This window comes from Lepisosteus oculatus, chromosome 18 (assembly GCF_040954835.1).
Source record: "Lepisosteus oculatus isolate fLepOcu1 chromosome 18, fLepOcu1.hap2, whole genome shotgun sequence".
In the NCBI taxonomy this organism is placed as follows: Eukaryota; Metazoa; Chordata; class Actinopteri; order Semionotiformes; family Lepisosteidae; genus Lepisosteus; species Lepisosteus oculatus.
This window is the reverse complement of record NC_090713.1, coordinates 11,231,157-12,294,157: the sequence shown is the minus strand read 5'-3', so window position 1 is coordinate 12,294,157 and position 1,063,001 is coordinate 11,231,157. Positions and strand designations below refer to the sequence as shown.

At 40.3% G+C, this 1,063,001-nt stretch overlaps 3 protein-coding genes and 2 long non-coding RNA genes across 5 annotated transcripts; 3 read left to right on the top strand and 2 right to left on the bottom strand.

The window, feature by feature from the left end:
- Window positions 1-26,061: 26,061 nt before the first annotated feature.
- On the bottom strand, window positions 26,062-32,422 carry LOC138224079 (uncharacterized). Its single transcript, XR_011182435.1, has 3 exons — window positions 32,332-32,422; window positions 26,993-27,516; window positions 26,062-26,342 (listed from the first exon to the last, which is right to left on the bottom strand). It is a non-coding gene; the product is annotated as an uncharacterized lncRNA (long non-coding RNA).
- Window positions 32,423-32,825: 403 nt separating this feature from the next.
- On the top strand, window positions 32,826-39,008 carry LOC138224077 (uncharacterized). Its single transcript, XR_011182432.1, has 4 exons — window positions 32,826-32,967; window positions 36,424-36,828; window positions 37,788-37,978; window positions 38,936-39,008. It is a non-coding gene; the product is annotated as an uncharacterized lncRNA (long non-coding RNA).
- Window positions 39,009-92,426: 53,418 nt separating this feature from the next.
- On the top strand, window positions 92,427-606,547 carry LOC138223970 (NACHT, LRR and PYD domains-containing protein 12-like). Its single transcript, XM_069180151.1, has 21 exons — window positions 92,427-92,514; window positions 111,698-111,746; window positions 115,444-115,698; window positions 116,755-116,805; window positions 117,855-117,905; window positions 118,685-120,437; window positions 131,075-131,248; window positions 135,168-135,341; window positions 139,331-139,504; window positions 168,758-168,931; window positions 220,764-220,937; window positions 237,198-237,371; window positions 402,989-403,162; window positions 424,611-424,784; window positions 462,775-462,948; window positions 540,766-540,939; window positions 570,904-571,077; window positions 585,006-585,179; window positions 593,361-593,534; window positions 604,358-604,531; window positions 606,185-606,547. The coding sequence occupies exons 2-21, from the start codon at window positions 111,734-111,736 to the stop codon at window positions 606,198-606,200; spliced, it is 4,575 nt and encodes a 1,524-aa protein (XP_069036252.1). The 5' UTR covers window positions 92,427-92,514; window positions 111,698-111,733; the 3' UTR covers window positions 606,201-606,547.
- A 14,871-nt stretch (window positions 606,548-621,418) lies between these two features.
- On the bottom strand, window positions 621,419-684,468 carry LOC138223952 (latent-transforming growth factor beta-binding protein 3-like). The gene is made up of 15 exons (XM_069180131.1): window positions 684,465-684,468; window positions 658,736-658,861; window positions 657,132-657,263; window positions 654,062-654,181; window positions 649,107-649,229; window positions 648,878-649,000; window positions 644,530-644,658; window positions 641,974-642,167; window positions 639,823-639,901; window positions 638,309-638,446; window positions 637,148-637,288; window positions 625,794-625,955; window positions 624,818-624,907; window positions 623,972-624,103; window positions 621,419-623,085 (listed from the first exon to the last, which is right to left on the bottom strand). Exons 1-15 carry the CDS (start codon window positions 684,466-684,468, stop codon window positions 622,931-622,933), a joined length of 1,848 nt encoding a protein of 615 aa, XP_069036232.1. The 3' UTR covers window positions 621,419-622,930.
- LOC138223951 (NLR family CARD domain-containing protein 3-like) lies at window positions 663,117-788,674 on the top strand. The gene is made up of 10 exons (XM_069180130.1): window positions 663,117-663,522; window positions 668,890-669,015; window positions 672,429-672,542; window positions 673,566-673,679; window positions 675,968-676,124; window positions 676,554-676,623; window positions 684,516-684,770; window positions 685,839-685,889; window positions 686,685-688,434; window positions 788,497-788,674. Exons 2-10 carry the CDS (start codon window positions 668,933-668,935, stop codon window positions 788,672-788,674), a joined length of 2,772 nt encoding a protein of 923 aa, XP_069036231.1. The 5' UTR covers window positions 663,117-663,522; window positions 668,890-668,932.
- Window positions 788,675-1,063,001: the final 274,327 nt, after the last annotated feature.

The window sequence follows — 1,063,001 nt, the reverse complement described above, 5'->3', positions numbered from 1 at the left end:
GACCGATTCTGGTCATAATGAAACCATGTTTCGTGTATGTTTTCTTTAAAGTACCGAGACCAGCCATATACTGTATGTTTATGTTCCAAAATTAATATTGTTTATGGCCTTCACACACGTTGCAGTATGCTCCTATTCTTTTTATGCTCAGCTACTAAGATTTCCCTTCAGTGGTAAAATTAGATATGAATATTCAATACTTAAACGGGCACAGTTAAGACATTAAATATACATATACATACTGTATACAGTACAGTTTGCATACGGTAATATGTTTATGTTCCTAAATCAATCTCTTTCATGAGCATGTGAAAGGCCTGGTGAATCACTGTACTTTGCATGATTGGAAACAAATGCGTGATTGCGAAATGCTGTGGTATTACTTTTACAAAGACGGTCAATGAAAAAAAGAATGTTGACCAGGGCAATACTTTGAGTTTACACTTACAACTTGTCCAAGGTCATTCATTATTAATACTATTAGTAATATCTTCGTTAAAGACTTTGATGGCCACAGCTCAAACATGAGAGGTTGAGCGTTATTAGCTCCACCTTGCGGAAATTCCGGATACTATTATTTTGCTTGTCGTATTATAGGAGAATTTACGGTAACTCGCGGTATTTACCGGTAGCTTGCGGTAGACTGTGTAGCGGCAATGCTTGTTAATAAGACAGAATTAAGCGTTGGTATGCTCCTAAAAGAGGCCCCATCTCACCCTCCATCTCTGTGGTGCAGCCACAGAGAAAGAATTCATGCAAGCTGATTTAAGAGTGTTTTCTTGTGATAAGAAACAAGCTCCCAGACGGGGATGCAATTAGCTGAGCCTGGCTATCATGATCAATGGTCATCTATTGGCGCCTATCAGTCTAGGGAGTGCCGAATGGACTTCTGGACTGCATTCCTAAGTGTCAAGAGTAAGTGACTTATATCTCACCTTGACCAACCAATCAGGGACTGGCAGGGCGTGGTAATACCACGTGGGTCTCCAATGCCCGCCAAACTCTCAACCAATCAGCACACATCTGGGTCTTGATCAAAAAGGGAGCGCAAGCTCAGTTCTGGGCTCTCCTTGGCCATTTTCGCGCATCCTCAGAGACAATCACGTGACAACTGCTGTTGTCTGCAAAAGGACTTGGACTTTGTTCAAAGCTCGAGGCCGAGGAACCCGTACGTACTCAGAATTCTACCAACGTGAATGCTCCGCTTGATCAACGGCAGCCTACAGTTGGACCCTCGTCGACAACCTGAATAGCTTATTCAGAAGCAGCGCTGGACCGGGAACGAGCCAGTTTCTTCCCAGGCAAAAGAGTGACTTGTGAGGACTCGCGGTCACACTCTGTGCATAGAGACTTTCTACTAGCCAGCCGGACTGCTGGTAGATCCCCTCGGAGCAACGACTGCCCTGCGCGCCGCAGTTAGATTCCTCCGCCCGTCCTACTCCGAGCTGCACCTCGACTGGTTGGCCGGTAGCCACAGGACGCCGTCACAACGCCCATTGGACAACCGCTGCAACAGAGGCTGCAACAGAGCCTGTCAGCTGGTTTGGTGTTTGTGCCGGGAATTCCAAATCCCAACACAGTGGATAAGTAAACCCCATGTTCTACATTGCGTCTCGAGAATTCAATTGTACCTCAACACAAGTTGTTATCAATTTAATTCATGAGTAATGTATTTACTTCCGAGTTTAGAGTAACAGTGGGTAATAACACTGATTAGCGATTTGGTAACCGAACGATATATATTGACATATATTCTCTGTTGTGTATCTCTTTGTGTTTGCATCTCTTCGAGATTATATACCTTGTATATTGATAACCCTCACCGTAAGGTCTGCCGCTCGTATCCAGGCAGACTAGTATATGTTTGGTGCACAGTTATATTAATAAATGTATCCCGTGTATTGAACCCGTGTGTGTGCGTTGTTAGTTGTTCTGACGATTGATTTTCTAAAAGCCCCGACGAACAACCTCGTGATTACCGCTACAATTAATAATTGTCTCAGTAAACCCATCAAAACCACTACATTTAATGGCGTCCCTGGGTGGACGGAGTTAAGAATGAAATGAGAATCAATCGCACAGAATAACTGATATTGCTGTGAGTTCAAGTTCAGCACAGCGCCGCGGCTTCTATACGCGAATACCGGGTGTGCTGATAACTGCGCAAAGAAATCCCCCTGCTTTCTAGCGTTTAGTGTAACGTGTGCTGATTGGAAATCCATCTGCTCGGGTGTTTAAATTCCATACTGTATTTTAGTAAAAGGAAAAAAAAGTAATACTCTTAAAGTTTCTCTGACGTAATCACAATGGCTGCTAAAATGTCTGAAGTGGAGTCGCTTATAAGTACTATTTCAAGCGACGACAATCCTGGTTACTGGAGCGGTATCGAAAAGTTGAACTTTGATGATATTGAGAAGCTGCAAGTAGATTTAGTAGCTAAAGTAGCGAACCAGCTTAACACAGGAGGGTCCGTGAACGCAGTTCAGGTCCTATCGAGTTTCGCCTTAAATCTAGCTAAACAGCTGGAACTGTCTTTGTCCGAGCTGACAAAGTTTCAAAAGCTACAGGGAAAGCTAGAAAGATATAAGGCGGAGCGAGTTGAGTTGTTGGATATAATCAGAGAAAAGAGAGTGAAAAATGAGGAAAGTGAAGACAGACTCAGGGAAGTTTTAGGTAAATTAGATGACCTGTCTGCTAGAGAAACTGCGGCTGAGGTAGCTAGGAGAGACCTGGAAGCGAGCTTGAAAGAAAAAGAAAAAGAAATTGAGAGTTTAAATGAACTCAGCCAGGAAAGGCAAAAGGAGTTAGATGCTTTTGTACTGGAAGCAAACCAGGCTAGATCCCACTTGCATGCCAGCCCACCTAGCAGCCCGGAACGCTCACCCAGCGCGCCGGGAGGAGGTTTCTCCCGGCCAGGGTCTGTGGTCGGATCGGCATGGGGGAGATCGCCGAGTCCTGCGCGAGACGCAAGGGCGATGCAATTCAGGCAGAGACCCCCTGCTCCTGATCACGGCCGTCCCCCTGCCCGCGGAGAAACCGTAAAAATTAACCTCCACTCCCTGAGGCAGTTAGCCAAAGATGTAGAAAGGTTTGACCCGTCAGTGTCAGGGAATAATGTGGAAACCTACATCGATGAGCTGAGACATACTTTGCAGTTTATGCCCGGAGCGTCCGAACAGGAAAAGGCTTTGTTAGTAAGGAAAACTACTAGCCGAGCGGTACACGAGTGGATGTCCAGACAAGGACCGGAGGTCTGTAATAGCTTTGAGGAGCTGTGTCAGGCAATGATCGGAGAATTTTCGGCTTTTATCGATCCCATAGCTGCCGTGGCCGCTGCGCACCATATTAAGCACGAAAAAGCTGAAGCCCCTCGCGACTATTATGAGAGGCTTAGGCGCACTTATTTTGCAGGGCGGAATGAAGAGGGTTGCGAAGAGAACGTGAATTTCAAAGGTTTATTCATTGCTAATCTGCACCCCTCAGTCAGGAAAATGATTGTGATGCACACAGATGCAAAAGCGATGAAAATGGCTGACATTAGAAGGTTGGCTCAAAAAGCCTGGGGAGCTGAAGTCTCTGCTTCCTCAGAGCGAAAACCTGCTAAAACGGCCGTGTTCGCCACTAAAGCCAGCAGGGTTGACGACTCGCCTCAGCTCGAGGGAGCTGAGGTTCCTGAGCCTTATAAGCCCCGGCGCAAAATAGGCAGGCAGGACCGCACTAAGCGTCAGAGCCGCCATGAGCGCTACGGGGAAGGCAAGGGCTCAGGCAGAGCCTATCATAAGGCTGGACGAAGGGAGTCGACTGCAGCCCGCCTGGCCCGGCTTGAACAAGCCCTGCTTGAGAGACCAGGACAGGGTAAACCTTCCGCACCGAATGCCGGAAGCGTGAATGAGCTTAGGGGGACCACGCCCCTCCTCACTGGAGGAGGCGGGGATCCACCCCAAACCCCTCCCTCAGTCTATCTGATTGGGTGGGAGGGTTCCTGCCTGAAAGAAGGCTGTGACTCTGAGTTGGGCGCTGACCCCGCCCCTGAAGTCAAAGGAAAGGCAGGCTTCCAACAATTCTTAGGGAATCTCAGCCAGAAAGGCAAAGCAAGGCGTATTTATATCAAGGTTTCTCTTGAAAACGTCTTAGATAGAGAAGCACTGATTGACACTGGGGCTGAAATTAGTTTGATGTCAGCCGATCTACTCAGCGAGCTCAAACGAGTAGCGAAAGGAAAAGGCATCAGACTTAAGGTAGAACCGTGTAAGATAGAGATTTCCAGCTATACCCAGGATCATGCCAGGATCACACACCGAATGTGGGTGGCACTTAGGTTCGGGCCAATGAATGTGGTGCATCCTGTTTACATCTCTAGGTTTAAAACAGAGCCACTACTCATTGGCCAAGACCTGCTTGACAGGCTGGAGCCTCTGGTGGACTGCCAGCGTGGAAAATTGTGGGCTCAGGTCAAAAACCCTAAGCCTGTCATACAGCAGAAAGGGGGGTTCAGTGGTTATGCTGTGACCACACAGTGCCCACTGAACACTATAGCTGAGTTGGAGGTTCCACCTGGTTCCTCTGGACGAGAAATAAATGTCTCTTCTTGCTTTCCAAAACTACAGGGAAGTCCTGCCCAGGCCAGCACTCCCACGGTCTCCCAACTACAGGAGCAGTGCTCCGAGCAGCTGCTTGACCCGCCAGGTAAAGCACACCCCTTTTTCATCCCTGAAGAAGAGTGGATCTCCCTGTCTGGTAATGAATGGGAGTCCTTTCTGTGGGCCCTGGTACCTCAGGGGGACCAGGACTACCACCCCATGGTGGTGGGAGGGGTCCAGGTGGCAGAAGTGCAGGTTGATGATGTAATTCTCAGCCTCAGCTCTGAGAAGTCCATAATCAGTGAAGGTCTGTTCAAGGACCTGTCGCGAAGCCGTCAGGTGACCCTGGTGATGCAGTCACAGGTTCTGTGGTGGGCACCCCCACCTCATAGGTCCATTTGGAGCAAAGGAAGTTGTGTAGCTTCCATCTCCATCGGAAAAAGGAAGTTTGCTCACTACTTCCAGGTAGCACCTCAGCTGGCCCATTCGGTCTGTATTGGTGCAGACCTGTTGGTTCGACTGGGCGCCCAGCTGGACACAGTAAACAGTGTGCTGTGGACACGGGTGAACCCAGATGCCCATTCTCTAAGCGGCGACCCCGAGAACATTCGGTCAGGTCAGACGATTCCTCAGGCCTGCCAGGTAGTAAACGAATCGGACCTGATCGTTCCTGCATCAACAGCAGGGTTTCCGGTACGCCTTGTCCTGAAGAAGGGACAGAGAATGGATGCCGAGATGGTTTTCTTCCAACCATCAGCTCAGTTTATCAGACTGAACCTAGCAGTCTGTGGTACCCCCAGACTGGAACGGAATGGCCGAGCCACCTGCCTGTTGGTGCAGAACATAGCAAAACAAGATGTCAAAATCCCTGCTCGCACTGACATGGGACTGGTAATTGACAATGGTTTCTATGATTTCGAACTGGCCATCCCAGTACTGGGGCAGCTCCCTGGTCCCTTGGCCAGGGAGGGGGGAAACGAGCAGGTGTACTACACCTACCCCCGGCGGATGATCGCAATTATGCCAATAGAGGGATTCTGCAACCAGGAGTTGTGCAGAGTGGACCTTAGCGATAAGGATGAGATGGTTGTGTACACAGTACACGCAGGTGTTCCGACGGACCACTCAGCTAAGAGTGCGACCCGGGATACCGCCATGCCGTCAAAAGCGGGGTTCCTAGAGCAGGTACAGGAACAGGTGGGTAAGGCAGATGCCCTGGAAACGGAAAGCCAGCGTCAGCACCTGCGTCAGATCTTCCAGGATTTCCAGGAAGTGTTTGCACGGGACGCCTATGACTGCGGGGTGACGGATTTGCACACAGTGCGCATTCCCACAGCCCCTGGCGCCCGCCCAACCTATGTCAGGCAGTATCGCATTCCCCTCACAGCATACAAGTCCATAAAGCAGACGTTGGATGCTCTACTAGAGCGTCAGATCATAAGGGAGTGTAACTCCACTTATAACTCCCCACTGTGGCCGGTGCTGAAACCCAATGGTAAGTGGCGTCTGACCATTGACTACCGGCAGCTGAATAAACAGGTTCCTTTGTCACGATGGCCAATGATCTACTTAGATCAGGAGTTAGCCAAGGTGACAACAGCGAAATATTTCACCACAGTGGATGTGGCCAATGGGTTCTGGACCCTTAAGGTAGAACCGACAGACCAGTACAAACTGGCCTTTTCCTTCGGAAACAGGCAGTTCACCTGGAATCTATGCCCCTTTGGGTATTCCAACTCCCCAGCGGAGTTCAACATATTTCTGCACAAAGCCATGAGTGATGCAGCCGCCAGGGGCAACCTGGTCTATGTGGACGATATTCTGATGCGGAGTCAGACCTGGGAAGAACACATGGCCGAGATCAGGCATGTGTTGACCCAGCTCTCCCGTGCAGGGGCCAAACTGTCTCTGGCTAAGGGACAGTGGTGTAGGACCCAAGTGGAGTACGTGGGACTGATGGTTGGAGCCCAAGGCATACAGCCACAGTCCAGCAGAGTCCAAGCTATCCAGAATATGAAGTCGCCCACTAACCTGTCTGAACTGCGCAGCTTTCTGGGAGTATGTAATTATTCCCGGCAGTTCATTGAGGATTACGCTGAAATAGCAAGGCCCCTCCACAAGCTGTTGCAGAAAGACGTGCCCTTTGAGTGGGGACCTTCCCCAGAACAGGCTGTGATGGAGCTGAAGCGCAAACTCGGTAGTGCGCCGTGCTTGGCCTACCCTGACAAAAATAAGGTCTTCTACCTTGAAGCAGGGTTCTCAGAGCACTGCCTTGGGGCTGCTCTGAGTCAGGAATATGACCAAAAGCGAAGGGTGGTGGCGTATGCCAGTCGAGCCCTGACCCCAGTGGAGCAAAAGTTCTTGGACTGCGAGAAGGCCCTGTTGTCTACGGTCTGGTCGGTAGAACACTTCCGTAGTTATGTTGGGGGACAAAAGATCATCATCGAAACCTGCCACCAACCTGTGACATTCCTGCATAGCCAGAGACTGAAAGCAGGCGGGGTGTCAAATAGCAGGATTGTGGCATGGATGATGGCCCTACAAGGCTATGAGATAGAGGTACGTTATGCACAGAGCAAGAAAATGTACCTGGGACAGGGCTTGGCTTTGGGCCAAGTGTGTCACGGCTGTGACACTGACATGGAAGCTCCAGAAACAATTCCCGCTGCTGAGCTACCGAACAATCATCGGTACTATGATGAGAACGTGGGCCAGGGCTTACCCATGGCCTATGTTGACGGTTGCTCTTTTCGCCACGAACAGCAGGTGCTAGCAGGGGTAGGTGTAGTCTGGCAAGACAATACTCCCTGTGGGCCGACCCACTATAAGCTAGGACCAAAGACTAGTCAGTATGCGGAAGTAGCTGGGGTGCTGATCACCCTCCAGCAGGCCCTGACAAATGGCCTTAAACAATTTGTCATCTGTAGTGACTCCAACTACGCCCGACATAGCTTCGTGTCCCATCTTCCGTATTGGAAGGGTAACGGCATGAAAAATGCCCGGGGCAAGGAAGTAAAGAACAAAGAATTGTTCCTGGCCAGTGACAAGCTCACGACCGAGGCTGGAATGATGGTTTACTGGAGGAAGGTGAAGGGACACTCCCAGGTGAAGGGACCCGACAAAGACGGGAATGATGAGGCCGACCGGCTGGCCAAATCTGGCGCCTTAGAGGGTGATCCCTGGCAGTTCCAGCAGGAATGGCTACCCCCAGAAACCGTGGCTGAGGTCAAGGCGGTCACCCGAAGCAGGGCTAGACAGGATGTCGGAGCAGACCCTCAATCTGTAGTGCTTGGGTCACAGGGTTTTAACACCGATCTTGCGGAAATGCAGAAACAGGACCCAGCAATTGGGCAAATGTATCAGCATATCGCTGACCCAGTGCGTCAACCTCTTTCAGAGCAGGTGCTGAGCCAGTCTCCGGAGCTGAAGGAGCTGGCAGAGGTGAAAGACAACCTAAAAATTATAAAGGGGTTGTTGGTTTGTGTACCAGTTGCACAAGGTGTCCCAAAGTGGGTAGTTCCCCGCTGTCATCGGGGGGTCATGATCCAACACGCTCATGACGAACCCTGTGGGGATCACCGGGGAATCAAGGCCACGTACGACACTATCCAGCAGGTGGCATTCTGGCCTCACATGGGCCAAGACATCACCGCGTATGTAAAGGGGTGTCTGTTGGTAGCCAGTTCCAACCATCACGGCCCTTGCACCGTGCACCACTCCAGAAAAAGGGCATGACATTCCCCTGGTCCAATCTACAAATGGATTGGGTGGGGCCGCTGGTGAGGTCATCCAGAGGGAACAAATATTTCCTCACTGTTACGTGTGCATTCACAAAATGGATTGAGTGCCTCCCAGCACCCAACGACACGGCAGAGACAACTGCAGTGCTGTTGGTAAACCATGTGTTCAGTCGATGGGGACTCCCCCTGACCGTGGACTCGGATCGGGGAACCCATTTCACAGCTACAGTAATGGCAACCCTGTGGAATATGCTTGGGGTCAAGGCCCAGTTGCATATCTCCTACCACCCTCAATCCTCGGGCCAGGCAGAAAGGGCAAACCGAACGGTGGTTAGTATGCTCAAAAAGTCTGTCTCCACCAACAGTAGGGACTGGGACATTAAGCTGCCCCTGGTTCTGATGGCCATCCGAGCCACGCCCCATTGCTCTACGGGGGTCCCACCTTTTGAGATGATGACAGGTCGGAAGATGACTCTTCCCCTACACTGTCTCTATGGGGTGGAGGACCTGAGCACGACGGGGGCTGCTACGGCCCAACAGTATGTGTCAGACCTGCGAGCACATCTGCAGGCAACCTTTGCTTTTGCCCAGAACAATCTGGGAAGGAGTGCAGAGGGTAGGAAAGCATACTATGACCGAAAGGCAGTTAACCAGGAACTCCAAGTAGGAGACAAGGTCCTGTACTTCCAATTTGCCAAACCCACAGGGGTGGCCCGGAAGTTCTTACCCAGTTGGACAGGACCCCACGAGATTGTCGATAAGGTATCACCGGTAGCTTATCGAATTCGGATTGAAAAGGGAAGGCAATCTCTGGTCTACAAGTGGGTGCATCGCAACCACCTCCGGTTGTATCGCCCATCTCAAATGGCGCCGGAGGACACAGAATAGGGTTAAGAGTCTAAACCCGATCAAAGAGGGGGGTGCCCCTTTGTAGTTGCAGGTAGTTAGGTACTGTAGTGTAGGTCCTGCTAGGAAAATATATTCAAAATTATAGTGGAACTGTACCATGTGCCTCATCTGTGTTCCAGAATGGGAATCCTAAAACTGCCACGGCTGGTCCTGACAGTACTGTGGATCGCCTCGACACAGCCCCTTGAAGTTGTGGAACCCGGTCCTCCTACCGGCATAGTCCTGCAGAAAGCTCCCGGATTGTTGTTAACAAATTGCAGAACATATACTCAGCGAGCGTATGTACGGCTGGACCCACATGATGTGTTTCGGAAGCACATCAACATGAACAGTAGGGTGTCCTATCATGGTAGGCAGTGGGCTGGGGATACTGTATGGCATGCCCAGCTAGACACTATACACATGCTCCGCCAGCTGAGGAAGGCAACAGTCACCCAGGAGGAGATGACAGGCCTCAGCCGCCCCAAAAGGTTCTTGGGGGGTCTGATTGCTGCGGCCTCCGCCGTGGGTTTGCTATTTTCAGCGGGTCTGTTTGCTGCTAACACTGTCACCCTGACCACCCTGAGAAGGCAGGTGTCTGGGTTACGTAAGGAAATGCCAGAAATTTATGACAAGCTGTATCAACAGCAGCAGTGGCTGGAAAGCCTAGGGAAAACCTTACAGGGCACAATTTTAGCAGTAAACCTTCATGCAGCACTGTTAAATAACACCCTCCACACCGTGGGCAGGATTGTCGACGTGTTACAGTGGGACTATGCTTATGTGCAACAGGTCAGAATGCTGATGCAGGATCTGCTTAGGGAGCTTAGTGCCACAGTAACTAGCCTAGCCAGGGGACAGATTCCAACCTACTTGGTTCCACTGTCCTTAGTAGAAGAAGTACTGAAGACAACCACTTCCGAGATGGTGCAGCCATTGCAAGTACATCTTGCATACAGTCTAGGCAGTGCCATTCCCATACATGTCAAGCCCGAAGCCAAGGTTTCCTGTTGAACCTTCCCATCGTGAGTAGCAAGGATATCTATAGACTCAAGTCTATATTGAACGTTGGCTTCTGGAGGGGGGACATGCATGTGAAGTTGACCACCCCACCGCTCGTAGCTTACCAGGAGGATGATCCGAATTTGTACCTTGTTCCAAACCTGGAACTGTGTATATCAACCAAGGATATCCACTGGGTATGCCCAAGTAAGCCATTCCTTAGGGACACAACTCAGAGGTTGTGTGGTATCAGAAAGGGGGCTGCCACTGAAAAGTGTAAAGCCACAGTGACGAGCAAACGTGAGGTTAATGAACCCCAGGTTGAGCAGGTGGGAAAGAAATGGCTGGTCAGCACACCACAGTTAACGGTTACAATAACCTATGACAGACATGATACAGCTACCGAAGTGCAGCTACCCAACCAAACAGTTTTTCTACAAGTTCCTGAAGGAGCTATAGTGCATCTCAACGATTTAGCACTGTATCACCTGGAGTCAGAACTGTATGAAACGGAACTCGAGATTGTGGACGCTTTCAGAGGACACAGCGTTGACTTGGATGAGAGAATCCAAGAGACAGTAAGTCTTGAGGGTGTACAGGTAGTCGAATTTGTTCTCAATGACACAAACTTAAAAACTACACTGGTAGGTCCCAAGCACAGTCGTTGTGGATCCTCTGGGGCGCTAGGAACAGTAAACGTGGTCATCTTGACACTGCTGTTGGGTAGCTGGATCATGGCTGGGGTAATGTGTTGGATGCTGTTCTCTTGTATCAAAGCCTTGCGGGGTAGTTTGAATGAGACAAAGGGAGCAATGGTTTATCACCGAAATCAGGTAACCACGCCCAAACGTCTGCCTGCTGCAGAGCTATCCGATACTGATAGTGAACTGCCGGAAGTTTAAGGTCTAGGGCTAATGATGACGCCCGATGCCTCATTTCTATGTACCTTATAACTGAGAGCAGGTATACGCAATGTTCTTTCCAACACTATTTCCTGTACAAATTCTCGAGAGGTAATGTGAATATTGGGTGGTAGAATCCACCGGGGTACAACAGACATCACTTAACTCTGTTTTTGTTTTGAAGGCAACAACGCCTCAGGACCTCGTGACCTTCAAAAAGGGGGGATATGTAGCGGCAATGCTTGTTAATAAGACTGAATTAAGCGTTGGTATGCTCCTAAAAGAGGCCCCATCTCACCCTCCATCTCTGTGGTGCAGCCACAGAGAAAGAATTCATGCAAGCTGATTTAAGAGTGTTTTCTTGTGATAAGAAACAAGCTCCCAGACGGGGATGCAATTAGCTGAGCCTGGCTATCATGATCAATGTTCATCCATTGGCGCCTATCAGTCTAGGGAGTGCCGAATGGACATCTGGACTGCATTCCTAAGTGTCAAGAGTAAGTGACTTATATCTCACCTTGACCAACCAATCAGGGACTGGCAGGGCGTGGTAATACCACGTGGGTCTCCAATACCCGCCAAACTCTCAACCAATCAGCACACATCTGGGTCTTGATCAAAAAGGGAGCGCAAGCTCAGTTCTGGGCTCTCCTTGGCCATTTTCGCGCATCCTCAGAGACAATCACGTGACAACTGCTGTTGTCTGCAAAAGGACTTGGACTTTGTTCTAAGCGCGAGGCCGAGGATCCCGTACGTACTCAGAATTCTACCAACGTGAATGCTCCGCTTGATCAACGGCAGCCTACAGTTGGACCCTCGTCGACAACCTGAATAGCTTATTCAGAAGCAGCGCTGGACCGGGAACGAACCAGTTTCTTCCCAGGCAAAAGAGTGACTTGTGAGGACTCGCGGTCACACTCTGTGCATAGAGACTTTCTACTAGCCAGCCGGACTGCTGGTAGATCCCCTCGGAGCAACGACTGCCCTGCGCGCCGCAGTTAGATTCCTCCGCCCGTCCTACTCCGAGCTGCACCTCGAGTGGTTGGCCGGTAGCCAGAGGACGCCGTCACAACGCCCATTGGACAACCGCTGGAACAGAGGCTGCAACAGAGCCTGTCAGCTGGTTTGGTGTTCGTGCCGGGAATTCCAAATCCAAACACAGTGGATAAGTAAACCCCATGTTCTACATTGCGTCTCGAGAATTCAATTGTACCTCAACACAAGTTGTTATCAATTTAATTCATGAGTAATGTATTTACTTCCGAGTTTAGAGTAACAGTGGGTAATAACACTGAGTAGCGATTTGGTAACCGAACGATATATTGACTTATATTCTCTGTTGTGTATCTCTTTGTGTTTGCATCTCTTCGAGATTATATACCTTGTATATTGATAACCCTCACCGTAAGGTCTGCCGCTCGTATCCAGGCAGACTAGTATATGTTTGGTGCACAGTTATATTAATAAATGTATCCCGTATATTGAACCCATGTGTGTGCGTTGTTAGTTGTTCTGACGATTGATTTTCTAAAAGCCCCAACGAACAACCTCGTGATTACTGCCACAATTAATAATTGTCTCAGTAAACCCATCAAACCACTACACCTGTCTCGCACTCAGTATGATTGCAATGAGAAATAATATAATCACAGTTCTTTGAATACTGTGACTGTGTTAAATGATGTTTTATAAATGCAAAATAAACTTGTAAGTGCACCTGCAGTAGGTCCCAGCTGCAGCAGTTCAGTCACTCTGCAGTCCTGCTGAGGGAGGTTTTTGTACCACTGTGTAACACTGTGTGAACAACCAGTTACTGCTGAGGTAGTGTACACTCTGACAGTAATAATCTCCTGCATCTTCAGCCTGGACTCCTGTGATGGTCAGAGTGAAGTCAGTCCCAGATCCACTGCCACTGAAACGCTCTGGGATCCCAGTCTGACGGGTAGTTGCAAGATAAATCATTAGTTTAGGAGTTTCTCCAGCTTTCTGTTGGTACCAGTGGAGGCGATTATTACTGTACACTGCAGGACTGGTCTTACAGCTCACAGTGACTGTCTGTCCAGGGAGAACAGATTTCATTGCTGGAGTCTGAGTCACAGTAACCTGTCCGCTGGATCCTGAAAACAAGACAAAATACAATTAATACAGGAATTTAAGAACTAGAATGCTTTAATTTCTTTTAGCTGTTTTACACTTTTCTGTAAAGCTTCTTTAAATAATATACTACATGATATAGGATACGTCAAAGATTGAAAAAAAAGTCGAAGTTAAATAATATACTAAAAGGTATATACATCACAAATCAAAAACTATGTTTAAATCAACACCCAGCCAAGTATTAAATTATACCCTGAGCAGTGATGAGGAGTGTCCAGAGGAAGATGGTGATGAAGGTCATTGTTGCTGTGGGTTCTGTTGCCATGAAGGGCAGCTCTCAGTCATGAAGTGTTAAACTCACAGGGCTATAAACACTCCCAGTGCACTGAAGCATGTGCTGCCAATGCAAAGTGTCTTTTGTATGCAAATTGTCTTCCTGGGTTCAGCAGCACCTGTAACACAGACTTGGTGCTGTGTGTTATGACAGAGCAAGATGAGCAGTTTAGCATTAGACCACTGCTGTTTTGCCCTTTTAGAATGCACTTAAACCATATTGTTCTCATAAAATGCTTGGCTGGACCAATGGGGTGTCTTAAACGGGACAGCCAAATTAAGTGGTGATTTTTTAATGATCTGAGATGCTCATCCATCCTCTTCTTGACTAGAATCACCTTCGACATTGTAGCTATGACAGCTTATTCCACACTCCCACACTTCTGTGTGTAAAGAGGCACCTGCTGCTCTTGATGCTATAAACACTCTTTCCACTCTGTGGTGGCTCAAGCCCAGGCTTTGTCCAGGGCTTCTCCTGGGAGTGAGAATTAGACACACCTGGCCTGACTGCCTGGTCAGTGTCCTGTGTGACTGGAATACCACTTGAGCTCATGTGATTGGTCCAGTGAGTAATTCCACATCCCAGTCAATTGATTATCAGGTTATATTAGTAGTCAGGTGTACGTAAGCTACAGGCTGTGTCTAAGCTCCTACTGTTCAGGGAGAGAGGAGGGTAGATACTGTAATGTTTTAGGATCAAGGGAAAGGCTTTTGCCTATTTGTTTTAGCCCGTGGGTAAAGTGGAGTCTTTCAAACAGGATAAGGATAGGTGAATAGTTTTATATGGTGCACAGAAGGGGTTCTTGTGGCAGTTTGTTTGGTAGTTTTGTCATGGTTATGGAACCTTGTGGGTATGCGCCATTACTTTTGTGAACATACTGTACATCTACCCAGTTTACACTACCTGACCCCAACCCATCAACCTTGATGCCTAATATTTTTATTAAATCCCTTCTATTTATATTTCCCATCTTATCTCCCAGTTACCATTAGTAATAACTTCACTTTTCATCTAATTTCATCTTAATAAAATATTTAATTTAACATAGCTATTTTAAAGGTGGCTTCTTAAAGCACTTTACAAAATGACAACAATTAAAAATACACAAGATATACACAATTAAAATACACAGCAGAGGAGACAGTAGATGGGGTTACTGAAATCAGTTGTGTCAGGATAGGTAGTTTTAACACACTCCCTTGTGTTCTAATTAGTCTAGTAATTGTGAGACACTCCCTAGAGTAAGCTAGTGTGAGTTCGAAGATGGCTGACCTACGAACAAACTACTAAATAATCCTTCAAGTACAAAGTTAAGTTAAACACAGTCCTTGTGTTACGTTCAACTATGTTTAAAATGTATATATAAACAAACCCAAAAGGCAACAAGTTTGAGCAAAGGGGTATAAACAGAGCCAGGTAAGCAAAGGCCCTTCTAAACAAGAAGGTTTTAAGCTCTTTGAAAGAAGGAATCTTGATTCCTTGTGATTGGAGTTAATAATAATAATTATAATAATTGCTTACACTTATATAGCGCTTTTCTGGACACTCCACTTTACAGGTAATGGGGACTCCCCTCCACCACGACCACCTGGATGATGTGACAGCAGCCACAGTGAGCCAGAACGCTCACCACACATCAGCTATTAGTGGGGAGGCAGAGAAATGAAGCCAATTCATAGAGGGAGATTATTAGGAGGCCATGATTGGTAAGGGCCAATGGGAAATTTGGCCAGGACACCAGGGTTACACCCCTACTCTTTTCGAGAAACGCCCTGGGATTTTTAATGACCACAGAGAGCCAGGACCTCGGTTTTATGTCTCATCCGAAGGACGTCGCCTGTTTACAGTATAGTGTCCCCATCACTTTAATGAGGCATTAGGACCCACATAGACTGCATGGTGAGCACCCCCTGCTGGCCCCACTAACACCTCTTCCAGCAGCAACCTTAGTTTTTCCCAGGAGGTCTCCCATCCAGGTACTGACCAGGCTCACACCTACTTAGCTTCAGTGGGTTGCCAGTTGTGAGTTGCAGGGTGATATGGCTGCTAGTGACCTCAACGGGCATAGGGACGGCTACACACAGTGCCATGGAGGCCAAGGCTTCGGTGCTTGCAATGACGATGGCAGCCACATCCTGGATTGCATGGAGACACACGACCTCACTGTGGCCAGCACCTTTTTTAAGAAGAAACCGGTGCACTTGATCACCTACACATCTGGCGGGCGAGCAACCCAAATCAACTTTTGGCTACTCCAGCGGTGAGACCTCAAGTTGCCGACCAATGTGAAGGTGATCCTGTCGGTCAACATTGCCCCTCAGCAACGCCTCCTTGTGTAGCGGCAATGCTTGTTAATAAGACAGAATTAAGTGTTGCTGTGCTTTCCCAAACGAGGCCCCATCTCTCTCTTCATCTCTGTGGTGCAGCCACAGAGAAACTATTCATGCAGGCTGATTTAAGGTGTTTACTTCTGATAAGGGACAGCTCCCAAATGGGGATGCACTTAGCTAAGCCTGGCTCTCATGATCAATGGTCATCCATTGGCGCCTAAAAGTCTGCAAGATTCCAAGGGAGAGCCTCATCCAAGTGGTTTACAATCCCAAGGTCAGAGGGCATGGTTACTCATCATCAGCCAATCAGGAACTGGTAGGGCCGAGTAACCCAAGTGGGTCTCTGATGCCCATGAAACTTTCAGCCAATGAACGAGCTGAAGTTCCTCCAGGTAAAAACAGGCAACACAGAGAGCCTGGAGAGCCTGGAGAGAAATTCTAAAGACTATTCTAAGGAGAATTCTATTCTAAGGAGAATTCCAGGGGTGCAAGACAATTCCAGGGCAGGATGGCCCAGGAGCAGAAAGGCTCCCAAGGGCAGGACATTCTCGCAGGACATTCTCGCAGCGCACCTCCTCACCATCCTGAGACTCAGCTCGGACAACCACGTAACGGCCAGTGTGTCCGAGTGCCAGAACTTTGCTTTGTTCTAAGAGTTGAGAGCGGAGGTTGCCACGAGTAACCAAAGGATCCACCCGAGGTTGGATTCTAAGGCCATTAAAAGAATCAATTTCGTGATTTACTTCTACAATTAATAATTGTCCCAGTAAATGCCCAAACCCCTACAGAACTGGTGCCTCGTGAGAGCACACTACATTGGTTTCAGTTACCTCCTAAATGCCAGCCAGACCACCACTGCTGCTGTTGTGCCTTTTTAGAATGCCCCTCACCTAGATTGCTGCAGTAAAATACTTAGCTGGATCGATGCCCTTTCTTAAAAGCGAATGACTTGGTGATTTTTGATGATCTGAGACCTTGTGTTTCAAAATGGGGTTCACGCTTGTCTTGACTGCTTAGATAAAATGACCAAAGAACATAAAAGCTGCTCAGAGACACAAGAAAGATTACAAACAAGAAGGCTAGTGGGCCCAACAAGTTGTGGGTTCAAATCCCAACTAGACCACTAGTCTAGAATGCACATCACCCAGATTTCTCCAGTAAAATGCTTGGCTGGGCCAATGAGCTGTCTTAAAAGTGAACTAGTTGGAGATTTTTGATTATCATAATTGCACATTCAGCCTCTTCTTGAATAGACCTGTCTTAAACACCACAGCTGTGACAGCTTGTTCCATGCACCTACATTTCTGTGTGTAAAGAGTTATTTCCTGGTCTTGATGCTATAAACATTCTTTCTAGTCTGTGGTGGCTCAAGCCAAGGCTTTGTCCAGGCCCTCTCCTAGGAGTGAGAATTGGAGACACCTGGCTTAACTGCCTGGACAGTGCCCTGTATGACTGGAATGCCACTAGAAATCATGTGATAGGTCCAGTGAGCAGGGAACTAGGACACTGCCCAGGCCCTGAGGCTACCAGGGGGCCCCCTCATTGTGCAACACAACATCTTTTTAATCGACAAGTTCTAAAGTGAGCAAAAACATTCCCTATAGTGGCTTCTGTTGTTGCTGTGACTTATCCTAAAAAATGGCAAATCATAATAATGAATGTAATGCTTCCGAAGCACAGAAAAAAAGAGTGGGATAAGTGATCACAAAATAGAGGTACACTCAAAGTATTATAATAATGTATAATATGCATGATAATGTAATAATTTCATTATGTTTTGTGTTTGTCAGATCCATGTAATTAGCAAGCCATTTCAAGTCCCAGTCAATGCTGAGGGACAATCTTTTTTCCAGTTATATAATGTAAGTTGTTTATACTGTTGACTTGTATTAATTTTAAACTGTATTATAGCATATTATATATTGAACTAATTAAAAAGGAGGTATATTTTACAGAAGCAAATTGCTCAGTTGTATATATAAAAAAGAGTTTATTATTATACCGTAGCTTGTGAACATAATGTGCTTCTTTCAGGTTTACTGTATTTAATCCTTTTACTTAATTAGTGTGGACTGTAGTTCAAAACATGTTAACTGACAGCAATTTTTAGTGTAAAAATACTTAGCACTTCAAAAACAGAATTGCCTTGCATGAGCACTATGCAATATGTTCATGAAAATGCTTATTAAATCTTAAACGAAAGACCTCACTAAAATGCACACTGAATATCAAAAAGCCATGTTACAAAGGGTAAGAAGAAGTACAGTACAGAGCAGAACTGTTTAATTATAATTAGACTCTGGGCTCTTGTTTGGATTTTTTTTTACTGTACCAGATGCCAGCAATGGTTTATTGCTTCTATTTTCACACAAAAGGGGCAGGGTAATTAGAACTGTTAGCCAACCTTTTAAACTTCTTCTAATGGAGAGAGAATGAACGTTGGATGTGCATTCCTTTCTGCACAGGATGCCGTTGAAGGATAAGGCCATGCTTGCTCTGAGCCTGTGGAGAGCGTCCAGGCAAGCCAGCCAGGAACCCAGTGCTGTCACTGCCCAGCTAGTGAGGACTCTGCTCATGTCTGGTTTCCACAGCACAGCTGCTGGTGTTCAAGCCCTCAGGATATATTCACAAGCCATTAGGCTCTGAAGACCATCAGCAGCGAAAACAAGTTTTTTTACGTTTTTTTACATTTTGTGTGAAACGTAAAAGTGCAGAAGAAAAATAAAGAAAGGAGGCTGACGAGCCAATGCAGGATGAATAGTTTACAAAATGAAAAGAATACATAAGGAAGAGAGACAAAAACGAACAAGACAGAAAGGGGAAAAGGGAAAATGAGAACCGCCGTCTCGTAGTACAGGGAAGCAGGAAAAACAAGGTTTTGTTTAGAGAGCTGCGACCGCTCGCATGGAGATTGGAGCTCTAATGACAGAGCAACGATAGTGCAATTCAAAGAAACTAAACAGGGCATCTAATTAACAAGATGATGAAAAAGGTTTGGTTTAATTGAAGGGCATCCTGATCGAGTTGTAGTGAGGGGTATGGGGCCTGGGGCGGATGCTGCCGTTGCCAGGGGCAACAGGAGGATGCAAATTGTGCCCTGCTGGATGTGACAATGTGTGAACCAGTGTAGTGACGGTTCAGGAGTTTGTGTGCTATTAAACTGTTTGATAATAAGCACTACCAGAAAGATGGTGTTAATGAATGAAACATGTTAGTAACAGCTCAGGGACATGAAACAGTATTTTGCTCCCTTAAACACTGAAAATATTTTAGAACTTATCTCCTTCCCACCAGCAGTTCTTCATTGCAAAGTACTGAGGCAGGCTAAACCGATGGTGTACTATATAAATTACCAGTTGCGTTCTGTGAATTTCTATTATATTAATCACAACACACTTAGATCTAAAAAGTGTTTTATTTAGAGCCAGAATAACATACTGTAGCTGTCAGATTTCCTGCTTAATATGTAGATTTGCACGATAATGGATATTTGCACATATTGCAATTCTACCAAAACAGAAACATGCATGTTTTAAAAGGTTTAGAAATTTATTTACATGAAGGAATGGGGGGAAAATGCCAAACAGGGCAATAGGCAAAGTTATAAAATGTAATACAATCTCTCCATTAAGTGCATGATCAAGGTTGCTGAGCATATGACATCACAGAAGACCCGATTATGATGTTGCGATGATGTCACTCATCGAATTTTGAAGTCACCAGACAAGCAGATTTGCTTCTCAGTCTGAAGCCAGAGTTGCAATGGGAAATATACTGAGCTGTTTCCAGTGTGTGTCCTGTCATTGTACACTATGGGACTGTCAGAGAAACACAGAAGAGAAAGCTGATGAATGCTGAGTTGATAACAGAAGAGGAAGGAGCAAGAACTTCTATCAACCAAAACTCAGAGACAAGAGAAGCAAAGCTTTCAGTGCCAGCAAGAGAGAACACAGACCCTACAGTGTCTCAGACAGAACTACAGAACAGGCCTGGGCCACTTTGGAATCTGGACTAGAGAGTAACTCCATCCCCACTGAGCTCACACAGCACAGAGACGAACAGGAGAAAATTCCAACAGAAGATAATCAGCAAAAACACGAACAAGCAGTCTTGGCCAACAATGACAATAACTTCAAAGGAGGAGAAAGAATGAAAGAGTTGGAGGACAGGGATGAGGAAAGGACTCCTAAAGAAAATAAGGACATGGGAAACAAGGAGAAAGAGGGAGAACCTACAGATAACAATGAAACACCAAAGGACGAAAATAAGCAACATGGTGAAAATGGTGCCAGGGGTGAGGATGAGATTGAAAAAACAAAGAAAGAGCCAGTAGACAAATTGACAAAGGTGAGGAAATACAGGAGATGTAGAGCAGGGCACAAAAAGAGGAAAAAGACATTGGTGCCATTTTCCTGGGAGAAGAAGCTTCCTGTGGAGCAGACACAGAGAGAAGCACACCCAGCCCCTCTGAAGCCCCTGCTGTGCAGCTGCAGTTCCAGCCCCTTGTAGACACACACAGCTCTGCAGCCGACACAGAGGCCCCAGCTGAACTGAGAGGACAGGAGGGCCACACTGATGGAGACCTCTGGGTGCCCCTGCACAGCCCTGGGACATGAAGGGCTAAAAGCTAAAGAAACACAAAAGAGACTTGAGCCCGAGAACGAAAAGGGAAACACGAAAGCTGAACTGAAGACAAAGGAAAAAGAGGTGGGTCCCATGCTTAACACTGAAACACAAATGGAAGAAAATAAACAACATGGTGAAAATGGTACCAGTGGAGAGGATGAGAGAGAAAAATTAAGGAATTAGCCAGCAGAAAGAAATGCTGATGTTTTTTTAAATAATGACAATGTGAGAGCAGAGTGTCAGAAGATAGCGAGGAAGTGACACCTCACAGCACTGAACCCCTGCTGTTGCCCGAATCACAGAAACAGAGAACACTCTGCTCTACTGGAGCTTCACAGAGCCCTGTTCCTGCCACACTGCTCCTTCACCCACAGGAGAATGATATGGAGAGACAGACGACAGGAACGGAGAAGCAGGAAGTTAGAAATGAGTCTGAATGTATTGACAGTAGCCAGGAGAAATAAGCAAAAGATGCAGGACAAATATGTGCTACAGCAAACACACTCAGAGAAGAAGGTATGACAAAGGATGGGATGGGAAGACAAATGTAGAGCAAACATAAATTCAGCAGTGTGCAGACCAGACACAGGAAGAAGGATTCCAAGTCCCTGTGAAGCCACTGCTCTTCCGCTGCAGGACAAAGGGAAAAAGAAAGAGATGGCAGCAAAGGCAGGAGGGAGAAATATCAGTGATGACTCAGTATCCCCACAGACCCCCAAGGTGAGGTCAAGTACCCCAGACAGAGGCAGACAGAGTCCTTCACTTTCCTCTGAGCCCCAGACATAACAGAGGAGAAGGAGCACTCAAAGCACAAAGGAAAAGAGAGATTTAGTGGCAGAAATGCCAGTAGCTCTCCCACCTGACAAAACACCTGACAATGTGGAACAAGATGGCAGGTCAAACGTACTCAAGTTGAGCTGCTCCTGCTTCCCCATAGCCCAGCCAGCACCGCAGGGGGAGGATCAGGGGCAGAAAAAAAAAGAGAAACTTGGTGGATGTAGGGGCTGCACCTCCCCCATCATAGAGAACACCAAATAATTCCTGCACCATGGAGACACCGTTCAATTACCCTACTGAGACAGAGGGATAAAGGAAAAGAGGGACAAACAAAACTGACAAGGAGGAGAAAGTGTTGCAGAAACAAATGAGCAGAGCAGCTACTGTACGTTGACACCTGAGTTCATCATACTGACAACAGGCTTCCACACTGGGGCTGGATAAGTCCTCTGACCTCACAGCCTGGGCTAGGGAGCAGGGGAGCTGGGGAGCATGTGTCTTCGTCCCCAGAAAGCCACTCCAAGGCAGTTCACAGGGAGATATTGACAAACAGGAGCACAGAGACTTTCAGGAAGCCAGAGGTCATGTCTCTTGTGAGACATCAGTCTTCAACTCAGGGGCAGCAGCAAAGTTCAGACACAGAGTGGGTCCCCACCGGTGGGTTCATTCCAACATTTGTTTTCTGGAACAGTCAGATGAGGGGCAGAGGGCAGAGATGGTCCTCCTGCCCTGTCCAGGTCACACCCTGCTCCCAGGCTCTCCCTCCCTTTCACAGACAGTGAAACAGAACACAGGCAGTCAGGGAGTGACCACGGACCATGGCCCACGAGACCAGCAGACAGGAGATCTAGTGCAGGATCTGTAGGTGTGCAAGTAGGAAACAGTGGAACTCAATACATCCATAACCAGACAGGCGAAGCCATGACCCGTCAAGGCATTAAACAGCAGAGAGCAGAAGCCTACCTGACCTCCTGTGACACACTGAAACGACAGTCTGGCCCTGGTGGGAAGAAAACTCAAAAGTGAAAGTCCCCCCCATTGCAATTTTTTGAAATGTTAACTTTCAAATTATTTTAGAGGTGGTAGATACTGATCTAAACTATGAAGAAACACATACAGTTATAAGATAAACAGAAAATGCAACCGTAGTGTAGATTCTTAAGGAGAGAATAAAATCTTACTGATCCTAAACTTCAACTTTTGACATTTAATACATGGCATTTTTTAAAAGAATTCACAAAGTATAGATCTGATTTTTCCTATTCAACCAATGCAATCTGTATCCTACGGATCATAAACTTCAATTTTATTTATGTCAGTCAACATTATCTTGTCATGTAGCTACTGTATAGCTACACAGGTATAGTACACTGTGCAATTGATTATCTTTATAATTATTTAGTGCAATGATTTTGTATTAAAAATTGTATAGATGAAAATAAAACAGCTTCATTACTTTAAACATACACTCTACTCCGCCCTTCATACAGTGTGAATTCATTTTTGGTCTCATGTGATATATTTTTGCGTTGGAAGTGAGTTCAGGTAAAGTGTGCTTTCTTCTGAAGCAGCCTACAGAATAGCGTACACAGTATCTCCTGTTGAGTCCTGTGTTTCTCCAGCACACAATGCAATGCTTTTCCGGTGTACCCAGCTCAGGAGAACAGCCTATGACATCATTTATGGAGACATCAGTTCAGGCAGCGTCACCCAATCATGGCACGGGTATATCCAATATTTCCGTCCACGTGGATGAATTTGTTTGGCCCTCACTGATATTGTGTTTTAATGTCCTGCCTTGCTTAAATTTCTCTTCTACTTTATTTTCATAAGTCATTTTTGCTTGCAGTTATATCACCCTGCAGCTCTCAACTGGCTACCCACTGAAGCTCAGCAGGGTTGAGCCTGGTCAGTACCTGGTGAGTAGTACCAGTACCAGTATGTGTGGATTTACAGTTTAAAGCAATGGAACTGATTGCACTTATAACTGTTCATAACGGAACCATCATTGCTTTTATCTCTAAATCCCACACAACTGATCCTAATGCTTATCATGATTCTGTTCATAATTGCTAAAAATTGCAAGATTTCATTTTGACTAAACCCCAGTCAAAAGTAGATCTATACAAATTCTGCAGCGTTGGATATTGAGACCATCATTAAACCAGCCAAGCTCACTGTAGCTTCTAAATGTGTTTAGCAAACAACATAACAGGTTGTACATACACTGACGTAAGCATTGCTATTTCGTAAGTACGAGAACAGTATCTCGTAATTACAAGATAACAAATTATCTCATAATTACGAAATACTTTTCTCGTAATTACTGTTATGCAGGGCCCATGGTTGGAAAAGGGGCACAGCAAATTAATTATTTTTGGAGTCTGTTCAGCGGTGAAGACTAAGGAGTTTACTGGATGATGATAAAGGGAAATAGAAGGAGGGATATTAGATGGATGTTATGCGCAAATGAAGCAGGTAGGGCCTTGCCTTGCAATCTCTAGGAAACCATTATACTGTAGGCATGGTGAATCGGAGATTCTCAAAACTTACCTTATATGATTGGAAATGAATACGTGATCGGATCAACGGAATGCTGAGAAGAAAGAAGTGCTCTTTTCCTCTGGTTTAACAGTCTGTGCAGCAACAAAACAATCCATTTAAACAAGAGAGTGTGGTGTTTATTTTTGTCCATGAATAAATAAAGTATTTTTGTGTTGAATTAAGTGTCCTTCTTTCAGTTGGGTAAGCTTGATTAGCATGAAACAGCACGTGGTCATTGTTATGATTTCTCTGTTTTTATCAAAACCCTCAACTCATTCACTTGTGGTTATTTTGGAAACATTTGGACATGTTTCTATTAACTACATTGCCGTCGATATTGTAGCAATAGACAGAATGAAACACTTGGAGTTTGTAATGTAGGGCGCTCTGAATGAGTTAAAGATTGATGCAGGACGAATAAATGATTTCCCTCAAGCTATACTTTAGTGGCAGTACAGTAGCAGTTTGAAATTATTCATTGTATTTAATAAATCATTTAGCTTTGTACATATTGTGATATTAAGAAATATCAACAAATTCAGTATAGTGTCCATAATATTTGCTATTTTAGTTTTTCAAAGAAAACTCATCCCGACAGCTGGGTTTGAACCCCAGACCTCTCACATGCAAGGCACATGGCTAAGCCCCGGACCTACACACTGCTTAACAACTTAAGCATGATGCAGATGTTTACAAAGAAAGTGTACTACCATGATAAATTGAGCTATATTAATATAATTATATTGTTATTAATTTACACGATTCCATATTAAATTCTATATTAATCAAATTCTAAAAAGTATGTGTGTTTTTACTGTTATAACGAGCGCAAATATTCATAGAAAGGTTAAAACATTATAACGTTTTATGAAGTATATAAACTTATTATAGTCAGAAGGAGTAAAAACGTTTCCAAAATAAACACAATATGTAACCGAATGAAATACTTTGATGCTTAAAATGTTTAGGAAAAAAGTGGATTACTGGTGTGTATTTTTTATTTAAACTACCAATACCAACCATATACAGTTTACATAATATATTTATGTTCCTAAATTAATATTGTTTATGACCTTCAGACATGTTATGCTCCTCTTCTTTTTAGGCTCAGCTACTAAAATTTCACTTTTGTTGTAAAATTCCATATTAATATTCAATACTTTTGATTTTTTGATTTTTTCATTTTCACAACTCCCTATTTGTAACTGTATTAGCCCCTCTCTGTAAGTGCACTGTTCACGTACTGTGATATAATAAAAATGTTTTATAATATATGGTTGATGTCTATTATGCAATAATATATTTAATTTAATGTTTACTTGTACTATTTTAATGTTTCTAGAAGTTTCCCTGATGAAAGACACATTTCTGATTTAAGTGTTATTGTGTTATATAAATGTAAAACATTATTTGTGCAAACTAATGTGCACAAAACCAATGTGATTGCTTTGTTTTATTTATCCCAATAATATCATTATCAGGCTTCTTTGTTCACTGCTACTTTATTAAAAGATTACATTGAGAAAGCATTGTATATGACATTTAAAAATAATAATTTGATAAATGTCAAAATAAGCTTGCAGATACAAAACTAATGCTAATGCTTTGATATTCTTAGACATATTTGCATTTTACTGAGTGTCAAATACTGATAATGTAAGTGAATGTAAAACATACAGTAGAGGCAAATCTATACAGTATGTCAGCCGACATCGCAACATTTCTACAAAATACTGTTTCCAGGGAGAGCAGAGTACAATATACAGTAACTTTCATCCACAGTGAGCTTGTAACCAAAAAATACAGTATTTATACACTTCAGTTTTCATTGGAACAACGATGGTAAAGATTAGGATTAGAGCTCTGTACTGTATAAGAGTTAAACTTTTTTCCCATTGCAACTATAAAGCCACTCACTAGTATTACACAACAACAGTACCTTGTTTTATTTATTTTTTAATTGAGTAAGTCATTAATTTTATGATTTTATGACAAGCCTGTTCATATTAATGATACAATAGTTTCCTGATCCTCTTGAATAGAAATGGCTTTCAGTTTCTCGTTGTCTTCTCTCAAAGCACTTATGAGTGTTGCAATATCTTCCTGACAGAGAAGATGGTATTTTTCCATGCCCAAGATTTCACACAGTTTCAGAGAGATATCCTGTAGAATGTTAATCACCACATCAAAGATGATGACATATTCAGTCTGTTTCACCAACACCTGTGCTTTCCTTGACAATGTGTTGAGCATCTGTGTGGCATTCCTCAAGTCTTGCTGGACAGTCACCATGTATGAGATCTTAGAGGAAATGTCTTGAATGTCATTCTGAATTTGTCTTAAGCATGCATCAGTGTTGTTGAGCTCCTCTCTCTTCTTTTCAACCATTTGCTCATATTCCTCTACTCTACTAAGAGATGTGGTGACATTTTCCTCAGATGTCCTCAAAGCCATTTCAGCAGTGTTGGCAGCCTCTGTGGCATTGTTTAAGTCCGTTTGATAGACACCAATCAGAGTAGCTCCTGAAAAATGAAAAAAGGAAAAAAAAAACAATAGTGTATTATTTTGTGTCCAGGAAAGACCAATATGAATTGATATTTTCATATTTTATTCTCATCCTTGTGTGAAAGCACATTCACCAGAAACCTCTGGGGGAATAACCTGCTTCTTTCAGTCCCCTGACCAGTTGCTGGAAGATAATTGGCCAGGAGAAATTTAAAAGTGGGAAGTGGAGGCTTTCTGGGTAAGTCAATGGAATTATGTCTGCCATCTGGAGAATAGAAGGCCTATTGGCTCCACTCAACATAGAGAAAAGGACTGACTGACCACTGAAGGGAGACTGAGACTGTGTAAATATTGTTTTGAAGCCAGTAAATGGCTTAGCTGCTTGGCTATGATAGTCAGAGACTTTATGCTTCTGACTACACTTTTCGATGAAGGTTTCGTTTTGGTATTTGGTTGTGGCTGTTTTTTTCTTTATTTCACTGTAGTGTAAATAAAGAACACTAGTATTTTTTAATCTTAATGCTGTAACAAACTTCTGATTTCAAGTAACTTTGGGGTATAATGTGGATATGTAAATATGTTGATTCAGTGGTAGAAGCAATTTTGGCACTTCTTTCTACCAAATGTTATTATTACTGTACACTACATGTCCTCTTTCAGCACTTACCTATTATAGTCCCAATAATAGGAATAAACATCAGTCCAATTCCAGTGTTTCTAATAGCTTCATCATGCTGCATTCTGGCTTTAATATCATTAACAATCTGCTGTTTGGACTGAAGATTACTTTTTGCTGACTGCAGTTCATTTCTGTGTCTCTCCAATATTTCAGTGTTGGCTGTGAGCTGGTCTTTCAGGTTGGCCAATTCTGTTTTCTTGCTACCATGTTCTCGTTGCAGCCTGCCCTTCTCCATTGTCAGCTCCTCACAGTGCTTGTCCACCTTTTCCACTTTGCATGTTGCAGCTTTATCTGATCGTTCTAGCCATTCCTTTGCTGCCAGAATCAGTTTCCTAATGTCTGCATGTTCCTGCTCCATGTGATTTCTGTCCACAACCAGGAGAATCGCAAAGAGATTCTGCAGTGAGAGGACACCTTCCTTCATGGATGATATAACAGCCTCACCAAATTCCTCCAAGTCTTTGTTACAGATGACAGCGAGTGACTCTACAGTTGACACTGACATGATTTCTCTACAGAAGAGAAGTTTCAAGTATTAGAGTTCAATAAAACAGCTATTACTACAGATTTAAGTTCAATATTGTGAAACATGCAGATGCAGCCATTATAAATGAATGGTACAACCCCGTATCGCGCGAAATTATCTACAGTTCACCACGTTGTACCGCAGTACGTGATTGACTAGCCAAAATGAACGACAGGGGTCTCATGATGTATTGGTTGTTAGTGAAACGATATAATCATTTAATCTCTTTACTGTGCATGTTTTAATAATATTGAATATTAATATGGAATTTTACAACTAAAGGGAAATTTATGTAGCTGAGTAAAAACAAAAGAGGAGCACAACATGTTTGAAGGTCATAAACAATATTAATTTAGGAACATAAACATATTATGTAAACTGTATATGGCTGGTTTTGGTAGTTTAAATAAAAAAAATATACACCCGTATTCACTTTCTTCCTAAACATTTTTAAGTCTTTCATTTGGTTACATGCTGTGGTTAATTTGCAAAAGTTTGTATGTGATCCTGACTATATTAAGTTTATATCATTCATAAAAAGTTATAATGTTTTAACCTCATCTATGGATATTTGTGCTCGTTATCATAGTAAAAAAACGCAAACATTTTAGACTTTGATTAATATGGAACATAACATGGAATCGTGTATCTAAAGAATTAATTTAAGGATCTAAATCTATGTATCTTTATAGCTGGTAGTATTACTGTAATCCACTTTCTTTGTTAACACGTTTTATTTTTAATTTGACTCATTCACGCATGTTAAAGTATTATGTACACTATATTAACAGTTTTTTGTATATATATTATAACATATTCACTGTTAAGTTATATTAATAATGAAATAAAAATCGTGAATACTGTTAACTCTTCAACCGGTTTAATTCAAAACACTTTATTCAGTGGGGAATTTCACAGACGCCTCAAGCCTTAAAATGAAATCGTATATATTGTGATTAGGATTGAGAATAACAAAGTGGTATTAAAAATACCGCTGAAACTATGATAATGTGTCTGGTCATTATTAACAGTATCAATTTAATTATAATAATTTCAAGCTTTCAGAGTCATTGTTTTCTTCAGTTTTCATGAGCTTCGCATATTAAAATACTTATTTATGAGACACGATGTTTCAGATTTCAATAACTTTGCCCACTAGCTAACACTTCAGCTAACACACAGAAGCAAACTGAATATAAAATGTGCTTGCAAGAATAGTGATTACAAACATTAAAAAACATACTTGATTTATACTGTACAGTGTATCAAAATAATCTATGGTGACTACACTGCCCACTAAACCTCTTTCCCAAATTTTCACGGGGGCAAAGTCACGTAGCTGATTCACAGCTGGATGCAATTTTATCTAACAATTCAGATATTTGTTAACATATTTACTTAAACTAGTTCAGGTGGGTAGCTGTGTCAGCATGCATAGGCTGCAAAGGAACAAGAAATAGTTTATTCATGCTGAAAAGAGAAAAAGAAAACAAAATGAGCCTAGAAGGTTCCACGGCCAAAACATTGTGTTTTCTTTCTTCTCTTTTTGTTATGGATTGGGTAGAGGGACCGAAACCAGTGAGTGAACCCACTTGCGGGAGCTGACAAAGCCTAGCCGTGATCCAAAGAAAGCCGTAGTCGAATGAGTGAGCCGAGAGTCCAGGGGAAGCCAGAGATCAAAAGGGAACGAGTTACCGAAGCCGAAGCGTGATCCGAAATCGTAGACAGTAGAGCAATCCAATAGTCCAGGGGTAGCCAGTGATCCGAAACAGAGCGTAAGTAAAGAAGCCAAGCCGTGATCAGAAAAGCTGTAGTCTAAAGGGAAAAAAACGTAAACCGAAAGCCAAGACAAACACAAGGTAGAAGTAGGAGTAGCGCAACCAGGAAGCTCGAGAGGAAAACCAATACTGAGCAAAGAGGTAGGGAAAGACAGGTGTTTAAGTAGGATGAGACGAAGGTGTGGTGGTGAATAGGAAAACTGACAGGTGAACTGATTGATTGGGGTTACGCCTACTTCTGCCTCTTCCGTTGCCGGGAGGCAGGGATCGTAACGCTTTTCAGCATGGAATAAACCTATTTCTTGTTCCTTTACTTAAACTAGCCATCTCAGTAATCTCACTGTGTTAGTCTCACTGTACACCTCAGGGCTCATTCAATGTTCACACTCCCAGCAAAATAAAAAACCCATTTGCTGCATTGTTACCTTGCATCAGAGGGGAAGGAAAAGTGCCTGCGGTCATTTTCTTCACTGACAAAGTTGATATAAACTAATTCAAAGGGAGTATTGTGTTAACACAAACTCTGCTTAACAGAGCCTCTTGTAAGAGCTAGGTGACTTTCTGCTATCTAAACCAGTTTTTACAGCTTTTAAAATCACGCAATGTTTGAACAAGGCAGGAACACGTCATTGTATCTTATTTTTTATTTCATTTTTAAAAATAAAATAAATAAAATATCCTGTGTTTTTCTTAACACTAGTTTTTCCATACTGTACTTCTAAAACTTGAACAAAGACGTGCCACATGCAAACAGCATGATGTTGCATCGTTTTAAAGCCACTACAGTACAGCTCATGGGAAATACATTTTATTTCTACTGCATCAAAGGCTAACTCGTTCAGAACAACCGACATTACAAACTCAGAGTTAAAAGGAACATGTCAAAATATTTCCAAGTAATCACAAGTGAACGAGTTGATGGATTCAGTAATAATAAAGAAATCATAACAGTAATCATGCAATCCAACTGAAAGAAGGACACTTAAATCAATATGAAAAGACAGCTAAAACACTTTTATGTACATAGATTGGGTCTTTGTGTGAGCTGTAAGTTCTTTTAACTTCTTAATTAAACATTTGAAACACTTAAATTAATCTTTAATCTTTATTAGTTTAAATTAAAATAATATTAAAACTTATTTTAAATGAATCGATTCCCAGGTGTGAGTTCATAATACCAGAATTACGTATCCCCACGTCTGCGAAATGCCTGATCATTTACTGTAAAGCTTTCAGTGCTTTGTTTATGTATATTCCAATCACAGTGGGGGCAGGGTGTGTGGGGAAAGATTTAGGCTGCAATTGAATGGAGGTTTTTATTTTTCACAGCTTAAACATTGTTTTCTCTGAAAGCGTTTTCTTCCCTCTTAAGCTGATCTTTTGCTGCCAACATATGCCTACACAGCTCCCTACATGAATTATTGTACTTGACTGAGAAAGCTTTAGAGAACTTAACATTTTTATTTTCAATCAATTGTAAATATGATGTTTACTTTGGCGTTTTTATAAATTTTTCACTTAAGTGTATGGAGGAATGTCAGCTGTCAAGGAGAGCTCCCCCCTTTCCCCCATGGACAGACTGATAAAGCAATTTTGAAGTGTTAACTATCCAGCCATTGCAAGCCACTGCAGCAGCAACAAATAAATAAAAAATAAACATTTTTTCTCCTGATGGTAACTGTAACAAATTGTCACGTTTCACATACATGTGAAACAATCATGACATTCTCATCCAATCAAAGTTTTGATGTTTTTTTTATTTTGAAACTGTGATCTTTGACATGCAGGTGTGAAGTAGAGTTAACAGCTTCAGATTTACAAAGTTACTAATAATATCTTCCGTGTTACATTAACATTGGAATGTTCTTACAAGTGTAAAAAGAGGTGATACACAATGTGTCTCCTCTCTAACTCTTCAGTTTACAGAGAAATTCTGCCAGAGCCACACAACATTGTCCAATAATATTCTTTTTGTGTTAAGCAGAATTTGCGCAATAAGCACATTGTTAAATGGGGATGACATTACCCACATCTATATCACTGTACAACATAGGTTTGAGTCAGAGTGTCTGTTAATAAAACAGAACGCCTTTCAATCCATATAACCACTGCTTGATTTCTTTATCCATTTCAGCTAAGTGAGGGGAATTAAATCAGCCAGAAATTCGGAGTGCCAATTGTAAAAATAACCCATCTTCCTTCATTTAAAGAATTAAAGAATTAAAGAATTTCAAGAAGAAAGTTTGTAATGTTCTGTAGGGTGCTCTGAATGAGTTAAACTTTGCTGCAGGTCAAATACTGTAAATGTATTTCCCACAAGCTATACTGTAGTGGCAGTACAGTAGCAGCTTGAAAATATTCATTGTTATTTGTAAATCACTTAGCTTAGAAAATGTTGTGATATTTAGAAATATCAAAAATGTCAATATAGCATAATATTTGCTATTTTAGTTTTTCAAAGAAATGTTTATTTGTTAGAGGAAATATCATGGTGATAACTAAGATTGAACGCCTGGCTTCCAGCATATAAGGCACATGCCTAAGCCATTATGCCACACACATAATCACAATGGTAAGTGTTAAACTGATGCAGACATGCACTACTGTGATAATTTGAGCTATATGAATATAATGATATCATTATCAATTTCTTTAGATATGCGATTCTATATTATATCCCTATTAATCAAATTCTAAAAAGTACTCGTTTTTTTACTGCTATACCGAGCGCAAATATTCATAGGAAATGTTAAAACATGTTTACGTTTTATGAAGTATATAAACTTCATATAGTTGAAGGAGCACGTAAAACCTATTCCAAAATAACCACAGTATGTAACTGAATGAAAGACTTTTGAATGTTTAGGAAGAAAGTGGAATACTGGTGTGGATTTTTTTATTTAAACTACCAATACCAACCATATACAGGTTACATAATATTTTTATGTTCCTACATTAATACCATCAGTGCATTTCTCAGATTAAAAAATGTTTTCTCTAACAATTGAATTGTTGTTGCTTACCTTTGTTAACACTGTTAAGATCTGTGAGTAGTGTAATCTGTAGATAGATCTTGTGCTTCTGTGGGCTCCTGGCAGAGAGATTCAGTTCCCAGTACTGCACACAATACCGATACAAAGCTACAGAGCTTTTTTATTAGAGAGATGCACTTTCACTTTCAATTTCCTGTAACTGGTGTTGTGTATTAGTTTACATATTCCATTACTTTTAACTTTTAAGAATTTATTTTGATTTAATGTTTAATATTTAACTGTAGCATTTGGAAAGTAAAATACACTTTTTAGTTACCTAAAGACATTTATTAAGTTGCAATATGCAATTGGAATACTTAATACAATTAGTTTTATTTATGACTGCACATTTAGTACAATTTATAAAGCAGGGGATGAATTAGAAGGGCTAGATTAAATCAAAATAAATTCTTAAAAGTTAAAAGTCATGGAATATGTAAGTTAATACACAGCACCTATTACAGGAAATTGAAAGTGAAAGTGCATCTCTCTACTATAAAAGCTCTGTGGCTTTGTATCAGTATTGTGTGCAGTACTGGGAACTGAATCTCTCAGCCAGGAGCCCACAGAAGCACAAGAACAATCTACAGATTACACTTCTTACAGATCTTAACAGCGTAAACAGAGGTAAGAAACAACAATTCAATTGTTAGAGAAAACATTTTTTTTAATCTGAGAAATGCAATGATTGTTAGTAAAATACATACCCAACACTATGTGAGTAAATTTGAGTTGTTATTGTAGTTTTTCCTTGTAAACTATTTTACTTAACTGACTATATCTATTGAACTACTAGAACTGTGCACCAAATCTTCTATTGTTATTGTTGACGGTCCCAGAGGTGGCTGTGAAAGCTAAATTAATAGCTAGAATAGTCCCTGTGCAAAAATCTGTGACTGTTGCAGTGGCAATACAAAAATAAGCATATTTTACGTCTTGTAATCTGTGAACAATCTTGTATATTTTAATTATATCAGGGATATGAAGTGTTTAACTACACATAACAATAATTCTAATCTTAAAGGAAAAACAATGAATTACTGAAGGGTTTATCAGGCTAGAGCTCCACATGTATCCTATATCTTCTCAATTAAGACAGGGGCACTCGTGGTGCATTGGTCATTAGTGAAAAGATTTAATCATTTAATATCTTTACTGTGCATGATTTAATCCGCTTAGTATTGAATATTTATATGGAATTTTACAACTAAAGGGAAGTTCTGATAGCTGTGCATAAAAAGAATAAGAGCATAACACGTCTGAAGCTCATAAACAATATAAAATTAGGAACATAAACATTATTTAAACTGTATATGGCTGGTATTGGTAGTTTAAATGAAAAATGCACACCAGTATTCCACTTTCTTCCTTAATATTTTATGCCTCAAAGTTTTGCATTCAGTTACATACTGAGGTTATTTTGGAAACGTTTTTACATGCTCCTACCAACCATATTAAGTTTATATACTTTGTAAAAAAGTATAATGTTTTCATCTTTTCTGCAAATAGGCTCGTTATTGCAGTAAACAAAAGCATACTTTTCAGAATTTGATTAATAGGGAATATAATGTGGAATCACGTATTTAAAGAAATTAATAACAATAAAGTTATATTCATGTACTGTAGCTCAACCAGTAGTATAATACACTTTCTATGTGTGCTTCAGTTTCAGTGCTTCCCGTGTGATGGCTTAAGTGCTTGTCTTATGAGCCTGAGGTCTGGTTTTTAAACCCAGCTATTGCCATAAGTTTTCTTTTAACAAATACACATTTCTCTGAAAAACTAAAATAGAAAATGTTATGGACACTACTGTATATTGACATTTTTTATATTTCTAAATATCACAACTGTTCGAAGCTAAGTCATTTACTAATAACAACGAATAATTTGAAGCTGCTCCTATTGTCGTTATTATTGATAATAAATATTATCAACACTATATTGGATTTGTTGGTATTTCAAAATATGTATATCCATGTATACTTTCGCTCATTATCAAAATAAAATAAACTCATACTTTTCAGAATTTAATTATTTAAGCAATAAGGCACTCGAGGCCTGTGCTATATCGTGGATATACAGATGCAGCCATTCAAAATGGGTGAGGTATTTCGCGGCATACCCCGGTGGGCGTGTCGCGGTATCACGCGGTGTCACGCAGTGTCACGTGGTTAATCGCACGTCATTTGACGCTCTGCCGGAAACTATCCAGCGTCACCTTGTAAAACCGCCAGGGGGAGCTTAACCTCTCATGTACAGCATTTGAGCCTTTAATTTTGAACTGTGTATTACAGCATGTTAATCATCAGTCATTAAAATGTTGGTATATTTTATGAAAGCAAGATTACACAGTTGGACAAAAGTACACAACCTACAGTGCCTTGCGAAAGTATTCGGCCCCCTTGAACTTTTCAACCTTTTGCCACATTTCAGGCTTCAAACATAAAGATATAAATTTTTTTATTTTATGTGAAGAATCACCAACAAGTGGGACACAATTGTGAAGTGGAACGAAATCTATTGGATTTTTGAAACTTTTTTAACTAATAAAAAAATGAAAAGTGGGGCGTGCAAAATTATTCGGCCCCTTTACTTTCAGTGCAGCAAACTCACTCCAGAAGTTCAGCGAGGATCTCTGAATGATCCAATGTTGTCCTAAATGACTGATGGTGATAAATAGAATCCACCTGTGTGTAATCAAGTCTCTGTATAAATGCACCTGCTCTGTGATAGTCTCAAGGTTCTGTTGAAAGCGCAGAGAGCATCATGAAGACCAAGGAACACACCAGGCAGGTCCGTAATACTGTTGTGGAGAAGTTTAAAGCCGGATTTGGATACAAAAAGATTTCCCAATCTTCAAACATCCCAAGGAGCACTGTGCAAGCGATCATCTTGAAATGGAAGGAGTATCAGACCACTGCAAATCTACCAAGACCTGGCCGTCCCTCTAAACTTTCAGCTCAGACAAGGAGAAGACTGATCAGAGATGCAGCCAAGAGGCCCATGATCACTCTGGATGAACTGCAGAGAACTACAGCTGAGGTGGGAGAGTCTGTCCATAGGACAACAATCAGTCTTACACTGCACAAATCTGGCCTTTATGGAAGAGTGGCAAGAAGAAAGCCATTTCTCAAAGATATCCATAAAAAGTCTCGTCTAAAGTTTGCCACAAGCCACCTGGGAGACACCCCAAACATGTGGAAGAAGGTGCTCTGGTCAGATGAAACCAAAATCGAACTTTTTGGCCACAATGCAAAACGATATGTTTGGCGTAAAAGCAACACAGCTCATCACCCTCAACACACCATCCCCACTGTCAAACATGGTGGTGGCAGCATCATGGTTTGGGCCTGCTTTTCTTCAGCAGGGACAGGGAAGATGGTTAAAATTGAGGGGAAGATGGATGCAGCCAAATACAGGACCATTCTGGATGAAAACCTGTTGGAGTCTGCAAAAGACCTGAAACTGGGACGGAGATTTATCTTCCAACAAGACAATGATCCCAAACATACAGCAAAATCTACAAAGGAATGGTTCACAAATAAACGTATCCAGGTGTTTGAATGGCCAAGTCAAAGTCCAGACCTGAATCCAATCGAGAATCTGTGGAAAGAGCTGAAAACTGCTGTTCACAAACGCTCTCCATCCAACCTCACTGAGCTCGAGCTGTTTTGCAAGGAAGAATGGGCAAGAATTTCAGTCTCTCGATGTGCAAAACTGATAGAGACATACCCCAAGCGACTTGCAGCTGTAATCGCAGCAAAAGGTGGCTCTACAAAGTATTAACGCAAGGGGGCCGAATAATTTTGCACGCCCCACTTTTCATTTTTTTATTAGTTAGAAAAGTTTCAAAAATCCAATAGATTTCGTTCCACTTCACAATTGTGTCCCACTTGTTGGTGATTCTTCACATAAAATAAAAAAATTATATCTTTATGTTTGAAGCCTGAAATGTGGCAAAAGGTTGAAAAGTTCAAGGGGGCCGAATACTTTCGCAAGGCACTGTATATATTGTACACACATTAAATAATGTCATACATGTTTAAGATTTTCATTTTAGAAAATGTCCTTATTTTATTTCAGGTTGCCATGGTCAAATTGTTCTGACTCAGTCTCCAGCTCAAACTGTTCTCCCATGAAGCTCTGTCTCAATCAGCTGTACAGCCAGTCAGTCTACTAGTGATGATGTACACTGGTACCTGCAGAAACCTGGCCAGGTTCCACAGCTCCTGGTACATGATGCAACTAACCGTTATACTGGGATTCCTGATCGATTCACTGGCAGTTACTCTGGGACAGTCTTCACACTGAAAATCACTGGAGTCCAGGCTGAAGATGCAGGAGATTATTACTGTCAGCAGGACTATAGCTACCCATTCACACAGTGATACATGTCTGTACAAAAACCTCCCTCAGCTCTACAGAAGGTTCTCGGGCTCATTGAAAGGAACCACAGAGGACTGAGACTGAGAACAGCTGCTGATACAGGTGACCTGAACTGATTTTTTAAATTTAAATTATTAAAAGATTTTAAGTATATTTCCTAAAGATGTTTTTTTCTTAAATAACAACATGGCAGGATGCTATTAACTCAAGATTGTTATAAGAGTATGAATTGTTAAATTGTTGGATCTCTATTTTCACTGGAATGTACTGTAGCATTGTATTTTATTTTGTTTATGATACATGTACAGTATGTTATTTATTCTTTGTCTTTTTTTTCATGTATTTTTATTGTATCTCTGTTATTCCGATATGCATCACAAAAAATTACTAACACCCAAGACGGTTGTTTTGGTTGTGAAGTTGACTTTGACTTACACTATGTGCCCTTTGCTCTTGTTTAATAATCTTACAATCAACAGCTTCTTACTTGGCTGTCGTATTTTGAGATCAGTGTCAAAGAGCTGGAATTTATTTTCCTGGAAATCAAGGACTTTGGTGAAAAGGACTTTGGTGAAATTCACTAAATCTGTTTTGTGCTTCTCCTGCAGCTTGTCTTTTTGTTATTGTACCTACAGTACAGTATATTTAGGAAACAAAACAAGGCCATGAATGTTTTTCCAGCCCAGACAGTGGGAGATATTTTAAGTCCAGACAGAACGTGCTATAAAAGAATTACTGCTGAGGACACTTGGGCTCTTTGCTCAAGGTGATCATTAAAACAGAAATTAATCTAAAATTGTTTGACTAAAATAAATTTAATCTTATCCTATTTAATCTTATTATTTTAGCACTATTTTAGTACTAGCATAATTCTCTCTCACAATGGGTAGATTTTAAAAAAGAAATAAATGTGTTTTATTAGGCAGATCAATAAAACCTGCACAGTGCTTTAGTGTTATTTTTGAGCAACTAAAGTATTTGTGTTAGAAAAATCATGAACAAGAGATGTTTTAATCATTTTAAAATTCATCCATCCATCTTCTAAACTCTATGCAATACAGGGCCACAAGAGAACGAGAGCCCATCCTGAAAAGCAGAGGGCACAAGGTGGGATACACCCTGCACAGGACACATGGCAAACAGACACTCAAAATACCACGGGCAATTTTCCCAGAAGCTCATGATTAATCCACCAGCTTGTCTTTGGACTGTGGATCATCCAGACAAAACCCACAGATTTGTTGGGAGAACAGTTAAGTCCAAATTATTTTGTGCAAAATAATATGCATTTCCTTTTCAGTATATTGATTTGTTTTTCTCTTTGTGAATTCTGTAAAGTATTTCAGACAAACTCTTACAAAACAGTTCTGATAATTTGAAAGTAATTGGTAAGTATTTTGACATCTTCAATGTGACAGAAACTTAAAAACCTGGCAGTTAGTTCACATGTCATTAACAATCAACACTAAATGAAGACAGTACAATATACACATGCTATTTAATCATATTGTTCAGAAAGGACAGCATTACCCCCTTGTAGCCTGGTCTCATCAGATCTCAGAAGCCAAGCACAGCTTAGCCAGATCAGAACCATAATGGGAGACTTCCAAGGAAGATCAGGTTCCTGCTGTCAGTGGAGCTGCTGAACCAGGATTTACAAACAATCCCAGAATGATGCTGGAGCACAAGGATGCAGTGCTGTAGGAGCTGCTGTCCTTCAGATGAGACATTTAAATCAAACTCTAAACACTAACCTGAGATTTTGACATGATTGAGGTGAATAACAAACTCGTGAGTCTGTTCAAGAGAGTGGGAGTGGGAGTTTCAGAGTCATTGATTTCATTACCTGGTCTGTTGTGTACTGAAGGTACCACAGTGGACTGAGGCTGAGAACAGCTGTAGAGCTGCTATAGTTGAGCAGGGGCATTACATCATTCACTCATACAGTATACATTCATTCATCTTTCTAAAAAAACATTTTTGTACATCCCTGAGATGCAGTTACATGCAAAAAGTTATATTACAGGGTCCAGTGTGCTGTTACTGAAGGTGGCATCATCCTGTAGAGCCCCAGACAGTATAACATTCCCCTGCTAAAAGCTGTAAGCACAATTTATGCACTGAGGTGTGTGAAGACAGGTCTGCTGGAATCTGCTGCTGCATCATTCTGAATGATAAATAACACAGTGTTTTTGCATCTTTATCACAGGGATATTCCAAGATTCACACCATGGAGCAAACCTTGTGCCCAAGTTTACTTCATGTTTTCCTGAAGATTTTGTCCATTTTTGATTAAATTAATTTCAGAATTCAAATATTGTTGTATTTTAACAGCACATGACAGTTACTGAGATATTTTGCACATTGTTGTGTTAAGTCATTGACACACAATACTCAAGGTTAAGGTTCAAACAAAATCAATCTAATGTTGTTTGACTAAGTTAACTTTAGTCCTATTATTTTTAGTCCTATTACTGTATATGTAAAAAACTATATTTCCTTTTCAATATATTAATTTGTTTTTTCTCATTGTCAATTCTGTAAAGTGTTCCAGACCTAAGACAGTTCTGATAATTTGAAAGTAATTGATAAGTATTTTTACATCTACTCTGTGATAGAAAGTTTAAAACCTGGCAGGGAATTCACATCTACACAACCATCATCACTAAATTAATAAGAACTGATTGGTCATATTTTTTACAAATGACAACCCACCTGTAGCCTGGTCTCGTCAGATATCAAAAGCTGACACAGCTGGGCCAGATCAGAACCATATCATTAAAATAAACTCTAAATACTCTGTCCCAGAAAGTGGGGTTGTGTTTTAATGTCCTGGATACATTCTGAATTTTCTTAGCTGATCTGTTGTTTACTGGAGGCACCACAGTGGAGTGAGGCTGAGAACTGCTGTAGAGCTGCTATAGTTGGGTGGGGTCAGTACATTTAAATGTAAAATATATTTTATTTTAGGCATTTGTAATTCCCTGCGATGTGGTTGCATGCAAAAAAGTCATATTTGGAAAGTTTAAAACATACAGATGCAGCCATTCAAAGTGCGCGGTACAGACACGTACAGACACGCATCATGACGCGCGATGACGCAAAATACCGCGGTACGTTATTGGTTGACTGACAGGGGCACTCGTGGTCCGTTGGTCGGTCATAGAGATTTTCAGTAAATGTCTTTACTGTGCCCGTTTTAGCATTGAATATTTATATGGAATTTTACCACTGAAGGGAAATCTTAGTAGCTGAGCATAAAAAGAATAGGAGCAAACTGTAACGCGTGTGAAGGCCATAAACAATATTAATTTTGGAACTTAAACATACAGTAAATGGCTGGTCTCGGTACTTTAAAGAAAACATACACACCAGTATTCCATTTCTCCCTAAACATTTTAAGCATCGAAGTCTTTAACTAACGTGATACAGGAGTCAACAAGCATACTTTTAGAATTTGATTAAAAGGGAATATAATATGGAATCACGTATCTAAAGAAATTAATAATGATATAATTATATTCATGTACTGCAACACAAGAATAGTACACGCTGTACATTGTCTGTTGATAATGTTTCTGTAGTGCTTTTTCAGCACTCTGCATGTGACCTTGCCGGTGACGCTGTGGGTTTGGTTCCTAACTCCCACATCACATGCTCTGTGTTTGAATCCTGCTGGAGCCATGACTTTTTTTTTAACAAACATTTCCTTGAAAAAATAAAACGTTTCCCTGGCTCAGAGATTAAATAAAACCTCACTCGCACCAAACAAATTTATATTTCTAAATATCACAACATGATCGAATTTAAGTCATTTTAATAACAATGAATAGTCACCTAGGCGTTACAATATAAACATTTATATTGATTTAAATCGCGTTTTGATTTAAATCGCAAACACGGGTTTAAATATATGTGCTTTTTTATTCACAATCAGACAAATGCAACATAAATTGATATCTTTGTCTTCTAAGCATCTTAATAAACTTTCAGCATAGCTTTCTCCCCGTTTAGATTTATTTTTCTTGGGATCTTGGGATCAAACGTGGAAAGATTAATTTTAATCGTTATTATTTTTAAAATACATTTTAGAAAAGTGTAATCTATACTAAAAAGCTGTACACCACCAGCTATAAAGAGAGAGAGAGAGCGAGAGAGAGCACAGCCAGGAGAGACAGGCATTGCGTATCTAAGGAAATAGCAGTATAACCTTGTTCATGCACAAACAGTGGCATTAATTTGGGTGTCTCCTCCTGCCAGAAAGCTCTAAATTGCATTTTGAGTGCGGTTTTTGACTTTTTTTAAATTGCAACCCATAAATAAAGCTGATACTGTTTAGACTTCTAATTATTTTAAACTGTATTACAGCAGCACAATGCACAATGCAAACGTAAATTGCAAAAATGCACCTGGAATCTGTCCAAGCCCTACTTTGTCAGGCATTTTCTTTTACTGTAATGGACATAAAAACTCCCTTCCTTTTAACAGAGCGTTTCATAATTTCTAACTACGAAAATTATTTAAACTGCGACACTTATCATTCAACCAGAGCTCGAAATATCACAAGGATCCTCAAGAGCACAGCAAAGACTGTATTAAAAGTATATTAGTGACATACTTTAGATCTTTTTTCTGAACCGGGGAAAATCTGATCATGTTTCTCTATAACAATAATAAAAAACATTATTTTACATATCACCTTTATGTGATATCACCTTAAAGACAGCACATACAAGGGTTAATTGCACAATGGACCGCGCAAAGAAATTTAAAATAGTCTTCTTTAGGTGTGAGGGCAGGAGTGGATCGCAGCAGGCATAATCAGCAAATTAGGAAAACAAAGAACAGGACAGGTGAGACGTGTATCCAGAGAGCGAGTGATCAGAAAAAGGAACAGCTGTTACGCCCAGGTTTTACGCTCTCTCTATGCTCTCTCTCTCTAATCTAAGTGGTGAGAAAGCTGTGCTCAATGATAATTAAGGGACTTCATGCTTCATATTGCTTGACTAATTTTAAGAACTAAGTTATAAATGCAGACGCTCTCTCTTAATATCTAATATCTTTTAGATTTTTATAGAGAAAAAGAGGCTGTACAGTATGCGTTAAAATATAAACATTTACTGTCAACCTTTAAATCAACAATTGATTTAAAGACGATCTATCAAAGCTCAATGAAACCTATTACTCGATTTTTATGGACTCCCAGTCCCGTCAGTGATTAAAAAATAACATGGATTTGCGTATCTAAAGAAATAACAGTATACAGTAACTATGTTCAAGCACAAACAATAGCATGTTAAATTATTAATTTGGGGGTCTCCTCTTGTCAGAAAGCGCCAAATTGCATTTTGCCTCAACACTCCATACTCAACAACGATAATTCACAAACAGCCAGAACATATAACTCCACATTCCCAAATAGACCTAATTTCCATAGCCCTTATGCAAAACCAACACCCCTCCCCTGTACTCTCTCTCGGCTGGTGTTTGTAATCGTTTTTATTTTTAAATAAATTTTAGCAAAGTCATGTATTTTAAAAATCTTAAGATTTCTTTATTTATGTCTTTATTTAGTGGTTTCATTAGTGACAAAGGCTAAACTTTCTTGGAAAAATGTCTTTTATGTAAACCACGTTTGCTATTAATTCATTTAGGGCTGGAATATGTTCATTGTCTTCCAATGAAAGAAGGGTTCCTTCGCCGTAGTCGGTTTGACATTAGAAGCTTGCCACGCCCAGACTGTTACACCAACGCATTAGCATGTTAAAGCGATTTCATTGAGGAGCCTACCTTTCTTAACTAGTAAGTACTGTACTTCCTTGGTTTTGGAGGGGGGAGGTGTCTTTCGCTGGAAATCTCGCCCCCTTCTACTTTGAAAATACCTGTGAAACCGGTTTAATTCCTCACAGCCAGCACTCCCGCTGGCCGCCCACATGTTATGCTCTTGTCTAAGCCGGAACACATCATTATATCTCATTTTGTATTTCTTTTAAAAAAATCGTTTGCCCAGCCTAACAGTATTGTTGTTATTGTTTTTATCCTGTAAAGCGTTTTGAGGTGCCAGCTTTAAAGGCGCCATATACAATAAAGTTCATTATTATTACTATTGTTAATTTGCTGGACAGAGAGGTGAATATTATTACGCAGAAGACAAAGATAGCGATTTACGTTGCATTGTGCATTGTGCTGCTGTAATACAGTTTAAAATAATTTAAAGTCTAAACAGTATCAGCTTTATTTATGGGTTTTAAATAAAGGCGATTTAAACGCGATTTAAATCAATATAAATGTTTATATTGTAACGCCTAGGTGACTATTCATTGTTATTAAAATGACTTAAATTCGATCATGTTGTGATATTTAGAAATATAAATTTGTTTGGTGCAAGTGAGGTTTTATTTAATCTCTGAGCCAGGGAAATGTCTTATTTTTTCAAGGAAATGTTTGTTAAAAAAGTCATGGTTTCACAGTGGGATTCAATCACAGACCATGTGATATGGGAGTCAGGAACCTAACCCACAGCGCCACCAGCAAGGTCACGTGGAGAGTGCTGAAAAAGCACTACAGAAACATTATCAACAGACAATGTACAGCGTGTACTATTCTTGTGTTGCGGTACATGAATATAATTATATTGTTATTAATTTCTTTAGATATGCGATTCCATATAATATATAATATAATTCCATAATTCTAAATTTTAACCTGAGATCATGACTTGAGTGGGGTTATTAAAGACCGGTGAGCTCCGGTGAGCTTGATTCATTCTTAATTTCCTCATCTGATCTGCTGTGTACTGGGGGTATAATCATAAGGTGTCGTGGATAGATATTGTCCTTCTATGTTGGATGAACTGGTTTCATAAACATTTACAATAAAAATGGGAAACACTGAGCTAGAGGTACCCATTCATGAAAAAATGACTATGTTGACACTTCATCTGCTGTATATCTTCTGGACTTATGCAACACATTCTTAGGGTCATGGTGATGACCTATTGAAGATGCCATTCCTTCAGTTATCTGTGTCTCTACACACACAACACCATCACATCAGACTGTCACATACTCACTTCCAAATGAAACATCATATTTCCTTGACATATCACATATTACTAAAACAGTGTGATCGTTTTAACATCTAAATTAAAATTGTTACCCACTCTGCATCATTTTTCTGTGTTCAGTGCTTCTTTGTCTGTTCATTGTAATGATTTGGTGATTTGAAATTACAGGAAAAATTAGAAACTGAAATACCAAATGGTAAGAGTGATTTTATGGCTACTAGTGATACTGGACAATATAAAATCAATATTGGCAAACTGCTGTGTACAATGTATACAGTACAAAGTTTGATTCTTTGTGAATGACACTTCCTTCAAAGCAACTCAAATTTAAAGCAAATAGCAAAAAGTAGCCAAACCGTAGAATTGCACCTGATTCCAAGCTCTTTTTCTAACTGTCTGTGACAGGAAGGAGCTTTGCATATCTGTGCTGCCTAACTGCTCCAAACACTTAAAGACTCACAGTGTGGATCAGTCACTGTTCAGCCAGTGACTGCAACAGATGAACTGAAAACTGTTGGGTTGATTAGTCATATCAGTAATACATACTATAGTCCAACTGCAACATAAGCCTGAACAATTTCATTTTAATTATGAAATACATTGCAGAAATGTTCCTGAAAGACACGTGTCATCAGTAACAATGTGGCAGGATGCTATTAACCCTGAATATGACAGATATGACTGTGTGGATTTTTTTTTGTTTTTACTTCTTCTTCCCAACAGGAACCATTGTGAGCAAATAATTTCACTGGCTCTTTTGGGTGTCAAATAATTTGTCAGCATACCGCATACCCCTCCTCCCTCCCAGCCTTTGTTCTCCCACTACATTACCTTTGCCTACTACATTGTCTCTCTCACGCCTAAAGAAGGCTCCATGGCCGAAACATTGTGTTTTTTCTCTCTTCTCTTTTTCAGCATGGAATAAACCTATTACTTGTTCCATGGTGCGGTAATGGTGAGCTTTGCTAATTTTTGGCTCTGGTTTAGGGACAATGAATTATTATTATTACACTTAGAATTAAGGGCTATTAAATGTTTATAATAATCTTAGTTTGTCTTGGCCTAGAAGTTTTCACTTCTGTGTAAAAGCAGAGGAATGTTAAAGAGGGCCAACTCAGACAGAACCATCTAGTGATATACTGTACAATACCAATGGGCTCCATTGAGTCAAGCCAGGAAAATGGATCAGAGTCCACTGTCCATCACCCCAAGGTCCAAGGCGGACACCAGGACTATACCTGATAACTTCCTATCAGCAACTTTTATGTCACATCCTAAATGCTAGAACCCAACTTATTTTTGTTGGTTTCTCTTCTATCTTCAAATAACCTGGCCCTCTGACTTTACCAGCCATATGACTCCAAGCAGACCATGTCAACTTCAACTTTTCTCCAAGAACCCAGGCAGAGAAAGTGAGTCAGTAAAGAGTAGAAGTCTGCCCAGATATTCTTTCTGGAAAAAAAGAAATCTTAAGGTTTGCAAACCCACTGTTCATTTTCATCTTATCAATGAAATAAGACAGTTGGATACTTTTTTGTTGATGTTCTGAATATTAGAATATTCAGTACCAAGCTATAACTGAAATAAACCAGTTTTCTCTCATCTGTCTAATGTGTGGCTGGTCCCACGAAAACAACTGTGCACAGACTTCTGGCAGAGCTGCCCTCAGCAAATGCTAGGCAAAGCTTCTTTTACCCCTATCTTAACGCAAGGACATTCTCAGCAAAGTGCAAGCTGCTACTCAGTCAGACTACAAATTAACTTAGCCCAGCTTCATCTTTCTAGCAGGTGTTTCGGAACTCAAGATGTTTGGCCAACGGGTCCTTGAGTATAAAATGTTTTTATTTTCATTCTAATTCTTGAGAGTTGAACATGTTTACAGAGAGGTGTTGTGCATATTAATCTGTATCTAAACAAAGTTTCCTCAAGGAAACTATTTCAAAAAGACAAACTGGACTTTCAAGTACTACAGCAAGAAGAAGATGACAACTCTGGAACTCTTCCCTGCCATCAAGAGGGCCCTTCCTTTATGGATGGAACATATAAATGTGGGAATCAAAGAGGTTTTTTACTTGCAGTCTTAGGATTACATGCTCTTTATTGCATTCTATTGTGTGATTAGGTTATTAAACAATAAAACACCTAAATAGATTTAATAGATTTAATTTTTAAAAGTTCTAAATCTGGTGTGTATTTTTTCTTTAAACTACCAAGACCAGCCATATACTGTACAGTACAGTTTACATGCAGTAATACTGTATGTTTATGTTCCTAAATTAATATATTTTATGAGCATGTGAAAGGCATGGTGAATCGGAGATTCTCAAGACTTACTTTGTATGATTGGAAACGAATGCGTGATTGGCTCAACTAAATGCTGTGGTGTTTTGTCAATGAAAAAATAAAGTATTTTCGTTTACAAAGACAGTTAAAAAGAATGTGAACCAGGGTAATACTTTGAGTTTACAGCTTGTCCAAGGTCATTCATTATAAATACAGTACTATTAGTAATATGCTGGGGCAGAGCGGTGGCTCTGTGGCTGGAAAGTTACCTGTTCAAATCCCACATAGACAGGGGAATCCTACTCCATTGGAGCCCCTGAGCAAGGCCCTTAACCCCAGGGGCGCTGTACAATGGCAGACCCTGCACTCTGACCTCAGGCTCTCTCCCTGTCTGTGTCTGTCTGTTTGGATTGTTCGCCCCAGACTCGCTTCCCTTGGACACCTGCACTTCTTGGACACGCCTCCTGTCTCCATCCCTTCTCCTGCATGACTTGTTCTCATTTGTTCTCAAGTGTAAAAAGAGGTAATAATTCTTAATAGTTCTGTGTCGCATTAACTAAATCTTCAGTTTATTCTGCCAGACAGTACATGAATATAATTATATCATTATTAATTTGTTTAGATATGCGATTCTATATTATGTTCCCTGTTAATAAAATTCGAAAAGTATGCTTTTTACACCAATAACGAGCGAATTCACAGAAAAGGTTAAACATTATCACTTTTTACAAAGTATATAAACTTAATATGGTCAGAAGAAGCACATAAAAATGTTTCCGAAATAACCACATGTAAGACTTTGATGCTTAAAAAGTTTAGGGAGAAATGGAATACTGGTGTGTATTTTTTCTTTAAAATACCAATACCAGCCATATACAGTTTACATAATATGTTTATGTTCCTAAATTAATATCGATTATAAGCATGTTAAACATGGGGAATCGGAGACTCTCAAAACTTACTTTGTATGATTGGAAACAAATACATGATCGGATCAACGAAATGCTGTGGTGTTGCTTTTTGTCAATGAAAAAATAAAGTATTTTAGTTTCCAAAGATGGTTACAATGAAAGTGGACCAGGGTAATACTTTGAGTTTTCAGGTTGTCCAAGGTCAGTCATTATTAATACTATTAGTAATGTCTTCGGTAAAGATAGAAATATTTCTGCATAATTAAAATATTTATGATAAAGGGGGTAGAATGTGTACTTTTGTCCAACTGAGCAATCTTGCTTTTATAAAATATACCAACTTTTTGATGTATAATGATTAACATGCTGTTATACACAGTTTAAATTTAAAAGTCTAAAGAGTATACAACTTAAATTCTTAATTGAATAAAGATTGTCCCTTAGCAGTGATCGGGATTCGCAGAAAACCAAATGTTTTCTGGTGACAGCTCAAATGCTGTATAGGAGAGCTTAAGCTTTATTACCTCCACCTGCCGGTTTTACAAGGTTATTCCGGATACTATTAACACAATCTAGTTTGCATAAGGTATATTGCGGTACCCAGAGAACTGCTGGATCTACAGCTCACAGTGACTGTCTGTGCTGGGAGAACAGATGTCACTGATGGAGTCTGAGTCACAGTAATCTGTCCACTGGAACCTGGAATGAAATAAATGTATTACTGGTAATATAATTTCTTAATGATATGCGTGAAATGCCCAGAATTTAATTATTTCATCATCTTGCAATTAGTTTTAGTGTTGAAAAATAACAGAAAATGTCTCTGCATTGCAAATTTCCTTACTTCATTTCTTTGCATTAATTTAATTTCTACTCACCATGAAAGTGCCCAGATGAAGATAGTGATGAAAGTCATTGTTGTTGTGGGTTCTGTTGCCATGAAGGGCAGCTCTCAGTCATGAAGTGTTAAACTCACTGGGCTATATACACTCCCAGAGCATTGAAGCATGTCCTGCCAATGCAAAGTGTCTCTTCTATGCAATTTTGCCTTTATAGATCAGTCATTTCAGCCAAGAGGAGGTATAAACACAGTTTGTGCACTGTAAGGTCATGGTCTGTGAGGACATGTTTGAATCTGGTCCTGCATCATTCTCAATGATAAATAAAACATATTCATTACAGGATAATTCCAGGAGTTCCGATAGACAACTAACTTTGTGCCCAATTTTACCTCAAGTTGAAGTAAGAAACACAGTGTTAATTATTCACTCTTCAGCCCTTTCAAAGTTATTGACACACAGGACATCATTGACTCAACCTATTATTTTTTAATAAAGTTAACCTTAGCCCTGCCAACATAATCATAAACAGTAAATTAAAAAAAAAACTAATTGAGATGTAGAAATATGTTTTCTTAGGCAATAGAAAACACTCAAATATTTACAGCTAGAAAGCTTTAACAATTCGTTATCTGTTACTATTTACTATTGTCGCTATTTAATTTCCAGTGTCCTGTTGGCAGATTGTTCTGACTCAGTCACCAGCTCAGCTTGTTCTCCCAGGAGAAGCTGATTCTATCAGAGGTACTGTATATCCAGCAGCTCTGTTACCAGTGGCATTATCAACTTCCTGCACTAGTACCTACAGAAATCTGGTCAGCCTCCACAGCTCCTGGTTTATTTTGTTCCATGTTCCAGTGAAAAGATTACTGTGACTCAGACTCCTTCAGCGACATCTCTTCTCCCTGATCAGATAGTGAAGAATGAGCTGTAAGACCAGCAGTTCTGTGGGTGAGCGTTATCATGGTGGCTCATAAAAGCCCTGTCTTGCTTGGTACCATCAGAAAACCTTGAGAAGCTCCCAAACTCCTGATCTATGGGGCTACAATCCGTCAGTCAGGGATCCCAGAGCGTTTCAGTGGCAGTGGATCTGGAACTGACTTGACTCTGACCATCACTGGAGTCCAGGCTGAAGATGCAGGAGATTACTACTGCAACATTTCATTGCAAATAAACCAGAGGGAGAAGCAAGTCCATGCACATTTTGCAGCACTGCACATAAGGAACACTAAACCCGCAGTTCCAGCAAAGCTATCGGTAACTTGGTGGTAGTCTCATTGCAAACTGTAACAGGTTGTTCATACAGTGAAATGATCATTGCTGTCTGGTAATTATTAGATAATTTGCTGTAATTTGCTATCTCATAATTACCAGATAACTCAGATTTTTGGGGGACAAAAGAGAAAAGGACTCTGCTCTTAAGTGACTCTTAAGTACACCTGTTTGTGCACATGGTGTGTCTCAGGAACAGACTGCAAGTCAGACAAGGAGGAAGAAACTCAGTTCACTCCTTCAGTATGACTGCTAACACTGAATATACACCGATAGTCCCAACTGCATTTGTTTGATTGATCACAAGGAATTGCAGGTGGGAAGAGAGTAGCAAGACTTCTCTTGTGCTGAAAAGACTTGGGGAGAATTCTACTTGTATATGGACACACTCTCAGCCTGGTGTCTAATTTTGTAGTGATGCAGCTGCTTACTTTGTGTGACTCTCATCGATAATCAGAATGAGGAATCAGTACCAGAGCAGGAAGAATGAGGCTCAACTGAGGAACAAGTGGAAGATGAAGCAGGCAGGGCAGGCATCAGTTAGAACAGGTTGAGCTCTGGATGCACAGCAGGGGCAGAGATCGACAAGGTCAAGGCTGGAAAAAAGTCAGGAAAAGTTTGTAGGCTGAGAGAAAGTAAAAGACTACTCATTACTACTCACTGGCACTGAACATGAGCTCAAAGTCTGAGCACCGAACAGGCAGGGAATTACCCAGAAATAGTGAGCCTAACTGGATGATTGCAGTGCACCTGATTGATAAGTTGCTGGAGGCTGAGAGATGTGTCCCTAGTGCGTTTGCACAGAGTTGGATACAGACTGAGACCCTGTGTGAATGCACTGGTTGCCAGGAGCAACACCAGAACGTGAGCAGCTCCCAACCCAACCAAGACTGAAGATGCAGGAGATGATTACTGTCAGCAGAGTAACAGCTTCCCTCTCACACAGTGATTCACGTCTGTACAAAAACCTCCTTCAACTCTACAGGAACTGCTCTGACTCATCAATAGGAACCAGAGTGGAAACTCAGAACAGCTGCAGAGCACATACAGTAGTACTGAACATAAGTGAGCTTATACATAGTATACAGATGTGTAATATATTGTAATTTATCTTAATGTAAAATTCAATTTGTTATGCTAGAGACATTGGAGCCTTTTGCTCATATGAAGATTAATTACATTAATAATTTCGTAATACTCAAAGTTAACTTTAGTTTTCATATCTTAGTTACAATTTAATTTCAATCACCTATGTTAAATTTTGAGTTGTTTAATGGAAATGTGCAAGTAAATGTGTTTCACATGCAAATCAAAACACAAACATTTATTACAAACACAAGCATTAAAAGTTTGTTCTTACCAATTCAACTCCAGAGTCCTGTGGGTAGATTGTTCTCTCCAGCTCAGTCTCAATCAGCTTAACAGGCAGTCAGTTTATCAACAATGATCCACTGGTACCTGCAGAAACCAGGCCAGATTCCACAGCTCATGGTTTAAAATGAAACAACCAGTCAGTCTGGGGTTCCTGATCGATTCAGTGGCAGTGGGTCTGGAACAGCCTTTACACTGAAAACAACTAAGATCCACACTCAAGACACAGAAGATAACTACTGTGGACAGGGCTGGAGCTTTTCTTTCACACAGTGGCATACTTCTATATGAAAACATTCCAGATGTACAGGTTTACAACTCTACAGGAGCTGCTCTCCTGTCTCATCCACAGGAACCAATCCCCGATGTTAATGTCCAATGTTAATGTCCAATCCCTGAATGTGAGGAACCATGGAGAATGACAAGCCAAACTCCAAGAACAGGCACTCAACGGACTTCAGAGGGTTTTGGGGGAGGAAGATTTGCAGGCTTTGGTTATAAAGCTGTCTGATGAGGAAGGCTCCTGCGGTGAAAGCCTGTAGGGCTGTACAGCAGAGGGCGGAACGGGCCATATTGTGAACAAGACAACTGAAAAGAGGCAACAAGAGAAAACCTTCCTTGTATATTCAGTGCCCTTTGAAGGCAGCGGACAAACAAAAGAGCTCTTAAGTACTCCGCAAAAGTATGCAGCATTATTACAGGGAATTATCCTTAAATCATGTTATTTAATTATATGATAAGGATGCACATGATTGAAAGATTGATGAAGGCTATGTTTTCATGTGGTTGGAGAGGGTTGAGAATGCACAGATTGCTTGGAGCAACACCTGTACGCAGGCTGCCCCCAGCCTGGGCGTAACACAGAGCTGCTACAATTGCATTGAAAAGAGCTGGGCTTGTAACACTGAACCTAATACTACAATTGCCATCAAACATAATTCTTCGATAGATTTTAAGCATCTCTTAATGTCTATTTTATCTTGTGAAACGTATTGTTTAATGTCCAATTACAACCCATTCAACTCATTTGTGAAGACAGAACACAGAAGCTACTGTTAAAGCAGAAGAAATTTGTTTCTAAATGACATGATAAACAAGACTCAATCTATCAGAATGACAATCAGATGAAGCAGGAGCTTGAAGACACATGAAATGCTGAATATTTTTCCTTCACGTATCATCAAATACAGTACAACTACAATAAGAAATACAGGCTACAGTTATTAAAACTGACCTCAAGAAAGAGACGGAATGTTATTTCTACCATACAGATGAAGCCATCTTGACTGTGAAAGGTGTCAGTTGGTATATTTCGTAGGCATCATCGTGTCCCGGACAGCCAAAATGTGACATTTTCACAGCCAAAATACTACCTGCTGACCAAAAAGGAAATATTGAGTTCTGAACATTTGATGTTTAACTCAAATTTGATATAATCCAAAATGACACCTTAGTGTTTATTTACATAATGTATATGTAGAAAAGGCTTGAGACAATGTAATTTTCTGATATTTTGATTGTTAAATACTATATAATTTACTTACTATAATATTCTAGATATACAGTAGATTTTCACATGAAACATACTGTATGCTAGAACATTTTGGATCATAGTTATCATTAACTAACTTCAAGAAAAAAAAAACACATTTACAGAGAGTAAATTACAAAAAGTGATAGACGTGCCCAGAATATGAGGAATATGTATAAATATAGATATAGCACCTTGCCAGGGACCTTACAGAGTGAATTCCAACTTGTGCCTGTAGCTTGCCTGGCTCCCCTGTACCCTCTGGGTTTCAGGCAACTCTGTCAAAAGTTAGTGTGGCTAAACCTTGGTCTTAAAAAGCAGTCTATGCATTGTGTGTTTCTGAATATGCTCACATATTCAGGATGCCAACAGAAAAATGTCTTATTTAATTGATCACACAAAAATAACAGTGGGCTCATGAACACACAAACTTATTAAAAAACAATCTGTTTCAGAAAGAATATCTTGGCCAAAATTCTGCATTTACTCTGGATCCTGACTCAGACTGCTTGCAGACACATGGTTGGTAACGTCAGAGCCAATTTATTTGGAAAGAGATGAGGAGCCAGTTAGTTAATGAACAAAAAAGAGTTGGGTTCTTGATTTTAAGGTACAGTACACATCATCCTGCAGGTTCCTCATTGATGTATCTTCCTTTAGGTGATGAACAGTGACCTTGGACCAGTGGTCTTGACTTGATTGAATCCATATGCACTGTATATCTTTAGATGTACAGCATTGGATACAGCTTTACAATGTCTTTTATCAGAGAGATGTATGCATGTGCACAGAGGACCAAGTTGTCTGTGTCAAGGCAACACAACGATTATTAGAAATCTCTTATAAGTATGATCTTCTTCTCCCGAATCAACTACTGTTACGCTCTACTCACTGGGGTTTCTAAATCCACACTGAACAAACAGCAATATGTCCAAAATTCAGCAGCCAGAATCCTGACCAGGTCAAGTACAGGTGATCACATTACTCCTGGAGTCTTTGCACTGGCTTCCTGTCAAGTTTCGTGTCAACTTCAAAAATCTCCTGCTCACCTATAAGGCTCTGCATTGCTTGGCACCTCCATACTTGTCTGAGCTATTACCGCCCTACTCCCCACCTTGAAACCTTCACTCTTCTAATTCTAGACTCCTTACTGTCCCTCAAGCCAGTTTACACTCTATGGGTGACAGGGCCTTTTCCTGTTATGTCCCCAAGCTCTGGAACTCTCTCCCCAAGGATATCAGAGAGTCACCTTCTCTAAACGCCTTCAAATCCAGACTCAAAACCTTCTTCTTTAGAAGAGCCTTTACTTAACTGGTCTTTACCTCTCTGCTCCTACTGTACTTAGTACCACCATCTACTGTGTCTCTAACTGTGTATTCTCATCATGCTTATCTTGTTTTTTATTGTTGTTGTCATTCTGTAAAACACTTTGAGAAGCCACCTTTAAAGACGCTATATAAAATAAAGTTTATTATTATTATTATTATTAGTAGTAGTAGTAGTAGTAGTTGTAGTATAGGCTTTGATGCTACAAATATTAGGGTCAAAATACTTTGACTGTAACACTTTTTAATTTTAACTTCATAATTTATTTTACACTCTCTTAATGAACTTCTATTAACTTCTATTCTCACAGACAATTATATGATGACATTAAAATATATTTTCAGCATCTGGAAAATTGAGAGATGACCTTAGTCAGGAGATATTTTTCAAATGGAAATATGAAGATGTACTAATGTTTTTATATGATCTGAGAAATTGAGAGACATTTACACTCAAATTGCTGACCATTGAGGACAGGAGGAAGATAATACTTCTATCAATGATGGGACTGCAGATACTGGTGTTGGAGATATTATTAGGAGTTCCACAGAATATGACAAAATGTTGGCTCATCCTTATCCTGATCTCCTCCAGACAGCTGTTTATATTTTCCAAGCTTGTTACCACATCAGGTTTGGTTTTGATATACAGCTGTGTGTCATTTGCACAGCTGTGAAAGTTAGTGCCCCAGTTCTGCATGATCTGACCCAGAGGACACATGTTAATGAAGAACAAGATGGGCCTCAATGTTGACCCCTGGGGAACAAGTTAGGTCACTGGCAACAACTCTGATCTTGTTTCTTTAATAGAGATAAACTGCTGCCTGTTGGAAAGATAGGAGAAAAACAGTTTCAGAGCTGTGCCTTACAGTCCAACACAGTCTTTCAAATTCTGCAGAAGAATGCTACAGTCTGCAGTGTCAAAGGCTGCTAAAAATCAAGCAGAACAAGAATGTGTCTGAAGTAACAACATCCATAGTTTCTGTATTTCCAAGCTGCTCTTTCTTCTATTTGTGATTTGTCATTCAAACAGATCTAGCTTAGTCTCACATGTCATTTAGAAACTAAACTTTATGTTTTAACAGTAGATTCTGAGATCTGATTTCAAAAATGGAGTTGATTGGATTGACTAACAATAAATATCATAGATAATAATTATCAGACATCTGCAGATGCTAAAAATATATTGGAATATTTTCTCTGATGGCTTTTATTAGCTAAAATGTAAATACTAATTATTTTTTACTTGTATTTTAAAGTTTCATAGCTTTTTTAATTTAACTGAAATATGTCGACAAATTGTTTATGTGTTTACTACACAATATGTATAAATGTTGTTTAACCCGAGCTCTGTTCAATGTTGAAGCTGCTCTGTAGCTGTTCTCAGCCTCAGTGGTTCCTGTTGATGATCCAGAGCAGCTCCTGTAGAACTGAGAGGGTTTTTGTACAGACATGTATCACTATGTGAGCACATCCTTGCTATTGATGTAGTGACCATTCTGACATAAATAATCTCCTGCATCTTCAGCCTGGACTCCTGTGATGGTCAGAGTCAAGTCAGTTCCAGATCCACTGCCACTGAAACGCTCTGGGATCCAAGACTGACGGATTGTAGCCCCATACATCAGGAGTTTAGGAGCTTCTCTAGTTTTTTGATGGTACCAAGCAAGACAGGGATAATATGAGCCACTATAATAACAACTGCTGCTGTCCACTGAACTGCTGGTCTTACAGCTCTGAACTGCTGGTCTGTGCTGGGAGAACAGATGTCACTGCTGGAGTCTGGGTCACAATAATCTGGCCACTTGAACCTGGAACAAAATAAATAAATACATGTATTACTACTGAATGATTATTATTTTAGAATGTCAAAATATATTTAATACTTGGAAAAGATCACCCTGCAAATAGTTTCAGGATTTAAAACATTATAGAAAATACTTTTACATTGCAAATCTCCCTGTGTTAATGTTTCAATGCAATCATTTCAACTCACCATGAAAGCATGTACAGATGAAGATGGTGATGAAAGTCATTGTTGCTGTGGGTTCTGTTGTCATGAAGGGCAGCTCTCAGTCATGAAGTGTTAACCTCACAGGGCTATAAGCACTCCCAGAGCACTGAAGCATGTGCTGCCAATGCAAAGTGTCTGTTATATGCAAATTGACTTCTTTGATTGAGCATGACTTTTAGCCAAGATAAGCTGTAAACAAAATTTGTGCACTGAGGTTTGTGAAGAAATGTCTGCTGGATTCTGGGCCTACAACATTCTAGATAATAAATCATGCATCTTCATCACAGAAATATTCCAAGATTCACTTCAGAGAGCAAACATTGAGCCCATGTATACCCCATGTTTTCCAGAAGGTGTAGTATATTCTGATAGTGTGTAAAATATGTCAATGACTGTCATATGTTGTTAGAAGAGAACAAGATCCCAAACTGAATTCCGTTGTGCTCATTAAAGCGCACAGTGGGAATCAGTCACTGTTCAGCCCTTTCAGAGTCACTGAAACCCATGACAATGATGCCACTGATTCTACTGCTGGCGCTCTTTGGGGCCCTGGTGCTCTTCGCCAGACCAAACCCCTGACACAGGAGGGATGAGACAGGAGGTGATGGATAGGAGGGGGAGGAAGATTGACTCAGACTGGGAATAAGGTGTCTGTGAACTGTGTGGATACAGTTACCTTTCACTCAGACATTTACTTCTTAAGAATATGGTACATTCTTTAAAAAAGTAAGGATTTTCTTTAAATTACACAGCAATTAATTTTAGGAAAAAAACAAACTGCAGGGGACAAACTGAATCCTTCTCTACAGCCTTTAGTCCTGAAATGTTACCACAAGTCCTGTCTTCATGTAGTCTGGTCATCCCATTGTTAACACAAGGTTTCTCTCTTCCATTTGTTTCTCCTCCTGACCCTCCTCAGTGCAGCATGAAGGAGCTGTGTGTGTTCCTGGTGTCTGTTCTCTGTGCCCTCCTCTCCTAATGGCCCTCCTCCTCAGTGCAGTATGAAAGAGATTCCTGGTTTTCTTGGCCAGTGTATATACTGGCCACTGTTTTTGTCATGGTGGTGTATTTGTCTCCTCCCTCAATAAATGTCTTCAAACCTCTCTATCTAAAAAGATTGAACAACACAGTTTGCCCTTGCCATTCCATCACTACAAAGTAACTACTGGCATGTTAATTGGGTGACACAGTGTGGACCGGACATGGGGAGAGGTGGCAGAAAGGAAAGAAAGAAGGGACAGAGCTCCACGACACACAGACAGTCCTCAGACAAACCTGATCTGTTTTCTTTTTATATTGAGCTTCGTCCTCTAATCACCTGGACATTCCTGACCCTGACTGAAAGAACAGCAGGATTCCACAGAGTGGGACTGGCTGGCCAAGAAGGATGTCAAAAAACTGGTTTGAGAACTTAGAGGTACTTTCTTCCTCCCACCAGTCCCTCTATGCAAAACAGCCAGAGCAGGGGAAGCCCAATTCATTGAGATCACAGCAGAAAGGCACATTTGGTCCAGGACTAGCATTCCAAAGGAGACACTAGAAACTGACTTGAGTTAACTGTACTCGGAGTTTGCTTACCTGGGGCAGAGAATAGTGGGTCTAGAAAGTAGGGATTTATCGCAATGGATAGAGTGAAACCAGTGGGCCTCTCTGGAGGATTTAAGTCTAGCCTGGATATGACAGATATGACTGTGTGGATTTTTTTTTGTTCTTACTTTTTCTTCCTAACAGGCACCATTGTGAGCAAATCATTTCACTGCTTCTTTTGGGTGTTGATAAATTTGTCTTTATTTTCATTTTTTGACTCAGTATTCTTTGTCTGCTTTAGCTGAACCATCTGTATAGAAAAGGTCAGTTGCTGAATTTCTGTTAAGTAAGTTGTGCTTACCCTATTGAAAAATTAATTTCCATTATGTAATCTGCTTTGTAATCTGATTGAGATGTTGTGGCATGACCTTAAAAAAGTGGTTAAGGCTCGAAAACCCTCCAATGTGGCTGAATTACAACAATTCTGCAAAGATGAGTGGGCCAAAATTCCTCCACAGCGCTGTAAAATACTCATTGCCAGTTATCGCAAACGCTTGATTGCAGTTGTTGCTGCTAAGGGTGACCCAACCAGCTATTAGGTTTAGGGGTCAATCACTTTTTCACACAGGTCCATGTAGGTTTGGATTTTTTTTCCCTTAATAATAAAAACCTTCATTTAAAAACTGCATTTTGTGTTTACTTGTGTTATCTTTGTCTAATATTTCAATTTGTTTGATGATCTGAAACATTTCAGTGTGAAAAAAAATAAGAAATCAGGAAGGGGCAAACACTTTTTCATACCACTGTATATAATTTAAAAGAAGAAGCATGAGGGTGGCATGGTGCAGTAATGGTGAGCTTTGCTAATTTTGGGCTCTGGTTAGGGACAATGAAGTATTATTATTACACTTAGAATTAAGGGTTATTAAATGTTTATAATAATCTTTGTTTGCCTTGGCCTAGCAGTTTTCACATCTGTGTAAAAGCAGAGGAATGCTAAAGAGGCCCAACTCAGGCAGAACTATCTAGTGATATACTGTACAACACAGATGGGCTCCATTGGGTCAAGCCAGGAAAATGGATCAGAGTCCACTGTTCATCACCCCAAGGTCCAGGGCGGACACCAGGACTATACCTGATAACTTCCTATAAGCAACTTTTATGCCACATCCTAAATGCTAGAACCCAACTTATTTTTGTTGGTTTCTCTTCTATCTTCAAATAGAAGCCCTCTGACTTTACCTCTGACTTTACAAATCATATGACTCCAAGCAGACCATGTCATGACTTAAACTTTTCTCCAAGAAGCCAGGCAGAGAAAGTGAGTCAGTAAAGAGTAGGACCATGAACTACCATTTTCCTATCCTACAAGATAATCCCTCCATTAGGCTCTCTTTTCTGACCGCCCTATCATCTCATATCGCGGACCACTTAATCTGCGTAACCTTCTTGTTCACAGCTCCCTTGACTGCCCTCAGCAATCATCTGCACCAGGCACTTTCCCTTGCTACAGAACTCGCTGTATCACCTGCAAGTGCATATCTATCACCACACTCATTCAAGGCCCCTCAGGACAATTCTGGATCACTTAGATGACATCTTGTACCTCCAGCAACCTTATTTACTGTATCTCTTGCAGTAAATGCCCAGCCACATGAAACAGGAAGGAGACTTGGAGACCGCTTCAGAGAACATCTTAGGGTTGTGAAGATTTCTCCAAGCCCACAGTTTCTAATTTCACCTTTGATGGCCATGATCACACTGATCTCTCTGTCTCCATTCTCAAAGTAGGGTTTCTTAACTCCTATAACAGAAAGACGTCAGAAACTAAAATTATCCTGAAACTTGGTTCACATCTTCCCCCTTCTCTCAATGACAAACTTAATTTCTTCTAATTCTCTCCATTCATTTGTAGGTTTCGTTTTACACCTCTCCTCACCTCTCTCAACCTCACACCACTTGATTGGCCACTCTGCCTCTCCCCTGCTCCTGCCTCCTACTCTCTCCTGGCTTTTGTTTTCCCATGCTATATTATCTTTGCTGACTGTCCTATCTTTCTTACACCCGAAGAAGGCTTTGCAGCTGAAACATTGTGTTTTCTTTCTTCTCTTTTCAGAATGGAATTAACTTATTGTTCCTATTTAAAGTAGTGTGCATTTTTAAATGTTTGTTGTATTTGGAATTTAATTATTATATTTAAATAATTTTATTTCTTTTATTCATTATTTTGTTTCTCTCTTGAGTGAGAATTGAATAATTTTTAAAACTATGTTCACCGAATGCATTTTGTCTCTAAGCAATGAAAAAATCATTCATGGTTTGGTCCACATAGAGGGCTGTTGTGTTAACTGTGTGAAGAGTTTTGAAAAAGTGAGCTTGGTATTAAAAAAACACTTGTTAGCAATTGTAAAAAACATGAATTATTGGATATTGTTTTCAACTATAATGAGATAACATTTCACACAGAAAAGAAAATGAAAAAATACCAAGCAGTCAAAGTAAACAAAATAAAACTTTACTGTTGAAAATACAGGTACATTCCGAAAGCAACAGTCAGTTTAGCTGATCTGAGTGACGTGGGTGGGAACACCGGGTGTCACGATTCTCCCTCCTCTTAAGGGTGCTCCAGCGCTTCCTTGTTAGTTTCATCTCCTGCACCAGTTCCCTGTTCCAGCCCCTTTTCAGTTCCCCCTTAAAAGCCCGACACTGACACTAATCCAGGCTCTGCATTGGTTCCCGCATCATGCGAGCCCGGGACCAGGATGCGCCTGGCTCCGTTATGGTTTTAGTTTCTGTTCCTGTTCCCGTTCCCATTTCCCCTGCCGGCCCCGACCCGGTTCTGGATTTTAATCATCTATCTTGGATGGATCGCCTGGCCTTGGACTTTTTGTGCCATTTTGGATTTCCTGTTTGACTCATCCCTGGATCGTTTGCCTTGGCCACACCTCCCCCGACTACAGCACTCCATGGACACACCCCCCCATATCCTGCATGCTTTTTTCCCCGTGTTTTCTCACTTTACCCCGGATTGTGTCATCTGCATAGGATCCGGAAAGAACTCTCCCTGACACTGGGGCTCCATGTTTTTCCCTCTGTCTATAGGCACGCTGATGGGGTTAATGAGGGTACTTACAGTAGGTCTATATGTTACCCCGTCTCTGTCTGTGAGTGCCCTATCCAGTACACAGAGAGAGGCTCCTGCAGGCGCAACTGACAGGAGACAACAGTTTGGTCGTGTCCCAGTTCTCACACTGAGCCCTAAGCCCTGATATAAGTGTAAGCAATTAATTAATTTAGCGAGGATTCAGGGGTGATTCCCTTCAGCAGTCTGCTCCGATGCAGATCTCAAAGCACATTAAGGGGGCACTGATGAGCACCCTGGTGACACTCAAAACCACAGTAAACTTTAGAAGTTCTCAATTAATTTTGGCATGCAGCACCTGCAGTTTATGGTGGAGGAGGACCAAATCAGTTAACAGATAGATTGTGGAATTAAATTTTTCGGGCTCCCCTTGTGGATAGTTGGACCGTGGGGGGGAACATGTTGCAATCCATCTCCTTGTTCCCCTCGACAGCGCTAAGGTCCTTTCCTATGGGGGTAGTCGGGTCTCTGCACTCTGCTCTGGTCCACACAGAGAACAAGATAGCGATTCCTAGGACCGGTCTGGATTGGGTTGCCTTCTTGGTCCTAGGTGTCTCGGCCATTCCTCGTCCTCTTTTCACTACTCCCCCATCTTCTCTGGTGATTGTGGCTGCGGAAAAATGTATTTGCAAGGTAGTTATGAAATCGACTACAGTCTGAGGGTCTGTCTGCTGGTGGAGTTAGGTGGAGGTCAATTTTGAAAGAGGTTTGAATTGCAGGTGCGTTAGTCACTGAAAAGACAAAATGATTTAATGTGTGAAAGAAAACAGTGATGAAGATCATAACAGCATACCAAACACGGGAAAACAGCATCAGGAAGGAGGAAAGTGGTTAAAGCTCATCATCAGGGCTAGACAGACACCTAAGAAGTTAACTACTAAAACAACAAATCAACGGCCTTCAGAATGACCACAGAATCAAATCCACACAACACTGACACACTCTCACACACTGTACTGCCCATTAACAACACTGAACACTCTCACAGACTACACAACAGATTAACAACACAGAAAAACACTCACAGGCTGTACTGCACATTAACAACATTGGCACACTATCAGGGTCTATCAGCACATTAATTCTGACACGCTCTTTGTTTGTACTGCACATTATCAATGCTGACACACTCTCATAGAATATACCACACATTAGCAACACTGACACATCCTCACAGCCTGTACTGTACATTAACAACACATTAACAACACTGAAAAACTCTCACAGACGGTAGTGCACCGTCATAGGTTGTACACTCCTGTACAATACCAAAAGCCATACAAACAGACTGCACATTAGCAACACAAACATACTATTACATACTGTATTGCACATTAACCACACTGACACACTCTTGCAGAGTGTATGGTACTTATAGAACATCTGTAACATTTTCCGTACAGGGTAACAAACTCTGTGGTATAGTGATCTGTAAACTGTCTTGTCATTGGTTGTTTAATTAACCATATATTTCATAAACTCACTGAAAACCTGATAGTGTCAAAATTAATCAATTTCAGTGTTACCTATTAAAAAGTTAAAAAGCAACTGACTGAGATATTTCCAGGAAATAAAGAGTGACTTCACTAGGTGGACATGGAATGTCTTATAGATGTATGTTTCTATTGCTATTCTGATACTATTATAGTATTCTTAATATAATGCATTTATAAATGCCTTAACTATTATAATAAAAAGCAACTTACTTTATTTGTCCACCTTATTTCTAGTCTGATTTATTGCTATTCTAATTATATTATTAACACTTGAAATCATTAACACGGGTCCTAACTATGAGGAGGAATGCAAGGTGATGTCTGCACATGGACTGAGAACAGGAAACAGCCTGTGACTGGGTGGATGCAGGTAGTGTTGTTCCGCAGGGACCGATGTGTGTGCTGTTTGTTCCTTTCTACAACTGCCTTACAGAGACAAAAGTATTTTTTTTATTATGAACCCCTGTACTGCATATTGGCAACATTGAAGCACTCTCACAGAATGTAATGTATGTCAGCTATAAGGCCTCTCAGTCAGGCAGTGAATATTAAGAAAAAAGTCAATCCTGGAGACTAAGGTGCTTTCAGAACAGTTCAGGGATACAGGTGTAGAAAGACACAGACAGGCTGTACACGGGTCTCTGTGGAACAGCACTGTCTGCATCCACCCAGTCACAGGCTGTTTCCTGTTCTCAGTCCATGTGCAGACATCACCTTGCTTTCCGCTTCATACACTTAGGAACTGTGTTGAAATTTCAAGTGTTTATTTTTAAACCATTAACAGAATAGTAGCAATAATGCAACATTGTAAGACAGTTTTCTGTCCACATAGTGGCATCACAGTTGATCATATGAATGTGAAGATGTCATACAGTATGTTATTTGATTCATGTCAGCAAATACATCAGTCTGGTAGTAGGTATTTTTCTTATGGGTAACATTGGAATTAGTTTAGTTTAAAACACTGTCAGGTTATTTTTTCAGTTAATACTATTCAATTAGAAAAGACAAGGCTGAGTTTGTAACACTAAATTGAAAATGTTAAAAATGTTGTGAATGTGCAGTTCAGTCTGTGTGAAAGTTTGTCAGTGTTGTTATTGTGCAGTGAAGTATGTAAGAGTGTGTCAGTGTGGTTATTCTGCAGTAAAAAGTGTCAGGGTGTGTCAGTCTTGTTAATGTGCAGTACAGAGTGCATGGCTGTTGCTTGTGTACAGGACTTTACAGCCTGAGAGAATGTATCATTGTTGTCCATGTACAGTACAGTCTGAGACAGTGTGTAGTGTGCTCTCACGAGGCACCAGCTCTGTAGGGGTTTGGGCATTTACGGGGTCAATTATTAATTGTAGCCGTAAATCACAAAATGATTCTTTAAATGGCTTTAGAATCCAACCTTGCGGTACAACTCAAACAACGCACACACACAGGTACTAATACACGAGGATACATTTATTAATACATAGAATATGAATGTAAACCTAACAGATCCTACCGTGAGGGTTATCAGAATACAAAAGATATATATTCATTCAGTTACGAAGAGTTACACATATCAAGAGGACATACGTTCAGTGTATCATTCATTTAGACCGTTTTGTAATTGAACTTGGTTACAACTTCTACATTAGATATTCAAAACAAGTACATAACTCTTAGGAATTAAATTGATATCAACTGGTTGGGATAACAACTGAATTATCAAGCTGTAATGCAGTGAAATTGAATACTCATCCAATCTCTGGGGATTCAGATCTCCTGTGGGCACAAAGAAGCAGCTGCAGGCTTGTTGCTGTCCAACGCTGCGAGAATGTCCTGCCCTTGGGAGCCTTTCTGCTCCTGGGCTGTCCTGCCCTGGAATTGTCTCACACCCCTGGAATTCTCCTTAGGAATTCTCCTACTCATTTCTCCTTGGAATAGTTCTGGAACTCTGTGTTGCCTGTTTTTACCTGGAGGAACTTCAGCTCGTTCATTGGCTGAAAGTTTCCTGGGCATCAGAGTCCCACGTGGGTTACTCGGCCCTACCAGTCCCTGATTGGTTGATCAAGGTGAGATATAAGTAACTTACTACTGACACTTAGGAATGCAGTCCAGATGTCCTTCTGGCACTCCCTAGACGTATATGTGCTGTTGTAACAGAAAGAATAAGGTTCTGGATCCCGAGATGAAGTAAAACAGATAAGTTTATTGCATGCAAGGGGGGGGGGGGGGTCATGGTATTTGGCCAGTTAAGAGGCCCTGGCCAAATGGTCAGTTTAAGATTATGCCCCCAGGGGCTTCCTTGCTCGCATCTGGAATCCTTATCAGTTAACCCCCTTTCCTGCCATAAACCCCTGTTGCTTAGAAGTCTAATTTTCAGGCAGAACTGACTTAAGTTATTAACCCTTTTTACATCTTGTCTCTTACTTCAGTGCCAATGGATGACCATTGATCATGATAGCCAGGCTTAGCTAAGTGCATCCCAATTTGGGAGCTGTCCCTTATCAAAAGAAAACATCTTTAAATCAGCCTGCATGAATAGCTTCTCTGTGGCTGCACCACAGAGATGAAGAGAGAGATGGGGCCTCATTTGGGAAAGCACAGCAACACTTTATTCTGTCTTATGAACCAGCATTGCCGCTACATTTGTGAAGCTCAAGATGTGCAGTATTTATAGAGACTGGGTCACAAAGCTATACATTAAGTGCTGTGGTAATTCCTGAGGCTGTTGTATTGTAGTTTTTAGTTGCGATTCTGTAAGGTGTCTGTCTAACCCTGTTGATGAGCTTTGACTTGTGACCACTGTTCCTCCTTCCTTATGCTTCCTTATTGTTTTGTATTCTGCATGCTGTTCTGATTTTCATCACTGTTCCCTCGACAGATTAAATCATTTTGCCTCTTCTGTGACTGAAGTTTCTGTGATTCAGGCACCAACTGCATAATCCCTCTCATAATCTGTTAGATCTCTCATGTTGCTTTAGAAACGCCCATATTAAAGGGTGGATTTCTAGACTGCTTCTTCAGCAAAAATACATTGGTAATTCATATTGAATTTAAAATGAATGATGTGTAAAAGCCTTTTAGATGTCATGAATTTATTTCAATTTATAAGTGCTGTTTTCATTAGGTGTTTCCATTTTTTATCCTCCTTTTGTACAATAGCAGGTGCAGTACAAGCTTTCTTCTCTCTGACATGACATGTTTGAATCGTCAGTGTTATCTTATACATTAAAGTGGAACAAGTGCCCTCAAAACCATTTCACAGGAAGTCCTTCAGTGCGGTGTATCTGAGTCTGTCTTTTTGAGCCTCTCTTTCTTTCAGTGCTTCCTGATTAAAAAAAAAACAGTTAGCTCAACGTTAGTTACTTTCTGTAAATGATCCTTGTCTGCAGCCCAGTGCAGGACTCCTGCTCTGAAGTCACACGGAGCTGCTGAGATGATTCACAGCAAGTTCAGGTTTAAAATGGCGGAGAGCAGAAGTGCTGACTGGGGTGGATAAGCATTTTCTTTAGTGCCTTGTAAAAGTACTGAGAGCTTTGAAGTTTTTACAAGTACTCAGAACCTTGACATGTTTGCATTTTGTTGTTTTTAAGCTTGTTGGTCAAAATACCATGAAGTAATAATATTTATTATGTACACAAACTAGAAAAAGGAAAAAGAAAAAAATAGATACTATCATAATGAACTGAAGAAGTCATGATTGCATTAATTTTCAAACCCTTATTTCATTTTGGTTCACAAATTTTCCAGAACAGACTGCACTGATAGTTGTGCAGATTTTGTGTGCAATAGTAGTCATTCACATGATTTCAAAAATAAATACTTTTGTCTCTGTAAGTCCCTCAGTCATGCAGTGAATATAAAGAAATTATTCAATCCTGGAGACTAAGGAGCTTTCAGAACAGCTCAGGGTTACAGGTGTAGAAAGAACAGAAAGGCTGCACATGGGTCTCTGTGGAACAGCACTGCCTGCATCCACCCAGTCACAGGCTGTTTCCTCTTCTCAATCCATGTGCAGAAATCACCTTGCATTCCTCTTCATACACTAAGGAACTGTGTTGAAATTTCAAGTGCTACTTTCTTCATCTCTATTAGATTAATAGTAAGAATGTAACATTATAAGACAGTTTCCACGCACATTTTGACATCAGAGTCTTTCATATGTCTGTGAATACATCAGACTTATACATCATTTTTCAGTCCAGTTGTAGGAATAAGAGCAACACACGACTCATCAGACATTATCATATCATGTTTCAATTTACAAGTGCTTTTTAGCTATATCTTTCCAATATTTTGGTCATCCCCCAGGCATTTGCAGGTGCAGTAGATGATTTCTTCTTTCTAACACAACGCGTTTGTATTGTCACTGTTGCCTTATACTTTAAAGTAGGAAAAGTGTACTCAAAACCATTTCACAGAAAGTCCTTCAGCACAATGTTTCTGAGTCTGTCTTTTTCAGCCTCTCTTTCCCACAGTGGTTTCCTATTTGAAAATGAAACTTTAGTGAAATAGAAAGTATGTTCCTGATACGTCTCCATTAAGACTCAAGCAGAAGAGACACAATTAGGTACAAGTAAAGAGGGAAAAAAATACTCTTGCATTAAAAACACACTGAAGTGCTGTAATTGTGGAAGGTGGCTGGTGGAGAGAGCAAGAGTTTGGACAAGAAAGCAGACTTTAGACCACTGACTGTAGAGTCCGAGAGCCTGAAAATATTTTAGAGTAAACTACACGAGCAGAAGGACTTCAGCGGAAACTTTACACCACCCTGGGTGAGTCTCTCAGCAATGAATATGTCAGAAAGAGGCACCGTTTCGTCTCTCTTCTGTACTGGTACAGCGTTGTTAAGTGGTAGTTTCTGACAAGGATCCTTGTCTGCAGCCGAGTGCAGGACTCCTGCTCTGAAGACACACAGAGCTGCCGAGATGGGATCACAGTGTATTGAAGTTTAAAATGGCGGAAAGAGGAAGTGCTGACTGTGGTGGAGAAGATTGCATAGAGTGCTTTTATTCAGTTCATTCTACAAGTACTAAGAACCTTGACATTTTGCATTTTTGTAAAAATGGAAAAGGATAATTAATATGATGAGAAAAATTACAGAGTCATGATTGCATACGTTTTCAAACCCTTACTGAGGAAACATAAATTCATTTAGGTGTTCAAATTTACAAAAATGATCTTACCTAATAGTTTTGTGGCCCTTGTTTGTAATAATAGTCATACACATAATTTCAGAAATAAATACTTTGTCTCTGTGAGATTCCTCAGTCAGACAGTGGATATAAAGAAAAGATTCAATCCTGGAGACTAAGGAGCTTTCAGAACTGCTCAGGGATACAGTTGTAGAAAGACACAGACAGGCTGCACATGGGTCTCTGTGGAACAGCACGGTCTGCATCCACCCAGTCACAGGCTGTTTCCCGTTCTCAGTCCATGTGCAGACATCACCTTGCATTCCTCTTCATACACTAAGGAACTGTGTTGAAATTTCAAGTGCTACTTTCTCAATCGCTATTAGATTAATAGTAAGAATGTAACATTATCAGACAGTTTCAACACACATTTTGACATCAGAGTCTTTCATATGTCTGTGAATACATCAGACTTATACATCATTTTTTCAGTCCAGTTGTAGGAATAAGAGCAACACACGATTCATCAGACATTATCATACCATCCACTGCTCACAAGTTAAGATTTTTCACTCATTACTTCAAGTTACGTCAAGTTATGTGTTACAAGGGGGATCTGAAAGGCAGCACTACCATAAATATCAGCTTTGTGAAGCTCGTGATGAGCAGTATTTGATGACACTGGGTCACTGTGCTGTAGATTCTGTTCTGCTGTCATTTATGAGGCTTGTGTTTGTTGTTTTTGGAAGCTACTCTTTTAATAGACCATTAGCCCTGTAGGTACTGTAAGCTGTGAACAGTGACCATTGTTCCTCCTTCCTGATGCTGTTTCCCTTGTTTTGGTGATCGTTCTGTATGCCATTATGGTTTTCATCATCGTTCTCCTGACACATTTAATCATTTCATCACTTCTCTGAGTGACTCACCTGCAATTTGGACACAAACTATTTAAGCCCTGTCAAAATTCGTTAGATCTCTCATGTCTCTTTAGAACCTCCCATATTAAAGTGTTTTATAAGACTGCTTTTAAGGCAGAAACGTTTTGTTGATTCATGTTGAACTGAACATGGAACATATGAAGAATCCATTTTAGCTGTCATTTAATTGTTTCAATTTACAAGTGCTTTTCAGCTGTCTTTCCATTAATTTGGTCATCTCCCAGGCATTTGCAGGTGCAGTAGATGATTTATTCTATCTAACACAATTTATTTGAATTGTCACTTTTGCCTTAACTTTAAAGTAGGAAAAGTGTACTCGAAACCATTTCACAGGAAGTCCTTCAGCACGATGTTTCTGAGTGTCTTTTTCAACCTCTCTTTCCTACAGTGGTTTCCTATTTGAAAATGAAACTTTAGTGAAATAGAAAGTATGTTCCTGATACGTCTCCATTAAGAGTCAAGCAGAAGAGACACAATTAGGTACAAGTAAAGAGGGAAAAAAATACCCCTGCATTAAAAACACACTGAAGTGCTGTAATTGTGGAAGGTGGCTGGTGGAGAGAGCAAGAGTTTGGACAAGAAAGCAGACTTTAGACCACTGACTGTAGAGTCCGAGAGCCTGAAAATATTTTAGAGTAAACTACACGAGCAGAAGGACTTCAGCGGAAACTTTACACCACCCTGGGTGAGTCTCTCAGCAGTGAATATGTCAGAAAGAGGCACCGTTTCACCTCTCTTCTATACTGGAACAGCGTTGTCAAGTGGTAGTTTCTGACAAGGATCCTTGTCTGCAGCCGAGTGCAGGACTCCTGCTCTGAAGACACACAGAGCTACCAAGATGGGTTCACAGTGTATTGAAGTTCAAAATGGCGGAAAGCGGAAGTGCTGACTGTGGTGGATAAAGTTGCATAGAGCGCTTTTCATTCAGTTCATTCTACAGGTACTAAGAATCTTGACATTTTTGCATTTTTACAAAATGGGAAAGGATAATTAATATGATGAGAAAAATTACAAAGTCATGATTGCATATGATTTCAAACCCTTACTGAGGAAACATAAATTCATTTGGGTGTACAAATTTACCAAAATGAACTTACATAATAGTTTTGTGGCCCTTGTTTGTAATAAGTCATACACATAATTTCAGAAATAAATACTTTGTCTCTGTGAGATCCATCAGTCAGACAGTGAATATAAAGAAAAGATTCAATCCTGGAGACTAAGGAGCTTTCAGAACTGCTCAGGGATACAGTTGTAGAAAGACACAGACAGGCTGCACAGGGGTCTCTGTGGAACAGCACTGTCTGCATCCACCCAGTCACAGGCTGTTTCCTGTTCTCAGCCCATGTGCAGACATCACCTTGCATTCCTCTTCATAAACTAAGGAACTGTGTTGAAATTTCAAGTGCTACTTTCTCAATCGCTATTAGATTAATAGTAAGAATGTAGCATTATAAGACAGTTTCAACGCACATTTTGACATCAGAGTCTTTCATATGTCTGTGAATACATTAGAGTTATACATCATTTTTTCAGTCCAGTTGTAGGAATAAGAGCAACACCCGACTCATCAGACATTATCATATCATCCACTGCTCACAAGTTAAGATTTTGCACTCATTACGTCAAGTTGCGTCAAGTTATGTGTTACAAGGGGAATCTGCAGCACTACCATAAATATCAGCTTCATGAAGCTCATGATGAGCAGTATTTGATGACACTGGGTCACTGTGCTGTAGATTCTGTTCTGCTTCATTTATGAGGCTTTTGTTTGTTTTTTTTGGAAGCTACTCTTTTAATAGACCATTAGACCTGAAGGTAAGCTTTAAATAGTGAACATTGTTCCTCCTTCCTGGTGCTGTTTCCCTTGTTTTGGTGTTCGTTCTGTATGCCATTATGGTTTTCATCACCGTTCTCCTGACACATTTAATCATTTCATCACTTCTCTGAGTGACGCACCTGCAATATGGACACAAACTATCTGAGCCCTGTCAAAATTCATTAGCTATCTCATGTCTCTTTAGAACCTCCCATATTAAAGTGTTTTATTAGACTGTTTTTAAGGCAGAAACGTATTGTTGATTCATGTTGAACTTAACATGGAACATATGAAGAATCCATTTTATCCATTTAATTGTTTCATGTGCTTTTTAGCTATGTCTTTCCAATATTTTGGTCATCCCCCAGACATTTGCAGGTGCAGTAGATGATTTCTTCTATCTAACACAACGAAACTTTAGTGAAATAGAAAGTATGTTCCTTATTCTTCTCCATTAAGAGTCAAGTAGAGGAGACACAATCAGGTACAAGTAAAGAGAGAAAAAATACTCCTGCATTAAAAACACACTAAGTGCTGTAATTGTGGAAGGCTGCTGGTGGAGAGAGCAAGTGGTTGGACCAGAAAGCAGACTTTAGACCACTGACTGTAGAGTCCAAGAGCCTGAAAACACTTTAGAGTAAACTGCACGAGAAGAAGGACTTCAGTGGAAACTGTACACCACCCTGGGTGAGTCTCTCAGCAATGAATATGTCAGAAAGAGGCACCGTTTCACCTCTCTTCTGTACTTGTATAGCGTTGTCAAGTGGTACTTTCTGACAAGGATCTTTGTCTGCAGCCGAGTACAGGACTCCTGCTCTGAAGACACAGAGAGCTGCCAAGATGGGTTCACAGTGTATTGAAGTTTAAAATAGCAGAAAGCAGAAATGCTGATTGTGGTGGAGAAGATTGCAGAGAGTGCTTTTCAGAAAAGGGACATGCTGCACACTGCTCTCTGTGGAACAGCACTGCCTCCATCCACCCAGTCACAGGCTGTTTCCTGTTCTCGGTCCATGTGCAGACATCACCTTGCATTCTTCTTCAAACACTTAGGAACCTGGGAACATCATTTTGATAATATGTATTTTGTTGTATGTTGTATATATGTGTCAGTGTTGTTAATGTACAGTACAGTGTGTGAGTGTGTCAGTGTTGTTATTGTGCAGTACAGTGCGTAAGTGTGTCAGTGTTGTTATTGTGCAGTAGTCTGTGAGAGTGAATCAGTGTTTTATAATTGCTATCAGAATAATGCTAGGAATGTAACATTATAAAACAGTTTTCTGCCCACATGGTGAAACAGCTGGTGATATGAATGTGAATACAGTATATTATATTTGATATATGTCAGAATATACATCAGTTTGATAATATGTATTTTTTGTATGTTGTATATGTGTCAGTGTTGTTAATGTATAGTACAGTGTGTGAGAGTGTCAGTGTTGTTAATGTGCAGTACAGTGTGTGAGAGTGTGTCAGTGTTGTTAATGTGCAGTAGAGTGTGTGAGAGTGTGTCAGTGTTGTTATTGTGCAGTAGTCTGTGAGAGTGAATCAGTGTTGTTGTGCAGTACAGTGTTTGAGAGTGTGTCAGTGAAGTTATTTAGTTGTGCAGTAGTAACGGAATGTGGAGTCATGTATCCTGTTACTCCGATGAGGGGGTCAGTGTGATCAACACTCCCAGAGGAGAGTGCATCTAAAATAAAGAAAAGAAACCTAAAAGACCTTATAAAGGGGTGTGACAGGGGAGAATGGAAGTGTGACCACGCCCAATGCAGTGTCAACTACCCCCATGGCACCACAATATTCAAACAGAGGTCATGGGTACAAGGTCTATATTAGGACATCCTCCTCCTCCATCCTACAAAACTCCATACTCCTTTCAGCAAAATGCATGCTTCTTCGCTCCTAAATCACATTTTAATTTTTGGTCGCTATGATCCAATTAAACCCACTTCTGCTCTTTCCCCTGTTTATATTACTTAACATTAAAAAAAGAAAAACCTGCTGATAGTCATCCCAGGACAATTTGAGCCCTGATTAGTACTGATCATTCAAGATTACCTTATTTTATACTAGCTCAGGTTAAAATACGGAGGCTGTAAACATGAAGATTGAGTATTTTTTATTGCTTAAAGATTTGTATTGCATAAATATTTATTTGTGGAAAACTTCTTTATACACAGCATTTTTGGTTTTGCCCAGCAAGAGGAACAACTGTGGGATGACGCTTGGAGATGGGGAAACTTTAGTATCTTTCAGACACCTCCATTGCTAATATAGGTATCTGCCTATTTGAAACTTTGTGACCTAATCATTGTTGCTTTCTTTGTTTTAGATTCCTTAAACTGCTATGTGAACGCCTTTTTTGACATGTTTGCACACATACTTGATGGATTTGACTGAGCTGCAGTATTCAACGTTGATGTGAGCCTTGAAAGTTTTTGAGAGAAGTGGATTGTAGGGAACAACCCACCTGTTGTCCACAAATACTTTCTGACCATTAATCATGATGATTGACTCATGGCCACCATCTTCTGGCTTCCTTCTCTTGTACAATGGATAGCCTTTCTGGTTCTTGTAAGAACTTTCTTGGATACTTCTTGGTGCATTTTCAATCTTACTTGTATGGTGAGTTATGATTCAAAGGACCACAGGGCCTATGAATCATGTTTCTCACTACAACGTCAAACAGAACTTTGTCATCATGAGGATCTGGAATTTCAGCTGAAATAATTCTGTCAACATCTTTGGGTGAATTGTTGACCAGCCACAAGTATGCATGTATCACCCTGCAACTCACACCTGGCAACCTGCTGAAGCTCAGCAGGTGTGAGCCTGGTCAGTACCTGGAAGGGAGACCTCCTGGGAAAAACTAAGGTTGCTGCTGGAAGAGGTGTTAGTGGGGTCAGCAGGGGGTGCTCACCCTGCGGCTCATGTGGGTCCTAATGCCCCAGTATAGTGACGGGGACACTATACTGTAAACAGGCGCCGTCCTTCAGATGAGATGTAAAACCGAGGTCCTGACTCTCTGTGGTCATTAAAAATCCCAGGGCGTTTCTCGAAAAGAGTAGGGGTGTAATTTTCCCATCGGCCTTTATCAATCATGGCCTCCAAACAATCCCCCTCTATTTATTGGCTTCATTACTCTGCTCTCCTCCCCACTGATAGCTGATGTGTGGTGAGCGTTCTGGCGCACTATGGCTGCCGTCGCATCATCCAGGTGGATGCTGCACATTGGTGGTGGTGGAGGGGAGTCCCCATTACCTATAAAGCGCTTTGAGTGGAGTGTCCAGAAAAGCGCTATATAAGTGTAAGCAATTATTCTTCTTCTTATTATTATTATCATCTTCAATCATCAAAGATTTTGCTGTTTGTCAAAAAATCGATGAGGGACACCACCTTTCTCTGAATAACCCATGTGATAAGTTCATGTCTTTGGATTGCCTTTTGGCCAGGGAAAAGTTCTCTCTGTACCTCCTGCCATGTAGGGTTGAATGTGAAAGTAAAAAAGGTCAGGTCTGCCATACTTTGTGACATAAGTCATCTTGAGTCATTTCATGCATGTATCTTGGTCCTCCTGTGAACGTGGAAGGTAATATCACCCTTTTTCCAATGTTGACGTCTCCATCACTGGTGATGGGATCTCTTAGACCCTGGTATGTCTCGGCTCAAAGTTGACTGATTTTGGCAAATGAACAAAAGACACTCACTTTCAATTTTTGAGTTCATGACAACAATGGACTGGTGGAATAGCTCTCTGCACTTCAAAATGTGATTGGAACTGTTTGATCTCGCTATAATCTGGTTAACATACTGTAGTAATCACTTGCAGTTACTTTCTTTCCTGATGAGAGAGACAGAATGTTGATGAAGTAGCCATCTTGTCCTTTCCAAAATATTATTGGGTACTGGGGCACATCATAAGAATGTTGTGTTTCCGGAATTCTCTGGCGGGTATCATCTCTCTGATGAAGGATAATGTCATGTTTTCCTGCATCTTGATCATCCAAAAGGGTTGCAACTTCATCTGTGTTAGGGGCATTGAATCTGCTCTTATGCTCACCAGCTGGTGTTTTGTCTGCTCTAATGATGACTTTGTGATCTCTGAGTGCAGGATCTTGCAGCACCGACTTGAAACTTCTGACTAAATTGTTGTGCTACTGGAGCATGTTTTTTAGGCTCTGAATGACTTCCAGTTGAACATCAGGCATAAGATGGCACCTGCGATCCATTGGTTCTTGCTCATCGCCCATGAAGTAAATTTGAACAAATTTAGTAAATTCTTCTTCAACAGGTAAAAGCGAACCAATTCTGTGATACACATGTTCCTAGATTTTGAGTCCTGGCTCATTTACTTCTTTTGAAGCACCAAATAATGTCATTCGGAAACATGAATTGTACTTTCTGATATTTGAAAGGAAGTGCCTGGACTTTTCTGTGTCACCTTCCATCTGTGAGAGAAGAGGCTCTGGTGGTTGCTCTATTGGCAAAAAGGTTCACATTTCCATTATTGCAGCAAAGACCTGGTGGCTCATCTTTCCACTTTTTCGCACTGCAGTGATTGCAAACAACACACATAGTCCCAGTTTCAACAGCTTTGTGTTGTGAGATGTCAAAGTTATTATTGTAATCAAAAGCCGCATTGTGAAGGTCAAACTGTGTTTGTGTTTGAGCTGCTTTTCTTGCTTGGTCTACCTGTTGCCTTGTTCTTTGATCATCTATTTCAGCTTGGCGAGCTGCAGCTGTTTGAGCTCTTTGTACCTGTAACCTTGCTTCTCTTTGCTCTTCTGTTTCTGATAGGTGCGCTGCTTTGAATTTTGAAGCATCTTTGGTGGACCTACCCAATGATCCAGACCTCTTCTTGGGTGGCATGTTTTGATCTATCTAATTTTATTAAATGGTTTATTAGAAGGTTTAAATTTCAGGTGCTTTATAGATATAGAGATATTAACACAACAACACAATTATTTGTGAGTTTGTGAGGAGTGATATTGGATAACGTGCCACCGCCTTACATAATACGCTGGACAAAAGTTCAAGGTCAAATTCTTCCGCGAGGAGGTACCTTTAAAGAGGAGACGACGGCACCAAACATTTTTGGCACGGCCTCTCTTTAAAGCCCTGGCCAAATATGAAGAGAGTATGTACAGTTATAATTCAAACTGAATTAAAAACTACACATCCTAGTTAACATGGTGGTGCTTGTGTTTAACCAACGAAACAGGGCGAAAAATCACATGACATTGGGTCTGAGTTTCGAAAGCTTAACCTATCAGCAACAAAGCGAAATTTACACGATAGGCTACCTCAAACTGTCAGTTACACAACTGTGTATGTCACTTAAGCCACTACTATTTGGCTTTTTAGTTATGGAGGCAGGAAGACACCCCCCCCGGGTGCCGGGCTTGTCGCCATCTTTAACCGTGTGCAAATCGCAGTAGGGAGAGACACGTATGAAAAGATGTTCATCCCAGCTACAATACAAATATATTTTTGTGGTAAAGGGGAGCAAACATCAGTATTTACTTTTATTAATTAGCGTACAATCTATAGTTGAAATCTGAGCCCAAATATAAAGTTAAAATCTCAACAAACAAAGCAATGTAAGAAATTCACACTTTTTCTGCAACAGAAATACACAGAGAAAATAAATCCTTTCTGACATCTCAAATCAGTTTCGATCAAGGTCTCCAAAACGAACAAGAAAAGAGCGTTTTCAGAGAGCAATTACACTGTGTTTATGTAGAATAAGTGATTAGATTTATGAGCAATCTAATTTCTTATTCGTTTAAAACTGTGAAATGTCAGCTGCAACAGATCACACCAGAGACAGCACTATCTCTACCTGTCATAGACGTTCAGGAAAGGGTGAATGAAAGAAGTCATGTCATGTACAATAATTCAGTGATCAATAATAATAGTTGTAGGACAAGAAACAAAAAATCGTGAAAACTTAAGCTTTTAAATCTAAAACTAAAGTTCAGTCTACAAATTAAAGCAAATGAAAATGTAGGATGTTAAAGTGCTAGAGGTATAAATGTAAAAATACAAAAATACACATGAGCAAAAAGTTTTAAAAATGGAGCTGGTGTTACTTTGAAATAAGAAAACAGAAAAAAACAATGACTAGACATAGTGCAGAAGAGGGATGCAGGAAAACTTGCAAAAGCTTAGATGTACAAAAAAAAACACAGAAAGGTGTGTGTTACAGAAGAACATTCAATTCAATTCAATTCAAATCAACTTTATTGTTATTAAACTTACACAGGTCCATAGTATAATGAAAAGTGTTTCTCATTAGTCACTCAGGTGTAGTATATAAATAGGACAGAAAATAAGACAATAGACAGTAACACAATGGCAATAACAGTAACATGTAATAACATAACATAAATAACATGTAATCAAGTAATCAAAACTGTGCAAAATTCCGCAAACAGAGAAAATATAACAGGATAAAAACAGTGCAAGGTAATTCTTGGAACAGTGCAAAAATAGTATGGTTAAAAATAGTATGGTTAATTAATAAATATTAAATATTATTATGACTGGTACAGTTTTACTGGGCTATCGAGGGGACAGTACAATTTCGGCTTACATGTGTGTGTAGTGGTGTAGGAGTACAGTCATTGTGGGTACAGGAAGACGTTAGGAGAGATCATAATATGGTGGGAGGGAGTGGGGGCATCACCAACTTGACAGCTCTGGGGAAGAAGCTATTTTGGAGTCTAGTTGTGTACGACTGGAGTGACCGGAACCTTCTGCCAGATGGTAGGGGAACAAACAAGTTATGACTGGGATGAGTGGGGTCAGACATAATTTTGGTGGCTTTTTTCAGACTCCTGGTGTTGTATATTTCCTGGATGGATGGTAAGGCACTGCCGATGATGTGTTGGGCAGTTTTGACCACCCGCTGTAGTGCCCTACGATTGGATCCGGTGCAGTTGCCGTTCCAGACAATGATGCAGCTGGTCAGTATGCTCTCCACCGTACATCTGTAGAAGTTGGTGAAGATCAGTGGATGTAGGTGTATTTTCTTCAGCCTTCTCAGGAAGTACAGCCGCTGTTGTGCCTTCTTGAGGAGACTGGAGGTGTTCAGTGTCCATGTAAGGTCCTTAGAGATGTAAACACCTAGGAATTTGAAGTTATTCACCATCTCCACCGCAGACCCTTCTATGTAGATGGGGGAGTGAACTTTTCCTTGTCTTCTGAAGTCAACAATCAGCTCTTTGGTTTTGCTGATGTTGAGACATAGGTTGTTGGTTCGGCACCAGTCTGCAAGTTGTTTTATCTCCTCCCAGTAGGCAGTCTCATCATTGTCAGTGATCAGGCCCACGACTGTGGTATGGTCAGCATACTTGATGATGGTGTTTGTGCTGAATTTAGCAGTACAGTCGTGGGTGAACAGGGAGTAAAGCAGTGAGCTGAGCACACAGCCTTGAGGGGCACCGGTGTTAAGGGTGAGTGTGTTGGAGGTGAGGTTGCCAATCCTGACAGTCTGGGGTCTGCTGATGAGGAAGTCTAGGATCCAGCTGCAGAGGGTTGTATCTAAACCTAGAGCCTTGAGTTTGGTAGAAAGTTTTATGGGTATGATGGTGTTAAATGCTGAGCTAAAGTCAATGAACAGCATTCTTGTATAGGTGTTCCTTTTATCCAGGTGGGTTAGTGTGGTGTGTAAAGCTATAGAGATTGCATCCTCTGTGGAGCGGTTTGTGCGATAGGCAAACTGGAGAGGATCCAGTGTTTTTGGAATGCTGGCTTTAATGTGCGGAATAAATAGTTTTTCAAAGCACTTCATTATGATGGGGGTGAATGCAATAGGGCGGTAGTCGTTTAGGCATGTGGGGGCTGATTTTTTCGGTACTGGCACGATGGTGGTTGTCTTGAAGCAGCTAGGTACATTGGCCTGGGCCAAGGACATGTTGAAGATGTCGGTACAGACATCAGCTATCTGCCAGGCACATATTCTGAGTACCAGGCCAGGGATACCATCAGGTCCAGCAGCTTTATGTGTGTTCACTCTACTTAGTGATTTCCACACATCTAGCTTCGATAGTGTGGGGTGTGGGGAGGCAGAGGAGTCAGTGGTCCGGGTGGTTGGTTCAGAGTTTTGAGCTTCGAAGCTAGCATAGACGGTGTTAAGCTTGTTTGGGAGAGAGGGGTCAGTAGCGCTTACAGGGCTTGTTTTGCTCTTGTAGCTTGTGATTGTAATTATGTCTTGCCACATGTATCGTGGGTTAGTGTTGGTGTTGTAGTGGTGTTCTATCTGGGATTTGTACTGTTTCTTGGCAGATTTTATGCCAGCTCTTAATTCTTTCCTAGCACCTCTCAGTTCTTCCTCATTACCAGATTTGAAGGCTGCATCACGGGCTTTGAGCAGGGAGCGGATCTCAGTGTTCATCCAAGGTTTTTGATTCGGGAGTTTGCGTATCTTTTTAACGCTCACCACATCATCAGCACATTTGCTGATGTAGCTAGTGACTGCTGATGCATACATATCAATATCAGTGTGGGATCCATGGGAGGCTGCATCTTTTAACACACTCCAGTCTGTGCACTCAAAACAGTCCTGAAACATTGATTCTGCCTCTTTGGTCCATGTTTTTACAGTTATAACTGGAGCCTTGGTGCATTTGAGAAGTCGTCTGTAGGCTGGGAGTAGGAACAGGGAGATGTGGTCAGATTGTCCAAGAGGGGGGTGAGGTACTGCTTTGTAAGCACCGGGTACATTAGTGTAAACAAGGTCAAGTGTGTTGTTTCCCCTGGTGGGGCAGTCAACGTGTTGGTTGTAGCTAGGCAGTACTGATTTCAGATTTCCCTGATTAAAATCACCTGCAATAATAAAAACACCATCAGGGTGTGCTGATTCTTGTTTACTAATAGCTTTGGACAGCATTTTGACTGCTTCCTTAGCATTAGCGTTAGGAGGTATGTATACAGCAGTAATAATGACCGACGTGAATTCCGTAGGTAGGTAGAAGGGTCGGCATTTTACCATTAAATATTCTAAGTCGGGTGAGCAGTGGGTAGCGATTTCTGTAGTATCTCTGCACCATGCTTGGTTGACATAAATACACAGACCTCCTCCTTTATTTTTACCAGAGGCAGCTGTTCTGTCCGATCGGAGAGTTCAAAAATCATCCAGCTGAATGGCGGATTCCGGTATGTTGTTGTGAAGCCACGTTTCCATAAATACAAGAGTGCAGCAGTTTTTTATTTCCTGGCGAGTAGTGAGCTTGAGTTTTATTTAGTCCAGTTTGTTGTCTAGGGACCGTTCGTTAGCGAGGAACAGGCTGGGTATAGGTGGTCTGTTCCGCTGTTCTTTTAGTCTTATTTGCAGCCCGGCTCTCTTACCGCGTTTCTGTTTGCGCTCGCACCGCTTGCGCCGTCTCCTCTCCCGGACGGACACGGTCAGGTGGCTTCCGGGTCTGCGGTGTAGAGGATGGACGAGCTGATGAAATCCAGGTCGAACGAACTAAAGGAGAAATTCCTGCAGTTGTTTCTGATGTCCGGTAATGTTTTCCGGTCGTAGGAGAAGTAAGCTTCAGTGTTTTGAGTAAATAACGTGACAAAAAACGTAAGAATAAGGAACAAAAAGCACCATTGTTTGAGAGCTAATGAAGCCGCTGCGTCCATGCGTGCCGCCATCTTGGCTGCTATCACCTAGGGTGATATCACCTTAAGGACAGCACATACAAGGGTTAATTGCACAATGGACCGCTCAAAGAAATTTTAAATAGTCTTCTTTAGGTGTGAGGGCAGAAGTGGATCGCAGAAGGCATAATCAGCAAATTAGGAAAACAAAGAACAGGACAGGTGAGACGTGTATCCAGAGAGCGAGTGATCAGAAAAAGGAACAGCTGTTACGCCCAGGTTTTACACTCTCTTTCTGCTGAATGAATTAAAGCATTTTATTAAAAACGCGTTTGCATCTACTGTATTGCTTTGAGATGCCACTTTTAAAGGTGATATGTAAAATAAAGTTTTTTATTATTGTTATAGAGAAACATGATCAGATTTTCCCTGGTTCAGAAAAAAGACGATTAAAATCTGTAATCTTTCCACTTGTATGTCATCGGAAAATACAAGAAGTTTCTGCTTTGTGTAAGGATGGTATCAAAAAGTAATCTAAGTGGTGAGAAAGTTGTGCTCCTCAAAGCGCTTTACAGGATAAAAACAATAACAACAATAGTGTTAGGCTGGGCAAACGATTTTTTTATAGAAATACAAAATGAGATATAATGATGTGTTCCGGCTTAGACATTAACAAGTACAACCCCCCTCTCTGCGGGAGTGCTGGCTGTGATGAATTTAACTGGTTTCACAAGTATTTTCAAAGTAGAAGGGGGCAAGTTTCCATCGAAAAACACCTCCCCCCTCCAAAAGTACAGTACTTACTAGTTAAGAAAGCTAGGCTCCTCAATGAAATCGCTTTAACATGCTAATGCGTTGGTGTAACAGTCCGGGCGTGGCAAGCTTCTAATGTCAACCCGACTACGGCGAAAGGAACCCTTCTTTCATTGGAAGACAATGAACATATTCTAGCCCTAAATGAATTAATAGCAAAAATGGTTTACATAAAAGACATTTTTCCAAAAAAGTTTAGCCTTTGTCACTAATGAAACCACTTAATAAAGACATAAATATCGAAATCTTAAGATTTTTAAAATACATGACTTTGCTAAAATTTAAAAACGATTACAAACGCCAGTGGAGAGAGAGAACAGGGGAGGGAGTTGGTTTTGCATAAGGGGCGGGGCTATGGAAATGAGGTCTATTTGGGAATGTGGAGTTACATGTTCTGGCTGTTTGTGAATTATTGTTGTTGAGTATAGAGTGTTGAGGTATTGATTTTGTGTAATGCTTTATGATGAAAATTGAGCTGGATTTTGTTTATGATAAAGAGGATAAACTGGGATGGGAGGAGGGTTTGGTTTTGCATATGATAATTGGAGGAATTTGAGAGAGTTTTTGGTTTGTATTACGAATAATTCTTACAAGATATTGAGATTTGTTGTTGTTTTGTTGAGATTTAACTCCCCAAGTCTGAGTTCTTGTGTCCGTCCTATCCGAGCCCGAAAGTATTACAATATGTATCTTTATAGCAGGTGGTGTACAGCTTTTTAGTATAGATTACACTTTTCTAAAATGTATTTAAAAAATAAAAACGATTACAATCTAATCTTTCCACGTTTGATCCCAAGATCCCAAGAAAAATAAATCTAAACGGGGAGAAAGCTATGCTGAAAGTTTATTAAGATACTTAGAAGATAAAGATATCAATTTATGTTGCATTTGTCTGATTGTGAATAAAAAACACATATTTAAACACACATTTGTGATTTAAATCAAAACGTGATTTAAATCAATATAAATGTTTATATTGTAATGCATAGGTGACTATTCATTGTTATTAAAATGACTTAAATTCGATCATGTTGTGATATTTAGAAATATAAAAGTCAATTACTTGTCCATAATATTGCTATTCTATTTTTTCAAAGAAATGTCGCTGTACACGAATATAATCATATCGTTATTAATTTCTTTAGATGCGCGATTCCATATTGTATTAGCAGAAAAGCTTAAAACTACCACTTTTTACATGCTATTTCACATGTTAGTTAAAGACTTCGATGCTTAAAATGTTTAGGGAGAAATGGAATACAGGTGTGTAATTTTTCAATGTACCGATTCCTGGAATCTGACTGGCTGACACCCTTCTGAAGTGGTTCCATAATATCTGGTATACGGAAAAGAAAGCGTTGATAAAAAAGCCTGGGTTCTCATGTATCTGATACAAGTATCTTTTAATACAGTCTTTGCTGTGCTCTTGAGGATCCTTGTGATATTTTGAGCTCTGGTTGAATGATAAGTGTCGCAGTTTAAATAATTTTCATAGTTAGAAATTATGAAATGCTCTGTTAAAAGCAAGGGAGTTTTTATGTCTGTTGCAGTAAAAGAAAATGCCTGACAAAGTAGGGCTTGGACAGATTCCAAGTGCTTGTACAAATGTGCTAAAGAAATTATACTTTGAGTTTACAGCTTGTCCAAAGTCATTCATTATTATTACTATTAGTAATATCTGCAGTAAAGGCTTTGATGCATAAATATTTCTGATAAAGGTAGGTTGTGTACTTTTGTCCAACTGAGCAATCTTGCTTTCATAAAATATACCAACTTTTTAATGACTGATGATTAACATGCTGTAATACACAGTTTAAATTTAAAAGCTTAAATGCTGTACATGAGAGGTTAAGCTTTATTGGCTCATCCTGGCGGTTTTACAAGGTGATGCCAGATACTTTCCGGCACAACGTCAAATGACACGATTAACCCCGTGATACTGTGACACGCCCACCGGGGTATACCGCAAAATACCCCACCCATTTTGAATGGCTGCATCTGTATGTACATTTTGCAAACCCTGGTCTGATGAGGGTATGGTATGCACAATGTCACAGTGGTAGGTTTTGCAAGCAGGAAATGTAGTGATAGATTTAAAAGAAACAAAGCATAGTTCAGTGGAAGAACTATAAGTTTAGCTGCAGCAGTATTGGTTCTGTAAACTAGGGAAAAGGAATCCAACAGCAATACAAAAAGGAAACAGAGAAGTGTTTATCGATAAATCAAATATTTTTTTAGTTGTTGTATTCCTTATTACATGCATGGACAACCATTGCAACCATTGCTATAAATATGTTCCTGAAAAATAATAAAAAAGCCATTTGATTCAAATAGCTTTGGCAAAATCTATAGATACTTTTCCCTTGAGCTGTAAAGCTTTTAGATTCTTTGGGTTCTTTATGCAGACCTCTCAACTGCAGGAGCACCCATGATTTAAAAACTATGGATTTCATAAAAATGTGAGAGTAGCTTCATGCATTCCTCCTCATAGCACTTTACACTTAGTTTAAACTGCTGAGTGAACTAAGTTTAATACAGACAGCAAGGGGCAGTTCTTTAGCCGGTTGTGGGTCAACTTCAACAACTCTCCAACTGTGTTTTTGATCATTTTACTTGGGCTTCTTTAAGAAAGCAGGATAAGGACCTCAGGTTAATATATTATTAACTACTACATTAGCTAGATTGAGTGAATGGCCTCTTGTTGTTTGTAACCCTTCTAATGGTTTTAGATTCCAAGCACTATTGATAAGTAATCAGCCACCCCATACTGCACAGCATAGCATAATAGCTATGTTTGAAAATCAAGAAGACTCCCCTTAGAAAGAAAGCTAACAGTTTCAATATGGCCAAAAAACAGTATGTCTTGCATAAGTGTTAACTTTCAGAACCAATGTGAAACTGAAATAAAACACAGGAAACCCAGAAATTACTAGAAGAACCCCCCATCCCAGTGTATTCCCTGTCTAATGGTGCAGTATTCCAAAAATTATAAAACATTACAGAAAAGATTCACAAACCAACACAAGGTTGTGAAAGGTCAGAGGGCCTGTCTAGAGTGTAAAACACTTGGTTGCAGCAGTGTGAGTGTTGTGGTTTGAAAGCTATTAAGTCATTAACAGCGACCCCCTATCCCCGTGTATTGCCTGTCCAATGGTGCTATCTTCCAGAAATAATAAAACAACCCAAAGCAAGGTTGTATATGGTGAGGGGGGCTGTCTGGTGTATAAAACACTTGGTTGCAACATTGTGAATGTTATGCTTAAAAAGCTATTGAGTCATTAGGAAGACCCCTCTATTCCAGTGTATTACCTGTAGTGTTATCTTCAGAAAATCATAAAAAATAAAGAACAGTTTCACAATACAAAACAAAGCTGGGAAAGGTCAGAGGACCTGTCTAGTGTGTGAAACACTTAGTTGCAGCAATGTGGTGTTGTGCTTAAAAAGCAATTGAGTCATGAAGAAGACCCCATTATCCCAGTGTATCGCATGTCTAATTGTGCCATATTGAAAAAATCATTAAAAAAAACTAAAAGAGGTTTCACAGCCCAAAGCAAGGCTTGGAAAGGTCAGAGGACCTGCTTAGTGTGTAAAACACTTACTTGTAGCATTGTGGGTGCTGTGGTTTAAATGCTATTGGCTTGTGAACAGCATACCCCTATCCCAGTGCATAATGAATGGGTTTGAACTTCAAGGGTGCTGTTCTTAATAAGCTGCTGAGTAAAGAACAGGAATTTTCTTGCTTTCAGGAGTATTGCATATATAGTTGACCTTTACCTGAATGAAAATAGGACATAAAGAAAGGGTTTCAGAAATCAAACAAAGCTTTATTCCTGTGTGTACAGTCTGGGTAATTGGAGACTGCGCTGTTTTGCTTCCTATGGTGATATATGGGTTTTTCGCATTAAGCTGTATTGAGCAGAATTTCTCACATTGTGAACTTGTGTACACATCAGAGGTTTACAAAAAGAGAATTAGCTCACTGGTAGTTTTATGTAGAGGTTGTGAAAATTTTCACAACTAAAAAAGGTCTTTAAAATGCGTTTGGTTTGAAGGCTTTCTGTGTTTCCCTTGCGAAGATATGGACAGAAGAATATTCGTGCGTGGTAAAAAAAATGGAAATAAAAAGACATAGTGAAGGCTGTGAAAACATTTATAGTGTACTTTGTACACAGAGCAAGTGTTTTCGTAACTCTAGGAGATTTCGTGAAAACGTTACAGGCGTGCCAAAATCATTTTCGAACTTCAAGCTAACTTTTCTTCACAGACTTCCTTCTTTGAAATCAACTGTGCTTCAGTAAATAATGTACAGTTTATCACCTTCTGCAATACTTCTAGTTTAGCTGGATTTGTGCAATAAGCACATTGTTTAATGGGGATGACATTACTCACGTCTACTGTATATCACTGTACGACACAGGTTTGAGTCGGAGTGTCTGTTAATAAAACAGACAGTCTTCCAATACATATAACTACTGCATGATTTCTTCATCTCTCTCTCTCTCTTTCCTAGCATTAATCCCGCACCAGCAGGGTCCGCTTGTCGGCACACCAGTCTCCATTTGGTGGTTTGAACCAAATCTTTGAGCTGACGTTGCCATTAGATGCGACTGAGAAATACTCCAACTGGCATGTCGCTCCACCTGCCGTCAGAGTGGGAGGGGGGGTGGAGGAGAACAAAGTAATTAAGCCAATTCATAGAGGGGGATTATTAGGAGGCATGGGAAATTTGGCCAGGATGCCGGGGTCACACCCCTACTCTTTTCAAAAAACACCCTGGGATTTTTAATGACCACAGAGAGATAGGACCTTGGTTTTATGTCTCATCCAAAGGACGGGCATGATTTCTTTATCTGTTTCAGCTAAATGAGGGAAATTAAATCAGTCAGAATCTCGGAGTGCCAATTGTAAAAATAACCCTTCTTCCCTCCTTTGTTTCGCGAAGAAATCCTTAATCACAAAACCATCACTTAATTTATCAAGATACACAAATTCACACCAGAGCCAACAACAAGTTATAATAGTGGACTATTTTTATGTATTCACTATATAAGAAAGAAACCAAAAGTAATACTCTGATCGCGCTTCGAACCATTGGGTGCAGCGCTTTGTCCATTACCACTACAAGGACAATACATTATTTAAAAAAGAAATGGATGTCAAAATGTTTCCAAAATGTCCACCTGTGATATTTTAGCTGCTTAGTTACACAATTCCATATTCATATAACTATCAAGTGATGTTAAATCACAATATTTATCTTTTTACAATAACAGCAAGTGGTGTTCTTATTACTTATTCTTAGAAAAGGAAAAAACGTTAAAACTTTTTATGAAGTACAGAATATAAGCTTAATAATGTTACAACAAGCACGTTAAAGCCAGAAGCCATGTAAATTACCAAGTTAAAGACTTTGATATGTAAAATATTTATGCATAATTAAAATATTTATGATGAAGGTGGAAGGTTGTGTACGTTTGTCCAACTGAGCATTCTTGCTTTTCTAAAAAATACCAACTTTTTAATGTTTAATGATTTACATGCTCTAATACACAGTTTAAAATTAAAAGTCTAAAGAATATGCAACTAAAATTTTTAATTAGATAAAGATTGTCCCTCAGCAGTGATCAGGATTCGAAGCCGAGTGTTTTCTGGCACTAGCTCAAATGCTGTACGTGAGAGGTTAAGCTTTATTAGCTCCACCTGGCGGTGATTCCAGATACTAAACGGTATAACCTCAGAACTGCCGTATTATGCAGTATTATGCGGTATGACACATTGTAATGTGACACACCACCGCATTTTACCACAGCGTACCTCGCTCATTTTGAATGGCTGCATCTGTACAGTACTTTCTATACATGCAACATTTCAGAAACACATAGAACAGATCAAAGGAGCAATGAATTGGAAATTGTCCCTAAAGTGCCAGCTAGAGAACATTATTTTTGCTGTGCTACAATGAGCTTGAAAGAAAGAATAGCGCTCATTCAATATTACAGCTGACATGTTCTCTCTAATTTTGGAATTTGAAATCAGGATTCAAGTGAAATGGGTGGATTTGTGAAATCTAGTAATGGTAAAAATGATATACACTATGCAACAATCTCCAATTACTAACCAGAAACCCTTATTTCATATCATTTATGATCTGTCAGCAGCTCCAGTTTAATGATCCTCTCCAAGGTCGGGGCACAAACCTCGGAGACACATGGAGTTGTCTTCTGCAGATAAAGACTTAAGTTTCCAGTTTTGTGTAAAAGAATCTGCCAATTTCTATTACAAATGTAATATAAAAATTTATTTTTGTCAGTTTCTTCTAGCACAGGTGTTGTTCTACATGTATTGGCTAAACATCAATGGGGGATATTTACATGTAAAAACTAATTTTGTAAGACCCTGCTGCAGCAAATGTCTTTAAAATATACTGACTTCCTGCTTTTTGGGGAAGCTGTGGTAGGTTGGGATTGATCATGAGAAGGAGAAAAAAACACAGTGGAAAAAAGCAGGTAAAAATTCCCTCTCAGCTCCTGTAGAATGACTAGTAACAAATTCTGAGACCAACATCAGTTTGGTTTTGAACTGAATTCCTAAAATGCACCGAAATAAAGATAATGATTAACATACAGACAGTAGAATGACATGGTGGGGCAGTGTTAGAATTGCTGCCTCTGAGCACTATGGCCCCATGTTTAATTCTGGACCTGAGCTGCTATCTGTCTGGTTTATATGTTCTCCCCTGTGTTCACAGGGGATCACAGCTCTGTGTGCTCCAGTTTCCTCCCACAATCCACAGGCAAGCTGGTAGCTTAATTCTGTGTATGCTCTGTGATGGACTGGAGTCCCATTGGTTTCTGGGATACGATCCAGCTCCCCCATGACCTTGTATTGCATGGAGCAGTTATAAAACAGATGGATGCATAAAATTAACCAGCATTTCTGGGCAACATCAGTCTGACTCCAGCTGGAGTAACCATATTCACACTGCCTGCATTGTCCCAGTTCTCAGTTCCCTCTCTGTCCCAGCTTTGTGCTGCTTGCAGTTTCTACAGTATCCATGCTTTCAGATTTAACATCTATAGGAGATTTAAATTGTTTTCATTTTTCAAGTAAGTCATTTGACAGCAAATTTTCATTTATGATGACAGCCTGGACACCGTTTTTGCAGCAGATTATTTACAGGAGTAAATACCCACAAACCTCCACTCCAGAATTTAGAGATCTACCCTTGAATCTGCACTGTTGTTATCAGCCATATACAGTAGCTTCCACTACTATCTACTGTATGTGCATTAAGTATATATATATAATATATGAGAGACATTACAGTATGTGTGAAATATATTTTTCATAATCAAAATTGAAATTGTTTCCTAATTATTAGTTGCTGAAATTTGCATTAAATTATGTACATTAAGTGTATATTATGTTATACATCTGTTTTTATTTTCAACTACCAAAATTTTCCTTTAGTTGTAAAATTCTATATGAAGTGGATTTAAATATGCATAGTAGAGAAACAGATTAAATGAAGCAATTCTTTCACTAACATCTAAAGGACCATAATCGTCTATCAATTGTCTTTGGCCATCAGGTAACATATTTGGAAGACATACCACACATTTAGAGTGGCTGCATCTGTGCAATCTAACCACTGAGTCACCATGTCACTCACATTAACCCCATGTGAAACAAAAGTAAAAATAAGAAAACTGTAGTAAAATATAATTAAAGGTATGCACAGTATATGAATGTGTAGGATCTATTTATTGACATATTATTGTGCTCTTTACCATTTTCATGTTACTGAAACATATCTTTCTATATTCAGTTTCTATTCTCTAATCAGAGATGAATCTAGTAAATATGTAGTCTACTCACCTGAAACACACAGTCCAAGAGCAAACTGAGCTCCAAAACAGTCTATGAGTTCCTTGACACCAGACAGCAATGACACAAATAAATGATTAGTGTATTAAAAAGGACAGAAATAGGCACCTGTAGAATTTGTCTGGATTTCTTTCATTTTCCAAAAGCAGGTATGACCTGTTGTGCTTGTTTCTTGGTTCCGAGCAGTTAAATCGATTGTTTCAGTAAAGTCATCTATTAATATTGTTACAAATAGGGGGTTACAAAAATGGTGAAAATCAGGAATTGACCAAGCAATTTAGTTAATAAGTAAAATAATTGTTCAAAACCCCCACCTTGTAAGTGATTTGTCCAGAATATATCCAAGTGGTTGGTATAACTAGAGGCACGGGAATTCTTAGTGGCACAGCTTTGATGAAATGAGTAATAATTCTGGCACATTTGGTTTAACACAGTTTTATTAAAAATGACAATACATGCACTACACTACACATAACAAAACATACAACACACAAGTTACTTTATTTATAATATGTACAGACAAGGTGTTTCAGAGGCTTAACATCCTAATCAATCCCAACCTGCAGTTAAATCTCTCTTGTCTCTTCAAAAATGGATGCCACAAAATAAAAGAAAGCCAATCACTCTGTTCTAAAAATGTACCAACAGGCAGGGAATACCATCTTTAACTGAGGTATCTTTTACTCAGGAAACCCAAGTTCCCTAAAAACACAGAATAGTAATAGTCTCTCTACCAAGGCTCAAATACATGTACTTATCTCTAATCAGGTTTCATTTGGATAATCATTAAAAAGGGGCTCTCACCTGATGCAAGCTAGCTTAAGTTCCTTTTCTTCCTGACTCCTCTTTAGTCTCCAGGACAAAGTGAGTGGCTGCTTAGGCAGACCATGGACCAAGACAGCCAGCTCTGTCTTCTCAGCAGAGAGTTTAACTCATCAAAGATGTTTGGCCAATGGTTCTTTGAGTATTCAACTTATTTATTCACATTATAATTCTTGAGAGTTGAAGTATTGTTTGATGCGTGACTTCTGTTTGTAATCAGTTCATATACTGTGCTGCACAGGACTCTTGTATTACAAACAATATCACTGAGTCTCTCTTATTCAGAAACTAAATCCTGAATCCAGATTCCCAACCTTAATTCTTTATTAAGAACAATTATTATCTTAAAAACAGTTGCGTCAAACATGATCTAGCTACTAGTACCCTCCTAACAGTCTAAAACTGGTTGTAAAATGTTCACATTTTGTATTATAATAAGAATAAGAAATATTAATAGTGATCTGAATGACTTTGTCACATACTGTAAGTTGCATTGTAGTGTGATGGCTTGCAAAACAATTGTAACGCTTACGGCCGACAAGCAGTGTGTGCAAGAGCCGGCGTACCAGAGCGGGTGACGTCACCGCCCTTCCCTGTGATAGCAGGACCATGGCTACTGGGCTGTGGAGAGATCTCTCTTTGGCTCACGGGGCTAGGTCGCTGCAGAGAGACGCGGAAGTCTCGGGTTCGAGCCCCGGACGGTGCAGGGGCCGACCTAATGCGGCAAGGGCGCCCGCCTGAGCCCCTGTTGCGTTACATTGGTGTCAGAAGCGGGGCGGGATAGCCCTTTGCCGGGGATGGCGATTTAAGCGGGGGAGAGTGTAACGCTTACGGCCGACAAGCAGTGTGTGCAAGAGCCGGCGTACCAGAGCGGGTGACGTCACCGCCCTTCCCTGTGATAGCAGGACCACAGCTACTGGGCTGTTGAGAGATCATTCTTTGGCTCACGGGGCTAGGTCGCTGCAGAGAGACGCGGAAGTCCCGGGTTCGAGCCCCGGACGGTGCAGGGGCCGACCTAATGCGGCAAGGGCGCCCGCCTGAGCCCCCGTTGCGTTACACATTGTTGTAAGTAATTGCATCTAGATGAAGGCAGTGTGCAAAAATGACACTAACACTGACACTAGTTCTAAGTTAAAGTACAACATGGATATCTGTGGATATTACTTCACAACATTTTTTTAATCTGTGTGAGGAAATTTACTTTTTTTATTCATGTATTCAGCTCATGCATGATTAAAAACTACATTGTTCTAACAGTACTCTTGCATTTTAAATAGACCCTTTAAAAATAAAAATAAAACATATATTAGACATGTAAAATTAATAAATGGCACTCACAAAATCCAAAAGTATTGTAGATGTTTGTCTTTGTCTCTACATGTCAGATCAAGCCATCAAAATACAATATATTATTACAGCTGTAGGTGACTAAGAGACAAGATTGTCCAGATCCCGTGATTAAAGTATTAATCAAATTTACCTTGGTTAACCTTAATTAAGTTATGGGTACATGATTAAGTGCCAACTAACAGTACAGAAAGACACCATACTGTATACCATACTGGATTTCTGTTTTCATTTTCTGGACTTACGATATTTAACTGTAATTAATGGATTAATTAATTTTCAAATAAACATCAAATTGGTTTCTACAGAGCTGTTCAATTACAAGCCTGAGGCTCTTCAGTCTGGGTTCAGATTTATGTACAAGTTTTCTTAAGGGAGAGATACTAATTCAGAATGACCTTAAGATGGTAACATGGAGCAACTTCCCCATTTTTTAACTAGAAACAGAAAAAACAGAATTTACACCCAAAGAAGGCTCCACAGTCACAACTCTGTTTTTCTTTTCTTCTCTTTTCAGCATGGCAGTATGGAATAAGCATTTACTTGTTCCAAAATAGAAATTCTCTCTGCAGTGCCCTCAGTGACAGATAGTAAACAGTCTTTGAGGGCCTGTTACAGAGGTAAGGAGGTATTTGAATCCTTATGTTACTTTTTCAGTCAGCTACAAAGCTAACATTTAAAAGAGGTTCCTACATTTAGGACCATCTGTGAGATATTCAGATTAAAATTGTTTGTGTTACAATAAAAAAAATGCATTTTTGCTTTTGTAAATATTGTAAGAGGCTGAGGTAGATGACAATGGAAGTGTCTTAGTATCTAGATGAAATGTGTAACACCTGGCAGTGTAAACATTCCCAGCTTCAAAGCAAAGGGGATGTTTACAGAGACAATGGGAGTCCAGATCCTGTGATCAAAGTAGTCATAAAGTTTACCTTGGGTTACCTTAATTAACTTCTGGGTAGATGATTAAGTGTCAATCAGAAGTCCAGAAAGACACTTTATTGTATAACATCAGATCAAGACAGAGAAAAAAGAGGCGGGAAGGATACCACAAGAGAGAAAGAAGAAAAAAGGGACAGACCACAAGAGAGAGAGGAGACGGAACTTCAATTCAACTTTATTTGTCATTATACTTGCAAAGGTGCATAGTATACTGAAAGGTGTTTCTCATTTGTCTCTCAGGTGCAGTATTATAAATAGAACAGTAGAGAAGACAATAGACAGTAGTACAATAACAATAACAGTGTAAACAACAGTATGGTGCCAGTGCAAACTTTTTAAAAACTGTGCAAATACGAAAACAGAGAAAAGTATACAAACAGGACAAAAACAGTGCAAAAGTAATGCGGCGAACAGTGCAAAAATAATATGGCGATTAATAAATAGTACAACTAGTACAGTTTTCAGTACAATTTTGGCTTACATTCAGTTGTCGTGTTTGTAGTGGTATAGGAGTACAGTCATCGTGGGTACAGGAAGAAGTGAGGAGAGATCATAGCATGATGGGAGGGAGTGGGGACGTCACCAGCTTGACGGTTCTGGGGAAGAAGCTATTTAGGAGTCTTGTTGTGTGCAACTGGAGCGTCTGGAACCTTCTACCAGATGTTAGGGGAGAAAACAAGTTATGACTGGGGTGAGAGGGGTCAGACATAATTTTGGTGGCTTTTTTCAGACTGCAGCAGGTGTTTTCCCTGGATGAATGGTAGGGCACTGCCGATGATGTGTTGGGCAGTTTTGCCCACCTGCTGTAGTGCCTTATGGTCAGATGTGGTGCAGTTTATTAACTTTACAGTACCTCACAGTACAGCAATGCAAGTTGCTTTAATCAGTATCAATACAAAGTTCCAAAGTCTGAATAACTCTGAAAGTGGAACTGTCCTTACTTTCAGAATTACTCACCAGTCTAAATCTTTTTTCTTAATATGGGTGTGAAATGTCATAGTGATTAAGGTTGTGTGTCAGCGGAGATACTGCCAAACCCAGCAATTCAGTTGTAGGGGTTTTGTACATTTACTAGGACAATTCTTAATTGTAGCAGAAAATCACTAAATGATTCTTTGATGGCTATTGTCAAGGAGAGTTCTTTCCGGACGATCCAGGGTTGAGTGAGAAAACACGAGGAAAAAAGGCATTCAGGATACAGTAGCAAGCATTAGCTACAGATTGAAGACTTAGACCCATAGATTTCGAGAAGTTTCAGACTCAACCTACAAGGAGAGGCAGTAGAATGAGACATCAAGCTACACACATAACAGGACGCATTTGGTCAAGTACTTTTCACAGTATAGTTCATGTAATGATACCACAAATTGTCCTGAAAATCAGTATGATCAGTCTCATTCAGCCAGTCCAGTGGGGAAACAACCTCTCTCCTTTGTCTGATTTTCGGAACTGGAGTAGTCCCGTTTGGGCCTTCAGTAGCTCTATTGTACTTTGCCAGTCAGTACTGTTTTTTGGCCCTCTGCAACCATATAGTTGCCCACTATTGCTCTAGATGATAATGGCACCTCCAGTTCTGTTGACAATTTAACAGTGAAAATAAGCTGTAGCCTGTTTTCTCCAAACAGGTACAGAGTACACAGGGAGTGGCTGATGAAACAGTTTCCTTTCAGAGGTCACTCTTGGAAGAGCAGGCATACTGTAATTATCTTCACCACTTTAATACACCAGAGCAGAAGAGCAGACAAAGGTAAGAGTTCATTCCTTAAAAAATGAGAAAATTAGAATTAGAGTGATAAAAGAGAGGGTGCCATTTGCACATTTGGTTATTTGTTTTCATTTCAGTAGCTAATAAAGTCAAAGATCTGATTCAGCTGTTCCACTGTTGCACAAACTGTGCACAGAAGTGCTTGATTTTCTCTCTTTTACATAACCACCTCACTGTTTGCATTTGAGTCCTCTAATTTGTGTTTCACCGTTCATTCTGAAGACATCCTCTGGATTGAATTTGTCCACTCATAAACTTCTCACTTACAGACTAAAAATAATCTGTTCCTGTCAGTGTAGGACTTCACTTTGATCACAGAAATGTATTTTGATGTTCAATCTCACTTTTACAGTTATGGTCTAATATTTGAATACACAGGATTCATTAAGTAACATAATATTTGCTTTGTACAAATTTGTTATTATTTCATGTCATAACTCTTTTCCATGTATATTGGAAAGATCATACAAATTATATTTCTCTACAAAACGTCTTCATTAAAACAGAGTGTTTAAAAAAAGTGTTGGTAAATTCTACTTGCTGTAATGTATACTTAGCAATTTATGATGCCAACCTATTCCAAAACATCAGAATAGTACCTAAATTGGTTACTTGTTTATGTCTTGTTATGAGAACTTGGAACAAATCTGAGACTTTTACTCATGTTTTACATGTGTTTTATTGGGAATTTAGTTTCACTTTCACTTTTAACTTATAAGCAGAAATTGTAGAACTAATTGTTTCCTGATATTGTCTAGAAGATGTATATGGTGTTTGAATATACAGGTCACTATTGATAAATTTGTGAAAAGTGAAGGGCAGAGAGACATGCTATACCGCGGGTTTAATTTAGATATGTTTGGTATGTTAAGTTATTCATGGGAATTATTTGGTTTGGTTTGATAAAGTGGGATTTATTTGGTAAAATATATTCCTCTTTAAAAATATACCATTGTAGTTTGCGGCGTTACAATCTGCCTGAAGAGAGGTTGGCCTGTTCAAAGTCTTGTGACATTGTTAATATGGCAACACTTTCATTTTCATTGTGTAATCTGTGCCTGCTTTAGGGCTTTGGTAAACAGTTTTAGTTACTTTAAGTATTGCTTCATCTCAATATTAAGGTGAATTAAAAATGTAATGGATTTCACATTTTATAGAACATCTTCCTGCAATTCTAGGATTGTTTCATGTACAGTATATAGTTTTTTTAAAAACTTCAGATCTTTGTACCAGTAAAACTAAGACTATTCAAAACAATTTATAACTGAATTATAAGAAAGCAAATTCTAAAATACAGAACCAAGTCTTGTTAAAGTAATTAAATCCTTCCTATGTTGTTCAATTGTGTGACATTTTTAAATCATGTACTGCATGTGCATTTTTTAAATACATTTTTTTCAGAACCTGAATTTTGAAGATTTCTAAGTTGTAGTAAATGTCAGCATTGACGTTGGATAATAAAGGAGATAAAACTGTAATCTGTTGATTGCTCAGCTATTCTGATCTGTGAATTCAGACCACTTTTGCCACATTTTGCAGGGTCCTTTAGATGCTCTGTTGCAAACTCCATGCTGGCTGATATTTAGCAATGGCTTTCTTCATGTCACTCTGTCTGCTCAGTTTGGAAAGACATCCTGATGTACTGTAGGCAGTGTCTGAGTGGTGTGATACACCCTCCATTTCTTCATGATTGAGTAGACTGCGCTTACAGCAATGTTCAGAGATATATTTTTGACCTTCTCCTGACTGTGCTCTTTAATAACTTCATCCTGGATTTACGTGAGATAAACAAAAAAGAAAGCATCAAAAAACAAACCTACCGTACATGTATAAATCAATCAAACTAACTTCACATTTCCTTTTTCCTTTACTTTTTTTCTGAGTTCAAGTGGGGTGTTACAAGGAAATGTTCTACATGATTTTACCCTCTGAAATGTTATCTGTGAGGTTTATGATATATGATAAATTATATATTGTACAGAGTACAAGCATGTAGATGCCATAAAAAAGGCAGTGCATATTCTAATTGTTTCATTCCAGGCCTTATACACAATGTTTGGAACAATTTAGGTGTTTGTCTGGCTGCAAGTGAGCTAAGATGTAGGAAAACACAGATGGTCAAAGGTGGGACAACAGTCATAGTATTAAAATAGTCAAACAGAAAAAGACAGAGAGGAACAGAAAAGATACAGAAAGAAGAAATACCCTTGCCCCTTTCCTCTCTACTTGTGTCATGTGGTACTGTAGGTCCTTGTTTTCAGTCGCTGAGACCAGATTCTGACTAGGTGATCTGAGCTTTAGTTTAAAGAGTTTGCCATCTTTAGTGAAATTCCAGTTTCCTATATTGTGGAATTTTCACTTTTCCTAGTTAGTGCATTTCTAGAATTAGGGAGATTGCATCCCATGTTACAGGAAGTGAGATTTAATTCTGAGTTATGTCTATTTCATATATTGCAGGTTATTCTCTTTGTGACCTGATATGCATTTTGTGTTTCTGGGTATATAGAAATGGGTATATGAATTCCAGGGCAATCCTTAAATGAATGGACTGAGTGAAATTCAAAACCTGTAAAACAGAAAAACTCAGGGAGTGAGGAAGCCTCCCTCATGTCCCTAAATATGTATAGACTGTTATCATGAAAAATGTAATGAACTGTAAGAATATTCCCTGTAGACCAGTAAGGGTCAGTAAAGGTCCAATAACTGAATGATGCTGAAATGTAGCAGCATTAACTGTATAATTGGAAGATGTTTTTTAGTCCGATTTCTATTCAGAGACTTGCACCATTAAAGCGTCCTCACATATATACTTAAAAATATATTTTCTTTAAATGTTGTGCATCAAGGACAAAAGGACATCAAGGACAAAAAATATATCATAAGGAAATGGATAATAATTGCCTTTCCTGTGTTCTTTAAACTCTGCACCATCTTCAAACCATTATTAAAACACAAGTGTTTTTAGGTGGCAAGTTGGCACACTTTATACTGATGTACAGTATACTGTATGAAACTTCAATTCTGGCAATGGAAATATCTGATTTCAGGGACATTAACATATTCTAATGTTATCCTTTTATTAGAATGTCCTTGCAAGCTCTAATGTGATGCTCCTTTAAGACTCAATTCACACGGACTCTTAAGATAATTAAGTTCACCTGATTGCTTTGGTCTCACGATGGAAAGATGTCTCACGAGGACAGTGGGAAGAAAGAGGGAACAGGAGACAGAATAAAGAGAAACAGAGACAGCTGACAGGACAATTGTCCTACCTATGATAAGCTAGGAGAAACTTTATGACAGTTTCTCAAAAGCCTGTCAAGACAATTTCTCTGCCTAGTTCTACTGAAAACATTTTTGTTGTATTTGATTTCACTTGAGACCTATAGCTTGATGTCCCATCAGCATGGAGTAACATGATAATCCTGGACTGTTGTCTTCTAAAGATTTTTAAAAAGCTACCTATAAAAGAACATCTTTATACTGACACATCATTATTTTAATTTTGATTTATTTTACAATATTCTGACCTAGTGATAGAAAAGTGGAACTATTTATTTTCTCAGCTACATCCAATCTATTCAGAAGGCTTGTAATGGATATCATTCTAAGGTGTTATAAGAAACAGGTAAATGCAGATAATGAACTGTATTTCTGAAAATTTATTCTGGTAAATAACCCAGTGGTTCATTATTCTTCTGTCTCTCTTAGCCTTGTCTTTAAAATGTGAAATCTATGTGAACACACTTGTAATTGTTAATATGCACCTGATCATTGGTGTGCACTCAGCATGACAAGTACAATGTCAGGGAAACACTTTCATAACAAGAAAAGACACTAATTACCTTCAATACTATAATATAACATACCAGCACAACAGAGAAGTCCATTATATACATTGCACTGGCCCGATAGACGCAGCTACCAGGAGACTGGAAACTGAATCCAGGTGCAGGAAAAAGGCAGAGCAGGCAGGCAAAAGCAAAACTACAATTTGTAGACATGATCCAGAGGCACAGTCAATCCACTAAATTTACGGCTCTTCCTCCTTCCTTTCCCTTGTTTATCATACTGTATGCTGTTTTTCGTCACTGTTCCCATGACACATTAAATCACATTACATTTGCCTCTTCTGTGACTGACTCTTCTGCAATTCAGGACCAACTATTTGACCCCTGTCAATATTTCTTAGATCTCTCATGTTGCTTTAGAAGCTCACATATTAAAGTACTGTTTCCACAGCAAAAACACATTGGTAATTCATTTTGAAATTAATATGAAACACGTGTAGAATCCTTTTTAGTTGTAATAAAAATATTTCAGATTACAAGTGTTGTTTTCATTAGTTGTTTCCATCATTTTGTCCACCTTCTGTACATTAGCAGGTGCAGTATGAGCTTTTTTCTTTCTCACACGTTTGTATTGTCAATGTTGCCTTGTACATTAAAGTGAAACAAGTGAACTCAAAACCATTTCACAGGAAGTCCTTCAGCACAGTGTAAATGAGTCTGTCTTTATCAGCCTGTCCTTCTTTCAGTTATTCCTGATTTAATAAAAAACATAACATTAGTGAAACAGAAAGTATATTTCTGTTATTTCACCATTAAAAGTCAAGCAAGAGAGATGCAATTTGGTAAACGTAGAGAGGGAATAAAGTTTCTCCTGCATTAAAAATATACTGAACTGTGGTAACTGTAGAAGGTGGCTGGGGTGGAGGGCAAGAGGTTTTACCAGAAGCTCTGAAGTCACACAGAGCTGCAGGGATGGGCTCACAGTGCATTCAGGTTTAAAATGGTGGAGAGTGAAACTGCTGACTGTGATGAATAAGCGTCAGTGTTTTTATACACAGAGTAATAATATGTACTTTATTATGTCCATAGTTGTGTGACCTCTGTGTGCAATAGTAGTCATTCATATGATTTCAGAAATAAATACCTTTGTCTATGTAAGATCCCTCAGTCAGGCAGTGAATAAAAAGATTCAATCCTGGAGACTAAGGAGCCTTCAGAACAGCTCAGGGAAACTGTTGTAGAAAGACACAGACAGGCTGCAGGTAACTTTATAAAACAGTTTCCACCCACTTCTTGGAATTGGAGACTTTTTTCAGTCCAGTTGTAGGAATGTGAGCAAAGCATGATTGTTGTTTCGGCCACTGCTCAGAAGTGAAGATTTTGCACTTATTACGTCAAGTTATGTGTTGCTGTACAATGTCCTTGGTTACAAGGAGATTTTGAATGGCAGTCCTACCATAAATATCAGCTTTGTGAAGCTCGTGATGTGCAGTATTTGATGAGACTGGATCACTGAGCTGTAGATTCTGTTCTGTGGTAATTTTTGAGACTTTTGTTTTGTTGTTTTTAGTAACTATCTTTTTAATTGACCATTAGCCCTGTAGGTACAGTAAGCTTTGAATAGTTACCATTGTTCCTCCTTCCTGAGGCTGTTTTTCTTTGTCGCACACTGTTATGATTTTCATCACTGTTCCCCTTGACACATTTAATCGTTTCATCACTTCTCCGAGTGATGCATCTGCAATTTAGACACAAACTATTTGAGCACTGTCAAATTTGTTTGTCTCTTTAGAAACTCCCACATTAAAGTGTGGAGGCACCAGGTGGCTGGTGACAACCAATGTTTTTTTTTGTTGTTGTTATTGATTTGTGTGTGACAATTCAAAGGGGATGCACATGACAGTTCCTCCAGTGTATCAGCTGAAGTGCAGGGCTTCTGTTAAGAGAAAATAAAAGATTTTGTGGAAGCACCAGGAGGCTGGTGACAACCGATGTTTTTTTTTGTTGTTGTTGTTGATTTGTGTGAGACAATACAAAAGGGATCCACATGACAGTTTTTTTTTATAAGACTGCTTTTAAGGCAGAAATGCATTGTTGATTCATGTTGAACTTAACATGGAAGATGTGAAGAATCCGTTTTAGCTGTCGTTTAATTGTTTCAATTTACAAGTGCTTTTTAGCTATGTCTTTCCATTATTTTGGTCATCCCCCAGGCATTTGGAGGTGCAGTAGATGAGTTCTTCTATTTAACACAATATGTTTGTATTGTCACTGTTGCCTTATACTTTAAAGTAGGAAAAATGTACTCAAAACCAGTTCACAGGAAGTCCTTCAGCACGGTGTATCTGAGTCTGCCTTTATCAGCCTCTCTTTCCTTCAGTGGTTTTCAATTTAAAAATGAAACTTTAGTGAAATAGAAAGTATGTTCCTGTTACGTCTCCATTAAGAGTCAAGCAGAAGAGACAAGTAAAGAAGGAAAAAATACTCTTACATTAAAAACACACTGAAGTGCTGTAATTGTGGAAGGTGGCTGGTGGAGAGAACAAGAGTTTGGACCAGCAATCAGACTTCAGTCCACTGTCTTAGAGTCTGTAGGGGTTTTGTGATTTTACTGATACAATTATTAATTGTAGCAGTAATCACGAGGTGGTTCGTTATGGGTTTTAGACAATCAATCGTCAGAACAACTAGCAACACACACACATAGATTCAATACAGGAGATACATTTATTAAACATAAATTGTGCACCAAACGTATATCAGTCTGCATGGATACAGGCGGCAGACTTTACTGTGAGGGTTATCAAAAATACAAGGTACTGTATATAATCTCGAAGAGATGCAAACACAAAGAGATACACAACAGAGAAAATACTTCAATATACCGTTTGGCTATACCATATCGCTAATCAGTGTCATCACCCACTGTTACACTAGACTTGGAAGTAAATACATTACTCATGAATTAAATTGATAACAACTTGTGTTGAGGTGATGATTCAATTCTCGAGACGCAATGTAGAACATGAGGTTTATTTATCCACTGTGTATGGGTTTTAATTTCCCGGCACAAACACCAAAACCAGCTGACAGGCTCTGTTGCAAACTCTGTCCCAGCCTATTCAATAGGCGTTGTCTCGACGTACTCTGGCTACCGGCCAACCATTCAAGCTCGGAGTAGGATGGACGGAGGAATCTAACTGCAGCGCGCAGTGCAGTCATTTCTCCCAGGGGTCTACTAGTGGTCCGGCTGACTAGTAGAAAGTCCCTATGCACAGACTGTGACCATGGGTCCTTGGAAGTCACTCTTTTACATGGGAAGAAAACTGGTTTGTTTCCGGCCCAGTGCTGCTTCTGAATAAACCATTCAGGTTGTCGACGAAGGTCCAACTGTAGGCTGCCATTGATCAAGCGGAGCATTCACGTTGGTCGTTGCAGGATTCTGAGTACATAGGGGATCCTCTGCCTCGAGCTTAGAACAAAGTCCAAGTTGCAGTGCAGACAACACCGGTTGTCATGTGATTGTCTCTGAGAGTGCACAAAAATGACCAAGGAAAGCCCCGACGTGAGCTTGTGCTACCTTTTTGACCAAGACACAGATGTGTGATGATTGATTGAGAGTTTGGCGGGCATTAGAGACCCAGGTGGTGTTACCACGTCCCGCAAGTCCCTGATTGGTTGACCAAGGTGAGAGATGAGTCACTGATCCCTGACACCTAGGACTGCAATCCAGATGTCCTCTGGCATTCCATAGACAGATAAGCTCCAAGGATGACCATTGATCATGATGGCCAGGCTTAATTAACTGCATCCCTGTTTGGGAGTTGTACCTTATCAAAAGAAAACACCTTAAATCAGCTTGCATGAATAGCTTCTCTGTGGCTGCACCACAGAGATGAAGAGAGAGAGATGGGGCCTCATTTAGGAAAGCACAGCAACGCTTAATTCTGTCTTATTAACAAGAATTACCGCTACAAGTCTGAGAGCCTGAAAACACTTTAGAGTAAGCTGCACAAGCAGAAGGACTTAAGGGGAAACTTCACACCACCCTGGGTGAGTTTCTCAACAAAGAATATGTCAGAAAGAGGCACTGTTTCACCTCTCTTCTGTACTGGAACAGCGTTGTCAAGTGGTAGTTTCTAACAAGGATCCTTGTCTGCAGCCGAGTGCAGGACTCCTGCTCTGAAGACACACAGAGCTGCCGAGATGGGTTCACAGTGTATTGAAGTTTAAAATGTCGGAAAGCGGAAATGCTGACTGTGGTGGAGAAGATTGCATAGAGTGCTTTTATTCAGCTCATTCTACAAGTACTAAGAACCTTGAGATTTTTGCACTTTTGCAAAGAGGAAAAGGATAATTAATATGATGAGAAAAATTACAAAGTCATGATTGCATAAGTTTTCAAACCCTTATAGAGGAAACATAAATTCATTTGTGTGTACAAATGAAGCTTACCTAATAGTTTTGAGGCCCTTGTTTGTAATAATAGTCATACACATAATTTCAGAAATAAATACATTTGTCTCTGTAAGGTCCCTTAATCAGGCAGTGAATATAAATAAAAGATTCAATCCTGGAGGCTAAGGACCTTTTAGAACAGCTCAGGGATACAGTTGTAGAAAGACACAGACAGGCTGCACACAGGTCTCTGTGGAACAGCACTGTCTGCATCCACCCAGTCACAGGCTATTTCCTGTTCTCAGTCCATGTACAGATTTCACCTTGCATTCCTCTTCAAACACTTAGGAACCGGGGGAAATTTCAAGTGCTGATTTAATAATCGCTATCAGAATAATACTAAGAATGTAACATTATAAAACAGTTTTATGCCCCCATAGAGAAACAGTTGGTGATATGAATGTGAATATATCATTTTATATTTGATAAATGTCAGAATATACATCAGTTTGATAATATGTATTTTTCTCATGAATAACATTGGAATTAATGTGTCTGTGTTCTTAATGTACAGTACAGTCTGTGAGAGTGTGTTCGTGTTGTTAAAGTGCAGCACAGTGTGTGAGTGTGTCAGTGTTTTTATTATGCAGTACAGTGTGTGAGAGGGTGTCAGTGCTGTTAATGTGCAGTACAGTGTGTGAGAGTGTGTCAGTGTTGTTAATGTGCAGTACAGTGTGTGAGAGTGTGTCAGTGTTGTTAATGTGCAGTACAGTGTGTGAGAGGGTGTCGGTGAAGTTATTTAACTGTGCAATAGTGCTGTAGCAGTGTTATATTAGAAGAGAGGATACTAAACAAACTATTTACTGTGAAATAATGTGAATCCATATTGTACTCATAGTCAGCTCAACTGATCATATGGGTCATTAAGGTAATTTTAAATAATGTAGGTTACATTGAGTGACTTGAGAGTTAGTGTGTGTGGACCAGAGTGGGTTGTGTGGCAGAGGGACCCTCCCCCTGCCAATACATTGGTATCAGGGAAGTGAGTGGGGTCTATCTAGCTGCACCCTCTGGGAGATAGCGGAGTGGTGGCTGGGCACAGTGAGGTGCGCTGGCAGCTGCATGGTGTAATGCAGTGGTGGCTGGGCAAAGTGAGGTGCCCTGGCAGCTGTGAGTTCACAACCTAAGGACGTGAGAGTGAGATGCCAGAAAGGTTGTGGGTGTGTGTGTTAGAGACGGACAGTGTGTTGTGTCTCGGCACAGTCTGTAGTGCGGAAGAAGACTTGGTGATGTAGCGTGTGTCTGTGTAACCCAACCTGGTGGTGTCAGGAGAGGATGTCAAGGCTGGGGGTTGGACCTGGGAGTCTGATGCACAGGTTGTGAGTGAAACAGTGGCATAATGGAGTAGGAGCAGGAGGCTCCATGATGTTGTCTGGGAGTAGGAGGTTCCTAACATTGAGGACAACAGGATGAACTTGGTGAACTTGAGACTCTGAAGTCAAAGGGGCCAGAATTAATGGTATGTGGAGGAACAAGTAATAGGTTTATTCCATGCTGAAAAAAATAAGAAAGAGAACAAAACATTTCGGCCATGGAGCCTTCTTCAGGTGTGAGAGAGACAAGACAGTAGGAATAGGTAATGTAGCAGGAGAACAAAGGCTGGGAGGGAGGAGGAGACAGAAAGAGAGGCCAATCAAGAGGTGTGAAGTCAGAATAGGTGCAGAGAGGTGTGAAAAGAAACTTCCAATGAATGGAGAAAATTTAAAAGAACAGTAGTCTGTCATTAAGAGAAGGGAGAAGGTGTGATCCTAGCTGCAGAATAATTTTGGTTTCGGTCTTTCTGACGTATGAGTTCCGAAAACCACCTTTGAGAACACAGAAGGATTAGAGTGGTCGTGGCCGTCAGAGGTGAAATGAGAAACAATGGGCTTGGAGAGATCTTAATTCTTTACAGTCTCCGAGTCTCCTTCCTGTTTCTCCAATGTTGATGGCTGGGCATTTACTGCAAGAGATATAAGGTTGCTGGAGGTACAAGATGCCATCTGGGTGATATGGAATTGTCCTGAGGGGCCTTGAATGAGTATGGTGTTGGATGTGTACTTGCAGGTGATACAGCGAGCTCTGTTGCAAGGGAAAGTGCCTGGTGTGGATGGTTGTTGAGGGCGGTCAAGGGAACTATGAACAAGGAGGTTACGCAGATTAGGCGGTCGGCAATATGAGATGATGGGACGATCAGAAAAGAGGGACCCAATGGAGGGATCATCCTGTAGGATGGAAAAGTTGTGGTTAATAGTCCTGGGGATAGGAAGTGTGTTAGGGTGGTAGGGAAGCACCAAAGGAATGCAGCTGTTACGGCGGGAGTTCCTGATCAGGTTGATGGTCCGAGGGGTGTTTTTGGCTCAGGCAAGGGCCCTGTCAATCATGATGCTGGGGTATCCTCTGTTGATGAAAAAGGAATACATTTTGAAGTCGATGTCATTGCTGCATAATCGTCGTAGCCTAAGGAACTGTGAAAAAGGGAGAGAGTTTTTAGTGTGTTTGGGGTGAAATGAGCTATACAGGAGGTAGCTGTGTGAATCCAATGGTTTGTAATAAACCGAAGTGGAAAGTCGGGGGTAGTTAATGGAGAAGTTGATGTCTAGAAACGGAAGAGTAGTGGAAGATATGTTAACTGTATATTTGAGGGACGGGTGGAAGTTGGTGAAATGGTGCAGGAAGCATGTGGCGGCACTGACGCAGTCATCAATATATCACTTGTAAAGGTAAGGGACATAGCCAGTGTAGGAAGCGAAGAAGCATTCTTCTACCCAGCTGGCAAAAATATTGGCATAGCTGGGTCCCATTCTGGTGCCCATGGCAACTCCACAAACCTGTTGGTAAAAAAGATTATTGAAAGAGAATGCGTTCAGTGTGCGGACCAATTCTGCAAGGCGTACCAGGGTGTGGGTGGGTGGATCAAGCACTGTGCATTTGTCCAGCATGTGCTTGAAGGCTGTAAGGCTGTCATTATGGGGAATGACGGTGTACAAAGATGTAATGTCCATGGTAAAAATGTAGCATTCAGTGCCCTGAAATTGGAAATCATTAAAAAGTTGGAGCGTGTGGTTGGTGTCTTTGATGTAGGAGGGAAGACCTTCATCCAGCGGTCTCATGAGGCTGTCGAGAAAGGCTGAGATGTAAGTAGTTGGACAGTTACATGCTGATATGATGGGGTGTCCAGGGGTGTCCAGTTTGTGGTTTTTGTCCTTCTCTGTAATGATAAACTGGTATAGTTTAGAGTTGAGAGATCTAATGAGGTTAGTCATGAAGGGAAGATGATGTGGAGCTGTCAGCCGTAGAAATTCCTAAGCCTCTTTGATGTTGTTGTCGGATACGATAATCTGTTTTTTGAGGGAGAAAATGGTAGAGAGCATTAGTTTCCTAGAAAATTGTTTTAGAAGTCTCTGAGTGTTACTCTGGGTGGAACAGAGTCAAAAGAAAAGGTATTAAATTTAAGGCAAAATCCTTTAGGGATGGTATTATGTTGACAACATCTGTAAAGAAATAGAAGGTGGTTAGAAAGCCTGGTATGTGGAGTCATGTATCCTGTTACCCCAATGAGGGGGCTAGTGTGATCACCAATCTAGGAGGAGACTGCATCTAAGATAAAGAAAAGGAACCTAAAAGAGCTTATAAAGGGGTGTGACAGGGGAGAATGGAAGTGTGACCACGCCAATGCAGTGTCAACTACCCCCATGGATAGCACCACAATATTAAAACAGAGGTCATGTTTAGGGTACAAGGTCTACATTAGGACATCCTCCTCCATCCTAAAAAACTCCATACTCCTTCCAGCAAAATATTGTCCTCTTTCACTCCTAAATCTTATTTAAATTTTTGGTCGCTATGATCCAATTAAACCTACTTCTGCTCTTTCCCTATTTATATTACTTTACATTAAAAATAGAAAAACCTGCTGATAGTCATCCCAGGTCAATTTGAGTCCTGATTAGTACTGATCATTCAAGATTACCTTATTTTATACTAGCTCGGGTTAAAATAAGGAGGCTGTAAACATTTATTGCATAAATATTTACTTGTGGAAAGCTTCTTTATACACAGCATTTTTGGTTTTGCCTCCTGGAGCAAAGATGTGAAGTTGTTTTTCTCTTCTTACACGTGCGCATCCAACATAGTTGTCCATGTGAGAAGCACAATGATTCCAGGTTCAAGCCCAATTTTTCGAGTGACTAACCCTGCGCTTTGTTGATAGTCATTGTGCAACTGAGTCTAATGGGAAACTGAAGACGTTTGAACCTGAATGGAAGATCAGATGGAATTATTTGAATTCTTGGAATGAGCACATCTTCTCCCTTGAATGATCCAGAGAGTATTGATGCTTCAAGCACATATGGATGAAGCTTTTTGATCACTAAGTGAGTTCCATTGCAGTTTTGGGGGATCCAAATTTTGTAAAAGCATAACGGAACATCCAATTTTGAGAGAAAACAATGTGAGGTGGAACACCAGTTGGATGCAATGTGTTAAAAAAAACTCCACAGACTATTGGACAACATCATCAGTGTCAACAACAGTATCAACACTTTTGAAAACTTTTGCTTCACTAGGCATCTTTTTCAATGTTCGATCACTGATGTCATCCACTGTATCATTTTTCGGCTCTAGTATTGCTCTTTCACTAAGCCAATTGGTGTTGCACTCAATCAAAACCTGTGCAAGTACTGTCCCTTTTGAGATGTTGCAAGTTGGTGAATCATGTCTGACCAGATCAAAAGGCAATTTAAATGTGGAATGGGCAGTCCTGCCACCAGCAAAGAGGGTTGAAGCTATACTTGATGATGCCACAGCAAGGGCAATGTGTCCTTGTGAACGCAAGTTTTCAAGGAGTAAGTTAGTGACAAATGTCTTTCCAGTTTCACCTGGAGCATCGAGGAAAAAGAATCCACCATGATCAATGGCATCTAGAATTTTTCTGTAGACATTTGCTTGATCTGATGTGAGCTTTGTTTCATTGCTTGCAACAAATTCCTTCAACTCTTCTTTGTTGTAGGACATTTCCCTGAGCATTTCCTGAGAGATGCCACTTTTTTCTGTTCTTGGTTGAGGCAATCCAAATTGCTTCAGTTCTTTGCCTCCTAATGAAAGGAGCTTGTCTTGAATTTTCACCAGAGCCTCATTGAAGATAATATCATCATATGAGGCATTTTTATTCAGTTTCTTTGCATGGTACAAAATGTCTTCATGTTTGTGGGTTGGAAAGATGACATGCAGTGAACATTATACAGAAGAGATCTCTGAGTATATAAGGTGAAGCAGTCAATATAGCCTCTGTAAGAGCTTCATCCCAGTGTTTGACATCTTCTAGAAGTCCATGGAGATTGCAGGCTTCTCTGTAGGTTGAACACACTCTGCCTTCAAATGTCCTGAGTCATTCAAAGGAAGTTGGACCTCTAACATTGTGAAGTAGTAAATGCACATAATAACATACTTCATTGTTGGGATGAACAATGTAAACTCTTCCTAGAGCACCAGATGCTTTGATTGCAGGGAATCCTTCAATTGGTGTTCCTTGTGATCTTGGTTTCCATGATCACAGGGAATGACGGTGTACAAAGATGTAATGTCCATGGTAAAACTGTAGCATTCAGTGCCCTGAAATTGGAAATCATTAAAAAGTTGGAGCGCGTGGTTGATGTCTTTGACGTAGGAGGGAAGACCTTCAACCAGCGGTCTCATGAGGCTGTCGAGAAAGACTGAGATGTAAGTAGTTGGACAGTAACATGCTGATATGATGGGGTGTCCAGGGGTGTCCAGTTTTTGGATTTTGGGGAGGAGGTAAAATTGAGATACCTGCGGATGTTCCATGATGAGCCGGTTCGCCTTCTGGGGGAGCTCCTGCTTGGTCTACCTGTTGCCATGTTCTTTGATCTTCTGTTTTGGTTGGGGAGCTTCAGCTGTTCGAGCTCTTTGTGCCTGTAACTTTGCTTCTCTTTGTTTCTAATAGGTGTGCTGCTTTGAATTTTGAAGCATCTTTGGTGGACCTACCCAATGACCCAGACCTCTTCTTGGGTGGCATGTTTTGATCTATCTAATTTTATTAAATGGTTTATTAGAAGGTTTAAATTCCAGGTGCTTTATAGATATAGAGAGATTAACACAACAACACAATTATTTGTGAGTTTGTGCTGAGTGATTTTGGATAACATGCCACCGCCGACATAATAATACGCTGGACAAACATTCGAGGTCAAATTCTTCCATGAAGGGGGTACCTTTAAATAGGAGATGATGGCAGCAAAACATTTTGGTGAGTCCTCTCTTTAAAGCCATGGCCAAATACGAAGACAGTACGTACAGTTATAATTCAAACTGAATTAAAAACTACACATCCCAGATAACATGGTGGTGCTTGTGATCTTTGTGTTTAACCAACAAAACAGGGTGAAAAATCAGTCACATGACTTTGGGGCTGAGTTTCGAAAAGCTTAACCTATCAGCAACAAAGCGAAATTTACACGATAGGCTACCTCAAACAGTCAGTTACACAACTGTGTATGTCGCTTAAGCCACTCCTATTTGGCATTTTGGTTATGGAGGCGGGAAGACACCCCCCACCCCTCTGGGTGCCCGGCTTGTCGCCATCTTTAACCGTTCCGTGTACTTATCACAGCAGGGAGAGACACGTATGAAAAAAAGTTAATCCCAGCTACAATACAAATATATTTTTGTGGTAAAGGGGAGCAAATGCGCACTTTTTTTGCAACAGAAATACACAGAGAAAATAAATCCTTTCTGACATCTCAAATCAGTTTCAATCAAGCTCTCCAAAATGAACAAGAAAAAGAGCATTTTCAGAGAGCAATTACACTGTGTTTATGTAGAATAAGTGATTAGATTTATAAGGTTAAAACTAAAATTCAGTCTGCAAATTAAGGCAAATGAAAATTTAGGACGTTAAAGTGCTAGAGGTGTAAATGTAAAAATGCAAAAATACACATGAGCAAAAAGTTTTAGAAATGGAGCAGGTGTAACTTTGAAATAAGCAAACAGAAAAAAAAAACATGACTAGACATAGTGCAGAAGAGGGATGCAGGAACATTTGCAAAAACTGAGATGTGCAAAAAAAATCACAGAAAGGTGTGTGTTACAAAAGAGCATGCAAACATGAAATAGATTTGGCAAAGAGTGAAGGGCTTGAATAATTAGGAGTATTTCTGGCAGGGAGAGTATGAAGGTTTGATGGGATATAGTAAAAAAATTAACACACATAAAAAACATCAATTCTGTCAGAGAGCCTTACTGTTTATGAATTAATAGCAAAAATGGTTTCATGGAGGGCTTCTCATATAGTTGGGCATTCAGGTAGATTGCCAGACAAAAGGATTTGTAAATATATTTTATTAAAGCAAGTCCGTTTTTTAATAAAATACATTTTTCCAAGAAAGTTTAGCCTTTGTCACTAATGAAACCACTAAATAAAGACATAAATATAGAAATCTAAAGATTTTCTTATTCAATGTTGGTAGCAGGATGAACTGTCAGCTTGAGCTAAGTGTATATTTTGACACAGAGTTGCTGCAAGATGTTAACAGTGAAACCAGGTATTTAGGAATGACTCATTTCAAGAAGAAGATTTTCAGAATAATTATAAATCTAGCAGGATAGAGTAAGTACAGAAAATAGGTAGTTAGATTGATCAGATTAGTATGGAAATCCATGTAGCAAAGAGGGTGTGAGACAAACTAGTATACTTACGATCTTTTTTTTCTGAACCAGGGAAAATCTGATTATGTTTCTCTATAACAATAATAAAAAACTTTATTTTATATAGCACCTTTAAAGGTACCATCTCAAAGCAATGCAGTAGGTGTAAAAACAATTATGTACAGATTACAAAGTAAATACATATAAGAAAGAAATTCGAAAATGAAGCAGATACAGACACTAAATAAGACTTCTGAAAAGAAAGGTTTTGAGGTTAGATTTAAATGCACTCAGGGTAGGTGACTCTGATATCACTGGGGATAGGCATACTTTCGACAATATGACAGGAGATGTTATAGGCCGCAGAGGAAGATGATGAAATGAGGATTGTATTTTAGATTTTGTGTAGTTGCTAGCATTGAACTGTGTGTTGGATGCACATGAATTGAAGGAATGGGCAAACATAGCTGATGCTGATCCAGAGCCATTTAGAGGCAATTGGTTTAAAAAACTAACTAGGTATGGATGCTGATGTGCAAGAGAGGTGGAAAGGCTGTTTCCTTAAGCCAGCCCTATAAAATAATTTGTCCTCAGTGAGATGCTGCCATCTCATAGTGAGGTTGTATCATTGTGCCTTTACTTTAGTCCATTCTTTAATCTCTTTATCTAGTACAGAGGATTTGGATCCTATCCCAGCAAGCAATGGACGGAAGGCAGAATACACACTGGACATAGTGCCTGTCCTTCACGGGACAGACAAACAGACACAAACACACACACACCAGGGCCAGTTTTCCCATAGGCCAATTAACCTACCAGTATGTTTTGGACTGCGAGAGGAAATCATATCACACATATGGAAACCCACAGAACCCAGAGAGAACATGCAAACTCCACACACACAGGAGAGCAGGAATTGAACCTAGGGCCCAGTGCTGCAAGATAGCAATGCTAACCACTTGGCCACCATTAGAAATGGATGGATAGCTTAGTTATCTTTCTAGTTCACCGATGTACATGCATAATTTAATTTTGAAAGCCACTGAGACATCTAACACTATTGTTGTATTTATGAAAACAAACATACAAAAAGCATGCTATCAACGGTGCCATCCTATTCCTTAGTTAATACATTTTATTTTTATAAACAGTTAAAATTGTTAGCAAAATATTTTGAATTATATTTTACCCTATTTTTTCTTTAATTTTGTATTTAACTTATTTTCGGTTAAGTTTTAATCAGATTTAATGTATATTTGAACAAAGAAAACATATTTTTACAAGATGCGGGAAAAAGTGCAACAATTTATGACAGTGCTAAATTTAATATTATTAATTAGTAATAGTTTATCCTAACACCTAACTTTCTTGATTAGATGTATTTAAAACAATGAACTAAGTGTAACATAACATTCAGAAATACAATTGAGAATAGTTTTCTGGTGTTTGTATAGATGAAACTTTTCTAAAATGTAAAACAAAATTAAAGACGATTAAAATCTGTAATCTTTCCACATGCATTGTCATTAGAAAGTAAAAGTTCCTGCGTTGTCCAACGATGGTATCAAAAAGTGGTCTAAGGGATGAGAAACCTGTGCTTTATGATAATTAAGGGACTTAAAAGTAAAAGAAAATGATTTATGTTGTTTAAGTTTAAACACTAAGCTAGAATGCAGACGCAGTTGGTGCCATTCACACTCCACACTGTAAACAGTATTGTGTAATACTGAGCTCTGTCGGTGCCGGCCCGCCCATGACGGAGAGGAGTGGGCAGTACACTATTTTCAGAGCCTCTGATTGGGAAAAAAAGACCTGCTGATCTGTTCTACATACCAGGAAGAGAACAGAATATGATTTTTTCTATTCGAAATTAAGAAGTAAAAACCTTACAGCGTACACAAAGATTCTAAGCTGATCATGAGGAAGAAAAATCATTCGCATAAAAAGTGGTTATTAACTATCGAAACCTATTTTTATAGCTTTTAAAGTTGTGCAATGTCTAAGTTAAGCAGGAACACATCATTATATCATATTTTTTATTTCTTTTTTACAAATAAAAAAAATCATTTGCCCAGCCTAACAATAATCGAAAATCGAATAAAACATAAATTTACCACATGCTCAGCATGTTTGGAATGTCACACGTCCACTGCTGCACTTGCATTTTAAATCCTGGGGATTCCCCTCAGTTTGATACGGAACGTGCCGGGTTTTCAATTAAATGGCCTTTTCAGCCTTTATTGGCCTTGAAGGTGAAAGGTTTTATGTTAAAAACCTAACCTAGGGTAAGATGTACTTGTGTGCAAAATTTCAGGTCTGTAGGGTGAAAAATAAGAGCGTGCATAAAGAACAAACAAACATTGTGCTTTATAGATGATGAATTTATGTAGTTTTTTATATTATAACTATAGTGAATTGAAGTCCTATTGAATTGAAGTCATATATTGGATCCCTTTATTTAGAGAATTGGAGCAGAGATGACTGTGAAGAAACCTGATACATGTGGTCAGAATTCTCAATGACAGTAACAGTCAACCCAGTGGATTTCTTCAGAATGGACAGTGAAACACGAATGAGAAGGAACAAGTGGCAACTACATGGAAGTTTATTTAAAACTGTTAACTGCAGGCACTTCTTTACATAAAGGATTGTAGGGGTGTGGAACAAGCTGCCAAGTCATGCGGTTGAAGTGATATCCTGGTTTCCTTGATGAAATGGCTAGATAACATACTTAGTTCAATGGCCTGAATTGCCTGCTCTCATTTGTAAATAACGTGTTAATGTTTTTCCATTTGTTTATAACATTCCCCTTTAAACAAGAGTTTGAGTGTCACTGTATTTGATGCAATTTAGAAATGGTGTCAAATATATGATGTCAGTCATAGGCACTACCCTTGTGTTTTTACAAACATTCAAATACATTTAGAAAAATCTGCTCAGCATATACTTTTTCATGCAAAGAGATGTGTTCTATCCAGTGAACTTGACGGATAGATTTTATTACATTACTTTTTGAACTTTTTGTAGCAAGGAGCAGGGCACATGGCATTTAGTTTTGGAGGAGGGAAGACAGAGTTCTAGATCATGAAGGAAATCACATGGAGTTTCAAAAGAGAGAAGGAGTTTCAGGGCATGAAGGAGAATGTCTTATTATGAATGTTGTAGAGGGTCATGGCAAAATAAGGAGAGCTTCATGTGAAACATACACAAATCAAAAGATGAAAGAGGCAAATTAAGGTTTATTTTTTCACTTCTTTTGTTTTGGATTTCAGGCTCAAACTGGGACCTATAGAATTGACCCATGAAAGATGTCAGAAGCAGGTACAGTATTGAACTTATATTAATCTCCATTGACCATTTCTGTAAAGCAGGAGACTGCATTGTTAAGTCTGTTGACATTTAACTAATGGATATTCTCCAATGTACAGTATTTACCCACCCTCTGCATTAATGCCAGTTTAGTTCTCTTCAGCACTGACTAGTCAGTAAAGTTCCAGTACAGTGAATATCCCGAGGATATTAACACAGTTAGGGCTGTGTTACAGAAGGGGACTTGGTTCATTTTTCCAGCTTTCTATGGCAGAATATATACAGGTGCCTGGTTTCAGGGTGTTAACAATAAAACAAAATAAAAACGCAATACAGTCAGGACATTCATTGTATGGTAATGAATGGGGAATATTATACCAGGACAGTATAAAGAGCCACACATGCTTAGACATATGTGTGAGGGACCACACTATCTCACTGAGAAATGCCACTCCGGGCATGCTAGTGAGGGGCAAGAAAGAGAACAGATTGAAGGCAAATGTTAATTGCAGGAGTGGACTAGTGTCTTAAGGTGCAGCTAGACAGATGTCCATATTGTGCCCAGCTGTGGAGGAGGCAGCTCTAATTCAAAGCAGCGGAGAGTGAAGGGATGCAGGCTGAGAATGGCGCTGTGGACTAGGATGGACAGAAGAGTAAGCCGTATGTATAAATGGTGTGTGGGCTGCTGGCATGGAGTTTGTACACCAGCTTCACATTTATTATTTGTATATTTGCTCCATGAAGCAAAGAACCTTGCGCCCGACTTGAGACACAAGCCCACTACCCTGAGATTATGAGTCTCATGGTCTACCAACTGAGCTAGTTGGGACACGATGGTTACAAGGATGCTATAATGGTCAGGCAGCTGCAAATGAAATGCAGTTTTTTTCTTTCTTTTTCAATGGCTTGTGAAATAATTTACCATGTCCTCTTTCAGAGATGTTTGTACAGTAATGTGAAAAAGAAAGTACACCCTCTTTTAAAAAAAATTCAATGGTTTTACATATCAGGGTATAAATAACAATCGTCTGGTCCTCACCAACTTTTATAATTAGACAAATCTAGAATCAGATAACAGACAACTTCATAACAGATTTCACTATGTCATTATTTATTCAACAAAAAGTAAGCAAAAATGCAGAAACCATGTGGGAAAAAATAAGTACACCTTTATTGCTTCCATAGGACTTAAGAAGTCAATTAGCAGCCATTTGCTGCTAATCAAATGCATTTGATTAGTTGATCATCAGGAAGTGTGACCACCTCTATAAAAGCAGCACTTTTAGCAGTTTGGTAGTCTGGAGCATTCAGGTGTGTGTTAACACTATGCCAGTGTAACGAATGATACAATAATAATAATAGTACAATACATACAATACAATCAGTACAGTGAGGGGTGCACTAAAAGAGTTACTCACAGTCCGGACACACAAAGAACAAACTAAAACAGAACAGCACGCGGAAAAATCGTATCACACATATGAATATAAATATAGATGTAAATATAGATATAGATATAAATATAAATGTATTGCACGGGTCCCTGGCATATATTGTAATACGAGAAAAGTTGTAAACGAGTTGTAAACGAGAAAAGAAAAGAAAGAGAACAGATGTAGCAGTAGATGTGTAGATCCTTTCAGTCCAGAAACAGGTCACTGTCAATGTTGCCTCTGCCCAGACGCAAGGTGGATGCATTGTACAGTCTTATGGCAGAAGGCAAGAATGACCTCCTGTAGCGCTCCCTGTCGCACCGTGGATGAATCAGTCCATTGCTGAACATGCTCTTCATTTCCACAAGCATGTCACAGAGGGGATGGGAGACATTGTCTATGATGGCCTCTAGTTTGGACACCATTCTCCTCTCAGCCACTACCTCCAAGGGGTCCAGGTCAGACCCAATGACAGAGCTTGCTCTCCTGATGAGCTTGTTCAGCCTTTTAGAATCCACTGCTCTAATCCCAGTGCCCCAGCATACCACTGCGTAGAAAATGGCGCTCGCTACCACCGACTGATAGAACATATGTAGCATCTTACTACATACATTGAAGGACTTGAGCCTCCTCTGTCCCTTCTTATAGATGGCCTCAATGTTCTTGGACCATTCCAGTCTATCGTCAATGTGCACTCCCAGGTACTTAAACCAGCAAGTCCACCATCTCCACGCCACTCTCGTGGATGTAGACAGGAGTAGGTTTGACCTTTTTCCTCCTGAAATCTACCACCAGTTCCTTTGTCTTTGTTACATTCAGTTCCAAGTGGTTCACCCCACAGCACTCCACAAAGCTGCTGACCAGTCCTTTGTACTCCTCCTCCTGCTCACCATTGATACATTCCACAATTGCAGAGTCATCTGAGAACTTCTGCAGGTGGCATGACTTTGAGTTGTACTTAAAGTCCGAAGTATAGAGGGTGAAGAGGAATGGAGAAAGAACTGTCCCTTGAGGTGCCCCTATGTTACTCACTACCTGTTCAGACACACAGTTCTGAAGTCTCACAGACTGTGGTCTGCCTGTCAGGTAGTCAGTGATCCACGAGGTCATGGAAGCATCGACTTGCATCTCCTTCAGTTTCCTCCTTAGAAGTAAGGGCTGGATGGTATTGAAGGCACTGGAGAAGTTGAAAAACATGATCCTTACAGTGTTGCTAGCCCTGTCCAGGTCCAGGTCTACATGCTGCCCTTTGCAGCATGTAGATGATCACATCCTCCACACCAACACTGGGCTGGTAGGCGAACTGTAGGGTGTTCAGTGATGAGCTGACCAGGGGTCTCAGGTGGGATAAGACCAGCCACTCTAGTGTCTTCATGACGTGAGAAGTCAGTGCAACTGATCTGTAGTCATTGAGGACAGAGGGGCGCCCTTTCTTTGGTACCGGGACCAGGCATGATATCTTCCAGAGCACCGGGACTCTCTCCAAGCGCAGGCTCAGGTTGAACAGTCGCTGGAGCACTCCGCTCATCTGATCAGTACAGGCCCTCAGAACTCTGGGACAGATGTTATCTGGTCCTGTGGCCTTACCCTGGTGCAGCCTCTTCAGCTCCTTCTTCACCTGGTCAGCCGTGATGGTCAGCCTGGCCTGGGGGATGGTGCTCATAACGCTTTCAGTGCTACAGGTGTTAGTGGTTAATGGTTAATAATCAAGGTATTGGAATAGCCAAGTCAAAGTCCAGACCTCAACCCCATTGAGATGCTGTAGCAGGACCTTAAGAGAGCTGTGCATAAACGAATGCCCTCAAACATCAATGAACGGAAGCAATGTTGTAAAGAAGAGTGGGACAAAATTCCTCCAAAATTATGTGAGAGACTGATAAACTCATACTGAAAACAATTACTTCAAGTTATTGCAGCTAAAGGTGGTTCTACAAGCTACTTAGTTTTCGCACATGGCTTCTGCATGTTGGCTTATTTTTTGTTAAATAAAAAATGACACAGTGGAATCTGTTATGTGTTGTTTGTTACCTGTTAGATTTACCTAATTTTAGAGGACCAAATATTTTTTTATGTCCTGATATATGAAACCATAGAATTGAAAGAGGGTGTACTTTTTTTCACATGACTGTATGTGCGACTGTTAAAGGATCATGTTGCACTATCCAAAGAACAACAAACGTTTTTTCTGCTTTCACATTCTTCTTTAACTCTACACTTCTCCTCACCCATGTTCACTTTCCTGTCTCTGTCTCTTACTCTTTCTCCCTGCTGTTCAGCCCAAGGTGTTGAGTTTGTGGATAATCACAGGGTCACTCTCATTCAGAGGGTGAACCCAGTTGAACCCATAGCGGATGAACTGCTCTCAGAAAAGATGATCCATCAGGAGAGCTACAGCAGGGTCCATGCTGCTACAATCCCTCAGGACAAAATGAGAGAGCTGTATAAAGTCCTGGATTCTGGGGGAACAACAGTGAAAAACAAGTTCTACACAATTCTGCAAAAGAACTACAGACCTCTTGTCAAAGACTTGGGTAAGAGCACCATTCTCATTCATACTCACTCTTTTCTCTTGTTTTTTAATTCTATCCTTGCTTCTCACAATGTCATCTGTCATCATATAAACATTCATTAGCACATAGCAAAAATGACAAACTTCACTTCCTTGCTTACTTGTATATAGTATGTAGTGTATATAGTGATTACCTGTGGATTTTACTGAATATACTACAATCACTAACAACTATTCTTGTGTTGATATTTACTTGTATTTTAAAAGAACTTATTGTCATTATGCATAGACCTTATACAAGGTGGAACAACTATAGACAATGAGCCTCACTCATTCTCTAACTGCAAGACTCTACATGACTTAAACCAGCAAGAAAACGGATAAAGAGAAGGGAATAACAAATTCTGTTTAGCAAAAAACACAGCAAACCAAACTATGGACTTATAAAAGCCCAAGGGGCAGAGGCCTTTATAAATTAGTGTGAACTGTGTGGAGGCTTTTATTTTAGAGCCGGTAAGCAGCTTAGCTGTTGATAATGAGGGACTTGGGAAGAGGTCTAGTAAGTAGCTCTAAGAGGAGCTTAGGCTTTTGTTTGCTTTTGAGTATTTCTTTCTTTTCACTTTAAATACAATATTTTTTACCTTATAGCTGTTTGTGTTTGTTTTACTTATTTAGATCTTATTATACTTAAAACATATAATTATGTATATGTTACTTGTATATAGTATGTAGTGTACATAGTGATTAATTGTGCATTTTACTGAATATACTACAATGACTAACAACTATTCTTGTGTTAATATTTACTTTTTATTTACTTGTATTTTAAAACAACTTGCTATCATTATACATAGACCTTGTACAAGGTGGCAAAACTATATAATGTATATACTCACATATCACAATGATTAGACCTATTCAATTAAGAGAAACACATAGTGTGATGTAAGAGTAGGTGAGCTCTAGATAACATGAATATGGATGGGTTTGATCAAAAGCAGTCATAGTCAAGAATGAACAACCAGTCACTATTACTTTAACAGAACAGGGAGTGAAAACTCTCTTTGTATTGTTACAGCTCCTTCACCAGAAAGCCAACAGGCTCCAGGTTCTCAAACACATGGTACAGGTTGGTCCAATATTTAAAATATTCAGTGTGAATTTTTCTTTCTTCCAAGTGCTGTTTAATCCAGTGTTATTTCACTAAACCACACAGAGTAGAGCTCCTGTGATCACCTGGGAATGGGCTCTGAACACCTTCAGAATGGACAGGTCACTGATGAGAATCTCAGCTCAGTAAAATGCTGGAAACTGGTGTAAGATAGAGCCCAGGGCTGGTCACTGGCTTTACTAAGTCAGATAATGGGTTTCTGTTCAATATAACATTTAAAGAATGTACAGAAAGAAATCAGAAAGAAAGCCAGTCTCACTCATTCTCTAACTGCAAGACTCTACATGACTTAAACCAGCAAGAAAACGGATAAAGAGAAGGGAATAACAAATTCTGTTTAGCAAAAAACACAGCAAACCAAACTATGGACTTATAAAAGCCCAAGGGGCAGAGGCCTTTATAAATTAGTGTGAACTGTGTGGAGGCTTTTATTTTAGAGCCGGTAAGCAGCTTAGCTGTTGATAATGAGGGACTTGGGAAGAGGTCTAGTAAGTAGCTCTAAGAGGAGCTTAGGCTTTTGTTTGCTTTTGAGTATTTCTTTCTTTTCACTTTAAATACAATATTTTTTACCTTATAGCTGTTTGTGTTTGTTTTACTTATTTAGATCTTATTATACTTAAAACATATAATTATGTATATGTTACTTGTATATAGTATGTAGTGTACATAGTGATTAATTGTGCATTTTACTGAATATACTACAATGACTAACAACTATTCTTGTGTTAATATTTACTTTTTATTTACTTGTATTTTAAAACAACTTGCTATCATTATACATAGACCTTGTACAAGGTGGCAAAACTATATAATTTATATACTCACATATCACAATGATTAGACCTATTCAATTAAGAGAAACACATAGTGTGATGTAAGAGTAGGTGAGCTCTAGATAACATGAATATGGATGGGTTTGATCAAAAGCAGTCATAGTCAAGAATGAACTACCAGTCACTATTACTTTAACAGAACAGGGAGTGAAAACTCTCTTTGTATTGTTACAGCTCCTTCACCAGAAAGCCAACAGGCTCCAGGTTCTCAAACACATGGTACAGGTTGGTCCAATATTTAAAATATTCAGTGTGAATTTTTCTTTCTTCCAAGTGCTGTTTAATCCAGTGTTATTTCACTAAACCACACAGAGTAGAGCTCCTGTGATCACCTGGGAATGGGCTCTGAACACCTTCAGAATGGACAGGTCACTGATGAAAATCTCAGCTCAGTAAAATGCTGGAAACTGGTGTAAGATAGAGCCCAGGGCTGGTCACTGGCTTTACTAAGTCAGATAATGGGTTTCTGTTCAATATAACATTTAAAGAATGTACAGAAAGAAATCAGAAAGAAAGCCAGTCTCACTCATTCTCTAACTGCAAGACTCTACATGACTTAAACCAGCAAGCAAACAGATACAGAGAAGGGAATAACAAATTCTGTTTAGCAAAAAACACAGCAAACCAAACTATGGACTTATAAAAACCCAAGGGGCAGAGGCCTTTATAAATTAGTGTGAACTGTGTGGAGGCTTTTATTTTAGAGCCGGTAAGCAGCTTAGCTGTTGATAGTGAGGGACCTGGGAAGAGGTCTAGTAAGTAGCTCTAAGAGGAGCTTAGGCTATTGTTTGCTTTTGAGTATTTCTTTCTTTTCACTTTAAATACAATATTTTTTACCTTATGGCTGTTTTGTGTTTGTTTTACTTATTTATATCTATCAACCTGCTTACAACAGGTGTGTTGTGTGTCCTTCTTGGACACTAATTCTACAGACATATTACACTGTCAGTATTTCTCCTGCCTTCTCTGACTGTCCCTTTACTATCGTGTTCTGTCTGTTTTAGGGTGGCTGCAGACACTGAAAGACAAACACAAGAAAGCTCTAAAGGGGAAGTTTGAAGTTGTGTCTGAGGTAATTGCTAAGCCAGGAGAGCAGACCCTCCTCGATGACATCTTTACACACGTGTGGATAACTGAGGGCAGCTGTGTTGAGGTGAATCATGGACATGAGGTCATGCAGGTAGAGACTGTCTCCAAAAGCACAAAATCAGAGATCCACTCCATCAAGTGCAGCGATATTTTCGAACCACGGCCAGGACAGACCAGACCCATCAGGACAGTACTGATGAAGGGAGTTGCTGGCATCGGGAAAACATTCTCTGTGCAGAAATTCATTCTCGACTGGGCTACTGGAAAAGACAACCAGTACTTTGATTTTATATTTTTTCTTCCATTCTGTGAATTAAACTTGATCAAATCAGAAATTAGTTTACAGGAGCTAGTTCTGTATATCTGCCCAGAACTAAAATCCTCTGATAATGTTTTAGATGGCCACAAAGTCCTGTTCATCTTTGATGGTCTGGATGAAAGCAAACATCCTTTTAACTTTAAAACAAACCAGAGATGGTCTGATGTGAAAAAGCAAACTTCAGTGGACATGTTGTTAACAAACCTCATCAAGAGGAACTTTTCTGATGATGCCTTCATCTGGATCACTTCCAGACCGGTTGCAGCAGGTCTGATCCCTCTGGAGCACATCTGCAGGGTGACAGAGGTCCTGGGGTTTGAAGACCAGCAGAAGGAAGAGTACATCAGAAAGAAGTGTAAGAACAGAGCTCTAGCAGACAGAATTATTTCACATATAAAGATGCCGGGGAGTCTTTACATGATGTGCTTTGTCCCTGTTTTCTGCTGGATTGTAGTTACTCTTCTGGAGCACACATTGGAAGAGAACAGTGGGGAGAGTCCCAGAACTGTGACAGATTTCTATACAAACTTCTTGCTTTTCTTACTAACAGCAAAGGAAGAGAAAGAAAATGTCCTCAAGTCACATCACGAAGCAATTCTGAAGCTGGGAAAGCTGGCGTTTGAAAGTCTGGAGAAAAACATAATTGTCTTCAATGACAAAGATCTGAAAAAATGCAACATTGATCTTAACAACTGTTCACTTTACTCAGGGGTGTTCAAGGAAATATTCAAACAAGATTCAGTCTTTTTTCAGGAAAGGGTGTACAGTTTTTTACACCTGACTGTCCAGGAGTATTTTGCAGCTCTGTATGTTTTTGGATCCTATCACAACCACAATTTTAACCCACTAAAGAAAAATGATAAGACTTCCACTTTAAAAAGAAAATCTAAGCTCACTCTGAATAAAAATGCACTGGAAAGAGCCATCCAGAGCAGAAATGGCCACCTTGATCTTTTTGTCCGATTCCTTCTGGGAATGGAAATGAAGAACAACCAGGAGCTTTTGAAGGGATTCCTGTCACACACACAAGATCACTCCAGTGACATACAGGAAACAGCAATATTCATCAAGAAACTCATCAGAGAAACTTCCTCTCTTGAAAGATGCATCAACCTTTTCCACTGTCTGAGTGAACTGAAGGAGAAGTCTTTAATAGATGAGTTCAGTGTGACTCTGGATAAAGTAAAACATTCAGGACAAAGTCTCTCACCTTCCCAGTGTTCAGCACTCGCCTATTTTTCACTGCTGTCTGAGAAAGAGGTCGATGACTTTGACATGAGTAAATATGCTACATCAGAGGAGTGTGTACGGATATTCATGCCTATGGCAAAGATAACAAACACCCTTAGGTAAGTATGATTTTAATTCATAGCTCTCACTTTGAAGAAATGGACTAAAATATTTGCAAAGACATGGGAGACAAATGTAGAGCATAATAATATGGTGTTTAAATTTACCGGGTCAATTTTAAATTGTAACAGTAAATTGCACGACTGCTTTATTACTATGAGAAAGCCATTGGACAGAATAAGAAGCACACATATTTGAAATATAAGATGTACACATTTGTTTCATATTAAATTGTATGCTTATTAAACAAACATTTATATACGTTTATATACGCTTATATAGTATATACGAAACAATCAATATAATACAAAATGGTTGACAGTTCACTTGAGGGTTAAACGGTGACTATTACTTTCTGCCCCCCGGAGTTATGGTCGGCCTTGTTATGTTAATCAGTTTCATACATTATTCAACATTAAGATACTCTAAAACCTTTAAATTATGATTCACTTTTGTGAACTAAACATTATCAAAAGTTATCTCTTGAGATCTATAATGTGACATTATTCATTCAGCAACTGCTTCACAGTTAGTGTATGAATTTGAAAAGCTCCAAATTTGGACTTAGGTCCAATCAAGTCAACCTTGGTTTGCATTTTGTTGTACTTGGGGATAATTAGGTGTACTGATGAAAATATAACAGTGATTAGCAAAGTAATAGTCATCTTAAAGTCCCAAGATTTTCTTTGTGTAGAGAAATGTTTATATATGGGGCCACTGTCAGCCTGGTATCTTGGAGAACATTTCAAGTTCTGAGAATCAGACAATGGATCATGAGGTTGGTAAAGCTGTCAGAATGCCAGTCGGATTGAGAGAGCAGAGCACCAAAAATCCGTTGTGCAGTAAATTTAAAATCTAATCAAAATGTAAAACCCAGTCTTTCCCAGCTCTGGATGTTGCTCATTGGCTGGTCATCTACTGGAAGATTTAATCATCTCTATTTAGGAGGCAGTAGGGGAGGAGGAAAAGCAGACAGGCAACAGTAGAAGAGAAGAAGACACTAAAAGCAGAAGATTGGAAGGAGACAAATACAGGAGACATAGGAGAGGAGAAGACACAGACAAGAGACAATAGGAGAGGAGCAGACACTGATGGAAGACATAAGGAGAGGAGAAGATATTGTCAGGAGACAATAGAAGAAGAGGAAACACAGTAAACAATACGAAAGAAGAAAGAAGGCATCGATAGTAGATAAAAGTATCAGTATCAGAGAAGGACACAGACAGAAGACAGAAGAAGAGGAGGAGGCACTGAAAGGAGAGTCAGAAAGGAGGAGGCACAGACAGTAAACAATTGTAGAGGAGGAGACGCGGTAGAAGAGAGGAGCAGCTGAGGTATAAAGTGAGAAAGAGCCCATGTCTGATACTCTGCAGTAGCAGGAGGAGGAAGGAGCAGCTTAGGCAGAGACTAGGACTGATACACAAGACAAACCCACAACAATGAGCAACTGCACCAGATGGTCATCCCGTGCTGGCCAGTAGCCCTCAATTCCCCCTTTGGCTACTCTTCCCATCCTGCTCTTCGTGGTCAGAAACATGGTCAGAATCTAGCGAGAGTCAGGAAGTAAGGGAGAGAACAAGCTTACAAAGGAGCATACACGCACTAGGGAGCTCCAGGGAGAATCCAAAATAATAAACGATGGTAAGGGAGGGTTAAAGTAGTGATGGGATTGAAAGGCGATGGGAAGATTAATTGTGGCGTGGGCGCCTGTTTAAATTGGTGCGCGTGGGAATGTGATGGCGTCTGTGAGTGCATGCGGAATACGTGACAACCACAGCTCAGAGTTTGAGAAGCTGGAGAAGTCAGAGAAATCTTATCCTCCCTAACTGAAGCAGCTACAAAAGTGTCATAAACAGACAAACCTTTGCAAGTTCCAGGTGCAAGTATGTGAGCATATGACGACACACAGAAAACACCTCAGGACACGTGTGCCAGTCGATCCCAATTGGTCACAAGTTCTGGTTTATCTAAAACTTTCAAGAGAGGCAACACTCTCCCACAAGCCATGTTATTTCCCAGACTATAAGCTACCTTTAATTTGAAGGGTAGTCATGCATCTACCTTAACAAATCCAATAATTAAATGAGATTGTAAATGCACAGGAAGTAGTGAAAATACTCCTTCTCTATGCCTTGCAGTAACACACTGGAGTCACAGAATGTCTGGTCCAGAAAATACAAAATATTTGCAAGAACAAAAAGGACTGGGCAGCACCATTAAATGTCACAAAATTTTAAAACTTTGTTGACACATATCTCTTTAAAATAAATGGATCACACCCCTGTATCCCTTAATGAAAATCTACATCTGCAAAAAAAATCTCCTGGATGCACAAAATGCAAAATGAATCAAAGATGCCAGACATGCCCCCAAATATGTTACATCCCCACTACCTGCAGTAAATCAAAACAACACCCACTGGGCATACTGTGGGAGGAGTGAAACACAGTAGGTTTAAGATATTTCAACTTTGTATCTGTTATAACAGTTAATAGAGTGGTGAAAACAACCCATATTCTATTCTTTATCACTTAATATAGTGAGTCATACACCTGTGATGTACTAAATTAATGCAACCATCAAAACATTGATCACAACCTTGGGGGTTGTGGGGGACATTGACTGGGTGGGGGGAAACTTCACGGAGCTGAGAGACACATGATAGAAGCCTGAAAAATTCCAACACCACACACAGTAACCACTGACCTAAAAGAAATGTTTTACTTAAATGATCTGGAAAAGAATAAAGTTTTAACAAACGTGGCTTTATTAAGTTCCTTAATCAGGAAAGGATCATTTCTAATAACTTACCCAGATATAAACATTCAAACTGGGGACACTGAAGACAAACTGGTCAGGCCCTGGTCAGGCCCTGGTCAGGCCCTGGTCAGAAGACATGCTGGCACAGAGTCAGCTGAATGTCTCCACAACACTGACCTCATGTAATTATGTAACTGAGGGCTCAGCTGGAACAAAACCCAGTTGTACCTCAAGGGGGTGAGATTTCTCCATATCTATTCCTCCAAAACATGCCCACCCAAAGCACTGTCCATATTAACACTCAGGATGTGTTGTTGAAGTTGGGCTGTCCCAGGACACACCATTGTCCAGTATTCGAGCTGATACAGTATGTCCACTGACAAGTGGGCTCTTCCAGTAAAATTCTGCTGAATGGAAAGTCTGTGGATTTGTTTTTTAAGGGACCTGATGCTCTTTATTTTAGGAGGACAGGAAGTTCCTGTTGTCACTACTACCAAGTATCTTGGGTTCCATTTAGACTCCAAACTCAGGGTCAACATACTGTACATGTGGAGCAGTCAGTGACAGAAGCCTTAAAGCTCATCCTTGAGCTGTTTTCAGAAGGGTCTGTACTTGTTAGGGATTCGGTACGAGGGACCGAACCAGTGAGTGAACCCACTTGCAGGAGCGAACAAAGGCAAGCCGTAATCGTAGGAACGAGCTGAGAGTCCAGGGGAAGCCAGATATCCGAAAGGGAACGAGTACCGAAGCCGAAGCGTGATCCGAAGTCGTAGTCAGTAGATCAATCCAATAATCCAGGGGTAGCCAGTGATCCGAAACAGAGTGAAAGAAACCAAGCCAAACCGAGATCCGAAAAGCCGAAGTCCAAAGGGAAAAACCGCAAACCGAAAGCCAAGACGAACACAGGGTAGAAGTAGGAGTAGCGCAACCGGGAAGCTCGAAAGGGAAAACCAATACTGAGCAACGAGGTAGGGAAGGACAGGTGTTTAAGTAGGATGAGACGGGGGTGTGGTGGTGAATGGGAGAACTAATAGGTGCACTGATGGATAGGGGCTACGCCTACTTCTGCCTCCTCCGTTGCCGGGAGGCATGGATCGTAACAGTACTGATGTCATTCATTTTGTCAGTTCGCAGAAAAGCCCTGTTCAGTGTACATACTAGCACTGTTGTATTTACAGTAAATCCCTTGGTTGCCCAGGCTGCTTGCAAGACCTTCTGTCTAGTAGTGTAGATCAGTTAGTGATCTTGGTTGGGCTCCCAGTTTCCTGTAGTCTGTTGCAGGAGGTCAGTGGTAAATTAGCTGGCAAAGAAGGGGATCTGTGTGAAATTAACTTGAAATTAACCCATTGCCCTCTTGTTATGAACTAGAAAGTATTTTTATTTTGGTTTGTTGGTGGTCTCCAGATTACTGGGTTTGTATTGTGATGAACAACTCTGCTCTCTGATTTCAGCAACTGAAAGCTGACACAGATGAGACAAGAGACAAGGATTCAATTCTGATTAAAGAGGGTTTAATTGCCCTTTTTATTACAATGATTGTAATGGTCACTAGGGAAGAGAGAAACCTAGAGACCAGAGAACGGAGGGTGACCACAGACTCAAAACGTGCAGTGAAAAAAGCGAGAGATGGGGTCCCCTCTATTATAGGCTGTTGCAGAGGAAGTAGAAGCAGACAGGTTCAGAGATCAGAGTGGAGAAAGCAGCAGTGCAGTTCCACATTGTGAAGGACCAAAATAGTTCACTGGTGTCGTTTCACTAGACCAAGAGAGGCATTAGACTAGGTTGAACACCAGTACTTGTGATCGATCATCTGAACTTTCATGTTTGTTCTGTTCTTCACTGCTGTAATTTGGGTTAATACAAGTCACTGTTGTGATGTTTGAATTATAGGGGTCAGTTATGAAGTGTAACAGAATATGTCCTACATCCTGACCAATCTGAAAATCCCACAACAGTGATTCTAATTATGCAAAACCTATACAATGTCTACAGAGGCCAGCAGCAGAGAAATCTGCCTTCTGAACTAAACATAATCTTAAGGATGCTACAAAGTGAATGGGATTATATTTCCATAATCCAAAAAATACATCCACTAAATAAGAGATTCTATTTTTAACTTAAGGTTTCTCAATACAGAAAATTATTTTCCTAAAAACCACAGAATGGCAAGCTCTCTTACCAAGGTTTAAATACTGAACTGGAACCTGGTCTTGAAGGCAGATCAACACAAGGAGCTCTTGCATTCTTTCATTCTCCCTCTGGAGACTCTTTCCGTCTCTCCTCCCTCTACCTGCCACTGTGTGCTGTCTTCCTGGACTAGTGATTGACACTGAATCTTTTACCCAGAACTTAATTAACCAAGGTAAACCAAGGTGTTTCAAGTCATCTTATACTCAGCAAACAACCCAGTTCCCAAGAACCGTAAATGTTGAAAGCAGCCAGGTGTTAACTATTACCTTTAGATTCTACAAACACTTCGAGAGTAACTTCAGGTAACAATAAAAATAATAATCCACCCATTCCCTATTCACACTGTCTACTACAGCAGTGTTTGACCCACATACAGTACCTGTTGCTTTTCATTCCATCCCACCTTGATTCGATAATTAGTCATCCATCCTCTTAAGGGCGCTCCGGCCCTTTCGTATTTTAGTTAATTACATGCACCTGCCCCCTGTTCTGTCTCCTTATTTAAGCCTGGTGCTCTCACTATTCCTGGCTCAGCTCTGGAAGATGGACGCCCAGAAGCCCACATACCAGCGGGTCCAGGAGAGACCCGATGGCATAGGCTTCAGAAGGGCATCCTGACAATCCGAGTCTGTGGCTCAGAGTGCCTGGCCTTGTTACCCTGGTTTTTACTCCCTGTTCCTGTTCTGGATCCCCTTTCGGATTTTAACCCTGTCTGTCCCGGATGGATCTCCCGGCACATGGACCCTGGACTGCCCCCCGGTTTCCCCTCTTGGTCTGTTCAGACTTGTTCGCTCCAACAAAGTTTTACACATGGAAACAAATATTTCAAATTAATCTTTTTATTAGATCAATGAAAAAGTTGGATTGTGTAACTGAGGGCTCGGCTGGAACAAAACCCAACAGGTGTGTGGGTCACCAGGACCAGGACTGGGAAGCACTGCAGTACAGGGTCACATGGGGTCCAGAGCCCAACTCAGCAAGCAACAGGCACAAGGCAAGATAAACCCTGGTCTGGACACCAGTTCATCACAGATCACATAGATATACTGTAGGCACACAGACCAGGGCAGTTTTCTCCCAGACGTTAATTAACCTACAGTATTAGTGTGTTTTTAGACTGTGGGAGGAAACCAGAGCACCTGGAGAAAAGCCCACACTAATTTGGGGAGACCATGCAAACTCCATTCAGATAGTACCAAGGAACTGAACTCAAGGTAACATTGCTAACTCCTGCACCATCATGCTGCCCCGCACAGAAGGATCATATAGACCATAAATATTGACCAGTGACCTCTTTTACATGCCACCGTTGGCACAAGGGGCAGCAACTTTTTCCTGTTGCTGTTTCATAACATCAGGTTTTTACGGGACAAGGTTGTCACCCATGCTCCCATGTTGCCTGTTGTGGGACACAAACCAACTACCCTGATATTGCAAGTCTCATGCTCTACTAGCTGAGCTACCTGAAACTATTGCTTCTGTTGTGCTTTCCAACGAGACTGAGTAGACTTAGCTTTACTACCCCTTTTTATACCAAATCATCACCACCTATCCCTTGAAAATATCAAGGGGAAAAATAACAGAAAAAACACATTCCACATTATATCCAAATACATTATAAAATATCATATATTCTAAACACCTAATACTTCAAGATATAAGAAAACCTAGAAAAAGGAGAACATCTCAGTCAAAGGTGCTTCTATTATGAAATGTACGATAGCTAGGTGGGTCTAGGAGAATAAACAGGGCCCAAATTCACTAGAGTTAATTTACACAGGTTACGATCTAGATTATGTTATTTTTAGGTACGAAGTTGGTTTTTAAATGTGTGGCCAAAAGACATTTCTAAAACAGACTGAATCAGCTAAAAGGAGAACTGTTTAACTTTGCCTCGTGAATACTGCTAAATGAAAGGATGATAAAAACAAACGTGTTTTCCTCTTTTATGTTATAATAGTAGTTTTAGCAGAGTGACAGTTAAAATTTGTGGACTGTTGCTGTTCTTGGTGCTGATGTCTCCCCCCTGGGGCAACTTAATGTCTGTGTACTGAGTCTGCCTCGGGTGCTGCACGAAACAGAGCTCAGATTACCCCAGAATATAGTGCTTTTACCACCTAGAGTATTGCATAAAATATCAGAATATACTCTGATATACACGGACAACAATTAAATCCAACTGTATCAATGTTAATGAAATTTACAGCAGGTTCCCAAGTCATGTGATTTCCCCTGTGGCTCTCCCTGGAAACTTGTGTGGGGATACAGCCTGCCTGGGAAAGCCTGTACAGATTTATCTCTGTGACACAGTGGAGAAAAAGTAATACAACACCAGTGGTCACCATTAGAGTGGCCAAGATAACTAGAGAATAATTTTTGTTCTTCTCTCAACTGAGCTTTATTGCTTACTCCTAAAATAAGACAGTAGAAAGAAAGAAGTGTCAAGTAGTTTGTGTCTGTTTTGGATCCATCAGAGTCTGTCTGTTCCCTGTGTGAATTTATGTAGTTTTTAATATGTCATTTTTGTTGCCGTTTTAGTACAATATGTGAATATGAATATTAAATATGAACATTATGTATTAATGTTAATATGTTCAGGTGAAATACAAGCTACATTGTAGTTCAACCGGGTTAAATAAACATGTACTGTGCTCATTGAACTGGAGGGGGTCCAAGGCTACTGTACGTGTCCCGAGAGAAAACAGCTGGAGAGCGAGTATCATAACAGCACTGTGGAGAGATCCAGAGTATACAGATCGGCTAGTGAGCTCGGAGGAGTGAGTTTAAATTTAATTAACTGCCAGAGGAAAAAGTGAGAGATTATCGGGAAAAGAGAGGAAAAGAAGGGACTGGATTAGGATTAGAAAAATGTCTGGATAGATTGAACATTGTGTGAGGCATCCACATTCATTCTAAAAAAACTCATGATCTGCAGATTGCAGTGAAGAGGCAGCAAGTTTCTCGATCGTCAGAGACTGCAAGTAAAGTGCCTAATGATTTACAGCTGAGAACAGTGGACACAGGATACAGATTATTCTCACCAGACCATTTGATTTATTGTACACAGGACTCCATCTATTTTACAAAGTAATCATGGATAAACTTGTTTTTTTCTGACTTTGACTTTACCATACAGTATTAACAAACACATTTATTTAAAAAAAAGAATTTGAAAAAAGGTTACTGAAATAACATTTTGGGAATTCATCCTCTCTCCTTTCAACAAGCACGCTATTTTTTAAATTAAGACTCAGTGCATCCCTTTATAGTAAATTTTTTTTTGTTTTTGTTTGTTTCTCTATGTTTTTGTTTTTGAGAAATTTCATAGTGTAACGTGGTCTGTACTGTTACACCGTGGGAAAGCAGGTTCTGAGGCGGACAGGTTTCGCAGACGTCTGCTCTTTATTGTGCATAAACTCGTAACTGACACAGAATGGCAAAAACTTAAGTGTCGTAAAGCAGTAACCCCCCGAACCATAAACACAACGGTATCGTAAACCCCAAACGGAAGTTGTTTGCGACATGACATCCCCCCCCCCCTTCAGAAAATGAAACAAACATAGTGAAAAGGACTGCCAGAGGTAGAGCTGGCAATCACAATAAAAGCAATGAAAAGTCCGTTATAAAGCCTTTAAGCCAGGCTGGTATGGAATGGACCCTGGCTGGCCGTGGAGAAGGGGCTATGGGCTGCTCTCCCACAGGAACGAACAGCTTCACAGGGATGTTGACCTCACCTGAGAGTCCGACAGGGACAGCTTCGACCTCAACGTCAGGGTGTGTGAGTGGTGTCACTCTGCTGAGGCAGCTGGTATGCCATCGTGACCCATCAAATAGGCGGAAGGTGGCGGGACCCAACTGCTCTGTAACCTAAAGGAAAAGACCAAAAAGACTGGAGCTTGTGCTCCGGACTGGATCTTCAGATCCAGACCCAATCCTGGACAGCAATTCTATTGCTGGTGGCGTCACCTTGTGTGACCTGTTATACTGCCTTTTCATGTGACTGTGCTAAAGTGCTGTGGGTGCTGTGGGTGCGCACCAGAGGGGTTGGAGATGGATATGCCTGGAGCCTGTCTAGGGGCATTTGTAGTTCGCAGCCAAACATGAGAAAAACTGCTGAGCTGCCAGTCATGGTGTACTTTGTGGCACTGTAGTGAAGGAGAGTGCGGAGGAGCACGGCTGAGAAGGAACAGAGAGTCTCCTCTTGAGAGTCTGATTGAGTTGTTCCACACCCCTGCTCACCTTTGGGTTGTAAAAAGCAGTCTGTGTCGAATGTCTTCGTCAGCCAAGAAAGATTCAAACTCTCCAGACACCAACTTTCCCATTTTCAGTGGTAATGACAGCTGGCAGCTCTCAGTGGGTAAAGAGGGATTCCAGAAAGTCTGTGACAGCTTGACTTGTGACCGATCCTGTGAAGGCTACTTCTGGCCATTTTCAATGGAGGTCATAGACCACTATGACGAAGCACTGATATGGCAGCTCCCCACAGATGTCCAGCTGTTTCAGGTGGAGACACAACATTGGGCACATTAAGAACATAGATCATCCCATGTGTTATATACTGCATGAAATTAATGTTATACCTCTGGTTGTGGTTACACTTCTGCACTGATATTCAGGTACACTTTCACTGCTCTAGCACCTGCTCCCTCCTGACTCCCATGCTGAGTCTTTTGATCCACCTGTTCTCTAACCTTAGTATGGCCTTCAGCAGTTGCTGTGTTGTTGTGTTTTGGCTCCTGTTGTGTTCAGGGTGAGTTATGTCAATAAGAAGAGAATTGTACCCAGTGCACTTTCTGCTGGGCCAGACCCAACTCCTCTTCTACAAGAGCAGGATTAACACAGTCTCAGGTGGAGGGTCTGTAGAGGAGGAGAGTGTTTGAGGGGTTGGTGAAGAGCAGGATCTCACTAGAATTCCTCTAGTAAAACTGTAGAGATTCTTGTTTGAAGGTGTCAGTGTTGTGACTATGTTACATGTGAGAGTCTGTGTAGAGAGTCTTTCATGTGTAAAACGTGTGCAGTGTTATGTAGTTTTGCAAGGGATGAGATTTGTTTAGTTTCATGATCAATTTCTTTATTCTTTTTATTACTTTTTTGAAATAATAATTATATTATTGCTTAATATAATTATTAATTATTTTTATTTGGTGTTATAGTTAAAACCCTGTTTTTTTTTCTTCAAATGGTTTATTTTCTTTAAATGGGAAAGTTGTTTTTCTCAAAATATCTACAAACATCAAAATCTCCAGTTCACTTACTCCAGTATTGGTCATTTACATTTGGGATTAATAAACCATTTGAAGAAAAACAACAACACTAAAACTAAAATAACTATAAGAAGATGACGTCATAATAAAATATAATAATACATGTGAAGCAATTTTGTTATGGTTAAAAGTCAAAGTCTCTCTATTTCTGTTTCCCATTTCCAGTCACTGTAGCTCCGTGTGTCTCCGTTTCCCACTGTCTCCCTTCCTGACAATTTCTTCTCATTTTTCTTATTCCTCCTGGAACCTAAATTTTGAAGCAGCTTTTGTGTTCATCATCCTCATCCATGGACACTCTGAGATGGATAATGACATGATGTTGTATATTACTGCTGAGCTGGGTGTTGGAGTGAAGACTTAGGCAGAAAGATGCGGATGAGCTGTGCAGATGTTCAGCTGTGCTCCTGTCTTTTTGTCTGCAGGATGGAGAGATGTGGACTAACAGAGAGATGTTGTGAAGATCTGGCCTCTGCTCTTCAGTCTCAACACTCCAGTCTGAGAAAACTGTATCTGAGTGGCAATAACCTGGGGGATTCAGGAGTGAAACTGCTGTCTGCAGCTCTGAGGGATCCCAACTGTAAATTAACAATACTGGAGTAAGTGAACACTGGTGATTTCTTTGTTTTTTATTGTTTGATGTAGATATTCTGAAACGCACAACATTCACTTTTTCACATGCATCAAAAAGTAATACCTAGGAAGTACAAAACAAGAAAGAAAAGGGGGAATACAGAAAGACAAAAAACTGCTACGCAACTTTATACAAGTTCTTGTCTCTGGCTTCTTTGTTAATATCTCATTACTGAGAGACTCGACATGCAATCTTTCCCACTTTGCCCATCTTTTTACACATATGTTTATGTTGTTGTTGATTTATAATTCTGTGGGTAACATTGTTTATGAGATTTCATTCATAGAGGCCTTCTTCATTTGAACACAAGGTTTGTTCAGCTTTAACCAGTTTCTAGTGTTTTATTTCATTGCTGCCGTCTTTACAGTTCTAAACAAGTATCTTTCTGCCTCTGAAGGCAGCTCATCTGGTGTTTGTCCCAGAAGAAAAAGGACTCCTAATAAGGATTGTTGTATATTTCTTCAAGATTTTGAAGACTGGGCCAACCCAAATTTCTCATTTGTGTCTTACTCTTAACTCTTGTATTCCTACTGTATTTTATAATATTCTATATACATCTGAAAGGATGTAGCTGTGGAAGTGAGTTAGGTATGCAAACTTTATCAATATGTTAATCTCTTATTTTAGTCTCATTTAATTCTTCTCAGCTTTGGATTTCCCCAGTGTTTTCTCCTCTCTCTCTGTGGTTTAACCTTGCCTGTCTGACCACGTCTTGCACTGATCCCTGTGCTCTGAACCCTGCATGTTAAACGACTCTGCCTGGTGCTTTAATCAGTTCCTCTCAGCTCAACCCTTCCATTTCGATCGTGTCTCTAGTTTCACTTTCTCCTGCCTGCCCTGCTTGCTTCCAGCAGAGCCCGCACCTGGATTCAGTGTCCAGGTTACTGCTTCCATCAGCTCAGTGCAGGAGATAACATACTGGGGCCCTAGGTTCCAGACCTGGGGTGCTATCTGTATGGAGTTTGTATGTTCTCCCCATGTTTGTGTGGTGTTTCAGTTTTCTCCCACAGTCCACAGACATGCTGGCAGGTTAATAGACTTCTGGGAAAGCTGGCACTGGTATGAGTGTGTGCCAGCTTTCCCAGAAGTCTATTAGCTTTGGATAATTGTTTATTAAAAGTGATGTTGATGGTGTTCAAATGCTGCACTACCACTTTGTCAATTAGCTGACAGTATAAACATATCCCTGTAATGACAGATAAAGTCAAATTTCAGGGCAAACTTCAGTCTAGATTTATTTGGGAGGGAAGAAAACCTCAGGTAAAACCTACAGCACTCAAACACTCCCAGATCTACAGTCTAACTTCTGTGCAGCTTAAAGCTTCAACAACCTGAGTGACCGCTCCCCAGCAAAATGGTGAAGAGGTATTCATCTCACTTAAAACATTATGTTTTACACATAGTATAACTCAAAGCATTATGAAAATAATAAAATTCTGCAATTTAAATACATTAATCACTTAGAAAATAGTGTGTATTGAAAAAAAAACTCAAGAAAGGAGTTGTTTTGAGGGTTGAGAGAAAGAGCATGGCACCCTGACTTAAAACCACATCAAATAGACAGACGTTTTAGAAATGGTCATTGAGGGGCATAAGATAGAAACAAGGAGGAAGACAGAAATCCTGGAAGTACATTCATTCTTGTTGTCCCAATCCTTCCCAAGAGCAAGGGAGAAATTAATTTCCATTTTTTTAAGTTTTGCTTCATGTCAGAATAATGGCAGATTCTGTCTGCACTGCTCCTCGGAGGTAACTACTAATGTAGGATCTGATGTGATCTCGCTGGTGTGCCTCCTGTTTTCCCTGGCCTGCTAGGTTCTGCAATAGTCTTGTACTTTAGAGGAATGGTCTCTGGCCACAGCTGAGGGGAAAGCTCTGAACAAGCTGTGCATTGATCTCATCTGTCGTCTCTGCCTAACACTCCCTGGAAACTGGTGTGGGGATACAGCCTGCCTGGGAAAGCCTGTACGGATTTCTTTCTGTGACACTGCAGAGAAGAATTATTGGACTACCACTAGAGACCACTAGAGGGCCCAAGATACGGCAATTACAGCCCTCTAACTTTCATCCCTGACAGCTATGTGAAAATAATTTTCACTTCTGAACCTCTGATGTCCCTAATTGAGAGACCTGTATTAAATGCTCATTTGACTGACTAAATGGTGCCTCATAGAGCCTCGCTGAAAGCTCCATACCCTGAGGCGCACATTTTTTTCCTCTAACTAGAGAAAAAATGTTCTTTTTTTTCTTAACCGTGCTTTATCGCTCACTCCTAAAATATTTAAACAATTACCTCACCCACTTATTGATTTTACACCAGCATTTTGTCTTCTTCGGAGATATCAGATAGTAAACTATTGGGCTGCGCACTCGCCAAAACCGTGCAAATTCTCACCTCACTAAAAGGCTGACAACCCACAGTGGGGAGTCTTGTGCGCTACCATTGTTGTCAAGTAGTTTGTGTCTGTTTTGGATCCAGCAGAGTCTGTCTGTATCTTCTGCAGCCCTTTGTGAATTTATGTAGTTTTAATATGTATGTTTGTTTTAGTACAGTATGTGAATATAATGTTAATGTAAAGATGTTCAGGTGAAATACAAGCTATATTTGAGTTCAACCAGGTTAAAAAAACATGTTCTGTGCTCATTGAACTTGAGGGGGTCCAAGGCTACGTGTCTCTAGAGTAAAAAGCTGGAGAGCGAGAATCACGACAGCACTATGGAGAGATCCAGAGAGTACGGATCAACTAGTGAGCTTGGAGGTGTGGGTGAGTTTAAATTCAATAGATAGGGGGGAAAAGGGAGAGATTATCAGGAAAAAAGAGGAACAGAAGGGACTGGATAAGGATTGGTGAAATGTCTGGAGAGGATGAACATAGTGCAAGGCATCCACATTCATTCTCAAAGAAAAAACCCTCAGGATGTGTGGTTGTGTTCCGGCTGCTGTTGTGTTCAGGTTGAGTTATGTCAATAAGAAGAGAATTGTACCCAGTGCACTTTCTGCTGGGCCAGACCCAACTCTTCTTCTACAAGAGCAGGATTAGCACAGTCTCAGGTGGAGGGTCTTTTTGAGGAGTTGGTGAAGAGCAGGATCTCTCTTGAATTCCTCCAGTAAAACTGTAGAGATTCTTGTCTGAATGTGTTAGTGTGTTTTGACTATGTTACATGTGGGAGCCTGTGTAGAGAGTCTTTCATGTGTAAAACGTGTGCAATGTTGTGTAGTTTTGCAAGGGATGATATTTGTTTAGTTTCATGATCAATGTCAATTTCTTTATTCTTTTTATTACTTTTTTGTAATTATAATTATATTATTGCTTAATATAATTATTAATTATTTTTTGTGGTGTTATAGTTAAAACCCTGTTTTTTTTCTTCAAATGGTTTATTTTCTTTAAATTTTGTTTTTCTCAAAATATCTACAAACATCAAAATCTCCAGTTCACTTACTCCAGTATTGGTCATTTACATTTGGGATTAATAAACCATTTGAAGAAAAACAACAACACTAAACTAAACTAACTATAAGAAGATGACATCATAATAAAATATAATAATACATGTGAAGCAATTTTGTTATGGTTAAAAGTCAAAGTCTCTCTATTTCTGTTTCCCATTTCCAGTCACTGTAGCTCCGTGTGTCTCCGTTTCCCACTGTCTCCCTTCCTGACAATTTCTTCTCATCTTTCTTCTTCCTCCTGGAACCCAAATTTTGATGCAGCTGTTAACTTCATCATCCTCATCAATGGACACTCTGAGATGGATAATGACATGATGTTGTATATTGCTGTATATTGCTGCTGAGCTTGGTGTTGTAGTGAAGACTTGGAAAGAAAGATGTGGAAGAGCTGTGCAGATATTCAGCTGTTCTCCTGTCTTTTTGTCTGCAGGATGGAGAGCTGTAAACTAACAAAGAGATGTTGTGAAGATCTAACCTCTGCTCTTCAGTCTCAACACTCCAGTCTGAGAAAACTGTATCTGAGTGGCAATAACCTGGGGGATTCAGGAGTGAAACTGCTGTCTGCAGCTCTGAGGGATCCCAACTGTAAATTAACAACACTGTGGTAAGTGAACACTGGTGATTTCTTTGTTTTTTATTGTTTGATGTAGATATTCTGAAACGCACAACATTCACTTTTTCACATGCATCAAAAAGTAATACCTAGGAAGTACAAAACAAGAAAGAAAAGGGGGAATACAGAAAGACAAAAAACTGCTACGCAACTTTATACAAGTTCTTGTCTCTGGCTTCTTTGTTAATATCTCATTACTGAGAGACTCGACATGCAATCTTTCCCACTTTGCCCATCTTTTTACACATATGTTTATGTTGTTGTTGATTTATAATTCTGTGGGTAACATTGTTTATGAGATTTCATTCATAGAGGCCTTCTTCATTTGAACACAAGGTTTGTTCAGCTTTAACCAGTTTCTAGTGTTTTATTTCATTGCTGCGGTCTTTACAGTTCTAAACAAGTATCTTTCTGCCTCTGAAGGCAGCTCATCTGGTGTTTGTCCCAGAAGAAAAAGGACTCCTAATAAGGATTGCTGTATATTTCTTCAAGATTTTGAAGACCGGGCCAACCCAAATTTCTCATTTGTATCTTACTCTTAATTCTTGTATTCCTGCTGTATTTTTTAATATTCTATATACATCTGAAAGGATGTAGCTGTGGAAGTGAGTTAGGTATGCAAACTTTATCAATATGTTAACCTCTCATTTTAGTCTCATTTAATTCTTCTCAACTTTGGATTTCCCCAGTGTTTTCTCCTCTCTCTCTGTGGTTTAACCTTGCCTGTCTGACCACGTCTTGCACTGATCCCTTTGCTCTGAACCCTGCATGTTAAACGACTCTGCCTGGTGCTTTAATCAGTTTTTCTCAGCTCAACCCTTCCATTTCGATCGTGTCTCTAGTTTCACTTTCTCCTGCCTGCCCTGCTTGCTTCCAGCAGAGCCCGCACCTGGATTCAGTGTCCAGGTTACTGCTTCCATCAGCTCAGTGCAGGAGATATCACACTGGGGCCCTATGTTCAATTCCAGACCTGGGGTGCTATCTGTATGGAGTTTGTATGTTCTCCCCATGTTTGTGTGGTGTTCCAGTTTTCTCCTACAGTCCACAAACATGCTGGCAGGTTAATAGACTTGTGGGAAAGCTGGCACTGGTATGAGTGTGTGCTCTTTGATAGACTGGCATCCTGCCCAGGGTTCAATCGTGCCTTGTGTTCAATGCTTCCTGGGACAGGCTCTGGGTAACTGTGACCCTGAATTGGATAATTGTTTATTAAAAGTGATGTTGATGGTGTTCAAATGCTGCACTACCACTTTGTCAATTAGCTGACAGTATAAAGATATCCCTGTAATGACAGATAAAGTCAAATTTCAGGGCAAACTTCAGTCTAGATTTATTTGGGAGGGAAGAAAACCTCAGGTAAAACCTACAGCACTCAAACACTCCAAGATCTACAGTCTAACTTCTGTGCAGCTCAGCTTAAAGCTTCAACAACCTGAGTGACCACTCCCCAGCAAAATGGTGAAGAGGCAGTCATCTCACTTAAAACATTATGTTTTACACATAGTATAACTCAAAGCATTATGAAAATAATTAAATTCTGCAATTTAAATACATTAATCACTTAAAAAATAGTGTGTATAAAAAAAAAAAACTCAAGAAAGGAATAGTTGTTTTGAGGGTTGAGAGAAAGAGCATGGCACCCTGACTTAAAACCACATAAAATAGACAGATGTTTTAGAAATGGTCATTGAGGGGCATAAGACAGAAACAAGGAGGAAGACAGAAATCCTGGAAGTACACTAATTCTTGTTGTCCCAATCCTTCCCAAGAGCAAGGGAGAAATTAATTTCCATTTTATTAAGTTTTGCTTCATGTCAGAATAATGGCAGATTCTGTCTGCACTGCTCCTCGGAGGTTACTACTAATGTAGGATCTGATGTGATCTCGCTGGTGTGCCTCCTGTTTTCCCTGGCCTGCTAGGTTCTGCAATAGTCTTGTACTTTAGAGGAATGGTCTCTGGCCACAGCTGAGGGGAAAGCTCTGAACAAGCTGTGCATTGATCTCATCTGTCATCTCTGCCTAACACTCCCTGGAAACTGGTGTGGGGATACAGCCTGCCTGGGAAAGCCTGTACAGATTTCTTTCTGTGACACTGCAGAGAAGAATTATTGGACTACCACTAGAGACCACTAGAGGGCCCAAGATACGGCAATTACAGCCCTCTAACTTTCATCCCAGACAGCTACGTGAAAATAACTTCTGAACCTCTGATGTCCCTAATTGAGAGACCTGTATTAAATGCTCATTTGACTGACTAAATGGTGCCTCATAGAGCCTCGCTGAAAGCTCCATACCCTTAGGCGCACATTTTTTTCCTCTAACTAGAGAAAAAATGTTCTTTTTTTTCTTAACCGTGCTTTATCGCTCACTCCTAAAATATTTAAATGATTACCTCACCCACTTATTGATTTTACACCAGCATTTTGTCTTCTTCGGAGATATCAGATAGTAAACTATTGGACTGCGCACTCGCCAAAACCCTACAAATTCTCACCTCACTAAAAGGCTGACAACCCACAGTGGGGAGTCTTGTGCGCTACCATTGTTGTCAAGTAGTTTGTGTCTGTTTTGGATCCAGCAGAGTCTGTCTGTATCTTCTGCAGCCCTTTGTGAATTTATGTAGTTTTAATATGTATGTAGTACAGTATGTGAATATAATGTTAATGTAAAGATGTTCAGATGAAATACAAGCTATATTTTAGTTCAACCAGGTTAAAAAAACATGTTCTGTGCTCGTTGAACTTGAGGGGGTCCGAGGCTACGTGTCCCTAGAGTAAAAAGCTGGAGAGCGAGAATCACGACAGCACTATGGAGAGATCCAGAGTGTACGGATCAACTAGTGAGCTTGGAGGTGTGGGTGAGTTTAAATTCAATAGATAGGGAAAAGGGAGAGATTATCAGGAAAAAAGAGGAACAGAAGGGACTGGATTAAGATTGGTAAAATGTCTGGAGAGGATGAACATAGTGCAAGGCATCCACATTCATTCTCAAAGAAAAAACCCTCAGGATGTGTGGTTGTGTTCCGGCTGCTGTTGTGTTCAGGGTGAGTTATGTTAGTAAGAAGAGAATTGTACCCAGTGCACTTTCTGCTGGGCCAGACCCAACTCCTCTTCTACAAGAGCAGGATTAACACAGTCTCAGGTGGAGGGTCTGTTGAGAAGGAGAGTGTTTGAGGGGTTGGTGAAGAGCAGGATGTCTCTAGAATTCCTCCAGTAAAACTGTAGTCTCTTGTCTGAAGGTGTTGGTGTGTTTTGACTATGTTACATGTGGGAGCCTGTGTAGAGAGTCTTTCATGTGTAAAACGTGTGCAGTGTTGTGTAGTTTTGCAAGGGATGAGATTTGTTTAGTTTCATGATCAATTTCTTTATTCTTTTTATTACTTTTTTGTAATTATAATTATATTATTGCTTAATATAATTATTAATTATTTTTTGTGGTGTTATAGTTAAAACCCTGTTTTTTTTTCTTCTAATGGTTTATTTTCTTTAAATGGGAAAGTTGTTTTTCTCAAAATATCTACAAACATCAAAATCTCCAGTTCACTTACTCCAGTATTGGTCATTTACATTTGGGATTAATAAACCATTTGAAGAAAAACAACAACACTAAACGAAACTAACTATAAGAAGATGACATCATAATAAAATATAATAATCAATGTGAAGCAATTTTTATTATGGTTAAAAGTCAAAGTCTCTCTATTTCTGTTTCCCATTTTCAGTCACTGTAGCTCTGTGTGTCTCCCTGTTTCCCACTGTCTCCCTTCCTGACAATTTCTTCTCATTTTTCTTATTCCTCCTGGAACCCAAATTTTGAAGCAGCTTTTGTGTTCATCATCCTCATCCATGGACACTTTGAGATGGATAATGACATGATGTTGTATATTACTGATGAGGTGGGTGTTGGAGTGAAAACTTAGGCAGAAAGATGCGGATGAGCTGTGCAGATGTTCAGCTGTGCTCCTGTCTTTTTGTCTGCAGGATGAAGGTATGTGGACTAACAGAGAGATGTTGTGAAGATCTGGCCTCTGTTCTTCAGTCTCAACACTCCAGTCTGAGAGAACTACATCTGCGTGAGAATAACCTGGGGGATTCAGGAGTGAAACTGCTGTCTGCAGCTCTGAGGGATCCAAACTGTAAATTAACAACACTGTGGTAAGTGAACACTGGTGATTTTTGTTTTTTTTTATGTGCTAATGCTGAGACACAACATTTGCTTTTTCACATGCATGAAAAAATTAACACCTAGGAAGTACAAAACGAGAAAGAAAGAGGGCATATAGAAAGATAAAAAACTGCTAAGTGATTTTATACAAGTTGCTGTGTGTGGTTTCTTTGTTAACATCTCATTACATACTAACATGACATATTAGACATCTCGACATGCAATCTTTCCCACTTTGCCCATCTTTTTTACACATACTGTATATAGGGATGCAGCCATTTAAAATACACGGAGTAAACTGCGGTAAAACAAGGAATCACCTTGTAAAACTGCCAGATGGAGCTAATAAAGCTTAACGTCTTACAGTATGTACAGCATTTGAGCTGTCACCAGAAAACACACGGTTTTGAATCCCGATCACTGCTGAAGGACAGTCTTTTTCAAATTAAGAATTTAAGTTGTATACTCTTTAGATTTTTAATAATTTTAAACTGTGTATTACAGCATGTTAATCATTAAACATTAAAAAGTTGGTATATTTTATTAAAGCAAGATTACTCAGTTGGACAAAAGTACACAATCTTCCACCTGCATCATAAATATTTTAATTATGCAGAAATATTTTATGCATCAAAGTCTTTCCGAAGGTATTACTAATAGTATTAATAATGAATGACCTTGGACAAGCTGTAAACTCAATGTATTACCGTGGTCCACTTCCTTTGTAACCGTCTTTGTAAACGAAAATACTTTATTTTTTAATTGACAAAAAGTAACACCAAAGCACTTCTGATCACGTATTGATTTCCAATCATACAAATTAAGTTTTGAAAATCTCTGATTCACCATGCCTTTCACATGCACATAAACGATATTAATTTAGGAACATAATCGTATTATGTAAACTGTATATGGCTGGTATTGGTAGTTTAAATAAAAAAAACACCAGTATTCATAAACATTTTAAGTATCAAAGTCTTACATGTGGGTATGTTAGAAACGTTTTTATGTGCCTGTTCTGACTATATTAAGTTTATATACATTGTAGAAAATTATAGTGTTTGAACATTTTCTGCGAATATGCTCGTTATTACAGTAAAAACACGCATACTTTTTAGAATTTGATTAATAGGGAATATAATATGGAATTGCTTATCTAAATAAATTAATAAAGATATAATTATATTCATATACTATAGCTCAAATTATCACAGTAGTACACTTTCTTTGGAAATGTCTGTATCAGTTTCACTCCTTACCATGTGATTACTTCTGTGGCCTAATGGATTAGGCATGTGCTTTATTTACCCCCATTACCCCCATTTTGATTAAAATCGCAAACGCGTGTTTAATTAAATGCCTTTATTGATTCACAATCTGACAATGCATTGTAAATCGTTATCTTTGTCTTTTAAGTCCCTTAGGTAACTTTAAGCACAGCTTTCTCACCATTTAAATTTATTTTTCATACCATCGTTAAACACAGCAGGAGTGTAATGTATTTCCTAATGGGATCACACGTGGGAAAAATAGATTGTAATCATTTTTTTTAAATAAATTTGAGAAAAGTGTCATCTATACAAAAAAGTTGTCTTTATTTAATACCACTTGATAGTTATATGAATAGAGATAAGAATTTAAGTTGTATACTGTTTAGACTTTTAATCATTGTAAACTGTATTACAGCATGTTAAGCATTAAACGTGAAGAAGTTGGTATATTTTATAAAAGGAAGATTGCTCAGTTTTACAAACGTACACAACCTTCCACCTTCACCATAAATATTTTAATTATGCAGAAATACTGAGATGGTTAATTTAAGTAAATATGTTGACAAATATCTGAATTTTTACCAGAAAAATTAGTATCCAGCTGTGAATCAGCTACGTGACCTTGCCCCCGTGAAATTGTGGGAAAGAGGTTTAGTGGGCAGTGTAGTGACCATAGTGTGTTTTAATACACTGTGTAGTATAACAGTATAAAGCTTGTTTTTTTTGTTTGTAAACGCTATTCTTGCAAGTACATTTTGTACAGTGTGCTTCTCTGTGTTAGCTGGTGGGCAAACGTTTGAGGTGAAAATTCATCCACAATGAGTGTACCTTTAAAGCAGAGAAGACCGCACCAAACGTTTTTGGCTCTGTATGTCGCTCAAGACATTTCTCTTTGACACTTTCTTTAGTCATAGAGGTGGGAAGATGCCTCCCCCTTCCCTCTGCCTGCCTCACCTGTTCCCATTTTAACCAATTTAGTGGTTTCATTAGTGACAAAGGCTAAACTTTCTTGGAAATAATGTCTTTTATGTTTTGCAAGAAACTGACTTGCTTTAACAAAATATATTTACAAATCCTTTTCCCTGGCAATCTACCTAAATGCCCATCGCCTCTTGTTAAAAAGAACATTTCAATGTTAATGCAATACGGAAGACGTTATTAATAATGTAGCACTTTCGGGCTCACCTGAGTATGCAGCTGAAACGTCACTGTTTAAACGAATAAGAAATTAGATTGCTCATAAATCTAATAACTTATTCTGCATAAACATAACGTAATTGCTCTCTGAAAATGCTCTTTTTCCTGTCCGTTTAAAGTTATACTGCGCAGTGGGGGACGGTGAGCTATTTTGTCAGCAACCTGCTAATCTGCTTAACACCTGTAGAAAACATGATTTTATTTCTGTACGGAATGGGCGGAAAGTGTTTCAAAAGTTTAATTAAGAAGTAAAAAGAATTTACAGCTTACACAAAGACTCAAACTACAGTATGAAAATACGAGTGTTTTGGAAAAAAAGGACATTTGATTGCTGATTTCCTTATATTTATTTTAAAAATGCTTTTAATTATTCACAATCTGACAATGCAAGACAGAACAAAAGCATCTGTGAAATCACATTCCGAATGTCCCCCACTGCGCTCAAAAGCCTGTTTTTTTGCCTAATCTGTCTGCTGCTTAAAAATCACGCCCGTCTTTTTAATAGCAGCAGATAGATCAGCTAATAAAGGAAGAAAACAATTATCTGCTGTTTGCTGCTGAGGCTGGGAGAGAAAATCTTCTCTATAACTTCAGTTTACAGAGCAATTTCGCCAGAGCCTCACCTTGTCCAAAAATACTCTTCTTGTGTCAAATTTTTTGTTCGGCAGGATTTGAGTTACAGTATATGAATACAACTATATCGCTATTAATTTTTTTAGATACGTGATTCCATATTATATTCCTTAGTAATCAAATTCTAAAAAGTACGCGTTTTTTTTACTGCGATAACAAGCTTAAGTATTCACAGAAAAGGTTAAAACATTATTACTTTTTCCAAAGTATATACAGTAAATTTACAGATGAAGCCATTCAAAATGCATGGTACAAACCCGTACCGCACGCACGCAGCGTACTACGGTATGTGATTGGCTGGCCAAAATGACTGACAGGGGCACGTGTGGTGCATTGGTCGGTATTGAAAAGATTTAATCCTTTAATCATTTAATCTCTGTACTGTGTATGTTTTAAAATGTAATTTTACAACTAAAGGGAAATTTTAGTAGCTGAGCACAAAAAGAAGAGGAGCATAATGCATCTAATGATCATAAACAATATTAATTTAGGAACATAAACATATTATGTCAACTGTATATGGCTGGTATTCCACTTTCTCCCTAAACATTTTAGGCATCAGAGTCTTACATGTGGTTATTTCAGAAACGTTTTTACGGGCTCCTTCTGACCATATTAAGTTTATATACTTTGTGAAAACTGATAGTGTTTTAACCTTTTCTACAAATACGCTCGTTATTGGAGTAAACAAAAGCATACTTTTAGAATAGGGATTAATAGGGAATATAATATGGAATTGCGTATCTACAGAAATGAATGAAGATATAATTATATTCATGTACTGTAGCACAAACTGTAGTATAAGACTTTCTATCGATATTTTTTTATGTGATTGTGTTTGTGGCATGATGGCTTAAGTGACTGACTTATATGCCTGGGGTTGAGTGTTCAGACCCACCTACTATATCACCATGAGTTTCATTTTAACAAATAAACATTTCTTTGAAAAAGTAAAATAGCAAATATTATGGACTCCATATTGACGTTTTTTATATTTCTAAATATCACAACATGTTCGAAGCCAAGTCATTTATTAATAACAACGAACAATTTCAAACTGCTACTGATATCATTACTGACAATAAATATTATCGATACTATTTTGTCATTACAAACGTATGCCATACGGCTTCCGTGTTTCCGAAGCTAAAAGTTTATCCTTTGTCACTAATGTAACCACTAAATAAAGACATAGAAATTGCTACGTTACAAACTGTATATGGCTGGTATTGGTATTTTAAAGAAAAAATACAAAGTAAATACATATAAGAAAGACAAGCAGTTAGACGTGCTACCAAAATTAGAAAATGAAGCAGATACAGACAATACAACTTCTGAAATGAAAGATTTTGAGGTAAGATTTAAATGCACTCAGGGTAGGTGGCTGGTATTGGTATTTTAAAGTAAAAATACACACTAGTATTCCACTTTCCCCCTAAACATTTTAAGGATCAAAGACTTACATGTGGTTATTTCAGAAACATTTTTATGTGCTCCTTCTGTCCATATCAAGCTTAATATTTGAATATTAAATATATTAAAAAAGTGAATCCTGTTTTTTTTATGGTCTGTAGCTCAACTCCTGCTTAACTAAAAATTAAACACAAGAGGAGTATTATTGGACAATGTCTGCTCGCCTGCACGGTGATGTCACCGTCTTTCCCTCTGATAGCTACAGTAGCAGGAACCTGTACTTTGTGGATCCCTTTAGATCTCCCTTCAGATTTAAAAGGTTATTAATAATATCTTCAGTGTCGCATTAACATTGGAATATTCTTCCAAGTGTAGAAAGAGGCGATACGCAACGTGTCTTCTTCATACATTTTCAGTTTACAGGCCGTACAAGATCATTTATTATTAATTATGTCTTCCGTATCGCATTAAAATTTTCACAGGTGTAAATCCACCTATTTTCTAACCGCTTTATCCAGGACAGGTAACAATTTCACAACTCATCCTCCCCCCTGCCTGCCTGACTTTCTTTTTAACCCTTCTGTACGAATCGCAGTGGGTGAGAGAAAAAAAGTGAAACAGAGCGTAAACAAAGATTTCTCTAGTTCCTAGTTTCTCTATGTTCCCTTTAAAATAAACTATTATTCCACAATGCCGTGTACTACATGGCCGGTAGGGAAACTAAAGGGAAATTTTAGTAGCTGAGCATAAAAAGAAGAGGAGCATAAAGTGTTTGATGGTCATAAACGATATTATTTAGGAACTGTATCAGAGATATTTTTTTAACTGCACTGCATCGGAGAGAACGAGTATAGCTTGTGGGAAATACATTTATTTGTCCTGCATCAAAGTTTAACTCGTTCAGAGCGCCCTATATTACAAACTCCAAGCTTTTCATTTTGAGCTGAAGACCCTCACACCTGAAGAAGGCTTCACAGCCGAAACATTGCGTTTTCTCTCTTCTCTTTTCAGCATGGAATAAACCTATTACTTGTTCCTTTTATTTTTATTTTACTTTAATTTTGTAAACTTAACACACATTCTGTAAAAAAATAAAATAATGTTTTCTACAGTTGTTAAGCAGATTAGCAGGTTACTGACAAAATAGCGCACAGTCCACCACTGCCCAGTGATATAACTTTAATATAAACAAGATCTAATACCTGGTGCACTCCAGGTGTAAGTTCAAAAAGCCTGAATTACATACTATGCTTATGTCTGCGAAACACCTGATCATCTACAGTACTGTGACGCTTTCAGTGCCTTGTGTATATTCTAAACGCAGTGGGGGCAGAGTGTGTGGGGACAGGTTTAGACTGAAATTGAATTGGTGATCTGTATTCTTCACACCTGAAACACTGTTTTCTCTGAAAGTGTTTCTTCCCTGTTTAGCTGATCTTTTGCTGCCTGCGCATGCTTACACAGCTCCCTGTGTGAATTATCATACTTGACTGAGAAAGCTTTAGAGAACTTAACATTTTTATTATTAACAAATTGTAAAAATGACTTTTACATTGGCGTTATTAATTTTTCACTTAAGTGTATGGAGGACCGTCAGCTGTCAATGAGAGCAAACCCCCCCTCTTAGGCTGGGCAAACAATATTGTTTAAATTAAGGCAAATGAAAATGAAGGATGTTAAAGTGCTAGAGGTGTAAAAAATACAAAAATGCACATGAGCAAAAAGTTTTAGAAATGGAGCAGGTGAAAGGATTTGTAAATATATTTTGTTAAAGCAAGTCAGTTTTTCCGCAACACTTAAAAGCCATTTTTCCAAGAAAGTTTAGCCTTTGTCACTAATGAAACCACTAAATAAAGACATGGATATAGAAATCTTAAGCTTTTTTTGATTCAATGTTGGTAGCAGGATGAACTGTCAGGTTGAGCTAAGTGTATATTTTGTTGCAGAGTTGCTGCAAGATGTTAACAGTGAAAAAAAGTATTTAGAAATGAGTTATTTCAAGAAGAAAATTTTCAGAATAATTGCAAATCTAGCAGGATAGAGGAAGCACAGAAAATAGGCAGTTAGATTGATCAGATTAGGATGAAAAGCCGTTTAGCAAAGAGGGTGTGAGAAGAGTGACAAACTAGTATATTTTTTTCTGAACCAGGGAAAATCTGATCATGTTTCTCTATAACAATAATAAAAAGCTTTATTTTATATAGTACCTTAAAAAGTGGCATCTCAAAACAATATAGCAGGTGTAAAAACAGTTATAAGGACCACAGATTACAAAGTAAATACATACTGTATAAGAAAGACAAGCAGTTAGAAGTGCTACCAAAATTGGAACATGAAGCAGATACAGACACTATGTCTTCTGAAAAGAGAGGTTTTGAGGTTAAATTTAAATGCACTCAGGGGAGGTGACTCTGATATCACTGGGGATACAAATTCAGAGCTCTAGGGTGGCCAGTGGTGGGATTTAAGTGTTGGCTGAGTTATTGCAGGATGTAAGACTAGTGATGTAAGTAGGAAAAAGATAATTTTGGGAAAGTTGAGGAATACACTGATAACAAGAACACTTCCTAATGGAGTTAGGCATACTTTTGACAAGATGACAGGAGATGTTAAAGACTGCAGAGGAAGATGGTGAAGTTAACAGACTGTATGTTTCCATACTGTAGATCCTGAAATGAGGATTGTATTTTACATTTTGTGTAGTTGCTAGCATTGAATTGTGTGTTGGATGCACATGAAATGAAGGATTGGGCAAACATAGCTGATGCTGATCCACAGAGCCAGCATCTTAAGATGTTTATACAGATGCAGCCATTCAAAATGCGCAGCGATACCGCATTATTTTGCGGTACGCTGTACGCAGTCTACCGCAAGCTACCGGTAAATACCGCGAGTTACCGTAAATTCTCTATAATACGACAAGCAAAATAATAGTATCCGGAATTTCCGCAAGGTGGAGCTAATAAAGCTCAACCTCTCATGTTTGAGCTGTGGCCATCAAAGTCTTTAACGAAGATATTACTAATAGTATTAATAATGAATGACCTTGGACAAGCTTTAAGTGTAAACTCAAAGTATTGCCCTGGTCAACATTCTTTTTTTCATTGACCGTCTTTGTAAAAGTAACACCACAGCATTTCGCAATCACGCATTTGTTTCCAATCATGCAAAGTACAGTGATTCACCATGCCTTTCACATGCTCATAAAAGAGATTGATTTAGGAACATAAACATATTACCGTATGCAAACTGTACTGTATACAGTATGTATATGTATATTTAATGTCTTAACTGTGCCCGTTTAAGTATTGAATATTCATATCTAATTTTACCACTGAAGGGAAATCTTAGTAGCTGAGCATAAAAAGAATAGAAGCATACTGCAACGCGTGTGAAGGCCATAAACGATATTAATTTTGGAACATAAACATACAGTATATGGCTGGTCTCGGTACTTTAAAGAAAACATACACGAAACATGGTTTCATTATGACCAGAATCGGTCTTGAGATATTTTTAACTTGATTTACAGTATTTGAGAGGTATGTCTTAACACCGATACTACAGTGCTTAAGTACTGCTCACGTATATGTTTCTAGGTTTATATTATGCATTTCATACAGTCAAATTACTTTTGAGCAACTAATAAGAAGCGCGAAACGGTATGCGTTTTAGTTTCGTTTTGTGCTGAGACCCGTGGATTGATTAGAGATATCAAGTACATACAAGTCATTTTTTAAATGTTGTAGTTCGTCTTGAAAAAATGTTACGAGTACATCATCTATCAACAATTACACAGGTTCTGTTTCCATATTGCGGATTTTGGTTACGTAATATTATTTTCTAGATTTCACGTTGTGAATATATGATTTGGGCAAACAGAGCCGCAAAGAAGTACATTATGGGTTGTTGTTTTTTTTTTGCAGTTTTATCTAGAACAAGCGATGCTTAAACCTTTGTCTGATTCTTGTGAAACTATCCACACGACAGTTACAGTACCTACAGTAGGAGTTGACTTCAGTGATGTCACTGATGGGATGTTTCTAAAAATCCATCCTCTGTAAAACGTCTTCTCTAGTTGTCCTGCATATGTATTCGCTAATGAAGCTGTGTGTTCTGAGCCTGGATCTCTACATTTCTGTATGAACCAGCTTAGAGGGCTAAAGACAGCTTGTGTTTAAATTGAGTGTAAGGCAATTTATGCTTCTAAAGTCATGGTCAGCATTTATTATTGTACTGTGCTGTAAACTTGTTCTGTGCCAAGTCACATTATTTTATAGCGTTTTTATAGCGTTATCAAATCCCGTGGCGCTGTGTGTTAGTTTCCTGACTCCCATGTCACATGGTCTGTGATTGAAACCTGTAATACCGGTTTAATTCGTCACAGCCAGCACTCCGGTTGTAAAGTAGAAGCAGGCAAGATTTCCAGCGTAAAACACCTCCCCCTTCTTCAGGTGTGAGGGTCTTCTGCTCAGAATGAAACGCTAAAATGTAATGTAGGCTCTGAATGGGTTCAATTATGATTTGGGCTTGATTAAGGTCGCTGCCTTTCATCTAAAACCCTACTTGAATCCTTCTAAACTAAAAATCAGTGTTAGTGAGTTCTAAATAAAGAGGTATCCAGGTAACAGTGAAACGGGCGGACAGTCTGGGGAGATCGCCCGTTTTCCATGTAAATAGTTCCCTGGTTCCGCACCCCTTGGTGTTTCTCTCGCTCTCTCTCGGGTCACCTGATCATTAGCTCGAAAGATTTGAGTGCTTTGTGTATATTCTAATGGTAGTGGGGGCAGGGTGTGTGGGAACAGGTTTGGTTGAAATTACATTGGAGATCTATGTTCTTCACACCTGAAACATTTTCTCTGAAAGCATTTTCTTTGCAGTTTAACCGATCTTGTTACAGCATGTTACAGTTTACTATTATTAACCATATTAATTTTAAGTGCTTAATGTAAAATCTTGTAAAAATATATTTTCATTGTTCAAATATACATTAAGTCTGACTATCATATAATAAGTTAAATACAAAACTAAAGAAAAAATAGGGTTAAATATAATTCAAAATATTTTGCTAACAATGTTAACTGTTTATGAATAATAAAATGTATTAACTAAGGAGTAGGATGGCACAGTTGTTAGTATGTTTTTTGTTTTGTTTCTTTTTCATAAATACAACAGTAGTACCTGATGTCTCAGTGGCTTTCAAAATTAAATTATGCATGCAAACCTGTGATCTAGAAAGATAACTAAGATATCCATCCATTATATTCCATAATATCCATGAAATATATGGCGCTGAAATATGTGTGACGCAGTGGTGGCCTGGCACGGTGAGGTGCGCTGGCAGCTGTGTGATGCAGTGGTGGCCTGGCACGGTGAGGTGCGCTGGCAGCTGTGTGATGCAGTGGTGGTCGGGTATGTAGAGGTGCACTGGCAGCTGTGTGTTGTGACGCAGTGGTGGCCGGACACGGTGAGGTGCGCTGGCAGCTGTGTGATGCAGTGGTTGTCGGGTATGTAGAGGTGCACTGGCAGATGTGTGTTGTGACGCAGTGGTGGCCTGGCACGGTGAGGTGCGCTGGCAGCTGTGTGATGCAGTGGTGGCCTGGCACGGTGAGGTGCGCTGACAGCTGTGTGTTGTGACGCAGTGGTGGCCTGGCACGGTGAAGTGTGCTGGCAGCTGTGTGATGCAGTGGTGGCCGGGCACGGTGAGGTGCTCTGGCAGGTGGGTGATGCAGTGGTGGCCTGGCACCGTGAGGTGCGCTGGCAGCTTTGTGGTGTGACACAGTGGTGGCCTGGCACGGTGAAGAGCGCTGGCAGCTGTGTGGTGTGACGCAGTGGTGGCCTGGCACGGTGAAGTGCGCTGGCAGCTGTGTGGTGTGACGCAGTGGTGGCCTGGCACGGTGAGGTGCGCTGGCAGCTGTGTGATGCAGTGGTGGCCTGGTACGGTGAGGTGCGCTGGCAGCTGTGTGGTGTGACGCAGTGGTGGAAATGTTCACCATGTTTCACCATGCTGAAAATGTTTGTACCAGACTTTTTTTAGGCCTGTTTAATTGTGTCTGAAGTCTGATGTTGTAAATTGTATTGTTAAAAAGCTCCATGAAAATGTCACTACTAAAGTTAGCTGGTACTGTTGGTATTGTAAGGGGCAAGTAGAGCTCATATTTTAGATTTTGTGTAGTTGCTAGCGTTGAACTGTGTGTTGGATGCACATGAATATATTCATTATATGCCAGCGCACCTCACCGTGCCAGGCCACCACTGCGTCACAACACACAGCTGCCAGTGCACCTCTACATACCCGACCACCACTGCATCACACAGCTGCCAGCGTACCTCACCGTGCCAGGCCACCACTGCGTCACATAGCTGCAAGCGCACCTCACCATGCCAGGCCACCACTGCATTATACAGCTGCCAGGGCACCTCACCGTGTCAGGCCACCACTGCGTAACACCACATAGCTGCCAGCGCACCTCACCATGCCAGGCCATCACTGCGTCACACCACACAGCTGCCAGCGCATGTAACCGTGCCAGGCCACCACAGCGTCACAGCACACAGCTGCCAGCGCACCTCACCGTACCAGGCCACCACTGCATCACACCACACAGCTGCCAGCGCACCTCACCGTGCCAGGCCATCACTGCGTCACACCACACAGCTGCCAGCGCACCTCACCGTGCCAGGCCATCACTGCGTCACACCACACAGCTGCCAGCGCACCTCACCGTGCCAGGCCACCACTGCATCACACCACACAGCTGTCAGCGCACCTCACCGTGCCAGGCCACCACTGCGTCACACCAAACAGCTGCCAGCGCACTTCACCGTGCCAGGCCACCACTGCGTCACACCACACAGCTGCCAGCGCACCTCACCGTACCAGGCCACCACTGCGTCACACCACACAGCTGCCAGCGCACTTCACCGTGCCAGGCCACCACTGCGTCACACCACACAGCTGCCAGCGCACCTCACCGTGCCAGGCCACCACTGCATCACACAGCTGCCAGCGCACTTCACCGTGCCAGGCCACAACTGCGCCACACCACACATCTGTCAGCGCACCTCACCGTGCCAGGCCACCACTGCATCACACAGCTGCCAGCGCACCTCACCGTGCCAGGCCACCACTGCGTCACAACACACAGCTGCCAGTGCACCTCTACATACCCGACCACCACTGCATCACACAGCTGCCAGCGCACCTCACCGTGCCAGGCCACCACTGCATCATACAGCTGCCAGGGCACCTCACCGTGTCAGGCCACCACTGTGTCACACCACATAGCTGCCAGCGCACCTCACCATGCCAGGCCATCACTGAGTCAGAGATTAAATAAAACCTCACTCGCACCAAACAAATTTATATTTCTAAATATCACAACATGATCGAATTTAAGTCATTTTAATAACGATGAATAGTCACCTAGGCGTTACAATATAAACATTTATATTGATTTAAATAACGTTTTGATTTAAATCGCAAATGCGGGTTTAAATATATATGTTTTTTGATTCACAATCAGACAAATGCAACATAAATTGATATCTTTGTCTTCTAAGTATCTTAATAAACTTTCAGCATAACTTTCTCCCCGTTTAGATTTATTTTGGGATCAAACGTGGAAAGATTAGATTGTAATCGTTTTTATTTTTTAAATACATTTTAGAAAAGTGTAATCTATACTAAAAAGCTGTACACCACCTGCTATAAAGATACATATTGTAATACTTTCAGGTTCGGATAGGACAGACACAAGAACTCAGACTTGCGGAGTTAAAGCAAGTTAAAGCCTTGATTTTATATACCACCTTTAAAAGTGGCATCTCAAAGCAAAGTAAATACCCAACACTGATTGTACCCATCTGTCATGCTAATAAAGCAGCTTGAATTGAATTGAGAGAGGGGGGGGGGGGGTATATTTGTTTTTATGCCATTTTTTGACCACGCACGAATATTCCTATGTCTGTATCTTCGCAAGGGAATCAGTGCGAATTTTAATACTAATTAAATGACCGCGGGCACTTTCCACCCCCTCTACATTCTCAGAGTAGAACAGACTAACCATCTAATGAAAGACGGTCCACCCCCCACGGACAGGAAAAGTGCCCACAGGCACTTAAACTTAATATGGTCAGTAACAGTAAACAGTAACATGGTCAGAAGGAGCACGTACAAACGTTTCCGAAATAACCACATGTAAGACTCTGATGCTTAAAATGTTTCGGGAGAAAGTGGAATACTGGTGTGTATTTTTTCTTTAAACTACCAATACCAGCCATATACAGTCTGTAACGTAGGGATTTCTATATGTCTTTATTTAGTGGTTACATTAGTGACAAAGGCTAAACTTTTAGCTTCAGTAACGTGTACATATCTCCTCTTTTTATAAAACGACATGGTTGAAAACTGTTCCAGAGCCACTGTTGTTTCATCAGTGAAAAGTACATCATGAAATGCCTCTCCCTGTTCAATCCACTGGAAAAAAGAAAAGGAGCATAAAGCTTCTGATGGTCATAAATGATATTCATTTAGGAGCAGCATCAGAGGTATGTTTTTAACTGCACTGCATTGGAGAGAATACCATAGTGTGTTTTTTTTTTTACTCCCTGGTGGAAACTGGCTTCCAGAAGAATCAGTATGGCTCAGAGATTAAATAAAACTTCACTCGCACCAAACAAATGTATATTTCTAAATATCACAACATGATCGAATTTAAGTCATTTTAATAACAATGAATAGTCACCTATGCGTTACAATATAAACATTTATATTGATTTAAATCGCGTTTAAATCACCTTTATTTAAAACCCATAAATAAAGCTGATACTGTTTAGACTTTTAATTATTTAAACTGTATTAAAGCAGCACGATACACAATGCAACGTAAATCGCTATCTTTGTCTTCTGTGTAATAATGTTCACCTCTCTGTCCAGCAAATTTACAATAGTAATAATAATGAACTTTATTGTATATGGCGCCTTTAAAGGTGGCTCCTCAAAGCGCTTTACAGGTTAAAAACAAAACTGTTAGGCTGGGAAAACGATTTTTTTTTAAGAAATACAAAATGAGATATAATGATATGTTCCGGCTTAGACATTAACGAAGAGCATAACGCGTGTACTGTATACACTGCAAGTACAACCCCCCTCTCTGCAGGAGTGCTGGCTGTGACGAATTGAACCAGTTTCACGGGTATTTTCAAAGTAGGAGGCGAGATTTCCAGCGAAAGACACCTCCCCCCCCCTCAAAAACCCAGTAAGTACAGTACTTACTAGTTAAAGGCTAGGCTCCTCAATGAAATCGCTTTAACATGCTAATGCGTTGGTGTAACAGTCCGGGCGTGGCAAGCTTCTAATTTCAACCCGACTACGGCGAAAGGAACCCTTCTTTCATTAGAAGACAATGAACATATTTTAGCCCTGAATGAATTAATAGCAAACATGGTTTACATAAAAGACATTTTTCCAAGAAAGTTTAGCCTTTGTCACTAATGAAAAAACTAAATAAAGACATAAATATAAAAATCTTAAGATTTTTAAAATACATGACTTTGCTAAAATTTATTTGAAAATAAAAACAATTACAACCGCCAGGGGAGGGAGAGAACAGGGGAGGGATGTTGGTTTTGCATAAGGGGCGGGGCTATGGAAATTAGGTCTGTTTGGGAATGTGTAGTTACATGTTCTGGCTGTTTGTGAATTATCGTTGTTGAGTATGGAGTGTTGAGGTATTGATTTTGTGTAATGCTTTATGTTGAAAATTGAGGTGGATTTTGTTTATGATAAACAGGATAAACTGGGATGGGAGGAAGGTTTGGTTTTGCATAAGGGGCGGGATTATGATAATTGGAGGACTTTGCGAGAGTAAAATGGTTTGATATTGTAACGCTTACGGCCGACAGGCACTGTGTAAGAGCCGGCGTACCAGAGCAGGTGACGTCACCGCCCTTCGCTGTGATAGCAGGACTACAGCTACTGGGCTGTGGAGAGATCTCTCTTTAGCTCACGGGGCTAGGTCACTGTAGAGAGACGCGGAAGTCCCGGGTTCGAGCCCCGGACAGTGTGGGGCCGACCTGATGCTGCAAGGGTGCCCGCCTGAGCCCCCGTTGCGTTACAATATATTTGATTTTGTATTGTGGTTGTTATCTATGTTTTTGGTTGGTATTATGTTTATATGGTTGTTTTTGTTGGTTGGTTGTTATTATGGTTATTAATAATACGATCTATAGTTGAAATCTGAGCCTAAATAAAAAGAAAAAGCAAGTGATTAGGTTTATGAGCAATCTAATTACTTATTCGTTTAAAACGCTATATAAAATAAAGTTTATTATTAATTTGCTGGACAGAGCGATGAACATTATTATGCATAAGACAAAGATAACGATCCTGATCAGTTTAGAAATCTGTGTACGCTGTAAGGTTCTTAGTTCTTAAACTTTTAAAATACACGTTTTGAATAGAAAGACATCCTCTTCCTGGTACAGTATGTATAGCAAACCAGCACGTCTTTTTTCTCCAATCAGAGGGGTGTCAGATGGTGTCAGCCAATCACCATTCTGAAGCCCTACCATAATCTCTGGTATGGGGAGACCCCAGAATTCTGTCCCATAGTTTAGACAGATGATAGATACTTTTATTGATCCCGTGAGGGAAATAAAGTAAATCATTTTCATTTTAGGAAATTATTAAACGCTCGGTTAAAAGCAAAGGAGATTGTCTGTTATAGTGGACATAAAAACAAGAGTTCGCTGGCATTATATCCTGGAAGACACAGACCGGCGCCAGACCGGTAAAATGCCTGATGAACTAGGGATTGGACAGTTTCCAAGTGCTTGTACAACCGATGGAAATGTTCAAATAAATGTGCAAAAGAAATAAACAAAATAATCATTTATTTCTTTATCATATTGGGTAGCTAATGTCCTCTCTTTGCTAGTTACTGGCTGTGTTTCTGCATTGGGTAGCAACGGGTGACTGTTCTCAGGCGGAAGATGTAAACAGCTTAATGTTCGTGTTAAATAATTTTTTTAAATTAAAATTCATTCTATACAGCAATCGCATATTTGGGTACCGTTTCATAAAACTTTCATGCTTAAAATGTTTAGGGAGAAATGGAAGACTGGTGTGTATTTTTTCTTTAAACTACCAAGACCAGCCATACACAGTACAGTTTACATACATACAGTAATGTTTATGTTCCTAAATTAATATCGTTTATGACCTTCAGATGGGTTATGCTCCTCTTCTTTTTATGCTCAGCTACTAAAATTTTGAATGACTGCATCTGTATTTAGAGGCAACTTGTTTAAATAACTAACTAGGTATGGATACTGATGTGCAAGAGAGGTGGAAAGGCTTTCCTTAAGCCAGCACTATAAAATCATTTATCCTCAGTGATATGCTGCCATCTCATAGTGGGTTTCTAACACTGTGTTTACTTCCATCCATTTTCTATTCTCTTTATCCAGTACAGAGGATTTGGAGCCTATCCCAATAAGCAACAGACACAAGGCAGAATACACCCTGGACATAGCGCCAGTCCATCACAGGACAGACAGACACAAACACACACGCATCAGGGCCAGTTTTTTCCATAAGCCAATTAACCTACCCATACCCATACCCACCTACCCATTAACCTAGCCATATTTTGGAGTGCGAGAGGAAATCATATCACACATAAGGAGAAAAAACACGGAACCCGAAAAGAACATGCAATCTCCACATACACAGGATGGCAGGAATTGAACTTAGGACCCCAGTGCTGCAAGATAGCAACACTAACCACTTGGCTACCATTAGAAATGCGTGGATCACTTAGTTATAATTCTAGTTCAGAGGGATGCATGCATAATTTAATTTTGAAAGCCACTGAGACATCTGGTTCTGTTGTATTTATGAAAAAAAACATACTAACAAACTGCCATCCTATTCCTTAGTTAATACATTTTATTTTTATAAACAGTTAACATTGTTAGCAAAATATTTTGAATGATGTTTTACCCTGTTTTTCTTTAATTTTGTATTTAACTTATTTTCTGGTAGTCAGATTTAATGCATATTTGAACAATAAAAATACGGTATTACAAGATGCGGGGAAAAGTGCAACAATGTATTACAGTGCTAAATTTAATATTATTGATTACTAATAGTTTATGCTAACACCTAACTTTCTAAATTAGATGTGTTCAAAACAATGAACTAAATGTAACATAGCATTAAGAAATACAATCGAGAATAGTTTTGTGGTGTATGTATAGATTAAACTTTTCTAAAACGTATAACAAAATAAAAGACAATTAAAATCTGTAATCTTTCCACATGTAATGTCATTAGAAAGTACAACAAGTTCCTGCTTTGTCTAATGATGGTATCAAAAAGTAGTCTAAGTGGTGAGAAACCTGTGCTTAATGATAATTAAGGGACTTAGAAGTCAAAGAAAATGATTTACATTTACGTTGTTTAATTTTAAGCACTAAGTTATGAATGCAGACGCAGAACAGCCATTGTGCAATAAAGAGCTCAGCGCTTCCTCCCTCTCTCTGACGGAGCGAAGTGGGTGGTACGCTATTTTCAGAGCCTCTGATTGGGAGAAAAATACCTGATGATCTGTTCTACATACCAGGAATACAACAGAATATGATTTTTTCTATTCGAAACGTGTGTTGTCTTTATGAAATTTGTGTATTTTAAACGTTTAATTAAGAAGTAAAAACCTTACAGCATACACAGATTCTAAGCTGATCACGAGGAAGAAAAATCAGCTGTTTTTTTGCTCATAAAAAGTGGTTATTAACTATCAAAACCTGTTTTTATAGGTTTAAAAGTCATGCAATGTCTAAGTTAAGCAGGAACACATCATTATATATCATTTTTTATTTATTTTTTAAAAATTTAAAAAAATATTTTTCCCATCTTATTTTTATGCCATTTTTTTTACCACGCTCGAATATTCTTTTGTCCATATCTTCGCAAGTGAAACACAGAAAGCCTTCAAACCAAATGCATTTTAAAGACCACAACTTGTGAAAATTTTCACAACCTCTACGTAAACATATCAGTGAGCTAATTATTTTTTCTGACAATCGGGGAAACAGGATTTTGCATGATGCGCAATTATGCACCATGTTTGTCAGATTATGAATCAATAAAAGTATTTAATTAAACACGCGATTTTAACATAATATGTCTGTATTCCTAAATTAATATCATTTATGAGCACGTGGAAAGGCATGGTGAATCGGAGATTCTCAAAACTTACTTTGTATGATTGGAAACGGATATGTTATCGGATCAACGAAATGCTGTGGTGTTACTTTTTGTCAATGAAAAAATAAAGTATTGTCGTTTAAATTCTTAATTGGAAAATGACTGTCTTTCAGCAGTGACTGGGATTTGTAACCAGGCGCTTTCTGGTGACAGCTCAAATGCTGTACATGAGAGGGTAAGCTTTATTAGCTCCACCTGGCAGTTTTACAAGGTGATTCCGGATACTATTAACATAACCTAATTTGCATGCGGTATGCTGTGATATGACGCATTGATATGTGACACGCCCACCGCGTTGTACCGCAGAATACCTTGCTCGTTTTGAATGGCTGCATCTGTAATATAGTCAGAAGGAGCATGTAAAAACTTTTCCAAACTAACCACAGATGCAGCCATTCAAAACGAGCGGGCAATACGGCTTATTTTGCGATGCGCTTTACGCAGTCTACCGCGAGTTACCGTAGGTTCTCCTTGTAATACCACAAGTAAAATAATAGTATCCGGAATTTCCGCAAGGTGGAGCTAATAAAGCTCAACCTCTCATGTTTGAGCTGTCGCCATCAAAGTCTTTAACGTAGATATTACTAATAGTATTAATAATGAATGACCTTGGACAAGCTGTAAACTCAAAGTATTGCCCTGGTCCACATTCTTTTTTTCATTGACCGTCTTTGTAAAAGTAACACCACAGCATTTCGCAATCACGCATTTGTTTCCAATCATACAAAGTACAGTAATTTTTGAGAATCGATTCATCATGCCTTTCACATGCTCCTAAAAGAGATTGATTTAGGAACATAAACATATTACCGTATGAAAACTGTACTGTATACAGTATGTATATGTATATTTAATGTCTTAACTGTGCCCATTTAAGTATTGAATATTTATATGGAATGTTACCACTGAAGGGAAATCTTAGTAGCTGAGCATAAAAAGAATAGGAGCATACTGTAACGCGTGTGAAGGCCATAAACGATATTAATTTTGGAACTTAAACATACAGTATATGGCTGGTCTCGGTACTTTAAAGAAAACATACACACCAGTATTCCATTTCTCCCTAAATATTTTAAGCATCGAAGTCTTTAACTAACGTGATACCGGAGTCTACAAGCATACTTTTAGAATTTGATTAATAGGGAATATAATATGGAATCGCGTATCTAAAGAAATTAATAACGATATAATTATATTCATGTACCCGCAACACAAGAATAGTACACACTGTACATTGTCTGTCGATAATGTTTCTGTAGTGCTTTTTCAGCATTCTGCATGTGACCTTGCCGGTGGTGCTGTGGGTTAGGTTCCTGACTCCATGTCATAAGGTCTGTGATCGAATACTGCTGGAGCCATGAACTTTTTTTAACAAACATTTCTTTGAAAAAATGAAACGTTTCCCTGGCTCAGAGATTAAATAAAACCTCACTTGCACCAAACAAATTTATATTTCTAAATATCACAACATGATCGAATTTAAGTCATTTTAATAACAATGAATAGTCACCTAGGCGTTACAATATAAACATTTATATTGATTTAAATCGCGTTTTGATTTAAATCACAAACGCGGGTTTAAATATATGTGTTTTTTGATTCACAATCAGACAAATGCAACATAAATCGATATCTTTGTCTTCTAAGTATCTTAATAAACTTTCAGCATAGCTTTCTCCCCGTTTAGATTTATTTTTCTTGGGATCTTGGGATCAAACGTGGAAAGATTATATTGTAATTGTTTTTATTTTTTAAATACATTTTAGAAAAGTGTAATCTATACTAAAAAGCTGTACACCACCTGCTATAAAGATACATATTGTAATACTTTCGGGTTCCGATAGGACAGACACAAGAACTCAGACTTGCGGAGTTAAAGCAAGTTAATGCCTTGATTTTATATATCACCTTTAAAAGTGGCATCTCAAGGCAAAGTAAATACCCAACACTGATTGTACCCATCTGTCATGCTAATAAAGCACCTTGAATTCAATTGAGAGAGAGAGAGAGCACAGCCAGGACAGACAGGCATCGCGTATCTAAGGAAATAGCAGTATAACCTTGTTCATGCACAAACAGCGGCATGCTACATTATTAATTTGGGCGTCTCCTCTTGCCAGATAGCTCTAAATTGCATTTTGAGTGCGGTTTTTGACTTTTTTTAAATTGCAACCCGTAAATAAAGCTGATACTGTTTAGACTTATATTAGGATTTAGACTTATATTAGGATTATATTCTTTGTGAAAAGTGATAGTCTTTTAACCTTTTCTGTGAATTCGCTTGTTATCTAACAAATGCATACTTTTAGAATTTGATTAACAGGGAATATAATATAGAATTGCGTATCTAAACAAATTAATAACAATATAATTATATTCATGTACTGTCTGGCAGAATAAACTGAAGAGGTTAGTTAATGCTACACGGAATTATTAAGAATTATCACCTCTTTTTACAATTTAGAACAAATGAGAACATTCCACTCAGTGGTCGGTGCATTGTTATCTCAATCACCTGCTAATTCGTTTTACACCAGTGGACGACAGGAGAATGTGACTGTACTGTATCTGTACAGAATGTGTGTTTCAATCAATACAGTAATTGATGAAAATCGCAATCGCGTGTTTAATTAAATGCCTTTTTGATTCACAATCTGAAAATGAAAACCGCGGTAAAGCCACCTTGAATTAAAAAAAAACGATTTTGGCACGCCTGTAGCATTTTCGTGAAACCTCCTAGAGTTGTGAGAACACTTGCTTTGTGTATAAAGTACATTGTTAATGTTTTCACAGCCTTCACTTTGTCATTTTTTATGCCATTTTTTTGACCACACACGAATATTCCTATGTCCGTATCTTCGCAAGGGAATCAGTGCGACTTTTAATACTAATTAAGTGACCGCGGGAACTTTCCACCCCCTCTACATTCTCAGAGTAGAACAGACTAACCTTCTAATGAAAGACGGTCCACCCCCCACGGACAGGAAAAGTGCCCACAGTGTCACGGACGTCCAAAGGGACTAACCGTGGGGAGCAGGAGAGCAGAAAAAGACCCATATGCGTAGCGGCGAGACGGGAAAAAGGCCCGGGCTCAGTAGTGCAAAGAGTTCAGGAATGCCGTATAGAAACCTATGCCCTCAGGGAGCGGACGTGGGGCGCCCTGGTGCTAGGCGGGTCTCAGGACATCCGAACATCAATGCTGAGCCAGGACAGACTGCAAGACCCGGAAATATATAGCCCAAGGGAAAGAGAGGGACAGGAAGGACAGCAGACCGGAAACTAGGGACAGAACAGAGAAGGAGCGCCCTCTGGCTGCAGAGGGCGTGACAGTACCCCCCCCTTCATGGGCGGCTCCCGACGCCCATATAAATAAATAAGCTGCACAGCACTGGGGGGAGGAAAACCTCATTTAACTGAAAGGAAACCTCCGGGAATCCACGGCTGAGAGCTACCCCTTCCTCCGGGGTATAAACCTTTATTGGGTGGAGGAAGGGGGGGTAGAGTAAAGCTCCGGAGACTTAAAACAAAAAAGTACACAAGCACAAACACAACAGACAAAAACCTGGGAAAGACCAGGGAGACAAACCACAAAATAAAAAAAATAGGAACCAAAAACAGATAGGAACCAAAGTTCCGAGACACAGAGAGCAGGGGGGACCAAAAAGGAGGGGAAACCAGGAAGAAAAAAATCAAAACAAAAAGCAAAAAACAAGAAAAAAAACCACAAAAATCCCGGGGAAAAATACCGCAGACTGGGCAAATGGCACGTTCACATTCTAACGCTGATATCGGAGTGGACAACCTGAGGAAAGCCAGACCGAAGTCCGCTCACAGACACAGATGCCCGGAGTGATATCAAGCGAAAAGAATGGAGGAACGGCAAATGGGCACGTTCACATACTAACGCTGATATCGGAGTGGACAACCTGAGGAAAGCCAGACCGAAGCCCGCTCACAGACACAGATGCCCGGAGTGATATCCAGCGAAAGACATGGAGGAACGGTAGAAAGCTTACCATTCTATCACTGATATCGGAGAGAGCAAGACCAGGAAAAGCCAGGCACGAGAACCCGCTCCAGACACAGAAGCTCGGAGTGATATCCAGTAATAAGAATAGGCAAGCCAGCTCAACATTCAATCACTGATATCGGAGTGATCTACCCGAGGAAAGCCAGGTGCAGGACCCGCTCACAGGCACGGAAGATCGGAGTGATATCCAGTGATTAGAATAGAGGAACTGAAGAAAAAAAACAGCCCAGAGAACAAGAGAAAAAAAAAAACTGCGGCAAGACAAAAAAAAACGCCGCTCGCGGGGTCAGAAGGTGGCTCAGCATTCTGTCACGGACGTCCAAAGGGACTTACCGTGGGGAGCAGGAGATCTGAAAAAGACCCATATGCGTAGCGGCGAGACGGGAAAAAGGCCCGGGCTCATTAGTGCAAAGAGTTCAGGAATGCCGTATAGAAACCTATGCCCTCAGGGAGCGGACGTGGGGCGCCCTGGTGCTAGGCGGGTCTCAGGACATCCGAACATCAATGCTGAGCCAGGACAGACTGCAAGACCCGGAAATATATAGCCCAAGGGAAAGAGAGGGACAGGAAGGACAGCAGACCGGAAACTAGGGACAGAACAGAGAAGGAGCGCCCTCTGGCTGCAGAGGGCGTGACACACAGGCACTTAAACTTAATATGGTCAGTAACAGTAAACAGTAACATGGTCAGAAGGACCACGTACAAACGTTTCCGAAATAACCACATGTAAGACTCTGATGCTTAAAATGTTTCGGGAGAAAGTGGAATACTGGTGTGTATTTTTTCTTTGAACTACCAATACCAGCCATATACAGTCTGTAACGTAGGGATTTCTATATGTCTTTATTTAGTGGTTACATTAGTGACAAAGGCTAAACATTTAGCTTCAGTAACGCCTACATATCTCCCCTTTTTATAAAATGACATGGTTGAAAACTGTTCCAGAGCCACTGTTGTTTCATCAGTGAAAAGTATATCATGAAATGCCTCTCCCTGTTCAATCTACTGGAAAAAAAGAAAAGGAGCATAAAGCGTCTGATGGTCATAAATGATATTCATTTAGGAACAGCATCAGAGATATGTTTTTAACTGCTCTGCATCGGAGAGAATACCATAGTGTGGTTTTTTTTTTTACTCCCTGGCGGAAACTGGCTTCCATAAGAATCAGTATGGCTCAGAGATTAAATAAAACTTCACTCACACCAAACAAATGTATATTTCTAAATATCACAACATGATCGAATTTAAGACATTTCAATAACAATGAATAGTCACCTAGGCGTTACAATATAAACATTTATATTGATTTAAATCGCGTTTAAATCGCCTTTATTTAAAACCCATAAATAAAGCTGATACTGTTAGGACTTTTAATTATTTAAAACTGTATTACAGCAGCACAATGCACAATGCAACGTAAATCGCTATCTTTGTCTTCTGTGTAATAATGTTCACCTCTCCAGCAAATTAACAATAGTAATAATAATGAACTTTATTGTATATGGCGCCTTTAAAGGTGGCCCCTCAAAGCGCTTTACAGGTTAAAAACAATAACAACAATACTGTTAGGCTGGGCAAACAATTTTTTTTTAAGAAAAACAAAATGAGATATAATGATGTGTTCCAGCTTAGACATTAACGAAGAGCATAACACGTGGCGGCGTAGCGGTCGGCTCTGGCTTTCCCATCTACTGTATACCGATACACTGCAAATACAACCCCCCTCTCTGCGGGAGTGCTGGCTGTGACGAATTAAACCGGTTTCACAGGTATTTTCAAAGTAGAAGGAGGTGAGATTTCCAGCGAAAGACACCTCCCCTCTCAAAAACCCAGTAAGTACAGTACTTACTAGTTAAGAAAGGCTAGGCTCCTCAATGAAATCGCTTTAACATGCCAATGCGTTGGTGTAACAGTCCGGGAGTGGCAAGCTTCTAATGTCAACTCGACTACAGCGAAAGGAACCCTTCTTTCATTGGAAGACAATGAACATATTCTAGCCCTAAATGAATTAATAGCAAACATGGTTTACATAAAATACATTTTTCCAAGAAGGTTTATAATAATACGATCTATAGTTGAAATCTGAGCCTAAATAAAAAGAAAAAGCATTTTCAGAGAGCAATTACGCTGTGTTTATGTAGAATAAGTGATTAGGTTTATGAGCAATCTAATTACTTATTTGTTTAAAACGCTATATAAAATAAAGTTTATTAATAATTTGCTGGACAGAGCGGTGAACATTATTATGCATAAGACAAAGATAACGATCCTGATCAGTTTAGAAATCTGTGTACGCTGTAAGGTTTTTACTTCTTAAACTTTTAAAATACACGTTTCGAAATCCTCTTCCTGGTACAGTATGTATAGCAAACTGGTGTCAGATGGTGTCAGCCAATCACCATTCTGAAGCCCTATCATAATCTCTGGTATGGGGAGACCCCAGAATTCTGTCCCATGGTTTAGACAGATGATAGATACTTTTATTGATCCCGTGAGGGAAATAAAGTAAATCATTTTCATTTTAGGAAATTATTAAACGCTCGGTTAAAAGCAAAGGAGATTGTCTGTTATAGTAGACATAAAAACAAGAGTTCGCTGGCATTATATCCTAGAACAGTGGTTCTCAAACTTTTTGGACCAAGTACCACCCCTAATCCAACCAAAGCATCCAAGTACCACCTACTCTACAAGTCATCATCTCATAGGAACCCCAGAAATTATCAATGACCAACATGAGCGCATGTGCACACACACTCAGACATACATATAATAAATATTATAATAATAAACTTTGTTTGATATATTAAAATGTGGCTTCTCAAAGTGTTTTACAGAAAAAAAAACACAAAAATAAAAAAGCACCATTTCAGTGAGAGGGGTGAGCCTGTTTAGTCGAGCAAAGCAGATGTGAATTAATTTTTCGAGCCTTGATACAATTCACAACAGTCTAAAAGATTTTAAATCGTCAGGCATTTTCTTGACGGCAAAGGTCTCGCGGTGGATGTTGCAATGAAACCATTAATTTCTGGAGCAACCTCTCTAATTCGTGCAACTACACCGCTGTGTCGGCTTGTCATTGCTCTAGCACCGTCTGTACAAACTCCGACAGATTAGCTCCACATTAACTCTGATACAGTAGCTTTTTTAAAATACAATTGGTCACTTGCGTCCATAGTACGCATTCCTATAGAGTGGTATAGAATTACAGAGTATCTCTTGTGTCCACTGAAGTATTAGCGTGCACTGTACCGTAGTACGTAGGCTGCGTATTCGACACGTATAAAAATACAAAATATGAAAACCTGTCCTGATTTTTTCAGCGCACACAACACAGTTCCACGGTCATTTGGCGTACCACCTGGCGGCACTCCACGTACCACTGCCGGTACGCGTACCACAGTTTGAGAACCACTGTCCTAGAAGACACAGACCAGCGCCAGACCGGGAGAATGCCGGCAGCGTAAAAGAAAATGCCGGATGAACTAGGGATTGGACAGTTTCCAAGTGCTTATACAATCGATGGAAATGTTCAAATAAATGTGCAAAAGAAATAAACAAAATAATCATTTATTTTTTTATCATATTGGCTAGCTAATGTCCTCTCTTTGCTAGTTAGTGGCTGTGTTTCTGCGTTGGGTAGCAACGGGTGACTGTTCTCAGGCGGAAGATGTAAACATTTCCGTTAATTTCCGTGTTAAATAATTTTTTAAAATTAAAATTCATTCTATACAGCAATCGCATATTTGGGTACCGTTTCATAAAACTTTCATGCTTAAAATGTTTAGGGAGAAATGGAAGACTGGTGTGTATTTTTTCTTTAAACTACCAAGACCTGCCATACACAGTCCAGTTTACGTACATACAGTAATGTTTATGTTCCTAAATTAATATAGTTTATGACCTTCAGATGCTCCTCTTCTTTTTATGCTCAGCTACTAAGATTTCCCTTTAGTGGTAAAATTCCATATAAATATTCAAAACTAAGCGGATTAAAATGTGCACAGTAAAGACATTAAATGATTAAATCTTTTCACTACCAACCAATGCACCACGAGTGCCCCTGTCAATCACTTACCGCGGTGCCCTGCGGTGGCTTGTGGGTAGTTTACCGTTCTGCGGGTTTGTACCGCGCATTTTGAATGGCTGCTTCAAACTAGATGCGCCAACAGTAGTGATCAGTGACGCGAGTCCTGTAGGGCTTGGAGCACTATTGCTACAAAGACAAGAACATGGACAGAACAAACCAGTGGCATATGCAAGTCGCTTACTTACCCCAACAGAAAGGCATTACTCGCAAATAGAGTGTGAAGCCTTGGGTTGTGTTTGGGCAGTGGAACATTTTAGGACATGTTTATGGGGAGGCAAGTTCACACTTCAAATGGATCATAAACGCCTCAACACCTCTTGTAACTCTTTTGAGTTAGTGAATGTGGAAGATGGCTCAAAAATAATGAGAAATGTAAAACATCTTCGACACGCTCCTCCATTGGATCTTGATTTTGAATCTGCAGAAACAGAAAATGCTGAGAATACAAGACTTTCTGACGTGGAGGACTCAGACAGTGGAGAGTACATCCGTAGGAGAGCCAGTAACTTTACCCAGAAGTGAAGTAACAACCAGAAGTGGCAGGGTTATCAGGAAACCGGCTCGTTACAGAGACATTTAAAAATATAGGACTTGCACAGCTCTCCAAATGTTAAATTGCCCTATTTTGTTTGTGTTATCTATGTAGATGTTGCTTAGACTGCTAGAAATGAGGTGATATTTAGAAGTGACTTAAGTGAACTAAAATTTGAGTTGGTACGCATAGAAATTGTTGTAAAATGTGTTGAATAGAAATGGAAGGTTTTACATACATTTTGTTGTAATAGTTAATAACCGTTTACTGTGTGTTGATATAGAATTGTTACAATTGTATGGTAAAGTTATGGACTTTAAAAATAACAAAGGAAGGGATGTAGTATAGTGAGTAGACATCGCGAGACAACAGAACGAGAGAGTAGAAGGCGGGAATATATGGTGTAAGGGCGTGATCTGTGTAGTTAATAAAATAGTTAAAATAATATAAGAACAGCTCTTTATTAAGATACACAACAGATATAAAGACGCGGAAATTTGTTATATAGCGTTTGATAGCAAACGAAGGAAAAAGTAATTTCGTGAGCACGAATTGTAAATCATTCCCACGATATAACTTTTTTTCCTACTGATGGCCCCTCCCGGGCTCCGTAACAAAGTGTTATCACACTTAAATTATTTAAACAAATACCTCTCCCACGTGTGTCTGTCAAAACTGCTGAGGTATGTAGAGCACCTCCTATTACCAGACTGGGACCGTGCAGTGATGAGCAAGGTGTGGTGTCACTCCTGTCATGACCAAAGAAAAATTTGTGCCTCTTCAAAAATACCTTAAATTTATTCTACAGACCCACAGCTAATAGAAAATCACCTTGTTTTTGTCATATTGGGTCTCTGTCACAACTGCTGGGGTTGATAAGACCACCCAGACTGGGACCATGCAGTGATGCACAGGGAGTGGTCTCACTCCCCTCCCAAACAAACAAAAAATTGTGCCTCTCCAAAAGTAGCTCAAATCTATTCTATAGACCCTCACCTAATAGTACATAACCATGTCTTTGCTAAAGTTGACTTTACCTGGTCCAGGATTTTTTTTTCTTAAGCAGGGTTTAGGCTTTCATTTCATTTTGAAAGGTGCTGCCAAGCTAGTGTCACTTTATGTAGCTAGCTGTACATTACAATTTGGCAGTACTGCTACATTAGCAGTAGGCTGCAGTATGTGTCCCAAAAGCCTAATATACTCACAGATTGATTCAGGTCTGTTTCAGGTGGAGGCACTGCCAAATTAAAAGTGTCATTTTGTTATGCCACATTAAGAACATTGACATCGGTCACATTAAGAACCTAGGTCATCCTGTGTGTTATATACTGTATGAATTTAATGTTGTACCTCTGGTTATGGTTTCACTTCTGTGTTGATATTCAGGTACACTTTCACTGCTATAGCACCTGAACCTGTCTGACCCCCATGTTGACTCTCTTGATCCAAGTCTTCTCTAACCTTATTCTGACCTTCAGCAGCCCTGCTGTTGTGTTTAGGGTGAGTTATGTCAGTAAGAAGAGAATTGTACCCAGTGCACTTTCTGCTGGGCCAGAGCCAACTCCTCTTCTACAAGAGCAGGATAAACACAGTCTCAGGCGGAGGGTCTGTAGAGGGAGTGAGAGTTTGAGGGGTTGGTGAAGAGCAGGATCTCACTAGAATTCCTCTAGTAAAACTAGAGATACTGTAATTGTTTGGGGTGCTATACTGTAAGGGTTCTAGTGAATACAAGCTATATTTTAGTTCAACCAGGTTAAATAAACATGTACTGTGCTCAGTGAACTTGAGGGGGTCCGAAGCTACGTGTCCCTAGAGTAAAAAGCTGGAGAGCGAGAATCACAACAGCACTATGGAGAGATCCAGAGTGTACGGATCAACTAGTGAGCTCGGAGGTGTGGGTGAGTTTAAATTCAATAGACAGGGGGAAAAAGGGAGAGATTATCGGGAAAAAAGAGGAACAGAAGGGACTGGATTAGGATTGGTAAAATGTCTGGAGAGGATGAACATAGTGCAAGGCATCCACATTCATTCTCAAAGAAAAAACATTCAGGATGTGCGGTTGTGTTCCGGCTGCTGTTGTGTTCAGGGTGAGTTATGTTAGTAAGAAGAGAATTGTACCCAGTGCACTTTCTGCTGGGCCAGACCCAGCTCCTCTTCTACAAGAGCAGGATTAACACAGTCTCAGGTGGAGGGTCTGTAGAGGAGGAGAGTGGTTGAGGGGTTGGTGAAGAGCAGGATGTCTCTAAAATTCCTCCAGTAAAACTGTAGACTCTTGTCTGAAGGTGTTGGTGTGTTTTGACTATGTTACATGTGGGAGTCTGGGAGTCTGTCTTTTCTTTAAATGGGAAAGTTGTTTTTCTCAAAATATCTGCAAACGTCAAAATCCCCAGTCCACTTACTCCAGTATTGGTTATTTACATTTGGGATTAATAAACCATTTGAAGAAAAACAACAACACTGTAACTAACTAAAATAACTATAAGAAGATGACATCAAAATAAAATATAATAATAAATGTGAAGCAAAGTCAAAGTCTTTCTATTTCTGTTTCCCATTTCCAGTCACTGTAGCTCCGTGTGTCTCCCTGTTTCCCACTGTCTCCTTTCCTGAACATTTCTTCTCATCTTTCTTCTTCCACCTGGAACCCAAATTTTGAAGGTGTTATCTTCATCATCCTCATCCATGGACACTCTGAGATGGATAATGACATGATGTTGTATATTACTGCTGAGCTGGGTGTTGTAGTGAAGGCTCATGTGGATGAGCTGTGCAGATGTTCAGCTGTGCTCCTGTCTTTTTGCCTGCAGGATGTGGGAATGTGGACTAACAGAGAGATGTTGTGAAGATCTGGCCTCTGCTCTTCAGTATCAACACTCCAGTCTGAGAAAGCTGAATTTGAATGAGAATAACCTGGGGGATTCAGGAGTGAAACTGCTGTCTGCAGCTCTGAGGGATCCCAACTGTAAATTAACAACACTGGGGTAAGTGAACACTGGTGATTTCTTTGTTTTTTATTGTTTGATGTAGATATTCTGAAACAAACAACATTCACTTTTCCTCATGCATCAGAAAGAAACACCTAGGAAGTACAAAACAAGAAAGAAAGAGGGCATACAGAAAGACAAAAAACTGTTACGCAACTTTATACAAGTTCTTGTCTCTGGCTTCTTTGGTAATATCTCATTACTGAGAGACTCGACATGCAATCTTTCCCACTTTGCCCATCTTTTTACACATATGTTTACATTGTTGTTGATTTATAATTCTGTGGGTAACATTGTCTATGAGATTTCATTCATAGAGTCCTTCTTCATTTGAACACAAGGTCTGTTCAGCTTTAACCAGTTTCTAGTGATTTATTTCATGGCTGTTGTCTTGACAGTTCTAAACAAGTATCTTTCTGCCTCTGAAGGCAGCTCATCTGGTGTTTGTCCCAGAAGAAAAAGGACTCCTAATAAGGATTGTTGTATATTTCTTCAAGATTTTGAAGACTGGGCCAACCCAAATTTCTCATTTGTATCTTACTCTTAATTCTTGTATTCCTGCTGTATTTTTTAATATTCTATATACATCTGAAAGGATGTAGCTGTGGAAGTGAGTTAGGTATGCAAACTTTATCAATATGTTAACCTCTCATTTTAGTCTCATTTAATTCTTCTCAGCTTTGAATTTCCCCAGTGTTTTCTCCTCTCTCTCTGTGCTTTAACCTTGCCTGTTTGACCACGTCTTGCACTGATCCCTGTGCTCTGAACCCTGCATGTTAAACGACTCTGCCTGGTGCTTTAATCAGTTCCTCTCAGCTCAACCCTTCCATTTCGATCGCGTCTCTAGTTTCACTTTCTCCTGCCTGCCCTGCTTGCTTCCAGCAGAGCCCGCACCTGGATTCAGTCTCCAGCTTACTGCTTCCATCAGCTCAGTGCAGGAGACATCACACTGGGGCCCTAGGTTCAATTCCGGACCTGGGGTGCTATCTGTATGGAGTTTGTATGTTCTCCCCATGTTTGTGTGGTGTTCCAGTTTTCTCCTACAGTCCACAAACATGCTGGCAGGTTTATAGACTTGTGGGAAAGCTGGCACTGGTATGAGTGTGTGCTGTTTGATAGACTGGCATCCTGCCCAGGGTTCAATCCTGCCTTGTGTCCAGTGCTTCCTGGGACAGGCTCTGGGTAACTGTGACCCTGAATTGGATAATTGTTTATTAAAAGTGATGTTGATGGTATTCAAATGCTGCACTACCACTTTGTCAATTAGCTGACAGTATAAACATATCCCTGTAATGACAGATAAAGTCAAATTTCAGGGCAAACTTCAGTCTAGATTTATTTGGGAGGGAAGAAAACCTCAGGTAAAACCTACAGCACTCAAACACTCCAAGATCTACAGTCTAACTTCTGTGCAGCTCAGCTTAAAGCTTCAACAACCTGAGTGACCGCTCCCCACCAAAATGGTGAAGAGGTATTCATCTCACTTAAAACATTATGTTTTACATCTAGTATAACTCAAAGCATTATGAAAATAATTAAATTCTGCAATTTAAATACATTAATCACTTAGAAAAACTCAAGAAAGGAATAGTTGTTTTGAGGGTTGAGAGAAATAGCATGGCACCCTGACTTTAAACCACACAAAATAGACAGAAGTTTTAGAAATGGTCATTGAGGGGCATAAGACAGAAACAAGGAGGAAGACAGAAATCCTGGAAGTACATTCATTCTTGTTGTCCCAATCCTTCCCAAAAGCAAGGGAGAAATTAATTTCCATTTTTTTAAGTTTTGCTTCATGTCAGAATAATGTCAGATTCTGTCTGCACTGCTTCTCGGAGGTTACTACTAATGTAGGATCTAAATGATGGAAACAATGATTTAGACGAGCTGTGCAGATGTTCAGCTGTGAGCCTGTCTATTTGTCTGCAAGATGAGTGAGTGTGGACTTACAGAGAGATGTTGTGAAGATCAGGCCTCTGTTGCTCAGTTTAACACTCCAGTCTGAGAAAACTCTATCTGAGTGACAATAACCTGGGGAATTCAGGAGTGAAACTGTTGTCTACCACTCTGAGGGATCCCAACTGTAAATTAACAGAACTGTGGTAAGTGAACACTGGTGATTTTTGTTTTTTTTATGTGCTAATACTGAGACACAACATTTGCTTTTCACATGCATCAAATAATTAACACCTAGGAAGTACAAAACGAGAAAGAAGGTGGGCATATAGAAAGATAAAAAACTGCTACGTGATTTTATACAAGTTGTTGTGTGTGGTTTCTTTGTTAACATCTCATTACATATTAACATTCCTTGGTAAAACAAGGAATCACCTTGTAAAACTGCCAGGTGGAGCTAATAAAGCTTAACGTCTTATGTACAGCATTTGAGCTGTCACCAGAAAACACACGGTTTCGAATCCCGATCACTGCTGAAGGACAGTCTTTTTCCAATTAAGAATTTAAGTTGTATACTCTTTAGATTTTTAATAATTTTAAACTGTGTATTACAGCATGTTAATCATTAAACATTAAAAATTTGGTATATTTTACAAAAGCAAGATTACTCAGTTGGACAAAAGTACACAACCTTCCACCTGCATCATAAATATTTTAATTATGCAGAAATATTTTATGCATCAAAGTCTTTCCGGAGATATTACTAATAGTATTAATAATGAATGACCTTGGACAAGCTGTAAACTCAATGTATTACCGTGGTAATTACACGTATTACACTTTCTTTGTAACAGTCTTTGTAAACGAAAAAACACCAAAGCACTTCTGATCACGTATTGATTTCCAATCATACAAATTAAGTTTTGAAAATCTCTGATTATTGGTAGTTTAAATAAAAAAATACACACCAGTATTCCTAAACATTTTAAGTATCAAAGTCTTACATGTGGGTATTTTGGAAACGTTTTTATGTGCCTGTTCTGACTATATTAAGTTTATATACATTGTAGAAAATTACTGTATAGTGTTTGAACATTTTCTGCGAATATTTTATCACAGTAAAAACACACATACTTTTTAGAATTTGATTAATAGGGAATATAATATGGAATTGCTTATCTAAAGAAATTAATAACGATATAATTATATTCATATACTATAGCTCAAATTATCACAGTAGTACACTTTCTTTGGAAATGTCTGTATCAGTTTCACTCCTTCCCATGTGATTACTTCTGTGGCCTAATGGATTAGGCATGTGCTTTATTCACCCCCATTACCCCCATTTTGATTAAAATCGCAAACGCGTGTTTAATTAAATGCCTTTATTGATTCACAATCTGACAATGCATTGTAAATCGTTATCTTTGTCTTTTAAGTCCCTTAGGTAACTTTAAGCATAGCTTTCTCACCATTTAAATTTATTTTTCATACCATCGTTAAACACAGCAGGAGCGTAATGTATTTCCTAATGGTGTCACACGTGGGAAAATTAGATTGGGATCATTTTTATTTTTTTAATACATTTGAGAAAAGTGTCATCTATACAAAAAAGTTGTATTTATTTAATACCACTTGATAGTTATATTAATAGAGATAAGAATTTAAGTTGTATACTGTTTAGACTTTTAATCATTGTAAACTGTATTACATTGTAAACTGTATGTAAACTGCATGTTAATCATTAAACGTGAAAAAGTTGGTATATTTTATAAAAGCAAGATTGCTCAGTTTTACAAACGTACACAACCTTCCACCTTCATCATAAATATTTTAATTATGTTTAAATATGTTGACAAATATCTGAATTTTTACCAGAAAAATTAGTATCCAGCTGTGAATCAGCTACGTGACCTTGCCCCCGTGAAATTTTGGGAAAGAGGTTTAGTGGGCAGTGTAGTGAACATAGTGTGTTTTAATACACTGTATAGTATAACAGTATAAAACTTGTTTTTTTTGTTTGTAAACGCTATTCTTGCAAGTACATTTTGTACAGTGTGCTTCTCTGTGTTAGCTGGTGGGCAAACGTTTGAGGTGAAAATTCATCCACAAGGAGTGTACCTTTAAAGCAGAGAAGACCGCACCAAACGTTTTTGGCTCTGTATGTCGCTCAAGACATTTCTCTTTGACACTTTCTTTAGTCATAGAGGTGGGAAGATGCCTCCCCCTTCCCTCTGCCTGCCTCACCTGTTCCCATTTTAACCAATTTAGTGGTTTCATTAGTGACAAAGGCTAAACTTTCTTGGAAATAATGTCTTTTATGTTTTGCAAGAAACTGACTTGCTTTAACAAAATATATTTACAAATCCTTTTCCCTGGCAATCTACCTAAATGCCCATCGCCTCTTTTTACACTTGTTAAAAAGAACATTTCAATGTTAATGCGACACGGAAGATGTTATTAATAATGTAGCACTTTTCAAAAGTTTAATTAAGAAGTAAAAAGAACTTACAGCTTACACAAAGACTCAAACGACGGTATGAAAATACGAGTGTTTCGAAAAAAAGGACATTTGATTGCCGATTTCCTTATATTTATTTTAAAAATGCTTTTATTTATTCACAATCTGACAATGCAAGACAGAACAAAAGCATCTGTGAAATCACATTCCTGAATGTCCCCCACTGCACTCAACAATCTTAGGAAGAACACGAAACAGCCTGTTAACAGCTTGTTTTTTGCCTAATCTGTCTGCTGCTAAAAAATCACGCCCAACTTTTTAATAGCAGCAGACAGATCAGCTAATCAAGGAAGAAAACAATTATCTGCTGTTTGCTGCTGAGGCTGGGAGAGAAAATCTTCTCTATAACTCTTCAGTTTACAGAGCAATTTCGCCAGAGCCCCACCTTTTCCAAAAATACTCTTCTTGTGTCAAATGTTTTGTTTGGCAGGATTTGAGCTACAGTATATGAATACAACTATATCGCTATTAATTTTTTTTGGATACGCGTTTTTTTACTGCGATAACAAGCTTAACTATTCACAGAAAAGGTTAAAACATTATTACTTTTTCCGAAGTATATACAGTAAACTAACAGATGAAGCCATTCAAAATGCATGGTACAAACCCGTACCGCACGCACGCAGCGTACTACGGTATGTGATTGGCTGGCCAAAATGACTGACAGGGGCACGTGTGGTGCATTGGTCAGTATTGAAAAGATTTAATCATTTAATCTCTGTACTGTGTATGTTTTAATCTGCTTAGTATTAAATATTTCTATGGAATTTTACAACTAAAGGGAAATTTTAGTAGCTGAGCACAAAAAGAAGAGGAGCATAATGCATCTTATGATCATAAACAATATTAATTTAGGAACATAAACATATTATGTAAATTGTACTGTATATGGCGGGTATTCCACTTTCTCCCTAAACATTTTAAGCATCAGAGTCTTACATGTGGTTATTTCGGAAACGTTTTTACGCGCTCCTTCTGACCATATTAAGTTTATATACTTTGTGAAAACTGATAGTGTTTTAACCTTTTCTGTAAATACGCTCGTTATCGGAGTAAACAAAAGCATACTTTTAGAATAGGGATTAATAGGGAATATAATATGGAATTGCGTATCTACAGAAATTAATGAAGATATAATTATATTCATGTACTGTAGCACAAACTGTAGTATAAGACTTTCTATCGATATGTGTACGGCTGTTCCAGTGCTTTTCTTTTTATGTGATTGCGTTTGTGGCATGATGGTTTAAGTGACTGACTTATATGCCTGGGGTTGAGTGTTCAAACCCACCTATCACCATGAGTTTTCTTTTAACAAATAAACATTTCTTTGAAAAACTAAAATAGCAAATATTATGGACACTATATTGACGTTTTTTTATATTTCTAAATATCACAACATGTTCGAAGCCAAGTCATTTATTAATAACAACGAATAATTTCAAACTGCTACTGATATCATAACTGACAATAAATATTATTGATACTATTTTGTCATTACAAACATGTATGCCACACGGCTTCCGTGTTACTGAAGCTTTTGTCACTAATGTAACCACTAAATAAAGACATAGAAATCGCTACATTACAAACTGTATATGGCTGGTGTTGGTATTTTATAAAAAAAATACAAAGTAAATACATATAAGAAAGACAAGCAGTTAGAAGTCTTCTGAAATGAAAGGTTTTGAGGTTAGATTTAAATGCACTCAGGGTAGGTGGCTGGTATTGGTATTTTAAAGAAAAAATACACACGAGTATTCCACTTTCTCCCTAAACATTTTAAGCATCAAAGACTTACGTGTGGTTATTTCAGAAACGTTTTTATGTGCTCCTTCTGTCCATATTAAGCTTAATATTTGAAAATTAAATATGTTAAAAAAGTGAATCCTGTTTTATTATGGTCTGTAGCTCAAATCCTGCTTAACTAAAAATTAAACACAAGAAGTGTATTATTGGACAATGTTGTGAGGCTAAAGAAATCAATAACAATATTAATTCAAAGATCTAAATATATTTAACGCATACGCCGGACGTGCTCGCCTGCATGGTGATGTCACCGTCTTTCCCTCTGATAGCTACAGTAGCAGGAACCTGTACTGTGTGGATCCCTTTAGATCTCCCTTCAGATTTCAAAGATTATTAATAATATCTTCAGTGTCGCATTAACATTAGAATGTTCTTCCAAGTGTAGAAAGAGGCGATACGCAATGTGTCTTCTTCATACATTTTCAGTTTACAAGATCATTTATTATGAATAATGTCTTCCGTATCGCATTAAAATTGGAACGCTTTTCACAGGTGTAAATCCACCTATTTTCTAATCGCTTTATCCATGACAGGTAACAGTTTCACCCCTCCCTCTTCCCTCTGCCTGTCTGACTTTCTTTTTAACCCTTCCACACGAATCGCAGTGGGTGAGAAAGAAAAAAAGTGAAACAGATCTATTATTAAACTATTATTCCACAATGCCGTGTACTACATGGCCGGTAGGGAAACTAAAGGGAAATTTTAGTAGCTGAGCATAAAAAGAAGAGGAGCATAAAGTGTTTGATTGTCATAAACAATATTAATTTAGGAACTGTATCAGAGATATTTTTTTAACTGCACTGCATCGGAGAGAATGAGTATAGCTTGTGGGAAATATATTTTTTCTGCATCAAAGTTTAACTCGTTCAGAGCGCCCTATATTACAAACTCCAAGCGTTTCATTTTGAGCCGAAGACCCTCACACCTGAAGATGCCTTCACAGCCGAAATGTTGCATTTTCTCTCTTCTCTTTTCATCTTGGAATAAACCTATTACTTGTTCCTTTTATTTTTATTTTAGATTAGATTAGCAGATTAGCAGGTTACTGACAAAATAGCGCACAGTCCACCACTGTCCATTGATATAACTTTAATATAAACAAGATCTAATACCTGGTGCACTCCAGGTGTAAATTCAAAAAGCCTGAATTACGTACTATGCTTATGTCTGCGAAACACCTGATCATCTACAGTACTGTGACGCTTTCAGTGCCTTGTGTATATTCTAAACGCAGTGGGGGCAGGATGTGTGGGGACAGGTTTAGGCTGAAATTTAATTTGTGATCTGTATTCTTCACAACTGAAACACTGTTTTCTCTGAAAGCGTTTTCTTCCTTGTTTAGCTGATCTTTTGCTGCCTGCGCATGCTTACACAGCTCCCTGTGTGAATTATCATACTTGACTGAGAAAGCTTTAGATAACTTAACATTTTTATTATTAACAAATTGTAAAAATGACTTTTACATTGGCGTTATTAATTTTTCACTTAAGTGTATGGAGGAGTGTCAGCTGTCAATGAGAGCAAACCCCCCTCTTAGGCTGGGCAAACGATATTTTTTAAATTAAGGCAAATGAAAATGAAGGATGTGCTAGAGGTGTAAAAAATACAAAAATACATATGAGCAAAAAGTTTTAGAAATGGAGCACGTGAAAGGATTTATAAATATATTTTGTTAAAGCAAGTCAGTTTTTCCGCAACACGTAAAATACATTTTTCCAAGAAAGTTTAGCCTTTGTCACTAATGAAACCACTAAATAAAGACATAAATATAGAAATCTTAAGATTTTTTTTATTTCATGTTGGTAGCAGGATGAACTGTCAGGTTGAGCTAAGTGTATATTTTGTCGCAGAGTTGCTGCAAGATGTTAACAGTGGAAAAAGGTATTTAGAAATGAGTTAATTCAAGAAGAAAATTTTCAGAATAATTGCAAATCTAGCAGGATAGAGAAAGCACAAAAAATAGGCAGTTAGATTGATCAGATTAGTATGAAAAGCCATTTAGCAAAGAGGGAATGAGAAAAGTGACAAACTAGTATACTTTAGATCTTTTTTTCTGAACCAGGAAAATCTGATCATGTTTCTCTATAACAATAATAAAAAGCTTTATTTTATATAATACCTTTAAAAGTGCCATCTCAAAACAATATAGCAGGTGTAAAAACAGTTATAAGGACCACAGATTACAAAGTAAATACATATAAGAAAGACAAGCAGTTAGAAGTGCTACCAAAATTAGAACATGAAGCAGATACAGACACTATGTCTTTTGAAAAGAGAGGTTTTGAGGTTAAATTTAAATGCACTCAGGGGAGGTGACTCTGATATCACTGGGGATACAAATTCAGAGCGCTCGGGTGCAGCTAGAGAAGGTCCTGTTATTCACAGAGTGTAGATGTTCTCGAGGACAGCTAGAAGACCAGAGTCAGACGGATTGAGGATTTTGAAGTTGACTCAAAACTTGAAACCTGATAGGAAGCCAGTGCAAGGACTTGAAGACAGGCGTAATGTATCCCGATCAGGATTCTGGCTGTCCAATTCTGAACATATTGGAGATTGTTCAGTGTGGTTTTTATTACCCCAGTGACCTGGATGTGCATTTATTAATTCTAGAAAAAATACCTTTCTTGATTTGTCTAGTTCCCTTTAAAAGAAATTAGTATTCCAAATGCAGAGTACTACATGGCTGGTATTTACATATGATATTTGTGATTTAAACAAATTAACACAAGCAGTTTTTAGGGATTTAAGTGTTGGCTGAGTTATTGCAGGATGTAAGACTAGTGATGTAGGTAGGGAAAAGATAATTTTGGGAAAGTTGAGGAATACAATGATAATAAGAACACTTCCTAATGGGGTTAGGCATACTTTTGACAAAATGACAGGAGATGTTATAGACTGCAGAGGAAGATGATGAAGTTAACAGACTGTATGTTTCCATACTGTAGATCCTGAAATGAGGATTGTATTTTACATTTTGTGTAGTTGCTAGCATTGAATTGTGTGTTGGATGCACATGAAATGAAGGGTTGGGCAAACATAGCTGATGCTGATCCACAGAGCCAGCATCTTAAGATGTTTATATTTAGAGGCAATTTGTTTAAATAACTAACTAGGTATGGATACTGATGTGCAAGAGAGGTTGAAAGGCTGTTTCCTTAAGCCAGCACTATAAAATAATTTATCCTCAGTGATATGCTGCCATCTCATAGTGGGTTTCTAACACTGTGTGTACTGTAGTTCCATCCACACAGTGCCTTTACTTCCATCCATTTTCTAATCTCTTTATCCAGTACAGAGGATTTGGAGCCTATCCCAGTAAGCAACGGACACAAGGCAGAATACACCCTGGACATAGCGCCAGTCCATCACAGGACAGACAGACACAAACACACACGCATCAGGGCCATTTTTCCCATAAGCCAATTAACCTACCCATACCCATAACCACCTACCCATTAACCTAGCCATATTTTGGAGTGCGAGAGGAAATCATATCACACATATGGAGAAAAAACACGGAACCCAAAAAGAACATGCAATCTCCACACACACAGGATAGCAGGAATTGAACCTACGACCCCAGTGCTGCAAGATAGCAACGCTAACCACTTGGCCACCATTAGAAATGTGTGGGCTGCTTAGTTATAATTCTAGTTCAGAGGTATGCATGCATAATTTAATTTTGAAAGCCACTGAGACATCTGGTTCTGTTGTATTTATGAAAAAAAAAAACATACTAACAACTTTGCCATCCTATTCCTTAGTTAATAAATTTTAGTTTTATAAACAGTTTACATTGTTAGCAAAATATTTTGAATGATATCTTACCCTATTTTTCTTTAATTTTGTATTTAACTTATTTTCTGATAGTCAGATAAAATATGGTATTACAAGATGCGGGGAAAAGTGCAACAATTTATTACAGCGCTAAATTTAATATTATTGATTACTAATAGTTTATGCTAACACCTAACTTTCTAAATTAGACGTATTCAAAACAATGAACTAAATGTAACATAGCATTAAGAAATACAATCGAGAATAGTTTTGTGGTGCATGTATAGATGAAACTTTTCTAAAATGTATAACAAAATAAAAGACAATTAAAATCTGTAATCTTTCCACGTGTAATGTCATTAGAAAGTACAACAAGTTCCTGCTTTGTCTAATGATGGTATCAAAAAGTAGCCTAAGTGGTGAGAAACCTGTGCTTAATGATAATTAAGGGACTTAGAAGTCAAAGAAAATGATTTACATTTACGTTGTTTAATTTTAAGCACTAAGTTATGAATGCAGACGCAGAACGGCCATTGTGCAATAAAGAGCTCAGCGCTTCCTCCCTCTCTCTGATGGAGTGAAGTGGGTGGTACGCTATTTTCAGAGCCTCTGATTGGGAGAAAAAGACCTGCTAATCTGTTCTAGATACCAGGAAGACAGAATATGATTTTTTCTATTCGAAACGTGTGTTGTCTTTATGAAATTTGTGTATTTTAAACATTTAATTAAGAAGTAAAAACCTTACAGCATACACAGAGATTCTAAGCTGATCATGAGGAAGAAAAATCAGCCATTTTTTGCACATAAAAAGTGGTTATTAACTATCAAAACCTGTTTTTATAGGTTTAAAAGTCGTGCAATGTATAAGTTAAACAGGAACACTTTTTAATTATACATTTTAAACACTTTAATTTTGTAAACGCAACACACATTCTGTACAGATACAGTACAATCACATTCTCCTGTCTTCTCGTGGTATAAATCGAATTAGCAGGTGATTGAGATAACAATGCATCGCCCACTGAGTGAAATGTTCTTTTTTACAAGTGTATAAAGAGGTGATACAGTATGTGTCTCCTCTATAACTCTTCAGTTTACAGAGAAATTCCGCCAGATCCTCACAACATTGTCCAATTATACTCTTCTTGTGTCTAATTTTTAGTTTAGCAGGATTTGTGCAATAAGCACCTTGTTTAATGGGGAAAACATCACCCACATCTATTACCACTGTACAACCCTACTTCAGGTGGCGTAGCCACGTTAGCCCGTGTAGTCTGCAAAAGAACAAGTAATAGGTTTATTCTATGCTGAAGGGAGAAAACGTAACATTTTGGCTGTGAAGCCTTCTTCAGGTGTGAGCTCAAAATGAAATGCTTGGAGTTTGTAATGTATGGTGCTCTAAACGAGTTAAACTTTGATGAGGGCTTGCCAGCGCGGTGATGTCACTGCCTTTCATATGAATAGGAGGGACCTGGTCCGGCAGGGTTGAAGGTGAATCTCACTGTAGCTAAACTGGCTGCTTCCCTGTTGAGTGATGCTGGAGGTGTGGGTTCAATTCCCCAGCTGGTAGAGTGTGAGCCTGAAAGCACTACATTATTAATATTATCTTCTGTGTCGCATTAACTAACTCTTCAGTTTATTCTGCCAGACAGTACATGAATATAATTATATTATATTAAATTCTTTAGATACGTAATTTCATAATATATTCCCCGTTAATCAAATTCTAAAATTATGTTTTTGTTTACGCCGATAACGGGCGAATTCACAAAAAAGGTTGAAACACTATCACTTTTCACAAAGTATATAAACTTAATATGGTCAGAAGGGGGACCTAAAAATATTTCCAAAATAACTACATTAAAGACTTTCATGCTTAAAATGTTTTGGGAGAAAGTGGAATACTGGTGTGTACTTTTCTTTAAAATACCAATACCAGCCATATACAGTTTACATAATATTTTTATGTTCCTAAATTAATATCATTTATGAGCATCTGAAAGGCATGGTGAATCTGAGATATTCAAAACTTACAAATACGTGATCGGATCAACTAAATGCTTTGGTGTTACTTTTTGTCAATTAAAAAATAGGCTTTTCATTTACAAAGACAGTTAGAAAGAATGTGGACCAGGGTAATACTTTGAGCTTACAGCCTGTCCAATGTCATTCATTATTAATACTATTAGTAACGTCTTCCATAAAGGCATTGATGCATAAAATATTTATGCATAATTACAATATTTATGATGAAGGTGGAAGGTTGTATACTTTTGTCCAACTGAACAATCTTGCTTTTATACAATATACCAAATTTTTAATGTTTAATGATTAACATGCTGTTATACACAGTTTAAAATTAAAAGTCTAAAGAGTATACAACTTAAATTTGTAATTGGAAAATGACCGTCTTTCAGCAGTGACCAGGATTTGTAACCGGGTATTTTCTGGTGATAGCTGTACATGAGAGGTTAAACTTTATTAGCTCCACCTGGAGGTTTTACAAGGTGATTCCGGATACTATTATAATAACTGCGGTATGACACGTTAAGATGCACCACGCCGTTTTACCGCAGCGTACTTCGTGCATTTTAAATAGCTGTATCTTTATACAGTTTACATGATATGTTTATGTTCCTAAATTAATATCGTTTATGACCATCAGATGCATTATGCTCCTCTTCTTTTTATGCTTAGCTACTAAAATTTCTGTTTAGTTGTAAAATTCCATATAAATATTCAATATTAAGCAGATTTAAACGTGCACAGTAAAGAGATTAATTGATTAAATCATTTCACTAATCACTAATTTCGGCCATTCTTCCAACAGTTTGTGATTCAAATTTATCATATTTGGCTTGTAATTGGTGTGTCTTCCTATATTGAATATGAACTTTTTACTCATATTCTCTCCTTGAGTTCAAGTTGGTGGATTTATACAAAATTGAATGGTTTTAGATTCTTCAATTACTGTGGGAGGCCCAACCCCAACTTCTCATTTGTATCTTACTCTTAACTCCTGTATTCCTCTTGTGTTTTCTTCTATTTTATATACATCTGAAAAGATTTGTCTGTAGAAGCAAGTAAGGTATGCAAAATGTATCAATATGTTAATGTCTTATTTTAGTCTCAATTACTTCTTCCCAGCTTTGAATGTCCTCAGTGTTTTCTCCTCTCCCTGTGCTTTAACCTTGCCTGTTTGACCACATCTTGAACTGATCCCTGAGCTTTGAACCCTGCATGTTAAATGACTCTCCTTCCGACTGTCCCTGGTGCTTTAATCAGTTCCTCTCAGCTCAACCCCTCCTTTTTGATCGGGTCTCTAGTTTCACTTTTGCCTCCCCTGCTTGCTTCCAGCAGAGCCTGCGCCTGGACTCAGTCTCCAGGTTACTGCTTCCATCAGCTCATTACAGCAGATATCTCACTGGGGCCCTGGGTTCAATTCCAGACCTGGGGTGCTATCTGTGTGGAGTTTGTATGTTCTCCCCATGTTTGTGTGGCGTTCCAGTTTTCTTCCACAGTCCACAAACATGCTGGTAGGTTAATTGACTTCTGGGAAAACTGGCACTGGTGTGAGTGTGTGCCCTTTGATAGACTGGCATCCTGTACAGGGTTCAATCCTGCCTTGTGTCCACTGGCACTGGCTCTGGGTAACTGTGACCTTGAACTAGATAATTGTTTATTAAAAGTGATGTTGATGGTGTTCAAATGCTGCACTACCACTTTGTCAATTAGCTGACAGTATAAACATATCCCTGTAATGACAGATAAAGTCAAATTTCTGGGCAAACTTCAGTCTAGAATTATTTGGGAGGGAAGAAAACCTCAGGTAAATCCTACAGCACTCAAACTCTCCCAAATCTACAGTCTTACTTCTGTGCAGCTCAGCTTAAAGCTTCAACTACCTGAGTGACAGCTCCCCAGCAAAATGGTGAAGAGGTATTCATCTCACTTAAAACATTATTATGTTTTTCATCTAATTTAACTCAAAGCATTATAAAAATAAATTTTAGTAAAAGGTAAAACTTTGCACACAAACTTTGTGAAGTCATCTTGTGATCACTGGTAGAGTTACAGTTTAAATTTCTGAAAAGTCTAATTTAGTCACAAATTGAGGGCTGTTTCTGGTGGAGGCACCGCCAAATTAGAAGTTTAATTTTTTGTGCAATTGACTGAAGTGAGCCACAACATCGGGTACATCAAGAACCTAGGTGATCCCATGTATTATATACTGTATGAATTTAATGTTATACCTCTGGTTATGGTTTCACTTCTGTGTTGATATTCAGGTACACTTTCACTGATATAGCACCTGAACCTGTCTGACTCCCATGTTGAGTCTCTTCTCTAAACTTAGTCTGGCCTTCAGCAGCCCTGCAGTTGTGTTGAGTTGTGTTGTGGGGCCAGCAGGGGGCGCTCACCCTGTGGTCCATGTGGGTCCTAATGCCCCAGTATAGTGACGGGGACGCTGTACTGTAAACAGGCACTGTTCTTCGGAGGATATGTAAAAAGACCTGCAGTTGTGTTGAGGGTGAGTTATGTCAATAAGAAGAGAATTGTACCCAGTTCATTTGAACACAAGGTCAGTCCAGCTTTAACCAGTTTCTAGTGATTTATTTCATGACTGCAGTTCTTATAGTTCCAAACAAGTATTTTTCTGCCTCTGAAGGCCGTTCATCTGGTGTTTGTCCTTATTTGTCTTCAATACTCTTTCGCCAGTTTATTTTCATACCAGAAATGTTTATGATATGCCTGGTGTTCCATTCTTCCAACAGTGTGTGCTCCTAAATTTATCATATTTGGATTGCAGTTTGTCTTTTTTCCAATATTGAATATGAACTTTTTACTTGTACTCTATCCATTAATGTGAATTTCTGTATTTATACAGATTTGAATGGTTTTAAATTCTTCAATTTCTATGGAAGTGCCAACGTCCTTTTTCTCATTTGAATGGTACTCTTAACTCTTGCATTCCTTCTGTGATTTCTTTCTGCGATCAATGTGTTAATCTCTTAATCAGTGTGTCTCTTAATGTGTTAATCAGCTAATTGCAGTAGATATATCACTGGGTTCAACCCAGACCTGGGGTATTATCTGTATGGAGTTTTTATGTTCTCCCCAAATATGTCTGGTGATGCAGTTTTCTCCCACCGTCCACAAACATGCTGGCAGGTTAATAGACTTCTGGGAAAGCTGGCACTGGTGTGAGTGTGTGCCCTTTGATAGACTGGCATCCTGTCCAGGGTTCAGTCCTGCCTTGTGTTCAGTGCTTCCTGAGACAGGCTCTGGGTAACTGTGACCTTGAATTGGGTAACTGATTAATAAAAGTGATACTGATGGTGTTCAAATGCCACACTGCCTTCCTTGTCAATTAAGTGATAGTATAAACATATCCCTGTAATGTCAGATAAAGTCAAATTTCTCTGATTTTATTTGGTAGGGAAGAAAATCTCAGGTAAAACCTGCACCACTCAAACTCTCCCAAATCTCTCACAGATCGCCAGCAGCCATATCACTCTGCAATTCACAAATGGCAATTCACTGAAACTTAGCAGGTGTGAGCCTGCTCAGTACCTGGTGGGAGACCTCCTGGGAAAAACTAAGGTAGCTGCTAGAAGAGGTGTTAGTGGAGCCAGCAGGGGGCGCTCACCCTGTGGTCCATGTGGGTCCTAATCCCCCAGTATAGTGACGGGGACACTGTACTGTAAACAGGCGCTGTCCTTCGGAGGATATGTAAAATGGAGGTCCTGACACTCTGTGGTTATTAAAAATCCCTGGGCATCTCTTGAAAAGAGTAAGGGTGTAACCCTGGTGTCCTGGCCAAATTTCCCATTGGCCCTTACAAATCATGGCCTCCTAATAATCCCCATCTATGAATTAGCTTCATTGCACTGCTCTCCTCCCCACTGATAGCTGATGTGGGGTGAGTGTTCTGGTGCACTATGGCTGCTGTTGCATCATCCAGGTGGATGCTGCACATTGGTGGTGGTGGAGAGGAGTCCCCATTAACTGTAAAGTGCTTTGAGTGGAGTGTCCAGAAAAGTGTTATATAAGTGTAAGCAATTATTATTATTATTATTAATAATCTACAGTCCTATTTCTGTGCAGCTCATCTTAAAGCTTCAACTACCTGAGTAACAGCTCCCCAGCAAAATGGTGAAGAGGTATTCATCTCACTTGAAACCTTGTTTTATACTTAATTTAACTTAAAGCATTGTGAAAATAAATAATTTCTGCAATTTTAATACAGTAATCACATAGAAGAAAAATAGTATTATGAAAAAAATATACTGTAGAAAGGAATAGACTTTTCGAGAGATTGAGAGAATTAGCATTGGTGTCTGACTTTAAACCACATTAAATAGATGTTTTAGCAGTAGTCATTTAGAGGCATAAGGAAGGTCTGGAACAAGACAGAAATCCTGGAAGTACAGTACATTCAATCTTGTTGTCTCAGTCCTTCCCAAGAGCTAGAGAGGCATCAATTTCCATCTGTTGAAGTCTGGCTTCAGCTGATTTTCTACCACCTTTTAGTTACATTTTAATGTTTTCTAGGGTTCTGGGTACTGCAATTTAATCTGCAATAACATTTAATCTTATCCCAGTTTTATCGTAAATTGAATGTATTTTTTGTCTCCACGAATATAGGTTCCCCAATAACATTGCTTCAGAATTTTCTTTGTTTAATTCCTATTCTGAAAAGTTGCTGTAGTCTGTGATTACATCTGTGAGAACAGGAAAAGATGTTGAATTTCTGCTGTATATAACAACATCATCTTTATAAAGAGCCTGATTGTGTGTTCTCCTGCTATATCACCTCCCTCTGTATCCTTTTGTTGTCTTATACTCTGAGAGAATAAATCAGTGGTGACAAGCATCTCCTAGCCTTGTTCCCCTCTATGAATTAAAGCTCTCTGACAGAATACCATGAGCCTGTTCCTGTGCATTTGGTTGTTTTTACATTACATGTAGCCAAACAATAAAACCATTATGAAAACCCAATTCCCTATAAGTTCCAAATACAAAAAGGCTGTAATACTCTTTTAAGTGCCTTTTCTGTATCCAAACTTTTTTTAAAGTTTGAAATTTGCTAACCCTCCTGCAGACATCTCACATTGAAGCATTTGAGACCTGTGATTGTTTTCCCCTTCACATGAACTTAGATTCAGTTCACTTACATAGATTAATTAATTAATTTTAATAAATTAATTGCTTACACTTATATAGCACTTTTCTGGACACTCCACTCAAAGCACTTTACAGGTAATGGGGATCCCTTCCACCACCACCAATGTGCAGCCCCACCTGGATGATGCAACAACAGCCATAGTGAGCTACTGGCAGTGCCACTGTTGACACTGTATTAGCTGTCTCCTGTAGATTGGGCTGCCGGACTCCTAACACACTGATAACATCACAGTTTATTTGATCTCAATCAGACTGACAGGTATACAAAAGGACACCTCAGCCTTTGAAAAGACTTGGTTTTTTTAAATTTCTCAAATGGAAATGTGGTATGGAAATCTAAACACATTTCTATACATTACAGATGATAATACTTGCTAAAATTATATTTCTATGTAGACCGTGAGAGAGAGCCTGGAGAGCTAATCAGTCACTCTTGTAAATCTCCTCCAAAACTTCAAGAATCTTCTCTTTTTCTGTTCTTTCTGATCCTTCTGTGCCACTGTCTTTGTTCTTCCAAGAAATGGAAGTGCTAAAGGGTCATTAAATATTTTTTCTTTCTCAATGGAGAGATGCTCTTGGTATCTCCATTGAAGTGAAACAATAGCTAGTCACAGGATTAGACTACGGACAAGTATGTACAAGATAATCTTTATCAGTTTTCAACCTCTGCAAAATCTTCATGGTCAGATTTCACTGAGTTACAGCGAGTTTCACCAGCAACACACAGCCAATCTGTCACAGTTTTTGCCAATCCAGGAAAAACTGGAGACACAGCAAAGAGGACAGATGTCTCAGTCATGGGATGAGCTTTTGGAAAATTCATTACTGTTTCACAGTAAGGATGCAGGGTTTTGACATTTGGACAAGTCATTGCTCTTGTTACAATATTTCCACTATAATAAGGACTCAAGTATCATTATTTTGGCATCATGTATACTGCACCATCAGGAAAATGATCTTATATGTAAGGATCATGTTGTCTGATTAGGATGTAAAACACACTCTTGAGGTAGAGATTGACTTGTTTCTTATGATATAGGGTTTGTTGCACTATGTTTTAATTTGGTTGCTAAAACTTGTTGAAAGTGACCAGTAGCATTATGTCGTTTCCCATTCCTGTGGTCAGCACTGACTCATTAATATGTTCTTTTTCTAAATACTCCTCTCACTACTGTGAAAACATACAGTATTCAGCTGCTGGAATAAGAGGATATTGGAGATCACTTGCATGTGTAATACTTTGTATACCAATTACAGAATATGTTTTTTATGGTGATGTAAAATTTAACTTTCCAACACTGTCCTGTGAACATCCATGATGCAGAATAATTACACTTTTGACTATATATCCTAGCATTGTGTTTACATAGTTTATTACTTTCCCACAGTGTGTAGAAGATGTAAAAGATGGATGTTAATAAAAACATCTGTTTTTTTTTCACAAATAAACGTGGGTGTGTCTGACAGGGAGTCGGAGTTGTCAATAGAGAGTTGTCAACAGACGTGTTGCCTCGGTAACCACAGCTGATAGGAAAGAACAGGTCTGTGACAGGGAAGACAGACTAACGGCTGCAGCTACAAACCGATAAGGAGAAGAGATGCGAGAACAACAGTCTGGGAGGAGACTGTGAATAGAACAGTGAAAGAACCCCAATGAGGGGAGAGAAAGGAAAGCTTTAGTCTCGAAGGAGAATAAGGAAATCACAGAAGGGACCAGGAAGAGTGAAGAGGATTGTGGTGGAGAGCCTACAGAGTTGGAAGATTGAATTACTTAAAGGGACAGCCGCCTATTTGGGTGTTAGTGATCAGGGCTGTCCAGGAGCCCACTGTGTGAGTGTTTAGTGAGTTTGGAGTCAGTGTGTATGTGCCAGCATCTGAGGTGCCACAGAGGGACCCTCTCCCAGATGATAAGGGGTATCAGGTGAGAGAGTTAGGTCTGTCTGGCTGCAAAGCTCTGGTCAAAAGACAGTGGCTGCTGGGCATGGGTCTGAGGTGTACCATCAGCTGTGAATACACAATCTGGGGCATGAGAGTTAGGCACCAAGGAGGTTGTATGTTTTTATGACAGAAAGTGTGTTGAGTCTCAGCAGTGCGATGTGATGAAGAGAGACTCAGGATAGTTAGTGTGAGAGGTCTGAGTGTGGGAGTGAGTCTCTGGAGACAGGTGTGTGTGTGAGACCCAGCCCAGTGGTGTCAAGTGAGGACGTGAGAGGCTGGAGGCAGACCTGGAAGTCCGAGTGCTGACTGGTCGTGAGGGGACCAGTGACTGTCATGTGGGAGCAGGAGGCTCCAGATCAGGGAAAGAGCAGGAGGCTGCTTGTGGTGATTAGGAGCAGAGGGTGTCATCTCCCTGAAAGGGACCAGCCAGAGGGCATGTGAGAGATCAGGCTTGAGTCCAGGAATCTGCGACAGAAGGGCTTGGCTCAGTGAGGGACCTACATTATGATCTCGGAGGAGATCAGATAGAGAAGACAGTGGAGTCAGTGAGTTGGAGACTCGGGACCTGAGAGTTTTAGTACAGATCCCTGTGGTACTCCAATAATTACATCACCTCTGTTTGCTTCATGTTATCTCTGCTCTTTTTTTCTCTTTATTAAATAATTCTTAATTCATGCTTCTTTGCCTGTGATTTGAGAATTCCACAAAAAAGATTAACTTTATTAAAAAATGTTGAAAGTGCAAATACACAGTATCATGCTGTATGCTTTGTGTGTTCATTACTGCTTTTGCTTGTTCAAATAGCAAACAAGTTGGTTATACAAGAACTATCTTCTGTAAATCCCCATTGACCTTTTCATGTATGTGATCCTCTAGTTCAGGGGTGCCCAACCTTTTTAAATGCAGGATCTACTTTTTCATTTGCCAGTCCAGTGCGATCTACCAGTGTGAATTTGAAGCTCTGATATAGGGAAAACAGACTGTGGGCACATCAGCATAATTACGATACCCATCACTAAAATGACAGCAAATAAAAACAAGTGACTCATGCTACAGTGAACAGGTAATCTTCCCTATTTAAGAAAAAAGAATATCCTACCTTAATGTGAGCTTTGGCACTGAGAAGCTTACAACAGAACACTTGTAATTTTTTGGAATGTGTTGACACTGCTGATCATGTTTTATTTTGTCCCTGCAACTCGACATTCAGGTCATTCAGCAGTTCAGTCAAGTCTGTGAGGAATGCTAAATCCAAAAGCCACTGGTTATCCTCTAACTGGGCATATTCACCATGTTTATACGACTTGAGAAACTCTTTGATTTCAGGTAACAGCTGTCTGAACACTTCTCGCCAAAAATGTTTGTTTTTGAAATCTCCAAACAGCAAGTCAGCAGTCTCAACAAATGCTTTTTTATTACTTCTCAATCCCTGAACGACTTTTTGTGATGAGCCGGGATGTGGCACACAGAGAACGATGCGATGATTGTATTAGGTCTTGTGAAAACCGACTGCTGCTAGTTGAGATTTTAATTTTTCCACTTTTCTTTTCTGTAACTCACTTTTAGCGGGAAAGTCCACATCATACGTTTTGTGTGCAGTTTTAAAATGTTGCTTTCGCGTAGACGCTTGCATTGCAGATTTGAATGCGAAAAAAATGCTCCCATTCCTTGTGGTAACAGTGCGTTTTCGGTCTCTTTTTTCACTGTTTTCGCTCAAATACTCCAACTATCAAATAGGCAATCAAACTTATCAAACTGTTGGTGAATTGATCACAGCAGGTCTGTTTCGCTCCACTATGCACTGTAGTGAATGCGGGGTTAACAAAACTTGTGAAAATCAGGAATTGACTAAGCTGTTTAGTGAATAAGTAAATATTAAATCCCCCAATTTGTGATTTTTCCAGAATATATCTGAGCAGTTGGTATACTTAGAGGCACAGTTATACCAGACATATTGTACTATATACTACATCACAGACAATAGAACACACAACACACAAATTACTATGTTTAAGGCCAGTAGCCATATCACTCTGCAACTCACAACTGGCAACCCACTGGAGCTCAGCAGGTGGGAGCCTGGCCAGTACCTGGAGGGGAGACTCCTTGGAAAGCGGAGGCTGCTGCTGGAAGAGGTGTTAGTGGGGCCAGTAAGGGGGCGCTCACCCTGTGGTCCATGTGGGTCCTAATGCCCCAGTATAGTGACGGGGAGACTATACTGTAAACAGACGCTGTCTTTCGGATAAGACATAATATCGAGGTCCTGACTCTTTGTAGTCATTAAAATCCCAGGGCGTTTCTCGAAAAGAGTAGGAGTGTAACCCTGGCTTCCTAATAATCCCCATCTGTGAATTGGCTTCATTCCTCTGCTCCTCTCCCCACTGATAGCTGATGTGTGGTGAGCGTTATGGCGCACTATCATCCAGGTGGGACTGCACATTGGTGGTGGTGGAGGGGATCCCTATTACCTGTAATCTAAAGTGCTTTGAATGGAGTGTCCAGAAAAGCACTATATAAGTGTAAGCAATTATTAATTAGTATTATAAGGGTGTGTGCTCAAACAAGGTGTTCCAGACGCCTAACATTCTGATCACCCAGAAAGTACTCCTGACTTCTACTGTGTATTAAACTAAATAATGCCTACAGTGGCGAAATAAGAGATTACCTGCTTTCTAAATAAATACAACCTCATTCTCTTCTTCATCGGCTGCAGCCAGTAAATGGCTGTACATCCCTGGCTGCCCTGGTCCTACTACTCTGGACTCGGATTACACTGATTTATGAGGGCACTGTGAAAAACCCAGGTGCCACAAAATAAATATTATAAATTGGAGACATCTCTAGTTGAAGTTTCTTTTAGCCAGGAAATGCAAGTTCCTTAAAAACACAGAATAGCAAGCTCTCTCTAGCAAGGTTCAAATACATAGCTCCAGTCAGGTTTTGTCTGGATGATCATCCAGACTCTTTTGACAGTGAAGCCCAACTGTATTAATGTTATCTAAATTCTAGTGAAATTTCCAGATGGATCCCAAGCTAAAAGATTTCCCCTGTGGCCGACAAAGTCTTAGGCAGAATTTTAGTTCATATGGACTCGCTCTTGACTTACTGTCTTGTACTTAAAGTTCAGTTTTATGGCTCAGACAAAGTGGATGCAGCCACAGATTGAGAGAGCAGGTCAAAGAAATAAAGTGCATGAATAAAGTTCATGGTCTTAACAACACCTTTTAAATCCAGTGATCACTACTGGAGATTAATTGTGAAAATACACTGATATCCACAATGGAGAATGGAGACAGAACTGGGCCATGACTCATTTTTCACCAGCAGGCTGCACTGAACCAATGTCACCCAGCTACACCACCTGCTGGACATGGACTTGGGTTGCTGGCACTGTGTGGACTAGATGTGAGCTACATTGGGATGGTATTCACTGCAGTATACAGGCAGATATTCATGTCAGATTCTGTCTGCACTTCCTCTCAGAGGTTACTTTTAATGTAGGGTCATCCCCCTGATGTGTCTCTCTTCCCTGGCCTGCTGGGACCTGTAATTGTCTCATACCTTAGGGGAACTGTCTTTAGCTTCAACTGAGGGGAAAACTCTGTCAGGCTATGCACTGATCTCAGCTGTCAGCTGATGCACAGCCTGTCCTGGGAAGCCTGTACAGATCACTCTCTAAAGTTGGTAAGGGGAAACGTGCACACCATCACTGTTGTCCATTAATTCGTGTTTGTTTCGGATCCTAAAGGGTCTATCTATTTCTTCCGTGCTGAGAGTCTTTAGGTGATGTGTGTATGCTGCTTTATTAGCCATATACAATTTCTTGCATTAGGAATTCATCTTTTCATATACTCCAGCTTAGTCTACATGAGACACAGGCAGTGAGAGAAGCTGGGGGGTCAGAGTGCAGGGTCAGCCATTGAAAAGCATCCCTGGAGCAGTTGGGGCCTTGCTCAGGGGCCCAACACAGTAGGATTCTTCTGCCAGCCGTGGGATATGAACCAGCAACCTTCCAACCACAGGCACAGATCCTTAGCACAGTGCCACTGCTCCGACTCATATAGCATGTATATTTATACATTGTTATAGTTAAAACCCAGGTGGTTTTTTTTATTCAAATTGTTTATTTTCTTCAAAAGGGAATGCTGTTTTTCTCAACATATCTACAAATAACAATAAAAAGTCTCCAGTTCACTTACTCCAGTGTTGGACATTTACGTTTGGGATTAATAAACCATTTGAAGAAAAACAACAACAACAACAACAACAACAACAGCACTGTAACTTAAAATAACTATAAGAGGACGACATAATAATAAAATCTAATAATAAATGTGAAGCAATTTTTATTATAGTTAAAAGTGAAAGTCTCCCTTCCTGGCAGTTTCTTCTCATCTTTCGTCTTCCTTCTGGAACCTAATTTGAAGCAGCAATAATCTTCATCATCCTCATTCATGGACACTCTTGAGATGGATAATGACATGATGTTGTACTGTATATTACTGCTGAGCTGGGTGTTGTAGTGAAGACTTGGAAAGAAAGATGTGGATGAGCTGTGCAGTTGTTCAGCTGTGCTCCTGTCTTTTTGTCTGCAGGATGGGGAGATGTGAACTAACAGAGAGATGTTGTGAAGATCTGGCGTCTGCTCTTCAGTCTCAACACTCCAGTCTGACAAAGCTGGATCTGAGAAAGAATAACCTGGGGGATTCAGGAGTGAAACTGCTGTCTGCAGCTCTGAGGGATCCCAACTGTAAATTAACAACACTGAGGTAAGTAAACACTGGTGATTTCTTTGTTTTTATTGTTTTATGTAGATATTCTGAGACACACAACATTCGTTTTTCACGTGCATCAACACCTAGGAAGCACAAAACAAAAAAAGTTATTGTCTCTGGCTTCTTTGTTAATATCTTGACATGCAGTCTTTCCCATTTGCCCAAATTATTTACACATGCAGTATGTATATGTTGTTGATAATTCTGTGGGTAATATTCTCCATGGGATTTAATTAATAGAGTCCTTCTTCATTTAGAACTTCTTCAGTTCTAAAGTAGCTTTTTTATATTTCTTTAAGTACAGTATCTTTCCCCATTTTATTCTCATGCCAAATATGTTTATGATATTCCAGGTGTTCCTGGACATTCTTCCAACAGTTTGTGCCACCAAATTGATCATATTTAGCTTTAGGTGTTTCTTACAATGTTGAATATGACCTACTTACTCATTTTCTCTCCGTGAATGTGAATTGGTGGATATATAAAGATTTGTATGGTTTTAGATTCTTCAATTACTGTGGAAGTGGCAACCGCCTTCTCATTTGCATCTTACTCTTAACTTATGTATTCCCCCTTTGATTTCAGATATTGTTAATAAATTTGAAAGGATGTAGCTGTGGTAGTAAATTAGGTTTGCAAAATGTATTAATGTGTTAGTCTCTCATTTTAGAGTCACAATTACTTCTTCCCAGCTTTGAATTTCCCATGTGTTTTCTCCTCTTTCTCTGTGCTTGACCTTACCTGTTTGATCACATCTTGGACTGATTCCTGTGCTTTGAACCCTGCATGTTAAACGACTCTTCTTGGTGCTTTAATCAGTCTCTCTCAGCTCAACCCCTGCCTTATCGATCGTGTCTCTAGTTTTACTTTCTCGTGCCTTCCCTGCTTGCTTTTAGAAGAGCCTGCGCCTAGATTCCATCTCCAGATTACTGCTTCCATCAAATCATTACAGGAGATATCACACTGGGGCCCTAGGTTCAATTCCAGACCTGGGATGCTATCTGTGTGGAGTTTGTATGTTCTCCCCATGTTTGTGTGGTATTCCAGTTTTCTCCCACAGTCCACAAATATGCTGGCAGATTAATAGACTTCTGGGAAAGCTGGCACTAGTGTGAGTGTGTGCCCTTTGATAGACTGGCATCCTGTACAGGGTTCAGTCTTGTCTCGTGTCCAGTGCTTCCTGGGACAGGCTCTGGGTAACTGTGACCCTAAATTGGATAATTGTTTATTGAAAGTGATGTTGATGGTTTTCAATTGCTACACTGCCATCTGCGAATTTCCTGAAAATATAAACTCATAATTGATTTATTCCATGCTGAAAAGAGATGCGGTTTTGCAGCTGAAAAGTTGTATTTTCTCTCCTCTCTTTTCAGCATGGAATAAACCTATTTCTTGTTCCTTTGCAGACTACACATGCTGACGCAGCTACACACCTAACTAGTATAAACTCATCCCTGTAATGTTAGATATAGTCAAATTTCAGGGCAAACGTCAGTCTAGATTTATTTGGGAGGGAAGAAAACCTCAGGTAAAACCTATACTACTTAAACTCTCCCAAATCTAGTCTTACTTCTGTGCAGTTCAGCTTAAAGCTCCAACAACCTGAGTGACAGCTCTCCAGCAAAATGATAAAGAGGGATTTGTCTCACTTAAAACTTATGTTTTACACCTAATATAACTCAAAGCATTTTCAAAATAAATAAATTCTGCAATTTAAATACAAAAATCACATACAAAAATGTATTGTGAAAAAACAAGTAAAGAAAGGAATAGTCGTTTTGAGGGGTCAAGAGAAATAGCAATGGACCCTGACTTTAAACCATATAAAATAGACGTTTTAGCAATGGTCAATGAGGGACATAATCAAGGTCTGGAAATAGACAGAAATCCTGAAAGTACCTTCATTCTTGCTGTCTTAATTCTTCCTAAGAATGAGACAGGCAACAGTTTCCATCTATCGAAGTCTTGCTTCAGCTGGTTTTCTAGCACTTCTTAATTACATGTTAATATGTTTTCTAGGTTTCAGGGTATTTTAATTGCTAAACATATTATTTTATCAACATTTTATTTCAAGTTGTAGTTTTTTTATCTTCAGGGATAGCATTGCTTCAGAATTTGCATTTTTAATTTGTATCATGAAATGGTGCTGTAGTCTGCGATTACAATTGTGAGAACAGGAAAAAATTTAGAATTTCTGTTGTATATAATAACATCATCTTTATAAAGAGCCTGATTGTGTGTTCTTCCTGCTATATCTCCTCCCTCTGTAGCCTTCTGTTGTCTTATACTTTGAGATAATAAATCAGTGGTGACAAGCATCTCCTCCTCTCGTTTCCTGTATAAATACAAAAGTCTGTTATACCCTGTCAAATTATTTTACGGGATCCAGACTTTTTTCATTTCAGTTTTCAGTTTTTGTGTTTAAAGATACAGTTTAGTCTAGCCCAATAAGACCTACAACAAAATAGTTAAATTCTCCCTGGAATGATGTCCTCTCAAACATTTTATAATATCTCTGGAATTACAAATGTAATTATACAGTAGAAGTGTACAGTATACAGTAGAGTCCTTAGATTTCTTATATGTCTTACTGTGTCTTCTCACCAGACAGAAATATCTAGGACAAACAAATAAACATATTTTGTTTTCAATTTTCCAAGATCAATTTTTCAGGTTGTGGCCCTGTCAGCCAGCTGAAAATGCTTATAGACATTGCCCCATGTGTACTAGTTTGGATTAAACATTGAGACATTTGTTACGCATCAAGATAGTCTAGGGAAACATTAAGGGAAATTCAGGTGTGCAGGGAGAAATCTTTGGTGTGGGGAAAAGATAGTTGTAATGAATTATAGTAGGTAAACAGGAGTGAAATATGTACAATTTGAATAGGTGACTGGTATTGGAGAAGAGGAAATATGAGTGGTGCCAAAGGAATGAAAATAACAAACAAAATGGAGCTGGGTAATAAAGTGAGGGGAAGCTGACCAAACTACAAAACCTGACACACTCGGTCTTCGGCATCGTCTAACCCCCTACCCAACTTCATCAACTACCCAAACCATACAAAACAAAAGGCACTCATCCCATACTAAACTAGTATTTCTAATAATACAAAGACCAACTATGTATGCTTAATGTTACCCGACAACATTAACTAACCCTTTACACAAAAGTTCACACAAATACAAATACAAAAAGTGATCTACGGATATAAATAAGGGAAAACGAGAGTAGACACAAGGAATAGGGTACAAAAGAGCACAGAGGTTGATATAACCTGTTTGGGCAAGGTATGGCCAAATAAAGAATAAACACAAACAGTTATCTTCATCATCCTCATCCATGGACACTCTGAGATGGATAATGACGTGATGTTGTATATTACTGCTGAGCTGGTTGTTGGAGTGAAGACTTGGAAAGAAAGATGTGGATGAGCAGTGCAGATGTTCAGCTGTGCTCCTGTCTTTTTGTCTGCAGGTTGAGGAGCTGTAAACTAACAGAGAGATGCTGTGAAGATCTGGCGTCTGCTCTTCAGTCTCAACACTCCAGTCTGACAAAGCTGGATCTGAGAAAGAATAACCTGGGGGATTCAGGAGTGAAACTGCTGTCTGCAGCTCTGAGGGATCCCAACTGTAAATTAACAACACTGAGGTAAGTAAACACTGGTGATTTCTTTGTTTTTATTGTTTTATGTAGATATTCTGAGACACACAACATTCGCTTTTCACATGCATCAACACCTAGGAAGCACAAAACAAAAAAAGTTATTGTCTCTGGCTTCTTTGTTAATATCTTGACATGCAGTCTTTCCCATTTGCCCAAATTATTTACACATGCAGTATGTATATGTTGTTGATAATTCTGTGGGTAATATTCTCCATGGGATTTAATTAATAGAGTCCTTCTTCAGTTGAACACAAGGTCTGTCCATCTTTAACCAGTTTCTAGTGATTTATTTCATGGCTACAGTCCTGACAGTTCTAAAGTAGCTTTTTTATATTTCTTTAAGTACAGTATCTTTCCCCATTTTATTCTCATGCCAAATATGTTTATGATATTCCAGGTGTTCCTGGACATTCTTCCAACAGTTTGTGCCACCAAATTGATCATATTTAGCTTGCAGTCGGTGTTTCTTACAATGTTGAATATGACCTTCTTACTCATTTTCTCTCTGTGAATGTGAATTGGTGGATATATAAAGATTTGTATGGTTTTAGATTCTTCAATTACTGTGGAAGTGGCAACCGCCTTCTCATTTGCATCTTACTCTTAACTTATGTATTCCCCCTTTGATTTCAGATATTGTTAATAAATTTGAAAGGATGTAGCTGTGGTAGTAAATTAGGTTTGCAAAATGTATTAATGTGTTAGTCTCTCATTTTAGAGTCACAATTACTTCTTCCCAGCTTTGAATTTCCCATGTGTTTTCTCCTCTTTCTCTGTGCTTGACCTTACCTGTTTGATCACATCTTGGACTGATTCCTGTGCTTTGAACCCTGCATGTTAAACGACTCTTCTTGGTGCTTTAATCAGTCTCTCTCAGCTCAACCCCTGCCTTATCGATCGTGTCTCTAGTTTTACTTTCTCGTGCCTTCCCTGCTTGCTTTTAGAAGAGCCTGCGCCTAGATTCCATCTCCAGATTACTGCTTCCATCAAATCATTACAGGAGATATCACACTGGGGCCCTAGGTTCAATTCCAGACCTGGGATGCTATCTGTGTGGAGTTTGTATGTTCTCCCCATGTTTGTGTGGTATTCCAGTTTTCTCCCACAGTCCAAAATTAAATTAGGTTTGCAAAATGTATTAATGTGTTAGTCTCTCATTTTAGAGTCACAATTACTTCTTCCCAGCTTTGAATTTCCACAGTGTTTTCTCCTCTTTCTCTGTGCTTGACCTTACCTGTTTGATCACATCTTGGACTGATTCCTGTGCTTTGGTTAAAAGTCAAAGTCTCTCTATTTCTGTTTCCCATTTCCAGTCACTGTACCTCCGTGTGTCTCCCTATTTCCCACTGTCTCCCTTCCTGAGAATTTCTTCTCATCTTTCATCTTCCTTCTGGAACCTAATTTGAAGCAGCAGTTATCTTCATCATCCTCATCCATGGACACTCTGAGATGGATAATGACGTGATGTTGTATATTACTGCTGAGCTGGTTGTTGGAGTGAAGACTTGGAAAGAAAGATGTGGATGAGCAGTGCAGATGTTCAGCTGTGCTCCTGTCTTTTTGTCTACAGGATGGGGAGAAACAAATGAAAGTACAAGGAGGAGACAAACACAAACCAACAAAGCCGAAGCTATACGGAAACAAACACACAAAGCGAAACGAATGAAAACGAAGAGAGACAAAGCCGAAGCGAAACGAAGCCAAAGCTGAACTTAGCAGAACGGAAGTCGAGCGAAAGGCCGCTTTATTCTCAAAACCTTAAATTAAATACTAAAGAAGTTGAGTTCTGATCGGTCAAGAGGCTGATTACGAATTACGTAATATGGCAACAATGGTGTAATGATGGACCAATGCGGGGGGTATCTGAATACAGGAAGTGGAAAAAAACAAAACAGACGGAAACACACGGGGACGTAACAATTGAACATTGAAAATTCTACATAATGTTTGTGAAGACAGAATTTGGAATGATAATCTTCACATACCCAGATTTCTTAAAAATATATTAAAAATCTTAAAAGCTATAATAGCTTTTGTAATTACTATATAATCCTCTAGGGAGTGATAGAGGAGTTTTAATTGCTTTTTTGCACTGCCAGCTTATTAGCAGGGTGAGTTGTTAATAATAGATGACCCCTGGTTGCTAAGTAAACAATCCAGTTGCTGAGGGTTTTTTTCTCTCCTGAATCATGATAACAGAGACAGTGACATCTCCTAGGGCTCTGAATGGTCAATAATGAATGAATGACAGCAGTTTGAACCAGACCCCCCTTTTTTCAGACTTTTCAGAAAAGTGGTCAGCCAAACAAATTTACTCTTTCAGTTTTCATTGACCCAGTGGTTTAGCAGGTACAGATGCAGCCATTCAAAAGGCACTGTAAAACCCCATACTGCGGCAAATAATCTGCGGCACGTGACTGGCTGGCCAAAATGACTGACAGGGGCACTCGTGGTGCATTGGTCGGTAGTGAAAAGATTTAATCATTTAATTTCTTTACTGTGCACATTTTAATCCACTTAATATTGAATATGTATATGGAATTTTACAACTAAAGGGAAATTGTAGTAGCCGAGCATAAAAAGAAGAGGAGCATAACGCTTCTAAGGGTCCTAAATGATATTAATTTAGGAACATAAACATTATGTAAACTGTACTGTATATGGCTTGTATTGGTAGTTTAAAGAAAAAATACACACCAATATTCCATTTCTCCCTAAACATTTTAAGCATCAAAGTCTTACATATGGTTATTTGTACATGCTCCTTCTGACCATATTACGTTTTTTTTGTAACGCATACGGCCACCAGTGAGTGTGTAAGAGCCGGCTTACCAGAGCGGTGACGTCACCGCCCTCCCTTGTGAATAGCAGGGCCCACAGCCGCAGGGCTGATGGGAGATCTTCCTTTGGCTCAAGCGGCTGGGTCCCTGTTGAGCTACGCTGGCGGCCCGGGTTTGAGTCCCCGACTGTGGGGGGGCCAACCAGAACCCTGGAGCGTTACAATATACTTTGTGAAAAGTGATAGTTTTAACCTTTTCTGTGAATACGCTCGTTATCGGAGTAAACAAAAGCATGCTTTTAGAATTTGATTAATAGGGAATATAATATGGAATCGCATATCTAAAGAAATTAATAACGATATAATTATATTCGTGTACTGTAGCACAAACAGTAGTATAAGACTTTCTATAGATATGTGTACAGCTGTTTTAAAGCTTGCTATACGACTGCATCTGTGGTGTGATGGCTTAATTAACTGACTTTTAAGACTGAGTTTTCTTTTAACAAATAACATTTAGTTGAAAAACTAAAATAGCAAATATTATGGACGCTATATTGACATGTTTTATATTCCTAAATATCACAGCATGTACTGCAGGGTGTAGGGCGCAAACCCACATGAGCCCGAAAGCCCTACATTAATGTAGGGCATTCGCCCGGCGCTGCGGCAGAAGAGAGCCCAGCTGGGGTACGCGGTGAGGGGCAGGACGGGAGTGGTAGTGGTCAGGGCGGGGATTAGGAAAGCCGCTGACCAGTGCAGCTGACCCACGGTGAAACACGTGTACAGTCTGGGGAGATCGCCCATTTTCATGTAAATAATTCCCTGGTTTCGCACCCCTGTATTTTGCTCTCTCTTTTCTCAATTCAATTCAATTCAATTCAATTCAATTCAAGGTGCTTTATTAGCATTACAGATGGGTACAATCAGTGTTGCCAAAGCAAATGAAAGTAATGATATTTTCATTAAACATATCAAAAAATAGAAGTTAAATAAAATCTACAGACATTTACAACAAAGACATATTATAAAATATTGACATATACTGTAGGCGGCTGGATTATTATTGGGAGACAGGCTCACTGTTCCTCAGGCTGTGACAGGAGATCACATGCTGAGCTGCCAGTTCCACTGAGTTCCCTCCTCCCTCTCCCAGTAGGATTGGGACCTGTTGTGATTCTGGCAGGTGTGGGAACTCTGGGATTAGATTTCTGAATTTCAGGAAGAATGTTTCTCTAATCCCAGAGTATCTGTCACAGTGCAGTAGGAAGTGCACCTCTGTCTCTATTTCTCCCCGCTGACAGTGGGAGCACAGCCTGTCCTCTCTGGGCAGCCAGGTCTGCCTGTGTCGCCCAGTTTCTATGGCTAGGCTGTGGTCACTGAGCCTGTACTTCGTCAGGGTCTGTTTCTGTTTGTTGTTTCTTATTTTGGTCAAATATTCAGCTAGTGTGTATTGTCTGTTTAGGGTTCTGTAGCATTCCAGTTTATGTTGTGTTTGTGTGTGTGTGTCCCAGTGTGTGAGATATTGCTGTTTGATCTGTGCTGTGATGTGGTTGAGTCTGGGTTGTGGTGCTCTAGCAGTGCTGTCCTGAGGCTGGTTAGTGTCGGTGTGGCTCAGGTCAGTGAGCCTCAGGACCAGCTGGCTCATGGGGCTCTGTTTTGGGCTCAGCTCTTGACTCAGCAGGGCTTTGTGGTGGTAGGAATTTTGGTCGCTGTTTTTTAGGTGTAGACAATACTTTAATATTCTTTTCTGTATGTTTATCAATAGTGGGTACTTGCCTAATTCGGCCCTGCACCTGTTGTTAGGTGTTTTTCTCTGCACACGGAGGATGTTTCTACAGATCTCCAAGTGCAGAGTTTCTGTGGGGTGTTTGTCCCATTGAGTGTAATCCTGGGCTGTGAGGGGACTCCACACTTCACTGCCGTGTAGTGCAAAGGGTTGGATTACACTTTCAAATATTTGGAGCCAGATTCTTGTTGGTGGGTTGATGTTGAAGAGCCTCCTTCTTATTGTGTAGAAAGCCCTGAGTGCCTTCTCCCTCAGTGCCTTCACTGCCAGGTCAAAACTCCCAGAAGAGCTGATGGTGAGACCGAGATATGTGTAGCTGGATGTGTGCTCCAATGTGTTGTTGTTAAGTATGAATTTGTACCTGTTTCCCTGAGGTCTGGCTTTCTTCTGGAAAACCATAACTCTGGTCTTGTCCAGATTGACTGTCAGTGCCCAGGTCTGACAGTACTGCTCCAGCAGTGCCAGGTTCTGCTGCAGCCCTTTTTCTCTCTCTCTCGCTCGCTCTCCCTGGCGCTCTCTCTCTCTCTCGGCTGGCGCGCGGGAGTGCTGGCTGGCTGGTTGTGCCGAAGAGAAATAAAACGCCGTTTTTCACTCCACAATGTCTGAGTCTCTGTGTCCGACCTCGCTGAACCCGAATTCACTACATTATTAATAATGTCTTCCGTGTCGCATAAACATTGGAGTGTTCCTTTTTTACAAGTTTAAAAGGGGGCGATACACAAGTGTCTCCTCTTTAACTCTTCTGTTTACAGAGAAATTTCACCAGAGCCTCACAACATTGTCCAATAATACTCTTCTTGTGTCTAATTTTTAGTTTAGCAGGATTTAAGCTACAGTTTTTGAATATAATTATATGGTTATTAATTTCTTTAGATATGCGATTCCATAATATATTCCCTATTAATCAAATTCTAAAAATGTCAATATAGTGTCCAGAATATTTGCTATTTTAGGTTTTCAATGAAGGCTTTCAATGGCTTGAGGCGCCTGTTAAATTGCCCCACTGGATACATTGTTTGTAAAGAAACCGGTTTTACAACTCTTTTCCTCCCCCTCTTCATTTTCAAAGTAGAATAGGCGAACCTTCCAATGAAAGACATCCCCCTTCTCCCCACGGACAGACTGACAAATGTTTTATTAGAAAAAAGAGATTCATAACACAAAGCTGTGTCGGTCGTCTGTGTAAAAAAATCAATTTGAACATCATGGGTGTTTTTAATAAGCTGAAGCAACTCTTTGACAAAATATACACTTAGCTCTACCAGACAGTTCATCCTGCTACCAACATTGAATAAAATAATCTTTAGACTTCTAGGTTTATGTCTTTATTTAGGAATTTTATTAGTGACGAAGGCTTAACTTTCTTGGAAAAATGTATTTTATGTGTGGCAAAAAACTGACTTACCTAAACAAAATATATTTACAAATCCTTTCACCTGCTCCATTTCTAAAACTTTTTGCTCATGTGCATTTTTGTATTTTGTACACCTCTAGCACTTTAACATCCTTAATTTTAAGGATTTAATTTAAGTAAAACTATCACTTTTCACACAAAGTATATAAACGTACAGTAATATGGTCAGAAGGAGCATGTAAAAATGTTTCCAAAATAACCACATATTAGACTTTGATGCTTAAAATGTCTAGGGAGAAATGGAATACTGGTGTGTATTTTTTCTTTAAACTACCAATACCAGCCATATACAGATGCAGCCATTCAAAGTGAGCGGTACAGACACGTACCGCAGTTAAGATGACACGGGGTACCGCGGTGCGTGATTGGTTGACCGACAGGGGCACTCGTGGTCCATTGGTCTGTCGTAGGAAGACTTACTGTAAACGTCTTTACTGTGCCCGTTGTAGATATTGAATTTTACCACTGAAGGGAAATCTTAGTAGCTGAGCATAAAAAGAATAGGAGCATACTGTAACGCGTGTGAAGGCCATAAACGATATTAATTTTGGAACATAAACATACAATATATAGCTGGTCTTGGTATTTTAAAGAAAAAAATACACACCAGTATTCCATTTCTCCCTAAACATTGTAAGCTTCGAAGTCTTTAACTAACGTGATACCGGAGTCAACAAGCATACTTTTAGAATTTGATTAAAAGGGAATATAATATGGAATCGCGTATCTAAAGAATTTAATAACGGTATTCGTGTGCTGCGACAGGGCTGTGTAGGGCTGTTTCGCCTGCTTGTTCATGCGAGCTGTCTTGTAGCCGACTGGTCTAGGTGCGTGACTACCAACTGGCAGGTTATGTGTTCGAATCCAGCTGGTGCTGGACTTTTCTTTTAACAAACATTTCTTCGAAAAAATAGGTAAGCGATATTATGGACAATCAATTGACTTTTATATTTCAAAATATCGCAACATGATCGATATTTGCGATATTTCGAACATATCTTCCCTTCTGACAGCGGTTCCTGCTTCTAGTGTGTGTGTGTGTGTGCAACAGAGTAAATTTTTATAGAGAAATGGAGGCTGGACAGTATGCGTTACAATATAAACATTTATATTGATTTAAATCGTGTTCTGATTTAAATCGCAAACGCGTGTTTAATTATGTGTTTTTTAATCATAATCAGGCTAATGCATTTCTACATTTTCTTTATGAACCAGCTTAGAGGTTCATACAGAAAGGCAGCTTGTGTTTAAATTGAGTGTAAGGTAATTTATGCTTCTAAAGTCATGGTCAGCATTTATTATTTATTTATTTATAGCACCGGTGGCGCTGTGTGTTAGTTTCCTGACTCCCATTATTTAAACTGCGACACTGATCATTCATCTCTAAATAAACTTTATTTTATATAGCGTTTTAAGCGAATAGGTAATTAGATTGCTCATAAACCTAATCGCTTTTTCTACATAAACACAGCGTGATTGCTCTCTGAAAATGCTTTTCCTTAAAGCGATTCTATTGAGGGAGTAGCCCAGCTACCACTTAACACTGTACTTCCTACTTTGAATACCTGTGAGACCGGTTTAATTCGTCACAGCCAGCACTCCGGGAGTTCATATTGCTTGACTAATTTTAAAAACGAAGTTATAAATGCAAACGCTTCCTCGGTGCGCTGCTCTGGTACGCCGGGTCTTACACAGTGCCTGTTGGCAGTAAGCGTTACAATATACATACCAAACACTGCTTGTCCCCATCTGTCATGCAAATAAAACACCTTGAATTGAATTGAATTGAGGGAGAGAGGGGGGTAGTGGGACAGATATACTGTAGACGGACTCAAGGCAAATAAGATACTTATGGGTACGCAGGCATTCACGACAGCAACATACGAAACGTTTGCACGTACTGTATAGTTAAGTTATTACTTGGTTTTCAAAGTGCAACGAAATACAATATTGTTGTTGCTGCTGTTCTGGTTGTTTTTATCCCGTAAAGCGTTTTGAGAAGCCACCTTTAAAGGCGATATATACTCTAAAACCGCTGATTCTTATGGAATCAGCGCACCAAGGGAGCGTCTGCATTTATAACTTAGTTTTTAAAATTAGTCAAGCAATATGAAGCATCTCCTTTTACTTAGTGCCTGAGCATAAAAAGAATAGGAGCATACTGCAACGCGTGTGAAGTCCATAAACGATATTAATTTTGGAACTTAAACATACAGTATATGGCTGGTCTCGGTACTTTAAAGAAAACATACACACCAGTATTCCATTTCTCCCTAAACATTTTAAGCATCGAAGTCTTTAACTAACGCGATACCGGAGTCAACAAGCATACTTTTAGAATTTGATTAAAAGGGAATATAATATGGAATCGCGTATCTAAAGAATTTAATAACGGTATGATTATATCCGTGTACTGCGACAGGGCTGTGTAGGGCTGTTTCGCTTACTGCCGACAGGCACTGTGTAAGACCCGGCGTACCAGAGCAGCGCACCGAGGGAGCATTTGCATTTATAACTTAGTTTTTAAAATTAGTCAAGCAATATGAACTCCCGGAGTGCTGGCTGTGACAAATTAAACCGGTCTCACAGGTATTCAAAGTAGGAAGTACAGTGTTAAGTGGTAGCTGGGCTACTCCCTCAATAGAATCGCTTTAAGGAAAAGCATTTTCAGAGAGCAATCACGCTGTGTTTATGTAGAAAAAGCGATTAGGTTTATGAGCAATCTAATTACCTATTTGCTTAAAACGCTATATAAAATAAAGTTTATTTAGAGATGAATGATAGGTGACTATTCATTGTTATTAAAAAGACTTAAATTCGATCATGTCGTGATATTTAGAAATATAAATTTGTTTGGTGCGAGTGAGTTTTTATTTAATCTCTGACCAAGGGAAACGTTTCATTTTTTCAAAGAAATGTTTGTTAAAAAATAAAGTCATAGTTCCATGGGTTTCAATCACAGACCATATGACATGGGAGTCAGGAAACTAACACACAGCGCCACCGGATTTAATAACGCAATAAAAACGCTATAAAATAATGTATCTGTCCCACTCAGAATATCCTCAGATCAGTTTGCTACCAGCAATCAAACAAAAAAAATGGAATGAATTGTCTCCTCCTGATTGGAACCTTTCTTACTGTCTTATAATTTATCAGGCTACCTTTTAATTTCCACTGAGAGAAGGAAGTCACTTGTCATGCAGCTATTTTATTCTTCATTGCACAATATGCTCTAAGTTAGCAAATGAAACATGAACACTTATTGAAATAAATCAAGAATACGATTAACATGAATGTATAAACATCCAAACTATACTTTATCACATTTAATTATTGTTTACATCTTCCGCCTGAGAACAGTCACCCGTTGCTACCCAATGCAGAAACACAGCCACTAATTAGAAAAGAGAGGACATTAGCTAGACAATATGATAAAGAAATAAATGATTATTTTGTTTATTTCTTTTGCACACTTATTTGAACATTTCCATCGATTGTACAAGCACTTGGAAACTGTCCAATCCCTAGTTCATCAAGCATTTACCGGTCTGGCGCCGGTCTGTGTCTTCTAGGATATAATGCCAGCGAACTCTTGTTTTTATGTCCACTATAACTACGCTGGGCAAACGTTCTGAGGTCAAATTCTTCCAGCGCGGGGGTACCTTTAAAGCGGAGACGACGGCACCGACATTTTTTGGTGCGCCTTCTCTTTAAAGCCCTGGCCAAATATGAAGACAATAAATAATTTCTAAGATACGCGATTAAAAAATAAATAAATAAAAATTTGAATCTCCTGCGGAACACATTCCATAAGAATCAGCGGTTTTACAGTATATATTGCCTTTAAAGGTGGCTTCTCAAAATGCTTTATGGGATAAAAACAACCAGAACAGCAGCAACAACAATATTGTATTTTGTTGCACTTTGAAAACCAAGTAATAACTTAACTATACAGTACGTGCAAACGTTTCGTATGTTGCTGTCGTGAATGCCTGCATACCCATAAGTATCTTATTTGCCTTGAGTCTATCTACAGTATATCTGTAGTAGTTCAGGTGGGTAGCTGCGTCAGCATGCGTAGGCTGCAAAGGAATAAGTAATAGGTTTATTCCATGCTGAAAAAAAGAAGAAAGAGAACACAACGTTTCGGCCGTGGAGCCACACCTGAAGAAGGCTCCACGGCCGAAACGTTGTGTTCTCTTTCTTCTTTTTTTCAGCATGGAATAAACCTATTACTTGTTCCTTTACAGTATATCTGTCCCATTACCCCCCTCTCTCCCTCAATTCAATTCAATTCAAGGTGTTTTATTTGCATGACAGATGGGTACAAGCAGTGTTGGGTATGTATATTGTAACGCTTACTGCCGACAGGCACTGACCCGGCGTACTGCGACAGGGCTGTGTAGGGCTGTTTCGCTTACTGCCGACAGGCACTGTGTAAGACCCGGCGTACCAGAGCAGCGCACCGAGGAAGTGTTTGCATTTATAACTTCGTTTTTAAAATTAGTCAAGCAATATGAACTCCCGGAGTGCTGGCTGTGATGAATTAAACCGGTCTCACAGGTATTCAAAGTAGGAAGTACAGTGTTAAGTGGTAGCTGGGCTACTCCCTCAATAGAATCGCTTTAAGGAAAAGCATTTTCAGAGAGCAATCAGGCTGTGTTTATGTAGAAAAAGCGATTAGGTTTATGAGCAATCTAATTACCTATTCGCTTAAAACGCTATATAAAATAAAGTTTATTTAGAGATGAATGATCAGTGTCGCAGTTTAAATAATGGGAGTCAGGAAACTAACACACAGCGCCACCTTTAATAACGCAATAAAAATGCTATAAAATAATGTGACTAGGCACAGAAAAAGTTTACAGCACAGTACAATAATAAATGCTGACCATGACTTTAGAAGCATAAATTACTTTACACTCAATTTAAACACAAGCTGTCTTTCTGAATGAACCTCTAAGCTGGTTCATAAAGAAAATGTAGAAATGCATTAGCCTGATTATGATTAAAAAACACATAATTAAACACGCATTTGCGATTTAAATCAGAACACGATTTAAATCAATATAAATGTTTATATTGTAACGCATACTGTCCAGCCTCCATTTCTCTATAAAAATTTACTCTGTTGCACACACACACACTAGAAGCAGGAACCGCTGTCAGAAGGGAAGATATGTTCAAAATATCGCAAATATCGATCATGTTGCGATATTTTGAAATATAAAAGTCAATTGATTGTCCATAATATCGCTTACCTATTTTTTCGAAGAAATGTTTGTTAAAAGAAAAGTCCAGCACTAGCTGGATTCGAACACAAAACCTGCCAGTTGGTAGTCACGCACCTAGACCAGTCGGCTACAAGACAGCTCGCATGAACAGGCAGGCGAAACAGCCCTACACAGCCCTGTCGCAGCACACGAATACCGTTATTAAATTCTTTAGATACGCGATTCCATATTATATTAGCAGAAAAGCTTAAAACTACCACTTTTTCACACGCTATTTCACATGCTAGTTAAATACTTCGATGCTTAAAATCGTTAGGGAGAAATGGAATACCGGTGTGCATTTTTCCTTTAAAGTGCCGATTCCTGGAATCTGACTGGCTGACACCCCTCTGAAGTGGTTCCATAAAATCTGGTATACGGAAAAGAAAGCGTTGATAAATACAAGTGTCTTTTAATACACTCTTTGCTGTGCTCTTGAGGATCCTTGTGATATTTAAAGCTCTAGTTGAATGATAGGTGTCGCATTTTAAATCATTTTCGTAGTTAGAAATTATGAAACGCCCTGTTAAAAGCAAGGAAGTTTTTATGCCCGTTGAAGTAAAACAAAATGCCTGACAAAGTATGGCTTGGACAGATTCCAAGTGCTTGTAAAAATGTGCTAAAGAAATTATACTTTGAGTATACAGCTTGTCCAAAGTCATCCATTATTAATACTATTAGTAATATCTTCAGTAAAGGCTTTGATGCATAAATATTTCTGATAAAGGTAGGTTGTGTACTTTTGTCCAACTGAGCAATCTTGCTTTCATAAAATATACCAACATTTTAATGACTGATGATTAACATGATGTAATACACAGTTCAAAATTAAAGGCTCAAATGCTGTACATGAGAGGTTAAGCTCCCCCTGGCGGTTTTACAAGGCGACGCCGGATAGTTAACCACGTGACACACGTTAACTGCGTGATACCGCGTGATACTGCGACACGCCCACCGGGGTATGCCGCGAAATACCTCACCCATTTTGAATGGTTGCATCTGTACCTCCCTATTTGCTGAAGATAAGTTTTTTAAATACAAGTGGTCACTTACGTTCATAACATGCGTTCTGATACAATGGTATAGAATCACATAGTAGCACCTGTGTCCACTCAAGCACAAGCGCGAACTGTATCATAGTACGTTGGCTGGGTATTTGACACTCTTTTTATTAAAATAGAAAATATTAAAACCTGACCCAATTTGTCAGCGCACACAACAAATTTCCAGGGTCATCTGGCGTACCACCTGCGGGAGCATCACATACCACCAGTGGTACGCGTACCACAGTTTGAGAACCATGGGAATAAGTGATTGGATTTATGAGCAATCTAATTTCTTATTCTTTTAAACAGTGAACTTTCAGCTGCAAAAGATTGCACCAGAGACAGCACCTGCACTGCTTGCCATAAAAGTTCAGGAAAGGGTGAATTAAGCCATAATACAGTAATTTGGTAATTAGTAATAACAGTTTAAAATGTACATAGATTAATGTAAACATGCTGGAAACTTCACAATTTAAGAGCTCTGTAGGACAAAAAAAAAATTAGAGAAACCTTAAGCTTTTTAAGGCTTAAACTAAAATTCAGTCTAAAGAATTATGTCAAATGAAAATTTAGGACATTTAAGTGTTAGAGATGTAAATAAATACAAAAATGCACATGAGAAAAATGTTTTAGAAATTGAGCTGGTTGTAGGGGTTTTGTGCATTTACTGGGACAATTATTAATTGTAGCAGTAAGTCACAAAATGATTCTTTGCGGAATAACTCAGCAACACACACACAGATACTAATACACGAGAATATATTATTAATATATAAAATGTGCATATAAACATAAAAGATCTTAAGAGTGAGGGTTAGCAGAATACATAAGGTATAAAATCAATCACGAAGAGTAACAAATCAAGAGACATACATTCAGTATACCAGTCATTTATACTGTTTCATTAATGAGCTTTGATTACAACTTCTACACTAGATACTTAAAAGCAAGTACGGCAATCAGAGAAATTAAACTGATATCAACTGGGGTTGAGGTAACAATTGAATTCTCAAGCTATAATGCAGAATGTTGAACACTCATCCAATTTATGTGGATTCAGATCTCCCGCAGACGCAAAGGAACATCGACAGGCTATTGCTGCGTCCAATCGTCATCCTCTGGCCTGGTGCCAGGCAGTCCTGGTGTGAGGTGTGGGAGAAGGAGGGAGAGATTCCTGCTGCGGTGCACTGGCAGTAGGCTCTCTGAAGACCGGCTAGTTAGTCCTGGCTTAACTAGCAGAGTTTGTGCACATGAAAAGTGACTGCGAGTGCGAGCAAGTCACACTTTTTATATGGGAAGAAAACCGGTCATTCCATTTGTAGCGCTAGTCCTGAATACTGAGATTCAGCTGTCGACAGTTCCGACTGTAGTTCACTCGTTGATCAGGCGAGCATTCACGGTGGGGTACCAGCGGTTCACGAGACTTTCTGCTGGGCTAACCTCAGGCGGATCCTTTGGTTACGCGCAGAAGACCTCCGATCTCGACTCTTAGAACAAAGTAAAGTCCTGGCACTCGGACACACTGGCCGTCATGTGATTGTCCTAGCTGAGTCTGAGAATGCCCTGGAGGGGCCCCTTCCTGGAGGAACTATGGTTGTTCATTGGTTGAAAGTTTTGCGGGCATTCGAGACCCACGTGGGGTTACCCTGCCCTACCAGTTCCTGATTGGCTGATCGAGGTGGAGGATGAGTAACCATGCTCTCTGACATTATGGTTTTAAACAGTCTGGGATGAGACTCTCCCAAAATCTCCCAGACAGTAAGGTGCCAGAATGACCATTTATTAGGATGGATGGAGAATTTCAGCCTTGGGAGTTGTTCCATATCAGGAAACTCTATAAGATAGAAAAACACTTTAAATCTGAACCAAATGGAATGGCCTATCTGTGTCCAACACCACTAAGATGAGGGAGAGAGAGACTGGCAAGGGAGCAGCAAACTCAACTCCTATATTTAATGAGCCTTGCCGCTACATGGTGTTACTTTGAAATAAGCAAACAGAAAAAAGTCATGACCAGACATAGTGCAGAAGAGGGATGCAGGGACACTTGCAAAACCTTAGATATACAAAAAATCACAGAAAGCCGTGTATTACAAAGAACATGTGAACCTGAAGCAGATTTGGCAGAGAGTGAGGGGCTTGAATAATCAGGTGCATTTCTGGCAGGGTGAGAATGAAGGTTTGATGGGTCAGAAAGAGTCAGAAAATTAACACATATGAAAAACAGTAATTTTATCAGAAAGCCTTGCAGTGTATGAATTAGTAGCAAACACAGTTTCATGGAAGGCTTCTCAAATAGTTGAGCATTCAGGTAGATCGTGAGGGGATCTGTTTTGTAAATATATTATGTTAAAGCAAGTCAGCTTTTTTTTGCAACACATAAAAGACATTTTTCAAAGAAAGTAATTTAGCCTGTTACTAATGGAACCACTAAATAAAGAAATAAATATAGAAATCTAAAGATTTTTTTATTCAATGTTGGTAGCAGGATGAATTTAGGACTCGGCAGCTGTCAAGTTAAGATCAGTATATATTTTGTCACTGTGTTGGTGGTAGATGGTAACAGTGAAAACAGATATTTAAAAATTAATCTTTTTGAGAAGGAGATTATAATTATGAATCTAACAGGATGGGGAAAGCTCAGAAAATATGTACAGTAAGATTGATCAGATCAGTATGCAAAGTCATTTAGCAAACAGGGTGTGAGTGACAAACCAGTATAGTTTAGACCCTATTTTTTCTGAACCAGGGAAAATCTGATCATGTTTCCCTATAACAAGAACAAGAAACTTTATTTAATATAGCACATATCCAAGTATCTCAAAACAATATAGCAGGTGTAAAAACAGTTATGAGGACCACAAGTTACAAAGTAAATACAAATAAGAAAGACAAGCAGTTAGAAGTGCTACCAAAGTTAGAAATTGAAGCAGATACAGACACTAAAAAAACAGCCTTTCTAAAAAGAAAGGTTTTGAGGCTAGATTTAAAAGCACTCAGGGTAAGTGACTCTGATATCACTGGGGATACAAATCCAGAGCCCTGGGGTGTAGCTAGAGAACACCCTGTCACCCACAGAATGTAGATGTATATTAGAAATGAATGCAAGGTATATGGATATTCAAGGTATGGTTAGAATATGAGATGGCAGGTTGCAGACACTGAAGGAGAAGGATGGAAAGTTTGAAAAGGAAGCAAGGGAGGATGTGTGGACAAAAGGTCCACTAGCTGTAGAGTTAAGAAAATAAAAGGAGCTTTGGACAGTGAGGAAGAAATAAATGAACAACCGAGAAGCTGGAATGTGGACCTGAAACGTCCTGTAATAACAGTATTGTTGAAATGAAGAATGAAGAGGAGTTGAGATGGGGATATTATAATGGGATTTTCAGTTTCTCAAAATAGTAGAAAAGGTTTCATCTAGAATAACTGAAAGTGTTATCTGCAGGCTGCAAAAAAATGGAAGGTACAGTAAAATTAGACAAAGATTGTTTGTGACCATGTGGTAGATGAAAAGGCACAGGTTAGAACTTTTAGATTTTGTGAAATTGCTAGCGTTCAGCTGTGTGTTGGATGCACATAAATTGAAGGAATGGGCAAACATAGCTGATGCTGATCCAGAGCCAGCATCTGAAGATATTTATATTTAGAGGCAATTTGTTTAAATACAGACTATTTATGGATACTAATGTGCCAGAGAAATGGAAAAGCTGTTTTGTTAAGCCAGCTCTATAAAATAATTTATCCTCAGTGAGATCCTGCCATCTCACAGTGGGTTTAATCACTGTGTATAGTTACACAATTCCTTTAGTTCCATCCATTTTCTAATCTCTTTATCCAGTACAGGGGAACTGGAGCCTATCCCAGCAAACAACGGAGGCAAGGCAGAATACACAGAAAACATGTATATATTTTAATAATAATAATTAATAATTAATATATTTAAATAAATATATATTTTAATAAATATATTTTAAAATATATTTTACCCTAATTTTTATTTACTAATTTTGTATTTTACTTATTTTCCAATACTCGGATTTAACGTACATTTGAACAATGACGTGTATTTCAAATATTGAACTATGTGAGACATAACATTCAGAAATACAATTGAGAATAGTTTTGTGGTATTTGTTTTGATGATAAATGCTAAGATTTATAAAAACCTAAAGGCGATTAAAATCTATAATCTTTCCACGTCATTAGGAAGTATAATAAGCTCCTGTTTTGTTTAACAATGCTTTAAAAAATAAATATAATTGGTGAGAAAGTAGCTATCCTTAATGATAATTAAAGGACTGGAAGTCAAAGGAAATGATTTACGTTGCTTAATTTGAAAACTTAAGTTATACAGGCAGACGCGATCTGTGCTTTAAGCGTTCCAGGCTGCAGACGGCTCATTCTGTATTACAGAGCTCCGCGCCTCCTCCCTCTCTCAGTGCCGCCGCTTCTCTGACGGAGCGCAGTGGACGGGGAGATATTTTCTCAGACTCTGATTGGGAAAAAAAGACCTATTGATCTTCTTCGTACCATAGGAAAATAGTAGAATATGTTTTTTCTTCGTACCATAGGAAAATAGTAGAATATGTTTTTTTTTCTTTGTGTTTATGAAATTCAAGTGTTTTAAACGTTTGATTAAAAAGTAATTTACAGCGTAAGTTTCCAAGCTGATCACGAGGAAGAAAATCACCTGATTTTTCAACTAAACTAATCTTTTAAAGTCATGCAATTCCTAAGTTAGGCAGGGTCATGTCATTGTTTCTTATTTTTGATTTTTTTATAACTGGTGCCTCCAGTTAAACTGTAGAGATTCTTGTTTGAAGGTGTCGGTGTGTTTTGACTATGGTACCTGTGAGAGTACTGTACTTGTAGTATAGTGAGTAGACATCGCGAGACAACAGAACGAGAGAGTAGAAGGCGGGAATATATGGTGTAAGGGCGTGAATTGTGTAGTTAATAAAATAGTTTAAATAATATAAGAACGGGTCTTTATTTAGATACACAACATTTATGGCGACGAGAGATGAGTGCTTAACGAACTCAAAGCGAGCAGAACACTGCAGGTTTTCGTTCTCTTGCTGGTAGAAACGAACTCTTGAATATTCGGACTGTTCGTTTAGCTTGCGATATGGCAGATATTGCTTATGCCCAGCTCTCTCAAACGCTTCCACTGAACCTCGAAGCTCCGGATTTGTATACGGAATACAAGATATGGATGGAGTCGTACAGATTTTTTTAAATAGCCGTGAGACGTGCTACATTACTGCACTGTATCGGGGCGCCCGTGCAGCGGATTATCGTCAACCTCCCTGGAGAAAAAGGTACTGTAACGCTTACGGCCGACAAGCATTGTGTGTAAGAGCCGGCGTACCAGAGCGGGTGACGTCACCGCCCTTCCCTGTGATAGCAGGACCACAGCTACTGGGCTGTGGAGAGATCTCTCTTTAGCTCACGGGGCTAGGTCGCTGCAGAGAGACGCGGAAGTCCCGGGTTCGAGCCTCCAGTCGGGATGGGGCCGACCAGATGCGGCAAGGGCGCCCGCCTGAGCCCCCGTTGCGTTACAGTACATATGAACAGACTGTAGCTGCCTTAGACACTTACTTTACACTGCGGAGAACTGGCTAAATCGTGTGACTTTGGAGTATTAGAAGCTGACATGTTAAGAGATCAGCTTGTGGAAAAATGTGCACATAAGAGACTGCGTGATAAATTGTTGCAGGAGGAAGGGCTGACTTTAGAAAGAGCTCTTACAGTCGCTAGAATTCATGAAGCAGCTCAAGCAGAATCAAGACACCTGACTACCTTCATCACACACAGGGGTTGTTACCGTTTCAGAAAAGTTCCTTTTGGCTTGTCTAGTGCCTCAGAGGCCTATCAGAAGGCTATGGACTCGATGTTGTGTGCAATGCCTGGTGTTGTATGGTATATGGATGATGTTTTAGTACATGCGGAAAATGAAGAACAAGTAGAACAGAGACTCAGGCAAGTATTCCAAAGATTCCAAGACAGAGGCTTAACTCTAAATAAAGATAAGTGTATCTTTGGCCTGAAAGAGATCGAGATGCTGGGACATTTGGTCACTGCAGAAGGAGTAAAACCCGACCCGAAAAAGGTGACAGCTGTTTGCAGTGCACCGAGACCTGAGAATGTTGCACTTTTGCGCTTGTTCTTAGGCACTTGTGGATTTTTGATGAAATTCATTCCTAATTATGCAGATATATCAGAACCCCTTAGAAAACTAACAAGGAAAGGACATAAGTGGGAATGGACATCGTAAACTGAGAAAGCCTTTGCCAAGTTGAAAAGAGAACTTGTAACTGAACCGTGTCTGGCATACTTATACTAGATGTGCCAACAGTAGTGATCAGTGACGTGAGTCCTGTAGGGCTTGGAGCAGTATTCCTACAAAGACAAGAACATGGACAGAACAAACCAGTGGCATATGCAAGTCGCTCACTTACCCCAACAGAAAGGCATTACTCGCAAATAGAGCGTGAAGCCTTGGGTTGTGTTTGGGCAGTGGAACATTTTAGGATATATTTATGGGGAGGCAAGTTCACACTTCAAACGGATCATACAGTAAACCCCTCATTTATATGTTCAATCCCAAAAAGGCAACATTGTTACCGCCCAGGCTACAAAGACTTGGATTGAGATTACAGCCATATGATTACAAAATTGAACATATAATAGGGAAAACCAATGTCACAGACTCATTCCTTTACCAGACACAGAAGACAGTGGTTATGTAGAAACCTATGTTGATAGAGTGCTTTCAATCAGCACTTATGAACTGCATGCACTGACACTTGAGGAATTTAAACAAGCAACAAACGAAGATGCCACATTGAAATTGTTGATGCCCATAGTGGAAAAAGGACAGTGGCCTAATCCAATTCCAGACGAACTGCAGCCATATCACAGGTGTAGGTTGGAGTTATCTACATATGATGGACTGCTTTTAAGAGGACAGAGGATTGTGTTACCGAAAACTAAAATCAGACAAGCACTGAAAATAGCACATGAGACACATCAGGGTGTGGTTCATACAAAACAGTACCTGAGAAGCAAATTTTACTGGCCTAGCATGGAGAGTGCTGTTGAAAGACTAGTCAGAAATTGTTCCACTTGTGTGTTGAATCTGCCATTGCAGGAGGATCAACCTCTCCAACCACTTGAATTACCACCAAGGCCTTGGATAAAATTGGGCATTGACCTAGTAGGTCCCATTCTGAATGAGTACATATTGACTGTCATAGACTATTATACTTCTTACCCTGAGGCAGTTGTTGTATCAGACATATCTTCAGCCACAGTTATTAGAAACTACCACTAGAGGTAATAACAGATAATGGCAGGCAATTCATAGGACAGTTGTTTGAATCATTTCTGACTAACTGTGGAATTAAACACATCCGTGCATCACCTTCCTATCCGAGAAGTAATGGCAAAATTGAAAGATTTCACAGATACCTGAAAAGGGCCTTGAGAGCAGCTGTGACAGAAGGAAAAATATGGAGAAAGGAACTCCCTAAGATTCTGCTGGCTTATAGATTAACACCTCACAGGGCATCTGGAGAAACCCCAGCGAATCTTCTCTTTGGACGTGATATCCGGACTAAACTACCAAACGTGGAAAAGAAAGAAGAAGAGCCGAGGGACAGTCAAAAGACAAGATATCCATAGACATCATGAGGAGTACACACACAAAATGAAATTATATGCAGACCAGACACATCGAGCAAGAGATCACAACTTCAAGGTCGGTGATGTAGTGTTTGTGGCTGGCCTAGACAACGGTAAATTGGATGCCAAGTTCAAAGACACTAGCTATGTGTTACTGAGAAACACCTCTTGTAACTCTTTTGAGTTAGTGAATGTGGAAAATGGCTCAAAAATAATGAGAAATGTAAAACATCTTCGACACGCTCCTCCATTGGATCTTGATTTTGAATCTGCAGAAACAGAAAATGCTGAGAATACAGGACTTTCTGACGTGGAGGAAGGGCTGAGTCCTCAGACAGTGGAGAGTACATCCGTAGGAGAGCCAGTAACTTTACCCAGAAGTGAAGTAACAACCAGAAGTGGCAGGATTATCAGCTCGTTACAGAGACATTTAAAAATATAGGACTTGCATAGCTCTCCAAATGTTAAATTGCTCTATTTTGTTTATCTATGTAGATGTTGCTTAAACTGCTAGAAATGAGGTGATATTTAGAAGTGACTTAAGTAGAAATTGAACTAAAATTTGAGTTGGTACGCATATAAATATTTGTGAAAAAAAAGTTGAATGTGTTGAATAGAAATGGAAGGTTTTACATACATTTTGTTGTAATAGTTAATAACCGTTTACTGTGTTGATATAGAATTGTTACAATAGTATGGTAAAGTTATGGACTTTAAAAATAACAAAGGAAGGGATGTAGTATAGTGAGTAGACATCGCGAGACAACAGAACGAGAGAGTAGAAGACGGGAATATATGGTGTAAGGGCGTGATATGTGTAGTTAATAAAATAGTTAATATAAGAACGGCTCTTTATTAAGATACACAACAGATATAAAGACGCGGAAATGTGTTATATAGCATTTGATAGTGGTTGCACAAGGAAAACGAAGAAAAAGTAATTTCGTGAGCACGAATTGTAAATCGTTCCCTCGATATAACTTTTTTTCCTACTGATGGCCCCTCCCGGGCTCCGTAACAAAGTGTTATCACTTACATTATTTAAACAAATACCTTTCCCACGTATTTATATGTTTTTTGTACTTCGGAGATAACTTCGGAGGTATCAGACAGTACGCCGTCTTGTACTCTACCATTTCTGTCAATAAGCTTACGTATGTTTTAAATCCAGTCGAGTCTGTTCCTTCTGTAGCCTTGTGTGAATTTATGTAGTTTTCATGTGCATTTTTTGTTGTTTTAGTACAGTATGTGAATATAATGTTAATATTAATACATTCAGGTGAAATACAAGTTATAGTGTAGTTCAGCCAAGGTAAATAAACATAGCAGAAGGGCTTTAGTAGCGTGATGCTAGCTACATTAAGTGACGCTAGCTTGGCAGCACCTTTCAAAATAAAAGTACCCTACCCCTGCTTTAGGAAAAATAAATCCTGGACCAGATAAAGTCACATTTATAGCACAACAACAATTTGTACATCCTTAAAATTGGGTGGAATGTGATACAGAGATGCACAGGTAATAGGAAATTGCCGTTCTTCATTATTTTTTTTCTTTCTTGCAATCTCTTTGGTGTTTTTATATCACTTTCTGCTTGCAAACTGACACAGAGCTGTGCTCTTCTAGACAGGAAAAAGTCTAATTCCTGACAAAACAAAAAATTGTGCCTCTCCAAAAGTAGCTCAAATCTATTCTACAGACCCACAGCTAATAGAAAATCACTATGGTTTTGTCAGATAAGCATCTTTGCAAATGTTGCTGGGGTTTATAAGACCACTTGCTGTTTCCAGACTGGGACCATGCAGTGATGGACAGGGAGTGGTCTCACTCCCCTCCCGACCAAACCAAAATTTGTGCCCATAGCTAATAGAAAATCACCTTGGTTTTGTCAGATAAGTGTCTCTGTCAAAACTGCTGAGGTATGTAGAGCACCTCCTATTACCAGACCGGGACCGTGCAGTGATGAGCAAGGTGTGGTCTCACTCCTGTCATGCCCAAAGAAAAATTTGTGCCTCTTCAAAAATACCTTAAATTTATTCTACAGACCCACAGCTAATAGTTTTTTTTGTCACATAGGGTCTCTGTCACAACTGCTGGGGTTGATAAGACCACCCAGACTGGGACCATGCAGTGATGCACAGGGAGTGGTCTCACTCCCCTCCCAAACAAACAAAAAATTGTGCCTCTCCAAAAGTAGCTCAGATCTATTCTACAGACCCTCACCTAATAGTACATAACCAAGGTTTTGTTATATAAGTGTCTTTGCTAAAGTTGACTTGACCTGGTCCAGGATTTTTTTTTCTAAAGCAGGGTTTAGGCTTTCATTTCATTTTGAAAGGTGCTGCCAAGCTAGTGTCACTTTATGTAGCTAGCTGTACATTACAATTTGGCAGTACTGCTACATTAGCAGTAGGCTGCAGTATGTGTTCCAAAAGCCTAATATACTCACAGATTGATTCAGGTCTGTTTCAGGTGGAGGCACTGCCAAATTAAACGTATCATTTTGTTATGCCACATTAAGAACATTAACATCGGTCACATTAAGAACCTAGGTCATCCCATGTGTTATATACTGTATGAATTTAATGTTGTACCTCTGATTATGGTTTCACTTCTGTGTTGATATTCAGGTACACTTTCACTGCTATAGCACCTGAACCTGTCTGACTCCCATGTTGAGTCTCTTGATCCACCTCTTCTCTAACCTTATTTTGACCTTCAGCAGCCCTGCTGTTGTGTTTAGGGTGAGTTATGTCAGTAAGAAGAGAATTGTACCCAGTGCACTTTCTGCTGGGCCAGAGCCAACTCGTCTTTACAAGACCAGGATAAACACAGTCTCAGGCAGAGGGTCTGTAGAGGGAGTGAGAGTTTGAGGGGTTGGTGAAGAGCAGGATCTCACTAGAATTCCTCTAGTAAAACTGGAGATACTGTAATTGTTTGGGGTGCTATACTGTAAGGGTTCTAGTGAATACAAGCTATATTTTAGTTCAACCAGGTTAAATAAACATGTACTGTGCTCATTAAACTTGAGGGGGTCTGAAGCTACATGTCCCTAGAGTAAAAAGCTGGAGAGCGAGAATCACAGCAGCACTATGGAGAGATCCAGAGTGTACGGATCAACTAGTGAGCTTGGAGGTGTGGGTGAGTTTAAATTCAATAGACAGGGGGAAAAAGGGAGAGATTATCAGGAAAAAAGAGGAACAGAAGGGACTGGATTAGGATTGGTCAAATGTCTGGAGAGGATGAACATAGTGCAAGGCATCCACATTCATTCTCAAAGAAAAAACCCTCAGGATGTGTGGTTGTGTTCCGGCTGCTGTTGTGTTCAGGGTGAGTTATGTTAGTAAGAAGAGAATTGTACCCAGTGCACTTTCTGCTGGGCCAGACCCAGCTCCTCTTCTACAAGAACAGGATTAACACAGTCTCAGGTGGAGGGTCTGTAGAGGAGGAGAGTGTTTGAGGGGTTGGTGAAGAGCAGAATGTCTCTAGAATTCCTCGAGTAAAACTGTAGACTCTTGTCTGAAGGTGTTGGTGTGTTTTGACTATGTTACATGTGGGAGTCTGTGTAGAGGGTCTTTCATGTGTAAAATGTGTGCAGTGTTGTGTAGTTTTGCGAGGGATGAGATTTGTTTAGTTTCATGATCAGTTTCTTTATTCTTTTTATTACTTTTTGTAATAATAATTCTATTATTGCTTAATATAATTATGAATTATTTTTTGTGGTGTTATAGTTAAAACCCTGTTTTTTTTTTCTTCAAATGGTTTATTTTCTTTAGATGGGAAAGTTGTTTTTCTCAAAATATCTACAAACATCAAAATATCCAGTCCACTTACTCCAGTATTGGTCATTTACATTTGGGATTAATAAACCATTTGAAGAAAAACAACAACACTGTAACTAACTAAAATAACTATAAGAAGATGACATCATAATAAAATATAATAATAAATGTGAAGCAATTTTTATTATGGTTAAAAGTCAAAGTCTCTCTATTTCTGTTTCCCATTTCCAGTCACTGTAGCTCCGTGTGTCTCCCTGTTTCCCACTGTCTCCCTTCCTGAAAATTTCTTCTCATCTTTCTTCTTCCTCCTGGAACCCAAATTTTGATGCAGCTGTTATCTTCATCATCCTCATCAATGGACACTCTGAGATGGATAATGACATGAAGTTGTATATTGCTGCTGAGCTTGGTGTTGTAGTGACGACTTGGAAAGAAAGATGTGGAAGAGCTGTGCAGATGTTCAGCTGTGCTCCTGTCTTTTTGTCTGCAGGATGGAGAGATGTGGACTAACAGAGAGATGTTATGAAGATCTGGCCTCTGCTCTTCAGTCTCAACACTCCAGTCTGAGAAAACTCTATCTGACTGGCAATAACCTGGGGGATTCAGGAGTGAAACTGTTGTCTGCAGCTCTGAGGGATCCCAACTGTAAATTAACAAAACTGTGGTAAGTGAACACTGGTGATTTTTGTGTTTTTTTATGTGCTAATGCTGAGACACAACATTTGCTTTTTCACATGCATCAAAAAATGAACACCTAGGAAGTACAAAACGAGAAAGATAAAAAACTGCTACGTGATTTTATACAAGTTGTTGTGTGTGGTTTCTTTGTTAACATCTCATTACATATTAACATGACATATTAGACATCTCAACATGCAATCTTTCCCACTTTGCCCATCTTTTTTACACATACTGTATATAGGGATGCAGCCATTTAAAATGCACGGAGTACACTGCGGTAAAACAAGGAATCACCTTGTAAAACTGCCAGGTGGAGCTAATAAAGCTTAACGTCTTACAGTATGTACAGCATTTGAGCTGTCACCAGAAAACACACAGTTTCGAATCCCGATCACTGCTGAAGGACAGTCTTTTTCCAATTAAGAATTTAAGTTGTATACTCTTTAGATTTTTAATAATTTTAAGCTGTGTATTACAGCATGTTAATCATTAAACATTAAAAAGTTGGTATATTTTATAAAAGCAAGATTACTCAGTTGGACAAAAGTACACAACCTTCCACCTGCATCATAAATATTTTAATTATGCAGAAATATTTTATGCATCAAAGTCTTTACGGAAGATATTACTAATAGTATTACTAATGAATGACCTTGGATAAGCTGTAAACTCAATGTATTACCGTGGTCCACTTTCTTTGTAACCATCTTTGTAAACGAAAAGACTTTATTTTTTAATTGACAAAAAGTAACACCAGAGCACTTCTGATCACGTATTCATTTCCAATCATACAAATTAAGTTTTGAAAATCTCTGATTCACCATGCCTTTCACATGCACATAAACGATATTAATTTAGGAACATAAACATATTATGTAAACTGTATATGGCTGGTATTGGTAGTTTAAGTAAAAAATACACACCAGTATTCATAAACATTTTAAGTATCAAAGTCTTACATGTGATTATTTTGGAAACGTTTTTATGTGCCTGTTCTGACTATACTAAGTTTATATACATTGTAGAAAATTATAGTGTTTGAACATTTTCTGTGAATATGCTCGTTATCACAGTAAAAACATGCATACTTTTTAGAATTTGATTAATAGGGAAAATAATATGGAATTGCTTATCTAAAGAGATTAATAACGATATAATTATATTCATATACTATAGCTCAAATTATCACAGTAGTACACTTTCTTTGGAAATGTCTGTATCAGTTTCACTCCTTCCCATGTAATTACTTCTGTGGCCTAATGGTTTAGGCATGTGCTTTATTTACTCCCATTACCCCCATTTTGATTAAAATCACAAACGCGTGTTTAATTAAATGCCTTTATTGATTCACAATCTGACAATGCATTGTAAATCATTATCTTTGTCTTTTAAGTTCCTTAGGTAACTTTAAGCATAGCTTTCTCATCATTTAAATTTATTTTTCATACCATCGTTAAACACAGCAGGAGCGTAATATATTTCCTAATGGGATCACACGTGGGAAAATTAGATTGGAATCATTTTTATTTTTTTAATAAATTTGAGAAAAGTGTCATCTATACAAAAAAGTTGTATTTATTTAATACCACTTGATAGTTATATTAATAGAGATAAGAATTAAAGTTGTATACTGTTTAGACTTTTAATCATTGTAAACTTTATTACAGCATGTTAAGCATTAAACGTGAAAAAGTTGGTATATTTTATAAAAGCAAGATTGCTCAGTTTTACAAACGTACACAACCTTTCACCTTCATCATAAATATTTTAATTATGCAGAAATACTGAGATGGTTAATTTTAGTAAATATGTTGACAAATATCTGAAGTTTTACAAGAAAAAGTTGTATCCAGCTGTGAATCAGCTACGTGACCTTGCCCCCTTGAAATTGTGGGAAAGAGGTTTAGTGGGCAGTTTAGTGACCATAGTGTGTTTTAATACACTGTATAGTATAACAGTATAAAACTTGTTTTTTTATGTTTGTAAATGCTATTCTTGCAAGTACATTCTGTACAGTGTGCTTCTCTGTGTTAGCTGGTGGGCAAACGTTTGAGGTGAAAATTCATCCACAAGGAGTGTACCTTTAAAGCAGAGAAGACCGCACCAAACGTTTTCGGCTCTGTATGTCACTCAAGACATTTCTCTTTGACACTTTCTTTAGTCATAGAGGTGGGAAGATGCCTCCCCCTTCCCTCTGCCTGCCTCACCTGTTCCCATTTAAACCATTTTAGTGGTTTCATTAGTGACAAAGGCTAAACTTTCTTGGAATAATGTCTTTTATGTTTTGCAAAAAACTGACTTGCTTTAACAAAATATATTTACAAATCATTTTCCCTGGCAATCAACCTAAATGCCCATCGCCTCTTTTTACACTTGTTAAAAAGAACATTTCAATGTTAATGCAACACGGAAGGCGTTATTAATAATGTAGCACTTTCGGGCTCACCTGAGTATGCAGCTGAAATGTCACTGTTTAAATGAATAAGAAATTAGATTGCTCATAAATCTAATAACTAATTCTGCATAAACATAACGTAATTGCTCTGCGAAAATGCTCTTTTTCCTGTCCATTTAAAGTTATACTGTGCAGTGGGGGATGGTGCGCTATTTTGTCAGCAACCTGCTAAACTGCTCAACACATGTAGAAAACATGATTTTATTTCTGTACGGAATGCGCGGAAAGTGTTTCAAAAGTTTAATTAAGAAGTAAAAAGAACTTACAGCTTACACAAAGACTCAAACTACAGTATGAAAATACGAGTGTTTCGGAAAAAAAGGACATTTGATTGCTGATTTCCTTATATTTATTTTAAAAATGCCTTATTTATTCACAATCTGACAATGCAAGACAGAACAAAAGCATCTGTGAAATCACATTCCTGAATGTCCCCCACTGCACTCAACAATCTTAGGAAGAACACAAAACAGCCTGTTTTTTGCCTAATCTGTCTGCTGCTAAAAAATCACGCCCGTCTTTTTAATAGTAGCAGATAGATCAGCTAATAAAGGAAGAAAACAATTATCTGCTGTTTGCTGCTGAGGCTGGGAGAGAAAATCTTCTCTATAACTCTTCAGTTTACAGAGCAATTTCACCAGAGCCTCACATTGTCCAAAAATACTCTTCTTGTGTCAAATTTTTTGTTTGGCAGGATTTGAGCTACAGTATATGAATACAACTATATCGCTATTAATTTGTTTTGGATACACGATTCCATATTATATTCCTTAGTAATCAAATTCTAAAAAGTATGCGTTTTTTTACTGCGATAACAAGCTTAAGTATTCGCAGAAAAGGTTAAAACATTATTACTTTTTCTGAAGTATATACAGTAAACTTACAGATGAAAATGCCATTACCATTCAAAATGCATGGTACATACCCGTACCGCACGCACACGGCGTACTACGGTATGTGATTGGCTGGCCAAAATGACTGACAGGGGCACGTGTGGTGCATTGGTCGGTATTGAAAAGATTTAATCATTTAATCTCTGTACTGTGTATGTTTTAATCTGCTTAGTATTAAATATTTCTATGGAATTTTACAACTAAAGGGAAATTTTAGTAGTTGAGCACAAAAAGAAGAGGAGCATAATGCATCTTATGATCATAAACAATATTAATTTAGGAACATAAACATATTATGTAAACTGTATATGGCGGGTATTCCACTTTCTCCCTAAAAATTTTAAGCATCAGAGTCTTACATGTGGTTATTTCGGAAATGTTTTTATGCGCTCCTTCTGACCATATTAAGTTTATATACTTTGTGAAAACTGATAGTGTTTTAACCTTTTCTGCAAATACGCTCGTTATCGGAGTAAACAAAAGCATACTTTTAGAATAGGGATTAATAGGGAATATAATATGGAATTGCGTATCTACAGAAATTAATGAAGATATAATTATATTCATGTACTGTAGCACAAACTGTAGGATAAGACTATCGATATGTGTACTGCTGTTCCAGTGCTTTATTCTCATGTGATTGTGTTTGTGGCATGATGACTTATATGCCTAGGGTTGAGTGTTCAAACCCACCTATCACCATGAGTTTTCTTTTAACAAATAAACATTTCTTTTGAACAACTAAAATAGCAAATATTATGGACACTATGTTGACGTTTTTTATATTTCTAAATATCACAACATGTTCGAAGCCAAGACATTTATTAATAACAACGAACAATTTCAAACTGCTACTGATATCATTACTGACAATAAATATTATCGATACTATTTTGTCATTACAAACATGTATGCCATACGGCTTCCGTGTTACCGAAGCTAAAAGTTTAGCCTTTGTCACTAATGTAACCACTAAATAAAGACATTAATATAGAAATCCCCACGTTACGAACTGTATATGGCTGGTATTGGAATTTTAAAGAAAAAATAAAAAGTAAATACATATAAGAAAGACAAGCAGTTAGAAGTGCTACCAAAATTAGAAAATGAAGCAGATACAGACAATACGTCTTCTGAAATGAAAGGTTTTGAGGTTAGATTTAAATGCACTCAGGGTAGGTGGCTGGTATTGGTATTTTAAAGAAAAAATACACACGAGTATTCCACTTTCTCCCTAAACATTTTAAGCATCAAAGACTTACATGTGGTTATTTCAGAAACGTTTTTATGTGCTCCTTCTGTCCATATCAACCTTAATATTTGAATATTAAATATGTTAAAAAAGTGAATCCTGTTTTTTTATGGTCTGTAGCTCAAATCCTGCTTAACTAAAAATTAAACACAAGAAGAGTATTATTGGACAATGTTGTGAGGCTAAAGAAATCAATAACGATATTAATTCAAAGATCTAAATATATTTAACACATACGCCTGACATTAGAGGCTGTGTCTGCTCGCCTGCACGGTGACGTCACCGTCTTTCCATCTGATCGCTACAGTAGCAGGAACCTGTACTGTGTGGATCCCTTTAGATCTCCCTTCAGATTTCAAAGGTTATTAATAATATCTTCAGTGTCGCATTAACATCGGAATGTTCTTCCAAGTGTAGAAAGAGGCGATACGCAACGTGTCTTCTTCATACATTTTCAGTTTACAGACCGTACAAGATAATTTATTATGAATAATGTCTTCCGTATCGCATTAAAATTGGAACACTTTTCACAGGTGTAAATCCACCTATTTTCTAACCGCTTTATCCAAGACAGGTAACAGTTTCACCCCTCCCTCTTCCCCCTGCCTGCCTGACTTTCTTTTTAACCCTTCTGTGCCCGAATCGCAGCAGGTGAGAAAGAAAAAAAGTGAAACTTGGAGCGTAAACAAAGATTTCTCTAGTTCCTAGTTTCTCTATGTTCCCTTTAAAATAAACTATTATTCCACAATGCCCTGTACTACATGGCCGGTAGGGAAACTAAAGGGAAACTTTAGTAGCTGAGCATAAAAAGAAGAGGAGCATAAAGTGTTTGATGGTCATAAACGATATTAATTTAGGAACTGTATCAGAGATATTTTTTTAACTGCACTGCATCGGAGAGAATGAGTATAGCTTGTGGGAAATATATTTTTCCTGCATCAAAGTTTAACTTGTTCAGAGCGCCCTATATTACAAACTCCAAGCGTTTAATTTTGAGCTGAAGACCCTCATACCTAAAGAAGGCTTCACAGCCGAAACGTTGCATTTTCTCTCTTCTCTTTTCAGCTTGGAATAAACCTATTACTTGTTCCTTTTATTTTTATTTTACTTTAATTTTGTAAACTTAACACGCATTCCGTACAGAAATAAAATCATGTTTTCTACAGCTGTTAAGCAGATTAGCAGGTTACTGACAAAATAGCGCACAGTCCATCACTGTCCAGTGATATAACTTTCATATAAACAAGATCTAATACCTGGTGCACTCCAGGTGTAAATTCAAAAAGCCTGAATTACGTACTATGCTTATGTCTGCGAAACACCTGATCATCTACAGTACTGTGACGCTTTCAGTGCCTTGTGTATATTCTAATCGCAGTGGGGGCAGGGTGTATGGGACAGGTTTAGGCTGAAATTTAATTGGTGATCTGTATTCTTCACACCTGAAACACTGTTTTCTCTGAAAGCGTTTTCTTCCTTGTTTAGCTGATCTTTTGCTGCCTGCGCATGCTTACACAGCTCCCTGTGTGAATTATCATACTTGACTGAGAAAGCTTTAGAGAACTTAACATTTTTATTATTTTTTTTTAACATTTTATTAATTTTTCACTTAAGTGTATGGAGGAGTGTCAGCTGTCAATGAGAGCCCCCCCTCTTAGGCTGGGCAAACGATATTTTTTAAATTAAGGCAAATGAAAATGAAGGATGTTAAAGTGCTAGAGGTGTAAAAAATTAAAAATACACATGAGCAAAAAGTTTTAGAAATGGAGCACGTGAAAGGATTTGTAAATATATTTTGTTAAAGGAAGTCAGTTTTTCCGCAACACGTAAAAAACATTTTTCCAAGAAAGGTTAGCCTTTGTCACTAATGAAACCACTAAATAAAGACATAAATATAGAAATCTTAAGCTTTTTTTGATTCAATGTTGGTAGCAGGATGAACTGTCAGGTTGAGCTAAGTGTATATTTTGTCGCAGAGTTGCTGCAAGATGTTAACAGTGAAAAAAGGTATTTAGAAATGAGTTATTTCAAGAAGAAAATTTTCAGAATAATTGCAAATCTAGCAGGATAGAGAAAGCACAGAAAATAGGCAGTTAGATGATCAGATTAGGATGAAAAGCCGTTTAGCAAAGAGGGTGTGAGAAGAGTGACAAACTAGTATATTTTTTTCTGAACCAGGGAAAATCTGATCATGTTTCTCTATAACAATAATAAAAAGCTTTATTTTATATATAAATATATTAAATTATACCCAGCTGGCAGCTGGGTGATGCAGTGGTGGCCTGGCACGGTGAGGTGCGCTGGCAGCTGTGTGGTGTGACGCAGTGGTGGAAATGTTCACCATGTTTCACCATGCTGAAAATGTTTGTACCAGACTTTTTTTAGGCCTGTTTAATTGTGTCTGAAGTCTGATGTTGTAAATTTTATTGTTAAAAAGATCCATGAAAATGTCACTACTAAAGTTAGCTGGTACTGTTGGTATTGTAAATGGCAAGTAGAGCTCATATTTTAGATTTTGTGTAGTTGCTAGCGTTGAACTGTGTGTTGGATGCACATGAATATATTCATTATATGCCAGCGCACCTCACCGTGCCAGGCCACCACTGCGTCACAACAAACAGCTGCCAGTGCACCTCTACATACCCGACCACCACTGCATCACACAGCTGCCAGCGCACCTCACCGTGTCAGGCCACCACTGCGTCACACCACATAGCTGCCAGCGCACCTCACCATGCCAGGCCATCACTGCGTCACACAACACAGCTGCCAGCGCATGTAACCGTGCCAGGCCACCACAGCGTCACACCACACAGCTGCCAGCGCACCTCACCGTACCAGGCCACCACTGCGTCACACCACACAGCTGCCAGCGCACCTCACCGTGCCAGGCCACCACTGCGTCACACCACACAGCTGCCAGCGCACCTCACCGTGCCAGGCCACCACTGCATCACACCACACAGCTGCCAGCGCACCTCACCGTGCCAGGCCACCACTGTGTCACACCACACAGCTGCCAGCGCACCTCACCGTACCAGGCCACCACTGCGTCACACCACACAGCTGCCAGCGCACTTCACCGTGCCAGGCCACCACTGCGTCACAACACACAGCTGTCAGCTTACCTCACCGTGCCAGGCCACCACTGCATCACACAGCTGCCAGCGCACCTCACCGTGCCAGGCCACCACTGCGTCACAACACACAGCTGCCAGTGCACCTCTACATACCCGACCACCACTGCATCACACAGCTGCCAGCGCACCTCACCGTGCCAGGCCACCACTGCATCACATAGCTGCAAGCGCACCTCACCGTGCCAGGCCACCACTGCATCATACAGCTGCCAGGGCACCTCACCGTGTCAGGCCACCACTGCGTCACACCACATAGCTGCCAGCGCACCTCACCATGCCAGGCCATCACTGAGTCAGAGATTAAATAAAACCTCACTCACACCAAACAAATTTATATTTCTAAATATCACAACATGATCGAATTTAAGTCATTTTAATAACAATGAATAGTCACCTAGGCGTTACAATATAAACATTTATATTGATTTAAATAACGTTTTGATTTAAATCGCAAATGCGGGTTTAAATATATGTGTTTTTTGATTCACAATCAGAGAAATGCAACATAAATTGATATCTTTGTCTTCTAAGTATCTTAATAAACTTTCAGCATAACTTTCTCCCCGTTTAGATTTATTTTGGGATCAAACGTGGAAAGATTAGATTGTAATCGTTTTTATTTTTTAAATACATTTTAGAAAAGTGTAATCTATACTAAAAAGCTGTACACCACCTGCTATAAAGATACATATTGTAATACTTTCGGGTTCGGATAGGACAGACACAAGAACTCAGACTTGCGGAGTTAAAGCAAGTTAAAGCCTTGATTTTATATACCACCTTTAAAAGTGGCATCTCAAAGCAAAGTAAATACCCAACACTGATTGTACCCATCTGTCATGCTAATAAAGCAGCTTGAATTGAATTGGGGGGGGGTATATTTGCTTTGTGTATAAAGTACATTGTGAATTTTTTCACAGCCTTCACTTTGTCGTTTTTATGCCATTTTTTGACCACCCACGAATATTCCTATGTCCGTATCTTCGCAAGGGAATCAGTGCGACTTTTAATACTAATTAAATGACCGTGGGCACTTTCCACCCCCTCTACATTCTCAGAGTAGAACAGACTAACCTTCTAATGAAAGACGGTCCACCCCCCACGGACAGGAAAAGTGCCCACAGGCACTTAAACTTAATATGGTCAGTAACAGTAAACAGTAACATGGTCAGAAGGAGCTCATACAAACGTTTCCGAAATAACCACATGTAAGACTCTGATGCTTAAAATGTTTCGGGAGAAAGTGGAATACTGGTGTGTATTTTTTCTTTAAACTACCAATACCAGCCATATACAGTCTGTAACGTTGGGATTTCTATATGTCTTTATTTAGTGGTTACATTAGTGACAAAGGCTAAACTTTTAGCTTCAGTAACGTGTACATATCTCCCCTTTTTATAAAACGACATGGTTGAAAACTATTCCAGAGCCACTGTTGTTTCATCAGTGAAAAGTACATCATGAAATGCCTCTCCCTGTTCAATCCACTGGAAAAAAGAAAAGGAGCATAAAGCTTCTGATGGTCATAAACGATATTCATTTAGGAGCAGCATCACAGGTATGTTTTTAACTGCACTGCATTGGAGAGAATACCATAGTGTGTTTTTTTTTTTACTCCCTGGCGGAAACTGGCTTCCAGAAGAATCAGTATGGCTCAGAGATTAAATAAAACTTCACTCGCACCAAACAAATGTATATTTCTAAATATCACAACATGATCGAATTTAACTCATTTTAATAACAATGAATAGTCACCTATGCGTTACAATATAAACATTTATATTGATTTAAATCGCGTTTAAATCACCTTTATTTAAAACCCATAAATAAAGCTGATACTGTTTAGACTTTTAATTATTTAAAACTGTATTAAAGCAGCACAATACACAATGCAACGTAAATCGCTATCTTTGTCTTCTGTGTAATAATGTTCACCTCTCTGTCCAGCAAATTTACAATAGTAATAATAATGAACTTTATTGTATATGGCGCCTTTAAAGGTGGCTTCTCAAAGCGCTTTACAGGTTAAAAACAATACTGTTAGGCTGGGAAAACGATTTTTTTTTAAGAAATACAAAATGAGATATAATGATGTGTTCCGGCTTAGACATTAACGAAGAGCATAACGCGTGTACTGTATACACTGCAAGTACAACACCCCTCTCTGCAGGAGTGCTGGCTGTGACGAATTGAACCGGTTTCACGGGTATTTTCAAAGTAGGAGGCGAGATTTCCAGCGAAAGACACCCCCCCCCCCAAAAAAAAAACCCAGTAAGTACAGTACTTACTAGTTAAAGGCTAGGCTCCTCAATGAAATCGCTTTAACATGCTAATGCATTGGTGTAACAGTCCGGGCGTGGCAAGCTTCTAATTTCAACCCGACTACGGCGAAAGGAACCCTTCTTTCATTAGAAGACAATGAACATATTTTAGCCCTGAATGAATTAATAGCAAACATGGTTTACATAAAAGACATTTTTCCAAGAAAGTTTAGCCTTTGTCACTAATGAAACCACTAAATAAAGACATAAATATAAAAATCTTAAGATTTTTAAAATACATGACTTTGCTAAAATTTATTTGAAAATAAAAACAATTACAACCGCCAGGGGAGGGAGAGAACAGGGGAGGGATGTTGGTTTTGCATAAGGGGCGGGGCTATGGAAATTAGGTCTGTTTGGGAATGTGTAGTTACATGTTCTGGCTGTTTGTGAATTATCGTTGTTGAGTATGGAGTGTTGAGGTATTGATTTTGTGTAATGCTTTATGTTGAAAATTGAGGTGGATTTTGTTTATGATAAACAGGATAAACTGGGATGGGAGGAAGGTTTGGTTTTGCATAAGGGGCGGGATTATGATAATTGGAGGACTTTGCGAGAGTAAAATGGTTTGATATTGTAACGCTTACGGCCGACAGGCACTGTGTAAGAGCCGGCGTACCAGAGCAGGTGACGTCACCGCCCTTCGCTGTGATAGCAGGACTACAGCTACTGGGCTGTGGAGAGATCTCTCTTTAGCTCACGGGGCTAGGTCGCTGTAGAGAGACGCGGAAGTCCCAGATTCGAGCCCCGGACAGTGTGGGGCCGACCTGATGCTGCAAGGGCGCCCGCCTGAGCCCCCATTGCGTTACAATATATTTGATTTTGTATTGTGGTTGTTATCTATGTTTTTGGTTGGTATTATGTTTATATGGTTGTTTTTGTTGGTTGGTTGTTATTATGGTTATTAATAATACGATCTATAGTTGAAATCTGAGCCTAAATAAAAAGAAAAAGCAAGTGATTAGGTTTATGAGCAATCTAATTACTTATTCGTTTAAAACGCTATATAAAATAAAGTTTATTATTAATTTGCTGGACAGAGCGGTGAACATTATTATGCATAAGACTAAGATAACGATCCTGATCAGTTTAGAAATCTGTGTACGCTGTAGGGTTTTTACTTCTTAAACTTTTAAAATACACGTTTTGAATAGAAAGAAATCCTCTTCCTGGTACAGTATGTATAGGAAACCAGCACGTCTTTTTTCTCCAATCAGAGGGGTGTCAGATGGTGTCAGCCAATCACCATTCTGAAGCCCTACCATAATCTCTGGTATGGGGAGACCCCAGAATTCTGTCCCATAGTTTAGACAGATGATAGATACTTTTATTGATCCCGTGAGGGAAATAAAGTAAATCATTTTCATTTTAGGAAATTATTAAACGCTCGGTTAAAAGCAAAGGAGATTGTCTGTTATAGTGGACATAAAAACAAGAGTTCGCTGGCATTATATCCTAGAACAGTGGTTCTCAAACTTTTTGGACCAAGTACCACCCCTAATCCAACCAAAGCATCCAAGTACCACCTACTCTACAAGTCATCATCTCATAGAACAGAATTAATTTTTCGAGCCTTGATACAATTCACAACAGTCTAAAAGATTTTAAATCGTCAGGCATTTTCTTGACGGCAAAGGTCTCGCGGTGGATGTTGCAATGAAACCATTAATTTCTGGAGCAACCTCTCTAATTCGTGCAACTACACCGCTGTGTCGGCTTGTCATTGCTCTAGCACCGTCTGTACAAACTCCGACACATTAGCTCCACATTAACTCTGATACAGTAGCTTTTTTAAAATACAATTGGTCACTTGCGTCCATAGTACGCATTCCTATAGAGTGGTATAGAATTACAGAGTATCTCTTGTGTCCACTGAAGTATTAGCGTGCACTGTACCGTAGTACCTAGGCTGCGTATTCGACACGTATAAAAATACAAAATATGAAAACCTGTCCTGATTTTTTCAGCGCACACAACACAGTTCCACGGTCATTTGGCGTACCACCTGGCGGCACTCCACGTACCACTGCCGGTACGCGTACCACAGTTTGAGAACCACTGTCCTAGAAGACACAGACCGGTGCCAGACCGGGAGAATGCCGGCAGCGTAAAAGAAAATGCTGGATGAACTAGGGATTGGACAGTTTCCAAGTGCTTATACAATCGATGGAAATGTTTAAATAAATGTGCAAAAGAAATAAACAAAATAATAATTTATTTCTTTATCATATTGGCTAGCTAATGTCCTCTCTTTGCTAGTTAGTGGCTTTTTTTCTGCGTTGGGTAGCAACGGGTGACTGTTCTCAGGCAGAAGATGTAAACATTTCCGTTAATTTCCGTGTTAAATAATTTTTTTAAATTAAAATTCATTCTATACAGCAATCGCATATTTGGGTACCGTTTCATAAAACTTTCATGCTTAAAATGTTTAGGGAGAAATGGAAGACTGGTGTGTATTTTTTCTTTAAACTACCAAGACCAGCCATACACAGTACAGTTTACGTACATACAGTAATGTTTATGTTCCTAAATTAATATAGTTTATGACCTTCAGATGCGTTATGCTCCTCTTCTTTTTATGCTCAGCTACTAAAATTTCCCTTTAGTGGTAAAATTCCATATAAATATTCAAAACTAAGCGGATTAAAATGTGCACAGTAAAGACATTAAATGATTAAATCTTTGCACTACCAACCAATGCACCACGAGTGCCCCTGTCAATCACTTGCCGCAGTGCCCTGCGGTGGCTTGTGGGTAGTTTACCGTACTGCGGGTTTGTACCGCACATTTTGAATGGCTGCTTCAAACTAGATGCGCCAACAGTAGTGATCAGTGACGCGAGTCCTGTAGGGCTTGGAGCAGTATTGCTACAAAGACAAGAACATGGACAGAACAAACCAGTGGCATATGCAAGTCGCTTACTTACCCCAACAGAAAGGCATTACTCGCAAATAGAGTGTGAAGCCTTGGGTTGTGTTTGGGCAGTGGAACATTTTAGGACATATTTATGGGGAGGCAAGTTCACACTTCAAATGGATCATAAACCCCTCAACACCTCTTGTAACTCTTTTGAGTTAGTGAATGTGGAAGATGGCTCAAAAATAATGAGAAATGTAAAACGTCTTCGACACGCTCCTCCATTGGATCTTGATTTTGAATCTGCAGAAATAGAAAATGCTGAGAATACAGGACTTTCTGACGTGGAGGACTCAGACAGTGGAGAGTACATCCGTAGGAGAGCCAGTAACTTTACCCAGAAGTGAAGTAACAACCAGAAGTGGCAGGGTTATCAGGAAACCGGCTCGTTACAGAGACATTTAAAAATATAGGACTTGCACAGCTCTCCAAATGTTAAATTGCCCTATTTTGTTTGTGTTATCTATGTAGATGTTGCTTAGACTGCTAGAAATGAGGTGATATTTAGAAGTGACTTAAGTGAACTAAAATTTGAGTTGGTACGCATAGAAATTGTTGTAAAATGTGTTGAATAGAAATGGAAGGTTTTACATACATTTTGTTGTAATAGTTAATAACCGTTTACTGTGTGTTGATATAGAATTGTTACAATTGTATGGTAAAGTTATGGACTTTAAAAATAACAAAGGAAGGGATGTAGTATAGTGAGTAGACATCGCGAGACAACAGAACGAGAGAGTAGAAGGCGGGAATATATGGTGTAAGGGCGTGATCTGTGTAGTTAATAAAATAGTTAAAATAATATAAGAACGGCTCTTTATTAAGATACACAACAGATATAAAGATGCGGAAATGTGTTATATAGCGTTTGATAGTGGTTGCTCGGAGCCTGGGATAATGCTGGCATTTTAGAAACTTTCTACATGCGTGCGAATACCGTGACACAAGGAAAACGAAGGAAAAAGTAATTTTGTGAGCACGAATTGTAAATCGTTCCCACGATATAACTTTTTTTCCTACTGATGGCCCCTCCCGGGCTCCGTAACAAAGTGTTATCACACTTAAATTATTTAAACGAATACCTCTCCCACGTGTCTCTGTCAAAACTGCTGAGGTATGTAGAGCACCTCCTATTACCAGACTGGGACCGTGCAGTGATGAGCAAGGTGTGGTCTCACTCCTGTCATGACCAAAGAAAAATGTGTGCCTCTTCAAAAATACCTTAAATTTATTCTACAGACCCACAGCTAATAGAAAATCACCTTGTTTTTGTCATATTGGGTCTCTGTCACAACTGCTGGGGTTGATAAGACCACCCAGACTGGGACCATGCAGTGATGCACAGGGAGTGGTCTCACTCCCCTCCCAAACAAACAAAAAATTGTGCCTCTCCAAAAGTAGCTCAAATCTATTCTATAGACCCTCACCTAATAGTACATAACCATGTCTTTGCTAAAGTTGACTTTACCTGGTCCAGGAATCTTTTTTCTTAAGCAGGGTTTAGGCTTTCATTTCATTTTGAAAGGTGCTGCCAAGCTAGTGTCACTTTATGTAGCTAGCTGTACATTACAATTTGGCAGTACTGCTACATTAGCAGTAGGCTGCAGTATGTGTCCCAAAAGCCTAATATACTCACAGATTGATTCAGGTCTGTTTCAGGGGGAGGCACTGCCAAATTAAAAGTGTCATTTTGTTATGCCACATTAAGAACATTAACATCGGTCACATTAAGAACCTAGGTCATCCTGTGTGTTATATACTGTATGAATTTAATGTTGTACCTCTGGTTATGGTTTCACTTCTGTGTTGATATTCAGGTACACTTTCACTGCTATAGCACCTGAACCTGTCTGACCCCCATGTTGACTCTCTTGATCCAAGTCTTCTCTAACCTTATTCTGACCTTCAGCAGCCCTGCTGTTGTGTTTAGGGTGAGTTATGTCAGTAAGAAGAGAATTGTACCCAGTGCACTTTCTGCTGGGCCAGAGCCAACTCCTCTTCTACAAGAGCAGGATAAACACAGTCTCAGGCAGAGGGTCTGTAGAGGGAGTGAGAGTTTGAGGGGTTGGTGAAGAGCAGGATCTCACTAGAATTCCTCTAGTAAAACTGGAGATACTGTAATTGTTTGGGGTGCTATACTGTAAGGGTTCTAGTGAATACAAGCTATATTTTAGTTCAACCAGGTTAAATAAACATGTACTGTGCTCATTGAACTTGAGGGGGTCCGAAGCTACGTGTCCCTAGAGTAAAAAGCTTGAGAGCGAGAATCACAGCAGCACTATGGAGAGATCCAGAGTGTACGGATCAACTAATGAGCTTGGAGGTGTGGGTGAGTTTAAATTCAATAGACAGGGGGAAAAAGGGAGAGATTATCAGGAAAAAAGAGGAACAGAAGGGACTGGATTAGGATTGGTAAAATGTCTGGAGAGGATGAACATAGTGCAAGGCATCCACATTCATTCTCAAAGAAAAAACATTCAGGATGTGCGGTTGTGTTCCGGCTGCTGTTGTGTTCAGGGTGAGTTATGTTAGTAAGAAGAGAATTGTACCCAGTGCTCTTTCTGCTGGGCCAGACCCAGCTCCTCTTCTACAAGAGCAGGATTAACACAGTCTCAGGTGGAGGGTCTGTAGAGGAGGAGAGTGGTTGAGGGGTTGGTGAGGAGCAGGATGTCTCTAGAATTCCTCCAGTAAAACTGTAGACTCTTGTCTGAAGGTGTTGGTGTGTTTTGACTATGTTACATGTGGGAGTCTGGGAGTCTGTCTTTTCGTTAAATGGGAAAGTTGTTTTTCTCAAAATATCTGCAAACATCAAAATCTCCAGTCCACTTACTCCAGTATTGGTCATTTACATTTGGGATTAATAAACCATTTGAAGAAATACAACAACAATGTAACTAACTAAAATAACTATAAGAAGAATACATCAAAATAAAATATAATAATAAATGTGACGCAATTTTTATTATGGTTAAAAGTCAAAGTCTTTCTATTTCTGTTTCCCATTTGCAGTCACTGTAGCTCCGTGTGTCTCCCTGTGTCCCACTGTCTCCCTTACTGAGAATTTCTTCTCATCTTTCTTCTTCCTCCTGGAACCCAAATTTTGAAGGTGTTATCTTCATCATCCTCATCCATGGACACTCTGAGATGGATAATGACATGATGTTGTATATTACTGCTGAGCTGGGTGTTGTAGTGAAGACTTGGAAAGAAAGATGTGGATGAGCTGTGCAAATGTTCAGCTGTGCTCCTGTCTTTTTTGTCTGCAGGATGAAGGAGTGTGGACTAACAGAGAGATGTTGTGAAGATCTGGCCTCTGCTCTTCAGTCTCAACACTCCAGTCTGAGAGAGCTGAATCTGAGTAAGAATAACCTGGGGGATTCAGGAGTGAAACTGCTGTCTGCAGCTCTGAGGGATCCAAACTGTAAATTAACAACACTGGGGTAAGTGAACACTGGTGATTTCTTTGTTTTTTATTGTTTGATGTAGATATTCTGAAACGCACAACATTCACTTTTTCTCATGCATCAGAAAGAAACACCTAGGAAGTACAAAACAAGAAAGAAAGAAGGCATACAGAAAGATAAAAAACTGCTACGCAACTTTATACAAGTTCTTGTCTCTGGCTTCTTTGTTAATATCTCATTGCTGAGAGACTCGACATGCAATCTTTCCCACTTTGCCCATCTTTTTATAGATATGTTTACGTTGTTGTTGATTTATAATTCTGTGGGTAACATTGTCTATGAGATTTCATTCATAGAGTCCTTCTTCATTTGAACACAAGGTCTGTTCACCTTTAACCAGTTTCTAGTGATTTATTTCATGGCTGCCATCTTGACAGTTCTTAACAAGTATCTTTCTGCCTCTGAAGGCAGCTCATCTGGTGTTTGTCCCAGAAGAAAAAGGACTCCAAATAAGGATTGTTGTATATTTCTTCAAGATTTTGAAGACTGGGCCAACCCAAATTTCTCATTTGTATCTTACTCTTAACTCTTGTATTCCTACTGTATTTTTTAATATTCTATATACATCTGAAAAGATGTAGCTGTGGAAGTGAGTTAGGTATGCAAACTTTATCAATATGTTAACCTCTTATTTTAGTCTCATTTAATTCTTCTCAGCTTTGAATTTCCCCAGTGTTTTCTCCTCTCTCGTTGTGCTTTAACCTTGCCTGTTTGACCACGTCTTGCACTGATCCCTGTGCACTGAACCCTGCATGTTAAACGACTCTGCCTGGTGCTTTAATCAGTTCCTCTCAGCTCAACCCTTCCATTCTGATCGCGTCTCTAGTTTCACTTTCTCCTGCCTGCCCTGCTTGCTTCCAGCAGAGCCCGCACCTGGATTCAGTCTCCAGCTTACTGCTTCCATCAGCTCAGTGCAGGAGATATCACACTGGGGCCCTAGGTTCAATTCCAGACCTGGGGTGCTATCTGTATGGAGTTTGTATGTTCTCCCCATGTTTGTGTGGTGTTCCAGTTTTCTCCTACACTCCACAAACATGCTGGCAGGTTAATAGACTTGTGGGAAAGCTGGCACTGATATGAGTGTGTGCTCTTTGATAGACTGGCATCCTGTCCAGGGTTCAATCCTGCCTTGTGTCCAGTGCTTCCTGGGACAGGCTCTGGGTAACTGTGACCCTGAATTGGATAATTGTTTATTAAAAGTTATGTTGATGGTGTTCAAATGCAGCACTACCACTTTGTCATTTAGCTGGCAGTATAAACATATCCCTGTAATGACAGATAAAGTCAAATTTCAGGACAAACTTCAGTCTAAATTTATTTGGGAGGGAATAAAACCTCAGGTAAAACCTACAGCACTCAATCTCTCCCAGATCTACAGTCTAACTTCTGTGCAGCTCAGCTTAAAGCTTCAACAACCTGAGTGACCGCTCCCCAGCAAAAGGTATTCATCTCACTTAAAACATTATGTTTTACACCTAGTATAACTCAAAGCATTATGAAAATAATTAAATTCTGCAATTTAAATACATTAATCACTTAAAGTAAAAAAACTTAAAATCAAAACTCAAGAAAGGAATAGTTGTTTTGAGGGTTGAGAGAAATAGCATGGCACCCTGACTTTAAACCACACAAAATACACAGACATTTTAGAAATGGTCATTGAGGGGCATAAGACAGAAACAAGGAGGAAGACAGAAATCCTGGAAGTACATTCATTCTTGTTGTCCCAATCCTTCCCAAGAGCAAGGGAGAAATTAATTTCCAGTTTTTTAAGTTTTGCTTCATGTCAGAAGAATGTCAGATTCTGTCTGCACTGCTTCTTGGAGGTTACTACTAATGTAGGATCTAAATGACGGAAACAATGATTTGGACGAGCTGTGCAGATGTTCAGCTGTGAGCCTGTCTTTTTGTCTGCAAGATGAGTGAGTGTGGACTTACAGAGAAATGTTGTGAAGATCTGGCCTCAGTTTAACACTCCAGTCTGAGAAAACTCTATCTGAGTAACAATAACCTGGGGAATTCAGGAGTGAAACTGTTGTCTACCACTCTAAGGAATCGCAACTGTAAATTAACAGAACTGTGGTAAGTGAACACTGGTGATTTTTGTGTTTTTTTATGTGCTAATGCTGAGACACAACATTTTCTTTTTCACATGCATCAAATAATTAACACCTAGGAAGTACAAAACGAGAAAGAAGGAGGGCATATAGAAAGATAAAAAACTATTACGTGATTTTATACAAGTTGTTGTGTGTGGTTTCTTTGTTAACACCTCATTACATATTAACATGACATATTAGACATCTCAACATGCAATCTTTCCCACTTTGCCCATCTTTTTTACACATACTATATATAGGGATGCAGCCATTTAAAATGCACGGAGTAAACTGCGGTAAAACAAGGAATCGCCTTGTAAAACTGCCAGGTGGAGCTAATAAAGCTTAACATCTTATGTACAGCATTTGAGCTGTCACCAGAAAACACATGGTTTCGAATCCCGATCACTGCTAAAGGACAGTCTTTTTCCAATTAAGAATTTAAGTTGTATACTCTTTAGATGTTTAATAATTTTAAACTGTGTATTACAGCATGTTAAGCATTAAACGTGAAAAAGTTGGTATATTTTATAAAAGCAAGATTGCTCAGTTTTACAAATGTACACAACCTTCCACCTTCATCATAAATATTGTAATTATGCAGAAATACTGAGATGGTTAATTTTAGTAAATATGTTGACATATATCTGAATTTTTACCAGAAAAATTAGTATCCAGCTGTGAATCAGCTACGTGACCTTGCCCCCGTGAAATTCTGGGAAAGCGGTTTAGTGGGCAGTGTAGTGAACATAGTGTGTTTTAATACACTGTGTAGTATAACAGTATAAAACTTGTTTTTTTATGTTTGTAAACGCTATTCTTGCAAGTACATTTTGTACAGTGTGCTTCTCTGTGTTAGTTAGTGGGCGAACGTTTGAGGTGAAAATGCATCCACAAGGAGTGTACCTTTAAAGCAGAGAAGACCGCACCAAACGTTTTCGGCTCTGTACAGATGCAGCCATTCAAAGTGCGCGGTACAGACACCGCGGTACAGATACCGCAGGTATGATGACACGGGGTACCGCGGTGCGTGATTGGTTGACCGACAGGGACACTCGTGGTCCGTTGGTCTGTCGTAGAAAGACTTACTGTAAACGTCTTTACTGTGCCCGTTGTAGATATTGAATTTTACCACTGAAGGGAAATCTTAGTAGCTGAGCATAAAAAGAATAGGAGCATACTGTAACGCGTGTGAAGGCCATAAACGATATTAATTTTGGAACGTAAACATACAGTATATAGCTGGTCTTGGTACTGGTACTTGGTACTTGGTAAAAAATACACACCGGTATTCCATTTCTCCCTAAACATTGTAAGCTTCGAAGTCTTTAACTAACGTGATACCGGAGTCAACAAGCATACTTTTAGAATTTGATTAAAAGGGAATATAATATGGAATCGCGTATCTAAAGAATTTAATAACGGTATGATTATATCCGTGTACTGCGGCAGGGCTGTGTAGGGCTGTTTCGCCTGCCTGATCGTGCGAGCTGTCTTGTAGCCTACTGGTCTAGGTGCGTGACTACCAACTGGCAGGTTGTGTGTTCGAATCCAGCTGGTGCTGGACTTTTCATTTTTATTTATTTATTTTTTAATCGCGTAACATAAACATATTACCGTATGCAAACTGTACTGTATACAGTATGTATATGTATATTTAATGTCTTAACTGTGCCCGTTTAATTGAATTAAAAAAAATTATTTAACACGAACATTAAGCTGTTTACATCTTCCGCCTGAGAACAGTCACCCGTTGCTACCCAACGCAGAATGGTGATTGGCTGACACTATCTGACACCCCTCTGATTGGAGAAAAAAGACGTGCTGGTGTGCTATACACACTGTGCCAGGAAGAGGATTTCTTTCTATTCAAAACGTGTATTTTAAAAGTTTAAGAAGTAAAAACCTTACAGCGTACACAGATTTCTAAACTGATTAGGATCATTATCTTTGTCTTATGCATAATAATGTTCACCGCTCTGTCCAGCAAATTAATAATAAACTTTATTTTATATAGCGTTTTAAACGAATAAGTAATTAGATTGCTCATAAACCTAATCACTTGCTTTTTCTTTTTATTTAGGCTCAGATTTCAACTATAGATTGTATTATTAATAACCATAATAACAACCAACCAACAAAAACAACCATATAAACATAATGGTGGTGCTGGACCTTCCAGTTTTATTTATTTTTTAATCGCGTAACATAAACATATTACCGTATGCAAACTGTACTGTATACAATATGTATATGTATATTTAATGTCTTAACTGTGCCCATTTAAGTATTGAATATTCATATCTAATTTTACCACTGAAGGGAAATCTTAACATAAACATACGGTATATGGCTGGTCTCGGTACTTTAAAGAAAAAAATACACACCGGTATTCCATTTCTCTCTAAACATTGTAAGCTTCGAAGTCTTTAACTAACGTGATACCGGAGTCAACAAGCATACTTTTAGAATTTGATTTAAAGGGAATATAATATGGAATCGCGTATCTCAAGAAATTAATAACGATATAATTATATTCATGTTGCAAAAGAACTGCAACGGACATAAAAACTCCCTTGCATGGTTTCATTACGACCAGAATCGGTCTTGAGATATTTTTAACTTGATTTACAGTATTTGAGAGGTATGTCTTAACACCGATACTACAGTGCTTAAGTACTGCTCACGTATATGTTTCTAGGTTTATATTATGCATTTCATACGGTCAAATTACTTTTGAGCAACTAATAAGAAGCGATAAAACGGTATGCGTTTTACTTTCGTTTTGTGCTGGGATCCGTGGATTGATTAGAGATATCAAGTACATACAAGTCATTTTTTAAATGTTGTAGTTCATCTTGAAAAAATGTTACGAGTACATCATCTATCAACAATTACACAGGTTCTGTTTCCATATTGCAGATTTTGGTTACGTAATATTATTTTCTAGATTTCACGTTGTGAATATGATGGGATGTCTGATGGGATGTTTCTAAAAATCCATCCTCTGTAAAACGTCTTCTCTAGTTGTCCTGCATATGTATTCGCTAATGAAGCTGTGTGTTCTGAGCCTGGATCTCTACATTTCTGTATGAACCAGCTTAGAGGGCTAAAGACAGCTTGTGTTTAAATTGACTTGATGTGACTTGTTCTGTGCCAAGTCACATTATTTTATAGCGTTTTTAAAGCGTTATCAAATACGGTGTTACTGTAGTTTACTGAGTCCCATGTCACATGGTCTGTGATTGAAACCTGTAAAACCGGTTTAATTCGTCACAGCCAGCACTCTTCAGGTGTGAGGGTCTTGTGCTCAGAATGAAACGCTAAAATGTTTGTGTATATTCTAATGGTAGTGGGGGCGGGGTGTGTGGGAACAGGTTTGGTTGAAATTGCATTGATATAATTCAAAATATTTTGCTAACAATGTTAACTGTTTATGAATAATAAAATGTATTAACTAAGGAGTAGGATGGCACAGTTGTTAGTATGTTTTTTGTTTTGTTTCTTTTTCATAAATACAACAGTAGTACCTGATGTCTCAGTGGCTTTCAAAATTAAATTATGCATGCAAACCTGTGAACTAGAAAGATAACTAAGATATCCATCCATTATATTCCATAATATCCATGAAATATATGGCGCTGAAATACAGTATGTGTGACGCATAAAAGACACCAAGGGATTGGGTGAGCTCCCATCACAAAAAAAAAACTGCGAACCTGCACTACAGCGACCATAGTACAGTATGGAGACCAAGGCGTTTTACGGGAAGAGACGGGGTGCTTCTGCCGCCCCAGCTTCCAAAGAGCGAAGGGTAAGCAAATACAGCAGACTTCATCTGAAATACGCGATCACAGCGCATATTACAAGGTATTATTGCCGTTTTGAATTTTAAATTCAATTATAATTATTTCTTCGTAGCCTGTTCTTCAAGAAAACACCGCACGGGCGAAACGATCTACCACCAGGAGAGTTAAAAAGAAAGCGGTAAGACGGAAAAAAAGAAAAGTTTATTTTGACTTCTGTTCCGCGACTGATGAATACTACTGTGTGACTTTATTTCTTACATGAATTATGCTATTTTGCCACAGGCCGTGGGTCTCTGCTCTCGGCCACTGGCCAGGGTGCCAACCTGTAGAAGCAGCACCTGTATGGAGACATTTCGGCAGCAGCGGGAGCATTACGATGCATTACTGGGGAAGATTGGGAGGCTAGAGGTTCCAGCAGTCAAACAGTTGAGCAGCTGTCTCCCGAAAAGTGCCTCTTCCCGCCGCGCAGGCTGCAATGCCTGGCGGAAGCTCTGCCCCCCGCAGAGCACACACCGCCTCAGGACACTCCATCCCGGCCTCTCAGTTCACCACCGCGCAGGAATCTGTTGATGCTGTCCCCGCGGCTATCTCCCCCCAGGAAGCACAGCGGAATTCACAGATGCCAGTGGGACGAATAATTCTCCCAGATGTCCAACTGCTACCCATCACCCAGGAGATGGAGGGGGGGTTGTACTTGCAGTGCATCGGAATAGACGGGAAAGCAAGAGCCGACTGCTACGCCGCCCTCGTGTTTCGAAATCTTGTGACTTTTGAAATTTACTGGGGGTGGACCACATCTGTAAATTTCGATGGGTCCAGAGGCAAAAGTGCCTTGCCTTGCAATCTCCGGGAAACCATTAGTACGATGGTGAATCGGAGATTCTCAACCCTTGCTGCGTACGACTGGAAAAGAATTCGTGATCGGATCAACGAAATGCTTCGTAGGAGGAGGCGGTCTTTTCCTCTTGTCTAACAGTCTGTCCACAAACAAAACATTCCTGTTAGACAAGAGGAATTGAAAAAAAAACAATTTTGTCAATGAAAACCGGTGTGTGTGTCTCTCCCTGCTGGATGTCCCTCTCACAAACTGCTGAATGAATAAAATAATTTTATTAAAAACGAGTTTGCGATTGTCTGGTCTTTAAATTCTTGAGATACGCGATTCCATATTATATTCCCTTTTAATCAAATTCTAAAAGTATGCTTGTTGACTCCGGTATCACGTTAGTTAAAGACTTCGAAGCTTACAATGTTTAGAGAGAAATGGAATACCGGTGTGTATTTTTTTCTTTAAAGTACCGAGACCAGCCATATACCGTATGTTTATGTTAAGATTTCCCTTCAGTGGTAAAATTAGATATGAATATTCAATACTTAAACGGGCACAGTTAAGACATTAAATATACATATACATATTGTATACAGTACAGTTTGCATACGGTAATATGTTTATGTTACGCGATTAAAAAATAAATAAAACTGGAAGGTCCAGCACCACCATTATGTTTATATGGTTGTTTTTGTTGGTTGGTTGTTATTATGGTTATTAATAATACAATCTATAGTTGAAATCTGAGCCTAAATAAAAAGAAAAAGCAAGTGATTAGGTTTATGAGCAATCTAATTACTTATTCGGTTAAAACGCTATATAAAATAAAGTTTATTATTAATTTGCTGGACAGAGCGGTGAACATTATTATGCATAAGACAAAGATAACGATCCTGATCAGTTTAGAAATCTGTGTACGCTGTAAGGTTTTTACTTCTTAAACTTTTAAAATACACGTTTTGAATATAAAGAAATCCTCTTCCTGGCACAGTGTGTATAGCACACCAGCACGTCTTTTTTCTCTAATCAGAGGGGTGTCAGATAGTGTCAGCCAATCATCATTCTGCGTTGGGTAGCAACGGGTGACTGTTCTCAGGCGGAAGATGTAAACAGCTTAATGTTCGTGTTAAATAATTTTTTTTAATTCAATTAAACGGGCACAGTTAAGACATTAAATATACATATACATACTGTATACAGTACAGTTTGCATACGGTAATATGTTTATGTTACGCGATTAAAAAATAAATAAATAAAAATGAAAAGTCCAGCACCAGCTGGATTCAAACACACAACCTGCCAGTTGGTAGTCACGCACCTAGACCAGTAGGCTACAAGACAGCTCACATGATCAGGCAGGCGAAACAGCCCTACACAGGCCTGCCGCAGTACACGGATATAATCATACCGTTATTAAATTCTTTAGATACGCGATTGCATATTATATTCCCTTTTAATCAAATTCTAAAAGTATGCTTGTTGTCTCCGGTATCACGTTAGTTAAAGACTTCGAAGCTTACAATGTTTAGGGAGAAATGGAATACCGGTGTGTATTTTTCCTTGTGATATTTTAAGCTCTAGTTGAATGATAGGTGTCGCATTTTAAATCATTTTCGTAGCTAGAAATTATGAAAAGCCCTGTTAAAAGCAGGGAAGTTTTTATGCCCGTTGAAGTAAAACAAAATGCCTGACAAAGTATGGCTTGGACAGATTCCAAGTGCTTGTGCAAATGTGCTAAAGAAATTATACTTTGAGTATACAGCTTGTCCAAAGTCATCCATTATTAATACTATTTGTAATATCTTCAGTAAAGGCTTTGATGGATAAATATTTCTTATAAAGGTAGGTTGTGTACTTTTGTCCAACTGAGCAATCTTGCTTTCATAAAATATACCAACATTTTAATGACTGATGATTAACATGCTGTAATACACAGTTCAAAATTAAAGGCTCAAATGCTGTACATGAGAGGTTAAGCTCCCCCTGGCGGTTTTACAAGGCGACGCCGGATAGTTAGTCACGTGACACACGTGAAATGCGTGATACCGCATGATACCGTGACACGCCCACCGGGGTATGCCGCGAAATACCTCACCCATTTTGAATGGCTGCATCTGTATGTCGTTCAAGACATTTCTCTTTGACACTTTCTTTAGTCATAGAGGTGGGAAGATGCCTCCCCCTTCCCTCTGCCTGCCTCACCTGTTCCCATTTTAACCAATTTAGTGGTTTCATTAGTGACAAAGGCTAAACTTTCTTGGAAATAATGTCTTTTATGTTTTGCAAGAAACTGACTTGCTTTAACAAAATATATTTATAAATCCTTTTTCCTGGCAATCTACCTAAATGCCCATCGCCTCTTTTTACACTTGTTAAAAAGAACATTTCAATGTTAATGCGACACGGAAGATGTTATTAATAATGTAGCACTTTCTGGCTCACCTGTGTATACAGCTGAAATGTCACTGTTTAAACGAATAAGAAATTAGATTGCTCATAAATCTAATAACTTATTCTGCATAAACATAATGTAATTGCTCTCTGAAAATGCTCTTTTTCCTGTCCGTTTAAAGTTATAATGCGCAGTGGGGGACGGTGCGCTATTTTGTCAGCAACCTGCTAATCTGCTCAACACCTGTAGAAAACATGATTTTATTTCTGTACGGAATGCGCGGAAAGTGTTTCAAAAGTTTAATTAAGAAGTAAAAAGAATTTACAGCTTACACAAAGACTCAAAATACAGTATGGAAATACGAGTGTTTCGGGAAAAAAGGACATTTGATTGCTGAGTTCCTTATATTTATTTTAAAAATGCTTTTATTTATTCACAATCTGACAATGCAAGACAGAACAAAAGCATCTGTGAAATCACATTCCTGAATGTCCCCCACTGCACTCAACAATCTTAGGAAGAACACGAAACAGCCTGTTAACAGCTTGTTTTTTGCCTAATCTGTCTGCTGCTAAAAAATCACGCCCAACTTTTTAATAGCAGCAGACAGATCAGCTAATCAAGGAAGAAAACAATTATCTGCTGTTTGCTGCTGAGGCTGGGAGAGAAAATCTTCTCTATAACTCTTCAGTTTACAGAGCAATTTTGCCAGAGCCTCACCTTGTCCAAAAATACTCTTCTTGTGTCATTTTTTTTGGTCGGTATTGAAAAGATTTAATCATTTAATCTCTGTACTGTGTATGTTTTAATCTGCTTAGTATTAAATATTTCTATGGAATCTTACAACTAAAGGGAAAGAGGAGCACAAAAAGAAGAGGAGCATAATGCATCTTATGATCATAAACAATATTAATTTAGGAACATAAACATATTATGTAAATTGTACTGTATATGAAGGGTATTCCACTTTCGCCCTAAACATTTTAAGCATCAGAGTCTTACATGTGGTTATTTCGGAAACGTTTTTACGCGCTCCTTCTGACCATATTAAGTTTATATACTTTGTGAAAACTGATAGTGTTTTAACCTTTTCTGTAAATACGCTCGTTATTGGAGTAAACAAAAGCATACTTTTAGAATAAGGATTAATAGGGAATATAATATGGAATTGCGTATCTACAGAAATTAATGAAGATATAATTATATTCATGTACTGTAGCGCAAACTGTAGGATAAGACTTTCTATCGATATGTGTACGGCTGTTCCAGTGCTTTTCTTTTTATGTGATTGCGTTTGTGGCATGATGGCTTAAGTGACTGACTTATATGCCTGGGGTTGAGTGTTCAAACCCACCTATCACCATGAGTTTCCTTTTAACAAATAAAGATTTCTTTCAAAAACTAAAATAGCAAATATTATGGACACTATATTGACGTTTTTTATATTTCTAAATATCACAACATGTTCGAAGCCAAGTCATTTATTAATAACAACGAATAATTTCAAACTGCTACTGATATCATTGCTGACAATAAAAATTATCGATACTATTGTGTCATTACAAACATGTATGCCATACGGCTTCCGTGTTACTGAAGCTAAAAGTTTAGCTTTTGTCACTAATGTAACCACTAAATAAAGACATAGAAATTGCTACATTACAAACTGTATATGGCTGGTGTTGGTATTTTATAAAAAAGATACAAAGTAAATACATATGAAGCAGATACAGACAATACGTCTTCTGAAATGAAAGGTTTTGAGGTTAGATTTAAATGCACTCGGGGTAGGTGGCTGGTATTGGTATTTTAAAGAAAAAATACACACGAGTATTCCACTTTCTCCCTAAACATTTTAAGCATCAAAGACTTACGTGTGGTTATTTCAGAAACGTTTTTATGTGCTCCTTCTGTCCATATCAAGCTTAATATTTGAATATTAAATATGTTAAAAAAGTGAATCCTGTTTAATTATGGTCTGTAGCTCAAATCCTGCTTAACTAAAAATTAAACACAAGAAGAGTATTATTGGACAATGTTGTGAGGCTAAAGAAATCAATAACAATATTAATTCAAAGATCTAAATATATATAACGCATACGCCTGACATTAGAGGGTGTGTCTGCTCGCCTGCACGGTGATGTCACCGTCTTTCCCTCTGATAGCTACAGTAGCAGGAACCTGTACTGTGTGGATCCCTTTAGATCTCCCTTCAGATTTCAAAGGTTATTAATAATATCTTCAGTGTCGCATTAACATTAGAATGTTCTTCCAAGTGTAGAAAGAGGCGATACGCAATGTGTCTTCTTCATACATTTTCAGTTTACAAGATCATTTATTATGAATAATGTCTTCCGTATCGCATTAAAATTGGAACGCTTTTCACAGGTGTAAATCCACCTATTTTCTAATCGCTTTATCCATGACAGGTAACAGTTTCACCCCTCCCTCTTCCCTCTGCCTGTCTGACTTTCTTTTTAACCCTTCCGCACGAATCGCAGTGGGTGAGAAAGAAAAAAAGTGAAACAGATCTATTATTAAACTATTATTCCACAATGCCGTGTACTACATGGCCGGTAGGGAAACTAAAGGGAAATTTTAGTAGCTGAGCATTAAAAGAAGAGGAGCATAAAGTGTTTGATTGTCATAAACAACGTTAATTTAGGAACTGTATCAGAGATATTTTTTTAACTGCACTGCATCGGAGAGAATGAGTATAGCTTGTGGGAAATATATTTTTTCTGCATCAAAGTTTAACTCGTTCAGAGCGTCCTATATTACAAACTCCAAGCGTTTCATTTTGAGCTGAAGACCCTCACACCTGAAGATGGCTTCACAGCCGAAATGTTGCATTTTCTCTCTTCTCTTTTCATCTTGGAATAAACCTATTACTTGTTCCTTTTATTTTTATTTTAGATTAGATTAGCAGATTAGCAGGTTACTGACAAAATAGCGCACAGTCCACCACTGTCCATTGATATAACTTTAATATAAACAAGATCTAATACCTGGTGCACTCCAGGTGTAAATTCAAAAAGCCTGAATTACGTACTATGCTTATGTCTGCGAAACACCTGATCATCTACAGTACTGTGACGCTTTCAGTGCCTTGTGTATATTCTAAACGCAGTGGGGGCAGGATGTGTGGGGACAGGTTTAGGCTGAAATTTAATTGGTGATCTGTATTCTTCACACCTGAAACACTGTTTTCTCTGAAAGCGTTTTCTTCCTTGTTTAGCTGATCTTTTGCTGCCTGCGCATGCTTACACAGCTCCCTGTGTGAAATATCATACTTGACTGAGAAAGCTTTAGAGAACTTAACATTTGTATTATTAACAAATTGTAAAAATGACTTTTACATTGGCGTTATTAATTTTTCACTTAAGTGTATGGAGGAGTGTCAGCTGTCAATGAGAGCAAACCCCCCTCTTAGGCTGGGCAAATGATATTTTTTAAATTAAGGCAAATGAAAATGAAGGATGTGCTAGAGGTGTAAAAAATACAAAAATACATATGAGCAAAAAGTTTTAGAAATGGAGCACGTGAAAGGATTTGTAAATATATTTTGTTAAAGCAAGTCAGTTTTTCCGCAACACGTAAAAAATATTTTTCCAAGAAAGTTTAGCCTTTGTCACAAATGAAACCACTAAATAAAGACATAAATATAGAAATCTTAAGATTTTTTTATTTCATGTTGGTAGCAGGATGAACTGTCAGGTTGAGCTAAGTGTATATTTTGTCGCAGAGTTGCTGCAAGATGTTAACAGTGGAAAAAGGTATTTAGAAATGAGTTAATTCAAGAAGAAAATTTTCAGAATAATTGCAAATCTAGCAGGATAGAGAATGCACAAAAAATAGGCAGTTAGATTGATCAGATTAGTATGAAAAGCCATTTTGCAAAGAGGGAATGAGAAGAGTGACAAACTAGTATACTTTAGATCTTTGTTTCTGAACCAGGAAAATCTGATCATGTTTCTCTATAACAATAATAAAAAGCTTTATTTTATATAGTACCTTTAAAAGTGCCATCTCAAAACAATATAGCAGGTGTAAAAACAGTTATAAGGACCACAGATTACAAAGTAAATACATATAAGAAAGACAAGCAGTTTGAAGTGCTACCAAAATTAGAACATGAAGCAGATACAGACACTATTTCTTTTGAAAAGAGAGGTTTTGAGGTTAAATTTAAATGCACTCAGGGGAGGTGACTCTGATATCACTGGGGATACAAATTCAGAGCTAGGGTGCAGCTAGAGAAGGTCCTGTTATCCACAGAGTGTAGATGTTCTCGAGGACAGCTAGAAGACCAGAGTCAGACGGATTGAGGATTTTGAAGTTGACTCAAAACTCGAAACCTGATAGGAAGCCAGTGCAAGGACTTGAAGACAGGCGTAATGTATCCCGATCAGGATTCTGGCTGTCCAATTCTGAACATATTGGAGATTGTTCAGTGTGGATTTTATTACCCCAGTGACCTGGATGTGCATTTATTAATTCTAGAAAAAATACCTTTCTTGATTTGTCTAGTTCCCTTTAAAAGAAATTAGTATTCCAAATGCAGAGTACTACATGGCTGGTATTTACATATGATATTTGTGATTTAAACAAATTAACACAAGCAGTTTTTAGGGATTTAAGTGTTGGCTGAGTTATTGCGGGATGTAAGACTAGTGATGTAGGTAGGAAAAAGATAATTTTGGGAAAGTTGAGGAATACACTGATAATAAGAACACTTCCTAATGGGGTTAGGCATACTTTTGACAAAATGACAGGAGATGTTATAGACTGCAGAGGAAGATGATGAAGTTAACAGACTGTATGTTTCCATACTGTAGATCCTGAAATGAGGATTGTATTTTACATTTTGTGTAGTTGCTAGCATTGCATTGTGTGTTGGATGCGCATGAAATGAAGGGTTGGGCAAACATAGCTGATGCTGATCCACAGAGCCAGCATCTTAAGATGTTTATATTTAGAGGCAATTTGTTTAAATAACTAACTAGGTATGGATACTGATGTGCAAGAGAGGTGGAAAGGCTGTTTCCTTAAGCCAGCACTATAAAATAATTTATCCTCAGTGATATGCTGCCATCTCATAGTGGGTTTCTAACACTGTGTATACTGTAGTTCCATCCACACAGTGCCTTTACTTCCATCCATTTTCTAATCTCTTTATCCAGTACAGAGGATTTGGACCCTATCCCAGTAAGCAACGGACACAAGGCAGAATACACCCCGGACATAGCGCCAGTCCATCACAGGACAGACAGACACAAACACACACGCATCAGGGCCATTTTTCCCATAAGCCAATTAACCTACCCATACCCATAACCACCTACCCATTAACCTAGCCATATTTTGGAGTGCGAGAGGAAATCATATCACACATATGGAGAAAAAACACGGAACCCAAAAAGAACATGCACACTCCACACACACAGGATGGCAGGAATTGAACCTACGACCCCAGTGCTGCAAGATAGCAACGCTAACCACTTGGCCACCATTAGAAATGCTTGGGCTGTTTAGTTATAATTCTAGTTCAGAGGTATGCATGCATAATTTAATTTTGAAAGCCATTGAGACATCTGGTTCTGTTGTATTTATGAAAAAAAAACATACTAACAACTTTGCCATCCTATTCCTTAGTTAATAAATTTTAGTTTTATAAACAGTTTACATTGTTAGCAAAATATTTTGAATGATATCTTACCCTATTTTTCTTTAATTTTGTATTTAACTTATTTTCTGATAGTCAGATAAAATATGGTATTACAAGATGCGGGGAAAAGTGCAACAATTTATTACAGCGCTAAATTTAATATTATTGATTACTAATAGTTTATGCTAACACCTAACTTTCTAAATTAGACGTATTCAAAACAATGAACTAAATGTAACATAGCATTAAGAAATACAATCGAGAATAGTTTTGTGGTGCATGTATAGATGAAACTTTTCTAAAATGTATAATAAAATAAAAGACAATTAAAATCTGTAATCTTTCCACGTGTAATGTCATTAGAAAGTACAACAAGTTCCTGCTTTGTCTAATGATGGTATCAAAAAGTAGTCAACGTGGTGAGAAACCTGTGCTTAATGATAATTAAGGGACTTAGAAGTCAAAGAAAATGATTTACATTTACGTTGTTTAATTTTAAGCACTAAGTTATGAATGCAGACGCAGAACGGCCATTGTGCAATAAAGAGCTCAGCGCTTCCTCCCTCTCTCTGATGGAGCGAAGTGGGTGGTACGCTATTTTCAGAGCCTCTGATTAGGAGAAAAAGACCTGCTAATCTGTTCTAGATACCAGGAAGACAGAATATGATTTTTTCTATTCGAAACGTGTGTTGTCTTTATGAAATTTGTGTATTTTAAACATTTAATTAAGAAGTAAAAACCTTACAGCATACACAGAGATTCTAAGCTGATCATGAGGAAGAAAAATCAGCCATTTTTTGCACATAAAAAGTGGTTATTAACTATCAAAACCTGTTTTTATAGGTTTAAAAGTCATGCAATGTATAAGTTAAATAGGAACACTTTTTAATTATACATTTTAAACACTTTAATTTTGTAAACGCAACACACATTCTGTACAGATACAGTACAATCACATTCTCCTGTCTTCTCGTGGTATAAATCGAATTAGCAGGTGATTGAGATAACAATGCATCGCCCACTGAGTGAAATGTTCTTTTTTACAAGTGTATAAAGAGGTGATACAGTATGTGTCTCCTCTATAACTCTTCAGTTTACAGAGAAATTCCGCCAGATCCTCACAACATTGTCCAATTATACTCTTCTTGTGTCTAATTTTTAGTTTAGCAGGATTTGTGCAATAAGCACCTTGTTTAATGGGGAAAACATCACCCACATCTATTACCACTGTACAACCCTACTTCAGGTGGCGTAGCCACGTTAGCCTGTGTAGTCTGCAAAAGAACAAGTAATAGGTTTATTCTATGCTGAAGGGAGAAAACGTAACATTTTGGCTGTGAAGCCTTCTTCAGGTGTGAGCTCAAAATGAAACGCTTGGAGTTTGTAATGTATGGTGCTATAAACGAGTTAAACTTTGATGAGGGCTTGCCAGCGTGGTGACGTCACTGCCTTTCATATGAATAGGAGGGACCTGGTCCGTCAGGGTTGAAGGTGAATCTCACTATAGCTCAACTGGCTGCTTCCCTGTTGAGTGATGCTGGAGGTGTGGGTTCAATTCCCCAGCTGGTAGAGTGTGAGCCTGAAAGCACTGCATTATTAATATTATCTTCTGTGTCGCATTAACTAACTCTTCAGTTTATTCTGCCAGACAGTACATGAATATAATTATATTATATTAAATTCTTTAGATACGTAATTTCATAATATATTCCCCGTTAATCAAATTCTAAAATTATGTTTTTGTTTACGCCGATAACGGGCGAATTCACAAAAAAGGTTGAAACACTATTACTTTTCACAAAGTATATAAACTTAATATGGTCAGAAGGAGGACCTAAAAATATTTCCAAAATAACTACATTAAAGACTTTCATGCTTAAAATGTTTTGGGAGAAAGTGGAATACTGGTGTGTACTTTTCTTTAAAATACCAATACCAGCCATATACAGTTTACATAATATGTTTATGTTCCTAAATTAATATCATTTATGAGCATCTGAAAGGCATGGTGAATCTGAGATATTCAAAACTTACAAATACGTGATCGGATCAACTAAATGCTTTGGTGTTACTTTTTGTCAATTAAAAAATAGGCTTTTCATTTACAAAGACAGTTAGAAAGAATGTGGACCAGGGTAATACTTTGAGCTTACAGCCTGTCCAATGTCATTCATTATTAATACTATTAGTAATGTCTTCCGTAAAGGCATTGATGCATTAAATATTTATGCATAATTACAATATTTATGATGAAGGTGCAAGGTTGTATACTTTTGTCCAACTGAGCAATCTTGCTTTTATACAATATACCAAATTTTTAATGTTTAATGATTAACATGCTGTTATACACAGTTTAAAATTAAAAGTCTAAAGAGTATACAACTTAAATTTGTAATTGGAAAATGACCATCTTTCAGCAGTGACCAGGATTTGTAACCGGGTATTTTCTGGTGATATCTGTACATGAGAGGTTAAACTTTATTAGCTCCACCTGGAGGTTTTACAAGGTGATTCCGGATACTATTATAATAACTGCGGTATGACGCGTTAAGATGCACCACGCCGTTTTACCGCAGCGTACTTCGTGCATTTTGAATAGCTGTATCTTTATACAGTTTACATGATATGTTTATGTTTCTAAATTAATATCGTTTATGACCATCAGATGCATTATGCTCCTCTTCTTTTTATGCTTAGCTACTAAAATTTCTGTTTAGTTGTAAAATTCCATATAAATATTCAATATTAAGCAGATTTAAACGTGCACAGTAAAGAGATTAATTGATTAAATCATTTCACTAATCACTAATTTCGGCCATTCTTCCAACAGTTTGTGATCCAAATTTATCATATTTGGCTTGTAATTGGTGTGTCTTCCTATATTGAATATGAACTTTTTACTCATATTCTCTCCTTGAGTTCAAGTTGGTGGATTTATACAGAATTGAATGCTTTTAGATTCTTCAATTACTGTGGGAGGCCCAACCCCAACTTCTCATTTGTATCTTACTCTTAACTCTTGTATTCCTCTTGTGTTTTCTTCTATTTTATATACATCTGAAAAGATTTGTCTGTAGAAGCAAGTAAGGTATGCAAAATGTATCAATATGTTCATGTCTTATTTTAGTCTCAATTACTTCTTCCCAGCTTTGAATGTCCTCAGTGTTTTCTCCTCTCCCTGTGCTTTAACCTTGCCTGTTTGACCACGTCTTGCAGTGATCCCTGAGCTTTGAACCCTACATGTTAAATGACTCTCCTTCAGACTCTCCCTGGTACTTTAATCAATTCCTCTCAGGTTAAGCCCTGCATTTTTGATCGGGTCTCTAGTTTCACTTTTGCCTCCCCTGCTTGCTTCCAGCAGAGCCTGCACCTGGACTCAGTCTCCAGGTTACTGCTTCCATCAGCTCATTGCAGCAGATATCACACAGGGGCCCTGGGTTCAATTCCAGACCTGGGGTGCTATCTGTGTGGAGTTTGTATGTTCTCCCCATGTTTGTGTGGTGTTCCAGTTTTCTTCCACAGTCCACAAACATGCTGGTAGGTTAATTGACTTCTGGGAAAACTGGCACTGGTGTGAGTGTGTGCCCTTTGATAGACTGGCATCCTGTACAGGGTTCAATCCTGCCTTGTGTCCACTGGCACTGGCTCTGGGTAACTGTGACCCTGAACTAGATAATTGTTTATTAAAAGTGATGTTGATGGTGTTCAAATGCTGCACTACCACTTTGTCAATTAGCTGACAGTATAAACATATCCCTGTAATGACAGATAAAGTCAAATTTCTGGGCAAACTTCAGTCTAGATTTATTTGGGAGGGAAGAAAACCTCAGGTAAATCCTACAGCACTCAAACTCTCCCAAATCTACAGTCTTACTTCTGTGCAGCTCAGCTTAAAGCTTCAACTACCTGAGTGACAGCTCCCCAGCAAAATGGTGAAGAGGTATTCATCTCACTTAAAACATTATTATGTTTTACATCTAATATAACTCAAATATTATAAAAATAAATTTTAGTAAAAGGTAAAACTTTGCACACAAACGTTGTGAAGTCATCTTGTGATCACTGGTAGAATTACAGTTGAAATTTCTGAAAAGTCTAATTTAGTCACAAATTGAGGGCTGTTTCTGGTGGAGGCACCGCCAAATTAGAAGTTTAATTTTTTGTGCAATTGACTGAAGTGGGCCACAACATTGGGTACATTAAGAACCTAGGTGATCCCATGTATTATATACTGTATGAAATTAATGTTATACCTCTGGTTATGGTTTCACTTCTGTGTTGATATTCAGGTACACTTTCACTGCTATAGCACCTGAACCTGTCTGACTCCCATGTTGAGTCTCTTCTCTAAACTTAGTCTGGCCTTCAGCAGCCCTGCAGTTGTGTTGAGTTGTGTTGTGGGGCCAGCAGGGGGCGCTCACCCTGTGGTCCATGTGGGTCCTAATGCCCCAGTATAGTGACGGGGACACTGTACTGTAAACAGGCACTGTCCTTCGGAGGATATGTAAAAAGACCTGCAGTTGTGTTGAGGGTGAGTTATGTCAATAAGAAGAGAATTGTACCCAGTTCATTTGAACACAAGGTCAGTCCAGCTTTAACCAGTTTCTAGTGATTTATTTCATGACTGCAGTTCTTATAGTTCCAAACAAGTATTTTTCTGCCTCTGAAGGCCGTTCATCTGGTGTTTGTCCTTATTTGTCTTCAATACTCTTTTGCCAGTTTATTTTCATACCAGAAATGTTTATGATATGCCTGGTGTTCCATTCTTCCAACAGTTTGTGCTCCTAAATTTATCATATTTGGATTGCAGTTTGTCTTTTTTCCAATATTGAATATGAACTTTTTACTTGTACTCTATCCATTAATGTGAATTTCTGTATTTATACAGATTTGAATGGTTTTAAATTCTTCAATTTCTATGGAAGTGCCAACGTCCTTTTTCTCATTTGAATGGTACTCTTAACTCTTGCATTCCTTCTGTGATTTCTTTCTGTGATCAATGTGTTAATCTCTTAATAAGTGTGTCTCTTAATGTGTTAATCAGCTAATTGCAGTAGATATATCACTGGGTTCAACCCAGACCTGGGGTATTATCTGTATGGAGTTTGTATGTTCTCCCCAAATATGTCTGGTGATGCAGTTTTCTCCCACCGTCCACAAACATGCTGGCAGGTTAATAGACTTCTGGGAAAGCTGGCACTGGTGTGAGTGTGTGCCGTTTGATAGACTGGCATCCTGTCCGGGGTTCAGTCCTGCCTTGTGTTCAGTGCTTCCTGAGACAGGCTCTGGGTAACTGTGACCTTGAATTGGGTAACTGATTAATAAAAGTGATACTGATGGTGTTCAAATGCCACACTGCCTTCCTTGTCAATTAAGTGATAGTATAAACATATCCCTGTAATGTCAGATAAAGTCAAATTTCTCTGATTTTATTTGGTAGGGAAGAAAATCTCAGGTAAAACCTGCACCACTCAAACTCTCCCAAATCTCTCACAGATCGCCAGCAGCCATATCACTCTGCAATTCACAAATGGCAATTCACTGAAACTTAGCAGGTGTGAGCCTGGTCAGTACCTGGTGGGAGACCTCCTGGGAAAAACTAAGGTAGCTGCTAGAAGAGGTGTTAGTGGGGCCAGCAGGGGGCGCTCACCCTGTGGTCCATGTGGGTCCTAATCCCCCAGTATAGTGATGGGGACACTGTACTGTAAACAGGCGCTGTCCTTCGGAGGAGATGTAAAATGGAGGTCCTGACACTCTGTGGTTATTAAAAATCCCTGGGCATCTCTTGAAAAGAGTAAGGGTGTAACCCTGGTGTCCTGGCCGAATTTCCCATTGGCCCTTACAAATCATGGCCTCCTAATAATCCCCATCTATGAATTAGCTTCATTGCACTGCTCTCCTCCCCACTGATAGCTGATGTGGGGTGAGTGTTCTGGTGCACTATGGCTGCTGTTGCATCATCCAGGTGGATGCTGCACATTGGTGGTGGTGGAGAGGAGTCCCCATTAACTGTAAAGTGCTTTGAGTGGAGTGTCCAGAAAAGTGTTATATAAGTGTAAGCAATTATTATTATTATTATTAATAATCTACAGTCCTATTTCTGTGCAGCTCATCTTAAAGCTTCAACTACCTGAGTAACAGCTCCCCAGCAAAATGGTGAAGAGGTATTCATTTCACTTGAAACCTTGTTTTATACTTAATTTAACTTGAAGCATTGTGAAAATAAATAATTTCTGCAATTTTAATACAGTAATCACATAGAAGAAAAAGAGTATTATGAAAAATATATACTGTAGAAAGGAATAGACTTTTCGAGAGATTGAGAGAATTAGCATTGGTCCCTGACTTTAAACCACATTAAATAGATGTTTTAGCAGTAGTCATTTAGAGGCATAAGGAAGGTCTGGAACAAGACAGAAATCCTGGATGTACAGTACATTCAATCTTGTTGTCTCAGTCCTTCCCAAGAGCTAGAGAGGCATCAATTTCCATCTATTGAAGTCTGGCTTCAGCTGATTTTCTACCACCTTTTAGTTACATTTTAATGTTTTCTAGGGTTCTGGGTACTGCAATTTAATCTGCAATAACATTTAATCTTATCCCAGTCTTATCGTAAATTGAATGTATTTTTTGTCTCCACGAATATAGGTTCCCCAATAACATTGCTTCAGAATTTTCTTTGTTTAATTCCTATTCTGAAAAGTTGCTGTCGTCTGTGATTACATCTGTGAGAACAGGAAAAGATGTTGAATTTCTGCTGTATATAACAACATCATCTTTATAAAGAGCCTGATTGTGTGTTCTCCTGCTATATCACCTCCCTCTGTATCCTTTTGTTGTCTTATACTCTGAGAGAATAAATCAGTGGTGACAAGCATCTCCTAGCCTTGTTCCCCTCTATGAATTAAAGCTCTCTGACAGAATACCATGAGCCTGTTCCTGTGCATTTGGTTGTTTTTACATTACATGTAGCCAAACAATAAAACCATTATGAAAACCCAATTCCCTATAAGTTCCAAATACAAAAAGGCTGTAATACTCTTTTAAGTGCCTTTTCTGTATCCAGACTTTTTTTAAAGTTTAAAATTTGCTAACCCTCCTGCAGACATCTCACATTGAAGCATTTGAGACCCGTGATTGTTTTCCCCTTCACATGAACTTAGATTCAGTTCACTTATATAGATTAATTAATTCATTTTAATAAATGAATTGCTTACACTTATATAGCACTTATCTGGACACTCCACTCAAAGCGCTTTACAGGTAATGGGGATCCCTTCCACCACCACCAATGTGCAGCCCCACCTGGATGATGCAACAACAGCCATAGTGAGCTACTGGCAGTGCCACTGTTGACACTGTATTAGCTGTCTCCTGTAGATTGGGCTGCCGGACTCCTAACACACTGATAACATCACAGTTTATTTGATCTCAATCAGACTGACAGGTATACAAAAGGACACCTCAGCCTTTGAAAAGACTTAGTTTTTTTAGATTTCTCAAATGGAAGTGTGGTATGGAAATCTAAACACATTTCTATACATTACAGATGATAATACTTGCTAAAATTATATTTCTATGTAGACCGTGAGAGAGAGCCTGGAGAGCTAATCAGTCACTCTTGTAAATCTCCTCCAAAACTTCAAGAATCTTCTCTTTTTCTGTTCTTTCTGATCCTTCCATGCCACTGTCTTTGTTCTTCCAAGCAATGGAAGTGCTAAAGGGTCATTAAATATTTTTTCTTTCTCAATGGAGAGATGCTCTTGGTATCTCCATTGAAGTGAAACAATAGCTAGTCACAGGATTAGACTACGGACAAGTATGTACAATATAATCTTTATCAGTTTTCAACCTCTGCAAAATCTTCATGGTCAGATTTCACTGAGTTACAGCGAGTTTCACCAGCAACACACAGCCAATCTGTCACAGTTTTTGCCAATCCAGGAAAAACTGGAGACACAGCAAAGAGGACAGATGTCTCAGTCATGGGATGAGCTTTTGGAAAATTCATTACTGTTTCACAGTAAGGATGCAGGGTTTTGACATTTGGACAAGTCATTGCTCTTGTTACAATATTTCCACTATAATAAGGACTCAAGTATCATTATTTTGGCATCATGTATACTGCACCATCAGGAAAATGATCTTATATGTAAGGATCATGCTGTCTGATTAGGATGTAAAACACACTCTTGAAGTAGAGATTGACTTGTTTCTTATGATATAGGGTTTGTTGCACTATGTTTTAATTTGGTTGCTAAAACTTGATGAAAGTGACCAGTAGCATTATGTCGTTTCCCATTCCTGTGGTCAGCACTGACTCATTAATATGTTCTTTTTCTAAATACTCCTCTCACTACTGTGAAAACATACAGTATTCAGCTGCTGGAATAAGAGGATATTGGAGATCACTTGCATGTGTTATACTTTGTATACCAATTGCAGAATATGTTGTTTATGGTGATGTAAAATTTAACTTTCCAACACTGTCCTGTGGACGTCCTTGATGCAGAATAATTACACTTTTGACTATATATCCTAGCATTGTGTTTACATTGTTTATTACTTTCCCACAGTGTGTAGAAGATGTAAAAGATGGATGTTAATAAAACATCTGTTTTTTTTTACAAATAAACGTGGGTGTGTCTGACAGGGAGTCAGAGTTGTCAATAGAGAGTTGTCAATAGACGTGTTGTCTCGGTAACCACAGGAAAGAACAGATCTGTGACAGGGAAGAGAGACTAACGGCTGCATCTACAAACCGATAAGGAGTAGAGATTTGAGAACAACAGTCTGGGAGGAAACTGTGAATAGAACAGTGAAAGAACCCCGATGAGGGGAGAGAAAGGAAAGCTTTAGTCTCGAAGGAGAATAAGGAAATCACAGAAGGGACCAGGAACAGTGAAAATCCTGGAGGGGATTGTGGTGGAGAGCCTACAGAGTTGGAAGATTGAATGACTTAAAGGGACAGCCACCTGTTTTTGTGTTAGTGATCAGGGCTGTCCAGGAGCCCACTGTATGAGTGTTTAGTGAGTTTGGAGTCAGTGTGTATGTGCCAGCATCTGAGGTGCCACAGAGGGACCCTCCCCCAGATGATAAGGGGTATCAGGTGAGAGAGTTAGGTCTGTCTGGCTGCAAAGCTCTGGTCAAAACACAGTGGCTGCTGGGCACGGGTTTGAGGTGTACCATCAGCTGTGAATACACAATCTGGGGCATGAGAGTTAGGCACCAAGGAGGTTGTGTATGTTTTTATGACAGAAAGTGTGTTGAGTCTCAGCAGTGGGATGTGATGAAGAGAGACTCAGGATAGTTAGTGTGAGAGGTCTGAGTTTGGGAGTGAGTCTCTGGAGACAGGTGTGTGTGTGTGAGACCCAGCCCAGTGGCGTCAAGTGAGGACGTGAGGTGAGAGGCTGGAGGCAGACTTGGAAGTCTGAGTGCTGACTGGTCATGAGGGGACCAGTGAGTGTCATGTGGGAGCAGGAGGCTCCAGATCAGGAGAACAGCAGGAGGCTGCTTGTGGTAATTAGGAGCAGAGGGTGTCATCTCCCTGAAAGGGACCAGCCGGACGGTGTGTGAGAGGTGAAGCTTGTTGAGTCTAGGAATCTGCGACAGAAGGACTTGGCTTGGTGAGGGACCTACATTATGATCTTGGAGAAGATCAGATAGAGAAGACAGTGGAGTCAGTGAGTTGGAGACTCGGGACCTGAGAGTTTTAGTACAGATCCCTGTGGTACTCCAATAATTACATCACCTCTGTTTGCTTCATGTTATCTCTGCTCTTTTTTTCTATTTTTTAAATAATTCTTAATTCATGCTTCTCTGCCTGTGATTTGAGAATTCCACATAAAAGATTAACTTTATTAAAAAATGTTGAAAGTGCAAATACACAGTATCATGCTGTATGCTTTGTGTGTTCATTACTGCTTTTGCTTGTTCAAATAGCAAACAAGTTGGTTATACAAGAACTATCTTCTCTAAATCCCCATTGACCTTTTCATGTATGTGATCCTCTAGTTCAGGGGTGCCCAACCTTTTTTAATGCAAGATCTACTTTTTCATTTGCCAGTCCAGTGCGATCTACCAGTGTGAATTTGAAGCTCTTATATAGGGAAAACAGACTGTGGGCACATCAGTACAATAACGATACCCCTCACTAAAATGACAGCAAATAAAAACCAGTGATTCATGCTACAGTGAACAAGTAATCTTCCCAATTTTAGAAAAAAAGAGTATCCTACCTCAGTGTGAGCATTGGCATTGAGAAGCTTACAGCAGAACACTTGTAATTTTTTTGAATGTGTTGACACTGCTGATCATGTTGACATTTTTATTTTGTCCCTGCAACTCAACATTCAGGTCATTCAACAGTTCAGTCAAGCCTGTGAGGAATGCTAAATCCAAAAGCCACTGGTTATCCTCTAACTGGGCATATCCACCATGTTTATACGACTTGAGAAACTCTTTGATTTCAGGCAACAGCTGTACGAACACTTCTCACCAAAAATGTTTGTTTTCGAAATCTCCAAACAGCAAGCCAGCAGTCTCAACAAACGCTTTTTTATTACTTCTCGATCCCTGAACGACTTTTTGTGATGAGCCAGTATGTGGCACACAGAGAACGATGCGATGATTGTATTAGGTCTCATGAAAACCAACTGCTGCTAGTTGAGATTTTAATTTTTCCACTTTTCTTTTCCGTAACTCACTTTTAGCGGCAAAGTCCACATCATACGTTTTGTGTGCAGTTTTGAAATTTTGCTTTTCATGTAGACGCTAGCATTGCAGATTTGAATGCGAAAAAAATGCTCCCATTCCTTGTGGTAACGGTGTGTTTTCAGTCTCTTTGTTTCACTGTTTTCGCTCAAATACTCCAACTATCAAATAGGCAATCAAACTTATCAAACTGTTGGCGAATTGATCACAGCAGGTCTGTTTCGCTCCACTATGCACTGTAGTAATTGTGGGGTTAACAAAACTTGTGAAAATCAGGAATTGACTGAGCTGTTTAGTGAATAAGTAAATATTAAAAAACCCCAATTTGTGATTTTTCCAGAATATATCTGAGCAGTTGGTATAATTAGAGGCACAATTGTACCAGACATACTGTACTGTATACTACACCACAGACAAAAGAACACACAACACGCAAATTACTATGTTTAAGGCCAGTAGCCATATCACTCTGCAACTCACAACTGGCAACCCACTGGAGCTCAGCAGGTGGGAGCCTGGTCAGTACCTGGAGGGGAGACTCCTGGGAAAGCTGAGGCTGCTGCTGGAAGAGCTGTTAGTGGGGCCAGCAAGGGGGTGCTCACCCTGTGGTCCATGTGGGTCCTAATGCCCCAGTATAGTGACGGGGAGACTGTAACGTTGCCATAGCCAAAATGTAAATGTAGTGGCTCTCTGAAGACACCAGTTCTGTAGGGTTTGGGCATTTACTGAGACAATTATTAATTGTAGCAGTAAATCACAAAGTTGATTCTTTTGATGGCTTTAGAGTCCAACCATGCGACATAACTCAAACAACGCACACACACAGGTACTAATACACGAGGATACATTTATTAATACATAAAATATGCATATAAACCTAACAGATCTTATCGAGAGGGTTATCAGAATACAAAAGATATATATTCAGGCAATTACAAAGTGTTACACATATCAAGAGGACATACGTTCAGTATATCATTCATTAAGACCGTTTCATAAATGAACTTGGTTATAACTTCTACATTAGATACTCAAAACAAGTACATAACTCTTAGGAATTAAATTGATATCAACTGGTTGGGATAACAACTGAATTCTCGAGCTGTAATGCATTGAAGTTGAATACTCATCCAATTTCTGGGGATTCAGATCTCCTGCGGGCACAAAGAAACATTTGCAGGCTGTTGCTGTCCAATCCGCGCTCTCTGGCTGTGTGCCAGGCTGTGCTGTGCAGCTTGCGACGGTGCGCTGCTGATGCTCACTGACCGGCTAGTTAGTGTTGGCTTTAACTAGCAAAGTTTGCGCACAGGAGAAAAGATGACTGTGGGTCCCAGCAAGTCAGGAAGAGGACCGGTTCGTTCCTGGTGAAGAGCTAGTTCTGAATAGTGATTCAGCTGTCCACAGTTCCGACCTGTTCACGAGGCCTGCTGCTGGTGCTAACCTCGGGTGGATCCTCTGGTTATTCTCTGGCAACCTCCGCTCTAGACTCTTAGAACAAAGGAAAGTTCTGGCACTCGGACACACTGGCTGTTCCGTGGTTGTCCGGGCTGAGTCTCAGGATGGTCAGGAGGTTTGCTGCGAGAATGTCCTGCCCTTGGGAGCCTTCTGCTCCTGGGCCGTCCTGCCCTGGAATTCTCCTTTGAATTCCCTTTAGAAAAGTCCACAGAATTCTCCTGAATCCCTTCTGAATCTCTCAGGCTCTCTGTGTTGCCTGTTTTTACCTGGAGGAACTTCAGCTCGTTGATTGGCTGAAAGTTCCATGGGCATCAGAGTCCCATGTGGGTTACTCGGCCCTACCAGTCCCTGATTGGTTGATCAAGGTGAGATATGAGTCACTTACTCCTGACACTTAGGAATGCAGTCCAGATGTCCATCTTGCACTCCCTAGACAGATAGGCGTCAATGGATGACCATTGATCATGATAGCCAGGCTTAGCTAAGTGCATCTCCCTTTGGGAGCTGTCCTTATCAAAGGAACCTTAAATCAGCCTGCATGAATAGTTTCTCTGTGGGTGCACCACAGAGATGAACAGAGAAATGGGGCCTCATTTGGGAAGGCTCAGAACACTTAATTCTTTCTTATTAATAAGCCTCGCCGCTACAAGACTATACTGTAAACAGGCGCTGTCTTTCGGATAAGACATAATATCGAGGTCCTGACTCTTTGTAGTCATTAAAAATCCCAGGGCGTTTCTCGAAAAGAGTAGGGGTGTAACCCCAGTGTCCTGGCCAAATTTCCCATTGGCCCTTACCAATCATGGCTTCCTAATAATCCCCATCTGTGAATTGGCTTCATTCCTCTGCTCTTCTCCCCACCGATAGCTGATGTGTGGTGAGCGTTATGACGCACTATCATCCAGGTGGGACTGCACATTGGTTGTAGTGGAGGGGATCCCCATTACCTGTAATCTAAAGTGCTTTGATGGAGTGTCCAGAAAAGCACTATATAAGTGTAAGCAATTATTAATTAGTATTATAAGGGTGTGTGCTCAAACAAGGTGTTCCAGAGGCCTAACATTCTAATCACCCAGAAAGTACTCCTGACTTCTACCGTGTATTAAACTCTTAAATAATAATAAATAAATGGCTGTACATCCCTGACTGCCCTGATCCTACTATCCTGGACTCGGATTACACTGATTTATGAGGGCACTGTGAAAAACACAGGTGCCACAAAATAGATATTATAAATTGGAGACGTCTCTAATTGAAGTTTACCCCAGCTTACTCTACATGAGACACAGACACAGAGAGAAGCTGGGGGTCAGAGTGCAGGGTCAGCCATTGTATACCACCCCTGGAGCAATTGGGGCCTTGCTCAGGGGACCAACAGAGTAGGATTCTTCTGCTAGCCATGGGATATGAACCAGTAACCTTCCAGCCATAGGCACAGATCCTTAGCACAGTGCCACTGCTCCGACTCATATAGCATGTATATTTATACATTGTTATAGTTAAAACCCAGGTGCTTTTTTTAATTCAAATTGTTTATTTTCTTTAAAAGGGAATGCTGTTTTTCTCAGCATATCTACAAATAACAATAAAAAGTCTCCAGTTCACTTACTCCAGTGTTAGACATTTACATTTGGGATTAATAAACCATTTGAAGAATAACAACAACACTGTAACTGATTAAAATAACTATAAGAGGACGACATCATAATAAAATATAATAATAAATGTGAAGCAATTTTTATTATAGTTAAAAGTGAAAGTCTCCCTTCCTGACAGTTTCTTCTCATCTTTCTTCTTCCTTCTGGAACCTAAAATTTGAAGCAGCTGTTATCTTCATCATCCTCATCCATGGACACATTAGATGGATAATGACATGATGTTGTATATTACTGCAGAGCTGGGTGTTGGAGTGAAGAATTGGAAAGAATGATGTGGATGAGCTGTGCAGATGTTCAGCTGTGCTCCTGTCTTTTTGTCTGCAGGATGTGGAGCTGTGAACTAACAGAGAGATGTTGTAAAGATCTGGCCTCTGTTCTTCAGTCTCAACACTCCAGTCTGAGAGAGCTGGATCTGGATCATAATAACCTGGGGGATTCAGGAGTGAAACTGCTGTCTGCAGCTCTGAGGGATCCAAACTGTAAATTAACAACACTGAAGTAAGTGAACACTGGTGATTTCTTTGTTTTTATTGTTTTATGTAGATATTCTGAGACACACAACATTCGTCACCGCCCTCCCTTGTGAATAGCAGCGCCCACAGCCGCGGGACTGATGGGAGATCTTCCTTTGGCTCAAGCGGCTGGGTCCCTGTTGAGCTACGCTGGCGGCCCGGGTTTGAGTCCCCGACAGTGGGGGGCCGACCTAAGTGGCAACGGCAAGGGTGCCTGCCTGAACCCCAAAGTGTTACATTGGTGTTAGAGTGGGATGGGATAGCCCTTCACCGGGGTTGGTGAGTTAAGCTGGGGAGAGTGTAATGCAGACAGAGCCACCAGTGAGTGTGTAAGAGCTGGCTTGCCAGAGTGGTGACATCACCACCCTTCCCTGTAATAGCAGGGCCCACAGCCGCGGGGCTGCTGGGAGATCTTCCTTTAACTCAAGCGGCTGGGTCCCTGTTGAGCTACGCCGGCGGCCCGGGTTCGAGTCCCCGACGGTGGGGGGGCCAACCAGAACCCCAAAGCGTTACAATATACTTTGTGAAAAGTGATAGTTTTAACCTTTTCTGTGAATATGCTCGTTATCGGAGTAAACAAAAGCATGCTTTTAGAATTTAATTAATAGGGAATATAATATGGAATCGCATATCTTAAGAAATTAATAACGATATAATTATATTCATGTACTGTAGCACAAACAGTAGTATAAGACTTTCTATTGATATGTGTACAGCTGTTTTACAGCTTGTTACATGACTGCATCTGTGGTGTGATGGTTTAAGTAACTGACTTTTAAGACTGAGGTTGGGTGTTCAAATCCAGCTATTGATGAACTCTGGGAATAGAATGTTTCTCTAATCCCAGCGTATCTGTCACAGTGCAGTAGGAAGTGCACCTCTGTCTCTATCTCTCCCCGCTGGCAGTGGGAGCACAGCCTGTCCTCTCTGGGCAGCCAGGTCTGCCTGTGTCGCCCAGTTTCTATGGCTAGGCTGTGGTCACTGAGCCTGTACTTCGTCAGGGTCTGTTTCTGTTTGTTGTTTCTTATCTTGGTCAAATATTCAGCTAGTGTGTATTGTCTGTTTAGGGTTCTGTAGCATTCCAGTTTATGTTGTGTTTGTGTGTGTGTGTCCCAGTGTGTGAGATATTGCTGTTTGATCTGTGCTGTGATGTGGTTGAGTCTGGGTTGTGGTGCTCTAGCAGTGCTGTCCTGAGGCTGGTTAGTGTCGGTGTGGCTCAGGTCAGTGAGCCTCAGGACCAGCTGGCTCAGGGGGCTCTGTTTTGGGCTCAGCTCTTGACTCTGCAGGGCTTTGTGGTGGTAGGAATTTTGGTCGCTGTTTTTTAGGTGTAGCCAATACTTTAAAGTTCTTTTCTGTATGTTTATCAATAGTGGGTACTGGCCTAATTCGGCCCTGCACCCGTTGTTAGGTGTTTTTCTCTGCACACGGAGGATGTTTCTACAGATCTCCACGTGCAGAGTTTTTGTGGGGTGTTTGTCCCATTGAGTGTAATCCTGGTCTGTGAGGGGACCCCACACTTCTCTGCCGTATAGGGCAATGGGTTGGATTACACTTTCAAATATTTAGAGCCAGATTCTTGTTGGTGAGTTGATGTTGAAGAGCCTCCTTCTTATTGCGTAGAAAGCCCTGAGTGCCTTCTCCCTCAGTGCCTTCACTGCCAGGTCAAAACTCCCAGAAGAGCTGATGGTGAGACTGAGATATGTGTAGCTGGATGTGTGCTCCAATGTGTTGTTGTTCAGTGTGAATTTGTACCCGTTTCCCTGAGGTCTGGCTTTCTTCTGGAAAACCAGAACTCTGGTCTTGTCCAGATTGACTGTCAGTGCCCAGGTCTGACAGTACTGCTCTAGCAGTGCCAGGTTCTGCTGCAGCCCCTTTTCTCTCTCACGCTTGCTCTCTCTCGCTCTCTCTCTCTCTCTCGGCTGGCGCGCGGGAGTGCTGGCTGGCTGGTTGTGGCGAATAGGAATAAAGCGCAGTTTTTCACTCCACAAAGTCTGAGTCTCTGTGTCTGACCTCGCTGAACCCGAATTCACTACATTATTAATAATGTCTTCTGTTTCGCATTAACATTGGAATGTTCCTTTTTTACAAGTTTAAAAGGGGGCGATACACAAGTGTCTCCTCTTTAACTCTTCTGTTTACAGAGAAATTTCACCAGAGCCTCACAACATTGTCCAATAATACTCTTGTGTCTAATTTTTAGTTTAGCAGGATTTAAGCTACAGTATATGAATATAATTATATTGTTATTAATTTCTTTAGATACGCGATTCCATAATATATTCCCTATTAATCAAATTCTAAAAATGTCAATATTGTGTCCAGAATATTTGCTATTTTAGGTTTTCAATGAAGCCTTTCAATAGCTTGAGGCGCCTGTTAAATTGCCCCACTGGATACATTGTTTGTAAAGAAACCGGTTTTACAACTCTTCCTCCCCCTCTTCATTCTCAAAGTAGAATAGGCGTACCTTCCAATGAAAGACATCCCCCTTCCCCCCACGGACAGGCTGACAAATGTTTTATTAGAAAAAGAGATTCACAACACAAAGCTGTGTCGGTCGTCTGTGTAAAAAAATCTGTTTGAACATCATGGGTGTTTTTAATAAGCTGAAGCAACTCTGTGACAAAATATACACTTAGCTCTACCAGACAGTTCATTCTGCTACCAACATTGAATAAAATAATCTTTAGACTTCTAGGTTTATGTCTTTATTTAGGAATTTTATTAGTGACGAAGGCTTAACTTTCTTGAAAAAATGTATTTTATGTGTGGCAAAAAACTGACTTACCTTAACAAAATATATTTACAAATCCTTTCACCTGCTCCATTTCTAAAACTTTTTGCTCATGTGCATTTTTGTATTTTTTACACCTCTAGCACTTTAACATCCTTAATTTTAAGGAATTAATTTAAGTAAAACTATCACTTTTCACACAAGGTATATAAACGTACAGTAATATGGTCAGAAGGAGCATGTAAAAATGTTTCCGAAATAACCACATATTAGACTTTGATGCTTAAAATGTTTAGGGAGAAATTGAATACCGGTGTGTATTTTTTCTTTAAACTACCAATACCAGCCATATACAGTACCGTTTACATAATATGTTTATGTTCCTAAATTAATATAGTTTATGAGCATGTGAAAGGCATGGTGAATTGGAGATTCTCAAAACTTACTTTGTATGATTGGAAACGAATATGTGATCGGATCAACGAAATGCTGTCGTGTTACTTTTTGTCAGTGAAAAAATAAAGTCTTCTCGTTTACAAAGATGGTTACAAAGGAAGTGGACCAGAGTTATACTTTGATTTTACAGGTTGTCCAAGGTCATTTATTATTAATACTATTAGTAATATCTTCGTAAAGACTTTGATGCATAAAATATTTCTGCATAATTAAAATATTTATGATAAAGGTGGTAGGTTGTGTACTTTTGTCCAACTGAGCAATCTTGCTTTTATAACATATACCAACTTTTTAATGTTTAATAATTAACATGCTGTAATACAGAGTTTAAAATTAAAAGTCTAAAGAGTATATAACATAAATTCTTAATTAAATAAAGATTGTCCCTCAGCAGCGATCAGGATTTGAAACCAGGTGTTTTTTGGTGATAGCTCAAATGCTGTATATAAGAGGTTAGGGTTTATTAGCTCCAGCTAGCAGTTTTACAATGTGATTCCGGATACTATTAACATAATCTAATCGCATGCGGTAAAATGTGGTATGACGAAAATGACGCGTTAAGACGCGTACAACACGCCCACTGCGTTGTACCACAGCAAACCCAGCTCGTTTTGAACTGCTGCATCTGTATGTATATTTTGTTGTTGATTTATTATTCTGTGGGTAATATTCTCCATGAGGTTTCATTCATAGAGTCCGTCTTCATTTGAACACAAGGTCTGTCCAGCTTTAACCAGTTTCTATTTACTTAATTAATTTATTTCATGGCAGTATCTTTCTGCCTCTGAAGGCTGTTCATCTTCTGTTTGTCCCAGAAGAAAAATGACTCCTAAAGAGGATTTTTTATATTTCTTCAAGAATCTTTATTATTAATAAATAAGAATTTATTTTAATGCCAAAAGGTGTTTATAATATGCCAGGTTTCCTCGCAATTCTTCCAACAGTTTGTGCTTCCAGATTTATCATATTTTTCTTGTAATTGGTATTTCTTCCAATATTTAATGTGAACTTTTCACTCACATTCTCTCCCTGAATGTGAATTGGTGGATTTATGCGGATTTGAACGGTTTTAGATTCTTCAATTGCTGCGGAGGTGCCAACCTCCTTTTCTCACCTGCGATTTACTCTTGTATTCCTCCTGTATTTTGATATTTTATATAAATCTGGAAGGATGTAGCTGTGGAAATAAGTTTGGTGTGCAAAATGTACCAATTTGTTAATCTCTCATCTTAGAGTCACTTCTTTTCACGTTTCCCCAGTGTTTTCTCCTCTCCCTTTGGTTTGACCTTGCCCGTTTGACCACATGTTGGACTGATCCCTGAGCTTTGAACCCTGCATGTTAAAGACTCTCCTTCAGACTCTCCCTGGTGCTTTAATCAGCTCATCTCAGCTCAACCCCTGCCTTTTCAATCATGTCTCTAGTTTCACTTTCTTCTGGCTGCCCTGCTTGCTTCCAGCAGAACAAAGCAAAGCATTATGAAAATAAATTCTACAATTTAAATACATTAATCACAAGAATTTGTATTGTGAAGAAAAGAAAGAAAGAAATAGTCATTTTGAGGGGTTTATAGAAATAGTGTAGTGGAGCTAGTTTGGACATGGTGACGTCATCGCCCTCCCTGCGCGTAGCAGGGACCTCAGCCGCCTGGGATGAGGGAGGTCTCCTTTAGCTCATGTGGCTGGTTCCCTGTTGCGTTATGCTGGAGACCCAGGTGTTGCAGGATGAACCAGCGGGGTGGAGAGCCAGAGGGCACGAGCCCACGCGGAACCTTGACGGTCACAATAGCATGGGACCCTGACTTTAATCCACATAAAATAGACATTTTAGTAATGGTCACTAAGAGGCATAAGGAAGGTCTGGAACAAGACAAAAATCCTGGAAGTACCTTCATTCTTGCTGTCTTCATCCTTCTCAAGAATGAGACAGGTAACAGTTTCAATCTATTGAAGTCTTGCTTGAGCTGATTTTCTAGGACCTCTTAATTATATTTTAATGTGTTTTCTAGGTTTCTGGGTATTGCAGTTGCTCAACATTTTATCTTATCCCAATCCTATTGTAAATTACATTTATTTTTGACCTCCGGGGATATAGATTCCCCAATAACATTGCTTCAGAATTAATCCCTATTCTGAAAAGTTGCTGTAGAACTTCTTACATCTGTGAGAACAGGAAAAGATGTTGAATTTCTGCTGTATATACTGACACCATCTTTATAAAGAGCCTGATTGTGTGTTCTCCTGCTATATCACCTCCCTCTGTATCGTTCTGTAGACGTACGTTCTGAGAGAATAAATCAGTGGTACAAGAATCTCCTTGTTTTGTTCCCTGTATGAATTAAAGGTGTCTGACAGAATACCATCAACCTGTTCCTGTGCATTTGGTTGCTTTTACATCGCATGTAGCCAAACAATAAAATCATTATGAAAATCCTACAAGTTTCAAATACAAAAGGCTGTTAGTACCCTGTCAAATGCCTTATCTGGACCCAGAATGTATTCATTTCAGTTTTCATTATTTGTGTTTAAGGATACAGTTTAGTTTAGCATGATAAGACTACCAGCCAAATAGTCATTTTCCACCTGGAATGCTGTCCTCTCAAATATTTTATAAAACCTCTAGAATTCAAAAAGTGATTATGTAGTAGAAGTATACAGTCTATAATAGAAGCCTGCGCTGGGTCAGCAAGGAGCTTTACATCCCGGGCTGTCCTGATCCTACTATCCGGGACTCGGAGTACACTGATGACATCATGGTCATGGCTGGGATGTCAGGCACTGTGAGAAACCCTAGAGGACTCTCAGCTGTTGTCATCAACTGCTCATGGCCTGGCCTTGTGTCCTGCAGAATTGAGCGTAGGATACCTCAAACTCGCTCTGGTCCTCTTTCTACTGATCACCTGTGGGGTTGACCTGTCCCCACTGCCTCCTTTCCACCTCAGTCTGCTAGAGGAGTGGTGCTCTCTGTGTGTGTAGAGAGCAGGAGACACCCAGTCTGTCCTGGACTCCACTGTTTCTAACTCAGGGTCATGAGTGAGCCAGAGCCTATCCTAGCAAGCAATGGCCCAACACAGGGGCCTGTACTGGTTGTCAGTCCATCAGGGGTTCGACAGTGGAAACAAGTGAGAACCGGAGAGAACATACAAACTTCACACAAATATCTCCCCAGGTCCGGAACTGAACCAGGGCCCTGGCACTGCGATACAGCCATGTTAACCACTGTGTCCCCCTGTGTCTCCCCTCTTAAACAACCCATCAGCCACAATACTAGAATGGAGACAGAACTGGGCCACTTCTTATTCTTCACCAGCAGACTGGTCTGAGCCATTGTCCCCCAGTTACAACACCTGCTAGACATGGACCCAGGCTGCTGGCGCTGTGTGGACTGGATGTGAGCTACTTTGGGACTGTATTCCCTGCAGTGTACAGGCAGATATTCATGTCAGATTCTGTGTGCATTACATCTCGGGGAATGCTGTTAATATAGGGTCATCCCCCTGATATGTCCCCTGTTTTCCCTGGACTGCTGGGACCTGAAATAGTCTCGTACTTTAGAGGAATGATCTCTGGCCACAGCTGAGGGGAAAGTTCTGTACAGGCTCTGCACCTTTCTCAGCTGTTGTCTCTCTCTGACACTCCCTGGAAACTTGTGTGGGGATAGAGCCTGCCTGGGAAAGCCTGTACAGATTTCTCTCTGTGACACAGTTGATAAAAATTAATGCCCTATCGCTGGTAACAACTAGGGGGCCAAGATACCATCAATTACAGCCCTCTAACTTTTAGCCCGGACAGCTGTGCGTAATCTTTTTTTCATCTGAACCACTGACGTCTCTAATTGAGAGCCCTGCATTAAAAGTTCAAGTGGCTGATTAAATTGTTCGCCATAGAACCGTGTCGAAAGCTTAATAGGCAGAGGCGCACAACTGTTCTCTCTCTAACTTGAATTTTTGTTCTTATCTCGACAGAGCTTTATCTATCATTCCTAAAATATTTAAACCAATATTTCACCCAGGTATTAATTCAACACAGGCACTTTGTTTTCTTCGGAGATATCAGACAGTTAGCCGGTGGACCCCACACTCCCAAACACCCTGCATTGTCCAAAGCTGACAACTCACAGTGGGGAGTCTTGTGCACTACCATTGTTGTCAAGTAGTTTGTGTCTGTTTTAGATCCAGCAGAGTCTGTCTGTCCCTTCTGTAATCCTGTGTGAATTTATGTAAACAGTTTTAATATGGATTTTTTGTTGTTTTAGTACAGTACAATATGTGAATATAATGTTAATGTAAACATGTTCAGGTGAAATGCAAGTTACATTGTAGTTCAACCAGGATAAATAAACATGTATTGTGCTCATTGAATTGGAGGGGCTCCAAGGCTATGTGACCCAAGAGAAAAAAAAGAGAGTGAGTATCTCGCCAGCACTGTGGAGAGATCCGGAGTATACGGAGTGGCTAGTGAGCTCAGAGGGGTGAGTTTAAATTTAATGAACAAGCGGAGGAAAAGAGGAGAGATTATCGGGAAAAGAGAGAAACAGAAGGGACTGGATTGGGATTGATAAAACGTCCGGAGAGGTTGAACATCATGCAAGGCATCCACTTTCATTCTCAAAACATTCGGGATCTGCGGAGAGCAGTGAAGAGGCAGCAAGTTTCTCGATCATCAGAGGCTGCGAGTAAACCTGATGATTTACAGCTGAGAACAGTGCACACAGGATACACATTATTCTCGCTTGATTTATTGTAGTGAGGACTCAATCTATTTTCCTTTAGACAAGCATACTAATGATTTTTTTTCTTTTGGTTTAAGAGACTCAGTGAATACCTTAAATTAAAATTTAAATTACAGAAAGTAAGGAGGTTATTTGTTGGTTGTAATAAACTGCACGGTAAAGTAAAAAACTGGGCACACAAACCTTGTGAAGTCATCTTGTGATCACAGTTAGAATTACAGTTGAAATTCCTGAAAAGCCTAATATCTTCACAGATTGATTCATGGCTGTTTCAGGAGGAGCCACTGCCAAATTAAAAGTTATTTTTTTTGTGCAATTGACTGAAGTGGGCCACAACATCGGTCAAATTAAGAACTTGTATATGTCATCCCATATCATATATACTGTATGAATTTAATGTTATACTTCTGGTTATAGTTACACTTCTTTGCAGAGAAACGGGTTCACTTTCACTGCTACAATACCTGTTCCCTGACTCCCATGATGAGTCTCTTCTCTAACCTTAGTCTGGCCTTCAGTAGCCCTGCTGTTGTGTTCAAGGTGAGTTATGTCAGGAAGAAGAGAATTGTATCCAGTGCACTTTCTGCTGGGCCAGACCCAACTCCTCTTCTACAAGAGCAGGATAAACACAGTCTCAGGTGGAGGGTCTGTAGAGTGTTTGAGGGGTTGGTGAAGATCAGGATCTCTCTTGAATTCCTCTAGTAGGCTGGGCAAACATTTAAAGTGAAAATTCTTCCACGAGGAGGGTACCTTTAAAGCGGAGTTGGCTCCAAATATTTTTGGTGCTCCCTCTCTTTTAAGCCCTGGCCAAATACGAAGCCAGTACATACAGTTAAAATTCAAACTGAACTAAGAACTACACATCCCATTTAAAATGGTGGCGCTTGTGATCTTTGAGTTTAGTCAATGAAACAGATAGAAAAATCAGTCACATGACTTTGGGCCTGAGTTTGGGAAGCTTAACCTATCAGCAACAAAGTGAAATTTACACGAAATGGTATCTCAAACTGTTAGTTACATGACTCTGTATGTCACTTAAGCCACTCCTATTTGGATTTGTAGTTATGGAGGCAGGAAGACGACCCATCTTCCCTCTGGCTGCCTGACTTGTTGCCATCTTTTACCATTCTGTGTCCGAATTGCAGTGGGTGAGAGAGAGTAAGGAGAAACACAGACAGAAAAAAAAGTGAATCCCAGTTACAATACAAATACATATTTGTGGTAAAGGAGAGTAAAACATCAGTATTTACTGTTAGCAATTAGATAAGATTTACAGTTGAAATTTGAGCCTAAATATAAGTTAAAATCTCAACATACAGAGTAATGTTGGAAATGCACAATTTTTCTGGAGCAGAAATACAGATGCAGCCATAAAAACAAGCAGGCGATACCGCATTATTTTGAGGTGCACTTGACACGGCATACCGCAAGTTATGGTATTAATACCATATATTCTCGCATAGAACCACATGATACCGCACGATAACGCAGGTAAAATAATAGTAGCCGGAATTTCCGCAAGGTGGAGCTAATAAAGGTCAACCTCTCATGTTTGAGCTGTCGCCATAAAAGTCTTTACTGAAGATATTACTAATAGTATTTATAATGAATGACCTTGGACAAGCTGTAAACTCAAAGTATTGCCCTGGTGCACATTCATTTTTTCATTGACCATCTTTGTAAAAGTAACACCACAGCATTTCGTTGATCCAATCACACATTTGTTTCCAATCATGCAAAGTACAGTTGTCACAATCTCCTCCTTGCAGAGTTTAGAGGTGTAGATAGAAGATTACAATAACGATGGCACAGCCACAATTGCAAAGATGTGCAATGGTGTTTATTATGAGGAACTATGTTCCCAAAGTCCACATCCAAAAAAACAAAGTGAAAATCACAAACTAACAAAAAAAAAACAACACAAAGCTATAATACAAAATAGATACATTAATTACTGTACAAAAACCACTAGATTGTTGCAGGCAGCTCCAAATCTACCCCCACAATCCACCTTCTCCTAACTCCCCCCTCCTAACTTGAAGAGCTCCTTTTCTAGGTTAAACTCCTCCCCCTAGAATATTCCACTATAAAGCACAAAAAATAATTTGACAAAATAATAATCAGAATTCTGATATACACATTTCTACATCAAATATACAACTAAACAATGAACATATTATTACCAAAAATACAATATCATACTCCATTTCATACATAACTGTTATTTTAGAAAATACTACCCCCTTTTAATGGTACTTTCATACAAATCAATCCACGCATGTGCAATCCTGAAACAGGCACTACTAAACCAGCCCCTGTTGCCATGCCAAAATTGGGGTCCTACGGGTTTGCGGGAGAAACCATTATACCGGTGAGAAATCCAAACAGTTTATTTATTTGAGATGTGTGAGTTGATTACCAATTCAGTTAATTTCACTTCTAAAACAAGTGTTTTGTTTGAGTTAATGATTAATTTTGATAATACGGGAACAAGCTTACTTTACTCTGTGTGTGCACCCACAGAGCAAGCAAAGCTATCCCCTAATTCCAGACTAGTTTGTTTTTGTAGGAAACCAGTGTTATCGCCTTTGTTTTAATAGTGGAATGTTTGCATACTGTATGTGTGTATGTGTTCATGTGGCTACCTCTCGAGTGCCAGGCGATCTGGAAACGGAGTCTCCAGTCACAACAGTAATTTTTAAGAATCTCCAATTCACCATGTCTTTCACATGCTCATAAAAGATATTGATTTAGGAACATAAACATATTACTGTATGCAAAACTGTACTGTATACAGTATGTATATGTATATTTAATGTCTTTACTGTGCCCGTTTAAGTATTTAATATTTATATGGAATTTTACCACTGAAGGGAAATCTTAGTAGCCAAGCATTAAAAGAATAGGAGCATAACGAGTGTGAAGGCTATAAACAATATTAATTTTGGAACATAAACATACAGTATATGGCTGGTCTCGGTACTTTAAAGAAAAAATACACAACGTTTTTCATCACTCTGCGGGAGTGCTGGCTGTGACAAATTAAACCGGTTTCACAGGTTTTTTCAAAGTAGAAGGGGGCGAGTCTTCCAGCGATTGCAGATCAGATCAGATTCCCTTCCCCCACAGAAAGACAGACAAATGTTTTCACTGCTTATTAGTCGCTATTCAACGCGCGGCGAGCAGCTCCAATTTCAGGCGTAAGCGATAAATACTGTATATTTAGCTGAAAAGCTGTACAACACAATAATTTCGTTACCCTAGGAGGTTTCGTGAAAAAGCTACAGGCGTGCCAATTGCAATCGTTTTTATTTTTAATCACATTTTAGCAAAGTCATGTACCATAAAAGTATGGTAATTAAAAACCATTAATACTTTCGCTTGGGTTTAAATAAAGTCGATGTTTAATCTTTTGGCTAGACTTGACTAGCCATGAGATATACAATAGATTGTCATTAAACAACCCTGTGTTTATTAATCTTCCTTGTTATGCACAGTGGGAATGATAGTATAATGAGAATTAATTTAATCACAGAGTGCTCACAAGCTGATTCTCTCCAGACACAGCTGTATGAGCTCCACCAGTCCAGCTATCCAGCCATGTGGAATGCTACAGAACCCTAAACAGACAATACACACTAGCCAAATATTTGACCAAGATATCCAGACACAGCTGGATGAGCTCCACCAGTCAAGACAGGCAAATAAGATACACTCTACAGACATTCACAACAGAGAAATAAAATTTGCACATATTGTTAAATTATTACTTGTTTTTCAGGAAGTTAAAAAAAGACTTGAATTACTTATCCAGTCTCTCGAAATAAAATTATTTTTCAAGCAATGTAATGCAAGATGCTTTCTAACGTCGGGCAATGTGTTTTTTTTTTAATCTAACATTGATAGATTAAAAAATCATTCCTTATAGAAATTATTTACCTGCATAAATTTATAAAGGTTGTATTTTCACTCAGTGAAGAGGTCTTTTTTAGTTATACAGTAGTTGTCCAAGCTCTGGTGAGTGTATCTTTTTTGATGAGTTTCAAAGGATAATCACAGCTGTATGAACTCCTCCGGTCAGGACAGGAGGCTCTACTGTACACAGAGAGGGGCGGGAGGGGGGAACAAGCTGATACCCTGGCCTGTGTCTCCAGACACAGCTGGATGAGTTCCACCAGTCAGGACAGGCAAATAAGATACACTCTACAGACATTCACAACAGCGAGATATCATAAAACATTTGCACATATTGTTAAATTATTACTTGTTTTTCTGGAAGTTAAAAAACACTTGAATTGCTTATCCAGTCTCTCTAAATAAAATAATTTTTCAAGCAATGTAACTAATGTTGGGCAATGTGTTTTTTTTTATCTAACATTGACAGCCACATCTTAAATCTTGTCAGTCAACTCTTTTTTCTCTATTTGAATTGTGGTGATTCAAATAACTTGGGATAACAAGTGGTCTCAAAGTCACCGAGCTCACAGAGCTTCAACAACAGATGACAACTTCCTTAGTCTTCCTAAAATTGTTAGACGGGTGGGGGACACTCGGGAATGTGAGTTATGCGAGTTAGATTATGAATGAATAAAAACATTTTATTAAAAACACGTTTGCGTTTGTTTGGGAGCTATATTATGTATTTTTCATATATAAGATATAATGATGTGTTCCTGCTTACACATTGCACTACTTTAAAAGCTATAAAAACAGGTTTCGATTCGTGTCTTTTTCACATTATCTAGCGAGCCTTGTTTTGTCAAAGAACCAGAGATCATCTTGTTTTCAAAGAACAGCAAAGAAAAGGCCGCAAATATATTAGCAAGGGTTAATTCCACTATGGACTGCACATAGAAATGTAAAATATAATATTTTAGAAATGTAAAATAGTCTTCTTAAGGTGTGAGGGCAGGAGTGGATCTCAGCAGGCATACACAGCAAATAACAAGGAAACAAAGAACAGGGCAGGTGAGATGAGTATCCAAACAGTGAGTGATCAGAAAAAGGAAACAATTGTTACGCCCGGCTTTTCGACGCAATTTTTTTTTAACTTAGTTCACGTCTGGAGAGGTATATCTAGAAGAGGCCCAGGACCACTTCTTATTTTGAAGGAATTATGGATCGTGAATTCTTCGAGGAAGTCGTGGTGAAACAGCATGCCACCCCATATACTGTATCAGGGAGCACTTTGGATCAAGGCACTGTCTCTTTCAAGACAACAATCCGAAACACAGCAGCAAGGGCGAGGCTTATAGCAGAAGGAGTGAACTGGGTGAAAACTCCAGCCAAATCCCCGGATTGAAATCCAATAGAGATGGTTTGGCATTCACTGAAAGACTATGTTCGGAAAACTGCTAAACCCAGCACAAAGCAAGAACTGATCAATGTAATCTACAAATTCTGGGAGGAAGAACTGACCGAACAAAATTGCAACAATTTTATTAACAGGCTGTTTCGTGTTCTTCCTACGATTGTTGAGCGGGGCAGGGGGGCATTCGGGAATTGAGTCTGATTAAGAATGAATAAAAGCATTTTATTAAAAACGCGTTTGCGTTTGTCTGGGTGCTGACAAAGTAAAAAACTATTACTTTTTGACAATGAAAAACTGTGTGTGTGTCTCTCTCTCCCTGCTAGCGTTTGTAATTGTTTTTATTTTTAAATACATTTTAGCAAAGTCATGTACCATAAAAGTATGGTAATTAAAAACCATTAATACATTTTCTGGACAGAGAGGTGAACATTATTACGCAGAAGACAAAGGTAGCGATTTACGTTGCATTGTGCATTGTGCTGCTGTAAAACGGTTTAAAATAATTAAAAGTCTAAACAGTATCAGCTTTATTTATGGGTTGTAATTTTAAAAAAGTAAAAAACCACACTCAAAATGCAATTTAGAGCTTTCTGGCAAGATAATAATTGCTTCACATTATTATTGTTTATTATTTTTATTTTATGTGTTGTTATACTTAAAACCCTGGTTGTTTTTTTCTTCAAATGGGAATGTTGTTTTTCTCAACATATCTACAAACAACAATAAAAAAATCTCCAGTTCACTTACTCCGGTGTTGGTAATTTACATTGAGATTAATTTGAAGAAAACAACAACAACAGCCCTATTACTAATTAAAATAATTATAAGAAGATAACATAATAATAAAATATACTAATATTTGTGAAGCAATTTTTATTATTGTTAAAAGTCAAAGTCTTTCTTTCTGTTTTCCTTTTCATTGTAACTCTGTGTGTCTCCCTGTTTCCCACTGTCTCCCTTCCTGACAGTTTCTTCTTCCTTTTGGACCCCAAATTTTGAAGCAGCAGTTATCTTCATCATCCTCATCCATGGACACTCTGAGATGATAATGACATGATGTTGTATATTACCCCTGAGCTGGGTGTTGTAGTGAAGACTTAAACAGAAAGATGTGGATGAGCTGTGCAGATGTTCATCTATGCTCCTGTCTTTTTATCTGCAGCATTTCATGGTGTGACCTAACAAAGAGATGCTGTGAAGATCTGGTCTCTGCTCTTCAGTCTCAACACTCCAGTCTGAGAGAGCTGAATCTGAGTTTCAATAACCTGGGGGATTCAGGAGTGAAACGGTTGTCTGCAGCTCTGAGGGATCCCAACTGTAAATTAACAACACTGACGTAAGTGAACACTGGTGATTTCTTAGTTTTTTATTGTTTTATTTAGGTATCCTGAGACACACAACATTCCATTTTTCCCATGCATTAGAAAAGAAATACATAGGAAGTAAAGAACAAAAAAAAGGGGGCATCTAGAAAGAAAAAACTGCTGTGCAATTTTATACAAGTTCTTGTTTGTGGCTTCTTTGTTAATATCTCATTACTGAGAGACTCGACATGCAATCTTTCCCATTTCGCCCATCTTTTTTACATGTGTATACAGTATGTTGTTGTTGATTTATAATTCTGTGAGTAATATTCTTCATGAGATTTCATTCACAGAGTCCTTCTTCATTGGAAAGGTCTTTCCAGCTTTAACCAGTTTCTAGTGATTTATTTTATGGCTGCAGTTCTGACAGTTCTAAACAAGTATCTTCCTTTCTCTGAAGGCAGTTCATCTGGTGTTTGACCAAGAAATAAAAGGACTCCTAATGAGGATTTTTTTATATTTCTTAAATAATTTTTCACCAATTTATTTTCATACCAGAAGGTGTTTATAATATGCCAGGTTTTCCTTGCAATTTGTCCAACAATTTGTGATTCCAAATTTATAATATTTTGTTTGTAATTGGTGTTTCTTTCAATATTTAATATGAACTTTTTACTCATATTCTCTCCATGAATGGGGATTGCTGGATTTAGAGATTTGAATGGTATTAGATTCTTCAATTGCTGTGGAAGTGCCAACCTCCTTTTTTCACCTGTGTCTTACTCTTGTATTCCTCCAGTATATTCTGATATTTTATACACATCTGAAAGGATGTAGCTATGGAAATAAGTTAGGTGTGCAAAATTTATCAGTTTATCAATAAACTTAGAATCTCATTTACTTCTTCTCAGCTTTGAATTTCCCCAGTGTTTTCTCCTCTGTCTCTGTACTTTGACTTTGTCTGTTTGACCACATCTTGGACTGATCCCTGTGCTTTGAACCCTGCATGTTAAACGACTCTCCTTCAGACTCTGCCTGGTGCTTTAATCAGTTCCTCTCAGCTCAACCCCTGCCTTTTCGATTGCGTCTCTAGTTTCACTTTCGCCTGCCTGCCCTGCTTGCTTCCAGCAGAACAAAGAATGCATTCTGAAAATAAATTCTACAATTTAAATACAGTAATCACATAGAAAAGAAGTTGTATTCTGAAAAAAATAAAGAAATAGTAATTTTGATGGGTTTATAGAAATAGTGTAGTGGAGCTAGTTTGGACATGGTGACCTCATTGCCCTCCCTGTGCGTAGCAGGGACCTCAGCCGCCTGGGCTGAGGGAGGTCTCCTTTAGCTCATATGGCTGGTTCCCTGTTGCGTAACGCCAGAGACCCGGCTTTGTGCCCCAAGTCTTGCAGGACGAACTGGTAGGGTGGAGCGGCAGAGGGCACGAGCCCGTACGGAACTGCGATGGTCACAATAGCATGGGACCCTGACTTTAAACCACATAAAATAGATGTTTTAGTAATGGTCATTGAGATGCATAAGGAAGGTCTGGAACAAGACAGAAATCCTGGAAGTATCTTCATTCTTGCTGTCTTCATCCTTCTCAAGAATGAGACAGGCAACAGTTTCCATCTATTGAAGTCTTGCTTGAGCTGATTTTCTAGCACCTCTTAGTTACATTTTAATGTGTTCTCTAGGTTTCTGGGTATTGAAAGTGCTAAGATAACATCTTATCTTATCCCAATCCTATTGGAAATTAAATTTGTTTTTGACCTCCAGGGATACAGATTCCCCACTAACATTGCTTCAGATTTAATCCCTATTCTGACAAGATGCTGTAGTCTATGATTACATCTGTGAGAACAGGACAAGTTGTTGAATTTCAGCTGTATATAACAACATCTCATTTTTATAAAGAGCCTGATTGTGTGTTCCTCCTGCTATATCACCTCCCTCTGTATCGTTGTGTTGTCTTATGTTCTGATAGAATAAATCAGTGGTGACAAGCATCTCCTCGTCTTGTTCCCCTGTATGAATTTAAGCTCTTTGACAGAATACTATTAGCCTGTTCTTGTGCTTTTGGTTTTATATAAAAAAACATTGTGAAAACCTACAAGTTTTAAATACAAAAGGTTGTAATACCCTGTCAAATGCTTTTTCTGGATCCACGTTTTTTTCATTTCGGTTTTTGTGTTTGAAGATACAATTTAGTTTAGCCAAATAGTCAATTTCCACCTGGAATGATGTCCTCTCAAACAGTTTATAATAACTGCTATTACAAAATGTAATTATACAGTAGAACTATACAGTATACAGTAGAAGTCTGTATGCAGTAGAAGAAATATGCAGGATGAAACAAAACAAAAATATTTTTTTCTTGGTTTTCAAAAGATCACATTTTCAAATTTTAGCCTTGTCAGACAGCTGAAAATGCTTGTAGATGTTACCATATGTGTACTAGCTTGGATAAAACATCAAGACAAATTTGTAAATATAAATAAAGTTACTTAATTTTTGTGAATAAAGGACCTGGAATGATAATGGTCACATATCCAGAATTATTATTCAAAAATATGAAAAGATATAATAGTTATTGCTATATTACTATATAACCCCCCCCCCCCCCCCCCCAGTGTGTTGTGTATATTGTATAATGTATTGGAACAAGTAATAGGTTTATTCCATGCTGAAAAAAAGAAGAAAGAGAACACAACGTTTCGGCCGTGGAGCCTTCTTCAGGTGTGAGAGAGACAGGGCAGTAGGCAAAGGTAATGTAGCGGGAGAACAAAGGCTGGGAGGGAGGAGGAGTGAGAGGCGGGAGCAGGGGACAGAAAGAAAGGCCCATCAAGAGGTGTGAAGTCAGAATGGGTGCAGAGAGGTGTGAAATGAAACTTCCAATGAATGGAGAAAAGTTAAAAGAACAGTAGTCTGTCGTTAAGAGAAGGGAGAAGGTGTGATCCTAGCTGCAGAATCATTTTGGTTTCGGTAGTCTTTCTGATGTATGAGTTCGGAAAACCGTCTTTGAGAACACAGACGGAGAGATTAGAGTGGTCGTGGCCATCAGAGGTGAAATGAGAAACAATGGGCTTGGAGAGATCTTTAATCTTCACAGCAAACAGGCCATACAGTATTGAAAAAAAGAACAATCTGCCAACCAACTAAAACACACTCATATTCATTTTCAAGTTTTGGCTTCTTGTTCGCTTACATCGACTAGTGAGCAGGAAGGGCCAGTTTTACATCACAATCCTCGCAAACTCTTGCTCTCGCCAGGGGTGAGACCAGCAGATTCTCGTCTTCCTTCACCAACATGGCAACCATGCAGTACTTTCACTTAGTTCATGATTTTGAACTGAAATTTGCAGAATTTTGCAATACTGCTTTGATACCAAGAGTTAAACCCTGTCTGAGAGCTTGGGACATCTGAGTGAGGTGTGGTTCAATATCGCAGATGGGGTCATGATTTTGATTAGGAGCAAGTGGGAATTAAATAGAAAGAAAAGTTCCACTCACTGCTCTATATTCAGACACATCTTTCTACAGTCTTCTTCATCCCACTGTGTCTCACCTTCCCCGTAATAAAACTGTAATGAGAAATGTAAGATGCCTGATCTTGTAAGAAAAGCTTCCCCTCTCATTTCCGTGTCTCACAGGTTTAAACTTGCTCCTCACTCTCTTCTTCCTCTTTAACTTTGTCTCTTTCTTTCTCTTGTCTGTTCTCCATCTGTCTCAATCACTGTCTTCACAGCAGTAACAGTGACACTGACAAGGCAGACCTGTGCAGCATATACACAGAGTGGCATCAGAGTGAGGAGCCAGGGTGTGTATTTGTTTTTTATAACAGAAAGTGTGTTGAGTCTCAGCACGAGTGGGATGTGATGAAGAGAGACTCGGGGTTGTTAATGTGAGAGGTCTGGGTGTGGGAGTGAGTCTCTGGAGACTGTGTGTGTGAGACTTAGTCTGGTGGCTTCAAGTGAGGATGTCAGAGGCTGGAGGTGACCTGGAAGTCGGAGCGCTGACTGGCCGTGAGGGGACCAGTGAGTGTCATGTGGGAGCAGGAGGCTCCAGATCAGGGAAAGAGCAGGAGGCTGCTTGTGGTGACTCGAAGCAGAGGGTGCCATCTCCCTGAAAGGGACCAGCCGGAGGGCGTGTGAGAGGTGAGGCTCAGTGAGTCCAGGAATCTGCGACAGAAGGGCTTGGCTCAGTGACGGACCTACATTATGATCTCAGAGGTCATCAGGTAGAAAGGCCAGTGGAGTCAGTGAGCTCGAGACTCAGGGCCTGAGAGTCTGTGAGACAGGGACCCAAAGGTCTCTGAGGATGTGTGCCCCATGCTCTTGTGCCATGATGAGGGAGTGAGTACATCACCATTCTTGAAGGAGAGGGCTTGCAAAAAATGTGAACACATTCCCCAGCAGGCTGTGAGGGGTGTGTCTGGAGTGGTGGACACGCCTGTTTGTGGGGGTCACTACCACCGTGATGTCACAGTATCATGGAGAAACATGGTTAGTTTTCTAACTAACCTGGAATCTATATCAATGGTTGTTATGGTCCTCAGTTGCAGAGTTATTTTTTTCCCTAATTGTTTTCTCTGTTTTTTGGGTGCTGCCAATTAAGATACTGTATTAATCAAATGTGGAAGAAGCATTTAAAAGGGGAAAATGAGACTGCAAAAGGGGGAACACTGAGAGATCGTAGACGGTGAATGAGGTTAGTTGAGTGGTGTGTTATAGGGATGGGGGAAAGACATGTTGTGTGATTTCTTTTATGCTTTCAGTTTGGTTAATGTAGATATGAGTAAGACGCAGAAGACTTTTTTTTTGTACTATATGGCCTCATTGTTAGGTACGACCACCTTTCCAGTTCTAGCCTATCTAGTTGTTTTTTTAGTCAGTTAGTTTGTTGGGGGGGGTCTTTTCTTTTTCTTTCCCCTCCCAATTGGAATACAAATGTGCACCTCTGCTTCCATGTGTTTTTTTGGTATAATAAAGTGAATTTGTTTTTTCAAACATAATTGACTCTCTCTCACACATTATAATAGTAATTTTAACAGAACTACTGTACAGATGCAGCCATTCAAAGTGAGCGGTACAGACACATACCGGAGGTAATTGGCTGCGGCGTCGCGCATCATGACGCAAGGTGACGCGGGGTACCGCGGTATATGATTGCTTGACCAACAGGGGCACTCATGGTCCGTTGGTCTGTCGTAGAAAGATTTACAGTACAGTAAACGTCTTTACTGTGCCCGTTGTAGATATTGAATTTTACCACTGAAGGGAAATCTTAGTAGCTGAGCATAAAAAGAATAGGAGCATACTGTAACGCGTGTGAAGGCCATAAACGATATTAATTTTGGAACATAAACATACAGTTCTGTATATGGCTGGTCTTGGTACTTTAAAGTAAAAAATACACACCAGTATTCCATTTCTCCTTAAACATTTTAAGCATCGAAGTCTTTAACTAAAGAGATACCGGAGTCAACAAGCATACTTTTAGAATTTGATTAATAGGGAATATAATATGGAATCGCGTATCTAAAGAATTTAATAACGATATGATTACATACGTGTACTGCGACAGGGCTGTGTAGGGCTGTTTCGCCTACCTCTTCATGGGACTTTCCCTGTAGCCTACCGGTCTACATGCGCGACTGCCAACTCACAGGTTGTGTGTTCAAATCCAGCTGGTGCTGGACTCCTCTTTTAACAAACATTTCTTCGAAAAAATAGAATAGCGATATTATGGACAATCAATTGACTTTTATATTTCAAAATATCACAACATGATCGATTCTAAGTCATTTTTGATAACAATCAACAGACAAACATTTCTTTGAAAAAATGAGACGTTTCCCTTGGTCAGAGATATAAATATATAATATATAAATAAATTAAATTTAACTAACGTGAAATAGCATGTGAAAAAGTGGTAGTTTTAAGCTTTTCTGCTAATATAATATGGAATCGCATATCTAAAGAATTTAATAACGATATGATTATATTCGTGTACTGCGACAGGGCTGTGTAGGGCTGTATCGCCTCTCTCTTCATGCGACTGTACCAGGAAGAGGATTTCTTTCTATTCGAAACGTGTATTTTAAAAGTTTAAGAAGTAAAAACCTTACAGCGTACACAGATTTCTAAACTGATCAGGATCGTTATCTTTGTCTTATGCATAATAATGTTCACCGCTCTGTCCAGCAAATTAATAACAAACTTTATTTTATATAGTGTTTTAAACGAATAAGTAATTAGATTGCTCATAAACCTAATCACTTGCTTTTTCTTTTTATTTAGGCTCTGATTTCAACTATAGATTGTATTATTAAAAACCATAATAACAACCAACCAACAAAAACAACCATATAAACATAATACCAACCAAAAACATAGATAACGACCACAATACAAAATCAAATATATCAAACCATTATACTCTTGCAAATTCCTCCAAGTATCATAATCTCGCCCCTTATGCAAAACCAAACCCTCCTCCCATCCCAGTTTATCCTCTTTATCATAAACAAGATCCACCTCAATTTTCAACATAAAGCATTACTGTTTACTGGGCTTTTGAGGGGGGGGGTGTCTTTCGCTGGAAATCTCGCCTGCTTCTACTTTACGAGTACAACCCCCTCTCTGCCGGAGTGCTGGCTGTGACGAATTAAACCGGTTTCACAGGTATTTTCAAAGTAGGAAGTACAGTGTTAACTGGTAGCTGGGCTCCTCAATGAAATCGCTTTAACATGCTAATGCGTTGGTGTAACAGTCCTGGAGTGGCAAGCTTCCAATGTCAACTCGACTCGATTGGAAGACAATGAACGTATTTTAGCCCTAAATGAATTAATAGCAAACATGGTTTACATAAAAGACATTTTTCCAAGAAAGTTTATAATAATACGATCTATAGTTGAAATCTGAGCCTAAATATAAAGGAAAAGCATTTTCAGAGAGCAATCACGCTGTGTTTATGTAGAAAAAGCGATTAGGTTTATGAGCAATCTAATTACCTATTCGCTTAAAACGCTATATAAAATAAAGTTTATTTAGAGATGAATGATCTGTGTCGCAGTTTAAATAATTTTCGTAGGAGGGCTTGGACAGATTCCATTGCATTTTTGCAATTTACGTTGCATTGTCCAATGTGCTGTTGTAATACAGTTTAGAATACAGTTAGTCTAAGCTTTATCAGCTTTATTTATGGGTTGCAATTTAGAAAAAGTCAAAAACCGCACTCAAAATGCAATTTAGAGCTTTATGGCAAGAGGAGACACCCAAATTATAATGTAACTTGCCACTGTTTGTGCATGAACAAAGTTATACTGCAATTTTCCTTAGATACGCGATTAAAAAAAAATATTTTTTTGAATCCGCGGCGGAACACACTCCATAAGAATCAGCGCTTTTATACAGTATATCGCCTTTAAACACATATATTTAAACACGCGTTTACGATTTAAATCAAAACGCGATTCAAATCAATATAAATGTTTATTTTGTAACGCATAGGTGACTATTCATTGTTATTAAAAAGACTTAAATTCGATCATGTTGTGATATTTAGAAATATAAATTTGTTTGGTGCGAGTGAGGTTTTATTTAATCTCTGACCAAGGGAAACGTTTCATTTTTTCAAAGAAATGTTTGTTAAAAAATAAAGTCATAGTTCCATGAGATTCAATCACAGACCATGTGACATGGGAGTCAGGAAACTAACACACAGCGCCACCAGATTTGATAACACTATAAAAACGCTATAAAATAATGTGACTAGGCACAGAACAAGTTTACAGCACAGTACAATAATAAATGCTGACCATGACTTTAGAAGCATAAATTGCCTTACACTCAATTTAAACACAAGCTGTCTTTAGCCCTCTAAGCTGGTTCATACAGAAATGTAGAGATCCAGGCTCAGAACACACAGCTTCATTAGCGAATACATATGCAGGACAACTAGAGAAGACGTTTTACAGAGGATGGATTTTTAGAAACATCCCATCAGTGACATCACTGAAGTCAACTCCTAGGTACTGTAACTGTCGTGTGGATAGTTTCACAAGAATCAGACAAAGGTTTAAGCATCGCTTGTTCTAGATAAAACTGCAAAAAAAAAAACAACAACCCATAATGTACTTCTTTGCGGCTCTGTTTGCCCAAATCATATATTCACAACGTGAAATTTAGAAAATAATATTACGTAACCAAAATCCGCAATATGGAAACAGAACCTGTGTAATTGTTGATAGATGATGTACTCGTAACATTTTTACAAGATGAACTACAACATTTAAAAAATGACTTGTATGTACTTGATATCTCTAATCAATCCACGGCGACATTGTTAAAGCAGAGTCCCAGCACAAAACGAAACTAAAACGCCCTGGGCATACCGTTTCGCGCTTCTTATTAGTTGCTCAAAAGTAATTTGACCGTATGAAATGCATAATATAAACCTAGAAACATATACGTGAGCAGTATTTACGGACTGTAGTATCGGTGTTAAGACATACCTCTCAAATACTGTAAATCAAGTTAAAAATATCTCAAGACCGATTCTGGTCATAATGAAACCATGTTTCGTGTATGTTTTCTTTAAAGTACCGAGACCAGCCATATACTGTATGTTTATGTTCCAAAATTAATATCGTTTATGGCCTTCACACGCGTTGCAGTATGCTCCTATTCTTTTTATGCTCAGCTACTAAGATTTCCCTTCAGTGGTAAAATTCCACATGAATATTCAATACTTAAACGGGCACAGTTAAGACATTAAATATACATATACATACTGTATACAGTACAGTTTTCCTACGGTAATATGTTTATGTTCCTAAATCAATATCTCTTATGAGCATGTGAAAGGCATGGTGAATCGATTCTCAAAAATTACTGTACTTTGCATGATTGGAAACAAATGCGTGATTGCGAAATGCTGTTGTGTTACTTTTACAAAGACGGTCAATGAAAAAAAGAATGTTGACCAGGGCAATACTTTGAGTTTACACTTACTGAAGTGGTTCCATAAAATCTGGTATACGGAAAACAAAGCGTTGATACATACAAGTATCTTTTAATACAGTCTTTGCTGTGCTCTTGAGGATCCTTGTGATATTTTGAGCTCTAGTTGAATGATAAGTGTCGCATTTTAAATCATTTTCGTAGTTAGAAATTATGAAACGCCCTGTTAAAAGCAAGGAGGTTTTTATGCCCGTTGAAGTAAAACAAAATGCCTGACAAAGTATGGCTTGGACAGATTCCAAGTGCTTGTACAAATGTGCTAAAGAAATTATACTTTGAGTATACAGCTTGTCCAAAGTCATCCATTATTAATACTATTAGTAATATCTTCGGTAAAGGCTTTGATGCATAAATATTTCTGATAAAGGTAGGTTGTGTACAACTGAGCAATCTTGCTTTCATAAAATATACCAACATTTTAATGACTGATGATTAACATGCTGTAATACACAGTTCAAAATTAAAAGCTCAAATGCTGTACATGAGAGGTTAAGCTCCCCCTGGCGGTTTTACAAGGTGACGCCGGATAGTTTCCGGCATGACGTCAAATGACGCGCGATTAACCGTGTGATACTGCGTGACACCGCGTGATACCGCGACATGCTCACCGGGGTATGCCGCGAAATACCCCACCCATTTTGAATGGCTGCATCTGTATAGTACTCTATTGACAATGGAGTCCAACTGTATTAATATTAATGTTATTCAAATGAAATGTACAGGTGGATCCCAAGTCTAAAGATTTCCCCTGTGGCAGACAAAGTCTGAGGCAGAATTCTGGTTCATACAGACTTGCTCTCTCTTGACCTGCTGTTTTGTACTGAAGTTCAGTTTCATGACTCATACAAAGTGGATGCAGTCACACGGTCGATTCCTCTGCCAAATTATGATTGAGATTGTTTATTGCTTCACATTTTGATTATGTGTTGTTATAGTTATAACCTTGCTTGTTTTTGTTTAAATTGTTTATTTTCTTCAAAAGAGAATGTTGTTTTCCTCAACACATCTTCAAATAACAATCAAAATCTCCAGTTCTCTTTCTCTAGTGTTGTTAATTTACATTTTGTATGAATTCAACCATGTGAAGAATAACAACCAAAGCTATAATTTTAACAAAACGCCATAAAATGTGAAGCAATTTCTATTATGGTTAAAAGTCAAAGTCTCTCTCATTCTATTTCCCTATTCCAACCATTGTAGCTTCATGTGTCTCCCTGTTTCCCACTGTCTCCCTTCCTGGCAGTTTTTTCTAATCTTTCTTCTTCTTTCTGCAGCCCAAAATTTGATGCAGCAGTTATCTTCATCATCCTCATCCATGGACACTCTGAGATGGATAATGCCATGATGTTTTATATTACTGCTGAGCTGAGTGTTGTAGTGAAGACTTGGAAAGAAGGATGTGGATGAGCTGTGCAGATGTTCAGCTGTGCTCCTGTCTTTTTGTCTGCAGGATGAGGGAATGTGAACTAACAGAGAGATGTTGTGAAGATCTGGCCTCTGCTCTTCAGTCTCAACACTCCAGTCTGACAGAGCTGGATCTGAGTGGTAATAACCTGGGGCATTCAGGAGTGAAACTGCTGTCTGCAGCTCAGAGGGATCCCAACTGTAAATTAACAACACTGAAGTAAGTGAACACTGGTGATTTATTTTTATTGTTTTATTTAGATATGTTAAGACTCACAGCATTCCATTTTTCACATGCATCAAAATGTAACACCTAGAAAATACAAAAAAAAAGAAGGGTGACATATAAAAGTATTTTTTGTCTAATTTTATACACGTTCTTGTCTTTGGGCTCTTTGTAAACATATGATTACTGAGAGGCTCAAAACACAACCTTTCCCATTTTTTAAAATATATACTGTATATGCTGTAGATTTGTAATTCTGTAGGTAATTTTCTTCTTGAAATTTATTCTAGATTTGAACACTAGGTCTGTCCAGCTTTAACCTGATTCTCTCCAGGAAGGTGAATTAGTGGATTTATGCAGATGTTCATGTTTTTAGATTCTTCAGTTGCTATGGGAGTGCCAGCCTCCCTTTCCATTTGAATCTTACCCTTATCTCTTATATTCTTATATTCCTCCCTTTTTTATAATATTTCTGAAAGGAATTAGCTATGGAAGTGAGTTAGATTTGCAATATTTATCAATTTGTTTATCTCAAGGTTCTTCCGGATGCTACTATCATATTTGAATTTGCATGTAGTATGATGCGCCACGCCCACCGTGTTTTGACGCAGCATACTCTGTGCTTTTTAATGGCTGGATCTGTATATTAAACTGGAACTGTGATGCTTTTTTTACATTTTGGGATTATAATGAATCTGCAATGATGAGTGCATTTCAAATCATAAGGAAACTACCAAGTACAAGATACCGTATCATAACAATCTCCAATTTATATCACAAAACAGACGAAGTGTCAATGTATGTGTAGTGCCATATTGCCATTATTGTCTGTGATTCAGAATGAGGCATGCTTTAGACCAAGTACATTTTGCTACTATGTTAATTCTAAATATTTTAATGAGACTGACACATACAAGACAACATGTTTTAGATTCTTTTAAGTATTCCAAAAAAGGAAACCTGCCAACCAACTAAAACACACTCATATTTATTTTCATTTAATTTCTTGTTCACTTGCAGCGACTAGTGAGCAGGAAGGGCTGGGTTTATGGTGCAATTTGCACAAAATCTTGCTCTCGCCCTTGGTGAGACCAGCTGATTCTCATCTGCCTTCGACAACATGGCAACCATGCAGTACTTCCACATATTTCATGATTATGTACTTTATTTCAAATTAGAAATTTTGAGATACTATCAGTTTATTTTGTATCGGATATTTAAAACCCAGTCTAAGAATTTGGGACTGCAGTTCCCCTTTTAGATGGTGTGGATCAATAATGCAGGTGGGATCATGATTTTGATTGGGAGCAAGTGGGATTTAGTTCCACACAGGGCTACACACTCAGACACATCTTTCTAAAGTCCTCCTCATCTCAGTGTGTCTCACCTTGCCCAGTAATAAAACTGTGATGAGAAATATAAGATACTTGATCTTGTAAGAAAAGCTTCCCCTCTCATTTCCTTGTCTGACATGTTTAATCCTGCTCCTCACTCTCTTGCTTATCTTTTACTTTGTCCCTTTCTTTCTCTTGTCTGTTGTCCATCTGGCTCAATCATTCTCTTCACAACAGTATCTGCCAAACATAACAACAAACAAACACAATCTGCCAGGTGTTTGTCCATTAATTTCTACATAATGTTTTTAATTTTGTTTGATGATTCCACAGTGTTTGCTAATCCAACTAATTTGGTATCATGAAGAGATCATTGGTATAAATTAAGAAGAGCAGTGGTCCTAGTACAGATCTCTGTGGTACTCCAATAATGACATCACTGCAGTTTGACTCTTATCTTATTTCCTTTCTCTATTTATTAAATAATTCTCAATACAAACACACATTCTCTTTGCCTGTAATTTGAGAATAAATATTTTATATTGAACTTTATTAAAAATCTTCTGAAAATTTAAATACACGGTATCATACTCTATGCATTGTTTGTTAATTACTATTGTTGCTTGTTAAGAACTACCAAGCTTGGTTATGCAAGACCTACCTTCTCTAAATCCCTGTTGACTTTTCCATGTAGTTTAGTTTTCTAGTTTAGTTTAGTTTAGTTTTTATAATTTGTCCTTCCATGTAATTAAAATCAGACTTTATTGGTCTATAATTGCTTGGTTCAGTTTTGTTATACATCACATGGATTGGCACTATATTTCCATTTCTCCAGTCCTTGGTTTTAGTGTCTGTTGGAAGAGTTGTGACAGTGGCTTCTGAATACATGTACTCTGACATAATATAATATGATTTAAGCATTAATATTATTAGCCATAAACACTGTCATGCACAAATCTCCAGTCGCACACAACTAGACTCCAAAATAGCTTCTTCCCCAGAGTTGTCAAGTTGGTGACGCCCCCACTCCCTCCCACCATATTATGATGTCTCCTAACATCTTCCTCTACCCACAATGACTGTACTCCTACACCACTACACACACATGTAAGCCAAAATTGTACTGTCCCCTCGATAGCCCAGTAAAACTGTAGCGGTCGTAATAATATTTAATATGTATTAATTAACCATACTATTTTTAACCATACTATTTTTGCACTGTTCCAAGAATTACCTTGCACTGTTTTTGTCCTATTATATTTTCTCTGTTTGCGGAATTTTGCAAAGTTTTGATTACTTGATTACATGTTATTTATGTTATGTTATTACATGTTACTGTTATTGCTATTATGTTACTGTCTATTGTCTTATCTTCTGTCCTATTTATATAATGCACCTGAGTGACTAATGAGAAACAGTTTTCATTATACTATGCACCTGTGTAAGTTTAATGACAATAAAGTTGAATTTAATTGAATCTTTAAATAAATAACAATAATAATAAAACAATGACAATTTGCAAGAGTTCAATTTTTAGATCCCTCCATTGGGTTTTTTTGTTCTTACAGAACATGGGGATATACAAGGTAAACATTGAAGAAGATTCCTTAATGGAGCAAGGTGGCAGAATTCCTTGTCTTTAAAGAGACAGAACAAACTCCTCCAGATGTTCATCAAACACCACAGACTGCAGACCTGCTGATCAAACCCCTTTGAGCAGACTGTGTAAAGGGCTGTGTTTCCATTGTGCTCTAGTATATGTGGAAGGTAGAGACAGGTCTCTCTCCTGCTCTGGGTCTGGACAGTGTGTAATTGGATGAGTATGAGTTTGTTTCTAATCTCTAGAATTAAAAAAGATTGTCTCTTAAATATATAATTAGTTCTGTTGGTTTGCCATGCACATTTTGTCTTAATAAAATTGTATATTGCATACATGCAAGTCTTAATTTTGTGTAGTTAATTCCTAGGAAGACAGCATGCTAGCACACTGGTAAGTATTGCTGCCCAACAGCACTGGGACCCTGGATTCAGTTCTGGGATGCTACTGTATCTGCATGAGGTTTTTATATTCTCTTCATGTTTACATGTGTTTCCACCAGGTACTCCAGCTTCCTCCCACAATCAGGTTGGTAGATTAATGGGCTTTTGGGAAAATTAAATCTGGTGTGAGTATGTGTCCTGTGATGGACTGGAGTCCCGTCCCGATTGTACCCTGTCTTGTGCCCATGGATTGCTGGGATAGGCTCTGCTCCCTCATACAATTTCAGTAATAAGTCTCTTTCTGTATGTAGAGTGGATGAATGTGTATGAACAGTTTGTCTATATGAAGGCATCACTGCAGGGATGTGGATTTAGACTGACTGTGTACACTGACTGCGTAAACTGGGTTCACTCTGGGTTCAGCTGGTACTAATGGGGTTGAACATGTATTTTCAGTTTTTCCAGTAGAAAGGTACTGCTGGTTCTTCTGTATGTCCATGTTGCACCTGAACCAGACATAGCGCAGAAAAGGAATGCACAAACACTTGCAAAAGCTTAAATATATAAAACAATCACAGATAGCTGTGTGTTACAAAAGAACATGTGAACATGCATATTTTAATCATAAATTAATCAAAACGTGTTAAACATAAATATATTTTAGATTTTGTGTAGTACAGTAGCTAGCATTGAACTGTGTTAGATGCAGAAGATCCACGGAGCCAGCATCTTAAGATGTTCATATTTAGAGGCAATTTGTTTAAATAACAAACTAGCCTGTGGATACTGATGTGCCAGAGAGGTGGAAAAGCTATTTCCCTATGCCATCACTTTAAAATATATCCTCAGTAACTGCTGCTATCTCATAGTGGGTTTCTAACACTGTGTTTAGTTACACAGTATCTTTAGTTCCATCCATTTTCTAATCTCTTTATCCAGTACAGGGGAGCTGGAGCCTATCCCAGCAATAACAGGCGCAAGGCAGGATACACCCTGGACATAACACCAGTCCATCACAGAGCAGACACACAACACAAACACACACATTCACACCAGGGCCAATTTATCCAGAAGCCTATTAACCTGCCAGTATGTTTGGACTACGAGAGGAAATCAGGTCACCTGAGGAAACCCATGATAATTTAATTTTGAAAGCCACTGAGACTTCTGGTGCTCCTGTTGTATTTCTGAAAAAAGATACAAAAAGCATACTAACCAATGTCCAACCCTATTCTTTAGGTAATACTAGGTAATTCTTTAGGTAATAATTAGAAAAATATTTTAAATTATATTTTACCCTATTATATTTTATCCTCATTTTTCTTTATTTTTAAATTTTTTGTATTTTACTTATTTTCTGATTGTCAGATTTAATGTATATTTGAACAAAGTCTTGTAAATTTATATTTTTTTCAAGATGTGGAAAAGGGGCAGCAATTTATTACATTGAAATTGTTCATATTAATTATTGATTACTAATAGTTCATGCTAACACCTGACGTTCTTATTTAGATGTATATGAAATATTGAACTAAGTGTGACATAACATTCAGAAATACAATCGAGAATCGCTTGTGGTATTTGTATAAATGAAACTGTTCTAAAATGTATTAAAATCGATTAAAATGTATAATTTTGCCATGTGTAATGTCACGAGGAAGTACAAAAAGCACCTGCTTTGTTTAACGGTGGTTTCAAAAATAAAACTAAATGGTGAGAAAGCTATTTTAATGCCAATTAAAATTTTGAAGATAAAAGAAATGATTTACGTTGCTTGATTAATTTTAGGCAGATGCGCTCGGTGCTGTAAGCACTCCAGGCTGCAGATGGCTCATTCTGTCTCGCTGAGCTCCATACCTCCTCCCTCTCTCAGTTCTGCCTCTTCTCTAACGGAGCTCAGTGAGCGGGGCGCTATTTTCTCCGCGACCTGCTGATCCGCTTCACACCACAGGAAGACAGGAGAAAGTGATTTTCCCGTACGTGTTATGTTAACAAAAATAAAGTGTTTAAAACATTTAAAAGTTAAAAAAAAAACTTACAGCATACACAAAGATTCAAAGCTGATAACGAATAAGTGTTTTTTTAACTATTTAAACCAGGGGTGGGCAAACTTTTTTGGCCCAAGGGCCACATCAAATGTTGAAACTGTATAGCTGGCCACTTCACACTGCTGTTAGAGATAGCCTGAGAGAAAAAAATATTTTGAATATAAAAAAATAAAAATGGAATAAAACTTGACATTCAACACACAAGCCAAGTCTTCTCTTGCTTTTTATTTTGATAAACTTATTTTCTCAAATTTGTTCTTGCTCTCTGGACAAAGAATATCTATGGTTTCTATCATACACTCTTTCAAAAGCTCCCCTTCAGAGAGCAGCTTGCTTTATTTAGCAATTTTATATGCACGCTCTTCATTCACTGTCAACTTTCTGCTTCTTCAATCCACTCATTTTTTCGCAGGTTCCCTCACAGTACGATGGACCCACTCTAACTGGTGAATCAAATTTGTAAAGCAGGGGTTCCCAAAAGTTTTGGGTCAATGCCTCCCTTGACCTGCCGTATTTTCAACATGCCTCCCCTGTGTCAAAAATAAGTTCTATGGCAGTGCAATACTTTACAACTTATTATACATTTGAAAAGGAAATGATGGGTCAAAAAAAAAACAAAGTTAATCCAATTTTTATTAGTTTTAATCATTTTCAAAACCAATAGACTTGATCAAAATAGTAAAAATACTTTGCAACACATTTTATTGAAATTATTTGAATGTGCAAGCAATTTGGAAAAAAATAAAAAATTGTCAACATCTTGGTAAAATGACTAAATAAAAATGTAAACATCTAACATCAATGTTTTTTAAAAAAGGTGGAGAAATACAATGTATTTTTGTTTGTGCCTCTTAATGGCTAAGTGGGCTTGTTTAATAAATTATGTTAACATAATTCACCAAAGAATTGGTAGCATACTGGATAGCATTTTTGGAATGGCAACATGTATCTCCTTCTCAACTCTTGATCTGAACTTGGATTTGATAACCGCAAGTGCTGAAAACCCAGCTTCACAAAGACAGGATATTGCAAAGGGAAGCAGAATTCAAGAGCTCTGTTGCTTATTCCTTGGTACTTTAATAGTATGAGATTTTTTGCATTGTGCTACGTGGTACGCTATTTTGTATGATGATAAAATAACTTTCCTGGGGACTGTGGTTTGGTTAGGAAAAGCAGCTTTTTGTTCAGTCATTAAACTTGCACGAAAAATACTCATGAGGCTTCCTTATTAAACTATTGTGAATAGTTTCCAATTGATGCTTCAATTTATTGGGGAGCATGCTCTCAACAGCCAACACTTTAAGGCAGACAACACACTGAGGACATTCTTTAGTGTCCACAATTGTGCATGTGAAACCAAAATTAAAAAAAACTGTCGTCATATTTTCTGTACTTGCATTTCTGTTTCTCTTTAGAACTAGGCTTCATGTTCTTCACGTTTTTTACTCACAATTTAAAAACCTCTCAATTGTGATCATGTAACAAAAAACTCACTAAATGTCCACTCATAGAAACATGAAACACTTGTGGCCAGTGTCATGTGACACAATCTAGCTAGATAGTGCGACTCGCACATTCTGTGTGCACAAGCAGCGGATTTTGCTCGTAATAAAATTTTTGTCTGGCGATACCTGAGATGCCCCTGACCGACAATGGCGTCTCCCCTAGGTGGCGCAATGCACAATTTGGAATCAGTGTGGTAAAACGTTTGTGTGCCATCTAACGGCATGAATAATGAAATGTAAGAAAAAACAGCACCAAACAAAATGGAATATGGCGAATATTGACTAATTTATTTTTGACCTCAAGGGCCTGTTAAAACTGGCTGGCTGGCAGATCTGGCCTGCGGGCCGTAGTTTGCCCACAGGTGATCTAAACTGTTTTTTTTTATAGCTCTTAAAGTCATGCAATGTCCAAGTTAGGCAGGGACACATCATTGTTTCTTATTTTTGATTTTCTTTAGATAAATGAAAGCATCAGTTGCCCATCATGCTGTACAGTATTAGGTACATTTTTTTTGTTTTCGAGAGACTTCAGAACACTTCCATTGATGCCAAAAAATGTAGCGATTGAACATAGAACATCTTTCTTCCTGTCAAAAGAATGTGTAGTTTATGTAGTTTATTGTTATCTGAGTAAAAACAACAAAAAAAAAAGTTTTTCAAATTAAACACAGAGTTTGTGTTATTCTACTTTATATGGTCAGGTATTTTGCATACATGCAGTAGCTTTTGAATAGTAATTCTTGCGTTATGAACTCGCTACACCTGGGATCTGCTTTATTCAAACTAAGGTTTCCAAAAATGCAACAAGGTACCAGATATTATAAAAGTTGTGAAACGTTTCACAAATCCCGACCTTTTAAATGCCTGTGGTTTGAAGCCTCTCATTGTTTGCAAGGTTATTGACATCTGAAGCATCTTGTCTCATACAGTAAATAGGCGTTTTAATAAGAAAGCAAAGGATATGAAAACTGGAGAAAACAAATGACCCTGAACAAAATACAAGAAGTTTGAAATTATTCTTTATTATTAATAATAAATTAATATTGTTAATAATGATCAGATACATTATTATAGTTCAGTTTCAGTGTTTTTTTTAATACCACTTTGTTATTCTCGATTATAATTTTAATATATACAGTACAGTTTCATTGTAATACTTGTTGTTAAGGCTTGTATTAAATTGCGCCACTGGAAGAATAAAGTATTTTGAATTGAACTGAATTAAACCAGTTGAACTGTTTTTTTCTCCCACTGTTGACAGTATTCACCTTTGCTCATTCATGTTTCTATTGATATAATTTAACATTGAATACTTTGTGATATAAAACAATAAAAAGTCAGTATAGTGTACATAATATTTAGGATTTTATTTTTTAAAAAGGAGTTTGTTTGTTAAAAGAAAAACGTGTACCATAAGCAAGAATAAAACACAGACCTCTGGGGGGAGAGGAGCTCTCCAAACCCATTGGTCCAACACACCACTCGGAAAGACAGCTGAATCAGACAGGTCAGAATGTTTCCAAAGTAATCACAAGTCAATGAGTCGATGCAGATGTTTACAAAGAAAGTGGAATACGGTAATACTACCACCTATATAAATATATTGCATTTAGATCCTTAAATTAATATTGTTTTAATGTCTTTAGTCTTGCGATTTCATATTTTATTAAGCAGACTCTAAAAAGTCCATGTTGAAATAACGACAGCAAGTATCCAAAGAACAGGTTAAAACATTCTAGCTTTTTATAAAGTATATAAACTTAATATACTGTAGTCAGAATGAGCATGTCAGAACCTTTCCAAATAACCACAGCAAGTGACAACAAGTTAACAACTTTAATGCATAAAATGTTTATGAAGAATGTGCAATCCTGTTGTGTATTTTTTTAATTTTAGCTACCACTATCAGGAAAATACAGTATATATACTACACTATATTATATAACATTTTTATATGTACATGATATTCTGAGATCCTCTAACACATCTTCATCCCAAATGGACCATTACAAGCAAACAGATATGCTGTCTTTTTGTGTGCAGATATATGTTTTTCTTTACCTCCCTTTTTGGACTGCTCATTTATATCTCCTGATGCTCTCCGTAGTCCATAGTGGCAACGACTGCTGCTGTTGGTCAGGCATTGATGTCAACAGCTTTCATCAGATGCTTCAGCCTTTTATGCAGCTATCTGAGCTGGTACCTGCAGAAACAAGGTCAGGCTCCACAGCTCCTGGTTTATCATGGAACAACCCATCAGTCTGGGGTTCCTGATCGATTCACTGGCAGTGGGTCTGGAACAGCCTTCACACTGACAATCACTGGAGTCCAGGCTGAAGATACAGGAGGTTATTACTGTCAGCAGAGATATAGCTATCCTTTCACAGTAATACATGTCTGTACAAAAATCTCTGCAGGAACTCTCCATGAGCTCAGTAGGATCCACAGAGGCCTGACTGAGAACAGGTGCTGAGCTGCAACAATTGAACTGAACAGAGATGGGTTTGTACATCATTTATATACTGTATGTATTGTGTACTAGACACACAGAAGGAATGTGTAGATACTCTTATGTTATTAAACCTAAAAGGCTATGACATTTTTGAGTTTATTTATAAATGTTGTGTTATGAAGACAAAGGAAAAATGTGTACATTTATGTAAGTATTAAACTTAACAGGCTATGAAACAGAAAATTACAAATACAGTTTATTAACATTGTAACTGAAAAATACAATTAGATAAAATATATAATTGTTATCATAACTAAATTTCCATTTTTCTTTCTATATTGTGATATTTATTCATTATTATTATTTCAAATATAATACAATCCACTAAAGATCTAAAGACTGCTTCTGCTTCTGTTAATGCAGAAGGATTGTATCTAAATGTCATTTTTCTCATGGTGAGACACCGGGGATCTGGATGTTGTGCAGATATGTTGATTATCAAATAGAACCACAACAAAAGCTGCAGTTATGACTATTGACCACAAGAGGGAGACAGAACAGGTCATCACTGTCTCCACTGTAATATAACAACATGATTAAATCAATAAAACAGACTTTATTTCCCCAAAACAGTCTCCCAAGGAGAATCTTCTGAAGAATTCATTACAATAAATATTTTTACTTTATACATTTGGAGAAGTGATTCAGACATTTTTACAGAAGGTACAGTAAATATGTTAAGTAAGTTCAAAAACGTGCTGTCAATTCGTATATTTTGAACAACAGTCCACACAAAATGAAAGGACATTATGCAGGTGATGTCTCAGTCTGTTCCCCATAAAACCTATTGTGCACATTTTCCAGTGGGGACACAAATAATTTTACAGTGCTTCCGTCTGCCTGCAAAGACCCAAATATCTACTGTACACCAGGTCTCTAGTCTCTATTACTACTAGAGTACTAACATAGTACTTACATAGGGCCTTTCTAAACACCCCATTCCACAGGAAATGGGGACTCTTCTCCACCACCAGCAGTGTGTAGCCCCAAATGAATGATGTGGCAGTACGCTCACCACACCCCAGCTCTCAGTGGGGAGGAGAGCAGAGTGAGGGAGCCAGTTCATAGAGGGGGGTTATTAGGAAGCCACGATTGGTAAAGGCCAGGGAGACATTTGGCCAGGACACTGGGGTAACACCTCTACTACTTTTGAGTAATGCCCTGAGATTTTTAATGACCACAGAGGGTCAGGATCTTTTTTATATCTTTTTTTTATATCAGTTTTACATCTCATCCAAAGGACGGGACCTTTTTTACAGTACAGTGTCCCCATCAAATACTGAGGCATTAGGACCTCACACAAAGCACGGCGCCCCCTACTGGTCCCACTTACACCTCTTCCAGCAGCACCTTAGCTTTCCAGAAGGTCTTAACAGCCAGTCAAATTCTGACAAAGGAAGATGTAAAGGCTCATTCCATACCTAAAGGTAAGGAAAAGAAGCACAACATTTCGGCCATGGAGCCATCTTCAGGTGAGAAGAAGAACTGTATTGTTGGGGTTAGTTTTTCCACAACATGCTGGCAATTGTGATGCATTTGCTGGATAAATGTAGTCATAATCAAAATTGTAACATTTAATTGTGACTAATCCCTAGTTGAAAATAACTCCATGCAGTTTCTGCAAAATTTAACACTGTTAAAAACACTATCTTTAATCTTCCGGCTGAGCTCTCGGTAACTTCTAGGTGCTGTCAGTGTACAATGTAATAGGCTATCCATACACTCAAATGATCATTGGTATGTCATAATTATGAGATAATTGACTATTTTGTAATAATGAGATACTTTACTGTCTCACAGTTAGAATATAATTATTATGGAATTACAAGACACTACAGTATATGATTTTTTTTCCTTTATGTGAGCAATGTGCTATCAAAGTCTTTAAGCAGAAATAGTGGGGCAGCTGCCAATCAACACAGATTGAAAGACACAATATTGACCCAGGTGCCTCTCAGTTTCCACACAGTAAAAGCTGGTTTGTTGAAGTGTGTGGTGGTGCTGAGTCAGTGCAGAAGAGGAAACAAAGGAGAGACAGGGCTCCACCACACCTGCAAACCTGGAACACCACACACTGTAGTTCTCAAACAACCTTGAAACATCTTTGTATTCTAGAATTGATTACTGTAAACCTTACTTACTGTCTGTACCTACTTACTGTACCTAAATCCCAGATTGTTGTTATTATTATTCTTGTGCCTGCAGGGTATGATGTGCTGGACCATGAAAGTTTCTATGTGTGCTTGTAGAAAATAAACCTGTCCAGTTCATGTCAGCAACTGTGTTGTGTCTTCGCCTACAGAACAGAAGCATGCTGGGATCGTTTGTAAATCCAGGCTCAGCAGCTCCACTGACAGCAGGAACTTGGTTTTCCTTGGAGATCGTCCACTGCTATACTGACCTTGCCCAGCTGTGCTCAGCTTCTGATGAGTTCAGGCTACAAGGGGGCAGGACTGTCGTTTGTGTACAATATAAACAAACACCACATAAATAATCTTCTTACTTAATTAGTGTGGACTGTAGTTCAGGACAGCATTTTTTAACTTTCTCTCTTTTAGAGGGGTAGTGTAAAAATACTTATCAATTACTCTCAAAAATGGAAATAAATAAATAGATAGATAGATACTTTATTGATCCTGTGAGGGAAATTGCAGTGCAACAGCAGTTTAACGCAGACAACACAGCCACAGTGTAACGAATGATACAATAATAATAATAAAACAATACATACAATACAATCAGTACAGCGAGGGGTGCACTAAAAGAGTTACTCACAGTCCAGGACACACAAAGAACAAACTAGAACAGAACAGTACACAGAAAAATCGTATTGCACATATGAATGTAAATATAGATATACATATACATATAAATATAAATATAAATGTATTGCATGGGTCCCTGGCATATATTGCACAAAAAACAGTTGTAAACGGAAAAAGAAAAGGAACAGATGTAGCAGTAGATGTGTAGATGTGTTCAGTCTAGAAACAGGTCACTGTCGATGTTGCCTCTGCCCAGACGCAAGGTGGATGCGTTGTACAGTCTTATGGCACAAGGCAAGAATGACCTCCTGTAGCGCTCCCTGTTGCACCGTGGATGAATCATTCTATTGCTGAACGTGCTCTTAATTTCTACAAGCCTGTCACAGAGGGGATGGCAGATGTTGTCCATGATGGCCTCTAGTTTGGATACCATTCTCCTCTCAGCCACTATCTCCAAGGGGTCAAGGTCAGACTCAATGACAGAGCTGCCTTGCATGAGCATTTGTGAAACACTACAGAATTGAAACAGATGTAAGCTCACTGCCATTTAACAATTTCCAGGCAGCACTAAAAGAAATAAAGCCAAGCATTTGTAGCTTTTTAGATTGGTCCTGACATCTTTTTTTTCTTTTTTCACTCACACAAAACACAGTCACTTGCACTATTTTGATGCAAAAAAAAGTTTGTTTTTGAAATATGTTGATTAACCAAACAGAGCATAAGGTAAAGTTACAAAATTCAATACAATCTCTCCATTAAGTGCATGATCAAGGTTGCTGAGCATATGACATCACAGAAGACCCGATTATGATGTTGCCGATTATGTCACTCATGCAATTTTGAAGTCACCAGATAAGCAGATTTGCTTCTCAGTCTGAAGCAAGAGTTGCAATGGGAAACATACTGAGCTGTTTCCAGTGTGTTTTCTGTCATTGTACACTATGGGACTGTCAGAGAAACACAGAAGAGAAATCTGATGAATGCTGAGTTAATGACAGAAGAGGAAGGAGCAAGAACTTCTGTCAACCAAAACTCAGAGACAAGAGAAGCAAACCTTTCAGTGCCAGCAAGAGAGAACACAGACCCTACAGTGTCTCGGACAGCACTATAGAACAGGCCTGGGCCACTTAGGAATCTGGACTAGAGAGCAATCCCATCCCCGCTAAACTCACACAGCACAGCGACGGACAGGAGAAAACTCCAACAGAAGATCATCAGAAAAAACATGAACAAGAAGTCATGGTCAACAATGACAATAAATTAAAAAGACGAAAACATAATGAAGGAGTCGGAGGACAGGGATGAGGAAAGGACTCCTAAAAAAATGAGGACATGGGAAATGAGGAGAAAGAGGGAGAACCTACATATAACAATGAAACATCAAAGGACGAAAATAAGCAACATGGTGAAAATGGTGTAAGAGGTAAGGATGAGATTGAAAAAACAAAGAATGAGCCATCAGGAAAAATTGTTTGTGACAAAATTGACAAAGTTGAGAAGATAGAGAAATACAGAGCAGGAACCAAACAGAGGAAAAATACATTGGTGCCATTTTGAAGAAGCTTCCTGTGGAGCAGACACAGAGAGAAGCACACCCAGCCCCGCTGAAGCCTCTACTGTGCAGCTGAAGGTCCAGACCCCTGAAGACCCACAGAGCTCTGCAGCCGACACAGAGATCACAGCTGAACTGAGTGGACAGGAGGGCCACACATATGAAACCCCCTGCATGACATCCACAGCCCTGGGACATTAATAACTATAGAAACACAAAAGAGACATGAGCCTGAAAAGGAAGAGGGAAACAAGAAAGATGAACTGAAGACAGAGGAAAAAGATGTGGGTGGCATATATAACACCATAACACAAAAGGAAGAAAATAAACAACATGGTGAAAATGGTACCAGTGGAGAGGATGAGAGAGAAAAAAATAAAGAATAAGGAAACAGAAAAAACACTATGTTTGTGACAAAAATGACAAAGGTGAGAGTAGAGTTGCCTGAATCACAGACTCAGAGAACACTCTGCTCTACTGGAGCTTCACAGAGCACTGTTCCAGCTACACTTCCCTTTCACCCACAGGAGAATGATATGGAGAGACAGATGACAGGAATGGAGAAGCAGAAGATGAGAAATGGGTCTGAATTTAATGTAAGTAGCCAGGAGAAAGAAGCAAAAGATGCAGGACAAATGTGTGCTACAGCAAACACACTCAGAGAAGAAGATATGGTAATGGATGGGATTCACAAAGACAAATGTAGAGAGAACAGAAATTCAGCAGTGTGCAGGACAGACACAGGAAGAAGGACTCCACCTCCCTGTGAAGCCACTGCTGTTCCGCTGCAGGACAAAGGGAAATAGTAAGAGACAGCAGCAGAGGCAGGAGGAAGAAATGTCAGTGACGACTCAATATCCCCACAGACTTCCAAGGTGAGGCCAAGTACCCCAGATGGAGGGAGACAGAGTCCTTCACTTTCCTCTGAGCCCCAGACACAACAGAGGAGAAGGAGAACTCAAAGCACGAAGGACAAGAGCGATTTAGTGGCAGAAATGCCAGCAACTCTCCCACCCAACAAAACGTCTGACAATGTGGAACAATATGGCGGGTCAAACATACTCAAGATGGGCCCCCCTGCTTGCTCAGAGCCCAGCCAGCGCTGCAGGAGGAGGATCAGGGGCAGAAAAAAAGACAAACTTGGTGGAAGTAGGGGCTGCACCTCCCCCATCACAGAGAACATCAAATAGTTCCTGCACCAAGGAGATGCAGTTCAATTACTCTGCTGAGACAGAGGGAGACAGGAAAAGAGAGACAAACAAACCTGGCAAGGAAGAGAAAGTGCTGCAGGAACAAATAAACAGAGCAGCAACATTGACATCTGAGTTCCTCGTACTGACAACAGGCTTCCACACTGGGGCTGGACAGGTCCGCCCTCTGACCACACAGCCTGGGCTAGGGAGCAGGGGAACTGGGGAGCTCGTGTCTTCGTCCCCAGAAAGCCACAACAATGCAGCTCATAGGGGATATCAACAAACAGGAGCGCGGTGACTTTGAGGAAGGAAGGAGTCACGTCCTTTCTGAGGCAACAGTCTTCAACTCAGGGGCAGCAGCAATGTTCAGACGCAAAGTGGGGCCCCACCGGGTTTGTCCCGACATTAGTTTTCTGGAACAGTCAGATAAAGGGCAGAGGGCGGAGATTGTCCTCCTGCCCTGTCAGGTCACACCCTGCTCCCAGGCTCTCCCTTCCACCCACACAGACAGGGAAACAGCACACAGGCAGTCAGTGAGTGACCACGGCCCATGGACAGCCAGACCAGCTGACAGGAGATCTAGTGCAGCATAGGTGTAGGTGTGCAAGGAGGAAACAGTGAAGCTCAATACATCCAGAACCAGAAAGGTGAGGCCATGACCCGTCAAGGCATTAAACAGCAGAGAGCAGAAGCCCACCTGACCCACTGCAATGCACTGAAACGACGTCTGGCCCTGGTGGGAAGAAAACTCACGAGTGAAACCCCCCCCCCAATTGCAACAGGGTGACTCATTGAGGACCTGGACAAAAGCCCAAGAGAAAGAACAGTGACTAAGAACCATATGCCAAAAACTCTTACTTAACTTCATAAGTTCCAAAAAAACTACAATATACCATAAAAAGAAACATAATAATAACAAATGTATTCAGTACGTATTATTACTTTATTATTATTATTATTATTATTATTATTATTATTATTATTATTATTATTATTATTATTACTTTTAAATTATTTAACAGGTGCCAGATGCTGAATGGAAAAAAAATGTGATAACCACAAAATCCAACCCTACTACTTAAGAACAGAATAGATCATACTCTCTGTTTATTAACCTCAGGATAGCAGCAATATATTGATACTCTTCTCCTATTAATGCTTGATACTTGATATTTTGGAATATGAATATTAACTTACCATTTAAACCACACTTTTGTCAGATCTGTTCCTATATTTATAAATTAAGAAGACACAGATTAGTTTTTATTGATTAGAAATTAATATTAATTAATTAATATTAATAATGATCAAGTAATAGGTTTATTCCTTGCTGAAAAAAGAAGAAAGAAAACACAACGTTTCGGTCATGGAGCCTTCTTCAAATGTGAAAAAAACAAGGCAGTAAGCAAAGGTAATGTAGTGGGAGAACAAAGGCTGGGAAAGAGGAGGAGCGAAATTTGGGAGCAGGGGACAGAAAGAGAGGCCAATCAAGAGGTGTGAAGTCAGAATAGGTGTAGAGAGGTGTGAAATGAAACCTCCAATGAATGGAGAAAATTTAGAAGAAAAGTGGTCTGTTGTTAAGAGAAGGGGAAAGGTGTGATCCTAGCTGCAGGATAATTTTGGTTTCTGTAGTCTTTCTGATGTATGAGTTTGAAAAACTGTCTTTGAGAACACAGACGGAGAGATTAGAGTGGTCATGGCCGTCAGAGGTGAAATGGGAAACAATGGGCTTGGAGAGATCTTTAATCTTTACAGCCCTAACACGTTCTCTGAAATGGTCTCCGAGTCTCCTTCCTGTTTCTCCAATACAGCCTACGCATGCTGACGCAGCTACCCACCTGAACTACTACAGCCTACACCTGCTGCGACCCACTATGTCTTCCTCCAAACCTTTTCTAGATCTCTTTGTCATATCTTTTCTTCCTCCCTGGGCCACTTGCCCGCTTCTCTCACTAAACCAGCATTCTGTCTCTTCACAGCTATCTGTTCCAAGACCAAGCTTTCTAACACCTTCTATTCCTTTACAGATGTTATCGATGTTATCATCCCTAAAGGATTTTGCCTGAAATTTAATACCTTTTCTTTTGACTCTGATACCACCCAGAGTTCACTCAGAGACTTCTAAAACAATTTTCTAGGAAACTAATGCTTTCTACCATTTTCTCCCTCAAAAAACAGATTATCCTTTCCGACAACAAAATCCAAGAGGCTAAGGAATTTCTAAGGCAGACAGCTCCACATCATCTTCCCTTTATGACTAACCTCATTAGATCTCTCAACTCTAAACTACCAGTTTCTCACTACAGAGAAGGACAAAAAACTCAGTCATCTTCTGCAGAACAAACCATCAACACCCCAAACACCTTCACCAATCCTAACCTTGTTGTCACTATACCTTCTGACCTTTCCCTCTCACAGGATGAGCGATCCCTCTTCAGCAAAGGCCTCATTTTTACCAGTTCCCCCAGACCAATGTCGACCTTAACCTCTTTTACCGCAGGATCCATCTCAGAGCACATTTTGCTGACAATTCCTCTTCACAGGCAGCTGACAACAATCTGGTTATTGATGTCATTAACAACATTAATCCCAAATAGAGCTGTTGGACACAGCATGCTGACACAGCTACCCACTTGTATTAATTATAGTACTTATTGTAATTGTATTGTTTTAATAAACTATTTCTTGAAATATACAAGGCTGTTGTACATGTTATTGTATTGTATGATTAATATAAATGCAAAATATTATTTAAAATATATAAAATTATAACATAAATGCACTGATTCTAAATCAAAATGGATGTTCATCACAGATTTTAAAAATAGTAAACTTTCAAATTATTTTAGAGGTGGTAGATACTGATCTAAACTACGAAAAAACACAGTTGTAAGTTAAACACAAAATACAACCCTATTGTAGATTCTTAAGCAGAGAATAAAATCTTACTCACTGATCCTAAATGTCAAGATGCCAGAAATATTGATATCAATGACATTTAATATGTGGCATTTTTAAAAGGATTCACAAAATATACAGTGCCTTGCGAAAGTATTCGGCCCCCTTGAACTTTTCAACCTTTTGCCACATTTCAGGCTTCAAACATAAAGATATACATTTTTTATTTTATGTGAAGAATCACCAACAAGTGGGACACAATTGTGAAGTGGAACGAAATCTATTGGATTTTTGAAACTTTTTTAACTAATAAAAAAATGAAAAGTGGGGCGTGCAAAATTATTCGGCCCCCTTGCGTTAATACTTTGTAGAGCCACCTTTTGCTGCGATTACAGCTGCAAGTCGCTTGGGGTATGTCTCTATCAGTTTTGCACATCGAGAGACTGAAATTCTTGCCCATTCTTCCTTGCAAAACAGCTCGAGCTCAGTGAGGTTGAATGGAGAGCGTTTGTGAACAGCAGTTTTCAGCTCTTTCCACAGATTCTCGATTGGATTCAGGTCTGGACTTTGACTTGGCCATTCAAACACCTGGATACGTTTATTTGTGAACCATTCCTTTGTAGATTTTGCTGTATGTTTGGGATCATTGTCTTGTTGGAAGATAAATCTCCGTCCCAGTTTCAGGTCTTTTGCAGACTCCAACAGGTTTTCATCCAGAATGGTCCTGTATTTGGCTGCATCCATCTTCCCCTCAATTTTAACCATCTTCCCTGTCCCTGCTGAAGAAAAGCAGGCCCAAACCATGATGCTGCCACCACCATGTTTGACAGTGGGGATGGTGTGTTGAGGGTGATGAGCTGTGTTGCTTTTACGCCAAACATATCGTTTTGCATTGTGGGCAAAAAGTTCGATTTTGGTTTCATCTGACCAGAGCACCTTCTTCCACATGTTTGGGGTGTCTCCCAGGTGGCTTGTGGCAAACTTTAGACGAGACTTTTTATGGATATCTTTGAGAAATGGCTTTCTTCTTGCCACTCTTCCATAAAGGCCAGATTTGTGCAGTGTAAGACTGATTGTTGTCCTATGGACAGACTCTCCCACCTCAGCTGTAGTTCTCTGCAGTTCATCCAGAGTGATCATGGGCCTCTTGGCTGCATCTCTGATCAGTCTTCTCCTTGTCTGAGCTGAAAGTTTAGAGGGACGGCCAGGTCTTGGTAGATTTGCAGTGGTCTGATACTCCTTCCATTTCAAGATGATCGCTTGCACAGTGCTCCTTGGGATGTTTGAAGCTTGGGAAATCTTTTTGTATCCAAATCCGGCTTTAAACTTCTCCACAACAGTATTACGGACCTGCCTGGTGTGTTCCTTGGTCTTCATGATGCTCTCTGCGCTTTCAACAGAACCTTGAGACTATCACAGAGCAGGTGCATTTATACAGAGACTTGATTACACACAGGTGGATTCTATTTATCACCATCAGTCATTTAGGACAACATTGGATCATTCAGAGATCCTCGCTGAACTTCTGGAGTGAGTTTGCTGCACTGAAAGTAAAGGGGCCGAATAATTTTGCACGCCCCACTTTTCATTTTTTTATTAGTTAAAAAAGTTTCAAAAATCCAATAGATTTCGTTCCACTTCACAATTGTGTCCCACTTGTTGGTGATTCTTCACATAAAATAAAAAATTTATATCTTTATGTTTGAAGCCTGAAATGTGGCAAAAGGTTGAAAAGTTCAAGGGGGCCGAATACTTTCGCAAGGCACTGTAGATCGGATTTTTCTGATACAAACAATGCAATCTGTATCACACATAAGGGAGCTCTTTAATAAACCTAAATTTTATTTATATAAGTTAACATTATCTTGTCATGTAGCTATAGCTACACACGTATAGTTCACGTGTAATTATCTGTTCAATTGCATATCTTTAAAAATTATTCAATGTAATGATTTTGTATTAAATATTGTATAGTTAAGCAATAATGCATGAGAGGTTGTGCTATATCGTGAATATTGGAAATCCAGTTTTAATGACAGAAAACGCTGGAGTGATATCCTGGCAGGCACTGAGACCAGCAGTGGTGGAAGCGCTCCCCCAGCGAAAAAGAAAATGGCTGATGATCTAGGGTTTAGACAGTTTTTCCATGCTTGTATGATCAATGGAAATGTTCAAATAAATGTGTACAAGAAATACAAAACAAGTAATTTATTCTTTTATCATATTGGCTAGCTAATGTCCTCTCTTTGCTAGTTAATGTTACTTATGGCTGTGTTTCTGCATTGCGTAGCAATGAGGGACTATATTCTCTGGCAGAGGAACGTAAACAGTTTTAATTTCATGTTAAATAATTTGTTTAATTTAAATGAATATAGTCACAGTTAAAAGGCATTGTTAGCCCGACGAGAAGCGGATATTTCCTTAGTGAACTCTCGTTTTTATGTCCCCTAACAGACATAATCTCCCTTGCTTCTAACTGAGCGTTTGATAATTTAACAACCACAGGGTTCGGTACGGAATAGAGCAGACGTAGGACTCATAAAAAAGGGCTAAACAACACATTTATTAACCAGAACCTGGCAAAGGTACACACACAGGTACAGGGGTTAAAGCGCTGCGCCTACACTAACACAGACACGGAGGGAAAAGGCCTTCTCACAGCCCCGCCCCTTTATATACAGTCCTGTTCCCCCCCAGTCCCACCCCTCAGGCGCTGTTCCCAGCCCACCTTGCGTGCACATGGCCAAAGGGTCGGAGCAGCTGTTAAAGCGCGCCACATGGGCGCTACACTTCTAATGATTCTGTTCATATCTGCTAAAAATGGCAAGATTTCATTATGACTAAAACCCTGTCGAAAGTAAATCCGCACAAATTCTGTAGCAGTGGACCTTGACACCATCATTAAACCGAAAGTGCCAGCCAAGCTCACGGTAGCTTCTAGATACGTTCATTGCACAACGTAACAGGATATGTATACACTGAAGTAATAACTGCTATCTCGTGGGATATGTATCTCGAAATTACGAGATAAGTGAGGCGATTTTTTTCCCTTGGTGGCAGCAATGCGCTTCCATACAAATGTCAGCAATGGGAGAACAGAGTTGACTATTGTTGGAAATGAAGCCGCTACAGCGGAAAGTGACCTGTTCTGTCTCCCTCTTGTGGGAAATATTTATAACTGTACTCTGTGTTTCCTGTGGTGCTGTTTGATTATCACATCTAAATGAAAAACATCCAGGTGCCCAGTGTCTCACAGTAGCTTCTGTGATCTGCCTTGATTGGATTATTTACATAATAAATATCACAAGATAATAATATTATTAATATTAAAAATCTTAAAATATTTAAAATATTAAATCAGATTTTCTGATGTCATTTATTAGCTATAATGCTAATTAACATCATTTATTTGATTTGTAATTTTCAGTTTCATAGCCTATTAAGCTTAATACATCTACACATTCTTTCTGTGTGTTTATAACACTTCATTTATATATGATGTACAAACTCAGCTCTGTTCAGTTTAATTGTAGCAGCTCTGCAGCTGTTCTCAACTTCAGTCCTCTGTGGTTCCTGTTGATGAGCCTGTAGAGCTGAGGGAGGTTTTTGTACAGACGAGATTCACTGTGTCAGGGGAGCTCCATCTCTGCTGACAGTAATCATCCCCTGCATCTTCAGCCTGGACTCCTGTGGCTCTGGACAGTCAGGTTTGTCTGTCCCATTTCTATCGCCAGGCTGTGGTCAGTTAGCTTGACAGTGATGAGTTTAATCTTTTTATTGAAGCTTACTGTCTGAGAGAACTGAGCTCCTCCTCAGGCTGTGTCCTGAGTCTTTGTCTTCACCCTCAGCAACTGCAGAAGGTCCCAGCTGCAGCAGTGCGGTCTCTGTGCAGGCGTGCTGAAGGAGATTTTTGTACGGCTTTGTAACACTGTGTGAACACTACACCACTACTGTGGTAACTCTGACAGTAATAATCTGCTGCATCTTCAGCCTGGACTCCTGTGATGGTCAGAGTGAAGTCAGTCCCAGATCCACTGCCACTGAAACGCTCTGGGATCCCAGTCTGACGGGTAGTTGCATAATAGATCAGGAGTTTAGGAGCTTCTCCAGCTTTCTGTTGGTACCAGGCTAGGCGGTTATTACTGTACACTGCAGGACTGGTCTTACAGCTCACAGTGACTGTCTGTCCAGAAACAACAGATTTCACTGCTGGAGTCTGAGTCACAGTAACCTGTCCACTGGATTCTGAAAACAAAACAAAACAAAACACTGAAAATGCAGGAATTTGATGATGAGTGATTTAATTTCTTTTAGCTATTTTATACTTTTCTATAAAGTTTGTTTACATAATATGCTAAAAGCTATATACTTCAAAAAACATTAAGAAACTATGATTAATTTAACATCTAGACAAGTGTAAAATTATACCCTGAACAGAAATGAGGAGAGTCCAGATGAAGATGGTGATGAAAGTCATTGCTGTTGTGGGTTCTGTTGCCATGAAGGGCAGCTCTCAGTCATGAAGTGTTAAACTCACAGGGCTATAAACACTCCCAGAGCACTGAAGCATGTGCTACCAATGCAAAGTGTCTCTTCTATGCAAATTGTCTCCTGGGTTGAGCAGCACTTGTAGCCAGTTGGTGCTGCGTATTGTGACAGAGCAAGATGAGCAGTTAAGCATGAACATTTCCAGGATAGCAGGACTAGACAGAGAGCAGCATTATGAGGTGCAGAGGATGAGACACAATCAGCTGAGCCCTTATTCCACTCAACACAGCTGGAATGGAATGGAGTGTGGAGAGTCTGGTTAAAGCAGCACTTGGCTCTGTGTGTTCAGACACACCAGGACTGAAGGATTAAGGCTCAAAATGTAAATTGCCATTAGGAGACATCAGTTAATGTCTCCTTAATGTTCAGTGACACGGGTGATTAAATCTCTCCTCAATTCCAGCACTTTGCGTGTGGGCCTGGAGAGCAGCACATTGAGCAGAACATCACTGACTTCAGTGAGAAACTCTGGGGGAGTTTGCCCTATGGTGGCACCAAAGTGATTTTACTTTTCTGTGAAAAACAATAGCAAAAACTGTGAAAAAGAAAAGTACATTGAATGTACTTTTCAAAGCCAATACAGTTTTCCATCTCCAGAACTCACTGACCTTGTGCAAACCCTGAAAAACATCAGAGAGCCAAACATCCCATTGTACAGATGCAGCCATTCAAAGTGAGCGGTACAGACACGTACCGCAGGTAAGATGACACGGGGTACCGCGGTGCGTGATTGGTTGACCGACAGGGGCACTCGTGGTCCGTTGGTCTGTCGTAGAAAGACTTACTGTAAACGTCTTTACTGTGCCCGTTGTAGATATTGAATTTTACCACTAAGGGAAATCTTAGTAGCTGAGCATAAAAAGAATAGGAGCATACTGTAACGCGTGTGAAGGCCATAAACGATATTAATTTTGGAACGTAAACATACAGTATATAGCTGGTCCTGGTACTTTAAAGAAAAAAATACACACCAGTATTCCATTTCTCCCTAAACATTGTAAGCTTCGAAGTCTTTAACTAACGTGATACCGGAGTCAACAAGCATACTTTTAGAATTTGATTAAAAGGGAATATAATATGGAATCGCGTATCTCAAGAATTTAATAACGGCATGATTATATCCGTGTACTGCGGCAGGGCTGTGTAGGGCTGTTTCGCCTGCCTGCTCACGCGAGCTGTCTTGTAGCCTACTGGTCTAGGTGTGTGACTACCAACTGGCAGGTTGTGTGTTCGAATCCAGCTGGTGCTGGGCCTTTCAGTTTTATTTATTTATTTTTTAATCGCGTAACATAAACATATTACAGTATGCAAACTGTACTGTATACAATATGTATATGTATATTTAATGTCTTAACTGTGCCCGTTTAAGTATTGAATATTCATATCTAATTTTACCACTGAAGGGAAATCTTAACATAAACATACAGTATATGGCTGGTCTCGGTACTTTAAAGAAAAAAATACACACCAGTATTCCATTTCTCCCTAAACATTGTAAGCTTCGAAGTCTTTAACTAACGTGATACCGGAGTCAACAAGCATACTTTTAGAATTTGATTAAAAGGGAATATAATATGGAATCGCGTATCTCAAGAAATTAATAACGATATAATTATATTCATGTTGCAAAAGAACTGCAACGGACATAAAAACTCCCTTGCTTTTAACAGAGCGTTCCATAATTTCTAACTACGAAAATGCCAGGTGAAAGGATTTGTAAACATATTTTGTTAAAGCAAGTCAGTTTTTTCCGCAACACATAAAATACATTTTTCCAAGAAAGTTTAGCCTTTGTCACTAATGAAACCACTAAATAAAGACATAAATATAGAAATCTTAAGATTTGTTTTATTTAATGTTGGTAGCAGGATTAACTGTCAGAGTGTATATTTTGTCACAAAGTTGCTGCAAGATGTTAACAGTGAAAAAGGTATTTAGAAATGAGTTATTTCAAGATGAAAAAGAAAACATACACGAAACATGGTTTCATTACGACCAGAATCGATCTTGAGATATTTTTAACTTGATTTACAGTATTTGAGAGGTATGTCTTAACACCGATACTACAGTGCTTAAGTACTGCTCACGTATATGTTTCTAGGTTTATATTATGCATTTCATACGGTCAAATTACTTTTGAGCAACTAATAAAGAAGCGCGAAACGGTATGCGTTTTAGTTTCGTTTTGTGCTGGGACCCGTGGATTGATTAGAGATATCAAGTACATACAAGTCATTTTTTAAATGTTGTAGTTCGTCTTGAAAAAATGTTACGAGTACATCATCTATTAACAATTACACAGGTTCTGTTTCCATATTGCGGATTTTGGTTAGGTATTATCAAATCCAGTGGCGCTGTGTGTTAGTTTACTGAGTCCCATGTCACATGGTCTGTGATTGAAACCTACGGTTTAATTCGTCACAGCCAGCACTCTTCAGGTGTGAGGGTCTTCTGCTCAGAATGAAACGCTAAAATGTTTGTGTATATTCTAATGGTAGTGGGGGCAGGGTGTGTGGGAACAGGTTTAGTTGAAATTGCATTGGAGATCTATGTTCTTCACACCTGAAACATTTTCTCTGAAAGCATTTTCTTCGCCGTTTAACCGATCTTGTTACAGCATGTTACAGCATGTTATTAACCATATTAATTTTAAGTGCTTAATGTAAAATTTTGTAAAAATATATTTTCATTGTTCAAATATACATTAAGTCTGACTATCATATAATAAGTTAAATACAAAACTAAAGAAAAAATAGGGTTAAATATAATTCAAAATATTTAGCTAACAATGTTAACTGTTTATGAATAATAAAATGTATTAATGCAGTGGTGGTCGGGTATGTAGAGGTGCACTGGCAGCTGTGTGTTGTGACGCAGTGGTGGCCTGGCATGGTGAGGTGCGCTGGCAGCTGTGTGGTGTGACGCAGTGGTGGCCTGGTACAGTGAGGTGCGCTGGCAGCTGTGTGGTGTGACGCAGTGGTGGCCTGGTACGGTGAGGTGCGCTGGCAGCTGTGTGATTTGATGCTGTGGTGGCCTGGCACGGTTACATGCGCTGGCAGCTGTGTGGTGTGACGCAGTGATGGCCTGGCATGGTGAGGTGCCCTGGCAGCTGTATGATGCAGTGGTGGCCTGGCACGGTGAGGTGCGCTTGCAGCTATGTGACGCAGTGGTGGCCTGACACGGTGAGGTGCGCTGGCAGCTGTGTGATGCAGTGGTGGTCGGGTATGTAGAGGTGCACTGGCAGCTGTGTGTTGTGACGCAGTGGTGGCCTGGCACGGTGAGGTGCGCTGGCAGCTGTGTGGTGTGACGCAGTGGTGGCCTGGTACAGTGAGGTGCGCTGGCAGCTGTGTGGTGTGACGCAGTGGTGGCCTGGCACGGTGAGGTGCACTGGCAGCTGTGTGGTGTGACGCAGTGGTGGCCTGGCACGGTAGCAAGGGAGTTTTTATGTCCGTTGCAGTTCTTTTGCAACATGAATATAATTATATCGTTATTAATTTCTTGAGATACGCGATTCCATATTATATTCCCTTTTAATCAAATTCTAAAAGTATGCTTGTTGACTCCGGTATCACGTTAGTTAAAGACTTCGAAGCTTACAATGTTTAGGGAGAAATGGAATACTGGTGTGTATTTTTTTCTTTAAAGTACCGAGACCAGTCATATACTATATGTTTATGTTAAGATTTCCCTTCAGTGGTAAAATTAGATATGAATATTCAATACTTAAACGGGCACAGTTAAGACATTAAATATACATATACATATTGTATACAGTACAGTTTGCATACGTTAATATGTTTATGTTACGCGATTAAAAAATAAATAAATAAAACTGAAAGGTCCAGCACCAACTGGATTCAAACACACAACCTGCCAGTTAGTAGTCACACACCTAGACCAGTAGGCTACAAGACAGCTTGCATGAGCAGGCAGGCAGGCGAAACAGCCCTACACAGCCCTGCCGCAGTACACGGATATAATCATGCCGTTATTAAATTCTTGAGATACGCGATTCCATATTATGTTCTCTTTTAATCAAATTCTAAAAGTATGCTTGTTGACTCCGGTATCACGTTAGTTAAAGACTTCGAAGCTTACAATGTTTAGGGAGAAATGGAATACCGGTGTGTATTTTTCCTTGTGATATTTTAAGCTCTAGTTGAATGATAGGTGTCGCATTTTAAATCATTTTCGTAGTTAGAAATTATGAAACTCCCTGTTAAAAGCAAGGAAGTTTTTATGCCCGTTGAAGTAAAACAAAATGCCTGACAAAGTATGGCTTGGACAGATTCCAAGTGCTTGTACAAATGTGCTAAAGAAATTATACTTTGAGTATACAGCTTGTCCAAAGTCATCCATTATTAATACTATTAGTAATATCTTCAGTAAAGGCTTTGATGCATAAATATTTCTGATAAAGGTAGGTCGTGTACTTTTGTCCAGCTGAGCAATCTTGCTTTCATAAAATATACCAACATTTTAATGACTGATGAGTAACATGCTGTAATACACAGTTCAAAATTAAAGGCTCAAATGCTGTACATGAGAGGTTAAGCTCCCCCTGGCGGTTTTACAAGGCGACGCCGGATAGTTAGTCACGTGACACACGTGAACTCCGTGATACCCCGGTGGGCGTGTCGCGGTATGCCGCGAAATACCTCACCCATTTTGAATGGCTGCATCTGTAGCACCAGTTGTGTTTCCTGCTTTTAATGAGATTTTTATCAAACACTGCATTCCCCCTGAAGCACCTCAAATTCAGTACAGAACAGAGTCTGTACGGGTCCCTGCATGAAAATAGAGTATCATCCTGGTTTCTTTAAAAAAAAATCATATAAAAATTATACATACTGGAGCTCATCACATTTGTAATAGGTTACAGACCTCTTCATGTTTTAGATCTTCACTCTGGTGCCTGAAATGCAACCAATTGGATCTGTAGAAGGAAAAAACACTTTCTGGGCGTGTCTGATAAGTTGTCTGTCTCCAATGTGGGCGTGATCCATAACATGTCACTCCCACTGTGGACGTGTCTGATACTGCATCTCTCCCACCTAACTATTCATTTTCAATTGATCAACTAGTAGGAGCTGTTCAATCAGAATAAAAAGCTAACAAATTGAGGACTGGCCGTGTAAAGATCTGTGTGCTGACACTGCACAACTGAAGTGTGATGAAAATATAAACAAGCAAGAATATCAATGAAGTTATGAACACCCACTGGAGGTGCAGAGCTCAGCTGGAATGAAAACCAGCAGACTGTGTTCCTGCAGCCCCAGGGCTGGGAGCCACTTCTCTGATTTATTTTCACGCCCAGGGAAATATGAGAATGAGTCTCAGTGAGAGTCTGACCTCTGGAGGGGCCCTGCCTGGGCGTACAGACTCCAGCCTGTGGAGATTGCTGTGCTTTGGAAAGAAGAGCCCAGAGGCCCTGCAGATTTTTTTAAAGTTCTGTCTTTATATGTGGAATGGCTTCAGCAGATGCTCTGTTGTTCACATGCTGGGCCGCCCTCAAAGCAGACTTCCTGGACGTCTCGATCCCCATGTGGAGCAGGGCGGTGTGTTCCCCCACTAAGCAGACTCTGTGAAAGGGCACAAGCAGGTCCTGGTGATAATCCATCAGTTGAAAGGGTGTGAAGAGCACAAAGGCACCCAGGCTGGACTCATCCAGGCTCCACTTCTTCACCAGCCCGCCTTCGTACAGAGAGCAGACGCCCTCGCCATGGATGGCGGCCAGGTCGCTCAATGCCAGCTCCTGGCAGGACTCGTTGTTCCTCCCCAGGAAGAACAGGGACTCGTACGACCAGGTGTGAGCCACCAGACCAACCCGACCCAGCTCTCGAGAGCTTCGTTCACGTAGTAAATAAAGTTCGACGAGCGATACGTGACGGATGTGCCCCCATGGATCCCGTCCTTCTCCCAGAACCGCTCAGGAAGTGTTCAGTCCAGCTGTCATAGTGGATGCTCCGCAGGGTCTCTTCCTTGTGCAGAGAGAGAGAGGGGGGTTAAATCTGATTTATATGAGGGTCCCATAACTATGATATGGAATCCAGGCACAGAGAAACAAGACCTATGGGTGCAATGAGGCTGTTAAATATGGAACTGTAACAGTGGTCTGTAGGTCATAAGATGAACCCTAGAGCTGGAACAGGTCAGCTGGTGAGCAGCAGGCAGGAGCAGCAAACAGGCAAAGCACAGACCAGAACTGAAGTCATGAAACAATCGCAGCTCGGAGCTGGAGAGACACAGCAAAGGAGCAAGGAAATATCTGAAAGTCAAGGTCTAGAGAAGCAGTCCAGGTACACAGCAGAGTGAAGGAAAGTGCAAAGCTCAAATTGAGACAAATTTGATTGATAGTCCAAGGAGAAACTCAGATACAGCCTGGAACAAGGCAGTGGCTCAGAGATGAAGCTCTAAACCACAGCAAGAGAAGAGCTCACTCAGACCTTAAACAGCCTGCTTCACCAGGAGACAGGGAGGATGTGGTGAAGGGATCCACATGTGAAGCCTGCTTCCTGTTTGACTGCATTCCTATGGCAACCAGCTGACTGGTAGAACTGCCAGCTCCACAGCGCCCCCACGAGGTCAGCAGAGACAACTGGTACATTGTACTAACAGCCAGACCCTGACACCACAGTGTTCCTGAGCTTATCAAACTGAGATTTCTTTACTTTCTTCTTTCTTTCTTCTAAAGTTTAAGAAATAAAAACTATCCCAATCCAACTATCTCTAAAACAGACCAGTGGTGTTTCATTAGTACCAGGAGATATAATCTTACGCTTACAATGTATCTTTGAAGTATTCAACTGTAAACCGAGGAGGATAAGGACTTTAAAGAAATATAAAAAATAGGGTTTTTCAAAACGTTTTTTTTAAAAAAGCACTACAGTCTGTTATTGAGCTTACATGTCATTCTGTGAGCAGTGTGATTAAAAATACAGTTTGTAGGAATGATTTCTTGAGTTATGGCATTGCTGACTGGCAGTGCTGGGGCCCTGGATTCAATTCCCTGGGTGCTAACTGTGTGGAGTTTGCATGTTCTCCCTGAGTTTGGTGGGTTTCGTCCAGGTCTCCTCCCACAGTCCAAAGGCATGCTGGTAGAATAACTGGCTACTGAGGAAATTGACCCCACTCTGAGTGGGTGTGTTTGTGTCTGTCTGCCCTGCAATGGACTGGCTTCACATCCAGAGTGTATCGTGCCTTTAATGCAAGTAGCGAAGAATCATATTGTATTCTGAATATATGTGTTACTTATGTTTTTCTTTCGCTTCCTGTATCTTTTTTTCTATCTTTATTATTTCAAACATGATACTTCTCCGGTGTAGGAAAATAAACCCCTTGGATATCAGAGATGGCCCATGTAATCAATATCTCTCTCCCCTGCCTCACAGTCAAAATGATTCAAATAATAAATAATTTAATCACAGTTCTTTGAATACTGTAACTTTGTGAAAAGGTCTCTTATAGTACTGAAATAAACATGTAAGTGCACCTGCATTACTGTAGGTCTCAGCTGCACCAGTGCAGTCGCTGTGCAGCCCTGCTGAGGGAGGTTTTTGTACGGCTGTGTAACACTTGAAATGGAAATCTAATAAGTAAATTGATTCTTAAAATGAGAGCTTTGCAAAAAATATATTGGTGCTTTTAGAAAATATATTTCAAGGATGTAATTGCTGTGCTACAGTACGTGCAGAATTTTAGAAAACAGTGCGTCAACAAAGTACACTGTTTAGGTTACTTTAGAAGACAATGTACCAAAACAATATATGCTGTCTAGGTCATTAGATTAGCTGAAAGTAACAGATAACCTTTGAATAACAAATCTAGTGGTGCTTCTTCTCTTGTTTTATGATGTAAGCTGTTTTGTCTTAGAGAAAGGGGAAGTTTTAGAAGGGACAAAGGGCTGAGCTTTTTTACATCGCAATGTCTTGTAAAAACCCTGTACTGCTTGTAACAAATTGAGTCTCTAGTTGCACTTTGCAAAGTGGCAACAGGGCTCCCAATATTGCAATATTGAAATAAAGACCTTACTCAGGTGAGAACTCTCTCTTGTGGCTTCCTTGATAGGTACATTTCCACGACAGTGCTCAGTTCACTGTTCTCATCCTGTTCTCATCCTCAGTCCTCTGTGGTTCCTGTTGGTGAGCCAGAGCAGCTCCTGTAGAGCTGAGGGAGGTTTTTGTACAGACGTGTATCACTGTGTGAGAGGAGTACTGTCATACTGCTGACAGTAGTAATCTCCTGCATCTTCAGCCTGGACTCCTGTGATGGTCAGAGTGTAGTCAGTCCCAGATCCACTGCCACTAAAACGACCTGGGATCCCAGACTGACGGATTGTAGCCCCATAGATCAGGAGTTTGGGAGTTTCTCTGGCTTTCTGCTGGTACCAAGCAAGACAGGTGTAAGATGAGCCACTATAATAACAGTTATTACCCACAGAACTGCTGGTCTTACAGCTCACAGTGACTGTCTGTGCTGGGAGAACAGATGTCACTGATGGAGTCTGAGTCACAGTAATCTGGCCACTGGAACCTGGAATGAAAAAAATGAATGCATTACTGGTAATATAATGTCATAATAATATGCCTGAAATGCCCGAAATAGAATCATTTCTTGCAATTAGTTTCAGCATTGAAAAAGTAACAGAAAATGCATTTATATTGCAAATCTCCCTGCATTGTTTCATTGCATTAATTTAATTACCACTCACCATGAAAGCAGACAAGTGTCCATATGAAGATGGTGATGAAAGTCTGATGCCATGAAGGGCAGTTCTCAATCATGAAGTGTCAAACTCACAGGGCTATATGCGCTCCCAGAGCACTGAAGCCTGTGCTGCCAATGCAAAGTGTCTCTTCTATGCAAATTGTCTTCCTGGCTTCAGCAGCACTTGTAGCCAGTCAGTACTGGAAACACAGGCTACACTGAAGACATGTCTGCTGGAATCTGCTGGTCCTGCATCACTCTGAATGATAAATTAGACAATGTTTGTGCATCTTTATCACAGTATTCCAGGAGTTACTGTAGGTAACAAACCTTGTGCCCAAATGTAACTGATGTTTTCTAGAATACATCATGTTTTCAAGAAGTTTGGGATCTTGCTCTATTCTAACAGCATGGGATAGTTACTAATATGTGTTCACTCACTGTTATGTTTAGTTAAGACTCACAGTGTGGATCAGTCAATGTTCAGCCCTTTTAGAGTTACTGACACACACAGGACAATGATGTAACTGATTCTACTGCTGGGGACACTGGGGCTCTTTGGTCAATGAACCATTGAAACAAAAATCAATCTATTATTGTTTGACTAAGTTAACTTGGAATATCTTGAACAACAGTACAAAATAAATGTATAAGAACATTATATGTTGCATTTGATCATAATTTACAAATACATTACCAGCTTGAAGCTTGGTCTCATCAGATCTCAGAAGCTGAACACAGCTGGGTCAGATCAGTATAGTAGTGGGAGACAAACCAGGTTCCTGCTGTGAGTGGTGTTGCTGAACCAGAATTATTTACAAGCAAACACACAGGGATGTAGTGCTGTAGGAGCTGATATCCTTCAGATGACACATTTAACCTAATTCTAAATTTTAACCTGCGATCATGACTTGAGTGGGGTTATTAAAGACCCCATGACACTATTGAAGAGAGTAGGGATGTGAACTCCGGTGAGCTTGATTCATTCTTAATTTCCTCATCTGATCTGCTGTGTACTTGGGGTATAATCATAAGGTGTCGTGGATAGATATTGTCCTTCTATGTTGGATGAACTGGTTTCATAAACTTTTACAATAAAAATGGGAAACACTGAGCTAGAGGTACAAATTCATGAAAAAATGACTATGTTGACACTTCATCTATATCTTCTGGACTTATGCAACACATTCTTAGGGTCATGGTGATGACCTATTGAAGATGCCATTCCTTCAGTTATCTGTGTCTCTACACACACAACACCATCTCATCAGACTGTCACATACTCACTTCCAAATGAAACATCATATTTCCTTGACATATCACATATTACTAAAACAGTGTGATCATTTTAACATCTAAATTAAAATTGTTACCCACTCTGCATCATTTTTCTGTGTTCAGTGCTTCTTTGTCTGTTCATTGTAATGATTTGATGATTTGAAATTACAGGAAAAATTAGAAACTGAAATACCAAATGGTAAGAGTGATTTTATGGCTACTAGTGATACTGGACAATATAAAATCAATATTGGCAAACTGTTGTGTACAATGTATACAGTACAACGTTTGATTCTTTGTGAATGACACTTCCTTCAAAGCAACACAAATTAAAGCAAATAGCAAAAAGTAGCCAAACCGTAGAATTGCACCTGATTCCAAGCTCTTTTTCTAACTGTCTGTGACAGGAAGGAGCTTTGCATACCTGTGCTGCCTAACTGCTCCAAACACTTTAAGACTCACAGTGTGGATCAGTCACTGTTCAGCCAGTGACTGCAACAGATGAACTGAAAACTGTTGGGTTGATTAGTTATATCAGTAATATATACTATAGTACAACTGCAACATAAACCTGAACAATTTAATTTTAATTACGAAATATATTGCAGAAATGTTTCCAAAAGACACGTGTCATCAGTAACAATGTGGCAGGATGCTATTAACCCTGAATATGACAGATATGACTGTGTGGATTTTTTTTTGTTTTTACTTCTTCTTCCCAACAGGAACCATTGTGAGCAAATAATTTCACTGGCTCTTTTGGGTGTCAAATAATTTGTCAGCATACTGCATACCCCTACTCCCTCTCCCACTACATTACCTTTGCCTACTGCCTTGTCTCTCTCACACCTAAAGAAGGCTCCACGGCCGAAACGTTGTGTTTTTTCTCTCTTCTTTTTTTAAGCATGGAATAAACCTATTACTTGTTCTATGCTGCGGTAATGGTGAGCTTTGCTAATTTTGGGCTCTGGGACAATGAATTATTATTATTACACTTAGAATTAAGGGCTATTAAATGTTTATAATAATCTCTTTTTGTCTTGGCCTAGCAGTTTTCACTTCTGTGTAAAAGCAGAGGAATGTTAAAGAGGCCCAACTCAGGCTGAACCATCTAGTGATATACTGTACAATACCAATGGGCTCCATTGAGTCAAGCCAGGAAAATGGATCTTCCTCCCACCAGTCCCTCTATGCAAAACAGCCAGAGCAGGGGAAGCCCCATTCAGTGAGATCACAGCAGAAAGGCACATTTGGTCCAGGACTAGCATTCCAAAGGAGACACTAGAAACTGACTTGAGTTAACTGTACTTGGAGTTTGCTTACCTGGGGCAGGGAATAGTGGGTTTAGAAAGTAGGGATTGTCGCAATGGATAGAGTGAAACCAGCGGGCCTCTCTGGAGGATTTAAGTCTAGCCTGGATATGACAGATATGACTGTGTGGATTTTTTTTTGTTCTTACTTCTTCTTCCCAACAGAAACCATTGTGAGCAAATAATTTCACTGCCTCTTTTGGGTGTCGATAAATTTGTCTTTATTTCCATTTTTTGACTCAGTATTCTTTGTCTGCTTTAGCTGAACCATCTATATAGAAAAGGTCAGTTGCTGAATTTCTGTTAAGTAAGTTGTGCTTACCGTATTGAAAAATTAATTTCCATTATGTAATCTTTGCTGTCTGTGGGAACACTGTAGACACTGGGAGATCAGCAGGGATACAATTCCTAGCACCTTTGAACTTTTAGGCTGCTGGCTATAGGTCCTTCATTTTTGAGAGACTACAGTTTTTGTTTTTCTAATAACATGTAGGAGGTCATAAATGAATCAATGCGCTGGAAACATTCATGTGACTAATATGCATCTATATAATTTAAAAGAAGAAGCATGAGGGTGGCATGGTGCAGTAATGGTGAGCTTTGCTAATTTTGGGCTCTGGTTAGGGACAATGAAGTATTATTATTACACTTAGAATTAAGGGTTATTAAATGTTTATAATAATCTTTGTTTGCCTTGGCCTAGCAGTTTTCACATCTGTGCTAAAGAGGCCCAACTCAGGCTGAACCATTTAGTGATATACTGTACAACACAGATGGGCTCCATTGGGTCAAGCCAGGAAAATGGATCAGAGTCCACTGTCCATCACCCCAAGGTCCAGGGCGGACACCAGGACTATACCTGATAACTTCCTATCAGCAACTTTTATGTCACATCCTAAATGCTGGAACCCATCTTCTTTTTGTTGGTTTCTCTTCTATCTTCAAATAGCTTGGCCCTCTGACTTTACCAACCATATGACTCCAAGCAGACCATGTCATGACTTCAACTTTTCTCCAAGAAGCCAGGCAGAGAAAGTGAGTCAGTAAAGAGTAGAAGTCTGCCCAAGATATTCTTTCTGGAACAAAAGAAATCTAAAGGTTTGCAAACCCACTGTTCATTTTCACATCATCAATAAAATAAGACAGTTGGATACTTTTTTGTTGACGTTCTGAATATTAGAATATTCAGTACCAAGCTATAACTGAAATAAACCAGTTTTCTCTCATCTGTCTAATGTGTGGCTGGTCCCAAGAAAACAACTGTGCACAGACTTCTGGCAGAGCTGCCCTCAGCAAATGCTAGGCAAAGCCTTTTCTCCCCCTATCTTAACGCAAGGACATTCTCAGCACAGTGCAAGCTGCTACTCAGTCAGACCACAAACCAACTTAGCCCAGCTTCATCTTTCTAGCAGGTGTTTCAGAACTCAAGACGTTTGGCCAACGGGTTCTTGACTATAAAATGTTTTTATTTTCATTATAATTCTTGAGAGTTGAACACGTTTACATAGAGGTGTTGTGCATATTAATCTGTATCTAAACAAAGTTTCCTCAAGGAAACTATTTCAAAAAGACAAATTGGACTTTCAAGTACTACAGCAAGAAGAAGATGACAACTCTGGAACTCTTCCCTGCCATCAAGAGGGCCTTTCCTTTATGGATGGAACATATATACGTATGTGGTAATCAAAGAGGTTTTTTACTTGCAGTCTTAGGATTAAATGCTCTTTATTGCATTCTATTGTGTGATTAGGTTATTAAACAATAAAACCTCTAAATAGATTTAATAGATTTAATTTTTAAAAGTTCTAAATCTGGTGTGTATTTTTTCTTTAAACTACCAAGACCAGCCATATACTGTACAGTACAGTTTACATACAGTTATACTGTATGTTTATGTTCCTAAATTAATATCTTTTATGAGCATGTGAAAGGCATGGTGAATCAGAAATTCTCAAGACTTACTTTGTATGATTGGAAACGAATGGGTGATTGGATCAACTAAATACTGTGGTGTTACTTTTTGTCAATGAAAAAATAAAGTATTTTTGTTTACAAAGACGGTTACAAAGAATGTGAACCAGGGTAATACTTTGAGTTTACAGCTTGTCCAAGGTCATTCATTATAAATACTATTAGTAATATACTGGGGCAGAGCGGTGGCTCTGTGGCTGGAAAGTTACCTGTTCAAATCCCACATAGACAGGGGAATCCTACTTCATTGGAGCCCCTGAGCAAGGCCCTTAACCCCAGCTGCTCCAGTGGCGCTGTACAATGGCAGACCCTGAACTCTGACCTCAGGCTCTCTCCCTGTCTGTGTCTGTCTGTTTGGATTGTTCGCCCCAGACTCACTTCCCTTGGACACCTGCACTTCTTGGACGCGCCCCCTGTCTCTATCCCTTCTCCTGCATGACTTTATTCCTACTGTGTCTTCACCAACCGGATCGTGTCGTCTGCATAGGGTCCGGAAAGAACTGCTACAGTACGTGACAGTTCTCATTTGTTCTCAAGTGTAAAAAAGAGGTGATAATTCTTAATAATTCCGTGTCGCATTAACTAAATCTTCAGTTTATTCTGCCAGACAGTACATGAATATAATTATATCATTATTAATTTGTTTAGATACGCGATTCCATATTATATTCCCTGTTAATCAAATTCGAAAAGTATGCTGTTTACACCAATAACGAGCGAATTCACAGAAAAGGTTAAAACATTATCACTTTTTACAAAGTGTATCAACTTAATATGGTCAGAAGGAGCACATAAAAATGTTTCCGAAATAACCACATGTAAGATTTTGATGCTTAAAAAGTTTAGGGAGAAATGGAATACTGGTGTGTATTTTTTCTTTAAAATACCAATACCAGCCATATACAGTTTACATAATATGTATATGTTCCTAAATTAATATCGATTATAAGCATGTTAAACATGGGGAATCAGAGACTCTCAAAACTTACTTTGTATGATTGGAAACAAATACATGATCAGATCAACGAAATGCTGTGGTGTTGCTTTTTGTCAATGAAAAAATAAAGTATTTTAGTTTCCAAAGACGGTTACAATGAAAGTGGACCAGGGTAATACTTTGAGTTTTCAGGTTGTCCAAGGTCATTCATTATTAATACTATTAGTAATGTCTTCGGTAAAGACTTTGATGCATAAAATATTTCTGCATAATTAAAATATTTATGATAAAGGGGGTAGGTTGTGTACTTTTGTCCAACTGAGCAATCTTGCTTTCATAAAATATACCAACTTTTTAATGTATAATGATTAACATGCCGTTATACACAGTTTAAATGTAAAAGTCTAAAGAGTAAACAACTTAAATTCTTAATTTAATAAAAATTGTCCCTTAGCAGTGATCGGGATTTGCAGAAAACCGAATGTTTTTTGGTGACAGCTCAAATGCTGTATAGGAGAGCTTAAGCTTTATTACCTCCACCTGCCGGTTTTACAAGGTTATTCCGGATACTATTAACATAATCTAATTTGCATACGGTATATTGCGGTACCCAGAGAACTGCTGGTTCTACAGCTCACAGTGACTGTCTGTGCTGGGAGAACAGATGTCACTGATGGAGTCTGAGTCACAGTAATCTGTCCACTGGAACCTGGAATGAAATAAATGGATTACTGGTAATATGATTTCTTAATGATATGCCTGAAATGCCCAGAATATAATTATTTCATCATCTTGCAATTAGTTTTAGTGTTGAAAAATAACTATTATAACTACTATAAATAAAAATGTCTCTACATTGCAAATCTCCTTACTTTATTTATTTGCATTAATTTAATTTCTACTCACCATGAAAGCAGACAAGTGCCCAGATGAAGATGGCGATGGAAGTCATTATTACTGTGGGTTCTGTTGCCATGAAGGGCAGCTCTCAGTTATGAAGTGTTAAACTCACTGGGCTATATACACTCCCAGAGCACTGAAGCATGTCCTGCCAATGCAAAGTGTCTCTTCTATGCAAATTTGCCTTTATAGATCAGTCATTTCAGCCAAGAGGAGGTATAAACACAGTTTGTGCACTGTGAGGACATGGTCTGTGAGGACATGTTTGAATCTGGTCCTGCATCATTCTCAATGATAAATTAAACATATTCATTACAGGATAATTTCAGGAGTTCTGATAGACAACTAACTTTGTGCCCAATTTTACATCATGTTGAAGTAAGAAACACAGTGTTAATTATTCACTCTTCAGCCCTTTCAAAGTCATTGACACACAGGACATCATTGACTCAACCTATTATTTTTTAATAAAGTTATCCTTAGTCCTGCCAACATAATCACAAACAGTAAATAAAAAAAAACTAATTGAGATGTAGAAATATGTTTTCTTAGGCAATAGAAAACACTCAAATATTTACAGCTAGAAAGCTTGAATAATTTATTATTTGTTACTATTTACTATTGTCACTATTTAATTTTCAGTGTCCTGTTGGCAGATTGTTCTGACTCAGTCACCAGGTCAGTCTGTTCTCCCAGGAGAAGCTGATTCTATCAGAGATACTGTATACCCAGCAGCTCTGTTACCAGTGGCATTATCAACTTCCTGCACTAGTACCTGCAGAAACCTGGTCAGCCTCCACAGCTCCTGGTTTATTTTATTCCAGGTTCCACTGGAAAGATTACTGTGACTCAGACTCCTTCAGCGACATCTCTTCTCCCTGATCAGATAGTGAAGAATGAGCTGTAAGATCAGCAGTTCTGTGGGTGAGCGTTATTATGGTGGCTCATGAAAGCCCTGTCTTGCTTGGTACCATCGGAAACCTGGAGAAGCTCCCAAACTCCTGATCTATGGGGCTACAATCCGTCAGTCAGGGATCCCAGAGCGTTTCAGTGGCAGTGGATCTGGAACTGACTTGACTCTGACCATCACAGGAGTCCAGGATGAAGATGCAGGAGATTACTGTACTACTGCAACATTTCATTGCAAATAAACCAGAGAGAAAAGCAAGTCCATGCACATTTTGCAGCACTGCACATAAGGAACACTAAACCCACAGTTCCAGCAAAGCTATCGGTAACTTGGTGGTAGTCTCATTACAAACTGTAACAGGTTGTTCATACAGTGAAAGGATCATTGCTGTCTGGTAATTATTAGATAATTTGCTATAATTTGCTATCTCGTAATTACCAGATAACTCAGATTTTTGGGGGACAAAAGAGAAAAGGACTCTGCTCTTAAGTGACTTTACACCTGTTTGTGCACATGGTGTGTCTCAGGAACAGACTGCAAGTCAGACAATGAGGAAGAAACTCAGTTCACTCCTTGGGTATGACTGCTAACACTGAATATACACCGATAGTCCCAACTGTATTTGTTTGATTGATCACAAGGAATTGCAGGTGGCAAGAGAGTAGCAAGACTTCTCTTGTGCTGAAAAGACTTGGGGAGAATTCTACTTGTATATGGACACACTCTCAGCCTGGTGTCTAATTTTGTAGTGATGCAGCTGCTTACTTTGTGTGACTCTCATCGATAATCAGAATGAGGAATCAGTACCAGAGCAGGAAGAATGAGGCTCAACTGAGGAACAAGTGGAAGATGAAGCAGGCAGGGCAGGCATCAGTTAGAACAGGTTGAGCTCTGGATGCACAGCAGGGGCAGAGATCGACAAGGTCAAGGCTGGAAAAAAGTCAGGAAAAGTTTGTAGGCTGAGAGAAAGTAAAAGACTACTCATTACTACTCACTGGCACTGAACAGGCAGGGAATTACCCAGAAATAGTGAGCCTAACTGGATGATTGCAGTGCACCTGATTGATAAGTTGCTGGAGGCTGAGAGATGTGTCCCTAGTGCGTTTGCACAGAGTTGGATACAGACTGAGACCCTGTGTGAATGCACTGGTTGCCAGGAGCAACACCAGAACGTGAGCAGCTCCCAACCCAACCAAGACTGAAGATGCAGGAGATGATTACTGTCAGCAGAGTAACAGCTTCCCTCTCACACAGTGATTCACGTCTGTACAAAAACCTCCTTCAACTCTACAGGAACTGCTCTGACTCATCAATAGGAACCAGAGTGGAAACTCAGAACAGCTGCAGAGCACATACAGTAGTACTGAACATAAGTGAGCTTATACATAGTATACAGATGTGTAATATATTGTAATTTATCTTAATGTAAAATTCAATTTGTTATGCTATAGACATTGGAGCCTTTTGCTCATATGAAGATTAATTACATTAATAATTTCGTAATACTCAAAGTTAACTTTAGTTTTCATATCTTAGTTACAATTTAATTTCAATCACCTATGTTAAATTTTAAGTTGTTTAATGGAAATGTGCAAGTAAATGTGTTTCACATGCAAATCAAAACACAAACATTTATTACAAACACAAGCATTAAAAGTTTGTTCTTACCAATTCAACTCCAGAGTCCTGTGGGTAGATTGTTCTCTCCAGCTCAGTCTCAATCAGCTTAACAGCCAGTCAGTTTATCAACAATGATCCACTGGTACCTGCAGAAACCAGGCCAGATTCCACAGCTCATGGTTTAAAATGAAACAACCAGTCAGTCTGGGGTTCCTGATCGATTCAGTGGCAGTGGGTCTGGAACAGCCTTTACACTGAAAACAACTAAGATCCACACTCAAGACACAGAAGATAACTACTGTGGACAGGGCTGGAGCTTTTCTTTCACACAGTGGCATACTTCTATATGAAAACATTCCAGATGTACAGGTTTACAACTCTACAGGAGCTGCTCTCCTGTCTCATCCACAGGAACCAATCCCTGATGTTAATGTCCAATGTTAATGTCCAATCCCTGAATGTGAGGAACCATGGAGAATGACAAGCCAAACTCCAAGAACAGGCACTCAACGGACTTCAGAGGGTTTTGGGGGAGGAAGATTTGCAGGCTTTGGTTATAAAGCTGTCTGATGAGGAAGGCTCCTGCAGTGAAAGCCTGTAGGGCTGTACAGCAGAGGGCGGAACGGGCCATATTGTGAACAAGACAACTGAAAAGAGGCAACAAGAGAAAACCTTCCTTGTATATTCAGTGCCCTTTGAAGGCAGCGGACAAACAAAAGAGCTCTTAAGTACTCTGCAAAAGTATGCAGCATTATTACAGGGAATTATCCTTAAATCATGTTATTTAATTATATGATAAGGATGCACATGATTGAAAGATTGATGAAGGCTATGTTTTCATGTGGTTGGAGAGGGTTGAGAATGCACAGATTGCTTGGAGCAACACCTGTACGCAGGCTGCCCCCAGCCTGGGCGTAACACAGAGCTGCTACAATTGCATTGAAAAGAGCTGGGCTTGTAACACTGAACCTAATACTACAATTGCCATCAAACATAATTCTTCGATAGATTTTAAGCATCTCTTAATGTCTATTTTATCTTGTGAAACGTACTGTTTAATGTCCAATTACAACCCATTCAACTCATTTGTGAAGACAGAACACAGAAGCTACTGTTAAAGCAGAAGAAATTTGTTTCTAAATGACATGATAAACAAGACTCAATCTATCAGAATGACAATCAGATGAAGCAGGAGCTTGAAGACACATGAAATGCTGAATATTTTTCCTTCACGTATCATCAAATACAGTACAACTACAATAAGAAATACAGGCTACAGTTATTAAAACTGACCTCAAGAAAGAGACGGAATGTTATTTCTACCATACAGATGAAGCCATCTTGACTGTGAAAGGTGTCAGTTGGTATATTTCGTAGGCATCATCTTGTCCCGGACAGAACCACAGCCAAAATACTACCTGCTGACCAAAAAGGAAATATTGAGTTCTGAACATTTGATGTTTAACTCAAATTTGATATAATCCAAAATGACACCTTAGTGTTTATTTACATAATGTATATGTAGAAAAGGCTTGAGACAATGTAATTTTCTGATATTTTGATTGTTAAATACTATATAATTTACTTACTATAATATTCTAGATATACAGTAGATTTTCACATGAAACATACTGTATGCTAGAACATTTTGGATCATAGTTATCATTAACTAACTTCAAGAAAAAAAAACACATTTACAGAGAGTAAATTACAAAAAGTGATAGACGTGCCCAGAATATGAGGAATATGTATAAATATAGATATAGCACCTTGCCAGGGACCTTACAGAGTGAATTCCAACTTGTGCCTGTAGCTTGCCTGGCTCCCCTGTACCCTCTGGGTTTCAGGCAACTCTGTCAAAAGTTAGTGTGGCTAAACCTTGGTCTTAAAAAGCAGTCTATGCATTGTGTGTTTCTGAATATGCTCACATATTCAGGATGCCAACAGAAAAATGTCTTATTTAATTGATCACACAAAAATAACAGTGGGCTCATGAACACACAAACTTATTAAAAAAAAATCTGTTTCAGAAAGAATATCTTGGCCAAAATTCTGCATTTACTCTGGATCCTGACTCAGACTGCTTGCAGACACATGGTTGGTAACGTCAGAGCCAATTTACTTGGAAAGAGATGAGGAGCCAGTTAGTTAATGAACAAAAAAGAGTTGGGTTCTTGATTTTAAGGTACAGTACACATCATCCTGCAGGTTCCTCATTGATGTATCTTCCTTTAGGTGATGAACAGTGACCTTGGACCAGTGGTCTTGACTTGATTGAATCCATATGCACTGTATATCTTTAGATGTACAGCATTGGATACAGCTTTACAATGTCTTTTATCAGAGAGATGTATGCATGTGCACAGAGGACCAAGTTGTCTGTGTCAAGGCAACACAACGATTATTAGAAATCTCTTATAAGTATGATCTTCTTCTCCCGAATCAACTACTGTTACGCTCTACTCACTGGGGTTTCTAAATCCACACTGAACAAACAGCAGTATGTCCAAAATTCAGCAGCCAGAATCCTGACCAGGTCAAGTACAGGTGATCACATTACTCCTGGAGTCTTTGCACTGGCTTCCTGTCAAGTTTCGTGTCAACTTCAAAAATCTCCTGCTCACCTATAAGGCTCTGCATTGCTTGGCACCTCCATACTTGTCTGAGCTATTATCACCCTACTCCCCACCTTGAAACCTTCGCTCTTCCAATTCTAGACTCCTTACTGTCCCCCAAGCCAGTTTACACTCTATGGGTGACAGGGCCTTTTCCTGTTATGTCCCCAAGCTCTGGAACTCTCTCCCCAAGGATATCAGAGAGTCACCTTCTCTAAACGCCTTCAAATCCAGACTCAAAACCTTCTTCTTTAGAAGAGCCTTTACTTAACTGGTCTTTACCTCTCTGCTCCTACTGTACTTAGTACCACCATCTACTGTGTCTCTAACGGTGTATTCTCATCATGCTTATCTTGTTTTTTATTGTTGTTGTCATTCTGTAAAACACTTTGAGAAGCCACCTTTAAAGACGCTATATAAAATAAAGTTTATTATTATTATTATTAGTAGTAGTAGTAGTAGTAGTAGTATAGGCTTTGATGCTACAAATATTAGGGTCAAAATACTTTGACTGTAACACTTTTTAATTTTAACTTCATAATTTATTTTACACTCTCTTAATGAACTTCTATTAACTTCTATTCTCACAGACAATTATATGATGACATTAAAATATATTTTCAGCATCTGGAAAATTGAGAGATGACCTTAGTCAGGATTTTTTTTTTCAAATGGAAATATGAAGATGTACTAATGTTTTTATATGATCTGAGAAATTGAGAGACATTTACACTCAAATTGCTGACCATTGAGGACAGGAGGAAGATAATACTTCTATCAATGATGGGACTGCAGATACTGGTGTTGGAGATATTATTAGGAGTTCCACAGAATATGACAAAATGTTGGCTCATCCTTATCCTGATCTCCTCCAGACAGCTGTTTATATTTTCCAAGCTTGTTACCACATCAGGTTTGGTTTTGATATACAGCTGTGTGTCATTTGCACAGCTGTGAAAGTTAGTGCCCCAGTTCTGCATGATCTGACCCAGAGGACACATGTTAATGAAGAACAAGATGGGCCTCAATGTTGACCCCTGGGGAACAAGTTAGGTCACTGGCAACAACTCTGATCTTGTTTCTTTAATAGAGATAAACTGCTGCCTGTTGGAAAGATAGGAGAAAAACAGTTTCAGAGCTGTGCCTTACAGTCCAACACAGTCTTTCAAATTCTGCAGAAGAATGCTACAGTCTGCAGTGTCAAAGGCTGCTACAAATCAAGCAGAACAAGAATGTGTCTGAAGTAACAACATCCATAGTTTCTGTATTTCCAAGCTGCTCTTTCTTCTATTTGTGATTTGTCATTCAAACAGATCTAGCTTAGTCTCACATGTCATTTAGAAACTAAACTTTATGTTTTAACAGTAGATTCTGAGATCTGATTTCAAAAATGGAGTTGATTGGATTGACTAACAATAAATATCATAGATAATAATTATCAGACATCTGCAGATGCTAAAAATATATTGGAATATTTTCTCTGATGGCTTTTATTAGCTAAAATGTAAATACTAATTATTTTTTACTTGTATTTTGAAGTTTCATAGCTTTTTTAATTTAACTGAAATATGTCGACAAATTGTTTATGTGTTTACTACACAATATGTATAAATGTTGTTTAACCCGAGCTCTGTTCAATGTTGAAGCTGCTCTGTAGCTGTTCTCAGCCTCAGTGGTTCCTGTTGATGATCCAGAGCAGCTCCTGTAGAACTGAGAGGGTTTTTGTACAGACATGTATCACTATGTGAGCACATCCTTGCTATTGATGTAGTGACCATTCTGACATAAATAATCTCCTGCATCTTCAGCCTGGACTCCTGTGATGGTCAGAATCAAGTCAGTTCCAGATCCACTGCCACTGAAACGCTCTGGGATCCAAGACTGACGGATTGTAGCCCCATACATCAGGAGTTTAGGAGCTTCTCTAGTTTTTTGATGGTACCAAGCAAGACAGGGATAATATGAGCCACTATAATAACAACTGCTGCTGTCCACTGAACTGCTGGTCTTACAGCTCTGAACTGCTGGTCTGTGCTGGGAGAACAGATGTCACTGCTGGAGTCTGGGTCACAATAATCTGGCCACTTGAACCTGGAACAAAATAAATAAATACATGTATTACTACTGAATGATTATTATTTTAGAATGTCAAAATATATTTAATACTTGGAAAAGATCACCCTGCAAATAGTTTCAGGATTTAAAACATTATAGAAAATACTTTTACATTGCAAATCTCCCTGTGTTAATGTTTCAATGCAATCATTTCAACTCACCATGAAAGCATGTACAGATGAAGATGGTGATGAAGTCATTGTTGCTGTGGGTTCTGTTGTCATGAAGGGCAGCTCTCAGTCATGAAGTGTTAACCTCACAGGGCTATAAGCACTCCCAGAGCACTGAAGCATGTGCTGCCAATGCAAAGTGTCTGTTATATGCAAATTGACTTCTTTGATTGAGCATGACTTTTAGCCAAGATAAGCTGTAAACAAAATTTGTGCACTGAGGTTTGTGAAGAAATGTCTGCTGGATTCTGGGCCTACAACATTCTAGATAATAAATCATGCATCTTCATCACAGAAATATTCCAAGATTCACTTCAGAGAGCAAACATTGAGCCCATGTATACCCCATGTTTTCCAGAAGGTGTAGTATATTCTGATAGTGTGTAAAATATGTCAATGACTGTCATATGTTGTTAGAAGAGAACAAGATCCCAAACTGAATTCCGTTGTGCTCATTAAAGCGCACAGTGGGAATCAGTCACTGTTCAGCCCTTTCAGAGTCACTGAAACCCATGACAATGATGCCACTGATTCTACTGCTGGCGCTCTTTGGGGCCCTGGTGCTCTTCGCCAGACCAAACCCCTGACACAGGAGGGATGAGACAGGAGGTGATGGATAGGAGGGGGAGGAAGATTGACTCAGACTGGGAATAAGGTGTCTGTGAACTGTGTGGATACAGTTACCTTTCACTCAGACATTTACTTCTTAAGAAAATGGTACATTCTTTAAAAAAATAAGGATTTTCTTTAAATTACACAGCAATTTAGTTTTAGGAAAAAAACAAAATGCAGGGGACAAACTGAATCCTTCTCTACAGCCTTTAGTCCTGAAACGTTACCACAAGTCCTGTCTTCATGTAGTCTGGTCATCCCATTGTTAACACAAGGTTTCTCTCTTCCATTTGTTTCTCCTCCTGACCCTCCTCAGTGCAGCATGAAGGAGCTGTGTGTGTTCCTGGTGTCTGTTTTCTGTGCCCTCCTCTCCTAATGGCCCTCCTCCTCAGTGCAGTATGAAAGAGATTCCTGGTTTTCTTGGCCAGTGTATATACTGGCCACTGTTTTTGTCATGGTGGTGTATTTGTCTCCTCCCTCAATAAATGTCTTCAAACCTCTCTATCTAAAAAGATTGAACAACACAGTTTGCCCTTGCCATTCCATCACTACAAAGTAACTACTGGCATGTTAATTGGGTGACACAGTGTGGACCGGACATGGGGAGAGGTGGCAGAAAGGAAAGAAAGAAGGGACAGAGCTCCACGACACACAGACAGTCCTCAGACAAACCTGATCTGTTTTCTTTTTATATTGAGCTTCGTCCTCTAATCACCTGGACATTCCTGACCCTGACTGAAAGAACAGCAGGATTCCACAGAGTGGGACTGGCTGGCCAAGAAGGATGTCAAAAAACTGGTTTGAGAACTTAGAGGTACTTTCTTCCTCCCACCAGTCCCTCTATGCAAAACAGCCAGAGCAGGGGAAGCCCAATTCATTGAGATCACAGCAGAAAGGCACATTTGGTCCAGGACTAGCATTCCAAAGGAGACACTAGAAACTGACTTGAGTTAACTGTACTCGGAGTTTGCTTACCTGGGGCAGAGAATAGTGGGTCTAGAAAGTAGGGATTTATCGCAATGGATAGAGTGAAACCAGGATTTAAGTCTAGCCTGGATATGACAGATATGACTGTGTGGATTATTTTTTGTTCTTACTTTTTCTTCCTAACAGGCACCATTGTGAGCAAATCATTTCACTGCTTCTTTTGGGTGTTGATAAATTTGTCTTTATTTTCATTTTTTGACTCAGTGTTCTTTGTCTGCTTTAGCTGAACCATCTGTATAGAAAAGGTCAGTTGCTGAATTTCTGTTAAGTAAGTTGTGCTTACCCTATTGAAAAATTAATTTCCATTATGTAATCTGCTTTGTAATCTGATTGAGATGTTGTGGCATGACCTTAAAAAAGTGGTTAAGGCTCGAAAACCCTCCAATGTGGCTGAATTACAACAATTCTGCAAAGATGAGTGGGCCAAAATTCCTCCACAGCGCTGTAAAATACTCATTGCCAGTTATCGCAAACGCTTGATTGCAGTTGTTGCTGCTAAGGGTGACCCAACCAGTTATTAGGTTTAGGGGTCAATCACTTTTTCACACAGGTCCATGTAGGTTTGGATTTTTTTTTCCCTTAATAATAAAAACCTTCATTTAAAAACTGCATTTTGTGTTTACTTGTGTTATCTTTGTCTAATATTTCAATTTGTTTGATGATCTGAAACATTTCAGTGTGAAAAAAAATAAGAAATCATGAAGGGGGCAAACACTTTTTCACACCACTGTATATAATTTAAAAGAAGAAGCATGAGGGTGGCATGGTGCAGTAATGGTGAGCTTTGCTAATTTTGGGCTCTGGTTAGGGACAATGAAGTATTATTATTACACTTAGAATTAAGGGTTATTAAATGTTTATAATAATCTTTGTTTGCCTTGGCCTAGCAGTTTTCACATCTGTGTAAAAGCAGAGGAATGCTAAAGAGGCCCAACTCAGGCAGAACCATCTAGTGATATACTGTACAACACAGATGGGCTCCATTGGGTCAAGCCAGGAAAATGGATCAGAGTCCACTGTTCATCACCCCAAGGTCCAGGGCGGACACCAGGACTATACCTGATAACTTCCTATAAGCAACTTTTATGCCACATCCTAAATGCTAGAACCCAACTTATTTTTGTTGGTTTCTCTTCTATCTTCAAATAGAAGCCCTCTGACTTTACCTCTGACTTTACAAATCATATGACTCCAAGCAGACCATGTCATGACTTAAACTTTTCTCCAAGAAGCCAGGCAGAGAAAGTGAGTCAGTAAAGAGTAGGACCATGAACTACCATTTTCCTATCCTACAAGATAATCCCTCCATTAGGCTCTCTTTTCTGACCGCCCTATCATCTCATATCGCGGACCACTTAATCTGCGTAACCTTCTTGTTCACAGCTCCCTTGACTGCCCTCAGCAATCATCTGCACCAGGCACTTTCCCTTGCTACAGAACTCGCTGTATCACCTGCAAGTGCATATCTATCACCACACTCATTCAAGGCCCCTCAGGACAATTCTGGATCACTTAGATGACATCTTGTACCTCCAGCAACCTTATTTACTGTATCTCTTGCAGTAAATGCCCAGCCACATGAAACAGGAAGGAGACTTGGAGACCGCTTCAGAGAACATCTTAGGGTTGTGAAGATTTCTCCAAGCCCACAGTTTCTAATTTCACCTTTGATGGCCATGATCACACTGATCTCTCTGTCTCCATTCTCAAAGTAGGGTTTCTTAACTCCTATAACAGAAAGACGTCAGAAACTAAAATTATCCTGAAACTTGGTTCACATCTTCCCCCTTCTCTCAATGAAAAACTTAATTTCTTCTAATTCTCTCCATTCATTTGTAGGTTTCGTTTTACACCTCTCCTCACCTCTCTCAACCTCACACCACTTGATTGGCCACTCTGCCTCTCCCCTGCTCCTGCCTCCTACTCTCTCCTGGCTTTTGTTTTCCCATGCTATATTATCTTTGCTGACTGTCCTATCTTTCTTACACCCGAAGAAGGCTTTGCAGCTGAAACATTGTGTTTTCTTTCTTCTCTTTTCAGAATGGAATTAACTTATTGTTCCTATTTAAAGTAGTGTGCATTTTTAAATGTTTGTTGTATTTGGAATTTAATTATTATAATTAAATAATTTTATTTCTTTTATTCATTATTTTGTTTCTCTCTTGAGTGAGAATTGAATAATTTTTAAAACTATGTTCACCGAATGCATTTTGTCTCTAAGCAATGAAAAAATCATTCATGGTTTGGTCCACATAGAGGGCTGTTGTGTTAACTGTGTGAAGAGTTTTGAAAAAGTGAGTTTGGTATTAAAAAAACACTTGTTAGCAATTGTAAAAAAAATGAATTATTGGATATTGTTTTCAACTATAATGAGATAACATTTCACACAGAAAAGAAAATGAAAAAATACCAAGCAGTCAAAGTAAACAAAATAAAACTTTACTGTTGAAAATACAGGTACATTCCGAAAGCAACAGTCAGTTTAGCTGATCTGAGTGACGTGGGTGGGAACACCGGGTGTCACGATTCTCTCTCCTCTTAAGGGCGCTCCAGCGCTTCCTTGTTAGTTTCATCTCCTGCACCAGTTCCCTGTTCCAGCCCCTTTTCAGTTCCCCCTTAAAAGCCCGACACTGACACTAATCCAGGCTCTGCATTGGTTCCCGCATCATGCGAGCCCGGGACCAGGATGCGCCTGGCTCCATTATGGTTTTAGTTTCTGTTCCTGTTCCCGTTCCCATTTCCCCTGCCGGCCCCGACCCGGTTCTGGATTTTAATCATCTATCTTGGATGGATCGCCTGGCCTTGGACTTTTTGTGCCATTTTGGATTTCCTGTTTGACTCATCCCTGGATCGTTTGCCTTGGCCACACCTCCCCCGACTACAGCACTCCATGGACACACACCCCCATATCCTGCATGCTTTTTTCCCCTTGTTTTCTCACTTTACCCCGGATTGTGTCATCTGCATAGGATCCGGAAAGAACTCTCCCTGACACTGGGGCTCCGTGTTTTTCCCTCTGTCTATAGGCACGCTGACGGGGTTAATGAGGGTACTTACAGTAGGTCTATATGTTACCCCGTCTCTGTCTGTGAGTGCCCTATCCAGGACACAGAGAGAGGCTCCTGCAGGCGCAACTGACAGGAGACAACAGTTTGGTCGTGTCCCAGTTCTCACACTGAGCCCTAAGCCCTGATATAAGTGTAAGCAATTAATTAATTTAGCGAGGATTCAGGGGTGATTCCCTTCAGCAGTCTGCTCAGATGCAGATCTCAAAGCACATTAAGGGGGCACTGATGAGCACCCTGGTGACACTCAAAACCACAGTAAACTTTAGAAGTTCTCAATTAATTTTGGCATGCAGCACCTGCAGTTTATGGTGGAGGAGGACCAAATCAGTTAACAGATAGATTGTGGAATTAAATTTTTCGGGCTCCCCTTGTGGATAGTTGGACCGTGGGGGGGAACATGTTGCAATCCATCTCCTTGTTCCCCTCGACAGCGCTAAGGTCCTTTCCTATGGGGGTAGTCGGGTCTCTGCACTCTGCTCTGGTCCACACAGAGAACAAGATAGCGATTCCTAGGACCGGTCTGGATTGGGTTGCCTTCTTGGTCCTAGGTGTCTCGGCCATTCCTCGTCCTCTTTTCACTACTCCCCCATCTTCTCTGGTGATTGTGGCTGCGGAAAAATGTATTTGCAAGGTAGTTATGAAATCGACTACAGTCTGAGGGTCTGTCTGCTGGTGGAGTTAGGTGGAGGTCAATTTTGAAAGAGGTTTGAATTGCAGGTGCGTTAGTCACTGAAAAGACAAAATGATTTAATGTGTGAAAGAAAACAGTGATGAAGATCATAACAGCATACCAAACACGGGAAAACAGCATCAGGAAGGAGGAAAGTGGTTAAAGCTCATCATCAGGGCTAGACAGACACCTAAGAAGTTAACTACTAAAACAACAAATCAACGGCCTTCAGAATGACCACAGAATCAAATCCACACAACACTGACACACTCTCACACACTGTACTGCCCATTAACAACACTGAACACTCTCACAGACTACACAACAGATTAACAACACAGAAAAACACTCACAGGCTGTACTGCACATTAACAACATTGGCACACTATCAGGGTCTATCAGCACATTAATTCTGACACGCTCTTTGTTTGTACTGCACATTATCAATGCTGACACACTCTCATAGAATATACCACACATTAGCAACACTGACACATCCTCACAGCCTGTACTGTACATTAACAACACATTAACAACACTGAAAAACTCTCACAGACGGTAGTGCACCGTCATAGGTTGTACACTCCTGTACAATACCAAAAGCCATACAAACAGACTGCACATTAGCAACACAAACATACTATTACATACTGTATTGCACATTAACCACACTGACACACTCTTGCAGAGTGTATGGTACTTATAGAACATCTGTAACATTTTCCGTACAGGGTAACAAACTCTGTGGTATAGTGATCTGTAAACTGTCTTGTCATTGGTTGTTTAATTAACCATATATTTCATAAACTCACTGAAAACCTGATAGTGTCAAAATTAATCAATTTCAGTGTTACCTATTAAAAAGTTAAAAAGCAACTGACTGAGATATTTCCAGGAAATAAAGAGTGACTTCACTAGGTGGACATGGAATGTCTTATAGATGTATGTTTCTATTGCTATTCTGATACTATTATAGTATTCTTAATATAATGCATTTATAAATGCCTTAACTATTATAATAAAAAGCAACTTACTTTATTTGTCCACCTTATTTCTAGTCTGATTTATTGCTATTCTTATTATATTATTAACACTTGAAATCATTAACACGGGTCCTAACTATGAGGAGGAATGCAAGGTGATGTCTGCACATGGACTGAGAACAGGAAACAGCCTGTGACTGGGTGGATGCAGGTAGTGTTGTTCCGCAAGGACCGATGTGTGTGCTGTTTGTTCCTTTCTACAACTGCCTTACAGAGACAAAAGTATTTTTTTATTATGAACCCCTGTACTGCATATTGGCAACATTGAAGCACTCTCACAGAATGTAATGTATGTCAGCTATAAGGCCTCTCAGTCAGGCAGTGAATATTAAGAAAAAAGTCAATCCTGGAGACTAAGGTGCTTTCAGAACAGTTCAGGGATACAGGTGTAGAAAGACACAGACAGGCTGTACACGGGTCTCTGTGGAACAGCACTGTCTGCATCCACCCAGTCACAGGCTGTTTCCTGTTCTCAGTCCATGTGCAGACATCACCTTGCTTTCCGCTTCATACACTTAGGAACTGTGTTGAAATTTCAAGTGTTTATTTTTAAACCATTAACAGAATAGTAGCAATAATGCAACATTGTAAGACAGTTTTCTGTCCACATAGTGGCATCACAGTTGATCATATGAATGTGAAGATGTCATACAGTATGTTATTTGATTCATGTCAGCAAATACATCAGTCTGGTAATAGGTATTTTTCTCATGGGTAACATTGAAATTAATTTAGTTTAAAAGACTGTCAGGTTTTTTTTCAGTTAATACTATTCAATTAGAAAAGGCAAGGCTGAGTTTGTAACACTAAACTGAAAATGTTACAAATGTTGTGAATGTGCAGTTCAGTCTGTGTGAAAGTGTGTCAGGGTGGTTATTGTGCAGTGAAGTATGTAAGAGTGTGTCAATGTGGTTATTCTGCAGTAAAAAGTGTCAGGGTGTGTCAGTCTTGTTAATGTGCAGTACAGAGTGCATGGCTGTTGCTCGTGTACAGGACTTTACAGCCTGAGAGAATGTATCATTGTTGTCCATGTACAGTACAGTCTGAGACAGTGTGTAGTGTGCTCTCACGAGGCACCAGCTCTGTAGGGGTTTGGGCATTTACGGGGACAATTATTAATTGTAGCCGTAAATCACAAAATGATTCTTTTAATGGCTTTAGAATCCAACCTTGCGGTATAACTCAAACAACGCACACACACAGGTACTAATACACGAGGATACATTTATTAATACATAGAATATGCATGTAAACCTAACAGATCTTATCGTGAGGGTTATCAGAATACAAAAGATATATATTCATTCAGTTACGAAGAGTTACACATATCAAGAGGATATACATTCAGTATATCATTCATTTAGACCGTTTCGTAATTGAACTTGGTTACAACTTCTACATTAGATATTCAAAACAAGTACATAACTCTTAGGAATTAAATTGATATCAACTGGTTGGGACAACAATTGAATTCTCGAGCTGTAATGCATTGAAGTTGAATACTCATCCAATCTCTGGGGACTCAGATCTCCTGCGGGCACAAAGAAACAGTTGCAGGCTGTTGCTGTCCAATCCGCGCTCTCTGGCTCGGTGCCAGGCTGTGCTTTGCGGCTTGCGACGGCGCGCTGCTGATGCTCTCTGAAGACCGGCTAGTTAGTGTTGGCTTTAACTAGCAAAGTTGTGCACAGGAGAAAAGATGACTGTGGGTCCAAGCAGGTCAGGAAGAGGACCGGTTCGTTCCTGATGAAGCGTTAGTTCTGAATAGTGATTCAGCTGTTCACAGTTCTGACCTGTTCACAAGGCTTGCAGCTGGTGCTAACCTCGGGTGGATCCTTTGGTTACTCGTGGCAACCTCCGCTCTCGACTCTTAGAACAGAGGAAAGTTCTGGCACTTGGACACACTGGCCGTTCCGTGGTTGTCCGGGCTGAGTCTCAGGATGGTCAGGAGGCACGCTGCGAGAATGTCCTGCTCTTGGGAGCCTTTCTGCTCCTGGGCTGTCCTGCCCTGGAATTGTCTCACACCCCTGGAATTCTCCTTAGAGATTCTCCTACTCATTTCTCCTTGGAATAGTTCTGGGACTCTGTGTTGCCTGTTTTTACCTGGAGGAACTTCAGCTCGTTCATTGGCTGAAAGTTTCCTGGGCATCAGAGTCCCACGTGGGTTACTCGGCCCTACCAGTCCCTGATTGGTTGATCAAGGTGAGATATTAGTAACTTACTACTGACACTTAGGAATGCAGTCCAGATGTCCATCTGGCACTCCCTAGACATATAGGTGCTGTTGTAACAGAAAGAATAAGGTTCTGGATCCCGAGATTAAGTAAAACAGATGAGTTTATTGCATGCAAGGAACAATAAAGCCGAAGTCTTGTTTCCCGCAAGAAACAACAAAACCGAAGTATTGTTCCCTGTGCCGGTACAAACTTTTAGGTTATATAGTACTTCCTTGCTGCTTCGGACGTCGTTCGGTGTTATGGTGGGGGGGGGTCATGGTATTTGGCCAGTTAAGAGGCCCTGGCCAAATGGTCAGTTTAAGATTATGCCCCCAGGGGGTTCCTTGCTCGCATCTGGAATCCTTATCAGTTAACCCCCTTTCCTGTCATAAACCCCTGTTGCTTAGAAGTCTAATTTTCAGGCAGAACTGACTTAAGTTATTAACCCTTTTTACATCTTGTCTCTTACTTCAGTGCCAATGGATGACCATTGATCATGATAGCCAGGCTTAGCTAAGTGCATCCCAATTTGGGAGCTGTCCCTTATCAAAAGAAAACATCTTTAAATCAGCCTGCATGAATAGCTTCTCTGTGGCTGCACCACAGAGATGAAGAGAAAGATGGGGCCTCATTTGGGAAAGCACAGCAACACTTAATTCTGTCTTATGAACCAGCATTGCCGCTACATTTGTGAAGCTCAAGATGTGCAGTATTTATAGAGACTGGGTCACAAAGCTATACATTAAGTGCTGTGGTAATTCCTGAGGCTGTTGTATTGTAGTTTTAGTTGCGATTCTGTAAGGTGTCTGTCTAACCCTGTTGATGAGCTTTGACTTGTGACCACTGTTCCTCCTTCCTTATGCTTCCTTATTGTTTTGTATTCTGCATGCTGTTCTGATTTTCATCACTGTTCCCTCAACAGATTAAATCATTTTGCCTCTTCTGTGACTGAAGTTTCTGTGATTTAGGCACCAACTGCATAATCCCTCTCATAATCTGTTAGATCTCTCATGTTGATTTAGAAACGCCCATATTAAAGGGTGGATTTCTAGACTGCTTCTTCAGCAAAAATACATTGGTAATTCATATTGAATTTAAAATGAATGATGTGTAAAAGCCTTTTAGATGTCATGAATTTATTTCAATTTATAAGTGCTGTTTTCATTAGGTGTTTCCATTATTTTATCCTCCTTTTGTACAATAGCTGGTGCAGTACAAGCTTTCTTATCTCTGACACGACATGTTTGAATCGTCAGTGTTATCTTATACATTAAAGTGGAACAAGTGCCCTCAAAACCATTTCACAGGAAGTCCTTCAGTGCGGTGTATCTGAGTCTGTCTTTTTGAGCCTCTCTTTCTTTCAATGCTTCCTGATTAAAAAAAAACAGTTAGCTCAACGTTAGTTACTTTCTGTAAATGATCCTTGTCTGCAGCCAAGTGCAGGACTCCTGCTCTGAAGTCACACGGAGCTGCTGAGATGATTCACAGCAAGTTCAGGTTTAAAATGGCGGAGAGCAGAAGTGCTGACTGGGGTGGATAAGCATTTTCTTTAGTGCCTTGTAAACGTACTGAGAGCTTTGAAGTTTTTACAAGTACTCAGAACCTTGACATGTTTGCATTTTGTTGTTTTTAAGCTTGTTGGTCAAAATACTATGAAGTAATAATATTTATTATGTACACAAACTAGAAAAAGGAAAAAGAAAAAATTAAATAATATCATAATGAAATGAAGAAGTCATGATTGCATTAATTTTCAAACCCTTATTTCATTTTGGTTCACAAATTTTCCAGAACAGACTGCACTGATAGTTGTGCAGATTTTGTGTGCAATAGTAGTCATTCACATGATTTCAGAAATAAATACTTTTGTCTCTGTAAGTCCCTCAGTCATGCAGTGAATATAAAGAAATTATTCAATCCTGGAGACTAAGGAGCTTTCAGAACAGCTCAGGGATACAGTTGTAGAAAGACACCGACAGGCTGCACACGGATCTCTGTGGAACAGCACTGCCTGCATCCACCCAGTCACAGGCTATTTCCTCTTCTCAATCCATGTGCAGAAATCACCTTGCATTCCTCTTCATACACTAAGGAACTTTGTTGAAATTTCAAATGCTACTTTCTTCATCTCTATTAGATTAATAGTAAGAATGTAACATTATAAAACAGTTTCCAAGCACATTTTGACATCAGAGTATTTCATATGTCAGTGAATACATCAGACTTATACATAATTTTTTCAGTCCAATTGTAGGAATAAGAGCAACACACGACTCATCAGACATTATCATATCATGTTTCAATTTACAAGTGCTTTTTAGCTATATCTTTCCAATATTTTGGTCATCCCCCAGGCATTTGCAGGTGCAGTAGATGATTTCTTCTTTCTAACACAACATGTTTGTATTGTCACTGTTGCCTTATACTTTAAAGTAGGAAAAGTGTACTCGAAACCATTTCACAGGAAGTCCTTCAGCATGATGTTTCTGAGTCTGTCTTTTTCAGCCTCTCTTTCCCACAGTGGTTTCCTATTTGAAAATGAAACTTTAGTGAAATAGAAAGTATGTTCCTGTTACGTCTCCATTAAGAGTCAAGCAGAAGAGACACAATTAGGTACAAGTAAAGAGGGAAAAAATACTCCTGCATTAAAAACACACTGAAGTGCTGTAATTGTGTAATTGTGGCTGGTGGAGAGAGCAAGAGTTTGGACAAGAAAGCAGACTTTAGACCACTGACTGTAGAGTCCGAGAGCCTGAAAACATTTTAGAGTAAACTACACGAGCAGAAGGACTTCAGCGGAAACTTTACACCACTCTGGGTGAGTCTCTCAGCAATGAATATGTCAGAAAGAGGCACCGTTTCACCTCTCTTCTGTACTGGTACAGCGTTGTCAAGTGGTAGTTTCTGACAAGGATCCTTGTCTGCAGCCGAGTGCAGGACTCCTGCTCTGAAGACACACAGAGCTGCCGAGATGGGTTCACAGTGTATTGAAGTTCAAAATGGCGGAAAGCGGAAGTGCTGACTGTGGTGGAGAAGATTGCATAGAGCGCTTTTCATTCAGTTTATTCTACAAGTACTAAGAACCTTGACATTTTGCATTTTTGTAAAAATGGAAAAGGATAATTAATATGATGAGAAAAATTACAGAGTCATGATTGCATACGTTTTCAAACCCTTACTGAGGAAACATAAATTCATTTAGGTGTATAAATTTACAAAAATGAGCTTACCTAATAGTTTTGTGGCCCTTATTTGTAATAATAGTCATACACATAATTTCAGAAATAAATACTTTGTCTCTGTGAGATTCCTCAGTCAGACAGTGAATATAAAGAAAAGATTCAATCCTGGAGACTAAGGAGCTTTCAGAACAGCTCAGGGATACAGTTGTAGAAAGACACAGACAAGCTGCACATGGGTCTCTGTGGAACAGCACGGTCTGCATCCACCCAGTCACAGGCTGTTTCCTGTTCTCAGTCCATGTGCAGATATAACCTTGCATTCCGCTTCATACACTAAGGAACTGTGTTGAAATTTCAAGTGCTATTTCTGAATCACTATTAGATTAATAGTAAGAATGTAACATTATCAGACAGTTTCCACGCACATTTTGACATCAGAGTCTTTCATATGTCTGTGAAAACATCAGACTTATACATCATTTTTCAGTCCAGTTGTAGGAATAAGAGCAACACACTACTCATCAGACATTATCATATCATCCACTGCTCACAAGTTAAGATTTTGCACTCATTACGTCAAGTTACGTCAAGTTATGTGTTACAAGGGGAATCTGAAAGGCAGCACTACCATAAATATCAGCTTCGTGAAGCTCGTGATGAGCAGTATTTGATGACACTGGGTCACTGTGCTGTAGATTCTGTTCTGCTGTCATTTATGAGGTTTTTGTTTGTTGTTTTTGGAAGCTACTCTTTTAATAGACCATTAGCCCTGTAGGTAAGCTGTGAACAGTGACCATTGTTCCTCCTTCCTGATGCTGTTTTCCCTTGTTTTGGTGTTCGTTCTGTATGCCATTATGGTTTTCATCACCGTTCTCATGACGCATTTAATCATTTCATCACGTCTCTGAGTGACGCACCTGCAATTTGGACACAAGCTTTTTGAGCCCTGTCAAAATTCATTAGCTATCTCATATCTCTTTAGAACCTCCCATATTAAAGTGTTTTATAAGACTGCTTTTAAGGCAGAAACGTATTGTTGATTCATGTTGAACTTAACATGGAACATATGAAGAATCCATTTTATCTGTCATTTAATTGTTTCAATTTACAAGTGCTTTTTAGCTATGTCTTTCCAATATTTTGGTCATCCCCCAGGCATTTGCAGGTGCAGTAGATGATTTCTTCTATCTAACACAATTTTATTTGAATTGTCATTGTTGCCTTAACTTTAAAGTAGGAAAAGTGTACTCAAAACCATTTCACAGGAAGTCCTTCAGCACGATGTTTCTGAGTGTCTTTTCAGCCTCTCTTTCCTACAGTGGTTTCCTATTTGAAAATGAAACTTTAGTGAAATAGAAAGTATGTTCCTGATACGTGTCCATTAAGAGTCAAGCAGAAGAGACACAATTAGGTACAAGTAAAGAGGGAAAAAATACTCCTGCATTAAAAACACACTGAAGTGCTGTAATTGTGGAAGGTGGCTGGTGGAGAGAGCAAGAGTTTGGACAAGAAAGCAGACTTTAGACCACTGACTGTAGAGTCCGAGAGCCTGAAAATATTTTAGAGTAAACTACACGAGCAGAAGGACTTCAGCGGAAACTTTACACCACCCTGGGTGAGTCTCTCAGCAATGAATATGTCAGAAAGAGGCACCGTTTCACCTCTCTTCTGTACTGGTACAGCGTTGTCAAGTGGTAGTTTCTGACAAGGATCCTTGTCTGCAGCCGAGTGCAGGACTCCTGCTCTGAAGACACACAGAGCTGCCGAGATGGGTTCACAGTGTATTGAAGTTCAAAATGGCGGAAAGCGGAAGTGCTGACTGTGGTGGATAAAGTTGCATAGAGCGCTTTTCATGCAGTTCATTCTACAGGTACTAAGAATCTTGATATTTTTGCATTTTCGCAAAATGGGAAAGGATAATTAATATGATGAGAAAAATTACAAAGTCATGATTGCATACGTTTTCAAACCCTTACTGAGGAAACAAATTCATTTGGGTGTATAAATTTACCAAAATGAGCTTACCTTATAGTTTTGTGGCCCTTGTTTGTAATAATAGTCATACACACAATTTCAGAAATAAATACTTTGTCTCTGTGAGATCCCTCAGTCAGACAGTGGATATAAAGAAAAGATTCAATCCTGGAGACTAAGGAGCTTTCAGAACTGCTCAGGGATACAGTTGTAGAAAGACACAGACAGGCTGCACACGGGTCTCTGTGGAACAGCACTGTCTGCATCCACCCAGTCACAGGCTGTTTCCTGTTCTCAGCCCATGTGCAGACATCACCTTGCATTCCTCTTTTAACACTTATGGACCTGGGGAAATGTGCTGATTTTATAATTGCTATCAGAATAATGCTAAGAATGTAACATTTTTTTTGGTAAGCTAAGGGACAATGAGCTTCACATTACCAGGGGGACAGTGTGAGGTCAAGTTTCCCCTAAAGAATGTGTCTTGTCAGATTATGTTGTCAGTGCATTTAATAATGTTGTTGTACTCTCTTCAGCCCAAATACAGAGGAGCCCAGACCCAGAATGTTACACATACTGACAGAGAGTGATCTCATTATGTGTGTTTGGATTTTAACAACTATTATTATTGTTTGCTAGAACCAAAACAAATCTATGTTAGACATTTTCATCTTCAGCCAAAAAATAAAAACCTGTGTAAGTAGTGTGGTGCAGGTTCTTGTCCCATCCTGCTCTTGGTCCAGGTTGGAGGGTTGCACCGATTCTGAGTCTTGTTAGGTGGTATGGATGGGTTTGGGGGTGTTGATACCAGAGTGGTCCAGGAGGGGGGTGCAGGTGTCTTGGGGGCATTCTTGTTTTTCTATGAGTTCAGGTTGATTCTGTTGGTTCTGAGTGTCTTGGTTACATCCGTTTGTGTTTATAGATGAAAAAGCTTTTGAAGAGTACCCCCCTACCCCCCACCCATCTCGATGGAAGTTGCCATCTTCAAAAAATCCTAAAAAGAGAATTAAAGTTTCACACAACAAAGCATGACTATGAAAGAACAGGAGACCTGCTTAGTGAGCACAACACTTGATTACAGTCAAAAAATCATAAAAATAAAGAAGTGTTCCACAACTCAAAGCAAGGTTGTATAATGTTAGGGGAGCTGTCTGGTGTGTAAAACACCTGGTTGCAGCACTGTGGCTGTTGTGCTTGAAGAGCTATTGACTCATGAATAGCACTACCCTATCCCCATGTACCGACTGTCTAATGGTGCCATATTGAAATAATCATAAAAAATCAAAAAAGGGACCACAGCCACAGCAAGGTTGTCTAATGTTAGGGGGACTGTCTGGTGTGTAAAACACTTGGTTTCAGCAGTGTGGCTGTTCTGCCTGAAATGCTATTGAGCCACGAAGACGACCCACCGATCCCAGTGTATTACCTGTAGTGTTATCTTTAAAAAAAATCATAAAAAAATAAAGAAAGGGGCCACAGCCACAGCAAGGTTATCTAAGGTTAGGGGGGCTGTCTGGTGTGTAAAACACTTGGTTTCAGCAGTGTGGCTGTTGTATTTGAAATGCTATTGAGCCATGAAGAAGACCCACCTATCCCAGTGTATTACCTGTAGTGTTATCTTCAAAAAATCATAAAAAAATAAAGAAAGATTCCACAACCCAAAACAAAGCTGGGAAAAGTCAGAGGACCTGCTTAGTGTGCAAAACACTTGCAGCATTGTGGGTGCTGTGGTTTAAATGCTATTGGTTTGTGAACAGAATACCCCTATCCCAGTGCATTGTGCCACATTAAATAAAAGCACGAGAAAAAGACATTCAGAACACAAGGCTGTATCAGTGTTCTGTGTACAAAGTCGGTTTGAACATCATGGGAGCTGTTTTTAATGATCTGCTGAGTAAAGAATATTTTAATCTTCCTGCTGTCAGTAGTATTGTGAATATAGTTGACCCTTACCTGAATGAAAACAGGACGTAAAGGAATGGTTTCAGAAATCAAACAAAGCTTTATTCCCGTGCTTATAGTCTGGGTAATTGGAGACTGCGCTGTTCTGCTTCCTATGGTCATATACAGGTTTTTTGCACAAAGCCATATTGAACAGTATTTCTCGTGTTGTGAACTTGCTTACACATCGGTGCCCCGGCTTCCAGTTAGTGCGTAATAACGCATCGATGAAAAACTGGAGGTTTAAAAAAGATAATTAACTCACTGATAGTTTGATGTAGAGGCTGTGGAAATATCCACAAGTCGTGGTCTTTAAAATGCATTTGGTATGAAGATGTTCTGTGCTTCCATTGCGAAGATATGGACAAAAGAATATTCGTGCTTGGTCAAAAAAATGTCATAAAAACGAAAAAGTAAAGGCTGAGAAAGCATTCACAATGTATTTTATACACAAAGGAAGTATTCTCGCAACTCTAAGAGGTTTCGTGTAAACGCTACAGGCGTGCCAAAATCGTTTTCGAACTTCAAGCTAACTTTACCCCAGTAAAACAGCAAGGGTCTGATTACTTTTCCAAGGCACTATGTATTTTGGTTTCATTTCATTAAGTATTTAAATGAATATTGTGGTACAATGCAGGAAGTGTCTGGTGTGTGTGTGTGTGTGGGGGGGGGGGGGGGGGCGCATTAAGGAAGATGTGTTGCCATGGAAACCACATAAGTGAATGAACAGCAAGTGTAGAAGGGTTTTAAAGGGGGGAAAGTTCCAGCAGTGGTGAGAGAAAAAATGCGGAGGCTCTGCTGTGAGAGAGCCAGGCTGAAGCATGACAGTTGCGGGTGTGAGACGCTACTAGTCAGGGCAACGTTAGAAGGGCGTGCTGCCATGTACGGTATGAGTGAACAAAGACTTAATTAGCCGCTGTAGTAACCCCGTGAGGGGGTGGAGAAAAATGAGAATTCTGGAGAAGACTGTGAGAGGAATAGCCTGAGAGGAAGAGTGAAAACGTCAGTCTGTGAGGAGACTGACAGAAAAAACAGAGCTTATGAGATCATCAAAAGATTTAAAGGGACAGCATCCTGCTAGAGTGTGAGAGCAGGGCTGTCGTGTCCGCTGTATGAGTGAGTTGTGAGTTAGTGTGTGTGGACCAGAGTGGGTTGTGTGGCAGAGGGACCCTCCCCCTGCCAACAAATTGGTATCAGGGAAGTGAGTGGGGTCTATCTAGCTGTACCCTCTGGGAGATAGTGGAGTGGTGGCTGGGCACAGTGAGGCGCGCTGGCAGCTGTATGGTGTAACACAGTGGTGGCTAGGCACAGTGAGCTGCGCTGGCAGCTGTGAGTTCACAACCTAAGGACGTGAGAGTGAGATGCCAGAAAGGTTGTGGGTGTGTGTGTTAGAGACGGACAGTGTGTTGTGTCTCGGCACAGTCTGTAGTGCGGAAGAAGACTTGGTGATGAAGCGTGTGTCTGTGTAACCCAACCTGGTGGCGTCAGGAGAGGATGTCAAGGCTGGGGGTTGGACCTGGGAGTCTGATGCACAGGTTGTGAGTGAAACAGTGGCATAATGGAGTAGGAGCAGGAGGCTCCATGATGTTGTCTGGGAGCAGGAGGTTCCTAACATTGAGGACAACAGGATGAACTTGGTGAACTTGAGACTCTGAAGGCAAAGGGGTCAGAAGTAACGGGATGTGGAGTCATGTATCATGTTACCCCAATGAAGGGGCTAGTGTGATCACAGCTCTCGGAGGACAGTGCATCTAAGATAAAGAAAAGGAACCTAAAAGAGCTTATAAAGGGGTGTGACAGGGGAGAATGGAAGTGTGACCACGTCCAATACAGTGTCAACTACCTCCATGGCACCACAATATTCAAACAGAGGTCATGGGTACAAGGTCTATATTAGGACATCCTCCTCCTCCATCCTACAAAACTCCATACTCCTTTCAGCAAAATGCCGTGCTTCTTCGCTCCTAAATCACATTTTAATTTTTGGTCACTATGATCCAATTAAACCCACTTCTGTTCTTTCCCCTATTTATATTACTTTACATTAAAAAAAGAAAAACCTGCTGATAGTCATCCCAGGTCAATTTGAGCCCTGATTAGTATTGATCATTCAAGATTACTTTTTTTTATATTAGCTCGGGTTAAAATACGGAGACTGTAAACATGAAGATTGAGTATTTTTTATTGCTTAAAGATTTGCATTACATAAATATTTATTTGTGGAAATCTTCTTTATACACAGCATTTTTGGTTTTGCCTCCTGGAGCAAAGATGTGAAGTTGTTTTTCACTTCTTACACGTGCGCATCCAACATAGTTGTCCATGTGAGAAGCATGATGATTCCAGGTTCAAGCCCAATTTTTTCAGTGACTGACCCTGCGCTTTGTTGATAGACATAGTGGAACTGAGCCTAATGGGAAACTGAAGACGTTTGAACCTGAATGGCAGATCAGATGGAATTCTTGGAATTCTTGGAATGAGCACATCTTCTCCCTTGAATGATCCAGAGTATTGATGCTTCAATCACATATGGATGAAGCTTTTTGATCACTAAGTGAGTTCTATTGCACAGTTTTGGGGGATCCACATTTCGTAAAAGCATGACAGGACATTTAATTTTGAAAGAAAAAATTGTGAGGTGGAACACCAGTTGGATGCAATGTGTTCAAAAAACTCCACAGACTATTGGACAACATCATCAGTGTCAACAACAGTATCAACACTTTTGAAAACTTTTGCTCCACCAGGCATCTTATTCAATATTCAATTGCTGATGTCACCCACTGCATCATTTTTCGGTGCTAGTATTGCTCTTTCACTAAGCCAATTTGTGTTCTTGTAGTTGGCAGCCAAATTTGGAAATACAATACTTTCTAGTGCTTCTTTGGAAGAAACAGTGACATGCTTTGGGAGGTTTATTGAATCATCTTTTTCTGTTGCCAATGTACCATCTCCTATTCTCAACACATTGTTAGCAAAGATTCCAGCATGCTTATCCTTTTTGAGGTGGACACTCATGTTTGTTTCCAGATGAAGCTTCTGGACATGTTTCCACAAATAAGAGGCTTTAAATGAAGCCTTCAGTTCATCAGCTCTGGTTCCTTTTGGGATGACTGGCAAAGTTTTTCTGAAATCTCCTGTCATTAAAAATGTAATTCCTCCCATAATTTCATCATTACCTCTTATGTCCTTAAGTGTTCGATCAACAGCTTCAAAGGCAAGTTTGTGGGAACTGTGCAATGCTGTCCCTTTTGAGATGTTGCAAGTAGGTGAATCATGTCTGACCAGATCAAGAGGCAATTTAAATGTGGAATGGGCAGTCCTGCCACCAGCAAAGAGGGTTGAAGCTTTACTTGATGATGCCACAGCAAGGGAATGTGTCCTTGTGAACGCAAGTTTACAAGGAGTAAGTTAGTGACAAATGTCTTTCCAGTTCTACCTGGAGCATCGAGGAAAAAGAATCCACCATGATCAATTGCATCTAGAATTTTTCTGTAGAGATTTGCTGATCTGATGTGAGCTTTGTTTCATTGCTTCTTTGTTGTAGGGCTTTTCCCTGAGCAATTCCTGAGAGATGCCACTTTTTTCTGTTCTTGGTTGAGGCCATACAAATTGCTTCAGTTCTTTGCCTCCTAATGAAAGGAGCTTGTCTTGTATTTTCACCAGAGCCTCATTGAAGATAGTATCATCATATGAGGTATTTTTATTCAGTTCCTTTGCATGGTACAAAATCTCTTCATGATTGTGGGTTAGGAAGATGACATGCAGTGAACATTATACAGAGGAGATCTCGGAGTATATAAGGTGAAGCAGTCAATACTGTATAGCCTCTGTAAGAGCTTCATCCCAGTGTTTGTCATTTTCTAAGTCCATGGAGATTACAGGTTTCTCTGTAGGTTGAACACACTTGGCCTTCAGTTGTCCTGAGTGATTCAAAGGAAGTTGGACCTCTAACAGTGTGAAGTAGTAAATGCACATAATAACAGACTTCATTGGGATGAACAGTGTAAACTCTTCCGAGAGCATCAGATGCTTTGATTGCAGGGAATCCTTCAATTGGTGTTCCTTATGATCTTGGTTTCCATGTTCTTGATCCACTGACCCAAGTGAAGTATTTGGGAAGTTCATGGTAAAGCAGTGTCTTTGCAAAATCATTTGGAGCACAGAGACTAAGGAAGGCTTTCAATGTAGTGAAAGCAATGTTTGGATCAAGGAGGGCTGCTTGGTCTACAGTTTCTGGGTTGAAATATACACGTTGCCCATTTTCAAGGTGCCCAGCAAGAGGAACAACTGTGGGATGACGCTCGGAGATGGGGAAACTTTAGTATCTTTCAGACAGCTCCATTGCTAATATAGGTATCTGCCTATTTGAAACTTTGTGACCTCATCATTGTTGCTTTCTTTGTTTTAGATTCCTTAAACTGCTATGTCAACGCCTTTGTTGACATGTTTGCACACATACTTGATGGATTTGACTGAGCTGCAGTATTCAACGTTAATGTGAGCCTTGAAAGTTTTTGAGAGAAGTGGATTGTAGAGAACAACCCACCTGTTGTCCACAAATACTTCCTGACCATCAATCATGCTGGCTTCCTTCTCTTGTACAATGGATAGCCTTCCTGATTCTTGTAAGAACTTTCTTGGATACTTCTTGGTGTATTTTCAATCCTGCATGTATGGTGAGTTATGATTCAAAGGACCACAGGGCCTATGAATCATGTTTCTCACTACAACATCTCTCTGATGAAGGATAATGTCATGTTTTCCTGCATCTTGATCAACCAAAAGGGTTGCAACTTCATCTGTGATAGGGGCATTGAACCTGCTCGTATGCTCCCCAGCTGGTGTCTTGTCTGCTTTAATGATGACTTTGAGTTCAGGATCTTGCAGCACCGACTTGAAACTTCTGACTAAATTGTCGTGCTAGTGGAGCATATTTTGTAGGCTCTGAATGACTTCCAGTTGAACACCAGGCATAAGATGACACCTGCGATCTGTTGGTTCTTGGTCATCGCCCATGAAGTAAATTTGAACAAATGTAGGCAATTCTTCTTCAACAGGTAAAAGCAAACCAATTCTGTGATACACATGTCCTTGGATTTTGAGTCCTGGCTCATTTACTTCTTTTGAAGCACCGAATGATGTAATTTGGAAACATGAATTGTACTTTCTGATATTTGAAAGGAAGTGCCTGGACTTTTCTGTGTCACCTTCCATCTGTGAGAGAAGATGATCTGGTAGTTGCTCTATTGGCAAAAAGGTTCACATTTCCATTATTGCAGCAAAGACCTGGTGATTCATCTTTCCACGTTTTCACACTGCAGTGATTGCACACAATACACATAGTCCCAATTTCAACAGCTTTGTGTTGTGAGAAGTCCAAGTTGTTAATGTAATCAAAAGCTGCATTGTGAAGATCAAACTGTGTTTGTGTTTGAGCTACTTTTCTTGCTTGGTCTACCTGTTGCCTTGTTCTTTGATCATCTGTTTTGGTTGGCGAGCTTCAGCTGTTTGAGCTCTTTGTGCCTGTAACCTTGCTTCTCTTTGATCATCTGTTTCAGCTTGGCGAGCTTCAGCTGTTTGAACTCTTTGTGCCTGTATCCTTGCTTCTCTTTGCTCTTCTGTTTCTGATAGGTGCACTGCTTTGAATTTTGAAGCAGCTTTGGTGGACCTACCCAATGATCCAGACCTCTTCTTGGGTGGCATGTTTTGATCTATCTAATTTAATTAAATAGTTAATTAAAAGGTTTAACTTTCAGATGCTTTATAGATATAGAGAGATTAAGTCAACAACATGATTATTTGTGAGTTTGTGTGGAGTGATATTAGATAACGTGCCACCGCCTGACATAATAATACAATGGACAAACGTTCGAAGTCAAAATAAATCCTTTCTGACATCTCAAATCAGTTTCGATCAAGGTCTCTAAAATGAACAAGAAAAGAGTATTTTCAGAGAGCAATTACACTGTTTATGTAGAATAAGTGATTAGATTAATGAGCAATCTAATGTCTTATTCGTTTAAAACAGTGAAATGTCAGCTGCAAAAGATTGCACCAGAGACAGCACTAGCATTGCTTGTCATAGATGTTCAGAAAAGGGTAAATGGAAGAAGTCATGTCAAGTACAATAATTCGGTGATCAATAATAACAGTTGTAGGACAAGAAACAAAATATAGTGAAAACTTAAGCTCTTTAAGGCTAAAACTAAAATTCAGTCTACAAATTAAGGCAAATGAAAATTTAGGACATTAAAGTGCTAGAGGTGTAAATGTAAAAATACAAAAATACACATGAGTAAAAAGTTTTAGAAATGGAGCAGGTGTTACTTTGAAATAAGCAAACAGAAAAAAAAACCATGACTAAGACATAGTGCAGAAGAGGGATGCAGGAACACTTGCAAAAGCTTAGATGTACAAATAAATCCCAGAAAGGTGTGTATTACAAAAGAACATGCAAACATGAAATAGATTTGGCAAAGGGTAAAGGGCTTGAATAAGTGCATTTCTGGCAGGGAGAGTATGAAGGTTTGATGAGATAGAGTCAAAAAAGTAGCACACATAAAAAACAGCAATTCTGTCAGAGAGCCTTACTGTACATTAATTAATAGCAAAAATGGTTTCATGGAGGGCTTCTCATATAGTTAGGCATTCAGGTAGATTGTCAGGCTAAAGGATTTGAAAATATATTTTTAAAGCAAGTCAGTTATTTGCAACACATAAAATACATTTTTCCAAGAAAGTTTAGCTTTTGTCACTAATGAAACCACTAAATAATAACATAAATAAAGAAATATCAAGATGTTTTTTAATTCAATGTTGGTAGCAGGATGAGCTGTCAGGTTGAGCTAAGTGTATATTTTGTCACAGAGTAGCTGCAGGATGTTAACAGTGAAACCAGGTATTTAGAAATGACTAATTTCAAGAAGAAGATTTTATAAATCTAGCAGGATAGAGTAAGTACAGAAAATAGGTAGTTAGGAAATCCATTAAGCAAAGAGGGTGGGAAAAGAGTGACAAACTAGTATACTGTACTTTAGATCTTTTTTTTTTCTGAACCCGGAGAAATCTGATTATGTTTCTCTATAACAATAACAAAAAACTTTATTTTATAAAGCACCTTTAAAAGTAGCATCTCAAAGCAATGCAGTAGGTGTAAAAACAGTTATAAGGACCACAGATTACAAAGTAAATAAATATAAGAAAGAAATTAGAAAATGAAGCAGATACAGACACTAAATAAGCCTTCTGAAAAGAGAGGTTCTGAGGTTAGATTTAAATGCACTCAGGGTAGGTGACTCTGATATCACTGGGGATAGGCATACTTTTGACAAAGTAACAGGAGATGTTATAGACCGCAGAGGAAGATGATAAAGTTAACAGGATGAAGTTAATGAGGATTTTATTTTAGATTTTGTGTAGTTGCTAGCATTAAACTGTGTGTTGGATGCACAAGAATTGAAGGAATGGGCAAACAGCTGATGCTGATCCAGAGCCAGCATCTTAAGATGTTCATATTTAGAGGAAATTGGTTTAAATAACTGACTAGGTATGGATACTGTTGTGGAAGAGAGGTGGAAAGGCTGTTTCCTTAAGCCAGCACTCTAAAATAATTTATCCTCAGTGAGATGCTGCCATCTCATAGTGGGTTTCTAACACTGTGTATAGTTCCATCCACACAGTGCCTTTACTTCAATCCATTTTTTAATCTCTTTATCCAGTACAGAGGATTTGGAGCCTATCCCAGCAAGCAACAGATGGAAGGCAGAACACACACTGGACATAGTGCCTGTCCATCACGGGACACACAAACAGACACAAACACACACACACGCACCAGGGCCAGTTTTCCCATAAGCCAATTAACCTACCAGTATATTTTGGACTGCAAGAGGAAATCATATCACACATATGGAGAAAACCCACAGAACCCAGAGAGAACATGTAAACTCCACACACACAGGACGGCAGGAATTGAACCTAGGGCCCAGTGCTGCAAGATAGCAATGCTAATCACTTGACCATCATTAGAAATGGATGGATAGCTTAGTTATCTTTCTAGTTCACAGATTTACATGCATAATTTAATTTTGAAAGCCACTGAGACATCTAGTACTATTGTTGTATTTATGAAAACAAACATACAAAAAGCATGCTAACAACAGTGCCATCCTATTCCTTAGTTAATACATTTTATTTTTATAAACAGTTAACATTGTTAGCAAAATATTTTGAATGATATTTTACCCTATTTTTCTTTATTTATTTAACTTATTTTTTGATAAGTTCTAATAATATTTAATGAATATTTGAACAATGAAAATATATTTTTACAAAATGCAGGGAAAAGTAAAACAATTTATTACAGTGCTAAATTTAATATTATTGATTACTAATAGTTTATGCTAACACCTAACTTTCTTAATTAGATGTATTTAAAACAATGAACTAAGTGTAACATAGCATTCAGAAATACAATCGAGAATAGTTTTGTGGTGTTTGTAGAGATGAAACTTTTCTAAAATGTAAAACCAATTTAAAAACGATTAAAATCTGTAATCTTTCCACGTGTAATGTCATTAGAAAGTACATCACGTTCCTGCTTTGTCTAACGATGGTATCAAAAAGTAGTCCAAGTGGTGAGAAACCTGTGCTTAATGATAATTAAGGGACTCAGAAGTCAAAGAAAATGATTTATGTTGTTTAATTTTAAAGTTAGAATGCAGACGCTATTGGTGCCATTGGGGAAAAAAAGACTTGCTGATCTGTTCTACATACCAAGAAGAGAACAGAATAAGATTTTTTCTATTCGAAAATAAGAAGTAAAAACCTTACAGCGTACACAAAGATTCTAAGCTGATCACGAGGAAGAAAAATCACTAATTTTTTGCGCATAAAAAGTGGTTATTAACTACCGAAACCTGTTTTTATAGCTTTTGAAGTTGTGCAATGTCTAAGTTAAGCAGAAACACATCATATTTTGTATTTCTTTTTTAAAAATGAAAAAAAAAAATCGTTTGCCCAGCCTAATAATGTTGTGAATGAAACATAAATTTACCACATGCTCAGCGTGTTTGGAACGTCGAACGTCCACTGCTGCACTTGCGTTTTAAATCCTGTTTATCAAAAAACGATCGAGGACGGGGATTCCCCTCAGTTTGATACGGAACATGCCGGGTTTTAAATTAAATGTCCTTTTATGGCCTTTATTGGCCTTGAAGGTGAAAGATTTTATGATAAGAACCTAACCTAGGGTAAGATGTACTTGTGTGCAAAATTTCAGGTCTGTAGGGTGAAAAATAAGAGCGTGCATAAAGAACAAACAAACACTGAGCTTTACAAATGATGAATTTATGTAGTTTTTTTTATAATATAACTATAGTGAATTGAAGTCATATATTGGATCCCTTTATTTAGAGAATTTGAGCAGAGATGACTGTGAAGAAACCTGATACATGTGGTCAGAATTCTCAATGACAGTAACAGTCAACCCAGTGGATTTCTTCAGAATGGACAGTGAAACACGAATGAGAAGGAACAAGTGGAGACTACATGGAAGTTGATCTAAAACTGATAACAGCAGGCACTTATTTACATAAAGGATTGTAGGGGTGTGGAACACGCTGCCGAGTCATGCGGTTGAAGTGATATCCTCGATTCCTGGATGAAATACCAGACAGACAGATAACATACTTAGTTCAATCGGCTGAATTGCCTGCTCTCATTTGTAAATAACATGTGTTAATGTTTTTGCCATTTGTTTATAACATTCCCCTTTAAACAAGAGTTTGAGTGTCACTGTATTGAATTTGATGCAATTTAGAAATGGTGTCAAATATATTTTGTCAGTCATAGGCACTATCCTTGTGTTTTTACAAAATTCAAATACATTTAGAAAAATCTGCTCAGCATCTACAGATGCAGCCATTCAAAATGCATGGGCGATACCGTATTATTTAGCGGTACGCTGTACGCAGTCTACCGCAAGCTACCGGTAAATACCGCGTGTTACCGTAAATTCTCCTATAATACGACAAGCAAAATAATAGTATCCGGAATTTCCGCAAGGTGGAGCTAATAAAGCTCAACTTCTCATGTTTGAGCTGTGGCCATCAAAGTCTTTAACGAAGATATTACTAATAGTATTAATAATGAATGACCTTGGACAAGCTGTAAGTGTAAACACAAAGTATTGCCCTGGTCAACATTCTTTTTTTCATTGACCGTCTTTGTAAAAGTAACACCACAGCATTTCTCAATCACGCATTTGTTTCCAATCATGCAAAGTACAGTAATTTCTGAGAATCGATTCACCATGCCTTTCACATGCTCATAAAAGAGATTGATTTAGGAACATAAACATATTACCGTATGAAAACTGTACCGTATACAGTATGTATATGTATATTTAATGTCTTAACTGTGCCCGTTTAAGTATTGAATATTCATATCTAATTTTACCACTGAAGGGAAATCTTAGTAGCTGAGCATAAAAATAATAGGAGCATACTGCAACGCATGTGAAGGCCATAAACGATATTAATTTTGGAACATAAACATACAGTATATGGCTGGTCTCGGTACTTACACGAAAACATACACGAAACATGGTTTCATTATGACCAGAATCGGTCTTGAGATATTTTTATCTTGATTTACAGTATTTGAGAGGTATGTCTTAACACCGATACTACAGTGCGTAAATACTGCTCACGTATATGTTTCTAGGTTTATATTATGCATTTCATACGGTCAAATTACTTTTGAGCAACTAATAAGAAGCGCGAAACGGTATGCGTTTTAGTTTCATTTTGTGCTGGGACTCTGCTTTTAACAATGTCGCCATGGATTGATTAGAGATATCAAGTACATACAAGTCATTTTTTAAATGTTGTAGTTCATCTTGTAAAAATGTTACGAGTACATCATCTATCAACAATTACACAGGTTCTGTTTCCATATTGCGGATTTTGGTTACGTAATATTATTTTCTAGATTTCACGTTGTGAATATATGATTTGGGCAAACAGAGCCGCAAAGAAGTACATTATGGGTTGTTGTTTTGTTTTTTTTTGCAGTTTTATCTAGAACAAGCGATGCTTAAACCTTTGTCTGATTCTTGTGAAACTATCCACACGACAGTTACAGTACCTAGGAGTTGACTTCAGTGACGTCACTGATGGGATGTTTCTAAAAATCCATCCTCTGTAAAACGTCTTCTCTAGTTGTCCTGCATATGTATTCGCTAATGAAGCTGTGTGTTCTGAGCCTGGATCTCTACATTTCTGTATGAACCAGCTTAGAGTGCTAAAGACAGCTTGTGTTTAAATTGAGTGTAAGGCAATTTATGCTTCTAAAGTCATGGTCAGCATTTATTATTGTACTGTGCTGTAAACTTGTTCTGTGCTTAGTCACATTATTTTATAGTGTTTTTATAGCGTTATTAAATCCGGTGGCGCTGTGTGTTAGTTTCCTGACTCCCATGTCACATGATCTGTGATTGAATCCCATGGAACTATGACTTTATTTTTTAACAAACATTTCCCTGGTTCCGCACCCCTTGGTGTTTCTCTCGCTCTCTCTCGGGTCACCTGATCATTAGCTCGAAAGATTTGAGTGCTTTGTGTATATTCTAATGGTAGTGGGAGCAGGGTGTGTGGGAACAGGTTTGGTTGAAATTGCATTGGAGATCTATGTTCTTCACACCTGAAACATTTTCTCTGAAAGCATTTTCTTCGCAGTTTAGCCGATCTTGTTACAGCATGTTACAGTTTACTATTATTAACCATATTAATTTTAAGTGCTTAATGCCATTTTTTGACCAGGCACGAATATTCTTAAGTCCATATCTTCGCAAGGGAATCAGTGCGAATTGCAATACTAATTAAGTGACCGCAGGCACTTTCCACCCCCTCTGCCAGCAGGAACATTCCTATTCTTAGCTCAGCAGCTCATTACAAACCGGGATTTTTTACACAGTGATACAGCTTTGCGTTGTGAATCTGTTTTTCTGTGTTTACAAAGAAAGTGGAATACAGTGATACTACCTGCTGTACAGATACATATGTTTAGATATTTAGACCCTTAAATTAATATCATTATTAATAATAATGATTATAATGATAATAATGATAATCGGCAAGTGAAAGCTCTGTTGTCCTTCACATCAATGCCTGAAACATTTTACCGAACCCAGGATTTTACAGAGAGGGAGGAGGCGCGGAGCTCAGCAGTACAGAACGAACATTCTGCTGCCAAATAGGAGTGGCTTAAGCGACATACACAGTCGTGTAACTGACAGTTTGAGGTAGCCTATCGTGTAAATTTCGCTTTGTTGCTGATAGGTTAAGCTTTCGAAACTCTGCCCCAAAGTCATATGACTGATTTTTTGCCCTGTTTCGTTGGTTAAACGCAATGATCACAAGCACCACCATGGTAACTGGGATGTGTAGTTTTTAATTCCGTTTGAATTATAACTGTACGTACTGTCTTCATATTTGGCGCGCCAAAAAATTTCGGTGCCGTCGTCTCCGCTTTAAAGGTACCCCCGTGCTGGAAGAATTTGACCTCGGAACGTTTGCCCAGCGTAGTTATAGTGGACATAAAAACAAGAGTTCGCTGGCATTATATAATTATACGAATTACACGAATATAATTATATCTTATTAATTTCTTGAGATACGCGATTCTTTTAATACAGTCTTTGCTGTGCTCTAGAGGATCCTTGTGATATTTCGAGCTCTTGGTGAATGATAAGTGTCGCAGTTTAAATCATTTTCGTAGTTAGAAATTATGGAACGCTCTGTTAAAAGCAAGGGAGTTTTTATGTCCGTTGCAGTTCTTTTGAAACTGAACTTGTTTGAATTGACTGAGCTGCGTGCTGTACCACACAATGTCTGTTTTTTTTTGTGCTGTCCTACTGTACTTCCTACTTTGAAAATACCCGTGAAACCGGTTTAATTCGTCACAGCCAGCCCTCCCGCAGAGAGGGGGGTTGTACTCGTTAATGTCTTAGCACAAAGCAGAAACTTCTTGGAAAGATTACAGATTTTAATCGTCTTTTTTCTGAACCAGGGAAAATCTGATCATGTTTCTCTATAACAATAATAAAAAACTTTATTTTACATATCACCTTTGAAAGTGGCATCTCAAAACAATACAGTAGATGTAAACCACAGATTACAAAGTAAATACCCAGACAAAAGCAAACGCGTTTTTAATAAGATGCTTTTATTCGTTCATAATCTGACGATCTCAGGAAGACCAATGGGGGTCTGGCTCTTTTTCTGGAAAACCATAACTCTGGTCTCTCCTCAATGGGCTTCGACGTGCTAATGCGTTGGTTTAACAGTCCGGGTGTGGCAATGTTTTTTATTATTGTTATAGAGAAACATGATCAGATTTTCCCCGGTTCAGAAAAAAAGATCTGAAGTACTGTACCTTATACTAGTTTGTCACTCTTCTCATCCCCTCTTTGCTAAATGGCTTTTGAATCAAGTCACATGAAGAGAGAGGTGAAACAGCCCTACATAGCCCTGTCGCAGTACACAAATATAATTATATCTTATTAATTTCTTGAGATACGCGATTCTTTTAATACAGTCTTTGCTGTGCTCTAGAGGATCCTTGTGATATTTCGAGCTCTTGGTGAATGATAAGTGTCGCAGTTTAAATCATTTTCGTAGTTAGAAATTATGGAACACTCTGTTAAAAGCAAGGGAGTTTTTATGTCCGCTGCAGTTTTTTTGCAACATGAATATAATTATATCGTTATTAATTTCTTGAGATACGCGATTCCATATTATATTCCCTTTTAATCAAATTCTAAAAGTATGCTTGTTGACTCCGGTATCACGTTAGTTAAAGACTTCGATGCTTAGAATGTTTAGGGAGAAATGGAATACTGGTGTGTATGTTTTCTTTAAAGTATCGAGACCAGCCATATACTGTATGTTTAAGTTCCAAAATTAATATCGTTTATGGACTTCACACGCATTGCAGTATGCTCCTATTCTTTTTATGCTCAGGCACTAAGATTTCCCTTCAGAGGTAAAATTCCATATAAATATTAAATACTACAATGGACACAGTAAAGAGGTTTACTGTAAATCTTTCTACGACAGACCAACGGACCATGAGTGCCCCTGTCGGTCAACCAATCACGTACCGCGGTGCCCCGCGTCATCTTGCGTCACGATGCGCGACGCCTTAGCCAATTACCTCCGGTACGTGTCTGTACCGCGCACTTTGAATGGCTGCATCTGTACTTTTTCACACAAAGAGATATGTTCTATCCAGTGGACTTGACAGATATATTTTATTGCATTACTTTTTGACCTTTGTGTAGCAAGGAGCAGGGCACATGGCATTTAGTTTTGGTGGAGGAAAGAGAGAGTTCTAGATCATGGAGGAAATCACATGGAGTTTCAAAAGAGAGAAGAAAGAGTTTCAGGGCATGAAGGAAAATGTCCTATTATGAATGTTGTAGAGGGTCATGGCAAAATAAGAAGAGCTTCATGTGAAACATACACAAATCAAAAGATGAAAGATGCAAATGAAGGTTTATTTTTTACTTCTTTTGTTTTGGATTTCAGGCTCAAACTGGGACCTATAGAACTGACCCACGAAAGATGTCAGAAGCAGGTACAGTGTTGAATTTATATTAATCTCAACAGAACCTTCTGTTTTTGACCATTTCTGTAAAGCAGGAGACTACATTGTAAAGTCTGTTGACATTTAACTAATGGATATTCTCCAATGTACAGTATTTACTCACCCTCTGCATTAATGCCAGTTTCAGTTTTCTTCAGCACTGACTCTAGTCAGTGAAGTTCCAGTACAGTGAATCACTTTTAGCAGACTGTCCACAGGGCTGAGTTAAAATTACTGCTATAGGCATTCAGAGATAGTTGCAAAAGATCTGGCGACAGTTTAGAAACAAATTTAACCAGGTGGCCAGAATCACAAACAATGCTAAAAATGGGAAAGGCAATTTAGGTTTTTGGGGAATTGAAAAGAAAGGCAGTCAGGGAAAAGATTTGAGGTTAGTATGTCTGGTGATAAAGGTTAAAGACTTAAGTCTTGTTTAGGATTCGCAGTGCAAAACTCAGGTTAAAGACTAAGAATATGGTTTAGTGTGTATCAGTACTGTATCTGTAAAATTTAGAGAGAACTTCTATTGATTCAAGGCTCTGCATTAGACAGGTTGTGTGGATTTAGTAAGAACCAGCTAGGAAGCGCAGTTGAGTTAGCTCTGAAAATCAGACCATAACAGAGAACATATCCAGCCCTGAGCCTGCTCTCTGGAGACTCAGTTTACTTCTTTTAGACACAGGAGGAAGCTCCTCAGCAGACAGGTTCTTTGAGGAGAGGCCAGGAATGTCCCAAGGATACTGAACAAGTTAGAGCTGTGTTACAGAGTGAAGAGGGGACTTGAATGTGGAATATTATACCAGGGCATTATAAAGTACCACACACACTTAGACTTGTGTGAGGGATGACACTATCTCACTGAGGTGGTTTTCCATAGCTGGCCTGACTAAAGTATTCTTGTCCTATATAAACATCATAATATATATCATAATTACAATTATAATTACAATATTACTTTGATCATTATAATGTGAATGGAGTACAACAAAAGTTTAGAACAGTTACACCAGCTTCACATTTATTATTTGTATATTTGCTCCATGAAGCAAAGAACCTTGCGCCCGACATGATACACAAGCCCACTACCCTGAGATTATGAGTCTCATGGTCTACCAACTGAGCTAGTTGGGACACGATGGTTACAAGGATGCTATAATGGTCAGGCAGCTGCAAATGAAATGCAGTTTTTTTCTTTCTTTTTCAATGGCTTGTGAAATAATTTACCATGTCCTCTTTCAGAGATGTTTGTACAGTAATGTGAAAAAGAAAGTACACCCTCTTTTAAAAAAATTCAATGGTTTTACATATCAGGGTATAAATAACAATCGTCTGGTCCTCACCAACTTTTATAATTAGACAAATCTAGAATCAGATAACAGACAACTTCATAACAGATTTCACTATGTCATTATTTATTCAACAAGTAAGCCAAAATGCAGAAACCATATGGAAAAAAATAAGTACACCCTTATTGCTTCCATAAGACTTAAGAAGGTAATTAGCAGCCAAAGCAATTGTTGCTGCTCATCAATCTAGGAAGGGTTATAAGGCCATTTCCAAACAATTTGAAATTCATCATTCTACAGTGAGAAGGATTATTTACAAATGGAGAACATTCAAGACAGTTGCCAATCTTCCCAGGAGTGGGTGTCCCAGCAAATTCACCCCAAGGTCAGACTGTATAATGCTCAGAGAAATCACAAAGAACCCAAGAGTTACATCTAGGGATCTACAGCCCTTGGTTAACATGTTAAATGTTAAAATTCATGACAGTACGATCAGAAAAAGACTGAACAAGTATGGCTTTCGTGGAAGTTTAGCCAGGAGAAAGCTCCTTCTCTCCAAAAAGAACATTGCACCATGGCTTAGATTTGCAAAGTTGCATCTGAACAAACCACAAGATTTCGGGAACAATGTACTTTGGACAGAAAAGACCAAAGTGAGGATGTTTGGTCATTATGCACAGCGCCATGTTTGGCGAAAACCAAACACAGTGTCTCACCACCAGCACCTCATACGAACCGTCAAGTACGGTGGTGGAGGGGTGATGAATTGGGCTTGTTTTGCAGCACAGGACCTTGGCACTTTGCAGTCATCGAGTCGACCATGAGCACCTCTTTATGCCAAATTAATCTAGAGACAATTGTGAGGCCATCTGTCCGACAGCTAAAGCTTGGCCGAAATTGAGCCATGCAACGGAACAATGATCCCAAGCACACCAGCAAATCTACAACTGAATGGCTGAAAAAGAAAATAATAGATAGATACTTTATTGATCCCGTGAGGGAAATTGCAGTGCAACAGCAGCTTTACACAGACAACACAGCCACAGTGTAACAAATGATACAATAATAATAGTACAATACATACAATACGATCAGTACAGTGAGCGGTGCACTAAAAGAGTGACTCACAGTCCGGACACAAAGAAAAAACTAGAATAGAACAGCACGCGGAAAAATCCCTGGCATATATTGCACAAAAATGGTTGTAAACGGGAAAAGAAAAGAGAACATATGTAGCAGTAGATGTGTAGATGCATTCAGTCCAGAAACAGGTCACTGTCAATGTTGCCTCTGCCCAGACGCAAGGTGGATGCGTTGTACAGTCTTATGGCAGAAGGCAAGAATGACCTCCTGTAGCGCTCCCTGTCGCACCATGGATGAATCGGTCCATTGCTGAACATGCTCTTCATTTCCACAAGCATGTCACAGAGGGGATGGGAGACGTTGTCTATGATGGCCTCTAGTTTGGACACCATTCTCCTCTCAGCCACTATCTCCAAGGGGTCCAGGTCAGACCCAATGACAGAGCTTGCTCTCCTGATGAGCTTGTTCAGCCTTTTAGAATCCACTGCTCTAATCCCAGTGCCCCAGCATACCACTGCGTAGAAAATGGCGCTCACTACCACCGACTGATAGAACATATGTAGCATCTTACTACATACATTGAAGGACCTGAGCCTCCTCAAGAAGTAAAGTCGGCTCTGTCCCTTCTTATAGATGGCCTCGATGTTCTTAGACCATTCCAGTCTATCGTCGATGTGCACTCCCAGGTACTTAAACCAGCAAGTCCACCATCTCCACGCCACTCCCGTGGATGTAGACAGGAGTAGGTTTGACCTTTTTCCTCCTGAAATCTACCACCAGTTCCTTTGTCTTTGTTACATTCAGTTCCAAGTGGTTCACCCCACAGCACTCCACAAAGCTGCTGACCAGTCCTCTGTACTCCTCCTCCTGCTCACCCTTGATACATTCCACAATTGCAGAGTCATCTGAGAACTTCTGCAGGTGGCATGACTTTGAGTTGTACTTAAAGTCCGAAGTATAGAGGGTGAAGAGGAATGGAGAAAGAACTGTCCCTTGAGGTGCCCCTGTGTTACTCACTACCTGTTCAGACACACAGTTCAGAAGTCTCACAGACTGTGGTCTGCCTGTCAGGTAGTCAGTGATCCACGAGGTCATGGAGGCATCGACTTGCATCTCCTCCAGTTTCCTCCTTAGAAGTAAGGGCTGGATGGTATTGAAGGCACTGGAGAAGTTGAAAAACATGATCCTTACAGTGTTGCCAGCCCTGTCCAGGTCCAGGTCTACATCCTCCACACCAACACTGGGCTGGTAGGCGAACTGTAGGGTGTTCAGTGATGAGCTGACCAGGGGTCTCAGGTGGGATAAGACCAGCCACTCCAGTGTCTTCATGACGTGAGAAGTCAGTGCAACTGGTCTGTAGTCGTTGAGGACAGAGGGGCGCCCTTTCTTTGGTACCTGGACCAGGCATGATGTCTTCCAGAGCACCGGGACTCTCTCCAAGTGCAGGCTCAGGTTGAACAGTCGCTGGAGCACTCCGCTCAGCTGATCAGCACAGGCCCTCAGTACTCTGGGGCAGATGTTATCTGGTCCTGTGGCCTTACCCTGGTGCAGCCTCTTCAGCTCCTTCTTCACCTGGTCAGCCGTGATGGTCAGCCTGGCCTGGGGGATGGTGCTCATAGCGTTTTCAGTGTTGCAGGTGTTAATGGTTAATGGTTAATAATCAAGGTATTGGAATGGCCAAGTCAAAGTCCAGACCTCAACCCCATTGAGATGCTGTAGCAGGACCTTAAGAGAGCTGTGCATAAACGAATGACCTCAAACATCAATGAACGGAAGCAATGTTGTAAAGAAGAGTGGGTCAAAATTCCTCCAAAGTGATGTGAGAGACTGATAAACTCATACTGAAAACAATTACTTCAAGTTATTGCAGCTAAAGGTGGTTCTACAAGCTACTTAGTTTTCACACATGGCTTCTGCATGTTGGTTTATTTTTTGTTAAATAAAAAATGACATAGTGGAATCTGTTATGTGTTGTTTGTCACCTGTTAGATTTACCTAATTTTAGGATCTGGTAAGGACCAGATAATTTTTTATGTCCTGATATATGAAACCATAGAATTGAAAGGGGGTGTACTTTCTTTTTCACATGACTGTATATGCGACTATTAAAGAATCATGTTGCACTATCCAAAGAACAACAAACTTTTTTTCTGCTTTCACATTCTTCTTTAACTCTACACTTCTCCTCACCCATGTTCACTCTCCTGTCTCTGTCTCTTACTCTTTCTCCCTGCTGTCCAGCCCCAGGTGTTGAGTTTGTAGATCAACACATGGCCGATCTCATTCAGAGGGTGAACCCAGTTGACCCCATAGCAGATGCACTGCGCTCAGAAAACATGATCCATCAGGAGAGCTACAACAGGGTCCTCACTGCTACAACCCCTCAGGACAAAATGAGAGAGCTGTATAAAGTCCTGGATTCTGGGGGAACAAGAGTGAAAAACAAGTTCTACACAATTCTGCAAAAGAACTACAAATATCTTGTCAACGACTTGGGTAAGAGCATCATTCTCATTCATACTCACTCTTTTCTATTGTTTTCTAATTCTATCCTTGCTTCTCATAATGTCACCTGTCATCATATAAAAATTCATTAGCACATAGCAAAAATGACAAACTTCACTTCCTTGCTTACTTGTATATAGTATGTAGTGTATATAGTGATTAATTGTGGATTTTACTGAATATACTACAATCACTAAAACTATTCTTTTGTTGATATTTACTTTTTACTTGTATTTTAAAACAACTTACTGTCATTATACATAGACTTTATACAAGGTGGAACAACTATAGACAATGAGTCTCACTCATTCTCTAACTGCAAGACTCTACATGACATAAACCAGCAAGAAAACGGATAAAGAGAAGGGAATAACAAATTCTGTTTAGCAAAAAACACAGCAAACCAAACTATGGACTTATAAAAACCCAAGGGGCAGAGGCCTTTATAAATTAGTGTGAACTGTGTGGAGGCTTTTATTTTAGAGCCGCTAAGCAGCTTAGCTGTTGATAGTGAGGGACTTGGGAAGAGCTCTAGTAAGTAGCTCTAAGAGGAGCTTAGGCTTTTGTTTGCTTTTGATTATTTCTTTCTTTTCACTTTAAATACAATGTTTTTTGCCTTATGGCTGTTTGTGTTTGTTTTACTTATTTATATCTTATTATACTTATAACATATACTTATTTATATGTTACTTGTATATAGCACAGTATGTAGTGTATATAGTGATTAATTGTGCATTTTACTGAATATACTACAATGACTAACAACTATTCTTGTGTTGATATTTACTTTTTATTTTAAAACGTATTTATTTTAAAACAACTTACTATCATTATACATAGACCTTATACAAGGTGGCACAACTATATAATTTATATACTCACATATCACAAGGATTAGACCTATTCAATTAAGAGAAACACATAGTGTGATGTAAGAGTAAGTGAGCTCTAGACAACATGTGTAATGAACAGTTCTTTCCGGACCCTATGCGGACGACAAAATCCGACGAAGTGGGGAAACGTCATGCAGGAATACGGGGCTGAAGACAGGGGGGCGTGTCCAAGGTGTGCTGGTGCACGGGGGAGGCGTGGCCGAGGCGAACAATCCAAAAGAGTAATCCTTAGAGTATCCAAAAACACACGAGAAAGTCCAAAACCAGGAGATCCATCAAAACACGAAGTTAAAACCACGAAGGCCGGGTCAGAACCGGCAGACAGGGAACAGGAACGGGAACAGAGGTTAAAACCTTAACGGGACCAGGCGCTTCCAGGTCCCGGACTCGCACGATACGGAAATCAGATGCAGAGCCCGGATGAGCGTCAGCGCCTGGCTTTTAAGGTGGGCTGGGAATAGGGAGCAGGTGCATAGAATAAAGTCTCACGTGAAAGGGCTGGAGCACCTTAAGGAGGGGGAACTATAATCGTGACAGTACGCCCCTCCTTTTCAGGGCGACTCCAAAGCCCTAAGGAAAAAAAAAGGGGAGAAAAAAAAACGATGGAATCCAGGCTGCCAGGGTGCCGTCCGTGGGGTCCAGGTGTTGGCTCTGCATTCTGTAACGAACAGTTCTTTCCGGACCCTATGCGGACGACACAATCCGACGAAGTGGGGAAACACTAGGGAAACGTCATGCAGGAATACGGGGCTGAAGACAGGGGGGCGTGTCCAAGGTGTGCTGGTGCACGGGGGAGGCATGACCGAGGCGAACAATCCAAAAGAGTAATCCTTAGAGTATCCAAAAACACACGAGGAAGTCCAAAACCAGGAGATCCATCAAAACACGAAGTTAAAACCACAAAGGCCGGGTCGGAACCGGCGGACAGGGAACAGGAACAGGAATAGGAACAGGAACAGGAACAGAGGTTAAAACCTTAATGGGACCAGGCGCTTCCAGGTCCCGGACTCGCATGATACGGAAATCAGATGCAGAGCCCGGATGAGCGTCAGCGCCTGGCTTTTAAGGTGGGCTGGGAATAGGGAGCAGGTGCATAGAATAAAGTCTCACGTGAAAGGGCTGGAGCACCCTTAAGGAGGTGGAACTATAATCGTGACAACATGAATATGAATGGGTTTGATCAAAAGCAGTCATAGTCAAGAGTGAACAACTAGTCACTATTACTTTAACAGAACAGGGAGAGAAAACTCTCTTTGTATTGTTACAGCTTCTTCACCAGAATGCCAAGAGGCTCCAGGTTCTCAAACACATGATACAGGTTGGTCAAATATTTAACATTTTCAGTGCAAATGTTTCTTTCTTCCAAGTGCTGTTTAATCCAGTGTTATTTCACTAAACCACACAGAGTAGAGCTCCTGTGATCACCTGGGAATGGGCTCTGAACACCTTCAGAATGGAGGTTGATCATGACGCTCTGCTGGATAGGTCACTGATGAGAGTCTCAGCTCAGTAAAACGCTGGAAACTGGTGTAAGATAGAGCCCAGGGCTGGTCACTGGCTTTACTAAGTCAGATAATGGGTTTCTGTTCAATATAACATTTAAAGAATGTACAGAAGGAAATCAGAAAGAAAGCCAGTCTCACTCATTCTCCAACCACAAGACTCTACATGACTTAAACCAGCAAGAAAACGGATCCAGAGAAGGGAATAACAAATTCTGTTTAGCAAAAAACACAGCAAACCAAACTATGGACTTATAAAAACCCAAGGGGCAGAGGCCTTTATAAATTAGTGTGAACTGTGTAGAGGCTTTTATTTTAGAGCCGGTAAGCAGCTTAGCTGTTGATAGTGAGGGACTTGGGAAGAGGTCTAGTAAGTAGCTCTAAGAGGAGCTTAGGCTTTTGTTTGCTTTCTTTCTTTTCACTTTAAATACAATATTTTTTACCTTATGGCTGTTTTGTGTTTGTTTTACTTATTTATATCTATCATCCTGCATACAACAGGTGTGTTGTGTGTCCTTCTTGGACACTAATTCTACAGACTTATTACACTGTCAGTATTTCTCCTGCCGTCTCTGACTGTCCCTTTACTATCGTGCTCTGTCTGTTTTAGGGTGGCTGCAGACACTGAAAGACAAACACAAGAAAGCTCTAAAGGGGAAGTTTGAAGTTGTGTCTGAGGGAATTGCTAAGCCAGGAGAGCAGACCCTCCTCGATGACGTCTTTACACACGTGTGGATAACTGAGGGCAACTGTGTTGAGGTGAATCATGGACATGAAGTCAGACAGATAGAGACTGTCTCCAAAATCACAAAATCAGAGATCCACTCCATCAAGTGCAGTGATATTTTCAAGCCACTGCCAGGACAGACCAGACCCATCAGGACTGTACTGATGAAAGGAGTCGCTGGCATCGGGAAAACATTCTCTGTGCAGAAATTCATTCTCGACTGGGCTGCTGGAAAAGACGACCAGGACTTTGACTTCATATTTTTTCTTCCATTCCGTGAATTAAACTTGATCAAATTAAAAATGAGTTTACAGGAGCTAGTTCAGTGTTTCTGTCCAGAGATAAAATCCTCTGATAATGTTTTAGATGGCCACAAAGTCCTGTTCATCTTGGATGGTCTTGATGAAAGCAAACATCCTTTGAACTTCAAAACAAATCAGAGGTGGTCTGATGTGAAAAAGCAAGCTTCAGTGGACGTGTTGTTAACAAACCTCATCAAGAGGAACTTTCCTGTTAATTCTTCCATCTGGATCACTTCCAGACCAGCTGCAGCAGGTCTGATCCCTCCGGAGCTCATCTGCAGGGTGACAGAGGTCCAGGGATTTGAAGACCACCAGAAGGAAGAGTACATCAGAAAGAGGTGTAAGGACAGAGCTCTAGCAGACAGAATTATTTTACATATAAAGACACTGAGGAGTCTTTACATGTTGTGCTATGTTCCTGTTTTCTCCTGGATTGTAGTTACTGTTCTGGAGCACACATTGGAAGAGAGCAGTGGGGAGAGTCCAAAAACACTGACAGATTTCTATACAAACTTTCTGTTTGTCTTACTGACAGCAAAGGAACAGAATGAAAATAAAGAAAATGTCTTCAAATCAAATCAAGAAGCAATTCTGAAGATGGGAAAGCTGGCATTTGATAATCTAGAGAAAAACAACATTGTGTTCTATGAAGAAAACCTTAGAGAATATGACATCGATCTCAACTCTCCCCTTTACTCAGTGGTGTGCAAGGAAATATTCAAACAAAATTCAGCCTTTAATCGGGAAAAGGTGTACTGCTTTTTACACCTGACTGTCCAGGAGTATTTTGCAGCTCTGTATGTTTTTGGTTCCCATCAAAACAATAATATTAATCCACTAAAGAAAACAAAAGAGATTTTTTCCTGGTTTGGAAGAATATCTTTATTCGGCCTGAATAAAGGTGCTCTAGAAAGAGCCATCCAGAGCAGGACTGGTCACCTTGATCTGTTTGTCCGATTCATTTTGGGGATGGAAATGAAGAACAACCAGAACCTTCTGAAGGGATTCCTGTCACAAACGCAAGATCACTCCAGTGACATCCAGAAAACAGCAGGATTCATCAAGAAGCTCATTAGAGGAACTTCTTCTCCTGAAAGATGCATCAACCTTTTCCACTGTCTGAGTGAACTGAAGGACCAGTCTTTAATGGATGAGTTCAATGTGACTCTGGTTAAAGTAAAACGTTCAGGACAAACACTCTCACCTTCCCAGTGTTCAGCACTTGCCTATTTCTCACTGCTGTCTGAGAAAGAGATTGATGTCTTCAACATGACAGAATATGCTACATCAGAGGAGTGTGTACGGAGATTGCTACCTGTGGCAAAGATAACAAAAACCCTTAGGTAAGTACATCAGATTTTCTTCACATATAGAATAAGATGTTGAGTCAATATTGCCCATATGAGCGGTCTTCTGGCTAGGTGCTTTGTGGAGTAGATGTGTTCACCTCATGCTTTAGCACACTTTTTGTTTTTCATTGTTAAAACCCATAATTATTTTTACTATTTTAAATTATTTATTCTACACTACATAACATTGTCTAAACCTAAACCTAAATGCAGTTTGGAAGAGAAAAGGTTGCAGCTTAAAACTCGAACACTCCAGCTACAGATATCATCCTAACTTATTTGTCTGATACAGCTGTAGTATGAATGGTGGCTGTATTTCCAGAACTGGAAAGCCTCAGAAAAGGATTGTCTTTCCTGCTGACTTTTGAGGTTTATCGTGGCTCTGAGTCACAAACTTGACTGCACTAAATTGGCTGTAAACGTGCAGGGCCAGCAAATTCTCAAACTGGAGCCAATAAAATTGTGGACAGTGTCTCAGATCTGAAGGTGGCTCAGACTCAACTGCTGTCAAGACCAAGCTGACAGAGCAAGAGAACTGTAATAGGAGACAAGATCTATAGATTGTGAGCTTGTCTGAGTTAATCGAGGGGTCTCATGTTACTATTTCTTCTATGTGTTTTTCTTTTGTTTTTGGAGCTGCTGTGGAAAGATGTAATTGAGCTTTCGGTTCTTGTGCGAACAGCCCAGGGCCTTGCCTTGTCATCATGTGTTTTCATCAGTATGAAGTGAAGGAATCGGTGCTGCAGGCAGTGAGGATCTATGCAAGTTTCAAAACCTCTGTGTGTTCTTTTTGCTCTAATAGTGAAATATAATAATGTGTATTATATTGAAATTTTTATATATCACTCTCTTAAATATTAAAATCATATAAAAAATAAATAAATGTAACAATTGAGTTAGAAAAGAGCAAACATGAATATTGTCAATGATGGGAGTAAAAAACTGTTCTACCAGTTATTTGGAGACAATAAGGGATTTAAAGATGCCCTTTAACAGAAATTACAATTGAGGTTAAGTGCATATTTGCTTTTAAATACTAATTATAACACTGTATAATATACTTCAAAATTAAAATCTAAAATAAGAAAGTGGTGTTAATAAAACAATAAACATTTTAAACTAGTGGTGTTATGCAACAATCTCCCACCTTCCCCTTCTTCCCCACTTTGATGATGAGGACACTTAGACCCCTGCAGAGTGAGAAGTGTGGAAAAGTGGAGGAGGGAAACAACAGATGAAACATAAAAAAGTGGGATTTGAGATCATGAGAATTTCAGTGAGACATGCTGTAGTACGAGTTATACTTTACTTGACCATCATGCTCTTAAGCACTCTTATACATTTGCAGATTTACAGTTCAAACCTGAAGAGCACTGCTTTTCACTGTAGCAACACAAACACGTTTTAACTTAAACTTAATTTAACCAACAAATGTGATTTTTTTTTAAAACAGGAGATATTTACCTATTTCATATTGATGTATGATTACCACTCTAAACACACACCAGTAATGAAGCTGCACTGGCTGTGTAGGGCAGTCGTCTGCAGGTTCTTTTGTACATCGAACCTGCAGTAGAATTTATTCAGCTTGTTGGGGAGAAAGATATCATCAGCTGAAGCAATTTGTTTCACCTTGTAGTCTGAGATTAGTTGAAGGCCTGGCCAGATGCCTCAGTTTTCTTTGATTAGTTTATTTTCAAGTTTGTTCTTATATTCAGGTTTGGCCCCCTTTACTACATTTTGGAATTTGTATTTGCCAGATTAGAAACCGGCATCATCTCCCTCTTTGAAAGCTCTGTTCTTTTTTTCCCACAGGGTTTTAATTTCCCTGTTGAACCAGGTCTGATTATAATTGCGCACAGTGAATGATTTGCAAGGAATGTATACACTCTCCCAGAAGAGAATATATAATGTTACTGTGTCAGTAAACTCATTAAGATCCAACCAGGCCTCCTTAAACATGCTCCCGTCTGTGGTATCAAAACAATGCCTTAGCACTTTCTCAGTCTCATCTGACCACTGTTTTACACTTCCTATTATTGGTTTACATGCATTGGATCTGTTTATATCTTGGGATAAGAAATGCTGCAGTATGACATGACTGACTGAAAGAGGTGTGGACTTATTCTTGGTATGACCATAGAATAGTGCGCAGCACCATAGCAGTGTTCCAGTGTTCTGTCCTTCCTAGTTGCAACCTCTATCTGCTGTTTTTATCTGGGGAAAACCGTCTTTGGATTCGAGTGCTTAAAATTTCCCAAAACAATGACTGGGGAATTATGAATTTTTAGCCTCAGTGATTTTCAATGCTAACTGTTGGATAGCAAAAGTAATTTGCATCTGGTGCATTATAAACAGCTTAAGTAAATGATTGGCTGTCCAGTCTGAAAAAAGTAGAGAGAAATCCTGCAGATTCACCATGGAATCTGATACCACTGAACCTAACCAGGTTATATAGTAAATTCAGTAAAATAAAACCAATGACAAACAAAACACAAAGAGCAAACACTGCGTCACCCTGGTTGTTATGTTCTTGAACCTGCACCTGAGAAGGAGCAGCCCACAGCCAGGTAGACTCCAATTTTTAGTATCTGATTCAGTTCAGTTTATGTGTCATATGCAAAAGTTCAATGAAATGCTCATTTGCATGTGTGAGTCTGGACGTTTGTGCCTTGATGCTCCTATAATGCTTATAAGAGGGAAGGGGAGAGAAAAATCCGGGATGACTGGTATCTTTAGCGATACTTCCAGCCTTCCTGAGACAGCAAGTTGTACAGATGTCTGAAATAGAAGGGAGCTGTAATGATGGACTGGGCTGACCTGACTACCCCTTGTAACGCCTTCCAATCAAAGCTGCTGCCAAATCACACTGTAATACCACATGTGAGCACACTCTCAATAGCACACCTGTAAAATGTGATAAGGACAGTTAAAGATAGACCACATTTTTTCAACTGTCTGAGGAAGTAAAGGTGCTGTTGTGCCTTCTTTGTAGCTTCAGTTACATGCTGGGACCATGTTAAATCATTAGTAATGAAGGTACCCAGGAACATGAAGCTGCTAACGATCTCTACAACCACCCATTGATCATAGGGGTGTGATCACCAACCTGCTTTCTAAAATCAATGACCAGCTCTTTGGTTTTGCCTCCCTACATTGAGGGAGAGATTATTGTCAATGCACCACTCCACCAGTTTCCTGACCTCATCCCTGTAGGCTGTCTCATCATTACTGGTGATTCAGCCAATGATGGTGGTGTTATCAGCATATTTGTCGATGGAGTTGGAGCTGTGTCTGGCCACACAATTGTGGGTAAACAAGGAAAACAGCAGGAGTCTAAGCACACAGCCCTTAGGGTCAGCTACTGTATATTCACAGTCAGCGTGGAAGAACGTTTTCTATCTATCATAGTCTGTAGTCTCCCAGTCAGGAAATCTATAACCCACCTGCATAGAGAGGTGTTGATACCCAGGTCATTCAGCTTCCTGACTAGTCTGGAAGGAACTATTGTGTTAAATGTGGAGCTATAATCAGTGAATAGCATTCTGATGTATGTGTCTTTATCATCCAAATGAGCCAGAGCAGTGTGAAGAGCCAGGGAAATAGTGTCATCAGTGGACCTGCTATGCCAGTATGCAAACTGGAAGGGCTTTAAGCACTCAGGTACCATTGTGTTAATGTGCCTCATGAGCAGCCTTTCAAAGCATTTTATTACAGTAGATGTAAGCGCTACCATTCTGTAATCATTAAAAGGTCGCAGTATTTTTCTTAGGCACTGGTATGATGGAAGTTTTCTTATATCACACAGGAAGGAAAATTGTGAAAGTGAAAGATTGAAAATATCTGTAAAAACCGTGGCCAACTGGTCTGCACAGGACTTAAGGACCCGTCCAGGAACACCGTCTGGGCCGGTTGCCTTCCATATTTTCACCCGTCTGGAAGTTGTCCTGAGTTCATCCTCCATGACAGACATGGCTCTATCATCAGTGGCTAGGAACACTGGGACCGGCTGTTCTCAAACCGAGCGTAATAGGCATTGAGCTTAGAGAGAGAAATAAGTTTCAGAGGATGTAACCCTCCTTAGTTTAGCTTTATGGCTTGTTATTGTCTGAATACCCCACCACATTTGGTGCACATCAGAAGAGGCAGCTTGTATTTGAATGCTGCTTTCATGTCCGCATGGGTTTGAAAATACACCGCAGAAATAATAACAGATGAAAAGTCTCTCAGTAGATGGAATGGATGACATTTTACAGTCAGATATTACAGGTCCGGAGAGCAAATTTGCTTGAGAATTCTAACTTCTCAACACCAAGAGTTGTTTATCATAAGACAAACACCACCACCTTTTTTCTTACCAGCCAGACCAGACCAATCCATATGCTATTTGGAGAATCTCTCAAGCTGACCAGCTGAGTCAGGTGTACTGGGGGTCAGTCAGGTCTCAGTGAGACAGCAGCCCTGGATGTCCTGATGATGGCTTAACCTTCCCCTTAGCTTGTCCATCTTGTTCTCCACGGATTGTACATTGGCCATGAGAGTAGTAGTAGTCGGGAGCGCTTCACTCTCACTTGAAGTCCTCTGCTCTGCTCTGAGTCAGGTGGGGGGGTCCGTACACAGAGGTGCCCAAGATAGTTGATTTAGATTTAGATTCAAATAGAATATATCTGTGTTTAAGTCAATGATTCTTGATCCAGTGTCCACAAGCATTTCGATCATAAGTAATTGCTATTGTTAAGAAGACAGACTAGATACAAAAAGCACACAACACGAAACAGAAAAAGACATACAGACGAGGAGCATCATGCAATACGTCACCACTTATCAGCCCCACGTTCAGTCGCTCTTCCTCCCTCCTCCACCCATTTTGAGCATCTGATTCAGCCCCCATTCTCCTCTGGGTTTCAGAATGCCTTACAAGTGTGTCATATGCCCCGGGTGGCCAGGTAAGACTGAAACTCAGTGGACACAAACTGCGGCCCATTGTCATGGTGATGGTGGTTAGCAAATCCCAGTGGGCAAAGAGGGAATCTAGGAAGTCAGTGACCAATTGAGTGGTGACTGTACCAGTGGAGGCCACTTCAAGTGCATTTCAAGTGCAGATCATAGTTGAGTATGAAGAATCTCTGATAGGGTAGGACACTGTGCTGCTCCCTACAGATCACTGCTTGTATTGCTGCGAAGATGAACAAGGTTTATTTCATGCTGCAAAGACAAGAGACACAACATTTCGACTGTGGAGCCTTCTTTAGGTGTGTGAACGTGAACTTTCTGAGGAGATAGTGGACATCTTCTAGAAATAGCTGAGGGGAGATCTTAGTACGAAAGGCACACTGTTGTAGAGGAAGACATCTGCGTGCATGATGAGAAAATTTTTTTTTCTTGGTGGACATGTATGTTTATAAGTCTGTCCAGGGTATAAATGTTATCACGTGTGAGGCAGTGTGGTAGGGTGCTGGTCTGACTCTTATTCAGTACACTGTGCTTGTTAAAGGATGGCCATTATTTGGGCTTCCATGATACTGCAGAATAGCTTTCCCATGTTACTGTTCACATAAGTGCCCTGGTCGTTCTAAGGGACAAGTCTGTCTCCAAATGTATAGATGTGGGTGACCAGTCCTTGACTACAGACCTCAGGGAAACACCTGACTCTCAGTACTCTCAGTACAAGGTTGAAGAGTTTGAGCAGGACCTGCTGCAATTCTGAACTGCTGTGTCTCAGCATCTCGCATCTTGCTGTTGGCTCCATCTTGTCCAAAGACTTGTCATGGTCTGAGGACCTGGAGTTTGACTAGCAGGTCATGCTCTGTGATCGGGGTCTCTGAGGGGTTTAAGTTGTCTTTAATAGCCATTTCAAGTGTTATTAGTTTTTCTTCTGTGTTAATCAATTAATCAAAGTGTATTTATCAAATGCACAACAATACAGCATGCAGCAGTAATTGCTGGCAATGAAATGTCTTTTCTGCGAGCCCACCAGAAGGAAATAAAAATAAAAAGCACAAAATTAAAAGTTACAGAATAATAGTGCAATAAAAATCGAATAAAAAAAACTAAATATAAATAGAACTGCTACATGTCCATTGTGTATGCAATACATTATGTCCAAATAGTGTAATATGCAGTGTGCCAAATACAATGAAAACTGCATGTCCATGTAACCTGAATTTTTAACAAGGACCATTAGGGTGGTTACTTAAGAGATCTAGCAGAGTAGATATTATATATGTTTGGTATCTCACAACCAGTGATGAGCTGTGCTTATCTCACCACCCTCTGCAGTACTTTGTGATCCCAAGCAGAGCAGCTCCGATACAACACAGTGATGCAGCAAGTCAGGATGCTCTCAATAATGGACCAGTAGAAGGTGGTCTGGATATGTGATGGCATGCCAAACGTCTTTAGCCTACGGAGAAATAATAAGCACTGCTGTGCTGTTTTGACCACGATGTTGGTGTGGTGAGACCAGGTTAAGTCCACTGTGAAATTAACTCTCAGGAATTAAAACTGCTGACCCTCTCCACTGCAGTTTGAGTAGCATAAATATGGCTCACCAGAGTTGGTTTAGGGTTAGGGTTAAATGTACAGATGCAGCCATTCAAAATGCGCGGTAAAAACCAGCGGTACAGTAACCTACCCGCAGGGCACCACGGTAAGTGATTGGCTGGCCAAAATGATCGACAGGGGCACTTGTGGTGCATTGGTTGGTAGTGAAAAGATTTAATCATTTAATGTCTTTACTGTGCACATTTTAATCTGCTTAGTTTTGAATATTTATATGGAATTTTACCACTAAAGGGAAATTTTAGTAGCTGAGCATAAAAAGAAGAGGAGCATAACGCATCTGAAGGTCATAAACGATATTAATTTAGGAACATAAACATTACTGTATGTACATAAACTGTACTGTGTATGGCTGGTCTTGATAGTTTAAAGAAAAAATACACACCAGTCTTCCATTTCTCCCTAAACATTTTAAGCATGAAAGTTTTATGAAACGGTACCCAAATATGCGATTGCTGTATAGAATGAATTTTAATTTTTAAAAATTATTTAACACGAAAATTAATCTGTTTACATCTTCCGCCTGAGAACAGTCACCCGTTGCTACCCAACGCAGAAACACAGCCACTAACTAGCAAAGAGAGGACATTAGCTAGCCAATATGATAAAGAAATAAATGATTATTTTGTTTATTTCTTTTGCACATTTATTTGAACATTTCCATCGATTGTACAAGCACTTGGAAACTGTCCAATCCCTAGTTATTCAGGCATTTTACCGGTCTGGCGCCGGTCTGTGTCTTCCAAGATATAATGCCAGCGAACTCTTGTTTTTATGTCCACTATAACAGAAAATCTCCTTTGCTTTTAACCGAGCGTTTAATAATTTCCTAAAATGAAAATGATTTACTTTATTTCCCTCACGGGATCAATAAAAGTATCTATCATCTGTCTAAACTATGGGACAGAATTCTGGGGTCTCCCCATACCAGAGATTATGGTAGGGCTTCAGAATGGTGATTGGCTGACACCATCTGACACCCCTCTGATTGGAGAAAAAAGACGTGCTGGTTTGCTATACATACAGTACTGTACCAGGAAGAGGATTTCTTTCTGTTCAAAACGTGTATTTTAAAAGTTTAAGAAGTAAAAACCTTACAGCGTACACAGATTTCGTTATCTTTGTCTTATGCATAATAATGTTCACCGCTCTGTCTAGCAAATTAATACTAAACTTTATTTTATATAGCGTTTTAAACGAATAATTAATATTGGCTCATAAACCTAATCACTTGCTTTTTCTTTTTATTTAGGCTCAGATTTCAACTATAGATCGTATTATTAATAACCCTAATAACAACCAACCAACAAAAACAACCATATAAACATAATACCAACCAAAAACATAGATAACGACCACAATACAAAATCAAATATATCAAACCATTATACTCTCGCAAATTCCTCCAATTATCATAACCCCGCCCCTTATGCAAAACCAAACCCTCCTCCCATCCCAGTTTATCCTCTTTATCATCCTCAAAATCCACCTCGATTTTCAACTTAAAGCATTACTGCTTACTGGGTTTTTGAGGGGGGGGGAGGTGTCTTTCGCTGGAAATCTCGCCTGCATCTGCTTTACGAGTACAACCCCCTCTCTGCCGGAGTGCTGGCTGTGACGAATTAAACCGGTTTCACAGGTATTTTCAAAGTAGGAAGTACAGTGTTAAGTGGTAGCTGGGCTCCTCAATAGAATCGCTTTAACATGCTAATACGTTGGTTTAACAGTCCGGAAGTGGAAAGCTTCCAATGTCAACTCGACTCGATTGGAAGACAATGAACGTATTTTAGCCCTAAATGAATTAATAGCAAACATGGTTTACATAAAATACATTTTTCCAAGAAAGTTTATAATAATACGATCTATAGTTGAAATCTGAGCCTAAATATAAAGGAAAAGCATTTTCAGAGAGCAATCACGCTGTGTTTATGTAGAAAAAGCGATTAGGTTTATGAGCAATCTAATTACCTATTCGCTTAAAACGCTATATAAAATAAAGTTTATTTAGAGATGAATGATCAGTGTGGCAGTTTAAATAATTTTCGTAGGAGGGCTTGGACAGATTCCAAGTGCATTTTTGCAATTTACGTTGCAATTTAGAGCTTTCTGGCAAGAGGAGACACCCAAATTATAATGTAACATGCCACTGTTTGTGCATGAACAAAGTTATACTGAAATTTTCCTTAGATACGCGATAAAAAAAAAAATTTTTGAATCCCCGGTGGAACACACTCCAAAAGAATCAGTGCTTTTATACAGTATATCGCTTTTAAACACATATATTTAAACACGCGTTTACGATTTAAATCAAAACGCGATTCAAATCAATATAAATGTTTATTTTGTAAGGCATACTGTAGGTGACTATTCATTGGTTTTAAAAAGACTTAAATTCGATCATGTTGTGATATTTAGAAATATAAATTTGTTTGGTGCGAGTGAGGTTTTATTTAATCTCTGACCAAGGGAAACGTTTCATTTTTTCAAAGAAATGTTTGTTAAAAAATAAAGTCATAGTTCCATGGGATTCAATCACAGACCATGTGACATGGGAGTCAGGAAACTAACACACAGCGCCACCAGATTTGACAACGCTATAAAAACGCTATAAAATAATGTGACTAGACACAGAAAAAGTTTACAGCACAGTACAATAATAAATGCTGACCATGACTTTAGAAGCATAAATTGCCTTACACTCAATTTAAACACAAGCTGTCTTTAGCCCTCTAAGCTGGTTCATACAGAAATGTAGAGATCCAGGCTCAGAACACACAGCTTCATTAGCGAATACATATGCAGGACAACTAGAGAAGACGTTTTACAAAGGATGGATTTTTAGAAACATCCCATCAGTGACATCACTGAAGTCAACTCCTAGGTACTGTAACTGTCGTGTGGATAGTTTCACAAGAATCAGACAAAGGTTTAAGCATCGCTTGTTCTAGATAAAACTGCAAAAAAACCAAAACAACAACCCATAATGTACCTCTTTGCGGCTCTGTTTGCCCAAATCATATATTCACAACGTGAAATCTAGAAAATAATATTACGTAACCAAAATCCGCAATATGGAAACAGAACCTGTGTAATTGTTGATAGATGATGTACTCGTAACATTTTTACAAGACGAACTACAACATTTAAAAAATGACTTGTATGTACTTGATATCTCTAATCAATCCACGGCGACATTGTTAAAAGCAGAGTCCCAGCACAAAACGAAACTAAAACGCATACCGTTTCGCGCTTCTTATTAGTTGCTCAAAAGTAATTTGACCGTATGAAATGCATAATATAAACCTAGAAACATATACGTGAGCAGTATTTACGCACTGTAGTATCGGTGTTAAGACATACCTCTCAAATACTGTAAATCAAGTTAAAAATATCTCAAGACCGATTCTGGTCATAATGAAACCATGTTTCGTGTGTGTTTTCTTTAAAGTACCGAGACCAGCCATATACTGTATGTTTATGTTCCAAAATTAATATTGTTTATGGCCTTCACACGCGTTGCAGTATGCTCCTATTCTTTTTATGCTCAGCTACTAAGATTTCCCTTCAGTGGTAAAATTAGATATGAATATTCAATACTTAAACGGGCACAGTTAAGACATTAAATATACATATACATACTGTATACAGTACAGTTTTCATACGGTAATATGTTTATGTTCCTAAATCAATCTCTTTTATGAGCATGTGAAAGGCATGGTGAATCGATTCTCAAAAATTACTGTACTTTGCACGATTGGAAACAAATGCGTGATTGCGAAATGCTGTGGTGTTACTTTTACAAAGACGGTCAATGAAAAAAAGAATGTTGACCAGGGCAATACTTTGAGTTTACACTTACAGCTTGTCCAAGGTCATTCATTATTAATACTATTAGTAATATCTTCGTTAAAGACTGATGGCCACAGCTCAAACATGAGAGGTTGAGCTTTATTAGCTCCACCTTGCGGAAATTTCGGATACTATTATTTTGCTTGTCGTATTATAGGAGAATTTACGGTAACTAGCGGTATTTACCGGTAATTTGCGGTATTTACCGGTAGCTTGCGGTAGACTGTGTACAGCGTACCGGAAAATAATGCGTTATCGCCCGCGCATTTTGAATGGCTGCATCTGTAATTTTCAGCTAAGAAATGTGTTTTTAACCAAGTGTCCAGAAGATATGTTTTCTAAAACCAATTGAATCAGGTAAAAGGAAACTGTTTAGCTTTGGCTCATCAGATTTGTGAAGGAAAGTGCACATTTATTTGTGAATACTGCTAAATGAATGGATGAAAAAACACACATTTTTCATTTTATGTTATAATAGTTTTAACAGAACAAGAAAATCTGTAAAACAGTTCCACTGTCTGTAAAACTCTTTTTAGTACAGAACTCGGATGCTGGTGTTTCAGTGGCCCACACACTTAGTAATACCATTCCAGGTCTTCACAATACAATATGTAGAATATTTTAGATTTCTTCCATTTGTCTCAATTTTTTATTTGTATTTCTTCTTCAAGCTAGAAGACACATACTGTAGGGAAAGGTCTATAGGCATTTTCAGACTTTTTAAGGTCCAGAACTTAAAATATTGATCATTGAAGAAAATCTATTTTTTGTTTTATGTGTTTTGTCCTGGATATTTCTGTCTGGTGAGTGGAAACAGTAAGACATAAAATAAATATGATTTCATACACATAATGCTCAAGAAGGTAACTTAAATTTAAGCTCTATTGTAGGGCTCTAGTGTCTACATGTCCAGAGATATTGCAAAATGTTTGAGGGGATATCATTTCAGACAGAAATTGCCTCTGGATGTCTGTGTCAACTGGCCATACTTAAAAGTTAAGGGGTGAGGCTTGCTATCATCACAAACAGAAAGAGTGTTGTTGATCTTGGTGCTGAAATTGCTCCTCAGGGAATTCAAACAGTCTGAACACAGAGCCTGACTCGAGTCCTGCTGCAAGTGAGAGAACTCAGACTGTCTCAGGATATAGTGCTCTTACTGCCTACAGTAGATTATTGCATAGAATATCAGAATATACATCAGAATATTATATACTCTGTGGACAATGAAGTCCAACTGTATCAATGTTAACTGAATTTAAGTGAAATTCAAAGCTGGTTTGTGAATCACAAGATTTCCTGCCCTGATCTTACTGTCCGAGACCCGGAGTATACTGATGACATCATGGTCATGGCTGGGGGAGAGCAGGATGTCAGGGCTCTGTGAAAAAGTAGAGAGGAGGAGACACCTAGTCTGTCCTGGACTCCACTGTTTCTAATTCAGGGTCATGCCAGAGCCTATCCTAGCAGGCAGTGGGCCCAACACAGGTCCCTGTACTGGTTATCAGTCCATCAGGGGTTTGACAGAGGAAACAAGTGAGAATACAGAGAGAACATACAGACTCCACACATATATTTCTCCAGGTCCGGGATTGAGCCAGGGCCCCAGCACTGTGATACAACCATGTTAACCACTGCTCCACTGTATCTCCCCTCTTAACCTCATCAGCCGCAGTAATAGAATGGAGACAGAACTGGGTCATTTTTTATTCTTCAGCAGCAGACTGGTCTAAGCCAGTATCACCCAGCTACACTACTTGATAGACATGGACCTGGGCTGCTGGCGATGTGTGGACTGGATGTGAGCTACATTGGAACTGTATTGCCCATGATGTACTGTACAGGCAGATATTCATGTCAGTTTCAGTCTGCACTACATCTTGGGGGATGCTGTTAATGTAGGGTCACCCCTCTGATGTGTCTCTTGAAAAGCATAACAGTGAACTCAAATAATAAACCATATATAACTAAGGATGTGATAGACTGCATCAACTATAAAAGACTCACTTTTAAAAACCAGGATCAAGTGCAACTGAAATTACTGCAAAAAGGGCTTAAACTAAAACTCAGGAATGCAAGGAATCAGCACAAGGAGACAATGGAGAAAAATTGAAAGAATGAACTCCAGGAGGCTGTGGCAAACTATGAAAACAGTCACAAACATGAATTCTTCAAAGAAGAGCATCCATACAATGGAAGAGCTGGCTAAAGCAAATTATCTGACTGACTTATCTGAGGTCTGAGACACAGGACATCTCTGTTGCAGGTGATAGTATATTAGATACTATTACAGCAGACAGTAGTGCTGGTAGGCTTGTAATAAGTTCACAGATGACCACACAATCTTTCAAGCACACATGTGCAAAAAAGGCCCCAGGCCCCGATGGCATCTCTGCCTCTCTTTTAAAAAATTGCGCAGAGGAATTATCACAAGCATGGTGCCCTGTCTTTCAGAAGTCTGCTGACTCTCACTTTGTTCCAGCGCTGTGGAAAAAAGCAATGATGGTGCCAATACCCAAACAGCCCTGTCCCTCAGAAAATAATGACTACAGGCCTGTAGCACTGATGTCTATTGTTATGAATTGCTTTGAGAGGATTATGGTATCCACGCTGTGCTCAGAAGTGAACACTGTACTGGATCCATATCAGTTTGCATATAAACACCGGTGGGGCACCGATGATGCAATCAATAACATTATGCATCTGGTTCTTAAACACCTAGAGGACCCTGTAGAAACCAAGAAATTCGAGCCTGAAGTGTTCCTTCGTCCAGCCAAGCTTTATTGCATGCATACAAGGAACTACAATAAGCACCATAATAGTTATAGTACCTATCGCAGTTCAAAGGGAATATGGTCCTACAGAACCTAAATATACGTTTCCCCCCCCTCCTCCTCCCCCCTCCTGTCTTTGATGTAACTGAAGGAAATAGAAACCTTCCTTTGCCATCAGGAGTTTAGTGTGTGTAAGTACCGGGGGGGGGGAGTATTTGTGATCAAGCAGGTGTGATGATTACAGTTCAGCATGTAAAAGCCATTCGCAGGCTCCATCAACCCCAGTCCCTATGCGCAGATGCTGTTTATGGACTTCAGCTCTGCATTCAATACGCTGCATCCCCATCTATTGATAAGCAAGTTGAAGCAAATGTCCATTAACTATAACATTATAAGATGGTACCATTCATTTTTAACAAATCATACACAGTATGTCAGGGTTAACAAAATTCTTTCGGAATCAAGATCCATTGGCACAGGTGACCCTCAGGTCTGTGTGAGCTCTCCAGTTCTGTTCACACTTTATTCAAATGATTGTACAAGCAGTAGTCAAAGCAACTTCATTTTCAAATGATGATACAGCTGTGCTTGGCTCAATGGAAGCAGTTCATTTGTATAGGTCTAAAATCCATAGGTTTGTGCAATGGTATGACAACAATAGCCTAATTCTGAATGTTAAAAAAACAAAAGAAACAGTTTTTGATCCCAGAGTAGTTGGTGATCACTCAGATGCAGTAATCCATCTGAGTGAACTTATCACTCAGGTTGATTTATATAAGTACTTAGGTGTAAGCATAGACAGTAACCTGTGCTGGACTACTCATATGGAGAGTGTTTGCTCCAAAGTTCAGCAGCACTAATTTCCTGCGAAGAGTGTTTGGGGTTCGACAGGAAGTAATTCTGCTCTTTTACCACGCTGTAATCGAGAGCATTATCAGATATGGTATAATAGTGTGGTTTGGTAATCTATCAGTTCATTTGAAATCACAAATTACCCGCCTCCTCCAAACAGATTTTGAAAGTCATGGGAGTGAAACAGCATCCCTCCCTGCAGACAATCTTTGAAAAATCCATAATCAAACAGGCAGAAAAAATTATATCAGATCCTTCCCATATCCTCAATTCTGAATATGAACTCTTCCTTCTGGCAAATGTTTTAGGGTTCCCAAATGTAAGTCAAACATATACAAACATTCTTATAGTCTCATACTTTAGAGGAGCGGTCTCTGGCCACAGCTGAGGGGAAAGCTCTGTACAGGCTGTGCACTGATCTCATATGTCTTCTCTCCCTGACACTCACTGGAAACTGGAGTGGGCAGAGAGCCTGCCTGGGAAAGCCTGTACAGATTTCTCTCTGTGACACAGCGGAGAAAAATGAATGCGCTACCACTGCTCACCACTATACCTATACCAAAATACCAGCAATTACAACCCTCTAACTTTCGTTGCATATATGCTCCACTACAAACAGATTTACACCAAAACCAAACACAAAACAGCAGCAGCAACAACAACAAGTTAAATAACATACATCTTATAAAATAAATCGGTGTGAGCCAGTGGTAGGGGTAGAGTTCAGTAGTCTGACAGTTTGTGGGAAGAAACTGTCTCTGAATCTGGACATACTTGCCTTTATGCGCCTATAACACTTACCAGAGGGAAGGGGGAGAAAAGTGAGAAACCAGGATTACTGGTATCCTAAGAGATACTTCCAGTCTTCCTGAGAGCAAAACCGCTTCAAAACGTTCACATCATTTATCATGATATGTTTGATATGTTTATCATTAGACATACACTACTGCCTTTTTTCTGTGGATGGCTGAGTCAGGTGTATTGGGGGACAGCCAGGTCTCGGCAAGACAGAGAATACAACAATCCCTTTGATGACTTAACTTGTACATCTTGTTCTTCACGGGCTGTATGTTGGCCAGGAGGACACTCAGGAGTGGGGTCCAGTAGCCGTGGCGTTTCACTCTTGCTTGAAGTCCTCCCCGCTCCACGTCTGTCGCGTTCGCCAGCTCTGCTCTGACTCAGCTGGGGGGTCCTACGCAGAGGCACCCAAGATAGTTGAGTTGGATCCATATACAGTAGGAAATATCTGTGCTTAAATCAGCGTTTCTTGATCCAGTGTCCATAAGCACTTGTCGGTCATAAATAATTGCTGAAAACTGGATACAAAAAGCTCATAATATGAAACAGATGAAGACATAAATACGAGGAGCAACACGTCTCCACTCTCCAGTGCCATGTTGATTGATTATATCAGCCAGTGATGTATCTAACTGAGTCTACCTAGACTAAATGCTCACGTGACTGACTAAATCGTTCGACATAGTTCGACTTTTTTCTCCCTTGCTAAAGAACATTTTATGTTCGTCTCTCCACAAAGCGATATGGCTCACTCTTAAAATATTTAAAAGAATACCTCACCCACGTATTGATTCCACACAGCCACTCTGTCTCCTTCAGATATCAGACAGTAAGCCAGTGGACCCCGCAATCCCAAAAACCCACTCATTGTCCCACCTCACTTAAAAAGCTGACAACCCACAGTGGGGAGTCTTGTGCGCTAACATTGTTATCAAGTAGCTTGTCTTGGTTTTGGATCCAGCAGAGTCTGTCTATCCCTTCTGTAGCTCTGTGTGAATTTATGTAGTTTTAACATATATTTTTTGTTGTTTTAGTATAGTTTGTGAATATAATGTTAATGTAAATATGTTCAGGTGAAATGCAAGTTATATTAAGATAAGATCACTTTATTGACCATATACAATTTCTTGTATAAGGAATTTGCCTTTTTGCATACCCCAACTTTATCTCCATGAGACACACAGACAGGGAGAGAAGCTTGGGGTCAGAGCACATGGTCAGCCATTTATAGGACACCCCTGGAGAAGCTGGGGTTAAGGGCCTTGCTCAGGGGCCCAACAGAGTAGGATTCCTCTGCCAGCCACAGGCACAGATCCTTAGCCACAGAGCCACCGCACCGCCCCATATATTGTAGTTCAACCAGGTTAAATTAACATGTCCTGTGCTCATTGAACTGGAGGGGGTCTGAGGCTATATGTCCTGAAAGAAAAAAAAACCTGGAGAGCGAGTATCAGGACAGCAGTGTGGAGAGATCCGGAGTATACAGATCGGCTAGTGAGCTCGTAGGGGTGAGTTTAAATTTAATTAACAACTGGAGGAAAAGAGGAGAGATTATTGGGAAAAGAGAGAAACAGAAGGGACTGGATTGGGATTGGAAAAACGTCTGGAGACATCCACATTCATTCTTAAAGAAAACACTCGGGATCTACGGACCGCAGTGAAGAGGCAGCAAGTTTCTCAATCGTCAGAGGCTGTGAGTGAACCTGATGATTTACAGCTCAGAACAGTGGACACAGGACACAGATTATTCTCACCGGACTGTTTGATTTATTGTAGTCAGGACTCAAATCTATTTTACTGTTTTATTGCAGACAAACCTGTTTTTTACTGACTTTACTTTTACCATCCAGTATTAAAACACATTTTTTTAAAAAGTGTGTGAAATGACTAAATTTAGGGAATATATCATCTCGCCTCTTAACCAGCGCGCCAATGATTTTTTTCGTTTAAGAGACTCCGTACATTCCTTTATAGTGAATGTTGTTTTTTTTATAGTTTCCCTAACGGTTATTTATATATGTTGTTGTGTTTGTAAAATTTCACGATGCAGCATGGTCTGTATGTGTTTTTCAATTTTAAATGACAGAAAGTAAGGAGGATATTTGCTCATTGGGCACACAAGCCTTGTGAAGTCATCTTGTGATCACTCGTAGAATTACGGTTGAAATTCCTGAAAAGTCTAATATAGTCACAAATTGATGGCTGTTTCCAGTGGAGGCTCTGCCAAATTAAAAGCTTCAGGTTTTGTGCAATTGACTGAAGTGGGCCACAACATTGGTCACATTAAGAACCTAGGTCACCCCATGTATTATATACTGTATGAATTTAATGTTAAACCTCTGGTTGTGGTTACACTTCTGTGCTAAGAGACAGGCACACCTTCACTGCTATACAGATGCAGCCATTCAAAGTGTGCAGTACAGACACGTACCAGAGGTAATTGGCTACGGCCTCACGCATCGTGACATGCGTTGACGCAAAATACCGCGGTACGTGATTGGTTGACTGACAGGGGCACTCGTGGTCCGTTGGTCGGTCGTAGAAAGATTTACAGTAAATGTCTTTACTGTGCCCGTTTTAGTATTGAATATTTATATGGAATTTTACCACTGAAGAGAAATCTTAGTACCTGAGCATAAAAAGTATAGGAGCATACTGTAACGCATGTGAAGGCCATAAACGATATTAATTTTGGAACTTAAACATACAGTATATGGCTGGTCTCGGTACTTTAAAGAAAACATACACACCAGTATTCCATTTCTCCCTAAAGATTTTAAGCATCGAAGTCTTTAACTAACGTGATACTGGAGTCAACAAGCATACGTTTAGAATTTGATTAAAAGGGAATATAATATGGAATCGCGTATCTAAAGAAATTTATAACAATATAATTATATTCATGTACCGCAACACAAGAATTGTACAGTACATGCTGTACGATGTCTGTTGATAATGTTTTTGTAGGGCTTTTTCAACACTTCTCACGCGACTTTGCTGGTGGCGCTGTGGGTTAGGTTCCTGACTCCTAAGTCACACACTGTGTTATTAAATATCGCGTAATTAGATATCAATTAGATAGACTTTTTTTAAATTGCAACCCAACTCCCATGTTGAGTCTCTTCTCTAAACTTAGTCTGGCCCTCAGCTGCCTGCTGTTGTGTTCAGGGTGAGTTATGTCAATAAGAAGAGAATTGTACCCAGAGCACTTTCTGCTGGGGCAGACCCAACTCCTCTTCTACAACGGCAGGATAAACACAGTCTCAAGTGGAGGGTCTGTAGAGGAGAAGAGTGTTTAAGAGGTTGATGAAGAGCAGGATCTCTCTAGAATTCCTCTAGTGAAACTGTAGAGATTCTTGTTTGAAGGTGTCGGTGTAAAAGTGTTCCGTGTTGTATATTTGTGGGAGGGGTGGGGTTTGTTTAGTTTCATGATCATGTTCTTTTTCTTTTCTTTTTTAGGGGGTTTAGTACAATACATAGGGGTAGTGTGTATGCTAGTTATTTTTTAATATTATTATTATGTATTATTTGTATTATTTGATGTGTTATAAAAACCCTGCTTGTTTTTTTTCTTCAAATGGTTTATTTTCTTCAAATGGAATTGTTTTTCTCAACATATCTACAAATAACAATAAAAGGTCTCCAGTTGACTTACTCCTCTGTTGCTAATTTACTTTTGGGATTAATAAACCATTTGAAGAACAAACAACAACAACCAATGTTATAACTATACGATGAAGTAATAAGAAAATGTAATAATACATGTACAGCAATTTTTATAATATTTAAAAGTCAAAGTCTTTCTGTTTCCCTTTTCATTGTAGCTCCATGTGACTCCCTGTTTCCCACTGTCTCCCTTCCTGACAGTTTCTTCTCATCTTTCTTCTTCCTTCTGGAACCCAAATTGTGACGCAGCTGTTATCTTCATCATCCCCATCCACAGACACTCTGAGATGGATAATGACATGATGTTGTATATTACTGCTGAGCTGGGTGTTGTAGTGAAAACTTGGAAAGAAAGATGTGGATAAGCTGTGCAGATGTTCAGCTGTGCTTCTGTCTTTTTGTCTGCAGGATGAGGGATTGTGAACTAACAGAGAGATGTTGTGAAGATCTGGCCTCTGCTCTTCAGTCTCAACACTCCAGTCTGAGAGAGCTGGATTTGATTAAGAATAACCTGGGGGATTCAGGAGTGAAACTGGTGTCTGCAGCTCTGAGGGATCCCAACTGTAAATTAACAACACTGAAGTAAGTGAAGACTTGTGATTTCTTTGTTTTTTGTTTTTTTTATTTAGGTACACAGAATGAGACACAGAATATTGCCTTTTTCACATGCATCCACAATTAGGAATTACAAAACAAGAAAGAAGCCAGGCATATACAAAGACAAAAAACTGCTACGCAATTTTATACAAGTTCTTGTTTGTGACTATTGTTATTTGTTAATTTCTCATTACTGAGAGATTCAATATGCAATCTTTCCTATTTTGCCCGTCTTTTTTACACACACACATATATATGTTGTTTTAGGTTTAGAATTCTGTGGGTAATATTCTTCATGAGATTTCATTCATAGAATCTTTCTTCATTTGAACACAAGGTCTGTCCAGCTTTGACCAGTTTCTAGTGATTTATTTCATGGCTGCAGTTCTGTCAGTTCTTAACAAGTATCTCTCTGCCTCTGAAGGCAGTTAATCTGGTGTTTGTCCCAGAAGAAAAAGGACTCCTAATGAGGATTTTTTTAATATTTGTTTTTCAGAATATTTCCACAATTTATTTTCATACCAAAAAATGTTTAGGATATGCCAGGTGTTCCCAACCATTCTTCCAGCAGTTTATGTTTCTTCCAATATTGAATTCTTCATATGCTGTGGAATTGCCAATCTCCTTTTCTCTTTTGCATATTACTTTTAACTCTTGAGTATTCCCCCTCTGTTTTCTGATATTGTACATACTGTACATCTAAAAGGATGTAGCTCTGGAAGTAAGTTAGGTTTGCGAAACTTATTTTTTTGTTAATCTCTCATCTTAGAGTCACATTTACTTCTTCCAAACTGAGTGTCCTCAGTATTTTATCCTCTCTCTCTGTGCTTTGACCTTGCCTGTTTGACCACGTCTTGGACTGATCCCTGTGCTTTGAACCCTGCATGTTAAACAACTCTCCTTCAGACTCTCCCTGGTGCTTTAATCAGTTCCTCTCAGCTAAACCCCTGCCTTATCGATTGTGTCACTAGTTTCACTTTCTCCTGCCTCCCCTGCTTGCTTCCAGCAGAGCCTATGCCTGGATTCAGTCTCCAGTTTACTGCTTCCATCAGCTAAGTGCAGGAGATATCACACTGGGGCTCTGGGTTAAATTCCAGACCTGAGTTGCTGTCTGTATGGAGTATGTATGTTCTCCCCATGTTTGTGTGGTGTTCCAGTTTTCTCCCACAGTCCACAAATGTGCTGGCAGGTTAATAGGCTTCTGGGAAAGCTGGCACTGGTGTGAGTGTGTGCCCTTTGATAGACTGGCATCCTGTCTGGGGTTCAATCCTGGCTTGTGTCCAGTGCTTCCTGGGACAGGCTCTGGGTAACTGTGACCCTGAATTGGATAATTGTTTATTAAAAGTGATGTTGATGGTTTTCAAATGCTATACTGCCTTCTTTGTCAGTTAGCTGACAGTATAAACTTATCCCTGTAATGTCAGATAAAGTCAAATTTCAGGGAAATCTTCAATCTAGATTTATTTGGGAGGGAAGAAAAACTGCGATACAGCCATGTTAACCACTGCTCCACTGTGTCTCTCCCTCTTAAACAACTCATCAGCTACAATACTAGAATGGAGACAGAACTGGGTCACTTCTTATACTTTACCAGCAGACTGGTCTGAGCCAGTGTCTCCCAGTTGTGAGATGTGAGCTACTTTGGGACTGTATTCCCTGCAGTGTACAAGCAGATATTCACATCAGATTCTATCTGCGCTACCTCCCGGGGGATGCTGTTAATGTAGGGTCACCCCTCTGATGAACCTCTTGAAAAGCATTGCAGTTTACCCACATAATAAATCATATATAACTAAGGATGTGATAGCCTGCATCAACCGTAAAAGACTCACTTTTAAAAACCAGGATGAAGTGTGACTGAAATTAGTGCAATAAGAGCTTAAACTAAAACTCAGGAATGCAAAGAATCAAAACAAGGAGACAATGGAGAGGGACTTTGAAACAATGAACTCCAGGAGGCTGTGGCAAACAATGAAAACATGAATTCTTCAAAGAAGAGCTTCCATACAATGGATGAGCTGGCTAAAGCAAATGATCTGACTGACTTATCTGAGGTTTGAGACACAGGACTTCTCTGTTGCAGGTGATAATATATTAGATACTATTACAGCAGACAGTAGTGCTGGTAGGCTTGTAATAATTCCACAGATGACCACACAATGTTTCAAGCACATATGTGCCAAGATGGCAACAGGCCCTGATGGCATCTCTGCCTCTCTTTTAAAAAATTGCGCGGAGGAATTAACACTAGCATAGTGCCCTGTCTTTCAGAAGTCTGCTGACTCTCACTCTGTTCCAGTGCTGTGGAAAAAAGCAATAATCATGCCAATACCCAGAAAGCCCTGTCCCTCAGATAATAATGACTACAGGTTGGTAGCACTGACGTCTGTTGTGATGAAATGCTTTGAGAGGATTATGGTATCCATGCTGGGCTCAGAAGTGAACACTGTATTGGATCCTTATCAATTTGCATATAAACACCGGTGGGGCACCGATGATGCAATCAACAGCATTATGCATCTGGTTCTTAAACACCTAGAGGACCCCAATGCCTATGCTCAGATGCTGTTTGTGGACTTTAGCTTTGCATTTAATATGCTACATCCCCATCTACTGATATGCAAGTTGAAGCAAATGTCCGTTAACCATTACATTATAAGATGGTATCACTCATTTTTAACAAGCCGTACACAGTATGTCAGCAGGTCAATAAAACTCTTTCTTTCGGAATCAAGATCCATTGGCACAGGTGACCCTCAGGTCTGTGTGAGTTCTCCAGTTCTGTTCACACTTCATACAAATGATTGTACAAGCAGTAGTCAAAGCAACTTCATCTTCAAATTCTCAGATGATACAGCTGTGCTTGGCTCAATGCACAGAAGAAGCAGCTCATCTGTATAGGTCTAAAATCCAAAGATTTGTGCAATGGTGTGACAACAATAGCCTAATTCTGAATTTAAAAAAAAATAAATAAAGAAATTGTTTTTGATCCCAGAGCAGATGGTGATCACTCAGATGTAGTAACCCACAATTAACATCACTCAGGCTGATTCATATAAGTACTTATGTGTACACATAGACAGTAACCTGTGCTTGACTACTCATGTGGAGAGTGTTTGCTCCAAAATTCAGCAGTACTTATATTTCCTGCAAAGAGTTAGAGTGTTTGGGATTCGACAGGAAGTAATGCTGCTCTTTTACCACGCTGTAATCGAAAGCATTATTAGATATGGTATAACAGTGTGGTTTGGTAATCTATCAGTTCATTTTAAATCACAAATTAACCACCTCATCCAGACAGCTTTGAAGGTCATGGGATTGAAACAGCATCCCTCCCTGCAGACAATCTTTGAAAAATCCATAATCAAACAGGCAGAATAAATTATATCAGATCCTTCCCACATCCTCAATTCTGAATATCAACCTCTTCCTTCTGGCAAATGTTTTAGGGGTCCCAAATGTAAGTTAAACAGATACAAACATTCCTACAGTCTTGTACTTTAGAGGAACGATCTCTGGCCACAGCTGAGGGAAAGCTCTGTACAGTGCACTGATGTCATCTATGGTCTCTCCCTGACACGGAAACTTGAATGGGGATACAGCCTGCCTGGGAAAGCCTGTACAGATTTCTCTCTGTGACACAGCGGATAAAAATTAATGCGTTACCACTGATCACCATTAGGGGGCCCAAAATACAGCAATTACAGCCCTCTAACTTTCATTACATGTATGCTCCACTACAAACACATTAACACCAAAAACAAACAGAACAGTGGCAGCAACAACAAGTTAAATAACATACATCTTAGAAAATAAATCGGTGTGAGCCAGTGGTAGGGGAAGCATTCAGTAGTCTGACAGTTTGTGGGAAGAAACTGTCTCTGAATCTGGACATACTTGCCTTTATCCTCCTTTAACACTTACCAGAGGGAAGGGGGAGAAAAGTGAGAAACCAGGATTATTGGTATCCTTAGCGATACTTCCAGGCTTCCTGAGAGCAAAACTGCTTCAAAATGTTCACATCTGAACACTAAGAGTTGTCTATCATTAGACATACACTACCAGCCGAACCAGAGCCATCCATACGATAGGTGGAGAATCTGTCAAGGTGAACAGCTGAGTCAGGTGTATTAGGGGTCAGCCAGGTCTCGGCGAGACAGAGAATACAACAATCCCTCTAATGGCTTAACTCGTCCATCTTGTTCTCCATGGACTGCACGTTGGCCAGGAGGACACTCAGGAGTGGGGTCCGATAGCCGTGGCGCTTCACTCTCGCTTGAAGTCCTCCCCGCTCTGCGTCTGTCGCGTTCGCTGGCTCTGCTCCGAGTCAGGTGGAGGGGGTTCCGTAGGCAAAGGCACCCAAGATAGGAAATATCTGTGTTTAAATCAGCGATTCTCAATCCAGTGTCCACAAGCACTTGTCGTTCATAAATAATTGCTGAAAAGATACACTGGATACAAAAAGCCCACAATACGAAACAGATGAAGACATTAAGATGAGGAGTAACACGTACCCACTCTCCGGAGCCATGTTGATTGATTATATCAGCCAGTGATGTACTGTATCTAATTGAGCCTGCCTAGACTAAATGCTCATGTGACTGACTAAATCGTTCGTCATAGAACAGCGCCGAACATTCCATAACTTTTCTCTCTCTCTAGCTAGAGAACAATTTGTTAGTCTCTCCACAAAGCGATATCACTCACTCTTAAAATATTTAAAAGAATACCTCACCCACGTCTTGATTCCACACCGGCACTCTGTCTCCTTCATAGATATAGGACAGTAAACCAGAAGACCCCGCATTCCCAAAAACCCTGCATTGTCCCACCTCACTAAAAAAGCTGACAGCCCACAGCGGGGAGTCTTATGCGCTACCATTGTTGTCAAGTAGTTTGTCGGTTTTAGATCCAGCAGAGTCTGTCTGTCCCTTCTGTAGCTCTGTGTGAATTTATGTAGTTTTAATATGTATTTTTTGTTGCTTTAATACAGTTTGTGAATATAATGTTAATGTCAATATGTTTAGGTGAAATGCAAGTTATATTAAGATAAGAACACTTTATTGGCCATATACAATTTCTTGAATTAGGAATTTGTCTTTTCGCATACCCCAACTTGCTCTCCATGAGACACACAGACAGGGAGAGAAGCTTGGGGTCAGAACACACGGTCAGCCATTTATAGGACACCCCTGGAGCAGCTGGGGTTAAGGGCCTTGCTCAGGGGTCCAACAGAGTAGGATTCCTCTGCTAGCCACTGGATACGAACCGGCAACCTTCCAGCCACTGGCACAGAGCCATCACACTGCCCTATATATTGTAATTCAACCAGGTTAAATAAACATATACTGTATTCATTGAACTGGAGGGTACATGTCCTGAGAGAAAAAAAAGCACTGTGGAGAGATCCGGAGTATACAGATCGGCTAGTGTGCGCGGAGAGGTGAGTTTAAATTTAATTAACAACTGGAGGAAAAGAGGAGAGATTATTGGGAAAAGAGAGAAACAGGAGGGACTGGATTGGGATTGGAAAAACGTCTGGAGACGATGTGCAAGGCATCCATTTTCATTCTTATAAACAGAATATGGCTCCGAGTGAACCTGATGATTTACAGCCAAGAGCAGTGGACACAGGATATGGATTATTCTCACCGGACCGTTTGATTTATTGTAGTCAGGACTCAAATCTATATTACTGTTTTATCACGGACATTACTTTATTACTTTATTATTACTTTACTTTTTACCATCCAGTATCAAAACACATTTTTTTAAAAAAAAGTTTGTGAAATTACTAAATTTGAGGAATATATCATCTCATCTCTAAACCAGCGTGCCAACGATTTTTTTTGGTTTAAGAGACTCCGTACATTCCTTTATAGTGAATGTTGTTGTTTTTTAGATTCTCTAACGGTTATTTATATATGTTGTTGTGTTTGAGAAATTTCACAATGCAGCATGGTCTGTATGTGTTTTTCAGTTTTAAATGACAGAAAGTAAGGAGGATATTTGCTCATTGGGCACACAAGCCTTGTGAAGTCATCTTGTGATCACCGGTAGAATTACAGTTGAAATTCCTGAAAAGTCTGATATAGTCACAAATTGATGGCTTCTTCAGGTGGAGGCACTGCCAAATTAAAAGCTTCATTTTTTGTGCAATTGACTGAAGTGGGCCACAACATTGGTCACATTAAGAACCTAGGTCACCCCATGTATTATATTCTGTAGGAATTTAATGTTATACCTCAGGTTATAGTTACACTTCTGTGCTGAGAAACAGGCACACTTTCACTGGTATATCACTTGCTCCCTCCTGACTCCCATCTTGAGTCTCTTGATCCACTTCTTCTCTAACCTTAGTCTGACCTTTAGCAGCCCTGCTGTTGTGTTCAGAGTGAGTTGTGTCAATAAGAAGAGAGTTGTACCAAGTGCACTTTCTGCTGGGCCAGACCCAACTCCTCTTCTACAAGAGCAGGATAAACACAGTCTCAGGTGGAGGGTCTGTAGAGGGGGAGAGTGTTTGAGGGGTTGGTGAAGAGCAGGATGTCTCTTGAATTCCTCTAGTAAAATTGCAGAGATTCGTGTTTGAGGGTGTCGGTGTGTTTTGACTTTGTTACATGTGAGAGTTTTTGTAGAGAGTCTGTCATGTGTAAATAGTGTGCCATTTTGTATACTTGTGGGAGGGGTGGGGTTGTTTAGTTTCATGATCATTTTCTATTGATTTTCTTTTTAAGGGGGTTTAGTACAGTATATAGGGGTAGTGTGTATGCTAGTTATTTATTAATATTATTATTATGTATTATTTTTATTATTTTATGTGTTATAAAAACCCTGCTTGTTTTTTTTTCTTCAAATGGAATTGTTTTTCTCAACCTATCTACAAATAACAATAAAAAGGCTCCAGCTGACTTACTCTAGCGTTGCTAATTTACATTTGGGATTAATAAACCATATGAATAAAAAACAACAACAACAACAACAACAACAAATGTTATAACTATAAGATGATGTAATAAGAAAATATAATAATACATGTACAGCAATTTTTATTATAGTTAAAAGTAAAAGTCTTTCTGTTTCCCTTTACATTGTAGCTCCATGTGTCTCCCTGTTTCCCACTGTCTCCCTGATAGTTCCTTCTCATCTTTCTTCTTCCTTCTGGAACCCAAAATTTGAAGCAGCAGTTATCTTCATCATCCTCCTTCATCGACACTCTGAGATGGATAATGACACGATGTTGTATATTATTGCTGAGCTAGATGTTGTACTGAAGACTTGGAAAGAATGATGTGGATGAGCTGTGCTCCTGTCTTTTTTTCTGCAGGATGTGGAGATGTGAACTAACAGAGAGATGTTGTGAAGATCTGGCCTCTGTTCTTCAGTCTCAACACTCCAGTCTGAGAGAGCTGGATCTGACTAAGAATAACCTGGGGGATTCAGGAGTGAAACTGTTGTCTGCAGCTCTGAGGGATCCCAGCTGTAAATTAACAACACTGAAGTAAGTGAACACAACACTGGTGATTTCTTTGTATTCTATTGTTTTATTTAGATATCCTGAGACACACAATATTCCCTGTTCACATGCATTAGAAAAGAAATATATGTGAAGTAATGAACAAAAAGAAGGGGGGCACTTTTATACAAGTTCTTGTTTGTGACTATTGCTCTTTGTTAATATCTCATTACTAAGAAACTCGACATGCAATCTTTCCCATTTTGCCTATCTTTTTTACACATTTGTATGTTGTGGTTGATTTATAAGTCTGTGGGTAGTATTCTTCATGAGATTTCATTCATAGAGTCCATCTTAATTTGAACACAGGGTCAGTCCAGCTTTAACCAGTTTCAGTGATTTATTTCATGGCTGCAGTTCTGGCAGTTCTATACAAGTATCTTTCAGCCTCTGAAGGCCGTTCACCTGGTGTTTTTCCCAGGAAAATGACTCCTAATGAGGATTTTTTTCTTCCAGAATCTTTCCCCAATTTATTTTCATACCAAAAAATGTTTACCATAGGCCAGGTTTTCTGCAATTCTTCCAACGGTATGTGCTTCCAGATTTATAATATTTGGCTTGTAATTGGTGTTTCTTCCAATATTGAATATTAATATTTTACTCATATTCTTTCCATGAATGTAAATTGGTGGATTCATGCAGATTTGAATGGTTTTAGATTCTTCAATTTCTTTGAAAGCGCCAACCTCTTTTTCTCACCTGTGTCCTACTCTTGTATTCCTCCTGTATTTTCTGATATTTTATATACATCTGAAAGGATGTACAGTAACTGTGGAAACAAGTTTGGTATGCAAAATTGACCAATTTGTTAATCTCTCATTTTAGAGTCTCATTTACTTCTTCTCAGCTTTGAATTTCCCCCAGTGTTTTCTCCTCTCTCTCTCTGCTTTGACCTTGACCTGTTTGACCATGTCTTGGACTGATACCTGTGCTTTGAACCCTGCATGTTAAACGACTCTCCTTCAGACTCTCCCTGGTGCTTTAATCAGTTCCTCTCAGCTCAACCCCTACCTTTTGGATCACATCTCTAGTTTCACTTTCTCTTGCCTGCCCTGCTTGCTTCCAACAGAACAAAGCAAAGCATTATGTATTATAAATACAGTAATCACAAGAATTTGTATTGTTAAAAAAATCAAGAAAGAAATAGTAATTTTGAGAGGTTTATAGAAATAGTGTAGCGGAGCTAGTTTGGACACAGTGACGTCATCGCCCTCCCTGTGCGTAGCAGGGGCCTCAGCCACCTGGGCTGAGAGAGGTCTCCTTTAGCTCATGTGGATGGTTCACTGTTATGTTATGCTGGAGACCCGTGTTCGTGCCCCAGGTGTTGCGGGATGAACCGGTGGGGTAGAGCGGCGGGGGACACTAACCTTTGTGGAACCCGACGGTCACAATAGCATGGGACCCTGACTTCAAGCCACATAAAATAGACGTTTTAGTAATGGTCATTGAGAGGCATAAGGAAGGTCTGGAACAAGACAGAAATCCTGGAAGTACCTTCATTCTTGCTGTCTTCATCCTTCTCAAGAATTAGACAGCCAGCAGTTTCCATCAATTGAAGTCTTGCTTGAGCTGATTTTCTAGCACCTGTTAATTATATTTTAATGTGTTTTCTAGGTTTCTGAGTATTGCAGTTGCTCAACATCTTATCTTATCCCAATCCTATTGTAAATTAAATGTATTTTTGACCTCCGGGGATATAGATCCCCCAATAACATTTCTTCAGAATTAATCCCTATTCTGACAAGTTGCTGTAGTCTGTGATTACATCTGTGAGAACAGGAAAAGATGTTGAATTTCTGCTGTATATATTAACACCATCTTTATAAAAAGCCTGATTGTGTGTTCTCCTGCTATATCACCTCCCTCTGTATCGTTCTGTAGACGTACACTCTGAGAGAATAAATCAGTGGTGACAAGCATCTCCTTGTTTTGTTCCCTGTATGAATTAAAGGTGTCTGACAGAATACCATCAACCTGTTCCTGTGCATTTGGTTGCTTTTATATTGCATGTAGCCAAACAATAAAACCATTATGAAAATCCTACAAGTTTCAAATACAAAAGGCTGTAATACCCTGTCAAATGCCTTATCTGGACCCAGAATGTATTCATTTCAGTTTTCATTATTTGTGTTTAAGGATACAGTTTAGTTTAGCATGATAAGACTACCAGCCAAATAGTCATTTTCCACCTGGAATGATGTCCTCTCAAATATTTTATAAAACCTCTAGAATTCAAAAAGTGATGATGTAGTAGAAGTATACAGTCTATAATAGAAGCCTGCGCTAGGTCAGCAAGGAGCTTTACATCCCAGGCTGTCCTGATCCTAATATCCGGGATTCGGAGTACACTGATGACATCATGGTCATGGCTGGGATGTCAGGCACTGTGAGAAACCCTAGAGGACTCTCAACTGTTGTCATCAACTGCTCATGGTCTGGCTCTTGTGTCCTGCAGAATTGAGCGCAGGATACCTCAAACTCGCCCTGGTCCTCTTTCTACTGATCACCTGTGGGGTTGACCTGTCCCCATTGCCTCCTTTCCTCCTCAGTCTGCTAGAGGAGTGGTGCTCTCTGTGTGTGTAGAGAGCAGGAGACACCCAGTCTGTCCTGGACTCCACTGTTTCTAAATCAGGGTCATGAGTGAGCCAGAGCTTATGCTAGCAAGCAATGGGCCCAACACAGAAGCCTGTACTGGTTGTCAGTCCATCAGGGGTTCGACAGAGGAAACAAATGAGAACACAGAGAGAACATACAAACTTCACACAAATATCTCCACAGTTCCGGAACTGAACCAGGGCCCTGGCACTGCGATACAGCCATGTTAATCACTATGTCCCCCTGTGTCTCCCCTCTTAAACAACCCAATAGCCACAATACTAGAATGGAGACAGAACTGGGCCACTTCTTATTCTTCACCAGCAGACTGGTCTGGGCCATTGTCCCCCAGTTACAACACCTGCTAGACATGGACCCAGGCTGCTGGTGCTGTGTGGACTGGATGTGAGCTACTTTGGGACTGTATTCCCTGCAGTGTACAGGCAGATATTCATGTCAGATTCTGTGTGCATAACATCTCGGGGAATGCTGTTAATGTAGGGTCATCCCCCTGATATGCCCCCTGTTTTCCCTGGACTGCTGGGACCTGAAATAGTCTCGTACTTTAGTGGAATGGTCTCTGGCCACAGCTGAGGGGAAAGTTCTGTACAGGCTCTGCACCTTTCTCAGCTGTTGTCTCTCTCTGAAACTCCCTGGAAAATTGTGTGGGGATAGAGCCTGCCTGGGAAAGCCTGTACAGATTTCTCTTTTTGACAGAGTTGAGAAAAATTAATGCCCTATCGCTGGTAACAACTATGGGGCCAAGATACCATCAATTACAGCCCTCTGACTTTCAGCCTGGACAGCTGTGCGTAATTCTTTTTTTCATCTGAACCACTGACCTCTCTAATTGAGAGCCCTGCATTAAAAGTTCAAGTGGCTGATTAAATTGTTCGTCATAGAACCACGTCGAGAGCTTAATAGGCAGAGGAGCACAACTTTTCTCTCTCTAACTTGAATTTTTGTTCTTATCTCGACAGAGCTTTATCAATCATTCCTAAAATATTTAAACCAATATTTCACCCACGTATTAATTCAACACAGGCACTTTGTCTTCTTTGGAGATATCAGACAGTTAGCCGGTGGACCCCACACTCCCAAACACCCAGCATTGTCCAAAGCTGACAACTCACAGTGGGGAGTCTTGTGCACTACCATTGTTGTCAAGTAGTTTGTGTCCATTTTAGATCCAGCAGAGTTTGTCTGTCCCTTCTGTAATCCTGTATGAATTTATGTAAACAGTTTTAATATGGATTTTTTGTTGTTTTAGTACAGTATAGTATGTGAATATAATGTTAATGTAAACATGTTCAGGTGAAATGCAAGTTACATTGAAGTTCAACCAGGATAAATAAACATGTATTGTGCTCGTTGAATTGGAGGGGCTCCGAGGCTATGTGACCCTAAAGAAAAAAAAGAGAGTGAGTATCTCGCCAGCACTGTGGAGATCCAGAGTATACGGATTGGCTAGTGAGCTCGGAGGGGTGAGTTTAAATGTAATGAACAAGTGGAGGAAAAGAGGAGAGATTATCAGGAAAAGAGAGAAACAGAAGGGACTGGATTGGGATTTATAAAACGTCCGGAGAGGTTGAACATCATGCAAGGCATCCACTTTCATTCTCACAACATTCAGGATCTGCGGAGTGCAGTGAAGAGGCAGCAAGTTTCTCTATCATCAGAGGCTGCGAGTAAACCTGATGATTTACAGCTGAGAACAGTGCACACAGGATACACATTATCCTCACTTGATTTATTGTAGTGAGGACTCAATCTATTTTCCTTTAGACAAGCGTACCAATGATTTCTTTTCTTTTGGTTTAAGAGACTCAGTGAATACCTTAAATTAAATTTAAATTACAGAAAGTAAGGAGGTTATCTGTGGGTTGTAATAAACTGCACGGTAATGTGAAAAACTGGGCACACAAACCTTGTGAAGTCATCCTGTGATCACTGTTAGAATTACAGTTGAAATTCTTGAAAAGCCTAATATCTTCAAAGATTGATTCATGGCTGTTTCAGGAGGAGCCACTGCCAAATTAAACGTTTATTTTTTTGTGCAATTGACTGAAGTGGGCCACAACATCGGTCAAATTAAGAACAGGTCATCCCATATCATATATACTGTATGAATTTAATGTTATACTTCTGGTTATTGTTACACTTCTTTGCAGAGAAACAGGTTCACTTTCACTGCTACAATACCTGCTCCCTGACTCCCATGATGAGTCTCTTCTCTAACCTTAGTCTGGCCTTCAGCAGCCCTGCTGTTGTGTTCAAGGTGAGTTAAGTCAGGAAAAGAGAATTGTACCCAGTGCACTTTCTGCTGGGCCAGACCCAACTCCTCTTCTACAAGAGCAGGATAAACACAATCTCAGGTGGAGGGTCTGTAGAGTGTTTGAGGGGTTGGTGAAGATCAGGATCTCTCTTGAATTCCTCTAGTAGGCTGGGCAAACATTTAAAGTGAAAATTCTTCCACGAGGAGGGTACCTTTAAAGCGGAGATGGCTCCAAATATTTTTGGTGCTCCCTCTCTTTTAAGCCCTGGCCAAATACGAAGCCAGTACATACAGTTAAAATTCAAACTGAACTAAGAACTACACATCCCATTTAAAATGGTGGCGCTTGTGATCTTTGAGTTTAGTCAATGAAACAGAGAGAAAAATCAGTCACATGACTTTGGGCCTGAGTTTGGGAAGCTTAACCTATCAGTAACAAAGTGAAATTTACACGAAATGGTACCTCAAACTGTCAGTTACATGAATCTATGTCACTTAAGCTACTCCTATTTGGATTTGTAGTTATGGAGGCAGGAAGACGACCCACCTTCCCTCTGGCTGCCTGACTTGTTGCCATCTTTTACCATTCTGTGTCCGAATTACAGTGGGTGAGAGAGAGTAAGGAGAAACACAGACAGAAAAAAAGTGAATCCCAGTTACAATACAAATACATATTTGTAGTAAAGGGGAGTAACACATCAGTATTTACTGGTAGCAATTAGATAAGATTTACAGTTTAAATTTGAGCCTAAATATAAAGTTAAAATCTCAACATACAGAGTAATTTTTTACCAGTCATGTTTCCAATCATGCAAAGTACAGTTGTCACAATCTCCTCCTTGCAGAGTTTAGAGGCGTAGATAGAAGATTACAATAACGATGGCACAGCCACAATTGCAAAGATGTGCAATGGTGTTTATTATGAGGAACTATGTTCCCAAAGTCCACACCCCCAAAAAAAAACAAAGTGAAAATCACAAACTAACCAAAAAAAAAACAACACAAAGCTATAATACGAAATGGATACATTAATTACTGTACAAAAAAACCACTAGATTTTTGCAGGCAGCTCCAATTCTTCCCCACAATCCACCTTCTCCTAACTCGAAGAGCTCCTTTTCTAGGTTAAACTCCTCCCCCTAGAATATTCCACTATAAAGCACAAAAAACAATTTGACAATATAATAATCAGAATTCTGATATACACATTTCGACATTAAATATACAACTAAACAATGAACATATTATTACCAAAAATACAATATCATACTCCATTACATACATAATTGTTATTTTAGAAAATACTACCCCCTTTTAATGGTACCTTCATACAAATCAATCCACTCATGTGCAATCCTGAAGCAGGCACTACTAAGCCAGCTCCTGTTGCCATGCCAAAATTCGGGTCCTACGGGTTTGCTGGAGAAACCATTTTATCGGTGAAAAATCCAAACAGCTTATTTATTTGAGATGTGTGAGTTGATTACCAATTCAGTTCATTTCACTTCTAAAACAAGTGTTTGGTTTGAGTAAATGATTAATTTTGATAATACGGGAACAAGCTTACTTTACTCTGCGTGTGCACCCACAGAGCAAGCAAAGCTATCACCTAATTCCAGACTAGTTTGTTTTTGTAGGAAACCAGTGTTATCGCCTTTGTTTTGATAGTGGAATGTTTGCATACATGTGTGTGTATGTGTTCATGTGGCTACCTCTCGAGTGCCAGGCGATCTGGAAACGGAGTCTCCAGTCACAACAGTAATGTTTGAGAATCTCAGATTCACCATGCCTTTCACATGCTCATAAAATTGATTCAGGAACAGAAACATATTACTGTATGCAAAACTGTACTGTATACACTATGTATATGTATATGTAATGTCTTTACTGTGCCCGTTTAAGTATTGAATATTTATATGGAATTTTACCACTGAAGGGAAATCTTAGTAGCTGAGCATAAAAAGAATAGCAGCCTAACACGTGTGAAGGCCATAAACTATATTAATTTTGGAACATAAGCATACAGTATTACAGTATATGGCTGATCTCAGTACTTCAAAGAAAAAATACACACCAGTATTCCATTTCTCCCTAAACATTTTAAGCAGTCTTTAACTAACACGTGAAATAACGTGAATAAAAAGTGGTAGTTTTAAGCTTTTCTGTGAATGCTCGATACCGGAGCCAACAAGCATACTTTAAGAATTTGATTAATAGGGAATATAATATAGAATTGCGTATCTAAATATATTAATAACAAAATAATTATATTAATGTACTATAACACAATAGTATACGCTGTACAATGTCTGTTGATACTGTTTGTGTAGGGCTGTTTCACCACTCCTCATGTGACCTTGCGGGTGGTACTGTGGTCTAGGTGCCTGACTTATAAACCACAGGTTGGGTGTTCTCCAGCCGGAGCCACAACTTTTCTTTTAACAAACATTTCTTTAAAAATTAATTGACTTTTTATATTTCTAAATATCACAACATATTCGAATTTAAGTCATTTTTTAATAACAATGAATAGTTGTAAATTGTAAATATGTAACAACGTTTACATTGGAGTTATTAATTTTTTCACTTGAGTGTATGGACGATTGTCAGCTGTCACTGAGAGCAGACCCCCCCTCTGTGCAAACGATCTTTTAGATTTTTATAGAGAAATGGAGGCTGTACAGTATGCGTTACAATATAAACATTTACTGTCAAACTTTAAATCAGCAATTGATTTAAAGATAATCTGTCAAAGCGCAATGAAACCTATTACTTGATTCTTATGGACGCCCGGTCCCACCAGGGATTAAAAAAAAAACATGCAATCGCGTATCTAAAGAAATAACAGTATAACTATGTTCATGCACAAATAGTAGCATGTTACATTATTAGTTTGGGTGTCTCCTCTTGCCACAAAGCTCTAAATTGCATTTTGAGTGCGGTTTTTGACTTTTTTCTAATTACAACCCATAAATAAAGCTGATACTGTTTATACTTTTAATTATTTTAAACTGTATTACAGCAGCACAATGCACAATGCAACATAAATCGCTAGCTTGATCTTTTGCAGCTGTTTCACTGTTTTAAACGAATAAGAAATTAGATTGCTCATAAATCTAATCACTTATTCTACATAAACACAGCTGAATTGCGCTCTTTTTCTTTTTCGTTTTGGAGACCATGATCGAAACTGATTTGAGATGTCAGAACGGATTTATTTTCTGTGTATTTCTGTGTGCGCATTTCCTACATTGCTTCGTTTGTCGAGATTTTAACTTTATATTTAGGCTCAGAATTTCAACTTTAAATCGTACATTAATTATTAGCAGTAAATACTGGTGTTCTGCTCCCTCTTACCACAAAAATATATATGTATTGTAGCTGGATTGAACTTTTTTTCGTACGTGTCTCTACCTACTGCGACTCGAACACGGAATTGGTTAAAGATGGCGACAAGTCAGGCACCCTAAAATGCCAAATAGGAGTGGCGCAGCACGGTTTTCATCACTCTCTGCGGGAGTGCTGGCTGTGGTGAATTAAACCGGTTTCACAGGTATTTTCAAAGTAGAAGGGGGCGAGTCTTCCAGCGATTGCAGATCAGATCAGATTCCCTAAATAGTATCAGCTTTATTTATGGGTTTGTGTCTGTGCATGAACAAACTTCTGTGCGTTACAGTATGCTCCTATTCTTTTTATGCTCAGCTACTAAGATTTCCCTTCAGTGGTAAAATTCCATATAAATATTCAATACTAAAACGGGCACAGTAAAGACATTTAAATCTTTCTACGACCGACCAACGCACCACGAGTGCCCCTGTCGGTCAACCAATCACATACCGCAGTATGACGCACGATGGCGTAGCCAATTACCAGCGGTACGTGCCTGTGCACTTTGAATGGCTGCATCTGTACCAATAGAATATAAATGGGTTTTTACATCAAAAATCAGTATCAATCAAGGTCTCCAGAACAAACAAGAAAAATCGCATTTTCAGAGAGCAATTACTTTGTGTTATATAGAATATAGAGTAAGTTAGTGGTTCTCAAACATTTTGGACCAAGTACCACCCTGATCAAACCAAAGCATCCAACTACCACCTACTTTAACTACTAAATCTTCTTCTCATTGGAACCACAGAAAATCTCAGTGACCAACATGAGCATGCATGCACGCACACACACATATACACATATTTCAGTGAGAGGGATGAGCCTGTTTAGTGGAACAAAGCAGATGTGAATTCCTTGGTTGAGTCTTGATACAATTCACAATCTAACAGTTTTTTAATCCTCCAGCATTTTCTTGACAGCCAAGGCCTCGCAGTGGATGCTGCAGTGCGTCCACTTCATATCTGGAGCACTCTCTCTCTCTAATTCGTGCAACTACACCGCTGTGTCTGCCTGTCATCACTCTAGTACCGTCTGTACAAACTCTGACGCATTTTTTCCAGTCGATGCCATTCTCTTTGATAAATTCATTCAGAAGCTGAAATATGTGCTCTCCTGTAGTTTTTGTTGGTAGCGGCTTACGTAACAGAAAGTACTCATGGGACGTGCCTTAAAAATCATATCTAACATAAACGAGCAAATTGGCCAAATCAATGGCATCTACAGACTCATCTAATTGCATTGAAAAGCATTTGCTCATCTTAATGAGCTCTATCAGCGTACTTTTCATATCCATAATTCTACGAGTGACAGTGTCATTCGAAAGGGGCAACAGGTTGAGCTGTTAAGCAGCTTTATCTCCACACATAATATTTGTCAGCTCTTTTGCCAACAGTAAACAAAGTTTTTCACCAATAGTGTGGGGCTTACCTGTTTTAGCAATCCGCAAGCTTGCATTTTCCCCCTTTTCTGTTTCAGGAGTTGGTCTCAGAAGTTAAAAGTTTAGTTTAGAAGTTTTATTTCATGCGCATGGGAGCGAAACACAGAAACGCTTGTGTATTTTTCTCAAATTGACCTAGAAAAGTCCTTAAATATTTTATTGTTATCTATTACGCTTTTTTGTGCTCACAAGATTGGCATTGTTCCAAAATCACGCACATTCTCTTACCTCCCTATTTGCTGAAGACTTTTTTAAATACAAGTGGTCACTTACGTTCATAACATGCGTTCCGATACAATGGTATAGAATCACGTAGTAGCACTTGTGTTCACTCAAGTACAAGCACGAACTGTATCGTAGTATGTAGGCTGGGTATTTGACACTCTTTTTATTAAAATAGAAAATATTAAAACCAGACTCAATTTGTCAGTGCACACAACAAATTTCCAGGGTCATCTGGCGTACCACCTGGGGGCTCGTCACATACCAGCAGTGGTACGCGTACCACAGTTTGAGAACCATGGGAATAAGTGATTGGATTTATGAGCAATCTAATTTCTTATTCTTTTAAACAGTGAAATTTCAGCTGCAAAAGATTGCACCAGAGACAGCACCAGCACTGCTTGCCATAAAAGTTCAGGAAAGGGTGAATTAAGCCATAATACAGTAATTTGGTAAAAACAGTTTAAAATGTACATAGATTAATGTAACCATGCTGGAAACTTCACAATTAAAGAGCTCTGTAGGACAAGAAAAAAAAAGAGAAACCTTAAGCTTTTTAAGGCTCAAACTAAAATTCAGTCTAAAGAATTATGGCAAATGAAAACTTAGGACATTTAAGTGTTAGAGATGTAAATAAATACAAAAATGCACATGAGAAAAAAGTTTTAGAAATTGAGCTGGTTGTAGGGGTTTTGTGCATTTACTGGGACAATTAATATTATTAATTGTAGCAGTAAGTCACAAAATGATTCTTTGCAGAATAACTCAGCAACACACACACATTTACTAATACACAAGAATACATTATTAATATATAAAATGTGCATATAAACATAACAGATCTTAAGAGTGAGGGTTAGCAGAATACATAAGGTATAAAATCAATCGCGAAGAGTAACAAATCAAGAGACATACATTCAGTATACCAGTCATTTATACTGTTTCTTTAATGAGCGTTGATTACAACTTCTACACTAGATACTAAAAAGCAAGTACGTCAATCATAGGAATTAAACTGTTATCAACTGGTGTTGAGGTAACATTTGAATTCTCAAGCTATAATGCAGAATGTTGAACACTCATCCAATTTATGTGGATTCAGAACTTCCGCAGACGCAAAGGAACACCGACAGGCTATTGATGCGTCCAATCGGCATCCTCTGGCCTGGTGCCAGGCAGTCCTGGTGTGAGGCGTGGGAGAAGGAGGGAGAGATTCCTGCTGCGGTGTACTGGCAGTGGGCTCTCTGAAGACCGGCTAGTTTGTCCTGGCTTAACTAGCAGAGTTTGTGCACATGAAAAGTGACTGCGAGTGTGAGCAAGTCACACTTTTTATACGGGAAGAAGACCGGTCATTCCATTTGTAGCGCTAGTCCTGAATACTGAGATTCAGCTGTCGACAGTTCCGACCTTAGTTCACTCGTTGATCAAGCGAGCATTCACGGTGGGGTACCAGCGGTTCACGAGGCTTTCTGCTGGGCTAACCTCAGGCGGATCCTCTGGTTACGCGCAGGCGACCTCCGATCTCGACTCTTAGAACAAAGTAAAGTCCTGGCACTCGGACACACTGGCCGTCATGTGATTGTCCGAGCTGAGTCTGAGAATGTCCTGGAGGGGCCCCTTCCTGGAGGAACTATGGTTGTTCATTGGTTGAAAGTTTTGCGGGCATTCGAGACCCACGTGGGGTTACCCTGCCCTACCAGTTCCTGATTGGCTGATCGAGGTGGAGGATGAGTAACCATGCTCTCTGACATTAGGGTTTTAAACAGTCTGGGATGAGACTCTCCCAAAATCTCCCAGACAGTAAGGTGCCAGAATGACCATTTATTAGGATGGATGGAGAATTTCAGCCTTGGGAGTTGTTCCATATCAGGAAACTCTATAAGATAGAAAAACACTTTAAATCTGAACCAAATGGAATGGCCTATCTGTGTCCAACACCACTAAGATGAGGGAGAGAGAGACTGGCAAGGGAGCAGCAAACTCAACTCCTATATTTAATGAGCCTTGCCGCTACATGGTGTTACTTTGAAATAAGCAAACAGAAAAAAGTCATGACCAGACATAGTGCAGAAGAGGGACACTTGCAAAACCTTAGATATACAAAAAATCACAGAAAGCCATGTATTACAAAGAACATGTGAACCTGAAGCAGATTTGGCAGAGAGTGAGGGGCTTGAATAATCAGGTGCATTTCTGGCAGGGTGAGAATGAAGGTTTGATGGGTCAGAAAGAGTCAGAAAATTAACACATATGAAAAACAGTAATTTTATCAGAAAGCCTTACAGTATATGAATTAGTAGCAAACACAGTTTCATGGAAGGCTTCTCAAATAGTTGAGCATTCAGGTAGATTGTGAGGGGATCTGTTTTGTAAATATATTATGTTAAAGCAAGTCAGCTTTTTTTTGCAACACATAAAAGACATTTTTCAAAGAAAGTAATTTAGCCTGTTACTAATCGAACCACTAAATAAAGAAATAAATATAGAAATCTAAAGATTTTTTATTCAATGTTGGTAGCAGGATGAATTTAGGACTCGGCAGCTGTCAAGTTAAGATCAGTATATATTTTGTCACTGTTGGTGGTAGATGGTAACAGTGAAAACAGATATTTAAAAATTAATCTTTTTGAGAAGGAGATTATAATTATAAATCTAACAGGATGGGGAAAGCTCAGAAAGTATGTACAGTAAGATTGATCAGATCAGTATGCAAAGTCATTTAGCAAACAGGGTGTGAGTGACAAACCAGTATAGTTTAGACCCTATTTTTTCTGAACCAGGGAAAATCTGATCATGTTTCCCTATAACAAGAACAAGAAACTTTATTTAATATAGCACATATCCAAGTATCTCAAAACAATATAGCAGGTGTAAAAACAGTTATGAGGACCACAAGTTACAAAGTAAATACAAATAAGAAAGACAAGCAGTTAGAAGTGCTACCAAAGTTAGAAAATGAAGCAGATACAGACACTAAAAAAACAGCCTTTCTAAAAAGAAAGGTTTTGAGGTTAGATTTAAAAGCACTCAGGGTAAGTGACCCTGATATCACTGGGGATACAAATCCAGAGCCCTGGGGTGTAGCTAGAGAACACCCTGTCACCCACAGAATGTAGATGTATATTAGAAATGAATGCAAGGTATATGGATATTCAAGGTATGGTTAGAATATGAGATGCCAGGTTGCAGACACTGAAGGAGAAGGATGGAAAGTTTGAAAAGGAAGCAAGGGAGGATGTGTGGACAAAAGATCCACTAGCTGTAGAGTTAAGAAAGTAAAAGGAGCTTTGGACAGTGAGGAAGAAATAAATGAACAACCGAGAAGCTGGAATGTGGACCTGAAACTTCCTGTAATAACAGTATTGTTGAAATGAAGAATGAAGAGGAGTTGAGACGGGGATATTACAATGGGATTTTCAGTTTCTCAAAATAGTAGAAAAGGTTTCATCTAGAATAACTGAAAGTGTTATCTGCAGGCTGCAAAAAAATGGAAGGTACAGTAAAATTAGACAAAGATTGTTTGTGACCATGTGGTAGATGAAAAGGCACAGGTTAGAAGTAAGTTCTCATGGAGCATGTTAAGACTAGAGATGTAGGTAGGAAAAAGATAATTTGGGAAAAGTTGAGGAATACACTGATAACAAGGACACTTCCTTAGAGGGTTAGGCATACTTTTGACAAATGGCAGGAGATGTTACAGACTGCAGAGGAAGATGATAAAGTTAACAGACTGTATGTTTAGATACTGAAATGAGGATTGTATTTTAGATTTTGTGAAATTGCTAGCGTTCAGCTGTGTGTTGGATGCACATAAATTGAAGGAATGGGCAAACATAGCTGATGCTGATCCAGAGCCAGCATCTGAAGATATTTATATTTAGAGGCAATTTGTTTAAATACAGACTATTTATGGATACTAATGTGCCAGAGAAATGGAAAAGCTGTTTTGTTAAGCCAGCTCTATAAAATAATTTATCCTCAGTGAGATCCTGCCATCTCACAGTGGGTTTAATCACTGTGTATAGTTACACAATTCCTTTAGTTCCATCCATTTTCTAATCTCTTTATCCATTACAGGGGAACTGGAGCCTATCCCAGCAAGCAACGGAGGCAAGGCAGAATACACAGAAAACATTTATATATTTTAATAATAATAATTAATAATTAATATATTTAAATAAATATATATTTTAATAAATATATTTTAAAATATATTTTACCCTAATTTTTATTTACTAATTTTGTATTTTACTTATTTTCCAATACTCGGATTTAACGTACATTTGAACAATGACGTGTATTTCAAATATTGAACTATGTGAGACATAACATTCAGAAATACAATTGAGAATAGTTTTGTGGTATTTGTTTTGATGATAAATGCTAAGATTTATAAAAACCTAAAGGCGATTAAAATCTATAATCTTTCCACGTCATTAGGAAGTACAATAAGCTCCTGCTTTGTTTAACAGTGCTTTAAAAAATAAATATAATTGGTGAGAAAGTAGATATCCTTAATGAGGAAATGAATTAACGTTGCTTAATTTGAAAACCTAAGTTATACAGGCAGACGTGATCTGTGTCTTAAGCGTTCCAGGCTGCAGACGGCTCATTCTGTATTACAGAGCTCCGCGCCTCCTCCCTCTCTCAGTGCCGCCGCTTCTCTGACGGAGCGCAGTGGACGGGGAGATATTTTCTCAGACTCTGATTGGAAAAAAAGACCTATTGATCTGCTTCGTACCATAGGAAAATAGTAGAATATGTTTTTTTTTCTTTGTGTTTATGAAATTCAAGTGTTTTAAACGTTTGATTAAAAAGTAATTTACAACGTAAGTTTCCAAGCTGATCACGAGGAAGAAAATCACCTGATTTTTCAACTAAACTAATCTTTTAAAGTCATGCAATTCCTAAGTTAGGCAGGGTCATGTCATTGTTTCTAATTTTTGATTTTTTTATAACTGGTGCCTCCAGTTAAACTGTAGAGATTCCTGTTGTGAAGGTGTCGGTGTGTTTTGACTATGGTTCGTGTGAGAGTACTGTACTTGTAGTATAGTGAGTAGACATCGCGAGACAACAGAACGAGAGAGTAGAATGCGGGAATATATGGTGTAAGGGCATGATTTGTGTAGTTAATAAAATAGTTAAAATAATATAAGAACGGCTCTTTATTTAGATACACAGCATTTATGGCGACGAGAGATGAGTGCTTAACGAACTCAAAGCGAGCAGAACACTGCAGGTTTTCGTTCTCTTGCTGGTAGAAACGAACTCTTGAATATTCGGACTGTTCGTTTAGCTTGCGATATGGCAGATATTGCTTATGCCCAGCTCTCTCAAACGCTTCCACTGAACCTCGAAGCTCCGGATTTGTATACGGAATACAAGATATGGATGGAGTCGTGCAGATTGTTTTAAATAGCCGTGAGACGTGCTACATTACTGCACTGTATCGGGGCGCCCGTGCAGCGGATTATCGTCAACCTCCCTGGAGAAAAAGGTACTGTAACGCTTACGGCCGACAAGCATTGTGTGTAAGAGCCGGCGTACCAGAGCGGGTGACGTCACCGCCCTTCCCTGTGATAGCAGGACCACAGGTACTGGGCTGTGGAGAGATCTTTCTTTAGCTCACGGGGCTAGGTCGCTGCAGAGAGACGCGGAAGTCCCGGGTTCGAGCCTCCAGTCGGGATGGGGCCGACCAGATGCGGCAAGGGCACCCGCCTGAGCCCCCGTTGCGTTACAGTACATATGAACAGACTGTAGCTGCCTTAGACACTTACTTTACACCGCGGAGAACTGGCTAAATCGTGTGACTTTGGAGTATTAGAAGCTGACATGTTAAGAGATCAGCTTGTGGAAAAATGTGCACATAAGAGACTGCGTGAGAAATTGTTGCAGGAGGAAGGGCTGACTTTAGAAAGAGCTCTTACAGTCGCTAGAATTCATGAAGCAGCTCAAGCAGAATCAAGACACCTGACTACCTTCATCACACACAGGGGTTGTTACCGTTTCAGAAAAGTTCCTTTTGGTTTGTCTAGTGCCTCAGAGGCCTATCAGAAGGCTATGGACTCGATGTTGTGTGCAATGCCTGGTGTTGTATGGTATATGGATGATGTTGTAGTACATGCGGAAAATGAAGAACAAGTAGAACAGAGACTCAGGCAAGTATTCCAAAGATTCCAAGACAGAGGCTTAACTCTAAATAAAGATAAGTGTATCTTTGGCCTGAAAGAGATCGAGATACTGGGACATTTGGTCACTGCAGAAGGAGTAAAACCCGACCCGAAAAAGGTGACAGCTGTTTGCAGTGTACCGAGACCTGAGAATGTTGCACTTTTGCGCTTGTTCTTAGGCACTTGTGGATTTTTGATGAAATTCATTCCTAATTATGCAGATATATCAGAACCCCTTAGAAAACTAACAAGGAAAGGACATAAGTGGGAATGGCCATCGGAAACTGAGAAAGCCTTTGCCAAGTTGAAAAGAGAACTTGTAACTGAACCGTGTCTGGCATACTTATACTAGATGTGCCAACAGTAGTGATCAGTGACGTGAGTCCAGTAGGGCTTGGAGCAGTATTCCTACAAAGACAAGAACATGGACAGAACAAACCAGTGGCATATGCAAGTCGCTCACTTACCCCAACAGAAAGGCATTACTCGCAAATAGAGCGTGAAGCCTTGGGTTGTGTTTGGGCAGTAGAACATTTTAGGACATATTTATGGGGAGGCAAGTTCACACTTCAAACGGATCATAAACCCCTCATTTATATGTTCAATCCCAAAAAGGCAACATTGTTATCGCCCAGGCTACAAAGACTTGGATTGAGATTATGGCCATATGATTACAAAATTGAACACATAGTAGGGAAAACCAATGTTGCAGACTCATTGTCACGTCTTCCTTTACCAGACACAGAAGACAGTGGTTATGTAGAAACCTATGTTGATAGAGTGCTTTCAATCAGCACTTATGAACTGCATGCACTGACACTTGAGGGATTTAAACAAGCAACAAACGAAGATGACACATTGAAATTGTTGATGTCCATAGTGGAAAAAAGACAATTGCCTAATCCAATTCCAGACGAACTGCAGCCATATCACAGGTGTAGGTTGGAGTTATCTACATATGATGGACTGCTTTTAAGAGGACAGAGGATTGTGTGACCGAAAACAAAAATCAGACAAGCATTGAAAATAGCACATGAGACAAATCAGGGTGTGGTTCGTAGCATGGACAGTGCTGTTGAAAGACTAGTCAGAAATTGTTCCACTTGTGTGTTGAATCTGCCATTGCAGGAGGATCAACCTCTCCAACCACTTGAATTGCCACCAAGGCCTTGGACAAAATTGGGCATTGACCTGGTAGGTCCCATTCAGAATGAGTACATATTGACTGTCATAGACTATTATACTTCTTACCCTGAGGCGGTTGTTGTATCAGACATATCTTCAGCCACAGTTATTAGAAACTACCACTAGAGGTAGTAACAGATAATGGCAGGCAATTCATAGGACAGTTGTTTGAATCATTTCTGACTAACTGTGGAATTAAACACATCCGTGCATCACCTTCCTATCCGAGAAGTTATGGCAAAATTGAAAGATTTCACAGATACCTGAAAAGGGTCTTGAGAGCAGCTGCGACAGAAGGAAAAAAATGGAGAGAGGAACTCCCTATGATTCTGCTGGCTTATAGATCAACAACTCACAGGGCATCTGGAGAAACCCCAGCTAATCTTCTCTTTGGTCGTGATATCCGGACTAAACTACCAAACGTGGAAAAGAAAGAAGAAGAGCTGAGGGACATTCAAAAGACAAAAGATATTCATAGACATCATGAGGAGTACACACACAAAATGAAATTATATGCAGACCAGACACATCGAGCAAGGGATCACAACTTCAAGGTCGGTGATGTAGTGTTTGTGGCTGGCCTAGACAACGGTAAATTGGATGCCAAGTTCAAAGACACTCGCTATGCGTTATTGAGAAACACCTCTTGTAACTCTTTTGAGTTAGTGAATGTGGAAGATGGCTCAAAAATAATGAGAAATGTAAAACATCTTTACATGGGCATTGACACGCTCCTCCATTGGATCTTGATTTTGAATCTGCAGAAACAGAAAATGCTGAGAATACAGGACTTTCTGACGTGGAGGAAGTGCTGAGTCCTCAGACAGTGGAGAGTACATCCGTAGGAGAGCCAGTAACTTTACCCAGAAGTGAAGTAACAACCAGAAGTGGCAGGGTTATCAGCTCGTTACAGAGACATTTAAAAATATAGGACTTGCATAGCTCTCCAAATGTTAAATTGCTCTATTTTGTTTGTTATCTATGTAGATGTTGCTTAAACTGCTAGAAATGAGGTGATATTTAGAAGTGACTTAAGTAGAAATTGAACTAAAATTTGAATTTGAGAACGAGAGAGTAGAAGACGGGAATATATGGTGTAAGGGCGTGAAATGTGTAGTTAATAAAATAGTTAATATAAGAAAGGCTCTTTATTAAGATACACAACAGATATAAAGACGCGGAAATGTGTTATATAGCATTTGATAGTGGTTGCACAAGGAAAACGAAGAAAAAGTAATTTCGTGAGCACGAATTGTAAATCATTCCCTCGATATAACTTTTTTTCCTACTGATGGCCCCTCCCGGGCTCCGTAACAAAGTGTTATCACACTTAAATTATTTAAACAAATACCTTTCCCACGTATTTATACGTTTTTTGTACTTCGGAGATAACTTCGGAGGTATCAGACAGTACGCTGTCTTGTACTCTACCATTTCTGTCAATAAGCTTACGTGTGTTTTAAATCCAGTCGAGTCTGTTCCTTCTGTATCCTTGTGTGAATTTATGTAGTTTTAGTACAGTATGTGAATATAATGTTAATATTAATACATTCAGGTGAAATACAAGTTATATTGTAGTTCAGCCAAGGTAAATAAACATAGCATTAGGGCTTTAGTAGCGTGATGCTAGCTACATTAAGTGACGCTAGCTTGGCAGCACCTTTCAAAATAAAAGTCCCTACCCATGCTTTAGGAAAAATAAATCCTGGACCAAATAAAGTCACATTTATAGCACAACAACAATTTGTACATCCTTAAAATTGGGTGGAATGTGATACAGAGACGCACAGGTAATAGGAAATTGCCGTTCTTCATTATTTTTTTTGCTTTCTTGTAATCTCTTTGGTGTTTTTATATCACTTTCTGCTTGCAAACTGACACAGAGCTGTGCTCTTCTAGACAGGAAAAAGTCTAATTCCTGACAAAACAAAAAAATGTGCCTCTCCAAAAGTAGCTCAAATCTATTCTACAGACCCACAGCTAATAGAAAATCACTATGGTTTTGTCAGATAAGCATCTTTGCAAATGTTGCTGGGGTTTATAAGACCACTTGCTGTTTCCAGACTGGGATCATGCAGTGATGCACAGGGAGTGGTCTCACTCCCCTCCCAAACAAACAAAAAATTGTGCCTCTCCAAAACTAGCTCAGATCTATTCTACAAACCCTCACCTAATAGTACATAACCATGGTTTTGTTATATAAGTGTCTTTGCTAAAGTTGACTTGACCTGGTCCAGGAATTTTTTTTCTAAAGCAGGGTTTAGGCTTTCATTTCATTTTGAAAGGTGCTGCCAAGCTAGTGTCACTTAATGTAGCTAGCTGTACATTACAATTTGGCAGTACTGCTACATTAGCAGTAGGCTGCAGTATGTGTCCCAAAAGCCTAATATACTCACAGATTGATTCAGGTCTGTTTCAGGTGGAGGCACTGCCAAATTAAAAGTGTCATTTTGTTATGCCACATTAAGAACATTGACATCGGTCACATTAAGAACCTAGGTCATCCATTGTGTTATATACTGTATGAATTTAATGTTGTACCTCTGGTTATGGTTTCACTTCTGTGTTGATATTCAGGTACACTTTCACTGCTATAGCACCTGAACCTGTCTGACTCCCATGTTGAGTCTCTTGATCCACCTCTTCTCTAACCTTATTCTGACCTTCAGCAGCCCTGCTGTTGTGTTCAGGGTGAGTTATGTCAGTAAGAAGAGAATTGTACCCAGTGCACTTTCTGCTGGGCCAGAGCCAACTCCTCTTCTACAAGAGCAGGATAAACACAGTCTCAGGTGGAGGGTCTGTAGAGGGAGTGAGAGTTTGAGGGGTTGGTGAAGAGCAGGATCTCACTAGAATTCCTCTAGTAAAACTGGAGATACTGTAATTGTTTGGGGTGCTATACTGTAAGGGTTCTAGTGAATACAAGCTATATTTTAGTTCAACCAGGTTAAATAAACATGTACTGTGCTCATTAAACTTGAGGGGGTCCGAAGCTACATGTCCCTAAAGTAAAAAGCTGGAGAGCGAGAATCACAACAGCACTATGGAGAGATCCAGAGTGTACGGATCAACTTGTGAGCTCGGAGGTGTGGGTGAGTTTAAATTCAATAGACAGGGGGAAAAAGGGAGGATGAACATAGTGCAAGGCATCCACATTCATTCTCAAAGAAAAAACACTCAGGATGTGCGCTTGTGTTCCGGCTTCTGTTTTGTTCAGGGTGAGTTATGTTAGTAAGAAGAGAATAGTACCCAGTGCACTTTCTGCTGGGCCAGACCCAGCTCGTCTTCTACAAGAGCAGGATTAACACAGTCTCAGGTGGAGGGTCTGTAGAGGAGGAGAGTGGTTGAGGGGTTGGTGAAGAGCAGGATGTCTCTAGAATTCCTCCAGTAAAACTGTAGACTCTTGTCTGAAGGTGTTGGTGTGTTTTGACTATGTTACTGTACATGTGGGAGTCTGTTTAGAGGGTCTTTCATGTGTAAAACGTGTGCAGTGTTGTGTAGTTTTGCGAGGGATGAGATTTGTTTAGTTTCATGATCAATTTCTTTATTCTTTTTATTACTTTTTGTAATAATAAATATATTATTGCTTAATATAATTATTAATTATTTTTTGTGGTGTTATAGTTAAAACCCTGTTTTTTTTTCTTCAAATGGTTTATTTTCTTTAAATGGGAAAGTTGTTTTTCTCAAAATATCTGCAAACATCAAAATCTCCAGTCCACTTACTCCAGTATTGGTCATTTACATTTGGGATTAATAAACCATTTGAAGAAAAACAACAACACTGTAACTAACTAAAATAACTATATGAAGATGACATCAAAATAAAATATAATAATAAATGTGAAGCAATTTTTATTATGGTTAAAAGTCAAAGTCTTTCTATTTCTGTTTCCCATTTCCAGTCACTGTAGCTCCGTGTGTCTTCCTGTTTCCCACTGTCTCCCTTCCTGACAATTTCTTCTCATCTTTCTTCTTCCTCCTGGAACCCAAATTTTGAAGGTGTTATCTTCATCATCCTCATCCATGGACACTCTGAGATGGATAATGACATGATGTTGTATATTACTGCTGAGCTGGGTGTTGTAATGAAGACTTGGAAAGAAAGATGTGGATGAGCTGTGCAGATGTTCAGCTGTGCTCCTGTCTTTTTGTCTGCAGGATGTTATGGTGTAGACTAACAAAGAGATGTTGTGAAGATCTGGTCTCTGTTCTTCAGTCTCAACACTCCAGTCTGAGAGAGCTGAATCTGAGTCGCAATAACCTGGGGGATTCAGGAGTGAAACTGCTGTCTGCAGCTCTGAGGGATCCCAACTGTAAATTAACAACACTGTGGTAAGTGAAAACTGGTGATTTCTTTGTTTTTTATTGTTTGATGTAGATATTCTGAAACGCACAACATTCACTTTTTCTCATGCATCAGAAAGAAACATCTAGGAAATACAAAACAAGAAAGAAAGGGCATACAGAAAGACAAAAAACTGTTACCAGCTTTATACAAGTTCTTGTCTCTGGCTTCTTTGTTAATATCTCATTACTGAGAGACTCGACATGCAATCTTTCCCACTTTGCCCATCTTTTTACACATATGTTTACGTTGTTGTTGATTTATAATTCTGTGGGTAACATTGTCTATGAGATTTCATTCATAGAGTCCTTCTTCATTTAAACACAAGGTTTGTTCAGCTTTAACTAGTTTCTAGTGATTTATTTCATGGCTGCCATCTTGACAGTTCTAAACAAGTATCTTTCTGCCTCTGAAGGCAGCTCATCTGGTGTTTGTCCCAGAAGAAAAAAGACTCCTAATAAGGATTGTTGTATATTTCTTCAAGATTTTGAAGACTGGGCCAACCCACATTTCCATTTGTATCTTACTCTTCACTCTTGTATTCCTACTGTATTTTCTAATATTCTATATACATCTGTAAGGATGTACAGTAGCTGTGGAAGTGAGTTAGGTATGCAAACTTTATCAATATGTTAACCTCTTATTTTAGTTTCATTTAATTATTCTCAGCTTTGAATTTCCCCAGTGTTTTCTCTTCTCTCTCTGTGCTTTAACCTTGCCTGTTTGACCACGTCTTGCACTGATCCCTGTGCTCTGAACCCTGCATGTTAAACGACTCTGCCTGGTGCTTTAATCAGTTCCTCTATTATCACAGTAACAACACGCGTACTTTTTAGAATTTGATTAATAGGGAATATAATATGGAACTGCTTATCTAAATTAATTAATAACGATATAATTATATTCATATACTATAGCTCAAATTATCACATTAGTACACTTTCTTTCGAAATGTCTGTATCAGTTTCACTCCTTCCCATGTGATTACTTCTGTGGCGTAATGGGTTAGGCATGTGCTTTATTTACCCCCATTACTCCCATTTTGATTAAAATCGCAAACGCGTGTTTAATTAAATGCCTTTATTGATTCACAATCTGACAATGCATTGTAAATTGTTATCTTTGTCTTTTAAGTCCCTTAGGTAACTTTAAGCATAGCTTAAAATTTATTTAAATTTATTTTTCATACCATCGTTAAACACAGCAGGAGCGTAATGTATTTCCTAATAGTATCACACGTGGGAAAATTAGATTGGGATCATTTTTATTTTTTTAATACATTTGAGAAAAGTGTCATCTATACAAAAAAGTTGTATTTATTTAATACCACTTGATAGTTATATTAATAGAGATAAGAATTTAAGTTGTATACTGTTTAGACCTTTAATCATTGTAAACTGTATTACAGCATGTTAAGCATTAAATGTGAAAAAGTTGTTATATTTTATAAAAGCAAGATTGCACAACCTTCCACCTTCATCATAAATATTTTAATCACGCAGAAATACTGAGATGGTTAATTTTAGTAAATATGTTGACAAATATCGGAATTTTTACCAGAAAAATTAGTATCCAGCTGTGAATCAGCTACGTGACCTTGCCCCCGTGAAATTGTGGGAAAGAGGTTTAGTGGGCAGTGTAGTGACCATAGTGTGTTTTAATACACTGTGTAGTATAACAGTATTAAGCTTGTTTTTTTATGTTTGTAAACGCTATTCTTGCAAGTACATTTTGTACAGTGTGCTTCTCTGTGTTAGCTGGTGGGCAAACGTTTGAGGTGAAAATTCATCCACAAGGAGTGTACCTTTAAAGCAGAGAAGACCGCACCAAACGTTTTCGGCTCTGTATGTCACTCAAGACATTTCTCTTTGACACTTTCTTTAGTCATAGAGGTGGGAAGATGCCTCCCCCTTCCCTCTGCCTGCCTCACCTGTTCCCATTTTAACCATTTTAGTGGTTTCATTAGTGACAAAGGCTAAACTTTCTTGGAAATAATGTCTTTTATGTTTTGCAAGAAACTGACTTCCTTTAACAAAATATATTTACAAATCCTTTTCCCTGGCAATCTGCCTAAATGCCCATCGCCTCTTTTTACACTTGTTAAAAAGAACATTTCAATGTTAATGCGACACGGAAGATGTTATTAATAATGTAGCACTTTCGGGCTCACCTGAGTATGCAGCTGAAATGTCACTGTTTAAACGAATAAGAAATTAGATTGCTCATAAATCTAATAACTTATTCTGCATAAACATAACGTAATTGCTCTCTGAGAATGCTCTTTTTCCTGTCCGTTTAAAGTTATACTGCGCAGTGGGGGACGGTGCGCTATTTTGTCAGCAACCTGCTAATCTGCTCAACACGTAGAAAACATGATTTTATTTCTGTACGGAATGCACGGAAAGTGTTTCAAAAGTTTAAAAGAATTTTAAAAGAACTTACAGCTTACACAAAGACTTAAACTACAGTATGAAAATACGAGTGTTTCGGAAAAAAAAGGACATTTGATTGCTGATTTCCTTATATTTATTTTAAAAATGCTTTTATTTATTCACAATCTGACAATGCAAGACAGAACAAAAGCATCTGTGAAATCACATTCCTGAGTGTCCCCCACTGCACTCAACAATTTTAGGAAGAACACGAAACAGCCTGTTAACAGCTTGTTTTTTGCCTAATCTGTCTGCTGCTAAAAAATCACGCCCAACTTTTTAATAGCAGCAGACAGATCAGCTAATCAAGGAAGAAAACAATTATCTGCTGTTTGCTGCTGAGGCTGGGAGAGAAAATCTTCTCTATAACTCTTCAGTTTACAGAGCAATTTCGCCAGAGCCTCACCTTGTCCAAAAATACTCTTGTGTCAAATTTTTTGTTTGGCAGGATTTGAGCTACAGTATATGAATACAACTATATCGCTATTATTTTTTTTTATACGCGATTCCATATTATATTCCTTAGTAATCAAATTCTAAAAAGTACGCGTTTTTTTACTGCGATAACGAGCTTAAGTATTCGCAGAGGTTAAAACATTATTACTTTTTCCGAAGTATATACAGTAAACTAACAGATGAAGCCATTCAAAATGCATGGTACAAACCCGTACTGCACGCACACGGCGTACTACGGTATGTGATTGGCTGGCGAAAATGACTGACAGGGGCACGTGTGGTGCATTGGTCGGTATTGAAAAGATTTAATCATTTAATCTCTGTACTGTGTATGTTTTAATCTGTTTAGTATTAAATATTTCTATGGAATTTTACAACTAAAGGGAAATTTTAGTAGCTGAGCACAAAAAGAAGAGGAGCATAATGCATCTTATGATCATAAACAATATTAATTTAGGAACATAAACATATTATGTAAACTGTATATGGCGGGTATTCCACTTTCTCCCTAAACATTTTAAGCATCAAAGTCTTACATGTGGTTATTTCTGAAACGTTTTTACGCGCTCCTTCTGACCATATTAAGTTTATATACTTTGTGAAAACTGATAGTGTTTTAACCTTTTCTGTAAATACGCTCGTTATCGGAGTAAACAAAAGCATACTTTTGGAATAGGGATTAATAGGGAATATAATATGGAATTGCGTATCTACAGAAATTAATGAAGATATAATTATATTCATGTACTGTAGCACAAACTGTAGTATAAGACTATCGATATGTGTACGGCTGTTCCAGGGCTTTTTTTTATATGCGATGGCGTTTGTGGCATGATGGCTTTAGTGACTGACTTATATGCCTGGGGTGTTCAAACCCACCTATCACCATGAGTTTTCTTTTAAGAAATAAACATTTCTTTGAAAAACTAAAATAGCAAATATTATGGACACTATATTGATGTTTTTTATATTTCTAGATATCACAACATGTTCGAAGCCAGGACATTTATTAATAACAACGAACAATTTCAAACTGCTACTGATATCATTACTGACAATAAATATTATCGATACTATTTTGTCATTACAAACATGTATGCCATACGGCTTCCGTGTTACCGAAGCTAAAAGTTTAGCCTTTGTCACTTATGTAACCACAAAATAAAGACATTCATATAGAAATCCCTACATTACGAACTGTATATGGCTGGTATTGGAATTTTAAAGAAAAAATACAAAGTAAATACATATAAGAAAGACAAGCAGTTAGAAGTGCTACCAAAATTAGAAAATGAAGTAGATAAAGAACATACGTCTTCTGAAATGAAAGGTTTTGAGGTTAGATTTAAATGCACTCAGGTAGGTGGCTGGTATTGGTATTTTAAAGAAAAAATACACACTAGTATTCCACTTTCTCCCTAAACATTTTAAGCATCAAAGACTTACGTGTGGTTATTTCAGAAACGTTTTTATGTGCTCCTTCTGTCCATATCAAGCTTAATATTTGAATATTAAATATGTTAAAAAAGTGAATCCTGTTTTTTTATGGTCTGTAGCTCAAATCCTGCTTAACTAAAAATTAAACACAAGAAGAGTATTATTGGACAATGTTGTAAGGCTAAAGAAATCAATAACGATATTAATTCAAAGATCTAAATATATTTAACGCATACGCCTGACATTAGAGGCTATGTCTGCTCGCCTGCACGGTGACGTCACCGTCTTTCCCTCTGATAGCTACAGAAGCAGAAACCTGTACTGTGTGGATCCCTTTAGATCTCCCTTCAGATTTCAAAGGTTATTAATAATATCTTTGGTGTCGCATTAACATTGGAATGTTCTTCCAAGTGTAGAAGGAGGCGATACGTAATGTGTCTTCTTCATACATTTTCAGTTTACAGACTGTACAAGATCATTTATTCTGAATAATGTCTTCCGCATCGCATTAAAATTGGAACGCTTTTCACAGGTGTAAATCCACCTGTTTTCTAACTGCTTTATCCAGGACAGGTAACAATTTCACAACTCACCCTCCCCCCTGCCTGTCTGACTTTCTTTTTAACCCTTCTGTACGAATCACAGTGGGTGAGAGAAAAAAAGTGAAACAGAGCGTAAACAAAGATTTCTCTAGTTCCTAGTTTCTCTATGTTCCCTTTAAAATAAACTATTATTCCACAATGCCGTGTACTACATGGCCGGTAGGGAAACTAAAGGGAAAATTTTAGTAGCTAGGCATAAAAAGAAGAGGAGCATAAAGTGTTTGATGGTCATAAACGATATTAATTTAGGAACTGTATCAGAGATATTTTTTTTAACTGCACTGCATCGAAGAAAACGAGTATAGCTTGTGGGAAATACATTTATTTGTCCTGCATCAAAGTTTAACTTGTTCAGAGCGCCCTATATTACAAACTCCAAGCATTTCATTTTGAGCTGAAGACCCTCACACCTGAAGAAGGCTTCACAGCCGAAACGTTGCATTTTCTCTCTTCTCTTTACAGCATGGAATAAACCTATTATTTGTTCCTTTTATTTTTATTTTACTTGAATTTTGTAAATTTAACACGAATTCCGTACAGGAATAAAATCATGATATCTACAGTTGTTAAGCAGATTAGAAGGTTTCTGACAAAATAGCACACAGTCCACCACTGCCCAGTGATATAACTTTAATGTAAACAAGATCTAATATCTGGTGCACTCCAGGTGTAAGTTAAAAAAACCTGAATTATGTACTATGCTTATGTCTGCGACACACCTGATCATCTACAGTACTGTGACGCTTTCAGTGCCTTGTGTATATTCTAATCGCAGTGGGGGCAGGGTGTGTGGGCACAGGTTTAGGCTGAAATTGAATTGGTGATCTGTATTCTTCACACCTGAAACACTGTTTTCTCTGAAAGCGTTTCTTCCCTGTTTAGCTGATCTTTTGCTGCCTGCGCATGCTTACACAGCTCCCTGTGTGAATTATCATACTTGACTGAGAAAGCTTTAGAGAACTTAACATTTTTATTATTAACAAATTGTAAAAATGACTTTTACATTGGCGTTATTAGTTTTTCACTTAAGTGTATGGAGGAGTGTCAGCTGTCAATGAGAGCAAACCCCCCCTCTTAGGCTGGGCAAACGATATTTTTTAAATTAAGGCAAATGAAAATGAAGGATGTTAAAGTGCTAGAGGTGTAAAAAATTAAAAATACACATGAGCAAAAAGTTTTAGAAATGGAGCACGTGAAAGGATTTGTAAATATATTTTGTTAAAGGAAGTCAGTTTTTCCGCAACACGTAAAAAACATTTTTCCAAGAAACGTTAGCCTTTGTCACTAATGAAACCACTAAATAAAGACATAAATATAGAAATCTTAAGCTTTTTTTGAGTCAATGTTGGTAGCAGGATGAACTGTCAGGTTGAGCTAAGTGTATATTTTGTCGCAGAGTTGCTGCAAGATGTTAACAGTGAAAAAAGGTATTTAGAAATGAGTTATTTCAAGAAGAAAATTTTCAGAATAATTGCAAATCTAGCAGGATAGAGAAAGCACAGAAAATAGGCAGTTAGATTGATCAGATTAGGATGAAAAGCCGTTTAGCAAAGAGGGTGTGAGAAGAATGACAAACTAGTATATTTTTTTCTGAACCAGGGAAAATCTGATCATGTTTCTCTATAACAATAATAAAAAGCTTTATTTTAAATAGTTCCTTTAAAAGTGGCATCTCAAAGCAATACAGTAGATGTAAAAACAGTTATAAGGACCACAGATTACAAAGTAAATACATACTGTATAAGAAAGACAAGCAGTTAGAAGTGCTACCAAAATTGGAACATGAAGCAGATACAGACACTATGTCTTCTGAAAAGAGAGGTTTTGAGGTTAAATTTAAATGCACTCAGGGGAGGTGACTCTGATATCACTGGGGATACAAATTCAGAGCTCTAGGGTGCAGCTAGAGAAGGTCCTGTTATCCACAGAGTGTAGATGTTCTCGAGGACAGCTAGAAGACCAGAGTCAGATGGATTGAGGATTTAGAAGTTGACTCGAAACTCGAAACCTGATAGGAAGCTAGTGCAAGGACTTGAAGACAGGCATAATGCATCCCGATCAGGATTCTGGCTGTCCAGTTCTGAACATATTGGAGATTGTTCAGTGTGGATTTTATTACCCCAGTGAACTGGATGTGCATTTATTAATTCTAGAAAAAATGCCTTTCTTGATTTGTCTAGTTCCCTTTAAAATGAACTATTATTCCAAATGCAGAGTACTACATGGCTGGTATTTACATATGATATTTGTGATTTAAACAAATTAACACAAGCAGTTTTTAGGGATTTAAGTGTTGGCTGAGTTATTGCAGGATGTAAGACTAGTGATGTAAGTAGGAAAAAGATAATTTTGGGAAAGTTGAGGAATACACTGATAACAAGAACACTTCCTAATGGAGTTAGGCATACTTTTGACAAGATGACAGGAGATGTTAAAGACTGCAGAGGAAGATGGTGAAGTTAACAGACTGTATGTTTCCATACTGTAGATCCTGAAATGAGGATTGTATTTTACATTTTGTGTAGTTGCTAGCATTGAATTGTGTGTTGGATGCACATGAAATGAAGGATTGGGCAAACATAGCTGATGCTGATCCACATCTTAAGATGTTTATACAGATGCAGCCATTCAAAATGCGCGGGCAATACCGCATTATTTTGCGGTACGCTGTACGCAGTCTACCGCAAGCTACCGGTAAATACCGCGAGTTACCGGTAAATACCGCTAGTTACCGTAAATTCTCCTATAATACGACAAGCAAAATAATAGTATCCGGAATTTCCGCAAGGTGGAGCTAATAAAGCTCAACCTCTCATGTTTGAGCTGTGGCCATCAAAGTCTTTAACGAAGATATTACTAATAGGATTAATAATGAATGACCTTGGACAAGCTGTAAGTGTAAACTCAAAGTATTGCCCTGGTCAACATTCTTTTTTTCATTGACCGTCTTTGTAAAAGTAACACCACAGCATTTCGCAATCACGCATTTGTTTCCAATCATGCAAAGTACAGTGATTCACCATGCCTTTCACATGCTCATAAAAGAGATTGATTTAGGAACATAAACATATTACCGTATGCAAACTGTACTGTATACAGTATGTATATGTATATTTAATGTCTTAACTGTGCCCATTTAAGTATTGAATATTCATATCTAATTTTACCACTGAAGGGAAATCTTAGTAGCTGAGCATAAAAAGAATAGGAGCATACTGTAACGCGTGTGAAGGCCATAAACGATATTAATTTTGGAACATAAACATACAGTATATGGCTGGTCTCGGTACTTTAAAGAAAACATACACGAAACATGGTTTCATTATGACCAGAATCGGTCTTGAGATATTTTTAACTTGATTTACAGTATTTGAGAGGTATGTCTTAACACCGATACTACAGTGCTTAAGTACTGCTCACGTATATGTTTCTAGGTTTATATTATGCATTTCATACGGTCAAATTACTTTTGAGCAACTAATAAGAAGCGCGAAACGGTATGCGTTTTAGTTTCGTTTTGTGCTGGGACCCGTGGATTGATTAGAGATATCAAGTACATACAAGTCATTTTTTAAATGTTGTAGTTCGTCTTGTAAAAATGTTACGAGTACATCATCTATCAACAATTACACAGGTTCTGTTTCCATATTGCGGATTTTGGTTACGTAATATTATTTTCTAGATTTCACGTTGTGAATATATGATTTGGGCAAACAGAGCCGCAAAGAAGTACATTATGGGTTGTTTTTTTTGCAGTTTTATCTAGAACAAGCGATGCTTAAACCTTTGTCTGATTCTTGTGAAACTATCCACACGACAGTTACAGTACCTAGGAGTTGACTTCAGTGATGTCACTGATGGGATGTTTCTAAAAATCCATCCTCTGTAAAACGTCTTCTCTAGTTGTCCTGCATATGTATTCGCTAATGAAGCTGTGTGTTCTGAGCCTGGATCTCTACATTTCTGTATGAACCAGCTTAGAGGGCTAAAGACAGCTTGTGTTTAAATTGAGTGAAAGGCAATTTATGCTTCTAAAGTCATGGTCAGCATTTATTATTGTACTGTGCTGTAAACTTGTTCTGTGCCAAGTCACATTATTTTATAGCGTTTTTATAGCGTTATCAAATCCGGTGGCGCTGTGTGTTAGTTTCCTGACTCCCATGTCACATGGTCTGTGATTGAAACCTGTAATACCGGTTTAATTCATCACAGCCAGCAGGCGTAAAGTAGAAGCAGGCGAGATTTCCAGCGAAAAACACCTCCCCCTTCTTCAGGTGTGAGGGTCTTCTGCTCAGAATGAAACGCTAAAATGTAATGTAGGCTCTGAATGGGTTCAATTATGATTTGGGCTTGATTAAGGTCGCTGCCTTTCATCTAAAACCCTACTTGAATCCTTCTAAACTAAAAATCAGTGTTAGTGAGTTCTAAATAAAGAGGTATCCAGGTAACAGTGAAACGGGCGGACAGTCTGGGGAGATCGCCCGTTTTCCATGTAAATATTTCCCTGGTTCCGCACCCCTTGGTGTTTCTCTCGCTCTCTCTCGGGTCACTTGATCATTAGCTCGAAAGATTTGAGTGCTTTGTGTATATTCTAATGGTAGTGGGGGCAGGGTGTGTGGGAACAGGTTTGGTTGAAATTGCATTGGAGATCTATGTTCTTCACACCTGAAACATTTTCTCTGAAAGCATTTTCTTCGCAGTTTAGCCGATCTTGTTACAGCATGTTACAGTTTACTATTATTAACCATATTAATTTTAAGTGCTTAATGTAAAATCTTGTAAAAATATATTTTCATTGTTCAAATATACATTAAGTCTGACTATCATATAATAAGTTAAATACAAAACTAAAGAAAAAATAGGGTTAAATATAATTCAAAATATTTTGCTAACAATGTTAACTGTTTATGAATAATAAAATGTATTAACTAAGGAGTAGGATGGCACAGTTGTTAGTATTTTTTTTGTTTTGTTTCTTTTTCATAAATACAACAGTAGTACCTGATGTCTCAGTGGCTTTCAAAATTAAATTATGCATGCAAACCTGTGAACTAGAAAGATAACTAAGATATCCATCCATTATATTCCATAATATCCATGAAATATATGGCGCTGAAATATGTGTGACGCAGTGGTGGCCTGACACGGTGAGGTGCGCTTGCAGCTATGTGACGCAGTAGTGGCCTGGCACGGTGAGGTGCGCTGGCATCTGTGTGATGCAGTGGTGGCCTGGCACAGTGAGGTGCGCTGGCAGCTGTGTGGTGTGACGCTGTGGTGGCCTGGCACGGTGAGGTGCGCTGACAGCTGTGTGGTGTGACGCAGTGGTGGCCTGGCACGGTGAGGTGCGCTGGCAGCTGTGTGATGCAGTGGTGGTCGGGTATGTAGAGGTGCACTGGCAGCTGTGTGTTGTGACGCAGTGGTGGCCTGGCACGGTGAGGTGCGCTGGCAGCTGTGTGATGCAGTGGTGGCCTGGCACGGTGAGGTGCGCTGACAGCTGTGTGGTGTGGCGCAGTTGTGGCCTGGCACGGTGAAGTGCGCTGACAGCTGTGTGGTGTGACGCAGTGGTGGCCTGGCACGGTGAGGTGCGCTGGCAGCTGTGTGATGCAGTGGTGGCCTGGCACGGTGAGGTGCGCTGACAGCTGTGTGGTGTGACGCTGTGGAGGCCTGGCACTGTGAGGTGCGCTGACAGCTGTGTGGTGTGACGCAGTGGTGGCCTGGCACGGTGAGGTGCGCTGGCAGCTGTGTGATGCAGTGGTGGCCTGGCACGGTGAGGTGCGCTGACAGCTGTGTGGTGTGGCGCAGTTGTGGCCTGGCACTGTGAGGTGCGCTGGCAGCTGTGTGATGCAGTGGTGGCCGGGCACGGTGAGGTGCGCTGGCAGCTGGGTGATGCTGTGGTGGCCTGGCACGGTGAGGTGCACTGGCAGGTGGGTGATGCAGTGGTGGCCTGGCACGGTGAGGTGCGCTTGCAGCTGTGTGGTGTGACGCAGTGGTGGCCTGGCACGGTGAAGTGCGCTGGCAGCTGTGTGGTGTGACGCAGTGATGGCCTGGCATGGTGAGGTGCGCTGGCAGCTATGTGGTGTTACGCAGTGGTGGCCTGACACGGTGAGGTGCCCTGGCAACTGTATGATGCAGTGGTGGCCTGGCACGGTGAGGTGCAACGCTAGTGCACCTCTACATACCCGACCACCACTGCATCACACAGCTGCCAGCGCACCTCACCGTGCCAGGCCACCACTGCATCATACAGTTGCCAGGGCACCTCACCGTGTCAGGCCACCACTGCGTAACACCACATAGCTGCCAGCGCACCTCACCATGCCAGGCCATCACTGCGTCACACCACACAGCTGCCAGCGCATGTAACCGTGCCAGGCCACCACTGCGTCACACCACACAGCTGCCAGCGCACCTCACCATGCCAGGCCACCACTGCGTCACACCACACAGCTGCCAGCGCACCTCACCGTGCCAGGCCACCACTGCGTCACACCACACAGCTGCCAGCGCACCTCACCGTGCCAGGCCACCACAGCGTCACACCACACAGCTGCCAGCTCCCTTCACCGTGCCAGGCCACCACTGCGTCACACCACACAGCTGCCAGCGCACTTCACCGTGCCAAGCCACCACTGCGTCACACCACACAGCTGCCAGCGCACCTCACCGTGCCCGGCCACCACTGCATCACCCACCTGCCAGCGCACCTCACCGTGCCCGGCCACCACTGCATCACACAGCTGCCAGCGCACTTCACCGTGCCAGGCCACAACTGCGCCACACCACACAGCTGCCAGCGCACCTCACCGTGCCAGGCCACCACTGCGTCACACCACACAGCTGCCAGCGCACCTCACCGTACCAGGCCACCACTGCGTCACACCACACAGGTGCCAGCGCACTTCACCGTGCCAGGCCACCACTGCGTCACACCACACAGCTGTCAGCGCACCTCACCGTGCCAGGCCACCACTGCGTAACACCACATAGCTGCCAGCGCACCTCACCATGCCAGGCCATCACTGAGTCAGAGATTAAATAAAACCTCACTCGCACCAAACAAATTTATATTTCTAAATATCACAACATGATCGAATTTAAGTCATTTTAATAACAATGAATAGTCACCTAGGCGTTACAATATAAACATTTATATTGATTTAAATAACGTTTTGATTTAAATCGCAAATGTGGGTTTAAATATATGTGTTTTTTGATTCACAATCAGACAAATGCAACATAAATTGATATCTTTGTCTTCTAAATATCTTAATGAACTTTCAGCATAGCTTTCTCCCCGTTTAGATTTATTTTGGGATCAAACGTGGAAAGATTAGATTCTAATCGTTTTTATTTTTTAAATACATTTTAGAAAAGTGTAATCTATACTAAAAAGCTGTACACCACCTGCTATAAAGATACATATTGTAATACTTTCGGGTTCGAATAGGACAGACACAAGAACTCAGACTTGCGGAGTTAAAGCAAGTTAAAGCCTTGATTTTATATATCACCTTTAAAAGTGGTATCTCAAAGCAAAGTAAATACCCAACACTGATTGTACCCATCTGTCATGCTAATAAAGCAGCTTGAATTGAATTGAGAGAGGGGGGGGGGGTATATTTGCTTTGTGTATAAAGTACATTGTGAATGTTTTCACAGCCTTCACTTTGTCGTTTTTATGCCATTTTTTGACCACGCACATATATTCCTATGTCCGTTTCTTCGCAAGGGAATCAGTGCGAATTTTAATACTAATTAAATGACCGCGGGCACTTTCCACCCCCTCTACATTCTCAGAGTAGAACAGACTAACCTTCTAATGAAAGACGGTCCACCCCCCACGGACAGGAAAAGTGCCCACAGGCACTTAAACTTAATATGGTCAGTAACAGTAAACAGTAACATGGTCAGAAGGAGCACGTACAAACGTTTCCGAAATAACCACATGTAAGACTCTGATGCTCAAAATGTTTCGGGAGAAAGTGGAATACTGGTGTGTATTTTTTCTTTAAACTACCAATACCAGCCATATACAGTCTGTAACGTAGGGATTTCTATATGTCTTTATTTAGTGGTTACATTAGTGACAAAGGCTAAACTTTTAGCTTCAGTAACGTGTACATATCTCCCCTTTTTATAAAACGACATGGTTGAAAACTGTTCCAGAGCCACTGTTGTTTCATCAGTGAAAAGTACATCATGAAATGCCTCTCCCTGTTCAATCCACTGGAAAAAAGAAAAGGAGCATAAAGCTTCTGATGGTCATAAACGATATTCATTTAGGAGCAGCATCAGAGGTATGTTTTTAACTGCACTGCATCAGAGAGAATACCATAGTGTGTTTTTTTTTTTACTCCCTGGCGGAAACTGGCTTCCAGAAGAATCAGTATGGCTCAGAGATTAAATAAAACTTCACTCGCACCAAACAAATGTATATTTCTAAATATCACAACATGATCGAATTTAAGTCATTTTAATAACAATGAATAGTCACCTATGCGTTACAATATAAACATTTATATTGATTTAAATCGCGTTTAAATCACCTTTATTTAAAACCCATAAATAAGGCTGATACTGTTTAGACTTGTAATTATTTAAAACTGTATTAAAGCAGCACGATACACAATGCAACGTAAATCGCTATCTTTGTCTTCTGTGTAATAATGTTTACCTCTCTGTCCAGCAAATTTACAATAGTAATAATAATGAACTTTATTGTATATGGCGCCTCAAAGCGCTTTACAGGTTAAAAACAATACTGTTAGGCTGGGAAAACGATTTTTTTTTAAGAAATACAAAATGAGACATAATGATATGTTCCGGCTTAGACATTAACGAAGAGCATAACGCGTGTACTGTATACACTGCAAGTACAACCCCCCTCTCTGCAGGAGTGCTGGCTGTGACGAATTGAACCGGTTTCACAGGTATTTTCAAAGTAGGAGGCGAGATTTCCAGCGAAAGACACCTCCCCCCCCTCAAAAACCCAGTAAGTACAGTACTTACTAGTTAACGGCTAGGCTCCTCAATGAAATCGCTTTTACATGCTAATGCGTTGGTGTAACAGTCCGGGCGTGGCAAGCTTCTAATTTCAACCCGACTACGGCGAAAGGAACCCTTCTTTCATTAGAAGACAATGAACATATTTTAGCCCTGAATGAATTAATAGCAAACATGGTTTACATAAAAGACATTTTTCCAAGAAAGTTTAGCCTTTGTCACTAATGAAACCACTAAATAAAGACATAAATATAAAAATCTTAAGATTTTTAAAATACATGACTTTGCTAAAATTTATTTGAAAATAAAAACAATTACAACCGCCAGGGGAGGGAGGGAACAGGGGAGGGATGTTGGTTTTGCATAAGGGGCGGGGCTATGGAAATTAGGTCTGTTTGGGAATGTGTAGTTACATGTTCTGGCTGTTTGTGAATTATCGTTGTTGAGTATGGAGTGTTGAGGTATTGATTTTGTGTAATGCTTTATGTTGAAAATTGAGGTGGATTTTGTTTATGATAAACAGGATAAACTGGGATGGGAGGAAGGTTTGGTTTTGCATAAGGGGCGGGATTATGATAATTGGAGGACTTTGCGAGAGTAAAATGGTTTGATATTGTAACGCTTACGGCTGACAAGCACTGTGTGTAAGAGCCGGCGTACCAGAGCAGGTGACGTCACCGCCCTTCCCTGTGATAGCAGGACTACAGCTTCTGGGCTGTGGAGAGATCTCTCTTTAGCTCACGGGGCTAGGTCGCTGTAGAGAGACGCGGAAGTCCCGGGTTCGAGCCCCGGACAGTGTGGGGCCGACCTGATGCGGCAAGGGCGCCCGCCTGAGCCCCCGTTGCGTTACAATATATTTGATTTTGTATTGTGGTTGTTATCTATGTTTTTGGTTGGTATTATGTTTATATGGTTGTTTTTTGTTGGTTGGTTGTTATTATGGTTATTAATAATACGATCTATAGTTGAAATCTGAGCCTAAATAAAAAGAAAAAGCAAGTGATTAGGTTTATGAGCAATCTAATTACTTATTCGTTTAAAACGCTATGTAAAATAAAGTTTATTATTAATTTGCTGGACAGAGCGATGAACATTATTATGCATAAGACAAAGATAACGATCCTGATCAGTTTAGAAATCTGTGTACGCTGTAAGGTTTTTACTTCTTAAGCTTTTAAAATACACGTTTTGAATAGAAAGAAATCCTCTTCCTGGTACAGTATGTATAGCAAACCAGCACGTCTTTTTTCTCCAATCAGAGGGGTGTCAGATGGTGTTAGCCAATCACCATTCTGAAGCCCTACCATAATCTCTGGTATGGGGAGACCCCAGAATTCTGTCCCATAGTTTAGACAGATGATAGATACTTTAATTGATCCCGTGAGGGAAATAAAGTAAATCATTTTCATTTTAGGAAATTATTAAACGCTCGGTTAAAAGCAAAGGAGATTGTCTGTTATAGTGGACATAAAAACAAGAGTTTGCTGGCATTATATCCTGGAAGACACAGACCGGCGCCAGACCGGTAAAATGCCTGATGAACTAGGGATTGGACAGTTTCCAAGTGCTTGTACAATCGATGGAAATGTTCAAATAAATGTGCAAAAGAAATAAACAAAATAATCATTTATTTCTTTATCATATTGGCTAGCTAATGTCCTCTCTTTGCTAGTTAGTGGCTGTGTTTCTGCGTTGGGTAGCAACGGGTGACTGTTCTCAGGCGGAAGATGTAAACAGCTTAATGTTCGTGTTAAATAATTTTTTTAAATTAAAATTCATTCTATACAGCAATCGCATATTTGGGTACCGTTTCATAAAACTTTCATGCTTAAAATGTTTAGGGAGAAATGGAAGACTGGTGTGTATTTTTTTTTAAACTACCAAGACCAGCCATACACAGTACAGTTTACATACATACAGTAATGTTTATGTTCCTAAATTAATATCGTTTATGACCTTCAGATGGGTTATGCTCCTCTTCTTTTTATGCTCAGCTACTAAAATTTCCCTTTAGTGGTAAAATCCATATAAATATTCAAAACTAAGCGGATTAAAATGTGCACAGTAAAGACATTAAATGATTAAATCTTTTCACTACCAACCAATGCACCACGAGTGCCCCTGTCGGTCATTTTGGCCAGCCAATCACTTACCGCGATGCCCTCCGGTGCCCTGCGGTGGCTTGTGGGTAGGTTACTGTACCGCGGGTTTTTACCGCGCATTTTGAATGGCTGCATCTGTATTTAGAGGCAACTTGTTTAAATAACTAACTAGGTATGGATACTGATGTGCAAGAGAGGTGGAAAGGCTTTCCTTAAGCCAGCACTATAAAATCATTTATCCTCAGTGAGATGCTGCCATCTCATAGTGGGTTTCTAACACTGTGTATAGTTCCATCCACACAGTGCCTTTACTTCCATCCATTTTCGAATCTCTTTATCCAGTACAGAGGATTTGGAGCCTATCCCAGTAAGCAACGGACACAAGGCAGAATACACCCTGGACACAGCACCAGTCCATCACAGGACAGACAGACACAAACACACACGCATCAGGGCCAGTTTTCCCATAAGCCAATTAACCTACCAGTATGTTTTTGAGTGCGAGAGGAAATCAAATCACACATATGGAGAAATAACACGGAACCCAAAAAGAACATGCAAACTCCACACACACAGGATGGCAGGAATTGAACCTAGGGCCCCAGTGCTGCAAGATAGCAATTCTAACCACTTGGCCACCATTAGAAATGCGTGGATTGCTTAGTTAAAATTCTAGTTCAGAGGTATGCATGCGTAATTTAATTTTGAAAGCCACTGAGACATCTGGTTCTGTTGTATTTATGAAAAAAACATACTAACAAACTGCCATCCTATTCCTTAGTTAATAAATTTTATTTTTATAAACAGTTAACATTGTTAGCAAAATATTTTGAATGATGTTTTACCCTATTTTTCTTTAATTTTGTATTTAACTTATTTTCTGGTAGTCAGATTTAATGCATATTTGAACAATAAAAATATGGTATTACAAGATGCGGGGAAAACTGCAACAATTTATTAGAGTGCTAAATTTAATATTATTGATTACTAATAGTTTATGCTAACACCTAACTTTCTAAATTAGATGTGTTCAAAACAATGAACTAAATGTAACATAGCATTAAGAAATACAATCGAGAATAGTTTTGTGGTGTATGTATAGATTAAACTTTTCTAAAACGTATAACAAAATAAAAGACAATTAAAATCTGTAATCTTTCCACGTGTAATGTCATTAGAAAGTACAACAAGTTCCTGCTTTGTCTAATGATGGTATCAAAAAGCAGTCTAAGTGGTGAGAAACATGTGCTTAATGATAATTAAGGGACTTAGAAGTCAAAGAAAATGATTTACATTTACGTTGTTTAATTTTAAGCACTAAGTTATGAATGCAGACGCAGAACGGCCATTGTGCAGTAAAGAGCTCAGCGCTTCCTCCCTCTATCTGACGGAGCGAAGTGGGTGGTACGCTATTTTCAGAGCCTCTGATTGGGAGAAAAATACACGATGATCTGTTCTACATACCAGGAATACAACAGAATATGATTTTTTCTATTCGAAACGTGTGTTGTCTTTATGAAATTTGTGTATTTTAAACGTTTAATTAAGAAGTAAAAACCTTACAGCATACACAGATTCTAAGCTGATCACGAGGAAGAAAAATCAGCAGTTTTTTTGCTCATAAAAAGTGGTTATTAACTATCAAAACCTGTTTTTATAGGTTTAAAAGTCATGCAATGTCTAAGTTAAGCAGGAACACATCATTATATATCATTTTTTATTTATTTTTCCCATCTTATTTTTATGCCATTTTTTTACCACGCTCGAATATTCTTTTGTCCATATCTTCGCAAGTGAAACACAGAAAGCCTTCAAACCAAATGCATTTAAAAGACCACGACTTGTGAAAATTTTCACGACCTCTACATAAACATAGCAGTGAGCTAATTATTTTTTCTGACAATCGGGGAAACAGGATTTTGCTTGATGCGCAATTATGCACCATCTTTGTCAGATTATGAATCAATAAAAGTATTTAATTAAACACGCGATTTTAACATAATATGTCTGTATTCCTAAATTAATATCATTTATGAGCACGTGGAAAGGCATGGTGAATCGGAGATTCTCAAAACTTACTTTGTATGATTGGAAACGGATATGTTATCGGATCAACGAAATGCTGTGGTGTTACTTTTTGTCAATGAAAAAATAAAGTATTGTCGTTTAAATTCTTAATTGGAAAATGACTGTCTTTACTGGGATTTGTAACCAGGCGTTTTCTGGTGACAGCTCAAATGCTGTACATGAGAGGGTAAGCTTTATTAGCTCCACCTGGCAGTTTTACAAGGGGATTCCGGATACTATTAACATAACCTAATTTGCATGCGGTATGCTGTGATATGACGCATTGATATGTGACACGCCAACCGCGTTGTACCGCAGCATACCTTGCTCATTTTGAATGGCTGCATCTGTAATATAGTCAGAAGGAGCATGTAAAAACTTTTCCAAACTAACCACATGTACAGATGCAGCCATTCAAAACGAGCGGGCGATACCGCTTATTTTGCGGTGCGCTTTACACAGTCTACCGCGAGTTACTGTAGGTTCTCCTGTAATACCGCAAGTAAAATAATAGTATCCGGAATTTCTGCAAGGTGGAGCTAATAAAGCTCAACCTCTCATGTTTGAGCTGTAGCCATCAAAGTCTTTAACGAAGATATTACTAATAGTATTAATAATGAATGACCTTGGACAAGCTGTAAACTCAAAGTATTGCCCTGGTCCACATTCTTTTTTTCATTGACCGTCTTTGTAAAAGTAACACCACAGCATTTCGCAATCACGCATTTGTTTCCAATCATACAAAGTACAGTAATTTTTGAGAATCGATTCACCATGCCTTTCACATGCTCATAAAAGAGATTGATTTAGGAACATAAACATATTACCGTATGCAAACTGTACTGTATACAGTATGTATATGTATATTTAATGTCTTAACTGTGCCCGTTTAAGTATTGAATATTTATATGGAATTTTACCACTGAAGGGAAATCTTAGTAGCTGAGCATAAAAAGAATAGGAGCATACTGTAACGCGTGTGAAGGCCATAAACGATATTAATTTTGGAACTTAAACATACAGTATATGGCTGGTCTCGGTACTTTAAAGAAAACATACACACCAGTATTCCATTTCTCCCTAAATATTTTAAGCATCGAAGTCTTTAACTAACGTGATACCGGAGTCAACAAGCATACTTTTAGAATTTGATTAAAAGGGAATATAATATGGAATCGCGTATCTAAAGAATTTAATAACGATATAATTATATTCATGTACCCGCAACACAAGAATAGTACACGCTGTCCATTGTCTGTCGATAATGTTTCTGTAGTGCTTTTTCAGCACTCTGCATGTGACCTTGCCGGTGGTGCTGTGGGTTAGGTTCCTGACTCCCATGTCACACGGTCTGTGATCGAATACTGCTGGAGCCATGAACTTTTTTTAACAAATATTTCTTTGAGCAAATAAAACGTTTCCCTGGCTCTGAGATTAAATAAAACCTCACTTGCACCAAACAAATTTATATTTCTAAATATCACAACATGATCAAATTTAAGTCATTTTAATAACAATGAATAGTCACCTAGGCGTTACAATATAAACATTTATATCGATTTAAATCGCGTTTTGATTTAAATCACAAACGCGGGTTTAAATATGTGTTTTTTGATTCACAATCAGACAAATGCAACATAAATCGATATCTTTGTCTTCTAAGTATCTTAATAAACTTTCAGCATAGCTTTCTCCCCGTTTAGATTTATTTTTCTTGGGATCTTGGGATCAAACGTGGAAAGATTATATTGTAATTGTTTTTATTTTTTAAATACATTTTAGAAAAGTGTAATCTATTGTAGCGGCGAGGCTTAATAATAAGACAGAATTAAGTGTTTCTGAGCTTTCCCAAATTAGGCCTCATTTCTCTGTTCATCTCTGTGGTGCAGCCACAGAGAAACCATTCATGCAAGGTGATTTAAGGTCCAAGGACAGCTCCCAAAGGGGGATGCACTTAGCTAAGCCTGGCTATCATGATCAATGGTCACCCATTGGCGCCTATCTGTCTAGGGAGTGCCAGTTGGACATCTGGACTGCATTACTAAGTGTCAGGACTAAGTGACTCATATCTCACCTTGATCAACCAATCAGGGACTGGTAGGGCCGAGTAACCCACGTGGGACTCTGATGACCATGGAACTTTCAGCCAATCAATGAGCTGAAGTTCCTCCTGGTAAAAACAGGCAACACAGAGAGCCTGAGAGATTCAGATTGAGATTCAGAAGGGATTCTGGAGAGGATTCTGTGGACTGTTCTAAAGGGAATTCAAAGGAGAATTCCAGGGCAGGACGGCCCAGGAGCAGAAGGCTCCCAAGGGCAGGACATCCTCGCAGCGCGCCTCCTGACCATCCTGAGACTCAGCCCGGACAACCACGGAACGGCCAGTGTGTCCGAGTGCCAGAACTTTCCTTTGTTCTAAGAGTCTAGAGTGGAGGTTGCCAGAGAGTAACCAGCAGCAGGCCTCGTGAACAGGTCGGAACTGTGGACAGCTGAATCACTATTCAGAACTAGCTCTTCATCAGGAACGAACCGGTCCTCTTCCTGACTTGCTGGGACCCACAGTCATCTTTTCTCCTGTGCACAAACTTTGCTAGTTAAAGCCAACAGTGAGCATCAGCAGCACACCGTCGCAAGCCGCACAGCACAGCCTGGCACGGAGCCAGAGAGCGCGGATTGGACAGCAACAGCCTGCAACTGTTTCTTTGTGCCCGCAGGAGATCTGAATCCCCAAAGATTGGATGAGTATTCAACTTCAATGCATTACAGCTCGAGAATTCAATTGTTATCCCAACCAGTTGATATCAATTTAATTCCTAAGAGTTTGAGTTTAATTCCTTGTTTGAGTATCTAATGTAGAAGTTGTAACCAAGTCCACTTTACGAAACGGTCTTAATGAATGATATACTGAACGTATGTCCTCTTGATGTGTAACTCTTTGTAACTGATTGAATATATATCTTTTGTATTCTGATAACCCTCTCGATAAGATCTGTTAGGTTTATATGCATATTCTATGTATTAATAAATGTATCCTCGTGTATTAGTACCTGTGTGTGCGCGTTGTTTGAGTTATGTCGCATGGTTGGATTCTAAAGCCATCAAAAGAATCAACTTTGTGATTTACTGCTACAATTAATAATTGTCTCAGTAAATGCCCAAACCCTACAGAACTGGTGCCTTCAGAGAGCCACTATGATTACATATTTGGCGTCCCTGAACCGGCATAATCTACACTATACTAAAAAGCTGTACACCACCTGCTATAAAGATACATATTGTAATACTTTCGGGTTCCGATAGGACAGACACAAGAACTCAGACTTGCGGAGTTAAAGCAAGTTAATGCCTTGATTTTATATATCACCTTTAAAAGTGGCATCTCAAGGCAAAGTAAATACCCAACACTGATTGTACCCATCTGTCATGCTAATAAAGCACCTTGAATTGAATTGAGAGAGAGAGAGAGAGCACAGCCAGGACAGACAGGCATCGCATATCTAAGGAAATAGCAGTATAACCTTGTTCATGCACAAACAGTGGCATGCTACATTAATTTGGGTGTCTCCTCTTGCCAGATAGCTCTAAATTGCATTTTGAGTGCGGTTTTTGACTTTTTTTAAATTGCAACCCGTAAATAAAGCTGATACTGTTTAGACTTATATTAGGATTATATTCTTTGTGAAAAGTGATAGTCTTTTAACCTTTTCTGTGAATTCGCTTGTTATCTAACAAATGCATACTTTTAGAATTTGATTAACAGGGAATATAATATAGAATTGCGTATCTAAAAAAATTAATAACAATATAATTATATTCATGTACTGTCTGGCGGAATAAACTGAAGAGGTTAGTTAATGCTACACGGAATTATTAAGAATTATCACCTCTTTTTACAATTTAGAACAAATGAGAACATTCCACTCAGTGGTCGGTGCATTGTTATCTCAATCACCTGCTAATTCGTTTTACACCACTGGACGACAGGAGAATGTGACTGTACTGTATCTGTACAGAATGTGTGTTTCAATCAATACAGTAATTGATTAAAATCGCAATCGCGTGTTTAATTAAATGCCTTTTTGATTCACAATCTGAAAATGAAAACCGCGGTAAAGCCACCTTGAATTAAAAAAAAACTATTTTGGCACACCTGTAGCATTTTCGCGAAACCTCGTAGAGTTGTGAGAACACTTGCTTTGTGTATAAAGTACATTGTTAATGTTTTCACAGGCTTCACTTTGTCATTTTTTATGCCATTTTTTTGACCACACACGAATATTCCTATGTCCGTATCTTCGCAAGGGAATCAGTGCGACTTTTAATACTAATTAAGTGACCGCGGGCACTTTCCACCCCCTCTACATTCTCAGAGTAGAACAGACTAACCTTCTAATGAAAGACGGTCCACCCCCCACGGACAGGAAAAGTGCCCACAGTGTCACGGACGTCCAAAGGGACTAACCGTGGGGAGCAGGAGAGTAGAAAAAGACCCATACAGATGCAGCCATTCAAAGTGAGCGGTACAGACACCGCGGTACAGATACCGCAGGTATGATGACACGGGGTACCGCGGTGCGTGATTGGTTGACCGACAGGGGCACTCGTGGTCCGTTGGTCTGTCGTAGAAAGACTTACTGTAAACGTCTTTACTGTGCCCGTTGTACATATTGAATTTTACCACTGAAGGGAAATCTTAGTAGCTGAGCATAAAAAGAATAGGAGCATACTGTAACGTGTGTGAAGGCCATAAACGATATTAATTTTGGAACGTAAACATACAGTATAGCTGGTCTTGGTACTTTAAAGAAAAAAATACATACCGGTATTCCATTTCTCCCTAAACATTGTAAGCTTCCAAGTCTTTAACTAACGTGATACCGGAGTCAACAAGCATACTTTTAGAATTGGATTAAAAGGGAATATAATATGGAATCGAGTATCTAAAGAATTTAATAACGGTATGATTATATCCGTGTACTGCGGCAGGGCTGTGTAGGGCTGTTTCGCCTGCCTGATCATGCGAGCTGTCTTGTAGCCTACTGGTCTAGGTGCGTGACTACCAACTGCCAGGTTGTGTGTTCGAATCCAGCTGGTGCTGGACTTTTCATTTTTATTTATTTATTTTTTAATCGCGTAACATAAACATATTACCGTATGCAAACTGTACTGTATACAGTATGTATATGTATATTTAATGTCTTAACTGTGCCCGTTTAATTGAATTAAAAAAATTATTTAACACGAACATTAAGCTGTTTACATCTTCCGCCTGAGAACAATCACCCGTTGCTACCCAACGAAGAATGGTGATTGGCTGACACTATCTGACACCCCTCTGATTGGAGAAAAAAGACGTGCTGGCGTGCTATACACACTGTACCAGGAAGAGGATTTCTTTCTATTCAAAACGTGTATTTTAAAAGTTTAAGAAGTAAAAACCTTACAGCGTACACAGATTTCTAAACTGATCAGGATCGTTATCTTTGTCTTATGCATAATAATGTTCACCGCTCTGTCCAGCAAATTAATAATAAACTTTATTTTATATAGCGTTTTAAACGAATAAGTAATTAGATTGCTCATAAACCTAATCACTTGCTTTTTCTTTTTATTTAGGCTCAGATTTCAACTATAGATCGTATTATTAATAACCATAATAACAACCAACCAACAAAAACAACCATGAAACAACCATATAAACATGGTGGTGCTGGACCTTCCAGTTTTATTTATTTATTTTTTAATCGCGTAACATAAACATATTACCGTATGCAAACTGTACTGTATACAATATGTATATGTATATTTAATGTCTTAACTGTGCCCGTTTAAGTATTGAATATTCATATCTAATTTTACCACTGAAGGGAAATCTTAACATAAACATACAGTATATGGCTGGTCTCGGTACTTTAATAAAGAAATACACACCGGTATTCCATTTCTCCCTAAACATTGTAAGCTTCGAAGTCTTTAACTAACGTGATACCGGAGTCAACAAGCATACTTTTAGAATTTGATTAAAAGGGAATATAATATGGAATTGCGTATCTCAAGAAATTAATAACGATATAATTATATTCATGTTGCAAAAGAACTGCAACGGACATAAAAACTCCCTTGCATGGTTTCATTACGACCAGAATCGGTCTTGAGATATTTTTAACTTGATTTACAGTATTTGAGAGGTATGTCTTAACACCGATACTACAGTGCTTAAGTACTGCTCACGTATATGTTTCTAGGTTTATATTATGCATTTCATACGGTCAAATTACTTTTGAGCAACTAATAAGAAGCGCGAAACGGTATGCGTTTTACTTTCGTTTTGTGCTGGGACCCGTGGATTGATTAGAGATATCAAGTACATACAAGTCATTTTTTAAATGTTGTAGTTCGTCTTGAAAAAATGTTACAAGTACATCATCTATCAACAATTACACAGGTTCTGTTTCCATATTGCGGATTTTGGTTACGTAATATTATTTTCTAGATTTCACGTTGTGAATATGATGGGATGTCTGATGGGATGTTTCTAAAAATCCATCCTCTGTAAAACGTCTTCTCTAGTTGTCCTGCATATGTATTCGCTAATGAAGCTGTGTGTTCTGAGCCTGGATCTCTACATTTCTGTATGAACCAGCTTAGAGGGCTAAAGACAGCTTGTGTTTAAATTGAGTGTAAGGCAATTTATGCTTCTAAAGTCATGGTCAGCATTTATCTTTGTACTGTGCTGTAAACTTGTTCTGTGCCAAGTCACATTATTTTATAGCGTTTTTAAAGCGTTATCAAATACAGTGTTACTGTAGTTTACTGAGTCCCATGTCACATGGTCTGTGATTGAAACCTGTAAAACCGGTTTAATTCGTCACAGCCAGCACTCTTCAGGTGTGAGGGTCTTCTGCTCAGAATGAAACGCTAAAATGTTTGTGTATATTCTAATGGTAGTGGGGGCGGGGTGTGTGGGAACAGGTTTGGTTGAAATTGCATTGGAGATCTATGTTCTTCACACCTGAAACATTTTCTCTGAAAGCATTTTCTTCGCAGGTTAACCGATCTTGTTACAGCATGTTACAGTTTACTATTACTAACCATATTAATTTTAAGTGCTTAATGTAAAATCTTGTAAAAATATATTTTTATTGTTCAAATATACATTAAGTCTGACTATCATATAATAAGTGGTTTTTAAAGAAAAAATAGGGTTAAATATAATTCAAAAATTTTTGCTAACAATGTTAACTGTTTATGAATAATAAAATGTATTAACTAAGGAGTAGGATGGCACAGTTGTTAGTATGTTTTTTGTTTTGTTTCTTTTTCATAAATACAACAGTAGTACCTGATGTCTCAGTGGCTTTCAAAATTAAATTATGCATGCAAACCTGTGAACTAGAAAGATAACTAAGATATCCATCCATTATATTCCATAATATCCATGAAATATATGGCGCTGAAATACAGTATGTGTGACGCATAAAAGACACCAAGGGATTGGGTGAGCTCCCATCACAAAAAAAAAACTGCGAACCTGCACTACAGCGACCATAGTACAGTATGGAGACCAAGGCGTTTTACGGGAAGAGACGGGGTGCTTCTGCCGCCCCAGCTTCCAAAGAGCGAAGGGTAAGCAAATACAGCAGACTTCATCTGAAATACGCGATTACAGCGCATATTACAAGGTATTATTGCCGTTTTGAATTTTAAATTCAATTATAATTATTTCTTCGTAGCCTGTTCTTCAAGAAAACACCGCACGGGCGAAACGATCTACCACCAGGACAGTAAAAAAGAAAGCGGTAAGACGGAAAAAAAGAAAAGTTTATTTTGACTTCTGTTCCGTGACTGATGAATACTACTGTGTGACTTTATTTATGTTATTTTGCCACAGGCCGTGGGTCTCTGCTCTCGGCCACTGGCCAGGGTGCCAACCTGTAGAAGCAGCACCTGTATGGAGACATTTCGGCAGCAGCAGGAGCATTACGATGCATTACTGGGGAGGATTGGGAGGCAAGAGTTCCAGCAGTCAAACAGTTGAGCAGCTGTCTCCCGAAAAGTGCCTCTCCCCGCCGCGCAGGCTGCAATGCCTGGCGGAAGCTCTGCCCCCCGCAGAGCACACACCGCCTCAGGACACTCCATCCCGGCCTCTCGGTTCACCACCGCGCAGGAATCTGTTGATGCTGTCCCCGCCGGCTATCTCCCCCCAGGAAGCACAGCGGAATTCACAGATGCCAGTGGGACGAATATATTCACAACGTGAAATCTAGAAAATAATATTACGTAACCAAAATCCGCAATATGGAAACAGAACCTGTGTAATTGTTGATAGATGATGTACTTGTAACATTTTTCCAAGACGAACTACAACATTTAAAAAATGACTTGTATGTACTTGATATCTCTAATCAATCCACGGGTCCCAGCACAAAACTAAAGTAAAACGCATACCGTTTCGCGCTTCTTATTAGTTGCTCAAAAGTAATTTGACCGTATGAAATGCATAATATAAACCGAGAAACATATACGTGAGCAGTACTTAAGCACTGTAGTATCGGTGTTAAGACATACCTCTCAAATACTGTAAATCAAGTTAAAAATATCTCAAGACCGATTCTGGTCGTAATGAAACCATGCAAGGGAGTTTTTATGTCCGTTGCAGTTCTTTTGCAACATGAATATAATTATATCGTTATTAATTTCTTGAGATACGCGATTCCATATTATATTCCCTTTTAATCAAATTCTAAAAGTATGCTTGTTGACTCCGGTATCACATTAGTTAAAGACTTCGAAGCTTATGTAGCGTTTGGCAGGTTCTTTTTCAGAACTAAAGAACAGTGGAGACGCGATTAACCAAGCACTGGCTTTATTTTACAACCACACCAAAACCAAACACAGGATCTACACACACATGAGGAGACTGACGAACACGTACACACATTTAGGGTGGTAATTACCTAACAACACACTACACTTTTACAGGACTACACAGGGCACTAGAATCACTAGGACATTATTTACACAGGCAGGGTCAGCCGCTGGTCATCGTGCTGACCCTCAGACTCTTCCCGGCTACCACTCCCAGCATGCCCAGCGGTACTACGAGCGCCTAGGGGCGCTTCCTCCTCACCACCAGGCGAGGGCGTTACACTGCCCCCACCTGAAGCGTCTGGCGTCTCGCCGACGTCGAACACCCCCCTCAGGCTGTACTCGTATTCGGCCAACTGCTGCGGAACCCTGCGTGAGCGGCCGCTGCGCCGCGGTGACGGCTGGCGATCCACGGACGCCCCACTATCGGCCGGCTCCGGCCCCGGCTGCTCCTCTGGAGCCTCCCCACACGGCTCCTCCTCCCGGGCCCGGTAGGGGGCCAGGCGGTCTCGGTGCAGGACCACCACTCTCCCCCGTGTTCGCAACCGGACACGGTAGCAGACCTCGCCCACCACCCCGAGTACCTCAGCGGGCCCCTCCCACGACGGCGCCAGCTTAGGACTGAGGCCTTTGCGGCGCCGCGGGTTGTACACCCAAACCGAGTCCCCGGGCTGGAAGGCAGGCCCCCTGCAGCGCAGGTCGTAGTACCGCTTCTGCCGGACCCCCGCCTGTGTCAGGTGGGTCCGTGCAAAGCTGTGCACCCGCTGCATCCGCTGCCGCAGGTCCCACTCGTAGTCCGGTCCAGCCGGCGGTGCCGACCCGTCTCCGGGCGGCGGGCCGAAGACCAGGTCCACCGGTGTTCGCATTTCCCGGCCCAGCATGAGCGAGGCCGGGGTGCACCCGGTGGATTCCTGGACCGCGGTCCTGTACGCCCAGAGCGCAAGGGGGAGGTGGCGGTCCCAGTCCCGTTGGTGCCGGGACACCAGGGTGGCCAGCTGGGTGGCGAGCGTCCGATTAAACCGCTCTACCAACCCGTCGCTCTGGGGATGCAGCGGGGTGGTCCGCGTCTTAGTAATCCCCAGGCGCTGGCACACCCTGGCGAAGACCTGGGACTCGAAGTTACGCCCCTGGTCACTGTGTAACTCCTCCGGCACCCCCAGCCTGGCAAACATCCCCTCCAGCAGTGCATCGGCCACCGTGGGGGCACTCTGGTCCGGGAGGGCGTAGGCCTCCGGCCACTTCGTAAAGTAATCCATAGCCACCAAGACGTAGCGGTTCCCGGCCTCGGTGCGCGGAAACGGGCCCAAAACGTCCACTCCCACCCGCTCCATAGGAGCCCCCACCTGGTGTTGTTGGAGGGGGGCCCGAGAGCGCTCGGGGGGACCCTTCTGCGCCACGCACACCGCACACGTTCGGCAGTACCGATCCACGTCCCGGTGGCAAAGACCCCAATAAAAATGGCCTCGGAGACGCTGCAGGGTTTTTTTACCGCCGAAGTGCCCCACACCCGGTTGGCCGTGCACCGCTCGGAGCACCGCCCCGCGGAGCGACCGAGGCACCACTAGCTGCCACCGTACCTCGCCACTGGAGGGTACCCGCCACCCCCGGCGCAGCACCCCGTCCTTTACCTCCAAGGCCTCCCACAGGGCGCAGAGGGCCTTGACGGACTTCGGGTGCGGGGCGAGCTCCTCTCGTGTAGGCCGCACTCCTGCTGCCCTCCAGCGGAGCACCGGGCCCACGTCAGGATCAGCTGCCTGACGCTGCGCCAGGTCTGGCAGGCCCACCCCCAGCGGCCCCTCCCGGGCCGTGGCCGCGGCGCTCACCCCCGCCACTGTGCGGACAGCCTCCTCACGCTGCTCCCGCTGAGCGCAGTGATGGCAGTCCGCGGCCTCGCAGGGGCGCCGCGAGAGAGCGTCGGCATTGAGATGGCGAGACCCCGCACGGTGCACGACAGTGAAGTCGTACTCCTGCAGGATCTCTATCCATCGCGCCATCTGTCCCTCTGGCTCCTTAAAGTGGAGCAGCCAGGTGAGGGACGCATGGTCGGTCCTCAACCGGAACCGGGTCCCGAACAGGTACGGCCTGAAATGGTGGACCGCCGCCATCACCGCCAGCAGCTCGCGACGGGTCACGCAGTAGTTCCGCTCAGGCCTAGTCAGAGCCCGACTGTAGTAAGCCACTACGCGCTCCCCATCCGGCCCCTCCTGCGCCAACACCGCCCCCACCCCCGAGTCACTCGCGTCGGTGTCGAGAATATACGGCAACCGCGGGTCGGGGTAGGCCAGCACGGGGGCCCCCACCAGAGCTTCGCGCAACCGGCCAAAGGCAGTCTCACAGCCCGAGTCCCAGTCAAAACGGCGGCCCTTGTCGGTGAGGCGGTGCAGCGGGGCGGCGATGCTGGCAAAGTCCCGGACGAACCTCCGATAGTACGAGGCCAACCCCAGAAAGCTGCGGAGCTCCGCGACGGTGCGTGGAGTCGGCCAGCCCCTCACTGCAGCGACCTTACCTGGGTCCGTAGCCACCCCTCGCGGTCCAACAACATGTCCCAGGAAGGTCACCTCCCGCCGCAGGAGCTCGCACTTGCGGGGGTTGAGCCTCAGGCCAGCACGGCGGATGCAGGCCAGCACCGCCTGGAGGTTCGTCAAGGCCTGGTCGAAACTCCGTGCATGAACCAGCAGATCGTCCAGATATAACACGCACTGGTTCCGCGGGACCGATGCCAGCACCCTCTCCATCAGCCTCTCGAACGTCGCCGGGGCATTGCACAGGCCAAAAGGCATGACAGTAAACTGCCAGAGGCCCTGGCCGATGGAAAAGGCCGTCTTCGGGCGAGCATCGGGAGCAAGCGGTACCTGCCAGTAGCCGCAGCGGAGGTCCAGGGAGCTGAACCAGGTCGACCCGGTGATGTAGTCCAGGGCGTCATCTATCCTCGGCAGGGGGTAGGAATCTTTCCGGGTGACCTCGTTCAGCTTGCGGTAGTTGACGCAGAACCTCCACGAGCCGTCTTTTTTTTTAACCAGTACGGCTGGCGCCGACCACGGGCTCGCGGAGGGCTCAATCACCCCCGCTGCGGCCATCTCCCGGATCTTTTCCTCGGCGGCGGTCCGCTTGGCGTGGACCATGCGTCCTGGTGGGATGCGGATGGGCCGAGCGTCGCCGGTGTTGATCTCGTGTTGGACCAGGGCAGTGCGGGTGCAGTCCTCATCCCTCGCCGCAAAGAGGTCTTCGTTCTGGGCGAGTAGCTCCCGGAGCCGCTGCCGCTGGTCCTGATCGAGGCCCTCGCAGCTCCGCTGGAAGAGGTCCTCAACGGCACGCTTCGCTTCCACGCAACGCTCGGCCCCCGCCGCCGCCTTGTCTGGCCCCCCGGCCGACTCAGGGGCAGGATCCGGCACGCTCGCTCCCCGGCTCGCAGGCCTGGTCTGCCCCGGCGACTGACGCCGCCGCCGCCGCCGCTGCCTCTTGTTCCCCCGGCTCTGGCAAGCCCGCGTCCCTCGGCCTTCGCCGGACCTGCCCTCCACCAGGTGCAGTCGCTCCCCCTGCCACACCAACTCCTGCCGGTCCAAGTCCAACCTGGCCCCCACTCGCTGCAGTAGGTCCAGCCCCAGAATGCAGTCCTCCTGGATGGGTGCAAGGTAGCAGGGATGGCGCACCGTCGCTGCACCCAGACGGAAGGCAAGCACCCGTTTCCCCCGGACTGCAGCGAGCTGTCCCGTCACGGTCCTCAGCCGCAGGCTGGAGGCCTCCCATCCTGGGGGGTTGGTGCCCTCGGTGTCGGGGAGAACGCCCGGCCGAAGTAGGGTCACTGATGAACCGGTGTCGAGTAGGGCCAGGCAGGGTTGGTCCTCAATCCGGCAGTGGAGGTACAGGCCCCGGCTACAGCCGACTCGCCCCACGGTGGCGTGAGGGGCGCCGGTTTTTACAGCGCTCTCCGGAGCGGGGGTTGAGGTGTTCAAGGGCGGCCTTCCCCGCGCTGAGCCGCCCCGTTCCCGTTTCCCGACGCCGATCGAGCGAGGTTCGGGTGCCCGGCAGAACCGGGCTCGGTGTCCTCTTTTCCCGCAGCGGTCGCAAATCAGCGTGCGGGGCTGTTCCGCGGCGGTCGCTGCACGGGCTGGCTCCTCTTCCCCCTCGCTGGATTCCTCCGTCGCCGCCTCGGTCAGCCGGCAGGGCGCACTGCATCTGCTGGCGCTGCCAGTCACCCCGAACACTACCTCAGCTCGTGTAGCAAGGGCCAAGGCCTGCTCCAGCGATGTTGGCGCGGCCAGCTGCACGTGGCGCCGCAGCTCCTCGGGTGAGAGGGCCTTGAGAAAGGCCTGGAGAGCCATCTCCCGCTGCACCTCCCGGGGGAAAGTTGGGTATCCTCTGCGGGCGAGGAACATGACATCCGCGGCGACCGGGCCCAGTCGCTCTCCTGGTCGGCGCCGCCGCAGGGCCAGCCTCTCCCGCATCAAGTCCGGCGCCTCCTCTACACCGAAGCGCAGCTGGAGGGCTGCTGCCAGCGCCGTGTAGTCGCCTCTGTCCTCCTCCGGGACATCCAGGAGCACCTGGCAGGCCGCTCCTTCCAGCGCCGCCGCCAGGTGGCCGGCCATCTCCGCCCGGCTCCAGCCATTCGTCCGGGCCGCGAGCTGGAACTGCGCCTCATAGGTCTCCCAAGGCGCCTCACCATCGTAGCGACCTGGTCGCACCCGCGCCGATGGGTGTGGGAATCGCTGATCGGCTCCGGCAGGGAGGGCATCCTCTCTCCGGGGCGGCCGCCCCAATTCTACTGGCGGGACCACTACTGGGTAGCCCTGGTAAGGGCTGTGGCCACCTGTCGCACCCAGGAGTTGCTCAGGCTCCCTATGTGCGCCGCCGATGGGTTCTGCGTCTTCCAGCGTCAGCCGGCGCTTTATGGAATCGGGTAGTGTCTGCCACGAGTTGTTCATTCTGCCCGCTTCTGACACCAATGTAGCGTTTGGCAGGTTCTTTTTCAGAACTAAAGAACAGTGGAGACGCGATTAACCAAGCACTGGCTTTATTTTACAACCACACCAAAACCAAACACAGGATCTACACACACATGAGGAGACTGACGAACACGTACACACATTTAGGGTGGTAATTACCTAACAACACACTACACTTTTACAGGACTACACAGGGCACTAGAATCACTAGGACATTATTTACACAGGCAGGGTCAGCCGCTGGTCATCGTGCTGACCCTCAGACTCTTCCCGGCTACCACTCCCAGCATGCCCAGCGGTACTACGAGCGCCTAGGGGCGCTTCCTCCTCACCACCAGGCGAGGGCGTTACACTTACAATGTTTAGGGAGAAATGGAATACCGATGTGTATTTTTTTCTTTAAAGTACCGAGACCAGCCATATACTGTATGTTTATGTTAAGATTTCCCTTCAGTGGTAAAATTAGATATGAATATTCAATACTTAAACGGGCACAGTTAAGACATTAAATATACATATACATATTGTATACAGTACAGTTTGCATACGGTAATATGTTTATGTTACGCGATTAAAAAATAAAACTGGAAGGTCCAGCACCACCATTATGTTTATATGGTTGTTTTTGTTGGTTGGTTGTTATTATGGTTATTAATAATACGATCTATAGTTGAAATCTGAGCCTAAATAAAAAGAAAAAGCAAGTGATTAGGTTTATGAGCAATCTAATTACTTATTCGTTTAAAACGCTATATAAAATAAAGTTTATTATTAATTTGCTGGACAGAGCGGTGAACATTATTATGCATAAGACAAAGATAACGATCCTGATCAGTTTAGAAATCTGTGTACGCTGTAAGGTTTTTACTTCTTAAACTTTTAAAATACACGTTTCGAAATCCTCTTCCTGGTACAGTATGTATAGCAAACTGGTGTCAGATGGTGTCAGCCAATCACCATTCTGAAGCCCTATCATAATCTCTGGAGACCCCAGAATTCTGTCCCATAGTTTAGACAGATGATAGATACTTTTATTGATCCCGTGAGGGAAATAAAGTAAATCATTTTCATTTTAGGAAATTATTAAACGCTTGGTTAAAAGCAAAGGAGATTGTCTGTTATAGTAGACATAAAAACAAGAGTTCGCTGGCATTATATCCTAGAACAGTGGTTCTCAAACTTTTTGGACCAAGTACCACCCCTAACCAACCAAAGCATCCAAGTACCACCTACTCTACAAGTCATCATCTCATAGGAACCCCAGAAATGATCAATGACCAACATGAGCGCATGTGCACACACACTCAGACATACATATAATAAATATTATAATAATAAACTTTGTTTGATATATTAAAATGTGGCTTCTCAAAGTGTTTTACAGAAAAAAAACACAAAAATAAAAAAGCACCATTTCAGTGAGAGGGGTGAGCCTGTTTAGTCGAGCAAAGCAGATGTGAATTAATTTTTCGAGCCTTGATACAATTCACAACAGTCTAAAAGATTTTAAATCGTCAGGCATTTTCTTGACGGCAAAGGTGGATGGTGGATGTTGCAATGAAACCATTAATTTCTGGAGCAACCTCTCTAATTCGTGCAACTACACCGCTGTGTCGGCTTGTCATTGCTCTAGCACCGTCTGTACAAACTCCGACACATTAGCTCCACATTAACTCTGATACAGTAGCTTTTTTAAAATACAATTGGTCACTTGCGTCCATAGTACGCATTCCTATAGAGTGGTATAGAATTACAGAGTATCTCTTGTGTCCACTGAAGTATTAGCGCGCACTGTACCGTAGTACGTAGGCTGCGTATTCGACACGTATAAAAATACAAAATATGAAAACCTGTCCTGATTTTTTCAGCGCACACAACACAGTTCCACGGTCATTTGGCGTACCACCTGGCGGCACTCCACGTACCACTGCCGGTACGCGTACCACAGTTTGAGAACCACTGTCCTAGAAGACACAGACCGGCGCCAGACCGGGAGAATGCCGGCAGCGTAAAAGAAAATGCCGGATGAACTAGGGATTGGACAGTTTCCAAGTGCTTATACAATCGATGGAAATGTTCAAATAAGTGTGCAAAAGAAATAAACAAAATAATCATTTATTTCTTTATCATATTGGCTAGCTAATGTCCTCTCTTTGCTAGTTAGTGGCTGTGTTTCTGCGTTGGGTAGCAACGGTTGACTGTTCTCAGGCAGAAGATGTAAACATTTCCGTTAATTTCCGTGTTAAATAATTTTTTAAAATTAAAATTTATTCTATACAGCAATCGCATATTTGGGTACCGTTTCATAAAACTTTCATGCTTAAAATGTTTAGGGAGAAATGGAAGACTGGTGTGTATTTTTTCTTTAAACTACCAAGACCAGCCATACACAGTACAGTTTACGTACATACAGTAATGTTTATGTTCCTAAATTAATATAGTTTATGACCTTCAGATGCGTTATGCTCCTCTTCTTTTTATGCTCAGCTACTAAAATTTCCCTTTAGTGGTAAAATTCCATATAAATATTCAAAACTAAGCGGATTAAAATGTGCACAGTAAAGACATTAAATGATTAAATCTTTTCACTACCAACCAATGCACCACGAGTGCCCCTGTCAATCACTTACCGCGGTGCCCTGCGGTGGCTTGTGGGTAGTTTACCGTACTGCGGGTTTGTACCGCGCATTTTGAATGGCTGCTTCAAACCAATAGTAGTGATCAGTGACGTGAGTCCTGTAGGGCTTGGAGCAGTATTGCTACAAAGACAAGAACATGGACAGAACAAACCAGTGGCATATGCAAGTCGCTTACTTACCCCAACAGAAAGGCATTACTCGCAAATAGAGTGTGAAGCCTTGGGTTGTGTTTGGGCAGTGGAACATTTTAGGACATGTTTATGGGGAGGCAAGTTCACACTTCAAATGGATCATAAACCCCTCAACACCTCTTGTAACTCTTTTGAGTTAGTGAATGTGGAAGATGGTTCAAAAATAATGAGAAATGTAAAACATCTTCGACACGCTCCTCCATTGGATCTTGATTTTGAATCTGCAGAAACAGAAAATGCTGAGAATACAAGACTTTCTGACGTGGAGGACTCAGACAGTGGAGAGTACATCCGTAGGAGAGCCAGTAACTTTACCCAGAAGTGAAGTAACAACCAGAAGTGGCAGGGTTATCAGGAAACCGGCTCGTTACAGAGACATTTAAAAATATAGGAGTTGCACAGCTCTCCAAATGTTAAATTGCCCTATTTTGTTTGTGTTATCTATGTAGATGTTGCTTAGACTGCTAGAAATGAAGTGATATTTAGAAGTGACTTAAGTGAACTAAAATTTGAGTTGGTACGCATAGAAATTGTTGTAAAATGTGTTGAATAGAAATGGAAGGTTTTACATACATTTTGTTGTAATAGTTAATAACCGTTTACTGTGTGTTGATATAGAATTGTTACAATTGTATGGTAAAGTTATGGACTTTAAAAATAACAAAGGAATGGATGTAGTATAGTGAGTAGACATCGCGAGACAACAGAACGAGAGAGTAGAAGGCGGGAATATATGGTGTGAGGGCATGATTTGTGTAGTTAATAAAATAGTTAAAATAATATAAGAACGGCTCTTTATTAAGATACACAACAGATATAAAGACGCGGAAATGTGTTATATAGCGTTTGATAGTGGTTGCTCGGAGCCTGGGGTAATGCTGGCATTTTAGAAACTTTCTACATGCGTGCGAATACCGTGACACAAGGAAAACGAAGGAAAAAGTAATTTTGTGAGCATGAATTGTAAATCGTTCCCACGATATAACTTTTTTTCCTACTGATGGCCCCTCCCGGGCTCCGTAACAAAGTGTTATCACACTTAAATTATTTAAACGAATACCTCTCCCACGTGTCTCTGTCAAAACTGCTGAGGTATGTAGAGCACCTCCTATTACCAGACTGGGACCGTGCAGTGATGAGCAAGGTGTGGTCTCACTCCTGTCATGACCAAAGAAAAATTTGTGCCTCTTCAAAAATACCTTAAATTTATTCTACAGTCCCACAGCTAATAGAAAATCACCTTGTTTTTGTCTTATTTGCTGTATTACAAATGGAATTCCATTTTGTATACATTATGATAATGAATATTTTGATATTGGTCTCTGTCACAACTGCTGGGGTTGATAAGACCACCCAGACTGGGACCATGCAGTGATGCACAGGGAGTGGTCTCACTCCCCTCCCAAACAAACAAAAAATTGTGCCTCTCCAAAAGTAGCTCAAATCTATTCTATAGACCCTCACCTAATAGTACATAACCATGTCTTTGCTAAAGTTGACTTTACCTGGTCCAGGAATTTTTTTTCTTAAGCAGGGTTTAGGCTTTCATTTCATTTTGAAAGGTGCTGCCAAGCTAGTGTAACTTTATGTAGCTAGCTGTACATTACAATTTGGCAGTACTGCTACATTAGCAGTAGGCTGCAGTATGTGTCCCAAAAGCCTAATATACTCACAGATTGATTCAGGTCTGTTTCAGGTGGAGGCACTGCCAAATTAAAAGTGTCATTTTGTTATGCCACATTAAGAACATTGACATCGGTCACATTAAGAACCTAGGTCATCCATTGTGTTATATACTGTATGAATTTAATGTTGTACCTCTGGTTATGGTTTCACTTCTGTGTTGATATTCAGGTACACTTTCACTGCTATAGCACCTGAACCTGTCTGACTCCCATGTTGAGTCTCTTGATCCAACTCTTCTCTTACCATATTCTGACCTTCAGCAGCCCTGCTGTTGTGTTTAGGTAAGTGTTCAGTAAGAAGAGAATTGCACCCAGTGCACTTTCTGCTGGGCCAGAGCCAACTCCTCTTCTACAAGAGCAGGATAAACACAGTCTCAGGCAGAGGGTCTGTAGAGGGAGTGAGAGTTTGAGGGGTTGGTGAAGAGCAGGATCTCACTAGAATTCCTCTAGTAAAACTGGAGATACTGTAATTGTTTGGGGTGCTATACTGTAAGGGTTCTAGTGAGTACAAGCTATATTTTAGTTCAACCAGGTTAAATAAACATGTACCGTGCTCATTGAACTTGAGGGGGTCCGAAGCTACGTGTCCCTAGATTAAAAAGCTGGAGAGCGAGAATCACAACAGCACTATGGAGAGATCCAGAGTGTACGGATCAACTAACGAGCTTGGAGGTGTGGATGAGTTTAAATTCAATAGACAGGGGGAAAAAGGGAGGATGAACATAGTGCAAGGCATCCACATTCATTCTCAAAGAAAAAACACTCAGGATGTGCGGTTGTGTTCCGGCTGCTGTTGTGTTCAGGGTGAGTTATGTCAGTAAGAAGAGAATTGTACCCAGTGCTCTTTCTGCTGGGCCAGACCCAGCTCCTCTTCTACAAGAGCAGGATTAACACAGTCTCAGGTGGAGGGTCTGTAGAGGAGGAGAGTGTTTGAGGGGTTGGTGAGGAGCAGAATGTCTCTAGAATTCCTCCAGTAAAACTGTAGACTCTTGTCTGAAGGTGTTGGTGTGTTTTGACTATGTTACATGTGGGAGTCTGGGAGTCTGTCTTTTCGTTAAATGGGAAAGTTGTTTTTCTCAAAATATCTGCAAACATCAAAATCTCCAGTCCACTTACTCCAGTATTGGTCATTTACATTTGGGATTAATAAACCATTTGAAGAAAAACAACAACACTGTAACTAACTAAAATAACTATAAGAAGATGACATCAAAATAAAATATAATAATAAATGTGAAGCAATTTTTATTATGGTTAAAAGTCAAAGTCTTTCTATTTCTGTTTCCCATTTCCAGTCACTGTAGCTCCGTGTGTCTCCCTGTGTCCCACTGTCTCCCTTACTGAGAATTTCTTCTCATCTTTCTTCTTCCTCCTGGAACCCAAATTTTGAAGGTGTTATCTTCATCATCCTCATCCATGGACACTCTGAGATGGATAATGACATGATGTTGTATATTACTGCTGAGCTGGGTGTTGTAGTGAAGACTTGGAAAGAAAGATGTGGATGAGCTGTGCAAAAGTTCAGCTGTGCTCCTGTCTTTTTTGTCTGCAGGATGTGGGAATGTGGACTAACAGAGAGATGTTGTGAAGATCTGGCCTCTGCTCTTCAGTCTCAACACTCCAGTCTGAGAGAGCTGGATCTGAGTAAAAATAACCTGGGGGATTCAGGAGTGAAACTGCTGTCTGCAGCTCTGAGGGATCCCAACTGTAAATTAACAACACTGGGGTAAGTGAACACTGGTGATTTCTTTGTTTTTTATTGTTTGATGTAGATATTCTGAAACGCACAACATTCACTTTTTCTCATGCATCAGAAAAAACACCTAGGAAGTACAAAACAAGAAAGAAAGAGGGCATACAGAAAGACAAAAAACTGTTACGCAACTTTGTACAAGTTCTTGTCTCTGGCTTCTTTGTTAATATCTCATTGCTGAGAGACTCGACATGCAATCTTTCCCACTTTGCACATCTTTTTATAGATATGTTTACGTTGTTGTTGATTTATAATTCTGTGGGTAACATTGTCTATGAGATTTCATTCATAGAGTCCTTCTTCATTTGAACACAAGGTCTGTTCAGCTTTAACCAGTTTCTAGTGATTTATTTCATGGCTGCCGTCTTGACAGTTCTTAACAAGTATCTTTCTGCCTCTGAAGGCAGCTCATCTGGTGTTTGTCCCAGAAGAAAAAGTACTCCAAATAAGGATTGTTATATATTTCTTCAAGATTTTGAAGACTGGGCCAACCCAAATTTCTCATTTGAATCTTACTCTTAACTCTTGTATTCCTACTGTATTTTTTAATATTCTACATACATCTGAAAGGATGTAGCTGTGGAAGTGAGTTAGGTATGCAAACTTTATCAATATGTTAACCTCTTATTTTAGTCTCATTTAATTCTTCTCAGCTTTGAATTTCCCCAGTGTTTTCTCCTCTCTCTGTGTGCTTTAACCTTGCCTGTTTGACCACGTCTTGCACTGATCCCTGTGCACTGAACCCTGCATGTTAAACGACTCTGCCTGGTGCTTTAATCAGTTCCTCTCAGCTCAACCCTTCCATTTCGATCGCGTCTCTAGTTTCACTTTCTCCTGCCTGCCCTGCTTGCTTCCAGCAGAGCCCGCACCTGGATTCAGTCTCCAGCTTACTGCTTCCATCAGCTCAGTGCAGGAGATATCACACTGGGGCCCTAGGTTCAATTCCAGACCTGGGGTGCTATCTGTATGGCGTTTGTATGTTCTCCCCATGTTTGTGTGGTGTTCCAGTTTTCTCCTACAGTCCACAAACATGCTGGCAGGTTAATAGACTTGTGGGAAAGCTGGCACTGGTATGAGTGTGTGCTCTTTGATAGACTGGCATCCTGTCCAGGGTTCAATCCTGCCTTGTGTCCAGTGCTTCCTGGGACAGGCTCTGGGTAACTGTGACCCTGAATTGGATAATTGTTTATTGAAAGTTATGTTGATGGTGTTCAAATGCAGCACTACCACTTTGTCAATTAGCTGACAGTATAAACATATCCCTGTAATGACAGATAAAGTCAAATTTCAGGACAAACTTCAGTCTAGATTTATTTGGGAGGGAAGAAAACCTCAGGTAAAACCTACAGCACTCTAACACTCCCAGATCTACAGTCTAACTTCTGTGCAGCTCAGCTTAAAGCTTCAACTACCTGAGTGACCACTCCCCAGCAAAAGGTATTCATCTCACTTAAAACATTATGTTTTACACCTAGTATAACTCAAAGCATTATGAAAATAATTAAATTCTGCAATTTAAATACATTAATTACTTAGAAAAACTCAAGAAAGGAATAGTTGTTTTGAGGGTTGAGAGAAATAGCATGGCACCCTGACTTTAAACCACACAAAATAGACAGACGTTTTAGAAATGGTCATTGAGGGGCATAAGACAGAAACAAGGAGGAAGACAGAAATCCTGGAAGTACATTCATTCTTGTTGTCCCAATCCTTCCCAAGAGCAAGGGAGAAATTAATTTCCAGTTTTTTAAGTTTTGCATCATGTCAGAATAATGTCAGATTCTGTCTGCACTGCTTCTCGGAGGTTTCTACTAATGTAGGATCTAAATGATGGAAACAATGATTTGGACGAGCTGTGCAGATGTTCAGCTGTGAGCCTGTCTTTTTGTCTGCAAGATGAGTGAGTGTGGACTTACAGAGAGATGTTGTGAAGATCTGGCCTCAGTTTAACACTCCAGTCTGAGAAAACTCTATCTGAGTAACAATAACCTGGGGAATTCAGGAGTGAAACTGTTGTCTACCACTCTAAGGAATCGCAACAGTAAATTAACAGAACTGTGGTAAGTGAACACTGGTGATTTTTGTGTTTTTTTATGTGCTAATGCTGAGACACAACATTTTCTTTTTCACATGCATCAAATAATTAACACCTAGGAAGTACAAAACGAGAAAGAAGGAGGGCATATAGAAAGATAAAAAACTATTACGTGATTATATACAAGTTGTTGTGTGTGGTTTCTTTGTTAACACCTCATTACATATTAACATGACATATTAGACATCTCAACATGCAATCTTTCCCACTTTGCCCATCTTTTTTACACATACTATATATAGGGATGCAGCCATTTAAAATGCACGGAGTAAACTGCGGTAAAACAAGGAATCACCTTGTAAAACTGCCAGGTGGAGCTAATAAAGCTTAACATCTTATGTACAGCATTTGAGCTGTCACCAGAAAACACATGGTTTCGAATCCCGATCACTGCTGAAGGACAGTCTTTTTCCAATTAAGAATTTAAGTTGTATACTCTTTAGATGTGTAATAATTTTAAACTGTGTATTACAGCATGTTAAGCATTAAACATTAAAAATTTGGTATATTTTATAAAAGCAAGATTACTCAGTTGGACAAAAGTACACAACCTTCCACCTGCATCATAAATATTTTAATTATGCAGAAATACTGAGATGGTTAATTTTAGTAAATATGTTGACAAGTATCTGAATTTTTACCAGAAAAATTAGTATCCAGCTGTGAATCCCCCTTGATGAGAATATTTTAATTATGCAGAAATATTTGATGCATCAAAGTCTTTCTCTGTATATGCACCACAGGTAGGAAGACCACAGGAGGAAAAGGATAGCTTTTTGGAAGATCTCGAAGAAGTGATTAGCAGAATCCCAGGAAATGAAATGGTGGTAATTGGAGGAGACTTCAATGCACATTTAGGAGAGAAATGCCCAGATTATCTAGATGAACATGGTCAGAGAGGGCTAGGAGAGAGAAATGAAGAAGGAGGAAGGCTACTAGAAACACTCCAAGCTCTTGAATTGTTTGCAGTGAACACAGGGTTCACGAAGAATTATGAGCAAAAGGTGACATACAGGAGTGGTGGCCATGATACCCAAATAGATTACATATTAGTGAGAAGAATTGATAGAGCGAAAGTCCAAGATGCTAAAGTCCTGCCCTATGAGGCTGTTACCAGACAACACAGGCTACTGGTGATGGACATCACAATATTGAAGGAGCGAAGAATAAGGCAGAGGAAACACCCAGCACGAACAAAAGTGTGGAAACTGAGAGAAAACAAAGTAGATTTCAACAGGCTGGTGAAAGAAATGAAAAACAACACAGAGGAAACAGAGGAGCCTTCAGTTGAAGAAGAGTGGACTGAGATGAGCCACATCCTAGAAGAGGCTGCTACCAGGGTTTGTGGAAAGACAAGAGGAGGCAGACCGAGGGAAAATGAAGAGTGGTGGTGGGATATGGAAGTTCAGGAAACACTGAAGGAAAAGAAAAAAGCATACAAGGCACTGAAAGATGGCACTGGAGAATTACAAGAATATAAGAGACTAAAGAAGGTAGCAAAAAGAAGTGTAGCAAGAGCAAAGGAAAGAGCCTGGAAAGAATGGTATGAGAAACTTGAAACAAAGGAAGGAGAGGACCAAATCTACAAGATTGCTAAACATAGAGCGAGACAGAAAAAAGATATTATCCGGGTGGCGGTACTCAAGGATGGAGAAGGCAGAGTCTTGATTAAAGAAGAACAGATCAAGCAAAGATGGCTGGAGTACTTCAAAAATCTGTTAAATGTAGAAAATGAGAGGGAGAACCTAGTGGAGGCAGACGTAGTGTGTGGACCAATCCAAGAAATTTCAGTAAAGGAAGTGACAGAAGCTATCAAAGAGATGAAAGTGGGCAAAGCAACTGGACCATCAGGAATAGCAGCAGAACACTTTAAGAACCTCGATGAAGAAGGGATTCAGTGGCTGACGAGATTGCTAAACAATATTGCAAAGGAAGAGAGAATTCCAGAAGAATGGACAAAAAGCAGTATGGTTACCATCTACAAGGAGAAAGGAGACCCAATGGAGTGTAAAAACTATAGAGGAATAAAACTTCTGGAACATGGATTGAAAATCCTGGAAAAAATTCTGGACAAGAGACTCAGGAAGATAATCAGGATCCACAACTCACAATTTGGATTCTCAGTGGGGAAAAGCACAACAGATGCCATTTTTGTGATGAGACAGTTACAGGAGAAGACACTAGAGAAAGGGAAAAAGCTGTATGTGGCCTTTCTGGACTTGGAGAAGGCATATGACCGTGTGCCCAGAGAGGTGGTGTATTGGTGCTTGAGGAAGAAAGGAGTACCAGAAAGCATGGTCAAGTTAGTTCAAGCAACCTATAGAGATGCAACTACGAAGATGATAACACAACAGGGAGAGACAAAAGAGTTTGAAATCACAGTTGGAGTACACCAAGGATCAGCACTAAGTCCTTTCCTTTTCATAAACATTATTGACACACTGACAGAGGAGGTAAGAACAGAAGTGCCTTGGGAACTCATCTTTGCTGATGATGTGGCACTGATGGCAGACTCAGAAGTAGAACTACAGGAGAAAGTGTTCAAATGGCAGAGGAGTCTGGAAAAGGGTGGACTGAAAATGAATGCAGAAAAATCTGAAATAATGGTAATGGAGAGAAGAGGAGATACTATGACCAATGTTGAGGAGACAAATGGAGGAAAACTGAAACAAGTTGATGACTTTAAATACCTTGGATCAAAACTGGTAAAGGGAGGAGAAACACTGGAGGCAGTAAAACAAAGAGTGAAAGCTGGATGGAACAAGTGGAGAGAGATAACTGGAATAATCTGTGACAGGAAAATTCCCAGAAAGTTAAAGTGCAAAATGTACAAGACTGTGATTAGACCTGTACTACTATATGGAGCTGAATGCTTGGCAGTTGGAAAGAGGGAAGAAAACTTGATGAGAAGAACTGAAATGAGGATGTTGAGATGGATTCTGCAGATTTCAATGAAGGATAAGATCAGAAATGAAGAAATCCGTAGACGATGTAGGGTGGTGGATGTGGTTGAGAAGATGCGAGAGGCGAGGTTACGGTGGTATGGACATATCATGAGGAGGGACGTTGAGGAAGTAACAAAGAGGGTAATGGAATTTGAGGTGGAAGGTAACAGAGGAAGAGGCAGGCCTAGAAAGAGATGGATAGATTGTGTGAGAAAAGATATGGAGGTATGTGAAGTGAGTGAGGAAGATGTGCTCGACAGAGACAAATGGAGAAGAGCAACCAAAGCAGCTGACCCCAGGACAGTCTGGGACTAAGGCTGTGAAAAAGAAGAAGAAGAAGAAAGTCTTTCCGAAGATATTACTAATAGTATTAATAATGAATGACCTTGGACAAGCTGTAAATTCAATGTATTACCGTGGTAATTACACGTATTACACTTTCTTTGTAACCATTTTTGTAAACGAAAATACTTTATTTTTTAATTGACAAAACGTAACACCAAAGCACTTCTGATCACGTATTGATTTCCAATCATACAAATTAAGTTTTGAAAATCTCTGATTCACCATGCCTTTCACATGCACATAAACGATATTAATTTAGGAACATAAACATATTGTGTAAACTGTATATGGCTGGTATTGGTAGTTTAAATAAAAAATACACACCAGTATTTCTAAACATTTTAAGTATCAAAGTCTTACATGTGGGTATTTTGGAAACCTTTTTATGTGCCTGTTCTGACTATATTAAGTTTATATACATTGTAGAAAATTACTGTATAGTGTTTGAACATTTTCTGCGAATATTTTGTTATCACAGTAAAAACACGCATACTTTTTAGAATTTGATTAATAGGGAATATAATATGGAATTGCTTATCTAAAGAAATTAATAACGATATAATTATATTCATATACTATAGCTCAAATTATCACAGTAGTACACTTTCTTTGGAAATGTCTGTATCAGTTTCACTCCTTCCCATGTGATTACTTCTGTGGCCTAATGGGTTAGGCATGTGCTTTATTTACCCCCATTACCCCCATTTTGATTAAAATCGCAAACGCGTGTTTAATTAAATGCCTTTATTGATTCACAATCTGACAATGCATTGTAAATCGTTATCTTTTTCTTTTAAGTCCCTTAGGTAACTTTAAGCATAGCTTTCTCACCATTTAAATTTATTTTTCATACCATCGTTAAACACAGCAGGAGCGTAATGTATTTCCTAATGGTATCACACGTGGGAAAATTAGATTGGAATCATTTTTATTTTTTTAATACATTTGAGAAGAGTGTCATCTATACAAAAAAAGTTGTATTTATTTAATACCACTTGATAGTTATATTAATAGAGATAAGAATTAAAGTTGTATACTGTTTAGACTTGTAATCATTGTAAACTGTATTACAGCATGTTAAGCATTAAACGTGAAAAAGTTGGTATATTTTATAAAAGCAAGATTGCTCAGTTTTACAAATGTACACAACCTTCCACCTTCATCATAAATATTGTAATTATGCAGAAATACTGAGATGGTTAATTTTAGTAAATATGTTGACAAGTATCTGAATTTTTACCAGAAAAATTAGTATCCAGCTGTGAACCCCCCGTGAAATTCTGAGAAAGAGGTTTAGTGGGCAGTGTAGTGAACATAGTGTGTTTTAATACACTGTGTAGTATAACAGTATAAAACTTGTTTTTTTTATGTTTGTAAACGCTATTCTTGCAAGTACATTTTGTACAGTGTGCTTCTCTGTGTTAGCTGGTGGGCGAACGTTTGAGGTGAAAATTCATCCACAATGAGTGTACCTTTAAAGCAGAGAAGACCGCACCAAACGTTTTCGGCTCTGTATGTCGCTCAAGACATTTTTCTTTGACACTTTCTTTAGTCATAGAGGTGGGAAGATGCCTCCCCCTTCCCTCTGCCTGCCTCACCTGTTCCCATTTTAACCAATTTAGTGGTTTCATTAGTGACAAAGGCTAAACTTTCTTGGAAATAATGTATTTTATGTTTTGCAAGAAACTGACTTGCTTTAACAAAATATATTTACAAATCCTTTTCCCTGGCAATCTACCTAAATGCCCATCGCCTCTTTTTACACTTGTTAAAAAGAACATTTCAATGTTAATGCAACACGGAAGATGTTATTAATAATGTAGCACTTTCGGGCTCACCTGAGTATGCAGCTGAAATGTCACTGTTTAAACGAATAAGAAATTAGATTGCTCATAAATCTAATAACTTATTCTGCATAAACATAACGTAATTGCTCTCTGAAAATGCTCTTTTTCCTGTCCGTTTAAAGTTATACTGCGCAGTGGGGGACGGTGCGCTATTTTGTCAGCAACCTGCTAATCTGCTCAACACCTGTAGAAAACATGATTTTATTTCTGTACAGAATGCGCGGAAAGTGTTTCAAAAGTTAAATTAAGAAGTAAAAAGAATTTACAGCTTACACAAAGACTCAAACTACAGTATGGAAATACGAGTGTTTCGGGGAAAAAAGGACATTTGATTGCTGATTTCCTTATATTTATTTTAAAAATGCTTTTATTTATTCACAATCTGACAATGCAAGACAGAACAAAAGCATCTGTGAAATCACATTCCTGAATGTCCCCCACTGCACTCAACAATCTTAGGAAGAACACGAAACAGCCTGTTAACAGCTTGTTTTTTGCCTAATCTGTCTGCTGCTAAAAAATCACGCCCAACTTTTTAATAGCAGCAGACAGATCAGCTAATCAAGGAAGAAAACAATTATCTGCTGTTTGCTGCTGAGGCTGGGAGAGAAAATCTTCTCTATAACTCTTCAGTTTACAGAGCAATTTCGCCAGAGCCTCACCTTGTCCAAAAATACTCTTCTTGTGTCATTTTTTTTGGTCGGTATTGAAAAGATTTAATCATTTAATCTCTGTACTGTGTATGTTTTAATCTGTTTAGTATTAAATATTTCTATGGAATCTTACAACTAAAGGGAAAGAGGAGCACAAAAAGAAGAGGAGCATAATGCATCTTATGATCATAAACAATATTAATTTAGGAACATAAACATATTATGTAAACTGTATATGGCGGGTATTCCACTTTCTCCCTAAATATTTTAAGCATCAGAGTCTTACATGTGGTTATTTCGGAAACGTTTTTACGCGCTCCTTCTGACCATATTAAGTTTATATACTTTGTGAAAACTGATAGTGTTTTAACCTTTTCTGTAAATACGCTCGTTATCGGAGTAAACAAAAGCATACTTTTAGAATAGGGATTAATAGGGAATATAATATGGAATTGCGTATCTACAGAAATTAATGAAGATATAATTATATTCATGTACTGTAGCACAAACTGTAGTATAAGACTTTCTATCGATATGTGTACGGCTGTTCCAGTGCTTTTTTTTTCATGTGATTGCAGTTGTGGCATGATGGTTTAAGTGACTTATATGCCTGGGGTTGAGTGTTCAAACCCACCTATCACCATGAGTTTTCTTTTAAGAAATAAACATTTCTTTGAAAAACTAAAATAGCAAATATTATGGACACTATATTGACGTTTTTTATATTTCTAAATATCACAACATGTTCTAAGCCAAGTCATTTATTAATAACAACAAATAATTTCAAACTGCTACTGATATCATAACTGACAATATATATTATTGATACTATTTTGTCATTACAAACATGTATGCCATACGGCTTCCGTGTTACTGAAGCTAAAAGTTTAGCTTTTGTCACTAATGTAACCACTAAATAAAGACATAGAAATCGCTACGTTACAAACTGTATATGGCTGGTGTTGGTATTTTATAAAAAAAATACAAAGTAAATACATATAAGAAAGACAAGCAGTTAGAAGTGCTACCAATATTAGAAAATGAAGCAGATACAGACAATACGTCTTCTGAAATGAAAGGTTTTGAGGTTAGATTTAAATGCACTCAGGGTAGGTGGCTGGTATTGGTATTTTAAAGAAAAAATACACACGAGTATTCCACTTTCTCCCTAAACATTTTAAGCATCAAAGACTTACGTGTGGTTATTTCAGAAACGTTTTTATGTGCTCCTTCTGTCCATATCAAGCTTAATATTTGATAATTAAATATGTTAAAAAAGTGAATCCTGTTTTATTATGGTCTGTAGCTCAAATCCTGCTTAACTAAAAATTAAACACAAGAAGAGTATTATTGGACAATGTTGTAAGGCTAAAGAAATCAATAACGATATTAATTCAAAGATCTAAATATATTTAACGCATACGCCGGACATTAGAGGGTGTGTCTGCTCGCCTGCACGATGACGTCACCGTCTTTCCCTCTGATAGCTACAGCAGCAGGAACCTTTACTGTGTGGATCCCTTTAGATCTCCCTTCAGATTTAAAAGGTTATTAATAATATCTTCAGTGTCGCATTAACATTAGAATGTTCTTCCAAGTGTAGAAAGAGGCGATACGCAATGTGTCTTCTTCATACATTTTCAGTTTACAAGATCATTTATTATGAATAATGTCTTCCGTATCGCATTAAAATTGGAACGCTTTTCACAGGTGTAAATCCACCTATTTTCTAATCGCTTTATCCATGACAGGTAACAGTTTCACCCCTCCCTCTTCCCCCTGCCTGTCTGACTTTCTTTTTAACCCTTCTGCACGAATCGCAGTGGGTGAGAAAAAAAAAGTGAAACAGATCTATTATTAAACTATTATTCCACAATGCCGTGTACTACATGGCCGGTAGGTAAACTAAAGGGAAATTTTAGTAGCTGAGCATAAAAAGAAGAGGAGCATAAAGTGTTTGATTGTCATAAACAATATTAATTTAGGAACTGTATCAGAGATATTTTTTTAACTGCACTGCATCGGAGAGAATGAGTATAGCTTGTGGGAAATATATTTTTTCTGCATCAAAGTTTAACTCGTTCAGAGCGCCCTATATTACAAACTCCAAGTGTTTCATTTTGAGCCAAAGACCCTCATACCTGAAGATGGCTTCACAGCCAAAATGTTGCATTTTCTCTCTTCTCTTTTCATCTTGGAATAAACTTATTATTTGTTCCTTTTATTTTTATTTTAGATTAGATTAGCAGATTAGCAGGTTACTGACAAAATAGCGCACAGTCCACCACTGTCCATTGATACAACTTTAATATAAACAAGATCTAATACCTGGTGCACTCCAGGTGTAAATTCAAAAAGTCTGAATTACGTACTATGCTTATGTCTGCGAAACACCTGATCATCTCAAGTACTGTGACGCTTTCAGTGCCTTGTGTATATTCTAATCGCAGTGGGGGCAGGGTGTGTGGGGACAGGTTTAGGCTGAAATTTAATTGGTGATCTGTATTCTTCACACCTGAAACACTGTTTTCTCTGAAAGCGTTTTCTTCCTTGTTTAGCTGATCTTTTGCTGCCTGCGCATGCTTACACAGCTCCCTGTGTGAATTATCATACTTGACTGAGAAAGCTTTAGAGAACTTAACATTTGTATTATTAACAAATTGTAAAAATGACTTTTACATTGGCGTTATTAATTTTTCACTTAAGTGTATGGAGGAGTGTCAGCTGTCAATGAGAGCAAACCCCCCTCTTAGGCTGGGCAAACGATATTTTTTCAATTAAGGCAAATGAAAATGAAGGATGTGCTAGAGGTGTAAAAAATACAAAAATACATATGAGCAAAAAGTTTTAGAAATGGAGCACGTGAAAGGATTTGTAAATATATTTTGTTCAAGCAAGTCAGTTTTTCCGCAACACGTAAAAGACATTTTTCCAAGAAAGTTTAGCCTTTGTCACTGATGAAACCACTAAATAAAGACATAAATATAGAAATCTTAAGATTTTTTTTATTTCATGTTGGTAGCAGGATGAACTGTCAGGTTGAGCTTAGTGTATATTTTGTCGCAGAGTTGCTGCAAGATGTTAACAGTGAAAAAAGGTATTTAGAAATGAGTTAATTCAAGAAGAAAATTTTCAGAATAATTGCAAATCTAGCAGGATAGAGAAAGCACAAAAAATAGGCAGTTAGATTGATCAGATTAGTATGAAAAGCCATTTAGCAAAGAGGGAATGAGAAGAGTGACAAACTAGTATACTTTAGATCTTTTTTTCTGAACCAGGAAAATCTGATCATGTTTCTCTATAACAATAATAAAAAGCTTTATTTTATTTAGTACCTTTAAAAGTGCCATCTCAAAACAATATAACAGGTGTAAAAACAGTTATAAGGACCACAGATTACAAAGTAAATACATATAAGAAAGACAAGCAGTTTGAAGTGCTACCAAAATTAGAACATGAAGCAGATACAGACACTATGTCTTCTGAAAAGAGAGGTTTTGAGGTTAAATTTAAATGCACTCAGGGGAGGTGACTCTGATATCACTGGGGATACAAATTCAGAGCGCTCGGGTGCAGCTAGAGAAGGTCCTGTTATCCACAGAGTGTAGATGTTCTCGAGGACAGCTAGAAGACCAGAGTCAGACGGATTGAGGATTTTGAAGTTGACACAAAACTCGAAACCTGATAGGAAGCCAGTGCAAGGACTTGAAGGCGTAATGTATCCCGATCAGGATTCTGGCTGTCCAATTCTGAACATATTGGAGATTGTTCAGTGTGGATTTTATTACCCCAGTGACCTGGATGTGCATTTATTAATTCTAGAAAAAATACCTTTCTTGATTTGTCTAGTTCCCTTTAAAAGAAATTAGTATTCCAAATGCAGAGTACTACATGGCTGGTATTTACATATGATATTTGTGATTTAAGTGTTGGCTGAGTTATTGCAGGATGTAAGACTAGTGATGTAGGTAGGAAAAAGATAATTTTGGGAAAGTTGAGGAATACACTGATAATAAGAACACTTCCTAATGGGGTTAGGCATACTTTTGACAAAATAACAGGAGATGTTATAGACTGCAGAGGAAGATGATGAAGTTAACAGACTGTATGTTTCCATACTGTAGATCCTGAAATGAGGATTGTATTTTACATTTTGTGTAGTTGCTAGCATTGAATTGTGTGTTGGATGCACATGAAATGAAGGGTTGGGCAAACATAGCTGATGCTGATCCACCGAGCCAGCATCTTAAGATGTTTATATTTAGAGGCAATTTGTTTAAATAACTAACTAGGTATGGATACTGATGTGCAAGAGAGGTGGAAAGGCTGTTTCCTTAAGCCAGCACTATAATATAATTTATCCTCAGTGATATGCTGCCATCTCATAGTGGGTTTCTAACACTGTGTGTACTGTAGTTCCATCCACACAGTGCCTTTACTTCCATCCATTTTCTAATCTCTTTATCCAGTACAGAGGATTTGGAGCCTATCCCAGTAAGCAACGGACACAAGGCAGAATACACCCTGGACATAGAGCCAGTCCATCACAGGACAGACAGACACAAACACACACGCATCAGGGCCAGTTTTCCCATAAGCCAATTAACCTACCCATACCCATAACCACCTACCCATTAACCTAGCCATATTTTGGAGTGCGAGAGGAAATCATATCACACATATGGAAAAAAAACACGGAACCCAAAAAGAACATGCACACTCCACACACACAGGATGGCAGGAATTGAACCTAGGACCCCAGTGCTGCAAGATAGCAACGCTAACCACTTGGCCACCATTAGAAATGCGTGGGCTGTTTAGTTATAATTCTAGTTCAGAGGTATGCATGCATAATTTAATTTTGAAAGCCACTGAGACATCTGGTTCTGTTGTATTTATGAAAAAAAAACATACTAACAACTTTGCCATCCTATTCCTTAGTTAATAAATTTTAGTTTTATAAACAGTTTACATTGTTAGCAAAATATTTTGAATGATATCTTACCCTATTTTTCTTTAATTTTGTATTTAACTTATTTTCTGGTAGTCAGATTTAATGCATATTTGAACAATAAAAATATGGTATTACAAGATGCGGGGAAAAGTGCAACAATTTATTAGAGTGCTAAATTTAATATTATTGATTACTAATAGTTTATGCTAACACCTAACTTTCTAAATTAGACGTATTCAAAACAATGAACTAAATGTAACATAGCATTAAGAAATACAATCGAGAATAGTTTTGTGGTGCATGTATAGATGAAACTTTTCTAAAATGTATAACAAAATAAAAGACAATTAAAATCTGTAATCTTTCCATGTGTAATGTCATTAGAAAGTACAACAAGTTCCTGCTTTGTCTAATGATGGTATCAAAAAGTAGTCAACGTGGTGAGAAACCTGTGCTTAATGATAATTAAGGGACTTAGAAGTCAAAGAAAATTATTTACATTTACGTTGTTTAATTTTAAGCACTAAGTTATGAATGCAGACGCAGAACGGCCATTGTGCAGTAAAGAGCTCAGCGCTTCCTCCCTCTCTCTGACGGAGCGAAGTGGGTGGTACGCTATTTTCAGAGCCTCTGATTGGGAGAAAAAGACCTGCTAATCTGTTCTACATACCAGGAAGACAGAATATGATTTTTTCTATTCGAAACGTGTGTTGTCTTTATTAAATTTGTGTATTTTAAACATTTAATTAAGAAGTAAAAACCTTACAGCATTCACAGAGATTCTAAGCTGATCATGAGGAAGAAAAATCAGCCATTTTTTCACATAAAAAGTGGTTATTAACTATCAAAACCTGTTTTTATAGGTTTAAAAGTCGTGCAATGTATAAATTAAACAGGAACACTTTTTAATTATACATTTTAAACACTTTAATTTTGTAAACGCAACACACATTCTGTACAGATACAGTACAATCACATTCTCCTGTCTTCTCGTGGTATAAATCGAATTAGCAGGTGATTGAGATAACAATGCATCGCCCACTGAGTGAAATGTTCTTTTTTACAAGTGTATAAAGAGGTGATACAGTATGTGTCTCCTCTATAACTCTTCAGTTTACAGAGAAATTCCGCCAGATCCTCACAACATTGTCCAATTATACTCTTCTTGTGTCTAATTTTTAGTTTAGCAGGATTTGTGCAATAAGCACCTTGTTTAATGGGGAAAACATGACCCACATCTATTACCACTGTACAGCCCTACTTCAGGTGGCGTAGCCACGTTAGCCTGTGTAGTCTGCAAAAGAACAAGTAATAGGTTTATTCTATGCTGAAGGGAGAAAACGTAACATTTTGGCTGTGAAGCCTTCTTCAGGTGTGAGCTCAAAATGAAACGCTTGGAGTTTGTAATGTATGGTGCTCTAAACGAGTTAAACTTTGATGAGGGCTTGCCAGCGTTGTGACGTCACTGCCTTTCATTTGAATAGGAGGGACCTGGTCCGTCAGGGTTGAAGGTGAATCTTACTGTAGCTCAACTGGCTGCTTCCCTGTTGAGTGATGCTGGAGGTGTGGGTTCAATTCCCCAGCTGGTAGAGTGTGAGCCTGAAAGCACTACATTATTAATATTATCTTCTGTGTCGCATTAACTAACTCTTCAGTTTATTCTGCCAGACAGTACATGAATATAATTATATTATATTAAATTCTTTAGATACGTAATTTCATAATATATTCCCCGTTAATCAAATTCTAAAATTATGTTTTTGTTTACGCCGATAACGGGAGAATTCACAAAAAAGGTTGAAACACTATCACTTTTCACAAAGTATATAAACTTAATATGGTCAGAAGGAGGACGTAAAAATATTTCCAAAATAACTACATTAAAGACTTTCATGCTTAAAATGTTTAGGGAGAAAGTGGAATACTGGTGTGTATTTTTCTTTAAAATACCAATACCAGCCATATACAGTTTACATAATATGTTTATGTTCCTAAATTAATATCGTTTATGAGCATCTGAAAGGCATGGCGAGTCTGAGATATTCAAAACTTACTTTGTATGATTGGAAACGAATACGTGATCGGATCAACTAAATGCTTTGGTGTTACTTTTTGTCAATGAAAAAATAGTCTTTTCGTTTACAAAGACGGTTACAAAGAATATGGACCAGGGTAATACTTTGAGCTTACAGCCTGTCCAATGTCATTCATTATTAATACTATTAGTAATGTCTTCCGTAAAGACTTTGATGCATAAAATATTTATGCATAATTAAAATATTTATGATGAAGGTGGAAGGTTGTATTCTCTTTTCCAACTGAGCAATCTTGCTTTTATAAAATATACTGACTTTTTAATGTTTAATGATTAACATGCTGTAATACACAGTTTAATATTAAAAAGTCTAAAGAGTATACAACTTAAATTTTTAATTGGAAAATGACCGTCTTTCAGCAGTGACCAGGATTTGTAACAGGGCATTTTCTGGTGACAGCTCAAATGCTGTACATGAGAGGTTAAACTTTATTAGCTCCACCTGGCAGTTTAACAAGATGCTTCCGGATACTATTATAATAACTGCGGTATGACGCGTTAAGATGCACCACGCCGTTTTACCGCAGCGTACTTCGTGCATTTGAATGGCTGTATCTGTATACAGTTTACATAATATGTTTATGTTCCTAAATTAATATTGTTTATGATCATTAGATGCGTTATGCTCCTCTTCTTTTTATGCTCAGCTACTAAAATTTCTGTTTAGTTGTAAAATTCCATATAAATATTCAATACTAAGCAGATTTAAACGTGCACAGTAAAGAGATTAAATGATTAAATGACTTCACTAACAACTAATAACAAGTGCCCCTGTCGGTCATTTTGGCCAGCCAATCACGTATCGCTGAACACTGCGGTGAACTGTGGGTAATTGCGTTTGCGGTATGGGGTTGTACTGTGCATTTTGAATGGCTGCATCTGTATATGCTGTTGTTGATTTATAATTCTATGGGTAATATTCTCCATGACATTTCATTCATAGAGTCCTTCTTCATTTGAACACAAGGTCTGTCCAGCTTTAATCAGTTTCTAGTGATTTATTTCATGGCTGCAGTTCTGACAGTTCTAAACAAGTATCTTTCTGCCACTGAACACAGTTCATCTGGTGTTTGTCACAGGAGGAAAATGACTCCTAATGAGGATTTTTAAATATTGTTTTATACCAAAAATGTTTACAATATGACAAGTATTTTCAGCCATTCCAACAGTTTGTGATCCAAATTTATCATATTTGGCCTTCCACACATATGTGTCTTCCAATATTGAAAATGAACTTTTTACTCATATACTCTCCATGAGTGCGAGTTGGTGGATTTATACAGAATTTAATGGTTTTAGATTCTTCAATTACTGTGGGAGGCCCAACCCCAACATCTCATTTGTATCTTACTCTTAACTCCTGTATTCCTCTTGTGTTTTCTTGTATTTTATACACATCTGAAAAGATTTGTCTGTAGAAGCATGTTAGGTATGCAAAATAATCAATATGTTAATGTCTTATTTTAGTCTCATTTACATTTTCCCAGCTTTGAATTTCCCCAGTGTTTTCTCTTCTGTCTCTGTGCTTTGACCTTGCCTGTTTGACCACATCTTGAACTGATCCCTGAGCTTTGAACCCTGCGTGTTAAATGACTCTCCTTCTGACTGTCCCTAGTACTTTAATCAGTTCCTCTCAGCTCAACCCCTGCATTTTTGATCGGGTCTCTAGTTTCACTTTTGCCTCCCCTGCTTGCTTCCAGCAGAGCCTGTGCCTGGATTCAGTCTCCAGGTTACTGCTTCCATCAGCTCATTGCAGCAGATATCTCACTGGGGCCCTGGGTTCAATTCCAGACCTGGGGTGCTATCTGTGTGGAGTTTGTATGTTCTCCACATGTTTGTCACGTGTTCCAGTTTTCTCCCACAGTCCACAAACATGCTAGTAGGTTAATTGACTTCTGGGAAAACTGGCACTGGTGTGAGTGTGTGCCCTTTGATAGACTGGCCTCCTGTACAGGGTTCAATCCTGCCTTGTGTCCAGTGCTTCCTGGGTGTTACGGCGCAGTGTGTGGTCCATGTGCTATGTTCCACACTTCCTGGCTTTAATTGTTCTCCTTCCCCCATTGGTCCACGATTACACCATTGTTTCTGTATTACATCATCTTCAATCAACTCTTGGCCAATCAGAAAGCAGCTTATTCGGTATATAATTTGGAAGTTTTCTGATTGTAGGGGCCTTTTGCTTGACCTCAGTTCTGCTAGGCTCAGCTTAATTTCGCATTTGTTTTGCTTCGGCTTCGCTTCTCCGTTTTCGTTCGTTTCTCTTTGTGTGTGTGTTTTCGGATAGATTCTTGAAGATTCTTTTGTACCCTATTGTCTACTCTCATTTTCCCATATTGGCAGTTGTAGTTCACTTGTGTATTTGTTTGAACTTGGGTATAGGGTTAGTTTAGATAGTTGGGTACATTCTGGACACACAGTTGGTCTCTGTATCAGTAACACTAGTTTAGGATGGGTGAGTGCCTTTTGTCTAGTATGGTTTTTGGTAGTTAGTGAAGGTAAGCTAGGGTGTTAGAAAACGATGAAGACCGAGTCTTTTGGGTTTTGTTTTGGTAGATAGGTCAGCTTTCCCTCACTTTATTAGCCAGCTCCATTTTGTTTGTTATTTTCTTTTCTTTGGAACTGCTCTAGTTCCCTTTCCCTGGAGTTTCTGGAGTTGAAATGCTGCACTGCCTTCTTTGTCAATTTGCTGACGGTATAAACTCATCCCTGTAATCTCATATAAAGTCAAACTTCAGGGCAAACTTCAGTCTAGATTTATTTTGGATGGAAGAAAACCTCAGGAAAAACCTACAACACTCAAACTCTCCCAGATCTACAGTCTTACTTCTGAGTGACAGCTCCCCAGCGAAATGGTGAAGAGGTAGTCATCTCACTTAAAACATTATTATGTTTTACATCTAATATAACTCAAAGCATTATAAAAATAAGTTCTGCAATTTAAATACATTAATCACTTAGAAAATAGTTTGTATTATAAAAAAAAAACTATAGAAAGGTAGTCATTTTGAGGGGTTGAGAGAAATAGCATGGGACCCTGACTTTAAACCGTATAAAATAGACATTTTAGCAATGGTCATTGAGGGGCATTAGGAAGGTATGGAACAAGACAGAAATCCTGGAAGTACATTCATTCTTGCTGTGTTCATCCTTCTCAAGAATGAGAGGCATCGATTTCCATCTGTTGAAGTCTTGCTTCACATCAGATGCGTGTGAGTTTCTGATAATGTAGGATCTGATGTGATGTCCCTGATGTGCCTTCTTTTTTTCCTGGCCTGCTGGAACCTGTAGTAGTCTCTTAGTTTAGAATAATGGTCTCTGGCCACACCTGAGGGGAAAGCTCTGAACAAGCTGTGCATTGATGTCTGTCGTCATCTGTTTCTCTGGAAACTTATGTTTAGGCCTAGAAATCTATAAAGCAGCTTTGTGACAATGTCCATTGTAAAAAGCGCTATGCAAATAAAACTGAATTGAATTGTGTAGGGAAACAGCCTGCCTGGGAAAGCCTGGACAGATTTATCTTTGTGACACCCCAGGGAAGAATTAATGTGTTATTGCTGGTCACCACTAGAGGGCCCAAAATACCAGCAATTACAGCCCTCTAACTTTCATCCCTGACAGCTGCATGAAAATAATTTTCACTTCTGAACCTCTGATGTCCCTAATTGAGAGACCTGTATTAAATGGTCATTTGACTGACTAAATGTTGCCTCATAGAGCCTCGCTGAAAGCTCCATACCCTGAGGCACACAATTTTTTCCTCTAATTAGAGAAAAAATGTTCTTATTTTTCTCGACCGTGCTTTATCGCTAAAATGTTTAAACGATTACCTCACCCACTTATTGATTTTACAACGGCACTTTGTCTTCTTCGGAGATATCAGATAGCAAACTATTGGACTGCGCACTCACCAATACCCCGCATTGTCTCACCTCACTAAAAGGCTGACAACCCACAGTGGAGTGTCTTGTGCGCTACCATTGTTGTCAAGTAGTTTGTGTCTGTTTTGGATCCAACAGAGTCTGTCTGTATCTTCTGCAGCCCTTTGTGAATTTATGTAGTTTTAATATGTATGTTTGTTTTAGTACAGTATGTGAATATAATGTTAATGTAAACATGTTCAGGTGAAATGCAAGTTATATTGTAGTTCAACCTTGTTAAACATGTCCTTTGCTCATTGAACTGGAGGGGGTCTGAGACTATGTGTCCCGAGAGTAAAAACCTGGAGAGCGAGTATCACGACAGCACTATGGAGAGATCCGGAGTATATGGATCGGCTAGTGAGCTTCGAGTAGGGTGAGTTTAAATTCAATAGACAGGAGGAAAGGGGGAGAGATTATTAGGAAAAGAGAGAAAAAGAAGGGACTAGATTAGGATTGGAAAAATGTCTGGATAGACTGAACATAGTGCGAGGCATCCACATTCATTCTCAAAACACTCGGGCTCTGCGGAGCGCAGTGAAGAGGCAGCGGGTTTCTCTCATCAGAGGCTGCGAGTGAACCTGATGATTTACAGCTGACAACAGTAGACACAGGACACAGATTATTCTCACTGGACCGTTTGATTTATTGTACTCAGGCCTCAATCTATTGTACTGCCTTATGGTGGACAAAACTCTTTTTTCTGAATTTTCCTTTACCATACCGTATTAACAAACCATTTCTTCAAAAAAATTGAAAAACCTTTTAGCGAAATCATTACATTTGGAGAATTCATCATCTCTCCTCTCAACAAGCTCACCAACGATTTTTTTTTGGTTTAAGAGACAGTGCATTCCTTTTTATAGTATTTTTTTTTTGTTGTTGCTCTAACGGTTAGTTTTATATGTTGCAACTTTCAATAAGCACGCTTTAAGGAACCAACACTCTTTACTGTAATTTAAAGAATAGTTTACAACAACTTCGCAAAGGGCAGTACAGTTTCCTTGTTTACAGCAAGAATAACAAGAATACAGTAGGTGGATAACTAACATATTTGGTTCCCAGGTCAAATGACCTTGGATCTTCAAGCCAGGATAACCTACAGCTACTACAAAATATGATGTTGAGTTTGAGAAATTTCACAGTATAACATGGTCTATATGTGTTTTTGAAGTTTAAATTACAAAACAGGTAATTATTTAGAGGTTATTTGTTCATTGTAATATCCTGCACAGTAATCTTGTGATCACTGGTAGAATTACAGTTGAAATTTCTGAAAAGTCTAATTTAGTCACAAATTGAGGGCTGTTTCTGGTGGAGGCACCGCCAAATTAGAAGTTTAATTTTTTGTGCAATTGACTGAAGTGGGCCACAACATCAGCTACATCAAGAACCTAGGTGATCCCATGTATTATATACTGTATGAATTTAATGTTATACCTCTGGTTATGGTTTCACTTCTGTGTTGATATTCAGGTACACTTTCACTGCTATAGCACTTGAACCTGTCTGACTCCCATGTTGAGTCTCTTCTCTAAACTTAGTCTGGCCTTCAGCAGCCCTGCAGTTGTGTTGAGTTGTGTTGTGGGGCCAGCAGGGGGCGCTCACCCTGTGGTCCATGTGGGTCCTAATGCCCCAATATAGTGACGGGGACACTGTACTGTAAACAGGCGCTGTCTTTCGGAGGATATGTAAAAAGACCTGCAGTTGTGTTGAGGGTGAGTTATGTCAATAAGAAGAGAATTGTACCCAGTTCATTTGAACACAAGGTCAGTCCAGCTTTAACCAGTTTCTAGTGATTTATTTCATGACTGCAGTTCTTATAGTTCCAAACAAGTTGTCTTCAAAACTCTTTCGCCAGTTTATTTTCATACCAAAAATGTTTATGATATGCCTGGTGTTCCATTCTTCCAACAGTTTGTGCTCCTAAATTTATCATATTTGGATTGCAGTTTGTCTTTTTTCCAATATTGAATATGAACTTTTTACTTGTACTCTATCCATTAATGTGAATTGCTGGATTTATACAGATTTGAATGGTTTTAAATTCTTCAATTGCTATGGAATTGCCAACGTCCTTTTTCTCATTTGAATGGTACTCTTAACTCTTGCATTCCTTCTGTGATTTCTTTCTGTGATCAATGTGTTAATCTCTTAATCAGTGTGTCTCTTAATGTGTTAATCAGCTAATTGCAGGAGATATATCACTGGGTTCAACCCAGACCTGGGGTATTATCTGTATGGAGTTTGTATGTTCTCCCCAAATATGTCTGATGATGCAGTTTTCTCCCACCGTCCACAAAGATGCTGGCAGGTTAATTGACTTCTGGGAAAACTGGCACTGGTGTGAGTGTGTGCCCTTTGATAGACTGGCATCCTGTCCAGGGTTCAATCCTGCCTTGTGTTCAGTGCTTCCTGGGTGTTACGGCGCAGTGTGTGGTCCATGTGCTATGTTCCACACTTCCTGGCTTTAATTGTTCTCCTTCCCCCATTGGTCCATGATTACACTATTGTTTCTGTATTACATCATCTTCAATCAACTCTTGGCCAATCAGAAAGCAGCTTATTCGGTATATAATTTGGAAGTTTTCTGATTGTAGGGGCCTTTTGCTTGACCTCAGTTCTGCTAGGCTCAGCTTAATTTCGCATTTGTTTTGCTTCGGCTTCGCTTCTCCGTTTTCGTTCGTTTCTCTTTGTGTGTGTGTTTTCGGATAGATCTTGAAGATTCTTTTGTACCCTATTGTCTACTCTCATTTTCCCATATTGGCAGTTGTAGTTCACTTGTGTATTTGTTTGAACTTGGGTATAGGGTTAGTTTAGATAGTTGGGTACATTCTGGACACACAGTTGGTCTCTGTATCAGTAACACTAGTTTAGGATGGGTGAGTGCCTTTTGTCTAGTATGGTTTTTGGTAGTTAGTGAAGGTAAGCTAGGGTGTTAGAAAACGATGAAGACCGAGTCTTTTGGGTTTTGTTTTGGTAGATAGGTCAGCTTTCCCTCACTTTATTAGCCAGCTCCATTTTGTTTGTTATTTTCTTTTCTTTGGAACTGCTCTAGTTCCCTTTCCCTATGTGTTACTGTTTCCTATTACGACCCAGTCACTTTATTCACTTCAAAATAAATCACTTTTGCACCAAAACTTGTTGTCATGCTTCCTAAGTCCCTCACCAGAAACCCACCTGCATCCAAAACTGTCCTAAATGTTATACCCCTTTACCCCAAGACACCTGGGGTCGTAACACTGGAACAGGCTCTGGGTAACTGTGACCCTGAACTGGATAATTGTTTATTAAAAGTGATGTTGATGGAGTTGAAATGCTGCACTGCCTTCTTTGTCAATTTGCTGACGGTATAAACTCATCCCTGTAATCTCATATAAAGTCAAACTTCAGGGCAAACTTCAGTCTAGATTTATTTTGGATGGAAGAAAACCTCAGGAAAAACCTACAACACTCAAACTCTCCCAGATCTACAGTCTTACTTCTGAGTGACAGCTCCCCAGCGAAATGGTGAAGAGGTAGTCATCTCACTTAAAACATTATTATGTTTTACATCTAATATAACTCAAAGCATTATAAAAATAAGTTCTGCAATTTAAATACATTAATCACTTAGAAAATAGTTTGTATTATAAAAAAAAAACTATAGAAAGGTAGTCATTTTGAGGGGTTGAGAGAAATAGCATGGGACCCTGACTTTAAACCGTATAAAATAGACATTTTAGCAATGGTCATTGAGGGGCATTAGGAAGGTATGGAACAAGACAGAAATCCTGGAAGTACATTCATTCTTGCTGTGTTCATCCTTCTCAAGAATGAGAGGCATCGATTTCCATCTGTTGAAGTCTTGCTTCACATCAGATGCGTGTGAGTTTCTGATAATGTAGGATCTGATGTGATGTCCCTGATGTGCCTTCTTTTTTTCCTGGCCTGCTGGAACCTGTAGTAGTCTCTTAGTTTAGAATAATGGTCTCTGGCCACACCTGAGGGGAAAGCTCTGAACAAGCTGTGCATTGATGTCTGTCGTCATCTGTTTCTCTGGAAACTTATGTTTAGGCCTAGAAATCTATAAAGCAGCTTTGTGACAATGTCCATTGTAAAAAGCGCTATGCAAATAAAACTGAATTGAATTGTGTAGGGAAACAGCCTGCCTGGGAAAGCCTGGACAGATTTATCTTTGTGACACCCCAGGGAAGAATTAATGTGTTATTGCTGGTCACCACTAGAGGGCCCAAAATACCAGCAATTACAGCCCTCTAACTTTCATCCCTGACAGCTGCATGAAAATAATTTTCACTTCTGAACCTCTGATGTCCCTAATTGAGAGACCTGTATTAAATGGTCATTTGACTGACTAAATGTTGCCTCATAGAGCCTCGCTGAAAGCTCCATACCCTGAGGCACACAATTTTTTCCTCTAATTAGAGAAAAAATGTTCTTATTTTTCTCGACCGTGCTTTATCGCTAAAATGTTTAAACGATTACCTCACCCACTTATTGATTTTACAACGGCACTTTGTCTTCTTCGGAGATATCAGATAGCAAACTATTGGACTGCGCACTCACCAATACCCCGCATTGTCTCACCTCACTAAAAGGCTGACAACCCACAGTGGAGTGTCTTGTGCGCTACCATTGTTGTCAAGTAGTTTGTGTCTGTTTTGGATCCAGCAGAGTCTGTCTGTATCTTCTGCAGCCCTTTGTGAATTTATGTAGTTTTAATATGTATGTTTGTTTTAGTACAGTATGTGAATATAATGTTAATGTAAACATGTTCAGGTGAAATGCAAGTTATATTGTAGTTCAACCTTGTTAAACATGTCCTGTGCTCATTGAACTGGAGGGGGTCTGAGACTATGTGTCCCGAGAGTAAAAACCTGGAGAGCGAGTATCACGACAGCACTATGGAGAGATCCGGAGTATATGGATCGGCTAGTGAGCTTCGAGTAGGGTGAGTTTAAATTCAATAGACAGGAGGAAAGGGGGAGAGATTATTAGGAAAAGAGAGAAAAAGAAGGGACTAGATTAGGATTGGAAAAATGTCTGGATAGACTGAACATAGTGCGAGGCATCCACATTCATTCTCAAAACACTCGGGCTCTGCGGAGCGCAGTGAAGAGGCAGCGGGTTTCTCTCATCAGAGGCTGCGAGTGAACCTGATGATTTACAGCTGACAACAGTAGACACAGGACACAGATTATTCTCACTGGACCGTTTGATTTATTGTACTCAGGCCTCAATCTATTGTACTGCCTTATGGTGGACAAAACTCTTTTTTCTGAATTTTCCTTTACCATACCGTATTAACAAACCATTTCTTCAAAAAAATTGAAAAACCTTTTAGCGAAATCATTACATTTGGAGAATTCATCATCTCTCCTCTCAACAAGCTCACCAACGATTTTTTTTTGGTTTAAGAGACAGTGCATTCCTTTTTACAGTATTTTTTTTTTGTTGTTGCTCTAACGGTTAGTTTTATATGTTGCAACTTTCAATAAGCACGCTTTAAGGAACCAACACTCTTTACTGTAATTTAAAGAATAGTTTACAACAACTTCGCAAAGGGCAGTACAGTTTCCTTGTTTACAGCAAGAATAACAAGAATACAGTAGGTGGATAACTAACATATTTGGTTCCCAGGTCAAATGACCTTGGATCTTCAAGCCAGGATAACCTACAGCTACTACAAAATATGATGTTGAGTTTGAGAAATTTCACAGTATAACATGGTCTATATGTGTTTTTGAAGTTTAAATTACAAAACAGGTAATTATTTAGAGGTTATTTGTTCATTGTAATATCCTGCACAGTAATCTTGTGATCACTGGTAGAATTACAGTTGAAATTTCTGAAAAGTCTAATTTAGTCACAAATTGAGGGCTGTTTCTGGTGGAGGCACCGCCAAATTAGAAGTTTAATTTTTTGTGCAATTGACTGAAGTGGGCCACAACATCAGCTACATCAAGAACCTAGGTGATCCCATGTATTATATACTGTATGAATTTAATGTTATACCTCTGGTTATGGTTTCACTTCTGTGTTGATATTCAGGTACACTTTCACTGCTATAGCACTTGAACCTGTCTGACTCCCATGTTGAGTCTCTTCTCTAAACTTAGTCTGGCCTTCAGCAGCCCTGCAGTTGTGTTGAGTTGTGTTGTGGGGCCAGCAGGGGGCGCTCACCCTGTGGTCCATGTGGGTCCTAATGCCCCAATATAGTGACGGGGACACTGTACTGTAAACAGGCGCTGTCTTTCGGAGGATATGTAAAAAGACCTGCAGTTGTGTTGAGGGTGAGTTATGTCAATAAGAAGAGAATTGTACCCAGTTCATTTGAACACAAGGTCAGTCCAGCTTTAACCAGTTTCTAGTGATTTATTTCATGACTGCAGTTCTTATAGTTCCAAACAAGTTGTCTTCAAAACTCTTTCGCCAGTTTATTTTCATACCAAAAATGTTTATGATATGCCTGGTGTTCCATTCTTCCAACAGTTTGTGCTCCTAAATTTATCATATTTGGATTGCAGTTTGTCTTTTTTCCAATATTGAATATGAACTTTTTACTTGTACTCTATCCATTAATGTGAATTGCTGGATTTATACAGATTTGAATGGTTTTAAATTCTTCAATTGCTATGGAATTGCCAACGTCCTTTTTCTCATTTGAATGGTACTCTTAACTCTTGCATTCCTTCTGTGATTTCTTTCTGTGATCAATGTGTTAATCTCTTAATCAGTGTGTCTCTTAATGTGTTAATCAGCTAATTGCAGGAGATATATCACTGGGTTCAACCCAGACCTGGGGTATTATCTGTATGGAGTTTGTATGTTCTCCCCAAATATGTCTGATGATGCAGTTTTCTCCCACCGTCCACAAAGATGCTGGCAGGTTAATTGACTTCTGGGAAAACTGGCACTGGTGTGAGTGTGTGCCCTTTGATAGACTGGCATCCTGTCCAGGGTTCAATCCTGCCTTGTGTTCAGTGCTTCCTGGGTGTTACGGCGCAGTGTGTGGTCCATGTGCTATGTTCCACACTTCCTGGCTTTAATTGTTCTCCTTCCCCCATTGGTCCATGATTACACTATTGTTTCTGTATTACATCATCTTCAATCAACTCTTGGCCAATCAGAAAGCAGCTTATTCGGTATATAATTTGGAAGTTTTCTGATTGTAGGGGCCTTTTGCTTGACCTCAGTTCTGCTAGGCTCAGCTTAATTTCGCATTTGTTTTGCTTCGGCTTCGCTTCTCCGTTTTCGTTCGTTTCTCTTTGTGTGTGTGTTTTCGGATAGATCTTGAAGATTCTTTTGTACCCTATTGTCTACTCTCATTTTCCCATATTGGCAGTTGTAGTTCACTTGTGTATTTGTTTGAACTTGGGTATAGGGTTAGTTTAGATAGTTGGGTACATTCTGGACACACAGTTGGTCTCTGTATCAGTAACACTAGTTTAGGATGGGTGAGTGCCTTTTGTCTTTTATGGTTTTTGGTAGTTAGTGAAGGTAAGCTAGGGTGTTAGAAAACGATGAAGACCGAGTCTTTTGGGTTTTGTTTTGGTAGATAGGTCAGCTTTCCCTCACTTTATTAGCCAGCTCCATTTTGTTTGTTATTTTCTTTTCTTTGGAACTGCTCTAGTTCCCTTTCCCTATGTGTTACTGTTTCCTATTACGACCCAGTCACTTTATTCACTTCAAAATAAATCACTTTTGCACCAAAACTTGTTGTCATGCTTCCTAAGTCCCTCACCAGAAACCCACCTGCATCCAAAACTGTCCTAAATGTTATACCCCTTTACCCCAAGACACCTGGGGTCGTAACACTGGAACAGGCTCTGGGTAACTGTGACCCTGAACTGGATAATTGTTTATTAAAAGTGATGTTGATGGAGTTGAAATGCTGCACTGCCTTCTTTGTCAATTTGCTGACGGTATAAACTCATCCCTGTAATCTCATATAAAGTCAAACTTCAGGGCAAACTTCAGTCTAGATTTATTTTGGATGGAAGAAAACCTCAGGAAAAACCTACAACACTCAAACTCTCCCAGATCTACAGTCTTACTTCTGAGTGACAGCTCCCCAGCGAAATGGTGAAGAGGTAGTCATCTCACTTAAAACATTATTATGTTTTACATCTAATATAACTCAAAGCATTATAAAAATAAGTTCTGCAATTTAAATACATTAATCACTTAGAAAATAGTTTGTATTATAAAAAAAAAACTATAGAAAGGTAGTCATTTTGAGGGGTTGAGAGAAATAGCATGGGACCCTGACTTTAAACCGTATAAAATAGACATTTTAGCAATGGTCATTGAGGGGCATTAGGAAGGTATGGAACAAGACAGAAATCCTGGAAGTACATTCATTCTTGCTGTGTTCATCCTTCTCAAGAATGAGAGGCATCGATTTCCATCTGTTGAAGTCTTGCTTCACATCAGATGCGTGTGAGTTTCTGATAATGTAGGATCTGATGTGATGTCCCTGATGTGCCTTCTTTTTTTCCTGGCCTGCTGGAACCTGTAGTAGTCTCTTAGTTTAGAATAATGGTCTCTGGCCACACCTGAGGGGAAAGCTCTGAACAAGCTGTGCATTGATGTCTGTCGTCATCTGTTTCTCTGGAAACTTATGTTTAGGCCTAGAAATCTATAAAGCAGCTTTGTGACAATGTCCATTGTAAAAAGCGCTATGCAAATAAAACTGAATTGAATTGTGTAGGGAAACAGCCTGCCTGGGAAAGCCTGGACAGATTTATCTTTGTGACACCCCAGGGAAGAATTAATGTGTTATTGCTGGTCACCACTAGAGGGCCCAAAATACCAGCAATTACAGCCCTCTAACTTTCATCCCTGACAGCTGCATGAAAATAATTTTCACTTCTGAACCTCTGATGTCCCTAATTGAGAGACCTGTATTAAATGGTCATTTGACTGACTAAATGTTGCCTCATAGAGCCTCGCTGAAAGCTCCATACCCTGAGGCACACAATTTTTTCCTCTAATTAGAGAAAAAATGTTCTTATTTTTCTCGACCGTGCTTTATCGCTAAAATGTTTAAACGATTACCTCACCCACTTATTGATTTTACAACGGCACTTTGTCTTCTTCGGAGATATCAGATAGCAAACTATTGGACTGCGCACTCACCAATACCCCGCATTGTCTCACCTCACTAAAAGGCTGACAACCCACAGTGGAGTGTCTTGTGCGCTACCATTGTTGTCAAGTAGTTTGTGTCTGTTTTGGATCCAGCAGAGTCTGTCTGTATCTTCTGCAGCCCTTTGTGAATTTATGTAGTTTTAATATGTATGTTTGTTTTAGTACAGTATGTGAATATAATGTTAATGTAAACATGTTCAGGTGAAATGCAAGTTATATTGTAGTTCAACCTTGTTAAACATGTCCTGTGCTCATTGAACTGGAGGGGGTCTGAGACTATGTGTCCCGAGAGTAAAAACCTGGAGAGCGAGTATCACGACAGCACTATGGAGAGATCCGGAGTATATGGATCGGCTAGTGAGCTTCGAGTAGGGTGAGTTTAAATTCAATAGACAGGAGGAAAGGGGGAGAGATTATTAGGAAAAGAGAGAAAAAGAAGGGACTAGATTAGGATTGGAAAAATGTCTGGATAGACTGAACATAGTGCGAGGCATCCACATTCATTCTCAAAACACTCGGGCTCTGCGGAGCGCAGTGAAGAGGCAGCGGGTTTCTCTCATCAGAGGCAGCGAGTGAACCTGATGATTTACAGCTGACAACAGTAGACACAGGACACAGATTATTCTCACTGGACCGTTTGATTTATTGTACTCAGGCCTCAATCTATTGTACTGCCTTATGGTGGACAAAACTCTTTTTTCTGAATTTTCCTTTACCATACCGTATTAACAAACCATTTCTTCAAAAAAATTGAAAAACCTTTTAGCGAAATCATTACATTTGGAGAATTCATCATCTCTCCTCTCAACAAGCTCACCAACGATTTTTTTTTGGTTTAAGAGACAGTGCATTCCTTTTTATAGTATTTTTTTTTTTGTTGTTGCTCTAACGGTTAGTTTTATATGTTGCAACTTTCAATAAGCACGCTTTAAGGAACCAACACTCTTTACTGTAATTTAAAGAATAGTTTACAACAACTTCGCAAAGGGCAGTACAGTTTCCTTGTTTACAGCAAGAATAACAAGAAAACAGTAGGTGGATAACTAACATATTTGGTTCCCAGGTCAAATGACCTTGGATCTTCAAGTCAGGATAACCTACAGCTACTACAAAATATGATGTTGAGTTTGAGAAATTTCACAGTATAACATGGTCTATATGTGTTTTTGAAGTTTAAATTACAAAACAGGTAATTATTTAGAGGTTATTTGTTCATTGTAATATCCTGCACAGTAATCTTGTGATCACTGGTAGAATTACAGTTGAAATTTCTGAAAAGTCTAATTTAGTCACAGATTGAGGGCTGTTTCTGGTGGAGGCACCGCCAAATTAGAAGTTTAATTTTTTGTGCAATTGACTGAAGTGGGCCACAACATCGGCTACATCAAGAACCTAGGTGATCCCATGTATTATATACTGTATGAATTTAATGTTATACCTCTGGTTATGGTTTCACTTCTGTGTTGATATTCAGGTACACTTTCACTGCTATAGCACCTGAACCTGTCTGACTCCCATGTTGAGTCTCTTCTCTAAACTTAGTCTGGCCTTCAGCAGCCCTGCAGTTGTGTTGAGTTGTGTTGTGGGGCCAGCAGGGGGCGCTCACCCTGTGGTCCATGTGGGTCCTAATGCCCCAATATAGTGACGGGGACACTGTACTGTAAACAGGCGCTGTCTTTCGGAGGATATGTAAAAAGACCTGCAGTTGTGTTGAGGGTGAGTTATGTCAATAAGAAGAGAATTGTACCCAGTTCATTTGAACACAAGGTCAGTCCAGCTTTAACCAGTTTCTAGTGATTTATTTCATGACTGCAGTTCTTATAGTTCCAAACAAGTTGTCTTCAAAACTCTTTCGCCAGTTTATTTTCATACCAAAAATGTTTATGATATGCCTGGTGTTCCATTCTTCCAACAGTTTGTGCTCCTAAATTTATCATATTTGGATTGCAGTTTGTCTTTTTTCCAATATTGAATATGAACTTTTTACTTGTACTCTATCCATTAATGTGAATTGCTGGATTTATACAGATTTGAATGGTTTTAAATTCTTCAATTGCTATGGAATTGCCAACGTCCTTTTTCTCATTTGAATGGTACTCTTAACTCTTGCATTCCTTCTGTGATTTCTTTCTGTGATCAATGTGTTAATCTCTTAATCAGTGTGTCTCTTAATGTGTTAATCAGCTAATTGCAGGAGATATATCACTGGGTTCAACCCAGACCTGGGGTATTATCTGTATGGAGTTTGTATGTTCTCCCCAAATATGTCTGATGATGCAGTTTTCTCCCACCGTCCACAAAGATGCTGGCAGGTTAATTGACTTCTGGGAAAACTGGCACTGGTGTGAGTGTGTGCCCTTTGATAGACTGGCATCCTGTCCAGGGTTCAATCCTGCCTTGTGTTCAGTGCTTCCTGGGTGTTACGGCGCAGTGTGTGGTCCATGTGCTATGTTCCACACTTCCTGGCTTTAATTGTTCTCCTTCCCCCATTGGTCCATGATTACACTATTGTTTCTGTATTACATCATCTTCAATCAACTCTTGGCCAATCAGAAAGCAGCTTATTCGGTATATAATTTGGAAGTTTTCTGATTGTAGGGGCCTTTTGCTTGACCTCAGTTCTGCTAGGCTCAGCTTAATTTCGCATTTGTTTTGCTTCGGCTTCGCTTCTCCGTTTTCGTTCGTTTCTCTTTGTGTGTGTGTTTTCGGATAGATCTTGAAGATTCTTTTGTACCCTATTGTCTACTCTCATTTTCCCATATTGGCAGTTGTAGTTCACTTGTGTATTTGTTTGAACTTGGGTATAGGGTTAGTTTAGATAGTTGGGTACATTCTGGACACACAGTTGGTCTCTGTATCAGTAACACTAGTTTAGGATGGGTGAGTGCCTTTTGTCTAGTATGGTTTTTGGTAGTTAGTGAAGGTAAGCTAGGGTGTTAGAAAACGATGAAGACCAAGTCTTTTGGGTTTTGTTTTGGTAGATAGGTCAGCTTTCCCTCACTTTATTAGCCAGCTCCATTTTGTTTGTTATTTTCTTTTCTTTGGAACTGCTCTAGTTCCCTTTCCCTATGTGTTACTGTTTCCTATTACGACCCAGTCACTTTATTCACTTCAAAATAAATCACTTTTGCACCAAAACTTGTTGTCATGCTTCCTAAGTCCCTCACCAGAAACCCACCTGCATCCAAAACTGTCCTAAATGTTATACCCCTTTACCCCAAGACACCTGGGGTCGTAACACTGGAACAGGCTCTGGGTAACTGTGACCCTGAACTGGATAATTGTTTATTAAAAGTGATGTTGATGGAGTTGAAATGCTGCACTGCCTTCTTTGTCAATTTGCTGACGGTATAAACTCATCCCTGTAATCTCATATAAAGTCAAACTTCAGGGCAAACTTCAGTCTAGATTTATTTTGGATGGAAGAAAACCTCAGGAAAAACCTACAACACTCAAACTCTCCCAGATCTACAGTCTTACTTCTGAGTGACAGCTCCCCAGCGAAATGGTGAAGAGGTAGTCATCTCACTTAAAACATGATTATGTTTTACATCTAATATAACTCAAAGCATTATAAAAATAAGTTCTGCAATTTAAATACATTAATCACTTAGAAAATAGTTTGTATTATAAAAAAAAAACTATAGAAAGGTAGTCATTTTGAGGGGTTGAGAGAAATAGCATGGGACCCTGACTTTAAACCGTATAAAATAGACATTTTAGCAATGGTCATTGAGGGGCATTAGGAAGGTATGGAACAAGACAGAAATCCTGGAAGTACATTCATTCTTGCTGTGTTCATCCTTCTTTAGAATGAGAGGCATCGATTTCCATCTGTTGAAGTCTTGCTTCACATCAGATGCGTGTGAGTTTCTGATAATGTAGGATCTGATGTGATGTCCCTGATGTGCCTTCTTTTTTTCCTGGCCTGCTGGAACCTGTAGTAGTCTCTTAGTTTAGAATAATGGTCTCTGGCCACACCTGAGGGGAAAGCTCTGAACAAGCTGTGCATTGATGTCTGTCGTCATCTGTTTCTCTGGAAACTTATGTTTAGGCCTAGAAATCTATAAAGCAGCTTTGTGACAATGTCCATTGTAAAAAGCGCTATGCAAATAAAACTGAATTGAATTGTGTAGGGAAACAGCCTGCCTGGGAAAGCCTGGACAGATTTATCTTTGTGACACCCCAGGGAAGAATTAATGTGTTATTGCTGGTCACCACTAGAGGGCCCAAAATACCAGCAATTACAGCCCTCTAACTTTCATCCCTGACAGCTGCATGAAAATAATTTTCACTTCTGAACCTCTGATGTCCCTAATTGAGAGACCTGTATTAAATGGTCATTTGACTGACTAAATGTTGCCTCATAGAGCCTCGCTGAAAGCTCCATACCCTGAGGCACACAATTTTTTCCTCTAATTAGAGAAAAAATGTTCTTATTTTTCTCGACCGTGCTTTATCGCTAAAATGTTTAAACGATTACCTCACCCACTTATTGATTTTACAACGGCACTTTGTCTTCTTCGGAGATATCAGATAGCAAACTATTGGACTGCGCACTCACCAATACCCCGCATTGTCTCACCTCACTAAAAGGCTGACAACCCACAGTGGAGTGTCTTGTGCGCTACCATTGTTGTCAAGTAGTTTGTGTCTGTTTTGGATCCAGCAGAGTCTGTCTGTATCTTCTGCAGCCCTTTGTGAATTTATGTAGTTTTAATATGTATGTTTGTTTTAGTACAGTATGTGAATATAATGTTAATGTAAACATGTTCAGGTGAAATGCAAGTTATATTGTAGTTCAACCTTGTTAAACATGTCCTGTGCTCATTGAACTGGAGGGGGTCTGAGACTATGTGTCCCGAGAGTAAAAACCTGGAGAGCGAGTATCACGACAGCACTATGGAGAGATCCGGAGTATATGGATCGGCTAGTGAGCTTCGAGTAGGGTGAGTTTAAATTCAATAGACAGGAGGAAAGGGGGAGAGATTATTAGGAAAAGAGAGAAAAAGAAGGGACTAGATTAGGATTGGAAAAATGTCTGGATAGACTGAACATAGTGCGAGGCATCCACATTCATTCTCAAAACACTCGGGCTCTGCGGAGCGCAGTGAAGAGGCAGCGGGTTTCTCTCATCAGAGGCTGCGAGTGAACCTGATGATTTACAGCTGACAACAGTAGACACAGGACACAGATTATTCTCACTGGACCGTTTGATTTATTGTACTCAGGCCTCAATCTATTGTACTGCCTTATGGTGGACAAAACTCTTTTTTCTGAATTTTCCTTTACCATACCGTATTAACAAACCATTTCTTCAAAAAAATTGAAAAACCTTTTAGCGAAATCATTACATTTGGAGAATTCATCATCTCTCCTCTCAACAAGCTCACCAACGATTTTTTTTTGGTTTAAGAGACAGTGCATTCCTTTTTATAGTATTTTTTTTTTGTTGTTGCTCTAACGGTTAGTTTTATATGTTGCAACTTTCAATAAGCACGCTTTAAGGAACCAACACTCTTTACTGTAATTTAAAGAATAGTTTACAACAACTTCGCAAAGGGCAGTACAGTTTCCTTGTTTACAGCAAGAATAACAAGAAAACAGTAGGTGGATAACTAACATATTTGGTTCCCAGGTCAAATGACCTTGGATCTTCAAGTCAGGATAACCTACAGCTACTACAAAATATGATGTTGAGTTTGAGAAATTTCACAGTATAACATGGTCTATATGTGTTTTTGAAGTTTAAATTACAAAACAGGTAATTATTTAGAGGTTATTTGTTCATTGTAATATCCTGCACAGTAATCTTGTGATCACTGGTAGAATTACAGTTGAAATTTCTGAAAAGTCTAATTTAGTCACAAATTGAGGGCTGTTTCTGGTGGAGGCACCGCCAAATTAGAAGTTTAATTTTTTGTGCAATTGACTGAAGTGGGCCACAACATCGGCTACATCAAGAACCTAGGTGATCCCATGTATTATATACTGTATGAATTTAATGTTATACCTCTGGTTATGGTTTCACTTCTGTGTTGATATTCAGGTACACTTTCACTGCTATAGCACCTGAACCTGTCTGACTCCCATGTTGAGTCTCTTCTCTAAACTTAGTCTGGCCTTCAGCAGCCCTGCAGTTGTGTTGAGTTGTGTTGTGGGGCCAGCAGGGGGCGCTCACCCTGTGGTCCATGTGGGTCCTAATGCCCCAATATAGTGACGGGGACACTGTACTGTAAACAGGCGCTGTCTTTCGGAGGATATGTAAAAAGACCTGCAGTTGTGTTGAGGGTGAGTTATGTCAATAAGAAGAGAATTGTACCCAGTTCATTTGAACACAAGGTCAGTCCAGCTTTAACCAGTTTCTAGTGATTTATTTCATGACTGCAGTTCTTACAGTTCCAAACAAGTTGTCTTCAATACTCTTTCGCCAGTTTATTTTCATACCAAAAATGTTTATGATATGCCTGGTGTTCCATTCTTCCAACAGTTTGTGCTCCTAAATTTATCATATTTGGATTGCAGTTTGTCTTTTTTCCAATATTGAATATGAACTTTTTACTTGTACTCTATCCATTAATGTGAATTGCTGGATTTATACAGATTTGAATGGTTTTAAATTCTTCAATTGCTATGGAATTGCCAACGTCCTTTTTCTCATTTGAATGGTACTCTTAACTCTTGCATTCCTTCTGTGATTTCTTTCTGTGATCAATGTGTTAATCTCTTAATCAGTGTGTCTCTTAATGTGTTAATCAGCTAATTGCAGGAGATATATCACTGGGTTCAACCCAGACCTGGGGTATTATCTGTATGGAGTTTGTATGTTCTCCCCAAATATGTCTGATGATGCAGTTTTCTCCCACCGTCCACAAAGATGCTGGCAGGTTAATTGACTTCTGGGAAAACTGGCACTGGTGTGAGTGTGTGCCCTTTGATAGACTGGCATCCTGTCCAGGGTTCAATCCTGCCTTGTGTTCAGTGCTTCCTGGGTGTTACGGCGCAGTGTGTGGTCCATGTGCTATGTTCCACACTTCCTGGCTTTAATTGTTCTCCTTCCCCCATTGGTCCATGATTACACTATTGTTTCTGTATTACATCATCTTCAATCAACTCTTGGCCAATCAGAAAGCAGCTTATTCGGTATATAATTTGGAAGTTTTCTGATTGTAGGGGCCTTTTGCTTGACCTCAGTTCTGCTAGGCTCAGCTTAATTTCGCATTTGTTTTGCTTCGGCTTCGCTTCTCCGTTTTCGTTCGTTTCTCTTTGTGTGTGTGTTTTCGGATAGATCTTGAAGATTCTTTTGTACCCTATTGTCTACTCTCATTTTCCCATATTGGCAGTTGTAGTTCACTTGTGTATTTGTTTGAACTTGGGTATAGGGTTAGTTTAGATAGTTGGGTACATTCTGGACACACAGTTGGTCTCTGTATCAGTAACACTAGTTTAGGATGGGTGAGTGCCTTTTGTCTTTTATGGTTTTTGGTAGTTAGTGAAGGTAAGCTAGGGTGTTAGAAAACGATGAAGACCGAGTCTTTTGGGTTTTGTTTTGGTAGATAGGTCAGCTTTCCCTCACTTTATTAGCCAGCTCCATTTTGTTTGTTATTTTCTTTTCTTTGGAACTGCTCTAGTTCCCTTTCCCTATGTGTTACTGTTTCCTATTACGACCCAGTCACTTTATTCACTTCAAAATAAATCACTTTTGCACCAAAACTTGTTGTCATGCTTCCTAAGTCCCTCACCAGAAACCCACCTGCATCCAAAACTGTCCTAAATGTTATACCCCTTTACCCCAAGACACCTGGGGTCGTAACACTGGAACAGGCTCTGGGTAACTGTGACCCTGAACTGGATAATTGTTTATTAAAAGTGATGTTGATGGAGTTGAAATGCTGCACTGCCTTCTTTGTCAATTTGCTGACGGTATAAACTCATCCCTGTAATCTCATATAAAGTCAAACTTCAGGGCAAACTTCAGTCTAGATTTATTTTGGATGGAAGAAAACCTCAGGAAAAACCTACAACACTCAAACTCTCCCAGATCTACAGTCTTACTTCTGAGTGACAGCTCCCCAGCGAAATGGTGAAGAGGTAGTCATCTCACTTAAAACATGATTATGTTTTACATCTAATATAACTCAAAGCATTATAAAAATAAGTTCTGCAATTTAAATACATTAATCACTTAGAAAATAGTTTGTATTATAAAAAAAAAACTATAGAAAGGTAGTCATTTTGAGGGGTTGAGAGAAATAGCATGGGACCCTGACTTTAAACCGTATAAAATAGACATTTTAGCAATGGTCATTGAGGGGCATTAGGAAGGTATGGAACAAGACAGAAATCCTGGAAGTACATTCATTCTTGCTGTGTTCATCCTTCTCAAGAATGAGAGGCATCGATTTCCATCTGTTGAAGTCTTGCTTCACATCAGATGCGTGTGAGTTTCTGATAATGTAGGATCTGATGTGATGTCCCTGATGTGCCTTCTTTTTTTCCTGGCCTGCTGGAACCTGTAGTAGTCTCTTAGTTTAGAATAATGGTCTCTGGCCACACCTGAGGGGAAAGCTCTGAACAAGCTGTGCATTGATGTCTGTCGTCATCTGTTTCTCTGGAAACTTATGTTTAGGCCTAGAAATCTATAAAGCAGCTTTGTGACAATGTCCATTGTAAAAAGCGCTATGCAAATAAAACTGAATTGAATTGTGTAGGGAAACAGCCTGCCTGGGAAAGCCTGGACAGATTTATCTTTGTGACACCCCAGGGAAGAATTAATGTGTTATTGCTGGTCACCACTAGAGGGCCCAAAATACCAGCAATTACAGCCCTCTAACTTTCATCCCTGACAGCTGCATGAAAATAATTTTCACTTCTGAACCTCTGATGTCCCTAATTGAGAGACCTGTATTAAATGGTCATTTGACTGACTAAATGTTGCCTCATAGAGCCTCGCTGAAAGCTCCATACCCTGAGGCACACAATTTTTTCCTCTAATTAGAGAAAAAATGTTCTTATTTTTCTCGACCGTGCTTTATCGCTAAAATGTTTAAACGATTACCTCACCCACTTATTGATTTTACAACGGCACTTTGTCTTCTTCGGAGATATCAGATAGCAAACTATTGGACTGCGCACTCACCAATACCCCGCATTGTCTCACCTCACTAAAAGGCTGACAACCCACAGTGGAGTGTCTTGTGCGCTACCATTGTTGTCAAGTAGTTTGTGTCTGTTTTGGATCCAGCAGAGTCTGTCTGTATCTTCTGCAGCCCTTTGTGAATTTATGTAGTTTTAATATGTATGTTTGTTTTAGTACAGTATGTGAATATAATGTTAATGTAAACATGTTCAGGTGAAATGCAAGTTATATTGTAGTTCAACCTTGTTAAACATGTCCTGTGCTCATTGAACTGGAGGGGGTCTGAGACTATGTGTCCCGAGAGTAAAAACCTGGAGAGCGAGTATCACGACAGCACTATGGAGAGATCCGGAGTATATGGATCGGCTAGTGAGCTTCGAGTAGGGTGAGTTTAAATTCAATAGACAGGAGGAAAGGGGGAGAGATTATTAGGAAAAGAGAGAAAAAGAAGGGACTACATTAGGATTGGAAAAATGTCTGGATAGACTGAACATAGTGCGAGGCATCCAAATTCATTCTCAAAACACTTGGGCTCTGCGGAGCGCAGTGAAGAGGCAGCGGGTTTCTCTCATCAGAGGCTGCGAGTGAACCTGATGATTTACAGCTGACAACAGTAGACACAGGACACAGATTATTCTCACTGGACCGTTTGATTTATTGTACTCAGGCCTCAATCTATTGTACTGCCTTATGGTGGACAAAACTCTTTTTTCTGAATTTTCCTTTACCATACTGTATTAACAAACCATTTCTTCAAAAAAATTGAAAAACCTTTTAGCGAAATCATTACATTTGGAGAATTCATCATCTCTCCTCTCAACAAGCTCACCAACGATTTTTTTTTGGTTTAAGAGACAGTGCATTCCTTTTTATAGTATTTTTTTTTTGTTGTTGCTCTAACGGTTAGTTTTATATGTTGCAACTTTCAATAAGCACGCTTTAAGGAACCAACACTCTTTACTGTAATTTAAAGAATAGTTTACAACAACTTCGCAAAGGGCAGTACAGTTTCCTTGTTTACAGCAAGAATAACAAGAATACAGTAGGTGGATAACTAACATATTTGGTTCCCAGGTCAAATGACCTTGGATCTTCAAGTCAGGATAACCTACAGCTACTACAAAATATGATGTTGAGTTTGAGAAATTTCACAGTATAACATGGTCTATATGTGTTTTTGAAGTTTAAATTACAAAACAGGTAATTATTTAGAGGTTATTTGTTCATTGTAATATCCTGCACAGTAATCTTGTGATCACTGGTAGAATTACAGTTGAAATTTCTGAAAAGTCTAATTTAGTCACAAATTGAGGGCTGTTTCTGGTGGAGGCACCGCCAAATTAGAAGTTTAATTTTTTGTGCAATTGACTGAAGTGGGCCACAACATCGGCTACATCAAGAACCTAGGTGATCCCATGTATTATATACTGTATGAATTTAATGTTATACCTCTGGTTATGGTTTCACTTCTGTGTTGATATTCAGGTACACTTTCACTGCTATAGCACCTGAACCTGTCTGACTCCCATGTTGAGTCTCTTCTCTAAACTTAGTCTGGCCTTCAGCAGCCCTGCAGTTGTGTTGAGTTGTGTTGTGGGGCCAGCAGGGGGCGCTCACCCTGTGGTCCATGTGGGTCCTAATGCCCCAGTATAGTGACGGGGACACTGTACTGTAAACAGGCGCTGTCTTTCGGAGGATATGTAAAAAGACCTGCAGTTGTGTTGAGGGTGAGTTATGTCAATAAGAAGAGAATTGTACCCAGTTCATTTGAACACAAGGTCAGTCCAGCTTTAACCAGTTTCTAGTGATTTATTTCATGACTGCAGTTCTTACAGTTCCAAACAAGTATTTTTCTGCCTCTGAACGCCGTTCCTCTGGTGTTTGTCCTTATTTGTCTTCAATACTCTTTCGCCAGTTTATTTTCATACCAAAAATGTTTATGATATGCCTGGTGTTCCATTCTTCCAACAGTTTATGCTCCTAAATTTATCATATTTGGATTGCAGTTTGTCTTTTTTCCAATATTGAATATGAACTTTTTACTTGTACTCTATCCATTAATGTGAATTGCTGGATTTATACAGATTTGAATGGTTTTAAATTCTTCAATTGCTATGGAATTGCCAACGTCCTTTTTCTCATTTGAATGGTACTCTTAACTCTTGCATTCCTTCTGTGATTTCTTTCTGTGATCAATGTGTTAATCTCTTAATCAGTGTGTCTCTTAATGTGTTAATCAGCTAATTGCAGGAGATATATCACTGGGTTCAACCCAGACCTGGGGTATTATCTGTATGGAGTTTGTATGTTCTCCCCAAATATGTCTGATGATGCAGTTTTCTCCCACCGTCCACAAAGATGCTGGCAGGTTAATTGACTTCTGGGAAAACTGGCACTGGTGTGAGTGTGTGCCCTTTGATAGACTGGCATCCTGTCCAGGGTTCAGTCCTGCCTTGTGTTCAGTGCTTCCTGAGACAGGCTCTGGGTAACTGTGACCTTGAATTGGGTAACTGATTAATCAAAGTGATACTGATGGTGTTCAAATGCCACACTGCCTTCCTTGTCAATTAAGTGATAGTATAAACATATCCCTGTAATGTCAGATAAAGTCAAATTTCTCTAATTTTATTTGTTAGGGAAGAAATTATCAGGTAAAACCTACACCACTCAAACTCTCCCAAATCTCTCCCAAATTGCCAGCAGCTATATTACTCTGCAATTCACAAATGGCAATTCACTGAAACTAAGTAGGTGTGAGCCTGGTCAGTACCTGGATGGGAGACCTCCTGGGAAAAACGAAGGTTGCTGCTGGAAGAGGTGTTAGTGGGGCCAGCAGGGGGCGCTTACCCTGTGGTCCATGTGGGTCCTAATGCCCCAGTATAGTGACGGGGACACTGTACTGTAAACAGGCGCTGTCCTTCGGAGGATATGTAAAATGGAGGTCCTGACTCTCTGTGGTCATTAAAAATCCCTGGGTGTCTCTCGAAAAGAGTAAGGGTGTAACCCTGGTGTCCTGGCCAAATTTCCCATTGGCCCTTACCAATCATGGCCTCCTAATAACCCCCATCTATGAATAGGCTTCATTGCACTGCTCTCCTCCCCACTGATAGCTGATGTGGGGTGAGTGTTCTGGTGCACTATGGCTGCTGTTGCATCATCCAGGTGGATGCTGCACATTGGTGGTGGTGGAGAGGAGTCCCCATTAACTGTAAAGTGCTTTGAGTGGAGTGTCCAGAAAAGTGTTATATAAGTGTAAGCAGTTATTATTATTTTTATTATTATTAATCTACAGTCCTATTTCTGTGCAACTCAGCTTAAAGCTTCAACTACCTGAGTAACAGCTCCCCAGCAAAATGGTGAAGAGGTATTCATCTCACTTGAAACCTTGTTTTATACTTAATTTAACTCGACGCATTGTGAAAATAAATAATTTAGGCCATTTTAATACAGTAATCACATAGAAGAAAAAGAGTATTATGAAAAAAATATACTGTAGAAAGGAATAGTCTTTTTGAGAGATTGAGAGAATTAGCATTGGTCCCTGACTTTAAACCACATGAAATAGACGTTTTAGCAATGGTCATTGAGGGACATAATCAAGGTCTGGAAATAGACAGAAATCCTGGAAGTACATTCATTCTTGCTGTCTTAATTCTTCCTAAGAATGAGACAGGCAACAGTTTACATCTATTGAAGTCTTGCTTCAGCTGGTTTTCTAGCACTTCTTAATTGCATGTTAATAAGTTTTCTAGGTTTCAGGGTATTTTAATTGCTAAACATATTATTTTATCAAAATTTTATTTCACGTTGTACTTTTTTATCTTCAGGGATAGCATTGCTTCAGAATTTGCATTTTAAATTTGTATCATGAAATGGTACTGTAGTCTGTGATTACATTTGTGAGAACAGGAAAAAATGTTGAATTTCTGTTGTATATAATATCATCTTTATAAAGAGCCTGATTGTGTGTTCCTCCTGCTATATCTCCTCCCTCTGTATCCTTCTGTTGTCTTATACTCTGAGAGAATAAATCAGTGGTGACAAGCATCTCCTCCTCTCGTTTCCTGTATAAATACAAAAGTCTGTTATACCCTGTCAAATTATTTTTCGGGATCCAGACTTTTTTCATTTCAGTTTTCAGTTTTTGTGTTTAAAGATACAGTTAAGTCTAGCTCAATAAGACCTACAACAAAATAGTCAAATTCTCCCTGGAATGATGTCCTCTCAAACATTTTATAATATCTCTGGAATTACAAATGTAATTATACAGTAGAAGTGTACAGTATACAGTAGAGTCCTTAGATTTCTTATATGTCTTACTTGTCTTCTCACCAGACAGAAATATCTAGGACAAACAAAGAAACATATTTTGTTTTCAATTTTCCAAGATCAATTTTTTAGGTTGTGGCCCTGTCAGCCAGCTGAAAATGCTTGTAGACATTGCCCCATCTGCACAAGTTTGGATTAAACATTGAGACATTTTTTATGCACCCAGATAGTCTAGGGGTATATGGAGTGCAACATTAAGGGAAATTCAGGTGTGCAGGGAGAAATCTTTGGTGTTGGAAAAAAATAGTTGTAATGAATTATAATAGGTAAACAGGAGTGAAATATGTACAATTTGAATAGGTGACTGGTATTGGAGAAGAGGAAATATGAGTGGTACCAAAGTGGTGCCAAAGGAACGAAAATAACAAACAAAATGGAGCTGGGTAATAAAGTGAGGGGAAGCTGACCTAACTACAAAACCCGACATACTCGGTCTTCAGCGTCTTCTAACGCCCTACCCAACTTCACTGACTACTTAAACCATACAAGACAAAAGGCAGTCATCCCATACTAAACTAGTATTTCTAATAATACAAAGACCAACTACGTGTGCACAATGTTACCCGACAACCTTAATTAACCCTTTACACAAAAGTTCACAGAAATACAAATACAAAAAGTGAGCTATGAATACAAATAAGGGAAAACGAGAGTAGACACAAGGAATAGGGTACAAAAGAGCACAGAGGTTGATATAACCCGTTTGGGCAAGGTAATGGCCAAATAAAGAATAAACACAAACAAATGAAAGTACAAGGAGGAGATGAATGCAAACCAACAAAGCCGAAGCTATACGGAAACAAACACACAAAGCGAAATGAATGAAAACGAAGAGAGACAAAGCTAAAGCAAAACGAAATCGAAACGAAGCCAAAGCTGAACCTAGCAGAACCAAAGTCGAGCGAAAGGCTGCTTTATTCTGAAAAGTTAAATACCGAAGAAGTTGAGTTCTGATCGGTCAAGAGGCTGGTTACGAATGACGTAATATGGCAACAATGGTGTAATGATGGACCAATGCGGGGGGTATCTGAATACAGGAAGTGGAAAAAAAACAAAACATACGGAAACACACATGGGGACGTAACAATTGAATATTTAAATTCTACATAATTTTTGTGAAGACAGGATTTGGAATGATAATCTTCTCATAATCAGATTTTTAAAAAATATATTAAAAATCTTAAAAACTATAATAGCTATTGTAATTACTATATAATCCTCTAGGGAGTGATAGAGGAGTTTTAATCGCTTTTTGCACTGCCAGCTCATAAGCAGGGTGAGTTGTTGATAATAGATGACCCCTGGTTGCTAAGTAAGCAATCCAGTTGCTGAGGGTTTTATTCTCTCCTGAATCGTGATAACAGAGACAGTGACATCTCCTAGGCTCTGAATGGTCCATAATGAATGAATGACAGCAGTTGGAACCAGACCCCCCGTTTTTCAGACTTTTCAGAAAAGTGATCAGCCAAACAGATTTACTCTTTCAGTTTTCATTGACCCAGTGGTTTAGCAGGTACAGATGCAGCCATTCAAAAGGCACGGTAAAACCCCATACTGCGGCAAATAATCTGCGGCACGTGATTGGCTGGCCAAAATGACTGACAGGGGCACTCGTGGTGCATTGGTCGGTAGTGAAAAGATTTAATCATTTAATTTCTTTACTGTGCACATTTTAATCCACTTAATATTGAATATGTATATGGAATTTTACAACTAAAGGGAAATTGTAGTAGCTGAGCATAAAAAGAAGAGGAGCACAATGCTTCTAAGGGTCCTAAATGATATTAATTTAGGAACATAAACATTATGTAAACTGTACTGTATATGGCTTGTATTGGTAGTTTAAAGAAAAAATACACACCAGTATTCCATTTCTCCCTAAACATTTTAAGCATCAAAGTCTTACATATGGTTATTTGCTCCTTCTGACAATATTACGTTTTTTTTGTAACGCATACGGCCACCAGTGAGTGTGTAAGATCCTGCTTACCAGAGCGGTGACGTCACCGCTCTCCCTTGTGAATAGCAGGGCCCACAGCCGCGGGGCTGATGGGAGATCTTCCTTTAACTCAAGCGGCTGGGTCCCTGTTGAGCTATGCTGACGACCCGGGTTTGAGTCCCCGACGGTGGGGGGGCCAACCAGAACCCCAAAGCGTTACAATATACTTTGTGAAAAGTGATAGTTTTAACCTTTTCTGTGAATACGCTCGTTATCAGAGTAAACAAAAGCATGCTTTTAGAATTTGATTAATAGGGAATATAATATGGAATCGCATATCTAAAGAAATTAATAACGATATAATTATATTCATGTACTGTAGCACAAACAGTAGTATAAGACTTTCTTTTGATATGTGTACAGCTGTTTTACAGCTTGCTACATGACTGCATCTGTGGTGTGATGGCTTAAGTAACTGACTTTTAAGACTGAGTTTTCTTTTAACAAATAACATTTAGTTGAAAAACTAAAATAGCAAATATTATGGACGCTATATTGACATGTTTTATATTCCTAAATATCACAGCATGTTCGTACTGTATGTACACAGCAGTACCGCAGGGTGTAGGGCGCAAACCCACGTGAGCCCGAAAGCCCTACATTAATGTAGGGCATTTGCCCGGCGCTGCGGCCGAAGAGAGCCCGGCTGGGGTACGTGGCGAGGGGCAGGACGGGAGTGGTAGTGGTCAGGGCGGGGATTAGGAAAGCCGCTGACCAGTGCAGCTGACCCACGGTGAAACACGTGTACAGTCTGGGGAGATCGCCCATTTTCATGTAAATAGTTCCCTGGTTTCGCACCCCTGTATTTTGCTCTCTCTCTTTTCTCAATTCAATTCAAGGTGCTTTATTAGCATTACAGATGGGTACAATCAGTGTTGCCAAAGCAAATGAAAGTAATGATATTTACATTAAACATAACAAAAAATAGAAGTAAAATAAAATCTACAGACATATTACAGACATTTACAACAAAGACATATTATAAAATATTGACATATACTGTAGGCGGCTGGAGTATTATTGGGAGACAGGCTCACTGTTCCTCAGGCTGTGACAGGAGATCACATGCTGGGCTGCCAGTTCCACTGAGTTCCCTCCTCCCTCTCCCAGTAGGATTGGGACCCGTTGTGATTCTGGCAGGTGTGGGAACTCTGGGATTAGATTTCTGAATTTCAGGAAGAATGTTTCTCTAATCCCAGAGTATCTGTCACAGTGCAGTAGGAAGTGCACCTCTGTCTCTATTTCTCCCCGCTGACAGTGGGAGCACAGCCTGTCCTCTCTGGGCAGCCAGGTCTGCCTGCATGTGTCTATGGCCAGGCTGTGGTCACTGAGCCTGTACTTCGTCAGGGTCTGTTTCTGTTTGTTGTTTCTTATTTTGGTCAAATATTCAGCTAGTGTGTATTGTCTGTTTAGGGTTCTGTAGCATTCCAGTTTATGTGTGTTTGTGTGTGTGTGTCCCAGTGTGTGAGATATTGCTGTTTGATCTGTGCTGTGATGTGGTTGAGTCTGGGTTGTGGTGCTCTAGCAGTGCTGTCCTGAGGCTGGTTAGTGTCGGTGTGGCTCAGGTCAGTGAGCCTCAGGACCAGCTGGCTCTGTTTTGGGCTCAGCTCTTGACTCTGCAGGACTTTGTGGTAGTAGGAATTTTGGTCGCTGTTTTTAGGTGTAGCCAATACTTTAAAATTATTTTCTGTATGTTTATCAGTAGTGGGTACTGGCCTAATTCGGCCCTGCACCCGTTGTTAGGTGTTTTTCTCTGCACACGGAGGATGTTTCTACAGATCTCCATGTGCAGAGTTTCTGTGGGGTGTTTGTCCCATTGTGTGTAATCCTGGTCTGTGAGGGGACCCCACACTTCTCTGCCGTATAGGGCAATGGGTTGGATTACACTTTCAAATATTTGGAGCCAGATTCTTGTTGGTGGGTTGATGTTGAAGAGCCTCCTTCTTATTGCGTAGAAAGCCCTGAGTGCCTTCTCTCTCAGTGCCTTCACTGCCAGGTCAAAACTTCCAGAAGAGCTGATGGTGAGACCGAGATATGTGTAGCTGGATGTGTGCTCCAATGTGTTGTTGTTAAGTATGAATTTGTACCTGTTTCCCTGAGGTCTGGCTTTCTTCTGGAAAACCATAACTCTGGTCTTGTCCAGATTGACTGTCAGTGCCCAGGTCTGACAGTACTGCTCCAGCAGTGCCAGGTTCTGCTGCAGCCCCTTTTCTCTCTCTCTCGCTCTCTCTCTCTCTCTCGGCTGGCGCGCGGGAGTGCTGGCTGGCTGGTTGTGCCGAAAAGAAATAAAACGCCGTTTTTCACTCCACAAAGTCTGAGTCTCTGTGTCCGACCTCGCTGAACCCGAATTCACTACATTATTAATAATGTCTTCTGTTTCGCATTAACATTGGAATGTTCCTTTTTTGCAAGTTTAAAAGGGGGCGATACACAAGTGTCTGCTCTTAAACTCTTCTGTTTACAGAGAAATTTCACCAGAGCCTCACAACATTGTCCAATAATACTCTTCTTGTGTCTAATTTTTAGTTTAGCAGGATTTAAGCTACAGTATATGAATATAATTATATTGTTATTAATTTCTTTAGATACGCGATTCCATAATATATTCCCTATTAATCAAATTCTAAAAATGTCAATATAGTGTCTAGAATATTTGCTGTTTTAGGTTTTCAATGAAGCCTTTCAATGGCTTGAGGCGCCTGTTAAATTGCCCCACTGGATACATTGTTTGTAAAGAAACCGGTTTTACAACTCTTTTCCTCCCCCTCTTCATTTTCAAAGTAGAATAGGCGAACCTCCCAATGAAAGACATCTCCCTTCTCCCCACGGACAGACTGACAAATGTTTTATTAGAAAAAGAGATTCACAACACAAAGCTGTGTCGGTCGTCTGTGTATAAAAATCAGTTTGAACATCATGGGTGTTTTTAATAAGCTGAAGCAACTCTGTGACAAAATATACACTTAGCTCAACCAGATAGTTCATCCCGCTACCAACATTGAATAAAATAATCTTTAGACTTCTAGGTTTATGTCTTTATTTAGGAGTTTTATTAGTGATGAAGGCTTAACTTTCTTGGAAAAATGTATTTTATGTGTGGCAAAAAACTGACTTACCTTAACAAAATATATTTACAAATCCTTTCACCTGCTTCATTTCTAAAACTTTTTGCTCATGTGCATTTTTGTATTTTTTACAACTCTAGCACTTTAACATCCTTAATTTTAAGAATTTAATTTAATTAAAACTATCACTTTTCACACAAAGTATATAAACGTACAGTAATATGGTCAGAAGGAGCACGTAAAAACGTTTCCGAAATAACCACATATTAGACTTTGATGCTTAAAATGTTTAGGGAGAAATGGAATACAGGTGTGTATTTTTTCTTTAAACTACCAATACCAGCCATATACAGTACAGTTTACATAATATGTTTATGTTCCTAAATTAATATAGTTTATGAGCATGTGAAAGGCATGGTGAATTGGAGATTCTCAAAACTTACTTATGTATGATTGGAAACGAATATGTGATTGGATCAACGAAATGCTGTGGTGTTACTTTTTGTCAATGAAAAAATAAAGTCTTCTCATTTACAAAGATGGTAACAAAGGAAGTGGACAGTTTACAGGTTGTCCAAGGTCATTCATTATTAATACTATTAGTAATATCTTCGTAAAGACTTTGATGCATAAAATATTTCTGCATAATTACAATATTTATGATAAAGGTGGTAGGTTGTGTACTTTTGTCCAACTTAGCAATCTTGCTTTTATAACATATACCAACTTTTTAATGTTTAATGATTAACATGCTGTAATACAGAGTTTAAAATTAAAAGTCTAAAGAGTATATAACATAAATTCTTAATTTAATAAAGATTGTCCCTCAGCAGTGATCGGGATTTGAAACCAGGTGTTTTTTGGTGATAGCTCAAATGCTGTATATGAGAGGTTAAGGTTTATTAGCTCCAGCTGGCGGTTTTACAAGGTGATTCCGGATACTATTAACATAATCTAATCGCATGCGGTAAAATGCGGTATGACGCGTTAAGATGCATTTTGATACAACATGCCCACTGCGTTGTACCACAGCATACCCAGCTCGTTTTGAATTGCTGCATCTGTATGTATATTTTGTTGTTGATTTATAATTCTGTGGGTAATATTCTCCATGAGATTTCATTCATAGAGTCCGTCTTCATTTGAACACAAGGTCGGTCCAGCTTTAACCAGTTTCTAGTGATTTATTTCATGGGTGCAGTATCTTTCTGCCTCTGAAGGCTGTTCATCTGGTGTTTGTCCCAGAAGAAAAATGACTCCTAAAGAGGATTTTTTATATTTCTTCAAGAATCTTTATTATTAATAAATAAGAATTTATTTTCATACCAATAGGTGTTTATAATATGCCAGGTTTTCCTCGCAATTCTTCCAACAGTTTGTGCTTCCAAATTTATCATATTTTTCTTATAATTGGTATTCCAATATTTAATGTGAACTTTTCACTCACATTCTCTCCATGAATGTGAATTGGTGGATTTATGCAGATTTGAACGGTTTTAGATTCTTCAATTGCTGTGGAGGTGCCAACCTCCTTTTCTCACCTGCTATTTACATCTGGAAGGATGTAGCTGTGGAAATAAGTTAGGTATGCAAAATTTACTAATTTGTTAATCTCTCATCATAGTCTCATTTACTTCTTCTCAACTTTCCCCAGTGTTTTCTCCTCTCTCTCTGTGTTTTGACCTTGCCTGTTTGACCACGTCTTGAACTGATCCCTGTGCTTTGAACCCTGCATGTTAAACGACTCTCCTTCAGACTCTCCCTGGTGCTTTAATCAGTTCCTCTCAGCTCAACCCCTGCCTTTTCGATCATGTCTCTAGTTTCACTTTCTTCTGGCTGCCCTGCTTGCTTCCAGCAGAACAAAGCAAAGCATTATGAAAATAAATTCTACAATTTAAATACAGTAATCCCAAGAATTTGTATTGTGAAGAAAAGAAAGAAAGAAATAGTCATTTTGAGTGGTTTATAGAAATAGTGTAGTGGAGCTCGTTTGGACATGGTGACGTCATCGCCCTCCCTGTGCGTAGCAGGTACCTCAGCCGCCTGGGATGAGGGAGGTCTCCTTTAGCTCATGTGGCTGGTTCCCTGTTGCGTTATGCTGGAGACCCAGGTGTTGCAGGACGAACCGGCGGGGTGGAGCGCCAGAGGGCACGAGCCCACGCGGAACCTTGACGGTCACAATAGCATGGGACCCTGACTTTAAACCACATAAAATAGACATTTTAGTAATGGTCACTGAGAGGCATAAGGAAGGTCTGGAACAAGACAGAAAACCTGGAAGTACCTGCATTCTTTCTGTCTTCATCCTTCTCAAGAATTAGACAGGCAGCAGTTTCCATCTATTGAAGTCTTGCTTGAGCTCATTTTCTAGCACCTCTTAATTATATTTTAATGTGTTTTCTAGGTTTCTGGGTATTGCAGTTGCTCAACATCTTATCTTATCCCAATCCTATTGTAAATTAAATTTAATTTAGACATCCAGGAATATAGATTCCCCAATAACATTGCTTCAGAATTAATCCCTATTCTGAAAAGTTGCTGTAGTCTGTGATTACATCTGTGAGAACAGGAAAAGATGTTGAATTTCTGCTGTATATACTAACACCATCTTTGTAAAGAGCCTGATTGTGTGTTCTCCTCCTATATCACCTCCCTCTGTATCGTTCTGTAGACGTACACTCTGAGAGAATAAATCAGTGGTGACAAGCATCTCCTTGTTTTGTTCCCTGTATGAATTAAAGGTGTCTGACAGAATACCATCAACCTGTTCCTGTGCATTTGGTTGCTTTTATATTGCATGTAGCCAAACAATGAAACCATTATGAAAATCCTACAAGTTTCAAATACAAAAGGCTGTAGTACCCTGTCAAATGCCTTATCTGGACCCAGAATGTATTCATTTCAGTTTTCATTATTTGTGTTTAAGGATACAGTTTAGTTTAGCATGATAAGACTACCAGCCAAATAGTCATTTTCCACCTGGAATGCTGTCCTCTCAAATATTGTCCCCACTACCTCCTTTCCTCCTTAGTCTGCTAGAGGAGTGGTGCTCTCTGTGTGTGTAGAGAGCAGGAGACACCCAGTCTGTCCTAGACTCCACTGTTTCTGATTCAGGGTCATGAGTGAGCCAGAGCCTATCCTAGCAAGCAATGGCCCAACACAGGGGCCTGTACTGGTTGTCAGTCCATCAGGGTTCGACAGAAGAAACAAGTGAGAACACAGAGAGAACATACAAACTTCACACAAATATCTCCCCAGGTCCGGAACTGAACCAGGGCCCTGGCACTGCGATACAGCCATGTTAACCACTGTGTCCCCCTGTGTCTCCCCTCTTAAACAACCCATCAGCCACAATACTAGAATGGAGACAGAACTGGGCCACTTCTTATTCTTCACCAGCAGACTGGTCTGAGCCATTGTCCCCCAGTTACAACACCTGCTAGACATGGACCCAGGCTGCTGGTGCTGTGTGGACTAAATGTGAGCTACTTTGGGACTGTATTCCCTGCAGTGTACAGGCAGATATTCATGTCAGATTCTGTGTGCACTACATCTCGGGGAATGCTGTTAATATAGGGTCATCTCCCTGTTTTCCCTGGCCTGCTGGGAACTGAAATAGTCTCATACTTTAGAGGAATGATCTCTGGCCACAGCTGAGGGGAAAGATCTGTACAGGCTGTGCACCTTTCTCAGCTGCCGTCTCTCCTTGACACTCCCTTGAAACATGTGTGGGGATACTGCCTTCCTGGGAAAGCCTGTACAGATTTCTCTCTGTGACACAGCGGAGAACAATTAATACCCTACCGCTGGTCACCACTAGGGGGCCAAGATGCCATCAATTACAGCCCTCTAACTTTCAGCCCGGACAGCTTTTTTTCATCTGAACCACTGGCGTCTCTAATTGAGAGCCCTGCATTAAAAGTTCAAGTGGCTGATTAAATTGTTCGTCATAGAACCGTGTCGAAAGCTTAATAGGCAGAGGCGCACAACTTTTCTCTCTTTAACTTGAATTTTTGTTCTTATCTCGACAGAGCTTTATCAATCATTCCTAAAATATTTAAACCAATATTTCACCCACGTATTAATTCAACACAGGCACTTTGTCTTCTTCGGAGATATCAGACAGTTAGCCGGTGGACCCCACACTCCCAAACACCCAGCATTGTCCAAAGCTGACAACTCACAGTGGGGAGTCTTGTGCACTACCATTGTTGTCAAGTAGTTTGTGTCTGTTTTAGATCCAGCAGAGTCTGTCTGTCCCTTCTGTAATCCTGTGTGAATTTATGTAAACAGTTTTAATATGGATTTTTTGTTGTTTTAGTACAGTACAGTATGTGAATATAATGTTAATGTAAACATGTTCAGGTGAAATGCAATTTACATTGTAGTTCAACCAGGATAAATAAACATGTATTGTGCTCATTGAATTGGAGGGGCTCCGAGGCTATGTGACCCGAGAGAAAAAAAAGAGAGTGAGTATCTCGCCAGCACTGTGGAGAGATCGGGAGTATACGGATTGGCTAGTGAGCTCGGAGGGGTGAGTTTAAATGTAATGAACAAGTGGAGGAAAAGAGAAGAGATTATCGGGAAAAGAGAGAAACAGAAGGGACTGGATTGGGATTGATAAAACGTCCGGAGAGGTTGAACATCATGCAAGGCATCCACTTTCATTCTCAAAACATTCGGGATCTGCGGAGCACAGTGAAGAGGCAGCAAGTTTCTCGATCATCAGAGGCTGCCAGTAAACCTGATGATTTACAGCTGAGAACAGTGCACACAGGATACACATTATTCTCGCTTGATTTATTATAGTGAGGACTCAATCTATTTTCCTTTAGACAAGCGTACCAATGATTGTTTTTCTTTTGGTTTAAGAGACTCAGTGAATACCTTAAATTTAAATTACAGAAAGTAAGGAGGTTATTTGTTGGTTGTAATAAACTGCACGGTAAAGTGAGAAACTGGGCAGACAAACCTTGTGAAGTCATCTTGTGATCACTGTTAGAATTACAGTTGAAATTCCTGAAAAGCGTAATATCTTCACAGATTGATTCATCGCTGTTTCAGGAGGAGCCACTGCCAAATTAAAAAATTATTTTTTTGTGCAATTGACTGAAGTGGGCCACAACATCGGTCAAATTAAGAACTTAGGTCATCCCATATCATATATACTGTATGAATTTAATGTTATACTTCTGGTTATAATTACACTTCCTTGCTGCGAAACAGGTTCACTTTCACTGCTACAATACCTGCTCCCTGACTCCCATGATGAGTCTCTTCTCTAACCTTAGTCTGGCCTTCAGCAGCCCTGCTGTTGTGTTCAAGGTGAGTTATGTCAGGAAGAAGAGAATTGTACCCAGTGCACTTTCTGCTGGGCCAGACCCAACTCCTCTTCTACAAGAGCAGGATAAACACAGTCTCAGGTGGAGGGTCTGTAGAGTGTTTGAGGGGTTGGTGAAGATCAGGATCTCTCTTGAATTCCTCTAGTAGGCTGGGCAAACATTTAAAGTGAAAATTCTTCCACGAGGAGGGTACCTTTAAAGCGGAGATGGCTCCAAATATTTTTGGTGCTCCCTCTCTTTAAAGCCCTGGCCAAATACGAAGCCAGTACATACAGTTAAAATTCTAACTGAACTAAGAACTACACATCCCATTTAAAATGTTGGCACTTGTGCTCTTTGAGTTTAGTCAATGAAACAGAAAAATCAGTCACATGACTTTGGGCCTGAGTTTGGGAAGCTTAACCTATCAGCAACAAAGTGAAATTTACACGAAATGGTACCTCAAATTGTTAGTTACATGACTCTGTATGTCACTTAAGCCACTCCTATTTGGATTTGTAGTTATGGAGGCAGGAAGACGACCTCTGGCTGCTTGACTTATTGACATCTTTTACCATTCTGTGTCCGAATCACAGTGGATGAGAGAGAGTATGGAGAAACACAGACAAAAAAAAGTGAATCCCAGTTACAATACAAATACATATTTGTGTTAAAGGGGAGTAAAACATCAGTATTTACTGTTTGCAATTAGATAAGATTTACAGTTTAAATTTGAGCCTAAATATAAAGTTAAAATCTCAACATACAGAGTAATGTTGGAAATGCACATTTTTTCTGGAGCAGAAATACAGATGCAGCCACTCAAAACAGGCGATACCACATTATTTTGCGGTGCGCTTGATGCGGTATACCGCAAGTTACGGTATTAATACCATATATTCTCACATAGGTCCACATGATACCGCATGATGACGCAGGTAAAATAATAGTATCCGGAATTTCCGCAAGGTGGAGCTAATAAAGGTCAACCTCTCATGTTTGAGCTGTCGCCATCAAAGTCTTTACCGAAGATATTACTAATAGTATTTATATTGAATGACCTTGGACAAACTGTAAACTCAAAGTACTGCCCTGGTCCACATTCTTTTTTTCATTGACAGTCTTTGTAAAAGTAACACCACAGCATTTCGTTGATCCAATCACACATTTGTTTCCAATCATGCAAAGTACAGTTGTCACAATCTCCTCCTTGCAGAGTTTAGAGGCGTAGACATGCCATGCTAAAATTCAGGTCCTACTCTGGTAAGCCGGCTCTTACACAGTACCTGTCGGTCGTAAGCGTTACAATACACACCAGTATTCCATTTCTCCCTAAACATTTTAAGCATCAAAGTCTTTAACTAACATGTGAAATAACATGTGTATAAAAAGTGGTAGTTTTAAGCTTTTCTATGAATACGCTCGATACGGGAGTCAAGCATACTTTTAGAATTTGATCAATAGGGAATATAATATGGAATCGCTTATCTAAAGAAATTAATAACGATATAATTATATACACAAGAATAGTATAGGCTGTACAATATCTGTTGATACTGTTTGTGTACAACAACAGTATCCCCTGTTTGTGGGCTGTTTCACCACTTCTTATGCGACCTTGCGGGTGGTACTGTGGTCTAGGTGCCCGACTTAGATTTGTTCAAATCCAGCCAGCGCCATGACTTTTATTTTAACAAACATTTCTTTGAAAAAATAGAATAGCAATATTATGGACAATTAATTGACAATAAATATAGAAAAGCACATATTAAATTTGGGAAATTTGGTTTCTGTCAAAGCGATCTGTCAAAGCGCAATGAAACCTATTACTTGATTCTTATGGACTCATTCTTATGCCTGGTCCTGCCAGGGATTAAAAAAACATGCAATCGCGTATCTAAAGAAATAACAGTATACTGTAACTATGTTCATGCACAAGCACAAACCCATAAAGAAAGCTGATACTGTTTAGACTTTTAATTATTTTAAACTGTATTACAGCAGCACAATGCACAATGCAACGTAAATCGCAACCTTGATCTTTTGCAGCTGTTTCACTGTTTTAAACAAATAAGAAATTAGATTGCTCATAAATCTAATCACTAATTCTACATAAACACAGCGTAATTGCTCTCTGAAAATGCTCTTTTTCTTGTTCGTTTTGGAGACCTTGATCGAAACTGATTTGAGATGTCAGAACGGATTTATTTTCTGTGTATTTCTGTGTGCGCATTTCCTACATTGCTTCGTTTGTCGAGATTTTAACTTTATATTTAGGCTCAGAATTTCAACTTTAACACACTACACTAATTCGTACACTAATTATTAGCAGTAAATACTGGTGTTTTGCTCCCTCTTACCACAAAAATATATATGTATTGTAGCTGGAATTAACTTTTTTTCGTACGTGTCTCTACCTACTGCGACTCGAACACGGAATGGTTAAAGATGGCGACAAGTCAGGCACCCAGAGGTGGGGGGTGCGTCTTTCCGCCTCCAAAACTAAAATGCCAAATAGGAGGGCGCAGCACGGTTTTCATCACTCTCTGCGGGAGTGCTGGCTGTGACGAATTAAACCGGTTTCACAGGTATTTTCAAAGTAGAAGGGGGCGAGTCTTCCAGCGATATCAGATCAGATTCCCTTCTCCCCACAGAAAGACAGACAAATATTTTCACTGCTTATTAGTCGCTATTCACCGCGAAGCGAGCAGCTCCAATTTCAGGCGTAAGCAATAAATACTGTATATTTAGCTGAAAAGCTGTACAACACAAGAATTTCGTTTCCCTAGGAGGTTTCGTGAAAAAGCTACAGGCGTGCCAATTGCAATCGTTTTTATTTTTAAACACATTTTAGCAAAGTCATACCATAAAAGTATGGTAATTAAAAACCATTAATACTTTCGCTTGGGTTTAAATAAAGTCAATGTTTTCTCTTTTGGCTAGACTTGACTATTTAGCCATGAGATATACAATAGATTGTCATTAAACATCCCTGTGTTTATTAATCTTCCTTGTTATGCACAGTGGGAATGATAATATAATGAGAATTAATTTAATCACAGAGTGCTCACAAGCTGATTCTCTCCAGACACAGCTGTATGAGCTCCACCAGTCAAGACAGGAGGCTCTACTGTACACAGAGAGGGGCGGGAGGGGAGAACAAGCTGTCCAGCCATGTGGAATGCTACAGAAGCCTAAACAGACAATACACTCTAGCCAAATATTTGACCAAGATATCCAGACACAGCTGGATGAGCTCCACCAGTCAAGACAGGCAAATAAGATACACTCTACAGACATTCACAACAGCGACATATCATTTGCACATATTGTTAAATTATTACTTGTTTTTCAGGAAGTTAAAAAAAACACTTGAATTACTTATCCAGTCTTTCAAAATTATTTTTCAAGCAATGTAATGCAAGATGCTTTCTAACGTCGGGCAATGTGTTTTTTTTTTAAATCTAACATTGATAGATTAAAAAATCATTCCTAATAGAAATTATTTACCTGCATAAATTTATAAAGGTTGTATTTTCACACAGTGAAGAGGTCTTTTTTAGTTATAGAGTAGTTGTGCAAGCTCTGGTGAGTGTATCTTTTTTGATGAGTTTCAAAGGACAGTCACAGCTGTATGAGCTCCACCGGTCAGGACAGGAGGCTCTACAGTACACAGAGATGGGCGGGAGGGGGGAACAAGCTGATACCCTGGCCTGTGTCTCCAGACACAGCTGGATGAGCTCCACCAGTCAGGACAGGCAAATAAGATACACTCTACAGACATTCACAACAATGACATATCATAAAACATTTGCACATATTGTTAAATTATTACTTGTTTTTCAAGAAGTTAAAAAACACTTGAATTACTTATCCAGTCTCTCTAAATAAAATTATTTTTCAAGCAATGTAACTAATGTCGGGCAATGTGTTTTTTTTATCTAACATTGACAGCCACATCTTAAATCTTGTCAGTCAGCTCTTTTTTCTCTATTTGAATTGTGGTGATTCAAATAACTTGGGATAACAAGTGGTCTCAAAGTCACTGAGCTCACAGAGCTTCAACAACAGATGACAACTTCCTTAGTCCTTCCTTAGTCTTCCTAAAATTGTTAGATGGGGTGGGGGGCACTCGGGAATGTGAGTTATGCGAGTTAGATTATGAATGAATAAAAACATTTTATTAAAAACAAATTTGTGTTTGTTTGGGAGCTATATTATCTATTTTTCATATATAAGATATAATGATGTGTTCCTGCTTACACATTGCACGACTCTAAAAGCTATAAAAACAGGTTTCGATTTGTGTCTTTTTCACATTATCTGGCAAGCCTTGTTTTGTCAAAGAACCAGAGATCATCTCGCTTTCAAAGGACAGCACAGACTTTCAAAAGAGATGGTGTGGCATTCGCTGAAAGACTATGTTCGGAAAACTGCTAAACCCACCACAAAGCAAGAACTGATCAATGCGAACTACAAATTCTGGGAGGAAGAACTGACTGAACAAATTTGCAACAATTTTATTAACAGGCTGTTTCGTGTTCTTCCTATGATTGTTGAGCAGGGCGGGGGGTATTCGGGAATGTGAGTCTGATTAAGAATGAATAAAAGCATTTTATTAAAAACACGTTTGCGTTTGTCTGGGTGCTGAAAAATTAAAAAACAATTACTTTTTGACAATGAAAAACTGTTTGTCTCTCTCTCTCTCTTTGTGTAATTGTTTTTATTTTTAAATACATTTTAGCAAAGTCATGTACCATAAAAGTATGGTAATTAAAAACCATTAATACATTTGCTGGACAGAGAGGTGAACATTTTTACGCAGAAGACAAAGGTAGCGATTTACGTTGCATTGTGCATTGTGCTGCTGTAATACAGTTTAAAATAATTAAAAGTCTAAACAGTATCAGCTTTATTTATGGGTTTGTGCTTGTGCATGAACATAGTTACAGTATACTGTTATTTCTTTAGATACGCGATTGCATGTATTTTCTTAAATCCCTAGTGGGACCGGGCGTCCATAAGAATCAAGTAATAGGTTTCATTGCGCTTTGACAGATCGTCTTTAAATCAATTGCTGATTTAAAGCTTGACAGTAAATGTTTATATTGTAACGGATACTGTACAGCCTCCATTTCTCTATTAAAATCTAAAAGTTCGTTTGCACAGCCTAAGAGGGGGGTCTGCTCTCAGTGACAGCTGACAATCGTCCATACACTCAAGTGAAAAAATTAATAATGCCAATGTAAACGTCGTATTTACAATTTACAACTATTCATTGTTATTAAAAAATGACTTAAATTCAAACATGTTGTGATATTTAGAAATATAAAAAGTCAATTAATTGTCCATAACATTGCTATTTTTTTTAAAGAAATGTTTTTTTTTTTAAAGTCATGGCTCCAGCTGGAGAACACCCAACCTGTGGTTTATAAGTCAGGCACCTAGACCACAGTACCACCCACAAGGTCACATGAAGAGTGGTGAAACAGCCCTACACAAACAGTATCAACAGACATTGTACAGCGTGTACTATTGTGTTGTAGTACATTAATATAATTATATCATTATTAATTTCTTTAGATACGCGATTCCATATTATATTCCCAATTAATCAAATTCTAAAAGTATGCTTGTTGGCTCCAGTATCGAGCGTTTTCACAGAAAAGCTTAAAACTTTTTATACACGTTATTTCACATGTTAGTTAAAGACTTTGATGCTTAAAATGTTTAGGAAGAAATGGAATACTGGTGTGTATTTTTTCTTTAAAGTACTGAGACCAGCCATATACTGTAATACGGTATGTTTATGTTCCAAAATTAATATTGTTTATGGCCTTCACACGCGTTATGCTCCTATTCTTTCTATGCTCAGCTTCTAAGATTTCCCTTCAGTGGTAAAATTCCATATAAATATTCAATACTAAAACGGGCAAAATATTAAAACCTGACCCAATTTGTCAGTGCACACAACAAGTTTCCAGGGTCATCTGGCGTACCACCTGGGGGAGCGTCACATACCAGCAGTGGTACGCGTACCACAGTTTGAGAACCATGGGAATAAGTGATTGGATTTATGAGCAATCTAATTTCTTATTCTTTTAAACAGTGAAATTGCAGCTGCAAAAATTGCACCAGAGACAGCACCAGCACTGCTTGCCATAAAAGTTCAGGAAAGAGTGAATTAAGCCATAATACAGTAATTTGGTAATTAGTAATAACAGTTTAAAATGTACATAGATTAATGTAAACATGCTGGAAACTTCACAATTATAGAGCTCTGTAGGACAAGAAAAAAAACAGAGAAATCTTAAGCTTTTTAAGGCTCAAACTAAAATTCAGTCTAAAGAATTATGGCAAATGAAAATGTAGGACATTTAAGTGTTAGAGATGTGCATTTTTGTATTTATTTACATGAGAAAAAAGTTTTAGAAATGGAGCTGGTTGTAGGGGTTTTGTGCATTTACTGGGACAATTATTAATTGTAGCAGTAAGTCACAAAGTGATTCTTTGCGGAATAACTCAGCAACACACACACAGATACTAATACACGAGAATACATTATTAATATATAAAATGTGCATATAAACATAACAGATCTTAAGAGTGAGGGTTAGCAGAATACATAAGGTATAAAATCAATCACGAAGAGTAACAAATCAAGAATATACATTCAGTATACCAGTCATTTATACTGTTTCATTAATGAGCTTTGATTACAACTTCTACACTAGATACTTAAAAGCAAGTACGTCAATCAGAGAAATTAAACTGATATCAACTGGGGTTGAGGTAACAATTGAATTCTCAAACTATAATGCAGAATGCTGAACACTCATCCAATTTATGTGGATTCAGAACTTCCGCAGACGCAAAGGAACACCGACAGGCTATTGATGCGTCCAATCGGCATCCTCTGGCCTGGTGCCAGGCAGTCCTGGTGTGAGGTGTGGGAGAAGGAGGGAGAGATTCCTGCTGCGGTGCACTGGCAGTGGGCTCTCTGAAGACCGGCTAGTTAGTCCTGGCTTAACTAGCAGAGTTTGTGCACGTGAAAAGTGACTGCGAGTTCGAGCACACTTTTTATACGGGAAGAAGACCGGTCATTCTATTTGTAGCGCTAGTCCTGAATACTGAGATTCAGCTGTCGACAGTTCCGACCGTAGTTCAGTTGTTGATCAGGCGAGCATTCACGGTGGGGTACCAGCGGTTCACGAGGCTTTCTGCTGGGCTAACCTCAGGCGGATCCTTTGGTTACGCTCAGGCGACCTCCGATCTCGACTCTTAGAACAAAGTAAAGTCCTGGCACTCGGACACACTGGCCGTCATGTGATTGTCCGAGCTGAGTCTGAGAATGTCCTGGAGGGGCCCCTTCCTGGAGGAACTATGGTTGTTCATTGGTTAAAAGTTTTGCGGGCATTCGAGACCCACGTGGGGTTACCCTGCCCTACCAGTTCCTGATTGGCTGATCGAGGTGGAGGATGAGTAACCATGCTCTCTGACATTAGGGTTTTAAACAATCTGGGATGAGACTCTCCCAAGGAATCTCCCAGACAGTAAGGCGCCAGAATGACCATTTATTAGGATGGATGGAGAATTTCAGGCTTGGGAGTTGTTCCATATCAGGAAACTCTATAAGATAGAAAAACACCTTAAATCTGAACCAAATGGAATGGCCTCTCTGTGTCCAACACCACTAAGATGAGGGAGAGACTGGCAAGGGAGCAGCAAACTTAACTCCTATATTTAATAAGCCTTGCCACTACATGGTGTTACTTTAAAATTAGCAAACAGAAAAAAGTCATGACCAGACATAGTGCAGAAGAGGGATGCAGGGACACTTGCAAAACCTTAGATATACATCAAATCACAGAAAGCCATGTATTACAAAGAACATGTGAACCTGAAGCAGATTTGGCAGAGAGTGAGGGGCTTGAATAATCAGGTGCATTTCTGCCAGGGTGAGAATGAAGGTTTGATGGGTCAGAAAATGAAAAACAGTAATTTTATCAGAAAGCCTTATAGTATATGAATTAGTAGCAAACATAGTTTCATGGAAGGCTTCTCAAATAGTTGAGCGTTCAGGTAGATTGTGAGGGAAAATGTTTTGTAAATATATTGTGTTAAAGCAAGTTTTTTTTTAAAGTTAGTTAGTTTTTTTTTTGCAACACATAAAATACATTTTTCAAAGTAATTTAGCCTGTTACTAATGGAACCACTAAATAAAGAAATAAATATAGGAATCTAAAGATTTTTTATTCAATGTTGGTAGCAGGATGAATTTAGGACTCGGCAGCTGTCAAGTTAAGATCAGTATATATTTTGTCACTATGTTGGTGGTAGATGGTAACAGTGAAAACAGATATTTAAAAATTAATCTTTTTGAGAAGGAGATTATAATGATAAATCTAACAGGATGGGGAAAGCTCAGAAAATATGTACAGTAAGATTGATCAGATCAGTATGCAAAGTCATTTAGCAAACAGGGTGTGAGTGACAAACCAGTAGTTTAGACCCTATTTTTTTCTGAACCAGGGAAAATCTGATCATGTTTCTCTATAACAATAACAAGAAACTTTATTTAATATAGCACATATCCAAGTATCTCAAAACAATATAGCAGGTGTAAAAACAGTTAAGGACCACAAGTTACAAAGTAAATACAAATAAGAAAGACAAGCAGTTAGAAGTGCTACCGAAGTTAGAAAATGAAGCAGATACAGACACTAAAAAACAGCCTTTCTAAAAAGAAAGGTTTTGAGGTTAGATTTCAATGCACTCAGGGTGGGTGACTCTGATATCACTGGGGATACAAACCCAGTGCCCTGGGGTGTAGCTAGAGAAGGCCCTGTCACCCACAGAATGTAGATGTTCTTGAGGACCAGAGTCAGAGGGACAAAGGTTGCAAGGTGGGGAGTATACAGGTAATAAGCCAGACAGGTACTGAATGAGGATTTTGATGTTGACTTGAAACCTGATAGGAAGCCAGTGCAAGGACTCGAAGACAGGCGTCATGTGATTGCTTGCTTGCGACCTGGTCAGGATTCTAGCTGTCAAATTCTGAACATATTGGAGATTGCTCGGTGTGGATTTAATTACCCTGAACAAGATGTGCAGAGATCAATTCTAGAAAAAGAAGCCCTTTTGGTTTCTCTAGTTCCCTTTAAAAGAAACTAAATCAGTGTGATGTTCCATAATGCAGCTTTTTTAATGCTATACATGGCCGGTATTTACGTATGATGTTTGTGATTTAAACAAATTAATACAAGCAGTTTTTGAAGATTTAAGTTAGTCTGACTTATTGCAGGGAGCAAAGCATTAGGAGTTATGTTCAAGCTAGTAACAGCGTGTCTGAAGAGCTCTTGCAAAAAAAAACATATTGTATGCAAAATAACAGCATACAGGTATATTAGAAATAAATGCAAGGTATATGGATATTCAAGGTATGGCTAGAATAAGAGATGCCAGGTTGCAGACACTGAAGTAGAAGGATGGAAAGGTTGAAAAAGAAGCAAGGGAGGATGTATGGACAAAAGATCTACTAGCAGTAGAGTTAAGAAAGTAAGAGGAGCTTTGAACAGTGAGGAAGAAGTAAATGAACAACAGAGAAGCTGGAATGTTGACCTGAAACTTCCTGTAGTAACAGTATAGTTGAAATGAGGAATGAAGAGTAGTTGAGACAGGGATGAAAATTACAATGGGATTTTCAGTTTCTCAAAGTAGTAGAAAATGATTAATCTAGAATAACTGAAAGTGTTATCTGCAGGCTGCAAAAAATGGCAGGTACAGTAAAATTAGACAAAGATTGTTTGCTACCATGTAGTAAACAGACACAGGTTAAAAGTAAGTTCTCATGGAGCATGTTAAGACTAGAGATGTACAGGTAGGTAGGAAAAAGATAATTTGGGGAAAGTTGAGGAATACACTGATAACAAGGACACTTCCTAAGAAGGTTAGGCATGCTTTTGACAAATGGACAGGAGATGTTACAGACTGCAGGGGAAGGTGATAAAGTTAACAGACTCACTGAATATCCACTGTTGAATGTTTACATAGATACTGAAATGAGGATTGTATTTTAGATTTTGTGAAATTGCTAGCGTTCAACTGTGTTTTGGATGCACATAAATTGAAGGAATGGGCAAACAACTAAGGTTGCTGCTGGAAGAGGTGTTAGTGGGGCCAGCAGGGGACGCTCACCCTGCGGTCTGTGTGGGTCCTGATGCCCCAGTATGGTGACTGGGGACACTAGACTGTAAACAGGTGCCGTCCTTCGGATGAGACGTAAAACCGAGGTCCTGACTCTCTGTGGTCATTAAAAATCCCAGGGCGTTTCTCGAAAAGAGTAGGGGTATAACCCCGACGACCTGGCCAAAATTTCCCATTGGCCCTAACCAATCATGGCCTTCTAATAATCCCCATCTATGAATTGGCTTCATTCCTCTGCTCCCCTCCCCACTGATAGCTGATGTGTGGTGAGCGTTCTGGGGCACTATGGCTGCCATCGCATCATCCAGGTGGATGCTGCACATTGGTGGTGGTGGAGGGGAGACCCCATTACCTGTAAAGCGCTTTGAGTGGAGTGTCCAGAAAAGCGCTATATAAGTGTAAGCAATTATTATTATTATTATTAAACATAACTGATGCTGAGCCAGCATCTGAAGATATTTATATTTAGAGGCAATTTGTTGATTTGTTGTCCGACTAGTTATGGATACTGATGTGCCAGAGAGGTGGAAAAGCTGTTTTTGTTAAACCAGCACTATAAAATAATTCATCCTCAGTGAGATCCTGCCATCTCATAGTGGGTTTAATCACTGTGTATAGTTACACAATTCCTTTAGTTCCATCCATTTTCTAATCTCTTTATCCAGTACAGGGGAGCTGGAGCCTATCCCAGCAAGCAACGGACGCAAGGCAGAATACACCCAGAATACATCACAGGGTAGACAAACAGACAGAAACACACACTCAGACACTCACATGAGTGAGTGTGGGTTATTAGTATTTCCATAAGCCAATTAACCCTACCAGTATGTAGGTACCTGTAGAGTACTTGGAGAAAACCCACATGAACCCAGAGAGAACATGCAAACTCCACACATACTGTACCCCAGGAATTGAACCTGGGGCCCCAGCACTGTAGGATACCAATGCTCACCACTGTGCTACCATTAGAAATGGATGGATAGCTTAGTTATCTTTCTAGTTCACAGATTTGCATGCATAATTTAATTTTGAAAGTCACTGAGATATCTGGTGCAACTGTTGTATTTATGAAAAAACTTACCAAAAGCATGCTAAACACTGCCACCCTATTCCTTAGTTAATACATTTAATTGTTATAAACAGTTAAGACTGTTATTAATTGTTGATAGCAAAATAGTTTAAAATATATTTTATCCTTATATATTTTTCTTTACTAATTCTGTATTTTACATATTTGCAATACTCGGATTTAACGTACATTTGAACAATGACTTCTATTTCAAATATTGAACTAAGTTAGACATAACATTCAGAAATACAATCGAGAATAGTTGTGTGGTATTTGTTTTGATGACACTTTCCCAAAATTGATGAAAACCTAAAGGCGATTAAAATCTATAATCTTTCCACATGTCAGTGACATTAGGAAGTACAATAAGCTCCTGCTTTAACAGTGCTTTAAAAAATAAATATAATTGGTGAGAAAGTAGATATCCTTAATGATAATTAAAGGACTGGAAGTCAAAGGAAATGATTAACGTTGCTTAATTTTGAAAACCTAAATTATACAGGCAGACGCGATCTGTGTCTTAAGCGTTCCAGGCTGCAGACGGCTCATTCTGTATTGCAGAGCTCCGCGCCTCCTCCCTCTCTCAGTGCCGCCGCTTCTCTGATGCAGCGCAGTGGGCGGGGAGATATTTTCTCAGACTCTGATTGGAAAAAAAGACCTACTGGTCTGCTTCGTACCATAGGAAAATAGTTGAATATGTTTTTTTTTCTTTGTGTTTATGAAATTCAAGTGTTTTAAACGTTTGATTAAAAAGTAATTTACAGCGTACGTTTCCAAGCTGATCACGAGGAAGAAAATCACCTGTTTTTGCGCGCATTAAACGTTTGTTTTTCAACTAAACTAATCTTTTAAAGTCAGGCAATTCCTAAGTTAGGCAGGAATAGAAGGCTGGAATATATGGTGTAAGGGCATGATTTGTGTAGTTAATAAAATAGTTAAAATAATATAAGAACGGCTCTTTATTGAGATGCACAACATTTATGGCGACGAGAGATGAGTGCTCGACGAACTCAAAGCGAGCAGAACACTGCAGGTTTTCGTTCTCTTGCTGGTAGAAACGAACTCTTGAATATTCGGACTGTTCGTTTAGCTTGCGATATGGCAGATATTGCTTATGCCCAGCTCTCTCAAACGCTTCCACTGAACCTCGAAGCTCCGGATTTGTATACGGAATACAAGATATGGATGGAGTCGTACAGATTTTTTTTTAAATAGCCAGTGGATCTACAGAAGCTCCGGATGCCGTGAGACGTGCTGTATTACTGCACTGTATCGGGCCGCCCGTGCAGCGGATTTTCGCCAACCTCCCTGGAGAAAAAGGTACATATGAACAGACTGTAGCTGCCTTAGACACTTACTTTACACCGCGGAGAAATGTGGTTTTGGAACGGCAAAAATTTAGGCAGAGAACTCAGTCTCAGGACGAATCTGTTGATGCTTTTGTGAATGCACTAAGAGAACTGGCTAAATCGTGTGACTTTGGAGTGTTGGAAGCTGACATGTTAAGAGATCAACTTGTGGAAAAATGTGCACATAAGAGACTGCGTGAGAAATTGTTGCAGGAGGAAGGGCTGACTTTAGAAAGAGCTCTTACAGTCGCTAGAATTCATGAAGCAGCTCAAGCAGAATCAAGACACCTGACTACCTTCATCACACACAGGGGTTGTTACCGTTTCAGAAAAGTTCCTTTTGGCTTGTTTAGTGCCCCAGAGGCCTATCGGAAGGCTATGGACTCGATGTTGTGTGCAATGCCTGGTGTTGTATGGTATATGGATGATGTTGTAGTACATGCGGAAAATGAAGAACAACTAGAACAGAGGCTCAGGCAAGTATTCCAAAGATTCCAAGACAGAGGCTTAACTCTAAATAAAGATAAGTGTATCTTTGGCCTGAAAGAGATCGAGATACTGGGACATTTGGTCACTGCAGAAGGAGTAAAACCAGACCCGAAAAAGGTGACAGCTGTATGCAGTGCACCGAGACCTGAGAATGTTGCACTTTCACGATCGTTCTTAGGCACTTGTGGATTTTTGATGAAATTCATTCCTAATTATGCAGATATATCAGAACCCCTTAGAAAACTAACAAGGAAAGGACAGAAGTGGGAATAGACATCGGAAACTGAGAAAGCCTTTGCCAAGTTGAAAAGAGAACTTGTAACTGAACCGTGTCTGGTAACTTATACTAGATGCGCCAACAGTAGTGATCAGTGACGCAAGTCCTGTAGGGCTTGGAGCAGTATTGCTACAAAGACAAGAACGTGGACAGAACAAACCAGTGGCATATGCAAGTCGCTCACTTACCCCAACAGAAAGGCATACTCGCAAATAGAGCGTGAAGCCTTGGGTTGTGTTTGGGCAGTGGAACATTTTAGGACATATATATGGGGAGGCAAGTTCACACTTCAAATGGATCATAAACGCCTCATCTATATGTTCAATCCCAAAAAGGCAACATTGTTACCCCCCAGGCTACAAAGACTTGGATTGAGATTACGGCCATATGATTACAAAATTGAACACATAATAGGGAAAACCAATGTTGCAGACTCATTGTCACGTCTTCCTTTACCAGACACAGAAGACAGTGGTTATGTAGAAACCTATGTTGATAGAGTGCTTTCAATCAGCACTTATGAACTGCATGCACTGACACTTGAGGAACTTAAACAAGCAACAAACGAAGATGACATATTGAATTTGTTGATGTCCATAGTGGAAAAAGGACAATGGCCTAATCCAATTCCAGACAAACTGCAGCCATATCACAGGTGTAGGTTGGAGTTATCTACATATGATGGACTGCTTTTAAGAGGACAGAGGATTGTGTTACCGAAAAACAAAAATCAGACAAGCATTGAAAATAGCACATGAGACAAATCAGGGTGTGGTTCGTAGCATGGACAGTGCTGTTGAAAGACTAGTCAGAAATTGTTCCACTTGTGTGTTGAATCTGCCATTGCAGGAGGATCAACCTCTCCAACCACTTGAATTGCCACCAAGGCCTTGGACAAAATTGGGCATTGACCTGGTAGGTCCCATTCAGAATGAGTACATATTGACTGTCATAGACTATTATACTTCTTACCCTGAGGCAGTTGTTGTATCAGACATATCTTCAGCCACAGTTATTAGAAACTACCACTAGAGGTAGTAACAGATAATGGCAGGCAATTCATAGGACAGTTGTTTGAATCATTTCTGACTAACTGTGGAATTAAACACATCCGTGCATCACCTTCCTATCCGAGAAGTAATGGCAAAATTGAAAGATTTCACAGATACCTGAAAAGGGCCTTGAGAGCAACTGCGACAGAAGGAAAAAAATGGAGAGAGGAACTCCCTAAGATTCTGCTGACTTATACAGATGCAGCCATTCAAAATGGGTGAGGTATTTCGCGGCATACCCCGGTGGGCATGTCGCGGTATCACGCAGTTCACGTGTGTCACGTGACTAACTATCCGGCGTTGCCTTGTAAAACCGCCAGGGGGAGCTTAACCTCTCATGTACAGCATTTGAGCCTTTAATTTTGAACTGTGTATTACAGCATGTTAATCATCAGTCATTAAAATGTTGGTATATTTTATGAAAGCAAGATTGCTCAGTTGGACAAAAGTACACAACCTACCTTTATCAGAAATATTTATGCATCAAAGCCTTTACCGAAGATATTACTAATAGTATTAATAATGGATGACTTTGGACAAGCTGTATACTCAAAGTATAATTTCTTTAGCACATTTGTACAAGCACTTGGAATCTGTCCAAGCCATACTTTGTCAGGCATTTTGTTTTACTTCAACGGGCATAAAAACTTCCTTGCTTTTAACAGGGCGTTTCATCATTTCTAGCTACGAAAATGATTTAAAATGCGACACCTATCATTCAACTAGAGCTTAAAATATCACAAGGAAAAATACATACCGGTATTCCATTTCTCCCTAAACATTGTAAGCTTCGAAGTCTTTAACTAACGTGATACCGGAGTCAACAAGCATACTTTTAGAATTTGATTAAAAGGGAATATAATATGGAATTGCGTATCTAATAATAATAATGTTTCTTTATTAGCCCTATACAATTTCTTGCATTAGGAATGCGTCTTTTCACATACCCCAGCTTTTCTCCATGGAGACACAGACACACAGACAGGGAGAGAAGCTTGGGGTCAGAGCACAGGGTCTGCCATTGTACGGCGCCCCTGGAGCAGTTAGGGTTAAGGGCCTTGCTCAGGGGCCCAACGGAGTAGGATTCCTCTGCCGGCCGCGGGATTTGAACCGGCAACCTTCCATTCACAGGCGCAGATCCTTAGCCACAGAGCCACCGCTCCGCCCTTTTTTTTTAATAGCTAAAGAATTTAATAACGGTATGATTATATCCGTGTACTGCGACAGGGCTGTGTAGGGCTGTTTCGCCTGCCTGTTCATGCGAGCTGTCTTGTAGCCTACTGGTCTAGGTGCGTGACTACCAACTGGCAGATTGTGTGTTTGAATCCAGCTGGTGCTGGACTTTTATTTTAACAAACATTTCTTCGAAAAAATAGGTAAGCGATATTATGGACAATCAATTGACTTTTATATTTCAAAATATCGCAACATGATCGATATTTGCGATATTTTGAACATATCTTCCCTTCTGACAGCGGTTCCTGCTTCTATTGTGTGTGTGTGTGCAACAGTAAATTTTTAAAGAGAAATGGAGGCTGGACAGTATGCGTTACAATATAAACATTTATATTGATTTAAATCGTGTTCTGATTTAAATCGCAAACGCGTGTTTAATTATGTGTTTTTTAATCATAATCAGGCTAATGTATTTCTACATTTTCTGTATGAACCAGCTTAGAGGTTCATACAGAAAGACAGCTTGTGTTTAAATTGAGTGTAAGGTAATTTATGCTTCTAAAGTCATGGTCAGTATTATTGTACTGTGCTGTACTGTGTCACATTATTTTATAGCGTTTTTATTGCGTTATTAAATCCGGTGGCGCTGTGTTAGTTTCCTGACTCACATTATTTAAGCTGCGACACTGATCATTCATCTCTAAATAAACTTTATTTTATATAGCGTTTTAAGCGAATAGGTAATTAGATTGCTCATAAACCTAATCACTTTTTCTACATAAACACAGCGTGATTGCTCTCTGAAAATGCTTTTCCTTTATTTTTAAAGTAGGCTCAGATTTCAACTATAGATCGTATTATTATAAACTTTCTTGGAAAAATGTATTTTATGTAAACCATGTTTGCTATTAATTCATTTAGGGCTAAAATATGTTCATTGTCTTCCAATCGAGTCGAGTTGACATTGGAAGCCTGCCACACCCGGACTGTTAAACCAACGCATTAGCACGTCAAAGCCCATTGAGCCAGTATTGGCTTTAGTATTTAGTATTTAGTATTTAGTATATTGTAACGCTTACGGCAGACAGGCACTGTGTAGGAGCCGACGCACCAGAGCAGCACACCGAGGGAGCGTCTGCATTTATAACTTTTTAAAATTAGTCAAGCAATACGAAGCATCTCCTTTTACTTAGTGCCTGAGCATACTGCAACGCGTGTGAAGCCCATAAACAATATTAATTTTGGAACTTAAACATACAGTATATGGCTGGTCTCGGTACTTTAAAGAAAACATACACACCAGTATTCCATTTCTCCCTAAACATTTTAAGCATCGAAGTCTTTAACTAACGCGATACCGGAGTCAACAAGCATACTTTTAGAATTTGATTAAAAGGGAATATAATATGGAATCACGTATCTAAAGAATTTAAAGACCAGACAATCGCAAACTCGTTTTCAATAAAATTATTTTATTCATTCAGCAGTTTGTGAGAGGGACATCCAGCAGGGAGAGACACACACACCGGTTTTCATTGACAAAATTGTTTTTTTTCAATTCCTCTTGTCTAACAGGAATGTTTTGTTTGTGGACAGACTGTTAGACAAGAGGAAAAGACCGCCTCCTCCTACGAAGCATTTCGTTGATCCGATCACGAATTCTTTTCCAGTCGTACGCAGCAAGGGTTGAGAATCTCCGATTCACCATCGTACTAATGGTTTCCCGGAGATTGCAAGGCAAGGCACTTTTGCCTCTGGACCCATCGAAATTTACAGACGTGGTCCACCCCCAGTAAATTTCAAAAGTCACAAGATTTCGAAACACGAGGGTGGCGTAGCGGTCGGCTCTTGCTTTCCCGTCTATGCCGATGCACTGCAAGTACAACCCCCCCTCCATCTCCTGGGTGATGGGTAGCAGTTGGACATCTGGGAGAATTATTCGTCCCACTGGCATCTGTGAATTCCGCTGTGCTTCCTGGGGGGAGATAGCCGGCGGGGACAGCATCAACAGATTCCTGCGCGGTGGTGAACTGAGAGGCCGGGATGGAGTGTCCTGAGGCGGTGTGTGCTCTGCGGGGGGCAGAGCTTCCGCCAGGCATTGCAGCCTGCGTGGCGGGGAGAGGCACTTTTCGGGAGACAGCTGCTCAACTGTTTGACTGCTGGAACTCTAGCCTCCCAATCCTCCCCAGTAATGCATCATAATGCTCCCGCTGCTGCCGAAATGTCTCCATACAGGTGCTGCTTCTACAGGTTGGCACCCTCGCCAGTGGCCGAGAGCAGAGACCCACGGCCTGTGGCAAATAACATAATTCATGTAAGAAATAAAGTCACACAGTAGTATTCATCAGTCACGGAACAGAAGTCAAAATAAACTTTTCTTTTTTTCCGTCTTACCGCTTTCTTTTTTACTGTCCTGGTGGTAGATCGTTTCGCCCGTGCGGTGTTTTCTTGAAGAACAGGCTACGAAGAAATAATTATAATTGAATTTAAAATTCAAAACGGCAATAATACCTTGTAATATGCGCTGTGATCGCGTATTTCAGATGAAGTCTGCTGTATTTGCTTACCCTTCGCTCTTTGGAAGCTGGGGCGGCAGAAGCACCCCGTCTCTTCCCGTAAAACGCCTTGGTCTCCATACTGTACTATGATCGCTGTAGTGCAGGTTCGCAGTTTTTTTTTTTGTGATGGGAGCTCACCCAATCCCTTGGTGTCTTTTATGCGTCACACATACTGTATTTCAGCGCCATATATTTCATGGATATTATGGAATATAATGGATGGATATCTTAGTTATCTTTCTTGTTCACAGGTTTGCATGCATAATTTAATTTTGAAAGCCACTGAGACATCAGGTACTACTGTTGTATTTATGAAAAAGAAACAAAACAAAAAACATACTAACAACTGTGCCATCCTACTCCTTAGTTAATACATTTTATTATTCATAAACAGTTAACATTGTTAGCAAAATATTTTGAATTATATTTAACCCTATTTTTTCTTTAGTTTTGTATTTAACTTATTATATGATAGTCAGACTTAATGTATATTTGAACAATGAAAATATATTTTTACAAGATTTTACATTAAGCACTTCAAATTAATATGGTTAATAATAGTAAACTGTAACATGCTGTAACAAGATCGGTTAAACTGCAAAGAAAATGCTTTCAGAGAAAATGTTTCAGGTGTAAAGAACATAGATCTCCAATGCAATTTCAGCCAAACCTGTTCCCACACACCCTGCCCCCACTACCATTAGAATATACACAAACATTTTAGCGTTTCATTCTGAGCAGAAGACCCACCTGAAGAGTGCTGGCTGTTACGAATTAAACCGGTTTTACAGCTTTCAATCACAGACCATGTGACATGGGACTCAGTAAACTAAAACCCAGCGCCACTGGATTTGATAATACCTAACCAAAATCCGCAATATGGAAACAGAACCTGTATAATTGTTGATAGATGATGTACTCGTAACATTTTTTCAAGACGAACTTGTCACGCCCTCTGCAGCCAGAGGGCGCTCCTTCTCTGTCCTGTCCCTAGTTTCCAGTCTGCTGTCCTTCCTGTCCCTCTCTTTCCCTTGGGCTATATATTTCCGGGTCTTGCACTCTGTCCTGGCTCAGCATTGATGTTCGGATGTCCTGAGGCCCGCCTAGCACCAGGGCGCCCCACGTCCGCTCCCTGAGGGCATAGGTTTCTATACGGCATTCCTGAACTCTTTGCACTAATGAGCCCGGGCCTTTTTCCCGTCTCGCCGCTACGCATATGGGTCTTTTTCCGCTCTCCTGCTCCCCACGGTTAGTCCCTTTGGACGTCCGTGACAGAATGCTGAGCCACCTACTGACCCCGTGAGCGGCGTTTTTTTTTTGTCTTGCCGCAGTTTTTTTTTTTTCTTGTTCTCTGGGCTGTTTTTTTTTTCAGTTCCTCTATTCTAATCACTGGATATCACTCCGATCTTCCGTGCCTGTGAGTGGGTCCCGTACCTGGCTTTCCTCGGGTAGATCACTCCGATATCAGTGATTGAATGTTGAGCTGGCTTGCCTATTCTTATTACTGGATATCACTCCGAGCTTCTGTGTCTGGAGCGGGTTCTCGTGCCTGGCTCTTCCTGGTCTTGCTCTCTCCGATATCAGTGATAGAATGGTAAGCTTTCTGCCGTTCCTTCATGCCTTTCGCTGGATATCACTCCGGGCATCTGTCTGTGAGCGGGCTTCGGTCTGGCTTTCCACAGGTTGTCCACTCCGATATCAGCGTTAGAATGTGAACGTGCCATTTGCCCAGTCTGCGGTATTTTTCCCCGGGGTTTTTGTGTTTTTTTTTCTTGTTTTTTGCCTTTTGTTTTGATTTTTTTCTTCCTGGTTTCCCCTCCTTTTTAGTCCCCCCTGCTCTCTGTGTCTCGGAACTTTGGTTCCTACCTGTTTTTGGTTCCTATTTTTTGTGTGTGTGGTTTGTCTCCCTGGTCTTTCCCAGGTTTTTGTCTGTTGTGTTTGTGCTTGTGTACTTTTTTGTTTTTAGTCTCCGGAGGTCTTCTCTACCCCCCCTTCCTCCACCCAATAAAGGTTTATACCCCAGAGGAAGGGGTAGCTCTCAGCCGTGGATTCCCGGAGGTTTCCTTTCAGTTATATGAGGTTTTTCCTCCCCCCAGTGCTGTGCAGCTTATTTATTTGTTTGGGCGTCGGGAGCCGCCCATGAAGGGGGGGGGGGGTACTGTCACGCCCTCTGCAGCCAGAGGGCGCTCCTTCTCTGTCCTGTCCCTAGTTTCCGGTCTGCTGTCCTTCCTGTCCCTCTCTTTCCCTTGGGCTATATATTTCCGGGTCTTGCACTCTGTCCTGGCTCAGCATTGATGTTCGGATGTCCTGAGACCCGCCTAGCACCAGGGCGCCCCACGTCCGCTCCCTGAGGGCATAGGTTTCTATACGGCATTCCTGAACTCTTTGCACTAATGAGCCCGGGCCTTTTTTCCGTCTCGCCGCTACGCATATGGGTCTTTTCCGCTCTCCTGCTCCCCACGGTTAGTCCCTTTGGACGTCCATGACAGAACTACAACATTTAAAAAATGACTTGTATGTACTTGATATGTCTAATCAATCCACGGGTTCCAGCACAAAACGAAACTAAAACGCATACCGTTTCGCGCTTCTTATTAGTTGCTCAAAAGTAATTTGACCGTATGAAATGCATAATATAAACCTAGAAACATATACGTGAGCAGTACTTAAGCACTGTAGTATCGGTGTTAAGACATACCTCTCAAATACTGTAAATCAAGTTAAAAATATCTCAAGACCGATTCTGGTCGTAATGAAACCATGTTTCGTGTATGTTTTCTTTTTCATCTTGAAATAACTCATTTCTAAATACCTTTTTCACTGTTAACATATAAAATATGTATATAAAATATACACTCTGACAGTTCATCCTGCTACCAACATTAAATAAAACAAATCTTAAGATTTCTATATTTATGTCTTTATTTAGTGGTTTCATTCGAAGCTTACAATGTTTAGGGAGAAATGGAATACTGGTGTGTATTTTTTTCTTTAAAGTACCGAGACCAGCCATATACTGTATGTTTATGTTAAGATTTCCCTTCAGTGGTAAACTTAGATATGAATATTCAATACTTAAACGGGCACAGTTAAGACATTAAATATACATATCCATATTGTATACAGTACAGTTTGCATACGGTAATGTTTATGTTACGCGATTAAAAAATAAATAAATAAAACTGAAAGGTCCAGCACCAGCTGGATTCGAACACACAACCTGCCAGTTGGTAGTCACGCACCTAGACCAGTAGGCTACAAGACAGCTCGCATGAACAGGCAGCCGAAACAGCCCTACACAGCCCTGCCGCAGAACACGGATATAATCATACCGTTATTAAATTCTTGAGATACGCAATTCCATATTATATTCCCTTTTAATCAAATTCTAAAAGTATGCTTGTTGACTCCGGTATCACGTTAGTTAAAGACTTCGAAGCTTACAATGTTTAGGGAGAAATGGAATACCGGTGTGTATTTTTTTCTTTAAAGTACCGAAGACCAGCTATATACTGTATGTTTACGTTCCAAAGTTAATATCGTTTATGGCCTTCACAAGCGTTACAGTATGCTCCTATTCTTTTTATGCTCAGCTACTAAGATTTCCCTTCAGTGGTAAAATTCAATATCTACAACGGGCACAGTAAAGACGTTTACAGTAAGTCTTTCTACGACAGACCAACGGACCACGAGTGCCCCTGTCGGTCAACCAATCACGCACCGCGGTACCCCGTGTCATCTTACCTGCGGTACACTTTGAATGGCTGCATCTGTAGATCAACACCTCACAGGGAATCTGGAGAAACCCCAGCTAATCTTCTCTTTGGAAGTGATATCCGGACTAAACTACCAAATGTGGAAAAGAAAGAAGAAGAGCCGAGGGACATTCAAAAGACAAAAGATATCCATAGACATCATGAGGAGTACACACACGAAATGAAATTATGAGTCCTCAGACAGTGGAGAGTACATCCGTAGGAGAGCCAGTAACTTTACCCAGAAGTGAAGTAACAACCGGAAGTGGCAGGGTTATCAGGAAACCGGCTCGTTACAGAGACATTTAAAAATATTGGACTTGCATAGCTTTCCAAATGTTAAATTGCTCTATTTTGTTAGTTATCTATGTAGATGTTGCTTAGACTGCTAGAAATGAGGTGATATTTAGAAGTGACTTAAGTAGAAATTGAACTACAATTTAAGTTGGTACGCATAGAAATAATTGTAAAAAAAAGAAAAAAGTTGAATGTGTTGAATAGAAATGGAAGGTTTTACATACATTTTGTTGTAATAGTTAATAACCGTTTACTGTGTGTTGATATAGAATTGTTACAATTGTATGGTAAAGTTATGGACTTTAAAAATAACAAAGGAAGGGATGTAGTATAGTGAGTAGACATCACGAGACAACAGAACGAGAGAGTAGAAGGCGGGAGAATATATGGTGTGAGGGCATGATCTGTGTAGTTAATAAAATTGTTAAAATAATATAAGATACACAACACATATAAAGACGCGGAAATGTGTTATATAGCATTTGATAGTGGTTCCTCGGAGCCTGGGATAATGCTGGCATTTTAGAAACTTTCTACATGCGTGCGAATACCGTGACACAAGGAAAACGAAGGAAAAAGTAATTTCGTGAGCACGAATTGTAAATCGTTCCCTCGATATAACTTTTTTTTCCTACTGATGGCCCCTCCCGGGCTCCGTAACAAAGTGTTATCACACTTAAATTATTTAAACGAATACCTCTCCCATGTATTTATACGTTTTTTGTACTTCGGAGATATCAGACAGTACGCCATCTTGTATTCTACCATTTCTGTCGAGTCTGTTCCTTCTGTAGCCTTGTGTGAATTTATGTAGTTTTCATATGCATTTTTTGTTGTTTTCGTAAAGTATGTGAATATAATGTTAATATTAATACATTCAGGTGAAATACAAGTTATATTGTAGTTCAACCAAGGTAAATAAACATAGCAGAAGGGCTTTAGTAGCGTGATCCTAGCTACATTAAGTGACGCTAGCTTGGCAGCACCTTTCAAAATAAAAGTCCCCTAACCCTACTTAAGGGGGAAAAAAATCCTGGACCAGATAAAGTCACATTTATAGCACAACAACAATTTGTACATCCTTAAAACTGGGTGGAATGTGATACGGAGACGCACAGGTAATAGGAAATTGTCGTTCTTCATTATTTTTTTTCTTTCTTGCAAACTCTTTGGTGTTTTTATATCACTTTCTGCTTGCAAACTGACATAGAAGTGTGCTCCTCTAGACATGAAAAAGTCTAATTCCTGACAAAAAAAATTGTGCCTCTCCAAAAGTAGCTCAAATCTACAGACCCACAGCTAATAGAAAATCACTATGGTTTTGTCAGATAAGCGCCTTTGCAAATGTTGCTGGGGTTTATAAGACCACTTGCTGTTTCCAGACTGGTACCATGCAGTAATGGACAGGGAGTGGTCTCACTCCCCTCCCGACCAAACCAAAATTTGTCCTTCAAAAATACCTCAGATCTATTCCACAGACCCATAGCTAATAGAAAATCACCTTGGTTTTGTCAGATAAGTGTCTCTGTCAAAACTGCTGGGGTTGATAAGACCACCCAGACTGGGACCATGCTGTGATGCACAGGGAGTGGTCTCACTCCCTTCCCAAATAAACAAAAAATTGTGCCTCTCCAAAAGTAGCTCAAATCTATTCTACAGACCCTCACCTAATAGTACATAACCATGTCTTTGCTAAAGTTGACTTTACCTGGTCCTGGAAATTTTTTTCTAAAGCAGGGGTTAGGCTTTCATTTCATTTTGAAAGGTGCTGCCAAGCTAGTGTCACTTAATGTAGCTAGCAGTACATTACAATTTGGCAGTAGTGCTACATTAGCAGTAGGCTGCAGTATGTGTCCCAAAAAGCCTAATATACTCACAGATTGATTCAGGTCTGTTTCAGGTGGAGGCACTGCCAAATTAAAAGTGTCATTTTGTTATGCCACATTAAGAACATTAACATCGGTCACATTAAGAACCTAGGTCATCCCATGTGTTATATACTGTATGAATTTAATGTTGTACCTCTGGTTATGGTTTCACTTCTGTGTTGATATTCAGGTACACTTTCACTGCTATAGCACCTGAACCTGTCTGACTCCCATGTTGAGTCTCTTGATCCACCTCTTCTCTAACCTTATTCTGACCTTCAGCAGCCCTGCTGTTGTGTTTAGGGTGAGTTATGTCAGTAAGAAGAGAATTGTACCCAGTGCACTTTCTGCTGGGCCAGAGCCAACTCCTCTTCTACAAGAGCAGGATAAACACAGTCTCAGGCGGAGGGTCTTTAGAGGGAGTGAGAGTTTGAGGGGTTGGTGAAGAGCAGGATCTCACTAGAATTCCTCTAGTAAAACTGTGGAGGTACTGTAATTGTTTGGGGTGCTATACTGTAAGGGTTCCAGTGAATACAAGCTATATTTTAGTTCAACCAGGTTAAATAAACATGTACTGTGCTCATTGAACTTGAGGGGGTCCGAGGCTACGTGTCCCTAGAGTAAAAAGCTGGAGAGCGAGAATCACGACAGCACTATAGAGAGATCCAGAGTGTACGGATCAACTAGTGAGCTTGGAGGTGTGGGTGAGTTTAATTTCAATAGACGGGGGGAAAAGGGAGAGATTATCAGGAAAAAAGAGGAACAGAAGGGACTGGATTAGGATTGGTAAAATGTCTGGAGAGGATGAACATAGTGCAAGGCACCCACATTCATTCTCAAAGAAAAAACACTCAGGATGTGCGGTTGTGTTCCGGCTGCTGTTGTGTTCAGGGTGAGTTATGTTAGTAAGAAGAGAATTGTACCCAGTGCACTTTCTGCTGGGCCAGACCCAGCTCCTCTTCTACAAGAGCAGGATAAACACAGTCTCAGGTGGAGGGTCTGTAGAGGAGGAGAGTGTTTGAGGGGTTGGTGAAGAGCAGAATGTCTCTAGAATTCCTCGAGTAAAACTGTAGACTCTTGTCTGAAGGTGTTGGTGTGTTTTGACTATGTTGCATGTGGGAGTCTGTGTAGAGGGTCTTTCATGTGTAAAACGTGTGCAGTGTTGTATAGTTTTGCAAGGGATGAGATTTGTTTAGTTTCATGATCAATTTCTTTATTCTTTTTATTACTTTTTGTAATAATAATTATATTATTGCTTAATATAATTATTAATTATTTTTTGTGGTGTTATAGTTAAAACCCTGTTTTTTTTTTCTTCAAATGGTTTATTTTCTTTAGATGGGAAAGTTGTTTTTCTCAAAATATCTACAAACATCAAAATCTCCACTCCACTTACTCCAGTATTGGTCATTTACATTTGGGATTAATAAACCATTTGAAGAAAAACAACAACACAGTAACTAACTAAAATAACTATAAGAAGATGACATCATAATAAAATATAATAATAAATGTGAAGCAATTTTTATTATGGTTAAAAGTCAAAGTCTCTCTATTTCTGTTTCCCATTTCCAGTCACTGTAGCTCCGTGTGTCTCCCTGTTTCCCACTGTCTCCCTTCCTAAAAATTTCTTCTCATCTTTCTTCTTCCTCCTGGAACCCAAATTTTGATGCAGCTGTTAACTTCATCATCCTAATCAATGGACACTCTGAGATGGATAATGACATGAAGTTGTATATTGCTGCTGAGCTTGGTGTTGTAGTGACGACTTGGAAAGAAAGATGTGGAAGAGCTGTGCAGACGTTCAGCTGTGCTCCTGTCTTTTTGTCTGCAGGATGGAGAGATGTGGACTAACAGAGAGATGTTGTGAAGATCTGGCCTCTGCTCTTCAGTCTCAACACTCCAGTCTGAGAAAACTCTATCTGACTGGCAATAACCTGGGGGATTCAGGAGTGAAACTGTTGTCTGCAGCTCTGAGGGATCCCAACTGTAAATTAACAAAACTGTGGTAAGTGAACACTGGTGATTTTTGTGTTTTTTTATGTGCTAATGCTGAGACACAACATTTGCTTTTTCACATGCATCAAAAAATGAACACCTAGGAAGTACAAAACGAGAAAGAAGGAGGGCATATAGAAAGATAAAAAACTGCTACGTGATTTTATACAAGTTGTTGTGTGTGGTTTCTTTGTTAACATCTCATTACATATTAACATGACATATTAGACATCTCAACATGCAATCTTTCCCACTTTGCCCATCTTTTTTACACATACTGTATATAGGGATGCAGCCATTTAAAATGCACGGAGTACACCGCGGTAAAACAAGGAATCACCTTGTAAAACTGCCAGGTGGAGCTAATAAAGCTTAACGTCTTACAGTATGTACAGCATTTGAGCTGTCACCAGAAAACACACGGTTTCGAATCCCGATCACTGCTGAAGGACAGTCTTTTTCCAATTAAGAATTTAAGTTGTATACTCTTTAGATTTTTAATAATTTTAAACTGTGTATTACAGCATGTTAATCATTAAACATTAAAAAGTTGTTATATTTTATAAAAGCAAGATTACTCAGTTGGACAAAAGTACACAACCTTCCACCTGCATCATAAATATTTTAATAATGCAGAAATATTTTATGCATCAAAGCCTTTACGGAAGATATTACTAATAGTATTACTAATGAATGACCTTGGATAAGCTGTAAACTCAATGTATTACCGTGGTCCACTTTCTTTGTAACCATCTTTGTAAACGAAAATACTTTATTTTTTAATTGACAAAAAGTAACACCAAAGCACTTCTGATCACGTATTCATTTCCAATCATACAAATTAAGTTTTGAAAATCTCTGATTCACCATGCCTTTCACATGCACATAAACGATATTAATTTAGGAACATAAACATATTATGTAAACTGTATATGGCTGGTATTGGTAGTTTTAGTAAAAAATACACACCAGTATTCATAAACATTTTAAGTATCAAAGTCTTACATGTGATTATTTTGGAAACGTTTTTATGTGCCTGTTCTGACTATATTAAGTTTATATACATTGTAGAAAATTATAGTGTTTGAACATTTTCTGTGAATATGCTCGTTATCACAGTAAAAACATGCATACTTTTTAGAATTTGATTAATAGGGAAAATAATATGGAATTGCTTATCTAAAGAGATTAATAACGATATAATTATATTCATATACTATAGTTCAAATTATCACAGTAGTACACTTTCTTTGGAAATTTCTGTATCAGTTTCACTCCTTCCCATGTAATTACTTCTGTGGCCTAATGGATTAGGCATGTGCTTTATTTACCCCCATTACCCCCATTTTGATTAAAATCACAAACGCGTGTTTAATTAAATGCCTTTATTGATTTACAATCTGACAATGCATTGTAAATCGTTATCTTTGTCTTTTAAGTTCCTTAGGTAACTTTAAGCATAGCTTTCTCACCATTTAAATTTATTTTTCATACCATCGTTAAACACAGCAGGAGCATAATATATTTCCTAATGGGATCACACGTGGGAAAATTAGATTGGAATCATTTTTATTTTTTTAATAAATTTGAGAAAAGTGTCATCTATACAAAAAAGTTGTATTTATTTAATACCGCTTGATAGTTATATTAATAGAGATAAGAATTAAAGTTGTATACTGTTTAGACTTTTAATCATTGTAAACTGTATTACAGCATGTTAAGCATTAAACGTGAAAAAGTTGGTATATTTTATAAAACCAAGATTGCTCAGTTTTACAAATGTACACAACCTTCCACCTTCATCATAAATATTTTAATTATGCAGAAATACTGAGATGGTTAATTTTAGTAAATATGTTGACAAATATCTGAAGTTTTACAAGAAAAAGTTGTATCCAGGTGTGAATCAGCTACGTGACCTTGCCCCCCTGAAATTGTGGGAAAGAGGTTTAGTGGGCAGTGTAGTGACCATAGTGTGTTTTAATACACTGTGTAGTATAACAGTATAAAGCTTGTTTTTTTATGTTTGTAAACGCTATTCTTGCAAGTACATGCTGTACAGTGTGCTTCTCTGTGTTAGCTGGTGGGCAAACGTGGTGAACGAGGTGAAAATTCATCCACAAGGAGTGTACCTTTAAAGCAGAGAAGACCGCACCAAACGTTTTCGGCTCTGTATGTCACTCAAGACATTTCTCTTTGACACTTTCTTTAGTCATAGAGGTGGGAAGATGCCTCCCCCTTCCCTCTGCCTGCCTCACCTGTTCCCATTTTAACCATTTTAGTGGTTTCATTAGTGACAAAGGCTAAACTTTCTTGGAAATAATGTCTTTTATGTTTTGCAAAAAACTGACTTGCTTTAACAAAATATATTTACAAATCATTTTCCCTGGCAATCAACCTAAATGCCCATCGCCTCTTTTTACACTTGTTAAAAAGAACATTTCAATGTTAATGCAACACGGAAGACGTTATTAATAATGTAGCACTTTTGGGCTCACCTGAGTATGCAGCTGAAATGTCACTGTTTAAACGAATAAGAAATTAGATTGCTCATAAATCTAATAACTAATTCTGCATAAACATAACGTAATTGCTCTCTGAAAATGCTCTTTTTCCTGTCCATTTAAAGTTATACTGCGCAGTGGGGGACGGTGCGCTATTTTGTCAGCAACCTGCTAATCTGCTCAACACATGTAGAAAACATGATTTTATTTCTGTACGGAATGCGCGGAAAGTGTTTCAAAAGTTTAATTAAGAAGTAAAAAGAACTTACAGCTTACACAAAGACTCAAACTACAGTATGAAAATACGAGTGTTTCGGAAAAAAAGGACATTTGATTGCTGATTTCCTTATATTTATTTTAAAAATTCCTTATTTATTCACAATCTGACAATGCAAGACAGAACAAAAGCATCTGTGAAATCACATTCCGAATGTCCCCCACTGCGCTCAACAATCTTAGGAAGAACACAAAACAGCTTGTTTTTTTGCCTAATCTGTCTGCTGCTAAAAAATCACGCCCGTCTTTTTAATAGTAGCAGATAGATCAGCTAATAAAGGAAGAAAACAATTATCTGCTGTTTGCTGCTGAGGCTGGGAGAGAAAATCTTCTCTATAACTCTTCAGTTTACAGAGCAATTTTGCCAGAGCCTCACATTGTCCAAAAATACTCTTCTTGTGTCAAATTTTATGTTTGGCAGGATTTGAGTTACAGTATATGAATACAACTATATCGCTATAAATTTTTTTAGATACATGATTCCATATTATATTCCTTAGTAATCAAATTCTAAAAAGTACGCGTTTTTTTTACTGCGATAACAAGCTTAAGTATTCGCAGAAAAGGTTAAAACATTATTACTTTTTCCGAAGTATATACAGTAAACTTACAGATGAAGCCATTCAAAATGCATGGTACAAACCCGTACCGCACGCACGCAGCGTACTACGGTATGTGATTGGCTGGCCAAAATGACTGACAGGGGCACGTGTGGTGCATTGGTCGGTATTGAAAAGATTTAATCATTTCATCATTTAATCTCTTTACTGTGTATGTTTTAATCTGCTTAGTATTAAATATTTATATGGAATTTCACAACTAAAGGGAAATTTTAGTAGCTGAGCACAAAAAGAAGAGGAGCATAATGCATCTTATGATCATATACAATATTAATTTAGGAACATAAACATGTTATGTCAACTGTATATGGCGGGTATTCCACTTTCCCCCTAAACATTTTAAGCATCAGAGTCTTACATGTGGTTATTTCAGAAACGTTTTTACGCGCTCCTTCTGACCATATTAAGTTTATATACTTTGTGAAAACTGATGGTGTTTTAACCTTTTCTGCAAATACGGTCGTTATTAGAGTAAACAAAAGCATACTTTTAGAATAGGGATTAATAGGGAATATAATATGAAATTGCGTATCTACAGAATTAATGAAGATATAATTATATTCATGTACTGTAGCACAAACTGTAGTATAAGACTATCGATATGTGTACGGCTGTTCCAGTGCTTTTTTTTAATGTGATTGCGTTTGTGGCATGATGGCTTAAGTGACTGACTTATATGCCTGGGGTTGAGTGTTCAAACCCACCTATCACCATGAGTTTTCTTTTAACAAATAAACATTTCTTTGAAAAAGTAAAATAGCAAATATTATGGACTCTATATTGACGTTTTTTATATTTCTAAATATCACAACATGTTCGAAGCCAAGTAATTTATTAATGACAACAAATAATTTCAAACTGCTACTGATATCTTTACTGACAATAAATATTATTGATACTATTTTGTCATTACAAACATGTATGCCATACTGCTTCCGTGTTACTGAAGCTAAAAGTTTAGCCTTTGTCACTAATGTAACCACTAAATAAAGACATAGAAATCACTACGTTACAAACTGTATATGGCTCGTATTGGTATTTTAAAGAAAAAATACAAAGTAAATACATATAAGAAAGACAAGCAGTTAGAAGTGCTACCAAAATTAGAAAATGAAGCAGATACAGACAATATGACTTCTGAAATGAAAGGTTTTGAGGTAAGATTTAAATGCACTCAGGGTAGGTGGCTGGTATTGGTATTTTAAAGTAAAAATACACACTAGTATTCCACTTTCTCCCTAAACATTTTAAGGATCAAAGACTTACATGTGGTTATTTCAAAAACGTTTTTATGTGCTCCTTCTGTCCATATCAAGCTTAATATTTGAATATTAAATATGTTAAAAAAGTGAATCACTTTCAATGTTGTGAGGCTAAAGAAATCAATAACGATATTAATTCAAAGATCTAAATATATATAACGCATACGCCTGACATTAGAGGCTATGTCTGCTCGCCTGCACGGTGATGTCACCGTCTTTCCCTCTGATAGCTACAGTAGCAGGAACCTGTACTGTGTGGATCCCTTTAGATCTCCCCTTCAGATTTAAAAGGTTATTAATAATATCTTCAGTGTCGCATTAACATTGGAATGTTCTTCCAAGTGTAGAAAGAGGCGATACGCAACGTGTCTTCTTCATACATTTTCAGTTTACAGACCGTACAAGATCATTTATTATGAATAATGTCTTCCGTATCGCATTAAAATTGGAACGCTTTTCACAGGTGTAAATCCACCTATTTTCTAACCGCTTTATCCAGGACAGGTAACAATTTCACAACTCACCCTCCCCCCTGCCTGCCTGACTTTCTTTTTAACCCTTCTGTACGAATCACAGTGGGTGAAAAAGAAAAAAAGTGAAACAGAGCGTAAACAAAGATTTCTCTAGTTCCTAGTTTCTCTATGTTCCCTTTAAAATAAACTATTATTCCACATTACCGTGTACTACATGGCCGGTAGGGAAACTAAAGGGAAAATTTTAGTAGCTGAGCATAAAAAGAAGAGGAGCATTAAGTGTTTGATGGTCATAAACAATATTAATTTAGGAACTGTATCAGAGATATTTTTTTAACTGCACTGCATCGGAGAGAATGAGTATAGCTTGTGGGAAATATATTTTTTCTGCATCAAAGTTTAACTCATTCAGAGCGCCCTATATTACAAACTCCAAGCGTTTCATTTTGAGCTGAAGACCTGAAGAAGGCTTCACAGCCGAAACGTTGCGTTTTCTCTCTTCTCTTTACAGCATGGAATACACCTATTACTTGTTCCTTTTATTTTTATTTTACTTTAATTTTGTAAACTTAACACGCATTCCGTACAGAAATAAAATAATGTTTTCTACAGTTGTTAAGCAGATTAGCAGGTGACAAAATAGCGCACAGTCCACCACTGTCCAGTGATATAACTTTAATATAAACAAGATCTAATTTATTATTAACAAATTGTAAAAATGACTTTTACATTGGTGTTATTAATTTTTCACTTAAGTGTATGGAGGAGTGTCAGCTGTCAATGAGAGCAAACCCCCCCCCTCTTAGGCTGGGCAAACGATATTTTTTTAAATTAAGGCAAATGAAAATGAAGGATGTTAAAGTGCTAGAGGTGTAAAAAATACAAAAATGCACATGAGCAAAAAGTTTTAGAAATGGAGCAGGTGAAAGGATTTGTAAATATATTTTGTTAAAGCAAGTCAGTTTTTCCGCAACACGTAAAATACATTTTTCCAAGAAAGTTTAGCCTTTGTCACTAATGAAACCACTAAATAAATACATAAATATAGAAATCTTAAGCTTTATTTGATTCAATGTTGGTAGCAGGATGAACTGTCAGGTTGAGCTAAGTGTATATTTTGTCGCAGAGTTGCTGCAAGATGTTAACAGTGAAAAAGGTATTTAGAAATGGGTTATTTCAAGAAAACCAGAGTCAGACGGATTGAGGATTTTGAAGTTGACTCGAAACTCGAAACCTTATTGGAAGCCAGTGCAAGGACTTGAAGACAGGTGTAATGCATCCCGATCAGGATTCTGGCTGTCCAATTCTGAACATATTGGAGATTGTTCAGTGTGGATTTTATTACCCCAGTGAACTGGATGTGCATTTATTAATTCTAGAAAAAATGCCTTTCTTGATTTGTCTAGTTCCCTTTAAAAGAAACTATTATTCCAAATGCAGAGTACTACATGGCTGGTATTTACATATGATATTTGTGATTTAAACAAATTAACACAAGCAGTTTTTAGGGATTTAAGTGTTGGCTGAGTTATTGCAGGATGTAAGACTAGTGATGTAGGATCCTGAAATGAGATTTTACATTTTGTGTAGTTGCTAGCATTGAAGTGTGTGTTGGATGCACATGAAATGAAGGATTGGGCAAACATAGCTGATGCTGATCCACAGAGCCAGTATCTTAAGATGTTTATATTTAGAGGCAATTTGTTTAAATAACTAATTAGGTATGGATACTGATGTGCAAGAGAGGTGGAAAGGCTGTTTCCTTAAGCCAGCACTATAAAATCATTTATCCTCAGTGAGATGCTGCCATCTCATAGTGGGTTTCTAACACTGTGTATAGTTCCATCCACACAGTGCCTTTAATTCCATCCATTTTCTGATCTCTTTATCCAGTACAGAGGATTTGGAGCCTATCCCAGTAAGCAACGGACACAAGGCAGAATACACCCTGGACATAGCGCCAGTCCATCACAGGACAGACAGACACAAACACACATGCATCAGGGCCAGTTTTCCCATAAGCCAATTAACCTACCAGTATGTTTCAGAGTGCAAGAGGCAATCATATCATATCACAAATCACATGCTTAAAATGTTTAGGGAGAAAGTGGAATACTGGTGTGTATTTTTCTTTAAAATACCAATACCAGCCATATACAGTTTACATAATGTGTTTATGTTCCTAAATTAATATAGTTTATGAGCATCTGAAAGGCATGGTGAATCTGAGATATTCAAAACTTACTTTGTATGATTGGAAACGAATACGTGATCGGATCAACTAAATGCTTTGGTGTTACTTTTTGTCAATGAAAAAATAGTCTTTTCGTTTACAAAGATGGTTACAAAGAATGTGGACCAGGGTAATACTTTGAGCTTACAGCCTGTCCAATGTCATTCATTATTAATACTATTAGTAATGTCTTCCGTAAAGACTTTGATGCATAAAATATTTATGCATAATTAAAATATTTATGATGAAGGTGGAAGGTTGTATTCTTTTTTCCAACTGATCAATCTTGCTTTTATAAAATATACTGACTTTTTAATGTTTAATGATTAACATGCTGTAATATACAGTTTAAAATTAAAAGTCTAAAGAGTATACAACTTAAATTTTTAATTGGAAAATGACCATCTTTCAGCAGTGACCAGGATTTGTAACCGGGCATTTTCTGGTGACAGCTCAAATGCTGTACATGAGAGGTTAAACTTTATTAGCTCCACCTGGTGGTTTAACAAGATGATTCCGGATACTATTATAATAACTGCGGTATGACGCATTATGATGCACCACACCGTTTTACCGCAGCGTACTTCTTGCATTTGAATGGCTGTATCTGTATACAGTTTACATAATATGTTTATGTTCCTAAATTAATTTTGTTTATGATCATTAGATGCGTTATGCTCCTCTTCTTTTTATGCTCAGCTACTAAAATTTCTGTTTAGTTGTAAAATTCCATATAAATATTCAATACTAAGCAGATTTAAACGTGCACAGTAAAGAGATTAAATTATTAAATAATTTCACTAACAACCAATGCACCACGAGTGCCCCTGTCGGTCATTTTGGCCAGCCAATCACGTATCGCTGAACACTGCGGTGCACTGTGGGTAATTGCGTTTGAGGTATGGAGATGTACTGTGCATTTTGAATGGCTGCATCTGTATATGCTGTTGTTGATGGAATATGGGTAATATTCTCCATGACATTTCATTCATAGAGTCCTTCTTCATTTGAACACAAGGTCTGTCCAGTTTTAACCAGTTTCTAGTGATTTATTTCATGGCTGCAGTTCTGACAGTGCTAAACAAGTATCTTTCTGCCACTGAACACAGTTCATCTGGTGTTTGTCACCGGAGGAAAATGACTCCTAATGAGGATTTTTAAATATGTTTTCGTACCAAAAATGTTTACAATATGACAGGTATTTTCAGCCAGTCCAACAGTTTGTGATCAAAATTTATCATTTTTGGCTTGTAATTGGTGTGTCTTCCAATATTGAATATGAACTTTTTACTCATATTCTCTCCATGAGTTCGAGTTGGTGAATTTATACAGAATTTAATGGTTTTAGATTCTTCAATTACATTGGGAGGCCCAACCCCAACATCTCATTTGTATCTTACTCTTAACTCCTGTATTCCTCTTGTGTTTTCTTCTATTTTATATACATCTGAAAAGATTTGTCTGTTAGGTATGCAAAATATATCAATGTTAATGTCTTATTTTAGTCTCATTTACATTTTCCCAGCTTTGAATTTCCCCAGTGTTTTCTCTTCTGTGTCTGTGCTTTGACCTTGCCTGTTTGACCACATCTTGAACTGATCCCTTAGCTTTGAACCGTGCATGTTAAATGACTCTTCTTCCGACTGTCCCTGGTGCTTTAATCAGTTCCTCTCAGCTCAACCCCTGCCTTTTTGATCGGGTCTCTAGTTTCACTTTTGCCTCCCCTGCTTCCAGCAGAGCCTGCGCCTGGATTCAGTCTCCAGGTTGCTGCTTCCATCAGCTCATTGCAGCAGATATGTCACTGGGGCCCTGGGTTTAATTCCAGACCTGGGGTGCTATCTGTATGGAGTTTGTATGTTCTCCCCATGTTTGTGTGGCGTTCCAGTTTTCTCCCACAGTCCACAAACATGCTAGTAGGTTAATTGACTTCTGGGAAAACTGGCACTGGTGTGATTGTGTGCCCTTTGATAGACTGGCCTCCTGTACAGGGTTCAATCCCGCCTTGTGTCCTGTGCTTCCTGGGTGTTACTTCGCAGTGTGTGGTCCATGTGCTCTTTTCCACACTTCCTGGCTTTAATTGTTCTCCTTCCCCCATTGGTCCATGATTACACCATTGTTTCTGTATTACATCATCTTCAATCAACTCTTGGCCAATCAGAACGCAGCTTATTCGGTATATAATTTAAAGGTTTTCTGAATGTAGGGGCCTTTCGCTTGACTTTGGTTCTGCTAGGCTCAGCTTCATTTCGCTTTTGTTTTGCTTCTGCTTCGCTTCTCCTTTTTCGTTCATTTCGCCTTGTGTGTGTGTGTGTTATCGGATAGCTTCGGCTTTTGTTGGTTTGTGTTTGTCTCCTTGTACTTTTGTTTGTTTGTGCTATCCTTTATTTTGCCATTACCTTGCCCAAACTTATTATATGTTATATGCTCAACCTCTGTGCTCTTTTGTACCCTATTCCTTCTGTCTACTCTCATTTTACCATATTGGCAGTTGTAGTTCACTTGTGTATTTGTGTGGACTTGTGTATAGGGTTAGTTTAGGTTGTTGGGTACATTCTGCACACATAGTTGGTCTCTGTATTAGTAACACTAGTTTAGGATGGGTGAGTGCCTTTTGTCTAGTATGGGCTTTGGGTAGTTAGTGAAGGTAAGCTAGGGTGTCGAAAAACGACGAAGACCGAGTCTTTCGGGTTTTGTTTTAGTAGATAGGTCAGCTTTCCCTCAAGACACCTGGGGTCGTAACACTGGCACAGGCTCTGGGTAACTGTGACCCTGAACTGGATAATTGTTTATTAAAAGTGATGTTGATGGTGTTCAAATGCTGGACTACCACTTTGTCAATTAGCTGACAGTATAAACATATCCTTGTAATGACAGATAAAGTCAAATTTCAGGACAAACTTCAGTCTAGATTTATTTGGGAGGGAAGAAAACCTCAGGTAAATCCTACAGCACTCAAACTCTCCCAAATCTACAGTCTTACTTCTGTGCAGCTCAGCTTAAACCTTCAACTACCTGAGTGACAGCTCCCCAGCAAAATGGTGAAGAGGTAGTCATCTCACTTAAAACATTATTATGTTTTACATCTAATATAACTCAAAGCATTATAGAAATAAATTCTGCAATTTAAATACATTAATCACTTAGAAAATAGTTTGTATTATAAAAAAAACTATAGAAAGGTAGTCATTTTGAGGGGTTGAGAGAAATAGCATGGGACCCTGACTTTAAACCATATAAAATAGACGTTTTAGCAATGGTCATTGAGGGGCATTAGGAAGGTATGGAACAAGACAGAAATACTGGAAGAACATTCACTCTTGCTGTGTTCATCCTTCTCAAGAATGAGAGAGGCATCGATTTCCATCTGTTGAAGTCTTGCTTCACATCAGATTAGTGTGAGTTTCTGATAATGTAGGATCTGATGTGATGTCCCTGATGTGCCTTCTTTTTTTCCTGGCCTGCTGGAACCTGTAGTAGTCTCTTAGTTTAGAATAATGGTCTCTGGGCACACCTGAGGGGAAAGCTCTGAACAAGCTGTGCATTGATGTCTGTCATCATCTGTTTCCCTGGAAACTATAAAGCAGCTTTGTGACAATATCCATTGTAAAAAGCGCCATGCAAATAAAACTGAATTGAATTGAATTGTGTAGGGAAACAGCCTGCCTGGGAAAGCCTGTACAGATTTATCTTTGTGACACTGCAGGGAAGAATTAATGTGCTATTGCTGGTCACCACTAGAGGGCCCAAAATACCAGCAATTACAGCCCTCTAACTTTCATCCCTGACAGCTGCATGAAAATAATTTTCACTTCTGAACCTCTAATGTCCCTAATTGAGAGACCTGTATTAAATGCTCATTTGACTGACTAAATGGTGACTCATAGAGCCTCGTCGAAAGCTCCATACCCCGAGGAGCACAAATGTTTCCTCTAACTAGAGAAAAAATGTTCTTTTTGTTCTCAACCGTGCTTTATCGCTCACTCCTAAAATATTTAAACGATTACCTCACCCATGTATTGATTTTACACCAGCATTTTGTCTTCTTCGGAGATATCAGATAGTAAACTATTGGACTCCGCACTCGCCAAAACCCTACAAATTCTCACCTCACTAAAAGGCTGAAAACCCACAGTGGAGTGTCTTGTGCGCTACCATTGTTATCAAGTAGTTTGTGTCTGTTTTGGATCCAGCAGAGTCTGTCTGTTCCTTCTGCAGCCTGTGTGAATTTATGTAGTTTTAATGTGTGTTTTTGTTGTTTTAGTACAGTATGTGAATATAATGTTAATGTAAACATGATCAAGTGAAATGCAAGTTATATTGTAGTTCAACCTTGTTAAACATGTCCTGTGCTCTTTGAACTGGAGGGGGTCTGAGACTATGTGTCCCGAGAGTAAAAACCTGGAGAGCGAGTATCATGACAGCACTATGGAAAGATCCGGAGTATATTGATCAACTAGTGAGCTCGGAGTGGGGTGAGTTTAAATTCAATAGACAGGAGGAAAAGGGGAGAGATTATTAGGAAAAGAGAGAAAAAGAAAGGACTAGATTAGGATTGGAAAAATGTCTGGGTAGATTGAACATAGTGCGAGGCATCCACATTCATTCTCAAAACACTCAGGCTCTGCGGAGCGCAGTGAAGAGGCAGCGGGTTACTCTCATCAGAGGCTGCGAGTGAACCTAATGATTTACAGCTGAGAACAGTGGACACAGGATACAGATTATTCTCACCAGACCGTTTGATTTATTGTACTCAGGCCTCAATTTATTGTCCTGCCTTATGGTGGACAAAACTCTTTTTTCTGAATTTGCGTTTACTATACTGTATTAACAAACCATTTCTTCAAAAAAATTGAAAAACATATTAGTGAAATCATTACATTTGGGGAATTCATCATCTCTCCTCTCAACAAGCTCACCAATGATTTTTTTTTTGGTTTAAGAGACTCTGTGCATTCCTTTTTATAGTATTTTTTTTGTTTGTTGTTGCTCTAACGGTTAGTTTTATATGTTGCAACTTTCAATAAGCACGCTTTAGAGAACCAACACTCTTTACTGTAATTTAAAGAATAGTTTACAACAACTTCGCAAAGGGCAGTACAGTTTCCTTGTTTACAACAAGAATACAGTAGGTGGATAACTAACATATTTGGTTCCCGGGTCAAATGACCTTGGATCTTCAGGTTAGGATAACCTACAGCTACTACAAAATATGATGTTGAGTTTGAGATATTTTACAGTATAACATGGTCTATATATGTTTTTGAAGTTTAAATTACAAAAAAGGTAATTATTTAGAGGTTATTTGTTCATTGTAATATCCTGCACAGTAATCTTGTGATCACTGGTAGAATTACAGTTGAAATTTCTGAAAAGTCTAATTTAGTCACAAATTGAGGGCTGTTTCTGGTGGAGGCACCGCCAAATTAGAAGTTTCATTTTTTGTGCAATTGACTGAAGTGGGCCACAACATCGGCTACATCAAGAACCTAGGTGATCCCATGTATTATATACTGTATGAATTTAATGTTATACCTCTGGTTATGGTTTCACTTCTGTGTTGATATTCAGGTACACTTTCACTGCTATAGCACCTGAACCTGTCTGACTCCCATGTTGAGTCTCTTCTCTAAACTTAGTCTGGCCTTCAGCAGCCCTGCAGTTGTGTTGAGTTGTGTTGTGGGGCCAGCAGGGGGCGCTCACCCTGTGGTCCATGTGGGTCCTAATGCCCCAGTATAGTGACAGGGACACTGTACTATAAACAGACGCTGTCCTTCGGAGGATATGTAAAATGGAGGTCCTGACTCTCTGTGGTCATTAAAAATCCCTGGGCGTCTCTCGAAAAGAGTAAGGGTGTAACCCTGGTGTCCTGGCCAAATTTCCCATTGGCCCTTACCAATCATGGCCTCCTAATAACCCCCATCTATGAATAGGCTTCATTGCACTGCTCTCCTCCCCACTGATAGCTGATGTGGGGTGAGTGTTCTGGTGCACTATGGCTGGTGTTGCATCATCCAGGTGGATGCTGCACATTGGTGGTGGTGGAGAGGAGTCCCCATTAACTGTAAAGTGCTTTGAGTGGAGTGTCCAGAAAAGTGTTATACAAGTGTAAGCAATTATTATTATTTTTATTATTAATCTACAGTCCTATTTCTGTGCAACTCAGCTTAAAGCTTCAACTACCTGAGTAACAGCTCCCCAGCAAAATGGTGAAGAGGTATTCATCTCACTTGAAACCTTGTTTTATACTTAATTTAACTCGACGCATTGTGAAAATAAATAATTTAAGCAATTTTAATACAGTAATCACATAGAAGAAAAAGAGTATTATGAAAAAAATATACTGTAGAAAGGAATAGTCTTTTTGAGAGAATTAGCATTGGTCCCTGACTTTAAACCACATGAAATAGATGTTTTAGCAATGGTCATTGAGGGACATAATCAAGGTCTGGAAATAGACAGAAATCCTGGAAGTACATTCATTCTTGCTGTCTTAATTCTTCCTAAGAATGAGACAGGCAACAGTTTCCATCTATTGAAGTCTTGCTTCAGCTGGTTTTCTAGCACTTCTTTATTACATGTTAATAAGTTTTCTAGGTTTCAGGGTATTTTAATTGCTAAACATTATTTTATCAAAATTATATTTCAAGTTGTACTTTTTTTATCTTCAGGGATAGCATTGCTTCAGAATTTGCATTTTTAATTTGTATCATGAAATGGTGCTGTAGTCTGTGATTAAATTTGTGAGAACAGGAAAAAATGTTGAATTTCTGTTGTATATAATATCATCTTTATAAAGAGCCTGATTGTGTGTTCCTCCTGCTATATCTCCTCCCTCTGTATCCTTCTGTTGTCTTATACTCTGAGAGAATAAATCAGTGGTACAAGAATCTCCTTGTTTTGTTCCCTGTATGAATTAAAGGTGTCTGACAGAATACCATCAACCTGTTCCTGTGCATTTGGTTGCTTTTACATTGCATGTAGCCAAACAATAAAACCATTATGAAAATCCTACAAGTTTCAAATACAAAAGGCTGTAGTACCCTGTCAAATGCCTTATCTGGACCCAGAATGTATTAATTTCAGTTTTCATTATTTGTGTTTAAGGATACAGTTTAGTTTAGCATGATAAGACTACCAGCCAAATAGTAATTTTCCACCTGGAATGGTGTCCTCTCAAATATTTTATAAAGCCTCTAGAATTCAAAAAGTGATTATTTAGTAGAAGTATACAGTCTATAATAGAAGCCTGCGCTAGGTCATCAAGGAGCTTTACATCCCGGGCTGTCCTGATCCTACTATCCGGGACTCTGAGTACACTGATGACATCATGGTCATGGCTGGGATGTCAGGCACTGTGAGAAACCCTAGAGGACTCTCAACTGTTGTCATCAACTGCTCATGGCCTGGCCTTGTGTCCTGCAGAATTGAACGCAGGAGACCTCAAACTCGCCCTGGTCCTCTTTCTACTGATCACCTGTGGGGTTGACCTGTCCCCACTGCCTCCTTTCCTCCTCAGTCTGCTAGAGGAGTGGTGCTCTCTGTGTGTGTAGAGAGCAGGAGACACCCAGTCTGTCCTGGACTCCACTGTTTCTAACTCAGGGTCATGAGTGAGCCAGAGCCTATGCTAGCAAGCAATGGGCCCAACACAGGAGCCTGTACTGGTTGTCAGTCCATCAGGGGTTCGACAGAGGAAACAAATGAGAACACAGAGAGAACATACAAACTTCACAGAAATATTTCCCCAGGTCCGGAGCTGAACCAGGGTCCTGGCACTGTGATACAGCCATGTTAACCACTATGTCCCCCTGTGTCTCTCCCCTCTTAAACAACCCAATAGCCACAATACTCAAATGGAGACAGAACTGGGCCACTTCTTATTCTTCACTAGCAGACTGGTCTGAGCCATTGTTCCCCAGTTACAACACCTGCTAGACATGGACCCAGGCTGCTGGCGCTATGTGGACTGGATGTGAGCTACTTTGGGACTGTATTCCCTGCAGTGTACAGGCAGATATTCATGTCAGATTCTCTGTGCACTACATCTCGGGGAATGCTGTTAATATAGGGTCATCTTCCTGATATGCTCCCTGTTTTCCCTGGCCTGCTGGGAACTGAAATAGTCTCATACTTTAGAGGAATGATCTCTGGCCACAGCTGAGGGGAAAGCTCTGTACAGGCTGTGCACCTTTCTCAGCTGCCGTCTCTCCCTGACACTCCCTGGAAACATGTGTGGGGATACTGCCTTCCTGGGAAAGCCTGTACAGATTTCTCTCTGTGACACAGCGGAGAACAATTAATGCTCTACCGCTGGTCACCACTAGGGGCAAAGATACCATCCATTACAGCCCTCTAACTTTCAGCTGTGTGTAATTTTTTTTTCCATCTGAACCATTGACATCTCTAATCGAGAGCCCTACATTAAAAGTTCAAGTGGCTGATTAAATTGTTCGTCATAGAACCGCGTCGAAAGCTTAATAGGCAGAGGCGCACAACTTTTCTCTCTCTAACTTGAATTTTTGTTCTTATCTCGACAGACCTTTATCAATCATTCCTAAAATATTTAAACCAATATTTCACCCACGTATTAATTCAACACAGGCACTTTGTCTTCTTCGGAGATATCAGACAGTTAGCCGGTGTACCCCACACTCCCAAACACCCCGCATTGTCCAAAGCTGACAACTCACAGTGGGGAGTCTTGTGTATCTAATACGAAATAGATACATTAATTACTGTACAAAAAAAACACTAGATTGTTGCAGGCAGCTCCAATTCTACCCCACAATCCACCTTCTCCTAACTCCCCCCTCCTAACTTCAAGAGCTCCTTTTCTAGGTTAAGCTCCTCCCCCTAGAATATTCCACTATAAAGCACAAAAAATAATTTGACAAAATAATAATCAGAATTCTGATGTACACATTTCTACATTAAATATACAAATAAACAATGAACATATTATTACCAAAAATACAATATCATTCTCCATTTCGTACATAACTGTTATTTTAGAAAATACTACCCCCTTTTAATGGTACCTTCATACAAATCAATCCACGCATGTGCAATCCTGAAACAGGCACTACTAAGCCAGTCCCTGTTGCCATGCCAAAATTGGGGTCCTACGGGTTTGTGGGAGAAACCATTATACCGGTGAGAAATCCAAACAGCTTATTTATTAGAGATGCGTGAGTTGATTACCAATTCAGTTAATTTCACTTCTAAAACAAGTGTTTGGTTTGAGTTAATGATTAATTTTCATAATACAGGAACAAGCTTACTTTACTCTGTGGGTGCACCCACAGAGCAAGCAAAGCTATCCCCTAATTCCAGACTAGTTTGTTTTTGTAGAAAACCAGTGTTATCGCCTTTGTTTTGATAGTGGAATGTTTGCATATGTGTGTGTATGTGTTCATGTGGCTACCTCTCGAGTGCCAGGTGATCTGGAAACAGAGTTTCCAGTCACAACAGTAATTTTTGAGAATCTCTGATTCACCATGCCTTTCACATGCTCATAAAAGATATTGATTTAGGAACATAAACATATTACTGTATGCAAAACTGTACTGTATACAGTATGTATATGTATATTTAATGTCTTTACTGTGCCCGTTTAAGTATTGAATATTTATATGGAATTTTACTACTGAAGGGAAATCTTAGTAGCTGAGCATAAAAAGAATAGCAGCCTAACGCGTGTGAAGGCCATAAACAATATTAATTTTGGAACAAACATACAGTATTATAGTATATGGCTGATCTCAGTACTTTAAAGAAAAAGTACTGTAACAGGGGCTCAGGCGGGCGCCCTTGCCGCATTAGGTTGGCTCCCCACCGTCGGGGGCTCGAACCTGGGACTCCCGCGTCACTCAGCCCGGTGAGCCAAAGAGAGATCTCTCTACAGCCCATTAGCTGTAGTCCTGCTATCACAGGGGAGGGCGGTGACGTCACCTGCTCTGGTAAACCGGCTCTTACACAGTACCTGTCGGTCGTAAGCGTTACAATACACACTAGTATTCCATTTCTCCCTAAACATTTTAAGCATTGAAGTCTTTAACTAACATGTGAAATAACGTGTATAAAAAGTGGTAGTTTTAAGCTTTTCTGTGTATACGCTCGATACGGGAGTCAACAAGCATACTTTAAGAATTTGATTAATAGGGAATATAATATGGAATCGCGTATCTAAAAAAATTAATAACGATATAATTATATACACAAGAATAGTATACGCTGTACAATGTCTGTTGATACTTGTTTATGTAGGGCTGTTTCACCACTTCTCATGTGACCTTGCGGTGGTACTGTGGTCTAGGTGCCCGACTTAGATTTGTTCAAATCCAGCCAGCGTCGTGACTTTTATTTTAACAAACATTTCTTTGAAAAAATAGAATAGCAATATTATGGACAATTAATTGACAATAAATATAGAAAAGCATATTAAATTTGGGAAATTTGGTTTCTGTCAAAGCGATCTGTCAAAGCGCAATGAAACCTATTACTTGATTCTTATGGACTCATTCTTATGCCTGGTCCTGCCAGGAATTAAAAAAAAAAACATGCAATCGCGTATGTAAAGAAACAACAGTATACTGTAACTATGTTCATGCACAAACACAAACCCATAAATAAAGCTGATACCGTTTAGACTTTTAATTATTTTAAACTATTACAGCAGCACAATGCACAATGCAACGTAAATCGCTACCTTGATCTTTTGCAGCTATTTCACTGTTTTAAACGAATAAGAAATTAGATTGCTCATAAATCTAATCACTTATTCTACATAAACACAGTGTAGCGGCGAGGCTTAATAATAAGGCAGAATTAAGTGTTTCTGAGCTTTCCCAAATTAGGCCTCACTTCTCTGTTCATCTCTGTGGTGCAGCCACAGAGAAACCATTCATGCAAGGTGATTTAAGGTCCAAGGACAGCTCCCAAAGGGGGATGCACTTAGCTAAGCCTGGCTATCATGATCAATGGTCATCCATTGGTGCCTATCTGTCTAGGGAGTGCGAGTTGGACATCTGGATTGCATTCCTAAGTGTCAGGACTAAGTGACTCATATCTCACCTTGATCAACCAATCAGGGACTGGTAGGGCCGAGTAACCCACGTGGGACTCTGATGCCCATGGAACTTTCAGCCAATCAATGAGCTGAAGTTCCTCCAGGTAAAAACAGGCAACACAGAGAGCCTGGGAGATTCAGATTCAGATTCAGATTCAACAATTCTAAAGGGAATTCAAAGGAGAATTCCAGGGCAGGACGGCCCAGGAGCAGAAGGCTCCCAAGGGCAGGACATTCTCGCAGCGCGCCTCCTGACCATCCTGAGACTCAGCCCGGACAACCATGGAACGGCCAGTGTGTCCGATTGCCAGAACTTTCCTTTGTTCTAAGAGTCTAGAGTGGAGGTTGCCAGAGAGTAACCAGCAGCAGGCCTCGTGAACAGGTCGGAACTGTGGACAGCTGAATCACTATTCAGAACTAGCTCTTCATCAGGAACGAACCAGTCCTCTTCCTGACTTGCTGGGACCCACAGTCATCTTTTCTCCTGTGCACAAACTTTGCTAGTTAAAGCCAACAATGAGCATCAGCAGCGCACCGTCGCAAGCCGCACAGCACAGCCTGGCACGGAGCCAGAGAGCGCGGATTGGACAGCAACAGCCTGCAACGGTTTCTTTGTGCCCGCAGGAGATCTGAATCCCCATAGATTGGATGAGTATTCAACTTCAATGCATTACAGCTCGAGAATTCAATTGTTATCCCAACCAGTTGATATCAATTTAATTCCTAAGAGTTATGTACTTGTTTGAGTATCTAATGTAGAAGTTGTAACCAAGTCCACTTTACGAAACGGTCTTAATGAATGATATACCGAACGTATGTCCTCTTGATATGTGTAACTCTTCGTAACTGAATGAATAAATATCTTTTGTATTCTGATAACCCTCTCGATAAGATCTGTTAGGTTTATATGCATATTTTATGTATTAATAAATGTATCCTCGTGTATTAGTACCTGTGTGTGCGCGTTGTTTGAGTTATGTCGCATGGTTGGATTCTAAAGCCATCAAAAGAATCAACTTTGTGATTTACTGCTACAATTAATAATTGTCTCAGTGAATGCCCAAACCCTACAGAACTGGTGCCTTCAGAGAGCCACTATGATTACATATTTGGCGTCCCTGAACCGGCTTAATCTACAACAGCGTAATTGCTCTTTGAAAATGCGCTTTTTCTTGTTCGTTCTGGAGACCTTGATCGAAACTGATTTCAGATGTCAGAACGGATTTATTTTCTGTGTATTTCTGTGTGCGCATTTCCTACATTGCTTCGTTTGTCGAGATTTTAACTTTATATTTAGGCTCAGAATTTCAACTTTAAATCAATAAATATGTATTGTAGCTGGATTTAACTTTTTTTCGTACGTGTCTCTACCTGCTGCGACTCGAACACGGAATGGTTAAAGATGGCGACAAGTCAGGCACCCAGAGGTGGGGGGGCGTCTTTCCGCCTCCATAACTAAAATGCCAAATAGGAGGGCGCAGCACGGTTTTCATCACTCTCTGCGGGAGTGCTGGCTGTGGCGAATTAAACCGGCTTCACAAGTATTTTCAAAGTAGAAGGCAGCGAGTCTTCCAGCGATTGCAGATCAGATCAGATCAGATTCCCTTCTCCCCACAGAAAGACAGACACATGTTTTCACTGCTTATTAGTCGCGATTGACCGCGCGGCGAGCAGCTCCAATTTCAGGTGTCAGCGATAAATACTGTATATTTAGCTGAAAAGCTGTACAACACAATAATTTTGTTACCCTAGGAGGTTTCGTGAAAAAGCTACAGGCATGCCAACTGCAATCGTTTTTATTTTTGAACACATTTTAGCAAAGTCATGTGCCATAAAAGTATGGTAATTAAAAACCATTAATACTTTCGCTTGGGTTTAAATAAAGTCAATGTTTTCTCTTTTGGCTAGACTTGACTATTTAGCCATGAGATATACAATAGATTGTCATTAAACAACCCTGTGTTTATTAATCTTCCTTGTTATGCACAGTGGGAATGATAATATAATGAGAATTAATTTAATCACAGAGTGCTCACAAGCTGATTCTCTCCAGACACAGCTGTAAGAGCTCCAGCAGTCAGGACAGGAGGCTCTACTGTACACAGAGAGGGGTGGGAGGGGAGAAAAAGCTGCCCAGCCGTGTGGTTGAGCTGATACCCTGGATTCTGTCCAGACACAGCTGTATGAGCTCCAGCAGCCGGGACAGGAGGCTCTACTGTATACAGAGAGGAGTGGCAGGGGGGAGCAAGCTGTCCAGCCATGTGGAATGCTACAGAACCCTAAACAGACAGTACACACTAGCCGAATATTTGACCAAGATATCCAGACACACCTGGATGAGCTCCACCAGTCAAGACAGGCAAATAAGCGACATATCATAAAACATTTGCACATATTGTTATATTATTACTTGTTTTTCAGGAAGTTCAAAAACACTTGAATTACTTATCCAGTCTCTAAATAAAATTATTTTTCAAGCAATGTAACTAATGTCGGGCAATGTGTTTTTTTTCTATCTAACATTGACAGCCACATCTTAAATCTCGTCAGTCAGCTCTTTTTTTCTCTATTTGAATTGTGGTGATTCAAATAACTTGGGAAAACAAGTGGTCTCAAAGTCACCGAGCTCACAGAGCTTCAACAACAGATGACAACTTCCTTAGTCCTTCCTTAGTCTTCCTAAAATTGTTAGACGGGGTGGGGGGCACTCGGGAATGTGAGTTATGCGAGTTAGATTATGAATGAATAAAAACATTTGATTAAAAACACGTTTGCATTTGTTTGGGAGCTATATTATGTATTTTTCATATACAAGATATAATGATGTGTTCCTGCTTACACATTGCACGACTTTAAAAGCTATAAAAACAGGTTTCGATTTGTGTCTTTTTCACATTATCTGGCAAGCTTTGTTTTGTCAAAGAACCAGAGATCATCTCGCTTTCAAAGGACAGCACAGACTTTCAAAAGTCTGCAAATGTATTAGCAAGGGTTAATTGCACTATGGACCGCACATAGAAATGTAAAAAAGTCTTCTTTAGGTGTGAGGGCAGGAGTGGATCGCAGCAGGCATACACAGCAAATAACAAGGAAACAAAGAACAGGGCAGGTGAGATGAGTATCCAAACAGTGAGTGATCAGAAAAAGGAAACAATTGTTATGCCTGGCTTTTCGACGCAATTTTTTTTTTTAACTTGCTAATGTTATGGAGGCAGAAAGACGCACCCCCCACCTCTGGGTGCCTGACTTGTCGCCATCTTTAATCATTCCATGTCTGAGTCGCAGTAGGTAGAGACACGTTTTCAACCATGTCATTTTGTAAAAAGGGGAGATATGTGGACAAGCCAAAGCCCAAACATCCACTGAAGGTTCACGTCTGGGGGGGTATAACTAGAAGAGGCCCAGGACCACTTCTTATTTTCAAATGAATTATGGATCGTGAATTCTTCGAGGAAGTCGTGGTGAAACAGCATGCCACCCCATATATCAGGGAGCACTTTGGATCAAGGCACTGTCTCTTTCAAGACAACAATCCGAAACACAGTAGCAAGGGCGAGGCTTATAGCAGAAGGAGTGAACTGGGTGAAAACTCCAGCCGAATTCCCAGATTTGAATCCGATAGAGATGGTTTGGCATTCGCTGAAAGACTATGTTCGGAAAACTGCTAAACCCACCATAAAGCAAGAACTGATCAATGCGATCTACAAATTCTGGGAGGAAGAACAGACCGAACAAAATCGCAACAATTTTATTAACAGGCTGTTTCGTGTTCTTCCTACGATTGTTGAGCGGGGCGGGGGGGGGCATTCGGGAATGTGAGTCTGATTAAGAATGAATAAAAGTGTTTTATTAAAAACGCGTTTGCATTTGTCTGGGTGCTGACAAAGTAAAAAACAATTACTTTTTGACAATGAAAAACTGTGTGTGTGTCTCTCTCTCTGCTGGCGTTTGTAATCGTTTTTATTTTTAAATACATTTTAGCAAAGTCATGTACCATAAAAGTATGGTAATTAAAAAACATTAATACATTTGCTGGACAGAGAGGTGAACATTACGCAGAAGACAAAGGTAGCAATTTACGTTGCATTGTGCATTGTGCTGCTGTAATACAGTTTAAAATAATTAAAAGTCTAAACAGTATCAGCTTTATTTATGGGTTGTAATTTTTTTTTTTAAAAAGTCAAAAACCGCACTCAAAATGCAATTTAGAGCTTTCTGGCAAGAGGAAACACCCAAACTAATAATGTTACATGCTACTATTTGTGCATGAACATAGTGTGGTGTCTCCGGAGGAGAGTTTATGTAAATGACGGTAGTACTCACACCACACTTTTCTTTCCTGAGATCCGTGCCGTTTCTTCCTCCAACTGTCTTCCGAATACAGTCCGCAATCCGTTCCCTTAGTCCTGATCCGATCCGATTTCCACAAATCCGTAATAAAGCCAATCCGCGATGTATCTGTAACCAGTGTCCGTAATCCAAAACCATAAATCCTTTCTCCTTTCAGTAGTCCGTATTCCTTAGCCCGATCCTTAACATGCACCTCTTTCCTCTCTTTTCCTCCAAACCACATTCACCTTACCGGCTTCCGCCCTGTTCACTGCCTCCGGGGCACTTATATTTCGGCTCCTGATGCGGCTCAGCTGTGTCTCGTTGTTTCTCAGGGTACAGCCTTTCCATTTCCTGGTCAGCTGATTCTTTTTGTCCGCCATCTTGCTAAGGTCCATATTTAGTATTTTCAGTGTTTCGTTCCTGAAATACCGGTTAGAGATTACCCTTCCCCGGGTCCTCTTACAATAGTTATACTGTTATTTCTTTAGATACGCGATTGCATGTTTTTTTTTTTTAAATCCCTGGTGGGACCGGGCGTCCATAAGAATCAAGTAATACAGTAGGTGATTTAAAGTTTGATTTAAAGTTTGACAGTAAATGTTTATATTGTAACACATACTGTACAGCCTCCATTTCTCTATAAAAATCTAAAAGATCGTTTGCACAGCCTAAGAGGGGGGTCTGCTCTCAGTGACAGCTGACAATCGTCCATACACTCAAGTGAAGAAATTAATAACGCCAATGTAAACGTTGTTACATATTTACAATTTACAACTATTCATTGTTATTAAAAATGACTTAAATTCGAACATGTTGTGATATTTAGAAATATAAAGTCAATTAATTGTCCATAACATTGCTATTTTTTTTTAAAGAAATGTTTGTTAAAAGGAAAGTTGTGGTTCCGGCTGGAGAACACCCAACCTGTGGTTTATAAGTCAGGCACCTAGACCACAGTACCACCCGCAAGGTCACATGAGGAGTGGTGAAACAGACATTGTACAGCGTGTACTATTGTGTTATAGTACATTAATATAATTATATTGTTATTAATTTCTTTAGATACGCAATTCCATATTATATTCCCTATTAATCAAATTCTTAAAGTATGCTTGTTGGCTCCGGTATCGAGCGTATTCACAGAAAAGCTTAAAACTACCACTTTTTATACACATGTTATTTCACATGTTAGTTAAAGACTTCAATGCTTAAAATGCTTAGGGAGAAATAGAATACAGGTGTGTATTTTTTCTTTAAAGTACTGAGACCAGCCATTTACTGTAATACTGTATGTTTATTTTTCAAAGTTAATATTGTTTATGGCCTTCACACACGTTATGCTCCTATTCTTTTTATGCTCAGCTACTAAGATTTCCCTTCAGTGGTAAAATTCCATATAAATATTCAATACTTAAACGGGCACAGTAAAGACATTTAAATCTTTCTACAACCGACCAACGCACCACGAGTGCCCCTGTCGGTCAACCAATCACGTACCGTGGTATAACACATGATGGCATAGCCAATTACCAGCGGTACGTGTCTGTGCCGCGCACTTTGAATGGCTGCATCTGTACCAATAGAAAATAAATGGGTTTTGACGTCATCAATCAGTATCGATCAAGGTCTCCAAAACAAACAAGAAACAAGACGCTGGTGCATTTTGGATCATTGTCCTGCTGCAGAACCCAAGTGCGCTTCAGCTTGAGGTCACGAACAGATGGCCGGACATTCTCCTTCAGGATTTTTTGGTAGACAGCAGAATTCATGGCTCCATTTACCACAGCAAGTCTTCCAGGTCCTGAAGCAGCAAAACAGCCCCAGACCATCACACTACCACCACCATATTTTACTGTTGGTATGATGTTCCTTTTCTGAAATGCTGCGTTACTTTTATGCCAGATGTAATCGGACACACACCTTCCAAAAAGTTCAACTTTTGTCTCGTCAGTCCACAGAGTATTTTCCCAAAAGTCTTGGGCATCATCAAGATGTTTTCTGGCAAAACCGAGACGAGCCTTTTTGTTCTTTAGTCTTTAGTCTTGGAACTCTGCCATGCAGGCCATTTTTGCCCAGTCTCTTTCTTATGGTGGAGTCATGAACACTGACCTTAACTGAGGCAAGTGAAGCCTGCAGTTCTTTGGATGTTGTTGTGGGGTTTTTTGTGACCTCTTGGATGAGTCGTCGCTGCGCTCTTGGGGTAATTTTGGTCGGCCGGCCACTCCTGGGAAGGTTCACCACTCTTCCATGTTTTCGCCATTTGTGGATAATGGCTCTCACTATGGTTCGCTGGAGTCCCAAAACTTAAGAAATGGCTTTATAACCTTTTCCAGACTGATAAATCTCAATTACTCTGTTTCTCATTTGTTCCTGAATTTCTTTGGATTGCAGCATGATGTCTAGCTTTTGAGGATCTTTTGGTCTACTTCACTTTGTCAGGCAGTTCCTATTTAAGTGATTTCTTGATTGAGAACAGGTGTGGCAGTAATCAGGCCTGGGTGTGGCTAGAGAAATTGAACTCAGCTTTCCAAAGATGTGATAAACCACAGTTGATTTATGTTTTAACAGGGGGGACAATCACTTTTTCACACAGGCCCATGTAGGTTTGGATTTTTTTCCCCTTAATAATAAAAACCATTCATTTAAAAACTGCATTTTGTGTTTACTTGTGTTATCTTTGTCTAATATTTCAATTTGTTTGATGATCTGAAACATTTCAGTGTGACAAACATGCAAAAAAATAAGAAATCAGGAAGGGGGCAAACACTTTTTCACACCACTGTATGAGAAAGACAAGCAGTTAGAAGTGCTACCGAAGTTAGAAAATGAAGCAGATACAGACACTAAAAAACAGCCTTTCTAAAAAGAAAGGTTTTGAGGTTAGATTTCAATGCACTCAGGGTGGGTGACTCTGATATCACTGGGGATACAAAAGGCCCTGTCACCCACAGAATGTAGATGTTCTTGAGGTCAGCTACAAGACCAGAGTCAGAGGGACAAAGGTTGCAAGGTGGGGAGTAGACAGGGAATAAGCCAGACAGGTACTGAATGAGGATGAGGATTTTGAAGTTGACTCGAAACCTGATAGGAAGCCAGTGCAAGGACTCGAAGACAGGCGTAATGCAATTGCTTGCTTGCGACCTGATCAGGATTTTCGCAGTCAAATTCTAAACATATTGGAGATTGCTCAGTGTGGATTTAATTACCCCAGTGAGCAGGATGTGCAGTAATCAATTCTAGAAAAAGAAGCCCTTTTGGTTTCTCTAGTTCCTTTAAAAGAAACTAAATCGGTGTGATGTTCCACAATGCAGCTTTTTTTAATGCTATACATGGCCGGTATTTAAATATGATGTTTGTAATTTAAACACATTAATACAAGCAGTTTTTGAGGATTTAGGTTAGGCTGACTTACTGCAGGGCACAAAGCATTAGGAGTTATGTTCAGGCTAGTAACAGCGTGTCTGAAGAGCTCTTGCAAAAAAGACAACATACTGTATGCAAAATAACAGCATACAGGTATATTAGAAATGAATGCAAGGTATATGGATATTCAAGGTATGGCTAGAATAAGAGATGCCAGACACTGAAGGAGAAGGATGGAAAGGTTGAAAAAGAAGCAAGGGAGGATGTACAAACAATCTACTAGCAGTAGAATTAAGAAAGTAAGAGGAGCTTGAAACAGTGAGAAAGAAAGAAATGGACAACAGAGAAGCTGGAATGTTGACCTGAAACTTCCTGTAGGAACAGTATAGTTAAAATGAAGAATGAAGAGGAGTTAGGACAGGGATGAAAATGACAATGGGATTTTCACTTTTTCAAAGTAGTAGAAAATAATTAATCTAGAATAACTGAAAGTGTAATCTGCAGGCTGCAAAAAATGGCAGGTACAGTAAAATTAGACAAAGATAGTTTGCTACCATGTAGTAGATGAACAGACACAGGTTAAACGTAAGTTCTCATGGAGCATGTTAAGACTAGGGATGTACAGGTAGGTAGGAAAAAGGTAATTCGGAGAAAGTTGAGGAATACACTGATAACCAGGACACTTCCTTAAAGGGTTAGGCATACTTTTGACAAATACACAGGAGATGTTACAGACTGCAGAAGAAGATGATAAAGTTAACAGACTCACTGAATATCAACTGTTGAATGTTTACATAGATTCTGAAATTAGGATTGTATTTTAGATTTTGTGAAATTGCTAGCATTCAGCTGTGTGTTGGATGCACATAAAATGAAGGAATGGGCAAACAGCTGATGCTGATCCAGAGTCAGCATCTGAAGATATTTATATTTACAGGGAATTTATTTGCAGGCTAGGTATGGATACTGATGTGCCAGAGAAGTGGAAAAGCTGTTTTGTTAAACCAGCACTATAAAATAATTTATCCTGTGAGATCCTGCCATCTCATAGTGGGTTTAATCACTGTGTTTTGTTACACAATTCCTTTAGTTCCATCCATTTTCTCATGTCTTTATCCAGTACAGGGGAGCTGGAGCCTATCCTAGCAAACAATGGACACAAGGCAGAATACACCCAGAATACATCACAGGGCAGACAAACACACACACCAGGGCCAGTATTCCCATAAGCCAATTAACTGACCAGTATGTAGGTACAGTACCCGTAGAGTACCTGGAGAAAACCCACTTAAACCCAGAGTGAACATGCAAACCCCACACATACTGTACCCCAGGAATTGAACCTGGGGCCCCAGCACTGCAGGACAGCAATGCTAACCACTGTGCCACCATTTGAAATGGATGGATAGCTTAGTTATCTTTCTAGTTCAAAGGTTTCCATGCATCATTTAATTTTGAAAGCCACTGAGACATCTGGTGCTACTGTTGTATTTATGAAAAAAACTTACAAAAAGCATGCTAAACACTGCTACCCCGTTTCTTAGTTAATACTGTAGTGCCATGCGGGGCGCTTTAGCATGTGAACGCAAGACGGGCTGAGAAGAGCGCCTGGGAGCGGGACTACGGGATATAGTATATAGTGGGGCCTCTTCCCTTCGGGTGTGTATGTATGTGTGTGTTAGTGAAGGTGCAGCACTGTAACCCCTGTCCCTGTGTGTTTACCTTTCCCGGTTCAAGTGAATACATAAATGTGTTGTTCAACCCCATTCCCATGTCCCATGCCTGCTCCATTCCGTACCGAAACCCGCAGTCGTTAAAATACATTTAATTGTTATAAACAGTTAAGACTGTTTTTAATTGTGAAAGCAAAATTTTTTTAAATGTATTTTACCCTAATTTGTCTTTACTAATTTTGTATTTTACTTCATTTCCAATACTCAGATTTAACGTACATTTGAACAATGACATGTATTTCTAATATTGAACTAAATTAGACATAACATTCAGAAATAGTCGAGAATAGTTTTGTATTTGTTTTGATGAAACTTTGCTAAAATTTATAAAAACCTAAAGGCGAGTAAGATCTATAATCTTTCCACATCATGTCATTAGGGAGTACAATAAGCTCCTGCTTTGTTTAACAATGGTTTAAAAAGTAAATATAATTTGTGAGAAAGTAGCTGTCCTTAATGATAATTAAAGGAACAGAAGTCAAAAGAAATGACTTACGTTGCTTAATTTTAAAAACTAATTTATAAAAACAGACGCTGCAGACGGCTCATTCTGTATGACAGCTCCGCGTAAAAAGTGTGCAGTGTTGTATATTTTTAGGAGGGATGGGGTTTGTTTAGTTTTATTATCGTTTTCTTTTAAGTTGGATTTGTATAGTATATAGGGGTTGTGACTTTTTATGCGGTTTAGGCTTCACATTATTATTGTTTATTATTTTTATTTTATGTGTTGTTATGCTTAAAACCCTGGTTATTGTTTTTTTTCTTCAAATGGGAATGTTGTTTTTCTCAACATATTTATAAACAACAATAATAAAATCTCCAGTTCACTTACTCCAGTGTTGGTAATTTACTTTGGGATTAATAAACCATTTGAAGAAAAACAACAACATTATAACTAACTAAAAATACAGTAACTAGAAGAAGATGACTTCTAATAAAAAATATAATAATACTGAACATGTGAAGCAATTTTTATTATGGTTTAAAGTCAAAGTCTTTCTTTCTTTTTCCCTTTTCATTGTAGCTCCATGTGTCTCCCTGTTTCCCTTCCTGACAATTTCTTCTCATCTTTCTTTTTCCTTCTGGAACCCAAATTTTAAAGCAGCAGTTATCTTCATCATTCTCATCCATGGAGATTCTGAGATGTATAATAACATGATGTTGTATATTACTGTTGAGCTAGGTGTTGAATATGATTTTTTTCTTTGTGTTTATGAAATTCAAGTGTTTTAAACGTTTAATTAAAAAGTAACTTACAGCGGAAGTTTCCAAATTGATCACGAGGAAGAAAAATCACCCGTTTTGCGCGCATAAAAAAGTTTTTTTTAGCTAAACCCTTTTTTTATAGCTTTTAAAGTCATGCAATTCATAAGTTAGGCAGGGACACGTCATTGTTTCATTGTCATTGTTTCTTATGTGTAAAAAGTGTGCAGTGTTGTATATTTTTGGGAGGGATGGGGTTTGTTTAGTTTCATTATCATTTTCTTTTTTCTTTTTAATGGGATTTGTACAGTATATACTGTAGGGGTTGTGTGTGTGTATGCTGTTTTACTGCTTAATATTATTATTTTTATTATTTTATTTTATGTTTTGTTATGCTTAAAACCCTGGTTGATGCTTTTTTCTTCAAATGGGAATGTTGTTTTTCTCAACATATCTACAAACAACAGTAACAAAATCTCCAGTTCATTTACTGAAGTGTTGGTAATTTACATTGGGATTAATAAACCTTTTGAAGAAAACAACATATAACCCCATAACTAACTAAACATAAATATAAGAAGATGACATAATAAATGTGAAGCAATTTTTATTTTGGTTAAAAGTCAAAGTCTTTCTTTCTGTTCCCCTTTTCATTGTAGCTCCACGTGTCTCCCTGTTTCCCAACTGTCTCCCTTCCTGACAGTTTTCTTCTCATCTTTCTTCTTCCTTCTGGACCCCAAACTTGAAGCAGCTGTTGTCTTCGTCATCTTCATCCATGGACACTCTGAGATGGATAATGCCATAATGTTTTATATTACTGCTGAGCTGGGTGTTGTAGTGAAGACTTGGAAAGAAGGATGTGGATGAGCGGTGCAGATGTTCAGCTGTGCTCCTGTCTTTTTGCCTGCAGGATGTGGAACTGTAAACTAACAGAGAGATGTTGTGAAGATCTGGCCTCTGTTCTTCAGTCTCAACACTCCAGTCTGACAGAGCTGGATCTGGGTCTCAATAACCTGGGGGATTCAGGAGTGAAACTGCTGCCTGCAGCTCTGAGGGATCCCAACTGTAAATTAACAACACTGAAGTAAGTGAACACTGGCGATTTCTTTGTTTTTTATTGTTTTATTTAGGTATGCTGAGACACAGAATATTGCCATTTTCACATGCATTAGAAAAGAAACACCTAGGAAGAACAAAACAAAAAAGAAGGGGGGCACCTAGAAATACAAAAAACTGCTACGCAATCTTATACAAGTTCTAGTTTGTGGCTTCTTTGTTAATATCTCATTACTGAGAGACACGACATGCAACCTTTCCCATTTTACCCATCCTTTTTTACACATGTATATGTTGTGGTTCATTTATAATTCTGAGGATAATATTCTTCATGAGATTTCATTCATAGAGTCCTTCTTCATTTGAACACAAGGTCTGTCCAGCTTTAACAAGTTTCTAGTGATTTATTTCATGGCTGCAGTTCTGACAGTTCTAAACAAGTATCTTTCTGCCTCTGAAGGCCGTTCATCTGGTGTTTGTCCCAGAAGAAAATGACTCCTCATGAGGATTTTGTTTTATATTTCTTCAAGAAGCTTTCCCCAATTTATTTTCATACCAAAAAATGTTTACAATATGCCAGGTTTTCCTTGCAATTCTTCCAACTGTTTGTGCTCCCAAATTTATAATATTTGGCTTGTACTGTAGTTGGTGTTTCTTCCAATATTGAATATGAACTTTTTACTCATATTCTTCCATGAATGTGAATTGGTGGATTTATGCAGATTTGAATGGGTTTTAGAGTCTTCAATTGCTGTGGAAAGGCCAACCTCCTTTTCTCACCTGCGTCTTACTCTTGTATTCCTCCTGTATTTTCTGATATTTTATATACATCTGAAAGGATGTAGCTGTGGAAATAAGTTAGGTATGCAAAATTTACCAATTTGTTAACCTCTCATCTTAGAGTCTCATTTACTTCTTCTCAGCTTTGATTTGTGTCCCCCCAGTGTTTTCTCCTCTCTCTGTGTGCTTTGACCTTGCCTGTTCGTCTTGGACTGATTCCTGTCCTTTGAACCCTGCATGTGCATGTGCTTTGACTCTCCTTCAGACTCTCCCTGGTGCTTTCATCAGTTCCTCTCAGCTCAACCCCTGCCCTTTTGATCTTTCGCCTGCCTGCCCTGCTTGCTTCCAGCAGAACAAAGCAAAGCATTATGAAAGTAAATTCTGCAATTTAAATACAGTAATCAATTTGTATTGTGAAATACATAAAGAAATAGTAATTTTGAGGGGTGTAGCAGAGGTAGTTCGGACACGGTGACATCATCGCCCTCCCTGTGCGTAGCAGGGACCTCAGCCGCCTGGGTTTAGGGAGGTCTCTTTTAGCTCATCCGGATGGTTCCCTGTTGCGTTATGCCGGAGACCCGGGTTTGCGCCCCAGGTGTTGCAGGACAAACCGGCGGGGTGGAGTGACAGGGGGCAGGAGCCTGTGTGGAACCGCGATGGTCACGGTAGCATGGGACCCTGACTTTAAACCACACAAAATAGACATTCTAGTAATGGTCATTGAGAGGCATAAGGAAGGTCTGGAACAAAACAGAAATCCTGGAAGTACCTTCATTCTTGCTGTCTTCATCCTTCTCAAGAATGAGACAGGCAGCAGTTTCCATCTATTGAAGTTTTGCTTAACCTGATTTTCTAGCACCTCTTAGATACATTTTAATGTGTTTTATAGGTTTCTGGGTATTAAAATAGCTTAACATTTTATCTTATCCCAATCCTATTATAAATTAATTATTTATATATATATATAGACTCCCTAGTAACAGTGCTTCAGAATTTCCTTTGTTTCCTATTTTGAAAAGTTGCTGTAGTCTGTGATTACATCTGTGAGAACAGGAAAAGATGTTGAATTTCTGCTGTATATACTAACATCATCTTTATAAAGAGCCTGATTGTATCCCTCTGTTGTCTTATACTCTGAGAGAATAAATCACTGGTGACAAGCATCTCCTCGTCTTCTTCCCCTGTATGAATTAAAGCTCTTTAACAGAATACCATCAGCCAGTTCTTGTGCATTTGGTTGTTTTTACATTGTATGTAGCTAAGCTATAAAACCATTGTGAAAACCAAATTCCCTACAAGTTTCAAATACAAAAGGCTGTAATACCCTGTCAAATGGAAACATGTTTTTTTTCATTCCAGTTTTTGTGTTTAAAGATACAATTTAGTTTAGCCCAGCAAGACCTCCAGCCAAATAGTCAATTTCCACCTGGAATGATGTCCCGTCAAACAGTTTATAATAACTCTGCAATTACAAAATGTAATTATACACTAGAAGTATACAGTATACAGTAGAAGTCTTAGATTTCTTATACTGTATGACTTACTGTGTCCTCTCACCAGGCAGAAATATGCAGGATGATATATGCTGGTTTTCAAAAGATCAACTTTTCAAGTTGTAGCCTTGTCAGCCAGCTGAAAAAGCTTGTACATGTTACCATATGTGTGCTAGCTTGGATAAAACATCGAGACAAATTGAAAATATAAAATAAATCAACATAAGTTCTGTGAATACAGGACCCGGATTGATAATGTTCACATACCCAAAATTATTATTTAAAAGTATTAAAAGCTATTCTAGTTATTGCTATATTACTATATACCTCCCCCCCCCCCCCAGTGTGTTGGGTATATTGTGTTATGTATTGCCTTGTAATTTGCACTATCTGCACTTTGCACTATGTGTATCCTGTTTACAATGTCTACTGTATGTCACCCCACAATCTGTATGTACTGTATTCTAATGCCCCAATATAGTGACAGGGAGACTATACTGTAAACAGGCTCTATCCTTTGAATGAGATGTAAAACCAAGGTCTGTCTGTGGTCATTAAAATACCAGGGTGTTTCTCGAAAAGAGTAGGGTTATTACCCTGGCATCTTGGCCAAATTTCCCATTGGACTTTACCTATCATAGCCTCCTAATACTCCCCATCTATGAATTGGCTTCATCACCCTGTTCTCCTCCTCACTGAGAGCTGGTGTGTTGTGAGCATACTGGTGCATCATCCAGATGGAGGTTGTATATTGGTGGTGGTGAAGGGGATCTCCATTATCTGTAAAGAGCTTTGAGTGGAGTGTCCAGAAAAGTGATATAAGTATAAGCAATTCTTATTAATTATCGTCTAATTTTATATGTTTTCATCAGCTTTTGATTTTTAGGTTGCATTTTGGTGTGTGAGATCATTGTTATTATCAGTTTATGATAACAGCATCTGTAATAAAAATGCTGTACTACGGTGAAAGAAAACTTTTTGTCTGTTCCGGTCTCATGGTTTGTTTTAGAAGATATTGGAGGTGACTTGAAAGTTGTAAAAAAATAACCTGATTAATTATGATTAAAATTAATTTATGTTTTAGTGTGCAGCAGTTGCTGGAGCCTCAGTTGTGTCACATCCTGCTAGAAAGCTTTCCACATGATGTAGAATAACATGACAAGTCTTCAACATTAGGGTTTACTGTTCTCCATAAGTCTAACAGTCTATTAGATTGAATCCTTTTCAAATAATTATAGGTATTCCTGTAACATCACCTGCCAATAACTTTGCACATTAAGATGTGTCCTTGTTCATATACACTTACACCACGTACATATACTGTCCATAGTGTAGTGTACGTGTATACTGTATGTACACTTTCATCAGTGTTATGTCAGCATGTCCAATCTTTCCAAGGACATAATATATAGTCACAGTAATAGGTTCATTCCATGCTGAAAAAAAGAAGAAAGAGAACACAATGTTTCGGCCGTGGAGCCTTCTTCAGGTGTGAGAGAGACAGGGCAGTAGGCAAAGGTAATGTAGCAGGAGAACAAAGGCTGGGAGGGAGGAGGTCAGAGGTGAGACCAGGGGACAGAAAGAGAGGCCAATCAAGAGGTGTGAAGTCAGAATAGGTGTAGAGAGGTGTGAAATGAAACTTCCAATGAATGGAGAAAATTTAAAAGAACAGTAGTCTGTCATTAAGAGAAGGGAGAAGGTGTGATCCTAACTGCAGAATAATTTTGGTTTCGGTAGTCTTTCTGATGTATGAGTTCGGAAAACCGTCTTTGAGAACACAGACGGAGAGATTAGTGTGGTCGTGGCCGTCAGAGGTGAAATGAGAAACAATGGGCTTGGAGAGATCTTTAATCTTCACAGCAAACAGGCCATACAGTATTGAAAAAAGAACAATCTGCCAACCAACTAAAACACACTCATATTCATTTTCAAGTTTTGGCTTCTTGTTCGTTTACATCGACTAGTGAGCAGGAAGGGCCAGTTTTATATCACAATCCTCGCAAACTCTTGCTCTCGCCAGGGGTGAGACCAGCAGATTCTCGTCTTCCTTCACCAACATGGCAACCATGCAGTACTTTCACTTAGTTCATGATTTTGAACTGAAATTTGCAGAATTTTGCAATACTACTTTGATACCAAGAGTTAAAACCCTGTCTGGGAGCTTGGGACATCTGAGTGAGGTGTGGTTCAATATTGCAGATGGGGTCATGATTTTGATTAGGAGCAAGTGGGAATTAAATAGAAAGAAAAGTTCCACTCAGTGCTCTACATTCAGACACATCTTTCTACAGTCTTCTTCATCCCACTGTGTCTCACCTTCCCCGTAATAAAACTGTGATGAGAAATATAAGATGCCTGATCTTGTAAGAAAAGCTTCCCCTCTCATTTCCGTGTCTCGCAGGTTGACACTTGCTCCTCACTCTCTTGTTCCTCTTTAACTTTGTCTCTTTCTTTCTCTTGTCTGTTCTCCATCTGTCTCAATCACTGTCTTCACAGCAGTAATGCCAGCCAGACCCTTTTCTGTAGTGCTGCTCAGTCAGTATAGAAGTGGTTATTCAGCAATAAGACCAGAGGGGAGTAAGGAGCACTCTGCTTCAACATTGTGGACAGTGTTGCACACACCTTTCCCCAAAACTTTAAAACTCTAAAATATCAGTGCTTTCCCATACTACAGGAGAGAATGTGCCTGTGACTCCCTGGGAACACAGTGTGCACTTTGGGGAATCAGTAATATTCATTTAAACTGACTCTGAGACAATAGATGTGTCCTAGGAATTAAGTTAAAAAGGATCAACTGGTGATTGGGATTTCTCAAAGCAAAATTTAGATCATTCCAAATAGTGTCCAATGAGAAGTGTATCCATGAGTGACACATCAATTTCCAGCTGTTATAGATCCTTAAGGATTTATATCAGGATCCAAGTAACAAAGAGTAACATTAGGACACTATTCACTAAGCTGTGTCCCCTGCATCTGTTATCTTACATAAGGGGTGACCCAGAGCTCCATGTCCCAGGTAACCCCGTAAAAACACACAGCAGAGGGAAGTAACAAAGAATGAAATTTTTTGTATATTATCCCTAACAATGGCAGATGCAAATGTTATTTCCCTTATTCAACAATTGAAGAAAAAGAAACGGGCATCCATCAGATAAAATACAAGTTTTGATGAAAAACTGGACAGTGTGAGCCCCATGTAGTCTGATTTTAATATGTCTTTCCACTAGGCACCACACTGTAATTAGGTACAAAACAATGGGGTTTAATTGTCATTCTTTAAAAGTCAATTTTCTAAAGTTGTAGCTCATGAAAATACCCAGATTTTTTCCAGTGCTTTTCCAGTGCTACTCCAGTGTCTTCTACTGAAACTGGGGGAACAAAGACAGCACATTCTGCATTAGGGTTTTATAAAGCCAGGTCCTAGGGTCTCAAAACCTTTTCAAAATCTAAAATTATACAGATACTTATTGGCAGTTATAGACACACAGTCATAGTTTTATAAGCAAATAGTAAAAGAGATGTTATCTTCTGGCAGGTCAGTTATAAATATCATCAAAGATCATAGTTTGCAATCCACTTTTTTTTTCTTTGTAGTCCACAATTTCTTCCAAAATGTGACTTTGAGAGGTTTGAGGTGCCTAAATGTATGAGCAATAAGTTGGCATAGCACGAACCCTCATTTCATACGCCACAGCTGTCACACACCTCTCTCACTTTTTCTGTAAACTTAGTAGCCTTGATTTGTATTTCCATCAGTACAATTGGTGATGTTACTGAACTGACAAGGTTTTCTTAGCCTTTCAATTATGAAAATGTCCATTATTATTATCGGTGAGCTACTGGCAGTGACACTGACAAGCCAGACCTGTGCAGTGTATACACAGAGTGGCATCAGAGTGAGGAGCCAGGGAGGCTGTGTATTTGTTTTTTATAATGGAAAGTGTGTTGAGTCTCAGCACGAGTGGGATGTGATGAAGAGAGACTCTGGGTTGTTAATGTGAGAGGTCTGAGTGGGGGAGTGAGTCTCTGGAGACTGTGTGTGTGTGACTTCCTCTGGTGGCTTCAAGTGAGGATGTCAGAGGCTGGAGGTGGACCTGGAAGTCAGAGCGCTGACTGGCCGTGAGGGGACCAGTGAGTGTCATGTGGGAGCAGGAGGCTCCAGATCAGGGAAAGAGCAGGAAGCTGCTTGTGGTGACTCGGAGCAGAGGGTGCCATCTCCCTGAAAGGGACCAGCCGGAGGGCGTGTCAGAGGTGAGGCTCAGTGAGTCCAGGAATCTGCGACAGAAGGGCTTGGCTTGGTGAGGGACCTACATTATGATCTCAGAGGACATCAGATAGAAAGGCCAGTGGAGTCAGTGAGTTGGAGACTCAGGGCCTGAGAGTCTGTGAGCCAGGGACCCAGAGGTCTCTGAGGATGTGTGTCCCATGCTCTGGTGCCATGATGAGGGGCTGAGTACATCACCACTCTTGAAGGAGTGGGCTTGCAAAAAATGTGAAAACGTTCTCCAGCAGGCTGTGAGGGGTGTGTCTGGAGTGGTGGACACGCCTGTTTGTTGGGGTCACTACCACTGTGACGTCACAGTATCATGGAGAAATGTGGTTAGTTTTCTAGCTAACCTGGAATCTATATCAATGGTTGTTATGGTCCTTAGTTGGAGAGTTATTATTTTTTCCCTAATTGTTTTCTCCTTTTTCTCTGGGTGCTGCCAATTAAGATACTGTATTAAGCAAATGAGGGACAAGCATTCAAAAGCGGTAATACTGAGAGACTTTGTTTTGGTATGGCCTCATTGTTAGGCACAACCGCCTTTCCGGTTCTAGCCTGTCTAGTTGTTTTTTTAGTCAGTTAGTTTGTCGGGGGGGGGGGGGCTTTTCTTTGTCTTTCCCCTCCCAATTGGAATACAAATGTGCACCTCTGCCTCCCTGTGTTTTTTGATATAATGCAGTTTATTTGTTTTCTCAAACATAATTGCTTCTCTCTCACACATTATAATAGTAATTTTAACAGAACTAATGTGCAGTACTCTATTGACAATGGAGTCCAGTTGTATTAATATTAATGGTATTCAAGTGAAATGTACAGATGGATCCCAAGTCTAAAGATTTCCCCTGTGGCAGACAAAGTCTGAGGCAGAATTCTGGTTCAAACAGACTTGCTCTCTCTTGACCTGCTGTTTTGTAGTGAAGTTCAGTTTCCTGACTCGTACAAAGTGGATGCAGTCACACGGTCGAATCCTCTGCCAAATTATGATTGAGATTGTTTATTGCTTCACATTTTGATTATGTGTTGTTATAGTTATAACCTTGCTTGTTTTTGTTTAAATTGTTTATTTTCTTCAAAAGAGAATGTTGTTTTCCTCAACACATCTACAAATAGCAATCAAAATCTCCAGTTCTCTTACTCCAGTGTTATTAATTTACATTTTGTATTAATTCCACCATGTGAAGAATAACAACCAAAGCTATAACTTTAACAAGACACCATAAAATGTGAAGCAGTTTCTATTATGGTTAAAAGTCAACGTCTCTCTCATTCTATTTCCCTATTCCAACCATTGTAGCTCTGTGTGTCTCCCTGTTTCCCACTGTCTCCCTTCCTGACAGTTTTTTCTAATCTTTCTTCTTCCTTCTGGAATCCAGAATTTGAAGCAGCTGTTATCTTCATCCTCCTCCTCCATGGACACTCTGAGATGGATAATGACATGATGTTGTATATGCCAGATGTGAATTCATTGGTTGAGCTTTGATACAATTCACAACTTTGACAGCAGAGTCTAACAGATTTTAAATCCTCAGGCATTTTCTTGACAGCCAAGGCCTTGCGGTGGATGCTGCAGTGCGTCCACTTCATATCTGGAGCAACCTCTCTAATTCATGCAACTGCACCGTTGTGTCTGCCTGTTATCGCTCTAGTACCGTCTGTACAAACTGCAATGCATTTTTTCCAGCCGAGGCAATTCTCTTCAATATATTCATTCAGAAGCTGAAATATGTGCTCTCCTGTAGTTTTTGTTGGTAGTGGCTTACAGAACTGAAAGTCCTCATGGGACGTGCCCTCAAACTCATATCTAAAGTAAACGTGCAAATTGGCCAAATCAACTGCATCTACAGACTCATCTAATTGCTGTGAAAAGCATCTGCTCATTTTATTCATGTGCTCTTTCAGTGACCTTTTGACATCATCTGCAATATCAATTATTCTACAAGTGACTGTGTCATTTGAAAGGGTCAGCAGGTAGAGCTGTTTAGCAGCTTTTTCTCCACACAAAATACGTGTTACGTCATGTCCCTGGAGAACTCACCGCCCTTAATCAACTCCTTCACATTCCAGTGCAGTTTCCAATTAACTAATTAGACACACCTTCTTCCACCCGCCTACTTAAACTGACCTGACACACCACTCCTTGCTCAGTATTGGGTTTTACCTAACTAGAGCTTCCTCGTTCCCTGTCTTCTGGATCTCAGCTTTGTTATTGTGGATTTACTGGTTTTTGACCCTGGCATGACCTAACCCATGTTTTTGGGTAAACTCCTGCTGGTACTTTTGAGTTCAGAGGATTTTGCTAAGGGTCCTTCTTCTGCACCGTAACAATACATGTCAGCTCTTTTGCCAATGGTTAACAAAGTTCTTCACAAAAAGTGTGGGTCTTACCTGCTTTAGCGATCCGCAAGTTTGCATTTTCCCCTTTTTCCGTTTCGGGAGTCCATCTCAGAAGTTAAAAGAAGGTTGGTATTTTTCTCAAATTAACCTAGAACAGTTTTTAAATATTTTTCTACTATCTATCACGCTTTCATGTGCTCACAAGATTGGATTGGCACTCACATTTTCCTACCTCCCTATTAGCTGAGATAACATTTTTTAAATACAATTGGTCACTTACGTTCGTGGCACATACTCCTATACAACGGTATAGAATTACATAGTAGCTCTTGTGTCCACTCTAGTATTAGCGTGCGCTGTATCATAGTACGTAGGCTGCATATTTGACACATAAACTCATTTTATTAAATTAGGAAATTATGAAGTAATTGTATTTATGAGCAACTAATTTCTTATTCTTTTAAACAGTGAGATTTCAGCTGCAAAAGATCGCACCAGAGACAGCACTAGCACTGCTTGCCATTGAAGTTCAGGAAAGGGTGAATTAAGCCATAATGCAATAATTCGGTGATCAGTAATAACAGTTTAAAATGTGCATAGATTAATGTAAACATGCTGGAAACTTCATAATTAAAGAGCTCTGTAGGACAAGAAAAAAAAGATAGAGAAAATGTAATCTTTTTAAGGGTGGAACTAAAATTCAGTCTAAAAAATTAAGGCAAATTAAAATTTAGGACATAAAAAGTGTTAGTGATGTAAATGAATACCAAAAAGCACATGAGCAAAATGTTTTAGAAATGGAGCTGGTGTTACTTTGAAATAAGCAAACAGAAAAAAGTCATGACCAGACATAGTGCAGAAGAGGGATGCAGGGACACTTGCAAAAGCTTAGATATACAAAAAATCAGAGAAAGCTGTGATGTTACAGAAGAACGTCTGAACCTGAAACATATTTGGCAGAGAGTGAAGAGCTTGAATAATCAGGTGCATTTCTGGCAGGGTGAGATTGGAGGTTTGATGGGATAGTCAGAAAATTAACACACATGAAAAACAGAGTAACTTTATCAGAAAGCCTTATATGAATTAGTAGCAAACGTGGTTTCATGGAAGGCTTCTTAAATATTTGAGCATTCAGTTAGATTGCGAAAAGGAAATGATTTTTAAATATATTGTGTTAAAGCAAGTCATGTTTTTTTTGGAACACATAAAATACATTTTTCCAAGAAAGTAATTTAGCATGTCACTAATGAAACCACTAAATAAAGACATAAATATAGACATCATTTTTATTCAATGTTGGTAGCAGGATGAATTTAGGACTCGGCAGCTGTCAAGTTAAAATCAGTGTATATTTTGTCACTGTGTTGGTGGAAGATGGTAACAGTGAAAACTGTGAAAACAGTGAAATTTCGAAATGACTCATTTCGAGAAGGAGATTATAATTATAAATCTAACAGGATAGGGAAAGCACAGAATATATGTACAGTTAGATTGATCAGATCAGTATGCAAAGCCATTTAACAAAAAGGGTGTGAGAAGAGTGACAAACCAGTATAGTTTAGATATTTTTTTCTTAACCAGGGAAAATCTGATCATGTTTCTCTATAACAATAATAATAATAAACTTTATTTTATGTAGAACATATCTAGGCATCTCAAAACAATATAGCAGGTGTAAAAACAGTTAAAAGGACCACAAGTTACAAAGTAAATACATATAAGAAAGACAAGCAGTTAGAAGTGCTACCAAAGTTAGAAAACGAAGCAGATACAGACACTAAAAAACAGCCTTTCTAAAAAGAAAGGTTTTGAGGTTAGATTTCAATGCACTCAGGGTGGGTGACTCTGATATCACTGGGGATACAAATCCAGAGCTCTGGGGTGCAGCTAGAGAAAGTCCTGTCACCCACAGAATGTAGATGTTCTTGAGGACAGCTAGAAGACCAGAGTCAGACGAATGAAGATTGCATGGTGGGGAGTAGACAGATAATAAGCCAGACAGGTACTGAATGAGGATGAGGATGTTGAAGTTTACTCAAAACCTGATAGGAACCCAGTGCATGGACTTGAAGATAGGCGTAATGCAACCCAATCAGGATACTGGCTGTCAAATTCTGAACATATTGGAGATTGCTCGGTGTGGATTTAATTACCCCAGTGAACAGGATGTGCAGTCATCGATTCTAGAAAAAGAAACCCTTCTGGTTTCTCTAGTTCCCTTTAAATAAACTAAATCAGTGTGATGTTCCACAATGCAGCTTTTTTTAATGCTACATGGCCGGTATTTACATATGATGTTTGTGATTTAAACCAATTAATACAAGCAGTTTTTGAGGATTTAAGTTAAGCTGAGTTATTGCAGGGTACAAAGCATTAGGAGTTATTTGCAGGCTAGTAACAGCGTGTCTGAAGAACTCTTGCAAAAAAACAACATACTGTATGCAAAATAACAGCATACAGGTATATTAGAAATAAATGCAAGGTATATGGATATTCAAGGTACAGTAAGTCTAGAATAAGAGATGCCAGGTTGCAGATACTGAAGGAGAAGGATGGAAAGTTTGAAAAGGAAGCAAGGGAGGATGTGTGGACAAAAGATCTACTAGCAGTAGAGTTAAGAAAGTTAAAGGAGCTTTGGACAGTGAGGAAGAAATAAATGAACAACCGAGAAGCTGGAATGTGGACCTGAAACTTCCTGTAGTAACAGTATTGTTGAAATGAAGAATGAAGAGGAGTTGAGACAGGGATATTACAATGGGATTTTCAATTTCTCAAAATAGTAGAAAAGGTTTCATCTAGAATAACTGAAAGTGTTATCTGCAGGCTGCAAAAAAATGGGAGGTACAGTAAAATTAGACAAAGATTGTTTGGTACTATGTGGTAGATGAAAAGGCTCAGGTTAGAAGTAAGTTCTCATGGAGCATGTTAAGACTAGTGATGTAGGTAGGAAAAAGATAATTTGGGGACAGTTGAGGAATACACTGATAACAAGGACACTTCCTAAGAAGGTTAGGCATACTTTTGACAAGTGGACAGGAGATGTTACAGACTGCAGAGGAAGATGATAAAGTTAACAGACTGTATGTTTACATAGATACTGAAATGAGGATTGTATTTTAGATTTTGTGAAATTGCTAGCGTTCAGCTGTGTGTAGGATGCACATAAATTGAAGGAATGGGCAAACATAGCTGATGCTGATCCAGAGCCACCATCTGAAGATATTTATATTTAGAGGCAGTTTGTTTACAGACTAGTTATGGATACTGATGTGCCAGAATGGAAAAGCTGTTTTGTTAAGCCAGCACTATAAAATAATTTTTATAATCTATATATATATAATTCTAATCTCTTTATCCAGTACAGGGGAGCTGAAGCCTATCCCAGCAAGCAACGGCTCAAGGCTGAATACACCCAGAATACACAGAATACTGTACATCACAGGGTAGACAAACAGATACACACACACACTCACACCAGGGCCAGTATTTGCATAAGCCAATTAACCCTACCAGTATGTAGGTACCTGTAGAGTACTTGGAGAAACCCACATGAACCCAGAGAGAACATGCAAACTCCACACATACTGTACCCCAGAAAGTTCGACGTTACATTCAGAAATACAATCGAGAATAGTTTTGTGGTATTTGTTTTGATGACACTTTGCTGAAATTTATAAAAACCTAAAGGTAATTAAAATGTATAATCTTTCCACATGTCATGTCATTAGGAAGTACAATAAGATCCCGTTTTGTTTAACAATGGTTTAAAAAATAAATATAATTGGTGAGAAAGTAGTTCTCCTTACTGATAATTAAAGGACTTAGAAGTCAAAGGAAATAATTTACGTTGCTTAATTTGAAAACCTAAGTTATAAAGGTAGACGCGATCTGTGCCTTAAGCGTTCCAGGCTGCAGACAGCTCATTCTGAATTACAGAGCTCCACGCCTCCTCCCTCTCTCAGTGCCGCCTCTTCTCTGACACAGAGCAGTGGACGGGGAGCTATTTTCCCAGCCTCTGATTGGGGAAAAAAAGACCTACTGATCTGCTTCATACCATAGGAAAATAGTAGAATATATTTTTTTTATTTTGTGTTTAAGAAATTCAAGTGCTTTAAACGTTTGATTAAAAAGTAATTTACAGCGTAAGTTTCCAAGCTGTTCACGAGGAAGAAAAATCATCCGTTTTAATACGCATAAAAAGTGTTTTTTAACTAAACCCGTTTTTAATAGCTTTTAAAAGTCATGCAATTCCTAAGTTATTCAATTCATTGTTTTTTTTCTTAATAAAAAATCAGTCGCCCATGGTGCCTCCAGTTAAATTGTAGAGATTCTTGTTTGAAGGTCTCGGTGTGTTTTGACTATGTTACATGTGGGAGTATGTGTAGTCACGTGTAAAAAGTGTGCAGTGTTGTATATTTTTGGGAAGAATGGGGTTTGTTTAGTTTCATTATCGTTGTTTTTTTTTCTTTTTAGTGGGATTTGTATGGTATATAGGGGTTGTGTTTGTGTACTCTATGCTTTTTATTGCTTCACATTATTATTGTTTATTATTTTTATTTTATGTGTTGTTATACTTAAAACCCTGGTTGTTGTTTTTTTTCTTCAAATGGGAATGTTGTTTTTCTCAACATATCTACAAACAACAATAATAAAATCTCCAGTTCACTTACACCAGTGTTGGTAATTTACATTGAGATTAATTTGAAGAAAACAACAACAACCCTATAACTAATTAAAATAACTATAAGAAGATAACATAATAATAAAATATACTAATATTTGTGAAGCAATTGTTATTATGGTTGAAAGTCAAAGTCTTTCTTTCTGTTTTCCTTTTCATTGTAACTCTGTGTGTCTCCCTGTTTTCCACTGTCTCCCTTCCTGACAGTTTCTTCTTCCTTCTGGACCCCAAATTTTGAAGCAGCAATTATCTTCATCATCCTCCTCCATGGACACTCTGAGATGATAATGACATGATGTTGTATATTACTGCTGAGCTGGGTGTTGTGGTGAAGACTTAAACAGAAAGATGTGGATGAGCTGTGCAGATGTTCAGCTTTGCTCCTGTCTTTTTATCTGCAGGATTTCATGCTGTGACCTAACAGAGAGATGCTGTGAAGATCTGGCCTCTGCTCTTCAGTCTCAACACTCCAGTCTGAGAGAGCTGAATCTGAGTTACAATGACCTGGGGGATTCAGGTGTGAAACTGTTGTCTGCAGCTCTGAGGGATCCCAACTGTAAATTAACAACACTGAGGTCAGTGAACACTGGTGATTTCTTAGTTTTTTTATTGTTTTATTTAGGTATCCTAAAACACACAACATTCCATTTTTCCCTTGCATTAGAAAAGAAATACATAGGAAGTAAAGAACAAAAAAGAAGGGGGGCATCTAGAAAGACAAAAAACTGCTGTGCAATTTTATACAAGTTCTTGTTTGTGGCTTCTTTGTTAATATCTCATTACTGAGAGACTCGACATGCAATCTTTCCCATTTTGCCCATCTTTTTTACACATGTGTATACAGTATGTTGTTGTTGATGTATAATTCTGTGGATAATATTCTTCATGAGATTTCATTCACAGACCTTCTTCATTTGAACACAAGGCCTTTCCAGCTTTAACCAGTTTCTAGTGATTTATTTTATGGCTCCAGTTCTGACAGTTCTGAACAAGTATCTTCCTTTCTCTGAAGGCAGTTCATCTGGTGTTTGACCAAGAAATAAAAGGACTCCTAATGAGGATTTTTTTATATTTCTTCAATAATTTTTCACCAATTTATTTTTATACCAAAAGGTGTTTATAATATGCCAGGTTTTCCTTGCAATTCGTCCAACAATTTGTGATTCCAAATTTATAATATTTTGTTTGTAATTGATGTTTCTTTCAATATTTAATATGAACTTTTTACTTATATTCTCTCCATGAATGGGGATTGCTGGATTTATGCAGATTTGAATGGTATTAGATTCTTCAATTGCTGTGGAAGTGCCAACCTCCTTTTTTCACCTGTGTCTTACTCTTGTATTCCTCCTGTATAATCTGATATTTTATACACATCTGAAAGGATGTAGCTATGGAAGTAAGTTAGGTATGCAAAATGTATCAATTTTTTAATCTCTTATCTTAGAGTCTCATTTACTTCTTCTCAGCTTTGAATTTCCCAAGTGTTTTCTCCTCTGTCTCTGTACTTTGACTTTGCCTGTTTGACCACTACTTGGACTGATCCTTGTGCTTTGAACCCTGCATGTTAAATGACTCTCCTTCAGACTCTGCCTGGTGCTTTAATCAGTTCCTCTCAGCTCAACCCCTGCCTTTTCGATCATGTCTCTAGTTTCACTTTCGCCTGCCTGCCCTGCTTGCTTCCAGCAGAACAAAGAATGCATTCTGAAAATAAATTCTGCAAATTAAATACAGTAATCACATAGAAAAGAAGTTGTATTCTGAAAAAAAGAAAGAAATTGTAATTTTGATGGGTTTATAGAAATAGTGTAGCGGAGCTAGTTCGGACGTGATGACGTCATCGCCCTCCCTGCACGTAGCAGGGACCTCAGCCACCTGGGCTGAGGGAGGTCTCCTTTAGCTCATGTGGCTGGTTCCCTGTTGCGTTACGCCGGAGACCCGGCTTTGCGCCCCAAGTGTTGCAGGATGAACTGGTGGGGTGGAGCGGCAGAGGGCACGAGCCCGTACGGAACTGCGATGGTCACAATAGCATGGGACCCTGACTTTAAACCACATAAAATAGATGTTTTAGTAATGGTCATTGAGACGCATAAGGAAGGTCTGGAACAAGACAGAAATCCTGGAAGTACCTTCATTCTTGCTGTCTTCATCCTTCTCAAGAATGAGACAGGCAGCAGTTTCCATCTATTGAAGTCTTGCTTGAGCTGATTTTCTAGCACCTCTTAATTACATTTTAATGTGTTCTCTAGGTTTCTGGGTATTGAAAGTGCTCAACATTTTATCTTATCCCAATCCTATTGTAAATTAAATTTGTTTTTGACCTCCAGGGATATAGATTCCACACTAACATTGCTTCAGAATGAATCCCTATTTTGACAGGTTGCTGTAGTCTGTGATTACATCTGTGAGAACTGGAAAAGTTGTTGAATTTAGGCTGTATATAATAACATCTCATTTTTATAAAGAGCCTGATTGTGTGTTCCTCCTTCTATATCACCTCCCTCTGTATCCTTGTGTTGTCTTATGCTCTGATAGAATAAATCAGTGGTGACAAGCATCTCCTCGTCTTCTTCCCCTGTATGAATTTAAGCTCTCTGACAGAATACAATTAACCTGTTCTTGTGCTTTTGGTTGTATATATATAAAAAAAAACATTGTGAAAACCTACAAGTTTTAAATACAAAAGGTTGTAATACCCTGTCAAATGCTTTTTCTGGATCCACGTTTTTTTCATTTTGGTTTTTGTGTTTGAAGATACAATTTAGTTTAGCCAAATAGTCAATTTCCACCTGGAATGATGTCCTCTCAAATTGTTTATAATAACACTGCAATTACAAAATGTAATTATACAGTATACAGTAGAAGTCTTAGATTTCTTATACTATGTGTCTTACTGTGTCCTCTCACCAGGTAGAAATATGCAGGATGAAAAAAAACAAGAATATTTTTTTCTTGGTTTTCAAAAGATCATATTTTCAAATTTTAGCCTTGTGAGACAGCTGAAAATGCTTGTAAATGTTACCATATGTATACTAGCTTGGATAAAACATCAAGACGAATTTGTAAATATAAATAAAGTTACTTAATTTTTGTGAATACAGGACCTGGAATGATAATGGTCACATATCCAGAATTATAATTAAAAAATATGAAAAGCTATAATAGTTACTGCTATATTACTATATAACCCCCCTCCCCCAGTGTGTTGTGTATATTGTATTATGTATTGCCTTGTAATTTGCACTATCTGCACTTTGTGCTGTGTGTATCCTGACTACTATCCTGTCTACAATGTCTATGTCAGTGTCCTGTCTCTCCTGCCTATATTTGCACCGTGGACCAGGAGGAATGATATTTCATTCTACTGTATACTGTTCAAATAAGCGTGAACTTGAACTAATCCTCTGGGCAGTGCTTGAGGAGTTTTAATTGATTTTCACTGCCAGCTTATCAGCAGGGGTGAGCTGTTGACAATAGATGACCCCTGGTTGCTAAGTAAACAAACCGGTTGCTGAGGTTTTGTTTTTCTTTCCTGAGTCATGTTACAGAGGCAGTGTTGTCTCCTAGGGCTTTAAATGGTCAATAATGAATGACAGCAATTTGAACCATTTAGATCCCCCTTTTTCAGACTTTTTTCAGACTTGATTGTAGTGGTCAGCCAAACAAATGTACTCTTTTGGTTTCCATTGACCCAGTGGTTTAGCAGGTGTGTAACCTGTTTCTCAGTGCATATTTACATCTATGGCTGTGATTATGCCAGTGAATATGCCAGCAGCCATATAACCCTGCAAATCACAACTGGCAGCTCACTGAAGCTCAGCGGGTGTGAGCCCGACCAGTACCTGGATAAGAGACCTCCTGGAAAAAACTAAGGTTTCTGTTGGAAGTGGTGTTAGTGGGGCCAGTAGGGTGCACTCACCCCACAATCTGTATGTATTCTAATGCCCCAGTATAGTGACGGGGAGACTATACTGTAAACAGGCTCTGTCCTTTGAATGAGATGTAAAACCAAGGTCTGTCTGTGATCATTAAAATACCGGGTGTTATTACCCTGGCATCTTGACCAAATTTCCCATTGGACTTTACCTATCATAGCCTCCTAATACTCCCCATCTATGAATTGGCTTCATCACCCTGTTCTCCTCCTCACTGAGAGCTGGTGTGTTGTGAGCGTACTGGTGCATCATCCAGATGGAGGTTGTATATTGGTGGTGGTGAAGGGGATCCCCATTATCTGTAAAGAGCTTTGAGTGGAGTGTCCAGAAAAGTGATATAAGTGTAAGCAATTCTTATTAATTATTGTCTAATTTTATATGTTTTCATCAGCTTTTGATTTTTAGGTTGCATTTTGGTGTGTGAGATCATTGTTATTATCGGTTTATGATAACGGCATCTGTAGTAAAAATGCTGTACCACGGTGAAATAAAACTTTTTGTCTGTTCATGGTCTCATGGTTTGTTTTAGAAGATATTGGAGGTGACTTGTAAGTTGTAAAAAATAACCTGATTAATTATGATTAAAATTAATGTATGTTTTAGTGTGCAGCAGATGCTGGAGCTTCAGTTGTGTCACATCCTGCTAGAAAGCTTTCCACATGATGTAGAATAACATGACAAGTCTTCAACATTAGGGTTTACTGTTTTCCATAAGTCTATTAGATTGAATCCTCTTCAAATAATTACAAGTATTCCTGTAACATCACCCGCCAATAACTTTGCACATTAAGATGTGTCCTTCTTCATATACACTTACACCACGTACATATACTGTCCATAGTGTAGTGTACGTGTATACTGTATGTACACTTTCATCAGTGTTATGTCAGCATGTCCAATCTTTCCAAGGACATAATATATAGTCACAGTAATAGGTTTATTCCATGCTGAAAAAAAGAAGAAAGAGAACACAATGTTTCGGCCGTGGAGCCTTCTTCAGGTGTGAGAGAGACAGGGCAGTAGGCAAAGGTAATGTAGCAGGAGAACAAAGGTTGGGAGGGAGGAGGAGTGAGAGGCGGGAGCAGGGGACAGAAAGGGAGGCCAATCAAGAGGTGTGAAGTCAGAATAGGTGTAGAGAGGTGTGAAATGAAACTTCCAATGAATGGAGAAAATTTAAAAGAACAATAGTCTGTCGTTAAGAGAAGGGAGAAGGTGTGATCCTAGCTGCAGAATGATTTTGGTTTCGGTAGTCTTTCTGATGTCTGAGTTCGGAAAACCATTTTTTAGAACACAGACGGAGAGATTAGAGTGGTCGTGGCCGTCAGAGGTGAAATGAGAAACAATGGGCTTGGAGAGATCTTTAATCTTCACAGCAAACAGGCCATACAGTATTGGAAAAAAAGAACAATCTGCCAACCAACTAAAACACACTCATATTAATTTTCAAGTTTTGGCTTCTTGTTCGCTTACATCGACTAGTGAGCAGAAAGGGCCAGTTTTATATCACAATCCTCGCAAACTCTTGCTCTCGCCAGGGGTGAGACCAGCAGATTCTCATCTTCCTTCTCCAACATGGCAACCATGCAGTACTGTCACTTAGTTCATGATTTTGAACTGAAATTTGCAGAATTTTGCAATACTACTTTGATACCAAGAGTTAAAACCCTGTCTGAGAGCTTGGGACCTCTGAGTGAGGTGTGGAAACATATTGCAGGTGGGGTCATGATTTTGATTAGGAGCAAGTAGGAATTAAATAGAAAGAAAAGTTCCACTCAGTGCTCTATATTCAGACGCATCTTTCTACAGTCTTCTTCATCCCACTGTGTCTCACCTTCCCCGTAATAAAACTGTGATGAGAGATATAAGATGCCTGATTTTGTGAGAAAAGCTTCCCTTCTCATTTCCGTCTCCCGCAGGTTTAAACTTGCTCCTCACTCTCTTGTTCCTCTTTAACTTTGTCTCTTTCTTTCTCTTGTCTGTTCTCCATCTGTCTCAATCACTGTCTTCACAGCAGTAATGCCAGCCAGACCCTTTTCTGTAGTGCTGCTCAGTCAGTATAGAAGTGGTTATTCAGCAATAAGACCAGAGGGGAGTGAGGAGCACTCTGCTTCAACATTGTGGACAGTGTTGCACACACCTTTCCCCAAAACTTTAAAACTCTAAAATATCAGTGCTTTCCCATACTACAGGAGAGAATGTGCCTGTGACTCCCTGGGAACACAGTGTGCACTTTGGGGAATCAGTAATATTCATTTAAACTGACTCTGAGACAATAGATGTGTCCTAGGAATTAAGTTAAAAAGGATCAACTGGTGATTGGGATTTCTCAAAGCAAAATTTAGATCATTCCAAATAGTGTCCAATGAGAAGTGTATCCATGAGTGACACATCAATTTCCAGCTGTTATAGATCCTTAAGGATTTAAATCAGGATCTAAGTAACAAAGAGTAACATTAGGACACTATTCACTAAGCTGTGTCCCCTGCATCTGTTATCTTACATAAGGGGTGACCCAGAGCTCCATGTCCCAGGTAACCCCATAAAAACACACAGCAGAGGGAAGTAACAAAGAATGAAAAATTTTGTATATTATCCCTAACAATGGCAGATGCAAATGTTATTTCCCTTATTCAACAATTGAAGAAAAAGAAACGGGCATCCATCAGATAAAATACAAGTTTTGATGAAAAACTGGACAGTGTGAGCCCCATGTAGTCTGATTTTAATATGTCTTTCCACTAGGCACCACACTGTAATTGGGTACAAAACAATGGGGTTTAATTGTCATTCTTTAAAAGTCAATTTTCTAAAGTTGTAGCTCATGAAAATACCCAGATTTTTTTCCAGTGCTTTTCCAGTGCTACTCCAGTGACTTCTACTGAAACTGGTGGAACAAAGACAGCACATTCTGCATGAAGGTTTTATAAAGCCAGGTCCAAGAGTCTCAAAACCTTTTCAAAATCTAAAATTATACAGATACTTATTGGCAGTTATAGACACACAGTCATAGTTTTATAAGCAAATAGTAAAAGAGATGTTTTCTTCTGGCAGCTCAGTTATAAATTTCTTAAAGATCAGAGACATTTCTGATCACAGTTTGCAATCCACTTTTTTTTTCTTTGTAATCCACAATTTCTTCCAATATGTGGCCTTTTTGAGAGGTTTGAGGTGCCTGAAATGTATGAGCAATAAGTTGGCATAGCACACACCCTCATTTCATACACCACAGCTGTCACACACCTCTCTCACTTTTTCTGGAAACTTAGTAGCCTTGATTTGTATTTCCATCAGTACAATTGGTGATGTTACTGAACTGACAAGGTTTTCTTAGCCTTTCAAAATAAAAAAATAAAATTAAAATTAAATTATGAAAATGTCCATTATTATTATCAGTGAGCTACTGGCAGTGACACTGACAAGGCAGACCTGTGCAGCGTATACAGGTCTCTGAGGATGTGTGCCCCATGCTCTGGTGCCATGATGAGGGAGTGAGCACATTACATTCTTGAAGGAGAGTGGTTGCAAAAAATGTGAAAACGTTCTCCAGCAGGCTGTGAGGGGTGTGTCTGGAGTGGTGGACACGCCTGTTTGTTGGGGTCACTACCACTGTGACGTCACAGTATCATGGAGAAATGTGGTTAGTTTTCTAACTAACCTGGAATCTATATCAATAGTTGTTATGGTCCTCAGTTGGAGAGTTATTATTTTTTCCCTAATTGTTTTATCTTTTTTCTCTGGGTGCTGCCAATTAAGATACTGTATTAAGCAAATGAGGGACAAGCATTCAAAAGCGGTAATACTGAGAGACTTTGTTTTGGTATGGCCTCATTGTTAGGCACAACCACCTTTCCGGTTCTAGCCTGTCTAGTTGTTTTTTTAGTCAGTTAGTTTGTCGGGGGGGGGGGGGGGGGCTTTTCTTTGTCTTTCCCCTCCCAATTGGAATACAAATGTGCACCTCTGCCTCCCTGTGTTTTTTGATATAATGCAGTTTATTTGTTTTCTCAAACATAATTGCTTCTCTCTCACACATTATAATAGTAATTTTAACAGAACTAATGTGCAGTACTCTATTGACAATGGAGTCCAGCTGTATTAATATTAATGGTATTCAAGTGAAATGTACAGATGGATCCCAAGTCTAAAGATTTCCCCTGTGGCAGACAAAGTCTGAGGCAGAATTCTGGTTCATACAGACTTGCTCTCTCTTTTCTGACTCGTACAAAGTGGATGCAGTCACACGGTCGATTCCTCTGCCAAATTATGATTGAGATTGTTTATTGCTTCACATTTTGATTATGTGTTGTTATAGTTATAACCTTGCTTGTTTTTGTTTAAATTGTTTTTCTTCAAAAGAGAATGTTGTTTTCCTCAACACATCTACAAATAACAATCACAATCTCCAGTTCTCTTTCTCTAGTGTTGTTAATTTACATTTTGTATGAATTCAACCATGTGAAGAATAACAACCAAAGCTATAACTTTAACAAAACGCCATAAAATGTGAAGCAATTTCTATTATGGTTAAAAGTCAACGTCTCTCTCATTCTATTTCCCTATTTTAACCATTATAGCTTCATGTGTCTCCCTGTTTCCCACTGTCTCCCTTCCTGACAGTTTTTTCTAATCTTTCTTCTTCTTTCTAGAACATAAAATTTGATGCAGCAGTTATCTTCATCATCCTCATCCATGGACACTCTGAGATGGATAATGATATGATGTTGTATATTACTGCTGAGCTGAGTGTTGTAGTGAAGACTTGGAAAGAAGGATGTGGATGAGCTGTGCAGATGTTCAGCTGTGCTCCTGTCTTTTTGTCTGCAGGATGAACGTATGTGGACTAACACAGAGATGTTGTGAAGATCTGGCCTCTGCTCTTCAGTCTCAACACTCCAGTCTGAGAGAGCTGGATTTGAGTGACAATAAACTGGGGCATTCAGGAGTGAAACTGCTGTCTGCAGCTCTGAGGGATCCCAACTGTAAATTAACAACACTGAGGTAAGTGAACACTGGTGATTTTTTTATTGTTTTATTTAGATATGTTAAGACTCAATGCATTCTGTTTTTCACATGCATCAAAATGTAACACCTAGAAAATACAAAACAAAAATGAAGGGTGACATATAGAAAACAGTTTTTTGTTTCATTTTATACAAGTTCTTGTCTGTGGATTCTTTGTAAACATATGATTACTTAGAGGCTCAAAACACATTTTGTTTAAATATATACCGTATATGTAGTTGATTTTTAATTCTGTTGGTAATTTTCTTCTTGAAATTTCAATCATAGATTCCTTCCAGATTTGAACACTACTAGGTCTGTGCAGCTTTAACCAGTTTCTAGTGATTCTCTCCAGGAAGGTGAATTATTGGATTTATGCAGATTTGAGATTCCTCAGTTGCTATGGGAGTGCCTGCCTTTCTTTCCATTTGAATCTTACCCTTGTCTCTTATATTCCTCCTTTTTTCTAATAAATAGGAAGTAGCTATGGAAGTGAGTAAGGTTTGCAATATTTATCAATTTGTTTATCTCTAATTTTTGAATCGCTTTTGAATCTGGGGTGCTGTCTGTATGGAGTTTGTACAGTATTTTCTCTCCACGTTTGTGTGGTGCTCCAGTTTCCTACCACAGTCTACAGACATTCTGGTAGAGTAATAAGCTTCTGGGAAATCTGGCCCTGGTGTGAGTGTTTTACCCTGTGATGGACTGACATCCTGTCCAGGTTTTATTCCTGCCTTGTGCCCAGTGATTCCTGGAATAGGCTCTGGGTTACTGTGACCCTGTATTGGATAATTGTTTATTTACGGTGATGTTGATGGGGTTCAAATGCTATGCTGCCTTCTTTGTATATTAACAGAGAGTATAAACCATTCCAGATTTATATGGTTTAAAGTCAGGGTTCCGTTCTGTATGTCTCAAACCCTCAAAATGACTATTCCCTTCTTCAGTTTTTTTCACATTACAAATTATTTTATATGTGTTTAATTTATTAACATTGTAGCAATATCTTATTTTCATAATACCTTGAGTTAAATAAGCTATAAAATGTAATGTTTTAAGTTAGATGGATACTTCTTCATCATTTTGCTGAGGAGCTGCCGTTCATCTAAGCTGTTAAAGCTTTAAGTTAAACACAACATTAACATTTTAAACAACTGTAGCATTTTGCAGGTTCTTTTTCAGAACTAAAGAACAGTGGAGACGCGATTAACCAAGCACTGGCTTTATTTTACAACCACACCAAAACCAAACACAGCATCTACACACACATGAGGAGACTGACGAACACGTACACACATTTAGGGTGGTAATTACCTAACAACACACTCTACTTTTACAGGACTACACAGGGCACTAGAATTACTAGGACATTATTTACACAGGCAGGGTCAGCCGCTGGTCATCGTGCTGACCCTCAGACTCTTCCCGGCTACCACTCCCAGCATGCCCAGCGGTACTACGAGCGCCTAGGGGCGCTTCCTCCTCACCACCAGGCGAGGGCGTTACACTGCCCCCACCTGAAGCGTCTGGCGTCTCGCCGACGTCGAACACCCCCCTCAGGCTGTACTCGTATTCGGCCAACTGCTGCGGAACCCTGCGTGAGCGGCCGCTGCGCCGCGGTGACGGCTGGCGATCCACGGACGCCCCACTATCGGCCGGCTCCGGCCCCGGCTGCTCCTCTGGAGCCTCCCCACACGGCTCCTCCTCCCGGGCCCGGTAGGGGGCCAGGCGGTCTCGGTGCAGGACCACCACTCTCCCCCGTGTTCGCAACCGGACACGGTAGCAGACCTCGCCCACCACCCCGAGTACCTCAGCGGGCCCCTCCCACGACGGCGCCAGCTTAGGACTGAGGCCTTTGCGGCGCCGCGGGTTGTACACCCAAACCGAGTCCCCGGGCTGGAAGGCAGGCCCCCTGCAGCGCAGGTCGTAGTACCGCTTCTGCCGGACCCCCGCCTGTGTCAGGTGGGTCCGTGCAAAGCTGTGCACCCGCTGCATCCGCTGCCGCAGGTCCCACTCGTAGTCCGGTCCAGCCGGCGGTGCCGACCCGTCTCCGGGCGGCGGGCCGAAGACCAGGTCCACCGGTGTTCGCATTTCCCGGCCCAGCATGAGCGAGGCCGGGGTGCACCCGGTGGATTCCTGGACCGCGGTCCGATACGCCCAGAGCGCAAGGGGGAGGTGGCGGTCCCAGTCCCGTTGGTGCCGGGACACCAGGGTGGCCAGCTGGGTGGCGAGCGTCCGATTAAACCGCTCTACCAACCCGTCGCTCTGGGGATGCAGCGGGGTGGTCCGCGTCTTAGTAATCCCCAGGCGCTGGCACACTCTGGCGAAGACCTGGGACTCGAAGTTACGCCCCTGGTCACTGTGTAACTCCTCCGGCACCCCCAGCCTGGCAAACATCCCCTCCAGCAGTGCATCGGCCACCGTGGGGGCACTCTGGTCCGGGAGGGCGTAGGCCTCCGGCCACTTCGTAAAGTAATCCATAGCCACCAAGACGTAGCGGTTCCCGGCCTCGGTGCGCGGAAACGGGCCCAAAACGTCCACTCCCACCCGCTCCATAGGAGCCCCCACCTGGTGTTGTTGGAGGGGGGCCCGAGAGCGCTCGGGGGGACCCTTCTGCGCCACGCACACCGCACACGTTCGGCAGTACCGCTCCACGTCCCGGTGGCAAAGACCCCAATAAAAATGGCCTCGGAGACGCTGCAGGGTTTTTTTACCGCCGAAGTGCCCCACACCCGGTTGGCCGTGCACCGCTCGGAACACCGCCCCGCGGAGCGACCGAGGCACCACCAGCTGCCACCGTACCTCGCCACTGGAGGGTACCCGCCACCCCCGGCGCAGCACCCCGTCCTTTACCTCCAAGGCCTCCCACAGGGCGCAGAGGGCCTTGACGGACTTCGGGTGCGGGGCGAGCTCCTCTCGTGTAGGCCGCACTCCTGCTGCCCTCCAGCGGAGCACCGGGCCCACGTCAGGATCAGCTGCCTGACGCTGCGCCAGGTCTGGCAGGCCCACCCCCAGCGGCCCCTCCCGGGCCGTGGCCGCGGCGCTCACCCCCGCCACGGTGCGGACAGCCTCCTCACGCTGCTCCCGCCGGGCGCAGTGATGGCAGTCCGCGGCCTCGCAGGGGCGCCGCGAGAGAGCGTCGGCATTGAGATGGCGAGACCCCGCACGGTGCACGACAGTGAAGTCGTACTCCTGCAGGATCTCTATCCATCGCGCCATCTGTCCCTCTGGCTCCTTAAAGTGGAGCAGCCAGGTGAGGGACGCATGGTCGGTCCTCAACCGGAACCGGGTCCCGAACAGGTACGGCCTGAAATGGTGGACCGCCGCCATCACCGCCAGCAGCTCGCGACGGGTCACGCAGTAGTTCCGCTCAGGCCTAGTCAGAGCCCGACTATAGTAAGCCACTACGCGCTCCCCATCCGGCCCCTCCTGCGCCAACACCGCCCCCACCCCCGAGTCACTCGCGTCGGTGTCGAGAATATACGGCAACGGCGGGTCGGGGTAGGCCAGCACGGGGGCCCCCACCAGAGCTTCGCGCAACCGGCCAAAGGCAGTCTCACAGCCCGAGTCCCAGTCAAAACGGCGGCCCTTGTCGGTGAGGCGGTGCAGCGGGGCGGCGATGCTGGCAAAGTCCCGGACGAACCTCCGATAGTACGAGGCCAACCCCAGAAAGCTGCGGAGCTCTGCGACAGTGCGTGGAGTCGGCCAGCCCCTCACTGCGGCGACCTTACCTGGGTCCGTAGCCACCCCTCGCGGTCCAACAACATGTCCCAGGAAGGTCACCTCCCGCCGCAGGAGCTCGCACTTGCGGGGGTTGAGCCTCAGGCCAGCACGGTGGATGCAGGCCAGCACCGCCTGGAGGTTCGTCAAGGCCTGGTCGAAACTCCGTGCATGAACCAGCAGATCGTCCAGATATAACACGCACTGGTTCCGCGGGACCGATGCCAGCACCCTCTCCATCAGCCTCTCGAACGTCGCCGGGGCATTGCACAGGCCAAAAGGCATGACAGTAAACTGCCAGAGGCCCTGGCCGATGGAAAAGGCCGTCTTCGGGCGAGCATCGGGAGCAAGCGGTACCTGCCAGTAGCCGCAGCGGAGGTCCAGGGAGCTGAACCAGGTCGACCCGGTGATGTAGTCCAGGGCGTCATCTATCCTCGGCAGGGGGTAGGAATCTTTCCGGGTGACCTCATTCAGCTTGCGGTAGTTGACGCAGAACCTCCACGAGCCGTCTTTTTTTTTAACCAGTACGGCTGGCGCCGACCACGGGCTCGCGGAGGGCTCAATCACCCCCGCTGCGGCCATCTCCCGGATCTTTTCCTCGGCGGCGGTCCGCTTGGCGTGGACCATGCGTCCTGGTGGGATGCGGATGGGCCGAGTGTCGCCGGTGTTGATCTCGTGTTGGACCAGGGCAGTGCGGGTGCAGTCCTCATCCCTCGCCGCAAAGAGGTCTTCGTTCTGGGCGAGTAGCTCCTGGAGCCGCTGCCGCTGGTCCTGATCGAGGCCCTCGCAGCTCCGCTGGAAGAGGTCCTCAACGGCACGCTTCGCTTCCACGCAACGCTCGGCCCCCGCCGCCGCCTTGTCTGGCCCCCCGGCCGACTCAGGGGCAGGATCCGGCACGCTCGCTCCCCGGCTCGCAGGCCTGGTCTGCCCCGGCGACTGACGCCGCTGCCGCCGCCGCTGCCTCTTGTTCCCCCGGCTCCGGCAAGCCCGCGTCCCTCGGCCTTCGCCGGACCTGCCCTCCACCAGGTGCAGTCGCTCCCCCTGCCACACCAACTCCTGCCGGTCCAAGTCCAACCTGGCCCCCACTCGCTGCAGTAGGTCCAGCCCCAGAATGCAGTCCTCCTGGATGGGTGCAAGGTAGCAGGGGTGGCGCACCGTCCCTGCACCCAGACGGAAGGCAAGCACCCGTTTCCCCCGGACTGCAGCGAGCTGTCCCGTCACGGTCCTCAGCCGCAGGCTGGAGGCCTCCCATCCTGGGGGGTTGGTGCCCTCGGTGTCGGGGAGGACGCCCGGCCGAAGTAGGGTCACTGATGAACCGGTGTCGAGTAGGGCCAGGCAGGGTTGGTCCTCAATCCGGCAGTGGAGGTACAGGCCCCGGCTACAGCCGACTCGCCCCACGGTGGCGTGAGGGGCGCCGGTTTTTACAGCGCTCTCCGGAGCGGGGGTTGAGGTGTTCAAGGGCGGCCTTCCCCGCGCTGAGCCGCCCCGTTCCCGTTTCCCGACGCCGATCGGGGAGAGCGAGGTTCGGGTGCCCGGCAGACCCGGGCTCGGTGTCCTCTTTTCCCGCAGCGGTCGCAAATCAGCGTGCGGGGCTGTTCCGCGGCGGTCGCTGCACGGGCTGGCTCCTCTTCCCCCTCGCTGGATTCCTCCGTCGCCGCCTCGGTCAGCCGGCAGGGCGCACTGCGTCTGCTGGCGCTGCCAGTCACCCCGAACACTACCTCAGCCCGTGTAGCAAGGGCCAAGGCCTGCTCCAGCGATGTTGGCGCGGCCAGCTGCACGTGGCGCCGCAGCTCCTCGGGCGAGAGGGCCTTGAGAAAGGCCTGGAGAGCCATCTCCCGCTGCGCCTCCCGGGGGAAAGTTGGGTATCCTCGGCGGGCGAGGAACATGACATCCACAGCGACCGGGCCCAGTCGCTCTCCTGGTCGGCGCCGCCGCAGGGCCAGCCTCTCCCGCATCAAGTCCGGCGCCTCCTCTACACCGAAGCGCAGCTGGAGGGCTGCTGCCAGCGCCGTGTAGTCGCCTCTGTCCTCCTCCGGGACGTCCAGGAGCACCTGGCAGGCCGCTCCTTCCAGCGCCGCCGCCAGGTGGCCGGCCATCTCCGCCCGGCTCCAGCCATTCGTCCGGGCCGCGAGCTGGAACTGCGCCTTATAGGTCTCCCAAGGCGCCTCACCATCGTAGTGACCTGGTCGCACCCGCGCCGATGGGTGTGGGAATCGCTGATCGGCTCCGGCAGGGAGGGCATCCTCTCTCCGGGGCGGCCGCCCCAATTCCACTGGCGGGACCACTACTGGGTAGCCCTGGTAAGGGCTGTGGCCACCTGTCGCACCCAGGAGTTGCTCAGGCTCCCTATGTGCGCCGCCGATGGGTTCTGCGTCTTCCAGCGTCAGCCGGCGCTTTACGGAATCGGGTAGTGTCTGCCACAAGTTGTTCATTCTGCCCGCTTCTGACACCAATGTAGCGTTTTGCAGGTTCTTTTTCAGAACTAAAGAACAGTGGAGACGCGATTAACCAAGCACTGGCTTTATTTTACAACCACACCAAAACCAAACACAGCATCTACACACACATGAGGAGACTGACGAACACGTACACACATTTAGGGTGGTAATTACCTAACAACACACTCTACTTTTACAGGACTACACAGGGCACTAGAATTACTAGGACATTATTTACACAGGCAGGGTCAGCCGCTGGTCATCGTGCTGACCCTCAGACTCTTCCCGGCTACCACTCCCAGCATGCCCAGCGGTACTACGAGCGCCTAGGGGCGCTTCCTCCTCACCACCAGGCGAGGGCGTTACACAACTAAGATTACATTGTTTAAATTCCAGTGCTTTGAGTGACTTCACATTTATGCATTGTAGAAATACTAGAAAAAGTTATCATATATCACATCGGTTTTCCTACCATAGCATCACAGAAAATATTTAATTTGTGTCATTTCCTCTTTCTTCAAAATGATTAATAAGCATCTTAGCTACAACTTCCCCTGTAGTTGTACCATACTGTATGTGGATTTTGGGCAGCACAGCTCTTCTCAAATTCCATATCAGTCACAGTATCTCACAAGAATAGATCATTGCAGTACATTGTTTATATCCACACACTCATCATGTGCAACACAAAATAGTTTTACACCTTTTAAGGTATGTTGTTTGTTAACATTTTCAAATTCCACTTCACTGAACTAGCAGACACAAGTAAGTCCTTAATTTTAGAGATGATCATGTATTTGTTAGGCAAACTAAACATCTGAACAACTAAGAAACGTTTCTTTATATTCCCCACTTGTAAATGATGTTTCAAAATCCGCAACACATTGTGAGATTTGGTAACTTGCTCGTTTGGCTTAATTATTTCTGACACAAATTATTAAAGATGCTGCTTTGATAGACTCAGCATTGTCCAACTCATCCTTGAAGTTTTGTTCCTGTTTTCTTTGAAAATGTCATTGGATGCTTGAAATGCAAGAAGAGATACTATCACAAACGTAGAGAGAAAACACTGCAGTCGTAATTTTCAACATATTCACAATTATCTTTCCAAAAGGGCTGAAATGATTGAGCATCTAACTTTCTTCTTGGTAACCACCATTTTGTGCAGAATGCTAGAGTCTACACTTACGTGCGATGTTATCAACGGCATGGATTGTGAGTTTTGCTGTGAAAACAGTAGGCTGAACATTGCAGTAAATAAACCAGGTGAATCATTTTTTCTGCACCAAAGAACTTTCATTAGGAAACATGCTGTAGAGAAATACAGAACAGTCAAGAACAGTTTTTATTGTTGTTTTACTTAATTTCTTTGTTACCTATTAAACTTTTATTACACATGCCATTTTCTTTGCACATGCTGTTAAAAGCCCTTTTAAGTGCCAAAAACAGCACGTTTGCCGTTGGTTGCCAACCACTGGTTTAGGGACTTTTACTTATTGCATTAACCTCAAGGTCTTTTTGAGACCTGTAATGGACAGTTAAAACATGCTAATAGGGACAGTTAGCATGTGGATACTTCAATATGCATTAGCTCAATAAGATGTTTCATATTATCTCATTAGTGGTTTTATTTGGTTTTTCATTGTACCTTAAATTTTCACATTATTATGACATAAATATTGACATATCAAGTATTGTTCATATATTAAAGGGGAACTATTTTTTACATTTTGGGATTATAATGAATCTGCAATGATGAGTGCATTTCACACCACAATGAAACTTCCAAGTACACGATAACATGTACCATAAAAATCTCCAATTTACATCACACAACAGACGAACTGTCAATATATGTGTAGTGTTATATTGCCTTAATTGTCTGTGATTCAGAATAAGGCATGCTTTAGACCAAGAGAATTTTGCTACTATGTTAATTCTAAGACTGTTCATGAAACTGACACATACAAGACAACATGTTTTACTTTTAAGTATTGCAAAAAAGAAACCTGCCAACCAACGTCTGACTTTGATTTATTCTTGCAACTGTCATTTTGTGCTAAATATTTGCTTTCACACTTAAGTTTGGTGTTATCAGCGGCACAGATTGTGAGCTTTGTTGTGACAATTTCCTAACTCCTCTACAGAAAATGCAATAAATAAACCAAGTGAATCTTTTTTTTTCTGGTCTAAAGAACTTTCATTAGGAAACATGCTGTAGAGAATGAAAAAACAGTCAAGCACCGAGTTTAATATTTTGAACTTAATATCTCTGTTGCCTATTAGACATTTATTACACATGCCATTTTCTCTGCACATGCTGTTAAAAATCCCTTTGTGTGCCAGTAATGTCATGCGTGCTATAGGTCACCAACCACTGGTTCCAGGGCTCTTATTTAACGCATTAACCTGAAGGTCTTTTTGAGACCTGTAATAGACTGGTAAAACTGTGGATGTTTCATTATGTATTAACTCATTAGTGGTTTTATTTGTACCTAAAATATTGACATATGAATTTTGTTTTTCTATATTAAAGGGAAAATGCAATGCTATTTTTACATTTCAGGTTTGTAAGGAATCTGCAATTATGAGTTCATAATTGAATAAAATTCTGAAAATTTCCATTATTATTATCAGTGAGCTACTGGCAGTGACACTGACAAGGCAGAACCGTAACAAATAATGTTATGGAAAGTGTGTTGAGTCTCAGCATGAGCGGGATGTGATTAAGAGAGACCCGGGGTTGTTAATGTGAGAGGTCTGAGTGCGGGAGTGAGTCTCTAGAGAAAGTGTGTGTTTGTTTGTGTGTTTGTATATGAGACCCAGCCCAGTGGTGTCAGGTGAGGACGTCAGAGGCTGGAGACAGACCTGGAAGTCCGAGCGCTGACTGGTTGTGAGGGGACTTCTGAGTGTAATGTGGGAGCAGGAGGCTGCTTGTGGTGACTAGGAGCAGAGGGAGTCATCTCCCTGAAGGGACCAGCTAGAGGGTGTGTGAGAGATCAGGCTCGTTAAGTCCAGGAATCTGCGACAGAAGGGCTTTGCTCCATGAGGGATCTACATTATGATCTCAGAGGAGATCAGATAGAGAGGACAGTGGAGTCAGTGAGCTGGAGACTCAGGGCCTGAGAGTCTGCGCGCTGAGGACCCAGAGGTCTCTGAGGATGTCCCATGCTGTGGTGCCATGATGAGGGGCTGAGTACATCATGCTCACAAAGGAGAGGGCTTGCAAAAAATGAGGGCTTGCAAAAAATGTGAAAATGTTCCCCAGCAGGCTGTGAGGGATGTAGCTGGAGTGGTGGACATGCCTGTTCATGGGTGTCACTACCACTGTGACGTCACAGTATCATGGAGAAATGTGGTTCGTTTTCTAACTAACCTGGAATCTATATCAATGGTTGTTATGGTCCTCAGTTGGAAAGTTATTTTTTTTTCCCTAATTGTTTTGTCCTTTTTCTCCGGGTGCTGTCTATTAATATATTAAGTAAATGAGGCAGAAGCATTTAAAAGGGGAAAATGAGACTGCAAAAGGGGGAATATTGAGAGATCGGAGATGGTGAATGAGGTGAGTTGAGTGGTGTGTTATAGGGATGGGGGAAAGATGTGTTGTGTGCTTTTCTTTTTTGATTTTGGTTTGGTTAGTGTAGATATTAGTAGAACATAGAAGACTTTTTTTTGGTAAGCCTCATTGTTAGGCACGACCACCTTTCCAGTTCTAGCCTATCTAGTCATTTTTTTAGTCAGTTAGTTTGTCGGGGGAGGGGGGGGGTCTTTTCTTTGTCTTTCCCCTCCTAATTGGAATACAAATGTGCACCTCTGCCTCCCTGTGTTTTTTTTGGTATAATAAAGTTAATTTGTTTACTCAAACATAATTGACTCTCTCTCAAACATTATAACAGTGATTTTAACAGAACTTCTGTACAGTACTCTATTGACAGTGGAGTGCAACTGTATTAATATTAATGATATTGAAGTGAAATGTACAGATGGATCCCAAGTCTAAAGATTTCCCCTGTGGCAGACAAAGTCTGAGGCAGAATTCTGGTTCATACAGACTTGCTCTCTTGACCTGCTGTTTTGTTCTGAAGTTCAGTTTCATGACTCATACAAAGTGGATGCAGTCACACGGTCGATTCCTCTGCCAAATTATGATTGAGATTGTTTATTGCTTCACATTTTGATTATGTGTTGTTATAGTTATAACCTTGCTTGTTTTTGTTTAAATTGTTTATTTTCTTCAAAAGAGAATGTTGTTTTCCTCAACACATCTACAAATAACAATCAAAATCTCCAGTTCTCTTTCTCTAGTGTTGTTAATTTACATTTTGTATGAATTCAACCATGTGAATAATAACAACCAAAGCTATAACTTTAACAAAACGCCATAAAATGTGAAACAATTTCTATTATGGTTAAAAGTCAAACTCTGTCTCATTCTATTTCCCTATTCCAACCATTGTAGCTTCATGTGTCTCCCTGTTTCCCACTGTCCAAAATTTGATGCAGCAGTTATCTTCATCATCCTCATCCATGGACACTCTGAGATGGATAATAACATGATGTTGTATATTACTGCTGAGCTGGGTGATGTAGTGAAGACTTGGAAAGAAAGATGTGGATGAGCTGTGCAGATGCTCAGCTGTGCCCCTGTCTTTTTGTCTGCAGGATGAGGTACTGTAAACTAACAGAGAGATGTTGTGAAGATCTGGCCTCTGCTCTTCAGTCTCAACACTCCAGTCTGACAGAGCTGGATCTGAGTGACAATAACCTGGGGGATTCAGGAGTGAAACTGCTGTCTGCAGCTCAGAGGGATCCCAACTGTAAATTAACAACACTGAAGTAAGTGAACACTGGTGATTTATTTTTATTGTTTTATTTAGATATGTTAAGACCCACAGCATTCCATTTTTCACATGCATCAAAATGTAACACCTAGAAAATACAAAAAAAGGGTGACATATAAAAGTATTTTTTGTCTAATTTTATACACGTTCTTGTCTTTGGGCTCTTTATAAACATATGATTACTGAGAGGCTCAAAACACAACCTTTCCCATTTTTTAAAATATATACTGTATATGTTGTAGATTTTTAATTCTGTAGGTAATTTTCTTCTTGAAAGTTATTCTAGATTTGAACACTAGGTCTGTCCAGCTTTAACCAGTTTCTAGTGATTCTCTCCAGGAAGGTGAACTAGTGGATTTATGCAGATTTTAATGTTTTTAGATTCTTCAGTTGCTATGGGAGTGCCAGCCTCCCTTTCCATTTGAATCTTACCCTTATCTCTTATATTACTCCCTTTTTTATAATATTTTATATACATCTGAAAGGAAGTAGCTATGGAAGTGAGTTAGATTTGCAACAGGTCTCCAGTTCTTCCGGATGCTATTATCATATTTTAATTTGCATGCAGTATGATGCGCCACGCCCACTGCGTTTTGACGCAGTGTACTCCATGCATTTTGAATGGCTGGATCTGTATATTAAATACAGGGGACCTGCGATGCTTATTTTACATTTTGGGATTATAATGAATCTGGAATGATGAGTGCATTTCAAATCATAAGGAAACTACCAAGTACAAGATAACATGTACCATAACAATCTCCAATTTATATCACAAAACAGATGAAGTGTCAATGTATGGGTAGTGCCATACTGCCATCATTGTCTGTGATTCAGAATGAGGCATGCCTTAGACCAGGTGAATTTTGCTACTATGTAAATTCTAAATATTATTAGAATAATATATTAAATATTCTAAATATATCTGCCAGGTGTTTGTCCATTAATTTCTATCTAATATTTTATAATTTTGTTTGATGATTCCACAGTGTTTGCTAATCCAACTAATTTGGTATCATGAAGAGCTCATTGGTATTAATTAAAAAGAGCAGTGGTCCTAGTACAGATCTCTGTGGTACTCCAATAATTACATCACTGCAGTTTGACTCTTATCTTATTTCCTTTCTCTATTTATTAAATAATTCTCAATACAAACACACATTCTCTTTGCCTGTATTTTATGAATTAATATTTTATATTGAACTTTATTAAAAATCTTCTGAAAATGTAAATACACGGTATCATATCACCAAGCTTGGTTATGTAAGACCTACCTTCTCTAAATCCCTGTTGACTTTTCCATGTATGTGATAATCTAGTTTAGTTTTTATAATTTGGCCTTCCGTGTAATAAAAATCAGACTTTATTGATCTATAATTGCTTGGTTCAGTTTTGTTATCCATCACGTGGATTGGCACTACATTTCCATTTGTCCAATCCCTGGTTTTAGTGTCTGTTGGAAGAGTTGTGACAGTGGCTTCTGAATATATGTACTCTGATATAATGTAATATGATTTAAGCATTAATATTATTAGCCATAAACACTGTCATGCACAAATCCTTAAATGAATAACAATAATAATAAAACAATGACAATCTGCAACAGTTCAATTTTTAGATCCATTCATTGTGATTTTTGTTCTTACAGAACCGGGTGGATATAAGCCTAACATTGAAGAAGATTCCTTAGTGGAGCAAGGTGGCAGAATTCCTTATCTTTAAAGAGACAGAACAAGCTCCTCCAGATGTTCATCAAACACCACAGTCTGCAGACCTGCTGATCAAACCCCTCTGAGCAGACTGTGTGAAGGACTGTGTTTCTATTGTGCTCTAGTATATGTGGAGGGTAGAGACAGGTCTCTCTCCTGCTCTGGGTCTGGACAGTGTGTAATTGGATGAGTATGAGTTTGTTTCTAATCTCTAGAATTAAAAGAGATTATCTTAAATATATAATTAGTTCTGTTGGCTTGTTATGCACATTTTGTCTTAATAAAATTGGATTTTGCATACAGTACATGTAAGTTTTTTATTTTGTGCAGTTAATTCCTAGGAAGACAGCATGGTAGCACACTGGTTAGTATTGCTGCCCAACAGCACTGGGACCCTGGATTGAGTTTCAGGATGCTATCTGTGTGAGGTTTTTATATTCTCTTTGTGTTTCCTCCAGCTGCTCCGGTTTCCTCCCACAGTCGTGTCCCATCCAGATTGTACCCTGCTTTGTGCCCATGGATTTCTGTGATAGGTTCTGGCTCCCTCATACAATTTCAGTAATAAGATTCTTTCTGTATGTAGAGTGGGTGATTGTGTATGCAGTTTGTCTATATAAAGGGATCATTGCAGGGATGTGGATTTGGACTGTGTAAACTGGGTCCACTCTGGCTTAGGCTGGTAATAATAATGGGTTGAACATGTTTTTTCAGTTTTTCCCATAGAAAGGTACTGCTGGTTCTTCTGTAGGTCGATGATGCACCTGAACCAGACATAGTGCAGAACAGGAATGCATGAACATTTGCAAAAGCTTAAATATAAACAGTGTGTTACAAAAGAACATGGTTCCTTGAAGACCTTCCACAGGTCCCCGAAGAGGAGAGGGCAGGGCTAGAGAGGCCTCTGTCCCTGGAGGAGCTCTCCACTGCACTTAGTGGCTTGAGCAATGGCAAGACCCCTGGCCTCGATGGCCTGCCGGCTGAATTCTATCGTGCCTTCTGGGCTGTGCTGGGACCTGACCTGCTCGATGTATATTTGGAAAGTCTGGAGCAGGGGGACCTGCCACTGAGCTGCAGGAGAGCTGTTGTCACCCTGCTGCCTAAGAAAGGGGACCTGTGTGACATTAAGAACTGGAGACCTGTTGCCCTGCTGTGTGTGGATTATAAAATCCTGTCCAAGGCTCTGGCCAACAGGCTGAGGGTGGTGCTGGGGTCCGTGGTGCACTCCGACCAATCGTACTGCGTGCCCGGAAGGTCAATCTTTGATAACATATTTCTGATTCGAGATGTTTTGGCCACCTCCAGTTCAGGTGCTGTACAGTGACATCTTCAGTGTGCTAAAGGTCAGCGGAGGGCTGAGTGCTCCGTTTCCAGTGCGGAGGGGAGTCAGGCAGGGCTGTGCACTCTCAGGAATGCTCTACCTTGCCTTTGAGCCTCTGCTACATCAGCTGCGCCAGGTCATCAGGGGCCTGTCCATCCCGGGCTGCCCCGATTCCACTGTCAAGATCTCGGCGTACGCTGATGACATCATGGTCGTGGTTGGAGGAGAACAGGATGTCAGGGCGCTACAAACAACTTTGAGTGATTTCCAGTGGTTATCATCAGCCAAAGTAAACTGGGCCAAGAGTAGCGCCCTGCTCCTGGGGGAGTGGAGCGAGATGGGTCCCCCAGTCTTGCCAGAGAGGCTCAGCTGGACCAGAGGGGGACTCAAATACCTGGGGGTGCACCTGGGGGACGAGGCCAGTGTGAAAAAGAACTGGGAGGGGCTCCTCGAAAAAGTGAAAGGTCGTCTGGACCGCTGGCGCTGGCTGCTCCCCCAGATCTCCTACAGAGGCCGGGTTCTGATTGTCAACACCCTGGTGGCTTCGATGTTGTGGCATCGCCTGGTGTGCCTGGAGCCACCAGCCGGACTGGTCGAGGAGCTGCAGGCCACGCTCCTCGACTTCTTCTGGGACGGACTGCACTGGCTGTGGAGGGGCGTCCTCTATCTGCCCAGAGAGGACGGAGGGCAAGGATTCATCGACATCCGGAGCTGGGTGGACGCCTTTCGCTTGCAGGCAGTGCAGAAGCTGCAGTTCAGCCCGGCCTCACTGTCCTGGAGGGAGGTGACCTTCACCCTGCTGCATCGAGCAGGACACCTCGGGCTCGACTGTGTGCTCTTCCTGATGGACACCAGCAGGGTTGACCTGTCTCCACTGCTGCCTTTCCAGCGCAGTCTCCTGGAGACCTGGTGGCATCTGTGTGTGCAGAGAGAAGAGGAGCGGCCCAGTCTATACTGGACACTCAGGGAACCGTTAATACACAATCCACGAATGGACATAGAACCGGGCCGCTCCTTGGACTTTACCAGCAGACTGGTCCGCGCCAACATCACACAGCTCCACCACCTGCTGGACGTGGATCAAGGCTGCTGGCGCAGAGTGGAGTGGGCGTGTGACGCACTGGGACTACACTCGCAGCGGTGTGTAGACAGGTTTCTTAGTCAGCTTAGCTCTGCTCTGCCTCTCGAGGAGATGCTGCTGGTCCAGGGTCTGTTTGAGGACCATCGCCTTCCTACCACACAGCCTCCTTTCCCTGGTCTGCTAGTGTCTCCTGCGCTCAGTCCCGGACAGACGGGATCTCTCCTTGAGCCCCTTGCTTCAGAGAAGAGGTCTCTACCTGGTGTTGGGGGAAATGTCTGTACAGACTAGTCGTAACATCTAGACACCAGGCCCAGCTGTCTGCACTCCCTGACACTCCCTGGAGGGCTCATCTGGGAGTGCCGAATGACGTCCGGCCTGCCTGGGGTAGCCTCTACAGATTTCCTCTCAACAAGAGGGCTGCAATGGAGGGTCCTGCACACCATCCTGGGGGTCAACTCATTTGTGTCGGTTCTGGACCCGGCGGTGTCTGACGCCTGTCCCTTCTGCGCTCAGAGGAAGACGGTGTTCCACTGCTACAGCGCCTGCCCCCGCCTGTCGCCCATGTTTGCCGTACTCATCCGGCTCTTCACCAACCTTGGCCTGGTCTTCAACGACGTTATTTTCGTGTTTGGGGTGGGTCATACAAAAAAACAGAAAACTCAGACCCTCCTCGCCAACCTTCTGCTGGGCCAGGCCAAACACACCATCTACAAGACTCGGAAAAATAAGATCTCTGGTTCCGGGTCTGTAGACTTGGTGAGGATGTTTGAAGGGTTGGTGAAGAGCAGGATATCGTTAGAATTTTTGTTTTATAAATCTCATAATGACCTCGGAACGTTTGAAAAGCATTGGTGTTTTGGAAATGTCCTGTGCAGGATTGTAAATAATGAAAGATTATTATTCCAATTATGATTTTATTTTCTTAATTCTTAAAATGGGGCTTTAAAACTCAAGATTAATACTTTGTTTTTTTTTCTGTGAATAAAGTTTGATTGAACTCTCTCTCTCCTCTCTCTTTTCCACTCTGTTCTTCCTCTCTCACACTCTTCCTCTCCTCTCTCTTTTCTGCTCTATTCTTCCTCTCACACTCTTCCTCTCCTCTCTCTCTTTTCCACTTTATTCTAGAAAGCCAGGACCAGCTACTGGAAAGCTGTCTGATCAGTCCAAAGTCTGACTGGTCAGTTACTAAACTGAGAGATCTGTAGCAACTCCATCACAGGCTTGAAGCTCCGCAGTGATTAATGTTTGGGCACAACACACCAGGGTATAGTTCTGCACATCTGTGCCACTCACATCCTCTCTAGAGCACAAAGCTGTTGGCCTTTTGGTATTGGTCCCTTCCTGTATTGTCCAATCTGAATTTTTCTTAAGGCTTGACATCCGGCAGGTTACATCACCTCATCAGCTGTGCCTAAGGGCTGCACAGTGGTGCAGAGCTGAGCATAGCAGCCCTGCGGACCCCAGGTTCAATCCCTGACCTGGAGTGCTATCTGTGTGGAGTCTGCATGTTCTCACCTTGTCACATGGGTCTTACAGTCCAAAGCTGTGCTGGTGGGTGTGTCTGTGTGTGCCCTCTGATGGCCTGGAGTCTCCTTGCCTGACTTGTAACAGAGGTCTTGAACCCAAGCAGGAGTTGAAATATAGGTATCTAATGAACAATCTGTCAGAACTAACGCTTGCCATCTAAAATTTCAGTAGCAGGCTGATATACAATTTTGGCTCTGCATAAAGGAGAAATGTTAAATGACGAGGATGTTGGATATGTACATGTGCAAGAGAGTAGTTCAAGACAGGGCAAACCGCCAGCGCGTGAAATTTAACTCAGTGGACATCTCAAGAATGCACAGTGAAAAACCTCCTACTGAAGCCTTCAGTGACTTTTCTTCTGTGCCATTCTATGAGATTAAAGAGAGAATTCCCCGCGTGATGTTACCAGGTTAGATGTTTAACCAAACTGAAACGGGAAAAATACCCTTTTTTTCTGTCATTAGGGTCTTAAGGCATTAAACGATCTGCGCCTGTGGCTGGAAGGGTTTGCCGGTTCAAATCCCGCAGCCGGCAGAGGAATCCTACTCCGTTGGGCCCCTGAGCAAGGCCCTTCACCCCAGCTGCTCCAGGGGTGCCGTATAAATTGCTGACCCTGCGCTCTGACCCCCAGCTTCTCTCCCTGTCTGTGTGTCTCCTGGAGAGCAAGCTAGGGTCTGCAAAAAGACACATTCCTAATGCAAGAAATTGTATATGGCTGATAAAGTGATCTGATCTTGTCTTACACAAGGAAACTCCAAGGCGATGATTGCAACGTGGGACTTAAAAAGGACATTTGGCGCCCTCACATGGCCTTGGGCAGAAATACAGGCTGCCCTGCCACACCTCAGAACAGAAGTTACATCTTTACACAAAGGGTGGTGGGGGTGTGGAACCAGCTACACAGCCATGTTGTTGAAGCCGATACCCTGTCATCTTTCAAGAAACAGCAGGATGAGATCCTCAGGTCATGACATGGGGGTGGGGGCAGTTCTATACATAAAGAGTAGCGGGGGCGTGGAACATGCTGTTGAAGCCAATGCCCTGGCTTCTTTCAAGAAACAGCAGGATGAGATCCTCAGGTCATGATATGGGGGTGGGGGGGCAGTTCTATACACAAAGAGTAGCGGGGGTGTGGAACATGCTGTCGAAGCCAATGCCCTGGCTTCTTTCAAGAAACAGAAGATGTCCGCTATGATTTTAAGCTTCTGCTGGATAATGCTCAGATGTGGGCCTAGCTAGCCTGGCGTGATTCAGTTCCTGGGTGAAAAGGGAGAGTTTGGTGCCCAGCTTGTCCGTGGTTCATTGCAAACGATCACCCTGCTTACTTACAGCCTGGAGGAGGGAGGTAACTATCGGGTCTCACCACTGGAGGTGTCTATGTTCACTTTGAGCCTCTGGGCAATATGTGTATTTATAACTCTCCAGAACCTCTGCAGACTGACCATTGGGTACTATTGGGTGTAGAGTTTGTCGTGAAAGTCGTGAACTTTGCGAACATACCGTTTGTTGCAAACTCACATTCAAATTCCCACTCATTGCAACATGAAGCGGCCCTTCCTGCTCACTAGTCCCTGTGATGACTAATGTACCGAGGTGTATGAGTGAATAAGTTCAGGTTCACCCCTTCACCCCAACTGCTCCAGGGGCGACGTATAAATGCCCGACCCTGTGCTCTGACCCCCCAGCTTCTCTCTCCCTGTCTGTGTGTCTCCTGGAGAGCAAGCTGGGGTCTGCGAAAAGACACATTCCTAATGCAAGACATTGGATACGGCCGATAAAGTGATCTTGAGTTCTGATTTGATCAAATCTGATTGATCTGATGTAAATCTGTACCAGTCAGAACCAGGGATACAAGCTTTGATGTAATCTCAGGTGTGAAGGCCACTATCCACCCACCCATTTCCTAACTGCTCCCCCCAATTCAGGGTGCACAGGGGAGCCGGAGCCTATCCCAAGCAAGCAACGGGCACAAGGCAGGGTACACCCTGGATGGGACGCCAGTCCATCACAGGGCACACACAGACACTCACATCAGGGCCAAATTTCACCTTCCAGTATGTCTGGACTGTGGGAGGAAACCGACACGAACACGAGGAGAACACGCAGACTCCACACAGGCAGCACCCCAGTTCTAGAACTGAGCCCAGGACCTCAGTGCTGTCAGTATCTTATATAAATAGTTGAAGGAGGGAGATGCGTCAGCATGACTTGGCGACAACGGAACAAGTGAGGATTTATTCCATGCTGAAAAGATGAGAGAAAAAACACAACGTTTCGGCTGTGGAGCATTCTTAGGGTGTAGTGTTTCTTTTCTTCTCTTTGAAGCATGGAATAAACCTTTACCTGTTCCTTTGATATAAACATACTGGGTTTCTTTACCTACAAGGATCAGAACTGAACTGTATATGATTAAGACAAGGTGTCAGGTTTCACGCCACCTGCCCTGACCGCGATTGGAGTTTTTGCCAAGTCATAGCGGGCGCAAGGGATCGGGGTGAAATTACCCGCATCCCGCAGAAACGTAGAATGAAAACAGGTGTCCAGTAGAAGAGACGGTTACACGGTTAGACAATAAGTACTGGGCTTTTCGAAATATTGTGTTTTCTTGCTGATACCCGGCGTTTTCAGAGATTTCCCAGATTTAGCTTTGTCGCTGCATTTAAAGACACATCGTTTTATAGTGTCCCAAGGGGAACCCTGTCTTTCCAGAAGCCACGCTTATTTGTATTGAAAACAAAGTTCTGCCGTTTTCTAAAAAGTCATAATTAGGCTTGTCACGAATCCTTCGACTCTTGCTGGACAAAAATGACCGTAAAACATCTACCGTTAAAATCAGGAGGAATTGTTCGTCTCTTTATTTTTTACCTGTTCACGGGTTCAACCTGTAATATTTTAGCGGGTTAAAATGTGTGTTTATTACATTTAACAACATTCAATCGCAGCCGCGCCGCTTTAAGATGAAATATGTTCTTTTTTCCAGACGCGTCTCTCCCACTGTGACGAATGGAGTGGTCTGAAACCCCCTCAATTTTCTGAGTAAAATTGAAAGACGTGTCCAAGCACACCGAATAATCAACGGGCCTCCCTTTAACACGGCAAATGAACCAGCTCCAGGTGCACAGCGGTCTGAAAGTCGACTTTAACAGAAGTTAAATATTCTTTGTTATATTTTAGAGCGCAGGATGCCTATTTTTACAGTACATCAGTGCACCTCAGGGCGGTGTTCATCAGGTACCTAAGCGATATTACCTCAGGGTGCCGCTGTAACCAGGAGCGCAGATCTGACGGCCACAGCCTGACTTGCTCACTTTCCACTCAGAAGCCTGAGGAGTCTTAAGTATAAATGAGCAAAAACCTAGTGTTAAGGACTGTTTTTTTAAAAACGTTTAGGTTAGATACTAAAATTAAAAGTGAATTCATATTTAAGTGCCCACACTTAATTAATGATGTTGCTGAAGCTTCATCAGGGGATGATGAATAATCATTTATCATTTTATTACTAATAAAATAAGTAATTGGAGCGTTGGCTAAGGATCTGTGCCACTGGCTGGAAGGTTGCCGGTTCGAATCCTGTGGCCGGCAAAGGAATCTACTCCGTTGGGCCCCTGAGCCAGCTGCTTCAGGGGTGCTGTATAAATGGCCGACCCTGCTCTCTGACCCCCAGCTTCTCTCTCGCTGTCTGTGTGTTTCCTGGAGAGCAAGCTGGGGTCTGCAAAAAGACACATTCCTAATGCAAGAAATTGTATATGGCTGCTAAAGTGATCTGATCTTAAAATGATATATATAAAAACAATGATTTAGTTAATTAAATAAATGGAATCTGGTTTTGTTTGACTATATTTCCATTCCCTTATGATCCTACGTGACTTCCTTTCAGGTTTATATCACTGTGAAGGTGCCCTGAGCTTTTGCTCGGCCTCACTGCGTGTCCGCTTGCTTTAATCTCGTCTATCCAAAAAGGCCTCGCACCCGGAACCCCACCTTCGTCACCGTTTCTTCCGGATACCAGGGAGTGTACTGTACCGGGACTGTCTGACCTCCCAGCTCTGCAGTTCTGATTGTAATGTAGTGGCGCGTTTCCTCTCCCGCCCTGTAGTGGGCGCTGTGGAGCGGGAGCTGGCCCTGGACCAGGCGGCCTTCCAGGACAAGTACGGCGTGCAGAAGCCCCCCCCGGACACCCCCCGGCTCGTCTTCCACTGTCAGATGGGTCGCCGAGGAGCAACGGCCACAGAGACAGCACGCGCCCTCGGATTCGAGAAGTATGCTTTCCTGGCGATCCATTTCGCCCTGTGCCTCTTAAAGCTATTTTAGTACAGGCCTTGCAATCAGCTGCTGAGCCGCTAATTTGCTCCTTCTATCTGATTAATTAATCATGTTGGTTCAATTTGGTAATTAATTGATTAGCAAGCCACATCTGGGATGGATCACCCCGTCCGACAGCACCCTGTCACTGGATTAGAGGGTGTCGATGAGGAATTGCTGTCGTTGGTGATAGAGTGTGCCTCCTACTGGTCGACGCCAGGAAGCACTCCCGACAGCTTTGGTCTATGAGTTGGAGCTGGGGTCTCCTTGGAGTTTCCCCCGGGAAAGATCAGGGTTCTCCCAGGGTGGGGATGACCAGTAGGTGTGTTGGGAAGAGCACCTCCTAGTGGTGGACACTGAGAATACCGATCGGGTCAGTTCAGGCTTAGCTCCTGGGATGACTGAAAGTTGTTATTGCAGTTATGTCATGTAAGTAGTGATGAAACTAATTTAGTTCATCTTTGGCAGGGAAACCAGGATATAATATTGAGAGGAAACGGTATTTGAAGTTTTTTAAGGGAAACTTGCTCTGCAGTGCATCACAGTGCACGCCACCTGGTGTTTTTTTCCTGCTGCTTCTTGAGTCCTTCGTAACTGAGGGCGTTTTCTCTCTCTCTCTCTCGTTACTTTCAGGGCCCGGAATTATGCTGGCGGATATAAGGAGTGGGCAGAGAAGGAGAGGTGCTGAAGTTGCCCGCATCACTATATAAACCCTGCGGGTTTTTGGATCTCTGTATTCCGAACTTGCAACCTAGCGAAAGTGATCAACACACACACTGCTGTGGAAATGCCTACACTTATATAGCGCTTTTCTGGACACTCCACTCAAAGCGCTTTACAGGTCATGGGGATCCCCTCCACCCCCACCAGTGTGCAGCCCCACCTGGGTGAGGCGCCAGTCTGCTCCCCACACCCCAGCTCTCAGTGGGGAGGAGAGCAGATGAAGCCAATTCATAGATTGATTCACAATAGCAGATGAACGTTTTCAGCGTCAAAAATGTACCTACTGTACTGTAACAGTTTCACTCGAGTTTTCTAGCATTTTGAACAGCTCTGATCTAGTACTGCTGCTCGGTGTGGGGAAAACTAGGTTTCAAATGTCATCATCGAGTTACATCTCAAATTCCCTCCGGCAAGACTGCTTAACGACGTGGTCACAAGATAAACTACTAATGAGCGGCCAGCAGAAAGTGTTGCAGTGGCTGATCTCACCGGCTTTAACCATCTGATTTAATTGGCTCGTAGGCGGGTGTCCTCATTAACAGCGTCCTCTCCTCTCTATACATAGTTTAGACAATTTAAAAGGCTTCTGGCTGGGCTGCAGAAACACAGGTCAGGACAGTCTGTTAGCATGAAGCATGAAATTGCAGTAGGCGATACCAGAGGCAGGGTGTAATCCGAATTCACGAGCGCATTCAGTAATTAACGAGAAACCGTAATCAACGAGCTCAGGACAGCTGCCCTAACAAGTAGAAGAACTTCCTGAGCGCCGTATCCGGAAGGAATAGGATGAAGATTCGTCTTGCTTTGACTACAGAGCCTTCCGATATTACTAATCGGTCAACACTGTTGTCTTCAATTAGGCTGTGAAGCTCTTAGCTTCTTGCAGGAATGTCGCCTTTAAATTGTATCTATATGTAATATGATTCTTCACAGCAAAGAGAAACTAGATCCAAGACACGGTTTTAGTCTCTTTAAGCCTGAAATTACCAAATGCAAAATATCCCAGACATCTGCACAGCAGTGTGTATGTTCACGAGGTCTGGAGATGCTAAAACGTCCTTATTTTAGATTGTTAAACTGGGACTGAAATAAAGCCATTTTCCGTTCTGGACATCTGGTCGGTTGTGTTTGTTCGACGGGCTTGACAAAACAAAACGAACGTTTTGTATTCCATACCGAAAAGAAATGAGACACCGTCGTGGTTGAGAAGGAGCCGGCCCTGTTTTCTGTTTTTCAAGGGTCTTTCTACTTTGGGCTTGGTGCGGTTTCTCTGTTTTAAAAAAAAAACCACCTTCACCTCCTCTGGATCACAATCCGGTGTTTCTCCGACGCTGCGCGGCGTGTCGGAAAGCCGAGCTGGCGGCTGCTGTCGGGACGGATCTGTTGCGACGTATTTTTCTGTCTTTCTCTCCTGCTGGTTCTCTATAATCTCCCCCCCCCTTGGTAGGTTTTCCCCTCTTTGGATCTTTGAGTCCTGGTGCGCTGTCTGCTTTCTCTTCCCGAGTTTTGTTTCCCTTCATTAGTCTGCTCGAGCCGTTTAGTATGGAAGCGACTTAGTAATTCTTTAGCTCAGCTGGCAAGACCTGGGTTCGTGCCCCTGCAGTGAGGCACGAAGGAGGGTGGGAGAGGCGAGGGCACAAGCCCTAGAACCCGAATCCGTTACCATAACAAGAGGATAATGAAATATGGGCTTTTTCGAAGTAGCAAATGTGAGATATAAAGTCGCAATTCTGAGTTACTAAGTCGCAATTCTGAGATACCATAGCGCGTTTTTTTTTACTCCCTGGCGAAAAAGGGCTTCCATAGGTTTAGTCCAAACTTTTGCTCCTCTTGGACTTAAGCGTCTTGGGAGGATGAATTTGTTTTGTTCCTTTAAATTTCTGCTTCTGAAGTATAACCTTCCTCCCCCCCCCCCCCCCCCCCCGTCTCTGCCCCCCTCGGTTCATCGCAAGCTCTGCCACCTTTCCTTTAACGTAGCGCTTTTCTAATATTTGAAACCCCCCTCTTTTAAATCGCCTTTAGGCCTTGAACTGGGCTACATTTTTATTTTTTTGAAGAGTATTCTGTCATTAGAAATTGCAGTGTTGAACGGTGTTCTCCATGAGCATTGTTTCAGGGTTAAATAGGTTAAGAGTCAGGAATAGCCCATACATATTAGCTGTAACTGTTAAAAATGCCAGTGCATTACATGCCAAACGCAACAGTTTGAAAAGCTGAAGCCTTTTCTTTCAAACTTTTGCTTTTAAGTCATCATTCCCATTTAGGGCAAAGCAGTGCAGAGAGCCATATAGGCAAGAAACAAATTGTGAAGATATAATATCACTTTTCCTAAAAATCCTTTCTGTCCTAGAACACAACCATGCCATCAAACATCCTCCATGTTTTCTAATTATCCTAACCCTAGCTAAGGGTTTGACTAAAATCCGATCAAGTCCGTTGCCTTCAGCAGTTGGTTGAAAGGGATCGGCTCAATAAGACGATCTCCTCTCCTCAGGATGAAATGTTTCCCTCCAACTTGCTCCTTTGCCACTCTGATGGTGCTGCAGCCTGCCTGCTCGGATGTCGTCCCTAGGGGGCGCTCTTACAGGGGGGGAGCTCGATTTCAGCTGCCACACCCCTCTTTCCTGACGCTTCCTCGTCCTACAGGCGTCTGGATCCGTGTCAGGTGGTCTTCAACCACACGCAGGAGGTAGCACGTGGTCAGAGAGCTGTACCAGATCGCCATCATTACGGAAATAAGCTCTCTATAATGACAAGAAACACCTGCTTGCATTTAATAATAACAATGATGTTGCTTTATCAGCCCTATACAATTTCTTGCATTAGGAATGTGTCTTTTCACAGACCCCCGCTTGCTCTCTATGAGACACACAGACAGGGAGAGAAGCTGGGGGTCAGAGCGCAGGGTTAGTCATTTATACAGCGCCCCTGGAGCAGCTGGGGTGAAGGGCCTCGCTCAGGGGCCCAACAGAGTAGGATGCCTCTGCCAGCTGCCAGATTTGAACCGGCAACCTTCCAGTCGCAGGCACAGATCCTTAACCACAGAGCCATATAGCCAATTTGAACTGAGATCTTCGCCGACCACAGTCCGTTCGGGAGATGTGAACCCAGACTCTCGCCAACCGCAGACCAGCGCCCCTTCACGACAAGCCACAGCGCCACAATTGTCTCGCATTTACCCGCATTTGTCTCAGGCGGCCCTTCTCCAGCCTTGCAGGTGCCCCTGGGATGATCCCTCCTGGGGGGGGGTTCAAGCCTCCAATGGCCAGGAGGGCTGCCCGTTAACCAAGCAGGTTAAGCCAGTCGCACAGTGTCACACCAAGAATTCCACGCGCTCACTCCTTGGATGTTGGTGTCCCCGGTGAGCTATCGACAACGCCTCAACACTTCAGCGTTCCCAGCTTGATTTTAAAAGCCTACATCCTTATGCTCCAGTGCTACAGCTTGAAGGCTATCAGGATGTGAGATTGAGTCCCGCACGTCACCATTAACGTGCGCCCATTAATTCTTATTTATAATCATCGCCCTTGCTGTTCTCATAATAATCATCTTCATCATTTTGCACTTCTATAGCGCCTTTCGGGACCCTCCACTTGGAGCTCTTTCCAGGTCATGGGGATCCCCCTCCACCCCCCAGCAGTGTGCAGCCCCACCTGGATGAGGCGCCAGTCCGCTCCCCACACCCCAGCTCTCAGTGGGGAGGAGAGCAGAGTGATGGAGCCAGTTCAGAGAGGGGGGTTATTAGGAGGCCATGATGGGTAAAGGCCAGGGGGGAAATTTGGCCAGGACACCGGGGGTACACCCCTACTCTTCTCGAGAAACACCCTGGGATTTTTAATGAGCACAGAGAGTAAGGACCTCGGTTTTACGTCTCATCCGAAGGACGGCGCCTGTTTACAGTCTAGTGTCCCCCGTCACTATACTGGGGCATCAGGACTCACACAGACCACAGGGTGAGCGCCCCCTGCTGGCCCCACTAACACCTCTTCCAGCAGCAGCCTCAGCTTTCCCAGGAGGAGTCTCCCCTCCAGGTACTGGCCAGGCTCACAGCTGCTGAGTCTCCAGTGGGGCTGCAGGTTTGTCCTTTGTCTTGTACTAATGCAGTAGCTCCAAGGTTCTGCACTGTATTTCCTGTGCTTCTAGCTCTGTTTACGTTACTTTAAGCGACACACTGACGGCAGACTCTTGCAAGAAGACACGGGCTGTATTTTGACACTTTATTGGCAAAAACGTGGAAAAGTGCAAGTCTAACAGTCAATAATAAGACTGAAGATTTAACGAGAGGGAGCAGTAAAAAAAAAGTAGGAATCCCATATAGAAATGCAGCATAAAAAATATTCAAAATGCCCTTTATTTCCAAAGTCAGCATTTCACTTTGTCTGTGACAGGTGCAGATCAGCTTTAGGCTGCTAACAATGTTTTTTTTTTTAAAAGCAAGTTTTACAGATTTTTAAGGTGCAGATCTAGCAAGAGAACACAGAAGAGAAATGCAATCTTTTCACAGGATCTTTTTCATCTTGCCTATGGCTTCTCCCCTAGAGTAGAAGGAGTTAGAAAAAAGACGAGACTCTTATTTCACATGCTGTGCGCTAAAACAACCCAGGAGACAGGCACTGTTGTTCAAAAGCTAGAGATATTATTCTCCATCAGGCTTTCTGCCGAGTACTTTTCCAACTTGGTGTGGAAAAGGTCCGGATCTGTTACCGTTAGGGGCAATTAAAACCGATTTTTTTAAGCTTACAGTGGATTCCAAAGGATCTGTAGTCTGCAGTACAAAAAAGCAGCCTTTTATCATGATCTGCAGAGAAGAGCAAAAAAATGTTCATGATGAGGGATTGCCTGTCAATTAGGCCTGGTTGATTCATGCAATTGAACAGCTACTGCAATACTTCCTATTGGCTGCATATGTACTGTATAGTTCACCTTTAGTATTCGAAGACTCGACTGCAAGGTAAATTAAAGGTTTAGAAGCCTCACCAGAGTGCCCTTGCATGGATAACATCCCAAATTGCTAGAATAACTGAAAACACAACAGAAGGCCCCGAGTCTCAAAGCTGATTCCTGGAGAGTGTGGTGTGTTCTGCTTTTATGCATGGATGCTCCAGCTACGGTGCTCAAGGGAACGTTTCCGCAGGTCTTTCCTCCCGGCGGCTGTCAGGGTGTATAACGCTGCCCTAGGACTAGGCTAGGACTGTTAGCCCCTCATCTGCTAATCTATGGACAGCATGGTGCTCCATTGTACTTTTTGGACAATCTGAATGAACCATATTTGCACATATTTTATTGTTTTTACAGTGACTATGATCATCATATTTTGCACACACCTATGTACTTATTTTTATTTATTTTATATTTGTTTTGTATAATTTTTCATCTATTCTGATGTCTGTTTTTGCTTGTCTTGGGCTAGACTGTTGTAACACATCAACTTCCCTTTGGGATCAATAAAGTCTTATCTATTTATCTTATGGTCCAAAGTCAGTAAGTCAATTCAATAACCTCATTATGGACTTCATTGAGCTAATAAAGGTTTTTTTCGTTTCTTAAGATCTTTCACAGTTGGTTACAGTACACGTTGGTACACCTCCGAGCCTCGTTAGGAGCACTGTCATTATCCTGTTTGTTAAATAATTAGAGCAGGTCCTGACACCCCTATTCTAAGTGAAATGTTGATGCTCGTGTTGCCCATTGGAACTCCTGATTGTGTCTAGGATGTCTGCACTGCAGTGTAAAGAGCAACTGCCCCAAAATGCCTTTTACAGCAATCCACTGCAGGGTGGTTTGAGAGGAGAGAAATAAGTATTACAAAGCTGGTAATACAGTATTACCTCAGACTGAAAGAAATTCATATTTTAAAAAAGCATGACACCTGTGCTCAACTGAGTAAATACTGCAACACACTGTTTTTCATGGATCAGTTATTGGAAATAAAAAAAGGTTACAAAACCAACTGAAAATAAGTAATTCAGTGGTTTTCAAAACTATGCATATCTGTCGGAAAGTAAGAATCACAAAGTCCGCATACTTCTGTTGCCTCTGTGAGCATGAGGTCACAGTTCCCAAAGGGTGACTCTCGTTGTACCGAAGACAGGAAACAACGTGTTGAATTATCAAGCGCCCTGGCATTCTTTAAGTGCTAGTAAAGTATAATAAATCTCTTTTGGTTTTTGAGGGCTCTTGTCTCAGGTGCAAGAAATTGCACGTCTTGCCTTAAAGCCAGGTCCTGAAGAGTTTCGCCAATTCACTGCTTGGAATCCAGCGATGGCGAAAAACCATGTTTACTCGACCCAAAATCCTTTTAATAAGGTGACTTTTTTTAAAAATAAAGCACTTAAAAGATCATTTGGCACCAAAAAACAAAAGTGAAGATACAGCATCCCTCCAGCTAGACTCGAGTTCCCTTTAATTAAACCGGTGACCTGCTTCCTTGATTAACTTACAGGTGTCGCCCAGTTGAGAGACGATAAAACAGGCGATTCAAGATGACTTAGTAGACCAACTGTCAGGACATCCTGTGACCCTCGTCCCACGCCAGAATTCCTAAAAACTCAGAATTCTCTCTTTTACCTGGACCATCATCTCTGGAGTCAAGCTTCCAGTCCGATTTTTTTTCCCAGGTAGTCAGGAAAGGGCAGCTCTTGTCTCAAAGCAAGACAGCGCTACGACCTGCCCGGACGAGAGCTGGGACGTTTGTTCGTTTTTACCTCTGTGCTCGCGGCGGCCAGGTTTTGAAGGAATCGGGCGATTTCAGTCCGTCAGTACTGGGGGAGGGGGGGGGACGCTGCCGCCGCCGATCTGAAAAGTCGGTCCGAGCCCCCGGAGCTGCGCGGATCTTCCGAAACCTCCGATAGGGGCCTGGGATTTCAGAGTCTTTCGAGAGAAGGCACCTACGGGTAACGTCCGGCACACGAAGGAACAATCTTGGTCCTCGATGTTTAAAGGTCACAAGGGGAGGGGGGAACAAACTTATTCTACCAAGGGATCAGCAGCCCTTTTTATTGGGGGTTTTTGTTTCAGTCTCTGCACTGGTCTCGGAGGGGGGGGACTGTGGGGGGTCAGCTTGAGCAGAAAGAGAAATCCGCCAACGGAAGCACTGAATGGAAAGCGTGAGTCCCGCCCCTTGGCGTTGTCGGACGTGGCTGGGAAATGCGATTTATTCATGTTTTTGGTGTCTGTCGTACAAGACGTCTGCGATGCGTCCAGATGGTTTTGCTTCACTCGTCCAGGCGACGATAGGAGAACAGCCCCTTAGGAAGAGGCCTCGAGTTCAGTCAGGATTGCGGGGACGCGCGAGTCGACTCGCCCCGCTGACGGCTCCTTCCGGACAGGCGGCCAATCAGGACGCCGGGTGGCAGAGCCTTCTGGGAGTTGGCCATTTTAAATACGGTACCTGGGGCGGGATGCTACAATCTGTGTGCAGGCTTTTCGGCGTCTCCGCCCCGGTCCCACCCCCTCCCCGACACGATGACAGCCGGGAATCTGTGTCGCCCGTGAACTCTACCTCTCCCCTCCTCCTCGTCTCGGCAGGGCCCCAGAGGCACCCTGCCACAGGAATGCTGGGAAATGACTGGAAGCATAAGGACAATGACCTGCTGGGAGACCCGTGAGCTGGACGAGCCTCGGGGGGGGGGAAAGGGTGGGGGGAAGGCCGAGGGGAGCTGGGGAGAATGGAGACAGAGAGAGACGGGGGGGGGGGCGAGGGGGAGAGAGAGGGCAGGCGCCCAGCGGGGGGCGCTAGGGAGCCCGGCCGCGGCGCACGCAGACGTTGGGCTTGGCGGCGTGGCTGAAGCCCTGCTTGCACAGGCACTTGTAGGAGCCCGGGACGTTGACGCAGCGGCCGTTCTGGCAGGGGTAGGCCCGCGCGCTCAGCTCCGCGCACTCGTCGATGTCTGGGGGGAGGTGAGAGAGAGAGGGGGGGGGGGAACACGTGTCAGCGACTCCATTTGGCACCACCACCTCCCGAGGAATTCTCTGCTCTTTCAAATGTGTGTCCCCACAACCCTAACTTTATCCTACAGGGACTCCACCGAACCCGTCCCGACAGTCACTGGGGGGGGGGCTGGTTTGGTAGCTTGAATACACGCAACACAGCAAAAACAGACTGAGCAGGACTGTGAAGACCAGCACCATCGCTGGTGCAAAACAGCTACAGAAGGCAGAAACAAGCAGCGCAGAGGACCAGTACAATCACCGCCCGTCATCACCTTACACAGCGGAGATCATTTCGAACAACATGACACCTTCCATCCAGATCTATCGATTTAGACCACCTCGATTCAAGTGCAGTACAACTAGGTTATCTTTTATTCCCACAGCTATAAACCTGCTTTATTTGGAGAAAAAAAATCATTGCACATTTTATTTATATTTATATTTTATCTCCTAATGCATGTCTCTTATTAGGTAATGGGTTCATGTGGTGTTAAATGTATTGCGTGCTTTGTTGATTCTGGCTGCAAAGTAAATTTTGGTATCTGGGACAATAACAGGAAGGACGTTCATTTTTCGGTCCAAAACTAATCCAAAACTAAGCAGCTGTTTGTGTTGGGAGAGCCTGGTGGGGGGGGGGGGATGTCTAGCCCAGTTGCTCTCCCTGATCTCTGACCCCTGTTTCAGTGGAAGGTCTCTTAAGTGCTGGAGCACTGTTCTGCCATCACTATGGCCAAAAGAGAGGAGAGAGAGATGGGTGATGGGAAAGGACGCAGCAAGAGGGGGAATGATGGGAAGGGAGGAAGGAGAGAGGAGTTTGGAGGTTGTGTTCTGTAGGGTACCTACCGATGCAGCGCATCCTGGTGTGGTCGAGCCTGAAGCCAGGGTTGCACTCACACATGGTGCCCAGGTAGGAGCGCACGCAACGCCCGTTGGCACAGCTGCACTCGTCCGAGTCCTCTTCCGAACTGTCTCCTTCTGGGAGAGATGGACAGTGAAGGAGGAGGAGACAGAGAGACAGGTGGTGGAGAGAGAGAAAGGGATGATGGGAAAGGGCACAATGGGGGATGATGGGAAGGGAGAAAGGAGGGAGACGTATAGGAACAGAGAGGAGAGAGAGATGATGGGAGCATACCATGAGGCGGTATGATGCGAAGGGAGAAAGGAGGGAGACATATAGGAACAGAGAGGAAAGAGGGATGATGGGAAGGGGCACAGCACGAGGGGGGGATAATGGGAAGGGAGAAAGGGGCACGTGAGATGGAGCAAGGGAGGGGTGGCAGGAAGACACAAGTAAATGAGAACGAGAGAGTTAGGGGGAGGGACCACATAGCAATATGCTACCTAGGTACAATTCTGACCCTGGTGTCCCGAACTCTCTCGTACCTTTAACAGTCAATGTCTTGACTTCATACGAAGTAAAAGACTATATGTATTAACTATACTATAATAAACTACAATTTACTATACTATAATACATACTATATTAAAAAATAACTCTTTAATTGACTAGTCAGGTTGAAATAAAAACCAGAAGGCCCTGCGGGATCTGGACTGGAGAGCCCTGCTTTAGAGGGATTTAACTGGTCATTAACTTGATGAGACCCAGAATCCAGGAGCACCCAGGCCGTTCGCCCAGTTCTGTGCAGTAACCAAGCCCAGAGGCGTCTGGGGCTGACGGCGCCAGCTCACCGGGCTTGTAGTTGGAAAACGCAGCCAGGAACTCGCCTTCCCCGTCCGACTCGGTGTCCAGGTGCAGCTCGCACAGCCGGTTGAAGATAACTGGCCGGGACAGAAAGGGAGATGGTTGGCCCCCCTGTCCCCCTTGCAAACGAATCGTCCGGGCTTCGCGCATTCGTAGACACAGAAAGGCATGCTGGGAGGGAGGGGGCGCAAACCAGAAAACTGCGCCCCCGGGTACACCAAGCAGCTTTCCGATCATGTGATGTGTGCTGGGGACCACATTGACGATGGTGACCAGTCATGAATCCATGATTTGAACCGGCACTGATTTTGCAACACAAGGTAACAGTTCTAGCCTGCCTGTACGCATTTCTTACTAACAATACAATGGTAACAATTTAAATATATATATTTTTTTTTAAATGGGAACCGTAGTCCCAATTTCTCAGACCGGATATTAGATCTCAGTGACAAAAATAAATCCACTGACGGTATCGCAAAATTTGACAACATTCCGAATTAGGCACAAAATACTTTTGGGAAAATGCTGGAGAGTCTCCGTGTTGTCGACGGTTTGCACAAATTGTGACATGAAGCAGCCCTTCCTGCTCACTAGTCCCTGTGATGACTAATGCACTGAGATGTACGAGCGAATAAGTACAGGTTGTGCAGCAGACATTTCAGCGCAGAAATGTTCCGCCGTGATCCGCAGGCAGAGTTAACCAGTGAGCAGTATTTGCCACTGAAACCGCCTGGGAGAGAAGAGCAGTATTTCTACTGGATTAGAAGAGCTGGATTCACAAGCCTGCTTGTTTAGTGTCACAGGGCCTAGGTTAGGTTACCCTCATCCTAACCCTAACCTTAGCCCTAGCCCTAGCAGCAGGGCAGGGAATCCTGATAGCTTGACTGCACCCTGGGTTGCTGGGGGAGTCTGCTGTACTTCCTGGAAACTCTACCATGGCGAAGGTGCAGCAGATGGGGGTACCTGAGTTGCGCTGGGGGCAGGTGCGGCACTCGGGACCCCAGCCCCGGCCGTAGTGGCAGCAGCACTCGGAGTAGGTGACCCGCAGGCGGTTCTGGGGCATGCTGCAGATCAGGTCCTCGTCCACCTGCAGGAAGCACACGTCCTTGTGGGCAGCAGTGCGGTCTGGTGGAGGAGGAGAGGGAGAGAGAGAGAAAGAGACACAGAGACGCCTTACAGGTCTGGGAGCGCCTTCCCAGAATGCCCTCGCTGCGGAAGAACGCTCGCGTCAAGAGCTACTGCATGTTCTGGGGGCGGCTTGTCAACTTGAACACCTGCTTAGCTTCACCGGCAGCCCCACTGGAGACTCAGCAGGTGTGAGCCTGGCCAGTACCTGGAGGGGAGACTCCTGGGAAAGCTGAGGCTGCTGCTGGAAGAGGTGTTAGTGGGGCCAGCAGGGTGCGCTCACCCTGCGGTCTGTGTGGGTCCTAATGCCCCAGTATAATGACGGGGACACTATATTGTAAAAAGGCGCCGTCCTTCGGATGAGACGTAAAACTGAGGTCCTGACTCTCTGTGGTCATTAAAAATCCCAGGGCATTTCTCGAAAAGAGTAAGGGTGTTTCCCCAGTGTCCTGGCCAAATTTCCCCCTGGCCTTTACCCATCATGGCCTCCTAATAACCCCCCTCTCTGAACTGGCTCCATCACTCTGCTCTCCTCCCCACTGAGAGCTGGTGTGTGAGGAGCGGACTGGCGCCTCATCCAGGTGGGGCTGCGCACTACTGGTGGTGGAGGGGGATCCCCATGACCTGTAAAGTGCTATATTGGTGTTGTTATTACTCAAAACGCGTCTCTGAGGAGCAGGCCAGGCCAGATGGCGTCACTGAATCCGTTCTTGAACCCCGGACTGCTTCCGGATCAGCTCTGAAACAAGCCCCCCTCACCCGCCTCCCCTCCCAGATCCTGCTGCCCAGCCTTTGCTGACGGAGACAGCTCTTGACCTCTGGATCGGTCCGGTACAGCACCAGACTGGTGAGACGAGCCGAACAGGTCTGCTCTGGGGTGTCATCTCTGACCTGTTTGCGGCATATTCCTGTATTGACGAATCACCCAGAAGCCAGCAGGTGCGTGCGAGAAACCAAACAGGGCCAACGGGGCTCTTGTGCTCTGGTATGTTCTGTATTAATCAAGGGATTTCAAATCTCCTGATATTGCATCACTACGACCTTTAACGCCTGACATTGATTCGTTTTAGCTAGATTTGTACGGCATACTGCCTCGGACTTTCTATAGGGACCTTCATTCGGATTTGAATCAAGTGTGTAGGATTGGTGTGCAAATCCACACGCATATACCTGTTTGATAAACCTGGTGACATTTTTAGCTGCTGCAACAGTACTTGCATACAGAAGATGTAGGAGAACAGCACTGTTCAGAAGCCGGAGAGAACACCCTGAGAGAGCAGGCAGGCATCTATTTAAATACCCGAATTACCTTCTGCACCCCTCCAAAGACTGCTGGAATGCACTGGAATTCAATAATGGTGGAGTGTGTGGAAGTGTTGTTGTGCTAGGCTTAAGGAATTGAAAAAAATGCTTAAAAATCAGCCCTACATTCTCATTTTCACGATGCAGATAAATGGTAGACATATTTCTAAATCGTAAACTGTCACATGGGAATTAGTGCTTACTGGCTCATCGCTTCTGGGTCCCGAGTTTGATTTGGGAGTGAGATACCTTCTGGGTGGAGTCTGCATGGTCTGTCCCATGTTCTTGTGAAGAGTGCATTTGTTCTTGCCCCTACTATTGGGATTCAATCCTGATCGCTCACAGCACAGCGCCCCTCCCTGGACAGGGGATAGCTCCTCCACCATGAGAGTTCTACATCTTCCACATGGCCTACATTGGAGGGGGGGGGGGTGATGTGATGTCACTGCTAGATGTGATGTCACTGCTGGAACTGGCTCAGGCGCGCTGAGGCCCGTTACAGTCAAACGGGTTGCTTCCTCTTTCTCCCACCTTCCAAAGACCTGGCGTCTCTGAATTTATCCCTGTGTGCTTGTGTGTGGTACATCGGTATGGGGTATGGGGGTATCGGCCTGCCTTAAGCCCTAAGCATCTGGGACTTTCACCAGGAATGAGAGCATTTTTTTGGGGGGAACAGGCGAACCGACAATTTGGGGATCGGATCCTTATAGCCGACAAAATCCACACATTCCACTGGAACAACAGATTCTGAAGTCAACAGACTAGCCGCCCTATTCACCCAATGCTGACCTTTGTCTTTGCAAATACAGCAGCCTCACTCATGCAGTTTTAGAGCATGCAATAAGTATTCTTGGTTTTTGATACCGAAAACACTCACGGCCAAGTCAGATTGAAATGTAGAGGGGAGCTCTCTTTCCATGGTGTTAAACTATGAGGTTAAATGACATGCGCTAAGTTAGCTGTTCCCCCCAGTTCATGAAAACATAAAGAAGTTATAAATGAGAGACAGAGAGTTGGCCTGCCCAGCTCATCGAGTTGCTAGTGGATACAGTAAGCGACCTACTGACCTTCAATGTGAAGAGAATCACTGCTTTCCTTAATATACCCCAATCTAGGGTCTGATGTTTATTAAAGTAGTCTGGTCAATTCTTTCTTCCAACAAGCACTCTACTGCGTCTGTCCATTTGGACTTTGCCCCTGAGCCCTACATAGGCTCAGAAGTCCTGCAGGCCAGGCCTGTTCCAACCCATAGGGGATCCCTGGTGCTCATCATCACCTCTGCCTGTGGTGTAATAGTTCTTTAGATCGACTTATTTGACCTCTTCCTGCATCTTTGCTGCTATTTTCAGTTAAGAGTACCCAGAAAGGGAGAGTATGGAGGTGCAGTGGCGGGCGTTACTGCCTTACAGCGCTGGGGCCCTGGGTTCAGGTCTGGACTCGGGGTGCTATCTGTGTGAAGTTTGCATGTCCCCCTCCCCCGTTGGCATCGGTTTTCTCTGGGTGCTCCAGTTTCCTCCCACGGTCCAAAGACGTACCGGTCGATGTAACTGGCTTCTGGGAAAACTGGCCCTGGTGTGAGTGTGTGTGTGCCCTGTGATGGACTGGTGTCCATCCAAGGGGTATCCAGCCTTGTGCCCACTGCTTTCTGGGATAGACTCCGGCCCCCGCGTGATCCTGAATTGGATGGAGCAGTTAGAATATGTATGCATGGTTACTAGAACCCCACTGATGAACACACTCCCGTTTTGTATTATTCCTAGTCTTGCTACTGACAGCTACTGTGTATTTAACTTGAAGCCTGCCTTCAGGATTGTCGCCTCTCCTTCACATCGAACGGTACTGCTCAGACTCCTAACAGGAGCTCCGTAACGAGACTTTCTGTGTGCACATTTCATTACCATGTAAATCCCTAAGATACCAGCACATGTGACCAGAAAACATCTTTAATTATAGATCTATATATATATAGAACCTATAAATATATATTTTCAGGTGAACAGTAAACTGGTCACTTCATCTTTTGCTAGAAATTTACAAAAAAGATTTAACAGTTTTACAAACTGTAATAACAACTCTCTGCTGAGATACAAAGGGTCATAATATTGTTAAGAAGCACCTCCAGGGTGTTTTAATTTTATGAGATTAATGGATGTTAAGGAGCTGATGATGTGGTCTTATTACAGTATCTCAGCTTTGAACAAGAGGAGTAAAATGTTCCTCTTTAACTCACATCTTTTTTGGGGGGGAACTGAACTTGGCCATTGTGCTCAAGCGCTAAAACCATTCCAGAAAATCAATTTAAGTGGAGGAGATGAGAGATGAATCACTTTGGGTGGGTATTAACCGACTAGAATCAGTAATGTCACAATGCTGAAGGTAAGCCGAGATGATATTAGGGGTTTTCTAGAAGCAGAATGGTGTACCCAACATGAATATTCGGAGTACACTGTCTACACAAAATACAAACTTATAATTCAGTCAACAGAGCATTTTTGTGACTACCCTGTACATTCAACTAATATACAGCCTCTTCATAAGTCCACCAGATACAAACATTAGAGCAGTATATATTCTATACTGTAGTATTGCCAAATATAGTGTTTTTATAAAGTCTAAAATCTGGAATACAGACTACCGGACAACACTTTCGATCAGGGATTTCAAATGGAATTTACAACTACTATGAGAGAACAGTCCTGTCAGGACCACATTCCCCAGAACCCTCTGGGAAATGCAGTCCTGACAGGCCTACTTATAAGGAGCGCTAACTTATATATATATATCCTGAAGCATTAACGGCGAGACCGTGATGAAATATTAACTAGGTTCTGCTGTCGACTGGAATTAATAACAACATCATAATCCTGACCACAGCCTGAATCATGACAGTCCTAACTCAAAACATCTAGTTATGCAACATTGTTTATAACTTTGCATTACATCATTAACAACATTATTTTAGACATGAATACATGCTATAATATACAACAGTATCCTATGTTATTACTTTTTATAGTAATTTATATTATGCAATATCATATTCCTATTATATTACATTGCGGCGCCCTTTCGTACTGAATACAAACTTTGAACCGTTTTTTTAACCTGAATGGTTCACCACTCAGAAAAAGGGATGGGTGTCATGTTATTAACGGGCAGCGGGGCGAGCGCCTGTACGCGGTTAATCGTTTTGTGAGGCCATCACCGCCAACGGTTGCCGGGTAACATCTTTTCAGAGCTCAGCCACCTCCAGATGCAGGAGAACAAGGCGCTTCAACGGAAAGCAGCGTAGCAGCGTCAAGCGCCTGGCAGGAGGGGGGTCATTAAAAGCTGTTAAATGGATTAAGCCGCAGGGCACTGATCCCAGCTGCGCCCGCGCGTGCAGAATTGCCAGGCAGGAATAGCAGATCCAGGATCTCTCAGCTATCCTGCCCAGGAAGATCACAAGCGGGCGAGCCGATCACAGAGCGGGAGATCAGGTGCGAGAGAGAGAGAGAGACAGAGACAGAGACATGAGGACTCGAAGGAAGAGAAGGTCCTTCCCCACTTTCCATCCCTTTAAGAAGGACGAGGAAGAGGAGGGAGTTAGCCTGGCTAAAGGTGAAAGGGCAAAGGTCAAGGGGCAGTGCAGTGCCTAGGGGGTGGACTGCTACAGTATTGTAACAGACATGGATGGTGTAAAATAATTTTGCCAAAAAAGTTAAGACAATATCAGAAAACCCCTTGGTTTTAATTCCCCAAAGAGTATATACAGTAAAGATATTCATGGGGGATTGTAGATATCGCAGTCATGTTTTCATAAGCCCAGAGATACTGTAGAGTACAGGGTTCTGAATTCCCTTTCAGTGAATCATATGCAGTTTTATGACCAAAGGCTTTTGAACAAGAACTTACCTTCTTTTACCTCTCCTTCTAACTTCAGATATTTACGTGACCCAAGTTTAGTTTTTACAGGTTCTAACCTTTAGTATTTGTAATAAACGCTTTGAAATTCCTGAGAAATCAAAAGTATAAGGCTTGCGATACACTAGAGGTTAAATATGCGATGGTATAGATTCTGTGAAAACACTGAAGTACAGCATTGCAAATATTAAAGTCAATGCTATAATATGCTGTATAATATATAATGTGCTACAGTGTCTGCTGACCCTCGTCATGTCTATCAAAGCAGGTGAATATCAATATCAATATTGATTTTGATACGGCAACACCAAGACACCCTCTCCTTTAGGGCTTTCATGTCAGCTGGAGGACGGACACCCAGAATTCCAGATTATGGGGGCTGACATCCCTTTGTTCCCAGTTGCATCGGAGATCTCGTGTTCCAGTCGGAAATGAGTTAGCCAGAGTCGGACGGGTTCGAACCCTTACACCTCTGCCCTCTGCATCCGAGCAGAGGCTTTTCCGTGATGAGATAACAGCTTGGAGGCTGAGAAACACGCATGCTCGACGGGTTCTTCGGTGGGGGTAGATTCTATACTTGTTTGCTGGTGTACCATGGTAAAGGTGGATTGCAGTGCAGTAAAGCATGGTAAAACCACAGTGAAAACGCAGGAAAGCTCCGCTCGCACAGGAACAAAGCTGCTGCCCATTTTTTTGGGAAAATGAACCCAAGAGCAGGGGACAGGTATACCAGATGAACACAAGCAGGGGAAAGCAGGCGAAACAGAAATCCAGAGTCTGTGGTCAGAAACTGGCTGTGGTCAAAGCTGGTATGGACACTGTAGCGAAGCACAAACAGTCTGTACAGCAAGCCGGGGTCTAAGCTGAGATTACCATCGTAGAGAGAAACCAGAGCAGGGGGTGATCCAAAAGACATGGTAGAAAACAAAACGCTGTCAGGAATCCGAGGAAGTACAAGACAGGAGATGGGGGAATTATAAAATTGAGGGGCTTTGAGCGACACTCGTAGAGCAGACTCAGTCATAGAGGTCACCTCTGTACCCCTTTCCCAGCAAACCTGAAACAATCTGCACCACCTGGTGCAGCTGTTGATGCAAATCGCCCTGCAGGTGATGCAGGTTTACTGGTGGACTGCACTTCCCATGGTTACCGGTACAGTGTGACAGGCTCATGGAGGGGTGGCTGGTTACTGTGGCAAATGCCAGCTGACCCTGCAGCGCTCCAACCCCCTCCACCCCACCCCACTTCCACAGTGGGAGCAAGCCTGACAAGTGACAAGGACTGGACAGCACTGCACACACACAAACACCAAGCAGCAGCCATGTTACCCTGCAATTCACATCTGGCAAACTTCTGAAGCTCATCAGGAGTGAGCCTGGCAAGTACCTGGAGGGGAGACTCCTGGGAAAAACCAAGGTTGCTGCTGGAAGAGGTGTTAGTGGGACCAGTAGGGGGCGCTCACCCTGCGGTCTATGTGGGTCCGAATGCCCCAGTATAGAGATGGAGACACTAAACCGAGGTGCTGACTCTCTGGGGTCATTAAAAACCCCAGGGCGTTTCTCGAAAAAAGTAAGGGTGTTATCCCACTGTCCTGGCCAATTCTTATTATAATCACAGGAAACATTCATGGGGTGCTGTTGATTTTTACTGCGCTTTCCTCCTTTCCATGATTCTGTCAAGCTATGAAATGTCGCTCTTCCGAGTGGCGAAACTCAAGTTTTACCGCCTGCCTTCCCGACAACTGAACAAGCACACGGCGCACAAAAAGCAGCTGCAGCCCGTCCGAAATTTGGGACTGGGGAATTGGGAAAGGGAGGGGGAGAAACCCGCAATCTCGATTCCCGGTGACGACCTCCTCCCGGACGCACGTGACGCCACGCTGATGGCTTCCGAGGGTCGGCCCCGACCCCCTGGGCCCGTCACTAACGGGGGCACCCCCCCCCCCTCCTGCAGTCAGTACGTGGCCCAGCCTGGCCAGCGCCACTCCCACCCTGGCAGCAGCTAGCCCTAACGCTAAAGTTGCTCAGCAGCGTTTGATACCCACCGTCATAGACGCACTGTTTGAGCGCAGCGCTGAAGGTGAAGGGCTGAGTGCAGATGCAGTGATAGGAACCAGGCGTATTGATACACACTCCATTCTTACAATAGGATGGGTCCTGACATTCATTCACATTTGCAAGGGATCACCACAGACATGGGGGTTACACAAGGCAAAAACAATCCGGGTACATCGCACAGGTGTCTCTCTCTCTCTCCCTGCTGTCTCGCCCCAACAAGCGGCACGGGCAGGCAAAAGCAGGACCGCCTCGCCTGGGTCGAGCCCCAGCCCCTCCCCCCCCCGGCCATGGGGGACGTGGAAGAGGGGTGGGGGGGGTAGCAAAAGAGGCATGTGTTTCGGCCCCCAGGGCGAAATCAAAGGAGGGGCTTGAAACACAACCCTTCCTCGCGCCACAGGCATGTGCGCGCACAACACTCGAGCAGACTCCCTGATCGGCTGGCTAGTCAGGCAACTGATCGCGCTGATGACTGCAGGTGGTGCAGGGCGGAAAGACGGGGCGGTCTCGTTGGGTGGAGGCAGTGTGGGGGAGCTGATGCTGAGACTCGAAGTGACGTCATAAAAAGGACAGAGAAACCAACAGGCTCTTTGATTTCTGGGGCTTTGACGGATGCAGATGCAGATGGATGCAGCATGACCACATACTGTATAACACCTGATACACACTCATTCCTGCTCTGCTCACATGTCACAATCTGGGTGTTTTGAGTTACTCAAAACCTGTGCTTTTCTGCGCAGCGATTTTGCACTCTGCAGGGCCTAACGGTTGAAGTCCAAACTCAAGAGATAGATCACTTTTTTGGCCATATACAATGTCTTGCATTATGAATGTGTCTTTTCACAGACCCCAACTTGCTCTCCATGAGACACACAGACAGGGAGAGAGAAGCTGGGGGTCAGAGCACAGGCTCGGCCATTTATACAGCACCCCTGGAGCAGTTGGGGTGAAGGGCCTTGCTCCTTGCTCAGGGGCCCAATGGAGTAGGATTCCTCTGCCGGCCGCGGGATCTGAACTGGCAACCTTCCAGCCACAGGCGCAGATCCTGAGCCACAGTGCCATCGCTCTGCCCAAACTGGTGTCAGGTTTAAAAAAACAGCACTATAAAGCCTTTTCCTTATCTTCTGTGATAGACACAGTGTCAGGGGGCCTCTGTCTATCTGATTTTCAAGGATACCTGCTATCGAGAGTCTCCTAGCCTACTTAGAACTGACAGATAAAGACGTGTATATGCTGACAATCTCTCTCAAGACAGATGAGAGATATCTTGGTAAACTGATCATTGTCTTGTGACAGTTCTGTGGCTTTCCCATCATCATTTCCTGGGGGCCAGTACTATAGTAAGCAAGTGAAAACAGAGTAAAGACCCCCCAGAGTCCACAGCAGGAGTATGGTAAAATTGTGGTAAAAGCGCAACATTTACCAGTGTAAAGATCAATAGGAGGTATCCGGTTTGCATCCTGCATTACAAATAGTGGCCAAAACACATACTGGAACACATTTAACAAATTTTAATGACCATCAACAAATATGCATTTTTAAAACGCATATCATTATATCTCAGACATCTGTCATTATATTTCAATGTATACTGACGTTTCTCCCGCAACGTTAAAAGACGGATTTTAGACTGCATTCAGATTTCCAGTATCTAGGCACTGTGCAGGATGCACGTTCTACCAATGAAGTGCATTTTCTGCACTGCAATGTTTTTTCACGTGTGCATTCGATATGTTTTAATCTCGGTCATTCCATCCGTATGGCAGCAGGTGATGTACTGTAGTTTCCATATGTGTGAACTATGGAAGGAAGGAAGACTGAGGAATGTGTGATCCCTGCTCTTGATGTGCAAACCTGTTTCTCTCAACACTGCAGACAACATTCGGAATTCGCCTCGTGGTTGGGACATGGCTGAGCTGTGTGCGTCAGTCACACTTACCTGTAACGTTCGGGAGACAGTTATCATCTCATCCTTCTGCTCTGACTGAACTGCCCCAGCTTAGATCTCCCCCCCTCCCTGGCCCTCCCTCGTTAATCGCCCATCATGGATTATTCAAGCGCAGGGGTTGTACCAATATTCATATTTTCAAAGAACCCCTTTCGCCTCTTTCAATCGGACAGGGATCGCTTGAAATTGAACGGAACCTGCCAAAACCGGGGACGGCGCAATTCGAGGTCTCCTGTCCCTCTTGTTTTCATCTTGCTGTTAATACCTATTGGCTGACGGATGATCTTCCCTCCGTCAGCCCGACTGAGGAGATCCCCTGCTCGTCTGACGCCCCCGAATCTTTTGCAGGATCGCGATGATCGATTTCTGCCTGGCTCGCCACGGGGCCAGGCAGGAAGAACAAGGGCACAAGTCGGAAACCACAGAGCAGTGCACTTAAAAGTGAGAACAGGGGGCAGGAGCCTTTACGCTAAGAGGAGTGGGAGTCTGGAACACGCACCCAGCCACGTCACTAAAACGAACACTCAGGCCCCCTCTTATTTGTAGCTTTTTTCGCTCTTATCACAGCCTTCCTGAAACCAATTTAAAAATATACCGGAGTAACAGTACATGGCCAGAAACACATTCAAAAAGGTGTCCACCCATTATGTGAAATCTGCTTATTCCTGGTAAGAGTCGCAGTGACTCAACGCCTATCCCTGGACGGGCCATCGGTTCTTAAAGGGTACGCACACACGCCCAAGCACAGTGGGACATTTTAAAGACCCCAACACGCCATTGGAAGACAGGGCAACAACGGAACACCCCAAAAAAAAGAACATGGAAACTCCACCGCCATCTGATGCCCCAGTCCGGAACAGAATGAACCCGGGACCGAAGAGCTGCGAGGTGCTCACTGCTGTGCATATTTAAATATCAGCGAACATATTTAACAACTAGAAGTTTCTACAGTTCCTAAATTCCCTAATTTGGGCCTCTTTTGTTCTTAAAAAAAGAAAAACCACAGTAAGTGCCTCACACATGCTTTTCATTGTATGTTATATGCGATGTCTATGCTGTAAGGGGCTGACTGGTGTAACATGCACCTACAGTAGTTTAAGGGATTAATTTACCCCTGTTCGCCCTCTGATCTGGGGCTCTGGGGGAGCTCTGCTACTAAACCAGGAGCCGCGATCAGTGGAAAACCACATTCAGGAAAGGCACAGATTTCAGATCGTCAGCGCTTGGTTCGTCCTGAAACAGACCCAGGGAGAAGGACATCCAGAACAGACTAACTCAAGCTGGAAATGTCTTTAGGATGCTTCACAACATTTGGAAGTCACCCCAATACAGTACTCGCACCCTGCTGAAGCTATACCAGAGCTGTGTCTAACCCTAACTCTTCTGTATGGCTCAGAATGTTGGGGCATGGCGCAGGGAGATCTGAACCAGCTCACAACACTTCATCCCACAGGCTTGGGAAGGATCCTACGCCTCTCCCGGAACAAGGACTACCTCCGGGCGAAGAAAGGCTAGCCCCCCCATGCCATCGAGAGAGTACGGCCACCGTCGGGAAGAGAAGACAGGGGAGACGGATCGCGAGAAGGGAGAACTCCATCACTAAGACTGCCCTGCGCTGGACTCCTGAAGGGGGAAGACGCCAGCGAGGAAGACCCCGAAACCACCTGGCGGAGATCTGTGGAAGGAGAACCTGCAGGCTGTGAGCCGTAGCTGGGATACCATAGAAGAACTGGCTAAAGACCGACGGTTCTTTGCTGCTGCTCTACAAGCCAGCAGGCGTGATATAAGAAGACCCCAGGGAGACTGGAGATGAAGGCCAAGGGAGGAGGAGGAGGTCCCGTCTTGCGGCGGTTTTCAACAGGTCCCTTTCCATTTTAAGCAACACCCGCCGGCTTAAAATCGCGCTGAAGGGGTCGGGTGGGGTCGGGGTTTGGGGGGTTGGGGGGCAGTCCTTCGAATATGAAGATGGGTACGCCCTTACTCACCACCCTGCTCCTCGGGGGGGATGCAGCTGTTGCGGTCGGTGGCCAGGGTCCAGGGCAGGGAGCAGATGCAGTAGTAGGACCCCAGGGTGTTCAGGCAACGCCCGTTCTTGCAGTTGGCCGGGTCCTGGCATTCGTCCACATCTGCAACGTCACCCTGCCGTGTTAGGCGGGGGTGGGGGGGGATCGCCTCCAGACAACAGCACACAACACAGAACAGGGCTTCCCAAACTCACTTCCCAAAGTGTGTCCAGCGATGGACTGGTGTCCCGTCCAGGGGGTGTGTGTCTAGTGATGGACTGGTGTATCGTCCAGGGCATGTGTGTGTCCTGTGATGGGACTGATGTCCCGTCCAGGGTGTGTGTGTGTGTCCGGTGATGGACTGCTGTCCCGTCCAGGGGGTGTGTGGGTGTGTGTGTGCATGTCAAGTGATGGGACTGGCATGTCCAGGGTGTGTGCGTGTCCAGTGATGGACTGGCATCCCCCGTTCAGGGGGTGTGTGGGTGTGTGTGCGTGTCCAGTGATGGACTGCTGTCCCGTCCAAGGGGTGTGTAGGTGTGTTTGCGGGTCCAGTGATGGACTGCTGTCCCGTCCAGGGGTTGTGTGGGTGCGTGTGCGTGTGCGTGTCTGGTGATGGACTGGCATGTTCAGGGTGTGTGTGTGTGTCCTGTGATGGGACTGGCATGTCCAAGGTGTGTGTGCGTGTCCTGTGATGGACTGCCGTCCTGTCCAGGGTGTGTGGGTGTGTGTACGCGTGTTCCGTGATGGACTGGCATCCCGTCCAGGGTGTGCGGGTGTGTGGGTGGGTGTTCGCCTGTCCTGTGATGGACTGGCATTCTGTCCAGGGTGCGTGGGTGTGTGTACACGTGTCCAGTGATGGACTGGCATCCCGTCCAGGGTGTGTGTGTGTGTGTGTGTGTGTGTGTGTGTGTGTGTGTGTGTGTGTGTGTGTGTCCAGTGGTGGACTGGTGTCCCGTCCAGGGGGTGGTCTTACTTTGAGCCCTGCGCTTCTGGGACAGCCTCTGAGGTGCTGTGGCCCTGACGAGGAATAAGCATCTTTCTGACACTTTCTAAATCTCGAAGAGCCGTGCCGCGCTGCTGCAGTGTACCGGCCAGGACCGGTCTGCTGCCCTTCAGAACAGGACTTCACCCCTTGCCACGTACCTACGACCGCGGGCATCACACACTTCTTCTTGGATGAGTCGGAGGCCCAGGGGGGGGTGCAGGTGCAGAAGAAGGAGCCCCTAGTGTTGACGCAGGCCCCGTTGGCACACAGCGACTCATCGTGGCACTCGTCCACGTCTGGTGGCACAGAACAGCGCCCGATCAGGGCAAGCTCCCCTCTTCATCGCGGCACCGCAGCAGGGATAGACCCAACTCTCGTCGGCTGGGGGGGCAGGCCTGCATCTCAGGCTACCCGTGGACCCCCAGCTTAGTAAACGACGGTGGGCTTTTAAGTGACGTTTCAGAGGCGTGCCCACCACCAGTGTTTTGTTTTTTTCAGCTAGCCTAACCTTGCTCCTATACAGCACACATGTGTTCAAAAAGAGATCTTCGACACAGCTTTTAATCATACAAACAAAAAACGACATGGCCAAACGTTTTGCCCTTTCAAAAGCCATTTAGCTGGGCGGAGTGGTTGGCCTTGCGGACTGGGGTGCTGTCTGGGTGGAGTTTGCATGTTCTTCCTCAGTTTGCATGAGTTTCCTCCTATAGCGCAAAGACATCCTGGCTGGGGGGTTAAGCGGCTTTGAGAAAATGGGTCCTGGTCTGAGTGTGTGTCTGTGTCTGTGTCTGTGTGCGTCCTGTGACGGACTGGCATCCTATCCAGGGTGTACCCTGCCTTGTGCCTGTCGCCTGCTGGGATAGACTCTGGCCCCCCAGTGACCCTGAATTGGATAGAGCCGTTAGCAGATGGAAGAATGGCCGGAATAGCCCTTTAATTTGCGAGAGCCCCCAGCACAGTGCCAGCTGTACCTGTTGGTTTACGCAACAAAGGCAGAAGAGAAGACATAAAATCTTCATCCCCTGCATGATCGCCCCAGACGCTCAGACGACAAGACAAGAAGAAAGGCTTGTTATCCATCTCTCTGACTGGACTTGTCAATGCTCTCCCCTGCTTTCCCAGTTACTATCATTTCCAGGCACGGAGACCGAGACCGGATAATAGCTGAGCTACAAACTGCATTGCCTTCAAAGAATCCCTGGAAGGCAAAGAAAAAAGCTATTTTCCTTTTCGGAATCAAAAGTTCACCTAATTATCCGTTCGCCTAGTTAACTAGTTAACGATTTGGCTGTTGTGACCTGTGCGGTAGTGAGTTGTTTCTTTTTCTGAGAACGTCATCCAGTTGTTTCTTGTAAGACGTTCAGCTTCAACCACATGGCTGGGCAGCTTGTTCCACACTCCCACCACCCTATGTGTAAAGAAGAGTTCTTCCTGTCCTGACTGGAGGATCCCATCCAGCTGTTTCTTGAAAGCAGTTCAGCTTCAACCACATGGCTGGGCAGCTTGTTCCCCCTCTCCCACCACCCTTTGTGTAAAGTCGTCTTGACTGTCTGGAGGATCTCATCCAGCTGTGTCTTGAGAGATGCCAGGGTATCGGCTTTAATCACATGGCTGGGCCCCCCTCCCACCACCCTTTGTGTAAAGTGGCCCTGTCCTGACTGGAAGATCTCACCCAGCTGTGTCTTGAGAGCAGCCAGGGTAGGGGCTTCAACCTCAGGACTGGGCAGCTTGTTCCACACTCCCACCGCCCTCTGTGTAAAGAAGGGCCCCCAGTTTTAGCTTTTAAATGCGCTCCCACACAGCTTCCACTGGTTTGGGTTTCACTCTTCAGTCGCTGACTGGAAATCAGCTGCGCTAAGGAAAGTCGGGGATACCTCAGCCCAGCTCTGGGGGTGCTCAGGCAGACAGGAGCCTGTGCTTGGGAGCAGGCAGTCAGGCCAACCAGCAACCAACAAGCTCAGGATGATGGGATGATACTCTTACTGGCTGCGCTGATCAGCTACCACTGAGGTAAACAGACTGTGCCAGTGGATTGCAGAACGACTGCCCTTGCGTGAGATGTGTTTGATTTGATCAATGAAGGGAACTCGTCTCTGTCTTAATTCTATTGGAACCATTTAGGGGCTTAAACAGCAAACGTTTCTTCTGCAATGCTCCAGTGATTAACAGGGCAAACTCGCCACCGTTGGATGTCTGCTCCAAAATCTGGAAAAATATTACCCCTTTTTTTATTTTGTTTTCCCAATTTGCGGTTTTATTCTGGAGGGATAAGAAAACTCCCAGGACCTGCTTTTATAAAGCCTCCTGCAGGATCTGTCTTTGTTCTATGAGTTTCAGTGTTTGTATCCGCAGGAGACGAGGAAAAACCCTGGGGAAAAAAACTGCGGCACTCCACACATGCTACAACTTGCAAAACTGACTTTCGAAGAAAGAAAACGGAATGTTGTTTGTTGTTTTGTTTTTCTCATTTCTGTGTTGGCTGTTCCTTTCTAGTGTGTGTAGTGAGACAAACAAAAAAAGTTCAGACTTGGTGCCCTAGGAGTTCCCCTTGAATTCAAGCCTCTGCTGTCAGAACTTTCCAAGTTACAGGGGAGCTGCAACACCATTTTTAAATTTTGAGGTTAGAAAAAGTCGGTAGTGATGAGTGCATTTCAAACTACGGTGAAAGTAAATTGTGCACAGTAACTTGTAAAACCTCCTGTTTTTATCATTTCCAGGTCTGCTCAGCGCCATGTTTCTGCGATTCAGAACGAGGCAGCAGGACTTCCGGTGAGGTGAAGCGGCCCTGTGACCCTGTAAACAAGCAGGCTTGTGAATCCAGCTCTTCTAATCCAGTAGAAATACTGCTCTCCTTTTCCAGACGGTTTCACTGACAAATACTGCTCACTGGTGAACTCTGCCTGCAGATCACGCTGGAACATTTCTGCAGTCTGCAAAATGAATGATTTGGTCTCTCCACTGGGGGGGTTGGCTGGAATCAGAGCAGAGCTGGATAAAAATGAGACAAGGGTTGCTCATTTCAACTTCCAAATGATCTTGCACAGAAGAAATGGATCTGAGACGAATCTGTAGTAGTTAGCGAGTGAGCCTCTCCCTGCCCCCTGCCCAAGTACCCACTACCCAGCACCAGCAGCTCAGTCTGCACTGGAATGGACGCTCCAGGTTCTGTGTCAGCAGTGTGGGGACTGACAGTTTTATTGCCCATTTCATTACAGTGGGGCATGCTGATCACAGAGCAGAGAGAGAGAGGGATTCATGTTGTTTATTGTAGCTGATTACTACACATTTGTGATTGTTGTTGTTTGTTTTAGTTGATCAGTATTATTTTACTTAACTTAAAGCCAATGCATTAGTGCTTTGGTATATAAGAGAGCTTTACTTATGTCTTATAAACTGAATACTATAGTATAAACTGCAGTAGATTATGTGGCGTCCAACTTGGACTTGGTTGTATGTGAATCTGGCAACTGGCGATGGTCCTCTGCACTGAACCTTCGCGAATGTCTAGACCCTGCTATACTGTTCTTTTGTATGTGACTGGTGTGACTGATCCAGCTCAATGATGAACAGAAGTTTAAATAGAAAGAATTACGACTAGATCTGATTTAGCGAGGTTAGAAAGCTTTGATACTGCCTAGGTTCAGAACTAATTTAATTAGGCCTCATTTCTTAGCGTCAGTCTCTTATCTTTTTGCACGTTATTGGTGGAAATAAAGCTGCACTGACGTTTGAACTGATAAGACTGAATTTAATATATTTCCCCATTCATTTTAAAGGCTTGTTGCAAAACTGGACACACACACAGAAGTGGGCTGAGTTAAGGGTGGGGGGAGTAGACGGTCGTACCGGAATTGTGGACGGGACAGGGGTAGATCTCGCACCTGTCCCCCCAGCCCACCCCGACGGTGCAGCAGCATTCCTGCTTGGTGATGTTGACGGCCAGGACACTGTCGCAGAATACTGTGTCGTCCAGGTTCAGATAGCACTCCTTCTTGTCGTCGTCGTCCGTCTCGATCTCTGCAGAAGAAAACAGGAGCCTGTCATGCTGGCACCCCCCCCCATGGATCACCACTGAGCCCCCTAGCTAGCATCGCCACAGCATCCAGAGGAGTTTCTACTGGTTGCAGGGGTTATCTGATCCAACAGGAAGCCTGTTCCACCTGTCCAACATTTACGACCCAACCCATCTCAGGTGGAGCAGGCTTCCTGTCGGATCACGTAACCCTGGCAACCAGTACCTTGGCAGTGCTCTGGGCTCTGTTATAGAATTTTGCTCTGAACCACAGCTGAGTTCCCAAGCTTTGTGTTCCCTTCCGTGTGTTACTCTATTGGCTTCCTAGCCTACCTTTGTCTCAATTTCACCTTTCCACTTGTGCTTCGCTCTCGAGTCTATTTGGATTTAATTCTTCCTTTGTTAGACCACAACTCTGGACTGTTTGCTTGCTCGTATCCACTGTGCTGCATCCTCGAACCGCTGCTTTTCCCCCCATATAAGCAGAGGCCACTACAAAGCTGGCTAGCTTGCCTTCACTCATGACCTCCTTGTATAAAAGCATGTTCTCCAGCTGCCCATGGTCTGAGTAGTCCTTGTTTCCTCTTGCAATTCTTTACACTCGAAGCAAAGGTCTTGGTTTCAGAAGGAGAAGATTTGTTTCAGGGAGTCTTTAGCACTGGATCTGGTGAGGATCCTTTTAGCGGGGTGTAGCAAGGTGCCTGTTTATTCCACCCCAACCCACAAGAGGGCACCAATGTCTTCTCAATTCTCTGAATGTGGTTCCTCTCTTAGTGAGCAGTGGTACGGAAACAACATCACCAACAACCTGCCAGCTCATGTTTCCTGTTAGCGGGTGGAAAATCCAACACTTGATTTCCCAGCTAATCGCTTGGAAACGCATAGATCCAATGCATGATGAATTCCCAGCTAATCATGTTTAAAGATACGGATCAATTCAAATGCTGATCCGTTACAGAGGTGATTTAAGAGGGCTACGTTAAAAAAAAATCTGCAAACACTTCTTCTCAGAAGGACCAGACCAGAGTTTTAAACCTACTACTTTCTTAAAGGTGTAATGAAATCTGTACTTGGATGCTGGAATCAGGGGATTTTAAAAAGCAGGGACACCTGAGTGTGGCTCAGCTGATGAAGGCAGATCAGAGGATGCAGGCATTCCTCGGGTGGTTTAGATCTGGACAGCATCATTGCGACTGGGATTCTCCCCAGAAACCGGGTTACACCACAGGGAGAGCATCGTGGGGCTGAGTCTTCTCCATAGGGAAGCAGCTCCTGTTGCTTGCAGGGTAAGTGCTAGCTTGGAGTAAAGACAGCTCCTCAATTCAGTGCTTCGCTCTACAGGATTTGACGTTGATGGTGGCCTGTTTGTTGAAGGACATCAAGAGGAGGTCTTTATCATTCCTTTGGAATTCCAATCCATGACTGTTAGTATCTAGGTATAACAGATCCTCCTGTCACGTAGCCCGCTTGCTGAGGATTCACACACATTAAACCCATCTTCTCTCAAATATTTATATGGGAGGTACTTACTGAGTTTCGGACCAACCTGATATCTTACCCTTCCTGCCCGAGTTAGGTCCTCAACCTTCGCTGTTCCACTTTCCCTGTTACATCTTGATTAAATAGATTTTTAAATCACTGGCAGATCCTATTTGGCCAGAAGACAAGACTTGAACTTCAATCATCTGGCAGTCAGAAACGGCAACCTTCAGTTTTAATTTTCCTCATTACTTGAACAGTCTCCGTAAATGCCCCTTGTTGTGCCTAACCCGAGATATCACAGTTCTATCTCCCTGGGTGTGGCCACTCTCCGTCTGGTTTTGTTCTCCTGTCTAACGAGAAAAATCACCTTAAGGTGCTACTGAATCCTCTCATTTCCATGTGAGGAATGCACCCCGAGACACTTCTTTGATTCTCAAGAGTTGACACGTTGCCCCAGCTGTATGAGCCCAGCTCATCACTGCACTCCTTCGTGTCACATCAGGAATGCCCGACAAAGCCGATAACTGTCAGTTACACCTCTCGGCAACATTCGGCTTTTTGATGACCCGGCCACTCCGCCATGTCTTATGGGATGGGTAGCACCGAGTGATGATGTCATGTGTTTCGGCGGGTCACCGTTTAACCAAATCGCCATGAAGGCCCTGGCTGACTAACGTTCCTCCTACCCCTTTGGCAGAATGCCTACTGCTCAGGGAATCCCAGCTACGGTAACTCAAGACCCAGGTTTGATTCAGTGTTGTCTGGGCCTAAGGACTCATGGTGTGTTCCGAGTGAATACAGTTACTGGTTGAGTCCTGGCTGCAAAATAAAGAAACAGCGGGGAAAGTGGCAGGTCTTTTTTCGCAGATCACAGATGTAATCTACCTTCACAGCTGTGCTTGTCCTCTGAGCTGATGAAGCCCTCATGGCACAGGCAGATATAGTTGCCCTCCACATTCTGGCACAGCCCATTCGGCTGGCAAAGACTCCTGTCGTGGGCGCACTCGTCGATGTCTACGAGGGGACAGAAATAACATGAAGCCAAGGCTGCCAAGATTTCACTTTTACTATGACCAAGAATATATATATATAAAAAAGTTTTCCTCAAAGCTGATCCAGACCTTACAAGCAAAGGAGGCAGAGAGTCTACGTGGCCTCCTCTTGTCTCTTAACATCGTTGTTCGGCCACAGAGCCGTACAGATCATGGACTGGAAACCGGATAGGCATGGACCTTGTTTCAGAATATATTAACGCAGTTAAAGATCTGTACTAGGCTGAATAAAAACTCATTCCACGCTGAAAGGAAAAGAAAAGAGACAACGTTTCGGCTGTGCAGTCTTCTTCGGGTGTCACATACACCTTTACCTGTTCCTGGACAAAAAGCAGTTGCTACGCTATGGAGGGTTTAGGATATTTCAGAAAGCTGCACAGTGCGACAGGAGTTCAGGAGGCCTCCAGTCACTGGACAAAATTTTGCTACCAGAAAGACGGCCTCTCTTTTCCTGTCTTAAAATCCAGCAAGCCAAGCAATTACCCTCCCCCCCCCAATTAAGACTAAGCTAATTTTGTATCAATCCCAAAGTCAGCATTCTTAGGGGATCAACAGAGGAGACCGGACCAATGCTGAGACACTAATTAACAAAGAGAAGAAAGAAAGACAGGAGAAGGATCAGGACCACAAGAGAGCAGACCTCAACTGACAGACCGTAAGAACAGAACACCCGTTAATCTGAGCACTAAACTCTAGGCTTTAGGTAAGGGACTGTTCTCTTATCAATGTGTAAATACCGATTTCTTATAGATAGATAGATAGGACTTTATTGATCCCGAAGGGAAATTGATGAGGGATCAATAAAGGGAAATAATGGATCATTATATGTGTGTAGCTTTCGTCTCTCGCTTGTTTAGTGATATCAAGTTTGGAGTCGGGAAGAGGTTCCCCACTCATTTAGCGTCCATTTGAGAAAGAAATTTAGTATTGAACAGGATCTTTACTTTATAAAGAACGACATCCCCTATTTTCCTATATACAGTATTCGTGCCTCACTACATAAGAGGACCCCGATAACTCACACTTTTATTAATATCTAAACAAAATAGATGAAGATGTTGTGCTTTGGGGTCTGTAAATTATCGCAAGCAAATATTAGTTTGTTTTTTTTACATTTGCTGCCTGGTTTCTTCGCCCTGCCAGAGACAAAAGAAATCATGTGCCGATAAGCCTTCCCGTTTCTTCATTCCTGACCAGAGGGAATGTGCAGTTCTTAACTTTTTAAGGATTTTCTTGACAGGCAAACCTTAGCCAGCAGCCCTATTTTAATCTGCTTCTCTCTTTTTTTTAATCACTACCACGTGACGCCCTACATGAAATTACTCACACCCCCTAACCCATTACGATACCTTCTGATGGACGATGAGGTTCCAGAAAACAAGAGCAGGAACGGAAGTTTTATTTGTGCTGGAAAATGGCGGGCTTTCACAGGAAATAATAATAATAACTGCTTACACTTATATAGCGCTTTTCTGGACACTCCACTCAAAGCGCTTTACAGGTAATGGAGATCCCCTCCACCCCCAGCAGTGTGCAGCCCCGCCTGGATGATGCGACGGCAGCCATAGTGCGCCAGAACGCTCCCCACACACCAGCTCTCAGTGGGGAGGAGAGCAGAGTGATGGAGCCAGTTCAGAGAGGGGGATTATTAGGAGGCCATGAAGGGTAAAGGCCAGGGGGGAAATTTGGCCAGGACGCCGGGGTAACACCCCTACTCTTCTCGAGAAACACCCTGGGATTTTTAATGACCACAGAGAGTTGGTGCACCTTTCCTGACGGACATCTATTCATTAAGAAGCCCGAGCAGAGAGCGTGGAATGAACTTTCACCTGATCTGCTCCTCACGCCCTTGGTCAGTTGAGTCTTGCTTGGCCAACTCCTGCTCCAATCCAGTTTATAGGAAGCTAGGGGCTACTACCAACCTCCAATCTACTGTATAGAGCACCCCATCATTTTTATTTCTAAAGCACCTTTTCTGAACCCAAGACCTCTGCACTGCCCAAACAATGCAACAAAAATAACGTGAAAAATCCAAGACAAACTGGGAGGCAATCAGACACCGAAAAGGCCGGGTTTACTGTTTAGCCTTGAAGAGAGTTGTAGAATTCGGAGTCAGGGCAGTCAAAGTCGGAGAGTTACTCCCTGGGACAGTGGGCAAAAGCAATTATTATTATTATATTATAATATATTATAATAATATATATAATAATTATTATTATAATTATTATTATAAAGAGTCAGTTTTGAAGGACATGCCCCAGTGATCTCACAGCTTTGACAGTGACGTTCCTGGCAAAGACTTGCAAACCACCCCCAACCCCCCCCAAAAAAAACAAACAAAATCTCCACTTCTTTTCTTTAAAAAACACAAAATAAATGAACCGAAATGGCTAACTGGCCACATCAGAACTAGAAATCATTTTGGAAACAGTATTAAAGTGACATGTTGATACTGGGTGCTATGTAAGGGAAATTAATTCTAATGCTGTCAATGCTACAGCTTCCCGGGGCAAAATACGGCACCGTGAAATTGAGGAGATCTGTCTTTTTCTTGGAAAACCTTCTTGATGGGACAGTCTGCATCCTCATCCCCATCTTTCTTTGTACAACTGTCTGGTAGATGCCAGATGTGCAAGACCTGCACTTGAAATTTGCCAGCAGCCACATCACCCTGCAGCTCCCCACTGGCAGCCCCCTCCTGAAGCTCAGCAGGTGTGAGCGTGGTCAGTACCTGGAGGGGAGACTCCTGGGAAAGCTGAGGCTGCTGCTGGAAGAGGAGTTAGTGGGGCCAGTAGGGGGCACTCACCCCATGGCCTGTGTGCCTCAGTATAGTGATGGGGATACTATACTTTAAAAAGGCACCGATGAGACATAAAACCGAGGTCCTGACTCTCTGTGGTCATTAAAAATCCCAGGGTGTTTCTCGAGAAGAGTAGGGGTGTAACCCTGGTGTCCTGGCCAAATTTCCCCCCTGGCCTTTACCCATCATGGCCTCCTAATAACCCCCCTCTCTGAACTGGCTCCATCAATCTGCTCTCCTCCCCACTGAGAGCTGGGGTGTGGGGAGCGTTCTGGTGCACTATGGCTGCCGTTGCATCATCCAGGTGGAGCTGCACACTGGTGGTGGGGGGAGGGGGGAGGGGATCCCCATTACCTGTAAAGTGCTTTGAGTGGAGTGTCCAGACAAGCGCTATATAAGTGTAAGCAATTATTATTATTATTGAAATTATCTGATCATGAGATACAGATGTTCTCTAGGTGAGAATTAAACAGAGATTGTGTCGGGAAGCTCAGGGCTGGTGCCACAGCTCGTTAATCAAGCAAGTTCTAAAACAAAGGAAGGAGGCATACTCACACGAATATTTTTATTCCACAAGTGAACATCCCCGACCAATACAAGCTCTGAGTGTGTGGCTCATTCTTCCTTTTTAATTCTACCTTGCTCCTGGCTGTTGTCCTAACTGTCTTCACAGACATGGTAAGGGTGTAACACTAGTTAAAGTGCGGGATAATATTCTGAGTGCAACAATAATATTGATAGACAAACTTGAACAATTTCGGACAGTGAAATGTTTTAATCTGATGATGCATGCATACGTTGAATACCCCAATGCATTCCTAGTTTTAATCTGATGATGCATGCACACGATGGTATCGAAATCTCCAGAGATGTCTGACTTTTATGGGTTTACGGTCAAAGACTGCACAAGACGTGTTAACTAACATAATACACCATTTCGGTTCAGTACAAAATGTTGTTCAGGAATGTTGTTCTACTGTTCTATGTGTGCTATAACTTCTCCATATGACCTCTCCATTGATAATGCATTTAAACGAAAAAAACAGTGTTGGTGAATTCTACAGGTACATTCTATAACCCACAATTAGCAGTTTTGGTGCCAAACTACCCAAACAAACTGGAAAAGTACTTAAATGCAATGGGCTGATGTCCGGTTATGATCGCTTGGAATGAAGCGAAGACTTTTACCTCTATTTGAATGGGTATTGTAATGGGTGTCGCTTTCACAGGTGTTTTGCTTCTGAAAAAGAAATTTGGGCTCTAACTGCGCTCGTAAAGCTGGGGATGAGGGTGTCTATTGTCAGGACTCTTTCTCCCAGGTTATTTAGGCAGAGCTTTGCTGAAACGGGGTGAGAACGGGGCAGGGCAGAGGGAGGCCTACCTTCGCAGTGGCTGCCCTCCTGCGTGGGCTGGTACCCGGGGTAACACTGGCAGTGGAAGGAGCCTTCGGTGTTGATGCAGTGCCCATTGGCACAGAGCCGGGCATCCTCGCACTCGTTGATGTCTGTAGACAGGGAGCACAGTGGTGGTGGTGGGGGTGGGGATGGGAGTCACGGGCTGGCACGGACCATCACCACGGCGAAGGGGGGGGGGGAGTGGGCGGATCTCACCTCGGCAGCCCTTGCTGTCGGATTCGGGGACGAAGCCCTTGTGGCACAGGCAGCGGTAGGTGCCGACCAGGTTCTCGCAGTGGCCGTTGGGGCACACGCCGGGGGTCTGGCACTCGTTGATGTCTGCAAGAATCCAGCAAGGCGAGGGTTAACCCGCCTGTTCCCCCATGATTCCCTTCACCCACCCCGAACAGAAACGTCAACCAGCCAAAATGTCAAGAGATCCAAGTCCAAGCCACCTGCCAATCCACCACATCAAACACAGAACTACCTGGAAACATAACTATATTTTTAGAAAATATAGTTAAATATATAATAATAAAAATATTTTTATCATATTTATCTCTTTTATCTTTAAAAGAGGCTTCTTAAAGCACTTGACAGTAAGGGGAAGAAAAGCACACAGCTGGAGGAGAGAGCAGGATTAGACAATTAAAACAAAGGTTTGGAATACAGCAGGAAAGCAGAGGGACAGACACAGAACCCGTTAAATCAAACCCTTCTGAAGGAGAAGAAGCTGTGAGTCTGGATGTGAAGTAGTTTAGAGAAGGTGGCTCTCCGATATCCTTGGAGACAGAACTCCAGAGCTCTGGAGCACAGCAGGAGAAGACCCTGTCATCCAAAATATTTACTTTACATTAGTTTGATTTAAATGTATATGGAAATGTTTCAAATATACATACTAGCATGTACAAAAGTATGTAAAATTATGTCTAAGACATTTAACATTAATGTCAGTTTTCATGTCTGAAATTTAAGATTAAAATGTCTAGAATTTTACGCTAGTGTTTCTACTTTTCTGCAGTATACTGTAGGACACTTATATTTTCAAACGTTTTTTTTTTCATATATAGATTCGTGTTTAATACTGCTGTACTTCTGAAGTGTCCCTCTGCAGACATGTTCCTGCCGATTTTATCAGCGATTGTCAAATTGTGAAAAATGAGGAGATCTGACTGGTTACTTGGATAAGTGCCCGTAAGACAGTAAGGATGAGCGGTGGAATGGAACTGGCTGGGGAACTGGCCCTCCTTGAGGGCTGGAGTCGGCCTATCCTGATGAAAACCGTCAATCCACGCCCATCGTCCTTGTTGAAAGAGCAGCCCATTTGTGATTGATTAAAATCATCAGGAAAAATAGGATATACACCTTCCAACTGAACAGGATAATTACTAAATTAAGCACCTTACATTGGGCTTTTATAAATTTTCAAAAAGTCCATGTATTTTGACATATATACGTTATTAGTATATTGACTTCAGTGGGACACTTTTCCGATCAACAGTGCAAAGGTGCTCCTTTAACTGGCAGAGATTAAGCAAACAGTGATCAGGAATAGGTTGTAAAAATGGTGGCGATGCACAGTGTTAATCTGCAGGAAAATGACCAGCGTAGACAGTTTATTCAGTACGCTGGTTTATGTCGTGCAAACTGTTTTTTGGCATCTCCTTTTAACCTATTCCTAGAAACATCAGCTGAATTGATAACTAATCCCACTAATAAGAACATAAAAACAATCTAAGTGAGGAGATTGGCACTTTTGCCCCGTTAGGTTAATGAATCCCAGGATCTCCTCCAGCTGTCTTGAAATAAGCCTGGGAACCGCCTTCAACGGCATGGCTGGGTAGCTTGTTCCACGCCCCCACCACCCTTTGTGAAAAGCAGCGTCTCCACACCCGGCACTGGGGAATAAGAGCAGCCCTGGCCCGGTAGACTTTGCAATAAATGTACTGTGGTAGGAACGCTAGAGTCAAAAAGCCCCAAGATTATTATCGAGGGAAACGTGCAGAGGCAGTGTCTGGCTGAAAAAGAAAAGACCCTTAATTTACGAAGAGAAAGACGAAACCGTCGGAAGAGCCCAGCATCCCACGCCATGTTTCAGACAGCTCCCAGCATCCCCTCGAAACAGGCCACGTCTATTCTACAGAGGAAGGAAACAACGTTACTGCACATGCAGGCTGCTCCGCATTCCCCTGGAGAGAGAAGGTTATCCAGCACCCTGCCTCCTCCCTCCCGCTGGATTGCACTCACTGGCCAAAATATTAGGAACCCCCTCAACGGGTTCGGGCTTCGGCAGCAGGAACAACCAGAAATGGACTCGAAACACTTGCCGCCCAATGTTCCCCCGCAGGATCCCCTTCAGTCCAGGTTGTGAGGAGTGGGGAGTTGGACTGCCGGCCCGCCTGGATCCCGCTGGGGATCAAAGTCCGTTTTACCGCTCCTCGAGGCCCAACCACACCTTGCCGGCCACCGCGGGTGCACGGCAGGGCCCGGCCTCCTGCAGATATACCCTTCCCGGATTCGCAATCCAGTGGGGTCGAAGCCGGGCAGAGCGGGGGGCGACACCAAGCCCGAGGTTGGCATGTGCGGCGGTCCAATTAGCGCCGTGCCGGACCAGGATGGCGAGACGAAATCGAGCGAGCGAGCGAGCCTCTCCCTGCCCCCTGCCCAGCTACCCACTCCCCAGCACCCGCAGCTCAGCCTGCTCAGGGTAACACACCGGAGCCAACGCTCCAGGTTCTGTGTCAGCAGTGCTGGGAATGACAGGCCGGAGATGACTTTGCAGGCTCTCTGACAGTTTTATCCTTCATTACAGTGGGGCGTGCTGATCACAGAGGCAGAGAGAGACTGCAGGCATCCGCTGCACAGCAGAGGAGGGATTCATGTTCTTTATTTTAGCTGATTACTATCAGTTTGTGTTTGCATTTGTTCGTTTCAGTTGATCAGTTTTATTGTGCTTAACTTAAAGCTAACGCATTAGTACTTTAATTATCCGATGGGGGAGGGTTTCCGATGTCTTTGAGCCAATCATTCTATATACTGCAGTACACGATGGTGTAATTATGGTACAGGGGGGTGAATTTGGCTGTTCGCAACAGTTCACTGCACTGGACCCTCGTGGGTGTGGAGACCCTGCTGTATCCCAACACTGCGGACAGCGATTAGGGGTGTCGCACGTATCGGAACACATCCATCCGCTTCTGGAGCGAGACCCCCCCCCCCAGCTAAAAGAGAAACCAGCCGAGAGAGGTCAAGGAAAGGCCACCCGAAACCCAGAAGGAGTGTGTGCATGCAGACCCCAGCACAGGAGCCCAGCTGCCCCCAGCGTGTCAGCTTAGAGAGGGAGACCCGGCCCAACCGAGCAGGTCCCGACGCAAACTGGCCACCCCATTCGTCACAGGAGCGAGTTCAACCCGCCCGACTCGTGCATCGTGGGATTGCTCAGCAACTGCCTCGTCTTCCGCCACCAGCAATGACCTACTGTATGAATCACACTCACCTCTTCAGGCTGAATAACTTACTGGATCATTTTTCTTTATCAGCTCCTTATCTGCGCAGCACTGCGGCACAGTGGTCGGCATTGCTGCCTCATAGATAGCTCTGGAGCCCTTCAATTCTGGCCTTGTGGTGCTGTCTGTGTGGAGTTTGCATTTTCTCCCCGTGTTCCATGTCTCCTAAGGGGGCTCCGATTTCCTCCCGCACTCCAGAGACATGCTGGGAAATGCCTTGGCTTCTGGGAAACCGTGCTCTGGTGTGTCTGTGTCTGTGTCTGTGTCTGTGCTCTCTCTGCACTGCGAGCGAATCTCACAGTCTCGTTCCTTGGTCTGAAAACCTCACGCATTTGCGTCAAGTACTGGGTTGACAAAAAAAAAACGAAGCGATGAACGGAAAATTGTGAAATTGTTGTGGAGACGAGCGATTCCATTAATTAAGCCATGTGTTTCCGTTCTATCGATATGAATAATGCGCTATTAATATTTTTGATGGAAAATTTCACTCATTAGGGATTTGGACCCCGGAGGCTGCGTTGGTCATCGATGAAGAAAAAAAACCCGGAGAGTTTCCTCGCAGCTGAATCACTGGGTCACAGACAAATACTGTGTACCTTCGTCCCCCTGTCACTTCATTTTCAAAACATGCTGTCCAAAGGCATGCTGGGAGGTGAACTGGCTTCTGGGAAAACTGGCCATGGTGGGGGGTGTGTGTGTGTGTGTGTGCCCTGTGATGGACTGGTGTCCCACCCAGGGTGTACCCTGCCTTGCACCCGTTTCTTCCCAGGAAAGGTGTCACCGTGTCACCTTCCTAATATTCCCAAATTCCTTCAAAAGCTGCTATGGGATGACCAGTGTGCGCCGGGGGCGGGGTTGGGGGCGGGAGGCAGGCAGGGAGCTGGATCCGAGAGTACGTGCCTGGACTCCGCTGGGTAACGCTCCGGCTCGTGACACTGTGGGCAGCTGCAAACAGATGCATACGTCAGTGCGTGTCCAGAAGTGCCGTCACTACAGCAGCAAGAGAGGAATGCCCACCCACCTGCTGGTTTCCATTCCAGCCGGGCCTAATGGGGCCTTAATGGAAGTAACAGCTGGGTTGACGGGTGTCTCTGCAGGTTTTCTACATAAGAAGTGACTTGGCTTTTGAAAGGCAGTGGATAAAAGCCGGACCTCCGACGCATGACAGGGCAGAAAGGGGTTCATATGGATCCCCCTGATTAAGTCACTTCGGGGCTGAGAGCCGGGCTGGAATGAAAACCCGGCAGGTGTGAGTGCTAGGGCTTCCTGGATCAGGATTGGGGAAAAGACGAAAACGGCTGGATTCCAGCTAAAGGAGCAGAGTGAATCATCTGGATTGCTGCCGTTGGCTGCGCCAGAGGAGTTCTGCGATGTGGACAGTGAGGCTTCTGCAGTCCGGGTATCAGTAAACCAGAGATGAGCATCACCAGCTGGTAGGAACAGCCTGCCATCCCGTACTCCTATATCCGACTGGGCCAGTGCCCGTTCTTAGCGACTGCTCAGCCCTCTACCGCAAAACGCGATCTGACTTGGCCTTTAACGATGCAGAGCAGCTCTTCATCTGTCGGCTCTGCTCTCGCCCCAGGCTGCCGAGAAACAGGAGGACGAGACAAAAAAAACTATTTTGGGTGTCCGGGCCTCGGACAGTCAGGATGGGGGGCTTACAGTAACATATGCCGTCCTTGGCGCGGTGCCCGGGGGGGCAGGGTACGCACTCGTAGGAACCGGGCGTGTTCTCGCACTGCTCGTTGGGGCAGGTGTGGGGGTCCAGACACTCGTCGATATCTGGAACCACAGCAGAGGGAGCATCTTCGTTAAAACTGGGGCGGGGGGGGGTGACACACCGCTGCCCCCTCTTCGAGCTTTCCTGAACCCCGTCTTTGGAATTCGCCAGGTCGCGGCAGAGCAGGGCGCCCCCGATCTCGTGCTTATACTGGTAATAAACATTAAAAGTAGCTGCTTAAAGTTACTTTATAGTAAGGACACAGTGAGAGGAGACTGGAGGATTAGACGATTACAATGAGGTTTTGGAATACAGCAGGAAAGCAGAGGGACAGACACAGAGCCAGTTAAATTAAAACCCTTCTGAAGAAGGAGGAGGTTTGGAGTCTGGATTCGAAAGCGCTCATGGGAGGTGACTCTCTGCTACTCTTGGGGACAGAACTCCACAGCTCTGGGGCGCAGCAGGAGAAGACCCTGATCTTGCGCCTATACTGGTAATAAAACTTTAAAAGTGGCTTCTGAAAGGTACTTTACAGTAAGGACACAGTGAGAGGAGACTGCAGGATGAGACCATTACAATGAGGTTTTGGAATACAGTCAGAAAGCAGAGGGACAGACACAGAGCCAGTCTGCATTTGAGGGAGTTTAGAGAAGGTGGCTCTCCGATATCCTTGGGGACAGAACTCCAGAGCTTTGGGGTGCAGCAGGAGAAGACCCTGTCTCCCCCAGAGTTTAGATAGGCTTGGGGGACAGACAGGAGACCAGAGGCTGTGAGGTGGGGAGGGGGAAGACAGTAACTCAGACAGGTACGGAGGTGCCAGGCCATGCAGAGCCCTACAGGCGAGCAGGAGGATTTTGAAGTCGACACGAAACCCGACAGGAAGCCAGTGCGGGGACTCCAGGACAGGAGTGATGTGATCACTGGCACTCGGACCTGGTCAGGATTCTGGCTGCCGAACTCTGGGCAGACTGGAGTTTGCCCAGTGTGGATTTAGAAACCCCAGTGAGCAGAGCATTCCAGTATGAATGGGGGGGGGATGAAGTTTTTACAATATTTTGCACATGAAAAGATGAAAAAGTCACTCCCCTCAACCCCCCACCAAGTTCTTCAATTTAGAATGAAATTCAAGTACAGCGCCGTCCACAGACTGGGTGGTGGAAAAACGGAAAGTTAGATCAAAAGAAAAATGAGAAGGAAGAGATGAATGAGAATGCTAAAGAGAAATAAATCAGAAAAATACGAACGACGGCAGAAAAGCGAACCACACAGAGAATGAGACGGCGAGGAGAGAGGAAGGGAAGCGTGTTGTTATTGTTCAAGATGGGGTGCACTTTTACTCCGAAACGTGCAAAAAGAGCGGGAAACGCCGATGGAATGAGGTCGACTGACATGACGCACTTGAAATTAGTCTTCATGGCCGAACCCTCGTGATGGATGGGGCGCCCGTCGCTGCGATACCTCTAGTTTCTGGAACAGCGGAGCGTTTCAAGATGGCGTTCAGGGGGAGAGGCTGAGGAGGAATTCTGAGTTTTTCCATTACCTGAATGTTACGTTATGACATTATTTATTATAATTATAATATAGGTGGGTAGCTGCATCAGCATGCGTAGGCTGCAAAGGAACAAGTGATTTTTATTCCAGGCTGAAAAAAAAGAAGAAGAGAGCACAACGTTTCGGCCGTGGAGCCTTCTTCAGGTGTGAGAAAGTTACCTTTGCCTACTGCCCTGTCTTTCTCACACCTGAAGAGGGCTCCACGGCCGAAACGTTGTTTTCTTTCTTCTCTTTTCAGTATGGAATAAACCTATTACTTGTTCCTAATTATAATATATAATAGTGTAACACTACAGGGTTCAGGTGGGTACCCTCACCACTGCCACCTCAGGTCAGCCCCCCAAAATTGGGGACTTGAACCCAGGCTTCTGGCGTCACTCAAAAGGGACCCAGCCTCTTGAGCCAAAGGGAGATCTCTCTCAGGCTGTTTTTTTTTAAGTTTAAGAATTTTGATATGAGTAGTACCGGGAAGAGAAGTGCTGGGTCATCGAAAGAGAAATCTAAGATACCTCCATCGTGTATGTATAGCACTACAAGAAAATTAATGGCAACTAATGAGAAAAGCAAAGCAACTGGAGGTGATATGGGGAAAAAATAATGGAGATGCACTCGTACGTACGCAAGAGGAGCTCCAGACCAACGTCTCGGAGTAGATGTAATACAGTCGGAATTGAAGGTCTTAAAAATAGTCCATGGACTGTGTGTTTAAAGAGGTTGAGGAATTGAAGAATGAAGTTTTGAAATGAGTAAATACTGAACAAGAAAAGCAGATTTAAAGCTTGAATTGGGGGAAAAAAAAGTTTGTAGTACAGCTGCTACAGAGGCGTGTGATTATTGATCTGGAGCACCTAGAGAATGCTGTTCCAGCTCGTTTCTCGTGAGTCACTAGTGTGTCCCTCCTTTGTGGGGCCCTAAAGATTTCGTAGGTCCCCAGTCTCTGTGCCTGCGGTGCCTCATGGGAAAATCCGGCGCTGGTTCTGCCATGCAGTAGTTTCCGTTTTACGTTGTCGTGCAGATTTGTTTTTATCGTGGTGTCAGTGTAAGAAAAGTTTTAGCTGACCTCTGACCCCAACAGGAGTGTTGTGGTGTCTGGGGATGGGGTTTTTCTTTTTTTTTCTCTTCATTTGTCCCTGATAAAGTTTGATAACCGGCCAAGGTTAGCACGTTTTTTTTTTAACCTTCCCCGAGTGAAGGAAAGCTTAGGTTAGGAAATTAGTTCAATTGTACTGGAGGTTGATAGGCTTGCTGGCACAGAATACTTTTGAGACATACTTTAAAAGTCTCAGCTAAAACTGTTTTTTTTGTTGTTGAAATCAAATTATTTGTGCGTATTTCCCATCCTTTACTGGTTTCGCGTATTTTTCATTGAGCATTTGTGACGTTTTCCTGCTTCGAGAGGGCTGGTCTTTCCTGGGTGTCTAAGGCCCCAGGTGGTACCTAAGGGACAGCCCCCCCCCTTACCTGCACAGGTGCGCTTGCCAAGGTGAATCTGCAGCTTGTAGCCATGGTTACAGCGGCAGGTGTAGGACCCGCCTGTGTTGATGCACTGGCCCCGCCCACTGCCGCAGGGCTCCGCCTCGCACTCGTTGTCGTCTGAAACCGAGAAGACCTCCTCATTTCATCACCTGGAGCACAGTTAGTGCCCCCCCCCAGTGCAGTCAAACAGGCAGGCATCTAGTGGGATCTTTCCTCTTACTGGGCGTCCTGGACAAATTTCCCCCTGGCCTTTACCCATCATGGCCTCCTAATAACCCCCCTCTCTGAACTGGCTCCATCACTCTGCTCTCCTCCCCACTGAGAGCTGGGGTGTGGGGAGCGGACTGGCGCCTCATCCAGGTGGGGGTACACACTGCTGGGGGTGGAGGGGGGATCCCCAGGACCTGGAAAGAGCTCTGGGTGGAGGGTCCAGGAAAGGTGCTATAGAAGTGTGAGCATTATTATTAATAATATTACTCCTATCCGTGCCCCTGTGGTTGTCACCCCCAAGTGCCACCATGCCTGTGGGCAGCCCCCTCTCCCCCACGGCGTGCCCACTCTTCAGGAGGTGGTCACAAGCTCCACTGCGCCTAACGGGAGGGACAGCACCTGTTGAAGGACTTTGCTGAAGTCATCAAACAGCGGGCAAAAACGACAGGCGTCACCATTCAGCTGAAAGAGAACAGAGGCCCTGGCTGCCCAGTGCCCAGCATAGTGCTAACTGTGAGCTGGCAGTTAAACGAATCCTGGTCCATCCATCCATTGTCTAACCACTCTATCCAGTACGGGCTCGTGCGGGAGCTGGAGCCTATCCCAGCATGCAACAGGCGTAAGGCGGGGTACACCCTGGACTGGACACCAGTCCGTCACAGCGCGCGCCCACAGACACACCTGGCCGATTGCCCCAGAAGCCGATTAATCTCCCAGCCTGCCTTTGCACCGTAGGACGCGAGCATGGCGAGACCATGCAGACTCCACACAGACAGCACCCCCAGGTCTGGAATTGAACCCAGGTCCCCAGCGCTGCCAGGCAGCAGTGCTGACCCAGGTTTCAATACGTTGTCACCATGTCCCTGTCTGAGCTCAACCTCTGCCTTCCCAGACAGACCCATCCGGGACCAACGCTCCCTCTAATTTCTAACGGCCTGTGCGCGCAGGAATTTGTGAAAGTTGTGCAACTTTCTTCCCCAGTGACAAAAACCGTGTGCGCACTAAATTGAGCGGATGTCAAATTGTAAACTTGAAATTATTTTTTTGTTAATATAGCCATCCTCATAGAAGCATAGAGATCCAAAGGATCGAGAAGATCCGGGACCGCGATTCCATGAGCCCAGTCATAGAGACCGAGTGTCCGAGCAAGCAGGAGCAAGGAGGTACGAGACTACAAGAGCATCGATATTGACGATCAAGTAGCAAAAATAATGCACACAATTTTTTGTGTGCAATTCCATTTCCTATGTGCACTGATTTCATGACTTGTGTGCGCACGGGCACACGCGCATGGCTAAGAGGGAACGTTGCCCAGGACTCTCTGAGACCCAGCGGCAGCCCTGGCTGTTCTTGTGAGCGGCGGGGCATGGGCTCCTCACCCACACAGTACTTCCTCTGGGCGTGAGCCTTGTACCCAGTGTTGCAGAGGCAGGCGAAGCCGTTGGCAGAGTTGATGCATTCTCCGTGGCCACAGATGTTCCTGTTCAGCCTCCATTCGTCCGTCTCTGGACAGGGGAAAACATGGAAGGGGGGGAACCCACAAACAATTAGTGACGGAGCAGCTGATGATCACAAGCTTTCAGGCAAAAATAAAACCAGAGGGCACAAGCGGAAACTATGGGGAAGTGCATTTAAATGAAACAAGCTGCCATGTTGTTGAAGCAGATAGCCTGGCTGCAGTTAGGAAAGACTCCCTTCTTTACACCGAGGGTGGTGGGAGTGTGGCACAAGCTGGCCAGTCACATTCGCGAAGCAGATAGCCTGCTTTCTTTCAAGAATCAGCTGGAAGAGGTCCTGCAGTTAGGAAAGACTTTCTTTACACAAAGGGTGGTGAGAGTGTGGAACTAGCCATGTTGTTGGAGGAGGTAGCCTGGATCCTGCTGTAGCGGCAATGCTTGTTAATAAGACAGAATTAAGTGTTGCTGTGCTTTCCCAAATGAGGCCCCATCTCTCTCTTCATCTCTGGTGCAGCCACAGAGAAACTATTCATGCAGGCTGATTTAAGGTTCCTTTGATAAGGGACAGCTCCCAAATGGGGATGCACTTAGCTAAGCCTGGCTATCATGATCAATGGTCATCCATTGGCGCCTATCTGTCTAGGGAGTGCCAGATGGACATCTGGACTGCATTCCTAAGTGTCAGGAGTAAGTGACTCATATCTCACCTTGATCAACCAATCAGGGACTGGTAGGGCCGAGTAACCCACGTGGGACTCTGATGCCCAGGAAACTTTCAGCCAATGAACGAGCTGAAGTTCCTCCAGGTAAAAACAGGCAACACAGAGAGCCTGAAGTAGGGGAAATTGTAGGAGACTATTCTAAAGAGAATTCTAAGGAGAATTCCAGGGGTGCGAGACAATTTCAGGGCAGGATGTCCTAGGAGCAGAAAGGCTCCAAGGGCAGGACATTCTTGCAGCGCGCCTCCTGACCATCCTGAGACTCAGCCCAGACAACCACGGATCGGCCAGTGTGTCCGAGTGCCAGAACTTTCCTTTGTTCTAAGAGTCGAGAGCGGAGGTTGCCAGAGAGTAACCAGAGGATCCACCCGAGGTTAGCATCAGCAGCAAGCCTCGTGAACAGGTCAGAACTGTGGACAGCTGAATCACTATTCAGAACTCCTATTCCTGACTTGCTGGGACCCACAGTCATCTTTTCTCCTGTGCACAAACTTTGCTAGTTAAAGCCAACACTAACTAGCCGGTCAGTGAGCATCAGCAGCGCACCGTCGCAAGCAGCACAGCACAGCCTGGCACGGAGCCAGAGAGCCCGCAGGAGATCTGAATCCCCAGAGATTGGATGAGTATTCAACTTCACTGCATTACTGCTCGAGAATTCAATTGTTATCCCAATCAGTTGATATCAGTTTAATTCCTAAGAGTTATGTACTTGTTTTGAGTATCCAATGTAGAAGTTATAACCAAGTGCATTTACGAAACGGTCGAAATGAATGATATACTGAACGTATGTCCTCTTGATATATGTAACTCTTCGTAACTGAATGAATATATACCTTTTGTATTCTGATAACCCTCTCGATAAGATCTGTTAGGTTTATATGCATATTTTATGTATTAATAAATGTATTCTTGTGTATTAGTACCTGTGTGTGTGTGTTGTTTGAGTTATATCGCATGGTTGGATTCTAAGGCCATTAAAAGAATCAATTTTGTGATTTACTGCTACAATTAATAATTGTCCCAGTAAATGCCCAAACCCTACAGAACTGGTGCCTTGTGAGAGCACACTACAAGAGCAACATAAGATTAGTCAATTCTTGTAATTTTGTTCACTGCTCAGAAGTAAAGATTTTGTGCTCAAGTTATGGGTTTCTGTGCAATGCCCTTGGTTACAAGGGGATTCTGAAAGGCAGCCCTACCATAAATAACAGCTTTGTGAAGATGTGAAGATTGTGATGTGCAGTATTTGATGACGCTGGGTCACTGAGCTGTAGATTCTATTATGTGAGGCCTTTGCTTTGTTGTCTTATCTATTCCACACTTAACCTTTCCTCCCATTATCACCTGGACAGTAGCACAATGTCAGCAAACTACATTAAAACAGCTTTAATTCAGGACGTAAATCTAGGAATATTACTCATTTTCCTATCAAAGATATACCTAATGCGTCCTGCGCTCCCAGTAGACTTCTGCATTTCCCAACGACGTCATCAGCCATGCTACACTCCAGTCCGGTGCAAATCCTGAGCTGCCAATGCAGCCAACCTGCTGATCCTACCCTCGTGTCCATAGGATCGTGCTCTGGATTTTTAAAAAAATGCTGCTTATTTTGCATTCGCTACAGTGTGTTCAGATTTAAATTGACAGGGCACAGAAGTGCTGACTGAGGTGGATAAGATTGCATAGTGCTTTTATTCAGTTCATTCTATAAGTACCTTGATGTTTTTTGCATTTTGTTGTTTTAAATCTTGTGTGTCAAAATACTATGTAGTATTATTAGGTATGGAAAATACTCCAAACAAAGTAGAAAACCCAAAAAAAGATCATTAATAAGATGAGAAAAATGACAAAGTCATGAATGCAGAAGTTTTCAAAATCCTGTACTGAGGCAAACAAATTTAACTGAGTGCACAAATGCTCCAAAACAAGCTGCACTGATTGTTGTGCAGCCTTTATGTGCTATAATAGTCATTCACACAATTTAAGAAATAAATCCACCTTTGTCTCAGTCAGGCAGTGAATATAAAGAAAAGATTCAATCCTGGAGACTAAGGAGCTTTCAGAACAGCTCAGGGATACAGTTGTAGAAAGACACAGACAGGCTGCACACGGGTCCCTTTGGAACAGCACTGCCTCCATCCACCCAGTCACAGGCTGTTTCCTGTTCTCAGCCCATGTGCAAACATCACATTGCTTTCCTTTTCAAACAGTTAGGAATCTTGTGAAATTTCAAGTGCTTATTTTTAAATCATAAAAAGAATAGTGTCAATAATGCAACATTGTAAGACAGTTTTCTGCCCTCATAGTGGCATCACAGTTGGTAATGAATATGTCATATTTTCTTTGATATAGGTCAGCAAATACATCAGTCTGGTAATATGTATTCTTCTCATGGGTAACATTGAAATTAATTCAGTTTTAAACACTTCCAAGTTAATACTATTCTTTTAGTAAAGGCAAGTTTGTGACAGTATACTGTTACAGATGTCGTTAATGAGCATTACAGTGTGTGTGACTGTGTCAGTGTTGTTGATGTACAGTAGAGTGTGTGAGAGTGTCTCAGTGTTGTAAATGTGCAGTACAGTGTGCGAGAGTTTGTCAGTGTTGTAAATGTGCAGTACAGTGTGCGAGAGTATGTCAGTGTTGTTAATGTGCAGTACAGTGTGTGAGTGTTGTTGATGTGCAGTACAGTGTCTGAGAGTGTGTCAGTGTTGTTAATGTGCAGTACAGTGTGTGAGTGTTGTTGATGTGCAGTACAATGTGTGAGAGTGTGTCAGTGTTGTTAATGTGCAGCACAGCGCGCGAGAGTATGTCAGTGGTATTAATGTGTAGTATAGTGTGTGAGAGTTTGTCAGTTTATTTAATTTTCAGTACAGTCCAATTGCAGGAATAAGAATAAAAAAACAATTATTTTTTCTTCCACTGCTCAGAAGTGCAGGTTCTAAGTTCATTACAACAAGTTACAGTATGTTTTGCTTTGTGCTGGCCTTGGTTACAAGGGGTTTCTGCATGGTGTCCTGACCATAAATATCAGCTTTACAAGGCTCAAGGTGTACAGTATTTGTTGAGACTGGGTACTGTAGCTTCAGTGCTGGGGTAATTCTGGAGGCTGTTGTTTGTAGCTTTTAGCCGCTATCCTGTTAAGGGTCCATCTAGCCCTGTCGATGAGCTTTGACTGTTCCTCCTCCCCGATGGTGTTTTCCCTTGTTTGGTGTACTGTATACTGGTATGATTTTCATCACTGTTCTCCTGACACATTAAATCATTTTGCCACTTCTGTGACAGATGCTTCTGTGATTCAGGCACCAACTGTTTCATCCCATTCAAAATCTGTTAGATTACTCATGTTGCTTGAAAAACTCATATTTTGTTGTATGTTGATTTCTAGACTGCTTTTACAGCAAAAACATACTAGTAACTAATATCGAAATTAGTATGAAATGTGTAAATTATTTGTAGTTGTCATAAATTCTCAAATTACAGGTGCTGTTGTCAGTAGGTTTTTCCATGATTTTGTCCTGTACATTAGCAGGTGCAGGACAAGCTTTCATCTGTCTGACACGACATATCTGTATCGTCAGTGTTGTCTTATACATTAAAGTGGAACAAGTACGCTCAAAACCACTTAACAGGAAGTCCTTCAGCGCAGAGTAACGGAGTCTGTTTTTACCAGCCCCTCTTTTCTTCAGTGCTTCCTGATTAAAAACATACATTACGTTATCGAAACAGAAAGTATATTTCTGTTTCGTCGCCATTTTGAGCGAAGCAGGGTAGATGCAGTCGGGTACAAGTAGAGAGGGAATAAACTTACTCCTTCATTAAAAACACACTGAAGTGTGGTAATTGCGGAAGGTGGCTGGGGGAGAGAGCAAGAGGTTGGACCAGAAATCAGACTTCAGACCACTGGGTGTAGAGTCTGAGAGCCTGAAAACATTTGAGAGTAAATTGTAGCAGCAGAAGGACTTCAGGGGAAACTTCACACCAGCCTAGGTGAGTCTCTCAGGAATAAATGTGTCAGAGTGCGCACTGTTTCACCTCTCTTCTATACTGGTAAAGCATTGTCCAGCGGTACTTTCTGAAACTGATCCTTGTCCGCAGCCGAGTGCAGGACTCCTGCTCTGAAGACACACGGACCTGCTGAGACGGGTTCACAGCGTGTTCAGGTTTAAAATGGTGGAGAGCAGAACTGTTGACTGTGGTGGATAAGTTTGCATAGAGTGCTTTTAATTCAGTTCATTCTATAAGTACTGAGAACCCTGATGTTTTTGCATTTTGTTATTTTAAATCTTGTGGGTCAAAATACTATGAAGTAACAATATTTATAAGTAACAAAATATTTACTTATTCACAAAGCAAACAAATAAGAAAAAAACATAATTAATATAATGAGATAAATGACAATGTCATGAATACATAAGTTTTCAAACCTTGTACTGAGGCAAACAAAAATATCTGGGTGCACAAATTTACCAAAATAAGCTGCAATAATAGTTGTGTAGCCTTTATGTGCAATAATAGTCTTTCACACGATTTCAGAAATAAATACCTTTGTCCCTGTCAGGTCCCTCAGTCAGGCAGTGAATATAAGGAAAAGTTTCAATCCTGGAGACTAAAGAGCTTTCAGAACAGCTCAGGGATACAGGTGTAGAAAGACACAGACAGGCTGCACACGGACAGTGCTGCATCCACCCAGTCACAGGTTGTTTCCTGTTCTCAGTCCATGTACAAACATGATCTAGCATTCCTCTTCATACAGTTAGGAACCGAATTGAAATTTCAGGTGCTAATTTTTAAACCATTAACAGACTAGTAGTAATAATGCAACATATTAAGACACTTTTCTGCCCTCATAGTGGCATCATAGATCGTCATATGAACGTGAATATGTCATATTTTATTTGATCTATGTCAGCAAATACATCAGTCCGGTAATATGCATTTTTCTCATGGGTAACATTGAAATCAATTCAGTTTAAAAAACACTGACAGTTTTTTTTAGTTAATACTATTCTATTAGTAAAGACAAGACTAGGTTTGTGAGACTATACTGAGAATGATACAGTTTGTTAATGTGCAGTACAGACAGTGAGTGTGTCAGTGTTGTTGATTTGCAGTACAGTGTGAGAGTTTGTCAGTGCTGTTGATGTACAGAATAGACTGTGAGTGTAATTCATGTAACTGCTGTTTTGTAGTTTTTAGTAGTGAGCCTGTTAGGTGTCCATCTAGACCTTTTGGAGAGCTGTGAGTTGTGACCGCTGTTCCTCCTTCCTGATGCTGTTTTCCCTTGTTTATCATACTGTATGCTGTTCTGATTTTCATCACTGATCCCATGACACATTAAATCACATTAAATTTGCCTTTTCTGTGACTGACTCTTCTGCGATTCAGGACCCCTGTCAATATCTCTTAGATCTCTCAAGTTACTTCAGAACCTCAAATATTAAAGTGTTGATTTCTAGACTGCTTTTACAGATGAAGTTTATTGGAAATTCATATTGAAATTAATATGAAACTCATGTAGAAGCCAGAATTACGTACTATCCCTACGTCTGTGAAACACCTGATCCTGTATTCTTCACACTGGAAACTGAGTCACCTCTTGACTGAGAAAGATTTAGATAACTTTTTTTTTATTATTTTAAACAAATTGTAAATATGATGTTTACATTGGCGTTTTACTCCTGATGGTAACTGTAACAAATTGTCACGTTTCACATCCTTGCTAAACAATCATGACATTCTCATCCAATCAAAGGTTTGATGTTTTTTTTTATTTTAAAACCATGATCTTGACATGCAGGTGTGAAGTAGAGTTAACAGCTTGAGATTTAAAAGGTTATTGTGACGCATACGGCTGACATTACAGGTTGTGCAAGCTGTGTTGCATTAACATTGCAATGTTCTTTTTTACAAGTGTTAAAAGAGGCGATACACAACGTGTCTCCATCTATAACTCTTCAGTTTACAGAGAAATTCCACCAGAGCCTCACAACATTGTTCAATAATACTCTTCTTGTGTCAAATTTTTAGTTTAGCAGGGTTTGCGCGATAAGCACATTGTTTAATGGGGAAGATGTTACCCACGTCTATATCACTGTACAACACTTGTACACTTGAGTCGGGAATGCCATACCATCTCTATTGGATTCAAATCTGGGGATTCAGCTGTTTTCACCCAGTTTTCATAAGCTGTCTCTTGTTGACTTCCCATTTCTTTTCATCTTCATTATTTGGTGTGAGAGAGTCTTCTTGATTTTGGCCATAGTCTGTCCAGACAAATGGTACAGATAAACGTGTACTATACTGATGAGCAAATATCTGAAGAGGGCTTCGCAGCCGAAACTTAGCGTTTTATCTCATCTCTTTTCAGCATGGAATAAACTTGTTCCCTTACTGTAACTTCTGGATTATTTCTGTATCCGTAGCAGCTAAATGAGGGGAATTAAATCAGTCAAAATCTCGGAGTGCCAATTGTAAAAATAACCCTTCTTCCTTCCTTTGTTTAACTTAAAGAATTTTGAGAAGAAAGTTTGTAATGCAGGGCGCTCTGAACGAGTTTGTCAAGATCACGGTTTCAAAATAAAAAAAACATCAAACCATAGATTGGATGAGAATGTCATGACTGTTTTGCAAGGATGTGAACTTTAAACGTTTTGTGATATTTAGAAATACCAACCAATTCAATATAATTATCAATAATATTGACAGTAGTGGCAGTACAGTAGCAGTTTGAAATTATTCATTGTTATTAATAAATCACGTAGCTTCGAACATGTGATATTTAGAAATATAAAAAATGTCAGTATAGTGTCCATAATATTTGCTATTTTAGTTTTTCAAAGAAACGTTTATTTGTTAAAAGAAAACTCAAGGCGACAGCTGGGTTTAAACCCCCAACCTTAGGCATACAAGGTACACACTTAAGCCATTACACCACACATGTAATCATGTGAGAATGAGTTAAACTAATGAAGACATTTCCAAAGAAAGTGTACAACTGTAATAATTTGAATTATTGTAATAATTTGAGCTACTGTATTTGAATATAATTATACCGTTATTAATTTCTTTAGATACGCAATTCCATATTATATTCCCTATTCATCAAATTCTAAAAAGTATGTGTTTTTTTATTGTGATAACGAGTATTTGCAGAAAAGGTTAAAACATTATAATTTTTTACAAAGTATATACACTTAATATAGTCAGAAGGAGCACGTAAAAATGTTTCCAAAATAACAACAGTATGTAACCAAATTAAAGACTTTGATGCTTAAAATGTTTAGGAAGAAAGTGGAATACTGGTGTATATTTTTTATTTTAGCTACCAATACCAGCCATATACAGTTTACATACTATGTTTATGTTCCTAAAATTAATGGTGTTTATGAGCAATCTCTGGGAAACCATTATAGGCATGGTGAATCGGAGATTCTCAAAACTTACTTTGTATGATTGGAAACAAATACGTGATCAGATCAGCGAAATGCTGTGGTGTTACTTTTTGTCAATGAAAAAATAAAGTATTTTCGTGTCGCAACAGTTAAACTGATGCAGACAGTTACAAAGAAAGTGGACCACGGTAATACTTTGAGCTTACAGCCTATCCAAGGTCATTCTTTAGTAATGCTATTAGTAATATCTTCTGTAAAGCTTTGATGCTTAAAATATCCCTGCATAATTAAAATATTTATAATGAAGGTAGAAGGTTGTGTACTTTTGTCCAACTGAGCAATCTTGCTTTTATAAAATATAACAACATTTTAATGTTTAATGTTTAACATGCTGTAATACACAGTTTGAAATTATTAAAAGTCTAAAGAGTATACAACTTAAATTCTTAATTGGAAAAAGATCATCCTTCAGCAGTGACCAGGATTTTCTGGCGACAGCTCAAATGCTGTACATGAGACGTTAAGCTTTATTAGCTCCACCTAGCAGTTTTACAAGGTGATTCCGGAAACTATTATCATACCTTTGGTGTGATGAGGTATGATGCGTTAAGAAGCGTGGTGACATGCCACAACTACCGCGTTTTAAAGCAGCGTACTCTGCGCATTTTGAATGGCTGGATCTAGATGTCAGAGTGAGAACTGTTTCAACTCTCTTATGTACTGTTACAGTGCTGTCAAGGTCTACTTTCTGAAAATAAATCCTAGTCTGCAGCCGAGTGCTCTGAAGTCACATGGAGATGCTTAGATGGTTCACAGTGCGTTCAGGTTTAAAATGGAGGACAGTAGAAGCGCTGATCGTGGTGGATAAGATTGTGTCAGTGTTTTTATACATAGAGAGCATTTTCTTCAGTGCCTTGTTAAAGTACTGAGAACATTTAAGTTTCTAAATGTTGTTGTTTTAATGCTTGTTGGTCAAATACTATGAAGTAATAAGTAATAATATTTATTATGTACAGTGCTTATAAAAAGTATTTATCCTCCTTGGACTTCTTCACATTTTATTGTGTTACAGCATGGAACCATGATGTATTTAACTGAGATTTATTGCCCCTCATCAACACCAAGTACTCTATAATGTCAAAGTGAAAAACAATCCAGACATTTTACTAAATTAATTAAAAATAAAAAACAGAAAATAATTGAATTCATACATATTCACCTTTGGCAGCAATTACAGCTGTCAGTCTCTTTGGGTAAGTCTCTATCAGCGTTGCACATGCTGACATTGGAATTGCCCATTCTTTTGCCCATTCTTCTTGGCAAAATTGCTCAAGCTCCATCAAGTTGGAGGAGTTCCGTTTGTGAACAGCAATTTTTAAGTCATTCCACAGATGCTCAATTGAATTGAGGCATTGGCTTTGACTTGGACACTGCAGTACAGTGTGTGAGAGAGTGTAAGTGTCGTTATCGTGCAGTAACGGACAGAGTTTGAGCAGAGAGGGATTCAGCCTGTTTTAAAGTCATTTTATACTTAAGAACAGGATTTATACTATATATATATTTGGATTTCCTGTTTATTGAGGGATATTGAACTTTGCCTCTTGTTTATCTGTTTTGGTGGACATGAATTGAAAGGGAAATCCTATAAGTAACAATCTACAGAACAGGGACAGAAGTGCATTGACAGATAGGGACATAGATAAGTGAACTTTTGTGTTTTGACAGATAGGGACATAGATAAGTGAACTTTTGTGTTTTTCTTTACTCATGATAAGTTATTGTAATTATAATTATTGTTTTGTTATTGTAAATTAATTTGTAACTATAAAAAACACTGCTTTTATATTTTTGTGTCAATGTAATAATGTGCAGTAGTGTGTGAGAGTGTGTGTCAGTGCTGTTAATGTGTTGTACAGTGTGTGTTAGTGTTGTTAATGCGAGTGTCTCACTTGTGTGTTGGCAGGTTTTGCTGGTCAGATTCATGTCCTTGAGTCCCTCTGCTGACCATGAGCAGGAGAACAGCTTTTGAAATGAGTCTCTCTGGGGAGCCTGAGGCTGAAGATGGAGCGATGGGCCCTGAAATTAAGAGGTAAGAGGGTATCCTTGTGTTTGAAGACCTGACTGACTCTGACACTGAATCTGTCTGGCTACAAGGCTATACGGATGTGTCTGTGTTACTGTAGATGTTTCTGCTGTTTTGTGTCTGTTGTCAGAGTTATGTGACTGTAGTGGCTGAAGTTTCCTGGCTCAGCTGTCTTGGGTCTAGTGCTCAAGTTTGTTGTCACAGGCTGTCAGGACATGCATTCTCAGTGTCCAATCCCAGGGGGATGCATGTAGTGGGAATATCACTGTGACTGGGTGGCTACCTTAGTTTGAGGTAACTAAAATTATATAGCACACTTTGAACTTCAGACTATAGATTAAGAAAAACAGACACTAAGGATATAGTTCTTGAGCATCTTTTCCTTTCTCTGGGTGCTCTGCTTAAGTACATTCTTAGCAGTTCATTTATGTATAGATCAGCTAAACCTGCCTAGTCAGCTAGACAAGATAACATTTGTAAGTGTTTCAGGTGGGTAGCTGTGTCAGCATGCGTAGGCTGCAAAGGAACAAGTAATAGGCCTATTCCATGCTGAAAAAAAGAAGAAAGAAAACACAACGTTTCGGCCGTGGAGCCTTCTTCAGGTGTTGTTTTCAAAACACTACAGTACTTTTTCACGGTTATCTTAATGGTTTCTTCAAACTGTGTATGTTGGCAATTATCTTCCTCTACCAGTCATTAAGATTTAATAGTACTTTTCATCACTCAGCATATACAGAGGGATTGGAGCAGTGGCTCTGTGGCTAAGGATCTGCACCTGTGGCTGGAGGGTTGCCGGTTCAAATCCCACATCTGACAGAGGAATCCTAATCCATTGGGTCCCTGAGCAGGCTCTTTATCCCAGCTGCTCCAGGGGTGCCATATAAATGGTTGACCCTGTGCTCTGACCCCCATCTTCTCTCCCTGTCTGTGTGTCTCATGGAGAGCAAGCTGGTGTATCTGAAAAACACATTCCTAATGCAAGAAATTGTATATGGGAAATAAAGTGATCTTATCTTATCTTATACATTCAACCACCAGATCTCCACAGCCTTCTTGTCCACCATTCCCTTAACCATCATCTCATACCACTGACCACCTGATCTCCATAACTAACTAATAACTGGGTAGCAAAGCTGATTACTGGCTTTAAATCACAAAGCCTCAGCATCACACAGTCATTCGGTCATTTCCCCGAGAACTATGTCAGCTGAATCTAAAGACATCATGTGGCTATGTTATCTTTTGAGACCAGATATCCTGAGACTGCTTTAGTAAAATATAAGTAAAAAGATATATAGTTGACAAGATATAATACGAACTTATAGTAAAACACTTTTAGTTAATTCCCTCACCAGTGACAGCCAAGGTGTCTGATGAGGCCTTCAACTAATCACTGCCTTCAAGGTGAAACAAACTGCTCTAACTGATGATCCCCTTCTCTGTAACAGCACCAACCGGAGGCTGTGAGATGCATAAACTCTGCACTTTTGATATTTTGAGTTTGAGTTTGATAGGATCCACTATTCTTCTTCTTACTGGTGTGTGTTTAAGGTACTTATGAATATGCTGAGTGGATGCATTCTGCTATTTTTTATGTTGCATATTTGTATTGTATGTTTTTAATAGTATGAGCTCACCAAACCAGATTATATGCAACTAGTTGTTATGGCAATAAAATATTGAACTTGAAATTTCTGGGGAATGTAGTTCAGGCTAGAACTGCTATCTTGCCTGAACTTGCCATCTTCATCGATTCTATGTTCAAGACTTCAGTGCCTCTTCACCTCCAGATGTACAAGATCCATCCACCTGCTCATTATCTATATTCAAAGGTGGCCGGAAACACAGAATGTTAGGTTATATAATTAAAAGCAAGGAATTTATTGAAAGACATTTTGCTAAAATTGTATAAACCACCAGTAAGGCCTTATTTAAAATTGTATATAATTTTGTTTCAATATGGACACTGTGTATAATTGTACTTCAATTTAGATCATTGTATATTTTTAGCTGCTTGAGATTTAGTCCAGAGATGAGGACCAAGATACAACTCTGGGCTCAAAGGATTATGTAATATTGAAGGTTAAAAGAACCAAACATTTCTAATCTTATAAGAGTGGCTAAGAGGAGTCTGATTCAAGATTATAGAATCCTAAAGACGCTGACACACTCAAGCCAGTGAGCTAAATCACTGTCAGCAGTGATGGACAATAGTACCTGCACAGCTACACCTGGAAATTACATAGGCAGCAAGAGACAGACACTTAAACACTGAACAAGAGTGTCTGAATGGACACACATGGCCACTGTACTTCAGCCTAGTGTCCAGTGGGGAGAGAGGAAGTTAATGGACAGAGTGTTTTAGAGTCCAAAACAGAAATTTGAGCCCAGAGAGAGGGAGTTAAAAAGCCCTGTGAAGATATACTGTGAAGGACATGTGTTGAAACTACAGAGAAGTGTATTTCAAACTGAGAACAGGAGGCCCTTCTTTGCAGGTTGTTAGAGTCAGGAACAAGCAGCCTAGCCATGTGGGTGATACTGACACACTGGTGTCTTTCAGGAAAAACACAGCCTGAGATCCTTGGATCAGTTGGTTACTAACTACCAAACTGTCCAGAAAGGCTCAATGACGTCCATTAATGACTGTGGTTTAGCTGTCTGAATCTGGAACACTACTTGAATTACTGGATTTCAAATGATCACATTCTTGTTGTACTGAATTCCTGTTGGTTTTATAAGATCTATGATTTAAATTGGACTATAGAAGGATTTAATATGTGATTTAATTGAATATATGATCTGAACTTGTGAAGGACCAGAGTAGAAAGGGATGAGTAGATCCCAGGTAAAATGTATTACTGATTTATCACTCAGATGTGCAGAATCACCAGCAACATGACCAATGTGTGACTTCAGCTGACCAGCTCTGCCTCTCCAGTAGAAACGTGACTCCAGGCTCTCTGAGCTGTTCCAGTTTGAAAAATCAGCAGAAACACCCTGGAGTTCAGGCTCATGTTCACACACTGGGACAGTGTGCTGCCCCCTATAGGCTGTTTCCTTCAGGCCATGTAGAGGGAAAGGGGCTGTGAGGGCTGAGCAGCAGAGAGACACATCTTAATCTTGCAGAGGGAGAGATTCTACAAATTCAAAACAGAATAAGCTTCTTATGTATACCGTTCCGTGGCAAAACAATCTCTTCGTTTTCCAAAGGGCTACTCATTCCACTTTCCATATTCTGTTTTCCACTGAAAATCATCACATCTCCAGAACCCAGTGAAGCACATTCTGTACTCTAGCTCACTGTGTTACTCCCTCTCTCTGTTTTTCATGAGTTCCCTGTCTGTAACTTTCTGATTTTTGTTAGTGAGCTCAGCTTCTGTCAGTTCAAGGTCAGGAGTTTGTGTCTGTGCTGTTCACAGGGCCAGTCTGGAGAGACCAGAGTCATCAGTGCCCAGATGTGTGTCCATGAAGAGTGACGGGTCAATGAATCCACCAATAGAGTTCAGAGGTGGAGCCTTTGCCTCTGACCCAAGGTGAGGTCACTATTGTGTATTGAGTGTATCTATCTGTTGGTCATGAGATAAGATTGTGTGAACTGGATCACGTCTCACTTTCAATATTTTTTTTCTGTGAAAAGTTTAAGATGAATAAAGACTAGACGGCTGAAAACAAAAACAAAATTCTGCAACTAGTATCTTCTACTGACTAAAGGATGAAAGACTGTGTATCCACTCCAGACACGATCACAGAAACACAGGGGAAGGAACAGTGAGCTGTAATTGATCATGGGAGTGATGAGCATCAGAATATAGAACATTAATTTCTCAAAACGGATCAAACAGTAGAGTGGGGGAGAGGAGCTCCAATAGACACTTTGTCATTTACACAAAAATGTGATCCTTGTTTTATGGAGTTGAGCTCCATGTCAGTTGTGTAGGCATCAGATTGATGACAACTTGATGATGATGGTGGATTTGGCAGCTGTAATTATTATTGTCAATAGGGGTGTGTCCATTATTCTGATATAGTAATTATGGATTTAGAAAGTCCAGCCCCTCGTCCTCACAGTGGATCCTGGTCAGTGCAGTCTGAGTCAGGGTGACGTGCACTAGGAGACAGACACTGGTAGAAGTAGATAACACTTGATTCCTGCGTAACATAGAACAATATAATTTGTTGCTAGACGATTTGGGAAAACAAAAAAGACATGCAGAATGTGAGGATATAGTATACAGTTAAAAGAATAGAATTTATTGAAAGACATTTTGTTAAAGTTGTACAACAGACGGTGAGGCCTCATTTACACTATGTACACTGTTGTTTTAGACCTTAGTTATTGTGTATAAAGTTTTGGTTACAAACAGATTACTGTTCAGCAATTAGTCCAGAGGAGAGTAACTAGATACAGCCTTGGGCTCAAAAAGAGATCAAGCACTGGATCAAGCACAAATGTTTAACTCTGATGGCTGAAAGAACTGTACCTGTGCAATCCTGAAAGAGTGTTATTGACTATTCAGCTGAATAAGGTTAGGTGTCTGTGCCTGTGCTGTTCACAGAGTCAAGCTGGATAGACCAGGGTCACCAGTGTCCAGCTGTGTGTCCATAAAGAGTGACGGCTCAATGAATCCACCAATAGAGTTCAGAGAAGGACCCATCGCCCCTGACCCCAGGTGAGGTCATGCAGACACATGAGAAACACACACAGGTTGTGGGTAACAGAGGGCTGTAATTGAGCACAGGAGTGATTAAGCAGCAGAATAAAGGATCCGGATTACTCAAAAGATATCTGGCTCTTGAAGTTGTCTTCACATCATGTGTGACAGAGGCCGAGAGCTGCAGATCCAGCTCCCAGCTGTGTGTCCATGAAGACTGACCGTTCAACAGATCAACCACCAGAGTGTGGAAGAGGAGCTCCATTAGGACACTCTGTCCATTTACACCATAATGTGAACCTTGTTTTATTGGGCTGAATTCCCTGTCAGTTGTATTGGCAACAGATTGATGACAACCTGATGATGGTGGTGGTGGTGGCAGCTGTAATTATTATTGTCAGTCGGGGTGTGTCCATTATTCTGATATAGTAATTATGGATTTAGAAAGTCCAGCCCCTCGTCCTCACAGTGGATCCTGGTCAGTGCAGTCTGAGTCAACAGGGTGGCGTCCACTAGGAGACAGACACTGGTAGAAGTAAAAAAAAACTTGATTCCTGCGTAACATTGGCAACAGATTGATGACAACCTGATGATGGTGGTGGTGGTGGCAGCTGTAATTATTATTGTCAGTCGGGGTGTGTCACATTGTTATCGACTTATTGGATTACAAAGTTCAGCCCCTTGTCAGTGGCTAGTTAGGGAGTCCATTAGGCATGTGGGCTCAGAGCCAACAGGCTGAAGTATAGAAATTATTCAATCCTGGAGTGTCTTTTGGTACCATAATGGCCTGTTAAGACTCCTGCACACTCAGCACACAGTGCTCTGGCCAAATCAAGACCGTGCAGGAGGAAGAAATGAACAACCTGGGATATCTCAGTGTCTGTACTGGTAAATGAAGGCTACAGCAGAATGAGACCTCGAATCATAATGGGCTCCATGCCACTGGATTAAGGTCTCATTCAGTCAAGATGTGTGCAGGCTGGTCTGCAGTGGTTTCTCCACAGTAAAACATCACACACAGGCATCTCCCATCCCCAGCATGTATTCGAGGTTATGTGGAGACCAGATAATTGCCACAGGAGCAGGACAGTGATATCTGGGAGCTCCTGGTCATGAATTGCCATGAAGGCAGCTGGTACAAGAGGGCTGTCAGACACTGTGTATTGTGCAGGTTCACTTCAGCAGCTCTATCTGAGAATGCGCAGCACTGTTCAGGATCAGCTGTTGTTTCATCGCTTCAGACTGGACAGCTGTGTCCAGAAGGTCTGAACCCAGGAGAAGCTGGAAACTCTAAATAATAAAAAATAGCTGAACTTGTTAGTTTTCCATATTTAAATGATCTGGTGCTGTTGTTTTAAAGAAATTGATATAACATTAAATTTTAAATTAAAATAAAATTAAAAAAAATAAAATTTGACATTTTTAAAGATTCACAGAAGTAAACATAATTTCAGAGGCAAAACCATATATATTTCTGAGAGGACAGTTCAGTAACAGCAACAGTATGACTTTTTTTAACTTGAGGGTGTGTCATCTTGTCCTGAGGTATGCCTTGCCTGTCTTGAACTCTGTATTTCCTCTCTTTATAATAATAATTGCTTACACTTATATAGCGCTTTTTCTGGACACTCCACTCAAAGCGCTTTACAGGTAATGGGGACTCCCCTCCACCACCACCAATGTGCAGCATCCACCTGGATGATGCGACGGCAGCCATAGTGCGCCAGAACGCTCACCACACATCAGCTATCAGTGGGGAGGACAGCAGAGTAATGAAGCCAATTCACAGTGGGGGGATTGTTAGGAGGCCATGATTGATAACAGCCGATGGGGAAATTTGGCCAGGATGCCTGGGTTACACCCCTACTCTTTTCGAGAAACACCCTGGGATTTTTAATGACCACAGAGAGTCAGGACCTCGGTTTTACATCTCATCCGAAGGACGGCGCCTGTTTACAGTATAGTGTCCCCGTCACTACACTGGGGCATTAGGACCCACATGAGGTGAGCAGGGTGAGCGCCCCCTGCTGGCCCCACTAACGCCTCTTCCAGCAGCAACCTTAGTTTTTCCCAGGAGGTCTCCCATCCAGGTACTGACCAGGCTAACACCTGCTTAGCTTCAGTGGGTTGCCAGTTGTGAGTTGCAGAGTGATATGGCTGCTGCTTCACTCTTGGCATGAATTCTTGTGCCTGTATTTTGTTTGTGTAAGGAGTAGTATAGAGGGATTCTGCATGACTTTTGTGACTCTCTGTCTCTGAGTTAAAGGCACAATGTGAAGAATCCTCATTATTTTGTTTGTCCACAGATCTGCTGGGCATGGAAATGTGTTCTGTGATTTCTGCACTGACAAGAAGAAGCACCACAGAGCTCTTGAGCTGTTCTGTAAGACTGATCAGACTCTCATCTGCAGTCTGTGTTCAGTGCAGGAACACAGGGGCCATGACACCTTCTTGTCAGAACAGGTAATGACACAGGTAAGAGACTTCAGTCACACTCTCTAAAATCAGACCAGTGCTGAATATTGACACTCTCTTCACCAGCTGATTCACAGTGAACCTGTAAGGGTTGAGTGACTCTGTGTGTCTCTGTGCTGTGCCATCTGTTCCCTGTGCTCACAGACAGAGATCTGTAGTGATCTGTGTGGCTGAATTAATACACACTCATCACTGAGGGCAGCTCATTGACTGTGTGCTATATTATTTCACATGTACTATACAGTGTAATACATTAGTGACCACAACTCAGTATCTCAGTACAGAAACACTGAAGGATGGTCATTTATTCTTACTGTGGAACTGTAATCACTATAGGTGCTGTTATTGTGTTTCTATGAAAACTTCAGGTCTCTTGATTCCTCTAAAATCTGCCAATTCTCTACTCTGTATGTTCAGGATGTGAGGAGGGCTGTGACAGGTGAACCTGAGGATTTCTGTACAGAAGGATTCCAGACTGACCAAACAGGTTAGTGTATGAGAGTGTCTCTCAGGAGAAGAACAGACCAGGTCAGTGTGTACTTATGAGTGTGCTTTGGCAACTGGAATCAATTAAACATAATAATTTAAAGTCTTACACATGGATTCTAAATATACAGTAAACACTTTGTTGATACAACACTAAAACATACATAACAAACTAACAAGAGTAAAGGAATATATTTGTGAATCAATCTGTTGTAATATGAATTGTTGATCCTTCACTCAGGGATTAAAGATGAGCAAATAACTATTATTATTGTCTATAGCTAAGGTTATTTGAATCTCATATATCAGTATCATATATATATTGTAACGGATTTGGGTTCTCTGGGCATGTGCCCTCGCTGCTCCCACCTCAGGTTGGCCCTCCACCACTGTGGCTCGAACCCAGTTCTCCAGCATCACGCAACAGGGAAGTTGCTGGCTGAGCCTGGGCAGCCAAGCTCCCTGTTGTGCACAGGGGAGTATTTGTTAAAATATCATATATCAGTGGTTAAATCACATTCATATTCCCAAAGACAAGAAAATATGCATGTACTATCCTGAACTGTGTCCAAAATAATAGTTAAACTTGAGAATTGTAATGTTAATATACTGTAGAAGTTTTGTACTCAAAGATCAAGGAACTTGTGGCCATGGATGAATTTGAACTTCCTGCCGATGCCAGAGCTGAGCAAAGTATTTGCTGTAGTTTCTCCAGTTGCTTTCTCTGTGCTGGGAGTGTCCTGGTGGAGAGAAAGGAGGAGAGAGAGCTTTGCCTCACATTGCTGAGAACAGCTATGCAGGGAATTTAGCATCTTACTGAACTTCAGTCTCTAAAACAGCCTGTGCACAGTCATCTGCTTGGATCACGCAAAGTGAGATCATAGAAGACAAGGTTAGTCTGAAGTGTAGCTTTTTACTGAATATGCTTCGATATTCATAATGATGACAAAAGAAGAACCTAAAAGGCAAAACATAACAATTGGTTTATGAAAAACAAGATTTCTTCTGTTTTTTACTGTTGCACTCTCTCAGCCTGAAGTCTTTGAACAAATCCTGACTCAGACTGTTGCAGTCACATTGTTGGAAAAGTCAGATTGCCAGGCTAGCTGGATAGAGAAGCCAGTGAGCAAACCAATGAAATGAGTTGTGTGCAACCTTATAACCTTATAAATTGTGTGCACCAATCACAGTTGGTGATTGACTGGGATGTCAGTAGATATATACAGTGCCTTGCGAAAGTATTCGGCCCCCTTGAACTTTTCAACCTTTTGACACATTTCAGGCTTCAAACATAAAGATATAAATTTTTTATTTTATGTGAAGAATCACCAACAAGTGGGACACAATTGTGAAGTGGAACGAAATCTATTGGATTTTTGAAACTTTTTTAACTAATAAAAAAATGAAAAGTGGGGCGTGCAAAATTATTCGGCCCCCTTGCGTTAATACTTTGTAGAGCCACCTTTTGCTGCGATTACAGCTGCAAGTCGCTTGGGGTATGTCTCTATCAGTTTTGCACATCGAGAGACTGAAATTCTTGCCCATTCTTCCTTGCAAAACAGCTCGAGCTCAGTGAGGTTGGATGGAGAGCGTTTGTGAACAGCAGTTTTCAGCTCTTTCCACAGATTCTCGATTGGATTCAGGTCTGGACTTTGACTTGGCCATTCAAACACCTGGATACGTTTATTTGTGAACCATTCCTTTGTAGATTTTGCTGTATGTTTGGGATCATTGTCTTGTTGGAAGATAAATCTCCGTCCCAGTTTCAGGTCTTTTGCAGACTCCAACAGGTTTTCATCCAGAATGGTCCTGTATTTGGCTGCATCCATCTTCCCCTCAATTTTAACCATCTTCCCTGTCCCTGCTGAAGAAAAGCAGGCCCAAACCATGATGCTGCCACCACCATGTTTGAGAGTGGGGATGGTGTGTTGAGGGTGATGAGCTGTGTTGCTTTTACGCCAAACATATCGTTTTGCATTGTGGCCAAAAAGTTCGATTTTGGTTTCATCTGACCAGAGCACCTTCTTCCACATGTTTGGGGTGTCTCCCAGGTGGCTTGTGGCAAACTTTAGACGAGACTTTTTATGGATATCTTTGAGAAATGGCTTTCTTCTTGCCACTCTTCCATAAAGGCCAGATTTGTGCAGTGTAAGACTGATTGTTGTCCTATGGACAGACTCTCCCACCTCAGCTGTAGTTCTCTGCAGTTCATCCAGAGTGATCATGGGCCTCTTGGCTGCATCTCTGATCAGTCTTCTCCTTGTCTGAGCTGAAAGTTTAGAGGGATGGCCAGGTCTTGGTAGATTTGCAGTGGTCTGATACTCCTTCCATTTCAAGATGATCGCTTGCACAGTGCTCCTTGGGATGTTTGAAGCTTGGGAAATCTTTTTGTATCCAAATCCGGCTTTAAACTTCTCCACAACAGTATTACGGACCTGCCTGGTGTGTTCCTTGGTCTTCATGATGCTCTCTGCGCTTTCAACAGAACCTTGAGACTATCACAGAGCAGGTGCATTTATACAGAGACTTGATTACACACAGGTGGATTCTATTTATCACCATCAGTCATTTAGGACAACATTGGATCATTCAGAGATCCTCGCTGAACTTCTGGAGTGAGTTTGCTGCACTGAAAGAAAAGGGGCCGAATAATTTTGCACGCCCCACTTTTCATTTTTTTATTAGTTAAAAAAGTTTCAAAAATCCAATAGATTTCGTTCCACTTCACAATTGTGTCCCACTTGTTGGTGATTCTTCACATAAAATAAAAAAATTATATCTTTATGTTTGAAGCCTGAAATGTGGCAAAAGGTTGAAAAGTTCAAGGGGGCCGAATACTTTCGCAAGGCACTGTATATCTTGATTCCCTCTAGGTCCCCCCTCCAGTTTGGAATGTTAGTGAAGTCTGACCCATTGTCTTGGGTCATATTGTGTTGGTGAAAGCAAAAGGTAGATTTTTAGAAATCTTTAATAAAAGCTTTAAAATCTCTAATAACTATTAATTCTATAATAGCCCTGTTACGATCGCACCAATATGGTATCTCTCAGCTAGCATTCGCCCTGGGAAACTTACTTTCTCATGAGGGCTCATGATTTTCCAGGACCAGCTGCACAAGCCTTACTTTCCTTCACTGATCTGTATTAAGTATTAATTAACAATTCATTACTCAGTTATTCTTTCCCTATTTAATGCTGAGGCACTGCTTTTACAGTGGTTTGTCATTGTTCATTTTACCCCCTTAACTCCCTTTCTGTGCACTAGTGCTTTTTGTTCTCAGCTTCATTTGTATTCATTTCACCTGTCCTGTCTGCACTCCTGTTCTCTAGCTCCCTGGGCAGATGCCTCAGCAGCTTCTGGATTTCTAAGCATGTTTGCACCCCTGTCTTTGATCCTCGACACCAGGATTTCACTCTGAAGTTGAATCATTGTTTTCCCTTGGAGGTCAGCACCACGAATCCATCCCAAGACCGAGATATCCAAGTGTCCTCCTTTTTTGGGAGCTCAACAATGGATTCCTCTCTGATGCAGAGGCTGCCCAATTATTGTCTACAGGCTGATTTGCCAGGGCTGAGATCACTGGGCTGGACTCTGACCACCCTCACCTTTCATCGCTGAATCAGTCTGTTCTGACTCCAGTTCCAGTTTGATTCAGCTCCTCTTAAAGATTTTCTCTGCCCTGCAGCACTCAGTTCCTGACTGCATGGCATCTCCTGGCCCCCACCCTGGAGCCTTGGACTCTTCTCGGCTGGCCTCCTTCCCTTGCGGTTCTGAACCGCTTCCAGGAGGCACCTTCTGTTGTCCAGGACATCAGGGCCTCTCCCCGTGCAGCCTCATCCTGTTTTATTCCCTAAGAGCCCTGCTCTGGCACTTTAGGTTTTTCTTTTCTCTGTCCTCTTTCCTGCCGCCTTTCTGGCTCTTTTTCTTCTTCACCCTTTTCTCTCAGGCTGTCGGGGTACTTTTCTCTTTCCAGTCTCCTTCCTGCCAGGCATCCTGTGTCCGCTCTGTCTGGAGAGCATTTCCCTGTTAGCCTGGCCTCCCTGTAGATTCCTGTTCCCGAGCTCTGACTGAGACTGCATCTTGCAGCTGTGTTGTCCCAGGGCTCATCACAACTGCCAAATTGTAAAGATATGCTAAGAATATACCTGAGTGTTAACATAGTTAGAGACACCTGACCAATCAGAAAAACCCCAGACTAAGTATTGAACTGCTATATAACACCTACACAGAGCAACAAGAGAGATAGACCTTCCTTCTGCACCAAAGAGAATGACCTCCAATCTCTAATAATAACTATAACGATATTTTTTTTTATTATAGCATATTTCATTCCAATTAATCTCAATGTAATTAATTGAGATTAATTACATTAATCTCTACAAAAATCTTTACAAAAAGAAAAGCTTAAAAAAGAAGTCAGGAAACTTAATATCTAAGAAGGAAAAAGATAGGAAATTAGTAATAGTAAAGTTGATAGGCTTGTTGGTAAAGAAGGGTTTTAAGATCTATTTTAAAGCTTTCGGTGGAAATTGCTTGTCTGAGATGATGCTTTGCTAGAACAAGGATGATATGATCTGATTTCCTTGCTCTGGTCAGTACCAGTGAGTTAGTGAGAACTTATGTGAAACTGTAGCTGAGTAGCTGCTGCCTTCTTGAGGGAATGGGAATCTGTGAATGGAACCTGTCTCCCTTTTCTAAAAATATATCTTCTGACCAGGCGAGACTGCTTTTAACCAAGGGATTCTCTATACAGGAAATCAGAGTTTCCTAAAAACAACAGAATGGCAAACTCTCTGAATAAGGTTTAAATAACTCGAATCTGATCTTTACGGGTGACAGTGATCTGGACAAGCATGTCACACCACTGGTGTCAGTACCACTACAACTCGGAAAGCACCTCAGTTTCTTCAAAGCATCTGAGATCTGCATGAATGTTTTCATTAGATAGATGTTAACCACTGTCTCTAAATTCTTAGACACCTCAAACCAGCTCCTTCAAACAGCTGTATCAATATACTACATTTCATACTACATTTATACATTTCATTACTCTACATTGTACGGTTCAGTAATAAAACAGAAAATAAACAGTAATTAATAAAATCAAATCACTAAGGTGTTTCCCTGATATAACTACATTACAGGATATTCAACAAAAAAGTTGAAGATGATGTGCAGAGGATAACGTTGAGCCTTATGTAACAAAGGAAAAGGATGTACCTGTATCAGGTCCACTCATAGTCTGCTTTTTTCAGGACTAAAACAGTCCATTTCTTTCAGGGTCTCCCAGTGCAGTATGTTTTGACTCTTTAAATTGTCACCTGCTGAACACTGCGCTGAAGGGAAAACCTAAGGAGTCTGTGACAGATTCCCCTTTGATGGTAGCTGAATGTTAGGGAGTTGCTCACATTAACTCCTGACTTGACTTGACTGGATCTTTTGCGTTGCATGTGGACCTATATCATTGTATTTAACCATTTTAACTCTAATAATTTTAACTGTATGGCTTTCTTGTACTTTATGAAAAAAGTAGTGAAATGAGACCTCAACTCTGCCATTTTGGCTGGTTTGCCAATTCTGTCTTGTTTTTTACTTGCAGGCTGACACAGAAACACTGTATCAGCTCAGGGTCTGACTCTCCTGAGCCGACAAGGACCGTTCACTCCCTGAATACTCACATAGTTAAACCTGGCTTCACACAGGAGGCACCAGTTCCCTGAACAATCATTCTCCCCGGGTATTTAGAGGATATATACATCTCCCTCTGGTATCCTAATATATACTTAGGATACTCCAGATCCAGGTGCCCTGTTACAGAGCTAAAAAAACTAAACAGTTTTAATAAGTAGCCTCTTCAAGGTCCAAGATTTCAATTTTACTTCATTACCGTTTCCTTGTTGTGGTAGTGCTGAAAAAAAACTTTATTGTAACCTCCAGTACAATATCCATTTCTTTTTTCACATATCCTCTGTTGGTCTTTCTAATATCTTTTTTACCTGTGCTTGTTGCAGGTCATTATACTCTGCTACTTTAAGATAAACTAGCTGCTGCTCCTGCAAAAGCCCCACTCTGACAGCTGCTGAACCTCAGTTAACTGGTCCCAGCTGCTGGAGCACATATGTTCTTGTGGAGCTCTGAGACCTTGATCATGTAAACTCCACTGCTGCTTCAGCTGGGCTTCTTGAACCAGATCTTGCTCTAGTACTTTCCCTTTAGTCTTCTTACCTTTAGAAACCCTCATTAAATTGAGTTCAGTGCACACTGGGGTCCAGATGCTCCACTTTGTTGTTGCAACTGGTTCCCCATTTGAATTTCTACCCATCTTCTTCTTCCGCCAACAGCAAAGGCTCATGCTACTTATAAAGCCATGATGAAGCCTGTCCTACACAAGAGTGGTATGCAAAATCCTACAGTACATATGATTTTTTTTCCTCATGACACCAGAGCACCACCTTAGATAATATAGTATAGATTAAAGATTATAGTATAGACATTGTAATAACCTTACAATGTGAGTTAACAATTGTGGCACTACACACGAGGGGTGTGTTTAGTGTGGAAAAAGTACAAAAGGAAAAAGTCTCCTTTGTAATCACAGCTGCACTGATGAAAGATGGGCGGCAGCTGTGTGAACTCTTTAAAGGCACACTGAGCACCTCCCCGAAAAGGATAAGCAGGGTGAGGATCTGTGCACCGGCAGTCCCGGAAGTGATTGTAATCGAGTGTGAGGCTGTTTCTTTTTCTTTTAGCCTGTCCCGTTCTGTCTCTATACTGGGGCAGACATATAATTTTTCCACAATTTAAAATTTTATTTTTGGCCTTGCGCTCCCTTCCTGTTCTCCCGGACTGGACCCTGTTAAACAGGGTAAGTCCAGTCTGGTCCCCGCCGGTCTTTTTCCAGGCTAGACCCCGGTTAGACAGGGCGAGTCCAGCCTAGGCGCCACTCTACATTACGGTGCTGCGCTGCTTCACATAACGGCGCATTTTCTCACTAACCTCACAGAAGGTCTGCAGTCGTTGAGGACAGAGGGGCGCCCTTTCTTTGGTACCGGGACCAGGCATGATGTCTTCCAGAGCACCGGGACTCTCTCCAAGCGCAGGCTCAGGTTGAACAGTCGCTGGAGCACTCCGCTCAGCTGATCAGCACAGGCCCTCAGAACTCTGGGACAGATGTTATCTGGTCCTGTGGCCTTACCCTGGTGCAGCCTCTTCAGCTCCTTCTTCACCTGGTCAGCCGTGATGGTCAGCCTGGCCTGGTGGATGGTGCTCATAGCGCTTTCAGTGCTGCAGGTGTTAGTGGTTAATGGTTAATAATCAAGGTATTGGAATGGCCAAGTCAAAGTCCAGACCTCAACCCCATTGAGATGCTGTAGCAGGACCTTAAGAGAGCTGTGCATAAACGAATGCCCTCAAACATCAATGAACAGAAGCAATGTTGTAAAGAAGAGTGGGACAAAATTCCTCCAAAATTATGGGAGAGACTGATAAACTCATACTGAAAACAATTACTTCAAGTTATTGCAGCTAAAGGTGGTTCTACAAGCTACTTAGTTTTCGCACATGGCTTCTGCATGTTGGCTTATTTTTTGTTAAATAAATAATGACATAGTGGAATCTGTTATGTGTTGTTTGTTACCTGTTAGATTTACCTAATTTTAGGATCTGGTAAGGACCAGATAATTTTTTATGTCCTGATATATGAAACCATAGAATTGAAAGAGGGTGTACTTTCTTTTTCACATGACTGTATGTGCGACTGTTAAAGAATCATGTTGCACTATCCAAAGAACAACAAACGTTTTTTCTGCTTTCACATTCTTCTTTAACTCTACACTTCTCCTCACCCATGTTCACTTTCCTGTCTCTGTCTCTTACTCTTTCTCCCTGCTGTTCAGCCCCAGGTGTTGAGTTTGTGGATAATCACAGGGCCACTCTCATTCAGAGGGTGAACCCAGTTGACCCCATAGCGGATGAACTGCTCTCAGAAAAGATGATCCATCAGGAGAGCTACAACAGGGTCCATGCTGCTGCAACCCCTCAGGACAAAATGAGAGAGCTGTTTAAAGTCCTGGATTCTGGGGGAACAACAGTGAAAAACAAATTCTACACAATTCTGCAAAAGAACTACAGACCTCTTGTCGAAGACTTGGGTAAGAGCACCATTCTCATTCATACTCACTCTTTCCTCTTGTTTTTTAATTCTATCCTTGCTTCTCACAATGTCATCTGTCATCATATAAAAATTCATTAGCACATAACAAAAATGACAAACTTCACTTCCTTGCTTACTTGTATATAGTATGTAGTGTATATAATGATTACCTGTGGATTTTACTGAATATACTACAATCACTAACAACTATTCTTGTGTTGATATTTACTTTTTACTTGTATTTTAAAAGAACTTACTGTCATTATACATAGACCTTATACAAGGTGGAACAACTATAGACAATGAGTCTCACTCATTCTCTAACTGCAAGACTCTACATGACTTAAACCACTTGAAAACAGATCCAGAGAAGGGAATAACAAATTCTGTTTAGCAAAAAACACAGCAAACCAAACTATGGACTTATAAAAACCCAAGGGGCAGAGGCCTTTATAAATTAGTGTGAACTGTGTGGAGGCTTTTATTTTAGAGCCGGTAAGCAGCTTAGCTGTTGATAGTGAGGGACCTGGGAAGAGGTCTAGTAAGTAGCTCTAAGAGGAGCTTAGGCTTTTGTTTGCTTTTGAGTATTTATTTCTTTTCACTTTAAATACAGTATTTTTTACCTTATAGCTGTTTGTGTTTGTTTTACTTATTTAGATCTTATTATACTTAAAACATATAATTATTTATATGTTACTTGTATATAGTATGTAGTGTATATAGTGATTAATTGTGCATTTTACTGAATATACTACAATGACTAACAACTATTCTTGTGTTAATATTTACTTTTTATTTTAAAACATATTTATTTTAAAACAACTTACTATCATTATACATAGACCTTATACAAGGTGGCACAACTATATAATTTATATACTCACATATCACAATGATTAGACCTATTCAATTAAGAGAAACACATAGTGTGATGTAAGAGTAAGTGAGCTCTAGATAACATGAATATGAATGGGTTTGATCAAAAGCAGTCATAGGCAAGAGTGAACAACCAGTCACTATTACTTTAACAGAACAGGGAGAGAAAACTCTCTGTGTATTGTTACAGCTTCATCGCCAGAATGCCAACAGGCTCCAGGTTCTCAAACACATGATACAGGTTGGTCCAATATTTAACATTTTCAGTGTAAATTTTTCTTTCTTCCAAGTGCTGTTTAATCTAGTGTTATTTCACAAAACCACACAGAGTAGAGCTCCTGTGAACACCTGGGAATGGGCTCTGAACACCTATAGAGTGGAGATTGATCATGATGCTCTGCTGGATAGGTCACTGGTGAGAATCTCAGCTCAGTAAAACGCTGCACACTGGTGTAAGATAGAGCCCAGGGTTGGTTACTGGCTTTACTAAGTCAGATAATGGGTTTCTGTTCAATATAACATTTAAAGAATGTACAGAAGGAAATCAGAAAGAAAGCCAGTCTCACTCATTCTCTAACTGCAAGACTCTACATGACTTAAACCAGCAAGCAAACAGATAAAGGGAAGGGAATAACAAATTCTGTTTAGCAAAAAACACAGCAAACCAAACTATGGACTTGTAAAAATCCAAGAGGCAGAGGCCTCTATAAAAAAGTGTGAACTGTGTGTAGGCTTTTGTTTTATAGCCGGTAAGCAGCTTAGCTGTTGATAGTGAGGGACTTGGGAAGAGGTCTAGTAAGTAGCTCTAAGGGGAGCTTAGGCTTTTGTTAGCTGTTTAGTTTTAATTTTTCACTTTAAATACAATATTTTTTAACTTATGGCTTAACTTATGTTTTGTGTTTTACTTATTTATATACATCAACCTGCTTAAAACAGGTGTGATGTGTGTCCTTCTTGGACACTAATTCTACAGACATATTACACTGTCAGGATTTCTCCTGCAGTCTCTGACTGTCCCTTTACTATCGTGTTTTAGGGTGGCTGCAGACACTGAAAAACAAACACAAGGAAACTCTAAAGAGGAAGTTTGAAGTTGTGTCTGAGGGAATTGCTAAGCCAGGAGAGCAGACCCTCCTCAATGATGTCTTTACACACGTGTGGATAACTGAGGGCAGCTGTGTTGAGGTGAATCATGGACATGAGGTCATGCAGGTAGAAACCGTCTCCAAAAGCACAAAATCAGAGATCCACTCCATCAAGTGCAGCGATATTTTCAAGCCACTGCCAGAACAGACCATTCCCATCAGGACTGTAATGATGAAGGGAGTTGCTGGCATCGGGAAAACATTCTCTGTGCAGAAATTCATTCTCGACTGGTCTACTGGAAAAAACAACCAGGACTTCGATTTTATATTTTTTCTTCCATTCCGTGAATTAAACTTGATCAAATCAGAAATGAGTTTACAGGAACTGGTTCTGTGTTTCTGTCCAGAGATAAAATCCTCTGATAATATTTTAGATAGCCACAAAGTCCTGTTCATCTTTGATGGTCTGGATGAAAGCAAACATCCTTTGAACTTTAAAACAAACCAGAGGTGGTCTGATGTGAAAAAGCAAGCTTCAGTGGACGTGTTGTTAACAAACCTCATCAAGAGGAACTTTCCTGTTAATGCTTCCATCTGGATCACTTCCAGACCAGCTGCAACAGGTCTGATCCCTCCAGAGCTCATCAGCAGGGTGACAGAGGTCCAGGGGTTTGAAGACCAGCAGAAGGAAGAGTACATCAGAAAGAAGTGTAAGAACAGAGCTCTAGCAGACAGAATTATTTCACACATAAAGGCACTGAGGAGTCTTTACATTTTGTGCTATGTTCCTGTTTTCTGCTGGATTGTAGTTACTGTTCTGGAGCACACTATGGAAGAGCACAGTGGGGCAAATCCAACAACACTGACAGATTTCTGTACAAACTTTCTGCTTGTCTTACTGACAGCAAAGGAACAAAAGGAAAAGAAAGAAACTGTCCTCAAAATAAATCAAGAAGCAATTCTGAAGCTGGGAAAGCTGGCATTTGAAAGTCTGAAGAAAAACATCATAGTGTTCTATGAAAAAGATTTGAAAAGATATGGCATTGATCTCCACAACTCCTCCCTTTACTCAGGAGTGTGGAAGGAAATATTTAAACAAGAGTCAGTCTTGTTTCAGGAAAAGGTGTACTGCTTTTTACACCTGACTGTCCAGGAGTATTTTGCAGCTCTGTATGTTTTAGGTTTCCATCAGAACAAAAATATTAACCCACTGAAGAAAGGAAACCCACCAGCTTCCACACTGTTCCACTTGAATGAAGTTGCACTTAGAAGAGCCATCCAGAGCAAGACTGGTCACCTTGACCTGTTTGTCCGGTTCCTCTTGGGAACGGGAATGAAGAACAACCAGGAGCTTCTAAAGGGATTCCTGTCACACACACAAGATCACTCCATTGACATACAGGAAACAACAGAACACATAAAAAACCTCATTAGAAGAACGTCTTCTCCTGAAAGATGCTTTAACCTTTTCCACTGCCTGAGTGAACTGAAGGACAAGTCTTTAATGGACGAGTTCACTGTGACTCTGGATAAAGTAAAACATTCAGGACAAAGCCTCTCACCTTCCCAGTGTTCAGCACTCGCCTATTTCTCACTGCTGTCTGAGAAAGAGATTGATGTCTTTGACATGAGTGAATATGCTACATCAGAGGCGTGTGTACGGAGATTGCTACCTGTGGCAAAGATAACAAAAACCCTTTGGTGAGTAACCTCAGATTTACTTTACATGCAAGGTCCAAACTGTCCCTGTGAGGGGACTTCTGGCTGGTACTCAGTGAAGTGAAGTAGATACAGTATATTCATCTTATACTCTAGCACACTTTTTATTTTTCAACATTAAATCCCATAATTAACTATTTTTAACTTTCTTTTAAATTATTTGTTATTGATTCTACGGTACAATGCCAAAATATAAAGCTAATGGCAGTTTGCCAAGTGAAAAGTTCACAACTCAAACTTCAGACATTCCAGCTCATGTCTCATGTTACTATTTTTTCTCCGTGTTTTTTTCTTTTTTTTGGAGCTGCTTCATGTGTCCATCATGTATGAAGTGAGGAAATCGGTGCTGAGGGCGGTCAGGGTTCATGCCAGTTCCGAGATCTCCGTGTGCTGCTTGTTTCCAGGGCAGCTGTTTTAGAAAGGGGTTGGGTTGGGCTGGGGGAGACTGTTGGGATTTTGTTTTCTTTCTAAGTTTTTTCTAGTTATTTTATGGTCTAGTTTTTGAGTTATTTGGATATTGTTCATTCCACTTGTGTCTGACCAGTTTGTGTCTGTGGGAATTGTACAAGTCAGACTTGCTACAGCCTGAAGCAGGCAAGGACTGTACAGAAGCAGCCCCTATACCACACTGCGGTACACTGCCCACAGAAACATCACTGGCCAAAGAAGAGCGATAGGTGACACTTGTAGTGTGTTAGATATTAGCTTTACTTAATCTGTTGTCTTATTTCTTTAAATGCACTTAATACAGAATATTAATATGCAATCATGTAATTAAAGGGAAATTTTGGTAGCTGAAAATAATAAGTTTCTTAAAGTCATTATCAATATTAGTTTATTATTTTAAATATATTTATATAGCTTGTAGTGGTAGCATGTTCTACATACTTCATACACATCGGTGTCGAATTGTTTTCCTCAGTCACTTATGGTTATTTTGGAAAGGTTTTGTTGAAGTGCTTGTTTTAAATACATTTTGCTGTCATTATTGCTGTAAAGGAAAAAGGAAATGCTTGTGAACTGAGTGAAGTTTTGGTTGAGTGGTGGAATTTTCACCTGTGACCCAGAAGCTCCTGGGTTCAATTCCTGCCCAATGCATCAGTGCTTTTAGCTAATAGACTCGTTCTTCAATAATAAAATACAATAATGTGTACTGTATTGACTTATTTTTATATATCACAGATAAACATTAAAATAGTATACTTAATAAATTAATAATTTAAATGAGTTAGCAAAACATGAAGACTGTGAGTGAAAACCAGTTGTACCAGATGTTCAGAGGGAGTCAGATAATTTAAAGACGCCCTTAAACAGAAATCACAATTAAGGTTTTTAAATACATATTTGTTTTTAAATACTTATCATTAGAGCCACTGTGATGATATGTTTTTTTTAATTAAAATCTAAAATTAGAGAAAGGAATAAGACAAAAATTACTAACTGTTTGATGTTGTACAACAATCTCCCTCGTCGCCCTTCTTCTCCACTTGATGATGAGGACACTGGGACCCCTGCAGACTGAGAAGTGGGGGTAACAGACGAAACATGAAAAAAGAGTATTGATATCATGAGCATTTCAGTGAGACAGGTCATGCTGAAGTATGTGTGCACAGTTTAAACTGAATAGCAGTTCTTTTCACTGTAGCAACATGAACATGCTTAAACTTAAACAATCTTTAACCAACAAATTTGAAGTCTTTTAAAGCAGAAGTTATTAACCTATTTCATACTCACATTCGATTTCAGGAAGGGTGTACCCAGCAGGTATTCAATGAGCACCAGGAGTCTATTTCGCAAAGTGAGACTATTCAACCATATACCGTAGCTTTAGTAAATTGACAAAAGTTGTATTTTCAGTTTCACAAAGCAAGGTTAAATTGTATTTGGTTTGTACTTATTGTATTTATTTACATAACTACAGTAGCTCCTGAAATTCATGCATTAATTGGCTTCATCACTCTGTTCTCCTCCCCACTGATAGCTGATGTGTGGTGAGCATACTGGCGCACTTTGGCTGCCTTTGCATTATCAAGTGGTTGCTACACATTGGTGGTGGTGGAGGGGAGTCCCCATTATCTGTAAGTGCTTTGAGTGGAGTGTCCCGACTGGAGTTCAATCCATTCTGAATACTCTTGTGATGTATCAGTTTGCTTCCATACAAACTGTAGGTAATTTGTTTTTACTGCAGGAATAATATGGAAGAGCAGTAGAGGAAGCATGAGAAAGTGCTGTTAGTCATAGAAATGTAATGTTTTTTAAAGCAATTGTATCTAACATATTTTTATAATGAAAATATTTAACTCATTCTCTAATAATGTCAACAGAGTATACATATGAAATATTATTTTTATTTATTTTATTATTATTATTATTTATTTTATATATCAGTCTGTTAAATATTCACTTTACATTCACAACCTTTAACAGTTGGCTGCCAAGTTTCAAACTATTGTGTCACCATTTGTACTGGGGACCTGTCTGTGGAAGTTGCCCCACCTTCAAACAGCACAAATGATGAAACCCACCGCATTAGTGAATGCTCTGTTTGTGCTGGTTTGTGCCACTGAATGTGATGTTTGTGATCCTTCTGTTTCCAAGATATAGCATCTTTTTTCGGGGGTGTGATGTCACTAAGTTCCACTAAAATGGTGCAAGAGATCCAAACAGGTCTCATTCATTAGTGCTGCATTTGTGCTATTGGAAGTAGCTTTCTAGCTGCTTTCATCCCCAACATATAGTGCCTTATTCTTGGATAATTATGAACTATGTATGAACATCTTGAGTAATAGTTACACATTCTGGGCAGTTCAGGCACTGGATTACTAGATGAGAGGATAACAATGTTTGGAATTTTCTGTCTGGCCATGGTTTTTTCAGGGTTTCAGGGTTTTCAACCATTTTAAATAGACAGTTGAAAGAACGTCTAAAGTTTCAATTCGTCTTTGGATTGACTTGCTTAAAAAAGTTACAACGAGAAACTTCCTCCATCAAAATACCATTGTTGTACTATCTATTTTACGCAAAGCAAATGCATAAATGTGGAAGACTACCAGGAAATTGGATATATTTTTTTACGATCACTGTATGTACTTACCGTCTTTTGGATGAGACGTTAAACCAAGGTCCTGACTCATTAAAGATCCCTGGGCAATTTCTCAAGAAGAGTAGGGAGTTATCCCAGTGATTGGGCTAAATTTCCCCCGTCTGCCTTTACCATGGCCTCCAAATTGTCCCCATGTATGATTGGCTTGCACTTTTCCTGCGATGGACTGGCGCCCCGTCCAGGGTGTACCCTGCCTGTCACGATTGTAGTCCCTCCCCCTTAAGGGCGCTCTGGCTCTTTTACTTCGGACCTGATTTTGTGCACCTGCCCCTTGTTCCAGCCTCCTTCCAGCCCCCCTTAAAAGCCAGACGCCAACTCAGTTCGGGGCTCTGCATTGGTTTCTGCATCACGCAAGCACGGAACCTGGCTGCGCCTGGCTCCATTATGTTTTTAGTTTCTGTTTCTTGTTCCTGTTCCCTGACGGTTCCGACCCGGCTCCTGTTTTTAAATCGTTTGTCTCGTTTGGACCACCCGGTTTTTGGATCTTTTGCCTTCGTCTTGGATTTTCCCTTTTGACTTTACTCTTGGATTGTTTGCCCCGGACTCACCCCCCTGGACACCTGCGCACTTTGGACACGCCCCCCGTCTTCATTCCCGTCTCCTGCATGACTTTTCCCCCCGTGTTTTTCCCATTCTACCCCGGATCGTGTCGTCTGCATAGGGCCCTGAAAGAACTGTTCGTTACACTGCCTTGAACTTGTGCTGCTTTGCTTTGCCAAAAGTCCACCACAAGATCTTTTGGTTTGCTCACATTTTTGTTTGAGGTTGAGGTTGCACTGTTTAACTAAATGAGCTATTTAATTCCTGTATACTGACTCACGATTGTTTGTGATGAGCCCTACGAGAGCAGAGCCATCAGCATACTTGAACATTTTGACTGAACCTGCATGTGAAAGACAGTCATTTGTGTACAGAGAGTAAATGAGAGGAGATAAGACACAACCCCAAGGAGCTCCTGTGCTTTGAGCGAGAGGCTTAGAGAGGATATTCTTCAGTTTTACCAGCTGCTTCCTATCAGAAAGGAAATCCAGTAGCCAATAGCACAGAGTCTGATCAGTACCCTTCTCTGCAAACTTTTAAAAAAGCTTGAGAGGGGTAATCATCTTAAAAGCAGAACTATAGCCATTAAAAAGGATCCAAGGATATGTGCTGGGTGCTTTTAGATGTTGAAATGTATCATGGAGCCCCAGGAAAACGGCATCAGGCACTGAACTTTTTGTTCTGTAACAAAACTGACTTGGGCCCAAGTGTACGTTAGACAGGAAATTGGTTATAAGTCACTCAGAAAAATGTCATAATAACAAATGTCAAGGATACCAATCTGTAGTTGTTGAGGCAGCTCACAATGAATTTCTGAGATACTGGTATTATAGTAGCCATTTTAAAACAGTATGATACCTTATCCTGCTTAAGGGATACATTGAAAATATCTGTAAACACAGGAGAAAGCTGAGTGGCATGAGATTTTGTCGTAGCTGTTGATACAAGGTCGGGCCCAGATGCTTTCCTGCTGTTCTGCTTGCAGAAATATCATCTTACATCATGCTCCTGAATGATAAAGGGTGGCTGGAGGGGCCACACTGGCTGTCTAGAGCAGTCTGCTGCAGGTTGTTTTGTGTGTTGAACCTGTAGTAGAATTTCACACCAGGCTTCCTTAAACATGCTCCAGTCTGAGGTATCAAACAATCCCTTAGCACTTTCACAGTCTCAGCTGACCACTGTGTTACACTTCTTATGGCTTGTTTACGTTCTTTGAATCTCTGTTTGTGTCTTGGGACAAGAAATACTGTATATTAACACCTGACTGGCAGAGAGGGGTGCAGACTAGTGCTCAGTATGCCTCAGAGATAAAGCAGTAGCAGTATTTTATTTTTCTAGTTCTCTTTTATAGCTGGGGAGAACCTTCCTCAGTTTGGCAAAGTTACAATCTCCCAAAAGAATGAATTTTCAGCCTCAGTGCTTTTCGCCACTAATTGTTGCATTCACATCCAGTGGTATTTAAACAACCACTAGTACAACAGCGGTGAATTCTCTGAAGGCCTGCTATTCATGATAGTTTATGATAATTTCTAATTCCCATTTCTAACTCTGGAGAGCAGTATTTTAGAGTACAACAAAGATTCTAGACCACAGGACCCAAGTATGATTGTTGATTCACACAGAAATAGACACCTCCACCTTTAAGCTAAAGTGAATGATCAGCTGTCCGGTCTGACCGTAGTAAAGAGAAGCCCTGCAGGTTCACCACAGAGTCTGAACTCAGGCAGGTTTCAGTGGAACAGAGCACAGAGCAGTTAGTTTAATCCTGTCTTGACTGAATAAGCAGAGCCAGTTCATTCATCTTATTTAGTAGAGTGCGGTCATATGACAAAAGAAGGCTTGATAGTGGTGAGCAGAAATTACTTTTTCAAAGAACTCCAGGTAAGAACTAAGAACTTCTTTCTAAGAACTAAGGTTAGAACTCCAGCTCACCAGCCCTGTTCCCTAGTCTGGGGTGGACTACAGGTGTGCAGGCTACTGTATTGTTCAGCTCAAGAAAGTCACTTGATGAAAAAATCATCTTTGGTTGTAGACTGAGATTAAGTTGTTTTTCACATAAATGCTGTGCATCCAGTCTGTTTTACTTTAACACGCATAAGGAGAACTCAGTTAAAAAAAGCACAAAGAGCAAACACTGTGTCACCCTGGTCAGTGCCATCTTGATCCTGCTCCTGAGATCCACCTCAGCGAGGTGGGCTCTGATGCCGTTTTTGGGCTTCTGATTCAGCTGTCCTCCCCCATCCCAACCCCCCCCCCCCCCCCCATTCCCCTATGGGTTACAAGTGTAACAAAAGTTACAAGTTACAAGTGTGTCGTATGCCCTGGTTAGTCAAGACTCAAACTCAGCAGACACAGACTGTTGCCCATTGTCGGCAGTGATGGTTGGTAATCCCCAGTGGGCAAAGAGGGAATCCAGGAAGACTGTGTTGTAACAGAAAGAATAAGGTTCTTGATCCTGAGATGAAGTAAAACAGATGAGTTTATTGCATGCAAGGAACAAGAAAGCCGAAGTCTTGTTTCCCACAAGAAACAACAAAACCGAAGTATTGTTCGATGTGCCGGTACAAACTTTTAGGTTATATTGTCCTTGCTTGTTGCTTCAGACGTCATTCGGTGTTATGGTAAGGGGAGGGGGTCATGGTATTTGGCCAGTTAAAAGACCCTGGCCAAATGGTCAGTTTAAGATTACGCCCCCAGGGGGTTCCTAGCTCGCATCTGGAATCCTTATCAGTTAACCCCCTTTCCTGCCATAAACCCCTGTTGCTTAGAAGTCTAATTTTCAGGCAGAACTGACTTAAGTTATTAACCCTTTTTACATCTTATCTCTTTCTTCAACTGTGACCACTTCAGTAGTGACAGATCCAGTTGAGGATCATGTGCAGATCGTAGGCCACCTTGAGGAAATGCTGATGAGGTAGCTGGATCCTCAGATGTCCAGCTGGAGAGGAGGTGGTGTGGTGGCCCCTGTTTTACCACTAAGGAGGCAGGCTTTGCAGTTCCCGAACAGTGTTTCAATGTTCCTGTCAAATTTTGGCACCAAAATAGATCCCAGCACCACTGTTTGACTCTCACTCTAACACCAGCTGCTATATCACCCTGCAACTCACAACCGGCAACCTGTTGAAAGTCAGCAGGTGTGAGCCTGGCCAGTGCCTGGATGGGAGACCTCCTGGGAAAGTTAAAGTTACTGCTGGTAGAGGTGTTAGTGACACCAGTAGGGGGTGCTCACCCTGAAGTCTGTGTCGGTCCTAATGCCACAGTATAGTGATTTTGACACCATACTGAAAAAAGGCACTGTACTTTAAGCACACAGTAAAACCAATGTCCTGACTCTCTGTGGTCATTAAAAATCCCAAGACATTTCTCAAAAAGATAGGTGTGTTACCCTGGTGTTCTGGCCAAATTTCCCCCTGTCCTTTACCAATCATGGCCTCCTAATAACCCCCATCTCTGAACTGGCTCCATCACTCTGCTCTCCTCCCCACTGAGAGCTGGTGTATGGGGAGTGTTCTGGCGCACTATGAGTGCTATCTCTATATAAAAAGTGCTATATAAGTGTAAGGAATTATTATCTTCTGGAAACAACTGAGGTGGAAGCTTAGTACAAAAGGCACCTTGGTGAAGTGAAGGACACCAGTGTGCATGATGAAAGCTGAGAGGTTCCAACTGTATGGGTAGAGAGGAACCTGAAGGTAACCCTATCAGATGGTGAATTTTGTGGAGACAAAGAGGCTAGAGAAATCTGTTGAGAGGGGGAACATGTCTGGTATAGCAGCTTTGTTCACAGCGCTCAGGTCCACACTGAGAGCTGCGGTGTGGGGAGTGTACTGGTGCATTATGGCTGCCGTTGCTATATAAAAAGTGCTATGTAAGTGTAAGGAATTATTATTATTATCATCTTCTGGAAACAGCTGAGGTGGAAGCTTAGTACGAAAGGCACCCTGGTGTAGTGGAGGACATCAGCGTGAATGATGAAAGCTGAGGCTCTAGCTGTAAGGGTGGAGAGTAACCTGAGTGAATTTTGTGAAGACAAAGAAGCTGGAGAATTGTGTGGTGAGCTCCTCCACTGTGGGAATTGGGTACTTGTCTGGTATAGCAGCTTTGTTCACTGCGCTCAGGTCCACACAGATTCACAGGCCTCCTGTCTTCCTCCTGGTCACTACCAGATTGGATACCCATGGGGAGGCATCAACCAGTTCAGGTGGTTGGTGTGGAGGAGGGGCTGGAGAGGCAGAGCTTGAATGTCACCAATGTTATATCGTGAACCAGGCACAGACTATATGAATACATTTGGCATACAATGTTATACTAGTGGTCTTTGACCACACTCCAGATATCACTGAAAAACTTTTCTCAGCCCAAGCACCCTTTGAACCCTAGAGGCAATTAAACTCATTATTGCTTTCAGATAATGACTTTGTTAAATTTTTGAATCACCAGATCTTTCTTCTTAAATATTTAAAATACAATTGACAGTCTAAAGACACTCTCTGGGAAACTAAAAGCATCTGCGTGAGATGATTTCATTCTCAATGTTAAAAACAAGTGTAAAAAGAAAAGAAAAATGGAACTTACTAAACAATGCTCAGCTACTCTCACTACTCAATGACTTAAAGAACATCTAAAGTTGAGAACTGAATTTGACTTACTCAGCACAAGAAGTCAAATCGCTTGATGAAATCCCCTTCACATCCTCTCAGCATGGTGACTTCTGGGAAATGTCTGGCACACCACTTGCAGCGGTGAAGGGCACCACCACTAATTTCTGGACTTTAGTTCTGTCACCACAGATCCCAGTTATATTAATGAGCTACTGTATTTAAACACTATTACTCTAACATATTCACACCAGAATACACTGTTGATATCTACTAGCTGGTGCATGTTCTCCCAGTTGCTACTGGTTTGAACAAGCCTATCTCAGGGTCTGAGGTGATAGAGGTGATTAAGCCAATACAATCTGGGAAGCCCTATGTGCCTTCTCCTTCTGCGCCCTCACTGTCAGGTGAAAAGTCCTACATGAACTGATCATCAGCTGAAGGTATTTTAGCTGGTTGTGTTCCAGTGTGGTGTTCAATGTAAAGTGGAGCCTGTTTTCTGTTTTCCTGAGATCAGTCTTTCTTCTTTAAAGCCATGACTGTTGTCTTGTTCAGATTGTTGGTGTCCAGGTTTGACAGTACTACTCCAGTAGTGCTGGAATCTCCCGTAGCCCCTGTTCTGTGGGCAACAGCAGGACCAGGTCATCAGCATAGAGCAGGAATTTGATATTTTTGTAGTGTAGTGTGAGGCCAGGGGCTGCAGACTGTTCCAGCACCTCTAGCTGATATAGATATTGAGCATTGTTGGGCTATAGCCCAGTCTCACTACACAACCCTGTGGAGAAATCTATTCTTTTGTTTTGTTTCTCTCTGTCCACATGTTCTTAGAGTGCTTTGCCATAATTACATCATAGACCTAAGCTCTTAAACCACAGTGAAGACATTTGTAAATCTCCATGCCAAATTGAATCTAGATTTTTAATTAATAAAGGTGGACCTGTTTGTTTATAAGTGAGTGTAGGGTGTAAGTGTTAACATATGTGAGGCAGTTTGGTAGGATGCCAGTCTGACTCTTAAGACACTGTGCTTGTTAAAGGAAGACCATTATTTGGGCTTCCATTATACTGCAGAATATCTTCCCCATGTTACTGTTCACACAGGTGCCCTGGTAGTATTAAGGGTCAAATCTGTCTTAAGATTTATAGATGTGGGTGATCAGTCCTTGACTGCAGACCTCAGGGAAACACCTCAGTATAAGGTTGAAGAGTTTGAGCAGAACCTGCAGTATTTCTATGCTGCTGTATCTCAGCATCTTGTTCTTGGCTCCATCTTGGCCACCGACCTGTCGACCTGTCAAACCAGCAGTTTGTCTAGCAGGCCTTGCTCTGTGATCAGGGTGCCTGAGGGGTTTTAGTTGTCTTTAATAGCCATTTCAAGTGTTATTAGTTTTTTTCTTCTATGTTGTTTTGGCCTAATGTTTCTGTATTTCAGATGCAATTTTAGAGATTTTCAAAATGGGTTTCCAAACTGATCCATTTTGAATACCCAATTTTTGGTGCACCTAAAGTATTCAATTTTTCCCAGACAGTTATGCATAATTGTCTTAATTTGAGAGTTGTCAGTGTGCATTTCTTCACTTTTTTAGGATGTATTTGTAGTGTTTCACCATCTCATAGTATCTGCGGCATAGATCTGCTTTGTGCGGTTGTGTGTGTTTTTGTTTTTAATAGTTCTCAGTGCTTTTCTTGTATTTCTGCAGTCTGCAAAAATATTCTTTTGTTATTATTTTTGAATGTGTTTTGTACTCTTTTAAAATTTGATTTCAAGTCTAGTTTGTCGAATATGTGATTTAAATCTTTTAAAGCCAAATATACTGTATGCCTGTTTTATTGCTTTTGTACAGAGTTTAGGAATGTAGTTGATAATTTCTTAATTTCCTGGTGATTTAGTTCGCTTTGGTATTCATCCAGGCTGTTTGTAGCCTGTCTGTTAAGGTCATATGGTTGCAGGGCTGTGACAGTGTGTCTTTGTGCAAGTGTGCCCTCTTGAAATACAGCTCTCTTGCCTTCTCTCTTCATTCCCCCTTTTATGTACAATAGGCCAGCCCCTCCCCATGAAGCTAAACCACATAAACACTGCAAAAAGGGGAATGAGAAGTGTTGAAGACATCAAAAAGATACATATTTCACCCTAGACTAAAATAAACATATATATTAAAATAATATACATCATGCATTAATTTAAACATGCATCAAGTTATAGAAAAAGATAGAAAAATGGGGAACATTTGTTTTATTATTTTTTAGATTTTTTGGCCCAGTCTTATTAGACATACGGTAAGCCGAACTGATTGCCCTGCTATAAACAGTAGTCAGGTCTGAGTAGCATAAATATGGCCCAGGATCACCAGAACATCGTTTAGGGTTAGAGTTAAATTTTATTTTCAGGTAAGAGATTTTGTTTTAACACAGAAGATAAGGGAAAACTGTTTAACTTTGGCTCATCAGATTTGTGAGGAAATTATCAGCAGCTGGTCATACTGAAAGGTTAATTGGTGAGGCATGCTCTCATCACAGACAAGGAGAGCACTGCTGATCTTGGTGCTGAAGTTTCTTCTCAGAGATTTCAAACAGTCTGAACACACGTGAGTCTAATTGCAAGTGAGAGAACTCAGGTTATTCCAGGATGTAGTGCTCTTACTGCCTAGATTATTGCATAGAATATCATAATATACATCGGAATATTATATACTCTTTAACAATGAAGTCCAACTGTATCAATGTTAACTGAAGTTAAGTAAAATTCACAGCTGGTTTGTGAATCACAAGATTTCCCCTGTGACAGACAAAGTCTCAGGCAGCATTCTGGTTTGTATGGACTCTCTCTCTTGGCTGCTGTTTTATAATAAAGTTTAGTTTCCTGACTTGGACAAGGTTGTTGCGGTCACATGGTCAATTTTTACTCCATTCTGTTGCCATTAAGCCTGTTTTACATCAGCTGCGCCGGGTCAGTAAGGGGCTGTCCATCCTGGGCTGCCTTGATCCTACTATCTGGGACTCAGTGTACACTGTTGACATCATGGTCATGGCTGGGGGAGAGCAGGATTTCAGGGCTCTGTGAAAAACCCTATGACTTTCAACAGTTGTCATCAACTGCTTATGGCCCAGCCTTATGTCCTGTTGAATCCAGCAGGAGACCCTTAAACTCACCCTGGTCCTCTTTCTACTGGACACCTGTGGGGTTGACCTGTCCCCACTGCCTCTTTTTCTCCTCAGTCTGCTAGAAGAGTGGGGCTGTCTGTGTGTGTGGAGATGAGGAACTGCTTTGTCAGTCCTGGACTCCACTGTTTCTAATTCACTCTCATGGGAGAGCTGGAGCCAGACCTGACAAGCAATGGGCACAATGCAGGGCCTTGGAGAGGATGTCAGATCATCACAACACAGACAGAGGAAACCTGTGTGACCCAAGAGAACATGCAAACTCCACACAAATGGCACTTCCGATGTATTTGTGAATTTAACCCAGGGTCCCAACACTGCGATATAGCAATGTTCACCACTGACCCACTGTGTTATCTGTCTGAAACAACCATATCCATACTTCTCAAATGGAAGACAGAAGTGGGCCATTTTTCATTCTTCACCAACAGACTGCTCTGAGCCAGTGTCACCCAGCTACACCACCTGCGGATATCCATGTCAGATTTTATCTGCACTGCCTCTCAGGTGATACTATTAATGTAGGGTCATCCCTCTGTAGTGCCTCCTCTCTTGCCTAGCGTGTTCATGTCCCTGCACTCAGTGATGATCCAGAGGGACCTGTAATAGTCTCATACCTTAGAGCAGTGGTTCTCAAATCTTTTGGACCAAGTACCACCTACAAGTCATCTTCTCATTGAACCACAGCAAATATCAATGACCAACATGAGCACGCGCACACACATATATAATAAAAATAGCACTGAGTACTTAACATTTCAGTGAGAGGGGTGAGCCTGTTTAGTCGAGCAAAGCCTTGCAATGTCAGGGACGAGGGCAGTGAGCTTCAAATGCAGATCTGGGTCAGCATCCATTTTGTTGCGGTACTTTGTCTTGATTGCAGTGAGAGCAAAGCAGCCTTTCTCACAAAGGTAGGTAGTGGCAAAAGGCATCAAAAACCACACAGCCTTTAATGAGAGGGCTGGGTATTCACTCTGTCTTTGGATCCAACAGTGACAGTCGTTTCAATTCTGACATCAAAGTCTCATCAGATGATAACTCTCTTGTTCAGCACAGGTCAGATCTTTGGGTATTCCTATGGCGTCAGCAGTAAATGGGGGTTCTTGATCCACTCTGGTGTGGCTTCAACTGGAAAATATTTTGAGAACTGTTCTTCCAATCACAAGATGTGCACTGTAATCATAACAGCATCATCAAGTGCCACACCATTTGTGTGGTTCTCCAAGGTTGAAAAAGCAGAAACATCACTTGTGTGGATTTTATTAACAAAAAGCTGCAGCTTTTTCTTCATAGCAGTGATCTTGTCAGACATCTAAAAAATTGTTAAAGAGAGCCCCTGCAGGCCCATATTCAGCTCATTCAAATGTGAGAACATATCAGCCAGGTAGGCTAATTTTACCAGTGTTAGAAAAACCGGCTCAGGGACGCCAAATATGTAATGTAGTGGCTCTCTGAAGGCACCAGTTCTGTAGGGTTTGGGCATTTACTGAGACAATTATTAATTGTAGCAGTAAATCACAAAGTTGATTATTTTGATGGCTTTAGAATCCAACCATGCAACATAACTCAAACAACGCACACACACAGGTACTAATACACGAGGATACATTTATTAATACATAGAATATGCATATAAACCTAACAGATCTTATCGAGAGGGTTATCAGAATACAAAAGGTATATTCGGTCAGTTACAAAGAGTTACACATATCAAGAGGACATACGTTCAGTATATCATTCATTAAGACCGTTTCGTAAAGTGAACTTGGTTACAACTTCTACATTAGATACTCAAAACAAGTACATAACTCTTAGGAATTAAATTGATATCAACTGGTTTGGATAACAACTGAATTCTCGAGCTGTAATGCAGTGAAGTTGAATACTCATCCAATCTCTGGGGATTCAGATCTCCTGCGGGCACAAAGAAACAGTTGCACGCTGTTGCTGTCCAATCCGCGCTCTCTGGCTCGGTGCCAGGCTGTGCTGTGCGGCTTGCGACGGTGCGCTGCTGATGCTCACTGTTGGCTTTAACTAGCAAAGTTTGTGCACAGGAGAAAAGATTACTGTGGGTCCCAGCAAGTCAGGAAGAGGACCGGTTCGTTCCTGATGAAGAGCTAGTTCTGAATAGTGATTCAGCTGTCCACAGTTCCGACAGCTGCTGCTGGTTACTCTCTGGCAACCTCCACTCTGGTTACTCTCTGGTTACTCTCTGGCAACCTCCACTCTAGACTCTTAGAACAAAGGAAAGTTCTGGCACTCGGACACACTGGCCGTTCCGTGGTTGTCCGGGCTGAGTCTCAGGATGGTCAGGAGGCGCGCTGCGAGAATGTCCTGCCCTTGGGAGCCTTCTGCTCCTGGGCCGTCCTGCCCTGGAATTCTCCTTTGAATTCCCTTTAGAACAGTCCACAGAATCCTCTCCAGAATCTCTTCTGAATCTCTCTGAATCCTGTTTTTACCTGGAGGAACTTCAGCTCATTGATTGGCTGAAAGTTCCATGGGCATCAGAGTCCCTGATTGGTTGATCAAGGTGAGATATGAGTCACTTACTCCTGACACTTAGTAATGCAGTCCAGATGTCCATCTGGCACTCCCTAGACAGATAGGCGCCAATGGATGACCATTGATCATGATAGCCAGGCTTAGCTAAGTGCATCCCCCTTTGGGAGCTGTCCTTATCAAAAGAAAACATCTTAAATCACCCTGCATGAATAGTCTCTCTGTGGCTGCACCACAGAGATGAACAGAGAAATGGGGCCTAATTTGGGAAAGCTCAGAAACACTTAATTCTGCCTTATTAATAAGCCTCGCCGCTACACCAGCCACACTGGATCATTGCCAAAAGAGATTGCTGGTCATGCAAAAACATCTGTACCTTGGAGTGCAGTTCAAAGAGCCTCATGAGCACTTTGCCCCTTGACCACTTGATAACCATCTCACCTCAGTATGTAACAAAAGCTGCATGTTCGCTGCACATTTCATTACAAAGCGCACTGAACAAACATGAATTCATTGGTCGAGCCTTGATACAGTTCACAACTCTGTCCACAGTATAGACTCTGTTAACAGAAAAGTCGAACAGATTTTGAATCCTCAGGTATTTTCTTGACTGTTAAGTCCTCGCGGTGGATGCTGCAGTGCGTCCACTTCATGTCTGGAGCAACCTCTCTAATTCGTGGAACTAGACCACTGTATCAGCCTGTCATCGCTCTGGCACCATCTGTACAAACTCCGACACATTTTTTCCAGTCAATGCCATTATCTTTCAAAATCACGCACATTCTCCTACCTCCCTATTTGCTAAATATAACTTCTTTTAATACAGTTGGTTATTTAGGTTCGTAGCAACCATTCCTATACAGTGGTATAGAATTACATAGTAACCCTTGTGTCCACTCTAGTATTGGCACGTACTGCAGCATCATAGCTAAGTATGCAGGCTGCGTGTTTGACACATAAACTAATTTTATTAAAATAGAAAACATGAAAACCCAGATTTCCAGGGTCATCTGGTGGGCGCTCCACAGTTTGAGAACCACGGCCTTAAAGGAATGTTCTCTAGCCACAGATGAGGGAAGGGCTCTGTACAGGCTGTGCAGAGATCTAGTCTGTCTGCACTCCCTCACACTCCCCAGAGAACTCATTTGGGGGTGCAGTAGGATACACACCCTGCCAGGGGAAGCCTGTACTGATCTCTCTCAGTAAAACAGCTAATGATCTGCAATCTGCTTCTCATAGATTTCCATTTCAGTTGCGTTCCTGCATGTCAGCTGCATTTTTCCAAATGAGCAAGTAATAGGTTTATCCCATGCTGAAAAGAAAAGAAAGAAAACATGTTTTGGTCGTGGAGCCTTCTTCAGGTGTGAGAAAGACAGGGCAGTAAGCAAAGGTAATATAGCGAGAGAACAAAAGCTGGGAGAGAGGAGGAGCGAGGGGCGGGATCAGGGGACAGAAAGAGAAGCCAATCAGGAAGTGTGAAGTCAGGATAGGTGAAGAGAGGTGTGAAATGAAACCAACAATGACTAGGGAGAATTTAGAAGAAGATGAGTAGGTGTGATCCTAGCTGCAGGGTAATTTTAGTTTCTGTATTCTTTCTAATGTATGAGTTCAGAAAACCATCTTTGAGAACACAGACGGAGAGATTAGTGTAACCTGAACTACTATTTTTTCAAATGTCCTTAAATATACAAATCATCCTTTCTCTGTGAAAGAAATCAGTCATTTTTCTTCTTCCAGAAACTTCTTCCCAGCTGCTCTTACATCTCTGTCAATGAAACGTCTGGAGAGAATCTTAAAGCATTACATTACAAAAACTCACAGGACCTCACTGACCCCCTGCAGTTTGCATACAGAGAAACGAGGAGGGCAGACAATGCAATACTTATATTGTTAAATCTGGTACCTGTCAGCAACTTGATCAAGCAAGGCCATATGTAAGGTATTAGTTTTTTACTTTCTCTCTACTTTTAAAACAATACAGCCATTGTTGTTTGCACAGACCCTCTCAGAACTTCAAGCTATACAGTCGCTCGATAAGATAGGTCCTAAACCTCTTAACAAATGGGACTCAACAGGTCAGACAGGAAATCTTTCATCCCCACTGCAGTATCTCTTTCAAACAATGTATTGTAACTATCTTTTCCCTTATCTTACTGTAACACTGTTTCACTGACCTTTTTGTTGGTAAGGTTTTGCCTGTCATTGTGCTGTTACAGATGCAGCCATTCAAAATGCGCGGGCGATACCGCATTATTTTCCGGTATGCTGTACGCAGTCTACCGCAAGCTACCGGTAAATACCGCGAGTTTACCGGTAAATGCCGCTAGTTACCGTAAATTCTCCTATAATACGACAAGCAAAATAATAGTATCGGGAATTTCCGCAAGGTGGAGCTAATAAAGCTCAACCTCTCATGTTTGAGCTGTGGCCATCAGTCTTTAACGAAGATATTACTAATAGTATTAATAATGAATGACCTTGGACAAGCTGTAAGTGTAAACTCAAAGTATTGCCCTGGTCAACATTCTTTTTTTCATTGACCGTCTTTGTAAAAGTAACACCACAGCATTTCGCAATCACGCATTTGTTTCCAATCATGCAAAGAACAGTGATTCACCATGCCTTTCACATGCTCATAAAAGAGATTGATTTAGGAACATAAACATATTACCATATGCAAACTGTACTGTATACAGTATGTATATGTATATTTAATGTCTTAACTGTGCCCGTTTAAGTATTGAATATTCATATCTAATTTTACCACTGAAGGGATATCTTAGTAGCTGAGCATAAAAAGAATAGGAGCATACTGCAACGTGTGTGAAGGCCATAAACGATATTAATTTTGGAACATAAACATACAGTATATGGCTGGTCTCGGTACTTTAAAGAAAACATACACGAAACATGGTTTCATTATGACCAGAATCGGTCTTGAGATATTTTAACTTGATTTATAGTATTTGAGAGGTATGTCTTAACACCGATACTACAGTGCGTAAATACTGCTCACGTATATGTTTCTAGGTTTATATTATGCATTTCATACGGTCAAATTACTTTTGAGCAACTAATAAGAAGCGCGAAACGGTATGCGTTTTAGTTTCGTTTTGTACTGGGACTCTGCTTTTAACAATGTCCCCGTGGATTGATTAGAGATATCAAGTACATACAAGTCATTTTTTAAATGTTGTAGTTCATCTTGTAAAAATGTTAAGAGGACATCATCTATCAACAATTACACAGGTTCTGTTTCCATATTGCGGATTTTGGTTACGTAATATTATTTTCTAGATTTCACGTTGTGAATATATGATTTGGGCAAACAGAGCCGCAAAGAAGTACATTATGGGTTGTTGTTTTGTTTTTTTTTGCAGTTTTATCTAGAACAAGCGATGCTTAAACCTTTGTCTGATTCTTGTGAAACTATCCACACGACAGTTACAGTACCTAGGAGTTGACTTCAGTGATGTCACTGATGGGATGTTTCTAAAAATCCATCCTCTGTAAAACGTCTTCTCTAGTTGCCCTGCATATGTATTCGCTAATGAAGCTGTGTGTTCTGAGCCTGGATCTCTACATTTCTGTATGAACCAGCTTAGAGGGCTAAAGACAGCTTGTGTTTAAATTGAGTGTAAGGTAATTTATGCTTCTAAAGTCATGGTCAGCATTTATTATTGTACTGTGCTGTAAACTTGTTCTGTGCCTAGTCACATTATTTTATAGCGTTTTTATAGCGTTATCAAATCTGGTGGCGCTGTGTGTTAGTTTCCTGACTCCCATGTCACATGGTCTGTGATTGAATCCCATGGAACTATGACTTTATTTTTTAACAAACATTTCTTTGAAAAAATGAAACGTTTCCCTTGGTCAGAGATTAAATAAAACCTCACTCGCACCAAACAAATTTATATTTCTAAATATCACAATATGATCGAATTTAAGTCTTTTTAATAACAATGAATAGTCACCTATGCGTTACAAAATAAACATTTATATTGATTTGAATCGCGTTTTGATTTAAATCGTAAACGCGTGTTTAAATATATGTGTTTAAAGGCGATATACTGTATAAAAGCGCTGATTCTTATGGAGTGTGTTCCGCCGGGGATTCAAAAAATCTATTTTTTTTAATCGCGTATCTAAGGAAAATTGCAGTATAACTTTGTTCATGCACATACAGTGGCATGTTACATTATAATTTGGGTGTCTCCTCTTGCCAGAAAGCTCTAAATTGCATTTTGAGTGCGGTTTTTGACTTTTTCTAAATTGCAACGCATAAATAAAGCTGATAAAGCTTAGACTAACTGTATTCTAAACTATTGCAACAGGACAATGCAACGTAAATTGCAAAAATGCACTTGGAATCTGTCCAAGCCCTCCTACGAAAATTATTTAAATTGCGACACTTATCATTCATCTCAAAATAAACTTTATTTTATATAGTGTTTTAAGCAAATAGGTAATTAGATTGCTCCTAAACCTAATCGCTTTTTCTACATAAACACAGCTTGATTGGTCGTTATCTATGTTTTTGGTTGGTATTATGTTTATATGGTTGTTTTTGTTGGTTGGTTGTTATTATGGTTATTAATAATACGATCGATAGTTGAAATCTGAGCCTAAATAAAAAGAAAAAGCAAGTGATTAGGTTTATGAGCAATCTAATCCTTATTCGTTTAATACGCTATATAAAATAAAGTTTATTATTAATTTGCTAGACAGAGTGGTGAACATTATTATATATAAGACAAAGATGACGAAATCTGTGTACGCTGTAAGGTTTTTACTTCTTAAACTTTTAAAATACACGTTTCGAAGTGAAAGAAATCCTCTTCCTGGTACAGTACTGTATGTATAGCAAACCAGCACGTCTTTTTTCTCCAATCAGAGGGGTGTCAGATGGTGTCAGCCAATCACCATTCTGAAGCCCTACCATAATCTCTGGTATGGGGAGACCCCAGAATTCTGTCCCATAGTTTAGACAGATGATTTTCATTTTAGGAAATTATTAAACGCTCGGTTAAAAGCAAAGGAGATTGTCTGTTATAGTGGACATAAAAACAAGAGTTCGCTGGCATTATATCCTAGAAGACACAGACCAGGAGAATGCCCACAGCGTAAAAGAAAAAAACTGTCTTTTTGTCTGCAGGATGAAGAGCTGTAAACTAACAGAGAGAGTTTGTAAAGATCTGGCCCCTGCTCTTCAGTCTCAGCACTCCAGTCTGAGAGAGCTGGATCTGGGAGGAAATAAGGTGGAAGATTCAGGAGTGAAACTGCTGTCTGCAACTCTCGGGGATCCCAACTGTAAATTAACAACACTAAAGTAAGTGAACTCCGGCGATTTCTTTGTTTTTATTGAGTTTTGTAAATATTTGACAACACACAACATTCCCTTTTCACTTGCATCAAAGAAGAAACAACTACAAATTAGTTCATCTGGTCCCCTCAGAAAAAAAAGATATTTTTTTCCAAAACACTTGAATCTGATAATTTTTTTTATTTCTTATTTCTTCAAAAATCTTTTCCCACTTTGTTTAAATTCCAGGAAATATGTCTGTGATTTGACAGCTGTTCCCTGCAATTCTTCTAACAGATTGTCCTCCCAGATTTATCATAATTTGTAGATGGGGTTTCTTTAAATGCTACTGAATCTGAACTTTCTAGACATATTCTCTCCATGAAGGTGAATTAATGGATTTATGCAGATTTGAATGACTTTCCGTTCTTCAGTTTCTACAGAAGTGCCTACCTCCTTTTTCCATTTATATTTTACTATTATCTCTTGTATTCTACTTTTATTTTCTAATATTTTATATACATCTGAAAGGAAGCAAGTTACAATTTTGCTTCCAAGGCTTAGTATATGTTATTTCTTTCACTGTTACACTGTGGCTCAAATTGTCTTTGAGAATCTCTAACCTGGAAATAGCTATGGAAATGAGAATTATGAGAGCAAAATTTCTCAGATTTTTAATCTTTCAGGTTTGAAATTCCAGATCCATCACAGAGCTAATCAAAATGCACTAAACACTAAATTGTGGTGGGCGTTTCGCAAGGAACTGCAAAGTACTGCATGTTTTAAAAATAGGGTGAAATGCCTTTTAATACCACCAAATGGAGATGGGCTTAGCTGAGCTGAGCTTAACGTCTCATGTGCAGCTTTTGGGCTGTAGGCAGAAAACACCCAGTTTTGAATCCTGGTCAATGCGGAGGAACAATCTTTTGCCAGTTACAGAATTAAAAATTGTATACTGTTCAGACTTTTAATCCTTTTGAACTGTTTCTTACAGCATGTTAAACATTAAACTGATTAAAAAGTAGGTACATTTTATAAAAGCAAGATTGCTTAGTTGGACAAAAGTACATAACCTTTCACCTTCTTTATTCTGTAAATATCTTAATTATGCAAAATATAGTATTTAATTTGGTAACTTACAGTGGTTTGTGGTTTTAACTCGCTTGTTCTAACATTATTAAGCTTATACAGTGCCTTGCGAAAGTATTCGGCCCCCTTGAACTTTTCAACCTTTTGCCACATTTCAGGCTTCAAACATAAAGATATAAATTTTTTATTTTATGTGAAGAATCACCAACAAGTGGGACACAATTGTGAAGTGGAACGAAATCTATTGGATTTTTGAAACTTTTTTAACTAATAAAAAAATGAAAAGTGGGGCGTGCAAAATTATTCGGCCCCTTTACTTTCAGTGCAGCAAACTCACTCCAGAAGTTCAGCGAGGATCTCTGAATGATCCAATGTTGTCCTAAATGACTGATGGTGATAAATAGAATCCACCTGTGTGTAATCAAGTCTCTGTATAAATGCACCTGCTCTGTGATAGTCTCAAGGTTCTGTTGAAAGCGCAGAGAGCATCATGAAGACCAAGGAACACACCAGGCAGGTCCGTAATACTGTTGTGGAGAAGTTTAAAGCCGGATTTGGATACAAAAAGATTTCCCAAGCTTCAAACATCCCAAGGAGCACTGTGCAAGCGATCATCTTGAAATGGAAGGAGTATCAGACCACTGCAAATCTACCAAGACCTGGCCGTCCCTCTAAACTTTCAGCTCAGACAAGGAGAAGACTGATCAGAGATGCAGCCAAGAGGCCCATGATCACTCTGGATGAACTGCAGAGAACTACAGCTGAGGTGGGAGAGTCTGTCCATAGGACAACAATCAGTCTTACACTGCACAAATCTGGCCTTTATGGAAGAGTGGCAAGAAGAAAGCCATTTCTCAAAGATATCCATAAAAAGTCTCGTCTAAAGTTTGCCACAAGCCACCTGGGAGACACCCCAAACATGTGGAAGAAGGTGCTCTGGTCAGATGAAACCAAAATCGAACTTTTTGGCCACAATGCAAAACGATATGTTTGGCGTAAAAGCAACACAGCTCATCACCCTCAACACACCATCCCCACTGTCAAACATGGTGGTGGCAGCATCATGGTTTGGGCCTGCTTTTCTTCAGCAGGGACAGGGAAGATGGTTAAAATTGAGGGGAAGATGGATGCAGCCAAATACAGGACCATTCTGGATGAAAACCTGTTGGAGTCTGCAAAAGACCTGAAACTGGGACGGAGATTTATCTTCCAACAAGACAATGATCCCAAACATACAGCAAAATCTACAAAGGAATGGTTCACAAATAAACGTATCCAGGTGTTTGAATGGCCAAGTCAAAGTCCAGACCTGAATCCAATCGAGAATCTGTGGAAAGAGCTGAAAACTGCTGTTCACAAACGCTCTCCATCCAACCTCACTGAGCTCGAGCTGTTTTGCAAGGAAGAATGGGCAAGAATTTCAGTCTCTCGATGTGCAAAACTGATAGAGACATACCCCAAGCGACTTGCAGCTGTAATTGCAGCAAAAGGTGGCTCTACAAAGTATTAACGCAAGGGGGCCGAATAATTTTGCACGCCCCACTTTTCATTTTTTTATTAGTTAAAAAAGTTTCAAAAATCCAATAGATTTCGTTCCACTTCACAATTGTGTCCCACTTGTTGGTGATTCTTCACATAAAATAAAAAAATTATATCTTTATGTTTGAAGCCTGAAATGTGGCAAAAGGTTGAAAAGTTCAAGGGGGCCGAATACTTTCGCAAGGCACTGTATACTGTACTTCATAAAAAGTTTAATGTTTTATCCTTGTTACGACCCCAAGTGTCTAGGGGTAAAGGGTGTAATATTTAGGATAATTTTAGGACTAGGAAGCGTGGCAACAAGGGTTGGTGCAAAAAAATAAAACATTATTTTTAGGTGAATAAGTGACTGGTATGAAAGTAGAACACAATATCACACAGGGTAAGGGAACTAGAGTGGTGCCGAAGAAATGAAAATAACAAACAAAATGGAGCTGGCTAAGAAAGTGAGGGAAAGCTGACCTAACTACAAAAGAAAACCCGGAATACACGGTCTTCGGTGTCTTCAAACACCCTAGCTAACTTTCACTGACTACCCAAAACCATACAAGACAAACGGCACTTACCCATACAAAACTAGTGTGACTAATACAAAAATCAACTACGTGTGTAAAGTGTACCCAGCAACCTAAACTAACCCTCTACACAAAAGTTCACACAAATACACAAGTAAACTGGGAATACAAATAAGGGAAAACGAGAGTAGACACAAGTAACAGTGTAAAAAAGAACACAGAGGTTGATACAATACGTCTGGGCAAGGTAATGGCTAAATAAGGATGACACAAACAAACAAGTACAAAGTACAAAGAGACGAACATAAACTTACAAAGCCGAAGCTATACGAAAACACACACACACGAAGCAAAACAAAGCTGAAGCAAAACCAAAAGCGAAATAAAACCAAAGCTGAGCCGAGCGGGACCGAAGTCAAGTTATATACTGAATATATATAACTGATTCTGATTGGTCGAGAGTTAATTGAAGATGCCGTAATATGAAAACAATGGTGTAATGATGGACCAATTGGGGAGGGAGAACAATTAAGGCCAGGAAGTGTTGAACACAGCAACAAAACACACATGAACCACACACTGGGACGTAACAATCCTTTTCTAAGAATACGTACTGTAGTAAGAACACCACTTGATGAAATTGCAAAAAATTTAAGTTGTACTAGATTTAATAATACTTGATTGTAATATTAATATGGAGTCGTGTAACTAAGCAGCTAAAATATTTTGGAAACATATTTTGGACATTTTGGGAACATTTTGATATTTGTCAAAAGCTTGTATTGTTCTTATAGTAGTAATGGAGAACAGCTTATCAATATTTTATGTTGAAACCATACCATGACAGTGAAGATGTGTTACACCTTTAGTTAAGTCAGTGACTGTTGTTTACTATGTTGAGATGAGGTTGTGTGGCTCTGCGGAAATTATTCTGTACACTGAAGAGTTATAGAGGAGACACGTTGTGTATCGCCTCTTTCATTTGTAGAAACCAAATAATTCAACCCTGAAGTGTTCATTTGTCCAGCCAAGCTTTATTGTATGCATACAAGGAGCCACAATAAGGACCGTAATAGTTATAATGCCTATCGTAAAAGGGGATATGGCCCTACATAACTTATATATACGTTTCCCCCTCCTGTCTTTGATGTAACTCCAGGGAATAGAAACCTTCCTTTCTCATCAGGAGTTTAGTGTAAATATTCACCATTTGGGTAAACATTCACCATTTGGGGGTAAGCACAGGGTGGGGAAGCATCTGTGATCAAGCAAGCGTGATGGTCACAGTTCAGCATGTAAAAGCTGTTAGCAGGCTCCATCAATCCCCCCTTGGAAAATTGAAACATACATCTTCCATTTTCTACACAAATTCTGAGTCTTTACTTCATACATATGTAGTATCCTAACATTACTATTGGAGGTGATGCGGTGACATATAGCAGTGATTATATTTTTAATACATGTGATTATAACAATTATACATAAAAACAACACTACTCCTAAAAACAAATATTCCACCCCAGGTCCCAAACACAAACCTCAGCCATGCTGTAAGTTCACTTTCTTGATAATAGCTGTGATATTTCTGGCCCTCATCATATATATGTTGGGCCAAGTCTGAGATGTGCTCAGAGTTATCAGGTATATAAGTACAGCACTCTGCGCCAAATACTCCACAAGTGCCGCCTTGAGCGGCTAACAAGTAGTTCAAGGCTAACCTATTTTGCATTGCTACTGTCCTTAGTGTTACCATTTCGTCATTAATTGATTTTAGTCCAGAGGAGGTAGAATTTGCCAATTCTTCCAGGGTGGAAGCCGGGAAGCACTATACCTAGATAATATTCCCAGTCTGACACTTTCTTTCGAGGTCTGTGGTTGGGTCCAAAAGGACTGTAAGGCTGAACCCGGACAAGGGGAACTACATATCCTAAATAACATGATCCACCCCAATTAGTCGGTAACCTTGGGTATGCACGTTTCCCACGAATAAAATATGTTCCATTAGGCACTCGTAATCCATCAGAAAACAAAAAAGCTGCACTAAAATTAGGACTGCTCTTATCCCACCCTGGGATCTGAAGAGTAGAAATTTGAGAGACCAGTATAGGAGGTGAGTTTGCATTTACTCCAACCCATTATATGGTGACCTTTATGGTTCTCAAAAGAAATCTCCCCCTCTGCTTATCGTTTAGGATGATATATGGGGGCTTAAGTTGTACAGATGCAGCCATTCAAAATGCGCGGTAAAAACCCGCGGTACGGTAACCTACCCACAAGCCACCGCGGGGCACCGGAGCATACCGCAGGGCAAGTGATTGGCTGGCCAAAATGACCGACAGGGGCACTCGTGGTGCATTGGTTGGTAGTGCAAAGATTTAATCATTTAATGTCTTTACTGTGCACATTTTAATCCGCTTAGTTTTGAATATTTATATGGATTTTACCACTAAAGGGAAATTTTAGTAGCTGAGCATAAAAAGAAGAGGAGCATAACGCATCTGAAGGTCATAAACGATATTAATTTAAAACATTACTGTATGTATGTAAACTGTACTGTGTATGGTTGGTCTTGGTAGTTTAAAGAAAAAATACACACCAGTCTTCCATTTCTCCCTAAACATTTTAAGCATGAAAGTTTTATGAAACGGTACCCAAATATGCGATTGCTGTATAGAATGAATTTTAATTAAAAAAAAATATTTAACACGAACATTAAGCTGTTTACATGTTCCGCCTGAGAACAGTCACCCGTTGCTACCCAACGCAGAATGGTGATTGGCTGACACCATCTGACACCCCTCTGATTGGAGAAAAAAGACGTGCTGGTTTGCTATACCAGGAAGAGGATTTCTTTCAATTCTAAACGTGTATTTTAAAAGTTTAAGAAGTAAAAACCTTACAGCGTACACAGATTTCTAAACTGATCAGGATCGTTATCTTTGTCTTATGCATAATAATGTTCACCGCTCTGTCCAGCAAATTAATAATAAACTTTATTTTATATAGCTTTTTAAACGAATAAGTAATTAGATTGCTCATAAACCTAATCACTTGCTTTTTCTTTTTGTTTAGGCTCAGATTTCAACTATAGATCGTATTATTAATAACCATAATAACAACCAACCAACAAAAACAACCATATAAACATAATACCAACCAAAAACATAGATAACAACCACAATACAAAATCAAATAATCAAACCATTTTACACTCGCAAAGTCCTCCAATTATCATAATCCCGCCCCTTATGCAAAACCAAACCTTCCTCCCATCCCAGTTTATCCTGTTTATCATAAACAAAATCCACCTCAATTTTCAACATAAAGCATTACACAAAATCAATACCTCAACACTCCATACTCAACAACGATAATTCACAGCCAGAACATGTAACTACACATTCCCAAACATACCTACTTTCCATAGCCCCGCCCCTTATGCAAAACCAACATCCCTCCCCTGTTCTCTCTCTCCCCTGGCGGTTGTAATTGTTTTTATTTTCAAATAAATTTTAGCAAAGTCATGTATTTTAAAAATCTTAAGATTTTTCTATTTATGTCTTTATTTAGTGGTTTCATTAGTGACAAAGGCTAAACTTTCTTGGAAAAATGTCTTTTATGTAAACCATGTTTGCTATTAATTCATTCAGGGCTAAAATATGTTCATTGTCTTCTAATGAAAGAAGGGTTCCTTTCGCCGTAGTCGGGAGCCTAGCCTTTAACTAGTAAGTACTGTATTTACTGGGTTTTTGAGGGGGGGGTGTCTTTCGCTGGAAATCTCGCCTCCTACTTTGAAAATACCCGTGAAACCGGTTCAATTCGTCACAGCCAGCACTCCTGCAGAGAGTTGGGTTGTACTTGCAGTGCATACAGTACACGCGTTATGCTCTTCGTTAATGTCTGTGAAGTTTTATTTAATCTCTGAGCCATACTGATTCTTCTGGAAGCCAGTTTCCGCCAGGGAGTAAAAAAAAAAACACACTATGGTATTCTCTCCAATGCAGTGCAGTTAAAAACATACCTCTGATGCTGCTCCTAAATGAATATCGTTTATGACCATCAGAAGCTTTATGCTCCTTTTCTTTTTTCCAGTGGATTGAACAGGGAGAGGCATTTCATGATGTACTTTTCACTGATGAAACAACAGTGGCTCTGGAACAGTTTTCAACCAAGTCGTTTTATAAAAAGGGGAGATATGTACACGTTACTGAAGCTAAAAGTTTAGCCTTTGTCACTAATGTAAACACTAAATAAAGACATATAGAAATCCCATTTTTAGGATCAGAGTCTTACATGTGGTTATTTCGAAAACGTTTGTACGTGCTCCTTCTTACCATGTTACTGTTTACCGTTACTGACCATATTAAGTTTAAGTGCCTGTGGGCACTTTTCCTGTCCGTGGGGGGTGGACCGTCTTTCATTAGAAGGTTAGTCTGTTCTACTCTGAGAATGTAGAGGCGGTGGGAAGTGCCCGCGGTCATTTAATTAGTATTAAAATCTTAGTTATCTTTCTAGTTCACAGGTTTGCATGCATAATTTAATTTTGAAAGCCACTGAGACATCAGGTACTACTGTTGTATTTATGAAAAAGAAACAAAACAAAAAACATACTAACAACTGTGCCATCCTACTCCTTAGTTAATACATTTTATTCATAAACAGTTAACATTGTTAGCAAAATATTTTGAATTATATTTAACCCTATTTTTTCTTTAGTTTTGTATTTAACTTATTATATGATAGTCAGACTTAATGTATATTAATGTATATTTGAACAATGAAAATATATTTTTACAAGATTTTACATTAAGCACTTAAAATTAATATGGTTAATAATAGTAAACTGTAACATGCTGTTACAAGATCGGTTAACTGCGAAGAAAATCCTTTCAGAGAAAATGTTTCAGGTGTGAAGAACAAACCTGTTCCCACACACCCTGCCCCCACTACCATTAGAATATACACAAACATTTTAGCGTTTCATTCTGAGCAGAAGACCCTCACACCTGAAGAGTGCTGGCTGTGACGAATTAAACCGGTTTTACAGGTTTCAATCACAGATTGGGACTCAGTAAAGTAACACACAGCGCCACTGGATTTGATAATACTGTACCTAACCAAAATCCGCAATATGGAAACAGAACCTAATTGTTGATAGATGATGTACTCGTAACATTTTTTCAAGACGAACTACAACATTTAAAAAATGACTTGTATGTACTTGATATCTCTAATCAATCCACGGGTTCCAGCACAAAACGAAACTAAAACGCATACCGTTTCGCGCTTCTTATTAGTTGCTCAAAAGTAATTTGACCGTATGAAATGCATAATATAAACCTAGAAACATATACGTGAGCAGTACTTAAGCACTGTAGTATCGGTGTTAAGACATACCTCTCAAATACTGTAAATCAAGTTAAAAATATCTCAAGACCGATTCTGGTCGTAATGAAACCATGTTTCGTGTATGTTTTCTTTTTCATCTTGAAATAACTCATTTCTAAATACCTTTTTCACTGTTAACATCTTGTAGCAACTTTGCGACAAAATATACACTCTGACAGTTCATCCTGCTACCAACATTAAATAAAACAAATCTTAAGATTTCTATATTTATGTCTTTATTTAGTGGTTTCATTCGAAGCTTACAATGTTTAGGGAGAAATGGAATACTGGTGTGTATTTTTTTCTTTAAAGTACCGAGACCAGCCATATACTGTATGTTTATGTTAAGATTTCCCTTCAGTGGTAAAATTAGATATGAATATTCAATACTTAAACGGGCACAGTTAAGACATTAAATATACATATACATATTGTATACAGTACAGTTTGCATACGGTAATATGTTTATGTTACGCGATTAAAAAATAAATAAATAAAACTGGAAGGTCCAGCACCACCATTATGTTTATATGGTTGTTTTTGTTGGTTGGTTGTTATTATGGTTATTAATAATACGATCTATACTTGAAATCTGAGCCTAAATAAAAAGAAAAAGCAAGTGATTAGGTTTATGAGCAATCTAATTACTTATTCGTTTAAAAAGCTATATAAAATAAAGTTTATTATTAATTTGCTGGACAGAGCGGTGAACATTATTATGCATGAGACAAAGATAACCATCCTGATCAGTTTAGAAATCTGTGTACGCTGTAAGGTTTTTACTTCTTAAACTTTTAAAATACACGTTTAGAATTGAAAGAAATCCTCTTCCTGGTATAGGACACCAGCACGTCTTTTTTCTCCAATCAGAGGGGTGTCAGATGGTGTCAGCCAATCACCATTCTGCGTTGGGTAGCAACGGGTGACTGTTCTCAGGCGGAACATGTAAACAGCTTAATGTTCGTGTTAAATATTTTTTTTAAATTCAATTAAACGGGCACAGTTAAGACATTAAATATACATATACATACTGTATACAGTACAGTTTGCATACGGTAATATGTTTATGTTACGCGATTAAAAAATAAATAAATAAAAATGAAAAGTCCAGCACCAGGTGGATTCTAAAAGTAATTCTAAAAGTATGCTTGTTGTGATAACTAACGGTATCACGTTAGTTAAAGACTTCGAAGCTTACAATGTTTAGGGAGAAATGGAATACCGGTGTGTATTTTTCCTTGTGATATTTTAAGCTCTAGTTGAATGATAGGTGTCGCATTTTAAATCATTTTCGTAGCTAGAAATTATGAAACGCCCTGTTAAAAGCAAGGAAGTTTTTATGCCCCGTTGAGGTAAAACAAAATGCCTGACAAAGTATGGCTTGGACAGATTCCAAGTGCTTGTACAAATGTGCTAAAGAAATTATACTTTGAGTATACAGCTTGTCCAAAGTCATCCATTATCAATACTATTATTAATATCTTCAGTAAAGGCTTTGATGCATAAATATTTCTGATGAAGGTAGGTTGTGTACTTCTGTCCAACTGAGCAATCTTGCTTTCATAATATATACCAACATTTTAATGACTGATGATTAACATGCTGTAATACACAGTTCAAAATTAAAGGCTCAAATGCTGTACATGAGAGGTTAAGCTCCCCCTGGCGGTTTTACAAGGCGACGCCGGATAGTTAGTCACGTGACACACGTGACACACGTGATACCGCGTGATACTGCGTGATACTGTGACACGCCCACCGCGGTATGCCGCGAAATACCTCACCCATTTTGAATGGCTGCATCTGTATTGTGGGCCATAAGACCGAGCAAAACTGGTGGGTTCTAGCCTCCATTCCCTAAAATACTGCAGCGTGGTGCAGTTTACAGTAGTATCATTACAGCCACCATACTTGGTCATTTTAAAATCCCCTATACGGTCTCTCCATATGATCATGCCTATAACGTCTTCAAGGCACCATGGGACGGCCACCATGGAGAGCCTCCCTTGCACATATCTCTGTAGTGCAGTGCATACCCAACAGGCGCTCTGGTTTGTCTTTTCAGCCGTCAGATAAGACAGGGCCAAAAAGGTGTTAACCCCATGTTCACCTTTACGGGACTGGTGTTTGTGTACATTCTGGATACAGATACACAATGTGATAACAGAAAACTAAATTAGAATAGTCTTCATGTTGCGGACTCTTCCATTTCCACCGGAGGTTGGACATGTCGACAGAAAGAGGCGTGAATCCACCGGTTCTTCCCCTGGACTTTCACAGTGGAGTCTGTTGTCAGCAGCACTTGGTACAGCCCCTCCCACTTACCCTGAAGCATCTGGGATGGTATCTTTTTAATCCATACCCACTCTCCCAGCTGTAGGTCGTGGCATCCAGGAATGGTCTTTCCCCAGGCCACCTTCACTTGGTGGGTAGTGAGGTCATTGGCCTGTGAAAACAAATGTCAATACTGCAGTAAAAAATCAGTTAATTGACTTAGATCATGACGATGGGCTACAAAAGTATCAGTGAGACGCATAGGCCTTCCAGTGACCACTTCAAAAGGGCTTAGTCCTGTGGTCTGGGTGGTCCCAGCTCTCAAACTACTGTAAGAGGACCCGGGGAAGGGTCATTTAGAACCGGTATTTCCGTAACGAAATACTGAAAATACTCGATGTAGACCTGGGAAAGTTGGCTGCCAAGGATAACCAGCTGACCCGCTGTTGGAAAAGGCCTATGCAGCAAAACAAGGAGACACAGCTGAACTACATCAGGAAACAGAATATAAATGCCCCAGAAGCGGTGAGCCAGCGTGGAAGTCGAAAAGGTGAATGCGTTTTGGAGGAAGGAGAGGTTTAGGATTGTGCTGGAAAGAAATAAGGACTAACAGACTATGGTTTACGGTTTACAACTACGATTTATGGATTACGACTTGGTTACGGTGCGGATTGGTGTGGACATATGGACTTGGAAATTTGGATTGTTTAAGGAAACTGGAAATGGATTATGGATCGGAATTGGAAAACGTACGGACAAAGAAAGGAGAAGATCAGTGTGGTGTGAGTAACATCCCTTTTACACCTCCTTTTCCCCCGGCGGCACCACACTACATAGCACAGCAGGGAGGGCATCCATCCAAGAGCCCCCCTCCCACAGAATACTTGGTAAGTCTCTCCTTGAGGGTTCGATTAACCCTCTCCACGTTTCCTGAAGACTGAGGGTAATGACCCAATTGTATCCCAAGCACTGTAGCAACTGCTTGACACACTCTTCCAGTAAAGTGTGTGCCTTGTTCTGAATCAATGCGGCAAGGCAGTCCCCATCGCGGAATTATTTCAGTCAATAGATGTTTTGCTGTATTATGGGCTGTTTCATTTTTTACAGGAAAGGCCTCAACCCATCTCGAGAAATGATCCACCAATACTAATAGCCCATTCTTTCCCTTGCACTGGGGTAGTGAGTAGTAGTCTATTTGCCACTGCATAAAAGGGCCCTGGGACTGGTGGTCTAAGCTCTGGCACTGCCACAGCCGTGGCATTAGAGTTCTTTTGACACACATCACATTGCTGAACCACATCTTCTGCATACCTTTTAAATCCCACACCCACCCAGTTTTGTGAAAACCGTTGACACATCTGAGACACAGAATGAATTTGAATTTGACGAGCAAAAAATGGCATCAGGTCCCTAGGACATGCTGGTCAGCCAGTTTTCTGACATCTCCAGGTGCCATCCTCCTGGATGCCCACTCCTAGCTTGATCCAGGTCCATTTCTCAGTCTTAGAGGCCTGAGCCTGTACTTCCTTCAAGTGAGTGGAATTCAGGGCATGAACATGGATGTGATTAATTTTGGTGGTGTCTATATACCATTCCTTCCATTCTACTACGGCTGCTTGTCGAGCAACCCAGTCAGCCAGGTTGTTTCCCCTAGCTTCAGGAGTGTTTTCTTTATAATGTACACTTTTCCACTGCCAGCTTTTCTGGGAGCTGGACAGCGGCCAACAGCTCAGTTACAAGGTCGGCATTGTTGACCCAGCTGCTGTAACAAAATTTCTTTGAATTCACATGAGTCAGCGTATATACAGATGCAGCCATTAAAAACGAGCGAGGTATGCTGCGGTACAACGCGGTGGGCGTGTCAAATCTTAGCGCGTCATATCACACCATACCACATTATACCGCATGCAAATTAGATTATGCTAAATTGTATCCAGAATCACCTTGTAAAACCACCAGGTGGAGCTAATAAAGCTTAACCCCTCATGTATAGCATTTGAGCTGTCACCAGAAAACACCCGGTTTCGAATCCTGACCACTGCTGAGGGACAATCTTCATTCAATTAAGTGTTTAAGTTGTATACTCTTTAGACTTAAATTTAAACTGTGTATTACAGCATGCTAATCATCATTCATTTAAAAGTTGGTATATTTTATAAAAGCAAGATTGCTCAGTTGGACAAAAGTACACAACCTACCACCTTAATCATAAATATTTTAATATCTCCGATTCACCATGCCTTTCACATGCTCATAAACATTATTAATTTAGGAACATAAACATGTCATGTAAACTGTATATGGCTGGTATTGGTATTTTAAAGAAAAAATACACACCAGTATTCCACTTTCTCCCTAAACATTTTAAGCATCAAAGACTTAGATGTGGTTATTTTGGAAACGATTTTACGTGCTCCTTCGGACCATATTAAGATTATATACTATGTAAAAAGTGATAGTCTTTTAACCTTTTCTGTGAATTTCCTTGTTATCGGCGTAAAAAAGCATACTTTTAGAATTTGATTAACAGGGAAAATAATATGGAATAGCGTATCTAAACAAATTAATAACAATATAATTATATTCATGTACTGTCTGGCATAATAAACTGAAGAGTTAGTTAATACGACACGGAATTCTTAAGAGTTAGTTAATTCGACACGGTATTAATAATGTAGCGCTTTCACTTTTCCCCAGTGCTACAAGGGAATTAAACTCAAGCCTCCAGCATCACGCAACAGGGAAGCAGCCAGTTGAGTTACAGTAAGATCTGCCCTTACTAACAAACCAGGTCCCTATTCATATGAAAGGCAGTGATGTCACCCCGCTGGCAAGCCCTCAGTCACTTGACCAGCGGATTGCTGCATCAGAGAGAGTCAGTATAGCTTCTGGGAAATACATTTTTCCTGCATCAAAGTATAACTCGTTCAGAGAGCCCTACATTACAAACTCCAAGCACACATGAAGAAGGATTCACAGCCGAAACGTTGTATTTTCTCTCTTCTCTCTTCTCTTTTCAGCATGGAATAAACCTATCACTTGTTCCTTTGTAGACTACGCAGGCTGACGCGGCTACCCACCAAATTAAATGTATTGCAGTAAATGTATTGCAAGGCGCTCTGCTTTATTAACAGGAGAATGTGATTGTACTGTATCTCTACGGAATGTGTGTTGCGTTTACAAAATTAAAGCGTTAAAAGTGTATAATTTAAAAGTAAAAAAAAAAACTTAAAGCTTACAGAAAGACTCTAAGGTGATCACGAGGAAGTGTATTTATTGTATGTCTAATGGTCTAACCCCATTTTGATTAAAATTGCAAACGCATGTTTAATTAAATGCCTTTTTTGATTCACAATCTGAAAATGAAAACCGGGGTAAAGTTAGCTTGAAGTTGTGTATAAAGTACATTGTGAATGTTTTCACAGCCTTCACTTTGTCTTTTTATGCAATTTTTTTGACCATGCACGAATATTCTTATGTCCATATCTTCACAAGGAAATCAGTGCAAGTTTTAATACTAATTAAATGACTGTGGGCACTTTCCACCCCCTCTACATTCTCAGAGTAGAATAGGCTAACCTTTCCCCCACGGACAGGAAAAGTGCACTCAGGCTCCTAAACTTAATATAAACTTAAAATGGTCAGAAGGAGCACGTAAAATGTTTCCGAAATAACCACATGTAAGACTTTGACACTTAAAATGTTTAGGGAGAAAGTGGAATACTTGTGTGTATGTTTTCTTTAAAATACCAATGCCAGCCATATATGGTTTGTAACGTAGGGATTTCTATATGTCTTTAATTAGTGGTTACATTAGTAACAAAGGCTAAACCTTTAGCTTCAGTGTGTAAACCGTATGGCATACATGTTTGTAATGACAATATAGTGTCGATAATATTTATTGTCAGTAATAATATCAGCGAACATGGTTTCATGGAGGGCTTCTCAGAAAGTTGGACATTCAGGTAGATTGCCAGGCGAAAGAATTTGTAAATATATTTTGTTAAAGCAAGTCAGTTTTTTGCAACACATAAAAGACATTTTTCTAAGAAAGATCTGATGACGAGGAAGAAAAATCACCTGTTTTTAGCGCATAAAAAGTGGTTATTAACTATCGAAAGCTGCTTTTATAGCTTTTAAAATCATTCAATGTCTAAGTTAAGCTGATTGTAGCCCATTGTTCACACTAATAAAGTACCATGAATTTAGAGACAGAGTGAGAGTGAGAGCAAGAGAGAGAGCAACACACAGGGGTCAATTCGGGTAGCTACACAGGGATAAGGTGGCAATTGGGTACAAGTATAACGGGTACAACTATAATCTGGACGATCTCACCAAACTGTACGACTGTTTTGCAATGGGTCAGCGGCTCTCCTAGTCCCCGACCACTACTACTCCCATCCTGCCCCTCGGCTCTTCAGCCGCAGCGCAAGGTGATAGGATACAATATAATAGAGAGTCCCCATTATCCCCATCTTGATTAAAATTGCAAACACATTATTAATAAAATGCTTCTATTTATTCACAGTCTGACTCACAGAACTCACATTCCCGAAAATTGTTGCAATTTTGTTCTGTCAGTTCTTCCTCCCAGAACTTGTAAATTGCAAAATAAACTTTTGTCCAACTGAGCAATCTTGCTTTCATAAAATATACCAACAGTGTGTAATGATTAACATGCTCTAATACACAGTTTAAATTTAAAAGTCTAAAGAGTATGCAACTTAAAATCTTAATTGAATAAAGATTGTCCCTCAGCAGTGATCAGGATTTGAAACCGGATGTTTTCAGGTGACAGCTCAAATGCTGTATATGAGAGGTTAAGACTTTTTAGCTCCACCTGAAGGTTTTATAAGATGATTCTGGATACTATTAATATTAATTTGCATGCGATAACGCGCAGTACGACGCAAAATGACTTGTTATGACGCGGTTGATTGCGACACGCCCACCGCGTTGTACCGCAGCATATCCCGCTCATTTTGAATGGCTGTAACTTATATATACGTTTCCCCCCCCCCTGTCTTTGATGTAACTCCAGGAAATATAAACCTTCCTTTCTCATCAGGAGTTTAGTGTGAACATTCACCATTTGGGTAAACATTCACCATTTGGGGGAAGTACGGGGGGGGGGGAGCATCTGTGATCAAGCAAGCGTGATGGTCACAGTTCAGCATGTAAAACCTGTTAGCAGGCTCCATCACACTTTTCCAATTTTAATGCGGTATGGAAGATATTCTTAATAATATTAGTAATGAATGACCTTGGACGGGCTGTTAGCTCAAAGTATCCGTTGTCCACTTTCTTTGTAAACGTCTGCATCAGAATAACTCATTCACCAGTGATTACATGAAAACATTTTGCCTGCCCTTTTCAGCTATAGCCTAAGTTGTCAAGTGGCGTGTTGGTGTAATGACTTTGACATATGTCTCAGGTGCTGGAGGTTGTGGGTTTGAACCCAGCTCCTTGCATGAGCTTTCCTTTAACATAAAAATTTCTTTGTAAAACTTAAATAGTAAATATAATGGACACTATATTGACATTTTTGATATTTTGAAGCTAAGTGATTTATTAATAACAACTAATAATTTCAAACTGTATTTTAAAATTGTATTTTGACAATTTATTAAATGTTTATTTTTGAGACAGAGTGTTCCAGATCACTGTTTAATTTCTGAAACTCTCTCTGTATTTCCTGTTTTCAGACAGATAAGAATAAACTACATATGCAAATCTTTTCACAGACAGAAAGGTGTTCTGTGCTCAATAGATCTTTTACCACAGTATGCATTGTTACATTTTTAAGCATCAGTCGAAAGATTCTGAAGTCTGTCAAAATCCTAAAAAAAATGTTACCGAATAGTATTGGTGAAACTGTTACCTGTGCTGGATTAAGCTGTTAGAAAACAGGTGGATTTGAACTTGTAAAAAACATTCCAATTTTAATGCGATACAGAAGAAATTATTAATAATAAATGGATGGTCTTGTAAGCTGGAGATATATAGAGGAGACATGATGAGTCTTTTCTTTTCAGCTTGGAATTTACTTTTACATACTACAGTATATTCCTTTGCAGCCATTTTAAGTAACGCAGCTCCGTGCTTTTCACAGGCTAGGAGTGTTACACCCCTCTGTTTTTTATGTAGAATAAAGAGTTCTGCTCGAGGGATGGGATACATTTTCAGCAGCATGTTCTGAAGGCAAACAGCATTCAAATGTCTTGTTTTTTCTTAACACTTGTTTTTCTGTGCTGTGTAGCGGCAATGCTTGTTAATAAGACTTAAGTGTTACGGTGCTTTCCCAAATGAGGCCTCATTCTCTGTTCATCTCTGTGGTGCAGCCACAGAGAAACTATTCATGCAGGCTGATTTAAAGATGTTTTCTTTTGATAAGGGACAGCTCCCAAAGGGGGTTGCACTTAGCTAAGCCTGGCTATCATGATCAATGGTCATCCATTGGCGCCTATCTGTCTAGGGAGTGCCAGATGGACATCTGGACTGCATTACTAAGTGTCAGGACTAAGTGACTCATATCTCACCTTGATCAACCAATCAGGGACTGGTAGGGCCGAGTAACCCACGTGGGACTCTGATGCCCATGGAACTTTCAGCCAATGAATGAGCTGAAGTTCCTCCAGGTAAAAACAGGCAACACAGAGCTCCAGGACTATTCTGTGGACTTTTCTAAAGGGAATTCAAAGGAGAATTCCAGGGCAGGACGGCCCAGGAGCAGAAGGCTCCCAAGGGCAGGACATTCTCGCAGCACGCCTCCTGACCATCCTGAGACTCAGCCCGGACAACCACGGAACGACCAGTGTGTCCGAGTGCCAGAACTTTCCTTTGTTCTAAGAGTCGAGAGCGGAGGTTGCCAGAGAGAAACCAGAGGATCCACCCGAGGTTAGCATCAGCAGCAAGCCTCGTGAACAGGTTGGAATTGTGGACAGCTGAATCACTATTCAGAACTAGCTCTTCATCAGGAACAAACTGGTCCTCTTCCTGACCTGCTGGGACCCACAGTTATCTTTTCTCCTGAGCACAACTTTGCTAGTTAAAGCCAACACTAACTAGCCGGTCTTCAGTGAGCATCAGCAGCACACCGTCACAAGCCGCACAGCACAGCCTGGCACCGAGCCAGAGAGCGCAGATTGGACAGCAACAGCCTGCAACTGTTTCTTTGAGTCCGCAGGAGATCTGAATCCCCAAAGATTGGATGAGTATTCAACTTCAATGCATTACAGCTCGAGAATTCAATTGTTATCCCAACCAGTTGATATCAATTTAATTCCTAAGAGTTATGTACTTGTTTTTAGTATCTAATGTAGAAGTTATAACCAAGTTCATTTATGAAACGGTCTAAATGAATGATGTACTGAACGTATGTCCTCTTGATATGTGTAACACTTTATAACTGACTGAATATATACCTTTTGTATTCTGATAACGCTCTCGATAAGATCTGTTAGGTTTACATGCATATTCTATGTATTAATAAATGTATCCTCGTGTATTAGTACCTGTGTGTGTGCGTTGTTTGAGTTATATCGCATGGTTGGATTCTAAAGCCATCAAAAGAATAATTTTGTGATTTACGGCTACAATTAATAATTGTCCCCGTAAATGCCCAAACCCTACAGAACTGGTGCTTTCAGAGAGCACACTACAACTGTAGTTTTAAAATTTGAACAAAGACATGCTACAGATGCAACCATTCAACGAGCAGGGTACGCCGCGGTAAAATGCGGTGGGCGTGTCGCGTCGTAATGAAAGACAGTCCATCCTCCCCCTCCACAGACAGGAAAAGTGCCCGCAGGCACTTTAACATAATATGGTCAGTAGCAGTAAACAGTAACATGGTCAGAAGGAGCACGTAAAAACGTTTCCAAAATAACCATATGTAAGACTGATGCTTAAAATGTTTAGGGAGAAAGTGGAATACTGGTGTGTATTTTTTCTTTAAACGACAAAGACCAGCAAAAGATCGGCTAAACTGGGAAGAAAACGCCTTCAGAGAAAATGTGTGTGAAGAACACACTTGTGGTGAGCCTCTGATTGGGGAAAAAGACCTGCTGATCTGTTCTACATATCAGGAAGACAACAGAATATTATTTTTTCTATTCGAAACGTGTATTTTAAACGTTTAATTAAGAAATAAAAAACCTTACAGCATATACAGATTTCTAAGCTGATCAGGAGGAAGAAAATCACCTGTGTTTTGCGCATAAAAAGTGGTTATTAACTATCGAAACCTGTTTTTATCGCTTTTAAAGTCGTGTAATGTCTAAGTAAGAACACATCATTATATCTTATATGTGAAAAATATATAATATATCATATATGAAAAGGTGTGTGTGTCTCTCTCTCTGTACTCAGCTGTACTGAAAAATAAAGCACTGTTTTCATTCAACGAGTGCCTGAGTCACTGTATCCGTCCTGTATAATAATGCTACAATATTATAAATGCCCCATTAGGCTGGGCAATCGAATTTTTTAATAAAAAAAAACAAAAAATGAGATGTAATGAGGTGTTCCTGCCTAACTTAGAAATTGCATGACTTTAAAAGCAATAAAACAGGTTTAGTTAATTTAGATAATAACCACTTTTGTGCATGAATATAATTATGTTGTTATTAATTTCTTTAGATACGTGATTCCATATTATATTCCCTATTAATCAAATTCTGAAAGTATGCTTTGTTTACTCCTATAATGAGCATATTCACAGAAAAGGTTAAAATGATTACTTTTCACAAAGTATGTAAATGTACAGTAATATGGTAATATGGTTAGAAGGAGCAAGGAGCACATAAAAACATTTCCAAAATAACCACATGTAAGACTTTGATGCTTAAAATGTTTAGGGAGAAATTGAAATTTTTCTTTAAAATACCAATACCAGCAATATACAGTTTACATAATATGTTTATGTTCCTAAATTAATATTGTTTATGTCCATCAGATGCGTTATGCTCATTTTTATGCTCAGCTACTAACATTTCCCTTTAGTTGTAAAATTCCATATAAATATTCAATACTAAGCGGATTAAAATGTGCACAGTAAAGAGATTAAATGATTAGATCTTTTCACTACCGATGCACCACGAGTGCCCCTGTCGGTCATTTTGGCCAGCCAATCACGTACTGCAGTAGGGCGCGGTGGCGCATGTGTAGTTGCCCGCAGTATGGGTTTGTACCGTGCATTTTGAATGGCTGCATCTGTACATGCATACAGCGCGATAATGTATAGTTTTAAGGCCACTACAGTATAGCTTGTGGGAAATACATGTATTTGTCCTACATCAAAGTTTAACTTGAGAGAAGAGTGTGGTTTTAACATTCTTGTTCTAACATTATAAAGCTTATATACAGTACTGTACTTCATTAAAAGGTATAACGTTTTATCCTTTTCTAACAATATGTGGTAAGAACACCACTTGCAGTTATTGTAAAAAAAATAAAAGTTGCAATGATTTGATACCTCTTGATAATAATATTAATATGGAGTCGTGTAACTAAGCAGCTAAAATATCACAAGGGGATATTTTGGAAACATTTGACGTTCATTTTTTATCATCCTTATAGTGGTAATAGGCAATGGACTGTCATGTAGTGCACTGCACCCAGGCGGTTCAAAGCCAGATCAGAGAATTAATTTTGGTTCTTACATAGTCGAATATATTAAAAAAGTCCTCTATTATAGCTTATTGTTGGCTATGGCGTGAGTGTGTGACTGTAGCTTTATTTAATTGAGCAGAAAGTCACCTTGCTCTTACAAGTAGCTCTGTAAGCAGAGTTTGTGTTAACACATCACACCCTTTGAATGAGTTTTAATCAACTTTGTCCAGGGGGTTGGACAGAGTGATGGACAGTGAAATATATGACCGCCGACACTTTTCCTTCCCCCTGGTGTGAGGTGATAATGTGGAAAATGTTTTTTTTTTGTAAATATGTTGATAAATGTCTGAATTTTTGCTTTCACGAGGCAAAAGAAAATTGTATCCAGCAATGTGAACTTGCCCCCGTCAAAAAATTAAAATGATTAAAATGTATAATCTTTCCATATAGAAAGTCATTGCAAAGTAAAATAAGCCCCTGTTTTGTTTAATGATGGTTTCAAATACAAAACTAACTGGTGAGAAAGCTATGTTTAATGATAATTAAAAGATTTCAAGTTAAAGAAATTATGTACATTCCATTATTAAGTTTTAAAGGCAGACGTGCTCAGTGCCATAAACACTGCAAGCTGCAGAACAGTCTCCTTACGGTGCCAACTCTTCTCTGAGCTCTTCTCAGTGTTTTCTCAACTACCTGGTAATTTGCTTCACACCATGGGAAGACAGGAGAATGTTATTGTACTGTATCTGTACGAAATGCATTTTGGGTTTGCAAAATTAAAGTGTTTAAAATGTTTAATTAAAAAGTAAATAAAAAACTTACAGCTTACACAAACATTCTAAGTTGATCTCTATATATAAAAAACAAAAAAATGTTAATATAGTGTAGATAATATTTACTATTTGACTTTTTAAAAAGTCTTTTAACCAACAAATATTTATTTGAAAAACTAAAATAGTAAATATTATTGACAGTACTGTAGCGAATTCGGGTTCAGCGAGGACAGACACAGTGACTCAGACTTCGTGAAGTGAAAAACAGCGCTTTATATATTTTGGCACAACCAGCCAGCCAGCACCACTCCCGAGCACGTCAGCAGAGAGAGAAAGAGAGCAACACACTGGGGTCTATTCAGGTAGCTACACAAGGATAGGATGTCAACTGGGTACAAGTATAACAGGGGTGCGAAACCAGGGAACTATTTACAAGAATCCGGGCCATCTCACCAAACTGTACTCCCGTTTTACAATGGGTCAGCTGCACTGGTCAGCAGCCTTCCTAGTCCCCACCTTGGCTACTACTACTCCCTTCCTGCCACGCACCCCAGCCGGGCACTCTTCAGCCGCAGTGCCAGGCAAATGCGCTATACTGCCCCCGCCTGAGATGTCTGACGTCCCACTGATGTTGAAAAGCCCCCCTACGTCCAATCCTGCAAGCTCCACGGCACCCGGCGAGTGCGCCTGCTGCGTCGAGGTGGAGTCTGGCGGTCCGACCCCTCAGCCCCCCCCCCCCCGGCCCAGCGAAATCTGGACCTGGACCTGGAACGTTGTGATATTTAGAAATACCAACAAATTAATATGTCGATAATATTTACTATCTTCATTTTCAAAGAAATGTTTGTTAGTTAAAAGAAAACTCATTCCAAGAGCTGGGCTCAAACCCCCAACCTCTGCCATGTGAGTTACACACCAAAGACATTACACCAACACGCCACTTGACACTTTAAGCTATTGCTGAAAACTTAATCTATTGCTGTTTCCAAGCAATTGCGGGTGAATGATGTTTACCCATGTTTACAAAGAAAGTGTACTACATTAATAATTTGAGCTATATGAATATAATTAAATTATTAAATATCGTTACTAATTTCTTTAGATACGTGATTCCATATTATATTCCCTATTAATCAAATTCTAAAAAGTATGTGGTTTTTTACTGTGATAACTTTTTATAAAGTATATAAACTTAAGTCAGAAGGAGCACATAAAATGTTTCCAAAATAAGTAACCAAATGATAGACTTTGATGCTTAAAATGTTCATGAAAAAAGTGTAATACTGGTGTGTATGTTTTAATTAAACTACCAATACAAGCCATATACAGTTTACATAATATGTTTATGTTCCTAAATTAATATAATTTATGACATTCAGACACATTTTGCTCCTCTTCTTTTTATGCTCAACTACCAAAATTTCCCTTTAGTTGTAAAGTTCCATATTAATATTCAATATTTAACAGATTTAAACATGCATAGTAAAGAGATCATTACACTAGCAACCAATGCACAATGAGTTCCCCTGTCGGTCATTTTGGCCAGCCAATCATGTACTGCAGTATTCCGTGCTGATCTGCAGATAATTTTGCGCAGTATGGGGTTTTACTTCTTACTTTACTTCTTCTTTTTATGCTCAACTACCAAAATTTCCCTTTAGTTGTAAAGTTCCATATTAATATTCAATATTTAACAGATTTAAACATGCATAGTAAAGAGATCATTACACTAGCAACCAATGCACAATGAGTTCCCCTGTCGGTCATTTTGGCCAGCCAATCATGTACTGCGGTATTCCGTGCTGATCTGCAGATAATTTTGCGCAGTATGGGGTTTTACCGCGCATTTTGAATGGCTGCATCTGTATTTTAGTATTGGCTCTGTATTTCCCCAGTGATTTCTACTCTCTCTCTGTTTTGACCTTGCCTGTTTGACCATGTCTTGGACTGATCCTTGTGCTTTGAACCCTGCATGTTAAACGACTCTCCTTCAGACTCTCTCTGGTGCTTTAATCAGTTCCTTTCAGCTGAACTCCTGTCCTTTTGACCGCCTCTCTAGCTTCACTTCCTCCCGCCTGCCCTGCTTGCTTCCAGCAGAGTCTGCACCTGGATTCAGTCTCCAGGTTATTGATGCTCATTGCAGGAGATATCATACTGGGGCCCTGGGTTCAATTCCAGACCTGGGGTGCTATCTGTATTGAGTTTGTACTGTATGTTCTCCCCATGTTAATATGGTGCTCCAATTTCCTCCCACAGTCCAGAGACTGGTAGGTTAATAGACTTCTGGGAAAACTGGTCCTAGTGTGAGTGTGTGTGCCCTGTGGTGGACTGGCATCCTATCCAGGGCCCATCCTTCTTCTTTCCAGTGTTTATTGGGATTGGCTCTGGGCAACTTTGACCCTGAATTGGATAATTGTTTATTGAAAGTGATGTTGATGGTGTTCACACCTTAGCGTAACACCTCTCTCTCAGTACAAGGGTGAAGAGTTTGAACAGGGCCTCCTGCAATTCAGAGCTGCTGTGTTCTTGTTGTCTTGTTGTCAGCTCGATTTTGTCCACACCCTGTCGTGGTCTGAGGACCTGGAGTTTGTCTAGCAGGTTGTGCTCTATGATCAGGGTGTCTGTGGGATTTTAGCTGTCTTTAATAGCCATTTTACGTGTTATTAGTTTTTCTTCTATGTTATTTTTGGCCTAATGATCTTGTTTTTGTGATATGTTTGAGATTTTTAAAATAGGTTTTCCAAACTGATCCATTTTGGACACCCAATTCTTCTCTTTTTGGTGTACTTAAAGTGGAAAATTGAATCGTTTTTCCTAACACAGGTTTGAATAATTGATTGCTTGATTTGAGAGTTGTCAGTGTGCATTTCTTCAGTTATTTAGGATGTGTTTGTAGTGTTTCACCATCTCAAAGTATCTGAGGCATTGTGTGCTTGTCTGTGATTTTAGTTTAATAGTTTTCTCAGTGCTTTTTTTGTATTTATTCAGTCTGTAAAAAGATTATTTTGTTATTATTTTCAATGTGTTTTGTATTTCTAAATTGTATTTCAATACTATTTTTTCAAATATGTGATTTTATTGCTTTGGTACAGAGATTAGAAGTTTAGTCAATAATTTCTTAATTTCCTGGTTATTAAGTGTGCTTTGGTATTCATCCAGGCTGCTTAGAGCCCATCTATATGACAGTTTAAGCTCATATGGCTTGCTGGGCTGTGTCAGTGTGTCTATGCAGGTGTGCTCTCTTTCTAAAAAGTCCCCTTTGGTCCTTCCATTGACGATGTACTGGCCCAGTCTTTGACCTTGATAGAGCTGTAGCTGTGGTGGTCTGAGTGTGTTCCACACCAGGATTGAGAACCACTGTAATACAGTGTCACAGAAGAAACAAAGTCTAACCCAGCCAGCAATGGGCACAAGGTAGGATACACAGGTCTGGACACTAGTCCCACAGGACGCACAGACACAAACACCCTCAGAACAGAGCGAATTATTCCCCCAAATCAATTAACCGACTAGTATGTATTTGGACTGTGGGAGGGAACTGAAGCACCTGGAGGAAATCTACGAAAACACGGGGATAATATGCAGACTCCATGCAGACAGCACTCCAGGAATTAAATTCAGGGCCCCAGTGCTGCAAGGCAACACTGCTCACCCCTGTACCATCTTATTCCCATTCACTCAATCACATAGACTAGAATTATTGACCCTAATAATAAATCAGAATAAATAACCTCAGTGAAATATATCAATTATGACAGTTGATAGTCTATCTTGGAATTGTATTGTATTGTATTCTGTGTTGTGTCTCTCACTCCCTTGGTTTCACTGACCTCTTTGTTGGTAAAATTTTGCCTATCATCGTGCTGTTATGTTGGGAGTGTGCTGTAAAACAAATTCCCCTAATGGGACAATGAAGCTTGAATTGAATTATTGTCAGAGCTGGTGATCTGCAGTGGAGAATCCTATGCACTATCCTGGCTGCCAATCAGTTTGTGTCTGTTTTGGATACAACTGTGTCTGATGTCTGATGTGAGAGGGAACTGGTCTTTCTCTGCTATGACATCCTTGTTAATCCTCCTGATCCTCTTGATCTGGCCTTCAGCAGCCCTGCTGTTGTATTCAGGGTGAGTTATGTCAATAAGAAGAGAATTGTACCCAGTGCACTTTCTGCTGGGCCAGACCCACCTTTTTGTTTGTGTGGGGAGTGGTCTGCATTATATAGGGTTTGGTCTTGTATACTGTTCACATTTTTATTGTGTCTTGTTATATTTATAACTTTGGTTGTTTTTTGGTTTTCTTCCACTGGTTTATTTTCTTCAAAAGGGAATGTTGCTTTAACATTTCTACAAAAAAAAAATATTTGTTTCCCTTTTCCTTTCACTGTATCTCCATGTGTCTCACTGCTTCCCTGACAATTTCTTCTCATCTTTCTTCTTCCTCCTGGATTCCCAGATTTGAAGCATCTGTTGTGATCCTCATCCATGGACACTCTGAGATGATAATGACATGATGTTGTATATTACTGCCGAGCTGGGTGTTGTAGTGAAGACTTGGAAAGAAAGATGTGGATGAGCTGTGCAGATGTTCAGCTGTGCTCCTGTCTTTTTGTCTGCAGGATGGAGAGCTGTGAACTAACAGAGAGATGTTGTGAAGATCTGGCCTCTGTTCTTCAGTCTCAACACTCCAGTCTGAGAGAGCTGGATCTGAGTCACAATAGCCTGGGGGATTCAGGAGTGAAACTGATGTCCGCAGCTCTGAGGAATCCCAAATGTAAATTAATAATACTGAGGTAAGTGAACACTGGTGATTTCTTTGATTTTATTGTAAACACACAACATTCCTTTTTTCACTTGCATCAAAAAAGGAACAACTCCAAATTAGTTCATCTGACCCCCTCAGTAAAAAAGACCATTTTTTCCAAGACATCTGATGATTTTTAAAATTTTTTAGTTCTTATTTGTTAAAAAATCATTTCCCGCTTTGTTTTAATTCCAGGAAATATGTTTATGATTTGACAGTTGTTCCCTGTACTTCTTCTAACAGATTGTCCTCCCAGATTTATCATAATTTGCATGTAGATGGGGTTTCTTAAAATGCTACTGAATATGAACTTTCTAGACATATTCTCTCCATGAAGGTGAATTAATGGATTTATGCAGATTTGAATGTCTTTCCATTCCTCAGTTTCTACAGAAGTGCCTACCTCCTTTTTCCATTTAGATCTTACTATTATCTCTTGTATTCTACTTTTATTGTCTAATATTTTATATACATCTGAAAGGTAGGAAGTTAAAATTTTGTTTTCTTGGCTTAGTATATGTTATTTCTTTCACTGTTACAGTGTGGATCAAATTATCTTTGAGTATCTCTAACCTGCAAATAGCTATGGAAATGAGTTAGGTAAGCAAAAGTTCTCAGATTTTTCAATCTCTCAGTTTTGAAATTATTTCAATATTGGCTCTGGATTTTGCCAGTGATTTCTACTCTCTCTCTGTTTCAACCTGCCTGTTTGACTGATTGACTGTTTTGGACTGATCCCTGTGCTTTGAGCCCTGCCTATTTTTATATTTGTGATATATTGTTAGAGATTTTTAAAATAGGTTTTCCAAACTGATTCATTTTGGACACCCAATTCTTCTCTTTTTTGTGTACTTAAAGTGGAAAATTGAATCATTTTTCCTAACACAGGTTTGAATAATTGATTGATTGATTTGAGAGTTGTCAGTGTGCATTTCTTCAGTTATTTAGGATGTGTTTGTAGTGTTTCACCATCTCAAAGTATCTGAGGCATTGTGTGCTTATCTGTGATTTTAGTTTAATAGTTTTCTCAGTGCTTTTTTTGTATTTCTGCAGTCTGTAAAATATTCTTTTGTTATTATTTTGAATGTGTTTTGTATTTCTAAATTTGATTTCAATTCTAATTTTTCCTGGTTATTTAGTGTGGTATTCATCCAGGCTGCTTAGAGCCCATCTATATGACAGGTTAAGCTCATATGACTTGTTGGGCTGTGTCACTGTGTCTTTGTGCAGGTGCTCTCTTTAAGTACAGTATGATATGACTGTCGTCAGAAAGACGAGTTTGTGGTCAGACAGTGAAGGTGCTTATAGCAGAGGGGTCCAGCTGACCATAGTTCACCACACTGCTGCCCAGAGCTTTAACCAAACCTTTCTAAAAAGTCCCCTTTGGTCCTTCCATTGACTATGTACAGGCCCAGCCTTTGACCTTGATAGAGCTGTAGCTGTGGTGGTCTGAGTGTGTTCCACACCAGGATTGGAAACCACTGTAATACAGTGTCACAGGAGAAAAAGAGTCTAACCCAGCCACCAATGGGCACAAGGTAGGATGCACATGTATGGACACCAGTCACACAGGACACACAGACACAAACACACTCAGAACAGGGCAATTGTTTCCCAAAAATCAATGAACCTACTAGTATGTCTTTTGACTGTGGGAGGGAACTGAAGCACCTGGAGGCAATCTACAGGAACACGGGGAGAACATGCAGACTCCATGCAGACAGCACTCCAGGAATTTAACTCAGGGCCCCAGCACTGCAAGGCAACAGTGCTCACCCCTGTACCATCATACTCCCATTTACTCAATCACATAGACCAGAATTATTGACCCTAATAATAAATCGGAATAATTATAATAATAACATCAGAAGTGAAATATATTGTAACGCCCTCGCCTGGTGGTGAGGAGGAAGCGCCCCTAGGCGCTCGTAGTACCGCTGGGCATGCTGGGAGTGGTAGCCGGGGAGAGTCTGAGGGTCAGCACGATGACCAGCGGCTGACCCTACCTGTGTAAATAATGTCCTAGTGGTTCTAGTGCCCTGTGTAGTCTTATAAAAGTATAGCGTGATGTTAAGTAATTACCACCCTAAAGATGTGTACGTGTTCCGTCAGTCTCCTCATGTGCGTGTCTATCCCGTGTTTGGTTTTTTGTGGTTGTTAATGAATAAAGCTAGCGCTTGGTTTGTTAATCGCGTCTCCACTGGTCCTTTGTTCTGAAAAGAACCTGTAAATGCTACAATATCTACTATGACAGTTGATAGTCTATCTTGGAATTTAAATTGGCTTTATGTAATTAATTTGAAAACAGCTTTAAAGCCCTTTGATAATTTACTAAGCCACTTCCTTTGAGTCTCTCAGCAAAACTGACTCCACTTTCTCACCTTCACTCCCCCTCTTATGTACAACAGGCCAGCCCCTCCCACTAAGGTTAAACCTCAAACTGTAAACACTGAAAATGGGGAATGAGAAAAGGTTTTGAAAACATCAAAAAACACAAACGTTTCACCATAGACTAAAATAAACACAAATATATAAGAATAATAAACAGTACATTATGCATTAATAACAACATAGATCAAGCTACAGAAAAAGATAGAAAAATGGGGAATATTAATTTATTTATTTTTTTATATTTTGTGGCCCAGTCTTATAATATGAATTGATGGTACTGCTGTTAAGAAACAGTAGTCAGGTCTGAGTAACATAAATATGGGCCAAGGTCACCAGAGCTGGTTGAGGGTTAGAGTTAAATTTTATTTTCAGGTCCAGAAGATATTTTTTCTAAAACTGATTGATCAGGTAAAGGGAAAACTGTTTAGCTTTGGCTCATTAGATTTATGAGGGAATCTGTACATTTCCTCATGAATACTGCTAAATGAAAGGAAGAGAAAACAGACATGTTTTCCACTTCATGTTACAGTTTTAACAGAACAAGAAATTTCCACTGTCTGTAAATCTCTTTTTAGTAAGGAACTGGGAGGTCTCAAGCACTTAGGTCAATATTTACTTAAAATACACAGTTAATTTTACACTAAGACACAAGCTTTTACACTTTGCAAGGGATCTCCAGTGTCGTCTAAATCAAACCGTGAAAGCAGAACAGACAACAGTCTTTTTAGACCGTAGTAATACTTTTTTTTAATGAACTATCATCATAAACTAATCATAATAATAATAAACTTTATTTTATAAAGCACCTTTAAAGATGGCTTATCAAAGCACTTTGCAGGATGACAACAACAATAAATAAGTAGAATACAACAATAAATAAGAAGAATACACAAGATAAGACACAATTACAATTACAATTACAACAATACAACAATAACAATAGAGGAGACTGTGGAAGGTGGTACTAAGAATACTGCAAAGGGCCTACTCACACCTGGACAGGGCTTGCAATACTGTATGGATCATGTTTTTCGACTTCTCCAGTGCCTTCAATACCATCCAGCCCTTACTTCTAAGGAGGAAGCTGGAGGAGATGCAAGTCAATGCCTCCATGACCTCGTGGATCACTGACTACCTTACGGGCATACCACAGTCTGTGAGACTTCAGAACTGTGTGTCTGAACAGGTAGTGAGTAACACAGGAGCACCTCAAGGGACAGTTCTTTCTCCATTCCTCTTCACCCTGTATACTTCGGACTTTAAGTACAACTCAAAGTCATGCCACCTGCAGAAGTTCTCAGATGACTCTGCAATTGTGGAATGTATCAAGGGTGAGCAGGAGGAGGAGTGCAGAGGACTGGTCAGCAGCTTTGTGGAGTGGTGTGGGGTGAACCACTTGGAACTGAATGTAACAAAGACAAAGGAACTTGTGGTAGATTTCAGGAGGAAAAAGGTCAAACCTACTCCTGTCTACATCCATGGGAGTGGCGTGGAGATGGTGGACTCGTACAAGTACCTGGGAGTGCACATTGACGATAGACTGGAATGGTCTAAGAACATCGAGGCCATCTATAAGAAGGGACAGAGCCGACTTTACTTCTTGAGGAGGCTCAGGTCCTTCAATGTATGTAATAAGTATGTAGATACTATAATAAGTAAGATACTTCATATGTTCTATCAGTCGGTGGTAGCGAGCGCCATTTTCTAAGCAGTGGTATGCTGGGGCCCTGGGATTAGAGCAGTGGATTCTAAAAGGCTGAACAAGCTCATCAGGAGAGCAAGCTCTGTCATTGGGTCTGACCTGGACCCCTTGGAGGTAGTGGCTGAGAGGAGAATGGTGTCCAAACTAGAGGCCATCATGGACAACATCTCCCATCCCCTCTATGACAGGCTTGCAGAAATGAAGAGCACGTTCAGCAATAGACTGATTCATCCACGGTGCGACAGGGAGCGCTACAGGAGGTCATTCTTGCCGTCTGCCATAAGACTGAACAATGCATCCACCTTGCGTCTGGGCAGAGACAACATTGACAGTGACCTGTTTCTGGACTGAACGCATCTACACATTTACTGCTACATCTGTTCTCTTTCTTTTTCTTTTCCCGTTTACAACAGTTTTTTGTGCAATATATGCCAGGGACCTGTGCAATACATTTACATCTATATTTATATCTATATCTATATTTACATCTATATTTATATTCATATGTGTGATACCATTTTTCTGTGTACTGTTCTGTTCTAGTTTGTTCTTTGTGTGTCCGGACTGTGAGTAACTCTTGTATTGTATTGTATGTATTGTACTATTATTATATCATTGGTTACACTGTGGCTGTGTTGTCTGTGTTAAGCTGCTGTTGCACTGCAATTTCCCTCACAGGATCAATAAAGGATCTATAACGTATATAAGAAGAGCAGAGGGGTGAAGAATGGAACCAGTTAAGTAAACGCTTTTCTGAAGAAGAGGGTTTTGAGTCTGGATTTGAAGGAGTTTAGAGAAGGTGACTCTCTGATATGCTTGGGCAAAGAGTTCCAGAGCTTGGGGGCATAACAGGAGAAGGCCCTGTCACCCATACAATGTAGACGGGCTTGGGGGACAGTAAGGAGGGCAGAATTTGAAGAGCGGAGGTTGCAAGGTGGGGAGTAGGTCGATAATAGTTCAGACAGGTATTGAGGTGCCAAGCCATGCAGAGCCTTATAGGTGAGCATGAGGATTTTAAAGTCTACGCGGAATTTGACCGGAAGCCAGTGCAAGCACTCCAGGATAGGAGTAATGTGAACACTTGCACTAGACCTGGTCAGGATTCTGGCTGCTGAATTTTGGACATACTGCAGTTTGTTCAGAGTAGATTTAGATACCCCATCGAGTAGAGCATTGCAGTAGTCAATTTGAGAGAATACAAATATGTTGATCAGCTTTTCAGCCACAGTTAATGATAGCATAGGGCGTAGTCTTGCGATATTTCTAAGGTGAAAAAAAGATGTTTTGACAGTATGCTGCACATGTGGGTCAAATGTTAAGCCAGAATCGAATATAACCCCAAGGTTTTTCAATTTTGATTGAAGCTCAAGTACAGAGCCATCTACAGATAGGGTTACAGGATTGGCTTTACGAAGTTTATGGGGGGTACCAATAAGCATAACTTCAGTCTTGTCCCAGTTAAGATGAAGGAAGTTTTGAGTCATCCAAATTTTTATGTCAGAGATGCAATTAGATAGAATAGAGACAGACACATCAGTGTCAGGTTTGGTATGGATGTATATTTGAGTATTGTCAGCGTAAAAATGAAAGCTTAAAAGCTGGCCAAGTGGGAACATGTAAATGCTGAAGAGCAAGGGGCCCAGTATTGACAAAACCAATTTCAGACCTGTACCCATTGAGAGAGACAAAGTGACAGCAATCAGTGAGGTAAGATTTAAACCATTTGAGGGCAGTGTCAGAAACTCCAAAAACAGTCTCGAGACGAGAAAGTAAGATGTTATGGTCAACAGTGTCAAAGGCAGCACTGAGATCAAGAAGGATGAGTATAGAAAGAGAAACAGAATCAGGAGCTATTAGAAGATCATTAGTGACTTTGACCAGGGCAGTTTCTGTGCTGTGAAGTTGACGGAAGCCAGATTGGAGGGGTTCGAAAAGGTTGTTTGTCATGAGGTGGTTATGTAACTGAAGTGTGACAGCACATTCTAGAATTTTAGCAAGAAAGGGTAAGTTGGAGATGGGGCAAAAATTGTAAAGATTGTCGAGAGTCACGTTAGGCTTTTTTGGCACGGGGGTAATGGCAGCAGTTTTGAGGACCATTGCTACAGTGCCAGTGCTCATGGATTCATGTATAATATTGAGGACAATGGGACAGAGAGAAGAGAAACAGGACTGGAGTAAAGTGGTGGGAATGGGATCTAAAATAGATGTGGTGGGTTTCATGCATGTAACTAGTTTGTTGAGGGATGCTGAGTCAAGAAGAGAGAAGCTGGAGAGACGGGAACCAGAGAAATTGGATGAGGAGGGAGGAGGTATGGAAATGATATGCATAGTGGAGAGAATGTGATGCCGGATGTTGTCAATCTTAGAACTAAAGAAATCTAAGAATGTGTTGCAAAGTTGTGATGAGGCAGGTAATGTGGTAGGGCAGTTTGGCTTGAGCAGTCTGTTGATGGTGGAGAAAAATGTCTGAGATTGTTTTGGTGATTTTCAATGATGTGAGAGAAGTAGGTGGATCTAGATAAGTAATCTCTCCAGGCCTGATAATGTCTGGAGGCCAGAATTTAGGCCAGAAAGACGTCACCTATAGTCAAGTTTGCAAGAGGCTGCCTTCATGGATCGCAGATGGTCATAAATAACAGGTTTTAAATAACAATGATGCCCCCACCTCTACCTGAAAGACACGGAAGGCCAAACAAACCATATCCTGGAGGAACTAGTTGGTTGAACAGGAGTCCATCATTTTGTTTGTGCCATGTTTCAGTTAAGCACAGAAGGTCCAGTTGTTTTTCTTTGATAATGTCACATAAAAGAAGATCCTTGTTGTTAATGGAGCGGGTGTTGAGTAGCGCTGATCTGGCCAATCTCGGGGATTCAGGGGGAAGCAGAGTGCGTTCCAGGTGCGGTAGTGAGAGGAGATTTTTTAGGTCGGCGCCGGTACGTGATGGATTTACAGACGTGCGCCGAAAGGCAGGGATAAAGACTCCATTGGCAGACGAACGAAAAAAACGGCGTCCTGTGCTGCGATGAATGTAACGACTCAGTCGTAAAATCCCAGTAAAACAGCAGTAATCGAATGTGTCTTTGACCAGGAAGTAGCTTTGTTTTAGTTGAAGAAGTTGCAGTGCAGTGTACCTCAGAGACATGATCAATGAATCGAGACGGGAAGGAAATCCAGAGAAGGCGGTAGCAAGTGGTGAAGGTCTTCAGTTGAGCAAATTCACGATGCAAGTGAAAGTCGCATTTGTGAATTTGTAGCATGGAGCAGATAACGTGAAGCGGATGAAAATAGCTAAATTAGAAATCAGTGTCATTGAGGAGAAAAAGGAAAAAAAAACATAAATAAGTAGATAAAAATGAAAAACTGGTGAGAGGAGCGGCTGCCAAGTGCGCCAGCGTTCCTTCTCGACCGGACCGGAATCATAACAACAACAAGTCGTTCAGGTGGGTAGCTGTGTCAGCATGCATAGGCTGGCTGCAAATGGATCTCACCCCTATACCACTCACTGAAAATTTGAATCTTCACTAGTTTACTAAACAATTTTATCTCTTCTTTCTTAGCATACTGGGAAACTGAGAGACAAAAGAAACCTGCTATTAATAAAATATCTGCCTTGCAACATTTCTCAAACTGCTCAGGTGTAACCCGAAGAAGCAACGTTTCAGCTGTGGAGCCTTCTTTGGTTGTAAGCCAAAGAAGGCTCAACAGCCAAAACGTTGTGTTTTGTTTGTTCTCTTTTCAGCAGGAATAAACCTATTACTTGTTCCTTTGCAGCCTACACATGCTGATGCAGCTACTCATCTGAACCACTTATTGAGATGTCTATTTGTTCTAACACTAATAAGTGTACAAAATGTAAAATAGAAGGGGACAAAAAACAGCACTGCGGTTTTTGTGTAAACAGAGTTGTTGTGAGATGATGGTTGATAGCAGTTTTTTGTAAGGGAATAGTAGTTTTCTTCCACAGAAAGGGGGTGATTTGTAAAATAAGGACATGTAAATGTCCTTACATGAAAATGTAAGTTAAAAATGTCACATAACTGAATAGCACACAATTGTAGGAACTCTGCACTTTGCCTTAAATTAATTATCCTAAACTGTACGCCCCTTTACTAATCAGCTCTTGGGTGATGTAGGTTTTAATTCACTGAAAGCTCACAAGCAGGTGTCACGTGACAGCGAGGTGGAGCACACCGCAACAAACAGGGAAAAGGGAGCCATAAATAAAAAGAAAGACACAAAAGTAACCCAAAATTCAGGGCTGCAGAGCGCTAGTTGCAAAGAAAAAAGAAAGCACAGAAAAGAATTGTTAATTGTCTGCTAATGACAGAGCCGTGAGTCTAGGGTGGGGGAAATATTTATAGATATGTGAAAGTCAAAGTCGAGAAAGGTGGTGCACATGAGCCTTTCAAGAATATTTACGCCCTGTCGGTCCCTGATAAAACATTTTCCATCATTTCTAATGGAAAATAATTCCCGCTTAACACCCATGCTTTAAAGTACAAATTAAAGACGTTACACGTGTACCCCCATAATTTCTTATTAGTGACCCTGGTGTTTTTGCCGACTGGTGATTTTAGAGTAATGGTCTGTGGTTGGGCTTCAGAACAGCACGTCACAGAAACACAGACACACAGTGCATACTGTAAGTATGTATCGGCTTTACCCAAACAGGTTCCTAGTCCGTGTAAACGTCACTACCGTGTAAATCACACACTGACATACAGGAATATGCATCATCAGTCACTAGCTACATCAGGAAATGTGCAGATGGTGTTACACTCACAAAAGAAATAAGAGCTTTTCCCAACCAGAAACCATGGATGAACAGTGAGGTTCGCGTTTTAATCAATGCAACGGGTGCAGCATTCAAATCGCGCAATAAATCAGAACTAAAGTCAGCTAGGATCAAGGAATGGTATTAAACATGCAAAAAACACACTCAAAACAGGAATTAGAGGAACACTTCACCACTAATGACCCAAGGAGCATTTGGCAAGGTATTAAGGCCCTCACAGACTACAAAAGGAAGAACATCTGTGCAACTGCCCATGATGCCTCCCTGCCTAACAAGCTCAACACCTTCTATGCTCAGTTTGAAGCAAGCAGCACAGAACCAGTCAACAGAGCTACACCCTCCGCAGCTGACCAGGTGCTCTTGCTATCTGCAGATGAGGTGAGGAGATCTCTGCTAAATGCGAACACACGCAAGGCTGCAGGACCTGACGACATTCCCAGTCGCGTCCTCGGAGCCTGCGACAATCAACTGGCAGGTGTATTCACAAACATTTTCAACATGTCTCTGGCCCAAGCTGTAGTCCCCACCTGCTTCAAGACAACCACCATCATCCCAATACAGAAGAAAACCACAGTGACTTGCCTTAATGACTACCCACCGGTGGCACTAACACCTGTCATCATGAACTGCTTCGAGTGGCTGTTCATGGGGCACATTAAGGAAACCATTCCAGACACACTGTACCAGTACAAATTTGCCTACCGGCCCAAACAATCCACAGATGACGCAATCTCTATTGCCATACACACTGCCCTATCCCATCTAGATAAAAAAAACACATACGCAAGACTACTATTCATTGACTTCAGCTCAGCTTTTAACACCATCATTCCAGAGGAACAGTTCAAGAATCTCAGTGCACTGGGTGTAGACACCACCCTCTGCAACTGGATTTGGGACTTTCTGACAGGCTGACCTCAGGATTTCAGGCTTGGAAACCATACCTCCACACAAATGAACACGGGAGTCCTCCAGGGGTGTGTGCTTAGTTCATTGCTCTACTCTCTCTACACCCATGACTGTAAGGCCAAACATAACATTAACTCCATCATCAAGTTTGCAGATGACACCACAGTTGTAGGTCTGATCACAGACAATGATGAGAGGGCCTACAGGGAGGAGCTCAATCTCCTTACAACTTGGTGTGAAGACAACAACCTCACTCTCAATGTCAGCAAAACCAGGGAGCTGATCGTTGATTTCAGAAAACTGCAAAACACACATGCTCCTATCCACATCAACAAGACTGAAACAGAAAGGGAAAGTAACTTCAAACTCCTTGGTGTCCATATCACCGATGTAGAAACATTAAAATGTCAGAGTCCAGGTGTTGGTGAAAGAAGAGCTGTTTATTCATATGCATACGTGAGATCAGCTTGTAAAAGCTAGTCTCTCTGAAAGATGTTGCTCAGCGCTTTTAATACACAGTAACAGACAAACTTCCTACCTTTAACATAGATTACCTAATCCCTAAAACGAACCATTAGTTCTTAGTCAAGCTTGGATAACGGAAAACAACTCGTTATTGCTTACATTTACAAAACAAGACATTCTACTTGCCTTTTTACTATATTTAAGACATGAGCTGTACTTTTCCACTGACCTATAGATGTCCCCTGGTATGCTTCTATTTGCCAATGTTATAAGCAGTTAGTTAGTTTTTATAACATTTATAACATTCCCTCACTGAGGACCTCACATGGACCCTCAACACCACCTGTCTGATTAAGAAAGTGCAACAGCGCCTGAACTTCCTAAGACGGTTGAAGAAGGCTAAGAGATGTCCCCAGATTCTCACTAACTTTTACATATGCACTACAGAAAGCACACTGCAGTATTGCTGACCTCAAAGCACTACACTGGGTGGTGAGAACTTCCCAGTCCATCACTGGGGTTGCTCTCCTATTCATCCAGGACATTTATGACATACGGTGATTGAGGAAAGCTCTAAGCATCATCAAAGGCCCCACACACCCCACCTACAGTCTGTTTGACCCTCTACCATCTGGAAAATGGTACTGGAGCATCTGGGCCCAGACTGCCAGACTCAGAGACAGTTTTAACCCCTATACTATTGTAGCGGCGAGGCTTATTAATAAGAAAGAATTAAGTGTTCTGAGCTTTCCCAAATGGTCCCATCTCTGTTCATCTCTGTGGTGCAGCCACAGAGAAACTATTCATGCAGGCTGATTTAAGGTTTCCTTTGATAAGGGACAGCTCCCAAATGGGGATGCACTTAGCTAAGCCTGGCTATCATGATCAATGGTCATCCATTGGCGCCTATCTGTCTAGGGAGTGCCAGATAGACATCTGGACTGCATTCCTAAGTGTCAGGAGTAAGTGACTCATATCTCACCTTGATCAACCAATCAGGGACTGGTAGATCCGAGTAACCCACGTGGGACTCTGATACCCATGGAACTTTCAGCCAATCAACGAGCTGAAGTTCCTCCAGGTAAAAACAGGCAACACAGAGAGCCTGAGAGATTCAGTGGATTTCTGAGAATTCTGTGGACTTTTCTAAAGGGAATTCAAAGGAGAATTCCCAGGAGCAGAAGGCTCCCAAGGGCAGGACATTCTCGCAGCGCGCCTCCTGACCATCCTGAGACTCAGCCCGGACAACCACGGAACGGCCAGTGTGTCCGAGTGCCAGAACTTTCCTTTGTTCTAAGAGTCTAGAGCGGAGGTTGCCAGAGAGTAACCAGAGGATCCACCCGAGGTTAGCACCAGCAGCAGGCCTCGTGAACAGGTCAGAACTGTGGACAGCTGAATCACTATTCAGAATGAGCTCTTCATCAGGAACGAACCGGTCCTCTTCCTGACTTGCTGGAACCCACAGTCATCTTTTCTCCTGTGCACAAACTTTGCTAGTTAAAGCCAACACTAACTAGCCGGTCAGTGAGCATCTGCAGCGCACCGTCGCAACCCGCACAGCACAGCCTGGCACCTAGCCAGAGAGCGCGGATTGGACAGCAACAAGCCTGCAACTGTTTCTTTGTGCCTGCAGGAGATCTGAATCCCCAAAGATTGGATGAGTATTCAACTTCAATGCATTACAGCTCGAGAATTCAATTGTTATCCCAGCCAGTTGATATCAATTTAATTCCTAAGAGTTATGTACTTGTTTTGAGTATCTAATGTAGAAGTTATAACCAAGTTCATTTATGAAACGGTCTAAATGAATGATATACTGAACGTATGTCCTCTTGATATGTGTAACACTTTGTAACTGACTGAATATATACCTTTTGTATTCTGATAACCCTCTCGATAAGATCTGTTAGGTTTACATGCATATTTTATGTATTAATAAATGTATCCTCGTGTATTAGTACCTGTGTGTGTGCGTTGTTTGAGTTATATCGCATGGTTGGATTCTAAAGCCATCAATAGAATCATTTTGTGATTTACTGCTACAATTAATAATTGTCCCCGTAAATGCCCAAACCCTACAGAACTGGTGCCTTCAGAGAGCACATTACACTATCAAACTATTAAACTCCCAGCCTCTCTCACCTATGATCTGAACCCTCACAGTGCCTTCTCTCTTTACCAAAACAGAAAAACACACATTGAATTCTACCTCTACTCCACATGTCAAGAAGCTCACTCCTCATAATTTTCTATCCTTTATTTTAGTCTTTTGATGTATGATTTTGTACAACTGATGTTGTTTTGTACATTGTCTGTTGTCTCTGTCTTTCTTTTCCTGTACAAGGAAATATGGTGGTTTCAATGTGTTTGATGACTTTGGGTTGTCCCCGGCTTTCTCATCGGCCAGTATTCAAGATGATACAACCATGGACATGGAGGCCACATAGCTAAACAAGTGGGTCTCATCCAATAACATGCTGTTGAAAAAAGTCTGTGGAGATAATTTGTTTTTCTAGGGACCAACCAGAACCTGCTCCTATTTTAGGAAGACAGAAATTTCCTGTTTTCACTTCTAGTTGGGATTCATTTTGACTCTAACCTCAGTGCATAAAACATGTGGAGCAGTCAGTGGGGTAAGCCTCAAAATTACTTTCTGTCTGTCTTAGCCAGACATGATCTACCTGCTGAAGACCTGGTTACTGTTTATACATTTGTACAGCCCTGGTCGGGCCTTCTAGTAGGGGGCAATAAGAGGCTGGGTGACTGTTGGATAAAGGTTCAATCAGGATACTTAAGAAGATTGAAGACAATCATGTCTCTGCTGCTGTTTCCAGGCATTCTCATTGTGCTGGGAGCCTCGATATTTTATTCAGTTTCATTCCAGATAGACTTTCCAATTCAGACAGCTGTATTCAAGCCAGCCTCCCCTGGGACTATGTTTGGTTTGCTTTATTTATACGGCTACATTTTCAGAGTGTCTAGACTTTATGACAGAGCTCAGAGCACATTCAGAGCAGCCTTTATATAACCTGATTCACTTTAGATGAGTGAGATAGTAATAGCACACATGTGAATCAAGCTTCCTGTCTGACTGCCTATTCTTGGGCACCAACATTGCCAACAGAACTGAAGGAGTGTAGCAGAATTCTGTCTATGGTAATTCACTCTGCAGTGCTCCAGTGAAAGCGAACATGACATCGACCATGTCAATTTAACCATTTAATCTTCTATTGAAAGGTTAAATTATTTTAGTCTCTAAAGTGTCCAAAGACAGGCTAGAAGGTTGTAGGAACAAGGCCTATTATTTCTCTTAGAATTAAGTGTTTTTAAAGATTTGTAATAGCTTGGGTCTTTCTAAATTTAATTATATATAGTGCAGTCACCACAAAACCACAGGAGAGGTTGCTGTCCATCTCCCAAATGAATAGATAGACCTATAGAACAGATAGAACTATACCTGATAGCATTTCATCCAATCACCAGCTTATGATGTTTTACTATAAAAATTGCATCCTAACTTATTTTTGCCTGGTTGACCAGTGGTACCCCAATCTCTCTCCTTGTAAACTGGCAAACTGACTTTTCCAGCTGCTTCAGACTTTTCCTGAAAACAGTCTGAGTCAGGACTTAAGACTTTTCAGCAAGACGGCAGGATGAGAGAGTGAGTCAGTAAAGAATTCTGCCCAAGAAACAATAAATTATTTCTGAAAGAAGAAATCTTGTGGTCTTTAACCCACTGTTACTTTCATCTGATCAACAGAATAAGACAGTTGGACTCTTTTTGTGAACATTCAGAATATCCAAGTATTACAGCCAGCACAAACCAAGTTTCCTTTTTGTCTGCCGGACTCCAAGACAAACTGTGCATAGACTGTTTTAGAGATTGATGTCAGAAAGACCCTACTTTGGCAGAGCTGATCCCAAATGCAAGGCAAAGTTCTGTCTCTCCTCTGTCTGGGACCCTCCGAGCACAGAGCAGCTGCCATGGTCAAATCCGTTGAGCTCTGTGTTACCAGCACAAAATTTAACTCACCATGGATGTGTGGCCAACAAATGTTTAAATATAAAACACTTGCCCGGGTTAATATAGGAAGACTGTAAACATGAAGATTGAGTATTTTTTTATTGCTTAAAGATTTGTATTACATACATATTTACTCGTCGAAAGCTTCTTTATACACAGCATTTTTGGTTTTGCCTTCTGGAGCAAAGACGTGAAGTTGTTTTTCACTTCTTACACATGAGCATCCAACATAAAGTTGTCCATGTGAGAAGCATGATGATTCCAGGTTCAAACCCAGCTTTTTGAGTGACTGACCCTGCTCTTTGTTGATAGACATAGTGAAACTGAGTCTGATGGGGAATTGAAGACGTTCGGACCTAAAAGGTAGATCAGATGGAATGATTAGAATTCTTGGAAATAACACATCTTCTCCCTTCAATGATCCAGAGAGTATTGCTGCTTCAAGTACATATGGGTGAAGCTTTTTCATCACTAAGCTGTAGGTTAATGTTGTCTTCCCCTCCTGTTGTGTACCTGTGCTGGTGGTGTCATTGTCCTGCCCTGCCACGGCCAGGTGTCTTTCAAGGGTGGCCTTGAGTCCGAGGCGGACGCACTGTCTAGGTCGTAATAAGCCTTCTGGGCCTCTCTGCATAGGAAAGGAGCCACAGTGCTGGCCAATAGGTTGCGGTCCCATTGCAGGCGCTCCGCCATCCATTCGAAGGCTCTCAGGAAAGCCTCCACATTGCCTTCAGGTGTCATCTTCTGGAGAACATGACTGGGCTGGACCTGAGCCGGTGTCAGTGATGCAAGCGTGGGTGCAGGTGCGGTGGGCGAAATCTGAATTTTTTCTCCTATCTGCTGAAAAAGATCCTGTAAAGCAGTTACTTGTTCCTGCAGATATCTGGTCTGAGCAGACACTGACTCCTGGATGGAAGAGACCTGTCTCTGGAGGGTGTCCTGGGCTTGTCGCTGTAACTCATTAGTTTTCCGTTGCACCGTTATAGAGGCATTGAGGGCTTGGATTCCATAAGGGTTAGGCGATCGGCCATAGCAACTACAAAACCAGGCAGCCCCACGTTGGGCGCCAAATGTAATAGTGTCGGGTTCAGATGGGTGTTGCCTAAGCACCGGCAGAGTGCTTCTTATCCTTGAGCAGTATGCCAGTGTGTAGTCATCTGGGAAGGCGACTGTTTCCCGGTATATGTGAGGATCGAACTCGAACGAGAAGAATAAATCTTTTGTAGCAAAGAATAATCCTTGTGTAGCCAGCTTGTAAACACATTTGGTTCTAAGGTTGAACGCCATCCACAAATGAATGGGGATCTTAAAGCACAGACCTGATTAGCATCAGGTGTGGTAGCTGCGCATTCCCATGTGCCGCGGAGTAGGGAATGCAGTGGGAGGTGTGCTCCACTGTCACAGATGGAATGATTGGAATTCTTGGAATGAACACAATGATCCAGAGAGTATTGATGCTTCGCGCACATATGGGTGAAGCTTTTTGATCACTAAGCGGACAGTTTTGGGGGATCCAAATTTCGTAAAAGCATGAGAGGACATCCAATTTTGAGAGATAGATTTTGAGGTGGAACACCAAGTGGATGCAAGGTGTTCAAAACCTCCACAGTGTATTTGACAACATCATCAGTGATCTTTTTCAGCATTCGATCATTGATGTCATCCACTGCATCATTTTTTGGTGCTAGTATCGCTGTTTCACTAAGCCAATTGGTATTCTTGCAGTTGGCAGCCAAATTTGAGAATTTGAAACAACACATTCCAGTGCTTCTTTGGAAGAAACAGTCACATGCTTTTAGAGGTTTATTGAACCATCTTTTTCTGTTGCCAATGTACCAACTCCTGTTCTCAACAAATTCTCAGCAAAGATTCCAGTAATCTTATCCTTTTTGAGGTGGACTGTTTGTTTCCAGTTGAATCTTCTGGACATGTTTCCACAAATAAGAGGCTTTAACTGAAGCCTTCAGTTCATCAACTCTGGTTCATTTTGGGATGACTGACAAAGATTGTCTGAAATCTCCTTTCATTAAAAATGTAATTCCTCCCATAGTTTCATCATTGTCTCTTATGTGCCTCAATGTTCAATCAGCAGTTTCAAAGGCATGTTTGTGGGACTTGGTGCACTCATCCCAGACAATAAGCTTGCACTCAATCAAAACCTGTGCAAGTGCTGTTCCTTTTGAGATGTTGGTGAATCATGTCTGACCAGATCTAGAGGCAATTTAAATGTGGAATGGGCAGTCCTGCCACCAGCAAGGAGGGTTGAAGCTATACCTGATTATGCCAAAACAAGGGCAATGTGTCCTTGTGAATGCAAGTTTGTAAGGAGTAAGTTAGTGACAAATGTCTTTCCAGTTCCACTTGGAGCATCGAGGAAAAATAATCCACCATGATCAATGGCATCTAGAATTTTCCTGTAGACATTTGCTTGATCTCCTTAAACTCTTCTTTCACCAGAGCCGCATTGAAGATAGTATCATCATATAAGGCATTTTTATCAGTTCATGATAAAAAGTTTCTTCACTGAGGGCCTCCTTGTGATTCTTCCATAATGCTTGTGTGTTGGAAAGATGACATGCAGTGAGCATTATGCAGAAGAAATCTATAGGAGTCTATAAGGTGAAGCAGTCAATGTACCCCTGTAAGGGCTTCATCCCAGTGCTTGTCATCTTCTAGAAGTCCATGGAGATTGCAGGCTTCTCTGTAGGTTGAGCACACTCTGCCTTCAAATGTCCTGAGTGATTCAAAGGAAGCTGGACCTCTAACAGTGTGAAGTAGTAAACGCACATAATAACACTCTTCATTGTTGGGATGAACAGTGTAAACTCTTCCTAGGGCATCAGATGCTTTGATTTCAAGGAATCCTTCAATTGGTGTTCCTTGTGATCTTGGTTTCCATGTTCTTGATCCACTGACCCAAGTGAAGTATTTGGGAACCTCATGGTAAAGCAGTGTCTTGCAAAATCATTTGAAACACAGAGATCAAAGAAGGGTGTCAATATAGTGGCTTTTGGATCAAGGAAGGCTGCTTAGTCAACAGTATCTGGGTTGAAATATACATGCTGCCCATTTTCAAGGTGCACAGCAAGAGGAACAACTGTGGGATGACGCTCAGAGATGGGAAACTTCTGTATCTTCCAGACAGCTTCATTCTTACTAATGTATCTGCCCATTTAAACCTTGTGACCTCATCATTGTTGCTTTCTTTGTTTTGGATTCCACAAACTGCCATGTCAATCCATACGTGATGGATTTTACTGAGCTGCAGTATTCAACGATGATGTGGGCCTTGAAAGTTTTTGAGAGAAGTGGATTGTAGGGAACAACCCACCTGTTGTCCACAAATACCTCCTGACTACTAATCATGATGATTGCCTCATGGCCACCATCTTCTGGCTTCCTTCTCTTGTACATTGGACAACCATCCTGATCGGTTTGGGTTTCTTGTAAGAACTCTCTTGGATACTTCTTGGTGCATTTTCCATCCTGCGTGCATGGTGAGTTACGATTCAAAGGATCACAGGGCCCATGAATCATGTTTTTCACTACAACATCAAACTTTGTCATCATGAGGATCTGGAATTTCAGCTGAAAGAATTCTGTCAACATCTTTGGGGTGAATCTTGTTGACCAGCCAGAGCGAAATGTGAGAGTGAGGCAGACCTTTCTTTTGCCATTCTGTGGTATACATGTGGCACCTTGAATCACCAAAGATTTTACTTTTTGTTAGAAGATTGATGAGGAACACCCTTTCTCCGAAAACACTTGCAATAAGATCGTGTCTGGATTGTCTTTTGGCCAGGGAAACGTTATCTCTGTATCTCCTGCCATGTAGGATTGCATGTGAAAGTAATGAACAGGTCAGGTCTGACATACTTTGTGACATAAGTCATGGCATCTTGAGTCTTTTCATGCATGTATCTTGGTCCTCCTGTGAACGTGGAAGGTAATAACAACCCTTTTCCAATGTTGGTGACGTCTGGATGGACGTCTCCATCACTTGCATCTCTCAGACCCTGGTATGTCTCAGCTTGAAGTTGTGCCTGATTTTGGATAATGAACAAAAGATGCTCACTTTCAGTTTTTGCATACATGTCCACAATGTACTGGTGGAATAGTTCTCTGCACTTCAAAATGTGATTGGAACTGTTTGAGCTCACCATAATCTGGTAAGCGTAGTAATCACTTGCAGTTAGTTTCTTTCCTGATGAGAGAGACAGAATGTTGATGACATAGCCATGTTGTCCTTTCCAAAATATCACTGGGTACTGGGGCACATCATAAGAATGATGTGTTTCCGGAATTCTCTGTAGGGTTCTCTCTGATGAAGGTTAATGTCACGTTTTCCTGCATCTCGATCAACCAAAAGGATTGCAACTTTATTTGTGGTTGGGACATTGAACCTGCTCTTATGCTCACCAGCTGGTGTCTTATCTGCTTTGATGACTTTGTGATCTCCGAGTGCTGGATCTTGCAGCTCTGACTTGAAACTTCTTACTAAATTGTTGTGCTCGTGGAGCATGTTATGTAGGCCCTGAATGATTTCCTGTTGCTCACCAGGCATATTATGGTACCTGTGATCTGTTAGTTCTCGCTCTTCGCCCATGAAGTAAATTTGAACAAATTTAGGCAATTCTTCTTCAACAGGTAAAAGTAAACCAATTCTGTGATACACTTGTCCCTGGATTTTGAAGGTGAGCATAAGTCCTGGCTCATTTACTTCTTTTAAAGCACCAAACCATGTCATTTGGAAGCATGAATTGTACTTTCTGATGTTTGAAAGGAAGTGCCATTTCTGTGTCACCTTCCATCATTGAGAGAAGAGGCTCTGGTGGTTGTTCTATTGGCAAAAGGTTCACATTTCCATTATTGCAGCAAAGACCTGGTGGTTCATCTTTCCACTTTTTCACACTGCAGTGCACTCCTAGTTCAGATTTCAACAGCTTTGTGTTGTGAGATGTCCAAGTTGTTAATGTAATCAAAAGTTGCATTGTGAAGCTCAAAGACAAACTGTCTTTGTCTTTGAGCTGCTTTGATCATCTGTTTTGGGTGGCGAGCTGATGCTGTTTGAGCTCTTTTTGTCTGTAACCTTGTTTCTCTTTGATCTTCTGTTTCTGATAGGCATGCTGCTTTGACTTTTAAAGCCGCTTTGGTGGACCTACCCAATAATCCAGACCTCTTCTTGGGTGGCATGTTTTGATCTATCTCATTTAATTAAGTGGTTCATTAGAAGGTTTCAATTTCAGGTGGTTTATACAGTAGATATAGAGAGATATTAACACAATGTCATGATTATTTGTGTGTTTGATGGAGTAATAAACAATAACGTGCAACAGCCTGTCGTCATAATGTAAAAACGAATGTTGTGAATGAAATAAATTTACCACACGCTCAGCGTGTTTGGAACGTCGAACGTTCACTGTTGCACTTGTGTTTTTAATCCCGTTTATCGAAAAAAGGATCAGGGACAGGGATTCCCATAAATGTGATATGAAACATGCAGGGTTTTAAAATAAATAGTCTTCATTGGCCTTGATGGTGAAAGGTTTTAGGTTGAAAACCTAACTTAGGGTAAGATGTACTTGTGTGCAAAAATGCAGGTCTGTAGGAAAAAAAATAAGAGCGTGCATCAAGAACAAACAAACAGACACTGCTCTTTGTAGATAGATACATCAATATTCTCAGTAGTTACAAATGTATTTTTTGAAACAAAAGTTTGTGAAATAACTACATTTTGGTAATGCAGCATTTCTCCTCTTACGAGCATGCCAACGATTTTTTTTGGTTTAAGAGACTCAGTAAATGTTTTTTTTTTGTTTCTCTAAAGGTTATATATGTTGATGTGTTGGGGACATTTCACAATGCAGCGTGGTCTATACATGTTTTTGAAGTTTAAATTACAGAAAGTAAGGAGGATTTGTTCATTGTAATATATTGCACAGTGAAGTGTAAATCTGGGCACACAAACCTTGTGAGTTCATCTTGTGATCACTGGTAGAATTACGGTCGAAATTCCTGAAAAGCCTGATATAGTATAGGCACCACCAAATTTGAAGTTTCATTTTTTGTGCAATTGACTGAAGTGGGCCACAGTATCGGCCAAATTAAGAACCTACGTCATCCCATCTGTTATATACTATATGAATTTAATGTTATACCTCTGGTTATGGTTACACTTCGGTGCTGAGAAACAGGCACACTTTCACTGCTATAGCACTTGCTCCCTCCTGACTCACATGTTGAGTCTCTTCTCTAACCTTAGTCTGGCCCTCTGTAGCCCTGCTGTTGTGTTCAGGATGAGATACAGTTTGTCAATAAGAAGAGAATTGTACCCAGTGCACTTTCTGCTGGGCCAGACCCAAATCCTCTTCTACAAGAGCAGGATAAACAGACTCAGGTGGAGGGTCTGTAGAGAAGGACAGTGTTTGAGGGGTTGATGAAGAGCAGGAGGTATTGGTTTGTTTTGATTATGTTACATGTGAGAGTCCATGTAGAGAGTCTTTCATGTATAAAAATTGTGCAGTGTTGTATATTTTTGGGAGGGATGGGGTTTGTTTAGTTTCATTATTATTTTCTAAGAGGTTTGTACAGTATATACTGTAGTGGTTGTATGTGTATGCTGTTTATTGCTGTTTATTATTTGTATTATTTTATGTTTTGTTATATTTAAATCTCTGGTTGTTTTCCTCAACATATCTACAAACAACAATACAACATCTCCAGTTCACTTACTCCAGTGTTGGTCATTTACATTTGGGATTCCAGTAATAAACCATTTGATGCAAAATAACATCAAAAACCAATGCTATAACTTTAAGAAGATGATGTAATAAGAAAATATCATCAAAAATGTAAAGCAATTTTTATTATAGTTAAAAGTCAAAGTCTCTCTGTTTCCCTTTTCCAGTCGCTGTGTGTTTCCCTGTTTCCCGCTGTCTCCCTTCCTGACAATTTCTACTCTTTTTCCTTCTTTCTTCTGGATCCCAAAATTTGAAGCAGCAGTTATCTTCATCATCCTCACCCATGGACACTCTGAGACAGATAATGACATGATGTTGTATATTACTGCTGAGCTGGGTGCTGTAGTGAATACTTGGAAAGAAAGATGTGGATGAGCTGTGCAGATGTTCAGCTGTGCTCCTGTCTTGTTGTCTTCAGGATGGTGAGATGTGGACTAACAGAGAGATGTTGTGAAGATCTGACCTCTGTTCTTCAGTCTCAACACTCCAGTCTGAGAGAGCTGATTCTGAGTTACAATAACCTGAGGGATTCAGGAGTGAAACTGTTGTCTGCAGCTTTGAGGGATCCCAACTGTAAATTAACAACACTGAAGTAAGTGAACACTGGTGATTTCTTTGTTTTTATTGTTTTATGTAGATATGCTGAGACACTCAACATTCCGTGTTAACGAGCATTAGAAAATAAACACCTAGGAAGTACAGAACAAAAAAGAAGAAGGCTATATGGAAAGACAAAACTGCTACATAATTTTATACACGTTATTGTTTTATGGCTTCTTTGTTAATATCTAATTACTGAGAGATCTGATATGCAATCTTTCCCATGTTGCCCATCTTTTTTACACATATGTATATGTTGTTTATGGTTTAGGATTCTGTAGGTAATATTCTCCATGAGATTTCATTCATAGAGTTCTTCGTCATTTGAACACAAGGTCTGTCCAGCTTTAACAAGTTTCTAGTGATTTATTTCATGGCTGCAGTTCTGACAGTTGTAAAGAAATATCTTTCTGCCTCTGAAGGCAGTTCAACTGGTGTTTGTCCCAGAAGAAAAAGAACTGCCTCCTAATTAGGATTTTTTTATATTTCTTCAAGAATCTTTCTCGAACTTATTTCCATTCCAAAAACTATTTATGATAAGGTGTTCTCCGCCATTTTCCAACAGTTTCTGCTCCCAGATTTATCATATTTGTCTTGTGATTGGTGTTTCTTCCAATATTGAATAAGAACTTTAGACTCATATTCTCTACATGAATGTGAATTGGTGGATTGATGGAGATTTGAATGGTTTTAGATTTTTCAGTTCCTGTGGAAGTGCCAACCTCCTTTTCTCATTTGTATCTTACTTTTAACTTTGGAGTATTCCTCGTCTGTTTTCTGATATTGTACATCTGAAAGGATGTAGCTCTGGAAGTAAGTTAGGTATGCAAAACGTATCTATTTTTAAATCTATTTGTATTCGACTCTCCTTCAGACTCTCCCTGGTGTTTTAATCAGTTCCTCTCAGCTCAACCCCTGCCTTTTCGATTGCGTCTTTAGTTTCACTTTCTCCTGCCTGACCTGCTTGTGTCCAGCGGGGCCTGCACCTGGATTGAGTCTCCAGGTTACTGATTCCATCAGCGCATTGCAGGAGTTATCACACTGGGGCCCTGGGTTCAATTCCAGACCTGTGGTGCTATCTGTGTGGAGTTTGTATGTTCTCCCCATGTTTGTGTGGTGTTCCAGTTTCCTCCCACAGTCCACAAACATGCTGGCAGGTTAATAGGCTTCTGGGAAAGCTGGCACTGGTGTGTGTGTGCCCTTTGATAGACTGTCATCCTGTCCAGGGTTCAGTCCTGCCTTGTGTCCAGTGTTGCCCTGGACAGGCTCTGGTTAACTGTGAGCCTAAATTGGATAATTCTTAGTTAAAATTGATGTTGATGGTTTTCACATGCTACATTGCCTTCTTTGTAAATTAACTGACAATATAAACTTATCCCTATAATGTCAGATAAATTCAAATTTCAAGGCAAACTTCAGTCTAGATTTATTTGGGAGGGAAGAAAACCCCAGGTAAAACCTACAATACTCAAACTCTCCCAAATCTACAGTCTTACTTCTGTGCAGCTCAGTTTAAAGCTTCAACAACCTGAGTGGCAGCTCCCCAACAAAATGGTAAAGAGGTATTCATCTCACTTAAAATATACCTAATATAACTCAAAGCATTGTGAAAATAAATAAATTCTGCAATTTAAATCCAGTAATGCCAAAGAAAAGAATTTGTATTGTGAAAAAAACATCAGAAAGGAATAGTCATTTTGAGGGGTTGATAGAAAAGGCATGGGACCCTGACTTTAAACCACATAAAATAGTTGTTTTAGTAATAGTCATTGAGGGGCATAAGGAAGGTCTGGAACAAGAAAGAAATCCTGGAAGTACCTTCATTCTTGCTGTCTTCCTCCTTCCCAAGAATGAGAGAGTCATCAATATCCATCTATTGAAGTCTTCCTTCACCTGATTTTCTAGCATCTCTTAGTTACATTTTAATGTTTTCTAGATTTCTTGGTATTGCAATTGCTAAACACTTTAAACATAACATCTTTATAAAGATCCTGTGTGTTCCACCTGCTATATCACCTCCCTCTGTATCCTTCTGTTGTTTTGTACTCTGAGAGAATAAATCAGTGTTGACAAGCATCTCCTCGTAATGTTCCTTGTATGAATTATAGCTCTCTGACAGAATATCATTATCCTGCACTGCACTTCTTTTTTTTTACATTGCATTGTACATCGAAGCCTAGCAATAAAACCACAATGAAAACCCAATTCCCTTCGAGTTTCAAATACAAAAGGCTGTAATACCCTGTCAAATGATTTTTCTGGACCCAGACCTCCAGCCAAATAGTCAATTTCCACCTCAAACAGTTCATAATATCTCTAGAATAACAAAATGTAATTTTATAGTAGAAGTATACAGTATACAGTAGGAGCCTTAGATTTCTTATACTGTATGTCTTACTGTGTCCATGTACAAGACACAGATATCCACGACACAAAAACAAATAACAAGAAAATGATTTTTTTTCTGATCTTGAAAGATAAATTTTTCAAGTTTTGCACCTGTCAGCCAGTTGAAAATGCTTGTAGATGTTGCCATATATGTACTAGCTTGGATAAAACATTGAGACAAATATAAAAAAATCTATATAATTTCTGTGAAGACAGGACCTGGAATGATAATGTTCACATACCCAAACAATTAAAAAACAAAATTAAAAAAATAAAAGTTATAACTATTACAATCACTATATAATCATCCTACGAGTGTTTAATTTCCTTTTTTTTCACTACAAGCTTATCAGCAGGGGTGAGTTGTTGACAAGAGATGACAAATGGCTGCTACAGTATGTAAAAAAGCAATAAACTAAACAAACTGGTTGCTATGTAAAAAAGCCTGGTTGAGAGTGTTTTTTCTTTCTTGAGTTACAGAGGCAGTGAAGTCTTCTAGTGCTCTGAATGGTCAATAATGAATGACAACAGTCTAAACCAATAAGACCCCCTTTTTTCAGACGTGGTTGTAGTGGTCAGTCAAACAAATTTACTCTTATGGTTTCCATTGACCCAGTGGATTAGCAAGTGTGTAACCTGTTCTTCAGTGTACATATCATCTATGGCTGAGCCAAGAACTGTATCACCATGCAACTGACAACTCGTAACCCACTAAAGCTCAGCAGGTGTGAGCCTGGCCAGTACCTGGGTGGGAGACTCCTGGGAAAAGCTGAGGTTGCTGCTGGAAGTGGTCAATAGGGGATGCTCACCCTATGGTCTGTGTGGTTCCTAATGCCCCATTATATTAACAAGGACACTATATTGTAAAAAAGTGCCATCCTTTGGATGAGATATAAAACCGAGGTCATTAAAAATCCTAGGGTTTTTCTCAAAAGGAGTAAGGCTGTTACCCCGGCATCCTGGCAAAATTTCCCATTGGCCTTTCTCAATCATGGCCTCATAATGAATTGGCTTTATCACTCTGCCCTCTTCCTCACTGATAGCTGATGTGTGGTGAACGTTCTGGTGCACTATGGCTGCCGTCGCATCATCCAGGTGGGGCTACACATTGGTGGTGGTGGAGGGGATCCCCATGACCTTTAAAGCGCTTTGAGTAGAGTATCCAGAAAAGTGCCATATAGGTGTAAGCAATTAATAGTATTATCTAATTTTATGTTTTGCTCAGCTTTTGATTTTTAGGATCAAGTAAAAGGTTTATTCCATGTCGGTGCCTCAGTTTGGTCTCATCCTGCTAGAAAGCCTTCCACATGATGTAGAATAACATGACACATCTTCAACATTAGGGTTTGCTGTTCTCCATAAGTCTAAGAGTCTATTAGATTGAATATTCTTCAAATAAGTACAGGTATACCTGTAACATCACCTACCAATAACTTTGCACATTAAGATGTGTCCTTCTTCATATATACTTACACCACGTACATACTGTATACTGTTTGTAGTGTAGTGTACATGTATACTGTATGTACTGTACACCTTCATCAGTGTTATGTCAGCATGTCTAATCTTTTCAAGGACATAATATATGTTCATCCTTATCTACCTCACTATTCATCAAACAGTCACCCCTCTCCTTGATGATTTGTAATTGTCATATTCTTTGTCTGTGTGGTGTGTTTCTTGCTGAATCACTATCACGTTTGTCATTTTTAGATTTTGAAGTATTCTTTTCTCTTATTTAGACTATTGTGAACATTGATATTGTAACAAATGGGGGGTTACGAAAATGGTGAAAATCAGGATTTGACTGAGTGGTTTAGTCAGTATGTGAAATAATTATTCATTATTCCCAACTTGTAAGTATTTGTTCTAGTTACAAGCAAATTCACTCCTGCAGACTCCTCTCTCTTCTTCCTGCTTGTCCTTGTTTCTTCCTTCCCTTTCTCCCCTCTCTTAAAGTGATCTTATATCATGTGTGTGTGTATTGCTCCCTGACAATCATTAATCCACAACTTTCCTAGGTATACTAAGGTAAACTTAACAGTTTTTTCTGCTCAGGGGAATCCCAGACCTCAGCAAACATTCTCTTGGCTTTGAAGCTAGAACTGTTTACTCTTCCAAGTCTCACAAACTTTATCTAAAAGCTGTAACAATATTCTATGATATAATTTTATGGTTTAATTCCCTGTACTATTTTACTAGTCGTTTTTAGTATGCACGTTCTGTTTAATTTTTGTTTAGTTCATTGTCAGCAGCCTTGCCCTTTATAACCTGAGGAGCCTTAGATTTGATGAAAGCTTTTAATTTTTGTCCTCAAATGTTTCCTGAATTGTTTCCATATACAACTATATTACATCACAGCGCTAGCATTATAAACTTCCTGAAATGCAACTTCAGTTAAACTTATGTGGTTTATTAAACCAAGGTACAGGACTGTGCCTGGAAGACAGCTAATGTGGGTCCTATATCTAGAGGCTCAAATTCAAGTGCAAAGTAAATTGACTCATTTATTGTGTGTAAACTCATGATAATTGTTATATCCAAATGCAAACATCAGTCTGCTTACAGAGTGCTTGTTATTTTTTCTTTCTTTTACTGAATGTGAAATACTCCAATATTTCCCTTTGCCATTCTGGTATGTTTGAGAGTGTGTATGTGATACGAATGAGGTGTGAATGAAACTTACCTTTTTTTGTTGTTTCCCTAAAATCACTCCAGTGTTTTTCCCCATTGGAGTATTGTATTTTGTTGATCAAGATGGCCACCAGTCATCTTTCCTGTATGTAGTATCCCACAAATGATCTTAAAGGGAAAGGTTACTGGTGAGCCATCTATAAATAACCAATGTAAGGTTAGTTGTTTTGTTTAAGTGGATATATAACTGTTGCATGACTCTGTTCAAATGTAAGTTTTTATGGATGGTTAAATGCTTTATTTTGATCAAATTGCTCATCTCTGTTAAATGTCTATTAAAAAACTTGAGCAAGTCCCTTTAAGACGATGGTCCATGGAGAGGAGGGGCTATAAAAGGGACTGGGTTTTTTTTGTTATCCCTATTTTAATGGCAATAAATTCAGTTTAGTTTGCATTTGAAGACTGCTGTTTGGGAGTTTCTTTTCTTTTGTGCCAAAACTGGTCGCAGGACAGGTGACGGTTACAAAAGAACATCTGAACCTGAAGCAGATTTGGCAGAGAGTGAGGGACTTGAATAATCAGGTGCATTTTTGGCAGGGTGAGAATGAAGGTTTGATGGGATAAAAAGTCAGAAAATTAAAACACATGAAAAACAGTAATTTTATCAGAAAGCCTTGTATGAATTAGTAGCAAATGTGGTTTCATGGAAGGCTTCTTAAATAGTTGAGCATTCAGATAGATTGCGAGGGGAAACAATTTTTAAATATATTGTGTTAAAGCAAGTCAGTTTCTTTTTGCAACACGTAACATACATTTTTCCAAGAAAGTAATTTAGCCTCTCACTAATGGAACCACTAAATAAAGACATAAATATAGAAATCTTAAACATTTTTTTTCCAATGTTGGTAGCAGGATGAATTTGGGAACCAGCAACTGTCAAGTTAAAATCAGTGTATATTTTTTCACTGTGTTGGTGGAAGATGGTAACAGTGAAAACAGGTATTTAGAAATGACTCATTTCAAGAAGGAGATTATAATTATAAATATAACAGGATAGGGAAAGCACAGAAAATATGTACAGTTAGATTGATCAGATCAGTATGCAAAGCCATTTAACAAAAAGGGTGTGAGCAGAGTGACAAACCAGTATAGTTTAGATATTTTTTTCTTAACCAGGAAACATCTGATCATGTTTCTCTATAACAATAATAATCGACTTTATTTTATGTAGTACATATCCAAGCATCTCAAAACAATATAGCAGGTGTAAAAACAGTTATAAGGACCACAAATTACAAGGTAAATACAAATAAGAAAGACAAGCAGTTAGAAGTGCTACCGAAGTTAGAAAATGAAGTAGATACAGACACAAAAAAACAGCTTTCTAAAAAGAAAGGTTTTGAGTTTAGATTTAAATGCACTCAGGGTGGGTGACTCTGATATCACTGGGGATACACCTCCAGAACTCAGGGGTGCAGCTAGAGAAGACCCTGTCACCCATGTTCTTGAGGACAGCTTGAAGACCAGAGTCAGAGGAATGAAGGTTGAAAGGTGGGGAGTAGACAGATAATAAGCCAGACAGGTAGTGAATGAGGATGAGGATTTTGAAGTTTATTCAAAACCTGATAGGAACCCAATGCAAGGACTTGAAGATAGGCGTAATGCAACCCAATCAGGATTCTGGCTTTCAAATTCTGAACATATTGGAGATTTCTCGGTGTGGATTTAATTACCCCCGAGAATGGGATGTGCAGTCATCAATTCTAGAAAAAGAAGCCCTTCTGGTTTTACTAGTTCCCTTTAAAAGAAACTAAATCAGTGTGATGTTCCACAATGCAGCTCTTTTTAATGCTACATGGCCGGTATTTCCATATGATGTTTGTGATTTAAACAAATTAATACAAGCAGTTTTTAAGGATTTAAGTTAGGCTGAGTTATTGCAGGGTGCAAAGCATTTGTAGTTTTTTGCAGGCTAGTAATACCATGTCTGAAGAGCTCTTGCAATAAAACAACAAATGCAAAATAACAGCATACAGGTATATTGAATGAATGCAAGGTATATGGATATTCAAGGTATGGTTAGAGATGCCAGGTTGCAGACACTGAAGGAGAAGGATGGAAAGGTTGAAAAAGAAGCAAGGGAGGATGTATGGACAAAAAATCTACTAGCGGTAGAGTTAAGAAAGTAAGAGGAGCTTTGGACAGTGAGGAAGAAATAAATGAACAACAGAGAAGCTGGAATGTGGACCTGAAACTTCCTGTAGTAATGGTATAGTTGAAATGAAGAAAGAAGAGGAGATGGGACAGGGATGAAAATTACAATGGGATTTTCAGTTTCTCAAAGTAGTAGAAAAGGTTTAATTTAGAATAACTGAAAGTGTTATCTGCAGGCTGCAAAAAATGTCAGGTACAGTAAAATTAGACAAAGATTGTTTGGTACCGTGTAGTAGATGAAAAGACACAGGTTAAAAGTAAGTTCTCATTGAGCATGTTAACACTAGAGATGTAGGTAGGAAAAAGATCATTTGGGGAAAGTTGAGGAATACACTGATAACAAGGACACTTCCTAAGAAGGTTAGGCATACTTTTGACAAATGGACAGGAAATGTTACAGACTGCAGAGGAAGATGATAAAGTTAACAGACTCACTGAATATCCACTGTCGAATGTTTACATAGATACTGAAATGAGGATTGTATTTTTGTCCAAATCCAAATTTTGGATTTTGTGAAATTGCTAGCTTTCAACTGTATGTTCGATGCACATGAATTGAAAGATTGGGCAAGCATAGGTGATGCTGATCCAGAGCCAGCATCTGAAGATATTTATATTTAGAGGCAATTTGTTTAAATACAGACTGGTGTGCCAGAGAAGTGGAAAAGCTGTTTTGTTAAGCCAGCAGTATAAAATAATTTATCCTCAGTGAGGTCCTGCCATCCAATAGTTACACAATTCCTTTAATTCCATCCCTTTTCTAATCTCTTTATCCAGTACAGGGGAGCTGGAGGCTATCCCAGCAAGCAACAGACACAAGGCAGAATACACCCAGAATACACAAAATACATCACAGGGTAGACAGACAGAAACACACACTCAGACACTCACCCGAGTGAGTGTGGCTTATTAGTATTCCCATAAGCCAATTAACCTACCAGTATGTAGGAACCTGTAGAGTACCTGGAGAAAACCCACATGAACCCAGAGTGAACATGCAAACTCCACACATACTGTACCCCAGGAATTGAACCTGGGGCCCCAGCACTGTAGCATAGCAATGCTAACCACTGTGTCACCATTAGAAATGGATGGATAGCTTAGGTTTTTTTTTCTAGTTCACAGATTTGCATGCATAATTTAATTTTGAAAGCCACTGAGACATCTGGTGCTACTGTTGTATTTATGAAAAAAACTTACAAAAAGCATGCTAAACACTGCCAACCTATTCCTTAGTTAATACAGTTAATTGTTATAAACAGTTATGACTGTTATTAATTGTTGATAGCAAAATCTTTTAAAATGTATTTTACCCATATTTTTCTTTACTAATTTTGGATTTTACTTATTTTCCAATACTCTGATTTAACGTACATTTGAACAATTACTCGTATTTCAAATATTGAACTAAGTTAGACATAACATTCAGAAATACAATCGATAATAGTTTTGTGGTATTTGTTTTGATGACACTTTGCTAAAATGTATTAAAACCTAAAGGCGATTAAAATCTTTAATATTTCCACGTCATGTCAGTAGGAAGTACAATACGTGAGAAAGTAGCTATCCTTAATGATAATAAGGACTTAGAAGTCAAACGAAATGATTTACGTTGCTTAATTTTAAGAACTAAGTTATAAAGGCAGACGCGATCTGTGCCTTAAGATTTCTAGGCTGCAGACGGCTCATTCTGTATTACAGAGGTCTGCGCCTCCTCCCTCTCTCAGTGCCGTCTCTTCTCTGACGCAGCGCAGTGGGCGGGGAGCTATTTTCCCAGACTCTGGGAAAAACTTTTTTCCCTCTTTGTGAAAAAAATATTTACTTATCTGCTTCTTTCCACAGGAAGATAGAAGAATATGTTTTTTTTCTTTGTATTTATGAAATTCGAGTGTTTTAAACGTTTAATAAAAAAGTATCTTACAGCGTTACGTTTTCAAGCTGATCACGAGGAAGAAAAGTCACCCGTTTTTGTGCGCATAAAAAGTGTTTTTTTAATTAGACCCGTTTTTTTATAGATATTAAAGTCTTGCAATTCCTAGGTTAGGCAAGGACACGTCATTTTTTCTTATTTTTTATTTAAAAAAAAATCAGTCGCCCATGCTGCCTCCAGTTAAACTGTATAGATTCTTGTTTGAAGGTGTCGGTGTGTTTTGGCTATGTTACATGTGAGAGTCTGTGTAGAGAGTCGTGTAAAAAGTGTGCAGTGTTGTATATTTTTGGGAGGGATGGGGTTTGTTTATTTTCATTATCGTTTTCTTTTTTTCTTTTTAGTGGGATTTGTACAGTATATAGGGGGTTGTGTGTGTGCTGTTTACTTCATCCTCATCCATGGACACTCTGAGATGGATAATGACATGATGTTGTATATTACTGCTGAGCTGGGTGTTGTAGTGAAGGCTTGGAAAGAAAGATGTGGATGAGCTGTGCAGATGTTCAGCTGTGCTCCTGTCTTTTTGTCTTCAGGATGTGGGAATGTGAACTAACAGAGAGAAGTTGTGAAGATCCGGCCTCTGCTCTTCAGTCTCAACACTCCAGTCTGAGAGAACTGGATCTGAGTATCAATAACCTGGGAGATTCAGTAGTGAAACTGTTGTCTGCCGCTCTGAGGGACCCCAACTGTAAATTAACAATACTGAAGTAAGTGAACACTGGCAATTTCTTTGTTTTTTATTGTTTTATTTAGATATACTGAGACACAGAATATTGCCTTTTTCACATGCATCCACACCTAGGAATTACAAAATAAAAAAGAAGCCGGGCATATACAAAGACAAAAAAATTACACAATTTTATACAAGTTCTTGTTTGTGACTATTGTTATTTGTTAATATCTCATTACTGAGAGATTCAATATGCAATATTTCCTGTTTTGCCTATCTTTTTTACACACACATATATATGTTGTTTATGGTTTAGAATTCTGTGGGTAATACTCTTCATGAGATTTCATTCATAGAATTCTTCTTCATTTGAACACAAGGTCTGTCCAGCTTTAACCAGTTTCTAGTGATTTATTTCATGGCTGCAGTTCTAAACAAGTATCTTTCTGCCTCTGAAGGCAGCTCATCTGGTGTTTGTCCCAGAAGAAAAGGGACTCCTAACGAGGATTTTTTAAATATTTGTTTTTCAGAATCTTTCCCCAATTTATTTTCAATCCAAATACTGTTTACAATATGCCAGGTGTTCCTGGCCATTCCTCCGACAGTTTATGTTTCTTCCAATATTGAAAGTGAACATTTGATTCAAATTCTCTACATGAATGTGAATTGGTGGATTTATGCAGATATGAATTGTTTTAGATTCTTCAATTGCTGTGGAACTGCCAACCTCCTTTTCTCATTTGCATCTTACTTTTAACTCTTGAGTATTCCTCCTCTGTTTTCTGATATTGTACATACTGTACATCTGAAAGGATGTAGCTCTGGAAGTAAGTTAGGTATGCAAAACGTATCTATTTTTAATCTATTTGTATACGACTCTCCTTCAGACTCTCCCTGGTGTTTTAATCAGTTCCTCTCAGCTCAACCCCTGCCTTTTCGATTGCGTCTTTAGTTTCACTTTCTCCTGCCTGCCCTGCTTGTGTCCAGCGGGGCCTGCACCTGGATTGAGTCTCCAGGTTACTGCTTCCATCAGCGCATCGCAGGAGTTATCACACTGGGGCCCTGGGTTCAATTCCAGACCTGTGGTGCTATCTGTGTGGAGTTTGTATGTTCTCCCCATGTTTGTGTGGTGTTCCAGTTTTCTACCACAGTCCACAAACATGCTGGCAGGTTAATAGGCTTCTGGGAAAGCTGGCACTGGTGTGTGTGTGCCCTTTAATAGACTGGCATCCTGTCCAAGGTTCAGTCCTGGCTTGTGTCCAGTGCATCTTGGGACAGGCTCTGGGTAACTGTGACCCTGAATTGGATAATTGTTTATTGAAAGTGATGTTGATGGTTTTTGAAATGCTACACTACCTGCTTTGTCAATTAGCTGACGGTAAAAACTTATCTCTTTAATGCCAGATAAAGTCAAATTTCAGGGCAAACTTCAGTCTAGATTTATTTGGGAGGGAAGAAAACCTCAGGTAAAACCTACAGCACTCAAACTCTCCCAAATCTACAGTCTTACTTCTGTGCAGCTCAGCTTAAAGCTTCAACAACCTGAGTGACAGCTCAGCTCTGAACCTGATCTATTCATCTCACTTAAAACATAATGCTTTCTTTCTTTATTCTTTAGTGCCACACAACAGAAGTCAGTGGAATTTGCTTTCGGTACAGGAAAAAACACAGATAAGACATACAATCAACATTTACAGTACAAAGTTAAATAAAACAGAAGACAGACAAACATCTTCACATATATACAGTATATAAACAACGTTCCATGTAGCAGCATCATTATACAGTGGATTTCAGAGTTCAACGTGAATTCAGAGTTCGTATGGCAGTGGGAAAGAGGCTGAGGTTGAAGCGGGCAGTCCTTGAGAGGAAGGATCTGAAACGTTTTCCAGAAGGGAGAAGCTGAAAGAGATTATGGGTGAGAGGGGTCTGAGATGATTTTCTTGGTAGAGAGGTGAAATAGATGGGAGTTCACAGGTAACAACTTTTGCAGCTTTGGAGTTTGCCTGTTGAGTAGTTATCCAAGCTCCCATACCAGACTGTAATAGAGGTTGTCAGAACACTTTGGATTATTGGTGTGTAGAATTGAAGGAGGAATTGCCAGTTCACTTTGTGTTTTTTGAGTTGCCTAAGAAAAAACATCCTCCTCTGTGCTTTCTTAACTAGTACTCCATTTCGGATCACTGTTTATGTACCCAGAAATTAAAGGAGTTTAGATAGATATACTTTATTAATTATATATAATGATGACAAAGGAACAAGTAATAGGTTTATTCCATGCTGACAAAAAGAAGAAAGAGAACACAGCGTTTCGGCCTTGGAGCCTTCTTCAGGTGTGAGAGAGACAGGGCAGTAGGCAAAGGTAAAGTAGCGGGAGAACAAAGGTTGGGAGGGAGGAGGAGTGAGAGGCGGGAGCAGGGGACAGAAAGAGAGGCCAATCAAGAGGTGTGAAGTCAGAATGGGTGCAGAGAGGTGTGAAATGAAACTTCCAATGAATGGAGAAAATTTAAAAGAACAGTAGTCTATTGTTTAGAGAAGAGAGAATGTGTGATCCTAGCTGCAGAATAATTTTGGTTTCGGTGGTCTTTCTGATGTATGAGTTCGGAAAACCGTCTTTGAGAACACAGATGGAGAGATTAGAGTGGTTGTGGCCGTCAGAGGTGAAATGAGAAACAATGGGCTTGGAGAGATCTTTAATCTTCACAGCCCTGACATGTTCTCTGAAGCGGTCTCCTAGTCTCCTTCCTGTTTCTCCAATGTAGATGGCTGGGCATTTACTGCAAGAGATACAGTAAATAAGGTTGCTGGAGGTACAAGATGCTGTCTGGGTGATCCGGAATTGTCCTGAGGGGCCTTGAATGAGTGTGGTGGTGGATGTGTACTTGCAGGTGATACAGCGAACTCTGTTGCAAGGGAAAGTGCCTGGTGTGGATGGTTGTTGAGGGCGGTAAAGGGAGCTGTGAACAAGGAGGTTACGCAGATTAGGTGGTCGGCGATATGAGATGATAGGGGGATCCGAAAAGAGGGCCCCAATGGAGGGATCATCCTGTAGGATGGAAAAGTTGTGGTTAATGGTCCTGGGGATAGGAAGTGTGTTAGAGTGGTAAGGAAGCACCAAAGGAATACGGTTGTTACGGCGGGAGTTCCTGATCGGGTTGATGGTCCGGGGGGTGTTTTTGGCTCGGGCAAGGGCCCTGTCAATCACACTGCTGGGGTATCCTCTGTTGATGAAAAATGAGTACATTTCGAGGGCTTGGTTCTCGAAGTCGATGTCATTGCTGCATAATCGTCGTAGCCTAAGGAACTGTGAAAAAAGGAAGAGAGGTTTTGTGGTCGGGGTGAAATAAGCTGTACAGGAGGTAGCTGTGTGAATCCGTGGGTTTGTAATAAACTGAAGTGGACAGTCGGGGGTAGTTGATGGAGAAGTTGATGTCTAGAAACGGAAGAGTAGTGGAAGATATGTTAACCGTACATTTGAGGGACGGGTGGAAGTTGGTGAAATGGTGCAGGAAGAACTCAAGCTGATAATTATGACATGTCTCAGAGTTGTACCTGAAGTCAGAGGTGTAAAAGGTGAACAGGAATGGAGCAAGAACAGTCCCCTGTGGAGCCCCAGTACTGCTAACAACCTGTTCAGACACACAGCTCTGTAGCCGTACATACTGTGGCCTGCAGGTCAGATAGCCTATAATCCAGGACACCAGGGAAGTGTCTACCTGCGCCGCCCTTAGCTTATCTCTCAGTAAAGGTGGACGGATGGTGTTAAAGGCACTGGAGAAGTCAAAGAACATAACTCTCACAATGCTCCCCGTCTTCTCCAGGTGAGAGTTAGCTCTGTGTAGCAGATAGATGACTGCATCCTCCACTCCCAAGTGTGGCCGGTAGGCGAACTGCAGGGGGTCCAGTGCTGTACTCACCAGGGTTCTGAGGTGGTCCAGTACAAGCCTTTCCAGAGTTTTCATTAGGTGTGATGTCAGTGCCACTGGTCTGTAGTCATTCAAGACTTTAGGGTGCCCCTTTTTGGGTACTGGCACCAAGCAAGATGTCTTCCAGAGCATCGGAACCCTTTCTAATCTCAGGCTGAGGTTGAAGATGTACTGCAGCACTGAACCCAGTTGGTCCGCGCAGATCTTTAGCACCCTGGAGCTGACACTGTCAGGACCCGCTGCCTTCTCTGCATGGAGTCTCCTCAACTCCCTTCTGACCTGGTCAGCTGTGATGGATAGACCGAGGAGGGCAGGGGAAGATGGAGTAGGAGTGGGAGGGATCCATGGTGGGGTGTCTGGGGTGAAGGCCTGTGAGGTGAGTGGACAGTGGACCCTGTATCGAATCTGTTAAAGAAAAGATTCAGCTCATTGGCCCTCTCCAGGCCTCCTTCACTCTGTTGGCCGCTAGACAACTTGTGTCCGGAGATCTTCCTCATGCCATTCCACACTTCTCTCACATTGCTCTCCATCATCCTGTCCTCCATTTTCCTCCCATAAGCCACCTTGCTCTTCCTAACTCTCACCTTCAGCTCTTTCTGCACTTGCTTCAGCTCTTCTTTGTCACCTGCCCGAAAAGCTCTCTTTTTCCTATTTAGGATGGCCTTCAGATCACTGGTGACCAAGGGTTTTTTATTAGAGAACCAGCGCACTTTCCTGGTGGGCACTGCACTGTCAACACAGAAGTTTATGTAGTCAGTGACGCAGTGGGTAAGACCATCAATATCATCTCCATATGGCTCACAAAGTATCTCCCAGTCCGTTGTTTCAAAACAGTCCATCAGTGCATCATTAGCCTCAGCTGACCATCTCCTCACTGTCCTGGTGGTCGCTGGTTGCTGTAGTACAAGAGGCTTGTACAGAGATAGGAGGGGAAAAAGGTTATGGTCAGATCTGCCAAGGGGGGGAAGTGATGTGGAGCTGTAGGCATTCTTGACATTAGCATACAGCAAGTCCAAAGTCTTGTTATCTCTAGTAGGGCATTAAACAAACTGATTAAAAGTAAGCAGAGTAGATGAGAGCGAAACATGATTAAAATCGCCAGTTATCAAGAACATGGCTTGTGGGTGACGAGTCTGTAGTCAGTAACAGTGTGTATGATGTCACACGCTGTGGCTGCGTCTGCAGAGGGTGGGACATACACCAGCACAACAATAACCTGTGAGAACTCCCTAGGTAGGTAATATGGCCGCAGGCTAACTGCTAGTAGATCAATGTCTGGGGTGCAAAGCTATTCTTTTACAGTAATATAATTAAAGTTACACCATCTGTTACTCACAAACACTGCTAACCCTCCTCCTCTCTTTTTACCGCTCTCCTTGTTTTTCCGATCCGCACGCACCATTTGAAAATCCTCTATTTTAGCGTTAGCGTCGGGAACCAGTTCGTTCAACCAAGTCTCAGTGAAGCACATAATAGAGGACTCATGATATTCCCACTGGGTCCTCGTCAGAGCCGCTAGCTCCTACTTCTTGTTGGCAAGAGATCGTACATTCCCCATTATGATGGAGGGTAAAGAAGATTTATACCTCCTTTTTTTAGCCTGACACGTTGCTCCGGATCTACAGCCTCTGCGCCGTTGTATTAGTTCTCTGGGGATCTCCAATCGCTCCCCCGAGAACACTGCCGGCTTCCGTAACATGAAGAGCTGGTCTCTGGTGAAAACAAAAGAGCCCGGTTTGCCCGTAGTACACGCCAGTTTAAAAAGTTGCTCAGAGACCGTCATAACTCCGAGAGAGAAAAAAATAAACACAGAAACAAAAACGAAAGTAAACGATATCCCAAACCAAAACTAATGTAACTACCAGTAGTAACAACAAAAAGGACACACAAATCACAAAGTAACCGGAGCTGCTGCAACAAGCTGCCGCAGTCATGGTGACATATTGGACAAAGTTTGTGGTCTCTATAGGAAGATCATGAATAAAAATTGGATGTTTTGTGGACTGGATGTGTCGGAAGTCAATGATGGTTTTCCTGGTTTTAGAAGCGTTGAGTATGATGTCATTGTCCATACACCAGGCTGTTCCCCAGTCAATCTTCTTTCGGTAACAAGTCTCATCATTATTCAAGATGAGGCCAAAAATGGTAGTAATCTGCATATTTGCAGAGGTGAGGTTGTTTGTGAAAAGGGAAAAGAGCCATTGAGATAGGACACAGCCTTGGGGAGCATCTGTGCTGAGGGTCAGAGAACAAGATATCCTGTTATTCACCCTGACAGTCTGTAGGTGATGTGTTAAAAAGTTCAGAATCCAACGACACATAGTAGGGATGATGTTCAAATCCATCAGGTTACTGATACAGGTTATAATTTATGTAAATTAATGGTATTAAATGCTGAGCTGAAATCCAAAAAACAGATGCAGCCATAGAAATTTGGCTTCTCCAAATGCTGGAGTATACAGTGGAGAGCCAGGTTAACAGCATCTTCAACAGACCTGTTGGCCCTGTAGGTAAACTGGTGAGGATCCAGCAGAGGAGGTGTACAGTGATTGAGGTGCTTAAGCAGGAGACACTCAAAGGCTTTCATAGCCACCGAAGTCAGAGCAACTGGTCTGTAGTCATCGAGGCGAGATATTTTTGAAGATTTAGGAACAGGTATTATAGTGGATATTTTAAAACTGTGAGGGACTTTCTGCTGAAGAAGTGAAGTATTATAAATGTTGGTAAACACAGGAGCCAGTTGTCAGCTGCAGCCCTCAGCTATTGTGCTGATCAAATTGTCTGGGCCTGTCACTTTCCTTTTATTTTGTTTTTTGAAGATTGCTCTTACTTCATCGGTATGGATGGAGAAAGAAGGAAGCAAAGGGGTAGATGAGGAGGCCTCCAAATCAGGTTTTTCAAAGCGAACATAACACTGGTTGAGTTTATCTGGGAGACTGGGGTTGTCATCCAGTAAGGTGACAGAGTTTTATTCCTTGTAGTTAGTCATATCGTGAATTTTCCTCCAAACTGTTCTTGAGTTGTTGTCAGAAAATTGTTCCTCTAGTTTTTAACTGTAGTTGCTCTTAGCTTTCCTCACTGCAGAGTGCAGTTCATATTTGTCTGAGATATATTCAGTCCTGTCACCCTTAATAAAAGCCTTATTCTTCTTACAGAGTAGGTCTTGCAATTCTTTTGAGAACCACGGTTTCTTGTTACCGTATGTCGTGAAAGTTTTTGTAGGAATGCATACCTCTTCACAGAAACTTACATACAGTAGGATGTAAAATATCAGTGTATTCATCCAAAGAGGCACAAGCAGGGCTAAATACAGTACATTCCAGTCTGTACATTCAAAACACCTTCTCAGGTTTTCTATAGCTTCTGCGGACCACACCTTGACCACACCTTGACTGTTTTAACTTTTGATTTGATATTTTTTCATTTTTGTTTATAAGTCGCGATAAACAAAATTAGTGCGTGATCTGAATTTTGATGAAGTGCTTTAAAATAGGCGCGATAGGCAGGGTCCAAGGTGCAGTAGCAGTGACCTAGTATTCAGCTCTGGTAGGACAAATAACCTGCTTTTTACACCTAATATAACTCAAATCATAATGAAAATAAATAAAATCCAGTAATGCCAAAGAAAATAATTTGTATTGTGAAAAACAATAAAGAAAAGAATAGTCGTTTTGAGGGGTTGAGAGAAATAGCCTGGGACCCTGACTTTAAGCCACATAAAATACACGTTCCTCACAATTCTTCCAACAATTGCTGTGGAAAGGCCAAACTCCTTTTCTCACCTGCATCTTACTCTTGTATTCCTCCTGTATTTTATGATATTTTATATACATCTGAAAGGATGTAGCTGTAGAAATAAGTTAGGTATGCTAAATTTATCAATTTGTTAATCTCTCATCTTAGAGTCTCATTTACTTCTTCTCAGCTTTGATTTTCCCCAGTGGTTTCTCCTCTCTCTCTGTGCTTTGACCTTACCTGTTTGACCACATCTTGGACTGATCCCTGTGCTTTGTTCCCTGCATCTAAAAGACTCTCCTTCAGACTCTCCCTGGTGCTTTAATTAGTTTCTCTCAGCTCAACCCCTGCCTTTACAATTACATGTCTAGTTTCACTTTTGCCTGCCTGCCCTGCTTGCTTCCAGCAGAACAAAGCAAAAGCATTATGAAAATAAATTCTGCAATTTAAATACAGTAATCACATAGAAAAGAATTTGTATTGTGAAAAAAACTAAAAGGAATAATTGTTTTGAGGGGTTGAGAGAAATACCATGGGATCCTGACTTTAAACCACATAAAATACATGTTTTAGCAATGATCATTGAGGGGCATAAAGAAGGTCTGGAACAAGACAGAATTCCTGGAAGTACCTTCATTCTTGCTGTCTTCTTCCTTCCCAACAATGAGAGAGCCATCAATTTCCATCTATTGAAGTCTTGCTTAACCTGATTTTCTAGCACCGTAGTTACAGTATATTTTAAGATGTTTTCTAGGTTTGGGGTATTGCAGGTTCTGAACATTTTATCCTATCCCAATCCTGTCGTAACTTACTGTATATATATATTTTTTTTTATTTCCAGGGATATAGGTTCTCCAATAACATTGCTTAAGAATTTACTTTGTTTATTTGTGAAAACGTTTTATAGTTTGTTATAACAGGAAATGTTGAAACTCTGCTCTATATAATATCATCATCTTTATAAAGAGCCTGATTGTGTGTTTCTCCTGCTATATCACCTTCCTCTGTATCCTTCTGTTGTCTTATACTCTGAGAGAATAAATCTGTGGTGACAAGCAACTCCTTGTATAAATTAAATGATAAAATATTATAAATTAAATTTATTTTTTTATCTCCAGAATCCCAATAACATTACTTCAGAATTTTCTTTGTGTAATTTCTATTCTGAAAACTTGCAGGTCTGTGATTACACCTGTAAGAACAGGAAAATATGTTGAATATGTTGAAATCCTGCTATACAGTATATACTGTACTAACATCATCTTTATAAAGATCCTGATTGTGTGTTTCTCCTGCTATATCACCTCCCACTGTATCCTTCTGTTTTCTTATACTCTAAAAAAATAAATCAGTGATGATAAGCATCTCCTCATCTTGTTCCCCTGTATGAATTACAGCTCTCTGACAGAATACCTTCAGCCTGTTCTTGTGCATTTGGTTGTTTTTACATTGCATGTAGCCAAACAATAAAACCATTATGAAAACCAAATTCCCTACAAGTTTCAAATACAAAAGGCTTTAATATCCTGTCAAATGCTTTTTGTGGACCCAGAATTTTTCATTTTAGTTTTCTGTTTTTGTGGTTAATGATACAGTTTAGTGTAGCCTGATAAGACCTCCAGCCAAATAGTTATCGTGCTCTATCAGCCTACTTTTTACATCATCTGCCATGTCAATAAATTTACGAGTGACTATGTCATTCGAAAGGGGCAGCAGGTCGAGCAGTAGAGCAGCTTTTTCTTCACACATAATACTGTACGTGTTACGTCACGTCCCTGGAGAACTCACCGTTCTTAATCAACTCCTTCACATTCCAGTGTAGTTTCCAATTAACTAATCAGACACACCTTCAACCTGCCTACTTAAACCATCCTTTCCGTTTCAGGAGTCCATCTCAGAAGTTAAAAGAAGTTTTAATTTCATGCACATGGGAGCGAAACACAGAGACGCTCGGAGTATTTTTCTCAAATTAACCTAGGACAGTCCTTAAATATTTTTCTGTTATCTATCATGCTATTCTGTGCTCACAAGATTACCAGTGTTCCAAAACCATTCACATTATCCTACCTCCCTATTTGCTGGAGATATTTTTTTTTAAATACAATTGGTCACTTATGTTCATAGCACATAGTCCTATACAATGGAATAGAATTACATAGTACCTCTTGTGTCCATTCAAGTATTAGCAAACACTGTATCATAGTACGTAGGCTGCGTATTTGACACATAAGCTCATTTTATTTAATTAGAAAATATTAAAACCCGTCCCAATTTTTCAGTGCACACAACAAATTTCCAGGGTCATCTGACGTACCATAGTTTGAGAACCACGGGAATAAGTAATTCTATTTATGAGCAATCTAATTTCTTATTCTTTTAAACAGTGAAATTTCAGCTGCAAAAGATCACACCAGAGACAGCACTAGCACTGCTTGCCATAGAAGTTCAGGAAAGGGTGAATTAAGCCATAATGCAATAATTCAGTAATAACAGATTAAAATGTGCATAGATTAAAGTAAACATGCTGGAAACTTCACAATTAAAGAGCTCTGTAGGACAAAAAAAAGGTAGAGAAAATGTTAGCTTTTCAAGGGTGAAACTAAAATTCAGTCTAAAATTAAAATTAAAATTTAGGACATAAAAAGTGTTAGAGATGTAAATAAATACAAAAATGCATATGAGCAAAACGTTTTCGAAATGGAGCTGGTGTTACTTTCAAATAAGCAAACAGAAAAAAAGTCATGACCAGACATAGTGCAGAAGAGGGATGCAGGGACACTTGCAAAATCTTAGATATACAAAAAATCAGAGAAAGCTGTGTGTTACAAAAGAACATCTGAACCTGAAACAGATTTGGCAGAGAGTGAAGGGCTTGAATAATCAGGTGCATTCTGGCAGGGTGAGAATGAAGGTTTGAAGGGATAAAGATCAGAAAATTAACAGACATGAAAAACAGAGTAATTTTATCAGAAAGCCTTATATGAATTAGTAGCAAACGTGGTTTCATGGAAGGCTTCTTAAATTGTTGAGCATTCAGGTAGATTGCGAGGGGAAACGATTTTTAAATATATTGTGTTAAAGCAAGTCAGGTTTTTTTTTGCACCACGAAAAATACATTTTTCTAAGAAAGTAATTTAGCCTGTCACTAATGGAACCACTAAATAAAGACATAAATATAGAAATCTTAATTTATTCAATGTTGGTAGCAGGATGAATTTAGGACTCAGCAGCTGTCAAGTTAAAATCAGTATATATTTTGTCACTGTGTTGATGGAAGATGGTAACAGTAAAAACAGGTATTTAGAAATGACTCATTTCAAGAAGCAGATTAAAATTATGAATCTTAAAAGATAGGGAAAGCACAGAAAATATGTACAGTTAGATTGATCTGATCATATTTTTCTATAACAATAATAATAAACTTTATTTTATGTAGTACATATCCAAGCATCTCAAAACAATATAGCAGTTGTAAAAACAGTTATAAGGACCACAAATTAAAAAGTAAATACATATACAGATGCAGCCATTCAAAGTGCGCGGTACAGACACGTACCGGAGGTAATTGGCTACGGCATCGCGCATCGTGACGCGCGTTGACGCGCAGTACCGTGGTACGTGATTGGTTGACCGACAGGGCACTAGTGGTCCGTTGGTCTGTCGTAGAAAGTTATACAGTAAACGTCTTTACTGTGCCCGTTTTAGTATTGAATATTTATATGGAATTTTACCACTGAAGGGAAATGTTAGTAGTTGAGCATAAAAAGAATAGGAGAATACTGTAACGCGTGTGAAGGCCATAAACGATATTAATTTTGGAACATAAACATACAGTATATGGCTGGTCTTGGTACTTTAAAGGAAAAATACACACCAGTATTCCATTTCTCCCTAAACATTTTAAGCATTGAAGTCTTTAACTAACGAGATACCGGAGTCAACAAGCATACTTTTAGAGTTTGATTAAAAGGGAATATAATATGGAATCGCGTATCTAAAGAAATTAATAACGATATAATTATATTCATGTACTGCAACACAAGGATAGTACACGCTGTATGGCGCCATTACTTTTTTTTAACACACCTTTCTTTGAAAAAATGAAACGTTTCCCTTGGTCAGAGATTAAATAAAACCTCACTCGCACCAAACAAATGTATATTTCTAAATATCACAACATGATCGAATTTAAGTCACTTTAATAACAATGAATAGTCACCTATGGGTTATAATATAAACATTTATATTTATTTAAATCGCGTTTTGATTTAAATCGTAAATGGGTGTTTAAATATATGTGTTTTTGTATTCACAATCAGACAAATGCAACATAAATTGATATATTTGTCTTCTAAGTATCTTAATAAACTTTCAGCATAACTTTCTCCCCGTTTAGATTTATTTTTCTTGGGATCAAACGTGGAAAGATTAGATTGTGATCATTTTTATTTTTTAAATACATTTTATAAAAGTGTAATCTATGCTAAAAAGTTGTACACCACCTGCTATAAAGATACATATTGTAATACTTTCGGGTTCGGATAGAACAGACACGAGAACTCAGACTTGCGGAGTTAAAGCAAGTTAAAGCCTTGATTTTATATATCACCTTTAAAAGTGGAATCTCAAAGCAAAGTAAATACCCAACACTGATTGTACCCATCTGTCATGCTAATAAAGCACCTTGAATTGAATTGAATTGAGGGAGAGAGGGGGGGAGGGCGAGCGAGAGAGCAAGGACAGACAGGCAAATAAGATACACTCCACAGACATTCACAACAGCGACATATCATAAAACGTTTGCACATATAGTTAAGTTATTACTTGGTTTTCAAAGTGCAATGAAATACAATATTGTTGTTGTTGCTGTTATTGTTGTTTTTATCCTGTAAAGCGTTATGAGAAGCCACCTTTAAAGGCGATATATAAAAGCGCTGATTCTTATGGAATGTGTTCCGCCGGGGATTCAAAATGTTTTTTTTTAATCGCGTATCTAAGGAAATACAAGTATAACTTTGTTCATGCACAAACAGTGGCATGTTACATTATTAATTTGGGTGTCTCCTCTTCCCAGAAAGCTCTAAATTGCATTTTGAGTGCAGTTTTTGACTTTTTCTAAATTGCAACCGATAAATAAAGCTGATACAGTTTATCAAAACTCGCAAAAATGCACTTGGAATCTGTCCAAGCCCTACTTTGTCAGAAATTTTCTTTTACTGCAACGGACATAAAAACTCCCTTGCTTTAAACAGAGCGTTTCATAATTTCTAACTACGAAAATTATTTAAACTGCGACACTTATCATTCAACCAGAGCTCGAAATATCACAAGGACCCTCAAGAGCACAGCAAAGACTGTATTAAAAGAATCGCGTATCTAAAGAAATTAATAAGATATAATTATATTCGTGTACTGCGACAGGGCTGTGTAGGGCTCTCTTCATGTGACTCTATTCAGAAGCCATTTAGCAGAGAGGGGATGAGAAGAGTGACAAACTAGTATACTTTAGATCTTTTTTTCTGAACCGGGGAAAATCTGATTATGTTTCTCTATAACAATAATAAAAAAACATTATTTTACATATCACCTTTAAAAGTGGCATCTCTAAGCAATACAGTAGATGGAAAAAACGGAGCATTCCGTTGATCCGATCACTAATTATTTTCCAGTCGCACGAAGTAAGGGTTGAGAATCTCCGATTCACCATGCTACTAATGGTTTCCCGGAGATTGCAAGGCAAGGCACTTTTGCCTCTGGACCCATCGAAATTTACAGACGTGGTCCACCCCCAGTAAATTTCAAAAGTCACAAGATTTCGAAACACGTGGGCGGCGTAGAGGTCGACTCTTGCTTTCCTGTCTATGCCGATGCACTGCAAGTACAACCCCCCCTCCATCTCCTGAGTGATGGGTAACAGTTGGATATCTGGGAGAATTATTCGTCCCACTGGCGTCTTTGAATTCCGCTTTGTAAACGGTGCTTCCTGAGGGGAGATAGACGGCGGGGACGGCATCAACCAATTCCTGCGTGGTGGTAAGAGGAGAGGCCGGGATGGAGTGTCCTGAGGCGGTGTGTGCTCTGCGGGGGGCAGAGCTTCCGCCAGGCATTGCAACCTGCGTGGCGGGGAGAGGTGGTGCTTCTACAGGTTGGCACCCTGGCCAGTGGCCAAGAGCAGAGACCCACGGCCTGTGGCAAAATAACATAATTCATGTAAGAAATAAAGTCACACAGTAGTATTCATCAGTCGCGGAACAGACGTCAAAATAAACTTTTCTTTTTTTCCGTCTTACCGCTTTCTTTTTTACTGTCCTGGTGGTAGATTTCAAAGATCGTTTTGCCCGTGCGGTGTTTTCTTGAAGAACAGGCTACGAAGAAATATTTATAATTGAATTTAAAATTCAAAACGGCAATAATACCTTGTAATATGCCCTATAATCGCGTATTTCAGATGAAGTCTGCTGTATTTGCTTACCCTTCGCTCTTTGGAAGCTGGGGCGGCAGAAGCACCCCGTCTCTTCCCGTAAAAGGTCTTGGTCTCCATATTGTACTGTGGTCGCTGTAGTGCAGGTTCGCAGTTTTTTTTTGTGATGGGAGCTCACCCAATCCCTTGGTGTATTTATGCTATATTCACATGTACGGCTAGAATGTGTTCATTGTCTTCCAATGAAAGGCAGGTTCCTTTTGCCGAAGTCGGGAGACATTAGAGGCTTGCCACACCCGGACTGTTAAACCAACGCATTAGCACGTCAAAGCCCATTGAGGAGCCGGGCGCAATAATTGTTTTGTCCCTTGATTTACTGATCTGCATTAATTACGGAAATCGAGTTCCTGCTGTTTGCAGACGACCTGGTCCTGCTGTCCCCCACAGAACAGAGGCTGCGCCAGAACCTGGCAATGCTAGAGCAGCACTGTCAGACCTGGGCGCTGACAGTCAATCTGGACAAGACCAGAGTTATGGTTTTCCAGAAAAAAAGCCAGACCTCAGGGAAACAGGTACAAATTCACACTTAACAACACATTAACACCTAACAATTGGAGCAGGGACGAATTAGGCCAGTACCCACTATTGTTAAACATACAGAAAAGAATATTAAAGTATTGAAGTATTGGCTTTAGTATTAGCCATACAGAACATTAAAGTGCCCCGTTCCATTCAGTGGGTGTCTGAGCCGCTGTGTCCTATCTTCTGACAGTCGCCGTTGTGAATGTCTGTAGAGTGTATCTTATTTTTAGTACTATATTTTTCTATTATATTCCCTATTAATCAAACTCTAAGAGAATGTATTGGCTTGTCCCCCCCTCCCGCCCCTCTCTGTGTACAGTAGAGCCTCCTGCCCAGCCAGCACATGTCCACAGACATTCACAACACCGACATATCATAAAACGTTTGCACATATAGTTAAATTATTAGTTGTTTTTCAGGAAGTTAAAAAAAACACTTGAATTACTTATCCAGTCTCTCGAAGTAAAGTTATTTTTCAAGCAATGCAACAAACGTCGGGCTCACAGAGCTTCAACAACAGATGACAATTCCCTTAGTCCTTCCTTTGTCTTCCTGAAATTGTCGGATTATGAGTGAATAAAAGCATCTTATTAAAAACACGTTTGCGTTTGTTTGGGAGCTATATTATGTATTTTTTATATGTAAGATATAATGATGTGTTCCCGCTTACACATCGCACGACTTTAAAAGGTAGAAAAACAGGTTTCGATTCACATTATCTGGCGAGCCTTGTTTTGTCAAAAGACAGCACAAAAAAACAGACAATACACAGGGGGGGGAGGGCAAGCGAGAGAGAGTTTTTTGCCCTCTGTCAAAAAACCCCAAATCACCCAGGGCAGAGACTCTGGGGTGATCATTGTGTGGTACAGAGCAGAGCTCAGTCACTCAAAACAAGTAGTAAAGAGAGAAGAGTCAACAGTTGATTTAAGGACGCTCTGTCAAAGTGCAGTGAAATACAATGTTGTTGTTGTTATTGTTGTTTTTATCCTGTAAAGCGTTTTGAGAAGCCACCTTTAAAGGCGATATATAAAAGCGCTGATTCTTATGGAAATGTTTTATTTTTTTTTAATCGCGTATCCAATTAAATAGCAGTATAACCTTTATGTGATATCACCTTAAAGACAGCACATACAAGGGTTAATTGCACAATGAACCGTGCCAAGAAATTTAAAATAGTCTTAGGTGTGAGGGTAGGAGTGGATTGCAGCAGGCATCAGTAAATTAGGAAAACAAAGAGCAGGACAGGTGAGACATGTATCCAGAGCGAGTGATCAGAAAAAGGGACAGCTGTTACGCCCAGGTTTTCGACGCAATTGTTTTAACTTGCTAATGCATCAGACACATTTCCTGGTGTCCTGGTATTAGCTCATCGGTATGGTGTAAGTTTTATCTGTGCCATACCATACAGTATATAGGTACAGAATTAAAGCTGCACCACTGTATCGCTTTGGTAAGGAGACAGACAATGGCCAAAATCATGAAGACTCTCTCACACCAAATAATGAAGATGAAAAGAAACGGGAAGTCAACACTGGACATTGTACAGCATTTGGCTTCGATGGACATCTTAGTTTCTGAAAGCACAGTGAGACGACATTATAAAGGGGAGAGGAGGCAAAGAGAATCTAAACCGAGGACGATTCAAAGGTAAATAACTTTCTAAAAATACTTTTCTTGCATATAAATACAACTACGCACATTATTTTTAAAACTAACTGTTGATCTCTTTTTTTTCAAGTCCTATTGTGCGAGCTATCCACAAACTGACTGATGAAAATGATGAGCTACCGGCGATGCAAGTCCAAAGACGGCTATGGGCTGACCTCAGTGCGACCATTAGTCCGACATCGATAAGAAGAGTGCGCAGGAGGCTTGGATGGAGATACAGAAAAACCAACACATGCCCCATGATAAGGCTAAAAAACAAAGAGGAAAGACTCAAACAAGCGCTCCAATGGATTGAACAGGGGGAGGCATTTCAGGATGTACTTTTCACCGACGAAACAACATTGGCTCTGGAACAGTTTTCAACAATGTCATTTTGCAAAAAGGGGAGATATGTGGACAAGCCAAAGCCCAAACATCCACTGAAGGTTCACGTCTGGGGGGGTATATCTAGAAGAGGCCCGGGACCACTTCTTATTTTCGAAGGAATTATGGACAGTGAATTCTTCGAGGAAGTCGTGGTCACACAGCATGCCGCCCCATATATCAGGGAGCACTTTGGATCAAGGCACCGTCTCTTTCATGACAACGATCCGAAACACAAAGCAGCAAGGGCGAGGCTTGTAGCAGAAGGAGTGAACTGGGTGAAAACTCCAGCCGAATCCCCAGATCTAAATCCAATAGAGATGATTTGGCATTCGCTGAAAGACTACGTTCGGAAAACTGCTAAGCCCGTCACAAAGCAGGAACCGATCGATCGATGCGATCTATAAATTCTGGGAGGAAGAACTGACCGAACAAAATTGTAACAATTTTATTAACAGGCTGTTTCGTGTTCTTCCTAGGATTGTTGACCGGGGCGGGGGATATTCGGGACTGTGAGTCTGAGAAAGACAGTCTCGCGTTTGTGGACAGTCTGTCCACAAACAAAACATTCCTGTTAGACAAGAGGAATGTAAAAAAAACAATTACTTTTTGTCAATGAAAACCTGTGTGTGTGTCTCTCTCTGCTGGATGTCTCTCTCTCTGCTGAATGAATAAAAGCATTTTATTAAAAACGCGTTTGTGTTTGTCTGGGTATTTACTTTGTAATCTGTGGTTTACATCTACTGTATTGCTTTGAGATACCACTTTTAAAGGTGATATGTAAAATAAAGTTTTTTATTGTTGTTATAGAGAAACATGATCAGATTTTCCCTGGTTCAGAAAAAAAAGATCTAAAGTGCTACACCTAACTTTCTTAATTCGATGTATTTAAAGCAGTGAACTACTGTAGGTGTAACATAACATTCAGAAATACAATCGAGAATAGTTTTGTGGTGTTTGTATAGATGAAACGATCCTAAAACATATAACGTAACAAAATTAAAGACAAATTAATTTAACCAAATTAATTAATCTGTAAGCTTTCCACTTGTACTGTATGTCATCGGAAAATACAAAAAGTTTCTGCTTTGTGTAAGGATGGTATCAAAAAGCAATCTTAAGTGGTGAGAAAGCTGTGCTCAATGTATTTAAGGGACTTAAAAGTAAAAGGAGATGCTTCATATTGCTTGACTAATTTTAAAAACTAAGTTATAAATGCAGACGCTCCCTCAGTGCCGCCCGTAAATATCTAAATATACATTCGTCCCGGGCAGAGGCCGATGAGCCCCCGGCTGGGGTGCCCAGGGCAGAGCAGGACAGGAGTGAAAGGGCGGGGTTTAGGAAGGCCGCCGACCAGTGCGGCTGTCCCACAGTGAAGCGGGCGTACAGTCTGGGCAGGTATAGATTACACTTTTCTAAAACGTATTTGAAAAATAAAAACGATTACAATCTAATCCTTCCACGTTTGATCCCAAAATCCCAAGAAAAATACATCTAAACAGGGAGAAAGCTATGCTGAAAGTTTATTAAGATACTTAGAAGACAAAGATACTGTATCAATTTATGTTGCATTAGTCTGATTATGATTTAAAAAAACACATATAATTAAACACGCGTTTGCGATTTAAATCAAAACACGATTTAAATCAATACAAATGTTTATATTGTAACGCATACTGTCCAGCCTCCATTTCTCTATAAAAATCTACTCTATTACAAATTTACAATTTGTTGATAATAGAAATGTTAGTTTCTCTAAAGCTTTGTGATAGTTGACCCACCCAGGCAGCAAAAGATCAGCTGCACTGGTAAGATGCGACATCGAAGATATGATTAATAACCTTTTATATCTGAAGGGAGATCTGAAGGGATCCCCCCCCCACACACACACACAATAGATGCAGGAACCTCTGCCAGAAGGGAAGAAGGTGACTATTCATTGTTATCAAAAATGACTTAGAATCGATCATGTTGTGATATTTTGAAATATAAAAGTCAATTGATTGTCCGTAATATTGCTATTCTATTTTTTCGAAGAAATGTTTGTTAAAAGAAAAGTCACAGCACCAGCTGGATTTGAACACACAACCCATGAGTTGGTACTCAGGCACATAGACCAGTGGGCTATAAGGGAAGTCGCATGAAGACAGAGGCAAAACAGCCCTACACAGCCCTATCGCAGTACACGATTATAATTATATCTTAATAATTTCTTTAGATACGCGATTCTTTTAATACAGTCTTTGCTGTGCTCTTGGGGATCCTTGTGATATTTCGAGCTCTGGTTGAATGATAAGTGTCACAGATTAAATAATTTTCGTAGTTAGAAATTATGGAATGCTCTGTTAAAAGCAAGGGAGTTTTTATGTCTGTTGCAGTTTTTTTGCAACATGAATATAATTATATCGTTATTAATTTCTTTAGATACGCGATTCCATATTATATTCCCTTTTAATCAAATTCTAAAAGTATGCTTGTTGACTCCGGTATCACGTTAGTTAAAGACTTCGATGCTTAAAATGTTTAGGGAGAAATGGAATACTGGTGTGTATGTTTTCTTTAAAGTACCGAGACCAGCCATATACTGTATGTTTAAGTTCCAAAATTAATATCGTTTATGGCCTTCACACGCGTTACAGTATGCTCCTATTCTTTTTATGCTCAGGTACTAAGATTTCCCTTCAGTGGTAAAATTCCATATAAATATTCAATACTTAAATGGGCACAGTTAAGACATTAAATATACATATACATACTGTATACAGTACAGTTTGCATACGGTAATATGTTAATGTTCCTAAATCAATCTCTTTTATGAGCATGTGAAAGGCATGGTGAATCACTGTACTTTACATGATTGGAAACAAATGCAAGATTGCAAAATGCTGTGGTGTTACTTTTACAAAGACGGTCAATGAAAAAAATAATGTGGACCAGGGCAATACTTTGAGTTTACAGCTTGTCCAAGGTCATTCATTATTAATACTATTAGTAATATCTTTGTTAAAGACTTTGATGGCGACAGCTCAAACATGAGAGGTTGAGCTTTATTAGAAATTCCAGATACTATTATTTTGCTTGCGGTATTATAGGAGAATTTACGGTAACTAGCGGTATTTACCGGTAACTCGCGGTAGACTGCGTAAAGCGCACCGCAAAATAATGCGGTATCGGCCACGCATGTTGAATGGCTGCATCTGTAGGAAAGACAAGCAGTTAGAAGTGCTACTGAAGTTGGAAAATGAAGTAGATACAGACACTAAAAAACAGCTTTCTAAAAAGAAAGGTTTTGAGTTCAGATTTAAATCACTGGGGATACAAATCCAGAGCTCTGGGGTGCAGCTAGAGAAGTCCCTGTCACCCACAGAATATAGATGTTATATAGATGAGAGTCAGAGGAATGAAGGTTGAAAGGTGGGGAGTAGACAGATAATAAGCCAGACAGGTACTGAATGAGGATGAGGATTTTGAAGTTTACTCAAAACCTGATAGGAACCCAGTGCAAGGACTTGAAGATAGGCGTAATGCAACCCGATCAGGATTCTGGCTGTCAAATTCTGAACATATTGGAGATTGCTCGGTGTGGATTTAATTACCCCCGAGAATGGGATGTGCAGTCATCAATTCTAGAAAAAGAAGCCCTTCTGGTTTTACTAGTTCCCTTTAAAAGAAACTAAATCAGTGTGATGTTCCACAATGCAGCTTTTTTTAATGCTACATGGCCGGTATTTCCATATGATCTTTGTGATTTAAACAAATTAATACAAGTAGTTTTTGAGGATTTAAGTTAGGCTGAGTTATTGCAGGGTGCAAAGCATTTGTAGTTTTTTGCAGGCTAGTAATACCATGTCTGAAGAGCTCTTGCAATAAAACAACAAATGCAAAATAACAGCATACGGGTATATTACAAATGAATGCAAGGTATATGGATATTCAAGGTATGGTTAGAGATGCCAGGTTGCAGACACTGAAGGAGAAGGATGGAAAGGTTGAAAAAAAAGCAAGGGAGGATGTATGGACAAAAGATCTACTAGCGGTAGATTTTAGAAAGTAAGAGGAGCTTTGGACAGTGAGGAAGAAATAAATGAACGACAGAGAAGCTGGAATGTGGACCTGAAACTTCCTGTAGTAATGGTGTAGTTGAAATGAAGAAAGAAGAGGAGATGGGACAGGGATGAAAATTACAATGGGATTTTCAGTTTCTCAAAGTAGTAGAAAAGGTTTAATTTAGAATAACTGAAAGTGTTATCTGCAGGCTGCAAAAAATGTCAAGTACAGTAAAATTAGACAAAGATTGTTTGGTACCGTGTAGTAGATGAAAAGACACAGGTTAAAAGTAAGTTCTCATTGAGCATGTTAACACTAGAGATGTAGGTAGGAAAAAGATCATTTGGGGAAAGTTGAGGAATACACTGATAACAAGATTGGGCAAACATAGCTGATGCTGATCCAGAGCCAGCATCTGAAGATATTTATATTTAGAGGCAATTTGTTTAAATACAGACTGATGTGCCAGAGAAGTGGAAAAGCTGTTTTGTTAAGCCAGCAGTATAAAATAATGTATCCTCAGTGAGGTCCTGCCATCCAATAGTTACACAATTCCTTTAGTTCCATCCCTTTTCTAATCTCTTTATCCAGTAAAGGGTAGCTGGAGGCTATCCCAGCAAGCAACAGACACAAAGCAGAATACACCCAGAATACACAAAATACATCACAGGGCAGACAGACAGAAACACACACACACACCAGGGCCAGTATTCCCATAAGCCAATTAACCTACCAGTATGTAGGAACCTGTAGAGTACTTGGAGAAAACCCACATGAACCCGGAGAGAACATGCAAACTCCACACATACTGTACCCCAGGAAATGAACCTGGGACCCCAGCACTGTGGGATAGCAATGATAATCACTTCACCACCATTAGAAATGGATGGATAGTTTAGTTATTTTCTAGTTCATAGATTTGCATGTTTAATTTAATTTTGAAAGCCACTGAGACATCTGGTGCTACTGTTGTATTTATGAAAAAACTTACAAAAAGCATGCTAAACACTGCCAACCTATTCTTTAGTTAATACAGTTAATTATAAACAGTTAAGACTGGTATTAATTGTTGATAGAAAAATCTTTTAAAATATATTTTACCCACATTTTTCTTTACTAACTTTGGATTTTACTTATTTTCCAATTCTCTGATTTAATGTACATTTGAACAATGACTCGTATTTCAAATATTGAAGTAAGTTAGACATAACATTCAGAAATACAATCGAGAATAGTTTTGTGGTATTTGTTTTGATAACACTTTGCTAAAATGTATAAAAACCTAAAGGCGATTAAAATCTATAATATTTCCACGTCATGTCATTAGGAAGTACAATAAGCTCCTGCTTTGTTTAAAAATGATTTAAAAATAAATATAATTGGTGAGAAAGTAGCTCTCCTTAATGATAATTAAAGGACTTAGAAGTCAAAGGAAATTGTTTGCGTTGCTTAATTTTAAGAACTAAGAGTTTAAGAGTTTTAAAGGCAGACGCGATCTGTGCCTTTAGTGTTCCAGGTTGCAGACGGCTCATTCTGTATTACAGAGCTCCGCGCCTTCTCCCTCTCTCAGTGCCACCGCTTCTCTGACGCAGCGCAGTGGGCGGGGAGCTATTTTCCCAGCCTCTGATTTGGAGATAATATCTAATTATCTGCTTCATTCCACAAGAAGATAGAATATGTTTTTTTTCTTTGTGTTTATGAAATTCAAGTTTTTTAAACGTTTAATTAAAAAGTATCTTACAGCATAAGTTTTCAAGCTGATCACGAGGAAGAAAAATCACCCGTTTTTTGTGCTTAAAAAGTGTTTTTTAACTAAACCCGTTTTTTATAGCTTTTAAAGTCATGCAATTCCAAAGTTAGGCAAGCACACGTCATTTTTTCTTATTTTTGATTTACAACCAGTCGCCCATGGTGCCTCTAGTTAAAAGTAGAGATTCTTGTTTTAAGGTGTCGATGTGTTTTGACTATGTTACATGTGAGTCTGTGTAGAGAATAAAAAGTGTGCAGTGTTGTGAGGGATGGGGTTTAGCTTCATTATCGTCTTTTTTATTTTTAGTGGGATTTGTATAGCACGTTGGGGTGTGTGTGTATGCTTTTTACTGCTTCACATTATTATTATTTTTTTATGTTGTTGTTGTTGTTGTTTTTTTTTTCTTCAAGTGGGAATGTTGTTTTTCTCAACATACTGTATCTACAAACAATAATAATAAAATCTCTAGTCCACTTACTCCAGTGTTGGTAATTTACATTGGGATTAATACACCACTTGAAGAAAAACAACAACAACTCAAGGTGTTGTTTAAACTAACTAAAAAATAAGTATAAGAAGATGACATAATAATAAAATATAATAATAAATGCCTAGCAATGTTTATTATGGTTAAAAGTATTTCTTTCTGTTTCCCTTTTCATTGTAGCTCCATGTTTCTCCCTGTTTCCCACGGTCTCCCTTCCTGACAGTTTCTTCTCATCTTTCTTCTTCCTTCTGGAACCCAAAATTTGAAGCAGCTGTTATCTTCATCATCCTCCTCTATGGACACTCTTGAGATGGATAATGAGATGATGTTGTATATTACTGCTGAGCTGGGTGCTGTAGTGAAGACTTGGAATGAAAGATATGGATGAGCTGTGCTCCTGTCTTTTTGTCTGCAGGATGTGGAGATGTGAACTAACAGAGAGATGTTGTGAAGATCTGGCCTCTGTTCTTCAGTCTCAACACTCCAGTCTGAGAAAACTGGATCTGAGTGGCAATAAACTGGGGGATTCAGGAGTGGAACTGCTGTCTGCAGCTCTAAGGGATCCCAACTGTAAAATAACAACACTGAAGTAAGTGAACACTGGTGATTTCTTTATTTTTTTTATTTAGATATCCTGAGACACACAATATTCCCTGTTCACATGCATTAGAAAAGAAATACATAGGAAGTACAGAACAAAAAGAATGGGGGAATCTAGAAAGACAAACTACTACACAATTTTATACTTATAACTTTATAAGTTCTTCTTTGTGGCTTCTTTGTTAATATCTCATTACTGAGAGACTCGACATGCAATCTTTCCCAATTTGCCCAAATTGTTTACACATATGTATGCAGCCATTCAAACTTCACGGTACTGCAAGCAACTACCCACAAGGCACTGCAGTGTTCCGCGGTACGTGATTGGCTGGCCAAAAAGACCGAAAGGGGCACTCATGGTGCATTGGTCAGTAGTGAAATCATTTAATTAAGTTAATTATTTAATCTCTTTACTGTGCACATTTTAATCCACTTAGTATTGAATATTTATATGGCATTTTAAAACTAAAGGAAAATTTTAGTAGCTGAGTAGCTGTGCATAAAAGAAGAGGAGCAGAACGCATCTGGAGGTCATAAACGATATTAATTTAGGAGCTGTACTGTATATGGTTGGTATTGGTAGTTTAAATAAAGAATACACACTAGTATCCCATTTCTCCCTAAACATTTTAAGCATCAAAGTCTAATATGTGGTTATTTCAGAAACGTTTTCATGTGCTTCTTCTGACCATATTACATTTATATACTTTGTGAGAAAAGTGATAGTTTTAACCTTTTCTGCTAATACACTCGTTATTGGAGTAAACGAAACCATACTTTTTAGATTTTGATTAATAGGAAATATATTGTGGAATCACATGTCTAAAGTAATTAATAACGATATAATTATATTCATGTACTGTAGCACAAACTGTAGTATAAGACTTTCTATCGATATGTGTACGGCTGTTCCAGTGCTTGTTATGTGATTGTGTCTGTGGCGTAATGGCTTAAGTGACTGACTTCTAAGGCTGAGGTTGGGTGTTCAAATCAAGCAATCACCTTGAGTCTTCTTTTAACAAATAAACATTTCTTTGAAAAACTAAAATAACAAATATTATGGACACTATATTTACATTTTTTATGTCAATATTTATATTTTTATTTTTTCTAAATATCACAACATGTTCGTACTGTATGTACACAGCGGTACCGCAGGATGTAGGGCCCAAACCCACATGAGCCTGAAAGCCCTGCATTAATGTAGCGCATTCGCCCGGCGCTGCGGCTGAAGAGCGCCCAGCTAGGGTGCGCGGTGAGGGGCAGAACGAGAATGGCTGTACCGCAGCGTACCCCGCTCATTTTGAATGGCTGCATCTGTATGTATATGTTGTTGTTGATTTATAATTCTGTGGGTAATATTCTCCATGAGATTTCATTCATAGAGTCCGTCTTCATTTGAACACAAGGTCTGTCCAGCTTTAACCAGTTTCTAGTGATTTATTTCATGGCTCTTTCTGCCTCTGAAGGCTGTTCATCTGGTGTTTGTCCCAGAAGAAAAATGACTCCTAAAGAGGATTTTTTTATATTTCTTCAAGAATCTTTATTATTAATAAATAGGAATTTATTCTTAGTTACATTTTAATGTGTTTTCTAGATTTCTGGTTATTGAAATTGCTTAACATTTTATCTTATCTTATCCCAATCCTATTGCAAATTAAATTAATGTTTGATCTCAAGGGATAGAGATTCCCCAATAACATTGTTTCAGAATTTCCTTTGTTTCCTATTCTGAAAAGTTGCTGTAGTTTGTAATTACATCCTTGAGAACAGGAAAAGATGTTGAATTTCTGCTGTATATAATAACATAATCTTTATAAAGAGCTGGATTGTGTGTTCTCCTGCTATATCACCTCTCTCTGTATCCTTCTGTTGTCTTATTCTCTGAGAGCATAAATCAGTGGTGACAAGCATCTCTCTGTCTTGCTCCCCTGTATGAATTAAAGCTCTCTGACAGAATACCATCAGCCTGTTCTTGTGCATTTGGTTGTTTTTACATTGCCTGTAGCCAAACAATAAAACCATTATGAAAACCCAATCTCCTGCAAGTTTCAAATACAAAAGGCTATAATACCCTGTCAATTGCTTTTTCTGGATCCACGTTTTTTTCATTACAGTGTTTGTGTTTGAAGATACAATTTAGTTAAGCCCAGTAAGACCTCCAGCCAAATAGTCAATTTCCACCTGGAAGGATGTCCCCTCAAACAGTTTATAATAACTCTGCAATTACAAAATGTAATTATGCAGAAGAACTATACAGTATACAGTAGAAGTCTTAGATTTCTTATACTGTATGTCTTACTGTGTCCTCTCACCAGGTAGAAATATGCAGGATGAAAAAAAAACATTTTTTTTTTTCCCTGGTTTTTAAAAGATTAGTTTTTCAAGTTTAAGCCTTGGCAGACAGCTGAAAATGCTTGTAGACGTTACCATCTGTGTACTAGCTTGGATACAACATCAAGACAAATTGAAAAATATTACAAAATGGACATACGTTTTGTGAATACAGGACCTGGAATGATAATGTTCACATTCCCAGAATTACCATTTAAACATTTTAAAAGCTATAATAGTTATTGCTATATTACTATATAACCCCCCCCCCGGTGCGTTGTGTAGTGTATATTGTATAATGTATTGCCTTGTAATTTGCACTACCTGCACTTTGCACTATGTGTATCCTGTCTACAATGTCTATGTCAGTGTCCTGTCTGTATCTGAACCCTGGACCAGGAGAAACGATATTTCGTTCCACTGTATACTTGTATATGACTGGAATGACAAATAAACGTGAACTTGAACTTGAACTAATCCTCTGGGCAGTGCTTGAGGAGGTTCAATTGCTTTTCACTGCCAGCTTATCAGCAGGGGTGAGTTGTTGACAATAGATGACTCCTGGTTGCTAAGTAAACAAACTGCAACCAGTTTTTTTTTCTTTCCTGAGTCATGTTACAGAGGCAGTGATGTCTCCTAGGGCTCTAAATGGTCAATAATGAATGACAGCAATTTGAACCAATTAGATCCCCTTTTTTCAGACTTTTTTCAGACTTGGTCATAGTGGTCAGCCAAACAAATGTACTCTTTCGGTTTCCATTGACCCAGTGGTTTAGCAGGCATGTAACCTGTTTTTCAGTGCACATAACATCTATGGCTGAGAATATGCCAGCAGCCATTTAACCCTGCAAATCAAAACTGGCAGCTCACTGAAGCTCAGCGGGTTTGAGCCTGACTAGTACCTGGATGAGAGACCTCCTGGAAAAAACTAAGGTTGCTGTTGGAAGTGGTGTTAGTGGGGCCAGTAGGGGGCACTCAGCCCACACCCTGGTCGTATTCTAATGCCCCAGTATAGTGACGGGGAGATTGTACTGTATACAGGCTTTGTCCTTTCGATGAGACATAAAACCGAGGTCTGTCTGTGGTCATTAAAAAGCCAGGGTATTTCTTGAAAAGAGTAGGGGAGTTACCCTGGCATCCTGGCCAAATTTCGCATTGGCCTTTACCCATCGTGGCCTCCTAATAATCTCCATTTATGAATTGGTTTTATCACCCTGTTCTCCTCCTCACTGAGAGCTGGTGTGTTGTGAGCGTATTGGCGCATCATCCAGATGGAGGTTGTATATTGGTGGTGGTGAAGGGGATCCCCATTATCTGTAAAGAGGTTTGAGTGGAGTGTCCAGAAAAGCATTATAAGTGTAAGCAATTCTTATTGATTATTGTCTAATTTTATATTTTTGCTCACCTTTTGATTTTTAGGTTGCGTTTTGGTGTTTGAGATTATTGTTATTATCGGTTTATGATAATGGCATCTGTACATCTGCAGTAAAAATTCTTTACTACGGTGAAAAAAATCTTTTTGTCTGTTCCGGTCTCACGGTTTGTTTTAGAAGATATTGGAGATGACCTGTAAGTTGTAAAAAATAACCTGATTAATTATGATTAATTTATGTTTTAGTGTGCAGCAGATGCTGGAGCCTCAGTTGTGTCTCATCCTGCTAGAAAGCTTTCCACATGATGTAGAATAACATGACAAGTCTTCAACATTAGGGTTTACTAATAAGTAAATTAGTAAATTACTACCACCAGCCAGCGGAGATCATCTTGCAAAAGAACCAACCAGTACCAGCAGCGGGTTAATAATAATAACAATAATAACGAGCAGCACTATTTAAACCATCCTAACCTGCTTCCTGCTGCTCAGTATTGAGTTAACTCCTTGAGAGCTCTACCTGGCATACCGTAAACCTTGTGTGGCTCTGGATTTTGGACTACCCCTTTTGCCTTTTGACTTCATACCTCACCTCTCGATTCAGATTGTTTGCCACCTGTGTTTGTCCTGGATTTCAATCTACCTTTCTCCCTTCGACCAAGATCTCACCTCTCGATTCAGATTGTTTGCCACCTGTGTTTGTCCTGGATTTCAACCTTCCTTACTCCCATTGACCACGATCTCGCCTCTCGATTCGGATTGTTTGTTGCCGTGTCTACTGCCTACTCCTGCAGCTGCACAGGACCCATATCCTTACAATAAGTCTAAGAGTCTATTAGATTGAATCCTACTCATATAATTACAGGTATACCTGTAACATCACCTACCAATAACTTTGCACATTAAGACGTGTTCTTCTTCATATACACTTACACCACAAAAATATACATGTATATGTACACTTTCATCAGTATTATGTCAACATGTCCAATTTTTCCATTCGTCCATCCTTATCTACCTCACTATTCATCAAACAGTCACCTCTCTCCTTGATGATTTGTAAGAGGGGTAGAATGCTCGTGATGATGCCAGTTTTACTAGTATGTTATGGTCATTTTTATGACCCCAAGTTGTCCCAGAATATAAGGGTGTAACATTAAAACTATTTGGAGACTGGAGGTTTTTTTTTTCAACAGGAAAAAATAACAAGACAAGAAAATCAGGTCGAAGCGTGATTTACTATACACAAGTGAATAAGTGAAATATAAGACTGTTTACAATATTTACATACAAACACACAAAGACAGCATGGGGAAGAGGAACACGAGCGGTGCCAAAGAAAATAAAATATCAAAACCAAACTAATCTAGCTAATATAGTGCAGTATACTGGGTATATCCCAAAAAAAAGGTCTTCAGCGTCTTGGGACGCCCTAACTATCCTACACTAACTAGCAAAACCTAAATACAAGGGTGGCACTTGCCCCTAACCTAGTGTGTCTAGACAGGCGAAACCAAACCTACGTGTGTACAAAGTGAATGTCACGTGACATTCTTACCCGTTCACTTTTTCCCCGCAGTACACACAAAGTCACAATCAATAACAAATGCATATCATAAGCAAAATGACAGGTGACTAATATTTACAGTGATGGGGAAAACAGGTTACCCACTGACACAAAAAAACTAGCTAATTATTAGGAAATACCTATAATTGGTGAAAAAACAAGAAATGAAGACAAGTGAGCAAAAAGCTGGTGGGGTCAAAACTTCTTATCTTTTTAAACTTCGTGTTTCTGATTCGCCGGGGGTAAGGTGGTGATGGCATCGCTAATGAAGAATGGCATAAAGATGTACCAATGACGAACGGGGTACCTATACAGAGAAAGTGAAGGGGAGAGAGAGACAGATAGAGAAAGAAACAAACACACACACAAGCACATACAGGGATGTAACAGTCATTGTCTGTCTGGTGTATTTCTTGTTTAATCACTATCACCTTTGTCATTTTTAGTTTTTAATGTACTCTTTTGTCTTGATTGGGCTATTATGAGCATTTATATTGTATAATATAATTTTATGGTTCAATTCCATCTATGGTTTTACTTATCATTTTTTAGTATGTTTGTTCTATTTGTTCTCTTTGTCAGCAGCCTTGCCCTTTATAACCTGGGATGCTTAGATTTGATGAAGCCTTTTAATTTTTTCCCAAACCGCTTCCATCTACAACTATATTACACCACAGCATTAACATTATAAACTTCCTGAAATATAACCTCAGTTAAATTTACAGAAATTACATATTTTAGATTATTAAACATGCAGGACTGTCCCTGAAACACATCCAATACAATACAGGTATGTTTCCTATACCTAGAGGCTCAAGTCTCAGTGCTGAGTGACTTGACATATATATTGTGAATAAACACATGACTATAGTTATATTCAAATACAAAAATCAGTCTGCTTATAAGCCTAAATTTACTACACTACATCTGCCCCTGCATAAGCCACACACTCCTAACTAACAACTACAGATGCCAGATAACCAGCAGTGGTGAGAGTGCTGCTATCTGACCTGTTCAAAGCCTTTGATGGAGTTGATCTTTCTAAGCTTCTGCAGTATCTAGTTGATAATACATTTTGTCCCAGGCTACTCGCCTGGTTACATAGCTGTGTCATTGGAAGAAAGCAGGAAGTTACGGCCAACGACTCTTTCAGAATCTGGTCAGAGGTAATGTTTGTTGTGCCCCAAGAAACTGGGGTTCCTCCATATCTATTCCTCCTCCAGATGTCTACCCAAAAGACTGTCCTTAGTGACACTCTGGACGTAGATTGTGACACTCTAGACAACATGATGTTGGCTGTCCCAGGCTGTCCCATTGGATCAGTATTCAAGGTGATACAGTATGTTCATGTACATGGTGGCTAAGCAGCTAGACAAGTGGGTCACATCCAATAACACACTGCTGAATGGAAAAATGTCCCAAGAAAAAATAGCAACTTTTGCAAGACATGCTTTCCGACTTTCTAGAAGACCCATAACAGTTTGATCTGCACCCTGCAGACAGATCATTCATTTGTGCCGTAATGTCAGCTAGAAACATTAGTTTTTTAACCCATTTTATATCATGCAGTTTTTTGACAAAATTATCTTGACTGCATGAAGTCATGCCTGCCAAATCCTTGCCATGGCTTAGCCAACGAACACTGCTGTATGATAATAATAATTGCTTACACTTATATTGATCCTTTCTGGACATTCCACTCAAAGCTCTTTGATGCGTCGGCAGCCATAGTGCACCAGTACACTCCCCATACACCAGCTCTCAGTTGTGAGGAGAGCTGAGTGATGAAGCCAGTTCGGAGATGGGGATTATTAGGAGGCCATGGTTGGTAAAGGCCAAAGGACGCTGGGGCAACACCCCTGCTCTTTTTAGGAAATGCCCTGGGATTTTTAATTACCACAGAGAGTCAGGACATCGGTTTTACATCTCATTGAAAGGATAGTGCCTATTTTACAGTATACTAGGGCATTAGGACCCACACAGACTTCAGGGTGAGCTCCACCTATTGGCCCCACTAACACCTCTTCCAGCAGCAGCCTTGGTTTTTCCCAGGAGTCTCCCCTCCGGGTACTGACCAGGCTCACACCTGTTGAGCTACAATGGGCTACAAGCGGTGAGCTGCAGGGTGATGTGGCTGCTGGTATAGAGGAATGTTCTTGTACACACTGTCCATCTCCTGAAGAACAGTTTGAAACTGAGTCAAGGGAGAACGAGCAGTAATAAAATTCAGTATTTTCAAACAGTTGTTTGCTAATGTTTTCAGCCATTTCACTTTTGTGTCTCTTCATTGATCTACAGATGCAGCCATTCAAAATGCGCGGGCGATACCGCATTATTTTCCAGTACGCTGTACACAGTCTACCGCGAGTTACCGGTAAATACCGCGAGTTACCGGTAAATACCGCTAGCAAAATAATAGTATCCAGAATTTCCGCAAGGTGGAGCTAATAAAGCTCAACCTCTCATGTTTGAGCTGTCGCCATCAAAGTCTTTAACGAAGATATTACCAATAGTATTAATAATGAATGACCTTGGACAAGCTGTAAACTCAAAGTATTGCCCTGGTCCACATTATTTTTTTCATTGACCGTCTTTGTAAAAGTAACACCACAGCATTTCCCAATCACGCATTTGTTTCCAATCATGCAAAGTACAGTAATTTTTGAGAATCGATTCACCATGGCTTTCACATGCTCATAAAAGAGATTGATTTAGGAACATAAACAAATTACCGTATGCAAACTGTACTGTATACAGTATGTATATGTATATTTAATGTCTTAACTGTGCCTGTTTAAGAATTGAATATTTATTGAATATAAATAGGGAGAAAGCTATGCTGAAAGTTTATTAAGATACTTAGAAGACAAAGATATCAATTTATGTTGCATTTCTCTGATTGTGAATCAAAAAACACATATATTTAAACACGTGTTTGCGATTTAAATCAAAACGCGATTTAAATCAATATAAATGTTTATATTGTAACCCATAGGTGACTATTCATTGTTATTAAAGTGACTTAAATTCGATCATGTTGTGATATTTAGAAATATAAATTTGTTTGGTGCGAGTAAGGTTTTATTTAATCTCTGACCAAGGGAAACGTTTCATTTTTTCAAAGAACTGTTTGTTAAAAAAAAAGTAATGGTGTCATACAGCGTGTACTATTCTTGTGTTGCGGTACATGAATATAATTATATCGTTATTAATTTCTTTAGTTACGCAATTCCATATTATATTCCCTTTTAATCAAATTCTAAAAGTATGCTTGTTGACTCTGGTATCACGTTAGTTAAAGACTTCGATGCTTAAAATGTTTAGGGAGAAATGGAATACTGGTGTTTTTTTTTTCTTTTAAGTTCCGAGACCAGCCATACACTGTATGTTTATGTTCCAAAATTAATATCGTTTATGGCCTTCACACGCGTTACAGTATGCTCCTATTCTTTTTATGCTCAGCTACTAAGATTTCCCTTCAGTGGTAAAATTCCATATACAGTGCCTTGCGAAAGTATTCAGCAACCTTGAACTTTTCAACCTTTTGCCACATTTCAGGCTTCAAACATAAAGATATAATTTTTTTATTTTATGTGAAGAATCACCAACAAGTGGGACACAATTGTGAAGTGGAACGAAATCTATTGGATTTTTGAAACTTTTTTAATAAAAAAATGAAAAGTGGGGCGTGCAAAATTATTCGGCCCCTTTACTTTCAGTGCAGCAAACTCACTCCAGAAGTTCAGCGAGGATCTCTGAATGATCCAATGTTGTCCTAAATGACTGATGGTGATAAATAGAATCCACCTGTGTGTAATCAAGTCTCTGTATGAATGCACCTGCTCTGTGATAGTCTCAAGGTTCTGTTGAAAGCGCAGAGAGCATCATGAAGACCAAGGAACACACCAGGCAGGTCCGTAATACTGTTGTGGAGAAGTTTAAAGCCGGATTTGGATACAAAAAGATTTCCCAAGCTTCAAACATCCCAAGGAGCACTGTGCAAGCGATCATCTTGAAATGGAAGGAGTATCAGACCACTGCAAATCTACCAAGACCTGGCCGTCCCTCTAAACTTTCAGCTCAGACAAGGAGAAGACTGATCAGAGATGCAGCCAAGAGGCCCATGATCACTCTGGATGAACTGCAGAGAACTACAGCTGAGGTGGGAGAGTCTGTCCATAGGACAACAATCAGTCTTACACTGCACAAATCTGGCCTTTATGGAAGAGTGGCAAGAAGAAAGCCATTTCTCAAAGATATCCATAAAAAGTCTCGTCTAAAGTTTGCCACAAGCCACCTGGGAGACACCCCAAACATGTGGAAGAAGGTGCTCTGGTCAGATGAAACCAAAATCGAACTTTTTGGCCACAATGCAAAACGATATGTTTGGCGTAAAAGCAACACAGCTCATCACCCTCAACACACCATCCCCACTGTCAAACATGGTGGTGGCAGCATCATGGTTTGGGCCTGCTTTTCTTCAGCAGGGACAGGGAAGATGGTTAAAATTGAGGGGAAGATGGATGCAGCCAAATACAGGACCATTCTGGATGAAAACCTGTTGGAGTCTGCAAAAGACCTGAAACTGGGACGGAGATTTATCTTCCAACAAGACAATGATCCCAAACATACAGCAAAATCTACAAAGGAATGGTTCACAAATAAACGTATCCAGGTGTTTGAATGGCCAAGTCAAAGTCCAGACCTGAATCCAATCGAGAATCTGTGGAAAGAGCTGAAAACTGCTGTTCACAAACGCTCTCCATCCAACCTCACTGAGCTCGAGCTGTTTTGCAAGGAAGAATGGGCAAGAATTTCAGTCTCTCGATGTGCAAAACTGATAGAGACATACCCCAAGCGACTTGCAGCTGTAATCGCAGCAAAAGGTGGCTCTTCAAAGTATTAACGCAAGGGGGCCGAATAATTTTGCACGCCCCACTTTTCATTTTTTTATTAGTTAAAAAAGTTTAAAAAATCCAATAGATTTCGTTCCACTTCACAATTGTGTCCCACTTGTTGGTGATTCTTCACATAAAATAAAAAATTTATATCTTTATGTTTGAAGCCTGAAATGTGGCAAAAGGTTGAAAAGTTCAAGGGGGCCGAATACTTTCGCAAGGCACTGTAAATATGCAATACTAAATCGGGCACAGTAAAGACATTTAAATCTTTCTACGACCGACCAACGCACCTCGAGTGCCCCTGTCGGTCAACCAATCATGTACCGCGGTATTTTGCGTAGCCAATTACCTCCGGTACGTGTCTGTGCGCACTTTGAATGGCTGCATCTGTAACTTCCAATTTACATCACAAAAGAGATGAAACTTCAATGTATGCATAGTGCCATAGTGCGTTATTGCTGTCATTGTCTGTGATTCAGAATGAGAAAACAGAATTTTCGATGACGCAAAAGTGTCCCTGTTACATTGTAAACATGCTTTAGAGCAAACAAATTTTGCTACTATATTAATTTTAAATATTTTCACAAAACATGCACATACAAGACAACATGTTTTTTAGATTATTTTAAGTATTGCAAAAAAGAACGATCTGCCAACCAACTAAAACACACTCATATTCATTTTCAAGTTTGGGCTTCTTGTTCACTTACAGCGACTAGTGAGCAGGAAGGGCCAGTTTTATATCACAATCCTCACAAACTCTTGCTCTCGCCAGTGGTGAGACCAGCAGATTCTCATCTTCCTTTACCAGCATGGCAACCATGCAGTACTTACACAAAATTTATTATTTAAAACTGAAATGTGTAGAAGTTTACAATATTGTCAATTTATTTTGATACCAAGAGTTAAAACCCTGTCTGAGAACTTGGGACTGCAGTTCCCCTTTTAGATCTGAGTGAAGTGTGGATCAATATTGCAGGTGGGGTCATGATTTTGATTGGGAGCAAGTGGGAATTAAATAGAAAAAAAGTTACACTAAGGGCTCCCCATTCAGGCACAACTTTCTACAGTCTTCTTCATCCCACTGTGTCTCACCAGTTTATCATGTAATAAAACTGTGATGAGAAATATAAAATGTCTCATCTTGTAAGAAAAGTGTCAGGAACAGTTCTTTTTGGGCCTTATGCAGACGACACAATCCGGGGCTGAGTGAGGAGACACTGGGGACAAAAGCATGCAGGTTACGGGAATAAAAATGGGGGCGTGTCCAAGGAGTGCTGGTGGTTGGGGAAGGTGTAGCGAGGCAAACAATCCGAGGATGAGTCCAAAGAGAAGTCCAAAAACAGGGCACTGTCACGACCAGCAGGCAGTCAAGACCAACTTTTAAGCGAGCTAATCAGCATCAGCAGCGGGTGATTATTAACAAACGCCGCCGCACGAGTTAAACCACCTGCGCACACTCACCGTGCGGTGCGCAGTGCTATTTATACCACCCTAACCTGCTTCCCGCTGCTCGGTATTGAGTCTACTCCTTGAGAGCTCTACCTGGCGTTTTTTTCCCGTACCTCATTTATTCTGGTTATTAGACTCCCCTTCTGCCTTTTCGACTTTGCACCTCACCTCTCGCCTCGGACTGTTTGCTACCAGAGTTCTCCCTGGATTACTATTTGCCTTTCGCCTTTTGACCACGACCTTGCCTCTCGTTTTGGATTGTTCGCCTGCCTCATCTATTACCCGTGCCTGTGTCTGCATAGGATCCTTGTATCTTCCCACCAGGGATTCCTAACAGGCACAAGTCCATGGCCAGGTGATCCATCCAAGGCAGGAGATTTAAAACCAGAACTGGGTGGGGACTGGCAGGGGGAACGGGAACAGGAACATAAACAGAAATTTAAAACCATGACTGAGCCAGGCGCATCCAGGACCCGGGCTCGCACGATATGGGAACCAATGCAGAGCCCAGATTGGCGTCTGTGTCTGAAAAACTGAAAAGGGGCTGGAACAGGGAACAGGTGCGGGGAATGAGGCAAACAAGGGAGGGCTGGAGCGCCCTTAATAGGAGGGGTTTGCAATCGTGACAAAAAGCTTCCCCTCTCATTTCTTTGTCTCAAAGGCTTAAACCTTCTCCTCACTATCTTGCGAATCTTTAACTTTGTCCCTTTCTTTCTCTTCTCCATCTGTCTCAATCATTGTCTTCACAACAGTAATGCCAGCCAGACCCTTTTCTGTAGTGCTGCTCAGTCACTAGAGGAGTTGTTATTCAGCAGTAATACCAGAGGGGAGAGAGAGACACTCTGCTCCAACAGTGTGGACAGTGTTGCTCACACATTTTCCTAAAACTCATCTGTGTGTTCGTTGACTACAATAGAGAGTGTGCCTGTGGGTCCCTGGAAACACAGTGTGCACTTTGGGGAATCAGTAATATGCATTAGAAACTAATTCTGAGACAATAGGTGAGTTCTATTAATTAAGTTAAAATGGATCAAATGATGATTGGAGTTTCTCAAAGCAAAATTAAGATTTCCCTAAATAGTGTCCCATGACAAGCATGAGACAGACAATTTCCAGCTGTCATAGATCCTAAATGGTTTATATGAAGATCTGAGTAACAAAGAGTAACATTAGGACACTATTCACTAAGTTGTGTCCCCTGCATCTATTACCTTACATAAGGGGTGACCCCATAAAAACACACTGTAGAGTGTAGTTACAGAGAATGGGAAAGTCTGTATATAAAAAGATGAATTGTGTTCATGGAAAGTACATAGGGAATTATCCCTAACAATGCCAGATAAAAATGTTATTTCCCTTATAAAACAGTTCCAGAAAGGCAAACATGCATCCATCAGATAAAAGACCAGTTTTTATGAAAAACTGGACAGTGTGAGCCCCATGTAGTCTGATTTTAATATTCCATTAGATGCCACACTGTGATTAGGTACAAAACAATGGGGTCAAAATGTATCCTGCAGTGTTTCTGAGATACAATATTCCAGAGACAAGCAGATCTTGTAGTCTGTGTGGGGAAAGTGAGTTTTCCTGCAGTTGTCACTGAGAAACAGAACCTTCACTGTATAATCACACTGTGACTGGATTCAATGATGTACAGTAGCAGAAATATAGTTTGAAATTTGGCAAGTTGGGTGTTCCCATCTATACAGATCAGTCTTGGCTTATGTAAGGATACCATTAAAGTTAGTTGGAACAGATGTTGTTATGCCTTAAATGTGATTCTTGTATCATGGTGACATCTATTATTTTCCTACACAAAATTGCAACTAACATTGCAGAATAAGAGATTAATTAATCCCACAGCCCTCCACAGGCCATTTCTGTCATGAAGGGATCAGTCCTTAAACATATTGCATTATGTTGGAAACTATAGACAGTACAGGCCTAGTTCAGTCTAAAACATCCATTTTTATGTCTCTTGCAGAGTATGCTCACTAGAAAGAAATATATAAAAGAAACAATAAACAAACACTTTTATTTTTTATTCTTCAAAAGTCAATTTTTTAAGTTGTAGCTCATGAAAATACCCAGATTGTTTTTCCATTGTTACTCCAGTGTCTTCTACTGAAACTGGGGGGACAAAGACATCACATTCTGCATGGGGTTTTATAAAGCCAGGTCCAAGGGTCTCAAACCTTAAATTATACAAAATACTTATGGGCAGTTATAGACACACAGTCATAGTTTTATGAGCAAATTGTAAAAGAGATGTTGTCTTCTGGCAAGTCAGTTATTATACATTTCTTAAAGATCACAGTATGTAATGCACTTTTTTTTCATTGTAGTCCTCAATTTCTTCCAAAATGTGGCATTTTGGAGATGTTTGAGGTGCGTGAAATGTATGACCAATAAGTTAGCAAAGCACACACCCTCATTTCATACTGCTTTTTACTTTCATACCTCTCTCACTATTTCTGAAAACTTAGTAGCCTTGATATGTATTTCCATCAGTACAAATAGTGACATTACTGACCTAACCAGGGTTTCTTAGCCTTTCAGAATCAAAAAATAAAATTAAAACAAAATTATGAGGTCTGAGTCTGGGAGTGACTCTAGAGTGAGTGAGTGAGTGAGCATGTGTGCGTGCGTGTGTGAGACCCAGCCCAGTGGCGTCAGGTGAGGACATCAGCTGAATCTGTGCCAGCCTGTCCTGTGACTCAGGTACAGTGTGACAGTCCAGCACAGGTGGTTGGCAGTTATTTCTCAGTGGAGCCAAGAATCAGTCACAGCCTCAGGGAGAGCAGTGAAAAGGAAAAAAATATATATGGGTGCAGTATCCCAGGATGCAAAAGATGAAAAAACACATGCTTTTTACGATGGATAAAAATACAGAGCTATTAAATTGTAACAAGAGCAGTCTGTCCTTCTTCCAGGGACTTGAAAACTTCCCCCTTTCATACAGAACAGGGCAAGCTCATTCCCTAAGGCTGAACCCCCCAAAAAAAAACAATTGGGAGAGAAACAAAATAGTTTTGAAAACATCAAGAACAAAAAAAAAACTTTTCATCCCAGTTGAAAACAAACTTTCTTTTGAAGACACATCATATGTTGAGTTAGAAAAACAGACAACTGCAGGAGATGAAAACACTTTTTAATATTTTTTTTCAAATCCAGTGCAGGACTGCTCTACTCTGTAAAACTGACAGGTGATGCAGTGAATCCTTACTATACCATGTGTCAGCAGTCTGTCACATTCAGTAATCTTTTTTTAATTTTAAAAATTAAATGTGTAATAATCTATTAATGCTTTCATGTCATTTACCCAACCTCTTTATACCATACAATGTCATGGGAAGCCAGAGCCTACCCAGTAATAATTTACTGTAAGCAACCAGTAAGCAGCGTACCAGTAAGCAACAAGCGCAAGGCAGGGTACACCCTGGACGGGGCATCAGTCCATTGCAAGTCAAGTGCAAGCCAATCATACATGGGGATAATTTGGAGGCCACAGTAAAGGCCGAGGGGGGATATTTGACCTGGACACTGGAATAACTCCCTACTCTTCTTGAGAAATGCCTGGGGATCTTTCATGACCACTGAGAGTCAGGACCTCGGTTTAACATCTCATCCGAGAGATGGCGCCTATTACAGTATAGTGTCCCCACCACTATACTGGGGCATTAGGACCCACACAGACCAAAGAGTGGGCACCCTCCACTGGTCCCACTAACACCACCTCCAGCAGCACCATAGCTTTCCCAGAGGTCTCCATCAAGGTACTGACCAGGCTTAACCCTGCTTTCATGCAAGTTCAGTGGGTAGCTAGTTGAAAGCTGCAGGGTGATATAGCTGCTGGCTCTTGGTGCTTTCCTATATGATTAATACTTTGCAATAACAATAACAGATGTTTTATTTTTTAATTACTTAGAGTATATGAATTTATAAGTAAGTTATAATTCTGCATATTGTAAGTAATAATGTATAAATGGTAATAAGAAAACAGGTAATTTTAGATTTAAATTTTGCTAAAAATATTAAGATTTTGCTAAAAATTAATTATGCATTGTGACTTTTAGAACATTTTTTAAATTCAAATGACATACAATAACAAACATATAACAAAAAAGATGTGATTTGAATGACTTAGTACCATATATGCTTTCCTTTAAGGAAAGAACACTTTCGCCACAACAACGCTGCATAAGGCGGTGACACTGCTGTCAACATGGTTTATCCAATTATATGAATGATCAGTCAAACTAGCAATTTCCTCCTTTCAAAGTCCGCGGGCGTTTTGAGATTTGAAGTGCATGAGAATGCGTGCGCGTTTGTGAGCTTGGTGGAATCTGAAGAGTGTGTGGGATTCCTGACAATAATTCCTGCCTTCTAAATAAATGCAATACATCCTGCAGCTAAATTTCTCTCTCTGCACACTAGATTCCACAAAATAATGGGGAGCCTATCTCCCTATTCTAAAAATGCACCCTAAGCAGGAAATATGTCTCTAACTGAGGTATCTTTTACTCAGGAAACCCAAGTTCCCTAAAAACACACCTTCTCTAGCAAGGTCCAAATACATAGCTCCAGTCAGGTTTTGTTTGGATGATCATGGAGTAGGGGCTCTCACCTGGAGCATGGTTTAAGTTCCAACTTCTCTCTCCTGTCCTCTCTTCTTCCCTTTTTCCTTTCTGTGGACTTAATGTGATCCTATATGGTGTGTTTCTGTACTGCTTATGAACAATCATTAACTCAGACTTAGTTACCTAAGTATACTAAGGTAAACTTTGCAGTTGTTTTGATAGGGGACCTCTCACACCTCAGCAAACATTCCCTCTGCTTTGAAGCCAGAGTGTTTACTCTGACAGGTATCAGGAAGTTTATGTAAAGCCTAGGTGACCCTCCATAGTCATCTGAAGCAGTACAAATTGCTCCCTCAGGAATAACATACTCTCTCTCACACATTATAATAGTAGTTTTAACAGAACAAATGTACCGTTCTTTATTGACAATGGAGTACAACTGTATTAATCTTTACTGAATTCAAGTGAAATTTACAGATGATCCCAAGTCAAAAGGTTTCCCCTGTGACAGACAAAGTCTCAGGCAGAATTCTGATTCATATGGACTCGCTCTCTCTTGACCTGCTGTTTTGTACTGAAGTTCAGTTTCCTGACCAGTACAAAGTGGATGCAACACCATGGTGATTCCTCAGCCAAATTTTGATTGAGAGACCAGGTCAAAGAAAATGAGTGAAGTTCATGGTCTTACAATACCTTTAAAATCAAGTGATCACTGCTGGAGATTGCTTGTGAAAATACACTGATATACTCTCTCCATATCTCTTTTTCCCTTGAGCCTCTTCTATATCAGCTGTGTTGGGTCAGCAAGGGACTGTCCATCCTGGGCTTTCCTGATCCTACTATCTGGGACACTGATGACATCATGCTCATGGCTGGTGGAGAGCAGGATGTCTGACACTGAAAATCCCTAGAGGACTTTCAATTGTTATCATCAGCTGCTCATTGCCCAGCCTTGTGTCCTGCTGAATCGAGCAGGAGACCTTAAACTCAGCGAGGTCCTCTTTCTACTGGACAGCTGTGGGGTTGACCTATTCCCACTGCTGCCTTTCCTCCTCAGTCTGCTACTGAAGTGGTGCTCTCTGTGTGTTTGGAGAGAGGAAAAGCTGCCCTATCTGTCCTGAGCTCTACTATTTCTAATTCATGGTCATGGGGTGGGGTCATATTAGTGTTGTAGTACTCAAGAAAATGAAAAACAATATTTTTATGGTCTTGGTCTTCTCATGGACTTGGCTACAGATGCAGCCATTCAAAGTGCGCGGCACCGACACATACCGGAGGTAATTGGCTATGTCATCTAAACTATTTCTAATTCATGGTCATGGGGTGGGGTCATATTAGTGTTGTAGTACTCAAGAAAATGAAAAACAATATTTTTATGGTCTTGGTCTTCTCATGGACTTGGCTACAGATGCAGCCATTCAAAGTGCACGGCACAGACACGTACCGCGGGTAATTGGCTGCGTCATCGTGCGTCATACAGCGGTACGTGATTGGTTGACCGACAGGGGCACTCGTGGTGCGTTGGTTGGTTGTAGAAAGATTTAAATGTCTTTACTGTGCCCGATTTAGTATTGAATATTTATATGGAATTTTTCCACTGAAGGGAAATCTTAGTAGCTGAGTATAAAAAGAATAGGAGCATAACACGGTGAAGGCCATAAACGATATTAATTTTGGAACTTAAACATACAGTATTACAGTATATGGCTGGTCTCAGTACTTTAAAGAAAAAATACACACCAGTATTCCATTTCTCCCTAAACATTTTAAGCATTGAAGTCTTTAACTAACATGAGAAATAACGTGTATAAAAAGTGGTAGTTTTAAGCTTTTCTGTGAATATAATATGGAATTGCGTATCTAAAGAAATGAATAACGATATAATTATATTGATGTACTGCAACACAATAGTACATGCTGTACAATGTCTGTTGATACTGTATGTGTAGGGCTGTTTCACCACTCCTCATGTGACCTTGTGGGTGGTACTGTGGTCTACGTGCCCGACTTTAAACCGCAGGTTAGGTGTTTAAATCCAGCTGGCGCCATGACTTTTCTTTTAACGAACATTTCTTTAAAAAAATAAAATAGCAGTGTTATGGACAATTAATTGACTTTTTATATTTCTAAATATCACAACATGTTCGAATTTAAATAGTTTTTTTATAACAATGAATAGTTGTAAATTGTAAATACGACGTTTACATTGGCGTTATTAATTTTTCACCTGACAATGGAGGATTGTCAGTTGTCACTGAGAGCAGACCCCCCCTCTTAGGCTGCGCAAACGATCTTTTAAATTTTTATAGAGAAATGTAGGCTGTACGGTATGCGTTACAATATAAACATTTACTGTCAAACTTTAAAACAGCAATTGATTTAAAGTCGTTCTGTCAAAGCGCAATGAAACCTATTACTTGATTCTTATGGATGCCCAGTCCCACCAGGGATTAAAAAAAAACATGGAATTGCGTATCTAAAGAAATAACAGTATACTGTAACTATGTTCATGCACAAACAGTAGCATGTTACATTATTAATTTGGGTGTCTTCTCTTGCCAGAAAGCGCTAAATTGCATTTTTAGTGCGGCTTTTGACTTTTTTTTAATTACAACCCATAAATAAAGCTGATACTGCTTAGACTTTTAATTATTTTAAACTGTATTACAGCAGCACAATGTGCTTTTTCACGAAACCTCCTAGAGTAACGAAATGTCTTGTGCTGTACAGCTTTTCAACTAAATATATTTATTGCTTATGCCTGACATAAGAGGTGCCCGATAAAAACCGGTTGAACAGCTCTGTTGGAGGTTTCATGAAAAAGGAGGTTTCTCTCTAGAAGGTTTCGTGAAGAAGCTGCAGACGTGCTAATTGTAATTGGTTTTATTTTAAATACATTTTAGCAAAGTCATGTTCCATGTTCCAAGAGTACAGTAATTATGGTAATTACGGTACGGCTTCAGAATGGTGATTAGCTGACACCATCTGACACCCCTTTGATTGGGGAAAAAAGACCTGCTGATCTGTTCTACATAGCAGGAAGACAACAGGATGTGTTGCTTCTATTCTTAACACGTATTTTAAAAGTTTAATTAATAAGTAAAGACCTTACAGCGTACACAGATTTCTAAACTGATCAGGAGGAAGAAAAATCACCCGTGTTTCGCTCATAAAAAGTGGTTATAAGCTATCAAAACCTGTTTTTATTTCGCCTGGCAATCTACCTGAATGCCGAACTACAGTATCTGAGAAGAGCCACAATTGAACTAGTGTTGATAATAAGAGAGTTCCCGTTACCCCCATTTTGATTTAAATCGCAAACGCGTGTTCAATTAAATGTATTTTTTTATTCACTGTATTGGTTTGATGGGTTTACTGAGACAATTATTAATTGTAGCAGTAATCACGAGGTTGTTCGTTGAGGCTTTTAGAAAATCAATCGTCAGAACAACTAACAACGCACACACACAGGTTCAATACACGAGATACATTTATTGATATAAATTGTGCACCAAACATATACTAGTCTGCCTGGATACGAGCGGCAGACCTTACTGTGAGGGTTATCAATATACAAGGTATATAATCTCGAAGAGATGCAAACACAAAGAGATACACAGCAGAGAATATATGTCAATATATATCGTTCAGTTACCAAATCGCTAATCAGTGTTATTACCCACTGTTACTCTAAACTCGTAAGTAAATACATTACTCATGAATTAAATTGATAACAACTTGTGTTGAGGTACAATTGAATTCTCGAGACGCAATGTAGAACATGGAGTTTACTTATCCACTGTGTATGGATTTGGAATTTCCGGGCACGAACACCAAACCAGCTGACAGGCTCTGTTGCAGCCTCTGTTCCAGCGGTTGTCCAATGGGCGTTGTTCCAGCGTCCTCTGGCTACCGGCCAACCAGTCAAGGTGCAGCTCGGAGTAGGACGGGCGGAAGAATCTGACTGCGGCGCGCGTCGTTGCTCCGAGGGGACCTACCTGCAGTCCGGCTGGCTAGTAGAAAGTCTCTATGCACAGAGTGTGACCGCAAGTCCTCACAAGTCACTCTTTTGCCTGGGAAGAAGCTGGTTCGTTCCCGGTCCAGCGCTGCTTCTGAATAAGCTATTCAGGTTGTCGACGAGGATCCAACTGTAGGCTGCCGTTGATCAAGCGGAGCATTCACGTTGGTAGAATTCTGAGTACGTACGGGATCCTCGGCCTCACGCTTAGAACAAAGTCCAAGTCCCTTTGCAGACAACAGCAGTTGTCACGTGATTGTCTTTGAGGATGCGCGAAAATGGCCAAGGAGAGCCCCGATCTGAGCTTGCGCTCCCTTTTTGACCAAGACACAGATGTGTGCTGATTGGTTGAGAGTTTTGCGGGCATTGGAGACCCACGTGGTATTACCACGCCCTGCCAGTCCCTGATTGGTTGTTCAAGGTGAGATATAAGTCACTTACTCTTGACACTTAGGAATGCAGTCCAGATGTCCATTCAGCACTCCCTAGACTGATAGGCGCCAATGGATGACCATTGATCATGATAGCCAGGCTTAGCTAAGTGCATCCCCGTCTGGGAGCTTTTTGTTATCAAAAGAAAACATCTTAAATCAGCCTGCATGAATACTTTCTCTGTGGCTGCACCACAGAGATGGAGGGTGAGATGGGGCCTCATTAAGGAAAGCATTCCAACGCTTAATTCTGTCTTATTAACAAGCATTGCCGCTACATATCCCCCCTTTTTGAAGTTCACGAGGTCCTGAGGCATTGTTGCCCTCAAAACAAAAACAGAGTTAAGTGATGTCTGTTGTACCACGGTGGATTCTACCACCCAATATTCACATTACCTCTCGAGAATTTGTACAGGAAATAGTGTTGGAAAGAACATTGCGTATACCTGCTCTCAGTGATAAGGTACATAGAAATGAGGCATCGGGCATCATCATTAGCCCTAGACCTTAAACTTCCGGCAGTTCACTATCAGTATCGGATAGCTCTGCAGCAGGCAGACGTTTGGGAGTGGTTACCTGATTTCGGTGATACACCATTGCTCCCTTTGTCTCATTCAAACTACCCCGCAAGGCTTTGATATAAGAGAACAGCATCCAACACATTACCCCAGCCATTATCCAGCTACCCAGCAGCAGTGTCAAGATGACCACGTTTACTGTTCCTAGCGCCCCAGAGGATCCACAACGACTGTGCTTGGGACCTACCAGTGTAGTTTTTAAGTTTGTGTCGTTGAGAAGAAATTCGACTACCTGTACACCCTCAAGACTTACTGTCTCTTGGATTCTCTCATCCAAGTAAACGCTGTGTCCTCTGAAAGCGTCCACAATCTCGAGTTCCGTTTCATACAGTTCTGACTCCAGGTGATATAGTGCTAAATCGTTGAGATGCACTATAACTCCTTCAGGAACTTGTAGAAAAACTGTTTGGTTGGGTAGCTGCACTTCGGTAGCTGTATCATGTCTGTCATAGGTTATTGTAACAGTTAACTGTGGTGTGCTGACCAGCCAAATTCTTTCCCACCTGCTCAACCTGGGGTTCGTTAACCTCACTTTTGCTCATCACTGTGGCTTTACACTTTTCAGTGGCAGCCCCCTTTCTGATACCACACAACCTCTGAGTTGTGTCCCTAAGGAATGGCTTATTTGGGCATACCCAGTGGATATCCTTGGTTGATATACACAGTTCCAGGTTTGGAACAAGGTACAAATTTGGATCATCCTCCTGGTAAGCTACAAGCGGTGGGGTGGTCAACTTCACATGCATGTCCCCCCTCCAGAAGCCAACGTTCGATATAGACTTGAGTCTATAGATATCATTGCTACTCACGATGGGAAGGTTCAACAGGAAACCTATTTCCTTGGCTTCGGGGTTGACATGTATGGGAATGGCACTGCCTAGACTGTATGCAAGATGTACTTGCAATGGCTGCACCATCTCGGAAGTGGTTGTCTTCAGTACTTCTTCTACTAAGGACAGTGGAACCAAGTAGGTTGGAATCTGTCCCATGGCTAGGCTAGTTACCGTGGCACTAAGCTCCCTAAGCAGATCCTGCATCAGCATTCTGACCTGTTGCACATAAGCATAGTCCCATTGTAACACGTCGACAATCCTGCCCATGGTGTGGAGGGTGTTATTTAACACTGCTGCATGGAGGTTTACTGCTTAAATTGTGCCCTGTAAGGTTTTCCCTAGGCTTTCCAGCCGCTGCTGCTGTTGATACAGCCTGTCATAAATTTCTGGCATTTCCTTACGTAACCCAGACACCTGCCTTCTCAGGGTGGTCAGGGTGACAGTGTTAGCAGCAAACAGACCAGCTGAAAATAGCGAACCCACGGCGGAGGCCACAGCAATCAGACCCCCCAAGAACCTTTTGGGGCGGCTGAGGCCTGTCATCTCCTCCTGGGTGACTGTTGCCTTCCTCAGCTGGCGGAGCATGTGTATAGTGTCTAGCTGGGCATGCCATACAGTATCCCCAGCCCACTGCCTACCATGATAGGACACCCTACTGTTCATGTTGATGTGCTTCCGAAACACATCATGTGGGTCCAGCCGTACATACACTCGCTGAGTATATGTTCTGCAATTTGTTAACACCAATCCGGGAGCGTCCTGCAGGACTATGCCGGTAGAAGGACAGGCCTCCACAACTTCAAGGGGCTGTGTCGAGACGATCCACAGTACTGTCAGGACCAGCCGTGGAAGTTTTAGGATTCCCATTCTGGAACACAGATGAGGCACATGGTACAGTTCCACTATAATTCTGAATATATTTTCCTAGCAGGACCTACACTACAGTACCTAACTACCTGCAGCTACAAAGGGGCACCCCCCTCTTTGATCGGGTTTGGACTTTTAACCCTATTCTGTGTCCTCCGGCGCCATTTGAGGTGGGCGATACAACCGGAGGTGGTTGCGATGCACCCACTTGTAGACCAGAGATTGCCTTCCCTTTTCAATCCCAATTCGATAAGCTACCGGTGATACCTTATCGACAATCTCGTGGGGTCCTGTCCAACTGGGTAAGAACTTCCGGGCCACCCCTGTGGGTTTGGCAAATTGGAAGTACAGGACCTTGTCTCCTACTTGGAGTTCCTGGTTAACTGCCTTTCGGTCATAGTATACTTTCCTACCCTCTGCACTCCTTCCCAGATTGTTCTGGGCAAAAGCAAAGGTTGCCTGCAGATGTGCTCACAGGTCTGACACATACTGATGGGCCCTAGCAGCCCCTGTCGTGCTCAGGTCCTCCACCCCATAAAGACAGTGTAGGAGAAGAGTCATCTTCCGACCTGTCATCATCTCAAAAGGTGGGACCCCCGTAGAGCAATGGGGCGTAGCTCGGATGGCCATCAGAACCAGGGGCAGCTTAATGTCCCAGTCCCTACTGCTGGTGGAGACAAACTTTTTGAGCATACTAACCACCGTTCGGTTTGCCCTTTCTGCCTGGCCCGAGGATTGAGGGTGGTAGGAGATATGCAACTGGGCCTTGACCCCAAGCACATTCCACAGGGTTGCCATTACTGTAGCTGTGAAATGGGTTCTCCGATCCGAGTCCACGGTCAGGGGGAGTCCCCATTGACTGAACACATGGTTCACCAACAGCACTGCAGTTGTCTCTGCCGTGTCGTTGGGTGCTGGGAGGCACTCAATCCATTTTGTGAATGCACACATAACAGTGAGGAAATATTTGTTCCCTCTGGATGACCTCACCAGCGGCCCCACCCAATCCATTTGTAGATTGGACCAGGGGAATGTCATGCCCTTTTTCTGGAGTGGTGCACGGTGCAAGGGCCGTGATAGTTGGAACTGGCTACACGTCAGACAGCCCTTTACATACTCGGCGATGTCTTGGCCCATGTGAGGCCAGAATGCCACCTGCTGGATAGTGTAGTACGTGGCCTTGATTCCCCGGTGACCCCCACAGGGTTCGTCATGAGCGTGTTGGATCATGACCCCCCGATGACAGCGGGGAACTACCCACTTTGGGACACCTTGTGCAACTGGTACACAAACCAACAACCCCTTTATAATTTTTAGGTTGTCTTTCACCTTTGCCAGCTCCTTCAGCTCCGGAGACTGGCTCAGCACCTGCTCCGAAAGAGGTTGACGCACTGGGTCAGCGATATGCTGATACATTTGCCCAATTGCTGGGTCCTGTTTCTGCATTTCTGCAAGATCGGTGTTAAAACCCTGTGACCCAAGCACTACAGATTGAGGGTCAGCTCCGACATCCTGTCTAGCCCTGCTTCGGGTGACCGCCTTGACCTCAGCCACTGTTTCTGGGGGTAGCCATTCCTGCTGGAACTGCCAGGGTTCACCCTCTAAGGCGCCAGATTTGGCCAGCCGGTCGGCCTCATCATTCCCGTCTTTGTCGGGTCCCTTCACCTGGGAGTGTCCCTTCACCTTCCTCCAGTAAACCATCATTCCAGCCTCGGTCGTGAGCTTGTCACTGACCAGGAACAACTCTTTGTTCTTTACTTCCTTGCCCCGGGCATTTTTCATGCCGTTACCCTTCCAATACGGAAGATGGGACACGAAGCTATGTCGGGCGTAGTTCGAGTCACTACAGATGACAAACTGTTTAAGGCCATTTGTCAGGGCCTGCTGGAGGGTGATCAGCACCCCAGCTACTTCCGCATACTGACTAGTCTTTGGTCCTAGCTTATAGCGGGTCGGCCCACAGGGAGTATTGTCTTGCCAGACTACTCCTACCCCTGCTAGCACCTGCTGTTCGTGGCGAAAAGAGCAACCGTCAACATAGGCCATGGGTTCTGTCAAAGCGCAATGAAACCTATTACTTGATTCTTATGGATGCCCAGTCCCACCAGGGATTAAAAAAAAACATGGAATTGCGTATCTAAAGAAATAACAGTATACTGTAACTATGTTCATGCACAAACAGTAGCATGTTACATTATTAATTTGGGTGTCTTCTCTTGCCAGAAAGCGCTAAATTGCATTTTTAGTGCGGCTTTTGACTTTTTTTTAATTACAACCCATAAATAAAGCTGATACTGCTTAGACTTTTAATTATTTTAAACTGTATTACAGCAGCACAATGTGCTTTTTCACGAAACCTCCTAGAGTAACGAAATGTCTTGTGCTGTACAGCTTTTCAACTAAATATATTTATTGCTTATGCCTGACATAAGAGGTGCCCGATAAAAACCGGTTGAACAGCTCTGTTGGAGGTTTCATGAAAAAGGAGGTTTCTCTCTAGAAGGTTTCGTGAAGAAGCTGCAGACGTGCTAATTGTAATTGGTTTTATTTTAAATACATTTTAGCAAAGTCATGTTCCATGTTCCAAGAGTACAGTAATTATGGTAATTACGGTACGGCTTCAGAATGGTGATTAGCTGACACCATCTGACACCCCTTTGATTGGGGAAAAAAGACCTGCTGATCTGTTCTACATAGCAGGAAGACAACAGGATGTGTTGCTTCTATTCTTAACACGTATTTTAAAAGTTTAATTAATAAGTAAAGACCTTACAGCGTACACAGATTTCTAAACTGATCAGGAGGAAGAAAAATCACCCGTGTTTCGCTCATAAAAAGTGGTTATAAGCTATCAAAACCTGTTTTTATTTCGCCTGGCAATCTACCTGAATGCCGAACTACAGTATCTGAGAAGAGCCACAATTGAACTAGTGTTGATAATAAGAGAGTTCCCGTTACCCCCATTTTGATTTAAATCGCAAACGCGTGTTCAATTAAATGTATTTTTTTATTCACTGTATTGGTTTGATGGGTTTACTGAGACAATTATTAATTGTAGCAGTAATCACGAGGTTGTTCGTTGAGGCTTTTAGAAAATCAATCGTCAGAACAACTAACAACGCACACACACAGGTTCAATACACGAGATACATTTATTGATATAAATTGTGCACCAAACATATACTAGTCTGCCTGGATACGAGCGGCAGACCTTACTGTGAGGGTTATCAATATACAAGGTATATAATCTCGAAGAGATGCAAACACAAAGAGATACACAGCAGAGAATATATGTCAATATATATCGTTCGGTTACCAAATCGCTAATCAGTGTTATTACCCACTGTTACTCTAAACTCGTAAGTAAATACATTACTCATGAATTAAATTGATAACAACTTGTGTTGAGGTACAATTGAATTCTCGAGACGCAATGTAGAACATGGAGTTTACTTATCCACTGTGTATGGATTTGGAATTTCCGGGCACGAACACCAAACCAGCTGACAGGCTCTGTTGCAGCCTCTGTTCCAGCGGTTGTCCAATGGGCGTTGTTCCAGCGTCCTCTGGCTACCGGCCAACCAGTCAAGGTGCAGCTCGGAGTAGGACGGGCGGAAGAATCTGACTGCGGCGCGCGTCGTTGCTCCGAGGGGACCTACCTGCAGTCCGGCTGGCTAGTAGAAAGTCTCTATGCACAGAGTGTGACCGCAAGTCCTCACAAGTCACTCTTTTGCCTGGGAAGAAGCTGGTTCGTTCCCGGTCCAGCGCTGCTTCTGAATAAGCTATTCAGGTTGTCGACGAGGATCCAACTGTAGGCTGCCGTTGATCAAGCGGAGCATTCACGTTGGTAGAATTCTGAGTACGTACGGGATCCTCGGCCTCACGCTTAGAACAAAGTCCAAGTCCCTTTGCAGACAACAGCAGTTGTCACGTGATTGTCTTTGAGGATGCGCGAAAATGGCCAAGGAGAGCCCCGATCTGAGCTTGCGCTCCCTTTTTGACCAAGACACAGATGTGTGCTGATTGGTTGAGAGTTTTGCGGGCATTGGAGACCCACGTGGTATTACCACGCCCTGCCAGTCCCTGATTGGTTGTTCAAGGTGAGATATAAGTCACTTACTCTTGACACTTAGGAATGCAGTCCAGATGTCCATTCAGCACTCCCTAGACTGATAGGCGCCAATGGATGACCATTGATCATGATAGCCAGGCTTAGCTAAGTGCATCCCCGTCTGGGAGCTTTTTGTTATCAAAAGAAAACATCTTAAATCAGCCTGCATGAATACTTTCTCTGTGGCTGCACCACAGAGATGGAGGGTGAGATGGGGCCTCATTAAGGAAAGCATTCCAACGCTTAATTCTGTCTTATTAACAAGCATTGCCGCTACATATCCCCCCTTTTTGAAGTTCACGAGGTCCTGAGGCATTGTTGCCCTCAAAACAAAAACAGAGTTAAGTGATGTCTGTTGTACCACGGTGGATTCTACCACCCAATATTCACATTACCTCTCGAGAATTTGTACAGGAAATAGTGTTGGAAAGAACATTGCGTATACCTGCTCTCAGTGATAAGGTACATAGAAATGAGGCATCGGGCATCATCATTAGCCCTAGACCTTAAACTTCCGGCAGTTCACTATCAGTATCGGATAGCTCTGCAGCAGGCAGACGTTTGGGAGTGGTTACCTGATTTCGGTGATACACCATTGCTCCCTTTGTCTCATTCAAACTACCCCGCAAGGCTTTGATATAAGAGAACAGCATCCAACACATTACCCCAGCCATTATCCAGCTACCCAGCAGCAGTGTCAAGATGACCACGTTTACTGTTCCTAGCGCCCCAGAGGATCCACAACGACTGTGCTTGGGACCTACCAGTGTAGTTTTTAAGTTTGTGTCGTTGAGAAGAAATTCGACTACCTGTACACCCTCAAGACTTACTGTCTCTTGGATTCTCTCATCCAAGTAAACGCTGTGTCCTCTGAAAGCGTCCACAATCTCGAGTTCCGTTTCATACAGTTCTGACTCCAGGTGATATAGTGCTAAATCGTTGAGATGCACTATAACTCCTTCAGGAACTTGTAGAAAAACTGTTTGGTTGGGTAGCTGCACTTCGGTAGCTGTATCATGTCTGTCATAGGTTATTGTAACAGTTAACTGTGGTGTGCTGACCAGCCAAATTCTTTCCCACCTGCTCAACCTGGGGTTCGTTAACCTCACTTTTGCTCATCACTGTGGCTTTACACTTTTCAGTGGCAGCCCCCTTTCTGATACCACACAACCTCTGAGTTGTGTCCCTAAGGAATGGCTTATTTGGGCATACCCAGTGGATATCCTTGGTTGATATACACAGTTCCAGGTTTGGAACAAGGTACAAATTTGGATCATCCTCCTGGTAAGCTACAAGCGGTGGGGTGGTCAACTTCACATGCATGTCCCCCCTCCAGAAGCCAACGTTCGATATAGACTTGAGTCTATAGATATCATTGCTACTCACGATGGGAAGGTTCAACAGGAAACCTATTTCCTTGGCTTCGGGGTTGACATGTATGGGAATGGCACTGCCTAGACTGTATGCAAGATGTACTTGCAATGGCTGCACCATCTCGGAAGTGGTTGTCTTCAGTACTTCTTCTACTAAGGACAGTGGAACCAAGTAGGTTGGAATCTGTCCCATGGCTAGGCTAGTTACCGTGGCACTAAGCTCCCTAAGCAGATCCTGCATCAGCATTCTGACCTGTTGCACATAAGCATAGTCCCATTGTAACACGTCGACAATCCTGCCCATGGTGTGGAGGGTGTTATTTAACACTGCTGCATGGAGGTTTACTGCTTAAATTGTGCCCTGTAAGGTTTTCCCTAGGCTTTCCAGCCGCTGCTGCTGTTGATACAGCCTGTCATAAATTTCTGGCATTTCCTTACGTAACCCAGACACCTGCCTTCTCAGGGTGGTCAGGGTGACAGTGTTAGCAGCAAACAGACCAGCTGAAAATAGCGAACCCACGGCGGAGGCCACAGCAATCAGACCCCCCAAGAACCTTTTGGGGCGGCTGAGGCCTGTCATCTCCTCCTGGGTGACTGTTGCCTTCCTCAGCTGGCGGAGCATGTGTATAGTGTCTAGCTGGGCATGCCATACAGTATCCCCAGCCCACTGCCTACCATGATAGGACACCCTACTGTTCATGTTGATGTGCTTCCGAAACACATCATGTGGGTCCAGCCGTACATACACTCGCTGAGTATATGTTCTGCAATTTGTTAACACCAATCCGGGAGCGTCCTGCAGGACTATGCCGGTAGAAGGACAGGCCTCCACAACTTCAAGGGGCTGTGTCGAGACGATCCACAGTACTGTCAGGACCAGCCGTGGAAGTTTTAGGATTCCCATTCTGGAACACAGATGAGGCACATGGTACAGTTCCACTATAATTCTGAATATATTTTCCTAGCAGGACCTACACTACAGTACCTAACTACCTGCAGCTACAAAGGGGCACCCCCCTCTTTGATCGGGTTTGGACTTTTAACCCTATTCTGTGTCCTCCGGCGCCATTTGAGGTGGGCGATACAACCGGAGGTGGTTGCGATGCACCCACTTGTAGACCAGAGATTGCCTTCCCTTTTCAATCCCAATTCGATAAGCTACCGGTGATACCTTATCGACAATCTCGTGGGGTCCTGTCCAACTGGGTAAGAACTTCCGGGCCACCCCTGTGGGTTTGGCAAATTGGAAGTACAGGACCTTGTCTCCTACTTGGAGTTCCTGGTTAACTGCCTTTCGGTCATAGTATACTTTCCTACCCTCTGCACTCCTTCCCAGATTGTTCTGGGCAAAAGCAAAGGTTGCCTGCAGATGTGCTCACAGGTCTGACACATACTGATGGGCCCTAGCAGCCCCTGTCGTGCTCAGGTCCTCCACCCCATAAAGACAGTGTAGGAGAAGAGTCATCTTCCGACCTGTCATCATCTCAAAAGGTGGGACCCCCGTAGAGCAATGGGGCGTAGCTCGGATGGCCATCAGAACCAGGGGCAGCTTAATGTCCCAGTCCCTACTGCTGGTGGAGACAAACTTTTTGAGCATACTAACCACCGTTCGGTTTGCCCTTTCTGCCTGGCCCGAGGATTGAGGGTGGTAGGAGATATGCAACTGGGCCTTGACCCCAAGCACATTCCACAGGGTTGCCATTACTGTAGCTGTGAAATGGGTTCTCCGATCCGAGTCCACGGTCAGGGGGAGTCCCCATTGACTGAACACATGGTTCACCAACAGCACTGCAGTTGTCTCTGCCGTGTCGTTGGGTGCTGGGAGGCACTCAATCCATTTTGTGAATGCACACATAACAGTGAGGAAATATTTGTTCCCTCTGGATGACCTCACCAGCGGCCCCACCCAATCCATTTGTAGATTGGACCAGGGGAATGTCATGCCCTTTTTCTGGAGTGGTGCACGGTGCAAGGGCCGTGATAGTTGGAACTGGCTACACGTCAGACAGCCCTTTACATACTCGGCGATGTCTTGGCCCATGTGAGGCCAGAATGCCACCTGCTGGATAGTGTAGTACGTGGCCTTGATTCCCCGGTGACCCCCACAGGGTTCGTCATGAGCGTGTTGGATCATGACCCCCCGATGACAGCGGGGAACTACCCACTTTGGGACACCTTGTGCAACTGGTACACAAACCAACAACCCCTTTATAATTTTTAGGTTGTCTTTCACCTTTGCCAGCTCCTTCAGCTCCGGAGACTGGCTCAGCACCTGCTCCGAAAGAGGTTGACGCACTGGGTCAGCGATATGCTGATACATTTGCCCAATTGCTGGGTCCTGTTTCTGCATTTCTGCAAGATCGGTGTTAAAACCCTGTGACCCAAGCACTACAGATTGAGGGTCAGCTCCGACATCCTGTCTAGCCCTGCTTCGGGTGACCGCCTTGACCTCAGCCACTGTTTCTGGGGGTAGCCATTCCTGCTGGAACTGCCAGGGTTCACCCTCTAAGGCGCCAGATTTGGCCAGCCGGTCGGCCTCATCATTCCCGTCTTTGTCGGGTCCCTTCACCTGGGAGTGTCCCTTCACCTTCCTCCAGTAAACCATCATTCCAGCCTCGGTCGTGAGCTTGTCACTGACCAGGAACAACTCTTTGTTCTTTACTTCCTTGCCCCGGGCATTTTTCATGCCGTTACCCTTCCAATACGGAAGATGGGACACGAAGCTATGTCGGGCGTAGTTCGAGTCACTACAGATGACAAACTGTTTAAGGCCATTTGTCAGGGCCTGCTGGAGGGTGATCAGCACCCCAGCTACTTCCGCATACTGACTAGTCTTTGGTCCTAGCTTATAGCGGGTCGGCCCACAGGGAGTATTGTCTTGCCAGACTACTCCTACCCCTGCTAGCACCTGCTGTTCGTGGCGAAAAGAGCAACCGTCAACATAGGCCATGGGTAAGCCCTGGCCCACGTTCTCATCGTAGTACCGATGATTGTTCGGTAGCTCAGCCGCGGGAATTGTTTCTGGAGCTTCCATGTCAGTGTCACAGCCGTGACACACTGGGCCCAAAGCCAGGCCCTGTCCCAGGTACATGTTCTTGCTCTATGCATAACGTACCTCTATCTCATAGCCTTGTAGGGCCATCATCCATGCTACAATCCTGCTATTTGACACCCTGCCCGCTTTCAGTCTCTGGCTATGCAGGAATGTCACAGGTTGGTGGCAGGTTTCGATGATGATCTTTTGTCCCCCAACATAACTACGGAAGTGTTCTACCGACCAGACCGTAGACAACAGGGCCTTCTCGCAGTCCAAGAACTTTTGCTCCACTGGGCTCAGGGCTCGACTGGCATACGCCACCACCCTTCGCTCTTGGTCATATTCCTGAATCAGAGCAGCCCCAAGGCATACCGGAAACCCTGCTGTTGACGCAGGAACGATCAGGTCCGATTCGTTTACTACCTGGCAGGCCTGAGGAATCGTCTGACCTGACCGAATGTTCTCTGGGTCGCCGCTTAGAGAGTGGGCATCTGGGTTCACCCGTGTCCACAGCACACTGTTTACTGTGTCCAGCTGGGCGCCCAGTTGAACCAACAGGTCTGCACCAATACAGACCAAATGGGTCAGCTGAGGTGCTACCTGGAAGTAGTGAGCAAACTTCCTTTTTCCGATGGAGATGGAAGCTACACAGCTTCCTTTGCTCCAAATGGACCTATGAGGTGGGGGTGCCCACCACAGAACATGTGACTGCGTCACCAGGGTCACCTGACGGCTTCGCGACAGCTCCTCGAACAGACCTTCACTGATTATGGACTTCTCAGAGCTGAGGCTGAGAATTACATCATCAACCTGCACTTCTGCCACCTGGACCCCTCCCACCACCATGGGGTGGTAGTCCTGGTCCCCCTGAGGTACCAGGGCGCACATTAAGAACTCCCATTCATTACCGGACAGGGAGATCCACTCTTCTTCAGGGATGAAAAAGGGGTGTGCTTTACCTGGCGGGTCAAGCAGCTGCTCGGAGCACTGCTCCTGTAGTTGGGAGACCGTGGGAGTGCTGGCCTGGGCAGGACTTCCCTGTAGTTTTGGAAAGCAAGAAGAGACATTTATTTCTCGTCCAGAGGAACCAGGAGGAACCTCCAACTCAGCTATAGTGTTCAGTGGGCACTGTGTGAGCACAGCATAACCACTGAACCCCCCTTTTTGCTGTGCGACAGGCTTAGGGTTTTTGACCTGAGCCCACAATTTTCCACGCTGGCAGTCCACCAGAGGCTCCAGCCTGTCAAGCAGGTCTTGGCCAATGAGTAGTGGCTCTGTTTTAAACCTAGAGATGTAAACAGGATGCACCACGTTCATTGGCCCGAACCTAAGTGCCACCCACACTCGGTGTGTGATCCTGGCATGATCCTGGGTATAGCTGGAAATATCTACCTTACACGGTTCTACCTTAAGTCTGATGCCTTTTCCTTTCGCTACTCGTTTGAGCTCGCTGAGTAGATCGGCTGACATCAAACTAATTTCAGCCCCAGTGTCAATCAGTGCTTCTCTATCTAAGACGTTTTCAAGAGAAACCTTGATATACATACACCTTGCTTTGCCTTTCTGGCTGAGATTCCCTAAGAATTGTTGGAAGCCTGCCTTTTGCTTTGACTTCAGGGGCGGGGTCAGCGCCCAACTCAGAGTCACAGCCTTCTTCCAGGCAGGAACCCTCCCACCCAATCAGATAGACTGAGGGAGGGGCTTGGGATGGATCCCCGCCTCCTCCAGTGAGAAGGGGCGTGGTCCCCCTAAGCTCATTCATGCTTCCGGCATTCGGTGCAGAAGGTTTACCCTGTCCTGATCTCTCAAGCAGGGCTTGTTCAAGCCTGGCCATGCGGGCTGCAGTCGACTCCCTTCGTCCAGCCTTATGATAGGCTCTGCCTGAGCCCTTGCCTTCCCCGTAGCGCTCACGGCGGCTCTGGCGCTTAGTGCGGTTCTGCCTGCCTATTTTGCGCTGGGGCTTAGCGGGCTCAGGAACCTCAGCTCCCTCGAGCTGAGGCGAGTCGTCAACCCTGCTGGCTTTAGTGGCGAACACGGCCGTTTTAGCAGGTTTTCGCTCTGAGGAAGCAGAGACTTCAGCTCCCCAGGCTTTTTGAGCCAACCTTCTAATGTCAGCCATTTTCATCGCTTTTGCATCAGTGTGCATCACAATCATTTTCCTGACTGAGGAATGCAGATTAGCAATGAATAAACCTTTGAAATTAACGTTCTCTTCGCAACCCTCTTCATTCCGCCCTGCAAAATAAGTGCGCCTAAGCCTCTCATAATAGTCGCGAGGGGCTTCAGCTTTTTCGTGCTTAATATGGTGCGCAGCGGCCACGGCAGATATGGGATCGATAAAAGCCGAAAATTCTCTGATCATTGCCTGACACAGCTCCTCAAAGCTATTACAGACCTCCGGTCCTTGTCTAGACATCCACTCGTGGACCGCTCGGCTGGTAGTTTTCCTTACAAACATAGCCTTTTCCTGTTCGGACGCTTCGGGCATAAACTGCAAAGTATATCTCAGCTCATCGATGTAGGTCTCCACATTATTCCCTGACGCTGACGGGTCAAACCTTTCTACATCTTTGGCTAACTGCCTCAGGGAGTGGAGGTTAATTTTTACGGTTTCTCCGCGGGCAGGGGGACGGCCGTGATCAGGAGCAGGGGGTCTCTGCCTGAATTGACTCGCCCTTGCGTTTCGCGTAGGACTCGGCGATCTCCCCCATGCCGATCCAACCACAGACCCTGGCCGGGAGAAAACTCCTCCCGGCGTGCTGGGTGAGCGCTCCGGGCTGCTAGGTGGGCTGGTATGCAAGTGGGATCTAGCCTGTTTTGCTTCCAGTACGGCAGCATCTAACTCCTTTTGCCTTTCCTGGCTGAGCTCATTTAAACTCTCAATTTCTTTTTCTGTTTCTTTCAAGCTCGCTTCCAGGTCTCTCCTAGCTACCTCAGCCGCAGTTTCTCTAGCAGACAGGTCATCTAATTTACCTAAAACTTTCCTGAGTCTGTCTTCACTTTCCTCATTTTCACTCTCTTTTCTCTGATTATATCCAACAACTCAACTCGCTCCGCCTTATATCTTTCTAGCTTTCCCTGAAGCTTTTGAAACTTTGTCAGCTCGGACAAAGACAGTTCCAGCTGTTTAGCTAGATTTAAGGCGAAACTCGATAGGACCTGAACTGCGTTCACAGACCCTCCTGTGTTAAGCTGGTTCGCTACCTTAGCTTTTAAATTTACTTGTAGCTTCTCAATATCATCAAAGTTCAACTTTTCGATACCGCTCCAGTAACCAGGATTGTCGTCGCTAGAAATAGTACTTATAACCAACTCCACTTCAGACATTTTAGCAGCCATTGTCATTACGTCAGAGAAACTTTAAGAGTATTACTTTTTTCTTTTACCAAAATACAGGATGGAATCTAAACACCCGAGCAGATGGATTTCCAATCAGCACACGTTACACTAAACGCTAGAAAACAGGGGGATTTCTTTACGAGACGCAATGTAGAACATGGGGTTTACTTATCCACTGTGTATGGATTTGGAATTTCCCGGCACGAACACCAAACCAGCTGACAGGCTCTGTTGTAGCCTCTGTTCCAGCAGTTGTCCAATGGGCGTTGTCCCAGCATCCTCTGGCTACTGGCTCACAATCAGACAAATGCAACATAAATTGTTATCTTTGTCTTCTAAGTATCTTAATAAACTTTCAGCATAGCTTTCTCCCCGTTTAGATTTATTTTTCTTGGGCTTTTGGGATCAAACGTGGAAAGATTAGATTGGAATTGTTTTTATTTTTAAAATACATTTTAGAAAAGTGTAATCTATACTAAAAAGCTGTATTTGTTTAATACCACTTGATACTTATATTCATGGAGCTTAGTTGATACTGTTTAAACTTTTAATTATTTTAAATTATATTACAGCAGTGTACACATGCTTAAAAGATAGAAAACGCAAGCCTTCTTCAGGTGTGAGGGTCTTCTGCTTAGAATGAAACGCTAAAATGTAATGTAGGCTCTGAATGGGTTCAGTTATGATTTGGGCTTGATTAAGGTCGCTGCCTTTCATCTAAAATCCTGCTTGAATCCTTCTAAACTAAAAATTAGACACAAGAAGAGAAGAGGCTCTGTTGAAATTTCTCTTTTTCTAATTTCTCTTTATTTCTTGGAAAAACATTTTACCCACTGTAATCCGGGCACAGAAGGATTAAAAAAAGTCGGACAGGCAGGGGGGAGAGTGAGTTCTAAATAAAGAGGTATCCAGGTAACAGTGAAACGGGTGGACAGTCAGGGGAGATCGCCCGTTTTCAAATGTAAATAGTTCCCTGGTTCCACACCACTTCGTGTTTCTCTCACTCTCTCTTGGGCTGGTGGACTTGTCTCTCTCGTCTGGGCACGGGAGTGCTGCTGGAAGGTGTTGACGGAAACATCTAATCATCAGCTCAAAAGATTTCAGTGCTTTGTGTATATTCTAATGGCAGTGGGGGCTGGAACAGGTTTGGTTGAAATTGCATTGGGCATCTATGTTCTTCACACCTTAAACATTTTCTCTGAAAGCATTTTCTTCCCAGTTTAGCTGATCTCGTTACAACATGTTACAGTTTACTATTATTGACCATATTAATTTTAAGTGCTTAATGCCATTTTTTGACCACGCACGAATATTCTTTTGTCCATATCTTCGCAAGGGAATCAGTGCGAATTGTAATACTAATTAAATGACCGCGGGCACTTTCCACCCCCTCTGACAGTAGGAACATTCCTATTCTTAGCTCAGCAACTTATTACAAGATAGGGTGTTCAAACCGTTTTTCTTTACACAGTGACACAGCGTCCTGTTGTGAATCTGTTTTTCCGTGTTTACAAAGAAAGTGGAATACAGTGATACTACAGATGCAGCCATTCAAAATGCGCGGGCGATACCGCATTATTTTCCGGTACGCTTTACGCAGTCTACCGCGAGTTACCGGTAAATACCGCTAGTTACCGTAAATTCTCCTATAATACCGCAAGCAAAATAATGGTATCCGGAATTTCAGCAAGGTGGAGCTAATAAAGCTCAACCTCTCATGTTTGAGCTGTCGCCATCAAAGTCTTTAATGAAGATATTACTAATAGTATTAATAATGAATGACCTTGGACAAGCTGTAAACTCAAAGTATTGCCCTGGTCCACATTATTTTTTTCATTGACCGTCTTTGGAAAAGTAACACCACAGCATTTTGCAATCACACATTTGTTTCCAATCATGCAAAGTACAGTGATTCACCATGCCTTTCACATGCTCATAAAAGAGATTGATTTAGGAACATAAACATATTACCGTATGCAAACTGTACTGTATACAGTATGTATATGTATATTTAATGTCTTAACTGTGCCCATTTAAGTATTGAATATTTATATGGAATTTTACCACTGAAGGGAAATCTTAGTACCTGAGCAAAAAAAGGATAGGAGCATACTGTAACGCGTGTGAAGGCCATAAACGATATTAATTTTGGAACTTAAACATACAGTATATGGCTGGTCTCGGTACTTAAAAGAAAACATACACACCAGTATTCCATTTCTCAATAAACATTTTAAGCATTGAAGTCTTTAACTAACGTGATACCGGCGTCAACAAGCATACTTTTAGAATTTGATTAAAAGGGAATATAATATGGAATCGCGTATCTAAAGAAATTAATAATGCTATAATTATATTCATGTTGCAAAAAAACTGCAACGGACATAAAAACTCCCTTGCTTTTAACAGAGCATTCCATAATTTCTAACTACGAAAATTATTTAAACTGCGACACTTATCATTCAACCAGAGCTCGAAATATCACAAGGATCCTCTAGAGCACAGCAAAGACTGTATTAAAAGAATCGCGTATCTAAAGAAATTAATAAGATATATATATATTAGTGTACTGCGACAGGGCTGTGTAGGGCTGTTTCACCTCTCTCTTCATGTGACTCTATTCAAAAGCCATTTAGCAAAGAGAGGATGAGAAGAGTGACAAACTAATATAGAACTAATATAGAGTACTTTAGATCTTTTTTTCTGAACCGGAGAAAATCTGATCATGTTTCTCTATAACAATAATAAAAAACATTGCCACACCCGGACTGTTAAACCAACGCATTAGCACGTCAAAGCCCATTGAGGAGCCGGGCGCAATAACTGTTTTGTCCCTTGATTTACTGATCTGCATTAATTACAGAAATTGAGTTCCTGCTCTTTGCAGACGACCTGGTCCTGCTGTCGCCCACAGAACAGAGGCTGCGGCAGAACCTGGCACTGCTGGAGCAGCACTGTCAGAGCTGAGCACTGACAATCAATCTGGACAAGACCAGAGTTATGGTTTTCCAGAAAAAAAGCCAGACCTCCATTAGTCTTCCTGAAATTGTCGGATTATGAACGAATAAAAGCATCTTATTAAAAACACGTTTGCTTTTGTTTGGGAGCTATATTATGTATTTTTCATATGTAAGATATAATGATGTGTTCACGCTTACACATCGCACGACTTTAAAAGCTAGAAAAACAGGTTTCGATTCACATTATCTGGTGAGCCTTGTTTTGTCAAAGGACAGCACAAAAAAAAACAGACAATACACAGGGGGGGAAGGCAAGCGAGAGGGAGAGTTTTTTACCCTCTGTCAAGAAAACCCAAATCACCCGGGGCAGAGACTCTGGGGGGATCATTGTGTGGTACAGAACGGAGCTCAGTCAATTCAAACAAGTTCAGCGCTGATTCAGTTTAAAAAAAACTGCAACGGACACAAAAACTCCCTTGCTTTTAACAGAGCGTTTCATAATTTCCAACTACGAAATGTATTTAAACTGCGACACTTATCATTCAACCAGAGCTCGAAATATCACAAGGATCCTCTAGAGCACAGCAAAGACTGTATCAAAAGTATACTAGTGACAAACTAGTATACTTTAGATATTTTTTTCTGAACCGGGGAAAATCTGATCATGTTTCTCTATAACAATAATAAAAACATTATTTTACATATCACCTTTATGAGATATCACCCTAAGGACAGCACATAAAAAGGTTAATTGCACAATGGACCACTCAAAGAAATTTAAAATAGTCTTCTTTAGGTGTGAGGGCAGGAGTGGATCGCAGAAGGCATAATCAGCAAATTAGGAAAACAAAGAACAGGACAGGTGAGACGTTTATCCAGAGAGCGAGTGATCAGAAAAAGGAACACCTGTTACGCCCAGGTTTTACGCTCTTTCTCTGCTGAATAAATAAAAGCATTTTATTAAAAACGCGTTTGCGTTTGTCTGGGTATTTACTTTGTAATCTGTGGCTTACATCTACTGTATTGCTTTGAGATGCCACTTTTAAAGGTGATATGTAAAATAAAGTTTTTTATTATTATAAATAATTATTATTATAGAGAAACATGATCAGATTTTCCCTGGTTCAGAAAAAAGATGATTAAAATCTGTAATCTTTCCACTTGTATGTCATCGGAAAATACAAGAAGTTTCTGCTTTGTGTAAGGATGGTATCAAAAAGTAATCTAAGTGGTGAGAAAGCTGTGCTCCTCAAAGCGCTTTACAGGATAAAAACAACAGCAATAGTGTTAAGCTGGGCAAACAATTTTTTTATAGAAATACAAAATGAGATATAATGATGTGTTCCGGCTAAGACATTAACGAGTACAACCACCCTCTCTGCGGGAGTGCTGGCTGTGACGAATTAAACCGGTTTCACAGGTATTTTCAAAGTAGAAGGAGGCGAGATTTCCAGCGAAAGACACCTCCCCCCCTCCAAAACCCAGTAAGTACAGTACTTACTAGTTAAGAAAGCTAGGCTCCTCAATGAAATCACTTTAACATGCTAATGTATTGGTGTAACAGTCTGGGTGTGGCAAGCTTCTAATGTCAACTCGACTCGATTGGAAGACAATGAACATATTCTAGCCCTAAATGAATTAATAGCAAACATGGTTTACATAAAATACATTTTTCCAAGAAAGTTTATAATAATATGATCTATAGTTGAAATTTGAGCCTAAATAAAAAGAAAAAGCATTTTCAGAGAGCAATCACGCTGTGTTTATGTAGAAAAAGCGATTAGGTTTATGAGCAATCTAATTACTTATTCGTTTAAAACGCTATATAAAATAAAGTTTATTATTAATTTGCTGGACAGAACGGTGAACATTATTATGGATAAGACAAAGATAACGATCCTGATCAGTTTAGAAATCTGTGTACGCTGTAAGGTTTTTACTTCTTAAACTTATAAAATACACGTTTCGAATAGAAAGAAATCATCTTCCTGGTACAGTATGTATAGCAAACCATCACGTCTTTTTTCTCCAGTCAGAGGGGTTAGACGCTCGGTTAAAAGCAAAGGAGATTGTCTGTTATAGTGGACATAAAAACAAGAGTTCGCTGGCATTATATCCTAGAAGACACAGATCGGCGCCAGACCAGGAGAATGCCCGCAGCATAAAAGAAAATGCCTGATGAACTAGGGATTGGACAGTTTCCAAGTGCTTGTACAATCGATGGAAATGTTCAAATAAATGTGCAAAAGAAATAAAATAATCATTTATTTCTTTATCATATTGGCTAGCTAATGTCCTCTCTTTGCTAGTTAGTGGCTGTGTTTCTGTGTTGGGTAGCAACGGGTGACTGTTCTCAAGCGAAAGATGTAAACAGCTTCATTTTCGTGTTAAATTATTTTTTACAATTAAAATTAATTCCATACAGCAATCGCATATTTGGGTACGTTTCATAAAACTTTGCTTAAAATGTTTAGGGAGAAATGGAAGACTGATAATGGAATGGAATGAATGATAAGTGTCGCAGTTTAAATAATTTTCATAGTTAGAAATTATGAAACGCTCTGTTAAAAACAAGGGAGTTTTTATGTCCGTTGCAGTAAAAGAAAATGCCTGACAAAGTAGGGCTTGGACAGATTCCAAGTGCATTTTTGCGATTTACGTTGCATTGTCCATTGTGCTGCTGTAATACAGTTTAAAATAAGTCTAAACTGTATCAGCTTTATTTATGGGTTGCAATTTAGAAAAAGTCAAAAACCGCACTCAAAATGCAATTTAGAGCTTTCTGGCAAGAGGAGACACCCAAATTAATAATGTAACATGCCACTGTTTGTGCATGAACAAAGTTCTACTGCTATTTCCTTAGATACGTGATTAAAAAAAATAAATTTTTTGAATCCCCGGCGGAACACATTCCATAAGATTCAGCGCTTTTATATATCACCTTTAAAGGTGGCTTCTCAAAACGCTTTACAGGATAAAAACAACAATAACAGCAATAACAACAATATTGTATTTCATTGCACTTTGAAAACCAAGTAATAACTTAACTATATGTGCAAACGTTTTATGATATGTCGCTGTTGTGAATGTCTGTGGAGTGTATCTTATTTGCCTGTCTGTCCTGGCTCTCTCGCTCGCCCTCCCCCCTCTCTCCCTCAATTCAATTCAAGGTGCTTTATTAGCATGACAGATGGGTACAATCGGTGTTGGGTATTTGCTTTGCTTTGAGATGCCACTTTTAAAGGTGTTATATAAAATCAAGGCTTTAACTTGCTTTAACTCCGCAATGTATTTAAAAAATAAAAACGATTACAATCTAATGTTTCCACGTTTGATCCCAAGATCCCAAGAAAAATAAATCTAAACAGGGAGAAAGCTATGCTGAAAGTTTGTTAAGATACTTAGAAGACAAAGATATCAATTTATGTTGCATTTGTCTGATTGTGAATAAAAAAACACATATATTTAAACCTGCGTTTGTGATTTAAATCAAAACGCGATTTAAATCAATATAAATGTTTATATTGTAACGCCTAGGTGACTATTCATTGTTATTAAAATGACTTAAATTCGATCATGTTGTGATATTTAGAAATATAAATTTGTTTGGTGCGAGTGAGGTTTTACTTAATCTCTGACCAAGGGAAACGTTTCATTTTTTCAAAGAAATGTTTGTTAAAAAAAGGTCATGGTTCCACAGTGGGATTCAATCACAGACCGTGTGACATGGGAGTCAGGAACCTAACCCACAGTCCCACCGGCAAGGTCGCATGCAGAGTGATGAAAAAGCACTACAGAAACATTATCAACAGACAATGTACAGCTTGTACTATTCTTGTGTTGCGGTACATGAATATAATTATATCGTTATTAATTTCTTTAGATACGCGATTCCATATTATATTCCCTTTTAATCAAATTCTAAAAGTATGCTTGTTGACTCCAGTATCAGTTAAAGACTTTGAAGCTTAAAATGTTTAGGGAGAAATGGAATACTGGTGTGTATTTTTTCTTTAAAGTACCGAGACCAGCCATATACTGTATGTTTATGTTCCAAAATTAATATCGTTTATGGCCTTCACATGCGTTACAGTATGCTCCTATTCTTTTTATGCTCAGCTACTAAGATTTCCCTTCAGTGGTAAAATTCCATCTAAATATTCAATACCACAATGGGCACAGTAAAGACGTTTACTGTAAATGTTTCTACGACAAACCAATGGACCACGAGTGCCCCTGTCGGTCAACCAATCACATACCGCGGTACCGCACATCATCGTGCGTCGCAATGCACGACGCCGTAGCCAATTACCTCCGGTACGTGTCTGTACCGCGCACTTTGAATGGCTGCATCTGTACAGTAAATGTCAGCTTGTTCCCCCCTCCCGCCCCTCTCTGTGTACAGTAGAGCCTCCTGTCCCAGCACTCAAGTGAAAAAATTAATAACGCCAATGTAAACGTTGTGTTTACAATTTACAACTATTCATTGTTATTAAAAAATGACTTAAATTCAAACATGTTGTGATATTTAGAAATATAAAAAGTCAATTAATTGTCCATAACATTGATATTTTATTTTTTTAAAGAAATGTTTGTTAAAAGAAAAGTCATGGCGCCAGCTGGATTTAAACACCCAACCTGCGGTTTACAAGTCGGGCACATAGACCACAGTACCACCCACAAGATCACATGAGGAGTGGTGAAACAGCCCTACACATACAGTATCAACAGACATTGTACAGCATGTACTATTGTGTTGCAGTACATGAATATAATTATATCATTATTAATTCCTTTAGATACGCGATTCCATATTATATTTCCTATTAATCAAATTCTAAAATCAAATGGTTGTTGACTCCGGTATCGAGCGTATTCACAGAAAAGCTTAAAACGACCACTTTTTATACACGTTTTTTCACATGTTAGTTAAAGACTTCGATGCTTAAAATGTTTACATACTGTATACAGTACAGTTTTGCATACAGTAATATGTTTATGTTCCTAAATCAATATCTTTTATGAGCATGTGAAAGGCATGGTGAATCGGAGATTCTCAAAAATTACTGTACTTTGCATGATTGGAAACAAATGCGTGATTGGATCAACGAAATGCTGTGGTGTTACTTTTACAAAGACGGTCAGTGAAAAAAAGAATGTGGACCAGGGCAATACTTTGAGTTTACAGCTTGTCCAAGGTCATTCGTTATAAATACTATTAGTATTATCTTCGGTAAAGACTTTGATGGCGACAGCTCAAACATGAGAGGTTGAGCTTTATTAGCTCCACCTTGCGGAAATTCCGGATACTATTATTTTACTTACGGTATCATGCGGTTCTATGCGAGAATATACGGTATTAATACCGTAACTTGCGGTATACCGCGTCAAACGCACTGCAAAATAATACGGTATCACCTGCTTGTTTTGAATGGCTGCATCTGTATGTTTGCTCTCGGTCTTGTCATGGTCTCAGAAAAGGGAGGAATCTGATTTTTTTCTGATACCAGTTCAGACCAGTTAAAAAAATTAGAACACATGTACATCTGTTGTAGCCTATTATTTAACTGCTCCCTCTCATAAGCGTATTTCTGCCACTAGATGAACATTATGATTGGGCCATACGCATCCAATCTGTTTCACTAACTGAAACAGCAGTTGTCCGCGAAAATACTAGTGTTTGAAGAGGAGTTGACAATGTTACGTGTGAGACTGTGAGTAGAGAAACTTTTATTTGTGAAAACTGTACACAGTGCTGTATATTTTGGAGAGGAATGAGATTTGTTTATTTTGATGTTCATTTTCTTTTTTTTTGGTGGGATGTCTGCAGTATGTAGGGTTTGGACGTGAATGCTGTTTATTGCTTCACATTTTTAATACAGTATGTGTTGTTATAGTTATAACCTTGCTTGTTTTTGTTTATGCTTAAATGGTATTTTCTTCAAAAGAGAATGTAATTTTCCTCAACACATATACAAATGCCAAAATCTCCAGTACACTTACTCAAGTGTTGTTAATTTGAAATTAATTAGTCGTTAATTTATATTAATTCAACCATATGATGAATAACAACCAAAGCTATAACTTTAACAAGACACAATAAAATATGAAGCAGTTTCTATTTGGTTAAAAGTTAAAGTCTATCTCATTCTGTTTCCCTATTCCAACTCCATCTGTCTCCCTGTTCCCCACTGTCTCCCTTCCTGACAGTTTCTTCTCATCTTTCTTCTTCCTTCTGGAACCCAAAATTTGAAGTAGCTGTTCTCTTCATCATCCTCACCCATGGACACTCTGAGATGGATAATTACATGATGTTGTATATTACTGCTGAACTGGGTGTTGGAGTGAAGACTTGGAAAGAAAGATGTCGATAAGCTGTGCAGATGTTCAGCTGTGCTCCTGTCTTTTTGTCTACAGGATGTGGGAATGTGAACTAACAGAGAGATGTTGTGAAGATCTGGCCTCTGGTCTTCAGTCTCAACACTCCAGTCTGAGAGAGCTGGATCTGAATGAGAATAACCTGGGGGATTCAGGAGTGAAACTGTTGTCTGCAGCTCTGAGGAATCCCAACTGTAAATTAACAACACTGAGGTAAATGAACACTGGTGATTTCTTTGTTTTTTATTGTTTTATTTGGATACAGTATGTTAAGACACAAAGCATTCCATTTTTCACATGCATCAAAAAGTAACACTTAGAAAATGCATGCTGCAAAGGGCCTACTCACACCTGGACAAGGCTGGCAACACTGTAAGGATTATGTTTTTTGACTTCTCCAGTGCCTTCAATACTATTCAGCCCTTACTTCTAAGGAGGAAGCTGGAGGAGATGCAAGTCGGTGCATCCATGATCTCATGGATCACTGACTATCTGACAGGCAGACCACAGTCTGTGAGACTTCAGAACTGTGTGTCTGAACAGGTAGTAAGTAACACAGGGGCTCCTCAGGGGACAGTTCTTTCTCCGTTCCTCTTCACCCTCTATACTTCGGACTTTAAATACAACTCAAAGTCGTGCCACCTGCAGAAGTTCTCAGATGACTCTGTAATTGTGGGATGTGTCAAGGGTGGGCAGGAGGAAGAGTACAGAGGACTGGTCAGCAGCTTTGTGGAGTGGTGTGGGGAGAACCACCTGCAATTGAATGTAACAGAGATGAAGGAACTGGTGATAGATTTCAGGAGGAAAAGTGTCAAACCTACTCCTGTCTACATCCATGGGAGTGGCGTGGAGATGGTGGACTCGTACAAGTACCTGGGAGTGCACATTGACGATAGACTGTCAGTCGGCACAGAAAATATTTCATTTGTGTCATTTCCTCTTTCCTCAAAATGATTAATAAGCATCTTAGCTACATCATCCCCTTAGTTGTTCCATACATGGGTTTTGGGCAGCACAGCTCTTTTCAAATTCCATCTCAGTCACAGTATCTAACAAGAATTGATCATGGCATTACATTATTTATATCCACACACTCATCATGTGCAAAACAAAATAGTTTTACACCTTTTAATGTCACGCCCTCCACAGCCAGAGGGCCCTCCTGCTTTGTCCTGTTCCTAGTTTCCCTGTTATTTCCTTGTACTTCCGGCTCCCGTGACAGAACGCCGAGCCTACCCCGGACCCCGCGAGTGGTCTCCTGGCCACCCTGGCTTCTGTTCCTTGACTCCCTTTACTTCTTTTCCTTGTTTTTCTGGCCACCCCGGCTTCAGGTCCTAGTCTCTCTTGTCCTTTTTCCTAGCTTCTGGTTTCCCAGCTGCCCTGGCTTCCGGTTCCTTGGCCTACCCGACTTCTGGTTCCTTGTCTCCCTGGTTTTGTTTTTGTTATTTGTCCCCCTGTTCCATCAGGGTTTTGTTTCTGTGTGATTTTATTTTATTTTTCGTGTTTTGTCCACCTGGGCTTCCACACCTGCTGTCTCCCCATCCCTGGCTCCCATACCCACTGTCTCCCTATATTTTGTCAGTCATTTTTATGTGTGTTGTTCCCCTGTTCAGTCAGGGTTTTTTTGTTGTTGTTGTGTTTTGTCTGGTTTTTGTGATCTTGCCCCCCCTTCCTCCACCCAGTAAAGTTTTTTTTTCCCCCGGAGGAGGGGGTAGCTCTCAGCCGTGGACTCCTGGAGGTTTCCTTTCAGGTAAATGAGGTTTTTCCTTCCCCCAGTGCTGTGCAACTTATATATTTTTGGGGGCGTCAGGACCCGCCACTGAGTGGAGGGAACTGTCATGTCCTCCACAGTCAGAGGGCGTTCCTACTCTGTCCTGTTCCTAGATTCCCTGTGCTTTGCTTGTACTTCTGGTGTGTCTTGTGTCTGGGGCTTTATATTTCCAGGTCTCTCCTTCCTCCTCCCTCGGTATTGGGATCGGTTGTCGAGAGGCTCGCCTCACCAGGTCGCCCCACGTCCGCTACCTGAGGGGTTATGTCTCACTCTGACTCCACCCGATATATTGAGCCCGGACGGACCCTCTCGTTCGCTCCATTTCTACCTCTACGCATAGGGTCCTAGTGCCTCGCCGGTCTCTCATTTAAATGCCAAGCTTTGTTGTTTGTTAACATTTTCAACATTTTCCACTTCACTGAACTAGCAGACACAAGTACAGTAAGTCTAGAAATGATCATTTTGTTTGGCAAACTAAACATCTGAACAACTACGACAAGCTCCTTTACATATTCCCCACTTGTACATGATGTTCCAAAATTTTCAACACATTGTGAAATTTGGTAACTTGCTTGTTTGGCTTAATTTTTACTGACACAAATTTTTAAAGATGTTGCTTTGATAGACTCAGCTTTGTCCAACTCATCCTTGAAGTGTTTTTCCTGTTTTATTTGAAAATGTCATTGGATGCTTGACATGCAAGAAAAGACACTCTCACAAATGTAGAGAGAAAACAGTGCAGTCTTAATGTTCAACAAATGCGTAATTATCTCTCCAAAAGGGCTGAAATGATTGAGCATCTAACTTTGCTTTCTTCATGGTAACCACCATTTTGTGCAGAATGCTATGTACCATAATAATCTCCAATTTACATCACAAAACGAACTGTTAATATATATGTAGTGTCCTATTGCCCCCATTGTCTGTGATTCAGAATGAGGCATGCTTTAGACCAAGTTAATTTTGCTACTGTGTTAATTCTAAGAATGTTCATGAAACTGACACATACTGTACAAGACAACATGTTTTACTTTTAAGTAAGAACCCTGCCAACCAACATCTGACTTTGATTTCTTCTTGCAACTGTCATTTTGTGCAAAATATTTGCTTTCACACTTAAATTTGGTATTATCAGCGGCACAGATTGGGAGCTTTGCTGTGACAATTTCCTAACCCCTCTACAAATAATGCAGTAAATAAGCCAAGTGAATCATTTTTTCTGGTCTAAAGAACTTTCATTAGGAAACATGCTGTAAAGAATTAAAAACAATCAAGCACAGATTTTATTGTTTTTGAACTTAATATCTTTGTTGCCCATTAGACTTTTATTACACATGCCATTTTCTTTGCAAATGCTGTTCGTTTGTATGCCAGTAATGTAATGCATGCTATAGCTTGCCAACCACTGGTTCAGGGGCTTTTATTTAACAAATTAATCAGAAGGTCTTTATGAGACCTGTAATAGACTGTTAAAACTGTGGATGTTTCAGTGTGCATTAGCTCAATGAAACATTTCATATGAACTCATCAGTGGTTTTATTTGTACCTAAAATATTGAGATATGAAATATTTCAGGGTTATAATGAATCTGCAATTATGAGTGCATTTCAAAAACGCTACAAAGTACATGATATCATGTGCTATAACATAACCTCCAATTGACATTACAAAAAGATGAAACTTTAATGTATGCATAGTGCCATATTGCCTTCATTGTCTGTGATTCAGAATGAGGAAACACAATTTTCGATGATGCAAAAGTTTCCCTGTAACATTGTAAACATGCTTTAGAGCAAGCAAATTTTGCAACTATATTAATTTTAAATATTTTCATAAAACCGGCACATACAAGGCAACATGTTTTTTAGATTCTTTTAAGTATTGGGGAAAAAAGAACAACCTGCAAACCAACTAAATACTCTCATATTCATTTTCAAGTGTACATGTCTTGTGTTTTATATCACAATCCTTGCAAACTCTTCCTCTCACCAGTGGTGAGACCAGCAGATTCTCGTCTGCCTTCGCCAGCAATCATGCAGTGCTTACACAAAATTCATGGTTTTATACCGAAAAGTGTAGAATTTTGCAATACTGTCAATTTATTTTGATACCAACATTTATTACCCAGAAATATAAGATTCCTGACCTAGTAAGAAAAGCTTCCCCTCTCATTTCCTCTTGCTCATCTTTTACTTTGTCTCTCTTTCTCTTCTCCCTCTGTCTCAATCATTGTCTTCACAGCAGTAATGACAGCCAGACCCTTTTCTGTAGTGCTGCTTGTAGGGGTTTTGTGCATTTACTGGGACAATTATTAATTGTACCAGTAAGTCACAAAATGATTCTTCGATGGCTATTAGAAAACTAACCTTGAGGAATAACTCAGCAACCCACACACACGGACACTAACACACGAGAATATATTTATTAATATATAAAATGTGCATATAAACATAACAGATTTTATAGTGAGCGCTAGCAGAAAACAAAAGGTATGTATTCAATAATGAAGAGTTACAAACCAAGAGAGACATAACATTCAGTATACCATTCATTTATGCCATTTCGTTAATGAGCTTTGATTACAACTTCTACATTAGATACTCTTAAGCAAGAACGTCACTCATAGGAATTAAATTGACATCAACTGGGGTTGAGGTAACAATTAAATTCTCGAGCTGTAATGCAGAATGTTGAATACTCATCCAATTTATGTGGATTCAGATTTCCCACAGACACAAAGGAACAGCGGCAGGCTGTTGCTGCATCCAATCGGCATCTGGCCTGGTGCCAGGCAGTCCTGGCATGAGGTGTGGGAGAAGGGGGGAGAGATTCCTGCTGCGGTGCACTGGCAGTGACTCTCTGAAGACCAGTTAGTTAGTCCTGGCTGAACTAGCAGAGATTGTGCAGATGAAAAGTGACTGTGTGTCCAAGCAAATCAATCTTTAGATGGGAAGAAGACTGGTTCATTCCCGATGTTGCGATAGTCCTGAATACTGAGATTCAGATGTCGACAGCTCTGACCATAGTTCACTCATTTATCAGGCGAGCATTCACAGTAGGTTACCAGCAGTTTACGAGGCTTGCTGCTGGGCTAACCTCAGGAAGATCATTTGGTTACGCAAGGGTGACCTCCGATCTCGACTCTTAGAACAAAGTAAAGTCCTGGCACTCGGACACACTGGCCGTCACATGATTGTCCGAGATGAGTCTGAGAATGACCTGGAGGGGCACCTTCTGGGCCCTGTGCTGCCTCTTTTATCTGGAGGAACTATGGTCGTTCATTGGTTGAAAGTTCCTTGGGAATTTGAGACCCACGTGGGGTTACCCTGCCCTACCAATTCCTGATTGGCTGATCGAGGTGGATGATGAGTAACCGTGCTCTCTGACATTAGGGTTGTAAACAACCTGGGATGAGACTCTCCCTTGGAATCTCCCAGACAGTAAGGCACCAGAGATGACTATTTATTAGGGTGGGTGGAGAATCTCAGCCTTGGGAGTTGTTGACAGTGTTGCACAAACATTTTCCCAAAACCGACTCTGAGACAATAAGGATTATTGGAATTAAGTTAAAATGGATCTGATGGATCTGATGGTGATTGGTATTTCTCAAAGCAAAATTAAGATGACTCCAAATAATGTCCCGTGGTCCTTGAGAGACAGGACAATTTCCAGCTGTCATAGATTCTAAAAGATTTATATGAGGATCTATGTAACATTAGGACACTATTCAGTAAGTCGTGTCCCTGTACATCTATTATCTTACATAAGGGATGACACAGAGTTTCATGTCCCAGGTAACCCCATAAAGAGTATATATATATTAAAAGATTAATTGTGCTCACGGAAGATACATGACCCCATAAAAACACACTGCAGAGTGAAGTAATAAGGAATGAAAAATGTTGGTTATTATCCCTAACAATGCCAGATAAAACTATGATTTCCCTTATTCAACAATTGCAGAAAGACAAACAGGCATCCATCAGATAAAACACCAGGTTTTATGAAAAACTGGACACTGTGAGCCCCATGTAGTCTGTCTGATTTTAATATTCCACTAGGTGCCACACTGTGATTGGGTACAAAACAATGGGGTGTAGCGGCAATGCTTGTTAATAAGACAGAATTAAGTGTTGCTGTGCTTTCCCAAATGAGGCCCCATCTCTCTCTTCATCTCTGTGGTGCAGCCAAACTATTCATGCAGGCTGATTTAAGGTTTCCTTTGATAAGGAACAGCTCTCAAATGGGGATGCACTTAGCTAAGCCTGGCTATCATGATCAATGGTCATCCATTGGCGCCTATCTGTCTAGGGAGTGCCAGATGGACATCTGGACTGCATTCCTAAGTGTCAGGAGTAAGTGACTCATATCTCACCTTGATCAACCAATCAGGGACTGGTAGGGCCGAGTAACCCACGTGGGTCTCTGATGCCCATGAAACTTTCAACCAATGAACGAGCTGAAGTTCCTCCAGGTAAAAACAGGCAACACAGAGGACTATTCTAGAAGGAGAATTCTAAGGAGAATTCCAGGGGTGCGAGACTATTCTAAAGAATTCCAGGGCAGGACATTCTCGCAGCGCGCCTCCTGACAATCCTGAGACTCAGCCCAGACAACCACGGAACGGCCAGTGTGTCCGAGTGCCAGAACTTTCCTTTGTTCTAAGAGTCTAGAGCGGAGGTTGCCAGAGAATAACCAGAGGATCCACCCAAGGTTAGCATCAGCAGCAAGCCTCGTGAACAGGTCGGAACTGTTGACAGCTGAATCACTATTCAGAACTAGCGCTTCATCAGGAACAAACCGGTCCTCTTCCTGACCTGCTGGGACCCACAGTCATCTTTTCTCCTGTGCGCAAACTTCGCTAGTTAAAACCAACACTAACTAGCTGGTCTTCAGAAAGCATCAGCAGCGCACCGTCGCAAGCCGCATAGCACAGCCTGGCATCGAGCCAGAGAGCGCGGATTGGACAGCAACAAGCCTGCAACTGTTTCTTTGTGCCCACAGGAGATCTGAATCCCCAAAGATTGGATGAGTATTCAACTTCAATGCATTACAGCTCGATAATTCAATTGTTATCCCAACCAGTTGATATAAATTTAATTCCTAAGAGTTATGTACTTGTTTTGAGTATCTAATGTAGAAGTTGTAACCAAGTTCAATTACGAAACGGTCTAAATGAATGATATACCGAACGTATGTCCTCTTGATATATGTAACTCTTCGTAACTGAATGAATATATACCTTTTGTATTCTGATAACCCTCCCGATAAGATCTGTTAGGTTTACATGCATATTCTATGTATTCATAAATGTATCCTCGTGTATTAGTACCTATGTGTGTGCGTTGTTTGAGTTATATCGCAAGGTTGGATTCTAAAGCCATTAAAAGAATCATTTTGTGATTTATGGCTACAATTAATAATTGTCCCCGTAAATGCCCAAACCCCTACAGAACTGATGCCTCGTGAGAGCACACTACAGGGGTCAAACATATCCTGTATTGTTTCAGAGATACTGTATTCCAGAGACAAGCAGATCGTGTAGCATGTGTGGGGAAAGTGAATTTTCCCCCACTTGTCAATGAGAAAGATGAGAAACAGAGCTTCCATTGTGTAATCAGACTGTGACTGGATTCAACATAAGTTAGCAGAAATATATTGAAATTTTGTAAGGATAATTTGGCTTGAAAGGAGTAAGTTAGTTGTTCCCATCTATACAAATCAGTCTTGGATGAAAGGATACCTTTAAAGTTAGTTGAAACAGATGTTGTTATGCATTAAATGTGATTCCTGTTTCATGAAATTGCAACTAACATTACAGAATAAGAGATTAATTAGTCCCACAGCCCACCACAGGTTATTTCTGTCTGGAAGGTGTCACGCCCTCTGCAGCCAGAGGGCGCTCCTTCTCTGACCTGTCCCTAGTTTCCGGTCTGCTGTCCTTCCTGTCCCTCTCTTTCCCTTGGGCTATATATTTCCGGGTCTTGCACTCTGTCCTTGCTCAGCATTGACGTTCGGATGTCCTGAGACCCGCCTAGCACCAGGGCGCCCCACGTCCGCTCCCTGAGGGCATAGGTTTCTATACGGCATTCCTGAACTCTTTGCACTATGAGCCCGGGCCTTTTTCCCGTCTCGCCGCTACGCATATGGGTCTTTTTCCGCTCTCCTGCTCCCCACGGTTGGTCCCTTTGGACGTCCGTGACAGAATGCTGAGCCACCTACTGACCCCGCGAGCGGCGCTTTTTTTTGTCTTGCCGCAGTTTTTTTTTTTTCTTCTCTGGGCTGTTTTTTTTTTCAGTTCCTCTATTCTAATCACTGGATATCACTCCAATCTTCCGTGCCTGTGAGCGGGTCCTGCACCTGGCTTTCCTCGGGTAGATCACTCCGATATCAGTGATTGAATGTTGAGCTGGCTTGCCTATTCTTATTACTGGATATCACTCCGAGCTTCTGTGTCTGGAGCGGGTTCTCGTGCCTGGCTCTTCCTGGTCTGGCTCTCTCCGATATCAGTGATAGAATGGTAAGCTTTCTGCCGTTCCTCCATTCTTTTCGCTGGATATCACTCCGGGCATCTGTGTCTGTGAGCGGACTTCGGTCTGGCTTTCCTCAGGTTGTCCACTCCGATATCAGCGTTAGAATGTGAACGTGCCATTTGCCCAGTCTGCGGTATTTTTCCCCGGGGTTTTTGTGTTTTTTTTCTTGTTTTTTGCCTTTTGTTTTGATTTTTTTTCTTCCTGGTTTCCCCTCCTTTTTGGTCCCCCCTGCTCTCTGTGTCTCGGAACTTTGGTTCCTACCTGTTTTTGGTTCCTATTTTTTTTTTTTTGTGGTTTGTCTCCCTGGTCTTTCCCAGGTTTTTGTCTGTTGTGTTTGTGCTTGTGTACTTTTTTGTTTTAAGTCTCCGGAGCTCTTCTCTACCCCCCCTTCCTCCACCCAATAAAGGTTTATACCCCGGAGGAAGGGGTAGCTCTCAGCCGTGGATTCCCGGAGGTTTCCTTTCAGTTAAATGAGGTTTTTCCTCCCCCCAGTGCTGTGCAGCTTATTTATTTGTATGGGCATCGGGAGCCGCCCATGAAGGGGGGGGTACTGTCACGCCCTCTGCAGCCAGAGGGCGCTCCTTCTCTGACCTGTCCCTAGTTTCCGGTCTGCTGTCCTTCCTGTCCCTCTCTTTCCCTTGGGCTATATATTTCCGGGTCTTGCACTCTGTCCTTGCTCAGCATTGACGTTCGGATGTCCTGAGACCCGCCTAGCACCAGGGCGCCCCACGTCCGCTCCCTGAGGGCATAGGTTTCTATACGGCATTCCTGAACTCTTTGCACTATGAGCCCGGGCCTTTTTCCCGTCTCGCCGCTACGCATATGGGTCTTTTTCCGCTCTCCTGCTCCCCACGGTTGGTCCCTTTGGACGTCCGTGACAGAAGGGATCTGCCCTTAAACATCTTGCATTATGTTGGAAACTATAGAGTCTTCTCACTAGAAAGAAATATCTAAAGGAAACAAAAAGCAAACACTTTTAATTTTCATTCTTTAAAAGTCATTTTTTTTAAGTTGTAGCTCATGAAAATACCCAGATTTTTTTCCAGTGCTACTACAGTGTCTTCTACTGATACTGGGAGAACAAAGAGCACATTCTGCAGGAGAGTTTATAAAACCAGGTCCAAGAGTCTCAAAACCTTTTCAAAATCTAAAATTATACAAATACTTATGGGCAGTTATGGACACACAGTCATAGTTTTATAACCAAATAGTAAAAGAGATGTTATCTTCTGGCAGCTCACTTGTACATTTCTGATCACAGTTTGCAATCCACTTTTTCTTTCTTTGTAGTCCACAATTTCTTCCAAAATGTGGCCTCTTGGAGAGGTTTGAGGGGTCTGAAATGTATGAACAATAAGTAGGCATAACACTCACCCTCATTTCATACACCACAGCTGTCACACGCCTCTCTCACTCTTTCTGTAAACAAAATAGCCTTGATATATATTTCCATCAGTACAACTATTGATGTTACTGACCTGACAAGGTTTTCTTTAATAAAAAAATTATGAAAATCTCCATTATTATAATCAGTGAGCTACTGGCAGTGATGCTGACAAGGCAGAACTGTGCCTGGTGTGATAGAAAGTGTGTTGAGTCTCAGCACGAGTGGGATGTGGTGAAGAGAGACTCAGGGTTGTTAATGTGAGAGGTCTGAGTGCGGGAGTGAGTCTCTGGAGACTGTCTGTGTGTATGTGTGTCTGTGTGTGTGTGTGTGTGTGACTCAGCCTGTTGGCGTCAAGTGTGGACATCAGAGGCTGGAGGCAGACCTTGAAGTCCAAGTGATGACTGGTCATGATGGGACCAGGGACTGTCATGTGGGAGCAGGAGGCTCCAGATCAGGGAAAGAGCAGGATGCTGCTTGTGGTGACTAGAAGCAGAGGGTGTCATCTCCCTGAAAGGGACCAGCCGGACCTACATTATGATCTCAGAGGAGATCAGATAGAGAGAACAGTAGAGTGAGTTAGCTGGAGACTCAGGGCCTGAAAGTCTGTGAGCTGGGGACCCAGAGGTCTCCGAGGATGTGTGCCCCATGCTCTGGTGCCATGATGAGGGGGCCGAGTACATCACGCTCTCAAAGGAAAAGTTCCCCAGCAGGCTGTGAGGGGTGTGTCTTGAGTGGTGGACACACCTGTTTGTTGGGGTCACTACCACCGTGACGTCACAGTCACATGGAGAAATGTGGTTAGTTTTCTAACTAACCCGGAATCTATATCAATGGTTGTTATGGTCCTCAGTTGGAGAGTTATTTTTTTCCCTGTTTTCTCCTTTTTCTCTGGGTGCTGCCAATTCATATATTAAGTAAATGAGGCAGAAGCATTTAAAAGGGGAAAATGAGAATGCAAAAGAGGGACTACTGAAAGATCATAATCGGTGAATGAGGTTAGTTGAGTGGCCTTCTTTGCCTTTGGTTTGGATAGTTAGTGTAGATATAAGTAGGAGGCGGAAGTCTTTTTTTTTGGTACGGCCTTATTGTTAGGCATGACCACCTTTTCGGTTTTAGCCTATCTAGTTGTTTTTTAGTCAGTGTGTCGGGGGGGGGGGTGTTCTTTTCTTTGTCTTTCCCCTCCCAATTAGAATACAAATGTGCACCTCTGCCTCCCCGTGTTTTTTGGGTATAATACCTTTTCTCAAACATAATTAACTCTCTCACACACATTATAATAGGAATTTTAACAGAACTAATGTACAGTACTCTACTGACAATGGAGTCCAACTGTATCAATATTAATGGTATTCAAGTGAAATTTACAGATGGATCACAAGTCTAAAGATTTCCCCTGTGGCAGACAAAGTCTGAGGCAGAATTCTGGTTCATATGGACTCGCTCTCTTGACCTGCTGTTTTGTACTGAAGTTCAGTTTCCTGACTCATACGAAGTGGATGCAGTCACATGGTCGACTCCTCTGCCAAATTGTGATTGAGATTGTTTATTGCTTCACATTTTGATTATGTGTTGTTATAGTTATAACCTTGCTTGTTTTTGTTTAAATGGTTTATTTTCTTCAAAAGAGAGTATTGTTTTCCTCAACACATTTACAAGTAGCAATCAAAATCTCCAGTTCTCTTACTATAGTGTTGCTAATTTACATTTTCTATTAATTCAACCATGTAAAGAATAACAATCAAATCTATAACTTTAACAAGACACCATAACATGAGAAGCAATTTCTATTATGGTTAAAAGTCAAAGTCTCTCTTATTCTGTTTCCCTATTCCAACCATTGTAGCTCCGTGTGTCTTCCTGTTTCCCACTGTCTCCCTTCCTGACAGTTTCTTCTCATCTTTCTTCTTCCTTCTGGAACCCAAAATTTGAAGCAGCTGTTCTCTTCATCATCCTCATCCATGGACACTCTGAGATAGATAATGACATGATGTTGTATATTACTGCTGAGCTGGGTGTTGGAGGGAAGACTTGGAAAGAAAGATGTGGATGAGCTGTGCAGATGTTCAGCTGTGCTCCTGTCTTTTGTCTGCAGGATGGAGAGATGCAAACTATCAGAGAGATGTTGTGAAGATCTGGCCTCTGCTCTTCAGTCTCAACACTCCAGTCTGAGAGAGCTGGAACTGAGTCACAATAACCTTGGGGATTCAGGAGTTAAACTGCTGTCTGCAGCTCTGAGGAATCCCAACTGTAAATTAACAACACTGAAGTAAGTGAACACTGGTGATTTCTTCTTATTGTTTTATTTAGATATGTTAAGACTCACAACATTTTGTTTTTCACATGCATCAAAAAGTAATACCTAGAAAATACAAAACAAAAAAGAAGGGTGACATATTGAAAACAGTTTTTGTTTCATTTTATACAAGTTCTTGTCTGTGGATTCTTTGTAAACATGATTACTTAGTGGTTCAAAACACATTTTGTTTAAATATATACCGTTTATGTAGTTGATTTTTAATTCTGTAGGTAATATTCTTCTTGAAATTTCAATCATAGATTTCTTCCAGATTTGAACACTAGGTCTGTGCAGCTTTAACCAGTTTCTAGTGATTCTCTCTAGGAAGGTGAATTATTGGATTTATGCAGATTTGAGTTTCCTCAGTTGCTATAGTAGTGCCAGCCTTTCTTTCCATTTGAATCTTACCCTTATCTCTTATATTCCTCCTTTTTTTCTAATGAATAGGAAGTAGCTATGGAAGTGAGTTAGGTTTGCAATATTTATCAGTTTGTATATCTCTAATCTTTGAATCTCTTTTGAATCTGGGGTGCGGTCTGTATGGAGTTTGTATGTTCTCTCCATGTTTGTGTGGTGCTCCAGTTTCCTACAACAGTCTACAGACATTCTGGTAGGTTAATATGCTTCTGGGAAATCTGGCCCTGGTGTGAATGTTTTACCCTGTGATGGACTGACATCCTGTCCAGGGTTCAATCCTGCCTTGTGCCCAGTGATTCCTGTAACAGGCTCTGGGTTACTGTGACCCTGTATTGGATAATTGTTTACTTACGGTGATGTTGATGGAGTTCAAATGCTATGCTGCCTTCTTTGTATATTAACAGAGAGTATAAACCATTCCTGATTTATGTAGTTTAAAGTCAGGGTTCTGTTCTGTGTCTCAAACCCTCAAAATGACTATTCCCTTCTTTAGTTTTTTTCACATTACAAATTATTTTCTATGTGTTTAATTTATTAATATTGTAGCAATATCTTATTTTTATAATACCTTGAGCTAAATTAGCTATAAAAGGTAATGTTTTCAGTTAGATGGATGCTTCTTCATCATTTTGCTGAGGAGCTGCCATTCATCCAAGCTGTTAAAGCTTTAAGTTAAACACAGCATTAACATTCCAGGGAGAAATGGAATACTGGTGTGTATTTTTTTCTTTAAAGTACCAAGACCAGCTATATACTGTATGTTTATGTTCCAAAATTAATATCGTTTATGGCCTTCACACGCGTTACATTTTCTCTGTTCTGACCTGGAGTTACAGAGAAATTTTAATTCTAATAAGAGATTTGTAATGAGGAAAGTCATACCAATCACTCATAACCGGATTTGCAATTACAATACAAATACTTTCTTTCTGTATGTGTTTATTTTGCAGTTTGAGTCTATGGCATTCCTTTGGGGGTCTATACTCCAAGGCATGACTTTTTTATGGGAACATGACATTTTTTTAAAGTCTTTTAATGCAAGCTTCATATAAACCCTTAGCAGTGGTTACTGTCTGGAGCAGGTACTTGAATGGCACAGATTCATTGAAATGATTCAATTTCTTTTGAAAATATTTGGGATAATACATATTCCAGAAATCACAGCCTTTGAATTATCCAGAAATTAATTTCTCTCAGGGTGTATTTAACCCCTCATGGATGGCATTGTATGAAATGAGTTTGTAGTTCCCCATTTGCCTCTATTATGAGATGCTGTGGACACTATTTTATACATTTTAGGAGTGTCCATAGGAAGGTATGTTCTAGAAAGAGTGAACTTCTGTTTTGCCATTATTTTTAATAGGGACGTTACATGTTTACACTTGGTGCTCCTACTAGAGGAGAGGATATGATTAATCTAGGCTTATCACAGAAACTGAAACACATCTGGTTGGTGAGTCTACTGTGGGTAAAATGTTACTGGTACCGCATGTTGTAAAGCTCGGTATTTTCTCTCTTGGCCTGACTTTTTTTAATGTCTGAGTGTTAGAATCCATGTTGTTGCTGGTAAGGGAACGGTAGGTGCTGTGATTGACACAGTCAAAGCCTTGTACAGAGATACCATTGTAGCTGTTTGACAGTATTTTAGATGTCCTTAGTTAAAAGCATGGGAGGAAGTACTGCCAAGGGGAGGGGGGGGAGCAAGGATTTTTTCTTTGAGTTTGTGAGGTTATTTTTTGTTATATTGTGTTTCAGAAAGCAAGAAAATAACATTTACTGTATGATAAAAAGAGAAAGAGCTGGAGTAGATCCTCAGATCAGTTTGCTACCAGCAATCAAACAAAAAAAATGGAAAGAATTGTCTCCTCCTGATTGGAACCTTTCTTACTGTCTTATAATTTATCAGGCTACCTTTTAATTTCCACTGAGAGAAGGAAGTCACTTGTCATGCAGCTATTTTATTCTTCATTGCACAATATGCTCTAAGTTAGCAAATGAAACATGAACACTTATTGAAATAAATCAAGAATACGATTAACATGAATGTATAAACATCCAAACTATACTTTATCACATTTAATTATTGGGTTAGCTTTTTATTGAGCCAAAATGTTATAAATGTGTGAACGTCTGTAAAATGGAAATATTTATATTTTTCTCTTTTCTGTTACCTGCCTGACAGCATTTTGTATCCCATTCTGTATATTACTGGAAAATATTAGACCCAACCTAAAGAATTCATGGGGGTAGTGGGACACAGTACTGTAAAGAGTCTCCTAAAGGGACAGAGCTATTAGTACTTATGTGTTTGAGTCTGGAGAATATAGTAAACTCTAAACATTAAGGGAATGCATGGAATCGGAAAATATAAATTGCATAGTACACAAGACTTAACTGGTTTTATTCTAGGAAAGCAGACAAGACTGAGTCATGGGACTAGGAGGATCCAAGGCTAGACTGAGTATAATAGGCTTCGGGCTTCTATTGTGACATCTACTGTAAATTACAGAAATGTTAAAAGTAAACAAAATAAAGTAACTAAAATGTGGTCTGAAATCACCCCTTTAGACACCCCTTTTACTTCACTGGTGTCAGATATGAAAGGCAATAGTCTCCCGTTCTGTCTGCTGTGTGTTGCAGCAGAGGGACTCCCTGCAGCTGAAAGGGGCAGAGTAACTTGCATGCCCTCTAGTACAGTTTACACATGCACGACTTTAAAAGCTAGCAAAACAGGTTTCGATTCACATTAGCTGGCGAGCCTTGTTAAAAAAACGAATGATAATGTAACATGCCACTGTTCATGAACAAAGTTATACTGAGATTTCCTAAGATACGCGATTAAAAAATAAATAAATAAAAATTTGAATCTCCTGCGGAACACATTCCATAAGAATCAGCGGTTTTACAGTATATATCGCCTTTAAAGGTGGCTTATCAAAACGCTTTACAGGATAAAAACAACCAGAACAGCAGCAACAACAATATTGTATTTCGTTGCACTTTGAAAACCAAGTAATAACTTAACTATACAGTACTTGCAAACGTTTCGTATGTTGCTGTCGTGAATGCCTGCGTACCCATAAGTATCTTATTTGCCTTGAGTCTGTCTACAGTATCTCTGTCCCACTACCCTCCTCTCTCCCTCAATTCAATTCAATTCAAGGTGTTTTATTTGCATGACAGATGGGTACAATTCTTGTTGGGAATGTATACTTTGATATTTACACCCGGCACGGCACCGAGGGAGCGTCTGCATTTATAACTTGGTTTTTAAAATTAGTCAAGCAATATGAAGCATCTCCTTTTACTTTTAAGTCCCTTAAATATATTGAGCACAGCTTTCTCACCATCTTTACACAAAGCAGAAACTGTCCGATGACTCACAGTACAAGTGGAAAGATTACAGATTTTAATCGTCTTTAATTTTGTCTTTAATTTTGCCTGTGGAGTGTATCTTATTAAGCTCTAAATTGCATTTTGAGCGCGGTTTTTGACTTTTTTTTAATTGCATTTTAGGCGCGGACAGCACATACAAGGGTTAATGAACTGCGCCAAGAAATTTAAAATAGTATTCTTTAGGTGTGAGGGTAGGAGTGGACCGCAGCAGGCATAATCAGCAAACCAGGAAAACAAAGAACAGGACAGGTGAGATGTGTATCCAGAAAGCGAGTGATCAGAAAAAGGAAATGGAAAACGCAGAAAAAGGAAACGCTTTACAGGATAAAAACAATAACAACAGTAGTGGCTGGGCAAACGATTTTTTTTATCGAAATACAAATTGAGATACTGTATAATGATGTGCATGAACAAAGGTATACTGCAATTTTCCTTAGATACGCGATTAATGCTTCGTAGGAGGAGGCGGTCTTTTCCTCTTGTCTAACAGTCTGTCCACAAACAAAACATTCCTGTTAGACAAGAGGAATTGAAAAAAAACAATTTTGTCAATGAAAACCGGTGTGTGTGTCTCTCTCTGCTGGATGTCCCTCTCACAAACTGCTGAATGAATAAAATAATTTTATTGAAAACGCGTTTGCAATTGTCTGGTATTTAATTTGGTCCCTTTTAACTGTTTTTCGATCCACTGTATTGCTTTGAGATGCCACTTTTAAAGGCGATATGTAAAATAAAGTTTTTTATTATTGTTATAGAGAAACATGATCAGATTTTCCCTGGTTCAGAAAAAAGATCTAAAGTGCTACACATAACTTTCTTAATTCGATGTATTTAAAGCAGTGAACTACTGTAGGTGTCACATAACATTCAGAAATACAATCACGTATTTGACAAATAAAAACGATTATAATCTAATCCTTCCACGTTTGATCCCAAAATCCCAAGAAATATAAATCTTGACGGGTAGAAAGCTATGCTGAAAGTTTATTAAGATACTTAGAAGACAAAGATACTGTATCAATTTATGTTGCATTAGCCTGATTATGATTAAAAAACACATATAATTAAACACGCGTTTGCGATTTAAATCAGAACACAATTTAAATCAATATAAATGTTTATATTGTAACGCATACTGTCCAGCCTCCATTTCTCTATAAAAATTTACTCTGTTGCACACACACACACAATAGAAGCAGGAACCGCTGTCAGAAGGGAAGATATGTTCAAAATATCGCAAATATCGATCATGTTGCGATATTTTGAAATCTAAAAGTCAATTGATTGTCCATAATATCGCTATTCTATTTTTTCGAAGAAATGTTTGTTAAAAGAAAAGTCCAGCACCAGCTGGATTCGAATACACAACCTGCCAGTTAGTAGTCATGCACCTAGACCAGTAGGCTACAAGACAGCTAGCATGAACAGGCAGGCGAAACAGCCCTACACAGCCCTGTCGCAGCACACGAATACCGTTATTAAATTCTTTAGATACGCGATTCCATATTATATTAGCAGAAAAGCTTAAAACTACCACTTTTTCACACGCTATTTCACATGCTAGTTAAATACTTCGATGCTTAAAATCGTTAAGGAGAAATGGAATACCGGTGTGTATTTTTCCTTTAAAGTGCCGATTCCTGGAATCTGACTGGCTGACACCCCTCTGAAGTGGTTCCATAAAATCTGGTATACGGAAAAGAAAGCGTTGATAAATACAAGTGTCTTTTAATACACTCTTTGCTGTGCTCTTGAGGATCCTTGTGATATTCTAGTTGAATGATAAGTGTCGCATTTTAAACCATTTTCATAGTTAGAAATTATGAAACGCCCTGTTAAAAGCAAGGAAGTTTTTATGCCCGTTGAAGTAAAACAAAATGCCTGACAAAGTATGGCTTGGACAGATTCCAAGTGCTTGTACAAATGTGCTAAAGAAATTATACTTTGAGTATACAGCTAGTCCAAAGTCATCCATTATTAATACTATTAGTAATATCTTCAGTAAAGGCTTTGATGCATAAATATTTCTGATAAAGGTAGGTTGTGTACTTTTGTCCAACTGAGCAATCTTGCTTTCATAAAATATACCAACATTTTAATGACTGATGATTAACATGCTGTAATACACAGTTCAAAATTAAAGGCTCAAATGCTGTACATGAGAGGTTAAGCTCCCCCTGGCGGTTTTACAAGGTGACGCCAGATAGTTAGCCACGTGACACACGTGAACTGCGTGATACCGCGACACGCCCACCGGGGTATGCCGCGAAATACCTCACCCATTTTGAATGGATGCATCTGTACATTGTTTATATCTACACACTCATCATGTGCAACACAAAACAGTTTTACACCTTTTAAATGCCAAGGTTTGTTGTTTGTTAACATTTTCAACCATTCCACTTCACTGAACTAGCAGACACAAGTACAGTAAGTCCTTAATTCTAGAGATGATCATGTCATTGTTAGGCAAACAAAACATCTGAACAACTACTGTAAGAAAAGTTCCTTTATATATTTCCCACTTGAAAATGATGTTCCAAAATTCGCAACACATTGTGAGATTTGGTAACTTGCTTGTTTGGCTAAATTATTTCTGACACAAATTATTAAAGATGCTGCTTTGATAGACTCAGCCTTGTCCAACTCATCCTTGAAGTGTTTTTCCTTTTTTATTTGAAAATGTCATTGGATGCTTGACATGCAAGAAAAGACACTCTCACAAACGTAGAGAGAAAACAGTGCAGTCTTAATGTTCAACAAATTCATAATTATCTCTCCAAAAGGGCTGAAATAATTGAGCATCTAACTTTGCTTTCTTCTTGGTAACCACCATTATGTGCAGAACGCTAGAGTCTACACTTAAGTGCGATGTTATCAGAGGCACGGATTGTGATCTTTGCTGTAAAAACAGTAGGCTGAACATGTTGCAGTAAATAAACCAGGTGAATCATTTTTTTTTTCCACCAAAGAACTTTTATTAGGAAACATGCTGTAGAGAAATACAGAACAGTCAAGAACAGTTTTTATTGTTGTTTTACTTAATTTCTTTGTTGCCTAATAGACTTTATTACACATGCCATTTTCATTGCACATGCTGTTAAAAATCCCTTTTAAGTGCTAAAAGAGCATGTTTGCCATTGGTTGCCAACCACTGGTTCAGTGGCTTCTACTTATTGCATTAACCTCAAGGTCTTTTTGAGACCTGTAATCCACAGTTAAAACATGCTTATTGATAAGATAAGATCACTTTATTGGCCTTATACAATATATTGCATTAGGAATTTGTCTTACCCCATACCCCAGCTTGCTCTCCATACACACAGACACAAGCTTGGGGTCATAGTGCAGTGTTAGCTGTTGTACAGCACCCCTAGAGCAGCTGGGGTTAAGGGCCTTTCTCAGGAGCCCAACGGAGTAGAATTTCCCTGCCAGCCACGGGATTTGAACAGACGCAGATCCTTATCCACAGATCCACTGCTCCGCCCTGAATTGGGATAGTTAACATGTGGATGTTTCAATATGCATTAGCTCAATAAAATGTTTCATATTATCTCATTAGTGGTTTTATTTGGTTTTTCATTGTACCTTACATATTGACATTATTATGACATAAATATTGACATATCAAGTATTGTTCAAATATTAAAGGGGGGCTGTGATGCTATTTTTACATTTTGGGATTATAATGAATCTGGAATGATGAGTGCATTTCAAACCACAATGAATCTACCAAGTACATGATAACATGTACCATAATAATCTCCGATTTACATCATTAAGCAAACGAACTGTCAATATATTTGTAGTGTCATATTGCCGTCATTGTCTGTGATTCAGAATGAGGCAAGCTTTAGACCAAGTGAATTTTGCTACTATGTTAATTAAAAAAAATGTTCATGAAACTGACACATACTGTACAAGACTTTTGTTTTATTTTTAAGCATTGCAAAAAAGAAACCTGCCAACCAACGTCTGACTTTGATTTCTTCTTGCAACTCCCATTTTGTGCAAAATGTTTGCTTTCACACTTACATTTGGTGTTATCTGCGGCACAGATTGTGAGCTTTGCTGTGACAATATCCTAACGCTCTACAAATAATGCAATAAATAAGCTGAGTGAATCATTTTTTTCTGGTCTAAAGAACTTTCATTAGGAAACATGCTGTAGAGAATTAAAAAAACAGTCAAGAACAGAGTTTATAGTAATTACAATAATAATAATTGCTTACACTTATATAGGGCTTTTTCTAGACACTCCACTCAAAGCACTTTACTTTAATGGGGGCTCCACTCCACCACCACCAATGTGCAGCCCCACCTGGATGATGCGACAGCAACCATAGTATGCCAGAATGCTCACCACACACCAGCTCTCAGTGGGGAGGAGAGCAGAGTAATGAAGCCAATTCATAGATGGGGATTATTAGGAGGCCATGTTTGGTAGGGGCCAATGGGAAATTTGGCCAGGACACTGGGGTTACACCCCTACTCTTTTTGAGAAACACCCTGGGATTTTTAATGACCACAGAAAGTCAGGACCTTGGTTTTACGTCTCCTCCCAGGAATGGAGCCTATTTACAGTATAGTGTCCCTGACACACATGGACTGCAGGGTGAATGCCCCCTGCTGGCCCCACTAACACCTCTTCCAGCAACAACCTTAATTTTTCCCAGGAGGTCTCACAACCAGGTACTGACCAGGCTCATACCTGATTAGCTTCAGAGTTGCCAGTTGTGAGTTTCAGAGTGATATGGTAGAGTTTGTTGTTTTTCAACTTAATATCTCTGTTGCCTATTAGACTTTTATTACACATGCCATTTTCTTTGCACATGCTGTTAAAAATCCCTTTGTGTGCCAGTAATGTCATGCATGCTGTAGGTTGCCAACCATTGGTTCAGGGGCTTTTATTTAACAACTTAACCAGAAGGTCTTTTTGAGACCTGACTGTTAAAACTGTGGATGTTTCAATGTGCATTAACTCAATGAAATGTTTCATATTAACTCATTAGTGGTTTTATTTGTACCTAAAATATTGACATATGAATTATTTTTCTGATATTAAAGGGGAAATGCAATGCTATTTTTACATTTCAGGATTATAATGAATCTACAATTATAAGTGGATTTCAAACAACAACACAATATAAAGTATATGATATCATGTGCCATAACATAACCTCCAATTACATTGCAAAAGAGTTGAAACATAGTGCATATTATTATGCAAAGTGCCATATTGCCTTCATTGTCTGTGATTCAGAATGAGGAAACAGAATTTTCGATGACTCAAAAGTGTCCCTGTTGCTGTACATTGTAAACATGCTTTAGACAAAGCTAATTTTGCTACTATATTAATTTTAAATATTTTCATAAAACTGGCACATTAAAAGCAACATGTTTTGTTTTAGATTATTTTAAGTACTGCAAAAAAGAACAATCTGCAAACCAACTAAATACTCTCATATTCATTTTCAAGTTTTCATTTCTTGTTCACTTACAGCTACTAGTGAGCAGGAAGGGCTTGTATTTTATATCACAATCCTCACAAACTCTTGCTCTCGCCAGTGGTGAGACCAGTAGATTCTCTTCTGCCTTCACCAGCAATCGATACTGTCAATTTATTTTGATACCAACATTTATTACCCTGTCTGAGAAATTGGTACTGCAATTCCCCTTTTAGATCTGAGTGACGTGTGGATCAATATTGCTGGTAGGGACTGATTTTGATTGGGAGCAAGTGGGAATTAAATAGAAAGAAAAGTTCCATTCAGGGCTCCACATTCACATTCACATTCACATCTTTCTACAATCTTCTTCATCCCACTGTGTCTCACCTTCCCCGTAATAAAACTGAGAAATATAAGATGCCTGATCTTGTAAGAAAAGCTTCCACTCTCATTTCCTTTTGCTCATCTTTTACTTTGGCCCATTCTTGCTCTTTTCCATCTGTCTCAATCATTGTCTTCACAACTGTAATGCCAGCCAGACCCTTTTCTGTAGTGCTGTTCAGTCAGTAGAGTTGTGATTATTCAACAATAACACCAGAGATGAGAAAGAGACACTCTGCTTCAACAGTGTGGACAGTGTTGCACACACCTGTTCCCAAAACTGACTCTGAGACAATAAGTGAGTTCTAGGAATTAAGTTAAAATGGATCTGATGATGATTGGTATTTCTCAAAGCAAAATTAAAATTACTCCAAATAATGTCCCATGGTCCATGAGAGACAGGACAATTTCCAGATGTCATAGATTCTAAAAGGTTTATATGAGGTTCTAAGTAACAAAGAGTAACATGAGAACATAAGTCGTGTCCCTGTGCATATATTATCTAATATAAGGGGTGACCCAGAGTTCTATGTCCCAGGTAACCCCATAAAGAGTGTAGTAACAAAGAATGAAAACAATTGTATATTGAAAGATGAATTGTGTTCATGGAAAATACATAGGGTATTATCCCTAACAATCCCAGATAAAAATGTTATTTCCCTTACTCAACAATTGCAGAATGACAAACAGGCATCCATCAGATAAAACACCAGGTTTTATGAAAAACTGGACACTGTGAGCCCTTTGCAGTCTGATTTTAATATTCCACTAGGTGCCTCACTGTGATAAGGTACAAAACAATGGGGTCAAAATGTATCCTGCAGTTTTTCTGAGATACTATATTCCAGAGAAGCAGATCTTGTGGCCTGTGTGGGGAAAGTGAGTTTTCCTCTACTTGTCACTGAGAAACATGAGAGACAGAGTATTCACACTGTGACTGGATTCAACATCAGTTAGCAGAAGTATAGTTTGAAATTTGGCAAGGATAATTTGGCTTGAAATGAGTAAATGGTTGTTCCTAGCTATACAAATCAGTCTTGGCTAATGTAAGGATACCATTAAAGTTAGTTGAAATAGATGTTGTTATGCCTTCAATGTGATTCCTGTATCACAAAATTGCAACTAATATTGCGGAATAAGAGATTAATTAATCCCACAGCCCACCACAGACCATTTCTGTCTGGAAGGGATCTGCCCTTAAACATCTTGCATTATGTTGGAAACTATAGAGTCTTCTCACTAGAAAGAAATATCTAAAGGAAACAAAAAGCAAACACTTTTAATTTTCATTCTTTAAAAGTCATTTTTTTTAAGTTGTAGCTCATGAAAATACCCAGATTTTTTTCCAGTGCTACTACAGTGTCTTCTACTGATACTGGGAGAACAAAGAGCACATTCTGCAGGAGAGTTTATAAAACCAGGTCCAAGAGTCTCAAAACCTTTTCAAAATCTAAAATTATACAAATACTTATGGGCAGTTATGGGCACACAGTCATAGTTTTATAACCAAATAGTAAAAGAGATGTTATCTTCTGGCAGCTCACTTGTACATTTCTGATCACAGTTTGCAATCCACTTTTTCTTTCTTTGTAGTCCACAATTTCTTCCAAAATGTGGCCTCTTGGAGAGGTTTGAGGGGTCTGAAATGTATGAACAATAAGTAGGCATAACACTCACCCTCATTTCATACACCACAGCTGTCACACGCCTCTCTCACTCTTTCTGTAAACAAAATAGCCTTGATATATATGTTGGATCTTGCATTATGTTGGAAACTATAGACAAAGTCTGCTCACTAGAAAGAAAATATCTAAAGGAAACAAAAAGCAATCACTTTTAATTTTCATTCTTTAATAGTCATTTTTTTAAGTTGTAGCTCATGAAAATATCCAGATTTTTTTCCAGTGCTACTCCAGTGTCTTCTAATGATACTGGGGGAACAAAGACAGCACATTCTGCGTGAGGTTTTATAAAGCCAGGTCCAAGGGTCTCAAAACCTCTCCACAATCTAAAATTATGCAAATACATATGGCCAGTTATAGACACACAGTTATAGTTTATAAGCAAATAGTAAAAGAGATGTTATCTTCTGGCAGCTCAGTTATAAATTTTTTATCACAGTTTGCAATCCACTTTTTCTTTCTTTATAGTCCACATTTTCTTGGCAAAATGTGGCCTTTTGGAGAGGTTTGAGGTGCCTGAAATGTATGAACAATAAGTAGGCATAACACACAGCCTTATTTTCATACACCACAACTATCACATACTTCTCTCATTCTTTCTGTAAACAAAGTAGCCTTCATATGCATTTCCATCAGTACAACTAGTGACATTACTGACCTGACAAGGTTTTCTTAGCCTTTCAAAATAAAAAAATAAATAAAATTAAAACACAATTATGAAAATGTCCATTATTATTATCAGTGAGCTACTTACAGTGTTGTTAGTGTTAGTGAGAGTTGAGGCTCAGTGAGTCCAGGAATCTATGACAGAAGGGCTTGGCTCAGTGAGGGATCTACACTATGATCTCAGAGGACAGTGGAGTAAGTGAGCTGGAGACTCAGGGCCAAGTACATCACCACTCTTGAAAGAGAGGTCTTGCAAGAAATGTGAAAACGTTCTCCAGCAGGCTGTGAGGGGTGTATCTGGAGTGATGAACTCGCCTGTTTGTTGGGGTCACTACCACTGTGACGTTACAGTATCATGGAGCAATGTGGTTAGTTTTCTAACTAACATGGAATCTATATCAATGGTTGTTATGGTCCTCAGTTGGAGAGTTATTTTTCTTCCCTAATTGTTTTTTCCTTTTTCTCTGGGTGCTGCCAATTAATATATTAAGCAAATGAGGCAGAAGCATTTAAAAGGGGAAAATGAGACTGCAAAAGGGGAAATATTGAGAGATCAGAGACGATGAATGAGGTTAGTTGAGTGGTGTGTTTTAGGGATGGGGAAAAAAACATGTTGTGTGCTTTTCTTCTTTGCCTTTGGTTTGGTAAGTTAGTATAGATATAAGTAGGAGGCGGAAGACTTTGTTTTGGTACTGTATGGCCTCATTGTTAGGCACGACCACCTTTCCGGTTCTAGCCTATCTAGTTGTTTTTTAGTCAGTCAGTTTATCAGGGGGTGGGGGTGGGGGTTCTTTTCTTTGTCTTTCCCCTCCCATTTAGAATACAAATGTGCACCTCTGCCTCCCTGTGTTTTTTTAGTATAATAAAGTTGATTTGTTTTCTCAAACATAATTGACTCTCTCTCACATATTATAATAGTACATTTACAGTACTCTACAGTACAGTACTCTGTTGACAATGGAGTCTAACTGTGTTAATATTAAACATACTCATGTTGAAGAAAGATATGAGATGTGAAGAAAGGTTAACTAAGTCCTTTCTGCATGAAGAACTAACATCTAAGCAACAGGCTGGAGTTTAAGGCAGTCACATGGTCGATTCCTCTGCCAAAATTTGATTGAGATAGTTTATTGCTTTAGATTTGTATTATGTGTTGTAATAGTTATAACCTTTCTTGTTTTTTGTTTAAATGGTTTATTTTCTTCAAAAGAGAAAGTTGTTTTCCTCAACACATCTACAAATAACAATAAAAATGAAATCAAATCAAATAAAAGTTTATTTATCAAATGCACAACAATACGGCATGCAGCAGTAGTTGCTGGCAATGAAGTGTCTTTTTCTGCGAGCTCACAAAAATTACAAGAATCACAAAAATCACAAAATTTCACAAAAACACAAAATTGAGGTTACATTTTTTAAATGGAATAAAACTCAATATGAGTAGAGCTTTTATGTGTCCGTGGTGTATGCAATATGTACATGTAGTGCAGTTATGCTGGATATAGTGAGAATTGTGTGTCCATGTAGCCATTACAGGTGATTTGCTAAGGAGCTACAGGTTGGCAATTTAGCAGTCTTATTGCCTGGAGGAAGAAGCTGTTCCGTAGTCTGTTGAACTTGGACCGAATGCTTTGGTACCGTTTACCAGATGTTAGGAGGGAAAACAGTTTGTGACTGGGATGACTGGGGTCCTTGAGAATGGACCTGGCCTTCTTCAGACATCTAGCTGAGTAGATCTCCTGGATGCTTGATAGCTCACAGCTGGTGATAAGCTGCGCTGACTTCACCACCCTCTGACCACGGTGTTGGTGTGATGGGTCCAGGTTAAATCCTCTGAGATGTTAACTCCCAGGAACTTAAAGCTGCTGACCCTCTCCACTGCAGTCCCATTGATCTGAATAGGTGTGTGGTCTCTACCCTGATGTTTCCTATAGTGCTCTGATCTGTGATCAGGCCAATGACTGTTGTATCGTCCGCAAATTTGATGATGGAGTTTGAGTTATGCCTGGTGACACAGTCATGGGTAAATAAGGAGTAGAGGGCAAGACTAAGCACGCAGCCTTGGGGGGCTCCAGTGTTTACAGTCAGGGTAGAGGATATGTTGGTGCCCACCTTCACCACCTGCGGACGTTCTGTCAAGAAGTCCAGGATCCAATTACAGAGGGAGGTGTTCAGTCCCAGGTCCTGGAGCTTGATGACGAGCTTTGAGGGCACTATGGTATTGAATGCTGAGCTGTAATCAACAAACAGCATTCTCCCATATGTTCCTTTCTTATCCAAGTGTGAGAGGGCAGTATGGAGGGCAGTGGCAATAGCATCTTCTGTTGACCCATTCTGGCGGTATGCAAATTGCAGTGGGTCTAGGGTGTCAGGCAGTGAAGAGGTGATGTATGCTTTGACCAACCGCTCGAAACACTTCATGATAACTCCAGTTCTCTTACTCCAGTGTTGTTAATTTACATTTTGTATTCATTCAACCATATGAAGAATAACAACCAAAGCTATAACTTTAACAAGACACCTGAAACAGTTTCTATTATGGTTAAAAGTCTCTCTCATTCTATTTCTCTATTCCAAGCATTGTAGCTCCGTTTGTCTCCCTGTTTCTCAGTCTACCTTCCTGACAATTTCTTTTCTTCCTCCTAAGTCCCAAAATTTGAAGCAGCTGTTATCTCATTATCCTCATCCATGGACACTCTGAGACGGATAATGACATGATGTTGTACATTGCTGCTGAGCTGGGTGGTGTAGTGAAGACTTGGAAAGAAAGATGTAGATAAGCTGTGCAGATGTTCAGCTGTGCTCCTGTCTTTTTCTCTGCAGGATGTTGGGATGTAGACTAACAGAGAGATGTTGTGAAGATCTGGCCTCTGCTCTTCAGTCCCAACACTCCAGTCTAAAAGAGCTGGATCTGAGAGACAATAGCCTGGGGGATTCAGGAGTGAAACTGCTGTCTGCAGCTCTGAGGAATCCCAACTGTAAATTAACAATACTGAGGTAAGTGAACACTGATTATTTATTTGTATTGTTTTATTTAGATATTATAAGACTCACAGCAATCTGTTTTTCACATGCATCAAAATGTTACACCTAGAATGTACAAAAAAAAGATTAAAAATTATTTTTTGTCTAATTTTATACATGTTCTTGTCTATGGGCTCTTTGTAAACATATGATTACTGATAGGTTCAAAACATAACCTTTCCCATTTAAAAAAAAAATATATATATACTGTCTGTGTTGTTGATTTTTAATTCTGTAGGTAATTTTCTTCTTGAAATTTCAACCATAGAGAATCATTTGAACTCTAGGTTTGTCCAGCTTTAACCAGTTTCTAGTGATTCTCTCCAGGAAGGTGAATTATTGGATTTATGCAGATTTGAATGCTTTTAGATTTCTCAGTTGCTATGGGAGTGCCAGCCTCCCTTTTCCACTTGAATCTTACCCTTATCTTTTATATTCCTCAATTCTTTCTAATATTTTATATACATCTGAAAGGAAGTAGCTATGGAAGTGAGTTAGGTTTGCAATAGTTATCCATTTGTTTATCTCTCGTCTTTGAATCTCATTTAAATCTGGGGTGCTATCTGTGTAGAATTTGTATGTTCTCCCCATGTTTGTGTGGTTTTCCAGTTTCGTCCCACAGTCCACAAACATGCTGGTAGTTTAATAGGTGTCTGAGGAAGATGGCACTTGTGTGAGTGTTTGTGCCCTGTGATGGACTGGCATCCTGTCCTGGGTTCAGTCCTGCCTTGTGCCCAGTGATTCCTGGAATAGGCTCTGGGTTACTGTGACCCTGATTTGGATAATTGTATATGTACGGTGATGTTGATGGTGTTCAAATGCTACAATGCATTTATATTAGCTGAGAGTATAATCTTAAGCCCCCGAATAACCATTCTTCATTAAAGTGGTTTAAAGTCAGGGTTCTGTTCTATATGTCTCAAACCCTCAAAATGACTTTTACATTCTTTAATGTTTTCACATGACAAATTATTTTATATGTGTTTAATTTATTAACATTGTAACAAATTCTTATTTTCATAATACTTTGAGTTATATTACATATAAAGGTAATGTTTTAATTTAGATGGATACTTCTTCATCATTTTGCTGAGGAGTTGCAATTCATCCAAGCTGTTAAAGCTTCAAGTTAAACACAGCATTAACATTTTAAACAACTAACGTTACATTTCAGGAAGAAGTTCCAAAAAGTACCTTAGATCCAAAGTAGTTATCAAACATGCAGGCCCTGGAAAACAGCAAATGTGTTTTCTGTACCTAGAGGCTTAAATCCCAGTACTTTGAGTGACTTGACATCCATGCATTGGAGAAATACTAGAAAGATTTAATATATATTCCATCAGTTTTCCTACCATAGCAGGGGCACTGTCAGTCATCACAGAAAATATTTCATTTGTGTCACTTCCTCTTTCCTCAAAATGATTAATAAGCATCTAAGCTACATCTTCCCCTGTAGTTGTGCCATTCATGGGTTTTGGGCATCACAGCTCTTCTCAAGTTCCATCTCAGTCACAGTATCTCACCAGATTTGATAATGGCGGTACATTATTTATATCCACACACTCATCATGTGCAACACAAAATCTTACACCTTTTAAATGCCAAAGTTTGTTGTTTGTTAACACTTTCAACCATTCCACTTACAGATGCAGCCATTCAAAATGCATGGTACAACCTCGTACCATGCGAAATTATCTACAGTTCACCGTGTTGTACCCCACTACATGATTGGCTTGCCAAAATGACCGACAGGTGGCACTTGTGGTGCATTTGTTGTTAGTGAAACGATTTAATCATTTAATCTCTTTACTGTGCATGTTTAATCCGCTTAATATTGAATATTAATATGGAATTTTACAACTAAAGGGACATTTTAGTAGCTGAGCATAAAAAGAAGAGAAGCATAATGCATCTGAAAGTCATAAACGATATTAATTTAGGAAAATAAACATATTATGTAAACTGTATATGGCTGTATTGGTAGTTTAAATAAAAAATACACACCAGTATTCTACTTTCTTCCAAAACATTTTAAACATTCAATTCTTTCATTTGGTTACATGCTGTGGTTATTTTGAAAAGGTTTTTACGTGCTCCTTCTGACTATATTAAGTTTCTATACTTCATAAAAAGTTATAATGTTTTAACCTTTTCTATGAATATTTGCATTCGTTATCACAAGAAAAAAATGTCAAGCGGCGCGTTGGTGTAAAGGCTGAGGTACCTGACTTCCATGCTGGAGGTCAGGGGTTCCCACCCAGCTCTCATCATGAGTTTTCTTTTTACAAATAAACATTGATATTTCTACATATCACAACACGTTCAAAGTTAAGTAAGTTAAGTGATTAACCTTTTCTATTAATACTTGCGCTCGTTATCGCAGTAAAAAACTTTTTAGAATCCGATAAATAGGGAATCTTAAGCTGTAGTTGAAAAAGGGCAGGCAAAATGTTTTCATGTAATCACGAGTGAATGAGTTAAACTGATGCAGACGTTTACAAAGAAAGTGTCACGACCACCAGGCAGTCAAGACCAAATCGTAAGCGAGCTAATCAGCCCCAGCAGCGGGTGATTATTAACAAACGCCGCCGCACGAGTTAAACCACCTGCGCACACTCACTGTGTGGTGCGAACTGCTATTTATACCATCTTCACCTGCTTCCCACTGCTCGGTATTGAGTCTACTCCTTGAGAGCTCTACCTGGCGGTTTTCCCCGTACCTCGTTTATTCTGGATTTTGGATTCCCCTTCTGCCTTTTCGACTTTGCACCACGCCTCTCGCCTCGGACTGTTTGCTACTGGAGAACTTCCTGGATTACGACTTGCCTTTCGCCTTTTGACTACGACCTTGCCTCTCGTTTTGGTTTGTTCGCCTGCCTCATCTATCACCCGTGCCTGCGTCTGCACAGGATCCGTGTATCTTCCCACCAGGGATTCCTAACAGAAAGTGGACCACGTTATACTTTGAGCTTACAGCCTGTCCAAGGTCATTCATTATCAATACTATTAACTGTGCATCATGTTGTCCATTACTACTATAAGAACAATACAAGCTTTAGAAAACACAAAATGTTTCCAAAATATTTTATCTGCCTAGTTACTATACATGACTCCATATTAATATTACTATCAAGTGGTATTAAATCAGTACAACCTTTATTTTTTTACAGTAACAGCAAGTGGTGTTCTTACTACTTATTCTTAGAAAAGGATAAAATGTTATAACATTTTATGAAGTATAGAATATAAACTTAATAATGTTAGAACAAGCACGTTAAAACAAAAACCCATGTAAGTTACCAAGTTAAAGACTTTGATGCATAAAATATTTATGCATAATTAAAATATTTATGATGAAGATGGAAGGTTGTGTACTTTTGTCCAACTGAGCAATCTTGCTTTTATAAAATACTGTATACCTACTTTTTATTGTTAAATGATTAACATGCTGTAATACACAGTTTAAAAATTATTAAAAATGTAAAGAGTATACAAGTTAAATTATTAATTGCAAACAGATTGTCTCTCAGCAGTGACCGGGATTCGAAATCAGGCGTTTTCTGGCGACAGCTCGAATGCTGTACACAAGATATTATGCTTTATTAGCTCCACCTGGCAGTATTACAACGTGCTTCTGGATACTATTATCATATTTCAATTTACATGCGGTATGATGCAGCAGATTGCGCCACGCCCACTGTGTTTTGACACAGCGTACTCTGTGCATTTTGAATGGCTGGATCTATATATTAAAGTGGAACTGCAATGCATTTTTTCCATTTTGAGATTAATGAATCTGAATGCATTTCAAATCATAAGGAAACTACCAAGTACATGATAACATGTATCATAACAATCTCCAATTTACATCACAAAACAGACAAAGTGTCAATGTATGTATATGTGTCTGTGATTCAGAATCAGGCATGCTTTAGACCAAGTTTATTTTGATACTATGTTAATTCTAAACATTTTCATGAAACCGACACATACAAGACAAAATGTTTTAGATTATTTTAAGTATTGCAAAAAAAGAAACCTGCCAACCAACTAAAACACATTCATATTCATTTTCATGTTTTCACTTGTTCTTGTTCTTGTTCTTGTTCTTGTTCACTTACAGTGACTAGTGAGCAGGAAGGGCAGGGTTTATGGCGCAATTTGCACAAAATCTTGCTCTCACCCTTGGTGAGACCAGCTGATTCTTGTCTGCCTTTGACAACATGGCAGCCATGTAGTACTTCCACAGAGTTCATGATTGTGTACTAATTTGAAATTAGAAATTTGGAGATACTATCAGTTTATTTTGTTAAGGATATTTAAGACCCAGTCTAAGAAATTGGGACTGCAGTCCCCCTTTTAGATCTGAGTGAGGTGTGGATCAATATTGCAGGTGGGGTCATGATTTTGATTGTGAGCAAGTGGGATTTATTTCCACACAGGGCAACACATTCAGACACACCTTTCTAAAGTCTTCCTCATCTCAGTGTGTCTCACCTTGCCCAGTAATAAAACTGTGATGAGAAATATAAGATAATTGATCTTGTAAGAAAAGTTTCCCCTCTCATTTCCTTGTCTGACATGTTTAATCCTGCTCCTCACTCTCTTGCTCATCTTTTACTTTGTCCCTTTCTTTTGTCTGTTGTCGATCTGGCTCAATCATTCTCTTCACAACAGTATCTGCCAAACATAACAAGAAACATAATCTGCCAGGTGTTTGTCAATTAATTTCTATCTAATGTTTTTTAATTCCAGTGTTTGCTAATCCAACTAATTTGATATCATGAAGAGATCATTGGTATAAATTAAGAAGAGTAGTGGTCCTACTACAGATCCCTGTGGTACTCCAATAATTGCAACACTGCAATTTGACTCATATCTTATCTTATCTCTTTTTTATATTTATTAAATAATTCTCAATACAAACATACATTCTCTTTGCTTGCAATTTGAGAATATTTTATTTTCAACTTTATTAAAAATCTTCTGAAAATATAAATACATGGTATCAAACTCTATGCATTGTTTGTTAATTACTGTTGTTGCTAGATAAGAATTACCACGCTTGGTTATGCAAGACCTACCTTCTCTAAATCCCTGTTGACTTTATTAGTCTATAATTTCTTGGTTCAGTTTTGTTATCCATCACGTGGATTGGCACTACATTTCCATTTCTCCAGTCCCTGGCTTTAGTGTCTGTTGGAAGAGTTGTGTCAATGGCTTCTGAATACATGTAGTCTGACATAATATAATATGATTTAAGCATTAATATTATTAGCCATAAACACTGTCATGCACAAATCCTTAAATAACAATACTAATAAAACAATGATAATCTGCAAGAGTTCAATTTTTAGATTCATTCATTGTGTTTTTTTTTCTTACAGAACCTGGTGGATATAAGCCTAACATTGAAGAAGATTCCTTAGCGGAGCAAGGTGGCAGAATTCCTTGTCTTTAAAGAGACAGAACAAAATCCTCCAGATGTTCATCAGACACCACAGTCTGCAGACCTGCTGATCAAACCCCTCTGAGTAGATTGTGTGAAGGACTGTTTTTCCATTGTGTTCTAGTATATGTGGAAGGTAGAGACAGGTCTCTCTCCTGCTCTGGGTCTGGACAGTGTGTAATTGGATGAGTATAAGTTTGTTTCTAATCTCTAGAATTAAAAAAGATTTTCTCTTAAATATATAATTAGTTCTGTTGGTTTGCTACACACATTTTGTCTTGCATACATGCAAGTTTTTATTTTGTACAGTTAATTCCTAGGAAGAAAGCATGGTAGCACAGTGGTTAGTATTGCTGCCCAGCACTGGGACCCAGAATTAAGTTCTGGGATGCTATCTGTGTGAGGTTTTTATATTTTCTTTGTGTTTACATGGGTTTCCTCCAGGTGCTTCAGTTTCCTCCCACAGTCATGTTGGAAGATTGATTGGCTTCTGGGAAAATTGACTGGTGTGAGTGTGTGTACTGTGATGAACTGGAGTCCCATCTAGCTGCCTTGTGCCCATAGATTGCTGGGATAGGCTCTGGCTCCCTCATACAGTACAATTTCAGTAATAAGATTTTTTCTGTATGTGGAGTGGGTGATTGTGTATGCAGTTTGTCTATATAAAGGGATCATTGCAGGGATGTGGATTTGGGCTGACTGTGTAAACTGGGTCCACTCTGTGTTAGGCTGGTACTAATGGTTTGAACATGTGTTTTCAGTTTTTCCCGTAGAAAGGTACTGCTGGTTCTTCTGTAGGTCCATGATGCACCTGAACCAGACATAGTGCAGAACAGGAATGATTGAACATTTGCAAAAACTTAAATATATAAAGAAATTACAGATAGCTGTGTGTTACAAAAGAACATGTTTGCATGCATAATTTAATTTTTAAAGCCATTAAGATATCTGGTGCTCCTGCTGTATTTCTGAAAAAATATACAAAAAGCATGCTAATGTGCCCTATTCGTTAGTTAATAACATTGTATTTTTAGAAACAGTTTTTAAAATGAACATTTTTCAACATTGTTATAAATGATTGTTTAGTTAGAAAACTATTTTAAATTATATTTTACCCTCATTTTTCTTTATTTTTAAAATTTGTATTTTACTTATTCTCTGATAGTCAGATTTAATGTATATTTGAACATATATTTGAAGTCTTGTAAATTAATATTTTTTTTCAAGATGTGGAAGAAGGGCAACAATTTATTACAGTGAAATTGTACAGTGATGGTTTCAAAAAATAAAACTAACATATTTTAATGCTATTTTTTTTAAATGCTAGTTAAATGAAATTATTTACGTTGCTTGATTAATTTTAGGCAGGTGCGCTCGATGCTGTAAGCTCTCCAGGGTGCAGATGGCTCATTCTGTATTGCTGAGCTCCACGCCTCCTCTCTTCTCTCACAAGAAGACAGGAGAATGTGATTTGTCAAGTACGAAATGCGTTTACAAATTTAAAGTGTTTAAGAGATTTAAAAATTAAAAAACTTACAGCATACACAAAGATTCTAAGCTGATCCCGAAGAGGAAAAATCACCCATTTTTATTGCATAAAAAGTGTTTTTTTAACTATCTAAACCATTTTTTATAGCTCTTAAAGTCATGCAGGGTCAATTGCAATGAACTGAAAGTAGCGAACTAACAGGAGTTCAACCCGTGCTTAATACGCAGCTGTGGTTTAAACTTGTGCTCCACCTGAAGACCAATTGCAATGAACTTTGACGCTGTGCTTAGGCCATAGCACCGTACTAACCCTGTTCTCAATTGCAACGAACACAAAGTAACAGCTGCTGCCCTCTAGAGGTGACTAAAGAAGTGGACTAACTTAAACCACCTCTGCATATGGTTTAAGCCAGTGGTTCTCAAACTTTTTGGACCAAGTACCACCCCTAATCGAACCAAAGCATCCATGTACCACCTACAAGTCATCATCTCATAGGAACCCCAGAAATTCTCAATGACCAACATGAGTGTGCGTGCACACACACTCACACATACATATAATAAATATTATAATAATAAACTTTATTTGATATAGCGCCTTTAAAGGTGGCTTCTCAAAGTGTTTTACAGAAAAAAAACATTAACAACAACTAATAAAAAAGCACCATTTCAGTGAGAGGGGTGAGCCTGTTTAGTTGAGCAAAGCAGATGTGAATTAATTTTTCGAGCCTTGATACAATTCACAACAGAGTCTAACAGATTTTAAATGGTCAGGCATTTTCTTGACGGCAAAGGTCACGCGGTGAATGTAATGCGTACAATTTCTGGAGCAACCTCTTTAATTCGTGCAACTACACCGTTATGTCGGCTTGTCATTGCTCTAGCACCGTCTGTACAAACACAGCCGCATTTTATCCAGTCGAGGCCATTCTCTTCGATAAATTCATTCAGAAGCTGAAATATGTGCTCTCCTGTAGTTCCTGTTGGTAGTGGTTTACAGAACAGAAAGTCTTCATGGGACATGCCCTCAAACTCGTATCTAACCTTAACGAGCAAATTGGCCAAATCTACTACAGACTCATCTAATTGGAGTGAAAAACATCTGCTCATCTTTACGTGCTCTATCAGTGTACTTTTGATATAATCCTTCATTTCAATAATTCTATGAATGACTGTGTCTTTCGGGGGGGCAGCAGGTCGAGCTGTTTAGCAGCTTTTTCTCTACACATAATACGTGTCAGCTCTTTTGCCAACGGTAAATAAGGTTCTTCAAAAATAGTGTAGCTTACCTGCTTTAGCAATACGCAAGCTTGCATTTTTCTGTGTTTCCGTTTTTATTTCCGTATTTATTTAAAGGTTTTATTTCATGCGCATGGGAGCGAAACACAGAGACGCTCTGTGTATTTTTCTCAAATTAGAACAGTTCTTAAATATTTTTCTGTTATCACGCTTTCGTGTGCTCACAAGATTACCTGCGTTCGTAGCACGTATTTCTATGCATTCCTGTGTTTACAGCGTTGGCATTGTTCCAAAATCACGCACATTCTCCTTTCTCCCTATTTGCTGGAGATACAGTAGCTTTTCTTAAATACAATTGGTCACTTGCATCTGTAGCACGCATTCCTATAGAGTGGTATAGAATTACAGAGTATCTCTTGTGTCCACTGAAGTATTAGCCCGCACTGTATCGTAGTACGTAGGCTGCGTATTCGACACGTATTAAAATACAAAAGATGAAAACCGTCCCGATTTTTCAGCGCACACGACACAGTTCCAGGGTCATTTGGCGTACCACTTGGCGGCACTCCACGTACCACTGCCGATACGCGGACCACAGTTTGAGAACCACTGGTTTAAGCAACTTAGTTCTGTACTTGGTGTAAAGCAGGATCGCATTGGAAGGCTCCCGCAATGTAGTGGAAATAATATCGCCACTACGCACTGAATTTATGCATCTGTCATCTGTAACTCAAATTGCTTAACACTCAAACCACATTTATTAATAATGAAGTTTATTAGTAAGTGTGTATTAACAAAAGTGTCATTTACTAATAATTACATTTAATGTCAATCATTATTAGTAGCTGTGAATTTTAAGATATCCCAGGGAGTGAAGAGAACAGAACTTAAGCAAATAGTTATATAAATGGAGCATGAGCTTAAATGTGTTCTTTAAAATCTGAGTCAACTGAATAGATTTGTTAAATATTTGAGGTTATCAGAGGAAAGCAGGGACAATGAGGAAATGGGTGGTACCCAAGCATACATTAAAGAAAAAAACTTGGCATCTTAAAGTGAAAGACACTCTGGACAAACAAGTGAACACATTGCTATTGCTAAATAATTACAAAAGACACCAACTAATGACCAGTAAAGTTCACAGTTTTATTTTTAACAGAACTGGAAATTAAACTTATAAAATAACTTGAGCAACAAAAAAAAAACGTTTATGGTTCCTCTGGCCTCCTCAGCATTTCTATTTTTTTAAGTTAATACATTTCTTTGTGCCTTTTGCTTACTTTTCAGAACTTTCATTTTCTCTTGAAATAATATTTTCTCTCTCTTATTCTGTGTAAGTAGGAGCTTACATTTCGAATTAAGTTCTTTTTTAGTCAGTTCCAACATCTTCCTTTCAAAGTGGGGAAGAGCTCGTGTTGCTCTGCTAAGTCGTGGTTATGCTTTACGACGGTATCTTCTGTCACCAAATTAAATGCCCATTGCTTTTTATCTTATCATTACACAGTCTGTCACCGAACCACATCATCTCAAATTCCTCAGCTGGACCTCCAAAACTAACCTCTGCTGTACAATGTAAATTGCTCGCGTCCTGAAAATCACCCTGGCCTGACCACAGTTTTTTTATTTCTTGTAAAAGAAGTTGTGGCGGTTGTTCCTCATCCTGCACTAAGTCCCAGCTGTAGTAGTAGTCAGGGACTGTGGGTGAGTGTTGTATTAACATGGTGCGTGGCAAGCAGTCTTCATTGCGGGTTAGCTCAAGCCCTTGTTCTGAACAGACGATGGTAAGGCCCATTTTGCAGAGTAAATCTCTGCCACACAAATTAACAGGGTACTCTTTAGAAAGGAGGAAGGAGTGGTTACCAGGCCCAAACCCATGCTGCTGGCATTCCACTGTCAGTGGTGCAGTAAAATAAGACTTTGTGGGATGTCCTGTTACTCCTATTGTTAAAATGGATTTTGAGAAGGGGTCGAACCTATAGATATTGTCCCTGAGTAACGAGTGTGTGGCTCTCGATCCACTAAAAATTCATAAGGGTCTCCATTTATGTATAAAGTGACCTTGAGTAGCTGAGATGGGGGGCAGAGGGCAGGTAAGATAAGTCTCGGTGCCCTCAAGCCCTACCTCAGCCTGCGATGAATGTCAGTCCCTTTTCTCCTCCTGCCAGGGTGATCTCACGGTTACCTCAGGTGGAGGAGGTGGTGGTAGATCCCAGTTGTTGCTGTCGCTTCTTCGTTCTGCTGTGTTATGTCCGGGGCAGTCACAAACCCAGTGTCCCGTCCGTCCACACTTGAAGCAAGCCTGGAAGTCCCCTCTCGGGACTCTGCTTCTTCCTCTTCGGCCTCGCCGGGCGCGCTGCCCTCTCCCTCTGTTCTGGTCACCCTGGTAAAACTAACTGAGCCATTTGCAGTTGGTGAAGCTGATGATTATCCTTTCGGGCTTTTCGCTCTCTCTTGTCTATTGTCAAAGTGTTTATAAAAATAGTCTCTAGCTCCCTGCTCGTGGGTCTGCTTTGTGCTACCAGCCGTTTCAGGGCTGTTGTGTACTTACGCCCATTGGTTTTGGGGTTTGGCAGCTCCCCAAAAACTGCCGCCAACTCAGTTAATTTCCATGGGCGATAAACGAGGACAGTAGGTTCCTCATCATCACCGGTGCGGGGATTAGGACACTCGATCATTGGCATGTGGAGCACCCCTTCTCCCTCCTCCATGGACTGGGAACATGGAACGGTGGAAGGATTGGCGGTGCGACCCCCACCATACCGCACTCCTCTCTTTGTGCGGGACGGCGAGAGCATCCCCTCCGTGTCACCCTTTCTTTCATCCCGTCACCTATTATACGGTGAAGCCGGTCGGCCTTCCCCATATGGTGGAGGCTACGGAAGGGTAGTCACAGGAGCAATAGCTACTGCAAGACAATCTAATTCGGGATACACTTTAGTAGTGCTCATCATCTGTTCAGGTTTCTTACCCCATCCTGATTCATGCCTCTTAGCACATTCCTCCCACACACTTACACATCTGCACATATATTTAAAATCCCACCCGGGATCTCCCTCTGGGTTAAGTGAATCTGTCATTTTGTGTAATAATCGTATGGCCCATGGCTGAAAACTGCCTACACGGGGCCATGTCTCATTTGTCCATCCTGACATATTATCAGAAAAAGGTTGACAGTATATTAACCCATATTCTCTTCCCACTATATTCATGGGCGTTTCAATTTTCTTTCCACTATTGCCTAACTTACTTTGTCTTTCTCTAACTTGTGCCTCAATTTTTCACAACTCAAAACACTTCCAGAAGACTTTCTTATTTCCCTTTTTCTCTTTTTCTTTTAACTGTTCTTCTAGTTGTTGTATCTGCCTGGTACTAAAACTACCATTTTCTGGAAAACCTAACTTACTCCACGATGGAAGACACTTTATTCCCCTTTCTCCAAATTGTTTGTACATGTACTTCGCTGGACCGCTCGGTCCTGTTTCCGTCTTCGGATTTTCATTTCCCATTTTTACCGATTGGTGCCTTACTTTAGAACCTTATCACATTAACTACTACGCAGAGCAAAAACCACACGTCTGTGTTAAGATAAGTTCTTTATATGAGTCCCGGACTCATCGAACCCGCGTGAGAACACCCTCACCGGCCTCCTCTTTCTCTGCAATAAAACCACAGAAAATATTCTAAATCGTCTTAAAACAAAAGTTCATTAAAAGAATCACTTACTGACGTCAGACAGCCGTGAATTCTCCAGACGCGTCTCAGGAAGGACAAACAGTTTATCCTCCGAGGTTCGTCCAATTTGCTAAAACTGTCCGGGCCAGGATGGAGTTTCAGCAGCCGTCTGTGCTCAGGTTAGTGTCCCATCTGGGGTGCCAATATTGTCGTGGAAATTTACCTATCAAGGAAGCCACAAGGGCCTTGCTCAGGGGCCTAGTGGAGAAGAATTCCTCTGCCGGCCGTGGGATTCAAGCCAGCAGCCTTCAAGCCACAGGAGCAGATCCTTAGCCACAGAGCAATTTAATGGCTGAAACATCTGATTTACACCAGGACAGGTTCTGTGAAGACAAATAGTTCTCAGTCAGCAGAAACTGGTTCATATGTACTATTTTACTAACAGAATTACCTTACCAGGCTTATGGTAATCACCTTGTGGTCCTTTATACTGTACATGTTCCTAAAGTAAAGAGTTCCAATTAACACAGCCCATTTCAGTTCATTGGTAACTCATTCCTCCCTTAGAGCCAGAACCAGGCCACAGTGATGCAGATTAAAAACACTCTGACAGGTGTACATGTAATATTGTGCAATACAAACATACCATGAACAAATACCAATAATAGATGCATATATAATCATAAATGTCGCATGAGAGTAAGATGTGAGTGGGTTTAGGAACATGATTATGTACATAATTATCTAACTGTCCAAAGATTTACTGGATCAATTCCAGTGATAGCTAGCTGTCAATTCTCACTATCCCCTCTAGATGTCACTATGGAATATATAAATAGAATAAACAGGTCACACATCAACTGAGCACTCATTCACCTCATTATACAGTACTAATGTTCAATTATTAAAGGGTCTGTTTTTAAAGTTACACCAATAGCCAGTCTTCTTACTTTTGACATGTCGGTGAAATCCTTTTTGATATAAAAACAGTTAAAACAAAAGCCACGCTCCTTACTGATAATAATGTTGCTTTTATTAGCCCTGTACAATTTCTTGCATGAGGAATTAATCTTTTTGCATACCCCAGCTTGCTCTCCATAAGACACACACACAGGGAGAGAAGCTTGGGGTCAGAGCACAGAGTTAACCATTGTACAGCACCCCTGGAGCAGTTGGGGTTAAGGGCCTTGTTCAGGGGCCAACAGAGTAGGATTTCTCTGCCAGCTGTGGGATTTGAACCAGCAACCTTCCTGTCACAAGCACAGATCCTTAACCACAGAGTCACCATTCCACCGGAGCCCCACAGCAACTACATTTTAAACAATTTTTTTTTATCTAATGAGAAAAGAAGCAGTACTAGTTACAAACCTCAGAACATCCAAACAATAACAGCTGTTTAAATATAACTGGTGTCTTTTCTCTGTCTCTGTTTCTATGGGTCCTTTTCCTAAAGAGGCATTTCTGCTATCTTCTACCTGCTTGAATTATTAGCTAGTTATCCACCTTTTTGGGTAAGTTTGAATTTTTATGCCTCAGATTTAAGAGGATCCTTATTCTTGGGGACATTAGTATACATATTGACTCAAGTTCCTCCAGTTTGGCAAAGGATTTTCTAGCTCTATTGAGATGCTTTGATTTAACCCACTTTGTTCTCAGCCAAAAACATAACAAAGGGCACAACCTAGATTTAATCGTTGCAAATGACTCTTTTGTTTCCCACTTCTCTTCCCTTGAACTAGACATCTCTGACCACTTTGCTATTCTTTCCAATCTAAAATTACCTGTTTCTAACACTTCCCCCACATGCTCTGTAAATTTCCACAACTGGCGATCAGTTGATCAACCTAGGTTCACAAATTCTGTTCTATCCTCCTTATCTTGTTTCTTTTCCTCTGACCCTCTAAAGGACAAAATACATTTGCTTAACAGCGCTCTTTTATCTACACTCAACACCTTTGCTCCTCTAAAAACTCAAACCATCTTTTTCTCACTCTACCCCCTGTACACTTACCATCTGTTATCAATGAAGGCAGTCTCCCTGAAACTTGAGTGTGGGTGGCGTCTTTCTGGCCTAAACGTACATTATAATTATTGGAAAGATTATTTGTCTGGATACGATAGAGTCTGCTAGATCCACCTACTTCTCTCACATCATTGAAAATAACCATAACAACCCCAGAAACCTTTTCTCCACCATCAACAGACTGCTTAAGCCTAACTGCCCCACCACATTACCTGCCTCATTGCTACTTTACAACACATTCTTAGATTTCATTAGCTCCAAGATCAACAACATCCAGCATCACATTCTCACCACAACATATATACCTTCCACCCCTCTTCCCTGCTTGCCCAACTTTACTGGTTCCCTTCTCTCCACCTTCTCTCTTATTGACTCTGTACCCATCAGAAAACTGGCTTCATACTGTATATGAAATCCAGCACTTGTATATTAGATCCCATCCCCACCACTTTATTTCAGTCCTGTTTCACTTTTCTCTGCCCCGTTGTCCTCAATATAATAAATGAATCCTTGAGCACAGGTGTTGCACCAATGGTCCTCAAAACTGCTGCTATTACCCCTGTAGCAAATAAGCCTAACATGGCTCTGGACAATCTAAATCTCCAATTTACTTCAGTTAAATGACCACTTATATGCAAATAACTTTTTCAAACCCGTCCTAAATTGGATTACACAGATATGTTATGTAATAAATGTAGTCACTCTATTACTGAAGCCAAAACAAAAGGCCAGGTGGCCTTATTTCAGTGTTTAGAAATTATTTGACTAATTATACACAACAGTCTTCTTATGAACAAACTCTTAATACAGTGAACTAAACTGAATTCCAAATCCCAAGGCTTTAGATACAGTTTGCATCATTGTTAATTACTAAATGCAAACTAGTCAGGTTCCTAAAGGACTCTGGCCCACACTTAAACCAAACTCAAATGCTATTTGCCAGTCGTGCACAGCATCCAGTCACACATGTGGCTCATTTCAGACCACCACGTACTCTATGTGACATAACTGCTGGGCTAAAATATTGGTCATCAAGACAGAGGAATATAAAAGCTACTAGCTCCCAGCAGCCCTTGATATCATGGAACCTGCAGATGCTCATGGATGGGATCATGGATGGGAGGATGAAGTCAGACCTGCTTGTGAGGTCGAGGTCAACAGCACAGATATGCCACTGTCTCAAATGAAATTAGAGCTACAACAACTGCCTAATTATGCAGTATCAAACATAATGCCTAAATAGGCCAATAAGAGAAATGTGGATTGATTGTATTTGTATGTTTATTTTGACTTGTGTTACTATATACAAATTTCTGTCATCAAAGAGGTTCTGTGATAGATGTGCACAAAATGTGACTGATACACAGTAAACTGCACTTTAGAGCAAATTATTCTGTCTGAGGAGCCAATTTAAAAGTGACCATTTTCCTTTTTTTGTTTGAATCGTTAAAATTGACAGTATTGACTGAATTCTTCACTTCCATTTAAAGAATTATATATTTTTTGTTCCTGGTTTGAGTCATTTGAACCATTGTATTAAGAGTTTTGTATACAAGACTGTTCTGTATAATGATTCATTTTTTGTTAAAGGCTGCACAGGGATTACTGTATTATTAGTCAACAGAGGGCAGCACTGAAAACTGAATTGAGAGCCTCAGTCTCCGCTAGCAAACGCTGCTGCTCTTCTTACTTAGGTTCACAGGTGAGGTATCTCAATCAGGCAGACTGGATTCTTAGGAGAGGCTGTATTGATAGGATGAAACAATCTGTTGGATAGGCAGGGTGAAATGATAGAGTAGCACTGTTCTCACGCACTGAGACAAGTGTCACAGTAAAAGGAGCAGAGCAGTGTTTTTTGTGAAAGACTGAGACTCTCAATTCAGTGTTCAGTACTGCCCTCTAGTGTCAGTAATACTGCAATTACATTGAGACAAGAGTCATCAGTAAGAACAGCAGCAGCGTTTGCTAGCGGAGACTGAGACTCTCAATTCAGTGTTCAGTGCTGCCCTCTGTTGACTAATAATACAGTAATCCCTGTGCAGCCTTTAACAAAAAAATAATAATTATACAGAACAGTATAAGTGTAAGCAATTACAATAATTATTAAAGGCTTTTAGACTACAGTATGCTGACATCAAATGAATTTGAATTTGGATTTACACAGCAAAATGCAGGAAAAGTGCATTTTGATGGGACACAGTATGTGTATGTCCGTTTGCACAGATGTGCATGTGTACAGAGACAAGGTAATGCCAAACAAAAACTTTTTGAAAAAGAAAAAGAATTCCAGGAGGGCACACAACCCGTATTACAGCTTGCACACGGTTGGCATTCAATTTATTGTTACCAGCAATAACACTTGGCATAAGTCTTATTATCCAGTCAAGTGAACGTATATTGTTCAATGTTTAAAGAGGAGGCAATGTACAACCTATGTACGGGACATGTTTCTGCAGCTTCACATCAAGAAGAACATATTGAAAGTTTGGAAAGCCATGACGTCTCTTCTCACAGAAACAGCAAAAATGATACACGTTTAACCTGGGAATGCTTACTTACGGAAGCGCATTGCTGCCACTAAGGAAAACAAAATCCTGAATAAGAAATTTTCTCGTACGAGATAGTAATTCTCGCATATTTTATTTGATCATGCGACAGCACGATCGCCATACAATACCTCTATCGCTCCGTGTGAACTTACAGTTATAAGCAGTGGTGCTGATTGCACGTATAACTGTTCATAACGGAGCCATCATTGCTTTGATCTCTAAATCCCACACAACTGGTCGTCATGGTTATAATGATTCTGTTCATATTTGCTAAAAATCGCAAGACTTCATTATGACTAAACCCCAGTCGAAAGTAAATCCGTACAAATTATGCAGCGCTGGACATTGACACGATCATTAAACCGAAAGTGCCAGCCAAGCTCACGGTAGCTTCTATATGCGTTCAGTGCACAACACAACAGGGTGTGTATACACTGAAGTAATCATTGCTATCTTGTAATCTTATAAAATGCGTGATTTTTTACCCTTGGTGGCAGCAATGCGCTTCTGTATTTACTGACACGGCGTTGTACTTCATGTATACAAAAGACAGAACACATGTTCCTTTACATTGTTTTTTTTTCCTCGAAAAGAGGAGTGTGGAAATGTTCTGCTGTTGTTTAAGTCAATGCTACTTTGCAGGGGACAATATTATTTCATATTGTGGCGTCCTCGCCTGGCGTTGCGGCCAAAGAGCGCCCGGCTGGGGTGCGCAGTGAGGGGCAGGAAACCCTGGATAGGTTTCCGGGTCCCTGTAAATAGTTATCCCAGTTTTGCAGTCACTTTTATATCTGTACCCACTTACCACTCTATACCACGTACTGTACATGAAATAACCCCAGCGTGTTGTACTGTTTCTCTCTTTTCTCACTTTCTCTGTTGCTGGTGCTGAGCTGGACGCACATCCGACTATAAAGCGCTGTGGTTTTAAAAGAGCCCGAGTTCCTGTCTCCATCCTCGCTGACCCCATCTCGTTACAATATACAGTACAATGCTGTATTCATTATTGTAACGCGTACGGTCTCCATTGCTTGCGAGAGCTGAGCTGGCTTACCAGAGTGGTGACAATACCGCCCTCCCCTGTGAATAGCAGGGCCTGCAGCCGTAGGGCTGAGGGGAGATTTCCCTTTGGCTCAAGAGGCTGGGTCCCTGTTGAGTAACGCTGGAGGCCTGCGTTTAAGTCCCTGACGGTTGGGGGCCGACCTGATGTGGCAGTGGCAAGGGCACCCACGTGAACCCTGTAGTGCTACAGTATTAATACAGTAGGCAACATTGTTCACAAATTAACTATTGTGTGTGAACGCAATACATGTCTCATATATACGAAATTCTTTTCTCGTATAAACGCAATACTATCTTGTATAAATGAGATATTTTATAATAATAAGCCTCCGTACACTTCCGTGCTCCACTGTTGGCATTTCTGTTGTATTTTACTTTGTCTTTGTGCAATCACAATATTTTCCTGCTAATTGAACAAGAAATACAATGACACATATGACTTTTAAAGTAAATCTTTATTTCTTTATCTAAGTGCAAAACTGTAAATGTGATTGTTAATATTACAAGTGCAACATCTGGGCATTTAATTTATAACTTAAATCAGAATGCAAATTCTGACAGTTTACTTAAAAAGCAACAGTAAACTGTAAAAAGATCAGTTACAGTTGAAGGAGAGCAGACAGTAAAATAGGTTTATTTATCCCAGAACTCCCTGTGGATTTTTATTTATTGATGTGAGTCTTAGTTGTGTATAATAAGGTACTGTATATACTGCATATGAAATGCAAGTGTACAGACCAAAGACTCTCCTTCAATTCTTCTGCCATTTCCTGCCACTGCTGGTAACTCTACTGAGTCACTTCCAGCACAAAGAATTGCAGTTGGTTACCTTAGCTTCAAAACTACATTAATCTCAATACAGCCTGGAATAATCAAACACAATCTGAAACACGGCAATTTTAATAATTATAATAATAGCTTTTTTCTACCCACTGAGTGCAGTAAAATATTATCACTATAGTACAGTACTGTATTTGTATTTACAGCAGGTAAAATATGTGGTAGGATGTCTAAGTCCTCTTTTAACTTTACTAATACCTCCATTTTCTGGGAAAGCAGAGATAGTATACTTTTCACATTCAATTAAATAAAAGAACTTTCTGAAAGATCACATACTGTATGTATCCCCAGTATGTTGAACATTTTCCTGCTTTGTTAAGCTTTGTGTTCCTCTTTTACTCTTTGCCACAGTTTATCCTAGATTAGTTCCTCTGACTTCAGCACATCTCTTTTGTCTTGCTGTAATCAATACAGACAGATTCAACAGACAGGCTTAAAGTCATCTTTTTCATGGAGATTATTCCCAAACTACCACAAGATCTGTCTGTCACAAGATACTGTACAAAAATTAAGTGGTGACATTCCTTTGAGAAAGCATAAAGACAATGAGAGCATTACCAGCTGACAGGAACAAGGAAAAAGATATTGATTAAAAAAATACCCTGCTAAGCAAAAAACACTGTGGTGATATCATAAAAAAGTTGCAACTTTGTATAAAATAATTGTGGCTGAATTAATTTGTAGACTCCAGGGAATGTTAAAAAATTATGCTATCTGGTATGTACTGTATGTTTTATAAGGTTTATACTGGCATATACAGTACTTTAATAAAAAACATTACAGAAACCACTAAATGACGGATTTTCAACGGGAAGTTTATGTAAAGGTGATAGATGGTTCATCAGTCAGGTTGTGAGTTTGGCCGGCTCGGAAAGTCCCGCTGGCTCAGGTCGTCTCTCGCACACACCACAAGCCTGAGCTTAAATAAGAACAGTTTCATTGTGCAGTTGGAAATATGTCCTTTAGCATTTTACTGCAATGTTTTGTGGAGTCGTTCTTTGAGCAGTTAATGGAATTCCCAATTACCTTTCTCCACCCTTGTTTCTTGTAGCACAACCTCTAAAACCAGCGCTCAGTGACACGTCAATTACACTATAAATTGCACCACCTGTAATGTATTACTAATATATTTGCAGATATTGAGGCATTCAGTTGGTGACTGTCCCTTCTAGGACGTGACTGTAAGAAAACTCCTGTTGACGCCTAATAAAATAACATAATATGTCTTAGTCAACTGTTCAGGTTGGAATAAAATCCAGAAGACACTGTGCCCTTCAGGAACTGAGTGTAAGGCCCCTGCTTTAAGAGCTCAAGGAGCTGTTGGCCTTTTGAGGAAAAATGGTGTAAATAAAGGTGTCTCGCTTGTAGGGAAAACCGGTTCAGGGACGCCAAATATGTAATCATAGTGGCTCTCTGAAGGCACCAGTTCTGTGGGGTTTGGGCATTTACTGAGACAATTATTAATTGTAGCAGTAAATCACAAAGTTGATTCCTTTGATGGCTTTAGAATCCAACCATGCGACATAACTCAAACAACGCACACACACAGGTACTAATACACGAGGATACATTTATTAATACATAGAATATGCATATAAACTAACAGATCTTATCGAGAGGGTTATCAGAATACAAAAGATATATTCGGTCAGTTACAAAGTGTTACACATATCAAGAGGACATACGTTCAGTATATCATTCATTAAGACCGTTTCATAAATGAACTTGGTTATAACTTCTACATTAGATACTCAAAACAAGTACATAACTCTTAGGAATTAAATTGATATCAACTGGTTGGGATAACAATTGAATTCTCGAGCTGTAATGCATTGAAGTCGAATACTCATCCAATCTCTGGGGATTCAGATCTCCTGCGGGCACAAAGAAACAGTTGCAGGCTTGTTGCTGTCCAATCCGCACTCTCTGGCTAGGTGCCAGGCTGTGCTGTGCGGCTTGCAACGGTGCGCTGCTGATGCTCACTGTTGGCTTTAACTAGCAAAGTTTGTGCACAGGAGAAAAGATGACTGTGGGTCCCAGCAAGTCAGGAAGAGGACCGGTCGTTCCTGATGAAGAGCTAGTTCTGAATAGTGATTCAGCTGTCCACAGTTCCGACCTGTTCACGAGGCCTGCTGCTGGTTACTCTCTGGCAACCTCCACTCTAGACTCTTAGAACAAAGGAAAGTTCTGGCACTCGGACACACTGGCCATTCCGTGGTTGTCCAGGCTGAGTCGCAGGATGGGCAGGAGGCGCGCTGCGAGAATGTCCTGCCCTTGGGAGCCTTCTGCTCCTGGGCCATCCTGCCCTGGAATTCTCCTTTGAATTCCCTTTAGAACAGTCCACAGAATCCTCTCCAGAATCTTACTGAATCTCGTTGAATCTGAATCTCAATCTGAATCTTACAGGCTCTCTGTGTTGCCTGTTTTTACCTGGAAGAACTTCAGCTCATTGATTGGCTGAAAGTTCCATGGGCATCAGAGTCCCGCGTGGGTTACTCGGTCCTACCAGTCCCTGATTGGTTGATCAAGGTGAGATATGAGTCACTTACTCCTGACACTTAGTAATGCAGTCCAGATGTCCAACTGGCACTCCCTAGACAGATAGGCGCCAATGGATGACCATTGATCATGATAGCCAGGCTTAGCTAAGTGCATCCCCCTTTGGGAGCTGTCCTTATCAAAAGAAAACATCTTGCATGAATGGTTTCTCTGTGGCTGCACCACAGAGATGAACAGAGATATGGGGCCTCATTTGGGAAGGCTCAGAACACTTAATTCTTTCTTATTAATAAGCCTCGCCGCTACATATCCCCCCTTTTTGAAGGTCACGAGGTCCCGAGGCATTGTTGCCTTCAAAACAAAACAGAGTTAAGTGATGTCCCTTGCCATTAGAACATTAATCTTAAATGTCTACATTACTCCTCGAGAATTCATACCGGAACCAGCATTGGATACAAACAGGATGAATAACATCTGGAGTATGTACAGTACATCTACATTGCCTGATAATGTCATTCATGGTGCAGCTCTCCAGTCGGCTGCAAGAACCCCTGAGCTGCCCAAGACTCCATTTACTGAGCCTACAGATGTGTCTTGTCCTTCTGTTCCTGCTGCCTCCTCTGTACCTTTGTGTTCTTCTTGTTATCTACAGCCAAGCTATTTTCTCTATTTTCCTTATTTATTTTCCCACTACTCTGTAAGACATACTCTGCTAATAGGGTAATGCGTTCAGGGGCTGCCAACAGACAAGTCTGTATACTTTTCCCACTAAGGTGACATCTCCGAATAAAGTCTGCTCTTCTTCACAAGGCAATAAGTACTATAAACCTACTTATCAAGGAAATATAAGAGAAAACATTATAAAAGCTCCTGCCATGCTCCTGCTCCTGCCAAGCATGGCACCTCTCCATTCAAGAAGAGGATATCTCCTGTTCCAGTAACACAGTAGAAGGTTCAGGAAGATGGGAAGGCATGCATGAATTCCTTCCAAAAGATTAAATCCTTTTAAAACTGTGGAAATGTTCCTAATAATTATCCACATGTCTCAGAAGTACATTTTTTTTCATTTTGTTGATAATAAAGCAATAGCGTGGGAAGATCCAGAAAGATTGTGACCAACTCTACTGAATTCCAAGAAACAAACAATTGTAGTCCTTACCTCTTAGTAATGTGAGCGCTGACCGTCTCTCCTGCCGATGGGAAGTTCTGCGCCTTCTGGAGCATCCGCCGACTACGCCAAAATTTTTGTAACAGAAAGAATAAGGTTCTGGATCCCGAGATGAAGTAAAACAGATGAGTTTATTGCATGCAAGGAACAATAAAGCCGAAGTCTTGTTTCCCGCAAGAAACAACAAAACCGAAGTATTGCTCGATGTGCCGGTACAAACTTTTAGGTTATATATTCCTTCCTTGTGGCTTCGGACGTCATTCTGTGTTATGGTAAAGAGGGGGGGTCATGGTATTTGGCCAGTTAAGAGACCCTGGCCAAATGGTCAGTTTAAGATTACGCCCACAGGGGGTTCCTAGCTCGCATCTGGAATCCTTATAAGTTAACCCCCTTTCTTTATAAGTTAACCCCTGTTGCTTAGAAGTCTAATTTTCAGGCAGAACTGACTTAAGTTAACCCTTTTTACATCTTTTGTCTTACTTCAAGAGCAACTGAATACATGAGGAATGACAGCAGCCGAAGACTGAGAGAAAATAGGATGTTTTGTGAGATGTGAAGACTTGGCTTCAAAAACTCCATTCCGGGGCTTAAAGCAATGTCCTACACCGACAGGCTGAAGAAACTGAACTTTTAAGCCTGGGACAGAGAAGAATATGGAGGGGATCTGATACAAGTATTCAAACAATCAAATGCATTGAAAAAGTCAACAGTTGGACCCAACTAGAGGCCACGAGTGGAAACTATGTCGAAGAACACTTAAAACTGTAAAAGCTGTGAACAGGAGGCACATCTTTATCCAAAAGGATTGTGAAAGTATGGAATAAGCTACCCAATCACTTTGTTGAAGCTGGTATTTAAAACAGCCTAAAAAATACCCCTGAATCAATTCTCAACATTTATAGCACAGGTTTAGATGTGCTATAAATGACCTCTGATCATTTGTAATATTTCTGGTAACCTAGTACAGTTTACTTTTTAATTTGTGTAGCTTCATATTCATCTGATACTCAAAAGGCCAAATAACTATCAGTTATGTGGGTGTGCATTAACATGCATTAAGGGAGCAGACTGCGGTAACCTTTTTGTTCAAGGTAATTCATCTGTCACATACTGTTACAAAAGTATTCCTACTCAACACTTCCATGGAAATGTTCCTAATCTTCATGTGATTTGGCAATCTTCCAAAGTTCAACAGGAACACAAACTCTCAATCAGCACAATTACTTGAAACTCTTTTGACTCTGGTCAACTGGAGCAATACAGAGATCTGTGCAAGAATCCTTGCATTTCTTAATTTCTGTCAATGATCAAGATTCACTAGTTAATCTAGTTAAACTATGCTTGTTTGCATATGATATCCAATCAGTAAGATTAACAAATACTCCATAATCAGCAAATAAAAAGATTAGTTTGATCAAATTTGAGACTGTAAACGCTGGGCAGGGGAAGTTTAATATCGATACGTGCAGGGTTTCACATCCTGTACACAAAGTAACACAAAAAAGGGAGCACTGACATACAAGAGTCTAGTGACCAAAAAAGAATTGGGTGTTTCTCTTGACACATTATTTATGTTTTCTAGACAACGTGGGGAAGCAGCAGTATAGGCAAACAGAATATTAGGATAGAAGTGAAACACAGGCAGTTTCTTCTGCATACCCTGGCTCTGGAGGAACACAAGTGCTTCAGAACACTGGCAACTATTTTTCCATTCAATCAAGACTGCTGGACTGTACCACACTCCAGTAAAATTTCCAGAAACACGGATTTATAAAAAAATACCTAAGGAAAGTGCTTCTCACTATACTTCAAGATCTTCAATGCTTGGTGCCCCAGCATACTTCTACAATGCCTGATGATGTCATTCATGGTGCAACACTCCAGTCAGCTGCAAGGACCCCTGAGCTGCCCAAGACTCCATTTACTGAGCCTACAGATGTGTCTTGTCCATCTGTTCCTGCTGCCTCCTTCGTATTTTTGTGTTCTTCTTGTTATCTACAGCCAAGCTATTTTCTCTATTTTCCTAATTTATTTTTCCACTGATCTGTAAGACATACTATCTGCTAATCTGTTCATGTGCTGCCAACAGAGAGGTCTGTATACTTTTCCCACTTAAGTGATATCTCGGAATAAAGTCTGCTCTTCTTGTGACTTCACAAGGCAATAAGTACTATAAACCTACTTATCAAGGAAATATAAGAGACAGTATTATACAATCTCCTGCCATGTAGGAATGCTAATTAAGCATGGCACCTCTCCAGTCAAGAAGAGGATATCTCCTGTCCCAGTAACAGAGTAGAAGGTTCAGAAAGATGGGAAGGTATGCAAGAACTCCTTCGAAAAGATTAGATCCTTTAAAAGCTGGGGAAATGTTCCTAATAATTGCCCACATGTCCCAGAAGTACATTTTTTTCATTTTGTTGATAATAAAGCAATAGTGTGGGAAGATCAAGAAACATTGTAACCAACTCTACTGAATTCCAAGAAACAAAAAACTCTCGTAAATATCACTTAATTGGTCTTAAAGACGTATTTACAATATACTAAATGAAACAGTTCACTTTGCAAAAAGCAATGATCAAAAAGATTTTGAATTGAGGGGATAATCCAAGCCACATGGATTAAGGGTCTTGAAATACCAATCGATAAATCTAGTGGTGAAATGAGGAAAAACACCAATTAGAAAATTTAAAATTCACACCAAGAAAATAGTATTGTGACTGCTTCTATTGGTAAAAGATTGAATTTTAATGTTAAATTTAAACTAGCCAAGCAAAAATTGTTTGTCTGCAGCTAATGAATATCACGGAAAAGAACAAAAAACGGAAAGTAACCAGGGAAGCAAAGTTTGATGTGCTACCCACCATCTCTAGTCTGCAACAGATGTACTTGCACTCTTGAAAAATGTCAGATCATCTCCGAAGTCTGGATCTCACACAACACAATCTTCAATTATCAAGTGATAATCTTCCCCAATATTCAAAAACAAGCAATAGGATCACACCAAACATTTGTAATCTGTGTACTTCCTAAGGGAATAAGCAATTTGCATTTACCTTCTGCTTGGGTACTTTTCTAGACAGAACTTACATAAAATTACCTTCAATAAATGTAATTATAGTAATTTTAAAACTTGAGCTTAAATATAAAATTTTGAGTTTCTGAAGTCTTTTAGAATATATCTTACTTAGGCCTGTTGCAGTTATGCCATAGCTACAGTATAACAAGTAAAAAGGAAGAAAGTTAATTCAAACATACCCCCTAGAATTATAGAGGACTCTTGATTCTATTGTCTGGGTGTTTCCTGTTTTCATCTGCCAGAAACTAGAAAGCTAAACACCTGAAACTCCTAAACTGGACCCTGACATCTCCCAGAAACACCAAAGCCCATCCAATACCTTTTTAGCTCCATTGCTATGCAGATAACTAATGTTTTCAAAAGAACTAGATTCCATTCTCCATTTCTCCTCTCTCTCAGCTGTCTCCGGTGACCTTCTTTCATCCTCCACTCTGGCATCCTCGCCAGCCTCTGAAAATCAGGATCTCTACCTGTCAGCAGCTGCAGCTGTGCATTTCAGATAGCCACAGTGCAACATTCCCAAAGTGCATGTAACAATGTTCTTTTAATTGGGTGAACAGCTGTGGTGGCAACAATGAAAGGACACAGCATTCAAACCCACTCAACACTTGCTTAAACATGGTCACTAAGATGTTTCAAAGTAAAGAGGAGCTTCAACATAAGCACACTGGTGGGTTTCCACTTCCAGCCATATAGAGGCCATTTCTGCCAGAAAGAATGCATGCTGGAACATTTTGCATTACAGATGCAGTCATGTAGAAAGAACATCAGATTTCATTTTAACAATAAGCATACCACATTTTTGGACAGTGCGCAGCTTCATTTAAAATGTGTTTTTCTTAGTCTAATGATCATATGTCTTTATGTAGTAATTGTATGTAGTCATTTTAATATTTCAATTTGCAAATTCACAGAATTCTTTAACTTGTGTGGGATGTTGGAAAATGTAGTTTTGGATGTCTGTTACGAGCACAACCTGCATCAATTGATCCTCATTATTCAATCTCCTCTTTCTTCACTATTTAAACCCTCCTAGTCCTCGCCCGGTATTAGGAATTCCTCGCCTCCTGAGCTCACCTCTGCCTTTGACCACTACAATGAAGACTCTTCTCGCCTCGGACCCTTTCGACTTCCCTTTTGTCTCGCCCCTCTCTGATTTGTTTGCCTCTCTGTTTTCACTACCTGGATTTGACCGCCTCACCTGGAACTACTGACTGCTCTTCTGCCTCACTCTTCTCGGACTCGTAGCCCTTCGGGCTCATTTGGAAGACCTACTTCGAGTTCTTTATAACTCGATGTGCGACAATGTCCAGGTATTCGGCCCACGTGCCTCATTAAAAACTGTGGTACTGTACATGGTTTTCTTGGTATGTCCTGTTCCTGTTTTTAATAGAACATTACAAAATGGAACATTTATTTTATAAATGTAAAATTAAATTGCACTCACAAAACCCAGTAGTACTGTGAATATTTGTCTATCGACTTTGTCCCCTATTTATACATTGCAATACATATGCAATAATATTGCTCCATGCAAAGTTCAAATTTCATTAAAGAATATTGTTATACTCTTCTTTTTGCAAATTAATTAATATAAAAGAGCAATGTGTAATGTCTCTTGTATACATCTAAACAGTTGTACATCCCGTAAGGAAATAAAACACGCAAAAAAGGTTCCACATATATAGTATTGCTCCACAGTATTCAGAAACCACGTATGAGACTGTACATTGCTGTGTTTTATTGGTTCCTAACACTCCTCAAAGCACTCTAAAAATGTACTGTATCAATTTCAGATTCTTTCAGTAAATTAATGACCGAGCTTCACAATGTTTCTTCTGGTTTCAGTGATATATTTCTCCTTACCTGATAATAGAAATCCATCTCTGTCAACACCTAACTTAAACATAACATATAAACACATAACTCATGAATCATTTTTTCATTAGAAATGCAATTAAGCAAAAATATATTTAATTAGAAATAGGGAGATAAAAGAAATGTTGGTGCCCTGAAATTGGCTGTGAAAAGTTTCCTCTTCTAATACAAGGTGTGCTATAAAAAAGCCTATCTTATCTTTCACACTGAGGTGAAAACAAGATGTTATTAGCACGTTTATTATTTTTTTAACAGTTATGATTCCAGCTTAGAAAGCTATATAATCAAATTATGTTTGCTTAAAATACTGACTGACTGATAAGATTGTATAAGCTCAGGTTCCAAAGGTCTGTTTTCTGAGTCACTTTAAATTCTACTTTCTTAATTCCTCAACATTGTAAATGTTCTGCACATAACATGGAGAAATAATGACTGAAAATGTATTGTTTTTCCCTTTCCCAAGGGACAATTTTAAACCACTTCAGTGTTTTAATTTACAGAAGATCTTGAGAAGACATGGAAATAGTCATTTGCTCAAATTAAACACAGTAACAGTTCGATTCCAAAGATATTAAAAGGATCCTTCAGTTATATCTAGATACTGTTTTGCTACTGAGGGCAATTAATTTTTCTAATTAATTCTTCCAGGGATATAGCTTCTTTGTAGTTATTAAGTGTAGATTAGTATTTTATTTCTGCCTGTTAAGCATTTTAATCCTAAAGAACACCTTAACCCAGACTTCCATTCGCTATCTCTGTTCTTTTACACGTACAGTATGAAATGTATTCTTCCTTATGTCAACATACACAGTATTTCACAACTCATTGTCTTCCTGAAGGACATCCTTCTCTTACCCCCCAATTGAAAACTACTAAGAGATTAAACTGTCAAAAAGGGCTGTGATTTTTTCTGAATGCAATCTACTGTATCAATCTATTGTTTTATGTGAGGTATAGAATGGACAAATGCCCTTGCACTGAGTTATTAGGACTATGTGAATATTTTACCACCTTAGCAACAGGAATGTACAAATGTTTCAAAGCCTTCTACTGATTTTCCTGACATGTTTTCTGCCGGTCCCTTTGCTCATTTTTGAATGTGGCCTGATCTACAGCAGGTGAAGTCTGGGAGCAATGACACACATTCCACTTCTTAATGATGGATGTGAGTGTACTCAAAAAGTGAAGTTGCCTTCTCATGATCGGGGCCTTTGTACCACTGTGCTGCCAATTTGTTTTGAGAGCTCTTTTATCTTTGAGGTGTTTGTCATGTCACTGTGTGATAAGTGAGCTGTGAAATCTTTGTGAAGTATTAAGTGAGTTGAGATCTCTAAAGTCTTTAAAGGGAACTGAAAGAGACAGATGCTTTTATCATGAAGTCTACTGTAGTTAAACCTCTATTGATTACAGATGGGTGTCCATGGCCAAAAGTGATATTTTTTTCATTTTACACTTCCACTAATTTCAATTCAAGCTACCACTGCTATTAAGAACATGTGCACTGTGGGACCCATCTGCTTTTTTCACACTGTGAACTCTGAAGTGCCCCAGCCAGGTGATCATCAGTGGGAGGAGGACTGTGGCTCTGAACAGGTTCTCAGGTGTTTGGAAAGCCACAGTGGTCATTACTGTGTTTACATCCGAGGACACTTCAGACAGCTAGAACTTGATGGCAACACGTGGCTGTTAGTATGGCACTTTCAATCTTACATTCCTTTCATGAGCTGAATACTGTCACAGTCAAGTTACCAGCGCCGATTAACAGATATGGGCAGATAAGATGACTATCCGTCTTTTGTTGGAGATATACAGCCTGAGTGAGGAGATCCAGACTCAATTCCCACAAGACCAACCTATTCTTTTGTGCCACCTGAGCCCTAATATACATAATTGTCCACTATATCCACTCTGCCATCTACACAGCTATACTGTCTGTACTTTAACTCACTGATGAATCTTCTTGGAAATCAAAAGCAATAAAGATCTGGCATAAATTGGGTGCTTAATAAAATGTCTGTTTCAAAGTTGTTTTTTTTGCAATGTGCAATTATTCATGTCAATTATGTGCAATCTTAGAAGAACACTTTAAAAATATTGTCTCACATAACACAGTGCTGGATCACATTTCTGAAAGTATTTTGCAGGATTTTAGGGAAATTTTAATTCAGAAGAATCCTGAAGTGAGTTAAAGTGTGCATGATTTAATATATATACATATGTCTTGTCTATGTTGGCAGTAGTTTATCACTGTTAGCTGATAAACCGTATTGCACTTCAAAGATATAAAACAATTGTCAGCTTTACTTTTGAAGATAAAAGACTCAGGTTGCCAGGAGATTCTTTTCCTGCTCCAGTGACCAGTCCAGAATGAAAGTTAAAGGACATGACAGGGAAGCCATTCTTGAAATTAACAGGTTCTTGCTCAATTCAGGTAATATGTCAGGATAAACTTGGAAGTGTGATGATGAGAATCACATTAGTATGAGTAAGTCTGTAACTCTCTCTAATCTGATCTAGACCAGCTTATTCTTGGGTGCCTGTGTCCTTGTGTCTTCTAGATGTGTAGAATTTTCTCCTGATATTATACAGTACATTGTTTCCTTGACAGAGCCACTGAAGCACGAAAACAGCACACATTCTTCAGAAGCAGAAGACAATGCAGACCTTCACACGGTACATGAGTATTTATCTTCTTAATGCCGGTAAGTTAATTTTGGAAACATGGTTACTGTAGAAAATAATTAACCAAAAAAGCAAGGGATCAAATCAGTTTGGAGGCTTAGAAGGTGATATTTAAATTGTTTCCTGCTGCTTCTGTCTTTTACACTGGTGACTAGTTTTTTTTACTCGAAATCCCCAGCACTAAATTAAATAGGTCTTGCACACATGCAAGAGTGGTATTTACAGTATCTTTGAAAATTAAACCTAAAGAAAGGTTAGAATGTCTGTGTAGTGTATTAGGGGTAATTTATGTATTAAACAGGTCAATGAATGCAAACAATGAACACTTTGTAGCGGGCACATAATCCCCAAAACTCATATATATATATATTTCATCACTCAATCAATAACCAAAACTGATTCTTTATTAAGAATTCTTCGGTATCTCCAACAAACTGCCTGTAAGTGATAGTGTGAGCAGTCCTCTGGAACACAAATTAGATTTAAATAGTAAACTATTTAGTCCTGACTGCTACAAATATTGCTCTGTAAGAACATATTGTCCCAAGCTGTGAACTAAAATTCCTTATTGCAAAAAACTGTTGAATAGTGTTTATACTACTTCTAATTAGTTGTTAAAAGCCAGCATTTCAACTCCCTTCTTATACTCTGAGTACTTGAAGACTACCAGGGTAACACAGTGTTAATATATAATTATTGAGGACTATCTCCATTTGTTTCAAACTGAATGTCATGTCATGTCATGTCATTTACTAAACTGCTTTATGCCATACAGTGTTGCGGGAAGCCGGAGTCTACCCAGCAAGCAACGAGCACAAGGCAGGATACACCCTGGACGGGGCGTCAGTCCATTGCAGGGCAAGTGCATCCAATCATTGGGGAAATTTGGCCCGGACACCAGGATAACTCCCTACTCTTGTGGGAAATGCCCAGGAATTTTTAATGACTACTGAGAGTCAGGACCTCGGTTTATCGTTTCATTCCGAACATCAGTCTTACTGAATGTGAAAGAAAAAATGTTAAAGTCAAGCTGAAATGAAAAATCCTGTACTTTTAATTATATGCATTTAAAATTGAGGATTTAAAACAGGAAGCAATTCTTTCTCAATTTGTACTCAATTTGAACGGCTGACTACCTCATGGCAGATGGGCTGGATGGCCTCCTCTCTTTCTTAACTTTTCTGATGACCTTGTGTAAGTGAAAAACTCTCTGCTCCTCTAACTGGCACTAACCTGTAAGGATGGCAGGGTTGAAAAAGACACTTGGTAAGCAGACAGGTCAGAGAGTACTGGCAAACCACACTGGAGAACTGCAGAAAAATGAAAAAACAGCAATTTTATTTAGTTAAAATAGTGCATTGAAGTAATATCTAAACTTTCTTGTTCTTTAATAAAACTAATCCAAGTACTCTATCTTCAACACAATAATGCCAAAATGGTGCAACTGACAGAGAAAGCAAGCAAATCTATTTGAACAAGAAATCATATTTTTCCTACAGTTGAATTTTCATTTTCATATTTGAGGGAATTAACTAAAAGGTTTTCACTAAAAGTTTGTATTATATCTAGTTAACTTGGTATCTTTTCACTTATGTTTTACTAAATCCATCCCAGTATGTCTGGTCTCAAAAGATAAGATAGCCACATGGGGTCTTTACGCATAGCTGGCATAGTTCTCAGAGAAATGACCAGTGACCTCTCCTGGAACAAATGGTCTATTCAGCAAAAGGGGCTGCTTGTCACGCAAGCTGGCAGTAAAGAAAATAGACGTATATACTGGTCAGCTTTCTAGAACGACCATACATAGCCACAGTGCAAGAAGAGAGTCATGTGGGAGTGTATCTTGTATCGTTTGTTTCACTGTATAAAAGAGCACTGTTAGCGTTTTCTTTTAAGTCTTGTGCCTAAAAGCAAGACTTCCATATGCATATGAAATAAAGACGACTTTTAACAGACAAACTCTCAGCTGATGCCCTTTGTTTGGCACAACATATTTAAAATCAAAAGAATCCAAACACTCTATTGTAATGTACATTTTAGAATAATAAGGAAGATGGATTTAGGACTCAATGTTTTTGGCATCATTTTGATTAATTGTGTCATGTAGCTCGAAGCAACGGAAGGTAGGACCCTATGCCTGGCTATGCTGGAATTCCCTTGTGGTTCGGTGTCAAATCTAGGGACGAAGTCGTGATCTTGGACAAGAGCTAGGGGTCGACAGCCAGGAAGGTTCCGAGGAGGCAAAGTACAATGGCTGTAGGCGAAGTAGTTGTTTTGGATGAAAGCTTGGGGTCAGGAAGGTTTCGTGGAGGCGAAGTACTTTAATGAGAGGCGAGGACGGGAGCTAGGAGTTGAATGCTGGGAGAGTAGTAATTTGGAAATCGCAGGGAAAGTAACAGGGTACTGAGCTCAGGGAGGAAACCTCAATAGTGAGCGAGGAAAAGGAGATGTGTGAGGGTTTAAATAGTGTGGATTTAATTGGTGCGTGGGCATTTAGGGAGAGTAGAGCTCGTGGAAATGCAGGAGGTCTTGCACGCTTGCGTGTGGTTTGTGACAAATTGATTTTGACATGACTCTTGTTGTGTTAAATGATATTAAAGGACTTCTTTGGGGGGAGGTTGTTAATTGGGAAGAGATGAGGAGTGTTTTTCTGCTGCTGAATATCAATCCTAGTATAAATCAAGTGTAAATCTTATACATTTAACTGAAGTCCATTCAGAGTTCCACTGTTATCATCAACTCCGTCCATGTCACCTGTTGCTCTACATCTGCAACACGTTCCTTACCCTGGAGTTCGCCATCTTGATTCCCTGCATAACCGCACAGCAAAAATAATATTTCCATTCAACATTTACTCTAAACAACACATCCTTAACCAGTTTGGCTTCTACAAAACGCTTAACTAATTACTTTCTAATTACTTCCACATCTCAAACGTAACACTGCATTTCCTTATCACTGCCAGTGCCAAATGCCATCTACAGGATGAACTATTAAACAGCATATAAACTTGTTCCCAACACGGATTTTTAATGGTGTGTATTATCTTGAAGAAAAATGAAAAAAAAAAACTAAATTTTAACAAGCAAAAAAAAGAGGGGTGCCTCTTTTTTAACTAATACATCTTATTTCTAGCCCACTACACAAACACAAAGAGGAACCAATATCCTCTAATATATCAGGAACACAGCACCCTTGTTTCATCTGTAAATTGGAGCCATTCCTCAGGTGGACTCTCCAACAGTGATATAAAGTACTCTTTACTGCTGAATCAAGGCTTGGCATTTTTGCCTCAGGATTTGCTGTGCTAGTTAAACTGTCGAGATGGAGTGTGAATTTTCTAGAGGAAGAGCAGCAACTTACAGCCATTATAGAAAATAGCACAAGCCATGGACTCTATTTGGCTTTGACGTGTGGATATCAGAAATGGGGTACAGCTCCATTAGTCTGTGAGAACATTGGGACTGTACTGGCCTTGTGTGTTTTCTACCACAATTTGACCTCCAGTCAAACTCCATTCAAAAACTCCTTAAAAAAACCAGGAGTCAGGAACCCAAGTTTTAGGGTTTTATTGAACAAACACTAAGCATTTAACTTTGGAATAAAGAGATTAGATTAGATTAAAGATACAAACTAAAACATGATTAATTACTAACATTTATACACACTTCATTTCTTGTTCTATACAAATTTAGATACCTTCAGTTATTTGCACACAATTTTTTACTATATTAACAAAATATATTTTTAGTTTTGTATTTTGAACATTATTAACTGCGCTTTTGTTATATGAATCAAACTGGCCTGGTACACAGTAGTATGTTTCACATCGTTCACTCAAAAAAGTGAAGAATAGTTCTGAAATATATCTGTATATACTGTAAACACATTAAGTTTATATATTAAAAAAGCCTGTCCGTTATCAGTCCAAAAGCTTACTCTTAAACCCCACACACATCCTGGTGTCCAGACTGACAGAAGATCTGTAGGTTCTCCTCCTGGACTGGAGACCAGTCTCCCATAGGGTCATCCTCAGCAATGCTGCTCTCATTTGTACAGCTGGGAAGACTTGAGCAGTTCAGGTGAAGTGTCTGGCTCACAGCAGCAGGCCAGCGCTGCAATAGGACAACAATTCCACAGCCCTCTGTTTGCAAGATAAGAGACCTTACTGCTGCACCCTGCCTGTAAAAGATTGAGAGGCAACGCTACATCAGAACAGTAGAGCCTCAGAAAAAATTACACATCTGAAAACCTCAAACCTCTCAAGTGCTGTACATATGAGCTCAATTCTCTCTGAAACAGAATGAGAGGAGGCTGAAAGGATGATATTATAAAAATGAGTAAGTATTAATGTTATTTTAGTAGTCACTGAATCAGTAGACCTGGTGTCCATAACTTCCTCTGTGTTCGATTCTGTCTTTTTCTCTCTTCCTCAGTCAGGACTGTGTTCCCCCATGGCTGTGCTGGGCTCTGGGGAGGGGGGGGGGGGGGTCTGCGCGCCATGGTGGCTCTCATGGGGACTTTAAGTGAGCTGGGGGCTCAGAACCTTCTGGACACCATCATGTACCTGTCTGGAGTGTCAGGATCCACCTGGTCAGTCTGAGACTGGGCTCCAAGATCAGCTGTGAGCCTGTGAATTCAGTTCCCTTTCTGAAAGATGAGAAACAGCAATAGATCTGTGTTGATAGTCAGGTGTGCAGTGTAACCCTGGAAATTCAGATTTCAGTCCAGAAGGTTCTGGGAGAGCCGTGGAGTCAGCTGTGCACAATCCATGCACTGGTGAAATGTTTTTGGTTTCCTTCCTGATCTGTGTGTTTGTGTGTCTCACACTGCAGGTGTATGTTTTCTCTGAACCATTACCCACAGTGGTCCTCACGTGGATAATGCAGAGTCAAAGATGGTGGAAACACTCATAAGGGACAATTTCAGCTTTTCAAAAATGAGACAAAAAAATTAATGAGTTGACAGAGGATGAGAGCTTTTCCTTAACAGACGTACAGTATGGGCTGCTGGTTTTGTTTACAAAGTGGTGAAAGCATTGCCTTTTGTGTATGCTTGTGTGTAACTGTCTGTATGTTCTCTTTCTATGTGGCTGGTTGTGTTTGTGAACCTGTTTTGCAGAAGTCTTTGGGTAACACAGCCTTTGTAGGAATCTATTACCCATCTGTACTTCATTATCAATACTTTTTTTCTCCTGAAGAAAAAGGGCCATATTTCAACATGAGAAGGGGAGATCTTGACTAAATATTTAATTTCAATTTCATGTCTTTAGAGATAAAATTAGCTAAATAAAAATTGCTTTTAATAATACTATATAACACAAAAACCATGATTTTATAAAGCACTCCAGCAAAGTAAGAGATTGGGACAGTGAGGGAAAGGGTGTTTAGTACAAATGAGTGCAGTTACCTCAGATGGCCACTAGAGAACACAATGATCCAGATCTGCAGAGCTCAGACACTGGGCACCCGATTCGTCAGTGTTAAACACCAGCACTCTCCAGAGGGATTTAGCTGTCAGGGAAGCTGTATTGATACAGTACACTGCAACTCTGTTCTTCTTTTACACCTTCAACAGGTAACTTAGTCCTGACATGCTGAATTTGAAGTATGAGAATCCTGGCTACCCTACAGATATGAGAAATCTTCCACAGCAGATAATTATCCACTGATTGTCAACAGTAACAGTGAAGATAGGTTTACCATCTGAATACTATCTGCTGCAGTAGTAGGTATTGATCACAAAATACACAACTGGGAATACTGGTAAAAATGTATATTCTTATTAATGCAGGTCAACAAAAAAGAAGAAATTACAAAATTCATCGTTTGTTAAACACATTTATTGAAACTGCTAAAGATTTCAACAATATTATATTAAGAAACACAATTTGTTTAATGTGTTAAATCACATATTTATAAGCTGTAACATTCAATAATTCTTACTGTTCATTTTGAGCTGCATTTCTTGTAATTACTGCAATTAACATGTTAAGATTCTCTTCAACCTCACTGTCCTTGTCCTTCACCTCATTGAATCTGTGCCCAATTCAGGCCTACACCTGCAGCACCGTGCTGTGAGACTCAGTTTCAATAGAGGGAGATGAGGACATGACCAACCCTTACCCCATCTGCACAGTTATTGACCAGTCACAGATGAAAAAGGAAAAACACAAAAAAGGAAAGACTCTCATTTCAGATGTTTGCTGTAGAGACCATAATTATATAATCTGATTATTGTATTACAAGATGTATAAGCAGATATCAAAGCAACAATAATAGCAGCAAGAAGTAACAGCAATAGTACATTAATTTCTTTTAATTGTTGATCCATAAAATGTTGTCCTAATACAGCAGGTGATTTAACTGAACTGAAGCAAACTGAGTAAATTATCTCACTTAAGGGCATACTGTAGCTGCAGTGACTCAACTACTGTAGGATCTGAACTCCCACTCTCCCTTAAAGAATTCCAGAGCCCTAACCACTGCAGCAACATTCGCTTCAGAAGCAGTTCTTTTGTTTGGGAAACAAGGTGGATAGTTTTGATTAAGCAACCAAATAGCCAACAGATTTCTTAGATCAGCGATCAGAGGCAGTGACACAACTTTCCATTGAGTGAGAAGATTGCAGAGCAAGTTGTTTTGACTTGACTGGTGACATTTACGTGTTGAATTATTCTTATTTTGTCTGGCCAGCTGCACCAGCAGAGCGTGTTACTGTACATCTACAGCAAACACCGGCCACATCTCCACTTTTATTGGATCACTGAAGAGACAAGAAACTGCAGAGCACCTGGCTGTAGTGAGAAGACACACTGCAGCAGGTTCTCTGGGATATTTAAGACTTGGTCAGTCTCTACTCGTGACATTGATATTTATGCCACTTCACTCCTGGTTTGTACCGCAGACTTTGAATGGCTGCATCTCTATAAATTTTGAGACATATAATTTAAATTGAGAACTTGCGAGTCAAATATATGGCAATCGGACGTTTTATTTCACATACTGTACAATATATCAATAGGTCATTCATTACTGTATATTCCTTATATTTGAAATAAACAGTACTACTGCTTCGGATGTCATTCTGTGTTATGGTAAAGAGGGGGGGTCATGGTATTTGGCCAGTTAAGAGACCCTGGCCAAATGGTCAGTTTAAGATTACGCCCACAGGGGGTTCCTAGCTCGCATCTGGAATCCTTATCAGTTAACCCCCTTTCCTGCCATAAACCCCTGTTGCTTAGAAGTCTAATTTTCAGGCAGAACTGACTTAAGTTAACCCTTTTTACATCTTGTGTCTTACTTCAAGAGCAACTGAATACATGAGGAATGACAGCAGCCGAAGACTGAGAGAAAATAGGATGTTTTGTGAGATGTGAAGACTTGGCTTCAAAAACTCCATTCCGAGGCTTAAAGCAATGTCCTACACCGACAGGCTGAAGAAACTGAACTTTTAAGCCTTGGACAGACAAGAATATGGAGGGGACCTGATACAAGTATTCAAACAATTAAATGCATTGAAAAAGTCAACAGTTGGACCCAACTAGAGGACACGAGTGCAAACTATGTTGAAGTGCTCTTAAAACTGTAAAAGCTGTGAACAGGAGGCACATCTTTATCCAAAAGGATTGTGAAAGTATGGAATGAGCTACCCAACCACTTTGTTGAAGCTGGTATTTAAAACTAACAACCTAAATAATACCTCTGAATCATTTCTCAACATATGGTTTAGATGTGCTATAAATGACCTCTGATCATTTGTAATATTTCTGGTAACCTAATACAGTTTACTTTTTAATTTGTGTAGCTTCATATTCATCTGATACTCAAAAGGCCAAATAACTATCAGTTATGTGGGTGTGGATTAACATGGATACAGCAGGGTCCAGGTTCAAGGTAATTCACCTGTCACACACCCATACTGTTACAAAAGTATTCCTACTCAACACTTCCATGGAAATGTTCCTAATCTTCATGTGATTTGGCAATCTTCCAAAGTTCAACAGGAACACAAACTCTCAGTCAACACAATTACTTGAAACTCCTTTGACTCTGGTCAACTGGAGCAATACAGAGATCTGTGCAAGAATCCTTGCATTTCTTAATTTCTGTCAAAGATCAAGATTCACTAGTTAATCTAGTTAAACTAGGCTTATTTGCATATGATATCCAATCAGTATGATTAACCCCATTATCAGCATAATACTCCATAATCAGCAAATGAAAAGATGAGTTTGATCAGATTTGAGACTGTAATCGCTTGGCAGGGGACGCTTAATATCGATACGTGCAGGGTTTCACATACACATAGTAGCATGAAGCATAATTACAAAAAAGAGAGTACTAACATACATATAGTCTTGTGACCAAAAATAATTGGGTGTTTCTGTTGACACATTATTTATGTTTTCTAGACAATGTGGGTTTGTACAGGCAAACAGAATATTAGGATAGAAATGAAACACAAGCAGTTTCTCCTGCATACCCTGGCTCTGGAGAAACACATGTGTTTCAGAACACTGGCAACTATTTTTCCATTCAATCAAGACTGCTGGACTGTACCACACTCCAGTACAATTTCCAGAAACATGAACTTAAAAAAAATACCTAAGGAAAGTGCTTCTCACTATACTTCAAGATCTTCAATGCTAGGTGCCCCAGCATACGTCTACATTGCCTGATAATGTCATTCATGGTTCAGCTCTCCAGTCGGCTGCAAGAACCCCTGAGCTGCCCAAGACTCCATTTACTGAGCCTACAGATGTGTCTTGTCCTTCTGTTCCTGCTGCCTCCTCTGTACTTTTGTGTTCTTCTTGTTATCTGCAGCCAAGCTATTTTCTCTATTTTCCTTATTTATTTTCCCACTACTCTGTAAGACATACTCTGCTTATAGGGTAATGGGTTCAGGGGCTGCCAACAGACAAGTCTGTATACTTTTCCCACTTAGGTGACATCTCCGAATAAAGTCTGCTCTTCTTCACAAGGCAATAAGTACTATAAACCTACTTATCAAGGAAATATAAGAGACAACATTATAAAAGCTCCTGCCATGTAGGAATGCTAATTAAGCATGTGTAATGTAGTGTGCTCTCTGAAGGCATCAGTTCTGTAGGGTTTGGGCATTTACTGGGACAATTATTAATTGTAGCAGTAAATCACAAAATTGATTCTTTTGATGGCTTTAGAATCCAACCATGCGATATAGCTCAAACAACGCACACACACAGGTACTAATACACGAGGATACATTTATTAATACATAGAATATGCATGTAAACCTAACAGATCTTATCGAGAGGGTTATCAGAATACAAAAGGTATATATTCAGTCAGTTACAAAGAGTTACATATAACAAGAGGACATACGTTCAGTATATCATTCATTTAGACCGTTTCGTAAATGAACTTGGTTATAACTTCTACATTAGATACTCAAAACAAGTACATAACTCTTAGGAATTAAATTGATATCAACTGGTTGGGATAACAATTGAATTCTCGAGCAGTAATGCAGTGAAGTTGAATACTCATCCAATCTCTGGGGATTCAGATCTCCTGCGGGCACAAAGAAACAGTTGCAGGCTTGTTGCTGTCCAATCTGCGCTCTCTGGCTCGGTGCCAGGCTGTGCTGTGCGGCTTGCGACGGTGCGTTGCTGATGCTCATTGACCGGCTTGTTAGTGTTGGCTTTAACTAGCAAAGTTTGTGCACAGGAGAAAAGATGACTGTGGGTCCCAGCAAGTCAGGAAGAGGACCAGTTCGTTCCTGGTGAAGAGCTAGTTCTGAATAGTGATTCAGCTGTCCACAGTTCTGACCTGTTCACGAGGCCTGCTGCTGGTGCTAACCTCAGGTGGATCCTCTGGTTACTCTCTGGCAACCTCCGCTCTAGACTCTTAGAACAAAGGAAAGTTCTGGCACTCGGACACACTGGCCGTTCCGTGGTTGACCGGGCTGAGTCTCAGGATGGTCAGGAGGCACGCTGCGAGAATGTCCTGCCCTTGGGAGCCTTCTGCTCCTGGGCCGTCCTGCCCTGGAATTCTCCTTTGAATTCCCTTTAGAAAAGTCCACAGAATCCTCCTCTGAAATCCTACTGAATCTCTCAGGCCCTCTGTGTTGCCTGTTTTTACCTGGAGGAACTTCAGCTCATTGATTGGCTGAAAGTTCCATGGGCATCAGAGTCCCACCTGGGTTACTCGGCCCTACCAGTCCCTGATTGGTTGATCAAGGTGAGATATGAGTCACTTACTCCTGATACTTAGGAATGCAGTCCAGATGTCCATCTGGCACTCCCTAGACAGATAGGCGCCAATGGATGACCATTGATCATGATAGCCAGGCTTAGCTAAGTGCATCCCGTCTGGGAGCTTGTTCCTTATCAAAAGAAAACATCTTAAATCAGCCTGCATGAATACGTTCTCTGTGGCTGCACCACAGAGATGGAGGGTGAGATGGGGCCTCATTTAGGATGTTTACCAAAGCTTAATTCTGTCTTATTAACAAGCATTGCCGCTACACATGGCACCTCTCCAGTCAAGAAGAGGATATCTCCTGTTCCAGTAACAGAGTAGAAGGTTCAGAAAGATGGGAAGGCGTGCAAGAATTCCTTCCAAAAGATTAAATCCTTTTATAACTGTGGAAATGTTCCTAATAATTATCCACATGTCTCAGAAGTACATTTCTTTTTCATTTTGTTGATAATAAAGCAATAACGTGGGAAGATCCAGAAACATTGTAACCAACTCTACTGAATTCCAAGAAACAAAAAATTGTAGTGAACTCTCGTTAATATCACTTAATTGGTCTTAAAGACGTATTTACAATATACTAAATGAAACAGTTCACTTTGCAAAAAGCAATGATCAAAAAGTTTTGAATTGAGGGAATAATCCAAGCCACATGGATTAAGGGTCTTGAAATAGCAATCGATACCTCTAGTGGTGAAATGAGGAAAAACACCAATTAGAAAATGTGAAATTCACACCAAGAAAATAGAATTGTGACTGCTTCTTTTGGTAAAAGATTGAATGAGGTGCTCGATGTGGTGACATTCCAACAAAAAAATGTATGCTTACTATAATATTGCATAACATACAGTATGGCTTTAATTTCCTTCAAATTAATTGAGGCTTTAATTAACCTTAATTTCCCTTTGGGGTCAATAAAGTCTATCTATCTTTAAGATAGAATAGAAAGAATTATGCTGTGTTTGTTAACAAGTAAAAGAAAGAAACAACAAGTTGTTCAGAAATCCGAATATCATACCTGTTCCAATCACATATAAAAAGTTTAATGTTCTAACAAATGCATGGGAACTTTTCAACATTTCATCCAGTCCATCCTGGAGGCAGTATATTTTAATGTAAAATTTAAACTAGCCAAGCAAGAATTGTGTTTGTCTGCAGCTAATGAATATCACGGAAAATAAACCAAAAACGGGAAATAAGCAACTCAGCAAGAGACGAATCCAAGAAACAAGAGGTAGTAGAGAATAGCTCTGTTGAACCAAGGAAGCAAAGTTTATATGCTGCCCACCATCTCTAGTCTTCAACAGATGTACCTGCACTCTTGAAAAATGTCAGATCATCTCCAAAGTCTGGATCTCACACAACACAATCTTCAATTATCAAGTGATAATCTTCCCCAATATCCAAAAACAAGCAATAGGAACACACCAAACATTTGTAATCTGTGTACTTCCTAAGGGAATAAGCGATTTGCATTTGCCTTGTGCTTGGGTACTTTTCTAGACCGAACTTACATAAAATTATCTTCAATAAATGTAATTATAGTAATGTTATAACTTGAGCTTCAATATAAAATTTTGAAATTCTGAACTCGTTTAGAATATATTTTACATATTTCTTTTGCAGTAATGTCATAGCTACAGTATAACGAGTAAAATGGAGGAAAGTTAATTCAAACATACCCCCTAGAATTATAGAGGACTCTTGATTCTATTGTCTGGGTGTTTCCTGTATTAATCTGCCAGAAACCAGAAAGCTAAACACCTGAAACTCCTGACCTGGATCCTGACATCTCCCCATCTATGAATTGGCTTCATTACTCTTTGCTCTCCTCTCCACTGATAGCTGATGTGTGGTGAGCGTTCTGGCGCACTATGGGGAGTCCGCATTTCGTGTAAAGCGCTTTGAGTGGAGTGTCCAGAAAAGCGCTATATAAGTGTAAGCAATTATTATTATCATTATAATTATTATTATCATCTCCCAGAAACACCAAAGCCCATCCAGTACCTTTATAGCTCCATTGCTATGCAGATAACCAATGCTATCAAAAGAACTAGATTCCATTCGCCATTTCTCCTCTCTCTTAGCTTTCTCTGGTGAGCTTTCATCCTCCACACTGGCATTCATGCCACCCTCTGAAAATCAGGATCTCTGCCTGTCAGCAGCTGCAGCTGTGTGTTTCAGATAGCCACAGTGCAACATTGCCAAGTGCATGTTACTATGTTCTTTTAATTGGGTGAACAGCTGTGGTAGCAACAATGAAAGGACTTACAGATGCAGCCATTCAAAATGCGCGGGCGATACCACATTATTTTGCGGTGCGCTTATGCAGTCTACCGCGAGTTACCAGTAAATACCGCGAGTTACCGTAAATTCTCCTATAATACCGCAAGCAAATTAATAGTATCCGGAATTTCCGCAAGGTGGAGCTAATAAAGCTCAACCTCTCATGTTTGAGCTGTCGCCATCAAAGTCTTTAACGAAGATATTGCTAATAGTATTAATAATGAATGACCTTGGACAAGCTGTAAACTCAAAGTATTGCCCTGGTCCACATTCTTTTTTTCATTGACTGTCTTTGTAAAAGTAACACCACAGCATTTTGCAATCACGCATTTGTTTCCAATCATGCAAAGTACAGTAATTTTTGAGAATTGATTCACCGTGCCTTTCACATGCTCATTAAAGAGATTGATTTAGGAACATAAACATATTACCGTATGCAAACTGTACTGTATACAGTATGTATATGTATATGTATATTTAATGTCTTAACTATGCCCGTTTAAGTATTGAATATTTATATGGAATTTTACCACTGAAGGGAAATCTTATCACCTGAGCATAAAAAGAATAGGAGCATACTGTAACGCGTGTGAAGGCCATAAACGATATTAATTTTGGAACTTAAACATACAGTATATGGCTGGTTTTGGTACTTGAAAGAAAACATACACACCAGTATTCCATTTCTCCCTAAACATTTTAAGCATTGAAGTCTTTAACTAACGTGATACCGGAGACAACAAGCATACTTTTAGAATTTGATTAAAAGGGAATATAATATGGAATCGCGTATCTAAAGAAATTAATAACAATATAATTATATTCATGTACCGCAACACAAGAATAGTACACGCTGTACATTGTCTGTTGATAATGTTTCTGTAGTGCTTTTTCAGGACCCTGTATGTAACCTTGCTGGTGGCACAGTGGGTTAGGTTCCTGACTCCCATGTCACACAGTCTGTGATCAAATCCTGCTGGAGCCATGGATTTTCTTTAACAAACATTTCTTTGAAAAAATTAAATGTTTCCCTGAGTCAGAGATTAAATAAATCCTCACTCACACCAAACAAATTTATATTTCTAAATATCACAACATGATCGAATTTAAGTCATTTTGATAACAATGAATAGTCACCTAGGAGTTACAATATAAACATTTATATTAATTTAAATCAAAACACGGGTTTAAATATATGTGTTTTTTGATTCACAATCAGACATATGCAACATAAATTGATATCTTTGTCTTCTAAGTATCTTAATAAACTTTCAGCATAGCTTTCTCCCTGTTTAGATTTATTTTTCTTGGGATCTTGGGATCGAACGTGGAAAGATTAGATTGTAATCATTTTTATTTTTTAAATACATTTTAGGAAAGTGTAATCTATACTAAAAAGCTGTACACCACCTGCTATAAAGATACATATTTTAATACTTTCGAGTTCGGATAGGACAGACTCGAGAACTCAGACTTGCGGAGTTAAAGCAAGTTAAAGCCTTGATTTTATATATCACCTTTAAAAGTGGCATCTCACAGCAAAGTAAGTACCCAACACTGATTGTACCCATCTGTCATGCTAATAAAGCACCTTGAATTGAATTGAATTGAGGGAGAGAGGGGGGGAGGGCGAGCGAGAGAGCCAGGACCGACAGGCAAATAAGATATACTCCACAGACATATTGTTGTTGTTGCTGTTATTGCTGTTTTTATCCTGTACGGCGTTTTGAGAAGCCACCTTTAAAGGCGATATATAAAAGCGTTGATTCTTATAGGAATGTGTTCCGCCGGGGATTCAAAAATTATTATTTTTTTACGCGTATCTAAGAAAATAGCAGTATAACCTTGTTCATCCACAAACAGTGGCATGTTACATTATTAATTTGGGTGTCTCCTCTTGCCAGAAAGCTCTAAATTGCATTTTGAGTGCGGTTTTTGGCTTTTTTTAAATTGCAACCCATAAATAAAGCTGATACTGTTTAGACTTTGAATTAGTTTAAACTGTATTACAGCAGCACAATGGACAATGCAACGTAAATTGCAAAAATGCACTTGGAATCAGTCCAAGCCCTACTTTGTCAGGCATTTTCTTTTACTGCAACAGACATAAAAACTCCCTTGCTTTTAACAGAGCGTTTCATAATTTCTAACTACGAAAATTATTTAAACTGCGACACTTATCATTCAACCAGAGCTCGAAATATCACAAGGATCCCCAAGAGCACAGCAAAGACTGTATTAAAAGAATTGTGTATCTAAAGAAATTAATAAGATATAATTATATTCGTGTACTGTGACAGGGCTGTGTAGGGCTGTTTCGCCTCTCTCTTCATGTGACTCTATTCAAAAGCCATTTAGCAAAGAGGGGATGAGAAGAGTGACAAACTAGTATACTTTAGATCTTTTTTTCTGAACCGGGGAAAATCTGATCATGTTTCTCTATAACAATAATAAAAAACATTGCCACACCCGGACTGTTAAACCAACGCATTAGTACGTCAAAGCCCATTGAGTAGCCGGGCGCAATAATTGTTTTGTCCCTTGATTTACTGATCTGCATTAATTACAGAAATCAAGTTCCTGCTCTTTGCAGACGACCTGGTCCTGCTGTCGCCCACAGAATAGGGGCTGCGGCAGAACCTGGCACTGCTGGAGCAGCACTGTCAGACCTGGGCACTGACAGTCAATCTGGACAAGACCAGAGTTATGGTTTTCCAGAAAAAAAGCCAGACCTCAAGGAAACAGGTACAAATTCACACTTAACATTCAGCAGGTGTCTGAGCCGCTGTGTCCTATCTTCTGACAGTCGCTGTTGTGAATGTCTGTAGAGTGTTCTTATTTTTTTTAAAATCTTATTTTTAGTACTATATTTTTATATTATATTCCCTATTAATCAGACTCTAAGAGTATGTATCGACATGTCCCCCCCTCCCGCCCCTCTCTGTGTACAGTAGAGCTTCCTGTCCAGCCAGCACATGTCCACAGACATTTACAACAGCGACATATCATAAAACGTTTACACATATAGTTAAATTATTAGTTGTTTCTCAGGAAGTTAAAAAAAACACTTGAATTACTTATCCAGTCTCTCGAAATAAAGTTATTTTTCAAGCAATGCAACAAACGTCAGGCAAAGTGTTTTTTTTTTTTAATCCAACATTAACAGCCACATCTTAAATCTTGTCAGTCAGCTCTTTTTTCTCTATTTGAATTGTGGCGATTCAAAGAACCTGGGATAACAAGTGGTCTCAAAGTCAGAGCTTCAACAACAGATGACAATTCCCTTAGTCCTCCCTTAGTCTTCCTGAAATTGTCAGATTATGAGTCAATAAAAGCATCTTATTAAAAACACGTTTGCGTTTGTTTGGGAGCTATATTATGTATTTTTCATATGTAAGATATAATGATGTGTTCCCGCTTACACATCGCATTACTTTAAAAGCTAGAAAAACAGGTTTCGATTCACATTATCTGGCGAGCCTTGTTTTGTCAAAGGACAGCACAAAAAAAACAGACAATACACAGGGGGGTGGAGGGCAAGCAAGAGAGAGAGTTTTTTACACTCTGTCAAAAAAAACCAAATCACCCGGGGCAGAGACTCTGGGGGGATCATTGTGTGGTACAGAACGGAGCTCAGTCAATCCAAACAAGTTCAGTAGTAAAGAGAGAAAAGTCAACAATTGATTTAAGGACGATCTGTCAAAGTGCAATGAAATACAATATTGTTGTTGTTGCTGTTATTGTTGTTTTTATCCTTTAGCGTTTTGAGAAGCCACCTTTAAAGGCGATATATAAAAGCGTTGATTCTTATGGAATGTGTTCCGCCGGGGATTCAAAAAAACTGCAACGGACATAAAAACTCCCTTGCTTTTAACAGAGCATTTCATAATTTCCAACTACGAAATTTATTTAAACTGCGACACTTATCATTCAACCAGAGCTCGAAATATCACAAGGATCCTCTAAAGCACAGCAAAGACTGTATTAAAAGTTTTTTCTGAACCGGGGAAAATCTGATCATGTTTCTCTATAACAATAATAAAAAAAACATTATTTTATATATCACCTTTATGTGATATCACCTTAAGGACAGCACATACAAGGCTTAATTGCACAATGGACAGCGCAAAGAAATTTAAAATAGTCTTCTTTAGGTGTGAGGGCAGGAGTGGATCGCAGAAGGCATAATCAGCAAATTAGGAAAACAAAGAACAGGACAGGTGAGACGTTTATCCAGAGAGCGAGTGATCAGAAAAAGGAACAGCTGTTACGCCCAGGTTTTACGCTCTCTCTCTGCTGAATGAATAAAAGCATTTTATTAAAAAACGCGTTTGCGTTTGTCTGGGTATTTACTTTGTAATCTGTGGTTTACATCTGTGGTATTGCTTTGAGATGCCACTTTTAAAGGTGATATGTAAAATAAAGTTTTTTATTATTGTTATAGAGAAACATGATCAGATTTTCCCTGGTTCAGAAAAAAGACGATTAAAATCTGTAATCTTTCCACTTGTATGTCATCGGAAAATACAAGCAGTTTCTGCTTTGTGTAAGGGTGGTATCAAAATGTAATCTAAGTGTTGAGAAAGCTGTGCTCCTCAAAGCACTTTACAGAATAAAAACAATAACAACAATAGTGTTAAGCTGGGCAAACGATTTTTTTATAGAAATACAAAATGAGATATAATGATGTGTTCCGGCTAAGACATTAACGAGTACAACCCCCCTCTCTGCGGGAGTGCTGGCTGTGACGAATTAAACCGGTTTCACCGGTGTTTATGTAGAAAAAGTGATTAGGTTTATGAGCAATCTAATTACTTATTCGTTTAAATCGCTATATAAAATAAAGTTTATTATTAATTTGAACATCATTATGGATAAGACAAAGATAACGATCCTGATCAGTTTAGAAATCTGTGTACGCTGTAAGGTTTTTACTTCTTAAACTTTTAAAATACACGTTTCGAATAGAAAGAAAACATCTTCCTGGTACAGTATGTATAGCAAACCAGCACGTCTTTTTTCTCCAATCAGAGGGGTTAGACGCTCGGTTAAAAGCAAAGGAGATTGTCTGTTATAGTGGACATAAAAACTAGAGTTCGCTGGCATTATATCCTAGAAGACACAGACCGGCGCCAGACTGGGAGAATGCCCACAGCGTAAAAGAAAATCCTGATGAACTAGGGATTGGACAGTTTCCAAGTGCTTGTACAATCGATGGAAATGTTCAAATAAATGTGCAAAAGAAAAAACAAAATAATCATTTATTTCTTTATCATATTGGCTAGCTAATGTCCTCTCTTTGCTAGTTAGTGGCTGTGTTTCTGCGTTGGGGAGCAACGGGTGACTGTTCTCAGGCGGAAGATGTAAACAGCTTAATTTTCGTGTTAAATAATTTTTTAAAATTAAAATTCATTCTATACAGCAATCGCATATTTGGGTACTGTTTCATAAAACTTTCATGCTTAAAATGTTTAAGGAGAAATGGAAGGCTGGTGTGTATTTTTTCTTTAAACTATCAAGACCAGCCATACACAGTACAGTTTACGTACATACAGTAATGTTTATGTTCCTAAATTAATATTGTTTATGACCTTCAGATGTGTTATGCTCCTCTTCTTTTTATGCTCAGCTACTAAAATTTCCCTTTAGTGGTAAAATTCCATATAAATATTCAAATCTAAGCAGATTAAAATGTGCACAGTAAAGACATTAAATGATTCAATCTTTTCACTACCAACCAATGCACCACGAGTGCCCCTGTCGGTCATTTTGGCCAGCCAATCACTTACCACGGTGCCCTACGGTGCCCCGCGGTGGCTTGTGGGTAGATTACCGTACCGCGGGTTTGTACCGCGCATTTTGAATGGCTGCATCTGTATCATTCAAACCCACGCAACACTCGCTCAACACTTAAACATGGTCACTAAGATGTTTCAATGTATAGAGGAGCTTCAACATAAGCACACTGGTGGGTTTCCACTTCCAGCCATGTAGAAGCCATTTCTGCCAGAAAGAATGCGTGCTGGAACATTTTGCATTACAGAAGCAGTCATCTAGAAAGAACATCAGATTTCACTTTAACAATAAGCATACCACAGTTTTGGACAGTGCGCAGCTTCATTTAATCTGTGCTTTTCTTAGTCTAATGATCATATGTCTTTATGTAGTAATTGAATGTAGTAATTTTAATATTTCAATTTGCAAATTCACAGAATTCTTTAACTCGTGTGGGATGTTGGAAAATGTAGTTTTGGATGTCCGTTACGAGCACAACTGGCATCAATTGATCCTCATTATTCATCTCCTCTTCCTTCACTATTTAAACCCTCCTAGTCCTTGCCCGGTATTAGGAATTCTTCCGCCTCCTGAGCTCACCTCTGCCTTTGACAACTACAATGAAGACTCTTCTCGCCTCGGACCCTTTCGACTTCTCTTTCGTCTCGCCCCTCTCTGATTTGTTTGCCTCTCTGTTTTCGCTACCTGGACTCGACCACCTAACCTGGAACTACCGACTACTCTTCTGCCTCACCCGTCTCGGACTCGTAGCCCTTCGGGCTCATTTGGAAGACCTGCTTTGAGTTCTTTATAACTCGGTGTGCAACAATGTCCAGGTATTTGGCCCACGTGCCTCATTAAAGACTGTGGTATAGTACATGGTTTTCTTGGTATTTCCTGTTCCTGTTTTTAATAGAACATTACAAAATGGAACATTTATTTTATAAATGTAAAATTAATAAATGGCACTCACAAAATCCACTTGTATTGCGAATATTTGTCTATCGACTTTGTCCAATATTTATACATTGCAATACATACAGTACACATTGAACAGCCACTCCATCAGACAGAGTCTATTCTTTCATGTTGGTGCTAATGACATCTAATTAACATAAATAGTATTGTAGGTAAATTGTAGGTTTTTAGTTTATGTCACCTATACCTGTTCCCAGAATAAATCAGAAGCCAACTAAAGGCGGCATGGTGAGACATGAATGAAAATTGTTACCTTATTCCATGGAAGAGGTTTTGAAGAATTAAATAATACACATTCTTATTATTAACTTACTTTAGCTCTGTCAAGTTAATCAGCTGCAATATTCAATTCTTGCCACCAATTTTCATGAGTCTACTCAAGTCTTTTAAAAATTTTATGTCACGCAAAGACATTCACTTTCTTATTCTTAAATCATTCTAGTGTTTTCCTGTTGTCTTTTAAGGCATTTTCCTTTGAAAGGTAAATCTTCTTTCCAGTTTTAGGTCATTAACTAAAAACATATCCCAGGAAGCATTGGGAGCAAGGTAGGAATCATCCTGTATGGGACAATAGTCCTTCAGAGATCACATGCAGACACAAACACAGATACTTACTCCAGAGCCAAGTTTCCCATAAGCCAATTAACCTGCCAGCATGTCTTTGGAAGTACAAAAGTCCATGCATATAGCACCCCAGGAATTGAATTCAAGGCCCCGGCTGTCTGAGGAAGCAATGCTAGCTTGCAACTCTTGTACTATACATTTCCCATTCAGTTTTGACGAGCATCCCTGCTAATGAGAAACAGATCCTTAACATTCTGTTGTCACCGCCATGCTTGGAAGTAATGATGGTGCATAATTTTTTTTTCCAAAATGACTAACTCCTCGCCACTCTACCATACAGCCCAGATTTGTGGACTGCCTCAGCTATTGTTGACTTGCTTACAATTTGTCAGTTGTGAGACATTGTAGGTTTTTCAGGCTCGTTTATGGCCTCTTGACTGCTTCTCTGACCTATGTCCTTCTTGCCTGGCTGATGTTTTGTCTTCTACTTCCTGAATATTGATTTAACAGTGCTGCATGAACTAGTCAATGTCTTTTTATATCCCCTCACCTGACTCGTGTCTGTCCACAACTCTGACAGTGGGAATACACACGGGTGGGGGTATTTAACCTTACAAAGACACGTGTGTGCAATCTGAATGGTTAACCACTTTACTTGCTCACAGGTGGATAACTATCAACATATTGAGCAAATTCTGAAGGCAACTGGTTGAAGTAGGGCATAATAAATATAAATTCTAAGGGTGTGATAGGAGGTGAATCATTTTCTAATAAAGATTTTTTAGGGCTTTTATTTTTTATTAATTTGTAGCTTTAAACTTGTAAACACATTGATATTATAGAGGATGTTGCATGGATCAAACTGAAAATAACATGAGTTTATGGAGTTTTCCAGTTGGGTCAATACTTTCTACACCCTTTGTGTATACAGTAGCAGGATCAGAAAGAGGTTTGTTTCCAACTTTGAGTGCTTGTCCTGATTTTTGATGATTTTTTGGTTTTACAATATTGTAGCAGTCACTGTTTCCTCAACCGGCATTTTGGAGACATACTGGGAGGAAGGCTACTATATCTCTGGGGGGGAAACAATAGGCTTCCATGGTGACATAGAAAAATTGAAGGAGAAGCTGTGAACTGTCTGACAATAAAAAGAATATCTCACTTTCCCTTTTCTTTTGCTTTCATTTACCACTTCGGTCCATCACAGGACACAGACAGATACAAACTTACAGTAGCACACACTCACACTCCACTTTTCCCAGAAGCTAATTAACTTACTGGGATATTTTTTTACTTTGGGAGGAAAGCCACATGAACATGGAGAGAATGTGCAAACTACACACAGATTGCACCCCAAGAACTGAACACAAGGGCAGCTCTGCAAAGTGGCCCCATCCAGCACATAAAGTTTTTCCTGCACTACACATGGCACAAACAATGATTCCCAACACATTTCATTCCAGAGTTACAGTGTCTTATTTTTCGGGGTGTGGCGTCAGTGATGTTGCTATATTATTATGTTATGAATGCTGTATTATAATTATTATGACATTATTTGATCTTTAAATTGATTATGTTGATGTCTCCACACTTCCAATTTTATTTTAAATCTAAAGTGGTTTATGAAAAATATTTTAATGGGACAACAAATACTTTAAGAAGAGGTTTCATTTTTCATAAACTTCATGATGATTACATCAGTTAAAATTGACATAACTTGTTATGGTTCGGAATTCTAATTAAAGCAATTTATTCTGTGTCCAATAGGAGGGAACAAAGCTTTATTTTTATTCCTTGTGGCACCAGGACTCATGGCTGCTGCAGTTCATAACCTTGGATTATCTTGTAAATGCATTCATCTCTGTCACACTGATTCCTTTGCAATGACTGGATATTTAATGTCTCCAAATTGCTTTCTTTGTCTGTCCAGTGGTTGGAGGTGGGGCTGAAGTAAATGTCTCCTAAGTTTAATACTTGATATGTCCCCAGTACATACAGTAGTCGTTGCTATGGGCTTAAGAGATTGTGAAAGTAAAGTGAATATTTAACATACAGTGATATGTACATAAATAAATAAAAATGACAATCTAGCATACATATTAAACCTCATCCATACCTCCCTCAAATGAAAGTCAAAATCAATGTCCTGGAATGGATATACCATTAATATTTGGATTGATTTTGGAAAGTACAGGCCTGGTTAGGGTCTTGAATGCAAGAGAACCCCTTGGACATCCAGTTTGAACCTTCACATTTTATATAAATTAGTACACACAATAGAAATAAATTTCCAGAATAACAACAGGAACAACCTGGATTTAAAATTGTTTTTCTAAGTCTTTTCTAAAATGTCTACTGCCTTAGATAAAAATTTGAATTTGGTTTAAAAAACTCTGCATGTTTTTTTTATGAAGACAAGGAATCGGGTTGGATTTCTAAGCCTTTCACAAAATGTAAAATAAATTGATTGCGTTCTATTTACTAAATTTCCTTTGTTCCGCTATCCATTAAAGCTGTCAACGTAAATGTCAAGGATAAACACAATTTTGACTCTTACAACCCACTTGATTGCAATATGTTTTTGTGATGTGTTATAAATGTTACATGTTGTTATGTGTTATACTGTACATGTGCAATAGAGTGATGTGCAATGTTTTTTTTATCTTTTGTAATAGAATAACGTGTAATGTTTTTCTTTTCTTCTTTTTTTTTGTTTTCATTCTATTTAAATGTACCAGAGTGCTGTGTGTCCATAAAACAATTCCCTCAGGGGACAATAAAATCTTATCTTATTTAAATTGTAAAAGAGTACATTGAAAACACCTGAAAACACCCAAGTTAAGAGAAAATGATCTTTATATATTTTAGTGATTTTTTTTCTTTTGCGCTTGCATTTTGCTGGAGAACTGATTAATTATTGATATACTGTACTTTGGTGCTTCTCAAAACTATAAAGCAAGATGAATATTCCTATTAAATGGTCATTTGCTTTATACTGATGTATCTAGTTACAAAATGCAGGTCTGAAAAGCTCAGATTTGTGATTTATCTTGTGATGACCTTGTGTTTTGTGACATAAAGTCCATAGTATTTTGTTTTGATTCCACCGGAATAAATGTGTACATTAATATTAATCCATGTGCAGATCATTAAAGTGCTGGTGTCACTAAATAGTTTCACTGCATTGGAAACCAACTTAATGGTCATGTTTAGAGGATATTGGTCATCGCTTGCAATTTTGCTATATTCTGAGAAGTGATGAAAAGGTGTTGTTAAATTCCCTTGCTCTTTCTCGGCATCCTGGAAACTGTTGGTCTGGATGTTAATTTTTGTCATTACTTTAAGCTTATGATTGCAGTTGGTCATGTTAGAGCTAACAGTTCCCTGGGAAGACTGGATTGAGGAGGCCAATGAAAGGAAGAGAGCCAAGTATGAAGAATTGGTTAACCAGTCCCATTTGAATGTGTGGAGGAGCACAGTGTGAGCCTGTTGAGGTGGGCTGCAGAGGATTTGGTGGCCAATCACTCTGTAGAGCCTACAGTCCTTTGGACAAAACAGTGATGAGCAAGAGGAAAGCCAAAACAAACTAATATAGTGGTTGCAAAAAGAACCTCAGGATGGCTATGGATCAAGAGGAGTGATCCGTGGGTATCAAAGCCACCGTCAAGCCAGGGCTTGATCAACCTTGGCTGGGTCACCTGGGCGAGAGTTTCTGATGTTGAGAGACCTGGAAAACCCTGTGACCCTAGATAACATCACTGATGTCCAGGTGCATCATAGGGTGAATTTTTCAAACTCTTAATATTATTTAAATATTTAACATACTGTGATATATAAAAATAAAATAAATGTGAATAAAGTTTACATATTATTTTATTATTAGAGGAAGTCTTTATTATGCTCAAGGGATACTTTGTTGAAAGTAAAACTAGCATTTTGGCTGGGCTTAACCCATGACCCTTTCACGTGAAAGGCGAGAATTCCACCACTGAGTCACCAATGCATCATTCTCATTCGCTTTTGATTTTTATTTACAACAAATGTAGTTAAAGAGCAGTTAAAACAAGCACATTAAATATTTCCAAAACAATCACAACAAGTGACTGAGTTAAAGACATTGCTGTAGAAAATGTACAGGTATATGTAGAAGTTGGAATACTGTTGTATAACTTGTTTTTTAATGTTTAGCTACCGTTTACAGCTATATGTGTATATTATTTTTCATTTATCATTCATTAATTAATATTGTTAATGACATTCAGAGATGTTAACTTTGGTTAGTTTTATTTTAAGTGATCAAAACTATGCTTTAGTTACATGATTCCATATTAATATTCCATATTAAGTTAATTTAAAGAAGTACAATAGGGAAACATACTGTAAATGAAGCAAATGTTTCACTAACATCTAAGACATTACAAGTGCCACCTATTAATCATCTTCAGCCAGTGAAAAGTTAAGTTTGGTGTCCTGAATGATATTGTAGTCTGCTGCAGCGAGTTTGTCACAGGAAAGATTTCTGCCCCACATTCTGAATGGCCTCATCTAAAATAAAATAAAATGAGCGTGAGCTCTATAGCACACATATACAACAAATACAACAGAAACTAGTCAACATTTCTGACAAAACAAAAATGGTTTATGATGTTAATTGAGAAATCTTGTGGAAAGAATAAAACCCTAACTGTAAATGTAAGACAGAGCTGAGATCATGGCTGTCTGATCTCGATATCCTGCATGTCTGTTAGCAGGCAAAATCATTGTCCTTATGTTGGTGAATGACTGATTACAGACATGACTTTGTTAAGTTTACACTGTCTGAAAAGGGGGGTTTTCAACACCTCACTTAAACTTTATCTGACTCTTCGTTAAGGTTTGTATCTTACTGGTCAACAGAATTACAGACTGTTATGAAAAAACACCCCCACCCCTCTCAAGTCTCGGGGTCTTGAGAGGAAGATGGGGATGACCCGCTGCAGGAAACGGAGGAGCCTCGAGCTTGGCGACAGCCACAACTCGATTAGTTCAAAACCAATAAGGCTTAATCTACATTGTTTTAGAAATGAGCTCTTTAAAAAAATGTACATTTTACATAAATAAGCAGTGTAGGTCTGTGTATATATTACAAATACCAGAGATGAAAAGTAAAGAAAAAGGTACCTAGGTTACATGGTGGGTAAAGGACAAATACGGCCTCAACTAGATAAAGTCCAGGATATCCAAGACTGGCCGGTCCCCACAACAAAGACACAAGTAAAATCATTCCTGGGCTTACTTTATTATTATCAGCATTCTATTCCCCAGCTTGCTGAATGGGCTGACGTTTACCTCTGGTCCAAAGATTGTACACTGCACCCCGGAATCAGCCAAAGTCTTCATTGACCTGAAAGATGCCCGCTGTCAGGAGCCCGTTCTTATGATGCAGGATTTCGGGAAGCTGTTCCTCCTACAGACCCACACCTCAGAGAAGGGAATTGGACAGCGTTCTGTCTCAGGAATTTGACGTAGTGGAGCATCCTCTTATGTTCCTGAGCAGGAAACTACTCCCGAGAGAACAAAAATAAACCGTGGTCGAATAGGAATGTCTGGTCGTAAAGTGGGCTATAGAATCGCCACGGTTTTATCTGCTGGGCAGGGAATGCACTCTAGTGACTGACCACCCACTCACCTGGAAGAAGGCTAGTAAGAAGAAATATACCAGGGTGACTTGGTGGTTCCTTGCCCTTCAGCCGTACTGATTTGAGGTGAAACATTGAGCAGAGACAGCACATGGGAATGCCGATGTCCTGTCCAGGAGGCACAACCTGACCGCTTAGGGTGGACCACTCTAAGCTGGGGGGAAGGATGTGTGGTGCACCACTAGAGGGCCCTCTAAATGCTCCCTCTCTATCTAATTCCAGATGAGAATGTATATCCCCACCACCTGGTGTCATCATTAGAAACCCTATATTATGTTCTCAGGTGATCTACGGCACCAGCTGAAAGGCTGGAGAAGCTCTTTTTCCTTCTCGCTTCTCACTATTCAGTATTTTCTGTGGGCTGAAAGAACGCAACTCAAAGTGACTGCACATTGGTTCTTTACCTCAACCTGAGGTATCGAACCTCTGCCGGCAAAAAGGCAGCCAGAAATTCCACACTGTTACAATGCGACCGCCTTCGGGGTGGACTGCCTAGTCATGTCCATCAGTGGTGCTGCTCGCTCTGCAAACTGAAGAATAAACTTGAGAAAATCAGATCACTTGGAGAAAACCCATGTGAACCCAGAGAGAAGTGCAATTTTTATGAACGTGCAGTTTTATGAACTCCACACATACAGTACTCCAGGTATTGAACTTAGAACCACAGCACTGGAAGATAGCAATGATAACCTCTGTGCCACCATTAGAAATGGATGGAAAGATAGTCATCTTTCTTGTTCAAATATTTGCATGCATTATTTAATTTTGAAAGCCACTGAGCCATCTAGTGCTACTGTTGAATTTATGACAAAGATACAAAAACCATGCTAACCAGTTTGCCACCCTATTCTTCCGGTAAACCATTTAATTTTAAACAGTTACATTGTTAAACATTGTTATTTATTGTTGATGGTTTAGTTAGTAAAATATTTTAAATTATATTTTACCCTTTTTGATATTTTATAATTTTGTCTTTTACTTATTTTATGATAGTCAGACTAATCATATATTTGAAAATGTATTGTCAATTAATATTTTTACAAAATGTGAAAAAAGTTCAACACTTTATTTCATTGCCAATTTAAATCTTTATTATTGATTTCTAATAGTATATGCAAACACCTGACATTCTTATTTAGATGTACTGTATACAAAAACTTAAAATAAGTGTGACATTCAGAAAACATTCAGAAATACAAGTTTTGTGGTATTTTTATAGATGGCACTTTTCCTAAATTTTCCATATGAACACATTAAATCATGTTGTATCTGCTTAGCTATGTCGTAGGTATTACGGCCATTACACACACTATCTTTCAAGAATGGTTCTCCCGTAAACATGAGTAGCTCACTTTGGAGTTAACTTTTCTTCACTAAAGCTGAATCTTCAATAAAAATAGAGGACAACAGGTAGACCTCCAAATAACACTCTTATACTGTACAATGATATTCCTTCTCCACGGTAAGGAAACAAAACATGCAAAAAAGATTCCACATACTGTAGTATATTGCTCCACATAGTATTCAGATTCCATGTACTGTATGAGACTGTAAATTGTTGTGTTTGATTGATCACTAACAGTTCCTAAAGCACTCCAGAAATTTACTGTTTCAATTTCAGATCATTTCAGTAAATGAATGACCGGCCCTCACATCACCATACTGAAATGTTTCTTCTGGTTTCAGTGATATATTTTTCCTGACTTGCTAAGAAATATCCATGTCTATCAATACATAATTTAAACATAACATATAAACACAAATTGTTTGGAGATCTAAACAATAATGAATAATAATTTAATTAGAAATGCACAGGTTAATGAGGAGAAAAAAATATTTGTGTCCTGAGATTGGCTCTGAAAATCTTCCTCTTTTCATACAAGGTGTGCTATAAAGATCTCTGCCAGGATATAATTCACAAAAACAATCTCTCTTACTGTATCTCTCACACCTACTGTAGCTGAAAACAAAATGCCATTAACAGATTTATGATTTTATTAGCAAAATTTATGATTCCAACTTAGAAGGCTGTATAATCAAATTACATTTGCTTAAAATACTGATAAGATTGTGTAAGCTCAAGTTCCAAGGGTTGTATTCTGAATCGCTTTAAATGTTACTTAGTGAATTGCTTAATAGTCTAAATGCTCTGCACATACACTAACATGGAGGAATAATGATAAAAGAAAATTATTTTCTAAGGGACAATTTTAAAGCTTCTCATCTGCAGTCTATTCAGGTGTTTTCTCAAAAGATAAATGAATCAATAAATAACTTACGATGACAAACAGTATTTCTTTATTGAATTCAATAACTTCAACACAGAACTTACCGCCCTCTGTCAGTGAACGACTATATACTGTACATCAAAGTAATAAATGCTTGACACTGACTTCTGCTAAGAATTGCTTTGAAGTTCCTTTCTATCTCTTAGATCCTGGGCTATTGCCAGAAATACTTAGAGATACTATACTAGGTTTTCTAAATAAATTTCACAACAGGTTTAGAAAATATCATTGGCACACGGTTTATATCAGCTTTCCCATGAGGACTGACTTTTGTTGGTTAAACACAATCAAAAGGCCTATTTGAAATGGACATATTCACCAAATCAGAAATGAATTTTCTGTTTAAAAGCATGGAAATTTCAAACTTCAGGTGTTTATAATTAGACACAATATAATGAGATATAAAAATGATGAATGACTACATAGTTTTTTACTTTTTTAAGTTGATATTTGGAATTTCAGTATTTATAGTATGAGTTGTTGTTTATACATCATGAACAACTGAATAGTTGTGTCGTGTTAAGAAATCCTGTATTCTATGTTCTATGTTTCAAAGTAGACAGGATAGGAGCTGTGAAAGTCTGGCCTGGAGATCTACAATAGCTCAGGCTCCAAACGGATCTTGCTGAGCATGCCGAGGCTAAAAGGAAGCACATTGCAACCCAGCCTTCATTCCAATATTATTGCAGCTTGTCAGAGACATAAAAGTCATTTTACAACAATGCTACACAGCACCAAATAGCTAGAGATACATAGACTGGACTTCATGGCCCCTGTTACGACTAAAAACTTGTGAAACATGGTGGGTTATCATGTTCAGCATAAACATACTGAATCACAGAGAATTACACCCTTTTGAAAACTTTCCGTGCTTCAAGAACATATTGTGCAAAATTATGAACTATTTAAGTTTGGTGTTTCAACTATGAATACCTTTTTTTTTTTGGGGGGGGGGGGGTAAATACAAGTTAATTTTTTCTGGTTTTTGTTTTTCTGTCAATAAAGTCTAATTGAACTCTTATCTGAGCTGAGATCAGTATCACCTTTGATAATCTTTAGAAATCTGACAAAATTCAATAAAAATTGGTAATACTAATAAGCAACTCAGTTAAGCACACTGATTAATCCAGTTTGTGTAAAGAAATTAAAATAAGCTATATTTAATTTCGTGTATCTTCTTCTGCTCTAGCGATGTCACCAGTCACTGCTGTATTCAACGTAAACTGTATTTGGATTAAACAGAGCACATTACCTGTCCACTATACAGTAGGTACGTTAATGCAATAGAAAAGTTAATTGGCATTGGCAGTAATATATATAAAACAGTAATTAATGTTTTAGGTGATAAAATTATATTTTAATACAACTCAAAATCATAGTTCTTGCTTCAGATTTCCGATTGAGAACAGATCTCTCCGAGAGTTGGGTATCCTGATTTTCAACAAGAGGAACATTTGACTCAACATTATTGAGGTATGTTGTGTTTCTTTTCTTCTCTTTTCAGTGTGGAATAAGCCTTTACTTGTTCCTTTGCAGCCTGTTCATGCTGACACAGCTCCCCACTTGATACTTCACAGATGACAATTTAAAGAAGATCTTGAGAAGACATGGAAATACTCAGTCGTTGCAAATTAACCACAGTAACCATTTGATTCCAAAGATATTAAAACAATCTTTCAGTTATATCTAGATGCTGTCATCTAGGAGGTGTCTGTTAGGAGATGTACCTTCAAATTGAGCTGCTGGTCAAGGGCAATTCTGGATAGGGATGCAACTGTGAAGTCATTGGCTACTCTTATAGTTTAATAATGTGTTCTGCAAACAAATCAGATTTTATTCTCCCGAATTGTTTTATATCTTTGAAGTGCAATACGGTTTATCAGCTAACAGTGATAAACTACTGCCAACATAGACAAGACATATATATATATATTTTAATCACGAGCACCTTAACTCACTTTAGGTTCTTCTGAATTAAAATTTCCCTAAAATCCTGCAAAATACTTTCAGAAATGTGATCCAGCACTGTGTTACGTGAGTCAATATTTTTAAAGTGTTCTACTTAGATTGCACATAATTGACATGAATAGTTGCACATTGCAAAAAACAACAACTTTGAAACAGACATTATTAAGCACCCAATTTATGCCATATCTTTATTGCTTCTGATTTCCAAGATAATTCATCAGTGAGTTAAAGTACAGACAGTACAGTTGTGTAGATGGCAGAGTGGATATAGTGGACAATTATGTAACTGAGAGCTCAAATGGCACAAAAGAATAGGACACAGTAGGTCTTGTGGGAATTGAGTCTGAAACTCCTCACTCCGAATGTATATCTCCATCAAAAGACGGATAGTCATCTTATCTGCCCATATCTGTTAATCAGAGCTGGTAACTTGACTGTGACACTACTCAGCTCATGAAAGGAATGTAAGATTGAAAGAGGCCATACCAACAGCCGCGTGTTGCCATCAAGTTCTAGCTGTCTGGAGTGTCCTCAGATGTTCATACAGCAATGACCACTGTGTCTTTCCAAACACCTGAGAACCTGTCCAGAGCCACAGTCCTCCTCCCGCTGATGTTCACCTGGCTGGGGCACTTCAGAGTTCACAGTGTGAAAAAAGCATATGGGTCCTACAGTGCACATGTTCTTAATAGCAGTGGTAGTGTGAATTGAAAATTAGTGTTAAAGGAAAAAAAATCACTTTTGGCCATGGAAACCATCTGTAATCAAAAGAGGTTTAACTACAGTAGACTTCATGATAAATGCATCTGTCTCTTTCAGTTCCCTTTAAAGACTTTAGAGTTCTCAACTCACTTTGTACTTCACAAAAATTTCACATCTCACTTATCACACAGTCATATGGCAAAGACCACAAAGAACAAAGAGCTCTCAAAACAAATTGGCAGCACAGTGGTACAAAGGCCCAGATCATGAGAAGGCAACTTCACTTTTTGCATACAGTCACATCCATCATTAAGAACTGGAATGTGTGTCATAGCTCCCAGACCTCATCTGCTGTAGATCAGGCCAACTTCACAAATGAGCAAAGGGACCAGCAGAAAATGGACCATTAAAAACAGCAATAATTTTGAGAAATTTGTACATTTCTGTTGCTAAGGTGGTAAAATATTCACATAGTCCTAATAACTCAGTGCAAGGGAAGTTGTCCATTCCATACCACGCATAAAACAATAGATTGATAGATTGCATTCAGAAAAAATCACAGCCTTTTTTGACAGTTTCATCACTTAGTACTTTTCAATTGGGGGATAAGACAAGGATATTCTTCAGAAGAAAGGGAGTAGTGAAATACTGTGCATGTTAACTTAAGGAAGAACACATTTCATACTGTACTTGTAAAAGAACAGAGATAGCCAATGGCAGTCTGGGTTAAGGTGCTCTTCTGGATTAAAATGCTTAACAAGCAGTAATAAAATACTAATCTAAGTTTAATAACTACAAAGCAGGTAGTTCCCTGGAAGAATAAATTAGAAAAAATAATTGTCCCCAATAGCACATAAAACATGTTTGTACTTCGATCTCCTTAAAGATTAAAGAGAATCAGTTCTGCAAAAAGATACTGAGTAATGAATTTCCATTAACACAAGGTCTGCCTCTTCCTTCTGTGAAAAAATGTCATGTGGTAGAAATGTCAACATTTTTATCCCGAACAAATCTTTAGGTACTGTAGGTGGCTTGACTTATCTGAGGTAGGGGTAAAAAGTTAGAAGTATAGATAACTGAAGAAGTCTGATATAGATAAGATGCTGTAGGTATAAGATACGACATGACTCCTTTGATCTATCTGGGAGAATAAAATCTGATTTGTTTGCAGAACACATTATTAAACTGTAAGAGTAGCCAATGACCTCACAGTTGCATCCCTATCCAGAATTGCCCTTGCGCAGCAGCTCAATTTGGAGGTACACCTCCTAACAGACACCTCCTAGATGACAGCATCTGGATATGACTGAAGTATTGTTTTAATATCTTTGGAATCAAATGGTTACTGTGGTTAATTTGCAACAACTGAGTATTTCCATGTCTTCTCAAGATCTTCTTTAAATTGTCATCTGTGAAGTATCAAGTGGGGAGCTGTGTCAGCATGAGTAGGCTGCAAAGGAACAAGTAAAGGCTTATTCCACACTGAAAAGAGAAGAAAAGAAACACAACATACCTCAATAATGTTGAGTCAAATGTTCCTCTTGTTGAAAATCAGGATACCCAACTCTCGGAGAGATCTGTTCTCAATCGGATATCTGAAGCAAGAACTATGATTTTGAGTTGTATTAAAATATAATTTTATCACCTAAAAAATTAATTACTGTTTTATATGTATTACTGCCAATGCCAATTAACATACTGTATAGTGGACCTGTAAAATGCTCTGTTTAATCCAATACAGTTTACGTTGAATACAGCAGTGACTGGTGACATCGCTAGAGCAGAATTTTAAAATAAGCAGAGCTTATTTTAAATCTTTTTATACAAACTTGAGTAATCAGTGTGCTTAACTGAGATGCTTATTAGTATTACCAATTTGTATTAAATTATGTCAGATTTCTAAAGATTATCAAAGGTGATACTGATCTCAGCTCAGATAAGAGTTCAATTAGACTTTATTGACAGAAAAACAAAAACAAGAAAAAATTAACTTGTATTTACATCTCACCCCCAAAAAAAGGTATTCATAGTTGAAACACCAAACTTAAACAGTTCATAATTTTACACAATACAGTATGTTCTTGAAGCACGAAAAGTTTTCAAAATCACCAAGATTGTTGTGCAATTTACAGAACGTCAATTCTAATGTGACCCTGCTCTTCACCAACCCCTCAAACATCCTCAACAAGTCTACAGCCCTGGAACCAGAGATTGTATTCTTCCGAGTCTTGTAGATTGCAAGTTTAGCCTGGCCCAGCAGAAAGCTAGTGAGGATAGTCTGAATCTTCTATTTTTTTGTGTAACCCACCCCAGACACAAAGTTAACGTCACTGAAGACCAGGCCGAGGTCGATGAAGAGCCGGACCAGCACAGCAAACATGGGCGACAGGCGGCGGCAGGCGCTGTATCAGTGGAACAGCATCTCCCTCTGGGTGCAGAAGGGACAGGTGTCAGACACCGCCGGATCCAGAACTGACACAAATGAGTTGAGCCCAAGGATGGTGTGCAGGACCTCCCGCTGCAGATCACCACTGAGGGGAAATCTGTACAGGCTACCCCAGGCAGGTTGGACATCATCCTGCACCCCAGAGGAACATCCAAGACCAGGGACCAGGGAGTGTTAAGGAGCGCAGACAGCTGGGCCTGGTGTCTAGACATCACAAGTACTGTAGTCTATACAGACATTCCCCTCCAACACCAGCTAGAGACCTCTTCTTTGAAGCAAGAGGCTCGAGGAGGGATCCCATCGGCCCGGGACTGAGTGCAGGGGACACACACAGCCCAGGAAAAGGAGGTTGTGTGATTGCAAGGTGACATTCCTCCATTAGACCCTGAAACAGCAGCATCCCTTCAAGAGGCAGAACAGATATCATAAAAACACACTGTGTTCACTGATGATGAGTAACTGATGTGATCAGCTTGTACCCTCTAGTCTACAAGGCACTGTCTGAAACTGACACTTTACATTTTACAAGTTCTTTATGGAAGAACTTCCAATGGTGTAATTCTATGTGATTCAGTACATTTATGCTGAACATGATAACCCACCATGTCCCACAAGTATTTAGCCATAACAGGGGCCATGAAGTCCAGTCTATGTATCTCTAGCTATGTGGTGCTGTGTAGCTTTGTTGTACTGAAAAATGTCTCTGACAGGCTGCAGTGATATTGGAATGAAGGCTGGTTGCAATGTGCTGTCCTTTTAGCCTCGGCAGTGAGATTATCATGCTCAACAATATCCGTTTGTAGCCTAAACTATTGTATATCTGCAAGCCAGACTTTCACAGCTCCTATCCTGTCTACTTCTTAAAACATAGAATACAGGATTTCTTAACACAACACAACTATTCCAAATACCAACTTCAGAAATGTAGAAAACTATGTATTCATTCATCATTTTTATATTGCATTATACTGTATCTAATTATAAACACCTGAAGTATGAAATGCCCATGCTTTTAAACAGAAACATAATTTCTGATTTGGTGAATATGTCCATTTCAAGTAGGCCTTTTGCTTGTGTTTAACCAAGAAAAGCCATTCCTCATAGGAAAGCTGATGTAAACTGTGTGCCAATGACATTTTCTTAGCCTGTTGTGAACTTTCTTTAGAAAACCTAGTCTACTATATCTAAGTATTTCTGGCAATAGCCCAGGATCTGAGAGATAGAAAGGAACTTCAAAGCAATGCTTAGCGGAAGTCAGTGTCAAGCATTTAATACTTTGATGTACATCGTCGTTCATTGAAAGAGGGTGGTAAGTTCTGTGTTCAAGTTATTGAATTCAAGAAAGAAATAATTTTTGTCATTGTAAATTATTTATTGATTCATCTTTTGAGAAAACACCTGAATAATCCAAAAAGGGTCAATTATAAACTTTGAAGAAGCTTTAAAATTGTCCTTAAAAAAATAATTTTGTTTTATCATTATTCCTCCATGTTAGTTGTAGCGGCAATGCTTGTTAATAAGACAGAATTAAGTGTTGCAAATGAGGCCTCATCTCTCTGTTCATCTCTGTGGTGCAGCCACAGAGAAACTATTCATGCAGGCTGATTTAAAGATGTTTTCTTTTGATAAGGGACAGCTCCCAAATGGGGATGCACTTAGCTAAGCCTGGCTATCATGATCAATGGTCATCCATTGGCGCCTATCTGTCTAGGGAGTGCCAGATGGACATCTGGACTGCATTCCTAAGTGTCAGGAGTAAGTGACTCATATCTCACCTTGATCAACCAATCAGGGACTGGTAAGGCCGAGTAACCCACGTGGGACTCTGATGCCCATGGAACTTTCAGCCAATGAACGAGCTGAAGTTCCTCCAGGTAAAAACAGGCAACACAGAGGGCCTGAGAGACTTCTGTAGACTATTGTGGACTTTTCTAAAGGGAATTCAAAGGAGAATTCCAGGGCAGGACAGCCCAGGAGCAGAAGGCTCCCAAGGGCAGGACATTCTCGCAGCGCGCCTCCTGACCATCCTGAGACTCAGCCCGGACAACCACGGAACGGCCAGTGTGTCCGAGTGCCAGAACTTTCCTTTGTTCTAAGAGTCGAGAGCGGAGGTTGCCAGAGAGTAACCAGAGGATCCACCCGAGGTTAGTATCAGCAGCAAGCCTCATGAATAGGTCGGAACTGTGGACAGCTGAATCACTATTCAGAACTAGTGGTTCATCAGGAATGAACTGGTCCTCTTCCTGACCTGCTGGGACCCACAGTCATCTTTTCTCCTGTGCATAAACTTTGCTAGTTAAAGCCAACACTAACTAGCCGGTCAGTGAGCATCAGCAGCGCACCATCGCAAGCTGCACAGCTCAGCCTGGCATGGAGCCAGAGAGCCCGCAGGAGATCTGAATCCCCAGAGATTGGATGAGTATTCAACTTCACTGCATTACAGCTCGAGAATTCAATTGTTATCCCAACCAGTTGATATCAATTTAATTCCTAAGAGTTATGTACTTGTTTTGAGTAACTAATGTAGAAGTTATAACCAAGTTCATTTACGAAACGGTCTAAATGAATGAAATACTGAACGTATGTCCTCTTGATATGTGTAACACTTTGTAACTGATTTGTAACTGATTTAATATACTGTATATCTTTTGTATTCTGATAACCCTCTCGATAAGATCTGTTAGGTTTACATGCATATTCTATGTATTAATAAATGTATCCTCGTGTATTAGTACCTGTGTGTGTGCGAGTTATATCGCATGGTTGGATTCTAAAGCCATCAAAATAATCAAATTTGTGATTTACTGCTACAATTAATAATTGTCCCAGTAAATGCCCAAACCCTACAGAACTGGTGCCTTCAGAGAGCACACTACATAGTGTATGTGCAGTGCATTTAGACTATTAAGCAATTCACTAAGTAACACTTAAAGTGATTCAGAATACAACCCTTGGAACTTGAGCTTATACAATCTTGTCAGTATTTTAAGCAAATATAATTTGATTATATAGCTTTCTAAGTTGGAATCATACATTTTGCTAATAAAATCATAAACTTGTTAATGGCACTTTGTTTTCAGCTACAGTAGGTGTGAGAGATACAGTAAGAGAGATTTTTGTGTGAATTATATCCTGGCAGAGATCTTTATAGCACACCTTGTATGATAAGAGCAACCTACTCGCCTACCTTTTGTTACTAACCTCAGAATTAAACTTGGACCTCGCCTCTTGCCTTGCCCTTATTTCCTTCGGGAACTTCATCCTCATCTCTAGACCCCCTAAGGTAGGGTTCATCTTCCCGTTTGGTCAGCGGGTCATTCATGACAGTTACAGCATAATGTGTATGGCAGTGCAAAAGCTATTGACTTGTGAAGAGCACCCCCCTTTCCCCATGTACTGCCTGTCTAATGGTGCCGTATTGGAAAAAAAAAAATACAATTTTTATTAATAAAATTTCTTAATAAAAAATAAGAAAAAGTTTCACAACCCAAAGCAAGGTTGTAAAAGGTGAGGGGGGCTGTCTGGTGTTTAAAACACTTGGTTGCAGCATTGTGGATGTTGTACATCACAGGACAGACAAACAGACACAAACATACACACATCAGGGCCAGTTTTCCCGTAAGCCAATTAACCTACCAGTATGTTTTGGATTGCGAGAGGGAATCATATCACACATAAGGAGAAAAACCATGGAACACGGAAAGAACATGCAAACTCCACACACAGGATGGCAAGAATTGAACCTAGGGCCCTAGTACTGCAAGATAGCAATCCTAACCACTTTGCCACCATTAGAAATGGATGGATATTGTATATTTCTTGTTCAGAGGTTTGTGTGCATAATTTAATTTTGATGGCTACTGAGACATTTGGTACTTCTGTTGTATTTATGAAAATAAACATAGAAAAAGCATACTAACTGTGCCATCCTATTCCTTAGTTAATACATTTTATTTTTATAAACAGTTAACAATGTTAGCAAAATATTTTTAATTATATTTTACAATTTATTACAGTGCTAAATTTAATATTATTGATTACTAATAATTTATGCTAACACCTAACTTTCTTAATTAGATGTATTTAAAACAATGAACTAAGTGTAACATAGCATTCTGACAAAAAAAAAATAGAAAAGTTTTGTGGTGTATGTATAGATGAAACTTTTCTTAAATGTATAACAAAATTAAAGATGATTAAAATCTGTAATCTTTCCATATTTAATGTCATTAGAAAGTACAATAAGTTCCTGCTTTGTCCAACAATGGTATCAAAAAGTAATATAAGTGGTGAGAAACCTGTGCTTAATGATAATCAAGAGACTTAGAAGTCACAGAAAATGATTTACGTTGTTTAATTTTATAACACTAAGTTATGAATGCAGATGCAATTGGTGCCATAGAAAGGGCATTGTGCAATACTGAGCTCCACACCTCCACCTCTGACGCAGCGCAGTGGGTAGCATGCTGTTTTCAGAGCCTCTGATCGGGGAAAAAAGACCTGCTGAACTGTTCTACATAGCAGGAAGACAACAGAATATGATTTTTTCTATTTGAAACGTGTGCTGTTTTTATGAAATTTGTATACTTTAAATGTTTAATTAAGAAGTAAAAACCTTACAGCGAACACAGAGATTCTAAACTGAACTTGAGGAAGAAAAATCACCCGTTTTTTGCGCTTAAAAAGTGGTTATTAACTATACAAGCCTGTTTTTATAGCTTTTAAAGTCGTGCAATTTCTAAGCAGGAATACATCATTATATATCGTTTTTTTATTTCTTTTTTAAGAATTAAAAAAATCGTTTGCCCAGCCTAATTTTAAAGACCTCTACTTGTGAAACATTTCGCAGCCTGTACATAAAACTATATAAACAATACTGCAGACAGCAGGAAAATTCCAATTCTTTACTCAGCAGCTTATTAAACACAGTACCCATGGTATTCAAACCGATTTTTTTTACACAGAAGACTGACACAAGAAAACATGTGTCAGTCTGTCCGTGGGGGGAAGGTGGACTGTCTTTCATTGGAAGACTTGTCCTATTCTACTTTGAAAATGATGAAGCTGAGAACGTACTTGTGAAACTGGTTTGTTTACAAAAACAATTGTAGACATTGAGACTCAGCCTTTGTGGAGTGAAGTTCGGCACAGCCAGCACTCCTGCAGAGAGAGAGGACACAGGGGTGTGAAAGCCGCACAGCGCCAGGTGAATGCACAACATTAATGTAGGGCTTTCAAGCTCACGTCGGTTTGTGCCCTACACCCTGCGGTACTGCTGTGGACATACAGTATGAACATTGTGATATTTAGAAATATAAAAAATGTCAATATAATGCCAATAATATTTGTTATTTTAGTTTTCAAAGAAATGTTTATTTGTTAAAAGAAAACGCATGGCAACAGCTGGATATGAACACCCGATCTCAGTCACTTAAGCTATCTCGCCACCGATGCAGTCATGTGATATCCATACACATATCAATGCAACGGTATATGAATATAGTTATACCGTTATTAATTTATTTAGATACGCAAATCCATATTATATTTCCTATTAATTCTAAAAGTATGCTTTTGTTTACTCTGATAACGAGCATATTCACAAAAAAGGTTAAAATTATCACTTTTCACAAAGTATATAAACGTACAATAATATGGTCAGAAGGTGCACGTAAAAACATTTCTGAAATAACCACATTTAAGACTTTGATGCTGAAAATGTTTAGGGAGAAATGGAATACTGGTGTGTATTTTTTCTTTAAACTACCAAGACCAGCAATATACAGTACAGTTTACATAATATTGTAGCGTTTGGCAGGTTCTTTTTCAGAACTAAAGAACAGTGGAGACGCGATTAACCAAGCACTGGCTTTATTTTACAACCACACCAAAACTAAACACAGGATCTACACACACATGAGGAGACTGACGAACACGTACACACATTTAGGGTGGTAATTACCTAACAACACACTCTACTTTTACAGGACTACACAGGGCACTAGAATTACTAGGACATTATTTACACAGGTAGGGTCAGCCGCTGGTCATCGTGCTGACCCTCAGACTCTTCCCGGCTACCACTCCCAGCATGCCCAGCGGTACTACGAGCGCCTAGGGGCGCTTCCTCCTCACCACCAGGCGAGGGCGTTACACTGCCCCCACCTGAAGCGTCTGGCGTCTCGCCGACGTCGAACACCCCCCTCAGGCTGTACTCGTATTCGGCCAACTGCTGCGGAACCCTGCGTGAGCGGCCGCTGCGCCGCGGTGACGGCTGGCGATCCACGGACGCCCCACTATCGGCCGGCTCCGGCCCCGGCTGCTCCTCTGGAGCCTCCCCACACGGCTCCTCCTCCCGGGCCCGGTAGGGGGCCAGGCGGTCTCGGTGCAGGACCACCACTCTCCCCCGTGTTCGCAACCGGACACGGTAGCAGACCTCGCCCACCACCCCGAGTACCTCAGCGGGCCCCTCCCACGACGGCGCCAGCTTAGGACTGAGGCCTTTGCGGCGCCGCGGGTTGTACACCCAAACCGAGTCCCCGGGCTGGAAGGCAGGCCCCCTGCAGCGCAGGTCGTAGTACCGCTTCTGCCGGACCCCCGCCTGTGTCAGGTGGGTCCGTGCAAAGCTGTGCACCCGCTGCATCCGCTGCCGCAGGTCCCACTCGTAGTCCGGTCCAGCCGGCGGTGCCGACCCGTCTCCGGGCGGCGGGCCGAAGACCAGGTCCACCGGTGTTCGCATTTCCCGGCCCAGCATGAGCGAGGCCGGGGTGCACCCGGTGGATTCCTGGACCGCGGTCCTGTACGCCCAGAGCGCAAGGGGGAGGTGGCGGTCCCAGTCCCGTTGGTGCCGGGACACCAGGGTGGCCAGCTGGGTGGCGAGCGTCCGATTAAACCGCTCTACCAACCCGTCGCTCTGGGGATGCAGCGGGGTGGTCCGCGTCTTAGTAATCCCCAGGCGCTGGCACACCCTGGCGAAGACCTGGGACTCGAAGTTACGCCCCTGGTCACTGTGTAACTCCTCCGGCACCCCCAGCCTGGCAAACATCCCCTCCAGCAGTGCATCGGCCACCGTGGGGGCACTCTGGTCCGGGAGGGCGTAGGCCTCCGGCCACTTCGTAAAGTAATCCATAGCCACCAAGACGTAGCGGTTCCCGGCCTCGGTGCGCGGAAACGGGCCCAAAACGTCCACTCCCACCCGCTCCATAGGAGCCCCCACCTGGTGTTGTTGGAGGGGGGCCCGAGAGCGCTCGGGGGGACCCTTCTGCGCCACGCACACCGCACACGTTCGGCAGTACCGATCCACGTCCCGGTGGCAAAGACCCCAATAAAAATGGCCTCGGAGACGCTGCAGGGTTTTTTTACCGCCGAAGTGCCCCACACCCGGTTGGCCGTGCACCGCTCGGAGCACCGCCCCGCAGAGCGACCGAGGCACCACTAGCTGCCACCGTACCTCGCCACTGGAGGGTACCCGCCACCCCCGGCGCAGCACCCCGTCCTTTACCTCCAAGGCCTCCCACAGGGCGCAGAGGGCCTTGACGGACTTCGGGTGCGGGGCGAGCTCCTCTCGTGTAGGCCGCACTCCTGCTGCCCTCCAGCGGAGCACCGGGCCCACGTCAGGATCAGCTGCCTGACGCTGCGCCAGGTCTGGCAGGCCCACCCCCAGCGGCCCCTCCCGGGCCGTGGCCGCGGCGCTCACCCCCGCCACGGTGCGGACAGCCTCCTCACGCTGCTCCCGCCGGGCGCAGTGATGGCAGTCCGCGGCCTCGCAGGGGCGTCGCGAGAGAGCGTCGGCATTGAGATGGCGAGACCCCGCACGGTGCACGACAGTGAAGTCGTACTCCTGCAGGATCTCTATCCATCGCGCCATCTGTCCCTCTGGCTCCTTAAAGTGGAGCAGCCAGGTGAGGGACGCATGGTCAGTCCTCAACCGGAACCGGGTCCCGAACAGGTACGGCCTGAAATGGTGGACCGCCGCCATCACCGCCAGCAGCTCGCGACGGGTCACGCAGTAGTTCCGCTCAGGCCTAGTCAGAGCCCGACTGTAGTAAGCCACTACGCGCTCCCCATCCGGCCCCTCCTGCGCCAACACCGCCCCCACCCCCGAGTCACTCGCGTCGGTGTCGAGAATATACGGCAACCGCGGGTCGGGGTAGGCCAGCACGGGGGCCCCCACCAGAGCTTCGCGCAACCGGCCAAAGGCAGTCTCACAGCCCGAGTCCCAGTCAAAACGGCGGCCCTTGTCGGTGAGGCGGTGCAGCGGGGCGGCGATGCTGGCAAAGTCCCGGACGAACCTCCGATAGTACGAGGCCAACCCCAGAAAGCTGCGGAGCTCCGCGACGGTGCGTGGAGTCGGCCAGCCCCTCACTGCAGCGACCTTACCTGGGTCCGTAGCCACCCCTCGCGGTCCAACAACATGTCCCAGGAAGGTCACCTCCCGCCGCAGGAGCTCGCACTTGCGGGGGTTGAGCCTCAGGCCAGCACGGCGGATGCAGGCCAGCACCGCCTGGAGGTTCGTCAAGGCCTGGTCGAAACTCCGTGCATGAACCAGCAGATCGTCCAGATATAACACGCACTGGTTCCGCGGGACCGATGCCAGCACCCTCTCCATCAGCCTCTCGAACGTCGCCGGGGCATTGCACAGGCCAAAAGGCATGACAGTAAACTGCCAGAGGCCCTGGCCGATGGAAAAGGCCGTCTTCGGGCGAGCATCGGGAGCAAGCGGTACCTGCCAGTAGCCGCAGCGGAGGTCCAGGGAGCTGAACCAGGTCGACCCGGTGATGTAGTCCAGGGCGTCATCTATCCTCGGCAGGGGGTAGGAATCTTTCCGGGTGACCTTGTTCAGCTTGCGGTAGTTGACGCAGAACCTCCACGAGCCGTCTTTTTTTTTTACCAGTACGGCTGGCGCCGACCACGGGCTCGCGGAGGGCTCAATCACCCCCGCTGCGGCCATCTCCCGGATCTTTTCCTCAGCGGCGGTCCGTTTGGCGTGGACCATGCGTCCTGGTGGGATGCGGATGGGCCGAGCGTCGCCGGTGTTGATCTCGTGTTGGACCAGGGCAGTGCGGGTGCAGTCCTCATCCCTCGCCGCAAAGAGGTCTTCGTTCTGGGCGAGTAGCTCCCGGAGCCGCTGCCGCTGGTCCTGATCGAGGCCCTCGCAGCTCCGCTGGAAGAGGTCCTCAACGGCACGCTTCGCTTCCACGCAACGCTCGGCCCCCGCCGCCGCCTTGTCTGGCCCCCCGGCCGACTCAGGGGCAGGATCCGGCACGCTCGCTCCCCGGCTCGCAGGCCTGGTCTGCCCCGGCGACTGACGCCGCCGCCGCCGCCTCTTGTTCCCCCGGCTCTGGCAAGCCCGCGTCCCTCGGCCTTCGCCGGACCTGCCCTCCACCAGGTGCAGTCGCTCCCCCTGCCACACCAACTCCTGCCGGTCCAAGTCCAACCTGGCCCCCACTCGCTGCAGTAGGTCCAACCCCAGAATGCAGTCCTCCTGGATGGGTGCAAGGTAGCAGGGGTGGCGCACCGTCGCTGCACCCAGACGGAAGGCAAGCACCCGTTTCCCCCGGACTGCAGCGAGCTGTCCCGTCACGGTCCTCAGCCGCAGGCTGGAGGCCTCCCATCCTGGGGGGTTGGTGCCCTCGGTGTCGGGGAGAACGCCCGGCCGAAGTAGGGTCACTGATGAACCGGTGTCGAGTAGGGCCAGGCAGGGTTGGTCCTCAATCCGGCAGTGGAGGTACAGGCCCCGGCTACAGCCGACTCACCCCACGGTGGCGTGAGGGGCGCCGGTTTTTACAGCGCTCTCCGGAGCGGGGGTTGAGGTGTTCAAGGGCGGCCTTCCCCGCGCTGAGCCGCCCCGTTCCCGTTTCCCGACGCCGATCGAGCGAGGTTCGGGTGCCCGGCAGAACCGGGCTCGGTGTCCTCTTTTCCCGCAGCGGTCGCAAATCAGCGTGCGGGGCTGTTCCGCGGCGGTCGCTGCACGGGCTGGCTCCTCTTCCCCCTCGCTGGATTCCTCCGTCGCCGCCTCGGTCAGCCGGCAGGGCGCACTGCATCTGCTGGCGCTGCCAGTCACCCCGAACACTACCTCAGCCCGTGTAGCAAGGGCCAAGGCCTGCTCCAGCGATGTTGGCGCGGCCAGCTGCACGTGGCGCCGCAGCTCCTCGGGTGAGAGGGCCTTGAGAAAGGCCTGGAGAGCCATCTCCCGCTGCGCCTCCCGGGGGAAAGTTGGGTATCCTCTGCGGGCGAGGAACATGACATCCGCGGCGACCGGGCCCAGTCGCTCTCCTGGTCGGCGCCGCCGCAGGGCCAGCCTCTCCCGCATCAAGTCCGGCGCCTCCTCTACACCGAAGCGCAGCTGGAGGGCTGCTGCCAGCGCCGTGTAGTCGCCTCTGTCCTCCTCCGGGACATCCAGGAGCACCTGGCAGGCCGCTCCTTCCAGCGCCGCCGCCGCCAGGTGGCCGGCCATCTCTGCCCGGCTCCAGCCATTCGTCCGGGCCGCGAGCTGGAACTGCGCCTCATAGGTCTCCCAAGGCGCCTCACCATCGTAGCGACCTGGTCGCACCCGCGCCGATGGGTGTGGGAATCGCTGATCGGCTCCGGCAGGGAGGGCATCCTCTCTCCGGGGCGGCCGCCCCAATTCTACTGGCGGGACCACTACTGGGTAGCCCTGGTAAGGGCTGTGGCCACCTGTCGCACCCAGGAGTTGCTCAGGCTCCCTATGTGCGCCGCCTATGGGTTCTGCGTCTTCCAGCGTCAGCCGGCGCTTTATGGAATCGGGTAGTGTCTGCCACGAGTTGTTCATTCTGCCCGCTTCTGACACAAATGTAACGCAACGGGGGCTCAGGCGGGCGCCCTTGCCGCATTAGGTCAGCCCCTGCACCGTCCGGGGCTCGAACCCGGGACTTCCGCGTCTCTCTGCAGCGACCTAGCCCCGTGAGCCAAAGAGAGATCTCTCCACAGCCCAGTAGCTGTGGTCCTGCTATCACAGGGAAGGGCGGTGACGTCACCCGCTTTGGTACGCCGGCTCTTACACAGCGCCTGTCGGCCGTAAGCGTTACACTCTCCCCCGCTTAAATCGCCGTCCCCGGCGAAGGGCTATCCCATCCCACTCTAACACCAATGTAGCGTTTGGCAGGTTCTTTTTCAGAACTAAAGAACAGTGGAGACGCGATTAACCAAGCACTGGCTTTATTTTACAACCACACCAAAACCAAACACAGGATCTACACACACATGAGGAGACTGACGAACACCTACACACATTTAGGGTGGTAATTACCTAACAACACACTCTACTTTTACAGGACTACACAGGGCACTAGAATTACTAGGACATTATTTACACAGGCAGGGTCAGCCGCTGGTCATCGTGCTGACCCTCAGACTCTTCCCGGCTACCACTCCCAGCATGCCCAGCGGTACTACGAGCGCCTAGGGGCGCTTCCTCCTCACCACCAGGTGAGGGCGTTACAATAGTAATTAAAATCAATAAAATGGGGAACCACAAAAGATCTACACAAATGTTAGAAAATAATCCATAGAAAAAGGCCAGTGCTAACAAACTGTGAATTAAGATTTCTGGTGGGAATTTAGACTAATTAGTCAAATTAATTTGTATTATTCTTTTAATATGTCAGATTTTAACACATATCTTTGTAAACGATCAGGTAGAGGTTTATTCCATGCTGAAAAGAAAGGAAACACGTTTCAGCTGTGGATCCATCTTCTCTCACCTGAAAGGTTTTTTTTCTTTTCTTTTCCCTTAAGCCTGGAATAAACCTTTACCTGTTCCTTTGCAGCCTACACATGCTGTCACAGCTCCCTTCTTGAACTTCTTTTGTAACTGACAGTTCCAGATATCTTCAGTCTCAGAAAATTACATTTAATCTAGAAATTTGAATTCATTATCTGTGCACCGTTACAGCACCTCTCGTTTCTCCGTCTCTCACGTAGTCAAAGAGTTAAACAGCGCAACTGAGCTCCTCCTCCTGAGCTCCTGCCTCTGGCTCAGACAGCTGGGCTCTCCGAAACCACTGCGCTGTGCGCCTGGCTGGCTCTCTGCCAAGGCAGGCAAATCTCCCCAGCCGCGCTCCGCTGCCCGCCGCCCCCGGGCTATTTCTGGCTGTGAAACTGGAAGACGGGGAGGAGAAAGCGAAACCGCTGCCGAGAGGATTTGCATAGCTAGATGCGCAGGTGCCCCAGCGTGACCGACGCGCTCCCAGAATAGACCAGCTGCAGGTGTCAAGAGTCTCTCAGAGAGCAGCAGGCAGCTCCAGTCTTACAGACCATCATCCGTATCCCTTTATGACAGATTAATTAACTCTCTTTCTTCAGCACTTAGAATACTGTACAGTTCCCTCAGATGTTTTTAAAGGCTTTTACACAATTAATATTAATATTCACACCGACCATTCACAGTACAGCATGCTAATTAAAATAAATAAGCTGAGAACCCCAAAAACTCCCCACAAATGTAAGAAGCTGATCTCTTGGAAAAGGCCACACTGTGAATTAAGATTGATAGTGGGTACTGACAGTTTTAGCAATGATTGGTGCTCTGTTTGCCTTCCACAGTCCAAAGACATACTGGCAGGTTAAGTAGCTTCTGGGAAGATTGTCCCTGGACTGAGTGTGTCAGTGTCTGTGTTTAAGTTATGGTATTGAGTAAGTTATATAATAGATTCAGTCCAGTAATATATGTTCTTCAGAGCCCAGCCTGAACTCCAAAAGGTGCCTTCACCGGTTGAGCCCTTTCTGTCGGACTGTCCGTAAGAGAAAGCTACAAGTACAACTTAGAGGATGCTCTTTTGCCCATTCTTACCACTTACATTTGCAAGTAGCTCCTTTAGATCTGCAGATTTTTTTATTTAATCACTAATCATTGAATTAACTAGGAAAACCTCAACACTTTTCTTTTGTTTGTTGTTTGTGTGCTTTAAAGTGACTAGACATTTAAGTGGAGAACTTGAAATAAAAAAAAAAAACATAATAGTGTCCAGTAGGGTTTAGTTAAATGGAACAGAGACCAAAACACCTCATGGCCTAAAAAGAAAGAAGGAACAATCTGAAATCTGAGTGAAATGCAACAGAACTCATGATGGCCAAATTCACTGTTCGAGTCTCATTACCTTATGTATATGGATTGGTAACTGGCTAAGAGGGAACATTATGTTTATAGCCTTAAGCGCATAGTTCATAATCTTAAGGGGTACCACACTTATCTGGGCAGATGAAACTAGTGGTGTGCATCAAGGATGGGTTTTTGGCCCCATCATCTTCCTGGTCCATATAAACATCAGCTTCAGGTATAGTTATCAAACTGGTTAAATTTTAGACAATTAAAGTCTGAGAGAGTGGTTAACACAGAAGCAGCGGTAAGGGAACTAAATAAGACTTTAAAGACAAAATCAGAAATTGGGCAGACACCTGGTATGAAATTTAACATTGTTACTGTAAGTGCAAGGTGATCCAGGCAGGTAGTGTACGTTGTGTATATTTAGCATGGATGAGTCTGGACTGCAGGATGTTACACGCAAAAGAGATCTGGATGATTGTTCTATGTCTTCATCCAGACAATGTAGAGAATCAATAAAGCAAACTGAGTACAGAGCAGGAAGAGTGGAATCTAATTCCGGGGACGTTATACTCCAGGTTTACAAGGCACCTCTAAGGCCTCGATTAGAAAACTGTGTTCAGTTTTGGACAACATATCAAAAAGGAGAATAGAGTCTGAGAAAGAGTTAAATGAAGAGCAACAATAATAAATCCTAGTTTCAGTGGATTGTCATATACTGTACAGACAAGCCCAAGTCATATACAGTTATACCTGTATACAGACAAGTTCTAGCCATCTGACTAGAACAGAGGAAATTGAGAGATTTGTTCCAGATATATAAACTATAATGGGTATAGACAGATTCAACATACAGGCTCCTTTACACACTCAGGAGTCAAACAAGGATGCAAATGGAAATAATACAGGATGAAAAATGAAAACTGATGCTGTAACGAACGTGTTCTGGGTATTTAGAATACAGTATATCACCCAGGTGGATGAGTCTCAAGCTCTGGGCACCTTTAAGAAAAGTCTGGGTAAAATGTTAGATCAAATTTGCTACTAAACTGCTGAAGAAAGATGTGAAGACGGGGGTTTGAATTTAATCTTTTCTGTAGGGGGTTTAGACTTCTAAGTCACAAGCTGGGGTTTATGGCAGGAAAGGGGGTTTACTGATAAGGATTGCAGATGCAAGCTAGGAACCCCCCTATGTGTAATGTTAAACTGACCATTTGCCCAGAACATCGTAAACTGGCCAAATACCATGAACCCCCCTCTTTACCATCAGACCGAGTGACGTCAGAAATGGAGAAGAAAACACTATATAACCCAAAAGTTTGTAACAGTACGTTGAACAATACTTCGGTTTTGTTGTTTCTTGCGGGAAACAAGACTTCGGCTTTATTGTTCCTTGCATGCAATAAACTCATCTGTTTTACTTCATCTCGGGATCAAGAACCTTATTTCTTCTGTTACAACAAATTTGGCGTAGTCGGCGGATGCTCCAGAAGGCGCAGAACTTCCCATCGGCAGGAGAGACGGTCAGCGCGCACATAACTAAGAGGTAAGGACTCATCTTTTATTTAAAAGTCCCGACTCTCTCTGACCAATTGGGAAATCTCTGCTCCCTGCGAGAATCGCCCGAGATGACGGAGTAAACGTGAGTTTCTGAATTCCTCTGGCCCGGGGAAGGCACCGGTGTATGTAATGGGTTGTTTGCTGTAAGCCCAGAATTTGGTCTGGCAGGGGTTCCGCGGTATTGTGTACAGGCGTTCGAAGCTGGTGTATGCCTTAATTGCGCGTGGAGTTTTGAACGGGTTTTGGACCCTTACCGTGAAGTTCAGGACTGGTGTGGGCCTTAATTGCGCCCGGAGTTCTGAAGGTCAGAACTGGTTTGGGCCTTAATTGCGCCCGGAGTTCTGAGGCTCAGAATCGGTGTGGGCCTTAATTGCGCCCGGGGTTCTAGAGCAAGTGGTGCATTAAATGCACGTAGTTCAGGACTGGTGTGGGTCTTAATTGCGCCCGGAGTTCTGTGGCTCGGGATCGGTGTGGGCCTTAATTGCGCCCGGGGTTCTGGAGCTGAGTGGTGCATTAAATGCACGTATAATCCAGGATTGGTGTGGGCTTTAATTACGCCCGGGGTCCTGAGATTAGCTACGCCTTGATCGTGCACAGATTGGAGTGGCGTGGTTTCTGGCGTGGCGTGTTTTTTTTTTGTTTTAAAGGAAACAGGAGTAGAAGAGATATATGTATGTATGTTTTTGGTGTTTTCCTTGTTTGTGAAATACATATACACACGCACAACACTAACATAAACACACCTCATAATAAAAGAGCAAAGCATTAAGTAGCAGGATTTAAAGGACGTTGAGACCCGAGAATCGCCCTGATTGAGCTCAGTGCGTAAGTCCACCCCGGGGCAAAAGCAGCGATGCTGGCGTTCTGGGGATGGTGAATTACTGATCAAGAAAGGGGGTTTTCGAGGTCTCGTTTCTTACCTGTGAACAGTGCGGTGTAAATCCTCTCTAAAGTCTCTGAGAGGTATTTAGATCCGGAGGTAACAGACGCCCTTGGCTGAATGAATGCAGGAATGCACAGGTTTTTCAAGTGAAAGCATCCCCCTACTGAATGAGCTGTTACCTCACACACGACAAAAGTAAATCTTAAAAGAGACCGAACATGTGTGCTAACTGATGGTTTGAGAAAGTGGTGGAAGGGTCCGTTTATATATCGGAAAAGTGTAAGTTGACGGAAAAGAAGGAGAAAAATATGGAAAAAGCTGAGTTTGTCAGAGGGAATTTGGGGCGAAGACGCCTGTAAAGAAAGCATATGAGTATTGATTGGCAAAAGCACAAGCATGTAGCTCCCACCCTGGTGCACGGCCGGCACCAGTAGTGGCAGATACATGACAAAAAAGAAAGAAATTGGGATGTGACTTAAAAGTGTGTTTACGGGGAAAATAAAAACCCGGAAGAAAATATACTTTACTCGCTACGAAAGAGTATAGAAAAAAAAAAGCTAAAAGAGGCAGTACAGGAGAATGAGAAACTAAAGAAAGAATTAACTCCTGGTCACGCTGCACTGGTAAATGTGCTGCAGCCAGCGACTAAGTTATATCCTGCTCTCCCACAGGGGAACAAACAGGCAGGAAACGAAAATAATTGGGATCAATTCCCTCAGTGGCCATATGGAGAAGGGGGGTCTGATTGGGATAACACTTGGTATGAGTGTGATAAAGACGGATCAGGGTCTCCCCTGTTAGAGGGAGGGCGCCCGCAGATCTGTACTCTCACTCGAAGTGGGAAAGGACTTGATGTAGCAGGGGCTGGCGCCGTTGATGACAGCGCCACTCTAACACTGTCTCGTACCCCGTTGAGGGGGTCTGCAATCGCACCTACCTTCCCTGATTCCCCCATACGATCAAATCCAAAACCGTAAGATATTGACCGGTGGGCTAAAGTACCGCACCCGAAATTAGAAATGCAGCGAACCTGGAGTGCGCTTCAGGAATTAAAAGGATTAATGTAGAAGTAAAACAAGAATACAGCACATTGTAGTACGAAGAGAAAAATATATTCTCGATGTGTATGTGTGTTTTATGAATTTGTGTGCCGGCATGTATGTGTGTAACTGTGAGTTTTGGTATACTAAATGACGGTGTGAGTGTGTTTAGCCAGCGGGACTGGCTAGAGACATAACTAAAGAGACTTGACGAAAATCAACTTAAGGAGATTGGAAAATATAAGAGCGTCTGAAACGTATAAGTACAGTACAGGTAGACGTAAAAGTAGTTAAACAGTTTTTGTATTATTATAAATTATTATTAATTGTAATTTATACAATTAGTTGCAATAGTGGAAACAATTTGGTTTTATTCGAATGTCTCGAAACCAGACATGCTGAAACGCTGTAGGTTTAGAATCGAGACTGGGGAGAATAACGTCTTGTGAGAAAATCTGTTTACCTAACGATTAGATCCTGTAAATCCCTTGTAGCCTCCCTAAGTCTGTCCCAGTCCAGTGGTTAAAAATGTACTGTTAATGGAGTGGTGGTTTCTTTGTTAGGGGATACTGGAGCACTACTGTCATGCTTGGTTCACTCCTCTGTTCAACAGTGTGCTATAGAGTAATGCATATAGGAAGACGGCAGGAGGCCACAGGAGTATTGGGGCAGCAAGTTTTACTTGCTGAGTACCAGATTTTAATGGGTGGTTTTATCCCAGATCTATTGGGTTGGAATATTATGTATTACAAAGAATGACTATCCAGAACAGGGTATCACGTGGCTTCAACTGGCTGTGATCACTCAGTATGTTGATGGTATTCTGAGTGCTTCCCCTGACGAGGAAACCCACAAGTCTGAGTTGCTTCAGCTTTAGAGTGTCTAATAGAAGCAGTTATGATAAGGCCTTTTTGTGTCTAGCATTGTGAAATTTTAACAGGGCCTGGGTGCAATGTTTTTTACAGGGTGAGCACTGTAATATTTTTTTACAGGGTGAGCCGCCTGTAATAATTTGAAACAAGTTCTCTTACAGGTGCTGAGACTGGGGTTTCCTCAGATGGATCAACCATTCCTTTGTATTATTGCAAGTAGCTGACAGAGGCCACCCAAGGAGCCAGCGAGCAGGTCCTGGAGGCGTGGGGACCACCACCTGAAGGAGGGCACAACCTCATCCCAGGAGAGTGGGTGTGGATCAGGAAATTTCCTTCACAGGTTCTCCAGCCCAGGTGGGATGGACCCTACCAGAAACTGTTGACAACCGAGTCTGCGGTTCGAGTGGAAGGAAAAGATCGCTGGATCCACGCGCCACACTGCCGACGAGCCTCATCCCCATTTACAGACTCAGAATGAAATCATTTCTGTTTATAACAATAATTGTTGCTGTAGGACTATGTTCCGCAGGAATTAATGATCATCTCTCCCACAAAGGAGAACATGGAATTAATTCCTTTTTAGGCCTCTCCTACCTGACAGCTAAGAAAACCAACCAAAGTGCCTGCTGGGTGTGTGCCGCATTACCCAAATATGTACAGGGAGGACTTCCTATGGGAGCCATTCCTTGGCGTCTCGAGGAAGTCATAGGCATGATCATTTGGAGGGATAATTTAGGAGATTTTAATATGACAAACTATGGGGGGTTGCCATAACACGACTTTAACCTGCACAACATTACAATATCTACAGGAGCGAGGCTTAGAGCCCACGAGTTTCACAGGCTCTTACGCTCCTAAATATAACAGAAGCCATACACCACCATACCTGACTCTCAATAAGGAACGTGAGGGAAACATATGTTTTCAGCACACTAATTGGTCTGCACTTGGTTGGATGGAGTCGTTGCAACCTTACCATCGCTGCAAATATATCCACCTCTACATTCCAAATTCCAGGATGGGATCGGCACACCCCACAATTCGGTATAAGCTTCTTATTTTCAGAGGCATGGGGAGCGCCAAACGGAACATCTTTCATTTGTGGAAAACGAGCCTACCCATGGTTGCCAGCCCAGTGGTCTGGCTCATGTTATTTAGGATATGTGGTTCCTCATATCAGTGTTCAAATCCACAGCCCCTTCGGACCTAACCACAGACCACAAAGAAAATTGGCTGATTGGGAATATTATTTAGGTATAATATTTCCACAAGCCGGCATGAACTTTCTGAGTCGAGAGTTAATTCAAATGGCCTCAACTTTAGAAGAATTAGCAAATTCTACCTCATCTAGTCTGAAGGCTGTTAATGATGAGATGGTAGCCCTCAGAACAGTGGCCATGCAGAACCGACTAGCTTTAGATTATGTACTGGCGGCCCAAGGAGGAACTTGTTCAGTAATTGGCACTGAATGCTGCACATATATTCCTGATAATTCTGAGCACATCTCAGATCTGGCCCAACACATTTACAATGAGGGACAGAAATATCAGGACAATTATACTGAAAATTGGGGAATTGGGTCTTGGGTAAAGTCTGTGTTTGGGGCCTGGGGTGGAACCTTTTTATAGTGTTTATCTGTAGGAGTAGTATTGTTTATATGTATAATTGTAATCATCACATTCACAAAAACATGTATCACATCTTGCTATAACCGTGGAACGTACAATGACATGGCAATACATACCTGTTCGCCAAGAAAGGAAAGATCTGCCCTGACATTGTATGTATAAAAATAGGCTACACTGACGTATGCCATATTTTATAAGGGGGGAATGAAGAAAGATGTGAAGACGGGGGTTTGAATTTAATCCTTTCTGTAGGGGGTTTAGACTTCTAAGTCACAAGCTGGGGTTTATGGCAGGAAAGGGGGTTAACTGATAAGGATTGCAGATGCAAGCCAGGAACCCCCCTGGGTGTAATGTTAAACTGACCATTTGCCCAGAACATCGTAAACTGGCCAAATACCATGAACCCCCCTCTTTACCATCAGACCGAGTGACGTCAGAAACGGAGAAGAAAACACTATATAACCCAAAAGTTTGTAACAGTACATTGAACAATACTTCGGTTTTGTTGTTTCTTGCGGGAAACAAGACTTCGGCTTTATTGTTCCTTGCATGCAATAAACTCATCTGTTTTACTTCATCTCGGGATCAAGAACCTTATTTCTTCTGTTACAACAGTACCAAGACCAGCCATATACTGTATGTTTAAGTTCCAAAATTAATATAGTTTATGGCCTTCACACGCGTTACAGTATGCTCCTATTCTTTTTATGCTCAGCTACTAAGATTTTCCTTCAGTGGTAAAATTCCATATAAATATTCAATACTAAAACGGGCACAGTAAAGACGTTTACTGTAAATCTTTCTACGACAGACCAATGGACCACGAGTGCCAGAAACCAGAAAGCTAAACACCTGAAACTCCTGACCTGGATCCTGACATCTCCCCATCTATGAATTGGCTTCATTACTCTCTGCTCTCCTCTCCACTGATAGCTGAAAAGCGCTATGTAAGTGTAAGCAATTATTATTATCATTATAATTATTATTATTATTATCTCCCAGAAACACCAAAGCCCATCCAGTACCTTTATAGCTCCATTACTATGCAGATAACTAATGCTATCAAAAGAACTAGATTCCATTCGCCATTTCTCCTCTCTCTTAGCTTTCTCTGGTGAGCTTTCATCCTCCACTCTGGCATTCTTGCCAGCCACTGAAAATCAGGACACAGCTGCAGCTGTGTATTTCAGATAGCCACAGTGCAACATTGCCAAAGTGCATGTTACTATGTTCTTTTAATTGGGTGAACAGCTGTGGTAGCAACAATGAAAGGACTTATCATTCAAACCCACGAAACACTCGCTCAATACTTAAACATGGTCACTAAGATGTTTCAATGTATAGAGGAGCTTCAACATAAGCATACTGGTGGGTTTCCACTTCCAGCCATGTAGAAGCCATTTTTGCCAGAAAGAATGCGTGCATTACAGAAGCAGTCATCTAGAAAGAACATCAGATTTCACTTTAACAATAAGCATACCACAGTTTTGGACAGTGCGCAGCGTCATTTAATCTGTGCTTTTCTTAGTCTAATGATCATATGTCTTTATGTAGTAATTTTAATATTTCAATTTGCAAATTCACAGAATTCTTTAACTCGTGTGGGATGTTAGAAAATGTAGTTTTGGATGTCCGTTGGAAGCACAACTGGCATCAATTGATGCTCATTATTCAATCTCCTCTTCCTTCACTATTTAAACCCTCCTAGTCCTCGACCGGTATTAGGAATTCTTCCGCCTCCTGAGCTCTCCTCTGCCTTTGACCACTACAATGAAGACTCTTCTCGCCTCGGACTCTTTCGACTTCCCTTTCGTCTCGCCCCTCTCTGATTTGTTTGCCTCTCTGTTTTCGCTACCTGGACTCGACCACCTGACCTGGAACTATCGACTACTCTTCTGCCTCGCCCATCTTGGACTCGGAGCCCTTCGGGCTCATTTGGAAGACCTGCTTCGAGTTCTTTATGACTCAGTGTGCAACAATGTCCAGGTATTTGGCCCACGTGCCTCATTAAAGACTGTGGTAAAGTACATGGTTTTCTTGGTATTTCCTGTTCCTGTTTTTAATAGAACATTACAAAATGGAACATTTATTTTATAAATGTAAAATTAATAAATAGCACTCACAAAATCCACTAGTATTGTGAATATTTGTCTATCGACTTTGTCCCCTATTTATACATTGCAATACATACAGTACACATTGAACAGCCACTCCATCAGACAGTCTATTCTTTCATGTTGGTGCTAATGACATCTAATTAACAGAAATAGTATTGTAGGTAAATTGTAGGTTTTTAGTTATGTCACCTATACCTGTTCCCAGAATAAATCAGAAGCCAACTAAAGGCGCATGGAGAGACACGATTGAAAAGTGTTACCTTATTCCATGGAAGAGGTTTTGAAGAATGAAATAATGCACATTCTTATTATTAACTTACTTTAGCTCTGTCAAGTTAATCAGCTGCAATATTCAATTCTTGCCACCAATTTTCATGAGTCTGCTCAAGTCTTTTGAAGACTCTACGTCACTCAAAGACATTCACTTTCTTATTCTTAAATCATTCTAGTGTTTTCCTGTTGTCTTTTAAGGAATTTTCCTTCTGAAAGGTAAAGCTTCTTTCCAGTTTTAGGTCATTAACTAAAAACTTATCCCAGGAAGCATTGGGAGCAAGGTAGGAATCATCCTGTATGGGACAATAGTCCTTCAGAGATCACATGCAGACACAAACACAGATACTTACTCCAGAGCCAAGTTTCCCATAAACCAGTTAACCTGCCAGCATGTCTTTGGAAGTACAAAACACCATGCATATAGCACCCCAGGAATTGAATTCAAGGCCCCGGCTGTCTGAGGCAGCAATGCTAGCTTGCAACCCTTGTACTATCCATTTCCCATTCAGTTTTGACGAGCATCCCTGCTGATGAGAAACAGATCCTTAACATTGTGTTGTCACCGCCGTGCTTGGAAGTAATGATGGTGCATAAAATTTTTTCCAAAATGACTAACTCCTCGCCACTCTACCATACAGCCCAGATTTGTGGACTGCCTGAGATATTGTTGACTTGCTTACAGTTTGTCAGTTGTGAGACATTGTAGGTTTTTGAGGCTCGTTTTTGGCCTCTTGACTGCTTCTCTGACCTATGTCCTTCTTGCCTGGCTGAAGTTTTGTCTTCTACTTCCTGAATATTGATTTAACAGTGCTCCATGAACTAGTCAACGTCTTTTTATATCCCCTCACCTGACTCGTGTCTGTCCACAACTCTGACAGTGGGAATACACACGGGTGGGGGTATTTAACCTTACAAAGACACTGTGTGTGCAATCTGAATGGTTAACCACTTTACTTGCTCACAGGTGGATAACTATCAACATATTGAGCAAATTCTGAAGGCAACTGGTTGAAGTAGGGCATAATAAATGTAAATTCTAAGGGTGTGAAAGGAGGTGAATCATTTCTAATAAAGATTTTTTAGGGCTTTTATTTTTAATTAATTTTTAGCTTTAAACTTGTAAACACATTGATATTATAGAGGATGTTGCATGGATCAAATTGAAAATAACTTGAGTTTATGGAGTTTTCCAGTTGGGTCAATACTTTCTACACCCTTTGTGTATACAGTAGCAGACTCAGAAAGAGGTTTGTTTCCAACTTTGAGTGCTTGTCCTGATTTTTGATGATTTTTTTGTTTTACAATATTGTAGCAGTCACTGTTTCCTCACCCGGCATTTTGGAGACATACTGGTAGGAAGTTAACTATATCTCTGGGGGGAAATGTGAGGCTTCCATGGTGACATAGAAAAATCGAAGGAGAAGCTGTTAACTGTCTAACAATAAAAAGAATATCTCACTTTCCCTTTTCTTTTGCTTTCATTTACCACTTTGGTCCATCACAGGACACAGACAGATACAAACTTACAGTAGCACACACTCACACTCCACTTTTCCCAGAAGCTAATTAACTTACTGGGATAGTTTTTAACTTTGTGAGGAAAGCCACATGAACATGGCAAGAATGTGCAAACTACACACAGATTGCACCCCAAGAATTGAACACAAGGGCAGCTCTGCAAAGTGGCCCCATCCAGCACATAAAGTTTTTCCTGCACTACACATGGCACAAACAATGATTCCTACCGCATTTCATTCCAGAGTTACAGTGTCTTATTTTTCGGGGTGTGGCGTCAGTGATGTTGCTATATTGTTATGTTATGAATGCTGTATTACAATTATTATGACACTATTTGATCTTTAAATTGATTATGTTGATGCCTCCACACTTCTAATTTTATTTTAAATCTAAAGTGGTTTATGAAAAATATTTTAATGGGATAACAAATATTTTAAGAAGAGGTTTCATTTTTCTTAAACTTCATGATGATTACATCAGTTAAAATTGACATAACTTGTTATGGTTAGGAATTCTAATTAAAGCGATTTATTCTGTGTCCAATAGGAGGGAACAAAGCTTTATTTTTATTCCTTGTGGCACCAGGACTCATGGCTGCTGCAGTTCATACCTTTGGATTATCTTGTAAATGCATTAATCTGTCACACTGATTCCTTTGCAATGACTGGATATTTAATGTCTCCAAATTGCTTTCTTTGTCTGTCAAGGGGTTGGAGGTGGGGCTGAAGTAAATGTCTCCTAAGTTTAATACTTGATATGTCCCCAGTACATACAGTAGTAGTTGCTATGGGTTTAAGAGATTGTGAAAGTAAAGTGAATATTTAACATACAGTGATATGTACATTAAATAAAAATGACAATATAGCATACATATTAAACCTCATCCATACCTCCCTCAAATGAAAGTCAAAATCAATGTCCTGGAATGGATATACCCTTTAATATTTGGAATGATTTTGGAAAGTACAGGCCTGGTCAGGGTCTTGAATGCAAGAGAACCCCTTGGACATCCAGTTTGAACCTTCACATTTTTATATATATATTAGTACACACAATAGAAATAAATTTCCAGAATAACAACAGGAACAACCAGGATTTAAAATTGTCTTTTCTAAAATGTCTACTACCTTAGATAAAAATTTGAAAGTGGTTTAAAAAACTCTGCATGTTTTTTTAATGAAGGCAGGGAATCGGGTTGGATTTCTAAGCCTTTCACAAAATGTAAAATAAATGATAAAGTAAAAATAATGAAAATAATAAATTTATGATTGCGTTCTATTTACAAAATTTCCTTTGTTCCGCTATCCATTAAAGCTGTCAACGTAAATGTCAAGGATAAACATAATTTTGACTCTTACAACCCACTTGATTGCAATATGTTTTTGTGATGTGTTATAAATGTTACATGTTGTTATGTGTTATACTGTACATGTGCAATAGAGTGATGTGCAATGTTTTTTTTATCTTTTGTAATAGAATAACGTGTAATGTTTTTCTTTTCTTCTTTTTTTTTTGTTTGTATTCTATTTAAATGTACCAGAGTGCTGTGTGTCCATAAAAAAATTCCCTCAGGGGACAATAAAATCTTATCTTATTTAAATTGTAAAAGAGTACATTGAAAACACCTTTTTCAAGGTAAGAGAAAATGATCTTTATATATTTTAGTGATTTTTTTCTTTTGCGCTTGCATTTTGCTGGAAAACTGATTAATTATTGATATACTGTACTTTGGTGCTTCTTAAAACTATAAACCAAGATGAATATTCCTATTAAAAGGTCATTTGCTTTATACTGATGTATCTAGTTACAAAATGCAGGTCTGAAAAGCTCAGATTTGTGATTTATCTTGTGATGACCTTGTGTTGTGTGACATATAATCCATAGTATTTTGTTTTGATTCCACTGGAATAAATGTGTACATTAATATTAATCCATGTGCAGATGTCACTAAAGTGCTGGTATAACTAAATAGTTTCACTGCATTGGAAACCAACTTAATGGTCATGTTTAGAGGATATTGATCATTGCTTGCAATTTTGCAATATTTTGAGAAGTGATGAAAAGATGTTGTTAAATTCCCTTGCTCTTTCTCAGCATCCTGGAAACTGTTGGTCTGGATGTTAATTTTTGTCATTACTTTAAGCTTATGATTGCAGTTGGTCATGCTAGAGCTAACAGTTCCCTGGGAAGACTGGATGGAGGAGGCCAATGAAAGGAAGAGAGCCAAGTATGAAGAATTGGCTAACCAGTCCCATTTGAATGTGTGGAGGAGCACAGTGTGAGTCCATTGAGGTGGGCTGCAGAGGATTTGGTGGCCAATCACTCTGCAGAGCCTACAGTCCTTTGGACAATACAGTGATGAGGAAGAGGAAAGTCAAAACAAACTAATATAGTGGTTGCAAAAAGAACCTCAGGATGGCTATGGATCAAGAGGAGTGATCCGTGGGTATCAAAGCCACCGTCAAGCCAGGGCTTGATCAACCTTGGCTGGGTCACCTGGGCGAGAGTTTCTGATTTTGAGAGACCATGAAAACCGTGTGACCCTAGATAACATCACTGATGTCCAGGTGCATCATAGGGTGAGTTTTTCAAACTCTTAATATTATTTGAATATTTAACATACTGTGATATATAAAAATAAAATACATGTGAATAAAGTTTACATATTATTGTATTATTAGAGGAAGTCTTTATTATGCTCAAGGGAAACTTTGTTGAAAGTAAAACTAGCATTTTGGCTGGGCTTAACCGATGACCCTTTCACGTGAAAGGTGAGAATTCCACCACTGAGTCACCAATGCATCATTCTCATTCGCTTTTGATTTTTATTTACAACAAATGTAGTTAAAGAGCAGTTAAAACAAGCACATTAAATATTTCCAAAACAATCACAACAAGTGACTGAGTTAAAGACATTGCTGTAGAAAATGTACAGCTATATGTAGAAGTTGGAATACTGTTGTATAACTTGTTTTTTAATGTTTAGCTACTGTTTACAGCTATCTGTGTATATTATTTTTCATTTATCAATCATTATTTAATATTGTTAATGACATTCAGAGATGTTAACTTTGGTTAGTTTTATTTTTAGTGATCAAAACTATCCTTTAGTTACATGATTCCATATTAATATTCCATATTAAGTTAATTTAAAGAAGTACAATAGGGAAACTTACTGTAAATGAAGCAATTGTTTCACTAACATCTAAGACACTACAAGTGCCACCTATTAATCATCTTCAGCCAGTGAAAAGGTAAGTTTGGTGTCCTGAATGATATTGTAGTCTGCTGCAGCGAGTTTGTCACAGGAAAGATTTCTGCCCCACATTCTGAATGGCCTCATCTAAAATAAAATAAAATGAGCGTGAGCTCTATAACACACATATACAACAAATACAACAAAATCTAGTCAACATTTCTGACAAAACAAAAATGGTTTATGATGTTAATTGAGAAATCTTGTGGAAAGAATCAAAACCCTAAATGTAAGACAGAGCTGAGATCATGGCTGTCTGATCTCTATATCCTGCATTTATTGTGTGTACAGTATATCCAAAATAAAACATTTTACTGTGTCATTCAAATTATTATTCTACACAAAAGCTAGTATAATTACATTAATAGTCATAGTTGTACCATAGTTATATTTATTTCAGCTTGCACCCCAGTTTACCCATGTGGACATGAGGAGAACATGTAAACTCCATGTCAAGCATGCTCCAAGCTGAACCCATTGTGAGACACAGTGTGGCTCTCCACAACAAAGAGCTGGACCTGACATCTCAGTGAAGCAGCATTAACATAAACCTTAGTTAAATATTGAAAAGGCTGCTGAAAACCCTGATATTAATAAAGCGTATTTATATTAAAGAGGTCCAGTCTGGATAATAATAAAATAAATACTTTATTTAAAAAATTGACAAACAAACCTATTAGAGCTATTTATTGAGCCTACAGTATACAGTATAGTCATCTCCCATGAAGCCTACCCCCATCCCTCCCACTCACTGACTCAGTGACCCAATATCCCAGCATCAGCACTGTGATCTTATAGAGTTATAGAGTAAAAGGGTAAAAGGGTTATAGAGTAAAATTGAACTATGTGCAAATTTGGTTTTGAGTGCTACTTAAATTCTAACCCCTGCATACGTTGTGAGTAGACTGTATAAAGAAAAAGAATATACACTCCAAAAAAAAGACTAAGAAAAACATGCAGTTTTTTTCTGTGGACCTGGCGACACTGCTTGTCTTCTGTGGAGGAGTCACACTTGTGAAATAATCCAAATTTTGCGAGCGCAAGGACGACACCTCCGCTGCCACATAGAGCACCACTTCTCTGGATAGGGAGGCTTGTCTGTTAGCAGGCAAAATCATTGTCCTTATGTTGGTGAATGACTGATTACAGACATTACACTGAGTAACAGAAAATAAATGCAACTTAGTTTGTTGATCATATCAACCCATTTACTGTCTGAAAAGGTGTCACGCGCTCCTTCTCTGTCCTGTCCCTAGTTTCCGGTCTGCTGTCCTTCCGGTCCCTCTCTTTCCCTTGGGCTATATATTTCCGGGTCTTGCACTCTGTCCTCGCTCAGCATTGACGTTCGGATGTCCTGAGACCCGCCTAGCACCAGGGCGCCCCACGTCCGCTCCCTGAGGGCATAGGTTTCTATACGGCATTCCTGAACTCTTTGCACTAATGAGCCCGGGCCTTTTTCCCGTCTCGCCGCTACGCATATGGGTCTTTTTCCGCTCTCCTGCTCCCCACGGTTAGTCCCTTTGGACGTCCATGACAAAAGGGGGGTTTTCAACACCTCGCTTAAATTTTATCTGCCTCTTCGTTAAGGTTTGTATCTTACTGGTCAACAGAATTACAGACTGTTATGAAAAAACATCCCCAGCCCTCTCAAGTCTCGAGGTCTTGAGAGGAAGATGGGGATGACCCGCTGCAGGAAACGGAGGAGCCTTGAGTAAAAAGCTTGGCGACAGCCACAACTCGATTAGTTCAAAACCAATAAGGCTTAATCTACATTGTTTTAGAAATGAGCTCTTTAAAAAAATGTACATTTTACATAAATAAGCAGTGTAGGTCTGTGTATATATTACAAATACCAGAGATGAAAAGTAAAGAAAAGGTGGGTGAAGGACAAATACGGCCTCAACTAGATAAAGTCCAGGATATCCAAGACTGGCCGGTCCCCACAACAAAGACACAAGTAAAATCATTCCTGGGCTTACTTTATTATTATCAGCATTCTATTCCCCAGCTTGCTGAATGGCCTGACGTTTACCTCTGCTCCAAAGATTGTACACTGGACCCCTGAATCAGCCAAAGTCTTCATTGACCTGAAAGATGCCCGCTGTCAGGAGCCCGTTCTTATGATGCAGGATTCGGGAAGCTGTTCCTCCTACTGACCCACACCTCAGAGAAGGGAATTGGACAGCGTTCTGTCTCAGGAATTTGATGTAGTGGAGCATCCTCTTATGTTCCTGAGCAGGAAACTACTCCCGAGAGAACAAAAATAAACCGTGGTCGAATAGGAATGTCTGGTCGTAAAGTGGGCTATAGAATCGCCACTCTAACCTGGGGGGAAGGATGTGTGGTGCACCACTAGAGGGCCCTCTAACTGCTCCCTCTCTATCTAATTCCAGATGAGAATGTATATCCCCACCACCTGGTGTCATCATTAGAAACCCTATATTACATTCTCAGGTGATCTACGGCACCAGCTGAAAGGCTACAGAAGCCCTTTTTCCTTCTCGCTTCTCGCTATTCAGTATTTCCTGTGGGCTGAAAGAACGCAACTCAAAGTGACTGCACATTGGTTCTTTACCTCAACCTGAGGTATCGAACCTCTGCCGGCAAAAAGGCAGCCAGAAATTCCACACTGTTACAATGCAACCACCTTCGGGGTGGACTGCCTAGTCATGTATATCAGGGGTTCTGCTCACTCTGCAAACTGAGGAATAAACTTGAGGAAATCAGATCACCTGGAGAAAACCCATGTGAACCCAGAGAGAAGTGCAATTTTTATGAATGTGCAGTTTTATGAACTCCACACATACAGTACTCCAGGTATTGAACCACAGCACTGGAAGATAGCAATGCTAACCTCTGTGCCACCATTAGAAATGAATGGATAGATAGTCATCTTTCTTGTTCAAATTTTTGCATGCATTATTTAATTTTGAAAGCCACTGAGCCATCTAGTGTTACTGTTGAATTTATGACAAAGATACAAAAGCATGCTAACCAGTGTGCCACCCTATTCCGGTAAACCATTTAATTTTTATGAACAGTTACATTGTTATTAATTGTTGATGGTTTAGTTAGTAAAATATTTTAAATTATATTTTACCCTTTTTGATATTTTATAATTTTGTCTTTTACTTATTTTATGATAGTCAGACTAATCATATATTTGAAAATGTATTGTCAATTAATATTTTTACAAAATGTGAAAAAAGTTCAACACTTTATTTCATTGCCAATTTTAATCTTAATTATTGATTTCTAATACTATATGCAAACACCTGACATTCTTATTTAGATGTACTGTGTATAAAACATTAAAATAAGTGTGACATTCAGAAAACATTCAGAAATACAAGTTTTGTGGTATTTTTATAGATGGCACTTTTCCCAAATTTTCCATATGAACACATTAAATCATGTTGTATCTGCTTAGCTCTGTCGTAGGTATTACGGCCATTACATACACTATCTTTCAAGAATGGTTCTCCCGTAAACATGAGTAGCTCACTTTGGAGTTAACTTTTCTTCACTAAAGCTGAATCTTCAATAAAAATAGAGGACAACAGGTAGACCTCCAAATAACACTCTTATACTGTACAATGATATTCCTTTTCCACAGTAAGGAAACAAAACATGCAAAAAAGGTTCCACATACTGTAGTATATTGCTCCACATAGTATTCAGATTCCATGTACTGTATAAGACTGTAAATTGTTGTGTTTGATTGATCACTAACAGTTCCTAAAGCACTCCAGAAATTTACTGTTTCAATTTCAGATCATTTCAGTAAATGAATGACCGGCCCTCACATCACCATACTGAAATGTTTCTTCTGGTTTCGGTGATATATTTTTCCTGACTTGCTAAGAAATATCCATGTCTATCAATACATAATTTAAACATAACATATAAACACAAATTGTTTGGAGATCTAAACAATAATGAATAATAATTTAATTAGAAATGCATAGGTTAATGAGGAGAAAAAAAAATATTTGTGTCCTGAGATTGGCTCTGAAAATCTTCCTCTTTTCATACAAGGTGTGCTATAAAGATCTCTGCCAGGATGTAATTCACAAAAACAATCTCTCTTACTGTATCTCTCACACCTACTGTAGCTGAAAACAAAATGCCATTAACAGGTTTATGATTTTATTAGCAAAATGTATGATTCCAACTTAGAAAGCTGTATAATCAAATTACATTTGCTTAAAATACTGATAAGATTGTGTAAGCTCAAGTTCCAAGGGTTGTATTCTGAATCGCTTTAAATGTTACTTAGTGAATTGCTTAATAGTCTAAATGCTCTGCACATACACTAACATGGAGGAATAATGATAAAACAAAATTATTTTCTAAGGGACAATTTTAAAGCTTCTCATCTGCAGTCTATTCAGGTGTTTTCTCAAAAGATAAATGAATCAATAAATAACTTACGATGATAAACAGTATTTCTTTATTGAATTCAATAACTTCAACACAGAACTTACCGCCCTCTGTCACTGAACAACTATATACTGTACATCAAAGTAATAAATGCTTGACACTGACTTCTGCTAAGAATTGCTTTGAAGTTCCTTTCTATCTCTTAGATCCTGGGCTATTGCCAGAAATACTTAGAGATACTATACTAGGTTTTCTAAATAAATTTCACAACAGGTTTAGAAAATATCATTGGCACACGGTTTATATCAGCTTTCCCATGAGGACTGACTTTTGTTGGTTAAACACAATCAAAAGGCCTATTTGAATGGACACATTCACCAAATCAGAAATGAATTTTCTGTTTAAAAGCATGGACATTTCAAACTTCAGGTGTTTATAATTAGACACAATATAATGAGATATAAAAATGATGAATGACTACATAGTTTTTTACTTTTTTAAGTTGATATTTGGAATTTCAGTATTTATAGTATGAGTTATTGTTTATACATCATGAACAACTGAATAGTTGTGTCGTGTTAAGAAATCCTGTATTCTATGTTCTATGTTTCTAAGTAGACAGGATAGGAGCTGTGAAAGTCTGGCCTGGAGATCTACAATAGCTCAGGCTCCAAATGGATCTTGCTGAGCATGATAATCTCACTGCCGAGGCTAAAAGGAAGCACATTGCAACCCAGCCTTCATTCCAATATTATTGCTGTCACGATCGCTAACCCCTCCTCTTAAGGGAGCTCCAGCTCTTCTTCGTTCCCTCCTATTGTTTGCACCTGATCCCTATTCCCGTTCCCCCTTAAAAGCCAGGCGCTGACGCTCATCCGGGCTCTGCATCTGATTTCCGTATCGTGCGAGTCCGGGACCTGGAAGCGCCTGGTCCCGTTAAGGTTTTAACCTCTGTTCCCGTTCCATGTCCGCCGGTTCCGACCCGGCCTTCGTGGTTTTAACGTCGTGTTTTGATGGATCTCCTGGTTTTGGACTTACCTTCGTGTTTTGGATACTCTATGGATTACTCTTTGGGATTGTTCGCCTCGGCCACACCTCCCCCGTGCACCAGCGCACCTTGGACACGCCCCCCTGTCTTCAACCTCGTTTTCCTGCATGACGTTTCCCCAGTGTTTCCCCACTCCGTCGGACTGTGTCGTCCTCATAGGGTCCGGAAAGAACTGTTCGTTACAATTGCAGCTTGTCAGAGACATAAAAGTCATTTTACAACAAAGCTACACAGCACCAAATAGCTAGAGATACATAGACTGGACTTCATGGCCCCTGTTACGGCTAAATACTTGTGAAACATGGTGGGTTATCATGTTCAGCATAAACATAAGGAATCACAGAGAATTACACCCTTTTGAAAACTTTCCGTGCTTCAAGAACATATTGCGCAAAATTATGAACTATTTAAGTTTGGTGTTTCAACTATGAATACCTTTTTTTTTTTGGGGGGGGGTGGTGTAAATACAAGTTAATTTTTTCTTGTTTTTGTTTTTCTGTCAATAAAGTCTAATTGAACTGTTATCTGAGCTGAGTTCAGTATCACCTTTGATAATCTTTAGAAATGTGACATATTTAATAAAAATTGGTAATACTAATAAGCAACTCAGTTAAGCACACTGATTAATCCAGTTTGTGTAAAGAAATTAAAATAAGCTATATTTAATTTCGTGTATCTTCTTCTGCTCTAGCGATGTCACCAGTCACTGCTGTATTCAACGTAAACCTGTATTTGGATTAAACAGAGCACATTACCTGTCCACTATACAGTAGGTACGTTAATGCAATAGAAAAGTTAATTGGCATTGGCAGTAATACATATAAAACAGTAATTATTTTTTTAGGTGATAAAATTATATTTTAATACAACTCAAAATCATAGTTCTTGCTTCAGATTTCCGATTGAGAACAGATCTCTCCGAGAGTTGGGTATCCTGATTTTCAACAAGAGGAACATTTGACTCAACATTATTGAGGTATGTTGTGTTTCTTTTCTTCTCTTTTCAGTGTGGAATAAGCCTTTACTTGTTCCTTTGCAGCCTACTCATGCTGACACAGCTCCCCACTTGATACTTCATAGATGACAATTTAAAGAAGATCTTGAGAAGACATGGAAATACTCAGTTGTTGCAAATTAACCACAGTAACCATTTGATTCCAAAGATATTCAAACAATACTTCAGTCATATCCAGATGCTGTCATCTAGGAGGTGTCTGTTAGGAGGTGTACCTCCAAATTGAGCTGCTGGTCAAGGGCAATTCTGGATAGGGATGCAACTGTGAGGTCATTGGCTACTCTTACAGTTTAATCATGTGTTCTGCAAACAAATCAGATTTTATTCTCCCCGATAGATCAAAGGAGTCATGTCGTATCTTGTACCTACAGCATCGTATCTATATCAGACTTCTTCTGCAGTTATCTATACTTCTAACTTTTTACTCCTACCTCAGATAAGTCAAGCCACCTACAGTACCTAAAGATTTGTTCCGCATAAAAATGTTGACATTTCTACCACATGACATTTTTTCACAGAAGGAACAGGCAGACCTTGTGTTAATGGAAATTCATTACTCAGTATCTTTTTGCAGAACTGATTCCCTTTAATCTTTAAGGAGATTGAAGTACAAACATGTTTTATGTGCTATTGGGGACAATATTTTTTTCTAATTTATTCTTCCAGGGAACTACCTGCTTTGTAGTTATTAAATTTAGATTAGTATTTTATTACTGCTCGTTAAGCATTTTAATCCAGAAGAGCACCTTAACCCAGACTGCCATTGGCTATCTCTGTTCTTTTACAGTCTCTTCTACAGTTTTACCATCTCTGTTCAGTACAGTATGAAATGTTTTCTTCAAAAAAGGCTGTGATTTTTTTCTGAATGCAATCTATCAATCTATTGTTTTATGCGTGGTACGGAATGGACAATTTCCCTTGCACTGAGTTATTAGGACTATGTGAATATTTTACCACCTTAGCAACAGAAATGTACAAATTTCTCAAAATTATTGCTGTTTTTAATGGTACATTTTCTGTTGGTCCCTTTGCTCATCTGTGAATTTGGCTTGATCTACAGCAGATGAGGTCTGGGAGCTATGACACACATTCCACTTCTTAATGATGGATGTGACTGTATGCAAAAAGTGAAGTTGCTTTCTCATGATCTGGGCCTTTGTACCACTGTGCTGCCAATTTGTTTTGAGAGCTCTTTGTTCTCAAAGACAAGAGTCTTTGTCATATGACTGTGCGATAAGTGAGATGTGACATTTTTGTGAAGTAATAAGTGAGTTCAGAACTCTAAAGTCTTTAAAGGGAACTGAAAGAGACAGATGCATTTATCATGAAGTCTACTGTGGTTAAACCTCTTTTGATTACAGACGGTGTCCATGGCCAAAAGTATTTTTTTTTCCTTTAACACTAATTTTCAATTCACGCTACCACTGCTATTAAGAACATGTGCACTGTAGGACCCATCTGCTTTTTTCACACTGTGAACTCTGAAGTGCCCCAGCCAGGTGATCATCAGAGGGAGGAGGACTGTGGCACTGAACAGGCTATCAGGTGTTTGGAAAGCCACAGTGGTCATTGCTGTCATTGCTGACAGCTAGACCTTGATGGCAACACGCTGCTGTTGGTATGGCCTCTTTCAATCTTACATTCCTTTCATGAGCTGAGTAGTGTCACAGTCAAGTTACCAGCTCTGATTAACAGATATGGGCAGATAAGATGACTATCCATCTTTTGATGGAGATATACATTCAATTCCCACAAGACCAAGCTATTCTTTTGTGCCACTTGAGCTATCAGTTACATAAATGTCCACTATATCCACTCTGCCATCTACACAACTGTACTGTCTGTACTTTAACTCAGTGATGAATCACCTTGGAAATCAGAAGCAATAAAGATATGGCATAAATTGGGTGCTTAATAATGTCTGTTTCAAAGTTGTTGTTTTTTTGCAATGTGCAACTATTCATGTAAAGTATGTGCACCCTTAGTATGACACTTAACATACTAAGTGTTAAATATTGACTCAAGTAACACAGTGCTAGATCACATTTCTGGAAGTATTTTGCAGGATTTCAGGGAAATTTTAATTCAGAAGAATCCTGAAGTGAGTTAAGGTGCACATGATTAAAATATATATGTCTTGTCTATGTTGGCAGTAGTTTATCACTGTTAGCTGATAAACCGTATTGCACTTCAAAGATATAAAACAATTTGGGAGAATAAAGTCTGATTTGTTTGCAGAACACATTATTAAACTGTAAGAGTAGCCAATGACCTCACAGTTACATCCCTATCCAGAATTGCCCTTGACCAGCAGCTCAATTTGGAGGTACACCTCCTAACAGACACCTCCTAGATGACAGCATCTGGATATGACTGAAGTATTGTTTGAATATCTTTGGAATCAAATGGTTACTGTGGTTAATTTGCAACAACTGAGTATTTCCATGTCTTCTCAAGATCTTCTTTAAATTGTCATCTGTGAAGTATCAAGTGGGGAGCTGTGTCAGCATGAGTAGGCTGCAAAGGAACAAGTAAAGGCTTATTCCACACTGAAAAGAGAAGAAAAGAAACACAACATACCTCAATAATGTTGAGTCAAATGTTCCTCTTGTTGAAAATCAGGATACCCAACTCTCGGAGAGATCTGTTCTCAATCGGATATCTGAAGCAAGAACTATGATTTTGAGTTGTATTAAAATATAATTTTATCACCTAAAAAATTAATTACTGTTTTATATGTATTACTGCCAATGCCAATTAACATACTGTATAGTGGACCTGTAAAATGCTCTGTTTAATCCAATACAGTTTACGTTGAATACAGCAGTGACTGGTGACATCGCTAGAGCAGAATAAAATACAAGAAAAAAAGAGCTTATTTTAAATCTTTTTTATACAAACTTGAGTAATCAGTGTGCTTAACTGAGATGCTTATTAGTATTACCAATTTTTATTAAATTTTGTCAGATTTCAGAAGATTATCAAAGGTGATACTGATCTCAGCTCAGATAAGAGTTCAATTAGACTTTATTGACAGAAAAACAAAAACAAGAAAAAATTAACTTGTATTTACACCCCCCCCCCCCAAAAAAAAGGTATTCATAGTTGAAACACCAAACTTAAACAGTTCATAATTTTACACAATACAGTATTTTCTTGAAGCATGAAAAGTTTTCAAAATCACCAAGATTGTTGTGCAATTTACAGAACGTCAATTCTAATGTGACCCTGCTCTTCACCAACCCCTCAAACATCCTCAACAAGACTACAGCCCTGGAACCAGAGATTGTATTCTTCCAAGTCTTGTAGATTGCAAGTTTAGCCTGGCCCAGCAGAAAGCTAGTGAGGACGGTCTGAATATTCTATTTTTTTTGTGTAACCCACCCCAAACACAAAGGGGTCACTGAAGGCAAGGCCGAGGTCGATGAAGAGCCGGACCAGCAAAGCAAACATGGGCAACAGGTGGCGGCAGGCACTGTATCAGTGGAACAGCATCTCCCTCTGGGTGCAGAAGGGACAGGTGTCAGACACCGCTGGATCCAGAACTGACACAAATTTGACCCCCAGGATGGTGTGCAGGACCCCCTGCTGCAGATCACCACTGAGGGGAAATCTGTACAGGCTACCCCAGGCAGGTTGGACATCATCCTGCACCCCAGAGGAACATCCAAGACCAGGGATCAGGGAGTGTCAGGGAGCGCAGACAGCTGGGCCTGGTGTCTAGACATTACAAGTACTGTAGTCTATACAGACATTCCCCCCCAACAGCAGCTACAGACCTCTCCTCTGAAGCAAGAGGCTCGAGGAGAGATCCCATCGGCCCGGGACTGAGTGCAGGGGACACACACAGCCCAGGAAAAGGAGGTTGTGTGATTGCAAGGTGACATTCCTCCATTAGACCCTGAAACAGCAGCATCCCTTCAAGAGGCAGAACAGATATCATAAAAACACACTGTGTTCACTGATGATGAGTAACTGATGTGATCAGCTTGTACCCTCTAGTCTACAAGGCACTGTCTGAAACTGATACTTTACATTTTACAAGTTCTTTATGGAAGAACTTCCAATGGTGTAATTCTCTGTGATTCAGTACATTTATGCTGAACATGATAACCCACCATGTCCCACAAGTATTTAGCCATAACAGGGGCCATGAAGTCCAGTCTATGTATCTCTAGCTACTGTATGTGGTGCTGTGTAGCTTTGTTGTACTGTAAAATGACTATGTCTCTGACAAGCTGCAGTAATATTGGAATGAAGGCTGGTTGCAATGTGCTGTCTTTTTAGCCTCGGCAGTGAGATTATCATGCTCAGCAATATCCGTTTGTAGCCTAAACTATTGTATATCTGCAAGCCAGACTTTCACAGCTCCTATCCTGTCTACTTTGAAACATAGAACATAGAATACAGGATTTCTTAACACGACACAACTATTCAGTTGTTCTTGATGTATGAACAACAACTCATACTATAAATACTGAAATTCCAAATACCAACTTCAGAAATGTTGAAAACTATGTAGTCATTCATCATTTTTATATTTCATTATACTGTATCTAATTATAAACACCTGAAGTATGAAATGCCCATGCTTTTAAACAGAAACATCATTTCTGATTTGGTGAATGTGTCCATTTCAAGTAGGCCTTTTGATTGTGTTTAACCAAGAAAAGCCATTCCTCATAGGAAAGCTGATGTAAACTGTGTGCCAATTACATTTTCTTAGCCTGTTGTGAACTTTATTTAGAAAACCTAGTCTAGTATCTCTAAGTATTTCTGGCAATAGCCCAGGATCTGAGAGATAGAAAGGAACTTCAAAGCAATGCTTAGCGGAAGTCAGTGTCAAGCATTTAATACTTTGATGTACATAGTCGTTCATCGACAGAGGGTGGTAAGTTCTGTGTTGAAGTTATTGAATTCAAGAAATAAATAATTTTTGTCATTGTAAGTTATTTATTGATTCATCTTTTGAGAAAACACCTGAATAATCCAAAAAGGGTCAATTATAAACATTGAAGAAGCTTTAAAATTGTCCCTAAAAAAATAATTCTGTTTTATCATTATTCTTCCATGTTATTGTATGTGCAGTGCATTTAGACTGTTAAGCTATTCACTAAGTAACACTTAAAGTGATTCAGAATACAACCCTTGGAACCTGAGCTTATACAATCTTATCAGTATTTTAAGCAAATATAATTTGATTATATAGCTTTCTAAGTTGGAATCATACATTTTGCTAATAAAATCATAAACTTCTTAATGGCACTTTGTTTTCAGCTACAGTAGGTGTGAGAGATACAGTAAGAGAGATTTTTGTGTGAATTATATCCTGGCAGAGATCTTTATCGCATACCATGTATGATAAGAGGAACCTACTCGCCTACCTTTTGTTACTAACCTCGGAACTAAACTCGGACCTCGCCTCTCGCCTTGCCCTCATTCCCTTCGGGAACTTCACCCTCATCTCTAGACCCCCTAAGGTACTGCATAGGGTTCATCTTCCCGTTTGCTCAGTGGGTCATTCATGACAGTTACAGCATAATGTGTATGGCAGTGCAAAAGCTATTGACTTGTGAAGAGCACCCCCCTTTCCCCATGTACTGCCTGTCTAATGGTGCTGTATTGGAAAAATAAAAATACAATTTTTATTAATAAAATTTCTTAATAAAAAATAAGAAAAAGTTTCACAACCCAAAGCAAGGTTGTATAAGGTGAGGGGGTCTGCCTTGTGTGTAAAACACTTGGTTGCAATATTGTGAATGTTGTGCTTGAAAAGCTATTGACATGTGAAGAGCACCCCCCTATCCCCATGAACTGCTTCTCTAATGGTGCTGTATAGAAAAAATAAAGAAAAGTTTCACAACCCAAAGCAAGGTTGTAAAAGGTGAGGGGGGCTGTCTGGTGTGTAAAACACTTGGTTGCAGCACTGTGGATGTTGTACATCACAGGACAGGCAAACAGACACAAACATACACACAACAGGGCCAGATTTCCCATAAGCCAATTAACCTACCAGTATGTTTTGGATTGCGAGAGGGAATCATATCACACATAAGGAGAAAAACCATGGAACCCGGAAAGAACATGCAAACTCCACACACAGGATGGCAAGAATTGAACCTAGGGCCCCAGTACTGCAAGGTAGCAATGCTAACCACTTTGCCACCATTAGAAATGGATGGATATCTTATATTTCTTGTTCAGAGGTTTGCGTGCATAATTTAATTTTGATGGCTACTGAGACATTTGGTACTTCTGTTGTATTTATGAAAAAAACATAGCAAAAGCATACTAAACTGTGCCATCCTATTCCTTAGTTAATACATTTTATTTTTAAAAACAGTTAACGTTGTTAGCAAAATATAATATTTTGAATTATATTTTACAATTTATTACAGTGTTAAATTTAATATTATTGATCACTAATCATTTATGCTAACACCTAACTTTCTTAATTAGATGTATTTAAAACAGTGTAACATAGCATTCTGACAAAAAAATTAGAAATGTTTTGTGGTGTATGTATACATGAAATATATATATAGGATGAAGACAACAGAATATGATTTTTTCTATTTGAAACGTGTGTTGTTTTGATGAAATTTGTGTTCTTTAAATGTTGAATTAATAAGTAAAAACCTTACAGCAAACACAGAGATTCTAAACTGAACTTGAGGAAGAAAAATCACCCATTTTTTGTGCATAAAAAGTGGTTATTAATTATACAAACCTGTTTTATACCTTTTAAAGTCGTGCAATTTCTAAGCAGGAATACATCATTATATCTAGTTTTTGATTTATTTTTTAAGAATGAAAAAAATCGTTTGCCCAGCCTAATTTTAAAGACCTCTACTTGTGAAACTTTTCACAGCCTGTACTTAAAACTATATACACAATACTGCTGACAGCAGGAAAATTCCAATTCTTTACTCTTTAGCAGCTTATTAAAAACAGTACCCATGGTATTCAAACCGATTTTTTTTTACACAGAAGACTGACACAAGAAAACATGTGTCAGTCTGTCCGTGGGGGGAAGGTGGACTGTCTTTCATTGGAAGACTTGCCCTATTCTACTTTGAAAATGATGAAGCTGAGAAAGTACTTGTGAAACTGGTTTGTTTACAAAAACAATGTAGACACAGAGCCTTTGTGGAGTGTAATTCGGTACAGCCAGCACTCCTGCAGAGAGGACACAGGGGTGTGAAAGTCACACAGCGCCAGGTGAATGCACAACATTAATGTAGGGCTTTTGGGCTCACGTTGGTTTGTGCCCTACACCCTGCGGTACTGCTGTGTACATACAGTATGAACATGTTGTGATATTTAGAAATATAAAAAATGTCAATATAATGCCAAAAATATTTGTTATTTTAGTTTTCAAAGAAATGTTTATTTGTTAAAAGAAAACGCATGGCAACAGATGGATTTGAACACCCGAGCTCAGGGTTCAGGTCAGTCATGTAAGCTATCTCACCACCAATGCAGTCATGTGACAGCTGTACACATATCAATGCAACACTATATGAATATAGTTATACCATTATTAATTTATTTAGATACGCAAATCAATATTATATTTCCTATTAATTCTAAAAGTATGCTTTTGTTTACTCTGATAACGAGCATATTCGCAGAAAAGGTTAAAATGATCACTTTTCACAAAGTATATAAACGTACAATAATATGGTCAGAAGGAGCACGTGAAAACGTTTCTGATATAACCACATGTAAGACTTTGATGCTGAAAATGTTTAGGGAGAAATGGAATACTGGTGTGTATTTTTTCTTTAAACTACCAAGACCACCAATATACAGTACAGTTTACATAATATGTTTATGTTCCTAAATGAATATAGTTTATGAGCATGTGAAAGGCATGGTGAATCGGAGATTCTCAAGACTTATTTTGTATGATTGGAAACGAATACGTGATCGGATCAACGAAATGCTGTGGTGTTACTTTTTGTCAATGAAAAAATAAAGTATTTTCGTTTACAAAGAAGATTACAAAGACTGTGGACCAGGGTAATAATTTGAGTTTACAGCTCATTCATTAATAATAGTATTAGTAATATCTTCGGTAAAGACTTTGATGCATAAAATATTTCAGCATAATTAAAATATTTTTGATAAAGGTGGTAGGTTGTGTACTTTTGTCCAACTGAGCAATCTTGCTTTCATAAAATATACCAACTTTTTCATGTATAATGATTAACATACTGTAATACACAGTTTAAATTTAAAAGTCTAAAGAGCATACAACTTAAATTCTTAATTGAATAAAGATTGTCCCTCAGCATTGATTGGGATTCGAAACGGGTGTTTTCTGGTGACAGCTCAAATGCTGTACATGAGAGGTTAAGCTTTACTAGCTCCACCTGGTGCTTTTACAAGATGATTCCGGATACTATTAACATAGTATAATTTGCATACGGTAAAGCGCGGTATGATGCTTTAAGACGTGTTTTGATGCAACGAGCCCACCAAGGTCTACTGCAGCGTACCCCGCTTGTTTTGAATGGCTGCATCTGTAAGTCTGCATTATAGTGATTGAGGATAATTTCATCTCCTTTATTTCTTTAATAATTTCAGGCCTGCATTTTTTAGACAATGCCATCTGATCAATATTTTAAAAATTTTATCAAATTAATTTTTAATCGCTATCGCTTTCAGAGTCTCTGCTGTGCAGTGTCACAACCACAATTTAAAAAAACAAAACAATTGATAAGATTTTTATAAGAAAAAGAAAAGAGACAGTTTAAACTCACCTAAGGGAAGTGGACCTGCACTGGAGGAAGGTCCGAGTTTTTACTGTTATTGTTTCTAATCCGTGTCACGACCGCCAGCCAGCAGAGACCAACTCTTAAGCGTTCTAATCAACACCAACAGCTGGTTATTATTAACAAGCGCCGCTGCACGTGTTAACCCACCTGCACACGCTCTACCGTGCGGCACTCTGCGCTATTTATACCATCTTAACCTGCTTCCCGCTGCTCGGAATTGAGTCTACTCCTTGAGAGCTCTACCTGGCGTTTTTCCCGTACCTCATTTATTCTGGATTCTGGGCTCCCCTTCTGCCTTTTCGACTTTGGACCTCGTCTCTCATCTCTGACTGTTTGCCTCCTGTGTTCTCTCCGGATTACGACTTACCTTACCCCTTTTGACCACGACCTTGCCTCTTGCTTCGGATTGTTCGCTTCTATCGCTCTTCCTGGTTACTGAAACACCCTTTTCCTTTGGACCACGAACTCGCCTATCATATTGGATTGTTTGCCTGCCTTGTCAACAACCCACTCCTGCGTCTGCACAGGATCCTCGTATCTCTCCATCAGGGATTCCTGACAGAATACCTAGCCCAAAAGTCTGACTGGAGCCCTGAAGCCCTGATTTGCCTTTTTTCTAAGGGTCTCTCGGAAGAACTAAAGGACCACCTGGTGCTCACGTAACTTCACAACCGCTCTCTCGAGGCGGCGATCGCTCAGGTGGTTGAATTGGACACTCGCATTCGGCTGTGGAGAGCAGAGTCCCGGACGTCCTGATGGTACTACCCCCACGGTGGCCACTCTGCATCATGAACCCATTTCCTCGGAGGAAAAGGAATGGCGCCGTCAGGAGGGACTGTGTCTGTATTGCGCTGCACCAGATCACTTTCTCTCTGCTTGTCCCTCGAGACCCCCGTATCCCTCTCGAACCCTTCCACAGCCTACTGTTAGAGTCAGTAGTGCTGTTTTTTCTCAAACCTCGTCTGGGCCTTTATTCCCGGCAGAAGTTTCTTGGACTGACTTATACCTTCCCCTTTCGGTTTTTGTTGACTCGGGGGCAACGGGGAACTTTGTAGACACCACTTTTGCTAAGATGCGGAATATTCCCCTGGCTCCGGTCTCGCCCCCTATCTGCATTCAAGCTCTGGATGGATCACTGATTGCGCCTGGACGGATTACCTGGCAGACCGTTCCTCTCTGTCTAACAGTTGGTGCGATACATTGAGAATATTTCACTCCTTCTCGTGGACTCACCTGCCTACCCGGTAATCCTGGGTCTTCCCTGGCTCCAGAAGTTAAGGTTGCTGCTGCAGTAACCCCTCTGGAGGAGCAGTCTACCATCCCGCCCCAATATGTGCATCTAAAACAAGCCTTTGATAAGCAGAAGGCTCTTTTGCTTTCCCCTCACCGGACCTGCGACTGTGCTATAGAATTGCTCCCTGGAACCCTTCCACCCAAAGGACGGATCTACCCTCTCACTCAGGCAGAGAATCAGGCTTTGCAAGATTATGTTAAGGAGGCTCTGGAGTCAGGATTCATTCGTCCTTCCTCTTCTCCAGCCTTCTCCAGTTTTATCTTCATTGGGAAGAAGGACGGCTCCTTGCGGCCGTGTATTGATTACAGAGGACTGAACTCCATTACGTACTGTCAAACATCGTTACCCCCTGCCTTTAATTCCAGCTGCCTTGGAGTCCGTACGTGGAGCCTCTATCTTCTCGAAGTTAGATCTACGGGGGGCTTACAATTTAATCAGGATACTTGAAGAGGACGAGTGGAAGACGTCCTTTATGACCATGCACGGGAATTTTGAGTATCAGGTGATGCCTTTTGGTCTTGTTAATGCCCCGGCGGTCTTTCAGTCATTCATGAATGACATCTTCAGGGACATTATCGGGAATTTTGTTTTGGTTTACCTGGATGACATCCTCATCTTTTCTGCCAACCCTAGGGAACATGTCCATCATGTCCAGGAGGTCCTGTCCAGACTCATTGACAATAATCTCTATGCCAAGCTCGAGAAGTGTTTTTCACGCCTCTAAGATGCACTTTCTGGGTTACATCATTTCTCCCCTTGGTGTAGAGATGGACTCTGCTAAGGTTGTGGCTATCAATGACTGGCCAGCTCCTCCTAATTTAAAGCAAATCCAATGATTTCTAAGTTTTGCTAACTTCTATAGACGTTTCATCTGGAACTTTAGCTCCGTCGTGGTGCCCATCACGGCTCTAACCCGCAACCGACCAGGCTTGGGTAAATGGAACCCGGAGCCTAACCAGGCTTTTTTACGCTTAAAACAACTCTTCAGCTCGGCGCCACTTCTACGACTCCCGGATCCCTCTCAGCCTTTCATTGTTGAGATTGACACCTCAGCCTATGGGGTAGGGGCAGTCCTCTCTCAGCGCCACGGAGAAAAGTACATTCCACATCCCTGTGCCTTCTTTTCTAAGAAGCTCTCCCCTGCCGCGGTTAATTACAATGCGAAATTGTAATCGTGAACTCCTAGCAATCAAGCTGGCCCTGGAGGAATGAAGACACTGGCTGGAGGGGGCTCATCACCCCTTTGTCATTATTACGGACAATAAGAACCTGGCCTACATTCAGTCTGCCAAACGCCTCAACTCCAGTCAGGCCTGTAGGTCTCCTTTCTTTTCTCGCTTTAATTTTATTATCACCTATATGCCCGGCTCCAAGAATGGGAGGGCTGATGCTCTTTCTCAGATCCATGATCCCCCGGATCTGGACTATCATTTCATCCAACAGAATCCTGGGGGCGATCCACTGCTCTATTGAGGATCAGGTCAGACGTGCCCTCAACAGAACTACAGTTCCTCTCTGCTTTTTATACCGGACCACTAGCGTTCTGCTGTCCTGCAGTGGGGGCATGACTCCCGGTTTGCGGGCCATCCTGGTTGCAGATGCACTCTGGACCTCCTCATGAGGGACTTCTGGTGGCCTTCCATGTGATCTGATGCTGCAGAGTACGCCCAGGCTTGCCCGGTCTGTGCCAGGACCAAGACTCCACGCACTAGGAAGGCCGGCCTCCTTCACCCCCTTCACCCCCCTGGTCCTAAATAGCTGTTGACTTCATTACGGACCTTCCTAACAGTCAAGGTCATACGGTAATCATGGTGGTCTCCGATCATTTTTCCAAAGCAGCCCATTTCGTCCCCCTCCCAGCACTGCCCACAGCCCAGGAAATGGCGTCACTGTTTGTGCAGCAGGTCTTCAGGATACATGGTTTGCCCGACGATGTGGTCACGAACAGGGGACCTCAATTTGTCTCGGCCTTTTGGAAGGCTTTCTGTCAAGCTCTGGGGACCCATGTATCTTTGACTTCGGGTTATCATCCTGAGGCCAGTGGTCAGCTGGAAAGCACCAACCAAAGTCTCCTTATCTTTTTGAGAGAATTCACCTCCAACTCACAGGATGATTGGTCGTCGCTGCTTCCCTGGGCAGAGTATGCCCACAATTCTCTTAGCTCCTCCTCCACAGGTCTCTCTCCCTTCCTCTGTTCATTAGGTTATCAACCCACTATCATTCCTGTCAACCCTCCGGATACAGCAGTGCCGTTGGTGGACAATATATTTCCAAGCTGCGGAGGACCTGGAGAACGGCGAGGACAGCTCTCGCCAAGTCAACCCAGCGCCAGGCTAAATTCGCCAACCAGCACCGCAGACCAGCCCCCCGTTTTTGGACAGGACAGTTTGTCTGGCTATCAGCGAGGAACTTAACTCTACCCCTGCCTTCCAAGAAGCTCGGGCCTAGGTATATCGGCCCCTTACGGATTCTCTCCCGGATCACCCCGGTTACATTCTGTCTTGCACTTCCCCCCACCCTCAGAATCCACCTGTCATTCCACGTCTCCCTCCTGAAACCCTTCTAGCGCTCGCCCCTTGCGGCTCCCCAATGTCGCCCGCCACCCCCGCATCTCACTCAGGGGCGCCCGGCGTATACGGTCCACAAGATCCTCGACTCCAGATGGAACCACGGTACCCTTCAGTATCTAGTCGACTGGGAGGGCTATGGCCCCGAAGAGAGATCTTGGGTTCCGGAGAAGGATATTTTGGACCCTTTGCAAATCCGCGACTTTCAGAGGGACGCCCGTGGGGGGGGGGGTACTGTCACGACCATCAGCCAGCGGAGACCAACTCTTAAGCGATCTAATCAGCACCAGCAGCGGGTTATTATTAACAAGCACCGCTGCACGTATTAACTCACCTGCACATGATCTACCGTGCGGCACGCTGCGCTATTTATACCACCCTAACCTGCTTCCCACTGCTCGGTATTGAGACTGCTCCTTGAGAGCTCTACCTGGCGTTTTTCCCGTACTTCGTATATTCTGGATTTTGGACCCCTTCTGCCTTTTCGACTTTGGACCTCGCCTCTCTCCTCGGGCTGTTTGCTCTATGTTCTCTCTGGATTACGATTTACCTTACCACTTTTGAACACGACCTTGTCTCTTGCTTTGGATTGTTCGCTTCTATCTCTCTTCCTGGTTACTGAAACACCCTTTTCTTTTGGACCATGAACTCACCTATCGTATTGGATTGTTTGCCTGCCTTGTCAGCTACCCACTCCTGCGTCTGCACAGGATCCTCGTATCTCTCCATCAGGGATTCCTGACAATCTGAGCAGTCAATTAAACAATTAACCTTACTATCGTATCCCTCAGACATATGCAGGATGTTGCTTATGGTTTTTTACACTTACCTCAACACAGTGACTTCAGAAACACCTCAGAGACAAGTTAGAAGTAATATACTTAATGAATCTCATTATTTAACTCAACATGTTACTGAGAGTTCAGGCTGGAACAGAAAGCAGAGGACACTGGGGCTGCAGGGACCAAGACAGACAACACTATTTCACAGCCACTGTCACAAGTGTAGTTTGTCCCCAGCTGAGCTTCACTCTGCCACCTCTCAGACCATGAAGTCAAACAGTGTATGAACCAAAATATGTCAGACGACTAATCCGGTAGCATAAAAGAACAATCATGTGACCATGCAAATGTTTACTGGCTCTTTAGAAGGTAATTTCCACATAATAGTCTCATACAAATAGCCTCAATAAACTTTTATTTCTGTAGCTTGCAAATATAGAGAACAATCTTAAAATCGATATGATACATAACCATTGAAGATAATCTAACCCATGAAGAATGTTATGTTTTTGGGCAAAACTTTAAAGGTATTATCAGTCGCCTGTACATTGAAAACACCTGTATATCGTTTGATTTTTACTGTTTAATTTAATTAATTACACAAAGGGAAAGGTACAACTATCCTTTGAGGAATGAATGTTTGCAAAATGCTCTATAACAATCACTTGTTTAATGATGACCTGATCAGGAAATTTTGAAAAAAACATTGAAAATAAAGAACTCTTTACTATAAGCATTATTCAGTGTTAATTATGTTGTCTTAGATTGCATTTTATGTTTTAAATGTAATAGAGTTTATGGAAAACATGAGAATAATGCATCTTACTGGGCAGAATCACCTTCTTCAACAGAAGAAATAACATCCTTCAAAATACTGTAAAGTGTAAGAACTGACTGTACAGCATGTTTCACAAAATGGAGAGTAACAAAGAAACTGAAAAAATGGCAACACTAATTTAAGAGATGGAATCGAAACAATTAAATGAAATTTCCAGCACCTTCTCAGGATGTCCTGTGTTTTCATCTTCACCCTCAGCTTCTGCACGAGGTCCCAGCTGCAGCAGTTCAGTTGCTGTGCAGTCCTGTTGAGGGAGGTTTTTTGTAAGGGTGTGTAGCACAATGTGTGTAGCCCCCAGACTTTTGGGCAAGTGTAAGCTCTGACAACAATAGTCTGCTGCAACTTCAGCCTGACTCCTGTAATGGTCAGATATTTAGTCAGTCCCAGATCTACTGTTAATAAAATTCTCAGGGATCTCACTCTCGTGGGTCATTTCCTGATAGATCAGGAGTTTGGGAGCTTCTCCAGCCTTTGTTGGGCACCAGGCTAGGCAGTGCTTAGAGCCATCAGTGTGCACTGCACACATTATAGCTCACAGCGACTGTCCTATAGTAGCATATTTCACTCAATTCTGAAAATGAAAAAAAAAATAATACATGTGTCAGAAAAATATTGAAAACACTAATTCATTAATTAAATTGATTTCAATATATTTTCTATTAATGTATTGTTTTCACATTAAGTAAAACTAAATTATTTCAGTCCCATTCCTACTGTTACACTGTGGGGTAGCGATTAGTAAAGGGATAGACCTTATGCGGGCAGGATATCACAAAACACTGAAGCAACACGGAAATCCAAGGTCATGGTCAAAGACTAGCAAAAGGGTCAAGGAGCCAATAAACTAGAAGAAACTTAGCAAAAGGGTTCCAAGATGAATTCCAAAAATCATGGTCAAAAGGGTAACCAAAAGTCCAAAAACCAAGAAGGATTCCAGAGAAGGTAACGCAGTAGAAGGCCTGTAGGTGTGGTTAACCTACGCTGCCCAAGAGTGGATAAAGCACTTTCTCTTGGTTGGGATGTCCTGTGGTGGCAGGATGTTGGAACTATAACATTACCGGCCCCTTAGGGGCAGCTCCTGACACCCTTGCGGGACAGTTTGGGAATTAGTGGTGGAAATCATGAATTAATGTGCGGTCAAGAATGTCTTTCTCGGATACCCATGAACGCTCCTCTGATCCATAGCCTTCCCAGTCAACTAGATATTGCAATCTCCAACAATGCAAGCTGGATTCCAGGATTTCATTTACTGTGTAGGCTGGTATACCATCAATGATTCAAGGTGGGGGTGGACGAGGCTGAGGTTGCAACGATGGAGATTTATGGTAGGGTTTGAGTAGTGAAACGTGAAAGGCAGGGTGAATCCTGAGAGTGGGTTGAAGGGCCAAATTTGCGGAAACACTGCCGAAGTGGTAAATTAAGGGTAGATAACCACACAAATTGTCCACGTCTGAGCCGGGATACCGCACAATGGTAGTGGTCGATGGTTTTCTTTTGCCAGTCCACTGTACCGTACTGGGGAGGATTCTGGTATGAGAGGTGGTTGATATTCCAAAGAGTATTGAAAAGGAGACATACCTGTTGAGGACGTTGAGAGGGAATTGTGTGCATATTCAGCCCAAGGTAGGAGACGTATCCATTCGTCCTGAACTGATGACATGTAGGCCCATAAATATGTCTGCAATTCCAGGTTTATGTGTTCTGTTTGTCCATTGGACTGTTGGTGGTAACCAGATGTTAAAGAAACCGATGCCAATAAAGAATGGAAGAAGGCTTTCCAAAACCTGGAGATGAATTGTGGTCCATGGTCCGAGACAACGTCTTTTGGGAGACCATGAAGTTTGAACACATGTTAAACAAACAAGTCAGCCAAACAAAATGTGTAGTTTTGGAAAATCTGTCAACGATAACCAATATGTCCATGACTCTTGAGAAGATCTGTAATAAAGTCAGCAGTGATGTGAGACCAGGGACAATCAGGTACAGGTAAGGGTTGTAGTGAGCTTGCCGGTCTCATACGGGGCGACTTAATCCTGGTACATGTCTTTACATAGTCTGATACATGACTCATGGGAAAGGAGGGCAGCTCTCAGTCATGAAGTGTTAAACTCACAGGGCTATAAGCACTCCCAGATCACTGAAGCATGTGCTGCCAATGCATGGAATGCAATTTCCATGAAAAGTGGAGCATCCACAGATTTCAGATACTGAATGAGAAGGTTAAACACCTGTTAAATGACACAACCAGGGCCCAGGGAGCTGGGTACCTGGATTGTCACAGAAACACAGAGACACAGACTGTGGGGAGCTGGTCCCAGGTGGTGAAAAGAAATAAATGTCAACGCTCCCGTCCGAGCAATTCCTCCCAGTAGCAATCAATGACAGATGTGTCTCACTCCTCTCTCTAAAATCAGATCTGTGAGCTCAAGGCCAGGGCACATCCAGTGCTAGTATAATGGAACGATGCATATTCTTTATATCAGGAACATCTGTTTTCAAATACAGTGGAATTCTCAACCTAAAAAAACTTGGTCAAGTTATTACTGTCTAGTTTCTAGGGACAGAATTCTGAATTTTTCTATTCAGAATTTTGACAGGGGTTCCTGTCTTTTTGTTTAGATATAGACATTTTTAATGTTAATGTACTAAAAATGTATTTTTAATGGAAGAGAGGATTAAGGCTCACATGGTTCTAGCTAGCTGTTAGAACTGAAGAGAGAAATGACCAGGTGCTAAAGTGAGTGTGGTTAGTGAAAAGATAAAGCTGTGTGTGAAGATCAAATATAACTAAGTTGTAAAGCTAATTAAGGGTGCTAGAATTAATTATCCAGTAAATGGGAGAAATATTTTACCTACAGGTATACAGTAGTTATACTGTTCCTAGTATATGCAGTAATTCATGCTAAAGTACATCTTCAGCACTCATTGACCACTCATCATAGAGGTTGCCATGCAGAACCCAGCTTCACATCAGCAGTTTACTAATGGTCAAATACGAACTCTGCAAAGAAACCTCTTTCTTCAATGTCACCCGACAGGCACGATGTCTCTGATTCTGAGGAGCATCTCAACACTTTTGGTGTCTGTATTCTCAGCCCCAGTGTTCTTTTGCCAATCAGTTTGACCAGCATACTGGACTAAGAGGAAGACTGTGAGTGGCCTTGTTCACTGCCAGACCAGAGCAGGAAATTAATATTGTCTGCAGCAAAATTATTTCTTCAGCCCACTATGAATGTGGAATGGGGGAGAGGGTACAGAAATTAATTTTTAATTTAAGCTAATTGAACATTTGAAATGTTTGATTTTTCTATCAGAAAATAATTCTATATCAACCCCAAATCAAACTTCCATTAAGTTTCCAAGGCTGGAGATCTGACTATACAGAAGTCTTCCTGTCTTAAGAAATGTTTAAGCATTTAACCACAAAAGGCTTCTGGGTTTTATTAAAGGAATACCTTTTAATTAACAAAGAGCAGTTTAATAAACTGTGAAGGAGAAATAAAGAGAGAAGTACACAGGCATGAACCAAATGGATATAATGGATACATGAAAATGGTATCTTAGGTCATCTTAACCAAATACTGTAGATTTGCAATGAATTATGTGTGGGATTTACACATATGTTTAAAACATATTCAAAGTACATATGTACCAGAAATGAAATGTTTAAAGACCAATTGTGAATTTAGAGTAATAACTGAGAACAAAAAGGCAGTATGGAGGTCAATTCCCTTGCAAAAGGGTCAGATTTCCCAGAAGCCAATAAACTTTCTGGTGTGCTTTTAGACAGTGGTTAAAAACCAGAGAACCTGGAGTAAACCCACATAAACACGGGGAGGACATACAGTAAAAACTCCACACAGACAGCACCCCAAGTCCCAGGGCCCAAGCACATCAAGGCATACAAACCAGTGTGGCACCCTATTTAGTAATAGATACTGTACATTCAAAAAGCCATTAGTAAAAAAATGTAGTATAACATATTATACTATAGATTTTTATATTATGTACAGACTCAGTTTTGTTTCAGTTCCCCTGTCAAAGCACAACTATTCTTGTCAGCCTCAGACCTGTTGATAAACCAGAGAAGTGCTGAGGGAGGTTTTTGCACAGAGGTGTGTCACTGTGTGAATGGAGTGCTTCAGTCCTGCCCACAGTAGTAATCTCCTGCATCTTCAACATGAACTCCAGTGATTGTATGTGTTTAGACTGTCCCAGAGTAACTGCCAGTGAATCGATCAGGAACCCCAGACTGATAATTTGTTGCATGATAAACTATAAGCTGTGGTGCCTGGTCAGGTTTCAACAGGTACCAGTTGAGCTCATTGCTAATAGACTGACTGGCTGTACAGCTGATAGAGACAGAGCTTCCTATGAGAACAGACTGAGGTGGAGACTGAGTCAGAACAATCTGCCCACTAGACTCTGGAGAGGGAATAGTTATGCAGTAAGTAAGAGATACAGTAATTTATAATTACTTGTTATAAACATGTACTGTATGTGTTGTTTTACCTGGAAAAAAAACATTTACTATATTACTATAATAATCTCAGTCACAGAATGAAACAATCATCTTTAATCCTCACCCTGAGCAAAGAGCCCCAGTGTCCCCAACAGTAGAATCAGTGGCATCATTGTCCTGTGTGTTTCAGTGACTCTGAAAGGGCTGAACAGTGACTGATCCACACTGTGAGTCTTAAAGTGTTTGGAACAGTGAGGCGGCACAGGTATGCAAAGCTCCTTCCTGTATGCAAAGCTCCTTCCTGTATACAAATCACAGTACTGCTTTCTCTCTCCACAGATCTCTGCTGAGCAAGATGGCACTTCACTCTGCAGCAGCTTTAAGCACCTGAAGCCTGTCCTGCACACCCGTTTGGTCCCCTTTCTCACGAGGTTCACTATTCAGTTTCTCTCGCTGGCTGTGTTTAACAACCGCTGTTTGCCAGGGATGCAGTTACCTGGCTTCTCCAGCAATCTATGTGCCTTCCTCTTTTCTTTTCTATTACTGACTGATTTAGCCCCAATGATCAGTAATCAATTATTTAATTATCAACTTCTTTCGCTTTTCACTCTCCCTTCGTCCCAGAGCGCTTGTACCCCTATCTGTCGGGTCTCTTTGGATGTCCAGCCACTCTCCGGGTTCTTGCGCTTGGGTTCATATAAATCACCAGCCACAGCATTAAAAGACACAAGACACTAATTAAAACCTAAAAACCTACAAGTTTTACCTTTAAAACCTTTAGAATTACCTTTAAGTTTTTTAAATGTTTAATTTTAATACACCTAAATATTAATGTATTAAGCTTATTATTCGGTGGTACCAGCTTCACCTGGGAAAAACTGAATTTCTCCGGATACATCTCACTGAATACAATTTCCTTCCATGTGAGTTTGATGTAGTAATTTCCACCTGTTGTTAATGAAAACAAGCCTTCTACAGTAATTCTTCTTTTTCTTACATCTACTCAGATTAATGTTTCACTTTTTATTTTTTGTTAGATTTGAACTTTTTGAACTAAATGCTTGTGTGTGTTAAATGCATATAGTACAGGATAGTACCTAATATTTTTGCATTGGATAAGATCTATAAAGATGTAACTAATGATGTACAGTAAGTAAGCACTATAATCTAAACCTGATCTGTTTGATGTCTGAGCAAATGGATGCATTTGGATAAAGAAAGTGGTAAAAAGCAAAACATAATCAATTGCTTGTAAGAGAAAAAGGAGGGAGATATATTCTATAAGTGGCTCACAATGTGTAGATATACAGAGTAGGCATCTTCTCACGAGGCACCAGTAAATGTAGGGGTTTTGTGCTTAACTGGGACAATTATTAATTGTAGCAGTAAGTCACAAAATGATTCTTTGATGGCTATTAGAATCAACCTTGTGGGATAACTCAAACAACGCACACACGGATACTAATACATGAGAATACATTTATTAATAAATAAAATGTGCATATAAACATAACAGGTCTTATCATGAGGGTTAGCAGAATACAAAAGGTATATATTCAGTCACGAAGAGTTACAAATACCAAGAGGGACATACGTTCAGTATATCATTCAATTAGACCGTTTCGTAAATGAACTTGGATTACAACTTCTACACTAGATACTCAAAAGCATGTACATCACTCTTAGGAATTAAATTGATATCAACTCAGGTTGAGGTAACAATTGAATTATCGACCTGTGGGCTCTCTGAAGACAGGCTAGTTAGTTCTGGCTTACTAACAGAGTTGTGCACAGGAGAAAAGTGACTGCGGGTTCAAGCTGGTCACACTCTTTAGACGGGAAGAAGACCGGTTTGTTCCGATGTAGCGCTAGTTCTGAATACTGATTTCAGCTGTCCACAGCTCTAATTCACTTGTTGATCAGGTAAGCTTTGCGGTGTGTTCACAAGGCTCACGAGGCTTGCTGCTGGGCTAACCTCGGGTGGATCCTTTGGTTGCGCTCTGGCAACCTCCGTTCTCGATTTTTAGAACAAAAAAAAGTTCTAAGTCCTGCACTCGGACACACTGGCTGTTACGTGATTGTCCGAGCTGAATCTAAGAATTCCCAGGAGAAGCCCTGAGTCTGAGAAATGTCCAGGAGGCGCTCTGAGTCGAGAATGTTCAGGAAGCGCTCTGAGTTTTACCTGGAGGAACCAAAGGTTCATTGGTTGAAAGTTTCATGGGCATCCGAGACCCACGTGGGGTTAACCTGCCCTACTAGTTCCTGATTGGCTGATGATGAGTAATAATGCACTCTGACCTTAGAGTTGTAGACAACTTGGGATGAGACTCTCCCAGACAGTAAGACACCAGAGAATCTTATCAGGACACTCTATCAGCTAGAAAAACACCTTAATTGTGAACCAAATGGATACAAAGGCCTGTCTGCATCAAGCACCACTGAGATGAAGGAGAGAGGGACTGGCAAGGGAGCAGCAAACTTAATTCCTGTACTTTAATAACCCTTGCCACTACAACAGTATGTGACCTACCATGCTTGTTGACACTTTGTTGAAGTATGACTATTCTATCTCATTTGTTTGTAATATAAATGTTTATGATCACTGAAATAACACAACTACAGATAATTCCATAATAACAAAGTGTGTGAATATAAGTGTTCAGAGGTTCTAGAGACCTAGATTATCCATTTTTCCAGACTCTGTATTCCAACAACACTATGGAACACTAGCAGTGAGTACAGCAAATGCACACATCATGAAAAGTAACATCCCTGCTCCTCTATGTCATGGCCAGCAGTGTGTTGGTTGGTGCGTATGCATGAGTGTACAGTATGTGAAAATAATATTCTTGTTGAAAAATAAAATTTTTGGTTGAAGTTTGCCAGGGCAGGAGATTTACCTGGACATGTCCAAGTACAGGTTAAAGTGGGTCTATTGTAGTCTGAAGGTGTCTGGGAGCTGAGGTGTTAATATGGGGCTGTTAGGGACCGAGGAGGCCTGGTATTGGAGGAAAAATAAAGGGGTCAGAATGCCTCACAGGTTTGAATCACACCTCCAGCATCTCAGGCACCAGAGAGGAGTTTCAAACACTGCTTACAAATGTAAGAGGTGATTTGTACTCAAAAAACAAACTTGTTGTGTAGGAAAGGGAGTGGGGAAAGCATTCACATGGTATGGATACACTGGAGCACTCACTCTGGAGTGCAGCTGTCAAGAATGCTCTCAGGACAACAGAAATACAACTGGTTCTATTTTTAACATCCAGACACATGATTACATTTTACAATCTGGATCTCATCACAGAGTGTGGTAACAGAACAAAATTCATAAACCACATAGATTGCATAGTTCCAGTTTTAGTTTAACTGTGTTTTTAGAAATAAATCTCGTGCCAAGACTTTTACATTTTGGTGTGAAAAAGTTATTGTTAGATGTTGATACAATCCCAATACTGGCAATAAATTCTGCATTGTCTTTCATTGCATTGATATTTCCTTTTTGTTCACCAGCTCTATAACTTGAAATGCAGAGTAGCGTGATTGAAGTACTCAAGCTTGAATAATCAAGGGTATGGTATTGTCACAGGTTCTATACAAATAAAGGTTAATTCAGTGCTGAAAAACAGAAATGAGAAGCTCAAACCTTCACCTGATGAGCCTCAAGTAGTGGACTATGGTGGACTGTACCTAACAGACAGTTATTGTAATGTGTCTGGATCAGTGGCACATTCAGCTAGTTCACTGCAGACAGTATCAGGTGCAGCTAACTGAGCAAATCAGTGCTTTGTAGGATTTAAAAAAACAAAAGCTCAAATGTTAATAAACATTTATCATTCAGCCATTAAGACATTTAGAAATTCATGCTTTTGTAAATTTGATTTTATCTATTAATTTGGATGCCAAACACAGGCACATTTTATTTCCCTGGCTACCTAGAAAAAGGGTGTTTTTTCTGAATATTGTTTTTCTGAAGAACATTGATTTGAAAAATGTCTGCATCTCACTGGAGTTACAACTCAGAGTTCAAATGAAAAGAGTAGGGATGTAACCCCGGTGTCCTGGCCAAATTTCCCTTTCCTCCTAATAATCCCCCTCTATGAATTGGCTACATTACTTTGTTCTCCTCCCCCCCCACCACTCTGACGGCAGGTGGAGCGACGTGCCAGTTGGAGTATTTCACGGTCGCAGTTAATGGCAACGTCAGGTCAAAGATTTGGTTCCAACCACCAAATGGAGATTGATGTGCCGACAAGTGAACCCTGCTGATGTGGGATTAACGCTAGGAAAGAGAGAGAGTGGTTTGCACACCGTATCATGACAAGGGATCATATAGATCCTGTAGCTCTGCTACATCTTCACATCAGCAAACTTGTGTCTCATGCTTATACCTTGGATTCAAGGTGCACATCCATCTGACAGTGGTCAAAGATGAACTCTCCCAGGACATCTCCATCCCGAAAAAGACAATCATGTAAGTGACACACTGGATGGTTTATACTAATATTAGATTTCCTTATTTACTATATAGCTTGATTGAATTATTAAGTATCCTTATTAATTCAGTTTAAGACTGTTGTGGTCACTCTGGCTGTTGGTCTGTGGTTTGAGCTATCTTTGGAGTGGCAGCCAGCCTCTACTCCATCCACTAGTCTCTCTGCACTGTTTGCCATGGGCATCACCTGACAGGAGACCCAGATCACCTGGAGACAGTTCCCTTCTCGCTTGTCAGGGGGATATTTAAAGACTGCTCTGATTGTGTTCTGGGCTCCATTATGGATTTCCATTACTGTGTCTCTCAAGGTTTGTATTCCCTAATACTTCTCTTGGCTTTGTCAGGCATTGCTTTGTACTCCTGACCTTTGCTAAACTTCTTTTCTTTATCCTGAATCTCTACTTGTCTTTGTTTTTGCCTCTCTGTGTTTGTCAGCTACTGAGCCTTTTTCCATGCCAACTTAGGTCATAGCATGAACATAGCACAGAATGAAAACATTTGAGCTGGGAGCTGCATCCTTCCTTGTACAGGAAAGGAATGTGCAATGTTTAATTCAAAGCTGAAAATTAAAAATGAAAAGGTCAAAGTTTCACCTGTTGAGCCTCAACAACTTGACTGTACCCATCCCAGACGGTTATCCTAATGTGCCTGGTTCAGTGCCACCATCATACTGTTTACACTAGACATTTAGAACATAATCTGTTAGTGATTTTGTTTTTATCTATTAAGTTGGATGTCAATCTCAGAACACATTTTGTCTTTCCTGGTTAACTGGAAAAAGAGTGTGAACATAAACTTGGACTTTGTGAAATATTGTTTTTCTGAAGAATATAGATTTTGACATTTCTGCATCTCACTTGAGATACAGCTCAGTGTTGAAAGGCCATGGAAGTGGGTCCATTTACATTCTCAATGTTTTCATAAATACTCTAATAATGATATACAGTGTACATATAATTCTAATTATTTTGTTACAGACAAAGAGACTCCTTCAAAACTGGATCTTGTTATCCATTTATCTAAAGAAACATAATATTTCAAATAATCCTCACTTTCCTTTCTCCAAATAAAATGACAAGAGGACGAAGCTTATCGGATGCAGTTTTGGAGAAACAGCTGAAAGCACAAACTGTATCTGTGGTAACCTGTATGAAAACTGAAGTAATGTTCACAAATACAGGTGTTTTGTTTCTTGCCATTAACTGTTACAGGTGATGCATATTGAGCACACCTACAGTAGGAACTAGACAATAGTGCTTTGTAGGATTTAAAAACAGCTATTATTCAGCCCCGAAGACATTAAGAAATTCAAGCGTGGGTGATTTTGATTTTATCTAATAAGTTGGATGTCAATCTCAGACACATTATTTCTTTTCTGGTTACCTGGAAAATATAGTGAAATATTGTTTTTCTGAAGAACCTTGATTTGGATCATTTCTGCATCTCACTGGAGGTGCAACTCAGAGTTCAAATGAACTTGTTGCTTTTTCCAGTTAACCAGGAGTGAGTTCGTTACGACTTAACTGGAAAAAGGGTGTGAGGGTAAATATGCAATTTGTGTTATTTTTTCTGAAATACCATTGATTGGTGACATTTCTGCATCTTACTTGAGATACAGCTCAGAGTTGAAAGACCATAAGATAAGATCACTTTATTGGCCATATACAATTTATTGCATTGGGAATTTGTCTTTTCACATACCCCAGCTTCCTCTCCATGAGACACACAGACAAGGAGAGAAGGCTTGGGTTCAGAGTGCAGGGTCAGCCATTGTACAGCACCCCAGGAGAAGCTACGGTGAAGGGCCTTGCTCAGGGGCCCTACAGAGTAGGATACTTCTACCAGCCACAGGCACAGATCCTTGGCCACAGAGCCACCGCTCCACAGGATGGAGTGTGTTTATTTACATTCTCAGTTGTTCATAAATATTCTAATTTAATATAATTATATATAATTCTAATTATTTTGTTACAGACAAAGACTCCTTCAAAACTGGATCTTGTTATCCCTTAAGTTGGATGTTAATCTCAGACACATTTTTTATTTTCTGGTTACCTGGAAAATATAGTGAAATATTGTTTTTCTGAAGAACATTGATTTGGATCATTTTGCATCTCACTGGAGGTGCAATTTAGAGTTCAAATGAACTTGTTCCTTTTTCCAGTTAACCAGGAGTGACTCAGAGTTCGTTACGACCTAACTGGAAAGGTGTGAGGGTAAATATGCAATTTGTGTTTTTTTTTTTCTGGAAGACAATTGATTTCTGACATTTCTGCATCTCACTTAAGATACAGCTCAGAGTTGAAAGACCATGGATGGAGTGCGTTCATTTACATTTTCAGTTGTTCATAAATATTCTAATTGTAATATAAGTATATATAATTCTAATTATTTTGTTACAGACAAAGAGACTCCTTCAAAACTGGATCTCTTTATCCATTTATCTAAAGAAACATTATAACAAGATAGTTCAGGTGGGTAGCTGCGTCAGCATGCGTAGGCTGCAAAGGAACAAGTAATAGGTTTATTCCATGCTGAAAAAAAGAAGAAAGAGAACACAACGTTTCGGCCGTGGAGCCTTCTTCAGGTGTGACACCTGAAGAAGGCTCCACGGCCGAAACGTTGTGTTCTCTTTCTTCTTTTTTTCAGCATGGAATAAACCTATTACTTGTTCCATTATAACAAGATATAGTGCCTGGCATTCTTTTTACATTCAGAAGCCTATTTCAATCCAAAAGTGGTGTGCACACAGTATTGCTACAAGGGATCATATAGATCATGCATCTCTGCTACATCTTCACATCAGCAAACTTGCGTCTCATGCTTATACCTTGGATTCAAGGTGCACATCCATCTAATAGTGCTCAAAAATTAAGATTAGAAAAATTAGAAAAATTAAGATTAGGACATCTCCATCCCAAAAGACAATCATGTAAGAGACACACTGCATGGCTTACACAAATATTAGATTTCCTTATTTACTATATAGCTTGCTTTAATTATTAAGTATCATTATTAATTCAATTTAAGACTGTTGTGTTCACTCTGGCTGCTGGTCTGTGGTTCGAGATATCATTGGAGTGGCAGCCAGCCTCTTCTCCATCTACAAGTCTCTCAGCACTGTTTGTCATGGACACCACCTGACTGTAGACCCTGATTACTTGGAGACAATTCCCTTCTCACTTGTCAATTCAATTCAATTCAACTTTATTTGTCATCATACTTACACAGGTGTATAGTATAGTGAAAAATGTTTTTCATTAGTCTATGAGATGCAATATATAGAACAGCAGACAAGACAATAGAAATACAATAACAATAACAGTGTAAACAACAGTGTGGTACCAGTGCAAAATTGTGAAAAACTGTGCAGATACACAGAGAAAAGTATACAAACTGGACAAAACAAGTGCAAAAGTAATATGGCGAACAGTGCAAAATAATACGGACATTTTTATATGACTCTGCAACCCTGTTCCTTTGTTCTGCCCCCAGGAAATCAAAGTTCCAGCAGAGGGCCTCAGTTCTGGCACTAAGGCCTTTCCTCTCTCCTGTGGTCTTACAGAAAGCAGCTTCTCCTGCTCTGCCCATCTTGCATAGAGGCCCGTGGGAGGAAGAGAGTCCTGTATCCATTCAAGTCAGAGTCTTTTGTTTCCTTTTCTGCTTCCCCTCTGCCTCAAGTCTGGTCCGTACTGGATCAGCACCACCTAAGCTTTCCCCCTGTCAATTTCCAAGGTGTAATAATTGTAGGGACAAGGCCTATTATTTCACTTAGAATTAAATGATATTAAGTATTTCTAAAAATCTTTGTTTGCCTGGACCAAACAGCCTGTTGCCTGTCACAGGAATGTAGCGAAAGAGGCCCTTCTCTGTATGACTACAGCCACAGTATGACTTAGAGGTTTCATAAAATATCATAAAATATTTACTTATACTGTATACATATTGAGTAATATTGGGAGAAAAATTCACTGTTTCTCAGGCTGTGACAGGAGATCACATACTGGGCTGCCGGTTCAACTGAGTTCCTGCCTCCCTCTCCCAGTAGAATTGGGACCCATTGTGATTCTGGCAGGTGTGGGAACTCTGGGATTAGATTTCTGAAACTAGGGAAGAATGTTTCTCTAATCCCAGAATATCTGTCACAGTGCAGTAGGAAGTGCTCCTCTGTCTCTATTTCTCCCTGCTGGCAGTGGGAGCACAGCCTGTCCTCTCTGGGCAGCCAGGTCTGCCTGTGTCCAGTTTCTATGGCCAGGCTGTGGTCACTGAGCCTTTACTTCCTCAAGGTCTGTTTCTTTTTGCTGTTTCTTATCTTGGTCAAATATTAAGCTAGTGTGTATTGGCTGTTTAGGGTTCTGTAGAATTCCAGTTTATGATGTGTTTGTGTGTGTGTTTCCCAGTGTGTAAGATATTGCTGTTTGATCTGTGCTGTGATGTGGTTGAATGTGAGTTGTGGTGCTCTAGCTGTGCCAAAAAATAAAAGTGCAGTTTTTCAGTCAACGATCCTCGCTGAACCCGAAAATACTACAATATATACAGTATCTCTAAATATCACCTATGCGGGTTGTTCGCACGAACTCGTGTTGAGCAGTATTTCTCGAATTGTGAACATTCTGTATGTGCACAGCGGTCCCTCAGGGTGTAGGGCGCAAACCCACGTGACCCCTAAAATGCTACATTATTAATAATATCTTCTGTGTCGTATTAACATTGGAATGTTTTTTTTACAAATGTAAAAAGAGGCGATACACAACGTGTCTCCTCTATAACTCTTCAGTTTACAGAGAACTTGTGCCAGAGCCTCACAACATTATTCAATAATACTCTTCTTGTGTCTAATTTTTAGTTAAGCAGGATTTGAGCTACAGACAATAACAAAAAACAGGATTCACTTTTTTCTCTTTCACACCGGCTGCAATTTGGGTGTTAATAAAACGTGTTTACAAAGAAAGTGGAATACAGTAATACTACCAGCTATATAGATACATTTATTTAGATATTTAGATCCTTAAATTGATATAATTATTAATTTCTTTCGATACATGATTCCATATTATATTCCCTATTATAAAACGGATAATTCCGGTCCTGAAATCTGATTGGCTGATACACTTTTGAAGCTATATTCTCTGATACACGCACATCCCAGAAATTTGACTTTTTACTGTGTGATAAAGAAATTTTAAAGACTACTTCTTAGCGTAGGTAAGAAAGCATAGATAAAAAAGCTTGGATTCTCGTGTATCTGATACAAGTATCTTTTTCTGCTGTCTTTGTTGCGCTCTTGAGGATCCTTATGATATTTTGAGCTCTCGTTGAATGATAAGTGTTGCATAGTTTAAATAATTTTCATTCTTAGAAATTATGAAATGCTCGGTTAAAAGCAAGGGAGATTATGTCTGTTATAGTGGACATAAAAGCAAGAGTTCGCTACGGCGTTATTGGAAACCCAATTTTAACAACAAATCGCTGGCGTTATATCCTAGAAGGCACTGAGACCAGTACCAGTGGGAGCACTCCCGCAGCAAAAAAGAAAATGCCTGACGAACTAGGGATTGAACAGTTTTTCAGTGCTTGTACGATCGATGGAAATGTTAAAATAAATGTGCTAAAGAAATAAACAAAAAAATGTATTCCTTTATCATATTGGCAAGCTAATGTCCTCTCTTTGCTAGTTAATGTTACTTGTGGCTGTGTTTCTGCATTGCATAGCAATGACGGACTATATTCTCAAGCGGAGGAACGTAAACAGCTTTATTTTCATGTTAAATAAATTTTTTAAATTAAAATTCATTCTATACAGCAATCGCATATTTGGGGACAGTTTTATAAAAGCAATAAGGCACTCGAGGCTTGTGCTATATCGTGGATATAGTCACAGTTAAAAGGGTTGCCGGCCCTCTGCATCGCGTCAGGCCTAACACCACCTTTTAACTGTGACTATATCCACAATATAGCACGGCCTCTCATGCCTTATTGCTTAAATAATTAAATTCTGAAAAGTATGAGTTTCTTTTACTGCGATAACGAGCGCAAGAATTCATGGAAAATGGTAATCGCTCAACTCATTTAACTTTGAATGTTTTGTGATATTTAGAAAGACCAACAAATTCAATATAGTTTTGATAATATTTAGTCAGTAATAATATCAGTAGCAGTTTGAAATTATTCGTTGTTATAAATAAATGACTTAGCTTTGAACATGTTGTGATATTTAGAAATATAAAAAATGTCAATATACAGTAGTGTCCATAATATTTGCTATTTTAGTTTTTCAAAGAAATGTTTATTTGTTAAAAGAAAACTCTTGATGATAGCCAGATACAAACACCCGACCTTAGCCTTATAAGTCAGTCACTTAAGCCATCATGCCACAGACACATGCTAAACAGTGAAACAGAAGTACACATATCAATGGAAAGTCTTATACTACTGTTTGTGCAACAGTACAAAGTACATATAATTATATTGTTTAATCCATATTAAATCCATATTATATTCCCTATTAATCCAATTCTAAAAGAATGCTCTTGTCTACTCCGATAACGAGCGAATTCGCAGAAAAACGATCACTTTTCACTTAAAGTATATAAACGTACAGTAATACGGTCAGAAGGAGCATGTAAAAACGTTTCCGAAATAACCACATATTAGACTTTGATGCTTAAAATGCTTAGGGAGAAATGGAATACTGGTGTGTATTTTTTCTTTAACTACCAAAACCAGCAATATACAGTACAGTTTACATACAGTAATATGCTTATGTTCCTAAATTAATATCTTTTATGAGCGTGTGAAAGGCAAGACTTACTTTGTATAATTGGAAACGAATGTGTGATCGGATCAACAAAATGCTGTGGTGTTACTTTTTGTCAGTATTTTGGTTTACAAAGACGGTTACAAAGAATGTGGACCAGGGTAATACTTTGAGTTTACAGCTTGTCCAAGGTCATTCATTATTAATACTATTAGAAATATCTTTGGTAAAGACTTTGATGCATAAAATATTTCTGCACAATTAAAATATTTGTGATAAAGGTGGTTGGTTGTGTACTTTTGTCCAACTGAGCAATCTTGCTTTCATAAAATATACCAACGTTTTAATGTATAATGATTAACATGCTGTAATACACAGTTTAAATTTAAAAGTCTAAAGAGTATACAACTTAATTTCTTAAGATTATCCCTCAGCAGTGATCGGGATTCAAAACCAGGTGTTGTCTGGCAACAGCTCAAATGCTGTACATGAGAGGTTAAGCTTTATTAGCTCCACCTAGTGGTTTTACAAGGTGATTCCTGATACTATTAACATAATCTAATTTGCATACAATATGATGCGGTATGACGCGACATGACGCGAAATGATGCGACACGCCCATCGCATTGTCCTTGTCAACACCCACTTTGGAAGAGATTAGGATAAAAGGGCAGCTCTGCTCGCCAGGTAACAGTCACTGTTCTCAGCAGAGTCACAAGAAGCTGCATAAGAAGCGCTTGCATTCTCCCAGCCTCTGACCTCGTCCAGCCATCATTCAAAATGAGCAAGATCATTGTTTTTACAAACGAGGGGTTCACCGGCAGAACAGCTGAATTCAAGAACAATGTCCATGACCTAGAGGAAAGGGGCTTCGACAACGCCATCTCATCTTTGAAAGTTATCGGTGCGCCATGGGTAGCATATTATGAAAAGAATTTTGTTGGAAAGCAACGGGTGTTTGAGGAAGGAGAGTACCCTACCCTTGATGACAAAGGAAAATTTTCTTCCCTACGGATGATCACAGATGAACTGGACAACCCTGAAATCCAGCTGTTTGAGCATGTCAATTACAAAGGAAGGGAAGTGATCCTACGAGAGGAAACCAATCTTCAGGCAATCGCTTTCAGCGACATAGCTTCTTCCCACAAAGTGAAAGGTGGTGTCTGGGTGCTGTACGAGGGTGTCAATCGCCAGGGCTCCCAGCTTGTTTCCTTCCCTGGGGAAAATGTTCCCAATTATGTCAAGATCTCCTTCAATGATGTGGCCAGCCATGTGCGCCCCTTGCTGCCAAAGAAAAATTAGAAAGCATCATTCAAAGTACGCTTGCTGCAGCTGAATATGAACTGGAACCCTTTGGAAAGCATCAGGCTGCTGGCGGGGAAAGACTCACCTTGAGAGAACTGTTAAGACAAGAAACAATGACTGTGACTAATTCTCTGTAATACTGTACGTCTGCAGAAACTTCAACATAATGAAACCAGACTGCAAATAATCATTTGATATCTGTGTAAAGACATGCATGTTAATTTGGCAAATGTAACAAGGATGAATATGTTTTAGCCAAAGTTTTTAAGTTTCTGTTTGTCTTTTCAGATAGAGTGATCAGTGCCAGTAAACATATGCAGTAAAATATAGCTTTGGAATTGTCACAGATCTACTACAGATCACATTGTGAATGTCAGGCAGTGAAGCTATGCTGTGTTATTTCCCCTGTTTGACTTAAATTAGTGGAAAGGTTTCTGGAATTATATTTTGCTCAGTAAGTGACAATAAATGGTGTTTCAGTCTATAATGTCTTTTCTAGAGGTAACTCAGAAAATAAAGACTCTTAAATATCTGAATGCTCATTGTTTCTTTAATTTTCTTTTTTTTAATTCTCCATCTTTGTGAAATATCAACTACTCTCTCATTACATTTTATTTTATTAGACTGTATTTTTAAAATGTAAGATACATCATAAATGCTTTAACTCATCAGCAAAACAGAACTACCTGAAGAGCCAGGTTGAGTATTAATTGAAATATAAGGAAAGTAAACTATTTAACAAACTCTAATCTAGTTACAGTGGAGGTTCTCTTTACATCTAGGAAAAGCGATTGCAAAATTTAAATGTATTTGTATCAAAAAGCTAGTAAATAGACAAGTTTTCCAAATATAGACTGGCATTGTTCAAACTGAGACACATCAGTAAACTGTATTTATATCTTCAATATACAGTATACTTAATATAAAATACCATCTCCAGTGATGGGTCACCTGAAAATTCACCTGAAAGTCATTTAACTAGACTTCAATAATGAATATAATTCCTAAGTCATACATCAGAAAGACTACAGAAACTAAAATTATCCTGCAGCTAGGATCACACCTTCCCCCTTCTCTCAACGACAGACTACTTTTCTTTTAAATTCTCTCTATTCATTGTAGGTTTCATTTCACACCCTCCTCACCTATACTGACTTCATACTTCCTGATTGGCCTCTCTTTCTGTCCCCTGCTCCTCCCCTCTCTCCTCCTCTCTCCCAGCTCTTGTTCTCCCACTACATTATCTTTGCTTACTGCCCTGTCTTTCTCACACCTGAAGAAGGCTCCACAGCCGAAACACTGTATTTTCTTTCTTATCTTTTCAGCATGGAATAAACCTATATTCCTTTGCAGTCTACACATGCCGACGCAGCTACCCACCTGAACTACTACTTCAAATAATGTTGTACTTTTCTTAAATTATCATCTCAGATACAGGGGTTTGACTTTTAACATTGATTTCATAATTTCTGAAAACAAGCAAAGAAATTTCATTCCCATATTGAGTGAAAAACATCACTGCTCCCATATGGTCAACTTTATAAGATAAGCACATTTCTCTGCAAACTTCAGTCATCTTTGGATGTGCACACAATTGAGAAAAAATAGTTTTCATCTTTCAATCCGCATTTATTTATGCTATAAAGAAAGATGATCTTGTTTTTTGTGAAGTTTGTTTTTTTCTTCCCATGGTTGTTCAACAGAGGAGCAGGAGTCGCCCTTGTGCAGATTCAGCCATTATATGCAACACCACAGTGAGGAGTCTGCCTCTCAGAACAGACAACTTACTAAAGATTTCTAAAACAGTATAGCCTCTTGCAGTACAAACTGGTGAGGTGGGTTTGATTCAGTTTTGGGTGGTTTACATCCTGTTCTTTCAAGTTGACCACTTCTTCTGTTAACAACCCTGCTAGGCGCAAACCAATTACTGCTATTTTTCACAAAATCACTTCTTGTACTGCTCTGATCTGGGGCCTTTTTGGTAATCGATATGGGCAGTACACAAATGATTAAATTATTACAAATTATCACTTGTTTATCCACAACAAGGAATACACAGGGTTAAACACTAACACCATAACCTGGAATATTTGCCAAGGATTGGTCATACCTTACCACTAACACAAAACATAGTTCTAATTTTTTACAGGAACTAAAATAATACAGAATACAACATGACTTTAGTCAAATGGGAACAAACAAGGCTAGAATCACATTGAAACTAAAAAAAAGATATAGGTATTATTTTTAAGAACCACACTAAAGTATAGGTGATGTTGAAAAATTATTGAGGTGAATGTGTGGAAATTGTAAATAAAGGTCAACCACATAACCTTATGAAACAATGAAAGAAACTGAAGCAGATTTCAAAGAAATCCAATAGCTGTGCTAAGGGTATGGTATCTCCAGTGATATCCAATAAACATTTGTCAGTATATCAAGTCCCAGCTTGAGATGGCTCCTGGAGATTCTCTATTGATTATAAGCATCTGGATAATAGAACTGCTTGTTTCACACCTATTGCTGCCAATTTATAAAATATGCTGAGGAAAATACAGGATGTAAGTAGATACGTTTCAACAATAAAAAAAAATAATTTGACCGTAACAAAAAGACTAATAGAAGTTTGTTGTTAATGTTGATTGAAAGAATCACTGACAGTTCCCCTTAGATCTTGCACAGAGCAAAATCTGATGAACTGCTGCTCCAGCATTGGGCATTACTGACCCTCAAAAATTATTTCATTTACACTGAGCAGTTACATCACCTACTTTTGAATAGTGCTCAGTAAACAGCAACAGGATAGTTTAATTCAGCCACCAAAGTGGAACCTAAGATTAATGTCCTCCGGGAATGGATGTAAAACCAGTAGATGTCATCTAAAAGACTTCACAATACAGTATATGCTGATAGCAGATATGCACTTGATATTGTTCATAACAACATTGCAGGATGGACACCTTAAGGATTCATAGCAGGCACTGATAAAGCAGTGAATTTAAATTGCACTGCTTTAAATCTTCAATCATTGTTCCTGTTCCAAAAAAGGACAAAATAACCTGCCTCAATGACTACATACCCATCGCACTAACATCAGTGATAATTAATGCATTTAAACACTTGATTCTTAATAACCTGAAGACTGCTGTCACTGCTACTCACCTTAATCCCCTGCAGTTTGCATCTAGGGCTAATAGGTCAGTGGATGATGCTGTGAATATGGGCGTACACTTTGTCCTGCTACATCTGGACCTTAGAGGCATGTTCGCTAGAATCCTGTTTGTGGATTTTAGCTCAGCATTCAACACAATCATTCCTAGCAAACTCTCAGAAATTAATGTAAGCCAGTCCATTTGTAAATGGATTCTCGACTTTCTGACTAACCATAAGCAGTATGTTCGAGTGGGTCCCTATCTTTCAACCTGTCGAACTATCAGCACAAATGTGCTCTCTCCTCTACTCTATTCCTTGTACACCAATGACTGCACTTCTGGCGACCCCTCAGTTAAATTTATCAAGTTTGCATATGACACCACTCTTATAGGCCTCGTCACAAATGGCAATGAGAGCCGGTACAGAAAGGAAGTGGATCACCTCACAACGTGGTGTATCACTAACAACTTGGATCTCAACACCACTAAAACTGTAGATAATTGACTTCAGAAAGCACCCTCCAGCACCTTCCTCCCATGGTAATTAAGGACATTACTGTCAATGTGGTGGAATCCTGCAAATTCCTGGGTCATGTTATCTCTAACACTCTCCACTGGGATGAAAACATTTTTCCATTATAGAGAAAGCACAGCAGAGCGTGTACTTTTTGAGACATCCCGAGAAGCTTGGCATTGCACAATCTATTCTCATATTTTACAGAGCAATTTTTGAAAGTGTGATAATTTCCTTTATTGTTGTCCGGTTTGGCTCCGCTACTGCACAGTCCAAAAACCAATTGCAGCGCCTTATCTTTCATCCCTTGCCATGGTTTACAAATCTAGAGCAGTAAATCCGGCCACCAAGATTGCTGCAGATCCCTCCCACCCGGGACATCACTTATTTCAAAAGCTTCCCTCCGGAAAATGCTTCAAAGTAATAAAAACCAAAACCAACAGACACTTGAACAGTTCCTTACCCAATGCCATATTTCTGCTTAACCAGCATCCTCCTCCTACAACTCCCCATTTCAGCTGAAAAACATTGAGTTAGTATTATTGCCAACTTGGTTCATACAGTATATCTTGTAGATAGATTTTGCACAAGAACCAGTGCGTTTTCCCAACATCTTTACATAGTTGCAGCTAACTCCTCAGACTGTACTTTCGCATATGCTCTGAACTTACAATGTGTCCTGCATATACTATAATGTTGATTGTACATTTCCACTGTACTGTAAAATGTGAATGTTCTTGTGTCTTAGAAATGTCTATATGTTCTGCATATCTGAACTGAACTATGAGCACGTATTATGACTGTGTTTTTGTGACTTCCCACCTTTTGTATATTGTCTAATGTAATTATGTTAGTAATGTTAATGCTCCTTTTGCACCTCTATGATTTTTGTGTTGAGCAGGTTCCAAATGTGCCAAGGCAAATTCCTGTAACTGACACATAATGGCGAATAAAAGTGATTCTGATTCTGATTATTTCTGGATGTGCCTATGTCCCTCTGCCAGACATCCAGATGCTAGCAGTCAACATTCATCTTAAGGGAGAATTGATAATGGTTCTGCATTGTCCCGGGAGAGATCCTTATCCAAAAGATAAAATGGTCTCCCTCACTTGCTCTCACGCAAAGACCTCTAGGTCATACTGTGGCTGAACACAGAGAAGGGCCTCTTTCACTACATTCCTGTGACAGGCAACAGGCTGTTTGGTCCAGGCACCCAAAGATTTTTAGAAATACTTAATATCACTTAATTCTAAGTGAAATAATAGGCCTTGTCCCTACAATTATTACACCTTGGAAATTGACATGGGGAAAGTTGAGGTGGTGCTGATCCACTCCGGACCACACTTGAGGCAGAGGGGAAGCAGAAAAGGAAACAAAAGACTCTGACTTGAATGGATACAGGACTCTCTTCCTCCCACGGGCCTCTATGCATGATGGGCAGAGCAGGAGAAGCTGTCTTCTGTAAGACAGGGGAGAGGAAAGACCTTAGTGCCAGAACTGAGGCCCTGTGCTAGAACTTCGTTTTCCTGGGGGCAGAACAAAGGAACGGGGCTGCAGAGTCAGAACTGAGGACACAGACAGAGTGGAGCAATGCCTGGGGGAGGATTTCCAGTACAGAGACTGGGGAGACTAGACTGTGGGGAGTTCTTGCTTCTTCTTCCAAACAGGAACTATTGGGGACAAATGGTTTCCTTGTTTGTGAATTGATGTACTGTATAGGGAAAATAATATTGAAGGACCATTTTCTTTTCTACCTACAGTAAATGGGTTATTGAACCTCTGGTGATCGAGTGTGTCCCTCGGAGAAACTTTGTGTGTCGTGGGTTCAATGTTTTTGAGTACACAGTGAGACATGTTGTAATCACTAAAGAATAAATTGCATTTATGCAAGACTAAAGTCTGGTGCTGGACTGTGGGTGCACTGGTGGTTCTGAGAGATATACAGATGCAGCCATTCAAAATGGGTGGGGTATTTTGCGGCATACCCCGGTGGGCGTGTCGCGGTATCACGCGGTGACACGCAGTGACACGCAGTGTCACGTGGTTAATCGCATGTCATTTGACGCTCTGCCGAAAACTATCCGGCGTCACCTTGTAAAACCGCCAGGGGGAGCTTAACCTCTCATGTACAGCATTTGAGCTTTTAATTTTAAACTGTGTATTACAGCATGTTAATCATCAGTCATTAAAATGTTGGTATATTTTATGAAAGCAAGATTGCTCAGTTGGACAAAAGTACACAACATACCTTTATCAGAAATATTTATGGATCAAAGCCTTTACCGAAGATATTACTAATAGTATTAATAATGGATGACTTTGGACAAGCTATATACTCAAAGTATAATTTCTTTAGCACATTTGTACAAGCACTTGGAATCTGTCTAAGCCATACTTTGTCAGGCATTTTGTTTTACTTCAACGGGCATAAAAACTTCCTTGCTTTTAACAGAGCGTTTCATAATTTCTAACTACGAAAATGATTTAAAATGCGACACTTATCATTCAACTAGAGCTTAAAATATCACAAGGATCCTCAAGAGCACAGCAAAGACTGTATTAAAAGATACTTGTATGTATCAACGCTTTCTTTTCCGTATGACAGATTTTATGGAACCACTTCAGAAGGGTGTCAGCCAGTCAGATTCCAGGAATCGGTACTTTAAAGGAAAAATACACACCGGTATTCCATTTCTCCCTAACGATTTTAAGCATCGAAGTATTTAACTAGCATGTGAAATAGCGTGTGAAAAAGTGGTAGTTTTAAGCTTTTCTGCTAATATAATATGGAATCGCGTATCTAAAGAATTTAATAACGATATGATTATATTCGTGTACTGCGACAGGGCTGTGTAGGGCTGTTTTGCCTCCCTGTTCATGCAACTTCCCCTGTAGCCTACTGGTCTATGTGCTTGACTAACAACTCACAGGTTGTGTGTTCAAATCCAGCTGGTGCTGGACTTTTCTTTTAACAAACATTTCTTCGAAAAAATAGAATAGCGATATTATGGACAATCAATTGACTTTTATATTTCAAAATATCACAACGTGATCAATTTTAAGTCATTTTTGATAACAATGAATAGTCACCTTCTTCCCTTCTGACAACGGTTCCTGCTTCTATTGTGTGTGTGTGTGCAATAGAGTAAATTTTTATAGAGAAATGGAGGCTGGACAGTATGCGTTACAATATAAACATTTTATTGATTTAAATCGCAAACGCGTGTTTAATTATGTGTTTTTTAATCATAATCAGGCTAATGGATTTCTACATTTCTGTATGAACCAGCTTAGAGGTTCATACAGAAAGACAGCTTGTGTTTAAATTGAGTGTAAGGTAATTTATGCTTCTAAAGTCATGGTCAGCATTTATTATTGTACTGTGCTGTAAACTTGTTCTGTGCCTAGTCACATTATTTTATAGCGTTTTTATAGCGTTATCAAATCTGGTGGCGCTGTGTGTTAGTTTCCTGACTCCCATGTCACATGGTCTGTGATTGAATCCCATGGAACTATGACTTTATTTTTTAACAAACATTTCTTTGAAAAAATGAAACGTTTCCCTTGGTCAGAGATTAAATAAAACCTCACTCACACCAAACAAATTTATATTTCTAAATATCACAACATGATCGAATTTAAGTCTTTTTCGTAACAATGAATAGTCACCTATGCGTTACAAAATGAACATTTAAAATGTTTAGGGAGAAATGGAATACTGGTGTGTATTTTTTACTTTAAAGTACCAAGACCAGCCATATACAGTGCCTTGCGAAAGTATTCGGCCCCCTTGAACTTTTCAACCTTTTGCCACATTTCAGGCTTCAAACATAAAGATATAAATTTTTTATTTTATGTGAAGAATCACCAACAAGTGGGACACAATTGTGAAGTGGAACGAAATCTATTGGATTTTTGAAACTTTTTTAACTAATAAAAAAATGAAAAGTGGGGCGTGCAAAATTATTCGGCCCCTTTACTTTCAGTGCAGCAAACTCACTCCAGAAGTTCAGCGAGGATCTCTGAATGATCCAATGTTGTCCTAAATGACTGATGGTGATAAATAGAATCCACCTGTGTGTAATCAAGTCTCTGTATAAATGCACCTGCTCTGTGATAGTCTCAAGGTTCTGTTGAAAGCGCAGAGAGCATCATGAAGACCAAGGAACACACCAGGCAGGTCCGTAATACTGTTGTGGAGAAGTTTAAAGCCGGATTTGGATACAAAAAGATTTCCCAAGCCTCAAACATCCCAAGGAGCACTGTGCAAGCGATCATCTTGAAATGGAAGGAGTATCAGACCACTGCAAATCTACCAAGACCTGGCCGTCCCTCTAAACTTTCAGCTCAGACAAGGAGAAGACTGATCAGAGATGCAGCCAAGAGGCCCATGATCACTCTGGATGAACTGCAGAGAACTACAGCTGAGGTGGGAGAGTCTGTCCATAGGACAACAATCAGTCTTACACTGCACAAATCTGGCCTTTATGGAAGAGTGGCAAGAAGAAAGCCATTTCTCAAAGATATCCATAAAAAGTCTCGTCTAAAGTTTGCCACAAGCCACCTGGGAGACACCCCAAACATGTGGAAGAAGGTGCTCTGGTCAGATGAAACCAAAATCGAACTTTTTGGCCACAATGCAAAACGATATGTTTGGCGTAAAAGCAACACAGCTCATCACCCTCAACACACCATCCCCACTGTCAAACATGGTGGTGGCAGCATCATGGTTTGGGCCTGCTTTTCTTCAGCAGGGACAGGGAAGATGGTTAAAATTGAGGGGAAGATGGATGCAGCCAAATACAGGACCATTCTGGATGAAAACCTGTTGGAGTCTGCAAAAGACCTGAAACTGGGACGGAGATTTATCTTCCAACAAGACAATGATCCCAAACATACAGCAAAATCTACAAAGGAATGGTTCACAAATAAACGTATCCAGGTGTTTGAATGGCCATGTCAAAGTCCAGACCTGAATCCAATCGAGAATCTGTGGAAAGAGCTAAAAACTGCTGTTCACAAACGCTCTCCATCCAACCTCACTGAGCTCGAGCTGTTTTGCAAGGAAGAATGGGCAAGAATTTCAGTCTCTCGATGTGCAAAACTGATAGAGACATACCCCAAGCGACTTGCAGCTGTAATCGCAGCAAAAGGTGGCTCTACAAAGTATTAACGCAAGGGGGCCGAATAATTTTGCACGCCCCACTTTTCATTTTTTTATTAGTTAAAAAAGTTTCAAAAATCCAATAGATTTCGTTCCACTTCACAATTGTGTCCCACTTGTTGGTGATTCTTCACATAAAATAAAAAAATTATATCTTTATGTTTGAAGCCTGAAATGTGGCAAAAGGTTGAAAAGTTCAAGGGGGCCGAATACTTTCGCAAGGCACTGTACAGTACTGTATGTTTATGTTCCAAAATTAATATCATTTATGGCCTTCACACGCGTTACAGTATGCTCCTATTCTTTTTATGCTCAGCTACTAAGATTTCCCTTCATTGGTAACATTCAATATCTACAACAGGCACAGTAAAGACGTTTACTGTAAGTCTTTCTACGACAGACCAACGGACCACGAGTGCCCCTGTCGGTCAACCAATTACGTACCGCGGTATCCCGCGTCATCTTGCATCACGATGCGCGACGCCGCAGCCAATTACCTGCGGTACGTGTCTGTACCGTTCACTTTGAATGGCTGCATCTGTAAAGACCCTACTGTGGGGGAAAAGGAGTCTTAAATGCTACAGAGCTAATTTTAAAAGCAGTTTCTTTATTTAGGGTTCACCATCTTTAACATATGCATATCAAAATCCATCATGTTACAATAAATGTAACAGTTTTAACCATTTTAAAATCCACATTCTTTTTATTGTAAACGAACAAGTAAGGGTTTATTCCATGCTGAAAAGACAAAAAAAGAAACATAACATTTGTGGAGCCTTCTTCAGGTGTCTGTGGAAGGCTCCACAACCAAAACGTTGTTTCTCTTCTTCTCTTTTCAGTATGGAATAAATCCTTACTTGTTCCTTTGTAGCCTACGAATGCTGACGCAGCCCCTACTTGAACAAGTTTTTATTGTAAATATGTAAATTACATAAATATTGTAACCATAAATGACATAATGACATAAATGACATAAATATTGTTTAACCCAGTGAGTGTTCATTATTTCTTTTTCAACCATAGCTGTCCCAGAAAACAAAGAACTCATGTGCCTCTAATCATATAAACTGTTTGGGTATATTTGTCTATATATAATCTGCTTGGTCATTGTCTGCTATTCCCTTTTTTGTAACCCCCCATTTGTAATATTATTTTGGTGAGGAGTAAATCTAATGTTTAGCTCTAGTTAGAGATTTGTCCACTTTCTATCACTTTCATTGTTTAACTTGAAAAAAGGTTTTTGTTTATTGTAAATTTAAAACAGTAAAGTAATGCAACTCTTAGAAGAAAATAACATATTTTCATATTCTGTATCAGAACATTATGAACAATAACTGTACTTTTGTTACAGATTACTTTTAAAATTTAATATAAGAATACATTTCATAAATGATATACAAACCCAGCTAAGTTCAATGCAGAAGAAGCAGCTCTGCAGCTGCTCTCAGTCCTCTGTAGTTCCTGTTGATAAGCCCGAGCAGCTCCTGTAGAGCTGAGAGAGGTTTTTGTACAGACGTGTATCACTGTGTGAAAGGGAAGCTTACACCCTGCTGACATTAATAATCTCCTGCATCTTCAGCCTGGACTCCTGTGATGGTTAGTTTATACTGTGACCCAGACCCACTGCCACTGAAACGGTCAGGAATCCCAGACTGATGGTTGGAGGTATAATATATCAGGAGCTGTGGAGCCTGGCCAGGTTTCTGCAGGTACCAGTTGAGATAGCTGCTAACAGACTGACTAGTTGTACAGCTGATCGAGACAGAGCTTCCTGGGAGAACAGACTGAGCTGGAGACTGAACAATCAGAACAATCTGTCCACTGGACTCTGAAAGTGAGATGGTAACAAAAAGAATTGTTAATACTTGCTTGTTATACAGTAAACATTTGTGTATGAACTTGTCTCAGTAAACACATGTGCTACATTTACACTAAGGAATTAAAACTTACCTTTTGTACTTATGATACATTGTCACAGGGAGGGCAGGAGGGGTGCCCAAGTGAGTCCTTTTAAAAGTAAATGATGGCTCAATTGCGCTTAGGTGCAAAGATGATGGTATATTATGACAATGCTCCCCACAGACTATTTATATATAGCAAAACAAAAAAAAAAACCTTTCTCTAAGAAAGAGGTCAGGAGTTCTAGCACACTTAGGTTCTATCAGCTCCACACTGTAGCGATAACGAGACTAAAACCCCGTTAGATCTATCCCCCCTTCCTAAATAGGTACCATATGGCCCTGCTCCCTTGGACTGTACCACTGTTAGAAAATTATGGAGCTGCATTTCACCCCAGATAAACTAATTTCCCTAACATGGGAATTCTCTCTTTCTTTTAAAGAATAGTGTAAACAGAATGTATAAAAAAACACCAACCCTGAATATATTTCACTTATTTTTAACCTCCTGTAAAAATGGTACTTCCTTTACTGGAAGATGGGCGCATGCACCACTCCACGTTGACATTATAAAGCCGAGCTGAAAACGGGTATTGAGTTTGGACCCAAGAGGCCACCATACCAGGAATTCGGATAGCAAGATGGAAGAGTCAAACAGACAGAGCGCGCTCTCACACAGATAAGTACAAATGAAGATAAACGGAGTTTGTGTTTGTGTCTCTTCAGGTAACAGAAACGGATTTTGAAATAAGAGGAGATAATGTATTGCGTGTATGAAAATAGGAAACTGCTAGCCAAGCCCCGAGTGTGCACCCTCATGAGCTAGCTAGCCGACAGGAAAGTGTATGCAAAGTCGTGTGTAACTCAAGATGGATAACGAGTGTCTTGTAATGTACAGTCTGCGGACATACATGTTAATAGTAAGACAATAGTAAGACAAAGACTTTAATCCTCACCTTGAGCAAAGAGCACCAGTGTCCCCAGCAGTAGAATCAGTTGCATCATTGTCCTGTGTGAGTCAGTGACTCTGAAAGGGCTGATCAGTGACTGATCCACACTGTGAGTCTTAAAGTGCTTGGAGCAGTATGGCGGCACAGGTATGCAAATCTCCTTCCTGTTTACAAATCATGTCACAGACAGTTAGATGAAATCTGAGCTGTGAAAACAGTTGGAGCTTGTTTGGGTTTTGTGTTGGTTTTCCTCTTTTCTTCTGCAGTCAAAGAGATATGGCTTGCTGTCACTTGGCTGTGTTATGGCCATGAGCTGATTTGGCCACCTGGTAATTGAGAAAACCTGAAGAATGTTTTGGGAAATTCTTCAGCAGAAGAACAGGAGATGGTCTTACAACCTGTGGTTAAATTTCTCTCTCTACGTCTGGATGCCATAAAATGAATGGGAACCTATTTTCCTATTCTAAAATGCACCAACTAATCAAGAAAGGCTGTTTTTAACCAAGGGATTCCTCACTCAGGAAATCATAGTTCGCTCTTAGCAAGGTACAAATACTCAGCTCCAATCTGGTCTTTATGGATTACCTGGACAAGGACCTCTTACCTGACCACCAATTTATGTTCTGTACCCTCTTATCCACTCTTTTCTCTCTTTCTGTTCTGGTCTCTTTTTTAACTGGCTTGTCTTCTGTCTTTTATCCTACACTTGGCAATCTTAATAATTTACCCAGAATGTAAGAAACATTTGGGACAGTAGCTATATTACCCTGCAACTCACAAGTGGCAACCCACTGAAGCTCAGCAGGTGTGAGCCTGATCAATAGCTGGATGGGAGACCTTCTGGAAGAGGTGTTAGTGGAGCCAGCAAGGGGTGCTCACCATGTGGACTATGTGGGTCCTAATGTACCAGTATAGTGATGGGGACATTATACTGTAAAAATGTGTTGTATTTTGGATGAGACGTAAAACTGAGGTCCTGACTCTTTGTGGTCATTAAAAATCCCAGGGCGTTCCTCGAAAAGAGTAGTGGTGTAACCCCAACATCCTGGCCAAATTTCCCATTTGTCCTTACCAATCATGGCCTCCTAATAATCTCCTTCTTTGAATTGGCTTCATTACTCTGTTCTTCTCCCCACTGTTAGCCGATGTGTGGTGAGCGTTCTGGCACACTATAGCTGCTGTCGCATCATCCAGGTGGATACTGCGCATTGCTGGTGGTGGAGGGGAGTCCCCATTATTTGTTAAGTGCTTTGAGTGGAGTGTCCAGAAAAGCGCTATAAAGGTAAGCAATTATTATTATTAAGCTTCTGGTTTACTTTAGTTAGTTCTTTTAATGGAACTGTGCCACACATGTTGGGACATGCACAACCATATTGACATGGGACAGATGTGTATGGTACAAACACTTGAATGGCAGCTGTAAACACCTGGAATGTAAAATCTGAGATAAAGAATACACTGCTGTTGATTAGGAATGTTTGATAGCAGCAGTAAAACAAACAGCCCTTGAGCTATAAGTTAAAGAAACCATCAGTGGTACAGTACAAAAGACTTTAAAGACAAGGGAGGACCCACTCAAGATCTCCAGCACTGTCCTTCTGTCGTCTCTGTATTAAAATATTTCCTGAAGAAATAAAGTTGCCCGTGATATAAAAAAGGGATGAAATTAATTTATTTTTTAATGTTTCAAAAAAACATTTAGAAGATGCAAAAAGAGAGAGGACACACTCTGAGTCCTTCCACAGGTGGGATTCAAACCAGAAAAAACATCCACGATCAGTCAAAGATATCCAAGTGTCCTTCAATAAGTTTGATTCCCAGATTCCTTGCAGTTTAATTCTTTCTCAGTCTTGATCTTCATCTGACCATCTAAATGTTCCCATATTATACCAATACAGATGAAATATTAATAATTATATTGCTTTTCATTGCAATGTATTTCTCATTACATTGTCACTGTGCAAAGTGTAATTTGACAAATGTATAGATCTTTTGCAAATATAATATAATAATTTTCAGAAGAAATCAGGGATGTAAAAGTGTCCCATTTCTTCATTCGCGAGTACAGGTAAAGATAGCCACAGTTAAGCTTTTATTAACTGCCCTATAATGTTGTGTGAAAAGTGGGTTGTTTTGAAAAGTACATGAGGATAAAATATGCCCAGTGTGAGAGGAGATAGGAGACAAGGAGATTAGCCTGATAGAGCTGGAGAGAAGAGGAAGAAGACTGATAGGCTGGAACCCACTCACGCCAGGTAGAGACAGAAACAGAGCAGCTCAGTGATATTGGTACTGTTGATGTTGGCAATGAGCACCCTCTTGTGGGCATTGCAAGAGCTTTTTAAGTGTAATAGTGTGATGGGCGGGAGCCACAGGTGTTGTTGCAGACAGCATGATGAGAGAGGAAACAGGCCTTCATTGATAACAGATTATAAGATATCACTTTAAGATAAATGAATTATATACTAGAAAACCTTAATTATACAGCTTTGATGAACACATATGTTACGTCGCCAATATGGCTCAGTCTAGGGGCGAATGGGGACTAACATATGAGCCAAGGTTTAACAGACAGAAATACACCCCTATGTGTAGGATGGTGGAAAAAACTAGGAAGTAAAAAAATCAACTAACTACACTATTCCACAACCCATGTATCTGAGAAAGAAGCAAAGCCAAAGAAAAGTCTTTACCAAGCTATCTTTCTACTCTGTACTAAACTAAAAAAAATAAACAAAACACAGGTGCCACAACAATCCCAACACCACAGCTAAGAAAACAAGTCTGACACCTCTCTCATTTTCACCGTTCTTCTTCTTACACCTCACTTCAAACTCATCTGAGGAAGTCCTGTACCGGCATTTAAAACTGGACCGCTCTCTTCAACCAATCCAGAGAGAGAGACTTAATTTAGGCATACTGTACGCCTGTCACGGATGTCAGAAGGGACGAACCATGAAATGGCAGGAGAGCATAAAAGACCCTACGCATAGCGGAGAGATGGGGGTTAGCCCGGGTTCAGCTGTTCAGGACATGCCGTATAGAAACCTATGCCCTCAGGTCAAGGACAGGAGTGACCTGGTGCTAGGCGGGTCTCAGGACATCCGAACCTCAATGCTGAGTGAGGAGCAGAACAGAAGCAGGAAGTAAATAGGCTACACAACAAGACACACCAGAAAGACATGAATAATCACAGGAAACTAGGAACAGGACAGGAGAGCAGCACCCTCTAGGTGTACAGGGTGTGACAACGCCCACTTCCAAAAATGGATTCCCGCATGGGAGGGGAGTTAAAAAAAACAGAACGTAACACATAATAACGAACTTATACACAGGACACATGAGGCATACCTTTTACAAAGATAACATATTCTAACATTGAAAGTAATACAAAGGAGCATTAACAACAATACATAATGACAAACAGGATCTCTGTTACTTCCAAATTTGATTAAATCAGAGTACTGCACTGAAACCTTTGTAGAAAGGAATTGCAGGAATAAATATAAAATTATGTAAGAAATTTTGAAAAATACAAGTGCACTCAATACCAAGGCAGATGAGATCAGTCAGGCTAAGCAGATGGGAAAGATTTATTAAATCTATAAATTAATTTGCCTGTAATTTAGACCTCAGGTATGTTTTAATCAACTTGAGCTTCAAAAAGTTCTTCTCTGCTCCTGCTGCTGTCACTAGGAGAGCGACTGCAATCCGAAGGGGTACAAGCTGGGTTCCCAATACCACCATTTAATGAAATACAAGGGAAACTTAAAAAAACATGCATTTTAATGCCAATTACATATAATCTTTGAACAGTCTTTTGTACTGTACATTCACTTTCACTTCTAGGTAAAACACAGCCCTTTCAGAGTCACTGACACACAGGACAATGATGTCACTGATTTTACTGCTGGGGACACTGGGGCTCCTGCCTGAATGTGAAGATGAAGAGGAAACCTTCTTTTCTGAAAAAGAATATTATCTTTCTAAATATTATGCCTGAATATGCAATTACAACCTTTGAGTTAATGAAAAATGTACAGTATTATCTAGGTGTTGCAAGCTGTTTAAAAATAATGAGTGCAACTTGACAGAATCCCTCCCTCTCTCTGTATTTCTCTCAGTCTTTCTTTCAGATACTGGGCTGTTCTACAGAGTGCAGGTATGCTCCTTATCTAGCTCTCCTGGCTGCTTCACACCCTGCTGACAAGAGGCCAGATATTTAAACAGGGAGGAGCTCAGCTGTCCAGCATCAGCACTATAACAACTGACAGCTGGCTCCTCTTAAGCAGTGACTCACCCTGACTGTCACACTCAGGTTATTCTGAGTGCTTATACCCTATAGATTCACAATCTATAAACATTTATAACTTATTTTAAATCACTTTCCCCTCAGAGTCCAGATTGTTGTGACTCTCCAGCGCAGACTGATGTTCCAGGAGGCTCTCTCTATCAGCTGCACAGCCAGTACCTGCACCAGTACGTAGAAACCCTGTTTCAGTTTTATGGGTGAAAGAAGTTATGTCTCTAAAAACAGCAAACATGATCAAAAAAACAAAATATGTTACTTGCATAAGTATTTACCTGTTTGTATCGATTGTTACTTAATCGGTTGGACAATGACATACAGTAGGAGCATGGTCTGAAAAATCAATTCTGCCAATATCGCAACATTGAATCCTATGACTATCTCTCTGGTATATATCCAGCAGCCATATCACCCTGCAACTCACAACTGGCAACCCACTGAAGCTAAGCAGGTGTGAGCCTGGTCAGTACCTGGATGGAGACCTCCTGGGAAAAACTAAGGTTGCTGCTGGAAGAGGTGTTAGTGGGGCCAGCAGGGGGTGCTCACCCTGTGGTCCATGTGGGTCCTAATGCCCCAGTATAGTGATGGGGACACTATACTGTAAACAGGTGCCGTCCTTCGGATGAGATGTAAAACCGAGGTCCTGACTCTCTGTGGTCATTAAAAATCCCAGGGCGTTTCTCGAAAAGAGTAGGGGTGTAACCCCGGTGTCCTGGCCAAATTTCCCATTGGCCTTAACCAATCATGGCCTCCTAATAATCCCCATCTATGAATTGGCTTCATTACTCTCTGCTCTCCTCCCCACTAATAGCTGATGTGTGGTGAGCGTTCTGGTGCACTATGGCTGCTGTTGCATCATCCAGGTGGATGCTGCACATTGGTGGAGGGGAGACCCCATTACCTGTAAAGCGCTTTGAGTGGAGTGTCCAGAAAAGCGCTATATAAGTGTAAGCAATTATTATTATAATATAAAAATAATCAATCCTTGTATATAATGAATGAGGGAAGGAATAGTGAGTGTAATCACGCTCACTTGGATAGACATCGCTCCAGAGATCTATTATTCCCATTTCCCCCTTTAGTAAATTAATCTTTTTATGCAATGAATTAGCCCTCTGAGAAGATATATTTGTAGAATCAAGCCTGGGTTAAGACGCACATTCCAATCACCTCACAAATCAGTATCCCTTGTGCATTAGCCATCAAATCAAACATTTTTTTTATAAAAATTAAAATCACTACCAGGTGGGACATATACATTAAGCAATGTCAGTAATTCCACTTCCATTTTCCCAATACTAATACATATAATAATAATTATAATAGCTTATATATATATACACTTATATACAGATGCAGCCATTCAAAATGCGTGGTACAAACCCGCGGTACGGTAATCTACCCACAAGCCACTTTTGGTAGTGAAAAGATTTCATCATTTAATGTCTTTACTGTGCACATTTAAATCGCCTTAGTTTTGAATATTTATATGGAATTTTACCACTAAAGGGAAATTTTAGTAGCTGAGCATAAAAAGAAGAGGAGCATAACGCATATGAAGGTCATAAACGATATTAATTTAGGAACATAAACATTACTGTACAGATGCAGCCATTCAAAGTTCACGGTACAGACACGTACCGGAGGTAATTGGCTACGGTGTCGTGCATTGTGACGCACGATGACGCGCGGTACCGCGGTACGTGATTGGTTGACCGACAGGGGCACTCGTGATCCATTGGTCTGTTGTAGAAAGATTTACATTAAACGTCTTTAATCTGCCCGTTGTAATATTGAATATTTATATGGAATTTTACCACTGAAGGGAAATCTTAGTAGCTGAGCATGAAAAGAATAGGAGCATACTGTAACACGTGTGAAGGCCATAAACGATATTAATTTTGGAACATAAACATACAGTATATGGCTGGTCTCGGTACTTTAAAGAAAAAATACACACCAGTATTCCATTTCTCCCTAAACATTTTAAGCATCGAAGTCTTTAACTAACGAGATACTGGAGTCAACAAGCATACTTTTAGAATTTGATTAAAAGGGAATATAATATGGAATCGCGTATCTAAAGAAATTAATAACGATATAATTATATTCATGTACCGCAACACAAGAATAGTACATGCTGTACATTGTCTGTTGATAATGTTTCTGTAGTGCTTTTTCAACACTCTGCATGTGACCTTGCCGGTGGCGCTGTGGGTTAGGTTCCTGACTCCCATGTCACATGGTCTGTGATTGAATCCCACTGTGGAACCATGACTTTTTTTAACAAACATTTCTTTGAAAAAATGAAACGTTTCCCTTGGTCAGAGATTAAATAAAACCTCACTCGCACCAAACAAATTTATATTTCTAAATATCACAACATGATCGAATTTAAGTCATTTTAATAACAATGAATAGTCACCTAGGCGTTAAAATATAAACATTTATATTGATTTAAATCGCGTTTTGATTTAAATCGCAAACACGGGTTTAAATATATGTGTTTTTTTATTCAAAATCAGACAAATGCAACATAAATTGATATCTTTGTCTTCTAAGTATCTTAATAAACTTTCAGCATAGCTTTCTCCCCATTTAGATTTATTTTTCTTGGGATCTTGGGATCAAACATGGAAAGATTAGATTGTAATCGTTTTTATTTTTTAAATACATTGCGGAGTTAAAGCAAGTTAAAGTCTTGATTTTATATATCACCTTTAAAAGTGGAATCTCAAAGCAAAGTAAATACCCTACACCGATTGTACCCATCTGTCATGCTAATAAAGCACCTTGAATTGAATTGAATTGAATTGAGGGAGAGAGCCAGGACAGACAGGCAAATACACTCCACAGACATTCACAACAGCGACATATCATAAAACGTTTGCACATATAGTTAAGTTATTACTTGGTTTTCAAAGTGCAATAAAATACAATATTGTTGTTGTTGCTGTTATTGTTGTTTTTATCCTGTAAAGCGTTTTGAGAAGCCACCTTTAAAGGCGATATATAAAAGCGCTGAATCTTATGGAATGTGTTCCCCTGGGGATTCAAAAAATGTATTTTTTTAATCGCTTATCTAAGGAAATAGCAGTATAACTTTGTTCATGCACAAACAGTGACATGTAACATTATTAATTTGGGTGTCTCCTCTTGCCAGAAAGCTCTAAATTGCATTTTGAGTGCGGTTTTTGACTTTTTCTAAATTGCAACCCATAAATAAAGCTGATACAGTTTAAACATATTTTAAACTGTATTACAGCAGCACAATGGACAATGCAACGTAAATTGCAAAAATGCACTTGGAATCTGTCCAAGCCCTACTTTGTCAGGCATTTTCTTTTACTGCAACGGACATAAAAACTCCCTTGCTTTTAACAGAGCGTTTCATAATTTCTAACAACGAAAATTATTTAAACTGCGACACTTATCATTCATTCCATTCCATTCCATTATCAGTCTTCCATTTCTCCCTAAACATTTTAAGCATGAAAGTTTTATGAAACGGTACCCAAATTGCTGTATGGAATGAATTTTAATTTAAAAAAAATAAATATTTAACACAAAAATTAAGCTGTTTACATCTTCCGCCTGAGAACAGTCACCCGTTGCTACACAACGCAGAAACACAGCCACTAACTAGCAAAGAGAGGACATTATCTAGCCAATATGATAAAGAAATAAATGATTATTTTATTTCTTTTGCACATTTATTTGAACATTTCCATCGATTGTACAAGCACTTGGAAACTGTCCAATCCCTAGTTCATCAGGCATTTTCTTTTACGCTGCGGGCATTCTCCCGGTCTGGCGCCGATCTATGTCTTCTAGGATATAATACCAGCAAACTCTTGTTTTTATGTCCACTATAACAGATGAATCTTCTTTGCTTTTAACCAAGCGTCTAACCCCTCTGATTGGAGAAAAAAGACGTGCTGGTTTGCTATACATACTGTACCAGGAAGATGATTTCTTTCTATTCGAAACGTGTATTTTAAAAGTTTAAGAAGTAAAAACCTTACAGTGTACGCAGATTTCTAAACTGATCAGGATCGTTATCTTTGTCTTATCCATAATAATGTTCACCGCTCTGTCCAGCAAATTAATAATAAACTTTATTTTATATAGCGTTTTAAACAAATAAGTAATTAGATTGCTCATAAACCTAATCACTTTTTCTACATAAACACAGCGTAATTGCTCTCTGAAAATGCTTTTTCTTTTTATTTAGGCTCAGATTTCAACTATAGATTGTATTATTATAAACTTTCTTGGAAAAATGTATTTTATGTAAACCATGTTTGCTATTAATTCATTAAGGGCTAGAATATGTTAATTTTCTTCCAATGAAAGAAGGGTTCCTTTCGCCGTAGTCGAGTTGACATTAGAAGCTTGCCATGCCCGGTTTGTTACACCAATGCATTAGCATGTTAAAGCGATTTCATTGAGGAGCCTAGCTTTCTTAACTACTAAGTACTGTACTTCCTTGGTTTTGGAGGGGGGAGGTGTCTTTCGCTGGAAATCTCGCCCCCTTTTACTTTGAAAATACCTGTGAAACCGGTTTAATTCGTCACAGCTAGCACTCCCACAGAGAAAGGGGTTGTACTCTTTAATGTCTAAACAGGAACACATCATTATATCTCATTTTGTATTTCTATAAAAAAATCGTTTGCCCAGCCTAACACTATTGTTGTTATTGTTTTTATCCTGTAAAGCGCTTTGAGGAGCACAGCTTTCTCACCACTTAGATTACTTTTTGATACCATCCTTACAAAAAGCAGAAACTTCTTGTATTTTCCGATGACATACAAGTGGAAAGATTACAGATTTTAATCGTCTTTTTTCTGAACCAGGGAAAATCTGATCATGTTTCTCTATAACAATAATAAAAAACTTTATTTTACATATCACCTTTAAAAGTGGCATCTCAAAGCAATACAGTAGATGTAAACCACAGATTACAAAGTAAATACCCAGACAAACACAAACGCGTTTTTAATAAAATGCTTTTATTCATTCAGCAGAGAGAGAGAGCGTAAAACCTGGGCGTAACAGCTGTTCCTTTTTCTGATCATTCGCTCTCTGGATAAACGTCTCGCCTGTCCTGTTCTTTGTTTTCCTAATTTGCTGATTATGCCTTCTGCGATCCACTCCTGCCCTCACACCTAAAGAAGACTATTTTAAATTTCTTTGCGTGGTCCATTGTGCAATTAACCCTTGTATGTGCTGTCCTTAAGGTGATATCACATAAAGGTGATATGTAAAATAATGTTTTTTATTATTGTTATAGAGAAACATGATCAGATTTTCCCCGGTTCAGAAAAAAAGATCTAAAGTATACTAGTTTGTCACTAGTATTCTTTTAATACAGTCTTTGCTGTGCTCTTGAGGATCCTTGTGATATTTCGAGCTCTGGTTGAATGATAAGTGTCGCAGTTTAAATAATTTTCGTAGTTAGAAATTATGAAACGCTCTGTTAAAAGCAAGGGAGTTTTTAAATTAAACAAATAATTTAAATAATAATTGTTATTACGTTTTTAATAAAATGCTTTTATTCACTCATAATTTGACAATTTCAGGAAGACTAAAGAAGGACTAAGGGAATTGTCATCTGTTGATGAAGCTCTGTGAGCTCAGTGACTTTGAGACCACTTGTTATCCCAGGTTGTTTGAATCGCCACAATTCAAATAGAGAAAAAAGAGCTGACTGACAAGATTTAAGATGTGGCTATCAATGTTGAATTAAAAAAAACACGTTGCCCAACGGTAGTTGCATTGCTTGAAAAATAATTTTATTTCGAGAGACTGGATAAGTAATTCAAGTGTTTTTTTAACTTCCTGAAAAACAAATAATAATTTAACAATATGTGCAAAAGTTTTATGATATGTCGCTGTTGTGAATGTCTGTGGAGTGTATCTTATTTGCCTGTCTGTCCTGGCTGTGCTCTCTCGCTCGTTCGCCCCCCCCTCAATTCAATTCAATTCAATTCAATTCAATTCAAGGTGCTTTATTAGCATGACAGATGGGTACAATCAGTGTTGGGTATTTACTTTGCTTTGAGATACCACTTTTAAAGGTGATATATAAAATCAAGGCTTTAACTTGCTTTAACTCCGCAAGTCTGAGTTCTTGTGTCTGTCCTATCCGAACCCGAAAGTATTACAATATGTATCTTTATAGCAGGTGGTGTACAGCTTTTTAGTATAGATTACACTTTTCTAAAATGTATTTAAAAAATAAAAACGATTACAATCTAATCTTTCCATGTTTGATCCCAAGATCCCAAGAAAAATAAATCTAAACGGGGAGAAAGCTATGCTGAAAGTTTATTAAGATACTTAGAAGACAACGATATCAATTTATGTTGCATTTGTCTGATTGTGAATCATAAAATACATATATTTAAACCCCGCGTTTGCGATTTAAATCAAAACGCGATTTAAATCAATATAAATGTTTATATTGTAACGCCTAGGTGATTATTCATTGTTATTAAAATGACTTAAATTCGATCATGTTGTGATATTTAGAAATCTAAATTTTTTTGGTGCGAGTGAAGTTTTATTTAATCTCTGAGCCATACTGATTCTTATGGAAGCCAGTTTCCGCCAGGGAGTAAAAAAAAACACACTATGGTATTCTCTCCGATGCAGTGCAGTTAAAACATATCTCTAAAGCTGTTCCTAAATTAATATTGTTTATGACCATCAGACGCTTTATGATCCTTTTCTTTTTTCCAGTGGATTGAACAGGGAGAGGCATTTCATGATGTACTTTTCACTGATGAAACAACAGTGGCTCTGGAACAGTTTTCAACCATGTCGTTTTATAAAAAGGGGAGATATGTGAACAAGCAAAACCCAAAACAAACATGTATGCGATACGGCGTACGCGTTACTGAAGCTAAAAGTTTAGCCTTTATCACTAATGTAACCACTATATAAAGACATATATAAATCCCTACGTTACAGACTGTATATGGCTGGTATTGGTAGTTTAAAGAAAAAATACACACCAGTATTCCACTTTCTCCCTAAACGTTTTAAGCACCAGAGTCTTACATGTGGTTATTTCGGAAATGTTTGTACGTGCTCCTTCTGACCATGTTACTGTTTACTGTTACTGACCATATTAAGTTTAAGTGCCTGTGGGCACTTTTCCTGTCCGTGGGGGGTGGACATTAGAAGGTTAGTCTGTTCTACTCTGAGAATGTAGAGGGGGTGGAAAGTGCTTGCGGTCATTTAATTAGTATTAAAAGTCACACTGATTCCCTTGCGAAGATACGGACATAGGAATATTCATGCGTGGTCAAAAAAATGGCATTAAAACGACAAAGTGAAGGCTGTGAAAACATTCACAATGTACTTTATACACAAAGCAAGTGTTCTCACAACTCTAGGAGGTTTCGTGAAAATGCTACAGGCGTGCCAAAATCGTTATTTTTAATTCAAGGTGACTTTACTGCGGTTTTAATTTTCAGATTGTGAATCAAAAAGGCATTTAATTAAACATGCGATTGCAATTTTAATCAATTACTGTATTGATTGAAACACACATTCTGTACAGATACAGTCACATTTTCCTGTCGTCCAGTGCTGTAAAACGAATTAGCAGGTGATTGAGATAACAATGCACCGCCCACTGAGTGGAATGTTCTCATTTGTTCTAAATTGTAAAAAGAGGTGATAATTCTTAATAATTCCGTGTCGCATTAACTAACCTCTTCAGTTTATTCCGCCAGACAGTACATTAATAATAATAATAATAATAATAATTGCTTACACTTATATAGCGCTTTTCTGGACACTCCACTCAAAGCACTTTACAGGTAATGGGGACTCCCCTCCACCACCACCAATGTGCAGCATCCACCTGGATGATGCGACGGCAGCCATAGTGCGCCAGAACGCTCACCACACATCAGCTATCAGTGGGGAGGAGAGCAGAGTAATGTAGCCAATTCATAGAGGGGGATTATTAGGAGGCCATGATGGGGTAAAGGCCAGGGGGGAAATTTGGCCAGGACACCGGGGTTATACCCCTACTCTTTTCGAGAAGCGCCCTGGGATTTTTAATGACCACAGAGAGTCAGGACCTTTTAGGTCATTCATTATTAATACTATTAGTAATATCTTCGTTAAAGACTTTGATGGCGACAGCTCAAACATGAGAGGTTGAGCTTTATTAGCTCTACCTTGCGGAAATTCCGGATACTATTATTTTACTTGCGGTACTATAGGAGAATTTACGGTAACTCGTGGTACATTGTGTAAAGCGCATCGCAAAATAATGCAGTATCGCCCGCTTGTTTTGAATGGCTGCATCTGAACAAAAAAGTATACATTTTTTCCTGTTTGAAAAAATAATGTAATTAATTCCATACCAGTTACACCTCTTTAAAAATACAGCTGTAAGTGCTAACAATGTAAATTTAGGAACAGGCTGAGAAAAGTGTTATTCTAATTCTAATTCTAATTCTGAATACTTCGTTCTGATGAATGTAGGAAGCACTGGATTGACTGCTGATGGTCTTCAGAGCCTGATGTCTTGTGAATATATCCTGAGGGCTTAAACACCAGTAGCTGTGCTGTGGAAACCAGACATGAGCACAGTCCTCACTAGCTGGGCAGTGACAGCACTGAGGTCTTCGCTGGCTTGTCTGGTTGCTCTCCACAAGCTCAGGGAAAGCATAGCCTTGTCATTCAGCAGCATCCTGTGCAGAAAGAAACGCACATTCAGCGTTTATTCTATCTGCATTAGAAGCAGTTTAAATGGTTGGCTAACAGATCTAATTACCCTGCCCTTTTTGTGTGAAAATAGAAGCAATAAGCAATTGCTGGCATCTGATACAGTAAAAAATCCAAACAAGAGCCCAGAGTATAATAATAATTAAAGAGTTCTGCTCTGTACTGTACCTCTTCTCACCCTTTGTAACATGGCTTTTTGATATTCAGTGTGCATTTTAGTGAGGTCTGTTGCTGGAGATTTCATTATCATGAACATTTTGCAAAAACAAACCTTTTTTTCATCAGAATAATGAAAGTGACTGTGTTTTGTGTGAGCAGAAAAAGAAACAATGTCAGGACCAATCGAAAAAGCTACAAATGCATGGCCTTATTTCTTTTAGTGCTGCCTGGAAATAGTTAAATGGCAGTGATCCTCCATCTTTTTCAATTCTGTAGTGTTTCACAAGTGCTCATGCAAGGCAGTTCTATTTTTGAAAGTAACTGATAAGTATTTTTACACTAACTCTCTGACAGACAGATAGATAAAAAACAATTACTATCAGTTAACAGGTCCTGAACTACAGTCTACACTAAGAAGATTATATACAGTAAACCTGAAAGAGGCCCAATTCGTTCACAAGCTACAGTATAATAATAAACTATGTTTTATATATCCAACTGACCAATCTTGCTTCTGTAAAATATACCTCCTCTTTAATTGGTTCAATATTTAATATGCTGTAATACAGTTTAAAATTAATACAAGTCAAACAGTATACAACTTACATTCTATAATTGGAAAAAGATTGCCCTCAGCATTGACTGGGACTTGAAACGGCTTGCTAATTACATTGATCTGACAGATTCAAAACATAATAAAATACAATGTTTTACACTATCATGCATATTATGCATTATTATAATACTTTGAGTGCACCTCTATTTTGCGATCACTTATCCCACTATTTTTTTCTGTGCTTCGGAAGCATTACATTCATTATTATGATTTGCCATTTTTTAGGATAAGCCACAGCAGCAACAGAAGCCACTACAGGGACTTTTTTTTCTCACTTAAAAACTTGCCGATTAAAAAGATGTTCTGTTGCATGTTGAGGGGGCCCACTGGTGGCCTCAGGGCCCTGAGCAGTGTCCTAGTTCTCCTGTGCCCAGGGCTGGCCTTGCTCACTGGACCAATCACATGAGCTCCAGTGGCATTCCAGTCACACAGGACACTGACCAGGCAGTGAAGCCAGGTATGTCCAATTCTCACTCCCAGGAGAGGCCCTGGACAAAGCCTTGGCTTGAGCCACCACAGAGTGGAAAGAGTGTTTATAGCATTGAGAATAGAAGGTAATTCTTTACACACAGAAGTGTAGGTGCATGGAACAAGCTGTCACAGCTGAGGTGGTAGCTTTGGTGCTACCAGAGGGCACACTCTCCCAGACTATCTCTCTGAAGTCACAGATGTCCTATTCTCCAGTCCCCCTGGTGAAATATTGTGGCCAAAACATCTTGAATGAAGCCAAATGCACTTCAGACATTATTCACAGTGAAAACAGAGAGCACAAGAGAGGAATTGGGATTGAAAATTCAAAATCCTGAAAGGGTCTAAGGTTATCAAATATCCTATGTCAAGATCAACACCTGGATCAAGGCTGGATTCTGGGAAAGTAATAGGAGAGGAAAGAGATTTTATAGGATTGAAAACAGAAAGTACTTCTTTAAACACAGAAGTGTAGGTGTGTGGCACAAACTGTCATAGCTGCTGTGTTGAAGGTGATTCTATTCAAGAAGAGGCTGGAAGAACACCACTAATCATCAAAAATCACCAATTAGTTTGGCTGTCATTTTTAAGACTGCCATTGATCCATCCAAGCATTTTACTGCAGCAATCTGGGTGAAGTGTGTTCTAAAAGGGCACAACAACAGAAAATTCAAACAACAGTCTTCCAATTACCTAACTGGAAACGAGACAGCAAGATGGGCCCACTAGCCTCCCTGTTTTTTTGTATCCCTGTTTCTCTGAACAGTTTGTACCTTCTTTGATCATTTTATCTAAGCAGGCAAGACAAGCATGTGCTCCATGTTGAAACACAATGTATAGGAATAATTTTCTGGCTGCATTTTCAGGTGAAAAGACAATCTATAGGGGGGAGATTTCAGTAAATTTATTTTCATTTAAACAAACTATAACTTTGGTTCCACAAGAGGGATCACTACCCTAGAGTTTCTCCCTGAAGTCAAGAGATGTCCTGTTCAATGTTTCGCTCTCCAGCCCCCACACAAAGTGCTGAAATTGAGGAGGGACTTACTCACCTGACTTTAAGAAAAAGTTAACTGATGCCTTATAATTCTGATCTTTAATCCTTCAGTCCTGATGTGTCTGAGCACACAGAGCCAAGTGCTGCTTTAACCAGACTCTCCATACTCCACTCCATTCCAACTGTGTTGAGTGGAATAAGGGCTCAGCTGATTGTGTCTCATTCTCTTCTCTTTATAAAGCTGCCCTCTGTCTAGTCCTGCTGTCCTGGGAGTGTTCATGCAAACTGCTCCTCTTGCTCTGTCACAATACACAGCACCAAGCCTGTGTTTCCAGCACTGACTGGCTACAAGTGCTGCTCAACCCAGGAAGACAATTTGCATAGAAGAGACACTTTGCATTGGCAGCACATGCTTCAGTGCTCTGGGAGTGTTTATAGCCCTGTGAGTTTAACACTTCATGACTGAGAGCTGCCCTTCATGGCAACAGAACCCACAGCAACAATGACCTTCAGCACCATCTTCATCTGGACTCTTCTCATCTTTGTTCAGGGTATAATTTAATACTTGGCTAGTTGTTGTCTTAAACATATTTTTAATTTGTGATGGAAGATATGGCTATTAACATATTATGTACAAGCTTTACAGAAATGTAAAAATAGCTAAAATAAATTAAAGCATTCTAGTTCTTGAATTCCTGCTTTTCCTTTGTTTTTTCTTGTTTTCAGAATCCAGTGGAGAGATTACTGTGACTCAGACTCCAGCAGTGAAATCTGTTCTCTCTGGACAGACAGTCATTGTGAATTGTAAGACCAGTCCTGCAGTACATGGTAATGTATACCTAGCCTGGTACCAACAGAAAGCTGTAGAAGCTCCTAAACTCCTGATCTATCTTGCAACTACCCGTCAGAGTGGGATCCCAGAACGTTTCAGTGGCAGTGGATCTGGGACTGACTTCACTCTGACCATCACTGGAGTCCAGGCTGAAGATGCAGCAGATTATTACTGTCAGAGTTTACATTACCCCAACAGTAACTGGGTGTTCACACAGTGTTACACAGCCGTACAAAAACCTCCCTCAGCAGCACTGTACAGTGACTGCATTGCTGCAGCTGAGACCTACAGTACTGCAGGTGGACTTACATGTTGATTTTAGTACTATAAGAGATCTTTTCACAAAGTTATAGTATTACAGTTACAGTACACCCAGGGAATTGAATCCAGTGCCCCAGCGCTGCCAGGCAGCAATGCCAGAACTCAAGAAATCATTGCTACAAACTGTATTTTTAATCACACTGCTAACAGAATGACATATGAGCTCAATACCAGATTGTAGTGTTTTTGGGGGATTTTTTTTTATATTTCTTTAAAGTTTTTATCCTCCTCTGTTTAAAGTTGAATACTTCAAAGATACATTGTAAGTGTAAGATTATATCTCTTGGTACTAATGAAACACCACTGGTCTGTTTTAAAGATAGTTGGATTTGGAAAGTTTTTATTTCTTAAACTTTAGAAGAAACTAAAGAAATTCTCCTGCAGTTTAATCAGCTCAGGAACACTGTGATGTCTGGGTCTGGCTGCTAGTACAATGTACCAGTTGTCTCTCCTGTCCTCGCGGGGGCGCTGTGGAGTTGGCTAGTTCTGGTTGCTGTGGAAACGCAGTCACACAGGAAGCTGGCTTCACCTGTGGATCACCACGTCCTCCCCGTCTCCTGGTGAAGCAGGCTGTTTAAGGTCTGACTGAGCTCTGTTTAGGGCTCCAGTATAGAGCTTCAGCTCTGAGCCACTGCCTTGTTCCTGGCTGTGTCTGTGTTTCTCCTTGTACTATCGACCCGATTTGTGTCAACTCTGGCTTTGCATTTTCCTTGAGTTTCACTTAACTGTGTACCTGGACCTCTCTAGTCCTAAACCATCAGATGTTTCCTTGTTCCTTTGATGTGTCTCTCCAGCTCAGAGCTGCAATTGTTTCCTGACTTCAGTTCTGGTCTGTGCTTTGACTGTTTGCTGCTCCTGCCTGCTGCTCACCAGCTGCCCTGTTCCAGCTCTAGGGTTCATCTTATCACTTCAGGCCACTTGTCACGATTGTAATCCCTCCCCCTTAAGGGCGCTCCGGCTCTTTCACATTTTAGTTGATCTTGTGCACCTGCTCCCTGTTCCAGCCCTTCCCTACAAAAGCCAGACACTCACTCTGTTCCTGGCTCTGCATTGGAACACGTAGCCTGGTGGCCCACCTACCACCAAGTTGCCCTATGTCCGCGGCTTGAGGGTATAGGCCTCCTATCGGCGTCCTGAACCAGCCGAGTCCAGGACTTGGAGTGCCTGGTCCTGTTAATCATTTTTATTCCCTGTCCTTGCACCAGATCCTGTTCCGGCTTTTTTGTTTTCATCTCCTCCTGGATTTCACGGCTTTTGGACTTTTGGTCTTTGCCCCGGTTTTCTCCCTATGGACTTCCTGGGATTTGTTCGCTTGGACCACCCCCCCGAGCACCAGTGCACACTCGTCACGCCCCCCTGTTTGTCTACCAGCCCAGTTCCTTGTCTCCTCCCTGTGTTTGTTTCACTCACTTCCGCATTCTGCTGTCTGCATAGGGTCCTGAAAAACCCTTCGTTACACCACTGTTACAGTTCCACCTTAAACAGCCTCATTACACCCATAAGTCTTGTTTCTCTTAGCGTGGATTCCATGTCATAGTTATGGGACCCTCATACAAGTCAGATTTAACCCCCCGCTGCCCCTGCGCAAGAGAGAGGGCCTGCGGAGTGTCCACTACGACAGCTGGACTGAACTCTTCCTGCTCTTCAAGGAACGGTTCTAGGAGAAGGAAGGGATCCGCGGACAAGTCTGTCATGGATCGCCTGTCGATCTTTATTTACTACCCGAGCACTCGAGAGCGGGAACAGGCTGGTCTGGCATCTCACAGCTGGTCGGACGAGTCCCTGTTCTTCCTGGGGAGGAGCGACGAGGCCTGCCAGGAGCTGGTGCTGAGCGACCGGGCTGCCATCCATGGCGAGGGCACCTGCGCTCTGTACGAAGGTGGGCTGGTGAAGATGTGGATCCTGGATGAGTCCAGCCTGGGTGTCTTTTCGCTCTTCACGCCCTTCCAGCTGAAGGATTATCACCAGGACCTGCTTGTGCCCTTTCAGAGAGTCTGCTTCACGGGGGAGCATACTGCCCTGCCCATGTGTTACGTCCCAGTGTGTGGTCCATGTGTGTTTTGTTGCTATGTTCCACACTTCCTGACCTTGATTGTTCTCCCTCCCCCTTTGGTCCATCATTACACCATTGTTTCCGTATGACGTCATCAACAATCAGCTTCTCGGCCAATCAGAGTGCAGCTTATTTAGTATATAACTTGGAGGTTTTCTGAATGAATGGGCCTTTTGTTTGACTTACAGATGCAGCCATTCAAAATGGGTGAGGTATTTCGCGGCATACCCCGGTGGGCGTGTCACAGTATCACGCAGTATCACGCGGTATCACGTGTGTCACGTGACTAACTATCCGGCGTCGCCTTGTAAAACCGCCAGGGGGAGCTTAACCTCTCATGTACAGCATTTGAGCCTTTAATTTTGAACTGTGTATTACAGCATGTTAATCATCAGTCATTAAAATGTTGGTATATATTATGAAAGCAAGATTGCTCAGTTGGACAGAAGTACACAACCTACCTTTATCAGAAATATTTATGCATCAAAGCCTTTACTGAAGATATTACTAATAGTATTAATAATGGATGACTTTGGGCAAGCTGTATACTCAAAGTATAATTTCTTTAGCACATTTGTTCAAGCACTTGGAATCTGTCCAAGCCATACTTTGTCAGGCATTTTGTTTTACTTCAATGGGGCATAAAAATTTCCTTGCTTTTAACAGGGCGTTTCATAATTTCTAGCTACGAAAATGATTTAAAATGCGACACCTATCATTCAACTAGAGCTTAAAATATCACAAGGAGAAATACACACCGGTATTCCATTTCTCCCTAAACATTGTAAGCTTCGAAGTCTTTAACTAACGTGAAACCGGAGTCAACAAGCATACTTTTAGAATTTGATTAAAAGGGAATATAATATGGAATCGCGTATCTAAAGAATTTAATAACGGTATAATTATATCCGTGTACTGCGGCAGGACTGTGTAAGGCTGTTTCGCCTACCTGATTATGCAAGCTGTCTTGTAGCCTACTGGTTTAGGTGCGTGACTACCAACTGGCAGGTTGTGTGTTCGAATCCAGCTTGTGATGGACTTTTATTTTAACAAACATTTCTTCGAAAAAATAGGTAAGCGATATCATGGACAATCAATTGACTTTTATATTTCAAAATATCGCAACATGATCGATATTTGCGATATTTTGAATATATCTTCCCTTCTGACAGCGGTTCCTGCTTCTATTGTGTGTGTGTGTGCAACAGTAAATTTTTATAGAGAAATGGAGGCTGGACAGTATGCGTTACAATATAAACATTTATATTGATTTAAATCGTGTTCTGATTTAAATCGCAAACGCGTGTTTAATTATGTGTTTTTTAATCATGATCAGGCTAATGCATTTCTACATTTTCTGTATGAACCAGCTTAGAGGTTCATACAGAAAGACAGCTTGTGTTTAAATTGAGTGTAAGGTAATTTATGCTTCTAAAGTCATGGTCAGTATTGTTGTACTGTGCTGTACTGTGTCACATTATTTTATAGCGTTTTTATTGCGTTATTAAATCCGGTGGCGCTGTGTTAGTTTCCTGACTCACATTATTTAAACTGCGACACTGATCATTCATCTCTAAATAAACTTTATTTTATATAGCGTTTTAAGCGAATAGGTAATTAGATTGCTCATAAACCTAATCGCTTTTTCTACATAAACACAGCGTGATTGCTCTCTGAAAATGCTTTTCCTTTATTTTTAAAGTAGGCTCAGATTTCAACTATAGATCGTATTATTATAAACTTTCTTGGAAAAATGTATTTTATGTAAACCATGTTTGCTATTAATTCATTTAGGGCTAAAATACGTTCATTGTCTTCCAATCGAGTCGAGGTGACATTGGAAGCCTGCCACACCCGGACCGTTAAACCAACGCATTAGCACGTCAAAGCCCATTGAGCCAGTATTGGCTTTAGTATCCCCCCCTTCTCCCCTCAATTCAATTCAATTCAAGGTGTTTTATTTGCATGACAGATGGGTACAAGCAGTGTTGGGTACTGTATGTATATTGTAACGCTTACGGCAGACAGGCACTGTGTGGGAGCCGACGCACCAGAGCACCGCCTGCAATTTTTATATTTATAACTTAGTTTTTAAAATTAGTCAAGCAATACGAAGCATCTCCTTTTACTTAGTGCCTGAGCATACTGCAACGCGTGTGAAGCCCATAAACGATATTAATTTTGTTAACTTAAACATACAGTATATGGCTGGTCTCGGTACTTCCATATTATATTCCCTTTTAATCAAATTCTAAAAGTATGCTTGTTGACTCCGGTATCACGTTAGTTAAAGACTTCGAAGCTTACAATGTTTAGGGAGAAATGGAATACCGGTGTGTATTTTTTTCTTTAAAGTACCGAGACCAGCCATATACTGTATGTTTATGTTAAGATTTCCCTTCAGTGGTAAAATTAGATATGAATATTCAATACTTAAACGGGCACAGTTAAGACATTAAATATACATATACATATTGTATACAGTACAGTTTGCATACGGTAATATGTTTATGTAACGCGATTCAAAAATAAATAAATAAAACTGGAAGGTCCAGCACCACCATTATGTTTATATGGTTGTTTTTGTTGGTTGGTTGTTATTATGGTTATTAATAATACGATCTATAGTTGAAATCTGAGCCTAAATAAAAAGAAAAAGCAAGTGATTAGGTTTATGAGCAATCTAATTACTTATTCGTTTAAAACGCTATATAAAATAAAGTTTATTATTAATTTGCTGGACAGAGCGGTGAACATTATTATGCATAAGACAAAGATAACGATCCTGATCAGTTTAGAAATCTGTGTACGCTGTAAGGTTTTTACTTCTTAAACTTTTAAAATACATGTTTTGAATAGAAAGAAATCCTCTTCCTGGTAGTGTGTATAGCACGCCAGCACGTCTTTTTTCTCCAATCAGAGGGGTGTCAGATGGTGTCAGCCAATCACCATTCTGCGTTGGGTAGCAACGGGTGACTGTTCTCAGGCGGAAGATGTAAACAGCTTAATGTTCGTGTTAAATAATTTTTTTTTAATTCAATTAAACGGGCACAGTTAAGACATCAAATATACATATACATACTGTATACAGTACAGTTTGCATACGGTAATATGTTTATGTTACGCGATTAAAAAATAAATAAATAAAAATGAAGAGTCCAACACCAGCTGGATTCGAACACACAACCAGCCAGTTAGTAGTCACGCACCTAGACCAGTAGGCTACAAGACAGCTCGCATAATCTGGTAGGCGAAACAGCCTTACACAGTCCTGCCGCAGTACACGGATATAATCATACCGTTATTAAATTCTTTAGATACGCGATTCCATATTATATTCCCTTTTAATCAAATTCTAAAAGTATGCTTGTTGACTCCGGTATCACGTTAGTTAAAGACTTCGAAGCTTACAATGTTTAGGGAGAAATGGAATACTGGTGTGTATTTTTTTCTTTAAAGTACCAAGACCAGCCGTATACTGTATGTTTACGTTCCAAAATTAATATCGTTTATGGCCTTCACACGCGTTACAGTATGCTCCTATTCTTTTTATGCTCAGCTACTAAGATTTCCCTTCAGTGGTAAAATTCAATATCTACAACGGGCACAGTAAAGACGTTTACAGTAAGTCTTTCTACGACAGACCAACGGACCACGAGTGCCCCTGTCGGTCAACCAATCACGCACCGCGGTATCGCGTGTCATCTTACCTGCGGTATCTGTACTGCGGTGTCTGTACCACGCACTTTGAATGGCTGCATCTGTATGAATCAATACACAGTTGGCAGTTGTAGTGTGCTCTCACGAGGCACCAGTTCTGTAGGGTTTGGGCATTTACGGGGACAATTATTAATTGTAGCCGTAAATTACAAAATGATTCTTTTAATGGTCTTAGAATCCAACCATGCGATATAACTCAAACAATGCACACACACAGGTACTAATACACGAGGATACATTTATTAACACATAGAATATGAATATAAACCTAACAGCTCTTATCATGAGGGTTATCAGAATACAAAAGATATATATATATTCATTCAGTTACGAAGAGTTATACATACTGTATCAAGAGGACATACGTTCGGTATATCATTCATTTAGACCGTTTTGTAATTGAACTTGGTTACAACTTCTACATTAGATACTCAAAACAAGTACATAACTCTTAGGAATTAAATTGATATCAACTGGTTGGGATAACAATTGAATTCCCGAGCTGTAATGCAGTGAAGTCGAATACTCATCCAATCTCTGGGGGCTCTCTGGCTCCGTGCCAGGCTGTCCTGTGCGGCTTGCGACGGTGCGCTGCTGATGCTCACTGTCCGGCTAGTTAGTGTTGGCTTTAACTAGCAAAGTTTGTGCACAGGAGAAAAGATGACTGTAGGTCCCAGCAGGTCAGGAAGAGGACCGGTTCGTTCCTGATGAAGCGCTAGTTCTGAATAGTGATTCAGCTGTCCACAGTTCCGACCTGTTCACGAGGCTTGCTGCTGATGCTAACCTCGGGTGGATCCTCTGGTTACTCTCTGGCAACCTCTGCTCTCGACTCTTAGAACAAAGCAAAGTTCTGGCACTCGGACACACTGGCCGTTCCGTGGTGGTCCGGTCTGAGTCTCAGGATGGTCAGGAGGCGCACTGCGAGAATGTCCTGCCCTTGGGAGCCTTTCTACTCCTGGGCCGTCCTGGCCTGGAATTGTCTCGCACCCCTGGAATTCTCCTTAGAATTCTCTTTAGAATAGTTTCCTCAGGCTCTCTGTGTTGCCTGTTTTACCTGGAGGAACTTCAGCTCGTTCATTGGCTGAAAGTTTCATGGGCATCAGAGACCCACGTGGGTTACTCGGCCATACCATTCCCTGATTGGTTGATCAAGGTGAGATATGAGTCACTTACTCCTGACACTTAGGAATGCAGTCCAGATGTCCATCTGGCACTCCTTAGACAGATAGGCGCCAATGGATGACCATTGATCATGATAGCCAGGCTTAGCTAAGTGCATCCCCATTTGGGAGCTGTCCCTTATCAAAAGAAAACATCTTTAAATCAGCCTGCATGAATAGCTTCTCTGTGGCTGCACCACAGATTTAAGAGAGAGATGGGGCCTCATTTGGGAAAGCACCGCAACACTTAATTCTGTCTTATTAACAAGCATTGCCACTACACTAGTCACAGGAACTAGCACTGAGGCTCCTGATGTGGAAACTGCCCAATGTCTCACCAATTGTGTCAAGAGCTATATACACACCAATCATCACAGAGTCTGCCAACCTCATCACTATTCCGTGCTCCAGACTGACCTTTAATTTCCTCTTCTTTAATGATTGTCCTGCCTGTTAATTACTGGATACTGCAGGCTAAACCACCTCTCCTAGTTCTCCATCTTCAGTCAGTTCTGCACTCCACCAGGGTTTAAATGACAATAACCCTCTAGTGTGAAGAAGCCTGACACTTGTGGGCAGAACGTGGATTCCAGTGGCACCAAGCAGCACAGACTTTGCAGGCACACCATGCCTCGATACCATGAAAAACAGCACTGGGTTGGCGACCTCTTCACAGCCCTTAAAGAGGTAGTGAGGTAGGTACTCTGCTTTCCTAGATAAGCTTAATTACTAAAATATTCCACAGAGCTATCTGAGGAAGGGTATACCAGTAAAGGATTCATAATGGCTTCCACATTTCCACACCATTGCGCAAATCACCACCAATTCACTACTAAATTAACTTCTTTAAATTATCATGTTTAACTTAGTCCAATTGGTTTCACACTCTCCAAAAGCTTGACTTGTCATTGCTCAAATGCAATGTAAATAATCCATTTACTTCGGAATTAATGTAAAACTCAATTTCAGACACTAGACTAGACTTCAACATATAACACTTTCCTTGGTATCTTATAACAAAGAATATCATCAGGCGCCTTTGCAATAACAGGATATTGCACAGGCCTCCGATGTGCACAAAATAAAATACAACACTTATATCTATATTTACATTTACCATCTGTCAGGTTATTCCCCCCCCTCATAGTTCAGTCCAGTTTCCCAGATAAATGGGGCATCTCTGTCTGTCCTGAAGATTGGGATCCACAGTTCAGAAAAGAACAATAAATCCTTTATGTTAACTTGAGGTCGTTGGGGTGATAACTTGGTGGTCCACTAGGTCAGGTCCATCTCGGAACCCAAAAGGCCAGGTTATTTTGTCAATGCGGTCCCTCCTGTTGGGAGTTGAACACACCCAGGCCTCAAGCAGATTAATTAGAGTTGCGTTTTACGACTGATAAGGTAACGGAAGCAAGGCCTTCACTCTTCGAGCGCTCAGATATTATAACACCTGTAATGAGATTTTTTAGAAAGCAACTACTGGCCCTCCTGCTGAAGAAATAGAATGTTAATAACAGTTTTATTTATCAATTTTCCTCTCTACTTTCAACTTTTTCTCACAAGATGTCCAAGAAACATGGGTCGTTATTCATTAAGACTTCACGTTGATCTGGATAGAAATCCTTCCAAATGGACTAGACGCATGCTTTTCCCTTGTGTCCTATCTGAAGAAATTAGGATTGGTCGCCATTTACCTTTCAGCTCTGATCAGCCAGGGCCTACTGCTTTGTGACCTTCCGTGAGGTCACAGGGCTCGTGGCATCAAATTCCATCACTTAACAGGCCTATGTCAACTCCTCAGAGTTCCTGTATCTTTCTGCTGAGAATCTCTCCAGATTCCCTTCTCTCCAGGTGTTACACCCTGTTGCTTCCATTCTGTTTCCTCTCTGAGTGAAGCTCTCTGTTGGATGTCTTGAATTTTTAAATTTCCTATTTGGGAAGACCCTGTCACTTCAGATACCAAAGGGCCATTACCTTAGCTTATCCCTTCACGACCTTAATTATATAGACATTCGTCTGTTACTCCCAAACTTGTATATTCCAATAAGATTTGCTACATACTATGGCTATTTCATCCAGAAGGAATCTATATGATATCAAAAATCCCTTAATCTATTTCTTGTTACAAAGTGGTGCCTTTATCTACCTTTTTTTAATGATGACAAAGAGTGAGACCTAAAGGTGTTACATCAGAGCAGCTTTGTTCTCCCACTGGATTGCCTTAGGGCTCTGTGTTGTCCCACATCCTATAAATTCTGCATTCAATCAACTGTAGAATCCCTTTTGAGAACACATTGTTAAATTTGCTGTGACTCTGTCATTGTCAGTCTTCTCCTAGACATAGACGACTACAGCTTTCAGACATCTAAGTCAAACATATAGTGAGGAAGACCACATAGTCATAACTGCCAAGACCACCCTTTACACAGTGCTGCAAACACCCTTACTCATGCCTCCATCACACCTCAACTCTCTATTCACCTTCTAAATAAACTATATGGTTAAAACTCCACTGTGTGACTCCTAACACATTTAAGGCACTGTTACCACATCGCCCCAACTGTGGCATCTCTGCACTGGCTCTCCATTATTCAGCACATTGACTTAAATTTTTTACTTTTACCCTCGGCAGTCTCACATTCTGAGCCCTGCAATGCTTTACATTTTAATTACTAACTGTGAAATAAGCAGGGCCTAACTCTCTGCTAAGGCACATCTTTTAATAGTTTCTTTAGTATTTTTTTTTTCAAGACATGAACTTAGCCACCTTGTTCCACCGCTCTGAAGCTCACTCCCTGCCTGTCTGAGAACTATAAACTCTTTATGAGGTCTTATTTCTAAAGTGAAAACCAGGGGTCCTAATCTTATTTTCATCTGTTCCCTTTTTTTTTTTTACTGCTTTATCTATCTCAGCTTTGCAGGGGATCTGGAGCTCATCCCTGTCCAACACCCTGAATGAGACACCAGTCCACCACAAGGCACACACAGATACGGGGCTCTGTACACACTCACACCTAGGTCAAACTTTCCCTTTTTTTTAGATACCATTTGACCCACCCACATGTCTTTGGACTGTGGGAGGAATCCAGAACGTAGGAACAGAACCCACACAAATACGGGGAGAAGATATGCACACAGCACACCATTAATTGAACCCAAGGCAGAGCTGTATGAGGCACAAATGCTAATTACTGTGAGATTGTGCTCTCCTCATATATTTCAGCTTTGTTTCAACTAAATTTGTATAGGTAATTTTTATACAAATACAATCTGACTCATTTATATATCATATAAATCATTTAATTTAGGTCTACCTGTACTCTGTTGGTATTTGTATTTATACATTTTAGATGTTCTTATATTTTTCTGTTCACCTGAGTTGCTTCTTGATTTACTTTAATCAAGTCTCTAATGTCTAGCCAGTCCGGCTGGTTAAACACACTCACATAGTCTTATTTGAGCACACACACACAAACAAGCCGGCACACAAATTATTAAAAACACACGTACACATCTATAGTGTTTTTGCATTAAATTTGGAAATTGGAATTTGGAAATTGTTGGATCATGTGTCGTATTTCACAAACATTTTAGTTACAATTTTTAATTATAGTTTTAGTGTAAACGCGGTATACATTTTACTTTTACATGTATCTGTTTTAACAGCTGTGTAACTTTTAAAACACAGCATCACGTATTCCATTTTGTTTGTTTTTTTCAACAAGCAATGTTTGTTACTTCCAATCGGGTTGATCCATTTTTTATCGTACTTTTGAGCACACACTCTGTGCTATTGTGTGCTGTAGTATTCTTTTTCGCCTCACCAGGGTTACGTGGTGGAAGGCGGAAGGTTATTCTTCACATTTTATATCACACATCCAAACTTACACTTCTGTCCTCTCCACACCTCACATTCTTCTCCGCCATCGCTTCCTCTCGCAGCCCATCACTACCTTCTTTTTTTACCTGTTTTATTAGTTGCACAACCCCTTCTTTTAACTTTGCTTTTTTAAAGATGTTTGACTTCTTTCTTGATTTAGCAAAGCTAAACAACATTCTTATGGATTCCCTTTCCATATTCTCATAACCCAACAACACTACTATTGTCACTCTGTTCATACTTCAATCCCAATACACAACTCATTTTTCCATGTTCCCTTTACCAACTTTTCTTTAGTCCTTACAATATTCCTCTAGTGGTCTAGAACCGACCCCGTTTTATCTGGACTAGATACCATCTCCACATCTCTCAGTGCTGCCAGTGGAGCTGCCGGCACACTTACAAGTATCCTTGTGAAGCAGTCAATCAGTGAATATGAGTCTGGTGTTAGCATACAGGACCAACTCCTCGCTTAACTCTCAGCTCAGCACTCACTGGTGATTAAACTGCTAGCACAACTGGTCTATAATCATATTATTAATATTATAAGATTAACTTTAGCTTCCTTAGGGGTGCCCGCCCAGACTCAGAGGGAATCTTGCTGGCACAATACCGTCGCTCAGCTCACCTTGTTCCGTTTAGGGACTCTGGCTCGCCCCAGGTGGAAAGCGCCCTGTTTTAGAGACCCGCCCTGAGCTCAGAGGAACCACGTCTTGTCTTGGTTTCGAAACCAAGCTCAGAGGAATCGTGTCTTATCTTGGTTTAGGGATTTTTACCCTGAATCTCACAGAGACTTGTCCTTACTCTTTTCCCTATAAATGATTCTTTATATTCTCCGTTTCCGGTCCTTCCCTTACGGCAACCTAATTGGGTGGTAACGTATAAAATATACTCACCCTGTGTGCCGTCTGGGAATTACCGGAGACCTGGAGAATCCTTGCCGACTACGCCAAATTGTTGTGGGAAATCCTTCATCCAAGGAGCAGGACACAGTCTTTGTGGATTCAGTTGTTTTATTGAGCTCAATAATGACATCAACGCGCGTTGGGTCTGCCCCGCAGGACAGACAAACTGCAAGGCTTTCCCAGCTCTTATATACAGTATGATCTCAGGAAGTTGTTTTGTTTCACAGCTTCATGTGTATTCGTCTTGCCCTTTGATATATAGCATTAGTTGACCGATTAGTCCTGTCTCAAGTCCTGTCCTTTGATGTGTAGCTGTAATTGTTGGAGCTGCTTAAGATATGTTAAGACAGCCGACACATTACACAATGTGCTTGAATTAAATTGTTGTGTTGAATACAGATAAATTATATATATATTTTCCATCAATAACATATATAAGTATGTTTTATGTTCTACTTCAACCGTCTCCCTCTGAGTGCAGAAGGGACAGGCGTCAGACACAGCCGGGTCCAGAACCGACACAAATGAGTTGACCCCCAGGATGGTGTGCAGGACCCTTCATTGCAGATCACCAGCCCTCTTGTTGAGAGGAAATCTGTAGAGGCTACCCCAGGCAGGCCGGACGTCATCCGGCACTCCCAGACGAGCCCTCAAGGGAGTGTATGGGAGCGCGGTCAGCTGGGCCTGGTGTCTAGATGTTACGACTAATCTGTACAGACATTTCCCCCCAACACCAGCTAGAGACCTCTCCTCTGAAGCAAGGGGCTCAAGGAGAGATCCCGTCGGTCCGGGACTGAGCGCAGGAGACACTAGCAGACCAGGGAAAGGAGGCTGTGTGGTTGGAAGGCGATGGTCCTCAAACAGACCTTGGACCAGCAGCATCTCCTCGAGAGGCAGAGCAGAGCGAAGCTGACTAAGAAACCTGTCTACATACCGCTGTGAGTGAAGTCCCAGTGCGTCACACGCCCACTCCACACTGCGCCAGCAGCCCTGATCCACGTCCAGCAGGCGGTGGAGCTGTGTGATGTTGGCGCGGACCAGTCTGCTGGTAAAGTCCAAGGAGCGGCCCGGTTCTATGTCCATTCGTGGATTGTGTATTAACGGTTCTCTGAGTGTCCAGTATAGACTGGGCCGCTCCTCTTCTCCCTGCACGCGCAGATGCCGCCAGGTCTCCAGGAGACTGCGCTGGAAAGGTGGCAGTGGAGACAGGTCAACCCTGCTGGTGTCCATCAGGAAGAGCACACAGTCGAGCCCGAGGTGTCCTGCTCGACGCAGCAGGGTGAAGGTCAGCTCCCTCCAGGACAGCGAGGCCAGGCCGAACAGCAGCTTCTGCACTGCCTGCAAGCGAAAGGCGTCCACCCTGCTCCGGATGACAATGAGTCCTTTTCCTCCGTCCTCTCTGGGCAGATAGAGGACGCCCCTCTGCAGCCAGTGCAGTCCGTCCCAGAAGAAGTCAAGGAGCGTGGCCTGCAGCTCCTCAACCAGTCGGGCTGGTGGCTCCAGGCACACCAGGCGATGCCACAGCATCGATGTAACGAACAGTTCTTTCCGGACCCTATGCGGACGACACAATCCGAAGAAGTGGGGAACACTAGGGAAACGTCATGCAGGAATACGGGGCTGACGACAAGGGGGGCATGTCCAAAGTGCGCTGGTGCACGGGGGAGGTGTGGCCGAGGCGAACAATCCAAAAGAGTAGTCCTTAGAGAGTATCCAAAACACAAAGGTAAGTCCAAAACCAGGAGATCCATCAAAACACGGAATTAAAACCAGAGGCTGGGTCGGAACCGGCGGACAGGGAACAGGACTGGGAACCGAGATTAAAACCTTAACGGGACCAGGCGCTTCCAGGTCCCGGACTCGCACGATACGGAAATCAGATGCAGAGCCCGGATGAGCGTCAGCGCCTGGCTTTTAAGGTGGGCTGGGAACAGGAATCAGGTGCGCAGAATAAAGTCTTAAGTGAAAGGGCTGGAGCACCCTTAAGGAGGGGGGACTATAATTGTGACAATCGAGGCCACCAGGGTGTTGACAATCAGAACCCGGCCTCTGTAGAAGATCTGGGGAGCAGCCAGCGCCAGCGGTCCAGACGACCTTTCACTTTTTCGAGGAGCCCCTCCCAGTTCTTTTTCACGCTGGCCTCGTCCCCCAGGTGCACCTCCAGGTATTTGAGTCCCCCTCTGGTCCAGCTGAGCCTCTCTGGCAAGACTGGGGGACGCATCTCGCTCCACTCCCCCAGGAGTAGGGCGCTACTCTTGGCCCAGTTTACTTTGGCTGATGATAACCGCTGGAAATCACTCAAAGTTGTCTGTAGCACCCTGACATCCTGTTCTCCTACGGCCACGACCATGATGTCATCAGCGTAGGCCGAGATCTTGACAGTGGAATCGGGGCAGCCCGGGATGGACAGGCCCCTGATGACCCGGCGCAGCTGATGTAGCAGAGGCTCAATGGCAAGGGAGTAGAGCATTCCTGAGAGTGCACAACCCTGCCTGACTCCCCTCCGCACTGGAAACAGAGCACTCAGCCGTCCATTGACCTTTAGCACACTGAAGATGTCACTGTACAGCACCTGAATCATGGCAACAAAGACGGGGCTGAACCCAAAGGACCTCATGATCCTCCACAAATACCGATGTTCAACCCTATCAAAGGCCTTTTCCTGGTCTAACGAAATGAGACCAGTATCTAAACCCAATAGTCTGGAGGTGGCCAAAACATCTCGAATCAGAAATATGTTATCAAAGATTGACCTTCCGGGCACGCAGTACGATTGGTCGGAGTGCACCACGGATCCCAGCACCATCCTCAGCCTGTTGGCCAGAGCCTTGGACAGGATTTTATAATCCACACACAGCAGGGCAACAGGTCTCCAATTCTTAATGTCACACAGGTCCCCTTTCTTAGGCAACAGAGTGACAACAGCTCTCCTGCAGCTCAGTGGCAGGTCCTCCTGCTCCAGACTTTCCAAATATTCATCCAGCAGGTCAGGTCCCAGCACAGCCCAGAAGGCACGATAGAATTCGGCCGGCAGGCCATCAAGGCCAGGGGTCTTGCCATTGCTCAAGCCACTGAGTGCAGTGGAGAGCTCCTCCAGGGAGAGAGAGGCCTCTCCAGCCCTGCCTTATCCTCTTCGGGGACCTGTGGAAGGTCTTCAAGGAACCTGCGTGTGCGGACCGAGTCCTCACTAGCCTCGCTGGAGAAGAGCGCTTTGTAGAACTGCACAGTCCTCTCCTGGATCTGCCCGGCCTCGTGCAGCTCCTGCCCTGTCTCTGACCGCAGGCAGTGGATCTGCCGGCTCTGGCCCGGTTTCTTCTTTAGGCCGAAGAAGTAGCGAATCGGGGCGTCTACCTGTGATGCTCCTTGTACTTGTGTGTCCAGAAGGCCAATGAGTGATTCTTTTTGGGTGTGGAGGTCATCAATTAGCCTCCTGTCTGCACGACACTCCAGAGCCTGATGGAGCTCCAGAATGCCTCTCTCCAGAGCCTTCATGGACTCACGGATACCTCTCGTGACACTTCCAGTGTACTACTGGCAGAACTGGCGAATCTGCATCTTGCCAATATCCCACCACTGCCTCAAGGAGACAAAGTGGGCTTTCTGACTCCTCCACTGCTGCCAAAAGAACACGAGGCAGTCACAGAAGTGAGCATCATCAAGCAGTTGGGTATTAAAGTGCCAGTAGGCACTGCAGGACCTCACTGATGGCACAACGACTGTGCAGACAGTGAGACAGTGGTCCGACAGATGGAGCACTGCTTGACGATTCTGTAATGATGTTTACGGCAGTAGAATAGGTGTAGCCTGGCCAGAGAGAGGGTATTCCCCCTGACCTGGGTCCAGGTGTACTGCCTCGTGTCCACATGACATCTCCTCCAGATGTCAGTGAGGTCAGACTTGACGAGGATCCTGCGCAGCTCCCTGGCCGACGGGCCATGTGGCTCTGCGTGATTCCTGTCCAGTGTGCTGCTCTCTGTGCAGTTGAAATCACCCCCCAGGAAGACCAGCGCTTCAGGCTGGCAGGTCGCCAGTGCAGTCTCAAGCTCTCTGAAGAAGGTGACCCTCTCCCCGCCGTCGGTGGGTGCGTAAACGTTAATAAAAACAAAGGTTTTCTTCCCAAGAACTACTCGCACGAGTAGCAGGCGACCCTTCACCACCTCCTGGACGATGATAGAGAGGGGCTTGAACCCCACAGAGAACAGCACCGGAATTTAGTTGAAAAGACATATTCTTAAAGTGAATCTCATTGTCCCTTAGCTTACCAAAACCAGAATCAGGTAAGGTAAGGGACAATGAGTTTCACGATACCAGTGGGACAGTGGGTGTTCAAGTCTCCCGTAAACAATGTCTCTTGTCAGATTATGATGTCAGTCCATTTAATAATGTTGTTGAACTCTCTTCAGCCCAAATACAGAGGAGCCCAGACCCAGAATGTTACACATACTGACAGAGAGTGATCTCATTGTGTGTGTTTGGATTTTAACAACTATTATTATTGTTTGCTAGAACCAAAACAAATCTATGTTAGACATTTTCATCTTCAGCCAAGAAATACAAACCTGTGTACGTAGTGTGGTGCAGGTTCTTGTCCCATCCTGCTCTTGGTCCAGGTTGGAGAATTGCACCGATTCTGAGTCTTGTTAGCTGGTATGGATGGGTTTGGTGGTGTTGATACCAGAGTGGTCCAGGAGGGGGGTGCAGGTGTCTCGGAGGCATTCTTGTTTTTCTATGAGTTCAGGTTGATTCTGTTGGTTATGAGTCTTGGTTACATCCATTTGTGTGTATAGATGAAAAAGCTATTGAAGAGCACCCCCCCACCCCCCACCCATCTCGGTGGAAGTTGCCATGTTCAAAAAATCCTAAAAAGATAATTAAAGTTTTACACAACAAAGCAAGACTGTGAAAGGTCAGGAGGCCTGCCTAGTGAGCACAACACTTGATTACAGTAAAGAAATCATAAAAAAATAAAGAAATGTTCCACAACTCAAAGCAAGGTTGTATAAGGTTAGGGGAGCTGTCTGGTGTGTAAAACACCTGGTTGCAGCACTGTGGCTGTTGTGCTTGAAGAGCTATTGACTCGTGAATAGCACCTTCATATCCCCATGTGCCGCCTGTCTAATGGTGCCATATTGAAAAAATCATAAAAAATAAAAAAGGGGCCACAGCCACAGCAAGGTTGTATAAGGTTAGGGGGGCTGTCTGGTGTGCAGAACACTTGGTTTTAGCAGTGTGGCTGCTGTACTTGAAATGTTATTGAGCCATGAAGAAGACCCACCTATCCCAGTAGTGTTATCTTCAAAAAATCATTAAAAAATAAAGAAAGGCTCCACAACCCAAAACAAAGCTGGGAAAAGTCAGAGGACCTGCTTAGTGTGCAAAACACTTACTTGAAGCATTGTGGGTGCTGTGGTTTAAATGCTATTGGTTTGTGAATAGAATACCCCTATCCAAGTGCATTGTGCCACATTAAATAAAAGCACGAGAAAAAGAGATTCAGAACACAAACCTGTGTCAGTGTTCTGTGTAAAAAGTCGGTTTGAACATCATGGGGGCTGTTTTTAATAAGCTGCTGAGTAAAGAATATTTGAATCTTCCTGCTGTCAGTAGTATTGTGAATATAGTTGACCCTAACCTGAATGAAAACAGGACGTAAAGGAAGGGTTTCAGAAATCAAACAAAGCTTTATTCCTGTGCTTACAGTCTGGGTAATTGGAGACTGCGCTGTTCTGCTTCCTATGGTCATATACGGGTTTTTGGCAAGAAGCTGTATTGAATAGTATTCCCCCGGGTTCCAGTTAGTGCTTAATTACGCATCGATGAAAAGGTTTAAAAAAAGATAATTAGCCCACTGATAGTTTGATGTAGAGGCTGTGGAAATTTCCACAAGTCATGCTCTTTAAATTGCATTTGGTTTGAAGGCGTTCTGTGCTTCCATTGCGACGATATTTCGACAAAAGAATATTTGTGCTTGGTAAAAATAGTCATAAAAACAAAAAAGTAAAGGCTCAGAAAGCATTCACACTGTATTTTATACAGAAAGCAAGTGTTTTTGTAACTCTAAGAGGTTTCGTGAAAACGCTACAGGCATGCCAAAATCATTTTCGAACTTCAAGCAAACTTTACCCGGTCAAGCAGGAAGCAGAAGCAGGAACAGTTGTCAGAAGGAAAGAAGGTGACTATTCATTGTTATTAAAAAATGACTTCGATTCGAACATATTGTGATATTTAGAAATATAAAAAGTCAATTAATTGTCCATAATATTGCTATTTTATTTTTTCAAAGAAATGTTTGTTAAAAGAAAAGTCATGGCACCAGCTGGATTTGAACAGCTGACCTGTTGCTTACAGGTCCAGCACTTAGACCACCACACCACTCACATGAGGTGTGGTGAAACAGCCCTACACATACAGTATCAATAGACATTGTACAGCATATACTATTGTGCTGCAGTATATGAATAGAATTATATCGTTATTAATTTGTTTAGATACGCGATTCCATATTATATTCCCTATTAATCAAATTCTAAAAGTATGCTTGTTTACTCCGGTATCGAACGTATTCGCAGAAAAGCTTAAAACTACCACTTTTTATACACGTTAGTTAAAGACTTCGATGCTTAAAATGTTTAGGGAGAAATGGAATACTGGTGTGTATTTTTTCTTTAAAGTACCGAGACCAGCCATATACAGTTTACATACTGTACTGTAATACTGTATGTTTATGTTCCAAAATTAATATCATTTATGGCCTTCACACCTGTTATGCTCCTATTCTTTTTATGCTCAGCTACTAAGATTTCCCTTCAGTGGTAAAATTCCATATGAATATTCAATACTAAAATGGGCACAGTAAAGACATTTAAATCTTTCTATGACCGACCAACGCACCACGAGTACCCCTGTCAGTCAACCAATCACGTACCGTGGTATGATGCGTTGGGACGCGCGATGACGTAGCCAAATGCCCGCTGTACGTGTTTGTGCTGCGCACTTTGAATGGCTGCATCTGTATACTGTATTTGACTGATAGCGGTAGCTTAAATTAAAGAAATTTACAACAGTATTGCACTTTCTCCATCAACATTTTATGCATCAAACTCTTTAATTCGATCACTTACTCTGGTAATTTTGGAAAGGTTCTGACAATATACTACAGTATATTAAGTTTATATATTTTATAAAAAGCTATAATGTTTTAACCTGTTCTATGAATACTTGCTGTCGTTATTTCAACATGGAGTTTTTAGAGTCTGCTTAATATAATATGAAATCGCATAACTAAAGACATTAAAACAATATTAATTTAAGGATCTAAATGCAATATATTTATATAGCTGGTAGTATTACCGTATTCCACTTTCTTTGTAAAAATCTGCATCGTCTCATTGACTTGTGATTACTTTGGAAATTCTGACCTGTCTGTTTCAGCTGTCTTGTCGAGTGGTGTGTTGGACCAATGGGTTTGGAGAGCTCCTCTCCCCCCAGAGGTCTGTGTTTTATTCTTGCTTATGGTACACTTTTTTCTTTTAACAAACAAACTCCTTTTAAAAAAATAAAATCCTAAATATTATGCACACTATACTGACTTTTTATTGTTTTATATCACAAAGTATTCAATGTTAAATTATATCAATAGAAACATGAATGAGCAAAGGTGAATACTGTCAACAGTGGGAGAAAAAAACAGTTCAACTGGTTTAATTCAGTTCAATTCAAAATACTTTATTCTTCCAGTGGCGCAATTTAATACAAGCCTTAACAACAAGTATTACAATGAAACTGTACTGTATATATTAAAATTATAATTGAGAATAACAAAGTGGTATTAAAAAAAACACTGAAACTGAACTATAATAATGTATCTGATCATTATTAACAATATTAATTTATTATTAATAATAAAGAATAATTTCAAACTTCTTGTATTTTGTTCAGGGTCATTTGTTTTCTCCAGTTTTCATAACCTTTACTTTCTTATCAAAATGCCTATTTACTGTATGAGACAAGATGCTTCAGATGTCAATAACCTTGCAAACAATGAGAGGCTTCAAACCACAGGCATTTTAAAGGTCGGGATTTGTGAAACTTTTCACAACTTTTATAATATCTGGTACCTTGTTGCATTTTTGGAAACCTTAGTTTGAATAAAACAGATCCCAGGTGTAGCGAGTTCATAACGCAAGAATAACTATTCAAAAGCTACTGCATGTATGCAAAATACCTGACCATATAAAGTAGAATAACACAAACTCTGTGTTTAATTTGAGAAACTTTTTTTTGTTGTTTTTACTCAGATAACAATAAACTACATATAAAATTCTTTTGACAGGAAGAAAGATGTTCTGTGTTCAATCGCTACATTTTTTTTGCATCAGTGGAAGTGTTCTGAAGTCTCCCGAAAACATAAAAAATGTACCTAATACTGTACGGCATGATGGGCAACTGATGCTTTCATTTATCTAAAGAAAATCCAAAATAAGAAACAATGACGTGTCCCTGCCTAACTCAGACATTACATGACTTTAAGAGCTATAAAAAAACAGTTTAGATCACCTGTGGGCAAACTACGGCCCGCAGGCCAGATCTGCCAGCCAGCCAGTTTTAACAGGCCCTTGAGGTAAAAAATAAATTAGTCAATATTCGCCATATTCCATTTTGTTTGGTGCTGTTTTTTCTTACATTTCATTATTCATGCCGTTAGATGGCGCACAAACGTTTTACCACACTGATTCCAAATTGTGCATTGAGCAACCTAGGGGAGACGCCATTGTCGGTCAGGGGCATCTCAGGTATCGCCAGACAAAAATTTTATTACGAGCACAATCCGCTGCTTGTGCACACAGAATGTGCGAGTCGCACTATCTAGCTAGATTGTGTCACATAACACTGGCCACAAGTGTTTCATGTTTCTATGAGTGGACATTTAGTGAGTTTTTTGTTACATGATCACAATTGAGAGGTTTTTAAATTGTGAGTAAAAAACGTGAAGAACATGAAGCCTAGTTCTAAAGAGAAACAGAAATGCAAGTACAGAAAGTATGACGACAGTTTTTTTGAATTTCGGTTTCACATGCACAATTGTGGACACTAAAGAATGTCCTCAGTGTGTTGTCTGCCTTAAAGTGTTGGCTGTTGAGAGCATGTTCCCCAATAAATTGAAGCATCAATTGGAAACTATTCACAATAGTTTAATAAGGAAGCCTCATGAGTATTTTTCGTGCAAGTTTAATGACTGAACAAAAAGCTGCTTTTCCTAACCAAACCACAGTCCCCAGGAAAGTTATTTTATCATCATACAAAATAGCGTACCACGTAGCACAATGCAAAAAATCTCATACTATTAAAGTACCAAGGAATAAGCAACAGAGCTCTTTGAATTCTGCTTCCCTTTGCAATATCCTGTCTTTGTGAAGCTGGGTTTTCAGCACTTGCGGTTATCAAATCCAAGTCCAGATCAAGAGTTGAGGAGATACATGTTGCCATTCCAAAAATGCTACCCAGTATGCTACCAATTCTTTGTTGAATTATGTTAACATAATTTATTAAACAAGCCCACCCAGCCATTAAGAGGCACAAACAAAAATACATTGTATTTCTCCACCTTTTTTAAAAAACATTGATGTTAGATGTTTACATTTTTATTTAGTCATTTTATTTGCATTTTACCAAGATGTTGACTATTTTTTATTTTTTTCAAATTGCTTGCACATTCAAATAATTTCAATAAAATGTGTTGCCAAGTATTTTTTACTATTTTGATCAAGTCTATTGGTTTTGAAAATGATTAAAACTAATAAAAATTGGATTAACTTTGTTTTTATTTTGACCTATCATTTCCTTTTCAAATGTATAAAATGTTGTAAAGTATTGCACTGCCATTGAACTTATTTTTGACACAGGGGAGGCATGTTGAAAATATGACAGGTCAAGGGAGGCATTGACCCAAAACGTTTGGGAACCCCTGCTTTACCAATTTGATTCACCAGTTAAGAGTGGTTCCATCGTACTGTGAGGGAACCTGTGAAAAAATGAGTGGATTGAAGAAGCAGAAAGTTGACAGTGAATGAAGAGCGTGCATATAAAATTGCTAAATAAAGCAAGCTGCTCTCTGAAGGGGAGCTTTGAAAGAGTGTATGATAGAAACCATAGATATTCTTTGTCCAGAGAGCAAGAACAAATTTGAGAAAATAAGTTTATCAAAATAAAAAATAAGAGAAGACTTGGCTTGTGTGTTGAATGTCAAGGTTTATTCAGTTTTTATTTTTTTATATTTAAAATATTTTTTTCTCTCTGTAACAGCAGTGTGAAGTGGCCCGCAATACAGTTTCAAAATTTTATGTGGTCCTTGGGCCAAAAAAGTTTGCCCACCCCTGGTTTAGATCGTTAAAAAAACATTTCTTCGTTATCAGCTTAGAATCTTTGTGTATGCTGGAAGTTTTTGTTTAATTTTTAAATGTTTTAAACACTTTATTTTTGTTAACATAACACGTACGGGAAAATCACTTTCTCCTGTCTTCCTGTGGTGTGAAGCAGATCAGCAGGTCGCGGAGAAAGTAGCGCCCCGCCCACTGAGCTCCTTCAGAGAAGAGGCGGCACCGAGAGAGGGAGGAGGTATGGAGCTCAGCAAGACAGAATGAGCCATCTGCAGCCTGGAGTGCTTACAGCACCGAGTGCATCTGCCTAAAATTAATCAAGCAACGTAAATCATTTCTTTTAACTTCAAAATTTTAATTGGCATTAAAATAGCTTTCTCACCATTTAGTTTTATTTTTGAAACCATCGTTAAACAAAGAACGTGCTTTTTGTACTTCCTCGTGACATTACACATGGCAAAATTATACATTTAAATCGATTTTAATACATTTTAGAACAGTTTCATTTATACAAATACCACAAGTGATTCTCGATTGTATTTCTGAATGTTATGTCACACTTAGTTCAATATTTCATATATATCTAAATAAGAACGTCAGATGTTAGCATGAACTATTAGTAATCAATAATTAATATGAACAATTTCAATGTAATAAATTGCTGCCCCTTTTCCTCATCTTGAAAAAAATATGAATTTACAAGACTTTGTTCAAATATACATTAAATCTGACTTTCCGAAAATAAGTAAAATACAAAATTTAAAAATAAAGAAAAATGAGGATAAAATATAATAGGGTAAAATATAATTTAAAATATTTTTCTAATTATTACCTAAAGAATTACCTAGTATTACCTAAAGAATAGGGTTGGACACTGGTTAGCATGCTTTTTGTATCTTTTTTCAGAAATACAACAGGAGCACCAGTGGCTCAGTGGCTTAAATTATCATGGGTTTCCTCAGGTGACCTGATTTCCTCTCGTAGTCCAAACATACTGGCAGGTTAATAGGCTCCTGGATAAATTGGCCCTGGTGTGAATGTGTGTGTTTGTGTTGTGTGTCTGCCCTGTGATGGACTGGTGTTATGTCCAGGGTGTATCCTGCCTTGCGCCTGTTATTGCTGGGATAGGCTCCAGCTCCCCTCTACTGGATAAAGTGATTAGAAAATGGATGGAACTAAAGGCACTGTGTAACTATACACAGTGTTAGAAACCCACTATGAGATAGCAGCAGTTACTGAGGATACATTTTAAAGTGATGGCATAGGGAAATAGCTTTTCCACCTCTCTGGCACATCAGTATCCACAGGCTAGTTTGTTATTTAAGCAAATTGCCTCTAAATATGAACATCTTAAGATGCTGGCTCCGTGGATCATCTGCATCTAACACACAGTTCAATGCTAGCTACTGTACTACACAAAATCTAAAATATATTTATGTTTAACACGTTTTGATTAATTTATAATTGAAATATGCATGTTCACATGTTCTTTTGTAACACACAGCTATCTGTGATTGTTTTATATATTTAAGCTTTTGCAAGTGTTTGTGCATTCCTTTTCTGCGCTATGTCTGGATCAGGTGCAACATGGACATACAGAAGAACCAGCAGTACCTTTCTACTGGAAAAACTGAAAATACATGTTCAACCCCATTAGTACCAGCTGAAACCAGAGTGAACCCGGTTTACGCAGTCAGTGTACACAGTCAGTTTAAATCCACATCCCTGCAGTGATGCCTACATATAGACAAACTGTTCATACACACTCTTCCACTCTACATACAGAAAGAGACTTATTACTGAAAGTGTATGAGGGAGCCAGAGCCTATCACAGAAATCCATAGGCACAAGACAGGGTACAATTGGAACGGGACTCCAGTCCATCACAGGACACATACTCACACCAGAGTCAATTTTCCCAGAATCCCATTAATCTACGAACATGACTGTGGGAGAAAACTGAAGTACCTGGAGGAAACCCATGTAAACATCAAGAGAATATAAAAACCTCACACAGATACAGTAGCATCCCAGAACTTTATCCAGGGTCCCAGTGCTGTTGGGCAGCAATACTAACCAGTATGCTACCATGCCATCTTCCTAGGAATTAACTGCACAAAATAAAAACTTGCAGGTATGCAAATCCAATTTTATTAAGACAAAATGTGCATAGCAAACCAAGAGAACTAATTATATATTTAAGATACAATCTTTTTTAATTCTAGAGATAAGAAACAAATTTATACTCATCCAATTACACACTGGATCAGATCCAGAGCAGGAGAGAGACCTGTCTCTACCTTCCACATATACTAGAGCACAATGGAAACACGGTCCTTCACACAGTCTACTCGGAGGGGTTTGATCAGCAGGTCTGCAGACTGTGGTGTTTGATGAACATCTGGAGGAGTTTGTTCTGTATCTTTGAAGATAAGGAATTCTGCCACCTTGCTCCGCTAAGGAATCTTCTTCAGTGTTAGGCTTAAATTCACCAGGTACTGTAAGAACAAAAAAAACAATGAATGGATCTAAAAATTGAACTCTTGCAGATTGTCATTGTTTTATTATTATTGTTATTTATTTAAAGATTTGTGCATGACAGTGTTTATGGCTAATACTATTAATGCTTAAATAATATTATATTATGTCACATTACATGTATTCAGAAGCCATTGTCACAACTCTTCCAACAGACACTAAAGCCAGGGACTGGAGAAATGGAAATGCAGTGCAATAAAGTGTGATTTTTATTACATGGAAGGTCAAATTATAAGAACTAAACTAGAGGACTACATACTGTACCAAAAAATTAATGGACAAACACCTGGCAGATTATGTGTGTTTGTTGTTGTTTGGCAGATACTGTTATGAAGAGAATGATTGAGCCAGATGGACAACAGACAAGAGAAAGAAAGAGACAAAGTAAAAGATGAGCTAGAGAGTGAGGAGCAGGATTTAACATGTCAGACAAGGAAATGAGAGGGGAAGCTTTTCTTACAAGATCAAGTATCTTATATTTCTCATCACAGTTTTATTACTGGGCAAGGTGAGACACACTGAGATGAGGAGGACTTTAGAAAGATGTGTGTAGCCCTGTGTGGAACTAAATCCCACTTGCTCCCAATCAAAATCATGATCCCACCTGCAATATTGGTCCACACCTCACTCGGATCTAAAAGGGGAACTGCAGTCCTAAATTCTTAGACTTGGTTTTAAATATCCGTAACAAAATAAACTGATAGTATCTCAACATTTCTAATTTCAAATTAAGTACACAATCATGAACTCTGTGGAAGTACTGCATGGTTGCCATGTTGTCGAAGGCAGACGAGAATCAGCTGGTCTCACCAAGGGCGAGAGCAAGATTTTGTGCAAATTGCACCATAAACCCGGCCCTTCCTGCTCACTAGTCGCTGCAAGTGAACAAGAAATGAAATTAAAATAAATATGAATGTGTTTTAGTTGGTTGGCAGGTTTCATTTTTTGCAATACTTAAAAGTATCTAAAACATGTTTGCTTGTATGTGTCAGTTTCAATAAAATATTTAGAATTAACATAGTAGCAAAACTTACTTGGTCTAAAGCATGCCTCATTCTGAATCACAGACAATGATGGCAATTTGGCACTACACATACTGTACATTGACACTTCGTCTGTTTTGTGATATAAATTGGAGATTGTTATGATACATGTTATCTTGTACTTGGTAGTTTCCTTATGATTTGAAATGCACTCATCATTGCAGATTCATTATAATCCCAAAATGAAAAATAAGCATCGCAGTTCCCCTTTAATATACAGATCCAGCCATTCAAAATGCACAGAGTACACTGCGTCAAAACGTGGTGGGCATGGTGCATCATACCGCATGCAAACTGAAATATGATAATAGTAACCGGAAGCACCTTGTAAAAGTGCCAGGTGGAGCTAAAAAAGCTTAACATCTAATGTACAGCATTTGAGCTGGTGCCAGAAAACGCCCAGTTTTGAATCCCGGTCACTGCTGAGGGACAATCTTTTTCCAATTTAGAATTTAAGTTGTATACTCTTTAGATTTGTAATAATTGTAAACTGTATATTACAGTATGTTAATAATTAATCATTACAAAGTCAGTATATTTTATAAAAGTAAGATTGCTCAGTTGGACAAAAGTACACAACCTTCCACCTTCATCATAAATATTTTAATTATGCATAAATATTTTATGCATCAAAGTCTTTAACTTGGTAACTTACATGGGTTCTGGTTTTAACGTGCTTGTTCAAACTTTATTAAGTTAAATTCTATACTTCATAAAAAGTTATAATGTTTTATCCTTTTCTAAGAATAAGTAGTAAGAACACCACTTGCTGTTATTGTAAAAAAATAAAAGTTGTTCTGATTAAATACAACTTGATAGCAATATTAATATGGAGTTGTGAAACTAAGCAGCTAAAATATTTTGGAAACATATTTTGGACATTTTGGAAACATTTTGACATTCGTTATTTTTTTAAAGCTTGTATTCTTCTTATAGTGGTAACAGAAAACATACTGCACAGTATGTTGAAACTGTACCATGAGAGTGAAGATGTGTTACACCTTCAAATAAGCCAGTGACTGTTGTTTACTATGATGAGACGAGGTTGTGTAACTCTGCAGAAAATTATTCTGTACACTGAAGAGTTATAGAGCAGACACGTTGTGTATCGCCTCATACACTTGTAAAAAAATTTTCAATTTTGATGTGATACGGAAGGTATTATTAATAGTATTAATAATGAATGACCTTGGACAGGCTGTAAGCTCAAAGTATTACCGTGGTCCACTTTCTTTGTAAACGTCTGCATCAGTTTAACTCATTCACCCGTGATTACGTGAAAACATTTTGCCTATCCTTTTCAGCTGCAGCTTAAGTTGTAGCTGACTTCATGTTGGCGTATGTTGGTGTAATGGGTTAGGCATATACCTCGCATGCTCGAAGTCAGTGGTTCAAACTCAGTTATCGCTATGAGTGATCTTTTAACAAATAAACATTTCTTTGAAAAACTAAAAAAGCAAATTTTCCGGACACTATATTGACATTTTTGATATTTCTAAATTTGACAACATGTTCAAAGCAAAGTGATTTATTAATAACAACGAATCATTTCAAACTGTATTTTAAAATTGTATTCAAGGTGATTTGTCACTCACTGTTTTCACAACCTTCAATTTATAGAAGAGTGTTACACCCCACTGTCGGTTATGGAAAATAGACAGTTCTGCTCGGGCGATGGGATAAATTTTCAGTGGCATGCTCTGTTGTCATTGTTGCTCTTTACCAGTACTCAAATGTCAAATGTCCTGTTTTTTCTTATCACTCGTTTTTCCATACTGTAGCTTTAAAACTTGAACAAAGACGTGCCACAGGCATACAGCGCAATGATGTTTAGTTTTAAATCCACTACAGTATAGCTTGTGGGAAATACATTTATTTGTCCTGCATCAAAGTTTAACTTGACAAATTCCAAGCATTTCATTTTGTCTATTTCTACAATAATCGACAGCAATGTAGTTAAAAGGAACATGTCAAAATGTTTCCAAAATAACCACAAGTGGATGAGTTGAGGGATTTGATCATTATAGAGAAATCATAACAATGACCCCTTGTTGCTCATCATGCATACCCAACTGAAAGAAGGACACTTAAATCGACACGTGATGGTTTTGTGTTTAAGCATTTCCTACTGGAAATCTTTTAAGTTAATCAAGGGAGGGGGGAACGGTTATTTTTTTTACAATTGCAGTAATCGAAGAACAGCCTTTCAACATGATGGGCAAATTATTATTTTTTATTTTCAACAATTTAATCGAAAATAAGATACAATTACATGTTCCTGCCTAACTCAAACATTGCATGACTTTAAATGCTGTAAAAAATGGTTTAGATAGTTTAAAAAACACTTTTTAATTATACGTTTAAAATACCTGAATTTCATAAAAGTTGTACTGATTTAATACCTCTTGATAGTAATATGAATATGGAGTTGTGTAACTAAGCAGCTAAAATATCACAAGGGGACATTTTGGAAACATTTGACGTTCTTCTCTTCTTTTTTTCAGCATGGAATAAACCCATTACTTGTTCCTTTGCAGCCTACGCATGCTGACGCAGCTACCCACCTGAACTACAATGGACTGTCATGTAGTGCGCTGCACCCAGGCTTTTCAAACCCTGATCAGAGAATTACTTTGTTTCTTACATAGCCGAATATATAAACATAGTGCACTATTATAGCTTGTTGTTGGCTGTGGTGTGAGTTTATCTGGATTAATTATTATAAGTCATGGTTTCGTTATTTAGGATTTCTTCACGCTAACTGGGGTAAGAAAAGATATTTCACACATACTTTGAAACCATACAGCTTTTGAACAGCGGGTGGCAAGATATAATTTCAGAATTATAAAAAATAAACCTTTGTTGAGTGCACAAGAGACAAAAGGTACCTTTTGACAAGTTGTGTACTGCTTGCAAAGTTGCAGATATTGACAAACATCTAATTTTGCTTGAAGAATTTAAAATTTGTCTGTACTGTAGCTTTTTTTTAAATTGAGCAGAAAGTCACCTTGCTGTTACAACAGTAAGTATAAAGCAAGTATGTTTGTAATTGCTATTCTTACATTTTGTATTCAGTAACATATCACTTGCTTTATACCGTTAAGCAGAGTTTGTGTTAACACATCACACCCTTTGAATGGGTTTTAATCAACTTTGTCAGTGGAAAAAATGACTGCGGGCACTTTTCCTTCCCCCCTGGTGCGAGGTGACAATGCGGGAAATGGGTTTATTATTTTACTGGGAGTGTGAAAATTTAGTGAGCACCGGGGCGTACAGTGAGACTAACACAGTGAGATGGGTAGTTTTAGTAAATATGTTGACAATGGACAATGGAAAAAAGGTGAACCCTGGTTTTTTTATAGTCAGATTTAATATATGTTTGAACACAGTCTTAAAAAATTAATGTTTTTGTCACAGTAAGGTGAACCTTATGGGTGAGGAATGTCCCTGCGTCGTGTACAACTACGCCACCTAGCAGTATAAACGGGGTGCTAGGGCCCCTCTACATTACCACAGGTTCTGTTTATCTCCCAGAATCACCAATGCACACACAGACCAGCGACAAGCATTTGTATTGTATAAGTGCCCTTTTATTTTCTACATACATCAACACAATCTACTATTCTAAGAAGCATAAAAAAGGAACATCCACAACAACCAGAAAATAGTTGGGGGCACAATGAAATAGTTGGGGGCACAATGAAACCCAAAGGGACAACAGTCTTTTCTTCTGTAAAGTACTGAAAAGAGGCCACTACCACATTTCTTCTTAATATCGGTGAAAGTCGTTGATGGCCTGGAGGCAAACAACCACTTTAAGGAGAGGGGTATCACCCAGTTCAATTTCCCTGTCTCCATTCAGGTTACACTCGAAATACTCCCACGAGCTGTACTCTATTTCCGCTCAGTTTGCATCCATTAACTGGGCCAGGTTCTTTGTCCTTTGCCTTCAGGTATTAAAAAGTCTCTGTACCAATGCCAATATCTCCCGTAGTTGTCAATTCCTGGATTAATAGGTCCTTTCCTCCATGGTCTCGCACTCTGCAGCTTCCCTGGCGCTGCCTGTGTCGTCTCCAGGGTCCAGTGGGAGTTCCGAGACCCCTCTGTCCTGTCTCAGGTGTTTTTATCCCTCTGCTTAGCCAATCCATTTCAGGGGATTTTCCACAGTACCTGGCAGAATCAGGTTTGCCCAGTATTTTCCAGGAGGAAGCTGGTGTTGTCTGAGGACTGTGGGGGTGCTGAGCTAGGTGTCATGGGACCCTTTCAGTTCATTGTTCACTCTCCAGCTCTCTCTCCTCCTCCCTTCGTCTGGCTAAACTGGCTCTGTGACTCCTCACACCTCCAAGTCTAACCTAATTGTTCCTGCTAGACGGTATTCATTGGGACAACTGCAGTCCCCCCCCTGAGTGAGAGGCAACATTAACACCACCCTGGAAATCAGCATAACCTAATCACCCAGCCTTTTACTGCCTCAATGGCCCATATCCTGCAACACTAATCAACATAGCCCAATCAATCTCCACCCTTTGAGTGTCTCAACGCCCCACATCCTGCGACAGTTTTACAAGATGTAGAAGTGCAACGATGTATTACAGTACGTATTTTAATACAAATGATTGATTACTAATAGTTTATGCACCTGATGCCTGACTTTATTTAGATGTATCTAAAATATTGAACTGTGACAAAACAGTCAGAAATACAATCGGCACCACCTCTTCTCTGACTGAACTCAATGCAGTGCGCTAATTTCTCAATCACCTGCTAATTCGTTTCACACCACGGGAAGACAGGAGAAAGTGATTGTACTGTATTTGTATGAGATGCATGATGCGTTTACAAAATTAAGTGTTAATTTAAAAAGTAAAAAAAAACTTACAGCTTACACAAACATTCTAAGATGATCACAAGGAGAAAAATCACCTTTATTTCGTGGATTTCGTGTTTTAACTAAACCGTTTTTTATGGGTTTTAAAACCATGCAATGTCTATTTGAGGCACACGTCATTGTTTCCTATTTTTGAACTTCTTAAAATTAAAAGAATCAGTTGCCCATCGGGCCACACAATATTACGTTACATTTTTATGTTTTTGAGAGACTTCAGAAGGCTTCAACTGATGCATAAAAAATATAGCATAATGCCTTCTCGTGTTATGAAGTCACTTGCACCTGGGATCCGCTTTATTCAAACTAATGTTTCTAAAAATGCAACCAGATACTAGATATTGTTTAAATAAAAGCTGTGAAATTTTTCACAAATCCAGATCTTTAAACTGTAGGTTGCAGGCTCTGTGTCATTTGTTCACAAAGTTATTGACATTTGAATCATCATGTCTCATAAATAGGTATTTTAATAAGCGAAGTTTATGAAAACCGAAGAAAAAAATGACTCTGAAAAAAGATAGAAGAAGCTTGAAATAATTATTATTAAATTAATACTGTTAATAATGACCAGACACATTATTATAGTTTCAGTGGTATTTTTAATACTGTTTTGTTATTCTCGATTCTAATTAAAATCTATACAATTTCACTTTAAGGCTTGAGGCGTCTGTTGAATTGCCCCACCGAATAAAGTGTTTTGAATTAAACTGGTTGAACAGCTGACCGTATTCACATTTTTATTTCATTATTAATATAACTTAACATTGAATGTGTTATAATCTATATACAAAAAAACAAAAACATGTTAATTTAGCGTACATAATACTTCATCATGCGTGAATGAGTCAAATTAAAAATAAAACGTGTTTACAAAGAAAGTGGATTACAGTAATACTACCAGCTATATAAATACTGTAGAGCCACGCGGGGCGCTTTAGCAGGTGCACGCAACGCAGGCTGAGAGCTGCACCTGGGGGCGGGACTACGGGACTGTATATAGTAGTACAGAGGCTGGGAGACTGCCTCTTCCCTTCGTCTGTGTGTGTTTGTGAAGGTGCAGCGCTGTAACTCCTGTCCGTGTGTGTACCTCCCCCCGGTTCGAGTTAATAAATGTGTTGTTCAGCTGCATTCCCTTAGTCCCATGCCTGCTCCATTCCATACCGAAACCCACAGTTGTTACAATACATATATTTAGAACATTAAATTATTATTGTTATTAATTTCTGCAGATAATCGATTCCATCATACAGATGCAACTATTCAAAACGAGCATGCTACCTTGTGGTACAACCAGTGGGCGTGTCACATTATAACACATATCGTATTTTGCCAAACCGCATGACACCACATGCAAATTAGTTTATGTTAATAGTATCCGGAATCACCTTGTATAACCGCCTGGTGGAGCTAATAAAGCTTAACCTCTCATGTACAGCATTTGAGCTGTCACCAGAAAACACCTGGTTTCGAATCCCGATCACTGCTGAGAGACAATTTTTATTCAATTAAGAATTTTAAGTTGTATACTCTTTAGACTTTTAATTTTAAACTGTGTATTACAGCATGTTAATCATTAAATATTAAAAAGTTGATATATTTTATGAAAGCAAGATTGCTCAGTTGGACAAAAGTACACAACCTACCACCTTTATCATAAATATTTTAATTATGCAGAATTATTTTTTGCATCAAAGTCTTTACCGAAGATAATACTAATAGAATTAATAATGAATGACCTTGGACAAGCTGTAAGCTCAAATTTTACCCTGGTCCACTTTTTTTGTAACAGTCTTTGTAAACGAAAATACTTTATTTTTTAATTGACAAAAAGTAACACCACAGCATTTTGTTGATCCGATCACGTATTTGTGTCCAATCATACAAAGTAAGTTTTGAGAATCTTCGATTCACCATGTCTTTCACATGCTCATAAACAATATTAATTTAGGAACTTAAACATTTATGTAAACTGTATATGGCTGGTATTGGTATTTTAAAGAAAAAATACACACCAGTATTTCACTTTCTCCTTAAACATTTTAAGCATCAATGTTTAATTTAATTTTAAGCATCTTACATGTGGTTATTTTGGAAACGTTTTTACGTGCTCCTTCTGACCATATTAAGCTTATATACTTTGTGAAAAGTGATAGTGTTTTAACCTTTTCTGTGAATTTTCTGTGAATTCGTTACCGGCGTAAACAAAAGCATACTTTTAGAATTCGATAAACAGGAAATATAATATGGAATTGCGTATCTAAAGAAATTAATAATGATATAATTATATTCATGTACTGTCTGGTGGAATAAATTGAAGAAGATAGAATTAATAACGTAGTGCTTTCAGGCTCACACTCTACCAGTTGTGGAATATAATCCAGGCCTCCAGCGCCACTTAACAGGGAAGCAGCCAGTCAAGCTACAGTGAGATCTGCCTTCAACCCTGACAGACCAGGTCCCTGCTATTCATATGAAAAGCAGTGACGTTATCGCGCTGGCAAGCCCTCATCAAAGTATAACTCATTCTGAGCGCCCTACGTTACAAACTCCAAACGTTTCATTTTGAGCTGAAGACCCTCACACCTGAAGAAGGCTTCACAACCGGAATATTGCATTTTCTCTCTTCTCTTTTCAGCATGGAATAAACCTATTACTTGTTCCTTTGCAGACTACGCAGGCTGATGTGGCTACCCATCAAAAGTAGTTACAGTATATGTATTGCAAGGTGCTCTGTTTTATTAAAAGACACTCCAACTCAAGTGTTGTACAGTGATAAAAGATGTGGGTAATGTCATCCCCATTAAACAATGTGCGTATCGTGCAAATCCTGCTAAACTAAAAATTAGACACAAGAAGAGTATTATTGGACAATGTTGTGAGAGTCTACTGGAATGTCTCTGTAAACTGAAGAGTTATAGAGGAGACATGTATCACCTCTTTTTACACTTGTAAAAAAGAACATTTCACTCATTGGGCAATGCATTGTTATCTCAATCACATGCTAATTCATTTTACATCACGGGAGGACAGGAGAATGTGATTGTACTGTATCTGTACAGAATGTGTGTTCCGTTTACAAAATTAAAGTGTTTAAAATGTATAATAAAAAAGTAAAAAAAAACTTACAGCTTACACAAAGATTCTAAGATGATCATGAGGAAGTGTATTGCATGTCTAATGGTCTAACCCCATTACCCCCATTTTGATTAAAATTGCAAATGCGTGTTTAATTAAATGCCTTTATTGATTCACAATCTGACAACAGATGATGCGTAATTGCGTATCAATTAAAATTACGCCAATTTTTTTACCACATACAAATATTCTTACGTCCATATCTTTGCAAGAGAAACAGAGAAAGCCTTCAAACAAAACGCATTTTAAAGACTTCTACTTGTGAAAATGTTCACAGCCTCTACACAAAAGTATCAGTGAGCTAATTCTCTTTTTATAAACCTCCCGTGTTTCATCAATGCGTAATTACGCACTAACTGGAACCTGTAAGCATGGGAATAAAGCTTTGTTTGATGTCTGAAACCCTTTCTTTATGTCCTGTTTCCATTCAGGTAAAGGTCAACTATATACACAATACTGCTGACAGCAGGAAAATTCCTATACTTTACTCAGCAGCGTCTTAAAAATAGCACCAATGATGTTCAAACCGATTTTTTACACAGGAGACTGACACAGCTTTGAGTTGTGAATCTCTTTTTCTAATAAAACATTTGTCAGTCTGTCTGTGGGGGGAAGGGGGACTGTCTTTCATTGGAAGGTTCACCTACTCTACTATGAGAATGAAGAGGGGGAGGAAAACTGCCTGTGGCCAAAACTACAGTATGCTTAAGAGCTGTAAAACTAGTTAAATTCCAAACAACTTATCCAGTGGGGCAATTTAACAAATGCCTCAAACCTTTTAAAGACTTCTTTGAAAAACTAAAATAGCAAATATTCTGGACACTATATTGACATTTTTAGAATTTGATAAATAGGGAATATAATATGGAATTGTGTATCAACAGAAAAAAACAGAATTCACTTTATTCACATATTAAATATTCACATATTAAACTTAATATGGTCAGAAGGAGCACATAAAAATGTTTCTGAAATAACCACACGTAAAACTTTGATGCTTAAAATGTTTAGGGAGAAAGTACAACACTAGTGTGTATTTTTTCCTTAAAATACCAATACCAGCCATATACAGTTTGTAACGTAGGGACTTCTATATTAATGTCTTTATTTAGGGGTTATATTAGTGACAAAGGCTACACTTTTAGCTTCAGTAACGCGTACACCGTATGGCACACATGTTTGTTATGTCAGTACTAATATTAGTAGCAGTTTGAAATTATCCGTTGTTATTAATAAATTACTTAGCTTTGAACATGTTGTGATATTTAGAAATATAAAAAATGTCAATATAGTGTCCATAATATTTGCTATTTTAGTTTTTCAAAGAAATGTTAATTGTTAAAAGAAAACTCATAGCAATAACTGGGTTCAAACGCCAGACCTCAGGCTTAGAAGTCATCACTTAAGCCATCATACCACAGACGTAGTCACATGGAAACCACTGGAAATGAAGAACAAATATCCATAGAAAGTCTTATACTACTGTTTGAGCTACAGTACATGAATATAATTATATCGTTATTAATTTCTTTAGATACTCGATTCCATATTATATTCCCTATTAATCAAATTCTAAAAGTATGCTTTTGTTTACTCTGATAATGAGCGTATTTGCAGAAAAGGTTATCACTTTTCACAAAGTATATAAACTTAATATGGTCAGAAGGAACACGAAAAATGTTTCCGAAATAGCCACATGTAAGACTTTGATGCTTAAAATGTTTAGGGAGAAAGTGGAATACTGGTGTGTATTTTTTCTTTAAACTACCAATACCACCCATATACAGTTTACATAATATGTTTATGTCCCTAAATTAATGTAGTTTATGACCATCAGATGCATTATGCTCCTCTTCTTTTTATGCTCTGCTACTAAAATTTCCCTTTAGTTGTAAAATTCAAAATAAATATTCAATACTAAGCAGATTAAAATGTGCAAAGTAAAGAGATGAAATGATTAAATCTTTTCACTAACGACCAATGCAACACGAGTGCCCCTGTCAGTCATTTTGGCCAGCCAATCATGTACTGTGGTATGCCACGGTGGCTTGTGGGTAGCTGCGTGTGGTACGGGTTTGTACCTTGCATGTTTGAATGGCTGCATCTGTATGTTACCTATTTAGCGGATTTTTAAAAGTATTAGTTTTTTTCCTGCGATAACGAGTGCAAGTATTCATAGAAAAGATTAATCACGTAACTCCCTTAACTTTGAACTTGTTGTGATATTTGGAAATACCAACAAATTCAATTTAGTGTCGATAATATTTACTATTTTAGTTTTTCAAAGAAATGTTTATTCATTAGAAAACTAATGGGAAAAGCTAGGTTTGAACCCCCCACCTCCAGCATGCAAGCCAGATGCCTAAGCCATTACACCAACACACCACTTAACAATTTAAACTATAACTGAACAGGGCAGGCAACATGTTTCCAAGTATTTGTGGGTGAATAAGTCAAACTGATGCAGATGTTTACAAAGAAAGTGCACTACTGTGATAATTTGAGCTATATGAATATAATCATATCATTATTAATTTCTTTATTAATTGCATATCATATTCCCTATTAAACAAATTCTTAAAAGAATGAGGTTTTTTACTGCGATAACAAGTGCAAGTATTCATAGAAAATGTTAAAGCATTATAACTTTTTATGAAGTATGTAAACATTATATAGTCAGAAAGAGCATGTAAAAACTTTTCCAAAATAACCACAGTATGTAACCGAATGAAAGACTTTGATGCTTAAAATGTTTAGGAATTAAGTGGAATACCTTTGTGTATTTTTTCTTTAAACTACCAATACCAGCCATATACAGTTTACATAATATGTTTATGTCCCTAAATTAATATCGTTTATGACCTTCAAATACATTATTCTCCTCTTCTTTTTATCCTCATATACTTAAATGTCCCTTTAGTTGTAAAATCTATATTAATATTCCATATTAGGCGGATTTAAACATCCACAGTAAAGAGATTAAATGAAGCAATCACTTCACTAACAACCAATGCACCACGAGTGCCACCTATAGGTCATTTTGGCCAGCCAATCACATACTGCGGTATAACGCGGTGAACTGTAGGTAATTTCGCAATGTACAGGGTTGTACCATGCATTTTGAATGGCTGCATTTGTAAGTGGAATGGCTGAAAATGTTAACAAACAACTAATCTTGGCATTTAAAAGGTGTAAAACTATTTTGTGTTGCACATGATGAGTGTGTGGATATAAACAATGTAACACCATTATCAATTCTTGTGAGATACTGTCACTGAGGTGGAATTTGAGAAGAGCTGTGATGCCCCAAGCCCATGAATGGCACAACTACAGGGGAAGATGTAGCTAAGATGCTTATTAATCATTTTTAAGATAGAGGAAATGACACAAATGAAATATTCTCTCTGACGACTGACAGTGCCCCTGCTATGGTAGGAAAACTGATGTGATATATGATAAAGCTTTCTAGTATTTCTCCGAAGCATGGATGTAAAGTCACTCAAAGCAGTGGGGTTTAAGCCTCTAGGTACAGAAAGCACATTTGCTGTCTTCCAGAGACAGTCCTGCATGTTTGATAACTACAGTACTTTAGATCATCTAAGGTACTTTTTGGAAGTTCTTCTTGAAATGTAACCTTAGTTGTTTAAAATGTTAATGCTGTGTTTAACTTAAAGCTTTAACAGCTTAAGTGAATGGCAGCTCCTTAGCGAAATGATGAAGAAGTATCCATCTCAATGAAAACATTACCTTTTATAGATAATATAACTCAAAGTATTATGAAAACAAGAAATTGCTACAATGTTATTAAATTTAACACATAGAAAATAATTTGTAATGTGAAGTCATTTTGAGGGTTTGAGACATATAGAATGGAACCCTGACTTTAAACCATTCGAAAGAGGAATGGTTATTCAGGTGCTTAAGATTATTCTCTCAGCTAAGATAAATGCATTGTAGCATTTGAACTCCATCAACATTACTGTAAACAAACAATTATCCAATTCAGGGTCACAGTTACCCAGAGTCTGTCCCAGGAAGCACTAGACACAAAGCAGGTTTGAACCCTGGACAGGATGCCAGTCTATCAAAGGGCACACACTCACACCAGTGCCAGCTTTCCCAGAAGCCTATTAACCTGCCAGCACATTTGTGGACTGTGGGAGAAAACTAGAACACCTCACAAACATGGAGAGAACATACAAACTCCACACATACAGCACACCAGATTCAAAAGAGATTTAAAGATTAGACATAAACAAATGGATAAATATTACAAACCATACTACTTCCTATTTATTAGAAAAAAAGGAGGAATATAAGAGATAAGCGTAAGATTCAAATGGAAAGGGAGGCTGGCACTCCCATAGCAACTGAGGAATCTCAAATCGGCATAAATCCACTAATTCACCTTCCTGGAGAGAATCACTAAAAACTGGTTGGACAGACCTAGTGTTCAAATCTGCAAGGACTCTATGATTGAAATTTCAAGAAGAAAATTACCTACAGAATTAAAAATCAACTACATATACAGTACATATTTAAAAAGGTTGTGTTTTGAGCCTCTCAGTAATCATATGTTTACAAAGAGCCCAAAGACAAGAACCTGAATAACATTAGACAAAAAAATCCTTTTATATGTCACGTTTTTGTTTTGTATTTTCTAGGTGTTACGTTTTGATGCATGTAAAAAACGGAATGCTGTGAGTCAACATATCTAAATAAAACAATAAAAAGAAATCACCAGTGTTCACTTACGTCAGTGTTCTTAATTTAAAGTTGGGATTCCTCTGAGCTGCAGACAGCAGTTTCACTTCTGAATCCCCCAGTTTATTGAACCTCAGATCCAGCTCTCTCAGACTGGAGTGTTGAGATTGAAGAACAGAGGCCAGATCTTCACAACATCCCTCTGTTAGTTCACATTTCAGTATCCTGCAGACAAAGAGACAGGAGCACAGCTGAACATCTGCACAGCTCATCCACATCTTTCCAAGTCTTCACTACAACACCCAGCTCAGCAGTAATATACAACATAATGTCATTATCCATCTCAGAGTGTCCATGGAGGAGGAGGATGAAGATAACAGCTGCTTCAAATTCTGGATTCTGAACAATACATAATCAAAATGTGAAGCAATAAACAATCTCAATCATAATTTGGCAGAGGAATCGACCATGTGACTGCATCCACTTTGTACGAGTCAGGAAACTGAACTTCACTACAAAACAGCAGGTCAAGAGAGAGAAAGTCTGTATGAAAACCAGAATTCTGCCTCAGACTTTGTCTGCCACAGGGGAAATCTTTAGACTTGGGATCCATCTGTACATTTCACTTGAATACCATTAATATTAATACAGATGGACTCCATTATCAATAGAGTACTGTACATTAGTTGTGTTAAAATTACTATTATAATGTGTGAGAGAGAAGCAATTATGTTTGAGAAAACAAATAAACTGTATTATACCAAAAAACACTGGGAGGCAGAGGTGCACATTTGTATTCCAATTGGGAGGGGAAAGACAAAGAAAAGACCCCCCCCCGACAAACTAACTAAAAAAACAACTAGACAGGCTAGAACCGGAAAGGTGATCGTGCCTAACAATGAGGCCATACCAAAACAAAGTCTCTCAGTATTCCCCCTTTTGAATGCTTGTGCCTCATTTGCTTAATGCAGTATCTTAATTGGCAGCACCCAGAGAAAAAGGAGAAAACAATTAGGGAAAAAATAATAACTCTCCAACTAAGGACCATAACAGCCATTGATATAGATTCCAGGTTAGTTAGAAAACTAACCACGTTTCTCCATGATACTGTGACGTCACAGTGGTTGTGACCCCCACAAACACGCTTGTCCACCACTCCAGACACACTCCTCACAGCCTGCTGGAGAACGTTTCCACATTTTTTGCAAGCCCACTCCTTCAAGAGTGGTGATGTACTCAGCCCCTCATCATGGCACCAGAGCATGGGGCACACATCCTCAGAGACCTCTGGGTCCCTGGCTCACAGACTCTCAAACCTGAGTCTCCAGCTCACTGACTCCACTGGCCTTTCTATCTGATGTCCTCTGAGATCATAATGTAGGTCCCTCACCGAGCCAAACCCTTCTGTCGCAGATTTCTGGACTCACTGAGCCTCACCTCTCACACGCCCTCCGGCTGGTCCCTTTCAGGGAGATGGCACCCTCTGCTCCGAGTCACCACAAGCAGCTTCCTGCTCTTTCCCTGATCTGGAGCCTCCTGCTCCCACATGACACTCACTGGTCCCCTCACGGCCAGTCAGCGCTCCGACTTCCAGGTCCACCTCCAGCCTCTGACATCCTCACTTGAAGTCTCACACACAGTCTCCAGAGACTCACTCCCACACTCAGAGCTCTCACATTAACAACCCCGAGTCTCTCTTCATCACATCCCACTCGTGCTGAGACTCAACACACTTTCTGTTATAAAAAACAAATACACAACCTCCCTGGCTCCTCACTCTGATGCCACTCTGTGTATACGCTGCACAGGTCTGCCTTGTCAGTGTCACTGCCAGTAGCTCACTGATAATAATAATGGACATTTTCATAATTTTATTTTAATTTTATTTTTTATTTTGAAAGGCTAAGAAAACCTTGTCAGTTCAGTAACATCACCAATTGTACTGATGGAAATACAAATCAAGGCTACTAAGTTTACAGAAAAAGTGAGAGAGGTGTGTGACAGCTGTGGTGTATGAAATGAGGGTGTGTGCTAGGCCTACTTATTGCTCATACATTTCAGGCACCTCAAACCTCTCAAAAAGGCCACATATTGGAAGAAATTGTGGACAAAGAAAAAAAAAGTGGATTGCACTCTGATCTTTAAGTAATTTATAACTGAGCTGCCAGAATATAACATCTCTTTTACTATTTGCTTATAAAACTATGACTGTGTGTCTATAACTACCCAAAAGTATCTGTATAATTTTAGATTTTGAAAAGGTTTTGAGACCCTTGGACCTGGCTTTATAAAACCTTCATGCAGAATGTGCTGTCTTTGTTCCCCCAGTTTCAGTAGAAGACACTGGAGTAGCACTGGAAAAAAATCTGGGTGTTTTCATGAGCTACAACTTTAGAAAATTGACTTTTAAAGAATGACAGTTAAACCCCATTGTTTTGTACCCAATTACAGTGTGGCACCTAGTGGAAAGACATATTAAAATCAGACTACATGAGGCTCACACTGTCCAGTTTTTCATCAAGACTTGTATTTTATCGGATGGATGCCGGTTTCTTTTTCTTCAATTGTTGAATAAGGGAAATAACATTTGCATCTGCCATTGTTAGGGATAATATACAAAATTTTTCATTCTTTGTTACTTCCCTCTGTTGTGTGTTTTTATGGGGTTACCTGGGACATGGAGCTCTGGGTCACCCCTTATGTAAGATAATAGATGCAGGGGGCACAGCTTAGTGAATAGTGTCCTAATGTTACTCTTTGTAACTTAGATCCTGATATAAATCCTTAAGGATCTATAACAGATGGAAATTGACCTGTTTCTCATGGATACACTTCTCAGTGGACACTATTTGGAATAATCTGAATTTTGCTTTGAGAAATCCCAATCACCAGTTGATCCTTTTTAACTTAATTCCTAGGACACATCTATTGTCTCGGAGTCAGTTTCAATGCATATTACTGATTCCCCAAAGTGCACACTGTGTTCACAGGGAGTCACAGGCACACTCTCTCCTGTAGTATGGGAAGGCACTGATATTTTAGAGTTTTAAAGTTTTGGGGAAAGGCGTGTGCAACACTGTCCACACTGTTGAAGCAGAGTGCTCCTTACTACCCTCTGGTCTTATTGCTGAATAGCCACTTCTATACTGACTGAGCAGCACTACAGAAAAGGGTCTAGCTGGCATTACTGCTGTGAAGACAGTGATTGAGACAGATGGAGAACAGACAAGAGAAAGAAGGGACAAAGTTAAAGAGGAACAAGAGAGTGAGGAGCAAGTTTAAACCTGCGAGACACGGAAATGAGAGGGGAAGCTTTTCTTACAAGATCAGGCATCTTACATTTCTCAACACAGTTTTATTACGGAGAAGGTGAGACACAGTAGGCTGAAGAAGACTGTAGAAAGATGTGTCTGAATATAGAGCACTGAGTGGAACTTTTCTTTCTATTTAATTCCCACTTGCTCCCAATCAAAATCATGACCCCACCTGCAATATTGATCCACACCTCACTCAGATCTAATAGGGGAACTGAAGTCCCAAGTTCTCAGACAAGGTTTTAACTCTTGGTATCAAAATAAATTGACAGTATTGTAAAATTCTACACATTTCAGTTAACCTTCAACAGGTTACTTAGTTCTGACAAGCTGAATTTGAAGTATGAGAATCCTGGCTACCCTACAGATATGAGAAATCTTCCACAGCAGATAATTATCCACTGATTGTCAAAAGTAACAGTGAAGTTAGGTTTCCCATACAATACTATCTGCTGCAGTAGTAGGTATTGATCACAAAATACACAACTGGGAATACTGGTAAAAATGTATATTCTTATTAATGCAGATCAACAAAAAAGAAGAAATTACAAAATTCAGCGTTTGTTAAACACATTTATTGAAACTGCTAAAGATTTCAATAATATTATATTAAGAAACACAATTTGTTAATTGTGTTAAATCACATATTTATAAGCTGTAACATTCAATAATTCTTACTGTTCATTTTGAGCTGCATTTCTTGTAATTACTGCAATTAACATGTTAAGATTCTCTTCAACCTCACTGTCCTTGTCCTTCACCTCATTGAATCTGTGCCCAGTCCAGGCCTACACCTGCAGCACCGTGCTGTGAGACTCAGTTTCAATAGAGGGAGATGAGGACATGACCAACCCTTACCCCATCTGCACAGTTATTGACCAGTCACAGATGAAAAAGGAAAAACACAAGAAAGGAAAGACTCTCATTTCAGATGTTTGCTGTAGAGACCATAATTATATAATCTGATTATTGTATTACAAGATGTATAAGCAGATATCAAAGCAACAATAATAGCAGCAAGAAGTAACAGCAATAGTACATTAATTTCTTTTAATTGTTGATCCATAACATGTTGTCCTAATACAGCAGGCGATTTAACTGAACTGAAGCAAACTGAGTAAATTATCTCACTTAAGGGCATACTGTAGCTGCAGTGACTCAACTACTGTAGGATCTGAACTCCCACTCTCCCTTAAAGAATTCCAGAGCCCTAACCACTGCAGCAACTAGCGCTTCAGAAGCAGTTCTTTTGTTTGGGAAACAAGGTGGATAGTTTTGATTAAGCAACCAAATATCCAACAGATTTCTTAGATCAGCGATCAGAGGCAGTGACACAACTTTCCATTGAGTGAGAAGATTGCAGAGCAAGTTGTTTTGACTTGACTGGTGACATTAACCTCTTGAATTATTCTTATTTTGTCTGGCCAGCTGCACCAGCAGAGCGTGTTACTGTACATCTACAACAAACAGCGGCCACATCTCCACTTTGATTGGATCGCTGAAGAGACAAGAAACTGCAGAGCACCTGGCTGTAGTGAGAAGACACACTGCAGCAGGTTCTCTGGGATATTTAAGACCTGGTCAGTCTCTACTCGTGACATTGATATTTATGCCACTTCACTCCTGGTTTGTACCGCACACTTTGAATGACTGCATCTCTATAAATTTTGAGACATATAATTTAAATTGAGAACTTGCGAGTCAAATATATGGCAATCGGACGTTTTATTTCACATACTGTACAATATATCAATAGGTCATTCATTATATTCCTTATATTTGAAATAAACAGTACTACTGCTTCGGATGTCATTCTGTGTTATGGTAAAGAGGGGGGGTCATGGTATTTGGACAGTTAAGAGACCCTGGCCAAATGGTCAGTTTAAGATTACGCCCACAGGGGGTTCCTAGCTCGCATCTAGAATCCTTATCAGTTAACCCCCTTTCCTGCCATAAACCCCTGTTGCTTAGAAGTTTAATTTTCAGGCAGAACTGACTTAAGTTAACCCTTTTTACATCTTGTGTCTTACTTCAAGAGCAACTGAATACATGAGGAATGACAGCAGCCGAAGACTGAGAGAAAATAGGATGTTTTGTGAGATGTGAAGACTTCAAAAACTCCATTCCGAGGCTTAAAGCAATGTCCTACACCGACAGGCTGAAGAAACTGAACTTTTAAGCCTTGGACAGAGAAGAATATGGAGGGGATCTGATACAAGTATTCAAACAATCAAATGCATTGAAAAAGTCAACAGTTGGACCCAACTAGAGGCCACGAGTGCAAACTATGTTGAAGTGCTCTTAAAACTGTAAAAGCTGTGAACAGGAGGTACATCTTTATCCAAAAGGATTGTGAAAGTATGGAATAAGCTACCCAACCACTTTGTTGAAGCTGGTATTTAAAACTAACAACCTAAATAATACCCCTGAATCAATTCTCAACATATGGTTTAGATGTGCTATAAATGACCTCTGATCATTTGTAATATTTATGGTAACCTACTACAGTTTACTTTTTAATTTGTGTAGCTTCATATTCATCTGATACTCAAAAGGCCAAATAACTATCAGTTATGTGGGTGTGGATTAACATGGATACAGCAGGGAGCAGACTGCGGTAACCTTTTTGTTCAAGGTAATTCATCTGTCACATACTGTTACAAAAGTATTCCTACTCAAAACTTCCATGGAAATGTTCCTAATCTTCATGTGATTTGGCAATCTTCCAAAGTTCAACAGGAACACAAACTCTCAATCAGCACAATTACTTGAAACTCTTTTGACTCTGGTCAACTGGAGCAATACAGAGATCTGTGCAAGAATCCTTGCATTTCTTAATTTCTGTCAATGATCAAGATTCACTAGTTAATCTAGTTAAACTAGGCTTGTTTGCATATGATATCCAATCAGTAAGATTAACAAATACTCCATAATCAGCAAATAAAAAGATTAGTTTGATCAAATTTGAGACTGTAAACGCTGGGCAGGGGAAGTTTAATATCGATACGTGCAGGGTTTCACATCCTGTACACAAAGTAACACAAAAAAGGGAGCACTGACATACAAGAGTCTAGTGACCAAAAAAGAATTGGGTGTTTCTCTTGACACATTATTTATGTTTTCTAGACAACGTGGGGAAGCAGCAGTATAGGCAAACAGAATATTAGGATAGAAGTGAAACACAGGCAGTTTCTCCTGCATACCCTGGCTCTGGAGGAACACAAGTGCTTCAGAACACTGGCAACTATTTTTCCATTCAATCAAGACTGCTGGACTGTACCACAGTCCAGTAAAATTTCCAGAAACACGGATTTATAAAAAAATACCTAAGGAAAGTGCTTCTCACTATACTTCAAGATCTTCAATGTTTGGTGCCCCAGCATACTTCTACAATGCCTGATGATGTCATTCATGGTGCAGCACTCCAGTCAGCTGCAAGGACCCCTGAGCTGCCCAAGACTCCATTTACTGAGCCTACAGATGTGTCTTGTCCTTCTGTTCCTGCTGCCTCCTTCGTATTTTTGTGTTCTTCTTGTTATCTACAGCCAAGCTATTTTCTCTATTTTCCTCATTTATTTTTCCACTGATCTGTAAGACATACTATCTGCTAATCTGTTCATGTGCTGCCAACAGACAGGTCTGTATACTTTTCCCACTTAAGTGACATCTCGGAATAAAGTCTGCTCTTCTTGTGACTTCACAAGGCAATAAGTACTATAAACCTACTTATCAAGGAAATATAAGAGACAGCATTATACAATCTCCTGCCATGTAGGAATGCTAATTAAGCATGGCACCTCTCCAGTCAAGAAGAGGATATCTCCTGTCCCAGTAACAGAGTAGAAGGTTCAGAAAGATGGGAAGGTATGCAAGAACTCCTTCCAAAAGATTAGATCCTTTAAAAGCTGGGGAAATGTTCCTAATAATTGCCCACATGTCCCAGAAGTACATTTTTTTCATTTTGTTGATAATAAAGCAATAGTGTGGGAAGATCCAGAAACATTGTAACCAACTCTACTGAATTCCAAGAAACAAAAAGCTCTCGTAAATATCACTTAATTGGTCTTAAAGACGTATTGGTCTTAAAGACGTATTTACAATATACTATGCTTCTATTGGTAAAAGATTGAATTTTAATGTTAAATTTAAACTAGCCAAGCAAAAATTGTTTGTCTGCAGCTAATGACTATCACGGAAGAAAACAAAAAACGGAAAGTAAACAACTCAGTAAGAGACGAATCCAAGAAACAAGAGGAAGTAGAGAAGAGCTCTGTTGAACCAGGGAAGCAAAGTTTGATATGCTACCCACCATCTCTAGTCTGCAACAGATGTACTTGCACTCTTGAAAAATGTCAGATCATCTCCGAAGTCTGGATCTCACACAACACAATCTTCAATTATCAAGTGATAATCTTCCCCAATATTCAAAAACAAGCAATAGGATCACACCAAACATTTGTAATCTGTGTACTTCCTAAGGGAATAAGCAATTTGCATTTACCTTCTGCTTGGGTACTTTTCTAGACAGAACTTACATAAAATTACCTTCAATAAATGTAATTATAGTAATTTAAAAACTTGAGCTTAAATATAAAATTTTGAGTTTCTGAAGTCTTTTAGAATATATCTTACTTAGGCCTGTTGCAGTTATGCCATAGCTACAGTATAACAAGTAAAACGGAAGAAAGTTAATTCAACCATACCCCCTAGAATTATAGAGGACTCTTGATTCTATTGTCTGGGTGTTTCCTGTTTTCATCTGCCAGAAACTAGAAAGCTAAACACCTGAAACTCCTGTTCTGGACCCTGACATCTCCCAGAAACACCAAAGCCCATCCAATACCTTTTTAGCTCCATTGCTATGCAGATAACTAATGTTTTCAAAAGAACTAGATTCCATTCTCCATTTCTCCTCTCTCTCAGCTGTCTCCGGTGACCTTCTTTCATCCTCCACTCTGGCATCCTCGCCAGCCTCTGAAAATCAGGATCTCTACCTGTCAGCAGCTGCAGCTGTGCATTTCAGATAGCCACAGTGCAACATTCCCAAAGTGCATGTAACAATGTTCTTTTAATTGGGTGAACAGCTGTGGTGGCAACAATGAAAGGACACAGCATTCAAACCCACTCAACACTCGCTTAAACATGGTCACTAAGATGTTTCAAAGTAAAGAGGAGCTTCAACATAAGCACACTGGTGGGTTTCCACTTCCAGCCATATAGAGGCCATTTCTGCCAGAAAGAATGCATGCTGGAACATTTTGCATTACAGATGCAGTCATGTAGAAAGAACATCAGATTTCATTTTAACAATAAGCATACTACATTTTTGGACAGTGCGCAGCTTCATTTAAAATGTGTTTTTCTTAGTCTAATGATCATATGTCTTTATGTAGTAATTGTATGTAGTCATTTTAATATTTCAATTTGTAAATTCACAGAATTCTTTAACTTGTGTGGGATGTTGGAAAATGTAGTTTTGGATGTCTGTTACGAGCACAACCTGCATCAATTGATCCTCATTATTCAATCTCCTCTTCCTTCACTATTTAAACCCTCCTAGTCCTCGCCCGGTATTAGGAATTCTTCCGCCTCCTGAGCTCACCTCTGCCTTTGACCACTACAATGAAGACTCTTCTCGCCTCGGACCCTTTCGACTTCCCTTTTGTCTCGCCCCTCTCTGATTTGTTTGCCTCTCTGTTTTCACTACCTGGATTTGACCGCCTCACCTGGAACTACTGACTGCTCTTCTGCCTCACCCTTCTCGGACTCGTAGCGCTTCGGGCTCATTTGGAAGACCTACTTCGAGTTCTTTATAACTCGATGTGCGACAATGTCCAGGTATTCGGCCCACGTGCCTCATTAAAAACTGTGGTACTGTACATGGTTTTCTTGGTATGTCCTGTTCCTGTTTTTAATAGAACATTACAAAATGGAACATTTATTTTATAAATGTAAAATTAAATTGCACTCACAAAACCCAGTAGTACTGTGAATATTTGTCTATCGACTTTGTCCCCTATTTATACATTGCAATACATATGCAATAATATTGCTCCATGCAAAGTTCAAATTTCATTAAAGAATATTGTTATACTCTTCTTTTTGCAAATTAATTAATATAAAAGAGCAATGTGTATTGTCTCTGGTATACATCTAAACAGTTGTACATCCCGTAAGGAAATAAAACACGCAAAAAAGGTTCCACATATATAGTATTGCTCCACAGTATTCAGAAACCACGTATGAGACTGTACATTGCTGTGTTTTATTGGTTCCTAACACTCCTCAAAGCACTCTAAAAATGTACTGTATCAATTTCAGATTCTTTCAGTAAATTAATGACAGAGCTTCACAATGTTTCTTCTGGTTTCAGTGATATATTTCTCCTTACCTGATAATAGAAATCCATCTCTGTCAACACCTATCTTAAACATAACATATAAACACATAACTCATGAATCATTGTTTCATTAGAAATGCAATTAAGCAAAAATATATTTAATTAGAAATAGGGAGATAAAAGAAATGTTGGTGCCCTGAAATTGGCTGTGAAAAGTTTCCTCTTCTAATACAAGGTGTGCTATAAAAAAGCCTATCTTATCTTTCACACTGAGGTGAAAACAAGATGTTATTAGCACGTTTATTATTTTTTTAACAGTTATGATTCCAGCTTAGAAAGCTATATAATCAAATTATGTTTGCTTAAAATACTGACTGACTGATAAGATTGTATAAGCTCAGGTTCCAAAGGTCTGTTTTCTGAGTCACTTTAAATTCTACTTTCTTAATTCCTCAACATTGTAAAATTCTGCACATAACATGGAGAAATAATGACTGAAAATGTATTGTTT

Bases quoted from the DNA above. Each gene is read 5' to 3' on its own strand.
- LOC138223970 (XM_069180151.1), top strand. The intron at 139,505-168,757 runs GTAAGTGAACAC...TTTTGCCTGCAG, and splicing joins TGTAAATTAACAACACTGTG to GATGTGGGAATGTGGACTAA. The intron at 220,938-237,197 runs GTAAGTGAACAC...TTTTGTCTGCAG, and splicing joins TGTAAATTAACAAAACTGTG to GATGAAGGAGTGTGGACTAA.
- LOC138223951 (XM_069180130.1), top strand. From the start codon at position 668,933: ATGAGCAGGAGAACAGCTTTTGAAATGAGTCTCTCTGGGGAGCCTGAG. The intron at 672,543-673,565 runs GTGAGGTCACTA...TGCTGTTCACAG, and splicing joins GCCTTTGCCTCTGACCCAAG to AGTCAAGCTGGATAGACCAG. The intron at 676,125-676,553 runs GTAATGACACAG...CTGTATGTTCAG, and splicing joins ACACCTTCTTGTCAGAACAG to GATGTGAGGAGGGCTGTGAC.
- LOC138223952 (XM_069180131.1), bottom strand. The intron at 642,168-644,529 runs GTAGATTACATC...TTTCTTCTGCAG, and splicing joins GGACAAGCACAGCTGTGAAG to AGATCGAGACGGACGACGAC. The intron at 623,086-623,971 runs GTAGGTACCCTA...ACCTCCCCCCAG, and splicing joins CACCAGGATGCGCTGCATCG to ACATCGACGAGTGCGCGGAG.